The 1,153,433-nt window shown below is 39.8% G+C and overlaps 3 protein-coding genes and 1 pseudogene across 5 annotated transcripts; 1 reads left to right on the forward strand and 3 right to left on the reverse strand.

Annotated features, from left to right (window-relative positions):
- Window positions 1–35,044: 35,044 nt before the first annotated feature.
- Window positions 35,045–70,564, forward strand: TIMD4 (T cell immunoglobulin and mucin domain containing 4). Its single transcript, XM_082622980.1, has 9 exons — window positions 35,045–35,138; window positions 40,637–40,978; window positions 43,124–43,438; window positions 45,279–45,362; window positions 46,666–46,746; window positions 65,897–65,943; window positions 67,406–67,499; window positions 69,135–69,174; window positions 70,333–70,564. The coding sequence occupies exons 1-9, from the start codon at window positions 35,081–35,083 to the stop codon at window positions 70,403–70,405; spliced, it is 1,134 nt and encodes a 377-aa protein (XP_082479106.1). The 5' UTR covers window positions 35,045–35,080; the 3' UTR covers window positions 70,406–70,564.
- A 149,834-nt stretch (window positions 70,565–220,398) lies between these two features.
- Window positions 220,399–760,053, reverse strand: SGCD (sarcoglycan delta). 2 transcript variants are annotated; one of them, XM_082620414.1, is made up of 8 exons: window positions 760,032–760,053; window positions 595,426–595,614; window positions 436,496–436,597; window positions 363,379–363,466; window positions 356,465–356,584; window positions 317,997–318,069; window positions 225,728–225,851; window positions 220,399–224,116 (listed from the first exon to the last, which is right to left on the reverse strand). In XM_082620414.1, exons 2-8 carry the CDS (start codon window positions 595,612–595,614, stop codon window positions 223,943–223,945), a joined length of 870 nt encoding a protein of 289 aa, XP_082476540.1. In that variant the 5' UTR covers window positions 760,032–760,053; the 3' UTR covers window positions 220,399–223,942. The 2 variants fall into 2 exon arrangements, with proteins under 2 accessions (XP_082476540.1, XP_082476539.1); XM_082620413.1 differs by lacking the exon at window positions 760,032–760,053 and adding an exon at window positions 618,125–618,212.
- On the reverse strand, window positions 586,185–586,782 carry LOC309804405 (protein lin-28 homolog A-like; annotated as a pseudogene). Its single transcript has one exon. The product of its transcript is annotated as a protein lin-28 homolog A-like (transcript).
- Window positions 678,580–679,452, reverse strand: LOC309805442 (proteasome subunit alpha type-3-like). The gene has a single exon (XM_082623335.1). The coding sequence runs from the start codon at window positions 679,411–679,413 to the stop codon at window positions 678,646–678,648; it is 768 nt and encodes a 255-aa protein (XP_082479461.1). The 5' UTR covers window positions 679,414–679,452; the 3' UTR covers window positions 678,580–678,645.
- Window positions 760,054–1,153,433: the final 393,380 nt, after the last annotated feature.

The raw sequence follows: 1,153,433 nt of genomic DNA on the forward strand, positions 1-1,153,433 counted from the left end.
TAAATTTTAGAATAATCTTCATTTTTACAAACATATTACTGAGATTTTGATAAAAATTCCATTAAACCTATAATCAATTTGGGGAAGGAGAATCGACATCTTTACTATGTTGTCCAACTCATTAACACAGTATGTCTCTCAATATATTAAAATCTTCTTTGATCACTTTCCTCAGCATTTTGTAGTTTTCAGCATACAAATCATATACATATATATATATACACATATACACACATATATATATTAGTTAGATTTGCACCTATTTCTCTTTTTTCAGCAATTTTAAATGGTATATTTAAAATTTTGGTGTCTCTGTGTTCCTTGCTAGTAAATAGAAATAAAATAGTGTGTAGAAATAAAAACAATTTTTGTATATTTATCTCGAATTTTGCATCTTTGCTGAACTCACTTATGAGTTCTAGGAGTTCTAGGAGGTTTTTTTTTTTAAGATTACTTGGGATTTTCTACATAGATAATCAATCATGTTATCTACAGATAGGGACAGGGTTTTTTTTGTTTTTTTAACATCTTTATTGGAGTATAATTGCTTTACACTGTTGTGTTAGTTTCTACAGTATAACAAAATGAATCAGCTATATGTATACATATATCCCCATGTCCCATCCCTCTTGCATCTCCCTCCCACCCTCCCTATCCCACCCCTGTAGGTGGACACAAAGCACCGAGCTGATCTCCCTGTGCTATGCGGCTGCTTCCCACTAGCTATCTGTTTTACATTTGGTAGTGTATATATGTCCATGCCACTCTCTCACTTCGTCCCAGCTTATCCTTCCCACTCCCCGTGTCCTCAAGTCCATTCTCTATATCTGCGTCTTTATTGCTGTCCTGCCCCTAGGTTCTTCAGAACCTTTTGTTTTTTTTAGATTCCATATTTATGTGTTAGCATACAGTATTTTTTTTTCTCTTTCTGACTTACTTCACTCTGTATGACAGACTCTTTGTCCATCCACCTCACTACAAATAACTCAGTTTCATTTCTTTTTATGGCTGAGTAATATTCCATTGTATATATGTGCCACATCTTCTTTATCCTTGCATCAGGGATAGTTTTTTTTTTTTAACATCTTTATTGGACTATAATTGCTTTACAATGCTGTGTTAGTTTCTGCTTTATAAAAAAGTGAATCAGCTATACATGTACGTATATCCCCATATCTCTTCCCTCTTGCGTCTCCCTCCCTCCCACCCTCCCATCCCACCCCTCTAGGTGGTCACAAAGCACCGAGCTGATCTCCCTGTGCTGTGCGGCTGCTTCCCACTAGCTATCAGTTTTACACTTGGTAGTGTATATATGTACATGCCACTCTCTCACTTTGTCCCAGCTTACCCTTCTCCCTCCCTGTATCCTCAAATCCATTCTCTAGTAGGTCTGCGTCTTTATTCCCATCCTGTGCCTAAGTTCTTCATGACCTTTTTGGCTTTTTTTTTTAGATTCCATATATATGTGTTAGCATACAGTATTTGTTTTTCTCTTTCTGACTTACTTCACTCTGTAGGACAGACTCTAGGTCCATCTACCTCACTACAAATAATTCAATTTCGTTTCTTTTTATGGCTGAGTAATATTCCATTGTATGTATGTGCCACATCTTCTTTATCCATTCATCTGTTGATGGACACTTAGGTTGCTTCCATGTCCTGGCTATTGTAAATAGAGCTGCAAAGAACATTGTAGTACATGACTCTTCTTGAATTATGGTTTTTTCAGGGTATATGCCCAGTAGTGGGATTGCTGGGTTGTATGGTAGTTCTATTTTTAGTTTTTTATGGAACCTCTGTACTGTTCTCCATAGTGGCTGTATCAATTTACATTCCTACCAACAGTGCAAGAGGGTTCTCAGGGACAGTTTTAATTCTTCCTTTCTGATCTGTATATAATTTGTTTCATTGTCTTGCCTTATTGACCTGGATAGAACTTTAGGTCTATGTAGCATAAGTATGGAGAGAGTAGACATTCTTCCGTCCTTCCCAATCTTAGTGGGGACAATTCAGCCTTTTCCCTTTAGTATGATTCTATTTGTAGGGATTTTTTTTTCTTTTGTACATGCTTTTTATTAGTTGAGAAATTTCTCCTCTCTTCCTACATGTCTGAGAGCTTTATTCACACATGGGTGTTGAATTTTATCCAGTGCTTTTTCTGGATCAATTGATATGATTTTATGAGTTTTCTTCTTTAGCCTATTGATATGGTAGGTTACATTCATTGATATTTTAATGTTGAATCAGACTTGCACCCTTGAAATTAACCCCATTTGGTGATAATATATAATTCCTTTTATATGTTGCTGAATTGTATTTTCTAATATTTTATGAAGGATTTGTGTATCTGTACTCTTGAGTGTGGTTTTATTTTTGTAGTCATTACCTGGTTTTGGTATCAGGGTAATATCAGTTTCATGAAATTAATTGGAAATATTCACTCCTCTTTCATTTTTTGGAAGAGATCGTGTAGAATTGATGTTAATTCTCTTCTAAGTGTTTGGTAGAATTCTCCAATGAAATCATCTGTGCCTGGTAATCTTTTGTAGGCATTTTTTTGAATAAATAAATAACTAATTGTTTATTTATGTATGTCTGTGTTGGGTCTTCGTTGCTGCACGCAGGCTTTCTCTAGTTGTGGTGAGAAGGGGCTACTCTTCGTAGCGGTATGCAGGCTTCTCATTGTGGTGGTTTCTCTTGTTGCGGAGCACGGGCTGTAGGGACATGGGCTTCAGTAGTTGTCGCACGTGGGCTCAGTAGTTGTGGTGCTCGGGTTTAGTTGCTCTGTGGCATGTGGGATCTTCCCAGACCAGAGATTGAACCCATGTCCTTGGCATTGGCAGGCAGATTCTTAACAACTGAGCCACCAGGGAAGTCCCTTGGAGGCATTTTTAAATTATGAATTCAATTTCCATAATAGTTGTAGAGTTATTCAAATTATCTATTCCAAATTGTGTGAGTTGTGATAGTTTGTGTTTTTTGAGGAATTTGTCCATTTCATCTAATGTCAAGGTTATCTGTTTATCTCTGTAAAGTTATTCTTAGTTTGTTCTTATTATCATTTTCATGGCTACAGGGCCTGTAGTGATAGCCCTTGTTTCATTTATGTTATTGGTGATTTGTTTCTTTTCTGTTATTTTTTTGGTCGGTCTTGCTAGAGGTTTTTCAATTTTGTTGACCTTTCAAAAAACCAGCTCTTTGTTTCCTTGATCTCCTCTATTGTTTTTCTGTTTTAAATTTCATTGATTTCAATTCCTATCTTTATTATTGTCTTCCTTCTTTTGGCCTGGGTTTCCTTTGCTTCCTTTGGGTTTCCTTTTCTCATCTTTTTCTACATTCCTGAGTTTAGAGCTTAGATTACTAATTTGAGTTTTTTCCTGTTTTCTAACGTATGCATAAAATTTCTATAAATTTCCCTCTTCATGTTGCTTTAGCTGTGTCCCACAAATTCTGACATAATTTTTATTCAGCTCAATATATTTTTTAATTTATTTGAGACTTCTTCTTTGATCCATGGTTTATTTAGAAGTCTGTTGTTTAGTTTCTAAGTAGTTGAAGATTTTCCCATTATCTTTTTATTATTGATTTCTGGTTTGATTCCACTGTGAGTAGAGAACATACTCTATATGATTTCCATTATTTTAAATGTATTGAAGTTTGTTTTATGGCTTAGGATATAGTCTGTCTTGAAATGTGTTTTGTGGTAACTTGATGAGAATGTGTATTCTGCTATTTATGGGTTTTATAAATGTTGATTATATCCTGTTGGCTGATAGTGTTGTTGAATTCTTCTGTATCCTTGATGAGTTTATATCTAGTTATTCTTTCAGTTCTTGAGAGGTGGTGTTGAAGTCTCCAACTATAATTGTGAAATATTCTACTTCTTCATGTTCAGTCAGTTTTTGCTTCACATATTTTGCAGCTCTGCTGTTTGATGCATATGCATTTAGGATTACTATGTCTTTCTGGGCTGGCCCTTTTATCTTTACATAATGCCCTTTTTTGTGTCTGGTAATATTCTTTGGTCTGAAGTCTACTTTATGTGATGGTATTAAAACAACTCATGCTTTCTTTGATTAATGTTTAGATTGGTATTTGCTTGGTATCTATATTCATTGGCTAGGGCTGCTTTAACAAAATATCATAGACTGGGGGGCTAAAAAAATAGAGCTTTATTTTCTCACAATCCTGGAGGCTAGAAGTCTGGGACCCGGTAGTAGCTTGTTTGTTTATTTCTGAGGCCTCTCTCTTTTGATTATAGATGGCTGCAAAGTCTCACTGTGTCTTCACTTGGTCATCCATCTGTGTATTTTTGTGTTCTAATTCCCTCTTCTTTAGGGACACCAGCCATATTGGATTAGGGCCAATCCTAATGATCCTCTTAACTTAGTTTTCTTTTTAAAGGCCCTATCTCCAAGTACTGTTACATTCTGAGATACTGCAGATTAGAACATCAGCATTAACTTGGGGCAATACAATTCAGCCCATAACAGTGTATTTTTCTATCCTTTTATTTTCAACCTGCTTATATTTGTATATTTGAAGTGTAGACAACATATAAATTGGTCATGCTTTTTAATCCACTCTTTCCATCTTTATTCTTAAAAATATGTATTTAGACCATTTTCACTTAATGTAATTATTGATACGTTAAAGCCTGTATCCCTGTTTTTTCAAATTTTATTTTATTTATTTTTTATACAGGTTTTTATTAGTTATCTATTTTATACATATTAGTGCAGACATGGCAATCCCAATCTCCCAATTCATCCCACCACCAACGCCCCTACCACTTTCCCCCCATTGGTGTCCATACGTTTGTTCTCTACATCTGTGTCTCTATTTCTACCCTGAAAACCGGTTCATCTCTACCATTTTTCTAGGTTCCACATATATACATTAATATACGATATTTGTTTTTCTCTTTCTGACTTACTTCACTCTGTATGACAGTCTCTAGATCCATCCACATCTCAACAAATGACCCAATTTCGTTCCCTTTTATGGCTGAGTAATATTCCATTCTATATATGTACCACATCTTCTTTATCCATTCCTCTGTCGATGGGCATTTAGGTTGCTTCTGTGACCTGGCTATTGTAAATAGTGCTGCAATGAACATTGGGGTGCATGTGTCTTTTTGAATGATGGTTTTCTCTGGGTATATGCCCAGTAGTGGGATTGCTGGGTCATATGGTAATTCTATTTTTAATATTTTAAGGAACCTCCATAGTGTTCTCCATAGTGGCTGTATCAATTTACATTCCCACCAACAGTGCAAGAAGGTTCCCCTTTCTCCACACCCTCTCCAGAATTTGTTGTTTGTAGATTTTCTGATGATGCCCATTCTAACTGGTGTGAGGTGATACCTCATTGTAGTGTTGATTTGCATTTCTTGAATAATTAGTGATGTTGAGCAGCTTTTCATGTGCTTCTTGGCCATCTGTATGTCTTCTTTGGAGAAATTTCTATTTAGGTCTTCGGCCCATTTTTGGATTGGGTTGCTGGTTTTTTTAATATTGAGATGCATGAGCTGTTTATATATTTTGGAGATTAATCCTTTGTCCGTTGATTCGTTTGCAAATATTTTCTCCCACTCTGAGGGTTATCTTTTTGTCTTGATTATAGTTTCCTTTGCTTTGCAAAAGTTTTAAGTTTCATTAGGTCCCATTTGTTTATTTTTGTTTTTATTTCCATTACTCTAGGAGGTGGATCAAAAAAGATCTTGCTGTGATTTCTGTCAAAGAGTGTTCTTCCTATGTTTTCCTCTAAGAGTCTTATAGTGTCCGGCCTTACATTTAGTTCTCGAATCCATTTTGAGTTTATTTTTGTGTATGGTGTTAGGGAGTAACATGTAGCTCTCCAGTTTTCCCAGCACCACTTATTGAAGAGACTGTCTTTTCTCCATTGTATATCCTGGCCTCCTTTGTCATAGATTAGTTGACCATAGGTGCATGTGTTTATCTCTGGGCTTTCTATCCTGTTCCATTGATCTATGTTTCTGTTTTTGTGCCAGTACCATATTGTCTTGATTACTGCAGCTTTGTATTATAGTCTGAAGTCAGGGAGTCTGATTCCTCCAGCTCCATTTTTTTCCCTCAAGATTGCTTTGGCTATTTGGGGTCTTTTGTGTTTCCATACAAATTGTGAAATTTTTTGTTCTAGTTCTGTGAAAAATGCCCTTGCTAGTTTGATAGGGATTGCATTGAATCTGTATATTGCTTTGGGTAGTATAGTCATTTTCACAATATTGATTCTTCCAATCCAAGAACATGGTATATCTCTCCATTTGTTTGTGTCATCTTTGATTTCTTTCATGTGTCTTATAATTTTCTGAGTACAGGTCTTTTGTCTCCTTAGGTAGGTTTATTCCTAGGTATTTTATTCTTTTTGTTGCACTGGTGAATGGAATTTTTTCCTTAATTTCTCTTTCTGATCTTTCCTTGTTAGTGTATAGGAATGCAAGAGATTTCTGTGCATTAATTTTGTATCCTGCAACTTTACCAAATACATTGGTTATCTCTAGTAGTTTTCTGGTGGCATTTTTAGGATTCTCTACGTATAGTATCATGTCATCTGCAAACATTGACAGTTTTACTTCTTCTTTTCCAATTTGTATTCCTTCTATTTCTTTTTCTTCTCTGATTGTCGTGGCTAGGACTTCCAAAATTCTGTTGAATAATAGTGGCGAGAGTGGACATCCTTGTCTTGTTCCTTACGCTAGAGGAAATGTTCCCTCTATGCCCACTTTCTGGAGAGTTTTTATCTTAAATGCGTGTTGAATTTTGTCAAAAGCTTTTTCTACATCTACTGAGGTGATCATATGGTTTTTATTCTTCAGTTTGTTAATATGGTGTGTAACATTGATTGATTTGCGTATATTGTAGAATACTTGCATCCCTGGGATAAACCATACACTTGATCATGGTGTATGATCCTTTTAATGTGCTGTTGGATTCTGTTTGCTAGTATTTTGTTGAGGATTTTTGCATCTATATTCATCAGTGATATTGGTCTGTAATTTTCTTTTTTTGTAGTATCTTTGTCTGGTTTGGGTATCAGGGTGATGGTGACCTCGTAGAATGAGTTTGAGAGTGTCCCTTCTTCTGCAATTTTTTGGAAGAGTTTGAGAAGGATGGGTGTTAGCTCTTCTCTAAATGTTTCATAGAATTCACCTGTGAATCCATCTGGTCCTGGACTTTTGTTTGTTGGAAGATTTTTAATCACAGTTTCAATTTCAGTGCCTGTGATTGGTCTGTTCATATTTTCTATTTCTTCCTGGTTCAGTCTTGGAAGGTTATACCTTTCTAAGTATTTGTCCATTTCTTCCAGGTTGTCCATTTTATTGGCATAGTGTTGCTTGTAGTAGACTCTTATGATGCTTTGTATTTCTGCCATGTCTGTTGTAACTTCTCCTTTTTCATTTCTGATTTTATTGATTTGAGTCCTCTCCCTCTTTTTCTTGATGAGTCTGGCTAAAGGTTTATCAATTTTGCTTATCTTCTCAAAGAACCAGCTTTTAGTTTTATTGATCTTTGTTATTGTTTTCTTTGTTTCTATTTCATTTACTTCTGATCTGATTTTTATGACTTCTTTCCTTCTACTAACTTGGGGTTTTCTTTGTTCTTCTTTCTCTAGTTCCCTTAGTTGTAAGGTTAGATTGTTTATTGGGGATTTTTCTTGTTTCTTGAGGTAGGGTTGTATTGCTATAAGTTTCCCTCTTAGAACTGTTTTTGCTGCATCCCATAGGTTTTGGAGCATCATGTTTTTATTGTCATTTGTCTCTAGGTATTTTTTGATTTCCTCTTTGATTTCTTCAGTGATCTCTTGGTTATTTAGTAAAGTATTGTTTGGCCGCCATGTGTTTGTGCTTTTTACGTTTTTTTCCCTGCAATTGATTTTTCATCTCATAGCATTGTTGTTGGAAAAGATGCTTGATATGATTTCAATTTTCTTAAATTTACTGAGGCTTGATTTGTGACCCAAGATGTGATCTATCCTGGATAATGTTCCATATGCACTTGAGAAGAAAGTGTAATCTGCTGTTTTTGGATGGAATGTCTTATAAATATCAATTAAATCTATCTGGTCTATTGTGTTATTTAAAGCTTGTGTTTTGTTATTAATTTTCTGTCTGGATGATCTGTCCATTGGAGTAACTTATGTGTTAAAGTCCCCCACTATTACTGTGTTACTGTCTATTTTCTCTTTTAGAGCTGTTAGGAGTTGCCATATGTATTGAGGTGCTCCTATGTTGGGTGCATATAGATTTGTAATTGTTATATCTTCTTCTTGGATTGATCCCTTAATCATTATGTAGTGTCCTTCCTTGTCTCTTGAAACATTCTTTATTTTAAAGTCTATTTTATCTGATATGAGTATTGCTACTCCAGCCTTCTTTTGATTTCCATTTGCATGGAAGATCTTTTTCCATACCCTCACTTTCAGTCTGTATGTGTCCCTAGGTCTGAAGTGGGTCTCTTGTAGACAGCATATATATGGGTCTTGTTTTTGTATCCATTCAGTGAGTCTGTGTCTTTTGGTTGGAGCATTTAATCCATCCACATTTAAGGTAATTATCGATATGTATGTTTCTATTACCATTTTCTTAATTTTTATGGGTTTGTTTTCTAGGTCTTTTTCTTCTCTTGTGTTTCCCACTTAGAGAAGTTCCTTTAGCATTTGTTGTAGAGCTGGTTTGGTGGTGCTGAATTCTCTTAGCTTTTGCTTGTCTATAAAGCTTTTGTTTTCTCTGGTGAAACTGAATGAGATCTATCCCAGGTAGAGTAATCTTGGTTGTAGTTTATTCCCTTTCATCACTTTAAGTATATCATGCTACTCCCTTCTGGCTTGCAGAGTTTATTTTGAGAAATAAGCTGTTAATCTTATGGGAGTTCCCTTGTATGTTATTTGCCATTTTTCCCTTGTGGCTTTTAATAACTTTTCTTTGTCTTTAATTTTTGTCAGTTTGATTACTATGTGTCTCGGTATGGTTCTCCTTGGGTTTATCCTGCCTGGGACTCTCTGAGATTCCTGGACTTGGGTGTCTATTTCCTTTCCCATGTTAGGGAAGTTTTCGACTATAATCTCTTCAAATGTTTTCTCTGGTCCTTTCTCTCTATTTTCTCCTTCTGGGACTGCTATGATGTGAATGTTCTTGCGTTTAATGTTTTCCCAGAGGTCTCTTAGGCTATCTTCATTTCTTTTCATTCTTTTTTCTTTATTCTTTTCCACAGCAGTGATTTCCACCATTCTCTCTTCCAGGTCACTTATCCATTCTTCTGCCTCGGTTATTCTGCTATTGATTCCTTCTAGTGTAATTTTCATTTCAGTTATTGTATTGTTCATCTCTGTTTGTTTGTTCTTTACTCTTTCTAGGTCTTTTTAAAACATTTCTTGCATCTTCACGATCTTTGCCTCCACTCTTTTTCCGAGGTCCTGGATAATCTTCACTATCATTATTCTGAATTCTTTTTCTGGAAGGTTGCTTATCTCCACTTCATTTAGTTGTTATTCTGGTGTTTTATCTTGTTCCTTCATCTGATACAAAGTTCTCTGCCTTTTCATATTGTCCATCTGTCTGTGAATGTGTTTTTCCTTCCACAGGCTATAAAATTGTGTAAGTCTCCCATTTTATAATTGTTTTCCAATTATTTGTTTTTCTTTTTTTATTTAATAAATTTATTTATTTTATTTATTTAATTTTCGTCTGTGTTGGGTCTTGGTTGCTGGGTGCGGGCTTTCTCTAGTTGCGGCGAGTGTGGGCTACTCTCCATTGTGGTGCGCGGGCTTCTCATTGTGGTGACTTCTGTTGTTGTGGAGCATGGGCTCTAGGCACGTGGGCTTCAGGAGTTATGGCACGCGGGCTTGGTAGTAGTGGTTCGTGGGCTCTAGAATGCAGGCTCAGTAGTTGTGACACATGGGCTTAGTTGCTCCGCGGCATGTGGGATCTTCCCAGACCAGGGCTCAAACCCGTATCCCCTGCATTGGCAGGCGGATTCTTAACCGCCTGCCAATCTGTGCCATCAAGGAAGCCGTCTTTCTATTTTCTTTTTCTTGCCTTCTGTGGCTTACTTGAATATTTTTTAGAATTGATTTATTTATAGTGTTTTTTTCTTTCTTTCTTTTTTTAACATCTTTATTGGAGTTTAATTGCTTTACAATGTTGTGTTAGTTTCTACAGTATAACAAAGTGAATCAGCCATATGTGAATATATAACCCCATATGCCCTCCCTTTTGCGTCTCTCTCCTACCCTCCCTATCCCACCCCTCTAGGTGGTCACAAAGCACTGACCTGATCTCCCTGAGTTGTGTGCCTGCTTCCCATTAGCTATTTATTTTACATTTGGTAGTGTATATATGTCCATGCCACTCTCTCATTTCATCCCAGCTTGCCCTTCCCCCTCCCCATGTCCTCATATCCATTCTCTACGTCTGCATCTTTAGTCCTGTCCTGCCCTTTGGTTCATGAGAACCATTTATTTTTGTTTTTTAGATTATATATATATGTGTTAGCATATGGTATTTGTTTTTGTCTTTCTGACTTACTTCACTGCGTATGACAGACCCTACGTCCATCCACCTCACTACATATAACTCAATTTCGTCTCTTTGTATGGCTGAGTAATGTTCCATTGTATATATGTGCCACATCTTCTTTATCCATTCATCTGTCGATGAACATTGTGGTACATGACTCTTTCTGAATTATGGTTTTCTCAGGGAATATGCCCAGTAGTGGGATTGCTGTGTCATATGGTAATTCTATTTTTAGTTTTTTCAGGAACCTCCATAGTGTTCTCCATAGTGACTCTATTAATTTACATTCCCACCAAGAGTGCAAGGGGGTTCCCGTTTCTCCACACCTACTCCAGCATTTATTGTTTGTAGATTTTTTGATGATGGCCATTCTGACTGCTGTGAGGTGATATCTCATTGTAATTTTGATTTGCATTTCTCTAATGATCAGTGATGTTGAGCAACCTTTCATGTGTTTGTCGGCAATCTGCATATCTTCTTTGGAGAAATGCCTGCTTATGTCTTTTACCCATTTTTGGATTGGGTTTCTTGTTTTTTTGATATTGAGCTGCATGAGCTGCTTTTATATTTTGGAGATTAATCCTTCGTGAGTTGCTTCATTAGCAAATATTTTCTCCCATTCTGAGGGCTGTCTTTTTGTCTTGTTTATGGTTTCGTTTACTGTGCAAAAGCTTTGAAGTTTCATTAGGTCCCATTTGTTTATTTTTCTTTTTATTTCCATTTCTCTAGGAGGTGGGTCAAAAAGAATCTTGTTGGGATTTATGTCATAGAATGTTCTGCCTGTGTTTTCCTCTAAGAGTTTTATAGTGTCTGGCCTTAAATTTAGGTCTTTAATCCATTTTGAGTTTCTTTTTGTGTATGGTGTTAGGAAATTTTCTAATTTTAATGTTTTACATGAACCTGTCCAGTTTTCCCAGCACCACTTATTGAAGAGGCTGTCTTTTCTCCATTGTATATTCTTGCCTCCTTTATCAAAGATAAGGTGTCCATATGTGCGTTGGTTTTTCTCATGGATTTCTATCCTGTTCCATCGATCTATAATTTTGTTTTTGTGCCAGTACCATCCTGTCTTGATTACTTTAGCTTTGTACTATAGTCTGAAGTCCAGGAGACTGATTCCTCCAACTTCGTTTTTCTTTCTCAAGATTGCTTTGGCTATTCGGCATCATTTGTGTTTCTATACAAACTGTGAAATTTTTGTTCTAGTTCTGTAAAAAATGCCATTGTTAATTTGATAGGGATTGCATTGAATCTGTAGATTGCTTTGGGTAGTATAGTCATTTTCACAATATTGATTCTTCCAGTCCAGGAAAATGCTGTATCTCTCCATCTGTTGGTATCATCTTTAATTTCTTTCATCAGTGTCTCATAGTTTTCTGCATACAGGTCTTTTGTCTCCCTTGGTAGGTTTATTCTTAGGTATTTTATTCTTTTTGTTGAAGTGGTAAATGGGAGTGTTTCCTTAATTTCTCTTTCAGATTTTTCATCATTAGTGTATAGGAATGCAAGAGATTTCTGTGCATTAATTTTGTATCCTGCTACTTTACCAAATTCATTGATTACTTCAAGTATTTTTCTGGTAGCATCTTTAGGATTCTCTATCTATAGTATCATGTCATCTGCAAAGAGTGACAGTTTTACTTCTTCTTTTCTGATTTGGATTCGTTTTATTTTTTTTCTTCTCTGATTGCTGTGGCTACAACTTCCAAAACTATGTTGAACAATGGTGTTGAAAGTGGGCAACCTTGTCTTGTTCCTGATCTTAGAGGAAAGGCTTTCAGTTTTTCACAGTTGAGTATGCTGTTTTGCTGTGTGTTTGTCATATATGGTCTTTATTATGTTGAGGCAAATTCCCTCTATGCCTACTTTCTGTAGAGTTTTTATTGTAAGTGGGTGTTGAATTTTTTGAAAGCTTTTTTCTGCATCTAGTGAGATGATCATATGGTTTTTATCCTTCAATTTGTTTATATAGTGTATCACGTTGATTGATTTGCATATATTGAAGAATCATTGCATTCCTGGGATAAATCCCATTTGATCATGGTGTATGATCCTTTTAATGTGCTGTTGGTTTCTGTTTGCTAGTATTCTGTTGAGGATTTTTGTATCTGTGTTCATAGTGATATTGGCCTGTAGTTTTTTCTTTTGTGACATCATTTTGTGGTTTTCATATCAGGGTAATGGTGACCTTGTAGAATGAGTTTGGGAGTGTTTCTACCTCTGCTGTATTTTGGAAGATTTTGAGAAGGATGGGTGTTAGCTCTTCTCTAAATGTTTGATGGAATTCGCCTGTGAAGCCATTTGTTCCTGGGCTTTTGTTTTGGAAGATTTTTAATCACAGATTCAATTTCAGTGCTTGCGATTGTTCTGTTTATATTTTCTGTTTCTTCCTGGTTCAATCTTGGAAGGTTGTGCTTTTCTAAGAATGTGTCCAATACTTCCAGGTTATCCATTTTATTTGCATATAGTTACTTGTAGTAACCTCTCATGATCCTTTGTATTTCTGCAGTGTCAGTTGTTACTTCTTTTCCATTTCTAATTCTGTTGATTTGAGTCTTCTCCCTGTTTTTTTATTGATGAGTCCAGCTAATGGTTTATTAATTTTTTTATCATCTCAAAGAACCAGCTTTTAGTTTTATTGATCTTTACTCTTGTTTCCCACATTTCTTTTGTCACTTATTTCTGATCTGATCTTTATGATTTCTTTCCTTCTGCTAACTTTGGGGGTTTTTTGTTCTTCTTTCTCTAATTCCCTTAGGTGTAAGGTTAGGTTGTTTGAGATGTTTCTTGTTTCTTGAGGTAGGAATGTATTGCTATAAACTTCCTTCTTAGAACTGCTTTTGCTGCATCCCATAGGTTTTTGGTCATTGTGTTTTCATTGTCATTTGTTTCTAGGTATTTTTAAATTTCCTGTTTGATTTCTTTAGTGATCTCTTGGTTATGTAGTAGTGTATTGTTTAGCCTCCATGTTTTTGTATTTTTTACAGTTTTTTTCCTGTAATAGATATCTAGTCTCATAGTGTTGTGGTCAGAAAAGATACTTGATATGATTTTAATTTTCTTAAATTTACCAAGGCTCAATTTGTGACACAAGATATGATCTATCCTAGAGAAGGTTCCATGAGCACCTGAGAAGAAAGTGTATTCTGTTGTTTTTGGATGGAATGTCCTATAAACATCATTAAGTCCTTCTTGTCTAATGTATCATTTAAAGCTTGTGTTTCCTTATTTATTTTCATTTCGGATGATCTGTCCATTGGTGAAAGTGGGGCATTAAAGTCCCCTACTATTATGGTGGTACTGTTGATTTCCCCTTATATGGCTGTTAGCTTTTGCCTTATGTACTTTGGTGCTCCTATGTTGGGTGCATAAATATTTACAATTGTTATATCTTCTTCTTGGATTGATCTCTTGATCATTATGTAGTGTCCTTTGTCTCTTGTAATTGTGTTTATTTTCAAGTCTATTTTGTCTGATATGAGGATTGCTACTCCAGCTTTCTTTTTATTTCCATTTGCATGGAATATCTTTTTCCATCCTCTCACTTTCAGTCTGTATGTGTCCCTAGGTTTGAAGTAGGTCTCTTGTAGACAGCATATATACTGGTCTTGCTTTGGCATGCATTCAGCCAGTCTAGGTCTTTTGGTTGGAAATTTTAATCCATTTACATTTAAGGTAATTATTGATATGTATGTTTCTATTACCATTTTCCTAAATCTTTTTAGTGTGTTATTGTAGGTCTTTTCCTTCTTTTGTGTTTCCTGCCTAGAGAAGTTCCTTTAGCATTTGTTGTAAAGCTGGTTTGGTGGTGCTGAATTCTCTTAGCTTTTGCTTGTGTGTAAAGGTTTTAATTTCTCCATCGAATCTGAATGAGATCCTTGCTGGGTACAGTAATCTTGGTTGTAGGTTTTCCCTTTCATCACTTTAAATATGTCCTACCATTCCCTTCTGGCTTGCAGAGTTTCTGCTGAAAGATCAGCTGTTAACCTTATGGGGATTCCCTTGCATGTTATTTGTTGTTTTTCCCTTGCTGGTTTAATATTTTTTATTTGTATTTAATTTTTGATAGTTTGACTGATATGTGTCTTGTCATGTTGCTCCTTGGGTTTATCCTGCCTGGGACTCTCTGTGCCTCCTGGACTTGCCTGACTGTATCCTTTCCCATGTTAGGGAAATTTCAGCTGTAATCTGTTCAAATATTTTCTCAGACACTTTCTTTTTCTCTTCTTTTTTTGGGACCCATATAATTCGAATGTTGATGTGTTTAATGTTGTCCCAGAAGTCTCTGAGAGTATCCTCAATTCTTTTAATTCTTTTTCTTTATTCTGCTCTGCGGTAGTTATTTCCACTCTTTTATCTTCCAGGTCACTTATGCGTTCCTCTGCTTCAGTTATTCTGCTATTGATTCCTTCTAGAGAATTTTTAATCTCATTTATTGTGTTGTTCATCATTGTTTGTTTGCTCTTTAGTTCTTATAGGTCCTTGTTAAACCTTTCTTATATTTCTCCATTCTATTTCTAAGATTTTAGTTCATCTTTACTACCATTACTCTGAATTCTGTTTCAGGTAGCCTGCCTATTTCCTCTTAATTTTTTGGTCTGGTGGGTTTTTACCTTGCCCCTTCATCTGCTGCATAATTCTCTGTCTTCTCATTCTGTTTAACTTGGTGTGTTTGGTGTCTCCTTTAAGCAGGCTAGTTCCCATTGTTTTTGGTGTCTGCCCGCAGTGGGTGAGGTTGGTTCAGTGGCTTGTGTAGGCTTCCTGGGGGAGGGGACTGGTGCCTGTGTTCTGGTTGGTGGGGCTGAATCTTGTCTTTCTGGTGGGCAAGGCTGCATCCGGTGGTGTCTTTTGGGGTGTCTGTGAACTTAGTATGATTTTAGGCAGCCTCTCTGCTAATGAGTGGGGTTGTGTTCCTGTCTCACTAATTGTTTAGCATGGGGCATCATGCACTGGAACTTGCTGGCCGTTGGGTGGAGCTGGGTCTTAGCGTTTAGATGGAGATCTCTGGCAGAGCTCTCACTGATTGATATAATGTGATGCCGGCAGGTGTCTGGTGATCCAATGTCCTGAACTCAGCTCTCCCACCTTGGAGGCTCAGGCTGGAGCACCAAGACCCTGTCAGCCACACAGCTCAGAAGGAAAGGGAGAAAAAAGAAGGAAAAAATGAGTTAGAAAAAGATTTTTTTTATTTATTAAAAAAATAAAAAAGAGAGCAACAAAACCAATAAACAAATCCACAAATGGTAACACATGCTAAAAACCAAACTATGAGAAACATAAAAATCAGAATGAAATCAGTCACAGAGAGCAAACCCCAAGTCTACTGTTGCTCCCAAAGTCCACTGTGTTGATATTGGGATGATTCATTGTCTATTCAGGTATTCCTCAGATGCAGGGTACATCAAATTGATTGTGGAGATTTAATCCGCTGCTCCTGAGGCTGCTGGGAGAGATTTCCCTTTCTTGTCTTTGTTCACATGGCTCCTGAGGTTCAGCTTTGGTTTTGGCTCTGCCTCTGCATGTACACCTCCCACAAACGTCTGTTCCCCACCTATAGAAGAAGGGGTAAAAGCAGCGGCTGATTCGGGCACTCTTGCTCTCTCAGGCCGTGGGGAGAGAGGGGTACAGTAGTGATAATTCTCTATAGTGTTTTTGAGTGTGTCTCTTTTTATAGCGTTTTAGTGGTTTCTCTATATATTGCATTATTTGTGCATAACTTATCACAGTCTACTTGTGTCATTATTTTACCAGTTTGAGTGAAGTGTACAAACTTGAACTTCCTTAACCTTCTTCTATTTCTAATATGATTGTCTGAAATATTTCCTATACATAAATTAAGAACAACAGCAGATAGTGTTATAAATTTTGTTCAACCTTAAACATGATTTGTAAAACAGCAGAAGAAGTGAACCCTGTTGTATTCACCAGTATTTTTGCTTATCATCTTTCCTTTCTCTGATATTCTAAGATTCCTTCATTTATTACTTCCTTTTTGTTTAGACAACTTTGTAAGTTATCCTGTTACGGTAAGTCTCCTAGCAACAAATTCTCTTTCATCTGAGACTGTCTTTATTTTCCCCCTTGGTCCTGGAAGTATTTTTGCCAGACACAGAATTCATGTTTGACAGTTGTTTTCTTTTATCACTTCAAAATATTGTACCATTTTTGGGGGCCTCCATGCTGTCAGATGAGAAATTCTGTCATTAAAATTGGTGTTTATCCATAAATAAACATCATATCTCTCTAGCTGCTTTCAATATTTTTTCTTTGTAAATTCAAAATTTGACTATGATTTTTCTTGGTGTGGAATTATTTTTTAATTTCCCTTGTTTGAAGCTTTCTCAGATTCTTAGAGAATTATTTTTCAATCTATTTTCTCTCTGTTACTCAGATTGGGTAAATTAATCTGTCATCAAGTTCTCTCCTTCTCTCCTCTGTTATCTCCACTCTAATATTGAGCCCATCCATCTAGCTTTTATTTCAGTTATTTTATTTGTCATATTTTTCAATCCCCTGATTGCCATTTGGCTCATTTTTGTAATTTCCACTTCTTTGCTCTTAGTTCTAGACAGTTTTAGGGACAAGGATACTTTTTAAAATGATGACCATTTACTTATTAAATATTTCAGTATACATCTCTAAAATATAAAATAAACTTTGTGTGTAATTACCATTATTGCACCTAAGATATTAGTAGTAACTCTTTAAAATCAGTGCATATTTCTTTAATGATTTCTCTCAAGTATCTGTTTATAATTGAGTGATTCAAATCAATATTCAAATAAGACCCTTAGGTTACATTTTGTTGTTTTGTCTTTTAAGTTTCTTGTCATCTAGAACAGTGACTTCTCCCTTTTTTCATGCCTCTGACCTGTTGAAAAACTAGATGGCTTGTTCTGTGAGATGTCCCACATTGTGGATTTTTCAGATTGTTTCATTCCCTATAAACTGGAAGTTAGAGCCAAATGCTTGATTAGATCCAATTTCAATATTTTTGTTAAAAAGTAAGAAGGCAAATTGTGTTATTTTGAGGGGCATTTGAAGAAAATGGTAACTTTAACATTACCATGGAAGACTATGTATGTAAGTAGTACAAATAATTATTCTGTTTATTAAAGTAAAAAATATACTTCATAAGTCGTGTTCTTAAAGTGCTATTTCTCATAGCTAAAAATTTGGAGGGGTTACCTAACTATCCAGTAAAGGAGGCTTATTTAAATGAATTATGACATATCCTTACAGTGTGCAGCCAATCCTGAAGACATTCAAAAATATGCATAAAAGAAGGTTTAAATTAAAATTTGAGGCTATGAAACATGTTCATGGTGCCGTAAATGATAAAAGCTGGTCACCAAGGCATATATATGCTCTGGGTGATTATGACTGGTAGGATCTACAGCACAACACTATCAGTTAGTGGTGGGATCATAAGCTACTTGTCCTGTTTTCCTTTGTAGGAAATAAAGGAAAGAGAGATACCTAATGATCATGCATTGCTTTGTAATAATGCTAATATTACATTAATGTAAATTACCTTTAAAAAGCATCCCAGAAATAGAATGGTGTAAAGAGGGTGTAAAACTCTGTGGCTTCCTGCAGGTTCCTCAGCTCCTTCATACCACCTTCTTCAAAGATGGAACGCCTGGCTGGGTTCAGTGTGTTTTTATATTAGAAGCCCAGAAACCTGGGGAAGGAGGCAAAGGCAAATTAGATACAACATGTAAAACAGCATGTATCTGCTTCTTTTCAACCCAGAGATTCAGGGAGCCCTCAGCACATGAATGCCCACCCCGTGACTGAGACACACCGGATGGTCACCCTAGGCACAGTCCAGACTGTGTCATGAGGGTACCCCTCCCCCATACAATGGTAAGGGACACCAGAGGCCAGCCAGGCCACAGCTGTGAAAGAGGACGTGACTTCCAGCACCTTGCCATTTCCCCTTTGGGCTCCTTGTCCTTGTGTAGCCACCCCACCTTTCCCACTTCTTATTTCCAAAGGACTTCCTCCTCCCAGACCTCTCACCATCCCCGCATTGGCTCTTACTGTATTTTTATTGAGAGCGTTTGTTTGAGGTGAGGTGGTGACCCGGTGTCCAGGCTCTAACCCACCAGTAAAGTCTAGCTCTACCACCTGTTGGCATGTGTCTTTAGGCAAGGAATGAACAATTCTCAGACTTAGTTTCTCCAAAGTATCATTAGAAACGCAAAGTGTGGACTTGAAGGTTTTCCAAATATTTAATATAGCTGTTTTGCTAGGTTTCCAATGGCAGGATTTGGGGCTGAAGCTGGGGAAGTTTTTTCCTACTCTCCTTTCTTCCCTCTACTTTCCAACTAAGTATTTAGCAGAGAACAGTATTAAAGTAATTTATAGGATATATGTTTTCCCTTGAACTGTTATGTAAAGTTTAATACAGCTAAAAGAAATAAAAGGAACAGATAGCAGTTCTTTTTTCTCTTTGCTTATACACACTCCCCCGTTTATCAAAGGGATATTGTCATTAGCTGAATGCATTCCAACATTGTTTCTTTGTACTTTGTTTAGTTTTAATAGAAGTGCCGTTAAGAAAAATTCCTTTATTTCTATAGAGGTTTACATTTTATAATATATTTTCACATACTTTATTGGATAGTGTTTTTTCTTAAGTCCTCCTGTGTGCTTTATTGAGGTGTAATTTACATACAATAAGATTCACTCATTTTAAGCATATATCATATTGGCAACTGCATACAATTATGTAAACACCACCACATTCAAGATGCATACATTTCCATCACACCAGTGAGTTCCCCTGTACCTCTGTGCAGGCAATACCTGTCCCCTCCTCATACTTCCAGCCTCAACTGATCAATTACTGATCTACTGATCTGCTGTCTCTGCTGTCACATGGTTTTTCTAGTTTTTTTTTTTTCAGTATAGATTTTTCACCGGGCATAATATTTTTGAGATTCATGTTGCACGTATTGGTAGTTTGTTCTTTTTTATTTTATTGCTGATTAGCATTTTAAAATTTTAGAATATATGAATATTTAAGTTTTTGGCTACTGAGAATAATGCTGTGGGCATTTATGTATAAGTCTTTGTGTGGACGTGTTTTCATTTCTCTTGGGTAAATACCTAAGAGTGGAATTGCTGAGCCTCACAGCAAATGTATGTTTAACTTATTACTAATTGTTTGTGGGAGGATGTTTTGATACCACAAAAACTCTGTGCCAGAGGAAGACAGCTCTTCCTACTTTACAGGTAAGGAAACTGAGGCATGAACAAAGTTTGGTGAGTTACTCTGACTTTTCTATTAAGCTTGTGACATTCTGAGACTGGGCCATGTGTCTCCAGTACTCACTTGTCTTTGGTTTGTTTTCTGTTTTCTTTCTTTTTAAATCTTTTGCTTTAATACAAGAATATAAGCTAATTGTTACACAAAATTTTAAAATGTAGATTATGAAGGAAAAAGGAACCAAAAATCGCCTGTTCCCTCTGCTGAGAGGAGGACATTGTTAACATCTTTTATATCACTTCAGGCTTGTGTCTGTGTATGTGTGTGTTTCTTCTTAGAAAATGGGTTAAGACTGTGCATAATCATTTGTATCTTGATTGTCACACTCAATCATGAGTCATTTTCCTCACTTCTATCATGGAGATCATTTTACATCAATAAGGATACACCTGTAACATTCTTGTAAATGGTTGCTGAATCTTTATATGGATGGTCCAGTCTAACTCTTCATTTCAATGGCATGTGCCACTCAGGTTATTTTCAGTTTTGTGTTATTATTAGCAATAGTCTTGCATTTGTTTTTAATAATTTATTTGTATCTCCACCTATTTCTAAACCATATTTTTGCATTTTGAGATGGTCAGTTGATTTAAGATTTACTGTTCTTCAAAAGCATAACTTTGGTTTCTTTCCAAGTTACACTGGAGATGTTGGTAAGGGAATTGGACCTGCTGTATCGATGGAGGCATGGAGCTCATCTAAGTGAAAAAATATACCTGTTATTCAAGATACTCCAGTGATGGGTTTTGTACTTTGTCACAAATATTTTTTTTATTTGAATATGAAGAAAAAAAAAGTCTTACCTCACAAAAGAGGAACTTTGAGTAAAATTTTGGCAGGAAAGGCTCTGAAAGAGCAAGCTTTCTTTAACAATGCAACTGCAGAGGTTTCACTTCTCCGTCTTCCTCTTCTCTTCCCAAGCTAGAAAACTCTTAAACTACATGGACCCTGTTGAAAAGCGCTTCAGTATTAGAGTGGGGGTAGAGCTGATGAAAGGGAAGGAGCCAGATCAGTAACCAGCCTCAATGACAGCGATAAAAATAATCCAGTTCTCTCCCCAAGTGTCCATTCTCAAATTGTCCCTGTGCAGTCACATGTACTAAACTTATTCCTCTTGAGTTTCCCATAAAGAATAACTCTTCTTAAAGGGAACCCTCTTGCACTGTTGGTGGGAATGTAAATTGATACAGCCACTATGGAGAACAGTATGGAGGTTCCTTAAAAAACTAAAAATAAAATTACCATATGATCCAGCAATCCCACTACTGGGCATACACCCAGAGAAAACCATAATTCAAAAAGACACATGTTGGGACTTCCCTGGTGGCCCAGGGGTTAAGGATCCGCCTGCCAACGCAGGGGACATGGGTTCAAGCTCTAGTCCGGGAAGATCCCACATGCCGCGGAGCAGCTAAGCCCGTGTGCCACAACTACTGAGCCTGTGTGCCACAACTACTCAAGCCCATGCACCTAGAGCCCGTGCTCCGCAACAAGAGAAACCACTGCAATGAGAAGCCCGTGCACCACAACGAAGACCCAACACAGCCAAAAATAAATAAATAAACTAAACTAAAAAAAAAAAAAAAAAGACACATGCACCCCAATGTTCATTGCAGCACTATTTACAATAGCCAGATCATGGAAGCAACCTAAATGCCCATTGACAGACGAATGGATAAAGAAGATGTGGTACATATATACAATGGAATATTACTCGGCCATAAAAAGGAACGAAATTGGGTCATTTGTTGAGACATGGATGGATCTAGAGACTGTCATACGGAGTGAAGTAAGTCAGAAAGAGAAAAACAGATATTGTATATTAATGCATATATGTGGAACCTAGAAAAATGGTACAGAGGAACCAGTTTGCAGGGCAGAAATTGAGACACAGATGTAGAGAACAAAGGTATGGACACCAAGGGGGGAAAGTGGCGGGGGTGTGTGTGTGATGAATTGGGTGATTGGGATTGACATGTATACACTGGTGTGTATAAAATTGATGACTAATGAGAACCTGCTGTATAAAAAAATAAAATAAAATTCAAAAATTAAAAAAGAAAAAAGAAAGAATAACTCTTCTCAAAGGCTCTTTGCCAGAAAAACCAATAGAATAGGAAAGTCAATGGAGGAGATTAATTTGCACTTAAAATTATTTTTTCACTCCCATGTTTCATTTTCTAAAAGGAATATTTTCAGAGACTTGAAGTAGAAGGAAGTTTAGATATCATTTAGTACAGTCTCCTCGTTTTATAGATGAGTGGAGATGTATTGTTTAGGTTTCATTCTGATCTTAGTTTTCTTTTTTGCTCTGAAGTTTCAGTTGTTCAGTTCTTGTATTATGTAACTCTTCTTGAAAAGGGTTGTTGGCTCAGTAATTCCTTGATACACAATGACTGACCTGGGTTTTTCTAACAGAAAGGTATTTTCTTTCTTCAAGGGATAAAGTTCGAACCCATCAGGATTATTTCTATTTGAGGAATGAACTAATCAACTTCCCTCAATTAATCCACTACATTTCCCTATTTCTTTGACCTTTCTTGTGTCACTCTTCCTGATATAGAAGAAGAAATAGCCTTATTCCTACAAAGGCAAACTTTTCATGTGTGTTCTTCCCCCCACCTTTTGTTTCATAAATTTTTTTAAAAAGTAATCCATGTTAATTGAATGCAAAATAGAAAGTAGTTAAGATGCCAACAGCAATTGCTATCTCAGCAATAATTGTCTAGAAAATATAAGATATAAATCACATTAGCTATAGAAAGTATAATGTAGTCATTAACCTAATCAAGGATGCACAAAACCTGTATGAAGAAAAATTTTAAACTCTGTCATGGAACACAAGAAAACCTGATATACTACGTTCATGGACTGAGTGACTTAATATTTATTAAGATATCATTTCTTCCTTAATCAATCAGGTCATTCAAGCTTATTCAATAAAACTCTAACAGGATCTTTTTTTCCTCCAATTTTATTGGGATATAATTAACAGATAGTATTGTATTAGTTTTAAATGTACAACATGATGATTAGATATTTGTATATATCGTGAAATGATTACCACAATAAGTTTAGTTAATACACATCACCTTACACTGTTAGAATTTATTTTTGTGATGAGAACTCTTAAGATTTACTCTTTTAGCAACTTTCAGCTATACAATATTGTTAAATTTTGTCACCATGTTGTACATTACTTCCTCAGAACTGATTTATCTTATACCTGGAAGTTTGGACTTCTGACCACCTTTACCCATTTTGCCCACCTCCCCTTGTAACAGGATCTTTTTAAGTACTCAACCATTGAATCTAGAATTTTCATGGAAGTATAAAATATAAAATAGTTTTTAAAAAAATTTTAATAAGACCAAAGGAAGTGGAAGAGTTTAGAATCACCCTTCTTAATATTAAGTCTTGATACAAAGCTGATATAATAAGGAATGTACAACACCACCACCAACAAGAACAAGAAACCCCAGTGCATCAGAGTAAACAGCATAGAACACAAACACATTCACACATATTTACCTACTCGTCTAATATTCTACATAGCTTATGATAGAGATGGCATCACCAATAATTGAAGAAAGAATGAACATGTAGCAGAAAATAGTGAGAAAACTAGCTTACTATATAGAAAAAATAATGTTGAATCCCTACCTCATACCATATATATGGTGAACTCCAGAGGAATTAAAGACCAATTTCAAACGTAAAACTATACACTTAATAGAAAAAAATATAGGCAAATATTATAATATTATAGTAATTTTAGAGTGGAAAAAGAACTCTTAAATAAGACCTTCAAGGTAGAAGCCATGAGGATAAAGCTTGATGGGTTTTAATATATCATTATTAAGGTTTTCAGTTCAATGATGTATTCAATCGACAAAGTTGGCAGAGGGATGATGGAGCAGAAGGAATCACTTGTAATGTTCAGAGATGACAATACACACACACACACACTGAGAGAGAGAAAGGAAACAATTAGAAAAATGGGCAAAGATAAGAGAAGTCAGCACACTGAAGGGGAAAAACAAACAGTTACAGTAAGTGAAGAGATGATTAAACTCACTAGTAATCAAAGAAATCCAAAGGGAACAAAGTAGCACATTACATCTATCAACATGGCAAAAATTATAGAAGGATCGTATTGTTAGCATAGGTGTGGGGAAACAAAATTCACATGCACATCCGGTAGGAGTAAAACTGTGCAGTTGTGCTGGAGAGAGATTTGGCAGTATGTGTTGAAATTAAGTGTGTGACTAGCCTATAATTTAACAATCCCTTGTCTGGATACCTACCCCTAAAAAACTCTTTCTCAGGTCCATGTCAGGACATGTATGAAGTTGTTCATTGAAATGTTTTTAGTGTTAGCCGGGAGTTGGAGGTAAACTAGGTGCTTATCATTAAGAGAATGGATGACTGTAATAGGGGATATGCCTACAATGGTATATTATGCAGCAGTTAGAAACTATAAGATAAATGTACATATGGTAACACAGAGCTCAAGAATACAGGGTTGAGTAAACAAGGAAGAAGAATGAGATCTATAACAAAACATTTTGTGAGTTTGAAACGAAGTATACAAAGCAATACTATGCATCTTTCAAGGATACTTATATATCCAATGACACACAATACATTAAAGAAAAATTGGGATAGATGTGGAGATATAAGGGAAAATATGAGAAAGCTTAACAGACCTGAGATGATATTGTGCCTTAAACTGTACAATGAACTCAACTCTACACCTGTGAAAAAATATACGTATTCATTCACACAGAGAAGTACCTATTGAGCATCTGCTGGAAGAGAAAAAATTATCACCCAAACCTCACCACATAGAAATAACCGTTTTTGCCATTTTGTAGACCTGTGCTCTTTTCTCCCCCTCCTTCTCCTATTTCTGAATCCTTGACTAACAAAAATTATACTTCTCTGTTGAAACACACTTTTCCTTTTAAAAGATATACTTCCCAATGCTACAAAATTGGCTTTTTTCCCTTCCTAAAAATGACCCATTCTCTTGACCACCATCATCTGCCTTTCTATTTCTCTTGACAAGACAACATCGTCAAATAACATTTTCACATTCACTTCTCAATTTAGAATGGTTGTCATTTCTTCCAAGTTCTATTAAAGCTGTTTTCTCAGAGGTTGCCATTGGTTTCTTAGTTTTAACCAAGTGGTATTTTCTCTGTTAAAATAAATAAGCATTTATTGCATATATACCTTGATATATAGCATGATGCCAGGATCTAGGTGTTGGGGCTACAGGAAGATTATAGTACAGTCCCTGTGTTCTGGGAGATCACACTCTGTTTGGAAAGTAGATGTGGAAAAGGATAATCTTATGTGATGTTCTAATTACAGAGATCACATGTGCCCAGGTTGCTACTGGAGCTCAAGTGGGAACTTTGGACTCAGGAAGACATTTTGGAGAAGATTCAGTCTGAGTGTTAAAGGGTGAACCAGTTAAATAACATTAAGGAATTCTAGACAAGTAGCTCTCTAACCTAGCTGTGCATTTGGCTTAAAAAAATACCAATGCCGGGGCCTCCCTGGTGGCGCAGTGGTTGAGAGTCCGCCTGCCGATGCAGGGGATACGGGTTCGTGCCCCGGTCTGGGAGGATCCCATATGCCGCGGAGCGGCTGGGCCCGTGAGCCATGGCCGCTGGGCCTGAGCATCCGGAGCCTGTGCTCCGCAATGGGGGAGGCCACAACAGTGAGAGGCCCGCATACCGCAAAAAAAAAAAAAAAAAAAAAAAAAAAAAAAAAAAAAAATACCAATGCCTAGACCCCCCCAAGACCAATGAAATCACAATGTCTGGTGTAGAACCTGGGCATGTATTTGAAATTCCTCCTGTGATTTGAAGGTGCAGCCAGATCTGAGAACCACAGATCTAAGCTGATAAACGAACATGAGCAAGGCTAAGGGGATGTAGAGAGGTAGGCCATGGGACTAGTAAGTGTCAGAGCCTCCAATCCTGGACTGGATCACTTCAAAGAATGTTTTTAACCCCTCCTTGTTTCTGTTTCCACACCACTGCGGTGGTATTAGGGTACATGACATAATGCTGCAGTGAAACAATTTAGTGGTTTAGAACAAATACAGTTTTGTTTCTGCTTGCTTCCATGGAGGGTCATCGGGGGAGGGGTTCCTGCTTGATGTGATTCTCACCCTGGGACTCAGGCTTGTGGAGCTTTCACTGTTTGGAGCCAGTTGCCCTGTCAGGGGAGGGAAAGTAGTGAATTGTACACCAATTCTTATAGGCTTCCACCTGCAGGTGACCCATGACACTTTTGCCCACACGCACTGGCCAAATCAAGTCTGGTGGTGGAATCTGACACCATGAGGTGGGGCATACTCCTTCACCATGTGCCTGAAGTTAGCTGAAATATTTGTAAAAACAACTACCTCTCAGCCCTATGGAATCAAATGGAGCTCAGTTGCCACAGGCAGCCAGCTATATGCATCCGTGGTTCCACAATACAGTGTAAACTGGAAGTAGTGACTTCACTATATTTGGACCAACTAGGAAATCCCTGGGTGGGGGGGCTGAATGCTGTACTTTTTCTTCTTACGTCTAATGTGCCCACTTTCAATTTCTTAACCCAAGTTCTGGACTTGCCGGAAAATAAGCGTTGGGTTTCTAACATACCAGCACTTCCCATATTATTCAGATGGAAACCATCTTTCATCTTCAGAGGGTAAAATCCACGTAACAATGACTTTTTGGACTAACCAGAATGAGTATCCACCCAGGTTCCATTTCTCCTTTTCTATTTGTGGAGGTCTCCCTTGTAAGAATGATTTCTAAGGCCTATTGACTCGGGCCAGTTTCCTCCTATCTTTGTTTCTATTGCTTTTAAGTTGAAACAATATTTCCTAATTCTTTATGATTTCAAACAACTTACCCATAAGTAGTCTCATTTCATCCCCAAATCAACTTTATGGTGAATGGATTATTCAATCTTATTTTACAGATGAAGAAATTGAGGTTCAGAAAGGTGAGACAAGGTCTCACAGAGATTTTTGAAATATTTGTATCTCCTGACAGCCACCATGGTCTTCTTTCTACTTTGTATTAGTTTCTCTCTTTCATGAGTCAAAATGTTCATTCATTCATTCATTCATTTATTCACTGACTCAACAAGAACGTGTTATCTACTGGAAGCAATGGGTCAGCTGCAGGGGGTACATATACAGGTCTCTTGTCATGGAGGAGTGTTCTGTTAGAGAAGTTGCTGTTCATTGCTCAACTAACAGCCTTTCCTTTTCCTAATAGAACTCTACTACTTTTTCAGGAAACGAGCATACTGCATCCCTTGATCTCAGAGACCCTAAGTCCCTACCCCAGGCTCAGGGGATGTCCCTGATTTGTCTAAACCAGTCATAGACATCTCATAGATTGGATTTGAGGACTGGCTGGTAGCCTTGTTCTGGATAATAAGTTATAAGAGGAAGACTGCTTAGAAGGTCTTCCCTTCCCCAATGAAAGTCACGGAACAATGGTGTGAGAACCCTTTGACTCTCCTTTCCCCTTCCCAAAGATGAACCTGACATTCAGAAGTACATCAACCCTACTGTGACCATGTTGTGACAAATGAATAAGAGAGAACAGAAAGAAAAGAAGCCTGAGTCCTTGATAATTTTGAATCTGTGGGTTGCCTACATCCAGATGTCTTGTTATGAGAGAAAAAAACAAACCCTTTATGTTTAGGCTTCTGTGAATTGGATTCTCTGTTGCTCACATTTGAATGAATTCCTAAGTGATTCAGCTGACTATTTTGGTGACAAATATATGAATTCTTATCTGTGTTAGAGTTCTTAGTCATTGCTGCTTCGCCCCAGCCAGTTCTGAGGGACTGTACCTCATTCATAGCCCTCATCGCTCAAATTGCAAATGGAATGATTGTATTCTGCACAGTGGGGTCTTTCTTCTCATGATCCTAGGGTGCCAACCACAGACCTGCCAGTGAACTACAACCTAAGGCCTGCCATGGGAAATGAGAAATGGAGGAACTGGAGTTCTCTTTCAGGGCTATAGAATTTATAATGGGGAGAATGAGTCAACCAACTCAGAGAGCTGAATTGAGGGTCTCAGAGAGGGCTTGGGTCTGGGGTGTGTGATGTGGACCAGGAACAAGCTGAAGTCATGAGGAAACTGGTCATGGGGAGAGGTTCAGAGTTGAGCAGAAAGAGACACCTGAGAGAAGAGCAGAGCAAGTGATGCCTTGGAGGTTTCTGATGGGGTAGGCATTCCAGACCATGAGTGCCCTTGTCAGGAGTCCCCTCTTCCCTGGGGTAATATGAGTGACCCTCTGTCCTTGTCCTCAAAGAAGCTCTAGCAAATATACTAGACAACAAAAGCTATATTGTGAGTTAACTTTTTAACATTTCCTATCTCTCTTTCCTTGCATAAGTAGTGTAAAAGATAATACTTCTTTACAGGTTTGTGGTTGGGAATATATGTGAACAACACAGTACATAGCACATAGCTTCAGTTTAGTGAATGTTAATTCCTTTCCATTTTCCTAATAACTAGGGCTGTATGGAGGTAGAATGGACTACTTGGAAGAAAGTATGCAAGCTGATGCTTAACCACATATATCAGGCTTTGAAAGGATGGTAAATTAGTGATCTTTCGCTTGCCTTTCTTTTCCAAGATTCATGATTCTCCACATCTCTGATTGAACTAGCATCTCCAAGTAACCTGGTCTATTTTCTTTGCCTTGTACCAATCCCTACAAAGGAGTGGGTTAAAATGATTGGCTATACCCACCCACTCAGATGCTGGACTGGATCCACACAAATTGAGGAATTGTTGGTTCCACAAAGGAAGGGTTTTTTCCACAAAGGAAGGGATGGTTCTACAAAGGAAGGGATGTTGAGCAGGCAATGACAAGATATCCATTGCAACAGGTCATTCTGCCTTCTGTGCTCCTTCAACACTACCTGAATAGCAGCTACTTGAATAATTAACATTTGTTGGGTGTTCATTATTTGCCTGGTATGCTGCTAAATGCTTTCCATGGACCATCTCATTTAGTACTCAACAGCAATCCAAGATGTAGGTACTATTAACTCCATTTTATAGAGGGGTAATTGTGCACAGAGAGGTTAAGTAAATTGCTCATTGCCACACAGCTGGTATGTGGGCAAGATGGAATCCAGGGAGTCTGATTTCCCACCCCACAGGAAATCATAGATAGTAAGGAGGCTGATGCAAGAGTCACTGGGTGAGAGGAAGCAGGCTGAGTGGATCCTCATGGTTGACAATAAGCAGGAGAGGCTACCCTTCTCCTCTTACTAAGAGAACCCATAGAATAGTCCCCTTCTCAGGTTAAAGCCATTTCCTGATCTCAAGAATCATAAGCTGTACAAGCTGGAGGAGATTTAGAGATCTTAGAACTAGTCAGTTCTTGAAAATGCTCCCAATTGTGAAATTCTTTTTTTTTAATAAGTTTTACTTTCAGGTTCAATGATCATGCACAAAAGATAGCAATCAACTATACTTCAATTTAAAAAAAAAAAAGGGTTCCTTTTTGCCCTCAGGATGGTGCCCATACTCCTTCATGTGGCTTTTCAGGCCCTTGGTGATCTGACCCCAGCCTGTGTTCCAGCCTCCTCACTTGGCACTTACATTTCTTCCTCCTGATTTCAAGTCCAGCCATATTGAAATCCACACACACACACACATACACCAATCATAATCCTTGGATCCGTACATGGTCTCATTGTTAGTCTACACATAGCCCTGTTTTATTTTTTTAACTTTTTTTTTTTGGAGAGAACATTTAAGTTCTGCTTTTATTTTTAAATACTATAATATACACCTTTAAATAGCTTTAATAATGTAATAAACACCTGAAAAGCTGAAATTCTTCAGTTAGTCTGAAATGCCTTGCGGCTATCACCACTGAATTTTATAGGCTCCTCCCTCTGCCTGAAATTCTTTCTATCCCACCCCAATCCTCTCCAATGTCCTTTAGGTCTAGACTAAGAAAGTGTCCTTGACTCTTTTCTTCCACCTTTAAGACTGGGCTAGGAATCTTTTCCTAACACTCCTATAGTGTTCCATCCTTTCCCTGTCACATCTTATCAAAATGTGCTTTATTGTCTGTTAACTTGCTTGTCTCTCACTAGGAAACACTAGCCCATGAGCTTATTGAGGACAAGAATAGCTGGTGTAACACTGCAGCCTGGCACATTGCAAGAACTCAATATATAGTTCAGAGGCTGACAATATTTTATTGTTAAGACTAGATAGTAAACATTTTTGGCTGTGTGGACCATACAGTATCTGTTGCATTTACTCAACTCTGCCATTGCAGTGTGAAAGCAGCCATAGACAAGAAGTAAACAAATGGGCATGGCTGTGTTGCCATAAAACTTTATTTATAAAAATGGATAATGGGCCATAGTTTGCTGACCCCTGCTATAATGATGAAGAAATGAAGAAATAAAAATGAATGAGTGGGATTATATTTAACCAGAGAGGAATTACTGGCTACCACAAAGAGCCCTTTATCAGAAAACATGTATTCTATTTTCTTTCTATTACTTAAAAGACTTTTATCCTCTGTGGCCTTATCTTTAGAATGGGACCTGATAATAGCGCCTCTGCCTAAAGATGAACCTATCAGGTCCTTAAGGGTAAAATCTGTCTTATTTGTCTTTACTTCCAGAGCCCAGAGCCTAGCAGAGTTCCCACATGCCTAGGGTATAATAAGTGGCAGACACTAGCTGGGGTGAAGTACGTGTTTGGTGAGGCATGTAGTTGGACCAGATAATAGTGTAAACTCTTAAGACTGGGAAAACTTTAGTCATCCAGCCAAATTACCACTATGTAGATGTCCTTCTAGGTTTAGACTTGGGGTCTTTTGATTCCAAATGACAAAAGACTCAACACAAATTGCTGAAGCCCTAAAGGGAACTTACTGGCACATTGATGTGCCTTGATTCAGGGACTCAAACCATGGTTTCTCTATGTCTCCACTTGCCTTCTGCCTGATTGGTTCTCTTATCAGGCAGCCTTCACCCATTGACTGTACGATGACGAACATTGGCTGCAGGCTCATGTCCTCACAATTCAAAGACCAGTGGAAAACAGGGAGAGTCCCTATTTCTCAAAAGCTCTAGTAAATGTGACAAGACTGTGTATCCTTGGCTTTGTTTGGGTCACCTGTCCATCCTTGAGCCAATCACCACAAATAAAATCAATGCTAACTGCACTTTGTTGACTGAGAAAGAGGGAGAACAGGTTCTCCAGAGGCAAACTCCATACATAGAAAAAGAAGGTGGCAAACACATGGAGTATCTAGGACTGCTATCACCCCTCTCCGAAGAATAGTATGCTTTAACACAATGACACAAATTAACCATCCAATATTAGAATGTTTGTGAATTCTCTGAAGCTTGTCCACTGATCCCATCTTAGGAAGAGAAGACAACGAAGCTTAGTCTCTTTTTTCCAGTGTGTGACCCCTTCCAGATACCAAATTACTATTAGCATTTTCATTTCTAAAATAAAGGTATATGTACTTCTTTAATAATAAACTTTATGTATTTTAGAACAGTCTTAGATTTATAGAAAAATTGTGATGCTAATACAGAGAGTTCCCATATAACCGATACCTAGTTTTCCCTATTGTTAACATCTTCCATTAGTGTGGTGTATTTGTTACAATTAGTGAATGAATATTGATAATTATTATTAACCAAAGTCCAAACATTTCCTTAGTTTTTACCTAATGGCCTTTTTGTCTTCCAGGATCCCATTCAGGATACCACATTGCATTTAGTTACCATGTCTCCATAGGCTCCTCTTAGCTGTAAGTTTTTTAGACCTTTCTTATTTTTGATGACCTTGAAGTTTTGAGAAACACTTGCCAGATATTTTGTAGAACGCCCCTCAGTTGGGCTGTGTCTGATGTTTTTCTCATACTAGACTTAGGTTGTGGGTTCTTGGGAGGAGACTGCAGAGGTAAAGTGCCATTTACCTCACATCTTGCATACTATCAACATGACTTATCTCTGTTGATGCTGATCTTGATTGCCTGCCTGAGGCAGTGTTTGCCAGGGTTCTCCACTGTAAAGTTAGTCTTTTTTTCTCCCTCTCTATACTGTATTTTTTTGGAAGAAAATCACTGTGTCCAGCCCACACTTGAGGAAGGGAGTTTTGCTTCACCTCCTTGAGGAGGGAGTATCTACATAAATTACTTGGAATTCTTCTGTGAAGAAGATTTGTCTCTTCTCCCCCACATATGTATTGATTCAATTATGTATTATATTAGTATGGACATAGATATCTTATCTACTTTGGGTTATAATCCAGGACTACTTTATTTATTTTGTTGTTAAGATTGTTCTAGCTCCGGTCATTAGGAACTCTTTCAGTTGTCTCCTTTGTCCCTTTAACAGCTTTAAATTGTAGATCTCCACCCCCACCCCACCCCCAGCACTTCCCTACTTCCTAGCACTGCAAGATGCTCCAGACAAATCTTAAATATTTCCTGCCTCAGTCCTAGAATCAGCCATTTTCCCAAGGAGCTGTAGTTCCTTTTGTTGGAGAGTAGTGTTGGAAACTAAGATCTGAGTGCTAGGTGTGCTTAATATGTACATTTAAAAAAATAAATGTATTGTAAATAACAAATTCTTCTAAATTATTTAAAATAATCTAGTTATTTTTTAAAACTTCTTACTAAAAATATAGTGAATTCCTTTCCTACTCCTTTCCATAAAATTTGAACTCCTTGGGTTTTTCTTCAGTTTTTTACATCCATATTACTAATAATGGGCTTCTGCTGGTATTGTTTGATCAGTTTGGACATTCACTATTGACCTCCTGTAATGGCAAATAGGGTTTGACTCTAGTGCCACCACCTTACTTTCTGTCTGCCCATCTTCCCAAGGAAGTCATATTACAATTTTGTGTTAAACCAGTAGCCAGAGTTTCTATTTGTTATGATATGACCATCATTTTCCCCTGTGAGTTTTGAAAGCATTCCTGCATTATTTTCTAGCTTGGCTATTTAGAAGACCAATGCAATTCTGATTCTAAATACTTTCAATGCAATATGTTTTTGTTTGTTTTCCCTCTGGAGCTTTTTAATATCTTCTCCTTATGTCTAATATTCTAATATTTCATGATAATATACTATTTTTGTGGGGATCTTTTTATTCATGAAGTTTAGCCTTTGATTGGCCCTCCCAAAATGGAGACTCATGTTTTTTAGTTATGAGAATTTAGAAAAATATTTCTTTAATAATTTCCTCCTCTCAATTTTCTGTTTTAATATTCTGAAACACCCCTAGCTATTAGACTTCATAGATAGGTTATACTTTCTAGAAAATTTCCTTAACTTTATTTTTCAAATCTTCCATAAAATTTGGGGGTAAGTATAATCTTTTAAATTTCTAGGAGCTCTTCCTTTTTTCTCTGATTTTTCTTTTTTATTGTTTCTCTGTTTCTTTTTTTCTTGGAAGATACTAGTTTTGGGGTTTTTTGTTTGTTTGTTTATTTGTTTGCTTGTTTTATTCTGCTCTCTCTGTTGTCTTTACATCTTTTTCATACAGAAGACTTTCCTGAAATGTCTGGAGATTCTTGGTTGTTTATTCATATCTTAAAGTGACACCCTAAAAACTGATTAGCAGTGCTGTATGCATGACTGAGACTCACACACTGGTGACTTTATTGAAGGGGGACTGGGTGATATTGTTGGGGCGCACCCAAATATCAGTATCTTTGAGTGTTTTATTTGGGCCATCAGTTTATTGAGAGATTAAATCACCCAATTTCCTGAGAATAGGGTGGGAAAAGGATTCACAGTTTAGTGAACATACAGTGGAAAGACTTTCTTTGAATCCCTCTATTTTCATTCCTTCCCCCTGTTTTCTGGGTTCTCTGATTCCAGAGCCTCACCCAAGATTTGTATTTTCACTAATCCTTCAGTGTGAGAAATTTGAAGGTTTAAGGCTTATTTGGCTGGTGACAATCAAATGAAATTTTCTAAAAAAATCTAGAACATCTGTCCATCCTTAAATTCCCTGTCTGGGGCTAGGTAGGAGTTGGCCACTGGTATGCTTGGTCTCATGGTGCAATGCCATAAGAGTCACAGATCAAAGGAGGGTATAGTGATTAAGATCACTGACTTTGGGATCAATCAGAAAGTCTTAGCTTAAGTTCTGTTTCTACAGTATTTTTGCTGTGAATGGTCATTTACTTAGCTCCAGTTTCCTCATCTGTTAAAGCTTCAGTTTCCTCATCTGTTAAAATAGAAAAAAAATTTCTATTTCTTAGGGTTGTGAGAATTCAATAATACAGCTATATCATGTAGCAGAGTGCCTGGCATACAATTAAGTATTCAATAACTAATGATGATGAGATAAATCTGTTTTAGAAAACACATCTGGTTGGTGAGCATTGATTTGATTCCTCCTCTAAATGATTCTGTGGTTCTAGATATATTGTTCAATCCATAGAGTGCAGAAGGGCCATAAATATCATCTAGTTCAAGCCCTGAAACCTAGTTCATGAACTGTCTTGTGTGCTCCTCCCCATCAAGTGGTTTCACTAACAAGGGGTAGAATTGGGCGCAGACCTTGAGCTTGTTTGTTACCTTAGCCTGTCTGGTAACTATCACAATATGCTTCCTCTAATGAACCTCTTTCCTTGTCCAGTAAACTCTAATGGTGTTTTTGGCTTATGTGATAGTTGATGGCAGCCCTGCTTTTATTTCTCTATTATCAGGGCAAGGGGTACAGGGGCTGGGTGAGGGAGAATGCAGAATGGGAGCAGAGCCAAATGCCCATCTAACTTGCCTTTGGCTCACATGAGGAGTCTGTGTGTAAACCACTGCCAGAGGGGAGAGTTAATTGCATTTTATTGTATAAGCTGCATGGTAGCCAGGAGGACCATGGCTGATGCACAGTTTCCGAGTGTACATACACACAAGCATAGATGCTCATGTACATGTAGGAAATCCCCCTATATGAGTGGACAACAGAGTACATGCATGCCCACACCATCACTCCACATGTTTGCACACACACTAATGGCCAGGAGAAAAGTGCTCAGCACATTTTATCATACATCCCAGATTGAGGAAGGCCATTCAGGAGGAGGAAAGGGAAGATTATGAGGCAAAAAGAGAAATGAAACCTAAAGGTCCCGCCCTGTCAGCATTAACTGGAGTATAAGAAATGGAATTTGGACAGACAGACAGACTCCTGGGGCCTGTCAACAACCAAAATGTCCAAAGGGCCTCTGATTCTCTGGCTGGTGATTGAGCTCCAGCGGCTTTATCTGAGTAAGTGTCCTCAGACCTTCCATCCAGGAGTCCCTGGAGGCTTGGCACCTCCCGGATTTCCATGGCTGATCTATAAAGGTGAAACCCATTTCATTCCTGCATCCACTCAGCTTCTCTTGTTTGGAAGGTCTCTCCCTTTCTTTGTGACACAGGGTTTATCTTGAGACTGGTTTGGGAGTTTTAGGTTGGGGGTATTTATGTTCATACCAGGAATGGTAATTTAAGAAGAGACACAGAGATAAGGCATCAGATAACATGGGGATAAGAAATGTCCTTTGCAGGTTTTACTAGCACAGTCAGAGCCAGGGGAATTTGTTCTGTTAAGACCCCTTATTATAATCCTTATTTTTCTCTTTATTTTTAGGAGTTTTTGTTTGCTTCTTGGTTTGTTTTATTTTGCTGGGGGTCGGGCATCCAGGTGAGGTTTACCTTTTCTGCATATTGTTTCCAGGTTTCGGATGATGCAAATGTACACACACTAGGTGTGGACCAGTATAGACCTTCACATCCTGCTGCTATACAGGTGGAATGCTCTGGACTGAGCTGAAGTTGCATCTTGGTCATTAACTTTTGACACTGGTGACTATGGCCCTTCCATGGAAGAAATGAGGGACCTGGAAAAGACCAGTTTTAACAATCCATGATTCTAGAACTAGACAATATCTAATGTCCCTTGCAGTTTCAACAGTTCATAGTTTCTGCACATGAATCTTTCAAATGTGCTGCATGAGAAAACACCTACATTCCATGAAAAACAAGCCTTTGTCATACTGTTCTTTGTGCCTTTCTTTCCTCTAGAACTTCATACATCCTCAGGTCTCCACGTAAGTCAAGCTTTTCCTGAGTACCCATAGCCTCCAAACTGGTTTAAGTGTTTCTGCTGTGAGTTCCTGTCCTCCCTGGGGTCCTGCCACTAGAGAACTTGTCGACCTGTAGTAGTTGCTCATTTAACTGTCTCTCTCCCCAAATACCCTGTGGGAGTTAGTGGAATGAAAGCAGTTCCTGTCCCTTTCTTTATCATTGTTTTTGCCTGGTCTTTACCTTGTCCTGGGACCTGGAGGTGTGGAGGGTTTGGTGATGCTGAAAGTTGCTCTGGCCACCTTTCCGGCTACTGGCTGGACACTGACTGAGTGGGCTTCTCCAACCCTACTTGAAGAAGGCAGCACCTGGTGGATGATCTGTTTGTTTTTCATTTGTGCCTTTTCTAAAATGACCATTTTAGAAGGCAGTGACTGCTCAGACTCATTGGTGATCAGAACTGAATGTGCTCTTAAAAAATGCCAGATCAAACCCTTCACTGTGTAGGTGATGAAATTGAGACCCAGACTGGGGAAAGGCCTTGTTTAAGGTCGCCAGCTAGAGAAGGAACCAAGCTGGCACCAGAACCTAGGTTGTACCCACCATCCTGGGTAATTCCCCAAAAGAGAAATTGATTTAATACCAATGATTCCTTTGTTTCAGATCATTTTGCAGCTGGAAAGAAACAGTTTCTTATCCTATCTCTAAGATCAGAAATGCTTGGTTATTTGTACTCATAATTTATTAATTTCATGTGGCACTTAATACTCCATCTCTTGTGAACTTGAGAACTATTTCTGAGGCGAGCATTATCTTCCCCCTTTGGCTTATGAGGCTAACGAGGTCAGGGTTAGTGTGGCTTTCCTCCGAAGAACACAAAAGCAGTAACCGGCAGAATGAGGTTCTCAATGTAAGCCTGATGGGTGTTTTTCTGCCACACCTGCTTCCTTTTTTTTAACATTAATTTTTAATCCAGTGAGTAATACAGAGACACCCTAGGTGGAACAATTAAAATGTTATAAAGTTAAATCCCTTTTGACTACTGCCCTCAACCCCAGTCCCTTTCCTCTGATCATGGAGCTGCTGACACAATGAGTTGGGTGTATGTCCCACCAGCCACTTTTCTCTACATTTACTTTCATACGTCTGTGCCCACAAAAACCTGCAAACTGGTTTATTTCTTTTTTAAAATGGTTTTGTATTTTATGTGTCATTTTGAAATTTCTCCTTTTCATAGGTTGGTAAGGTTTGGAGTTTTCATGCCGATGGATATAAATCTGTCTAATTCTGTTAATCTTGTACATTGTGGTTCCATAGGACTGTGCCATGTTAGCCACTCCCCATATACACACTGTTGATTTCATTCACACACATATGACACTGAAGTAAATATTTGCAAATAGGCTTCCTTGTGCACCTGTGCTTTTCTAGAGTAAATAACAAACCATGAAATTGCCCAGGCTTAGCTAGGTCACTTGCATGTTGGGTATTAACCAAAACTGCCAAATTTCCCCAGAGTGTGGCTGTACCAATTCACACCCCATTTCACTCCAGTTTACTCCAGTAGGCTAAGTCGCTTCCCAGCTCCCAGTCTAGCCAACACTTCATATCATCAGCATTCTAAATTTTTGCCAGTCTAATAGTTGAAATTTACTGATCACTCATATTTCCTTGTCTATGAATTGCCTGTTTTGTCCTTTGCCAGTTTTTCTTTTTTTTTCTTTTTTAACGTTTTTATTGGAGTATACTTGTTTTACAATGGTGTGTTAGTTTCTGCTTTATTACAAAGTGAATCAGTTATACATTTACATATATCCCCATATCTCTTCCCTCTTGCGTCTCCCTCCCTCCCACCCTTCTAGCTGGTCACAAAGCACCAAGCTGATCTCCCTGTGCTATGTGACTGCTTCCCACTAGCTATCCATTTTACATTTGGTAGTGTATATATAAGTCCATGCCACTCTCTCATTTTGTCCCAGCTTACCCTTCCCCCTCCCCATGTCCTCAAGTCCATTCTCTAGTAGGTCTGCATCTTTATTCCTGGCTTGCCCCTAGGTTATTCATGACCATTTCTTTTTTTTTTTTTTTTTAGATTCCATATATATGTGTTAGCACACGGTATTTGTTTTTCTCTTTCTGACTTACTTCACTCTGTATGACAGACTCTAGGTACATCCATCTCACTACAAATAACTTAATTTCATTTCTTTTTATGGCTGAGTAATATTCCATTGTATATATGTGCCACATCTTCTTTATCCATTCATCTGTCGATGGACACTTAGGTTGCTTCCATGTCCTGGCTATTGTAAATAGAGCTACAATGAAAATTGTGGTACATGACTCTTTTTGAATTATGGTTTTCTCAGGATATATGCCCAGTAGTGGGATTGCTGGGTCGTATGGTAGTTCTATTTTTAGTTTTTTTAAGGAACCTCCATACTATTCTCCATAGTGGCTGTATCAATTTACAATCCCACCAACAGTGTATGAGGGTTCCCTTTTCTCCACACCTTCTCCAGCATTTATTGTTTGTAATGATGGCCATTCTGACCGGTGTGAGACGATATCGCATTGTAGTTTTTTGTTGTTTTTTGTTTTTTGTTTTTTTGCGGTATGCGGGCCTCTCACTGTTGTGGCCTCTCCCATTGCAAAGCACAGGCTCCGGATGCACAGGCTCAGCGGCCATGGCTCACGGGGCCTAGCCGCTCCGCGGCATGTGGGATCTTCCCGGACCGGGGCACGAACCTGTGTCCCCTGCATCGGCAGGCGGCCTCTTAACCACTGCGCCACCAGGGAAGCCCCGCATTGTAGTTTTGATTTGCATTTCTCTCATGATTAATGATGTTGAGCATTCTTTCATGTGTTTGTTGCCTTTGCCAGTTTTTCTATCGAGTCTTTCCTTATTGAGTAGTAGGATGCCTCTTTCTATACTGTGATACTTGGGATAATAAACTGTTGGATCTCCAGTAGAAATAATTCTGTCCCACATTTTTTATTAATTTACCAAATATTCATAGGAACAAGCTCATATTTTAGAAGTCATTGGTTTTTGGTGCATGTGTTCTGCATTGCTATTACAGCTGAGGTTGAAGACAATTATTTTTTTCCCTGGCTTCGTGGGGGGCAAAATGGGCTTCCACAGCATGTACAATCTGTGCAACATGTCCATTGTGGCAAAGTAAAGAGACGATGAGCTTAGGGAAGGCTCCAGGTGGGTCTGAATTTGGAATGACCTTTCATCATGAGAGCAAACTTTGCAAAACCCAGCAAGTACATCATCTGGCTTACTACCTGGGCAACTACTAGGGCTCATGCTCACCTTCTCCCAGAGAAGGATAGCTGGAAGTTGCTGATGCCTAGGGTCAGGGAGGAATACGGTGCTACTGACCATGTCTTACACAACTTAGCCAACGGGGTTAACAGAGTTAGTGAATGGAGAGTCTTACAGGAGGGTACCTTGAAGAAAACAATGAGCAAAGAGATATGGGGATATATGTATATGTATACCTGATTCGCTTGTTATAAAGCAGAAACTAACACACCATTGTAAAGCAATTATACTCCAATAAAGATGTTTAAAAAAATTTAAAAAAAAAAAGGATCTAGGTACTCAAGAAGGAGCAGGATGTCATCCTGACACTCTGGAGCTATAGCCTGCCTGGCTCTCCTCTCAATAGCATGGTTTGATTGAGAACAATCACTGATGCTCAATTAAATCAGAGGGCTTAACATTTGCAGCAGTGAAAAACTTTCACGGATTCTCAGAGATGGAAGTTATCTTAGAAGAGGTTGTCCAGTGGTCCTCAAACAGAGTGGGTGGTCAGTGACATCAGAACGACCTGGAGACCTCAGTTATGTACATTTCCATGGGCCTTGGCCTCTAAGATTCTGACTCAGGGTTGGGCAAGAAAATAGGTATTTTTAGCAAGCTCCCCAGGTCATGCTGATGAGTAGCTGAAGTTGGGAAACACAGATACTTCATTTTTAAAATGGTGCTATGTTCTATTTCATACAGCTAACATGGTCAACCTAATCACCAGCATCTTTATGTCACAGCTGCCATTCCAAGAATTCCTGTGATTTCTTTCCAGTTCTAACATTAAAAAAAAAAAAAATCCACAAACTCCACCTAAGTTCACGTTCTCTAACAACAAACAAATGGTCCAGAGCAATTAATTTCTATCTCCAGTACTAAAAGGAGATGAGGACAATGGGATATAGTTCAACAGCCTGTCTCCCAGCCATAGCAACACTTTGAGGTGGAAGACAGACAGAGACCCATTTGAGACATTCAAGTCAGTAGCAGGTGATCACTGCCTATTAAGATACACTGGGTACAGTGCTGTTTTGGACCTGTTTATATGAGTTAGTGGAATTGGATTAAAGGGTCAGGATTTTCCATAGAGAATTTATGGTTTCACTGAACGGTACTCAAGGTCAGAGTTTTTTTAATCAGCAAATCTGCTGTGGAGATGTGTTCAGAGACTCAGGCGGTCAGCTGTTTCCACTTGAGGGATGGAGGGGTGTGGAGTTAGGAGCTTAGCAGCAGCGAAGGGCAGGCCAGAATTTGGGCTAAAGAAACATATACACTACGACCCTCTTCATCTTCCTGGAAGCATCTATCTGCACAATCCCTGTAGAGCATATTTGAGAGATTTCAGTACCTCACAACCCAGTTTTCTCATCTTTCCTCACAGCTCCAGCTGCATCAGAGATTGTCGTGAGAGCATTTTGGGGTCAGTCGGTGACTTTGCCCTGTACGTACTCATCCTGGTCTCCTAACAGCAACGGCATGTGCTGGGGCAAAGGCCAGTGTCCCAACTCCAAATGCAATGACGAGCTTCTCTACACCGATGGGACAAGGGTGGTCGTGAGGAAGTCGCCAAAATACCAACTTCTGGGGAATATCCGGAGAGGGGATGTCTCCTTGACCATCTCCAACACCAACGAAGGTGACAGTGGTGTGTACTGCTGCCGCATAGAGGTGCCTGGCTGGTTCAACGATGTGAAGATGAACATCCGCCTGGACCTGAGGAGAGGTGAGCACACAGCGGCTGTGTCTGTGGATGGAGAGGTTCACGAGTCATGGGTCATAGAGTCAGCGGGTGGTGGTGGAGAGACTGAAGCTGCTTAAGCAATGAGTGGGCAGATGAAATCTGAGACATGTTGATGACTAGAGGAGCCATAGTCTGGAGCAGATGCCTGTGGGAGCCAAAAATCCCACAGAAATGAGTGAGGGGTAGAGGGTGGGGGGTAGCGAACCAGTGAAATTCAGGGTCACTTTGAAGAGGGCAGCTGCTTCTTCTCTAGGGAATTGCAGAAAGTTGGGCCCAGTGCTTTCAGATCTCCCTGTTATTATGTGAAGTATATTGATTTTTGCATGTTGGCAAAGATTTCAAAATATAAAAAAATATTGGATGAATGAGATAAAATGTGTTGTTCATGGATCAGCTTCAGCCCATAAGCCCAACTTCCAGCAGAGGGGAAAGGGCAGGGGATTTGGAGATAGTCATAGCAGTTTTCAGGTGATCTTTCCTTCTGTTACTATCAGTTGCTTTTGATGAAATTTGAAATATGGTGGAACTCATAACGATTTGAGCTGCATGGAGTGCAGCCTATGGTTGAATTATGTGAACAATAACCACTGTTCCTGCTGGTCTGGAATGGAGCCTCTCAAATTCAGCCCTGTGCTCAGCCTGCACCAAGGACTGAGGATTCTTGGGCTCTGTTCCTAACTGGACTGGCACCTTGGAAGGCAGGTTCTGGCTAACCATGCAAGTAATAAGCTTCTCCGATGACTCTCATGTGCTCTAAGATTTGAGAACAACTGATGTGGATGCTTCTAATTAGAGAACTTGCACAAGCATATATGAAAGTATATTTTTTATATACTAAATATATATATTTAGTATATTTTTCTCTCAAAGCAACTTTGTGAGATAGAGGTATCATTAGGATTTGTTGAAGTTAAATGATGTCAATCCAAGTCTTTGCTTTTCAAGCCTGATATAACCAGCTCTTATTCTATAAAATATTGGTTGACATCAGCACTCTATGAGGACATTTCTAAGTTCACTTGAAATTAATGATGGTCCATTAGAGTTTCTGGTCCATTAGAGTTAGTGGAAATTTGGCATATTTAAGAGAGGGTGGTATCTGTAGAATAACTGTTGCTAATGAACTCAGATTCAGATGTTTAGGGGGTGAGTGGTTTGGGCATGAACCAATCTTTAATATCTGAAAGAGACCACATTTTCACCCTATGTTACACTCTTTGGACTCGCTCTTTTTAGATTTTAATTTTTATTGTAGAAAGAACACCTAACATGAGTTCTACCCTCTTCATGAATTTTCAAGCGTACAATATACTATTGTTAACTATGGTTACAATGTGTGCAGCAAATTTCTAGAGCTTATTCATCTTGCTTGACTGAAATGTAATGTTTGGGCTCACTTTTGATAGGACCCTTCATTTCCTCATTCATGCCATGTTTTTGGAACACCTACTATGTACCAGACACTGTCGTAGGTATTAGATTTGTAGCAGAGAACAAAATAAATACCAGCCATTCCCTCGTGGAGCTTACAGTGTACTAGGAGAAACAGACATTCCATAATAATCAACAAATAAATGTGTAGTTAGGAAATGCAACAAACGCTATGAAGGTCAAGTATGAGTGTGAAAAAAACATTGTTATTGTCGAATGCGGATGACCTTGCAGAAGCGTCCTTTTAGCTGAGACATGAGGGTCAAGGAGGAGTCCATCTAAGGAAGGGAGAGTCTAGGAAGCAGTAGGTACAAAGTCCCTCAGATGGAAGGTCACTAATACTGTGGAAGAACTGAAGAAAGGCCAGTGGGCTGGGGAAAAGTGAGGAGAATAGAGTGGAGGCCCGAGATGGGAAAGAAAGAGCAGATCAGGTGGGGCCCTGAGCGTGAGGTCGAGGGTTGGGTCTTCATCTTAAGGGCAAGGAGAACCCAGGAAAAAAGTTTAGGTAGGGGACTGACAAAATTAGATTTGTCATTTTCAAAGATTACTCTGGCCAGTGTGTGAAGAACAGGTTGGAAAGGCCAGGACTAGAGTTAAGAAACCCAGTTTTCATGGGCATTTTACTGGTCCAGGCTCGTGGGCCGGGTGAGGCGGCAGAAAGGCAGAGAAATGGACGGATGCCGGCTACATCTGTAGTGTTTCCCTCTTCCTCCGTCTCCACTTGGCACCAGACGTATCTTCTATTGGGTACAGGTCCCACGACCACGCGCTCAACAACCACCCGTCGCCCAACCACCACCACTGTGACGACAACCACAGCTGTGCTTCCAACAACCACAGTCATGCCTACACCCGACCTGCCAGCCACACCACCGCTTCAGATGAGAACCACTGCTGCACTCACCACCATGGCAGCCACATGCCCTCTGACAACACAGGACTCCCTTCGTGAGGAAGACACGATACTTCTGACCCTAGAGCCTTCCACAGAAGGGCCCATCCTCATTGCAGGTGCCTGGTTCAACGGGCTGTTCTTTCCCTTCTTCTGGTCAGATGCACCTTGGATCCCTTGGAAGAGGGTTCTCCTGCTGAATGGGGCAGCCCAGCAACTTGCTCTTAGGTCTATGTGTGTGTGTGTCTGTGTATGAGTTTGCAAGGGCTGTCATAACAAATTCCACAGACTGGGTGGCTTAAACAACAAAAGTTTACTTTCTCACAATTCCGGAGGCTAGAAGTCTGAGATCAAGGTGTCAGCAGGGTTGGTTTCTTCCGAGGCCTTTCTCCTTGACTTCTAGATGGCCGTCCTCTCCCTGCGTCCTCACATGGTCTTCCTCCTTTGCGTGTTTGTGTTCTAATGTCCTCTTTTTGTAAGAACACCAGTGATATTCGATCAGGGACCATCCATATCACATCATTTTTACTTTAATTACCTCTTTAAAGGCACTATCTCCAAATACAGTCACATTCCAAGCTACTTGGGGTTAGGGCTTCAATGTATGAATTTTCAGGTAGGCCTGGGGTGGGGGTGGAAGGGGACCACACAATTCATCCCACAACTGTATGTGTGTGTATAGTTTCATTAAATTGTTCCTTTTCATTGTTTTATGATTTCCTTTTTTGTTGCTTTTTTTTTTCCTTTGTGCTTTTGAAAAGTCAGCATTTTTGGTTCTCCAGCTGACCTCCCAGGAGTCTCGGGGACACTTAGTAAAGAATCAGGAAATGTCAACCTGGGTCAGACACCAGTTCCATCCTGCCGGGGCTTAAGTCCCTACTCAGGCATTAGAGATTGGTTGAGGAAAGGCCTCCAGATGCCTTAAAATATCCCTTGGTGAACTGGTTCTACCTTTTCTTTCTTTCTCTCTCTCTCTTTCTTTCTTTCTTTCTTTCTTCTTTCTTTCTTTCTTTCTTTCTCTCTCTCCCTACCTCCCTCCTTTCCTCTTTCCCCTCCCCTCCCTCCCTTCCTTCCTTCCTTCCTTCCTGCCTTCCTTCCTTCCTTCCTCTCTTTCTTTCTCTCTCTCTCCTCTCTCTCTCTCCCTCCCTCCCTCCCTCCTTTCCTCTCTCCCCTCCCCTCCCTCCCTCCCTCCTTTCCTCTCTCCCCTCCCCTCCCTCCCTCCCTCCTTTCCTCTCTCCCCTCCCCTCCCTCCCTCCCTCCTTTCCTCTCTCCCCTCCCCTCCCTCCCTCCCTCCTTTCCTCTCTCCCCTCCCCTCCCTCCCTCCCTCCTTTCCTCTCTCCCCTCCCCTCCCTCCCTCCCTCCTTTCCTCTCTCCCCTCCCCTCCCTTCCTTCCTTCCTTCCTCTCTTTCTCTCTCTCTCTTTCTCTTTCTCTCTAGCTCCCTCCCTCCTTTCCTTCCTTCCTTCATCCTGAATCCTTCTTGATCCTACATCTTGGAACTCTCATTGAATTACTAGCTCCATTAATTATGGGGGCTTATCAAAGCTCCCACCACGTTTCAACCTCTGATTCTGAGGTAAGAATATTAGAAAAGAATCATGAGATAGCTTGAAAGATTAGGCATTTCAGCTGCCTCAATAAGGCCTGGATTAATTTAAACAACTTTACATTATTGAATTGGCTAATTCCATTATACTCTGTGTAGTCACCCAAGGTCCATGAACCCTAAGCCAATTTTTATATGTATTTTTTTATTCCTTTGATCTTTAAAATAATCATCTTAGAATACTACATTTGCAGTTTTTCCCCTAGATTCTAAAAATTACTTACAATCCTTGGAAGAAAAACTGAAATAAACATAGAAAAGTACAAAGACAACTATAAAAATAGCCCCAAATCCCACCACTCAGCACAAACACCTATTTTTAGCTGCCTTTTATCAAACTTTTTTTCTCTTCCAGAATCAGAAACTGTCCTTCTCCCTAGGACCTCTCAGAGAAGCACTGAGGTGACTTCTGCAGACACTGCCTTGCTCACATCCAAAGGTATGTGGCCGGGGTTCTCTCTTTTTCTTTCCTCACCGCTTAGACTGAGGGAAACACTGAATAGAGTGTCACCAAGTCAGATGACTAGAGATGACTGTTGGGTCCTGTGTGCCATGAAGTCCACCTGGAACAAATTGGTATCAATACCGCATTTGTGGCTCATTCCTCCCTGTGGATTTGAGAGAGTGAGAGAGACCCATTGACCTTGATTTGTTTGTGCAATTCTCCAGGGTAGCACACCTCTAGAATATCTGCCTTTCCACTCTAGGCTGGGTGGCACTCGGCTATCTCATCCCCCAATCCTAAGCATACCGGTCTTCTGTGTTGAAACCCTGGAGGGTGTACTCACTTGACTCCTTGGCTCTTTATAGTGGAGGGAGAGTTCTTTCATTCATTTGTCCTTTCATCCATCCAGCCAGACTTCTTTAGGTATTTACTAGTGCCCAGGGGCAGAGAACACCCTGAAAATAATTCACAGCCTTGCAGGTGCTAGAGGGGCCTGCCTGGGCTTGGTTATCAGTTGTACTACTTTCCCCTGGGGGTCTCTGCCCTCCATTGTGTAACTTCATGCATATAAAATTTGGATGAGTGCGTGGCACGTTAGTAAGCGTGCAAAAGGTAGCTGTTACCTTAGTGGAGCTTATAATCAAGCAGAGGAAAACAGACATCTATGAGGTAGATAAATCAATGCTTGTGATAGTGGAGTATAGGGGGGGCAGTAAAATAGAGTGGTTCATGTGTGTGTGCGTTCTGGTGTTACACTGCCTGGATACAAATCATGCCCCTTCTCTGCTGTGTGACTTTGGGAAAGTTCCTTAATCTCTCTGGGCCTTGGCTTCCTAACTGGTCAAATGGGAATAATGAAGCACTTACCCTGTGTCTCTTTCTGAGGATTAAGTGAGAGAATGCAGGTAGATGACTTAGAACAGCATCTGGCATGTACTAAATGCTCAGTAAACATTAGCCCTTTTTTTTTTTTTTTTTTTTTTTTTTTTTTTTTGCGGTACGCGGGCCTCTCCCGTTGCAGAGCACAGGCTCTGGACATGCAGGCTCAGCAACCATGGCTCACGGGCCCAGCCGCTCCGCAGCATGTGGGATCTTCCCGGACCGGGGCATGAACCCCTGTCCCCTGCATCGGCAGGCGGACTCTCAACCACTGCGCCACCAGGGAGGCCCAGCCCTTTTTTTTAATGACAAAAGTCAGTTTAGGGGAAGAGTGGCCCCCCACCCCCCACCTCCCCACAAAATAGGAAGACAGGCATCTACCTAAGTTTGTTTTCTCCTTTCCTTTGTATATTTCCAGGGTCTGAAAGTTGGGTTCTCCAGTCAACATCCCAGGCATTGATGCAGGAAGCGAGTGACTCGGTGATTTTTCAGCCAAGAGGTAGGGGGGTTGTGCTCCTGTGAGCGGTTTGCCTTTGGACTTGGGAACAATCTGTCATCCGCCTGCTTGTCTTGGAATTCTGCTCTTTTGATTGCACTGTGATCACATCCTACATCCTCCCGCCAGCTGGGATGAAAGTGAAACCTGCTAAAAGCATCAGTGCTGGCTCCATCCCTTCTCTGCCTCATTTCTGAAAACCCTCTGTTGGGATCTGAAGCTAGGAATGCTAGTAGGAAAAGCAACCATTCATCTTTCAAAACGTTACTAATTTATTTTAAATTATGCAAATAGCACACCAGTGTATTTTTGTTAGGGATAAATTTTTTAAAAGCTATTTATTTATTTTGATTTATTTATTTGGTTGCTCTGGGTCTTAGGTGCAGCGGGTATACTCTTTAGTTACAGCTCACCGGCTCCTTAGTTGCGGCATGCATGTAGGATCTAGTTCCCTGACCAGAGATGGAACCCGGGCTCTCTGCATTGGGACCGTGGAGTCTTAACCACTGTGCCACCAGGGAAGTCCCTAGGGATACACTTTTTTAAAGTAGAAATAACATTCTCTTTGACTCCCTGTCTTTAATCCCAGTTCCTCCCCTGAGTTAATCACTGATATTAGTTGAAGATGATCATTCTTCAGGTCTTTTTCTATTCCCTTATGAGTGGGTATAGATATAGAAATATACAGTTGTGTTTTGTGTGTGGATTTTTTTTTTAATGCTATCATATTGTGTGCAGCCTTCTGCATTTTTATTCACCTAACATTATACAGTGGGCCACTTTCTTTTTTGGTCCATGTTGATCTCCATCACTGTGTTGAATTGCTGTATAGTATTTTCTACTATGGGTACTTATAGTATCCATTCCCCATTGAGGGGCACTAAGGTTGTTCCAAAACTTCACATCATAAATATTCTGCAGTGAGGATCCTTATAGGTGTCTCCTTAGTGTTCATGCAAGTGTTTCTTTAGCTAGGGTGGTGACCAAGAAGGAGAAATGCTAGGTTCACAGAAATGTGTGCTTTTATTTTTTTATAAATTTATTTTTATTTTATTTTTGGCTATGTTGGGTCTTCATTGCTGCATGCGAGCTTTCTCTAGCTGCAGTGAGCAGGGGCTACTCTTTGTAGCAGTGCGCAGGCTTCTCACTGCGGTGGCTTCTCTGGTTGCAGAGCACGGGCTCTAGGCACGCAGGCTTCAGTAGTTGTGGCACATGGGCTCAGTAGCTGTGGCTCGTGGGCTCTAGAGTGCAGGCTCAGTAGTTGTGGTGCATGGGCTTATTTGCTCCGCGGCATGTGGGATCTTCCCAGACCAGGGCTCGAACCTATATCCCCTGCATTGGCAGGCGGATTCTTAACCACTGCGCCACCAGGGAAGTCTGAAACATGTGCTTCTAAATTTTATAGCTATTACAAAATTGTCCTCTGGAAAGGCTGTGCTAATTTCTCTTCCCACCCACAGAGTATCTGCTTTCCCATATCCTCCCCACACTCGATATAACCATTTGTTTAATTGTTTTCGATCTCCCGAGAAGAAAATGTCATCTCATTCTTCTGTTGTTCTGATTAACAGAGAGTTGGAGTGTCTTTCTCTATGTTTATTAGCCAGAAAACAGCCATCCTTTAACTCTGTGAAGGAGGCAATGACAAAGGCTCGGAAGATGGAATTAGAGGGTCCAGACAAGAGTGAGTGGAAGGGAGATAGGTTTTGAAGGAAGACTCTAAATCAAGATGAAATGCAAGGGTGATCTCATGTTGAAAAGCTTTGGCATGCACTAACTCACCCAGTGGGAGGACGGGAAACCTAGACTGGATGTTGATAACAAGGTGCCAATGATCCAAACCTTCTTTGTCCATGGGATGCGGTAGGGTGAGGGCCTGTTTTCTGGCAGAAGAGAAGGTAGCAACTAGAAAAGTGACAAAGGATGGTCAACAAGTTTTCAAAATGTTTCATTTTTTCCACTTAAATCTTGGACTATTTTACACTGAATTGCAAGGGAACAGAAGGTCATCTGATGTTTTACCGTCTTTTATAATATCCCTGATAATTTCATTTCACTCCTGCTTGATAAATCCTGGGAGAGAGAACACTTGTGCCCATACCCATAGGCGGCACTGCTGAAGAGGAACTGGTTATAGGAAGGTCTGTCAGTCTCTGTGTAACATCTATTCGTTGTGGAAGAAGCCAGGGTTTATTAAGCACATATCATGTGCCAGCATGGGGTCAACTGTTCTCCTGGGCCACTTAATTCAATCCCTCTTACCAGATGCTCCAATCTCCATTTGTCATAGCTTTTTCAAGCCCACACAGCTGTTGGGTGCCAGATCCGGGAAGTCTAGCTCTGATTCCATACTCTTAGGTATTGTTTTATCTTGCCTTACCTTCCAGTCTGAAATAAAATATCATGCTCTTGTCATTTACCATCCTTTTTTTCCATCGGTTTTTGTAATGAAATATTTATAATACATACTGAGGATTTAACTAGGTGTTAGGTGCTGTATAAGGGTTTTAACTTGTATTGTTTTATTTAAATCTAACAATGACCTTCTAGCCAGGTATAGGTATTATCCCCATTTTACAGATAAAGAAATGGAGGGTCAGGGAGTTTATTAGAGAAGCTAACACCTACTGAGGTCTGTCTTTGTTTCAACGCTCTGCATTTTACATGCATTACCTCATTTGATTTTTCACAAAATCCTATGAGATAGATACCATTATCACCTCCATTTTAGAGTCCATGAATGTTACATATCTCGTCTGGTAGATGATGGACCTGGATTTAACCCTTCTCTGCTCAACTCTGATGCCATTTTGATCCTATGCTAGGCTGCCCCCGCCCCATCTACCCTCTGGAAGCACTTAGAGAATAAAACTACTTCTTCATTTGCATAAAAATGCTTTCAACCCATTTCAGAGAACCTACATGCTTCTGTGGGCTTTTTCTTACCTTGGCTAAATATTCCCAATTCCTTCCTCATGTCTTCATGTAATTTTTGGATGGCCAGGCTTCCATGGTTGAGGGCTGCTTTAAATTGTTCAAGTGGATCTTGCTACAATTATTATTCCCTAAAATTAGCATTACCTGGAATGGCAATTCTTTACCTCCTCTCTTTGGCTGCCTGGAACAGAGTTCAGAGATGTGGAGTGATTTGCCCAAGATCACACAACAGTGCAGAGAGAGAGGTGGGATCACACCCAGTTTCCAGGGATATTATTAAACTGTGTACATGGACTCCTAAATGGAGTTGTCTGTGGATGAACTTGGCGGGGGGACAAGAACCCCCCTGAAATTTATATATATATATATATATATATATATATATATATATATATATATATATATATATAGTTGTGTGTGTATATGTGCACACACATTTTCCTGGGGAAAAAGTATAGAACTTTTATTAGATTCTCCAAGAATTCTGCAAAAGCTCCAAATGATTAGGAACCATAATTCAAACACAAACAACAATAACAACAATAAAAAGTCTCATAGGTTTCTTCCCCCCTAAAGGCAGCCTGTTAGGGGAATATGAACTCTTACGCCTCTAGGTAGCTGGGAACTCAAATCAGTCCCTCTAGCCTGAGGATTAATTTCATTTCTTGCTTGGCCACAGGAATGTGTGAAATGGTCCCCAATTGCTCCCTAGTGACCCAACATCTCTATTGGGTAAGGACTCTGAAGCTAGGGTGAGGAGACCCACATCACCATGTCATTTCCTAAGTAAAATCGGGTGGCTTGGGATTAAATTCTCTGCAGATTATGCCTCAGCCCCACTTTTAGTGCCTCAATAACATCCCAAATCCTTTTTTTCTAGTCCTTTCTCCTCACATTCTTCTTGGTGGACCTCATTTGGGGAATGTGAAGGCTCAGGGTTATATACCAGCTCTAACGTTTTATCCTTTATTTTTTTCTTTTAGAATCTCAGGTTCTTGTTCTAGCCTTTTTGAAATCTCAGTTTCCTCAAAATGTACAATGGAGATAATAGTACGTGGTTCATAGGGCTGTTAAGTGAGGCAATGCATGAGAAAAATGTCTGGTCCATAAGTACTGGCTAGTAAATGACAGTCCTCGTGACAGATTCTGATCTCCTCTGCTCGCTGCATCTCTGCTGATCTTCCTACTCACACATCTTCTTTCTCTGGCCAGGCTGGCTGGGGAGCAAGAGGCCACATGTACCAGCTCCCAGCTGACTCTCTTCCTTCCAAATACAGAGACACTTTTTTTTTCCTGATTTCAAAACATATTAAAGAGCTACAGTAATCAAAACAGTATGGTGCTGGCACAAAGACAGACATACAGACCAATGAATACAGTAGAGAATAAACCCTCACATACATGGCAGAGACACTTTTTGGTTTTATGATTTTTTTAACTGCTAATTGCACCAGGAAAACAGCTGATGAGTGGCAAAATTGCAAACTTGGGGAAGTGATGAAAGCTTTTTAAAAAGTCTCATGGCAGTCATTCTCGACTCACTATTAAAATAAATCTGATTCTGAAAGCTTTTCACTGGCTGCTTAGTACATGGCTCTAAGGAACTCTCAGTTAGGGGTTTTGTTCCTCTGGTGGACATCTTTAATCTTCTGATGCCTCTCAGTTGTTTTGTCCTTCTCACATCATTCAATTTAGGGAGGCTTCACTCTATAATTTAGGCTCAGAAATCAAGTTTTGCTTGAAAAAGAGCTGTGGTCGAGTTTGCCATGCAAGGGCTTCCTGATTTGTATTATTTATTTGATTAGACACCTCCAAGTATGTATCTCCTGCTCCGGTGCCCTCCTCTGCTTTGAAGGTGTTTGGTCTGCAGACATCATCTGAAGAAGCCCTAGTCAGGGTGTCAAATCTTCACCTCCACTCTGTGGCTGCCTAGAAATGGAGCTCAGAGATGTGGAATGACTTTCCTAAGATCACACAGTGAGGCAGAGGGAGAGCTGAGACTCTTACCCAGGTTTCAGAGGTTTGAAATTTGGGCCCACAAACTCCTCAGGAGGTGTTGTCAGTGGAAAACTGATGGGAAATTGAGGCCCAGCAAAGGCCAGTGAGTTGAGAGAGGGCTTGCAGTGATAGGGAGGCTGCTGAGACCAGAGGCCAGTTCTCCTGATCCCACGTACAGTTAACCTTTGTCCCAAGACTGGCAGCCACTATCTCTCAACAGAGCTTCCCTGAGGGCAGATTTTCCTATTTGCTCCTCAAGGATTAGGATTCAGTTTTTCTCAGCCCCCAGGTAGATCATTATACTCATCAACAACATGAAGTCCAAGCTGTGAAATAATTTCAAATTTAATGCCCCTAAATATGCATGAGGACTTGGCTGTCAACCCAGGAAAACTGGAAAAAAATGAACATCTCTCTGGTAATAGTCATAATTTCCTTTTCTGAGATTCTTACAGTAGTGTTTTCTCCATCCCAGGGTGGGATGGTGGGGGAGTGGGGATGGGGTGCTTTTAGGAGCTCTTGTTCTCTTACTGTATCTTTCTGTTTTACAAAACCAGCCCAAGCGTCATGGTCCAGAGCAAGCTGGCCTTGCCATGGAATCAAAGGATTCTCAGAGGGAAAAGTGGTTAGAGATGAGATTTTATATCTTTACCTTGGCATTTGGTTTGGATATATGGAATAGGTCACATGATATTTGGTAAAGGCCTTTCAAATCTGTCATTCATTAAACATGGCTTACCTGGGTGCTTCCCTGTGCAGGGCCCAGAACATATAAAAATGAGGAAGTCTTGGGCTTCCCTGGTGGCGCAGTGGTTGAGAGTCTGCCTGCCGATGCAGGGGACGTGGGCTCGTGCCCTGGTCCAGGAAGATCCCACATGCTGCGGAGTGGCTGGGCCCGTGAGCCATGGCCGCTGAGCCTGCGCATCCGGAGCCTGTGCTCCGCAATGGGAGAGGCCACAACAGTGAGAGGCCCGCATACCGCAAAAAAAAAAAATTTTTTTAATGAGGAAGTCTTGACCTCTGTTCTTAAAGGGGTGGGACAGACAGGCTTGTGTAGAGCAAACAATTATCCAGTGAGCTTGGTTTTGAGATAGAAGTATGAAAAGGTGCCCTGGGGGCCCAAAGGAGGGAGAGAAGGATTCTAACTTGGAAAGAAAGGCCAGGGTGATTTCACTCAATGATCCTCGAATTGGTTCTTCATGGATGAGAACATCTAATTGAGCAGAGAAGGGTGAACAGGCAGGGAGAAAGCATGAGCAGAAATAGGGGGACTTACAATAGCATGAAATCTTTGATGATTGTTTAAGAGTCTAGTTTAATCTAATGGAGACAGGAAGCTAGGAGTGGCCTAGGTTCTTAAAGGACTTGATTGATGGGCTGAAGAATTTAGATTTCATTCCGGGGTCACACAGATCCAGTCATGTTTTTGGAGTCGGGAATGGCATTTTCAGCTCTGTTTTAGGAAAAATTGATCTGGTAAGAGTGTGGAACATGTATTCGAGGGGAGTAAGGCTGGAGGCGGAGAGCCTCCTGCAGTAACTCAGGCAGGAGGTGAGTGTCTCGACTAGGATGATGGCAGCAGTGACAGCAACGAAGGGACAGTCAGAGCCATTTAGGACTTTGAACTGAGAAGACTTGGTGACTGGAGTAAGAAGGAAGGATGATTGATTCTCCGCACTTGGGAGATCAGCTCGATGTGATGGATTCACTGGTAAAGGAACCCCAGGAGGAAGAGTGAAATTTATTTGGGCGATCTTGACTTTGAAGTGCCCCTGGGAAATGTCTAACAGGCCGTTGGAAATGTGGGGCTGGGCGGACTTACGGATGCCTCGGTGGGGATTGGGTGTCTGATGATTGGCACCTCCTGTGACCAAAGAGTCATTCCTGTGCTGAATAAGGAGTTGCCCCTATACCAAAACTTTCACACGTACTATCTCATGAGGGAGAGTTCAGGCCTATGGATAAAATATGACAGTTACTGAGTGCTTATTATAGGACAGGGCTGGGCTCCATGCTTTCAGTGCATTATCTCAACATGAGGCGTCATCCAGATCTGTGAGGAAGATTCTATTATTGCATTCGTTGTAAAGGAGAAGAAACAGTTTTGCAGAGGTTAAGACATTTGCCAGAGCTGGGTCTCTTGGCTCTTGAAAATTAGCTCTTAAACACTTGATTCTATTGTCTCATTAGCAGAGGGCGTCATTGAAGCTCCTGTGGCATTGTCTGAAGATATTGTGGGAGAGGAAGGGTGGGATGAAGGCAGACACCCCACCTCCTTACAGGAACGACTCCATTGGGAGAGGGTGTAGTAGAGGCAGAAAAGCTGGCCCAGGGGGGCCAGTTAGAGAGACAGCAGAGGAGGGAAGTTGTCCAGGAGACAAAGATTATGCGGTGTGTACTTAAATATGAGGGAATTCTAAATACCGGTCAGATGTGGCATCTAGACAGGTGGCTGTGAACTGTGGCAGGAGGACCGCTAAGCAAACAGGGTGAGTATTGTGGATGGACAGCCTGAAGTCCAACACTGAGCGACTGTGAGAGAATAAATGCTAGGCGTTCTTTCAAGGAGTTGGAGGGTAAATATTTAGAGGGGAGGCAGGGTAGAGGGAGGAGGCTTGTACTGTTATAGGAGGAGGGGAGGCCATCAAAAATGGGAGAGGTAGGGTTTGGTCTAGAAATGGAGATAGGAGACAGGGGAGTTAGGTTGGCATCAGTGAAGGTGGGAGAGCAATCAGATCTCACGCTGACCTCCCAGGGAGGTAGGAGAAGACTGGGGAACCAAGACCTTGAACTCTGAGATCATCCAGTCTGTCTATGCCAGACCTGGCCATGGTCTTGAACCACAGAGAGCTTAGTCAAAGCATAGATGGCCCTACTCTACCCAAGACTTGCAGAATGAGGACCTCTGGGGTGGGTCCAAGAAACTGAAGCCCAGCCCTAGCCCCAAGAAGGCATTTAGGAATTGCTGGTGTAGTCGACTCTCCTTATTCTACACGGAAGGAAACTGAAGCACGAAAAAATTTCAAAGAGAAGAGGAAGTTAAGTCCTACGTAGGACTCTCTTCTGGGTCCCAAATCAGAGCTCTTTCCCCTGCGCTGCACTATTTCATTGAAGTCAAAATTGAGTCCTGTCAGAACTTGACACTTTCTGGGTCCTCAGTTGATCAAGGGCATAAAGAACTTGTAGGAGGAGTTGCCATTCTCAGTGCAAGTTAGGCAGAAGGAACAGGTGAAGGCAGGGGAATGAAGCAAAGCTCATTTTCACTCACAAATGCCGTTGTTAGGAGGAAAGAACTTGGATGCAGTTGATTTCAAAGTCGACATCTTTCGCGAGGCAGTAGTGGCCTGTTTGTTTGATCTTTCATGCCCAGTGCTGTTTGCAGGCTGGAATCAGTTGGTAAGCTGGCAGTCTGGGGATGAAGGAAAAGGACAAAGAGTGGATTCTCATGATGCTTCTCACAGTAGTGTTACATCTATCAACCGTACAAATGTGTTTTTTTTTCCATTAATAAAGTTGGGATTGAATCTGTGTAATTCTAGCATCTAACATCTCACCTTCAGAAAGGTCAACCAAATAAGACGAAAGAAAGTTGCCAAGCTTTAGGAGAGGCTTGTCCATGGTAAGGCGAACAGAAAGTGAAAGTGAAGTAAGGTACTATCCACTGAATATAGAACTCGGAGCTGGCCCTAAGATGGGTCCTCACTAATGGTTACCCAGGTGAGCTGGGTGACCGCTCTGCAGACCAAAATGTCCCTCGGACACCAAGTCAGGCGCTGGAGACATCTCCGGTTTCACAGGAGGGTAGGATCAATAGATAAACCTCAGTGAGCTCTGTGATGAGGTGAGGTAGCTGTTCTCCCCACTACGAACAAGTCAATGAATAAAGGTACCAATGGGGCTTCCCTGGTGGCGCAGTGGTTGAGAGTCCGCCTGCCGATGCAGGGGACACGGGTTCGTGCCCCGGTCCGGGAAGATCCCACATGCCACGGAGCGGCTGGGCCCGTGAGCCATGGACGCTGAGCCTGTGCGTCCGGAGCCTGTGCTCCGCGGCGGGAGAGGCCAAAACAGTGAGAGGCCCGCATACCGCAAAAAAAAAAAAAAAAAAAAAAGGTACCAATGCCCTTTGGCAAGAACCTACCCACACTTGTGGACTATTGACTCCTGTGATGCCCAGAAGCAGAAGAGGGAAACAGAAGTGGAATTTGGAATCAAACGTCATCGCTCTACCATTTACTAGCAATCAGCACTAGCTTTGCAGCCTTGGGCAAGATACGAGACCTCTCTGGGCTTCAGTTTCCCCCCCTTTCAATAATTCTGCCCAAGTTTATTTACCTCATAGATTCATTTTCAAGTTCAAATGGGATAATAAACATGAAAGTACTCTGTGCATTTTTAGCTGCTTCCATTATGCTTAACATGGTCATTCAATAATAATAATTTTTAGAATGTCTTTTCAGAAACTGCACCCACCTAGGCAATGGAGGGCTAGGGTTCCATTCCAACAGGACCACTTCCCACTGTGCCATGAAATAGCATGGTCATGCACCCTCCAGCACTGATCTTTTCAGAGCAAGTGTTTGTGAGCTCTTGCTACAGTTCCCAAAGGCCACAGAGCCCAGAGGATAAGAGCTTGGGCTCTACAGATAGGTAAGCCTGCCTCTGAGGTTTGCTCTCTCCCTTCCTAGCTATGTCACTTGAGCCAGTTGCCTGACATCTCTAGGCCACAGGACTCCTGCTGTGAGATGAGGACAGTAATGGTACCTAGTGCAGAATGCTCTGAGATCAAACGTGGAAAACACTTTGCACTGTGCTGGGCATGGAGTCAGTGCTTGGTACATGGTATCCATTTATTAATATTGTTGTTGATAATCCAGAGGTTCTTTGTGAAATGTGCACCTTGCCCCCTCCCTCATTTAAAACGAAGGGATCAGCTGGTGTGTGCAGAGCAGTGCTAGGCATTGCCCCTCAGAGAGGAGTCCAGTGGGGAAGGATTAGGGATGAGGTCTTGTCTGTGCTTCACCGAGACACGCAGAGATTGGCACGCGGGAGAAGTAGCCTGAGGTGGTGACTCTGAGCTCTCACAGTAGTGAGGACATTTGTGCTGCTGGGCATCCTTGGAGGCAGTGGAAGCCTGAGACACAGTTTAGAACTGGTTGACTCTCAAACAATGGTGTTCTGAGTCTCTGGTTTCCTTCTGTTACCTCACCTGTGTAAGACGTGAAGTCATCGCATCATTCCTCCCCCTTTATGAACCACTTTGGGTGCCAACACAATTTGCTCTCTGGTTCCTTTCAAAATTAAATGGACCCTACCCAATTTTTCTCTTGGAGCTAAGGAACACCTGATTCATGTATATAATGTTCTCTTGATTGATTGATTGAAGTGCATCGTACTCTTTTTGATCGTTCCACATATCAAAAACATGCAGGGGTCTCCAAAATTTAAAGGAAGTATGTGAATTCAGTAAATGCCTGTTTCTATTTTCAAAAGGTATTTTGAAATTCCAGAACTGCTTTAGCGCTGCCAGATGAGGTCAGGAAGTATGGGTTCTGGTCACTTCCTTTGTTACTTATTACTGTGAAACCTTGAGCAACTGAAACTGTCTCTCTAGATTTTAATTTTTCTCTTGATTAAAAAAAAGGGCATCAGAGGAGATAATTTTGCATTCCTTTCAAATCTAAAACATTCAGACTTTTGGATCCTTTTGCTGTTCTTTGGATTTTTAAGACCATACCACAAGTAAGCCACAAGGGGACAGCATAAGCCAGCTGCTACCTAGGAAAGAAAAGAAACTTCTCTGAAGGCTTGAAGTTCTGACTTTTAAAATTCTATGTTGTGTTAAGATTGTATCATTGAATTGACTTATTTCAAAACTAAATTTGTTTTAAAAGTAGAGACTGATGAGTCCCAGTGTCTATGAATTCAGTGATGAGTCAACATATGTAATATGAGTTTTTAAATGTACCCACTGAGAAGATAGTGCTCTTATTTCCAGGTGATTTCTGGCATGAAACCCATTGGTTAGAGAGTTCACGTTTTCAAATAGGATTTTAATATGCTCTTTTTCTTTTCTCTCAGAGAGGTTACCATCATGATTTTTTGAGTCATTCCAAGTTGAGTTGAGTTCAAATTTCCTTTTATTGTCCATGTTACCTTGGATGAGTGATTTAAACTTTCAGCCTCAGTTTATACATCCGTAAAATGGGTTTTGTAAGCATTAAAGTGAAATAATTTACATGAAGTGCTCATCACTATGCCAGGCCTGTGATAGTGCTCAGTAAACTGATTCTGAGAGGGAGGTTCTAGGAGTTTTGAAGCACATTTCTGTTAATGGGCTGGAAACGGGCAATATTCAAAACAGATTCTTAAAAGATTTTCTACCCTAAATATTCAGTGCCATTCCAGAATTGCACAAAGCACATGGTTTTATTTGAGTAAGAGAGTGGGGTCCAGTCTACTCCCTCAGGTATAAGACCACCTTGAAGGGAAGTCTCTCATCACCCTAGGGTGTGAAGGTTTTCAAAATTGTACTCAGATAGAACACATTTAATTCCCTGACTCCATGGGCATTGTTTCTTCATGTAGACTCACTTACCAGTAGTCAGCAAACGTTTTCTGCGAAGGGCCAGATAATACATCTTCAGGCCTTACAAGCCGTGCTGTCTCTGTCATAGCTACTCAACCCTGCCCTAACACTGCAGGAGCAGCCGGAGATAACACACATGCAAATGGTGTCTCTAGGCTTCAATAACACTGTACTGATGGACAATGAAATATAAAGTACCTGCAGTTTTCATGTGTTATGAATTCTGCTTCTTTTGATTTTTTCCCAACCATTTAAAAATCTAAAAAGGATTCTTGGCTCTGAGGCTGTGCAAAAACAGGCCAAGGCTGGATTTGGCCCCTCGGCTGTCATTTGCAGCCCTTGATTTATACCATCCAGATACCGGATGCGTTCCTTAGAAAGGGCAGATGTGAATTTATTTGGATAGGTTTGTTCCTGAGTGTACACTGAACATTGCCCCCTACCGTACTAGAGGAGAAGTCCTCTGAAGGGAAAGATGGTGTTTTCATGCCGTACTGTTAACATTTAAACTTTATTTTTCATGTTACGAAATAAATACATGCTCTTATAAAATAAAAAGTTAAAACACTATAAAGTTGAAGTTCCTTGTATTCCAAACATTCCACCCAGCCCCCGCCCCAAATGATTGAGATGACAAGATAATACTGTAACAGTTTGGGCTATATCCTCTCAGGTCATTTTTTGTTCTTAATAGCATAGTCACATCTATTATTATTTTTCATAAAAATGTTCAAATTGTTTACAAAATCATTCTCTCTATAGTCTTTTAAAAGTTGCTTTAAAGTTCATTCAACATTTTTGTTCAACAAGTCTTTACTGCAAAGCTACTACGTGTCATGCATAGATTAGATTGAACTATATGAAATGCCTGATATTTAAACTAATTTTTAAAAACTTTCTATTTTGAAATAATTGTAGACTTCCACAAACTTGCAAAAATAGTACAGAGAGAGTTACACATTCCTCCAGCTTCCCTCAGTGGCAACCTCTTTCACTATTAAGGTACATTACCAAAATGAAGAAATTTACATCAGTACAATACAATTAACTAGACTACAAATTCTACTTGGATTTCACCAGTTTTCTTTTGTTTTGTTTTTTGTTTTTTTTGCGGTACGCGGGCCTCTCACTGCTGTGGCCTCTCCCGTTGCGGAGCACAGGCTCCGGACGCACAGGCTCAGCGGCCATGGCTCACGGGCCCAGCCGCTCCGCGGCAACGTGGGATCTTCCCGGACCAGGGCACGAACCCGTGTCCCCTGCATGGGCAGGCGGAGTCTCAACCACTGCGCCACCAGGGAAGCCCTTCACCAGTTTTTATATGCACTCATTATTTAAAAAAAAAAACCATTTTTTTTTTTTTTTTTTTCTGTACGCGGGCCTCTCACTGCTGTGGCCTCTCCCGTTGCGGAGCACAGGCTCCGGACACACAGGCTCCGCGGCCATGGCTCGCGGGCCCAGCCGCTCCGCGGCATGTGGGATCCTCCGGGATCGGGGCACGAACCCGTGTCCCCTGCATCGGCAGGCGGACTCTCAACCACTGCGCCACCAGGGAAGCCCTAAAAAAACAAACCATTTTTGACCTTTAAAAATGACTAATATATATATCCTGTTACATCTTCATACCTCAGTACTCTTAGATCTTAGGAGGTGCCTTTTTCTAATAGCACCACAAAACCCTTCTTTGGCTGCGGGTGAATGAGTTTCTAACAGCTATCTTCAAAGTTTCACTTAGAATGTCACTGTGGCCTTGCTTCAGAGAAATGACACACCCCTAACAGTTTGCCCAGAATGTCACTGTGGCCTTGCTTCAGAGAAATGACACACCCCTAAAATTTGCCCTTGACTAAGTCATTCTGCAGAGGTTCCAGTAATTAACACATGATACATGGAATATTTTACAGTTAAAGTTTTCACATTTGAGAAAATTAGAAATCATACAAAAGTATAAATTTAAAAAATTGAATTACCTACAATATTCCCACTCAAAGTCAGGTGTATTTAGCCTGGATTTCTTTTTAGTTTTCTTTGGGGAACAAGAGGTATGCATGTATTTGTATATATATTTTGAAGTATTTACATATTCATTCCCTACACTAAGTATAGCTTTATATCCTTAAAAAAATTACTATGTAATGATAATTTTCTCAGGTCATTCAAACACTTTGTAAAAAGTTGTCCAGAGATATAAAGGTTAAAAAAGACATAGGAGATCAGTTGGTGAAATAGCAGCATTTTCAGATGAATAAACTGTGGCTCAGAGAGAGGAAATGTCTTGCCCAAGGTCACAGAGCCAGGAAGTCTGGGGGAAATACTTAGTGGTGGTAAAGCATGAGGGAGGCCGACTGGCAGCCTCACTGTGCTCTGAGGTCTGGGGTTAATTTTTTACAGAAATTCCATTTTTCAGAGTACCCATGTATACCCAGAACTCAAGAGCCTAAAATTAAACCAGCAAGCCAATTTACTAATTTACAGTGTGAACTCTAACTGCCAAGGGGTCCCTATTTTGTTTTTTTTTTTTTAATGTAAATACATTCTCACCTTGTAGGAAAATCTGATATTCATCAGAAGCATTGGTGAGTACATGGACCTGGGAAAAGCATGGTTAATCTTAAGATTCTTTTGTTGTTGTTCTCGCAATTTAACTAATTTTTTTAAGATAGATACTACACCTACATGACAAAACTACAAAGCGTACAAAAAACTTTTAAATAAAAAGTCAATCTGCCTTTCATCCCATGTGCCCATCTCCAGAGCCAGTGTTGTCTTGGAGGCCAGTGTCTCTGTGTTAGTTTTCGGCTGCTGTTATTACAAATTACCTGAATGGTAGTGTCTTAAAATAGCACAGATTAATCTTATAGTTCTGGAGATCAGAAGTCCTAAAATCAAGGGGTTGGTGGGGCTGTACTCCTTCTGAATTGTCTTGGGGGGGAATCAATTTCCTTGCCTTTTCCAGCTTTTGCATGTCACTTGCTTTCTTTGGCTTTCAGCCCATTACCTCCATCTTTAAGTCAGCAACTTAGGATCTTCAAATCTCTCTTTCTCTCTGACCTCTTCTTCCATCCTCACCTATCCCAGCTTTGACATTTTGGCCTCCCTCTTATAAGGATCCTTGTGATTGCATTGGGCCCACTGGGTAATGCAGGATAATCTTCCCATCTCAAGAGCCTTCACTTGATCACATTGCAAAGTCTCTTTTGCCATACATATACATATCACAAACTCTGAAGATTAGACACAGACACCTTTGGGTTTCATTACTTTGTCTACCATAGTCTCCAAGTGGCTCATTCTTCCTCTCTTGACCAGGCTAAAAATGTATTATTAGTGGTAAAACACTTATTGATAATTTGTTCAAATACACCTCCATACTAACACGTACATGTTGGAATATATCCCTCCCGAATAAATGTTGCAAGGATTCAATTTAATTAAATGTAAACAGAAGCTCTCATTTTCCCCACTCCCAGTGGATGGCCTTGCACAGTCAAGGTGAGCGCTGAGCCCTCTCTGGAGAACACGGCTCTGGACCATCACTTTTCTAGATTCAATGCAAATCATTATACCGAGCATTCTTTCTTGCCTCAGTGGGACATGCTATTTATGTGGTACAATTATGCTTGAACTCCAGTATAATAAGGTTGTTAAGAGCATAGGTGGGTTTTTTTTGTTTTTTGTGGGGTTTTTTGCGGTACGCACGCCTCTCACTGCTGTGGCCTCTCCCGTTGCGTAGCACAGGCTCCGGACGTGCAGGCTCAGCAGCCATGGCTCACGGGCCCAGCCGCTCCGTGGCATGTGGAACCTTCCCGGACCGGGGCCCGAACCCTCGTCCCCTGCACCGGCAGGCAGACTCTCAACCACTGCACCACCAAGGGAGCCCCGAGCATGGGTGTTTGATGTCAGTCAGACAGGTTCAGATTCTAGCTCCACCACCTACGACCTATTTGACCTTCATCACATTGCTAAACCCTCCGAACCTTAGTTTTTCCCCTGGCAATATGGGCTAACGTCTGCCCCATAGGGTTGTTCCTGAGGATTAAATGTTTAGTGGAATGCTAGTAATAATATATTAGATTAATGCTCTTTTGAGCTTAATGCGAGGCCTTTCGATTCCATTTAGTCATGTTATGTGTGCTCAGCACCCGTTTCCTTATTCTTTCTTCGGCTGGTTTCCCCCATGGAAGGCCACTCTCATTCTTCATATGTCAATTTCCTTTAATACCTGTATCTGTTTCCCAGGGCTGCGGTAACAATTATCACAAACAAGGTGGCTTAAAACAACAGAAAGTTATTCTCTCACAGTTCTGGAGGCTAGCAGTCTGAAATCCAGGTGTCAGCACAGCCTTACTCTCTCTGAAGGCTCTAGAGGAGAATATTTCCTTGCCTCTTCCAGCTTCTGGTGCCGCAGGGATTCCTTGATTTATGGCAGCATTACTCTCATCTCTGCCTCCGTGTTCACGTGACCTTCTCTGTGTGTGGCTCTGTGTGTCCTCTTGTCTTCCTGTAAAGGTACCAGCCATTGGATTTAGGGCCTATCCTAAATCTAGGATGCTTTCATCTTAAGATCCTTAACTAATTATGTCTGTAAAGACCCTATTTCTAAATAAGGTTGCAATCTGAGGTTCTACTTGGACATGATTTGCAGGGGGTGAGCATGGGGACAATATTCAACCCACTACAATTCCTCTCTCACAGAATTGCTTTTCTTGAAAGTTCTGGGAGGCTCTGCCTTTGCCTGAATGTGCTCGTGGCAGTGTTCAGGGCCTTGAGAATGTAATGGCCAGCAGAACACAGAGGACACGAAAACCAATAGCCTGGACTTGTCTAACTCCTATCCCCCAGCTGCAGGCATTGCTACTTTTCAAAAGGAAGAAAAGCCAACCACCCATGTGTACTTCTTGTTGCTCTTTGGTGTATAACACTGCAGCCCTATGAGTACTTCCATTTGGGCTTCTGGCATTTTCAGAAGAGACAAGGAAGAGAAGGAGAAGAAAAAGTGCTGTCTGGTATCACTCAGCAGTGTTTGTGTTTGCAAAATGTGTCTCTCTTTAGACAACTCCAATTTAAAATACAGATTAGCTCTGACAAAAATGACCCAGGCTGGCTTTTCTCTTTGATGGTTTCAATTTCAGGCTTAACCCATCACAGATGATTGTGATTCAGCAGGATTTTGACAGAACAGGGTAGGAATTTTGAATACTTAGCTGCAGTTTCCAGCTCTAGGGGATAATAGCTGAGAGAAAAACAACATTAACTAAGTTGTAGGATATGAAAACATGCTGAATTTCCCCCTCTGAGTTTTATGTTCCTAGGCATTCAACAAGTCACTTTCCCTGTAGAACAAATAAGCTCTCTTGTACCAAATTATGAGCCTTAAAAAACCTGTCACGTTTCTCCTTTTGCCTTGAGTGCAGAGAAGCTTGGGGGAAACAGCGATCAATTTCAATAATTATTACCCTAGCTATTTGTTACATTCGGGCCTCCTCTGTGTGTGGCTTTGTGTTCTGCTTCCACAGTAAGGTTTTATTGCACATATGACTTTGCATCCCTCCTGGACATTCTCCCCTGCCGGGGCCCCTGGGACACTGCTCTCACTCGCTGCCCCCTGCCCTGTTTGTTTCTTCTTCCTCCTCCTCCACCTCCTCTCCCTACCTTTTTTTTTTTTTTTTTTTTGCGGTACGCGGGCCTCTCACTGTTGTGGCCTCTCCCGTTGCGGAGCACAGGCTCCGGACGTGCAGGCTCAGCGGCCATGGCTCACGGGTCCAGCCTCTCCACGGCATGTGGGATCTTCCCAGGCCGGGGCACGAACCCGTGTCCCCTGAATCGGCAGGCGGACTCTCAACCACTGCGCCACTAGCGAAGCCCCTCCTCTGCCTACCTTTTAAGTGCTAGGGTTTCTCAGGATTCCTGCCCCCCTCTTTCTCTGGACATGTAGCCCTTGGGTTTCTTGCACACTCTGAGGTTTTTATCTGCTGCCTGGATCCTGATGTCTCCTAAATCAGTATCTCCAGCTCCAACCTTTTCCTGAGTTTGATTCACATTCAAATCAGTCAACTGCTTATTATGCAAATAGTGTTTGCAGTGTCCCTCTGGTAGCTTACACTCAGAGACTCTAAATCTGAGCTCCTTGCCTTTCTCCCACTGCCTTGCTGCTTCTTCTCTTCCCAATCCTAGGGGACAGTTCAGGCAATGGCCCATTTTCGCAAGGAGGAAACTTCGAGTTATCTAAGACTCACCTCTTTCTCACCCCCCATTCAATGTCCGTATCCTCTTGATCTCCCTCCTAAGCATTTCTGGAATCTGTCTCTCTCCCTTCACTTCTAGCTCTGAATTTCAGACCTGGAATCAGATAGATAGTAATCTCTTCTTCTTGGCTGTTCTCTTATCCTCCTAACTGGATCATAATGTGCTTGAAATGTTTCTGTGGTTTCCCACTGCTTACAGAACTAAAGGGAGACTTAGCAGCATGAAGCAAAAGGCCTTCCGTGACTGGTTCCTGCCCATCTCCATGCCATCCCCTGCCACCCCCCACTTCTCATTTTACACCTTCACAGACGCTTGCCAGTTGAATGGGAACCATCCTGTTTCATGTTTCCATAACTTTGCTGATGTTCTTCTACCTAAAATGCCTTTACCATCTTGCTTTGTTAATTGTTACACAACCTGAACTCAGTTCAGGTGTTAACTCATTCAACAAACATTTATTGAGCACCAAGTATGTGTCAGGCAGTGTTGGAGTCCCACTGTTGAGCGGGCACAGAGGGACAGTGTCTTCATGGAGCTCAATTCTGATAGCACTCACTGAACTACCATGAGGCTAAGTGCCTCTCCCTCTGCCCACCCTCCCCGGCAGCCTGTCCATCCTGCATCCTTACCTTTGGCCTTTTAGGCTGAAATAAGCTTCTGGTCTCCCTCCTCTAGTGTACTGTAAATTTCATGAGGGTGGGACCATGCCATATTCATCTCTGCATTCTTGGTGTCCAGAACCGTGCTTAGTACTTGGTAGATTCTCAGTATGGTTCCCTTGTTGAACTCAGCTATCAGTTATAAATCCATGACTCCGTGTCTCAGCTTAAATTTCACATTCTCAAGGATGTGACCCTCTAGAACCGGTCAGCCATCCTTATGATGTACCTCTGACACCTTATACTATTTCTTCCCAGAATTTTGCACAATTGCTTTTTTACAACTATTTACATTATTTGTTTAAATTTGGTTTTCTGTACTAAGTTGTAAACTCCATCGAGAAGGTCGATGGTACAGCTAGAATAGTGCATGGCCTATAATAAATGCTTAATAAATATTTGTTAACTGATAGACTGACAGGTTTTCTTGCTGGAGAAAAGTCCTGAATGCATTACTGGGGCTTAAAGAAAATTTAGATTCAATTGCCTGCTGGCCTAATGCCTCACTCTACCCATCTATAAAATGGAGATGCTCCTGTGGGATAATACTGGACAGCAGATGAGCTTTAGATAAAAACATACCAAAACAAATGTGCATAAATAAATTATGCAAAAAAAGGAAAGTTGGGATTAAAAGATTAAACACATCAACTGAAGTGTCTATTTCAGGGTGTTGCATTTTATTCTCCCACAGGAAATATAAACATTATCTTCTCTTTCTCCTTCCCAGCATCTGAGACGCCATTTCTTGTGCAAAATGGATTTGAATCAGAACAGGTAAACATTTTTGTGAAGTATATGACCTACAGTTTTAAAATCCACAATAAAGTTTTGTGGAAATGGACTGGGAGAGCAGATCTATCTAAGAGCAAAATACATTGCAACTGTTATGAAACAATGAGGGAATTTGTAGACTTGTACTCTTGGCAGAAATAATGTTGATATCGTTACGTCTATATGTGCAGACGCTTTGAAAAGAAAAAAGAAGTATAAACAAAAACATTGAAATGATTATGTGGTCCCTCTGCTACCCCAGAATTAGTGACATTCTACAGAATCAACACCTGTCACCAGCGTTCCTCTTATTTTCTGAGCGTATCCTTCATTCATTTGTATTATTATGAAAGTGACTCAAGCTGCTTCATGTAAAACCTTCAGGTAGTATAGACAACCTATAAGGGAAAAGTGAAGGTCTCATTCATTCTTCCTTCTTCCCCTCCTCTCTCCTCAGAGAGAGAGTATTGCCCTGCCTCTGCTGCCTTGTAAGAGAAGGAACAGGAAGCTGAGGGGATGGAGCCTGGCCTGGCCAATGGGAGATGGTGTAGCCCCCAGGGAACTAGATGCTGCCTGTAGAGCAGTGATTCTCAGACTATTTGGTGTCAGGACCCTTTTATAGTCATAAAAATTAAAACTGAGACATTAAAAACAATATGAATTCATTTAAAAAAGTATAACAAACCCATTACATGTTAACATAAATAATACTTTATGAAAAATAATTACATTTTCCTGAATGAAAAAATATGAGGGAGAAAAGTGGCATTGGTTTACATTTTTGCAAGTCTCATTAATGTCTGGCTCAATAGGAGATAGAGGTTCTCATATCTTGCATATTATGTTATCAGAGCACTGACACCTTCACATCACATGTCACATAACTGTAACCTCTGGGAAACTTCACTGTACATCTCATGAAAGAAGGACAGTAAAAATGGCAAATAATGTGTCCTGAAAATCATTTTGATCTCATGGAGGGGTGTCCCCTGGCTACACTTTGAGAACCACCACTGCAGAAAATTTGAAATTGAGTTCCACCTTCTCTTTCATCTTATTGCCTCTAGAAGTCTAAGTCAGCCAGGAAAAGAACTAACACACAGGTGTAGGTAGAGCTGAAAGGATTTAGGTGATGGTCAGTAATGAGATTTGACAGTGGAGGGCACAGCTTACAGGACAGTTATTTTTTTAATCTTCACACCCCACAACCCAACTGCCTGGTGTTTAAGACTTAGGAAAATCTGAGGGAAGGGTCTGGGTAAAATGTTTCAGACTTTCCACTTTTTTTTTTTTTTAAGTCTAATTCATAAGGCTGGCTTTGTTTTGATCTTGAGACACATTGGGCAAAAGGTGGTGAGCTGCAGTGAAGCTGCCGGTCACTGGATGGTGTGCTAGTGATGGGAAACTCACAGGAGGATGCTGTTCGGAAATGAGTGACCCAGTCGCCTTCCCTGTGTCTCACCAGATAAAAATGACCAACAACTACAACCTGCTCATGATCATTGCTCCCTCCCTGGGACTTGTGCTGTTGGCATTGCTTCTGGCATTTTTCCTTCGAGGTAAGGAGGGCAGGACCAGGTGGGATGAAGCCCTTCAGGGCTTTGGAAACTCTAGGGGGATCTGGGAGTGGATGGATTCTGCTTCCTGCCTGTTTTCCCCATTCCTTAGAGTCCCACTTCTATCATTGCCTTCATCATCCCCGTCAAGGAGGTTAGAGGTAAACTCATTCTCCCCAGGATGCTAAAGGCTTTGAGCATCATCCTCCTGATAGAATTTACATTTTGGGAAAGAAAAGTAAAAGAAGAGCACCTTTATTTATTGGACACTTATTCTGTGCCAGTCCTGATGCTATATTCTTGACATATCTAACTCGTTTCATGCTCCTGACTGCCTTAAGGGGGAAGTACTATTCTTATCACTGTCTTGGGGTGGAGGAAACCCTGACCCAGCCTCTTCCTCTGGCTAGGAATGCCCCAGGAAGAGAGCCGTGAATCACCCCGGTCTTCTTATTTGTTCCCTTAAAGTAAAACTTCTTAACCTAGGGTCCACAGATGGACCTCAGGGGACCAGTGAATCCCTTACAATCGTGTGGAAAAGCACTTGTACATTCATATCTGCATCTTTTCAGAGGACAGGTGTCCATAGCTGTCATTAGATTCTTGAGCTGGTCCATGACCTTGTGTCTGCGCTCCCTCGCTTTCAAAAAAAAAAAAAGCTTTAAAACATTGCAAAAAGAAATCATGAACCGGGGTTTATAGTTTTCATGCCAAGTATAGGCACGTAGCACCTGGTCCTGTAAAAATGGGGAAAAAATTGTTCTGTAGTCATTAACAGAAACTGATAGTAAGTGAGGAGATCTGACTAGTAGTAACCATCTCAGCCTGTTTGAGCAACAACAGCAAAACTCGTGTGTCTCCACATCTATCCCTAGCGAACACTACAAAAGGAAATTTGGAGCTTAGTGGAAGTTTGTCATTAACCTTCAAACAAAGGCATGTTACAGTTTGGGAAATTATGGGTACATGTCCTAAGGAAGTGTTTTAAAACCCAAGTGAGGGCCTCCCTGGTGGCGCAGTGGTTGAGAGTCCGCCTGCCGATGCAGGGGATACGGGTTCGTGCCCCGGTCTGGGAGGATCCCATATGCCGCGGAGCGGCTGGGCCCGTGAGCCATGGCCGCTGAGCCTGCGCATCCGGAGCCTGTGCTCCGCAACGGGAGAGGCCACAACACTGAGAGGCCCGCGTACGGAAAAAAAAAAAAAAAAAAAAAAAAAAAAAAAAACCCAAGTGAGTACTTGAATTCAAATAACTCAAGAATAAAGCAGCTTAGGGAATTCCCTGGCCCTCCAGTGGCCCTCCCTTTTACTGCCGGGGCCTGGGTTCAATCCCTGGTCGGGGAACTAAGATTCCTCAAGCCTCACAGCCTAGCCAAAAAAAAAAAAAAAAAAAAAAAAGAATAAAGCAGCTTAACACCATTGCCCACAATGTTGGAACAACTCTGTGATTGATGAGCAGTAACTAGGGGCCTAAAGAAGCAATCATCTGATCTGGGGAAAGGAGTGGCTTTCTCTACCAAATCCAGTTCCTAAGATCCCACCTTTGGACCACCTCTGCTCTTCATAATGTTGCTCCGTCCCTCCCCCAGCATTTCACATAAGCACAGCTACTCTGCTTCTAACCTGGCCTTGTCTTTTCAGGGAAAGTCATGAAAACCAATTGTGTCCAGAAGCACACCAGGTAATTCATCTTGCATGACTGACTGTTGTAATGATTGTACAAGCTGTTACAAATGATTAGATACTACTCAGTGGTTTAATGACTTGTGTTTGTATTCTGATTAAATACACGGTTGGAGAAATGTGGCATTAGAGGTGGAAAAGGTGTGGGGATTCAGCTCACGTTAACCTCTGTCTTGGTTAACACTATGATATTTGTCCAAAATGCAAATACAGTGGCAGGTTGCATTAACAGAAGTATGACATGCAAAAGAAAGAAGGTGATATGTCATTCTACCCATTAGTTGTTCCACTCTGGGTGACTCACTTTAAAAGGTCATTGTTAAACTGGAGTTCACTGAGAAGAGAGTTGGCAGTATGGAGAATGAAAACACATGTATAGTATCATTCCTGGGATTTAATTCCTCTGGCAAATTAGACCATGGGAGCAGGTTTTTTGTCTTTGTTTTTGTTTTTTCAGTACGTGGGCCTCTCACTGTTGTGGCCTCTCCCGTTGCGGAGCACAGGCTCCGGACGCGCAGGCTCAGCGGCCATGGCTCACGGGCCTAGCCGCTCCGTGGCATGTGGGATCCTCCCGGACCGGAGCACGAACCTGTGTCCCCTGCATCGGCAGGCGGACTCCCAACCACTGTGCCACCAGGGAAGCCCGGGAGCAGTTTTTTGTTTTGTTTTTTAAATAATTTGAAGAGTCTCTGGAAAGGGATTTTGGATATCTGTCCTGTTATATAGCTTTTTGGTAAAGAAATGAAAAGATTTGGTGTAAACTGTGATGAAGACCTTGCTTTCACTTAATAATTGCATCAATACTACAATATCTATATTAATAAGTAAATATTAACAAGTAGTGAAACTGAAGGTTAGCAAGGTAACTTTTCAAAGTCAACTTGGAGATCCTCTTGGTAAATAAACACATTTAGTTCATGATTTTATACTTTGCTAATACAGAAACTTTAAATCCCCTTATTATAATAGATTGGCAAAAGCCCTTTATCCCCTGTGGCCTCAGTTTTCCCATCTATGAAATGTGAGGCTTGGACTGGATGGACTCTGAGCCCTTTTAACTCTAACAGCCCTTGATTAGGTGTTTTATAATCTAGCAGCATCCATTCATTCCTGGTCTTGGTGTTTCTCATCATCAGCCTCTCTTCTCTCTTTACAGGCTAGTCAGTGTTGGAGAAGGTAAAAATGTACTCGACGAAAGAGAAGATGAAGATGGTCTTTTCACACTCTAGAGTGCCCCTTTCTCTTAGGATTGAGGATGAGGATATGGTGTGTCAATTATCAAAATAAGTCTTAGAATGTTTTGTTGTTGTTGTTTTTTAAAAAAAATCTGTTGCCTTGGTGTCACTGATCCAGTCTTGCCTTAGTTTCACAAGTGAAAGTTACCTTAGAGACCACACCTTCTCATGGTTTAATCTTTGTAGCATTACTGCTAAGTGATCTTCCACAGTATAATTGAACACCTTCAGTGATGGTGAACTCACTGTCACACCCAAGGAAGTCCATTCAATCTCAGGGCACTTCTGAGACTTGGAAATATTTAGAACAAAGTCTGTGTCCAGATAGCATCTGCCTGCTGGTCCTAGTTGAACTTGTGCTTACACAGAACAGGTCTAAACTCTCTTCTACCTGGTAGCAGTGCTTCAGATACTGAAAGGAGAACCTCATGTTTCTCTAAATTGCCTTGTTTCTGGGACATGATTTCTGGTCCCTTCCCTACCCTAGTTGTCTTTGCCTTGCATGCATTTGTATCTCTCCTTTTATGCCCAGATTTAAGAATTCAGTGCCCCACTCTGGGTATGGTATGAGCATCCCTGCGTTATTGATTGTCATCAATAACATATTGATGATATATTATGTATTGATTGTCATCAATAATGCAGGAAACGACATGGAATCACACCATCATTTTGACTCACCTCTAAAACGTCTAGGTTTTCTATTATTTTCTGTTCACACCTGAGTATCTTTAGAGGTGACCATAGTGTCACATCTTAATTCTTGCTTGGGGAATTTAATGTTGGAAACAGCCAAGAGTTCATCAGAGTAAATTGTGGTGAATGACATGGATGTTCAAGCAGGGCCAGCACATGGATGTGACAGTGAGTCGGTCCAGATCAGTTTCTCTAAATAAAGTTCATGGTAATTGACTCCTCAATAAGAATAGGTTTATTTAAACCTACTTGGAGAGCTGGTAGCATGAGGAACCATGGGAGAGAGGTTAAAACAAGCAGTTGATGACTGAATGGAAAGGATGTGCACCTGAGTGAGAGGCCTCTGGTTGGGCAGAAATGTGGAAAGTCAGCCAGAGCTGAAAGAAATTTGTCTGAAATACTTCCTGGTATGTTTGGGGCAGTAACCGCCTTAATAAAATAAGTGCACAGTCTTTCCAGGTAACCATACTTTATATTTCGACTCTCTTGACATTACTTCTAAGAGAGGGGGAAAAAAGCAGTCTTATGACTTGACTGCTACAGCCTCTAGATTCCTCAAACTGTTAGTTCACACGGATCCAGCAGTTAATAAAAACATCCCCCTCTTACCTGAGCGCTTGGAGAACTACCTGCCCAGGGCAGCATGCCTTCTGCCTCACTCTTTTGGTGCCAAGGTGAGTGGCAGGTTTGGACTAAGTGAAGGAAATAATTAGCAGCACATGGGTTGCTTCTTTATTTGGCTTGACTTTCTCCTCTGTGTTAACTGAAAATACTGGAAATGACTTGACCAGCCTGTTACATTCAAATTTAGAAACTGGGGGTGGGTGGGTGTGGGGCAATAGAGACAGGTGCAGGGCTTCAGTGTCCCCATCTGGAAAATGGAGTGGGACTAGGTGACCTTGTACAAACAGGTTTTAATATTTCATGGGTCATTGAGATTCCCCATCCTAACTTAGCTCACGATGCCTACCCACCTTCCCAAATGACCACCACCAGTGCCATGACCAACTTGGGTCTGCCTAGAAAAGCCGACAGCAAATACCATACCCCCTAAACAGAACATCTCAGCTCAATGTGTATCTTTGTGTTTTGCAAGGGGCCATCTTCCGTCTTTTCCCAACTATATTTCTGCAACTCCTTGGTCAGATTCAGAAAAATTTAAATGAGTAGTTGTAGTATTTTACAACGGGTAATGGCCTCCAGGTCCCTCTAGCCTAGTAGCTCTCAACCTTAGCTGAACACTGCAATTCTCTGGGGAATTTTTAAAAAATATCAATTCCTGAGTCCTACCCTTTAGAAGATTCTTTTGTAATTGGTCTAGGGTGTGGCCTGGACATCTGATTTTTTTTTTTTTTTTTAATGCTCCAAGTGGCTCTAATGTGCAGCCAGGGCTGAGAACCACTGCTGTTCCTGTGTGGTTCTCAAACGGGGCACTTCAGACCAGCAGCCTGAGCATCACCTGGACCTTGTTAGTCATACACATTCTCATCCCCACACCACACCTACTGACTCAGAAACTCCCAAGTGGAGCCCCGTGATCTGTAGTTGAATCACCTTCCAGGTGATTATGATGCACCTTAGAGTTTGAGAACTATGGAAGCATAATAATCCCTAACAGGAGGATGGAGATTTTAAGAAAATACTCTCCTGTGACCAGGGCTCTGTGGTGGTGGGTGTGGCCATTGGGGTGGGGGGGCGCGGGGGAGTGGGAGTTTCCAGCAGCCAGCGCCCAAGGTCTGGGTGGACTCCTTGTCAGCCCTCAGTTAAGCTAGCATTAGTTCCTGCGTGGACTCTTAGGGTAGCTTCTAACCACCCTCACCAACTTCACTCCTTTCCATCTCCAATTTGTTCTCCACGCTGTGATAGAGGAATCTTCCCAACGCAGATGTGAGATTCCCCCCCAAGGGGGCATAGAAGAAGCACCCTTAGGCTCTGCCCAAGGCTGGGGTGGCAAACTCAGAGGATGGGCAGCTGATGCGGAGGAGTGAAGCAGGGGGAAGTGATGTGGCCTCTACTGAAATGGAAGCTTGTGTGTCCAATTACAGGCACTAACACTCACACCTGGTATTAAAATAATGTCCTAGGGCTTCCCTGGTGGCGCAGTGCTTGAGAGTCCGCCTGCCGATGCAGGGGACACGGGTTCGTGCTCCGGTCCGGGAGGATCCCACATGCCGCGGAGCAGCTGGGCCCGTGAGCCATGGCCGCTGAGCCTGCGCGTCCGGAGCCTGTGCTCCGCAACGGGAGAGGCCACAACAGTGAGAGGCCCGCGTACCGCAAAAAATAAAAAAAATAATGTTCTAGGCAAGCAAAACATGGCCAGGAACTAGAACAAGGCAGCTAGTTTGAGACTCAAAGGTTTAGGGGGTGGGGAGTGGAAGTCACAGAATGATGAATTAATAAATATATAATTCTTATACTGAGACTCCTTGATCCGAGGAGTTTGCTGGGGCACTTGTTCCTCTTTCCCTCTCCGTGCAATCAGGATGAATTGGTAGCAGTCTACAAACAACTCCCTAGTATCTATTGTGTAGGGGGCCCAGAAGAGAGAATCACTTCCCTTAAGGAGCCTAAAAATCTAAATGAGACAAAACCCACCAGGGAAATGCAGTAGAAGGGAATCAGAGTCGTGTTTTTATTCCCACAAGGAAGGACTTCGATGGCGACAGGGCTCTTACAGTTGATGTTTACATGGGGGGACCACAGTCAAACCTTGAGGATTTAAAGCAACCTAATTCTGCAACCTCGACCTTGGCCTTTCTAGACTAAAAGAAATGGATCACATCCCATCCTTAAGGAGCATTTGCTATGTTCTGAGTGCTTCTCTACCAAGTGCGTCAAGGCAGTTTCTCATTGAATCCTCACAGCTGCCCCATGAAACAGTATATTACTCCCGAGAAAACAGAAGCAGAGAGAGGTGAAGAAATTTGCTCAAGGTCACATAGTCCTACCCGCTGTGACAGAGCCGCGTCTGAAAACCAGGCCTGAAGGACTCCAGGCTCTTCACCACTACCCCATACTTCACAGGATGGCCCTCGTTTAACACTTCAGGCATTTGAAACTGAGACGCTGACCCGTGTTGGTCCGAAATGGGTTTTAGTTTACTCAGGTCCACGGCAACCTGAGTGTTGGGATGCTTCTCCAATGCCAACCCCTTTATAGCTTCATCTTCCCTTGCCCCCCGTATTTGTTACGCAGGATCTTATTTGCATTTGCCGAGGAAGCTGCTAGTAGAGAAGCTGGCAGGAACCTTAATGAAGCCAGGTGGACCCACTGAAATGGGAATGTGTTGAACTAAGTCGTGAAGAGCTGAAGTCAGCTGTCAGCGGGCTTAATGAGAGGTTAACAGGAATCCGGCAGTGGGCGGCTGGTGAGGCTCTTTGTTTCTCTAAAGAAAAATGAAAAGTTAAGTGGGCTCCCTGCGTGGAGGGAGGAAACCACTTGTAACCAAAAGGCTGGATCTGAAATAGAGTTTCATTTAGATTTGTCCACATGTTACAGTCTTAAGAAAAAGAAAAAAACAAGCACCGTGAGTTCTCGGCTCTCTGAGCACTAAAGGACAGCAAAGGGAAGTGTTCCCGAATATGATGAATGCGCATGCTGCTGTGAAGGAGCCTGGGGAGACCTGGAGATGGCTGCTCGCAAAACAGAAGGTGGGTTCACTTTCTAATTACGCTGAAAAGGTGTACTTCTGCAGTTGTAACTTTATCCGTGTTGCATAAGCAGTCGGGGGACGGGGGAGCAGGAAAGACCCTACACACCCTTCAATTCAGCTCTCATTTCTTAGCTGATGAAACTGAGGCCCAGAGAGGGGGAATGAGTTACCCCAGGCTACACAGGAAACCAGTGCTAGAGCAGAGACCTAAACCATGTAACCCTAGATTTACCTCTACGGCCCTGGTATAACCTTGTTCTTGGAATTTTCTAGTTTCACCTGCCTGATTAGTTACCCTTTGAAGTCACATTCTTTAAGTTTTTGTTGGTCATGCAACTCCGCATTTCTTTTCCATAAGCTATCTTTCCCAGCACACGCTTGACCCTGAGGTGGACTCCTATCGGAACGCTGAAGTGCAAAGCTTGGCTGTTGCTCTCTTAGGGACGCCGCCATTAACTAGGGTGGCCAACTTGTCCTAGTTTTTTTTTTTTTTTTTTGCAGTACACGGGCCTCTCACTGCTGTGGCCTCTCCCGTTGCGGAACACAGGCTCCGGGCGCGCAGGCTCAGCGGCCATGGCTCACGGGCCCAGCTGCTCCGCGGCATGTGGGATCTTCCCGGACCGGGGCACGAACCCGCGTCCCCTGCATCGGCAGGCAGACTCTCAACCACTGCGCCACCAGGGAAGCCCTGTCCCAGTTTTAACAGTCAAAATCCTTGCATGGAAGAACCTCCCCTCGGTCCCTGACAAACTGGGATGGTTTGTCAACCTAAGTCCATAAGTAAATTAGAGATCAAAAACAACAACCTTCTGAGTTCTTTCATTCACTGCCCCAGCTCTTGACTTTATTGCAGGGATTGTTTTTTTTTTCTGTGACTTTGCAATTGGACCCAAGGGGAATTTAATTTCAGCTCCAGCATTAGAATAGACTGCAAAACCTAGATTCTAGACTCTTGTTATGCAAACTGTGGGCTTCAGACAATTATTGTCATCACCTGGGAGCTAGTTAGTAATGCAGAATATCAGTCCCACCCCAGACCCTCAAAATCTGCATTTAAATAAGGCCTGTGTGATTCACATGCACATTAAAGATTGGGAAGTACTTGTCTAAACCACTGATTTTCAAACTTGGCTGTACACTGGAACCTTGTGGGGAGCTTAAAGAAGTCCTGAAGCTGGACTCCCCTCTGCACTCTTGGTTTAATTGGCATGGGAGAGACCTGGGCTTCAGGAGATTTTAAAGCACCTCAGGTACTTCTAATATACGGCCATGTTTGCAAACCACTATTTTAAAGGGAGGACAGCTTTGCACCAGAAAGTAATGATGCTAATTAATCAGGTTAACTCTTGGCCCAAGTTATAGGTTTATGTGAGTCTAGTCCAAGAAATGATCAATAAAATTGTTCAAGAAGATCTGAGGAGACAAGGTAATGACCTCAATGTCCTAATTACTGTGGACATGAGGCCCATTAAAGTAATTAAAAACCAAGATATAATATTTGGTTTGTGGAAAGCGATAATGAGAAAACAGAAAAGATAAACAGAGAAGGAATGTCTGGGGGGTGGGCGGACAGGGTAGTGCTGTTACTCTCTTCAGAGGTATCAGAGGCATAATGAAGAGGTGGCACCAAGGTGATAAGAGAAACATGGAGGGGGGTTAAGTGGAAACCTTTGCTGCAGGACAAGGAACTTGGTCAAAAGGCAACTCTCTGCCCTCCAGTACCTAAATATAATGGGAGACCCTGTATATATGTGAATTTGGTGAAGGGAGTATGTTCAAGCAAGGGAGTACATTCACGTCTCTGTAGAAGGTTGCTGCTGGTCACAAGGAACAGATAGTTAATGGTTTTAGTGCTTTTCTAAGTATGTGAAGATGCAAGAATCCAGGTTCATAAAAGTTTTCTTCTGAAAATATCTAACTATCTGAAGGCCTGTTCTGCCTTTTTCCCCAGAGCACAGAGTTTCTCATTCCTGATCTCCACCCTGTACTTCTTTCAGGGTGTGTTGAAGGTCAGCAGCTACGGTGGCTCATCACTCAATCCTTGTAGAGCCAGGTGGTTAGTGACATTTTTTTTTTTTTTTTTTTTTTTTTTTTGCGGTACGCGGGCCTCTCACTGTTGTGGCTCCGGACGCGCAGGCTCAGCGGCCATGGCTCACGGGCCTAGCTGCTCCGCGGCATGTGGGATCTTCCCGGACCGGGGCACGAACCCGTGTCCCCTGCATCGGCAGGCGGACTCTCAACCACTGCGCCACCAGGGAAGCCCTGGTGACATTCTTTAGTTGGCCATGAGATATTAGAGTCTCTGTGACTTTCCTTGACTCTTCCTTCATGGTTGCAGATGGCTGCCACAGCTCTACTGTGCCCTCACACAAACACATCCCAAGCAGGAAGGACGAGGTAGATGGGAGATGGGACTTTTTCCCTAATATGACACTTATCTTTTGTCAAAAAGGGAAATGTTTCATAGAGTTTACCAGAAGACCTCCGCATATATTTCACTGGGTCACAGCCCCACCCTTAGGCAAGAGGGACTGAGGCTGTACACATTGCCGTTCAGCCAAAACTTAGGATCAGTCAGCATGGAAGAAACTGGGAATGGCTATTGGGCAAACAGTCTTGATTTCTACCACATTCACTCATCTAACAAAAGCATATTGGGTGTCTCCTATGGGCCAAAGGGCCGTGTTGGGTGCTGGGGTATAACGATGAACTAGACAGACCTGCCTGGTCCCTGGTCCCAGACAGCTTACAGTCTACAAAGCCATTTCCGTCTTTATTATGCTAAATGCATAGTACAGAAATTTGAATCATTTCTAATGTACCTGAGAGGCAAAAAGAATGAAAGTTTGGAATTCTGCATGCACACTTCCTGGAAGCTGTGGAACTGTGCCTTTGATGCAAGTGTCCGGCGTCAATGCAGGATGGGGGTGGAAACATTCTGCCCTAGGAGGTGATGGCCAATTAGAGTGAAAATTCTTAGCTACCGTGAAACTTTGTAAGCTGAGTGGAGAGTGGTCAGCTTGGTAAAAATGCAGTGTTAGAGTTATGGAAATGACCACTTCTGTATTTCTATGCTGTTTCATACTTTTCTAAGCATTTTCAAACACATAGCAGTCTGTGTCAGAGGAAGGGTGCATCTCCATTTTATAAAGGAGAAAAAGGGAAGCACAGAGAGGTCCAGTGACATTCCAGGTTCCCTCTGTCATGAGAACTAGAATCAAGTGTCCTCAATCCAGGAGTCAATATCATCTTCATGGGGTGCCTGCCATGTGCACCTAGCTTTGCACTTGGACCTACTCACAGGGCCAGCAGTCAGCACTAACATGATTTCAGGACTTCTGTGTGCCAGGCACTACCCTAAGCACTTTAAATGCACTATTTTATTTAATCATAGCAACGTCTCTATGAGGGAGGTGCCAGTTTTATCCATTTGATAGATGAGGAAATGGAAGCTCAGATACAAAAAGTAGCTTGTCTGCAGTCGAGCTGGATTCAAACTCTGGAGCAGCTCCAAAGCCCAGGGCCTTAGCCCCTGTGCCCTGGCCCCTCCAGACACATAAAGTACCGTGGTGATCTCTCAATGATTATACTAGTGTGTGAGGTGGAAAGGACTATTCAGCTGGAAGTTGTAGGTTTCCCCCTAATAACCTCAGTAAAATCAGGTGTTCTCCCTGCCTACGTCTGTCTGAATACAACAGACCTGGAAATGGGAGTGGGGGGAATGTAAAGGACATGAAGCCAGAGGGTCTTTGGGCCTGAGCCTCACATTCTTGAAGAGACTAGAGTTTAAATTTACCAACAAATGAGGCTATGTTTTCAGGCATAGAGATTGAATGATCAGGATTGAACATTTAACATATGCTCCAAAATGGCCTCCTCCCTCCCTTTGAAGATATAACCTGAGAGACAGAAACAAAACAGAAAGAGAAAGGAAGTGGCCTGGAGAGCCTGCCGTCCTCCTCCCTGGCCTTGCCCTTATGCTGCCTTTTATCTCTGTTCTCCACCCGGTATCTCTCTTCCCTGGGCTCTGCTCTCTTTCCCTCCCCCTGCTCTTCCCTCTGAGATGCCTTCAGCATCTTATCTTCCTTCAGCAGCTCCATCAACAAAGTCCTATCATTTTTTTCCTCCTGATTCAGGATGCCTCTGCATCATTTTATTCTGTTCCTCTGAGCTTTGGTTTTCAATCTCTTCCTAAACTTAATCTCAGATCCTTCTTCACTGAGATGAAAAAAAAAAAACAAAAAACAGACTGAATGAGATTATACAACCTGACAATACCTTCTGACTGGGGGATCAAGATAATTAGAAAAGACAGCAGAGTCTTGCTTCCCCACAACGCCCTGGACATGCCATGGTGAAATAAGTTTTTAATTAACCAAAGACTCAGCAACAACTAATGCTACAATCTCCTCTTCATCCACCACCTTTTTAAAACAATGGCTGAAAAATTCTGTAACACGTTGGTATATGGAAAGAGCACAGGTCTTGGAGTCAAACTGGCCCAGAACCTGAAGCTGCTCTAGCCTGGCTGGGTGGCCCAGGACAAGTCATTTGGTTTCTCTTAGTCTAAGTTTCATCACCTGTAAATTGGGAATAATAATGGGACCCTCCTCATAAGTAAGCATTAAATGTAGCAATCCTAGGAAAGCACTGGCACAGGGTGGGTGCTCCATAAATAGTTGGTGCTGTTGTCGTAGTTCCCTCTCCAGCCCCAGCAAGTTCAGAGTCTATGTTTACTAAAACGTGCTGGCAGGACCTGCATAGCCCCCAGTGAGGATAGATCCTGGGCATCATGTTGAATCTGGGGGCTTCCAGTCTATCTCAGAAGCTGTGTGAATGATTTGTGGTTCTCATACTTTAGAGAGCCTAAGAATCATCTGGGAACATGTTAAAATACATATACCTGGGTCCAACCCCCAGGAGATGCTGATTCAATGAGTCTGGAATTGGGTCCTACTACTTGCGTTTTTATAACCTCACTTGATGGAGTTCTGAAGCAGGGGGCACAGACGCTTTGAAGGTGGCTCAGAAGCTCACGATCAAACAGTGCTCCTATTAGCCATCCCGATTCCTGACCCCTCTGCCTTGCCATCCTTTTCTGAACTCTGACCCTGCTTTATCTTTGTTTGTCTCTGGGCCCTATGCTCAGCTCTGATTTTGCTCTTTTGTGGTCAACTGTGGTTGACCCCAGGGCATTGCCCACTTCATCTGTGGTTCTTACTCTCAGCTATTGCTCCTGGTTCACAGCTAATTTTCATGAACACCTCTAAGTTTTGGCTTTTGGCTTAATCCTGTTTTCCATCCTAAATTCCTCTAAGGTGATGCTGGCACTCTTGTGGCTTCTGCACATCTGTTGACAGTTGTCATTTGCTGTCCTCTCCTGCCTCTCATTTGTGTCTTTGGTACCAGCCACCCCTTTGGATTTCCAGTATGATGGAGATTCTTGGACCATGGCAAGGGCATCATTTCAAACTTGAATCATGATTTAAAAACACCAGGAATGTGGAATTAGACAATGTATTGAATGTTTATGTTAAAGTATGCTGGGTAATTTTCTATTTGAATTTTAAATCCATCTTATCTATCTTGGTTCATTGTGGGGCTTTTCTACCCCCACCAAATGATGAAGACTATAAGAAAATGCTCTGGTTTCTGCCTGGATTCTTACTTTTTAAAAAAAAAATTGTGGTAATACATATATACCATAAAATTTGCCATTTTATCCATTTTAATGTACAATTCAGTGGTATTGACTACATTCACAATGTTGTACAAAATTATGTATGTTATCTATTTTCAAAACTTCATCATCCCAAACAGAAAGTCAGTAACAGTTAAGCAATAACTCCCCATTACCCCTTCCCTCAGGCCCTGGCAACCACCATTCTACTTTCTGTCTGAATTTGCCTATTCTAGATATTTCATATAAGTGGAATAATATTTGTCCTTCTTTGTATGGCTTTTTCATATAGTGTAATGTTTTTAAGTTTCATCCATGTTGTAGCAAGTATCAGAACTTCATTCCTTTTTATGGATGAATAACATTCCATTGTGTTTTGTTTATCCGTTCATCTGTTGATAGACACTTGGAGTGTTTCCACTGTTTGGCTATAATAGTGCAATGATCATTGGTGTACAAGTATCTGTTAAAGTCTCTGCTTAAGATTTTTGGGGTATATACCTGAGATGAAATTGCTGGGTCATATGGTAATTCTGTGTTTAGCTTTTTGAGGAACTACCATGCCGTTTGGCTCAGGGGGTGCACCATTTTATATTCCCACCCCCAATGTACAAGCGTTCCAATTGTTCTACATCCTCACCAACACTTTTTACTTTCCTTAAAAATGAAAAAAAAAGAAACCAAAAAAAAAAAACCTTAGCCATTCTAGTAGGTGTGAGGTGGTATCTGCTGGTTTTGATTTGTATTTCACTAATGGCTAATGATGTTGAACCTATTTTCATATGCTTGTTGGTCATTTGTGTATCTTCTTTGGAGAAATATCTATGTCCTTTTCCTATTTTAAAATTGGGTTTGTCTTTTTGTTGTTGAGTTGTAGGAATTCTTTATATTCAATATATTCTGGATATTCATTTCTTATCAGATACATGATTTGAAAATATTATCTCCCATTCTGTAGGTTGTCTTTTCACTTTCTTGATAATGTCCTTTGCACAGAAGTTTTTAATTTTGATAAAGTTCATTTCGTCAATTTTTTCTTCTGTTGCTTGTTATCTTAGTGTCATTATTTAAGAATCCATTTCCAAATCCAAGGTAATGAAAATATACCCCAAAGTTTTCTTTTAAGAGTGTTTTGGCTTAGTCTTTTGTTGTTGTTGTTGAAGTATAGTTGATTTACAACATTGTGTCAGTTTCAGGTGTACAGCAAAGTGATTTAGTTACATATATATATTCCACTACTTGAGGTCTTTTCAGCTTTGTTTCTGTTGTCCTTTGTCTCCGTAGGTTCTTACTCATGTTGTCTTAATTTCTTGTATGCCTGGCTATCTTGATTGTATGGAGATTATTGCATTTGGAAATTATTGGTATAAATAATTTGAGTCCCAGTATAATGTGATCTTCTCCAGAAAGAACCTTTTGAATTTGCTTCTGCCAGGCATTTTGTGTGTCGCCAGTCTAGGACTACCAAAATTCAAGTTCAATGCTTGAAGATTTACGGATTACTTAGATCACTTGGTGTGAGGTTGCAAGCCCATATGACAACAGGTTCATCCTTATCCTGAGGGTATAGCCCTTTTTGTCCTAGCTTATATTGGATAGTGGTTTATCGAAGTCCCTAACTTTGGTGAATTCTAGACCTTGACACTTTTCCTCTAACTTCATCAGGCAGCCCAAACCACAGCTTTGCAGATATCCCTTCCAGATTGGAAAATGCCTTTATGGCAAAAGAAACTTTGAGTTCTAGACTTACTTCTCTGGTTTAGCATATTCTTTACTTTTAGGCCTAATGATTTTTCATTGTTTTTTTAGACCTTTGGTAGTTGAAAGAATATTTTAAAATATTTTGTTCAAGTTTTTTGTGTCATCAATTGGATGGTTGGCCTAAATTATCTAATCAATATTACCTAATCAACTGATTGTCCTTGAAAGTGTTTATTTCACCAATAACCTTGCCAGTGCCAATCATTGTCGAATTTATCATTTTCTTTGAAACAAAGATAAACAGAACAAAAAGTTATATTTAGTTCCACAATAAGATTCTAGTGTCTACTTAATAGGCTACCTTGATTTATTTTCAATCCAAAAAGTCTATTTCCTGGTATGTTGATATATTTAAACTGGAGGAGACTAGACCAAAGGGGATTTGATGTCTGTATACAAACAGTTGAAGGACTGCCATTGGGAAGAGGAAGTAGTCTTGTTCTGTGTGATTCTGGAATGCAAAGTTAGGACTGGGAATGGAAATTCCAAAAATCAGTTTATATCTAATGAAAGGAATGCTTTACTAGAACAACTTAGAATAATGATCAGTGGTGAATATTGTGGAGAGTAGGATTTTGGTCACCAAACATTCATTTGTTCTGCTTTTCCATTTGGACTGATTCCTTTGATATCTCTCTTCTTCCCTTTCATTATAGTTCCACTGCAGCTGACTCATCCCCCCACAACCATGGCACGTAAACTGAGCCTGGGGTATCAGAACACTGCTTAGACCTACCCCACCCCTCTCAATCCACCGAGCAGGGATGGATTGCTGCTGTTGTTTTTTCCTTTCTTGGGTATTTACACTATTTGTGGAGCAGGTTTTTCTATGCGGGAGCCGCTTTTTTTGTACAAGGGTAAGCTGGGGTTTTTCAGGGAGCCCTACTTGGTGTCTCCTTCCTTATTTTCTTTTCTCAATCTATGCAAGCGGCTCTGGCCTCCTTCATCTCCTGAGAGGCCAGAGGGCTGCCACCCCAGCTCTTGGGCCCAGGGGTAACGCCTCCTAGAGGGAGGGCACACTAGTTCTCTGGTGTGCCCTGAGGCATGGGTGTGTGTGGGCAGGGGTAGGTGCAGGGGAGACATGGCAAGGACTATTATTGTCCTTTGGAGCTTGGTAAGGAGGGTGGGCCTAGGGCTTGGCAAGTGCCACTTCTGGCAGGTTTGGAAATTTCCAAATAAATCTTTGTTTATTGGTGGTAAAAAAAAAAAAAAGTTCGAAGATGACGATTCCAATGAGAAGTTGTTTGGTGACGATGCCAGTGACAAGTTGTTTGAAGATTCTGATGAGAGAGGGACTGTGGGTGATTTAGGGAATGTTAAGGAGGAAGGACCCCTGTCCACAGGCAGCAGCTTTGTCCTCAGTAGTGATGACGACGATGACAACGCTGTTTAATCCCTTAAACTTGCTTTGTAGGGTGGTTCCTCCATCTCCATTTTGCCTCTGCTCCAGGGTAATTACTAGTAGTGTTACATGAACGTGTGCTTAGAGGTAGGATGCCATCAGATTAATGCAGTGAAGTGTTCATGGTTACCTGTACTTAACGATTTTAAATATATGTGAACAAGTCAACTGGATTCTTGTCTTTTGTCAGATTTGTTAAGTGCATGCAGAATAATATTTTTTAAAGTATTCTGATTGAAGTTTGTGATATTCAAAAATAAAAAATTTAAAAAAGCCCCAAGTTAGGCCAATTAGAGACAAAAAGAAACAATTCTGAGTTATCCAGGGTGATTATCTTTACCTGCTGGCCCTGAAGGGGGGAATAGAAGGCTGCAGCTGCCATTGTGCCACCACAAGGAGAGTCTACTTGAGAGAAAGAGGAGCTAAGAAGAAATATGGGGGAAAAGAACAAACCCTGGTGACATTGGTTAAGTCTTGATTATGCCAAAACTTAAAGTATGGACTTAGACTATTCATGCTCCGAGATATGTAGCAATAAATTCCCATTTTGCTTAAGCTAGTTTGAATTGGGTTTTCTGCCATTTGAAATGGAAAGATTTTTAACTAAAATGGGTAGTAAACCCCCCATTCACAGTAGTGTTTACACAGAAGAGGATGACCAGCCTTCAGAGTAGGGATGGAGGGGATACCCAGATTATGTGAAAGGTTGGCTTTGAGGACTTCCGGTTCTCAATTCTTGGCTTCTCCAAAACTCTCCTTTATTTGCTTTTGTTCTGCCCAGTGGGCTGGTAGTTTCAAAGAGACTCCAAGAAGACTGTGTTGGCTATCCCTCAGGACCGAGCAATATAGAAGTAAATACATGTCCAGGCCTGGGATGCATATTTAATGGAGAAATACATAATGTTTAATCCTGAAATGAATGATTTATAGAAAGTTGGATTATTCACTTTGCACTTAAGTTAGTTGTTTTGTTTAGCCAAAGCAAGGCTTCCTGACAGGATTTTCATCATAGTCTTGGCTGAGTAATGAGTTTCTTGGCCAAGATGAATTATTGATTAGACCTTTGTATCGGCTGCCTGGCAAATTAATGAAAACAGTTTCATTTTAAAGATGTACATATTCAGACATATGTGCACAAAAGACGTTTTGAGTACTGTACTTTAACTCTGCATCGGTTAATCATCCCATGAGTATTTATGGATCTGAGTTATATCATGGTGTTGGATTATTTTTGGACCCAAATAAGTAATAGTTCCCATCTGTGGATATAAATATTTTCTCTCCTTTTGTTGTTATAATTATATATATTTTAGGTCCAGATGTTTAATTTCTTTTAAAAAATGGAAAAATTTCTTTTCAAATAAACTGAAATACCAAGTACTTAATGATGGCTTAACATTTATATGATGTGTTTAATTTTGTAAAATGTTTTATCTCAACTTCCCCAATGTATAATAGATAATTAACACTTAGAATGTACCAAGCACTTTGCTAGGAACATTACATGGGTTATATTATTTAATTCTCACACCACCCTACAAACTAGCTACTATTATTATTCCCGTCTTATAGTTGAAGAAGTTAAAGTCTTGGGAGGGCAATTAGCTTACCCAGAACTACAAAGACTCACATAGGCATAAACCAGGGCATAAACCCAGATGTTCTGATCCTGGAAGCCAAGCTTTTAACCCATATCCTAAATAAATGCTACAAATCCCATGGGTATTACAAATTTAATATCGCCATCTGCATGGGAATCTCACATTCTGTCAGTAATCTTTGTGAAGTTATGTCATTATTACCCCTATTTATCAGGGGAGGAAATTAAGACACAGAGAGATAAAATGACAAGGCAAGTCGTCACATTGCTTTCTATTTGGCTATAATACCTTTCATCATCAAGAGAAATCAAAGACACAGACCTACTTGAGAATGGACTTGAGGATATGGGGAGGGGGAAGAGTAAGCTGTGACAAAGCGAAGGAGAGGCATGGACATATATACACTACCAAACGTAAAATAGATAACTAGTGGGAAGCAGCCGCATAGCACAGGGAGATCAGCTCGGTGCTTTATGACCTCCTGGAGGGGTGGGATAGGGAGGGTGGGAGGGAGGGAGGGAGACGCAAGAGGGAAGGGATGTGGGAACAGATGTATATGTATGACTGATTCACTTTGTTATAAAGCAGAAACTAATAAAATAAAAAAATAAAAAATAAAAAATAAAAAAAGAGAAATCAAAGTATTATCTCTAGGTTAGATAGGACTTTCACTGAGGCAAGAAATCATTCTTTTGAGCCCCTTCACAATACTTCATACAGTTATAATGGAAATAAAATTTAAACAATAAGGCAAATGTAAAAAATATTAAAGTATTTCATTTTCTCTAAATCAGACTGTAAACCTATAATCTGGGAGGCTGTAGGAAAAGTAAATTTCAATCATTTTGGGAGGCTCCCCTCCCTTTCCCAGGGGTCACATCCAAGTTTTGGAGACATGAGTTGTTGCCAGAAAGTGGGGGAAATATTCCTTTATTTTTAATCCATCACAGCCTCCACTGAAATCTCCATTACCAAACCTGAGTGGGGAGAGTGGGGTCTCTTGAGTACAAATGTCTCAGTTGCTTTTGTGCCAAGCTTGTTCTGAGAATATTTGTTTACCCAGGTGGGATCTCCAACTCATCTGGTCCCCCCAGGTAGGCGTACCCCTCTCCAAGAACAGACCACATCTCTTAAACCCCACAGGGCAAAGGTCTCCACAATTTTGTGGATTATCTCCATCTCCTTGCCCATACTTGGGGCATCTCATCTTTTTTTCTCTTGCTTTAACCTTTCTGTTGCATTGACACTGCTCTCTCTCTGCCCTTATTGCCACCCTCCAAATTTGAAAACAAGTACAAGATCCTGGAAAAGAGAAGTTAAGAATGTTCTGAGGACAACTTCTTCTCTTAACTTTGCAACACAAACTTCCCCAGAAGCATGGGAGCACAGAAGTCCCGCTACCTGGTCTGGGTGCCATGATAAGACAAACAGAAAGAAGAAAACATGAACTGTAACTCAATAAACATTCTGCCATGTGATGCGCTCCTTTCACTTCCTTCTCAAAGAAGAGAACCAGCAAAACAGCCATGATTGAATCCTGCCCTCTTCCACATCCAGAATACTGATTTCAAGTCCATGTGCTGCTCTTTATTTTATTTTATTTTTTTATAAATATATTTTTATTTATTTTTTTAACATCTTTATTGGAGTATAATTGCTTTACATTGTTGTGTTAGTTTCTTCTGTATAACAAAGTGAATCCGCTATATGTATACATATATCCCCATATCCCCTCCCTCTTGCATCTCCCTCCCACCCTCCCTATCTCATCCCTCTAGGTGGTCACAAAGCACCGAGCTGATCTACCCCTGTGATGCAGCTGCTTACACTAGCCATCTATTTTACATTTGGTAGTGTATATATGTCAGTGCTGCTCTCTCACTTCGTCCCAGCTTACCCTTCACCCTCCCCATGTCCTCAAGTCCATTCTCTATGTCTGCGTCTTTATTCCTGTCCTTCCCCCAGGTTCATCAGAACCTTTTTTTTTTTTTTAGATTCCATATATATGTGTTAGCATACAGTATTTGTTTTTCTTTTTCTGACTTACTTCATTCTGAATGACAGACTCTAGGTCCATCCACCTCACTACAAATAGCTCAATTTCATATCTTTTTATGGCTGAGTAATATGCCATTGTATATATGTGCCACATCTTCTTTATCCATTCATCTGTCGATGGACACTTAGGTTGCTTCCGTGTCCTGGATATTGTAAATAGTGCTGCAATGAACATTGTGGTATGTGACTCTTTTTGAATTATGTTTTTTTCAGGGTATATGCCCAGTAGTGGGATTGCTGGGTGATATGGTAGTTGTGTTTTTAGTTTTGTTTTTTTTTTTCTTTTTGCGGTACGCAGGCCTCTCACTGTTGTGGCCTCTCCTGTTGCGGAGCACAGGCTCCAGACGTGCAGGCTCAGCGGCCATGGCTCACGGGCCGCCGCTCAGCGGCATGTGGGATCTTCCTGGACCGGGGCACGAACCCACGTCCCCTGCATCGGCAGGCGGACTCTCAACCACTGCGCCACCAGGGAAGCCCTGTTTTTAGTTTTTTCAGGAACCTCCATACTGTTCTCCATGGTGGCTGTATCAATTTACATTCCCACCAACGTGCAAGAGGGTTCCCTTTTCTCCACACTCTCTACAGCATTTATTGTTTGTAGATTTTTTGATGATGGCCATTCTGACCGGTGTGAGGTGATACCCCATTATAGTTCTGATTTGCATTTCTCTAGTGATTAGTGATGTTGAGCATCCTTTCATGTGTTTTATGGCAATCTGTATATCTTCTTTGGAGAAATGTCTGTTTAGATCTTCTGCCCATTTTTGGATTGGGTTGTTTGTTTTTTTGATATTGAGCTGCATGGGCTATACAAAAAACTTGTATATTTTGGAGATTAATCCTTTGTCAGTTGCTTCATTTGCAAATATTTTCTCCCATTCTGAGGGTTGGCTTTTCGTCTTGTTTATGGTTTCCTTTGATGTGCAAAAGCTTTTAAGTTTCATTAGGTCCCATTTGTTTATTTTTGTTTTTATTTCCATTTCTCTAGGAGATGGGTCAACAAGGACCTTGCTGTGATTTATGTCAAAGAGTGTTCTTCCTATGTGTTCCTGTAAGAATTTTATAGTGTCTGGCCTTTCATTTAGGCCTTTAATCCATTTTGAGTTTATTTTTGCATATGGTGTTAGGGAGTGTTCTAATTTCATATTTTACATGTAGCTGTCTGGTTTTCCCAACACCACTTATTGAAGAGGTGTCTTTATCCATTATATATTTTTGCCTCCTTTATCAAAGATAAGGTGACCATATGTTTGTGGGTTTATCTCTGGGCTTTCTATCCTGTTCCATTGATCTATATTTCTGTTTTTGTGCCTGTACCATACTCTCTTGATTACCATAGCTTTGTAGTGTAGTCTGAAGTCAGGAGGCCAGACTCCTCCAGTTCCATTTTTCTTTCTCAAGATTGCTTTGGCTATTCGGGGTCTTTTGTGTTTCCATAAAAATTGTGAAATTTTTTGTTCTAGTTCTGTGAAAAATGCCAGTGGTAGTTTGATAGGGATTTCATGGAATCTGCAGATTGCTGTGGGTAGTCTAGTCATTTTCACAATGTTGATTCTTCCAATCCAAGAACATGGTATATCTCTCCATCTGTTTGTATCATCTTTAATTTCTTTCATCAGTGTCTTATAGTGTTCTGCATACAGGACTTTTTTCTCCTTAGGTAGGTTTATCCCTAGGTATTTTATTCTTTTTGTTGCAATGGTAAATGAGACTGTTTCCTTAATTTGCCTTTCATATTTTTCATCATTAGTGTATAGGAATGGAAGAGATTTCTGTGCATTAATTTTGTATCCTGCTACTTTACCAAATTCATTGATTAGCTCTAGTAGTTTTCTGGTAGCATCTTTAGGATTCTCTATATATAGTATCATTTGATCAGCAAAAAGTGACAGTTTTACTTCTTCTTTTAGAATTTGGATTCCTTTTATTTCTTTTTCTTCTCTGATTGCTGTGGCTAAACATCCAAAACTATGTTGAATAATAGTGGTGAGAGTGGTCAACCTTGTCTTGTTCCTGATCTTAGTGGAAATGGTTTCAGTTTTCACCATTGAGGACGATGTTGGCTGTGGGTTTGTCATATATGGCCTTTATTACGTTGAGGAAAGTTCCCTCTATGCCTACTTTCTGGAGGGTTTTTATCATAAATGGGTGTTGAATTTTGTCGAAAGATTTTTCTGCGTCTATTGAGATGATGACATGGTTCTTATTCTTCAATTTGTTAATATGGTGTATAATGTTGATTGACTTGCATATATTGAAGAATCCTTGCATTTCTGGGATAAACCCCACTTCATCATGGTGTACGATCCTTTTAATGTGCTGTTGGATTCTGTTTGCTAGTATTTTGTCGAGGATTTTTGTATCTATGTTCATCAGTGATATTGGCCTGTAGTTTTCGTTCTTCGTGACATCTTTGTCTGTTGTAGGATGAGTTTGGGAGTGTTCTTCCCTCTGCTATATTTTGGAAGAGTTTGAGAAGGATAGTTGTTAGCTCTTCTCTAAATGTTTGATAAAATTTGCCTGTGAAGCTATCTGGCTCTGGACTTTTGTTTGTTGGAAGATTTTTAATCACAGTTTAAAATTCAGTGCTTGTGAATGGTCTGTTTTTATTTTCTGTTTCTTCCTAGTTCAGTCTCAGAAGGTTGTGCTTTTCTAAGAAAGTGTCCATTTCTTCCAGGTTGTCCATTTTATTGGAGTGTAGTTGCTTGTAGCAATCTCTCATGATCCTTTGTATTTCTGCAGTGTCAGTTGTTACTTCTCCTTTTTCATTTCTAATGCTGTTGATTTGAGTCTTCTCCCTTCTTTTCTTGATGAGTCTGGCTAATGGTTTATCAATGTTGTTTATCTTCTCAAACAACCAACTCTTAGTTTTATTGATCTTTGCTATTGTTTCCTTCATTTGTTTTTCATTTATTTCTGATCTGATCTTTATGATTCCTTTCCTTCTGCTAACTTTGTTTTTTTTTTTCTTCTTCTTTCTCTAATTGCTTTAGGTATAAGGTTAGATTGTTTATTTGAGATGTTTCTTGTTTCTTGAGGTAGGATTGTATTGCTATAAACTTCCCTGTTAGAACTGCTTTTGCTGCATTCCCATAGGTTTTGGATCGTCGTGTTATCATTGTCATTTGTTTCTAGTTTTTTGATTTCCTCTTTGATTTCTTCAGTGATCTCTTGGCTATTTAGTAGCGTATTGTTTAGCCTCCATGTGTTTGTACTTTTTACAGTTTTTTTTTCCTGTAATTGATACCTAGTCTCATAGCATTGTGGCCAGAAAAGATACTTGATATGATTTCAACTTTCTTAAATTTACCAAGGCTTGATTTGTGACCCAAGATATGATCTAACCTGGAGAATGTTCCATGAGCACTTGAGAAGAAAGTGTATTCTGTTGTTTTTGGATGGAATGTCCTATAAATATCAGTTAAGTCCATCTTGTTTAATGTATCATTTAAAGCTTGTGTTTCCTTATTTATTTTCATTTTGGATGATCTATTCATTAGTGAAAGTGGGGTGTTAAAGTCCCCTACTATTATTGTTTTTTTGTCGATTTCCCCCTTTATGGCTGTTAGCATTTGCCTTATGTATTGAGGTGCTCCTATGTTGAGTAGATAAATATTTACAATTGTTATATCTTCTTCTTGGATTTATCCCTTGATCATTATGTAGTGTCCTAGTCTCCTGTAGTAGTCTTTATTTTAAAGTCTATTTTGTCTGATATGAGAATTGCTACTCCAGCTTTCTTTTGATTTCCATTTGCATGGAATATCTTTTTCCATCCCCTCCCTTTCAGTCTGTATGTGTCTCTAGGTCTGAAGTGGGTCTCTTGTAGCCAGCATATAGATGGGTCTTGTTTTTGTATCCATTCAGCCAGTCTATGTCTTTCTGGTTGGAGCATTTAATCCATTTCCATTTAAGGCAGTTATCGATATGTATGTTCCTATTACCATTTTCTTAATTGTTTTGGGTTTGTTTTTGTAGGTCTTTTCCTTCTCTTGTGTTTCCTGCCTCGAGAAGTTCCTTTAGCATTTGTTGTAAAGCTGGTTTGGTGGTGCTGAATTCTCTTATCTTTTGCTTGTCTGTAAATATTTTAATTTCTCCATCGAATGTGACTGAGATCCTTGCTGGGTAGAGTAATCTTGGTTGTAGTTTTTTCCCTTTCATCACTTTAAATATGTCCTACCACTCCCTTCTGGCTTGCAGAGTTTCTGCTGAAAGATCAGCTGTTAACCTTATGGGGATTCCCTTGTATGTTGTTACTTTTCCCTTGCTGCTTTTAATATTTTTTCCTTGTATTTAATTTTTGATAGTTTGATTAATATGTGTCTTGGCCTGTTTCTCCTTGGATTTATCCTATATGGGACTCTCTGCACTGGACTTGATTGACTATTTATTATTTATCCTATATGGGACTCTCTGCACTGGACTTGATTGACCATTTCTTTTTCCATGTTAGGGAAGTTTGCAACTATTGTCCCTTCAAATATTTTCTCAGACCCTTTCTTTTTCTCCTCTTCTTCTGGGACCCCTATAATTTGAATGTTGGTGTACTTAATGTTGTCCCAGAGGTCTCTGAGACTGTCCTCAATACTTTTCATTTCTTTTTTCTGCTGTGCGGTAGTTATTTCCATTATTTTATCTTTCAGCTCACTTATCCCTTCTTTAGCCTGTTATTCTGCTATTGATTCCTTCTAGAAATTTTTAATTTCATTTATTGTGTTGTTCATCATTGCTTGTTTGCTCTGTATTTATTTATTTTTTGTGGTACACGGGCCTCTCACTATTGTGGCCTCTCCCGTTGCGGAGCACAGGCTCCGGACGCGCAGGCTCAACGGCCATGGCTCACGGGCCTAGCCGCTCTGCAGCATGTGGGATCTTCCCGTACTGGGGCATGAACCTGTGTCCCCTGCATCGGCAGTCAGACTCTCAACCACTGTGCCACCAGGGAAGCCCTTGTTTGCTCTTTAGTTCTTCTAGTTCCTTGTTAAATGTTTCTTGTATTTTCTCCATTCTATTTCCAAGGTTTTGGATCATCTTGACATCATTACTCTGAATTCTTTTTCAGATAGATTGCCTATTTCCTGTTCATTTGTTTGGCCTGGTGGGTGTTTACCTTGCTGCTTCATCTGCTGCATATTTCTCTGTCTTCCCATTTTTCTTAACTTATTGTGTTTGGGGTCTCTTTTTTGCAGACTGCAGGTTTGTAGTTCCTGTTGTTTTTGGTGTCTGCCCCCAGTGGGTAAGGTTGTTTCAGTAGCTTGTGTAAGCTTCCTGGTTGAGGGAACTGGTGACTGTGTTCTGGTGGGTCAGCTGGATCTTGTTTTCTGGTCGGCAGGGCTGCATCTGGTGGTCCGTTTTGGGGTGTCTGTGTACTTAGTATGATTTTAGGCAGCCTCTCTGCTAATGGGTGGGGTTGTATTCCTTTCTTGCTAGTTGTTTGGCCTGGGGCATCCAGCACTGGAACTTGCTGGTCCTTGGGTGGAGCTGGGTCTTAGCGTTTAGATGGAGATCTCTGGGAGAGCTCTCACCGATTGATATTACATGGGACCAGGGGGTCTCTGGTGGTCCAATGTCCTGAACTCAGCTCTCCCATCTTAGAGGCTTAGGCCTGACACCAGGCCAGAGCACCAAGACCCTGTCAGCCACATGGCTCAGAAGAAAAGGGAGAAAAAAGAAAGAAAAAAAAAAACACAAATACATAAATTTAAAAAATTATTGCAATAAAACATTAAAAATTATTAAATTAAAAAGTAATAAAAAAAAAGAAGAAAGCAACCAAACCAATAAATCCACCAATGATAAGAAGCACTAAAAACTGTACTAAGATAAACATAAAAATCAGAATCAAGTCAGTCGCAGACAGCAAACTCCAAGTCTACAGTTGCTCCCAAAGTCCACTGCCTCAATTTTGAGTTGATTCGCTGTCTGTTCAGGTATTCCACAGATGCAGGGTTCCTCAAGTTGATAGTAGGGATTTAATCCACTGCTCCTGAGGCTGCAGGGAGAAATTTCCCTTTCTCTTCTTTGTTTGCACAAGTCCTGGGGTTCAGCTTTGGTTTTGGACCCGCCGCTGCGTGTAGCTTGCCCTCAGGCTTCTGTTCCCACCCAGACAGGAAGGGGTTAAAGCAGTGGCTGATTAGGGGGCTCCGGCTCACTCAGGCCAGGAGGAGGGAGGGGTATGGTAGTTATATTTGGAAATGTGGGGTGAGCCTACTGTCACAGAGGCTGATGTGACATTGCAACAGCCTGAGGCATGCCATTTGTTCTCCCAGGGAAGTTGTCCCTGGATCACGGGACCCTGGCAGTGGTGGGCTGCACAGGCTCTCTGGAGGGCAGGTGTGCATAGTGACCTGTGCTTGCACACTGAATTCTTGGTGGCTGCAGCAGCAGCGTTAGCGTTTCATGTCAATCTCTGGGGTCTGAGCTGATAGGGGCGGCTTGCACCTGTCTCTGGAGCCCATTTAGATGGTGCTCTGAATCCCCTTTCCTCACGCACTCCGAAACAATGGTCTCTTGCCTCTTCGGCAGCTCCAGACCTTTTCCTGGACACACTCCCGGCTAGCTGCGGCGCACTAGCCTCCTTCAGGCTGTGTTCACGCAGACAACCCCAGTCCTCTCCTTGGGATCCGACCTCTGAAGCCTGAGCCTCAGCTCCCAGCCCCCGCCCGCCCCGGCAGGTGAGCAGAGAAGCCTCTCGGGCTGGTGAGGGCTGGTCGGCACCGATCCTCTGTGCAGGAATCTCTCTGCTTTGCCCTCCACACCCCTGTGGCTGTGCTCTCCTCCATGGCTCCGAAGCTTCCCCCCCATCACCCCCCATCTCCTCCAGTGAAGGGACTCCCTAGTGTGTGGAAACCTTTCCTCCTTCACAGCTCCCTCCCACTGGTGCAGGTCCCGTCCCTATTCTTTTGTCTCTGTTTTTCTCTTTTGCCCTACCCAGGTACGTGGGGAGTTTCTTGCCTTTTGGGAAGTCTGAGGTCTTCTGCCAGCGTTCAGTAAGTGTTCTATAGGAGCTGTTCCACATGTAGATGTATTTTTGATGTATTTGTGGGGAGGAAGGTGATCTCCACTTCTTACTCCTCTGCCATCTTGAAGGTCCCCCCTCTGTGCTAGTCTTTAAAAGGGTTGTGAGCCTACTAAAGAAATTTCAAACAACATCTTAAGAGGAACTGGGGATGCTTAACTAGAGAACAAAAACTAGAAGCCTACGCTAAAGAAGAGGGGTACTGAGGGGCTTAGAAGAAGAGGCAGTCCCAGTAAGTAAAAGTGACCAGAAAGCAGATCTGTGATCCATAACCTCAAGGAAACTTCTAGAGAGCAGGTGGAATGGTTTTGCTAATAATGGTGATATTCAGGGCCTGAAGGCTAAGGTGTCAGGGTATTATAAAAGGGATATTTAAATATAATTTAGGGTACTTGATCTGTAAGGATCAAGTTTAAAGAGACATTTTACCCTGGATTCTGTGTTTAAAGTAATCAGCTATATTGATAGCCACTGTGGCTTGTGGAAAACCAAGATGGTTATCCCTACATGACAAATACCAAAAAAGCTAAACTATTTCATCTTCGCAGATTCTGTAGGTATGCATGTGTGTGTGTTATCTTTTCTGGGAAGGAGCCGGATATCTCGAGGAAAGCTCAGGCTTCCTGACATCTGTGTCTTTGGAGTTACTAAGTGGGCTCCCTGAAGCAGAGTCAGGGAAATGCAGACCAGCTGGCCCCAGTTAAATGTAGGGTCTTCTCGCAGAGTGATGCGTGGCTAGGCACAACTAGGAAAGACAGATCTAAAGAGGCTCTGGCACAGGTGCCCTGTGTAATCCAGTGGTCAATAAAGGGGGAAATTGGAGGGCATTTTTATCTGTGATCTGGAGATGTCTTAGTGGAGGTTATTTTTCTCATTGAGAGAACGGTAGACCTTCACTGCCTAGGCTGGGACTTAGAAGATGGTCTAGTTCTGAAGTCTTCATGTTACTGATGAGTGAGTGAGATCGGAAAGGGCAGAGAACTTGCCGGACTGAAGACCAAGTTCGTGATTCAGCCTTCATTGCAGGCTTCTTCTACCTTCCTCCCCTGGATGCAGGGTGAGCTGGGATGTTGTGCTTCTCTGCAGGACTGTCTTCCCAAAGCATCAGTGTCATGCCAAGATTTGAGAAAATAGTAAGTGTTGAACATTTTGTAAGGCAAAGCTGAAAGGAGAGGGCCTCCTCTTTTCTACTTCTTTGTATTCAGTGCAGCCAGCATTTCTCATTAGTGCTGCTCACCCTCAGTGCTCCTCAAATTGTATGTGCCTGTGAATTGCCTGAGGATCTTGTTAGAATGCAGATTCTGCAGGTCTGGGGCAGGGCCTATGACTCTGCATTTCTGACGTGCCCACAGGTGCTACTACAGCTTTTACCTGGCTTCCTGGTGAAGGGGGGGCTGCAACCAGAGCCCAGGCTCAGCGTTCCATCCTTCCTAGCACTGGCAGCACGAGCGCTGCCTCTTTTTTTTTTTTTTTTTTTGGCGGTACGCGGGCCTCTCACTGCCATGGCCTCTCCCGTTGTGGAGCACAGGCTCTGGACGCGCAGGCTCAGCAGCCATGGCTCACGGGCCCAGCCGCTCTGCGGCATGTGGGATCTTCCCGGACCGGGGCACGAACCCATGTCCCCTGCATCGGCAGGCGGACTCTCAACCACTGCGCCACCAGGGAAGCCCAGCGCTGCCTCTTAATGACCTGCACCTGGTGGACTCACCTGAGTCAGGGCCTCACAGATCTCGTGTGAACTCATTATAGGGAGAACGAGGTGGGGCGGCCATTTTCACTCTGCTTCCCTTTCTGCAGAGAGAGCCGCCCAGCTCAGCGTTTGGTAACAAATCCCCTTTTGGTGGAAGCTCCGGAAGAGGCTCCCGGTAAGTTAATTTGGCAGTAGATACTGTTGCTGTTTGTTCCTATTGCATTTATTTCTATAGTCTCTCAGATACTCTGACTTAACAATGTTTGTTGCATGGAATTAGGGCAAATTCTCTGATTGAGGCTTTGGGGGCTTCCTCATTGCTTTGTAAGACTGAGTGTGTCAGACCTTCAGACTATTAATACCGTCTTTCCTCTCTCTGCCCACTCTTTCCACCCTACCAAGAAAACCTATTTGAAGCTTCCAGAAGTTCGTTCTGAGAATTTCATTATTGTTGTGCCATTCATAAGTAACTACTTAACCTCTGTGGATGGCAATAAGTATGATTTTGAACAGTCCCACTGGAATAAAATCGCAGGGTTAATATCTCTGCTCTTGGTGAGTAATTGGAAAAATGGTATCCTGGTAATAAGCCATTAGCAGAAAACTAGTTTTCAGCCAATTTTCATAGAATAGAAGAAGTCAAACAGTGACTAGAATAATTTCATTGTAAGTTTTGTTTCCCCTGGCTCGTTCACAACTGGGGCAAACCTTTGGGCGCTGAATTCTGAGATTGAGCACAGAATTTAAAAGTAGTGTTCAACCAGAGCTCTCTGATACAAGTGCAACCATCTGTAGCCCCCTTTGTAGCTGAAAGAGTGCAATACACACTACTATGCGTTTTTCTTCCTCATTGCACTGAGTGTAGTGGTGGTTTCATCCCAGCATACATAGATAAGCTTTGTGGATATTTTTTAAAGCATTGAATGGTGCTCATCTGCCTGGAGAATCCATAATTGAATAACCATCACGAGTTGGTGGGCTTTTAGGATGTTTCCCAGTATCTTGAACTTGCAGTTTTAGGGAACAGAGTGGGATACATGGGGTTCGGAAGCTCATGGTTCCCCGAAGCTAGATGAAAGAACAGTCTGCGTGAAAGCTGGTCAGGCCCAAACTTTGGAGTCTTCTAGAAATTCTTACTGAGAGGAGATGTTTTTGCCAAACTGGGAGCCATGAAGACAGAGGGGAACTAAGAAGGTTTTGTGGAGGCAGAGGAATGAACCACCAGTGTTCAGGTTCTGGGAGATGGGCCGAGAGGTTGCAGCAGATAAACGTCTCTCTCTGGATTGGGGAGAGCTGCCCTGGCGTCAGTGGCTGCATTCATGAGCTGGCAGTGCCTTCACCTAGGGAAAGGGGCCATAGAGTATTGGGGTCACCTAACAACTGGCTGGCACTGTCGCTGAGCAACCCAAGTAGAAGGGGAAAGAGTTTGCTAAGGGAGGGAGGCTGGGAATGCGTACAACCATTTCCAGGCCTGGCTTACTGAGCAGGGCTGCTCCTAAGAGCCGTTTGTGCTTTTTGCTTTGATCTTGCAAGTTACATAAGGTTTAGCTGTGTGGCTGTATCTGCTCTTTCAGTACCTCATTTATAATTAAAGGTGTCTGGAGCCTGGAGGCAACTCGGTGAATTTTAGCTGATACTCGGGTCCTGTCTTTCTGATATCCTGTTACCATGTTGTCCCTCACGTTCTGCTGTTGCAAACAGCTCTGTTTCAAATGCCATTCTTGGAAGCCAGCATGTTCCAAACAGCATCGTATGTCTTGCCTTGCCTTCCGGGGCTTCCTCGTTTCCGTCGTCCGCTTTAGGCCCTCATTGTAGCCTGAATGTCACAGTAACCTCTTGACTGGTTTCTCAGCCTATGGTGTTTCCCCCGCATTGATTCATCAAAGACCAAGGCTTCCAGGGAGTTGTTTAAACCACAGCTCCAATCAAGGTCCTCACTTTCTTCAAAACCTTTGCTGGATTGCCTTGCCCAGGGATACCATCACCGTGCCTGAGCTGGACATTTAATGGATTCTGTGGGCTGTCTGTCCACCCTTCCCACCACCTCCCCTTCCAGGTGGAGCTCTTATCATTTCCCCTGAGTGCCTGTTACTAGACCCAAATGGTCAGAGTAGAGGCTAGAATCTAGGTCCTCCTCCCTGCCTTTCTGGATTATCTCACTGCTCTACATCCTACAAGACAGACAGTTTGAAAAACAAGCTCCACATCTTTAATAAAACAGAATATATGAGGACTGGCATTTTCTGGGTTAACTGCATTCCCTATAACATTCAAACTTTCTTCCTCCCTTGACCCACCCTCACATCACAAATACCTCTTCTGGATTTTGTTGTTAAAAGTCTTTCCAAATGTTTCCTTCTACTCTCCTAGCACTTCCTAAGATGACTGAGAGAAAATGTTATTAGAACAGCATTCTGAACCTCACTGATGACTGAATAAGACTCCAGGTGGAGATAACTTGAAGCGATTAGGCTCAAACTGAGTACCTTGAAAGTTCCTTTTCAGATCAGATACGTAGGATGGTCATATTTTACTGCAGTGTAGCTCCCTTTCCAAATAAAGGAGAGCTACCTTTAAGGCATGGTGCATGGGAGCCATAGGAAATTCTGAATTCCTGTAGCCATCACAAACTTCTGTGGAAGAGAGAACGAAGAGAAAGAATTTTTGAGAAGTAATGTTTGAGCTATCAAAAACATAAGACAGGCTTGCATTCATGCCTCTCTTAAACGTTAAAGATCAATTGGTGGGGGGAAAAAAAACCCATAATAAAACAGGTGCTCGCACACGTGAAATCCATCCAAGAAATGCCCTTTCATGGACGCTTTTTCTTATTTATTGCACTTTTGCAATTTTGTCTAAGCAAACTAGAGCTGGAAAGCAGTTAAAATGCTAAAAACAGATTTACTCAGGAACTACTGCAGTAGGGGAACATGGAGACCTCAGTGTAGATCTGTGCTCAATTCTGAATGTAACACAGCCAAGTTAGGATTTAGAGCTAAGGGGCTCTGGGTGGGAGTCAGTGGGTGGGAAATTACTAATAGGCAACATCAGGGGCAAAGGGGGATTTCTGACTAAACCAGTTTAACAGGATTCTTGCTGAAGGCAGACTGGAGTGATCAGTTATCACGTGAGGGATGGAAGGGGGTGAGGAATTTGATCAGAAAACAGTTACCCTCAGAGGGTAGGGGATTCTCCATGAATTAGCTAGATTCTTGCTCTTAAGAACAATGTCCAAGGATGACGCCTAGTTGAAAGGGGCTTAGAGGAGCTTGAGTGCAGTTTGGTGAAGGAGTGACTCTGTCAGTTTCTTGCCTATTTGTGCACAATGTTTCTGATGACTGTTCTTCCAAAATGGCTTCTCCTCTGTCGTTGATATGTATTTAAACAGTGGCCCTACTTTTTGGGTGAGTACATATATGTATGTGTGTGTGTGTGTCTGTGTATGTGTGTATATATGTGTGTGTGTATGTGTGTATATGTGTGTGTGTGTGTGTGTGTGTATATACACCCACCCAAAAAGTTTGGTGTCCTAAGTCTTTGCCTGGGCCTCATAACATGCTAAATTTGGTCTCAAGGGAATACAAAAAATGATTTTATCTTGCTTGACAATTTGAGTTGGAGGACTTGAGATCTTCCGTTATTAAAGAATATTGGAGCTAAACTGATCAAAGTTGATTCACTTAAGCTTTGAAACCTCTTCTCTCCACCTTCTGGCAAACTTTTCAAAATAATACCATTTATTCCTTAACCATCTGTAGTTTGCAGTAAGACCACAACCTTCTCCCTGATAATTTTCTGATGACTACCTCTGGAGGATGGAGATGAGGCCTTAAGAGAAGGAGAATGAAATAGCGGTGTGGGTTGAGAGGTGATCCTATTTAAGCAAACCAAATAGATACCGAGAGCGTATTTACAAACACCTCAACGTGAGCGCCCGCTTCATCCTCAGAGAGGAAATAATTGAGTTGAAGACACGCCTTATTGATTCTTGTCTGATGCAGTTATTGTGATTTGCTTCCCGTTGTTGTTTTTTCACCACCAGAAAGTTTTACTTTGTCAGTATGCTTCACGGGAAAGAACTGAAATCAAGTTGGGGGTGTAGGAAATGCATTTTTCTATGGTATAACTTCACCAACTATAATACCAGCTTTATACCTCAGTCACTTCTAGGCATTTCTCTTTGGGTTTTACATTTTCCCATGGGGATAACTGATATTTATATGCAAAGTAATTTAAAATAGTTATGACTAGCTTTAAGGCATGCCGGATAATTGCTTTATTTTTATTTTTAGGGTTTCTCTGTTTTTTGTTTTTTTGTTTGCTCTCTCTCATCCCAAATGGTTGTTTTTTAAACTCTCCTTGCTAACAGTAAATTTTTGCAGGCCTTTTCCTTGTTTGCGACAAATATTTGTTGAAGAATGGATTTGGATAAACACTTGGGTAGCTCTCAGCTTTACCAAAGGAGAGGAGATGGAGAGGGCATTCTTGTGATGGGTTGCCAGCCTTTTTCTAGGAGCCAGGCCAGTTTCTCTGGTTCTTCTGGAGGATGACTGTCAAAAATAGAAAAGGGGTTTTTCATACCTCAAAACTGACCCTCTTTTGGTGGTATGGGTGGGGGGAGACCAAAGTTTTAGTTTTAAGTGACCTATGTGATATGAAGAAACATAAAAAAAAAAACAACTATATCCCTTCAGGGCAAAACCATAATTGGATATTTTAGAGAAATTAAATGATGATTGACTCTTCATGAATTCCTAATAACACTAGTAAAAAATATGAAAAAGAAAACCCTGCCATCACATGTTTCTTTGGGTGTGTGTGTGTGTATATACATGTGTATATATATTTTCATTTCCCCCTGATGGTTATTAGCTATAAGTTGCCATTCCCCATGCAGTTGTACATACCGTTTTAAATGCTTTTGGCAAAAAAGTATTTGAACTTGGTACCTTAGCTTTGTTCTTTTCACATTGTGTTAAACTTTTGAATCAATTTTTTTGTCTTCAAAATTCCTGTGCAAGAAAAAAAATGACTCTGGATTATAAGAGTGTATTGCTATTAAAATGCAACTCCAGACCTGTTATTCTACCAAAACTCTGAAAAAGTGACTGGGCATCACTCCATCATTGATCATGTGGACTTGTCTGAAGCACATCTCAAAGAAAGCAAATGCATGAAAAGAGGCTCATGAATTGCTCTGAAAATACCATGAGAACACAGAGTCTTGAAGGCTCTGTCCTTTTTCACCTTCATACAGTATTGATGGATCAGGTGTATGTGAGTGTGAGGAAGAGTCTGAGACACATGACATGCAGGCAGATTTTTCTCTCCTGGTTGCCAGTGACTCTTTTGTAGCAGGAGAGTGCAATGCAAATACAACTAACTTTAATTAATGGAGCATATTTCTTTTCTTTTCTGTTTATTTCCTCCTCTTGAACCTAGTAACAGGATGGGACTTGGGGAGCTGTAACAGGCAAAGGATGAGCAGATTTCACCGTAATATGTTATTACTGCTAGATATTTAGACCCGGCCCCCTCTAGGTATTGCAGACCACTTGTGGGTCACCAAATAGGAGCAATTCATGGGAAGACATAAACATTGACCAAACAGTGCTCCAAATACCAGAAATGCTAGGATTTTACGGACGAAGTAGCTTCCCAAGTTGCTGAATATCTTTGGTCTCTTGTCTTCTGGGTGTACTCCCACAAACTCATCTCTCTGCTTTCTTGAGAGCCAATGATCAAGAATTAGAACGCTGCTTTTAGGGCTTCCCTGGTGGCGCAGTGGTTGAGAGTCCGCCTGCCGATGCAGGGGACGCGGGTTCGTGCCCCAGTCCAGGAAGATCCCACATGCCACGGAGCAGCTGGGCCCGTGAGCCATGGCCGCTGAGCCTGCGCGTCTGGAGCCTGTGCTCCACAACGGGAGAGGCCACAACAGTGAGAGGCCTGCGTACCGCAAAAAAAAAAAAAAGAATTAGAATGCTGCTTTTGGATTCTGATAGGCTACTCCTTGTCCACTAACCAGTGCAAGTAAGATGAGCTACTTATGGTAATGAAGACCCTCATGAGGATGAAAAAACTTGCTGAACTGCATTGTAAGAATGTATCAAGTGCAATCAAAGTATAATTGGGAGGCAATGGTTGGTATTGGCAGTAGTAGTAATAACTTCATTGTCAGTTGTCTTATAGCATCAGCTGTAGAATTGAAACCCACAGCTATCAGAGATGGGTTAAGGTAGTATAATGATTACTAGGATTGGATGGTCAAAATATGTGACTTCAGATCCATTCCTTCCCCTATCTTACTTGTGTGATCTTGGGAAATCTTGTCACTTTCCCATGTCTGGGCCTCAACCCATTTGTAAAATGAGACTTGGAAAGGGGTAGTACCAGCCCCCCTTGGGTTATTGGAAATGCACAGAGGTATTTTTTGACTGTTGCAATGGTGGGGGACTGGCATTTAGCTAGGATGGTGGATGTCTTGCAATGCAGGGGACATGAAGCAAAAACAAAAATCTCACTTAAAATGCTAACAGTGCCCTAGCTGAGAAACTGTGTGATGATCTTTATCCATATTGTAGCCATAATAGTCCATGAATAACAGCTCATGAGAAATGGGGCCAAGTGTCGGAAACAAGAAACCAGTGCCAGAGAACTTCTTGATCTGATTTGATTTTTTAAAATAAGGTACTTTGGTCTTCCCTGGTGGTGCAGTGGTTAAGAATCTGCCTGCCAATGCAGAGGATACGAGTTCGAGCCCTGGTCTGGGAAGATCCCCCATGCCGCAGAGCAACTAAGCCCGTGCGCCACAACTAACTGAGCCTGTGCTCTAGAGTCCACGAGCCACAACTACTGAGCCCGTGTGCCACAACTACTGAAGCCCGTGCACGGCAACAGAGTAGCCCCTGCTCGTGGCAACTAGAGAAAGCCTGTGCGCAGTAACGAAGACCCACCACAGCCAAAAATAAATAAATAAATAATAAGTAAAATAAAGTAAGGTACTTTTATAGGAAACAAGAAAATAACATTTTCACCCAGCTTTAGAATTCCTCATAGGTTATGCTGGCCTCTAAGACATGTGTAAATCTCCTTTTCATACTTCCTTGTTATGTTTTTCAAGAGGCACTTGGGATATTTCATGAGACACATGTAACCGCAGTAAAAACAAAGTGCTGTCATTCCCCTTAGCCCATCCCTGCCAGGTGTGTGGAGGCTGCCCAAGCCAGGATAGAATGAGAAGTCCAATGTAAATAGCAGGCTTCTGCCTCTGCATGTGGCTCAGAGATTAAATTTTTCAGAACAAAATCAAATAATGCTTTGTGAAAATAGTCACCTTGGTCCCAAAGTGATGGGCTTAAAAATGCTCATTTTCCTGGAGGAATTGGACAGACCTAAGCTCAGGAATCAGAGAATGGGGAGGGTTGTTCAGAAAGGCCAATCTCCTCATTTTAAGGTGGGGGATTTTAGGGTATGAAGGACTTAACTGAAATCACATGGCAAGTTACTGTACCTAGCCAGCCCCAGAGGTAATGGAAGGTAGAGTATCTTGGTTTTGTATCAGACCTTCCCTATGTTTCTTCTTAGCAATGTCTGATTGTAGGTGAAGCCCTAACAGGCAAGATCAAAGTGTAAAGGGCCTAGGTGCCTGCCAACCACCCAGCATCTAGTGAACCAGCAATCTGAATCTCTCTGGTACCAGGCTGAGGGTTATAGAGCTACCAAATGGCCCTGCCTTGGTTGTCTTTGGGCAGAAGTAGTTGCCTGTTACATTAGGATTCCTGTGGTAAATGGCAGAAGCACAACCAGCTTAAATAATTTGGATTTATTGGCTTGTATAATTAGTGAGGATGAGAGGTATTGTGAGTTGCAGGGCTCAGGGAAGACCATCAGGACTCCCAGCTCTCAATTTGCTTCTCTCTCCATTGCCTCTCCCCTTACTAAAGACGGGCTCTATGTGTCTCCAGTGAGCACATTTGTCAGAGGTGTTGGCTGTCCCAAACTTAGAGCCTTGTAGTACTATGGCAGCAAAGTCAAGAGACAATAATTCTTATGAATTTCCGCAGATAGCCTTGAGGGAAAGGTTCTGTTAGGGCCATGTTCTGGCCCTGAACCAGTTGCCATAACCTTGGACCTAGGACTCTCCCATTGGGTGAGAGGCTTGATTGGTACCTCAGAGCTCAGGGGACAAGATGGGGCTATTTCATATTTTCATCACCACGGGGGAAAAATGTGTTGGTCATCCAAAACCATGAATATTCACAGATTAGTCAAAGCCGAAGGATTGAACATAGGAGATACTTATGGCTGGAGTTAAAAAAAAATGTAGAGTAAGGTGTATTAAGTAAATGAAGGAAAACTCTATGGAGGGGGTAGGACTTGAGCCAAAGTTGAAGGTTTAGAAGGGATAGCTTGAGGCTGAGTAGATTTTGTCAGGGTCAGTGAGGGGATGGATCTGATGCTATTGAACATTATAAAAGAAGACACCTGGTCTTACATAGCACTTATATTTCCAGGCTCCTGTCTTTCTCCTAAGCACACAGTAGGTGTTCAATAATTCTTATTGGTTGAATGCTGATCAGCTACCATCATATAGTATTGTGGCTACTGCTACAGATTTCTAATGCAGGGGCTGGTACATTTTTCCTGTAAAGGGCCAGATAGTAACTATTTTCGGATTAGTGGGCCTTACAGTATTTGTCTGAACCACTGAACTCTGTTGTTACAGTGTGAGAGCAGCCATGGATAATAGTAAACAAATAATCATGCAGTGTTGCAATAAAGCTTCATGTACCAAATCAGGTGGTAAACTGGATTTGGCTTGCCGTTAGCTGATTCCAGTTCTTACTCATCTCTCTGCTTCCACTCTTACCAACTCCAAGCCACACAGCAGCCAGAGAGCTCTTTTACAAGGTGTGTTGAGAACATGTTACTCCTTTGCCACTAAGATGTGTAGTGGCTGCCATATTTGTTTTGGATAAAAGGCCAACTCCTTCCTCTGTGTCCAAAGCCATGCCTGGTATGGCGCCTGACTGTTTGTTGAACCTTATCTCAGGTCCTTTCCCTCCTCAGTGATGTGTACCAGCCAATCTGTCCATGCTCTGCCCTTAGGACTCACACAGCTCTGTCCTGCTTCAGGGCATGTATGTAGCGAGTGATCTCACCATGGATTGTTCTTACTTTCTTCCTTTTGCTTCAGTTCAGCTAAATAGAACTTCCTCATAGAAGCCATCTGTGATCACTCTGTATAAACTGGGCAAAGCCCCCTTGCCATTGGTTTCTATCTGAACACTACTGGCTTTTTTTAGAGCACTTATCACATGTGTAATTACTCAATCCTTAGTTTGTTTACCTCTTGTCCATTCCTTCCATTAGATTGGGAGCTCAAGGAAGGTGATGACTATAGCTTTTCTGTTCACCCTTATGTTCTTAAGGCCTAGAAAAGTATTAGGTATATGATAGAACTCTCTAAATGTCTTTCAATGATTGATTGATTAATTGATAGATCAGAAGACTGGAGATTAAGAGTTTTGTTCCTTATCTCAATCTCACCCAACTTCAGATTAAAAATATGAGCACAGAACTCAGGCTGCCCAGGGCTCCTAGCCCTCATGCCAGCTGGTCTTCTCTCTCAGCAATTTGGGTTTATTTTCAAAATTATGGTATATTTCAAATGCAAAGAAAAAGAACTGTGTGCCTACCACCCAGATGCTAGTATTTCCATGTCTGTTGCAGATTTTTTCACTTAAAAACATTTTAAGTTAATTTTAAAAACTTAGACATTTATAAGTCAAATATAAAAATTTTTTAGAAAGCAATTAATTTTTTTTCTTGGGCTTTGTGTTCTGGAGTGGAAATTGTTTCTGAGCAAATCCTGGTTGAGAAAGGACCAGGTTTTTATTTAGCATGCAATTTTTGGGCCAGTGTGTGTTTTCTTCATTCTGAGCATAATAATTTACTATCTTCTGCCTGCTTCTCCATGAGAATATGAAGCCTGGTCATAACAAGGCATAGTTACCTCATTTTGGGGAGTTTTCAGTTTTATTGTCAGGGAGAAGCTGGTTGCCAAAAACCTAAGGTAAGGAAACAGACTGAAATTGAGCATAAAATTTAACTGAGTCTTCTTACAGGCCAGGGAGAAAAACCAGGGCTGTCTTCCATGGCCTCATAAAAGGAAACAGCAATTCTCCAGAAGTCAAACTGTTTCCTTCTTTAGCATAAAAGACAACCTTCATTTGTCCAATTCTCGTGTTTATTCAGCATTTTCGACATCTCTACTGACAGTCCCCTTTCTCCTATTTCTCTCGCCCCGCCGCCCTTTTTGAGGCTGCTCTTCATAGTGGTTGTCTGGATAAAGCCCTCAGCTTGGCCCCTGCTCCTTTATTAGCCCTGGGATGAGCAGGAGAAAGAAGGTGATGTCTGCCGGAAGGTTACTGTGAAGTGCCCCAGGTAACTGCAGGAGGTTATTTTCAGACATTAAATCCTGAAAACTCACAAAGCCTGGCTGAGCCGCAAGAGGTCAATATTTAATATTTTCCTCATTTTAACAGATGGCAGAGTGAACTGCTGAGCAGCTGTGACTCTGATGACTCAGGAGCTGCCACCAGAGTTTTTGATATGCCTCAGCCTGTCAGTCTTAAGATTGCTGCCCATGAGGCACATTAGATAAACCCTCTCTTCTGTGCAGGGAGAAAACCCTTTCATCACAGGAAATCTGACAGAGAGCCCCAGTATAACACAGTGGTGAAGACGTGGGCTTAACTCCCACTGCAGCAAAGTACTAGCTGTGTGACCCTGGGCAAGTTACTTAACCTCTCTGTGCTTCAATTTCCTCCCCTGTATAATAGGAATGTTAATAGCATCACCTCATTTGGGTTGCTGTGAGAATACTTATGAAATACTCAGCACAGTGCCTGGCATATTGTAAGTCCTTGATAAATGTTAGCTGTAACTTGACACCCACAGAAGGAAAGCTGCTCTGTTTGGGGCCTTGCCTGCTGTTTCTCTCCGCTGCTCACTAGCTGTGTCCCTGGGATACTTGCACAGAACACCTAGGACTTCGTAGAGCACCTTGTGAACACACTGGAGTTTCTGGACCCACTGGTTTTCCCCTGGGGTTTTCGGATTCCTTGGTTGGCTGTGGACTAACAGCCTTGTCCTTCTGCAGTAAACTTCAAGGTGAAATTAACAAAGCAGCTGCCCCACAGTTCTCAGGAGTTATCCGTTGTGGCTCCAGAACAGAGCCCAGCCTTCCTAACAGCCTGGAGTGCATCCCTTCCTTCCAGGGTGGGATGGGGGCAGACTAGCCGACAATTCTGGCTTGTCCACTGTTGCTTAGCTCCTAAAATGGAAGCTCCAGAAGCTACTTGTCTTCCAAAGGATACCACCTTTGAGTCTCCTAGGTTCTCTAGAAGGTGGTCTGGCTCCCCTCCACTTGCAGACCTCATACCAGCAGAGAACCTGACTTCCTGGAAGGCGATGAGTCTACCTGTTTGCAAACACACCACTGTTATGACATCAGATGCCTGAGATTTTCTCATAGGTGTCCTTGGAAGCTGTTTAAAAAACTCATCCACCACGTCACCTTTTTTTTCTCTTCACTCTTCATGCAAGTCCCCTACTCTTTGCTGCATATCCCCTGGCAAGTTGACAGCACCATCTAACTTCTTGCTTCTCTCTCCTGGCTTACTGACTGCTTCTGACAATCTGGCTTCAATCACAGGCCACCCTGGAGGGGCCCATCCATCACGCCCGCACCACCGGCCTGGCGATTCTCCCCAGAATTGGGCTGTTCAGTTTCCGTCTGACCAGCCAGGTTCATCTTTTTCTCCTCAAAGTTTTTCCCTGTCACACTGCTGCTCCTCTCTTAATCATCTGACCCCAAGTCACCTTGGGTTGTTGACATCTGTGATGTGCCCACCATTCAGGGAGGCCAAGGTGTCCCCATATTTATGAAAGTTGATTTGCATAAATGAGCACAGTGGAGATGCCAGACTGTGAAATAATAAGAAACATATATATTGGTCTTTGACCCTGGTTCCTGACACAGATTACCTATATTCCTTGGAATTTCCTGTGTGAAGGGGTGGGGGGGATGGCTTTTGTTTTAATGAGGTGACTCTTGGTGGGCTCCTGGCTGGTCACCAGAAAGAAAGACCAAGCTCATAATTAGAAGTGTGAAATTTTTAGCCTCACCCCCGATTCTCCAGGGAGGGAAGAGGGGTTAGAAATGGAGTTAATAATTGATCATGCTTATGTGAGGAAGCCTCCACAAGAATCCCAGTAGTATAGGATTTGGGGGAGCTCCTGGGTGGATGAACACATCTGCATACCAGGAGGGTGGTGGTGCACCCCAGCTTCATGGGGACAGAAGCTCCTGTACCTGGGAACCTTCTGGACGTCGCCCTATGTATCTCTTCATCTGGCTGTTCATCTGTATCTTTTCCGTGTGTTTTATTATGTCATAAACTGGTTAACTTAAGTATTTCCATGGGTTCTGTAGCTGTTCTAGCAAATACTGGAAATCAAGGCAGGGGGTCATGTGAACCTCTGAATTGTAACCAACTTGGACAGAAGTTGTTGGTAACATAGGGACCTACTGCTTGAGATTGATATCTAAAATGCGGGACAGTCTCCTGGGACTGAGCCCTTGGTCTGTGGTGTCTGTGCTAACTCCAGTTAGTGTCAGAATTGAATCGAATTGTAGGACACCCAGCTGGTGTCACAGAGATTTGCTTGATGTGTGGAAACCCCACACATCTGGTGTCAGACGTGTGGTGAGTGGGGCAGTAGTGTGAGAGTAAAGGAGAGACTCAGGAGTGTTCTCCTTACACAGAGGCCTTCTGTGTCTCTTGGGAAATTCTTTGACAGATGGAGTTTTCTATGAAGTAGGCTACCACCCTGCTCCAACACATTGTCTGATGCTTTGAGAGTGGGTCCTGAGAATTCTGAAATTTATCATCTCTTTTTCTCACATAGTTTATGGAGAAGAAGACATCTTACTCTAGGGAAATATTTGCCAGCTATACTTTTTTTTTTTTTTTTTTTGCGGTACATGGGCCTCTCACTGTTGTGACCTCTCCCGTTGCGGAGCACAGGCTCCGGACGCGCAGGCTCAGCGGCCATGGCTCACGGGCCCAGCCGCTCCACGGCATGTGGGATCCTCCCGGACCGGGGCACAAACCTGTGTCCCCTGCATCGGCAGGCGGACTCTCAACCACTGCGCCACCAGGGAAGCCCAGCCAGCTATTCTTAGCATAAGAATCTATATCTCCAGTGATAATTGTCTCTTCCCCCTCCCCCCGCCCAACCAATAAGGGTAGAGGATACAAGTCTGGGTTGAAGAATAGGGTATTAGTTCAAAGATCAGGGTATGGTCCCAGTTCTACCATGTACTCAACAGGTGACTTTATACAAGTCACTTTCCTTCTCTAGGCTTAGTTTTAGCATTCATAGAATGAGAGTTACTGAGATTTAAAGGTGGTTAGTGAGGATTCAATGTGATGATATACTTAGCATAATGTCTGGCAGTTAGTAGGAACTCAACAAACATGAGTTGTTCAACTGGTCCAATATCTATTCAAAGAGAGGATTGAATATGATGATTTTTAAGGAGGACACATGAGTTTCATTGGGTGATGGATTATTTTTTAATTTTGATAGAAAAAGGAAAAATGTTTAAAGAATAACATCAAAGATTTTTCTCACCAATCAGAATTAACATTATTGTCTTGATGGTTGACACCCCAACATCCCGTCTACCTAGTGATTTGTCTAAAACAATCATGCTGACCTCAATCCCTTTGCCAATATTTTATTTAGGAATGAGTGTATTTGGTTTGGGAATTGAGTGGGTGATGTAATCCTGGCCTTGAAGACATGAGGGAAAATTTGTTATGGGACTTTTAGAAAGGCTTTGTAACCTATGAGAAAGAAATATAAGATATTTGCCTTTTCTGTCTCTGTCATTACTATTTCTTGATGTAATGCCTGGAATGCTGGCAGCCGTATTGTGGCTATGAAGAGTGCCAATCTGAGGGGAAAAGCCACCACACTTCAGATGGCAGAACAGAATGATAGAATAAACCTGGTTCCTTGATCTTGCTGTCAAACCACAAAGTTAATCAACCCTGAAAACAAGGCTTCTTTTGAATTTCTATTAACTGAACTGCAGACTTTATTCAGATTCATCAGTTTTTCCACTGATGTCTTTTTATCTGTTCCCAGATCCAATCCAGAATACGACATTGCATTTAGATCCTTCTCCATTCCCCACTCTCACCTCCCTACACATTTTTTTTTTTGGTATGTGGACCTCTCACTGTTGTGGCCTCTCCTGTTGCGGAGCACAGGCTCCAGACGCGCAGGCTCCGGACGCGCAGGCTCAACGGCCATGGCTCATGGGCCCAGCCCATGGCCCAGTCCGTGGCATGTGGGATCTTCCCAGACCGGGGTACGAACCCGTGTGGACTCTCAACCACTGCGCCACCAGGGAAGCCCTCTCTACACATTTTTAAAATTACTTTTCTTTTATTGGAGTATAGCTGATTTACAATGTTGTGTTAGTTTCTGCTGTACAGCAAAGTGAATCAGCCATACAAATACATATATCCACTCTCTTCCAGACTCTATTCCTGTATAGGTCATTACAGAGTCCCCTGTGCTCTACAGCAGGTTCTTATTAGTTACCTTTTATACATAGTAGTGTGTATATGCAATCCCAATCTCCCAGTTTATCCCCCACCCCTTTCCCCCTTGGTAACCATAAATTTGTTTTCTACATCTGTGACTCAATTTCTGTTCTCTAAATAGGTTCATCTGTAACATTTTTTTAGATTCCACATATATGATATATCATAGGATATTTGTCTTTATCTGTCTGACTTCACTCAGTATGACAATCTCTAGGTCCATCCATGTTGCTGCAAATGGCATTATTTCAGTCTTTTTCTGGCTGAGTAATATTCCATGGTATATGTACCACATCTTCATCCTCCGTTGATAGACATTTAGGTTGCTTCCATGTCCTGGCTGTTGTAAATAGTGCTGCTGTGAACATTGGCATGCATGTATCTTTTTGAATTATGGTTTTCTCCAGATATATGCCCAGGAGTGGGATTGCTGGATCATATGGTAGCTCTATTTTTAGGTTTATTTTTTTAACATCTTTATTGGAATATAATTGCTTTACAATGGTGTGTTAGTTTCTGCTTTATAACAAAGTGAATCAGCTATACATATACATATATCCCCATATCTCTTCCCTCTTGCGTCTCCCTCCCAGCCTCCCTATCCCACCCCGCTAGGTGGACAAAAAGCACCGAGCTGATCTCCCTGTGCTATGCGGCTATTTCCCACTGGGTATCTATTTTATATTTGGTAGTGTATATGTGTCCATGCCGCTCTCTCACTTCACCCCAGCTTACCCTGCCCCCTCTGCATGTCCTCAAGTCCATTTTCTACGTCTGTGTCTTTATTCCTGTCCTGCCCCTAGGTTCTTCAGAACCATTTTCTTCTTTTGTTTTTTAGATTCCATATATATGTGTTAGCATACGGTATTTGTTTTTCTCTTTCTGACTTACTTCACTCTGTATGACAGACTGTTTGTCCATTCACCTCACTAGAAATAACTCAATTTCGTTTCTTTTTATGGCTGAGTAATATTCCATTGTATATAGGTGCCACATCTTCTTTATCCATTCATTTGTCGATGGACACTTAGGTTACTTCCATGTCCTGGCTATTGTAAATAGAGCTGCAAGGAACACTGTGGTACATGACTCTTTTTGAATTATGGTTTTCTCAGGGTATATGCCCAGTAGTGGGATTGCTGTGTTGTATGGTAGTTCTGTTTTCAGTTTTTTAAGGAACATACTGTTCTCCATAGTCCTGTATCAATTTACATTCCCACCAACAGTGTATGAGGGTTCCCTTTTCTCCACACTCTCTACAGTATTTATTGCTTGTAGTTTTTTGATGATCACCATTCTGACCGGTGTGTGGTGATACCTCATTGTAGTTTTGATTTGCATTTCTCTAATGATTAGTGATGTTGAGCATCCTTTCATGTGTTTGTTGGCAATCTGTATATCTTCTTTGGAGAAATGTCTGTTTAGGTCTTCTGCCCATTTCTAGATTGGGTTGTTTGTTTCTTGATATTGAGCTGCATGAGGTACTTGTAAATTTTGGAGATTAATCCTTTGTCAGTTGCTTCATTTGCAAATATTTTCTCCCATTCTGAGGGCTGTCTTTCCATCTTGTTTATAGTTTCCTTGGCTGTGCAAAAGCTTTTAAGTTTCATTAGGTCCCATATGTTTATTTTTGGTTTTATTTCCATTCCCCTGGGAGATGGGTCAAAAAAGATCTTGCAGTGATTTATGTCATAGAGTGTTGTGCCTATGTTTTCTGCTAAGGGTTTTGTAGTGTCTGGCCTTACATTTAGGGCTTTAATCCATTTTGAGTTTATTTTTGTGTATGGTGTTAGGGAGTGTTCTAATTTCATTCTTTTACATGTAGCTGTCCAGTTTTCCTAGCACCACTTATTGAACAGGCTCTTTTTTCCATTTTATAATAGTCTCCTTCATCAAAGATAAGGAGACCATATGTGCGTAGGTTTATCTCTGGACTTTCTTTCCTGTTCCATTGATCTATGTTTCTGTTTTTGTGCCTGTACCATACTGTCTTGATTACTGTAGCTTTGTAGTATAGTCAGAAGTCAGGGAGCCTGATTCCTACAGCTCCATTTTTCCTTCTCAAGATTGTTTGGTTATTCGGGATCTTTTGTGTTTCCATACAAATTGTGCAACTTTTTGTTCTAGTTCTGTCAAAAATGCCATTGGTAGTTTGATAGAGATTGCATTGAATCTGTAGATTGCTTTGGGTAGTCTAGTCATTTTCACAATGTTGATTCTTCCAATTCAAGAACATGGTATATCTCTCTATCTCTTTGTATCACTTTTAATTTCTTTCATCAGTGTCTTACAGTTTTCTGCATAGAGGTCTTTTGTCTCCTTAGGTAGGTTTATTCCTAGGTATTTTATTCTTTGTGTTGCAATGGTAAATGGGAGTGTTTCCTTACTTTCTCTTTCAGATTTTTCATCATTAGTGTATAGGAATGCAAGAGATTTCTGTGCATTAATTTTGTATCCTGCAACTTTACCAAATTAATTGATTAGCTCTAGCAGTTTTCTGGTAGCATCTTTAGGATTCTCTAAGTATAGTATCATGTCATGTGCAAACAGTGACAGCTTTACTTCTTCTTTTCCAATTTGGATTCCTTGTATTTCTTTTTCTTCTCTGATTGCTGTGGCTAAAACTTCCAAAACTATTTTGAATAATAGTGGTGAGAGTGGGCAACTTTGTCTTCTTCCTGATCTTAGTGGTAATGCTTTCAGTTTTTCACCATTGAGAACGATGTTGGCTGTGGGTTTGTCATATATGGCCTTTATTATGTTGAGGTAAGTTCCCTCTATGCCTACTTTCTGGAGGGTTTTTACCAAAAATGGGTGTTGAATTTTGTCAAAAGCTTTTTCTGCATCTATTGAGATGATCATGTGGTTTTTCTCCTTGAATTTTTAATATGGTGTATCACATTGATCGATTTGCGTATACTGAAGAATCCTTGCATTCCTGGGATAAACCCCACTTGATCATAGTGTATGATCCTTTTAATGTGCTGTTGGATTCTGTTTGCTAGTATTCTGTTGAGGATTTTTGCATCTATATTCATCAGTAATATTGGCCTGTAGTTCCTTTTTTTTTTTTTTTTTTGACATCTTTGTCTGGTTTTGGTATCAGGGTGATGGTGGCCTTGTAGAATGAATTTGGGAGTGTTCTTCCCTGTTCTATATTTTGGAAGAGTTTGAGAAGGATAGTTGTTAGCTCTTCTCTAAATGCTTGCTAGAATTCGCCTGTGAATCCATCTGGTCCTGGACTTTTGTTTGTTGGAAGATTTTTAATCATAGTCTCAATTTCAGTGCTTGGGATTGGTCTGTTCATATTTTCTATTTCTTCGTGGTTTAGTCTCAGAAGGTTGTGCTTTTCTAAGAAACTGTCCATTTCTTCCAGGTTGTCCATTTTATTGGCATAGAGTTGCTTGTAGTAATCTCACATGATCCTTTGTATTTCTGCAGTGTCAGTTGTTACTTCTCCTTTTTCATTTCTAATTCTGTTGTTTTCAGTCTTCTCCCTTTTTTTCTTCATGAGTCTGGCTAATGGTTTATCAATGCTGTTTATCTTCTCAAAGAACCAACTCTTAGTTTTATTGATCTTTGCTATTGTTTCCTTCATTTCTTTTTCATTTATTTCTGATCTGACCTTTATATTTTCTTTCCTTCTGCTAACTTTGGAGTGTTTTTGTTCTTTCTCTAATTGCTTTAGGTGAAAGGTTAGGTTGTTTATTTGAGATGTTTCTTGTTTCTTAAGGTAGGATTGTATTGCTGTAAACTTTCCCCTTAGAACTGTTTTTGCTTCATTCCATAGGTTTTGGGTCATCGTGTTTTCATTGTCATTTGTTACTAGGTATTTTTTGATTTCCTCTGTGATCTCTTGGTTATTTACTAGTGTATTGTTTAGCCTCCATGTGTTTGTACTTTTTACAGCTTTTTTTCTGTAATTGATATCTAGTTTCATAGCATTGTGGTCAGAAAAGATACTTGATACGAGTTCAATTTTCTTAAATTTACCAAGGCTTGATATGTCACCCAAGATATGATCTAACCTGGAGAATATTCCGTGAGCAGTTGAGAAGAAAGTGTATTCTGTTGTTTTTGGATGGAATGTCCTATAAATATCAAGTAAGTCCATCTTGTTTAACGTATCATGTATATCCTTATTTATTTTCATTTTTGCAGACTGTCCATTGGTGAAAGTGGGGTGTTAAAGTCTCCTACTATGATTGTGTTTCTATCGATTTCCCATTTTAGGCTGTTAGTATTTGCCTTATGTATTGAGGTGCTCCTATGATGAGTGCATAAATATTTACAATCATTATATCTTCTTCTTGGATTAATCCTTTGATCATTATGTAGTGTCCTTCCTTGTCTCTTGTCATAGTCTTTATTTTAAAGAGTATTTTGTCTGATATGAGAATTCCTACACCAGCTTTCTCTTGATTTCCATATGGATGGAATACCTTTTTCCATCCCCTCCCTTTCAGTCTGTATGTATCCCTAGGTCTGAAGTGGGTCTCTTGTAGACAGCGTATATACGGGTCTTGTTTTTGTATCCATTCAGCCAGTCTGTGTCTTTTGGTTGGAGCATTTAATCCATTTATATTTAAGGCAATTATTGATATGTATGTTCCTATTACCCTTTTCTTAACTGTTTTGCGGTTGTTTTTGTATGTCTTCTCCTTCTCCTATGTTTCCTGCCTAGAGAAGTTCCTTTAGCATTTGTTGTATATCTGGTTTGGTGGTGCTGAATTCTCTTAACTTTTGCTTGTCTGTAAAGCTTTTAATTTCTCCGTCGAATCTGAAAGAGATCCTTGCTGGGTAGAGTAATCTTGGTTGTAGGTTTTTCCCTTTCATCACTTTAAGTATGTCCTGCCAGTCCCTTCTGGCTTGCAGAGTTTCTGCTGAAAGATCAGCTGTTAACCTTAAACCTTATTTGTTGCTTTTCCCTCGCTGCTTTTAATATTTTTTCTTTGTATTTAATTTTTGATAGTTTGATTAATATGTGTCTTGGCCTGTACATCTCCTTGGATTTATCATGTATGGGATTCTCTGTGCTTCCTGGACTTGATTGACTATTTCCTGTCCCATGTTAGGGAAGTTTTCAACTGTAATCTCTTCAAATATTTTCTCAGACCCTTTCTTTTTCTCTTCTTCTTCTGGGACCCCTATAATTTGAATGTTGGTGTGTTTAATGTTGTCCCAGATGTTTCTGAGACTGTCCTCAATTCTTTTCATTCTTTTTTCTTTTATCTGCTCTGAGGTAGTTATTTCCACTATTTTATCTTCCAGGTCACTTATCCATTCTTTTGCCTCAGTTATCCTGCTATTGATTCCTTCTAGAGAATTTTTAATTTCATTTATTGTGTTGTTCATCATTGTTTCTTTGCTCTTTAGTTCTTCTAGTTCCTTGTTAAACATTTCTTGTTTTTTCTCCATTCTATTTCCAAGATTTTGGTTCATCTTTACTATCGTTACTCTGAATTCTTTTTCAGGTACACTGCCTATTTCCTCTTCATTTGTTGGGTCTGGTGGGTTTTTACCTTGCTGCTTCATCTGTTGCATATTTCTCTGTCTTCCCATTTTGCTTAACTCACTGTGTTTGGCGTCTCCTTTTTGCAGGTTGCAGGTTCGTAGTTCCTGTTTTTGGTGTCTGCCCCCAGTGGGTAAGGTTGTTTCAGGGGCTTGTGTAGGCTTCCTGGTGGAGGGAACTGGTGCCTGTGTTCTGGTGGATGAGGGAGGATGTTGTCTTTCTGGTGGGCAGGACCATGTCTGGTGGTGTGTTTTGGGGTGTCTGTGACCTTATTATAATTTTAGGCAGCCTCTCTGCTACTGGGTTTGCTTGTGTTCCTGTCTTGCTAGTTGTTTGGCATAGGGTGTCCAGCACTGTAACTTGCTGGTTGTAGAGTGGAGCTGGGTTTGAGCAGTGAGATGGAGGTCTCTGTGTGAGCTTTTGCTGTTTGATATTAGGTGGAGCCAGGAGGTCTCTGGTGGACTAGTGTCCTGAACTCAGCTTTCCCACCTCAGAAGCTGAGGCCTGACACCCGGCTAGAGCACCAAGACCTTGTCAGTGACATGGCTCAGAAGAAAAGGGACAAAAAAAAAAAACCAGAAAAAAAGAATGAATAAAATAAAATAAAGTTATTAAAATAAAAAATTTTTAAGAATTATTAAAAATAAAAATATTAAAAAGTAATAAAGAAAGAAGAAGGAAGCAACCAAACCTAAAAACAAATCCACCAATGATAACAAGTGCTAAAAACGATACAAAAAAACAAAAACAAAAAACAGATAGAACCCTAGGACAAATGGTAAAAGCTATACAGACAAAATCACACAAAGAAGCATACCCATAGACACTCACCAAAAGAGAAAAAGGAAATAAATATATATTTTTTTAAAAAAGGAAGAGAGCAACCAATCTAATCTACCAATGATATTAAGCTCTAAATACTAAACTAAGATAAACATAAAACCAGAAATAAATTAGAGGCAGAAAGCAAACCCCAAGTCTACAGTTGCTCGCAAAGTCCACCGCCTGAATTTTGGCATGATTCAAGCGTCTCTTCAGGCATTCCACAGATGCAGGGTACATCAAGTTGATTGTGGAGATTTAATCCGCTGCTCCTGAGGCTGCTGGGAGAAATTTCCCTTTCTCTTCTTTGTTCGCACAGCTCCTGGGGTTCAGCTTTGGATTTGGCCCCGCCTCTGCTCTGTGTGTAGGTCACCTGAGGGCATCTGTTTCCGCTCAGACAGGATGGGATTATAGTAGCAGCTGATTAGGGGACTCTGGCTCACTCAGACTGGGGTGGGGGGGAGGGGTACAGAATGCAGGGGAGCCTGGGGCAGCAGAGGCTGGTGTGATGTTGCAACAGCCTGAGGCACACCATCTGTTCTCCTGGGGAAGTTGTCCCTGGATCACGGGACCCTGGCAGTGGCGGGCTGCACAGGCTCCCAGGAGGGAAGGTGTGGATAGTGACCTATACTTGCACACAGGCTTCTTGGTGGCTGCAGCAGCAGCCTTAGCTAGCGTTTCATGCCCATCTCTGGTGTCTGTGCTGATAGCAGTGGCTTGCGCCCATGTCTGGAGCTCACTGAGGCAGTGCTCTGAATCCCTTCTCCTCGCGCACCCTGAAACAATGGTCTCTTGCCTCTTAGGCAGGTCCAGCAATTTCCCGGACTCCCTCCTAGCTAGCTGTGGTGCACTAGCCCCATTCAGGCTGTGTTCACTCAGCCATCCCCAGTCCTCTCCCTGGGATCCAACTTCCGAAGCCCGAACCTCAGCTCCCAGTCCCCACCCGTCCCGGCGGGTGAGCAGACAAGCTTCTCAGGCTGGTGAGTGCTGGTCAGCACCGATCCTCTGTATGGGAATCTCTCTGCTTTGCCCTCTGCACCCCTGTTGCTGTGCTCTCCTCCGTGGCTCCAAAGCTTCCCCACCGCCCACCCCCCATCCCCACCAGTGAACGGGCTTCCTAGTGTGTGGAAACTTCCTCCTTCACACCTCCCTTCCAGAGGTGCAGGTCCCGTCCCTATTCTTTTGTCTCTGTTTTTCCTTTTTTGTTTTGCCCTACCCAGATAGGTGGGGAGTTTCTTGCCCTTTGGGAAGTCTGAGGTCTTCTGCCAGTGTTCAGTAGGTGTTCTGTAGGAGTTGTTCCACGTGTAGATGTATTTATGATGTATTTGTGGGAAGGTGATCTCTATGTCTTACTCCTTCACCATCTTGAGAGTCCCTCCTATTTTTAGTTTTTTACAGAATCTCCATACTGTGCTCCATAGTGGCTGTACCAGTTTACATTCCCACCAGCAGTATCCCTCTCTACACATTTTTAAGAGAATGTTTCTCAGTTTGCATTAGCCTAATGGTTCCCTGTGATTGCATTTGAGTTAAACATTCTTGGCCAGAACACCCCATGAGTGATATATCCTTCTGAGGGTATCATATCTGGTTACACCTGATGTTCATTGGTCCTCCTTGGTGGTGTTAATGTTGATCACTCAGTAAGGTGCTATCTGATTTATCCACTGTACTATTAGATATGTTTCCCCTTATAATTAATAATAAAGCCCATGCAAATATCCTGTTCCTCATCAAAATTTTCCTATAGATTTAACAGTCATGGATACTTCTTCCCAGATCTGATCTTAATTTAGATGGTTGCAAACTGTTAATTTTCTACCTGCAGCATGTCTTCTACGTTCACCAGTCAGCCCTTAGCCTTTTACTATAATTATTCTACCTTATTTCCCTAACTACATTTTATAGGAATGAACTCACGAATCCTTACATTTTCTCTCAATGGTTTATAATTCATTACTGTCCTGAATTATTTTGGTGCCCAAAGCTGGCTCCTGTGTCCTTGTGACATGCTCTCATCACTTTTTGAATACCTCCTTACTTTCTGGCATATTCCAGTATATTCCAGGCTCATCTTGTCCCAAACTGGCGCAAACCTTGGAATCAGAATCAACCATAGTTTCTTTCAGTGGAGAATTGTGTTAGAGACCAATATCTCAGTGTTAGGTATACCCATTACTAGTGGGAAGCCTTTGCTTCTTTCAGTGGGCAGATGTTTTTTGTCTTGCTCTTCCAACTAGAATTTCCAGATTAGTATAGAATAAAAGCAGTGATGAAATTTACTCCTGACTTTTAAAGCAAATGTCTCTATCCTTTCAGTGCTAAGTGTAATATTTGTTAGACATTTTGGATGTTATTTCCTTTATCCAATTAAGGAATTTCTATTCCTATTTTGCTGATTGGTTTTATCATAATTGTTCACTTTTATCAGAATTTTTAACGTATATAGTAAGATCATCTTTTTCCTTTGTTAAACAGTTCTTGCATTCATATAGTTAATTAGTTGATAAAATTGCCTTGCTAATATTTTACTTAGGATTTTTGAATCTTTTTTCCATTTTATCCTGAATCCCCATTTTTGGAATTTTCATTTTTGGCTTTCTGTCCTGCATTCTGAGTAATTTCTTCAGATCTATCTTCCAACCCACAAATTTTCTCATTAGGGATGTTTAGTCTCTATTTGTCCCACCCATTGAAAATAATGCATAGTGAATATGTACTATTATTTATATAATAAATTTTATATATAATAATAAAATATTTTATTTCTAAGAGTTATTTCATTCATTTTTAAAACTAGTTCATTTTTGATAGTCTTCTGATTCCACCTCTTATTTTTAAAATCATAAACTGTCATTTTAAATTCTCAATCTGATTCTAATATCTGAAGTCCTTGGGGAAAGAAGAGTCCAAATCTGTCATTGTTTCTTTCTGCTGACTCTCGCTCATGGTGGTTCCTTTCCTCGTGTGTCTGGTAATGTTTGGTTGTGAGAATATATGAGGTTGATTTTAAATTGAAGACGGTTTCTTCAAGAGAGAACTTGTAATTGTTTTGCTTATGATACGAAACTGGGAGTGCTACCAACATTGGGACCACCTTAGTTCATTCCAGAGTCATTGGCTTATTTTGTGAAATTTAGATTTAGCCTCCACCCCCAACTTGCTATTGACTTAAGGTCTAGTCTTGCAATTGAAACACTGACTGTGTAAAACACGTCACTCTCTGTGTAACCATACCATTCCTATGTGCTTACTGCTCATGGTTCTAATTAAGTTCCTCTTTTTGGGCACGGGGGTGGGATGGGAACACATATGTGTTACTTCCTCTTTGTGAATTACTTTTGCTTTCTGTGAGTCTAGCAGTGAAATTAAAAGTGTGCTGTGTGTGGGATCTAGCTGTTTTGAAGGGGTGGGCATTCAAGAATCTATCCATAATACTGCTGAAAACAGACTATAATTCTTCTTGATTATGTTTTGGTGACTTTTTTTAAAAACAAAATTCTTTTTCATCTAAGTCTACAATATACAGTGATGAAAGAGGCAGGACCAGAATAATTTTAATTATCATTTCCATTTGGAATGGAGAAGAATTAGAGATATACAGTGGTCACTGGTATGGAGGAATTTCAAAAGCCCTGGGGCTCACATTTTTGGAACTTTCTGGCTTGTTATTGGAGGATGTTCCTTCATTGGTTTCCATTCTGCTCCTTGGGAATATTTCCATTGTAAATTGTTCTTCCCAGATCATATCTCTGCCTTTTGGGAGATTCTCCTGTTTGCAATATTCTTCTGGGTCACAAGTGTTGTGGGTATAGGGATTTTATACTTTTCTTGGGAGCTGGCTCAGCTCCTTTCTTGACAAGTGATGTTTGAAGGTCCTACTGTGGTTTCAAGTCTTAAATAGTCAGTTACTTTTAGGCCAGGCTCTTGACAATACAATGCTTTTAAAAACTCAGTAGTTAAGGTAGATAGCTAGTGGGAAGCAGCCGCATAGCACAGGGAGATCAGCTTGGTGCTTTGTGACCGCCTGGAGAGGTGGGATAGGGAGGGTGGGAGGGAGACGCAAAAGGGAGGGGATATGGGAACATATGTATATGTATAACTGATTAAATTTGTTATAAAGCAAAAAAAAAAAAAACCTCAGTAGTCATGTTAGCCATTGGATTCCACTTGATCCATGTGCCAGTAGCCACTCTTATCTTTTAATAATGTCCTTCATAAGGACATGGTCAAGCATTTGGACAGAGAGACTTAAGAGGCTGGGCTCTGGAGCCAGAGTGATTCCTGCCAGGATCCCATCTCTGCTATTCATGATCTCTGCTACCCTGGACAAATGATTTAACTTCTTGATATTTCAATTTCTTTGTCTGTAAGATGGGAGTAATAATAATAGTACCTTATTTTTTTTGTGGCCTGCTGTAAGGATTTACTGAGAAAATGCATACAAAAGAGCTGGCGCAGGGTAAGTACTGAGTAAATGACAGCTGTCATCGTTAATATTTATATGATCACAGCAGATGAGGAGTTCTTTAATTTCGATTTTCTAACACAGCTGCAAGCCTTTGTTCATGCTCTGTGCCTGGCCTGTAGGCTCTTTGCCTATCAAAATTCTGTTTATTGGCTTCCCTGGTGGCACAGTGGTTAAGAATCTGCCTGCCTATGCAGGGGACACAGGTTTGAGCTCTGGTCCAGGAAGATCCCACATGCCGCAGAGCAACTAAGCCCGTGTACCACAACTACTGAGCAGGTGCTCTGGAGCCCACGAGCCACAACTGCTGAGCCCGTGGGCCACAACTACTGAAGCCCACACACCTAGAGCCCGTGCTCTGCAACAAGAGAAGCCACCGCAGTGAGAAGCCTGCGCACCGCAACGAAGAGTACCCCCTGCTCACCACAGCTAGAGAAAGCCTGCGCGCAATGAAAAAACGCAGCCAAAAAAAAAAACACAGCCAAAAAAACGCAGCCAAAATATATATATATATATTTTTCAAGGCTCAGATGAGTTACCACCTTTGCTACTATTAATCTTTTCCCTCACGTGTCAGTCAGATTTCATTTTGTCCTCTGTTTCCACAGCAGTTGTTTGCACTTCTGTTCATCACTTATTTAACTCTCCTTTTTATTACGGTGGGTTATGTATCTGCGTGTTTTACCCACAAGAGGGCGGACCTGTCCGTATGCCATTATTTCCCTTCCTGCCCCAACTTGTACAAGTAGTTTCTCTCCTAATACTTGCATTGAATTGAATTCACACGGGAGACTTCACAAAAGGACAGGTGGTGTGTCCCTTGGGATTGCGTTCCGCTGTTTGTTTTAAGAAACCTGTCCTAAATGCTTAAACAAACTGGGGTTTATTTTTCTTATGTTGAAAGTCATGAGGTGGGGCTAGTGCAGCTGTTCAAGGATGTCTTCAAGAACACAGGCTCCTTCTTTATTCCTGGCCTACTATACTTAGTGTGTGGCTATCAACCTCACAGTTACAAAATGGCAGATCCATCTCTGGGCATCGTATATGCACCCCAGCCAAGAAAGAGTGAGAGCGAAGGACAAAAGATGACCCAGCATCCAGTCACTGTGAAGGAGGTCCTCAGGCAGCTCCACCAGTGACTTATGCTTGTTTCGTTGGCAGAGGCTGGGTCATGTGACTGCCTTTAGCTGCAAGGGAGGACAGGAGATTGCATATTTAACTGGGTATTATTTTAAGCAAACAACATCAGGGTTCTGGTAACAAGGGAATTGGGAAGTGAGTATTGGCCAGGCAACAAGCAGAGGCATATTATTCATATTGTTTTATTGTTGGTGAAAACAATAGAAGCTGTCCCTGGACAGCCTGAGGAGAAAGGACACTGAGCACCTTGCAGGATGGAAGAAGTATTGTCAAAGCCTGAGGAGGGTAGGTACCAGGGTAGCTGTGGGAACTCCAGCAGCAAGAATTTGTGGACTTTCTCTCTAGGGTACTACCATTTAGCTGACAGTAATAAACCAGGCTCCCAGCCGCTTTGTTCGAAACTTCAGATTCCTGGGATAGAGAATTTGATGGGCTCAGCCAAAGCCCTAGTTTCCCTTGTTCACTTTGCTTCCTCTGGGTGACAGGATCATGGGGCATAGAGATGGCCTTTGGGCTCTGCCTACCCCTGTGTGTTAGAATTCACTCCCAAAGAAAAGTGAATTCTTGAGGGCTGGGTAGCTACTGTGATTGGTTTGGCATAGAAAAACTTAACTCAAGGGCTAGAATGCAGTTTTGCCAGGTTCTAGGGCTGCAAATTTCAGAATTCATCTAAGGAACTTTCCCTCCTTCCCAACGAGTTGGCAGTCTGTTGGAATGATGTTTGTATATCTGGAGATAGATAAGTAGGTTTATTTGACACACAGAACTGTCAAACAAGCTGAGGATTTATTTAATTTTTAAACTGGGTAGAATTTAGTTGAAGCTAGTAAGGAGAACACCAGGTCTTGTGGATGGCCAGAAGGTAAGAAGATCATCCTGATGAACTCTGTACCTAAAACTCATGTTAGTGACGAAAGATTCTTTTGTTGACAAATTCTGCTTGTCTTTTCAGATTATCCCTGGGAAGGGGAGACAGGGGTGAACATTCTACTGTATCAGCTTTTTCCCTTCAAGGACTTAAAAATGAAAATGGCTTTCTTTTGTAAAATTTCTATTATTTCCTTTATTATGAGTCTGTTCAGTTTTATATCTGGTGGTTTGGGAAGTGGAAGGTAGGAAAGGTCTTGCCATTTGTTTTCTTGCTACTTTGGTCCTTTTAGCTTCATCAAATGGCATGTAGCATCATGATGAACAGGAGGAGCTTTGGAGTCTGACAGATCTGGGTTTGAGTCCTCACCTCTTTACTCATTGGCAATATGATCATGGGCTAATAAAGCCAATGAACTTTGGCCACACTGGGTATGATAGATATTTTTCAGGGTTAGTCCTTGCTAGTACATTTTTCTCGTGTGTGCGGTATGTACATATAATATCTAATGCCTTTGTCCTGCTTTCATTACTTACCATTATGTCTTGGATGTCCTCTCCTATCTGCCTGTGTAAGTCGACTTCATCTTTTTAATTGCTGCACCGTATTTTTCAGCATATGATGGTGCTGTCCTTTATTTAACTCATTCCTCAACGGTGAATGTTTGTTTCCAAATTCTTACTGTTAACAATCGTACTGCAGCCTTAGATATTTCTCTTAACACGTGTATGAGAACATATCTATTGGGATAAATTGCTTGAAGTATAATTGCTACGTTACAGGGCATATGAATTTTAGATTGTTATGAATGCAGCCAAATTGTCCTCCAAGAAGATTGTACCAGTTTACACTTGCACCAACAATTGCCTAGGAAAGCCTCTTTCTTACACCCTTACCAACACTACATTTTCAAACTTGTTAGTATTTGTTAATATGATAAAATGATGTTTCATAGTTTTAAATAAAATTTCTTTGATTTTGAATGTGCATTTGCAGATATGTTTAAAAGCCATTTGCATTTTTTTTCCTGCTACTTGTTTATCCATATTATTTTCACTTTGGGGGGAGTGAGAGAGAGTTTATTCTTCTGACATTGATTTGTCAGAATTTTTTGTGAATGGAGGTTTTTACCTTTTCTGTCATATTGCATTTCCCTAACACATTTGTCTTTTTACTGTTTACGGTTTTGAAATTTTAATGTAGTCATATCTCTTAATCTTTGAGGCTTTTGGGTTATATATCTTGCTTTAGCTTTCCCCACTCCAATATTATTTTTTTAAATTGCAATGTTTTCTTTGACAACTTTCACAATGTTACTTTTTTTACCTTTTGACCCACTGGAATCCGTTTTGGTGTAAGTAGTGATAATACATTTATATTTTTCCTCCAGTGTCCTGCCATTTGTCCCACCACCATTTATTGAACAATCCACATTTTCTCACTGCTCTTAAAAGCTATTTACGTGTAAGAATTTCTGTGTGTGTGTGTGTGTGTGTGTGTGTGTGTGTGTGTGTGTGTGTTTAGGATGGTGGAGCTACCTTGGACTTTCAGTTCTGTTCCATTGATCTGTCTGTCTTTTCCTACAAAAAGCATAGTTTGAAAGTTACCGTACTGGCTAATCTTGATCCCAAGTTTATATTTAAAATTTGATTGACAGTCTGAGTTTAATAAAAGACATTAAGGATTCTTTATTTTATTATTTTTTGTGAGCCTCTGGTCATCACTTATCAAATCTGTAAGCAATATGTTTATGTGACAGATTCAGTGTTTGACTTGGCAGATGAAATAGAGTCGGATAAAATGGGGAAAAAAAGAACATTTTACTTCCCAAGAGCCATTAATTATTTTCTAATAATGAATTACCCTGGAGCTTTGAAAAATGATAGGGCACATAGACAACAAAGGGATTTATGAAGACTGGTGAGTGTTAAGGACTCAGGACAGTTGTTCATCACTCATGATGTGCTTTGCTTACACAGATCAAGGCCTGTTTTCACTCTGTGTGACATTACCTTCTCTTCTTAGAGAATACTTTGTTGGCATTGTCATTCCTCTGGGTCTTTGCATGTATGGTTTACCTCTGCCTGTAATGCTCTTTTCCCAGATAGCTGCACTCTCGTGTTCTGGCTTCTGCCCAAATAGCTCCATGTCACAGAGGTCTTTCCTAACCAGCCTACCTAAAATGTACTCTTACCTTGTGTTCTTTTTCTTTAAAGAACACAGTACTTCCTTACATATACCATTCTGCCCTCCCTGTGAGCCCCATGAGCTTGGCACATAGATAGCCTGGCATTGATGCACTTAAATATTTGTGGAATGAACAAATATACATTGCCATCACCTTATCTTGACAGCTTATTGCTAGTGTGTGACTAAGAAGTTACTGAAATGGAAGGGGGTTAGAATTTCCTTCATTTTAAACCAAAATACTGGATTTCCTTTTTTTGCTTTCCTCTGTTTTAGGAAAGTGTGACCAATACATTGACTCCCAAGAAGGTTAACTCTGCTCTGATGGGTGTTTGTATCTGTCAAAGAGATGTTGTTATTTCCAGATAAGAAGGACTGCTGGACTAGACAGCACAGAGAGCCATGACCCTACCAGGAGCTGAAAAGCCAGCAAGTGGTAGCCAGCTCTCAGTTTTCCTACACCCATGTGCAAAACAACACATGAGGAAACTGGCATGTTTTTCTTTCTTTCTTTCTTTCTCTCTTTATTTTTATTTATTATTTGGTTGCACCAGGTCTCAGTTGCGGCAGATGGGCTCCTTAGTTGCAGTTCCAGGGCTCCTTAGTTCTGGCTCACCAGCTCCTTAGTTGTGGCATGCGAACTCCTAGTTGCGGCACGCATGTGGGATCTAGCTCCCTTACCAGAGATCAAACCCGGGCCCCCTGCATTGGGAGTGCAGAGTCCTATCCACTGCACCACCAGGGAAGTCCCTGGCATGTTTTTTATAATGCATGGTAACCTCACATCACAAAACCCTAAGTCTCTACTTGTCTGAACCTATAGCAAGTCATTATTTTTCCACTGGTACATTATAGGAAGATGAGAAAGGAAGAGCAAGTTTCCTGAATAATACTTTGAGATTGCTTTTTAATAACCCAGAATGTCTACTTTCATGGGAACTTCTACATAGGAAGGATTTGAGGCGAAAATTTACTTGTAACTGGTGGTTAAGAGATTATCTTAAGGCTGTGTTTGCAAAACAAGGTTGAAAATTAATTTAGGAGTGATGATTGATAAAGACTTTAGCATGTCCAGGCCACATTCTGCCTCTGGACCTCCATCTGGATGAGATGGACAAGGGGAGTCACAGAACAGGCAATCTCAAGGTTTAGAGCCTCGAGGCCCATGCAGCTTGGTCCCAGATGACTTCCTATGTAGTATGAAGTTCCCTGAATTCTCAGAGCCTCAGATGGGATCTCCTCTGGCTTCTTGAAATGCCCTTGGCACCTTCTTCTATGATAATTGCCTTAGTTATGGCTTTTCAAGCTGGAAGAGAAATTCTTCACCTTGGTTTAAGAAAATAAGAAGCGTTTTGGACAGCTTCAGAGTTCTCATGGAACCTAGGGACAGTGACCCACAAGTGTGCTCTACAAGGTACCAGGAACAGAAGTGCAGGGGTGTGAATAGAAACCGGGTAGCTGTTCTTTCTAGCTGTCTGGGCTTCATTGACTTTTGCCCTCACTTCTCTCTGCACAACCCCCATGCGCTCTCTTTTGGCCAACCAGCTTTCTATGCTTCTCAGTTGTGCTTGGTGGAAATTAGCATCTCCATAGTTCCTGAGCTTACGTGCGTAGCACTAGAAAAAATTAATGAATAGATTTTAATCCAATTCTGAACTCAGGAGAGAGAGAGATCTGATTAGACCAACTTGGGTCCAGGTATTCATCCGAAGTCTGGTTAGCCATGGCTAGAGGTTTGACGTCAAGTGGAAGAAGTATGCACCTAGAATTACACCCCTGTGAGAAGCCTTCAGAGGGAGCCACTGACTGGACAGACATCCCAAAGCTGTCACCAGCACTGTAAATCACATCCCAACATATTTAGGTTTCTGAATAGTCAGTATTCAGAAGTATAATGAGAAAAGAGTCTAAATTGATTTCATTATTACATCCCAGCAACTAGTAGAATATTGATTTTAATTTAAAATATTAGGCAGATTCTTCTCAGTATCATAGAAGTTGACTGCACAGAGCGGCAGGATCAAGGGAAGTGTTTCATGTTTCTGTTCGAGGTGTAAAGGCCAGAGCAGACATGCACACTAGTTTTGTGTTCCAACACGCATATCGTTACATACAACACTGACCTCACTTTTGGCTGCTTTGGGTCATTACTTCCTCTGCTTCTGTAATTTTATTTTTGACAGTATTACATTTCTTAACTTTCACTTTTCTCCCTTTCAGAAAGTGAAAGTCTCCCTATCTCTACTACCAACACCTTTTCCTACGCTTCACACGTAACAGCATGTTAGTTTCCTGTCTATCCCGCCAGAAATCTCACATACGTTCATGTGGGTCTATCTGTAACTTATTTTTCTGCACATTATATCGTTTTTAGCAATATCGTTATATTGCTTGCTGACCTTTCCATGCCAACACACACATCGACCTCACTTTCCCCAACAGTTCAATATGAAAAAAATTTAAACGTGCAGAAAGGTTAAAGAAATTTTACCTATTACATAGGTTCCACCGTGAACATTTTACTATATTTGCATTGTCACGTATCTATCCCTCTGTCTCTCAATTCATTTTATTTTTTGATGCATTTAAAGTAAGTGGTAGACACGGATCCACTTTCCCTTAAATACTTCTTATGCATATCATTAACTAGAGTTCAGTATTTGCTTACATTTTTCCTGTTTGGAGGTAAGTCTTACATAATGAAATTCAAAAATCCTAAGTGTAATCTATGATGAGTTTTGATTCGTTCACTTTTGTTAACTCAAATCCCTATCAAGAAATAGAAAATTATGACAACCCCAGAAAGTATGTACTCTTTGGTGTAAGGCTTCTTTCAACTCAGTATGATGTTTTTGAGATTCGTCCGTGTTGTTGAAGAAAGCTCTAGTATGTTTTGTTTTGTTTTTTAAATTGCTGAATAGTAGTACATTGTATGAATATACCACAGTTTGTTCTTCCATTTTCCCCTTCATAGGCTCCTGGACTATTACAGTTTTTGGCACTTACGAGTGAAACTTCTCTGAACATACTTGTATAGATCTTTTGTGGACCTATTTCATTTCTGTTGTGAAAATACTTAGAATTGGAATTTCTGGGTCATAGGGTAGACAGTTTTTAAAAAGGTTACAGGCATTGCCTTATATAGATAAACCATAATTTAGCCATTCTCCTGTTGCTGGACATTAAGAGTGTTACTATTTTTTTCTTTTGCAATAGTAAGTTTGTTATAGAAAACCTCTATCTATATATATTTTTGTTTTCTTGAGAAAGTAAATCCACAGGTAAGTTTTACTAGTACTGGAATGACTGAGAGTTGAAGTTCACGTTAAATTACAGCTTGCTGGGAAGTTGCCCTAAGGCCTGGCAACTCGAAATGCTCTGCTTGCATCAGCAGTAACAGCATCCCCTGGGAGCTTCTGAGAAATTCAAACTCTTAAGCCCCACTTCAGACCTGATGAATCCGAATCTGCATTTTAACCAGATTCTCAGGTGATTTCCTATGCACTCTCTAAATGAAATAAAATTAGCGGTAGGGGAGCTTTATTTTAGTTCAAAACAATTAGCTCTGTAGTAACTTCTCCTGGAAGGTGCGGGATTTCAAATGGTTGAAAGCAAAACAATTGACGCATGATCAAATTTTACAATGAATCAAGAAGCATAAAGCATAATGCTTCCCTGGTGGCGCAGTGGTTGAGAGACCTCCTGCCGATGCAGGGGACATGGGTTCGTGCCCCGGTCCAGGAGGATCCCACATGCCATGGAGCAGCTGGGCCGGTGGGCCGTGGCCGCTGGGCCTGCACGTCCGGAGCCTGTGCTCCGCAATGGGAGAGGCCACGACAGTGAGAGGCCTGCGTACCGCAAAGAAAAAAAAAAGCACAAAGCTGTAAGTTCTCAGGATAAGATAAGACCTCCAAGTTGATTTATCTTAGTGGCCTTCTAACCGTGTTCCTCATGAGGCCTTATTCCCAGAGTGTCTTCTGGCCACTCTGAAGGCTGAGGGCTGAGTTGACAGGGCTCTGGAATTAGTCACTGTACCTCCCTCCCTCACCATGGAGTCATTTTTAACAATTCTACTTATATACTGGGAATTCCAGCAATATCATCTTAGATATGTAACCTTTTAGTTTGAAGAATTAAAAACCTACAGAAGAGATGACAATTTTAATTTATACAATGGAATTTAAAAGTTATATAATAGTTTAATTTATGTAGATTAATACAAAGACCATCACATACCTTTCATGTACATTGACAAAATGTACATAATACTTTCTTTCTTACTTGCCATATACACACGCTCAGACATACACTTGTTTATGGGTATATTTTACTATGTTTGTGTTGAACTGCTTGAAAGTGAATGGCAGATAACATGCCGTTTTATCCCTAAATACTTTAGCACATTTCCTAAGAACTCTCATTTTCGTAGAGTCCCATGATATTACTATTACGTCAAAGAAATTTCATATCAGTATTACATATTCAAATTCAAATTTATCTCATTGTCCCAGTAATGTCTTTTGTACCTGTGTGTTTTTTTTTAAAGGGAACTTCATTTTTTTAAATTAATTAATTAATTAATTTACATATGGCTGTGTTGGGTCTTTTGGTGCACGGGCTTTCTTTAGTTGCAGCGAGCGGGGGCTACTCTTCATTGCGGTGTGTGGGTTTCTCATTGTGGTGGATTCTCTTGTTGCGGAGCATGGGCGTTAGGCATGTGGGCTTCAGTAGTTGTGGCATGAGGGCTCAGTAGTTGTGGCTTGTGGGCTCTAGAGCACAGGCTCAGTAGTTGTGGCACACAGGCTTAGTTGTTCCGCGGCATGTGGGATCTTCCTGGACCAGGGCTCGAACCCGTGTCCTCTGCATTGCCAGGCGGATTCTTAACCACTACGCCACCAGGGAAGCCCTGTACCTGTGTTTTTTTTTCCTAGATCCAAATAAGAATCAGAATTATCTTTATTTATTCATTATCTATTGCTCTTTAACACACTGCCCTAAAACTTAGTGGCTTAGACCAAATTTTATTATCTCACAGTTCCTGTGGGTCAGGAAATCTGGGCAAGACTTAACTGAATCTTCTGCTTCAGGGTCTCTTTCAGGCCACAATCAAGGTTATTAAGTGAGGCTCTAGTCATGTCTGGGAGGGCTAGTCCCCACTTTTCCTTTTCCCCCCAAGTTTTAAAAAGGCTAATTTTGCATGATTTTTTCCATATGAATTTTAAAACCAAAATCAACTGTGTGGTTCCAGAAAAAAACTTGTTGGTTTTAAGTTTAGGTCTATATTTGCATTTATAAAAATAAGGCGGAAAACTGCCATCTGCCTGTGGCTGTGCAGTCTTCTCCAACACCATTTATTGAAGAGACTGTCCTTTTCCCATTGTACAGTTGGCCCTTGAACAATAAGGGTTTTTCAACTGCGTGGGTCCACATATATGTAGATCTTTTTCAATAAATATACAGTTGGCTATTTTTTAAATTTATTTACTTATTTTTGACTGTGTTGGGTCTTCGTTTCTGTGCGAGGGCTTTCTCTAGTTGTGGCAAGCGGGGGCCACTCTTCATTGCAGTGCGCGGGCCTCTCACTATCGCGGCCTCTCTTGTTGCGGAGCACAGGCTCCAGACGTGCAGTCTCAGTAGTTGTGGCTCACGGGCCTAGTTGTTCCGTGGCCTGTGGGGTCTTCCCAGACCAGGGCTCGAACCCGTGTCCCCTGTACTAGCAGACAGACTCTCAACCACTGTGCCACCAGGGAGGCCCTACATTTGGCTATTTTTTAATTGGATTTTTGTTTGTTTGTTTTTTGCTGTTGAGTTGTATGAGTTGTTCATATATTTTGGATATTAACCCCTTAGCCAGATAGATGATTTGCAAATATTTTCTCTCAGTAGGTTGCCTTTTCATTTTGTTGATAGTTTCCTTTGTTGCACAGAAGCTTTTTAGTTTGATGTAATCCCACTTTATTTGTTGTTGTTGCCTTTGCTTTTGGTGTAGGATCCAAAAATATCTTCATCTAGACTAATGACAAGGAGCTTAACACCTATGTTTTCTTGTAGGAGTGTTATGGTTTCAGGTTTTAAATTCAATCCTTTAATCCATTTTGAGTTAATGTTTGTGTATGAGATAAGATAGTGGTTCAGTTTGATTCTTTTGCACGTGGCTGTCCAGTTTTTCCCATCACCATTTATTGAAGAGACTGTCCTTTTCCCATTGTACAGTTGGCCCTTGAACAACAAGGGTTTTTGAACTGCGTGGGTCCACGTATATGTGGATTTTTTTTCAATAAATATGCAGTTGGCTCTCTGTATCCACAGGTTCTGCATCCATGGATTCAACCAACCGGCAAGCTTAACATATGTTCTGTGGTTGGTTGAATCCAAGGATGTGGAATTCGTTGATATGGACTGCCAACTATGGGACCTGATTGTACGCGGATTTTGGTATCCGTGGCAGGTCCTGGAATCAATCCTCCATGGATACCAAGGGAGGGCTGTATATCCTTGGCTCCTTTGTTATAAATTATTTGACCACATGTGTGTGGATTTATTTATGGGCTCTCTATTCTGATGAGTTTTTCTGTTCATATGTAAATTAAAAGACCATTTGTCCTTTGCTAAAGCTACCTCATTTTTTTGTTTGGATGGTGATTAGTTCTATTTTACATTTAAAATTGTTTTTTGTCTTCAAAGACTCCAGTTATGGTTTTTTTTTTTGGTCTTTAGTTCTCTTCTGTGCCTAACATTTTCTCTCTAATTCATTTTACCCTATTTCATTTTTCCTTACCTACTAAGTCATCTCGTCCCCCACTCTCCATACACACACACACACACACACACACAAGCATTGGCTTCTAGATCTGCCATCTGTGTTCTTGAGCAACTTCAGACCAATTCCTTTCTATTTTCCGGTAGCCATTGCTCTGATACACCAGGTCTCAGTTCGTTTTAAGAATGTGGCCACTCAGGGTGGGGTTCTCTTTCTACAGAAGCAGTTTTGTCTGTGTTCCCCCAATGTTAGTATCCCACTGCGCACTCTTCTTTTCCCCATGGTCTTTTGTGACTCTGCTCTGACGTGGGCTCCAACTTGGCACTGATGACTTCAAAATGTTTATTTCCCTAGATACACATAACTTGTAGTTGAAAGCATTATCTGTTTCCTAGTAAAAAACCATGGATTTTCATTTGTGTTCTGTCTGTTGGAATGGTTTTCAGAAGATGGGTGGAAAGATTCTGATTTCTGTAGTTGTCATAATTTCTTTAGGAAACCCAGAAATTAATATTTTATTTTCAATGAAGACTTTTACTGCTAAAACATACAAAACAAGCTTGAAATTACTTATCTATTTTAGCTGCTCATGTTTGAGGGACCACTGAAGTATCTCAGTGTCTTATGTTTGAATACCTCCAGTGAATATCAATTCCAAAATTGGTTACTTTTTTTTTTAGTAATAAAGTTCTCATTTGTTCTTATTTCTCCCTGTAGCTTTTTCTGATAGTTCCTAAATTCAGACCTTTAGGGTTACATACAGTAGGTGAAAACTGTTTTCCAGCAAATGAATTTTACAGTGTTTGATGATTAAAAATCATGATCACAAGGGTTCTCTTTTTTCAGAATAGGTGATTTTAATTACTTCAACCTTCTTGTTGCTGCTAGGTATAGAAATGCAGTTTAATATATGAGCATGTTATAGGAGTGAGCCTTTGTGCTTATCTCACTAGTTGTGCTTAGACTGTTTTCTCCTGGAAGAGCATTCTATATAACCTGTCTGTCTTAGTTTAGAGATGCCTATTTTCATTACTGAACAAAATTTAAATGCATATTTTATAAAACCAAAGTCTGGTTTTTAGGACTCTCATTGTTTATGTGTATGATATAATTCCAAGTGAGCCCTGGAAAACCCACAAGTTTATGAGTTTGGAATCTGAATGGATGTACCTCTTTATCTTTAAAAATGCCCATTTTGAGTGTTTTACTAGAAGGTCCCAACTAAGAAAGTACTAGGAGATGTGAGAACAGTGCAGTAATAATGACTTACAATCGAATGAAGGCCAATAAACATGTTAGTTTTTAGTATTTACTGTGGAGATCAATGGAGACTTAGAGATGAAATTTGTTTTAACTTTATCCAGCTTTCTTTCTTTGGCTTTTTATGGGTTTCTCAGTCACTTTGCTTGTCTGCTGTATAAGTCCTAATTTGCTGATAAGGGCTGCTATAACCAATTTCAAAGCTGGGGCCAATAAAGTTACCATTACACACAAGGCTGTGTGTTACCATGGGGGCTAAACGGATCCTGTCTTCAGCAAAACCAATGGAGGAAGGACAAAGCCAAGGCATTAAAGGGAAGTATCCTACAGGGCAAGTTACGAGTAGCTCTGCAGCAAGGGGAGACATTTTTTTGTTTTTGTTTTTGTTTTTTTTAGGAGTTTATTAATTAATTTATTTATTTTTGCTGTGTTGGGTCTTCGTTTCTGTGCGAGGGCTTTCTCTAGCTGTGGCAAGCGGGGGCCACTCTTCATCGCCGTGCGCGGGCCTCTCACTATAGTTGCTTCTCCGTTGCGGAGCACAGGCTCCGGACGCACAGGCTCAGCGGCCATGGCTCACGGGCCTAATTGCTCCGCGGCATATGGGATCCTCCTAGACCAGGGCTCGAACCCGTGTCCCCTGCATTAGCAGGCAGATTCTCAACCACTGCGCCACCAGGGAAGCCCGGGGAGACGTTTTCGTAATAAATCAATGACTCAGCTTTCTTGCATCATTTTCTGACTTCAAAGTAAAGGCTCTAAAAGCCTAATGAAACGACAATTTGTAAGAAACATAAACACTAAAACCTGGCCAAAGATAGTCTTTTAACCTGCTGACCCTAGAGCTACCGTGAAAGTTAAGAGCTTTTATGAGACATGGTCCCCTACTGCTTCCCTGCTGAAAGTTAATTCTCCATGAAGGGCATCTAGTTTTTTCTGTATTTGCTCAGGAATTTGCGTCTTGAGGTTCTAACATGCTGGGCTCCTCCCCCAACAGGGATATTATTGACTGTATTGCAGTTCCACTGTTCCAAGGCATCACTGTTCCACCGGGCCTACTTTCCTCCCCCAGGGACTGCTAATGTCATCACTGTGCTACTGCCCTTATGCCTTAACTGTTGGCTTAGACCTTCCTATAAAGACCTTCCTATAATGAATGACTGTTCTGCTGCTACTTGCACAGATTTTGCATATAACTGGCCATCATGTAGGGTGTGTGAAGATGCTTATCTCATAGTCTCTGCCCTCAGAGTTTAAACTTTAATAGGGAAGATGTGGCATAAACCAACAACTGTCTCCCAGTCACCATTCTTTCATTCCTTGTTTAGGAGTCCTGAGCTTTATCTGGGCTCGTGGATGCCTAATGGCAGGTTGAGGTTGGCAGGTTAAGACAGGAAGGATATTGTACGCAGACACCATGGAGCTGCCACATGGCCCTGGACTGCTTACACTGCTGTGTGAGAGAGAAGTGAACTCTCTTGATTAAGCTGGTGTTATATTTCATAGCAGCCACACTGACATCCTAAGCATGGAAATAAGAATTTGAGCAAAGTTTTCTCCCAAATATGAGAGATGGCAGGGAGCTGGGGACAGTTTTGGAGCTTGGCAGGTAACTTGGTTGAGTAAAGTGGGCCGGTATAAGACAAAAGGAAGGTGTGGGGACCAGGTGAATTGTAGAGCTGTGACCTGCCTGAAGTCATTAACATTTAGACCATATTCTAGCCCCAAAAGGGCCTGCAATCACGATTCGGCCCAGCCAGTTTGTCAACTCTCATAAACTAAGAGCTGCTTTAATGTATTTTGTTGTTGTTAGCAGCATGAAACCCTTTTTGAAAATCTCTTTTCTGACTAATTGGGCTCTGCTGTAAAACACAGTTTTAAAATGACTTATCTAGTCTAAGCCCCTTATTTAACGGATGGGGAAACTTAGACTGAGAGAGATTTACTGTGAAACAAGAAGTATGTCATTTCACCTCCCTGGGCCTTGCTTTCCTCATATTTAAAACAAGCTTGAACTAATTAATCTCTGAAGTCTCTTGTGGTAAGGAATGAAGGAAGCATGGCCCACAGGAAACTAATATCTATTAATCAGTTACTATGTGCTAGTGTGAAAAAACAGAGGCTTAGCGTTGTGTTTGTATCAAGTAGGACAGACACACTTAATTTCTGATATTCCAGCAATTACAAGATAAGATATTTTAGAACAAGACTGAATTTGTAATGTGCCTGAATTCACTTTTCCTAGCAATAGAAAATGGCAGGTAATTTTACGTACCCTCATTTAATTTAATTAGCTCAACTCTGCCCTGAAGTAGCTAGAGTAGTCATTCCTATTAACTGCTAAAGAAACTGATGGTAACTGCTTTGCACATAGTAACAACGAGCAAATGACAGAGCCAAGACTGAAATCCAGGTCTAGTGCTCTTTATGACAACTCTTCTTAAATTAAAAGACATGAAAATGTGTATGAATTCACCTGAGACCTTATAAATATTTATAGATCTGCCCAAAATTATTGCAGAGGGTTTTGTTTTCATTATTAATAGCAAATGCACATAGTACCTGTCTGTACCCAAAGGAGAAGGGTATACTTTTTTTCTTAGTCTTAGGATCTATTTTTAATTTAATTTAATTTATTTTATTTTATTTTATTTTTAACATCTTTATTGGAGTATAATTGCTTTACAGTGGTGTGTTAGTTTCTGCTTTATAACAAAGTGAATCAGCTATACATATACAACTATACATATACATATATGCCCATATCTCTTCTCTCTTGCATCTCCCTCCCTCCCACCTTCCCTATCCCACCCCTCTAGGTGGTCACAAAGCACCGAGCTGATCTCCCTGTTCTATACGGCTGCTTCCCACTAGCTATCTATTTTATGTTTGGTAGTGTATATATGTCCATGCCACTCTCTCACTTTGTCCCAGCTTACTCTTCACCCTCCCCGTATCCTCAAGTCCATTCTCTAGTAGATCTGCATCTTTATTCCCGTCTTGCCCCTAGGTTCTTCATGACCATTTTCTTTTTTTTTTTTTAGATTCCATATACATGTGTTAGCATATGGTATTTATTTTTCTCTTTCTGACTTACTTCACTCTGTATGACAGTCTCTAGGTCCATCCACCTCACTACAAATAACTCAATTTCATTTCTTTTTATGGCTGAGTAATATTCCATTGTATATATGTGCCACATCTTCTTTATCCACTCATCTGTCGTAGGTTGCTTCCATGTCCTGGCTATTATAAATAGAGCTACAATGAACATTGTGGTACATGACTCTTTTTGAATTATGGTTTTCTCAGGGTATATGCCCAGTAGTGGGATTGCTGGGTTGTATGGTAGTTCTATCTTTAGTTTTTTAAGGAATCTCCATACTGTTCTCCAGGGTGGCTATATCAATTTACATTCCCACCAACAGCGCAGGAGGGTTCCCTTTTCACCACACCCTTTCCAGCATTTATTGTTTCTAGATTTTTTGATGATGGCCATTCTGACTGGTGTCAGATGATATCTCATTGTAGGTTTGACTTGCATTTCTCTAATGATTAATGATGTTGAGCATTCTTTCATGTGTCTGTTGGCAATCTGTATATCTTCTTTGGAGAAATGTCTGTTTAGGTCTTCTGCCCATTTTTGGATTGGAATGTTTGTTTTTTTTGATATTGAGCTGCATGAGCTGCTTGTAAATTTTGGAGATTAATCCTTTGTCAGTTGCTTCATTTGCAAATATTTTCTCCCATTCTGAGGGTTGTCTTTTCGTCTTGCTTATGGTGTCCTTTGATGTGCAAAAGCTTTGAAGTTTCATTAGGTCCCATTTGTTTATTTTTGTTTTTATTTCCATTTCTCTAGTAGGTGGGTCAAAAGGATCTTGCCGTGATTTATATCATAGAGCATTCTGCCTATGTTTTTCTCTAAGAGTTTGATGGTGTCTGGCCTTACATTTAGGTCTTTAATCCATTTTGACTTTATTTTTGTGTATGGTGTTATGGAGTGTTCTAATTTCATTCTTTTACATGTAACTATCCAGCTGAAGAGACTGTCTTTTCTTCACTGTATATTCTTGCCTCCTTTATCAAAGATAAGGTGACCATATGTGCATGGGTTTATCTCTGGGCTTTCTATCCTGTTCCATTGATCTATCTTTCTGTTTTTGTGCCAGTACCATACTGTCTTGACTACTGTAGCTTTGTAGTATAGTCTGAAGTCAGGAAGCCTGATTCCTCCAGCTCTGTTTTTCTTTCTCAAGGTCTTTTGTGTTTCCATACAAATTGTGAAATTTTTGTTCTAGTTCTGTGAAAAATGCCAGTGGTAATCTGATAAGGATTGCATTCAATCTGTAGATTGCTTTGGGTAGTAGAGTCATTTTCACAATGGTGATTCTTCCAATCCAAGAACGTGGTATATCTCTCCATCTATTTGTATCATCTTTAATTTCTTTCATCAGTGTCTTATAATTTCTGCATACAGGTCTTTTGTCTCCTTAGGTAGGTTTATTCCTAGATATTCTATTCTTTTTGTTGCAGTGGTAAAGGGAGTGTTTTCTTAATTTCACTTTCAGATTTTTCATCATAAGTGTATAGGAATGCAAGAGATTTCTGTGCATTAATTTTGTTTCCTGCTCCTTTACCAAATTCATTGATTAGCTCTAGTAGTTTTCTGGTGACATCTTTAGGATTCTCTATGTATAGTATCATGTCATCTGCAAACAGTGACAGCTTTACTTCTTCTTTTCCAATTTGGATTCCTTTTATTTCATTTTCCTCTCTGATTGCTGTGGCTAAAACTTCCAAAACTATGTTGAATAAGAGTGGTGAGAGTGGGCAACCTTGTCTTATTCCTGATGTTAGTGCAAATGGCTTCAGTTTTTCACCATTGAGGATGATGTTGGCTGTGGGTTTGTCATATATGGCCTTTATTATTATGTTGAAGAAAGTTCCCTCTATGCCTACTTTCTGGAGGGTTTTTATCATAAATGGGTGTTGAATTTTGTCGAAAGCTTTCTGTGCATCTATTGAGATGATCATACGGTTCTTCTCCTTCGGTGTGTTAATATGGTATATCACGTTGATTGATTTTAGTATATTGAAGAATCCTTGCATTCCTGGGGTCAACCCCACTTGATCATGGTGTATGATCCTTTTAATGTGTTGTTGGATTCTGTTTGCTAGTATTTTGTTGAGGATTTTTGCATCTATGTTCATCAGTGATATTGGCCTGTAGTTTTCTTTCTTTGTGACATCTTTTTCTGGTTTTGGTATCAGAGTGATTGTGGCCTCGTAGAATGAGTTTGTGAGTGTTCCTCCCTCTGCTATATTTTGGAAGATTTTGAGAAGGATAGGTGTTAGCTCTTCTCTAAACGTTTGATAGAATTTGCCTGTGAAGCCATCTGGTCCTGGGCTTTTGTTTGTTGGAAGATTTTTAATCACAGTCTCAATTTCAGTGCTTGTGATTGGTCTGTTTATATTTTCTATTTCTTCCTGGTTCAGTCTTGGAAGGTTGTGCTTTTCTAAGAATTTGTCCATTTCTTCCAGGTTGTCCATTTTATTGGCATATAGTTGCTTGTAGTAATCTCTCATGATCCTTTGTATTTCTGCAGTGTCAGTTGCTACTTCTCCTTTTTCATTTCTAATTCTATTGATTTGGGTCTTCTCCCTTTTTTCCTTGATAAGTCTGGCTAATGGTTTATCAATTTTGTTTATCTTCTCAAAGAACCAGCTTTTAGTTTTATTGATCTTTGCTATCGTTTCCTTCAATTCTTTTTCATTTATTTTTGATCTGAGATTTATGATTTCTTTCCTTCTGCTAACTTTGGGGGTTTTTTGTTCTTCTTTCTCTAATTGCTTTAGGTGCAAGGTTAGGTTGTTTATTTGAGATGTTTCTTGTTTCTTGATGTAGGATTGTATTGCTCTAAACTTCCCTCTTAGAACTGCTTTTGCTGCATCCAGTAGGTTTTGGGTCATCGTGTTTTCATTGTCATTTGTTTCTAGGTATTTTTTGATTTCCTCTTTGACTTCTTCAGTGATCTCTTGGTTATTAAGTAGTGTGTTGTTTAGCCTCCATGTGTTTGTATTTCTTACAGATTTTTTCCTGTAATTTTTATCTAGTCTGATAGCACTGTGGTTGGAAAAGATACTTGATACGATTTGAATTTTCTTAAATTTACCAAGGCTTGATTTGTGACCCAGGATATGATCTATCCTGGAGAATGTTCCATGAGCACTTGAAAAGAATGTGTATTCTGTTGTTTTTGGATGGAATGTCCTATAAATATCAATTAAGTCCATCTTGTTTAATGTATCATTTAAAGCTTGTGTTTCCTTGTTTATTTTCATTTTCGATGATGTGTCCATGGGTGAAAGTGGGGTGTTAAAGTCCCCTACTATGATTGTGTTATTGTCAATTTCCCCTTTTATGGCTGTTAGCATTTGCCTTATGTATTGATGTGCTCCTATGTTGGGTGCATAAATATTTACAATTGTATATCTTCTTCTTGGATTGATCCCTTGATCATTATGTGGTGTCTTTCTTTGTTTCTTGTAATAGTCTTTGCTTTAAAGTCTATTTTGTCTGAAATGAGAATTGCTACTCCAGCTTTCTCTTGATTCCATTTGCATGGAATATCTTTTTCCATCCCCTCACTTTCAGTTTGTGTGTGTCCCTAGGTCTGAAGTGGGTCTCTTGTAGACAGCATATATATGGGTCTTGTTTTGGTATCCATTCAGCCAATCTGTGTCTTTTGGTGGGAGCATTTAATCCATTTACATTTAAGGTAATTATCAATATGTGTGTTCCTATTACCATTTTCTTAACTGTTTTGGGTTTATTATTGTAGGTCTTTTCCTTCTCTTGTGTTTCCTGCCTAGAGAAGTTCCTTTAGTATTTGTTGTAAAGCTGGTTTGGTGGTGCTGAATTCTCTTAACTTTTGCTTTTCTGTAAAGATTTTAATTTCTCCATCAAATCTGAATGAGATCCTTGCTGGGGAGAGTAATCTTTGTTGTAGGTTTTTCTCCTTCATCACTTTAAATATGTCCTGCCACTCCATTCTGGCTTGCAGAGTTTCTACTGAAAGATTAGCTGTTAACCTTATGGGGATTCCCTTATGTGTTATTTGTTGTTTTTCCCTTGCTGCTTTTAATTTGTTCTGTTTGTATTTAGTTTTTGGTAGTTTGATTAATATGTGTTTTGGTGTGTTTCTCCTTGGATTTATCCTGTATGGGACTCCTTGTGCTTCCCGGACATGATTAACTATTTCCTTTCCCATATTAGGGAAGTTTTCAACTATAATCTCTTCAAATATTTTCTCAGTCCCTTTCTTTTTCTCGTCTTCTTCTGGGACCCCAAATAATTCGAATGTTGGTGCATTTAATGTTTTCGCAGAGGTCTCTGAGACTGTCCTCAATTCTTTTCATTCTTTTTTCTTTATTATAACTGCTCTGCAGTAGTTATTTCCACTATTTTATCTTCCAGGTCACTTATCCATTCTTCTGCCTCAGTTATTCTGCTATTGATCACTTCTAGAGAATTTTAATTTCATTTATTGCGTTGTTCATCACTGTTTGATCTTTAGTTCTTCTAGGTCCTTGTTAAACGTTTATTGTATTTTCTCCATTCTACTTCCAAGATTTTGGATCATCTTTACTATCATTATTCTGAATACTTTTTCAGGTAGACTGCCTATTTCCTTTTCATTTGTTAGGTCTGGTGGATTTTTGCCTTTCTCCTTCATCTGCTGTGAGTTTCTCTGTCTTCTCATTTTGCTTAACTTACTGTGTTTAGGGTCTCCTTTTCACAGGCTGCAGGTTCATAGTTCCTGTTGGTTTTGGTGTCTGTCCCCAGTGGCTAAGGTTGGTTCAGTGGGTTGTGTAGGCTTCCTGGTGGAGGGGACTAGTGCCTGTGTTCTGGTGGATGAGTCCGGATCTTGTCTTCCTGGTGGGCACATCCACGTCTGGTGATGTGTTTTGGGGTGTCTGTGGCCTTATTATGATTTTAGGCAGCCTCTCTGCTAATGGGTGGTGTTGTGTTCCTGTCTTGCTAGTTGTTTGGCATAGGATGTACAGCACTGTAGCTTGCTGGTCGTTGAGTGGAGCTGGGTCTTGGTGTTGAGATGGAGATCTCTGGGAGATTTTCACCGTTTGATATTACATGGAGCTGGGAGGTCTCTTGTGGACCAGTGTCCTGAACTTGGCTGTCCCACCCCAGTGGCACAGCCCTGATGCCTGGCTGGAGCACCAAGATCCTGTCCTCCAAATGGCTCAGAATAAAAGGGCAAAAAAAAAAAAAAAAGAAAGAAAGGAAGAAAGAAGAAGATAAAATGAAATAAAGTAAAGTAAAATAAAGTTATTAAAATGAAAAATCAAAAATTATTAAAAATAATTTTTAAGTTATAAAAAAACAAAAAAAATGGACAGACAGAACCCTAGGACAAATGGTAAAGCAAAGCTTTATCAACAACATCACACACAGAAGCATACACATACACACTCACAAAAAGAGAAAAAGGGAAATGTGTATATATATATATATCGTTGCTCCCAAAGTCCACCTCCTCAATTTGGGATGATTCATTGTCTATTCAGGTATTCCACAGATGCAGGGTATAGCAAGTTGATTGTGGAGATTTAATCCGCTGCTCCTGAGGTTGCTGGGAGAGATTTCCCTTTCTCTTCTTTGTTCGCACAGCTCCCAGGGTTCAGCTTTGGATTTGGCTCCGCCTCTGCTTGTAGGTCGCCTGAGGGCATCTGTTCTTTGCTCAGACAGGACGGAGTTAAAGGAGCAGCTGCTTTGGGGTCTCTGGCTCACTCAGGCCGGAGGGAGGGAGGGGTACGGAGGCGGGGCAAGCCTGCGGCGGCAGAAGCCGGTGTGACGTTGCGCCAGCCTGAGGCGCGCCGTGTGTTCTCCCAGGGAAGTTGTCCCTGGATCCCGGGACCCTGGCAGTGGTGGGCTGCACAGCCTTCCCGGAAGGGATGTGTGGATAGTGACCTGTGCTTGCAGACAGGCTTCTTGGTGGCAGCAGCAGCAGCCCTAGCGTCTCACGCCCATCTCTGGGGTCCGTGCTGTTAGCCGCAGCTCGCGCCCGTGTCTGGAGCTCCTTTAAGTGGTACTCTTTATCCCCTCTCCTCCCGCACCAGGAAACAAAGAGGCAAGAAAAAGTCTCTTGCCTCTTTGGCAGGTCCAGACTTTTTCCCGGACTCCCTCCCAGGTAGCTGTGGCACACTAACTCCTTCAGGCTGTGTTCACGCAGCCAACTCTAGTCCTCTCCCTCGGATCCGACCGAAGCCTGAGCCTCAGCTCCTAGCCCCCGCCCGCCCCGGCCGGTGTGCAGACAAGCCTCTTGGGCTGGTGAGTGCCAGTCGGCACCGATCCTCTGTGCGGGAATCTCTCCGCTTTGCCCTCTGCACCCCTGTGGCTGTGCTCTCCTCCATGGCTCCGAAGCTTCCCCCCTCCGCCACCCGCAGTCTCCGCCCGCGAAGGGGCTTCCTAGTGTGTGGAAACCTTTCCTCCTTCACGGCTCCCTCCCACTGGTGCAGGTCCCCTCCCTATTCTTTTGTCTCTGTTTATTCTTTTTTCTTTTGCCCTACCCAGGTACGTGGGGAGTTTCTTGCCTTTTGGGAGGTCTGAGGTCTTCTGCCAGCGTTCAGTAGATGTTGTGTAGGAGTTGTTCCACATGTAGATGTATTTCTGATGTATTTGTGGGGAGGAAGGTGATCTCCGTGTCTTACTCTTCCACCATCTTGAAGCTCCTCCAAGGCGAAGGGTATTAGAAGGTGATACAGTTGTTCTGCCTGAGCGTGAGATACTTGGCTTCTGAAAGTAGCTTCAAGAGGCACTTGTTAGATGTTGTGTTGTGCAAACAATTAGTTAATTAGAGAAAATAATTTTTAAGGAGAGTTTGGTAGAAGGTAGTTAAATCCTGTACTTTGTCCAGGATTCAGACTTGTACTATGCACTCTTTTCTGTTGTCTTCATAACTCTGATATATTGGGGATGACCAGAAAAATTAATCTGTGGCCATTTCATATGTCTCCTTTTAAAAAGAAAGGCCAGTAAATCTTAAACTATATTAAGCATTAAATTTTTATGGTCAAATTGAGGTTCTGCACAAATACAGTTAATTAAATTTGTAGATCTTCTACTGTCTGCATTTATAAGGAAACCCTTGATTGAAAATGAGCTATAAAACACACGTTGAGCGAGTACTACGCAGCCTCCACCTGCCAGGTGGCCATTTCTGGAACAAATGGTCTTTGTGTCCTGTTTCATTGTGTAAGTGCGTGTTGGTGGCTGAATGAGTCCAGTGTGAAATTTGCTGGCTCTTTTTCCTCTGTGTAACCTCTGACTGTCACCACCCTCCAACAGGGTTCTGTCCCCTCCTCTCATCTCCTCTTTCCAAACTCACTCCTTACGTGATTGCCCATCTGATGTCTAATGGACAGTTCAATCAACATGTTTGAAACAAAACTTTTGATCTTTAGCACTACACAGTTCTTCTTTTCCAATCTTCCACATCTCAGTAAGTGGTGGGACAACCCACCGTGGTGCTCCAGCTAAAAATCTGAGAGTCATCCTTAATTCTTTCTTCAGTTACCTCCAGTTGAATCTATCAACAAGTTGTATTCCCATCACCCTCAATGGTGTTTCTTCCACTGAGGCTCTTCTCCCCATTACAGTCGTTCAGGGGACTCCCCAAGCACAGAAGTCACCTTCACGCATGAAAAAGGTATTCCCTTGGTGTGGACGCATTGTCAGAAGACTCCTATTTCCAACTTGAATCAACTGCTTTCCAAGCTGGGTCACAGCTGTATTTTGACCCCACTGTGTCCCCTAGGTTTGGCATATTTGTAGTAGAGTCTGGGCAGCAGCACACTGTCACCTGCTGGTCCAAGCCACCACTCCCTCTCACCTGGTCTCCTCCCATCCTCTCCCAGTTCCCCAGGCTTCTCCGTCTCCAGTCTTGTTCCTCTACAATCTTTTGCACACATCATGGTGAAATCGATCTTTAAAAAATATATATCAGGTCATTTGGCTTTTCTGATTAAAGTCTATCTTTGCTTCCCTATTGTGTGCAACATAAAACCCAGAATGGTTAAAGGCCCTCCATGACCTGGCCCCTGACAACCGCTCTTTCCACCCTCACTCTTACTGGACACAGTGGCGTCCTTCCTAATCTTGAACATGTCAGGCTGTTCCTGCCTGGGGGCCTCTATACATCTTTCTTTCTTTCTTTTTTTCTTCCTTTCTTCCTTCCTTCCTTCCCCCTCTCTCTCTCTTTTTCTCTCTTCCTTTCTTTCCTTTCTTTCTTTCATGCATTTCTTTTGCTAGTTATTTTTTTTAATTTTATTGAAGTATAGTTGATTTACAATGTTGTGTTAATTTCAGCAAAGTGATTCAGTTATACATATATGTACATATTCCTTTTCATATTCTTTCCCATTATGGTTTATCACAGGATATTGAATATAGTTGCTTGTGCTATACAGTAGGACCTTGCTGTTTATCCATTCTACATATAATAGTTTGTACCTGCTAATCCCAACCTCCCAACTTTTGTACATCTTTAGTTGATTGATGCCTCCTCCTCATCCTAGTCTCAGTTTAAATCTCACCTCTTTATGGGGGTCTTTCATGCCCCAGTTGTCTAAATTTGGTACACCAAATGCCCCACCCCCATCTCTTTCCTTGTTATACCATCACCCAGTTTTATTTTTCTCCATAGCCTTTAACACCATCTGAAATTAGCTTGCTTATTGTCTGCTTCTCCCACATTATAAACTCCTTGAGAGTGAAGAAGTTGTCTGAATTCTTTTTTTTTTTTTTTTTGCGGTACACGGGCCTCTCACTGCTGTGGCCCCTCCCGTTGCGGAGCACAGGCCCCGGATGCTCAGGCCCAGCGGCCATCGCCCACGGGCCCAGCCGCTCCGCGGCATGTGGGATCCTCCCAGACTGGGGCACGAACCCGCGTCCCCTGCATCGGCAGGCAGACTCCCAACCACTGCACCACCAGGGAAGCCCTGAATTCTTCATTGTTATACCCTCAATACCTGAACGGGTGCTTGGCACACAGTTGGCACTCAATAAATACTGATTGAATGACAGTGGGGTGGAGTCAGAATGCTCAGTTAAGGACCAGCGGAGAGGATAATGTTACGCAGCACCCATATTTGGGAAAGCTGTTTAAAAATACATATTCATAAAGCAAACTTGAAAATAAGCCCATCTCCCCACTCCCCCTTCGTCCTTTACCTGTGGTCTTCAATTTTTTTTAGTGGAGAAAGTTGAGTGGGGCTTGTTTGTATGTGTGCTGAGTCATTTGTTTTCAGGGGACTCTGACTGTTAATAATTCTCCTCCTAAGCAGAGAGTAAGACCTTGGTACTGGGAGAACTTTCTGCATAAGGACTCCTCCTGGCTCCAAGGTTGGGCCTCTCACTGTCATTTGCTTTCCCAGCACAGTAGAACCAAGCAGCATTGTTTAACCTTTTGGAAGGTGTGTATGAAATTTACATTAGCGGGGTTTTGCTGTTGGGTTACAAACCATTTATCCCATGAATATCAATGTGGACAAACCATTTATCCCATGAATATCAATGTGGCCGTTTGCTCTGAGAAATTGTCTTCCGTCTTTTGAGAGGAGCTGAGGAATCCATAAAAATGTACAGAGGAGAGGAGAGACAGCCCTGCTTTCTCTGGGACTGCTGGGGAGAAAGAGTGGGGAGCAAGGTGACCTTTGCACCCAGGAAGAGTGCCATGGAAATAGTTCTTTTCCCACCCCCAGGGTGATTTTGAATAAATATTTTGGTTTATTTATTTAAAAGTATATGAGTGCCTATCACAGAACCTTGCAAAGAGTAGACGCTTAATAAATATCTGCCCTAATAAGCTATTTGATATTTAAGAATATTTATTAAACAGAAAACTCATTCAGTAATTAAGAAGAAATATGAGCATGCCATTAAGGTAGTGTCAACCTAAATCTATAATTCACCACTAAGGACTTTTTAGAAATTTCTATTGGAATAGACACCAATGATCAGAAATGCGACTTTAAAAAAAATTAATAGACTAATTAATAGACTTTATCTCTTAGAGCAGTTTTAAGTTTACAGCAAACTGAGCTGAAAGCACAGAGTTCCCATTCGCCCCCTTCCCCCACCTCTCCTCAGTTTTCTCTGTGAGTACATGTTGCATTAGTGGGTTCATTTATTTTACAATTGAAGAACCAATTTTTTTTTTTTTTTTTTTTGTGGTACGCGGGCCTCTCACTGTTGTGGCCTCTCCCATTGCGGAGCACAGGCTCTGGACGCGCAGGCTCAACAGCCATGGCTCACGGGCCCAGCCACTCCATGGCACGTGGGATCTTCCCGGACCGGGGCACGAACCCATGTCCCCTGCATCGGCAGGCGGACTCTCAACCACTGCGCCACCAGGGAAGCCCGAAGAACCAATATTGATACACTATTATTAACTAAAGTCCATAGTTCCTATTAGGGTTCACTCTTGATGGTATGTGTTCTATGGGTTTTGACAAATATGTAATGACATGTATCCACCTTTACAGAATCATTTAGAATAGTTTCACTGCCCTAAAAGTCCTCTGTGCCTCAGCTCTTCATCCCTCCCCACCTCTCCTACTGAACCTCTGGCAACTGCTGAATTTTTTTTTTTTTTTGCCTTTAAAAAAATTATGGTAAAATACACATAACATAGAACTTATGTTAATCATTTTTAAGTGTACAATTTAGTTGCATTAACTACATTCAACCACTAATCTTTTTACTATCTCTTTACTTTTGCACTTTCCAGAATGTCTCGTAGTTGGAATCCTATAATATGTTGCCTTTTCAGACTGGCTTCTTTCACTAACCAACGTGCATTTAAAGAGGCCATGGTTTTAGTAACTTTATCTGAGGTAGTATAGATGCTGAAGACTTTAATCATCCGAATTTCATTCCTGGACACAGTTACAAGGGGTATGCAGTCTGGAGTAAGGCTGGCATTGGGAGGGGATTCTCAAGAAACCTGGAAACTTAGATTTCAGTATCAGTCATTTAGCTAAATGACTTAGAGCAGAAATAGAGTAGCTAGCTATTATTTACATGCACAGATTCCTGGTAACTAGTGATTCTGTCCTTTTAAATTTCATACCATTATTGTTGCTATTTATTTAGATGTTAAGCTGTGTGTCATCTTTTGTATTTTAAAATCTGTGTCTCTCTTTGCAAGAAGGATTCAAAGTGGCTTTGCTTTTTCTAATGAAATAGCGAAAGAAAACTCAAATGATAAAAGTCTTAGCATCAAAATCATGCTGTAGTAGTTAACCTTTTTGGTGAGGGGCAATTTTTTTAGTGTCAGTAAGATCACAGATTCCCCACAGACTTAAAATAAAACGAGAAACTGAAATGTTCCCTCATCATACCATAATAGGTACAGGGAGTATGCGGTAGGATAAAAGGAGAAATAGGACAAGTTGGAGAAGACACTGAAGGTGACTTGGAGTTGCCAGTATACACCTAGTTGTGGTAATGAAGCAGGTACACAGGTGGTACACAAACAGGACAAGTGAAAATAGCCACACCTCCTGTGTGCCTGGTGCTGTGGTGGATACTGGAAGTACAGTGATGAACAGAATACAGCCTCTGTCCTAATGAGCTGACATTCCGGTGGGGAGTTCTATAGTAAATAAGAAAATGAAACCAGGTTTAAACTTGGGAGGGCCGGGGGAGAAATGCTATGAAGAGAATCAGAGTGAACGTTCGAGAGTGGTCCTGTGGGTGTCTACTTGAGATAAAGTGGTCAGGGCATTCCTCTCAGGGGTGGTGACATTTGAGTAGAGAGTTGTTAGTAATGAGGGTACCAGCTACGTGTAGATTTGGTGGGAGGTTATTCCAGGCAGAGGAGACGTCAGGTGCAAATGTCTTAGGGCTGAAATTAGGTTGGCATACTGAAGGAACAAAAGAAGACCAGCCTGGTTAGAGTAAACTACTGAAAGGGATAAAAATTGAGTTTGGACTGACAAAGGATTAATCTCCAAAATGTACAAGCAGCTTATGCAGCTCAATATCAAAAAAACAAACAACCCAATCCAAAAATGGGCAGAAGACCTAAACAGACATTTCTCCAAAGAAGATATACAGATTGCCAACAGACACATGAAAGAATGCTCAACATCATTAATCATTAGAGAAATGCAAGTCAAACCTACAATGAGATATCATCTGACACCAGTCAGAATGGCCATCATCAAAAAATCTAGAAACAATAAATGCTGGAAAGGGTGTGGTGAAAAGGGAACCCTCCTGCGCTGTTGGTGGGAATGTAAATTGATATAGCCACTCTGGAGAACAGTATGGAGATTCCTTAAAAAACTAAAGATAGAACTACCATACAACCCAGCAATCCCACTACTGGGCATATACCCTGAGAAAACCATAATTCAAAAAGAGTCATGTACCACAATGTTCATTGTAGCTCTATTTATAATAGCCAGGACATGGAAGCAACCTACGACAGATGAGTGGATAAAGAAGATGTGGCACATATATACAATGGAATATTACTCAGCCATAAAAAGAAATGAAATTGAGTTATTTGTAGTGAGGTGGATGGACCTAGAGACTGTCATACAGAGTGAAGTAAGTCAGAAAGAGAAAAACAAATACCATATGCTAACACATATATATGGAATCTAAAAAAAAAGAAAGAAAATGGTCATGAAGAACCTAGGGGCACGATGGGAATAAAGATGCAGACAGGCTAGAGAATGGACTTGAGGATACGGGGAGGGGGAAGGGTAAGCTGTGACAAAGTGAGAGAGTGGCATGGACAAATATATACTACCAAACGTAAAATAGATAGCTAGTGGGAAGCAGCCGCATAGCACAGGGAGATCAGCTTGGTGCTTTGTGGCCACCTAGAGGGGTGGATAGGGAGGGTGGGAGGGAGGGAGACACAAGAGGGAGGAGGTATGGGGATATATGTATATGTATAATTGATTCACTTTGTTATAAAGCAGAAACAACACAGCACTGTAAAGCAATTATATTCCAATAAAGATGTTAAAAAAAAAGAGAAGGGGGAAAAATCACTAGCTAGCAAGCATAATATCAGGGCCAGTGACTTCAATTAAATGAAGGTGGTTGTATCCTGTGTTGAACAGTGTCTCCCCTCAAATTCATGTCTGCTCAGAATTTCAGAATGGGAACTCACTTGGAAATAGGATTTTTGCAGATGTAATTATTTAGACTAAGATGGACCATACTGGATTAGGGTGAGCCATAGATCCAATAACTGGTATCTTTATGAGAAGAGGAAAAGACACACAGATGCACAAGGAGGAAGGTCAAAAAAAAAATTGAGTTTGGAGGGGCAGACAGGAACCAGATCATGGAAAGGCTGGTAGGCCAAGCAGGGAGAGCAGCTTCGATTTTATTTTAACATGTTAGGAAGCCATCTGGAGTGTTTATGCAGGGTAATGATATGATCAGACTTATATTTTTAGAAAGATGATTCTGGCATCTGTACTAGAAATTGACCGGAGGGAAGGAGGCAAGAATAGAATAAGGAGACTGTTTTTCCATTTTGTTTTGTTTGTTTTAATTTTTATTGGGGTATAGTTGATCCACATGCTGTGTTAGTCTCAGGTGTACAGCAAAATGAACCAGCCACACACATACATATATTCACTCTTTTTTTCAGATTCTCCTCCCATACAGGCCATTACAGAGTATTGAGTAGAGTTCCCTGTGCTATACAGTAGGTTCTTATTAGTTATCTGTTTTATATATAGTAATGTGTATATGTCAATCCCAATCTCCCAGTTTATCCCTCCCCCCCTTATCCCCTGGTAACCATAAGTTTGTTTTCTACATCTGTGACTCTGTTTCTGTTTTTTTTTTTTTTTTTTTTGCGGTATGCGGGCCTCTCACTGCCGTGGCCTCCCCCGTTGCGGAGCACAGGCTCCGGACGCGCAGGCCCAGCGGCCATGGCTCACGGGCCCAGCCGCTCCGCGGCATATGGGATCCTCCCAGACCGGGGCACGAACCCGTATCCCCTGCATCGGCAGGCGGACTCTCAACCACTGCGCCACCAGGGAGGCCCCTCTGTTTCTGTTTTGTAGGTAAGTTCATTTGTACCCTTTTTTTAGATTCCACATATAAGCGATATCATATGTTTGTCTTTCTCTCTCTGATTTACTTCACTCAGTATGACAATCTTTAGGTCCATCCATGTTGCTGCAAATGGCATTATTTTGTTCTTTTTTATGGCTGAGTAATATTCCATTGTATATATGTACCACAACTTCTTTGTCCATTCTTCTGTTGATGGACATTTAGGTTGCTTCCATGTCCTGGCTATTGTAAATAGTGCTGCAATGAACACTGGGTGCATGTATCTTTTTGAATTATGTTTTTCTCCAAGTATATGCCTAGGAGAGGGACTGCTGGGTCATATGGTAGTTCTGTTTTTAGTTTTTTGCAGAACCTCCATACAGTTCTCCATAGGGGCTGTACCAATTTACATTCCCATAAACAGTGTAGGAGGGTTCCCTTTTCTCCACACCTTGTTCAGCATTTGTAGATTTTTTGATGGTGGCCATTCTGACTGGTGTGAGGTGATAACTCATTGTAGTTTTGATTTGCATTTCTCTAATAATTAGTGATGTTGAGCATCTTTTCATTTGCTTTTTGGCCATCTGTATGTCTTCTTAGAGAAATGTCTACTTAGATCTTCTGCTCATTTTTTGATTGGGTTGTTTGTTTTTTTTATTGATATTGAGCTGCATGAGCTGTTTGTGTATTTTGGAGATTAATCCCATGTTGGTTGCTTCATTTGCAAATATTTTCTCCCATTCTGAGGGTTGTCTTTTTGTTTTGTTTATGGTTTCATTTGCTGTGCAAAAGCTTTTAAGTTTCATTAGGTCCCGTCTGTTTATTTTTGTTTTTATTTTCATTACTCTAGGAGGTGGATCAAAAATGATCTTGCTGTGATTTATGTCAAAGAGTGTTCTGCCTATGTTTTTCTCTAAGAATTTTATAGTGTCTGGCCTTACATTTAGGTCTTTAATCCATTTTGAGTTTATTGTTGTATATGGTGTTAGGGAGTGCTCAAATTTCATTCTTTTACATGTAGCTGTCCAGTTTTCCCAACACCACTTATTGAAGAGGCTGTCTTTTCTTTATTGTATATTCTTGCCTCCTTTGTCATGGGTTAGTTGACCATAGGTGCATGGGTTTATCTCTGGACTTTCTATCCTGTTCTGTTGATCTATATTTCTGTTTTTGTGCCTGTACTATACTGTTATGATTACTGTAGCTTTGTAGTATACTCTGAAGTCAGGGAGCCTGATTCCTCCAGCTCCATTTTTTTTTTTTTCCTCAAGATTGCTTTGGCTATTTGGGGTCTTTTCTGTTCCAGACAAAGTGTAAATTTTTTTGTTCTAGGTCTGTGAAAAATGCCATTTGTAATTCGATAGGGATTGCATTTAATCAGTAGATTGCTTTGGGTAGTATAGTCATTTTCACAATATTGATTCTTCCAATCCAAGAACATGGTATATCTCTCCATCTGTTTGTGTCATCTTTTATTTCTTTCATCAGTATCCTATAGTTTTCTGAGTACAGGTTTTTGCCTCCTTTGGTAGGTTTATTCCTAGGTATTATTTTATTCTGTTTGTTGCGATTGTGAATGGGATTGTTTCCTTAATTTCTCTTTCTGGTCTTTCATTGTTAGTGTTTAGGAATGTAAGAGATATTTTTGTATTAATTTTGTATCCAACTTTACCAAATTCATTGATTAGCTCTAGAAGCTTTCTGGTAGTATCTTTAGGATTTTCTATGTATAGTATCATGTCATCTGCAAACAGTGACAGTTTTATTTCTTTTCCAATTTGTATTCCTTTTATTTCTTTTTCTTCTCCGCTTGCCATGGCTAGGACTTCCAAAACTATGTTGAATAATAGTGACGAGAGTGGAATCCTTGTCTTGTTCCTGATCTTAGAGGAAATGCTTTCAGTTTTTCACCATTGAGAATGATGTTTGTTGTGGGTTTGTCACATATGGCCTTTATTATGTTGAGGTAGGTTCTCTCTGTGCCCACTTTCTAGAGAGTTTTTATTATAAATGGGTGTTGAATTTTGTCAAAAGCTTTTTCTGCATCTATTGACTTGATCATATGGTTTTTATTCTTCAGTTTGTTAATATGGTGTATCACATTGATAGATTTGCATATACTGAAGAATCTTTGCATCCCTGGGATAAATCCCACTTGATCATGATGTGTGATCCTTTTAATATGTCGTTGGATTCCATTTACTAGTATTTTGTTGAGGATTTTTGTGTCTGTGTTCATCAGGATATTGGCCTGTAATTTTCTTTTTTTGTGTGATATCTTTGGTTTTGGTGTCAGGGTGATGGTGGCCTCATAGAATGAGCTTGGGAGTATTCCTTCCTCTGCAATTTTTTGGAAGAGTTTGAGAAGGATAGGTATTAGCTCTTCTCTAAATGTTTGATAGAATTCTCCTGTGAAGCCATCTGGTCCTGGACTTTTGTTTGTTGCAAGATTTTTAATCACAGTTTCAATTTCATTACTTGGAGGCTGTTTTAATTGTCCAGACAAGAGCTAAGTGAGGCCTGTGGTAGGGGGTGAGCAGTGGTCATGGTTGGAAATTTCCTGCAGGATGTAGTGTGAAAGTAGATCTGAAAAGACTTGCTGATGGATTGGGTACTGGTGATATGTGGATACAAAGGCAGTTAGGGCTTCAGAAGGAGAGTCTTTACTTGCTAGAGTGAGGGGAAGTCTTGCTGGGTTTGAAGGGCTGCTAAGAGGAGACAGTAGGAGAAGACATTCTCAGGCAGGAACTGCCACTAGCAAAGGAACAGAAGCAGAGAGGAGAACATTATATTTAGAGAAAGGTGAAGTTGGAGTTTGGGGTTCACATGAGAAAACAAGCGTGCGATATATCTGCAAAGGGAGCTTAGGGCTACACTGGGAAGGGTCTTCAAAGCCATGTTCAGATATTTGATTTCTCAGAGTAGGCAATGGGAGAGCTGTATCTGTTAGGGGTGTGCTTGGTGATAAGTAACTGAAAACTTGCTAAGTACCTTAAAGAGGCCTTTAATTTTCTCTCATCATTAAAAATCTGGGTGGAGTCAGTTTGGGATGGTGAGGCTGCTCATGCCTGCAGGGGACCCTGATACTGTCTCTCTTTCATCTTTAATATGTTGGCTTTCATCCCTGTGCTTGTCACCTTGTGGTATCTAGTTGGCTCCTGTACCAAAGTGGGCATTATCTGTACTCTGGGCAGAAAGAAGGGGCCAAGAGGGCAAAAAATAGCAAAGGCTGTGCCAGTCTCCCCTTCTTTTATTGTGGCAAAATATATGTATTGATAACATAAAATGTGCCATTTTAACCATTTTAAAGTGTACAGTTCAGTGGCATTACTAACACATAATATTGTGCAACCATCACCAGTATCTACTTCCAAAATGTTTCTGTCACCCCAAGTAAAAACTCTGTAACTGTTCAGCAGTAACTCTCATTCTTCCCCTTCTCCCAGACCATGGAAACCTCTAACCTACTTTCTGTCTCTGTGAATTTTGTGACAGTCCCTTTTGATAAGGAAAATAAATACTTAGAAGAATCTTCATTCAGTAGCCTTATGTTTAATATTTTTATATTGCTTTCTGGGAATTTTCCTTTTCCTCCACACCTGCTCCACCCTTCCATCGTATCTCCTCTTTACCTTCCTTGGTTTATCAGTAAGGGGATCACTGAAGACCAGGGTGGTCTTTGGAGATGGGTGATTTGGAAAGGAATATGACAGACTCACAGAGAGTGAGAGAAACATAGGAGGCGAGGCCTATATAAAAATATAAGTGGAGGAAAGAAAGCATACAAGGGTCCTGGTCACCGATTCTGATTCATGAAGGGGGTAGGGGTTCCCATGCCACCAAGCAGTTCTCTGACATCAGCTGGATGTCCTATGATTCAACTCAATTCTAACACTATCTACCTGGAGATAACATCACATCCCACAGGTTAAGGGCTCAGTCCTATAAGACTGCCCCTCCTCCCCCCACCGCAGATGCCAGTTGCAAGTCCAAGTTGTGTTATAGCTTAGAGGTTCCAAAAACCCTCTTCTTGGGTTCTGTTTATTTGCTAGAGTGGCTCACAGAACTCAGAGAAATATTTTATTTACTAGATTACCTGCTTATTATAAAAGGATATAACTCAGGAAAAGCCAGATGGAAGAGATGCATAGGACAAGGTGTGGGGAAAGGGCCCTGAGCTTCCATGCTTTCTGGGCATGCCACTCTCCCCAAATCTACATGTGTTCACCAACTCAGAAGCTTTTTAAACCTGTATTTTTTTTTTATATGGAGGCTTCATTACATAGGCATGCTTGATGAAAACATTGGTCATTAGTGATGATTGTGTTACCAAAACAAAGTTGGTTCCTTCACCCGATGTGTAGCTAAGCCAATCTTGACACCTGGGATGAAGGAAAGTACAGCATTTATTGCAAGGTACCAAGCAAGGAGTAGGCATGTCTAATGCCCGAAAGACCTGAACTCCTTGATGGCTTGGGGAAGGGTTTTAAAGGCAAGGTGAGGGAGAGGGTCATGGGGAACAGGATCAGCTGGTGCACATTTTTCTGATTGGCGGGTGGTGCAGTAACCAGGTGAGGCCACAGGGGTTAACATTATCAATCTTTAGGCTCCAGCCAGTCTGGGGACTACGTGCTTATGGTCAGCACTCTCCTTCTGGTTGGGGTCTGGTTTCTACAAAACAACTGAGGAATGTGCATCAGACTTTACCTTTGAGACAGAACTGGGAGTCCGTGGGACTGATTTATTGTTTAAGTTATGGATATTTTTCTGCCCTACTGTCCTATCTTTGTGCATTCCTTAGCTTTTCCCATCAACTGCTAGGGCTTGTTTCTCTCTCTCTCTCTACTCATGGACAGTCTAGGAGGCCATAGTATATTCCCACAGTTTTTTCTAATCACCAGTAAGCAGGGGACACTTTAGGTGTCCAGTCATCGGGAAGGCCTCTACATTATTCTGCTTGGTTTCAGTTCATCCTCTAGTCCCTCTTCTTTCCCTAGAGGTTGGTAAGGGGCTGGGTGAGGGACTGAAAGTTCCAACCTCTAATTACTTGATTGTGTTGACTGAAAAAAAAATGCACAGCCTAAAAGTTGAGAATTATGTTTTATTTGGTGGACAAAACTGAAGACCTAAGCCTGGAACATAGCCTCTCAGCTAGCTCTGAGGGACTGTTGTGCAGAGGTAAGGGATGAGCCAGGCTGTATAGGAGTTTTTGTAACAAATACCAGGTAGTGGAACATCAAAAGATTACTGTTAATTAAAGAAAACCAAATTCTCAAGTTAAGTCATTTAGTACTTTTCTATGTAAGGGAAGATGCAAGAGTCTGGGCTCACTGAAATAATTCCTTTGATGTGCACCTCAGCTCTCTGGGGCCAGTGTCCTGTGCCTTCCCACCCTGAGTCCCCTCAGGGTGCATCCTTGGTGGGTGGGCTACAGTGACTAAGGGCTTGGCAGCAGGCAGCCCGTTCATCTCCATCCCAAGTTCCCTCAGGGCTCATGGTCCACACTGCTGCTCCTGATGGCTGCAACACCCTTTGTTTTACTGATACAGCAGGCAACATTTTTTTCTTTGATAGTTGGTTCTCCTGGCAACTAGCCTTCATCCTTAGGTGTGGTCTAAAAGTCACTTATTAACATAACAGAACACCTTTGTCCTCTCATCATTCTGGATATTCCAAGGGTTCTGTTCTAGAAATGGGGACCAAAGCCAAATATATATTTCTTATTATAAATCACAATATCACAGTAGGAGTCAGGGAGATTTTGGTGGACAGTAGGGTGTGAGGTATGGAGGGAGATGAAGGGTTCTGGGCAGCATCAGGCTGTGAGAGATAGTGAGACCAAAGAGAAAGGGCAAAAAAGGGGTAAGAAGGGTTGTTTGACCTAATGCATTGGATCTCCCTTGACCCATATGAAAACTGATTCCTAGTTTCAGAACTGTGTTTCTTTGATTTCAGCCTTTCCTTTTTCTTTAGTTATGATATTGTGGCAAGATTTGGCTATGGAATTTACTTGGGTCTCTGATACATAGATATTTACAAAAATGAAACCATATTACTAAGAAATGGAATATTTCCTGCCATATCAAAAAACAAAGGATGTCACAGTCATCAGCGATTGCAACCACGACCCATGGTGAGCTGGTGAGCCCTGAGGGAACTCAGGATGTGAAAACACAGGATACTGGCCCCAGGTAGCTGAGGTGCATATCAAAGGAATGATTTCAGTGAGCCCAGAGTCTTGCATCTTCCCATACATAGAAAAGCACTAAATTCCTTAACCTGGGATTTCTGGTTTTCTTTAACAGTAATCCTTTGATGTTCTGACTACCTTCCCTTTGTTGCAAAACTTCTGTATGTCCTAGCTACCCCCCTCACCTCCTCAGAGCAGTACACTCTGGGTTACTTGAGATGCTGCCTCTGGGCTTGAAGTCCTAAAAATTCCTGTCGAATAAAACAGAACTCTCAACTTTTAGGTTGTGAATATTTTTTAAGCTGACATTACCAATTTTTTTCATCGCTAGGGTTTTTTTCTCCTGTGTGTGTGTGTATGAGTGTATAAGTAGATATGAATATATTTTATATTGACACTTTCCCTTATCTATAGATGTATATCTACATTGTCTTTATTGGTTGGATAGTATCTCCATTGTATGTATATCCCATAGTTTTTATAAAAAATAAAGCAAGTAATAATTGATACATAGTCTGTTGTCAGATTTGGATGATTATGCTATGATAAACATCCTTATATATACTCGTTTAGACTCAGGTTCAATTTATTTCTTATGGATAAACACTTAGCAGTGGAATTATTGGAAAGGGCATGCATGTCTTTAAGAATGTTGAGGGACTTCCCCGGTGGTCCAGTGGTTAAGATTTCCCCTTCCAATGCAGGGGGTGCAGGTTGATCCCTGGTCAGGGAACTAAGATCCCACATGCTGGAAAAAAAAAAAATTGATACCCATTGGTAAACCATTTTCCACAATAGTTGTATTAATTTATGTTCCCAAAGCAACCTGTGTGTGCCCATATCCTGATACCTTTGCCAACACAGGAATTTTAATCTTTCAAGGTTACCAGGGACAAAATGTTCCTGGTAGCAGCTGCTGGGTCTGGAACATCGGTGGGCCAACTGGTCCCCGAGTACCTTGAGTGGTCTGGATGTCAGTCATGGTGAAGAAGAGGCCCCACCAGAGTCGCCATTTGTTGTGGGAAGGGGACCCCTTCCAGGACCCAAGAGTGGGCTCTTGTCTAACACTCGGAAATCAACTGTCCAGGGAGACACAGGTGCTGACAAAACAAGAGACTTTAATGTGAAGGGGTGCCCGGGTGGAGAGCAGCAGGTTAAGGGAGCCCAGGAGAACTGCTCTGCCATGTGGCTCACAGTCTTAGGTTTTATGATTATGGGGTTAGTTTCCGGGTTGTCTCTGACCAGTCATTCTGACTCAGGGTCCTTCCTGGTGGCGCATGCATTGCTCAGCCAAGATGGATTCCAGCTAGAAGGATTCTGAGAGGTTGGCAGGACATATGGACTGGCGTCTCCTTTTTACCTTTTCCACATTCTTCCGGTTGGTGGTAGCTTGTTAGTTCCGCATTCCTTACCAGGACCTCCTGTTGTAAGATAACTCATGCAAGTGGGTACTATCATGTCTGGCCAGGGAGGGCAGTTTCAGTCAGTGGTTCCCCTAACAAAGAGGTAAAAACTTCATTATCTGAACTTATTTTTGTTGCTAGTAAGGTTGAGTGTCTTTCCCCATATTTGATGTATCTGCGTCGGGTATTTATGTGTGGGAGTGAAATGCCAACTTTTGCCCTGTGCCCATGAGATCTCACGATCTTGTGTGGCATGTGGGTTTTTTACAAAGTGGGCTGAAAACTGTAGGCTGGTGGAATATTGCTACTGTCTAGGCTCGACGTAAATAGGCATATGCCCAAAGTTTGGTAATGAGAATAACAAAAAGGGACATGTCTAACAAGAGGTGGTAAGGATCTGAGTGCAGAGGCAAGGGAGAGGGACATGTCAAAGGTGATTTTAAGACTTAGCAGCTGAATGATTAAGACAATACCTAGTTAGAAAAGCCAGGAAGAGGAGTGAACTTTTAGAGAAAGATTGGCTTTGCTTGTGAACCCTTGGGGGCTAAGAGGCCAGCAAAGATTTCATTTTCAGTCACGTCTTTATCCATCTCATGCCTCCATTCCAACCTCCAGACACAGGCCAGAGGAGGCAAGTTCTCATCTGCCTGCAGGAGTTTGTACTTTGTTCTCCCAACATGGAAAGATTTTCCCTAGCGTGGACCAATCACTGTTTGGGGCTCAGCTTGGATGTGTTGCCCTTCCATTAAGAAGTGTTCCATGAATGCTGCCCTGCCCGCTTCCTCACATGTCCTTCTAGTGCTGCCACCATAGGTCCTCTGCTCGCCCACATCATAACACTTGTTACACTGTAAGTTTTCATATGAGCTTCAGTTTGGAGTTCAGTTTACCTGGGCTCATGTTTAAGTTCTCATTCCTGTGAGACTTGGAATCAGCCATTTTCTCTCTCTCTCTCAATCTTGTTTTATATTTCTTCCACTAATGTTCTGTCAGCTAACTCTCCCAACATGTGTCTGTGTGTGACCATTTCCCCACACCCTTGCCAACAATGGGTATAATACTTACGGTATTACACAAGTACCAATGACCAGGGCTGTTGAGAGTCTTAACTGAGACAGTATATACAACTTGCTGGGTAACCTTGGGTAAAGTATTAAACTGGTATGTGCCTCACCTCCTCATCTGTAAGATGAAGATAATATATATTTCTTACAGATCTGTTGCCTGGAACCTATAATAGGCATGTAAACCACCTTGAACAATGCCTATTTCATACTAGCATGTGAGCTGCTAGGATATTGCTAATGTAAAGCATCTGATAAACTGTAGTTATTATTTTTGTCAGAAGATTATAAACTTGGAAGGCAGAGACCATGTCTTACTCATATTGGATTTCCCAGTGCCTAGTACAGTGGTTCACATGTAGATCTTTATGATTATTTTGTTGAATGGATGCTTTTGAATTTCCAGCATCCTCATGGAGCTGGGGAGAGAGACGGGGCTGGAGGCGAATGTTAAGAGGCAATCAGAAGTCCTCGTCAAGGTGGAGAGGTGGGCACGGTGGGAACCTCGGAATTGTCAGTGGCTCCTCTCTGACTTCTCTCCATTACCTCTTGTCTCTTTTGGTCAAAAATAGTATGCCAGCTTTTGAAAGAGACATCCATTGTCTTTTTGGCCTTTTCCATTTTGCATGATTAAAATATTTTGGCAGTTTTCCACACTTGATGAGGGATCAAATTGTTTCTGTTCTTCTCACCCTGAAGAGGCTTCAGAGGAGGAGAGTATATGGGGTCAAAAGAGAAAAATGCCCCAAATTACAGGTTTGTTATACCAGCCAGTCCCTGCAGGTGTTAGAATGATCTAGGTCTAGATCTGAGCTTTGGTCTTAGTAAGTTACTTGTCTCTGAGCTTTACCTTACCTCATTGGTAAGATGTGGCTTTGTCCCCTACCCCTGCTCCAATGTGGGTTACCTGGTAATCGTTTTAATATGGGTGAAGGGCTTCTACTGCTTTCAAATATAAAAGGAAAGCCAGTTACATCTGTGAAGATTCGATGAGCTGTATCTGAAATACAAAAATACAAAACAGTGGCTTAAATAAGATAGCCATTTGTGTGTTTCTTCTGTAAAGTCCAGTGCTGATGGGGTGGCTGTATAGTCATCTGAGATTCAGGCTGCTTCCAGCTTTCTGTTCCTGCGTCCCTAGCATGGAGCCCCATCCTCATGATGGAAAAAGCTGCAGTCATCACACTGATATTCTGAGCACATGGGTGACGGGGGTGAGGGGAACACATCCTTTCCCTTCATAGTCTCTCCTCCCAAACTGCACAAAATCTATTTACAACCCATTGGGTTGTGGCATAGTCACATGGTCACACTCAGCTGCTAAAGAGGCTGGGAATAATAATTCTTATTCTGTATATGCTGGCCTGAAATCCAGTTCTATAATTAATGGAAGAAGTGGGGAACTGATGTGGAGACAACTAATACCATTCCTCTATTATGAGATGCAGAATAGTCCTGTGTCTAAGGTCACACAGGGTATTAGTTACGGTTCTCTAGAGAAACAGAACAAATAGGATGTGTGTGTGTGTGTGTGTGTGTGTGTAAAGAGAGATTGATTTATTATAGGAATTGGCTCATGCAATTATGGAAGCTGAGAAGTCCCACAATCTGCCTGTGCAAGCTGTAGAACCACAAAACACAATGGTATAATTCAGTCCAAATCCAAGCATCTGAGAATTGGTGGTGCAGGGGCAATGGTATAAATCCTAATGTGAGTCCAAAAGCCTGAGAACTAGGAGTGCAGATGTCAGAAAGCAAGAGAAGATGGATGTCTCATTTCAAGCAGAGAGAGCAAATTTGCATTTCCTCTGCTTTTTTGTGCTATTGGATGACTTGGATGATGCTTACCTACGCTGGAAGGGGTGATGGGTTGGATGATGTTCACCTTCATTGGTGAGGGAGGTCTTCTTCACTCTGTCAACTGATTTAAATGCTAATCTCTTCCGGAGACACCCTCACAGATAAACACAGAAATGATATTTTACCAGCTATCTGGGTATCCCCAATCAAGCTGACACATAAAATTAACCATCCCACACAAGTAATTAACAGTTGGGCTGAAACTGGATTCCAGTTTTTCCCTCCCTCTCTCCTTTCCTCTTGTTTCTTTCACACACACACAAAACTATTAAATTGAATTTAACAAGAATTTAATAGATAGAAATGAAAGTGAGCTTGAAGTTAATGACTTTTAGATAAACATTTCTTCCTCAAAGTGTATAATGAGAATAATAATGTACCTTTCTTGTAGCTCTGTTGCATGGAATCCATGAGACATGTATAAAGCACCTTGATCAATACCTATTTCATACTAGGGTGTGAGCTACCTATGATGATGCCAATGTAAAAACCTAATAAAGTGTTCAAACACCAGATTTATCATTTTTGTCAAAATATAAATCTTGGAAATCAGGCACTGTGTCTTACTCATATAAGATCGTCGATGACTAGCGTAGTGGCTCCCTTCTAGAACTTGATCTCTATTTGTTTAGAATTGTTGAGTGTTAAGAAAAATAAGGTACAACATTAAACAGTTTGGACTCATTATTTTTTCAAACTCATATTTGAATTATATCCAATATTTATTGACTCGTGTCCTTTTCTCAAAATATAATTAGTTCCTTTTCAATACATTTTATAATATTTTAAATGTTTCCACTAAGATTTATAATATTTCTACTAAGATTTCTAATATTTCTATTCTATTTCCCAATCCTAATTCCCAGTGTTATTTTTATTAGTACTATGTTTAAATTGGTTCAGTACTCACCCCAAGTTTTTTCATCTGAGCTGCTGCATAGCCAAGGTCTCTATTTTGATTTCCGTCTTGATTGGCTGGATTTCATCATTCCATCAGAAACAATTTTTTTTTTCCATGAGAAGGAGCCATAGATGATCAGAGTCTCTGAGTTCTTTTTTCTGCCTCCAAGTTTGAAATTTTTTGTTGTTTTTGTTGTTCTTCAAGTTTAGTTGTTTAACCATGGTAGGCTTTGGTGTCCATCAGCTCTTTCAGGTTTCCTGGAACATGGTATATCCTGTCAATCTGTACTTTTCCTGTTTCTTTAATTTCATTAAACAATTCTTACTGGTACATAGTTAAATGATTTGTGTTCCATTTGTAGGATTTGTTACTTGTGTTAGTTTTCTGGCACAGCTATAACAATAACAAAGTACCACAAACTGAGTGGTTTAAAACAACAGAAATTTATTCTCTCACAGTTCTGAAGGCTACTAGTTCAAAATCAGGATCTTGGCGGTGTTGAATGTCCCTGAGGGTTCTGAGGGAAGCTGTTCCCTTCCTCCTCTCCTAGCTTCTGGTGAAGACTGACAGTCCCTGGTGCTCCTTGGTTTGTAGGTGCAGTGTTCCAGTCCCTGCTTCCATGTTCCCTTGGCTGTCTTCCCCTGTGTGTCTCTCTGTCTTCACATGGCCATCTCTTCCTAGTGTCCCTGTTTTCTCATACAAGGACAAGTCACATTGGATTAGGTTCCACCTAATGTATGTGACCTCATTTTAACTTGACTATGTCTGCAAAGACCCTGTTTGCAAGTAAATTCACATTCACAGGTACTAGGGGTTAGGACTTTAATATATCTTTTTTGGGAACACAGTTCAACCCACAACACTGCTTCAGAGATTTTCTCTCTTTAGAATATAAAAGCATGGCGGAGGGATAAATTGGGAGATTGGGATTGACATATACACACTACTATATATAAAACAGATAACTAATAAAAACCTACTGCATAGAATAGGGAACTCTTCTCAATACTCTCTAATGACCTATATGGGAAAAGAATCTAAAAAAGAGTGGATATATGTATATGTAAAACTGATTCACTTTGCTGTACAACAGAAACTAACACAACATTGTAAATCAACTATACTCCAATAAAAAAAAGAATATAAAAACCTCCTCTTGGGCCTCCCTGGTGGCGCAGTGGTTGAGAGTCCGCCTGCCGATGCAGGGGATACGGGTTCGTGCCCCGGTCTGGGAGGATCCCATATGCCGCGGAGCGGCTGGGCCCGTGAGCCATGGCCGCTGGGCCTGCGCATCCGGAGCCTGTGCTCCGCAACGGGGGAGGCCACGGCAGTGAGAGGCCCGCATACCGCAAAAAGAAAAAAAAAAAAACAAAAAAAAAACAAAAAAAAAAACCTCCTCTTGTATATCTAATATCTGCTCTTCATAACTTTGTTTCCCTGCCCCCATATCTACTGTGATTATCTTAAGTCTTTCTTCTGTGTCCTGAATTTCACTTTCAATTTTATCTATTCTGTTTCTCATTGTTTCTAATTTATTCATTAGTTCTAAAACGGTATTATTTTAGTTTGGTTGTTAATTTCTTTCCTTAGGTTTACCATATCCCTTTATATTTAATTCTGTAGATTTATTGGTTAGACTTTGAGAGGTTTTATTTTCTGTTTATTGCTTTCAAATAATCCTGTTCTCATTAATCTTTTCTACTTGACAAAGGACTTGGGAATGATCCTTGGGCATGTTTTCTATGAAACTGAGATATTAATCTTTTTAACTTCTTTTTCATGCCGTATTTTCTTGGGTATTTTCAAGTTAAAACCTCGCTCCTTTTTGCATTACTCCTGCTTAAGAGAGCTGCTCTGTAGACTACCTACCTCCTCTGACAGCCTGAGAGAATTCTCCTCGCGCTCTTTCCACCATTACCTGAGACTTGACTTATCCTCCAGCTATATATGGAGGACTCAGGTGCTGTGTTCCACCACAACCTCTACCTCATTCTGTGGGTGTGATGGGGGAAGGGTTCAGCTGGGGGGTGGGTGCAGTCTTTCTTAGAGGAACTGGTTTCTATTCCTTTTTCTTAAATTTCATTTTCTGTCCTGTGCCTGGGATTGCTCCACTTAAAGAAGCATAGGGTGATACCTTCTAGATGGTTCCCGCAATTCAGCATGGAGTCCAGTAGCCTATGATTCTGCAGAAGTGGGTCATGTGACTATTCCCTTCCTTTTCGTTTCTCCTCAACCAGGTCATTTCTTAGAATTGATACTTCCTTGAGGTCAAAAGAGACAAAAAGGATACCATTCTCCCTGCATTTCTTGTCCAATTTGGGAGTATTGAGGGACATTCTCAGGACTTTTAGTACTCTCTGGGGATAAGATAGGAGCTATTCTCCTTTGTTCTGACTTGTGGAGATTATGGTATTTGATTTCCTTGTTTGGTTTTGGCTGATTTCAGTATTGTTCTTTTTCTTGATTTTGTTGTTTCTGAGAGGAGGGAGATGCTACAAATCAGTTCCCTCTATCTGTACCTGATTATGTGTCTTGAGCCTTTCAGTTATTCCACGATACCAGCTGGTGATTTTTCCTCTAATAAAAAGGCAAGAACCTTAGATATTCTTTGTAATTTGCATTAAGTTGTCCTACATTTCTCACCAGTGCTATTATTCTGAAGTCCGATTTAGAGTATTACATCAAGATGTCAGCTTATGTTATGAATGGAAGACCAGGTTGCTGGTCTTCCCCCCCCCCCAAAGGCTTTAGATGTGAAATAATAATTATTAGAATACATTTCCCACTTATTTCTCTTTCATTTAGCAGTCAGACTAAGTGTCACCAAAGGTTATATTTTAGATCTTGCTGGTTTTGAAACTCTGGTAACTATTAGCCCATTTGAAATGAAAGAAGATCTCAAAATGTGTTTCTCCTGCCAATTCTGCCTCAGCCCTCCCTGCTGTGGTAACCTCATTATTATTCAAAATGGAAGGATTTGGGGCTGTTCTGGGAGGTTCACAAGTCTAACAGATTCCCTGTCCTTATAATCTTAGATATTTATTATTTACTTTTCAGCACCTAGAAGACTAATTAATAAATCAAAGAAATCATTATAGAAGAGTTCAGGGTATTTGAAATTTTACCTCCTGGGAAGTAATTCTTGCATTTTCAAAAGCATTGTAAGCATTTCAAAAGCATTGTAAGCATTCCATTTTGTAAGAGAAATACATTGTTGAATACAAATGCTTTTGATATAATGGATATAGTTAAGCCAAACAAGATTTAGTCAGATCCCCAACAGAAGTGTTTAGAAAACAAAACAGTACATGCTATGTTTTTGTTTTATTGTCATGAGCTGCTGGTGGTCTTCTGTTTCCTGTGTTTCTAGGACCTGAAGAGGGTTCTGTCTTAGCCTGAGGACCCAGCCCTCCTTAGGAATTTTAGGGCATGGAACGCGAGCTGGTTAACAGACCACTGGGTGTCAGTATTGTCTTTTCATATCCTAGCAAGACCCAAATTGGGTTGTCTTGTCCTTGTCAGAGGCTTCTTGCTTTGTTGGAATATAGGAGCACTTTCTGTCCATGACAGGAAGGACCACCTAGTCCAACCAGCTTATTGCACAGATAGAGTCAGAGAGAAGGGATAGCTGATTCCCATTCAGGATGGTTTCCCCCACCCAAGGCTTCCCACACTCTCTCAAACTTAAATGTCCATAGGGCTAGGCAGATAAGAGTCATGTGGATTCACATTTGCCTAAACAAGAAGCAATGCTCTCTTCTTCCCCTTAGAAATACACCATTTTCCATTTTTCTTGAACAGTCCGTTTGGTGTATATCTGGTTTTACACCAGATAGAGAGAGGGACTACCCTGGTGGTCCAGTTGTTAAGACTCTGGGCTTCCAAAGCAGGGGGCATGGGTTCAATCCCTGGTCAGGAACAAAGATCCCACAAGCTGCATGGTGCGGCCAAAAAAAATACGTTGATAGAGAAAAATTTACTTCTGCTTTAAAACAACAGCAACAATAAAAAGGCTGCACAAGCATGATGAAGCATGTTTTCCCTTGGCGACATGTAAGGGAAACAATGGGAAAAGTATAAAGGGGCAGTGGTGTTACATACCAGCAAGGTGATGCAGTCCTAGCATAGGCAGATCTTTAGATTTTTCGAGAGAAATTGTAAATCTGAGTTTTTATGTAAATTTTTCTCATTCATGTAAGTTGGCTCAAACTTAAAGGAAAAAAAACGCCATTTGTGGGCTAGATATGGGACTTGTAGAATAACAGGCTAAAATCTCTGAACGAAAACTTAAATGTTTTCTCTTCTGACTTGAAATCTTTTGCCATCATATTCCAGTCTGGGCTAATTGTTTAGCTCCAGCAGAATGAGGGAAGGTCCTTCAGGAGATGCATAAGGTTTACCTGTCTTTTGGGACTGTATCCATTTTTTATTCCAAGGAGAAGGATATGTTCTGTGCAGCTGTTGGAGAGGATGGTATAGACCAGAAACATTAAATATCCAGACTTAACTTTGCTTGATCACTAGGAGAGGTTGGGGAAATTTGATGACTACCAAATTCTCAGTGCTGCATAATTTTCTGTTGTGAATGTGCTAGAGCAGGAACCATGGGAGGGAAAGTATCTAGGGGTCTCTCCAACCCTGAGGATTTACCCCTTCTATAGATGGAGTGTGGAGAAGATAAGGGACCTGTTCTCAGGCTCATAGAGATGGTACAGGCTTTAGAGACAGTAGACTCTAGACAGTTTCACTGGACACATCAGGAAGGGGGAGCACAGATACGGCAGTGCCTACTCCAAATCACACAGCTGGTAGCAGAGGACTCCTGATTCCAGCTCTCTTAAATCCTCGCTGGGAGGTGGTGAGGAAGAGCATACAGCCCAGCCATTGGACAGCCCATTCGGCCATGTGCAAATATTCTTGGTCAAGAGTATCAGGAGGCAAAAGAGAATAGTCGGGCTTCCCTGGTGGTGCAGTGGTTGAGAGTCCGCCTGCCAATGCAGGGGACACGGGTTCATGCCACGGAGCGGCTGGGTCCGTGAGCCATGGCCCCTGAGCCTGCACGTCCGGAGCCTGTGCCCTGCCACGGGAGAGGCCACCACAGTGAGAGGCCCGCGTACCGCAAAAAAAAAAAAAAAAAAAAAAGAGAGAGAATAGTCATATGAAGGAGGAATTAGGCTCTGAAAGAGCCTGTTTATATCTAGGTAGAATACTTATATCTAAAAAAGGGTAGACTCTGAAATAAATACCCAGGGAGCTGATTGCTTCATTATTAAAAAAAAAAAAATTTAAATTTGGAAATCAACTGATTTTTAGTGTTCACCACCTGCATTTCTCTGGTGTATTGTTATTTATTTAGAGTTTTACTGGAGTCAGTAAAGGAGGAAAATACTTCATTACCATAATAATCTGCTGGAAAAATAACATTAATTGTAAAGGAGCATGCACAGATGATACATGGATTTAATTTGCAGCAAGAAGAACTTAAGTTAGATGCAATGCGAAACTTCTTGACTGGAAGGTTTTAAGATTAGAATGTGTCCTTGGCAGAGATTATGGGATCTTTTAAAACCCTATTATTGGAGCTATCATAGTTCAAGCAAACTGTCTCTCCTGGTACAATTTTAGCTTTCTAAAACATCAGTTTAATGATATATATTGATAGTCCTTTCTTAAAAACTTAATTTTCCTTTTTAACTGTTACTTCCAGGGTTTGGTACACCAGTCACTTCATAATGTGATCTAAGATAATTTTTCTTATCTGGAAGTAATCTAATTTTTAAAATTGGAAACAATGAAAAGAACTACCTGTGGTCAAATAAGATTAGGAAATGCTAAATATGCCTTTCTGATGGAGAATCACAAAGCATATATGAAAGTTTTTGAAAAATCCTGAAGTTAAGAAAGCTGTACCAGGCACTCGATGAGACACACTTGGAAACTGCTCCTTCTTTCCCTCCCATCACTTCATGCAGGTTGTGTTTGAGTCCTCTTGAACTTTCCCTCAGATAAATATTCATCTTTTCCCTCGTTGCCTTGGCTGATAAACTTCTACTCATTGTTTTAAGTCCAACTCAAGTGCCAGTTGTATTATTTTCCTCTTTGAAGCTTTTCCAAACTCCCATGAAAAGGGTTCGATACTTCTTTCCATAGTTACATTAGCCTTTGTCGATAGCGTGCTTATCACACTTATCACGTGGAATTACAGTATTCAGGCTGCTTCCCTCTGTAACCTTATCTTGCTAATCTTGGACTCCCTGGTGCCCAGCACAGAGCCCGCCAATACATGATGCATAATACATGTTTGCTAAATGGATGATCATCAGCCTAGGTCCAGGAACCAAAGCCAGGAAGTGGGATAGTATTTATCTTAATCATCTTTGCTTCTCTGTGAACATGGCCTAGATGGTTAGGGAAGGAGATGTTGCTGAGTGCTTCATGTGTGCCAGGTGCTGTGTTAGGCATTTTCAGGTAAGGACCAAACATTTCTGGCGTATCCGTTTGCTTTTGCGTCCTTAGTGTAGTCATATTAGGGACAGGTAAAATTGGAGGATGAGCTTAATTTTATGGCGTTAGTCAAAAGTCGGGTGAGCCTGTGGGTATGTTAACCATTTGTGGATATCTTCAGGCCAGAAGATGAGGTCAAAATGCTTCTACCTGCCTCTCTGACCTTCTACTCACACGGCTGCCACCAGACCCACCCAGTGGATAGATCCTGCATCTGTCACCTGCGTTAGTGCAGTTGGTGTCAACTCTTCTCCCACTCTTATACTCCCCCACCCATTGTCCATGTAGCTTCCCACTGTGCTTCCATCACAATGGCCTCAATTCTAGTCCCTGAGCACCGCCCAGTTCTTCCCAGCCCCAGGGCCTTTTCACTAACTATTGCCTCTGCTGGGAGAGCGCCTCTCCCAGATCTTCACCAGGTGGTTCCTTGTCATCCTTCAGTTCTCAGCTCACATACATAATATCTCCTCAGAGAGACCTCCTGTCTTGGGTTCCCTTCCAAACACCCTGAGACAAAAAGCAAATGGCAGTAGTTTATTTGGGAGCTACAGGGAACGTGGGCAGGGAAGGAGGGAAGTGACACGGGGAAGGGAAGGCAGCCGATAGAGTGCACCAGCTCCCACAGAGGACGACGGAGTTTAATCCCGTGGGAAGCTCTGGGAAAAGGGTAAAATGCACAGCTCAGTGTTGAGGGATCTGGACACGTATACACCCATTCCCCTCAGGCATGGCAGGGGACACCGGGGGTAAGGTGGGGACACTTCTGGCTTGCCCCTTGTTATGCAGACAGAGCATGGAAATAGTGGAAATTCTGGCTGTTAGAAGCAATCCTGAAGAGTAGTTTTCAAACTTCGGTGTGCTCACAAACCCTGGGGATCTTGTTAAAATATGGATTGATTCAGGAGTTCTGGGGTGAGGCCTGAGATTCTGCCTCTCTAAGAAGTTCTCAGATGATGCCCGCAGGGGTATTCTGAGGACCACTGGTGGGGAGGAAGCATCCCAAGCACCTTGCAAGGGGAAGTCAGGGGCAGGAAGGCCCATGCCACTCTCTACCACGCCTTCCTCCACGCCCACGTTCTCTCAGTGTATCTCTCCTTTGTGGCACCAAGCACAGCCTGAAATGACAGTGTCTGTGGTTTAGGTGATTTGTTCATGACTGGTCTTCCTGTTAGAACAGAAACTCCGCGAAGGCTTCTCTGTCCTGTTGGGTGTTGTTTCCTCAGGCATTAACCCTGTGCCCGATGTGGAAGAGTGCTCAGTCAATATTTACTGAATGATTCAGTAACTTCATAAATGATATTCTCATCAAAAACCTATTTTGGGGGCATATTTGTATATGAGAAAGGTTAGGACCTCATCCCCTGAAAAATTTTCCATGATTAACACAAATCATGCAACAAGTTCCAAGCATCATTCTCAGTTATTCTTTCTGCAGGTTTTTTTTTTTTTTTTCTTCTTCTTTTAGGGAAGTGTGAAAGTTCCTTATCCAGCTGTTCAGGGCGCTCTCCGGCCTGTTGTAATGTGACTGTCATTGCATTCCCTTTCTGACATGGGTGGTTTCCCGGCCACAAGCCCCTTACCCTACACCCCAACCTCTTGTCCGGTTAGTCACTTCTAGTATCTTATGTACAAAATTTTGATAAAACAAAGCTATTTGGAGGAATCAAATGAGATAATGTATGTAAAACTCTTGGCCCATAACTAGGACCAACTACATCTTACGAAGCTCTGGTTTATCAGCTGTGTGATCTTAGTTACATCATTCACCTCTTCAGTCCCATCGTCCTCTATAAAATAGGGAAAGGAATGGCAACGATCAAGCTTTATTCACATGAATATCCATTTAATCTAGCATAGTTTATTAAAGGACCATCCTTTCTTTACTGCATTGCAGAGATACTTTTTGTCCTTTGTTACAAGTCTAGTGACAAAACGTGTGGGTCTATCTAAGAATTCTCCTTGCTTTCTGTGCTTTGTATGTATATTCTTGTGCCAATTCCACACTTAAATTACTAATACTTTAAATAAATCTTGGTGCCTAGTAGTGTCAGATCTCCAACTTTGTTCTTTTTGTTTGAGTTTATCTTGGCCCTTTGCATTTTCGTGTGTATTAGACTCAGTTTGTCAATTTCTTGAAAAAAGAAATGAAACTTGCTGGCATTTTGTTAGGGATTGCATTGACTCTATAGGTAAATTTGAGAGGAAGTGATGTCTTTACTACATTTAAGCTTCTAATCCATGAACATGCTATATCCTTTCATTTATTTTTATCTTTTAAAATTTCTCTCAGTAATATTTATAGTTTTCTGTGCATAAGACTTGTATATTTGTAGTTAAAATGTTCCCATACATATGATTGTTTTTGCTGTTGTTATAAATAGTAATATAATTATATTTTATTTACATTTTATCGTACTGGGTTTTGCGTGCATGAAACATACAATTGAATTTTTTATATTGACCTTGTATTCAGTGATCTTGCTAAATCTACTTAGTAATTCTATTAGTTTATAGATTCTTTTGGATATTTTATACACACAACTATGATGTTTGACATAATTTTAGTTCTTCACTTCTACAGCCCGTGCTGTTTATTTCCTTTATATGCCTTATTTCATTAGTCAGGACTTCTTTACAATGTTGACTAGGAGTAGTGGTAGCTGGCATCCTTGTATCTTTCTACACAGCTAGAGAAATCTCTCAGAATTCTATCATTAATTAAGATATTAGACATAATACCAAATCAAGGAAGTTTCCTATTATTCCTAGTTTACAAAAGTTCTTAAAAATTATGAATGAGACATTTTTCATAGAATTAGAATAAATAATTCTAAAATTTGTATGGAAACACAAAAGACCCCAAATATACAAAACAGTCCTGAGAAAGAGCAAAGCTAGAGGTATCATGCTCCTTGATTTCAAACTATCCTACAAAGCTATAGTAATCAAAATAGTATAGTAATGACACAAAAACAGACACATAGATCAATGGAACAGACTAGAGAGCCTGTAAATAAACCCATGCTTATATGGCCAATTAATCTATGACAAAGGAGGCAAGGATATACAATGGGGAAAAGACAGTCTCTTCAATAAATGGTGTTGGGAAAACTGGACAGCTACATACAAAATAAAGTGGACTACTTTCTCACACCATATACAAAAATAAACTCAAAATGGATTAAAGACTTAAATGTAAGACCTGAAATCATAAAGCTTCTAGAAAAAAAATAGGCAGTATGCTCCTTGACATGAATCTTGGCAATGTTTTTTTGGATATGTCTCTTCAAATAAGGGAAATAAAAGCAAAAATAAAGAAACAAGACTACATGAAACTATAAAGCTTTTGCACAGCATAGGAAAGTATCAACAAAAGGAAAAGGCAACCTACTGAATGGAGTAAGATATTTGCAAACTATACATCCAATAAGAGATTAATATCTAAAATATATAAAGAACTCATACAACTGAACATTGCAAAAACAAACAACCCAATCAGGGAGGGGATATGGAAACATATGTATATGTATAACTGATTAAATTTGTTATAAAGCAAAAAAATAAAATAAAATAAAATTAAAAAAAAAAAAAAAAAAAAACCAAAAACAAAATGGGCAGAGGACCTGAATAGACTTTTTTCCAAAGAAGACATACAGATGGCCGACAGGCACATGAAAAGGTGCTCAACATCACTAATCATCAGGAAAATGCAAATTAAAACGACAGTGAGATAACACCACATACCTGTCAGAATGGCTGTCATCAAAAAGACAAAAAAGAAAAAGTGTTGGCAAGGATATGGAGAAAAGGGAACCTTCGTGCACTGTTGGTGGATATGTAAACTGGTATTGCCACTATGGAAAACATATGCAAGTTCCTCAAAAAAATAGAACTACCATATGATCCAGCAATTCTACTTCTGGGTATTTTCCCAAAGAAAACAAAATACTAATTCAAAAGGATATATGCACCCCTATGTTCACTGCAGCATTAATTACAATAGCCAAGATATGGAAGCAACCTAAGTATCCATCTATAGGTGAATGGATAAAGAAGATGTGGTATACATACTATGGAATATTACTCAGCTTTAAAAAGGAGGGAAATCTTGTCATTTGCGATAATATGGATGGACTTAGAGGGTATTATGCTAAGTGACATAAGTGAGACAGAAAAAGACAAATACCATATGATTTCACTTACATGTGAAATCTGAAAAACAAAACAAATGAACAAACAGAACAGAAACAGACTCGTAGATACAGAGAACAAACCAGTGGTTGTTAGAGGGGAAGTGGTGAGAGGATGAGTGAAATAGGTAAGGTGATTAAAAAGTATAAATTTCCAGTTACAAAATAAATAAGTCACGGGGGGATGTAACGTACAGCATAGGGAATATAGTCAATAATACTGTAATAACTTTGTATGTTGACTAATGGTAACTAGTCTTATAGTGGTGATCATTTTGTAACCTATAAAAAGTGTGTACTAATGTAATGTACACTGTGTTGTACACCTGAAACTAATTTTACATTGAAAGTCAATTATATGCAATAAAAAAGAATAGAAAAATAAAATTATGAATGGGTATTGAATTTTATCAAGTGTTTGCTCATCTATTGAGTTATCAGATATTTTCTCTGCTAGAATGGCAATGATTGATTTTCAAATGTTAAACCAACCTTGTATTTCTTGAATAAATCCAACTTATTCATGATGTAATATCTTCCATATATTTTATTGGTGGGTTTGTTTTGCTAATGTTTTAAGACTTCTGTGCCTAAAATCTTAAACATGAGAGAGATTGGCCTAATGTTTGCCTTTCTAGTAATGTCCTCGTCAAGTTTTGGCATCAAGATATGCTGATTTGATAAAACCAGTTTAAAAGTGTTCCTTATTTTCTATTTTCTGGTGAAATTTGTGTAATATTATTGTTATTTCTTTCTTAAATGCTTGGAATAACCATGGGTGAAGCCACCTGGGTTCAGAGTTTTGTCAGAGATAGTAAATTACAGATTAAATTTCTTTACTAGATAGAAGAATGTTCAAATATTTTAAATGTAACTTTTGAGAAATTTGTCTATTTCAACTAAAGTTTCAAATATATTGACAAAAAATTTTTCATAGTATCCTCCTATTTTCTCTTTGAAATTGAGTGTAATTTAAATAAAGTAAAATGTGCAAGTCTTAAATGTATAGCTCAATAAATTTTTATCTATGATTATACCTGTATAAAAATACCCCAGATAAAGTTAAAAGAGCTAACGCTCCAGAAAGTTCCCTCATACCCTTTCTAGTTAATATTCACACCCCCCTCCTGTCAAGGTAACCCCTATTGTCATATGTATAGCAATAGATTAGTTTTAATTGTTCTTGGATTTCATATAAGCAAAATCATACAGTATGTATTTTCATGTTTGACTTCTCTTGCTGATTGTAATGTTTTAGAGATTCACCTGTGTTATTCATCAGTAGTGGTTTTTTTTCCCACTGTGGTGTGATATTCCATTACATGAATATACCACAAAATTTTAATAATTTTTTCTGTTGATGGACAAATAGTTTCTTATTTTAAGCTATTATGAAGTTTCTGTCAACTTCTTATAGAAGTATTTTTGTAGATATATGACTTATTACTTTTTGGTATATATCTAGGCATGGTGGGTCACAGGGTAGGTATAAATTTAACATTATGAGAAACTGCTATGCAGTTGTTAAAAATGGTTGAGTTGAGTCACTTTACATTCCACCAGTAATGTATAATGTTTACGGCTGCTCCACACTCCCTCCAATGTTTGGTTTTGTCAACCTGTTAAATTTTAGTGTTACTAATAGGTGTAATGGTACCCCTTAGTTGGTTTAATTTGAATTTCCCTATTGAGTTACACTGTTGAGAATCTTTTCACGTGCTTATTGGCTTTTTGAATATCTTCTTTGGATGGTGCCTTTTCAAGTCATTTAAAACAGTAATTGTGAGGGGAGGAGAGCTCATTTTTTTCTAGTATTTTTTTTAATTGAAGTAAAGTTGGCGTACAATATTAGTTTCCGGAGTAAACATAGTGATTCAATTTTTTATAGATTATAGTTCATTTAAAATTATTACAAAATAGGGACTTCCCTGGCAGTCCAGTGGTTAAGACTCCACACTTCCACTGCAGGGGGCATGGGTTCGATCCCTGGTCGTTGAACTAAGATCCCTCGTGCCATGCGGTGCGACCAAAAAACTAAAAAATCAAAATGAAGTTATTACAAAAGAATGCCTATATTTCCCTGTGCTATACAGTACATCCTTGTTGCTTATCTATTTTATACATAGTAGTTTGTATAATTTTTTAAAGATTGAGCTATTTACCTTTTTCTAATTGATTTATAGGAATTGTTTGCACATTTTAGATACGAGTCTCTTGTCATATCTATATATCTATATATAATATTTTCTCCTCATCTGTGGCTTGCCTTTCCACTTTTTAAAAGATATCTTTTGATGGGCAGAAGATTTTAGTTTTGATGAAGTCAGTTGTATCTTTTTTTTTTTTTTTTTTTTGCGGTACGCGGGCCTCTCACTGTTGTGGCCTCTCCCATTGCGGAGCACAGGCTCCGGACGCACAGGTTCAGCGGCCATGGCTCACGGGCCCAGCCGCTCCGCGGCACATGGGACCCTCCCAGACTGGGGCACGAACCCGTGTCCCCTGCATTGGCAGGCAGACTCTCAATGACTGCACCACCAGAGAAGCCCCCTTTTTTTTTTATTTTGTGTTCTTTGTGTCTTGTTTAAGAAATTTTGCCTAGCTCAATAATGAAGACATGAACAAAAGTTTTATTTTAGAATTTTATATTTTCATTTTTAAATTCACTATCTACTTTAACTTTTATGTGTAGTATACTATAGTTCATTTTTTTCTTAGTTGTTCCAACATCATTTATTGAGTAGGCCTTCCTTTCTGTATAATTTTGGCAAAATAAAGCAACCATTATGTGTATAAATCTACCTCCTGACTCTTCAGTCTGTTTCATTGATCTATTTGTCTATTTTTGTTACCAATACCACACTGTCTTAATTGGTATAACATTATATAGAATGTCTTAAAATTTAGTAATGTAAGTTGTTTTAATTGATTTTTTCTCAAGATTTTCATAACTAGGCCAGATCTTTTATATTTTAAACAAATTTAGTACCATCTTGTCAGTTTCTGCAAAAAAAAAAAAAGGCCTATTGGGTTTTACTTGGTAGGGATTGCATTGACTTTATATATTAATTTTGGGTGCAGGGTAATGATATCTTAATAATAATGAGTCTTCCAATTTATGAATATGGAATATATCTCTATTTAGTGGTTTTTTGAAGGTTAAACTAACCTTGCATTTCTGGGCTAAAGTTCACTTGGTGAATATATATAATCCTTTTTCATATACTGCTCTATTCTATTAATATTTACTGGTATATTCTTTTAGACATTTTATAACTCTATTCACTTCTTTTCTCATTAAAAATTTTGTTGGATGCTGGTGTCAGGATAATGCTGGTCTCATATCCAGCACTGGGAATTGTTTCTTTTATCTCTTGTCTCTGAATGACTGTGTAAGACTGGTATTATTCATATATATGAGTGGTAGAATTACTACTGAAGCTGTCAAGTCAGGAATTTACTTTGTGGAATTGTTTTAACTTACAGATTCTAATTGTTTAACTAATATGGAAATATTTAGTTTTTCTTTATTTTCTTGTGTCAGTTTTGGTAGGATATGTTTTCAAGCACTTTGTTCATTTCATCTAGCTGGACAAATTTATTGGCATAATGTTGTTTATAACATTCTCCTGTTATCTTTCACTATCTGTAGTGGTGTTCCTTTTTCACTCCTGATAGTCATAGTTTGTATTTTCTCCTTTTTTCTTGATGAGTCCTGCAAGGAAGTTCAGTTTTAATAATCTCTTCAAAGAACCCATTTTTTGCTTTGTTGATTTTCTCTGTTCTGTTTCACTGATTTTGCTCTTCATTTCCACACCCCCATATTATTGTTTTATGAGAAGGAAGCTTAAGTAATTGATTTTAAACATGTTTCCAATATATGCATTTAAAGCTATAAAATTTCCTCTAAACTCTGCTTTAGTTCCATCCCACAAATTTTGACATGTTGAATTTTCATTGTTTTTACTTCAAATTATTTTCAGATTTTAAATATTATTTCTTCTTTAACTAATAGGTTACTTAGAAATATTTAATTTTCAAGTGTTTGGAGATTTTCTAGTTGTCTTCATCATTGATTTCTGGTTTAATTCTATTATGGACAGGGAACATTTTAAAATTTGTTTCATTGTTTTTAAACTTTTAAGACCTGCTCTGAAGAGCAACATATGGTGTATTCTGGAGAATGTTCCTTGTGCCCTTGAAAAGACTGTATTCTGATGCTGTTGTTTGTCATATTTAATACACATCTATTTGGTCGAATTGGTTAATAATGTTGTTCAAAATCTTCTTTACCTATACTGAATATTACTGAACATTTTTTTATATTGATTACTGCTAGTAATCTATATAAAAATAATCTTTCAGAAACTGAAATACCCCCGACTATGTGGATTTGTCTTTATCTTCTTAGTTCTATCAAATCTAGCTTTAATTTTTGTTTCATGCATTTTGAAGTGATGCTATTATTTGCATATGTACTTGGAATGATATCTTCTTGATTAACCATTTTGTTATTATGAAATGTTCTTTTATCTCTAATAATACTCCCTGTCTTGAAGTCTACTTTGTCTGACATTTATATAGTCACACAAGATTTTATGATTACAGTGGATTGTCTGACAGTCTGTCTTATTATGAACCACTTTATGCCAATAGATGGAGTATTTGCCCATGAAAAATCTACTGTAATCGTTGACATATTTGCTTTTATGTCTAGTGGCTTGTTATGTTTTTATTTGTCCCATCTTTTCGTTATTTGTCTCTTCTCTTGACTTCTTTTGGATTAATCATGTGTTTTTTAATCATTCCAGATTAAGACCCACCCCCACCCCCCACCTTTTTTAATGGTTATTTTAGTCACCACTTTGTATTTTAGCCTTCTCAACCTTGGCATTCTGACATTTGGGCCAGATATTTCCTTGCTGTGAGAGCTGTTCTATGCATTGTAGGATTTTTAGCAGTATCCCTGGCGTCTTCCCACTATATGATAGTAGAAAAGTCCCCCTCTCCCCCAACCAGAATTGAAATAACCAAAAATGGCTCATGTCCCTTTGGAAGAAAAATTACCACTGGTAGAGAACCACTGCTCTAGGGATTACTATAAACATCCTCAGTTTATTACCCCACTTATCAATATAATTGAATTAGTATTGTGCTACTCCATGAGCAATGTAAAAACATTGTAAGAGTATAATTCCATTTCTTTTCTCTCCAATTATGCTATTGATGTCATACATGTTATTTCTACATGTATTATGAACTCCTCAATGTATTGTTTTTACTGTGGTTTTTAGTAGCCAGTACTTTTCTTTTAACTTTTAAAAATATTATTTTACATTTTTGCACATATTTGACCTTTCTGGTCAAATGTGCAGATTTGTGCTGCAGATCTGTGGTGACATCATGGATTGTTCCCTTTCAGCCTGAAAAACTGGTGACATATTGTCTCAGCTTTCGTTTGTCTAAAATTGTCTTTATATAGGCTCTGTTTTTTTTTTAATTCTAGCTTTTTTTATTTCAGCACTTAAAGAAGTCAATTCTATTTTGCCTTCCATTGTTTTCTGATGAAATGTCAGTTATCATTTTTATGATTGTGCTCTTGAATATAATCTACCTGTTTAGTTTGTGTGTAAGAATTTATGTCTGTATCTAAATTTTTTTCCTTTATTTTTGGTTTACAACCAGTTTGTGTGATGACCTGGATGAAGTAATTGGCATTTTTTTCCTCTGCTATGTCCACTCTGCTTTAGGTACATTAAATAAATTTTAATTTAATATATAGTATTTTTTCAGTTTTAGAATTTCCACTTGGTTCTATTGTAAAGATTTTACTTTTCTCTTGAAATTCTCTTTTTTGTGTCTATTTTGTCTATTTTTTCTTCTAATTTCTTTAATGTATTTTAAAAGTTATTTTAAGGTCTCTCTAATTCCAATATCTGAACCATTCATCAGTCTGCTCCTATTGACAGGTTTTTTTCTTAATTAGGAGTCATATATTGCTTCTACACCTGTCTCACAACTTTTTATCGTGTTCCAGCAATTGCCTAATAAAAAAAACTGTAACCTCTGGAGTAAATATTATCTTGTACAAGTGAGGGCGTGTCCTTTCCCTGGGCAATAAGTTAGGGAGAAGGGACAGTTTTTACAATCCAGTCAGGATTTGAGCTGAATTGTGTCTGGGTTACCACGTTAGTTAGGTTCTCTTCACCTTTTCAAATGTCTTTAGAACTACCTTGTTCTGTCCTGTGTCTACTACAGGCCACTCCCTCTAGTAGGACTTTGTGATCTTTGTGTAAGATGCAGAATGCTCCCTCTGCTTTCTAGTTCAGCTTCCATGCCCCTGACACATACTCAGAAAAGCTCCATGGGGAAAGTTGGCAGGCAAGAACAAGTTCCCTGCATCTGGAGCTTCTACTGATTTCAGTCCATTCATGCCAGCACACAAAGGCTGCAGGCTTTTCTGTATCCCAGGAAAATTCCACGTTCAGTTTTTCACTGGCCCCAGTGGAGACCCTGCAGAATAAAATTTGGCCACTGACATCTGCTCACCTAGAAATTCCTTAAACTCCTCTGTAATTTAATTTTCTTAGACTACTTTGTGTCTACAACTCTCCCATATCTTAAATATGATGGGGGAGTCAGGTGGGGAGATTCAATTATCCTTTTAGTTTATATGATGGGTACAATGGTCCCTTAAGACCTTCTACATCCTATCTGAAAGCTAAATGTTATTTTAAAAATCAATCTAAAATCTCTAATGATATCTACTTTTTTAAAAAAACTTATTTGTTATGGCTGTGTTGGGTCTTCGTTGCTGCGCGCGGGCTTTCTCTAGTTGTGGTGAGGAGGGGCTACTGTTCCTTGTGGTGCATGGGCTTCTCATTGCTGTGGCTTCTCTTGTTGCGGAGCATGGGCTCTAGGCGCATGGGATTCAGTAGTTGTGGAATGCGGGCTTCAGCAGTTGCAGCTTGCGGACTCTAGAATGCAAGCTCAGTAGTTGTGGCACACGGACTTAGTTGCTCTGCGGCATGTGGGATCTTCCTGGACCAGGGATCAAACCCGTGTCCCCTGCATTGGCAGGCAGATTCTTAACCACTGCACCACCAGGGAAGCCCTCCACTTCTAATCCTTGAAATTTTTTTCTTTGTAATCAGTCTGCTAGATGTTTATCAATTTTATTAATCTTTTCCAAAAAACAAATTTTCTTCCTTTTTTTCTATTAGGTTTTCTATTTCATCAGTTTCTTAAATTTAATTTTTATTTTATATTGGAATATAATTGATTTACAATGTTGTGTTCGTTTCAGGTGTACAGTTAAGTGATTCAGTTATACATATACATATATTCATTCTTTTTCAGATTCTTTTCCCGTATAGGTTATTACAGAATACTGAGTAGATTTCCCTATGCTATACAGTAGGTCCTTGTTATCTATTTTATATATAGTAGTGTGTATATGTCAATTCTGAACTCCTGATTTATCCCTCCCACCAACCTTTCCCCTTTAGTAACCATAAGTTTATTTTCGAAGTCTGTGAGTATTTCTGTTTTGTAAATAAGTTCATTTGTATCCTTCTTTTTTAGATTCTGCATATAAGTGATACCATATGATATTTGTCTTTCTCTGTCTGACTTACTTCACTTAGTATGATACTCTCTGGGTCCATCCATATTGCTGCAGATGGCATTATTTCATTATTTTTTTATGGCTGAGTAACATTCCATTGTATATATGTACCACATCTTCTTTATCCATTCCTCTGTCAGTGGACATTCAGGTTGCTTCCATGTCTTCCCTATTGTAAATAAATAGTGCTGCAATGAACATTGGTGTGCATGCATCTTTTTGAATTATGGTTTTCTATGGATGTGTGCCCAGGAGTAGGATTGCTGGATCATATGATAGTTCTATTTTTAGTTTTTTAAGGAACTTCCATATTGTTCTCCATAGTGGTTGTACCAATTTATTGTTACATTCCCACCAACAGTGCAGGAGGGTTACCTTTTCTCCACACCCTCTCCAGCATTTATTGTTTGTAGACTTTTTGTCATTGATTTATTTTTTACTCTTATCTTTAGTATTTCCTTTTTTCTTTAATTTGCTGTTCTTTTTCTGGTTTCTTAGAAAATTATATGCTTTTTCAAGTTTTTCCTAAAATGTGCATTTGACACTATAAATTTTTCTGTAAGCATTACTTCAACTATATTCCATAAATTCTCATATCTTTGTTTTCATAATTATTCACTTCAGAATATTTTCTAATTTGCTTTGTTATTCTCTGATTTATGGATTACTTAGAAAACACTTGCTTTGTTTATAATATTTGAAGATTTTCTAGGTATCTCTTGGTTACTGATTTCAGTCTTAATTCCACTGTGATCAGAAGGTACATTCTTGCTTCATAGCGCGTTTTGGTAAAGATACTATGTCCACTTGAAAAGACTGTATTCTGCAGTTATTTGGCATAGTGTTTTATACACACACACACACACACACACACACACACACACCAATTAGGTCAAGTTAGTTTATTGAGTTGTTCAAAAAACATATCTAATTCCTTTTCTCCTTGTTTTATCAATGACTGGGAGATGTGAGTTATTCTCGAGCTATAGGAATATGTACTTTTATTTCTCCTTTTAGTTTGGTCAGTTTGTGATTTATATATTTTGAGCCTATGTTATTAGGTATATACACATTTATATTCCAGTCAAATTTATCTTTTATTATTACAAACTGTGTCTCTTCATCACTACTGATACTTCTTTTCTTGAAATCTTCTTAGTGTTAAATTAGGTTGGCCAAAAAGTTTGTTTGTTTTTTCGCATAAGATGGCTCTGGTAGTGCTTTAGTTGTCTTTAACTTTATTCAAAACAATTTTGTTAGATTGCATTGTGACAGCTCTCATATCAGCATGCATTTAAAAAAATCAAAATTGGTGAATTTTTGTGTAGCCATTTTAATATTGAAGATGGAAGAAAAAAAGCAACATTTTCGGCATACTATGCTTTATTATTTCAAGAAAGGTTAAAAATGCAACTGAAATGCAAAAAATGATTTGTGCAGTGTATGGAGAAGGTGCTGTGACTGACTGAACATGTCAAAAGTGGTTTGCAAAGTTTCATGCTGGAAATTTCTTGCTGGATGAGGCTTCTCGGTCGGGTAGACCAGTTGACGGTGATAGCAATCAAACCAAGACATTAATTGAGAACAGTCAATGTTATGCCACAAGGGAGATAGCTGACATACTCAAAATATCCAAATCAAGCATTGAAAATCATTTGCACCAGCTTGGTTATGTTAATTGCTTTAATGTTTGGCTTCCACATAAGTAAAGCGAAAAAAACCTTTTTGACCTTATTTCTGCATATGAATCTCTACTTAAACGTAATGATAATGTTCTGTTTTTAAAACAAATTGTAATGGGCAATGAAAAGTATATACTGTAAACAATTTAACAATATCAAAAAAGAAAAAGAAAAATGGGTACTGTCCAGTAATGTGGAACAGAAGAGAACACAGGGCAAGTGAAATGAACCACCATCGACCACACCAAAGGTCACTCTTCAACCAAAGAAGGTGATGTTGTGTATATGATAGTATCAGAAGGGAGTCCTCTATTATGAGCTCCTTCTGAAAAACCAAACAATTAATTCCAGCAAGTGCTGCTCCCAGTTAGACCAACTGAAAGCAGCACTCGACGAAAAGCATGCAGAATTAGTCAACAGAAAACACATAATCTTCCATCAGGATAACGCAAGACCACATGTTTCTTTAATGACCGGGCAAAAACTGTTATAGCTTGGCTGGGAAGTTCTGATTCATCTGCCATATCCACTAGACAGTGCACCTTTGGATTTCCATTTATTTTGGTCTTTACAAAATTCTTTTAAGGGAAAATTTTCCATTGCCTGGAAGACTGTAGAAGACACCTGGAACAGTTCTTTGCTCAAAAAAGATAAAAAGTTTTGGGAAGATGGAATTATGAAGTTGCCTGAAAAATGGCAGAAGGTAGTGGAACAAAACAGTGAATACATTGTTCAATAAAGTTCTTGGAGAAAATGAAAAATGTGTCTTTTACTTTAAAACCGAAGGAACTTTTTGGTCAACCCAATGCCTATACCAGCTTTATCTTGATTAGTATTTGCAAAATGTATCTCCTCTTACTTTCACTCATCTGAGTCTTATATTTTAGGTGTGTCTCCTGGAAGCAACATATGGTAGAGTTTTGTTCTTTATTCCCCAATTTGACAATGTTTATGTTTTTATAGAATGTGTAGTTCATTTGTACGTAATGTAATTGCTGATATATTTGGGTTTAAAGGTATTATTTTACTATGTCCCACCTATTTTCTTTTTTCTTCTATTTTTGCCTTCTTTGGAATTAATCAAATATTTTTATATTATTCTCTTTTCCTTCTATTATCTTGTTAAGCGTGTATTTTTTTATTTCATTTTAGAGTTTATCCTAAATTACAAAATGAATCTTTGCCTTATTCTAATAAAATTTTACTTTAATCCCTTCTAGGGTAAATGAAAGCTTAAAAACTTTAACTCCATTTACCATTCTCCCACTTTTTGTGTTATTATTGTCACATGTTAAAATTATGTACAAAATATATTCATTCGTATGTGTGTATGATAAATTTATATAAAATTTATTCCCACAAGATGTATTTTATTAAAGAGTCAATATTCATTTAGATTTAACCATATATTTATCCTTTCTGGCGCTCTTCATTTGTTTCTGCATTAGTGTTCTTCTTCTACCAGGGATCATTTTCCTTCTGCCTAAAGAACTTCCTTTAGTATTTCTTTAGTGTCACTTTGCTAATGACAAATTATCTCACTCTTAGAGGGGATTATCTAGAAACATATTTTCCCCTTAAATCCTGGCTATTTTTGGTAGCCCTGAGCTCATTAATTTTGATCTTTCCAACCTAGTGAAATTCACAGAACCGATTAATTACCACTTTCTGACCTGCCCCTATCCTTTTCTCTAAAAATGCAGACGGGTGCTCTAGAGGAAAAAATGACAAATATGGGGATATTCTCAATACATTTTCTTTCCCTTCAGGATCTTGGTCTATTGAATCCTGGCTGCCTTGATTGCTCTCTGATGAATATCAGTAATTGGGGGGTTTTCCCTTTTATTTTACATAGCTTTAACAGTTGTTCTTAATGGGAAGTGTTAAGTCTGAATCAAGTTTCTTTATCATAGCTAGAAGTAGAACCCACATGTTTTTGTTTTTAATAAAACATACAGTTTAAAAAATGATCTCTCCTCATCCATATTGTGACCTCTTAGATGTTTTCCCACAGCTCCTATAAAGCCCATTGAATCACTTTTCTCTAGATTAAATGGCTAAAATTCTTTAGTTTATGTGACAAAATCTGCTGACCCCTCACCATTCTGGTTCCCCATTTATCTTTTATGTTATTTTTTACGTGGAGAGCACAAAGATTATGACTCTTGATTTTAGAGTCAAAAAGGTTACTTTAAAATCCTGGATCTGTCTCATGTTCATTTCTTGACTAGGAACAAGTTCATTTACTTAAGCTCTTGATTTTGTTATCTGCAAGGTAGAGAATATTACCCAGCCTGCAAAGTCTTTTTTTTTTTTTTTTTTTTGCGGTACGCGGGCCTCTCACCGCTGTGGCCCCTCCCATTGCGGAGCACAGGCTCCGGACGCGCAGGCTCAGCGGCCATGGCTCACGGGCCCAGCCGCTCCGCGGCATGTGGGATCCTCCCGGACCGGAGCACGAACCCGTGTCCCCTGCATCGGCAGGCGGACTCCCAACCACTGCGCCACCAGGGAAGCCCTGCAAAGTCTTTTTGATTTAACCCTCTGAATTATAGTAGGCACACAAGAAAAGGTAGCTGCTACAGTTGCTTTCATTTTTGTATAATTGCTATCTCTTTGAGAGGTCATATGTTTGGGATTAATTCTTCATGTTGTTACAAGTTTGCTGAAATCTTTTGTGCATCTATTCTTTACATGTACCTGGTTTAGTTATCCAGTTCCATAAAAACTGTAGGATCATCCTCAAAGAAGGTATAAATCTGAAGATATGTTTTGCTTCCTTCTTAGCACCTCCTTCATCTTGGCTGAACTGACACAAATGGGAGTAAAGATGTTTCTGAAAGAATTTAATTTAACCTCAGGAATACCATTTAAACGGTAGTGTTTTTCCCCCTTTCCAGAATGATTCTTTATCAGAATTTTACTTGGCTTCCCTTTATTTTACAACAGAAAATTAATAAATGTTTTGGATGCAATCTTAAGCCCAGTTCAGAAGCAGCTGCTGTGCACTTGTTTGAAATGCCTATTTTCTTCCACTCATTCCTGACCCTTCTGAATCCTGTTATCAGTGCCTACAACATTTTTGGTAACTGATTGTCATTTCATTGTAAATTCGCTGCCTGGATGATTGCTCCTCAACCAGAGATGTCAGCCAGCTGAAACATACCAGGAGAAAACAAAGGCCATTCCTGACTTCGGAAAAAATGGAGCAGGGGAAATTTACATGTGTTTGACATTTATATTCTTTTGAGTGGCTTTTGTCTCTTTGAAAATTCCCTGAAAATTCTTAACTGCCTCAAGCAGAAGAATGGAATCGAAATGCAAGGGAGAAAAGAAAGTCTGCTTTGAAGATAGAGAATAGGATAAAGAATTAGATGTTCTCTCTCTTTGAAGATTTTTCTGGTTATGGAAAAGGACAGAATTTTAAAATTAACAAGGTCACAATACCTTTAGTTCCTGATGTGTTGGAGAATAATTGTATAAAACCATAATACATCTGTAGGCTTGTTATACCAGTACTCCCTAATAACCTCTTCTATCTCTCCTTTGCACCAAGGAGTGCTAGCGCAGGTGGTTTTTTTTTTTTTTTTTTTTTTTGCATTATTGATCACATATAAAGGGAATGCCTTGAAGAATGTTACTTATGTATGGGGGTCTGTGTGTCTTTTCATGCTGAGCTTCTGATCTCAAATGGTGGAATTTCACATGAAGGTGATTAAACCCCGGTGGCAGCACTATTGCCCTGTCCCCCACCTTTATTTCACTTCATAACAAGTGCAGAGCTTATCCATTGGTGCGTGCTTTGTAGAGTAAGATGAGAAGAACTTACTATCTAATGAAGTGTTGGTGGAAGAGGGTGATCCTTTTAGATTCATACATTGCACACAACTTTCAGTATCAGAGGTTTCCTCTATCGACATGAAACCATTGATACTTTCTTCCATGATATAAGACCCTCAATACATAATTCACCTAAGAACTCAATACCTGGACTGATGCTGTTTCTGTAGTTAAAGCAGTTATTTTTCTAATATTTTAAGCACTCAAAACCTTTTCCAAATAAATTCTCCTTGATAGCCCAATACATAAAAGATAATTTTTTTTAAATTGAAGTGTAGTTGATTTACAATGCTGCGTTAGTTTCTGGTGAACAGAAAAGTGGTTCAGTTATACATATAAGTATATATTCTTTTTCATATTCTTTTCCATTATGGTATATCACAGGATATTAAGTATAGTTCCCTGTGTTATACAGTAGGACCTTGTTTATCCATAAAAGATAATTTTTAAAAAAGAATCTGGTTGATGCAGGAAGATAACTCAAAATCCTGTCCTCTTGCCCTCTCCTTCACCCTGATGATGTCCCTGTTGCATCTTACCAGTACCCCATGGGCTCCAGGAAACACAGTTTGCAAAACACTAGTCTAAGGAAGCCAGTGAAACATTTGCATTATCAGAAGAGGATTGCATTGGCTAGACATGATGTCTAGAGGCCAATTTAAGTAACAACATCACTGGGGGGAAGCATGCTTTTCCTGTTGTCTTTCTTTCCACAAAATTAATTTTTTTCAAAAAGATTTGATAGTGTTAGAATTTTAATATTTCTATTAATATATAGCCCCAGAGGATTTTCAGAGTCTAAAAGAGATTGTCAGGGATCATGTGAGTATTTTTCTCATCTCCCCAAATGGCTTATTCTATCCACCCACATATGCAGGCATCACTGAAGGGCATATTTGACCTCTTGTGAATTTCTGTGAATTTTAATCTGGGTTTCATGTAGTATAGAAGATATAGCTGACTAGTATAAAATCTGTGTTTATGAAATGAAGTGTAGAACTTTGTCTCCAGCTTACAAAGTCTATACCAAATGGGTAGAGGCTGCAAGAGAGATGAGGATTCCTGAAGAACCACAAAATTATGCATGTTATCTGGAGTTTAAGACTGACCATTAGATGTAGGTCTAATGAATCCAACTCAGGATTTTTTGAGTTTGAAATGACTCAAAGTCAAACAGTGGCTTAAGCAAAAGAAATTTATTGGTTCACGTAACTGCAAAGTCTGGGAGTAGGGCCATCTTCAAGGTTCGCATAGTGCTGTCCAGTTTCTGTCACTCTTGCTTTCTGTGTGATGCTTCTCCACCTGAGCTAGCCCCACTTTCTCATTCTTTAGGTTGGATTCAACAACACATTGGGTACAGGGCAAGATATAGGGAAGCGACATCGCTGCAACAATTTCAGGCTTAAACTAACCACATTTAGCAACCCCAGAAGTAAGAGACAGTTTCTTTTCCTACCATCAGATTATGAAATCCTAGGGAAGGGTTGGCTAGTTTGGGTCACATTCCCATCTGTGGACAAATCAGTGGTGAGGGAGCATGATGATATTATTTTAAGTCCTGTATCCCTATTAGAATATTCTTTTTAAAAAAAAATTTTTATTGAAGTATAGTTGATTTAAAATGTGTTAATTTCTGCTGTACAGCAAAGTGACTCAGTTATACATGTATATATATTTTTTCCATGGTTTTTTTCCATTCTTTTATGGTTTATCTTGTGATATTAAATATATTTCCCTGTGCTATACAGTAGGACCTTGTTGTTTATCCATCCTATATATACTATTGATAGTTTATAATCCTTCACTCCCCCACCCTCCCTCCCCCTTGGCAACCACAAGTCTATTCTCTGTGTTTGTGAGTCTGTTTCTGTTTCGTAGATATGTTCATTTGTGTTGTATTTTAGATTCCACATATAAGTGATATTGTATGGTGTCTTTCTCTTTCTGACTTACTTTGCTTAATATGATCATCTCTAGGTCCATCCATATTGCTGCAAATGGCATTATTCTTTATGGCTGAGTAATATTCTTTTTATGGCTGAGTAATATTCCATTGTATTTATGTACCATATCTTCTTTATTCATTCATCTGTCAGTGGACATTTAGGTTGTTTCCATGTCTTGTCTATTGTAGATAGTGCTGCTATGAACATAGGGGTGCATGTATCTGTTTGAATTATAGTTTTGTTTGGGTATATGCTCAGGAATGGAATTGCTGGATCATATGACAACTCTATTCTTAGTTTTTGAGGAACCTTCATACTGTTTTCCATAATGGCTGCACCAATTTACATTCCCACCAACAGTGTAAGAGGTTCCCTTTTCTCTGCACCTTCTCCAACATTTATTATTTGTAGACTTTTTAATGATGGCCATTCTGACCGGTGTGAGGTGGTGCCTCATTGTAGCTTTGATTTGCATTTCTCTAATAAATATTAGCAATGATGAGCATTTTTTCATATGCCTATTGACCATCTGTATGTCTTTTTTGGAGAAATGTCTGTTTAGGTCTTCTGCCCATTTTTTGAGGGTTGTTTGTTTTTGTTATTGAGTTGTACGAGCTTTATGTATATTTTGGAAATTAAGCCCTTGTCAGTTGCATCTTTTGCAGATATTCTCTCCCAGTCCGTAGGTTGTCTTTTCATTTTGTTTCTGGTTTCCTTGCTGTACAGAAGCTTCTAAGTTTCATTAGGTCCCATTTGTTTATTTTTGCTTTTATTGCTATTGCCTTGGGAGACTAACCTAAGAAAACATTGCTACAATTTATGTCAGAGAATGTTTTGCCTACATTCTCTTCTAGGAGTTTTATGGTGTCATGTCTTATATTTAAGTCTTTAAGCCATTTTGAGTTTATATTTCTGTGTTCTGTGAGGGTGTGTTCTAACTTCATTGATTTACATGAGGGTGTCCAATTTTTCCAACACCACTTGCTGAAGAGACTGTCTTTTCTCCATTGTATATTTTTGCCTCCTTTGTTGAAGATTAATTGACAGTAGGTGTGTGGGTTTACTTCTGGGCTCTCTATTCCGTTCTATTGATTCATAAGTCCGTTTTTGTGCCAATACCATGCTGTTTTGATTACTGGAACTTTGTAGTATTGTCTGAAGTCTGTGAGAGTTATGCCCCCTGCTTTTCTCTTTTTCCTCAGATTTCCTCAGGATTGGCAATTCTGGGTTGTTTATGGTTCCATACAAATTTCAGGATTATTTGTTCTAGTTCTGTGAAAAATGTCCTGGGTAATTTGATAGGGATCACATTAAGTCTGTAGATTGTTTTGGGTAGTATGGCCATTTTAACAATATTAATTTTTCCAATCTAAGAGTATGGGATATCTTTTCATTTCTTTGAATCATCTTCAGTTTCCTTTATCAATGTTTTATAGTTCTCAGTGTATAAGTCTTTCACCTCCTTGGTCAGGTTTATTCCTAAGTATTTTGTTTTATTTTTTGCAGAAATTTTAAAAGGGATTGTTTGTTTAAATTCCCTTTCTGATATTTCATTGTTAGTTTAAAGAAATGCGACATATTTCTGTATGTTAATCTTGGATCCTGCTACCTTGCTGAATTCATTTATCAGTTCTAGTAGTTTTTGTGTGGAATCTTTAGGGTTTTCTGTATATACTATAATGTCATCTGCATATAATGACAATTTTACCTCTTCCCTACCAACTTGAATATGTTTTATTTCTTTTTCTTGTCTGATTGCTGTGGTTAGGGCTTCCAGTACTATGTTGAAGAGAAGTGGGGAGAGTAGGCATCCTTGTCTTGTTCCAGATTTTAGTGAGAGGGCTTTCACTTTTTCACTTTTGAGTATTATATTGGCTGTGGGTTTGTCATAAATAGCTTTTAGTATGTTGAGATATGTTCTCTCTATACCCACTTTGGTAAGAGTTTTTATCATAAATCGGTGTTGAATTTTATTTAATGCTTTTTCTTCATCTTTTAGATAATCATGTGGTTTTATCTTTTCTTTTGTTCATGTGGTGTATCACACTGATTGATTTGCATAGGTTGAACCATCCTTGTGACCCTGGTTGAATCCAACTTTGTCCTGGTATATGATCTTTTTTATGTGTTGTTGGATTTGGTTAGCTAATATTTTGTTGAGGATATTTGCATCTATATTCATCAAAGATATTGGCCTGTAATTTTCTTTTTTGTGGTGTCTTTGTCTGGTTTTGGTATCAGAGTGATGATGGCTTCATAGAATGTTTTGGGGATTGTTCCTTCCACTTGAGAAGGATTGGTATATGTTCTTCCTTGTATATTGGGTAGAATTTGCCTGTGCAGCCATCTAGCCCTGGACTTTTGTTTGCAGGGATTTTTTTAAACTACAGATTCTATTTCACTTCTAGTGATTCATTTCTTCAAGTTATGTGTATCTTCTTGATGCAGTTTTGGTGGGTTGTATGTTTCTAGAAAGTAGTTCATTTCTTCTAGGTTACTGAATTTATTGGCAAATAATTGTTCATCACATTCTCTCTCTCTCTCTCTTTTTTGTATTTCTGCAGTATCAGTTGTGATTTCTCCTCTTTCATTTCTTATTTTGTTTACTTGGATCTTCTCTTTTTTCTTGGTGAACCTGGCCAGAGGTTTATAAATTTTGTTTACCCTTCCAAAGAACCAGTTTTTGGTTTTACTCCTTTTTCCTATTGTTTTTAATCTCTATTTTATTTATTTCATCTCTAATCTTTATTATCTCCTTACTTCTGTGGACTTTTTAAAAAAATTCTTTTATGTGGTGAATTATTTTGTTTATTTGAGATTTTTCTTGTTTCTTAAAGAAGGCTTATATTGCTATGAACTTCCCTCTAAGAACTGCTTTTGCTGCATCCCATAGATTTTGTATGGTTGTGTTTTCATTTTCATTTGCCTCAAGATATTTTAAAATTTCTTCTTTGGTTTCATTCTTGATCCATTGGTTTTTTAGTAGCATGTTGTTTAGTCTCCATGTAATTTTTTTTCTCATTTCTTTGCCTGTGGTTGATTTCTAGTTTCATGTCACTGTGGTCAGAAAAGATGCTTGAAATAATTCCTATACTCTTAAGTTTGTTGAGACTTGTTTTGTGCCCTAGTATGTGGTCAATCCTAGAGAATGTTCCATGTGCACTTGAAAAGAATGTGTGTTCTGCTTTTTTTGGATGTAATATCCTGAAAGTATCAATTAAGTCTAACTGTTCTATTGTATCATTTAGGATCTCTGTTGCCTAATTGATTTTGTGTCTGTAGATATGCCTATTGATGTAAGTAGAGTGTTAAACTCTCCTACTATTATTGTACTCCCATCAATTTCTCCCTTTATGTCTGTTGTATTTGTTTTATGTATTTGGGTGCTCCTATATTGGGTGCATATATACTGACGAGTGTAATATCCTCACCTTATATTGATCCTTCTGTCACTACATTGTGTCCTTCTTTATAGCCTTTTATTTTTATTTTTTGGGGGGGCTGCATTGTGTCTTTGTTGCTGTGCACTAGTTGCGGCAAGTGGGGGCTACTCTTAGTTGCAGTGTGTGGGCTTCTCATTGCGGTGGCTTCTCTTGTTGCAGAGTACAGGCTCGGCGCGGGCTTCAGTAGTTGTGGCACATGGGCTCAGTAGTTGTGGCTCATGGGCTCTAAAGCACAGACTTAGTAGTTGTGGCACACAGGCTTAGTTGCTCTGCAGCATGTAGGATCTTCCCAGACCAGGGCTCAAACCTGTATCCTCTGCATTGGCAGGTGGATTCTTAACCACTGCACCACCAGGGAAATGCTATAGCCTTTGTTTTAAAGTCTGTTTTGTCTGATATGAATATTGTGACTCCCACTTTCTTGTCATTTCCATTTACATGAAAAAGCTTTTTCCATCCCCTCACTTTCAATCTATGTGTGTCCTTTGCCCTAAAATGAGTCTCTTGTAGGCAGCATATTGTAGACTCTTGTTTTTTATCCAATCGGCCACTCTGTGTATTTTGATTGGAGCATTAATCTATTGAAATTTAAGGTAATTATTGATAGATATGTATTTATTGCTATTTTAAAACTTGTTTTCCCATTGATTATATATTTCTTCTTTGTCCCTTTCTTTTTCTTTCTGTTTTTCCTTTTGTGGTTTGATGATTTTCTTTTGTATTATACTTATGTTCTCTTCTTTTTGTTTTTGTGAATCTATTGTATGTTTTTGATTTGTGGTTACTCTGTTTTTCAAGTATGTTAACCCCTTCCTATATCTAGTTGCCTTAGACTGGTAGTCTCATAGGCTCAAACATATTCTTGAAAAACAATCTACATTTTCTTACTATCCTCCCACACATTTTATGATTTTCATGTCCTCTTTACCTTCTTCATGTTCATCCTTTTGTTGTTTATTGTGGTTATCATTACTTTCACAGAAATTTTTTGAATTTGTTTTTTAACCTGTGTACTGGCTTGAGTGATTTACTTTCTAATTGTGATTTTCTCTTCCCTATTGATTCGTACTTCTTTTCTATTTAGAGAAGACCTTTCAATATTTCCTTTAGGATAGGTTTAATATTGCTGTGATTTTTTAGTTTTTGCTTGTCTGAAAAATTCTTTCTCTCTCCTATTCTAAATGATAATCTTGCTCAGTAGAGTATCCTAGGTTGCAGATTTTTCCCTTCCAGGACTTTGAATATATCTTGCCACTCCCTTCTAGCTTGTAGTGTTTCTTTAGAGAAATCAGCTCATAGCCTTATGGAGGTTACCTTGTAATTAACTCTGTTTTTCTCTTGCTGCCTTTAGAATCCTCTCTTTAAGTTTTTCCGTTTTAATTGTAATATGTCTTGGTGTAGGTCTGTTTGGATTTATCTTGTTTGGGACCCTCTGTACTTCCTGTACCTGGAAATCTGTTTCCTTTTTACGTTTGGGAAGTTTTCAGTCATAATTTCTTCAAATACATTTTCAATCCCCTTTTCTCTTTCTTTTCCTTCTGGGATGCCCTTTAAGTACAGATTGGAATTCTTTATATTATCCCATAGGTCTCTTATATTGCTTTCTTTTTTTTTTTAATTTGACTTTCTGTTTGTGATTCTCATTGGGTAATTTCCATTATTCTATCTTCCAGATCACTTATTTGTTCTTCTGCATTATTCATTCTGCTATTCATTGACTTAGCTCAGCTTTCATCTCAGTGAATGAATTTTCTAATTTTTCTTGGCTCCTCCTTATAGTTTCTAGTTCCTTTTTACAGTAGTCTGCCTTTCTGTCAATAGTCCTTCTTAATTCCTTCAGTATTTTCATTATCTCCTTTTTGAACTCAGTGTCTATTTGACTGAAGAGATCTGTTTCATTGTTCTTTCAGGGGAATTCTCTTGATTTTTTAATTGGGAGAGGTTCCTCTGCTTCTTCATTTTACTTATATTTCTCTTGCTGTATGAGTTTAAGAGAAACAATTATCTGCTGTGGTCTTGGAGGGCTATTTTTATGTGGGAGCATCCCTGTGTAGCTTGTGTGGGTTTAATATTTTTTGGTGCAAGGGCTATTTTTAGTGTGGATGACTGCCACCTCTTTCCTCAATGTATGCTGGCCATTATCCCCTTGATAGAAGGCTTGACTGGAGTTGTGGTGACCAGAGCCTGCACTGAATATTGACTGACTAGTGAGCAGGGCCTCCTTTTTGCTCTGTGGTTGTCCCTTCCCTGTTAGGGGCTGAGTCTCTTCCCTAGTTGTTGGGGTAGAAGCCCCCAGATCCATTTCTTTTTTTTTTCTTTTTTACATCTTTTTTGGAGTATAATTGCTTTACAATGTTGTGTTAGCTGCTGCTGTATAACAAAGTGAATCAGCTATATGTATACATATATCCCCATATCTCCTCCCTCTTGCATCTCCCTCCCACCATCCCTACCCCACCCCTCTAGGTGGACACAAAGCACCAAGCTGATCTCCCTGTGCTCTGCGGCTGCTTCCCACTAGCTATCTGTTTTACATTTGGTAGTGTATATATGTCCATGCCACTCTCTCACTTCGTCCCAGCTTACCCTTCCCCCTCCCCATGTCCTCAAGTCCATTCTCTACGTCTGCTTCTTTATTCCTGTCCTGCCCCTAGGTTCTTCAGACCGTTTTTTTTTTTAATTTTAAGATTCCATATATATGTGTTAGCATACAGTATTTGTTTTTCTCTTTCTGACTTACTTCACTCTGTATGACACACTCTAGGTCCATCCACCTCACTACAAATAACTCAATTTCGTTTCTTTTTATGGCTAATATTCCATTGTATATATGTGTCACATCTTTATCCATTCATCTGTCAATGGACACTTAGGTTGTTTCCATATCCTGGCTATTGTAAATAGAGCTGCCAAAAATATGGAACGCTTCACGAATTTGCATGTCATCCTTGTGCAGGGGCCATGCTAATCTTCTCTGTATCGTTCCAATTTTAGTATATGTGCTGCTAAAGCGAGCACACCAGATCCATTTCTAAACTGCGTTTTTGAGCTGCAGTGTGAGGTAGGTGGGATTGGAGCACTCCCACTGGGAGAGGAGCCACTGAGTATTCCTCTGCCAGAGCTGTTCATTGGTGAGTGTGCTCTGTTGTGTCACCTGTCACTTGTTATGTGGGCTCACAAAGTACACTGTTGTTGGCACTGCCTGTGGCCTTGTCTCAACCTTGGGTATGCTGGCAATCGGCCCTGTCCCTCAGGTGTTGTTTTCATAAGGACACCAGCACAGGTCCACTAAAGTTAGGTACCAGGACTGCAGCAGTCATGAACCTGGTCCCACTGTGGGAGCTATGGAGGCAGCTCAGACCCTGGCCTGGCCCAGCTTCTGTGTGTACACACCCACAAAGCTCACAGCTGCTAATGTTAGACCCATCCCAGTCGGGGGAGCACTCGTTGTCCATTCAGATGTCCTGCAGGCACACAGTTTACAAAACCAGTGGCAGAAGTATAAATCTGTGGCTCACGCAGGCGTGGGGAGAAATTTCAGCCCTGCATTCTGTCTCGTAGCCCCTGGGGCTCAGCTGTGGTTTTGTTCCTGACTCTGTGAGTGGGCAACCCGCTGGTGGCTGCTCCTGGAACCTGCTGAGGTGGCAGCCGGGGCATGGGACCTGGCTGAGGCAGGGGCCCCTGAGGTGGCGGCTGGTGCATGAGAGCCCATGGAGGTGGGAGCCACAAGGCAGTGTCTGGGGTACACTCTCCCAGAGCCTGGGGAAGCAGGGGCCAGCACATGGAGAAAGAAGCCATGATGGCCACCCTGCCCTTACCTTTGCAGGCCACTTAACAATGGCACTTTGCTTCTCTGGCGGGTCCGGGCTTCTGCGAACACACCATGGTTGCGGTCACACCACACACTAGTCCCTTCAGGCTGTCTCTGCACAGCCAACAGCAGTCCTCTCCCTGGGTCTGTCCTCTAAGCCTTGAGTTCCAGCACCCAGTCCCTGCCTGTACCTGTAGATGTGCATCTCAGGCTGGGGCACACAGGGTGGTGGCATGGATCAAATGTGCAAGTCTCCTTCTGTTCTGCCTACCACAAACCAGTTGCTGTGCTCTCCTCTGAGTCTCTGAAGCTCCCTTTCTGTCCCGACTGATCTCCCTGCCAGTGTGGGGGCTTCCCAGGGTGCAGGAACCTTTCCTGTTTTTCAGCTCCCTCCCAAGGGCGCAGGTCCCATCAGCTTCCTCTTTTTTTTTTTTTTTCCCCTTTCACCCTATCCAGTTACTTGGAGATCTTTCTTGTCCTTTCAGGTGTTTGGGGTCTTCTGCTAGTGTTCAGTAGGTGTTCTGTGGGAATTGTTCCATTTTTAGATGTATTTTTGAGGTACTTGTGGGAGGAGGTGAGTTCCATATCCTCTTACTCCGCAATCTTGAATAACCACCCTATCAGAATATTCTGATTTACCTAATTTCCCTCATATTTACCTCATTTCCCTCAAGATTTAGGTCAGCTGAATCTATTCTGGCTGAGTCATCTTTTAAAAATGGCGTTTTACTGTCTTACTACTCTGAAATAATATTTGTATTTTCATGGAACCCTCCAAAGACTTCACCCAAAGATTTTGGCAGTAAAGACACAGTGGCCAGTTGGAATTAGTGTGGCTCTACCAGGAAGAATGAGAAGCAAAAACCAAAGCAAAACCAAACAAAAAATCTGAATGGGGTGAAACAATAAGTCTGGTCTATTCTCGATAACCCAGAAATAGCAAATACTTAACATGCAGACCACCACTGCCTTTCCTGGGCCCTTGGCAAACGTCAGTAATCAATCATACTGCTCTTTCTGCTAAGTCCAGACATGGTGGCCTCAGAATCTCTTCAAAAGAGCCCTCTAGGAACTGAATTTTGACATGCAAAATAAGCTTGTGTAGCATTCCTGGCATAACCAAAAAGTCTCCATTCTTTACCATTCTCTCTTGTTCTTCTCCCACATTCAGAACCTTAGGGGTATCTTGAAAGTTCTAAAAATATCTGGATTTAAATTTCCTAGTAGGGTCTGTATGTTGGAATCACTGGGTGCTGTTCTAGTTGTTTCTGTCTCATTTAAAAGAATGAGGCAATTGACTAATGGAAAAGACTTAGGATGATGGGACAATAAAGAAGCTTTGTCATGTTTTACTTCTTTTTTCTTCTGAGATACATCCTTAAAATGCTGTTACTGGATGCCTGGAAAATTCTCATTGATGCTAAGAAAGAAGCCATCTACCCCTCACACAGCTTACTATCCACATTAACATGACTACTATTATACTTTCTGCATCAATTTAACTTTACTCTTTCAGAAAAAGCTTGCCCATGAAAATAAATATTGCAATTAACTTTACTGTGCATTCTGAAGATCCATCAACTCTCAAGTAGGGAAAAGCATTAAACAAGTTTACATCCTAACACCCTTTGAACGTGCCTCTTCAAAATTCTCACTATACTGTGTCCTCGATTTCCAAACTACTGTATCATGATTCTTACTCAGTCCTAACCAAGCTTCCCACATTGAAAGACATGCTTCTCAGTAGACTGCAAATATCATAAACTTCCCCAGTTTGCCCTTCTTCATTTGTGAGGATATGAAGACTCTTTGAAGGTAGTGTTCTCATTTCCTACAGTAAGAAGAAATTGTGCTTTGTCCTATCAGGTTGTTTGGGTGATATTTTGGGGGAGCCAGTATAGGACAATGTCAACAGCTCCTGAGCTGTTCAGGTGAATACAACCAACACTTACTGGGCAATTTCTATGCGTAAAGCACCTGGAATTTTAGTGGAAGGGGCTTAAAAGGATTCTCTAAATCTTCCAACTAGTGGAGGCATACCAGGCCTATGAGTACCAAAATGAAGTCATATTATCAGGTGGTTTTTAGAGAAAGAATTCATTCCCATTAGGATATCTCAGAAGACTTCTTGGAGGTGATCTATTTGAATTGTCACACCCGAACAAGGCTAATATGTCCAAAAGGGAATGGAAGTGGGGGGAGAGCATTCTAGACTGAGGCAATAGGAGCCGAGGGCAAAGAGGTGGAAAAGGTCAGAGTGTGTCCCCAAAACTCAAGAAGACACGTGGGATGGTAGGAATAGAGGGAAATGAGGCTGGAAAGGTGGATACAGATCAAGCATCATGTACTTGGAATGCCAGAAAGGAGTTCCAGGTTTGATTCTGTATGCAGTGAGTGCACAGGAGGTTTTTGAGTTCACTCTACGTTCTCACTTTCCCCACCTCTCCCTCCATCTCTATCTCTCGCGTTATCTGCCTCTCTCCTTTGTTCTCTCCCCTTTCCTCCCCTTCTCTCCACTACCTACAACCCCTCCTTTCTCTGGTCCCTTTCTCTTCCCTTAATGGAATCTCCTCTTCTCTCTCTCATCTCTGTGGCTCACATCCTCTTGTTTTCTTTGTGATCTCCAGCATTTATATTTTCTCCCTCATCTCCACAGCTTGCTCTTGTTCCAGCTTTTCCTCCTCATTTAACTCTCTAGTTCTCCCACTGCTATTAGATGTTTTACTCCCTGTTGGCCCCTGTCCCTTGGTCCTGCCTCCTGCCTCTCTTGCCCTCACTCGCGATCTCTCTCAATCTCTCCCCTTCTGTGTGTGTATTGTCTCTATTCTTTCTGACTGCAGCTAGTCTTTCTCTTTGTGGCTAGGAAAATGACACCTTATTTCCAGACTCATGATCCAAAGACCTCTTTTTTTTTCTTTTTTTTTTTCTCCTGCAGCATCAGATTGAACAATCTCACAGAAGGGCTCTAGCTGGCCAGCCTTGGCTGACGTATTGACTCCAGGATGGATTACGGCAGCCAGGGGAAAGGGTGCTGACAGTAGCAAGGCTTCTTTTCCATGCAGAAGCCTGTGGCTGGCAGCCCTTCCAGAACCACAGGGACTAGGGAAGGGAAGGCTCCTCAAGGCACCAGTGCTGGACACACCAGAAACAGCAGATGTTCACTTTGTGATTATTAAAGTTCCATTTCACAGGTGAGTAAAAAGAGTCCCAGGGTATCAAATGAGTCTCCTGGTCACAACCACTCCAATCTGAACTGACTTCAAATCAGTTTCTTAATCTCTTTATGATGCCCTCATTCTCTTACTAATTTTAAATGAAGTGTTTGCTGCAGTCTCTGCCTTGCCAATGTAACCAGTGAGTTTTGAATTCAAACCATCATTTGAATTATGATAGTTGATCTGGTCTGCACCTAACCCTAGCCCACCCCCTTTCTTCCACTTGCTTCTTTCCTTTCTTTCTCTCTCTCTCTCTTTTTTTTCTTTTGTATATTTCTAAGAGGACAGCTGAGGAGAGGCAACCCAACTCTTACCTAATTAGATTCTTCAGTTTACATTTTCTTCTTTTAAAGAATAACATTGTAACATTCCCAAGGGCTGAATTTTTTAATACTGAAGTATCCACCTGCCAGGATGCCAGAGTTTAGCTGGGAAGCTCAGTGAGAGTTCCTGTGAAGATAAGACTAAAGAATGGTTCTCTTTACCAGAATAGAGAGTGATGCCCCAGGCTGTGCATCCTAATGTCTAGGTAAATGAGCAGCCTATCATATTTCTTATCAAGATTAAAACTTTAAGCAGATGCGGCATGTGTCAAAACAGAAGAGAAAATACCAGTTAACGTCTAAGACATAGAGAAAAGTGTCTTTGGTAAACTATAATTTCTTTTTACATTAGGGAAGAGGTATATTGCTCTTCTCAATTTTAATGTGTCTTTAATGGATTTATTTCTAAATGTAAAAATAATAAATGCACATTTGAAAAAGTTTGGGAAAGTATATAACAGTGAATTAGAAGGAAAAAACACTAAGAGCTTGAGGGATCTTTTAGGCCTTTTTTTTTTCTATAAATGTGTTTACATGGTTCAAAATATGCTCATGCTTTAATTTTGCATCATATGTTTTTCAGTTAATTTTACACATAAAGTTGTAAGATTTGCTGCTTACTGTTTCATGTCATTCATGTTCTTAAAAAACATGGTTTTTAATTATTGTATAGAATACTGTAGTGTAGTTGTACCATAATAATTTATTATTTCCCTGATGCTGGACCTTGATGTGGTTTCTAGCTTTTCTCACTGATAGGCTGCCACGAATACGTTTAGGACTAAATCTGGTGCATTTTCTCTGTGAGTTACTGTTTATTTCCTACTTCCATGATAGGCATGTATAGTAGGCATAGAGTCTATAATAGAGTTTTCTAAGCAATAGCTTGAAGATGTTATTTATATTAATCTAATTCCAACTCTGAGGCCATGTTCCTCTAATGCTGACAAAAACAGGGGAACTTGAAAATCAAGACATTGTTGACACAGGGAAACTTTGTTTCAGACGTTTCTCTAAAGGTCAGAGGCTTATGTAAAAATACCCATCCAGATTTACCGGACCTTATATTTTGTTATATTTGCTTTAGGTATTTTGTTTTTTTAAGAAGCCAAACCATACAAATATAGTTCGAGCTCATTTTTCACCCCACCCCTGCCCCTGACCAGAAGTAAATACAATCCTAGAGTTGGTGAGAATCCTTCCTATCCAACTATCCATATTTTTATATTTTTTAAAAACATATGAAGGTATTAAAAAATGGTAAATAGTGTTCTTTCGTGTACTTAAATTTTTTATTTCACTATTGTCATATTGTATATATCATCCTTATTTTTTGCTCAATGTTATGTTTTGGGATGTTTAACCAAGGATCTGTCATTTTAACTGCTGTGTACTATACTCATTGTATAAAAATACTACAATTTATGTACCCATTGACATATATTGATGGATATATTCTTCTCTTCTGTTTTCCTATGACAGACCCATGCTTAGTAACTGCCTTCATGTGTGTGTCATTTTGATGTGTGCGGTTTTCTCTTGGGTGAGTACTTAGCAGTGGATTTGCTGTGTTAAAGGGCAGGTCCATCTACAGCATTGTGATCTTTACTGCCAGCTTGCTTCCCAAGGTGAGTGTATCACATTACTTCCTACTGCCTGTGTGTGTGAACTCATCCTTGTTCACCCCTGTTATTGTCAGATTTCCTATTTCCAGCCAATCTGAAAAGTATGCGATGCTATGTATTTGTAGATTGAATTTGCATTTCCTGTATTCCTGGTGTGGTAGAGCATCTCGTCCTATACGTACTGGTCCTTATGGTTTCTTCTTCAGTGCATTTCCTTTGCTCGCCCACTTTTTTCTTTCTGTTGGGTTGTCTTTTACATTTTATGAGTTGTTCACATTTTCTTCATGACAGTTTTTTGTTGGGTAAATTCCTTTTAATATCTCTTTGCAGTCTGTGGCTTATATTTTTACTTTATGAAATTATTTGTCGTATAGAAGTTTCAATCTTTAAACAAATCCAATTTGCAAGTCTTTTATTGTAACCAGTATCTAAGAAATCCCTTCTATCCTGTTGAAAGAAAACCACATTTTGATAGTTTCTGCTAAATGTTTTAAGGTTTGCGGCTCCCATTTAGATTTTCATCTATTTAAAATATATTTCAGGAAATGTTCTGAGGTATAAATGCAACTTGATTCTATTTTTCCATACAGGAAACAATTTCCCCAACATCATTTATTGAATACACCATCTTGTCCCAGCAGTTTGCAATGCCACCTCTGTCATACTCCAATTTTTCATTTATGTATGGGTTTGCTTCTGGGTTCTCTATTCTGTTCCTCTGGTCTATTTGCCTATTTCTGGTTCAAAAAAGCACTATTTTAATCACTTATAGCTTCATAGTAACTCTTTCTCCCTGCTAGGGAGAGTTCTTCTGACTTGTTATTCTTCAAAATTGTTTTAGATATTCTTCACCCATGATCTTCTATAAACTTTACTATCACCTTATCAAGTTCCATAAGAAACTCTAGGATTTTTATCAAAATTGCATTGACAATTAATAGATTACTTTGGAAAAAATAGACTTTTTAATGATAGTGAATCTAGCCATGTACTAACAAGGAATATCTTTCCATTTATTCAAAATTTTTATATTCTATAATAAAATTTGGTCATTTTCTACAGATAGGATTAATATATTTTTGGTGAGATTTATATTTAAGTAATTCACAGATCTTGTTACTAGATTAAATGGGATAATTCATCCTATTAAATTTTCTAATTGTCTTTTGCTAATGTATAGAACATTATTCTTTATTTTTTTTTATTTTATTTTTTTTGCGGTACGCAGGCCTCTCACTGTTGTGGCCTCTCCTGTTACGGAGCACAGGCTCCGGATGCACAGGCTCAGTGGCCATGGCTCACAGCCCCAGCCGCTCCGCGGTATGTGGGATCCTCCAGGACTGGGGCACGAACCCGTGTCCCCTGCATCGGCAGGTGGACTCTCAACCACTGCGCCACCAGGGAAGCCCTATTCTTTTTTTTTTTTCATAATCATATATCCAGGAAACTTGCTGAACTCTCTTATTAACTTTATCACAAAGTTACATTTGAATTAGTTTTCTGAATCTATCAGATAATAAAATGCTTTCTCTCTCTCTTTCTCCTCTTTTTTTCCAGAAAGTGTGGTGAGTTACATTGATTTCTTTTTAAATGTTAAAACATTTTTGCATAGCTGGAATTAACTCCATCTGATCCTGATATTTGCCTCTTCATGTATTATGAGAATCAATTTGCATTTTTAAATTGTGGTATACTTAATATAATGGAAAATTCACCATTTAAACCATTAAAAATATAAAATTTAGTGGCATTTAATACATTTACAATGTCGTGCAACCATCACCATTGTCTAGCTCTAGAACATTTTCATCACCCCAAAAGGAAACCCTGTACCCATTAAACAGTCACATCCCATTCCCCCTTTTCTTTAGCTCCTGGCAACCAGCAGTCTACTTTCTGGCTATATGGATTTGTCTGTTTGGACATTTTATATAAATGGAATCATATGTGGTTCTTTGTGACTGGCTTCTTTCACTTAACATACCATTTTCAAGGTTGGTCCATGTTGTATCATGTATCGTACTTTATATGGCTGTGTAATATTCCATTGTATGCATATACTACATTTTGTTTATCAGTTAATGGACGCCTAGGTTGTTTACATCTTCTGGCTATCATGAATAATGATGCTATAAATTTTTTGTGTACAAGTTTTATTTGAACACCTCTTTAATTCTTTTTGGAATGTACCTAGGATTTGTATGGTAAGTATATGTTGAAAGTATTAAGGAACCACCAAACTGTTTTCTCCAGTGGCTGCACCATTTTACATTCCCTTGAGCTGCGCCTGACAGTACCAATATCTTCACAACTTCACTTACACCTGTTATTTTCTATTTCTTTGAACCTAGTCATTCTAGTGGGTATGAAGTGATATTGCATTGTGGTTTTGATTTGCATATCCTTAATGACTATGATGTTTAGCATCTTTTTTTTTAATGTGCTTATTGGCGATTTTATTATTTTCTTAGAGAAATGTCTATTCAAGTGTTTACCCATTTTAAAATAAGGTTGGTGGTTTGTTGATTTTGAGCTGTATGTATTGTTTATATATTCTGGGTACTAGGCCCTTATTAGATTTATGATTTATAAACATTTTTTCCTGTTTTTTGAGTTATCTTAACACTTTCTTGATAGTGTCCTTTGCATAAATGTTTTTAATTTTGATGAAGTTTAATTCATCTGTTTTTTTCTTTTGTTGCTTATGCTTTTGGTGGCATAGAATTAGAAATATTTTGCTAAGAATTTTTGCATCTATCATCCTGAAAGAGATTTGTCTATAATTATTTTTCTTGTAAATTCCTTGTTATAGTTTGGAAATATAATAGGTTGTGCTGGCCTCAAAAAAAGAGTGAAGTTACCTTCCTATCATTAATATTTTCTAGAAAGTTATGCAAAATATTGGAGTTATTTCTTCCTTGGATGTTTAGAATTCACTGGTGAAAACTTCTGGGCCTTGAGAGTTCTTGGTAGGGAGTTTTCACATAATGGATTCAATTTCTTTAAGAGATATTTAGTTATTCAAAATTTCTATTTCTTTTTGTCTGCTTTGGTAAATTGCATTTGTGAGGAATTTCCCATTTCATCCAGATAGTCAAATTTATTGGTATAAAGTCATTCATAATATCCTCTGGTGAAGTTTTTCATGTCTGAAGACTCTAGTAATAACCCGTTTTTCTTTAAATATTGTTAATTTGTGTTTTCTCTCTTTTCTCTTTAATTAATTTTGTAAGGGGTTATCAATTTATTAATCTTTTCAGAGAAAAGGCTTTTCTGATTTTTTTCTGTGTATGTTTGTATCTACTTTATTGATTTCTGTTTTTATCTTTATGTCTGTCTTAAGTTTGATTTGCTTTTCTTACTCTAACTTCTTGAGGTAGATGCTTACATATTTAGATTTCTGGATTTCTTCTTTTCTATTATACACCGTTAAGATTATACATTTCCATAAAATACTATTTTACCTATAGCCAACCACTCTCAAACTTTTTAAATCATAATTTTATTGAGAGATAAATCACAAAGCACAAGATTCACACTTTTGAAGTGTACAGTTTAGTAGCTTTTAGTACATTCACAGTTGTGCAACAGTCACCACCATCTAATTGCAGGATATTTTAATTACCTCAGAAAGAAGCTCCATACACATTAGCAGTCTCTATTCTTTCTTCTTTCCCCTAACCTCTATCAACCACTGACTAACTTAACTTCTCTTTTTATAGATTTGCCTATTTTGGACATTTCATATAAATGGAATCATGATATTTGGCTTTTTGTGTCTTGCTTCTTTCAGTTAGCGTAATGTTATCATCATTCATCCATGTTGTAGCATGTATCAGTAATTCATTCTGTTTTATTGCCCAATAATATTCCCTTGTACAAATATTTATCACATATTTTGAGAAACTGCCACAGTGTTTTCCAAGGTGCCATCCCACCAGCAACATATGAGGGTTCCAATTCCTCCACATCATTACCAATACTTGCTATTGTCTATCTGTTATAGCCATTCTATTAGGTGTGAAATGGTATCTCATTGTGGGTTTTGGTTTACATTTCTCTAATGACTAATGATATTGAACATATTTTCAAGTGCTTACTGTTCATTTTTATATCTTGTTCAGAGAAATGTTTATTTGAATCCTTTAGCCATTTTGTAATTGAATCATCTATTCTTTGCTCCTTTTTTTTCTACTTTCTTGCCTTTTTTTTTTTATCCTCCTATGGTAACTTTTATTTTTCTATGAGTTCATCATTTGGTAGTTTTTCCAGAAAGGTCTTCTAAAGCAGGGGTCCCCAACCCTCAGCCCGTGGACCAGTACTGGTCCGCAGCCTGTTAGGAACTGGGCCGCACAGCAGGAGATAAGAGGCAGGCGAAGGAGCGAAGCTTCATCTGCTGCTCCCCATCACTCCCCATTGCTCCCCATGGCTCGCATTACCACCCGAATCATCCCCCCCCGCCCCCGTCCGTGTGAAAATTGTCTTCCATGAAACTGGTCCCTGATGCCAAAAAAGTTGGAGACCACTGTTCTAGAGGGTTTCCCATCATCCTATATGTATATAAACAAACACACACATACATACACATACACATATATAGTGTGTGTGCACATTTTTTCCTGCTCTATGTCTAATGATAGTTTAACTGTGTAAACCATTTTATCTTGATAATTATGTTCCACCAGCACTTTAAATGATACAAGCTGATTGTGTTTATATCAGTGTTATCTCCTTGTGGGTTATAACACTTTTTTCCCTTCTCAGATAGCTTTTAAGATTTTCTCTTTATACATAATTTCTGCAGTTTTATTTAAATGTCTATAAATTTATTTTTATTTATCTTGCTCAGTACTCTGAGTGTATGTTAAAACTGATAACTCTTGTTTAGCTTTTATTCTAGAAAATCCTTAGTGTATCTTCTTTAATATTCCTTCTCCAACAAATCTTCTATTCTTCTGACACTCCAATTAAGTGTATATTTGTACTTCTGCATCTAATCTCCATCCCTCTTAATACTTAAGAATTACTCCTTTTTCGTGCTGCACTCTAGCTGAATTCTTTAATACTAATGTCCAATTTGCTGCCTCTCTTTTTGACTGTGTCCATTCCAGAGTTTATCTTTTCCATTAACTTTTTATTTCAGTCAGTGACTAATTTTTATTTCCAAAAGTTCTACCTGATACTTTCACAGAAGTCTTTTCGTTTTAGCTTCATATCTGTTTTTCCATTTTAAGAATGTTTTTGTTTTGAAGAAAATTACTTATATGAAAATCTTTTCCAGACTATTCTATAATATTAATTCATCTGGATTGAAAATTTTAAGTTGTTGGCTTATTGCTTACCTATTTACTCTTAGTTTCATTCATATGTTTTGATTCCCCACCCTCCGCCCCCTACCTCAGCTTCAGATTTCTGTTTTGGTGGTTTTCTTTGACTGAAATGATTTTTTTTATCTGAGTTGTCTAGGACCTGAATCTAGAACTAAGTTTTACATTACTTTCTAAGTCTTCTCCCCGAGAGCAGTATCAGGGAAATTTTGGATACTTCCAGGTGCTGGTAATGAGGCTGTATCTAATTCTCTTCATGCTGTAGGCAGGAAGCTTCTCATTACCTATTATGCTGCAAGCTTTCCCCCTTTTCTTTCATCCTTCCTTCCTTAGTTTTAAGCGGTGAGGGTATTGCCCACAGCCAGCCTCTGTCTGCTTCTGGTCCTGGGCATCAGCAACTCCAAAGCTTTAGTCTCACATGCTTTGAATTTTCATCAGTTTCTGCTTTATGCTATGTTTATCTTGTTTTAGATATCACTTGAAATGTGTTTAGATATCACTTGATATGTGTTTAGATCAGAGTGTGGGCATTAAAAATGTAAGCTCAGTACATCACCTTGACTGGATGTTGAAGCATAGGAATCTTTGCTGAAGTGGGGGATTCTGGTCCCTGGAGTCCAGCCTCCAATCCCTGGTATGGCATAACGTGTTTTTGGAAATTTTGGCCTCTCCTTGGCATGGTGTAGTGTGAGGGGTCTGCTACTAGTGATCCCTGACTTCTGTTCCCTTCTTATTAACCTCACAGAATCTCTGTACTCTCCCTTCTTGTTGGCCTCAAAGGTACTCCCTGGACCCTTTGTTTTTTTCATTAGAGTCCTTGATGGCCAATTAAAGAAGCCATCCTTAGTACCTAAAAAGAGTGTTCTGTCCTGGAGGGAAAGCTAATACTCATACTCTTCCTTCAGGTAAAAGACAGTAATTACATTCTGTATGTCTAATTCACAGAAGAAAATGAAGAAGAGCAAAGTAGTTGAATGTTCAGTCTTTCTAAGCAATGAAATTAATGACCTGCTGCACTTTTCTAAGAACTCTGTTTCCTCTGCTGGAGTGCCCTTCTCCTAGTTCTTTGTGTGCCTGATTTCTCATGAAATCTCAGCTCAGATATCACCTTCCTCAGGGAGGAGTTTAATTCTGGTACTACTATTACTGTTACTATTTCCATTGTCTGGAAATTATCTGTATTACATATTTTTGCATTGCCCCTTCCCACTAGATTATAAACTCCATGACGATGGAGGCCATGCCTGTCTTGTTTATTATAATCCCCAAACTCCTTGAAGCATGGCCAGCACGTAGCACATATTCATTAATTACTTGGCTAGTGAATGAATGGGCTAGTCCTGTCCCATTCAGAACTGGCCACTCTGATGAGAAATAGCATACAGAGCACTATGTGAGATCACTAGATGGGAGGGCTAGTGGAGATCATTCAATGGACACCTTCATTTTACAGAGGAAGGAGGCAAGACTCAAGGCTTGCCACAGTCACATAACTAACAAATGGCCAGACAGGAAACAAGGTTGATGTGCCACATTCTGAAGAAGCAGTGGTACTTGGGCCTGGAACCCCTTGCACATGGTTGGTGCTCAGTAAGTATAAATGCACTGAAGAGACTCTTGATCTTCTTCTGCTGGGCGTGTAAACTGGGATAGTCACTGAGTCTTTCTGGGACTCAGTTTCCCCATTTGCAAGATGAAATATGTGTCCTGCTTATTTTATAAAGTTACTGTGACAGTTAAGTTGGATAATTTAAAAGGATTATTTGGCAATTCATGTGAAGACCCTGTTTGGCAGAGGCAGGAAAAAAAAGCTTAAAAGAAAGGTCACTGCCTTTATGCCAACTGTACTCATTGTATAGACAAAGAAAGATTGATGTCCAAAGAGAAACAAGAGCTAAAGAAAGAGTCAAAGGCAAGGAGAAAGTATGAGGAAAGGCTGGTGGTATAAACTTAACATTGTGGGGAAGGACTTGGGCATGGACCCCTTTCTGTTTCTCTGTGGAAATGTTTTTGTAATTCAGAATCTTGATAGAGCTGTCAGAGGAATGAAGTCAGTAGTGCAAAATTTGAAACATATGTCAGAGATCTGTCTGGGATACTGTGAAATCATCAAAATGGAAAACAAAGACTAAGGAGTCGTAGGTGCTTTGGTTTAATTTATCCATTATTTATTGGTAACAGTTCCTGTTTCCTGGAGTCATGTGGATGTCATGGGGCAGGCTGGGTGCCTGAGCCACATGGGGTTCTGGAAGGAAATAAGATGGGTAAGTGGATGCTGTGTAGCCATCATCATGGTCTTAAGAGTGTGGACTCAGGACTGGATGGGGTCAAAATGGAGAAATAGGCACTGGAAAATCTGATTTGACCGCTAGGAGGTCAGTGGTGACCTTTTTAGAGATCAACATCATATTAGACCTAGGGACATATTAGACTTAGGGACAAAAATTAGATTGAAGACTATAAGTGTGCAAACTGAAGAAGTGAGTATAGACTGTTTTCAAGAATTTGGGTGGTGAATTTTCTTGAGGTGGGCAGGGTTGAGAGAACACATTTGGGTCTGTACGTGACACAGGAGAGATTTGACTGTGTTGGCAGGCAAAATATAGCAAGGTCTAGGAAGAAAAGGAAGAGGCTCAAGAGAAGGAATATTTTTCCTTCAAGGAAAAGAGTAAACTATACACACAATGTTAAGGAAATCTAAAGAAAAGAACTGAGTGGGGATGGATAACATTATTGAGATCAGAATTCACTGGCATTCTTTATGAGGGAACCTGGTCTTAGACACCGGTCTAGCTCAGACACAGCCAAACCAATGCCCTTCCTCTGTACCTGTACCCATTACTCTATGTTTATCTCTTTTCTATTAAGAAATATAATTTTATTAGAGAATACCTATTTGGCTAGAGAGGGAAAGATTAAGGAATATCAACTAGTTGGGTCAGATTATAGTGTATGACAGATAATTCACTTTTAAAGAGTAGAGAAGAGCCCCTGTGGTAACTGTCTGTAGTACTGGGGAAGGGATTAATTATCGGGTTCTGAGCACCTTGGTGGGTTATCTATGATGGAGTCTATTACAGAGAGAAGTCAGATGTTGAAGGAGGAATCATGAATTGCGGTATCATGGGAGCTAAGGAAGGTGGGTTATGAAGCCTAGAAATCATGGGAGGGATGGATTCAAGATGTATTAAGGCTGTATGAAACCATTTGAAATCAGAGAATATAAGGTCTAACTTGACAAACAAACCTAGAATGTTGAGGCAGGAGGAATTTGGGGGAGTTTGAGGGATGAGAGTAAATGAAGAGAGCAGTGATCAGAAAGAGCCTCCAGGACTGGACTGTATCAATTATTATCCTCACAATTTAAGGTAGCTATAAATTTCAAGTTGTGGTAAAAGTTTTCATTGGGTTCCCCCTTCAAATCTCTTAAAAAGGGGAAAGGTTGGGCCCTTCCTCACCTGGTCCTTACCTGAAGTCCAGCAGGGGAGCCAAGTTCCTACAATCTTGGTGCCCAAATAAGGCTTAGATGTGTGGTCTGTTCTTTGATGTCAAATCCATAGTCGAGCTCTGCAACCATCACAGGGCCCAGAAGAACATTTTCAAAGATCTCATGAAAAAATGAGAATATGTGAAATGGAAGGAGAGACCACCTTAAATCCCCAGGGTTCTCTGTGTTCAGAGGTTTTTTCAAATTTGACCCGTTGGTAGACTTGAAGAAATGGACTGAAAATGGAAAATTAATAATTTCTTTGGCTAAGCTTGAAACTGATTTGTGTTTGTCCATTTTACAAAATTAGCTATTAAAAAGTCACTATACTTAAAGTTTAGGAAAACAGAAATAAGCAACCATATTCATATCACCTTAACAATGTAACTTAAAATTATTAGTGGTTCCTTTTCATCCTTAACAATACATATGTATCTTTTCACAGCTGCAGTTAGCTTTCGTGTAATTATAGGTATTTTTGACTTATTTTAAACATGTGATATTGTCCTATGGTTTCCAAAATTATTTTAATGTTTACAATATTCCATTGATTGAACGTGCCATGATTTATTTACCTATTGCCCCTACTGTTGGGAAAAAGGCAAATTCCAAATTAAAAAAAAAATAACACTGCAGTAAACAATTTTGGGTCTATACATTTTCCTTCTTGTCAATTATTTGTGGGGTCAAAGTATGTGTTATTAATTTTGTTTTACAGAAAAAGAGCAGATACTAGTCTCTTTTGAAAAAGTTTATTATACAAACATGAACACAAAAATGATAATAAGAAAACTATAGCTACAGTATCACCATCCAAATAAATCAGCTTGCTTCATTTTCAGTTTCCCTAGAAGTCTTGATTCAGATGTATACATCATTTTACACACTTAACATTATAATTTGCTTTATTGTAAAATCCTCACAGTCCTTTTAAAGACAGCACGCTAGTCCATAAAGTTGAACTAACCATGATCTAAGTAGCCTTCCCTTTCAACTGGTTAGGTAGTGCTGCTAAGTTTTCCCATCTTTAAATCCTGTTGCAATGTTTATCACTGTTGCTAACAACTTTTTCCTATTCAAATATTGTTGCTTGGATGAATTTTGAAGATGGGATTACTGGGCCAAAGGGTATGAAGATTTTTATGACTCTTTAAAACTACTGACCAATTACTTTCTGAAAACATATACCAGTGTCCACTCCACTGCACCAATGCAGAGATGTATATTTGTCTCACCTTTCCTTTTTGATAGAATAAGCAAGTTCCTTTGTTTTTCTTGAAAAGCAGTTATTCAATCTGTGTTACATCTTCCAATGTCTAGAATGGAAAAAAGAGTATATTTTTGTTTGTGTGGGTTACATGCTTATTATTGTGTCATTTATTTAGTGATGTCTTGATGGTTTTCTTATTAATTTGCATGAGTTCCTATGAGCACATACTTTTTAACCATTTCTCTTATTTACTGCTACTATTTTACTGTTTTAAAAAGAGTTCTCTTTGTGGCGTGGTGTGAGAGAAGCAAGAGCTTAGAGAATTGAATGTTTGAATGTGCTAGTCTTTCCTCTTGGCAATTTCTTTTGTCATTCTTCCTCAAATCATAGGTAGGTTGCTGGTCAGTTTCCTTTTTTTTTTTTTTTAATCTTTTCCACAGCTCTTCCATGTTATGTTGTAATTGGCCTTATTACATTTCTGTCCATCTCTAGACTCTTGAGATATTCACGGGCAATGAGTGTGTGTTATTCATTTAGAAGAGAATAAACATTCAGTAGACACTAGATGAACAAAAATATTTAACTCTGATCCACTGGAGGTATTTTAAGGTGGGAATCTGAAACTTCTCGCCAAAACAACTGCCGATCAGTTTTCCTAGTAACAATCAAATAATCAGTACTTTTTCTATTGGTTTGTAATGGCATTCCACCTACCTGCTTCCCTGGCACCATGTACACCTCATTATTGTTTATTTCATATCTGTAGCTATTTGTTTCATTGTCACGTTTGCCCACTTGTGAGCTGAATGAATGCAGAGATCACCATCTTGTTCTTGCTCTCTGTTCTGAGGTACTTAAGAATAAATGGTAGATTCAAGTGATACATTGATATAAGACAAATTCGTAAATGCACTTGAGTCTATTTCTGGGTTTTCTGGTCTGCTCAACCATTTCTACTTAGGTACCTGGCACTTGGCTAGGCTTAGGTGATAAAATAATGAGGAAGCTGTGCCTTTGTTCTTGAGCCCTCATTCTACTGGTGTGAGCAGAAGAATTGATAGGTTGCTTCAGTTCAATGTAAGCCATGATAGATGTATGTCCAGGGTTCCCTAAGAGTACAGAGAAAGGGCTGCTCGCTCTGTTGAGAATGCAAGTCAGAGAAACCTTCCGGGAGGGAAGATGTCTGAGCCAGATCTTAGAGGGTGAGCAGGGGTAAGCCAGACAAAGAAAGGAGAGGGTGTTTTCTAGGTAGGGAAATAATGCCAAGTACAATTGATCTGTATTTTTGTTTTTGAAACATTACGATTTTCATCATTGCTATGTTGTGCTTTTAAATAGTCTGTTAGGTTTTTATCATTTTAGTGGCTTTTTGTATGGAATAGTCCTTGCCTTTAAAAAAAAATTATTTTGCCTAATAAAATTTAGAATTATTTTGTTTACTTCCTAGAAAATTTCTGTTGGGATTTTGTTAAATGTGCAAATTAACTTGAAGGAAATAAAAATCAATTTTAGTCTGTTCAGCTAAGAGTTAGTCTCTTCATTTTATATTTATCTCTCAAAATTTTACATTTTTTAGTGTAGGTTACAGCAGATCTCATGATAGTTTTTCTTTATGCATAAATTTATGAATGTATGCATGTACATTATATGTAAAATATATGAGTTAATGTCATAAAAGGTATGTTTTGAATAGAATTTCCTAAATAAAACTATTTTACTTTTACTTAAGAAACAAGCACAGACGTTTGCTTTGTTAATTTGGGCTAATTTCAAATTGTACATGATTGAGGTTTGCTATTTTTCTTATAAGGAAATAACATGTTGCTATAACATTTAAAATTTTATGTGTCTCAAACTTTTGTTCTCATGTTTTTCAATATTTATCAGCAGTTTTGTATTAGATTTTTGCTTTCTACTTTTAAGATGTAAAATTTAGAGTTATTTAAGCCATCTTATATTTATTACTGATATTTGGTCTTTTGTTGATTTTTCTGAAATCTTAAGTTGAATGCTTTGTTCATTTATCTATGGTAAGTTTAAATGCTTTTATCATGACAGAAGACTGCTTTGGCCAAATTGCATAACTCGTAGTGTTTTTAATTCTTTAAATAGGCTGGGTTCCTTTCTCAAATCACTAATTAATTAGGGAAGTGTTTTTCAATCTGAAATTCCTGGGGTTTTATGTTAATATAAAACATAACATCCATTTCTGCTTTCAGAGAATATAGTCAGAAAAGTTTTCTTTAATGTTTTCATTTTGAGATTATATTTCTTTCTTTTATATGATCATGGGACAAAGAGAAGTTTCTTTGATGCCATGTGTAGGGGAGTGTGTGTGTGATTATTTTTAATGCTTTTCCAACTTTAAGTTGTAAGATAAAGAGCAATTATGTTTGTCAATTTTTTCCTTATTCTTCAAAGTTGTGGATTTTTGGCTTTTGTTACTCTCCAGTATAATGGTTTAATTATGTATAATCAGCAAGATAGGAACTTCATCATTATATATTATTAATCGTAATCTGCCCTAATACTTTTTACCATGAAGTCTACTTTAAAATATTGATTTTCTTTTTATTCAAGCTTTATAGGTTAATTTTTGCCCACCAAGTCTTTCAATGCAATTCTTGACTTGGTCTTTTAATAGATTAAAACAGATGGTTTAATGTTATAGTTTCTACCTTGATTTAATATCTATTATCCTAGACATTGCCATTCCAAAATCTTACTTCCAATTAAAATATACCATAATTGGGAAGATCCTATTCTCACATTTTTTATACCCATTTTACATTCTAAGAGGCTCCTTGAAATATCTCACAAGGATTCTATCATTATGTTTAATTACTTGTGCCAGGGAGTCTCAAAGGCTGATCTGCTGTTTCTCCATTGATGGGTTAGGAGGGTCTTCAGTGGGGGCTGTACATTGATCCTGAACCACAAACGTTTAGTGTTATTGAGGATAATTAAAATCAGCATCCACAGACTAAAATTAACCTGTCATTGGACTTAATTGGAGAAGCTAATTCATACATGCTACTCACAAGCTTTTTCTGAAATGCGTTTATTTCTCTTCACTCTTAATCCCCTTTCCCCAGCTCTAAATCCTGCGCTCTTTTCCTTGGATAAAGTGGGGCTTGTTTGCTAATTGAACTACAGAGTTTTTACGTCTTTTTCAAAGGAGTCAAGTTGGAGGAGATGTAAAAGTTGCTGATTTATACCTATTTGCCTGTTAAAAAAATTTCCTTCCATGGAGGAAAATGAATACAGCTCTTTTTTAGTTGCCCGGTATTTCATGTTTTCTAATTTTGTAGTAACAATTATGTCAATTAGTTTGACTCATCAGTAATAGGCTTTCCCTCTCATTAGTGTTTCTTTATCATTTTAGCTCTGCTTCAACATGTTTTTCACCAATGCATCTTGAAAGGTGATTTCTCTGATTTCATTCTCTTTGATTTAGATTTTATTTTGGTAAGTTTTCCGAAAAAATGAAACCATGTAATAAAATTATGGCATCTTTGGAGATAAATTGCACCCTGCCTGTGAATAAAATTTTTGTCATAGCCTTTTACCTTTGAGGATTCTGTAATGTTGCTTCAGCGTCATTTGTAGTCAGGAGCTAAATGTGACAGGATGTAGCCTACGGTGAAAATACAATTGAGAAGGCACACAGGTTGTGTCATGTACTGGAGATGTAAAATTAGTCTTCGATTTCCTAGATGAGGAAATGATCTCTCTACCTTATCATGTAATTATGAGAATCTATTTAGGTATGTCATTACTCCTTTATAAACTTCAAAAATGAATATCAGCGTTCTGGAGTCCCAGGCTGATAGGTAAGTAGGTAAATCATAGTATCAATACAATGTAGGATTATAAAAGAAATTAAAACAAATTAATGGAGGGTTCAAGGAAGAATGATAAGGGTTATAAAAGATGATATGAGAATGGGATCTTGAAAGATGATATCCTGTGATAGGGTGGTGCTACATGGAAGGGCATTCTAGGTGGACGGAATAGTACGTGCAAAAACATGACACTCTGGAAGGCCAGGAGAGGTGAGAGGCTGAAATGGAGGATTGACTGTGGTGTATTCTGCCATGATAGGGGATTAAGGTTAGGGTATTGTGTGGAAGAGGATGAAAACTGGACCAGGGATGGGCAACTGGCTTAAAAGGTGGCTCATCCATAGCCTGACCAGGAATGCTAAGGTAGCCTGATTAAAAATATTTTACCTGATAAGAGCAAGCAGACTGGCTTCTTCGCTGATTTAGAGACGGGAGTGGTAAACTATGGCAAAAGGAGCCTGTCCAGGTCTTTAGGAAAGCAGTAGAGGTTGGCTGTTCCCTTACCTTCAACAAGTGCTGGGGACTCCCCAATTCCAGGCCATGTATTAACTTATAATAAGCTCTCTTTTATAAAGGAGCCTGTGTGACTTTCTTCCTAAGAACCACAGTGGCTTAACTAACATGTTAGGCCACTGATCAAAGAGATGCAGAAGAGAAGTTAACCTGAAAATTTATTTCTGCGGCAGAGTCAATAGGAGTAACTGATTTATCAACTGTGAAAGTGGAATTCCCTAAAGAAGTGGACAAGGGTGCTTTCCTTCTTACCAATCATTATTTTTATTAATATATTTTACAAGACTGCAGTTGAAATAATATTAAATACAAATTTTTTATACAGAAAGTGTAATAAAGTTAAAATAGTTCCTTGTAATTCATAGCATTATTGCAATGCTTACAAAATTTTTGCATAGAGTGTGCAAGGATTGATGTTATTCAAAACAAAACTAAAAAGCTCTTCTTACATCACACCCAAACCCAGAGAAAAACAACCAAATCAAATAAAAAAATAATCCAAAGGCTGAACTCAAGTGCTTTATGGGAATGGGGTTCCTTTTTCAAAATCTCCAAGCAAATGGGACTTGTATGACCTTATTTTTACTGTGTAAAGCACCAGAATGTGGCTTCTCCAGGAGTGCATTTAGCCAGTGCAATGATGGACGGTCCCCTACCTTTCCCTTCTCAAACACGACCTCTTTAAGAAATGTGTCTCTGCTTCTTCGTGGCCTCAAAAAGAGAGGAACTTGATTGGGGAGGTGATTAACAGATGGAAAACTCTGTTCCCCCCATCACCAAACACTGGATGTAAATTAGGTTAGTTTTGTGTCCACCCCAAATTCAAGTTTGCCGACTCTTCCTACTTTGCCAGCATCTCTCCTCTCTACTAGGGAACCTGATTACTGGCTCTGGTGATGTTAGTTCCGTGAGACCCTTTAAAGGTACCCCTTCCTGATTTGCCATTTGGACACATATACCAGTAAAAGAAAGACTTTCCCTGAAGCAGGATATTTGACATTTTTTTAGCTCATGCCATTACTAAGGTTTAAGGGGTGGCTGAGCCACAGGAGCATGACAGGAGCCTGGTTGGCACTGGGGTTGACTGTGTAGGAGCAGTGAGGGGCTGTGTCCACAGCCCTCCAGGGGATCAGACATGTGCTGTTGAGAAAGCACAGAAAAGCAGGTAGGACCCCACCCTCTGCTGCTGCGGTCACTCAGCTCTGGATGGGGGCAGGTTGACAGCAGGACCTGCAGGAGGGCATACTGGTTTAACCTGTTTGGATGGTCCCTGGCTGAGTTAATTCTTCCAAAGGATTTTCTCTTTTAACTCTTAGAGATCAAACCCTGATCTCTTGGCTTAGAAGATGAAAGTGCCCTAAAGCCACCAAGTTGTAAGGAACTTCAGATGCACTCATCTCCCTCAGTCGTTGGAATGCCACAAACCTCTTTTCTGAAACTAGGACACCAAGCGTCAAATGTACAGGTTCAAGGTTAAAGGGCGCCACTGTTGCAACAAGAATTGGCAGGTGGGTCCCATTTCCAACTCAGATCAATTGATAGTGATGGCCTGAGTGCTTTGGTGAGAAAAATTCTGCACATGGGGAGGGTGATACACCATTAATGATGACTAACAAGGTATGAGGTATGGGACTCAAATGATTATCCCACAGTGGCCAGCTTGGGTCCCGAATGCCTAATGCTAACTGAATTCTTTCTAGTCTTATTTTCTTGTAGGGAAATAGGGATGATCGAGTTCCTTTCTATTTATTTGATTCTTTCCTGGAGTCTTGCCCCAACTAAAAGTAGGGAAGAATAATAACCAAATGGTATCAAAGACCTCACCTAAAATAAGACATTTGTCTTTTGAAGTGAGGTATAGTGGAAGGAGAGGTATGTGAGCAGAATTGCTGATTTGTTTAGCCGCAACTATAGATAACTGAGTATTAAAGTTTTCTCTTAAATGTAAGGCTGACAACCCAGGCATCTTCAAATTTCTAAGGACAAGAAGCCTGATTTACTTACCAAGAATCATAGACCAAACTATTTTTTTTTTTTTGGTTCCAGATTCTATTACTCAGACAGCTCTTCTATATTTTCCCCGTAGGTATCTCTCTTTCAGTACTATATGCTGTCACAGATGAGAAACGATAGAAAGAAGGGAGATAAAAGGTTTATAGCCTGATCCACCCAAGAAGGACTATTCTAAAAACTGGTAGGAGACACTTCTTAACAGCTCGAGAAATAGTTTGACATGTTGGTGACTTCACAGCATAGTGGCCTGGAGTTAGACCTGCATTCCAGCTCTGCCTTTTTCTAGCTAGTGGCTTTGAGCAAGTTTCCCAGCCTGTCTAAGCCTCAGTTTCCACATCTGTAGATTGGAACTATCATGGAACCTAACTCGAAGGATTGTTTTGAGGATGAAATAAGTGAATGTGTATAAAACACTTAGCACAGTGGCTAGTACATAGTAAGTGCTCAATGAATATTAGTTAATAAAATATTATAATTGGAGAAATAGAATCCAGCTCTTGCCATGTCTTAGTGTAGGCTTTGCATCCAAGGAGACCTCTTCGACCTTATGCAAAATTCATGGGTGTGAGTCTTTTTGAGGAGAAGTTTCAGAACTTTGCTCAGATTCTCAAAAGAACCTATGACCCCCAAAATGTTAGGACCTCATGAATTATATGAATATGGGGACTAAAGAAGCACCGATGTCTTCTCTGTCAACGAATATCATCTTCTTGCCCTCAGACAGTCCTTTGCTATACTGCTGCTGTGTAACCTCATGGATCAGCTTGGGATTTAGAAATTCTGAGCTCTCTTTGATTTCACCAAAATAACCCAAATGTAGAAGTAGGCTGCAAAGACAGCGGACGAAGTGGGACTACTAGGCGAGTCTAGGAGTGCAGAGTAGATTTTATGTAAGACAGATGTTTCCTTCTCTCTTCTCCCAAAGAGGGCAGCCTCATGCTTGTTTTATTTATCTGACCTTAGCGAATGTTCAGCGATGAAGCAAACCCCTTCAGTCCCTAGTGAGGGTGTCCAAACGCCTAATGAGGCATTTTGGAACACTATTCTGGTTTCCCATTGCGACAGCTGGATTTGGACTCTAAAAATACTTCTTGCCTATAGCAACTTTTCCTCTGTTCGGGTGCAAACCTCACGGAAGTGGAACTGATATTACTACTTGTTGGGCAGAAGTTAAGGAGACAGCATTGCTGTTGGTATGTCTGAGACTGTTTACTGATGGATTTAATAACATCGTTAATGCTGTTCCGACATCACACCTCCTGTTGCATCCTATTGGACAGCTCTTTTTTTTTCAAGGGAAGATGCTAACTTCCTACTCTGTTAGTATCTATAAAAGAAACGGGACGGGGGATAAAACCAAAGAAACTAGCCCATGGAGCATGGGTCACCCCACATGGGATGTTTTCTTTTATCCTTGTGCTCTAACAATGCTCAAAGGAGGACCTCCCACAACTAATTCTTTTCCCTTTGCCATTCAGACCTGTCTTGAGAAATTTCAAGGACTCTATTATGAAGAAAGCTTTTAAGAACCATAGAAATCACATTGCTTTTGAAAGTGCTAATGCGTGCGGTGTGCCTTGCCGGCTGAAGCAGCGGCTTCAGAGTGCTTTATCTCTTATCAGTGGTTTAGCTTCGTGAATGAGAAATTCAGAGGCAACTGTGTAATTTTAAATTCTGATTACCACAAAGAAAGAGATGCATCTGACATCCCAGTGCAGTAGCTTTGACTATTTTTATTTATTTATTTACTTTTGGCTGTGTTGGGTCTTCGTTTCTGTGTGAGGGCTTTCTCTAGTTGTGGCAAGTGGGGGCCACTCTTCATCGCGGTGCGCGGGCCTCTCACTATCGTGGCCTCTCTTGTTGTGGAGCACAGGCTCCAGACGCGCAGGCTCAGTAGTTGTGGCTCACGGGCCCAGTTGCTCCGCGGCACGTGGGACCTTCCCAGACCAGGGCTCGAACGCGAACCCGTGTCCCCTGCATTAGCAGGCAGATTCTCAACCACTGTGCCTTTGACTATTTTAATGGAAATATGTTGGGACTAGGGGAGCCTTCCAAGGAGGAGAAAGTAATGAAAGACCAAAAGAAAGACATTTTATCTTTGAGATAAAAGGCCTGTTTTCTAAGGTTGTTTATTATGACTTTTTCCCCCCACCTGCTACTGGGGCACCATGCAAATGTATCATTCCAGGAACTGCTTTGTTATCCTTTTTGTGCCTAAGCTTTCCTGGAGCAGAGGAAAGAGAGGAAAGGGGTTTTGTTTACAACTCACTTAAATTAGATTTTCACCTTTCAGAGAGCCTTAAAAAATAAGGATCACGTGCTTAGATGGATATTTACCTCCTTGGTCTAAACATCAGGCTACGTTTCGCCTAAAATAAACAAATGCAAGATATTCTCATGTAGCTGTTCCTGTGAAAGGCCAATTTAATCCTCTTTTAGTTGAATCCAGATAAAATGCTGAAGGACTCCTTTAACTAACGTTGATTAGGGTCTGGTAAATGGTGGGTATTTTTACTTAAAAAAAAAAAACAAACACCTTTCCTCCCTAACAGGAATACTCATACTTACAAAGAATCATTCGTAACTGATGCTATTTTAACAATATTAAATATGAGTATAAAGCTTTGGATTAGCAATAGGGATGCTGACTGAAGGGACAAATCTCTGATAGGAACCTGCCTTACCACACAGAGGCAGTGATGCTGGAATTCAAAATAGATTTTTTTTTTTTTTTTTGGTAAATCTCCTACACCAAAGAACAAAGACCCAGATCCTTGGAAACAACATCAAACTGGCATTAATCTGGTCCCCGCCCTCCCCAAATCCCAGCAACAGATTCATGAAATAATTCTACATTTTTTTGTCCTACATATTTTCAGATGTTCCTTTGAATATTTCTCATTATTTGTTGGTCCCACCAACCCTTCAGGCCTGATGTGGTTGTAGGAAAGCGAGTCCTCTGTGGGTGTGAATAACTGAGGTGATGGATGCCAAAAAGATATGTTAAGTCAAAAATATTCTTCAGAGGACCATGGAATGGGCATCTTTCTGGAATATGGGAAAGTGAGATGAAAACCTTTAGGCGGAGATCGCAGAAATAGTCTCTTCAGGAAAGAGACTCTAAATCAAAGGACCCCTGCTTCACTTCTTGTCACACAATGATGCTGACTGAAGGAACCCCTATATTTATATATGAAGGGTTCTAGGAAGAACCTTTTGGAGGATCACAGCTTTCCTCTTCCACTAAACCCTTCCCTAATTCCGTCTTCCCTGTTTCCAAGAATCCTGTGAGCCTGTGTTTCTCAGACAAGTGGATCTCTTTTACATGCAGTGTAAAGCAGACCATCTTTTCTATAACCACATGTTTATATTCCCAAGCACACATGGAAATGTAGTGCCGTTGTCTGCTTTCTCTCCTGCTGTGTCCAACACAAATGAGGCTACAAATGACCTCTATGTCAGGAGTCAGCAAACTTTTACTAAAGAACCAATTAGTAACTATTTTATGTTTTGTGGGCCAAGAGGTCTCTGGCACAGATACTCAACCCTGCTGGTCCAGTATGCAATCAGCCATACATAACAAGTAAGTGGACGGATGTGGCTGTGTTATAATAAAACTTTATTCACAAAATCAGGTGATGAGTCCCATTTGGTTTCGCGACCAGAGTTTGTTGACCCCTGTGCTAGAGTCAAGCCTCAAGCAATCTTTGGTCTATGGTGCTGGATATACAATGGAAATCATCCAAGGGAAAACTGACCTAAAGGAAGTTAAAAGCCAATTCAAGTTTATAGGCTCTGTCTCTTGGGTAACAGAAAGATACAGCTTTGTATCAAGTTTCCACCTGGACTGATGTCACCAAAAGGGCTTTTGAAAACCTCTTAAGACTAAACTTTAACAACTTATTGAGCAGATATCCAATAGAAGTAGGTGCTAAACACATTTGGAGATCAACTTTTTTTTTTTTTTTTTTTGCGGTATGCGGGCCTCTCACTGCTGTGGCCTCCCCCGTTGCGGAGCACAGGCTCCGGACGCGCAGGCCCAGCGGCCATGGCTCACGGGCCCAGCCGCTCCGCGGCATATGGGATCCTCCCAGACCGGGGCACGAACCCGTATCCCCTGCATCAGCAGGCGGACTCTCAACCACTGCGCCACCAGGGAGGCCCTGGAGATCAACTTTTAATTTATAAAACTTTTCTGAAGAATATTAACGTACTGGAACTTCTAGAATATTGAAAATTCATTTAAACTCTTTGTTATGCCACCCACTGCTTAATATACTGAGAGATGTGATTTTCTAGAAGATATTGTATATAAGATTAGAAAGGATCTCATTTTTATAAATTAAAGGTATCAGACTTTAATGTAAAAGAGCTTTTCTTTTCCCCAGAATTCAGGTAAAACTTTTTCTCATGACCATGGACAGGTATTCTAGTTGGAGGAAGCTGGGAGAAAAAAATGTACATTGAAGGACTTAATATGCAATTACTGAATTCTAAAGTCTGAACTGAAATACATAATTTAATCCACGCCAAACCTCCTGCTCATTACCTGGTATACCGTAGTCACTTAGCACAAATGAAAATCAGAATTTTATATCATGTCTGTCCCCATAGGTGCTTGATTTCTATTCTTGGTTGCTATTATTCTTTTTATTCTATTTGTGATCTGAGTACATTTAGGATTAATTTTTGCAGGTGGCATCACACCAGTCTTTTTTATCGGCATAAAATTTCCAAGGTGCTGATCTCAGACTTTCATTTAACTATTGGAACAAAATTAGATGAAAGAGGTTCAGGGAACCTTCCATTTCTTTCTCATCCTTAGAATATGTACTTGAGATGACAAAATGCAAAGATGGTCTGTCTGCTTAAAAAACAAACAAACAAACAAAAACCTTTGTCTTCAGGTATTTAGCCACAAAGGACCTTACAGGTACTACTGTTGATCTGAAAGATATGGGGTAGATGCTCCCAGTCGCCAAGGAGGGCCTTTCCTGGCTTGGAAAAACTCTGGGTGTGGTACATGCAGATTCTGGCGGTGTGATCCTACAGGATATAAATAATACTGAGCCAGAGCAATTGCATATCTCTTTATGGTTTTCCTTTTTAGACCCTAGTGCTGCACACTAAGCAATCTTACGGTCTCACCCTTGAGCAACCCAATTCTTCTGTACGGATATTAAGCAGGAGTGACTGGAAGGGCCCTGGGGTCCGGGAGCCAGCAGGGCCACTGGTCAGGCTGGAACCATCCCTCCTCCCCGCCACTTCTAAGTGACTAAGCAACACATAGCTTGCTTTTACCTTCCACATGTGCAAAACTCAGCCCGATGCTTGAGTGTCATCTCAAAAATACCAAACCTCTTATTCATTTCCTATGGCACATCTCCCCTCTGCTTGTGAAGTAAGAAAAAGCAGAACCCTGTTGAGGAAAAAAAAACAACAACAAACAAGTGCCATTCAGGCCTACAAATATGACTTCATTTAGGACTGTGGGGCTACTGCTTGCCAAGTGGCATCCAGGATGGTCGAAAGCAGTTACGTCTCCCTTCCAGGCTCCTCGGCGTCCACATCTGTCAGCCACTTGGTTTGCCTACCAGCTTTTAAGATGCCCAGTCATTGTGAAACCCTTCCCCTCCAATCACTCAAAATAAACTACAGGTAACACAAGATAAATATTGGATGTGCTTCTCCTTGCTGAGTGCATTGTCGTAAGGCATAGGCACGTATCCCCCTCTTTGAACAGAGATGGTGTAATCCCCTGTCCCAGCACAAGAGCTGGCCAGGGTGACCCTGGAGCACGATGATGAAAGTGGGGTGATGGGAGGTAGCTGATGGCGGGAATTAGGGAGCTGCTTCCGCATACGGGGGAGTGGGTACTGCTGGGCCCCCCCGGCGACACAGTGGTTCTAATAAAGACACTTGACTCAGTCTATATTAATTTTCAGTGAGCATTTCTGGGGGCATGTGGTACTTTAGATCTGTGATTCTTGGGTCACTGTTCTTAGAGAAAACAATGGTCAACTTAGGAAAATGAATATCCCAATACTGAAAAAATATATAAGAAGATTGAAGGCAGAGAATTTGTGCATACCTTTAATAATGAAACACATGCCTCTAAATTACCTACCAGTCCCCAGAAACATATTTGAAAATAATTTGGTTTCCTTCGCCACTCTTTGATTTCCATCTCCAAATAGCTTCTCTTGGGGGTAGGGGTTCCACTCTTAAAGATTTGGATTGACGTGATCATTTTGGGTAGGAGTCTGTTGGATGAAGTCAACAGGAGTGAGGATGTAACAGATTTTGAGCCATTTTTTCACTTCAGACAGAGACCTATTGCCCATTTATTCTTAGTCTGTCAGGCCATCGAGGAGCTTCTAGCCGACTGAGGAGCAACTGTTTTCCTATTTTGTGCTGATTTACAGCTCCTGTTTTGACTGTGGGATAATACGTGGGTTTGAAGGAAGTAATAAGCTCACAGGAGTTGGGTGAGCCTTTCAAACTTTGCTAAAATCCATCCTTCTAATTCATCCAACCACAGAAGCCCAATACATTTGGATGCAAAAGTAGCACAGCCATGTTGAGTTCCTCTGTCTGACTTCTACGGCACTGCCCCATCCCTAAGTTGAAAGGGGAGAAGTTGGCCAGCTGCACAAAAGCTAATAAAGTGTCTGCTTTTACTACAAGGGTCTCAACCCTTGGGTGTGACTTGCAAATTCCCGCCATCACTGCCTTGTAATGACACTAAAGGAAAAGACAGGCTGTTACTCACACGTGTAGGCGAATATTCAGTAAGTGTCGATACACTGTGATTCTGCAGGGTCTGGGGAATATTGGGCCCGAATTAGTGTCTTGATTTTATCATGTATGTGGTGGGGTTGGGATGGCAATGACAGTGGATATCACAGGGTCACCCATGGTTCCTTTTGTACTGAAACCTCATTTTATACAGAGGATATATATATTTATTTATATATTTATATATATTTATATCACCCACACACGCAAACTCACACACACACACACACACACACACACAAAAGGTCTTTGATAGGCTTTCTGTGTTCTAGTAAAAATAGCTGGCAGCCAGGATCTAAAGCCGAAAAAGGCCTGGACGCTGCCGACATGTCCACTATGCATGGTCTCTCACAGGCAGACACTCGTGTTTATCTGACAAGTGGAACCGGTTCCTGCCTGGGACAGGAATAATCTCCCATTGGCGCAGACACAGATCTCGAAGACCTTCTGCCTTGTTCCTGTGGGTGTGTAGGATCCATGAGGCAGTCTAGGTAGTTTGATTTTCGCAGCATCTAACTTAATCTAAAGAGAGGAAACAGGAAGGAAGAGTTAGAGCCTGTCATTTATCCTCTTGACATTCTGAAACAGGGGGTGAATGTTCAGTTGAAATCAAATGAGCACCTACTATGTGTTTAGAATAGTTGACACTGGGAATTCAGGGATGAACAAGAGAGATAAAGCCTCTACCCTCCCAGAAGCTTGTATTCTAGCCAGACAGCGTTGCACTGGCAATGTCATGTATATATTAGCATTTCATAAAAGTGTATCATGTAGAACGTGAATGGATTCCTAGAGTGAAGTAAATTTGGAAATGACAGGGTAACAATTTTCTTTAGTATGGGACTTCTCAGACCCTAAATACATCTATATGCATGGTGGGCCTTCAAGAATATGCAGCACTTCCAGTCTTAACTGATGGTCAGGATTATAACTGATTCCTCCAGGGTCCACATTCTGATAGCTATAAACTGTATCTGTGATGTAGTCACTACTTCTAAACATGTGTGGTTTGGAGTCTGCAGCTGTCTACAGAGACAGTTTTGATAACTGAAAGCTCTATCTGACTAGCTCTTTTAAAACAAATATAGCACATGCCAAACCAATCGAAAGGCAGGCTTGGTATACAGAGGCAGGTGGAGACTGATAACCTGTAAGTAGATATGGAAGGTGGAATAGAGTTTTGCTTTAAAAACACATTTTTTCTCTTTTAAATAAAATCTTAAGTAGAAAAACTCACTTATGAACACGATAAAGCCACTTTCAAAAGTTTGCATTCGAATCATATTTTCTTTGGGGATTTGGCTTACCTTGCTTGCGAAAACACAAAGAGCTATTCTGTTCACCAAGGCGGGACTGTGTTGGGCTAAGAGAATGAATGTTTGCAGTCTCTCGTCTCTTAGTCTCTTGCTGCCTAGTTAAGTTTTGGCTTGTTCTGATTTGGGATAGCTGTTAGATCTGACTTTTCCATTTTCAATGAAAGTAGAAACATACAATGTACACTTAAAAATGTCTACCAGGGCTTCCCTGGGGGCGCAGTGGTTGAGAGTCCGCCTGCCGATGCAGGGGACAAGGGTTTGTGCCCCGGTCCGGGAGGATCCCACATGCCGTGGAGCGGCTGGGCCCTTGAGCCATGGCCGATGAGCCTGTGCGTCCGGAGCCTGTGCTCCGCAACGGGAGAGGCCACAGCGGTGAGAGGCCCGCGTTCCGCAAAAAAAAAAAAAAAAAAAAAAATGTCTACCAGTAAACTAAGCTCCTCTTTAAATAGACGTGTGTGATATGCAGCTTAATTATACCAGCCAACTAAATCTTACTTTAAGGTGATGAGAGAACTTGGAAATAGCATTCATTTTTACAGATGTCCTTATACTTCTGTTCTTGCGATACATACTATTACCTCAGCACTTTTACAGATAATGAATTATAACTTTTATGTGTTGTGGGTTTGGCTTATAATCGTGCCGTTCAACATATTTGTTCCAGAAATAAAACCTTCCGATTGGCTCTTTTTGCTGTCACACTGTAGGATCATTACACTGTAGGATAAACTTCAGAGGCAAAGGGAGTGATGCGTCTTAGGAAACATTGGCTGGTTGGAGCTGTGTCTCTCTGGGCTTCTGTTCCTCTCATGCTTACCTCTCCATCTTTGGACTCCAGTCTCAGCTCTGTTCTGCAGGTGGCTTCCATGTTGCCAGCTTCTGCATTTATTTCTACTCCTTTTGGGGCCTCCATCACCAGAGACCGGGTGGGGGACTCCAACCTGAAATAGGCACAAGACTAAGATTAAAGATCCCATTTCACTGTTTTAGTAAAGTTAGGAGGAAGTTGGTGCTCTAAGCATTGAGATGTTTCAACATCTGATCAGGAAATTCTAGCTTTGCATGCCTGATCAACTTTATGAGGCTGGACATAATGTATCTGGGCTTTATCTTCACTGCATATCACAAAGATTGTACGGAAGGTGTTCTAGGATCCTGGCTTCATTCTATCTTGCACCTAGTCAATTATTGCTTCATTAGCATGATTAACCGAATTCTTACATAAGTTCTGTTTATTTCTAAAGTAAGGCAATCTCAGGTCTAAACTGAGCTTCCTGAAATTAGCGGATATTGTTTCCACATCGCCCTACTTTCTTTGTCTTCCTGGAAGCAGAATTGGATAGAGGTTAAGACAATAGACCTGGGAGTTGGACACGGCTAACTCAAACCATGGGGCTGCCACTGTATGACCTTGGGCAAGTCCTTCTTCCCTCCTCTCTTTTCCAGGCTGTCTCAAAGCCTCAGCTTCTTCATCTCTAAAGTGCTTCGCATGGTGCCTGGCACACTGGAAACGTATAATTAATATGTGTTAATTATTACCATTACTGCTGCTGCTGTTCTTAGGACAGCAGCAAAGTGTAAAGAAATCCCAGGCTTTACTCAAACAGGCAATTGTCAAAAGAAAACTCAGAACAGATAAGTCGCTGCTAGGAGTTAGAGGGAAGTGATTTGACTACAGAGGGACAGCATGAAGAACAGATGTTGTTTGGTGATAGGACTGTTCTGTATCTTGATTGCAGTGGTGGTTATGTGCCTCCATGTGTTTATGCAAACTTACATAATTATACCTCCCAAGAGTGAATTTTATTGTATGTAAATTAAGTAAGTTGAGAGAAGGAGAATCAGCCACATTCTATGCTAATTATTAGGGCAAAAGAGGATAATGCTTCATAGAAAGATTTTTGCCTAACTCATTGTATGCAAAAAGTATGAACTAAAACTCAGCCGTCCTCTGAATATTTCAGATTTTAATATTATCACCAAATTGAACTGAATGAAGATCCCCTTCTCTGTTATAAAGAAAGTATCCCAACTTAGGAAGCATGGACCCCAGGAGTGGCCACCAAGCCACTCTAAATCAGACCAATTTTCTGCATTTTATTTCTCCACTCCGAACTTTCAGACACTTTGAACAGGTTTAAAAGGAACATCATCCTCTCTGCCAACTGCCGACTCCATGTTCTGCTTCCACCAGCCCCCACGGGTAGGCCACACCCTCATGGGCAACAGTAAGTGGCAGGCAGAGCAAGGCGATCTGTGGGGCGCCACCCTGAGCGATCCCAAGGTACATTCCACAGGTGCCAAGACAGGGCTCTTCCCCACTTCCCAGGTCTGGGTCTTTGAGGTGTGCTTCAGAGAGCAGGCTTCTCCACTGATTTTTGTGCTCCCCCTACAGTGGCTCATCCAGAGTCTTAAAGAGAAACAACGGGTGTCTAGTCCTAAGCAAAGGATTGGCCTGAGCTTCTCTTTCACTCCTTCTTTCCACTCTGACCTCACCCCTTTGTGTGTGGCAAAAATCCCCTATCCTACCATCTCGTCCTCACAAGCCCTTCACCAAGCTGGTGCTGAGCCGGGTGTGGTTCTACTTCGAACTGTGGTTGGCTTCCTTTGCCTGTGGTTTTTCTCACTATAACGTCAGCTCAAGGAAGGGGGTCTTGTTGCTAGAGTGGCAGGGAATGATGTATGTGCAGCACAGCCTTGTCTAGGACCTTAATCCAACGCATCAAGCTCTTCCTATAGCTCACGTCTAAAATCTGAAGATGGTTTTCCGCCATTTTCTTTGCTTCTCTCCTATAAGGTCTGGCTGACTCACACCCCTTGTCCTAGTGTTGTCTAACACCTTCTGTTTTCACTGCTATTGAGACCTTTCCCCTCATGGCATAAGCTTCCCTTCTGACAATACTGCCAGCTCTCTTCCACATTTGTTCACCCTCTTCTCCAGGGCACTGCCATCCTCCACCTTCCCCGGGGGAGAGCCCTCATGCCATCTTCTCTGTTCCTTCTTCCCTCCCTCTCTCCCTCCCTCCCTCCCTCCCTCCCTCACTGCATCAGTTAACGCAGTTTTTAACTCGCAACTTCTCCCTACTCAATATATTAGTTCATCTCTAACCTGGACTGTTGAAACCTCCCAAGTTTTGTCTCTAATTCTTCCTTTTTTTTTTTCTAGTGTACTTGACACATAAAGTGAAGTCAGTTGTGTGTACTTCACACACACCTGAAGTCAGTTTTGATTATGTCACTTCTCTTATCAAAACCTTCATACATTTCTTAGAAAAGATAGGAACTCTTGGACTTATTTGCCCATGTAGAGCTTGATCTGACCTATTTTGCTAGTCTTATTTCTTGCCATAAACATCAGCTGTGCTTTACTGAATACTCACTAGGTGATGGACACGGTGGAACATGCTTTTATATGTGTTATCTCATTTAATCCCCACAAAGATCCTATTTTTTGTGGAGTGCCTTTGGCACTCCTTCAGTCCTGATTGTACAAGCAAGGACGCTAAGGTAAATGACTTGCTCAGGGTTGCACACCTAGGAAAAGGGCAAAACGAGGATTCAAACCCAAGCATGTGGTCCAGTATTCCATATCACTTCCAGAAAAACTGGGCTTCTTTCCTGTCTCTCATATCTTCACGCCATTCTTCGTAATTAAATGTCAAATCTATCTTCATGGAATATGCACTTGTATTTCCAAAACTAGCCTCCATCAATAAGGGTAAGGTGGTAGTACTACATATGGCTCAGTGAGACATACTTCCTTCCCTACAATAGTCCTCACAACTTACTGAAAAGGTTGACATCAGTGACATCAAATTCAGGATATGGTGAATGTGTTCATACTTGGTATGTTGCCTTTAAAGTGGACGATTCATACAAAAAGTTGAGAGGGAAAAACTCAAAATAGAAAAAAAAAATGTTTGGAGCTTGGAGAACTTTATCAGATGGAGTGTTGGCATTTCAGTCATATGAATTCACTTTATTCATGACACCTCCCATGGGCTTTGAAATCAGCAGGAGGGCTCCCAGGCCAGAGAAGTGGACTCAGAAATAACTGCTGCCTTTTCCCCTCTCACAGCCTTGGAAGTACCAGGATGACAAGGAGGGGGCTACTCTGAAACTGTCTCCCAGTGTGAAAGGCTAAGATAAGGTAGAAATGAGAATTTCCTGGCAGCAGGGACAAATCGGTAACTGGCTTTGTGTTTCACACCTCATCTTAACGCCCTTTGTCCTTCAGACAGACTTACTGGTTTGTTCACATACTAAACCTTTCCACTGTAAAAAAAAAACAAAAAAAACAAAAAAAAACAGCTCCTACAAGAGCCCTGTGGGGCCTGCAAAGAGCAGACAAAGCACTCTTGCAGTGATGTCAGTCAATTTCTGACCATAGATTAACAACCAAAACACCACTGCTTAGATGGTATTGAGCAAGGAAAATGGAGGGAGGCTCCCTCCTGATTTGGAGGGCACTGGTGACAACTGAGGGTCCTGTTGGCTCTTGGAAATGAATACTGCTCCCATTAGGAGCACATGCGACTCCCGTCTGGGAGGACTGAAGAATCTGAGAATGGAAGAAAGTCTAGGAAAGGAGGTCCAAGGCTGGGCCATGCCCTCCAGAACAGTGGTTCTCAAACAGGAGCAGCAGAATCCCCTGGAGGGCTTGTTAAAACTTAGGTTGGGGCCTCCCTGGTGGCGCAGTGGTTGAGAGTCCGCCTGCCGATGCAGGGGATACGGGTTCGTGCCCCGGTCTGGGAGGATCCCATATGCCGCGGAGCGGCTGGGCCCGTGAGCCATGGCCGCTGGGCCTGCGCATCCGGGGCCTGTGCTCCGCAACGGGAGAGGCCACAACAGTGAGAGGCCCGCATACCGCAAAAAGGAAAAAAAAAACAAAAACAAAAAAAACAAACAAAAAAAAACTTAGGTTGCAGGGCTCCACCCCTGAGTTCGATGCAGTAGGTTAAGGGTGTTGCCTGAATGCCTGCACTTGTGACAAGTCACAGGTGATGCTGAAGCTGCTAGTTAGGGGAACACACTTTGAGAACCACTGCTCTAAAACAACGTCGTCATATCAGATGCCCACAAAGACTGGAAAGGTGATGTCAGTGAGTGACCCATAAGAAAGCGATAAGGAAAACAAGAGTCTCTGCACGATCATATATGGCAAGTGATGGAGATGCTCTGGACAGGAGGCAGCTGCTATTCTAACCTGGCCGATTACTGCCAGGGCTTCTGATGAAAAAAGTTTTATTCCAAATCATTACATTTTTGGAATTGATGCAAAAGATTTCTCTAAATATAAATATGTTATAAAGGATGACATTGACATGAATCTTGTATAGTCACCATACTTTTTTTTTTTTTTTTTTTTTTGCGGTACGCAGGCCTCTCACTGTTGTGGCCTCTCCCGTTGCGGAGCACAGGCTCCGGACGTGCAGGCTCAGCGGCCATGGCTCACGGGCCCAGCCATTCCGCGGCATGTGGGATCTTCCCAGACCGGGGCACGAACCCACGTCCCCTGCATCGGCAGGTGGACTCTCAACCACTGCACCACCAGGGAAGCCCCATCCTTTTTTTTAAAAAAAGAAAATTCTTAACCTTTGTAATTCCCTGAGCTCTTCCTAATCCTAACCATTTCCTTCTCTCAAGAATAATTACTACTACGAATTTTGTTTACTGTTTTCTTGCTTTTCTTTATAATATTATATTACTACATTTGCCTCCTTAAATGATAAATTGTTTACTACCATGTGTTTTTGAGCTTTATGCACAGAATAATTCCACTTATGTTTTCTTTAGTGATTTACTTAGTTTTGGCCTCAATGTTTTGTTCCTGAGATGCCTCCATTCTGTAGCACAGCTGTAATTTATTCTATTCCCCTGAGGTTATCACACATCATGATTTCTTTGTCCATCCTTTTGTTGGACATTTGGATTGATACCAAGTTTTTGTTTCTACGAAGTCATCTCTGCACATTCTTGTATGTGGATCCTGGTGTTCACTTGTAAATTTTCTTTAGGACACATAGGTGAAGAGTGGAATTACTAGCTCCTAAGGTATGCTTATCTACAGCTTTATTACTTTCCCACTAGTAATGTATAGAGTTCTGTTTTTTCTACTTTCTTGCTAGCATTTGATATTGTTTATTATGAAGTGAGTGTGAAATGGGATGCTACTGTCTTTTAAGTTTGCATTTCCCAGATTAGTAATGGAGTTAAGGCTCTTTTCATTTGTTGGTAAGCCATTTGGGATTCTTCTTCAGTGAAATGTCTTTTGTCTCTTTTAATTTTTTTGGTTTTTTGGATTTTGTATGTATGAATTATAGTCATGCTTTATATATTCTGAAAAATAATTGTTTAGCAGTTCTATGTATTGATAATTTCTTTTTTTGAGGCTGTAGTTTATCTTTTCACTCTATGCTTAGCATTTTTTGGTGAAAACGTTTTATATTTTAATGTCAACAAATTTTCCTCTAGGGTTTGTGCTTTCTGTCTTGTCTGAGAAATCCTTCCTTACACTGAAACCATAAAGTTCTTCAATATTGTTTTTAAAACTTTTATGTTTTGCTTTTTCTAAGTCTCTAATTGATGGGTATTCATTTTTGTGTGCAGTCTGAGGTTGGGGTCAAAACAGATGCAGATGAAGGATCTCAACATCATATATTGAAAAGCCCATATTTAGCTCTGTCATAAATGATGTTTCCATACACTTATGGGTCTCTTTCAGGATTTTCTAGTCTGTTTCGTTATTCTATTCATCTATCCCTGTGACAATAATTAATTAAATATTTTAGCTTACTATGATTTTTAAATTCTTTACATTTCATAAGGCAAGTTCTCTTGCCTTGTTCTTCCAGACTGTCCTAGCTATTCTTGGTCTTCCAAATAAATTTCAGAATCAACTGAAGTTTCAACTGAAGGAAGACCTGTTGGAATTTTGATTGGATTTATGTTCACTTCATCATCATTGCATCTGTCTCTATTTTGTTATGTTTTCTTGGATGTATTTCGAAAAAGTTAGTCTTCTCTGTGTGGATTCAGCCTATCTCGTGGCTATTGAAAATGGTATTTCGGTAAAAATGTATTTCTCTTACACCTATTTCTTTTTCCTGTTGTATTGAGATTCAGGTTTTTGTTTGTTTGTTGTTTTTGGTATGTTGATCTTATAGTTAACACCTAGGTAAATTATCTTATTTTTCACAATTTGTATGCAGGTTGATTTAGGTTTTCTTGGTAGGCAGTAATGATTTTGACAGTTTTATGTCTTTTGATTTCTTATACTTTTTATGTCTTTTACTTTTCAGACTGTTCTGTCTAGGACTGTCCAATACAGTGTTGACTAAAAGTAAGGAAACAGCAATCTTGCCTTTTCCTGAACTGATAGCAGTAGCAGTCACCTGAGCCCAGGGGCTTTGGTTTAAAAGACATACACGTACTTGTACACACAGGGGTTTGGAAATACGAGTTGGCTGGTCAACTTGAGCATGTTACTGACAAGGGGGTTTTGGGGTTATTTTCTGGTGGGACTAGCATGTCACTAAAGCAGGCCTTCTGATATATTAAAAAAAATTTTTTTAAAGCAAAACAGAAGTTTAGAGTTTAATCATATTTGTAGGGTTTCTAAGTCTTTGTTTTACAGAGCTGCCTGTTTGCTTCAGCTGTCTCCTTCCCATCTCTGCTGTTGGAGGAGATGAGGACAGGTCTGGAGTAAAAACACTTGTAATTTTGTGTCCTGGTGTCTATTCTCTGAGTGTGAAATATTCCCTTCCTTTGTTAAGATTCCTTAGGAGTTTTTTTTTTTCTTTTATGATAAAAACAAACCCCACCTTTGTCCCTAAAAAAAAAAAAAAAAAAATTTATCATTCAGATTCTTTCGTTCTATGGTTTTTATTTTTTCCCAAAATACTTTTTATCGTGATGACAGAGTTCCCTTCTATTCTTATTTTGCTAAGAGTTTCTATCATTCATTGCTATGAATTTTATCAAGTACCATTTTATTCTTCATATATTGAGATAATATACTTCTCCTTAATATATTAATGTGGTGAATTATATTAATTTTCCAATAATAATCCACTCCTAAATTTTTTGGTATTAGTTCAGCATTGTCATTATGTATCATCTTTTCTATCAATTTCTGAAGCTTAATTTTTTTAGGATTTTGCACCTGTGTTCGTAAGTGAGTTTATCCTGTAATTTTTCTGTCTTACAATATATTTGTCAGGTTCTATCAGTTTTCTATATTTTGGAATTTTTAATGAAAGATTAGAATTATTTACTCCTTGAATATTTAAATCATTCATCAACCTTCAGGGCATGGAATGACACCTTATTTCCATTTAAAAAATAACTATAGGATTATACAGGTTTTATGTTTCTTCTCAGGTTGATTTTGGTGAGTTATGTCTTCTTAGTATTTTTCCATTTCATAGAATGGTTTAAACTTCTTGGCAAAAGCTTTTCATAATATTTTCATTTAAAAAAATGTCCCCAACGTTTTTGTAGTTATGTCTTTTGTTGTTCCGAATATTTTTATTCATCTTCTTTTCCTCTTTAGCAGTACTGTCAATTATTCGTCTTTTCAAAGAGCTAACTTTTGCTTTTGTCAATCCTATGTTATGTTTATTTCTTCTCAAATTTTCCTTGTCTTTTGTTCTAAATAGAACTGCAGAATTATCCTAAGTTCTAAAATGTGTTGCCACCTTAGTAAATTAAAATGTTCTGCCTTCTTAGTTAATAAATTCATTTAAGGACGTGTATTTCTTTGGCAGCATCCCAAAGGAGTATTAATATAGGTGTAAATGTTTTGTAATTTTAGTATAATTTCTCCTGTGGTAAGTTTTATAGAAGGATTTTCCTTAATTTCTAAATATGTAAGATTTTCTAGGATTTATTTCTAGTGTATATTTTATTCATCAGTTTTAAACTGATAATATTATGATAGTTAAAAAACATTCTCTTTAAAAAGATCAATTATTTAAAAATTGAGGCTAGGTTTCTGGCCCAGTCAGTATATGTCAATTTTTATAAATATTCATGCCTGTCTGAAAAGAGTGTGTGTTCTGCAGTTGTTGGTGCCATGTTCTATGTGTGTCTGTTAACTCAAGATATTTAAGTGTTCCGTTCAAATTTATATATATATCTGTTTGATCTATCAGTTACTAAAAGAGGTATTTTATTAAATACATACCAGCTTAGAATTGTTCTGTCTTCCTTATTGTCTTCTTATCAATGTGTATAATGATTCTATTTCTTATAATGTTTTTGCCTTGAAATCCATTTTGCCTATTAGTATAGTTGTTCTCACTCTGTATTTTCCTCGAACGCATTTTTCTACTCTTTTAAATAGCATCCATTCTGTATGGTTATATTTTAGATGTGTCTCTCATGTAATTGGATTACTTGTTTATTTCAGATGACTTTTTAATGAGAAATTTACATACAGTGAAATGCACAGATCTTTTAATTTTATTAAGAAATAAACATTGTATATATTTAAGGTGTACAACATAATGTTTCGATACATGTATACATTGTGAAATGATTCCCCCAATTAAGGTAATTAACCTTACATATTCACCTCACATATTTACCTTTACCCTCCATGTGTTAAGAACATTTAAGATGTACTCTTTTAGCAAATTTCAAATATATAATACATTATTATTTATTAACTATAGTCACCACCCGCTGTACATTAGCTCTCCAGAACTCATTCAGCTTATAACTGCAAGTTTGTACCCTTTATCCAGTTTCCTGTTAGTAGATATTTGGTTGTTTTGAGTTTGGGGCTATTTTGCACATGTCTTTATGAGGATGAAGTTTTCATTTCTCTAAAATAAGTAGCTATGAATAGAACTACTAAGTTGTAGCATAGGTGTGTCTCTAATAAATGTGGTAAGGCAGTATCTAAAATAATCCCCAATGATCCTTGCCTTCTGGTATTCATGCTCTTAGGTGATTCTCTCTCCTAGATGTGGGCTGGATATAGTGGCTTGCTTCTACACAAGTAAAACATTGCGAGAGTGATAGGATGTCACTCACAAGACTAGGTTTTAAAAAGACTGTGGCTTCCATCTTGGGTTCCTGCTCTCATTCCCTCACTCAAAGGGATGCCAGCTGCCATGCTGAGAACTGCCCTATGAGGATGTCTGAGAAACTGAGGGATCCCATTAGCCCATGAGGAACTAAGGCCCTCATTCCAATAATCTACAGGAAGCTGAGTCTTGCCAACAACTACTGGAGTGCATTTATAAATAGATCTTCCCCAAGACAAGCATTTGAAAAGATCACAGCCCTGGCCAACAGCTTAAGTGCAACCTGATAACTGATCTTGAGTGAGAGCCATCACTAAATTGCACCCACATTTCTGACCCACAGAAATTGTGAGATAACAAATGTCTGCTTTTTTAAACTGCTGTAGACCAATACAATAAGAAAACTAACACACTGTTTTCCAAGGTAGTTGTGCAATTTTACATTCCTAGCACCAATATTGATATAATTAAAACTACTCCAGTAGCTATAAAATGGTTCTTCATTACAGTTTTCACTTCCCTGATGACTAATGAGGTCAAGCAGCTTTTCACATGCTTATTGGCTATTCAAAGATGTTCTTTTGGGAGGGATCTATTTAAATCTTTTGTCCAACTTTTTTTTTTTTTAACAATTGGGTTATTTGTGTTTTTGTTACTGATTTGCTGTATATTCTAGGTAAAAAATTTTGTGTGTATATATCTCTGAAATTTCAGATATATTTTCAGAAAATTCAGATATAAATATCTCTGTGTATACATATACCTGAAATCTATCTATCTGTGTATCTATCTATATCAAGTATTTTCTCCCAATCCATGACTTACCTCATTTTTAAACAATGTCTTTTGATGAATGTCAATTTATCATATACTTTATGTTTAATATTTCTGTACCTTCCCTGATAAACCATCACCTACCCCAAGGTTACAAAGATAGTCTCTCATGTCTTTGCTAGAAGCTTTATAGTTTTAGCTTTACACTTAGATTTATGATCCATCTTGATTAGTTTTAGTTTTTAAGAATAGAGTTGAGGTTCACTTTTTTACCAGTAGGTTTATTGAGTTGTTCCAGCACCATTTATTGAAAAAATAATCCTTTCCCTATTGAATAGCTCTGGTGCTTTTCTTGAAAATCAATTAACCATGTACATACAGATCTATTTCTAAACTCTCTATTCTGTTCTATTTATCTATTTGCCTAGCCTCATGCTAATACCGGACTGTCTTGGTTACCATAACTTTATAAGAAGTCAGAATCAGCTAGAGCAACTCCTTTAGCTTTTGCAAAAGGAAAACGGATTGGTTTAGCTCTTCTAGATTTTTTCCTTTTCCATATAAGCCTTAAAAGCCTGTAGGGAATTAGATTGGGATTGTGTGAATCCATAGATCAATTCTGAGGAAAGTCAATACCTTAACAATATTAAATCTTTAATGGATTTTCTTTTAAAATATAACAGTTCAAATACACTATTTTTGATTTATCTGTACTGTTAGGTACTTTGGTTCTGTGTTTTTTAATCTGGGAAGATTGTTGTTTATTCAATGTTTATTTACCTATTATATCTATGTATTGTCCACTTTACTTATTCCTTCTGTCATCATAAACCTCCCTTTTTTCTTAAAATCAAGAAAGTTTTTGACATGTTCTTTTAGTGAGGGTTTGTGGGGCAAATCCTCAATTTTGTTGTTCTGGAGTAATTTTTTAATTTGCCCTCTTTTGTAAAAGGGATTTTCTCTGGATGCAGAATGCTGTGCTAACAGTTATTTTCTCTCAGGAACTGAAGATATTATTCCTCTGTATTATGGTTCTCACTGTTGTGGTTAAGAAGTCAGCTCTCAGTCTAACTTCAATTCTAGAACTTCCTTTTTCTTCTATTCTCTCCTGATGCTTTTGATTTTTGATGTTCTGAAATGTCATTTGATATGCCTAGATGTAGATTTCACTTTATTTACTCTACCTGAGGGGTTTTTTTTTTTTTTTTTTGACTCGCTAAATTTGTACTTTTGTGTCTTTCATCACTTCTGGACAACACTCAGCTGATATGTCTTTGAAAATTGTTTTTGCTCCATTCTGTCTCTTTCCATGCTGAAACTTAGATTAGGCATTCTCATCCTAGCATTCCTGTTCCAGAATTCCTGTTATTCTGCCTCTCTTTTTTCTGGATGATTCTGTAGATATAGTCTCATGTTCGTTTAATTTTTCTTTGTATTATTTTTCATCATATCCATTGGAGTTTTGCTTTTTGAGATTATATTTTCATTTCTAGAAATTCCTTATTGTGCGTTTTCTAATTTGTTAGCCATTTTTATATTCCTTTGGTTTTTACTCTTTCAATTCTCTTTTGTTTCTCAACTCATAGTAAACATATTATTTTATATTCTTTCTCTGCTAATTCCCATATCTGAAGCCTCTGTGCATCTAAACTGGCTGCCTTGTTTCCATGCTTCTCTCTTGCTCATGGTGCCTTGTTTCTGAGTATGCTTCGTATTTCTTGCCTCTGTGGGTTCATATCTCTTGGGTCTTTATTTGCTGAAGTTATTTGAGACCTACTTTTAAGGTGATTTTTTTCTAGAGAGGATTTGTATCTGTTTCCATCAATCACTGGTGCCACCTTCAGCTTGGGTCAAGTGTAAACCAATTTCTTTGCTGGATGTCTTAGGACCAACCAGGTAATATGAATTCAGGCTACAGAGAGGGAGGGCCAGTTTGAAGTTACCAGGCCTTGGAGAAATTTTTTTCTTTTCCTTCCACTCAGTGCTGAGGTTCAAGACAGGCTATTTCCCTTGCAATCCTTTGGGTGGAAAGGTCAGAGGAGGGCAAGACCATGTAGGTATATTCTATTTCATCCGTACATTGGGGTCCCAATTACATCTATGGGATCTCTAAATAGACTACCTGTTTTCAGTGAGCCCTGAGATTTGCTTTGTTCCCATGACCCACCAGATCATAAAACTGAAGCTGAATTTCATCTAGTTTAGCAAAATCTGTAAAGTTACAGCTGGCCTCAATGCTCAGACTACTTCTCTGTGTTCCTATGTTATTTTACCTCTTGGACTAATCATAACTAATTTCCAGCTCATTGATGCATTTAAAATATTTTAAAATATTTTTACCATTTTTTTTGTTCTTTTCAACTAAAACAATTCATCAGGATACTTAGACTATTGTACCGCTGTTCTCTAGAGGTCCAGGTTTCTGATTTTTCAAAAGATGGATTTGGAAATTGTACAGTAAAGTCAACTCACCTTTAAACTTTGGCAAATTATTTTTTTTTTCATTTCTCATGTCAAGAGGGAGTATGGTTTCTCAATGTTTCTTTTTTTTTAATTCTTATTTTATATTGGAGTATACTTGATTAACAATGTGTTAGTTTCAGGGGTACAGCAAAGTGATTCAGTTATACATATATATGTATCTATCCTTTTTAAAGTATTGAGTATTGAGCAGAGTTCTTTGTGCTATACAGTAGGTCCTTGTTGGTTATCTATTTTAAATATAGCAGCGTGTACATGTCAATCCCAAACTGCCAATCTATCCCTTCCCCTCACCCATTCTCCCTGGTAACTGTAAGTTCATTCTCTCAGTCTGTGAGTCTGTTTCTGTTCTGTAAATAAGTTCATTTGTATCTTTTTTTTTTTTTTAGATTCCACATAAAAGTGATATCATATATTTGTCTTTCTCTGACTTACTTCACTTAGTATGATAATCTCCATATCCATCCTTGTTGCTGCAAATGGCATTATTTCATTCATTTAAATGGCTGAGTAGTATTCCATTGTTTATATGTACCACATCTTCTTTATCCATGCATCTCTCGACGGACACTTAGATTGTTTCCATGTCTTAGCTATTGTAAGTAGTGCTGCAATGAACACAGGGGGTGTATGTATCTTTTCAAATTATGGTTTATCTGGTTATATGCCCAGGAGTGGGATTGCTGGATCATATGATAACTCTATTTTTAGTTTTTTTAAGGGACCTCCATACTGTTCTCCATAATAGTTGTACCAGTTTACATTCCCACCAACAGAGTAGGAAGGTTCCCTTTTCTCCACACCCTCTCCAGCATTTATTGTTTGTAGACTTCTTGATGATGTCCATTCTGACCAGTGTGAGGTGATACCTCATTATAGTTTTGATTTGGATTTCTCTAATAATTAGTGATGTTGAGCATCTTTGCATGTGCTTTTTGGCCATCTGTTTGTCTTCTTTGGATAAATGTCTATTTAGATCTTCTGCCCATTTTTTGATTGGGTTCTTTGTTTTTTTGATATAGAGCTGCATGAGCTGTTTGTATATTTTGGAGATTAATCTCTTGTCAGTTGCATATTTGCAAATGTTTTCTCCCATTCTGTGGGCTGTCTTTTTGTTTTGTTTATGGTTTCATTTGATGTGCAAAAGCTTTTAAGTTTCATTAGGTCCTGTCTGTTTATTTTTGTCTTTATTTCCATTATTCTGGGAGAAGGATTGAAAAGATATTGCTGCAATTTAAGTCAAAGAGCGTTCTGCCTATGTTCTCCTCTAAGAGTTTTATAGTATCCAGTCTTACATTTAGATCTTTAATCCACTTTGAGTTTATTTTGTATATGGTGTTAAAGAATGTTCTAATTTCATTCTTATACATGTAGCTGTCCAGTGTTCCCAGCACTGTTTATTGAAGAGACTGTCTTTTCTCCAATGTATATTCTTGCTTCCTTTGTCACGGATTAATTGACCATAGGTACGTAGGTTTATTTCTGGGCTTTCTATCCTGTTCCACTGATCTATATTTCTGTCTTTTGTGCTAGTACCATACTGTTTTGATGACTGTGGCTTTGTAGTATAGTCTGAAGTCAGGGACCCTGATTCCTCCAGCTCTGCTTGTCTTTCTCAGGATTGCTTGGGCTATTCGGGGTCTTTTGTGTCTTCATACAAATTTGAAGATTTTTTGTTCTGGTTCTGTGAAAAATGCCATTGGTAATTTGATAGGGATTGCATTGAATCTGTAGATTGCCTTGGGTAGTATAGTCAGTTTGACAATATGGATTCTTCCAATCCAAGAACATGGTATATCTTTCCATCTGTTTGTGTCATCTTTGATTTCTTTCATCAGTTTCTTACAGTTTTTAGAGTACAGGTCTTTTGCCTCCTTAGGTAGGTATATTCCTAGGTATTTTATTCTTTTTGATGCGATGGTAAGTGGGATTGTTTCTTTAATTTCCCTTTCTGATTTTTCGTCATTAGTGTATAGAAATGCAAGAGATTTCTGTGTATTAATTTTGTATCCTTCAACTTTACGAAATTCACTGATGAGCTCTAGTAGTTTTCTGGTAGCATCTTTAGGATTTTCTATGTATAGGATCATGTCATCTGCAAACATTGACAGTTTTACTTCTTCATTTCCAATTTGGATTCCTTTTATTTCTTTTTCTTCTCTGATTGCTGGGACTTCCAAAACTATGTTAATAAAAGTGGCGACAGTGGATATCCTTGTCTCATTCCTGATCTTACAGGAAATGCTTTCAGCTTTTCACCATTGAGAATGATGTTTGCTGTGGGTTTGTCATATCTGGCCTTTATTGTGTTGAGGTAGGTTCTCTCTATGCCCACTTTCTGGAGAGTTTTTTTTTTTTTTATCATAAATGGTGTTAAATTTTGTCAAAAGGTTTTTCTGCATCTATTGAGATGATCATATGGTTTTTATTCTTTAATTTGGTGATGTGGTGTATCACACTGATTGATCTGCGGATACTGAAGAATCCTTGCATCCCTGGGATAAATCCCACATGAGCATGGTTCATGATCCTTTTAATGGATTTGGATTCAGTTTGCTAGTATTTTATTGAGGATTTTTGCATCTATGTTCATCAATGATATTGGTCTGTAATTTTCTTTTTTTGTACTATCTTTCTCTGGTTTTGGCATCAGGGTGATGGTGGCTTCATAAAATGAGTTTGGGGAGTGTTCCTTCCTCTGCAATTTTTGGGAATAGTTTCAAGGTAGGTGTTAACTCTTCTGTAAATGTTTCATAGAATTCACCTGTGAAGCCATCTGGTCCTGGACTTTTGTTTGTTGGGAGTTTTTAAATCACAGTTTCAATTTCAGTACTTGTGATTGGTTTGTTCATATTTTCTGTTTCTTCCTGGTTGAGCCTTGGGAGATTGTACCTTTCTAGGAATTTGTCCATTTCTTCTAGGCTGTCCATTTTATTGGCATATAGTTAGTTGCTTGTAGTACTCTCTTATGATCCTTTGTATTTCTCTGGTGTCCACTGTAACTTCTTTTTCATTTCTAATTTTATGGATTTGAGCCCTCTCCCTTTTTTTCTTGACGAGTCTGGCTAAAGGTTTATCAACTTTCTTTATCTTTTCAGAGCACCAGCTTTTAGTTTCACTGATCTTTTTTTCTTCGTCTCTATTTCATTTATTTTTTCTCTGATCTTTATGATTTCTTTTCTTCTACAACTTTGGGTTTTGTTTATTCTTTCTCTCATTGCTTTAGCTGTAAGGTTAGGTTGTTATTTGAGGTTTTTCTTGTTTCCTGAGGTAAGACTGTATTGCTATAAACTTCCCTCTTAGAACTGCTGTTGCTGTGTCCCATAGGTTTTGGATTATCGTGCTTTTGTTTTTGTTTGTCTCTAGGTATTTTTTCATTTCCTCTTTGATTTTTTCAGTGATCTGTTGGTTGTTCAGTAGCATACTGTTTAGCCTCCACGTGTTTGTGTTTTTTACAGTTTTTTTCTTGTAGTTGATTTCTAATGTCATAGCACTGTAGTTGGAACAGATGTTTGAGATGATTTCAGTTTTTGTAAATTTACTGAGGCTCACTTTGTGGCCCAGCATGTGATCAATCCTGCAGAATGTTCCATATGCACTTCAATGTGTATTCTGCTGCTTTTGAATGGAATGCTCTATAAATATCAGTTAAGTCCATCTCATTTTATATGTCATTTAAGGCCTGTGTTTCCTTATTGATTTTCTGTCTGGATGATCTGTCCATTGATAAAAGTGGGGTGTTAACGTCCCCCACTATTATTGTGTTGCTGTTGATTTCCCCTTTTATGCCTATTAACATTTGTCTTATATATTGAAGTGCTCCTAGGTTGGGTGCAGTCATATTTACAATTATTATATCTTCTTCTTGGATTGATCCCTTGATCATTATGTAGTGTCCTCCTTTGTCTGTTGTTACAGTATTTTAAAGTTTATTTTGTCTGATATGCGTATTGCTACTCCAGGTTTCTTTTGACTTCCATTTGCATGGAATACTTTTTTCCATCAGCTCAATTTCAGTCTATGTGTCCCTAGATCTGAAGTGGGTTTCTTGTAGACAGCATATATATGGGTCTTGTTTTTGCATCCATTTAGCCAGTCTGTGTCTTTTGGTTGGAGCATTTAATCCATTTACGTTTAAGGTAATTATTGATATATATGTTCTTACTGCCATTTTATTAATTGTTTTGGATTTGTTTTTATAGGTCTTTTTTCTTCCCTTCCTCTTTTGTTCTCTTGTGATTTGATGACTAACTTTAGTGTTGTGTTTGGATTGCTTTTTCTTTTTTGTGTGTATCTATTGTAGTTTTTTGGTTTGTGGTTACCATGAAGTTTTGATATAGCAGTCTATATATAAACAAGATTGTTTTAAGTCGCTGGTCTTTTAATTTTCAGTGCGTTTCCAATATCCTGCATTTGTGCTCTGCTCTTTGCACAATTGCTGGTTTTGCTATGATATTTGTGTGTGGATGATTTCCTGCCTTTACTCTGTGTTGCCTTGACCAGTGAGCTTTTTTCATTTGTAATTTTCTTGTTTCTAGTTGGGACCTTTTCTTTTCTACCTAGAGAAGTTCCTTTAGCCTTTGTTGCAAAGCTGGTCTGGTAGTGCGGAATTCTCTTAGCTTTTGCTTGTCCATCAAATCTGAATGAGAGCCTTACTTGGTAGAGTATTCTTTTTTTTTTTTTTTTTTTTGGCGGTACGCAGGCCTCTCACTGTTGTGGCCTCTCCTGTTGCAGAGCACAGGCTCCGGACATGCAGGCTCAGCGGCCATGGCTCACGGGCCCAGCCGCTCCGCGGCATGTGGGATCTTCCCTGACCGGGGCACGAACCCGTGTCCCCTGCATCGGCAGGCGGACTCTCAACCACTGCGCCACCAGGGAAGCCCGGTAGAGTATTCTTGGTTGTAGGTTTTTCCCTTTCATCACTTTAAATATATCCTGCCACTCCATTCTGGCCTGAAGAATTTCTGTTGAGAAATCAGCTCATAACCTTATGGGAATTCCCTTGCATGATATTTGTTGCTTTTCCCTTGTTGCTTTTAATATTTTTTCTGTGTCTTTAATTTTTGTCGGTTTGATTAATATGTGGCTTGACATGTTCCTCCTTGGGTTTATGTTGTATGGGACTCTTTGTGCTTCCTGGACTTGGGTGAATGTTTCCTTTCCCATATTAGGGAAGTTTTCAGCTATTATCTCTTCAAATATTTTCTCAGGTCCTTTCTCTCTCTCCTCCTTCTGAGACCCCTATAATGCAAATGTCAGTACGTTTAATGTTGTCCCAGAGGTCTAGACTGTCCTCAGTTCTTTTCATTCTTTTTTCTTTATTCTGTATCATGGCAGTGATTTCCACCATTCTGTCTTCCAGGTCACTTTTTCATTCTTCTACCTCAGTTATTCTGCTATCGATTCCTTCTGGTGTATTTTTCATTCCAGTTATTGTATGTTAATCTGTTTGTTTGATCTTTAGTTCTTCTAGGTCTTTGTTAAACACTTCTTGTATCTTCTCGATCTATGCCTCCATTCTTTTTCTAAGATCTTGGATCATCTTTACTATCATTACTCTGAATTCTTTTTCATGTAGATTGCCTATCTCCACTTTACTTAGTTCTTCTGGCGTTTTATCTTGTTCCTTCCTCTGGGACATACTCCTCTGCTGTCTCATTTTGTCTAATTTTCTGTGATTGCAGTTTCCATTCCACATGCTGCAGGGTTTTACTTCTTCTTCTGTTGTCTGCCCCCCTGGTGGACAAGGCTGTCTAAGAGGCTTGTGCAGGCTTCCTGGTGGGACTGGTACCTGCCCACTGGTACCAGGGTGGAGCTGGGTCTTGTTCCACTGGTGGGCAGGGCCATGCAAGGGGTGTGTTTATCAGGCGGCTGTGTTGGCAACTTATTATTACTTTAAACTATGGATAGGCCAACTTTCTGAGAGCCAGATCTGGCCTAAGAGTTGCCCGTTTTCGATCAGGATTCAGTCAGATAAAGAGAGCCTCTATGAGTGAGATGTATACAGGTTCATTAAAGCAATAGAACCTCATACGGTTATGGGAGCTGGGTAAATAGTCTGTGTAAGGCTGTTGTCTTTGTGTTTGATGCTGCAGTCTGGAGTCAGTAGGGCAGGAAGCTGGACGGGAAGATGGGTGTGAAATGAGGAGGGTGAGGATGAGTGAGAATCCACCAGGATGAACTGGTAGCAGTGACGGTCTCTGCCACTGTGAAGGCAAAGCTGCTGTTCTTCTTCATGAAACTAAGCATGTACCTGGCTCAGGCAATGGAGGAGAGAAAGACCTAGGTTGCCCCACACTAACAAGGGGAGCCAACAGGTGATCTCCAACAGCTTGGTCCTCTGCACTGACCTTCCAGTGCCAAAGGAGTATGACTGCCACTTTACTCCCACCTTCCAATCCTCATGCAGCCTCCTTAACTCAGTGAAGGGAATTTTCAGGAAATATCATTCCAGCTTAGCTAAGTCCATATGATACATATCTATCCCTATCATCTTGTTTTAAATGACTGTTTTGACTTGAATACACTGTACTCAGTGGAACCAACTCCAACTTCCAGTAAAGACTGGTTGAAATAAAATAAGCACCTGCAAAAAGTAAGGAAAAACTTGGGCTTTTCTAATTTTATAGGATTTACTTTTTTTTTAAACATCTTTATTGGAGTATAACTGCTTTACAATGGTGTGTAAGTTTCTGCTGTATAACAGAGTGAATCAGCTATACGTGTACATATATCCCTGTATCTCCTCGCTCTTGCATCTCCCCTCCCACCCTCCCTATCCCACCCCTCTAGGTGGACACAAAGCACCAAGCTGACCTCCCTGTGCTATGCAGCTGCTTCCCACTAGCTATCTTTTTTACATTTGGTAGTGTATCTATGTCCATGCCACTCTCTCACTTTGTCCCAGCTTACCTTCCCCCTCCCCATGTCCTCAAGTCCATTCTGTACGTCTGCATCTTTAATCCTGTCCTGCCCCTAGGTTCTTCAGAACCATACACAAAAATAAACTCAAAATGGATTAAAGACCTAAATGTAAGGCCAGACACTATAAAACTCTTAGAGGAAAACACAGGCAGAACACTCTATGACATAAATCACAGCAAGATCCTTTCTGACCCACCTCCTAGAGAAATGGAAATAAGAACAAAAATAAACAAATGGGACCTAATGAAACTGCAAAGCTTTTGCACAGCAAAGGAAACCATAAACAAGACAAAAAGACAACCCTCAGAATGGGAGAAAACATTTGCAAATGAAGCAAATGGCAAAGGATTTAATCTCCAGAATATACAAGCAGCTCATGCAGCTCAATATCAAAAAAACAAACCAATCCAAAATGGGCAGAAGATCTAAACAGACATTTCTCCAAAGAAGATATACAGATTGCCAACAAACACAATGAAAGGATGCTCAACATCACTAATCATTAGAGAAATAGAAATCAAAACTACAGTGAGGTGTCACCTCACACTGGTCAGAGTGGCCATCATCAAAAAATCTACAAACAACAAATGCTGGCCAAGCAAGTGTTACTTTGAAATTCAAGCCCCTCATATCTGCAGTAGGTATTTAAATTTTATGAATGAATCTGCTGATTTTTTAGAGATTTAAAAAAATTGACATATTGTTGATTTACCATGTTGTGTTAATTTCTGCTGTACAGCAAAGTCATTCAGTTATACATATATATACACTTTTTCATATTTATTTCCATTATGGTTTATCACAGGATATTGAATATAGTTCCCTGGGCTACACAGTAGGAGCTGTTGTTATCCATTCTATAAATAATTATTTGCATCTGCTAACCCCAACCTCCCAGTCCATCCCTCCCTCATGTCCTCTCTTCCTTGGCAACCACAAGTCTGTACTCTGTATCTGCTCTAGAGGATAGCATATCATTGCTTTTCTGAGAGAGATGGGCTTCAAATGAGAATATCCAATCCATTTCTTAAATCTTTAGAGCAGAACCCTAGAATATTCTGTTTGGATTTTTTTCAGCTCAGGATTTAAAGATAGATCCCTGCTCTAGAGATCAGAAAAGCAGTGATATTCTCTCATGTAGAGCAAAACCATTTTGAAGTTTGCTTTTATGAAGGCAAGCCAGACCATCATAAAATATTCTTTTGCATCAAATCTTCTTTCTCAGGATAGATCTTGTTGATTTATTTAATAAACATATTATACTAGGCTAAGAGGACACAGAGAGGTGGCCTATACCCCAGAATGGTACAGTCTTTAGGAACTGGCTCACTTATTTATTTATCAAACATTTATAGAAATCCTGGTATATGCAAAATGTTGGTGTTAATTGTAAACAAGATAGACCTGATCCTTATCCTAGTGAGTTTATCTGCCATTGAGGATAAGATATATTAAGCAATTATTTGCATATGGTGGTGAGGACTCCCTGATGGAGAAGTACAGGGGATTATAAAAATTTGTAACTGGGGCCTGGGCCATGGGAAGAGTTGGGGTCTGGGAATGCTTATGGTGACATGTGAAAGATGAGTGTCCCAAGCAGAGGGGGCAGCATGCCTGAAGTGTTTGATTTTAGGAGGAATATAGTTTTGTGGGTTAAAAGGAATTGAAAGAAGGTTGATAGAGAATGTGGTATTAATAAGAAGAGGTTAGTCAGAATATGTTGCAGAATACGGTAAGACTAGAAAGGATTTAAAATGGAGAAGTGGTGTAGAGGGGTAAGAAGATAATGGGTAGCATGATCTGATGTCCACACTGCAAAGATTACTGCCATGGTTATTATTTTTTTGTCACCTTGACTGGGTCCATGGGGTGCTCGGACTTTTGGTCAAACGTTCTGGGTGTGTCTGTAAGGGTGTTTCTGGATGAGATTAACATTTGAATCAGTGGGTTCAGTAAAGGAGACTGCCCTCCCTAATGTGGGTGGGCCTCATCCAATCAACTGAAGACCTGAAGAGAACACGCATGCCAAGTAAGAGGGAATTTCTCCTGCCCTCAGACTGTAACTTACACCATTGGCTCTCCGGAGTCTCCAGGTTGCTGACTGTACATCTTGAGACTTCTCAGCCCCCATAATCATGTGAAGCAATTCCTTATAATAAGTATTTTAATCTATATGGATATATATTTCCTATTGGTTCTCTTTATCTCAAGAACCTTGACTAGTACAATGTATAATACATTGTATATTATATTGTATATTATACAACCCTGACTAATACATTGTATACAATACATATAAATTTTATTCTATAGTATTTACTTATTATTTATATATTACTTATGTATTTGACTACAGAGTAGAGAGTGGATTAGAGGGTGCAAGAGGATTGCCAGAAAAGGAGCTAGGAGCCTGTGGTTATGCAGGTGGGAGAAAACTCATTCCATCACCAAACCCAAGTCAGCATCAAGGATGATTTCCAGTGTTGTGGATTTTGTGAGTGGTAGACTGTATGGGTCAGCCACTGAGATAGGGAAGAGTATAAACAGAACACTTATAGAGTGTACTGTGAGTTGAGTTTTAGAGAAGTTGATTTGGAGGTGTTTGAGAACGTCAAGTGGAAACGTGGCCATACAGGGCTAGAGATAGGAAAGTGGGAGGCATTTTCGATCATGGTTGGTGGTGTATTTCTGTACTGCTGTGGCAATGGTACTGCTGTCTGTACAATCTAGAAGAGATATTTGAAAACATAGTCCGAGTCCACGGAGTGGCAGCTGACTTGGCTTGGCCAAGTCACGATGTTGGTGGTATCCTCTGAAATCATCTCTTTCTACAGCTGGGGACAAAGAAATGTCCTGACCACAGTCCAAAGTGCCCAGAGTCTGTTGGCTGCCCTCTGAGGTGGTTTCCCAAGTCTGGTGTGGCCCAGGGAATATGACAAGGAGAAAAACTGGTTGTGTCTCCTAGCTTAATGAAACCCTGGAGAGATGTTTCCTCTATCAAGCCACTGTTTCCTGGCACATTTCTGCATGCGTGTGAAACCTCTTCTTCTCTGTTCACATTCTATCTCAAGGACCTGTGAAACATGGGGCGGTGATACTCGGGACTGTCATGAATCAGAAACCTCCTCAAAACCTTAAATGCTATCACAAGGTCTGTTTTTGAAACTCAGAGAATAATTTATTTGCTGTTGGCATTATCAGTTTGTTCTCTGTTTCAAGCTCATTTTTTGTTGAAATTGTTTTTGTTGAAACAGTGATTACTTATCCAGATTTCTCACTTTCGTTTCCTTCATCATAAGAATGTACATTAATCACTTCCAAACCTAGACAAGTTTTTAGATCATATTTTGCTCCCATCCTCAAAGAATGGAGACAATGGCTTTTGTTACTTTGTTACCTTCAAAATATCATAAAAACCGAGTAATATATGCAGTAACTGAAATAGAAGGTTAGCACCTGTCCTTCTTAGGAAATAGCAGATTCACACTGACACCAACACCTAAGTTTGACGAAAAATATAATACAAAGTTATACCAGAAAGGAAAACCATTTAGAAAAAACGGGTGGGAGAGGCTGTAAACTTCGTGGTGCTTTGGTCAATTAAAGTAGTTGCTTTTAGGGAGTTCTTGGATTGGCTGAGGTCAGGGGCTAGGAAATTTCAATCTGGTCAGAACCACATGGGGAGCTTTCAAAGCTTAGGTCACATCCCACACAAACTAAATCAGAATGCTGGGGCATCTATATGGTGATGGTTGAAAAGCACTGACTTAGCAGATCTATGTGTGAGTTGTAGATAGACAACCTTTACTATGGAACCCTACCGTCCTACTGATGGGAACAGAATAGTAACTCAACTTGTGACCAGGGCAGCTAGTTGATAAATGAAAATCTGCAGTGCCTACTTAAGGGGTCCATTGTACTGTGTGGGCCAATTGCATTTCTGTGTTGCTGATCCAGTGATACTACAGCTATAAAACTTTAGCCAATTGGTGGGTTTCTTTTTTTTACAAATTTATTTATTTTTGGCTGTGTTGGGTCTTTGTTGCTGTGTGTGGGCTGCCTCTAGTTGTGGCGAGTGGGGGCTACCCTTTGTTGTGGTGTGCGGGCTTCTCACTGCGGTGGCTTCTCCTGTTGCAGAGCAGGGCTCTAGGCGCGCCAGCTTCAGTAGTTGTGGCATGTGGGCTCAGTAGTTGCGGCACATGGGCTTAGTTGCTCTGCGGCACGTGGGATCTTCCAGGACCAAGGATTGATCCTGTGTCCCCTGAATTGGCAGGCGGATTCTTAACCACTGTGCCACCAGGTAAGTCCCTCGGTGGGATTCTTTACTCAAAAAGTGTGTATACTTATCGAACAATTTCTTCATTGATCTGAAGTTCATTAGCTCTCACTGAATCTCTAAGAGCTCAAAGTTGAATTCCTCTTTCAAGAAAAGTGCTTTAAAAATTGCTCCCATATTTCAGTTGGGCTGTTTGAGAAACACTAATGAACCAACAGCCATTCTGAAGAACCTGATTTGTATCAGTGTAATGGGCCATTTAAAGTAATGCTGAGTGAGATTTTGATGCTATACAACTTTCAGAGCATGTATTGGGTACCATCATGTTAAACAACGTGGCTCATTCTGTTTTCAACTTGAAAATTCATAATGCGATGTCTGACGTCAGTTTCCCGCAAACCCCTGTGACTCATCTTGTATTTTTGAGTTAGGCTTTTACACAGCCTGATTCAAAGGAACCTCAGAGGCCTCAAACGAAAGCCCAGTGTCAAGTTTCAGCGACATATTGAAATTCACATACCATCAGTGAGTGCGTATTTTAAGCCCTGCACGTCGGGTGCTTTTCATGTATTTTATCCCATCTGGTATTCACTACCAGCCCCAGGGAGGTTCAGAGAGGTTAAATGTCATGCTCCAGGCCACGTGCCTAGACAGTTGTAGATCAAACCCAAGCATCCCGATTCCTAGCCAGTATGTTTTATAATATTCCATGGTTTGGGGCATTGAAAATTAGTTCCATGTACTGGGTGGAAGTCTTATCCTGTAACTTGCTATGTAATCTTGAGCTTCCATAGTAGTACTCCACATTTATAAAGACAAGCATCCTAGTTATTGTGAGGTTTCCTTTATCCAGGCTAAGGAGGATCTTCAACGAGACCTTCCTGTGGACTTGAGCGACCTTTCTGTGCCCCCTGGACACCTGGTAGGTCCACCTGTTTCCATCCTCTAATTTGCTTCTTGGTCTGTCTGTCCCCTTCTCGTCCTTCAAATCTCATTTAAATGCCACCATTTTAGAGAGGTCTTCCCTGACCACCCCTTCTATCACTCAGCAATGTTCCTGCATGCCACTGAACACAATGTGTAATTACTAGTCTCTTTCTCTCTTTTAATCTCTTTCTTCCTCTAGAATAAACTGTGTAAGGGAGGTAATTACACTAGATTTATGCCCAGCATCAAGGATGTTACCTGGTATTCAGAAAGTATTTGTTGAATCAATGTCCCTCTTAGATTCTGCTACCTAGCATTGAATACAGTGCTCCTGTTATGTTCTGAGTAAGATCTAGGCCTAAAAAAAACCTCTCCCCTTACCTTCTTGGTACGATTCTGGACAATTTATTACTGCAGTCTAATTACATTAAGTTGGACATCACATTAGTGTTATCTCTTACTGAGTTTAGACCAAAACCCAATTTTATATATCTATATCTAGCATCTATCTATATCTCCCTTAGTTTGTAGCCCATTTTGCTAGTAACTACCTCATTCTGTATTTGTGCTGTTAGGGCCATAGTTTGCTCCATGTAATGTGTTCCTTTTAGATTGCTCATGAAGGCCATAGTTTCCCCCTCTTAAATAGTTTAATCTAACTTTCTTGGGTGGGAATGGCAGGTAATGGTTTAAAGCTTGAGCTTCAGAGTCAGGATTTTGAGTCCAAGCACCTCCATCTGCTGGAGGTTTGACTTGGGAAAAGTCACTAAGCCTTTTTGAGGCTCAGCTATTTCTCGTGTTCTAGAGGGATAACAGTATCCCCCTCCCAAGACTGTTGGAATGTGGAAATGTAGATGAAGCCTTCATCAAGTGCCTAGGATGTGGTGATAGGTGACAGTTTCTATTACTGTACTCATTCCCACTCCTAAACTGATTAGAATGGATGATTTCTTTTCTTTTTTCCCTTCTCTAATCCCCTCTGGCTTTCTTAACATTTCATTATCCACAAGAGGCATCCTGATTTACATAGTGGCCACATGCAGACTTTGCAAAAAGCCTGAATGTCAAAAATTTCAAAGGTAAGTAGCCTTAGAAGTCCATTCTTCCTCCACACACTGTTTTTACTGTTACAAGATTTACTAAAATGTCAATGACTTTGTGAGGGGAAACTCTCAACAGGTTCTGGGTAGAATGTGTCAATTACTTTCGCCAGAGGTTAAAAACTGACCACAAACAGACATTGTGCTTAGTAGTCTAACATGGACTTCTGAATGGTGATTAGACGCTTGGATTTTGTAGCAAATCGTGTTTCTCAGAACCTGAGGTTTCCAAGGTGACCGCATATAAAACTACAGACGTTGTAATTGCTCTTTCCAGAGGAACACCCTCAACTACTCCATTCTGTACCCTACGCTCTCCAAACTATTACAGTCTTCGCACTTGGAGATTCTTTCTCAAGCGAGATAAAAACTAAATAATTGATTTGAATATCAAAGAGTGATGAACATTTCCACACGATTAATGAGAGTAATCACTTTCAAGTCTTTTCAGTAAGACGTCATGCTCTCAGAACATTTAATGGCCCGTGCAGCTAACCTGACTCCATGTGTAACAGACAGCTAGGTCGTCAATTATTTTAATTAAGAAATGTTTGTTATTTAGGTTTCTCCTTTAAACGAAATTCCTAGCTTGGATCAGAGTTGGAAGTCAGTTCACCCGCATGGCGCTCACTTGCCATGCGGCCGTGGGGACCTGCTCTCCTTTACACAATGAGGAGGCTGCGGTAGTGAATGGAAGGGTGCCTCTCCCAACCCTAAAATATACCTCATGACAGATTTTGGAAGATGAATAGCAGATGAGTGTGTTGCCTGCCATATGATTATAATGAAAGAGATCTCCTGCCCTGAGTGAGGTGGTCATGATCTCTTCACCCTCAGTGCTAACACTTACTAGACATCTTGAAGAGTACCCTGCATCTGTTTGTTTATATGTTATACAGGAACCTCTCTCTGTGGGGACCAAAATAGGTGAGCTACAGAGTTCTAAGAAGGTGGAAAAGTGGAAATTAATGTCTCGTATGTGAATAACTGTGCTTAATTCAAGTTTAATTTTGTAAAAGCTATTTTATACAAAATCATAGCTAAAACTTATTGCATACTTACTATGTACCAGGCACTGCACTCAGTAAAACAATTCTAGAAGCAAGTCATTACCCTATTAATATTGTTAATGATCCCCATTTTCAAGTGAGGCTTAGGGGGATGTTAAGCCTAAGGTCACATCGCTAGGAGGAAGCAGCAGAGAGGATGTGCCAACCACAGCTCTAGCTGCAGAACGCCTACTTCTAAACGCTACCCTAAAACTGCCTTTATTTACTGGGAATGAGCAAATGTTAGAGTAACCGGAAGAAGTGTTAGGGCTCAAGGGGAAAAGTAAATTATAATCAAAACTTAGGGAGCACCTTATTTGTGTTGAAAGACATTTTGGATAACGTATTACATTATTACAGGGATGTATCCATGTAAAATGAAAGTGAATGGTTTTCTATTGGGTATTAATTGAATATTTCTATTTTGGGTCCAACCATAAAATAAAGAATTTAGTTAATACCTACTTTATATACTTTGCAATTTTTCACAACCCACTTTAGGATCCTCTTTTAGTTAAAATGATACCATAGGAAGCTGGAAATAGTTTTGAAAGCAAAATGGAGAGAGGCCAATGGTTCTGTCTTGGGCCCAGTGCAGTTAGCTGCAGGATTACCTGTGAGCCAGTGGCTGAGCAAACCGGAGGGTATGTTTTGAGAGTGATTTGTGCATGTTTAATAATAATGATTATTAGGTACTGAGCACCTACTGTGTTTTTGGACTTTCACATGGTCCAGGGAAAAAAATCCTCAGGACTTCCTACACAGTAGGTGGTAGGACCCCTATCAAACAGATGAAGTTCAGTAAGGTAAGGTAGAGTGATTTGCCCAAGGCTACCCAGATACTGACTCACAGAGGTGGGACTCAGGTAACCAGGACCATGTGGCTTCAAAGTAGCCTTCTCAAAGCCTTCCACTGAATTATCAATTATCATAGAGGATTCATACTTTCCCATGGGGCACCGGACCCACTAAAAGGCCAGCGTCTCTTTGCAATCCTTTGTATTTATCTTCGAAAGTAATACAATTTAGTGTGCTTTGCAGCATAAAATATCCCGGTTTAATGGAAAAATAGTGATTTAATGTAACTTAGTTAAATTATTGGATTTCTACCTTAAAATCTTTAGGCAAAATATTCTCCAGGAAGATGTGTCAAGTTTGTCCTATGGCCTTCTGGATCCTAAGTCGAGAAGCACAGCACTGGAATAAAGCAGAGCAAGGAAACGCAGAACCTGGGGCTTGAGTTCCACGCAGTAGCTGTGTGATCTTGGATAAGAGCTCACCTTCCTCATCTATAAAATAAAGGTAATGAGGATTCTAATAGTCACTTTACAGAGCTATGTTTATATAACACAGATCTGGACTATTCTATCATAGTACAGTTGTCACTGAAGGCAGAGAAAAGCTCTCAAACACGGCTTGATTATTGGAGATGTAGAATGAAAATTATTTAATTCACTTCCCTCCTGCCATTGTTTTGCTATTTCAGTTGGTTCCCTGTTAAAAGCATGACATTTCAATCTGTAGGTTGAAATATTTTCAATATTTTGGGGATTTTTTGCTCTTCAACAAACTGAGATGAAGAACTAAGTGGAATGGTTTTACTCTGTATAGTATCGCACAAAGTCGTAAAACTCTCAAAATAATTGTTGATCTGTTTTCACTTCAGAGCCTTTAGCTGGGGGGAGTGCGAAGTCCTATTTAGTCATGGCTATAGCTAGTGTTGAGAAGGGTGCACATTTCTCTGTTTTTCATGTGCTTGTTAATTTTATCACATAACAAATGGAAATGGAGGAAAAAATGCTCGTACAAACTATCTGCCTTTACAGTGCAACGTAAATAAAAGCTCACCCTGGAACTCAGGATGTCTCCTTAAAACATCAGGGTAGCAAGACACTGAGAGAGATGGTAATCATAATCGTGGCACTAATGATAATATTCATTGAGTGCTTCCTGTATACCAAGAAGTTGCTTAAAGTCTTTATGTGTATGAACCCATGTAATGCTTCCTACAATCCTAAGACCTATGTCTGTCAGCATGTCCATTTAGCCAGACCTCACAGCCCAGTCTCTTAGGCCTTTGCTCCAACCCACTGTTAGAAACATTTCTGTCCATATGTGTCGGAGACTGTCAGCTGAGGGAGATAGAATAAACCAGGGTCTTGCTGTAAGGCAAATCATTAAAACTTTTAAGGCATGTGGCCATAAAGAGAAGGCCTTGATCCCATAGGAAAGATGATAGTATAATAAAATGGGCTCTTCTTTCCTCAGAGTCACAACAATGTAAGCAGAAACGTCTTAGACAAATCCAAGAATGATATACAGTACAGCCCATATTTTGATGTAAAGTAAATTCTTTACATGGTGCAGATATCTCTGCTAACAATAGTGTTTATCCAGATTTATTACAAGGCATGAAAATAAATCGTTTTCAATTACTTTCTAATGAAATGTACCAATTACCTTTTGAATGGTGACACATGGCTGCAATCTATTCCAGTGGTGGTAAATCTTACTTATACAAGGTTTCAAGGGCCCCCTCCTGAACTATATTAATTGCTAATGTAAACAAAGATAGAGGATTATTATCCCATTTATCAATAAATCCTGAACTTCACTGCAATGTAGTTCCCTGCGTTAGACAACATTAATCAAGTACCTTCCAACAGTTACGGTGCAAACCTATGATAAAAGGGAAGTTTCTGCAACCCAGCTGATTTTAGATCATGTTTATTCATTTGGTTGAATCCTGGGGTAACCGGGGAAGAAGTCACATAGCCGTTGTGCACAGTGAAGTTGAAAAACTAATGCTCTTAAGCAACTGGTGGGCCATCTGTTGGCTAACAAATGAATAACAACCACTATTTCAAAGAGCCTTGTCTGGGGGCTGCTGATGAAGAACTAGGCTTCTTCCAAGGCTAAGTCTTTGAAGTGGCTCCACCTCTTACAATAACTTTGTCCTTATGGGCTATTATTTTAGTAAGGAATTAGGAGGGGAGACAGGAAGAAAGTACCATTACTGTGAGAAGTCCAGTTTCTGTGCAAAGGAAAATCTATCGACCTTGGTTGACTGCTTCCTTCCCATTCTATGATACCAGGTAATCATGAGTTTCAGAACAGGCCTCGGTATTTGCCAGGAAGTCATTTTTCCTGCTTTCTGATTATCCTTTGGTCTTTAAAACCTTCTCCAAGCTTTGGTTTACTCACTGCTATCTGACGATAATATTGGTACAGACCTTATAGGCGCTGGGGGAGGATTAAATGAGATACTGAATGTAAAACATGTAGAACAGTGCCTGGAACATTTTGAATTCAAAGATGTAAGCTATTTAATGGAGCCAAGAAGCTTAATGTTCATGAGAAAACAACAGGTAAAAGTTTTCTCTTTATCTCCTCACAACTACCTTAAGCTGTGTTTTTACTTTGGAAAGAAACGTCTATAAAAGACAGAAGGAGATTTATCAAGGGAAATACATTGATTACCTTCCCTGTTTGCCACTGAGGTAGGTAATTTATACATATAATCTTATTTATAGTCCATGACTTAAAATATATAATATTGGTATTGTTTATAAAGTAACTGGGACAGAGAAAAAAGGGATTTACCTTATCGAATATGCAGGTAAGCAGCAGAGATAGGATGCAAACTCAAACTTCAAAGTTCGTATTCTTTGCAGGGTGCTTAAGAACTTAATTTCTAGCATCTATGTACCTGGAAATACCAATATTGTGACATTATTTTGTCAATTTCTGCTGAATTTTTACCAACATTTTGAATCACTCTAAGAACTTAAGTGTCCTTGAGTTTTGTATGGCTTAAAGAAAGAATTGACTAGAGGATAGTATTGGTCTAGCTCCACTCTATCACATCTGCCTTTACCTGTATTAATCAAATATTGAGCACTGGCTGTTCTACAGAAACTTGCTGAGGCCTGGCTATGTACTAGGCATTGTGCTAAGTGCTAAGAATATAATCAAGTACTGTTTAAGAGATTCTGTTACTCTCCCTGTTTTGCATATGAGGAAATTGAGGCGCAGAAAGGTTAAGCAACTTGCCCACGTTCACATAGCTAAGAGTAGCGAGACCTGAATTTGAACCCAAGCACTCTGGGTCTATAATTGGTGCTCTTTGTACCACCTCTCCTGGAGGAGACAGACACACCTGTAAACTGAAATACAGAAGAAAGAACATTTATTGTAAGAGAAGTAATACAAGGTAGAGGATACGAGCTGGGAGTGGGGAGCTTAAGAAAGTCTCCCAAGGAGAAAGTAACAGGAGATGGGAAGGCAGCTTCTCCAGGCAGAGCAGGCATAAGGAGTTTGTTATGCATGGAGAATAGGGTGGAGGTGAAACATGGGCTAAAGAGGTGAGAAAATGCCTTCAGGACCTTGTGGACCAAGGAAAGGGGTGTGGAATCTGAAGGGCCTTTAACAGGGAGTGACATGGTGGGAGTGTGTTTGGATAGACCCTCTGGCTTAAAATAGTGCAGGGAGGGTGATGGCAGGCAGGTTAAGGGGCTGGCCTGTGGCACTCTCAGGAAAGATGAGTCTTCCAGGGCAGCTGTGTCAGGGTCTGAGGCTGACCACCCTCACAGGTCTTTGAAAAAGAAATAAGGATGGAAAGGTGTCTAAAATATTTTCAGGTATAGCCACCTTCAAGATGGATTACATAAAAATAATACTTAGGCACGAAACAAGATCAAACAGTGACACAAATACAATTGAGAAGTGTAAAATTCTTGGGAGGTGACTAGAACTTGAAAAGGAAATATGAAGATCCAGTACTGGCTTTTATTAGATGCCAGGCAAGTGACAGACAGAAAGCATAAGATTAATAACTAACCAAGGAGAAATATGGATGTACAAATTAATAACCATCAAGATAATTGAGTTGATTGCAAAGTAGAGAGCTTTTTTTTTTTCTTCAAAGAAAGATTGGATGAGCATTAATTATTGCAGACCTGGTAGTCAATTGGTCAGGCTTACCTCTGTGCTTTCTCAGAAATTCTGCTACCACTGCCTCTGCAGTGGGCTGTAGGAAAACGCCCTGTACTGACCTGTTTGCACTAGGGAGGGGGGCGCACTTGGCCAAGATGTGTCAATAGGATTTTTTTCCCCTGGAGACTTGGAGTTGATTGTGGGACTAGCCAGTCTCTGTTTCACCTACAACAGAAGCAGGGAATACTCATGTACAGAAAAAGGGGTAACTGCCTTACTTCCCAATGGAGCCCATCAGGCCCACGTGCCTTTTGATTCTATCTGCTATTCCTCTTTCTTTATAACCAATTCATTCTGTGCTAAGACAGCTTTAATCAGATGCCCAAATGGTTCTAAGACCATCTATTAGTGAATCACAGCAGCTAAGAATAGGGAATTTCTAGCCCAGCCTTCCTTGGATAAATTATGCAATGCTCTTTAATCAAGCTTGACCCTTCTTTGCAATAGCCAAAGTCATTCTTAGTGTCATCATTCTAGATAATTCCTTAGAATTCCAGACTCATATTATTTATTGACACCTGCAGTATTGTTTCATCTCAGACAGACATCCAGTTTCCTCCCCAGGTCTGGCTTTGTTACAGTGCTTGCTATCCCAGTGAGCGGCACTGACATTCTTAATCACTACCTAGGATGCATTCTTGATACTGCAGAAGGCCTGTGGAGCACTACATGAAAGGCTTATTAAAAATGAGCACCCTAGCAGAAAAATCTTAGAGTAGTTATATTTTACTACGATACACACAAAAGACATTCTCAGCAAAGCTCACTGGGAGATCTCAAGCTGGAGGATATGTAAGGAGAGAGATTTTTCAAGTCAAGTCTCTCCATATCTTTCCTGAAGGATGGGCTTGGGTTGATTACTCTGTCTGTTCAGGGTAAGGTCTTGTAAGTTTTCAGAAAGCCACAAATGGGGGCTTAACCCATATTTATACCCTCTAAAAATAACACTTTAAAATGCCAGCATAGAGGATGGGATCGAGATGGCAGAGGAGTAGGATGGGGAGCTCACCTTCTCCCACTAAAATATTAGAAATACACCCACGAGAGGAACGATTCACACAGAGCATCTACTGAACGCTGACAGAAGACCTCAGACTTCCGAAAGGGCAAGAAAACCTCCATGTACCTGGGTAGGACAAAGAAAAAGAAAGGAATCCGATTGGGACCTGCACCCCAGGGAGGGAGCTGTGAAGGAGGAAAGGTTCCCGCACCTTGGGAAGTCTCCTCCCCGATGGGGAGAGGACCAGGATTGGCTGCACGGAGAAAGCCTGAAGAGACTGGACTGTGTGCCCTCAGAAGAAGCCTGGGCTGGCCAGAGAGGCAAGGCACCATTCCTGGGGGTGGGGGTGGGGCATGAGGAGAGGGGCGGGAATCATCATAAGAGCTTCTTTCCCTGTGAGCCCTCCCAGGCAATAGGACGCCGCCTACAGTAGCTCCAGGGACAGGCACAAGTCAGTCACTACTATGAGAGACGCGAGCAGGCGCCAAGCTCTGCCCCTGCTGTCCCAGGAGCACATGGACTGCAGCCACCGCTAGGAGACCTGTGAGCAGAGGAACTCCCAGAGCATTTGGCTTTGAAGACCAGCAGGGCTTGAGTGCAGGAGCTCCACAGGACAGGGGGAAACAGACTCCTCTCTTGGAGGGTGCACACAAGGTTTCACACACACTGAGACCCAGCACAGAGCAGTAACTCCATAGGAGCCTGGGCTGGACCTACCTATGAGTCTTGGAAGGTCTCCTGGGGATGTGGGGGTTGGCTATGGCTCACTGCGGGGGCTAGGACAATGGTGGCAGAGACCATAGGGAATATGTGATCAGTATAAGCTGTCCTGGATGTTGCCATTTTGGCGATAGAACAGGATAGAATGTCCAGAGATAAACTCACACGCCTATGGTCACCTTCTCTTTGACAAAGGAGGCAAGGATATACAATGGAGAAAAGACAGTCTCTTCAATAAGTGGTGCTGGGAAAACTGGACAGGTACATGCAAAAGAATGAAATTAGAACACTCCCTAACACAAAAATAAACTCCAAATGGATTAAAGCCCTAAATGTAAGGCCAGACACTATGAAATCTCCTAGCTGAAAAGACAGGCAGAACACTCTGACCTAAATCACAACAAGATCTTTTTGGATCCACCTTCTAGAGTAATGGAAGTAGAAACAAAAATAAACAAATGGGACCTAATGAAACTGAAAATCCTTTGCACAGCAAAGGAAACCAAACCATAAACAAAATGAAATGACAACCTACAGAATGGGAGAAAACATTTGCAAATGATGCAACTGACAAGGGATTAATCGCCAAAATATACAAACAGTGCATGCAGCTCTATATCAGGAAAACAAAGCACCCAATAAAAAATGGGCAGATCTCAATAGACATTTCTCCAAAGAAGATATACATACAGATGGCCAAAAAGCACATGATAAGATGCTCCACATCACTAATTATCAGAGAAATGCAAATCAAAACTACAATGAGGTATCACCTCACATCAGTCAGAATGGCTGTCATTAAAAAGTCTACAAACAATAAATGCTGGAGAAGGTGTGGAGAAAAGGGAGCCCTCCTGCACTGTTGGTGGGAATGTAAATTGGTACAACCACCATGGAGAACAGTATGGAGGTTCCTTAAAAAACTAAAAATAGGACTACCATACGACCCAGCAATCCCACTCCTGGGCCTATAGCTGGAGAAAACCATCACTCGAAAAGATACACGCACCCCAATGTTCACAGCAGCACTATTTACAATAGCCAAGATGTGGAAGCAACCTAAATGTCCATTGACAGAGGAATGGATAAAGATGGGGTACATATAATGGAATATTACTCAGCCATAAAAAAGAATGAAATAATGCCATTTGGAGCAACATGGATGGACCTAGATATTGTCACACTGAGTGAAGTAAGTCAGACAGAGAAACACATGTCATATGATAGCACTTATATGTGGAATCTAATTAAAAAGGGTATGAATGAACTTATTTATAAGACAGAAACAGACTTACAGATATTGAAAACAAACTTATGGTTACCAGAGGGGAAACGTGGTGGGGAGGGATAAATCAGGAGCTTGGGATGAACATACACACACCACTATACATAAGATAGAGAGCCAGCCTCAATATTCTTTGATAACCTATATGGGAAAAGAATCTGAAAAAGAGTGGACATATGTATAACTGAATCACCTGAAACTAACACAACACTGTAAACCAACTATACTCCAATAAAATTATTTTTAAAAATACAGCACCATTAACTTACATATTTGAAAAACCCATCCTTTCTCTTCCTTGCCTCTCAAATTCAAACATGATACCCATTGGTTTTATCTTCTAGATCTCTTAAAATCTGTCATCTTGTTACTACACCCGTTGCTATCACTCTGGTCCAAGTCACTGAAATCTTTCCTGTGAACCATTGCAATAATTTCCTAACTAACTCTATCTTCACCATGGTCCCCTCCAATCTATTCTCTACATTAAACCCATTCTCTTCTAAATATAAACTAGATCGTTTTATACACACATACACACACACACCTGGCTTAAAACATTTCAGTGGACCCTCACTCCTTCTATGCCAAAGATGGAAATTCTTTACATGACTCACAAATCCTTACATTATCTGGATTCTCCCGACCCCTCAAGTGTCATCTCTGACCTCAATCCTCCATACTACCTTCCTGTCATCGTTTGTAACTATTACAATTTTATAGTTCTCTTTCTAGAATATTAAGTGGAAAACGAGATTTTTTTCCTTATTGTTTTGTTCACTGCTATATCCCTTTGGCAGGGTGGTGCTAGCAGCTTCTAGGTCCACAGGAAATATTTGTTGAATGAATAAGTGAAGGAATGTTCACCACTGCAACCCTAACACCTAGCTCAATGACTGGAATGTGCAGACACTGGGTAAAAATGTAGAGGGGCAGGACTGAGATTACAGTTCAGTGGGATGCCTGTGAATGACTCTTTCCCTCATATTATTGCCTCTTGACTTCAGATAATCATGGTGCCCCTTCGCTTTCACTCCTTGTAGTAGTCGTGCAGGATATATCATTTAAAAATATAATTTCCCCCACCTCTGATCTTCCCATTAGCTTTTATAGCCCTGGCATTAAAGGAGCTTTTAATCCTCCCTAAGCAAAAGGCTATTTGAAACTCCGCTTCAAGTAGGTATATTCTCTTTCTTTAACATTTCATTTACTAGCAGGTAAAGCCTATGCAAAAAGCTTTCATTCTCAGTGTGGATAGATTTGTGATTCAGAGGCTGACTGAACACTTAGCAGGCAAGATGGAGGAAAGAAGATGGCTAGTCCCCTCCACAAAGGGAACTGGATCAGTTTGTTCTGTACAGCCCCAGGGCTTAGTCAGAGAATCAGGGCTTGGAAGTAGAGAGATTTAGTTGGTTGTAGTGTAAAACGTTCCATTAATGGTATGGGCTGCCTTAGGAATGTAGTGAGGCCGAAGAAAGGCTAATTGTCGGGGAAGTGATAAGAATCATTCCAGAACTGGATGTAATAACGCTGGATAAGATGACCTCCAAGCTTCCTTCTCTGAGGTTCTATATTTGGTATAAAATGTTGCATTTTAAGCTTGGGAAGAGGCAATAAAACACAGTATGATAAGGGGAGCTAAACAGCCACAGAAGAATTTACTGTGATAAATTCTTAGCCTGTAGCCCAGAACACAGACTACGCCCAAAGCCCAGAGTAGGGGGCTGTATAGATTTTATGACAACACTGTCATCGGGGCTTTGATTTCAGTTGTGACAGGACAAAAATTATTAATGTGTGAGCGGTCACAGCTTTCCCTTCTCTCCATGTCAGCCCCAAAATAAACTTGGCCTTGCCTGCCCTATTCTCTTCCCAAAGAATTTGTCTTTGCTGCTTTTTTTCCTTCTAGAACTTTCAGAATGGGGAGACAAAACTTAAGAGGAACTTGGTCTACCTAATAAAATCCAGACAAAGAGGGGTGGCAACCACCATGTGGGCTGCGGTGTTGGCAGAATGGGTTTGGAAACAGAGGTGTGGAATAGCTGCCCCATGAGGTGCACCAAGAGGAGAAGAGGGGGGTAACAATATGAGACGCTAACACCATGAGATGGGTCCCCCTTATGTCCTTTGAGAAACGTGAGTAAAGAATAGAATTTCTTCTCAGTTACCTTTGCCTATCAAATGCGATCCCACTCTAGGAATAAACTATAGTACGTTCAAGCCTTATAAGGATTACTCAGTCATTCAAACAATACTAATCAGTTGCTTCTGTGATCAATCACTCCTATTTTTTAAGTGTCTACTACTTTTGTGATCAATTGCTCCTGTTCTTCGGGAGTCCAGTTTGGGAGGTGCTGGGATCAAATGAGAAAGTGATGGGCTTCTTTTTCTTCACTAATGACCTTGCTTCTGTTTCACTAAGAAAAAGACATCAGAAGAGAACTTCCATATGTTCCCACCACCTAAGCAACCTGCATCTATACTTTGTTTTCTCTCCCTCCACTAGGCATGGACTCTCCAGGCGTCCAGGGTTAGATCTTCTCTCCCTTAAGCACTCTCTCTCCTCTTCTGTTCCATCCCCTTCCTCTCTTCTACATCATTTTCATCAACACACAGACTGGCTGCATTCTCTCTGTTGATCCCAAATACCCCTCCCACTACTGCTTCATATCTCTCCCTTTGATATCACAACCTTCAAATATTTGATTATTTTTACTCTATGTCCATCATGGAGACAAACCCAATGGCCCAGTATCAGTCTCATTAGCCAGTCTGGGCAGTAATTGACACTGTTCATCACTCCTTCCATCTTGAAACTTACAATGCTGAGCTTCTGGGACACCTGTCTCTCTTAATTCTTCTCTTACCTTACTGGTAGTTCCTCTTTATTTCCCTGACCTCAATCAATACTCACTACCCAGGTGATTTCACCCAGTTTCCTGGCCTAGAAAATTTTACCCAGTTTCCTGGCCATCTCTCCATGGATGACTCCCTCACTGACATCCGTCTGGGCTCTGCCCTGAACTCCAGACTTGTATCTCTAACTACCTACTGAATTTCTCCATCTGGATAGCCACAGGCATCTCCAACGTAACACATTCCACCTAAAGCCCCCATGCCTGTGACCCTATTGCAACTTTCCCTATCTCTGATGACTGCAACCCCATTTTTCCAGTTGCTTTAGGCAAAAATCATTGGGGGTTATCACTGATTCCTTTCTCTTAGACTCACCCAGTATTATATCAGAAAATGCCACTGTCTCTGCTTTCAATATATATTTGTAATCCAAGCAATTCTCGAAAGGTCTAATGCTACCACCTTGGTCTGAGCTACCATCTTATTTTATCTTCCCTGGATTTTGCAAGAACCTATCTAACTGGTCTCCTTGCTTTTATCCTCACAGAAGCCAAAATTCTTTAAAGATGGCACACTGGAGCCAAAGTAATCCTTAGAAGGCAGGCCTTATGAACAAAAGGTACCTTTGAGTGAATTACAAAAGAAACCTTTCTTTCGAAGAATGTACTTTTGGGTCAGTGTGCTCTCTACTGGATCCCCTTTAATTCCTGGAAGCCCTGATTTCACTGCTGGGCTCAAAACCCACAAGTGGTCACTATGTCACCCAGGGTAAACAGGCCAGTCTTCATAACCATACAGAATGCCTTAGAGCACCTGGCCACCTGCTGCCTCTGCCCTCTCCTTGCTGGATGGTCCTCTCTTTGCTCCCTCTGTTTTAGCTACATCAGTTACCTTGCTGTTTGCTAAACACACAAAGCTTGCTTCCACTTCAGGGCCACTCTCTCGCTTAGAGACCTTAGGAGGATGGCCATGACGAGTGGATGTTCTGAGAATTCTCCTTTCATCTATGAGAGCCATTTAAAACCCAGGCTCCTGGCTATCTCCTCCTTGCATCTTAACACTACTAAAATTTTCAGTACTAAATTTTTATAAACATTAACACCATCTTCCACTAACTGTGCACTTAGGTGCTGCGACCTGCAGTGTTTTGTGTTCACTCATAATTTAGTAAGGGCATACAACGTGCTAGGTTCACCAAACAGCAGTGTTAGATGGAATCCTGCCTTCGTGCAGGTTACCGTCTGTGACAGTTAATTTTATGTGTCAGTTTGCTTAGGCCAAGGCACCCAGATATTTGCTCAAACGTTATTCTTTACGTTGCTGTGAAGGTATTTTTTTAGACGAGGGTTAACGTATCGGTAGACACTGAGCAAAGGAGACGACTATCCATGATGTGGGTGGGCCTCATCTCATCAGTCAAAGGCCTTAATAGAAGAAAACGATGGACCTCCCTGGAAAAAGAGAGAATTCTGCCAGCAGACTGCCTTTGGACTCAGACTGCAACTCTTCCCTGGGTCTCCAGTCTGTCGGCCTACCGTGCACATTTTGAACTTGCCAAGCCTCCACCACTGGGCGAACCAATGCCTAAAAATAAACCTCTCTCTATACCATGTACCCATCCTCTTGGTTCTGCTTCTCTGGAGACAGCCAACCCATACACAGTCTAATGGGAGAGACACCTTCAAAAGTCACAACGGTCAATTAAAAATTATGACGACAAATACTACTAAGGAGAATTGCACAGGGTTAAAGAAGTCTGCATTAGGGAGATTTGCCCTAGTTAGGGACGTCAGAGAAGGCTTCTCTAAAGGGGTGGCCCTTGAGTTGTGATGTCACAGATAAGGAGAGTCAGGAGGTGAAGGAGGGGCAGGAAAGAGGATTATAGGCAAGAGTTTGTGAAGACTTGTGGCCTTTTTCCTTTTAATCTTTCTAGCACTTGGGGATAGATACTATTTTCACCCCTATTTTATACATGAAAAAGCACACAGAGTTGAAACACCTTGTCCAAAGCCATGTGGGTAGGATGTGGCAGTGCTGGAATTGGGGACTAACCTTGGAACTGGGGGACTAACCTAACTCCAAGCCTGTTCTCTGAACCACCATGCAGATTCGGGAGAGGTAGGGAAACATCCACATTGTACTGTTTTCTAACTCATCCCCTAATGGATGCAGCTTGAAAGGTTGTGTCATTTCCAGTTCATTCACTTATTCCTCATGTCTACTCCAAACATAAACACACTGGGTCTTGTGCTAAATGTTGGGCATTCAGAGATGAACATGACAGGGAATTAAGGGAGACAGATGTGTCTGTGTTACAACATGGCTTCCACAGGCAGGAACCACATTTGCAAGAGGAGCAGGGAAGGCGTCACGGAGGAAGTGCCTTTGGGCTGCATTTTGGAAGATGCTGTTTTGATTGTCCCTGAGATTTGTTTTAATCAGATATGGTGAGCCACGCAGATACAGAAATGGCTGTCATGAAGGAAGATGCTTGTTATAGTCACAGATCCCTAGAAACAGGAGGCATGACATGCCACACAGGGGTGCCAAATGGGGAAGCATAAGAGTCGGTCGGGAGGCAGAGGGAGTGAAGGAAAAACATGGGCAAGAGTCTTTACTGGGGTTTCCATGAGAAGAAATGGGCAAGATGGGAGGGGTGGCTAGTTTGAATAATCTCAGCAGGTCCCTGGGGTATGGGAGCTGTCTCTAGTTCTCTGGCACCTGGCCCTTGGGTGATGGCAGCAGGGAAAGAGCAGTCCAGAATGTAAGAGTCTGACAGAGGAAGGGGTGGGGGGCAGGTATGGACTCTAGATTGGTCGGTTTGCACAGGAAAGGTGTGCTCGCAGGCAGGTGAGCTACATCCTATCTCTAGGAATTAGTTAACCCTGGGAGGGGTGGTCCTTCCCAGCAAGGCCCAGGGATGTCAAAGCATCAGAATACAGAAAATAAAGACAGGGTTGATGCAGATGCAGGGGACCAGGCACTGCAGGGAGGGCTGCATCCTGCACAGAGCCATTGAAGCATAAAGGAGCCTGGTGGTTTGGGGGAATGACAGAGCAGGATATAGTCAGAGAAAAACATGCACGAGGTTGGGTGGAAGCTGGAATTGGAGTGAAGTACCTTGATGAGGAACCTAGATTTTTTTCTCCCGGTAATGAGGTACCATTAAAGACTGCATGATTGGACTTACTGGTTAAGAGACAGAGTGCGTGTCTTTGAGGCATCCCCTAGAAAGTGACTGATCGGTAACCAGCCCAGCTTTTCCTAGCATAGCTTTAACTGGAACTCCTTCGAACGGGCATATTGGCTCTCAACCTGACACCCAGGTAAATGCTTTCGACGTTTTCCTTTCTAAAATATCCAGTGTATTAATTTCACACATGAGGGGAAATCATATTAAATCTCACTACATAATTAGCCAAACCACAAATACATTTTCAGAAAGAAAGATGACTCATGTAGTTTCCTAATTAAACCTTGAAAGGTTGAATTAAAAAGCACAATTTGGAGGGAACTTGTTTAGGAGGAGTTGGGGCTTAGCTTCCTGAAGGCGTGTGCTCAGAGCATCCCTGCTCTCCCTCCACCCAGGGTGGAGGGGCAGCTGCTGGAATGGTACAAACAGCTCTGTGTAGAGAGATGGCCTGTGTCTTCCTCACCCATGACACACCGTCTCAGAGACAATGAGGGAGCTGCTTAATGATAAGGAGCTGCCTTTACAGGAAACAACTTAAAACCTCCTGTTACTTCAGTGCAGACACAGAGAACACACCAGCAGACCGGCAAGCCAGCAAATGAACGCGTAACTCGGATGGAGAGGTTCCTCCGTGTCCAGCTCTGTGCCGGCCGCTTTGCAGGAACACTGCAGTGATTCCTTACAGCCCCCATGTGAGACAGGTGGTGTTAGTCCCATTTTTCAGATGGGGGCACTGAGGCACAGAGGTGTGAGGGAGAGCTAAGGCATTGACTTCAGGGCTGTCACTTCCTCACACTCTAGTTCCCTCTGGAAATCGGGGAGAAACCAGGGAGCCCTGGGGCAGAAAACCAGCATGTGAATCCCAGCTGTGAGACTTCCGGCCTCAGTTTCGCATCCCTAAAATGGGGATAATAAAATCTTGCAAGGTAGTTGTGAGCTCTGAATAAAATAATGCATGTGAACCTGACACGGGTGAGCACGCCATAGGTAGCGGTTACTGTAAATGTTTCTTCTACCTGTGTGGTCATCATCAACATCAGGCAAGCTTAGTGGGTCCCTTTGATGTCGGGGCATTTAGAAGCACGGTGGGGTAGCTCAGAGACCAATCTGAACTGAACGGAGTTCAAGGTTGGAGGCTATGTTGCAAATATTTCTAGTTAAGAAGACTATATTTCAGAAATGATATTAGAACCAACACTGTTTTCTTCTAAACATGTTGTCTGTGTCCTACTTAAAACCATGCAAAGCTTCCTAAATGCACTGAAGCATAAGTTTTAAAATCCTTACCTTGGCTACCTCTGAGGCCCTAGAGGATTTGGCCCGCCTACCTCATCTTGTACTGCTCTTGCTTTGCTAAGTGGTAAAGCAAAGCACCACTTTGGCGCGGTGGCCCCCCCCCAACTTCTCTATCTCAGGATGAGTACTCCATCTATGCCAGGCACTGTGCAAAGGACTGATACATGGATTATCTCATTTAATTCTCACAGCCACCTGATGAGGTGGGTGCTAGTGTTATCTGTGCTTTACAGTTGTGGAAACTGAGGCCCTGACAGTTTAACTACTGGCCTAAGACACCATAGTTAATGAGTGGCAGGGTGGTAATTCAAACCCAGGCATTATTGCATCACAGTCCAAATGCTTCAACTTTACACTCTCTGGCATCCCCAAAGTTTGAGCTTGCCTGGATCCCATAGCCGCTCCAAGTAGATGTTTATTGGGTGAGGCCAGATTGATGAGGAAGTGGCAGCACGGATTAGTCACTCAGGCTCTAGAGAAGCCAGCATGACGAGCAAGCCAAGTCTGGGCCCCTGAAGGAGACAATGTGTAAATCCTAGACGTGCAAGCGTGACGCGTCCATCACTCTTTTTGGCTGTTCCCTGCATAATCCTCGTTGAGTTTGAAATCTGACTTCACCAACCAAATCGCCCTTCACTGATGAGCTTCTGCCAGCTTTAAAGGCTATAATCTCCTGTCCTTTCCATTTCTTCCAGTCAATTTATAATGATGCCACTGAACTTAATCTTCATTATTCATCTTATCTATCTCCAACATTCCGCTTCCCATTATTACTTCCTAATTATTTTTAGGTCCAAGACAAGTGACAGGCAAGATGAGGGATGACCAGACATGTTAGAAAGAATGTAACATGCAGCTTTGCCACCATGCAGGTTGAGTGGCTGTGTACCAAATGTCAACTTTCACAGCTCAGTGAGCTCTTTCCTGGGCCTGTCAACAGTGGACTATAAGAAATACAATCTCTGTCTCTCTAGTCAGCAGTAGCAAAGCATCAACGTCCAGCCCCAAGTATTCACAGATGCATATATAGTTCTCATGAGCCTGACACCAGTTACCTGAGATGAACTTAGACAAGTGACCAAGAAAAACAAATAACATCATTGAAAGGGTGCACATTCTTCCTCAAAGATTTGTGTGCTGAATGGCTTGATTTTAAAAAAAAACAAAACAAAGATGTGCTTCAAGCAAACATCTGGAAGGGCTACTTGATATAGTCAATAAGAGAAGGTATGAAAGTTCCTTGAAGCAAGTCTCACTAGATTAATACACACAGTCGATTCTCATTATTCATGACAGTTTTGTTCTGTAGAGTCACCGTGAACCCTGAAATAACAAACACTGAACCACTGCTCCTAGGGGAAATACAGGATAGGTTCCTGCAAGCCTCTTGTCATAACAGTTTTGTCCACTGATCGATACATCATCTTGTTTTATGTTTAAAGACACTTTATTTAATATATATTGTTGACTCATTAGCATTAAACTCATGGACAGCACTATAACTCATGCCTGATGAAGTTTATCTGACATATGTATTTTCTCCGTAAGGCACATCACAGCCTTCTGTACTTAGGAATACTAGATAGCACTTCAGCACTATGTTTGGGGACCAACTTAAACAGAAAAAAAAAAAAAAAAAAAGGCGGGGCTTCCCTGGTGGCGCAGTGGTTGAGAGTCCGCCTGCCGACGCAGGGGACACAGGTTCGTGCCCCGGTCCAGGAAGATCCCACATGCCGTGGAGCGGCTGGGCCCGTGAGCCATGGCCGCTGAGCCTGCGCGTCCGGAGCCTGTGCTCCACAACGGGAGAGGCCACAACAGTGAGAGGCCCGTGTACAGCAAAAAAAAAAAAAAAAAAAAAAAAAGGCGGCAATAAAGAGACTACAAAAAGGACACCTGTTTCTAGCACGAGAGCTGAAATAGTAAGGCAGAGACTTGTCTAATTCAACCTCAGTTGGAAACATGTGCATCTGAGTGACTTAAATTGTTCACCACCCTGTGCACATCCATGAAATCAACAGCAGGTATTAACTTTTGAGTTACATAAATTTTAGTGAGTAGGCAAATTCACAAATAGGGGATCCAAGAATAACGAGGATCGACTTTTAAGATTAATCTTAATCTTAAACTTTAATTAATCTCAAGCTTTAAGATTCCTTTCATATATGTGGGCGTGAGGAGGTAACTGGAGCAATGATTTGACAGGATTCAGGACCCACACCCTGATCTTCTATGAATGGTGCAGTGACTTAGCTCCTTGAGCTAAACTGGTGAAGGGATTAGGCTATGGCCAGCATGTGATGCACATCCTCTTGCTTAGCTGAGAAAATACTAGAGGTTGGTTAAGGTAGCCAAGTGCTTGTGGACATTTTGGGGAATCTCTCCTAGCTCACAATGGACCCTTTCCCTTTTAACTGCCTGGTGACCCCTAATCATAACAGCTGAGCCTGTATTTCTACATTCATCCAGCCAACACTTATTGAGTACCTACCATGTGGGGGCAATGTCTAGATGATGGGAATATAGAGGTGAACAAGCTCCTCATGAAACTTACATTCAAGTCTGGGGTGATAAACAAGTAAACAAGATAGTTTCCCATTATTTTAAATGCTATGAAGGAAGCAGTGAGGGGATAGAATGGAAAACCAGGCTACTGTGGAAAAACGGATGGGGATGCGTATTCAAAGGAACCCATGAAAGCGCATGCCAGCCTAAGGGATGGGCACGTGCGAAAACAAGGACGTGGTGTGTACCGTGACGACACAGGCTCATCCCACCACGTGGAAGGAGGAGCAGGGGGAGCCCATGGAGCATTGCATGCTGGGCCTTAGCTTCTGTGAGATACCCAGTAACCTTATAATACCTTTTTTTTTTTTTTCTTAACATGAGTCTGTCTAGTTTCTTATATTTGCATTCAACACTTTCCACATAATAGGAAAGTTGACTGGAATAGGTAAGTGGGAACATTATGTTGGCTGGGAAAATAAACTTTATCAAAAATGAGTTGATAAATAATGACTATCTTATTTGTCTCCCATAACACTCGCGAGACCAACAGCTCATCTTAAATGTCTCTTGAGATCTGCCAAACCTGTAGTGTTACCTCCTCCTGTGACAACTGGCCAGACTATTAGGCTATCACACCTTTGCAGAGATACTTATTTATGATGTATTTCACTTTGGGGAGTTTCAGGAAGTCATTAAAATATAAAACCTGATTTTAAAAAAATGCATATACTGGGCTTCCCTGGTGGTGCAGTGGTTAAGAATCCGCCTGCCAATGCAGGGGACACGGGTTCGAGCCCTGGTCTGGGAAGATCCCACATGCTGTGGAGCAACTAAGCCCATGCGCCACAACTACTGAGCCCACACGCCTAGAGCCCGTGCTCCGCAACAAGAGAAGCCACCGCAATGAGAAGCCCGTGCACTGCAACGAAGAGTAGCGCCCGCTTGCTGCAACTAGAGAAAGCCCACGCGCAGCAACGAAGACCCAATATACCCAAAAATAACTAAGTTAATTAATTTAAAAAAAGGAAAGGACTCCTAGTCTTTTTTTTTTTTTTTAAAAGACCTTTAGGTTAATAAGAGACATATTGTTTTTGTGTGTCCCCCATTCATCTAGTTACAGTAAGTAGAATTTCTTTGGGGATCCATCCCTTCCATATATTCAGGTAATATGGTTTGAGTGGATCTATCTTTACCTCCAACTCCAGGGAGAGTCACATGACCCATCCCTGGCCAATCTGAGCATTGTACTCCCTTGGCATTACTGGTTCAGGAATAAGTATGTGATCTAAGTCAGGCTGCTGGGGTTTAATTCCAGGATTTTTATTGGAAATTCTGAGAAAGGATTATTTCTTTTTTTTTCCTTGAGTAAATTAAAGGATGGAATGGAAGCCCAGGAGGCATCTTGACAGAACTATGGGAGAGCCTTCTGGAGAACAGAATCCACACAAGGGAAACCAGAACTCAGAAACAGAAAGAGTAAAGTGGATATTGGGTTCTATCATTTGAGTGCTTGGATCTAGAAATGTCCGGGCATACCACCCCCTGGACTTTTCAGTTATGTGAGCCAGTCATTATCATCCCCACATCCTTGAGAAAAATATGCTTGAATTAGGCGTTCTTTCACTTGCAACCAAAGTTCTTACTAATACACTTGTCCACATGGTAGACATACTTCATTTCTCCCTCTGTGGTATAAGATAATGGTATAAGATAATGGTCTAAGAAGGAGAGGTGGGTCAGAGTCATAGGATACCATATAATTCTAAATAAATCACAAAAGCTGTACAAAGCCATGGTTTGTAATGGTGGGAGAAAATTATAAAATCCATACTGGCATGGATTTTGTCTCATCTTTATCTCATTATTTTATGCTCCTTTACTCCTGTGCTTCATTATACTAAGAATTCCCTATTTCTGTATCCTCAAGATCCAACACTGTACCTGGCACAAACTAGGTACATAATAAACGGTTGAACAAAGGAATGAAAGAATATTCCTTATTAAAATTGTTGCCTACCATAGTACAAAATGTGATTAAAGTCATATCCTTTTATTTCAATCAGTTTTTGCAACAAGAGCTATTGACTTCTTTATATATTAAAAAGTGACACTCTTCAGAAAATTTTCCAAATAACAGCTGTTAAATGACTTAGATAAATATGTGGAGGGTATGAAATTCCAGGCAGAGGGAATAAATTGAGTAAAGTAAAAAAAAAGATAAAAGTATGGACAAACTCAGAGGCATATATTTCATGTTACAGAATCGCTCAGTATAGATTTTAAAGCAATATTTTTCCTGTTTAACACATTATTTAAATAACTGACATTATTTCATAGTTGTCAATAGTTGAAGAGTCTGAGATTTCACCTGACTTGCAAGCTAATAAAGTAGCCTAAAAAACACATGATATTCCTTGTCAGAGACAAGGGACTTTCACTGATAGCATATCAAGGAGCACAAGCATCGTCACACCACTGTCCATTTCCCTTACCCCAAATCCCATGGGTGGGAGGGGGGCAACATAGATGGGTCCGGACGGATGTCTGCAAACGCAGTGGCTTGTGTTACAGGAGAGGAACCCTGAACTTAAGGAACCCAAATCGTCTTTAATGGGCAGCAACTTGCCTGTCCTTTGCTCTGGGGGGAGATAGTTATTATACTGGAGAGTAAGCCTGGCTGCCCTGTGTTCTGGAGGAGACATTTTCTTTATTTCCTAAAGCTGTTCACCATATAAACATCCTTGAGAAGAGAGTTTGGAACAAAAGGCAGCTAGTGCCTCACTCACAAGACACGCAGAAACACAAGAGACCCAAGAGAATGGTCTCCCACCAACAGTAACAGAAAACCTAAATTAAAATAGTACAGTCTGACTTATTAAACTGTGGATATTTAATTTCCCTTCAAATAGAACTCCTACCATATCAGAAAGAGAAGCTGTATAAAGTCAATTTGACTCTGGAGCTTCCTGAAGGATAAGATGCAAAACCCTTATTGCTTTTTTTTTTTTTAACTGAGAATCATTTTCCAAAGAAAGATTCTTTTGGCTTTGGTTTCACTAGGTTGAGTCTCAATACTTTTCTTCCTGAGTTTGTTTGGGGATGACTTAGGGAGGGAAAATATCCACATTTTTGCTGGACCATTAACTTGATGCGTAGGTAGAATTTATGGTAAAGGGGTTCATGGAGAGAAGGATGTTGAGCTGAGAAATGAGTTGTTAAAAGGATGGGAAACATAGATCTGTAGTTTCAAGAGAGGAAAGCTAACCCCAAGCAGAGGGTCATTGGAATGAATGAAGCAAATTTTAGCCACCCAGCCCTTAAACACTGTTTTAAGCAATAGCTGAAGCGCTCGGTCAACATTTCATTACTAACAGTACCCTGTAATACCCAACAGAGACGCAACTACACCCAGAAAATGATCAGGAAATTTCAACTGGCTGACAAAAACTTTACCTGCATATGCCTCATACATAAGGCAAACAGAGGAGCAAGATCACTGAAATTCTTGAGAATCAAATCATAGAAACAACCCTAATATCAATATAATCTCAAAAAAAAAGAAGAAAAAAAAAGGCTGCATTGTTTCTATGGATTTCCCATCTACTTATCTGAAATTTTTTGGGATTTTACCATTTTGTAAAAGTATAAAGAACTTGGAGTGAATTTATTTAATCCCTTATTTAAAAAACAAACAAGCACAGTCAATGCACGGAGACGCTATCATTTTTAGCTTTCTTTGTAAACATAAGTGACAATATTGGTTATCACATATGTCCAAGTTCTCAAATTCTAGAGGGTACTAGAAAGCCTACGACTCTGTTCTTCCAGGGCAGAATGTATTATCAAAACAAAGCATCATTTAAAAAAGAAAATCTGGGTAAGTGCCCTTTTAAATCTCTTCAGATACTTTCCATTTCACTGAGGATGATGACCTAGCTCCTTAAAAGCACTCATGGGTCCTTTAACCATCTGGTCTTCCCTGAGTATCCCTGTCTCACTTCCTCTCTCTATATTTAGCCCCTATCCCCAGTTAGATGATTTTGAGCAAAGAAGTGATATGATCTGACTTTGACTAAAATATAACAAATACAAACAGTCAATTGTGGAGGCAGGAAGATGAGTTAGCAGGTGACTGCAATATCCAGGCCAGAGAGGACGGCAGGATGGGGGTAAGAGAGCAGTAGTCAACAATGATGAGAAGTGGTCCGATGCTGGATATTATTTTTAAGACAGAAGCAACAGGATTTTCTGACAAATTGGATGTAAAACATGAAAGCAAGAGGTTTTTTGTTTTGTTTTGTTTTCCTGAGCACCTGGAACAATGGAATTATCACTTACTGAGACAGAAAAGACTATAGGAATTCAGGTTTGGTGGAAAATCGAGAATTCAAAGTTAGTATTTAAGATATCAGACATCCAACAGGGAGAGTGAGTAACTACATGGGCATACAAATCTGGAGTTCAGGAGAAATGTCCTGGGCTAAAGGTACATAAGTGAGTCATCATCATAGAGATGGTATTTAAAACCATGAAACTGGATGAGATTATCTAGGGAATGATTGAAGGTAAGGTCCCAGCATAACAGTCCTGGGGCATAACAATGATTAGAAGGGCAGGGAGATAAGAAATAGCCAAAGACATGGAGAAGGAGAGCCAGCAGACTAGGAGGGGAATCTAGAGAAAGGGCACCTGAAGGGAAGAAACATTTTTAAGAATGAGGGAGTGATCTACAACATCACATGCTGCTGATAGATGTAGTAAGAAAAGGACTAGAAACACCGACCATTGGATATGTCAATGTGGAAGTGAGGGGCAGATCCAGGTTTTGTGGGGTCCAAGGTTTATATAATTTGGAGACCGTCTTTGAGAGACAGCATATAACTTAGGGCTATGGTCTTGAAAGGGCTTGTGAAAATGAGGATCACTGAAGTGTAAGCTTTTTTAGTTTCAGGGTAAATTCACCTCTGGTGATGGTCACTGATGACTGTGGAAAGTGTTCTCTGGAGTGGAGGGAGAAAGCCTACTACCTGGAGGGGAGCAAGGAAAAATGGGAGGACAGAGAGTAGAGACCTTTTCAAGGAGCTTTCCTATAAGTGGGGGGGGAAGAAATGGGGTATCCAGGAGTAATATAGAGGTCAAGGGAAGGTTTCTTCTATTTCTTCTCTTTTGTTTTTCTTGGCTAGGAGAGTATATTTGACCCCTCATAGGGATAATTCAGAGGGAAAAAGTTGACGATACAGGGGATGGGTGGTCAATTGTTGGACGAATATCATCGAATAGGTGCGAGGGGATGGGATCCACTACAGGAGCAGAGGGGCTGCTTGAATGAGAAGCTTGGACAGTTGATCCCGGAAACTGGAGGAAGGCAGGTGAAAAACACACAAGTAGATGTAGTGGTTGAAATGTGTGGACATTCTCTGTTGATTGCATCTATTTTTTTTTTATATGAAAAAGGAAGCAAAGCCATCAGAAGAGAGGGAGGCATAGTGAGGGGGCTATGAAAGGTCTTAAGAGAAAGAAGTGGTATGCATTAACGCCAGGACTATGATAGGGAACAGACTAAAGACATGTCCTAGGGTTTCTGCTCTGTACTTATAACCCAGCTGAGGTTAGGGCTCGTGACCTTAGAGACAGACTGGTTAATGTGACTGTATATTCTTCTCTGGCAGAGGGTCTGCTGCCTTGGGGAAGAAAGAGGGTGGGCAGAGAATCAGATGAACCAAGGACAGCACACAGTTGGGGCGCAGGCAATGGTTAAGCCCACCCTGCACATTCCAACCAGACTGGACTTCTCTCATTCCTTCAGCCTCTCGTCTCTGGATCTTCCTCTGTTCCCCTACTTAACACTGCCCCCTACTGTTCATTTAGCTAATTACCACTTAAATAGCAATTCCTCAGGGAAGTCTTCACTGACCCTCAGACTACACTGGAATAGGCTTCTTGGCCGCTCTCACTTCCCTCTTCCATGACAGATGCCCCTTTGTCGTTATTTGTTCAATCTATGTCTTTCATACATGACATGGCTTTCCCCGAGGTCAGGGACACGTTTGCCTCCCCTACCCGTCTTACTTGGTGGCTGGCAGAGCATGGCCACATGCAGCGCAGTCACAGGATTCATACATCCGATGCAAACACTGTCATTAGAACCAAACTCTCTGCTTCTTGGGCTCCAGGATGCCAAGACCCAGGACTGACAGTGGCAGCCAGTCAGTGAAGCCATAGTAAGAACGACCAAAAAAGAGGTGGTTAACTTCTTCTCTATAATTTTTAAAACCAAATGTGTATGTGGCTTCAATCAAGTAAGATATAAATTCCAATTGAGCAAACGTTTATGGAGCTTTCTACAAGGTGCCCAGGACCTATGCTATGTGTTTTTATAATTGTCTCATTTAGTTCATAAAACAAACATCTTTGTATGTGTTAAGACTATAGGGACTTAATATTAAAAGAAACCTTCAGGTGAATAGGAACATTACACCCACACTCTGATTCACAGATAGGAACTTAAGTTACTTAAATGCAGAATGACTTGCCTGCCCAGATATATGCATTTAGGCAGCCCTTTGCTCCTTGTTTTAACTCAGTGGCTATCAAACCTTAGACTGCATTAGAATTATTGTACAGGGTTGAACATATAAAACCATGTACTACAGATACAATTTAAGAGATTTCCAAAGGTAATTTTTTAAAACTATGATTTGTTCTCTCAGCCCTGCTGACTTGAGAACCTCATTCCCTTATACTTTGCTCTTCCTTAGGTATAATAACTCAATAAATATGTGTTGAATGAGAAAAATAAATATCTCAATTAGAGTAGTTTGCTTTCTGTCCGAGCTACTGAACAAAATTATTATTGGGAAGTTATTAGGTACCATGAAGTTACAAAGGTGGAGTGCACAGCGTTCTGGGAACAGGTGGGCAAGCAGGTAAATTACAAGACAACAGTGCAGGCTTCATACAAAGATACAGAGATTCTGGGGCAAGTCCAGGGATGGGTGATGCTTCAAGTTAAGTAGGAGTTAACCTGATAAAGAGAATCAGGAGATGAGACTATGTGTATGCCTGGTGAAGGAGTTACAGGTTCAAAAGCACAGGGTTTAAGAAAAATAACATCAGCCATTGCAGTTCCTCTAGGAATTGTTCAGGACTAAATTCACTGAAGGAAAAAAACCCTGGATTTCCCTAAAGTTCTTGCATTCAGAAAAAGCCTTCATATTCTTCCTGAGCTTGAAGATGTCTATCTGCATCCAGAAGAATCAGACCCAAATGTTTTTCTGCAGTTGGAGGCGGTTGGTGACCATAAAGTAATGACCTTAAGGTCCTAAAAGAAAGTTTGAGGCCCTTGTTCTTAATTACTGGGAAGAGGCCATTTCATGCCAATCTTAAGGCCATTTCATGCCAATCTTATGGCCATTTCATGCCAATCTTAAGGCCATTTCATGCCAATCTTATGTTCAGCCCACGCGCACAAGATGTGCTGTAAATTAGGCAGGTGAGTCTGACTGAGATGTGGATTGTGGGAAATGCTGAAATGTCCTTGGTCACCTGAGAAGTACTCTTGAATATTTCTGATTAGCTCTGTCCCCTGTATCTCATGGCCACTTTGAAGAAACAGGTTCTAGTGCCGACTCGTCCTTTAAGAAGTAAAAGTTGGTGATTATAGCTCCTGAAGAGTCATTACAAATTTTATTCCTTTTTTGGTTTGCTAAACTGAGAGCTGGCCCTAATGCAAGACCCTCTTACTTGCAAGGATATCTCTTGATTATAATGCAAGGTAATTCAGAAAAATCAAGAACAGTGGTCTTTTGTTTGTGAAACAATAGCCAATTGCTTTTAGAGATCAGGCAGAGATTCCAGTTAGCACCTTGGTGAGCTAGGTAATTTCAAGCTTTACAAATAGAAAGAAATGAACTGAAATCACAATTGGAGTCATCAAATTGTGCATGTGGGTACGGATAGTAAAGAAATGGCCCTTTCTTCCAAATTAACTGATCTGTGTGATTTTGTGTCATCTAATGGTAGTCACTAGCTGTTGCAGTAGGAACAGAGGGCTTGGCAAAGCAAGGTGACCAAGGGGTGGAGATAGGACTCCCAAGGAGTTTTTACATATGAAAATGGAGTGTCTCCATATCTAGACAACTATGGAGCCATTTTCCATGCATTACTGTCTCTGCTTAGCAATACTTTACTCCTAAGTCTATTTAATTAGGAATGAGTTCAGAGTCCTTCATTTCAAACCAAGTAGAGTCATAAGATGCCATACCTGTTAGGGTAAGGTATTGGCAAGACCAACAATCATGGTAACGGTAGCTCATTCTCTTCTTGACGTTTACGTGCAAATATATTACTCTTAGAACCTTTTAAAAACTTCCTTTGTTTTTATTTTTAAACTACTACTTATTAAATATTTCTTACATACCAAGTGATACACGAAATGCTTTGCACACACCTTCTCATTTAATCCTAATGATATAATGAATCAGGTAATTCTGACCTACCTTTTGTATAGATAGAGAAATAAGGGTTGTCGGGGTTAAGTAACTTTCCCAAGGGCACCCAGCTGGTCAGGAGCAGAGTCATGAGTCCGAGGCTGGTGTGATGCACAAAGAACAAGCTGAATACCGTGTGTTCAGAGAACTGCACAAGGGATTCCTGCATTAAGTAGGAGGTTGGACCAGGTGGCCCCTGAGTCAACTTCCAACTGATTGTTACACATGGATAAAAGGTTGATATATTTTTAAAGCTGGGCTTGGGATGCTGAGTTGGTGGCCACATTAGACCATTGTAGGTGCCATTAGGGAGGGAGCAGATGGACAGGAAAGAGGTGGTCACCCAGAAAATTCTTCATTTGTTTCAACACGTTAACCCTGCTCCTGGCCTGCTTAAAAATGGTTGGTTCTTGTGAATCACTATATTGTACACCTGTAACTTATATAATATTGTACAGTAACTATACTTTGATTAAAAAAACTGTCGGTCCTGCAAATTAACTCTCATTCAATTTGGTCTTGTACTGGTGAGTGATTTCATGCCTTGAAAGAAAGTGTGAGGCATCCCATTTGAGATGCAGTGATGTCTCTAAATTATCCTACACATATGCCATCCTGCTGTTCCTGTGTTAGAATACAGCACCTCCACCAAGTTGAAAGATGTTCTGTAATTTACAGACAAGCAGGAAGAACAGCGGGATAGCAGAACTAGGTCAATTATAATAGCAAATGTGCATGAGCCACTATCCCCAGAGAAAGCCTTCATTACACACCACTCAAAAAAAATTAAGATTCTGAAAAAATGAAATGACTGATCTGAATGGTAACATCCCCACCTCTCTCTTTCCCCTCACCTCAGAGTTGAAAAACACCTTCTTTATATTGTACCTTTCATCCGTTTTTATCTCATAATAGAAAAATCCTAAACTGTATATTAATGGGTGGATCATTCATGCATGCACCCATGCATGCATGCATGCATCCATCCATCCACCAATCTACTCTGTATTATTTTCCAGGCACTGTTCTGAGCACTAGGAATATAATAGTGAACATGATGAAAGTGACTCCTGCTTTCACAAAGCTCACAGTCTGGTGAGAAGGCAATTATGATTCAGTATGAAACAGGCTGTGATAAGGAGATTTCATGATATAATACGAGCACATGGCAGAGGCTCTTAACTTGCATTCAACTGGTCAAGGAAAACGTCACGGAAACAGCTAATGTCTGAACTGTTTCCCAAAGGGTGAGCTGGAATTCTCTAGGTCAAGTATGTATATATAACATTTGCAGGAGAGGAACAGAGTGACAGAGTTTTGCAGTATAGGAAACGTGAGGAAGGCAACAATGTACGGTGTTCAGGAAACGGAACACCTCATAGGAGTTTCCATTGACCTCCTCAGACACACAGTCATGGGTCCTGGAGAGCTGGGCCATTTCTTCTTTTATTTTTTTAATCTAAGTATGTTTTTAGACAGCTTGATTTAGATATCATTCACATACCATATAATTCACTGATTTAAAGTATACAATTCAATGACTTTTATTATATTCACTGAGTTGTACGACCGTTACCATCATCCCTTTTAGAATATTTTCATCACCCAAAAAGAAACCCCATGCTCCTTAGCCATCTACCCCATAAGGCAATCGGTTTTTAAAATTGCATGTAGCCTTCAGGTATAAAAAAGGTGTAACTTGCAATTGCTATCTAATAGGTCCAGAGAACAAACAGCCAGAAACCTAAACTTCTGGAATCAAGGATGGCTTTCCATGTCTGCTGCAGTGGTGAAATCTGTGTGCGGGTATATGTGCGTGGAGGGTAGGGGCCAGGGGAGGGAAGAGGGTTCCAAGAGGCCCTAGAAAAATGAGTCAGAAACTTCGCTTTTAGCTCTAGAATAGGCTCTTGAAAGCAGAGGTATTTAATTACAAGAGCTGATCTTTTGAAAGAGGGTTTCGTTTTCTGTTTCTTGCCTTCTTAAGCCAAAGAGGTGAAGTTTTGTCACTCTGGTAGAATGGGAGCTAAAATTAGATATTAAGTTGCTACATAAAAAAAAAGGATTTTATATCTTGCACATTTGAGTTGTAGTTGAAATGTGTACACATCACATGCCACAAAATGCTCAATATTTTATCTATCAACCAATAACTGTTGCAATGATTATATTAGACAACATGTTTGGAGTGTACAGCAGAGGTCTGCAAACTATAGCCTATGGGCCAAATCTGACTCAGCACCTGTTTTTATAAATAAAGTCTTATTGGAACATAGTCATGCTCACTTGTTTCACACTGTCTATGGCTGCTTTTGAGCTACAATAACACAGCTGAGTAGTTGCAACAAAGATCATATGTCCCTCAAAACCTAAATTGTTTACTCTCTTGCCCCTTATAGAAAATGTTTGCCAACTCCTGGTTTATAGTTTTAATTGTTTTAGGATATAACACACACACAATCTGTCTCTCTAACACACATTCACACACTGTATTAGTCAGGTTTTTCCAGAGAAACAGAACCAAAAAGATGTATGTATATGTATATGTATAGATAGATAAATAGACAGATAGATAGATAGGTAGATTGACTGACTGATTTTAAGGATTGGCTAATGAGATTACGGACAGTGACAAGTCCAAACTCTGCAGGGTAGATCAGAAGGCTGCAGAAGAGTTGCTGTACAAGTCCAAAGGTAGTCTGCTGGCAGAATTCTCTCTTCTTCTGAGGAAGTTAGTCTTTTTCTATTAATGCCTTTGACTTATTAGATGAGGTTTACCCACTGAATGGATGGTAAGCTGTTTTACTCAAGTCTACCGATTTAAATGTTAATCCCAACTAAAAAAAACATGCCTTCACAGAAACATTTAAAATAATGTATCTGGGTACTGTGGCCCAGTCAACTTGACACATAAAATTAACTAACACACACAAACACACACACACACACACACACACACACACAGAGTAATGTCCTCTGAAACCAAGGAGAGTACACCCTGCTCTCTGTATGTCTTCTAATGATTTCACGCAACTCATTCTGATTAGTTTGCAGTTAAATCAGTCAATTGGAATAGACAAATCCTGCATAACACTCAGATTCTCAGTGCTCTGAGAAACAATATATTTTGCTACAACAATTCATATTTGTTCCCTGAGAATGATAAACATAAATACTTCACATTTCACACCCTGGTCATTTTGGTATAGCACCAGCAAGAAAAGGCTAAATCCAAGTGGATTTTTATTTAAATAAGCTGGCATAAAAGATGACACATTCCTTTTTTCTCTGTGGGAAAACCAGACAGGCCTAATTAATAAAATGTATCATATCAATCTTCAATTATATCTCAGTGGGGAGGGAGAATAATGCAGTCTGGAAGTCTTTAGACCTCGGAGAATGATGCTTTAATTAAATTAATTATTTTTGTATTTAGGAAATAGCTTTAAAAACAAAGTATTGGGGTCTGATTTAAGGGAAGAGGCTGAAATGTAAAAACCTTTGTTAGTAAGGTTTTTGTCCTGTTTTGTCCTCACTTTTGTAGAAAAGGTATAGCAATACATGCTCTCTCTCTCACAGGGTTAGTGTGAAAAGCAAATGATATTTAGGAGAGAATTTTGAAAATTATAAAAGACTATGCAAATAGATGATGATAAAACAAGTGTCCAGAACACTCTAGTTGGCCACAGTTCAGATTTGAGTATCAGTAGCCAAAAAGTTAAAAACAAAAAAACAACCTCAGTGAATGCTGAAAACCAAGGCACAGCAAAGGCAGGGAGATGTAATTAAACAGAACACAGGACTCCAATGCTCTCACCTCATCTCCCAGATCCAGAGTCAGCATTTCCTCTGAAAATTACAGTGACCTCTGAAATTACATTTCCTCTGAAAATTCCTCTGAAAATTACGGTGAAAAAGTTAGTTCTGCAGTGTGGACTCCAAAGCTCCCAAAGCTGGAAAACTTTAATTAGACAACATGTTGCAACCATAGCCATCTGGGATGTTACCAGACAGCCATGGAATCTCCGAGATCTTAGAGTTCAAAAAGTCCAGGATATAACTGCAAAAGTCTCCAGGGACCAGGCAGGGAATGTAAGAGTGAAATATGTCAGAAGTCATATGGCAACCGGCCCTCAGACTGTCAGGGAGACAATAAGGAGTGGTGGTGACTGGGGAGAACAAGAGACCATATAGCCTTTCTGAAGGCAGCGGCTCTTTTGGAGGTTCCAGCTTCTTGCCATTTAAAATAGGGGTCCAGAAAAGATGGGACGTGTCCCAGTGTTTCAATACTGGCAGCTGATTCAAATCAATGCGACAATAACAAGAACAGCACAATCCATATGCCAAAGCGCACATCCACATGCTATCAACTGACCTTCCTGATAGTCTACCCTTCTGAGCTGATTAGCAAGGAGGCAAGATCAGGGAGACGTGACAGGGGTGGAGGTGACAACCAGCCACTTAGAGGTCAAGTCTCCCTCCTCCCCCTCCTTGCATTATCATACTATGCTGGCAGATGTACTGGTGTCCCCGGCATGTTGATGTTTCAGCATAAAGGTCTAACTGCCTCCAACCGTTCGTGAAGTTAGGAATGTTTTCTCATTCTCATTTCCAGCTTCCCACCCATTTCTCAAGGTAGAAATGAAATTACTGCAAAAGATTCTAAAGATGGTTTTGAGATCAGATCATGCACTTCTTTTCTAAAGTCTGGGGATAAAGGACACGCTGGCAGTCAGAGCATGTAATAACATTTCTTGCCTTCCTTATTTCCATGGTCATAAATATTAGCTCTAAACTCATATGTTCCCCTCCAGGTGTCTCTTCATGGTTTTTGTCAGGCTAGCCAAACTTCACGTAGTTACTGGACTTGGGTTTCAGTGACAACTTTAGAAAAAGTGAAATCTACCAAAGGGAACATCAGAGTTATGTTGAAAAAGGTAGAGGAAGCTCAGGCGTCTTGGAAGTCATGTTTCACTAAAACAGCAAATTATTTCCTCAGTTGCCCTCCCCTTCTGTCTGACTGGCCTCAGATCCATCACTTAGCACACGTGTGCCTCAGCTGACCTTGATAACAAGGTCCTACAGGGCTCGGACAAAAAGAGGTGACTATGCTGAGTATGGTGTCTGACACATGGCTGGCACATGGCAATTGCTGGCTGAACTTGAGGGTATGCATACATTATAAATCAGGTCTTCAAGCTCATACATACCAATGCCATAGGCTTATTAGATTACAATGTAGTTAACTGAAGGTTTTGTTTTAATCAACCATTTATAGACCCTTTCAAAAAGAGCTCAGTCTGACTGTGCCTTAATATTGCACACTGAAAAAAACACCGAACAATTTAAAAGCATTTATTGTATAACAACAGAGGCATCCTAGGTAGGGTCAGAAACTGTTCCAAAAATGGCTTGTGAATGCTATGATGTCTGGGATTTCCTTCTTAATAATGTGGGGAAAGGAAAGTGAAGATTGGCTATGAGTTGATAATTGTTGAAGCTGGGTGATAAGTACGTGGGGGCTCATTATACCATTCTCTTGTTTGTATATGTTTAAAATATTCCATAATAAAAGGTAAAAAAAAAAAAAAGCCCATGTATAGTGGAATCAGATCTTCATGTGGCTCAAAATCTAATCCCCCCCCTCCATTGTATCACACTGCACGTACAGGGAGAGCAAATTTCTAGCACTTGTGCCATGTGTTCCCACACTGTCACCCATGCAGACATTAATAATCAATCATGAGACTCCTCATCTCAGGACTCTGGGCAGCTACTGTCAATTAGGAAGTTGGTAAATGAGAAGAAAACTCTTTACCACCTATGTCTGGTAAACCAGGAAGGTCATTATTGCACTTAACTGCATTTTCTTTGAGGACCTTGCAGAGTCTTGGGATGATTAGTGTTCAGGATTGCAAATATTGATATTTCAGGAAATTGGGCTGAATATGGGAATTTTTTTTTACAGTGAACATCTCATTTGATTTTCATATAGCTACAAATCTAGTTACCTAGTCACAAGTTGAGATTCTAGCATATTAATGTCAACTCCACACATCAAAATTTCCTTTTCATCATTATATATTAACAGCCTCCCTTTTAACAGTCTAACACAGCTCGTAATTTTGATGTGTACTTTTATCTGACCTGCATTATCTATATGGATGATGAAGAGCAGATGAAGCTCAGTGCTAACATATATTCACTTTCTACTTTTATTCTTGTCCAGTCCATTTAGCACACACAGGTGCTCAGGCACGTTCTGCTTCTGTTGCTGAGATCCACAGAAGTCTAGTCTAGATGTCAGTAAACTGCAGCCCACTGCTCAAATCTGACTCGACATCTGTGTTTGTGTGGCACACAGGCTAAGAATGGGTGTTAAGTTTTAAATGGTTAAAATGAAAGCTAAAGAAGAGTAATATTTAATGAAGTGAAAATCATATAAAATTCAGATATCACTGTCCAACAATAATGTCTTTTTGGGGAACCCATTTGTTCTCAAACTTTCTATGGCTGTTTTCAAGCGATAATGGCAGAGTTCTGTAATGGTGACAGAGATCATGTGGCCTGCAAAGCCTAACATGTTTACTATCTGACCCTTTACAGAAAGCTTCCTGACCCTTACTTTAGCTCAACTCTGTGCAATAGGACTTCCTGCCATGATGGGAATGCTCTCTGTGTGGTCCCACAGAGCAGCCATATGTAGCTACAGAGTACTTGAAATGTGCTTCATGTGACTGAGGAACTGAATTTTTAATTTTAGTTACTTAATTTAAATAGTCACATGTACCTGGCCAAGAGTACAGTTCTTATCTGTCATGGCAATTTGGGTCCAAACTTGACCTTCGAAGAGTATAGTATATCCTGCCACGTCCTTAACCTTCTGACTTTACCATTCATCCTATTTTTCCCCGAACCACTGACTTTCAAGTTACCAAATGCAGGGTACCGTTCTTTTTTTTCCAGGATACCATTCTTGATCTTCACTTTGCTTAGCATTTTTTTCCCCCACATTAAACACGTATCTTCTCCTTCCTGTGCTTCGGAAATTTCTTCCTATCTCGATTTATTGCAGGCGCTTCTTCTTCCTTGTAAAAGTAGGCATTTACTAATGACTTGGCCATGGCTTCTATTTATAATTGTTTTCCTGACAATAACTCTTACTCTTGTGGCATCAACTGTCACGACGAAGCAGATGGCTTTCATATCTGAGCAGCATTCTCACAAGTATAAATGCTTGCTGTGCGTCTCTATGTAAATAACTTACCAACACATAAACGAAAGCCTGTCTTCTGCCACTCCCCTCTCATCCCCCTGAGCAATCTCTTTTTTCTTCATTTCCCAGAAAAACTTCCAGTGGCAAGGCTCATATGCTTGGAATCAACTTTTAGTTTTCTTTCCTTTATCCCCAGCTGTATTCAAGGAGTTGCCATCCTGTTCGTCCTCTCTATACACGTCTATCCCATTCATCCCCCCTCTCTAGCCCCACTGCTATTTCAGCATCAACTGTTTTGTTTTAATCACAATTTTTAAATAATAAAACAAAAACAAAACAGGGTGCTGATTAAGAGCAAGGTCTCAAGCCAGGCTGCCTGGGTTGGAATCTCAGCTCTACCCTTTACTATCTCTGTGACCTTAGGTTAGTTACCTCACCTCCGTGTTCCTTGGTTCCGTCATCTGTAGAACAGGGTTAATATAGTACTAAGTTCACAAGAGTGAGAAATATGAAGACTAAGTGAATTAATATTTGTAAAGCATTTAGGACCATGCCTGGCAGACAGTATGTTTTAAATATGCATTTAAATAAGAATGTCATATATTTTAAACATGAAAATTATATTCTGAACATGACAACAGCTGTTTGATAACGATGAGAGGGATGGTAATCTTTTACCGAGATATCACAGACAACTACAAGCAATGAGCCAACTTCCACATCCAGTTTGCTTCTCCAGGCTGCCATGAAGAACAGCAAGTGTTTGGTACCTCTATCAGATAGTTCTAGATATTTGGACAAAGGAAGGCTTTCAGTGGTGACTATTTCCGATGCTTAAGACACAACTGATTTTTTTTTTCTTTTTTAGTTTGATGACTTTTAAATTGAAGTACAGTTGATTTACAACATTCTATGAGTTTCAGGTGTACAACACAGTAGTTCAGTATTTTTATAGATTATATTCCATTTAAAGTTATTACAAAATAATGGCTATATTTCCCTGTGCTGTACAATATATCCTTATTACTTATTTATTTTATACATAGTAGTTTGTATCTCTTAATCCCCTTCCCCTATTTTGCCCCTTCCCTCTCCCCGCTGGACATGGAATTGATTTGAATTATCTCTTGAGTTTTTTTTTTTTTTTTTTTTTTACTTTTTCGGTACGCGGGCCTCTCACTGTTGTGGCCTCTCCCGTTGTGGAGCACAGGCTCTGGACGCGCAGGCTCAGCAGCCATGGCTCATGGACCTAGCTGCTCCACGGCATGTGGGATCTTCCCGGATGGGGCACGAACCTGTGTCCCCTGCATCAGCAGGCGGACCCTCAACCACTGAGCGACCAGGGAAGCCCCATCTCTTGAGTTTTGAATGATCTTCCCACCATATTTCCTAGCTCCTGCTTCTCTACTCAGAATCTCTCCTACACATCAAGTTGGAGTATCCTTTCCAAAAACAGCTCTGAGGACTTCAACCAAATGCTGACAGAGAGGAGGAACCCCCAAATTCTCGGTCTGGATGGTGGGGCCTTCCATGTGCCTACTTCATTCCCCATTTCAGTCTCACTCTCTCCTTCATCTAGGGATTATGCTTCACACTTCCCTCTCCTTGGAGACCCAAATTTCACCATCCCTTCATGACCAAATCAAACACCACCTTTCCCATAACTCTGCCCTCAAATTTCCTTGCCTCTTCCGAGCTTTCTGAATATGATGCCTGTCCCTCAAATTCCTTTCTGGGATGGTTACTGCTCTTCCTGGACGATTTCTTCCTTTGGTACAGAGGCTGAGATTTTGAGAGTTTGGGGAATTCTACTGTACCCTGAATCTAGAAGGCTATCAATAAATGTGTGTCATTTTGTCCCAAAGAAGCTGAGGAGAGGTATATGCCTGACATTTTAAAAACACTTTATATTTGGTGGACTAATTTTAGATTTCAAGAAAAGTTGTAAAAATAGTACAGATACTTCCTGTATACCCTTCAGCCACCTTCCCCTAATATCAACATCTTACATAACCAAGTGTCTGAGACTAAGAAATTTACATTGGTTCAATACAATTAACTGAACTATAGTCTTTGGTTTTGCCAATTTCTCCCTATGTCCTTTTTCTATTCAGGAGCCAATGTAGGATACTACATTGCATTTAGTGCCTTGTTTTGAGGTCTAAATGAACATATTGTATGACTGTGTTATGAAGGAAAGGATGTAGTATTTGAGAATAGATAGAAAATCCAAATGTGAGTCATGTTTTGAAGCACCATGTATGTGATTTTGAAAGAAAAACAAACTCTGAGCTTCGGTGTTTCTACCTGTAAAGGAATATGGTAGAACTGATAGACTGGCTTGGCTTCCCAGAATCCATTTTCCTTTCCTCACAGAACCCTGAGTTCCTTTTGGGATTTTCTTCTCACTGCATACAGTTCAATGGAGCCGTAATCTGGGGCCCACCCTCCCTGAGACAAGGGGTGGGCATGGAGACCAGGACAATTGGGCATGCCTGCCTGGAATATGCCTCTTAGGAAGAAAGACAAAGAGGTGGAAACCAGGTGGAGTTGGTCCATCCTAGTAGTGGCTTCCTGATCCTACTCTTCCAGTTCCCAGGATTTCTACTTCCTGGCCTCCTAACACCACCTTAGTTCTTTCTTGTCTTTGGGCCTCATTTTCTAGCCTCCTGTTGATTCTGGAAGCTTCTTGAAATCCTTTCCAAAAAACCCTCTTTTAGGTAAATAAGGCAGAATGTGTTTCTCTTGTTTACTACTGGAGAACCCTAAGTAAGAGGACAGGTACAGTAGGTGCTGCTTCTGCTGTAAAGATCAAATAAGCTAATATCTATGAAAATCCATTACCACCAGTGACTCCTTTGAATATGTTAGTTAATAAATCTATGCAGATAAAATCCATTAGGTCCCCTTTTCATTCAGCATAGATTTAAATACCAAATATTTACATGGGCCAGCCACTCTGCTAAATATAACAAGCGTTTAAAAATAATTATCAAGGTGATTCAATGTTGAAGTGTTCTGCAGTTCTTCCTGTTCTGCAACAAGATGGGAGGTGTGTGTGTGTGTTGGGCGGGGGTGGCGGGGGCATCAGGGAGGGGTGGGAGTCGATGTCAGCATAACTCCTCCAGCATCCTATAATGGGTGAATCTCTCTCTCTCTTCTGGTCACTAATGTGCTAAAGTGCGTATCTGGGAATTAGTCCCGCGATGATGGTGGGTATCACCTCTCCTCTCTCCAGCAGGCAGCAAACACAGTGATTAGCCTGGGAGAAGCATGACTGAGGGTCACGGGCACTAGGTGAATGGCACGTCTCCCTGGTGCTGGAACCAGGCTTGAATTCCTAACAGCATAACTTGTCAGCGAAGAGCGATTTATGTCATCAGCTGATGCAGAGGGAAAGGAGGGTCAGTGAATGGAAGGGCTGTATATTTTCCTGGCTGAGGCTGCCTGTTTTACCAGGCACATCATCTGCTGGCTCCTTCACTGTGCAACTTTGAGAACAGTGACATTTTGGGTTCATGCAAAGTTGAGGAAAAAGAGTCTCCAATTGCTCTGCAGTTCAGTGACAGAACGCCAGCATATGCTGAATTTTCTACCTCCAGTCACTATCCCCCCTCCCTCCTTCTCTATGTTCTGTTTCATGACCCTTACTAAATCGTTTTCAAAGAGGAAAAGAAGATCACAGGGAATGAAAAGATGCAAAGGGAAGTTTGTTCCACTTGAATGTGTGTCTTTATAATTCTGATCTCCAGACTGCCTCAATCCAGAACAGAGACCATGTCTCAGTTGTGGAGACCCTCCATTTGCTCAAAATGCCAGCTCCTCTGGTTGGCTACAGCTATATCAACTGTTACTACCGTGGGACTTAGCTTTCTGGAATCTTGTCTCCATCTTCCTCAGCCTCTGGCCTGCCCTACCTTTTCTATTAATCTGCCTCCTCACTTTGTCACATTAGTGTATTTCTCTAAATCCATTATTTGTCTGTGTGCCAGGTCCCAAGGGATTGTTGCACTGTCTGGTGAGGTGTGAGTGTCTCTGGAGCTGCTGTTTGCTGGAGCAGGTGCCCCTGATGGACAGCCACTGTGTGAAGAGACGCTTCAGCATGGGATAGCTTTGAAAAATGGATTGCCCCCGGAGGGAATCAGACAAGTTAATAAATCACAGCCGCGGTTGTAAAATCCTGACAGAGGCTCACAATGAGAAGGAGAAATGGTCAGTTTTAGGGACTGGCCTTGGGAAGTCCTCAAGATCAAATTCCCTGTGGCTTTGGCTTTGCCCATAGAATTCCCCAAAGCAAAGTGGATCAGGGATTCAAGCAGAACCATCCCCAATTACCCAAAGGAGTGAAACTGGTGACCTTGAAGCACCATGATCAAATCATTAGATGAATCTAAAGCAAATTTAACCATCAGCCATAGCTTTGTCCCCTGGACATTTACCATCTTGTTAGCAACTGGGGAAACTTTGTACCAAGGACTGTGGCTGTTCTGTGTTCAGCAGGGATCCTGTTCCAGTATGAAGGCTGGGACCCACGGTGTATTAGACACTAGCCTGCCTAGAGGGACTATCCGTCAGGGCCATCAGGGTTCTACTCCAACTGAGGTGGTGTCTGTGCTAGTTACACCAACAACCCTGGCTTCTATCGGGACTGGAGGGCAAATGAGGGAAAAGGTTGGAAAGCAGTGCCTTGTAGGTGACTATTATGGTCCTAACATTCTCTGGTCATGTGTCTTATGAAGGTGCTGAGAGAAAAGTGGACCATATGAGGAACAGTCTAGCCTAGTGGTCTTTGGATTTAGACAAACCTAAGTTCAAACGGCAAGGCAAGCCCGGTGTCATCAAAGAACATCAGCCCAGCGTGACTTCACTTCAATAAACATATGTTAAATAGCTGATGTTGGACAGAGGTTACTGCCAAGACACTAGAGGAAATGACAGTATCTCCGTTATCTTCCCAACTGTACTATAACCTTCTTGATAAGGCATGCATACACAAAGGAAACTTAGGAATGGGTCCAAGGCAGCACATAAGCAAGCTGGAGGTTATGTGGATGTTGAAATAGTGAAATCCCTAGGAGCTACAGAGCAAAGCAAAGCAAAGATATTCAAGATGGCCCTTTTCAGTCCTCTCCAACTACTCCATGGTATGCTTTATCAAGTGCTTGGGAACCTGCTAAAGCATCCTACACAGCACTGTGCCTAAGCCCATTTCCCTGCAGCAGGGTGGCCTAGGAACAAAGAAGATTTAGAAACAAACCAATGACCTTCCACGTCAGATCTACCTCCCTCAGTTTCTCCTCTGCCATCTTCCATCTCTCGATTTTCATTGCCTTTCACAGGCATAGTTCTAACTTGTTTTGATGACAGCTGTGCTTGGCCAAGTAGCCCATGTGAGTTCTTATCCAGCCCACCTTCTCCCTGCTGGAATGCCAGAACAGGTGACCCCATCTACTTCCTTTCAGCATCTTCCCTCCGTTTAAAGGGCTTTTCAAAATTCCACTTGCAGGGTTTGACCACATCTACTCCTTTGAGAAACATTGTTTTTTTTCCTTCTTGGCTTCTGTAACTTAACTCCTTTGTCAGCTCCTTCTCTTCCATCTGGTCCCTGTGCGTGTCTGTCTTTTCACTTTTTGTTCTCTTGAGATGCCATCCACGGTAGCCCCGCCTCCTCTCTTTTGCACCCTGTTCTATTGCTTCCTGGGTATTTTTATTCATCTGGCTCTCAATTACTTCAAAGAAAATTAAAAACTCCAATTATTCAGCCTTAAGCCCCAACCGTGCCCTACAAGCTTCCTATTTCTCTAGTGACATATTTCCCTATGATTCTTTTAGGCTTTACATCTTAAAATGATGTTATTCATTCAATAAATGCTAATATGTGCCAGGGGCTGGTGAGTGTGAAGGAGGCATGGACTGTCTCTGTCTTTCCTCAGCCTACCAGGGGGAAAGGAATGTCTCAGCAAGGAAACACAATGAAGAGGAATAATTACTATGATTGTATTAAAGACAAACTAGCTTGAGGGTTCAGAGAAGCCTTACAGGAGGAGATGATCCCTAAACTCAGACCCAAAGAATAAGGAACAGTTATGCAAAAGGAGGATACAGAAGTGGTCCAGGCAGAGGATTACTGAAAGATCAAGTGAGCAGAGAAAGAATTTGAGAAACTGGAAATAATTTACCTTAGCTGGAGTCTATAGGGCAGGAAGACAAAATAGAGGTCAGGACATGAAAGACTATTTAGTCCCCATCAAAAGTACCTATGGCAGCAGAAGCAAGAAGAACTATAATCCTGCAGTCTGTGGAACAAAAACCATATTCACAGAAAGAAAGATAAGATGAAAAGGCAGAGGGCTATGTTCCAGATGAAGGAACAAGATAAAACCCCAGAAAAACAACTAAATGAAGTGGAGATAGGCAACCTTCCAGAAAAAGAATTCAGAATACTGATAGTGAGGATGATCCAGGACCTCGGAAAAGGAATGGAGGCAAAGATCGAGAAGATGCAAGAAATGTTTAACAAAGAGCTAGAAGAATTAAAGAACAAACAAACAGAGACGAATAATACAATAATTGAAATGAGAACTACACTAGAAGGAATCAATAGCAGAATACCTGAGGCAGAAGAATAGATAAGTGACCTGGAAGACAGAATGGCAGAATTCACTGCTGTGGAACAGAATAAAGAAAAAAGAATGAAAAGAAATGAAGACAGCCTAAGAGACCTCTGGGACAACATTAAACGCAGCAACATTTGCGTTATAGGGGTCCCAGAAGGAGAAGAGAGAGAGAAAGGACTTGAGAAAATATTTCAAGAGATTATAGTCAAAAACTTCCCTAACATGGGAAAGGAAATAGCCACCCAAGTCCTGGAAGTGCAGAGAGTCCCATACAGGATAAACCCAAGGAGAAACACGCGGAGACACATAGTAATCAAATCAGCAAAAATTAAAGACAAAGAAAAATTATTGAAAGCAGCAAGGGGAAAACAACAAATAATATACAAGGGAACTCCCATAAGGTTAACAGCTGATTTCTCAGCAGAAAGTCTACAAGCCAGAAGGGAGTGGCATGATATACTTAAAGTGATGAAAGGGAAGAACCTACAACCAAGATTACTCTACCCAGCAAGGATCTCATTCAGATTCCATGGAGAAATCAAAAGCTTTACAGACAAGCAAAAGCTAAGAGAATTCAGCACCGCGAAACCACCTCTACAACAAATGCTAAAGGAACTTCTCTAAGTGGGAAACACAAGAGAAGAAAAGGACCTACAAAAACAAACCCAAAACAATAAAGAAAATGGTCATAGGAACATACATATCAATAATTACCTTAAACGTGAATGGATTAAATGCTCCAACCAAAAGACACAGGCTTGCTGAATGGATACAAAAACAAGACCCATATATATGCTGTCTACAAGAGACCAACATCAGACCTAGGGACACATACAGACTGAAAGTGAGGGGATGGAAAAAGATATTCCATGCAAATGGAAATCAAAAGAAAGTGGGAGTAGCAATAAATACTCATATCAGATAAAATAGGTTTTAAAATAAAGAATGTTAAAAGAGACAAGGAAGGACACTACAGAATGATCAAGGGATCAATCTAAGAAGAAGATATAACAATTATAAATATATATACACCCAACATAGGAGCACCTTAATACATAAGGCAACTGCTAACAGCTATAAAAGAGGAAATAGACATTAACACAATAATAGTGGCTGACTTTAACACCTAACTTACACCAATGGACAGATCATCCAAAATGAAAATAAATAAGGAAACAGAAGCTTTAAATGACACAATAGACCAGATAGAGTTAATTGATATTTATAGGATGTTCCATCCAAAACCAGCAGATTACACTTTCTTCTCAAGTGCGCATGGATCATTCTCCAGGAGAGATCACATCTTGGGTCACAAATCAAGACTCAGTAAATTTAAGAAAACTGAAATCATACCAAGCATGTTTTGTGACCATAACGCTATGAGATTAGAAATGAATTACAGGGAAAAAAACGTAAAAAACACAAACACATGGAGGCTAAACAATACGTTACTAAATAACCAAGAGATCACTGAAGAAATCAAAGAGGACATCAAAAAATACCTAGAGACAAATGACAATGAAAACACGATGATCCAAAACCTATGGCATGCAGCATAAGCAGTTCTAAGAGGGAAGTTTATAGCTATACAAGCCTACCTCAAGAAATAAGAAAAATCTCAAATAAACAATCTAATGTTACACCTAAAGGAACTAGAGAAAGAAGAACAAACAAAACCCAAAGTGAGCAGAAGGAAAGAAATCATAAAGATCAGAGCAGAAATAAATGAAATAGAAACAAAGAAAACAATAGCAAAGATCAATAAAACTAAAAGCTGGTCCTTTGATTAGATAAACAAAATAGATAAACCATTAGCCAGACTCATCAAGAAAAAGAGGGAGAGGAGTCAAATCAATAAAATTAGAAATGAAAAAGGAGAAGTTACAACAGACACCACAGAAATACAAAGCATCCTAAGAGACTACTACAAGCAACTCTATGCCAATAAAATGGACAACATGGAAGAAATGGACAAATTCTTAGAAAGGTATAACCTTCTGAGACTGAACCAGGAAGAAACAGAAAATATGAACAGACCAAGCTCAAGTAATGAAATTGAAACTGTGATTAAAAATCTTCCAACAAACAAAAGTCCAGGACCAGATGGCTTCACACGTGAATTCTATCAAACATTTAGAGAAGCCCTAACACCCATCCTTCTCAAAGTCTTCCAAAAAACTGCAGAGGAAGGAACACTGCCAAACTCATTCTATGAGGCCACCATCACCCTGATACTAAAACCAGACAAAGATACGAGAAAAAAAGGAAATTACAGACCAATATCACTCATGAATATAAATGCAAAAATCCTCAACAAAATACTAGCAAACAGAATCCAACAACACATTAAAAGGATCATACACCATGGTCAACTGGGTTTTATCCCAGGGATGCAAGGATTCTTCAATATACACAAATCAATCAATGTGATACACATATTAACAAACTGAAGAATAAAAACCATATGATCATCTCAATAGATGCAGAAAAAGCTTTTGACAAAATTCAACACCCATTTATGATAAACACTCTCCAGAAAGTGGGCATAGAGGGAGCCTCCCTCAACATAATAAAGGCCATATACGACAAACCCACAGCAAACATCATTCTCAATGGTAAAAAACTGAAAGCATTTCCCCTAAGATCAGGAACAAGACAAGGATGTCCACTCTCACCACTATTATTAAACATAGTTTTGGAAGACCTAGCCATGGCAATCAGAGAAGAAAAAGAAGTAAAAGGAATACAAATTGGAAAAGAAGAAGTAAAACTGTCACTGTTTGCAGATGACATGATACTATACATAGAGAATCCTAAAAATGCCACCAGAAAACTACTAGAGCTAATCAAGGAATTTGGTAAAGTTAGCAGGATACAAAATTAATGCACAGAAATCTCTTGCATTCCTATGCACTAATGATGAAAAATCTGAAAGAGAAATTAAGGGACACTCCCATTTACCATTGCAACAAAAAGAATAAAATACCTAGGAATAAACCTACCTAGGGATACAAAAGACCTGTATGCAGAAAACTATAAGACACTGATGAAAGAAATTAAAGATGATACCAACAGATGGAGAGATATACCATGTTCTTGGATTGGAAGAATCAATATTGTGAAAATGACTATACTATCCAAAGCAATCTACAGATTCAATGCAATTCCTATCAAATTACCAATGGCAATTTTTACGGAACTAGAACAAAAAGTCTTAAAATTTGTATGGAGACACAAAAGACCCCAAATAGCCAAAGCAGTGTTGAGGGGAAAAAAACGGAGCGGGAAGAATCAGACTCCTTGACTTCAGATTATACTACAAAACTACAGTAATCAAGAAAATATGGTACTGGCACAAAAACAGAAACATAGATCAATGGAACAAGATAGAAAGCCCAGAGATAAACCCATGCACCTATGGTCAACTAATCTATGACAAAGGAGGCAAGGATATACAATGGAGAAAAGACAGCCTCTTCAATAAGTGGTGCTGGGAAAACTGGACAGCTATATGTGAAGGAATCAAATTAGAACACTCCCTAACACCATATACAAAAATAAACTCAAAATGGGTTCAAGACCTAAATGTAAGACTGGACACTATAAAATTCTTATAGGAAAACATAGGAAGAACACTCTTTGACATAAATCACAGCAAGATCATTTTTGATCCACCTCCTTGAGTAATGGAAATAAAAATAAACAAATGGGACCTAATGAACCTTCAAGGCTTTTGCACAGCAAAGGAAACCATAAACAAGACGAAAAGACAACCCTCAGAATGAGATAAAATATTTGCAAACGAGTCAAGGGACAAAGGATTAATCTCCAAAATATATAAACAGCTCATGCAGGTCAGTATTAAAGAAACAAACAACCCAATGCAAAAATGGGCAGAAGACCTAAATAGACAGCTTTCCAAAGAAGACATACAGATGGCCAAGAAGCACCTGAAAAGGTGCTCAGCATCACTAATTATTAGAGAAATGCAAATCAAAACTACAGTGAGGTATCCCCTCACACCAGTTAGAATGGGCATCATCAGAAAATCTGCAAACAACAAATGCTGGAGAGGGTGTGGAGAAAAGGGAGCCCTCTTGCACTGTTGGTGGGAATGTAAATTGATACAGCCACTATGGAGAACAGTATGGAGGTTCCTTAAAAAACTAAAACTAGAATTACCATATGGTCCAGCAATCCCAGTACTGGGCATATACCCAGAGAAAACCATAATTCAAAAAGACACATGCACCCAATGTTCATTGCAGCACTATTTACAATAGCCAGGTCATGGAAGCAACCTAAATGCCCATCGACAGACAAATGGATAAAGAAGTTGTGGTACATATATACAATGGAATATTACTCAGCCATAAATAGGAACAAAATTGGTTCATTTGTTGAGACGTGGATGGATCTAGAGACTGTCATACAGAGTGAAGGAAGTCAGAAAGAGAAAAACAAATATCGTATATTAACGCATGTATGTGGAACATAGAAAAATGGTACATATGAACCGGTTTGCAGGGCAGAAGTTGAGACACAGATGTAGAGAACAAACGTATGGACACCAAGGGGGGAAAGCCGTGGGGGGGTGGGGGGGATGGTGGTGTGATGAATTGGGTGATTGGGATTGACATGTATACACTGATGTATATGAGTTTGATGACTAATAAGAACCTGTTGTATAAAAAAATTTGATGACTAATAAGAACCTGTTGTATAAAAAAATAAAACAAAATAAAAAAAAACTAGTTAAAAAAAAAAAAGTACCTATGGCCATGACGCCATGGAAGTTCACAGTATTAGGCTTTCTTTCTTGTCACAGCATTTGCACTTCATCATCTCCCCCACTCTTTTTACCTAGAATGCCATCACCCTTTCTTGTGCTAACCAAACCTTGATGGTCTGAACTCTACTGTAGCCTATGAAGTGCTCTAACTGGTATTTTAACTAGTACTCTCGTGTAGACCATTAAGTACTTTAACCAGAACATAGTTTGGCAAGTCATGATGTCCTACCTGGGAATTTACTTATGCATCCATCCAATGTTTATTAATGACCTACTGTGTGCCAAGCCCTGTGCACATGGTAGTAAACAAAACAAAGTTTATCCCTGGGTTATGAATCTTACACGTTTGTGCAGGACACAATTAACTACTAAACAAATGAGTTACAATTCACTGCACTGTCATTTTTACTGTTTGGTCTCTTCTTTCTGTGCTGTGTCACTGACTCCATCTTAAACTCTCCAAAGTTTCCCTTGAATGAGGATAATTAAATGTCTCTATGTGCCTGCACTTTGGTTTGCTTACGAAACTTCACAGAAAGCCTTACAAAATGAATGCATTCTGATTTTTCTTTTACAGATAAGGCAAGTGAGCATCCAAGAGGGTAGATGATTTGCTGCCGATCACATGACTAGTAAGTGGCAGAGCCAGAGTCTCAACTCAGGTCTACATGAGTCCAAAGCTCGGGGTCCTGTGTAGGTGCTTAGATGATTACCAAGTGCTGACTTTGTGGTTCTTGTTAATTAAATTCCCAGGGAGTAGGGTTTTGGGGTTGAGACATTTAGAACTATGTCAGGCACAATGAAGGTGACAGTGGTGCTCTCACCAGCAAAATATAATTGTGTCTGCAGGATACCCATCTCCTCTCAGAGTTAACCATCCTTGTTGGCTCTGATTTAATCTCATTTGTTTATCTCTCGTTCCACTAGTATTTACTGAATAACTACTGTGTGTTAGGCACCGTGTTAGACACTAGGCATAAAAAAGAGAGAAAATCGTTCTGCCTTCACAGTGCTTCTGGCTAATCAGGAATGCAAACATGAATAAAACACGCCTACAAGTGAATGTGCAATAGGACATGGAAGTGAATGCTATGGAGGAGAAATGTGGGGCTGTAAGAGCTCAGGGCACGAGGTGGAGCCTGAGGAAGTGATGCTTAAGCTCCCTACAGAATTTAATTAGGCAAAAGGGAGGGAATCTATGAAGTCTTTGATGGAAAGGTCTGTATCTGTTTCACTAGCTCAAAGAGCTTATCAACTCATTACAGTCTTACAGAATGAACAGTCCTACCTTCAGGTATTTCCTTGATTCAGTGTGGTTCCCTTGGTAGAACTACACATCTTGATAAATTGGGCATTAGTCCCTTCAAAACTTTTGCTTGGCTGTCACTCACTCAGATACCCCCACTTCCTGCTCTTAGAGAAACATGGCTTTCCCTTCTTTTATCACAGTTTTTGGCGCCTCCCTTCTGCACTGAAATGCATCAATTGTTTTAATAGTTTTGCTTTCTTGGGGATTCCAAGTTAAGCTTCCCATGTAAATGGCACATGGGGAAGGGAAACACTGGCATCACCTTTGTTAATCATCCGTCAATCCACTGTGCTCGTGGACACATCCTGTGTCGATGCTTTGGAGACCCTCGGCGCTGATTCTGCACCCAAAGTCATTATTAAGTGCTCTCAAGTGTTAAACTAAGCTTCCCCCTGTCCTTGTCCCCTAATACCTCAAAGCCACAGAGAACCCAGCCACTGCTGATCAAATGATGTCCTCTGTCTCTCTTCACAGGTGGACATGCTGGTTTCTCCCTACATTTCCAATTAATTTTCTTCCTAGTGCTTTAATGTCTTTTACCCGTACTGCATTCTTTTTCTTTAACTTGGTCACCATGTTCAACTGTAAATCAGCTATTGTATAGCCTGAAGATACTGCTTTTTTTTTGGCAGGAGCTGAAAAGATTTTTGTACTTATGCAGTTTGATTTGGGAGGACAGGGGTAAAGCAAAAGTCAACAATTTTTTTTGTTTGTTTTTTACTGTTCTAGCATGAGTGTTTTCTAAAGAATCCCTTTCTTGCTCCTTGCCCACAGTAGAAGCTATTCAACATGTAGTTTTCTACATATGTCTTCTATAATTTTATTTGAGAAATCTTCAGATGCTTATCACATCCTATGAGAAAACATAGCATTTTATTTCTCAATAACAAGGTATCTACAAACTTACTACTCATGTCTTTATGCCACGATAGCCACGGCACTACATCTATTTTTTTGTTTTTTTATTCAACTGACATTCTACATTATCCTTTCCCTTTTAAAAATTAGATATCCTCAAATAAGTGAGCAACATGTTTCGTATCTGATTTTCTGTCACTAATGTCTTGGGACAGGTGCCAGATAGACAATGCACCAGACAGAGGACCAGGCAATGTGGCCTAGGGAATTTGCGGAACAAGAATATTTACAAGCCTATTCTTGTAAATATTCTTGTAGAGAGAGAGTGACCTGCCTCAAGGCACAGAGCTAAGTGGAGTGCTCAGCCCTGCAAACGAAGTCTCCTAATTCCCAGGCCTGGGCAGTTGTTAGTACTAGACTATCTCCTACAGTGTTTCACCTGTACTTTCTACTCACTCACGTGCCAGCCTGGTATCACGACCACTGGAATCTTGACATTAGAGTCAGGTACTCCTAGCTCTGCTCCTTGTTACCAAGGACTTAAGCCCTCAGAGTTTCCATTTTCTCATTTGCAAAATGGGGACGCTAACAGCAAAGTGAGAAAATCCGGGTTGAAATGCATTTGTAAATATGTTACAATATATATTACATAGATTACAATAGATTCAAGCTATAATTGAATTTTAGCTTGTTTCCCTCTCTCAAAACTTTCATAAAACCTTCCAGATACACCAAAGCTTTGCGTGAGTAAGTCTTTTTGGTGAAAATTAAATTAAAAAAAAATACTGAGATCCAAGTTCCATCTAATGTGCTATACACAGACAGCTTGAGCAGAAAGGCAAGATGCTCTTTCAGGGACTCATACATCGTTATCTAGCTCATGCACGTGTGTATGTGTGTGTGTGGAGGGGTGATTCACATCCTAGGTATCACTAATTTGTGCACTTATAATTTTCTAGTACATGCCGTAAGTGTCTTGTTCTTAAAAAATCACTATATTATGACAATTTTCTGATCGATGGAAGTGACCCAAGGAAGGGGTGTCTCTTTCTAATTTGCACAAAAGGGGTATACGGTCTAGTGGTGGTTGTTAGTCTTAAACTGAACACATTCACAGAATAAAAAGCCGAAGTCAGAGGTGATCACGAAACTAGAAGGTGGTCTGTAGGAAGGACATTATGTTTTGCTCAATCTGGCAAAAAGAGTTTTGCATCAATCGCTATTAGATAGATATTAGGGGACAGAATAATCTCAGCTGGCATCTAAGTAACATAGGGACAAAGCAGTACTAGGTCCATCAACAGAAATCTATACAAATGCTACTTTCTCCACTGGTCTTTCCACTGTTCCTTAGTATAAACACAGACTCGCTTGTGCTTTTACATGAATAAGACCTGGAATAAACATCGATGTGTGCAGCGTTGCACTGGCATCCACAGAATTATCCAGGGGTGTAATCAACACTGTAACGAGGAAATTGTGGGTTGCCCAGGTGTGGAAGACGGTGAAGTGTCTTTCTCCCACCTCCAATTAAAACGTGAATAGGGCATAAACTGCTCATTTTCTGCATTTAGAGGACAGAGACAGAATTCTCAATTGCTTGCATACACTTCTCTTTCATTGCTAGGTTTACAAGCAATCATATCACTCCACACAAACTGTAATTTCCTCTTTGTTATCTCTGCTCCCTTCAGACAAACATGATTCACTGAGGAAATAATAATGAACCATTACCTTTGATGTAGCGGCTGCCTGTTCTGTAGAGATGGGGAGTATGCCAAGACGGGAGATGAATGCCGCATTAAGGCAGGCAGAGTAAATTCCACTTCTAGATGATGTGTGTACCCTGCAGTTTGCTGTTTACTTTTTTATATACTTATCTAAAACCTCGAATGATCTTTTCTGGCACGGTGGTACGTAGAATCTCAACTATTATAAGGTCAACTGTAAACAGTGATCTAATAACAATTATCTTGAGAACTTAACTCCAGTAACTTATAATCACTGACTTTTTCTTTTCATTCATTCGCTTACTCAACCCACCCATCCTTCCATCTCTCCAGACACCCACTTATTCAACTTTTACTGAGTATCCACTGATGTGCAAGGCACTGTTTCAGAGTTTACAGTAGTTGGTGTGTATATGGCCATGAGGGTGTGTGACATGGTACCCATCCTCTTGGAATCCAATTTTTAACTGTTGCTACACCCTGGAATCACCAGGCATGTTCTTGTAAGCAGGTCCTTTGCCTCCTTCCTTTTTAATCATCCCTGTTTTCTTTAGACCTTAATCATAAAGATGAGATCATTAGGCAACAGTTAACTTAGCTCTGGATTTCTGATTTACTAAATATACGCAACACCTTACCTAACCTGTTGATTCCTTTCCTGGATTAGAAAGAGTAAGAATGAAGAATTAAGTAGTTAAACAATGACTGACTCTCTACCCCTAGCTTCCCCTTAGTAAGTCTGCAGGCAGAGCATGCGGGCAAGAGAACATCCAATTGCAGGTGGACCACATGGGCAAGACAGCATCCCAAGGAAGATGGGGAGAAATCAGCAGGTCTGCACGCAATGGAAAAATGACGAAGCATCTGACCTCCTGCCTTAATGATGAACTGAGATCGTTTTCCCTTTTCCCTTTAAAGACTGTCATGGCTGAGCAGAATCTTCGGAGTTGGTCTATGGACATTAAGTCCACCATCTCTCCAGATTGCTGGCTTTTCTGAATAAAGTACCTTTCTTCTCTGCCAAAGCTTGCCCTTTGATTTATTGGCTGTTGAGCTGCAAGTGGCCGAACCTGTGTTCGGTTACACTCTAAACAATACCAACATCTGGGCTGCACCTCTAATTCTAATTCAATTGTTCTGGAACAGGGACTAGGCATCAGAATTATTTTTAAACTTAAGTGGTTCTAATATGAGACTCACTGGCTTAGCGTTTCCAACCCAGTAAAGGAGATAAACAGCAAACAAGTGAACAAATGATGCCAAAGGCCACAGAGAGCAGTGTTTCATGCTTCCTGGTTGGCTCTAGCAAACCTCCATTCCGAGATTAGGCCCAAAGGTTAGCAGGCTGTGACTGAAAAGTAAATTTTATTCATCTGTTTTCATGCATTTTCTCATACTATGGTTGTGTTTGTAATAACAGACATTTCCCTTGTGGCAAAATATCAGTAAGGCAGTGGCCAGAAAGCTGAATTTTGGGGCTCGTCCTGCTATTGAAGGGGGACAGAACATACCATCACAAAAGATGCCTCTCTGGCCGAAGGATTATTTTTAGCTGGTTATTTTTTAAAAAAATAGCAGACAGGAAAAGCTCTGAAGACCAAGTTGAAGTTATCCTTTTATAACAGACATTTAGATTTATAAAGGAAATCCCCATTTGTAAGGGTCATCCCTCCCTGTACCAGGAAGTGGAGGATGATCAAATCAGCATTTTGACCTGTGTGCTATTCATCCACTAGACCTCATTCAGAGAGTCTTGTCAAGTGACACCAGCCCTTTGGAAAATCCTCCTGGGGTTTGCTTTTCATGGTCATAGGTGTGTCTAACTAACTGTTATTACCAAAGAGAATTAATTCTATTCTACTAGAAAAGCCACAGCAGCCACTATATTTTACAGGTAAATCTTGCCCAGCAATAGGTTGTAGACAGGAAGCAAAGGTTCATAGCAGCAGCCTGTGGTTATGAGATAAAAATCCATCCAACCCACATGAAAAATAAGCACTCATTGTGGCCTTCGGGTCTTAATGCTATACTGCAATGGAGGATCAAAAACTTTAAGGATATATATATATATATATACACACACACACACATATACACATATATATATATATAAAAGGGCAAGAGTCAATGTGAAAATTAGAAAAGAAAAAAACCAAAATCTCATAAGAGTTTAATTTTGATTTCACTTTCTTGCTAGGATTATGAAAGAGCCATTGATTCCTGGTGGCAGCTGGCAAATGGGAAGAAAGGTCCCCAGATGAGGCTTCTTGTTTCTGGGATTTTCTGCTTGGTCAGGTCTTCCAGGGAAGCTGGTCTAAGCCACTTTCTCCCTCCTACGAATGGCTGAAGGAGCCAGGAGGGAGAGAGTATTTGGTTACAGTTAGAATTACACTACAGTTAGAATTAGTGGATTTTTAAAATATTTTGATACTTAAATGTTATTATTTTTCCTTTTAAACCGCATTTTCACAACTGTCACTCACACTGCAATTAAATTCAGAAAAAGATCCAAAACTCTTTGTACGTGTTTTTAAAACACTAATCTTTTCATCCATACCCATAATGCTTTCCACTTCATCTTGTCGGTGTAATGCTTAAGTCTCAGTTTTCTTTTCCTACGGACAAAGTTTGCCTCTCTCATGGCTGAATACAGACTGCAAATGCCTTTGCGATAAGAAAAGTTCAAAAGCAGGGTTAGAGTTAACTTTTAATATTGGCCAATTTCATGAACTCATACTTGTTTCGCTGTTGTCTTGACTGTATTGATTGGTACAAAATAGGCTATTAACCTGCTGACCATTATCTGTGAGGCATATGATACAGCAAAACCACCCTATCATTGGACAGACTCCTTGGCCATAATCTAGAATGAGTAATAATTGGTTGCTTCAACAACAGAGGCCCCAGAGCTAACATTTAAGTCCTAGGTTCTACGTGATGTGGGAAGTAGTTCATATATGTCATGCCATTCAGTGCTCACAAGTCCTTCTCAGTTGGTGCTGTTTTTATCTGCCTGTTCATAAATGAGGAAACGGTGACAGAGAGAGGTTTTAAAAGCTTGCCCAGAGGCACACGCTGGCAGGTGGCAAAACCAGGATCCAGGGTCTGGCGGTCTGACTTGAAAGTTCTGCTCCTAAACTTGACTCCATGCTGCCACCAGTGTCAGAGACTCTGCTAAACCTCAAAATCTGACTGAGCCCTCAGAAAGGACAGGATCTTTTCATTATGCCAAACAGCCAAGTGTTACATTTTAACCCTTCAGTCTCCCCGTCTGTACAATAGGAATGAAGTCCATCCCTCTCATCTCACTTAAGGGAGTTTTGGAGAGGGTATTTGTGAAAGCACTTTGAAATTTACAAAGCATGGAAAGAATTTGAATTGTTCTTCAAACACCCACAGTGCAAGGAAAAGTGAAAAGGAATCCATCAATACTGGTCACAGATTCTAACCTTCAACTACTCGATGAATAGAACTTTTCGAGAAATTTCAACTTAATGAGAGGTGCCTGGTAAAATCATATCTGTGATCAGCACTTAAAGCCCGAATCTTAGTATCTTCCTATTAGAGCAGATCTGAAAGGTGGTTTAGTTAAAACCTTCCCTTCTTCTGATGCCTGACACACCTCTATAGCAGTCCTGATTGGACAGTTCCCCTTACCTTGAGTCTCTCAGTGACAGGAAGTTCATGGCTATCAAGGGAGGTAATTCAGACAATTCAAAAACACTTCTTTATGTTGCACTATCTTACTTTTGGCTCTGCTGCCCTCCCTTCTTAGCCATTCTGGGTCATTAAAGAGCAAAATTATCTTTCTGTAAGAATATCGCCCCTCACACAAAGAGAGGGTGGTTGTGCCCTCACCGGTTCACTTAACTTAGTCACTGCCTGGCTCAAGCTATGGGATTATTATGTGACAGGAGGCAAAACACTCCGTGCATCATTCACTGAGAACTGACTTCTAGCTTTAGAATGAGCCACTGAAATACTGAATGTAGCATAACAGCTCCTCAGGTGCCAAGAGTAGGACGTATTCAATCCATTGTGGTTGTGTATCTCCCAAATGGTCCTCACAGAGCAGCCCAGTCATTTGCAGGGGCGGGTAATCAGAAGTCCAGGGCCTCCCGCTCTCCATTTTAATCTCACTCATCATGCACATTTTATATACATCTGCATTCAAACGCTGAAGGGCATTTTCCTCATTTCCCAAAGAGCTTTCCGTGGGGACCACAGAGATAACCATACATGAACAGACAGATGCATCATGTTAAAAAGGGTGTCAACACTTTCCTTTAATCAGTACACAGTCAATATTCTCCATCATGAATAACTAATGAGTTTCTCAACTCCCTTCCTCAGATGTCATTGCAAAAATTTATCCGAGGAATGTCATCTGCACTTAATGAAGGAACAAGCATCGTAATTAAGTTTTAAGCTATTTCTTCAGCATGAAGCTGCCATGAAGTGTGAAATGACTATAATTCACATTTTTAAGACCCTGCATTTATTAGCATCTATTTTTTATTCAAGGTTAGGGGTATGCGCTTGGATTGCCATAGGATTTCAAATTCGTCTGTGCTTTGTTTTTCCAGAGTGAGTGTGCCTGAACTCAGATGCCAGGCAAGGAAAGTTATCATTAATGAGTCAGGCTGTATTTTTGAAAAAAATCCAAAGGCCTGGGAACTAATCTTCCTTTGTGAATAGGAAGCAATGATGAAATGTAGAACTGGGTGAAAGAGGACTTGATTCCTCTATGAATTATGATAACCATGGTTGAGAAAATGAATAGGGATTGTAGGTCGGAGGCTTCACGTTAAAGCAAAGTTCTACTGGAGTGTGACTATAGCAGAACGCTTGGGCAAAAAAGAAATCTAAAGTTTTGAAACTGCTTGTAAAAGAAAGAAGAACAGATTATTCTCTTTTGGAAATGACTTAGGATGAATAGAAGAAAGAAAGAAAAGGGATAAATAAGCATATGGCCAAAATTAGAGACTCCAGGAGACTTTAATGGCTCTCCTTTACAAACAAATGTCAAAGAGTCAGTTACTCATCATTTTGCTGGCTGAGCACACACTTCTGGAGGGAATGAATTTGTGATGATTCACCTAACCTAAACCCCTCTGTGGGCAATGGCAAATGCGGAAGACATCTGAGCCAGTGCATCCAAAAATGAAGATGTGCAGGGGCTATGTATAGGGGCTAACAGGGAGACCAGTATGATCCTGGGGCGTGCCAAAAAGGATTTCCTTAGGAAGTGAATTTTAAACTGAGAGTTCAAAGATGAATAGGATGATTCAGAAAGAGTAGACAAGAATGTTTCAAGAAAAGGGAATAGCAAGGCCCTAAGTGCAGCCTCTATGGCACTGTAGAGGAAACCAAGGGAGAATGGCTGTAGCCTGCAAATTGAGGAGGCTTCTGATTAAACAGTGAACTCAACACATATGTCTACCTCTGCTTCTTCCTGAAATGCTAACACAACTACAGTAAATGGACCAAAAAAGACCCACACCCACAAAGATAAAGAAAAAGAAAAGCAGTGAATGGGAGCAGAATATACCATCCCAAAATATGCCTCTTTGGCATAAGGATTATTTTAGGCTGATTATTTTTAAGAAATAGCAGACATGAGAGAAGCTCTGAAAAACAAGCAGATGTTACTCTTTTGTAAGAGACATTTACATTTATAAGGAAAATCTCCATTTGTAAGGGGTTTCCCTCTCTGTACCAGGTAGAGAAGGAGGACTAAATTTCTAGAAACTCTCATCAATGCAGAAGGCAATGACTTAAATCTGCATAATAACCTTACTTTTGCTTACTGTGCTTTTCCTGATAACTTCTCATAACTGGCCTCTTCCTCCGTACCCCTCCCTCAAATCTTTTGTTTTTCCCTAGAGATGATATTTAAGGTGTTGGCTTGGGCCATTTCAGGGAGTTACTCAGTCTTCCTGGGTATCTCCCATGTATACAGGAGGTATACATGTCATTGAACATTTTTCTGTATTAATCTGTCTTTTATTACAGGGTTGTCTCAGCCAAGAACCTAGAAAGATAGAGGAAAAATTATTTTTCCTTTCCCACAGTTTTGGCAACCCAGATAGAACTTTCTGAGATACCACACTTGTTCTGGAGCCTGCAGATGAGATCCTGGAAAACTGGCAGAAGTGACAGAAAGCTAAGAATTTTTACCAAAGTCAGCTCTCCTGGATTTCGCTCTGCAGTACTCTGTAGGTTGAGAGAGGAAGGTAAAAATTTCGTGTCCCTTTTCAAGTTTAGATTAGCAGGAGAAAATATATGTGTGATTAAGTTCCTTTGGTGTAGCAACTTTTGTAAAGACTTACTATGAGAACTCTTGTTTTCTACTGGTCCTTTTCCTCCCAGAGGTGGTCATTTTTTTTCTCTTGTCTCCATCTTTTGTGCCACTTGTCACAAGGAGGAGAACCACAGGTATGAGGAGATTTTCCTTTTGTCTTGTTCTGTGTCCTGAGAGCCTGGCTTTGTGACCAGTGAGAATATTCCCCCTGGTCTTCACCAGCCAGAGGATGCATGTCCAGGCATGCCTCTGGAGGACAGTCAAATAGATTGTGAATCCAAGAAGCAGCATTCTCTTGGTTCAACTTTGCTACTGAAACCGAGCAGGAACCTGTGGGCACACCACTTCCCCCAACACTAGTGCAGCGATGGGGCAAGGTCCTGGTTCCTCCTGAAGGAATATACCTAATAGTATCTTTGAGTTCTTCTGCAGGAACTAAGTTTCCCCGCCCAGGTAGAGCTGAGCACAAGATTCCTGGAGCACCACACTGTTACCTCACTACCAACCAATCAGAAGAAAGTCCCACACCCTGCAGCCTGCACCTCAAATTTTGCCTATTAAAAACTTCTCCCCTAAAACCATCAAGGAATTCAGGGTTTTTTAGCACAAGCCACCCATTCTCCTTCCTTGGCCCTGCACTAAACATATCTCTGCTCCAAACTCTGACATTTCAGTTTGTTTGGCTTTACTGTGCGTCAGGCACACAAACTTGCGTTCGACAACACCGGTTCTCAGGGGGGTTTGTCATAAGGGGTCCTGGTCCATAAGGGGCCTTTGCTGTTTCAACTTTTGTTGCTTTGTTAGTACAAACAGGTCCCATTCCAGTGGCGTCTGCCTGGTGTCACAGATTAGCGGGTCTGGGACTGGAGGCTTCTCACGTCCTCATGGGAAACCAGAGACAATGTTTTCACTACACCATTCTTATTTGCCTGTGGCAATGAAAGTCTTGGCAGAGGGAGAAACAAAAATAACAAAAGGTTGGAAGGAGGGGAAAGGGTAATGGGAGATGAGAGGCTGGGCCCATCATGCAGGGCCAGATCAACCACTTTAAGTTGGTACGTGAGTGTTTTTGTTTATCTTCAAGTCAGTGGGAGCCACTGAAGGATAGCAAACAAAGGAGTGACCTTTAACACAACTTGGCACATAATTCAAGGCCAGAAGTCAGGCAAATTTATTTAGTTCTTTCTGAGATGGTTTTCCTTTCATTTATATTATAGTTGGTTCTTGAACAACACAAGTTTGAACTGAACAGGTCCACTTATACGTGGATATTTTTCAATAGTAAATACTACGGCACTACACGGTCTATGGTTGGTTGAATCTGCAGATGCGGAGGACCAAATATAAGTTATACGCAGACTAACCCCTGCATTGTTCAATGGTCAACTGTATGTTTTAACAAGCCATGGAAAATTCTGGACTAAGAATCCTCTGACTGGCTTTTTAATTTTTTTTTAATTTACTTCTAGTTCCCAACTTATTTCAGGTAAAAACTGTCAGCTTGTTCCTCTAAACTCCCATTACTCTTTGTTTTGAAAAGGTTATAATTGGAATAAAATAAGGCTGGCTTCAAGCCAGGATCATGAAGGATGTAATTAAACAAGATTTTCTGTCTATCCACCGAGCAGGGCAATCCTACTGGGGGGGGAAAGAGAGAGATTCTAAAGCAATTGTGTGTTTTTCAAGAATAATAGAACAATCTACCCCACACATTTCACATAATACATGGCAGCTGCTGACATTTTAATCAAGATAGAAACAATAATAAAGTCAAGATGCTCTGTGTTCAGGCAGAAGGGAGCCCCAACTCTGGAATTTTGGCAGATATACACACATGCCCATTCTGCTCTAAATGGCTGGAAGGTTGTTAGCACTTCTTTCATGATGTCGTGCCTGCCCTGACAACACGGATAAAAGTGCAATTTTATACACCCCTGCCAGTTATGGTTTTACCTGCTGAATAATTTTTTTTCACATTTTAAACCCTTAAGTTAAACAATTAATCGAAAGGATATAATTTTAATTTTTAAATAAAAGCCACTTGTCTTAGATAATGTTAACAATGTGTCGAGTTGCCTCTCTCAAATTCAGACAAAAATGGGCTGGCCATTAATGGACCATCAGGTGCCTCACTGAACAAGGCTGATGGCTCTAGCTTTCGAAGATAGTCCAGAAATGATTTTGAGAGAGAGGCTTGTGAAATGTTTTGGTTATTAAGGCATTTCCCCCAATATCTTATTGGTTTAAAAAGATTAAAAACCCAGGACCACTTTTGGGGAGTATGTTGAGAGCATCAGATCTGGACTACAATTCCAATCAATGCTCACTCAAAACTTGCAAAGAAATGAACACTAATCGCAGGCATCTGATGATGGATTCTGAAAGCACCTTTTCCTTTTGCTCATACCCAGTGGTCCCTGCAAGACAGAGGGCAAGACTCACAGACTTGGAAGCTTGGCAAAGTCACGTAAGATACCTTGTGACTGGAATGATACCCTGTATTGCAAGCTGGCCAATGTACAAACCATGCTCATCCACGAAAACAAATGGCATTTCTTTATTGTTTTTACCTGACTTAATTTTTCTCTCAAACTTATCCTTATGGATTGTTGGGAAAAAAAGAAATCTATTCTGGCATCCTCTCTGTAATTGAAAAGTTTCAACTTTCCCATTAGAATAAATAATTAGTCTAAATTTTCCTCTCCCTCTTTCAGATATCATTATGGATATGACAGAAGGAGGCTTATGTGACCACGTGGTGACAGGAACAGAGCAAGTTTAGATGCCAGGAGATGTTGTTTTGATCTGCATCAGGCTAGACCCCCATGCCCAAGTCCTCATTGAATAAACTCTCTCTGGGCTTTAGCAGTATCCACTGAGTTGGGACTGAATGGTGTTGGTAGACCCTGAGACCTGGGCAGGTCTCCCATTGCACCAAACTGGATTGTCTTCTTTGGAGCCCTCAGCCCCACTGCAGGGATGCTCCCCAGAACCAGCCAGCCTGTACCATCAGTTATCCATGTGCATTCCTCAACACACCACATGGACACTTCTACAAACTGCCTTCCCTCCTCCCCCACCCCTGGAATTAACGGAGATTCCAGAGTGTTGACCCAGGTCCTCTTTTCCTCTCTTTCTAGGGGGTTGTGAAACCACCCTACAAGTTGGCTTCTTCCTAGAATCCCAAATGAAAATGTACAATGACCCTTTGCTTTTGCCTTTCCTTAAAATCTATTTAATTGGTTTCTTCCCTCCATGACCCAGAGAAGAAAGGTCATCAGGACATATATTTCACCACCTGCTTTTCCTACATTTCCTGTCTTCTTCTTCCCACAATTCACCAGAGACCAGAACAGAGGAGATCTCTACTTCCTCTTCCTGTCTGAATGGGACTTCCCCTATGTCCTAGCCTCAGCTTTCCCTGTGATGTTATCTGCCATCTATCATTCTCTGGTCTCTAATGGTAGAATCATAATGTACAGAGGAGATGAATACAGACTCATGGGTTTAATATCTTTAAGCTGTAATTTCTATTACATGTGCAAAATAAGAGCTTTTGATAAACAAGGCAAAGGGAAAGGTGGCGATAATTCAAATACGGAAGTATCATTTTCCTTTACCTCTTGTGCTTCTCCTTATACTTACTAATAGAACCATGGTGAAAGGCACCCGGGGAAAGGTTGGGGATAAGGTAGAAAAGGGAAATACAGAGATAAATTCAAACTCTAGTACTGATACTAACAGGAAAAAAAAAAGAGAGATTAATGATGGCATGCTGGAATATAGGAGGAAGAGGAAGAAAAGGGACATATATATGTATTGACTGGTCTTGGAAGATGGGCAAGATGTAATAGTTTTGGGATTTCAAACAGGACAATCTTAAAGTCAAGTGGGCCTCATTAAGCCCTAGCCTGTGGCTTTCAGATCTTTTTTTTTTTTTTTTTTCTCAGCAGGCACTATTAAATGTGTGAAGAGAAGAGTTGTAAGGTAGTCACTAGCATTTCTGGCAAAATGAGAAAATGGAGGCAATACAATGACATGTTAATATAGTTAAATGAGATTGTCTTGTATTCAATTATGAGACTGTCTTTTATTCTATATTATGTCTTCTTATATCCTTTCTCTTATATAAAATGCAGTTAATAGTAGATGGAAGTAGTCAATAATTTTTTCCTTTTGTCTTTAATTGAGAAATAATCGTTGGTCACCGTGATTTGATGGAAACTTTTTAGGGGTTAAAGAAATATTAAACTCTGGGAACTCCCATCCCATCTGAGTTCTTGTGTGCCTGTGAGAGAGCGAGCTGCTTGCCTGTCCTCCCAATAGCTAACATGTGTTGAATTAGTATTCACTGAGCTTTTCCTCCATTCTAGGCACTGGGGCTAGGAGAGCTTAAGACACTTGCCCAAGTTCACAAAGCAGACAGGCATGGGTACCAAATTCAAAGCCCGAGCAGGATACCTTCAAAGCACAGGCTCTTGACCATCAGGAACACTGCTTCACCATTATTCTATTTTTTAAGGCCTTGGAGTAAGTAACTGCTATTATTTGGTCCACTACATTTTTTTTTCATTTCTCCTTTGAATCACTTCAATATTTGTGCTATATGATCAAATAATTCTAAATCTCATACATGCAAAACAAAACTAAAAAAGCTTAGTCTTAAGTATTTGGAGTTGGGGGTGGAAGAGAGGGAAGAAAATTACAGAACATGTCTGCAAAATGTTTAAAAGGGAGAAAATTTAAAGATTTCTTCTACAATGGTACTCCTCCTTTCACCACGTACCATAGCTAAAAGCTCAATACACAGCTTCTGGCCTCTTCTCTCCCTTCCCCCACTCCCACCTGTTCTTTCTCTGTATTTCTGTCTTTGTGTGTGTGTCTCTCTCTTTACCTGTGTGTGTACATTTTTTAAAATCAGACTGTCAATCCATTATTTTTGGTATTGTGAATTCTGAAGAGGACAAAGAAGTGGAGGAGGATTGCCAAGCCTCAAATTCAATGAGCCCTGAAGCTCTGACAGACTGTTCTTGCCACTTAAATTTACAAACCACTGAGAGCCAATAAATACTTAGCTGGCTACAGACATTTTAGAATACAATTAAAGAATGAATAAATTCATTTTCGTCAACTTGTGGGAGGCTTGTCTAATCCCTGTTTCCCTATAAGACACACAAACTGTAAATTCCCATATTTCCAAAGGAGCCAGATTGAGTACCTACCCGGTTAAAAAAAAAATTTTGCAAAACATTCAAGTGCATTATTGGGAGTAACAGATGTATCATAATTTTTCAGCTTTATCATTAAAACCCTGGTAATATTATAGAGAAAAATAAACAGTAACAAAGTAATACCTTATTTATTGGGGGCTGTAGAATGGGTTTGCTATCAGTGAATCAGTTCTGAATTGAATTACATACTGATTTTTTTGGGTTTTTAAAATTTATTTATTTATTTATTTATTTTTGGCTGCACTGGGTCTTCGTTGCTGTGCGTGGGCTTTCTCTAATTGCGGCAAGTGGGGGTTACTCTTTGTTGTGGCATGCGGGCTTCTCATTGTGGTGGCTTCTCTTGTTGTGGAGCACGGGCTCTAGGCACTCAGGCTTCAGTAGTTCTGGCACATGGGCTCAGTAGTTGTGGCTCACGGGCTCTAGAGCACAGGCTCAGTAGTTGTGGTGCACGGGCTTAGGTGCTCCGCGGCATGTGGGACCTTCCTGGGTCAGGGCTCGAACCTGTGTCCCCTGCATTGGCAGGCAGATTCTTAACCACTGTGCCACCAGAGAAGCCCACATACTGATTTTTGAAACTTGTAACAATCTTTAGTCTTTTGCTACCATATTTGAAACTGCCTTCACACAATTTTTTAAAGAACACAACTGTCATGAGGAAATTACAATCCCTCATGTTTGTCAATAACACAGTAACATTCTTGGGAGCTAGAGAAATATGTTGGGGTACTTTCCCCTACATTAAATGGCTGTAGAGAACCACACTTTTTGAAACCTGAGGTGTACTTTTGGGTTTTATCTTTTTTCTTCTTGCAACTAACATGTCACTTCCTTTGGGCAGCCTTATTTAACTCTCTTAGGTAGGTTTTGTAATTCTCTGTGTTTCCTTTGATTTGGTTCATACATCTATCCTACATTTCATTACCTTGTATTTTGAGGTTGCTTTCTGTCTTATTCTCCTTAACTATAAATTATTTGAGTACTCATTTAACTCTACATCTCAAGTATTTATCACATGCCTTGACTCTTAATAAAGTGTCAAAAAAATACTTGGTATAAACAAAATGAAAAGAATGGGAGAAAATATTTGCAAACAAAGTGACCGACAATGGATTACCCTCCAAAATATACAAACAGCTCATGCAGCTCGATATCAAAAAAACCAACAACCCAATCAAAAAAATGGGCAGAAGATCTAAATAGATATTTCTCCAAGGGAGACATACAGATGGCCAAAAGGCACATGAAAAGATGCTCAACATCACTAATTATTAGAGAAATGCAAATCAAAACTACAATGAGGTATCACCTCACACCAGTCAGAACAGCTGTCATCAAAATGTCTACAAACAATAAATGCTGAAAAGGCTGTGGAGAAAAGGGAACCTTCCCTACACTGTTGGTGGGAATGTAAATTGGTAAAACCACTATGGAGAACAGTATGGAGGTTCCTCAAAAAAACTAAAAATAGAACTACTATATGACCCAGCAATCCCACTCCTAGGCATATACCCAGAGAAAACCATAGCTCAAAAAGACACATGCACCCCAATGTTCATTGCAGCTGTATTTACAATAGCCAGGACATGGAAGCAACCTAAATGTCTATCAACAGAGGAATGGATAAAGAAGATGTGGTACATATACACAATGGAATATTACTCAGCCAGAGAAAAGAATGAAATAATGCCATCTGCAGCAACATGGATGGACCTAGAGATTATCATACTAAGTGAAGTGAGTCAGACAGAGAAAGACAAATATCATATGATATTACTGATATGTGGAATCTAAAAAACATGATACAAATGAACTTACTTTCAAAACAAGACTCATAGACTTTGAAAACAAAGTTATGGTTACCAAGTTGGGGGAGAATAAATTAGGAGTTTGGGATTAACATATCTACACCACTATACATAAAACAGATAATTAACAAGGATCTACTGTATAGCACAGGGAACTCTACTCAATGTTCTGTAATAACCTATATGGGAAAAGAATCTGAAAACAACACTTGGGAAACAGCTCCTTCCTTATAGACAATGAAATGGAAAATCAGGTCACCACCCTTGTTATAACTGAAGGTAGAGTAAAAGCATATCAGCACAGCCGCTGATGAAGAATTCTTTTATGAAGACCTTCTGGCTTCTTGCTTTTTTGTGGTTCCTTCCAAGCTTTTAGTGATATTTAGGGGAACAGAGTTGGCTGTTTGTGTACATTGGTCCATATAACCTTCTTCCTTTCTTTTACAATTGTCATGGCATACATCTGGGAAATAGGATTTCATAGTCCATTTCCTATTCTGGTAGGATCAGAATCCTACAAGGAAACTTCACAGTTGAAAAGAATGCTTAGAGCAAGGTAGTCATTCAAAGGTAGTCTCTGTTCTTACAGAAAATACCTATGTCAAACTGAATGGCCTATTTCCAGTCTCAGATCAGGCACGGCCTGAGATCAGGGATTTTTTCCATTTGTCTTATATAGACTTAGGGAAAAAAAAAACTGTGTGAACATTTAAAATATTCAAATTTTAAGTCATGAATTTATTCAAATCCAGTTTCTATTCAAAGTTAGTTTTTCTTATTAGAGGGATGGGGGTAGTGCCTGGTACATTTTTAAGTATAATCTTGAATCTAGAGCCATACGTCATGATTTCAGAATCGCCCTGCAGCAGCAGAGTCTACAAATATGCCTGAGTTGGGTGTTGGGTGCAGACCTTACCAACACTCCTTATTTGTCTGGAGAGAAACAACCCTCTTTTGTGATTTTCAGCTCAACCCTGGATTATTTACAAATGTCTTAAGCAAATACGGCAAATATAGTAAGTACAGTAACTCTAATAAGAAAAGCAGTGAACCAAAATGCGCACAGAGAGGAAGCTACCATTCCTTTAGCTGGGAACTGAGATATTCCAGGAAGAAACGTCAGAGGCCTAAAATTTGCTTCTTATTAACACACAAGCAAACAGAAAACAACAATAGAACAAACAAAAAAAACCTCCAGCAGCCAAGAAAGGGGCCTGAGGAAACAAAAATTATCCCAAAAGAGAAGGTCTCTAAAATAGATGTTATTTTTCTCATGTTTGATTGATTGAGTAGCTGAGGGATATGGATGGATATTTAAGTTTTACTTGTTTATCTGAGAAGTCAGTCTAAGTATAAATAAAGGAAGCACAAAAAGACTTTAGTATGTAATTCTTAAGTTGGTCTTTTGTTTGCCCCTGTTCAGATTGTGTTGATGTGTACACAAACAGCCTGAACTGAGTCAGGAGCCTAGAATGTGATCACTTGGCTTCTCCATCCCTCTGGAACTTTTTTTTAATGGTGCTTTGTGGCAGAATCTCTGACCAAAAAACCATTTTTTTTTTTTTGAGATTCCATATATATGTGTTAGCATACAGTGTTTTTCTCTTTCTGACTTACTTCACTCTGTATGACAGACTCTAGGTCCATCCACCTCACTACAAATAACTCAATTTCATTTCTTTTTATGGCTGAGTAATATTCCATTGTATATACGTGCCACATCTTCTTTATCCATTCATCTGTCGATGGACACTTAGGTTGCTTCCATGTCCTGGCTATTGTAAACAGAGCTGCAATGAACATTGTGGTACATGATAGAGTTCAGCTCCTTTTAGACATACTTATCTTTGTGCTGATCAGCACAAATCATTCACTAGTTCTGTAAAAAACACCCCCCTTCCCCCCCAAATAAAACCCCCTGCTCCTAAAGAGGACTGTGAAAAGACAGGGAACTGGGCCACCCATTAGCCTGCTTGAAAGAGTTCTTACATCATAGCCACAAGGATTCAGTGCATTCTCAGAGAATGAGCTCTCTCAGGGTCCTAAAATGCACATTTCCTTGGGTGGATTTGCTTAAAAGATTCCAGCTTTAGCATAATATGAAACCCAGGATCTAATTGACAGAGAGTCAGGCAACTTCTGGCCTCTGGAAGACCTGGTGAAAATGGTTATTCCAGTAACATGTAAAACATCACAGCGTGGTATGTAATTTTAAAAATATAGCCCCACTGTATACGGCATTTTGCTAAGAAAAGGTTCTCACTCCCCACCGATTATCCTCTTCCTTTTGCCCGATTTATTTCCCTATATTCATAAAGACGTACAGGCCTGGTAGGAATGCTATGGTTTTGTAATGAGGTGATATATCCTCCACTTACTGAGGACACGTTTCTGTTTAGGGAAATGCAAGCTCCAACGTGGCTGCTGCTGTTTTTGCAAAACAGAGATCTCGGGGCTGGTTGTGAAAGAGAAGGTATGACTTGTGCAATACAGGTGCGTTTGCTTACAGTTGATGTTGTTATGCAAGAATTATTCAGGGCTGTTTATGAGGATTTATGATTGGTCTTAATTAAAAGAACTGTGAGAAATGAAGAAAGCCAATATTCATTGAATTCTTCATGGCTCTAATTCCACCATGAAAATTAAAGTTATATTTGTATCATCATACCATTTTATATATGTTTCATTTGGAGGGCTGGGGATAGTTCTTCGGTGGCAGGAATGGTTTTTAGGCTATATCTCTGTCTATTTGTCCGTCGGTATGTCTATTGTTCCTTTTTGCTTTCCATAAGTTGTTGGTAAGTACATGGCATCGCAGAGCCCTTTTCTGCTAAAAGCAGCAGGCTTATGGATATTTAATTAACACCAGTACATGGAATACCCACAGAAGGTAGTTCTAGAACCTTATCATTCCAGAAAATGGGGAGCTTGTTAGATAGGAAAAAAAAAAGTATTGTATTTACAGTTCAGCTTCTTTTAAACACCACTATTCTTTGGGCTGATCAGCACACATTACTGATTAGTTCTCTAACTGGAGAGGATTTTGGTACCAGAAAATACATCAGGAAATACACACTGCAAATGAATGAATCCTAAATCTTACAACTCCAAGACTGGCAACCACTTCCTCCAAACTTCCAACTTTAAGTCCTCAGTGAAAATTTTCTCTTAGTTGTAGCTTATCTTCACATCCTTTCTAATCTCTCCCAGTTCATACACTCATGATACTGTTACATCATAGATATTCAAAATGGATCATCAACCAGTTGCACAAAGAGAGCAAATAGCCACTTAATCAATGCAAACCATACTCAGAAGTTTACCTTAGTTCCTTGAAGGGATCTGCCCTGACATTAGGTGTCTCTATAGATTTAGGGAACACTGTGCCCTCTGCTCCTGTAAACAAAAGAAAAAAGCAAACAGAGGTTGGAGAGTTGGATGTGTAACTGGGAGGCACAGTCAGCACAATGAATGGAGCTAAATGCAGTGAATCCTTTATACAACCCAGTACACGGGTATTCTGCCACTGGCTCTAGGGCAGGTCTCCGTGCTAGGAGAGCATTCAATCAACTCATGCAAACAGCCTTTGAAAAAACAAAGAACTCTTTTGAATGTGTTCTTGCTGAGATCAGAGTGAGGCCATAAGGCAAATTCCATGTTGGCTTAAAAAGAAAAAAAAAAAGTTGCCTAGAAATGGCATGGTCTGACTCATATCTCTCATAAACTATTAACAGTCACCCAACTGGAAGTGTTTTGAAAACCAGCAGCTGAAATTCTGTTACTGCAGCATGGGGCACAAATCACATAACACATACAACATCTAAGAAATGGGTTAGATGGTAGAAAATACTGTAAGACTGCAAGGTATTTGTCTAAGGACAATTAAGCCAAAGTTTTTCAGTAAATCAAGTTTTACACGATAATCTTGAAAACTTACAACACTATGAGGGATCCTTTGAAGTTCAGTGCTTTTACAATTTGAGGATTAACATTGATCCCCGACCCAATCTAAGAAATTTAGCTCCTGACTTTGCTATAAGCTTTTATCTTTACAACTTGTCAACATCGGCTGAACCTTTCCAGCCGTAAAGATTGTGATTATCTAATTTGTCTGCTCCCAAAGTGTCTTCAAATCATTTAAGCCTCAGTTTTTCACAGACAATTGCACTGGATATTTGTTTTTCAATGAAACTTAGCCAGGCAGTATCCTGAAGTAAAGGTGTTTATTTTTATACGCTCAGTGTGCTTCTTTGATGCTGTAAGAAGGGACGGAATAATATCTTACATTCATGTGTGAATTTCTAGAATCCTCTTGCATTGGTATAATGTCTAGAAATCCTCTACTAACCACTGTTATTCCAAATCCAGGTTTATCCCGACATACTAATGACTCTAGGAAAATGAATTGATTTCCTGGCTTTTGTAGCAACTATGGAAATATTTAATCTTTCTGATATGAGTAATAGACCACTGTAAGTAAAATCAGAATTTTTTTCCTACCTTAACATAATATATGGTCACTAAAAGAATATTCTGGTGAATAATAACTATTATTCTCAGCTAACATTTTTGAGTGACTACCACATTGCTGGATACCATCATAGATATATCTCATTTATTCCCTGCAACAACCCCATAAAACGGACAGTTCCAGTTGGCATAGAGACACTCCATGTGGGGAACTTTAAGATCATTTTCTGCCTGTAGACACTTCTACTTTCCAAGATCCCAAATCACATCATTTCAAATATACAGGTACATTTCAAAATGTACCCACAGCCCCGTTAAATACATTTTTTGGTGTAAATTTCATAAGAATGTTCACTGTTTTATTAAGTATATATTATTTATTTTGCTCTAGTGATTGAAACTTTACTGTGTTCTTGAAAACTGTGATGGTTAATTGTACGTGTCAACTTGACAGGATCAAAAGGTGCCCAGATATTTGGCTAAACATTATTTCTGGATGTGTCTGTGAGGGTGTTTCCAGATGAGATTAGCATTTGAATAGGTGTGCTGAATAAAGCAGTTTGCTCTCTCCAATGTAAGTGGGCATCATCCTATCAGGTGAGGGCCTGAATACAACAAAAAAGTGGAGGAAGGAAGTATTCCCCCCTTCCTGCCTCACCCTGTGAGCTGGGACATTGATCTTTTCCTGCTGTCCGTGGTCCTGGTTCTCAGGCCTGCAGAACTAGACTGGAACCAACACCACTGACTCCCCTTGTTTTCAGGCATTTGGACTCAGACTAAATTACACCACTGGCCTTCCTAAGTCCCCATTTCACAGACAGCTGAGTGTGGGATTTCTCAGCCTCTATAATTGTGTGAGCCAATTTCTTACAATAAATCTCTTTCTGTGTATAGACCTTATTGGTTCGGTTTCTCTGGAGAACTCTGACTAATACAGTAACTGAGTTAAGAATGGGGTGGATTACAAATTATAATGTAGCTTTTGTTACATACGTATTACATTTGGTTTTGCAGAATATCCATTTCCCCTCTCCAACATTTTTGGGATCCTTTGAGGAGCACCTAGGTCAAAGGCACTGTGGAGGCTGCCAAGTGGATAAAACAGGCTTGCAGAAGTCACAGGACAGGGACTGACACATCGGAAGGTGGCTCTAAGCTGTGTGAAACCCAAGACCATGCCCTCAGCCAACTCCCAGGGCCATCTTGTCTGTCACTGAACAACTCCATCTGCTGCTACTCTAGTTAACAGGGACTTCTCTTTGACATTCTTAGAGATGCTTAGTTCTTAGCCATTTGGGCTCTATTTAAAAATATCTATGTCTATATCTACATATTTAAAGGAACAATTATATATCGCAATAAGGAGAGGAGAGTTATTTCTGTTTATTTACATTGTCTCTACTCTCTAGTGTCAGCTCAAACCTCCTCTTCCTCTACCGAGAATTCCATGAAAGCTGCAACAGAAAGAGCACTACCTCTTTCCAAATCAGCCGTAATTGTTTGACTCACCCAAATGGCAATGGGTATTGCCCACGGACAGCTTTCATTATTTGAATTGTTTCTAGAATGCTGTAACACTTAATGTTTCACCTCTTTCTCATGCCCACTCTTTCCATCATTTTGTAAGATCTTTGAAGTCAAAGAAGATCTATTTTGCAACTCTGGTGACTGTACCAAGTAGGTGCACACAGTAGGACATAGATTACACGTATTCAGAACAGTTGTCCAAAAATGAGGAATGACTGGCTCTTATGAAAAACGAACCTCAAAAGCTCGGGCCATTTTCTTTATCCCATCCAAACTCTGTACTGAGCCTGTTTCTTTATTTGTCAGATACAATGAGAAAACTTCATCTGCTACTTTACTTCTTACTTCTGGTTATACTAGGCTCAAGAGGGAACTGCTCTACTGCAGCTGGGGGCGCTGAGCTCTGCCACCCTTTGAAAGCAAGGCCAAGGGGGAAAAAGGGTGACAATAAAGTCATCCAGCACATTACAGATGCTCACTAGCTGTGTCTGTGGAAAGAACATGGTCTCCTTTGAACACCTGAGCTTGGATCCTCAGCTCTCTGACCTGCAAGCGCATTTGCTGTGCTCCTGGCTAGGAGTGCGTTTTGCTCTCTGTCCTATCCTCGCTGTCTAGCACAGCGCAGGCACTCAACACATACTTGTAAGATGACTGTGTACACTCATTAGGCACTGAGTACACGCTATTTGGGATTTACCTCGCAGACATTCATCTTATCTCTTCAACTGGATCGTAAGCTCTGTGTGGGCAGGAGCAAGGTCTTATATAGAATATAACCAGATTCGACTTTAGGTTCCCAAGACTCCTCCTGGACTCAATTCAACTAGTACTACCACTTCTATGGGAGTACTTATTTACTGCTATAAAATTCCTCATATCTCATATATTAAATGAATGTCTAAAATCACACCCTGGTGCATTTTAACTATACCACTAAAATAAAGGAGTATGCTTATAAAGGAATGCTATTTGGGCTGAATAGAAATATCTCTTTAAAGTAGAATAAGATCAGAAGGCTTGTGTTCTCTTTCCCAGACCAAGGAACCTGCTTAACCTACAGCTAAGAGAACTGGGGCTAAAGACGTGTGGGGCTCATGGTCCTATGGCCAGTGGGCACTAGAGCTGAGATTCACATCCAGGCATCTGACTAAAGAACCCACATTTAGACCTAGTGCCCTAGTGCCTTGTTTTCTCAGTGCCAGGCCAATGTGCCACTCATTAAACGGCAAGCAAGCAAAATCCAGATGGGATGGGCTCTGCCAGGTGGAGGAGATGGGTAACTGACAGGCTCTGGTTGTGGATGAAAGTGAAGGGCAAGACACTCATGCTCCTTTAGCTTCCATCGTCCAACCAGATGCCCTTTGATTGTTTTTTTGCTGGACTTCGGCCATAGGGGTCCACATGTCCCATACATACTGGAGGACAGACTCATGCATGTGACTTCTCAGGGGAACTTATCAAAAGCTCTCAGTAGCTGAGTGACCTTGGGCATGAATCTCTCTGACGCTCAGTTTCCTTCTCTGAAAAGAAGAGATATGGGTAGTACCCGCATCTCCCAGGGATTTTGGAGACTAAATGAGATCTCTGGTACGTAGCAATCACCAAATGACAATTAATAAAATATTACTACTAGTACCCAAATGTTCATGAACCCTATTCTTTCTTCCTCTTATTTGGGTCCTCTATGACTCTTAAAAAATAACATTTTAAAAGCACTTACTACAAAGTAGAAACTATTGAAACTGTCTTCATTTGATCATGAAAATAACCCTGTGAGGGAGGGACTATTAATTTCTGTTATTACGGTTGTGGAGTGTGAGATTCAGAGAAGTCAGGAAACTTTTCTATGGTCACACAGTGAAGAGGGGGAGCCAGGATTTGAACTCCAGCATTTCAGCTCTGAAACTGATGCCCTTGACCCTACTCTAGGCCCTCATTCAGCAGATTAAGTAACTCTCTACTTGTTCATCTTTTTATGAAACATGAACAAATACCCATGTTTATAGCCTCAAGTAACACCTGCTAAATCCCCTATCACTCCTCTTCTAAAAACAATTCCCATGTACAATGAAATGAGATGTTAATACATTTCAAAAAGACCATTTCTTTCCAAGTCCTAACAGAGTTCTGATTCCCACACCATTTTTCACTTTCCCAAAAGCTGCAGAGTGGACAACCATTCATCAGGATGAATTCCCCCATCCCATCCTCTATCCATTCTTAGATAATAAATTATTCTCAATTTTATTATTTCAAAAAGGTTTCTATTAAAGCCATGCCTACTGATTCCTTCTTTTGACACAATATAATTTACTGGCAATAAATGTTCATAAACAGTTTGTGTGAAAAAATCCATAAAGCCATTTCAGCTTTAAGTTCCATTTAATGTCCCTCAGAAATGATTTCATCAATGTGTTTCCATTAGCTGGTTCTCTGCCCAGTAACTTAATTCCACACAATCAATCAGGAACTTATAAAGCATATGACAGGATCTTTCTAAAGTGTTTTGAATCATCATAAAGATCAGCTCAATGGCTCTTTTTTCCTACTAGCACAGGTAGGAAGTAAAGCTTGTCAAAAAATCTCTAATGCACTTTGTTGCCATAGTAATAAAAAAGCCAGTTTCTCCTCTCTAGAAAGTATGCTCAAGTTCAGAGGTTAGTTTGGTCATGCTTTTCCCTCAGAGTGTCCTGGATGTCAAGAGCCCTGAAATCCAGTCATATCTCTGTGATGTTGGGCAAATCACATAACTCTCTCTGGCCCTTGATTTCCTTCCCTGTAAAATGAGGGATGGGATGAGAACTGTCAGAGCTAAAGTGTTTTCTCCCCAAATTTAAAATTTCATAAGGTAACAATCTAATCTAAACAGAAGACTATCTTTAGCCACCTCCAACACCTACCAGGAAAACAGAGCAACCCTGGGATATCAAAGGAAAATGTTAAAAATGTTCTCAGTGTTTAAGGAAGAAGCAAATTAAAGCAGACAGACGTTTGTCCAATTCAAACTACAATTAATTGGTAGAAATAATCACCAGAAAATAAACCTCATAAGAGATAAAATGGGGAAGAACAAAATTTACTGTAGATGAGAATAACTAAAAAAACCCAAAAACCTGGTTTGTAACTCTTTATTGATCTGGGGAAATTCAATTTTATAAAAATAAGAAACAATAAAGTGCCTAAATCTGTACCTGTTGAAAATAGCCATGGACTAAATACTGGAAGAAAAATTTAGATTTTTCTAAATTCTAAATTATAACTTCATGATAGAAGTTATCATTAGTAACATTGGAGTTTAAGAAATTTATGATAAATCAAATCTTTGTTGTACACAGAAAAGAACTACTCTTACAGACACTAATTTCAAGAAGAGCTTTTTAAAAGGGCAGACATGGTTTAAGAGTACTGTTTAGAAAACTGATGAAGGAATTAAACTACCTTAATGGAGTTTGCTCTGGTAAATTCTTTCTAGACATACATTCATGAACATGGGCATAATTATGATTAATGCTTTTGTATAAATGAAAATAGACTAAAAATCATCTTTGGGTTAAAACCATGGAGCTAAAATGTTTAACAGGTTCCATATGTGAGTTAAAATATCTGATGACCATTGTTTGAAGTCAACGTTCTAAGTTTTCCAATTCCTGTTGCTTGGGTAGATATATCCTGAATGACAGTCCTTAATAACAACCATATTTTACTTGATAAGGTTCTACTTTCATACCAGTATTAGATTATAAAACAGAGAAAGGATGTCAATCTAAAAAATGGTGATAAGAAAATGGGAGAAGAAAGCACATGGAAGCAACCTAAGTGCCCATCAACAGATGAATGGATAAAGAAGATGTGGCACATATATACAATGCAATATTACTCAGCCATAAAAAGAAACGAGATTGAGTTATTTTTAGTGAGGTGGACGGACCTAGAGTCTGTCATACAGAGTGAAGTAAGTCAGAAAGAGAAAAACAAATACCGTATGCTAACACATATATATGGAATCTAAAAAAAAAAAAATTGGTTCTGAAGAACCTAGGGGCAGGACAGGAATAAAGATGCAGATGTAGAGAATGGACTTGAGGACACAGGGAGGGGGAAGGGTAAGCTGGGACTAAGTGAGAGAGTGGCATGGACATATATACACTACCAAATGTAAAATAGATAGCTAGTGGGAAGCAGCCGCATAGCACAGGGAGATCAGCTCGGTGCTTTGTGACCACCTAGAGGGGTGGGATAGTGAGGGTGGGAGGGAGATGCAAGAGGGAGGGGATACGGGGATATATGTATACATATAGCTGATTCACTTTGTTATACAGCAGAAACTAACACAACAATGTAAAGCAATTATACTTCAATAAAGATGTTAAAGAAAAGAAAATGGGAGAAGGAATGATTCAATTTCCTGAAATATCAGAGAACTGGGAAACCAAAGACCTGATTTTTTTTTTTTTTTTTGCGGTATGCGGGCCTCTCACTTCTGTGGCCTCTCCCGTTGCGGAGCACAGGCTCCGGACGCACAGGCCCAGCGGCCATGGCTCACGGGCCCAGACACTCCGCGGCATGTGGGACCCTCCCAGACTGGGGCACGAACCCGTGTCCCCTGCATCGGCAGGTGGACTCTCAACCACTGCGCCACCAGGGAAGCCCCAAAGACCTGATTTTTAGCGCTGATTTTGCATAAGCTTATAGCTGATTGTTGGCCATTTGCCCTCAGGTCTTATTTCCCCATTTGTTGTACAAAGCGGGGGTGGGGATTAGATGGTCCATGAGGCCACCGCCAGCCCTGATGTTTTAGGAACTTCCAGATAACCTGGTTGGATGAACCCAATGGACCAGGAGAGGACCACGGTAGGTTTGATAAACCCAAAGTTAAATGTATTTAACAAATACGTATTGAGCAGGGGACTGTAGAGGTGACCCAGAGAGACATGGAGCTTATAGACCAGTAGAATGTAGTACTCTCCAGTAGGGTACACTGGATAGTTCAAAGAATTAGTAATTAAATAAACTCAGAAATAACATACAATAGTGACAAATGGTGATATAGACTTGAAAGGAAAATCAAACGTCTTTGAAAGTATAATACTTGGGGTCATAGATTGGTCTGTCAGGTATGTTGCCCTGAAAAAGTGAAGTTTTGCTGATATTTGTTAAGTGATTAGGAACAACCTAGTTAAGAGGGGGAAGGAACGGTAGAAGAGATTATGCAAAGGTGGCAGGGTTGGGAAGCTGAGATCAATAAAGAAGATTGGTGTGGCCAGACCATATTTAGCAAGGACGAGCAGTGTGGGATGAGACTGGAGAGGTGGGTTGGCCTAGGTAATGCAGAGCCAAGATGAAGGGTTTTTTTTTGTTTTTTTTTTGGCCGTGCCACACGGCATGCGGGATCTTAGCTCCCTCACCAGGGATCAAACCCACGCCCCCTGCAGTGGAAGAACGGAGTCTTACCCACTGGACTGCCAGGGAAGTCCCACAGTGAGGGTATTAAGCAGACCCGAGCAAACTGGCATTTTTCAAAGATTACTGTGGCTGCATGTTATGTAGTCTGCATATTTGTGTCCCCCTAAAAGTCACACGCTCCAACTGTAACCTTCACCAGAAGTAAACCATGCTGGTGCCCTGATCTCAGACCTCCCAGTCTCCAGAATAGTGAGAAATAAATGTCTGCTGTTTAAGCTACCCAGTCTGTGGTATCTGTTACAGCAGCCTGAGCTGTCTGAGACACTGTATTGTGGAAAAGACACTTGAAGAGGGTAAAGGTAAATGAGGCGAAGCAGAGGAGACATGATGACAGCTTTGACTAAAGAACTGGCAGCCAGGACGGAGAAGTGCAGGTGGGTTAGGAAATATGTTAAGAGGAAAACCAATGGGATCTAGTGATGTGCTGGACAAGAGAGAGACAGAGAATGACCACAGGGCCCATGGGAAGATCTGAAATTGAGGTCAAAGCCAAGTGATTAATACCCAAAGCCAGCTGTGCCCATGGCAACCTTACACTTCTCCAATAAAATCTAGCTTTTTTGACATTGGATATTTTAATTTCAATTGAAATTGCCTTTACTTAATACAAGAAGCCGCTATGAATCCAGCTGTATTTTTCCTGTGAAGGTACAGGCAACATGACAAAGAAAATTTTTAAGTCTCTCACAGTGTTTACAAGCATTTTGAAAAAACACTATGAATAACGTAATAATTCTATGAATAATGAACATTGTCTTCTGTGAAAGATAATTTTCTGGTTACTCCAATGTTTCAGCTGAACACAGTTCATACTCTAGAAACGATTAAGCTTAGTGAGGAAGGCAAGTCAAAAGCCAAGACAGGCTGAAAGCTGGGCCTCTTGTGTCAAACTGTTAGCCAAGTTGTGAATGCAAGGGAAAAATTATTGAAGGAAATTAAAAATGTTACTCTAGTGAACACACGAATGATAAGAAAGTTAAACAGCCTTATTGCTGATATGGAGAAAGCTCTAGTGTTCTGGAGAGAAGACCAAAGCAGTCACAACATTCCCTTAAACCAAAGAGTAATCCAGAGCAGGGCCCTAATTCTCTTCAATTCTATGAAGGCTGAGAGAGGTGATGAAGTTGGAGAAGAAAAGTTTGAAGCTAGCAGAGGTTGGTTCATGAGGTTTAAGGAAAGAAGCCGTCTCCACAACATAGAAGTGCAAGGTGGGGCAGCAAGTGCTGATGTAGAAACTGCAGCAAGTTATCCAGAAGATCTAGCTAAGATAATTCACGAAGGTGGCTACATTAGATGACAGATTTTCAGTGTAAATGAAACAGCCTCATATTGGAAGATGCTATCTAGGACTTTCACAGCTAGAGAGGAGAAGTCAATGCCTGACTTCAAAGCTTAAAGGACAGGCTGACTCTCTTAGGGGTTAATGCAGCTGGTGACTTTAAGCTGAAGCCAATGCTCATTTCTCATTCTTAAAATTTTAGGGCCCTTAAGAATTCTGCTAAATCTACTCTGCCTGTGTTCTATAAATGGAACAACAAAGCCTGGATGACAGTATATCTGTTTACAACATGGTGTACTGAATATTTTAAGTTCACTGGTGAGACCTACTCCTCAGAAAAAAATATTCCTTTCAAAATATTACTGCTTATTGACAATGCACCTGGTCATCCAAGAGCTCTGATGAAGATGTACAATGAGATTTATCTTGTTTTCATGCCTGCTAACACAACATCCCTTCTGTGGCCCCTGGAACAAGGATTAATTTCGACTTTCAAGTCTTATCACTTAAGAAATACATTTCAGGGCTTCCCTGGTGGCGCAGTGGTTGAGAGTCCACCTGCTGATTCAGGGGACACGGGTTCGTGTCCCGGTCCGGGAGGATCCCACATGCAGCGGAGCAGCTGGGCCTGTGAGCCATGGCCGCTGAGCCTGCGCGTCCGGAGCCTGTGCTCCACAATGGGAGAGGCCACAACAGTGAGAGGCCCGCGTACAGCAAAAAATATAAGACTATAGCTGCCACAGATAGTGATTCCTCTGATGGATCTGAGCAAAGTAAACTGAAAACCTCTGGAAAGAATTTACCATTCTAGATGCCATTAAGAACATTCATGGTTCATGGGAAGAGGTCAAAACATCAGTATTAACAGGAGTTTGGAAGAACTTGATTCTAACTCTCACGGATGAAGGGTTCAAGACCTCAGGGGAGGGAGTCACTGCAGATGTAGAGGAAATATTAAGAGAACCAGAATTAGAAGTGGAGCTGGAAGTCGTGACTGAATTGCTGCAATCTCACGATAAAACTTTAATGGATGAGGAGTTGCTTCTTATGGATGAGCAAAGAAAGTGGTTTCTTGAGATGGGATCTGCTCCTGGTGAAGATGCTGTGAAGATGGTTAAAATGACAACAGAGGATTTAGAATATTACATAAACTTAGTTGATAAAGCAGCGGCAGGATTTTAGAGGACTGACCCCAATTTTGAAAGAGTTCTACTGTGGATAATATGCTATCAAACAGCACTGCATGCTACAGAGAAATCCTTCATGAAAGGAAGAGTCCGTTGATGAGGCAAACTTCATTGTTGTCTTCTTTTAAGAAATTGCCTCAACCACGCCAGCCTTCAGCCACTACCACTCCGATGAGTCAGAGGGTCTTTCCTCAATGTTGATGGCTACTATCAGCAAAAAGATTATGACTCAGTGAAGGCTCAGATGATGGTCAGCATTTTTTTTGAGCAATAAAGTATTTTTTAAATTTAGGTAAGTATACTGTTTGTTGTTGACATAGTAATGTTAATGCACACTTAATAGACTACAGTATCCTGTAAACATAACTTTATATGCACTGGGAAACAAAAAAATTCGTGTGACTTGCTTTATAGCAAGATTCGCTTTATTGTGGTGGTTTGGAACTGAACCCATACTATCTCCAAGGTGTGCCAGTAGAATGCATTATAGGAGGTCAAGAGCAAATGCAAAGAAATCAGTTAGATGACTATTTCAGTAGGTCATGTGAGAGATGATGATGGCCTAGACTAAAGAACTTACAGTGAAAAAAATGGGAAGGATGAACGTGAGAGTGATTGAGGTGGTAGAATTAAAAGAACGTGAGGTAGATAGCTAGTGGGAAGCAGCCGCATAGCACAGGGAGATCAGCTCGGTACTTTGTGACCGCCTGGAGGGGTGGGATAGGGAGGGTGGGAGGGAGACGCAAAAGGGAGGGGATATGGAAACATATGTATATGTATAACTGATTAAATTTGTTATAAAGCAAAAAAATAAAATAAATTAAAAAAATAAAAATAAAAAAAAAAAAAAAAAAAAAAAAAAGAACTTAGTGATATGAGGGGTGGATGAGTAAGAGATGTCCAGGTTTTGGTTGCAGCGGGGGGACAAGTTTAATCTTGGCTCTGTTGAATTTAAGGTATCTATGGAGTTCCCAGATTAAGACGCTTATGGAGGCAACTGGATGTACAGGCATATTGCTCAAGGTAGAGTTCTAAACCACTGGTATATAAACTTAAAATCACTGGGATACAGATGATCATCGAAACCAAGAGAATACGTGAAATTATCCAAGAAATGGTTACAGTGATGTCAACAGATAGCCAAGGTCAGAATTTTAAGGGATTCCAACATTTAAAGTTTGGGTATGGGAGGATGAGCCATCAAAGGAAACTGAAAAGAAGTGGCTAGAGAGACAGAAAGAAGACCAGAAATGGTGTAACATAGGAAGTCAGGAGTGACAAGTATTCCAAGAAGGTGGGAGGAGTTACGTACGTGCTTAATTGGTACTTAGAGTTAAGAAGAGGAATTAAAATGTCCGTTAAATCTAGCAACATGGGGGTCATTTACATCATAGGAGCCATTCTATGAAGAGCTGGAGATGGACTCGTGGGCAGAGGAGAAAGTGGGATGTGGAGGAATGGTTACAGCAAGAGTTCCCACTTGGTGACAAGAGAAGTATAGTAAGACACCTGAGTATTAGATATTGGATATTAGATATTGAAGACCCAGCTATGGTTAGTAACCAAAATTGATAGGGGCACCAGTCTGCTCAATGGCAGATCTATCTATCTATCTATCTATCTATTATTATGTATTAGAAAAGATGATGTCGATGACAATGATAGAAGGCCAGAATGAAAAAAAAAATCTTTGAATAATTTGAATCTTAACAATGGAGAAGAAGAAAATAAGACGTGTTTCCTTTCAAGTATTCTAACAGTGTAACTGAACCGACCATACCATCAAGGTGCACACTTTAAATAATTGTGTAGAACGTGAAACCACAGAGCAATTTAAGATTCATGTACAAAAATATTCTGGCAAGATATGAAGAGACAAGTAGTTTAATTAAACAAACTCTACTCTAGAAACCAACAGACCAGAGCTCATGCCTGGTGTATCATTAAGCCAAAACTGGAAAAAATAAAAGGGAGCATCCAAGCAGCAAGGAACCTCATTTCAGTTTCTTATGACTACATTATTTTTGATAGTAAATAAAACCACACAATAAAACAAATAATCTCAACTCACTGGTTTTGTATTACATTGATGGAACACCAGAATAAGGCAACCTCTGAGTTAGGACAGTACATGAACAACAGAGCATCAGCAACAGGCTGAGAAGCCTTCTTGACATGAAATGCAGAGCTGGTCATGAGAGAGACTCCTTGGCTCTCAGAAATGATGTACTGTGTGTCCCATGAATGGGATCAATGTGGCATTCCACTCGTAGTCACCTCCAGGTCTCTGTGGGACTGGTAGCCACAATCAGGCCAACAGTGAGGGGAGAAAGGGAGAGAACGGATATGAACTGTGTGACCAAGTGAAGGAAAGCCTGCCCTTCCACTTGGAAATAAGGGTAAGAAGGGAGACTTGAACACACTGCTTCCTCTGTCCAGATCTCAGTTCTCAATTGTCTCTCACAGTGTGAGACCAATCACAACTCAGAGAGTCAATAGATGCCTGTGAGACCTAAGAAAACAACATATACATGATTTTAAGGGTTTCCTGGTCATTGAAAAAGAAGTGGAACACTTTGTTCCTGTTGCCTAGTGGGTTGGGGGTGATGCTTTCCTATGGAGAAGGAAATTGAAACATTAACTGAGGACGATGAAGAAACACTGTCTAAAAACTAATTGGAGAAACTTACAGAGTCATTTTCAGGTGATGGAGAGGAGGAGGACTTGAAAAGCAAGACCAGGAAGTTGAAATCTTAATGAAAGTGCTGAACATCTGAAAGCATTAAGACACTTGACTGATTAAACTTCAGAACACAATCTTACTATGAAAGCAAGCCTCAAAATGGACACACTATACAGGTGACTCACATGGGAATTTTGACCGTGTGAGTTTAGCCCATCCACTGACTTTATCACTAATATGGCCAGCGTGTTCCTTTATCAACACCCATTTTCCCCTGCCAACAAAATACCAGTATTTCATGGAAGCAAAATGCCCAGCTAAATAATCACTTTCTCAGACTCCCTTGAAGCTAGGGGTGGCCATGACACGATTTTGTCTAATGAGATGTAGTAGAAGTCTACTAGGGTGGGATATTGGGCAAGCTTTTACTGTCCTAATAGGAAAGTGCAGATGCAGCTGGCTCCACTCTTCTTTCTACCTGAATATCAACATCATCTCTGGAACTGTAAGAGCCATCTCCCTCCCATGAGACGAAGACCAATAGAATTTCAGATATGTTGCCCCAGACCACTAAGCCACCAGCAACTGTCAAGTCCCTACTTATTATTTGTTTGAGCCACCTTATGAGAATCCTGTTACTCACCCCTAAGGTCCAATACTATTTTACCCAAGACCGATGAGGGAGAAGCAAACTGACCCTTTGAGAGGGTCAGACTCTTCCCCTAGATCTTTTTTTGCTCTAAACCAAAGGACCAAAAGTTGGAAACCACTGTTACTGTACCTTCATACTATACTGAAGTATCTTTTCACGGATTGCTGGGTGGGGTTGCATTCTCCCATTCCCTTGCCTTCCCTCATGATGTTCTCAGCCAGGAAGTACTTTTCTTTCCTTTTCAGTGTATCACACCCTTTAAGACCCAGCTCAAATGTCATCTCCATGATGAAGCTTTCCCCGGTCCTCTCTCATTTATCACTAATTGCTCCTTCTTTTGTGCTTCCACAATGCACACCTAATATCTGGGGTGAGCACTCGTTTCCCTCTATCTTGGGAGATGGTTCATTGAGTGTGGTTTGCCCTCATTCTAATTAAAGTCAAGAACAATGTCCTGAGAGTCTTTGGCTTTTCTAGATAAGTGGCTACAAAAAATTTTAAGGTTTTGAATTTAATTTCACGTAAGCAGGAAAAGCTGCAGAATGAAAACGAAGCTTTTGGAGGAAAGAGGTATGAGCTGGTCAGTATCAGCTATACTATACTGTGATAGCCTTACAGTTTTTTGTCCAGCAAAGGAAACGGCTACATGGTTTCAGTGGGAGAGGCTGCTACTAGCCTTTCTTTCTATTGGCTGTCTCTTGTAACCTCTCCAATTTACTGCCTTCAGTGCAACTTCCCAGAGCCCACCTGTGGCAGGTTTCTTGTCTGGTTTACACCCTGTAATGAGTTCCCGTTTCCTACAACAGGAAGCCCAACTTTTTAACACGATGTGATCAGGCTTAACCCACCTCTTTAGCTTTGTCTGAGGCTTGATAATTTTTTTAAAGTATTGATTTATGTTTGCTATCCCCATATTTTTGTCTTCCCTACATTTCAAGGAGATAGCCAAGCCCTTTGCGTAGCTTTGCTGTTTGTCTGCACAAAGTAAAATGTACTCTTTGTGGTATATAGTTTCATGAGTTTCGACAAATATATAGAGTCCCGTATCTACCACCATACACAAATACAGCACAATCTCCTCACTCTAAATCCCTTTGGGCTCCCTTTTTGGAGGCAATCTCTCTCTCAAGCCCTAATGCCTGGCTCCCACTGTTCTTGGGCCCTGTAGTGGTACCTTTTTTAGGATGTCATATTAACGGATTTTTTCAGTAGAGTTTGGGGTTTGGCTTTAACTTAGCAAAATGAATTTGAGTTTCATCATGGAAGGTTTTCAGTGGGTCAAAGGCAGAGCTGCCTTAAGTCAGCAGCTATTCCTGCCTTTTGCATAGGCCTAAACTTAGTAAGAGTGTGCTGGCTCTCCTACAGTGGAGGGTAAAGAGAGGAGTGCCTTTGAAGGAAGCCAAGGCAGGGAGGCAGATTTTGCCCCTGATTTATAAGAATTGAGAGATCTAAGGTCCTTTGAAGGCCAGAGTCACCCCTAGGGAGATGGCACACTCTCGGAAGGGACAGCGGGGTCACATCCCTTGAAGGCAGGACCCCCTGCACAGGGGCCCAGAGCCTCAGCAAAGATTCCTCGACTTTCTCTATGGCATGAAAGTTGAGGGCCGACATACTTTCAATGACTACACAGGCCGGGAAAATGAAAATATCAGAGGTGAGCTTAATGGACCAAGGATTAGCAGGCTTGCCCATATTTTCTTGATACCATATATGCTTCTTCAACTCCTGAGCAACCCAGTAATGACAGAGATGGGATTTCCTACCAGACTATTGCAGGAGTTCAGAGTCATGTTTAGAGAAGAAAAGTCCTATCAAGAGCTGACATCTATTAAGTGCTTACTCTTTGCCAGGCACTTTTCCAAGCACTTGGATTAACTCATTTAATTCTCACTGTACCCCTATGAGGTACACGATATCACCTCCCTATTTTTAGATGACAAAACTGAAGTGCAGAAAGGGTCTGCAGAGCGTGAGTGTGGCAACCAGAATCTGAATTCAGACAAATCTGGCTGCAGAGCCCATGTTCTTAGCTCCTTGCTGAACCTGTTATGCCTTCCATTGTGAGTTTGGTAATTAAGAGTCATACTCCCCAGATCTCCTCCTCCAGGAACAGATCACCCCAGAGTAGTAATGTTCGGTTAGGCACATCCTACTCATAGCCACTTCTCTGCTGAAGGGTCATCTACGTGGTCCTCTTTGAAATGCTACCTGGCTACACCTGGCTAGTCAGATGCTAGCTTGAGAACTGAAACTAAGCAACAGAGAGGGCAATGTCGGTGAGTGACCGACACAAGACAATGACAACCAACATTTACTGAGAACTTAGAATCATGCTAAGTGCTTTTATGGACATAGTTTTTTTCATCTTCCTGGCAATCCTATGAGTTGGGAAATACAGGCAGGTTCAGTCATAACTTATGCACTGTTACAAAGCTACTTAGTAATAGAGCTGGGAGAAGAACTCAGACAAACTAATCTCCCAGCTCACATTTTTAACCATCAAACATAGATTTGGGGCTGGCAGCCATGTTGAAAGGTGCACAAGAAGTAGCATCTCAATGAGAAAATGTGACAAAGCAGAGCAGAGAAAAAAGAGGTCATGGGGCCTCAAGGGGCAGAGGGAACACTGGCATTCTAGAAGCTTCCCTGCTGATCTCGTAATACGTGACTGAATGTGGATAAGCAGCCGTAAGTGAGCTTAGCATCTTCAAAGAGAAAATACAACTGAGTAGGCCGTATTTCAGTAAATGGAACTGGAGGTTTTCCATTTCCTTTACTGTTTGACATTAAACCCAAGCCATGGCAACTATAATAGTCTTGAGTTCCCATTTCCCTTTGCCTCCAGTGTTTCATAACAGGCATCAAAACCTGGATTGGTATTCAACTTGGATTAGGGAATATAACTATGGAAAAAAGGGCAGTAAAAAAAAAATGAAGTTTCTTCTTCAGCCGTGTTCATCATTGCAAATCTTCAAGACTTAGCAACAAACAAAGTCTGGAGAAAGAATTTCAAAAGAAGACACCACGTGTGCCAGTGAGCAAGGGAAGAGTTGAATGGTGACAATGTCTTACTCTGTTTAACATTCCCTCACTCTCCTTTTGATATTAGAGTAATTATTTGCTTTGGGGAAACCAGCTAGGGCTGATAATCACATGTCCCTCCCCACCACCTCCAAACATACAGAAGGGAACGTGATCCAGGCTGACCAATCAGAATATCTGATTCCCCAGAAAGAGAGTTTGCTCTAAGAGCATGTGACCTAAGTAGGGCCAATCCGTTCTCTTCAAGGGTTGCTATGGCTGCCTAGACAACGGTGTTCCTGTCTTTTTCTTTCTGAGATGATGTCCACTAAGGAGTTGCCTGAAGGAAACCTGTGCAGGGGGAGAGATGTTAAAGGCACCAGAGTCTGTCCTACCTGAAAATTTTAACTATTTACTGAGTGAGCACATTCCTATCTTTTGTATTTTTTAAAAAAATATATTTTAAGCCTGATTAATTTTGTTTTCTGTCACTTACAATTGGAAGCACCCTGAATAATGTGTAATTTTCCTCGTGGGGTGGGGGAGTCAATGTCATGACTGTCCCTAACAAGCCACATCACTAAAGCAAGGAGAAGAACTATTCTCTGGAGCCCACAAACAAGTCTGTCTTTGGAGAGAGATCATTATTCCTGTACGACTCCACTTCAAACACCTGCTCAATACAAAATGGAAATCCACAGGGCAACAAAGCCAGTCAATTTTCACTACCAGACAAAAGTTGTGAAAGCCAGTATGCTCGAAAGTGTCCTTCTGGTGTGACTTGGTGTAAGATGCCTTTGAGAGCATTTAGCATCTCTCTCTATTTAACAAGCCAGGAGCCAGTGCATTTTGTGAGTTTTTTATAGCTTCTTCCTCAACTCCTATAAACAGCGCCAATGTCACACAGTAAGATAAAAAACAGCGTCTATGAGGTCTAAATTAGTCAGTGCCAAAGAGTATGTTCTTGGATGTTCAACTGATTTTCTTTTAAAGAAGAAAGGAGGAAAAAAAAAAAAGCAAGTGTCAAAACCCAAATCTGTAGAGCTTTATAGCTCAATTTGGGTATTTGCTAAGTGTATTGTGCACTGCTTTGTCAATCAAATGACAGTTAATCAATAGTAATCTGATGCCAGCTGATTCTTCTTTTTATCTAAACAGTATTAAGGTGTACTACCTATGAATATATTTTATCTCAAGCTGTAAATCTATATGCTTTAAAGTAAATACATTAGTATCTCTTTTTAAACGGAATGCACTGCATATACAAGGAAATAAAGATGAATTACCAAGTTGTCCTGAAAAATGCCTTTCTGATGCATTATGAAAATGTTTCAGCTTTCAAGGCAATAGTAAATAGATCAGACATTTCCCATCATTTTATATTATGATCTATATCCCAGTCTCTGGGAGAACCCATTAACACCCGGAATATCTTATGGACAGAGTGCCCTTTTTGGGCTGGTGCAGGTGAATTTTTCTTTTCTTTTTTCTTCTGTTTGTTTATACCTTCATTTCTTCCTTCAGTCAATATTTATTTAGTGCCTGATGTGGGCTAGGCAATGTCCTAGGTACCAGAAATAATAATGGTGAGCAACAGTAATAATATCTACAGACCCAACAATTTGCCCTATTTTCCAATTTGTCCTCAGCCAACTAGGCCAATACACACCTAGGGCCAAGCCTTCCTATCCTGCACCATCTCAGCCTGTTCATACATACCAGAGCTGGATTGAAACAACAATGACCTAATCCCTGAATATCACTTTATGGGGATTTTCACATATACTTTTAAATTCTTATAAACACCCATATGAAAGGAGCACAGGAGATGAACATAAGTGACTCATTTAAGGTCAAGCATCTGACAAGCCCAGGACTATATCATATTACAGATACCTGATGGCTATGATAATATCTACTTCCCAGATTGTTGTAGAGATTCAATGAATTAACACAGGTATAGCACTCAGAACAGGGCCTGGCACACAGTAAGAATGCAATAAATGCTAACTGTGATGATGACGATACTCTTGTTTAGAAACAGACATAAAGCCACTGCCACAGTCAATCTGCCTGTCCATTTGTGGGTTGGACCATCCATAGGTCCATCCGTCCACCATTTATTGTGTATGAGGAACGGCAAAACTGCTGAGATTCCGTGTTGAACAAGCCAAAGCTTCCATACCTCTCAGTCTACAGACAGATTTTTCAGTCTTTGGCATTTGTATTTGTTATCAGGTTTCACCCACTACAATGGCAGAGTTGAATAGCTGTGACAGGGATCCCATGGTCCACAAACCTAAAATATTTGCTATCTGGCCCTTTACAGAAAAAAAGAGTCCTGGCCTAGATTCTTATATCTTTGCATTCTTATAGCTGTTCTCTCATCATCCCTTGGAATTTAAGAAATAAACAGTGATGGTTTACTTATATGGGCCAATCAGCTTGTTTATATTTGATGATATGCCCAAAATGCAGAAAAGAACTTTATGATTCTGGCCTTACTGATTTTCCCAGTGGACTTCTTTCTATTGCGCTCTATAGGTGGCTGGATAACCTTGCGAAAATATTCTTCCAAAGCATGAACTCACTCTTCTGTGGTCCTACTGCTCTCTTCCTTTTTACTTTCTCCTTATTATGCCCCAAATGTTTTCAGCTATCCTTGGATCCCTTATGGTATCATGTTTGGCCCAATTTTTTGCATTATGTGGACTCACTTGGCAGAGAGTACCATTCTTGTGTTTCTTTGCTAGAATTCTTTTTTTATCAGCATTACTTTGGCTTTTACTGCTGAAGTCTATGCTGGTTGATATGTTGTTGAGCAGTTAGAATTTTTCTTTTTTAAATATTATTTTGCACGAGTATTTTAAATATTTAACTGTTGGCTTATAGGAAACATTCAAGGTTCTAACGAGAACAATGATTGACTCTTACCTGAATCCAGGCACATTTAGTGTATTATGTTGTTCAATCGTTGTAACAGCCCACAAGTTAGGCACTGTTATCATCTCCATGTGCAGATGAGGAAACTGAGGTTTTGAGAGAGGAAATTAATGTTTAAAATGATAAAATATAGTCAATTTATTGAGAACTTACTATATCTGAGGAACTGTGGTAAGCTTTACATGTTGGTCTTATTTAATTCCCAACATGACTATCTAGGAAAGCAGTACTGATCCTTCCATTAGGCACAAAAGGCTCAGTCAGGTTGCTGACTTGCTTAGGATCCCACCACAAGTAAGTGGGGGCAGCAGGACTTAATACTGAAATCTGACTGAGGTCAGGAAGCTGTGTTCTGGGGATTCTCACTTAAAACCTATCCTATCCTATCCTATTCTCACTTAAAACCTATCACTCACAAGGACATCCATCTCCTCCCTCTACCTCCACCCTGGGTCAGATGTGGTGCCTACATGCAGCTCCCTCACTGAGAAATGACCTTAAAATGTTCTGGGTATTTCCTGTCTGTGGTTTGGCGATTAGAATGGTAGAAGGAAAAGACAAAATCTGTCATGGCGATGCTTTCAAATCAAATGAGTATCAGCTTTAAGCTCTCAAGGATACCTGATTCTAATGATTTCTTTACTATCTCTTATTTTACAGATGAACCCTAGTCCCAGTACTGATCAGTAATGGAAGATGAATATTGGAACTTCTGTCCATTAATAAATATATGCTCTAAATGAGAAGTTGTCAATGGGCTACTGAAGTTGACTAAAGACATTCCCAAGAGATACCCTTTAGATCTTTAAGGTACAAGGAATTTCAAACCCTACATTTTGATAACTGAACCAAGTCACTCTTGGCTCTTGCCACTTCATCTTTGTAGGTGAAGGGATATAGTCTTTCCATATTGCACATTTTGCTTCTATACTTACCAAGCAGAAATACAGCTTTAATTTATAGTAGTGTGGATACTACAAGTTGGGTCTTTTAACTCACTGTTTAGTTTTTTTTTTCTTTTTCTATTATATGTTGTAACATAGTTCTGGTTAATGTGTTTGAATATTGATGCAGGATCTTCCTGGACCAGGGATGGAACCTGTGTCCCCTGCATTGGCAGGCGGATTCCCAATCACTTCGCCACCAGGGAAGTCCCACTTTTAGTGGGATATGGAGATGATAACAGTGCCTAACTTGTGGGCTGTTACAACGATTGAACAACATAATACACTAAATGTGCCTGGATTCAGGTAAGAGTCAATCATTGTTCTCGTTAGAACCTTGAATGTTTCCTATAAGCCAACAATTAAATATTTAAAATACTCGTGCAAAATAATATTTAAAAAAGAAAAATTCTAACTGCCCAACAACATATCAACCAGCATAGACTTCAGCAGTAAAAGCCAAAGTAATGCTGATAAAAAACTGCCACTTATATAAGTAGGTCCCATTAAAGTCAGATAAGTAAGCTAAATATATAAGACAAACGGCAAGACTGCCATCTAGGTCTGCTAAACTTGCTCTATACATTTTTATAGCTCTCAAAAAGTCCCGACCCAAGGTCCAATTTTAGGGACACTGGACACTAATAAATCAATAAGCCCAGTCTCATTTTTCTGAATCTTCTTACTCAGGCAATGCAAAAACTCCTTCCAGATTTTCATGACACATGGAAACAGCTGAAGGAGGAGGCTCACTAAATGGATGACACTGGCATCCCCCCTAATCCATTAGAGCAAAGAACTTTCAGAGACCCAGGGACCCCACAGAAACCACCCTCCCACCAGGCAATTGATCATAACTTCAGGATTGGGCCAAATCAGCCCTAAAGGAAGAAAAGAAAATGCTACCGATTTCAGCACATCTCAGAATTATAAAGAAACAGATCCAACTATGAGTGTATTATGGTTAATGTGTTTGAATATTGATGCAGGATCTTCCTGCATATTATGTATTATGAGTGCTACTGTAGTAGTCTTCAAGGTATGCATCTAACATACAACTTAGCATTTGCCATTTTAAATGCCTGGGATGACAGGTGCAGCCTATCTCTTGCCCCGATAAGAGAAGGCTTTTGTACTGAGGAAACAATACTCGTTCTCAGGGGAAAGGGACCTGGAGGGAAGCATCACAAACAAGTGATGTAATAAATGTAAAAGATATAAAGCAGAGCTAAATGCATGTGAGGTCCTTAACAAATGTCAGTAAAGTCATGAATGCCTTTTTAGGTCTATTTCAACTATAAGATTATATAAATAAGGGAATGGATGTCCATCCTATATAAGAGGCATAATATATGCTGTATCAAGAAGTAATGGAACTTCCCATGACGAATGTCTTGCCCAGGCTGCTACATTCCTTACTTCATGGACAAAAGTAGGGCATCACACTGATCCAAATGGGAGGCAGAGATTCAAACCTCTACTCATGTCACTTCTGTCTTCCCCACTCTGAACAGCCATCTCCTGCAGAGCTGTCATCTTGAATTCTCTGCTTCTGCCACTACTTTAGGGTCAAGCCCCAGGCTGGAGAGACAGCAGGGGCACCCTTACCAGTGACGGACATTCACTGTGTATCTGCTGTGTGTATGGCCTGACGTCAGGCACTACAGAGGGGGAAAGAACAGAACTTACAACTTTGAGAAATCAGAAAGAAGGACATGCAGCCTTCTGAGGGGAGGAAGGGCAGAGAACCAGAGACACTCGAGTTTATCTATAGAGGGACTTCCGTGTTCTGTACACCTTCCCTCTGGTCCACGGCTTCTCAAACTTGGTATTATTAACATCTCGGCCAGGTAATTCTTTGTTGTGGAAGCTGTCTTGTGCATTGTAGGATGGTGAGCAGCATCCCTGTCCTCTAGCCATTATGTGCCAGTAGCAAGGCCCCCACCCCCTTCACTTCTAGTTGTGACAAAGATATCTGTAGACATTTGTAGACATTTCCACTGGGGGGCAGAATCATCCCTGTTGAGAACCATTATCTGGTCCCAGTGCACTGTAACATCCTCATCCTAACAGCTCCAAGCTAACCCCATCCTCAGAATTTAACCATAGAGCTAGCTCCATGTGAAAAAGGAGGCCCTTTCATCTGCTCCATGATATTAAACATGAGATGATATAGACATACCTCAGAGTTTGGAATCATGTCTTATACTTGTTATATTCCACCTGAATCCCCAGCTTAACATAGAGATTGCACATAATACGTGCGACAATTGCTTTTTAGATGTTGATAACAATCTAATATTGGCTTTGTTTGGTAATCTTGGGCATTTGTATAATGGGTTAAAAATACAGTTCTGAGAAGAGATCTTCAGCAGCCCGACAAAAGCCTCCATGGCAGAAAAAAGAAGAACGCTTGCTTTCGGATGACCATCCACCATAAGTATCAGGCAAGTGTTCAGAGATCACAGTCCCTCTCTTAGAACTTTCTGCATCATCTGCAGGGGTGCTTGGGGGAGGGTCATACTCACAGCAGGGTCTAACCACTGTTATTGTGAGGTGTGGGTGACTTATATCTCATCTGAGTCAAGGTCTGACCTCAGGGCAGAAGCACACACTAGCTGAGAAACTTTGGGCAAGCTGTTTTACCTCCATAGGCTTCAATCTCTTAATCTCTAAGATGGAGATTTAGAAATTTCCTTTCTGTTCTTTTTTTTTTTCCCTCCATCCTAAGTACCTTTAAGGATGGTTCAGAGAATCAAATAAGATGCCAGCAAATATTCAGATCTAACTCAGTTCTACTATGCAGAGGGTGACTATACATTCAGTTTTCTAGGATTTCATGAGCCCTTGTGCATTAGCCCACCTGTGATTTGTGGTAGCACAGACATTCCCCCGAACTCACTTATATAATTGTTCTGTCTGAGAATCACGGAAGGAAAGAAGGAAGGGAGAGCAGGACAAAGATGGAGACAGAAAGAGGAAAGGAATTGTCTTAAACACCAGTCAGTTCAGCTGCTCTCCCACAGTTCATTTTTTATCCCTCCATTGTTCAGGTGACAGGATGAAGGTTTTATTTATTTATTTATTAAAAAAAATTTTTTAACATCTTTATTGGAATATAATTGCTTTACAATGGTGTGTTAGTTTCTGCTTTATAACAAACTGAATCAGTTATACATATACGTATGTTCCCATATCGTATGTTCCCATATCTATTCCCTCTCGCGTCTCCCTCACTCCCACCCTCCCTATCCCACCCAACTAGGTGGTCATGGAAGCAACCTAACTGCCCATCAACAGACGAATGGATAAAGAAGATGTGGCACATATATACAATGGAATATTACTCAGCCATAAAAAGAAATGAAACTGAGTTATTTGTAGTGAGGTGGATGGACCTAGAGTCTGTCATACAGAGTGAAGTAAGTCAAAAAGAGAAAAAGAAATACCGTATGCTAACACATACATATGGAATCTAAGAAAAAAAAAAAGGACAAAGGTTTTGAACTTGAGTTCAGTTACCAGGCTGGACCACAAGAGTAACAGTGGGCTTCTCTGTTATCTTCTTCCAGCAGGAAGCGCTTCTCCTGCCTTTCCTAACTTCACCCAGTGAAATCCTTCAGGGGCTAACTCAAATCTCCACTTCTCAGTGAAGGCCTTTCTTTGGAATTTCTGTGACCCCAATGCTCTGGGCACTTTTAGGGTACATTTCTCTGGTGCATTTCTCACATCTCATCCTCCAGCATAAGTTCCCAAAGGCAGGTAGAGACCATGCCTTATAAATCCAATGTCCAGGCACCTTCCATTGGTTCACTAGAAATCTTTGATCAGAATATGCTAAGGAGAGACATATTTTCAGAGTCCTGGGAGAAAGAATTAGGCCAGAGGAACTTGTTCATGCAAGGATGCCCTCATTAAACATACAGTTGAAGCACTAGAGCCTGAACACTCCCCAACAGCCAATCAGCTAGACAGATAGGAAGTCAAGAGGGAAAGTCATTTTCCTTGGCAGCTGAGACGCATTTAACAGCCAAAGGAGAAAAGCACATTACCTTTATCCATAGCTCATAGGCACCCTGCATACTAATTGCATATCAGCTCTCTCCTTTGTTTGGTTAAATGCAGTCTCTTTCACAAGCCCATGATACAACTTTAAATGTGCTCTGACCTCTGATCAGCTCCCACCAAGCAATTTAGCGGGAAGAAATGCACTGTGTCCAGACATCATCAGCTGTGCTTGTGCTCTTTCCAACAGGCATAATCCTGTCCTTTGTCATATGCACAGCCTGTTTCCTTTGGGCTGAGAGTGAAAAAGAGCAATGGGAACTGTCTGTAAGCACTGTAAGCCTTGTAGAGCAGGTTCATGACTTTCCTTTTGGATTAAACTACCAACCATAGACCTCATGGGTGCATTTGGTCCCAAGACTAGCAGATTTGTCCAACCCACCCCTCACCGGCTATTGTCCTCACAGCACCCTGTAAATCACAAATCAGATCTTGTCACTCCCCAGTTTGAAGCCCTTCAGTGTCTCCCCACTACTTTTAAATCTATATCTCAATATGATACACAGTACCCACTATATTATGGTTTTATAATATATTCATACACACACACACCTCCATAAGTATCCAGGTATTTGTAATAGTTATCTATACTTTGTATAACATATAATGTGTATACATATAACATATACACATATATGACATACATAACAAATACATATACCATACATACATATGAAACATATATAGAAATGTATATGTATATTTGTAGCTACATGTATGTGATATATGTTAAAAGCATAGGCTCTTTATAACAAAATAATGAATTGCACACTTCAAATAGGTGAATTGTAAGATAATGTGAATTATATCTCAACAAAGTTGTTATAAAAAAACAAAATATATGCTCTAGAGTCTGATTATCTGGGTTTGCATCTCTCTTCTGCCACTTAACTTGCTACATAACCTTGGGAAACTTGCCTCTCTATTTGTCAGTTTGTTCATATGTAAAGTGAGAATAATAAAACGTATCTCAGAGGGCTATCGTGAGAACTGAGCTAACACGTAAAGAGATTTGAACAGTAGTCGGTATAGAGTAAGCATTTAATAAACTGTTAATTTATTAACATTTATAGCCTGTCTCTTTTCATGTCTGGGCACTCTGTTCCTTGACCTCTACCCTCTGCCTGTGTTGAACTTTTACACTTTTCCAGAAAGGTCGTGCTTCCCCAGGATTTTGTAGATGCCACCCCAGTCTCAGCCCCTCCATGTCCCTTTTCCTTGATTAACTCCTATTTATCTTGCCAACCTCAACTTAATCATCATTTCCTTAAGGAAGATTTTCCTTACTTGCAAAACTAGGTTAAAATCTCCTAATTTTATGTTTCTATACAACTTGTACTTCTCCCATAAGACACATTCTTCTCACGTAAACGTTTAAAACATCTGTCTTTCTTGCTCGGCTGTGCATTCCAGAAAGACAGGGGCCCTGGGTGTCCCTCTGGTCAGCGCAGCAGTTGGCCAGAATAACCACTCAACTAATATTGGCTGAATGCGATTGAATTTCTTTCTGTAATTTTGTCATTTTTGTAGTGAGAACTGCTTACACTATGGCTTGAATAGTGCCAAGAACCTTCCTGCTGAAGTCACTTCCTTTCTTTTTTGACCCGTGAAAGTTCCTGCATCATAAATAACTTCTAAGTGTCCAACTCTACTTAACTTTTCTCTTTGGCTTACAGAATAAAAATCCTATCAAATATTTCCATGAACATTGCAGCCACATCCCGTCCAGGACACTGCCAAAAGGAGAAAATCCCTGGGAGGCTCTCACAGAAAACTGAGACATTGTCTTAACTCAGGCTTTTGGAGAAGAAAGCAATTCCTGTTTACTCTATGCTGATAATGACAAGCCCTTCCCCAAAGAGAAATCCAAATGTGCTTATTTGCTGGAAAAAAACCAGTGGCGGCTCATCCCACTTCCTCTGTCCCTTAGAGCTGGGCTCATGCTTCCCGTGACCCTGCTGTCCGGGGGCTGTGCTCACTCCCCCATGTCTGCGAAGTCTACCTCCATCTCCACCCATCACACTTCCCCTCAACTTCTCTGGGAAGTTCTGCAGGTCACCTCCACGAGCTTGGTCTCCTACCCCAGTCTCCAGCACAAACTGCAGCCAAGGGCTGTCTTACATTTTTTTGTTTAACTTTTTTTTTTTTTTTTTCTTTTTGCGGTATGCGGGCCTCTCACTGTTGTGGCCTCCCCCGTTGCGGAGCACAGGCTCCGGATGCGCAGGCCCAGCGGCCATGGCTCACGGGCCCAGCCGCTCCGCGGCATATGGGATCCTCCCAGACCGGGGCACGAACCCGTATCCCCTGCATCGGCAGGCGGACTCTCAACCACTTGCGCCACCAGGGAGGCCCTGTTTAACTTTTTAAAAACCATTTTCGCTGCTATTTAATGTTTCACTGGGTATGTGCTTTAATACCCCTACTAGACTATAACCGACTGTGATCAAGGAACTTTTGTGCTGCGTCCTTCCATCCCTGCACTGAACTTTGATTGGGGATAGCTGCACAAATGCTGTTCAATAGGAATTTATAGGAGGAACGGGCATCAATGCACTGGGCACTTATGCTGTGCTTAGCACCATGCCAAGGACTTTACGTGTATCATGTAGGTACTCTTATCACGCTCATTATGCAGATGAGCTACTTGAGGCTTTCCAAGATTTAGGAACTCGCCCAAGGTTGTACCCCTAGAGCCAGAAGTGGAATCCAGTTGGTCTGCCTCCAAAGCCCCTACCCAGGTAACCATTATGCTGTCCGATACTACTGTCCATCAAAGAAGAAACTTAGGCATTTGCTTCTGTCTTGTGTCCCGAAGGGTTCTGGATATTTTCTCCTCTATCTCTCCTTATTTCTTTTGTTTATATTCACCCTCGCCACCTTTCCCCACTACTCCTTGGGAAGACAGGGTGCCAAAGCAGTTGAGATTCAAAGACTGGTACATGGCAAAAGCTTAGGGCAAGGTGGGAGGGAAAGCACAATACAGGTATGTTTAGCGCTCTTTCCTCCCACTCAAATGAGCAGAATTAAACGCAAGTCCCTTCCTTAGAGGAGAATAAAGTTAATTTCCTTCCTTATTCTGCATACTGAGAGTTTCTTATTCACATTGTCATGTCATTAAATTCCTAATGTCACCGTGGAATACCAACATTCCCCTTGGCCTCTGCTGGGAAGAAAGAAAAAAAATCCAACTCAGGTGACTTCTGGTTGCATAAGAATATTCTACAACAGTGAATATAACTAACGAGAAAGGAGACAATAGATCCAAACTCTCTGGCAAGCCTCTTGCCACTGAAGATGGCCTGGTAGAAGTTAGTTTATCTCCTTGTCTGAAAATACTCTGTTTTTGGCATTAACTGGGAAGAAGACAACGTTGAGGATAAAAACAAGCCAACAGATGCATGAAAGCATATTAGCTGTAGCTTGATAGAGAAATTAAAGTCGTCTCGGTTCCACAAACAAAAAAACAAACATGGCCCTCCCTTAGTAAGTGCTGGAATTGGTTCTCTTGCAAGCAGCCAAGTAGTGAACCTCATCAACGCTTTAATCAAACTAGAAAGCTGACAAATGTCCCCAACTGCCTTTCTACCTCCTCTCCCCATCCCCACGTGCAAATGAGGAAGACAATGGCTCAGCAACTGGGGAGGTTGGCTAAGGCAACACTGCTGGGACAGCTGGGGATGTTGACACAGAATGATTAATCCATCACACTGATATGAAATCACATCTCCCTCCTGCCCAAGGGAAAAGCGCATGGGGCCCAGCAAATGCATCCTCCTCCTGCATCAGGAATCAACCCCTAAGCATGAGGGGAAAAGCTGACCCAAGGCAGCTTAAGATGCCCGTGCACGTGGGTGGGTGAACACGTGAAACCAGGCGGTGGAATCACCCAGGCTTTGGGACTGGCTCTTTTTTATTTTTTGGAGAATGATGAGAGTTGTACTTCCAGGAGCCTTTCCAATGAAACCCCATTATTATTTCTCTATTGTAAAATTGTGCTTTTTCTCATTTAGTATCTCTGGTTTATTAAGGTTGGAACTGTTCATCTGAGACTCTTTCATATGTGGCTTTCTCACTACATTATTTATGAGAAATGTGTCTTTATGATCTAATACAGTATTCCTGTATGCCTATAAATAATAAGCCAACTTTGGGATGAGGTGCCAGAAGAACTCTACGACCAGCAGTTCTCTGTAAATAGTTGAATCCCCAGCAGATGATCTCTGCTAAGGATAACAGAGAGAAGGAGGGCCCTGGCAAGTTTCGGGTTCCTCTGACTTGTTACCCAAATGTTACTGTTAGGTTGGTAAGCCCTTCTCTCCCAAGGATCAATGTCTGAACTATTCAGTTTTTACCATCACAGAAGAGGAAGTATGTTCCACTTTTTACTATAATCCTGTAGCCTCTCTCATGCTTCCTTCTACTCACTGATGAGATACTTCAGAAAGGAGGAGAAAGAAGAGAAAAAGATGGAGGCAAAGAAATAGGAAAAGGGGAAAGTTTGTTTATTTAGTGCCCACATACATGGACTAAATGATCTGAGTAACATAGCCAACTTCAGGTAGCTGGTAGGTACGGCAGAAGCCAGTTATGCCACATTCTAAAGCCTCTGAGTTCCTTCTCGTGGACAAAGGCAGAGCGGATTAGAACAAGTGTAAGAACACAGGATGAGGCCCTCAAATTCGAAGGATGCTTCCAGCAAGGCAGTCATGGCCCCAGTAAGCCATCCCTAAGCCTCCATCAGAGAAAGAAATGGCCTGGACCTGGGAGCTGTTTCAGTGATGCTCTATTTGATGAGCTTCTCTAAGTTCTTGCTCCCGGATGCCCTATTAGGCCATCACCTCTCTGGTGTTCACCTGTTCAATCTGTGTCAATGGTTCTCTGACCCTTCTGCTCAGCTGCTCAGTAGGGCATCTCTTGTGGGCCTTTTCTTGGGCTGGCATTTCCCACCAAACACTTGGCCTCTCCTTTAGAGAGGTGCTCAAGTAGCAAGATCCAGTGCATCCACAACTGAACTATTCATCTTCAATCCTAAACCTGCTGTTGCTCCTATACATTTCTGTTAACCGTGCCACAGCTGTCTGACTGACAAGGTGCACAAGACCAGAAGCATCCCAGCTTCCCTCCCTCTTGACTTTCCACATCCAATTAGTTGCCAAGATTCATTAGTTCTCCTTCAAGATGATTGTTCCCATTTGTTCTCTCTCTCTCTCTATCCTAGTTTAGGACTTTATGAATCCGCAACAAAGATATTATAATAATCTCTTAACTTAGATGCAAGGTCTCACTCCCTCTGTTTCTCTGTACTATCCAGATTGGTTATCAAACATTCCAAGGTTCAAAAATTTCAATCCTTTCATGCAACAAATATTAGTAAGCACTTACTAGGCACCAGGCAGTATTCTAGACTCTGAAAAACAAAAGTTCCTGTTGTCATGAAGTTTACTTTTTTTTTTTTTTTTTGTGATATGTGGGCCTCTCACTGCTGTGGCCTCTCCCGTTGCGGAGCACAGGCTCCGGACGCGCAGGCTCAGCGGCCATGGCTCACAGGCCCAGCTGCTCTGCGGCATGTGGGATCCTCCCGGACCGGGGCACGAACCTGCATCCCCTGCATCGGCAGGCAGACTCTCAACCATTGCGCCACCAGGGAAGCCCATGAAGTTTACATTTTAATGAGGTGGACAGGATGAAAATAAACACATATATATACAACATGCCATGTCATGTTGTAATAATTGCTCTCAAGAGGAATAAAGCAGGTAAAAGTACAGCCCAGGAATCAACAAACACTTCCTGTAAAGTGCCAAATAATCAATATTTTAGGCTTTGTGGGCCATATGATCTGTCTCAACTACTAAACTCTGATGTACAATACAAATGAGTCTGGCTGTGTTCCAGTACATTATTTACAAAACCAAGCAGTGGTAGTGGTGTGATTTGGCCCACAGGCCATACTCTGCCAATTCCTGGTATAGACTCGATAGCAGGAACATGTTATTTTTTTAAGGGAATCTAAGAAGACCACTTTGATGAAATGATATTTAAGCCATAAAGAAAGAGATCCTTTATGCACAGACTGTAAAAGAGGATTCCATGCAGAGGGAAGCGTAAGTACAAATGACGGGTGGTGAAAACATGCTTGGTGATGAAGCAAGGAAGCCAGGGTATCTGGGGCTAAGCAAGCAAGGGGGACAGAACTCACAGAGTATCTTCCATGGACACCCTTCATAATGCCTGGGTTCCACTGTTGTATGTACAACAGTCATGAGTTTTCATGATCGTGCCTTTGATTATTATAATAAAAATATAATGAATATTTGCTATTTTTCTTTGCCCAGCAACCAATCCCCCTCCCAGTAACACCACCTCAGTTTTCCTTTTGAGAACTGACCCCTTCTTTATCTCACTCCCAGGCATTTCTCACCGTAGCTCCAGCAGTGTATGAACCAGGCCATGCTAATCAGCAGATTCCATCATCCGGGCCATGATGACTCATTCAAGGATGGGCATATGGCCCAAGTCAGTCCAGTCAGAGTAAAAACAAGGACTTTGTTGGATTTATATTTGGAAGGTAAGCCCTCCTCCTGTTCACCAGCAGAGGTGATGACCAAATACAAGATTGGAAAACAGAGCTAAGAGATGGTAAGAGAATGACAGAGACTGAATTTTGGTCACATTATTCAAGCCACTGAATCTAGCCTGAAGCTGGCTACCACTGAACTTTTCTACCACACAAGGCAATAAATCTCCCCACCTCTGGCTTTGAGTTGGATCCATAGAAATTACAACCAAATGAGTCCTGACAGATAAACATGTGCTATTCCATTTGCCAAGAAAGCACTCTCCCTATGTTTTTTTCCCCCCAATCCAAACTCAAGACCTAGTTCAAATACTCCCTTCATTTACAAAGCTTTCAAAATTCTCTCTGGGATACCACCCTACTACATCTAGAGTCTGTAATTCTGGAGTCACTTTGCTTCTATCCTTCTAAGAAGCTTGTTTTCTGCTTGGGCTCTCACATATTGGCATGTGTGTCTTATCTCCCTGATAAGATACCTCCCTGAAAGAGCAGGAACAATAACCACTTCATCTCTATATCTCCATAACTCCAATAACAGTAAAGATATCTTATATATAAATGTACATGTGCATGTGTGTCTGTGTGTGTGTGTATACACACACACAGACACACACACATTTATTTAATGAATAAACACTACTAAGAACACCCTACCCTTTTCATCATAATTATCAATTACCAGGCTGCAGTACAGAGTTTCATCAAAAACTAATTCAAAAGGCTAAATGCATCAGACCACATTTAAATTTCTATAAATCTTATGTTAATTTAAATGGCTTTAGATTTAATTAAAAATGTTTTTCAATTGATAGTAACTTGGATAATTAGCATCAAGTGGCATCTAGAGGACATATTTAAAAAACTAATCTAGAGTATAAAGAGACCTAATTAACAATTAGAATAACATTTTATAATTTTGCTTTGTTTATAAGGGCTATAATGTCCAATTCATTGTTCAATGAAACTGGTCATTAATGAAGATCAAAATTATGTTTTCCCTGGTGTCTCCATGAAGATGCATGCCTCTTAGCGCTGGCTTTTATGTTCCCTACTTTTGCTGCTTTTTAAAGGCCACTGCTGACTGGTATTTCATATCTTTGTTCTGTAATTAAAGTTAAATGATACCATGCCTCATCCTGCACGCTAATTTTACACCTTTTTGGTTATTAAATGAACGGGCTTGGCTATAAACTTAAATTCTCTTGTGTAAGACCTAAATAGATACCTTTGTAATATGGAAAACCTAAGGTTGACAAAGACATTGATGCCCATGTGAAGAAAGACAGGGTCTGGTACCTGAATGAAAGCAAGGCCCTGAAGCCTAGGGGCATGGAGGCCCCGTGTGGAGAGTCAGGGAAGTAGGTGCTGGAGAGGTGGGGAGTGTGACAGGGCGATTGGTAAGTTCAGCTGCAAGTGATGAAGTGAAAGTGATGGAGAGACATCCACGCTGAAAAGTCCAGGTTTTTGGAAATGTGGAACTAGAAATGAGAAGACAGTTCAAGGCAAATACAGATTTGAGGGTCACCTGAAAAGGGCAATTATTGAAACTGTATGTAAGTATGGGATTTTCCATAGAAACTGAAAAAAGAAAACTAAGGACTGACCCAGGGGCAAGTCCCTATGTGGTGCCAGGAGTGAATCCACGTCCCTGAGTAAGTGAAAGAAGAGGTAGTGAAGGAAGTGGAGGGACAGTTACAGATGTGGGAAAACTGTGGGAAGAGTGGTGTCCCTAGAAGCCAGAAATGAGGGGAAGAAGTGGACAACTGTGGCCCAGTTCTCTTTCCCGCTCAGTATGATGCAACGTGCTAGGGAGTTCAGGGAAGTTGAAGATCACTGTGACAGAGGTCATCAGGCGCAGGGGGTAAGACTGCCTGGATTCAGATCCTGACTCTGCCAGTTTCCCTCTGTGAAACTGAGGGCAAAGTTCACAGCCCTCTGTGCCCCAGTTTGCCCCTCTATAAATCAAGGTGACGAGCCAGGTTCCTCTAAGATTGTGCTGTGGATCAAATGTATTTACTCATGGCAAGTGACAGGCATCTTGCACAGAATAAGCCCTCAGTGTGTGTTTGCTCTATTTATATTGTAGCTTTTCTGGAGCAAAGTGGAAAAAGCTGAACCTTGACTCCAATGAGAGCTACCAGCAAAGTGGTGGCAAAATGACTGAGCTGTGACTGTCTTAGGTCAGTGTTCTTTAGCCTAGTGGTCCCCAACCTTTTTGGCACCAGGAACCGGTTTCATGGAAGACAATTTTCCACGGACTGGGGAGGGGGGCGATGGTTCAGGTGGTAACGTGAGCGATGGGGAGCGGCAGATGAAGCTTGGCTCACTTGCCTGCCACTCACTTCCTGCTCGACAGCCTGGTTCCTAATAGGCTGTGGACTGGCAGCGGTCCGCAGCCCGGGGGTTGGAGACCCCTGCTTTAGCCTACATCAGAACCACCTACAGCTTACTGGCCCTACTCTTGAGTTTCTGATCAATAGGTCTAGGGTGGAGCTTGAGAATTTGTATGTCGAACAAGTAGACCACAGCTGATGCTCCTAATTTAAGGACTATGCTCTGAGAACAACTGTCTTTGAGTGGAAGGAAAGACCCTACAATTTTGGGAATTCAACCCAGGCCTTCAATCCCTATCTTCAAAAGGTGTTTTCTCTTCTGACCCTAGCTGTGTTCAGGAAATCTACCAGTCCAAACGTAACTGATATCTGAACACTCCTACAAGTCCTAAGCCAACTTCTGAGTACCTTATTCTGTGAACATACAAGGGCTATGTACAGTTTTAGAACTTGATGGGTTCCCTGAAGTCCAAGTGGAACAGCAAAAACCATCACCAACACAACAGTCAGCACGTAGAGTGCTGACCTTGTACCAATCACTGTGCTGATAATCAGTACATATACTGTACCATCTACTTCTCCGAACTCTTGAGAGAGTCAGGCATTATTACACCATGTCACAGAGTAGAAGGAAGCCTAGAAAGGTAAAGTGACATATCCCAAGGCACTGGCTGACAAATGACAGAAACCAGGATTAAACCTGTTCTCTCAACCACTCAACTACACAGCTCTTGCCTGCTCTTTTTACCCCAGGAAACACATGCATTATGAAACGTCAGCAACTGCTGTCTGCCTACATGATTCCTCCATATCTTTTCCAGGATAAAAGTTTCCAGAGAGTCGAACTGTTCTTTATGAGGTGTGGCTACTAGTCCTTTAGCCAGACTATTCAAGGTCCTTGGAGTGTGCCCAAGGTAGTCATTATCCTGAAAACTGAATAGGTGGGTGTGGTTATCCAGAGAGGAGTATAAACAATTGTTCTGAGCCCATGGGTTAAGCAACTGTTTCCAAGAGACATTATCTCCTTAGGGTTACTATTATCTTCTACTGCTTGTGCTTACTCAGCTATCAACTAAAATTACTAATTTATTTACAGATGTTTCTTACTGTATTCATTCATTCTTACTTCCATTCTTTATTGTATTCCTCTGTCTGTTTTATACGTGTAGAAACTAAAGCTTAAAGAGAAAAAGAGACTTGGATAGGGTCACTCAGATTGTAAATGCTTGAGCAAAGATTCAAACCCAGGTATGTTAGCCTCCACAACAAAATACCCATCCAGATTCCAACCTCCCAAGAGTTTGAGCAGTCTGATGACTCAAAAAGACAAACTTCTCATTAAGCTGAAAATGAAATTGCCTAAACTTCTAGTTCCACACCATATGGCTGAATCCCAGATAACAGGAAGCTCATTTCTGCAACACGCTAGGCTCGTTTCACTGAGTAGGTTGATGTGAGATTTGTGGGCTGGTCATTTCCTCTTCTTTTCAGCATTGGTAGCAGCAGTGGTATTTATTATGATGCTTCCTTTCTACATTTTTACACGAAAAAGCAAATGCTTCTGATGATGGATAGACAGATTTTATCCTAAATCATTCTGTAAGTGAAATATCACAAGCACAAGAAACAACAGCAGCAAAATTATCCACCTGCCTTCAAGCGACCAAATGCTACAATCATCTTCCAATCCTTAGTTTATGTCACGATAGGGGAGGGGGGGAGTTCTTAAATGATACCATCATTGAGTTTTGTACACTAGGATGAAACCACAGTGTTAGGACATCTAAAATATCTGTATCTTTGCAAAGTCAGATTTTAAAGCAGTGAGGTGACTCACGAAGCACCAGAGACTAATGGGAAGTGCCAAACACCATTTGTACAAAATGATCTCGGCATGAGATATGATCACTTTTTCCCCTTAAGAGTTATTGTAGAACTGGTAGAGCAAAATACTCTTGACTAAGAGGATAGCTTAACGTTTCTGCGTTTTTTCCCCCCTAAAACTTAGAACTAACATAGAAAGTGCCATTTCTACGAATAATAGAGAAAAACATTCATTGTGAGAGTTGGCAAAGGTCTTAGAACTACACTTATGTGTAGCCATGTGCATTGAGGGTGGAGTCCATAGGCAAGGATTTGAACATCAGTCCCACCACTTACTGGTACTTGATCTTGGCAAGTTTCTTCACCTTTTCAAGCCTTAGTGTACTCATCTAAAAATGGGACCAATTTGAGGAGGCAGCAAAGTATAGTGCTTTAATGTGAAGCAGTCTGTATTCAAATACCTGGCTGGGAATCCTGGCTCTCACCCTTTACTATGGCTCACCTCTCCCTATAGCTCAGTTCCGTCATCTGTAAAATGGGGATGATAAAAACGGTGCCTGCCTCACAAGGTGTTGGTGAGGTCTAAATGTAATAATGCACATAAAGCATGCTACTTGGATCATGGCAAGTGGTCAGTAGACTTTACCTTTCTTTTTTTTTTAAAGACTATCTACTTAAGGGGTTCTAAAAATAAGTTCTAAGAGGTCTCCCAAGGACAGAGTCGGGGGGAAGAATGAAGCTATACAGCTTAACCTTTATGCCTTAAAAGCCCCATCCACAACCCAGAGCAGTGCTGTTCTTTTTTTTTTGTGGTACGCGGGCCTCTCACTGTTGTGGCCTCTCCTGTTGCGGAGCACAGGCTCCGGATACGCAGGCTCAGCGGCCATGGCTCACGGGCCCAGCCACTCCGCGGCATGTGGGATCTTCCCGGACCGGGGCACGAACCCGTGTCCCCTGCATCGGCAGGCGGACTCTCAACCACTGCACCACCAGGGAAGCCCAGTGCTGTTCTTTTATACATTTTATTGATTGGGGTTTGGTATGAAATTTTATTTTTAAAAGTTTCTGTTGCTAAGTTTTAAAAAACTGTTTGAAACTTCTGCTCTAGACAGCTCTCATTTTACAGATAGGAAAAAGCAAGACCCTGAAAGACAAAGGAATTGTTCCATCCCAGTGAGCACCTGACCAGCGGTTAGACCGCCCCTGGCTCGCTGCCTCTGTACCCGGCCCTCCCATGCCATTGAGCTCTGTCAGGATGGCCACTGCCATCTTCTGACTCTGCTGAGCCTGATGCTGGTCAGAACGATGCTGAAGTTTTGACACTGACAGAGGAAAGCATAATGGGGCCAGTAAGAGTGATAGGGGAGTCAGGGGTAAATACAGGTGGGAGAGTAGAGGGTGAGTGTGTGTGTGGGGTGTGTGTGTGTGCGTGCATGTTCACGTGTGTTATTACGTTAGGCACTCAAGATCCACTAAATATGAGAGGCTGGTGGAATATCTAGATGAAAAGGAAGACCTAGAACTTAGGGAAGATGACAGGCCTGGGGATGGAAACTTAGGAGTCATCTAGCAAGAAAGTTAGATATGAATGTGTATTATATCAGATAGAGAGACAGACAGACAGGCCAGACAAGCTGATGGACTGAGGGTGGAAGTGATGAACAGAAGGAAGACAGCACTAATAGAGAAGAAAGAAGATGCAGGGTGCAACTAATAATGTAGACAGCAAATAATAAGTTCAAGTACAAATAACATAATAATTTAAGTTAATAACATCTAGCACTTAGTGAACACTTCCTATTTTTTAGCCAACTTACTAACCACTTTCCATAGATTATTTCATTCAATCCTTCCAGTCTCAGAAGGCAGATACTTCTATTACCCCCATTTTATAGATGAGCAAAACATAGGTGTAGAGAGGTTAGCTAACTTGCTTTAGGTCACACAGCTATTAAAGGACAGAGATAGCATTAAAATTATAGCAGGTAAATTCCAGAGTCTGAGCTTTTAACTGGTCCTCATAGAGAGCAAGAGAAGGAAAAGCAGGATTAGTATTAATAGTAGCATGAGTTATTAACAGCAGCAGCACTGAATGAGTACTATTTTGTGCTCGGCGCTGTGATAACTGTGTATAACATGATCTAACACAATCTGATTGAGCCCTACGGAGAACTAGAGGAGGTAGATGTTCTTAGCCCTATCGAGCACAAAAGGAAACTGGTTCAGTGATGTTGGTAATTTGTCTAAAATCACACAGCTAGTAGGTGACAGAGCCCAATGAAAAGCTAGGTTAGCTCCAGTACCAGAACTCTTAAACCACCCTGCTAGACCATTTCGGTGTACAGCCAAATTCAATGATTCCAATAGTGGAAGCAACAGAGAAATTCCTGTTTTTACAAATAAATTCTTGGGTCCTTACAACAGAACTTCTAATTCAGTAAGTCATGCTTGGATCTGTGAACTTGAACTTTTCAGAAGTTCCCTACATGATTCTTAATTTACAACCAGGTTTAGTAATCACTACAACAACGTATACAAGTCTTGACTGCTTATTGCAGGACTGCCAACCTGTGAGGATTAGTACATTTCTTGGTATGAGCACACGTCCCCACCCGAAGCTTGATGTTGGCAGACGTGCCACAAACACTCATGATTTGAGAAACTTTTAAGGTGGGGACTGGGAGGTTCATCATCCTTGCTTTGACAGAGTAAAATTACCTTTACAGGTAATTAGCTGAAATCGCTCTTCTAGACGTCATTTAACTTTTCCTCTAAAATGTACACAGTAGCATTAAACCAGTTCAATGACTGAAGTTTACTTACCTAAAACTCTTAATCTCTCAGCTCCTACTACCACTTCATTGTTGTCTGCAGAGAAGAGCAATTTTCCAGAAACCGTCTTTACCTCGAACTTTTTGCCATAAGCTTCTACAGCTTTTGGCCCTAGAAGGGGGAGAGAGAGAATACATTAGTTCCGTTGCATTCAATTATAAAGAGCTTTTCGCAGAACATATACATCTGACAAGATTGTATTGGACTTTAATGTAAGTGGATTGGTTTTCAGAAACTAGCTGTGACAATTAGCCTCATGACTCTAGCCATATCTTGTCAATTACTTTTAATCATACTCTCTCCAGCTATGATTTTAAAAACCATTATGTCCTTCCTCCAAACTAATGCTTGAGTGAGATTTCCCTCAGCTAACCAGCAAATTACTTTCAAATACTTGTAGATTTTGGTTTGCATTTATGAAAGCACAAAATACTCACCACCTCTTGAAGGACTGGCATATCTTTGGCCAGCCCTAACTGTTGGAAAGGGCACCTTTAAATTCAGCTGAAATCTGCCTCACTCTTTCTACCCTTGACCTGCTGGCTGCATTTGACACAAGTATATGTCATTTCTTGACAGAAGAGGCTACAATATCTTGCAATTAATTGCCTTGAAAGTTACTGAATCTTTCATGATAGAATTTCATTCAATAAAAAATAAATTTTAGAGGTTTTATCATATCACAACAGATACTATTCTTGAAGATGAGGCTACAGTAGCGGCAAAAGGAAGACAAAGTCCCTGATCCCTTAGCACTTACCTGCTGATAGAGACAGACAGACATACATTTAAACATGTGTTAATAAATCAACCAGAAAACTGCAGAGAGGTTTAGGTATTATGGAAAAAGTAGAACAGGTGTGTTAGAATTCTTAAAAAAAACAAAGAACAAAAACATAGAGCTACCTAAATACCTGAAGTTCAGAAGGCTCCAAAAAGCTAGACTACAGAAATGCATCAGAATAACCTGGGGGTGTCATCATTCTCAATGATAATAGCTGAGATCAAAAAGGAATTTATCTTTTGGTCTGGAAATTCACATAGAAAAATATTTGAGGGTAGAGTCCAGAAAGCTTATATTGTTTCCAAAACTGCCCAGGAGATTCTGATACAACTGTCCCTCAGTATCTATGGGGGATTAGGTCCAGGATACCCTTCAGATATTGAAATCCATGGATGTTCAAGTCCCTTATATAAAACGGTGTGATACTCGCATATAACTTATGCATATTCTCCTGTATACTTTATTTATTTTTATAAAATTAATTAATTTATTTATTTTTGGTTGTGTTGGGTCCTTGTTGATGCACACGGGCTTTCTCTAGTTGTGGCGAGCGGGGGCTACTCTTCGGTGCGGTGTGCAGGTTTCTCATTATGGTGGCTTCTCTTGTTGCAGAGCACGGGCTCTAGGTGCTTGGGCTTCAGTAGCTGTGACACTCAGGCTCAGTAGTTGCGGCTTGCGGGCTCTAGAGTGCAGGCTCAGTAATTGTGGCACACGGGCTTAGCTGCTCTGCAGCATGTGGGATCTTCCTGGACCAGGGCTCGAACCTGTGGCCCCTGCATTGGCAGGTGGATTCTTAACCACAGCACCACCAGGGAAGCCCCTCCTGTATACTTTAAATTATCTAATTACTTATGATACCTAATACAATGTATGCTGTGTAAATAGTTGCAAATACAATATAAATACTATGTAAACAATTGCCAGCATGGCACAAATTCAAGTTTTGCTTTTTAGATCTTTCTGGAATTTTTCCCCCCAAATGTTTCTACCTGTAGTTGGTTGAATACAGGAATGTGGAACTCGTGGATATGGAGGGCCGACTGTATAGCATTTTTGTTTCCTTCTAGTTATTTTTCAAGACAGTGTCACTTATTAGTAAAAAGTAGTAGTCAAAGGGCCCTCAGTGCCTTCCAGGCAAAGATCACTAGGAACACACTTGGAGTTGAACAAGTTGGGTTTTTAACTCATTTCCGTGAGAGAGAACACACACCGTGGGGTACCACAGGGCTTCTCAATAAGAAGAAAGAATTTATTACAGGATCTGGCCTTATAATAGGTTATTTGGAGGCAGGGTTTAAGGAAGCAAGGTTTTGTTCTGGATTACTTGCTGTCAGGTACTGGGAGTAATTTTACGATTAGCATCTTAGTAAATCTTATCTAGAGTAGGGAAGACCAGAACAATGCCAAACTGTAATGGATAAACAAACAGTAGTCATTCATATTACAGGGGGATAGGGGGAAGTCTGGTGATTCCTGTGGTTTGGATAAAAGTTTCTATTTTTCATCTATGTTCAGACATGATCAGAGTTGTGTTTGCTTTTTGTTTTTTCTCCATCCTTCATGGCCACGAGTGGCCCTGCCTGGTGTTGATGTTCTGTGAAATCATTTATGTCCACACAGAACACCAATGCTTGGCTGATAGAGCCTGACCAGCCCCTGGATGTCTGGGGCCGCTTTCCTCTTTGGCAAGACTATCACACTAAGAATCAGAAGACAAAAATTATGTCCCAACTCTCTCATTTTCTGGTAATGTGACTTTGGGCAAATCATTTGATCTTTCTGAACCTCATTTTCTGCATCTGCAAAATTGTGCTACTACCATCGATTCTATCTATTGCATAGAAAGGTTAAAAGGACTGAATTATACTGTGTTTATAAAGAGAAATTCGTAGGCAGAAAAGAGTTGTGAAATGTAGGGGACTGATCTTGTGATTATCATCACCATTGGGATCATAACCATCGCCATTTTTCTAATGTAATGGTCACAACACACAACACCATCTCTGAGTGACCTTCCCTCATTTGCATCATCATGTCAATTCAGCAAAACTGATCTCTTGCCAGTACATCCACACTGGCCCTCTGACAAAAAGAAGCACACTGGGGGCTTCCCTGGTGGCGCAGTGGTTGAGGGTCCACCTGCCGATGCAGGGGACGCGGGTTCGTGCCCTGGTCCGGGAGGATCCCACATGCCGCAGAGCAGCTGGGCCCATGAGCCATGGCCGCTGAGCCTGCGCATCCGGAGCCTGTGCTCCACAATGGGAGAGGCCACAACGGTGAGAGGCCTGCGTACCGCAAAAAAAAAAAAAAAAAAAAAAAAAAAAAAAGAAGCACACTGGAAAGGCTCTTTAATGAGTGGGGGATGGAAACAGCAGACAGAGCACACATTTCCAAATGGTATGGGACCTGGACATTGTCTTCTTTGACTGCCTTCACACTGTACGTGAGAACAAGTGAAAGCAAAGCCAAGGGCTCCCTCAAGGTCACCAAGTGAGCTAATGGCAGATCTGCGTCTGGAACTGTGCCCTAGGAATTATTCCATAGCAGAAAAGGGATGTTCATTTGTCTAGAAAGGAAAAGGATGCTGGGGCAATTAGGAGAGGAACTTTTGGAGGATGAGAGGAATTAGGAAGCTGGAGACAAGGAAGAGAGAAATCCTGAAAGAAGAGACATGTACAGTGAGGGCTTGGGATTAGGTTGCTTAGGGAGGGCTAAGATGTAGCTGTCTTCTTGGTCACAACAAACCTTCAGTAAAATCTGTATTACTTGGCAATGCTTTGAGGTTGTTACCTTTTCTTTTTAGGGGGGAGACTGGAGATCAGGAGGTCTAGTGCTAATGAATGAATAAACGAATGAGTGAATGATCTCAGGATGGCCATGGGGTGAGCACAATTTGCCCACTCTGGATCTAGTCAGATATGGCGGTATGACTTGTGGACACAAATGCTTGGACTTTGCTTTCATGGACTTTGGCAATACCATGAGACACACCCCTGAGGCGTCAAGAACACTGGTCCATGTGTAAATTAAGTTTACTCTGAACTTACGAATGGTGTGTGAGATACAGGAGCGTGTACTGAAGAGACTGCAGCCATCAGAGAACATAAGACACCATTAAGTTATCTTGCTTTTCAAGGCTTCTGAGAATACAACATGGACTTTACCAGGGACGGAACCATTTGGGTATATAAAGCTCAGTAGTTGGTAGTTTTAGCCAAAAGCCCACAGAGCAACTGCTGGCTCCATGGTGCAGACGGCTTGTCCTTTTGTTGATTTCACCTGGGGCTTCCAAAGCTCCTGGGACATGAAAAAATCTTAAAAAAAAAAAAAAAACGATTCTACAAAGAAATGTAAATGGAGCTGGAGACCTGCTTTTGCTCAGGAGGTCTCCTGGTGAGCTCACTTCCTCTCTGGGATGTAAAAGATCATTATTTGTAACCTGAAACTAATCTTCAATTAATCCCTTTCTGTGCACAGTAGTGTACTGTGAAGCACCTCCTTAATTAATCTCCTCCATCAGGATGCACTGGCCATCTCCCAGTCCTGCCAATGCCATGAATCTGGGAGCTAGAAGGACCTGGGGGCCGTGCAGTCTAATTTCTTTCCTCATCTCCCTTGATCCTGGGGCCTTTCCCCACTCTGCCTAGATGTTGTATAAGACTTCTACAACTTTCCTCCTTGCAGGTCAGAGGGTTCTCTGTTTGGACCTACTACTGAGATGATACTAAATCAGCAGCAGCATGAGTCAGGTATGCCTGTGTCACCTGGCCTGGGAACTTAACCATCATTTAAAACATTGTTTCCTGTGAAAAGATTACCTGAATTGCTAACACTGGAATTTCTTCTGGGCTTTTGAGACATGATCATTTGGTAATAAGCAGGAGAACCCTTGAATCCTCAGGCCTGCCATAGCAAAGCCAGCCACTTAGGCAAAATGATTTGCTGTCAGGTAGGTCCACCGCTAAGTGTAACGGGCCTTAGGATATTTTCTCCTGGAACTGCTCTGTGCTTTCCACCATGTGCATCAATGTAAAAGGAGAACCCTGAAGGGAAACTTTAGGGGTGATCGTGCATGGGTGTATGTACTGGGAATTCTATTTGAACATATGTACTATCCTCTCTAGAAGGCATCTTGAAAGGCTGCTGCCGGCTGGTGTTAGGATGGTTTTCTGCCCATCTCATTTAATATTAGCTACCTTGTGCCTTACTTTAAGAGGTAGGGATGGAGTCTCAGCTCCAGCGGCCTGCCCTGGTCAGGGGAGGCAGAAAGAAGAAGGGGAAACAGAGAGGCAGGAGAGAGGAGAGAACAACAGAAGAGGAAAAGGAGAGAGAGAAAGAGGGAAGAGGCGAGAGAGAAGGGGGAGGCAGAGGGAGACAAAGGGAGATGGAGAGAGGGGGAAGGAAGAGGGGGTGAAGGAGAAAAGGGGGAGTCGGAAGACAGAAGCAAAAGGAGGAGGTGGGGAGGGAAGGGAGGGAGAAGGAGGGGGAGAGAAAGACTCTTTTCCTAAGTAACAGTCATTCGTCTGGTTCCAGCTTTATCAAAACAAAATCTCTCAAGTCAGCCAAATCTCCCACTGCAAATAAATGGCAAATGATCAAATGATCAGGCTAAATAAGTCCCTTTTGAACGCGGGAATCTGGGAGCTGGAGGTCGGATTTATTTCCCTCCTGGAGGCAATTTTCACACACACTGCTTAAATCATTGCTTACTGAAGCTGTTTATTTAATTATTTAGCATCGCGACTGAGGGCCACATGTTAGAGCAGCGAGGCCGCTGAGCTGGGCGCGTGCTGGAAGAGCAATTTTATGGATTACGGGCTCTGCCACAGCCGTTCCCCCAGTGAGAGCCAGTCCAGGTCACCCACTGGCTGTGGCTCTCCAGACATACACATCTGGTGGCGGGAGAGTGAGGCTCTTTCTGCAGCAAGACTCTGGGCACAAAGGCACCTGCCTCCCCGTGGCATTTGGATTAGTGGGGCTCCAGATGTTTTAGTCCCAGTAATGTTTCAGGACATTTGGGCAACTGGCTTCTCGAAACATCCATCTGTATACATTTCTTTCAGCCCTGAAGCCAAACAAATGGCATCCTCTGTCTGCAAGTGTAACAATGCCGTTCAGACATAGCCCCCCTTTCCCCTTCTGCTGTGGAGGTGCATAACAGCTCCTATTTACCGCTGCTCATAACCTACAGAGGGGGCGCTGGTCATACCACCCAGCATGTTACCGCGACCATGAGGCCCATGTTCATCATTACAGTCATTATGGTGAATAACCAATCCTTGTTTAACTTTCAGGACTGTGCAGCTTAAACCCCACTGGGTGTTTTCCACGGCTGTTAGCAGCAGATTTGCCCTATGAAAAGGAACTACACAAACATATTCAGTTGGGGTACATCTGCATCTCACAGTTGAGCTAGGTTCAAAGTCAGCACGTACGGCAAATATGGCATGGGTTCAAACTATCATCACAAATCCCTTTTACAACCCATAAAGTATGATGTGCATGGTTCTGTGTATACTGTGCTGTCTTCCAGTTAATACAACGCAGCCAGCTTTTCCTCTGGCACTGGAGCAGAGAGCTTTCCCGTGGCTGAGCACCAGCTGAAGCAGCTGGTGTTTAGGGGCCATGCTACGTGAAAAATAGTTTATTCTTCTTCCCCACCCCCTAAACGAGTATCACCAGATTTGCATAAGTTAAACGTGTGTGTGGGATGAGACTCTGCCCTTGAGTAGCATCAGGGAACACATGCTTTGTTCTCTTTTCCGACACTGTAAGATGTGCGAGCAGACTTCCCTTCTTTAGATACATCACATGGTGTTTCATTCAACCTTCCATTGTATGTTTTTTTTTGTTTGTTTTTTTTTTTGCGGTACACGGGCCCCTCACTGCTGTGGCCTCTCCCATTGCAGAGCACAGGCTCCGGACGCACAGGCCCACCAGCCATGGCTCACGGGCCCAGCTGCTCTGCGGCACGTGGGATCCTCCCGGACCGGGGCACGAACCCATGTCCCCTGCATCGGCAGGCGGACTCCCAACCACTGCGCCACCAGGAAAGCCCCCATTGTATGTTTTTTGAGTGCTTACCCTGGACCAGACACTGCTAAGTTCTTTCTTTTCTTACCTGTTATCAGCTGAGTTAGGACTTTAGTCTGTTCGTTGAGGATGTTCACTGTAACGTTTCTGGCAGATTTGAAGTACAGGGCATTCCCCTGTAATAAGAAAATTAGAGAAACATATGAAAATGGCAGCAGATTTTTTTTTCATTATAGGTTATTACAAGATATTGAGTATAGTTCTCTGTGCTATACAGTAGGTCCTACTGTTTATATATTTTATATATGGTGGGAGCAGATTTCTAAACAAAACTGTAATCCCCACTTTCCATGGGGCTGAGCTGATCTTAGCCAAGTTCTAATTGATGTATCTTTCTTTGAAAATTCTAAATGTTTAATGATCCCCACATACATGATAATTAATTGGCATTCAATCAGAATGGATTTTCCCCAAAGAGACATACAGATAGACAGACACACTCCAAAGCGATTTCACACACACACACACACACATACACACACAAGTTTGTTGAATCAAAGAAAACAAGGACACAGAGCCCTTTAGATCTTACTGTAGATGTTAGTTAGCTCTGGTACATAGAATGATCAGGAGTGAATGATAATCTCCTACTCTCACCCTTTCTAGTTCACAATTTCTCCAAAGAACTATGCACAGTTCTTAGTGGAGAGGAAAATGCTTGTGGAAAACACTCCAGGTTTCCCCCTCCAGCAGGTCCACTGGCTGTGACGATCCAGAGAACTTCTGCCACATCTGGGCAACCACTGATTCACTGTGCCCCTTGCCCACCCACCCCGTAGCTTGAAATTAAAATTTTGCCTAATGAATAAAGGTTTTTTTGTTCTGTTTTGTTTTTTTGTTTATTACTTGGATCAGGGAAGAAGAAATACATTGAATCTAATATTGACACAGGTTTTGTTTTTTTTTTTCCCATCCATTAGGAAACAGATATTAACCTAAAAGAGTTTCTTTGCCATTGCTTCTGGCAGGGCTTAACTGTGCTACTTCAAACTTACAAACAATTCAAGCAATGTGAGAATTCAGAACCTGGAACCTGCCTAGGAGGATATAGGTGTCTAGAAGTTAAAGCACTAACTCTTCATATGTTGAGCAACCTGGCACTGCAGAGAGAGGGGTGACCCGGAATCAGACAACTGGATAAACTCCATGGCCACTGACCAGTGTGCGACCTTGAGCAAACCACTTAATCATTCTGTGGTTCATTCTCTGCAACATCGATATCAGCAGCAGCTCAGGGCTAACATAACTGAGCCCTCTCTATGAGCCATGCACACAGTAGAAGCCCTGGAGTCAAGCTACCTAGTTTCCAAGCTCCACTCTACCACCTCCCAGTTGGGTGGCTTTGGGCAAATAACTTAAGTGTTGTAAGCCTCAGTTTCTTGATATGTGATGTTGCACATATTATTATTAAATTATTAAAAGACACATCTTATTAAAATTATTAAATTCTCTATGTAATGAACTGTGTTCCAGGCACACAGTTAAGTCCTCTGTAGTTGGTAGGGTTAGGGGAGGGGGCAGACAGGGCAGGTTAGTGACAGAGGCAGGAGGAGGGGGAGGGGGAAAGAGAGGAAGAGGAGGGGGAGGGGGAAAGGAGGGAGGAGGAAAAGGATGACCTTTCTTTGTATTACCTAATCCTTATAACCCATCTGTGAACTAAGTCAGAGGTATCCTCTACATCCAATATTCTGTTTCCAGATTTCAAAGGATCTCCCTTTAGTGGCCGGTTCACTATTATCTTTCAAATCCCAGTATCTTCAAACGTATCTGCCTGCCCTTAATATTCACAAAATTCTATTGAGGACAAAAAAAAAAATCTCTACAGCTTTGATCAAGGTTTGTAGCAAGAGATAAAATAAAGCCAGCCATTCCTTTTTATTGCTAGGCCAAAATATTAACATATAGCATTAATTGGTCTATGATGCTTAACACGCTGGGAAACAGTCTTTGCTACATGAGGGTTTAAACAAAGAGCCTCATTCTAGCCTGGGACACCTTGCTATAACCCTCCCATATACAGTACCTGGTACAGAAAGATCACCAGGAAAAAAGCACAAACCACCAGTTAACAAACTCTGACTCAGCTGGGTCAGTGCCATTTTATTTGGCTCTCTGGCTCGCTTTACTGAGGTTAAACCAGGAAACAGCAGCCAAGTGAAGCATCCCTGTGGTCTCTGTGGTATCAGAACCAGCAGGGGAAACACTTTATGAGGAGAAGCTAAATTCTGCTCTCTCAGCTGCTTCTTTTTCCTGTCTCCCTCCCACTCACCACTGCAGCCTCTGGGCCTGGGGAGGTTAATTTCTGTCACAGGACAGCCTGCTCTGGGACCAGTGACTTTCACTAAATGACTTCAAGGCAACCATCCAAGGACAAGGGGCTTATGGGGAACCCAAGGGAGGCTCAGCCCCGCCTGGCAGAAAGGAAGGAGTCTGGCAAACCCGAGGGTGTTTGATGATGATTATCAGAGCTCTGGACTGGAGCAAGTCAGTCTGTGGCCAATCAGCTCAGATTCTCCTGGACACAGGGTGAGGCTGCTTGGGACATGAGGAAGGGGGACACACACCATTTCTCCCACTTTGGGAGATCAGGACACTCCACATCAGGACTCTCCCCAAACAACTAAAGCATGCAGCATTTGGATGGAGAAGAACCCCCATTGTATCTGTTTCTCTAGAGCAGAACAGAATCACACATTTTCTTGATGACGCAAGACCACTGCAGTGAACATTATTTATCCCACAATGCTTTCCAGGGACTACTGTATGCATGTGGCTATTTGAACACTAAATGGCTCCATCATGCTGACATTTTAAAATTAGCATATCTGATTTTTTGAAATGTATTATTTGTTCTCATATGAAGGCAGTCCATATAAACATCAACTACAAAGCTTATATTGAAGAGCAGTGGTTCATACCTCTCACCACCTTGAAAGCAAGAGCTTTCAACTTGCCAGGATTCTCCTTCTGGTACTTCCCTCCCCATGGCCCAAAATATACTTCTGTGCTATCTCTTATCTATCGACTTTAGACGTTATCCACTGAATTTCTCCAATGGTATGGACTCTTCCATGCAATTTTGGTCAAATCAGTATTAAGAATCTACATTATTATGATTATGCATAATATTGTCCACAGCTGAGCAAAGTCATGTTCTTTGATTATAGTTCCTTTTTCTTTCTTGTACACATTTTTTTTTCTTTTTGTAGAGTCAATAAATGCTTCATTTAAAAAAATGCTTTATTTTCTACTTTTGTTTTTTTCCTCCCAATGTTGAATCCTTTTTCTTTAGGTTCTATATTCTGGGAAATAACCTCAGCTTTAAGTTCCAATATTTCTGATTTTTTTAAAAAAAATTTTCTACAGTACTTGTAATTTTCAAGAGCTTTTTCTTATTCTTTGAAACTTCATTTTATACCATCCCTTCTATGTTTGACTGACACATTATCCTCTCCTAGACAAAATAAAAATACTCTTTGGAAGCTCTGGGTTTCTGGAAGAGTAAACCTTGCCATAAGGAATTGGGGAACTGGCTAATTCAATGGAAAACCTCCAAATGTCAGTATCTGTGGGCAGTCAGTACCTGTGGGCTAGTTTCATCAAAGAGGAATTCTCTAAACTCCTAAACTCTCTAAACTCTTTCTGACATTTCATTGTTAGTGCAAAGAAATGCAACAGATTTCTGTATGTTAATCTTGTATCCTGCTACGATGCTAAATTCGTTTATCAGTTCTAGTAGTTTTTGTGTGGAGTCTTTAGGGTTTTCTATATATAGTATCACATCATCTGCATATAATAACAATTTTACATTTTATTTTTTATTTTTATTTTTTTAACATCTTTATTGGAATATAATTGCTTTATAATGGTGTGTTAGTTTCTGCTGTATAACAAAGTGAATCAGCTATACGTATACATATATCCCCATATCTACTCCCTCTTGCGTCTCCCTCCCACGCTCCCTATCCCATCCCTCTAGGTGGTCACAAAGCAACAAGCTGATCTCCCTGTGCTATGCGGCTGCTTCCCACTAGCTATCTATTTTACATTTGGTAGTGTATATATGTCAATTCTACTCTCTCACTTTGTCCCAGCTTACTCTTCCCCCTCCCTGTGTCCTCAAGTCCATTCTCTACATCTGCGTCTTTATTCCTGTCCTGCCCTTAGGTTCTTCAGAACCATTTTTTTTTTTTTTTTAGATTCTATATATACGTGTTAGCATACGGTATTTGTTTTTCTCTTTCTGACACTTCACTCTGTATGACAGACTCTAGGTCCATCCACCTCACTGCAAATAAAATGAATACGTTTTGTTTTTCTTGCCTGACTGCTGGGTCTAGGACTTGCAATACTGTGCTGAATAGAAGCAGTGGGAGTGGGCATCCTTATCATGTTCCAGATTTTGGCATGAAGGCTTTCAGCTTTTCACCACTGAGTATTATGTTGGCTGTGGGTTTGTCATAAATAGCTTTTATTATGTTGAGATACGTTCCCTCTATACCCACTTTGGTAAGAGTTTTTATCATGAGTGAATACTGAATTTTGTCAAATGCTTTTCCTGTACCTATTGAGATGATTAGGTGATTTTTGTCTTTTCATTTGTTGATGTAATGTGTCACATTAATTGATTTGCATAGGTTGAACTATCCTTGTGACCCTGGGATGAATCCAACTTGATTGTGCCGTATGATCTTTTTTATGTGATGTTGGATTTGGTTGCTAATACTTTGTTGAGAATTTTTGCATCTATTGGGTTGGCCGAAACGTTCATTCAGGTTTTTCCATAACATTCTATGGAATAATCTGAATGAACGTTTCGGCCGACCCAATATATTCATGAAAGATATTTGCCTGTGATTTTCTTTTTTGTAGTGTCTTTGTCTGGTTTTGATATCAGGGTGATGGCTTCACAGAATGACTTTGGGAGTGCTTCCTCTTCTTCAATCTTTTGGAAGAGTTTGAGAAGGACTGGTGTAAGTTCTTCCCCAGTGAAGCCATCTGGTCCTGGACTTTTGTTTTCAGGGAGTTTTTCTGTTTTTGTTTTTAATGACAAATTCTATTTCACTTCTAGTGATCAGTCTGTTCAAATTACCTCTTTCTTCTTTGTTTAGCTTCGGTGGACTGTATGTTTCTAGGAACTTGCCCATTTCTTCTAGGTTGTCAAATTTGTTGGCATGAAATTGATCATAGTATTCTCTTACAGGTTTTTGTTGTTGCTGTCGTATTTCTGTGTTATTAGTTATTTCTCCTCTTTCATTTCCTATTTTGTTTATTTGGGTCCTCTCTCTTTTCTTCTTGGTGAGGCTGGCCAGAGGTTTATTGATTTTGTTTACCCTCTCAAAAAAATCAGCTCTTGGTTTTATTGATTTTTTTCTATTTTTTAAAATCTCTATTTTATTTACTTTCTCTTTGATCTTTATCATTTCCTTCCTTCTACTGACTTTAGGTTTTGTTTGCTCTTCTTTTTTTTAGTTCTTTTAGGTGGTTGGTTAGGTTGTTGGGAGATTTTTCTTGCTTTTGGAGGAAGGCCTGTATCACTATGAACTTCCCTCCTAGTACTGCTTTTGCTGCAACAGATTTTTGTTTGGTTGTGTTTTTATTGTCATTTGCCTCAAGGTTTTTAATTTCCTCTTTGATTTCATCATTGACCCACTGGTTTTTCAGTAGCATGTTGTTTAGTCTCTAAATAATCTTTATTTTTTCCTCATTTCTTTTTCTATGGTGGATTTCTACTTTCATGCCACTGTGGTCAGAAAAGATGCTTGAAATAATTTCTCTCCTCTTAAATTTTTTGAGGCTTGTTTTTTTTCCTAGTATGTGATCTATAGTAGAGAACGTTCCATGTGCATTTGAAAAGAATATGTATAGTGGGGTGGGGGTTTTTTTTATATAATGTCCTGAAAATATCAATTAAGTCTAACTGTTTCATTGTGTCATTTAGAATCTCTGTTGCCTTACTGATTTTCTGTCTAGAACATCTCTCCATAGATGTGAGTGGGCTGTTAAAGTCTCCTACTATTTTTGTGTTCCCGTCCATTTCTCCCTTCATGCTTGTTAGTATTTGTTTTATGTATTTAGGTGCTCCTATAGTGGGTGCTATATGTCAATGACTGTAATATCCTATTCTCATATTGATCCTTTTATCATTATATAGCATCCTTCTTTATCTTTCTTTATGGTCTTTGTTTTAAAGTCTATTTTGTCTGATATGAGTATCGTTACTCCCGCTTTCTTGTCATTTCCATTTGCATGAAATATCTTTTTTCATCCCTTCACTTTCAATCTACGTGTGTCCTTTGCCCTAAAGTGGGTCTCTTGTAGACAGAATATTATTATCCAATCTGCCACTTTATGTCTTTTGATTGGAGCATCTAGTCCATTGACATTTAATGTAATTATTGATAGGTATGTGTTTATTGCCATTTTGAACCCAGTTTTCCAGTTGATTTTGTATTTCTTCTCTGTTCCTTTCTTTTTGTTTTTGTTTTTCCTTTTGTGGTTTGATGGTTTTCTTCTGTATTATACTTGAGTTCTCTTCTTTCTAGTTTTTGTGAATCTGTTGTATGTTTTTGATTTGTAGTTACCCTGTTTTGTTTTTCAAGTATGTTAACCCATTATTATATTTACTTGTTTTAGACTGATAGTAATATAGGCTCAAACACATTTTTTAAAAATCTACATTTTCTTACTACCCTCCCCAGCACTTTATGATTTTTATTACCTCTTTAACAACTTCATGTTTATCCTTTTGCTGTTCATTGTAATCATCACTTTCACACACAAAAATTTTTTTAAAATCTATGTACTGGCTCATTTAAGTGAGTTGCCATTTTCTCTCTCCTACAGATTTTTGCCTCCTTTCTATTTAGAGAAGGCTTTTCAATACTTCTGGATGGTTTAACTTTCTAGATAACAATCCACCTATCTTCTGCTAGGCTGGGAAGAGGTACTTCCTAGCTGGGTCAACTGGGGATGGGATCTGGGTATATATGCTGAGTTTAACTGGTCTTTATGCAGATCTTCCAACCAGTCCTTTTTGTCAGCCTCACTCCAGAGTGCATCATGACTGTTGTTGGCCCTAGGCACTGTGCCTCAAGTGCTCTGTGGATAAGTAACCCTGTTCCATTCATTCTGGACAGTGGCTCTCAATTCATCAGGGACATCTATTTCCAGAGCCTTTCCAGGGCTCTGTTTCATGGATCCTCTCTCACTCTACTTATTTATTTATTTTGCTTCCTTCACTGCACATTTGTAGATTCCAGCTCTGCCAGGTCAGCCCCCTCTCATCGACACACTTTCCATCAGCCCTTTCCATCATTTTTTCTCTTTCTCTATGACCATGTAAGTTTATTCCTTTTCAGTTTTGTTTTCCATTTACTGTCTTTTTGAATGGGGTTTCTGAATGAAGCAGACTTATCATTTTTCACTGCCATCAATCTGTCTATTTCTAGAGCCACCTCTTACTTCTGCCATCCTAAGTGAAAAAGCAGGTTAAACTTATGTGTAAGTCAAGAGCAAATAGTGTCTGGTCCAGGACCCGAGAGCTTCTCTTAAGCATTTTGTATATACTGAGTGTCTAGAACATGTTATATACTGTCCTTGGCCCTGGAGAATAAGAAAGTTATGACCTTTGTGTTGGAGTAGCTCCTTGCTCAGCAGGAGACTGAGTCAATGGAAAATAACCATGACAACAATGCAATATTCCTTCCATCAAGATCTATGCTCTCCCGGTATGAAGGGCACAGATTTTAATATTTGCTTTTGATGCCAGCCCCATCAACACAGCCTGTTCTGAAGTTACTTATCTTCATATATTTTCTTTGCCCTCTGAGGAGCTAAGAGTTTGATCTGGGAATGCAGATAAAGAGAGAAAACCCCAAGACAGCACATAAACAACTTCCACATTCAGGGAAGGCTTTCAACTCTCAGTGGGAATGAAGCTCAGAGAAGGAAGGGATCAGCAGGGCTGGAATCCTGAGCCATCTTGCCCGAGGAGAATTTCGCTGGCTTCTGCCTTATCCTCCTAACAAAAAGGCACAGCAGTTCACAATAGCACAGTATCCACCTAATGCTGACTGAGAACACAGGGGAGCCTGGCCTGTGGAGTAACAGTTCAGAGTGTGAGCTTTGGAGTCAGATTTGGGCTTGAATCATAACTCTACTTTTAGTAACTGTGTGGTGTTGGGTAAACCATTTATACTCTTTGAGCCTTACTTTCTATATTTACAAAATGAAGGTAAAGGCTACCTAACGGTGTTGATATGAGGATTAAAAAAGACAGTATATGTCAAGGGCCTAGCACAGTGGCTATCAAAATGCTACATAAACTATAACAAGGAAACAGACAAAACCTATAGTAGGAAGGCTTCTTGGAAAACAACTGATTCTAGGACAGGGGCAAGAAATATGAAAGATGTGCCTGGAACATCTTGCAGTGCCAGAAAGGAATGAAGTGCTCAAAAACAAATAAAAAAAAACAAACAGAAAAACACGCCACTTGGGCTTCCCTGGTGGCTCAGTGGTTGAGAGTCCGCCTGCCGATGCAGGGGACACAGGTTTGTGCCCCGGTCCCGGAAGATCCCACATGCCGCGGAAGCGGCTGGGCCCGTGAGCCATGGCCGCTGAGCCTGCGCGTCCAGAGCCTGTGCTCCGCAACGGGAGAGGCCACAACAGTGAGAGGCCCGCGTACCGCAAAAACAAACAAACAAAAAAAACACGCCACAATTATGGGGGAGCATGTCAAAGGGACACAGGAGACAAACTTAAAGAGCTCCCAATGGCCAAGCTGGAAAAATGTGAACAACAAAATAAATATTGTAGCACTGAATTATAACCCAAGACATAAAATAAATACCCATGAGTCCATTCTGATACACATAAATGATTAAATAGATAAATGGAACAGAAAAAAACAAATCTCCTATGTAGAAGAATTCCAAACAATTTTCGTAGTTAATTCTCTACTCCTTAAAGATGGATTGCACATAGTGACTTCCTTTTAAAGAATACAGCATGAAATAGGAAATAGGAACATCACAGTGGAGAAATCTGACAAACACCCCTTCAGCCAGGTGATGAAGGTCAACATTAATAGTGATAAGTCATGTTGATTGTATGCACCCTTGAAAAATGTGGAGAGGGACTCTTTACCTCTGTGGTCTTCCTCTTAAAAACCCATTACCCCCATCTAATTATGAGAAAAACATCAGACAAATCTTAATTGAGGGTCATTTTGCAAAACACCTGACCAGTACTCCTCAAAATGGTAAGGGCATCAAAACCAAGGAGAGTCTGAGAAACTGTCACAGCCAAGTAGAACCCAAAGAAACATGACAAATAAACATAATGTGGTATCCTGGATGAGATCCTTGGATATTAAAAGGACATTACATAAAAACTAAGAAAAATCTGAAAAAAGGATATATTTTAGTTAGTAATAATGTGTCAGTATTGGTTCATTAACTGTGACAAAAGTACCATACCAATGTTCTATACTAGTAATAGAGGAGTCTGGCTACGAGATATACAAGAATGCTCTGCATGATCTTTACAACTTGTCTGTATATTTAAACCTTTCAAAAAAAATTTTTAGTGTTTTTTTTGAAAGCTATATTAGGCTGCCAAATTCCAAGATCTAGAACTTTAGGAAGAGACCTCAGAAAGGCACTCATCTCTGCGAAGGCAGGAAGCTTAATACATCATGGACATGTGATTTCACTCGGGTGGATCATGTTACTAGAAAATTCTCCCCTAAACAAATTTATTTCCATGGGATTTTATCTTTAGGAATACTAAAATAAACAAGAGTGCAAGGGCCTCTCACAGCCAGTTCTCTATGCAGGGATCTTTATACGCTATCATTCTCCCCGGGTCAGCTTACAGAAAACAGGGTAATCAGAAGTCGCCAGCGGCTGTAGTGATCAATGTTCACTAAATAATATTATTCTTTTTTTTAGTTGAAGTATAGTTGATTTACAATGCTGTGTTAATTTCTGCTGCACAGCAAAGTGATACAGTTATACATACACATACATTCTTTTTTATATTCTTTTCCATTATGGTTTATCACAAGACATTGAATATAGTTCCCTGTGCTATACAGTAGGACCTTACTGTTTATCCATTCTATATATATCAGTTTGCATCTGCTAACCCTAAACCTCCAATCCTTCCCTCCCCACTGCCCCCTTGGTAACCACAAGTCTGTTCTCTATGTCTGTAAGTCTACTTCTAATACTAACTCTTGATATGACTAGAAAAATCAAACCGACACAAACTTGTATTTGTCATTAAAATCATCCCAAAAGGTAGTTTGTAAGTTTATCCTCAGCAAGCATCAAATGTCTCCATTACCATTATTATTTTAAATAGGATGCTTTAGTTGTCTCTGAATTGATCCTTTTAAAAACATGACAAAGGGCTTCCCTGGTGGCACAGTGGTTAAGAATCCGCCCGCCAATGCAGGGGACACGGGTTCGAGCCCTGGTCCGGGAAGATCCTACATGCCGCAGAGCAACTAAACCCATGCGCCACAACTAAGACCTGACACAGCCAAATAAATAAATACATACATACATACATACATAAATACATAAATAAATAAATATTTTAAAAAAATCTGGAAGGGGACTGCCAGCTTTCCTAGTGTCTGGCACATTCCTGGCACACTCACTAGGCTTTCAATCAATATTTGCTGAATAACTGAATACTCAGATCAAATTAAGAGTCAACTGAGAGAGTTGTCAACAAAAGAAGTAAATAAATGAAGGCTGACATCAACTCTCAAAGAGAGTTTTCAAAAGGCAAGCCATTAAGCATGGCTGATGTGATAGTGTAAACACAGGAAGCTGAGAGTGCTGGGAGGAGGCAGTATAGACCTGTAGTCAACAAATACTTGTTCACCACCTACTGATTGCAAGGAACCGTAGGCGATACAAATGAGAGTTGAGATGCTGAGACTTCACACGACAGGGAGAAGCAGGGGCACACATCGTTATCCCCAATTCTTGCTGACCTAAAGGTTAAATTAAGCCCATTCCCCAGGCTTGTAGCAACCATCTGGCATGTGGTATGGAATATGTCCTCTTTCAACTGCCATTTGTTCATTCCATTAACATTTTAAAGGTATCTTCTAGGCATAAAGCACTGTGCTATGTACTGAGCAGGTAGCCTCTGCTCTCCTGGAGCTTACAACCCCTAGCAGGGAGGATGGACATGAAGTTAAGAGTTCCGTAAAAGATTATATAATTGCGATTACAACGAGTACAATGAACAGGAAGTAGAAGTTGAAATGAGTACACGTGCAAGGAAAACCTATCCTAATCTGGACAGTCAACAAAGGCCTTCCTAAGGGAGAGGCATTTTGGCTGAGATCATAGGGGTGAATGGAAATTAACTAAAACAGAGGAGAAAGAACTTTTCAGACAGTGACAGACATGTATACCGGCCCTGAGGCAGGGGGGAGCTTGGTATATTTAAGGGACAGAGAGAAAGGAAAATGTAGATGGAGCGTAAAGATCAACGGGGAGAGGGAAAACATGTCCCCCAAGTCTGCCATCAGCTTTGCTAACTCAGCCCATGCTGTCCTCTGATAAATGGGAATGTTTGACTTTGATGTAAGAAAACTCATTTGTTTCTCCTTAAGGATGGTTCCTTGGGGTTTCATAAAGAAATCCTTTCCTGCCTTAGTTCTTTTTTCATATTCTCTTCTACTCACATTTGAGTTTCACTTCTCATACTAAGTCTTCACTGCCATTGGAATCTACTTTTGTATACAGTTTAGGTGGGAATACAAATGGAAGTCATTTTCCTTAACGCTCTCTACCAAGAGATTGTTATTTTCCCTGCCAATATGTGGTGCCACCACCATCCTATATTACTCTCCAAATATACATGAGTCTGTGTCAGAGCCTTCTAGTCTGTTCTACCATCTGTCTGTTCTGGCATCAATACTATATTCGTCTATTTCTATGGTCTATGGTACATCTAAATATCTGATAGATCCGTCTTCCTTCTTTGCTCTTAGATGCCATTTAAACGATACTGGACTTTCTCCAGAAGTGGGAAGTCATCAAAGGGTTTTAAGCAGGGCAGAAACTGGAGTTGATTTTCATGTAAACATGGTCACTCTGGCTACCTTGTGAGGACTGACAAGAAAGAGGCAACGCTTGATGGGAGAAACCAGGTGAGAAACTACTGCTGTCATCCAGGTGAGAAAGGATGGCAGCTAGAACTGGAGTGGGAGTAGGGAAGATGAGCAGAAAGGTTCAACATATGTATTTTAGAATTGGTGACTGATTGGGGTTGGTAATGAGGAAGGGAAGAGTCCAGGATGGCTCTTATGTTTCTTGGCAACTGGAGAGGTTGTAGGCCATTTACTGAGACAGAGAACAGTGGGGGAGAGGGAGAATATTTGAGGGGAGAGTCTGGTAGGAGGGAGGTTGGGGACTTCAGAATTCAGCTTGGGACATGGTAAGTGTGAATTGCTTCAGAGTCTGATACATTGAGGTGCAGAGTTGGCATTTCTTTCCACCCTACATCCTATCTTTTAAGTTCCACTGCACATCCACAATGAATACTAAAAGCTCCTTTAGAAAAATGTTCATAAGCTCTCTCAGCTGACAAAACTTACACAGAAATCTGTGCATTTTCATGTTGATTCTTTCTGGCAGCTTAAATTTTGCTTTCTACTTTCTCTAGAAATCATCATTGGGGATCCTGTGAGAGGGAGACATATAATGCAATCGTTAACTTAAAGGTAACATCTCAAGTTAAATTGCTCACAGTTTGAAGGTTACAAAGAATTGAACAAAACTTCTCAGGAAGAGAAAAGTCAGTGGTTTTTCTGGTCTGTGTGTATGGGTATGTGTGTGGGTGTGTCCAAAGGCTGGTGGAGGGGAGGGCTTCTAATTACATATACAATAAACAAGTCAGCAGGAGACATAAAATTATGAATTAATTTAATTTGCTACTCGAAGTTCCTGAAATGTAGCTATCTCCATAGGAGAAAAGAAAATGCTGATACATTTTCCTCTTTGGGGGTAAGGTCAGATCTGAGGGTTAATTGGGATACCTTGGCTAAGAATGACTTCTTCCACATTCAAACCAAAGACCCCAAAGGGACATATTGTAACCTGGACCCAATTCTGAGGGAGTATAGCTATTGCAGAGATTGCTTTGGGGATGCGTAAAGGGGCAGATGTTTTATACCTGTTTGGCTGAGGAAGCCAAGGTCAGAGCTCAACTGGTTAACCTTTTATGCACCCAACACAGGGCTAGAAATTGTAACGGCAATGTAAGAGGTAATCCAGAGCCTTTGCTGTATTTGGAAAGATAACATTAAGATTCAAGTAAGAATCCAAAACCAATATGACATCAGAGACAGACTGTGAAGGGTCACCTGACAATGTCCAATGCACTCTCCTAACATTATCTCAGGTGACAATTTCATCTTCACAGTACATAACACGATGCTAGCTTCAGTAACTGACTGACCTCCTTTCTGGTATTTCCTAGCATTCTGCAGAAAAATTTTCCATAATAGATGAGTAGCCATTCTTCAAAATAAAATAAAAACCTGCACCAAAAAGGTTCTGTGGGGGGGAAAAAACTCAGGAAATTCAACATTACTTCCTCTACCTTTTAGCTGCAGAGTACTAGTTAGTCTATCATCAGCTCTAAGAAGTCCCACATCAACATAATCTGCTTACTGTTGTGTACCTAGGAGTTCTAAAGTCTACTTAAAATCTACTTAATCCTATAATTTTATTTTTCTTAAACTACATGTTGACAGAAAACATGGGAGGACCCATGTGGGGAAACGGTACGTTACTGGTTGCTTTAAAAACATATGTTATGGGCTTCCCTGGTGGCGCAGTGGTTGAGAGTCCACCTGCTGATGCAGGGGACACGGGTTCGTGCCCCAGTCCGGGAGGATCCCACATGCGGTGGAGTGGCTGGGCCCGTGAGCCATGGCCGCTGAGCCTGCAAGTCCGGAGCCTGTGCTCCGCAACAGGAGAGGCCACAGCAGTGAGAGGCCCGCGTACCAACGTATGTTATGACTTAGATATCTCTCGCTTTATCTCTGTAAAAACCATCAAAGGGCTTCTTAGCAGAGAAGCTGACACATGATAGACTCTCAATAATGCCTGCTGGATTGGTTAATGTTTATAGTCCTAGTGAGCAGGTGTTATGGCCACTTTATAGATGAGAAGACAGGCCAGGTGTGGGGCATGACTTGCCCAGGCTTGCATGTGGTAAATGGCAGAAAGAGAGAACTCTGGGCTGTAGACTTGAGCACTTTCCCCCTGTTCTATTGCTGTGGGAGGTGTAGCCTAAGCAGAAAGTGTAAGAGTTGTAATTAAAGAAAGTCTTCAGTACTGGCTGGCATAGTTAGGGCAATCTTCATGGAGGGGAAGGGAGCCATGACCAGGGTTCTGAGAAAGCCAATAAATACAAAGATCCCGCAGTGCAAGGAAGCAGCTCCATCTTTGCCACAAGAGGTCAAGCTGATTCCAATACAACAGCATTAAAACCCAACAAGCACCAAGGTTAGGGTAAGCTTTTCTCATGGAAGTTTGTTTTTCCTAACACAGAAAGCAACAGGTAAAAACTCTTCCACTCCTGTTCTTTGCTACAGAAACTTTGGAGGCCAAACTTGCCTGGCTTTTGGTCATATTTGCAAACAGGTCTCTTCCATGCGTGGTGTCCTTGCAGTGGCCCAAGAGCATCCCCAGACCTAGGAGCACAAGTCTGGCTTTGTGACACAGACGTAGAGAATAGACTTGAGGACACGGGGAGGGGGAAGGGGAAGCTGGGACGAAGTGAGAGAGTGACATGGACATATATACACTACCAAATGTAAAACAGATAGCTAGTGGAAAGCAGCCGCATAGCACAGGGAGATCAGCTCGGTGTTTTGTGACCACCTAGAGGGGTGGGATAGGGAGGGTGGGAGGAAGACACAAGAAGGAGGAGATATGGGGATATATGTATATGTATAGCTGATTCACTTTTTATAAAGCAGAAACTAACACACCATTGTAAAGCAATTATACTCCAATAAAGATGTTAAAAAACAAAAAACAAAGAAAAAACAAGTCCAGCTTTGTGGCTGTCCCCACACATTCCTTAGCTCTGTTTGTATGTTCCTCCCTCCATCAATGGGGCCTTTTGCTTTGGATCTTGACCTTTCACAGAACAGTGCGTGGCCTGCTAAGGAGGCAAAAAGCATCTCTGAGGAACAGTCTGGGTAAAGATGATGTGAGTCCTGCAGAGAGAAACGAGCGCAAGGGGGACTGGCGTCGCTGACATGGATAGAAAGCCAGTTGCTGCTTACGCCCAGTTTATGTAGTAGGAGAGTTGCAATGTGATTTGTGTTGGAAGATATATGCCCAGCCCAATGCTAATGGACTCGACGGAGGCTTTGCCTCTTAACAAATCAGTCCCAGTGACATAGAAACAATCCAACCACCTCTAGACTCCTAACCCTGGGTCACTCGAACCTTTCCTTGTGCTGTGCTATTGTGGTTGTGTCTGGCTTTGGGGCTACACAGCCCTCGGCTGAGACCTAGCTTTGACATTTCTGAGCTAGGAGCCCTAGACCACACAGCCTGGGTTTTCTCAAATGGAAAAATGGGGCTAATTACGTAAAAAATGGGGATAATAACAGTAGCTCCCTTACAGAGCTGGAAGCATTAACTAAAATAGCACAGGTAAAGAATTTAGCATCATGCTTGTACCTTTAAACATATATATATTTAAAAGGGTATTAGAGGTCACTGATGTTGATGGCTGATGAGCTCTGTCAGCCCCAACATACTGGCAGAGTTATGAGGACGTGAAACATTTCTGCTTGTCCATGGTGGTTAACAGCCTAATTTTAGGAAGATGAGCTGACCATGGCTCTTCTATTCACTAGTGGGGTGAACGCAAGTGTGCAACTTAACCTCTCTGTGTCTGAGTCGCCTCACCTATAAAGTGGAGGGAGAAAAGTACCCACCTCATAGGTTGCTGTGACTAGTAAAATAACATATGCAAGACATACAGCACAGTGCCTAGTAAACAGTAAGAACTCAACATGTAGAAACAGTGAGGACAAAAAGAGTGTCCTGCGTAGCATTTGTGTCTAGGTAGAGTAGGTGACTCTCTGGAGTGATTAAGGAGGCACAGAAGGCACCTAGACCACAAAAGGGGTCTGAAGGACCCATGGTTGAGACTGCTCCTACCATGTAAGCCTGCCTCACCAGCTGCCACGGAGAACTAGGCTAGTGGAGAATGGAGACAGGGTAGGTAACTGTTGATTCAAAGGGAGAACATGAATACTAATTCCATATGGGATCTGAGACCAGGTCCACCTGGACGGGTAATTCATCAAGGGTAGGCAGAAAAGGAAAGGGAGTATTAAAACAAAATATTTCATACTTGAGGCACTGTTTGCACTTTGTATTCATCTAATTATCAGATTTACAGAAGGGTTAAGCAGTAATAATCCCCAGGTCACATGGAACCTGACTTAGAACCCAGGCTCGTAATCTAGACGCAGTGTTGGGACCTTCACGTCATGCTCCCTGAGTCCTTACAGCTCTTAAGAAGGGGCAGATAATATGTGATTTTAATTTTCTTGCTCAAAAAAAAAAAAAAAGAAAGAAAGAAAGAAAGAAATGAGCATGTGTTATTTTCACAACCATATAAAAATCATGAATATACAATATGTTCATAATCAGGAATACCATGAATATAAAATATAAAAATGTATTGTTGGGAATGAAGGTTGGTGCAGCAACTATGGAAAATAGTTTGTCAGCCCCTCAGTAAGTGAAACATAGAATTACCATATCATCCAGCAATTCTACTCCTTGGTATAGACCCAAAAACACTGAAAACAGATGTTAAAGAAAACAAACAAACAAAAACTTTACACAAATGTTCATGGTAGCACTGTTTACAATAACCAAAGGGTGGAAACAACCCAGATGCCCAGCAACAGATAAATGGATAAAAAAATGTGGTATATATATATATATATATATTCTTTTTGAATTTTATTTTTTTTTTACAGCAGGTTCTTATTAGTTATCCATTTTATACATATTAGTGTATATATGTCAATCCCTATCTCTCAATTCATCACACCACCACCTCCCTCCCCTGCCACTTTCCCCCCTTGGTATCCATACATTTGTTCTCTACATCTGTGTCTCTATTTCTGCCCTGCAAACTGGTTCCTCTGTACCATTTAAAATGAGGTATATTTATATAATGAAATATCTTTCAGCCATGAAAAGGAATGGAATGCTGATACATGCCACAACATGGATGAACCCTGAAAACATTATACTAAGTAAAAGAAGCCAGACATAAAAGGCCACATGCTTTATGATTCCATTTATGTGAAACATCCAGAATAGGCACATCACAGAATAGGTACAGAAAGCAGATTAGTGGTTGCCAGGAGGTGGGGGAGAGGGTACCGGGGAGTGACTGCTTAATGGATTCAGGATTTTTGTTTGGGGTAATATAAAAAGATTGTGACCTAGATGGCCTATGGTTGCATAACATTGTAAAGGTACTTAATGACACCGAATCGCACACTTTTAATTGATGCAAAAAGTAAATTTTATTTTATGCGTATTTTCCCACAGTAAAAAAAAAAAAAAGGACACCCTTGTGCATGGACTAGAAAAAAAAATCACTGAGTGGAATATGGGCTACAGACAAAGGCCTGCAGCCAGGAAGGTCTAGAAGGAGGGTATACTGATTGTGTACTTAGATCAGGCAAAGTAAAGGGAACCTCAAGAGTTCTCTGTGAGGCAGAGAACCTCCTGCTGGGAGGTTTTTAAATGGAGCAGCACCCTGTGGGGCCCTCCTGAGTACAAATCCTATTTGTATCCCCAATTTCTTGTTTGTAGGAAATAGACTTCATTCAATCTCCTTGACCTTCCCAGAGTTCCAAAGGGCAGATTCAAACAGTTGCTTATCAGGGAAGGGAGGGGATGCAGAAACAAAGGAGGAACAGTCAGGGAACAATAGTGCAGCTGTGGGGCAGGGTCCTGGTTCCTTCTCAAGAAATATACATAACAATACCTTTGAGTTCTTCTGCAGGAACTAAGGCCCCTACTGAGGGGGAGGATGGTAACTTCAAGCTGAGCACAAGATTCCTGTTGTACCACACTGCTACCTCACCACCAACCAATCGCAAGAAATCTGCACAGTGGAAGATAAGGAAGACTCTGAACTCCTCCCCCAATGATTCTCCCTTTAAAAGCTTTCACGGTCAAGCAGAATATTTGGAGTTAGTTTTTGGACAGGAGTCCACCATCTCCCCAGGTGCTAGTTTTTGGACAGGAGTCCACCATCTCCCCAGGTGCTGGCCTCCTGAATAAAGCAACGTTTCCCTTCCTACCAGCACTTGTCTCTTGAGTTATTAGCTTTCGAGCAGCAAGCAGCTGAACCTGAGTTTGGTAACAGTTTGTGTGTTGGCGTTGGGGAAGAAGAGGAGTGTGTGCTGGGGAGGTTAGTGGATAAAGTAGACCAATGTCTATATCATATATAAGAGGGAAGATATAATTACTTAACAAGTATACGTGTTATAAATTAAAGTGGTCATTGAACAAACTGAAATACAATCCATGGTCTGAAACCAACAGAGGAGAAAGAGAAGGAATAGAAAAAAAATTCATCCACCAGAAGCAAAGATAAAACATTTTTTAAATAAATTAAAAAGCAAAGGAACAGACTAGTAGAGAAGAAACACAAACCAAGATGGTAGAAGTAAAAAATATCCATAATATATATAAAAAGTCAAAGTAGGGCTTCCCTGGTGGTGCAGTGGTTGAGAGTCCGCCTGCCGATGCAGGGGACACGGGTTCATGCCCCAGTCCAGGAAGATCCCACATGCTGCAGAGCGGCTGGGCCCGTGAGCCATGGCCGCTGAGCCTGCGCATCTGGACCCTGTGCTCCATAACGGGAGAGGCCACAACAGTGAGAGGCCCGCGGACCGCAAAAAAAAAAAAAAAAAGTCAAAGTAAATGATCTTTTTTTTTTTTTTTTTTTTTTAAATTTATGGCTGTGTTGGGTCTTCGTTTCTGTGCGAGGGCTTTCTCTAGTTGTGGCAAGTGGGGGCCACTCCTCATCGCGGTGCACGGGCCTCTCACTATCGCGGCCTCTCTTGTTGCAGAGCACAGGCTCCAGACGCGCAGGCTCAGTAATTGTGGCTCACGGGGCCAGCTGCTCCGTGGCATGTGGGATCTTCCCAGACCAGGGCTCGAACCCGTGGGTCCTGCATTGGCAGGCGGACTCTCAACCACTGCGCCACCAGGGAAGCCCCAAAGTAAATGCTCTTTATAAAAGAAACATTTAAGTACAGCTGATTCACTTTACTGTACAGTAGAAACTAACACAACATTGTAAAGCAACTATACTCCAATAAAAATCAATTAAAAAAAAACATTTAAGACAAAATCACATGGAAAGGTTGAAAATAAAGATATGCAAAAAGATATTCCATGCAAATACTTACTAAGAGAAGGCTGGTGCAGCAGTTAACATCAGACAAGTACTATTATTTAAGGCAAAAGGTGTTAATGCCTAAGTAGAAACTAAAAGGAAAATAAAAAACCCTAACAAGAAGTTATACAAATCATGACTAGATATTTAACTAACAATGCAGCTTAAAAACATTAATTAAAAGTTGTCAGAAGTGTGAGGGAAATTTGGCAAACCCTAGTGTGAGATCTGAACAAAAATCTATTAGAAAGTTACAGACTCTGCTGACCAAATAACATCAAGGATGTGAATGATCTGAACTAACAATATTTAACTAGGTTGAACTAATGGACGGACATGTAGACTCTGCAACCAACAAATTGAGGCTCTCTGTAATTTTCAAGCACACTAAAGCATTTACAAAAATTGACGCGGTGCTAGTTCACAAAGGAATTTCAAACAACCAGCGTCATACAAAACACATTTTCTGACCACAGTGCAATTAAATTGTAAATCAAGTAAGACAGATAATTAAAAACCAATCTATCTTGGACATATAAAAATAGCTATTGTAGTTCATATTGATTTCCCTGCTTCCACTCTTGCCCTCCTAAAGTCTATTATCCCAAAACAGAGTAATCCTTTTAAAATTCAACACAGATTATGTCAGTCCCCTGAGAAGAAGAAAAAAAAAATCCTCCAATGGCTCTGTCACAACTAGGCTTAAATTCAAACTTCTTACTACAAGACTCTATGTGATCTGGTCTCTTATTATCTCTCCAATCTTTATGCCGTACCAGGCCCCTCTCCCCACTGTTATTTCTACTCTAGGCAGGGACACTGGCCTTTTTTTCTTCTTCCCTGGGCATTTGCATTTCCTGTTCCTTGCACCAGGCATGTCCTCCCCCAGCTATGCACCTGGCTAACACAGTAACCTCTTCATTCTCTATATCCTTTAAAGACAGAGCAGAAAAGCATTCTTTTTCTCCATTTACCTTAGCACAACATAAATGTATTATGTAATTATTTGACTGTGCTTTTTTTAATGACTCCTCCTACTACAACAGAAGATCACTGAGGGCAGGGACTTCGTTTTGTTCACCACTGTGTCCCCAGTGCCTAAAACAGGGTCTCGTACAAGGTAGATACAAAAAACGATTGTTGTATGAATGAAAATCAAAGTCAACTTGAGCTTGTTGAACTGATTGCCAGAAAAGTCTACACGATTTAGATCGTGGTACCGAAAACAATGAAGAGTGGGAAGACGGCCCTGCTTTACTATGTATAGTCAGAGCACATCTGGAATACTGTGTTCAGTCTAGACCCTACACATTAAAGGAGACAGAAAAAGGTGAACAACCAAGATGGTAAATACAGTATGGCCATAAAGTCTGTAAACATTGGTGTACATATGTAAAAATGGCTCCATGGTATTATATTACAATGCATGATGTATTATGTGATATGTTCAATCTGTTGTTTCTCATTAGCAATACATAGTTCAATGAACTGAGAAACTGCAGTAAATGTGGTGTATTAACAAATTTCCCTCAACTGTGCATAGTATCTATGATGCATTGCCTAACATGATTCTTGTCTATTATAGAACAAACTTGCACTTTTAGCATGTCAGAAGGGTTCAGATCTGGCACACAGGCAGCCCACTACACATGTTCACATGTCCAAAGCAGGTCTAGAGATGATCAGCCAAGCAGACCCTCACCACTCTGGTGTAGAATGGTGGAAACACTCTGAGCAAACTTCTAGCCAGTCAAGTATGGGTATTAACTGGTCACGCATGTATTCAAATATGTCAACTAGTCACTTATGTTTCCAGACTTTCCGGTCACCCTATATATTCTACCATGCTTTTCAATGTTTCAGTGGGGGAAGAAAAGGGGCTGGGGCCACATGATGGCTATGATAAGGACTCTGGAACTAGACTTACCCGAGTTTGAATTCTATTCCTACTTTGTGGAAGCTCTGTATAAACCTGGACACATTACTTAATTCCTCTATTGCTCAGGTTCTCTCTCCATAAAATAGAAATAAAAGTGATCCTATTCTATAGGTTATTATGAGGATTAGATAATGTCAGAAGAGTAATGAGAACCATGCCTAGCAGATAGCATGCTGCAAATCTATGTTAGCTGCTGCTGTTGACATGGCTAATCATCATAATCATAATCACATTATCATCATCCAGCACCTATCACTCACTGACCACAATCTCTGGGCTGCTTAGTTAAAATTTTCAGAAGAATATTGAATTTGTCTCGTGGAAGGGTCTACATGTTCCAATAAGTTTTATATCTTGCTTTGGACAAATTACCAATTCTGAGCTTATTTTGTTAATCATAACACAATGCATGATGCTATACCAATGGCTGTGTGATGGTTTGTTTGCTTTATTTTTGGTTATTTTCCGGCCACGCCGCGTGGCATGTGTGATCTTAGTTCCCCAACCAGGGATCGAACCCGTGCCCCCTGCAGTGGAAGCACAGAGTCTTAACCACTGGACTGCCAGGGAAGGCCCTGTGATGGTCAGTTTTATGTGTCAACTTGGAGAGTGTTTTTGGATGAGATTTGTGTTTAAATCAGTGGACTTTGAGTAAAGTATATTGCTCTGTATAATGTGGGTTTGCCTCATCCAATTAGTTGAAGTCCTGAATAGAACAAAAGGCTGACCTCCCCCAGCAAGAGGGAATTCTATAGCAGATGACCTTTGGACTTGAACTGCACTCTGACCTCTAGCCTGCCAGCGCACTTTGGGTATCCTGGACTTGTCAACCTCTAAAACCTCCTGAGCAAATTCCTTAAAATTAACTATCTATCTATCTATCTATTCACCCACCCATCCATACATACACACACACACACACAGCTAGTTTTATTTCTCTGGAGAACCCTGACCAATATAGGCAGTCAAAAAGTGAAAGAGCAGAAGTGGGTGAATACTACTGCAGAATTATTTCATATGAGAAAAGGTACGAAGAACAGAGGGAGTCCAGCCAAGAGAAGGCTAGCTTAGATGTAAGAGCTGTCTTCAAATAATCAAAGGGCTATCATGGGGAAGAGAGACTGAATTTGATCCGGATGGCTCTGAAGAGAGGGATAATTTGTGGGTGAACCACATATACAGACAGATGTCAAGTTGATGAGAGGAGAACTTTCTAACCGCCAAGCTGTTCCGAACAATGGAACAAGAGGAAGAGACCTTGTTTCCCAAGGTTTGAGACTCAGTAGTATTCAAGATGATTTTAGGTGTCATGGAGCATAGCATTACATACGAGAGAGTCACTGCTTGTCAATTCTCTTCTACCTTTCATGATGTTGGACATATGAGATATCATTTTGAGCCTGCAATGACATTAATATCTCTGCAACACTTCCACATCTTCATTTTTACCAAAGGCAGAGTTGGTCTCAAGCTTACTACCCCACTATTTGTAGTTATTTTTTCCATCTGCCTTCTATCCATGGGAAATCACACTGGTTTTTCACATAGAGTAATATTTAATTTCTCTTTTAAAGCATCAAAGAAATACAGGAGTCCTGTAAAAGGAAAATATTAAGTAAAACTAGTAAGGAGGACACATTGTTATGCCAGGGGTACACAGATGACTAAAGTGTGGGTAACACAGGATAGAGGGTGTTTAAGCAAAGGCTAGAGGACCACAGACCACCCAGTGGATTCAGCCCAGGTTGGGTGTGGGGACTGGAGAAGCTTTAGGATAAGTTTCATCCATCCTGAGGTTTGATGAATCTATAACATGCTGGGCTCTTTAAAGCTGGTGTGACCTTATTCCAATAATAAAATAGTCTACCATCTAAAACAGGTACAGTAAACCATGTAAGTGACTTTCAGAAGTAAACACCAGAAATATCTTCATTTTGGTAGATATCTATTAGCTTTTTAAAACTGAGTTTATGCACATTTCATTGAAAAAATAGTCTGAATAAAACATGAAAAAAAATTTAAGTTTTCACTTCTTTTGATTCATGCAGTTTGGTCAACGAACATGTATAGGACCATAATGATGGACGGATCTATGAGTTGAAAGAGAATAATCAAGCACTGGCAGGTTTTTTTCTTTAACTATTGAAATTGAAATGACTTTCACTTATAATTAGTTTTATACATTCTTTGAAGAACTGTCAAATCACATTTCCCCAAGGTTAATATCTGAACAAATCTATTACTTACTGTGGGAAGTAAAATTTTCACAGAACCCAAATACAACCCAGAAAGCAAACTGTTGTGCAAACAAAATGATCAGCTTAATTTAGGACAAATGAAACGTAATAAATGAGATGAAAATGTATGGTGGGAAACACTCCACATTTATGATTCTATGGAAGAAATGTCAACAGAAATTTCTGCTCTGTGAAATGTGAGACTGTCCTGTTAATTTAGACAAATTAGTTCTGAGTCATTGAGCCTTCGGATCTCCCTTTAGAGTCTAGGAGTCTAGAGTCTCTAGAAGAGAATTTCTACTTTTCAGTTTCTTTTTGATTATAAAATGATGTGATTTCTAAAATTCAAGGAGTTAATGTGTTATAAGATTCTTAAAATGTGTTTTGATTCATCAACAGATGAATGGATAAACAAAATGTGGTATATACACATGATGGAATATTATTCAGCCTTAAAAAGCAATTCAATTCTGACACATGCTACTACACAGATGAACTTTGAGGACATTATGTTAAATGAATTAAGCCAGTCACTAAAGGACAAATACTGTATGATTCTACCTACATGAGATACTTAGAAAAGTCAAATTCATCGAGACAGAAAGTAGAGTGGTGGGGGCCAGGTGGGAAGAGAGGGGAATGGGGGGTTAGTGTTATAGTGGGTACAGAGTTTCAGTTTTGCAAGATGAAAAGAGTTCTGGAGATGGACAGTGGAGATGGTTGCACAAAACTGTGAACGTGCTTAACTTGAACTGTACACGTAAAACTAGGTTATTTTAAGTGTGTTTTACCACAATTAAAAAATTTTTTAAATGCACTGTGACCTTGGGAGAGTTAAAAAAAGAGTGTTTTGATATAATTGTTCATTCTTTTTCTTATTTTCCAATAAATCAATTCACCAACCAACCAACCAACAAACCAGCATCTCAAAGGACAAAGTTCTGCTACCATCAAGCATCATCTTTACCTTCCTCTTTCTTTGATAAAGATTCCAGACAGGGAAGACACTGAGTATGGTAAATCTCTTTTTGACTCTGTCTGAAAACCTTGAGGGATTGAGGAGAGAACAGTCTCGAGATTCTCTGGAGAAACTCTTCTCACTGCACTGACCATATCCTCAAAGCGTAGTTCCAGTGGCAGACGGACCAGGTTCGACTCCCAACCGCAACACTTTGGAAACGTGAGACCTTGGGTATATTGCTCGGTCTCTCTGTGCCTCAGATCATGTGTCAAAAGCAGTTACTAATTATTCCTATCTCACAGGGTTGATGGGTAATCTTCACAGTGCCTGTTTCAGAGTCAGTGTTAATAACTGTCTGTTATCACCATCTTCCTCCTGTTAATAGCTCTTTAAGGGAATTAGGTAAATATTGTTATTATACTACAAGAAATTAAAGGCAGGTGGAAAGAAGGATCTTTGCCTGATATTCAGAATCTGATCCCTTCTTACCTCCCATGGCTCAGATCAGCATCACCCGTTCCCTGGAATTCTGAACAGCCTCTATCTGGTCTCCTTGCTTTCATCTTTGCCTCCCCTCCCCACTCTCTGCACCACTGCTGTCCTAAAGTAGCAACCGAAGTGGTCCTTTTGAAAATCTAAGTCAGATAATGTGTTTCCTTTGCTCAAAATCTTTCAGTGTCTCCTCCTTTCCCTCAGAGTAAAAGCTAAAGCCTTTACGAGGGCCTGCAAGGTCCTACTTGGGTCTGGTCCCCATGACTTGTCTGACCTCATTTCCTACTGCTGTACCCATCCTTGGTCACTGCCTCAACCACACTGGCCTCCTTGGTGTTCCTCAACATGAAACACATAATCCTGCCTCAGGGCTTTTGCACCGCAGCCTGGAACCTTCTCCCAACAAATATCCTCATAGCTAATTCCCTCACCCACTTCATGTCTTTGCCCAAATGGCAACTTCTCAGGAGGCCTACCCTGACCACCCAACTTAATTCCATAACCTCTCCCACTCACCCTGGAGTCCTGTACATCATGCTATATTTTTCTTTTTTCCTCACAATAATTATTACCTTCTCACATAGTACATAATTTACTCACCTTACTACATTTACTGAGTTTTTAAGTTTTTCTCTTTAAAAATTGAGGTATAGTTAATTTACATTATTATATAAGTTTCAGGTGTACAACACAGTGATTCACAGTTTTTAAAGTTTATACTCCGTTTATAGTTATTATAAAATATTGGCTATATTCCCTGTGTTGTACAAAATTTTATGTTTCCCCCACTAGAAATTAAACTCCAGAGGTACAGGACCTTGGTCTGCTTTGGTCTCTAATGTAACAGTGCCTGCTACATACCAAGTGCTCAGGAGATATTTGTCAAATGGAAGAACAGATATCATTTATTTATTTATCAAGTTCCTGACATGTACAACATATGTGCTTGGGGCTCTGCATGAGTTATCTTATTTAATCTTCCTGACGACCCTTTAATATGATTAATACTGACCCTATTTTTAAAGAGAAGGTAGCTGAAATTCAATGAAAGAAGTGAAGTAACTTACCCAAGATCATAGATGTGGGACCTGGAATTCAGACCCAAGTCCTTAACTCTAAATGTAGCATTCTTTCCATAATACCACATCTTAGTATGTCAATGAAAAAAATAACGTGGCCCATTTGTAGACTGCACCCCTACTGGAAGGACTGACCTGAGGAACCTGCCCAGATACTGGAAAACCACTTATGCCCATTCAGTACCATTAGGTTGATTCTTTGTACCTTCAGAGAAGCAGGTGACACTAACCCCTACCCTAACAGGAACAGCTCTGATCTATGCTTCTAACCCATCAAAACTAAGTTATCCAAGCCTGAATAGTCAGAAGAACCTTCCTAAGAGTTTCTTTGCTTTGCTTATTGGACTAACATAAGGCTGAATACATTTCAGACAGTCTCTTGCTACTGTCTTGCTCATTAATTCCTTTCAAATGAAGAACCTTTCTTTGTTTTTCAGGCAAGGATGAATATTTCTATCAAAGCTTAAACATGGCTTGAACCAATCCTGGAAGAATCTTCAGAAAGCCAGACCTGGAAGCGCCCTCCAAGATCATCTCTTCTGACTTCCTTATTTGCAGAGGGGGAAAACTCGGGGCCAGAGCTGAGGAATGACTTCTGAAAAGGCCCACAGTGTAGGAGAAGAATCAGCTCTTGCCAAGAGAAGGACATCGTGTTCTACGTGCAGGTGGGAGTTACAAAATGGAACATCTGTTCACATTTTCTTTAATTCAGTCTTATGCTAAATTAAGACTGGTTTTACCTGTGCATTTCTCTCTTCCACGTGGAGTGAATTCTAATTAATATGGTTGTTACGGAACCTGCACGGCTAATAAATAATTGCACTAGCAGCTATTATTATTGAGTATATACTCTGTGCTAAAGTTAGAGCTTTATGTGCGTCGGACCATTTCAATCCAACAACAATCTCATTAATTATGAATATTATTATTCCTCATCTGTTTTTCAGATGAGGAAACCAAAGATCAAGTATGTTGACTGACTCATCTAAGTTCATCCAGAGAACCACAGGCAGAAGACAAAGTTAAACTGGTCGAAAAACAGTCTAACTCCAAGACCAACGTTCATAACTACCTTACTACACTGTATTGTTTCTTATTAAAATTCAGTTAAACTTTGTTTTCTGTTATAAAGTCTTTCAATTTTATAGATTCCGTGAGCCTCCTCCATCATGGCATAAATACAGCCCCCAGTTTCATTAATGCCACCACCATATGGAAACTCATGTCAGCACTTAGCAGGATTTCTGGGTGTAGCCCAAAGTAACTTTGAGAAATGGGAGGATTTTTTTCCAAATTCCTCTCTTCAACTGGCTGATGCAACAGTATTTAAATTTAATTACATTCCATTGAGAATATGGGCTTTTCCACTTCCAAGGGATTCTGTAACTGCTCTAAAGCTGAGAATTTGGTGGGGGCGGGAAGCAGTTCTGGCAGAGGAAAGAAAAATTACACTACAGCGTGTTTGCTTCCATTAAGGGATATAAGAGGAAACTTACATCTGGCTCATTCCCTTGCCAAATTCTTTAATTGTTTAGTAATTTGAGAAAAGAGAAAAAACAAAGGTGATGAAAGAAAACTGATAGAAATAACTAATCATAAATAAAACAAGCTCATAACAGAATCCTAACTCCATCACCATGGCAATGCAAATTTATATTTCTCAACTCTGACCTCTATTACCACTGGAAGCGTTTAATGAAAATTTCTTAGAGTGACCTTTTTACCCTCCTATTGGAGAGAACAATATGAAGATACCCATAATTTTTACCTCCTAGGATTGATAAATATCATTAGACAGAAAATGACACTGCTTTAAAATAATGCAGTGTTCTCCTTACCTTTAGAATCTAGTCTAAAATCCTCTCGAGACATATTCGGGAAGGAAAATTTCCTTGTACAGGTCCAGGTCTCTAATACACAAGATTAGAGGGTACACACGTTTCCTGTGGAGGTGCAGGAACTCAGCATCTTGCCTAATGACCACTGTTACTGAGGTCTGTGCAAAAACTTTCATTTGTCCCAGTGCCCCAGAGGTGTACTCATCATTATTTTCACCTCACAGATGAAGAAACTGAGGAGAATCAGGTAACTCACTCCAGGTCTCACAGCTACAAAGTAGCAAATTTGAAACTTTTTATTCTTGAGCCTGTGTTTTAAATTATTTTTCTATTCTGCCTCTCATAGAAATCTGCCACCATAGCTTTTTTTTAAGTCAGAAGTAGCCTCAATCTCTATCTAGACAGCACTTACTATTTTGTTTTTGTTTTCAGTGCTCCAACATGTACTGAACCCAGGTCTCCCTTTGCAAGCTTACTAGTATCAATGAGACTCTGATGCCTGGCCCGCGTATATCTTTCTTGCATTGCACGGTGTGAAGAAGCCACCATGCAGAGGCTGAGCCCAGGGGAGAGGACGGTGGCAGATGGGGGAATCCCAGCCTGCTGGCTTCATGATGGAAAACCTCCTGGTCTGAGAGATTGAGGGGTGCTTTTGAAAACGGATCAGTGTCGCTGAGGTTGGAAGCTAAAACCCTCATCTTCCTTCCACTAGAAATAGACCTACCTTCACACGCTCCTCCTCTGGATAACTAAACAAAATCTAGATGGGCCTCTGCTTTCCTCTGTATGTAACCTCCACTCTCATTGAAAACCTAATGTTTATTGAGTTGTTACCATACCCCAGGCACTGATAAACACTTTATGTCATCTCGCTTAATCCCACAGCCACCGGATGAAGTTAATACTATGACCATCCCATTTTACCAGTCAGAAAACTAAAACAGAGACGGGAAAGGGGCCTGCCTGAGATCACCTAACCAGCAAATAGCAGAGCTGGGATTCAAATCACATCTGTCAGATTCCAAAACAGGAGCTCTTAGCCCTGTTCTCTGCATAGCCAATGGCCTTGGCACTTCATCCACCAAAGGTCTTGTCTTGCCTTCCAGGTACTGCCAGTCCTTTTCACCCAGCTGAACGCTAATGAGTACAGAACTTTTTCTCAACAATCTGAGTTTTTGTTTGTTTGTTTGTTTGGTTGGTTGGTTTTAGTTTAGTTTTGTTTTTAACTAAGGCCATCTGCAAGTACAGACAGAAATGGTGTCTGGAGGCACACTGAGGATCTGGAAGGTTTTTTGCCCACAAAACTGGACTCCTTGGCTGGTATCTGACATTCCTAAGATACAACCTCATTTCATTCATTTAGGGTTTTGTTCTCCCATCATAAACACGTACCAGGAAGGGCAGTGGTCCTCAGTGATGATCAATCTCTGACCTCCTCTGTGACTGAGCTATACACGTCCTTTCCCAAGTGGCAGATCTAGGCTCAGTGTACTAGATTATGAAATACTTAAGGATCATCAAGACATCTGATCCACTTTCTATCCCCAGTGATTAGTGCAGTCAGCCTGACACAGAGTAGGAGACCAAAAAATTGGCTCTTTGTATAAAGGATATCTTCATGGATCCTTGCAAGTAATAACTCAGAAGTGTGACACAACTAATGGTGACATGATAGGGAACTGACTTTTGATTAAAAGAAATAATGAGTCACCAGTAATGACCATGGTATGTTGAATACTTAGCACGAGTCAGGTGCTGGGCTGAAACTTCACATGGATGATACAGTTTTGTCCTCCACAACAATGTAGGAGGGAGGTTATGCTGCTATCTCCACCTTACAAGTGAGGAAGCTGAAGCAGGAGAGAGAAAGTAACTTGACCAAAGACTAAGAGCTCGTAAGTGGTGGAAATGGAGCTTCACATCAACAGATTGGAGTCTAGAGACCACACGCTTAACCTCTATCCCAAACAGCCTTTAAGAGAGAGTTAAATAATATCTTCTTTTTAATTAATAACTCATTCAATCCATTCATTCAACATTTTTTTCAAGTGCATTCTTCACTCTAGGTTCTGTTATTAGGCGCTAAGAATACAAATAAGGCAGCCTCCTGCCTCAAGAACGATAATATTTCCTTTATTTTATGAACATCTATCTATAACAGGACATAATGTGAGAATTCTCACAGGCTTACAGGAAACAGCAGGCACAGAAATTATTTAGTTTAGATATTAAGTTATTAAAAATAATAAGACAGATGCAGTAATTGAGACCTGTCTTCAGTATTAGATGAGGCCAGGAAAAGACCATTATGCCCAGCTTGATAGGGAGTACAGGGGAAGCATTACAGAAGGCTTCCTGGAGGTGGTGACATTCTGTTGTAAGTTAACGTTTTCAAATCTAAAATGGTCATGTACTTAACATGAAAGCCACACAAATCTACTGACAACAGAAAATCGTCTAATAATATTCTAGTACAAGGGCAAGAAAACTGTAAAGGGTCAGATGGTAAATATTCTAGGCCCTGCAGGCCATATAATCTCTGCCGTAACTCTTTAGCTCAGCTCTGTTGTGAAAGCAGTCAGAATCCATACATAAAGGAATGGGTGTGGCTCTGTTCCAATAGAACTTTATTTATAAAAACAGACCATCAGCTGGATTTGGACCAGGGTCTGTACTTTGCTGACTCCTGTGCTAGTATGAAAAATTATAACCAACAATAGCAGCATTAGTTTTAACTCCCCCTGAATTTATGAATACCCCTAAGGCCAGAAGTACCTACTGGTGCAGAAATCTGGTAAGTCATATCAGCTTCTGATCCTAGCATGCAACTTGCCTAATTATGACTAACACCCCCCATCTTTATCTGAAAGAAAACATTCTGCGAACAACAGATGGTGCTGCTACGGAATCTTCAACATCCTCCTCAGCTGCAGATGTAACTATGCGGTTGCAGGCTGGAAATGATCAACAAACTGATGGCTTCCTGGGAAAATATTTAGAAGATAGAAATATTCTGCAGATGGGAATTTCAGAGCCACAGTTGATTTTTTCAAATAAAGAGTACCCACTAGTAAAAAAACAAACAAAAAAAAAAACAAAAAACAAGGAAAATCAAAGGCACTCGTCCTCCACAGCCAGAAAATCATTAAAAGTGGGGAAAGCACTGGCAATTAAGAGTAGACACACTAAGACCGCATTATCAATGTCCTCTTAATTCTGTGACATTATGTCTCTAAACAATAGAAATTATTATGTAGTAAGACATATGGCTCTGTATTTGTAAATATGGTCCTTTGGTGTATAACCTATAACCACCATGACAGAAAAGTGGCTATTTCCTGTAAGTCTGCAAAAATATTCATATTATGTCCTCATTTATGTAGTTTTCCATCAAAAAAGAAAATGTTTAAGAAAGGTCCAATATATGTCTCAACCAAGCCAAAAGTAAAATGTATATAATTTGACTTCACATTGGTTCTTACCCTACTTTAAACTACCTTGGGTCTAAAGATTCTTGTCCTGTTCATTTCACAAACATTTATTTAGCACAGACTCCAGCAAAACAGAGGAGCTACAGGGATGCAAAAATTAATTAAATAAAGTTTCCAACCCATGAGGATCTCAGCATTAGTTGGAAGCCATTTTAAGCCATTGCTAACCATGGATGATTTCCCTGGTTTGTAAATTCTACTGTACACAGAGGGATACAGTGAAGGAAGAAAAACTCCAGAATATGGCAGTAGGAGAGTAACAAGGATGGGTAGATCTGAGTTGGATATTGGGATAGTGGTAGTCTAGAAAATCACAGGAAAGGATAACTTCTAAAAAAAGGATCCTTCAAGGGAGAGACTATATCGGGTGGGATAGGGAGGGTGGAAGGGAGACGCAAGAGGGCAGAGATATGGGAACATATGTATATGTATAGCTGATTCACTTTGTTATAAAGCAGAAACTAACACACCATTGTAAAGCAATTATACTCCAATAAAGATGTTTAAAAAAAAAAGGGAGAGACTAAGACAAAAATGATATGGAAGCTTTTAGGTGACAAATAACCATGAGTAATTTAATCTTCTTAAGGTATCCCCTGCTCTACTAGGGAACACACTAAGATTGACTGGGCTTAGCTTATTTGGAGGGAGGTAAACGAGTTTATGGAGCCTGATCCCGGGCCCATTCCTGGCATCTGTTTGTTTATTTTTTTCCTTCATCATCTGTATCAGAAAGTGTTTAGGTATCACACATTCAAGTCACTGTTCAGGCAACTAAACACACATACGAGCTGTGATCACTGACTTAAGAAATGGGAATTTACAGGCAGGAAAGATGAATCTTTAAAAGGACAAATGCCTAAAGCTTAAGAGATTCTGGAAAACAATTCCATTGATAACAGAATTTTTAAAAACTCTTAGGAATACATTTAACCAAAGAAGTGTAAGACATGTACACTGAAAATTACAAAACACTGTTGAAAGAAATTAAAGATCTAAATAAATGGAAAAACATCTTGTGTTCAGGGATTGGAAGACATGATACTGTTAACATGGAAATATTCCCCTAACTGATCAACAGATTCAGTGCAATCCCCACTGAAATTCCAACTCATTTTTTAATCAGAAATAGACACGCTGATCTTAAAATTCATGTGGAAAGGCAATGGATTCTAAATAGCGGAAACAATCTTGAAAAACAACAACAAGTTTGGAAGCCTCATACTTACTGATTTCACAACTTACTATGAAACTACAGAAATCAAGTGTGGTGTTGGTATAAGAACAGACATAGAGACCAATGGAATAGAATCAAGAGTCCAGAAATAAACCCATACATTTACAGTTGATTTTCACCAAGGACACCCAAATCATTCAGTGGGGGAAAAATAGTCTTTTGAACAAATGGTGCCAGGATAATTGGATGTCCATATGCAAAAGAATGAATGTGCCCCCCTACCTCATGCCATATTAAAAAATTAAGTAAAAATGGACAGAAGGTCTAAATATAAGAGCTAAAACTACCAACTAGGACAATAACATCTGGGTAGAAATATGAATGACACGCGATTAAGCTTTTTAGATATGATACCAGAAACACAAGCCATCAAAGAAAAAAATAGGTAAGTTGGACTTCATCAAAATATAAAGACATTTTTTGGTGCCAAAGGACCCTATCAAGAAAGTGAAGACAACTCACAGAATGAGAGTAAATATTTGCAAGTTACATACCTTAAAAGGGTCTAGTATCCAGATTACATACAGAACTTTTATAACTAAACAATAAAATGACAAATAACCCAATTAAAAAGCGGACAGCAGATCTGAATGCACATTTCTCTAAAGAAGATATACAAATGGCTAATAAGTACATGAAAAGATGCTCAACATCATTAGTCATCCGGGAAATGCATATAGAAACCACAGTGAGATAATACTTCAAACTCATTAGAATGGTTATAATAGAAACAAAAAACAGAAAACATTAAGTAGTGGTGAGGACATGAAGCAATTAGAACACTTTTAATTGCTGGTAGGAATGTAAAATGGTGTAGTCACTGCTGAAAACAGTTTGGCAGGTGATTCCTCAATAAGTTTAACATAAAACTACCATATGACTGAGCAATTCCACTCCTAGGTACACACCCAAGAAAACTGAAAACATATGTTCACAAAAAAACTTGGACATGAATATTCATAGCAATATTATTCATAATAACCAAGATGTGGAAACAACTCAAATGTCTATGAACCGATGAACGAATAAACAAAATGTGATACATCCAAACAACAGAATATTTAATTCAGTCACAAAAAGGAATAAAGTGTGGGTACATGCCACAATGTGGATGAACCTTGAAAACATGATGCTAAGTGAAAAAAGTCAGACCCAAAAAGCCACATATTACATATGATCCCATTTATATAAAATGTAAATTGGCAAATCTATAGGTACAGAAAGCAGATCAGGGATTGTTGGGGATGGTGGTAGGGAAGAGAGAATGGACAGTGACTGCTCATGGGTGTGGGGTTTCTTTCTGGGGTGATGGCAGTGTTCTGAAATAGACAGTGGTAACTGTTACACAATATAGTGAATATACTAAAAACCATTGAAGCATATGCTTTAAAAACTAAAATTTTATGTTATGTGAATTACAGCTCTATAGAAAGAAGAATTATGAAGGTATGAATGGGAATTTACAGGCAGAAAAGATCAATCTTCAAAAGGAGAAACATCTAAACCTTAAGAGATTTTGAAAAATAATTCCATTGGTAATAGAATTTTAAAAAACCCTTAGGAATAAATTTAACCAAAGAAGTTAGGAATACATTTAACCAAAGAAGTGTAAGACATGTACACTAAAAATTACAAAACATTGTTGAAAGAAATTAAAGATTGAAATAAATGGAAAAACATCTTGTGTTCATGGATTGGAAGACTTGATACTGTGAATATGGCAGTATTCACCTATCTGATCAGCAGATTCAGTGCAATCCCTGTTGGAAGTCCAACTGATCATAACTTGTCTTCAAAGGGATAAAATCAGGGGACCTTTTTCAAAGTATGCTAACAAGTGATTTTAGGGTATCTGAATGAAGATATACATTTGTATGGCTTGGTATCCTTTAAGGGGCAATGAGCTAAGTAAGAAATTAGGTTTGGTAAGGGTTTAGATGAATTTATAGATGAAAGAGGATTCTGAAAAAAAAAATCTAAAAGTATTGTGGGCTGATGACAAACACAGAGGATGGCTGTGCTCTACTGTAAAGTGGCCTATATTATTATTAGTGTTATTATTATCATTAATAATATTATTGCTATCTCAGAAATAACAGATGGAGATACTCCAGGTTGACTCCAGGAGAAAATTCTTATTTTTTAATGAGCTGATCCTTATTCTTAGTAGGTCAGGTGCTTTTCCCCATTCACAGGGCCTCCAAACCCATTTATACTTGAATCATACATGGTAAAAAAAAAAAAAAAAAAGAAAAGAAAAGTCTTCTGTTTACACTTGATTCTATTAAAAGATGAATGAGTAACAGAAGCATGTTTGCTTTGAGTTAGTTAATCAGAAATAAAAATACAGAATGTGAGATCCTACTAGGGTAGGGATGACAAACAGGAAACTGTGGTACCATCAGTTCTCCACCCTGTGCCTAAGGCAGGCATTGCTAATCGAGAAACAACCACTTTCTCTACTGGGCTCAGATTCAGTTTCCCAGTTTCTCTTAACACAGTACTCCAGGCAGACAGGACCAAGCTATTTGAGTTGGAAACCGAGAAAAAACCTATTTAGACATTTGTCCTACAGACTCTCACCCAGATGCCATCAGGGGAATGAAGAGGGAAGTGTAAGGTTAGAGAGAAACATACGCTTATCTGTCTGTAGCATGAATTTTAGTTGATTCTCAATACTGAATGGCAAATCCACAGAGGGGAAGATATGCTTACAGCTGTCCATGCTGTGGACAAAGGCCTGGGCAGTGCATCAGAGATGCCACCCCTTAGAGGGAAATAGGCCAAATCAAATGCCTCCATGACAGGTCATTCATTCCTGTTAGTCAGGAAAGGCTTTATGGTGAGATACTTTCATCAGCCTTTTGAAGAATGGGAAAAAATTGGTAGAAGTTATGAGGAAAAGTAAAATATAGGAAAGCATGGAATAGAAAATCGAGGAAATGGTGAATTCTGGATCAAAGGGTATAACAGCAAGTATTGCTGGAGAGGGTGCTAGACTAGGAGCGGTATCTCTTAGAACCAGATGTCACTGTGACGTGATTAACCTAACAAATGTGGAACAAGCAGAATTGTTATGGTTTCTTTCTTTCTTCCTTCCTCTTTCTTTCCTTCTTCATTCCCTTTTCTCCTTCCTTCTTTCCATTTTACACTTCCTCCATTTCACTTTCTTTCCGTTCATTCAATGACTATCAAGTTTTCACTGTGGGTCAGGCATTAAAGATAAAGAATACAGGGACTTCCCTGGTGGCGCAGTGGTTAAGAATCCGCCTGCCAATGCAGGGGACACAGGTTCGTGCTCTGGTCTGGGATGATCCCACATGCCGTGGAGCAACTAAGCCTGTGTGCCACAACTACTGAGCCCGCGAGCCACAACTACTGAGCCCAAGTGCCATGACTACGGAAGCCCGTGCACCTAGAGCCCTGCTCCGCAACAAGAGAAGCCACTGCAATGAGCAGTCTGTGCACCTCAATGAAGAGTAGTCCCCATTCGCCACAACTAGAGAAAGCCCGCGTCCGGCAACAAAGACCCAACACAGCCAAAAATAAATTTAAAAAAAGAAAGAAGATAAAGAATACAGAACAGGAAAGCCCCTGCCCAATTCCCATAGACAAACACATTTGAGAGGAGGAGCCGCCAAAAAGGATGGACTTGACTGTGACGTTGTGAGAGCAGTATTCTGAAGATACAGGGTGTGTGTGTGTGTGTGTGTGTGTGTGTGTGTGTGTGTGTGTGTACACCAAGTGTAATGAGACAGAAAGAAAGCAAATAATTAATATGTCCAGCAGTGATCAGTGCTAAGAAGAAAAATACAACAAGGTTTAAGTGTTAGGAATGGCAAATTTTTCATTGGAATGATACTCTGATGTCCCGAGAATGTGGGCAGAGACCTGGATAAGGGGAGAGGATGAGACAGATATCTCAGCTAAAAACTTCCCAGGCAGCAAGAGGGGTAAGCACAAAGGCCCTGCATTGGAGGATGCTTGTGTTACTGGGGCGCGGGAGGCAAGGGTTTTGGTGACTATGGGGACAAGGTCAGAAGAGACCTGGAGGCATGATCATGTTCAGGTATGAGGAACAAGGATAATAGCTGAGGACAGAAGGAACACTGGAAGAGCAAAACAGTTGTGTCATGAAGGAACTAAGTGACGTGCCCCTCTTGAAAACTGCCTCTCTCTATCTCAGAACCGTTTACTTCATTGGAACAAACGAGATGACCTACCAAGGCAGAAAAAACAAAGTGAAAAATTCAGCGCCATCTTTGTGCAGCACGATAATCCCTAAGTCCTTCAACACCACATTAGAAAACATACTTAAATTTCTTTTAAGTATGCCCAGTTCTTAAATTTCTATTTGCTAATAAAGGACCGTCTTTAGTCCACAGAGGAAAAGTCCTCCAGCAGGTCCTGGTTGGACCCTTAACTCAGAGGGAACCACGGGCCAAGAGAGGGGGCTCAGGGAGAGGGAATCTAATAATGATGTTTTATTTCAAATGACTCCTCCACAACTGAAGCCACTTGTCTGCACAAGCAAACCAGTAAAATTGAGTCATAAACCTCCGTCCACTGACTCTGGGAGCAGGAGTGCTTGGTGATGTATCTTTGGACAGAGGTGTCTGAGGATAAATCAGTGGACATAAATTCAGCTCTCCTGGGGTTGCCAGCGTGTCCCAGTTTCGCAGTGCACAGGTGTAAATGGTGGCAGTGAGGTTGGGGGTGGGAGGGGAGCAAAGTCAGCCTGTATCTCATCACCAAACCCTCCAGAGTGTGAAACAACTACCTCGCATAGACACCAGCATCTCTTCCCTTTTTGCTCAAAGCTGGAAAGCCCTTACCCTGGAATGCCCATTTCCCTAGCTCTACACAACCAGATCCTCCCTGTTCCTTAAAGACTGGATCAAATCCCACTTCCTCCCGCCAGGCCTTCCCCATTTACTCAGGTAAGAAATACAGTTTATCTGTACTTCTCTTAGCATCCATGTACTTGTAACCTTGAAGAACGGTTATGAGAGGTAGCAAGGCGGTAATGAGCTTTAACAAAGACTCACTGGTTTTAAACTCTGGATTCACCTCTTTCTAACTCTGTGTATCAGCTTTTACTTACTTTTTCTGTACCTCTATTTCCCCCCTCTGTGGAACTGGTCTCATAATGGTAGAAACCACATGGGGCTTGCTGTGAATGAGTTAATGTATGTAGAATATTTGGAATGGTGCCTGTTTTCTAGTAAGGGCTCAGTACTCTTTGTTTTTATGATGATGATAATGGTTATTTGTGTTGAGTTTTCCCTTGCCTATGAGGCAGTCAATTTCTTGGAGGCAGTGATTCCTTCTTGTCCACCTCTGAAGTAGAGTTACTTGCCAGAAAGGGTTTGGGCACCCCAGTCAGAATTAGACAAGAATTTCAGTTCACCCACCTATTAGCTCTGAGTTTAGGCAATGGCATGGAAAGCCAAGAGCTTGAGAGGCTATTAATGAACACTCAGTATTTAAACAAAGTACCTAAAAATCATGGAACGAAAGAGAAACTGATGCCCCCATTAATAGTAGACACGGTAAACATGGCACAGTGCAACAAGGTGGTTAAGTGAATTAGACAAGATAACCCACACCCTTCTATCTAGTATAGCCTATTCTCTGTTCATTTACTGGAGTAGAACACATGCCTGTAAGTGCTAAGTCCTTCTAGGTCCCTATCCTCTACTTTACCTGGGAATCTCTGTACAGGCACCAAAGCAAGTCCATGCCCTGCACAGAGCAGGTGCTTGAGAAAAGCGTGTATGATGGAATGGACGAATATTTGTAGACAAGTATGCTAAACAGCAGAATCACAGTTTTAAATGGGTTATAAAATCCAGGGCTATAAAATACCACCACGTTTGTATCTAGGCTGACAATCTGAGCTAATCCTGCTTTGATGATGGACATACTCTACACTCTGTTTTACTGAAACAAACAAACATGGAACGGATGTTTTTTCCTTTAGTACCAATCTGTGATCAAAGATGACACTGTATTTTGGGCAAGGTAAATATTTAAATGCTCATGGAATATTGAACATTTCTAAAAACATGGAACGTATTTCCCAGATTTAAGTTGATATTTTAAAAAACTGTGGACATTGTCGACATAGGAAAGGGAATGAGTAGTGGGAAGAGAAAGATGGTCAAAATAACTTCCTGTCTGAATTGGCAACTTTTGTACATTGGCGGGACCTTATATAGCTCAGGGCTGAGCTAAATTTTAAAGTTCTGTAATGCTTGCCCAGATATAGGGTATTTTAGAGTGTTATTGAAAGTTCTTCTAGGATGCCTGGAGCAGCCGTCCCCTCCTGCAAGCTCACAGGCACCTGCCCTGCTCTTCCAGAGCCCCCTTTACTCTCCTCCTCACTCCTTTTCCTCCTCCCAGCTCAGTAACAGGCACCTCACCTACCATCACCAGTGACAGGTCATTATGCTCCCTGACGCCCATCACTTGATTCAGTGCTGTGTGTGCACTGCCTTATTTAACCCTTTCACCAGCCTTATGAGGAAGGTTTTACTCTCCCCATCTCATAAATAAGGAAAACAAAACAGAAAGGAAAAGTGATTCGGCCAAGATCACACGCCCAGCAGGTGGCTGAGCCAGCTCTGTTTCCAAGCAAGACTAAATCTCTCACACCTTTGCCTTAATTATCAACATCCAATTTCCTCCAAGATTATGGTCTTTGGCCCTCCGTGCTCTTTTCTCTTTGCACACATGCTCAGTACATTCCTCCTTTGAGAGTTTTCATGATCTGGCTTATATTCAATTCAGTGTTCTTACTGACCCAAACACTAAATCTATGTGAATGGTGACTGGCTCAAAATGCATGAGGTATTACCCTGAACTCATTGTATTCCATACTTGCCTGATTATCTTTTTTCCTTCCAAAGACTGTATGGGGGCTACTGTGGTTAGGAATGCAATATCCACTCTACAAAACAGAACTTATCTATGTGGTCAGAGAGGCTCAGGGAATGGGGTGTAGGGCAGGGTACTAAGTTAGTGTGGGCCAGGAATACATGAAGAGAGCATTTCCGATGGTTCCTGGGAAAGAAGCACTGCTATTCTTTACTGCATCTGGCTGTTTGTCTACCTCTGGGCACAAATAAGGAAGTGGTTAGACACAGTTACTGCTGATAGCCATCTCACAGCCCGGAGGGGAACCAGCCCAATGCTATGGGTGACAGGCCAAAGCCCAGAAAGAATTGAGCCCATGATGGCCCTGAAAGCTACTGCATCAATCAAACCTGGAGTCTGACTTATCTCAAGACCACATGTCAAGTGAGCTAATAGGTTTCCTTCTTGTCCAAGTCAGTTTAAGTCTGCACATTTGATACTTGCAGCCTAAAGCATCGTAACTGACGGAGATTTTAGTCTTCTTCCATTTACATAGACTGGAGTCCTTGAAGACAATTTTCGATCTTCTCACTCTTTTGTTGGTGTGAAAATCCTATCAACATTGCCTCCACCTTTTAGTACAGTGATTCCTCATTATAAAACACCTCTGGAACAGTGGTTCTCCACCAGGGTCATTTTGTCCCCCAGGGGGGCATCTGGCATTGTTGGGAGGTATTTTGATGATCACAGCTGAGGAGGAGGGAGTGTTAGCCTCCAGCGGGTAGAGGTTAAGGATGCTGCTAACCATCCTACAACACACAAGACAGCCCACAACAGTGACTTATCCATCCCCAAATGTCAACAATGCTGAGGTTGAGAAACTTTCTCTGGAAGGATGTGTAAGACATTGGTAATTATAATTGCCTCTCTGGAGGGGAAATGGGTAGCTGAAGCAGAAGGGGACCAAAATGTAAAACTATTACTTTAAAATAAATTATTAAATTAATTATAAAATATTTATAAAGGGGGGGACATCTTTTAAATCAAAGAATTGGGACACAAATGCAATTTTTCTTGTTTGAAATCCAACGTATTTCTTCCTGCATGACAATGCCTTACTATATCCAGTCACCTGTCCTGGGATTATACCAAAGGCCCTGCTCATCTCACCTCCCAGATGACTCTCCACTAAAACTCATTTTCTCCTTGCTATTTCTTTGCTCAATAACTAATGATGGCTATTAGGGTTCACTGTAACAAGTGCAGATACTTTTCACGCCCTTCAGATCCTGGCTCCATTCCTGACTATTCCATATTATTTCTTCCTGACATCATATGTCACAAATTTTCAAAGTCGAGACAAAATTCCATTTATTCCATAAAGTTTTCTCTAATTACCTGAGCCCATGAAAATCTCCATTTTTGCCTTCTATCACATTTAGTGCCATAGAATTCAATGAAATAAAATAATCTGAAAGCTGTTCAGCACCTGGACTTCCTTCATAGACAGTAAAGTCCACAATGGAGGTTAAAGGACTCTATTTTACATTGTTCTTCCACTGTCCACAGAATCTACCACAGTAGTAGACACAATGGTGTTCAAAATACTTGCTAATAAAACACACACACACATATATACATGCCCATCGGCCTGCCAACTAAGAAGGCAAACTTAATTTTATAAATAGAGAAACAGAGATACAAAAAAGAGGAAAAGAAAGAATAGTGGTCCCTGACCCTTGTAGATATAGATATAACAGATAAATCATAACCTCTCTTTATAATTCCTCAGAGAACTACACCCACCTGACCTTGAATTTCCCAATTATGTTTCATGACGTGTTAACAAGTATTCCAGAGAAAAGAGCTGTGCGGTCAACTTAATTTGGAAAATGAGTTCAATAAAATTAAATGTGTTTGTTTACTACAGAGCATCTCAGACTATGCCGATGCTAACATCGAAGAGGGGAATAGAGTATGCTCTGTTTTCCAAATGTATATCTCTCAGACATTTTGGAAGGATACTCATCCTTGACAGATAGTTTAGAAACGCTGATCTAGACTGATGCATCCATTTTTCAAATGAAGAAACTGACGCCTGCATGACACATTTGCTAATTGTTACAGAACCAGGAGCCAAGGCCAGGTTTCCTGCAGTGAACTCCCTCCTCATTCCATTTACTCTGTAACCTCAACACTCCTTCAGCATCCCCCAGTGTTGGACTCTCCAGCCCATACTCGCAAGCTTCTGCCTCCAAATAACTGTGTGACAAGCTGGGTATGTGTGATTCCCATTTGCTAGATGATAAAACTGAGGCCTCGGAGAGGCTTAGTGTCTTGGTCACAGCCACGGTTGCCGTGGCAAAGCTGGGATCGGAACCCTGAGGCTCCTGACTCCACGTGAACCCACTGCTCTTGGTGCATTCCTCTTTCTTGTCACCGTAGCCATGGACATGACTTGCTGATAAAGATTGAGTGTGGGCAAGTATAATCTGCTGCCCCTGGCATTCAGTTCAAACTCACAGAAGTCTCATTATAGTATTATGTATTTCATTTCATGGGATATACATACTTAAAAATTTACTACCTAGAATAATGGGATATTAAAGCAAGGAGACGTTTGAAGAACTATCTGGTCCAACCTCTTTATTTCAGTCAAATACCCTGACATGTTTAAAACGACACAACACTTAGTGGCACAGCCAGAGTTTGAATAGGTCACCCAGTCAGAAGACGACTTAGACTTCTTCCCTTACCAGCTGTGTGACCTTAGGCAAGTCACTTCATCTTGCTAATATGTTTCCTTTCCTAAAAAGTGAGACTACTCATATCTAGCTCTGAGTGTTAAGATTAAGGAAAACAAAGTAAAGGCTAGTTAACATGGTCAGTGATAATAGTAATTATCACAGTTATTGCTATTATTACTTTTATGTGCATACATGTTGAAGCTCATAATACAGAATAATATATATATATATATTTTTGCGGTACGCGGGCCTCCCACTGTTGTGGCCTCTCCCGCCGCAGAGCACAGGCTCCGGATGCGCAGGCTCAGCGGCCATGGCTCACGGGCCTAGCCGCTCCACGGCATATGGGATCCTCCCGGACCGGGGCATGAACCCATGTCCCCTGCAATGGCAGGCGGACTCTCAACCACTGCGCCACCAGGGAAGCCCCAGAATAATATTAATAATTATCACTATCACTTCCTGATAAAACATCCCAACGCCCATATTTATGGAGAAAATGTTGTCCTTGTCTAGTGCAGTTACTTTTTCTTTCACCTTTGAAAAAGCTGCTTTTACCTTTTTGGCCAAGAGTAAAACCATTGTGACCTTTCTTTTTGTTTTGCTAGTTCATTTGCTGTTGCCAACACGCTAGCACTGGTCTTATTTCAAACTCAGTGGAAACAAAACTCAAATGTCTTCATGGGCCAAACAATAGTGAGTCGTGATACTTAGAATTAATGGGACTATACACGTTTACCTAAAAACCTTCCAATTCAACATTTTGAAGACACAGGGATGACAAACACTGCCTATGAGGGCCTCCTGTAGGGGCTGAACCCGAGATGCCCAAAAAGGCAGAGCAAATTATTTTTACTTTTCACCCTAGATAAATGTCCTTTTCTTTTCTCCCAAACCCTTTCTTTTCTCCCAAACTAGACTGTTCCTTCAGTAACCAGACAACTGTTATTACTATACTGTCCTGTTCCCAATCTGTAGTGGGTGGTTATAATTCAGAAAATTCTACTTTTAGGGAATGAAAAGAGTGCTTCCTCTGGTCATCCACAGCTCACCCCTCACCTGCAACCTTCTGGAGCTCTCACTGTGGATAGTTTGGAAGGCTCAGACTGAGAAATGTGGGGTGCAGGAGACCCATGGCCAGACATTCCAGATTTGCAGGGAAAGAAAGGACTGGAAATTGAATTTCACAATCTGGCAGTTCTCAAATATGTCTCTTAATTAAATGAGAAGTAAACTGATATCCGGGTAGGATGAGTGGCCCATCCAAGTTCCCCCAGAAAATGACTCACAGAACTGAGGATTAGAAAGCCAGCCTTAACTAGCTAGGCTAGCTCTTTAATGCAAGATTATTCAGATTGCTTCCCCTGACTAGGGAGAGGGAGGATAACGATGCGACCTGCCTGTTGCCTCTCTCTGACACTCTTGCTAATGCCACCCAGAGTGGTGGATATCACTTAGCCTAAGTAGCCAACTCCTTGTTAACTTGAAACTGAGGTCCCCCTCCTTACTTCATACTTACACACATCTCTTGCTTCTCAAAGAAGAGATTTAATTCAGAAAATCCCTATTCACTGGAATACACCCAGCTGAGCTTTCTAAGCTGCTTCCTGAAGAGATGCTGTTAATCTCTTAAATCCTTTAACAACAGAATTGCAGTGGGAATGAAGCCAGTCTACCCACAGGGTCTACCAGATTTTGTGGAAGTTTTCCTACTATCACAGAACGATCACTTCAGTGGCCACTTTTTGACGCTTGTCCTAAGAGTAAAGCCATAGAAATAGGGTCAGCTAGTACTGCTTCAGAGCACCGAAGAGTATCTCTGGGTCCCCCTGGATATGGCAGACATCACCTACCATAAGGTCAGAGTAAGTACTTCCTGTATGTCTGGCACTTGGCCCAGCCTCTTACTTTTATTATCCCATTTAATCCTCACAACAAACCTGTAGGTTAGGTATTATTACTATTATCTCTAGTTTTCAGAGAGGGACATCTGTGGTTCAAGGTAGGTAGTGAATTGTCCAAGGTAAAGATGCCCAAACCCGAAATGGATTAGACCCAGAGCACATGCTTTCCTCAACAGCACCATGTTGTCTGAAGTCTCCAGATTAATACTGTAATTCAAGAGATCTCTTTTACTGAAACGTTTATAAGAAAGACCCGAAGTTGCATGATACTTAAAACTGAGTAGCACTTAGCAAGCATTTGTTGAATGAAGGAATGGATTCTCTTGCATCCTTTCTTCATCTAGATCTGTGGTTGTCTGTGGGGACATTTGGCAGATGTTTTCAGATTGTCATAATGGTATTTATGGGGGTTGCTACTCACATCTACTGGGTAAAGACCAGGGATCCTACAGGGCACAGAAGAGCCTTTTCCAGCCCAAAATGTCAACAGTGCTGAGGCTGAGAAACCCTGGTCTAGATAAAGCCAGCCAGGGTTCCTGCTGATATCATAAAAGCAGTTTCTGCCTGGAGAAGTTATTTAGAACCAGAATCCCCTTTGGTTTTTAGTTCCATGACCTGGCCTTGCCATCATCTGGACTTTAGGCTTTTGTCTACCTGGATACCTGCCTCTATTTTCTTGAATTCACATACCTAGGTCTGCAAGTTCTAATCTCAAAAGACTGGGGAATAGTACCCGGCTTTCCTGTTTCAGCTTTCTTGTTCAGTAGTTGCCCCTGATTTGCTGTGATACTCTGGACAATTCTTTATTTTATGCCAGTGCAAGGCTGCCAAGCAGAAGCCACGAGGTGGGTTGTTATTACAAGGAGACAGTACAGACAAAAGGTTAAGGCTTGCTTGAAACTCAGAGTGCCTAAGTGGGAATGCTGGTTGTGTACCTTATTAGCTTGAAGACAAGTTACTCCATATCTCTGAGACTCACTATACTGTTTTCTTACCTGAAATAAAGGGATAATAATAGTTCCTACTTCACTGGGTTGCTAGGAACATTATGTGAATTAATATGTATAAGGCATACATATTACCTGACAGTATATGAAAGAGTGCTTAACTTTTTCCAGAAAGCTGATTACACTCATATAAACTGGTTCCAGAAAGCCAGGTCATACTCATATAATGCAGATAAATCATTCTGATAAATTCTTGCATTTAGATGTAGAAATCAAAGGTGACCATGTGTAATACATCCATTGCAAACTAAACCACCTTGAAAGGCAAGACAGTTATTATAGGTAGGTGAAATGGTTGTATTAAGACAAAAAGGAGTGGCAGAGGCTGTGTCAATCTAGGGAATGATATATTTTGCCCCAAAACACTAAAAAATTACATCCTTTGCTCCCTCCCCAAACACACATATTTACATATGTATGTGTGTCCACATGCACACACATACATACACACACACACCCTGCAAATTGGACCTGTTGTTTTACAATTTGTAAACTCCTCCCCAGAGTTTTAATAACTTAGTCTATGAAGGCATCCTCTTTTCCATATAAGCTCCATGTAGCTCTTTGTCCAAGGTAAAGATGCTCAAATTCGAAGTGTATTAGACTCAGAATAGAATGCCCCAGAGCATGCTATAAACAAAGACATACAAAGCTAAATATAACAGAAGTCATCTTTCCAAACACATCATGTAATCCTCTGACCAGCTGAGTATACAGGGAATTCTCTCCCTTCCTCTCAACTCTTCCAACACCAACGATCTGGAACGTCTGTTATCATCTTTTAGCGTGGCTTGTATTTAAAGTTTCAAATATTTTGGGGATTGGGGAGAATGCATGCTTTATGCCACCAAGTTTCTTGGTGAGGGGAGGAAATAAATTTTTTCTAACTTTGCCATTAATATTCTGTCTACTGTTTTTTTTTGTTTTGTTTTGTTTTTGCGGTACACGGGCCTCTCACTGTTGTGGCCTCTCCAGTTGTGGAGCACAGGCTCTGGACATGCAGGCTCAGTGGCCATGGCTCACGGGCCCAGCCACTCCGTGGCATGTGGGATCCTCCTGGACCGGGGCACGAACCCGTGTCCCCTGCATCGGCAGGCGGACTCCCAACCGCTGCGCCACCAGGGAAGCCCCTGTCTACTGTTTTGATCAACCCATCTTGAAATATACTATATATTTTAGCTTCATAGCCTTTGAAACCTTTGGCATTTCAGTAAAGGCAAATGTTTGCACTGATGATTCAAATCTATTACTTAACCAGTATGTAATGAATATTCAACAGATGCCTAGCATAATGCTAGTCACTTTTCAAGGAATAAAGTATTGAGCTCTATGGCATTATCTTAGCTCTCGGAAATAGCACACTATTGTAGAAAGAGATGAGACTTCAGAAAGAGACAGATCTGGTTCAATTGCTGTCTCCCTTATTTGCCAACTCTATGACCTTTGGTGAGTTATTTAGTTTCCCTAAGGCTTTTCCTTGTATGTAAAATGTGTATGTCATAATTTTTACTTTATAGGATTGCTATCAAGTAGATTAAATAGTATATGCAAGTTTAGCATAGTCCCTGACATACTTTAGGGGTGCCATACATGCTAGGTCTCATTTCCTTTTCCTTCTTGTGATGCATTCCTCCACCACCCTCCATCCATGCTAAGGACTTACTTTATGATCTCGGCAAGACTAACATGTTTTTTTTTTTGTTTGTTTGTTTTTTTTTTTTTTTGCCGTACGCGGGCCTCTCACTGTTGTGGCCTGTCCCGTTGCGGAGCACAGGCTCCAGACGCGCGGGCTCAGCGGCCATGGCTCACGGGCCCAGCTGCTCCGCGGCATATGGGATCCTCCCAGACCGGGGCACGAACCCGTATCCCCTGCATCGGCAGGCAGACTCTCAACCACTGCGCCACCAGGGAGGCCCTAGACTAACATGTTTTTTTAAAAAATGCATTCCAACAGAAATCCAAGAATCATCATCGATTTCTCTCTCTTCCTCTTCCTGCTCCCAAGAGTTGTCTCAGCAGCTCCAGCCAACTGTACCTCCAAAACACTTTCCCAATCTCTTACCTCTCCATCTTCCCCACTGCCATCCCATTCGGGATTGCCATCATCTGTCACTCAAACCCCTGAGCAGGTCCCTCTGTGATCTCCTGGCTCCCACTGCTGTTCCCTACTATGGTCCATTTTTTTCTTTTACACATCAGTCACAAAAAAAACCAATATATATTCTCTCCCACCTTAAGTTTTTTCCCCGACTTCCTAGCTCATTTGGGATAAAACCCCAGGCCATCAATATTACCTATTCAGACACGCTTGTAGGTGTTGCACTCAACACGCTGTACTTGAGTACAAGTTGTGCTCAGCCTGTACAACTCTCTCCCTTCCTTACTCCTCCAACTGTGTTAGCCTTCTTTCTGCTCCTTGAGCATATCAACCTTTTTGCCTTAGAAACTCTGCATTCACATCCCTTTGGTTTGAAACATCCTCCTCCCTGCTCTTGCCATGGCTAGCTTCTTTAGGTCTTAGAAACAGCTTCTACAATAACAATATCTAAATTAGACTCTCCTCTGTAATTTCTCACCATCTCATCTCATTTTGTTTTCCTCATAAATCTTAAAACAATTGCTACTTACTTGTTTTTTGTTGTCTATCCCCTACTCCCCTTCTGCTGCTGGATTATTGAGTCCATGGAAACAGGAAAATATTCCTCTTTTGAAAAATTGTACCCCTAGCTCATAGTATCCTGCCTATCACACTGGGGATGCTCAATACACCTTTGTTGAAGAAGTAAATAACTGACTGCCATCAAATTATGCCTGACCACCATGTTGACAGCAAGGCAATTGGGTAAATACTATACTTATTCATTACTGCTTCTACCATGGAGAATGTGGCCATCAGGATTTGATCTGCACTTTGGAATGTGGTGAGACAAAGAAGCAAACTGTGATGCAAAGTAAGGATCAATAAATGCTTGTTAAATAATCAGGAGTTTAAGGTCTCCACCAAGGCACAGGAGAATTTAAGGTTCAGGATTCTCATGTAAATATTCAGGGAGGAATAGAAGTAAAATTTCTATTTAATGATGTGGTTTAGCTAGGGTTATACATACAAAAGGGAAGACATTTTTTGGAAGACAATGAAGTTCTGCCACAGATATAAGTATGGAGAAAAGCGAAACAAAACAAAAAACATCTGCGATATCAATTGCCTCCCCCAGAGAGAAAGTTGTAATTCTTACTCTCCCTTAAATAACTTGCTATTAAATACAGAGAGAAATAATAAGTAAGATAAATAATGAATAATAATAGCTTCTACCATTCGAGTATGTAGCATGCCCTAGGGACTGTGCTAAGTGCTGTACATACATTATTTCTACCTTACTTCTAGCCATAGCAAATTTGGGATAATTAGACTGTATAACATCATGGTCAAGCATATGGACTTTGGAGTCAGGGAGTCTAGGGTTCAAGTCCTAACTGCCTGAAAAGCTTTGAACAAATTAAAAACTTCTCAGAACCTATTTGTTTCCATCCCTAAAAAAATAATTGGCAATCATTCGTAGTTTGAAGAGGTGCTGTGTATGTAAAATAGAAAATCTATTATTCACTTAATGTTGTGCACAGTGCTTATAAGGTTCCTGACTCCATGAGCTCATACTCCCATTTTACAACTGAGGAAAATATCACTTTGACAGGTTCGGCATTGTCCAAGACCCATGTGGTCCCAAAGACTGTGGTCTTTCCAATACACCGGTTGCCCTTCCGATGAAATCCATCTTTTGAACTGTGTCCAAGCTGAAACTCATATACAGAGGGAGAACCAAGACTGCCAAGTCCAGCAGGCACACTTCCCTTTTCCCTACAGCTCTCAGAAGCACCACTCAGCACACAAAGGTCAGACACAGATATGCACATAGTAAGTGGTGTATTCTTTGCCATGATTTTACAAACACAAGGCACCCTCTGACAGGGTCTTTCCAAAGGCTCTGCCAAAAGGCCAAAAAATGCTATTTTGAATTCTGAATCCCCTGTAGCCCTTTCCCATAATGCATACATCCACTGATTTTAATATATGAAACTGCTAGCTGTTATCTATAGCTTGACTGGAATGAAATTCAAGTTACGAATTACTTAGAAAAGAATTAAGAATGGAACAGAGGGAGGAGGAACCAAGAAGGCGGAGTAGAAGGACGTGCTCTCACTCCTTCTTGCAAGAACACCAGAATCACAACTAGTTGCTGGACAATCATTGACAGGAAGACACTGGAACTCACCAGAAAAGATACCCCACATCCAAAGACAAAGGAGAAGCCACAATGAGAAGGTAGGAGGGGTGCAATCACAGTAAAATCAAATCCCATAACTGCTGAGTGGGTGGGTGACTCACAGACTGGAGGACACTTATATCACAGAAGTCCACCCACTGGAGTGAAGGTTCTGAGCCCCCCCACGTCAGGCTTCCCAACCTGGGGGTCTGGCAACGGGAGGAGGAATTCCTAGAGAATCAGACTTTGAAGCCTAGTGGGAATTGATTGCAGGACTTCGACAGCACTGAGGGAAACAGAGACTCCACTCTTGGAGGGCACACACAAAGTAGTGGGCGCATTGGGACCCAGGGGAAGGAGCAGTGACCCCAGGGGAGACTGAACCAGACCTACCTGCTAGTGTTGGACAGTCTCCTGCAGAGGAGGGGGGGGCTGTGGCTCACTGTGGGGACAAGGACACTGGCAGCAGCAGTTCTGGGAAGTACTCCTTGGCGTGAGCCCTCCCAGAGTCTGTCATTAGCCGCACCAAAGAGCCCGGGTAGGCTCCAGTGTTGGGTTCCCTCAGGCAAAACAACGAACAGGGAGGGAACCAGCCCCACCCAGCAACAGTCAAGCTGATTAAAGTTTTACTGAGCTCTGTTCACCAGAGCAACAGTCAGCTCTACCCACCACCAGTCCACCCCATCAGGAAACTTACACAAGCCTCTTAGATAGCCTCATCCACCAAAGGGCAGAGAGCAGAAGCAAGAAGAACTACAATCCTGCAGCCTGTGGGGAAAAAAACACATTCACAGAAAGACAGACAAGATGAAAAGGCAGAGGGCTATGTACCAGAAGAAGGAACGAGATAAAACCCCAGAAAAACAACTAAATGAAGTGGAGATAGGCAACATTCCAGAAAAAGAATTCAGAATAATGATAGTGAAGATGATCCAGGACCTCGGAAAAACAATGGAGGCCAAGATTGAGAAGATGCATGAAATGTTTAACAAAGACCTAGAAGAATTAAAGAGCAAACAGAGATGAACAATACAATAACTGAAATGAAAACTACACTAGAAGAAATCAATAGCAGAATAACTGAGGCAGAAGAAGGGATAAGTGACCTGGAAGACAGAATGGTGGAATTCACTGCTGTGGAACAGAATAAAGAAAAAAGAATGAAAAGAAATGAAGACAGCCTAAGAGACCTCTGGGACAACATTAAACGCAACAACATTCGCATGATAGGGGTCCCAGAAGGAGAAGAGAGAGAGAAAGGACCCGAGAAAATATTTGAAGAGATTGTAGTTGAAAACTTCCCTAACATGGGAAAGGAAATAGCCACCCAAGTCCAGGAAGTGCAGTGACTCCCATACAGAATAAACCCAAGGAGAAACACAACGAGACACATAGTAATCAAATAGGCAAAAATTAAAGACAAAGAAGAATTATTGAAAGCAGCAAGGGGAAAACAACAAATAACATACAAGGGAACTCCCATAAGGTTAACAGCTGATTTCTCAGCAGAAACTTGACAAGCCAGAAGGGATTGACATGATATACTTAAAGTGATGAAAGGGAAGAACTTACAACCAAGATTACTCTACCTGGCAAGGATCTCATTCAGATTCGATGGAGAAATCAAAAGCTTAACAGAAAAGCAAAAGCTAAGAGAATTCAGCATCACCAAACCAGCTCTACAACACACGCTAAGGAACTTCTCTAAGTGGGAAACACAAGAGAAGAAAAGGATCTACAAAAACAAACCCAAAACAACTAAGAAAAGGGTCATAGGAACATACCTATGGATAATTACCTTAAACGTGAATGGATTAAATGCTCCAACCAAAAGACACAGGCTTCCTGAATGGATACAAAAACAAGACCCATATATATGCTGTCTACAAGAGACCCACTTCAGACATAGGGACACATACAGACTGAAAGTGAGGGGATGGAAAAAGATATTCCATGCAAATGGAAATCAAAAGAAAGCTGGAGTAGAGATACTCATATCAGATAAAATAGACTTTAAAATACAGAATATTGCAAGAGAAAAGGAAGGACACTACATAATGATCAAGGGAACAATCCAAGAAGAAGATATAAAAATTATAAAAATATATGCACCCAACATAGGAGCACCTCAATACATAAGGCAACTGCTAACAGCTATAAAAGAGGAAATCGACAGTAACACAATAATAGTGGCTGACTTTAACACCTCACTTACACCAACGGACAGATCATCCAAAATGAAAATAAATAAGGAAACAGAAGCTATAAATGACACAACAGACCAGACAGATTTAATTGATATTTACAGGACATTCCATCTAAAAACAGCAGATTACACTTTCTTCTCAAGTGCACACAGATTATTCTCCAGGATAGATCACATCTTGGGTCACAAATCAAGCCTCAGTAAATTTAAGAAAATTGAAATCATATCCAGCATCTTTTCTGACCACAACGCTATGAGATCAGAAATGAACTACAGGGGAAAAAACGTAAAAACACAAACACATGGAGGCTAAACAATATGTGACTAAATAACCAAGAGATCACTGAAGAAATCAAAGAGGACATCAAAAAATACCTAGAGACAAATGACAATGAAAACATGATGACCCAAGACCTATGGGATGCAGCAAAAGCAGTTCTAAGAGGGAAGTTTATAGCTATACAAGCCTACCTCAAGAAACAAGAAAAATCTCAAATAAACAATCTAATGTTACACCTAAAGGAACTAGAGAAAGAAGAACAAACAAAGCCCAAAGTTAGCAGAACGAAAGAAATCATAAAGATCAGAGCAGAAATAAATGAAATAGAAACAAAGAAAACAATAGCAAAGATGAATAAAACTAAAAGCTGGTTCTTTGAGAAGATAAAAAAAAATTATAAACCATTAGCCAGACTCATAAAGAAAAAGGGGGAGAGGACTGAAATCAATAAAATTAGAAATGAAAAAGGAGAAGTTACAACAAACACCACAGAAATACAAAGCATCCTAAGAGACTACTACAAGCAACTCTATGCCAATAAAATGGACAATGTGGAAGAAATGGACAAATTCTTAGAAAGGTATAAACTTCCAAGACTGAACCAGGAAGAAATAGAAAATATGAACAGACAAATCACAAGCAATGAAATTGAAACTGTGATTAAAAATCTTCCAACAAACAAAAGTCCAGGACCAGATGGCTTCACACGTGAATTCTATCAAACATTTAGAGAAGAGCTAACACCCATCCTTCTCAAAGTCTTCCAAAAATTGCAGAGGAAGGAACACTGCCAAACTCATTCTATGAGGCCACCATCACCCTGATACCAAAACCAGACAAAGATACTACAAAAAAAGAAAATTACAGACCAATATCACTCATGAATATAAATGCAAAGCTCCTCAACAAAATACTAGCAAACAGAATCCAACAACACATTAAAAGGATCATACACCATGATCAAGTGGGATTTATTCCAGGGATGCAAGGATTCTTCAATATATGCAAATCAATCAATGTGATACACCATATTACCATATTGAAGGAGAAAAACCATATGATCATCTCAATAGATGCCGAAAAAGCATTTGACAAAATTCAACACCCATTTATGATAAAAACTCTCCAGAAAGTGGGCATAGAGGGAACCTACCTCAAAATAATAAAGGACATATATGACAAATCCACAGCAAACATCATTCTCAATGGTGAAAAAATGAAAGCATTTCCTCTAAGATCAGGAACGAGACAAGGATATCCACTCTCACCACTATTATTCAACATAGTCTTGGAAGTCCTAGCCATGGCAATCAGAGAAGAAAAACAAATAAAAGGAATACAAATTGGAAAAGAAGAAGTAAAACTGTCACTGTTTGCAGATGACATGATACTATACATAGAGAATCCTAAAGATGCTACCAGAAAACTACTAGAGCTAATCAATGAATTTGGTAAAGTTGCAGGATACAAAATTAATGCACAGAAATCTCTTGCATTCCTATATACTAATGATGAAAAATCTGAAAGAGAAATTAAGGAAACACTCCCATTTACCACTGCAACAAAAAGAATAAAATACCTAGGAATAAACCTACCTAGGGATACAAAAGACCTGTATGCAGAAAACTATAAGACACTGATGAAAGAAATTAAAGATGATACCAACAGATGGAGAGATATACCATGTTCTTGGATTGGAAGAATCAACATTGTGAAAATGACTATACTACCCAAAGCAATCTACAGATTCAATGCAATCCTTATCAAATTACCAATGGCATTTTTTATAAACTAGAACAAATCATCTTAAAATTTGTTTGGAGACACAAAGACCCCGAATAGCCAAAGCAGTCTTGAGGGAGAAAAACGGAGCTCGAAGAATCAGACTCCCTGACTTCAGATTATACTACAAAGTAACAGTATTCAAGACAATATGGTATTGGCACAAAAACAAAAACGTACATCAATGGAACAAGATAGAAAGCCCAGAGATAAATCCACGCACCTATGGTCAACTAATTTATGACAAAGGAGGCAAGGATATACGATGGAGAAAAGACAGTCTCCTCAATAAGTGGTGATGGGAAAACTGGACAGCTACATGTAAAACAATGAAATTAGAACACTCCCTAACACCATACACAAAAATAAACTCAAAATGGATTTGAGACCTAAATGTAAGACCGGACAATATAAAACTCTTAGAGGAAAACATAGGAAGAACACTCTTTGACAGAAATCACAGCAAGATCTTTTTTGATCCACCTCCTAGAGTAATGGAAATAAAAACAAAAATAAACAAATGGGACCTAATGAAACTTCAAAGCTTTTGCACAGCAAAGGAAACCATAAACAAGATGAAAAGACAACCCTCAGAATGGGAGAAAATATTTGCAAACAAATCAATGGACAAAGATTAATCTCCAAAATATATAAACAGCTCATGCACCTCAATATTAAAGAAACAAACAACCCAATCCAAAAATGGGCAGAAGACCTAAATAGACATTTCTCCAAAGAAGACATACAGATGGCCAAGAAGCACATGAAAAGCTGCTCAACATCACTAATTATTAGAGAAATGCAAATCAAAAGTACAATGAGGTATCACCTCACACCAGTTAGAATGGGCATGATCAGAAAATCTACAAACAACAAATGCTGGAGAGGGTGTGGAGAAAAGGGAACCCTCTTGCACTGTTGGTGGGAATGTAAATTGATACAGCCACTATGGAGAACAGTATGGAGGTTGCTTAAAAAACTAAAAATAGAATTACCATATGATCCAGCAATCCCACTACTGGGCATATACCCAGAGAAAACCATAATTCAAAAAGACACATGCACCTCAATGTTCATTGCAGCACTATTTACAATAGCCAGGTCATGGAAGCAACCTAAATGCCCATCAAGAGATGAATGGATAAAGAAGGTGTGGTACATATATACAATGGAATATTTCTCAGCCATAAAAAGGAATGAAACTGAGTCATTTGTTGAGACGTGGATGGATCTACAGACTGTCATACAGAGTGAAGTAAGTCAGAAAGAGAAAAACAAATATCGTATATTTACGCATGTATGTGGAACCTAGAAAACTGGTACAGATGAGCCGGTTTGCAGGGCATAAGTTGAGACACAGATGTAGAGAACAAACGGATGGACACCAAGGGGGGAAAACGGCGGTGGGGTGCTGAATTGGGTGATTGGGATTGACATGTATACACTGATGTGTATAAAATTGATGACTAATAAGAACCTGCAGTATAAAAAAACAAACAAACAAAAAAAACAACTAATACTAAACTTTCTTTGGGTAATTTGTACGGAAATATGTTAACATAAATGTTTCAGATATTACATGAAATTTCTAAAAAAAAAAAAAAAAAGAATGGAACAGAGAAATGTGCAAAGATGAAGGCATAGTGAAAACCTTGCAAAACTGGGCCAGGTCAAGACATCCCAGGAAATGACACACCTCTCTCCCCAAAACTCCTTCCTTCCCTCCCCCTCCTCCATTCCTTCTCTCTCTCTCTCCTTACCTACTTCCATCCATTCAATAATAATTTATTGAGCACCTGCTCCATGCCATAACATGTAGCCAAATGTTTAATACAACGCTATACAAACAGAAGTAGCTCAGAGACTTTTTTTAAAGATCTTTTTTACTGCTTGTTACCTAACAAGCAGTACAGGGCAAGAAGAAAGGAAGGTGGCTTATTTCACATTAATGCCACAATCACTAAGTGTCTGCTTTGTATAAGATACTGGGAGCAGAGAACCCACAGAGAACAGAGATGAGCAACTGAAATGGCAACGAACTGACAGGAGGTATCTCCAATCGATCAAGAGAGGGAAGTCTCTAAATATAGGACATAAAAGTCATTCTGGGCCCTCTTCCTCAAATACTCTAAAATAACAGAGTCAGGAAAGTAAGGCATCAAAAGAAAAAACAAACAGAAAAGCAGAACATATTCAATTCGAAATTCTGACCAGTTTCATTGGAAGCAATGTCTTTTCATTGCAGTTTTTCTCATCTTCTCTTCAAATACTTGCCTTCTTCCTTTAAAAAAATAAAGTGAATTGTTCCAAATGACATCACCATAGAATCCAATGGAAGCACCTTCGGCCAATCACTTAGCTTACCTCACTCAATGTTGGTTTTTGCTAATGTATTATTCTAAAGACCCTGGGGCTCTGAGAAAGCCTAGAAAGATTTATTAACCAAGACATTTTCTGAAAGAAGCTTAGCAGCAAGGAAAAATATATCATCTCTCCTTTAGTTAACTCTTACTGTAAGGAAAGTCAGTGTGCTTCTCCAGGCCCAGAGCGGTGAGATGGCAAGGAAAGTCATAAAAGCAGAATCTCTCTTCCAGCCAAGCAGCGTCCTTGTTTTCCTTTCTACTCACTTGAGTAGCCTGAGAGGCTATAAACATTTTCTTGCTTCCATCATGGAGTTAAGAACTTTATAGACAAGATAGGGTAGGACTAGTTAAGGCAGCACTCCTAACCATTTTACCCTGAAGGTCAGCCAATCACAGGAAGTGTTCAGGAGGACAGTAAAAACAAGGTTTCCATCAGGCACTGAGATGTAATTGATGAAAAATTCCAAAGTAAGATATCACATCAAAATATGCAGAATTGACAGGGGAAATATCCAAGAACATCCTTACCGGTTTCAAGGAGATGTAATAAGGATCAAGCATGGGGAGGTGAGGGGATGTGTGAGTATATATTTTTAGTAGGGGGGAGGGGTCTGCTACTTTCTAATCTCAAGCCCAGTGAGAAGAGGCATCAATGAATCCACTCTGAGATCCTGACATGTGTTTCCTGTCTCCGAAGCCATCACAGATTCCCCACCAGGGAATCTAGAGGGTATTTCAGGCAGGAGAGGGCTGCTAATTCAGAAACAGCATGTATGCTCTCAGAGTTTGCCTAGGAAGGGATGGATGACTGTTTTTCACAAAACAGAGGTGTGCCAGGTGGGAAAGAGAGCTGTCCTGGAGACATCAGAAGTCCTGCTGAAGGGGGCTTCCTGGGAGGCAAGAAGTTTTCATATGGAGTGGAAGGAGGGATGGAGCATCCTGTCCAGGAATGGAATGCTTTGCCTGCTTTTTCTATAAGGATTTGTAGAAGATGTATCACACCTCCAGGGCCAGGAATCTCCAAAGACTCCAGAAAATGCTTCATGAGGGAAGAAGTCAGTTTAACTATTTACCAGTCCCAGAGGGCACAAAGGCACCCAGTCGAGTGACAAATATTCCAACCTCTACCATAACCACTACCCTGGTAGGGTCTTAAACTCTAGCCAACAGCTAGCAACTCACGAGATGAGAGCACAGACAGCTGAAATAAATCCAACCCCTACTCCCAAAGGTATGGAGTCACCAATTAAATGCTGTATCTAGGGGAAAGAAACAAATACTTAACTTTGAATGAGATTTGAAGTGATAAATATCTCACATGAGACATCTAAAATTTCTGAAGTGACCTGTACTTTGTCCCTTAAATACCACAACACTGTTAACTTTTAAGTGGGCCAAAAAATCCACTAGGAATTGCCCAAGTTTTTATGGGGGAGAGACAGGGGAAGACCATTCCCAACTCAAATTTCAAAGGAATAGTGAAGACAAAAATAAAGATGCATTTTGATCATGAGTTGTGCTTATTGAACATACAAGTTACATATTTATTCAACAAGTATTTGTTGAATGCCAATCACTGTGATAGACAATGAATACAAATAAGTCTTACAATAGGACTCCTGCAACAGAACTACAACAGAACTCTGTACTCCTGTACAGAGTTTGCAAAGCAATGGGATAGAATGGGGGCTTCCTTGACATAATCTGTTCTCAAGACAGATTGATACAGAGATAGAAAGCACATGCTTTGGGGTAGTTCATACCTGGATTTGAATTCCTATTGCTCCTTAGATGAGCTGGAGAAAATTACCTAACTATTTTACACTTCAGTTCTCCTTGCCTACAAAACGGAGGTAATGTAATCTACCTTTTAAGATTGCCAAGAGGATTTAAGGAAAATGTACAGAAAGCACACAGTATACTTGACCTGTAAGATCTCAAAAACTAGTAGGGGACATTACCAACAAGATAGCGATGTGAGTAGTAAGCCTTTAGAATCAAACAGATAAAAATAAATGGATATTGCCACTAAATATCTCCACCATAAAAGTTAAAATGAAAGATTCAACAGAAAGTATTAATTCTTCTTAAATAATTTACGTCTCCTTACTCATCTTTCTAATACTTGATAAAAATCCCCACTCAGTTGTCTGTAATATTTTTATTTCCTGGGCTTTTATTATATAATAAATAATATATTATACAATCAGTGCCATATAATCTAGGATTCAATCATCTCATTTCCTATGCTTTAATTGTCTTTTTTGTACAAAGTTTCATTTCCCAAATTATATTGTAAGAGCTCACTGAAGATAGGGCAGGCAATAATATTCTGCTTATTTGCTAGAATGTTTTAGATCTTCAACAGATATATGACAGAACTGAGTAGAAAAGATTTAAGTTTTAAGATGTGTCAATGTGTAAAAATGCAGGCTATTCTGAGCTGCCACTGTAAGCCCAAACACAAACATGGCAGTCTTTGTCATTGCTTCGTAAACTGGGAAACACTCTCAGGGTCAAAGCAGAAATCCTTCTTGATACCTGCAAATCACCTCTGATGAGAAACTTCTGGCCTTGAGGTTCCACACACTATGACAAAGACAGGCAGGTACAGAAGAAACTTTCTCCAACAATGCTTCAAGTTGAATTTCAACATGGAATCTCATTGAGTCTGCCTATGGCATTTTGAAAAGAATTTCATTAAATGTTGCTAACATGTCATAAGTTCCCTTAAATGGAAGGGTAATGGCTCATAACATTTGTAAGCTTTTTAATTTCATGGAATATGAGCAGCATAATCAGGACCTATTAAAGTCAATCAACTGTGCCAAGTGGGGCTACCTACCTTTGCTTTTGTTTCTATTTTCCTTGTGGGTACACCCTGTGGACCAAGAGGCAACAGTCCCAGTATCATTCTTTAACGCTAATGCTGGTGTGTGATGTCCTGAACCTCCTCTGATGAAACCATCACAGCAGCATTTGCATGCCTGGGATGAATAGACACCTCTCGGGAAATGGCTTTTGGCTTCTGGGAAAGAGAGATTTCCCTTTCTATTTGCTTCGGCTCAGAAGGTGCAATTTTGGTAGGATTCAAAATCAGTCATCTGACAAATGTAACTGGAATTAATAAATAGAGATGACTATAAGAAACTTTATTTATATTTTCAATGACACAGTGGTGCCCAAACTATTAATCCTTCAAGACCAGTCTCCAGGTTTCTTCTACCATGAAACCTTTAATTACAGTAGTGGCCATTTATAAGGGCTAAATTCCAGGCACTGTTCTAGGCACAATGTATATGTTTTCTCATTTAATTTTCAAAACAACTCTATGATGCTTTCAGCTATCCCAGATTATGTATAGAGAAACTAAAGTTTGAGACATAAAGTAATACGGCCCAAGTCACAAATCTAGTGAGTAGCAGAGCCAAGCTTTAAACCCAGTTTTAGTCTGACTCTAAATCATGGGTACTTTTCTTTCTTTCTATTTTTTTTGGCCACGCCATGCGGGATGTGGGATCTTAGTTCTCCAACCAGAGATCAAACTCGTGCCCCCTGCACTGGGAACACAGAGTCTTAACCACTGGACTGCCAGGGAAGTCCCTGGATACTTTTCTACTATGCTATGTTGGCTTCACAATCACGCTGATGCAAGTCTTTCCGTGGGAATGCAGATATCTAGAGAGAGCTTTTTCATATGGGGACAAGAGGGTACCAGGTAGGGTGATGATCCAGGATAGCTGAAGGCTAGAGAGTCAAACAGGGAGAACTCACCCCACAGTCGAGGGAGAAAGCACACATCAAAGTTGGAAAAGCAGAACTGAGGGTAACAAACCACCTTAGGACAAGGCCACACACAGAAGGCTGATTTAGAGTGAGGACGGCTGGGAACAGAACGGAGTAGGGGATGGGCTAGGGTAAGCAGTGTTACACTAAGACTGAGAACACATGGAAAAGTTAGGGTTCTACTTTTGTGCCCTGCTGGTTGCACAGGCAGGGCATATCTGATGGCTTGATGGAGTTGGGTGGGACCAGATAAGCTCATCGTATAAATCTTTACTGCAAAAAACCCGGAATGATGGGCATATAGATGGTGTCCAAATATAGTGTCTGCATTTAATTATAACTTATACAAATGGTCAGGAAAACATTCAGCTATTCCCTAGGCTGCCACTAATGACTACTGGACCAAGAAAATACACTAATTAATAGTGTATGACATGCACATACATGCACATACTCTGAATGACATGCACACCTACCATGACACCTGAAGGAGATGAAAGAAAAATGTTCATTTTAAAAGAGGAAGAAAATTTTATCCAAGGTAACTTGCTGCATTATGGGTATTACTGTATTTTTAACAATATTGCTAAGAAATGAAAAAAACAGTTCAAGAGATAAGAATAGTAGTGGGATCTTGTACATATTTAAAGAACTTGTAAAAGAAGCTGAATTTAGAATGAAGAAGACAGAATCCTTTCTTCAAAGGGGTTCCCAGAGGTAATTAAGCCCCGATGTCCTAAGGCATACATTATACATAATGAGTTAACTTCTCTTTTATGGATCTACAATGGTACTAGATATTTGGAGAACTGGAAGAATTAAGAAAATGGTCACTTATATTTTCCATGTTCTGTAGTTTCAGATAAGGAACCAGAGTTAACAAAGGCCAGGTCTTTGGAAATTCTGTATTTCTATAGGCTTTTATTACTTCATATTAGCTCCACTTTGGTGGGCTTAGAATGAGAAACCAGTAACTTGTAGTCTGAGTTCTGGACAAAATCATATCTGCAGAACCTAAGATCTCTGGAATATCATGATATTTTTCTGGAGTCAGACTTCATTAGCACATGGATCTTTGATTATTTCCAGATAGATACTGTAATATAATTCTAATAGAAGGCATGACCAGAGAAAAGTAATGGTGTAGTGGGAGATGGTACAGTTTAGGGCATCTGTGGTTGGAATGGGGAAAAACTGGCCTCTACAGGAAGCTGTGACTGTGTGAGGCCTATGCAACTATAGAACAGAGCGGGGTGGGGAATGGCCAGAGAAGTAGCAATTGGCAAAAAAAAAAAAAAAAAAAAAAAGGAAGTAAGATGCTCTATTCATGAAACTAGTAAGGGTCCTACATGTTTCTTTGGGTTGAAGGGAAAGCAAGTTAGACAAACAGCACAGATCAACACATAAATACTGCCTACTGTCCTGAGATAATACAGCATTCCAGTTAAGAATGTATGTCAATGGGCTTCCCTGGTGGCGCAGTGGTTGAGAGTCCGCCTGCCGATGCAGGGGACACGGGTTCGTGCCCCGGTCCGGGAAGATCCCACGTGCTGTGGAGTGACTGGGCCCGTGAGCCATGGCTGCTGAGCCTGCACGTCCGGAGCACCTGTGCTCCGCAACGGGAGAGGCCACAGCAGTGAGAGGCCCACGTACCGCAAAAAAAAAAAAAAAAAAAAGAATGTGTCAACATGAGTTGGAATATTAGATGCATGTTTTTCCTTAACCCTTCCACTTGACTGCTTCTCTCTAAATGGAAGATCAAAATGATAGGTCCTTTCTAGTGATACTCTAAGGAATGAATGAAATAATTTTACGTGAAAACTGTGGCTATTAGCTATTACAACAGGAGGGTTTAATTTCATATTATTTTGATTCAAATTCAGCAAATACTTCTGAGCAATTACTATGAGCAAGGCCCTCTGTTAGGTGATTTAGAACCTATTAGTTCACCTGATCTCCATAACAACAAATCCTTTAAGATGATTTAAAGTTAAAGATATTCCATATTAGAACAGCCAAACCCTCAGGCACTTAGCAACACTTTAACCTTTTCTAACCATTCCCCATTTCCTGGTTGCCATTTGCTAGTTATCTCAGGAAAAGAATGGTCCAGGCATCTGCAGAGCATCTTTCCTTCCTCTTCTTGGCTTAGCCTCACTGGTTCTCCTGACCATTACATTTTACTCTACCAGGTTGTGCACATAAAGCCCTGGATACTATACTTTGTGGTGATGTAAGGACTTTACAAGGGTAATTTTAAAGACAAGTGCGCTTTTGGCCATAAGGGCCAAATTTAAAAATCAAAACCATGTAATATTACCATAAGTCAACACTGCTGGATCCCGCAGGATCAGGAGCCCTGTGTTGAGTTGTGGTGGAAGGAACCCAAATAGAAACAGTCCCCGTTTCCCTCACCCACTAAGAGCGAGCAACTGACCTGCACGATCCAAGACGTGTTGGCATCGGCCACCTTTTTATACTAACTCGGTTGTAATGTAGTCTCATTGTGTTTTCTTTTCATTAAACTTCTTCCTGTACCTCCCTAACCAGAGTGCTGCTAAGATAGGGTCAAAGAAACACTTCGTGATTTAGCAAACTCTCTGGGGCAGCCATAGAAAGCATGGGGGTACATTCCACATCTCAGAAAACTCAGACGGTAAAACCAGTCCAAAAAATTCAAGACTGCTATAAAATAAATGAAAAACCTTGGTTTGTTAACAACTATAGTCAGAAACAAACATGGGGACTATATATCCATCCAGTGATATGACTACTTATGCATTAACAACTTAAAAATAAAGCCAGCTCCATTTCTCATCTATTAATGAGCGACTACCTAAGGATAATTCATCTTCCCATAAAATTCCTCTCATATTTTTTAACGTAACTGCCTGAGCCTTAACTGAGGCCTAAAAGCAATCTACACAGCTTGTTAGTAGAAAACGGCAATTATCGTACCATCTGTACTTGTCTGTTACTGTAGAGAGATGCCGCTTTTTATTTCCATGATTCTGATGTTACAGAATGGAAGCTGTGGCTTACTAGGTGGAGAAATCTACCATACTGCACCAAGCAAGGAAAGAAACTGGGCAGTGTGCTTGTCTGATTCTTTCCACATGGCGATTTTCATCACCATCTACCTCTCCCTCTTCAACTCCCTCCAAAATGCAAAAAGTACAAAATGCAAAATATTTATCGGTTTTAAAAGTCTCATTTACTTTGTGGACCAAGTGGTATTTGCCTGGAGGCAGAATCATTGCCGATAAAAACAGAAGCATTCATGGAGATGGAAAGTCTCACACTCATAATTTAGGCAACGGCCATTTAAAACATCACTGGTAATAAATTACAGAGCAATGTGTCAAAAGGCTATGCTCAGCTGTTGGTGGAGATCACAAAATCAAAGAGTAAGTATTTGCTTATAATTTCACATGGCAAGGAAGTGTTTTTTCAGCCTCTGAAATAACATCTCCTGAGAAATTATCAGTGTTTTCTGACAATGAACAAGTTTTGTTTTTGTTTTGTTTTGTTTTAAAATTAAGACTAACTACAACACACCCACAGCAATTACAAAGTGCTGGGTGCAGCAAGAGTTTCCAGATGAGTATGTTTTGATTGAAGCATTAAGAAAATCTTTTTTTTTTTTGCCAAGGTTTTAGGAGTGAAGAACAACAAAATACTTAAGAATGTATTAAAATGTCCTTCTTCCTTAAAGCTATAGATTCTCTCTCCATTACTCTCCCCCAATACTCAACAAGTATTAGTGGCTGTGAGGTGCCACCTAACCAAAGTATTCCCACTTACTCCTACCATTTAAGGAACATAAACCAAATGACAATAGACTCTGGTATGTACTTTTGCTTCTTCAATGTTATTTATGAAATAAGCGAGAAGCAGTCTCATGTCACATAGTGGATGTTCCAGAAACCAAAAGAGTGAGAGGATGCTGACATGCCATAGTGATGATGAAGAGAATCTCAAAGATATGAAGGGCTGGAAAGTGCTAATTTTGTTACCTTCACCTTTCCTGTCTGTAACACACAGCTCCATGTTCTAGAGTTTCCATTAGCCTGTGGATGGCACAAATAAAGTCTTAGAGCAGCACAAAAGAGCAAGGTAGGGAAAGATGGGCTTTCAGTACCTTTAGTACCTCTTTTACCTCTTCCACCTTGTCTGTCCGGTTCCCCCATGGTCTCCCACCATATAGTTACTCACGCCATCTTCTACATAACACAATACTTAGTATGAGGTGGATAAAGAAACTTATTCAAACTAAAGCTCCTATAAAAGAGAAATTTGTCTTTATCTCCCCACCTGAGAGGCTCTTAGAGAATCTTTGAGTTAGAAGGATCCTAAGAGAACAGTCATTTATTCAAAAAGCCAAACAACCAATAACAACAATTTGCTTTCCTTCCATATGAGAGACACTAGTTAGAAACAGGGAAACAGTGGTAAACAAAGCAAATAATAATACTAACAAATTTTAATAATCAAAAATTATCATACTGAAATTTTATATAGTGCTTTATACTCAGAGCAATATTCTACAAACAGTAACATTTACCTAATAAATTTTACATAATTATGTAAAATAAATTCACTCTTACAATCCTGTTATACACTTATGAGGTAGTGCTGCTATTAGGCCCATGTTACAGATGAGGAAAATGAAGCGCAGAAAAGGTCAAGTAATTTGCTTGAGGCAACACAGATAGTAAATGGTGGAGCCAAGATTTAAATCCAGGGAGGTGGCATTCCAGAGCCTGCTCTTATACGTCACTTAACAACTGCCTTTCTCCGTCCCTGACATCATGGAGATTATGCAGTAATAATGGGAAGCAAACAGGTTAAGTATATAAATATTTAGTCATTTAATATATACATATGATATATAAATATAAATTAATATACCTAAGTAATATGACATGATATCATATCATGGCAGAAAATAAAGCTACTAGGTAAGGGATATATTTTCAATGGGTGGGCAAGGAAGCTGTCCATCAGGAGATGCCATTTGAGCAGAGGCCTGGATGGAGCGAGGCTAGGTTTTCATCCAGCCTGGTGTTTTCGGACTGTGGTGCATGGACCCCCCGCCCAGGGCCTGAGCATCCTGTGGCTGATGACAGGGAGACTGGGTGGGCAGGGCAATGCGCTGCAGCACCCCAGCCCCTGCCCAACCACAGGAGCTCAGCTTCCATCTGGTCCAGATTTAGGGTTCCAAGTAAAATCTGACTTCAAAAAGATTCCATGGCTTTAAAAACAATGTTGTAGAAAACCACTGAGAATGCCCAACCTCTTTACGTCAGACACACTGAGAGCCAAGAGGAATGACTTGCTCCAGAGCTTGGTGCTGATCCCAGCAGGACAAGAAGAGCATCCAGATTCCCCTACTTTGAGTCTAGTGTACTTTCTGGAATACCGAACCGTCAGCTGTAACTCTCCTCCCGTTCAGTACATTGTGTTCATCTCTAGATGGTATAGACAAAAGGTTTTATCCAAGTGACTGTGTCTCTCTGCTTGGAAACTTCATAACCAAACTCCAGGCTTATCAAGAACTGCACGCATGCTCTTGCCTGTCTCCTGTATTTATTAAAGTGCCCCTACCTCTGCCTCTTATTCTAATTTATATTTTTCCTGATCTTAACCTATTATATCTTTTCTTACTCTTAACCTATTATATCTTTTTTTTTTTTTTTTTGCGGTACGCGGGCCTCTCACTGTTGTGGCCTCTCCCGTTGCACAGGCTCCGGACACGCAGGCTCAGCGGCCATGGCTCATGGGCCCAGCCGTTCCGCGGCATGTGGGATCCTCCCGGACCGGGGCACGAACCCGTGTCCCCTGCATCGGCAGGCGGACTCTCAACCACTGCGCCACCAGGGAAGCCCCTATATCTTTTCTTACTCTGTACCCGTACATATTTCTTACAAGCTATTGTACTTCAAATCCTTTGTGGAAATGTGTATGTGCATAGGGGAAGGAGTACTTGCAGTAGGGGTCTGGCATGAATACAAATTTCTGAGTCTTCAAATAATTGAGATTCTAATGGTGGAACTTTGGTCACCACAGCAGACAAGAAAATTTGGGGTGCAGTCTACTTGCCCAGTGGCCTTCAAACAATATAATTAGACATTCTCAACCTCATTTGAAGTTCAGACCTACCTCTTCTATGAAAACTCCAGTTGACAGAGTTACAACTGAGATTTAACCGAAGTCCTCAGTAACTCGTCTATTTCCAGCATGATATTCATTCAAGAAAAGCACACACAGTCAATTTTTCCAAAATTAAAGAAAGCCCATTTAATTCTAAGGCAACCAAAAACCTCTGAATAACTATCTCTGTTTCCCAGGATAAACAAACAAAAGGACCAAAGGATTAAACACTGATCTATTCAAAGTCTGAGTGTCTGGTTTTTTCTTTTTAACAAAAAAAAAGAAAAAAGCAAGCAGCTGCTTCACCCTGTTGTCCATGATAAATGATGACACGTAAAAAGACAAATACATTTCAGGAACGGCAATCTGCTTCACAGTACAGATGGGCTTATAGATGACCCTTCCAATTTTTAATAATCTCCATAATTTATGTGTGAGCTAAGAAATGCAAAGATGCCTAGTGCACCCCTTTGACTCAGTACAAATCACTTTTATTTACTTGGGCAATACTTCATGGTCCAGTTAACTTCTTAATTAAAGACAGCAGGATGCTCATGTTCCATGCAAGTGGCATGGAAAACACTGTTTTGTGTGTAGTGTGTTCAGCTGGGAGTTGAAGCTGAGGAGAAGACACCACGGCTTTCGGTTGGTTTCTAAACAAACCAGAGACACGGCTCCTCTTGTTGTAACTAAATTGTCAATGGAGCCTCTTCAGACAAAACTTCTGCTGGTCTGCCATCCTACATTATTTTGCCTCATGCCCAATGCAAAATTTCAACTTTCTTCCCCTTGTCTGCTTCTTCCCCAGTCATGCTCTGTTATGGTTAAAGGAAGAAAGACAAAAAAGAGGCGTGTTCTAGGAGACTCACGGTGGAGAATGGCCCTGGTGGGCCAGAACCTCAGCCTCCAGAAACTCTGAGACTGCTATCTCTTGCCATTGAGCTTGTATACTATGTCAAAACCCACAGGAGCCACACGACTAGGAGAAATTGGTGTAAAAGAGAGAGACACAGGAAGTGAGGAGCAGTGAGTCATGAGTGACTATGAATCCTAAGAAGTCAACCTAATTTCGGGACTCCTGCATGATGAGATAGATACATTCTCAATACCATAAACCAGGGACTGTGTACCCCCAAGGGATTTCAGGGGCCCATTATATAAACAAGCTAAACCAGTGGGGTATGAGACAGTGGTGACTGATGGATGCTGTGGCACAATGAAGAACAAATAACGCATCTAAAGGAGGCACTGTCTACTTAGCTCCAGTCCTTATGAATATCAAACCACTCTGCCAGATTTTCTGGAGGGTTTTTGGTGAGAATCAAAAAATACAGATTTTTTAAAAACGTCAAATCTTCAGATATTTAAATATTAGAAACAAACTCATATTCAAAGGAAAACAATGTGTGAGGCACATAAACTGTATCTTTAGGCCGGATTCAGTTTGCAACTTCTGTCATAAGCCTTCATATCAATAGTTAACTTCATAGTGCATAAGGTGGGTCATTTAAATTACTTCGTTTAACCCTCACAGTAACTTGATAAAGTAGAGAATATCATCTCAGTGATTAGGTCAGCCATCATTAAGCTTGGTCCTCCTGCATTATCCACTGTTGTTTCCAGTTTCCTTTTTTTAATGCTTGTGAATTCTCTCAGGAACCTAATATGCTTTGTAGTAAGTTATCCCCCATGAGAGGGAAATGGCCATGTATAAGTCAACCTATCGTACTAAAGACAGTGTCATGAGAAAATTAATTACCACATACACTGTGTGTTGATGTGGAAGAAAATACTGCAATCCTGGATTTCAGTTCTGACTTCTGCTGGGCATAACTTGGGTAAGTTCAACCTCCTTTCTGGGCCTGAGGGCCCCATACATTAAATGAAGTCACTGGTCTAATTGAATTCTTAGGGACTTTCAACTTCCAGCATAGATATGGCTTGTTAATTCAGGCTGATAGAATAAGTCTCAATTCACATCATACTAAAATCAAAATGGAATTTTAAAACTCAGCTTTCCATAAAACAAAGAGATGATAGACATAAATGTGAAAATCCATGGTGAGAATGAACAGCTCAGAGTTTCAACAAGCATATAGCAGTTTCTCAACTTTCATAAACATTGACAAAATGGGATACCCTCAAAATCCATTTTATATGTGGAATTCAGGCTTTTCTAGGAACCAACACTCAGACTAGTGTTTATAAAGCACTGGCATATGTGTGTATTAATCTTTAAATGTTTTATTATAGTTTGCTTTTTTTTTTTTTTTTTTTTTTGCGGTATGCGGGCCTCTCACTGTCGTGGCCTCTCCCGTTGCGGAGCACAGGCTCCAGACGCGCAGGCCCAGCGGCCATGGCTCACGGGCCCAGCCGCTCCGCGGCATATGGGATCCCCCCAGACCGGGGCACGAACCCGTATCCCCTGCATCGGCAGGCGGACTCTCAACCACTGCGCCACCAGGGAGGCCCAATAGTTTGCTTTTTTTTGTATCATAAAATGAGTGAAAACGTCATTCCTGGATCAAAGGGTATAAACATTTTAAGGTACTTAAGATATATCAAAAACTATTTTTTCAGAAAGACTGCCAGTAATCTATGAGTGCCAGAGCCAGCAAAATTTTTAAGCAGAAGAATGAGAAAAAAAGTAAGTTGAACATTAGAAGAGTGTAACTCAGTGAAAGAAAAATGGAAAACTAAAAGCTATTGAATATGAAATGGGTTTCCTAAGAGATTATCACTGAGTTTATGATTAAGTTTGTGAATTTATTATTAAGAAGACATGCAAGAAGAGGATGCAAGACCATTTGGTTCAAAGGACGTTCAAACATCAGATGAGATTTGCACTACATGACGATGATGTAGATAGTGAAAAGTATTGTCCTTGAAATCAAATCATCATCTGCCATCATCAAAATCATCGTCATCAAGACATGGGGGTGAGAGTGGGAATGACCATTTCTGGAATACTCATTTCATGTCAAGTTCTGTATTAAGCACTTAAACACTATCTTACTTATTTACAACCACCTGTGATATAGGTATTAATATCATCTCAGTTGCATAGGTAAGAAAACAAGATTTGCCAAGTTAAGAAATTGTTCAAAGATCACTCATCAGTCTAACAGTAGCACTGTTTGCCATCCAAATCCAGTGATACAGCACATGCGCTCGACCATGGTGTTATACTGTCTCTTGGTATAGACAACTTCTAAGAACCCCATTTACATATGATTTCATTATTCATACACAGCTTTTTGGTAGGTAGAACATCTTAAAATATGTGAGTTTTTATAGACTAAAAAGTTTGAAAGACATATAAATAACCTTAAATTTTATATAATAATTTTCTATTTTATTCTGTTAAAGTAAACTCATTTTTGTATCCCTCCTACAACTTTTCTTTCTACTCTCTTCTCTCCTAAACTTCTAAGTTCAAGATAGCAATGGGCTAGAACCCCTAAGCCCACCCCATGTATAGTTTGAGGGGAGTATGGAGATAAATGCACTGTGCAACTTCCCCATTTCTGTAGGCCTGGCACTAGTATGTGCTCAATAAATGCTGCTTTCCCGTCTCTTGTCACTTCACATTAAGTTATGCAAAGCATCATCTAGTTCCAGCATCATGGGAAGCAAGGGAAGATGCCTCTCTGAAGAAGCAGGGATCTGCCACTTTTGTCCAAAATGATATTTTGGGATGAAAGGTCTCCTAGCACTCATGCATTCAATCTATCTACTAGTAGCTTCTGTCAAAAATCTGTAATTTTATTTTGCAATTATAAAGATGCCTACCACACTGAAATGGGATTTAAATATAGAGTTTTATGGCATTAAATCCCTTAACTTTACAAATTTCTGTGCTAACGCATTCAAGTAGAATTACTAGGGACAGGGTGGTCTTTGGATGTAATGGTAGAATATTTAATTTAGTGTGTCCTTTTCAATCTACTTCCTGAGTGGCATGACACTTTACCACTTAGAAGCTATGCATCCATGTAGTTAAAGCTAGAGAATCCCAGGGCTTTCATTCAATTCCCAGATGGGAGTTTTTATAGAGATGAACATTTTCTCATCAATTTATCTTCTTAAGAGATTGCTATCACACTAATCAATTTGTAGTGACTTTACCAAGTTTGCAACCTTCAATAATGAAATGGATACTGTATTGAACATGGTGTGGATTGCTTAAACAATCTCAGCTCCTCTCGGATCAATGAAACACCAAACCAAAATGAAGTCAAGTGTTGCTTCATTAGTTAGAAGAGCTGTGTCATCTTGTTCACTGGACGCTGATCTCTTTTCAATGGGAAAAACAGGAGACACCCCATGAAAGAGAAACAGCTGTGAGCCATGGCAAAGTGATAGTGCAGATAATTCTACAGAGAAGAGTCTTCCAGAGGTGGCATGTAAGCAATGGTCAGGTAACGTCAGAAAACAACAACAACAAAACAGTAAGCTGAAGATGCCAGAGTATAGAAAGTTACTACATGTGAGGGTCTCATAAGCATCGTATGAGGCTATGATTCAAGAAGCATGGCAAATTCTACTGGTTACCTGCTCACCAAGCATTCCCTCTACCGTCTTTGCTCCCAGAACCCCAGTTTTGTTCAGCAGACAATAATCTCTGTGTTTGAGGGAAGGAGAGCCCTACAGACTAAATCCCTAGCTTCTAATCTTGTTCTTTCGCCTTAGTGAGAAGTTTGGATTTTATTCTAGGTATAATGGGAAGTTAACAGAGAATCCTTTGCAAAGGGGTGGAAAGACTTGATATTTGAAAAGCCTACTTTGGCTACAATTTGGATGATGAGGCTAAGAGTGAAAGGCAACAGAGACAGAGGAGGTTATAGCAATGCTGCAGGTGAGAGAGGATGGTGGCTTGAACTGGGGGGTGACATGTGATGGAGAAGAGTGGATGGATATGGGCACATGTTTCAGGTAGAGGCCACAAGACTTTCTGGTGGATTTTAACATATATGCATATGTGCATGTCTTCTTTTCTTCATTTAGAACACATTTATTTTGTTATCAGAAACATATAAGGCTAAAAGCTTTACGCATTTGCCGTTTAGTTTTTGAAAGGAAAAATACTTTCTAAAGAACAATGAAAAAATAGTGAATTTTAACCCTTTAATTTTCTTTAAACAAGGATTTGAAAGCCTTGGATTTAACTCACTGCTTTTTCGATATTAAAGTAAGTTTTTCATGATCATCGTTACTTTTTAAGCTTCTAATCAAGTGTATCTTTGACTTGGGATCAGGTGACTACTGATTTTCAGATAGGCTGGCTGACATATTTTCTAAGAGTCCAATTCCTGCATATGGGCCTAAGAGATATACCAGGTACCCTTTTTCAAGTCTTCTAAGACACGTGTCTCAATTCCTTTATATGACTATGATTCTCCACCAAGGAAACGTATTTCGGGATATTTTACTTAACACATATCAACTATTCTACCCATGATCTTAAAATCTGCTCTCTTGTACCATATGAAATCTAGCCTGAGCATTTACACACTTATGGAAAAATTGCTAATATAGGTCAGAGAGGTTGGCAAACGACAGCCTGCAGCCTATTTTTCTGTGGCCCTTGAGATAAAAATGGGTTTTACATTTTTAAAGAATTATAGAAAAGAAAAATAAAAGCTGAAAATATTTACTCTCTGGCCCTTTACAGAAAAAGATCCAACACCATAAGAAAGAAATGACCAGTCCAAATTAGTGAGATAAACTAGTTTAATACCAGTTTTTAATAATACTCTTGGTACTTTAAGCCAATATGCTACGGGTTCCCCATTAAATTTCATAATCACTGATTGGGTAGCTGAAATAATTTGCTCTTCTTGCTGATTTTAACATCATGTCTCCCTCCCTTTCACCAGGCACAGAAGAAAGTAAACTTATTGGCAATTCAGTAGTTGCACTCAGTTTAATGCAATTCAGTAGTTTAGATAGCACTCAGATAAAATTACCCACTGCATCAAGTTGCTGAAATTCATTAATTGCATTAATCAATGCACACAATATAAATGATGCTTTGGGGAACTTCCATGTTATTCTTTGCTCACAGGTGGACGCAAACCAGTCCCAGGCAGAGCAAATACATTAATAATACTTTTCAACCAGCATACCTCACCCCACCAAAAAGCAAAATTGAAAGCCAAAGGACAACCAACCCAAAAATATACTCAAAAACAAAAATTAATTTTGATAATATTGGTTAATAAAATCAAGGTGTCTAGGAATCACTTCCATCATGACTTTAAAAAAAACAACAGAATGAGAGAAGGAGCTTTGGTAGGAGGCTGTGGTTAACAGAGAAGCTTTAGAATTGGATTTCCTGAGTTGAAATCCTTGCTCTACTGATTCATAAGAATGTGGCTTTGGACAAACTACTTCTCTAAGCTTCAGTTCTTCAATGTGTAAAATGAAAGCAACAATAATCACCACCCCAGTGGACTAATCTATGAATTACATTAGATAATGATAATCCATCAAAGCAGCAAAGTGCATGGGCCAGAGAACACACTCTACTGTGATCATTTAAACACAATTCTGAGCATAGTTGTAATATATTAAATTGATTCTAATCAACCTTGGCTACCTCGTCCAAATTCTTCATAAAAAATAAATTTCTAGCTCTTTAGGACTATTTCTAAAGATGCCTTTGAACGACTTGACAATTACAAGCAATAGCAAGACTTTCTTGGATTTGTATAGTATTGAACGCATTTCCGCATTTATTTTCTTGTTTTCGTTGCAGCACAATCTAGAAAGTTTGTTAATAAAGGTTATCACCTTCTATTTGGCAGGGATGGAAAGAGGCTCAGAGAGATCATCTCATTTGCTACAGTACCACGGTGGTGATTACACTCAAGATTTCATATTCCAAAGCATCTCACTTACCTGCATTGCCACCCCTGCCCCCAACCTTCTATACTCAGCCAACAGCAAGATAATTTTCCCCAGATTTAGATTCCAGAGAAAGAACAATTCTTTCTTCTTGCAACAGAAACTTACTGGTCGGGACTGGATTTCTTTGGCGTAAAGAGGTTGCAAGAATTCGGAGTCTCCTTCTAGCTTTAGACCTTTTTCGGTGATTCTCAAGTTTCCCATTCCATCCTGAAAGAGAGGCACAGAGATAACATGGAAAATTCGATTAGCCCAAATTTCAAAATACCTTAGGTTTCCAAAAATTGAAACAGAATTATTGCCTTCTTTTTTTCTTTTTTGAGAAGTTAGAATGAGGGGGTTCCAAATGAAGACATGATATACTAGGAGGCATTTTTCAGTGTGATTATGAATATTATCCTCTTTGTTCACTTATTCTGAGAAAATCTTTTCCAAGCAATCTTGGAAAACTGAGCAAATTCTCAAAAGAAGCAAAATGTAAGTAATGCCCTCTAGTCATTCACTAGCACAGATGAAGGAGGCCCTTTTGACTAGGCAGTGGCGAGAGACTGGAGGCAGGAGATGAGTGGGGAAAAGAGAAAAAGATGATTTCCCAGGTTAAAGTAAAAGATCCGATTTCTGAAACTATGCAGAAATGACAAACTGGCAGTCTGTTGGTCTAATTCAACCTTTGGACATGGTGTCTTTGGCTCACAAAATACTTAAGGAGCCAAATTATTTACTAATATTTTAATTAATATTTTATTATGCAAATATTAAAATATATACAAAAGGATATGAAAATAGAAAGGATAAATAGCAAACACCTATGGAGTTGTCATTCATCTTTAACAATTATCAATTTGTGGCTACTCTTATTTACTATAGCTACTACACCCACCTCCTTTGGTTAAATATAACCATAATGCCATTACCACACCAAAAAAATAAATAAAATCGTTAATAAATATTATCAAATACCCAGTGCCAATGTTCGAATCTCAATATTTTTCTCTTTATATCTGCTTGTTTGAATCAAGTTCCCTATTGCAACTGGTTGATACATAAAATACTAGGTCATCTCCTTAAATCTCCTCAGTCAGTCAATTTCTCTCTCACACATCCACACACATAAACATGCTTTATTTGATAAAGAAAACATCATTTTTCCAATAGCACTTCCCACAGTTTAGATTTGCTGAACATTCCCATAATTTCATGTCATGTGTTCTCTGTCCCCTGTATTTTGTGTAAGTCAACAGATCAAGAAGCTTGATAAGATTCAGGCTCAGTTTTCTAGAAAGAATACATCCTAGGATGGAATATGTTAGTTTTCTATTGCTACCATCACAAATAACCACAAACTCAACAGCTTAAGACAGCACAAGTTTATTATCTATATGTTAGAAGTCAGACTCAGGGCTCAAAGGGGTAAAATCAAGGTGCCAGCGGGGCTGCTACACTCCTTTTAGGAGGCTCTAAGGCAGAACCTATTTCTTGACATTTTCTGGCTTCTAGAGGCTGCCCACATTCCTGGGCTTGCGGCACCTTCCATATTCAAGGCAGCAATGGTCAGTTGAATCTTTCTCACATCCAGTCACTCTGACAATGAATCATCTGCCTCCCACTTTCACTTTTAAGGACCCTTAAATTTCACTGGGAACAACAGGATAATCTCTCTAAGATCACCTGATTAACAACCATTATTCCATCATAACCTTAATTTCCCTTTGCCATGTAATGTAACATATTCACGGGTTCTGAGATGAGGACATCAATGTTTTTGGAGTGGGGGACATTTTTCTGCCTACCACATGCTCGATCAGGACGCACTGAACATCTTTTGCTGTGATGTCATCAGCCACTGGTGATCTCTGCCTAGAGGATCCGTTATTTCACTAGAGATTTCAAACTGGTGATAAAATAATTATTTCTTCTTAATTTATTAGCTGGGATATTCAATCAAGAGAAATTGCATGTCATCAACTATATGTTTACCCTAAATTATAGTTTATATAGGAACTTGATAGATGCTTGATTTTTCCTCCTTTATTGATTAATAAAGGGTCTTTGTTGCTGTGCTCGGGGGTTTCTCTAGTTGCCTTGAGCGGGGGCTACTCTTTGTTGTGGTGCACGGGCTTCTCATTGTGGTGGCTTCTCTTGTGGAGCATGGGCTCTAGGCGCATGGGCTTCGGTGGTTGTGGCTCGCAGGCTCTAGAGCGCAGGTTCAGTAGTTGTGGAGCCCGGGCTTAGTTGCTCTGTGGCATGTGGGATCTTCCCAGACCAGGGCTTGAACCCGAGTCCCCTGCATTGGCAGGCGGATTCTTAACCACTGCGCCACCAGGGAAGCCCTTTTTCTGTTGTTGTTGTTGTTGGGGGGATGGGAGAACGCTTTATCAGAGGGAGTAAAGTGCAGGCAGCAACTCGGGCACTTGGTCTGGACGCAGACCAAGTTGAAGATTTGGTCTTCAACATATTGAACTGGTTACCTAATATTCTCCAAAGATAACCCATGAGGTTTTTATTTTTAAAAATATCATTATGAACATTTTGATTTGTTCATTCCAGTGCAGTTTTTATTCCTATTGAAGTTCTAACTATTCTATTCCTGCTCAGTGGGGGCCTCTTCAAGTCCTTTTATTATGACCCAGTAGTCTTTAATGGCCCTCTTGCTTCTGGCATGACAAGATGTTCCAGGGTTATCTTACATATGTCCTGCCCCAGGCCTGGAACTAGCCATCACTTATAAGAACCTGGGTTCATTTTAGTGGGAAATGGTACTTAGAGACCACAAGCTGAGAGCTTTGGGTGCTCCTTGCTACTGGATTGGCCCTTGTTTATGTGAACAGAGCTAGAAAATAAATTGTATGTATGTTTTAAATGGAATATACCATAAGTTCACATGAAATTTCAATTCAAACTCAGGCCTTGAAGGTTTTCATTTAGCCTCATGGATCTTACAATGTTATTACCTTTCTTCCATACCAAAAAATCCCTGTTTTTAATAACACTAATATGACTACTCATTTGATTTAACCCACAAGACACAAAGAGAAGTGTCAGAAAAACCAATGTCACTACCATACTAACAGTATGATTAAGAAAAACAATTTAAAATTTGCCTTTAAAAAAAATCTTGAGTATGTACTATTAGGAAGGTATAGTCAAATGGCTGGGTTTTAAAGTTGTTTGAAATAATTCTGTTCTGAATGGTCATGCCACCAACCTCATGTCCAGTTAGGTTCAATTGTTTCATCCGCCCCCCCCGCCACTTCAGTGTTTCATGACTGCTTTCTTAAAGTCTTATGTTTTGTTATAAGTTTGCAAACTATTTAGATGGAACCAAAGTCAAATCTATAAAACAAGATATATTAAAAGAAGTCTAGCTTCTGTCCTTGTTTCCCCATTTTTAATTAATTAATTAATTAATTAATTAATTAATTTTTTGGGTCTTCGTTGCTGTGCGCGGGCTTTCTCTAGTTATGGCGAGTGGGGGCTACTCTTCGTTGTGGTGTGTGGGCTTCTCATCACGGTGGCTTCTCTTGTTGCAGAGCATGGGCTCTAGGTACATGGGCTTCAGTAGTTGTGGCACATGGGCTCAGTAGTTGTGGCTTGCAGGCTCAAGAGCGCCAGCTCAGTATTTGTGGCGCATGGGCTTAGTTGCTCCGTGGCATGTGGGATCTTCCTCGACCAGGGCTCGAACCTGGGTCCCCTGCACTGGCAGGCGGATTCTTAACCACTGCGCCACCAGGGAAGTCCCATCCCCATGTTTTTTCTTCTCCAAATAAGGGCGTGTGTGTGTGTGTGTGTGTGTGTGTGTGTGTGTATCTGTATCAATCAGGGCTCTCCAGAGAAACAGAGCTAATAATATGTTTGTGTATGTATGTACGTACACACACATGCATGCACACACATTTATTCATTCACTTTACAGAATTGGCTTAGGAAATTAGGGAGGCTGACAAATCCCCAGATCTGCAGTCAGCAAGCTGGGGACTCAGTTTAATTAAATGAATCATATATATATGTGTGTATATATATATGATTTAAAATATATATATATATATATATAAATATGTAAAGCAATATAAAATATAATAAATATATAAAATACATTTAAAAATTTATTCCTACATTTTCCCCAAAACATTTGAAACTGAAAAGATCTGAATGAAAAATCCAGGCTTTCAGCATCTCATGACAACTGAAAGCCACGGCCAGTCTGAGCCTGCCTTCTCACATGGCCGCCATCGGCTGGAGGTAAGTAGCAGCCTGAACCATATGCTCTCCAGCTCACCACAGTTTTCACCCAGCCTATTTCACTAAGCTACATTTTCTCAGACTCCTGAAGCTTCTCACTTGAGTCTATCGTGTCTTCTCTCCAGCACTGCCATGTGCTCTGTACCTCAATACATTCAGTACAGACACAACATGGCTGGGGTAGGGGAAGGGCTTTGAATGACCAAGTGGAGAATGGGCATTTTCCTCCATTTTTCCTTTATAACAGCACTTCAGCCTATGGATGAGAACAGAACTTTCCAGTCAATATTGTTCTTTCATGGATAGCAGGCTATCTATATATTTCTATTTTTGTTACTTGTGGGGACATTTCTGCCAAGCGAGCCCTAAACTGGACATTTAAACCTAGTGTGAGGGGCAGTATGCTGGAGGGCATGTCCATATCACACTAGCAGCAGGTAGTACCCACAACAATGGGAAAAATATCCACCCAGCACCCCCCCCCACACACACAGCCTATATCAATTATTATGTTGTGGGTTATTCTTGATGATTTCCATTAGTTGGACCAGCAGATCTTTTCACAGAAATGTAACAGAGAAGAACAAACTTGACTCCATATTGAATCTATTCCTTTAGCTCTAACCCTTGTGTTCTGTTGCCTGTGCTTAGTCCTGCTGGCTCTGCACCTTTGTCAAAGAATGTTGCCTATAGCCTGAAATATATGGGATAGCCCATTCTCAAGGCTCTGATCTCTAAAGCTGTAACACTTTTCCATTCATATAAAAATAAAAAGTTGCAGAACAGAAAACAACAATTGTCTTGATAGAGGTTTATAGGAACATTGTGACCAGACCCACATGGACAGCTGCAAGAACAAAGGATTCCTACATCAAAAAGTTTGCAACAAGCAGCCACACTCCCTTCTCTTTTAGTATAAAATAAGCTTGCATTTTAACTCAGGTAAGAGGGTTCTTTGGGACGCTAGTCCACCATCTTCGACTGGCTTTCCAAATAAAGTCACTATTCCTTGCCCCAACAACTCCTCTCTCAATTTATTGGCCTGTTGTGTGGTGGCAGTACAAGCTTGGACTCCGTAACAGAAACACATCCTACTTACATCTATAAGTAAACTAAACTGGTTTATTTTTTGTGATATGTGTTTATCAAACAAACAAGAACTCTTAAATATTTTTAAATAAAAGATTATATATGGGGTAATTAGCAACCTGATTTCAAATAAATCTCCTTCCCCTCTTACAGTACACACATGAATCCCCTATTCTTAGTATTTATTGATGACTTACTATGTGCTGATTATGTACTATACTCTGTACTTTTCATGCTTTAATCTCATTTTCTTTATTGTTACTGAAACTACCATGCTACCTCTTGCATATAATCATAAGGAAATGATCATATAAATGTGGAAGTATCTGCCTATAGAGTTGTTCATCACTGTGTCATTTTATAAAATAAAAAAACGTGAAAACTTAGAAACTAAAAGTTCCATGTAGAAAGGGTAAATATGCTATAATGGAATATGATATAGCTCTTGCAGAGGAACATTTAAGAACATAGGTGAATATTCATAATCCATTATTAAGTGAAAAAAAAACAATTAACAAATGAATATATATATGTGTATTTCATGCCACTCTTACATAACTATATATACATATTCATATACATACTCACATACAATCATACATGCACTTAACAGGAAAAATTCTAGAGGAAATTTCCTAGGAGAAAAATTCTACAAAAAAATAATCTTAAATGTTAAGGTTAACTATTTTTGCATGCCTAAAATATGAGTGCTTTTTATTTTCTTCTTTTTGCTTTATCTGTACTTTATAATTTTCTATAATCACCTTTTGTATTTTAAAAAGTTATAAAACATTTTCACTGATTTATTTTAAAAATCAACCTTTATCAAAAATCTAAACTATGTCATATACTAAATGCTATACTTATATATGTCATCTCCTCAATGATCCTATGAGATACTTATTATTTTCCTTATTTTACACATGAGAAAATTTACTGGTAAGTAACTCACTCACAATTACACAGCTAGTTAATGACAGAATCAGGAATTTAAACCCAACACTTTCTAGTTCAGACTATATGCTCTTACTCATTATTCTAACCCAATCTAATGTATGCAAAAATAGTACATTTAAGCTATCTGCTGGATTTCTTAATGCCACTTTGATGTTCACTTATTTGGTCAGTGTGCTCAGCGATTACAGGGAGGGTGATCTCCAACCCCAAGACTAACGCCATCCATTCTTATGGTCAAACACCTTTGTTCCACCTTCCCAGAGTCTTAAGCCTTTTTATTACAACCCAACTGCCTCCCATGCCCAGGACCATGAGCAGAATGAATCACCTGCTATTTCTGGAAAGCCGACTGTGTGCATAAGTATGTGCTGTAAGCCATGGGGAGGGAGAAAGAGGGACGGTCCCTCCAGCCCGTCCTCTGAGCTGTTTATAACACAGGTGGCAGATAGCCAAAGAATAGTCAAGGCGATACAAGCAGCAACATTTGAGAAATGCTCATTTAATCCAACAGTCAATTAACTCCTTTGTAATAGTAGTTTAACCTTTGCGTCAATACCATTTTTTGTAAGAAACTCACTACCAACTTGCCAAATGCCTTTCATTTCTTCCATTTACAGACTCTTCCCACTCTTGTGCCTCATCACTTCATTTTTCCACTTTCCGTCCCAGCCCCTAGGTCTGCCCAAGGTATGTGGTGGGAAAGGTCTTTCAAATAGTGTCAATTATTATGATTAGCCTCTATTTCCAAAATATAATATAATGCAGACTAGAGTGGCCAACTAAATATGTTCTCACATTAGAATCTCTTTTATAGCTCTGGAACCATCACACTGGATTGTATTCACAGTGAGACAGCTTGAGAACAGCCTTATTTAAAACCATTCCACCTTTAAGTGCATAAGAAGCTGTGGGTATTATTAAGATAGGAGTTTTAGGTCCGTTTTGAAACTTCCCTCCCAGTAAGATGCAAAAGAGGCACTTAGAAGAGTCACAGTCATTCCCAAGGTAATTAGAAAGAAATAGACCTTTTTTTGTGTGTGTGTGCCGTACGCGGGCCTCTCTCTGTTGTGGCCTCTCCCACTGCGGAGCACAGGCTCCGGACACGCAGGCCCAGCGGCCCTGGCTCACGGGCCCAGCCGCTCCGCGGCATGTGGGATCCTCCCGGACCAGGGCATGAACCCATGTCCCCCGCATCGGCAGGCGGACTCCCAATGACTGCGCCACCAGGGAAGCCCCTAGACCATTTTTTTTCCTCTTCAAATGGTAAAACTTTACTCTTCAAGGCAAACATGAAGATTCTAGCAGCTGGCTAGCTGACTTGACTGAGCCAGCACTGTCCAGCCAATGGTCCCAAAGCCTACAAAGTACAATTGGGACAGAAGTGGGAAACCAGGGACCCACTGTCATCCCAGTGAGGGCAGGATCTCTGCTGTCCTGTATAGTGCCTACCCCCAGCCCAGCACACAGGAGTTTTCACAAACATACAAGGAGCAAATCCCATTATTTTGCAAGGCCAAAGTTAGAGGGGTCCCCTGTAAGGTCTTCTGGGGGAGACAAGGCCTGGGGGCAGGGGCAGAGGTGGGTGGAGTCTAGGGAGAATCTCCCTCTGGGCTGGTCCAAGGATATTGGCATTTGCTTTTTATTCTTTATCTGGGCCAGACTGTTTGGTTGGTTGTTTCAAATGGCCAGTTTTCTGCAAGATGAGTCTAGAATAAATAAATAGATTTCAGAGTGGCAGGACGATAGACCGAAATATTAATTTGTTTCTTTCTTCATATCTCTCAGGCCGGACCCCAGCCCCTTCCATCACCATTTCAAATAGGTTTTCAGGCTTTGTGGCTTAGAGATTTTGAGAGCAAAGAAGCAGAGGCAGCCTGAAAGCCATGAGATTTCTTATCTTTTGTAAAAGGTAACTCTCATTAAATGGACTGTGCCAGGCATGTTGGGCAGGAAGGCAAGAAGAAGAGGAGATATATTTCAACTGGGGATGCACAAGAGATCTGTGGTTACCATGAGTTCTAGAGACTACTGCCCTGCCAGTGTCCCTAGGAGGGGTTAGGACCACAGAGGGAAATGGCTGCAGGGCGCCAGCCTCTCCAAATGTTTCCTTTTCCAGGAGTGGCAGAGAGATCCCTTTTCTAGACCTAAAGGGACCACAGTTCTCCCAGCTATTGCCAATGAAAGACAGTAACTTCTGCTCCCAAGGGCCTTCCCATTAGTGCTGGGAAAAACAGTGAGGTGTCAAAAAAAATCCTGAGTGCTGTGGAATGCCCTGCTGGCCCTTGTGGGATAAGGGCTGAGAATGAGTATTATGCTCATTTAAAGAAAGTGTTATTTCTTCCTCCTCTCATTTTCCTGCTGCATCAGCATCGAACAGGTTTTTAATTCCACAGCATATTTTCAAGCTTGAAGTAATGCCAGGTTCTATTTTAGTAAGCAGGTCTCAACATGAGCTCTTGCTGGAGCAGTTTCAATGGAAGGCATTACTTGGTTTTGATCAGAGTAAAACAATTGTATCCATACACAGATTGCTTTAGCAGGCAAGCTTCAGAAAAGATGGGATTTTTGTTGGCTATACTCTCAGATCCTACAACATTGCCTGGCTCATCGTATGTGCTCAGCAAATACTTGTGAAGTGTAAGAATGTCTTCATTGCAAATAAAGCTGCATTTTGAAAGGTGTACTGTGGGAATTACAAAGATGTTAAAACCTAGGTCTAGCCCTTGAGCAGATTCCAAAATATTACAGCAAGTGTTCTCAACCAAGGTGATACAGTCCCCGATGGGTGAAAACTGGTGATTGGGGGAGGGTGAAAAAAATCGTACTCTTTTTATGTATAAAGCACAAGTATGCTTATGTATAGAGTACGTACACGGCATATTTGTAGAATTAAAATTTCATGGCAGGGGGGTGGAACAATTAGGGGAAAAATGTTCTAAAAATGCTCTCAGGGGAAGGGGTGGCAATAATGAAAAAAAAAAGTTGAGAAATATTCCACCAGAATGTTATAGATTTTGAGACTGCTCCAACTTTTCTATATTAAAGGTCTTGAATCTATAAATGGTCACCTCCACCGTTCCCATATTGAACCATCGTCTCTGTAGCTCCTCAGCATGGTAGCAGCACAGGTAAAGAGCAACCTCCTTAATGTAATATTTAACACCTTCTTCACCTGGCACCTGCCACTTCTCCAGCCTCATTTCTTGTCAGTCTCCCTTCGCTCTGTCACAAAGCAGGCCGGCAGTTTCCCCAAATTCTTTCCCATTTTGAGTCTTCACAAATGCCCCTCCCTTGGCCAGCAATGCTCTTCCCAACTTTTCTGCCCCTTTCTCCAGTCCTTTTGGTTCTGGTCATCTGTCTTTTATGGGTCTGGGGTTCTTCTCTGAGGTGCCCTCACACTTTACGAGCACCTCTGTCATAGCATTTATCACATGGCAGTACAACGATCCATTGACATCTGTGTCCTTCCTCTCGACTTCAAATTCCTTGAGATGAGGGATAGTGCGTCACTCATTATTCAATCTTCCAGGCCAAGTACACTAACTATAACTAAGTGCCTGAGTGTAAGAGCAAAAAAGAAATAAGCTAGAGATTGTTCAGAAAGTGTACATTAATGCAAATTAAAAACACTAATAAAGCTACCATTTCCATAAGCACTAGGCAGGGCACTTGACTGGCACATCCACGAATCCTCATGATAACTCTAGAGGGTAGGCACTGTTAGCCCCATTCCACAGTTGAGAAAATTGCTGTTCGGACACCCCGATGGTCTAACTGCAAAACTTAAGTCCTTCACTACCACACTCCATGCTGCACAGTTAAGCTACAACTGTTTGCCCAGCCCCGTGTTAAATGTGAAGTGACGAGCCATGAAGATAGAATCCCTGCCTTCTAGGAGCTTCTCATCTAAAGGACAAAACATGAGTAACACACAGAGTGGCAAGGATGTGGAGATACAGGAACTCTCATATACCACTACTGGGAACACAATGTGGTGCAGGCACTTTGAGAAAGGGTTTGACTGTTGAAAAGTTAAACACAGAGTTACCATATGACTCAGAAACTCCACTCTTAGCTATCTGCTCAAGATAAATAAAAACCTATGCTCACACAAAGACTTGAACATAAGTGTCCATTATAGCAACGTTCTTAATAGCCAAAAAGTAGAAACAACCCAGATGCCCATCAACTGATGAATATAAAAATATTCTATATCTGTGCAATGGAATACTATTTAGCAATAAAAAAGAAACAAAATGCTCCATGCTGCAACACAGATAAACCTCAAAAACATTATGCTAAGTGAACGAAGCCAGACACAGAAATCCACTATTGTATCAGTCTGCTTATATATAATGTCCAGCGAGGCAAATTTATAGATGCAGAGAGTAGATTCGTGGTAGTCTTGGATTAGGAGTGAAGAGTGACTGTAAAAAGGTCTAAGGAATTTTACTGAGATAACAGAACTGCTCTAAAGTTGGAATGTGGTGATAGTGGCGAAACCAGTAAATCTACCAAAAATCACTGAAATCACACTTAAAAGTGTGAATCTTAAAGTGTGTAAATTTAACCTTAACAAGTTGGTTTTTTTTTAAAAAAAAGAGTAATAGACATGCAGTGATATTCCCAGAAAAGAGAAATCCAGTTCAGGAGACATGACATTATGTGCTTTGGAATTCCTGAAATCAGTAAAGACGATGGGTTCAGAGATGTGTGCTGGGGGAAGAGGTAGCAGGTTTGAGAGGGACCTGGTAAGAGACAACTCTGTTATTTGTCCATACCTGCTGTGGAGTGATAAGAGGAGGATGCTGGCAAGCGTTCTGTTCCCATCAAGGACCACGCCTGGGGAAGGAGGAGTCGTGTGAAGGAAGACAGAGCTGCGTTAGACCCAGGAAGTCTTTTGTGATCAAGTCAACTACATTGAGGGATAGTCTAGGAAGGTAGCTACTCATCTCCTTTTCCAGGGAGCATTAAAAATCAGGCCATCATCAGAGCTGGGTGACAATACAACAGTAAGGACCAGATGAACCCTCAGTGTCTGGGTCACAGCTTCTGGTCCTTCGTGTCAGTTGTTGTATAATCTCAACTTTATTCATATGTTCATCCTTTTACCACTGATGTCAACTTATATAGTTTTTCTTTCTTCTCCTTATTACTTCCCAGTTATCACGAAGCTAAATCTCAAAGATTGGTTAGAATAGAGCGTGTGTGAGTGTCTGTGGGTGTGAGAAACGGGGGGATATAAGACACATATATCTGTCAAGATTGCTTTGCTGCCTCAGTGGGTCAGAATTGTGATTTCTCACTTATGTTTTATAACATCTCATAAAGTTGCTTTTAATGATTTATAGATCCAAGGCCATGGTATCTGAAGCATTCTATATTTCCTGGATGCCAGTAGTAATATATGGATGGGCATTCTTTGCTCTATAATTTTCCTGGGGATGAGTCAGTTGGCCAAAGAGGGGGAATTCCTCCCCCACACATACACACAGGGAATAAGCCTAATTCTCTTTATTTCTAAATGATTTTATTCCTACTTGTCCTTTAGGGCATACCTCTCAGTTTCTTTGAGAAGTCATCCTTGATATTCCTCAATCCTTTAGAAACTACCTTTCCTCAGTAACTGGAACACACAGATACATACACACATTATGGTATACTGGCTAAGAATATGAATTCTAGAATCAGATTGCATAGTTAGAATTCTGGCTTGACCACTTAATTTGCTGGTATCCTTTCTAAGTCTCAGTCTCCTTATACGAACACTTAGAAGATAACTGTATCTTCTAAATAGAGGATTAAATCAGACAATTCCTGTGTATCCATCAAAAGAGGTTAGGTTATACCACGGTAACAACAACAAAATCCCAGTGGCTTCAAATTGTAAAGATTTCTTTCTCATCCAAGCTACATGTCCACAGAGGTTTAATGGTGAAGTCAACGAGGGATATAGGCTGACAGAGCAGCCACTGCTTTGAACACTCTGCTGCTCTCTATGTCTTTGGGCACATGTATGACTGTATTTCCCAACATACTTATGAGGGGTTTGGCCACGAGATATGCTGTAGCTTGTGAAATATGGGCGTAAGTCAATTCGGAGCAGATGCTGTAATAGCCAGGGCATGCTCCACCATGCTCTCTTATTATTTTTTTCTCTCTCTCTCTAGATTGCAAGCTTCTAGCAGCAGGAATACTACCTTAGCTGTCTTATGATCCCAATTACCTGTCATAATCCCTGACACAGAGTAGGTAGACAGTAAATTTTGACTGACTAGATAAAAACTCTTCTGTCAGCTGTCAAGAACTGCAAGTAAGATTACAAATGAAGTCAAGTCTGGCTGAAAAGTCAATAAGCCCTGGGTAGCACTCACCCAGGTTAGTACTGTGCTTGCTGGCCATCCAGGAAAACAGCGAGATCAACATGGGGATTGCTGTGTACCTGGAGACATGGGTTAAAGATTATCCTTAAAGAATGTTTGCAAGGAAATGTAAGCACATTCCATGGAATCGTGAGAAGAGCACAGCACTTGGGCTTAGCCTTGACCCTTCCACTAGTCCTCAGTGCAGACTTGGATAAGCCTAGCCGTTCTGCATCTGTTTCCTCCCACTTCATGATGGGTAGATGGACAGTATGATCATTAAGGTCTTTTCCACTTTAAAAAGTCTTATTCTATGATGCACAGGAAGGGGATGCTCTCTGGACAACAAATCACAGCTGTCACTGGGAACCAGTGCCCGCAACCCAGAGAGGCTGCTGCAATTAGGGTGTCTTGTGTGACTTGCAGTTTTGCTAAAGACATTCTTGCAAAAAACTCTTACAAATCACTCCAAATGTACACCCAGATGTGGGGAGGATTTAGGCATAAAAACCAATGCCAGGGCTTCCCTGGTGGCGCAGTGGTTGAGAGTCCGCCTGCCGATGCAGGGGACACGGGTTCGTGCCCCGATCCCGGAAGATCCCACATGCCGCGGAGCGGCTGGGCCCGCGAGCCATGGCCGCGGAGCCTGTGTGTCCGGAGCCTGTGCTCCGCAATGGGAGAGGCCACAGCAGTGAGAGGCCCGCGTACAGCAAAAAAAAAAAAAAAAAAAAAAAAAAAAACCAATGCCAGCACATTGTTCTGAAACAGAAACTGGTAAGGAACCTTTAAAAAGAGACATCGGCAGAGAATTTATCGATTGTTTGACGGGAAGAAAATGAGAGATGGATAATGAAGTGCAAGTTGCTACATCCCCTGTCCCAGGTGAAAAATGTGAGCTTATGAATCCTGAGCTTCTGTTGATAAAGGAGGGGACTCATTTATCTTAAGCAGACACATAAAGGAAAATAAGTGAAATATGATTAGACCTACGTCAAGCATTCAGATTAAATGCCTACCGTGGCAATCCCTGCTGCTCCGTGAGCACTCCCCACCAGTAAAGCCTGATTAAGACACTGGCCTGAGCGATATTAAAAACACATGCTGTGAAAATCCCTTCCAAAATAGATCCTTTCACCAGAGTATACACCCTGAGGGAGCTACCTGTACTGCCTTCCCTCTATTTTCATTAGGACAAGTTGTCAGTTGTACACGACAGTGTCTTTTACGAGACTTCAAGTCACAGCTTCAAAGGGTCCAGTGCCTTTTTGATACTTGTGAGAAAGCTTTCGAGGGATAAGTTCAGAAACAGGAAGGCTAATATGTGCTGTCCTGGCACTAGAGCTGTGCTACCTATCAATTTAGCCCTTCTGTTCAAGCTTTGATGTCCGAATTAGCCTTCCAAAGGATGGCAGAGGATGTATTTCTACTCTTCCAGATACGTGGCCAGTTTCCACAATTACCCTTTACTTTAAACTAAGGAGAAGCAGCAGTCATCCAGGGGTGGTGTCTGTGGCTACTTCCCTTGCATACACCCCTAAGGCCTGATATTCTTCCCACGTTTCATGTACGTGTTCTCAAAACAGTGGAACAACTGAATATAGCATAGGGAATCGCTGAACACTCAGAGAATCCTGTCTGCTCAGTCAACAAAGGCTGCACTTTTTTTTTTACTCAGAGGATTACACAAGCCAGAGCTATGAAGTACTGTGAACAGGAAAGAGGCAGCACAAGAGAGTAGAGGGTGAGGAGGGAGGGGAATGCAAATTTTCGATAGGAGGTCCAAGAAGATGTCTCTGAGAAGAAACCCAAATGAAGTGAGGGAGCCAGCCATGGGAAGATCTGAGGATAGAGAGGATGAGACTGGCACATTTGAGGAACACCAAGAAAGCCAGTATGACTACAGTGGGGTCATACTTATCTCTACATAAGATGGAGAGAAGTAGGAACTGAATCCATACAGGTTGGAAGGGACCAGATCTTGCAGAAGATGCTATTAAGGAGTCTGGATATTTATTCTTTATCTGATCAGTGCCAAAGGATGTATTAAGGAAGGAATGTTGGGAACTTATATTTTAATTTAGATAAATTCCAACAAGACGTCCATGAAAGGACTAGACACAACTTTGATGAATTCGCTACCTCAAATTAATTTCAAACTTTTTCTTAAAAAAGAACTTGCTGATAATAGATTCTGTGATTTTATATAACTTAAACCATGTTTTTTTTTGGAATGTACTCCCCAGTTTCTTTGCCTAGACAAATTCAGAGATCGCAGTGATCAAGACCATGAGTTTTAGAATCAGAAAGACCCAGTGTTGAGTTCAGGTCCTATCACTTATTAGTCAACAGACCTTCCCTGAACTTTTTACATCTGTATAATGAGGATCACGTTATCCCTCCTTAAGGATTGTGTGTGTGTATTTGATATGCTTAACCACAGAGCCTGGAACACTGTAAATACTCAACACCACCCTACACTGAACCATGCATCACCCAATCCCTTGGCTCCCATATCCATCCCCTCCTTCCTTCCTTTTCCTGACTGCCTTCTCTGATTTCCTATGGCAGCCACACTCTTCAACACACAATTTCACTTACTTGATTTGATATGTTTGGAGAGGCTTGGGTAAGAGGAGGAGAAAGAGGGTCAATAATGGAGCTGCCAGTGCCAAGAGGATGGAGCATGAAGGAGATAAGGGGCAGTTATGAAGAAGTTAAAGGAGTTTGCCACGAAATTTGTCTCTTACAGTTCCTAGTACAAAGTGAAGGATTAGAACTCACCCAACATCTTAAAGCTAGTAATCCAGGAGGAAAGGAAAGGAGGAAGGATGTTTCAGGGTTTGCCAAAACTGAGTCTGCCTTCCTCTCTGGTCAAGATAGTACTTTAATAATTTCAACTGTAAAGAATTAAATCATCAAATATTAAGGCGCTGAAGCAGGTTAAAGGGATTTTATTTACCTGTTATTCCCTTTTAATTACCATGTCAGTATTACTCATACCCCCATCCATCCCTTAAGAAGGGTATCTTGGGGCTTCCCTGGTGGCGCAGTGGTTGAGAGTCCACCTGCCGATGCAGGGGACATGGGTTCGTGCCCCGGTCCGGGAAGATCCCACATGCTGTGGAGCGGTTGGGCCCGTGAGCCATGGCCGCTGGGCCTGCGTGTCCGGAGCCTGTGCTCCGCAAGGGGAGAGGCCATTAACAGTGAGAGGCCCGCGTACCGCAAAAAAAAAAAAAAAAAAAAAAAAAATTGAATTAAAAGAAACTTTTAAAAAAGATTCATCCACATTACATAATCTCCACAGCCACCACACACGCCTTAAAGATGTGACCATACCACACTCCTGGAGAGACGTAAGACTTTCTTAGCCCTTGCTTGGGAACAACAGTCACCATTGTCATAGACTGTTAATCACTTCTGCTTCCCATGAGAGGGAAGCCCCATTACATAAGTGTTAAGAGTTATCAGGCACCCAATTAGAACTTCGCTTTGGTTCTCTCCCAGAGTACGATGCCAGGTTTAAGATTACAATGTGATAGGGAAAGAATGAGCTGTGTCACAACTACAAAGAGCTTATGGTAATCTTGACCTTGATGGGAATCTGGGCTATCATAGGTACTGGGAAATTAACCCCTTAATATAATGTAACCTTGTGGGGAATAGTTCAGTAAGAGTTTATAATTACTGCGGCCAACTAGAAGTAGGGTGCTTCTTCACGTTCTGTTTTTGTTCTATGCGCTTATAGAAGGATCTTGAGAGATTTGCCTTTATTTTATTCATGGCTCTCTCTAAGACCTTTGGGTATAAGGAAGACATAGAGAAAAAGATTCACTCTTTCCTATATTCTCTACAGCCCAAGTACGTCAGAGAGATTAACAAGCAAGAGAGCTCCTTCTCTTACACTCAAAACATGGCAGAACAAAAGAGATGCATAAAATACGAATAGAAAGAACACAGTCTCTCTCAGGCCATGCTCAACAGGTATAGCAGAGGAGACATCAAGTTAACCAGAAAACATTCATCTAAAGAGCTCCTGTTCCTCAGGAACAACAGATATATGCGTTACGGTAACACTTACTGCACTTGTAAAACTCTGTGTTAGGAACACGTTTTTTTCCTAAAGGTTACGTGACAGATACTCCTCATTCACTTTCCTCACACTTTCAATCCTGGCTCAAATCCTATAATTCACGAGATATGAATTGGCCAGTGGGAACACTTCCAGCAACAATATTTCAGAATTAAAATCTAATTTAACCAAGATGACCCCTGGCAATTTCCAAATTCAGGTAAAAGGAACCCCTTCAACATAAACTAACTTGTGTTATTCATTCCATCCAGAGTGTGCTAGCAAAATTCTCCCACCATTTTTTATCATCTAAGCCACCTTTTTATCATATAATACCTTATAATGGGCAAGCTTTAAAAAAAAAAAAAAAAAGAGTATACTGTGCCACCATAACTAATATATGTCTGAGAACGAGATCTAGTCCAGGAACATACAAAAGCCATTTCAGAGTGGTTGAATAAGAGGCAGCGTGAATAGCTTGAAAAAATACACAGCCTAACAAGTAATCATGCAATGAAGATGTTAGGTTAGGGAGTAACAATACTTTCTTTCTTAACTTCAGATTTTATTTATTTTTTTAACATGTTTATTGGAGTATAATTGCTTTACAATGGTGTGTTAGTCTCTATTGCATAAAAAAGTGAATCAGCTATACATATACATACATCACCATATCTCCTCCCTCCTGTGTCTCCCTCCCACCCTCCCTATCCCACCCCTCTAGGTGGTGACAAAGCATGAGCTGATCTCCCTGTGCTATGCGGCTGCTTCCCACTAGCTATCTATTTTACGTTTGGTAGTGTGTATATGTCCATGCCACTCTCTCACTTCGTCCCAGCTTACACTTCCCCCTCCCCATATCCTCAAGTCCATTCTCTACATCCGCATCTTTATTCCTGTCCTGTCCATACGTTCTTCAAAACTTTTTTCTTTTTTTTAGATTCCATATATATGTGTTAGCATATGGTATTTGTTTTTCTCTTTCTGACTTACTTCACTCTGTATGACAGACTCTAGGCCCATCCACCTCACTACAAATAACTCAATTTTGTTTTTTTTATGGCTGAGTAATATTCCATTATATATATGTGCCACATCTTCTTTAACCATTCATCTGTTCATGGACACTTAGGTTGCTTCCATGTCCCGGCTACTGTAAATAGAGCTGCAATGAACATTGGGGTGCATGTGTCTTTTTGAATTATGGTTTTCTCAGGGTATATGCCCAGTAGTGGGATTGCTGGGTCATATGGTAGTTCTATTTTTAGTTTTTTAAGGAACCTCCATACTGTTCTCCATAGTGGCTGTATCAATTTACATTCCCACCAACAGTGTAAGAGGGTTCCCTTTACTCCACAACCTCTCCAGCATTTACTGTTTGTAGATAGATAGATAGATAGATATTATTTATTTATTTATTTATGGCTGTGTTGGGTCTTCGTTTCCACGTGAGGGCTTTCTCTAGCTGCGGAAAGCGGGGGCCACTCTTCATTGAGGTGCATGGGTCCCCCACTATCGTGGCCTCTCCTGTTGCGGAGCACACGCTCCAGATGCGCAGGCTCAGCAACTGTGGCCCACAGGCCCAGCTGCTCCGCAGCATATGGGATCCTCCCGGATCAGGGCTGGAACCCACACCCCCCGCACCGGCAGGCAGATTCCCAACCACTGCGCCACCAGGGAAGCCCTGTTTATACATTTTTTGATGATGGCCATTCTGACTGGTATGAGGTGATATCTCACTGTACTTTTGATTTGCATTTCTCTAATGATTAGTGATGCTGAGCATCCCTGCATGTGTTTGTTGGCAGTCTGTATATCTTCTTTGGACAAATGTCTATTGAGGTCTTCTGCCCATTTTTGGATTGGGTTACTTGTTTTTTTTGATATTGAGCTGCATGAGCTGCTTGTATATTTTGGATATTAACCCTTTGTCAGTTGTTTCATTTGCAAATATTTTCTCCCATTATGAGGTTTGTCTTTTCGTCTTGTTTATGGTTTCCTTTGCTGTGCAAAAGCTTTGAAGTTTCATTAGGTCCCATTTGTTTATTTTTGTTTTTATTTCCATTTCTCTAGGAGGTGGGTCAAAAAGGATCTTGCTGTGATCTGTGTCATAGAGCATTCTGCCTATGTTTTCCTCTAAGAGTTTTATAGTGTCTGGCCTTACATTTAGGTCTTTAATCCATTCTGAGTTTATTTTTGTGTATGATGTTAGGGAGTGTCCCCATTTCATTCTTTTACATGTAGCTGTCCAGTTTTCCCAGCACCACTTATTGAAGAGGCTGTCTTTTCTGCATTGTATATTCTTGCCTCCTTTATCAAAGATAAGGTGACCATAGGTGCATGGGTTTATCTCTGGGCTTTCTATCCTGTTCCATTGATCTATATTTCTGTTTTTGTGCTGGTACCATACTGTCTTGATTACTGTAGCTTTGTAATATAGTCTGAAGTCAGGGAGCCTGATTCCTCCAGCTCCGTTTTTCTTTCTCAAGATTGTTTTGGCTATTCGGGGTCTTTTTTGTTTCCATACGAATTGTGAGATTTTTTGTTTTAGTTCTGTGAAAAATGCCAGTGTTAGTTCGATAGGGATTTCATTGAATCTGTAGATTGCTTTGGGTAGTATAGTCATTTTCATAATTTTGATTCTTCTAATCCAAGGACATGCTGTATCTCTCCATCTGTTTGTATCATCTTTAATTTCTTTCATCAGTGTCTTATAGTTTTCTGCGTACACGTCTTTTGTCTCCATAGGTAGGTTTATTCCTAGGTATTTTATTCTTTTTCTTGCAGTGGTAAATGGGAGTGTTTCCTTAATTTCTCTTTCAGATTCTTCATCATTAGTATATAGGAATGCAAGAGATTTCTGTGCATTAATTTTGTCTCCTGCTACTTTACCAAATTCCTTGATTATCTCTAGTAGTTTTCTGGTAGCATCTTTAGGATTCTCTATGTATAGTATCACATCATCTGCAAACAGTGACAGTTTTACTTCTTTTCCAATTTGGATTCCTTTTATTTCTTTTTCTTCTGTGAATGCTGTGGCTAAAACTTCCAAAACTACGTTGAATAAGAGTGGTGAGAGTGGGCAACCTTGTCTTGTTCCTGATCTTAGAGGAAATGGTTTCAGTTTTTCACCATTGAGAATGATGTTGGCTGTGGGTTTGTCATATATGGCCTTTACCATGTTGAGGTAAGTTTCCTCTATGCCTACTCTTTGGAGGGTTTTTCTCATAAATGGGTATTGAATTTTGTCAAATGCTTTTTCTGCATCTATTGAGATGATCATATGGTTGACTAGCTCCTTACCCATATTAGGGAACTTTTCAACTATAATCTCTGCAAATATTTTCTCAGTCTGTTTTTTTTTTTTTCTATTCTTCTTCTGGAACCCCTAGAGTTCAAATGTTGGTGCATTTAATGTTGTCCCAGAGGTCTCTGAGATTTCCCTCAATTCATTCCATTCTTTTTTCTTTATTGTGCTCTGCAGTAGTTATTTCCACTATTTTATCTTCCAGGTCACTTATCCGTTCATCTGCCTCAGTTATTCTGCTATTGATTCCTTCTATAGAATTTTTGATTTCATATATTGTGTTGTTCATCATTGTTTGTTTGCTCTTTAGTTCTTCTAGGTCCTAGGTAAATGCTTCTTGTATTTTCTCCATTCTATTTAGAAGATTTTGGATCATCTTTACTATCATTACTCTGATGTCTTTTTCGGGTAGACTGCCTATTTCCTCTTCATTTGTTTGGTTTGGTGGGTTTTGCCCTGTCAGCCACGTGGCAGGCCGCTTGCTGTCCATCCAATGCTTAGGCTCTTTTCACAGTGTCATATGGCTGCTCTGATATAGAAAAGGATCATGGAGATACCTTGGCTTCTAATATCTTGCTGGTACTTCCCAATAAGAATCTGCTTGATACTTGAGTATGCTGCTTGCTCTGTGCCAGTTACTGTTCTAAGCCTTTTGGCCTCTTGTGGGTTTGGTGGTTGGCAGTCTACCAGAGTCACTCAGTGTAGAGGTGGGCATTTATCCAAAGTAACTGATGCAGGGTCAGCTCTCCAAGATCTATGCATTGCTCGGTTGAGAAAGGAAGGTAACATTTTACATTGTCCTTTTCCTTCCCAATCCAGACTCCTGTGAATATGGTTTGGAGGTGCCCATGGGTTGTTGATCCTCCTTCTCCCAGGGACAGCTATTTCCTTCTTGCTTGTATCATTTTGTGTCTTAAAACTGGGCTTGACTTTCCACCTCCCTGAGCATGCGGATGCTCAGTTCCTGCATATATGTTCAGGCAGCTCCACCATCAGGTTAACTTGATTTTAAAATCTCTGTTTTTATGGAGCAGGGCAGTAACAACTTTAGTATCAAAAAGACTCATTCTCATATGCCAGTTCTACTCTTTATCACCTATGTGACCTAAGCAAATCGCTTAAAATTTTGCACCTCAGTTTGCTCTTATATAAAAAATCAAAAAGCTACCATGGTGGATGGTAGTGAGTATTTAACAAATATTTAAGTCACCTGGCATAGAACGTGGCAAGCTGTAGGTGTTTTATCTATGTTACTTCCCCTCTTTTAGTTGAAAGTAGAAAGAGGGTTTAGCCTTAACATGCTCCGTCTTTTTAGGAAAAAAAAATCCTTCTTTATGGGTAGAGATTCTCAAGGCTAGGATTATTTCAGATTTTCCCCTTCTTTCATAATAATGTCAAGGGCTAGGGAATGAGTTCTTTAGTGGATCCAGACTAAAGCTCATGGACTTATTTCCATTAGGTCCAGACCTGACATGTGGGACTCCCCTGACTTAGTTTCTGTATGTTGGAAAAACCTGGTTTCTGGGATGTCAATTTCAGACTAGTGGAAGTATTCACAAAGTTTCTTTCTGTTGCCATAGATTTAAGCTTTCAAATCCTGCAAAATAACATCCTGGCAGAGAAAGCCATTCTAACTGGAATCAGGTTACTCCCTCTCTCACCTGGATTTAGCTCCAAAGTCTGGGTTATAGTACTCTAAGCTCTGTCTGATGTGGGTAAAAATGTTAGTGGAGATGCCCCAAAGCTGGTTCTAATCTCCTGGATGATGTCCACTTTGAAAACTTGAAATAGAGAAACACTATAATGAGTAACAGGGTTTTACTGAAATTCAATACCTAGAAATGTGCTTGCTGTATCCATTATTTTTTTTTAAAGTAAGATCAAAACCAGACATTTAAACAACCTGGCTAGCGTGGCAGGTAGAGAAGAGCGCATCTCAGTTTAAATGGATGAAGTGGCCTTCAGCTCTTATTTTGAGGGTCACAACAACATACTTTACTTGCCAGACATCATGTCTGAAGTACTGGGCTTTACAGAGGCTACTGCTCTCAGGAGAGAGGTTAAGAAATACAGAAGAAAAGGAGGAACCTGAACTTCACTCTGGGGTTGACCACACATAGAAATGAAGCTGCAAGATTCCTATACTTGCCCCTCCTTTCAGCTGTTGGTGGGCAAAGACAAAAGAAGAGAGGTAACATGAACCACCTTTGTGAGCATCAGGAGTCTGTAAGCATTTAAGATGGGCGTACTGTGTCAACTGCAATTTGTAACAATTCTCCTTCCTCAATCTCAGGGTGATCCTTTTTCCCTCACAGTCAGACATCTGAGATTTGTTGTCTTCTAAAATGTCACCGGGATGATTCCTGTTAAATATCAAGCACGTATATAAGAAAAGGAAGAATTCTGTTGAAGGCTAGTCCAAGGGCTTGGAGGCAAAGTCAGAAGAACACAACTTCACAGCAGCCACACTGGCCTTCTTGCTTGTGTTCTGAACACATCAAACAGGTCCAACCTCAAGATCTTTGTATTTGTTGTTCCCCCTGCCTGGAATGATCTCCCCCAAACTCTTGACACAGCTGGCTTCTTCACTTAATTCAGGTCTTTCTCACACATGACATCCTTCATGAGGCCTTTCCTGACCATGCCATGCAACAGAGTACCCCTCGCTTCATCTATGCCCATGCACTGCTCAATATCTGACATTCCACTTTTATTTACTTGTGTATGACTGGTGCCCCAGCTAGATTGTAGCTCCATGGAGAGAGGGACAATGCTTTGTTTATTGTTGGAACAATGCCTGACATATAATAGGAGGTCAGTCAAATTTTTTTAAATAAATGCATTATCTTTGACAAATCACTAAAACCAAGTCATTGTGCATGAGCTGATCACAAACCCTAGGACTCCTCTCCCTCATCTTGCCTTTAAAAATGCTCTGCTGAAACCCATCAGGGAGTTTGGGCTTTTTGAGCATTAGCTGTCCTGGACTCCTTGTACTGTGCTTTACAATAAACGCTGCATTTTCTTTCACCACAACCCGGTGTCAGTAGATTGGCTTTACTGTGCACAGGCGAGCGGACCCAAGTTTTGGTGTGATAACATATCTACATATAAAACTAAAGAATTTTAGAGCTAAAGGAACATTAGAGATCATGTAAGCTAACTTAGCCATTTTAACAGAAAAAGAAATGGAGCCTAAGGCTCTAGTGTGACTTGCCCACAGTCGCACAAGTAGTTAGTGGCAGGACTACAGCATGATTTAGTCTCCTGACCCCTCACCCAGTGCTCTTTCCACTTTACCTTTCTGTTAGTACTGAACAATACCCAAATCAGGCAGACCTTCTGAAAGTTAGCGCGGAACAGAACAATACAAAATGTCAAGCAATGAATTAAAACAGGGACCTTACCTCACTCCAGAGTTGTGTTTGCAGAATCCTAAAGATTTAGGTCATCAGAAAGAACGTCCCAGATATTTTAAAAATCTCAATATTCTTTCAATTATTTAGAATTTATTTTAGAGCCAGAAGGCCTTGGCAATCATTAACCACAATTCTCTAATAATACAGATGATGAAATACATCACAGAAAGGTTACTTTCCCAGTATCACACAGCTGGTCAAAATGAAGACCCAATGATTTAATAAAATAATTTTTATACTATTCTGTACAAGTGGTTGCAACTGTCTGAGAATATGTGTTCCAGGAATGCTTTGAAGAAACTCCTTATCATTCTAATCAAACCAAATGGACCTGCTAGCAGAACACAGTACAGAGGAAGCCAAGGACACCTAGCATCCAGAAAAAGAACTCTAGAGGTGATGTCACTCTATAACAACTGAAAAACAATTCTATTTTTCATCCAACAAGTGAAATATACCTAGGTCAAATGCAGTTCTCCAAACCAGTGCTTAATATGGGGTTCAAAGCACTGCGGGGACTTGCCTATAGCCTGACCTAGAGTAGACAACCTAATAAATTCTTGTTGGGTGGACAGATGGATAAGTGAATGAACGGAGTAAATAAAAGGCCTATGGAAGGGCCAAGTGTATAGCTTTGATTCATGAAGCTGAGAGTTAAAACAAACACTGGACATGACAACAGACCAGCACCCAAAGACCCCAAGCTAGGCACCTTCAAGAGTGCCTCCAAGCCAGGGGTTCAAGTTGAATCAATGGTTCAAATAAAGAAATAAGGTTTCTAAATTAATAAAAATTTATATGGTGGGTGTGAAGGGCTTGTGGGGAAAAGGGAACAAATGAAAATCTTGCTGGGGTAATCTAACCATCCTTCTTAGGGAATGAATAGACTGCAAAAGTCACACTTTAGACCAGGCTTTCTGAAATCACTTTAACTGGTCTCTGGCTATAGAGTTCTGGATAAATAAGCAATCCTGTCCCAACTTTTGTGCTATTTGAATATACCTGGTAGCAATCAAACTAAGACTGGAGCAAAAAGCAGTTGTGGTGTAAACTACTGTGGATGGGCCAGAAGGTTCAGAGTAGGTCAACTAGATGGTGATGTCAGGAGTGGATACTTAGACTGACTGAGACAATCCTCTAAGAGTCGGTTTCCATCAAATTCTAGAGGCCACTCACATCATACGTGGGTACAAATGTTAATAAAACTCCAGGCTCAAACTCCTGCCTCTTATATCCATCTAGCTGTCACTGAAGGTCTGTAAAACACTACTCAAGATACGGACACCTCCAGCCCCAGTTTTTAACAGAAATGCATTTATCCTTTTGCTCAGTGGCATCTGCATGAAGTCAACCCTTCCCCACCCATCCTCTTTTCCTGGGAAATGCTCCTCCTATTCACCTGCACATCCCTTCTGCTAGCTCGCCAGGCCCAAATGCCAGTACCCTTTCTGCCTTCTTGTCCCCACCCTATTTTACTCCTGTGAGCACTGAAGGAACTAGAGCAGGCTTCTATGACAAGGTCTTCTGCTTACTGTTTTATGGCCTTCAACCAATGGTTCTCAACCAGGGGTGATTTTGCTCCCTAAGTGGGCACTTGGAAATGTCTGGAAACAGTTCTGATTGTCACAATTGGAGAGAGGGGGACCTAAAAGCACTTAGTGGGCAGAGGCCAGGGTTGCTGCTAAACATACTATGATGCACAGGACAACCTCCTACAATAAAGAATTATTTGGTTCAAAGTGCTGAGGTTGAGAAACTCTGTCCTAGACCATTCAAACGTTGTAGGTCTCCATTTTCCAACTGACTAAAGGGATAATACTACCTTCTCTGCCTAACTCACTATCTTATAGGGAAGACAGATTGGTAACATGCATGTAAGTGTTTTGAAAAGTATTTTATAAATTTACTTTTCTTTTTATCTCTTGATACCTCTTCAAATTATACAAAGAGGATTAAAAGCACTTATAATCTCACTCATTTACAATATTATCTTTGTATTTGACTTTAGAGAGGATATTTATTCTAAAGAGAACACAGAGTTTCTTATTTACCAAAGTCTAGTGAGCAAACATTACTGTCACTGTTTTGAGATAAAATAATTGGCGGAAGGAACATCTGACACTTCCATCAAGAAAAAAACAATGAGGGCTTCCCTGGTGGTGCAGTGGTTGAGAGTCCACCTGCCGATGCAGGGGACACGGGTTCGTGCCCTGGTCCGGGAAGATCCCACATGCCACGGAGCGGCTGGGCCCGTGAGCCATGGCCGCTGAGCCTGAGCGTCCGGAGCCTGTGCTCCACAATGGGAGAGGCCACAACAGTGAGAGGCCCGCGTACCGCAAAAAAAAAAAAAAAAAAGAAAAAAACAATGAGAGGTATAGTCACTTTGTTCACTGATTCGACAATCATTATTTGATGACAATATGTATAAAACACAATGAAAAAATATTACCAATCCCTTACAATATACCAGACAATGAGCTAAATATTCAATATACACTGACTGCTTGTAACAACCCCTGAGGCAGTTCCCATTATTATCCACATATGTAGATGATAAAACTAAGTCTCAGAAACAAGTTATTTGCCCAAGGACAAATAACTGGCAAATGATGAAGTTGAAATTTAAAATCAAGTGTGTCCAAGTCTAATGGCTGGACACTTATTAAACACTATGCCATACTGTGCTTGACACTGAATGCATGTTCTAGGGGTTGGGAGTAGAAAAACAAAAAGGCAAATCAGCCACAAAGGCTGCCCTCATTAGCAAGCTGTTTCCTAGAGGAGATGAGACCCGAACATGAAGGGAGACAGAAGTAAGTGTCAAAGATGGACCAATTTTAGAATCCAGAATGGGATTCTAAAATTTAGAGCGTAAGGCATGTGCATTCAAAGTATTGGAATCAGAACTAGGGAGAAAATAAAGCAATGGAAAGGAGGTGCCCAGGCAAAGTGGGTTCCTCAAGTGGAAAACAATGCTTGACTATTTTGAGTACTTATAGAAATGCTCTCAACTCTGACAGGTCAGTCTATACTGATTAGAGCACTGTGATGATCAGACCAGAGCCTCTGGGTCACCTCATCCGTGGATAAGTTTCTTTTGCCACAATCCATGGCCACAGATTCAACCAAGGATGGCAAATTTGGTTGTGATTGATGCCACCCCTCCTCTGAAATGCAGAGCAAGTGCCATAAATAGGCCATGGCACTGATTCCTGTGTTGTTGGGGAAAGCCTCAGAGTCCTTCTCAACCCTCTGTTCCAGGCCTTAATGGAGGTGATGGCATATAAAATGAAAATTATTTCATTTTTCTAGGTTTTTTTGACCTGTGTGTTATACCTCACCTACAAAATACATTTGTAGGTGGGATATAAACAGCATTAGGCAAAGCAGGGGGTCTGAACATCATGGAGGCCCCGAGACATGACAGTTAATATGAAGGTCAAAAGAGAGGTCCAACTCCTTTTAGCAGAAGGTGATTTTATGTTAAATTTAACAAGAGAGTTTACTATAACTAAAGACTGGATTTTCCTCCAAGTTTCCTGGCAGCCACGGCAAAAAGGGAAATGCTTTTAGGTATTATCATTGTCATCTTTTGAAAAAAGGGAAGGCTAGAATTAGTTACGAGACATCCTTTGTTTTCCTTTGGTGAGGGGCACACAATCACACAAGAATGTTGCTGCATGATTCTTCATGTAAGGATAATTAAGTAATGTAATATATAGGTCATGTGTTTTAGAAAAAATGATTTGTGTTGATGATAATAGAGATTAATACAGGGTAGCTGCATTGTGACATGTGCTTTTGGCCCTGAGGAGGCCATGTATGAGAGCGTATGTACGTCTCACTTCAAATTCATCCCCAACACTGGATAAAACAGCTCAAGAGCATGATTTTGGAAGGTGGGCCCGTAGGGTCAGGTAACATTATTTTAAAAATATTATTCATAGACTTTCTAGCACAGCCTCTTGACACCTAGCACAGTGCTCTTTCAAATGGACAAGAGTGAAGTTAATCCCTGAAGTCAATGCATAAAGAGAATTAAGTCCAAAAAGTAAAAATACCCTTGAAAAATCTCTTAAATTGCCCATAAAATATGGAATACACAGCATTTATATAGGACGCCATACATATCTGCATAAAATTTTATGATGCTTATAGTAATGTATATTATAAAGATTACATAAGAAAGTATTGAGAACATTACTTTTTAGAATATTCTTTTAATTTATTTATTTAGGTATCATTGAGCACATTATTCTTAATTACAAGAGAGTCTGCATAGTGGAAGTGGCGTGATTTAAAAGTACATTTGAAATAATTTCTCTGTATAGACAGGTCTAAGTCATATATGTAATCTGGAATTTTTGAATAGCCACATTACAAATTGAAAAGAAACATGGGATATTAAATTTAAGAATATTTTATTTAATCGACTATATCTGAAATACTATCATTTCATCATGCAACCTACATTTTTTTTTTCCTTTGGTGCTAAGACTTCAAAATCTGGTGTATATTTTATGTTTATAGCACATCTTGATGTAGATAAGCTACATTTCAAACTCTCCATAGCTTTACATGTGGCCCATGGTTATCATATTTACTGTATCAAACAAGTGCAGATTTAAGCCTTTTCTACCTTTGGCATTTCTTTCAGAATTTTAATTTCTGAAAACTTCCAACAAGAACCCCAGTCACTGTGATCATTCGGGCTGCGGTGACCTGCACAATCTCTTTCACCTCACAGTACTGGAATCTAATACTTCCATCCCTTGGATTGGGTCTTGGTTCAGAGACTGATATTTCAGGCGCCACAGAAGCCATGATCGCCCCAATTCAGCATCTCATTAAAACCTCAATAGTCAGAAGGCTAGGCATGGCAGTGGGAAAGGAGGAAGTTTCTACCTTCAGGGGCCTGGGACCAGATGACCTGCTCTGTGGGCTGTGTGGCTCCTGAGTCACCAGGCACAGTGGCCCCAGCAGGGGGCCCAAGCAGGTGGTATGCAGAATAAGTCGGGATTAAAGAGGCAAAAAGAAGCATAGGGCCTCTTCACAGACTTGCTAGTAGAGACCAAGGGGATTAGAAAAAGCTGAACTTGGATCCCCACCCTGGGTTCTGCACCCAGGTTTGCCACTTCCCCCCAGGTGCCTTTAGGAAATACACCTCTTTAGCAGTCTTTTTAAATAACGTGCCTTTGGAAGGGATCTGAACTTCACTGTAGAAACATTTCCATTCTTCTTCTCTAAATTCCCGTGAGGGCAGGTACTATTATTATCTCCCTCTCTTGACAGATGTAGATAAGAAAACCTCAGGCTCATGTAGATCAAGAGACACATAACAGCAGAAGTTTCAAACTAGGTGACAGCAGATGTAGTTTTCTGGATGCAGGCGGTGTTTTAAATAAAACATAAAACACAACAAAAACCAAGCCATTCAGATTGTGGGTTTCTCTTGAAAACTCGTTAAGATTTAGCAAAAAGGCTCAAATTCCTAAATGATTACAATTGGCTAAAGCTGAGTAGCCATTTTCCTTTTCACGTGGTCAAGAGGCTCCAGGCTCAGATAATCACAATTCCCTGACCACTAACAGTCTACCCCTGTGTCTCTTTATCCATTTGTTACTGGCCGGTCCTTATAGGTTTTAAAGATTGAGGCTGTAGCTTAATGCATCAGAATTTAAGAGTGCATACATTTTTTTAAGTGGAGGAAACTTTAGGCTATAGGAAAAAGGGCCTCACAGTGAAATTTCAAACACCAATATTCTAGGTGAGAGAAAAATACTTATTTTTGTTATGGATCTTCCCTTTACTTCAATACTATATCCATTATCCTAATCTTCTCCCCAGCATTATGGAATCCATTCTATTATGATGTATTCGATTTGTCAAATGACAAAACCAATGCTGAGAGAGATTCAGAGATATGTTCAAAACCAGGCTCATAGGGGCTTCCCTGGTGGCGCAGTGGCTGAGAGTCCGCCTGCCGATGCAGGGGACACAGGTTCGTGACCCGGTCCGGGAAGATCCCACATGCTGCGGAACGGCTGGGCCCGTGAGCCATGGCCGCTGAGCCTGAGCGTCCGGAGCCTGTGCTCCGCAACGGGAGAGGCCACAACAGTGAGAGGCCTGCGTACCGCAAAAAACAAACAAACAAACAAACAAAAAACAGGCTCATATAACACTATTAGTGGAAGGGCTAGAATTAGCTCCTAAAGCTATCTTTCTATTACTTGATAGTATTCCTCTCACCCAATTCTCAGGGAATATTGTGACATTTTACATACATAAAGTTTTGCAAGTATGGCCTTTCAAAGCAATAAAATCTGAGTGTTAATACCTAATGGGCCTCTTAAACCTTGAGCAAGTTCCTTAACCTTCTCAGATTTAGCTTTCGGCATTTCCTAAAAAGCACAACTGATTTTCAGTAGTGGAAATTGCGAGGAGAGTAAAGCACCCAGCATTATTCCTGGGAGAAAGTACAGTTTCAGAAAATGTTGATTTCGTTCTCTCTCCCCTCCAATCTAGTTAACCAAATAAGCTAGTAGAGAAGTTATGGTAATGATCCACCTACCTTAGCTGGTAGAAGCCGAAGCCATGCAGTTTGGGTAGAACTGATTCCTCTCTCAGTTCCAAGGGAAGATTCTGACTGACTCAAACTGGTCAGGGTCATCTGATTCCCCTTGCACAGTGATTGGCTCATATAGGGCTTGAGAAATAAGTTGGTCCAATCAGAGTGAAGCTCAGGGTTTTTAAGCAAAGTGGAGGAGGGGAGAGAAGCTCTTTTATGCTGTAAATGCGTGTTATGCAAATGTGACGCCTGGAGCAGCTGCTTCCATTTTGCTATCATGTGTGAAACCATTTGAGGAGATGGCAACTAAAGAGAACCACAAAACTGAGGGAATCCCAGAAGAACGGAATCAAAATTTTAAGCAAAGCCTTAACTTCTCTGGATTTTTCTACTACCTATCAGTCAAGTACATTCTCTCTAATTCCGGCAGAGTGTTGTGTACAGTTGAAAGCACTCTTATGGTGCTTCCCTACTGACTGCCAAGAGTATTTGTGTCAGCAACTTGTCTTGCTGTTGCTTCAGCCATCCCAGTAGGGATAGAGAAGAAGTATCAGGCAAGATAGCTGGAAGGCTGGCCCTTCCACCCACAGGGGCTTCTGCTAGGCCACTACACTCATCAAAACAGCAGCTGGTGGTGTCTGCTTTGGTTTAAAGTTATGGCAACTTCATATATTTGAGTCAGAGTAGGTTACTACTTCATGGAGAGCACTGGGAAAACCAAGGGACCAGATTCTGGCACTTAATATAATATCAGTCAGTGACCTACGAGTGGGTGGTTTGAATGAACTGTGCCTTCCACCTTCTCTAGAAGAACACAATTAGACAAAGGAAGAGGAGTGAAGCCATGCCAAGACTTTTGGAAAAGCTAGGGCTGACTGTTTCTGAGTGCCTTTTCTGTCTTGTCTATTTTTCCGCCATTGTGTTGGTGAGTTGGGGGGGGGGGTTTGACTCTCAGGCTAAAGATCATTGAGGAGCTGGCTGGATTACCAGAAAGGACTAACAGGTGGCAGCTCTCTGTTCCCAAGGATGGCAAGTGGAGAGCGACTGAGCAAGATGCGGAAGGGTGGTTGGAGGACTGCAGTTTCTGTGAATGGCTTGAACACAGATACCTCAGGGGACAGGTTTCCAATGGGTGGCTACATAGATCCCTGTCAGGACTGAAGCTCACCTCAGTAGTCTTGGGAGCTTCCACAAAATTTCTGTGGCTGAGAGTAGCAGTGAGGGAGCGGAGCTGCCTGCACAGTGACCTGATCTCATAAGGACCTCACTGGAAGAGGGTTGACATCACCAGTGACCATCCTTAGGACCCGTGGCTGAAGCCACCTCCTAGCTTGAGGAAGGGAGCCCACTCATATTCCCAAAATACATACATTGCTCATCAATCTCAGTGAGGGTCCACTCAGAAATTAAAGAAAGATGTATAACAAAAGTAAATCTGATATGCCATGGAGTAGTCATAGCTGTTACTATAGAAACCGTTATTTCCACTTGATGGTTGAGGTGAGGATTAAAATTGCTATTCAACACTCAAAGTTCACAGAGCTAGTAAAGGGCAACATTTACAATTGAACCCTAGACTCCAGTCTCAAGTCTCCACTGATCCATGCTGCCTCTCGCAGCATTCCCTGTAGTTCCCCCTTTTTCCTATTCTTTATTATTTTCTACACTCTCTAGATGGTGGTGGCAGTTTGATCCAGAGATTCCAAGAGCATTTGATTAAAATACTATTTTTTTCTCTACTATCTGTTAACTGTCTACAGAAATGATTATTCCAGAGAACAGTCTTTGAGAAATACTGCATTATGCAGCTAATGACATAGAAAATATGTGATTTAAAGGTAAATTTTCACTTCCCATTTTACCTCCATTACTATTAGTTCCATTCATTAAAAGAAAATTTAGATGAAGTGTCTATGGCTACATATCCACATTTTTTGGTTGCTCTTAAATATTTTTAAACTGTGTCCTATGAAATCCTGAGTCCAGGTATTATGTAATCAGAACCACTTTCCAAAAAAAGCTTTTTCAAATTGTGAAATACTATGTGCTCTAAAATGTGTACCCAAATTGCCGCAAAGTTGCTTAACCTTTGGAGGTGACTGAGTGATGACACCAAAGGCCAATGCCACTGAAAGGAGAAACTTTTCCTTTTATTTCCTGAGAGAAGGGGGCCGGCCACACCATGCAAGGCAACATGGAGAAGCACCAGGTTTGGTCAGGGAAAAAAGCAGGAGTGAGGGGGTAGCCTAGGCCAGAGCCTTTATTGGGTTTTCCCCAGGAAAGGCAAAGTAAAGCAGAGTAAACAGTTTAGGATTGGCTATTTGCATAATTCCAGTGGGCTTTGGGTTATAGGGGTGGCCTCAGTTTGTCTGATACCTGGCTCTGGGATGCTTTCGGGCAGGGGAAATATTGAACTGGTGTGTAAGAGTCAGATAAGGAGGTGGTAGGGACTATAGACTTGGGATTGCATGTGAAAGTTGTGCTCCTAGGCAAGTTGTTGTTATCATTATAAATAACAGTTGATCCTTGAACAACATGGGTTTGAACTGCAACTGCACCGGTCCACTTATATGTGGCTTTTTTTTTTTTTCCCAATAAATACATACTACAGTACTACATGAGTCACCATTGTTGAGTCTGCAGAGGCAGAACCATGGGTAGGGAGGGCCGACCAGAGTTATATGCAGATGTTCAACTGTACAGGGGTTGGTGCCCCTAACTTTGGTGTTGTTCAAGGGTCTGTAAATAGCCTTGGGAGGGACAGTCTCTTCCTGGGTCTGTAAGGCCCCCAAATGCCAGACCATCAAGAATAGAGAAAATAAGAAACTATAGTTAATATCATTGGTTCTGTGATAAATGGTTGCCAAACAAATACAAAAATCAAAAAACACACATTTAGAAAATCATGGCCATCAGCCTGGAAGAGGCAGGTGTCAGTATCAAGGCAACAGCTAGTGAGAGATCCCTACAAAGTCCTCCTGAGATAAAGTCCCCATAACACAGGCCAAGTGCAGAGAACACTGGCACCAACAAAAATAGTACTGGTCAAGGAAGACTCTTCTCTCCTTTTCCCTCTTTTCCCTGGAATTACTGAAATGAGATTGTTTTTGTGATCTGATTTGTCCAGATGACTCATTATCTGAAAGTGACAAGAAAAGCCATGGGGCCTGCCCTACATTCATCCAAGGTCAGGGGAAACACTGGGTATACTGAGTGGGTTCTAATGGGTTATATTGCATTTGGGAGAATAACCTTGCTGTTTGATGGCATCTTATGATCTCACTTGCTTTGTTCAATGTACTGGCTCCACCATAGTATAACACAAAAACGTATACATATTAAACAAATGCCATATTCTGTTGGTTCTGTTCTACTCAATGGGGCTCAACAGTACTGAAGGATTCCTTAAAAGTAAAAACAGAATATAGAAAGAATTGAGTCCAACACACTCTCTCAAACTACTTTTCAGCTCATTTAGCACTGACAATTGTATGGGTTTCCTTTCTTTATTTTCTATTTCTTTTTTTTTCTTCTTAAGTTCACTGAATTAACACTCAATGTCTAAAATTGCTGTTGCTTGCAGTTCAAGGATATTGGAAGTTCCAAAAAACCTTCTTGTAGGCCCTTAAAGTATCTTTCTCTAAAAAAAGAAATCCTTGCTGAGATCACAGTACTAAGATCTATTTTGGGACAAAGCTGTTACTAAGATTGGTGACACCAAATGGCCTGTATGTATATTTTTAAAACAAAAGGATTGAGTTTACCTATCAGACAGTACTTGATTGGGATTCCCAGAGTCATGGTTCTATGAAGCTGCCAGGATGGGTTCCTCCCTAGGGTGACAATTTTCCCCTACAACAATCCTGCTGAAGAAGTTGGGGATTTTCTATTCACTGCGTTCCAATTCCCCCATGTACAACATTTAGCCACAGAAGCATTACAATATGCCCTATTTTCTTGAAGGCATTTTTCTTTTTTTTTTTCCAGCTTAAGATATGGTTCTTTTATGCCCTGATCTCAAAATTAATTCCAACTGCCTCTCTTTAAAAGTTATACACTTTAACTCTCCTTATGGTCATGTTTGAGTAAAATGATTACACCAGAATTTAGTTTTTCTGGATGTTAGGGGTAAGAAATAATGATTACTGCATTGTTTATCTCTTCTCATCACTCCCTTTCTCAGCTCTTCTATCACCTTTATTCTGCTTCCACTTTGGCTATGCACACCTAGTTCATATCTGGAATGCTTTCTTTTCACTATCGTATGGATTTTATGAATTTTTCAAGACTAACTCAAAACCATTTTTACTGTGTTAAAATGCAAACCACAGAAATGTAACTGGAAGGTTCCAACAGATAGGTAGACCTGCATATACCTGCAAATCCTGCGCCACCTTCCTGTACCCCAAGTTCAGGAACCAGCCACACAGGGGACTACTTGGAAGTGATCCAGTTCCTGGACTGGTTTGCTGATAAATCACATGGAGACCTGGGCTAGCCAAGCCTTCTCTGGCATTTAGTGATGAGGAAGAGGCCACAGCTGACTGCTGCCTTCAGGCAGGGCAAATCACAACAAAGCAAATGGATTGCCTCTCTGCTTTCTCACGCTCACTCAGATCCCTGGGGATTTTCACCTTCAAGCCCCAGTGCATCCTACTCCAAGAAATGTGCTACCCCTTCTGCACATCTTTCTTTTCTCCTTCTTTCTGCCTTTCTCATGTTTGGCCACTTTCTCCACCAAGTGCTTCACTGCTCCTCTTTCTACGCCCCCAACCCAATCCTCTAGGATTCAAACAGGTTTCCTCATAACTGACATACTGAGTCAGGTGCCTGAAGCTGCCAAAGAAATATACACTCTTGCAGAGGCCTTCAGGAGTTGTTTGCAGCTCTGCTATTTTGGGGACTGTTTGCTTTGTTACAGCAGGACTTGCTAAAAGTGTTGGCTTGGGGGAGGGACTGGAAGAAAATGGGAGTCAGAGTATCTTGTCTCCTCCTATTTTTTGGATTGATTGAAGTCCTTTTGAAGAGACGGGCTAGAGGAATAAGGTGATAGAACTAGTCAGAACAGATTTCTAAATAAGATATGGGCTGCTTTGTGGCCCATAAGAAAAAAAAAAGAAGGCACAGAGCAGCAAAGAGATTTTTCTTCCTCTTCCATGTGGATCCCAGATGTGCTCTGACCTCTTCCGATACCATCAGCCTTGGGAGAGCTCATACCCCACCATCATGCTGAAGACATGCCATGACACAGGAGGGACACCTCCGAATGGGGTTGTGGGCCAGGGAAGTCAGCTCAGTCAAGGAGGAATACAGTCGGGGCAACAGTGGCTGCAGTTGAAAGGCTGATTTGTGGGGACAAGGGAGGGAACTGTTTGTGGATGGTTAACTGATGGGGATACTGTGAAGAGAGGCTAGCTTGCAGTAATTAAGGCATAGAGAAACTGTGCCCAATATATTATTGGTGTAAAAAGGAAGAAGGGGGCTTGTTGTATTCTCAGAGGCAGGTGGAACCTGGCACATTTTACAAGTTAATGGTGCGGGAAAATCGTAGCTAATAGCTATCATTTATTTAGCACTTACTGCATACCGATCACTACACTACAGTCTTTCTCTACATGCATTAGTTTGTTTCAACTTTATAACAACTCTCTAGTATCAGCACTATTATTATCAGTATTTTGTAGTCGGGGAAACTAAGACTTGGAGCAGTTTAGTAAAGTCCTGAAGTCAAATAGTTTGGAAGTACTAAAACCCTGAGACCTAGTGTGTGTATATCAAGTTAATGCTACCCTAACAGCACAGCAAACCTAGGCCAAATGGACTCTGGGCACACACTGAGCATCCCTCCTTCCTTATATCCTGAGTCATGAGGTTCTCTTCCTACCTGTTACCCCAATTTTCCTTTAAAAAATCTCAAATTAGAGAGGGCACATCTCTAAACTGGTTTCTGCTTCAATCAGGACCCAAGTTAAATGTTTCCTTTCAAACCCAGCTGGCTGCTCTTTCTGTGACCAGTTGGAGCAGCTCCCGCCCCACCAGAGAGCTGCTGGCAGGGCTGGGGTGGCCCATGTTCAGGACTCCCTGGCTGGCTGCTGGCAAATGCTGTGTCAAAGAAATGACACAGGCTGCCACGGCAGCGCTGAGTCCATCCAAGATGCCTAGAGGAAAGGAGTGTCTGCAGCCAGGCCTCAGGTTTAGAGACAGGATGAGCACAAAAGCACACAGGGCAGCCTCCAGAGTGTTTGAGGGAGATCCCGACACATGGTGCTTGCACGAGGCTGAAACATTTCCAAGAAGAGTTATCTGGGAGCACTGAATTCCACAGTGACTAGCACACAGTTTTTCCACCTTGTACTATGGACATTTGGGGGCTGACAGTTCTTGGTGGCAGGGGCTGTGCTGTGTCCTGCACTCTGTAGGGTGTCTGGCAGCATCCCTGGCCTCAACCCACTAAATAGCTACCACATACCGCTCCCCCATCCCTCCCCTAATTGAGATGACCAAAAATATATTTGGACATTGCCAAATATCCCTTGGGGGACAAAATGACCCCCATGTGAGAACCAGTGCACTTTCTGATCTTGACAAAACCGTGGTGTGATAGGGAGAACTGAGTTAGATTAAGTCAGGAGATGTGAGTTCCAGCCTCCACGTAGCTCTCGCTAGCTAAAAGACCTTGGGAAAGTCACTGTTGCTCTCTGGGCCTCAGTTTTCACATCAGAAAACTGAAGAAGCTGGGAAAAATCTGGGGTTGTTCCTAGAATGTGCATGAAGTTTCTAATACAAAAAACAACAAAAAATATCTACCCACAGTTGAAAACTGGTGTCCGAGAGATTCAAACTCATCTAGTTTATTTATTAAACAGCTTATTTCTTAGCACATAGCACTCAAAGCCTTGTGGATATGACAGAAATGGTTCAAATCTGATATAGATCAGTGTTTCTTACAAGGTGGTGAGCAGACCGTCACCTGGAATGCTACTTAAAAATACAGATTCCTCAGCTCAAGGCCAATTCTAATGAGTATCTGCAAGATAACCCCTGAAAATCTGTAATTTAATAGAGTCCCTGGGTAATTCTTGTGCATATTAAAGTTTGAGAAGCACCGATGTAGATGATACTCCCAAGGAATTTACCATTATCTGGACAGAAAAAAACTGTAAAAACCTAAAAAAAAAAAACAAAAAAAAAAACTTTAAGTAAAGGTGCTAATAAGTGCTGCAAAGTTTCTGCTAAGGGGAGGAAATGGCAGAAACAGTCACTCATATCTTCAATGAGATCTTAGTTGGGTCTTCCTAGTTTGAATTATCCAATTTAAGCACTGAGTAAGAGAAGTTCATGATATTAGATGACTTTATTTGAATCCTACCAACCACTTTCTTTTCTTTTTTTATTACAAGAACACTTATATACAGTGAAATGAAGAAATTATAAATTTGTAATTTAACACATTTTGACAAACATACAGACTCATGAAGCTACCATCTCAGTGAAAACTCTCACTCCCAAAGTCCCCAGGTTTAACTTTCAGTCAATTCCTACATCCTACAGACAAACAATGTTCTGATTTCTATCACATAGATTAGTTTTGCCTGTTCTTAAAATTCTTATAAATGGAATCATCCATTATATACTATTTTGTGTCTGGTTTCTTACACTCAACTTAATATTTTTTTAGAGTCATCTGCATTGTTATGTTTGTCAGAAGTTCAGTATTTTTTTTAATTACTGAGTATATAGATATACAACAATAAATCCATTCTTTTGTTGATGAATATTTGATTACTTCTGCTTTTCAGTTATTATGAAAAAGCTGCTATAAATATTATTTTAAAAGCACCTTGTGAACATGTATTTTAATTTCTCTTAGCTACTTAGAAGCAGAATTTCTGGGTATAGAGTAAGTATATATTTAACTTTATAGGAAAATACAAAACAATTCTGCTATGTGGTTTGATATTTACATTCTCAGCACCATGTGATAGTTCTACTTACTGCATACCCCTAACAAATGGTGTAATCAATCTTTTAATTTTAGCCATCTAGGATGTGTGGAATACTATCTCATGGGTGTTTTAATTTGGATATCCCTAGTGACTAATGATGTTAAGGACCTTTCCATGTGTTTATTTATTGGCTATTCATAAACTTTCTTTTGTGCAACATTTATTTAAGTCTTTTACCTATTTTTTATTGAGTTGTCTTTTATTGTTAACTGTAGCCATTCTTTATATATTATTGATATAAACCCTTTCTAAAATAAATGTATTGAAAATATTTTATCTAAGTCTCACGCTTGCTCTTTCATTTTCTTAATGGTGTCTTCTGATAGGTGCAAGTTTTTATTTTGATAAAGTCCAATTAATCATTTACTCTTGTATGTTGGGTACTTTTTATATCCTAAGAAATCTTTACCTATCCCCAACTCATGAAGATAATCTTGTATGTTTTCTTCTAGAAGTTTAACAGTTGTAGCTTTTAATTTTTAGTCTATGATCCATTTCAAATTAATTTTGTGTGTACTACAAGGTAGGGACTGAAGTTCCTTTTTTTAAAAAAAAGTTGTTTTTTCAGTACCATTTGTAGAAAAAACTTTCTTTTCTCCAATCAAATTGCCTTGACACACTTGTCAAAAATCAATTGACTGTTTATGTGTTGACTATATACGATTGAGTCAATTTTGGGATATTCTATTCTGTACTATCATTCAATTTGTCAACTGTTTTGCTAACATTATACTGTCTTGATTCTATAGTTTTATTTTAAATTAGGTAAAATGAGCTCTTCAACTTTTTTCTTTTTCAAGATTGTCTTGGCTATTCTTACTCCTATGCATTTTCATATAAATTTCAAAAATGTGTCAGTTTCTATAAACAAATACAAAAAAAGCCTCTGTCATTCTGATTATGATTGCGTTAAAACTACAGATCAACTTGAGGAGAAATGGAGAAATGGCATTACAATAATATTGAGTTTTCCAGTCCATGAATATGGTATATCTCTATTTAATTATGTCTTTAAAATCTCTCTCTTCTAAAGAATAGTCTCTCTTTCATCCCATGCAGGTCCTACTGTGTTTGTCTATCATACTGATACTCATACCTTAACAATGGGCAAGAAGTCACCCACTTAATATCACCCAATTAATTCCCTGTTTGAGGAATTTAAATTTCAAGAGCTGAGCTCTTCAGATTCAGTATCCAGAAAATAAGGTTTAGGGTTTTTTACTGAGCTCCCCAGAAATAATCTAGCTCCTGCATTTCTCTAGACTTAAGTTGTTAAGCTTTTCTTTTAATTTAGTAATTTACCCAATATCCTTCAAACATTTCCTTAAGTAAGGCAAACTGTTGCTTCTTACACTAGAGTAAAAAACTCTAATGAAACATTTAACATTGCTACAGATGAACACAATTTGAATCAAATTAATCCTTATTATGATTGTTTTGAGATACTCTATGTTGGTTCATGTTCAAATGTTTTGATACAATACAAATTTGTAACTTGGCAAAAATGTCTTTTTGAGAAAATTCAGACCAAAAGAAATGATAGAAAAAAAACTCAAAACATCAGTCACTTTATGAGTTGTATAGTAATCATTCAGTTAATTAGAGACATAGCCTGTGGAATAAATCTTCTATTTTAATATTCTTTTCAAATAATATCCCAGAAGTGAGCTGAGAAGTTCATGGTGAGCATACAAGTATTTTTGTATTTTCTCTTTCTTACAAGGTGCTCAAGAAATAAATGAATTTGAATTTGGAGAGAGCTCGTTCACATCCAGCAAGAGGCTATTTCCCCATATACACCAATTTCTTTTCCATAGGCTCTCGGCTCCCTAGCCTGGCTTGGAAGTACTGTATGTAATTTATAGGTAACTCCCTGGTAAAAGCTGATTACTTCAGAAAATATGCCTCTCTTTATAACCAGCATACTTTCTGAATTTATTAAACCAATATGAACTTGGAAGACTCCAGAACTAGTGGCATTAGAGACCTCCACTTGAACTGCCATGTCCATACTTCTCTGAATGTGTTTTTCTACAGAGCTGGTACTCACAGCATCTCTCCTTACAGCAAGTGAGTCAAGTGCTCATTACTAGCAATAGCTAATAGAATCATTTCTGTTTTTGCAGCTGCTTTCAGTCCCCACCAAAAGGATGTCTAGGTGTCACTTGATACCAACCCGTGAAAGGACTGAACCAATTAAGAAATCAGGAATAATTATGAATTATCCTGGGGTTATGGAGAGGACTAAATGGCATAATACACATAAGCTACTCTTTAGAAAATTACCTGCAAAATGGTAAATACATATTAGCTACTGCATGTTCTTTTTTTACCATAACTGGGTGATCACTACCCAGAATCATTAAGGAATAAGTTATTTCACATATATTGATTTTCCCAAGTATTGAAACTCACATCTTTAATTTCATCCTTTCATGTGAAAATCAATTCTTTAGTATCTGGAAATCTCACTAAAATATATTACCATACAGTTTTGGCTATCTCCTTAAATATGGTACACTAATTTAAGGGGACAAGTTCTTGATAACTTGGATTATCATCATAAGCAATTATAATTCACGCGACAAAAGATGTCCTCAAAGCATATGGACTGTTTGTCTAACGACGTGGCCTGTAAAGCCATTTGGGTTGTGGATCCCTCTGAGAAGCGAATAAAAGCTATGAACCTTTACTCCAGAAAAATGCACATATGGACAAAAAATAAAAACGAAGAAACAATCTCTGGTACACACAATTTTAAGAAGATTCATGTGCTCTTATAGCTCACCATATGTCTAAGAGGACCCCCAAAACACATGCCTCATACTAAGCAATAATGATGGTGATAAGGAGGAAGGGGATAAACCTCTACAATATGTCAGCATTTTGCCCTATGCTAGGCAGTATGCCAAGCTTCATATGCATTACCATGTTTAATATTCCCAACAGCCTTAGGAAGTATATTCTATTTATGCCCATTTTTCAGATGAGGAAACTCAAGATGAGAAAAATGTGCAATACAATACAGCTAACGATTGAACAGAGGGAAGTTTTAAATTCTAGAGCCCAAAGTTTTAGCGCCTATGCTTTCCAGGCCCTCCCTTCTCTGTTGCCATTATTCCCAGGAGTGATTATTCCTACTTCTAACAGGAATTAAAATGTAAGCATTCATTGAGCACCTATTTCATGTCTATCAGTGATACAGGGTCTTTACATGTAAAATCTCAGTTAATCCTCTCAGTTGCCATGCACACTGTATAAATAGGTATTTTTAACCCTACTTTGATCATCACAAAAACTGAGACTTAAATGAAAACAACCTTCCTAACACCATAGAGAAAATAAGTAGCAGACTCTGGATTTGAGTCTAAATTTACTCCTACTAATAGGGAAGAACAAATCTGATTCCATATTAGATCTGTTCCTTTTGCTTTAACCTTTGCGCTTTGCTGCCTGTGCTTAGTCATGCTGGCTCCGCACCTTCTGTAAAAGAATGTTGCCTATAGCCTGAAATATACAGGAGAGCCTATTCTCGCGCTCTGACCTTTACCAGTACGAGCCCATTCATATAGAGATAAAAAGTTGCAGAACAGAGAATAACACTTGTCTTGTTGGAGGTTTAAAGGAACATCATGACCTAACCTATGTGGACAGCTGTAAGAACAAAGGATTCCTATGCCAAAAAGTCTGCAACAACCAACCATGCCCCTCCTTCACCTTGACTTTAAAAGTGCTTTGCTGAGGGCTTCCCTGGTGGCGCAGTGGTTGAGAGTCCGCCTGCCAATGCAGGGGACACGGGTTCGTGCCCCGGTCTGGGAAGATCCCACGTGCCGCGGAGTGGCTAGGCCCGTGAGCCATGGCCGCTGAGCCTGCAACGTCCGGAGCACCTGTGCTCCGCAACGGGAGAGGCCACAGCAGTGAGAGGCCCACGTACCGCAAAAAAAAAAAAAAAGCCTCCTGTAAAAGTGCTTTGCTGAAACCCTTTGGAGATTTCGGGGTTTTGGGGGCAGAAGCCACCCATCTCCTTGCATGGCCCTGCAATAAACCTTTCTCTGCTCCAAACTCTGACGTTTCAGTTTGTTTGGCCTCATTGTGCGTTGGGCAGGAACTTGCATTCGGTAACACTACAGGCTATGTCTTTCTCTTTCCTCTTACTTCTAGGAGCCACTATTTTATATACACAGCCAACCAATTTAGCTATTTGTTTCCTAGGCCAAAGGTAATGAGAACTAAAGTTCTGGCTTCAGGAGACTGAAGAGGTCTTTCCTCTCCAGTCATGTACAGACCGTTTATGCATGGGGTCATGCCCACCTCTTCAGGGGCTCACGGTTCTTTGTACTGAGCTGAGGCTTAGTCTTTGGGAAGAGCTTTTTGCTCCCCCGACATAATTATTAAATATCATCTGTCTTTAGGCAACTGCCTGATTGGGCCCAGGAATCACAGGGAGAGACCTTCTACAGCTTCAAATTTCAACGGAGAGTTGCAGAGCATAACTAGGTACGTTGCCATGTGCAGTTTCTGTTTATGGATTTGTATAAGTATACATGTTGATCCTCAATAGAGATTGTTTGCTTTATTAGTGTTTCATTTTTCCATACAAGGGGGTCTCTGAGAACAACGAGGTGTGACCACAGCATTCTGTTATCTCATGCTTGACTTATTTCTTTTGTACAGTGCAGAAAAATGTGAGGACTTGTTCTCATGAGATGACTCCTGAATAACTGAGACTTTAAGGGGTTCTTCTATTCGGCTATCTGGAATACCCTAAAGGCTATCACTTATCTCTTCTCCCTCTTGTTCACATTCTCTAAGGGATGGTTTATGGAAAAGTCAATGCATAAAATTAAAATTCATTTCAATAATAGCAATAATTATTAGTTTAAGTCAGGAGTCAGTAAACTAAGGCCTAGGAACCAAATCCAGCCTGCTGCCTGTTGTAAATAAAGTTTTATTGGAGTATAGCCATGCCCATTGGTATATATGTTATCTATGAGTGCTTTCACACTATAGTAGCAGATTCAAGTAGTAACAAAAAAAAAAGGACCACCTTGGTCTGCAGAACTTAAAACATTTATTATCTGGCTCTAGGCAGAAAATGTGTGCCAACCCCCAACATGCTTCCCAGTGTCAGTCACTGTGCTAAGTGGTTTATATACACTAGGGCCCATTGTGACTTTGTGGCGTCCTAGGCATTTTTGCCTTTGTTGCCCCTTTTTTCATAAAAAGCATTCAAAATTATATTTGATGACTGCATTGTTATGAACATAAACATATTACATATTAAAATATCTTCTCTGGCTTTAAATTTCATTTTTTCTTCTCATTTTAAAAGAAATTAAAATATTCTTATGGCGCTCCAAAAGTATCATGAGCATCACACCGACTGGAAGGAAATCAGCGCTGCCTACATCATAAGATTTATACTCCTCAGCAGCCCCTCTTCCAAATAGGAGGAAATCAAATCTCAGGGCACCTGAAGTTCTTCATGTAAGACCACACAGCTAGTGAGATCCCAGATGCAGGTCCTGCCTGGCCCAGGAAGGTTAACTCTTAATCAGCCATACATTTTCTCTGCCTTGCCTCGTCCTGAAGTGACTGTGGGAAGAGTTAGGTAAATGACTCCAGAACCACCAGAAGTGAACGAAAAGCTTTTCCATGAAAGCACTCAGGCTAACTGACTGCCTTATGGTCCTCATTATTCTTAAAGCTAGTAGGCAGTTTAATTAGTGTTTGTCAAGTGTTCTGAAAATAACTAGTTGTGGACAAGGGTAAAATATATTTATTTCTTGGAGTGTTTTCTCTCCCTAGAGTCTTTACCAAGAGTCTAGATGAAATGACTGACTCTGTCATTTAGTCCTCTCTTGTAGTTCCCCACCCAGTTAAGGAAACACTGAATTTTTTTAGTTGTATCTGTTCACTAAAATATATGACTTGGCGTTTTCACTCTCAGAAAATATTGAAAAATAATTTAAGCTGCCTTCCTGTGTTATCTACAACTTGTGTAGGACATTGCTGGCTGCAGAAAAAGCTCGGGAGGCTGCACAGAAATGAGAGATTGGAAAGACATTGTCCCAAAGTGAAAGGAGTAAGTATATTACTTTCTTTTTCTTTACAAACACACACAAACTAAGAGCTTCTGAAACAAAAAGAAAATGTTGCTTAGCATGGAAGCCTGAGCATCTAGAGGGGCAAGTACAAGGGACTGACCACCTGCTGTAGAAAGTGCTAGGGCTCAGCCAGTCTCGTCACTGCAAACAGTAACCAGTATCTGAGTGCCATCATCTCAAGGATCCCAGGAATGTCCTCTCCCCAAAATCCCTCTCCATCCAACTTCTCTGAATTATTTGTTTTTGGATCAAGGCTTTGAACTGATTATATTGGTGCCAGCTTGAGGGTAAGGTTGTGAGAGTATGGGGCAGGTCACAGTTAATTTTTGATGTGGGTTATAGAGAGAAAGAAGAGGGAGAAGTCTTAGAGATATGGGACAAATGGGAAAGGTGAAGAGATGCTCGTGGAGGCCTCTGGGGGAAAATAGCTTGAATACTTCATGACTCAGGGCATAAGAGTTACAGAAGGAAAGATGGCAACGTAGTGTATGTTTGTATTTAAGGAAATGTCTAGACATAAATTTTCCCAATTTCACAATGTTCCTATGAAAGTTACCATAACTAATTGTAGCAAGTTGCCTCCCAATTTTTTCCTAAGTTGACATGCTGCATCAATTCCTTCCACTAGGATACAGAAGTATCCTTTACTGTCTCCATTCTCAAAATACGTTAGGTAGACCAGCAGTATCAGCATCACCTGGCTCCACCCCAGACCTACTGAATTAGCATCTGCATTTTCACTGGCTCTCCAGTGACTGTCATACACATTACAGTTTGGGAAGCACTGTCTAAGGACACACTTGAAGCACTGACCTGTTAAAAGGTAGGTGGGTGATTTCCTAGAGAGGATCCTACAGGTAGTAACCCTGACCCCTTCTGATAAACATATCGCTTCCTGGTCACAGCACTGTGGGTGAGCACCCAGTAACATCCAATTTATTCTCAAGTTGCAGCTAAGATACTGGAGACTCTGCTTTAAATACAGCTCAACAAATGTGAAATGTGCAGAATGACCTTATCCCACATAGCATTTCAGTTCAACTGCAGAAAAATGCTATAATTAATGTTAGAGCCAGGGAATTGTTGGAACTCTGACTTTAAAAAAAATCAATAGCAATACAGAAGACTTTAATTATTTGGGGGCCAAAACACCTCTGCTACATTCTGCCTACTCCTAAATGTCATTACATTATTTGACAAATATAACATGGAACATTCATGAACTGTGATGTGTTGTACAAGCCATATTTGCTCAGTGGGAAAAGATAGCTGGGGGAGGAATTAAAGCATTATTCCCAGTTTGCTTCTAAAAAAAGGGATCTGGTTAATCAAGTACTCTTTCCTGCCACTGCTTTGATTTCTACAAGAGTATTTAAGAATGCAACCAAGAAAAAATTCCCTATATTTCTGTATATGTCTATTCTCAAAATGCCTTTGTGTATAAAATGGTGGTTGGGAACATAGATTCAAATCTGGTTCTTCCACTTACCAGTGGTATGATCTGGGGGAAAACTATACAAATTTTCTTAGTCTTAGTTTCCTTATCTCTAAAATGAGTATCATAGTAGTAGCTATTTCGTACACCTGATGTGAATTTTAAATAAGACAGTACATATAAAGTGTTTAGCACAGTACCTAGCACATAATAAGGGTAGCTAAAATTTACCTACCATCATCATCATCATCTGTTAAGCAGTTTTTATTACACTCATTTTGGGTGGAGGAAGTGAAACACAGACAAGTTGAGTGACTCATGTTAAGGTCATGTGCTTTTGGGATGTGGAAAACAAAGATCTCATTTCTTCCTTGTTGTTTCCTCTAGTAAACACTGCACTGACCTCAATGCAAACCACACCATCTCCATGTAAATTCATCCCAAGAAATATACAGTTCAGGTGAAAAATTATACCTCAAAGTCTAATGGTCATTGACCCTTATTACAAATTGGTCATTTGCTAGAGAACCAAGAACTGTATATCGGCCCCTCAAGAGAAATTCTTTGGGAAAAATTAACACCTTTTCTTTGCTGCTGTTAATCATGTTTTACTCTGATGATTCCCAGGGATGGTCACATTTTTCCAAAGTGTGAATCTTTCCAAGTATACGGAAGCATTTGAAAGAAGAGAGAATGGGCTTACTTCAAGGCTAGTTTTTCTCAAAAATAATAAACTCTTGATGAATCAGGATATAATTAATCACAATTCATATTAATCAAAATTGTCTATTCTGAACAATTCTGCATAAGCTCATAGCCTAAAAATTACATTATAGCCTTCTTTCCTTTGAGAATATTACTGTAAAAATAAAGAAAAGGGTCTATATTCTAAACACTTGTGTTTTATTCATAAAACATTCCTCACTACTGTCTCTGATGCCACCCCTACACCCAGCCACTCAAAGTCCACTTAATCTCCCTTTATGCAGAATTCTAACAAGCATAGTTATCTGATTTCTAAACACAGTGGAAAAGATACTACATTAGAATTAAAGGGACCAAAATTTTATCTGCCCTTCTCAAATTCAGTAAACTTAATTCATTTCCTCTCTTTGGGTCTTAATTTTCCTAACAGCAAATAAGGATGGTTAAGCTAAATAATCTCCGTGGTTTCTTTCAGTTCTAAAGTTAGGTAATCCTATGAATTTCAGCATCTTAAGTAGGGTAGGGAAGAGAGCAGATAAAGGGAAAATATAAAATATACACATACACAGTCTAAGTTAACTCTGAAATTTTTTTATTAATTGTCCCTTAAAGCCAGGAGCTGGACTCTTAGAAATATAAAAGTTCAGAATTGGCTTGTTTTATTTCTATCTGCATTCTGGCTGTATCCATGGGACTACAAAGGCCAAGGTCTCATTTGAACACGGGGAAGAATATGGAACATTTGGTCATTTCCCTCTTCTCACCCCCTCCTCTCACAACCCTGTCTCTCTCCCTCTGTGTCATATAATTGAACATGGCTATATAAAATTCATGCATGATGCTATTCTATTATATGCAGCTTTTCACATATTTCGTCCTTCACCCATAGTCTACCCATGGCCTACATCTGTAATATCTGTAAAATCTATATAGATAGGAAGCTCTAGGTCTCAAGGTATGATTAGGGTTTAAACTTTCTTGATTTAATATAGAGCTCTAAGGACAATGCAAAATTGATTTATCCAGGAATGAAGGAGATAAAAAGTGCACTTGGTCAATCACAAAGGATATTTTCAAGAGAAGAAAGTCAAACGAGTAAGTGTAGGATTCCCACTCCATGACTCCCTCCCAAAGGTTTATTGCCCCTTGAGTAATATTGCCATAAAGGTCTTGAGATTTAATTGTTTGAAATGAGATTGTGAAAATTAACTTCAGAGTAGAGTCCTTGTCTTTCCTGGGGCATCAGAGGGCAAAGGACCAAGAAAAAAAGAGTGAAAACATATGACAAAAATAAATTCCTAACAATATCTCATATATGAAAAATAACTTGTAGGATGGAGGCTTTCTTTCCTAAGAAAATTGGATTGGATTTCATTATAGCTGTCTTGGTCAAAAATCAAAATTGTTTTATTTTAGCTGGTTGGTTGTCCTATTAAAGTTTACTCTCATTTAATAGTAATAGAAAGCTCTTATTTTCTTTCTTCCAGAATTTCTAGTAATGTTATCCTGTTACAGAAACTCCTCTGAGAATTGGATGTTCACTTTGACATTTGTTGGGTTAACTAGACAAGAAAGACCAGATACATCAAACTACCTAAGAATATGTAATTTTTCTTTACTATTAAAAATATGTTTTTGAGAATGCAATGCACATCTTATGCTATTTATTCTGACATTTTCATATGCTTCTTAGAATTGACATTATGAAGGGGAATAGCTGTCATAAGAAATGAATAATCTGGACATTGGCAAAACCTCACATTGAAAGGTAAAAGCCTAATTAAAAAACAAACAGACAAACAAAAAAAACCACCTGTTTTTGTGAGTCCTTCCCAAACTATGCTCTGGAAACACTTCCTCTATGAGATGCTCCGGAAAAATAAAATCTGTATCTCTATGTATCTACCCACCTACCTACCTACCTATTACTCATCCTCCTACCTATCTATCTGTTTATATATTTGTGTGTAAATATCCAACACATTTGATTAATTTCCTTCTTTCTGTGGCCAGATCATCTTGGGAAACGCTATATACTCTATTAACTTCTTAGAGAATGACTAAGTTATGGTAGCTTTGTTCAAGATTCTGAGAAGCCTGTAATCAAACAGTAATCCGTTTAATTTTATTTATCCCAGTGTTTTTGAAAACTTATTTGGCTAGGGACCTCCTTTTCATAAGCCATCGTTTAACATCCTATGGAGCACACTGCAGGAAGTGCTATCATGAACTATTTCTTAATTGGAAATCTGGGGCTGTGGTGTCCTTGACTGAGCAATCCTTTGGCTTAATCATTTCAAACTATGGAATGAACAGACTTAGAGATAATAATCCCCAGAATAGCTATTCACTCATTTAGTAATACTGTCCCCACACATTCTGGTTAAGACTCTCCACACCATACCCTTCTGATCTGTCTGTGGCATGTATTATTGAGACTGTACCCCTTACCTTTCCCATTCTTCAGAGTCCTGGTCATATCCCATTTCTTCTGTGAATTCTATTGCAATGCCTATGATCTAATGGATCTTTCCCTTCTTTGAACTCCATAAACATTTAGGATCTCTACAATTATGAAAATGATTTCTAAATATTTTCATATGTCTGGGTCTTGATTTGATGCCTCAATTTTTTAAGCTCTTACAAGGCAGGGACTTTATTTCCTATATTCCAGACTCATAGCCCTAATGTGGTCTTGGTCCAATAAATCATTGTTCACTTGACATATGCAGCAACACTGTACTCTCTTATAAATTACATCATCCCCGGGCCTCCCTGGTGGCGCAGTGGTTGAGAGTCCGCCTGCCGATGCAGGGGATACGGGTTCGTGCCCCGGTCTGGGGGGATCCCATATGCCGCGGAGCGGCTGGGCCCGTGAGCCATGGCCGCTGGGCCTGCGCGTCCGGAGCCTGTGCTCCGCAGCGGGAGAGGCCACAGCAGTGAGAGGCCCGCATACCGCAAAAAGGAAAAAAAAAAAAAAAAAAAAAAAATAAATTACATCATCCCGGACTGCCCGCAGATGAGAGAAGTTGTCCCCTCCTTGAAATGCAGCAATCAATACTGCATTTCCTAGTCCGTATTTATAAACAGGAAATTAACTGCCTTCCATCATTGTCCTAATTGACCTTCAGCTTAGGCTTGAAAAGAAAGACCTCAGTAAAATAAGAGGCTTTACTGATGGTATCAATCCATTAGTGGTGCCTTTGGTTTCATTATAATGGTGCCATATGCAATAAAGAAACATATTTCGATAGTCTGGGTGGTGGGGGTCAGTTCAGCATCTCTAAAAAAGGTTTCCATGTAAATGAGCAGGGAAACTTTCAGGCCAACACTTATTTCTTACTTGAGTTCAGATCTCCAGGGAACATAGAAAAGGAATCCAAGCTAACTTGTGAGGGAAACAGAAGTAGCTAAATGTCTACAATTGGACCTAGGCCTTTCCAAATCAGTTTACTTAATCCTGGAAAACTGCCTCACTAAAAAATAAAAGCTGTCAAGATGTTAACCGGCCTTTTCTAATTCTCAGTGTACTGATAGAGCATTAAATGCATTATATCTACTTTTTTAAGTCTCTAAGTACTTATCACCTTGTTAATTAATATTAACCAACAGTTCTTTAGAACAGACATTGCTAGGAGAAGACATGAAAAATATAAGATCTTTATAGAAACACAAAGAGCTCTTAGTTTCTTTTTCTGCAAAATGGAACCATGGAGCTAGAGGTTTCTGAGACTCAGGGAAGCCAAACAATCCCTCCAAGGACACACAGGCGAAATGGGAAAGAGCTGCCACTTCTCTTGACTCTCACTTAGTTCAATGTTTCTTAAATTAAGAGACTACATTTTTAAACAAACTCTCCAAGTGATTCTCATGCACACTGAGGTTTGAGAGCATTACTTTAAGGAATTAGAATGATGACGAGAGTAAAACAGACCATAAACTCTCCAATTAGTAAGCTTTCTTCTAGAAAATAGAACACTTGGGCGCAGGAAACTTGTCTTCTGTCTGTATGTTCAAGCATTCAGAATAGTGTGAGACATATAATGTGTAAACAATTATATACATATAAAATGGTGGGCAGGAGAAAGGGAGAACAGGAAGACAGGAGGGAGAGAGAAAGGTAAAGCTTTACCACAAAGGAACTTCTCTAGGCAGAAAACACAAGAGAAGGAAAAGACCTACAAAAACAAACCCAAAACTATTTAAAAAATAGTAAGAGGAGCATATCGATAATTACCTTAAATGTAAATGAATTAAATGCTCCCACCAAAAGACACAGACTGGCTGAATGGATATAAAAACAAAACCTGTATATATGCTGTCTACGAGAGACCCACTTCAGACCTAGGGACACATACAGACTGAAAGTGAGGGGATGGAAAAAGATATTCCATGCAAATGGAAATCGAAAGTAAGCTGGAGTAGCAATTCTCATATCAGACAAAATAGACTTTAAAATAAAGACTATGACAGGAGACAAAGAAGGATACTATATAATGATTAAGGGATCAATCCAAGAAGAAGATATAACAATTGTAAATATTTCTGCACCCAACACAGGAGCACCTCAATACATAAGGAAAATGTTAACAGCCATAAAAGGGGAAATCGACAGTAACACAACCATAGTAGGGGACTTCAACAACCCACTTTCACCAATGGACAGATCATCTACAATGAAAATAAATAAGGAAACACAAGCTTCAAAAGACACATTAAACACGATGGACTTAAATGATATTTATAGGACATTCCATCGAAAAACAACACAATACTCTCTTCTCAAGTGCTCATGGAACATTCTCCAGGATAGATCATATCTTGGGTTACAAATCAAGCCTTGGTAAATTAAAAAAGACTGAAATCATATTAAGTATCTCTTCTGACCTCAAACCTATGAGACTAAATATCAATTACAAGAAAAAAACTGTAAAAAATACAAACACATGGATGCTAAACAATATGTTACTAAATAACCAAGAGATCACTGAAGAAATCAAAGAGGAAATCAAAAATTACCTAGAAACAAATGACAATGAAAACACAACGATCCAAAACCTATGGGATACAGCAAAAGCAGTTCTAAAAGGGAAGTTTATAGCAATACAATCCTACCTCAAGAAACACCTCAAATAAACAACCTAACCTTACACCTAAAGCAATTAGAGAAAGAAGAAAAAAAAAAACCCAAAGTTAAAAGCAGGAAAGAAATCATGAATATCAGATCAGAAATAAATGAAAAAGAAATGAAGGAAATGATAGCAAACATCAATAAAACTAAAAGCTGGTTCTTTGAGAAGATAAACATAATTGATAAACCATTAGCCAGACTCATCAAGAAAAAAAGGGAGAAGACTCAAATCAATAAAATTACAAATGAAAAAGGAGAAGGAACAACTGACACTGCAGAAATACAAAGGATCATGAGAGATTACTACAAGCAACTATATGCCAATAAAATGGAAACCCTGGCAGAAATGGACAAATTCTTAGAAAAGCACAACCTTCTGAGACTGAACCAGGAAGAAATAGAAAATATAAACAGACCAATCACTAGCACTGAAACTGAGACTGTGTTTAAAAATCTTCCAACAAACAAAAGCCTAGGACTAGCCGGTTTCACAGGTGAATTCTATCAAACATTTAGAGAAGAGCTAACAGCTATCCTTCTCAAACTCTTCCAAAATATAGTAGAGGGAGGAAACACTCCTAAACTTATTCTACGAGGCCACAATCACCCTGATACCAAAACCAGACAAAGATACCACAGAAAAAGAAAACTACAGGCCAATATCACTGATGAACATAGATGCAAAAATCCTCAACAAAATACTAGCAAACAGAATCCAACAACACATTAAAAGGATCATACACAATGATCAAGTGGAGTTTACCCCAGGAATGCAAGCATTCTTCAGTATACACAAATCAATCAATGTGATAAACCACATTAACAAATTGAAGGAGAAAAACCGTATGATCATCTCAATAGATGCAGAAAAAGCTTTGGACACAATTCAACACCCATTTATGATAAAAACCCTTCAGAAAGTAGGCATAGAGGGAACTTACCTCAACATAATAAAGGCCATATACGACAACACACACAGCCAACATCATCCTCAATGGTGAAAAACTGAAACCATTTCCTCTAAGATCAGGAACAAGATAAGGTTGCCCACTCTCACCACTATTATTCAACATAGTTTTGGAAGTTTTAGCCACAGCATTCAGAAAAGAAAAAGAAATAAAAGGAATCCAAATTGGAAAAGAAGTAAAACTGTCACTGTTTGCAGATGACATGATACTATACATAGAGAATCCTAAAGATGCTACCAGAAAACTACTAGAGATAATCAAGGAATTTGGTAAAGTAGCAGGAGACAAAATTAATGCACAGAAATCTCTTGCATTCCTATACACTAATGATGAAAATCTGAAAGAGAAATTAAGGAAACACTCCCATTTACCACTGCAACAAAAAGAATAAAATACCTAGGAATAAACCTACCTATGGAGACAAAAGATGTGTATGCAGAAAACTATAAGACACTGATGAAAGAAATTAAAGATGATACAAACAGATGGAGAGATACAGCATGTCCTTGGATTAGAAGAATCAAAATTATGAAAATGATTATACTACCCAAAGCAATCTACAGATTCAATGAAATCCCTATCTAACTAGCACTGGCATTTTTCACAGAACTAGAACAAAAAATCTCACAATTCGTATGGAAACAAAAAAGACCCCGAATAGCCAAAACAATCTTGAGAAAGAAATACGGAGCTGGAGGAATCAGGCTCCCTGACTTCAGACTATATTACAAAGCTACAGTAATCAAGACAGTATGGTACTGGCACAAAAACAGAAAGATAGATCAATGGAACAGGATAGAAAGCCCAGAGATAAACCCACGCACCTATGGTCACCTTATCTTTGATAAAGGAGGCAAGAATATACAATGCAGAAAAGACAGCCTCTTCAATAAGTGTTGCTGGGAAAACTGGACAGCTACATGTAAAAGAATGGAATCATAACACTCACTAACACCATACACAAAAATAAACTCAATGGATTAAAGACCTAAATATAAGGCCAGACACTATTAAAGTCTTAGAGGAAAACACAGGCAGAACACTCCATGACATAAATCACAGCAAGATCCTTTTTGACCCACCTCTAGAGAAATGGAAATAAAAACAAAAATAAACAAATGGGACCTAATGAAACTTAAAAGCTTTTTCACCACGAAGGAAACCATAAACAAGATAAAAAGTCAACCCTCAGAATGGGAGAAAATATTTGCAAATGAAGCAACTGACAAAGGATTAATCTCCAAAATTTACAAGCAGCTCATGCAGCTCAATATCAAAAAAAAAACAAACAACCTAATACAAAAATGGGCAGAAGACCTCAATAGACATTTCTCCGAAGAAGATATACAGATTGCCAACAAACAAATGAAAGAATGCTCAACATCATTAATCATTAGAGAAATACAAATCAAAACTACAATGAGATATCATCTCACACTGGTCAGAATGGCCATGATGAAAAACATCTACAAACAATAAATGCTGGAGAGGGTGTGGAGAAAAGGGAACCCTCTTGCACTGTTGTTGGGAATGTAAATTGATGCAGCCACTATGGAGAATAGTATAGAGGTTCCTTAAAAAACTAAAAATAGAACTACCATACCACCCAGCAATCCCACTACTGGGCATACACCCTGAGAAAACCAGAATTCAAAAAGAGTCATGTACCACCATGTTACTGCAGCTCTATTTACAATAGCCAGGACATGGAAGCAACCTAAGCGTCCAACAACATATGAATGGATAAAGAAGATGTGACACATATATACAATGGAATATTAGTCTGCCATAAAGGGAAACAAAATTGAGTTATTTGTAGTGAGGTGGATGGACCTAGAGTCTGTCATACAGAATGAAGTAAGTCAGATAGAGAAAAACAAATACCGTATGCTAACACATATATATGGACTCTAAAAAAAAAAAAATTCATGAAGAACCTAGGGGCAAGACGGGAATAAAGACGCAGAGCTACTAGAGAGTGGACTTGAGGACACGGGATGGGGAAGGGTAAGATGGGACAAAGCGAGAGAGTGGCATGGACATATATATACTACCAAATGTAAAACAGATAGCTAGTGGGAAGCAGCCGCATAGCACAGGGATATCAGCTCGGTGCTTTGTGACCAGCTAGAAGGGTGGGATAGGGAGGGTGGGAGGGAGACGCAAGAGGGAAGAGATATGGGGATATATGTATATGTATAACTGATTCACTTTGTTATAAAGCAGAAACTAACACACCATTGTAAACCGATTATACTCCAATAAAGATGCTAAAAAAACAAGGTCAGCTATTATTAAGCTTGAAGCTCTCACCTTCATAGCTCCCACTGTTGTGGTGCATTTTTTTTTCTTTTTTTTTTTTTTAACATCTCTACTGGAGTACAGCTGCTGCACAATGCTGTGTTAGCCTCTGCTGCACAACAAAGTGAATCAGCTACATGCACACACACATACCCATATCCACTCCCCACATGCACCCCCACCCTCCCTATCCCACCCCTCTAGGTGGTCACAAAGCATCAAGGTGATCTCCCCGTGCTATGCAGCTGCTTCCCACTAGCTATCTATTTTACACACTCCTCTTAATTAGTTTTCATTTTAAAAGTAATTGAAATTCTACCTGATATTTAAATTAAGTGATGTGAAAATGAATGCCAGTGCTTTGTGAGCTATGAGATTCCCCCTATCCCCTCAAATAATAATAGAAAACAACTAGAATACTATTTTTTCTAATCTCTTAATCTGGAACACAAAAATTCTTTCCAAGAGGCTTCACAGTCAATCCAAGTGATCTTTCAGGGAATGTCTCAGCTTGCTCTGTATTCTTCCTTGTTATCTGACTTATTTACATTTAGAGGAATGATGCAGAGTGAATTTTGGATGACTTTCTAATACAGCTTTAAGAATTCTCTTTCTGAATCAGAAGTCCTGGCTTCAGCAGCTTTATTCTCATCTAATTCTCATCTAATCCTCTAAACTAATTTCCAAGCAATGTGAGATGTTTTAAGATATTTTAAGTCTTTCCCCTCCAGTGTGCAAAGCACAGTGCACAAGAGCCAGGCAGCGTTCAAATAGCTGTCCACATCTCACTGCACTGCACCTGGGTTCCCACTGATGGTGCAGACATGAAAAATGGACTGTTTTGGACAATCACAGCAGCCAAGCTGCCAGCAAAGGTGGAAAATCCAATCTCCGGGAAAAATGCGCAACCGAATTGCAGCCCACTGAAGCTTTCTGAGAGGAATAAGACAATGATGTTGATATATAGTAGCAACTGTTTACAGGGCTCACTGGACCAGCTGCCAGGGTGTGAAGGGTACTGAAAAGAGGGCGCTCACAGTAAGTTTGCTCCCAGATGCTCCCATCCTCCTTCCCATCTGGAGAACACACACTTTCAGGCTTTCAGAACTTAAAAATAAATATAACCATCCATCTTAACAAATCTAAACAATCCCAGCCTTGGACACACAGAGTTTATAGCAAGCCCAGCTTTGGAGAAATTCTGAAGTTAGTTTCTTTTTTATTCTTTTGGTCTTCCTGTTTCCCGCCTCCTGGAGGATTCTCAGGCCACCTCCTTATCCTTACTTGCCTAACCACCTTCACTTCATTCCTTTGTTCGCTCGTTCATTCATTCAGTTTGCCAGCATATACTGAATATGCCTGGTGCTACTGGAGATTCAGTGGTGAGGAAATTCAGACTGAGTTCTCCCCTTACAAAGCTTCCAAGCTCATGGTCCAGTGTGAAACAAACATGACCCAAATGACCTGACAAATGAAGATAAATCAAACACTGAGAAGAAGTAACAAAACCTGCTGCATTGTATCGAATAAACTTATCTGGTCGCAGAACTCTTTTTAGAGTAAAACCTACTCAACCCTATTGAACTGATCTTCTGAAGGACACACCACTAGGAAGTGCAGATTCCATCGTAAAAAAGGGACCAAATGTTTTGAGTGCTGTGCTAAAGCCCTTACAGAAAAGCAAAGTAAGGCACCTTCTTGCCTATTTTAAGCATTCCTGTGAATGAGGTTATTCCTGCTGAAACATATCACCACGGGCAACTGCCTGTCCACAGAATGGGCAACTGCCAAGACTGTAAGTTTGTGTATCCGCAGAAATGTCCCAAAAACTAATTTCCAGGCAATGTGAGATGTTTTAAGATATTTTAAGTCTTTCCAGCTCATGCTGCTGTACCCTGTGAAACAATAGGATTGCCAAAGATGCCCCGTGGAGAGCTTGCTGCTGTTCAGTGCCGTACCGTAGACCACACTAATAAAGAAATTAAATAACTGCTTTCCATCATCATGCTCTGACTACGAAATCAATATACTCCATCCCCCATAGAGTGTTCTAATTAATGCGATCTCATTTTACTTTGTGAAAACTCAGGCAGGTGGTCACACTGAAATTGATGTCTTATGCAACAAGTACAGCACAGGGCTCAGTCAGTGCACAGAGCAGGAAAGTGAATGGGACACATCTGGGGGGGTGACGAATTAGAATACATGTTTAAACTGCTGAAACCATTCAATGATACTTGTGCTGCAGGAAGTTCTGGGTTCCAGTCACTGGGGGGCTTCACACAGAGAAAAGGATGACTAACCTTGAGGCTGATGTTGAATGGCATTTTACAAAGGTAAAATAGAGCAGGCATCAAAAGTACAGACTTAGATCCAGACAGACCTGTGTTTGAATTCTATCTTCTGAGTTTGAAAACTGGTTTGACCTTGAGCAAACTTGCTTAATCTCACTGACCCTCATATTCCTCTCCTATAAACTAGATATTAAAAATAGTGTTAAAGAAAACAACCAACCTGATTAAAAAATGGGCCAAAGACCTTAACAGACACCTCACCAAAGCATGCACACACACACACATATGTTAAAAATAAGCATATGAAAAGATGCTCCACATCATATGTCATCAGGGAAATGCAAATTAAAACACCAATAAGATATCACTACACACGTATTACAGTGGTCAAAATCTGGAACACTGACAGGTCCAAATGCTGGTGAGGATGTGGAGGAACGTTCATTGCTAGTGGGAATGCAAAATGGTACAGCCAATTTTTAAGACAGTGCAGTGGTTTCTTGCCAAACTAAACATCCTCTTACCATAGGAAACAGCAATGTTGCTTCCTGGTGTTTACCTAAGGGAGTTGTAAACTTATGTCCACACACACAAAATACCTACTCATGGATGTTTTTAGCAGCTTTATTCATAATTGCCAAAACTTGGATCCTGGCAATTTTATATGGTTCTATTCATATGGGGACAATATGACCCAAATCATACCTCTCCATCTTATATTTTAAGGAAAGATTTGATGGTAGTTAGAAGTAGTGTAAATTCATGTCACAAAAATATTTATCTCTGTAATTCTATAGGACTCCCAATAAAATGCTGTTAAATTCTCTCTGGACTTCTTAAAAGTTACTTTATTCCATCTCTAGAGCTCTGTTTGTATCTGTTCAATACCCTCCTGTGTTCTGAGCACCCTGGGCACAGTACCTATGGTCTCTATCATCTCTTGCAGAGACCAGGGCTAAAGCGCTAGGTCTGCCACTGTTTGAGGCATGACCTTAAGATATTTGCTTAATTTGCCTAGGTCTCTGTTTCCCTATCTATAAAATAAAGGTGTTGGACTGGAGGGCTTTTAGATCTCTTCCAACCCTAAAATTCCATGATTCTATAGCTGGGCTCTAATGGGAGGGGCCCAGGATTCATATTCTTTCCCACGTTATCTCATCCTCAGAAAATCATTCCATTCCAAGAATTTTACCAAGGGCTAATTTGCACAACAATTACTCCTACCCAGCCGGCCTTCTCCAGGACCCAGCTCTTTGGGCCAGTGAAGGGAAACAGAACTCCAGCCATCTGTCCCCTTCTCCTACATACTGTATTTCTGAATGATTGCCTAGAATACGTTTGATTAGGACAGTAAACCTGTTGGCGGAAATCACAAAATACACTGCAAAACCAGAAGATGAAAGGGACTTTTGAATACGATTTGTTTTCCTCTGCAATCCTGAAGCTGGCCAAATGTCTTGGCTCTTCTTTCTTCTTCACCTTATAATAACAGTGCTGTCCCAGTTGTCTTCAGCAATCAAATCCCTCCCCACACCTTCAGGTCCATCAGAATTTTCATTCCTACAGCGAGTTTCTCTTACCCTCTTGTCTCACAGCAACTGCCTTTGTGACTTACTTTGTCCTATGGCAGCTTCCCCCAAACATCCTTAACTTTTCCTGTGTCTGCAGAGGACACTGAGTTTTGATGCCAAGCATCTATCCTGCCTTCTTTGGACAAAAGTAAGACCATTTTGCTTTTGGGGCAATATCTTCTGTGCCTGTATTTCCTGAGCCTCTGGGGGTGGAGCTCAGGACCTCGGCTGAGCCAATTCATCCAATTACCAAGTCTCTTTCTTGGCACCATGTGCCAGGCACTGAGGACACTGGTCTAGAATGACAAGGCCCCTGCTTTTTCGGAGCTTATATTTGCTTTAGAACTACTAGAATTGGAAACTGTGTTTTTACAATTTACCATCCCTAGCAACTGACATACTACATGGCACACACTATGAAACCCCCAAAATTTGGTTAAGGAATTAATAAGTAGAAGTATCTCAAGAGCATGTGATGGTAAAAACATAATATGTGAGTGCGCACATGTGTGCATGTGTGCGTGCGTATGGGAATGTGATATTATGGAGTTATCACTGTGTAAGGACTGCTCCCACAGTTTTACACGAATAAGTACACTTAATCCTTACAGGAATCCTATGTGATTGATACTATGATAACATCGGTTTGCAGAGAAGGAAAGCAAAGGACAAAGAGATCAAGGGACTTGTCCAAGGTCACCGAGGCAGCAGACAGTAGTGGGAGGACTTAAACCCAGCAGTCTAGCTCCTTAGACCTCACTTCTAATCATGCTACTGTGTTGCCTCTTTCCCATCATGGACTCCAGACTGAGGGAAGTGATGGTACAACAAAGGTGGGAAGTTAGAGTTTTACTTCTCCCTTCCCATGTGAAAGGTGATATTTTTATTTTCTAATTTTTTTTCTCATCCTCAAATCAAATGAATACACTTCAAGATACATTCCTATTTTGTAATCATTTTGACTTTATGGTTCTCATTTTACAAGGAAGATGGAAGGCCAAAATCTAGAGATTTTTAGTTGGGGTCAAATATAGTCATTCTGATAAAAATGTGAAAAGGAAAAACCAACCCTGGATACCAAAACACATCAGTGCATTATTCAAACACACTCGCACAACACACGACAATGAAAACTGAGATATCTGCCACCTCCTGATGGAGCCCCATAAGATCTTTCTAAAATCCTCTGGATCAGAGAAGTCAAAGTGAAGCACTGGAAACCAGCAGAGTTTCTAGAGTGACCTTTTAAGTTAGGGCCTATCAGTGGCAAAGGAAATTCATCAGTTAGCATTCCATGCAGCCCTGTTTACAGTCTGCAGCAACACTCACTGGGCTATTATGAAGAACGCTAATGCTCTCAATTACACCTAAATTGAGATAAAGCAGTAACCTAGTTACTGTAAAAGTGGTTTTATCTACAGACAGCAATTTCATCTTTAATATGCAACCACCATCTGTAAAACTACTTAGCCCCATCTATCCCATTTACGTCTTTATTACCCTCTTGTAAAAACACACAGAGCATTCTTAGTTATAGATGCAAAATGAGTTCTTTCTGTAACAATTTTTTAAGCTTAAAAATGTTGATGTAATTACAGTGGATAGATACATTTTCAGGCTGAATGTGTTTCATCCATTATATACTATAATGAAATTAACCACAATCTCTACAAAAAGGAAAAGCGATTTAGGATAGTTGAAGAGGAGGACCATTCTCTAATGGGAACATTTGTTTGGGTGGCAGGAATCTCTGGAGGAGGGGCTAGAGGTGGGGGAGGCACAGAAAGGTTCCCATGCTCAGGACAGTCAACCTTTTCAACTAAATCATCTCTCAGAAGGAAGCAAGCCTCTGAGCACGAGGCCAGCTGTGCTCTGTCAACTGGCATCGCTGGAGGCTCCATTTGGAAAGTGCAAACTGTCTCTTGTATCACAACACATCTGGTAGTCTAACTACACTCTAAGCTCAGCATTTCAGCAGAGGCAGCCTGTCTATCCCCAAAGATAGAAATGTTATTTTCTGAGCAGGGTTCTCGGGCTCTTGAGGATATATACAAAGCCTGACAGTTATCGTCATTCCTTGAATGATGATTAGTTGACAGCTAGAAGGAAAAGCACGCGCGCACACACACACACACACACACACACACAGAGTTTTGAAAACCTGCTGGGACATCCCAAATCAGCAAGAATCAGTTTTTTAAAGGTAACCTTCAGAAGGCAGATAATCTCAACCAGCTGAGATTCTTATTGATCAAGGTAGAAGATTTCTGTAGCTAGATGAGGAACTAGAAAGATTATCTAATTCAGGGTTGGCAAATGCAAGTCAAGGAAGCCACAACTTCCCCTCTGCCTTACCAATGGCAGACATGATCATCTGTGGCATCCTTTCTCACTGGGCCCTCACTCAGTGTTCCATACTACACATGGCACATGGGATGAAATCTAGACGCCATGGCATGCCAAGTCACCCCCTCCTTTTTACAGCTTGAGGAACTGAATCCCAGAAAAGTTTTGTGACTCTCGCAATGACACACAGCAAGTTAGTGCCAGAGACTAGAATGGATCCTGTGTTCCCCATCCCTGGTCCTGGAGTCTTTACAAGAGCGTCATTTACATGCAATCAGCAGTGACTAGTAACACATGAACCTGAAAACAAAACTGCAAGAGATGGGCAAGAGCTCAGCCTCTAATCAGCCCGATCCAACCTCTAACACTAACAGTTCCAGACAATGCCGATGGAGATGCAGTCTACTAACTCCTGGGGTGAGACCACTGCAGAACTACGCATTGCTGTGGCTGACTCATTTTGGCAAAACTGTTTCCAACAAGAATGTAGCCATGCATTCTACCAAGGGTCTGTGAAATTATTATTACCCTTTACAGGATTAATCTCAAATCTGAGCATATATTAAAAGCAAATAAGCCACAAAAGATGGAAAGAAGGCTACCTGCATGGAAACATAATCCCCCCTAAAGTTGTTTTTTTTTTTTTTTGCGGTACACTGGCCTCTCACTGTTGTGGCCTCTCCCGTTACAGAGCACAGGCTCCGGACGCGCAGGCTCAGCGGCCATGGCTCACGGGCCCAGCCACTCCACGGCATGTGGGATCTTCCCGGACCGGGGCACAAACCCGTGTCCCCTGCATCGGCAGGCGGACTCCCAACCACTGCGCCACCAGGGAAGCCCCCGCTAAAGTTAAAGTAGATCCACTTCGTCTTTTGCTTGAACACAAGCTGTCTACGTCCTTAAAATAAACAGAAAAAGCAATACCACCTACATACTGAAATTGTTTTATTTGTTCTTCTGTTTACTACCTGTCACCACCACTAGGAACATTTTCTGTCTTATTCTCTATCATATCCCCAACACGTGGCATGGTACTTGGTACAAGGTAAGGATCTAAACTCCATTTATTAACTTAAAATACAATTCAGAGCATTTATAATAGAAGGCAAAGGGCTTTTACCCAGATGAATAACTAGAAACTGAGGGCTTATTAAGCAAGATTATAAATGAGAGTCACAAAGATGCTTGAAAACTTAGGGACTCTCTCGTAACATATGGAAAGAGGAAGGAGAAGGCTGCAAAGCTGCAGGTATAACGTAGGCTGAAAAATACTCTTGTATCCGTACCTGTGAATTTTATCCTACGGTGCATATGTATTGCTGTTGAAAAATGAAATAATTTCACAACCACCTAAAGAATTTTTTCACTCCAATCTTCCCATTGCAGTTACGAAAACAGACTTCCAGAGATGCAGAGATCTTTGGAAGGTCCAGAGATGGGGTATGGTAGAGGTTTAAAACAGGGTACTCCAATTCCATTTCAATGCTTTGTATGCTATTAGCCTGACTCCTAGGGTTAAGAGCATCTTTAGAATCCTTACTGTTTAACACAGTCACACCTGCAGAACACACTCCACTGATCACAAAATTTCATTAGCTCAGAGAATAAAGACACACAATACACCATTTCTGAGAAGAATTACACACAATCACCCCTGCCTCTGAAGAAACAGTGCTGTTGCCACCGTCTGAGCTAGTGTTCTGCCCTACTGAACCCTGTTAAATTGCTCCTGCCACCCCAGAAAGTGCACCATTCTTTGGGGCTAAAGTGGACTGCCAGATTTAGAAGCTTCCAACTCTCACACACAACCTGCTAGCTCCCTCCTTGGATAACGAGTTAATTTCACAGTGAGGAAAGTGCTCTTACGACAGTGCACAGAGTCACAAGAGTCCTTCCTTCCATCCAAATCAGCCATTTCTAACTTGGTTGACTGTGAGCAATTTACCCATGTGCAGCACTCAGAGAGTGCATGAAGTTAACCCCAAGGCCTGATGACGTCCTAGTAATAAATTGCACGGAATTGAGGTGAGGAAACCGCCTTGGCTGGATTCCACAAACGTTTCTAGGGGAACTTTCCCTGCACTTATACAGGTGACCAGTAGGTCTCTCATTATACAACCCATGGGGAAAGACTGAGCTACCTGGCAGTGGCAAATTGAGATTGCAAATGCAGGTTTATCTGTGCGATCATCTTTCAATGAGTCACATTAAAAGAAGAACTGTTGCATAGATAATGCAGAACCACTGAATGTGGGAATAATAGTTCATTTTGGTTTTGTACCAAATATACTAGTTAATAAAGTGATAATTATTAATAACATACCCAACAATTGCATTTATCAAGTATGCACTATGTACCACATGCTGTATCAAGCTACTTACAAACTGTCCTTATGAAGGAGAGTATTACCATCTTCGCTTTACAGATAAGAAAACTAAGAGAGGTTTATTAACTTGCTTAAGGACACACAGCTAGCAAGTAAGTGACGGATTCAAATTCAGGCCTGTTTGCCTCCAAAGCTATACCTATGACCAGCATGCTATATACTTGTTAGAGGTTCATTTCCTATATTCTCAGAGTGGCTTTACTATGTTCAGAGTAGGTGGCTGATGATGTGTTGACTTGAAAGATATTCCTGCAGATGTCCTGCAAAAGACATTCCACTGCCACCAAAACCTATCTTGACCCCTCCTACTACAGGGCCTGAAATCCTAGGATTAAAGTTTCAATCCTTTAGGGTTAAGAGTTTAATAGCTGCAAAAAGCCCATTAAAATGTTAATGTATCTCAATATGACACCAAAAGCACACACAAGAAAAGAGTCAGTGATTTGTACTTTACCAAAATTAAAAATTATTGTGCTTCAAAAGACACCATCAAGAAAGTAAAACGGGGCTTCCCTGGTGGCGCAGTGGTTGAGAGTCCGCCTGCCGATGCGGGGGACACAGGTTCGTGCCCCGGTCCGGGAGGATCATGCATCCCGCATCCTGCACGCCGCGGGGCGGCTGGGCCCGTGAGCCATAGCTGCTGAGCCTGCGCATCCGGAGCCTGTGCTCCGCAACAGAAGAGGCCACAGCAGTGAGAGGCCCGCGTACCGCAAAAGAAAAAAAAAAAAAAGAATGATGCCTGTTGGTGAGGATGTGGGAAAACTAGAACCCTTTTATGTTGCTGGTGGGAATGAAACATGGTACAGCCACTATGGAAAAGGGTTTGGCAGTTTCTCAAAATGTTAAAATTAGAGTTACCATAGGATCCATCAACTGCACTCAATACTGCAGAAAATTGAAAACACATACCCATACAAAAATTTGCAAACAAATTATTCATAGCAGCATTATTCCTAATAGCCTTAAGGTGGAAACAAGCCATGTGTCCATCAACTGATAAATGGATAAACAAAATGTGGCATTAGTCATAAGGAATACTATCCAGCCATAAAAAGGAATGACGTACTGATCTGTGCTATAACATGAATGAAGCACTATGCCAGGTGTAGAAAACCAGACACTAAAGACTACTTAGTATATGATTCCATTTCTATGAAGTATATGAAAGAGTAAATGAATAGAAACAGATGCAGATTGGTGGGTGCTGGGACTGAGGGAACAGAGAGCGACTGCTTACTGGGTGCAGGGTTTCCTTTTTGGGATGAGGATCATGTTTTGGAGCCAGACTGGGACAGGGGGAGGACAGCTGCACAACATTTTGAATATACTAAATACCACTGAATTATTAACGTTAAAATGGTTAATTTTAGTTTATGTGAATTTTATGTCAACAAAAAGGGCAACTGACGTTCTGCAGGATGGATCTTCTATGAGTTCTGGGCCTCATAAGATTGAGTGGAAGGCACGGAAGGCAAATCTTGCTCATTTCTATCTCTTTCCAAGCAATCTGATACAACCATGCAAGGTATTCAAGAAGGATGCAGACATAAAGGATTCCTGGCTAATTAAGTGTAACATCCTACACAGTGAGCTCTTAGTTTAATCAAAATTTTACTGTTCTTCGCTTTTCAAAAGCTCCTGCCAAACAGCTTAAAATGGGACCCCAGAAAGACTCACCCATGGATTATCATTGGGGCTGTAAAGTATATCACCCCCAAATAGGGATGAAAATAAGTTCTTGGTAGCTAAAATTTCTTCTTTTCATGCATAAAGCAAAGATATACATATTACATATAAAGAGATATATAGTATATCTATCGTAGTAACACTTCCTGGTTGGGAGGGCATGATTATGAAAAAAGACATAAGCAGGATTCGCAAGGGGACAATAATGAAAAAAAGATTGGGAAACACTACCCTAGATCAAGAAAGAAAACCAGGAAGAATCCATTTGTCTTGAGAAAGGGGCAAGCCTCCCCAAGGAGGATTCTTCAAGTAAATAATAGGTGTAAACCACCCAGGTAAATCTCAAGTATGTCTTGAAGACAATGTCTTAACAGTGGTTAAGAGAACAGGCTCCCCGGGTGTTCCACTTACTAGCTGCATGACATTGAGTCACTAATAACCTCTCTGAACCTAAGTTTCCTCCAGTGGAAATGGGGATGGGAAACGGTGCCCATCTCATTGGGTTACTGTATTAAATGGGTTTATACCTTGAAGGTACTTGGGACGGTGCCGGAAGCAGCCTACCTTCTCTAGAAAGCAGAGTCAGCTGCTGTTCCTTAGTTTCCACCACCCGTGGAAAGAGGTCCCAGAGGTTAGCAGCGGGGCCTGTGCAGGCAGATCGCCTGGGCTTGAGTATTCACTCTGCCTTTGGGCAACTTACTTAACACTTCTTGTCCTCAATGAAGGAGATAAAAGTAACCCCCTTAGCGTTGTTGAAAGATTAAATCAGGAGTCAATTCCTGGAAAGCTTAAACAGTGTCTGCCACCTAAAATGCATTCAATAAATGTAAGTTGTTATGACCATTATTATTACTGTGATTGCCACGGCAGCTATTATTATTATGAGCCTATTCAGCTGTCATATTTAAACGAGGTGCTATAAAGGGTACAAAAGACTTTTAAAAATGTAGAGAATGGGACACCATTTGGTGAGGGTTCCCTGTGAGGAACGGAGAAGACAAATGACATGGCAGAAAAGGACTAACTGCGAAGTATCGCAGTAGAGATTACAGTACCCCAGAATTATATAAAGAGGGGAGCACAGCGCGAGCTGGAGGAGTGAAAGAAAGCTTCCTGGGAGGGGTAGGAGTTGAGGGGAACTTTCCTTTCTGTCATTCAGAAGTATCAATGCCTCTCCAGCTATGGTCGCCTTGCTGTTACCCGTGAAAATTATCTTTTGAACAAGATCTTTCCAACCTTTACTTAACTCCCCACAGGCTTCCCTCCCTCGCTGAAAATTGCCCACCTGAAAGCACATAGAAAACGGAGCCAAAGTCCACCTCACAGAATAATAGATCCTGAAGCTACAGTGACTGCCAGAGAATGCCAGCTCTCAGAGCAGAAGCATATGGTGAAAACTGCTGGAAAGGCAGTGGTAATTTTTACAGAAGGTTATTACTACAAACCTCCTTTGAGGGGCCAATTCACAGCTTGTCCTCAACACTACATTAACTCATTTATGGTTTTCCAAAAATGCTCGATTTCCTACTGTCCCTAAATCTGACAAATATGCTCTCCTAATTCAAAACCCTCACGGAGATCCTTAAACTCCCAGTCGAGTGTGGTACCATTTGCAGGTTGCAAAGCCAGCCTTCCCGATGCGATGCATCCTCTAGGTAGCACACTTAGGCATGAGGTGCCGGTCCCTCTAAATGTAATTTTCTTTAGGCTGCCAGGTTTCTCATAGCTTCTCTGCTTCAAACCTAGAAAATGTGCAGCTAGAAACAATTTGGAGTGTTTATTCAAACACCCCCCTTGTAACGAGCCCAAAGAGATGATTCCAAAACTTTTAGGTTATCATTTCCAGAAGTTAAAAAAATACAGTGTGTATAAAATGATGTGTTTATACACACACGCCTATTTTTACTCATATATCTCTAGCTATATCTATCTATACATCTCTATATGTCTATATATATCTATATATACCTATCTCTCTATGTATACGTGTGTGTGTGTCTGTGTGTCTGTGTGTGTGTCTGTGTGTACGGAGAGACGATAGCTAATGTCACTCTTGGAAGTGGAATATACATACCTCCTTCATTTCCCTGAATTGCCCCTCCGTCTCTGATCCAGATTTAAACATCTACTGGTAAAACTGGGATTTCCCTTTGTTTCTACATAAATATCAATCATTTCCATCTGTTACCAAGACTTTGTTTTCTTAAGAATGATGTAAAATTTAGACGCTAATGCAACAGTTTGCATTGTTTAATCACAGCAATGAAACAGCCTTTATATGCTATAAAATTTGCCAGACATACAAAGAAACTTTCATTTCTACCTTAGCAACCTTTGTGCCATCTGTCATTTCTTAAAAATAACCAAATAGCTCTGGGCATGATATTCACATAGAAGACTGTCAAATATGTGCCTTGCCAGACACAATACTGCAAAGGACTTAAGATGACTCTTTCATTTAATTTCACTTAAATTTGACCATAAAAATTTCTTCCCAAAGTTTGGGAATAGTCCTCTTTGGCCTGTAAAGGGAGATCAGAGAACCCAACTAAAATAATGAGGATGTTGTATCCCAAAGTGTGATGCATGGATGACTGATTATATGTAAGATGACATACAAGGATGGCATTTAAAATAATACTTTAAAATAGATATGAGAAAAAACAAGTACATCAAACTTGAGATTCCATAAATACTACCATTCAGGGTGAATCTAATTTATAAAAGTTCATTCAAAGGAAAATGTTTGGTATTTGACTATAGCAAAAATCGTGATGCCTGAACGGGAGTGAATAAGATACGGAACACAGTGGAATAAGTGGCAGTTCAAACCACAATGTGCTCCCATTCCATGAAACTCGACTTCCCAATTGCTTGTTACAGCTCGAAAGCAACAGCACCCTGACATTTTGGTAAGAACCTCTGCATAAACTAGACTTGGCTGCGTTGCTTAGCCATAAAGGAGGAATCTCTAGGAGGGGTGGATGTTAGTTATCTGGGAACTATCAAAACTTTCGTAAGTTTCTAATTCTTTATAAAATGGGAGAGAGTTTAAATCTCTCCTTGAGAGGTACAGCAACAAGAAAGTTTTCTCCTTCACCGGTTAAACCACAGCAGTGGGAGCGCAGTGTAATAGGAAAGGTGACGAAAGCATGGGCTCTGATGCAGCCTCTGCCATTAATGTGCTCTGTGATCTTAGGCAAGTCTCTTTCCATCTGGTATCTCAGCCACAGTGGTGGATTGGAGGATCTTCAAAGAACCTTTTAACTTTCAGAATTTTATTACCTCTAAATAAGCTTCTGCAGCATCAGAGATAAGAAATGGGATCATATACTAGCAAAGCTAGAAGTGAAAGTCTTTAGGAATGTCCTTGCTACATGACCTCACTCCTTACTTCTTATGATCAGGATTCACTTATTTATTAATTCATTCATTCCATAAATGCATATTGAGTACTTTATGTGCATGTCCTTTCTTAAAGGAGCTGTGAGAGGATAAGACCATGCTTTCAGACCTTATAATGTGTAGGAATCACCTAAGAAACTTGCTAAAATGCACTTTAAACATCTTCCCCTCTAACTAATTCTGGGGAACAGCCAACAAATTTGAATTTTTAACAAACAGTCCAGGTGATTTGGATATGAGTGGTGTCGGGATCACATTTTGAGAAACTGTATTCTAGTGAGAGAGGCAGGAAATCAGGCAGATTAAATCTGAGTGACAGCTGCCATGATAAATATAGGCATATGGGGCTGGGGTGGACATATGGGAGGGGTTCTTACTTGGTGTGGGAGCCTGGGATGGCTACTTATTATTTCTTCTAAGTATTCATCTTCCAGTGCTTATCTTCAAATAAGCACTGGAAGATGAATAGAATTGCACCTCAGGAGGAGGATTGAAGGCTTTTGGACAGAAAATACCTTAGGCAAATAATGGGAGCCAAGGGTCTCCCTCTCAACCTACAGAGAATTCTCCAAAGACTTAAATTGAACCATGTTTCCCACCTCAAGCATCTTCAGAAATATCTGTAGGATTAATAAATGGATGGAGGAATGGATAAATTAATTTATAAAGCAGTTCATAACCCATGGATGTTAGCATAATTGGACTCTGGTGACACATGCTGGTAACAGGACATAGAACTTGCAAAGGAATGCCTATATCATCATATCCCTTGCCAATGACATATTCAAGATCATACATAGAAAATCATTTTAGTACTTGATGTAGCAAGAGCTGATATCTAAACAGCACTCATTAATTCTAGCCCTTTCACATGTATCGTCCTATGCCAAGAAGTAAAGTCAAATTATATCTGTCCATCATATAGATTTTTCATTTTCCTCACCATTACAAGTACAGCTAGATCATAATCTTTCGAGATAAAAGTCTCTCTGTAAAAATGTCTGTGGATGTCCTTAGCCTAGTGACAAAGAGGGGAAATACCTCTTGCAATACTTAATTCACATGTTACACTCCATCGATTACACAGGGAGTGTGGTGTCCAAGGCACAAATTAAAAGGTGCTAAGCTGTGTGGCTCTTAGCAAGTGATAGAGCCTCTCTGTGTGTCACTTTTCTTCTTGAAAAGAGAATGGCCTGAATTAGATAATCCCCAAGAACTGTTTCGATTCTGACAGTCCATGAATCAAAGTAAAAGAACATTTCTAGAGGAATTAATTAATCCTCTGGGGATAAAATGAGATAAGCATTTCCTTTTATTATACATTGCTCTGCGGATGATCTCTCCTTTACAATAATCAGATCTGAAGAAAAAAGACCACGTGACACCCCTTAAGTGTAACCAGACTGTTTTTTAAAGAGATACAGCAAATTGAGGAATGATTTTTTGAAGCCGAGATGACTGCCTTGGCAGCTATAATTTTACCTCCTCAATGACTGAGCCAATTTTCTCCTCCAGCTCTTACACACCTTTAATGAATACATGTTTCTTTGATTAAATTAACATTTTTGTCTAGCTAATTAGCCTTAAAAACCTATGCTGAACTGATCCGGTAGCAACTTCATTACTGCTCATTGGTGTATGTTTGCGACCCATCACTGTCAGCTCAATCGCCTAATGATTAGGGGGACATTAAGTTTGGCTAATTTGGCTTTCTGTGGCCATCATCACGTTCCCGGTGATGAGCCAGTCCCCACCCTGAATCGACCCTGCTTGACAGTGACAGATGTTTTAATCTCAGGCTCATTCATTACTGTCCATCAGCGTGGCTGGCCAGGTTTGCAGCAAATACCTTGATTCGAAACCAAAACTAATTAAATACTATCTTTGTAATTACCTTATATAGTTACCCTTCCCTAAGTGGGCCAATATGACAAGAGCTGAAAAATAAAGACTTAAATGAGATGGGAGAAAGAGGGAGTTCCTGCACTGCTGAAATGCATTTGTCTGCATGTTTAATCAACGGTGTGAGTCTGTGGGGAGCCGTTCCTCTGCCCTAAATGCAATGTTCGGAAATGAGCCTCTCAGTTTTGCCTGTTACATACCAGCCAGGTTGTGGGATTCATCGCTTTCTTAGATCTATGATGTTTTAAGAAGATTATGTACATATAGCATTGCTAGGATGCCACTGGATTTCATTATCAGTGTAATCACCACTTGGAGACCAACCCTTTTACACTGCCTTTCCAAGTGGTTCTGATGGTGTTGGTTCCACCCTCAGCTACAAGGGTGGGATTGTGGCCTGGGCATAGCCAATGAGCATTAGGCATCTCCTGGTACCAGTGAATGGTTTAAAACCCAGCGTGTTACCCAACTGAGGCCAATCGCAGGCAGTAAGACTTAAATCTGGGCATCCCATTTTGAGCTCTATCAGAAACTGCCCGTCTTTCCTGAAATGTTGGCACTCAAGAGACAGCAAGGTCAATGACTGCTATGCCCACCTTGTAACCAAAAGGGGAGATGCTTTTGAGAAAGGGGCTTCCATGAAGGAAAAAGGAGCCTGAAAGCTGGCCAGGGAGAAAGGAACTTGTGTCAGCATTGTTTCAGCGCTTTTACGCAGCTTCCCACGTTGACAGACTTACTCCCAGAGTTTTCAGGGTTTTTTTTTGTTGTTGTTGTTTGTTTGTTTGTTTTTGCGGTACGTGGGCCTCTCACTGTTGTGGCCTCTCCGGTTGCGGAGCACAGGCTCCGGACGTGCAGGCTCAGCGGCCATGGCTCACGGGCCCAGCTGCTCCGTGGCATGTGGGATCTTCCCGGACCAGGGCATGAACCCGTGTCCCCTGCATTGGCAGGCAGACTCTCTACCACTGTGCCACCAGGGAAGCCCATTTTTCAGTTTTAGGCCGATAAAAGACCTTTGTGCCCAAAGACACATGCAACTAAAGGAGCCATATCTGATATAAGCCCTTCTAAAACGTTCAAATCACTTTTACACGTGTTGTCCTATTTGATCTCCACAACAATACTGTACAGTTGGTAGCGCAGGAAAGGTTAGCCTCATTTCAGAAACAACAGCACCAAGGCATAAACGCTCACTCGCCAAGCCAGTACTGAGCTGGGTTTTAAGGTGGGTCGATTGCCAACTTGGTCCTTTGTTCTCCTGCTTAGTTCATGGTGATTTGTTTCTCCATCCTGGTTTGCCCTGGATCACCACGAGAATAGTGTTTGGGGGCGGGTAGTAAAGCACATGGGTAAGAAGACATGGCTTTGGCATCTGCTTGCATCAAATTCCTGTCCCATCATTTACTAGTTAGGTGGCATCTGGTAAGTTTAACATCTGAATGCATTGGTGTCCGCATCTATGATGAGGAGAGTGGATGCTGAGGGCTTAGCACGTGGCCAGTAGTTCTTCTTTCTCAACCAGAAAAGAGACACCATTTATTTTCTAAATTGACTGCAACATAGAAATTAAAACTTTTTTTTTTTTTTTTTTTTTTTTTGCAGTACGCAGGCCTCTCACTGTTGTGGCCTCTCCTGTTGCGGAGCACAGGCTCCAGATGCGCAGGCCCAGCCGCTCCACGGCATGTGGGATCCTCCAGGACCGGGGCACGAACCCGTGTCCCCTTCATCGGCAGGCAGACTCTCAACCACTGCACCACCGGGGAAGCCCTAAACCAACTTTTAATGTTTTGTTTTAGAAATATTTTAGCTTTTGCTCTCTGTGGTTCAAGATACACATCATCTAAGTAGTCTAAGAAAAGTGGTCCTTAGTCAGGATTGTAGCAACGGCTATGCCCTGCACTTATGTCAGTTTAACTACTTAAGGTTATTCCCAGAAACTGCTTCCAAAATAAGAAATAACAGGTCAAGCTATTTTCAGCAAAGAAAGAGACTGTCAAATCTGGTGTGTCTAATTACTAGGGACAAGCCTAAATTAATTGCAGAGATAACTGTCAATTTTTGAAAGCAGCTGAAAAACGAGATGGCTTTCAAGGAAGACTGGGGTACATCTTGGCTCTTTTTCTCTTTAGCTCAGTGACCTGGAGCAAGTTACTTAACTACTCTAAGCCTCAGTGTCCTCATTTTAAAAAGGGAATGTTATCATCTGCTTTCCTGCCATTGTGTGCACTGGCAGATAATGAAAATAAGTGTGCAGAAAAGAGTTAACATAGCTGGGCCTGACTGCTATCCTTTAACAGTCCTGCTTGTAAGGATGGCCCTTGGCTGGCATCTGCGAACTTCAATTTGAGGGTCTTCCCACCATTCCCAGAACTGATAAGAATGGCTCGCTGTTCCCAAACTGTATAAACAGCACGGTTTATGCTGTACATCTGCTTTCCTTCTGGAATTCTGGTGCCTCCCAGGCACAGGCTGCCTACGTGACCAGCCCCAGTAAAAGCCCTGCACACTGAGTCTCTAATGAGCTTCCCTGTTTGGCAACATTTCACAAGGGTTGTCACAGCTCGTTGCTGGGAGAATGAAGTCCGTTTGGTGTGACTCCACTGCGACAGGACTCTGGATGTTTGCATCTGGTTTCCTCTGGACTTCCCCTTGTGCACATTTTGGCTTTGTTGACTGTGCTTGGTATCATTTTCTGAACTAACCTCCAGCCATGAGTGTGACTATATGCTGAGTCCTTCCTGGGAGTTCTCTTAGAGCCTTACTGAACCTGAGGGTGGTTTGGGGCACTCCCAAAATATAAAACATCCAGCATATAAAAAACACGCAATAAACAGATGTATTTATCACTGTCATCCTCTTCATATATATATATATATATATTTTTTTTTTTTTTTTTTTTTTCCTCACTATTGTGGCCTCTCTCGTTGCGGAGCACAGGCTCCGGACGCGCAGGCTCAGCGGCCATGGCTCACGGGCCCAGCCGCTCCGCGGCACATGGGATCTTCCCAGACTGGGGCACAAACCCACGTCCCCTGCATTGGCCAGCGGACCCCCAACCACTGTGCCACCAGGGAAGACCCTCTTCATATATTGATGTGATTGCTCTGAATGAAACTGCAGGCAACAGTGATATCAGTGTGGTAAGACTGAAAATTTGGAATGCTTTCCTATTTCAGTTTCTGTTTGACAAGAATGGGTGAACAGTGTATACTCCAAGTAAATCCTCTCATGTTACCTTAAGGGTTTATGTATGACGATATTCACTATGGTGTTACTTGTGGAGAGGTGGAGGCCATTTGGGTTCTTATCAACGGGAGAATACAAAAGTAAAATGCTTGGTGTACATCACTGACCATCATGTAACTGCGAAGGATTATAGCAACAAGCAGCAACAGGCTGAGTGAAAAGAGTATGAAAAATCAGACACAGCATAATATTGCTCGTGTAAATTAAAGATATGTGCATAGGGGCTTCCCTGGTGGCGCAGTGGTTGGGAGTCCGCCTGCTGATGCGGGGGACGCGGGTTCGGGCCCCGGTCCGGGGGGATCCCACATGCCGTGGAGCGGCTGGGCCCGTGGGCCGTGGCCTCTGGGCCTGCGTGTCCGGAGCCTGTGCTCCGCGATGGGGGAGGCCGCAGCGGTGGGAGGCCCGCGTACCGCAAAAAAAAAAAAAAAAAAAAAAAAAAGGATATGTGCATATAAAACAATATGTATTTTGTAAGAACACTTGCAGAAAAAGATAATAAATACATTAGAATGATTTTCTATGGTGGGGGGAAGGGTGGTGGACGTAGGATACGAGAATGAAAGGAAGTAAATACAAACTGAAGAGCAGAACCTTGTACAGATCCATAATAGAAACGGGCCACGACCTGAACAGTGTGATGAACTCAGCATTCTGCACCTGCGATCCAAAATAAATCTATTTCACACTCTAATTGTAATGACAATGATGATGACAATAATCCTATTAGCTAAGGTTAATTGAGTGACATGGAGCAGGTACACACTTTTCATACATTACTTTATGTAATCCTCACTACAATTCTATGAGACATGTACTGTTAATATCCCCACTTTATGGATGAAGAAGCTGAGGCACAGAACAGTAAAGCAACCTGCCAAGTGTCTACAGTTGGGTAGCTCTTAGAGTCAAGATGCAAACCCAGCTTGGGGTAGAATCAGGGAGTTAATGTAAGGCTGCCGAGGTTCAGCCTGTGCCTAGGGGACCCCTATGTCCTGGGGCTCTCCCCTTGAGAGGCTGTCCTCCTTCTCTCTTCCCCAACTCTTAAACATTATTTTTTAGCACATGTATACTAAGGGCCAGGTGCTATTCCAGAAAGAGAGAGAGAAAATCCTCACAATCCAAACTGTGACATTCAAAAAGGAAATGATGTAAGATGCTAGGCACACCTGCACATCCAGAGTACCTGAGACACTAGGAGACCTGTACTCTTTGCCTATGTAATAGCTCCTGGTTCAACTGTTTTTAAGGACCTTTGTGAAATGGACTTACGTACTCTTGCTAAGACTAATCCTGCGTTATGAGTTTGGTGTTTGAGTCGGGTCAATCCGTTTGTGGGTGAATGCTGCCAGCCTCCCAGTTTTCACGACTTGCAGATTTCTTGGTCTCGACTAGCACACAATTCCCTTTAATCCTCCTAGCACCCTACAGAAGGACATGTTAGCCTCACTTTACATCAGTGGTTCTCAACCGGAACAAGGGGGTAATTGACTCCACAGGGGACAGGTGGCAATGTCTGAAGATATCTTTGGTTATCACAACTGGGTAGGGGGTTGTACTAGTGGAATCTAGTGGGGTAGAGGCTAGGGATGCTGCCTAACATCCTACACACACAGGATAACCCTTACAATAAAGAATTACCTGGCCCAAAATATCAATAATGCTGTTGTTGAGATACTCTGCTTTATACATAAGGAAATCAAAGAAATCATATACTATGGTATTCGTGAATTTGGAGATATGAGAGCATACTGTGTTATCTTGCTTACGAAGATGAAGGATCTAGGTGCATGTTCATTTTCAGTGACTATTTCACGTGTGGATTCCTTTACACAGCTGCCGTGAAGCTGCTGCCATCATTGTATTTGAAGGGAAGGTGGGAAAGCAAAAGTGGATCCCTTCGACAGATGCCTGTTTGAAAACAGGCTAGACTTTGATGGCTGAGAAAGAGGAACCAAAGACAGAAAAACAAAATAACGACTTTGCTATTGGGTCACATCATTCTGACAGACACGGATGGGTTAGATTCCATATTTGGGGAGCGAACTGTAAAATTGTGTTTCAGATGCTGTGTTTCTGCCTTACACAGCTTGATTTTTATTTTTACTTAGGTTCCTACTCACTGCAAACAGTTCCCCCACGTGAGCAGTTCTAAGTCCTCAAAGAGCAATTGGAATGGGAAAAAGAGGCCCGGTGATAAGATCAAGACATGAACTATCAACCCTGGCTGCTGGGCAATACGTTTAACTTTCTGACCTTCATTGGGAACCACATCAGTGAAGTGCTGATAAAACACTCTCAGCTGGTGGGTGGAAGGTGTAAGTCCAAGCACTTCATGGACTCCCTGGCCCAGCATAATATGAGGCTGTATTTATCTCTGTAATTTCTGAAGGGCACTCACTCACTCATTTCACATTTATCTCAAGTGCGGGGCCTGGTAAAGGCTTGCTCTTTGGGTGTTAGGATTTATCCTCGAACCAGAGCCTAATCAGAAAACTCTCCAAAGGCAAGAAAGAGCAAGTGACAGAATTCCCCGGGTTTTGTAAGAAGCATCTGTGATTTCATAACGAGCCTTTTCTATCCACAACTGAGAACCTCGAGTGCATACTGCTGAAGACTCTCGTTTACTTAAGGGCCACCTAAGTAATTCAAACTCTATGGCAATTGAGAAGTGACCTGTCTGCTCACGTGGTCTCTCACTCTCTCCTTCAGACTACGTCTCCACTTGGGAGGCTCTTGCACAAGTATGAAGATGATGCCAGGAGACTATAAAATCACATGTGTGGCTGCGTTTCTTTTGTCACAGGGATAGTCCTGCTGACCTGTGTTTGTGAAGTTCGTTGACTGTGGTGAAGAAAGCTGTCAGCAGTTGTGAAATTAAAAAAAAAAGATAAACGCTTGGGGTACCACACACCAAGGGCAATATAATGGGGATGGGAAAAATGTAACTTTAACAAGTACCAGAATCCCTGCAAACAAGATGGGTATGTGTATGTGAGTGGATGCTCAGGAGACCGCTCTGCGTGGCCACGTAGGCTTCAGGCGCTTGGACTAATGGAGAGAAGGGCTTAGTGATACGGGGAGGGAAGACTGTGCAGAGATATGGAACCAGTTAGAAATTTCTGGGGAGGATGCGGCACAGCCAAAGGCCTTCTAACAAGACAATATATTTAAATTTTAAGGAATGTGTGATGCAAGCTACTTCTGTCATCCCAAATCACACATAATAGTTTGCTGGACCCATAGCCTCGTGTTGGTGGAATTCTGGGGATGCATGGTTTGGAAAGTGACCAGTTTACAGACCGGGATGGTTTATCAGTGAGAAGACCCATAAACTGCACTAATATAGCAAAGGCAAGAATTTGGAACCAGAAATGGAAAGAATCAAGGTAAATCTCTTTCCTCCATGAATTCATGAAGATACCAAGAGGGCTGCTGAATTACTCCAGGGGTGCATAATAGGAGGTTTATGTCTCATTTTAATAGCAAATGGTAGTTTGCCTCAGCAGACACCTGGGATACAATAAAAATACTAATTGTAGTTAAGCCTTATTAGAGGATAAGCTTCATAAGGGAAAGGATATGGCCTGATTTTTAAAAAATCTGCAGTCCCAACCATTTGTGCAGTACCAGGCACATAGTAGAGGCTCACTAAATATTTGTGTATGGATAAAACAATTTCTCAATTGATGGATGAAGAAACCAGTGCTGATCTGAGATCGGCAACTCTTCCAAGGTTAGAGAGTTTGTAGATTCAGGGTCAGGATGCAAATCCACGCTGTCAAAGTGTTACTCTTCCTGCCGTACCACCAAAAGTTCTGCAACTTGGTTATCACAATGCTTCAACTGAGCTGACATAGGAGAGAACCCATGAATATACTATGTAATCTAAGCTGGCTTATTACCCTCTTTATGAATAACAGCTTAGAGGGCTTGAGAGAAATTAGGCCATTTCGATTCTAAATCCCCCTGTGCACTTTCTTTGTGCCTCTTTGTAACAGTTTTCTGTAAAGTGTCCCATTGGGACCATTTGGAATTGTTGTTATTATTATTTTTTTTTATTTTCAGGCTCTACTGAACTGAGCATTTGATTTAGGGGAAATAACAGGTTTGAAAGAAAGACATCGGGAAACAAACATAACAGATGCTTATTTGAGGACCCCTGATTGAGCTGAATTGAAAGCCCCCTCTAGATCCTAAAAGCCATAAATGTCAGTTGATTAGAACTGAATCATAACCACCTTGAAGCATGGATCACCAACAGACAGCCATTTCAGACTCATAACATCCCAAACGGCTCTCCATCTTGTCAACACTACTGAAGAGGAACATAATTCTTACAGTGGGAAGGAGCTTTCATTTTTAAGAGATACTACCCGGAGCTTGTAACTAGCTGTCTTGGCAATTACACAGCAAAGAATCTCTCTAAAAAGCCACCATGGAAATACCACATTGATCCCTTATCTGGGCAGAAACCTGAACACAGTTGCCCGGCCATGCTGGGAAGAGGCAGAATAAGTTTCTTTGTAAGAGAGAAATTGAAATTAGAAATTGGCTTCAGCTGAAATCGTTTTTTTACGTAAGTTGTATAGAAATATCAGGCAAAGAAACACAGCCCTGTGAAATTCACACAAAATTAGTAACTTGAGTTCGTTGGAACATTATGGAGCATTCTTCCAATATTCTCTAACCTCCTAATGGGCTGGGCTTACTAAAAATGCCATAGGAACAAATTTCAATTGTTACTTCCCTCATGGTTTACATATATATTATCCACTTCACATTCAAAATAGCTTCCCTTCCATTTATGATATACTCAACATTTTTATAGGTAAAATCACGTGGTAGGAATTAATTGGACATTTTTAATCTGAATCCATTCAAACCACAGAGATCGGTCCATCAGTGCTCTGAACTCAAACTGAAGTAGGATGTAAGTAACACCTAGAGAAGGAAGACTTGGATTTCGGAAGAGAAAAAAGACAGTCAAGCTGAGGGCAAAATCGAAGAAAATATTTTTGCAATGTTACCATGGGAAGAGGTTGAGGAAGCTAAAGCCAGATACACCAGGGCCAAGGGACTGTCTTCAAGGGTTTGGGAGGGAAGAGACTGAGGTGGAGGATGGGGGTAGAGCACGTCACACGAGTTCTACAATCTTAACAGAACTAAGAGTTCCGCTGTCTCAAGGTGTGGAGTTATCCTGGGCAAGGATGAAAAAGATAGTCCATTGTATTAGTCTACAAATTCATTCTCAGTGCTTAGCCTGCATTCACATAAACACACACTCACCTTGGCAACTATCACTTGTGGAAATAGAAAAAAACATTCTGCTCTGTAACTACGGAAAGGAGCTAGGTCTTAGCCATAGAAATATGTTTAAACGATGTTTCAGTAAAAGACCAAGATCATGGCTCAAGACAGTGCTCTGTGTTCTCTTGTCCACTTGGGAAACCAATACATGTGGCAAGTGATAGCCACCAATCCCCATCTCCCCTTGCATCTCAAGGACGAGCCAGTTGCTTACCCACCACCGTCTCACCCTTATGACTTGCCAGCAACTAGAAGGACAATTTTATCACATACTTAGAATTGATACATGAATAGCATCCAGATGCCATTCTGAGAGGCAGTATTCCTGTTTCACAAAAACTATAAATCTGATTCTTAAAAAGAAAGTGATGGAGGTGCTGGTGTCAGGGACTAAATAAAGATCCATATGTTTTCTCACCAACAGAATCTCAGTTCCTAAACTTCCTTTTGTGGCTATGCTCCGGGGAACAGAAGGCAGGATACTGAAAACTCTCTGTAGACATGTAATCTGGGGCCATAATATTGCTGGTAACAAATTCTCATTCTTTTAGTTAAGACAGATACATCTCTTGCTGTTTAAGGGGTAAGTAGTTGAGATTGTTACTTCTATTTTAGTTGAATCCACAAATGAAAAAGGGAACCTATGTGGTCAAATACTCAAATGTGTATATAATTTCTTGGTAGCCAGATCATGAATGATAAATATGCCTGAATTCTGGGGGGTTGTAAAACACCCCCAAGAGTACATTGAGATATGCCTCTTAATTGTAGTAGGCTAACAAAGTAGGTTAATAAAGTTCACTTCCATTCTAAAGCACCCAAGTGACAGTGAATCTCTAGAAACAAAATGGGAACAGGATGCTGAAATCAATAATATATCAAAGAAGAGAGGTCAATACTAGATTTCATTCTGAATGGGAAAATAAATGATAATGCCAAATGTACACCAGTCTAACAGTAGACCAGAGGGCTCAAGGGAAAGCTGAAATGTGAAGCTTTCACTTGAAATGAGCTTACCATGGCACAAATCATTTTCAGCGGTTGAAGCTCTTAGGTTGGAGGTGGTAGCAGATTTTAGTTTTTGCCTTTATTTTTTGAATATCCTGTGCTTAACTACTTTCTGTTTTGGAGTTTACCCAATTTATGTGTAAAGACAGGGCTTATGGAAGGCTTTATGGAAGATGAAGGGGTCAAATTCTCCCTTATCAGTTCCAGGCAGTAAAGGCATAAGTGCAGGAACTAGAATCGGATGACTGGAAATCTTCTTCCTGGCACTGTGACATCCTATGAGGTCCCTCAAAGACAGAACTGTTCGAATTCACTCCAGGTGATGGTGGTAGAGGCATGCCTCCAGCAGCAGGGATGGTATCCTGCAAATGAGGCTTGGGGTACTTCCTACTCTGTGGCAGTTAGAATTGCCAACAGGACCCTGTCCAGTCAACCAAGTGCCCCCCACTCTGTTCACTGATTCTGTGAGCCCCTAATAGCCTTCTGATTAGGATCAGCATCGATTTATGTTTTCTGCAGCCACAAATATCTTAACTGATGTTGACTCATCCCATGAAGTTGGAACTCATTTACGTATGACCTTTCATTTGAAAGCACAATCACATCCATTACTACACTGAGCACTGTGATGGGTGTCAGAAGACCTCCAGGATATCAGTAATTGATTATCAGAATGTCAAACAAAGCTTTTCATCTTTCTGAACCTTAGTTTTTCCATCTGAAAACCTGGATATAAGATTTGGCATGCATGATTTCTGAGACCTCTGAGTCTACCATTTTGTTTGATCCTCATAACTGTCTTTCATGTTGACAAGTCAATGGGCAGAAGTCACCCAATCCCTGTCTTGCATTTTTCCATCCATTCCATTCTTCTCAGAGGGGAGAGGATTAGAAGTACTTCTGATGCTCCTGGAACAACTGAGACAAAGGGTGAGGGCAAGAAGTCATAAGGTGAAATTGACACCTAAGCTCTAGACCAGCAATAGTTCAATTTCTTAATATTTACTGCTAGGAACTGAATTGTGTTCCTCCCAAATTCATATGCTGAAGCCCTAACACCTGCCCCATCCCTCCTGCACTGGAGATAGGGCACTTAAGGAGGTGATTAAGGTTAAATGAAGTCAAGAGTAGAGCCCTGACCATATAGAACCTGTGTCCTTATTAAAAAAAAAAAAAAAAAGAAGAAGAGGAAACACCAGAAACTCTTTGCTCATCCCCCATCATGTAGGGACACAGCAAGAAGGCTGCCATTTCCATCCAGGAAGAGAGTCTTCACAAGAAAGTGAACCCTGCTGGACCTTAATCTTGGACATCCAGCCTCCAGAACTATGAGCAGGTAAATTTCTGTTAAGTCACCCAGACAGTGGTATTTTGTTATGGCAGCCTGAACAGACTACGACAACGCCCAAGACACTCTCTGAAAATTGTTTGAAAATATTAAGCAAACTTCAAATAATTCATTTGCTTTCCCCATTTCCCTGTGAGGTATTATTGTCAGCATTATCCCAAAGTATTTATATAGTGTCCTGCATTTTGAAGTGCCCATGATCATTTATTAATGACTAGACAGGTATGCTCCTGCCTTGCTGCTTGGGATATTACCTCCAAAAGTGAAATAAGGATGGAAATAAACTTGTGGCATTTGGAACAAGGATAAAAACAGAGAAACTGAGGATTTTCCTTGGGGAATGAGATGAAGGAATTCAACTGAAACGTTTGCAGCATCACTGCGTTATAAATGTGCAATGTGTTGTGGAAACAGTTTTCTCAAATACTTTTGTTCCCTAAAATGAGTTTTTAAAAAAGGATTGTTTTCTCCTGCCCTTTCTTTTACTTCGTGCCACCACAGAATAATTTCCTTAGCAAAGAAAATCTCAGAACATGATATGGAAATGAAACTGCATTTGACCTAGAGCCAAAAGTGTGCATTCTTCAAACTCACTAATAGTATAAGAAGAAAAAGAATAAAACAATCGGGTGCTATTTTTCACTCTTTTAAATGACTAAATTTTTAAAAGAACACATACTCCTTGCTGGTAAGGTTTTGGTGTCATTAGCGTGCTCTAAGACTGCAGATAGCCCTGCAAATGTGCCTAAAGTTTTGGATCTGCCTAAGGCTGAGAACTTACTATAAGTGACTTTCTTACAAGATCAACAGGACAGGGAGAGCAGAAACATGAAGAAAGTTTTCCCAAGATCACACGGCAAGTTAAGTGACTCCTATATTCCTAGCACATACCACAGGACCTGTCATATTGTGGGGCCCTTATCAGATATTTGTGAATGAGCAAACAAAGAAATTTAGATGTTAAAGCATTTTATCCCCCCATGACATTTCTCCAGGGTAGTTAAAAGGAGGAAAAGCTTATATGCCCAGTGAAATTCATTGGGGAGTTCACTATGACTATGGAGAGACAATGGAATAATTATAGTTTCTCTAAAATAGAAAAATGGTTTAACTAATTTTTTCTAGCAATTTGATGAACGATCAGGCACATATTTCCTAAATATATATTTGTCAGTCTATGATTCTATATTTGAAAATCCAAACCCTATTTTAGTTGAAAGTTCTCAGAAGGCTTTTCTCTAATTAAGAGTAAATTAAAAACCATAGCTTGGCTTCCTTTAACTGCTTTCTGAAATCCAGGGACTACAGACTTCACTGATACAGGAATGTTACAAGGTGGGGGAAATGTTTGACCTGGTATTCTGGAGTCGAGCAGAGGGCAGGCCATTCAGTACCTAACAGTTGAGTTTCTGCTTCCGTGTTTGTTAAAATAAGATCTAACCTGGGCTACATATTATTTTTCTTGTTCCATCAACTGGACCTGGATGATGAATCTCAAATGCAAATGATGTGCATTCATTTCATCTCAAGTCCAGTCAAGGATTTGAACCTTAGAAAGTACTCAGGCTGATTAACAGTTGAATCATGAAGTTAGAGAACCTCAGGATCATGTGAGACCTACAGAGTCAGTCATTCCCAACCACTGATCCAGTGCTCACATCCCATCATCACCACATTAGGCAAAAGAGATAACCATGCAGACAGACTTTGGGACAATCTACTTTCTCCTTTCAGTTGTGTTTATTAATACCATACGATAGAAAAAAAGTCAGGGCACATTCTAATCTAGCACAATATCATGCAGAAGAAGTCCAATGCTCTGATAATGCAAAATTCAGGTGGCAGAGAAATACCAGGCCAGTTAGAGCCCTGAGGTTTTATTATATTGGAAAATCTGCACTCCCTAAGGATTTGCATGAAGGTTCATCTTCTTCTAGAATATGACATCAGAGTATAACTCAAGCTGGACCTTCACTTTAGATACGCTTCCAGACTAAAAACTTGCTCATGATAGAGGGTAATTACACACTGTTTTTGCATACATTTAATTAGTTTAATTCTATACTTCTTGGCACTGCCTCCAAAGAATACAAGGCCAGCAATTGCTCTAAAGGCACAGTAAAAATATAAACATCACTTATTTGGAATGAGCCACCCAGAATTAGTGCAAAGTCTGATTTTTTTCCTTTAAATAGGGAAGTATCTTCACTGTGTTTCTGGTTATAAAGGCAACTGTTGCTCATTATAACAAATGTTGATAAAATCACTCCATTATTCCATTCCTAAAATATAATCAACATTAAACAATCTGGTATACATCCTTCCAAATATTTAATTGTTGCTTAATAACATGTTATTTCACACTTTCCATAGTTTATAACAAAAAAAAAAGCCTGCAAACTACAGCCTGTGGGTCCACTGGCTGTTTCTGGAAATAAGAGTCATATTGGAATACCGCAACACTCATTTGTTTATGTACTGCCTATGGCTGATTTCACACTAACACAGCAGAGACCTGGAGTCGTGACAGAAATCATATGGCTTCAAAGCCGAAAATATTCACTGTTTTTTTTTTTTTCTTTTACAGGAGAAGTATGCCAACCCCTCCTGTATACCCGTTCCTTCCTGTCAATGTTATATCAAGAATATCCTTTTATGATAATTTTGTCTTATCTACCTCATTATTTTGAAAAGCTACACATTATTGAATTGTATAGAATTTTCATAAATGAACTGATACCCTATTGATGGGCATTTAAATTATTTTTATGGGTTGAGTTTGTAAGTTTCAAGAAACAGGGATTCAATGAAACATCTGGAAGTGGTGCTTGGTAGAAATTTACAAGAAACTTGCCTTAGAAAACTATACTAAAATGTTTGTGGAACCATTTGATAATGAGTTTTCCCTTGAGTGCTTGGAGATAGTTTAATACTGAATATCACTAAGTATTTTAAGTATTCTCCCAGCAATCCTGGCAGTAGGGAAAGGGTTGTCAGGACACCGCATTACCACATTATACCCTTACCAAGGAAATGGGTTGCGATGCAAAGTTTGAAAGTCAGCCTTTTGAAAGCCCAGAAATTTTGCATTACCTAAAGTCAAATAAACGGTTTTCTCTCTTATGCAGCACCATTGTAAGGAAAGCAGCCCATGTGACTCTCACCTTCGAAGCCTAAGCACTGTGTCCTCCATTTCAAAGTCCCAAGTTTTTTGCTGAGGTATTTGCTTCGATTAAAAAGGCTTCCTTTCCCCATTTTTCTAGCCTCAGTCCTAGGAGGCTAACCTGTAAGAAATCCATTTTGAATGTCCTGCCAGCAAAGGCAATGTCTGTTTTACATGAGAAGGCTCAAGAACCAGGTAAATGCTAGTGATGTAACTCAGCAGTTGCTCTAAGAAATTCAAAGTTTCAACTGTGAAAAAGGACCCTTCAACTTCTGGGAGATGCTTTGTCCGACTCTCTGGGATTAAAAGGCGAAATGCCTCCTTAGCCTAAAATAAGGTGTTATGTTTGGTCTTCTTTGTGCTCTGTGGGTCTATTCAACGGCTAAGTTGAGGTGTCCCAGATGTGTAAGGCTATTTCCTTCTCATCTCTTGGGTTTTAGCTTAAATGTCACCCCTTCCAAGAAGCCTTCCTCGACTGTCCAATTCAAATAGAGGCCTCCCCTGAACCTTTACTCTCCATCTCAGCACCTGTTGGTCTTAGTTACATCATTTATCACAATGTGCAATTATTTATTCCCTCATTCACATGTTTTTCTATCTATTGCATGAACTTCATGAGAGCAAGAATGCCTATTCTAGCTTCCCCTATGATTTGCATCACCTGACATATAATAGGTGATTACTAAATATGCTACAGTAAGAAATACTAGGATGTGGAATTTCTCTGTATGGCCATTAAGTTCATCAGCTCTGGAGACAGACTGCCCACATTTGAACACTGGCACCTCTGTTTATAACATGAGGCTTCAGTCGAAAGTAACTTCCCATCCCTGTGCCTCCTCATTAGCAAAAGGAAAACTAATAACAGAACTTAATCCATACGATTCTTTGGAGTTTGAATTAGTTAAGTAGGCACGAAGAATGTCCTCAAAAAATATCTATCCTTTGTTGCTATTTCTATAATTGTGTTATTTTCCAATTTATAAACATGAGTAGAAAAAAAGAACTATTATATTCTTTGTATGCACATAGAACTACAGTTTTTGGAAGCTCTTTTTTTTTTTTTTTTTTTCCGTACGCGGGCCTCTCACTGTTGTGGCCTCTCCCGTTGCAGAGCACAGGCTCCGGACGCGCAGGCTCAGCGGCCATGGCTCACGGGCCCAGCCGCTCCGCGGCATATGGGATCCTCCCAGACCGGGGCACGAACCCGCATCCCCTGCATCGGCAGGCGGACTCTCAACCACTGCGCCACCAGGGAGGCCCTGGAAGCTCTTTTATACATGAAGACTAACTGTATGCTTAAGAAATTCTTGTAAGTGTGGTCAACTGAGGGTCACGCTAATCATTTTGAGTGGAAATGATGAAGAAGCTAAAGGCCATCACACTGTCTCACCCAGGTGGGATGTGGCCAAGTTGGGTGCTACCCCAACCTCTATTCAGACCACCATTTCAACATTCTGTTTCCCTAAGTCACTTTAAAAGAGCGAACATAAAACACAAAGGTGAAGCAAACATTCTACCAAGGTCCACCTGCGAATGCATGACTAAAAAGTATTAGCCAAATTCCAAACTGCCGTATTGAATTCTCCTCTCTAGGGAACTCAGAAATTGATCAGTTCTTGAAAATTCAAAGTAAAGGGAATGGGCTTCCCTGGTGGCGCAGTGGTTGAGAGTCTGCCTGCCGATGTAGGGAACACGGGTTCGTGCCCCGGTCCGGGAAGATCCCACATGCCGCGGAGCGGCTGGGCCCGTGAGCCATGGCCGCTGAGCCTGCGCGTCCGGAGCCTGCGCTCCACAACAGGAGAGGCCACAACAGTGAGAGGCTCGTATACCGCAAAAAAACAAAAACAAAAAAACAACAAAGTAAAGGGAAAAGGGTAATTTTCAGACTTTTTTTTGCTGGCTGTCAGGTCAGAAATAACAAAAACAGCCCTAACTCACAATTTTATCAAGTTTTCCTTCTGTGAAGCAAGAATAGCAAAATAATCAACTTCAAGAAAACAACTTTACAACCAGCCCGAGCGTGGATGAGAAGTTTTTTGCAGTTTGTGGCATATGCATCAATAATTTCGGCAGTGTTCTCTTTGGGAGGCATCCAAACACCTCTGAAACTGAGGAATAGTAGTATTAAATGTCTACTCTGTCCCAGGAGCTGTGCTAGGCCTCTTCATACAATCTCTCTCATCTCGCAATAGTCCTGGTAGGCACATACTGTCACCCCTGCTTTATGGATTGAGAAACAAAGATTCAGAGAGGTTAACTGACTCTCCACAGGTCTCAACGAATGCACACACCAGGATGAGCCGGGATCTGAGCCCAGTCTTGCCTGGCTCCAAAGCACCTTGTTCCTTCCACTGAACAGAACTGTCCCTGCTTCATTTCTCAACATACCTTGGGTTAATAATGTGAACCAGAACTTGACAAACTTGAGCCTACTTTCAACTGCCAGTGCTTCATCTGATCCCTACTTCCACTTACCCCAGAAGGGCTGCCTGCCTGTTTTTGCAGTTTACAAAGAGAGTGGGGAAGGAAATAACTCATGAGCTCATTTCTGCAAAGCAGATGGAACCTCTTGGAGAAAAAGGTTCTGTGTGGGAGCCAAGAAATAAATGGGGCAACCTAAGAATCAGATGGTTCATAAGATGCAAATTCCATGAAAATCAATCTAGAAAATCGTCAGTAAGAGTTTATTAAGCTTTTAGTATGTAGCTGCTCAACATCCATCTAAGCATTACAGAAGAAACACAGGCAACAAAGAAAAAGTCATCAAGAAAATAAGTAAATAAATAAACATGCACGTGCATGCACACACACAAAGAACACCATTTTAAAACACACAAGGATTGTAAAATCATTTGCTAATAGGATGTGTTTATACAGTAAATGTGTCAGAGTTCCAATTACACACAGGCATAGTAAGGTCTAGATTAGTAGCAATCTTAAAATCCCTCTTATGTTTTCATTTCATGAAGTCAGACTGGATCTGGTCCTGAGAGAACAAGAGGGTTTGGTCAAGAAGGAGGAAGAGGGTATTGGGATTCCAGAAAGGAGGAGTTGGAAAAAATTGCAGGACAGAGGCTGGGAAAAAATGAGGTCCCTTCCATAGGTCAAGCAGTTTATGTAAGGAGATAACTAGAAAGTAAGACAGCGATGGCAGCTGGAAGGGCAGGCTGAGGCTGACCTGTGGATGAGCTTGACTGTCCATCAAGACTTTCAGAATTTCATTCCCTGGGTTAAAGACAGCGGGGGTCGGGGGATGATATAATATCAACTATTATCATTTACTGAGCATGAACTCTGCACTAGGTACTAAGCTATGGGCTGGATATTTTTCATTGCTTCAACAGCCCTGCATGGTATCTATGACTACTGTGATCTTTAAGTTGAGGCAACTGAACCTCAGAGAGGTTTGGACGCCAGACCAAAGTTACCTAGCTAATTAGTAGCAGAATAAGGATTCAAGCTAAGGGCTGACAACTCCAAAGCCTATACTCTTCCAAAACCTTCACAACTGCACAGTATTCAAACTGATCTAGTATTTGTGCCTGAAGTCTATAGAGTACCACATGGGGGGAAGCTGGAGGAAGGCATAATAATAGAATTAAAAATGGGATGACTGGGATTCCCTGGTGGCACAGTGGTTGAGAGTCCGCCTGCCGATGCAGGGGACACAGGTTCGTGTCCCGGTCTGGGAGGATCCCACATGCCGCGGAGCGGCTGGGCCCGTGAGCCATGGCCGCTGAGCCTGCGCGTCCGGAGCCTGTGCTCCGCAACAGGAGAGGCCACAACAGTGAGAGGCCCGTGTACCGCAAAAAAAAAAAAATAGGGACGACTCCCTCTTATTCCAGTAAACAAACAAACAAAACAAGACAAAACAAAAAACACAACCTATCTGGGGTCTGGAGTGGTATGGAGCAGTTAATAGCTAACATGTATGGGCTACTTAGTACATGAATAGATAAGACTATTATTTCGTTTAATCTTCACAATAACCCTTGGAAATAAAACATTATTATTATTATTAATATTATTAATTATTCCTATTACAGATGAGGAAACCAAAGCTTAGACAAATTAAGTAGTTTGTCAAACGCCACAAAACTATTAAGAGGCTGGGCATAAAGTCAACACAACGAAACTGTTTTCAGAATGGGAGACGTGGGGAAGGGAGGGGCAAGGAAAACTCAGCAAATGAGGACTCAGCAGGGCCTGGGGGCTGGTTGGGCATAAGTAAATAAAAGCTCTGCGTGACTCAAAGTTTATGCTATGCTCTGAAGCTTGGGAGACCAGAAGAAGTGTGTTATCTTTAATAAAAACAGGGAGGACACACCCAATTGGACAGGACAGAACAAGACTGAGTAGTTTCAAAACAAGAATTTGCCTACTGCAGGGTAAAATATTACAGGACATCAAAGGCAAGGGAAAATGAACAACAGCTATTGGATTTAGGTATTAGGTCATGGGTCATCCAAAGACAGAGGAAGGAAGAATGGCATTTGTAATGGGTTAAGGGGCGGATGAATAGGTGAAGAGGCAGTGGAGACAGAGAAAAAGGGTTTTCTCTTGCAATGTAGTCAAAGTGAGAAAGTCATCACGGCTTTAGGACTCAGAGAGTCAAGGAGAGTTCATTTCTTTCTACAGGATAAAGGAATATTAAGTATGTTTTTAGGTATTTTTTTATTTTGGCACTGTGTAATGTTTGTCTTCCTACTGCCAAGAGAATACAAACTCCATTCATTGGGGAGAAACTCTGCGATGGCAGAGACCAGAGATGTAAGCAACAGAGAGGCCCCGTTATCTATGGGTGTGGACATGGAGACTTAGAGAAGCACAGCAACTCACCTAAAATCACCTTCTGCAAGCAGCAAACCTGACCCTGGGGCTCTCAGTGTTCACTGTATTTCTTCCCTAGACAGAGTGGTCTTACCCTTAGGAAAAGAGGGACACAGCTTCCTTTGCTATGGAAAGGAAGAGAATGACTAAAGACAGAGAGATGCTTTGAGGACACAAAGAGGCCGTGATGACAGGAAGAAGGGGAACAAAGAGGAAGCTGGCACAGGACCAGGGGTGCCCAGCAAACGAAAACCAACATGATTCCTACTCAGGAAACTGATGAGGTAAAACGAAGCTTCCAGGGTTGCTTTGGTTGTAAGTCTTGTAGTACAAGTCTGGAGCGTACGGGGGTGGCTGCATTGTTTTGTTTTTACTGGCTGCCTCTTACCTCTTGGGAAATGCTTAAATCATCGAGAAACCTTCATACTTAAAGATGAAAGGATAAAAAGGTTAAGGGGCCAGTGATGAACTTTTATTAGGCCGTGGTATGATCTTATAATCTCAAATTACATATTCAGTGCTGATATAAAGTAAATATTACCTTGTACAGCTTCTCTTTCCCTACATCACCATCCCTGAGGTGGACATTTATACTCCCCGAACCATGTATTAAATGCCACCACTCTCTGCTTCAAGGGAAAGATCTTTCTTTTCCACGTGTGTTGTACATGATGCCATAAGGTGCTAAGTTTGTGAAAATGAGATTTGGGAGTGGAATATCTTAAAACCATTCCTCTAAATGCTCCACAATGGCATAGAGCAGACTTCATCCAATATTTATAAAATAAGTGCAATTAAACATCAGTGATACAATAAAACCCCTGTGTGACTGAGAAAGAAACAGACTTATTCTCCTCCCTCCTTTATTTCCCCCACTCTGTGGAACTCTGGTGGATTTTTTTCCTTGCAATTCTCCTTTCCCCTTCAATGAAACAAAGGCTGAATTCAAGGCCCTCCTAATGAGGCCATTACTGGCCTTACCACAGAAAAGTTAATTCAGAGTAGATTAGAATTTCTCTTAGATGTTTCTTTCCTTCCATCCCCATTTCCTTTGGCTATTATTTTAATTGCTCGTTTATTAAGCTCAGGTGTGTCCAACAGGCACTGAGAATATACATTAAGATAAAGAGAACACGATCCCGGCCTCACTGAGGTTCACAGACCAACGACAGAGACAGATTTGATTTGAACAAATAGTGTCAGGAAGAAATGAGAACTTTCCCAGAGCTAATGCAGAAGGAGCTGTGGGGTGCCAGGTAGCAACACAGCATGGAGGTCAAGAGAAGGACCTTGACATTATGAGCACAGGCTTTGGATGAAAACAGCCCCAGGCTTAATTAAGCCCTGGCTTAGGAGCTATAAAAACTTGGGCAGGTAATGTAACCTCCTTAGGTTGTGGCTTCATCTTTTGTAAAAATAGGGATAACGTCCGCCTCATCGGGCTGCCGAGAGCATTATGGGAGATAACTCGTTTAAAGTGCTCAGTACAGGGAAAACCCTCAGTAAATGTCTGTGAAAAAGTCCACGGCTCAGGGGACGGAGAAATCATTGGATGAATGGGATTGGGGAAGAGGCCGTAGGAACGTTCACTCCAGAACAGGCAACCACGGGGCACAGGAGAGCTGCCAGCAGGTGAGTAAAAGTGAATCAGAAGCTGCATAGGGACAGCAGCGGGGATGAGGCTGGAAGGGACCGAGAGCCTCATGTGCCCTGAGATGCTGGATGCTTCCCTGAGGTTGAGAAGCCACTGAATGGTGTCCGTGCTACCGGCCCAGGAATTGTAACAGGACGCCTCCAGAAAGGACACTCCCACTGACAACCCTCTTCCGTGCTGTCTCCAAGGTCTCTGGCTCTTGGGTTATTTCTTGCCTTACACAGAACTCCTAACAAGCTGACCATGGGCTGGACACATTACAGTCATTCAATCTTTAATGCCACGGACCAGCTACTGCTCAAATTATTTCTCTCTCTGAAAGAGGGATGTATGCCCAGCGGTCCTTTTTTTTTTTCTTTAGCAAAAATGGGGCCAAATATAGCAGGTGATGTCTAAACACAGGAGTGGATAAAGAATCAAAAGGTGAGTTGACTGGCTTTACTTAGTAGTACGTTTTGGTCCCTGACTTGTAAAAGCAATCAATCCAAACTTATATGGGAGCATCCCCTGTGTATCAGGCACGAGGGGAGTCTCAGTGGGGGACACGGGAGCCAGACATCATGGTCCTGTCTGCAGGCCTCTAGCTGAGGAGGCAAGACAAAAAGTGGGGAACTGTACACAGGATTCAAAACTATCTGGACAAGAAAATAAAAGTTATTACTCAGGCACAGATGTTAAGAACTCACTGTTGAAAGGAAGGAGAATTCTCAGCGGGGGAGGAAGGAGATCTCTCAGGGGAAGGAAATACCTAGAAACCCTTGGGAAGAAGTTGATTTGAAGTAAGTTTTGGAGAAGGGAAACATTTAATCACAAGGGGAGAAAGGACATTTTCAATCTGTGATTTCTAGACTTGGTGATTTCATTGTTGACTAAAATTGCCAAATAAACTATAAAAGGCAGGTGAGAGTTGCAAGGATTTGTAAACTTCGTATTTCTCCAAAGTAAGACCATTTCATTAAACATAGAAAAACCTCCTCTCTACTAGCACCACTGTTTCAAAAAAAGCAAGAATATTCTAATATACACAATGAAAGGAAAGCAAGCCCAGAATAAAAGTCAAATAGTCATTTTCTATTGCTGTGTAATGGATTACTACCATGAGTTTGTGGCTTAAATCAACACCTATTTATTATCTCATGGTTTCTGGAGGTCAAAAGTCCAGGCACAGAATTGGATTCGCTTTCCAGGATCTCAGAAGGCTTACATCGAAGTTTCAACTGGGCTGTGTCCTTTTCTGGACCTCAGATCATTTTCAAGTTCAGGCGGTTGGGGGGAGAATTCAGCATTTTTCAGCTGTAGAACTGAGGCTTCCGTTCTCTTTCCGGCTGACTGCTGGGGCACTGCTCATAGATCCTAGAAGCTACTCAGTTCTTTGCTATGTGGTCCCCTCCATCTCCTTTTATGCACTTTCAATTTCTGACTTCCTCTGTCTTCGATCTCTGTACTTGAATGTAAAGGGCTCATGTGATCCAGGCCCATCCAGATAATCTCCCTTTTGATTTATTCAGAGCCAACTGGTTAGTAACTTGGATTACATCTGCAAAATCCCTTAGGTCATGCAACATAACGTAACATAACACAATCATAGGGGTAATACCTCATCATATTTACAAGTTCCTCTCTCACTGAAATGGAGGAAATTATATAAGGTGTGAATATCAGAGGGTGAGGATCTTGGGGGGAAATGGGTTTCTACTTCTAAGAAAGGAAGCAACGATTTTATATCAAGATATTACAAAAGTTAGCTTTAAAAAGTCTTAGAGAAAAGTTTTATATTGTTGTATAAAACCTATTTTTACATAAGTAAAAGGAAAAATGTACAAATCTAAAAAAAGAGGAGATATATGTATATCTTTGCTCTACAGGAGAAACTAATACAACATTGTAAAGCAACTATACTCTAATAAAAATTAATGAAAAAATAAACAGCTCATACAACTCAACATCATAAAGACAAACAACCTGGTTAAAAAATGGGCAGAAGAACTGAATAGACATTTTTCCAAAGAGGAAATGCAGATGGCCAACAGGCACATGAAAAGATGCTCAACATCGCTAGTCAGCAGGGAAATGCAAATCAAAACCACAGTGAGATACCACCTCACACCAGTCAGAATGGCTATCTTCAGAAAGAACACAAACAACAAATGTTGGTGAGGATGTGAAAAAACGGGAGCCCTCCCTCTACACTGTTGGTGGGAATGTACATTGGTGCAGCCACTGTGGAAAAAAGTATGGAGGGCTCTCAAAAACTAAAAATAGAATTACCATATGACCTAGTAATTCCCCTTCTGGGTATATGTCTGAGAAAACCAAAAGCACTAATTTGAAAAGATACACGCACCCCAAAGTTCATAACAGCATTATTTACAACTGCCAAGATATGGAAGCAACCTAAGTGTTCATCGACAGATGAATGGACAAAGATGTGAGATACACATACACACACACACACACACACACACACACACACAATGGAACACTACTCAACCATAAAAAAGAACAAAACTTTGCCATCTGCAGCAACATGGATGGACTTGGAGGGCATTATGCTGAGTGAAATAAAGACAAATAAAAGAAATAAAGACAGAAAAAGACAAATACTATTTGATATCACTTATATGTGAAATCTAAAAAATACAACAAACTACTGAATATAATAGGAAAGAAACTGACTCACAGATACAGAGAGTAAACTACTGGTTACCAGTGATGGTGGGGAGGGGCAATATAGAGGTAGGGGTGTGGGGAGCAGAAACTATTGGGTATAAGAGGCTCGGGGATGTACTGCACAACACGGGGGATATAGCCAATATTTTGTGATAACTGTAAATAGAAAGTGACCTTTAAAAAATAAATAAATAAATTTTGCCAACAACAATGTGGAAAAAAGCCTGGAGTGGATATTTCCCCAGTTGATCCTTCAGATGAGACCCCAGCCCTGGCAGGTACATAGTTGCAGTCTTGTGAGACACCATGAAGCAGAGGACCCATGTAAGCCACAACAACTGTTAAATAATAAATGTGTGTTTTAAGTCAAAAAATATATAATTTATTTCAAATTAAAAAATATATAGATATATACAATCTACCACTGCCTTCTGAGGGAGGGTGCGGATGGAAGAGCCCTTTGTGGGGCAAGCTGGGGTGACCATGCTGTTCTGTATGATTTGGGGAGTGGGAGGAGGAGAAATGTAAGATGAAAGAGGGGAAATGCAGGAGGGAAAAAAATAGAAAAAAGATCCTGGATGTACTAGGGGAGAAAGGCAGAGGAGGGGGGACAGTCCCCAATGTGATTTGACTTAGGAGGGAAGACATAGCTGATGAAAATGTCAAGGTCTTTGCTACAGGAGATGTTCTTGCTCTGGCTTTCCCCATGAAATCTTCAGTAGAATCTACATTCCTCTCTAAGACTCTCCATGTGTCTGGAATTTCCTTGACAAATGCAAAGAATTGCTAAGTTCTGCATCAAAGATGGTGTGGGTCAAACACACAGAAGTGCAGATGAAGACAGCAGCACTTCACACACTTACACACAGGTAAGTTGAAGGCAGTGGAAGCAACATTCTTAATACAATTTGAGCTCAATTTTGAATCTTCGGAGAAAATGAGAGATGGTAGGAAATCTTAAGCCCTTCCCCTCTAAGTACTTTTCCATCTTCGCCCCAAGGATCTGGAAGACCAAGAACAAACCCTTCAAAGAACAGAAGTTTAAGTGCAAAGACTACAGATGAACACGGAGAACTAGATCAGTCTCTATGAAGCAGCAAGGGATTCATCTGAGAGCAATGACCGTGGGGATCGCAGTTCTAGATGTGGACACAAAGACACGGGAGCAAGATAGCCAAGGTCTCTTGCAGCCGAGTGAACATCCGACAGAGGGCTTTGCAAACATCCCTTAGTCTATCGTTATGTATTCCTTACCACTAGCTCTGAAGGGAGGTCATTACAACCATCTCAGTGAGTCGGAAAATACAGGGAATTGTGGAGGTTAAATGACCTGCCTGGGGCTGCCGTGCAATATGGAGCAAAGTTGAGATTAGAATGCCAGTGCCTATGCCCCGGGCCTTTGTGAAACCTTAATAGAGATCAAGTTCTCAAAAACCAGCAGCTTTCTCTCTGGGGCATGGCAACAGGACTACGGAAAATTGTACCAGGGCTGGAGGAACTGTGATTCGGTGGGATGCATTAGAGGCCACCTGATCCCGTGCTTGAAACCTCTTGTCTCAGTTTCTTATTCTGACAGCTGAAATGCAGTGCCCTGGCTTTTCTTCACCAGACACAATGGATGGAAGAATGAACAGGGGAAAGTGTGGGGTGGGAGCATATTTCTTCAAAGAATTAAATACAGAATTACCATGTGATCCAGCAATTCCACAACCAGGGATATACCCAAAAGAATGGAAAGCAGAAACTCAGACATCTGTACACAAATACTCATAGCAAATTATGGCCAATAGCCAAAAGGTGGAGATGACTCGAGTGTCTGTTGATGGATGAATGGATAAATGAACACTGTCTATGCACACAATGGAATATTACTCAGCCTTAAAAAGGAATGGAATGCCAACACATGCTATCACATGAATGAACCTTGAAGACATTATGCTAAGTGAAATAAGCCAGTCACAAAAGGGGAAATACTGTATTATTTCACTTACATGAGGTTCCTAGAGTAGTCAAATTTATAGGGAGAGAAAGCAGCATGGTGGTTGCCAGGGGCTGGGGTTGGAGGGGGAAGGGGATATAGGGAGTTATTGTTTAATGGGCACAGAATTTCAGTTTAAATTGATGAAAAAGTTCGGGAGATGGATGGTGATGATGGGTGCACGACAATGTGAATCTACGTAATGCCACTGAATCGTGCACTGTGAAATGGTTAAGATAGTAAATTCTATGTTATGTGTATTTTATCACAATTTTTTTTAAGGGGGAAAAAAGACCGTGACTACTGATTTCCTATGTATAATATAATCTCCACTAGACTGTAGGGCCTAAGAAGGCAGAGATCACGTTTTGCTTATTATCATGTCACCAGTGCATAGTGAACAGCATCACACATAGAAGGTTCTAGATAAATATTTGTTAAGTAAGTAAACCAACCCTGGCACACTACTGTGGAGTGATACCACCCGTGGCTCCTTCTGTCACAGTGCTGTGCTTTCAGACATTTGAGACACTGTCTCTTAGCCTGATTTAGAGATGCCCTCTCTAGACTAGGCAGCTCTCTGCAGCTGCGCTAACAAGGGCCCAGCCCAGCTTCCCCACCTTTCAGTCCTATCAACCCATAAAAGAATGCGATTGGATAGGACAGACTCTAAATTATTGAATGAATACAGAATAGGTCATCGATACTAAGAGCTACTTATCGCAATAGTATACAATAGAGCACTTTTAATTATTCAAAAAATTTAAAGATATCCAATGGATTCCAGTCCTGCCTGGTCATTAGCATCAAGTAGGGAGTTTGTTAAAAATATATATTCTCTGGTGTCACCCTCCTGACACATGATTTAGTTAGTCTAGGATGGGTCCTGGGAATCTGGATTTTTTAAAAATTTATTTTATTGAAGTATAGTTAATTTACAATGTTGTGTTAATTTCTGGTGTCCACCAAAGTGATTCAGTTATATATATATATATATATATATATATCTCCTTTTTCATATTCTTTTCCATTATAGTTTATCACAGGATATGGAATACAGTTCCCTGTGCTAAACAGTAGGACTTTTTTTATCCATTCTATATATAATACTTTGCATCTGCTAATCCCAAACTCCCAATCCATCCCTCCCCCACCAGGAATCTGGATTTTTGTCTGCCGGTTTGCTTAAGTGGCTGTACAAATAAGTTGAAAAACCTCTGCCCTAATTACTTGATGAGTATGTCTTGCTTCCCAAATGATAAACTCCACGAGGGCAAGAGATATGCCTTATATATTTTGTATACCACCTATAGCATCTAGGAGGTTAGTAAGCGCTGAGCTGACTGATTAATCTCCCTGTGAACATAAAAACAGCACACAGTGCTGCTCTCCCCTACAGCCACTTCTGCCATTCCACCATCTCAAAACCCACAGACCCAAATGCAGCTCTTCATTCTAATGCAGCAAAATATATGAATATAAATATTTATAAATATGTTGCCTTTTAGAGCAATATTAGCAAGGGCTGATTATCCCTTTACATCCACATCTGTTCTTTCAGATACTTGGAATTCAGCAGACTTATGAATAATACATTTCAAATCACAGGAGAGTCCAAGAGGCAAAAAGCTGAAAGTTGCCAGGGCCAAGCAGTGTGTGTTTAAACTAGAACAGCCACAGAGAAAAAGCATCAGAGTTGCTTTAAACAATAATAATCCCAAAGATTTGAGTTATAAAACAGTATTTTTCCAGGCAATATAGGTTGTGCTCAAGCCCAGTTTTTAAAAATAAATTTATTTTATGTATTTATTTATTTTTGGCTGTGTTGGGTCTTTGTTGCTGTGCGCGGGCTTTCTCTAGTTGAAGTGAGTAGAGGCTACTCTTTGTTGTGGTGCACGGGCTTCTCATTGCAGTGGCTTCTCTTGTTGCGGAGCACGGGTTCTAGGGCATGCAGGCTTCAGTAGTTGTGGCGCGTGGGCTCAGTAGTTGTAGCATGTGGGCTCTAGAGCGCAGGCTCAGTAGTTGTGGCACACGGGCTTTGTTGCTCCATGGCATGTGGGATCTTCCAGGACCAGAGCTTGAACCCGTGTCTCCTTCATTAGCAGGCAGATTCTTAACCACTGTACCACCAGGAAGTCCCTCAAGCCCATTTTATAACTAGAAGGAATAGGTACTATTTTTTGATATTTCCTCCCCCAAATTTTGATATCCCGCCCTTATTATTTTGGAATGATGTCTAAATTTTACCAGAAGCAACACATCATTTGTGCTTCAAATAGGTCTCTGCCCAGATGTCCCTTTTACAATGTGAGTATGTTAATTTATAATTCATTGACACTTGAATGTGAACTAGGTCAGCATAACTTAAAGTGAGACAGGACTCTAGGTTTAAGATGACCTTTAGTTAAACACTTTTGGGAAATGGTGAAAACAGTATCTTTTCTCTGAGAGTCAAAAACACATCTCTACAGTGGTTCTCAAAGTATAGTCACTGGACCAGTCACATTGGCCTCACTTGGGAACTTGTTAAAAATGCAAATTCTCACGCCTACTAAGCAGAAACTCTGGGTGTGGAGTCCGGTGATCTGTGTCGTAACAGTCCTCCAGGTGAGGCTGATGCTCACGAGAGTTTGAGAACCACTGTATTAGAAGGCCTGCAGTAATGAAACATGCTTATTTAAAGCCGTATTAGCCAAACACAACTGCCCCCAGACCCCTTTTCCATGTAACACCTATCAACTCCCATGAAATCTATAGTTGATGAGATACACATCAGAACTAACCTAAATGGGAAAAGAATGTGAAAAAGAATAGATATATGTAAATGTGTAATTGAATCACTTCGCTGTACACCCAAAACTAACACAACATTGTAAATCAACTATACTCCAATATAAAAAAAAATTGCGAAACCAGATTCTGAAAAATCAAAATATATTAATTGCACAATTGGCAACATACAATGACAAGAACAACTATTTATTGCATGATACTATGTGCTAGACCCCAAGAATACCATGGCAGATCTGACAGACATAATCCCTTCCTCCTCAGGATGTACTGTCTAGTACGGAAGACAGATCAACAATGAACATGTGGGGAAAGCTATATATGAAGTCTGCACACTGTGTAAGAACACGTGAGGGCAGATGAACAGGGACGACGGACAACTCAACATGACTTGGGTCATTAATTTGCTTTGCAAGCTATTCTCATCCTCCTCTTGTCTTCACTGCCTTGGCCAAGGGGACTAAAGCACCTGCCCCAAGCAGATATAATCTGACTACTTCACTCAGATACACTTTCAGGAAGTCCCAAGATACAAGGGCTTTAGAAAGGTCATGATCATCAATGAAGCTGGTGCTACAGACTGAATGTTTCGGTCTCCAAAATCCGTATGTTGGAAGTCCTAACCTCCTAATCCATACGGTATTCGTAGGTGGGGCCTTTGAGAAGTGCTGGTCATGAGGTGCTTAAGTCTTTTATGAATGAGACTACGGTCTTATAAAAGAGACTCTGCAGATATTCCTTGCCCCTTCCACCACGGAAGGACACAGTGAGAGAAGCTGGCAGTCTGCATTCTGGAAAAGTGCTTTCACCAGATACTAAATCTGCTGGTGCCATGATCCTGGACTTCCCAGCCTCCAAAACTGTGAGAGATAAATTTCTGCCATTTATAAGTTACCCGTGCTGTGGTATTTTGTTATAGCAGCCCAAACAGACTAAGACAGCTGGCCAGTGGAGCTGCCATACACGTGCTCACAAAAGGCTTGTTTCCTCTGAGGTTGCTGTTACCCACTGGATCTTCTGAACTTCCAAAGCCAGGCCTCTGGTGTCATGGGCCTGCTGCTTAGAATGTAGCTAAGGTTTGGGGAACTGGTGAAAGAGAATGATATTGCTGCTGCAAAGACAACAATAGCCTGGATTTGCACCTTGAGAAATCTATAGCTAAGTAACATTGCCAAGTACAGTGAGCTCCTTTAAAACAGGGGATTTTGTCAGTTGTGTTCACTGACATATTCCCAGGCTCTAGAACAGTGCCTGCCTGACACACAGTAGGTGTCAACAAAATATTCGTCTTTTGTGGTTCAGCAAACCCTCTGTGTCAATCTTGTGCTGACCCATGTATTAGTAAGAGGAGGCTAATTGTTAAAACAGTGTCAAAATATATAAAAGCTCAAAGACAACAGAGGAGAGCTATCCAACAGACCTTTCCACAATAACGGAAATGTTCTTTACCTGTGTTGTCCGACATGACAGCCACTAGTCACGTGTAGCTACTGAGGACTTGAAACGTGGCTAGTGTGACTGCTGATCAGATGTTCAGGCTGTTGGTGCTGAAACATTGCCTGAGACAGGACTTCTTGTTCTAAACAGGTTCCCAAACGGACCTGCAGGGAGGCCTGCTCTGGCTCACCACATCCTTCACTCCAGTTTTTCAATTTCTCTGTTCCTTCAAATCAAACTTAACTGCATTTTCTCTTACAGCCTGGCTGGATGATGATATTAATCCAATTAACACTTGCATGTGGATAAGAATACCCACCATTCTACCACTTGATACTGTCAAGTCTCCCAGATGTCACAGCTGCATGTTAAACTCAGAACTTTAATGACTGAGCAGAAGGAATGACTGATAAGGGAACTTCAGGCAGGGCCTTTGGGGAGATATTAATCTAAGACGTAGTGCCAGCTCTCAACAGTCCTGGAACACTTGTAAAAAGGGGTTAAAAAGATTTGGATGTTGGTTGAAAAGAGTAAGGGCACTGTGTTAATAAATCCTTCCTCGGCCAGCGACAGGATAGTTTCCAAGCTAGGCCTCCACAGGCAGGAGACAAGGAGAATAAAAGATCCCTTTGCCCAGAAATTCATCAAAGGAACTCCTGCCCTTGGTTAGGAGCTGTCAGAGATCACTTCACCCTGCCTCACTGGAACTCAGTGTTTGAAATGTCAGGCCCTTTCCTAGCAATGACTGATGCACTCTTTTGGGGAGGATTCCATAGTGCTGGCTAACTTATCTTGTGTTTGAGTCTTGTCTCTCCGTAGACTCTCAGCTGCTAGGGGAGATCTACCTCATTCAAGCATGTGAATCTCTGAAGCCCTGAGCACCGTGTCTGGGGAGCCATGACTCACAGTGAAGATACACCTGTTCAGTCTGGCCGACAGAGCCCACACAGCTATTCTGGACAATCTGAGTTCTGGTCTAGCTGTGTGGCCTTAAGCAAATCACTTTCCCTCTCTGAACTTTGGATTTATCTTCTAAAAAGAGAGTTTGGCAAACTGCAGTCTGTGGGTCAGTTCAAGGTTGTGGCCTATTTTTGCACAACTTGTGAGCGAAGGATTTTTTTTTTTTTTTTTTACATTTTTAAGGGTCTATAAAAAACAAAACAAAGAAAAATATGCAACTGAAACCATGCAGGGGCCTCATAAGCCTAATTTTTTTTTACTATCTGGCCCTTTACAGAAAAAGTTAGCCAACCCCTGCTCTAAAATGAAGATAGTAGCCTAGAACAAATGCTTTTGTTCTTTTAAATTTTGTTTGCTCCCCACCCTCCAAAGGAACCATCTCTCTAAAGAATTTACAAGTCCAGATAGTAAGTAGATAACACAAGTGCCAAGCCACCTATGGTGACGCAAGGGTGGGAGCTTAGTCAATATCCTTTCCTCCCGGCTCCTTAGCAAACCCCTCAGGCTCCTATAGTACAGTTTGAAAGCCTCAGACAAAAATGATATGTAAATCCTCTTTTTCTTTTTGTCCCAGGCATTCTTTGTTTTGGGGAGGCAACAGAGCTTAGTGGTTAGTGCTTAAGAGTGGGAGTCAGAGTATTTGGGCTGAGTCCTAGCTTCATCTCTTATTATCTATAGGTATTGGTCAATTACTTAACCTCTAAACCTCAATTACCTCAAAATAGGAGCCACAAGAGTAACCTACCTCTAGGGTTGCAGTGAAGGTTAAATGGAATAATGCGTGGACAGCATTTAGCAGGTCTGGCAACATACAAAGATATCAATCAGTAGAAGCTCTCATGACTATTGTGAGAACGTTCTCTTCCTTTCTTTGTCTCTCACACAGGCCTGCCTCTTGCAACAGCTTTAACAATGCGGTTCAGAGGTCAACAAGTCCCGTACCATAAATTACCTACCATGCTCCACATCGAGGGACACTCAATATATATTAACCAATCAATACCGTTGGCAAAGGGCTGAGCATCCCACAGTTGAGAAGCTCAACAAGGGCGTGAAATGTTTTCCCTGAATTTCACTCCATCACCCGCTTCCCTAAGCCCAAAGTCCTCCAGATACCCTCCTTGCTGCCATAATAAAAACGCACACAAAACCACACATATAAATAAAATATTGTGCTGCTCATGAGAGGCAAGCCAGCAGTTTTCTCATCATGCCAGTGACAAGTTTATGAGCTCTACAACTGCAGTCGAAATATTTTTTGCTATTTTCATGATTTTCTTGGCTTCCGTCCCAAGGAATTAATCATTTCTCCAGCACTGGGGAGAAGCTGGGAAATCGCAGGCATGACTGAATGACATGATAGTGTATTCTCTTCGCCCACGCCGAATCTCTCTCTGTGCATGAAACTAAATCATTCCAGGGGGAAATGTCTTGCTGTGGTCGGGAAAGTATGGAAGCATAATTCCTCTAGGGCTCTTGCTTCCTGGGAAGTGGCCAGGTAGTTGGACTTCAGTTCTTTTGAGTTTCACAAATTCTAGGTGAAGAAATATGAACACACTCAAGGTCTTGTGGATATGCCTAAATTAAAGTCATGATGTCATTGGGTTGGCAGGCAATAGTTGCTCTGGAGGACCAACAAAGGTTATGTATGACTGTGACCCAGTCTGGAATCAGCAAATTTGACCTAGAAGAGACTCATCATCTAGTCAGTCTCCTCCTCACTTTGCAAGTGAGGAAGCTGTAAACCCATGGGCTTTAGAGACAGACACATGTGGATTTGAGACCCTGCCTCTCATTACCAAATCACCTAACCTCTCTACCATCCAGTTCCTCTCTGCAAATGCTACCTTCTTCACAGAAGTATTAAGAGGATGAGAGACACAGTTTAGCCCAGGGCTCGGTACATGATGAAAGACTGAATATACAAATAGACAGTGGCCAGACCATATACACAAAGACAGCTGTGACCCACAATCCAGACAAGCTGCCCAGGAAACCAACCCCCTATTTACAATAACCCACTCTGGAAGCCAGCCTCACTGTAAATCAGATTTGTAAGAAGTCAGATCGTTATCTCTAGTGACAATGAAGGAGGCTAAACAATTACTTCTTTAACAATCAGCCCCACATGGCCAGGAGTTAATTAATAACTGACAGCTTCCCTGTTTTCCCACTTCCAACTTAGAACAAACCAAAGAAAGCCAAATAAGCTCCCCTAACCAATCACATACATGCCCAGCTTTCAGCTAGTCTGCTTGCAACTTCCTCATGCCAATAATCTCCAAAGCAGGGATATCAGAAGCTTTCCTACTTCTCTGCCTGCCTTTGAGTCTCTGCCAAAACACAAGTGATGGTGGCCAACTCCCTTGCTGTAGCAAGCTTTGAATTAACAGCCTTTGCTTGTTTCCATTTGGTCTTCCTTTACTTCCACAATATACACATACCTACCCTGCACATCGTCTGCACAATCACACACGTTTTCATACAGTGAATAAAGAAAAGATAAACATCTTGAAAGACAGTGTTGCGATTTTCAATCCATTGATAAAGCCAATGAACAAAGAGGTCATCACCACAGTGTGATTACTCAAGCTTCTTCTATCCAAAGAGAATTCTAAAAAGGCTAAGTTTGCATTGTGTTGATCTTCCAAGAGCTTACCCAACCATTCCCTAATTTGCTCACCAACTCTATGAATGGAGCAGAGGTAGAGCTCACTGCTTCACTGAGCACAGAAGGCACAAAGCCAGGACCCATAAAAAATGGTTTCTTTTTTTTTAAATCAGAAGGAAAAAGATGAGCTTTTAGGTGAAAGAAAATAATTTATACATATTATTTGCATTCTGGTTTTTATACCAACACTGTTGCAGAATATAATTTTAATACATTTTGTGGACGAAGGAGCCCACAAAGGCAAAAGTTCCTGGAGTCTTCAAAAGTCATAGTATGGCCCAGGTCAGAGGAATTATTTGTCCTTTGTGGATAAGTAAAGCAATGGTCACTATCACTTATCTATTTCAGGCTCACTGCCCACCCATAATCTCTCTTCCACATCCTGGTAATTCTCAAATTGGTCTTCCAGCTATCGTCTGGTATGCCGACACTTTTGATTCATTCCTTCTGCAGGTATGAAAGCTAATATGTTCAATAAAGAAGAGCTCATTACCCAACTTGGGGAAAAAATCATTTATAAACTTTGTTGGCCTCCCACACTATTAGGATCACAATCTGGTTCTAATTTATAATTCTGTTTCACCCACTACTGCCACGCCCAGAAGTTCCCCATCCTTGGTTCAGGCAGGACCACATCATACCTGCCAAGATGCTCCTCTGCCTAGAGAGAGCCAGTATATTCTGCTAAGATCCTGCTTCACAAATCGTATTCTCAGTGAAATCCTCTCAAGTGTCCAATATGAGATGTTCCCTCATCTTACTCCCAAAGCACCACTAGATCAGAATTGACTGTAATTAGATATATGTTGATCTTAGAATATGGCCTCTTTGAAGGCAGGAATCAGATCTTATCTGTTTAGTTTCTGAGTGCCAAGAACTGACATTTGTTAAGTGACATGCCCAGAATGCAAAACTCACCAGCAGCAAAGTTGGTATTAGAAAGTAAGTCAACAGTTTCCTGGTTTTGCCTTCTTTTAGTTCATCCCACATCTTAATAATATCCAGCTACACCAGGGAGGCAGATGAATGCTCTGGATGTCAGGAATTGAAGTAAAACAGCGCAGTGCTAATGAATATTTAAAAACAGTCTCTCCAGGGAAAAAACAAAACCAAAACAAAAACGACCCTCTTGATTCATAGCATTTGCCAATTGCTGTGGTGTAAATATCCCCACCATGGCCAATTTCAAGCTATTATCTATCAAGTTGACTTCATTGAACAAAGAGTTGAGAAGAGAGGCCTGGGGTACACCATTATGTAGTATTTCCACCACAGAGATGCCATAGTCTAAACAACCTCCAGAACATAAATAACCACATAATGCAATAAAAATAATTAAGAAGTGATGATTGTTTGAGTACTTATTACCTTTATTTTAATTAATTTATTTAACTGTAAATTTATAAATAAATTTAATTTTAATAATGGGCGTGGCTCAATTGGCAAAATTCCTGAAAATTTAACAATTGGCTCTTGTGGACCAGTACAAGCTGTCTCCAGTGCCCCACAGATAGCAAGAAGCAGGGTTGGATGTCGCCTAGAGGGATGTTGTGAAAATAAATACCCAGAACACTTGAGAGTTTACATCAACAACAGAGTAAAGGCACTGCTTAGATCATATTTCATTACTTAGGCAGGTCTTCCCTGTCCCTGCCCTGTGCTTGGCTGTGACATGTCCCTTTTATGCTATGTGTGCAGTGCCTCCCTCTCCCACCAGACCATAGGCTCTAAGAGGTGGAAGACCTTATCTATTCCTCACTGCTGTACTTCTGCTGTCAGGTTCTCAATAAATGTTTGTTGAATGTGTGGATGGAGTACATATGTGAGCATCTTGTTGCCACTCTGTCACTTTTACATGGAAATGATGGGGGTAATGCTGCAAGACAGATGTCAAGGCACACAGGGTTTGAAACAGGAACCATAAAAGGGTAGGGAGATCAGCTGGGTGCTCTGTGTCCACCTAGAGGGGTGGAATAGGGAGGGTGGGAGGGAGATGCAAGAGGAGGGAGATATGGGGATATATGTATTTGTAGAGCTGATACACTTTATTATAAAGCAGAAACTAACACACCATTGTAAAGCAATTATACTCCAATAAAGATGTTAAAAAAGGGGGGGGGGCGCTTCCCTGGTGGCACAGTGGTTGGGAGTCCGCCTGCCGATGCAGAGGAAATGGGTTCGTTCCCCGGTCCGGGAAGATCCCACATGCCGCGGAGCGGCTGGGCCTGTGAGCCATGGCCGCTGACCTGCGCGTCCGGAGCCTGTGCTCTGCAACGGGAGAGGCCACAACAGTGAGAGGCCCGTGTACAACAACAACAACAACAACAACAAAAAAAAAAAGGGTAAGTCTTCACTCATTGTGACCTAATGTTGCTTGCATTTGAGAAATCCCTGAGAATACACTCAGTGTTTGTGTGCTAAAAGGACCAATGTTGCAAATAGGGGTCAACTGCTTTTTCAAATAGCTTATATAAAGTACTAGATATTAACTACGAACTAGAAAGAAGCACAGCAAATAACAACTTAATAAGCAAACTAAAGCAATATTGCAAGAAGAGTATCTTATTCTTGTCCACAGTTTAAGAAAAAAGTGTCACTGAAGAACAAATCAAACTTGAATTCTTTTTTTGCCCTGTGTAATTTCAAAAAAAAATAATAGTAACAAGCAGAGATACAGTACTATCATGTGCCACGCACTGTTAATGCATTTAGTCATATAATAACCCTCCAATGTATGGATTGCTATTATCATAAGGAAACTTGAGATACAAGGAATTTAGATAACTTGCCCAAGGTCACATAGTTAGAAAGTAATGGCAGTCTGGCTCCAGAGTATCTGCTCTTAATCATTGGGCTATAGTACAGCTGACAATGTCCAGAATGTCTAGAATGTCTTTGGAGCTTTATCCTTCTGGAGTCAGTCCCAGTTGTCATAAGCAAGAGTTTTAATCTTCTTAGAAGATCTCTGGGGGTAGACATCCAGTCTCTAGATGAGATGAGGAACAACCCAAGTTTAGGGACATATGAATGTCTTTCTTAACCAGCGGAACAAGGATCAGGAATTCCTGCCAACTGCCTACCTTTGGGTAAACGCTTTAGGACATCATTTCAAATGGAGATATGTCTTGTAGGAGGAAGAATTTGCTAAGCCTCTCTGGTTAGGTAGCCAACAGAAGGACCATGAGAATAAGACACAAGGGAAGCTTATCTCTGAAGAGGTTTGGGGAGAAAAAGCCTCAGAAATTTGTGCCTCTTCAAACATTTGAATGTTTGTGTGTGCGTATTTGTGAGAGGGTGGTGGGAGGGAATCTACAAGGAGGGAAATGTGACAGGCTCACTCTAGAGAAGGGTCTTACCTTCCTTCCCCTCCCATGTCCATCACAAAGTCAAACCAACATTTCAGGTATGTGCATGTGATGCCATTTTAGTAGATGCACAAATAACTGATTTTTTTTAAGGCATGTGGTTTTTTTTATTTCTTTAAATTTTAAAAAATTTATTTATTTTATTTTATTTATTTTTGGCTGTGTTGGGTCTTCATTGCTGTGCAGGCTTTCTCTAGTTGCGGCAATCGGGGGCTACTCTTTGTTGTGGTGCACAGGCTTCTCATTGCGGGGGCTTCTCTTGTTGTGGAGCATGGGCTCTAGGTGCGCAGGCTTCAGTAGTTGTGGCTCACAGGCTTTAGAGCACAGGCTCAGTAGTTGTGGCACACGGGCTTAGTTGCTCCGCGGCATTGGGATCTTCCCAGACCAAGGCTCGGACATGTGTCTCCTGCACTGGCAGGCGGATTCTTAACCACTGTGCCACCAGGGAAGCCCCAAATAACTGATTTTTATGAGGCTAGTGTTGGAACCTTCTGGTTTCAATATTGCGTATTTCAAAATAATACCTATATTAGGTTTTCACTTTTAGAAATATTTAGGGAGATATTTAAAATACGAATGGATCTCCATCATTCCTTTTCAGTTGCTAAAAGTTATAGATTAATAAAATCATGGAAGGTCACCAAGAATGGGAATGAGGAAAATTTAGAAGTTAAACTAATTTTGTTAAGAAAAAGCAGGGCTTTTTTGAAGAAGTTGGAGGAACTGGTGTAATTAACTGATCTAAACTCTTAGCTGTATTTTAATGTAGCCCATGGATGGATTCTGGCACAATAAGGCGTTCAGACTGCCAAATCCAAGATCAATTTGTAGGAGAAACAGCAATCAGTCATTAATTGATTTCTGATTCTATTCAGCTTTAAATTAAAGGACACCTCCAGGCCCTTGCAAATAAAATAATGATCAGTGATTGGGCACATCTGATAGCAATTTGATTGCTGTCCATATCACACTACTGGGTTTGCCAAAGGCCTGCCACCTGGTCCTTCAATGAATCTGCCCACTGTATTTAATCCTTTGATTGTCTCTCTGTCAATGAACCAGGGTCCACGGCACAAGCAGAAGTGTTCAAGAAAACTATCATCAGAAGGCTTTTTAAAAGAGCAAATGGTTCCTGTACTCACATCTTGAATATCTCAATAGTCACCTCACCTCTCTATCACACAGTTGCTTCTGATAGTAATTCAGAATCACAGGTTGGTGGTGCTGCCAACAAAAAGTAGCTTCACACCAAAATTTAAATACGACTTCTTTGCAGACTCAGAATATGAAATCCAACTTATATAGCTCATACATAGCTAGATAAACCACCAATATCCACTGATCCTGCAAAGATGACTTCGCACAGCTTCATACCTTTGAGTCTTACTTAGATTCTCTCTCCCTTCTTTCTCTCCTTTTCCAAGAAGAGTCAGAATGGAAAGGGCAGAGCACAAGAACTGTAGTTAAAGGAATCTTTGCTCTGAGATATCAAAATGGACTAGGTCAGTTTTAGACTGTAATATGAATGGGCGCAGTGGGAAATTAATGTGCTCCACCATTTTGTATATTTGCTTCATGCCAAACTCAACGCTCATTTCTCCTTCACCATGTGCATTTCCCCAAATAAGTACATTTTTCTTGGAATTGTTTTGGGGCACTTTTTTTGGTTACAGTACATGTATTTTCTTTCTAACATCTCAGAAAATTATTTAGCGACCATACTGTATGCCAAACAATAATTCTGCTCTTATAAAGCAATGTCAGGCTTCAACATCTATTTTTCATCTGCTAAGACACAGTTAGCAAAGAATATTTCATCTTCAGCTGGGCCCTGTTAGTCCTTCAACTCAGCTCGCAGGTTCAATACATCATGTCTGGAGGCCCTCTGGTATTATATAACCTCCCATGCATAACTTGAATTAGCAAGGAACTGACATATTTATACAGCAATTAAAAATATGTTTAGCATTCCCTGAGGTGCCACCCCTCCCAGTTATTTAAGCTAAAGCACATTAATCATCTGGCAGGGTGTAGAACAATAGAGACAGCAGGTGTTTCTGTACCCAACGCTTAACACAACACATGGAAACAGAATCTGAATTTCTACAACCTTGACCTATCACCACACATTGATTATACTTACACTTAAACAAAGCATGCTCTTTTTTTCTTTCTTTTTTTTTTTTTTTTTTTTTTTTTGCGGTACACAGGCTTCTCACTGCTGTGGCCTCTCCCATTGCGGAGCACAGGCTCCGGACGCGCAGGCTCAACGGCCATGGCTCACGGGCCCAGCCGCTCCGCAGCATGTGGGATCTTCCCGGACAGGGGCACGAACCCGTGTCCCCTGCATCGGCAGGCAGACTCTCAACCACTGCGCCACCAGGGAAGCCCAGCATGCTCTTTTTTTTAAACAACATCATTTGGAGTTTTCCCCTGCCCAAGTGCATGAAGCTCATGTGCTTTCACATTACCCACTTCACAGTAAGATCATTTGTTACTGAGCAGGAATAAGAGGAAAGAGGAAGGTGAGCTCATTCCCAGAGGTGTTCTTGATTTGAAAGTCTGTGCCTGACGGGTCTTCAAAGCTGTGAGATCCCAGAATCTGTTAGACAGTTTGGAATGTTCATTCCTGACTGCTCATAGATGGCATTATTTTCAAAGCACACTTTTAACTGCTGTGTACTTCTCCAAACATAACAAAAACAAGAAACAATGGATAAACATACCTCATCTTGTGACCATTCTGAAATACTTTTTTGGATGTGCTAAAAATACTAAGATGAGCCGAAGAGTGTCTCGGCTGATCCCAAGGTAACCCCAATAAAGTACCGGGCAACCAACACTGCATTATGGGAGCACTGCATCCCTCTGCTATCTAGAGCATTCTCAAGTCAGAGATAGGGGAAGGAGCCCTGGACAGCTCATCAGCAGCAAAATACCACCCACATTTGTATGGGGCTTTGTGTTTCAGAAAACATTTCCATATACTTCATTTCACACAGGCACATAACAATATGTATCAGGGGTGATTATGACCCCTTCATTTACAGTTGAGATACTTAATTTTCTGAATTTTATCTGACTTTTCAAACAAGGCACATTTAAAAAGTTGCAGTCAAACTCAGATATCTATACTTAAGTCTATCAAAGGTGATAATGTGGATGATGATGGTAACAACTGTTTGAATGGATTGTATTTTCACTATGTGCTATGTAACATCTGTATTAAACTTTTAAATACATTCACTCGTTTAATCCTCACCATTCTGTTTTATGGATGGAAAAATTTAGACTCAAGAGGTCGCAGAATTTGCCCTGAGTCACACAGTCAGAAGCCAGAAGGTAACCCCCACCAGTACAGCTGCAGAGCCCACTCTCTTTACCATGGCCACCACATGGTCCCCCAGGTCACATTGCTGTCCTGACAATCAGATTTAACAAGGGGGCTTCAGTGCTTCAAGAATAATCATGAATGTATAAACTAAGGAGAGACAAATAACTATATATTACTAACACAGGTTGGAAGACTTTGTGACCAATTTTGTCCCTAATAGGATAAGAAAAATTTCAGTCATCATTACCTGCTAGAAGGTTTTCTGGCTTCAAGGATTTGGAGTTCACACACTGACTCTAATTGGCTGTATACTTGTGGTGGGCATATCACTTACTCTCCCTAAATTTCCACTTTTCCTCCATCATACAATGGAGGTACTAATGCAAAAGACCTGTAGGTAGTTTGGGCAACAGTAGGAGATCATCCATTTAAACTTAGCACAGCGCCTGGTAATTGTCAAGTGCTCAGTGAATGGGAATGTCGATAATTTTAAAAAGTTTAACAATGCGTCTAAATCCATCGGTCTGAGTATATAAAGCTCTGGTTCTTTGCTCAAGGTATTTTCTCCCTCAGCCTGGAAGACCCAGTCCACCTCTGTTCCCATCTTATAAGCATCGGTCAAAGTCCTTTCCTTTTTGCAGGCCCAGATACGATCTCACCTCCTCCAAGGACAGTTTCCCAACAGCCCACGTTGAACCCCTTCGTTCACTCTGATATTTCCAAACACTTTTATGAACCTCTATCCAGACCTTGGCCCAAGTGTGCTGTGAAAATGAAACACCAATAATAATTATTCAATTTAAAGTAACTTTCCCCCCAGTGGTTTTCATTTTGACTTCAAATGTAGCATCCTTTGAGGAACTATTACTTTATAGTCACTGCTTCCCCTACCCCTCTTCTCTGTTTTCTTTATTCTTCCCTGTATCTAGGCTCCAGACCACCCACACTTGAGACTGACTTGGGTCATAAACAGAAAATGGATGTGCAGGGACTCCTGCTTCAAAGCCTTGACCAACAAGCTACCATGGAATCCTGTTGCCTGTTGTCTAGAGAAGTATCAAGACTTTAAATTTAGGGGGTGACCCAATCCCCCCATTTTACAGGTAGAGGGAGTGAAGGGAGAAAGGAGAGGTGACTTGCCAAGGACTGGCAACCAGCCAGGCTGGAAGCAGAGCTCAGGTCTTCAAATTCCTGGGTTTCTTGTTCTTTCCACTGTAGGTGACTATCTGAGCGCAGATCCTTGACTACCCAGACTTTTGCAGGGGCTTCTGGTATTTTTAATAGCCTACCTTTCTGGCTGGATTCCTGAACCCTCTCACCAGGAACCAAAAGGCATTCTGTCGGCCCAGAGTTACAATGTGTTTTCTCTCCCTGCCTTGCAGTCTTGCCCTACCTGCCAGCTACCCTGCCTGGATCCCTGCCCTGACTCCTCTTCCCACCTCACCTGACAATTCCAGCCCCACCTCTGGGTCACTGGTTTTTCAGTGCTTACAAGCCTGTCTACTCCAGCCTGACTTATTGTCCAGGCCAGATACCTTTTCTAATCACCCAAAGCCTAGAGTGACAAAGTTTGCACAGAAACATGGCACAATTTGTCTTTATAGTCTTAAATTAGACAACATTAGCCTAGAATCCAGAATTCTTGGACTCCCTGAGAATCTATTACCTTAAAGCACGTCTGATGCCACTGACTATAATAGTTGAGGAAAAAAAATCAAACCTGGGCATTTTGTTAAGATATGACCTTTTAGATTCTGTATTTATTAAGGGATCCTTTTTAGTGTTTTTCTCCATAGATTAAGACCCCGAAGATGTTACTGTCTCTTAGAATTTAACTTTTTTTTTTTTTTACCTATTTGTGCATTTATTCAATTACTAAACACATGTTAACTGTTCTATCTCCGCCATCCCAAATAGTGTCTGACATACAAGAGAAGCTCAGTAAACAAGATAAGATCCTGATTCTCATGGAATTTCTATCCTAGTGGCAAAGGGCCAAGTCACCAAGCAGTTACACTACAGTGTGATAAAGGCTTTGACAGGAAACATCTATGATGATATAAAAGCATTCAGGAGGGGCATCTAACTTAGATACAAGGGGTCAAGGAAGGCTTCCTAGGAGAAAGGACTTCTATGCTAAAAGATAGTGGAAAGATAAGAGCTAAGGAAGTAAAGAAAGAGTCAAGCAGAGCAGTGCTCCCAGAAGAGAGATCATATACTCAAAGGCTTGGAGGTAAGGAAGAACATGGTCCATTTGGGTACTGGAAGCATCCACTCCCCTTGGTCCCTCTTCTTTGCCTCTTTCTGTGTTCTATTGCAGGTACATATATTTAACTTATATAGATTCAACAGCATTTACTTGACCCAACAACTCAACTTCAGCCACTAAATATGTACACAGAGACAGGCATATGAATGCACGCACACACATGCACGCACACACACATAAAACAGCATAGACTCTACAGCAAACACAAGAGAGAGGAGATTTGATACTCACATGATCTCAGTCCCCACATTTTCTCACACACTGAATGTCTGCCAGATTTGTACTATTCTCTGGCATTTAATGATAGATGTATTTTTTCATATGACTACCCCCAAACATAAGCTCATTACTACACCCGGCATCTGGTGCTTAATCCAGAAAACCATGATCTGCTTTAATACTGGAGGAATAAACTGGCTGTTTCAGACTCCTGGAGAGGTGACATATAAGTTTCTAATGCGAAGGGATTTCCAAGGGGTCATTTTGAGCACATCTGCGTTTTGCATTATGGACCCTGGATCAATTTCACATTCGACTCCAATGAAAGATTCCCTCTTAAAGACAAGAGAATCAAGGTTACTAAGAGGAACAGTGACTTGTCAAAGCCCTGCATAAGACCAAGGCAGAACAGCCCCAGGAATCCTGCTTTTCCAGTAAACACCCCGAGAGTCATATTTCTCATCTTGATGAATTCCAGTGCCAACACACAATTTCTTGGCTCCAAGTTGCATGACTGTATCACAGTTAACCTTTCAGATTCCATGTCTGTTTTTTTTTTTTTTTTTTTTTACTACAATATCAGTCTTTTGAAGTAGGTGACACTCATGAATGTTTATCAACTCTACAAAGAGTCCTAACAAAAATGGCTGGTGGACTTGTTACCTACAGGGATGAGCTTGCTGGTTGCTCAGAATGCAATCAATTATACTAAATGCAGCTATGTGCCATGAACAGAGTACCTTAGTCTTAGTTACTAGAATGCCTTCATCAACAAGAGATTAAAATCTAAGAGGAGTTTTTCCTCTTAAAATTATACTATGATCTTTGAAAGTCCATAAAACTTCTTAGGTAAATCACCAGTTCTAGCAACCTCAAGTTAGATCAGAGAAATTTGCTTTTGTTTACCTGTTTTAGTGAACAGAATTTGGAAAGTTTACTAACTAAACACAAGTGTTAATATATTCCCAGCTGGATTTAGAAAATGTTATACTCCAATGATTACAAGTCACACTGAGTGTTCCTAATTTTTATTACTCTTTGTTGTTAACTCCCCATCATAGCTCTTGAAAACCACAATTTTTAGGTTTTACTGTTGAGTAACAACCTACTGGTATGTGAGTGAAAATGAGAAACATTTAGTAAAATTTAGCCTTGATTTGCAAGAGAATCTCAAGACACAAAAGTGACCTTCCTATTACTCTATTAAACCTGGCCCTCAGCTTTGTCCTGCTTCTTACATTTGTATATATCTTTTTTTTTTTTTTTTTTTTTTTTTGCGTTACGCGGGCCTCTCACTGTTGTGGCCTCTCCCGTTGCGGAGCACAGGCTCCGGACGCACAGGCTCCGGACGCACAGGCTCAGCGGCCATGGCTCACAGGCCCAGCCGCTCCGCGGCATGTGGGACCTTCCCAGACTGGGGCATGAACCCGTGTCCCCTGCATCGGCAGGCGGACTCACAACCACTGCGCCACCAGGGAAGCCCTGTATATATCTTGATAGGCTTTTTACTTTTGTTTCTGACAAAAAAGCAACAGGAGAGAGCTCATGCAAGTCTTTGAAGCCTGCAAATCAATTTTGTCATCTTTTTGTTGGCTCCTTTCTGCAGAGGAAAGTTGAGGACTGAGAAGGGCATGAAAACGTGTGAGATGAGCATCTAAAAAGCACTGAGTAAATACCTAGAAAATGACCGAGTGCCATGTTGCCTAAGAGCATAGGTTTTAGAATGACACACCCCTGGGTTTGATTCCTGCTTCACTATTATTACTTATGTAACACGACATTCCTTTTTTTTTTTACTTTTTTTGGCTGTGCCACGTGGCATGTAGAATATTAGTTCCCCGATCAGGGGTTGAACCTGTACCCCCTGCAGTGGAAGCCTGGAGTCTTAACCACTGGACTGCCAGGCAAGTCCCTAACATGACATTCCTGACCCTTTGGCTTAACAGCTGCAAAGTAAGCATAAAACCCGTGCATACTTTATCAAGTTGTGAGAGTTGAAAGAGAATATAAAAATAATGCTTATGATAATAAAACACATACACTGAGTGCTTACTGTGTGCTGTTTTACATAGATTATCTCATTCAGTCTGTAACAGTGAAGAACAAACCTGACTCCATACTGGATCTATTTCTATAGCTGTAAACTTTGTGCTCTGTTGTCTGTGCTTAGTCATGCTGACTCTGCCCCTTTGTAAAAGAATGTTGCCTGTAGCCTGAAATATACATGACAACCCATTCTCTAAGGGTCTACCTCCCAGGCTTGACCTTTAAAGGTATAATACTTTTCCATTGGTGTAGAGATAAAAAGTTGCAGAAGAGAAAATAACACTTGTCTTGTTGGAGGTTTACAGGAATGCTGTGATCAGACCTACATGTACAGCTGCAAGAACAAAGTACAAAGAATTCCAGCACCAAGAAGTTTCAATAACCAACCACACAATCCTGCCTTTTAGTATAAAAGAAGTCTGAATTCTAACTCAGGTAAGATGGTATTTTGGGATGCTAGTCCACCATCTTCTCCATCTGCTGGCTCTCTTGAATAAAGTCATTATTCCTTGCCCCAACACTTCGTCTCTCTAGTCTTTCTATTTATTGGCCGGTCATGTGGTAATAAGCAGTATGAGCCTGGACTAGGTAACAAGTCCTTCTAACAACTAAAGGAGGAATACACTATTATTCCATTTTATGGATGAGAAAACTGAGGCAGAGAGGGTTTAAGTAACTTAGCCAAAGTCAAAGAGGCTTCAATGGCAGAGCTGGGATCTACTCCCAAGCAGACTGCCTCTAGAACCACAATCCTAACTATGAACTGCACTTCCTTAACTGTAAGTACCAAACTCTTCACACATCCCTTTCAGCTCTAAGATGCTGATTCTATGACTTCTATAACAAAGCATGCCTTTTAATATAGACACTGACAGCTTAACTAGTTGTGGCATATAGCAGTACAAAATGTTAAAAAATACTTCTTGATGAAAAATACATAGACATATCCTTCCTTACATGAAGGCATTTATCTGTCTGAACAAAGCACTACACTCACATTGGGACCTAATGCTTATGGGTGAATTGTAATTAAATTTTTCTGCCATGCCCTGTGCCCAGCCCCCCAAACCACCAACTCCAAGGCAGAGATGGATATTCTCATTCTGTGTGAAAGCTAAAGACTGATTTGATTTTCCTTGCCCGAAGAGTGAAAAATGATACTCCAACTTGATTACGACCCTCAAAGGACACGTATTCTCTACACCAGGAACTTTAAGTTTCCATTTATCCGTGAGGTTTCTAACCATGTGGGCTGTGTGTGTGTGTGTGTGTGTGTTTTAACCCAGATGAGAGGAGTGTTCAAGCTAGCTTTGCTTTGCAGCGCACTGTTTTCTCACTTCATAGCCTCATGACTTTTATTTAGAGACCCTCAGAACTGCTACAAAGTTGTAGGCAATTCACCATCCTGATTACCTTGGCTTCCACCCTGGCTTCTTTTGATACCTCCAGCTCAATTCTTCCTGAGATTTTTTTGTGTCTGTGGTTTCTCAATTGCCATTATTTTTAGCTGATATCATGGGAGAGAAAGACAAGAGACTATTTGGAGAATTTTATTATTTACTCTCAGTTTATTCTGTAACCTATACCATTGAAACTGCACCTCAAATCCCAGTGATGCAGCTCATGCAAGACTGGAAAAGGGCACTGCTTCTTCTTGTGGGAGGCAAAGGCCACTCCACCACAGCCCTTTTCTTTGCTTTGCCCTCACATGCTTTCTCAAACTTTAAGATTGGAACAACAACCTCAACCTGCCTATATACAATTCCAGGCTCTGTACTATATACTTTCTTTATAGTAATTTCTTTGCTTCACACAAAATTCTTGTGAGATTACTACTACTATTGCCATTTTACAGATGAGAAACTGAGGTTCAGAGACGTTTAGAGATATATTTAATACCACATGGCTAGAAAGTGGTCAAAATGGTATTAAACCCACATCAATCTTAACTTCTACACCATATACTCTACTATTTGCTTCTCAGGTGTCAGCACTACAAAACACAAATAAAAAATCGTCTTATCGTCTTAGAAATCACAAAGCTCCATAAAAGTTACTTCCTAAGATTTTCTTTAAACGAATGAGTGTCTGAAGAGCACACGTCTCTAGCTTTTATAAACTTAGCCTGATCAACTGTAAGCTAGACAAAGAAGGTTGTGTTTATATTTTTTTAAATAAGAAAAGTAAATATAAAATATAAATCATGTGCTGATCAAGTTAGGGCTCTCTAAGATTTGGTTAAGTAGGATAGCATTTTTTATATGTAGATGTGATTTGGGTAAAGTCAATATATCAATAGAACACTAACTTCTTTACTATTGCAGCAATTCCTCTGATACCCAGAGGGAACACAGATGAGTCCATAGGATCCTGGAAAGATGGTCTAAAGCAGATATTTGCCGTTGTGATTTCCTCTGAGAATGTAAAATTAAAGGGTTGGGTTCAAGCTCCAACCACCAACAGCTGTAGGGAACATGCAAGCCCACAGATGTGGCACCTGGAATGGGCTCTAGACCTGGGTTAGACCAAACTTTGTAACTCTTTGCTTTTGTTCAAACACAGGAAAATGATGTAAAACAATACTAGATGCATGAAGCCTAAAATAAGCTCTTCCAATGGACCATTTATCATTTGCACCCAGGATGTGCTTTTTTCTTTGTATCTAAGATAATGGCCTCAATTCTGAAGGAATCTACTAAATAAGAGACCAATGTCATCCTGGATTGCTCTTTTCCTTCCCCCCCTTCAAAACCAGCAGCCTATTCAGCATCAAATCCTGCCAACTCTAAAAAATAATTCCTCCCTACTTTGTCATCAGCCTGGTCCACATCATTATCGTCTCACACCCGGATTACTGTAATAGCCTCCTACCTCATCCTTATTTCTCCCCTGCCATTCTGCACTGCATTCTCATCACAGCAGCCATAGTCATGCTGATAAATAAGAAGTCTGGCCATTCCTCTTTTGCTGAAGAAGTGGCTTCCTCTGTCACTCAGAATAAAAGCTCAGACCTTGCTCTGATTTACAAATACTCCATGATCTGGCTCCTGCTAACTCTCTGAGCTTGTCCCTAATATTCTATCACCACACTGCCTGAGCCACACAGCACACTCCTTTCTGTTTCTTGAACACGCTATTCACATACCACCTCAGGGCCTTTGCACATGTTGGTCCCTCTGATGCAAGGCTCTTTGCCCAGACATCAGCATACCTAACTCCCCCCTCTTCTTGGAGGTCTTTACTGGAAGTCACCTAAATGAGGCTTTTCCCGTACTATGTAAATTTCAACTCCATTCCACCACTGACCTTTTCTAACCCACATCTGGTTTTCCTCCTTAGCAATTATCCATATCTAAAATACCACGTGTGGGCTTCCCTGGTGGCACAATGGGTAAGAGTCCGCCTGCCAATGCAGGGGACACGGGTTCGAGCCCTGGTCCGGGAAGATCCCACGTGCCGCAGAGCAACTAAGCCCGTGAGCTACAACTACTGAGCCTGCGCTCTAGAGCCCACGAGCCACAACTACCGAGCCCACGTGCCACAACTACCGAAGCCCCCGCGCCTAGAGCCCGTGCTCCGCAACAAGAGAAGACACCGCAATGAGAAGCCCTTGCACCGCAACGAAGAGTAGCCCCCACTTGCCGCAACTAGAGAAAGCCCATGTGCAGCAACGAGGACCCAACACAGCCAAAAATAAATTAATTTAAAAAAATACCATGTGTTCCTTTTTATCTTTCTTAATGTCAGATATCACATCAGAATGCAAGCTTTATTTAGGGCACATTTTTTTTTGTCTTTTGTTTTGCATCTTCAGAACCTAGAATAGTGCCTGGCACATGATAGGTACTCTTAATAATTGAATGTTAAAAGAATAACTGAATAAAATAATTAACATACAGGTTTGTGGGCAAATAAATAAGTATATGGAATGGAAGTAGATGAAAACACTGCACAAAGTATGCACTTGAGGACTTAATGGATTAAAAAACGAATGAATTATAAAATGGTAGTATCTGGGATAGTGGTATTATAGGTGATTTTTATTTTATTCTTTAGGGTTACCTATATTTTTATCATATTTATATATGATAAAATATAAATTATTTTTCACTTGTATAGAACTTGAATTTGTAAGATTTTCCCACATACCACATCTTGTTTTATCCTCAGGGTGGTACAACAAATAGATTATATTCCCTTTTTACGTGGGAAGAACTGATGCCAAGAGAAAATAAACTGATTATCACAGAGCTCACAGCTAGCAAGTGACAAAGACTGAAAAATAAGAAGGGATTGATTCTTTTGTTTATGTGAAGTGATGGGAAAATAATAGGCAAAGTCTTTTTAGAAAACAAGTAGCCTTACGTGGAGCAACGAAGCCCGTGTGCCACAAATACTGAGGCTACATGCCGCAACTACTGAAGCCCACATGCCTACAAGAGAGGCCAGCGCAATGAGAAGCCCATGAAGGGCAATGAAGAGTAGCCCCCGCTCGCCACAACTAGAGAGTGCCCACACGCAGCAACAGAGACCCAACGCAGACAAAAATAAAAAATTAATTAATTAATTAATTAAATCTTAAAAGAAAAGGAAAACAAGTAGGCTTATATCAATTTCTACACACTAGGAGCTCATTGATGTCCTAGTAAAAATGTTAGAGAGGTCTAGACTTGAAGCTGGATTTATATAATGCTGGACGCAAAACTGAAAGAACATTCATTAATTTAAATTGTGGTAAAATACACTTGACATAAAATTTACCAACTTAATCTTTTTAAGTAATATATGTTCAGTAGTATTAAGTACATTCACACTGTTGTGCAGCCATCACCACTATCTACTTCCAGAGATCTTTTCACCTTGTAAAACTGAAACTCTGTACCCAATAAACAATAACTATATGTCCGTCCCCTTCCTAACTGCTGGCAACCACCATTCTACGTTCCTTCAGTTATGAATTTGACCATGCTAGGTACCTCATGTAAGCAGAACCAGATAGATCTGTCCTTGTGTGACAGGCTTATTTCACTTGGCATAATATCATCAAGGTTCATCCATGTTGCAGTATGTCAGAATCTCCTTCCTTCTTAAGGCTGAAAAATATACTACTGTACGTATATAGAACATTTTTTTATCCATTTATCTGTCAGTGGGCACTTGGGTTGCTTCCACCTTTTGGCTATTGTAAATAGTGCTACTATGAACATTGGCGTACAAATATCTGTTTGAGCCCCTGCTTTCACTCCTTTGGGGTATATGCCTAGAAGTGAAATTGTAGGATCATATAGTAATTAAAAATTAATTTTTATAACAAAGAATGAGGGTACCTAATAGACATTATTGCCAAAGAGGTGCTGAAACCTACACTTCACTGGGCTTGAACACAGGAACACATCGATACACACTATTTCCATCCCAAAGTGCATTCAGGCTTTACTTTCAGTGAGAACAGACATTCGTGTATCCCACCATCTCCTGAATGTCTGCCATGCACTCGGCTCTGGGAATTCAGTAGTGATCAAGACAGAAAGAGTCCTTGCCTTCATGGAGCTTACCACCACTTAGAGAAGAGAGGCAGATATTATTACAAAAATCATAGCAAATCATTACTTTATGACTGTGATATGTGCTGTAATGAGAAAATACAATGTGTTGTAAAAGGCTGGTCTTTGGTTTGTGGTGGTGGGTGCACAGAGGAGCCTTCTCGAAGAATCAGGGTAAGTTTTACAATGTAAATGGGATTTCAGCACCCATTAAATATCAAATTTATTTTGCAGTGTAAACAACCAATGTTGAGCATCACTAGATTACTCCCTCCAAATTTTAAAACCATACTCCAAAGATTCAGAATAATGTTGACAATATTCAGATGCTCATCAGAAGAATTAATTAAACTAATTAACTTAAAGTTTAATTAAATAGTAGCTATTAACTTCATTATCCCCATAACACTGATTTATTTTTTAAAGTAGTAGTTTGGGGCTTCCCTGGTGGTGCAGTGCTTGAGAGTCCGCCTGCCGATGTAGGGGACATGGGTTCGTGCCCCGGTCTGGGAAGATCCCACATGCCACGGAGTGGCTGGGCCCGTGAGCCATGGCCGCTGAGCCTGCGCATCTGGAGCCTGCGCTCCACGACAGGAGAGGCCACAGCAGTGAGAGGCCCACGTACCGCAAAAAAAAAAAAAAAAAAAAAAAAAAAAGTAGTGGTTTGGGATTTTACATATAATTATTTTCTTCTGTAATGTTTTATCTTCTATTGCAGTAGTTTAAAGATGTGTATACCTTATGAGAAACAGTTGGGAAAGTGAGCTTTATCCTTTTCTCTTTTTGTCATTATTTTTCAATGATTATCAGTTTCGGTTCTCATCTCATACCTGGCCAATATGTGACCAAAGTAAAACCTGGAGATTCAAAGGCCACACAGTTCCTGTAACAAAGAACAAATCTGACTCCATATTGAATCTATTCCTTTGCCAGTAAGCTTTGTGCTCTGTTGCCTGTGCTTAGTCCTGCTAGCTCTCCACCTGTGTAAAAGAATGTTGCCTATAGCCTGAAATATATGGGATAACCCATTCTCAGGGCTCTGACCTTTCAAGATACAACACTTTTCCATTCATATAGAGATAAAAAACTGCATAATAGAGAGTAACTTTTGTCTTGTTGGAGGTTTATAGGAACACTGAGACCAGACCTAGGTGGACAGCTGTAAGAACAAAGGATAAAGGGTTACAGCACCAAGAGATATGCAACAATCACAAATTATATACGCATAAATACAGGTTTGTAGGGACAGCTAGTTTTTCCACCAAAAACTTAGGTTCACCTTTCCTATTTTGGAGCTGCTATTTGGAAGCAGCTACCCAGCCAGGAATAGCACAGCCAGCTTTCTTCCACAGTCATGGTCCAGTGGCTGGATTCTCATCAGTGGAACACATGTGTAAATAATATAGGCCAGTCTCAGGCAAATTTCCCTCACAATTCTTTGTGCTCACTCGCTCCCCTTTTGCTGGGTGGAGGCAACACCCAAGGTGATTTGGGAAGCCATTGCAATAAAAATGGTGACATTTCCTTCAGCCTGGGTCCTTATGTAACTGTAAGGACCACAGCACTCACCCCACTCTGCACTGTATTCCAGGTGAGTGAGAAACAAACACTTTTGTTATTCACTAACATGGGGTTTATCTGTTTAATATTCTAGATTTTGTCTCTCACAGCAAGGCACTGCTGGGAAGTCATGGATCTTATATCTATGATTGTATATACAGGAGAAATCAGGAATATTTTAAATCTAGATCTTATACTTTTTGTTATAAAATATTACAGTCATTTTCAGTGTTCCAAGAGAAAGTTGACTAGCCCACAATTAAAAAATAAAAGAGGAATAAATTTTTAAAGTAAAATAAATATTGTGAAAATGTAGAACAGGATTTCCCATATTAAATGATGTAGGTAGTTGAGGACACTGGTCAGATAATTGCTAAATTAGAGAAATTCTGGGTTAAACAAATAATGAGGTTTCCTTACGGTATAAGCCTTTTATAAGCCAAAGCACTCCGTAAATCTCCAAGGAGCAAACGGAATGAGGGTGGGGTGAGTATTGTATAAGCTTTTCCCCAACTTTTAACTCAAAATCTTTATTTCCTATAGTATTTCCTGGAACAAGCCTTTTATGAAGCACACTTGGGAGAATGCTAACACAGCATGCCTTTAGTCTCAAGATGGATATTATAGAAGAGTGACCATCCTGTGTTCTCTCAAAGTTTCTGAGTGACTATACTGGGGACTAGGGGACCACAGATAACATTACTAATACTTTAGAAACTGCTTAAACATGGAAAGGATATTACTGGGACAATGGATAAAGTCTGAATATGGACTGTGGGTTAGACAACAGAATTCGAGCAATTTTAATAGAATTGGAGCAGTTTGATTATTTTACTCTGCTTATGTAAGAGAATATCTTTTTTCTTAAGAAATAGACATGGGAATATTTAAGAGGAGAGGGACATGAGTATCTTCACTTTACTCTCAAACTGTTTTTTCCTGAAAAGCATATAGGGGGTCGAGAGGAGCAAAGGGGGAGGGAAAGGAAGAAAGAGAGAGGAAAAAAATGGGAGGGAAGGGGGGGAAGTGATAAGAAACTTTGCCTGCCACTGTGCTATAAATTTGGTATTTTACACATACATGAACACATACACATAAAGGTTTCCAGAAAAGAGTGTGAAGAGTGATGTCCTATAGTATGTGGGTTCAGTATTCATTTTGGCTGTGCTTCATTTCAAACACATCATGCATGGTTATTTAAAATTGCCCTTCTCAGACATGAATGCCACTAGCAGGAAAATCTGTGAGTTTTGACTTAAAATGGCTCTTATACCGGATGTAGTCACTGTTTGGTGGGCAAAAAGAGTGTTGCTTGCTTCGTGTTATTTATTCATACAGGTGGCTTCTACTTTAAGAAACAACCCAGACTTTTAAAAAAATATATTATTTTGCTTTGTTTTTAGCAAAAATCAGTAACAGTCTCTCTCTCTTTTTCTATCCATGAATAGGTCAACCACTGAAAAACAAAGGTCACAAACAATTTGCTAGGTTTCTGTTGCTTTAGGGGGAGAATGAAAACTCAACAGCTGCTGATCAAGAAAAGCACTCATTGGAGAGGGTGTGGAGAAAAGGGAACCCTCTTGCACTGTTGGTGGGAATGTAAATTGATACAGCCACTATGGAGAATAGTATGGAGGTTCCTTAAAAAACTAGAAATAGAGTTACTATATGATCCTGCAATGCCACTACTGGGCATATACCCTGAGAAAACCATAATTCAAAAAGAAACATGCACCCCAATGTTGCAGCACTATTTACAATAGCCAGGACATGGAAGCAACCTAAGTGTCCACTGACAGATGAATGGATAAAGAAGATGTGGCACATATATACAATGGAATATTACTCAGCCATAAAAAGGAACAAAATTGAGTTATTTGTAGTGAGGTGGATGGACCTAGAGTGTGTCATACAGAGTGAAATAAGTCAGAAAGAGAAAAACAAATACCATATGCTAACACATATATATGGAATCTAAGAAAGAAAAAGGTTCTGATGAATCTAGGGACAGGACAGGCATAAAGACGCAGATGTAGAGAATGGACTTGAGGACACGGGGAGGGGGAAGGGTAAACCAGGATGAAGTGAGAGAGTGGCATGGACTTACATATACTACCAAATGTAAAATAGATAGCTAGTGGGAAGCAGCCGCATAGCACAGGGAGATCAGCTCATGCTTTGTGACCACCTAGAGGGGTGGGATAGGGAGGGTGGGAGGGAGACACCAGAGGGAGGGGATATGGGGCTATATGTATACATATAGCTGATTCACTTTGTTATACAGCAGAAACTAACACAACATTGTAAAGCAATTATACTCCAATAAAGATGTTTAAAAAAAAAGACAAAAGAAAAGCATTCATATTTTGCCACCTAGTCAAGGTGACTGGCAGTAATTACCCCACAGATTACTTTTGCTTTGGTCATTTATCACATTTATCACTTTCTCTACAGATTTGAAGATCTCCAAGTGCCAATTACTGTTACCAAGCCAGGCATGGGTGGGCTTGTTCCAAAGACATCTTCTGTGATACTGTTTCTGGGTAAGGAAGCCACTCAGAGTCAAAAAGAGATTTCAGGCTAGGGAGTGAAATGAACAATCTGAACCCTGAGGTCGCTGATAGGCCCTTTTGCATTATGAACACTTTCTTGCCTCCTCAGGTCTTTGTTCACTCTTCCTATCACATCATTACTCTCCACATGGTACCATTTGCATCATAGTTTCTGCCTGTCACAGACAAAAATAAAAGGTCGGGTGGCACCACATCTCCTCCAGCTTCTATTCAATTTCTCTAGTCTCCTTCTCAGCAAAGCATCCTGAAAGAGGTATCTAAGCTCTTGGTTTCTACTTTCTCACCAATACAACACAGTCTGAGTGGTCTTTTCCATGCCCACCTCTCCACGTTGACCACTGGGGGATGCGTTCTTCTTGACAGCCACAGACATAACACAAACCCAAACAAAAACATCCACAAAAGGATGACACCTCTTGGCCTCAGTTAACAATAGCCCACCCCCACCTTCTGTGCTTCATTTTACTGTTTAAATGGCTTTAAGATATCTGAAGTGAAGAGGGAGTCTTCTGCTATCCACTCATTTTCTTTCAGTACTTAAATTCTGTGAATCTTAAACATTATTATTATAGTCAGAATCATGGCGATTTCTGGAAATTTAAAGGACTTTTGCTCACTGTGGCATTCTCTAAAATTAGGCCTAATTTCTTCTGGACAGTAAATGCTTTCACAGAGATGGAAAAAAATTCCTGGTGAATTTCCAAAGTGAAAAGTGTAATAGGCTCTTCTTAAATTAATTCGTAAATGGAGTGATTTTTCCAAATATAGACTAGCCTTGGGCGGTCTTAATGCATTACTTACTTTTAAGTGATTAAAGGTAACTCCTACCAAATCAATAGAAGAAGAGATGCTAAAGAGGAAACATTAAAACTAAAATTAGCACTAAGGATAGATACAAAAATAATATGAGATCATGTTTTTCTTTAAAACTCCCACAGAAATTATTGGAGGTTAAAGAAAAAGAAATGGGAAATTGGAAATATAATTGAATTGGCAAGTGTCCTCCCTTACAGATATCTGTGAGAGGAAATTATACTCTTTTGTAAATCATCTGAAAGACATGAACGCTAACACCAACATAAATGAATTCTACTTTAATGTCTGGACAACTAAATTACGATTGACTGCTAACTGTGCATTTAAACACCAAATACCTCTAATGATTAAGAATCGCTATTCCATCCCTCTGGGCTGGTACAAGAAGATGCAAATCACTGCATTTCTCTACATTTTATAAAGTGTCAACTTCATTAGGGTATCTCAGGCTGAAAACACAAGGGCAAAGAATGATACATGACTGAAATCTTTCTGGACTTCCCTAAAGGGAACAGAATAATGACACACAAAACCCCCATTCAAAGATCTTGAAGCTTGAAAGAGATGCACCGAAAATTAACAAAATAAACTTCAATACCCAATGAGTAGTAAACTGCAGGTATTCAGTACCCTGACAAAATGCTGAATGCTGTTTTAAAGTTTCAAAATATTTAGTTCATAGGAGACAAAGTTAAGACCCACAGTTCTGAGGTAACAAGCTAAAATAGCCCTGTGTTTCCCCAAAGCAGGCATTTTTCTGGTCATTTGTTATCCCCATGTCCAAGGAATTAAATTATTGGTTGATGTGTATACATCACTGACAAGAAATATATACAAAATAGTCCACAAGAAAATATTAACTGTGATGATCTATACTACTATTGGTCCTGAGGAGCCAAAATTGAGAAGGTGGCAAAATCTAAATGCAAGTGAAGACAGCTTCTTGGAGAAGGTAAATCAAATGAGCCCTGACTAATAGCTTCTTAATGAACTGAAGGGAGTGGTGAGATGACAGTTGAGAACAATATTAAAAGTTACCCATTTTTGATGACTATAGACCTTCTTTCCTCATTACATCACATATCTGTTAAAAGTAAAGATGTCAAAGTAAATCAAGCAACTCAAATAATGGATAAACACTCCATAAAGATACTACAAAACATAAATCCCACTATGCCATATCTTTTGAACAGTCTTCAATGATACATTTCCTACATTTCACCATGTTCTTTAATTTTGCTCTTTTCCATTATAACTTCACACAATCAGCTAGCTTAAGTTAAAAAACGGCTCAGTAGGGACTTCCCTGGTGGCACAGTGGTTAAGAATCCACCTGCCAATGCAGGGGACGGGTTTGAGCCCTGGTCCGGGAAGATCCCACATGCCGCAGAGCAGCTAAGCCTGTGTGTCACAACTACTGAGCCTGCATTCTAGAGCCCACAAGCCACAGCTACTGAAGCCAGCTCTCCACAACTACTGAAGCCTGCGTGCCTAGAGCCCATGCTTCGCAACAAGAGAAGCCCCCACAATGAGAAGCCCATGCACCACGACGAAGAGTAGCCCCCACTCGCCGCAACTAGAGAAAGCCCATGTGCAGCAATGAAGACCCAATGTAGGCAATAAATAAATAAATAAATAATTTTTAAAGAAAGGGCCCGGTAAAGAATACAAGTTCACCACTGTCAACACACCTACAGTGCCCAACTGTGCCTCAAAGGTCTTGAGACCTTGGCTGCCCATCATTCATACTAGCTGTTTTATTTTCTAAGTATTGAGAGAATTAAAGAAAAGACAGTGTTTTTACAATGATGGTGCAAAACTGATGGGGACATGAAATTGGCAGTCACCATAAAATAACTTGAAATCTTAGTCGGTGGCTATACGAAAGTCAAAATTCAACATATGAAAGATAGGTTAGTATAATCAACATGGCTTTTATCTTTTGTTCTATAAAAGTCAGTGATATGGTTTCCTTTGCTGTGTAAAAGCTTTTAAATGTAACTAGGTCCCCTTTGTTTATTTTTGCTTTTATATTCATTACTCTAGGAGATGGATCAAAAAGATCTTGCTGCAATTTATGTCAGAGAGTGTTCTGCCTATGTTGTCCTCTTAGAGTTTTATAGTATCCAGCCTTACATTTAGGTCTTTAAAACATTCTGAGTTTATTTTTGTGTATGGTGTTAGGGAGTGTTCTAATTTCATTCTTTTGCATGTAGCTGTCCAGTTTTTCTAGCACCGCTTATTGAAGAGGCTGTCTTTTCTCCATTGTATATTCTTGCCCCCTTTATTAAAGATAAGGTGATCATATGTGTGTGGGTTTATCTCTGGACTTTCTGTCCTGTACCACTGATCTATGTTTCTGTTTTTGTGCCAGAACCATACTGTTTTGATGACTGTAGCTTTGTAGTACAGTCTGAAGTCAGGGAGCCTGACTCCTCCAGTTCCGTTTTTCTTTCTCAAGATTGCTTTGTCTATTCGGGGTCTTTTGTGTTTCGATAAAAACTGTAAACTTTTTTGTTCTAATTCTGTGAAAAATGACATTGGTAATTTGATAGGAATTGCAGTGAATCTGTAGATTGTCTTGAGTAGTACAGTCATTTTGACAATATGGATTCTTCCAAGAACATGGTGTGTCTCTCCATCTGTGTCATCTTTGATTTCTTTCATCAGTATCTTAACAGTTTTCTGAGTACAGGTCTTTTGCCTCCTTAGGTAGGTTTATTCCTAGGTACTTTTTCTTTTTTTGATGCGATGGTAAACGGGATTGTTTCCTTAATTTCTCTTTCTGATCTTTCATTGTTAGTGTATAGGAATGCAAGAGATTTCTGTATATTAATTTTGTATCCTGCAACTTTACCAAATTCATTGATGAGCTCTAGTAATTTTCTGGTAGCATCTTTAAGATTTTCTATGCATAGTATCATGTCATCTGCAAACATTGACAGCTTTACTTCTTCTTTTCTGATTTGGATTCCTTTTCTTTCTTTTTCTTCTCTGACTTCCATGGCTAGGACTTCCAAAACTATGTTGGATAAAAGTGGTGAGAGTAGACATCCTTGTCTTGTTCCTGATCTTAGAGGAAATGCTTTCAGTTTTTCACCATTGAGAATGATGTTTGCTGTGGGTTTGTCATATATGTCCTTTATTATGTTGGAACCTCAGTAGGTTCCCTCTGTGCCTACTCCTGGAGAGTTTTTATCATAAATGGGTGTTGAATTCTGTCAAAAGCTTTTTCTGCATCTATTGAGATGATCAAATGGCTCTTTTTCTTCAGTTTGTTAATATGGTATATCACATTGATTGGTTTGTGTATACTGAGGAATCCTTGCATCCCTGGGATAAATCCCACTTGATCATGGTGTATGATGCTTTTAATGTTTGGAAACCATACACAACATGAAAAGACAACCCACCGAATGGGAGAAAATATTTGCAAACAAAGCAACTGACACGGGATTAATCTCCAAAATACACAAACAGCTCATGAAAGCTCAATATCCACCCCCCAACAAAAAAATGAAAAAATGGGTGGAAGATCTAGATAGACATTTCTCCAAAGAAGACATACAGATGGCCAAAAAGCAAATGAAAATATGGTCAACATCACTAATTATTAGAGAAATGCAAATCAAAACTACAATGAGGTATCACCTTACACTGGTCAGAATGGCCATCATCAAAAAATCTGCAAACAATAAGTACTGGAGAGGGTGTGGAGAAAAGGGAACCCTCCTACACTGTTGGTGGGAATGTAAATTGGTATAACTGCTATCGAGAACAGTATGGAGTTTCCTTAAAAAACTAAAAATAGAGCTACTATATGATCCTGTAATCCCACTCCTGGGCATATATCCAGAGAAAACCATGATTCGCAAAGATACATGCACCCCAATGTTCGTAGCAGCACTATTTACAATAGCCAGGACATGGAAGCAACCTAAATGTCCATCAACAGAGGAATGGACAAAGAAGATGTGGTACATATATACAATGGAATATTACTCAGCCATAAAAAAGAACAAAATAATGCCATTTAGAGCAACATGGATGGACCTAGATATTGTCATACTGAGGGAAGTAAGTCAGACAGAAGAACACATGTCATATATTGCTTATATGTGGAAACTAAAAAAATGGTACAAATGAGCTTATTTACAAAAGAGAAATAGAGTCACAAATGTAGAGAACAAATTTATGGTTACCAGGGGGAAAAGGGGGGGAGGGATAAATTGGGAGATTGGGATTGACGTATACACACTACTATATATAAAATAGATAACTAATAAGGTCCTACTGTATAGCACAGGGAACTCTTCTCAGCACTCTGTAATGACCTATATGGGAAAAGAATCTAAAAAAGAGTGGATATATGTATATGTATAACTGATTCACTTTGCTGTACAGCAGAAACTAACAGCATTTTAAATCAACTACACTCCAATAAAATACTTTTTAAAAGAATACATAGAAGTATAAGTAAGCATGAATCTAGGTATTCTTTAAAAGAAATATTAATTCTTAAATTTCTAGCAAATATTTTAAACATTACAAGGTAAATAACTATTTAAATAATGCTACTGTAATATACTTGTCCAGGATTTCAATACACATCAATCAATAAAATGTTCCCACATTACAAAAAACAAAAAAAAGTTCAATGATAGACTAAGCATAGGGCCCAAAGGCATGGAGATCACAGGGGCACAATACATCATCCTAAGGGGATGAAGGAACATTCCTTGGAGAATGTGAAAAGTTAAGTGGACAACAAGAGGGGCAGGTTGATTAGGGAGCCTTCCAAGTTAGGCAGAGGAATTTCGTGTTCATACAGTTGGCAATCAGGAACTGATGACCATTTGACGGGAGGAGTAACACAGTAAAGCAGCACTTAAAAAGGATTAGTTGGGCAAGGCCAAGCCTGCAGAGGCCATTAGGAATTAGATGAGATTAAAGACGGCCTGAATGACAGTGGTTGAAGTAAAAATGCAGGAGGAAGGCAAGAAAGACAGGGGGAACATTTAAAAGGAGATAAATTTTCTAGTGCTAGGAGAGACAAAATGCTGACTCGGAGTCAGCGCTACAAACCTTGGGTTCTGGAAGCACTTCGTTAGAGACCAAAAAAGGAGACTGGAGTTCTGATTCCAGGCTCACCTCCCCGCTTCCCTAAAGGAACAATTTCAACAGCAGGGATGTGATACACCTGATGATTCCATCTCTCTCTTCTCTCCTGCCTGTGGCTCTCATTCTGGATAAAAATGGGCTCCAAGAGGAAACCTTAACTCAAGCCAAACATGTCTTAGATTTACAGCCCTTCTCCTTTTCCACCCCTTACCAGCAACATGAAAGGAATTAACAGTGTTTCCCTATATCAACCCTAAAAATATTTGTCTTACCCAGCAATCCCACTACTAGGCATATACCCTGAGAAAACCATAATTCAAAAAGAGACATGGGGCCTCCCTGGTGGCGCAGTGGTTGAGAGTCCGCCTGCCGATGCAGGGGATACGGGTTCGTGCCCCGGTCTGGGAGGATCCCATGTGCCACGGAGCGGCTGGGCCCGTGGGCCATGGCCGCTGGGCCTGCGCATCCGGAGCCTGTGCTCCGCGGCGGGAGAGGCCACAACAGTGAGAGGCCCGCATACCGCAAAAAGAAAAAAAAAAAAAAAAAAAAAAGAGACATGTACCAAAATGTTCATTGCAGCTCTATTCACAATAGCCCGGAGCTGGAAACAACCTAAGTGTCCATCATCGGATGAATGGATAAAGAAGATGTGGCACATATATACAATGGAATATTACTCAGCCATAAAAAGAAACGAAACTGAGCTATTTGTAATGAGGTGGATAGACCTAGAGTCTGTCATACAGAGTGAGGTAAGTCAGAAAGAGAAAGACAAATACCGTATGCTAACACATATATACGGAATTTAAAAAAAAAAATGTCATGAAGAACCTAGGGGTAAAACGAGAATAAAGACACAGACCTACTTGAGAATGGACTTGAGGATATGGGGAGGGGGAAGGGTAAGCTGTGACAAAGCGAAAGAGAGGCATGGACATATATACACTACCAAACGTAAGGTAGATAGATAGTGGGAAGCAGCCGCAGAGCACAGGGAGATCAGCTCGGTGCTTTGTGACCGCCTGGAGGGGTGGGATGGGGAGGGTGGGAGGGAGGGAGATGCATGAGGGAAGGGATGTGGGAACAGATGTATATGTATGACTGATTCACTTTGTTATAAAGCAGAAACTAATAAAAAAATAATCTTAAAAAAATATTTGTCTTAGTATATAATAATCAATTTACATTGTAAAAATATTCCCCAAAACAAACATCTTCCAGTATAAGTAAAAAAAAAAAAAAAAAAAATCTGTTTTTGTATGATGCAAACAGCAGAGGACCATCTGTTTGAACTGATCTCAGTCCTGCTTGAAATAATCTCCAGGCATGGCAATATAGGCATTGTTCTCTATATTTAGCAGAAAAGCAAGAAAATGAATTGAACATATTTGTAGTTGCAGGTTTCCTAAATAAGGGAAAAACATGCTCAGCGACTAGGGTAGGGTAAAAATAGAAATCTAAACTGGTAACTTCATGTCATTAAAAGAAAAATCATTGTTTTTTTTTTCTCCAGTACATGAATCATCCACTTGAGGTTTGCAAGTAGGGAAAAAAATACAATAAATCCTCTATTGGCCTTCCACTGAATCTTAGGAAGTAGAATCCAATTATTTTAAAATACATACCGGTTTGCTGACCACATTAATATTCCACTTTCTCATCACTCTTGTTCAGCTGGTTCACAAAATCTATCCCCTCCTTTTTTTTTTTTTTTTTTGGTTTCTATTCATGTCATAAAATGATCTCTCTTTAAGAAGTCCAAAAATAAAAAGGCATCATGCATCCACCTGCACTGCCTCTTGGAATATGTATGTTTCAGCCTTGTGGATTTCATACTGACAATCCCATGCAGGTGACAAAAGGGTTCTCATGTCAACATTTACTGGAAACTTATTTTCAGTTTCATAATATCTTAATAAATGAATAAAATGCATAAATCATTCATCAGGCACTGGTGTGCAGAGAATAGTTGTATGTTCTTCATGAAATATTATGCAAACTCTGAAAGCACTCTTACACAGGCAGGTTACTTCACCTCTCCAAGCCTCAGTTTCCTCATCCGTTATCTTGTGATAATAGTGTTTACTTCCTAGGCTTCTTTCAAGGTAGCTCTTAACTGTGTTTGGCACACAAGGAATGCTCCACGTTCTTCATTATCAACCCTCTGTTAGAGAGTTATCCTCAATCCCATGGTGCCCACCCCAACCAGCAATCCTGTTTCTCACCAGCCTCTTTGCTTTTCCTGGCATTGCCAACCAGGGGTCTCCTGCCATAGAGCAGTGCTTCCTGAGTCCTGTTTCTAATAAATCATTATTCTCCCAAGGTCACTGAGCAGAATCTACAATCTTAATCTTGGAGGCAGGTTTCTGGAGAATGACTGACCTTTAAGGAAGGCGCCCTCTGAGAGCACCTGACTCAAACCGTGAAATGCTGAATCATTAACAATTTAAATCAGAAAAGAATTTAACCAAGTTAGACAAACCTGTAATAGCTCCTGTGACTGGGGCCATTAGGACCGTTTTGGTGTTGTTCCGGCCAAACTAATGACTGTGAAGAGAAGGCACCTGAAAACAAGTAGACAGATTCGGCTTTTCTATTTCCATTTTAAAACCTATTTGGAATTTCTCTGCTATGTCATCCTAGGTTGACATTTTTTTTCCATATCAATCGTTCTAATTCGTCAAATAGTTTTTAACCTCCAAAGTCTATTAAAAATAACTTTGCACACTGACCAGAGTTTGCAGAGCAGAAAAGCTAATGTTAGAAACAGAATCTGTTTTTTTAGATGACTACCAGATGTCTATAAGGGCGAACAGTGCAAACAGAGATGAGTGGCATGGATGGGGGTGGAAAGGACTGTGGGGAAACACAAGGCACATGCACCTCCTCTAAAGGCTTTCCATATTAACAACAAGCAACAAAAACAACAACAAATTGCAACACCCTGAAGGCCCGATAACACACTCGGCTAGCCAGTTTGGTCAACTACCAGCATGTAATTCCTGATCTAACCCAAACCTTTCATTTCGCAAACAGAAATTTAACCCAGAGGAATCTAAGTGGTCTTAGGCCACATTAGATACAGATCTGCCAATGGGATCTCTTGACTCCTAATCCAAAGCCCCCAATTTCCTCTTCGATTTACTCCTGTGTCCCTAGGTGGCATAAGGAAATAAAATATCACAAACCCAAGTCTCTATGGAGCATCAACTATGCTCACAACTTAGTTCTAAGGCCTTGGGGCAGGGTGGCCGGGTAAAGAAATCATCAATTTATAGCCTTTGTCATGAAGCAGGTAATATTCTGTTACCTCTTTTGTTAAAACTAAACCCTCTCTCCTACCCACAGCCACCCACAAACACTTAAGACCTGGGAGCTAGAAGGAGTCCCAGGGGATAAGCTGGTCCACCCCCCTGCCTTAGGCAGATGAAGTGTTACTGCCATTTCAGAAATGATGCTCCAGAGGCCCCGAAAGAATGAGAACATTTCTGTGGGCAAAAAAGAAGCCTGTCCTCTTGCTTTTTAGGAGAGAGGTTTTCCCTGGAAGAGACATTTCATACGGGAAAATAAAAAATAATAAATGTAATGATGTACTAAAGCATACAGTACAGATTATTCATGTGGAAGCCACTGAAGAGAAGTCCCAGTTTTTGGTCAGTAAAAGCTGGAATGGGTCTTAGTGCTTCCTGAGAAGCTCCTTATTTAAAAAAAAAAAAAGTATTTAAAGTGCCAAAGAACTAAGAACAATTGTTTCCACATAAGGGTACAGATTCCACAGCATTTCTGAAGGTCAAACTTCGCCCAGATAAGCCATGCTATTTATCCCTGGCACAATGCTCACGCTGCGTCACCAAGCCCAAGTGGCACCACCAGAAACTATTTAGTTTATAACATCAACCACAGTAGAGTGGAACACACCAGACACATTGCCGCGGTGGCTCCACCATGGCCGAACCTGCCTCTAACTATCCTACCTGGTTGTGGTTACGACCAGTCACCAGGGCTGCTGCACAGCAAATCCAGGGGAGGCGGGGCATCCATACTGTATGAGGAAGCCATGCAGAATGTCTAAATGACCTTCCCTCATCAAAGATCTATGACTAAATGATGTTCTGCCATGAAGCTACATGATTGTTTCCATGTTACAGTTAGCAATTTAATTAGACTGAGGAGTCTTTTAAATTAATCTGAATAACCTTCATGCTTGTTTGTCTGTTTAGTGCTTTCTGTCTGTGGCTTTTGAATTACAATTTCTTCCCCGCCTGCCCCAGGTTTAGAAGAAATACTCACTGAAGATGTTTTTTAACATTCTTAAGTTCACGTTTTGCTTACTGTCAAAGTGAAGACAGAAATGGTAGTTTTTAAAATTGTGCCTATGTAATACACAGAATTTTGCCCAAATTTACATCTTCCTGTCCCCTCCCTACAACCCCTATCTACTGTTTTTGGGTCTTTGTAGATGTACTCTGACATCCTGGATACAAGTTTTTAGATTATTTAAATATTACATCTTTTTTTACCTGCTTATAATTGTATCCTATACTTTTCAGAAAACATTTAGAAATATTTCACCTGTAAATGGTTTTAATGCTTACCCATCCGTTATTTTATATCACAACTCTCTCATTTAGGGGTTCTTCATTTGTATTTAGTTTTAAGTTGGCTGGATCAAACAGAGAAGGTAGAAAGTATGTTTTGTGAAGTCTGAACTTCAGAAGGAACTAGTCAGAAAGCATCTCAGTTTTCTTCTTATAAGGTAAACAACTCATCTGACTATACATTCTTGGGATTCATGTTTACCTTCCGAAAGGTCTAGATATTCCATTGTTTTCTGCTTTACTCTAAAAGAGAATCCTTTGATCAGCATGATTTTTGTTCTTCTGTCAAGATTTTTCTGTTTTTACACTGGAAATATCTATTTTGCCTGGATGTATTTGGGTGGGGTTGCCTTTGATTTTATCTGGCTCTCAGTGAAACCTTTAAATATGTCCAGCTAAGGAAAACACTCCTCGGTTATGTCTTTGATATGTTAGTCTCAGTTCTCGTCTGCTCCTCGGGAATTTCTCTGGTTCTTGGAAAAAACTTCTGTAACCTATTCTCTATCCACTACGTAATAATCTTTATTTTATTTGACTTTGTCACTTTTCTTCCTTATTCATTCTGGGAAAACACTTAATTTTTATTCTTCACTTAGCTGGTTTACTTTTTCTCAGTATGAATTCTTTGCTGACTCTGCAGTGAGTTTTAATTTCACTATTGCCCTTTTAGTGCCCTTACAGTGTTTTCTATGTCATTTTCCTTGATTCTACGACCTTTTTGTCTCTGCCTGACCTGTCCTTACACATTTCCATTCTTCTGCCACAGAGAAATCATAATGACCTTTCCCCCTTTTACCACCACCTGCCCCTCAGTTTTCTAAATCTTTCTTCTGATTTGTAAAGTACATAATTTGCAGCAGGGTGTTTTTTCTCACATCTTCAGGATGATGTTCCTATTCCTCATCATGTAGTTTCTTCCATAGGCTCCATATTGCCTGATTTCACACAAAGGGGAAAGACCTAACTGGGTGCGATGCTGCTCCTGGGTGTACACTCTGTCCCCATGGACACTGACTGAACACCCTTCTCACATCCATAGCTTCAACTTCCCTTCAGGTGATGGGAAGGTTCTCATCTCTCACACTCTTGAGCAGAGGAAATTCATGAAGGACAACTTTTTCCAGTTTGCCTGGTTACTCACGAATCCTTGTGCCTTCTCTTGCTTAAAGAGCTTTCTACATGGGAACTGCATCTCCCAGAACACAGGATGCCTTGGCTCTTTCCTATTTCTGGAGGTTGTTTTTGGGGATTGTAGCCTCTTACCAGTTTGTGTGTAGATCTATGTATATATATCTGTGTGTATATATATAGCTGTATGCATACATATATATATGTATGTGTGTGTACACATGTATGTGTATGGGTATGTACAAACGTGTATATGTATGTATGTCTATATACATGTGCGTATTTGTGCACATATGTATGCATTTGTGTCTTATGTACATATGCATATGTAACTATGTGTGTGTGTATTCCCTGTGGGGTTACAGAACTGAGAGCAGACTGACTCAAAAACAGCAACCACAAAGAAAAGAAGAGGAAATGTTCATCTTCCCAGTTGCTACTGATATTGGATTTTGCACCCAGGGCACAAATACAGGTCCAAAATTAAAGCATCTCCTAAGAAACTTCTAATGAGGGAAGGAATTCTCTATTTCTGATGACTTAACATACAGTGTCTTTAATTGTGTCCTTTAATGCAGTTCCATAAACTTTAAAGGTTCATGAAAATTCCTCCAAGAGTTTGGTGACAGATTGACTGTCACCCCTAGTTTGATGATGGAATAATTCCTCATTTTTTGTTTTAACTTAGACATTTTAAGTAGATAGTTAAGAGAAGCTAAGGAAGACGCAGTTTTTAAACCACAAGTCCCTCTTCTACATTTCCCCCTTCCAGATGTTTACAACTCCAAAGATAAAAGCTACCTGAGATATAACTTGGTCCTGTGTGCCTTTGAGACTCTCCATTTTATCGGCACGGACCAGGATGCCCAGAGGGGACGAGTAGTGTACCCAAGGTCCCAAAGCTTGTAACAAAGCCCAGACCATAACTCAAGTGTCCTGACTTTAATAATGATGAGACTCCACATGGTTCTGGAAAGAAAGTGGTAATGATAGGTATTTAGAAAAAGCTACCAAGTACGTGTGTACTTGTGCTTTACCAATCCTTAGGGAGAAGGAATAGTGACTCTCGCTATTCTTGAAGCACTGTCCTGTCACTAACAATAGCCACTTCCCATTTCTTATCCTCTGAAGTGAGCAAAACCCCGACAAAGGTAGGGAGGCTGTCTTCATACCCACAGGGGAAAACAACCTTCCTAGAGTCTGTGTACAAGACTAAAAAGGTATTGAACCCCTACAGATCCTTTGAAAGTCATGCACATTCTGGATTTCTCTTTTTTTCAACTGCTTATGGCTAACTGCGGCCTAGAGACAGACAAAAGGTTTTCCAATTCATGCAACTGCCAGACATTTTTCCTTCCAACTCTAAGCCAGGCACAGCCCCCAAAGCCAATTTTGCAAAGTGCCACATTCTTTTGAAATATTCCATGGATTTCATTATGCATTAAAAAAATGTAGCCCTGAAGCTAATAATAAGATAGTCACTGAACACACGTTCCTTTTGAATTGGTTCTATAATACCGGTTGTTAATGAACCTTGGAGAAATACAGCAAGGAATAGCACTTTTCAGATTCGAAATTCACATACACTGACCATCTTGAAGCAAAAGTCACTCTAAAGTCAAGAGGCTCCCCGGGCTTCCGCTGTTGTCATCACAGAAAAATGCAGTAAATTCAGCTCCGTGAGATGCACCTGTGATTACCTTCCAACCATCCCCATCACTTCACTTGGGATGACCCTCATTTTTATTCTGCTTTCATACCTCTCTGCACAGGCCTTGTGTACTAGGCATGGGACCTGTGACTCATGTCCAAGCGAACGATAATAATCATGCCTTCTGGCCACAGTTACTGGTCCAGAGATGGGCATGTGACACCATTCAGGCCAGTGAGACAGATGGCGAGTTTTGCTGGGTGTTCCTGGGAAAGAAGCTTCTGGCTCTTCTGAAAGAGCTCCAAAATCAATAACCACTCCGTTACAGAAAATGAAGAAGGAAGAGAGAAAAAGGGAGAATTTCACCATCCTCAATGTATATGCAAGACTTTTTAAGGAAATAATGAGGGAACTAATAAGAAAGTTTAATTTCCATCAAGTGAGAAGGTTATGTTTTTAGGGAATAATTCCTTAAGATTAAAAACGGCTTTCTAAAGACTTCTGCAAAGGGAATAGCTTCTGCGGCAAGAGAATCAGCCTCAGTGTATGGTAAAGTCATCATTCTTCTCAGGAAGAGAAATCCTGGAAATATCAGGAGATTTAAAACATAATAGCTACTCTTTTTGACATGTCGCTGATCAATGTAATTTGAACTGTCATTCAAATAGACTAGAAAAGCCTAGGTAACTTTATGAGAACTAGTAGGCTTAGGAGAATGTATCAAAATCATTTTTCTAATTTTTCTTTTGGGCTTCCATCAAAACAAAAGCAATGCTATTCTAGTGCACTTTTTTCATTGCATTTTCAAAACATGAAACATGAGTTGCCGAGGTAATCACTGACTTCCATGATAAAAGTCATAAATCAAAGGGAAGAGTAATACTTTTAGAATTATGCAAGTTGATATAGCATTACCAGGGATGCCTAGAAACAGAGATAACCTGAAAGCTGACGTTTAGAGGTCAGCAGAGAAAAGATTACTGTTTGCATGGAAAAGCTATTTATGCAATTAACTGAAATTAATTATGCTTCTATAAATTTTATAAACACATTATTTACAGATCTGGATTTTTGGCTAATTAAGCTTTAATTTAGTTGAGAAAACTAAACCATATAAGCTTTTATGAGAAATCCCTGGTCATCCATTGAAAGGAAAGAGGTAAAATCATAGTTTTTAGGAAACATCTGGAGAAATGAACAATTTAGGAAAGCTGCAAAGACAGAAATTATACTCAATTATCCAAGATGTAAAGCCATAGTTTGAGGTTAGGCTGTCCTTCATTTTCTCAAGAGTACCCCTTAATTAAATGCAAATAATCAGAAATGGCAATTAATAGACTGTTGGCATTCCCTGATTAGATAGTGGAGCCCATTTACAATACTTTAAGGTTGCTGCGGACTCTGCAATAAACCAAATGGAATGTATATTCATAAATTGCTCTCCAATGTGTTCCTTATTGAAAAGTTTTCTATGATGGTGCCATCTCAGAGGCTAGCCAATGACATTAGCAGCCATCACGCCATCACCAATATTTCCAGGGCATTTGGACAATCAATCTTCCGGACAGACAGGGGTACTGCCTCTGAATAGACCAGCCAAAGGCACAGGGCTTCCAAAAGGGTGAGACTTTTGAACCACCTTGAGTAAGCATCAAATCATACAAATCAGGAACAAGCCATTACAGGTCAAATGGCCTCTCGTAGATGCCATGGGGCAGAGCAGGGGCCCAAGTGCAAGTGTGTTGTTCCTGCATTGCCTCTCTCAAGGGTGTACCTTCCTACAGTGAATACTGAAGAGTGACTCCGTCTTCCTACCTCCATAGGGCACTGCCTACTCTATGCCTTCTCCCCATCAGGGCCTTTGAACTTGCCTCTCCCAATGCCTGGAATCTCCCTCAGCTCTTCATGGCTGTCACAATCCATTCTTCAGGCTTTTACTAAACTTCACCTCTCCAGAGATGCATATGCTGATCTGTGTCTGAAGCAAGCCATGGCCAATTACAAAGTATCACATCTCTCTCTTTATTTCCTTCAAAGGACATATCAGAATACACAATTATTTTGTTTATTTAGTAGTTTGCTTCTTTATAGGCTGTCTCATCCTCTGACATGGTTATCGTTTCCTGTGTTTCACACAGTTCTGTTTCAAGTTGAATCAGCAATAATGTGTAGAGAAAAAAATATTGGAGTGACTGTAATTCTTGTAGCAATGATGATTTTTCAGCCACACCCACATTAAATATGCTTTTAAGACTCCGTTAGTCATTTCTCTGAAAGTGAGCTTATGACTCTGTGCTGAATTTTAGCAAATGAATCCTCTTTGTAAGGTGACTCTCCAAGTGTTCAAGTTGACAATAATAATAGTAAGCATTCATGGGTGGCTACCACGCTCTACTTTCTGGTTAGTGCCAATCTTTAACAAAACTTCCAAATCCCATTACTACAAACAAGTAAAGCAAAGCTCAAAGAAGTTAAGCTCCTTTTCCAATAGCACTTGGCTCACCAGTAGCAGAGCTGAGGTTTGAACCCAGGTCTGTCTTCTCTGAAGCCTGTAAACCACACCTCCACCTTCTCTAACATCACTTTTTTTTTTTTACACATCAGGATCCTTCCAAAGCATCAGTTGGCAGCATGGCTTCAGAACAACTCTGGACAATGCGAGTGTGATGGAAAAGGAGCCAAGAAGCTGGGCAGTCTAGACTGGGAGAATTTGCTCCCATGTAATTAAGTCTGCTGATGTGAGGCCTCTGAACCTCTCTAAGCTCAGTAAGTGATTCGTCCAATATGAGAGAAGAGAATCAATAAGGTCCATTGGAAAACACAAAGAGAAGACAATTTCTCAATATACTGTGTAGGAGGCATACCACCAGCTGGGAGTAAGAAGTATTTATCCTAATGTTTGGATACTTAGAAGGTTCTAGAAATCAGAGTAGGGATACTACAGACCATCAGCTTTCTTCACGTGCCCTTGCTGTTGACTCTTTGAACCATCCCAATAATGCCACAAGCATGGGGGCTGGAGGCTCTGAGGAACAGACAGTGACCCCTCAGCTTGCAGAGTATCATGGGAGGGTGTATGGCACAGTTTTTAGGAGTTCTAGGTTCAGTTTTCCTTCGTATCCCAGCTCTGTCATTTGCTAAAACCATAGGAAAAGTGACTTGACCACTCTTTTAAGCCTCAGTTCACTCATCTGGGAAAGGGAGATAACTACAGGAACCATCTTCTAGGTTTGTTATAGGGATGAAAGAATATGCCCCATGTTAGTTGCTCAGTACCATGCCTGGCACAGAATAAGCTCTCAATACAAGTCATCCTACTAATGACAATAATCTATTTGCAAATCCTGCAGTTAATGTACCTATGAGCGGCCAAATTCTGTCTGCACCAATGAAAAAAGCAGAAGACTTATTCTAAACAACCTCCCTTTTTCTAATGCAGAAAGTGTTTGTAATTAAGTGTGAGGAATTACAGTCTGTATTTATCCTTACAGATGAGGTCCCTAATTCAATCACAATGTAGCCAAATGGTCTTTAAAGAAAGCAACTATCATGATATACCCTTACTTCTTTTCTATTTATGATTTTTCTTCTCTTTTCCTTTTAGCTCATTATTTTTACTTTTTTGAATCTCACAAGTATTACATAAGTATATTCTCCTTGCAAAAGGTCAATAGAAAATGGGAAAGCAAGGGAAAATTGCCTTCTGCTGGCCTCTCCCATCTGTCTTCCCATCCCACCTCCCCCCACCACCCAACTCCTCTCCCAAAGGGAGCTACTGTCATCAGATGTTCTAGGAATCCACATCCGACATTACTGGATTGCCATCATCTCTTTTTCTGTTGTTCAGTTTTACTTTTAGCGTTTATACAATCATCTTGTCTTGGAAGCCCCCTCTTTGAGTATGCCAAATCACCCCTCTATACGTTCATACAGCATCCACTCAGCATAGTGGCATTTTTACATTTATTTGCTTGATCACGTGATCAAGTCTCCCCCACCAGATGGCAAGCTCTCGGAGGAGGGACCGCATTTACTTTTGTTCTCTGCTATACCTCCAGTACCCAGTACAGTGGTTGGCCCACAGGAAGAAATCAACACACATTTGTTGAGTAAATGACTGTCACTCATTCATTAGGCTGTCACAGATAGTAACTAGACTAACAAGAGATTTGCAGAGTTGAAGATTTCAAACGGAAACCAGTCACTTAACTGGGACCAGAAAATTATTTTCCAAAAACAACCGCAAAAGTCAGAAGCCCAAGGCTCTCCACCAGTGAATGAACAAGACACAAATTATCTCTGCTCTCGTGGAACCCTCCTTGCCAACAACGGCAGTGCAGGTTTCAATTAAGAATATATAAAATTGCTTATGTGAACCATAAAGCATTCACTTCTAAAACAGCAACGAATTACATATGGCATGAAACTGGTTTAACCCAATGAGTAACCCAAGTGATCATTTCCCTCTATCTTTGGATTTTAGGAAGAGGACTTTCTTTTAATCTTGGAGTTAAGAGAACTGTCAGAGAGAGAAAACATGCTTACTTAACATGGCCGATTACAGTCAGTGTATTAATGGCCAAAACTCCCTGCCATTGGGCAACCCAAATATGATGGCTAGCTAAGGGATGAAAATGTGCCGAGTCTTTTACCACATGTCCATAGGCCCTGGCTCAGTGACTTCCTTGAGTCTGCAAAAGGCATTTGCTGCTGAGCTCTACCGCTCACCGTTCATTCTTATTTTTTCTAAAATGGGAGGTTGACTGTAGTACTTATTAGGCATGAGACCTTAAACAGATCACCGATCCCCAGCTGCCCCTTCAGTCAAAAGTGTAAAATTAAATTATCCCTGCCATGTCTTTCCCATGGGGATGCTTGTAGAGAACCACAAGATGCAGTAGATGTGAACCAGCTTTCTAAGGTGCCAAGAACGTTTACAAACCTAAGGGATGTTATGAGGATAGAATGAAGTTCTTTTTTCTTTTATTGTGTCTCTCGGTAAGTTGTAGGCACCTAAAAATGCTTGTTGAAATTAAGTGATGATTATGCCCACATGGTGATGATAATGATTTTATGGCTTTTTAATTGTTAGATTTTGTGGAGGGAACCACACATCAGGGCTCCATCACAGGGTCTGCTCACGTTAGGTTCTTAGTAAGTGGCTAGTAAATGACTCAGTGCTCTACACTGTATTGTTTTCCACTGAAAAAGGCTTAAACGGACCCCAACTTCCACTCACTAGCTCCTCCTGTAACAATAAACACAGAGCATCTACTATTAGCAAATCAATTGTTAGGAGATGCTAAGAAGTTTTTCACTTAATAAAGCTGACCGATAATTAAAAGCTGACTAATATGCGTACTTTTATGTATACTACAAGCATTCCAGTTACGTTTCTCTATTAAATATAGAAAGGCTATGATCCTACTGAGGATTTTTTTTCCTATTCTTGAAATCCTTATTTATCAAAGCAACTCCTTATTTAGTTAGATGATTCACATGTGGCTTAGTAAAGGCAGAAAAGTAATTCAAAAGGCAACCAAACCATGATTCTTATAACACAGGTGCTGGTTCTGTAGTTTGTGTGACTCCTTAAAGTATTCAAGAAACTAAAACTGCTTGAAGTAGTCAATGACTGAACCAGTACTGAAGTAGCTTTAAAATGTCCACTCCTTGTTATTCCTAGCTACACAATGACCATCAGTGCCACTGAAAATTCTGCAAGTAAATACCTTACTGGTTATGACACATTTATTTTACTTTTTGACAGTAAACATTTCTGAATAAAGTTAAAAGCATAAATCTTCGAGTTTGACATATTTGTACACATGCATGTATATATGTACACGTAATATGTCCTTGTATACATAGTATGTATACAGACATAAAAACTCTATACTAACCCTATTACTTACTAGCTGAAGAAGTTGGGGAGGTTAATCAAGCTCTGGGCTTTAGTTTCCTCATAGCTAAATGGGAGCTCATAGCACCTTGCCTCGCAGGGTCACCGTGAGGAAAGAAGAGAGAACTCAGGTAGGCACTCAGCTCTGCGCTCAGGACATGTGGTGTGTGCACGGTTAGTAGCACTTGTTGGTGGTGGTGGTGGTGTGGCAGAGAGTACAGATCTTCCTCAACTTACAATAGGGTCACATTCCGAAAACCTCACCATCTGGTGAAAATATCTGAAGTCGAAAATGCATTTAATACACCTAAGCTACCAAACATCGCAGCTTAGCCTCGCCAAACTTAAATGTGCTCAGAACACTTACACTAGCCTACAGTGGGGCACACTCATCTAACACAAAACCTGTTTTATAATAGAGTATGGAATATCTCATGTAATTTATTGGATACTGCACTAAAAGTGAAAAACAGAATGGGTGCAAGTGTATATAGGGTGTTCACCCTGGTGATGGCATGGTTGACTGGGAGCTGTAAGCGGCAGGTCAGTGTTACCAGACAGGACCGTACCACACATCTCTAGCCTAGGAAAGGCTCAAAATTAAAAACTGGATCTACTGCATTCACATCACTCTTGCAATATCATAAACTTGAAAAATCGTAATTCAAACCATCCTAAGTTGGGGACCATCTGTACTTTCCAACGATGGCCAGAACCCTATCTCTGCATTCGTTTCCAGAAGCCACCATACAAGTTACCACAAACTGATAGCTTAAAACAAAAGAAATTCATTCTCTCACATTTCTGGATGCCAGAAGTCTGAAATCAAGGTGTCAGCTGGGCTCCACTCCCTCTGGAGGCTCTAGAGGGGAATTCCTTCTTTGCCTTTTCCATCTTCCAGAGGCTGTGGGCATTCCTCATGGCCGCATCACTCCAACCTCTGCCTCTGTGGTCATATTGCCTGCTCCTCTTCTGTCTATGTCAAATATTTCTCTGCCTGACTCTTTTAAAGACACCTGTCATTGGATTTAGGGTCTGCCTAAATAATCCAGGATGATATCCTCATCTCAAGATCCTTAACCTAGTGAAGGCCAAAGAAGGCCAAAGAAGGATTAAGTTGAAGACTTATCTTTTGGGGGCCACCATTCAACCCACAACAATCTCCCATCCTACAAGCTCCTGTAGAACCTTGCAACTCCCCCACGTAGAGGGGATTCTGTGTGCCTTCCCCCTGAATCTAGACAGGATTTTGTGTCTGCCTTCACTAACAGAGTGATGTAGGAGTGATGCTACCTGACTTCTGAGTCTAGGTCATAACAGCATTAGGCACTTCTACCTCATTTAAGTGGAACATGCACCCTGGAACCCAGCTACCATGAGGACAGTAAGCCCACATTAGCCCACATGGAGAAGTCATGTGTAGGTGTTCTGGCCTGAGGAGGTCACAGTTCACAGACAGCATCAACTGCCCACACAGAAGTAAGTAAGCCTCTAGATGATTCTAGCCCCAGCTGTTGAGTCAACCCCCAGCCTTGGAGTCTCCCTAGCTCAGGTGCCAGACATCATGGGGGCAGAGGGAAGCCATTTCCACTGAGCTCTGCCCCAACTGAAGAGTCCTGAGCAAAATAAATTATTACTGTTATATTTAGCTGCTAAGTTTTGGGGTGGTTTGCTGCATAGCAATAGATAATGAGACTAATTACTCATTAAATAATTGAATGGGTTAAGATGAGAAAGTAAAAAAACAGCACACGAGATATACTTCCTGGTATTTAGCATCTTCGATTTTTGTCTAACTAAATATAGTGTGGGCACACGTAAGTACACAGGAAACTGGTCAGATATCTGTTCTATGGTTTACAAGGTAAACCTTACAGGTGATAAATAAGGTCATTTCCTGGCAGCCCAGGAACCCTGCAGATTTGGGGGATCTTGAAAACAGAAAAGTCAACCTGCATTCACTCCATCTTTGCTCATTAGAATCTTAACCATCCTTAAGGTTCATTTCCAATGTCATCTTCTCCACAGAGTCTCTAGAAGTGACCATGGATTATAGAAATTAAAAACTATGCCTCTTGAGTTGAATCCAGTGGTTAGGAGAACCCAAGAATAGTAAAGACCAGAAGATAAAGAAACTCACGAAATGAGAATTAAACATTATTATTTAAGCTAGAGACAGGAAAAAAAAAGTAGAGATTAAGTAGAGGAAAAAGCGACTCAGTCTCTCAGTCTCTCATTTCCACACTTTTAGAGGAAAAACGACTCAGTCTCTCATTCTGAGCCTAAGAGTACAGGAGGATCCCTTAATTAGAAACTATATAAGCTGTAGAGGACCATTTGTAGAGCATCATTTGGTCCAACTGCATATTTTACAGGTTTGAAGAATAAGGCTCAGAAGCGGTCCCTGACCCTCCCCGCTCAATACAACTCTTCACCCATCAAAGGTCCACCTTGCTTCTCACTGGGAAGATGAAAAATCTATCACAGCCTCACTACCTACCCAAGGAGAAATACTGAAAAGAGGAGAGGAGGAAGAGAACGGGTATGAGGAAAAGGAACAAAGCTGCTAGAAATGTAGTTACTTGCGGCCATCTGTTCATCAGATTATGAGAACCTTTCTGTTAAACTGAGGGTTTTTGGGGGCCTTGAGGTTTTTAAGGTGGTTTTTCCCACCTTAAGCCTATGGCTCCAGGTCTTAAAAACTGTCCAAGGGGCCTCCCTGGTGGCGCAGTGGTTGAGAGTCCGCCTGCCGATGCAGGGGATACGGGTTCGTGCCCCGGTCTGGGAGGATCCCATATGCCGCGGAGCGGCTGGGCCCGTGAGCCATGGCCGCTGGGCCTGCGCATCCGGAGCCTGTGCTCCGCAACGGGAGAGGCCACAACAGTGAGAGGCCCGCATACCGCAAAAAAAAAAAAAAAAACAAAACTGTCCAGGGCATGGAAAGAAAAGGCACACATTGTTGTACAGAGGGAAATGAAAAACTTCTCTGTCCATGTTGACGTTGCATGCTCTCCAAGACCTATCTAAGAGGTAGGCTTGCGGATTCTAGACCTGTTTTGTAACAAAGACCTTTCTGCAATGGTGGAAATGTTTTCTATCTGCTCTGATGATGATGGTGGCTACTAACCCCATGTAGCTATTGACTGTGTGCGACATGGCTCGTGTGACTCAGGAACTGAATTTTTCATGTGACTTAATTTTAATACCATATTAGGCAGTCAGTTCTAGACAAAGTATTTACAAAGCCACTCTGAACTTAGAAATTCTAACTAGTGACACAGGCAACCCAACTGACTTGAAACTTCATATTCATGACTGTGTCTCTTTCTACAGTCTGAATAAGGTCCTGTCTGCTGTGGAAGGACTGATCCTTAAATTCACAGTGGTAATATGCCTCTTAGGATTCAGAACTTCTCTCCTGTGATTGCTTAATGCCTCAGTAAGAGTGCAGAAATCCCCAAGATGTGGTCACAACTTCCGATTTCTGAGAGCCATTCAGAGTTCACAGCTGCATGACCCAAAATACCTAAAAATTCCATGTGTGAGCAGCTATGTGTGATGGAAAAAGACAGAAATACTTTCAGGGAGATTTTCTGACATTATTTTTCTCAATTTTAGAATCACAGGAAAAAAATGAATTTTTTTTTCAGTACCAATAAGTCTTCATTCATTGTATTTTCCCAAGGAAAAGAAGGGAAGGGAAAAGGGTCAGCATGTGTGTTACAAAATGATAGCAAATGGGAAAGGAACTACCTGGCACAGCAAAATCACCCATCAAATAAACACTGCCCAGATGGGGTCGCCAAAGCCCAAGGGGGCTCAGTCTCCTGCAGTTCAGTAATGAGGGGAAGGGATGAGGGAAAGCTACATGCTTTTCTACCCTCCCTCCTTCTCCATAACTTCAAGATTTCACACAAAGCTTTGGTTTCTAGCAGTAAACATGGAATTACATTCGTCCATCTCCTATTAAACAATCTTGTGGCCACTTCAACTCAAGTTTCTTGCACCTGCATATAAGTTCCTGAGTGACTTGCCTATACATTCATCTTTCCTTTCATGGTCTCCCAACCCCACTTTCTACATGGAAGGCCCCTTCATTGCTCCTCTCTACCCTAGGATTGGAGATTAAAGTAGGTTTTAATCCATCCAAAGACAGCAGTCTGTTTGGCATGAATCACATCAAGGTTTTAATCTATCCAAAGACAGCAGTCTGTTTGGCATGAATCACATCATGGCTCAGGAGACTGGGAACAAGGGATGGAGAGTTCTTAGCTTCTTCAGGATTTTTGCACAAGTCATTTAATCACAGACACCCCACAAATTAAATGTATAGGTATATGGACTATTTTGGGGGGTACAAAGGGGTAAAGGAGAGGGGGTAGGAATCCAGTTTTAAGGACAGAAGATCTTGTTTGAAATAGGAAACAGGGGAAGGGGAACACAAAAGAAAGTGTGGTTCAAGACCTCCCACTTCAAGAAGGGAGGCCCCTAAGCTTATGTTTCAGATCTTTTTCGCTGGTGTAGATGCTTTGTCAAAGATGCTTTGGCTATTTTTCTCAATATAAAAAGAAGTTTGTAAACAATAAAACCTCAAAAGAACACGCAGAAGACCAACACATTATATTTACACAAACTAGCAATCACCAAATCAGCTACTTGTGAAGTCCTACGAAGCCCAGACAAATACAATAACTAGAGGGGGGCAGCAATTGGGGGAGACAAGAACCCAGTATCAGACACACATCACCCAGTGTGTTCTATTGCATTTGCCCCATTCCAACACAGTGAGGTAGGTTTGCAGTGATCTCACAGCATGTAAACGACACCCCCTTTTCTCCTTTAGCTACCATGACACTAATCACTGCTGCAGCAGGGCAGGACACTGGCTCTGGGAACCACAAAGAAGCCATCGCTGATGGTCTCTCTGGAAGCCAAGGAGGAAAAGCCCAGAATTGTTAAAGATTAAAGATCTTGTCCTTCCTTCATATATCCATCCCTGGGCAGCTCAAGATGAGTACAGAGGAATCATTCTTAAAACCTGTCCTTACCAGCTCACAGTTTTTACAAAAACATACACAATACACCCTGTTGTGTATGGTAGGCCTAGCCCAATCCAGTGAAGGATGGATCTGGTATGTAAAGCGAGTCCTGTGCCCTGGGATTAGAGGTCTGGAACAGGAATCCTTTATCACACATACAGATGACCTCTGCCTAATCTTGGCTTCCCCTCTCTGCACCTTTTACCTGGCCCAGCCTCTCCTAACCTCTCTGTACCACCTTTTCCTGTTCAGACCAATTTCCAATCTTTCAGTAGAAGGAGACCAAGTCATGAGGCAACCGAGTTAAAACCTAGTCTCCCATGAAACACTGAAGATGGAGGGGTTTCAAGAGGACACTGTGGCAGAAAAGCCAGCTCTAGTTGGCAAAAATGAGGTAGTTCAATAGGCTATATGCTCCAAATAGTTGTTCTCTCTGGTGATAGAGCAACAAAAAGTATTCCTGCTGTGCAGACCCAGAGCTGCTGCCGACTTATCCCTGAGATTGCTCATGTACCTGAGAACACAGTGCAGGAATGAGGGCACTCATTAAATTAGATTAAAATACACAAAAATACAAAACCAGAATATTTCTATTATGAAAAAAAAAGTTAAAATGCACAAGATATGTCATTCACACACGGCTAGTGCAGTTGGCATCCTGGAGAAAGTGGGACCCAAGGTACAGTCATCCAAGGGAGCAAATAAATAAAATTGCATTGGCCCAGAATGGGGTGGGAGTGGGCTTAGAAGCAGCAGGTCTGCAGCTGTTCCCTCAACCACCCCTTCTGCCGATCATCACAGCCCACTGTTTGGGACAGTGGTCAGCACTCTATCCCAGGAGGGGGTTATGAGGAGACAGGATGTGGAAAACCCTGCTTTACCCCTGAGATATTTCCTCCCACAGAATGCAGTGGCTTGTGGGTTTGGGTCCATCAATCTGGTCTCATGCTTAATCTTTTCACTCTGGCATGGGAAATATTCTTCCATATCCTTCTTGAAGAGTAAAACAACTTCCCTATCCAGGCCACTTTCAAAAGCTGGAGATTCTGGGGGTAGAGACTCAGATAAAGCATGCAGGAAGAGTTACCCTCCAAAGCCCTCACGTGCATTTGGATAGAGCATGATTGGGGTTTCTTTGACTCACCCCTTCCCCCCACCAAGAGGGAAGAGAGGGTGACGCTGTAGATCCCGGCCTGAGATATATGGCAGTGCCAGCTGCCCCCTACCCACACTGTCCCCCCTTTCTCCACTCTGACGATTGATGCCTGTTCCTCAAAACATTCTCATCACGAACAGATAGCCCCCACCCACTGTGGCTCATTTCTGGGCCTCTGGGAGCATGGCAGGGCTATGGATCTCTTCTTCCTCCTCCCGAAAGTAGACTGGCTTTCTCTGGGAGCTTGCTGGGCCTTCAGTGGACGCGAGGCTACCGTATGGTTGATGCTCCGGCAGAAGTGGCACGTTTGGGGCTGGGGTGGCCGTTTGCATTCCTTGGCATGATGGCCTAGACCTCCACAGTTGTAGCAGCTATCTCCCTTTGATCTGCGTTTCTGCATGTTCTTCCCTTTGGGCCGCCTCTCGTTCCTAGTACAGAACATCTCACCAGGGCCGGTGACTTGGATAGATTCCAGGCCCTTGGCAGACTTCTTAAAGGTGAACTCCACGGCCTCACCCTCCTTCAGGCTCCGGAAGCCCTCCATGTGCAGCTTACTCTGGTACACAAAGACATCCACAGGGGGCTCGAGTGCGACCCCCGCGCGGGCAGTCATGGACAGGAAGCCAAATCCCATGCGCACGTTGAACTACTTGCAGATGCCGGCTCCGCGCAGCAGCTGCGGCTCCTCGGCCGCCCGGGCCGCGTCCTCCTGCGCCTCATCCGGTCACCTGCAAACTGCCGGTTTGACACAGAGCTCATGGTAGTTGGCTGAGCCCGCGTGGCCCCGGGCCCCTGGTCAGCGGGCTTCTGGCCCCAGAGAAGTCTGGAGGCAAAGGGCAAAAACTGAATTTTGAGTGTATGAAAAGGATAGTAAGTGGGAAAGGTCATGAATATTATCCAAATAGGCTAATGTTGCATAGTGATATATTTATAATTGGCACTCAAGTTTCCCAGTGTGACCTCTCAAGAGTGTCTACAATTTGCATCCTGTTGAACTCGACTAGCATCAGCCCCCCACTCTCCTCCTTCCCCACCCTGTCCTTTCTCTCCAGAGGCCGGGCTCTCAACACTGGAACCACAGTGTCTGAGGCATCCCATCAGAGTTTAACACCCATGCTTCCAGGCTACAGCCACCACTCAAAAGGGTTTCTCCATCCTTTAAGACTCAACCCAAGGAGTCTTCCAGGGCCTTTTAGCTTTAGCTAATTTCTTCTTTCACACTCCCTTAAAAGATTTGTCATTTGCGGGAATGTATTGTTTTTTCTTCCTACTAAATTATGATCTATTAAAGTAGAGGATTTTCTTTATTATAATCTTTAATGACCAGACAAACCAGCGTACTGCGCAGTGTGCTTAAGAAATACCAATCGAATTGCAGCAAATGTGCCCAATAAATTGTACAAATTTGTAACAAGCTTGGTTCATAGCATTTTGCAGCAATTATAAGGACCAAAATCATCCTTGAGGATTTGCATTCTTGCAAAAGGTATAAAACACAGTAAGCTTCAAACGAAACAGGACATGACAGAGCTGTATCCCAGGACTATTCATGGAACAGAGTGGATTTCTGTCCTTTGTTTTTCTGCATTACAATGTTCATGCCGCCTTAAAAAAATAACATTTTTGGCCATTTTTCAGTTTGATGAATTTGAGCTAATGGATGAAAAAGTGACTGTCAGAGACAGCACTGAGAGATGGAAGCACAGTGTTCTCAACACGAAAAGCCTTTCCAAGTGACGCTGGCATCCGAGCTGAAGCAAATGCGACTCACACACACAATATATTCATTAACAGTGTTGAGTGAAAAGTATAACTAAAGCCAATAATATCATTTTCTCCCATTTGCTGAGCAAGTCTGTATATTAACTAGGATGATGTCTCCTGCTTCTCTTCTATTTCACACTCCTGACTCATGTAATTAAAATATAGCAGGCAGTCGATACATAGGAAGGAGTGTCTGTATTAAAAATACCTTTTCATAATCAAATTTAAGCACTCATCTTATTTATGATCTGTCTACATTAATAAATCAACTAATACTTCATTTTAAAAGCCATATAAAGCTCTATTAACCCATCTTTACACACTTTAATTTAAAGTGACGGGCTATTCATAATTTTTTCCCATTCATTTATTCAATAAATATTCTAAATATCTGCTACATGCTAAGCAACATATTTAAAGCTGTAGATATAAAACTGAATAGTTTAAGGTTACAGTCCCTGTAGGGGAAACAGACAGGAAAATAAAATAACGCCGTACTGCACATGCGCTGCACCCCCACCCCCCCCCGGCTGCAGGACACCAGGTACAGCAAACACAAAAGAGGGAGTCTTCACCTTAACCTGGGACGACTTCTGAGAAAACATAAGAAATAAGAGAAAAGCTTAAAAAGGGCAATGTTTATCAAAGATCAAGTGCAGGTATGATTTTCAAGTGAATTTCTGACCTAGCGGGAGGGAAGTTCTGGCCTGGCTGCTCAACGAACAGGACTCTGACTCCATGACTTTGCCCACTCAGGTCACAGCTGATAAGGCATCTCACATGACATATAAGCAAGTACAATGTGGTGTGCACAATCTGCTGAGCCAGTGCAGTTCCCTCTCTGGGATTTCACCTGGGTAACAACAGACTGGGGCAGGTAGAGGTGGGAGCTGAAGGGGAAAGTCATTACAGAGAAAAGGTCAAAGGCACATGCATGTTGAAGATGCAAGGAAGCAGGAAACCTGAATAAACACAGGAGGTAACTGGTAGCACCACAAAGGTAGAGGGATCCTGGTCTGCCAACAGAAACAAATGTTCTAGGGCAAGACCAAGGCCATGTGGTCCAGGAAAGCCAGAAGGTGGGCATCCCCAGAGCTGCCTTTGGTTCCTGACAGTGAGGCTGTGAGGTCCACTCATGCACCCAGGAGACCCCCTTTCCTGTTCCCTCTGCATGTGTATCCTCACTCACCTCTACTTGAGTTAGTTTGACTGGGTAAGGGTTCCTCGAGCCTTCTGCAAACAGATGATGTATTAGTGTTCTGAGTTATGGAACACACTGCCCATTCTCCCTGGCTTTTACTGTTTTACGATGTGTCCAATTTACCAATATTAGAATGCCTTCCTCTGACCCTCAGTGGATCTTTATCTTACTTTAGGGTAAATAAATCATGTTTTAGACATTGCACTGAACAAATTCATTTGTCTTCGTGAAAAATAGCACTTGGAAAATGGGCAACACAGTGTACTGATTAAGAGCGTGGGCTCAAGAGAGGGACTCCCTGCGACCCTATCCCAGCTTCATCACTCACTTAATGGCGTGACCTTGGACAAGTTACTGCACTTCGTGGAGCCTCCTACACCCCATCTGTAAAATATGGGTAACAGTGGTACCTACCTCATAGGGTTTTTATGGGGATTATACAGGAAAATTAAAAAATTCTGCACAAGTTTTTATTAAACAAGTGGACATTCATTTCTTAAATAATCACAAATACAGTGGTTTGAATTTTGTAATTTTGATGAATGGCAAGAGAAAGAGAAGTTAGGGGATCTATTAAACACAGGTATAGCTAGTTATAATTTATCAAGGACCTATCATGTGTCCAGCACTGACCAAGTACTTGACATCCATCATCTCATGAATATGGTCTGCACAAAACTGTCAAATGTGTTTGACAATTCACAAACACATATTGAAAGCCGACTGCATACCAGGCACTGGGTCATGCCTACAAAGATGAATAGAATGTAATCCCTGCTCCTGAGAAGTTCCCGGCATGGCTGGAGTGCTGAAGCTGGGTCAGGCAACCTCGCATCTACTTTGGTTCAATCATCTGCAAAATGAGGATGTGTGAGGAGGTGACTCCTTAGGTTCCTACTTCATCTCATGATGAATAATTTCACACTCACTGGACTAAGAGATCATGCCATCTATTGAAAATCCCCAAGCCTTTAAAGTTTTTCCACTCAGTAACCACTTGTGCTAAATGATAGTGTAGACGATCAGTACTGCAGTATTTGGGGAGGTCTTTGAGGCCAAGTTATCTGGATTGGGCTGCTGGAACGCTTTGTCAGAAGCATCAGCCCTCTAGAGAGTGAGATCTCACATGGTCAAGGCGAAGTTCAAAAGACAAAACTGTAGTGTTCAAACAGGAAGATGCCTTGCAGTCCTCAAGGACACCTGCTTCAATGCATTCATTTCTTTACTGAGCCCCAGAGGGAAAAGGGGATGTAGTTCATGGCCCACTAGGTGTCCAGTTCCTTGACACTTGCGCTAGGGCTTTCTGCACTGCCCAACGATATGGCACACAGATTAATAAACCAGGCTTCACAGGCAGACTGCTTGGATTCAAATCCCTACTCTGCCACTTTTTTAGCTTTGTGATCCCAGATCCAGTTATTGAGCCTCTCTCCTCCCTGTGAAGTTGGTATCATGATAATACCTAGCCACATAAGGATTAAGTTAGATTACACTTATAAGTTGCTATGGCATAGAGTCTGGTGCAAAATGAGCCTTCAGTAAATGATGATGGTGATGGTGATGGTGATGGTGATGGTGATGATGATGGTGATGATGATGATGATGATGATAATGGCAAACACTAACATAAGGCACTTACTGTGCACCAAGCTCCATTTCTAAGCACTTTACATGCATCACCTCATTTATTCTTCATAACAATCCTATGAACAGGTAGGTATTGCTATTACTCCCAGTATATTGCAGCACAGAGAGGTTGTGAAATTTGCCAAAGTAAGTAGCAGAACCAAGATGTGTACCTGGAGCATGCGTCCAGAGTCTGAGCCCCTAACCACTGCCATGTGGTATGGGGTCTCCCATGACTTTCTGTTGCCAGCACAGACTCTTCCTATGGGTGAGTGGCTGCTATACATACATGCTTAACGTGCATTAACTCATGGAGTCTACACACCAACCTATGCCACAGATAGTATTATTAAGTTTATATTAAATGTTTACATAAACATAACAAGGGGCTAAAACAAAAGGTGAAGGCAGTGAAGGGAGAGGGTCATCGGCTGTAGTGCAAAGAGAACTGAGTTAAGGACTGAACAGCCAGAACTACTGTAAACTACTCCAGGCGGGAAATGTCAGTGGACGTCTCGGCTGGGAGGGAAATGTGTGATCGGAGGGCACAGGGTGGGTAACAAAGATGATGAACCATTCTGGCAGCTTCAGAGTTTTGTTGAAAAGCCAGGTCATTATAGCAGTTAGCAGGAGCAGGTAAAGTGTGGTGGAAAGGGATGGGCTTTGAAGTCAAGCACCCGTTCTTTTACTTACTAGCTCTGTCTTCTAGGAAGTCACTCAACTTCTCTGAGCCTTGGGTTTTATTCTACTAAAATGGAGATTATAATACCTAATTTGTAGAGCTGTTTGGAAAATTAAAAGAGAGATTTTTTAACTGCCAAGCACAGTGACTGGCACAGAACACACTTAATAAATTCTAGTCCTCTTGTAAAGTACAGTGTATGATAAACTAGGACAGGTTAACCTACGGGTGTTTATAACGTAGGTAAACCAAACACTCCTTCAAGTAGGGAAAAATAATAGAAAAGAGTAGGAGAGAATAATGCTGTCCTGCTTAATAATGAACACCATAATAATCTGCTAAAAGCACAGGAGAGAAAATTCATTTTTCTTCTGATTTACATTTGGGACAAAGAAAACTTGGTTGGATGTTTTTCCAGATTGTTATAATGTAAGGACTCTTCCAGCATATACCCCTGGGGATGGCAGAAAATGCAAGTCTGACAGAAAAGAAAATTCTGGATGTCCAATCTGGGATAAATTGCCAAGTCCTCAGAAACACTTTCAGATGACGTCACTGCCTTGGTTTGTCATTACTCAGAGGGTTTGATTACAGTGTGAGCTTTTCCAAATGCCAAACTATCAAACATTCCAGGTGTACAAAATAATCACCGTTTCCTATTGACAATCCTTGCATAAAGTGCTTAACTGTTGTCACATTGATTTCCTATGTTCGTTCACCCCACCATCACCAATGTAACATTGGTTAATACCTCATTCTTTCCCAAGATCTTCACTATCAGTAAATTACTATTTGTGGAAAAGAATTAAAATTCTAAAAGAATGTGTATTATACTGTAATTGATAGAGAATATGCTTTTAACGTACAGGGAAAGACCAATTTTCTGACACTTCTGCTCTATTTGCTTAAAAGCATTACTGCTATAAAGCACCAATTATGGCTAACCATGGCATTATTCTCACTTTAGTAAGTAGTTGGTTTCGTAAAGCTTTAAGAACTCTCAACTTTGGCAATCAATTTAGTTAACTACAGGAAATGCCCTATTTCATACAGATTATTACCTTAATATCATATTGCTCCCCAAGCTCCCATACAGAGTGAACTGTCACTCAATATACATTTACATAGACCTCTCACTATTAAGCCTGCCAGATAAAGCACACTCGAGAAGCCATATTTGTATAATATCATGGTTATCAGGGTTTGAGTTCATATTCTCCACCACATCCACCCTCAACTCTTTCGGGTTCTATAAATTAACTTTACCCCAAACTAGCTAAAAATAACAAAAAGAGCCCCAAACAGGGAATTAGGGGGATTCACGAGTCCCAGCTAAGTTCCAGTGGGAAGGTAATGAATCTATCCTGTTTTATTTTGGTTCTACCATCCAACCATCTGACCAGCCAGAACCCGGGGGTATTCCAGAGTGTCTTCCAATCCCTCAACTCTTATATCCAAGCAGTAGTTGAGGCGTGTTGCTTCCATCTTTTAAATGTTTTTTGAACCTTTACTCTCCATTCTACTGCCCTAACTTCAGTCTTCTCCTATTTTATATTACAATACAGAAGGTTTTATACTTTAAAGCTTTTGAAATACAAAATAAAAACATCACAGAACATGCATATCGACAAAAGACAACTATGGTCCCTTGGATTTAAGACCAGACAGACTCAGGACACCTTTTAGAGGCCCAAACTCTGAGAAACTTTCTCCATTATATTGTATCCTCACCTGAGCAAGTATCTAGACTACAAATCTGATCACATCTTTCTCTCTGCTGCTTAAAATACTTCTCTGAAGTTTGCTTGTCTATAAAGTAAGTCCAAGTTCAAAAAGTGTTTACCTACTCTCATTCAGAAGTAGAAGCTAACGTGCTCCAATAGTCTAGAACATATTATCTTAGATCCCTACCATCCCATGGAAATTGACCTGTATCATCTTCCAAACTTAATACTGCAATACAGCTTAGTTTCCTAGCGTTTACTGCAAGTATTAAAAAGTGAGCCATTCTCCATCATTAAAAAGCCTACAAATAATAAATGCTGGAGAGGGTGTGGAGAAAAGGAAACCCTCCTACACTGTTGGTGGGAATGTAAGACACTATGGAGAACAGTATGGATGTCCAGCAAAAAATTAAAAATAGGGTCACCATATGATCCAGCCACTCCTGGGCATATATCCAGACAAAACTATAATTCAAAAAGATACATGTGCCCCTATGTTCATAGCAGCACTATTTAAAATAGCTAAGACATGGAAACAACCTAAATGCCCACTGACAGATGAATGGATAAATAAGATGTACATATATATAATGGAATACTACCAAACCTTAAAAAAGAATGAAAGAATGTCATTTGCAGCAACATAGATGGACCGAGAGATTATAATACTAAGTGAAGTCAGAAAGAGAAAGACAAATACCATATATTGTCACTTACATGTGGAATTTAAAATATGACGGAAATGAACCTATCTATAAAACAGAAAAAGACTCGCAGACATAGAGAACAGACTTGTGGTTGTCAAGGGGAAGAGAGTCGGGGACGGATGGATTGGGAGTTTGGAGTTAGCAGATGCAAACTAGTATATACAGAATGTATATAGAATGGATACAAAACAAGGTCCTACTGTATAGCATAGGGAACTGTATTCATATCCTGTGATAAACCACAATGGAAAAGAATATAAAAAAGAACATATATATATGTGTATAACTGAATCTCTTTGCTCTACTGCAGAAATTAACACAACATTGTAAATCAACCATACTTCAATAAAAAAAATGAGCCATTCTGATGCATTGTTTCTAACCATGGTTTACAGAATCCTCAGGAGTCAAGTACCAATAGCCCCTCCCATGAGTGATGAATGGAGGCCCATGGAAAAGAAATGCAGCCCTTGCTATTCTCAAAGTTCACTCTGCCTGGGAAACACACATAAAAAGTATTATCTGGAGTGATCAGTATAATAATAAATACATAAATGGGGCTACAGAAGCATGTAGGAGGGGTTGTACCAGGCACAAAAGATGGAGAAAAGCAGCCCAAGAAGAAGAAATGGCCTGAGTAAAGGCAAGAAAGTCTATCTATGCAGAGGGTGTTAAGGATAAAAATAAACTTTATAATTCAGGAAAGGCATATATTTGGATTTTCTATTCTATTTTGAATTTTCACATGAAAACCTTACTCTTAATTGTGTTATGGTCACGTTTCCTTATCAAACAGGAGTTCTTTTTACTGCCAATGTAATTACTTACTTCTGCCATCACAAGAGGAAAGGCAAGTGTTTTCAGGGCAGCAGATTACTGCCCACTATATCATCACTAATAAGAGAAATTATAATATTTGTACTGTTATAATCTCCAAGAAAAGTCTAGGGAAAAACCTCAGAATAACTCCAGAAATCATTTTGCCAGGATTTTCTTTTCATTTGAACTTCAACAAGTAAATGTCCAATCTGTAGAGTGGTCCTATGTGCAAGAAATTCTTCAAAGAAGCATAAACACAAATTCTTTTAAAAAAATGTAACATGGCTACACTCTCGTTTCCATTCTACCCAAGCAGTAGGAAAGAGAACTGCCATCCTGAAAATTGAGGAAATGCTCCATTAACCATAGTAATGAGCTACCAGGTATAAACAGACAGTGAAAATTCTTAGATAATCCCCAAAGACTAATTTTACTCTGATGTTTACCTACCTACATAGTTTACCTACATAGTTTACCTACTGTGTTTACCCTACCTCACAAAAACTTTCTTAATCACTACTAAAATTTGGAAAAACTTACTACTTTGGACTCTATCCCATCTTTCTCCTTGGATTATTTACTCAAAGTACTTGTAAGCTACAGATTACAGAAACACGGTTATCAAAATAGAAGGAAAGCATACACGATGGATCATAAAGGAAGGAAAATGCCTCAAAAGTGGATTACCAGCCTCTGAAGAATTGAGATCCAAAAGAAGTCAATCCCCACATGTAACCTGAACAGCAATGTTTTTTCACCAAGATACCAGCTTGCAGGTTATCTGAATCCAATTGCCATCACTTCCCACATTTCTTTTTCTTGCCCCATGCTTTCCCTTCCCCCAAGGAAAGCTAAAGAAAACCGTGTGGTTTTACTTACAATTGTGAAGTTCATGACTTTGAGAATCCAGATGGTCATGGCCAAGTTCACCAGTATTAAAATCATCAGGAGTAGGACAAAGAAATACAGGCATCTTTTCCGCCAGCCATAAATCCCCACTTTGTATACCTGTGGCCCCTCGGAGCTGGGCATGGTGCTCCGGTGGTGGGTGTACTGTTCCTGAGGCATCTGAAATAAATGAGGCGAAAGAGAAGCACTCACATTAAACTGCTCAGAGAGAGAGAGGAAAAAAAAAAAGAATGGAAAAAATCAACTGATGAAGAGATATGGCTGACTGCTGTCTATATGTTTCCACCCTCCTGACAACTCTAAAAAAATCTGTTTCCCCTGGACAAAAGTGGCTCCTCTGGATGCTTGCGTGAGCTCTCCCGTTTCAGGCAGACATCTCTCATGATATGCACTGAGACAGCAACATATATATCACAGGAGGAGAGGGACCCGTAGGAAGCCATTTTCCAAATGGTTCTTAGAATTCCAACATCTTTGTGAGGGAGACACTCCAAGTCCTCAGGGTAAAATTCAGAATTCACCTGAGAAAATAAATTAACCCCAGCAGTTCTTCATGGTGGTATAATACTACTACTTAGGCAACTGATTTGGGGGCAGGGGGAGGTAAAATTATCTCAAATGCAATCATTCTGTGTTGCCAAAAAGTTAGTGGCAAAAGTAACAAATTTGATCTTCCCTCCATTCCAGAGTTCAAAGGGGTGCTGATGGGCACATAGATTAAGCCTCACTTGACTCAGGGATCTTCAAAAGGTGATAGCCTGTGCTTAAATGCTTCCCTTGACAGAGATCTCACTATCCTTTTCAAGTAGTCCTTATGAGTTAGACAATTCTAATTGTTATCAACACATTTATTTAATAAACATAAAAGAGGCTCAAAGTCAAGTAAGGCGTGAACATGCCTTCCAGCAGCTTGCAGGCTAATGGGGAGAACAAACTAGTTAAACAGTGATAATAGCAGAGTGAGATAAATTAGAAAAAAATATCTGCCAATATTAAGTAATATTCGAATCCCCTTTAAAGTAAGGAAGCTTTCCCAAACCCCCGCTGTTGACACAAATTATCTTTATACTAGCACTGCTAATTAGGTACCAACACAAATCTAAATAAACTTATCACTTCTATAAAATTCTCCAACCAAAACAAATTTTAAAATTAAATACAAACAAAGCTGCCAACACGTATCATTCAAAATGGGAAATAACTGACTACTGAGAAGAATGATGACTTGCAAAACAGCATAATGTACCAAGGGCTTTAGCATAGCATCTTCTGAGCACAGCATCCCTACTCTGCCATCAGCCATGTGACAACATGGCCTCTACTGCTCTTCTCCATTCACATGACTGCACAAGCTTTATTTTGGGATTTTTATTTCATTTGGCCCTCACGTAGGCAGACTGCATTCTCTAGGAATAAGGCCTGTCGCTGCTTATTTTCATCTTAGTCAATAGCACTTACATTAGTGATATATGGTGCCAAAGTGACCATGGTGACAAAGAAAATGTAGGCCCTAAAATCATATCCTTGGTTATGAGGTCATCTTCCAGATGGTTCAGAATATACTTATTGTACGTTTTTTAGATAATCACTAAAATGCACACATAAAATCTAAAAATCCCCCAGAGAACTCAGGGCCTTTCGGCATCAGTGGAATTCCATTTGAAAAACCAAGTAAATTCTTACTTAAGGTCAACTCAAATGCTCAATGAAGATCTACATACATCTATGTCATTGTGAACACTCCCCTAGCACCAAAATCAGGCCCTAATATGAGTATATGTTCAAACATATGTGAGTGGAATGAATACGTGAAAAAAATGAACGCATAAATGATGAATGAATGAATGATTTCCCATCCACTATGAAATCTGCTGCCATCTGGGTGTGTACAAAAGTCCAAGCCAAACACCAGGGGGAACTTCTTGTTTGTATCCTTGCAAATTTCCATTTCAGTCTCCCAAAGCCCTGGCTTCCCAACCAAGCACTGAGCTTCACACTATGAAGGGATCTCAGTTGTATTACTCAGCCTTTTACAATTCTGCAGATCAGGGCTGTGTTGTAACAACACGGGAACACAGCAATGTCATCTCTCACTGACCTTTTCACACACCAATAAGAAGGGAAAATAAATGTCTTACAAGTCTGAAGGAAATTAGGCCTTTCTTTTCCATTAAATCATATTCTGTAAATTAAGGAAATAATCACAAAATCTTAGAATCCTATTTGCAAGGTCCTTTGATTCTAATCAATTAATTCTATGAGTCAGCTGACTTAAGACTAGAGAAGTTGACACACTTGTGCACGGCTCCAGGGTTTGTGGCAGGGCAAGGACAAGAATTGTAGTCTTTGACCCTTGCAGGTGTGAAGAACAGTGAGAAATTCTTGACAAATCAGAGTACAGAAGCTAGCGATATTGCCAGCACACCAGGTGCCTTGTCTCTGACATTTATCCCAACCGAGGGGGGCATTACATAATTTAGCTATAAAATGGAAATTACATGGTCAATAAATATTTATCAGGCTGTGGATATGGAGATCATACATGTGATTTTTTTTTCATACACAGATTATTTGAACTTGACAGATGCAATGATTACCTCCACTCGGATTTTGCGATCCTGATGTACATCAGAGGAACCTGTGGAGCTTTTAAACCATCTACACTCAGGTTAATTAAATAATAATCACAAGGAATTTTTTTAAAAGTCCCCCAGATAATCCTAAAGTGTAGACAAGGTTGCATACCACTGACCTAGAATAATGTCTCAACCCTGACTATGCAGCAGAACCCAAAACAAACTTTTAACAGATACAAAATCAAATTCTGAGCTCTACAATGGAATTGGAAAGCTCCCCAGGTCATTCCAGGCATTTGGGACAGCTTATCTTAAAATGCCTTTTTTGCTGTTGCTGTTATTAAGCCAGATACCTCCCTGGCTACTGCTGCTGCTTCTTTTTTTTTAATTGACTTTTATTGAAGTATAGTTGATTTACAATGTTGTGTTAGTTTCTGTTGCACACCAAAATGAATCAGTTATACCTTTTTTTTTTCATAATACAACCATTTCAAGGTAAAAATCTTGAAATAAATTCTAGAGTATAAAGCAGATCAGCAGAGCTCCTTTGCTTAAAGCAAGAGTGAGGGCTTGGCCACCCTTGAAGCACTTCTACAGAACCTTCGGACTCTTAGAAACCACTGACTTTTCCCCCCATGTTAACTGACCAGCTGAGGAGCTCAAAGACAGTAAGGGGAAGTAGTGACCTTTCAAGCCACACAGTGAATTAGAAGCTGAGCAGGGATCAGAACCCAGATCCTCTGATACATGGTGTAGTGCCTGATTCTGTATGTCATGAGGACTCTTGCACCGGCACCATACTTCCTGCCTACTTTAAGGAGTCACATAAAACAAAACAGTCCAGTCTGTAATTCAAGGAAGGAAGGAAAGACAGAAGGAGGGAGGGAAGCAGGGAAGGAGGGAGGGAGGAAGGAGGCTGTTTTGTACAAATGATTATAATACAAAGTGTGGACATCACTTATATGTGGAATCTAAAAAAAAATGGTACAAATGAACTTATTTACAAAACAGAAACAGAGTCACAGATGTAGAAAACAAACTTACAGTTACCAGGAGCCGGGGCGGGGGGGAAGGGATAAATTGGGAGATCGGGATTGATATATACACACTACTATATATAAAATAGATAATTAATAAGGAACTACTGTAAAGCAAAGTAATCTATTACTCAGTAGTCTGTAATAACCTATATGGGAAAAGAATCTAAGAAAGAGTGGATATATGTATATGTATAACTAATTCACTTTGCTGTACACCTGAAATTAACACAACATTGTAAGTCAACTATACTCCAATAAAATTATTTTTAAAAAAAGAAGAAAAAATAATACAAAGTGTTGCCAGCCAAACAATATGGTAACAGATACATCTGTTATAAATAATCCTGCTTGGAAAAAGAAAATTTAGATAAGCTGAGTACATTAATTTTTCTAGTCAAAAACAGAAACATGGGGCTTCCCTGGTGGCGCAGTGGTTGAGAGTCCGCCTGACGATGCAGGGAACACGGGTTCATGCCCTGGTCCGGGAAGATCCCACGTGCCGCGGAGCAGCTGGGCCCGTGAGCCATGGCCGCTGAGCCTGCACATCCGGAGCCTGTGCTCCGCAACGGGAGAGGCCACAACAGTGAGAGGCCCGCGTATCACAAAAAAAAAAAAAACCAAATAAAACAGAAACATGTTGAAATAATAAAAACTTAAGAGGAAAGACAGACTCCAATCTGTGTTTCTTTTTGGTACTTCCTGGGAGAAATCTGCTGTATAGGGAATAAAGTTGAAGTTTCAGGTCCTCCCTCATCCAAGTCCCTTCCATGGCCCTGGAAGGGGCCCTAGTAATGTATTAACAGCCATCATACATTTTTTGTAAAACTCAACTAAAGTAAGATGAAAAAGACCCTTTTTCACCTTCCCCTTATGTTGCGTGGTTTTGGAGGATTTACATGCATTTTGAAGGTCCGAATAAGAGGAAGTTGAATTGGGGGTTCACATAGTTTGGGTGCAGTGGTATGTATTTACATGGTTTGCAGGCACTTCCCTGTAGAGTACATTATGCTAGCTCCCCTCGTATAAGAATGTCTTCCAGGAATTCTCCTTCCATCCTTGGCTCCAACTCACCAAACATGCTGTCATGAAGGTACACGACCAAAGGACACATTGCCATGTAAACATGTCCTATGATGGCCAGCACCAGAAATATGTGGGTACTAGAGGAGCCAGAAGCTAGGTGGAAATTGTTTTTCTAATCATCAGTTACGTAAAATTTCAAGTGTAGAATTCAATTCTCATTGACACCCAGTCAAAACAGAAATTCTCTCCTGTCAAGAATATACTCAATGCGGCACAGAAAATAAATGTTCCCCACAGTTTTTCCTTTCTTCTGGAAATCATGGAGAAGAGAATTAATCAGAATTCTTGTGTTTTCAGGTTGTGTGCACCGTGTGTCTGAATTCTGTACATAAAATTGCATGCTTTATGCTTCACAACTATCAATAATTAAAAAAAAGGTTTTATTGAAATCAGCATAGGAGACAATTATCTTTCTATTGTCTACAGAGCAAGCAGTAGCACCAAAGAGCTGTCACATGAAGAGGCGATCAAAGCACATGCCACCAACAACTGTAGGAAAAGTATGTCGGAGAGTTAATTAATATTATTTTTTCTGGATTTTATGATAGGTCAGCTTTTAAAAATTAATAATTTAATTTCCTCATTCTAAGTACATAGTCTTTTTTTTTTTTTTTTTTGCTGTACGCGGGCCTCACACTGTTGTGGCCTCTCCCGTTGCGGAGCACAGGCTCCGGATGCGCAGGCTCAGCGGCCTTGGCTCACGGGCCCAGCTGCTCCGCGGCATGTGGGATCTTCCCAGACTGGGGCACGAACCCACGTCTCCTGCATCGGCAGGCAGACTCTCAACCACTGCGCCACCAGGGAAGCCCCACAGTCATGTTTTTTTAACTTGAGTTTGGATTTCTAATTTTTTTAGTTTTTTCCTTAAAACAGCCCCACAAATTGTTCAAGCTTCCGGCTTCACCAAACCTGGAGAGTCCTCTGGTCCCTCTCATAAAGAAACTCACGTGTACATCAAAACCTCAGTGGAACATCATCATAAGACGTCACTGCCTAGCTGAGCTCAATGAGAGGTACACTTATCTAATGTTCCACTGGGAGGGATTTTCAGACTTTTGAATGTGTCAGAACCACCCTGGCAAACAATAAGCGCAATAAATGCAGATTCCTAGGCTTCACGCCAAGGAATAATTCAGTAAGTCTGGGGTGCATCTGAGAAATCTGTATTTTTAACAAGCACCAAAATTGATTCTGGATATAATAGGCCCAAGGACCACGTTTTAAGAATGCGAATTTACATCCAACACAAAAAAGCATCCTTGGTCCATCTTTGCCTCTTCTTGTGTTATTTCTCACAGGATTCCCCATCTTCCTCCCGTATCCTAAATGTATGCTTTGCCATCCCTCACATTTTCACTGCATTCCTACCCTGGAGCTTTCATTTCCATTAACCTCTTTCAGCAGTATATTGAATATTATGCTCTTTGCAGCCTTTGGTGCTTGGTTTTTAAATGTCTTTGGCATTAAGCAGAATCTTAGCTTACCTTTATAATCCTCTCCACATGTTGCCTAACTTTCCTCTTATTGATGCCCAGGTTTCCACGTCCTTGGCAAATGCTAGAAACCTCATACTCTCATCTATCTACTGAAATGGTCCATTCAAAAATCACTAGTGATGTCCCTGATCAAAATTCAATGTACTCTTGGGCTTCCCTGGTGGCGCAGTGATTGAGAGTCCGCCTGCCGATGCAGGGGACACGGGTTCGTGCCCCGATCCCGGAAGATCCCACATGCCGCGGAGCGGCTGGGCCCGCGAGCCATGGCCGCGGAGCCTGTGTGTCCGGAGCCTGTGCTCCGCAACGGGAGAGGCCACAGCAGTGAGAGGCCCGCGTACAGCAAAAAAAAAAAAAAAAAAAAAAAAAAAAAAAAAAAAAAAATTCAATGTACTCTTCTTAACACCCATTTTCCTTGGAACTTCTGAAGCTTTGGTCATTGCCAACTTCCCCTCCTCCCCTGGAAGTTTTGTCCTTCTTCGATATTCATGACACTTCTGGCTTCTTCCCTCTATCTTTGATTACTGTCTGTCTTTCCAAACTCTCCTCTCTGCCTATTTCTCCCAAGTCCACATTATGAGTTAGCACTCTCTTTCTCTCATCTCAGAGACAATGTCCAGTGTCATACTTTCATTTTGTACTTCTATGAGAATTAAACTCAACTTACCACTTTTACTCCAGTTTCCATCTCAAATTGGACCTATTTGAATGCCTTTCATCCGCCTACTCCCTCATCAAATAATTATTGATTGTCAGTCAAATTCCATATACTGCGGGAAGAGTCTCAAGATACCACAAGGGAGAAGAGTTAACTTGCCTTTATGAAGCTCACAGGCTGGGTGGTGGGGGACTATGTGCAGTAAATGCTTAGAGACAAAATGAAACATGTGAAGTATCTACACTGAAATATATATGGGAATGTTAAAGAGAGCATCACAGGATGAAAAGTATTTTATAGACACTCATCTAGAGAGAACTTTCTAAGGATGTAACGTTTATGCTGAGACTTGAAGGACGAGAAAAAGACAGCAAGGTGAGGGTAGGGGCAAAAAAACCAAAACTATCTAAGGCAGAAGAAGGAAAGCAAAGGCAAGTGTCCCAGTGCAGACAAGGCCTGTGTGACTGGTTGTAATGAGTGAAGCAGAGATGGGAGTGAGATGAGGCTGAAAAGTTGACTCGAGTCAGATGATGCTGGGCCTTGGAAATTATAGTAAGAAGTTCAGATGTTATTGAAAAGTCACTGAAAACCCATGGCAGAACCTGAAACAAGGGAGTGATAATCTGATTTATAAGAGTACAGCAATGCCTAGACCACAATAGGTGCAGATAAATATTTGTCTTTTTTTTTTTTTTTTTTTTTTTTTTGCGGTACGCGGGCCTCTCACTGTTGTGGCCTCTCCCGTTGCGGAGCACAGGCTCCGGACGCGCAGGCTCAGCGGCCATGGCTCACGGGCCCAGCCGCTCCGCGGCATGTGGGATCCTCCCAGACCGGGGCACGAACCCGCGTCCCCTGCATCGGCAGGCGGACTCGCAACCACTGCGCCACCAGGGAAGCCCAATATTTGTCTTTTGATGTGATTAATGCTCTTATTTTTTCCCTCCCTCTATACCAATCATGCATCAAAACATTCTCAAAAATTGAATAATTTAGCAAAAGTGAACCTTGATCAGTATAATATACTCCCTAAGAGGCCTACTTTTATCTGTGGCGGTGCACCAGGCACGTAAGTTTGAAAACAGAATCTTTCTAGGCAAATACACCCTCTTCTTGAGAATCACAAGACAACAGTATTTTCCATTAGTCACTGGGAACTTCTTACAGTGTCATACAACATAGTTTACAGTGATACATGTCACCTCTCTGAATACATCCCAAACTCTTCCAAGTACTTAAAACTTCTTTGAACTCTAGTAGCACCTAAACAATGGGTGTGTGTGTGGGTGTGCGGGTGTGTGTATGCATCTAGGTAAGTATATGTAATTATGCATGTGTATGCATAATTATACATATATACACACACAATTGCATATATTTGTTCAGTGAATGAATAAAAATCAAGCCAATGCTAAATTGCAGAGCATATCCTCCAGTAATAAGTAAACAGCTATAAGATCAGAAGCAAAGGAATGAAAACGTACACAACTTGCCTCCTTTTCCTAAGGCACATGCAACTATGATATATTGACGTTAAGTAGGCTTGACTACAAAGCATTACTCTGCTCCTTCATGAGGCTCTTTTCAGTGTTCACCTGGTCATAAACAAATCCAGCTGACTGAAAGATAATCTGTTCTTTTGCACACAAAATGCAATAGGATTCTATTTCCCAGAGAACGAATGTAGTGAAACTTTCTGTTGCTTTGCCATTAATACGGAGGAACCACCAGTCATCAAGGCAATGTCATAATAACCACCCATAACCATGGCTAATTAAATAGTTGCCAAGTATAACACGCATGGAATTTCCAAAGAAGGTCGTTCTGGATGGGCATTTTAAAAGCATGGCTTTGAGCTGTAACCTCATGGTCTCGCGCATCCAAATGTTCATACCTGGGATCGTGTAGCATTACAGAATCAAGGCCTTGACACTAACTTAATGTGACAATCTCCAGGAGAGGATCCATTTTTATGACTTGGACTCGTGAAGAACTTCCTCCTAGGTTGTGTGGCCTGGTTTCACTTCTGTCACTGCTCACACCACCAAGACCTCAGTGACTCTGCTACCTGAAGGTTTTTCCAACAGCCTCACAAATGTCCAACATCAGTCACAGAAGCCATACGATTTGTACAAAGCCCATGCTCTCTATAAAGCGTTTACAAAGATTCTTGAGCCAAGCCCAGCCTAAGTGGTACCTGGACCCTGTAGCTGTTGCCCCTCTAATTTAGGAAGTCACATTAAATGCCCAGCTTAAGGCGCTCCCACACTGACCTTCAAAATGTTAAATCCCACTACTTTGACACGACTTTGACATCTTAACACAGAAACCAGCCCCGTCATACTCAAGTGGTCATACCCATGTTCACTCCCCTTCCTAAATCTGGTAGGTACCAAATAGTTACTGGAAGATCTTCTAGTGCCCTCCTTCCTACATTTTATCAGTGGATATTAGGATGACGGAAGGTCTTGGGGCAGAAACATACACAGCTGGCACATTTCATGAGGCTGAACACCTATTCTAGAATAATACTGTTAGAAACCATCACTTTCTGTCTGCGCTGTGTTTTTGTTTCAGCTGGATTCTTCTTCAGGAGAAGAAGAGATGTTTTCTTTATTTCCTCCCCAAATAAAGGAGATATCTAGAAACAGTTACAGTATCTGCATTATCAGTCTGCTGTGCAAGAATGCATTATGTTTTGAGGGGTGATTAAAAAACTATCAGTAAACCTTCTAAAGACACATCAATGCTATCAAGTTCCCTGATGATTTTTCTCTGGAGCCTATAAAATTTTATGGGCCATGATCCACTCTACTAATAGGGTTGAGGACAAGGAGGCATTGGCACGCATTTTATTAAGGCTTGCTCGACTCTTCTACCCACTAGGCTTCATAATGTCTTTTTCCATAACGGGACTTATGGGAGTGATGACTGCAATTCTCTGTACAGTTACATACCGTGGGGCAAAGAAACGTGGCAAAGCCCAGACTTGGCTGTGGAGGAAACCCCAATCTCAATCTTTTTTTTTAAATAGAAAAAAAATCTTTGACCATCTACTATGTGCCAGGTACCACAGCAGGTCCTAGGTATATCTAGGTCTTCAAAAGGAAGAGTAAGATATTTCTGTTTTCATCAAGCTTGTATATTAATGAGAGAAATGGACAGTAAACAAGTAAATGGATGAAACCATTAGAACTAAAGTTAGGTGGGAGGAAGGAAACAAAGAAGGTTCCATGACAGAGAGTAGAGGGTGAACCACACTGGTCACGGAAGGCCATTCTGACCAAATGACAATTAAGGTGAGACCTAGAGGTAGAATAAGTTTTCCAGCAGAGGACAGAGCAAGCATTTCAGCCTTAAGAGCATCCTCAAGTTAATAAGCAGGATGGCCAGCAGGGTGGACACTGAATGAGCTCAGAGGAAAGGGTAAAGGAGGGCTTTGCAGAGAGAAGTTGTGGACTAACTATACTCTGCCTTATACATTATGGTAAGAGTACAGAATTAACATGGCTGGGCTAATAAATACATTCACTTACTTAGAAATAAGACAAGTGATACAAATCAAGTGAGCTAGGGTTTGTTAACGCTGCTGCGGCATCTTACAACTTCCAGAACATTTAAAAGTAAACGTGAATTACATCACTGTTTACAGCTGTAACCAGTTTATATAAATAGCAGGAATAAGTTCTCTCCCAGGTTCATTACAGTTTCTAGAGTTTGTTGTAAATCTGAGTCATTTTGGATTATCTTGGCACGTAAATAGTTTTCCATTACCAGGTTAATTTTGAGGTCTCAGATTTAAAATTACCTGCTTTCAAGGGTTGTTTTCATTCAGCCATCCATACGAGGCTTCAGTCCTGGATAGCTAATGTTTGGCACAATTTTGACAATGATAATAAACTCCCCACTTTTAGCTCTGATATAACAATCATCCAGAAAAGTAAATGCCTATTTGTATGAGATGGCCCAGGAATGGCATGTTCTATTTAAACAAATATTTGGACTAATTTAAAAGTTAGGTATTTCATCTTTTAGTTTTTTAAGAATTGGAATATGTAAGTGTTGAAGAGTTTTTACTGCAAAAAATTAGACAAGTGCATGTATTTAAAAGAGCTGAAGAAGATACAGTTAAGAAAACCTTTTTCATTTACACTTTCAGCCTTTCTCCAAAGAGGCAACTATTACCAGCCTTCTTCTTATCCCTCAAGAAATGTTCAATACACACACAGCCTTTACCCAATATATACATTCAAAGCATATATACACACATTTAAATTTTTCTTTTTCACAGAAAGAAGGGCATATTTTCACTCTTTATTGTTCTTAATCTAAGTTGGTCCATTTACATAGCTCAGTGATAGTCCCACAAAAAATACAGAGATCTGTTTTTTTTAAAGTTAGTTTTAAATGGTATGTGTATATGATATTTAACTTAATCAACTCTTTAGTGGTGAACACAGGTTGTTTCCACTAATTTTCTGATACCAATGCTCATTTAAACAAATGAATACTTACGGGGTATTACCATGTGCTGGCAGTAGTCATTCAGTGGTAAAAGACAGATTCCCTGCCTCTTGGACCTTACATTTTAGTGGAGGAAATGATAAACAGATAAACAAACATCTAGTTTGTCATACTTATTCTTGGGATAAGTCTTATGAATAAAAAAGTAAAGCCAGAGAAGGGGACAGGCAATGACCAGGGAGGCTCCTGTCTGTAGGATGGTCATGGAAAGCCTCTCTGTGGTGGAGATATTTGAGAAAAAATCATGAACGAGCAAGACAGTAAAGCATGAGGACATCTGGGAGTAGCACTCCAGTCAGAGGAAACAGCACCAGCAAGTGCAAAGGCCCTGAGGTAGGGGCTCACTTGGCATGTTCAAAGAACAGTGTGGCTAGATCAGAGCATACAAGGGGGAGAGTGTTTGAAAATAAGCTTGGAAGTGCAGGCAGAAGGAATGCACATTGGGTCTTATACGCCACAGTAAAACCATAGGTATGACACTGATTGTGACAGTAACTATCAGAGAACCAAGGTGCAGGAGTGATCAGATTTTCACTTTGGAATCACTCTCACTGTTCTGTAAGGAATAGACTGCAGGGGACAAGAATGCCAGTAGAGAAACCAGGGGCCTGTGACTCCTGAAGTCACCCAAAGAGAGGTGACAGTAGCCCAGATTTGGGTAGAGGTTGAGTGAGAAGGTGGCCAGTTGCTGTATTTGGAATCTATTTGGAAAGTAGAGCTAACAGGATTCGCTGATTCCCTAGACCTAGGGTGTGTGCAGGACAGGAGTCAAGGAGAATGCCAGTGTTCTGGCATGAGCAGCAGGGCAAATGATGGTGCTATTTATCAGCATGGGGAACACTGAGAGGATAGTGGCTCATGGGGCAGGAGGCAAATGGAGTGTGAGGAGAGGAGAGAGAGAGCTCTGTTAAGTCACACTGATTTCGAAATGCACAGAAGAATCCATGGGGGTGGTGTCACAAAGGCACATAGAAATGAATCTGGAATTCAGGGGGAAGACTGGGCTTAGAAATGAAATGTGTAAGTCTTCTGCATATGAGTAGTATTTAAAGCCACAGGAATGGGGCATATAAGTTTCACATATGTCCAAACAGAGCGCTCAGAGAAGCCCTGAGACGCTGAATTGCTAGGTTAAGGTATGCATGAGTGTGAGTGTGTGTGTGTGTGTGTGTGTGTGTGTGTTTTATAGATATTATTATCAAAGTTCTCCTCCAAAGTTCAATACGCCTTCTATTTAAACTCAAAATATTTATCTCTGATGAATTAGAAGGTATTTCAATATAATTACAAACATTAATTCTCACTGTCCTAGAGATTTAGATGTGTGAGGTGTCAGCTGAAGTCATTTCAGACAGAAATATCTTTGTGAAACACACATACATATTTGTTCTAGGCATTTTCAGATACATTAGCTCATACATTCCTGACAGCACTCTGGGGGATCAATCTTATTAAAACTATTTCATAAATTAAGATACCGAGGTACTAAGGAATGAAGGGATGTTCTCAAGGGCTCCTAACTAGTAAGTTGGTTAGGGTCTGGACTCAAATTCAGGCCCAGTTTTCCTTCCAGTAGACACAGAATGAGGCAAAGACTTAGCTTTCGCTGAATAAAATGCAAGGTATTTACCACAATGTTCATTGCAGCACTGTTTACAACAGCCAGGACATGGAAGCAACCTAAGTGTCCAACAACGTATGAATGGATAAAGAAGATGTGGCACATATATACAATGGAATACTACTCAGCCATAAAAAGAAACAAAATTGAGTTATTTGCATTGAGGTGGATGGACCTAGAGACTGTCATACAGAGTGAAGTAAGTCAGAAAGAGAAAAATAAATACCGTATGCTAACACATATATATGGAATCAAAAAAAAAAAAGGTTCTGAAGAACCTAGGAGCAGGACAGGAATAAAAACACAGACCAGACGTAGAGAATGGACTTGAGGACAGAGGAAGGGGAAACGGTAAGCTGGGATGAAGTGAGAGAGGCATGGACATATATACACTACCAAATGTAAAACAGATAGCTAGTGGGAAGCAGCCACATAGCACAGGGAGATCAGCTCTGTGCTTTGTGACCACCTAGAAGGGTGGGATAGGGAGCGTGGGAGGGAGACGCAAGAGGGAGGGGATATGGGGATATATGTATAGCTGATTCACTTTGTTATACAGCAGAAACTAACACAACATTGTAAAGCCATTATATTCCAATAAAGATGTTAAAAAAAAAGATGCACGGTATTTAGAAGGACCATTTAGGTATATTTAGTATGAGATGCATTTAAAAAGGGCATATACACTGCCACCACCTGATAAATCTGTTTTCCTTAGGTCCTCTCATGGCACTATTCCAGGCATTTGGACACATCAAAGAGCAAAGCCACCGGTCCCTAATCTCATGGCAGTGGCAGGAGGCAGCCATGGGAGAGACAGATAATCAACATGAAAATTATGTTTGAAACTTCTGTCATAAGACAATGGGGGCTACAGGTAAAAGAGCAAAAAAAACCAAAAAAGACAGGAAAAGGCAGATCAGCAGTGGTAGCGGGTGAAGAGCTGGGCAGGTTCCACCTTTAAAAGCATGAGAAAGGCTGACCTCATGGAGAAAGTACAATAATATCTGAGCAGACTGGAAGGAACCTGGAGAGTCTGGGAGATCTGGCTTTGCATAACACTCAGGCGTCATGCTAAACGTGGTCCTTGACACTGTAAGTTGAAAACCAGGAAAGAATGTAGACTGAACACCCTGAACAGGAGAAATAATTTCAAACACTGACAGCAAATTTAATAGTGTCACTTTCACATGCAAAGGGCACTGCATCTACCCACTGTGGCCTCGTCTATAACCAGTTTTCTTAATAGGAGCGACAGATTGTTTTCAGCTACCCTGTGTTGTACAAAACCAGGGCTTCTTACATCCCCATGGATGATTCTGCCCAGAACCAGATGATGACAATCGCAGTCGGGCCTCAACAGTGCTTCTGTGACTTGGGGACCAAGCTGTGTAATAAAATAATAATGAACATGACTTTAACACTTAAGATCAGAGAATGAGACACAAAGCTTGAAGAGGACATGGACAATATCAAGTCATGATTTAACAGATGAGAAAACCAGGTTCAGGGAGGTGAAGTGACTTCATCAAGGTCACAGAGTAAGTTAGTCACAAGACCAAAGTCTGCTAAAACTGAAAAACAGCATGTTTCCCACGAATTCCAGGCTTCAGTCTTTTCAAGTGAAACTCCTGTTTGACACCACTTTCATCAACCACCATACACATGCCTTTTGAACAATACCCAAAGGCAAATCACAACAAAACCACGTTGCCTAACACAAAGAATACAAAACTGTTGATAAATACTTGCGTAATGGTTACCATGTGCCAGACCCTGTTCTAAACACTATACTGAACTTATTTAATTGTCACAGACATATAATTATGAGGCAGGTGCTAGTACTATCCTGAGTTTACAGTTGAGGCAACCGAGAAACAGAAAGGTTAAGCAACCTATCCAACGTCATTCAGCTTGTTTAAGACATAGCAAGAATTTGAACCCAGAGTGCCTGGGTGAAAACTCTGTTCCAATTCTTGGGTTAAATGTTTCCAGATATGTGTATATACTTAGTCAGAATAGTGTGATTACTAATTAGGAACATGTTTTGGTAACAGTTTTAGCTAGAATTTCTCAACATGGATAGTAATTTTAAGACAATTCTTCATATACTTATTGAGGGACTACTATATTTCAGCCAGGGTGCATGTTACTCTAAGTATAGGCATTTTTTCCCAGGTAATAAACCATCTTTGATATGTCTCTGAAACCCATACATTTTTACAGCATCATGAAAAACAGTTACAACAAATTAGGCACATCCTTCTATAGTGATTCAATAGTTCCATAAAATTAGCATTGGTCCAGTAGATTCTCCTTTGACAGCCGTGTTTGGCAAGGATCTTTAGCTATTACCTGTGCTCTCAAATGCTTGCAGGGAAATCTGTGGTCTGAAGGGGAAATCTCTTCATCTAATTTTTAGTCATGTTATTTCTTTAAAAACAAATTGAAGTGTCCAGAAAGAAGCAGGAAAACAATAACAGCTAAAAGTTACTATGCACTTTGCATGCCTTCATATGTCTGTATGTACACCTGAACATATGTATATATGTTTATTGAGTTATAAGTTACTCCTACTGAAATACACAGATATTCACTACACAGCTCGAGCTTTACAAATCTGTACATCTGGGTAAAACATATTCAGTCAAGATAGGGAACCTTTCCATCACCCTAGAAAGTTCCCTCATGCCCCTTCCTCATCAATCCCCATCCCCAAAGGCAGTGACTGTTCTGATTTCTATCACATTTGAAAATTTTAATCCTAAGTACAATTCTATGAGGTGCTGATTCCAAGGAACGTGTAACTCTGAGACCCATGCTCTTGGCCACCATACTGTTCTACTGCATTTCTTCCTAGTGGACACTTAGCCCATCTCAACAGTGTCCTCTGAGAGAATTAAGTCATGATGTCCTAACTTCTCTCTTATGCATCTAGAATGGTACTATACGTACCACCCTTGAAAGAATTGAAAAAATGTTCACTCGAATCATCTTCTATATCCTGTGGTTCAGATGAGAAACCCTATTGAGAGCTTACTGATGTCAGATCAGGCAGGTGGGGGTCACTGAATGAAGCGGGGACATGTGCTCTCTTAAAGCAACAGGCGCTGCCCAAATCTCCCCAACTGCTACAGTATGAGAAATCAGACCAGGGATACCCTTCTGCAGTTTTTTCTAGATAATCTAGATATCTAAATTTGTACATAATATCTCAGTACATGTAAATGCTTTGTAACTAAGTCGATTTTTAAAAAACTCTTCATGAGTCAAAATGTGTCCACAGGCCAGCCCTGGATTGCCAGTTTGTGACCAGGTGTTTGCATCCTCGGCCTGGGAAATACCAGGATTAGCTTCATCAGCAACAGAAGGGAGGCCACAAACCTCTGAAGGTCACAGCCAGCCCAGGAGGTAATGTCTATCATTGCATGGTAAAAGTTCTGCTGTCCAGACTCTGGTCTACTGCCAACCCTCCTGCCCACTGAGGGAAGTCGATGACTTTGGTAAACATCTTGAACAAATATAAGAGAAAAAAGAAACTGGCAACAGGAAGAGGGCATGGAATAAAAACACAGAAGGAAAGAGCTAGAAAGAGTAGAGAATACTAGAGAGGAGAGAAGACAAGTACAGGTAAGAAAAGGAAGCAAAGGACAGGCATCTCTAGGCTTGAAGCACCTTCTTTCATTGACTACATGGGCCCAGGACCACAAACCCAGTTGGAGTGGAGGCAACAGGGTGGTGTGGAATGACTTGCTTGGAGAAAGGAGCTCTCTCTGATGTTTATTTACTTACTTATCTATTTACTCTGAGCTTTATGAGAGTAGTTTCAGTGCTTAAATATTTTGACCCTGGGAAATAATGTCAGGGTTTCCAGGAATTCTGAAATATATTATTTAGAAGTCAGGGAAATCACTAGAGAGTCCGATCCTGTCACCCTGGCAAAGAACCGTGGTCTGAACAAGGAGGAAATTTCTAATCCCCAGCAAAATGGTTTTTATCAGGAAACTGTGCTCACTGTAATAGGTGCCACTGCATTACTGGTTAAAAAGAATAAAGCCATTGCTTCCATATCCACCTACGCACCCGGAGCGCCATTAGGACAACCACGAGTAAAGATTTTGAGCAAATCAATCTCACAGGATTTATACACTTAGTGAACCGTGGTGACACGTCCCTCCCCCAGTCCTGCAGACCTGTTCAACAGGCCACAGCTTACATGCCTTCCTTTACAGAAGGCAGTTCACACTTGACAAAAGGAAATCTGAAGCCATAAGAAAGATGACCACCTTTCTGTGTGGCAGCAAAGGTGAAAGAAAAAGGACAGTGGAATCTTCAGAGAAATTAAGGCAACAAAGAAAAAGTAACCTGGATCACTCAGCATAAAACCCTCCTCTGCTGACTGTCTCAATGTTTCATTTTATCATCTGATCCGCCTATTTCATTCTTTGTCAGTTTGCCTCATGCTGAGATAATGCTAAGCATATACAGCTGACATACTTAAGTCCTTACTGTGTGCAAGGCACCATGCTAAGGGCAGTCTAAGCACAAGCTCACAACATACTACGAGGTAGATGCTACCATGTTCATTTTAAAGATGATACAATTGTGGCTCACCAAGAGGATGTAACTCGTCCGAGGTCACACAGCCAGGGTCACAGTCCAGGTCTGTATGCCTCGCAGCCTGGGCTCACTTCACAATGTAATCACTCTCCTTCTGCTACAAGATCATCCCACCTTCCACCCTTCTTTCTTACTGGGCTGCTTCTCACTTACAATCACCCTCTGCCCCTTTGGTTCACACATGTATAGTGTCCTGTTCATGGAACACGCCCTTGTCAGATGAGTGCAACTGAATTCAGGGAACAGTATTTTTGTCAGGAGGAGGTTACTTGGAATGTGTTCAGAGAAGGGTAAAAAGAAAAGTTCAGGAAAAGATAAGGGAGAGATGAAATAGTTCAAGACGTTCATCAAGAAATGGGAGAGCTTGAGAATAACAAAAACCATAGAAAACGAGAAAGAGAAACCACTTTACAGGCATCTCATCCTATTTTACAGATGGAAGAACTGAGAGCCAGCTCTTAGTGGACTCAGAGCGTATCCCAAGGCTTCTGACCCCCACTACCCTTACTCCCTCTCTTCACCTCACTTCTGTACCGGGTCCTCCTACCACCCTCAAAAGTGCCTTAAGAGAATATGACAATGGCCATGGGTTACAAAGTACAGAGATGCAAATTTGGCCCAATCTGAAGAGGCTGGAGATGAGAAACAATGCCCCAAGCTGCCTCGCGGCACAGTGAGGTTCTCTATCACTGAACGAATTACTGACACATCTGGCTGACATCTGTCAGTGATGCTATAAATGGCACTGTTGTAGTAAATAATGATTTAACTCCAACAGTATTAAACCAACTCAGTTCTGTGGACCAGTGTCTGGTTGGCTTCAACAGAATAACTTGGGGAGTTTTTAAAAATAGAGGGATTCCCCAACTCTAATCTCAGAAATTCTGATTCAGGAGGTTTTGAGAAACCATGGAACCAGGTGATTTCTGAGGGACCTTCTAATACTAAGACTCTATTACGGTACTTTCTCTAGCATGGCTTCCAAAGTATCACTCAGCTCTCATTATTAAGCCAACACTCATAACAAGTAGTCCACTCCAGACTCAGAGTCAAGGAACAAGAAGCACTGCCATTGTCTCTGAACGCCTGTGTTCTCTAGGCAGGTAACACAACTTTTCTAGTCTCAGTGTTCACTTCTTTAAAATAGAAGCAATGGACTCTTAGAACAGTGCTAGAACTCTTGATCTGGATCTGTGGGCTCCTATTCCATACCCAGAGGACCTCCACCCATCCTGGTAATGAAACTGCATGGGGCCAGTAGGCACATGACCCAGTTCTGGGTGTGGATTCTGAGAAGTGAGGGGAGGTTTATGTGGGAGGGTGTCCCTTCCTGATTAAAGGGGCAAAGGCTCATGAGGAGAAGTATTTTTCCCCTTCATGTCCTGCCACCTTTGTCCTGACTTGAACATGACACATGGAGATGAACAAATGGACAGTGGAGCAGGAAGGAAACTGTGGTCTTTAGGGACATCGCTCAGCTGCCGCAGCAGTCCTGGACTGTCCAGGTGTAGTCTACATCTATATGCACAAAAAGTAAGGCTTTATATTTTCTGACTCTATGGGAAGGGTTTCTATTACTTGCAGCCAAATGCAACCTTTACTGATACAGCATTAAAACTCTCTTTTCAAATGAAATCTCTTGCAAAATCCTAATATGTGAAACAAATAAAAGTGGCTGTGCTATTTAGAAAAATGGATGGAGTGTTTCCAGAGCCATTCCTTCCTCCTTCCTCTTTCCTGCAGAGCTTCTTCCATGGAACCAGAACTGGCCAAACTCGGTACCTCTTAAGGTAGAGCCTCCAAGGCACCAGGGATTCTCAGATTTTCTCAGGACTCTGAGAGTTCTCTGCCAAATTTGTTCTTGTGCTTTTCTTTCTCTTTTCTTTTGATGTACTTATTTTATTTACCCAAATTTTGTCCTAGGAAACGCAGACCCAGTTCATGACCTATGGCTTACTACCATGCAGTTCTGGTGTCTGCATTTGTATTCAGTGTACAATCATGTTGGCAATAAGTGATTTGATTCTAATTGTCATGAATAGAAGAAGGAGCAGAGTGTAATATAATACAAAACGAAACATTCCTTCAAGGTGCAGATCAAAGGACATCATGGCATGCAAATGCAGGTACATTTGAAGAGAAAAAAAGTCATGGAAGAATCAAGTCTATACCCAGGATATAAGAGTATGCGTGTCTAGAATCAAAATAATCTCCAGATAACTGTCAGTCCCATGTTCATGGTGAGGCCTTATTAAATTCCAGTAAAGCAACTTTTACCTAAAATAACAATGTTGATAATCTGAATACTATTACTTTACTTTGTATTTAATTCATAAATTTATTTTAGTCTTATAGAGGCTAAAGAATGATTAAAATAGAGAGGTGATTACCTAGGTGGGTATTTTTGGTTTGTACATATTTAAATAGCAGTATAATAAAAGCAGTTAAATCAACAATGGGGGCATGGATCTTTTCCCTCACCCTGTTAAAAGCAGTCTTTTTATTACCCAACTCAAGAAATTCTGGACTACAGGATGGTCCTAATCCCTTCCAGATGGTCAAATCCATAATTCCATGAACCTCCTCACCTTATGAAATTAATATTAAATACTTTCATCAACAATGCGGTATGTGCCCCTGGAGGTTTTTAAAAATTAAAAAAAGAAATAAAATTAAATAAATTCATGCATTAAAATAAAGCATATGTATCATTCTATATTCCTTTTCAAAAGTTTGTCTTAAGGATGAAGTGTACGCAGGTAGAGCACAGAACAAGCTATGCTCACTGCCATCCCTCCCCCATCTCCACCTGGTTCCTTCACTCATCACTCCCAGCACATATATCTCTGGATGGAACAAATATGGGTTAAAAATAAGGCCTTAGGAGCCTGCTCCCTCCTCACTTAGGAAATCTGAACCCTTGGGCAATGCCATTCTTACAAAATGTGCTTTCTGATTGCTTCCAGAAGGCACAGTGGGGCAGACTGACTGTGGGGTCTCTATTGTGAAGAGGGTAAAACAATTCTCCTCACTGAGGCCATGGTTTAGCCACACACTTCAAGGTGAACCAATCAGTGCCCGCTGGGCTTTGCTATTCTAGTATGTATGTTTCACTCCTGTGCACAGATCTCCCTCTGCCCCTGCTGCCCAGTTTGTGGTGTGGCCACTCCTCCCTCCCTGTAGCCTGTACCTCTGCCCTAGATTTCTTCTTCTCTACCCTCCCACACCCCTCTTTTTTTTTCCTTTTCAAATGTCCAGGGAACTTGATTTTCCCCTCCTATACTTCTAAAAGAGGGAAACTATAGAGTTTCTTCCAAGTTTCAGGCAATGCTGTTCGTACCCCTGCAACCTGAAGTTGTTATTTCACGCCTGCTCTGCTGCTCAAGGCTCAACGCACACTAAATTTAGAGGAGTATGAAATTAGAGCTCACAGTCTCCTTTTTCACTGGCAGTGTGTTTGGCTGTGGTTCATGTTGTTTCCTAATCTCTTGGCATCTTGCCCACTCCATAGGCAACCCAAGTGTAGTCACTGTCTGTCCTATTTTATCCCATGTCCAACAGTTCCCAAACCCTCTTCATCCCAACCCAACCCAAAGATGACATTCATGAAGAAGATATTTGTGTGCCATCTCTCAGAATAAGTCACTTACTTCCTAATTCCCTCCTCCAAGTGCAAAACTGTGGTGAAAATAAAATTGCTGGCTGAGAGGGCTGACTTGCCACCAACAAAACACAATGCCTGCGCACTTATCCTAGGTCTTACGCAGATAAAGATATGAAAAAGTCCAGCCCCCCCACTCTTTATTCACCCATTCATCTAACTCTCTACTATCAGCTACTTGTTGAGAGATTTTAGAACCAAAGTAAATGCACACCTATTTTACTGAGGTCCATCCTAAGAGTTCTAGCCATTCTTCTGCTATTCAAGAAGTAGCCAAGAACCCATTCATTCATCTGTTTCCCTAGCCAGACTCTTGGCCAAGGCCCCTTTAGAAAACACCACTGCTGTCGCTGATGGTTCTGCCAGTAATCACAAAGCTGTAGTGAGATTGAGTCCAGCTCTTTCAGAACTGAACAGTGTTCTTAAGTGCAATTATATTATACTACGTATTTTCTAAATGTTAAGTACAGAATTAGATATATCTTTCGGGGGAGGGGTAAAAATCTGTAATGCATTATAGCTGATATGTATGAAAAAGAATTATCCAAAATTTGATTTTTTAAAAAAAATCACTCTTTTCAGTAAGGTGTAAAATAAAATCAATTGATCAATGAAATAAAATTCACATTATTATATGTCTATTTTAACAATGATTTTGAGTAAATTGCTGTGACTCTTTAGTTGTCAATACTTCATAAAACACAGAAGTTTTTTTTTTTTGAGGGAAGAACTGCCAGTTACTCCTGCAATTCAGAAAAGATTGAAAATTATTCTAGAAACAGAATTACAAATGTTGATCCGGCATATTTCTAGGCAAATATATCACTGAGCTCCTTAATGACAGTCGAAATCCCACATAATAATAAAAGATGCCAGGAACTCATATACACGTATCTGTTCCTACACTCTGAAAGTGTGATCCAAAATAGAAACTTCAAACGCCGATTTCCTCTAAAATGAGAGCCATTTTCTGCTAAAAATGCCCCTCTCCAAATTCTCATGAAGCAAAGAACACAGACAGTTTCATCTAAAATTATATTTCCTGCCAACGAACTGTCCTTCCCCACAGAAAAGTTGCAGACTGTTGGAGCAGGGTGACAATACAAGAGTTCACATACTTTTCTTTTTCACAGTCGTGTTGCCAGCTTAACCCTAACTTTCCAAAGCGCCCTGCCGAAAATCACCTCTTGAAGGGGGCTGAGGGAAGAAAAGATGACAACCCCACACCAAATGTTGAAGTGATGGGAGTTCTAACTTGTTCATACACATACACATAACCTCCCCACGCGCCGCCCCCCATACACACACACAAACACACAGAGTACTTGCAAAACAAACAGCAGGCTTAGAAAGCGAAGAGAAAGCCTGGAAATGCAAGAACCGAGCAGTTCCCTACCTCTCATCTGCTTCACAAAGCGGCTGAAGAGAATCCCCGACGATCCAGGCGCGTGTGGAGAGGCTGGAAGGGGGCGGCCGCTCGGCCTGCAGAGGCTGAGCAGGCCCAGCCTGTGTTCAGAAGCTGCCCCAGTCAGATTTTCCAACTGCAGAGTTGCAGCCAAGTCCCTGCCCATGCCTGAAGAATTTCCTGAACAGCATTCCCGTGCTTTTTCTGACTGCTTTGAAACCGTACTCTGCCTGTACTTCAATACGCCTTTGTCAGGCCAACTCCCACCTACTGGGCCGGCTTCAGCTCTCAATGGGAAACACGTGTGTCAAGCACAGACTCGCTCCCCTGCCCCAGCGCCCATGGGGGCTGCTGGGTTCACACAACCACAAAGGCAACGGCTTCTACAACTAATACTGATTTCTCAGTCATTCTCCACGCGGCCTCTGCTCTGAGGTGCTGGATGCTGGAGCTGAGTCTCCTTCCCCTGCTCCACGCCGCCCTTTGCCAACTTCCTCCTTCTGCTGACAGCCCCCAGCTGACCCCTGTTAGCCCCTCACCCCAACCCAACTCTTGCCAGTCCTGATAACGAGCCAATTACAGCTGAGAGATAGGAACTCTCATTTGATCTTCCTCCCTGCTGGTGCCTCTGTCTTTGCTCAAAGGTTCAATTGCTGGAGGGGGAACAATATTTTTAGCATTTCCAGATTGGTTCAGTACTTCTGAGTTGTCCCCTCAACCTGATGTGTGCATCTCTTACTGCCACTAAAAATAATACAATTATTTTTCAGACTTTTGTGGCTCTCTGCTCTCTAAGTGAGCTGGTCCCCAAATGTAACATTTTGCAGGCTGTTGCAACGTGTGGTGTGGTTACAGGAAATAGAAAGGAGAAAAGAAGGTAACTTCAATCAGAATGTGTCATAATTCTCTGCACCTGTGATTACTTCTGGATGACCCTCCATCAAGATGTCCCGTGTACATTCTGCTGGATTGTGTAGTACTTTTGAGATTTCCTCTTTCCATAAAATGCGGAGGAAATTTCTAAAGATACAAAGAGGACACCCCTCTTCTCCTACACTGAAAACCCCCTCTCTAAAGAGCCAAAGCTAAGTTGTCAAGGTAACATTGTAGAAAACGATGATTTAAAGAGAAAGCCTCATTTATTTTGAGTTTTATTCTTTTCTGTTTGGGGGGTATTAATATTTTACTTTCGAAATCATATCCCGCTTGCAACTTATTTTAAAGAACTGGCTTGCCAGATTTTAAAAGTACTGTGTGTTCCTGAGGGACTGCTGTAAATAATAGATTTGGTAGGATCCGGAGTTTAGCATCAAACTGCAATGGGTACTTTCAGGAGGATTCAATTTTTGCCTTGGGAAGCAGTGTGTCTATCTGTCTGTGGGGAAGGGAGCATGGGCACCTCTAAGGTCAGGACACAACTGTAGAATCAAAGAACTTTAGAGGAGGAGGGAACCCCAGAGACCATCCGATCCAAATTGTTTCAACCCTTTATTTTACACAGGGAAATGGAGGTCCACACAGATGAGATGACTTGTTCAGAGGTGCAAAGACTCTTAATGTTAGAACTGACGCTAGAAAGCAGGATTTGGGTGAATTTTCCATGTGCTTTCTCTTTCCCAGCATCGTTTGGGAAAGGCCACATCATCTAACCTTCACAAGAGAAGGCTTATAATCAGATGGTCTGGGTCTAATCTTAGCTCTGTCTCTTACTGGCTGTGAATTCTGATTAGTTCTTTTGACCTCTCTGGACCTCAGTTTCCTCATCTGTAAAATGGGGGTAATAACAGAATCCAGCTCACAGAATTTGGTGAGACAATCCATGCAAAGTGCTTATTATAGTGCCTATAAATTTTGGTTTACTTTTCCTTTTATTGAATCGAGCAAAAATCAGACCCTTCCTCTCACCAAAAAGCAAAACTGTACTCTCACATCTAGTTTTGAGTTCCTAGAATCAACTATCTGATTGGCTAATTAAGTTTTCTGCCAAGTTACCTTTACACAGTAGGGGCCTACCCCCCTTAAACACAGACAGGTGTCCTAATGCTTTATTGGAACATTAGCCAACCACACAGCTATTTTTCATTTATTCACTACACCTAACACTGAAGTCTTTCCTCAAGATTAACTCACCAGCAAGGTAAACAGTCAGACCAAATCTGCAGTCAGTTACATGAGGCTGAACAAAATGCCATTTGCAGAGAACTGGAGCTTCTGCCAAACCTTAAGAGCTCAAGATTACCATTCTAAAAATAGACCATTAACAATTGCAATTCCCAGGTTTGGCAACTGCAATGTCCTAAATTAACAGCAACAATTACAAAATAAAAATCCTGTAGGTCAAGGAAGAAGTCTTACTGAGGAAACAGTGGCTACAAATTCTAAAGAATCAGATTCCTATCTGGGTTTCCAGAGCCTTCGTTTCAGAGGCAATCATAGCAAGTGGTTAATGAACCACACACTACTTATTAATCATGTCGGGGTGCCCAGCTTCTTTTGGGAAAACAAAGAGGAGGGGTAGTTTTTAATTTTAAGTGGTTTATAAATGCTTTGGTAAACAAAAAAACAACAGCAAAAAAAAAAAAAACAAAAAACCCAAACATAAAACAACTGGAAAAACAAGGTCAGATTTTATATAAAGGCAGAAAAATGGTGATGTAATCCAAAGGACGCTGCTTTGATGTCTCTCCAAAAACTAGCTACATGACTCATTTCAGCGTGGATATTTGAAGAGGGATACCTCCGTATGAGACTCAGTTCATTACTACTAGCTGGAAAATCCTAAAAAGTTACTTACGTCTTCTAATGTTAAGAAAAATTATCCAAAACTTGAAAATTAGACCAAAAGGTAGTCACATTCTGTCAAAGTCATGTGTGGCAATTGTTTAACATGCCCTCTCAAGAATTATTTAAGGGAAATGTGCTTTATCTGATTCACTATTGACAACTGAATAAAGATCCCAAATATAGTAAAGTTACAAGTTACCTTGGAGAGTTTGCCTGTTAAAGATACATAGTATTTCTCAGGATTGACATATACACACTACTATATTTAAAAGAGATAACCAACAAGGACCTATGTATAGCACAGAGAACTCTACTCAATATTCTGTAATAACCTAAATGGAAAAAGAATTTGAAAAAGAATATATATATATATACACACACACATATGTATAACTGAATTACTTTGCTGTACACCTGAAACTAACACAACACTGTAATCAGCTATACTCCAATATAAAATAAAAATTTTTTAAAAATAAGAAAAAAAAACAAATCATTGATAAAATGCTGAAAAAATAAAATATAATCCCAAATGTTATAGTCTATTGCCCTATAGGATATTCACTGGTTTTGTATCTAGTCTAGCGATCTTTTGTTAACATTCTTTATTAATGTACCTATGAACAAGGAGCTCCTTAAATGGTCTCAGAATCAGTCTTACCATCATACTGATTCCCTCATAGTTAATGAGTCAAATAAAATCTTCGACATACTTTCATTTTATATTGATATTTGTAGGACCCATGTATTTAACTTTAAAAAGTTACAGCTTGACACTGTTTCACTTTCTTCATCTGTATAATGAGTATTATAAGTCTTATCTGAGATAACACATAATAAACCACTCAGCAAAGTGTATGGCACACCGTAAGTGCTCAGACTATATCGGTACTGCTGTTATTTAATACTATCTATTTGGTTTTCAGTTTTGTAAAGGACTCTAGACTACACTAGATCACTAGACTAGTCTCCTTCCTCCTATACCTTTTAATCCTTGCCATTAGATTCTGAATCCTCTCTACAATGGCCATTCTGGCTGGAATTCCTTTATAGATATTGATCTCTCTGCTTTTCAGAGATTTCTACTTCTAATGTTCTAAAACTAACAACTGAAGTATACCTCCCTGTAGCACATTCAGATGCTGCAGCTGCTGATCATAAAGGTCAGTTAGAAATTCTGATCATAAGGATTGCATGAAAGAGAAAAATTCATTCTAAAGCAGCATATAAACTCCACAGAGACATGGGTTTTTGTCTGCATCATCTCCTGCCTTTTTGCCAATATCTAAGATGAGTAAGTACTTGGCCCTCATATTTAAGCTTTGAATAAATAAAACTTTCGACTTATTTGAAAACAGGATGCTAAATCATCCTTTTTTAAAGAGTTATTTTGATTACAATTTAAACACATCCATTACTTCAGGAGACGGATCCAAAAAAATACTGCTGCAACTTATGTCAAAGAGTGTTCTGCCTGTGTTTTCCTCTAGGAGATTTTTTGGTGTCCAGTCTTACATTTAGGTCTTTAATCCATTTTGAGTTTAACTTTGTGTATTGTGTTAAATAATGTTCTAATATCATTCTTTTACATGTAACTGTCCAGTTTTCCCAGTACCACTTATTGAAGAGACTGTCTTTTCTCCAAAGTATGTTCTTGCATACTTTGTCATAGAATAATTGGCCATAAGTGTGTGGGTTTATTTCTGGGCTTTCTATCCTGTTCCATTGATCTATAATGCCTGTTTCTGTGCCAGTATCATATGGTTTTGATGACTATAGCTTTGTAATATACTCTGAAGTCAGGGAGCCTGATTCCTCCAGATCTGTTCTTCTCTCTCAAGATCACTTAGGCTATTTGGGGTCTTTTGTGTTTCCATATAACTTTTAAAATTATTTGTTCTAGTTCTATGAAAAATGCCATTGGTATTTTAATAGGGATTGCATTGAATCTGTAGATTGCCTTGGGTAGTATGGTCAGTTTAACAATATTGATTCTTCCAATCCAAGGACATGGTATATCTTTCCATCTGTGTATGTCATCTTCAATTTTTTTCATTAGTGTCTTACAGTTTTCAGAGTACAGGTCTTTTGCCTCCTTGGGTAGGTTTATTCTTAGGTATTTTATTCCTTTCAATGTGATGGTAAATGGGATTGTTTCCTTAATTTCTAGTTCTTACAGTTCGTTGTTAATGTTTAGAAATGCAACAGATTCCTGTATATTAATTTTGTTTCCTGCAACTTATTTGAAAAGCTTTTGCAGAATAAAGGAAACCATCAACAAAATGAAAAAAAACCTACTGAATGGGAGAAAATATTTGCAAATGATATGACTAATAAAGGATTAATATCCAACATATATGAACAGCTCATACAACTCAGTAACAAAAAACCCCAACAACCGAATTTTAAAAAGGGCAGAAGAGCTGAACAGACATTTTTCCAAAGAATACATACAGATGGTCAAAAGGCACATGAAAAGATTCTCAACATCACTAATTATCAGAGAAATGCAAATCAAAACTACCATGAGGGCCTCCCTGGTGGCGCAGTGGTTGAGAGTCCGCCTGCCGATGCAGGGGATGCGGGTTCGTGCCCCGGTCCGGGAGGATCCCATGTGCCGCGGAGCGGCTGGGCCCGTGGGCCATGGCCACTGAGCCCGCGCGTCCAATGCCTGTGCTCCGCAGCGGGAGAGGCCACAACAATGAGAGGCCCGCGTACCACAAAAAAAAAAAAAAAAAAAAAAAAAACCTACCATGAGATATTACTTCACACCTGTCACAATGGTTATCATCAAAAAAACCCAAAAAACAAATAACAAATGTTGGCAAGGATGTGGAAAAAAGGGAACTCTTGTACACTGTTGGTGGAAATGCAAATTGGTGTGCCCACTGTGGAAAACAGTATGGAGGTTTCTCAAAAAATAAAAATAGAACTACCATATGAACCAGCAATTCCACTCCTGGGTATATAAACAAAAAAAACAAAAACACTAATTTGAAAAGATACATGCACTCCAATGTTCATAGCAGCATTATTTAAAATTGCAAAGATATGAAAGCAACCTAAACGTCCACCAACAGATGAATGGATGAAGATGATGTGATATATAGATACACACACACAACTGACCACTACTCAGCCATAAAAAAGAACAAAATTTTGCCATTTGCAGCAACATGGGTGGACTTGGAGGAGGGCATTATGCTTTGTGATAGGTCAGAAAGAGAAAGACAAATATTGTATGATATAAGTTATATGTAGAATCTAAAAAATACAACAAACTAGTGAATATAACAAAAAAGAAACCGACTCACAGATACAGAAAACTAATGGTTACTAGTTGGGGAGAGGAGCAATATAGGGGTGGAGGAATCGGGAGGCACAAAATATTGGGTGTACAATAGGCTGAAGGATGTATTGTACAACATGGGGAACACAGACAGTATTTTGTAATAACTGTAAATGGAAAGTGACCTTGAAAAATGGTATAAAAATTTTAAAAATTAATATTTTTCCAAAAATTTTTTTAAAAAAGAAAAAAAACACATCTGGTCCCAGTGGATCATTTATCCTCATTATGGCTTACATTCCTTGTAACATCTGGATTGGTTTCTTCTAGGAATGGCTCAGTGTGGCTAATTTCTTCTTAAAATTTGGTACTGAGAGGTGAACAAACTTTGCAGGTGTGCTAATTTGGGCGCAGAGGAACAACTCCCTCTCACATTTAGGAAGAACACTTCTATTAATGCGATTCATGATAATATTAGGTTTGGCCAACAGTCACTGTAAGTCACACTGAGAAGCCAGTTTCAAATGCCTCTCTCGCATAGGTACTCTTATTAAGCTACATCTCCTATATGGTTTATTTACATATGTAATTCTCCAGTCTAGATTTATGTAAGCATCATCTGAAGGGAGCTTTTAAAATAACCAGAGCTAGGAGCCCACCCTAGAGATTTTGATTCTACTGGAATGGGATAGGAGTAATGGTAATTTTGTTTTCAGCTCCACCCACCCTCAACCAAAATGATTCTAACATGAGCCAGACTTAATAATCACTAAGTTACAGTGATAGCTTAACATTTATTTATTTACTTACTTACTTACTTACTTATTTATTTATTTATTTATTTATTTATTTATTTCGGTGCACGGGCCTCTCACTGCTGTGGCCTCTCCCATTGCGGAGCACAGGCTCTGGACGCGCAGGCTCAGCGGCCATGGCTCACGGGCCCAGCTGCTCTGCGGCATGTGGGATCTTCCCGGACCGGGGCACGAACCTGTGTCCCCTGCATCAGCAGGTGGACTCTCAACCACTGCGCCATCAGGAAGCCCGATAGCTTAACTTTTAAAACATAAATCCAATTGTGTCACTCTGTGCGCTCAAATCCTTAGATGGCTTACCATTGCTTGAAAGGGAAAGACGTCCACCATCACTGAGACTTGAAAGGCCTGGCTTGATCTGGTCCCTCGTCTACCTCTTCAGTCTCATCTGCTCCCAGTCTCCCTTCTTCCAGCACTTCAAAGAAATCATGTATCTTTTCACTTGAGAATCTACAAAAAAGCTACTCTCTCCTGAAAATACATTGCTTTTTCCTGGATGCCACCTCCACTCATGTTTTTTTCTACTTAACTCCTATTCAACCTTCAAATTCATACTCTGTTATCACTTTTTCTAGGATTCAGGTATCTGAACCCCAGAACCAACAATCCCCTGTTATATATACCCCCAAACTAGCACTCATGATAGACTTGATTATATATTTATTTGTATTTTTATTTGATTGATGTTAATCTTTCCTGATAGAAAATGAATATTCTCCATGAGGCCTGAAACTAGGTTTGCTTGCTCACTACTGTATCCTAGTTCCTTGCACCATGCCTAGCTTGTAGGAAGTGTACAAAAGATATTTTTAAGTAAGTGAATGCAGTTTTTCTTTTTTTAATTCAAGTGCAGGAACATGCATGTAACACCATTTTTTTAAAAAACAATCTTGAGTTTTCAAACTTAATTTAATCCTTCTGACATGTTAAAATAATGTATTGTACTCAGAATACTGAGTTCTCCTATAAGATGTAAATATTTTCAGAAACTAATAAGCTATTCACATGTTTATCTAAAAGACCATGAGAAATTACCAAGTCAGGTGCCTGGCAAAGCCTGTAAGGCCTGAGGTACAAGGTAGTGTTACCAAGTCCCAGCTCGTACTGCTGACCACACGATAGGCCAAAAAATCGAGAGATGAGGGGCTGGGGCAAGGAACACTGACTTTATTCAGAAAACCAACAGACCAACAAGATGAAGGACTAGTGTCCCAGAGAACCATCTTACCCAAAGTAGAGTCCAAACTTGTTTTGTACTAAAAGGGAAGGGAGTGTGGCAGGTTGTTACAAACTTTTGGTGCCAGAATCCTTTGTTCTTGCTGCTGTTCTCTTAGGTCTGGTGAAAATATTCCTCTAAACTTCCAACAAGACAAAGGTTGTTCTCTGTTCTGAAACTTTCTGTCTCTAGAGTAATGGAAAAATGTTATACCTTTAAAGGGCAAAGCCTTGAGAATGGGCTACCATGCATGTTCTAGGCTGTAGGCAACATTCTTCTACAAAGGGGCAGAGCCAGCATGACAAAGCACAGGCGACAGGGCACAAGGGTTAGAGCTAAATAAATAGATCCAATATGGAGTCAGGTTTGTTCTTCTCTGTTACAGTAGAATGCTTATGATTATTGAGTACAGGATTTGCTGTGCTGGTCACTTGAGAGGGCAGGCTGAGTGGAGATGTAGTCATATATACAGAGGCACAAAGCAGTTATGGCAAAAGCCTAAAGAGACGCATTCGTCAGGACCCCTTAGGTTACAGCAGTCAGAACTCATTCAAATCAGCCTAAAGAAAAAAAAGTGGAGGTTCCTAAATCATATTACTGTAACCCCATGTGGATCTTATGGTGGGATGGAATGTAGCAGTTAAAATATAATCAAGGCTCTATCTCCTTCTTGTCCAGGCTTCATTCTCAGTTTTTCTCTCTCCATTGGATAGTAAGCTGTCCACAGGTGGTCCCAAGCTCACTTTCACAGGGAAAATAAAAGATCTTTTCCAGAAACGATGGTAGGTATTCCAGCTTGAGCCACATGTTTATCCCTGAACAAATTCCTATGACCAGGGGTATGAGACCCTCCTGTGGGCTGTATCTGGCTCATAGAACAACACTGGCAACTAAAGGGAAGAAATCAACTCCATCTCCACCAAATGAACTGAGTAGGCTAGTTAAGGAACTGAGAAAAAGTAGTAGGCAAACAAAAGTTCATTGTAAACTATGGATGATAGGGCACTCAAGATATATTCATAACCTTGCCAAAAGAATATTCTTTAAGAAATATGAAGAGGCAATATTTAACCAAAGAATAGAAAAAGTATTTGCTATATACAAGCCCAAACCAGCTGAATTCAACTAATGGCAGACAATTAGAACAGTAACATTATGCCAACCTTTCATTTAAAGGTTCATTTCACAAATCATACCTGATGGGAAATGACACTCACCCTGCTTTGGCTCTTCAAAACAGAGAGAGCAAATCCAATCCTGCTTTTCAAGGGCCAAGGGCAAAATTATCTGGTTGACTTTGAAGAGACTTTTTTTTTTTTTGGAGGGAATCTGGACCAGGAAGTTTGGCTCAGGGACAAATCAATGACCCACAGTTTTCAGAAATCTCCATTAGCCAGACACAATGTCTAAGCTAAAGTCATTTACTGTTTGGAAATTCAAATATGTGCATAGTACACAGTGAAGGATTCTCAAGCTAAGTCATTACTTTGAGGAGGAACTGACACATTTGATAATGTAATGTGACTAGTAATGAAACACACTGCAAATATATCTTTTCTAAAGAAATTAATTGAACAGTGCAAAGCAAATACTGGTATAGATGGTTCCAGGCATTCTTTCCTTTAAGCACAAAACATTGATCAAGTCTTCCAAAATTTCATTCTGGTTCACAATTTCTCATTGTATTACAGCTTGCTGAAAGTTAAACTCTTGAAATAGATGTTTATTGGGAAATAAAATTTATTGATCAATAAAAAGGGGCCAGATTCCATGATAGGCACTCCATGATAGGCAGAAATAAGTAAAACCTGTACTTGAAAAAATGATAGCATCACTCATCTTTATTTTTACAATCACATCAGTGCTCAATGATACAAAATACAACAATTGGATTCAGGAATCCCAAGCTAATTATAAGCCCTCTGAACAAGTAGTGTTGCTTCAAATGAAAGGCCAAGTCTCAAAATTCAACACCAAAACCTGACAAATGTATACCAAAAAAATTAAAAGCTGCCAAGGAAAGAAAATATATTTCAAATCATTTGTTCTTTAAAAGGAGTTCATTTATACATGTGACAGAGACATAGTTGAGCAAATCCACAACTACCATGGTGTGTGGCATAAAATAGATGCTTAACAAATGTTTAACATAATGAACATTGCTAGTAATAAGAAATATCCCATCATTGCCAGACAAACAGAAGCTGAGAAAGTTTATCACCACTAGGCCTGCCTTATAAGAAATAATAAATGGAGTTTTTCAAGTTGAAATGAAAGGATGCTAAGTAACAACATGAAAAATAAAAGTATAAAAATCATTGGTAAAGATAAACATATGGTCAAATTCAGAATACTCTAACACTGTAATGGTAGTACATAAATCCCTTTTAACTCTAGTTTCAAAGTTAAAAGACAAATGTATTAAAAATAACTACAACTACTATAATTTGTTAATGGATAAACAATATTGAAAAATGTAAAGTGTGATATCAAAAGAATGAAATGGGGGAGGGAGAAGTAGAGTGATTCTGTATGCAATTAAAGTTAAGTAGTTATCAGCTTAAAATAGACCATTATAACTGTAAGATGTTTTATGTAAGCTTCATGGTAACCACAAAATGAAAAACCCTAAAGACACATAGGCTGAAAGTGAAGGGATGGTAAAAGATAGTCCATGCAAATGGTAACCAAAAGACAATTGAAGCAACTATACTCATATCAGACAAACTGGACTTTCAGTCACAATCCATCACGGGAGACAAAAAAGGTCATTGTAACTGATAAAGAGGTCTATTTATCAACAGGATATAACAATTGTAAATATACATGCACTCAACATTGGAGCACCTAAATACATAAAGCTAGTATTAACAGAACTAAAGGGAGAAATAGGCTGCAATACAGTAGTAGTAGGGGGCTTCAATACCTCACTTTCAACAATGGATATATCATCCAGACAAAAAGATTAATAAGGAAACAGCAGTTTTGAAAAACATTATTGACCAAATGGCCCTAACACACATACACAGAACATTCCACATAACAGCAGCAGAATACATGTTCTTCTCAGGTGTACAAAGAACAATCCCCAGGATAGGTCATATGTTGGGTGACAAAACACGTTTTAGCATATTTAAGAAGACTGAAATCGTATCAAGTATCTTTTCTGAGCACAATGTTATGAAACTAAAAATCAATGATACGAGAAAAGCTGAAAAATTCACAAATATGTGGAAATTAAACAACACACTCTTGAACAACAAATGGGTCAAGAAAGGAAACAAAAGGGGAACTAAAAAGGATCTTGAGACAAACAACAATGAAACACAACACACTAAAACTTATGGAAGGCAGCAAAGCAGTTCTAAGAGGAAACTTTACAGTGATAAATGTCTACATCAGGGGAAAAAAAATCTCAAGTAAACAACCTAACTTTATACTCGAGTTACTAGAAAAAGAAGAACAAACTAAGCCCAAAGCAGAAGAAGGGAAATAATGAAGATTAGAAAAGAAATAAATAGAGAGCTGAAAAACAATAGAAAAGAACAGCAAAACTGAGAGTTGTTTTTTCTTGAAAAGATAAATAAAACTGACAAAACTTTTGCTAGACTAACAAAGAAAAAAATAGAGGGGACACAAATAAATAAAATTATAAATCAAAGAGGAGACATTACAACTGATACCACAGATATACAAAGGATCATAAGAGACTACTATGAATAATTATATGCCAACAAATTGGACAACCTAGAAGAGAGAAATAATTCCTAGAAACATAAAATCTACCAAGACTGAATCACAAAGAAAGAGAAAATCTGAACAAAGTAATTACTAGTAAGGAGATTGAAGCAGTAATCAAAAACCTTGAACAAAGAAAATTCCAGGACCAGATGGCTTCAGGAGTGAATTCTACCAAACAATCAGAGAAGAATAAATGCCAATCCTTTTCAAACTCTTCCATACAATTGAAGAAGAGGAAACAATTCCAAACACATTTTACAAGGCTAGCATTACCCTCATACCAAAGGCAAATAAGGACACTACAAGAAAAGAAAATTACAGCCCAGCATCCCTGATAAACACAGATGCAAAAATCCTCAACAAAATACTAGCAAACTGAATTTAAGAGCACATTAAAAGGATCATACACCAGGATCAAGTAGGATTCAATGCTGAGACGCAAGAATAGTTTGACATATGCAAATAAATGAAACTTAGGCACCACATTAACAGAAAGATGGGCAAAAAACATATAATCATCTCAGTTGATATAAGGATAAGCATCTGATGAAAATTCAGCATGCTTTCATGATCAAAACGCTCAATAAACTAAGTATAGAAGCAATGTGAGGAATGCACCTCCACATAATAAAAACCATATATGTCAAATCCACAGCTAACATCACACTAAATAGTGAAAAGCTGAAAGATCAGGAACAAGTCAAGGATGCCCACTCCAATTCAATATATCACTGAGAGTACTAGCCAGAGCAATCAGGCAAGAAAAATAAATAAAAGGCATCCAAATTGGAAAGGAAAAAGTTAAACAGACTTTTATTTTAAAATAAAAGTCTCTATGCAGGTAATGTGATTTTATATACAGAAAACCCTAAAGATTTCACCAAAAAATTCAGTTAAATTGCAGTATACAAAAGTCAATACACAAACATCAACTGCATTTATATACACTAACAAACTATCAGAAAAGGAATTTTAAAAAGTACTTAGAAATACATTTTATCAAGGAGGAATAAAAGATCTGTGCACTGAAAAAATATAAACATTGATGAAAGAAACTGAAGAAGACACAACTAAATGGAAAAATCCCAATCCCATGTTCACAGATATGAAGAATACTGTTAAAATGTCCATCCTAACCAAAGCAATCTACAGATTCAGTGCAGGCCATATCAAAATTCTAAAGCCATTTTCCTAGAAATTGAAAAAATAATCCTAATATTTACAGGGAACTGCAAGAGGCCCCAAATAACCACAGCAATCCTGAGAAAGAAGAGCAGAGCTGGAAGTGTCACACTTCTGGATTTCAAACTAACTACAGAACTACAGTAACCAAAACAGTGTGGTGCTAGGATAAAAATAGATATATAGAAAAATGAAAGAGAATAGAGAGCCTAGAAATAAGTCCACACTTATATAGTCAATTAATCCTTGACAAGAGTGCCAAGAATACACCATGGGGAAAGTATAGTCTCTTTAATAAACGGTGCTGTGAAAATTGAATATCCACACGCAGAAAAATGAAATTGGAGCCTTCTCTTTGACTATACACAAAAAATTAACTCAAAATGGATTAAAGACAAATTTAAGACCTGAGACTATAAAATTCCCAGAAGAAAACATAGGGAAAAATCCTCCTTGACAATGGTCTTTGATTTCACATATCTGATACCAAAAGCCCAGGTAACAAAAGCAAAAACAAACAAGTAGGACTACATCAAACTAAACAGCTTCTGCACAACAAAAGAAACCATAAATAAAATGAAAAGGCAAGCTATGGAATGGAAGAAAATATTTACAAGCCATATGTCTAAGAGAGTTACTATACAAAATATATAAGGAACTCATACAACTTAATAGCAAAACAAAAACAAAAACAAAATAACCCAAATAACACTATTAAAAATGGGCAAAGGACCTGAATAGATATTTTTCCGAAGAATACATACAAGCGGCCAACAAGTATATGAAAGATGTTCAACATCACTAATCATCAGGGAAATGCAAATCAAAACCACAATGAGTTATCACCTCACACCTGTCAGGATGGCTATTATGAAAAAAGAAAAGGGACGACAAGCATTTGGAAGGGTGTGGAGAAAAGGGTGCCCTTGTACATTGTTAGGGGAGACATAAAATGGTACAGCTATTACGGAAATAAGTATGGAGCTTCAATAAAAGTTTAGAAATAGAGCTACCACATGATCTAACTATCCCACCTCTGAGTATATATGTCCAAAGGAAATTAAATCAGAATCTCAAAGAGATATTTACACCCCTGTATTCACTGCAGGGTTATTCACGATAGCTAAGTATGGAAATTACCTAAGTGCCCAGAGATGGATAAATGGACAAAGGAAACATGATATGAGTGTGTGTAAATACATACATATGGAATATTATTCAGCCACAAAAAAGAAGAACATCCTGCCATTTATGATAATATGGATGAACCTGAAGGACATTATGCTAAGAGAAATAAGCCAGACACAGAAAGACAAATATTATGTGATCTCTCCTATATGTGCAATCTACAAAAGTCAAGCTCTCAGAAACAGAGAGTGGAATGGTAGTTGCCAGGGCTTGGGGATGGGGAAAAATGGGGAGATAATAGTCAAAGTACACAGACTTTCAGTCATAAGGTGAATAAGTCCTGAGGATCTGATAGACAGCATGGTGACTGCAGTTAACAATATTGTATTGTATACTTGAAATTTGCTAAGAGAATAGATATTAAGTGTTCTCTCTCTCCACACACACACACACACACACACACACACACACACACATTGTGAAATGATAACATATATTATCATGTTGTATACCTTAAATATATACAATTGTTTTTTTGGCTGCATCACGCAGCATGTGAGACCTTAGTTCCCCTGATCAGAGATGGTACCCACACCCCCTGCAGTAGAAATGCAGAGTCTTAACCACTGGACCACCAGGGAAGTCCCAAATATATACTATTGTTATTGTCAATTATACTTCAATAAATCTGGAAAAAATAAAGCACAAACCACATCAACAGGCTAAAAAATATTCTGGTATCATTTCTGCAGTAGATTGAAGATGAGAGAATTTTACATAATTATTAAAGTTCACGAATGGTGTGCTGTTCTGATCTAGAATGAGACAGTAGGTTATCAAGGTAATCTTTTCATTATTTCCATGAAAAAGTGAGACCTGAAGTGACATGGCCAGAGTCCTGTAGAGAGGTAGTATAGGAGCTGGACAACAGATTCATATTTTCTGATATCTATGTTGCCTCCTGGGGCCAGTAACTGTGATTGCAGGATATGACTCACTGTATCACTTCTTCACTCACTTGGGTGTTTTCTGCTGGGAATCACTTCCTGAAATACAATTATTGTTCTAAGATGCATTGTCTGGTTATCCACTTTTCTCCTTACCTTCTCTTAAGTAATCAGGAATTTCTTTTTTAGTATTTCTGTGTATATGTTAGTAAAAACTAAATAGAGATAGATAAGACTAATTAAAAAAATTAAAGCACAGGTCCAAAGAAAAATGTTACCATTTAAGTTAAATACAAGAAAAATTGTCATATATATGTTTAATCCTGCCCTTAACAAAGCAAGTACTCACTAAGTATCTGCTGGAATGTATGGAAGTCAAACATTTTGTAACTTCAGTGGATCACATCACAGGGTTCAATGGCAAGGCGATTTCCCCCAATGCTTCCATCTTGATCAACTTCAACAGTCTTTTAATATCCTGAGCCTCATCTTTTGTAATTAGCAGAAACTGTTAAAAGTAACATACTGGGCCCAATCTGGCTGAATGGCATTATTATCCTATCTTAGAGCATAGCATGGAGTGCTGATGTAATAGATTCCTAGAAATAGACTTCATGTAAAACGTACTTAGTGGCTGTAGTGACATACTTTGCTGCTCACTCCCAAAATCAGGAAGCAAGAAGAAGCATAAACACTAAATGGATGAGAAGAGAAATGCAAAAATCAGCATAAAAAGACAGACTGGTTACCAGACCAGCATATTCAACTCTAACTATACTATGCTGGCACGTCTAATGGAGAATGTAGCATCCAAAAGCTCATCCACGGATGCAAAGAAAGGAGAGTCACAATAGGGAAAAAGTAGGCAGAGTTCACTCAAGCACTGAAAGAAGGATTCTTAGCCTTGGACTCCACTCTTGGCTGTTCCATGTAAGGCACTAGAGAAACAGTAGATGTAACAGATGGGGTTCATTACTCTCAAGGCATTTATGATCTTCGTTGGGAAGACTTTGAGTACCTCTGGTACCACTGACAAGACTGTCTCTGTTGGGATGACTTAGCCTGATGCTGTTAAGAGATTCTTTTTATCAGACTCTTTTTGTTTTGATTTCAAGTACATTAATTATCTTTCTCATTAAGTTCCCTCTTCATATGTATATCTTCCTAAAGGGAGAGTAGATGTAGCCACCTCTATCCACGCAACATTTATTTATCACTGTAAATTTAAAAACTGGTGTTTCTAATGTAGAAATCAATCTCATGAGGTTAGTTAGTGTGAGTCTGCTATTGAGAAATAAAACCTCTCTTGCTGAGCTGATAGAATCACCTTCTCAGACCAACGTTAAGACTCTATGGAAAGAGACTTGCCCATGAATAATCACTATAACAATGATAAATTTCCAGACCTAGGGCGTAGAATAATAAATTGGCAAGCGTTTATAGCTAGAGAAATGGGTCAATCCTTTAACCACTCCATTTAACATATTTATAAGAGATCATGAAAGCTAAGCCACTTCATTTAATCCTCTCTCACTAAGATATAATTTCACATCAATATTTATTTTAGAGAAACACTTAAAGATTCTATTATTAGATGAGCTACAGCAGCGCTGAAGCTCAGTGTAAAGGGTGAAGTCAAACTCGAGTTTGTAGTAACATAATTAGTATCAATAAAATCTCCACTTTTAAGGAGCCTAAGTCAAAATATAAAACATTTCCACATTGAATAAATGTATTGGGGGTCTGAAGATATTTTTGGAGTTCATTGCATTCCAGGACTTCTCATGAGTACTTTACTTGATTTTGAAACTGTAGCCTTTTAGTTTTAATGCATGAACTTGAAGGTATTCTTTATATCCAAGTATGGAAAATTGAATGAGGGGAAAATTTTGTAAATACTTGCCATAATGTTTGTGATTTGCAGGGGTTAGAATCTCTTTGCTCTGTGATGGAACTTGACAGATCTGGATTATTATCCTGGCACTGTTAACTCCTAGCCAGGAAAACATACTTAAACCCTCTTATCCTGAGTCCTCATATGTAAAGTGGGAGAAACAGCAGCCATCTCATGAGACTGTACAAGGGTTTAACAAAATAATCTGAGTAAAAGTAGTTTCAGGGCTTCCCTGGTGGCGCAGTGGTTGGGAGTCCGCCTGTCGATGCAGGGAACGCAGGTTCGTGCCCCGGTCCGGGGGGATCCCACGTGCCGTGGAGCGGCTGGGCCCGTGGGCCATGGCTGCTGAGCCTGCGCGTCTGGAGCCTGTGCTCCGCAACGGAAGAGGTCACAACAGTGAGAGGCCTGTGTACTGCCAAAAAAAAAAAAAAAAAAAAAAAAAAAGTAGTTTCAACATACATAGCAATAGCTAACAGTCACTGAGTACCTACTGAGCTCTTACATAGTAAGTGCTCAGATATTATGAGGTACTGATAAATTCTGCACCAGGATTATTATTTTTTGAGTCATTCCATAAGTTTGTATTTAAATACATTTAGAACATTGGTATTCTTTGGTAGCAAGAGTCTACTTTCAAAGTGAACCAGTCTTTTGACAGAAACTTTTAAACTGCTATGTTAATTGATACCTTGAATACCACATCCTAGGAGTTCAGTCGAAATAAACTCACCAATAAGCGACCTACCTCTAGACTTAGCCTTTTGTTTATGTTTAATTTATATCTTTGACTAAACTGGCTTTTTCCCTAAAAACTCTTTGTTGTCCCTAATTATGGGAAACGTGAGACATCTCACCTCACTAACTCAATGATTACTGAACTGCAATTTCTGGAGAGTTTCAGAAACTGTTAATCAAGATTTCCAGGATGTATGAAAAACTGTTAGACTAGATGCCTAAATATCTACAAGAAAAAAAATCAGGATGCCATGGCCTGTGCTGGATTTCTTGGGCATATTTTCACAGAAGCCAAACTGAACAGCATTTACAAATTCAAGAAAGGGCTGCATTAGCAGAGAAAACATACATTTGACCACAGAGTCTACATTTAGGAATGGAAAAACTATTCTTAGACTTATTAAATGGAGATAGCTACTATCCTAACAGCCTATGTTCCCAGTACTCCGAAATGTTATTAACCAACTGTAAACGTCATTTATTTATTTATTTATTTATTTTTATTTTTTTGCGGTACGTGGGCCTCTCACTGTTGTGGCCTCTCCCGTTCCGGAGCACAGGCTCCAGATGCGCAGGCTCAGCGGCCATGGCTCATGGGTCCAGCCACTCTGCGGCATGTGGGATCCTTCCGGACCGGGGCACGAACCCGTGTCCCCTGCATCGGCAGGCAGACTCTCAACCACTGCACCACCAGGGAAGCCCTATTTTTTAATTTTTAAAATTAATTAATTAATATGTTTATTTTTGGCTGCATTGGGTCTTCGTTGCGGTGCATGGGCTTATTGTGACGGCTTCTCTTTGTTGCAGAGCAAGGGCTCTAGGCACACGGGCTTCAGAAGTTGTTGCTCGCGGGCTCTAAAGCACAGGCTCAGTAGTTGTGACGCACAGGCTTAGTTGCTCCGTGGCATGTGGGATCTTCCCGGACCAGGACTTGAACCCGTGTCCCCTGCACTGGCAGGCGGATTCTTAACCACTGCGGCACCAGGGAAGTCCTGTAAACATCATTTAAATAACAACATCCTGCAGCTCTTAAGACTCAGGTAGCTTCACTACCTCAAATCTGATTGCTCACAGCCATTCTGAAGTACTGTGGACTCCAGGAAACTTGACCTTATAAGACACTATGTTTTGTAACAAGAATTGGAGAAGATGCACAGACTCTTTTCATTAACATTATATTTACATATAATCCTAGCAGCCAACATTTATTGTGTCCACTGTGTGCCCGGTGCTTGAATTACAGTATCTCTCTTCATCTTACAAAAATTCTGTGTGGTTAGTATCATCTCATGGATTGGCACACATTTTTCTGTAAAGGGCCACAGAGTGAATATATTAGGCTTTGCAGGCTGCACAGTCTGTTGCAATTTCTCAGCTCTGCAGTTACAGCTGAGAGCAGTGGCAGACAATGCATGAGTCAATGGGTGTGTCTCATTCGAAGAAAATATTTTTTTTTTTTTTTTTTTGCGGTATGCGGGCCTCTCACTGTTGTGGCCTCTCCCGTTGCGGAGCACAGGCTCCGGACGCGCAGGCCCAGCGGCCATGGCTCACGGGCCCAACCGCTCCGCGGCATATGGGATCCTCCCAGACCGGGGCACGAACCTGTATCCCCTGCATCGGCAGGCAGACTCTCAACCACTGCGCCACCAGGGAGGCCCTGAAGAAAATATTTTAAGAACACTGAAATGTGAATTACATACATCTTTGTGCCTCATGAAATACTATTTTTCCTTTGTTTCACTTTTTTATTTGTTTTCAAATATTTAAAAACATAAAAACCATTCTTAGCTCATGAGTCTTATAAAAATAGGTGGCAGGCCAGATATGGCCCAGGGGGCCATAGGCTGCCCACCTCTACACTATCTAAATATTTCAGGGCAGGGAAGTGAAGCTCAGGGAGACATAGCTCCTAGAAAGTACAGAGCCAATTCTGACTCTCAGGCCCGTTCTCCTTTTCATTCCTGTGTTTCTGTGTCATGGTTTATACTCAGTGCAAAGGTTAAATTCTTCCTGTAGCCAAGAACTTAAAATGACTGACAAATAAGTGAATTTTCCCTGATTTGATAGGTTTCTTCTTTTTTTGTTGTTTCTTCTTATTTATTTATTTATTAACATCTCTATTGGACTATAATTGCTTTGCAATGGTGTGTTAGTTTCTGCTGTATAACAGTGTGAATGAGCTATACATATATATAAATCCCCATATCTCTTCACTTTGGCATCTCCCTCCCACTCTCCATATCACACCCCTCTAGGTGGACACAAAGCACAGAGCTTATCTCCCTCTGCTATGTGGCTGCTTCCCAGTAGCTATCTGTTTTACATTTGGTAGTGTATATATCTCCATGCCACTCTCTCACTTCATCCCAGCTTACCCTTTGCCCTGCGCATGTCCTCAAATCCATTCTCTTTGTGAGTCTTTATTCCTGTCCTGCCCCTAGGTTCTTCAGAACCTTTTATTTATTTTTTTTAGATTCCATATATATGTGATAACATACAGTATTTGTTTTTCTCTTTCTGACTTACTTCACTCTGTATAACAGACTCTAGGTCCATCCACCTCACTACAAATAACTCAATTTCATTTCTTTTAATGGCTGAGTAATATTCCATTGCATATATGTGCCACATCTTCTTTATCCATTCATCTGTCAATGGACATTTCGGTTGCTTCCATGTCATGGCTATTGTAAATACAGCTGCAATGAACACTGTGGTACATGACTATTTTTGAATTATGGTTTTCTCAGGGTATATGCCCAGTAGTGGGATTGCTGGGTTGTATGGTAGTTTTATTTTTAGTTTTTTGAGGAACCTCCATACTGTTCTCCATAGTGGCTGTATCAATTTACATTCCCACCAACAGTGCAAGAGGGTTCCCTTTTCTGCACACCCTTTCCAGCATTTATTGTTTGTAGAATTTTGATGACAGCCATTCTGACCAGTGTGAGGTGATACATCACTGTAGTTTTGATTTGCATTTCTCTAATGTTTAGTTATGTTGAACATCCTTTCATGTGTTTCTTAGCAATCAGTATATCTGCTATGGAAAATGTCTATTTAGGTCTTCTGCCCATTTTTGGATTGGGTTGTTTTCTTGATATTGAGCTGCATGAGCTGCTTGTAAATTTTGGAGATTAATCCTTTGTCAGTTGCTTCATTTGTAAATATTTTCTCCCATTCTGAGGGTTGCCTTTTCGTCTTGTTTATGGTTTCCTTTGCTGTGCAAAAGCTTTCAAGTATCATTAGGTCTTATTTGTTTATTTTTGTTTTTATTTCCATTTCTCTACGAGGTAGGTCAAAAAGGATCTTGCTGGGATTTATGTCATGAACTGTTCTGCCTATGTTTTCCTATAAGAATTTTATAGTGACTGGCCTTACATTTAGGTCTTTAACCCATTTTGAGTTTATTTTTGTATATGGCGTTAGGGAGTGTTCTAATTTCATTCTTTTACAAGTAGCTGTCCAGTTTTCCCAGCACCACTTATTGAAGACACTTTCTTTTCTCCATTGTATATTCTTGCCTCCTTTACCAAAGATAAGGTGACCATATGTGTGTGGGTTTATGTCTGGGCTTTCTATACTGTTCCATTGATCTATATATCTATTTCTGTGCCAGTACTGTACAGTGTTGATTACTACAGCTTTGTAGTATAGTCTGAAGTCAGGGAGCCTGATTCCTCCAGCTCCATTTTTCTCTCTCAAGATTGCTTTGGCTATTCAGTGTCTTTTGTGTTTCCATACAAATTGTGATATTTTTGTTCTAGTTCTCTGAAAAATGCCATTGGTAGTTTGATAGGGATTGCATTGAATCTGTAGATTGCTTTGGGTAGTAGAGTCATTTTCACAATGTTGATTCTTCCAATCCAAGAACATGCTATATCTCTTCATCTGTTTGTATCATCTTTAATTTCTTTCATCAGTATCATACAGTTTTCTGCAGGCAGGTCTTTTGTCTCCCAGGGAGGTTTATTCCTAGGTATTTTATTCTTTTTGTTGCACTGGTAAATGGGAGTATTTTCTTAATTTCTCTTTCAGATTTTTCATCATTAGTGTATAGGAATGCAAGAGATTTCTGTGCATTAATTTTGTTTCCTGCTCCTTTACCAAATTCATTGATTAGCTCTAGTAGTTTTCTGGTGACATCTTTAGGATTCTCTATGTATAGTATCATGTCATCTGCAAACAGTGACAGTTTTACTTCTTCTTCTCCAATTTGGATTTATTTCTTTTTCTTCTCTGATTGCTGTGGCTAAAACTTCCAAAACTATGTTGAATAAGAGTGGTGAGAGTGGGCAACCTTGTCTTGTTCCTGATCTTAGAGGAAATGGCTTCACTTTTTTACCACTGAGAATGATGTTGGCTGTGGGTTTGTCATATATGGCCTTTATTATGTTGAGGTAAGTTCCCTCTATGCCTACTTTCTGCAGGGTTTTTATCATAAATGAGTGTTGAATTTTATCAAAAGCTTTTCTTCATCTATTGAGGTGATCATATGATTTTTCTCCTTCAACTTGTTAATATAGTTTATCACACTGATCGATTTGCATATATTGAAGAATCCTTGCATTCCTGGGATGAACCCCACTCGATCTTGGCATATGATCCTTTTAATGTGCTTTTGGATTCTGTTTGCTAGTATTTTCTTGAAGATTTTTTCATTTATGTTCATCAGTGATATTGGCCTATAGTTTTCATGTTTTGTGGCATCTTTGTCTGGTTTTGGTATCAGGGTGATGGTGACCTCATGGAATAAGCTTCGGAGTGTTCCTCCCTCTGCTATATTTTGGAAGAGTTTGAGAAGGATAGGAGTTAGGTCTTTTCTAAATGTTTGATAGAATTCGCCTGTGAAGCCACTTGGTCCTCGCCTTCTGTTTGTTGGAAGATTTTTAATCACAGTCTCAATTTCAGTGCTTATGATATTTTCTATTTCTTCCTGGTTCAGTCTTGGAAGGTTGTGGTTTTCTAAGGATTTGTCCATTTCTTCCAGGTTGTCCTTTTTATTGGCATATAGTTGCTTGTAGTAATCTCTCATGATCCTTTGTATTTCTGCAGTGTCAGTTGTTACTTCTCCTTTTTCATTTCTAATTCTATTGATTTGAGTCTTCTCCCTTTCTTTCTTGATGAGTCTGGCTAATGGTTTATCAATTTTGGTTATCTTCTCAAAGAACCAGTTTTTAGTTTTATTGATCTTTGCTATCGTTTCCTTCATTTCTTTTTCATTTATTTCTGATCTGATCTTTATGATATCTTTCCTTCTGCTAATTTGTGGTTTTTTTTTGTTCTTGATTCTCTAATTGCTTTAGGTGTAACGTTAGGTTGTTATTTGAGATGTTTGTTGTTTCTTGAGGTAGGATTGTATTCCTCTAAACTTCCCTCTTGGAACTGCTTTTGCTGCATCCCATAGGTTTTGGGTGGTCATCTTTTCATTGTCATTTGTTTCTAGATATTTTTTGACTTCCTCTTTGATTTCTTCAGTGATCCCTTGGTTATTTAGTAGTGTATTGTTTAGCTTCCATGTGTTTGTATTTTTTACAGATTTTTTCCTGTAATTGATGTCTAGTCTCATAGCACTGTGATCAGAAAGGATACCTGATACAATTTCAATTTTCTTAAATTTACCAAGGCTTGATTTGTGACCCAAGATATGATCTAACATTGAGAATGTTCCATGAGCACTTGAGAAGAAAGTATATTGTTGTTTTGGATGGAATGTGCAATAAATATCAATTAAGTCCATCTTGTTTAATGGGTCTTTTAAAGTTTGTGTTTCATTATTTCATTATTTATTTTCATTTTGGATCATTTGTCCTTTGGTGAAAGTGGGGTGTTAATGTTTCCTATTTTGATTGTGTAACTGTTGATTTCCCCTTTTATGGCTGTTAGCATTTGCTTATGTATTGAGTTGCTCCTCTGTTGGGGGCATAAATATTTACACTTGTTATATCTTCTTCTTGGATCGATCCCTTGATCATTATGTAGTGTCCTTATTTCCCCGGACTCCCTCCAGGCTATCTGTGGTCCACTGGCACCCTTCAGGCTGTGTTCATGCAGCCAATCCCAGTCCTCTCCCTGGGGTCTGACCTCCGAAGCCTGAGCCTCAGCTCCCAGCCCTGACCCGCCCCGCCGGGTGAGCAGACAAGCCTCTCGGGCTGGTGAGTGCTGGTCGGCATGGATCCTCTGTGCAGGAATCTCTCCACTTTGCCCTCTACACCCCTGTTGCTACGTTCTCCTCCGTGGCTCCGAGGCTTCCCCCACCAACCACCCCCTGTCTCCGACAGTGAAGGGGCTTCCTAGTTTGTGGAAACTTTTCCTCCTTCACAGCTCCCTCCCAGAGGTGCAGGTCCCATCCCTATTCTTTTGTCTCTGTTTTTTCTTTTTTCTTTTGCCCTATGCAGGTACATGTGTTGTTTCTTTCCTTTTGGGGAAGTCTGAGGCCTTCTGCCAGCATTTAGTAGGTGTTCTGTAGGAGTTGTTCCACATGTAGATGTGGTTTTGATGTATTTGTGGGGAGGAAGGTGATCTGCACGTCTTTCTCCTCCGCCATCTTGAAAGCACTCCCCCGTTTCTTCCTCAAGTAAAAGTAAATTCAACTATAGTCTATTACCTTCAGTGGAGCTTTTTATCTCATTTGGAAGGGAAGCAGTTCTGGCAAATCAAAACTAATAAAGTATGCCTGTAATTACTCATTGGCCCCTATAATGAAAACAAGTTAGTTTTTGTATTACTATCTATCTATCTATCTATCTATCTATCTATTTATTTATTTATTCTAGAATTGGCAAATGACCTTTTTTTGTTGTTGTTAAAAACTCTAGAGACTGCTGAAGCCAACTTCTGGAGAAAAGGTGAGACATAAAGTCAGGAAGAGAAGGTGGAGGAAATCAAGTATGAATTACGTTCCATGTTAAAATACTCTTTGAAATTTGAGTCTTTTAAAATTTAAGAGAGATGTCCTTATAGCTTCCAAGATAAAAGCTATGAGTTTTTCCAATCAGAAACTTCAAGCACCATGAATCAAACACTAACCATTATTATTTGAAAAATGGGTGTGAGATCAGTCAACAAATTTTCAAGGAAGAGAAGTGGAGGGAAGGGAAAATGGAGGAGGAAAAGGAGAAGTAACAGATGTCTCAGCCATTAAGGGGCAAGTTTAGATACACATGGATATGGGACATTGCTTAGAAGAGATGAGAGGGGAAAGAAACATGAAAACAAATCTGGTTGGAAGAGAGGAGATCTCTAGAGCTTTGTAAATAAATTAAGCTCGAAATGAGTGAAAGAATAAAACAGTATTTCCTTAGCCAGTGTCTAGGAGGAAAAGGATCTTAGAAAATCCTCTTCTAGGGCTAGTTAAGTTACTTTAGATAAATAAGGAAATGGTAATAATTCCAATTTTTTAAGAGTTAACTCTTCACCAGCTACTGTGTTTTCCATTATAATTTAATCTTTAGGACACCCTTATGAGTTAAGTGCTGGAATTATCTGTTTCATAAATGAGGAAACTGGGGTACAGAGAAGTTAAGTGACTGCCCCAAATCAAACAGTGGATAAGAAATAAAGATAGGATTAAATCAGGCCTGCCTAATGATGAAGTCTGTGTCCTTACTGTTATGCTAAACTGCTTCCCGTTCCTATTTAGGAATATAAAATTGAAGTAGATTGGTGTCACGATTTAATATTTTATATGAGTAATGGACTAATGTAATTTTAGTAGCACTTTGTAATTTATAAAATGCATTTGCACACACAATGTTTCATTTGCATTTCACAATATCCCTATGTGGTAGCTTGGGATTATCTCCTTCTAACTATATAAATGAGAAAATTTATGATCAAAGAAGTGACTTGTTCTAGGTCACAGGGCTAGAAGTTTCAGGGTGGTGGATGGGAGACAGCTACCTCTATCTATTTATCTGGGAACTCTGGCCTTGCCACTTACTAAATGAATGTGTTTGGACAAACAAAACCTTTCCAACTCCAGTATCCACACCTGAGAAATGGGGATAGAATTTTAACTTTTCAGAGTCTTTCTCAGCATAAAACGAATTAACCTGCATGAATGCCTTTGGTACATGTAGGCATGCAAGAAAGGCACATTTCCTTCACCTGCCTGTGATACTGAGTACCTCAGAAAAAGCTCTGAGTATATGCATATCAAACTTAATATATACAACGTTTGTCAATTATACCTCAATAAACCTGGGGGAGAAAACCAACTGGGAACAGTCCTGAATCAGAGTTGTAAGATCTGGGATCTTTTCTCAATCATGCTCTTAGCCAGCTGTGACACGGTACTGAAACTTCACATCTATCTGTAACCACACGTTGGTAAACTGGCTGGCAGGGAGGGGGCGGTGCTATGTGACAGCAATGTGGTGTTGGGAAGAGAGATGCTCAACCGGTTCTTGCCAAGAAGTAAGAGCTGGCTCCAGATACTACTGAGTAAAACTATAAGATTAGATCAGTGTTTTTCAAAAGTTTTCTGAAAGGAGAAACATTTTTTTTTTGGCCTGATGTTGCAAAGCATGAAGTGAGTTAAAGAATAAAACACTAGTAGAGCAGGGTTTCTCAAAGAGTTCTCATTGCAAAAAAGAATGAAGCGATAGAAAGGGGAACCTGAGAATGGTTTGCGAAGCTAGCTAATTATATGGTATGAAATAAGATCCTTGATGCTGGATTTTTCAGAGATTTGTATCCAATATGTATCGTGAACTTGCAAGAGGAGACTAACACAGAGTGCATTTTCTAAGCCTATATGACCACTGTCTCTTTTTTAATGGAGCATTTTATAGGACTAATGTTCGATAGAACACATTTTGGAAACTTCCAATGCAGAAGAAATAAGGTGAGTTAATGGGAACTCTCCTTGTTTTAATCAGTGCAATCTCATCAAGTAATTACCTGAAACCAATAATGTGACCATCCTGTGCTAGAAAGCCATGAAGAGAAGAAAAGAAAAGAAAAGAAAAGAAAGAAAGAAGGAAGGAAGGAAAGGAAAGGGAAGGAAGGAAGGAAGGAAGGAAGGAAGGAAGAAAGGAAGAAAGGAAGAAAGGAAGAAAGAAAGAAAGAAAGAAAGAAAGAAAGAAAGAAAGAAAGAAAGAAAGAAAACTGTCTACAGGGCTTTTTCTGCAGGAGAGAAAAATGGCCATGTCATGCAAAGGAATAATTGTGTAAGATCAGAAAGTGGGATCCTAGGGGCCAGTTTCTAAATCCAACCAAGGTAATCAGGGAATGACATAGAAGTGAAGCATGAAACAAACTTCCTGGAGCAGATGCTGGAAACCTGAAAAATGTTTGAGAAAAAAAGTGGACTAAAGACATGTTTATTGCAGAATCCAAGTTTATCTTCCACTCATCTGTGGCAAAGAACTAAGGGCATTTCTTTTGATCTTCAGTTCCATGAAATCACTATCGCAGTGACGTTGCCAGTTCATATTTTTTACTATGTTGGAGATACAGTGAGTCTCAGGAATAAAAAAAAGCCTCCTTTGTTCTCCTCTGGACAAAACCTGAACATAACAATGCTCTTCAGGGAATGCCACATCACACTTATTGTAAAAAATAAACACTCAGAATAGGCAACACAAAACAGAGAAGCTGCCAAATAAAGTTAATTTCAGGCAGGCAAAGAAATGTTTCTTCCATTCTGGGATCCAGTAGGGAACAGAAAGCAGCCCTAACGGTACACATAGAATCATGTAAAAACTCTTAGCTGCACTATGTTAGATGCTTTATGTGCCAAGTGATGGCCTCCGAACTCTTGATTTCCCTAGGTCTTTGACAGCTAGTCAGAAAACAAAGGGGAAGAGAATTCAGTGGCAGAAAAGCTCCCAGCAGTTCTTTGACCCAATTGACTGTTTCCAAACTATTTCCTGTCATGACAACTTCCCTGGCATATGCCTGTATTTAAAAGTTGTTCTGAAGCACACGACTATCAAGATCCACCTTGTTTAACTTTTAAGCTTTAGTTTCTCTTAGTCTTCATGTAATATTTTAATAATTTATTTTAACTCAACTTCACATGTCTGCAAATCAAGATGACCACCACCATCATACATGGTGCAGACACAGGGCCTGGAGTTTGGCATATAAAATCTCTACCCCTTAAAACAATACCAACTACTCCAATAAAGATGTTAAAGCAAACAAACAAACAAAAAAACAATACCAACAAAGAGGATGCATATATGCCTGCATGCATGCACACACAAAGACACAAGTGCACTTATATCCTTTGTTGTGGGGACGGTGTATGTGTATGTGTATAAAACTAAGGTTCCAAGAAGGTAAGTAACACGTTCAAAGGCATCTGGCTGGTAAGAAAGAGTCAGAATCCAGAATCATACTGGGGTCCCTCAGAGCTCACCACCTACAGTCTTTCCCCCAAGCCAGACTGCCTCAGTTGTTCACTACCTCTCTCCCACAGAGATGTTAGTCTTCACCTTTTTTCTCTTTGTGTCTATCCTTTCAGATCTTTTCCCCATTCCTTTCTAACTCTCTCTTAGCTCTATTTCTAAACCTTCTTACTATCCTCTAGTTCATAGTTTCTTAGTGAGATCCTGACATAAAACATTAATATATGTTGAAGGGAAAGAAAAATAAGAAGCTATAGAAAAATATCTCAAATCATTGAGCATGATCATCTTTGGGGAATGGTGTGAAGGACTTCCACTTTCTATGTTATTTATTAAATAAGTTAATATTTGTAAATTCTTAGAACAGAGATTAAACATATTCTTTTTAAAGTCCCATTTGCATTAGAACCACCTTTTGGTTAAATGGGTAACTCCCAGGCTCTGGCCCAAGCCTGCTGAATAGAATTACCTGGGGGTACAGCACAGAAATCTACATTTTAATCAAGCTCCCCAAGAGATTGTTTTGCACAGCAAAGTCTGAAAACCTCTATTATAGTTAGTATAAAAGCCCAAGTATAATGTGTAAATTAAAAATGCTTCTCTTCATACACTATGGCCAAGCCTCCTCCACCTCATTTTTCTTCATCTCACTTTTTCCCTGAGAATGTGCTATGTGTTTACCCTCAGCTGTATTTTCCTTCTAGAATGTAAAATCCATGAAGCATAGGTTTTTTTCTCTTTTCTTCACTGCTCTTGCTCTCTCCATTAGTACCTATTAAGTGATTGATAAATGTTTGTTGAATAAATAAATGAAGGAAATGGGACCATTCTACGTTTAACCTCTCTCCCCAACAGATATCTACTGATGGGTCCTGTGAGCTCACTAAATACTCCTTCATTTTTATCACCCTTCATCTATGTAATACCATCAGCTCAAAAGCATTTCACATCCTTTCTTGACTTTCATCTTTACAAAATGCCCTAAGAAGTTACACACGCATACATATGAACTAACAATTCAGGAAACCAAAGCTCATAATCATTAAATTAGCAATCCATTTCCTAAATGAAAGAACCAACTGGGTAGAACTCAACACTGTTCATTCCACGGGTAACGCTTTCCTCACAATATCAAACAGATTTTCATCATAACCAACTACTTAGTTGTGGTTGAGCTGTGGTCTCAAAGCGGGGTCCCCCACCATCAGCATCACTTGAGAATTTGTCAGAAAGTCAAAAACTCAGACACAACTCCAGACCTACTGGGTCAGAAACTCTGGGGAGGGGCCCAACTATTTGTTTTAACGTATGCTCCAGGTGATTTTGGTGCAGGCTCAAGTTTGAAAAGCACTGAGTTGGGACAATAAACTGCTGTTAAAATGGAAAAGCTATTTCTAAGGAAGAGCACACTGAGCAATGGTCACTAATAATCAACACAGGGAAAGAAATTCATGAGATGAGCAGGTATCACAATGGTAGGAGACAATGGAGTAACAGGCTTGGCATGGTCTCTGTCCTGTGGGGAACGGTTTAAAAAAAAAAAAAAAAGCTAGGAAGGATGGAAGCCAGAACAAGTAAGTGTCAACAAATATTAAAGAAGGAGGCATGAGACTGATCTGTCCATCATGTTGAACCAGAGTAGAACTCAATTTGGGGCCAAGAAATACAACTCAGTTTTTCAGTTTCCACATACCACTTATGAATGAAATGCTTGCATGGCTCTTGTTTCAGGACCAATGAAGACCATCTTCTTTTTAATGGATTACACAATCATGGAGAAACACTAACTACCTCCCCTATGACCACCATGTGTGAATTTGCTTCTAGTTATTTAAATGTCCCTCTTACATACAAAGTTTTCTGGGGAATAATTTAAGGAATATAGATCTACAGAGTCTGTTATTGGGCATAATGGAAAGTGTTCCATTTCATCTTTCTAGCAACAGTAATTTAATCACCCAGAATAATTTTTGAAGTATATAAATGGGCTAAGAATTTCCGATGATACCATGTACATTCATCTTCAAAAAGAATATGTTTCCTTTACTTAAGGTATTTACCAGTTGGATTATCTACTTTTATTAAAATTAAATATTTTAAATTTTAAATATTCAACTGAATATCTCAGACAATATAGACAGATACAAGGCATACTAATTTCCCTCTTGAAAAGAAGGAAATGTCCTATTCCTTTCTAAAAGAAAATAGGTTTAAGAATGCATATAAGCCAGACTTAGAGTATCAGAGTAAAGGATAAAAACACCCCTTGGCTCAAACCAGTAATTATTCAATTAAGTATCTAATAGTATGCAACCATATTAAAACTAATTGAGTCACTCCTCCTTGTTCATTCTATAAGGCAGTTAAATACACACAGCTGCTTTACAATTTTCTCTGCTACCAATGGTAGAAAATATTATTTAACCAGGGCAGCCACAATTATGTATCTAAGCCATTCATTTATTCATTTGCTCATTTAGCAAAAGTTTGGTGCCTACTGCAACCCAGGGACCATGCAAACTATGGAGAATATGATGTTCCATAAAATAAAAAGCCCTTCTCCTTACACAGATACTACAAACACTATAGCTCTATTTTGTGTTGCTTCAGAAAACAAAATCACAATAAACAAATCAAAGTGTATTAGATTATGCCTTCCAAACATTCATTCTGCCTTCCTCTTATAGGAGAATTCTCATTTTGCTTGGGAAGCCAGCCCTTCCCCGTTTCCAGTTTACTTGGTTTGACTGGGCCTGACTGCACCCCTTGCTGCTGGAAATGGTCCCATAACCAAGGGCTAATCTATCAGCATATTCTCTTCACTGATGATTGGTTCATATCTGGGATATGACCTGAACCATGCTAATGAGACTCACTTGTGGAATTTATGTTAGAACTACTGGAAAACAGAAGCTTTATCTGCTGAAATTGCTAGAATTTTAGATGATGTAAGCCTGGAACTCTTAGAGTTACTAAAGTGAGATAGCCTAAGGTAGAATAAGGAAATCAAGTATGAGAAAAACAAAAGGTGTGGATGACATCATTTCACCCATTTCCTGGATCTAGCCATGCCTGAAGCTGGACTTACCTCTAGATTTAAGTTAGAAGGCACACATACACACTCCATATCATTCTTCCTGCCTTACTTTTTTTAAATCTGACATTCTATATATTTTACATTTTTATTTTCTGTTAGGGTCCTTCCCCTTCCCTCCACTTCCCCACCAACAGAATATAATGTTCGCAAAGACCTTTTTTTTCCTAGGGAGGAGGTCTATTTTGTTCACCACTGCATAGAACAGGACCTACCACCCAGCAGTCACTCAATAATTATTTTTCAAAAAATAAAAAGGAACCATTTTGTTCCTAACCTTCCTTTCTATTATTACCATTACCCCCTTTCCCACACATGCACACAGGATATCCACTCACTAATCCTGCTACTCATTGACCCCAAATCCTCTTAGGATCATCATTCCTAGCATTCATTTATAATTTTTTTTTATATTTTTTCCTTGATCTTAATTATCACAAAAAGGCATTAGAAATAAGTAGCCAGATTTTTATTTTGCATAAATCATGAAAACCAGCCTTATAAGAGTTAAATTAATAACCCAACCTATTCCCTAAATGAATATGCTGGAATTAGAGGTTGACATTTACATTCCTAAATGTAACACTCTCCAAAATACCAACATGTAAGTGCCTGTCCCTCTCCCCCGCATCTATTTTTTTATCAACATCACCAAGATAGTCTCTAGAATTCTGTACGTGCTCAATAAATGTCTGCTGCATGCTGAATGTTGAACAGAGGTAAGTTAGTTGGTTAAAATTTCACTTTGTAACGCTATATTGAGTTTTCACTAATGCCTATGTCTTTAATTCTGGGAACTGCCTCCTAATTAAACCATCTTGCTCTATGGGTTTGCTCTAATAATGACTTTTGATTCTATTAATACAATGCATTGGGAAAACTAATGCACTGTAAAAATTCCTCTGCATTAAAGGCAAAAAGGATGGAGGAGATTGGGTCCAAAATGCTACTGGCAGGAATTGTATTCTTAATTCTTTTTTCCCTAACGCTGAAACGTACCCTCTCTGCGGATTGCCTGTGCTTGTACTAACTATGTAAATGTATCTATGATTGATTTTTAAAACAGCACACCAGGGTATATTCAGCCCCTGAACAAGAAAAATATCATCCAACTGTAAATATCCAGTGGAGCAGTAAAACTGTTTCTTCTCTGCTCTGCGTAATTGCAGAAGCCAAGGAGAGAAGGAATGTTTTCCCAAATCTGGCTTCCCATTAGATTGAATAAATGTCAACTTGATAAACAGGAAACACAAATGTCATTATGAGGTCTTCTGAAATATAAAATATCCAAAAGGCTCTGTGGCTCAGGACTTGGCACTTTCTAGCTTAAATCTGCAGGTGAAGGTTTTAAAAGTTTCCATTCTAACTGCACATTGTTACATGTGTGCTCTTATTCCCAAATCAGACACACTCGATGGGTTTCCAGTGATAATGGCATTGGATGCCTATTAATACAATGCTGTGGAAAAACCAATCTGTTGGATGAGCAGTTCTCAGCATCACAAGAGGCAAACTGGGGGCACAAGGCTGTTGCCAGTTGTTGGCCGGTGTGAGTTTTTTTTCTTTTTTCATTCTCTTTCAAACACGAACAAAAGTGTGCGCTGCTGAAGTTTGTATATAGTAGTCCACTGGCTATCTCATCTTATCGGGGAGGAAGGAAAGACTGGACAATGCATTAGAGAACATTCCAGCAGTAAAGTATTTTTCAACAAAGGAAGAAAAATCCTTATTATGTACACTATTCAATAGTATTCATTAGTATATTAACTCAGGCTCCAGCCACTTCACGGAGTAGTAGATTCCTACGTGGGTTATTTACGGGTTAGCCATCGTGAATGGGTCCCGCTGGGGCCATCACTTTTGCCTGAATGTGCAGCTACACTCTCCTCTCTGTAACTTTTTGGAGATTCCCATCCAGGAGAAGTAATATAGGAGGTACACCCTCTTTACTCTCATCACTTCCTATCACTGTTTTCCCCAATGATAAGATGACTTAGAAAATACCATGGAATAGTCCTTCCTCATGAAAAACACTCCAGAATACTTGCACTTTCCAACACTTTCTCAGAGGAGAATGGATTCTGGTGGATATGAGAAGCAAAACCCAACTCCAGCATCCTTCCCTACTCCCTGTTTTTGCTTTTTACAAAGGTGTAGGTGAATTTGATACACAAAACTATTTCATTTTCCAACGTTTATACTTTAAAGCTCTTGAATACATTTTTCTTATTTGTTGGTCTTCTGCATCTCTTCATTTGTGAACTTTCTATTCATATATCTTGTCCATTTCATCACTGGATTATTTGGGGGAAGTATTTCTTATGATGTCATGTTAACAAGTAGGGAAAGAGTAGAGATCTAATTTGGGAGACATTTGAAGAAGTATCTATTGGATATATGTTCTAGGTGTTAGATATGAAAACAACATGATCTAAATTTTAAATAGAAGCTATTAATTAAATATTTAAAGTTTCATTAAAAGAGTCTACAGCACTGTATTTGATTTCCCACATGGAATTTTTAATTTATATTTTGTAAAGGCTAGAAAATTGAACACTCTGGACAATGTTGCAGGTTTCTGGATATTTAAAAGAACTTAGGACCCTTTGTGTTTCCTACCCTGCCCATAATAGACCATCATCACTGATACAGGCTAAGCCCTCTCTAGCTACATGCAGAAGCCTAAGCCAATAAACATCTTTCTAGCTCAGGTTTTCTTAGCCTCGGCATTATGGACATGTTGGACTGGATAATTATTTGTTGTGGGGAGTATCCTGTGTGTGTGAATGATGTTTAGCAGCACATCTAGCCTCTTCCCACTAAATACCTTAGCACCACCTCAGTTGTGATAATTAACTCCAGACATTGCCAGATGTCCCCCCAAGGACAAAACTGCCTCCATTTGAAAACCACTGGCCTAATTTATACAGAGAAATCTTTAATAGTCTCCAAACAAAATTGCCTCCAGTTGAAAATGACTAATCTGGTTTATACATAGAAATTTTTGATAATTTTCAAGATGGAAACTCAGTCTCTGTCATGGCAAGCCATTTGTCCCAATGCAAAAATCAAAACAAAACAAAAACCACACACACACACACACACACACACAAATCAAAGGCAAGCAACTTGACCATGGAAAGGAACACTAGAGTAGAATGTTGTGCCTATACCACTGATAACTTTTGAAAAGTTAACTATATTATACAGCGTGTTCTGTGGTTATACTTCTATGGAAAAAGTAAGTAAAAACAGCAACCTACAATTTTCAAGAAGATAGATTTGAAAGGTACTGTGAAACCGCCACAAAATGACTGCATCAAGAATTACTTCACTGTTAGATAGCCTCATCCACCAGAGGGCACACAGCAGAAGCAAGAAGAACCACAATCCTGCAGCCTGTGGAACAAAAACCACATTCACAGAAAGACAGACAAGACAAAAGGCAGAGGGCTACGTACCAGATGAAGGAACAAGATAAAACCCCAGAAAAACAACTAAATAAAATGGAGATAGGCAATCTTCCAGAAAAAGAATTCAGAATAATGATAGTGAAGATGATCCAGGACCTCAGAAAAAAATGGAGGCAAAGATTGAGAAGATGCAACAAATGTTTAACAAAGATCTAGAAGAATTAAAGAACAAACAAACAGAGATGAACAATACAATAACTGAAATGAAAACTACACTAGAAGGAATCAATAGCAGAATAACTGAGGCAGAAGAACGGATAAGTGACGAGGAAGACAGAATGGTGGAATTGACTGCTGCGGAACAGAATAAAGAAAAAAGAATGAAAAGAAATGAAGACAGCCTACCAGACCCCTGGGACAACATTAAAGGCAACAGCATTCGCATTATAGGGGTCCCAGAAGGAGAAAAGAGAGAGAAAGGACCAGAGAAAATATTTGAAGAGATTGTAGTTGAAAACTTCCCTAACATGGGAAAGGAACTAGCCACCAAAGTCCAGGACATGCAGAGAGTCCCATACAAGATGAACCCAAGGAGAAACATGGTAATCAAACTGGCAAAAATTAAAGACAAAGAAAAATTATTGAAAGCAGCAAGGGAAAAACAACAAATAACATACAAGGGAACTCCCATAAGGTTAACAGCTGATTTCTCAGCAGAAACTCTACAAGCCAGAAGGGAGTGGCATGATATACTTAAAGTGATGAAAGGGAAAAACCTACAACCAAGATTACTCTACCCAACAAGGATCTCATTCAGATCCTATGGAGAAATCAAAAGCTTTACAGACAAGCAAAAGCTAAGAGAATTCAGCACCACCAAACCAGCTCTACAACAAATGCTAAAGGAACTTCTCTAAGTGGGACACACAAGAGAAGAAAAGGACCTACAGAAACAAACCCAAAACAATAAAGAAAATGCTCATAGGAACATACATATCAATAATTACCTTACATGTGAATGGATTAAATGTTCCAACCAAAAGACACAGGCTTCCTGAATGGATACAAAAACAAAACCTATATATATGCTGTCTACAAGAGACCCACTTCAGACCTAGGGACACATACAGACTGAAAGTGAGGGGAAGGAAAAAGATATTCCATGCAAATAAAAATCAGAAGAAAGCTGGAGTAGCAATACTCATATCAGATAAAACAGACTTTAAAATAAAGAACGTTACAAAAGACAAGGAAGGACACTATGTAATGATCAAGGGATCAATCCAACAAGAAGATATAACAATTATAAATATATATGCACCCAACATAGGAGCACCTCAATACAAAAGGCAACTACTAACAGCTATAAAAGAGAAAGTCGACAGTAACACAATAATAGTGGGGGACTTTAACACCTCACTTAAACCAATGGACAGATCATCCAAAATGAAAATTAATAAGGAAACACGATCTTTAAATGACACAATACATCAGATAGATTTGTTTGATATTTTTAGGACATTCCATCCAAAAACAGCAGATTACACTTTCTTCTCAAGTGCACACGGAACATTCTCCAGGATAGATCACATCTTGGGTCACAAATCAAGCCTCAGTAAATTTAAGAAAATTGAAATCATATCAAGCATCTTTCCTGACCACAACGTTATCAGATTAGAAATCAATTACAGGGAAAAAAACGTAAAAAACAGAAACACATGGAGGCTAAACAATACGTTACTAAATAACCAAGAAATCACTGAAGAAATCAAAGAAGAATTCAAAAAATACCTAGGCACAAATGACAATGAAAACATGACGATCAAAAACCTATGGGATGCAGCAAAAGCAGTTCTAAGAGGGAAGTTTATAGCTATACAAGCCTACCTCAAGAAACAAGAAAAATCTCAAACAAACAATCTAATGTTACACCTAAAGGAACTAGAGAAAGAAGAACAAACAAAACCCAAAGTTAGCAGAAGGAAAGAAATCATAAATCAGAGCAGAAATAAATGAAATAGAAACAAAGAAAACAATAGCAAAGATCAATAAATCTAAAAGCTGCTTCTTGGAGAAGATAAACAAAACTGATAAACCATTAGCCAGACTCATCAAGAAAAAGAGGGAGAGGACTCATATCAAAATTAGAAGTGAAAAAGGAGAAGTTACAACAGCCACCGCAGAAATACAAAGCATCCTAAGAGACTACTACAAGCAACTCTATGCCAATAAAATGGACAACCTGAAAGAAATGGACAAATTCTTAAAAAGGTATAACCTTCCAAGACTGAACCAGGAAGAAATAGAAAATATGAACAGACCAATCACAAGTAATGAAATTGAAACTGTGATTAAAAATCTTCCAACCAACAAAAGTCCAGGACCAGATGGCTTCACAGGTGAATTCTATCAAACATTTAGAGAAGAGCTAACACCCATCCTTCTCAAACTCTTCCAAAAAATTGCAGACGAAGGAACACTCCCAAACTCATTCTATGAGGCCACCATCACCCTGATACTAAAACCAGACAAAGATACGAGAAAAAAAGAAAATTACCGACCAGTATCACTGATGAATATAGATGCAAAAATCCTCAACAGAACACTAGCAAACAGAATCCAACAACACATAAAAGGTATCATACAATATGATCAAGTGGGATTTATTCCAGGGATGCAAGGATTCTTCAATATATGCAAATCAATCAATGTGATACACCATATTAACAAATTGAAAATTAAAAACCATATGATCATCTCAATAGATGCAGAAAAAGCTTGTGACAAAATTCGTCACCCATTTATGATAAAAACTCTCTAGAAAGTGGGCATAGAGGGAACCTACTTCAATATAATAAAGGCCATATATGACAAACCCACAGCCAACATCGTTCTCAAGGGTGAAAAACTGTAAGCATTTCCTGTAAGATCAGGAACAACAAGGATGTCCACTCTCACCACTGTTATTCAACATAGTTTGGAAGTCCTAGCCACAGCAATAAGGGAAGAAAAAGAAATAAAAGGAATACAAATTGGAAAAGAAGAAGTAAAACTGTCACTGTTTGCAGATGATATGATACTATACATAGAGAATCCTAAAGATGGGACCAGAAAACTACTAGAGCTGATCAGTGAATTTGGTAAAGTTGCAGGATACAAAACTAATGCACAGAAATCTCTTGCAGTCCTATACACTAAAGATGAAAAATCTGAAAGAGAAATTAAGGAAACACTCCCATTTACCACTGCAACAAAAAGAATAAGATACCTAGGAATAAACCTGCCCAGGGAGACAAAGACCTGTATGCAGAAAACTATACGATACTGATGAAAGAAATTAAAGATGATACCAACAGATGGAGAGATATACCATGTTCTTGGATTGGAAGAATTGTGAAAATGACTATACTATCCAAAGCAACCTACAGATTGAATGTAATCCCTATCAAATTACCAATGGCATTTTTTACAGAACTAGAACAAAAAAATCTTAAAATTTGTATGGACACACAAAAAACCTCGAATAGCCAAAGCAGTCTTGAGGGAAAAAAACGGAGCTCGAGAAATCAGACTCCCTGAGTTCAGACTATACTACAAAGCTACAGTAATCAAGACAATATGGTATTGGCAAAAAAACAGAAACATAGATCAATGGAACAAGATAGAAAGCCCAGAGATAAACCCACACAGCTATGGTCAACTAATCTATGACAGAGGAGGCAAAGATATACAGTGGAGAAAAGACAGTCTCTTCAATAAGTGGTGCTGGGAAAACTGGACAGCCACATGTAAAAGAATGAAATTAGAACATTCCCTAACACCATACACAAAAATAAACTCAAAATGGATTTGAGACCTAAATGTAAGACCGGACACTATAAAGCTCTTAGAGGAAAACATAGGAAGAACACTCTTTGACAGAAATCACAGCAAGATCTTTTTGATCCACCTCCTAGAGTAATGGAAATAAAAACAAAAATAAACAAATGGGACCTAATGAAACTTCAAAGCTTTTGCACAGCAAAGGAAACCATAAACAAGACGAAAAGACAACCCTCAGAATGGGAGAAAATATTGGCAAATGAATCAACGGACAATGGAGTAATCTCCAAAATGTATAAACAGCTCATGCAGCTCAATATCAAAGAAACAAACAACCCAATCCAAAAATGGGCAGAAGACCTAAATAGACATTTCTCCAAAGAAGATACATAGATGGCCAAGAAGAACATGAAAAGGTGCTCAACATCACTAATTATTAGAGAAATGCAAATCAAAAGTACAATGAGGTATCACTTCACACCAGTTAGAATGGGCATCATCAGAAAATCCACAAACAACAAATGCTGGAGAGGGTATGGAGAAAAGGGAACCCTCTTGCACTTTTGGTGGGAATGTAAATTGATACAGCCACTATGCAGAATAGTATGGAGGTTACTTAAAGAGCTAAAAATATAATTACCATATGACCCAGCAATGCCACTACTGGGCATATACCCAGAGAAAACCATAATTCAAAAAGTTACCTGCACCCCAGTGTTCACTGCAGCACTATTTACAATAGCCAGGTCATGGAAGCAACCTAAATGCCCATCGACAGACGAATGGATAAAGAAAATGTGGTACATATATACAATGCAATATTACTCAGCTATAAAAAGAAACGAAATTGGGTCATTTGTAGAGACGTGGATGCATCTAGAGACTATCATACAGAGTGAAGTAAGTCAGAAAGAGAAAAACAAACATCGTATATTAACGCATACATGTGGAATCTAGAAAAATATTACAGATGAACCAGTTTGCAAGGCAGAAATTGAGACACAGATGTAGAGAACAAATGTATGGACACCAAGGGGGGAAAGCGGCGGGGGGTGGGGGTTGTGGTGGGATGAATTGGGAGATCGGGATTGACACTGATGTGTATAAAATGGATGACTAACAAGAAAAAAAAAGAGAAGAATTACTTCACTAAAATAACAGTGATTCGAATTCCATATCCCACAAGGCCCCCCTTTATTCAGTCCTGACTTCCAATCCATCACCAACGTTTCTTGGGTTTTGCCTGAAAAAAATATTTTGAGTTGATCCTCTTTGTTTCCATGTCCTTCACCATCTACCAGATGGAGCCCTCACCATTTCTTATGTGGTGAAAGGTTCCTAAGTAGTTTCCTTGAGTCTACCTTTGTTCCATTCCAATCTATATAAGCAAAAGCAGCCAGAGGAACCTTGAAAAACATGTCACTCCAATTACATCAGTCTTGTGTCTTAAACTCTTCACTGATGTCTCATTGCTTGAGAATGAGCCCAAAGTTCATATCATAGTTCAAAGACCCTACAGAAGAAGGGCTCAGACTACACCCAGCCATGTTATTTTCTGCCACCTTTTCCCTTGCTCACTACACACCAGTCACACTGACCTTCTTTCTGTTCCTCTCCCACCTTAGTCTCTTTATACACACTCCTCCCTCTGCCAAAATGTTCTTGTTTCTATTCTCATGACCAGCTCCTTCTCATCTTTAAGTTCCAGCTCCAGCATCACCCTGCCTGATATTCTAATCTGATGGTTTCCTCTTTTTTCCCTCTCTTTTACCAACTTATCATTTTCCTTCGTATCACACCTCCCAGTTCAATGTTTCATTGACTACATATACAATTGCATGCTTAACATCCATCTCACAGATCAAATTAAAATTCTATGACATCAGGGACCACATGTGTCTTGTTTGTGTCTGGTAACAACACAGTGCCTCACGCACAACACAAATGAGATACAGATAACTGGAGATGCAAAAGATCAACTGCCCCTCAACCATCCTCACATCTCATAAGCACAATAGAAAAAACTAGCTTCCCTATAAAGCCAAACATCCCCCACGAGGCTAAAACCACCTCATTACCCCAAAGGAAAGCAAAGATCCAGCCTGCTATTTCTCAAGGTACAGGCAGCGGGATAAATGAGAGCTTGATGGCACAACAACTTGGGGTCTTCCCCGCCTCTTCAAAGGGCAAAACTGATCTATCATTTGTCACCCAGGTCTCTTCCGTCCTTCTTTTACTCCCTGAAGTTCTATTACACTGTGGTCAATATTTGGCAGCAAATGCTGCAAAGGGGAAGAGGCAAGCTCAGAGAGCCCACAACCCTCTTTGCATTTTTATGTCCTTCATTACAACAAGTGGGCTATTTTTATACCTGTTAGCTGCTAACACTTGGCAAAACCTCAGGCTCAGAATAAAATATGACAAGGGCCAAGAGAGATAACAGTAACAGAGCTTGTACTGCGGCCAGCGTGCCATTAATAACTGCAGGAAGAGGGAGCAAGGGAGATCCAGTTAGAGGGATTAGGAGGGGACGGAGGCTCCTTGGAGCCCAGCAAGGACACTGTCCTGGGGCAGATGGTCAGGTAAGGTTACCTGGCGAGCCCAGCACTGTGACCCATCTCACTCTCCATCCCCTAACCCTCTGGCCTGAAGTCCTTCAAGATACTGAATCTTAGAATTAGAAAAGTCTCATAGCCTGGCAGGGCCTTATACTTCCTAAGGTCAAACAATCATAAGGTGTTCATTTCTTACAAATAACATTTTGAAGCTTTACAAAGTTCTTTCACGACAATATATTTCCGCATGAGAGAAAAGAGGCATCCACAAGAATGTTCATTGCTTTGTGGATTAATAACAAAAATCTACATGCTTATAATAGAGGAATGTCATGTAAATTTTGGCACATTCATGCCTTGGAATGTTACTACACGACTATCATTAATTTTATACGTCAATGATTGCTAGCTGACATTGCATGTATGATGATCAATAGTGATTTTATCATTATTGATACATATCTATGATGCACTGTAAGTGGATTTAAGGTCTGTTTCCATTACTGGAATGTGAGACCATGGGGACAGAGACCCTATGCCCAAAATAGCTCTGGGCACATAACAGGCACACAATAAATGTTTGTTGAATGCATGAAGAATAAATTAATACTATGTCACCACTAAAGAGGACAGTAAATCCACACGAACTGACACAGAGAGAATTTTAAAACTGCTTTTATTTGTTAAAAAAAAATGCAGGCGGTGTGTGGTATATGCCCCCTCTGCAGCACTGAAGGACATACTAGAAAGAGGGGAAATTGATACTGAATGCCCAATTACCACACACTTCACAAACTGAACTTACTTACCCAGATGAAAAGTTCAAAACCTTGGCTAAGGTTTTGAAATCCAAAGCCTTTTATAAAATAAAAGAAATACTGTCACAGTCTTCTTTCAAAATTTTGACCTGCCTCTGAGTGAGCTGTTTGCTAACTGATGATGACACCAAGGTGTCTTTTAGAATAAACTGGACTAACCCAGTAGATGCTGAGCATCCCTGTAAACAGAGAGATTCTGTATTCACACAGACAGAGACAGACACACACACATAAGGGGGGTAAGAGGGAGAGGGAGAGGGAGGGAGAAGGAGGGAGAGAAAGAGAGAGAGAGAGAGAGAGAGAACAAGCAAGCCTGGCACTCTGAGCTGATTGGGACACAGAAGACTACAGAATAAAATGGTTCTGAGTATAGGTTCAACATTCTGGTCAAATTGGGTTGAAACCACTTGATGCAGCTACAGGACCTTGGGCAAGTCATTTATTTCCTCTGAGGGTCAGTGTCACCATCTTAAAGAAGGGACATAATATCTCAAACTAACACAGTACCATTTTAAGAACTGCCTATTTACATAAGGAATTTAGGACAGCGCCTGGCTGAATATATGACAGTTATGTGGCTTTGAGGTTCTGACAAGGAGTTTCACGTCCTGAGGGTACACTTAGCATTGATACATTTTCAAGTCATCCTCTGAACCAATATGGCATCTCAATAATGACATATATTTTACAAAGAAGGGGCCAACATGGGCAGGGGTAAGGACAGCTCTTTCAAACTTACTTTCATTTGTGAAAAATAATTAAAAGCATGCCAGCTAGAAGAAAATATTCTGTCCCTCCCAATCCTCATCCCCTTTCCATCCTAGGACCTGGCAACACTGAAGCTAGAACAATGAAACAGGGCCTTTGGTAATGCTACCCAATGAAGAAAGGGAGAGAGACACTCTTTAAAGCATCATATTGTACAAGAGGCAGGCGAGCAGTAGCCAACATGAAGCACTGTGAAGATCTGAATTTCATTCATTTTATAATCTGGGCTTCTTTTATGTGTAATCACTCTAGTAAAAAATATTTTAGGGCTTCCCTGGTGGCGCAGTGGTTGAGAGTCTGCCTGCCGATGCAGGGGACATGGGTTTGTGCCCTGGTCCGGGAAGATCCCACATGCCGTGGAGCGGCTGGGCCTGTGAGCCATGGCCGCTGAGCCTGCGCGTCCGGAGCCTGTGCTCCGCAACGGGAGAGGCCACAACAGTGAGAGGCCCACGTACCGCAAAAAAAAAAAAAAAAAAAAAAAAAAAATTTAAGCATATATCTCTACTATATGAATATTTATAAATTATACACACATGCTCTGTACTAATATAGTATATATACACTATAAACTTTTAAAATAGACATTTGAAAGGGATGAGGAAATGAATCCAATAGAAATCCTGACACTATTCTGTACTGATGGGTGGCTTGTGCATATCCTGGAATGGGAGGGTCCCACAGTGAAGAACACTGTTTTAGATAATCCCCTCTGAGACCTTTGCACCCTCAGGATGGGGAGGTTCCCACACCCCCATCCTTGTCTAAGCAGAGGTGGCTGAGCTGGGGGAGCAAAGGGTTAAGACAAAATGTCAAATCTGCTCTCACACAAAGTGGCTCAAGTTGTTTTTTGTTTTAGTTGTCAGCGTTTCACAATCAGGACATTTCTTTGACCTAAAGAATTAGCAAGTCCAGAACATCAGGTCCCTCTGTCCACTAGTATTTGGTTGTACCTGAGTGTCAGCCATGTACTACCCTTTAATAGAGTCTTTGTCAAACTTGCTTCTCTCACTTGCCAAACCTGCTCTAACTCTGTAAGTATGTGAGTTTGCAACAGCTCATAGACTCTGGGAGCCTTGGGCCATAGGAGAAGAGGAGGAACATGTCTAAAATGGGAGGAATTTCTTGACTCAACAAGTCTCTACATCTATTGGAGAAGCAGGAACATGGCAGTGATGAATCATGCAGAGGCCATCCTGGGTTTTCAGCCACTGTGATCTCTGTTCATTTTACTCTGCCAGTGAAACCAGATTAAAGGGCTATCTGAATATTCTTCTTGATCTAGTGTTTGTGCTTGCCCAACTAAGAGCAGGACCTGTTCGTCACAACAGCGTCACGCAGTGCACTGGAGCCACAAGGGAGCCTGAGGCTAAGGAAAATCATGCCCTCCTAGGAACACTTATCGACAGAACCTCCCATGTTTTGAACCAAGTACAAAAAGTTAGTAAAAGCTCTACACTCACACACGCACAAAATGACTGTAGATAAAGTCCCATGCTGCCTAATGATTAACCATTTGGGGGGACCAGGGTGGGGGGCGGGTATGACAGCCACCCAGGCTGAGGACCACTGATAAACTGTTCTCACTGCTCCATAATGCAGAGTCATAAGGCAAACAAACAACCTGCTGTTATTTAAAATTTTGCTGTTTTGTTAATCATGAATTTTTGCATTACTTTTGATTTAAAAAAAAAAGCTGACTTTGAAATAGGATTTATCTGAATGGCATCCCCTGAAGGTTTTGGCATCGCCCCAAGTTTTGTGCCTGGAGTGAATGCCACATTCCCTCCCTGTGGCTCTAGCCTGACCTTAGTACCAGGCCTCCCTCTCAAGGTTAGGTGTTTTTTACCTTATTCAAGGGTGGCCCCTAGTATCATCCCCACACTCAGGCCACTGCAGCCCCCTGTGGATGCAGAGGGGCCTCCTGCAAGACATGCTTGGTCCACATTGTATGTGGCCTTGGAATTATGTTCAGTCCCCGGGGAGGACGGAATTGGGTGTCCTCATTTACCTACGCTCCAAACAAGAACATGGCAACCTTACAAATGCAGCAGTAGCTCTCACACTACTAATTTTAGCCATATGGAGCTATTTAAAAAAAAATTTTTTTTTACCAATTTTTCTCACTCTTCCAAGATCCTGTGATAACCCCCAAGTGACTCATCTCCATTCGCCAGCAGTGAGGACTTTCCCACTTTTAAAAATTCCAAAGCCAAATGTTCAAAGTGTCCTGCATAGCAAATACCCAAGACTCCTCTTTTCCCATGGCAGAAGGGGTGCTAAAAATTCTTTCCTTCTAGACGATGAGACCCTTTGAAAGGTCAGAGGAGAAATAAACTTAGCACAGGAAGTAAAATGGAAAGATCCCATTATAGAGTTACACTGGAGCCCTATTAGAAAGTTATGCTGGTGCTGAGACTGCTCTATCGAACCCAAGTGAGAGAAGTCACAGCCAGCAGAGAGCTGACAATGTGCTGGGAGCGAAATTCTCATGTTGTCACCATTATCTCCCTCTCTCGCTAATCTTGGCATTGTTTCCTGTTGATGTGCAAGAAGAATGAGTTCAAATCAGCCTGCTGGTGTTTTGTTCTTTCTCCAGTATCTGAGGAAAGACAGACTATAAATACAGTAAGTCCCCTACATACGAATGAGTTCCAAGAGCGTGTTCGTTAAGTCCAACAAAGTGAGCCTAGGCACCCAACTAACACAATCGGCTATATAGTACTGTACTATAATAGTTTTATAATACTTTTCACACAAATAATACATAAGAAACAAACAAAAAATAAAGAAAACATTTTTAGTCTTACAGTACAGTACCTTGTAAAGTACAGTAGTGCAGTACAACAGCTGGCATACAGGGGCTGGCATGGAGTGAACAGGCAAGAACAGTGACTGACTGGAGGAGGGAGAGGAGGTGGGAGGCGGTAGAGTACTGCTGTCCTCTATACAGTACCGTACAAAGTACACAAAAGCACAACCACTTGTAGAGGATGCATGCACATGACAATGTGAACTAACTTATGTGATTGGACATGCCAACGCACGTTCGCCTCTTTGAAAGTTCGCAACTTGAAGGTTCCTATGTAGGGGACTTACTCTAAACACAACAAGCAGACCAATTATTTTGCACTTGCTCAAGTTAAGAGAATGCTAAGGACAGAAGGGGATCCTGGGACTGGTCACTGTGGAGGATGGCAGTTGGGTAAAAAGAAGGAAATGATCCTCAATGGGTCCTGCTGTCCCCCCTCACCTCCTTATCACTCCCCTCACTGACCCCACTTCTATTTCTCTCTTTTATGCAGATAAATTCATCCTACAGAAGGTATAAGGAAAGAAAAATGTCCGATTTCTGCAGGTTAGTCTTTCACCCTCTAAAGCAAAGGCCCACAAACATTTTTTTTCTGTAAAGCCCTGTATTAAATATTTTGGGCTTTTCAGGTCATACCATCTCTTTGCAACTACTAAAGTCTGCCATTTTAGCACTCGCAATGAGCAGCTAGAGACAATACATAACCAAATGAGCATGTCTGTGTTTATAACAAAAATACAACTTTTTTATAAAAGTAGGCTGTGGGCCACAGTTTGCCTTCCCCTGATCTAAAAGGCAACTGCCATTAAATCCCCCTTGGCTCTTCAACGTTGAAAACAAAGAAGCAAGCAAGAATTCTACTGCTAAGATACAGAAATATACAGTCTTGAGCAGAAAGCAAGAAGACTCAGTTCTTCGCAAGAACAAAAGGCATTCCTCAGCTTTGGAACTAAGTGCCTGTGTTCTTCTTATGGATGTTGTTATAATGGGGACCTGATCTTTGGATCTCCCCAGGACTCTCATTTGAAGGGAAAATTCCAAGACAAGTGGAATTCTGCTTCTGCTAAGAAAGGAAAGCCAAAGTTTCGCATGGGATCTCATCCTTTCTCTTTTAGACATGAGCTTTAAGCCATAAGTTGCCAGAAGTCATATTCTGTTACCAGAGTGATGGTGTGCTGCCTAGGCATGACCCATCTGGAAAATATGGCAACTCATGGGCTTACCCACTGCACCTGTTGCAAAATTTGCCTGGGCCACTGCTACATTTAGCCAGCTGACTTTAGACTGTGAGTAAGGGGACAGCAGGAATCCATCATGTTCTCTGGGACATGCCCTTGGATCATGGTCTCTTCACAGAAATAGCTTCCAAGGACTGCTCTCCTTGGCAAATAAAAAGTCACACACACATCTCTTTTATTCTTAAGCTAAAAGATACTCCAAAGCAGTCATTTTTAATATTTTCAAATTAGGGAATGACCTCAAATATTTAATAAAAAGCTATATACTATGCCAGGGAAAAACAAATACATGCACGTTTATATATCATTTTAAAAGGCTCTGAACACCTGCACCCTCGTCCTCCAAGGCCTATGGCTAGATCCTGGCATAAGAAACTCCTGTATCAGAGAAATGATGACTTTTCTTAGCATCAGGTAAGACCAGAGCAAAGGTGGAGATCAATCCACTTCTCCTCACAAGCTCCAGGATCCCTCCAGACAGGATGGCAGCATGCCGATCCTTTTCCCACTTGGAAAGGCCATGGAAGCTCAGCCCTAAGTGCCCGAGCTTCCTTGGGAAGGTCATTCACTAATTCGAACTTCCTACCCTTGATGTTCTCCAAGAACATCCTGAAACTGGAAATATCTTTCCCCAAAGCACTTATGCATGGACTCTTCACAGGGATGACAATAAGAGTAGTTGTTTATTCTTGTGGAGTCACTTGAGAAGAGTTGACATAGTTTTCCTTCCTTCCAAAGAGCTACCTCCATTAGAAATTCCTTATCTTAGCTTAATCCATTTTATCAGTGCCAGCCAACGGTAGAGGCAACATGTTTAACCTTATTTGAATGTTGCCTGACTTTGGTTGATGTTAAAAAGAAAGTGATTCAGGGGCTTCCCTGGTGGCGCAGTGGTTGAGAGTCCGCCTGCCGATGCAGGGGACACGGGTTCGTGCCCCGTTCCGGGAAGATCCCACATGCCACGGAGCAGCTGGGTCCGTGAGCCATGGCCGCTGAGCCTGCGTGTCCGGAGCCTGTGCCCCACAACGGGAAAGGCCACAACAATGAGAGGCCCAAGTACCGCAAAAAAAAAAAAAAGAAAGTGATTCAGTGTTTATTTTTTTAGATAAAGGCAGTAGGAAGAAAGGAGGTCTGGGTATGGCTCTCCCACCATCTATAATGACCGTGGACCAATACTAACAATAGCTAACATTTCTTGAGTGCTAGGTACTTTACAACAGGGGTCCCCAAACCTGGAGCCGTGGCCTGTTAGGAACCGGGCTGCACAGCAGGAGGTGAGCAGTGGGCAAGCAAGTGAAGCTTCATCTGCCACTCCCCATCACTCCCCATCGCCCGCGTTACCACCTGAACCATCCCCACCTGCCCCATCCCTGGAAAAACTGTCTTCCACGAAACCGGTCCCTGGTGCCAAACAGGTTGGGAACTGCTGCTTTATAACGTGCTCTCATTGTGTGAGGTGACTTAGTCCTTTTCACAGTCCTATCCAGTAGGAGGAGGAGACTGAGGCTTAGGGACAGGAAGGGACTTTTCTGTGTGTTGTGTAACTAGTAAGTATTGGAAATTCAAGCCCAGGTCCTCAGATATCAGGCTCTGAAGTCTTATCTGTACGAAACACACTACATGCTGCAGAAATCTTAACCCGGCCTCCACAAATAAAAAATAACTAGGGGACCATGGAGAGATCGCTCAATTTTGGGGGCTTCAGCTCTAAAATTTAATGTTGAAACTAGATAACCTCCAAGATACTTATCAGCTAACTTATTTCATAAAGTATGATTTTTTATTACTTTTAATAGTACTATTGCCTTGGCTTACTTTTTTTTTTTTTTTTTTGCGGTACGCGGGCCTCTCACTGTTGTGGCCTCTCCCATTGCGGGGCACAGGCTCCAGACGCGCAGGCTCAGCGGCCATGGCTCACGGGCCCAGCCGCTCCGTGGCATGTGGGATCTTCCCAGACCGGGGCAGGAACCCATGTCCCCTGCATAGGCAGACGGACTCTCAACCACTACGCCACCAGGGAAGCCCTAGAGTTTGGTCTTTTAAGCTGTCTTTTTTGTTTGTTTTTACCTGTAAATTATTGAAATGCACAATAATATAAAAAGTAAGCCAAGGGCTTACTTAGACCAAACTCTAATATGAACTTCTAAATTCGGTTTGGTCAAATTTTTCAGATCTGAATTTTATCATATGCCATTAGGTTTTGTCAGTTTACTTGATGGAGACTCTAGCAGTAGACCTAAACCACTAACAACATGCAGTTATATTCTTGCCGAGCTTTATATCAGGTACTGTCTCGGGAACTGCCTTCACTGGGGCTAGAGAGAGTGGAGGGAAAAAGGCACCAGAACATATGGCATCACTGTGTAGGGTGCCCCTCTTTGTTCCCAGGGAAGGGAAGTAGAGCTTTGTCTCAGGCTGGCCTCTGACAACCAGCTGCAAAACCTGGAAAGAAGGTGGGGTCAGAAACATTAGGTACAGAGGCCAATCCATTTTCCAGTGAGTTTCATGTCTTGGTTTGCCCTGTAACTGGTGATAACTTTATACATTTCTTCACATAGTTAGGGTAGGGGTGAAGGCTTCAGAGCAGAGAATCAATTTTGAAATGTGACATGACCAGGAAGAAAATCAAGTGATGATGGGTTTTAAGGGAAGCCTTAGAATTTGGGAAGGATGGTGAGAATTCCACTACTCAACAACACGTAGACTTACAACAGAATGGGACAGAGTTACCTTCATTAAGGAAACTATCATTGTTAAGTGATTAATCAGGTGCCAAATTACCTGTTACTAAATTAGCTCTGCCCAGTGAATCAGGGACATGTGATATTCCCATCTTACGTATGAGGAAATCGAGTTTGAGAGACTTCATGACCAGCTGAAGTTTACACAGAGCTGGGTGTAGAACGGAATGAATATTTGCAACAGATTATCAAAGAGACATGGTATGCAGTGTTTCTTGACAATGTTTTGCAGCTTATATTTCATATTTGAATGTCCTGCACAAGTCCAAAACACTGTAACCCCAGTTTGGACCCTGCCATTTGACCCTGAGGATGTTTTGACTCATGTTTGTGAATACACTATTATCATTATACCAACATAGATGACTTTTGAGAAAAAAATTTCGTATGAACTATATCAAGCCAATTTAATTTGTTGACCAATATTCTATCCAAAATTATAAAGTAGTCATTTTTTCTGATTTCTTTTTTATTTTGTTAAAATTATTTTCATCATGATCAAGCCTTTCTGAGTAAACGTCACGGAGGGTTTTATTAAACATTTTGACCATAACAAGCATTAACTCTGAGTTTTCTCTTGATTCAAAGATTTCTATCAAGCACAATTTTCCAAAGACAAAATTTTACAGATCTAAATGTTATCATATGCCCCACAGTCTTGGTCAGTTTTACTTCCTGATAACTATCCCTAACAATAATATTCTTTATTTATAAGATAAATGCTCAAATGTTTGCTTTTACATACTAGCTGATTCATGAGAAAATTGCAAGCTATTACCCTCAGACTTTCCAGGATTTCTCTTTTGTCAGGAATTAATATATTAGATCACTTATCTAGCAGTTCTGTCTACTTGTGATCCCATTATGCTTGTGCAGTCGGTGATTTGTGAAGCAAAGAAAAATGTTGGGGTAAAAATGGGAAGGTCACTACATTCTCTTTGAGAAATGCATGATATACTACTATAATTCGGAATAAATTTTCTTAATTTCAATGAAGGGAAGAAAGAAAACTTATTTAATAGTCTGGAGATTTTTTCACCAGTGAGAAAGCTCAAACACCAGTTTATTTGGCTCAAACAGTCAACTGGCAACATAAAGTAGCAATGAGACATCTCAAACCTCAGACATGTGTAACCATTTTCATGTTTCTGTAAGAAAACACATGATGAACAGGATTAATTGTGTTTAATGTAGTCAGCTTCCCCAAAACCCGGTAAATCCACTCTCCCTAATTTAGCAATTGGGAATCAAATTATCTTAGACTTTTTCATATCCATCACCAACATTGTACGTTGGTTTCATTTTAAAACATTTTTGTCTCTCCTACAAAGACTAAGAGTAGAGCAAAGCTATTTGGAGCAGGAGCTTTAGAATCAGACTGACACATCTTTTTAAAAGAAGTAAAGAGGGCTTCCCTGGTGGCGCAGTGGTTGAGAGTCCGCCTGCCGATGCAGGGGACACGGGTTCGTGCCCCGGTCCGAGAGGATCCCACATGCCGTGGAGCGGCTGGGCCCGTGAGCCATGGCCGCTGAGCCTGTGTATCCGGAGTCTGTGCTCCGCAACGGGAGAGGCCACAACAGTGAGAGGCCCGCGTACCGCAAAAAAAAAAAAAAAAAAAAAAAAAAAGAAGTAAAGAATTCCCAATTCTAACAAGGGATAGGACTGAGGCTGGAATTCAGAGACTGTTGCAAAGCTATTGTATAATACTTATTTGCCTTCTGTGGTAAAGTGTAATCAGCTAAGATCAAAAAGACTTGGGTTCTAGTCCTCCTCTGCTGCCTTGTCATTGTAGTTATCTAGCTGCTTGCTTCTCCCCATTTGTCTAATCCATTGAAGGATAAAGGTGATGAAACCAAGGTCCCCCTAAAACTGAGTTCCTCTGCTGAGTTTATAAATAACTTCTCTATCCTAAACTTTACTCCCTTTCTTTTCTTGAACCTGCTCCCCTCAAGATTGAGGAGTATCAAAGAAAAGGGGGGACTGAAACATATGCAAGCCCCTGTGTCCTTGTCCTTTAAAGTAAAAGGCTTTTGCTGTAGTTTCCAAGGCCTCCCTTTGGTCTCTAAAGGCTGGATCAGGAGTTAATGATTAGGAAATGTGGGGATGCAGAAACTAAGAATACTTGTTGGGCCGGGAAACTGGTAACAATTTAGACTATAAACCAGCTGCAGAGCAGAATTACCAAACTCCCAGTTCCCTGAAAGATATAAAGCCCTGACACACATTCCTAAGTTGTTTTCACAGGAAGCAGACCTCCACCAGATGAAAACTGCTGACTACAAAACATAGATCCTAGACTGGTTGAAACCAGAAGGGTGATGATGCTTGAACCTTCACCTTGATGCCAACCCATCCAAGAACTGTGCACGACTGATAACACACCCTGCAGCCTGATCCCTCACCTTGCCTTTAAAACCCCTTCCCCGAAAGCCCTCAGGGAGTTTGCATGTTTTGAGCATGAGCTGCCCATTCTCCTTGCTTGATGCCCTGCAGTAAACGCTGTACTTTCCTTCACCACAACCCAGTGTCAGTAGATTGGCTTTACTGCACAGGGGTGAGAGGACCCAAGTTTGGTTTGGTAAAGGTGACTGCGTATGTTGGAATAAGTACTCTTCATTTCTAGTATTCTCTATTTTCTTCATTACAGCTTCAATTTCACATGAAGAATTTGTTTATTCATTCACTTACCAGACATTTACCTGATGTCTACTATATCCCAGGCACTGTTCTTGGTGGGGGGGGGGGACCATAACAAACAAAATTGAAAAAATTTCCTGTTTTGTGGAGCTAAGATTCTAGAAGGCTTAGGCAGCTCTTTGTGCTTGGTTAAAATGCCCAAACTGTTGGGGTTTCCAAACCTTATTCTCTGCATCTGTGGTGACATTTTAATGCTTCCCAGGTGACACTTGCTGTGCTAAGTACTTTTTATGCAGTATCTAGTAAATTTCACAGCAATTCTGAGATGGGCATCTTTGGTTTGCTCATTTTTCCAAAGAGGAAAGAAATGCTTAAAATGGTGAATAATTTGTTCAAGGTCTCAGGATCTAGGAAGTGATAACATTAGAATTTGAAACTGGAGGCATCTTATTCCAGAGACTTTGATAATAATGATAGCTATACTCCAAGACCCTTATGAAAACTTAGTAGATATTCCCTCCCAGCAAATTCAATGTCTATATTTTCCAGAGAAATTGCTTATACTAATAGACAATTTAATTCCCCTACAGGTAACGTGTATTTTCTCTCTGGTAGTTTTGAATATGATCTCCTCTTTCTCTGATGTTCTAAAGTTTCACTACAAATTGCTGAAAAGGATTTATTTTTAGTCTCACCTCTTTAGGATTTGGAGTTCACTTTTTTTTTTAAATAGATACAACTTTATTCATACTAAATTATAAATACATATATATTCATGCTCTGTGTATTTCTGGATAACCTATCGTTTTCTGTTTTTTTTTTAATTTTTTTAATTTAATTTTATTTATTTTTTTATACAGCAGGTTCTTATTAGTTATCCATTTTATACATATTAGTGTATATATGTCAATCCCAAAGTGAAGTTCACTTTTAATCATAGGATGTTTGACTTTACTTCTGGAAAGTTCTTTGTTATCTCTTCAGTGTTACTTTTCCAAATTTACCTCAATTTTCTTCTTCTCTAACTCATACATATATTGGAGTCTCCAAGCTCCTCTACACTTCTTACCTGTTCTCTTTTTTCTTTCATTAAAAAAAAATATTTCTAAGTAGAATTCTAGGAGAATTCACTAGGAATTTCACTAGGTTTGCTTGATCAGAAATCCTATGTTAAAACTGATCATCATTCACTGAAATTCATTTTTCATAGAAGCTGCTGGTTTCAATGATGAACCTTTTCCAGATAGTGGCTAACAAAATAACCTACTGGATGGATGAAACATAAGGTCCTCCATCAGACTGAAGAGTAACTTGCCAAGGTCTTCAGTTTGGAAAGGAATTCCAGAAGACAAGTGGTTATGATAAGATTATTCATCAAAATACACTAGGGTCTGACTCCAGATCCTACCATGCTGCTGAACTCATAACTGCTGACTCTTTTCTTCAAGATCAGTCCAGGAGAGATTATCAAAAGAAAGCACAGAAAATTGTGAAACTCCCTAGAATGAAAGGAGGCTACTTTGCAATGGTGTATATAGGATGACGGTTTAACCTGGGCCAAGAAGAACTCAGTTTGGATGTGGAAGGATAACAGAGTAAAGAAATGATTGGAGCTCAGTTCTTGATTTTTCCCTACCATTGCTTTAGAACAAAGAGTATCTATCCTTACACCTACCATGACTCAGATCTCTAGTATAGATGTGCCCAGAGACAAAATCAGGGAAGTGGGACAAACTGAAATAAATTATTAGAAATAGGTCAAAATATGCCAATATTTTCAATAGATAGAAGTAGACTAAATTCTTCCATTAAAAGAAAAATATTAACAGATAAAAAAAGAAATACAAAATTTAGATATATGCTGTCAGAAGTTTCACACTTGTAAAGAGCTGAAAACTGAGGATGGGTTGAAACTAACTGGGGCAGTTATTTCCTCACTCCTTTCCCTCTAAGCCTCTATGGCTGGTTAATTTCAATCTAAGCATCTCTTCTTAACTGTGCTTGTTCTCAGACTGAGGTGCTGAGAGCAGGGATTTTTCATGGACTGAGAAGTAATTTTAAGTTTTCTGGTTCCTGGATATCTCCAATTTGGGCAATATCCACCTCTAACCCTCAAAGGTGGTTAAGGCAGCCTAGCCTGTGGTATGAAAAATGTAACTGAGTACATAGAATAAATAGTAGGACAGACATAGCTAAGAAACAATTTCAAAAACTGGAAGAATAAGAATACAAATTCTTCAGAAGAGAAAATTATGAGAAAATATAAAATATAAAAGCAAAGTTAAGTGATATGGAGGACAGAAGTAGAAATACTAATATAGGGATAATTATGGCTCCCTAAAGAAAAATAATGAAAGATAGGAATTTGGGGGGGGGATAAAATAAAGTTCCTCTATTAAAAAGACTGTAAAACAAATTAAAACACAATAAAAGCAAACTCAGAGATGGTCCAAGATAATGGAATCATCAAACAAGAATTTAAATTATGTTAAAATTGCCAAAATACCTAGCAAAAAAATGAACAACATATGAATAGAAGAGAAATATAAATACAGAAAATTAAACTATAAAAGAGAACCAACTAGAAAGTTTAGAAATTAAAAAAAAATCAGAAATGAGAAATTCATTAAATTTGGAATAATGGCAGACTGACCATAGCAGGTGAAAAGATCAGTGAATCAGATGACAGGTGAACAGAAATTATCCAAATTTAAACACAAATAAAAATAGAGTAAAAAAATTTTTTTAAGAATATAATTACCAAAACCTGTGAGGCAATATCAAAAGCTGAAATCTACACATAATTATATTTTCAGAAGAGGAGAGAGAAAATGGGCAAATGAAACATTTAAAGAAAAGATGACCAAGAATTTTTCAAAACTGATGAAAGATATCAACCCACAGATCCACAAATCTCAGTGAACCCAGACAGGTTAAATAGAGAGAAAACCACACCTAAGCCTATTAGCAGTCAAAATGCTAAAAAAACAAACATATGAAAAAAATTCAAAAAGAAGCCAAAGAAAAGAGACACATTTGGGAGCACTAAACTAAAAGGAAAACAAGAAGACATAAAACAGTATCTGTAAGTAAAATGTTGAGAGTGGGGAAAAAAAGTGGGATTGTCAACCTACAACTCCATATGCTATAAAAATTAACTTTAAACAATAAAGAAACATAAAGACATGCTCAGACAAAAGGTGAAAAACGATCTTCAGCACTCTCAACTACAAAAAATGCAGAAAGACGTTTTTCAGGTTGAAAATAATTAATACCAGAAGGAACCTCAGACCTCTGGAAAGAAATGAAGAGTAACAGAATATATAAATACATAGGCTAAATGTAAAATGCGTAATTCTTATTTATGTTTGCATATTTATATATTTTATTAAATTTGTTTAAAATGTTATTGATTGTTTAAAGCAAAACTATTGGGTTGGCCAAAAAGTTTATTCAGGTTTTTCAAAACATCTTATGGAAAAACCCAAACGAATTTTTTGGCCAACTTAATAGCATTTATTTATTTATTTATTGGCATATGTACTGATAAAATAGAAGCTAATAAGAGCACAAAAGGCAAGAGGAAACAAATGGATTTATGCTATGTTATAAATTTTTTTTTTTTTTTTTTTTTTTTTGCGGTACGTGGGCCTCTCACTGTTGTGGCCTCTCCCATTGTGGAGCTCAGGCTCCGGAGGTGCAGGCTCAGCGGCCATGGCTCACGGGCCCAACCACTCCACGGCATGTGGGATCTTCCTGGATCAGGGCACGAACCCGTGTCTCCTGCAGTGGCAGGCAGACTCTCAACCACTCTGCCACCAGGGAAGCCCCTATGTTATAAAATTTTAACACTGGTTTTGAAGTCACACACTTAAGAGCTGACTGTGATAACTTAAAGATGAATATTATAACCTCTAGAGAAACTACTAAAACAAATATTAAATATCAATACAGTGTTTACTTCGGTGGCACATATACTAAAATTGGAATGATACAGAGAAGATTAGCATGGCCCCTGTGCAAGGATGACATGCAAATTCGTGAAGTGCTCCACATTTTTACTATTTACAATACTACTTTTACTATTTACAATAGCCAAGACATGGGAACAACCTAAAACAGAGGAATGGATAAAGAAGATGTGGTACATATATACAATGGAATATTACTCAGCCATTGAACGGAACGAAATTGGGTCATTTACAGAGATGTGGATGGACCTAGAGACTGTCATACAGAGTGAAGTAAGTCAGAAAGAGAAAAACAAATATCGTATATTAACACATATATGTGAAATCTAGGAAAATGGTATAGATGATCTTATTTGCAAAGCAGAAACATATGTAGAGAACAAACGTATGGATACCAAGGGGGAAAGTGGGGGAGTGGGATGAATTGGGAGATTGGGATTGACATATATACACTATTGATACTACGTATAAAATAGATAAGTAATGAGAACCTCCTGTATAGCAGAGGGAACTCTACTCAGTGCTCTGTGGTGACCTAAATGGGAAGGAAATCCAAAAAAGGGGGATATATGTATATGTATAGCTGATTCACTTTGTCGTACAGCAGAAACTAACATTGTAAAGCAAGTATATGCCAATAAAAATTAATTTAAAATAATCAATACAGAAGAAAGAATAAAATACTATATATATCACTAAAAAAATTATAAAAATCAATGGAAAGATAAAAAGAAAGAAAAAAATTAAAGGAATAATATTAAAAGATATAATGTTTAAATCCAACTTATCAATGATTAGATTAAATGAAAATAATTAAAACACTCCATGGCCATATCATCAAAAAGTCTACAAACAATTAATGCTGGCGAGGGTGTGGAGAAAAGGGAACCCTCCTACACTGCTGGTGGGAATGTAAATTGGTACAACCACTATGGATAATAGTATGGAGGTTCCTTAAAAAACTAAAAATAGAACTACCATATGACCCAGCAATCCCACTCCTGCACATATATCTGGAGAAAACTATAATTTGAAAAGATACATGCACCCCAATGTTCACTGCAGCACTATTTACAATAGCTAAGACATGGAAGCAACCTAAATGTCCATTAGCAGAGGAATGGATAAAGAAGATGTGGGGCTTCCCTGGTGGCGCAGTGGTTGAGAGTCCACCTGCCGATGCAGGGGACACGGGTTTGTGCCCCGGTCCAGGAAGATCCCACGTGCCGCAGAGCGGCTGGGCCCGTGAGCCGTGGCCGCTGAGCCTGCGCGTCCGGAGCCTGTGCTCTGCAACGGGAGAGGCCGTAACAGTGAGAGGCCCGTGTACCGCAAAAAAGAAGATGTGATACATATATATGATGGAATATTACTCAGCCATAAAAAGGAATGAAATAATTCAATTTGCAGCAACATGGATGGACCTGGAGATTATCACAGTAAGTGAAGTAAGTCAGACACAGACAAATATCATATGATATCACTCATATGTGGAATCTCATTTTAAAAATGATATGAATGAACTTATTTACACAACAGAAACAGACTTACAGATATTGAAAACAAACTTATGGTTACCAAAGGGGAAACTTGGGGGGCAGGGATAAATCATGAGCTTGGGATTAACATACACACACTACTATATACAAGATAGATAACCAACAAGGATGTACTGTATAGCACAGGGAAATCTACTCAATATTCTCTGATACCCTATATGAGAAGAGAATCTGAAAAAGAATGAATATATGTATAACTGAATCACTTTGCCGTACACCTGAAACTAACACAACATTGTAATTCAACTATACTCCAATAAAATTTAAAAAAACACTCATGTAAAAGGCATAGATTGCTACACTGGATAAAAATGTAACATCCAAATATTAGATCTTTATAGGAAGCACACTTTTATTATGAAGACACAGATAGATTCAAATTTTAAGATGAAATGAAAAAATATATTCCATGCAAACACTAAGCAAAAGAAAACTGGTGTTTTTATATTACTTCCAGACACAGTAGATTGAAAACAGAGTATTAATAGAAATAATGATAGAAGAATCAATTTACCAAAGAAACATAATAATATGTACGTATCTAAAAACAGAGGTCTCAAACTCATAAATCAAAATATTTTTAGAGTTAAAAGAAAAAGAAACAGTCAAATCCATAACGCTAATACTACAAAACTCAGAAAATAAAGGAAGAAAAGTTCCTGTTCATTTTATGAGGTCAATATAGCCTTGTTTATAAAACAAACCAATAAAAATATCTTATAAGAAATGAAAACATCCCTCACGACTACAGACACAAAATCCTCACAAAATATTTGCAAATATAATCCAATAACTTGATGAACTAAATAAGACTTTGAAAATTAATTTGGAAATGCAAAGAATATTGAATAACCAAACAGTCTTTTAAAAAGGAACATATTTAAAGGACTTAGGCTACCTGATTTCAAGACTTGCTATAAGGCTACAGGAATCAAGAACATGTGGCATTCATATGAAGTACATGCATATAAAAGTAAAGAATGGAGTAGTCAATAGAAATTGCCATCCATTCAGTGAGAAAAGATTTCTTTTTAATCTATTGTTAGAACGACTGGATAGCTTTAAGAAAAAAATAACTCGATCTCTTACTCCATACACCAAAATTAATTCGATATGGATCACAAATCTAAAGATAAAACCCAGGGCCTCCCTGGTGGCGCAGTGGTTGAGAGTCCGCCTGCCGATGCAGGGGATACGGGTTCGTGCCCCGGTCTGGGAGGATCCCATATGCCGCGGAGCGGCTGGGCCCGTGAGCCATGGCCGCTGGGCCTGCGCGTCCGGAGCCTGTGCTCCGCAACGGGGGAGGCCACAACAGTGAGAGGCCCGCATACCGAAAAAAAAAAAAAAAAAAAAAAAAAAAATAAAAAAAATAAAGATAAAACCCAGAACAATAAAGCTTTTAGAAAAAATAAAGGAGAATACATTTGCAAATTCTGAGTAGACAGACAGAAACCATTAAAAAAATATATATATATATATAAATTAGACTTAATCAAATTTAAAATTTTTGCTCATCAAACGATATCACTAAGGAAATGAGTAGATAAATTACAGAGTAGGAAAAAGGCATTTATAGGATATATCTAATGAAAAAAGTGTATCCAAAATAGACAAAAGCTCTACAAAACAATAAAATGATGAATAATCCAATAAAACAATAGGCCAAAACTCAAGCACACAAATCACAAAAGATACAGAAATCGCCAGTAGGTATTAAAAGATGCTACAGAGAAAAGCAAACTGAAACTACCATAAGATATGACTTCACACCAATAGAATGGTTAATTTTTTTTTTTAATTAAAAAGAGCAAATGTTGGAGAAGGTGAAATGCTTATACAATGCTGGTAAGAATATAAAATGATACAATCACATTGAAGACTCATTTGGTAGTTTTTTATAAAACAGTGGTTCTCAAAAGTTTTAGTCAGGACCCCTTTACTTACTCCCTTAATTCTTAAGAAGCCCAAGAAGATTTTGTTTATCTGGTATTATCTATCAATATTTACCATGCTAGAAATTAAAACTGAGAAAAATTTAAAATATTTCCTTATTAATTCATTTAAAATATCATATTTTAATGAGAAATGACATTTGTCAAAACAAAAAGAAATAGCAAGAGTGGCATTGTTTCACATTATTGTAAATCTCTAAAATCTGGCTTAATAGAAGACAGTTGGATTTGTATCTCTTTCTCTGCATTTGCTCTCTTAATACAGTTTAGGATGAAGTATATGAAGAAAATCTTGTTTTACAGAGAAAGGCATTGGGAAAGAAAGGCCTATTTTAATAGCTTTTTTCAGATAATTATGGATATTTTTGTAGATACTAAACAAACATTTAGTGGTAGTAGTATTCCTGAAAGTGAGTTACAGTGTGGAATCAAACAATATCAATTAAATTTTTTGTACTCAATTACATTAAAATCTATTGGTCCATCTTATATATATATATGTATTTTTTTTTTTTTGCGGTACACGGGCCTCTCACTGTTGTGGCCTCTCCTGTTGCGGAGCACAGGCTCCGGATGTGCAGGTTCAGCGGCCATGGCTCACGGGCCCAGCCACTCTGTGGCATATGGGATACTCCCAGACCGGGGCACGAACCCGTATCCCCTGCATCGGCAGGCGGACCCTCAACCACTGTGCCACCAGGGAGGCCCCATCTTATATTATTAATTGAATTTACCTCATGCATGGTTTTTAACACCAGGCAAAGAATGACCATTTGGAAAACACTGGTTCTCTGAGTTATGTAGATCTTCCAAATGATGACTAATTTTATTATACAATCTTTTGATATCACATTTGGTAATATCACCACCAAAGTCATTAGAAATACTGAAAAGCTGTTAAGCTCATGGTAGCTAATACATGTTTTTTGTTTTGTTTTGTTTTGTTTTGTTTGTTTGTTTTTTTGTCGTTACAAGACAAAAGTTTAATGAAAGTTGGTCAGTGGGTATGTATTAATCCAAAGGGCTAAACAGTTAAATAGAAGTAAATGTTACATGTTATCATCATCTGATTCGTCTTCTTCCTTCAAAGATTCCTTGGCATATTTCTCTGCCTCTTCCCTTATATCTTTTGGAACAATTTCATGTCTTCCGTTAGTTATTTCACCAACCCAGCTAAGCTCTAGTTCAAAGGCTTTATCCTTAACTTCATCATGTACTATGTAAATTATTTTTGCAACTTCTTTAACAACATCACAGCAGGTCATTTCTTTCATCTGAAGCTTTTCGATTTCTGTCTTTGCAGCTTGTCTGGCTTTGCCAATGGCACAGCCCCAATAACCATATGAAACACCCGATGGGTCAATCATGTAGAGTTGTGCACCATCATTCACACCGTAAGACCCTAACATGAAACTGCAGCCAAAAGGTCTAACAGCACTGTAGAGTGTATAGGCATGTACATACATGGCCACTCTGTCTGCAAGATGTTTTAGTGGAATGTTATATCCAAAGTTAGATCTAAAGTTGGAAGCCTCTTCTCTCGCAATGTCTGCTAAAGAACGAGCATCTGCCAACAAACCTGCTACTGCCATTCCGACATGCCGATCAACATTAAAAAGTCGTTTGTTAGAACCTTCTTCATAAAGTTTAGAAAGGACTAATTTTTCTACCCCAAAGACAACGCCATCTTTACATCTGATTCCAATAGCTGTACTACTATTTTCCACAGCCTTCATAGCATACTCAACTTGAAAAACTCTTCCATTGGGAGAGAATGTAGAGGCTGACAGGTCATACCCGGTGCCGATTGAGCTCATCGCGCTAAAACCCACTGCAACGCCTAGCTCTTCAGGGTCTAAAGCTAATACATGTTTTTTGAAATTCTAATTTTTGATTCAAAGTTAAAATTTTATCATTAACAACAAATAGAGTCAGTTATTGTCCTTGAAATGACAGGTTTATCTTGTTCATTTACAAGAAAGTATCTGCCAAATATACAAGCCTGAATAATCAGTTTGTCAATTAAAAAATTGGTGCTCCGTGAAGAAAAGCAGCTAGTTCACCTTGTAACTCAAAACAATTACACAAATGCATTTCCTTGAGACAACTATCATACTTGGGTATGTAGCAGAAGAGCTTTTTGCAGGCTATTGAAAAGATGAGTACTCAAGTGTCAATTTTAATAAAATTAATAATTTTTACTGATTTATCAAGGACATTCTTAATTAAAACTGGTGTACTGAAGGTGTGTGGCGGAGAGTAATACAGTCATACCACAACTGCTTGTAAGGCTTCATTCATTTTTTACACAACATTACTTTTGCATCGTTACTGTAAACGTCAACACAGTGAAAAAGGTAAATGTCTCGTTAGTACTATCACAAAAATGGTTTTGACCTTTGGAAACCACCCCCCCACCCCGGTCTTAAGGTTCCCAGAGATTCATAGACCATATTCTGAAAATCATTGTTAAAAATTGAAGCATATATCTACCCTACAACCGCAAAATTACATTCCTAAATATTTATACCAAAGGAATGAAATGAAACAGTATGTTGACCAAAATATTGTAAAGTAAGTTTATACCAACCTCATTAAAAATCACTTAGAACTGGGGGAATAAAACAAATATCCATCAGCAGGAAAGAGGATAAACAAATTGTCATGTATCTATGGAATGGAATGATACTAGAAGATAAAGAAAAATAAACACATGATAGATGCAACAACTGGATATTTTTATCCAAAACATTATGTTAAGTTAGAGAAGCAATACATACTTGAGTATATACTGTGTGGTTCCATTTATATGAAATTCAAATATAGGCCAGATTGGGCTCCCCTGGTGGCGCAGTGGTTGAGAGCCTGCCTGCCGATGCAGGGGACATGGGTTCGTGCCCTGGTCCGGGGGGATCCCACATGCCGCGGAGCGGCTGTGCCCGTGAGCCATGGCCGCTGGGCCTGTGCGTCCGGAGCCTGTGCTCCGCAACGGGAGAGGCCACAACAGTGAGAGGCCCGTGTAACGCAAAAAATATATATATATATATAGGCCAGATTGATCTATGATGATAGAAACCATAGTTCCTAAGGAGGTGGACTGGAAAGGGGCTGAAGGGAAATTTCTGGGGGTGGGGGTGGGGGGATGAATGTTTTACATCTTGTTTGGAGTATATATAATTTTTAAAACAATGAATTAAATGCTTCATATTTGTACATTTTATTGTATAATGATTATATCTCAATGAAACAAAAATAAAATAACAGTTTCTATCTTTAAATGAAAAAGACTGTAACTCCTTGAGTTTTTTAGATTATGCCTTGTTCAACTGCAAAACAGAGAACTGGACAAACAATGGGCACTCTATAAATGCCTCATGAATGAATAGATGCGTGCAAAAACCAAAAGCGTATTTACATATCATGGAAGTAAAACCAGCATTTCCTTTGTATTGGAGGTTATTTTCATTACCTCATGGATTTATGTTTCTGAAAAAAAAATACTAGGTAACAATCTCAATTACTGATCTAAGTATTCAACTTATAAATTTACAAAAAATAATAATATAGAACGAAGAAAGTAGAAAGAGATAATAAATATTCTATGTTAATAAAACGGAATGCAATACAGATCGATAAAGCCAAAAGATGATTCTTTGAAAAAACAAAATAAACAAACGTCTGTTAAGATTGATCAAGAAAAGAGAGAAAATATAAACAAAAACTATTATGAGTGAAGACAGTACATGACAGAAAAAGTAGAGCTGTGAAAGCAGCAAAAAGCATACTATCAATGACTATATGTCAACAATTTTGAAAACCTAAATGAAATACCTAGAAAAATAAGTTACCAAAACTGACCTAAGAATTCACCCCTCCAGTGGAAACCAGACAGTGATTTCACAGATAAGTGCTACCGAAATTTCAAGTAACAGATCCAAATTTCACACATCTTCTTCCATTTAACAGAAAAGGAGATACAGGTCAGTGTTAGCCTGACACCAAATTAGTTTTATCCTGACACCAAAACATCATGTGAAAGAACAATTAGAGGTCCATTACACTAATTAATATAAAAATTAAAACTGCTTTAAAAAACTTACCAAAGCGAACCCAACAATATTATTAATATTATGATAACCATGATAAAACTGGGTTTATCTCAATTATGTGAGAATGGTTTATTATTTAAAAATTCATAACTACTTTTCACAATAATATCAGATTTAAAGAGAGAAAAATTAATATGATTATCCCAGTTGATACCAAAAAAGTGATAGAATTTAGCACCTATTTAGAAAAAAACCCATACAATTTCTTAAGTCATTAGGAACAGAAGGTTGCTTAACCTGATAAACAGCACCTTTTAAAAACAATAACCAGAGCAAACACTGTCTTAAATGATTAAATCTTTGAAGCACTCTCTTTAAAATCGGGGATGAGCCATGCATGTCAAACATTGCTGTTTTATTTAACAATTATAAAGACTCTTAGCCATTACAATAGAACTACAGATGAAAGAAATGAAAAGAAGGAAATAAAACTGACTTTATTTGCAGATTATGTAATAGTTTACATAGACTTCTTCCTCAAATATAAAGACAATTCATTAAAAATGATAGAAGAGAAGGTGGCTTTTATTATTCACTCACTAACTGTGACTTCATCGATCTTGCTATATTCAGCTTAACCATTAAAAGTTTAGATTCTCTTGGAATTAGGGTAAACATTGCTTTTGCCCTTGAATAAATGTCCAAGTACAAGTGATAATTATTTGCAGAACTGTATTCAGAACACCAAACTGAATCTGACTTTCGGCTGGAGGGGAGTTAAATTACAACATTTTCCCTTGTTTAACTGAGGTTAACTGACTTTCACTGAGGGACCTGATCATGGGCCAGACATGCTTCTGATGAATTAATTTACTAGGTGTTATACAGTGTAGGTGCTCAGAATAAGTATTTCGGATGATAGTTATACAGCAGTGGGAAGGCCCCTCTGGAAAGCTAAAAGGCAATGAGGCCAATTAGAAGAGAATGGACATTTGTTCATAATACATTTCTAATTTCTGAATTTTTTTCTTAGTCTTGAATTCTCATCCCAACACAAGGATACCCATGTTTGGGGACTGATTTTGGCACAGTCTCTTTCTTGAGAATATAAAATTGGAATCAGAAGCTACTAGTTCATTTCTCCTGTCATTGGAATAGATGACCCATTACTACAGGAGTTATAGTATTGGTCCATCGTCTGCAAAGAGATAGAGAAGCACTCAGAGGAAAGTCAAGAGAAGAAAGGAGTCAGCTAGGAGAGGCACAGAACCCAAGTCACCTGCAGACCTCTGTCTCCTTTCCTGATCCCAACCTCAGCCCAACTCTACTTTCTGACATCAGTTCTGTGAGACACCATTGTCTCTATTTAATCACCACTCCCACTCCAACACACACACTGTTAACAATTAAAGTTAGTCCTGTTGCATATGATACCGCTTATATGTAGAACCTAAAAAATGGTACAAATGACCCTATTACATTTACAAAACAGAAACAGAGTCACAGATGTAGAAAACAAACTTATGGCTACCAAGGGGGAAAAGGCAGGTAGGGATATACTGGGAGATTGGAATTGACATATACACACTTCTATACATACAATAGATAACTAATAAGAACCTACTGTATAGCACAGGGAACTCTACTCAATACCCTGTAATGACCTATATGGGAATAGAATCTAAAAAAGAGTGGATGTATGTATATGTATAACTGATTCACTTTGCTGTACAGCAGAAACTAATACAACATTATAAACTAACTATACTCCAATAAAAATTAACTTTAAAAAATAAAGTTTTCATCCCTTAAAAAAAATAAAGTTAGTCCTGTGAGTTTCTGCTACTTTTAAGCATAGAGCCTTGATAAAGACATAGGTGGAAAAATGAGGTCCTACTGCATTACAAGGATAGTCTATTTTAACAGAGCAGGTGTTAGTTATTTTGCCAGATACTTCTAAATAGGAGCACCTTATACAACAGCATTTTGTGTCTTTTCCTAACTAGGGCCCGTGGACTCCAAGGGCATCCAGTAGTACACTAGCAGGCATTCAAAGCCACGGGATAAACATGCTGCATCTTCATGTAGTGTCAAATTTACTAGATATTATGTAACATAAAATACCTTTTTTTAAAATTACACTAAGACTTTGTATGACTATTTAAGATAAAATACCAGACTTCAAGGCAATTTTCTGCTTGTTGGCAGACCGCTTGAGGCTAAGTGTGAGCCTTATGGAGTCCCCACTGCTTTCCTCTGCCATTAGGGGGCCCTTCAGAAGAAAAGTTTGAACAACACTCATGCATTATACCAATAATCAGAACAGTCCGAAAAGTAATTCCGTTTGTCAGAGTGTATAGTCTCGAATGCTGTTCACAATGAAATTTCTCATTTACTCATCATCATTATTATTATTTTTAAAGGACAAATTATGTGGAGGGCCACAATAGCTTCTGCAACATTCTGCATTATCTAGTTACTTTCATTCTATGTATTTACATGACTGGAGCCAAATACCAATATAAAAAATGAATTAATATTAATGGATGTAAATGTATTCAAACTAGAATTACGAGTTAAAACAACATCACTAACGTTACATCTAAACTGAAGGGCATTTTCAAATGAAGATTTTACTTAGAGGAGAAATTAGATAAACTACGGTTTCAGGGTAATGGGGAGTAAATACAGAGTAAATAGAATAAGGTAAATCTTAGCAGTGTATGTCCAATACATAGCACTGAGTTTAAAAAATGAGAGAAGTTACAGCATGAGTCATGTAAAATCAATTTTAAACAAAACTATAATACACTCAATGACTCCTATATTTTCCATGAGTATTTATTTATGAGTGTGAAAACCATAGCAAAAGGGCTGGAAAGATCTACTCCAAAGGACTAACAGTAGTTACCTTTGAGAGAACAGATCTAGGTCTAGAGGAAAGATAAGAGCACCTTTTAACATCTCATTCATATTCCTGTGGGTATAGACATGGTCTTCTCTAAAAGCAATTACTTTGTAACCACAGTGTTTCCAGATCTGTTTTGGGCAATAAGAAATAGAGGAAAAAAATCTCTAATGTTGCCTACAATGCACAAGTGCAAACTATAAAAAGAAAGAAAGAAAGGAAGGAAGGAAAGAAAGAAGGGAGGGAGGGAGGGAGGAAAGAAAAAGAAAAATAGAAGAATGTGATATTTGGTTGCTTTTCTAAAACATGAAAAGATACTTTAATGATCTGCTTTTCTAATTTCTACTAAAAGATTTCTACATTTAATAATGTAAAATGTGTTTATATTTTAATAATGTCTTTACCTAAGTTTCCTAAGATAAGCATAATTTGGTAAACCATAAAATTGAGCTAAATTCAATAAACTAAAGCGAAAGAAATCATTAAACTCTCTCCAGAGCAATGCCTGTTTTCAAGCTCTTGGTTAAGTGTCTATAAAAAGAGCAGCAAGATACTTAGTTGTCCCTTTATTACCATTACTTCCCCACTGACTTACTCATTAATTTCAAATATGCTTTATTTTCAGTCTAGATTCATTTTCTATTGGCACCGACTCCAAACAAAAGAGTTTTAATTTTCCCTGAACACTAACTCTCAACTTCCAGTTCTGTGTCAAACAGGTAATAATGTGTAAACAAACACTAAAATACCCTAGCTGAGTCTTTCTTAAAGGTATTTCTGGACTTTGTTACAGAATCCTAGAGTTGGTGTATTTTATAGACAAAATGTATACTGGTTCAACCTCTTTCTTCTTCTTTTTTATTTATCTTATTTATCTTTTTATTCTCAGAGCAAATGGAAATGAAGCAGGAGAGCCTTATTCAGGGACTCACAGCTCATTACAGGTAGGGCAGGATCTGAACACGAATTCCCAGCCCAAGATATTCTTTCTATGCTCCCCTGCCTCTGGGTAAAGCAAATTATGTGGAGTTTTATACATTGGATTTTGACATCTTTAAATTGAAGCCTCATTAATTTTCTTAGTGGTCCTTATAGGTTTCACACCTTTTCCAATATAGATCATAAAAAGAATAACTATTCTTCTCCATTGTATAAACATCAGATTTCATTTTTAAAAGGCACCTCACTATCTGGGAAATATCAGTGGTGACAAAGGTAGTCTTCAGTGTTTCTTTATAAATTATGTCTGGCTTCACAGTAAATGCCAAAAAAGAGGAAATCAAAATTGACACTGCTGGTTTTCGTGGGCATAGGAGACTATCCAAGCAGGAGAATGAATCAAAGTTTCAACATTCATTATAGTTATAAAATTCTATGGGAGCCCAGAGACAGTCACATCTTTATCTTATCATTTTTTTAATGTGTAAAATCTATGGGCACAGAATTTAAAACCTATCCAAGCACTTGGCCAGGGAATTTTTCTTACCAATTGGACAGCCAGATTCTTTCAAAGATGTATTTTGTTATATATCCCCTTCTTAAAAATAAAGTTTATGATTCTGGTTTTCTCTGATTAAAAGAGTAATGACAGCCATTATAGAGAATTCAGAAAAATGCAGAAAATATACATATATCTTCATTTGATTGTGTTCTATGTATGTGCCAGGCACTGAGATAATGCATATACTGTATCTATTTTGTTCTATTACAATAAACTTATGGACTAATTTTTGTATTCATTCCAATTCCTGCAGAATTGCATAACTGAGGGAGCGGGAGAGAGAGAGAGAGAGGAAAAAAAATGCTTGTGTAAGGTCAATACAGCTGACAAGCAGAGATATCCGGACATGAATTAAAGTCTTCTAACATCACGTCCTAAGCTTTTTGCCTTATCTCATCTGTTTGTCTTGGAACTTGTCTCAGACCGCAGAGGAAACCAAAGGTTCTAGACATTTGCCCAATACAAACTACAGAAGGAAGGCTGTTACTATACTCCAGTCTGGCTTCCATTCCCATCAAAACTATGATTTAGTTGTTGCCATTCAACAGACTCTCAGTCCTAATCTTACGTGACCTCCTCTCAGTAGTATTTGATGCTGTTACCCATCTCCCAGTTGAAACACTCTCATCTCCCTATTTCCAAGACATGTCATCTGCTGTTCACTTTCTACTCCCCTGCCCATCCATCTTTCTCACCATTACAAGTCTCCCTTCCTCCATCCAGCCATGAATGGTAATGCTCCTCAAGGCTCAGTCCCACTATCTCCCTCTGTCACCCCATACATTACCATTCATACTCAAAGCTTTGATTTCTACTCATCCACATTAGCCCACCCAGGAGCTCTTATTTGGCCTAGAAACATACATACTCCAAGGCATCTTTTTTTTTTTTTTTTTTGTGGTACGCGGGCCTCTCACTGTTGTGGCCTCTCCCGTTGCGGAGCACAGGCTCCGGACGCACAGGCTCAGCGGCCATGGCTCACGGGCCCAGCTGCTCTGCGGCATGTAGGATCCTTCCGGACCGGGGCACGAACCCGTGTCCTCTGCATCGGCAGGCGGACTCTCAACCACTGCGCCACCAGGAAAGCCCCAAGGCATCTTTAAATCTTCCATCCAGTATCTCAAAGTTACGTCAGAATTCAGTAAGTCTCAAAACACTGACGTCTCTTTCTCCAAACCCAGTGTCCTTCCAGGGTTAAATAATTTGGTGAGCAGTCACTTTATCCCATTCTGTTACACAGGAAGTCTGGAATCAACTTGAACACCAACCCTAATATCCCATCCATACCAAGGCCTGTCACAAGTGTCTTCTTGCCTTCTCGATGACTAACATCCTTGACTAATCCATCTTCATCTCCGGCTCTGAGATTTCCACTGCCTCCTAACTGATTTCCCACAACATCCCAATTCATTTTACACAGTGGCCAGAGCCATATTTTTACACCTCACTGGCTTTATCTTAGGATAAAGTCCTAAATCTTTGTAACTGTCCTGCAAAGTCCAGTAAGAGGCAGCTTCTCCTTGCTTTTTGAGGTTCCTCTTCTAGTTCCCTCCTCTTGATCTCTGTACTTCACTGAACTTCATTTTAAAAACTAGAAGCCAGGCTTCCTTTTGGCCAAAGGGCCTTGGCAGATTCCATTTCCTCTACGTGGAATTTCCCATTCCTCCCCATCACACTCACTCTCATTTTCTCTTTCCTGTGCATCTCACACACAGGTACACCCTTTATTCTATTTCTCTCTTATCCTCTAGAACTGACCTCAACATGTCTTCTTCAGGGAAGCCTTTTCCAACATTCCCACCTCATCCTGACTCTGTAAGATTCAATAGGTATATGTGTGTGTGTGTGTGTGTGTGTATGTGTGTATGTACACATACACACACACAGAGCCATGTTCTATTCCTTCAGGAGACTTATTTCAGTTTATAATTACAGTTTCATTAGTGTGGCTATTTGTGTAAAGTCCATTGCCTCCATGAAGCTGGAACTGGATCCCCAGGGCCTGTTGAAGCACAATGCATTACAGGTACTCAATAAATATGAATGAATCAATTTCTGCTTTACCAGAGAACCAGGGATAATGAGTAACACCAAAAATGAAAAGGTTAATTGCTTCCAAAGTTACTAGTTCAAATAACTAACCTCCCTTTGGGTATTTTGACTGTACCAATAGTACTATAATCTACCACACTGTCTATGTTAGAAGGCTAAACATCATTTTCATTCCTTCCTTTCTTTATATCAGCTGAGCCTGCTGTATTTATCTCCAAAATACATCCAGGATCCTTTCATTTCTCTTCTCTTCAGCATCAGTGAAATCTCCTGGTCTGAGGCACTACATCTCTTGATGGGACTGCAATTACTTCTTAACTAGTCTCCCTACTTTCCCCCTCAGTCTCCTAAAATTATTTCTCTACTCAGAAACTAGAATGACTATTGAAATAAGTTAATTAGATCACTTCAATTCCCTGTTTAAAAACCTTTAGTATTAAAAAAAAAATCTCCTCCAACACCATTATTCTCTCTCATGTCACCATTTTCTTCCTCTTATCATCACCTTAAATTATTTATTTTCTGTCCAGTCTGACAAGGATGTAAACAACTTGTAAGCAACTGCTTACAAGGGTAAGCAACTGCTATCTGTACCTACCATGCCAAGCACATATTAGGTGCTAAAAACTACTATTAAGTTATTGAACACACGGTGACTGTAATCTATTTTGCCAAACTTTTTTTTAGGAAATTTTGGAAGAGCTTGTGTACTGAATAAAGTCAGGGACTCCTTTTATGCTGGGTCTCACTGTGAGCTTCCAAAACCAGAGGAAGCTCAAGAAGGGACCAAGAAATGATTTCTAGTGATTAGGCCACCACAGAAATGCTTATTATATTTTGAATAAAATGTACTTAACAATTCATGACTTTCAAAATTCATATGAAAAAAGGCTAATGTGATCCTCTAATTTCCTATTCTTTCCAGTCCTAATGCTAAGTGTGGCTAACAGTGCAACAGGGTAATAATCTTCATTATCTCTTCCTCTTTACAAAATTACTCATTAAGTGCTTCAAATGAAAAGGGGCCCACTGGTGCCCCAGGATGGAGAGTATAAGTGGTTCTTTTTTTTGTTTATGCTAATTAAGTAGTCTGCAGACTGGTTACTTAGCAGTATCCTTCATTGAGATGCTCAGTACTGGGAACCTAATTATATGTTTGAGGCCTAAAGTGGTCATTATTAAGATGTGGGCAGGCAATATCCATGGATTGTATGCTATTTCTGGGGTCTGGCATGATGAAACTCATGGAACGTGCAAAGCCATTTATAGAAAGATGTGCTGAATTATGCTGTGGTATTTTATTCCCAAGTGGGTCACAGTGAGCACAAAAAAAAGACATTATTTTCTTAAACAAAATTATTGAAATATATTTGCATATATTTAAATGTATTGGAATACAGTGATACTACATCTTTGCTTGTGGGTTTGAAAAACTTCTCTAGCTTTACTATATTCCTTGTTCATGTGAAGCAGTTTCTACACCTGCCTTCAACTGGTGTGAATACCAACTTACTGAATCAATCAGCTCAGCATATGTGAAAGAACACCTGCATTGAAAACTAAATTTCTCTTGGGCTTTAACGGAATCCATCAATATTGTGTGTTGGGGGGGGAAATCTATTACCCTGTTTTTTCCAAAGAGAAAACAAACTATTGATTTTTTTCAATAGAATTTTACTGTTTTAAGGGTTCTTTTCCCTCTCCAACATCAGTCTCCTGCCAGTATCTGTGCGCCAGAGATGAAAATGTGCTGATTTTATGCAAGTACAGCTGACTAGAGATCACTCCACAGAAGCAAAGCAAACAAACGTAAACAACATAAAATATTTAGATCACAGACACAGTAAGAGCGATTTTGGTGATGGGCATGAATTATGTTTAGTGGACGGATCATCTATGTAACAGTGAGGAGCCGGTAATCCTCTAATGTTCTTATAGACAATAGAGACAAACCAGAGTTGGGAATAAAAAGCTAGGGATTTAGGATGTTGCAAAGGCAGCCACCATTTAAATGTATCAGATATAAATGTATTATAATCTGAATCCTGTTACTGTGGTTGCATATGTAGTTTGCAGTTTTTTCCCCAAGCTTTATCAATATCCATTTTGTCTCACATTAACAAAGCCTCTAAATATATATATATATATATATATATTTTTTTTTTTTTTTTTTACTGGTACGCAGGCCTCTCACTGTTGTGGCCTCTCCCGTTGTGGAGCACAGGCTCCGGACGTGCAGGCTCAGTGGCCATGGCTCACGGGCCCAGCTGCTCCGCGGCATGTGGGATCTTCCCGGACCAGGGCACGAATCCATGTCCCCTGCATCGGCAGGCAGACTCTCAATCACTGTGCCACCAGGGAAGCCCACAGCCTCTAAATATTTAACTTGGAGAACATGTGTAGCAATTGTTTTCTTGAAAGCTGATGGAAGACACACATTTGGTTTACCTCTGTATCTCCAATGAAGGTGACGGCCAGCTGCTAACATCAGGGGTGGAGGGGTGGGAGGGAAATGGCTATACTGGGAGAGTAGCTAGTGAGATATTAAGTACAAAAAAAAAAAAAGACATTCAGACATTCAGCGTCCTTTCATAGGCTTCTCTCTGGCATTTACTTTATACTGCTTCCTCTAGTATATTTTCATCAATTTAAACAATTTTCCTATCATCACATTATCTTTACAATTTTTGATGATGATACATAAAGGAAAAGTCAAACACTTATTCCTTCTTATTCGAGTGGCATCTCAGGGTAATCAAATAGTTAGTGGTTCAGGGTAAGTTATTCTTTAGAGAAAAATGCCAACTAATAAATGTGTGAGAAATGATAGAATCTGAATACCATCATTTTGCATTCCCTATTGAAATAATGGAGCCAGGCAATAATAATAAATGGCTTATAAACCCAAAAGGTGAAAATCCCATGGGGAGTTTTATAATGGATGGACTGTACAGATAACACAAAAACCTGATGATTAATCTTAAAAGAAAGACAGACAACCTGACACTATGTATCTGCTAAAGCAGAGCAATAAGAAATACATGAAGCACCTTCAAAATAAACTCCAAAATTGAACCTGAATCTGAGAAAGCCTCTAGTCCCAAGGGTAATTTATAGGAAACACAGGGGATAAATGGACACATTAAATAACTACACGGGGATGTAACCCACAAAAATCCAGAAGGTGAGAAATTCTAGAACACAACAAATAATTTTTCAAAAAGAAGAGAAAGAAAAAGAGGAAACTATTACAGATTAATGAGATCTAAGTAATATATTAATCAAATGCAATGTGTAGACCTTGACTATTTTGAACAAGGCAACTGTAAAAATCATTTATGAGATAAATGAAGAAATTTTAACATTGAATGTTTATTTGAAGAGACTCAGAAATCTCCCTTGCATTTAAGGTGTGGTAGAAGTATTGTGGTTAAGTCGAATAATACACAAGAGATGTTATTATACAGAGATGTACACCAGAGTGTTTACTGATGGTATGATGTTTCAATTTGTTTTTAAGTAACCCTTTTAGAGGAAGAGAGAAGGTTTAGATGCAACGAACTTGGCTATGTATTGATAATTGTTGAAGTTGAATTACGGGTGCATGGAGGTGCATTCTATTACTACCTATACTTACAATTTAAATTCTCCCTAACAGTTTAAAATGAGGGATTATGTTGCAGGTTCACGATTGCAAAGCACAGATAATTTGTTTCTGTGTTTTACATGCTAATATGTATAACTCTCAATAATTTGTTTTACATGCTAATATGTATAACTCTCAATACCTAAGAACTGAGCTGTTAAAATCTTCCTAAGTGATTCTGTTTTTTGAATTTTTGTCTATTTGTTATTTAAAACTGGAACAATCTCAAACTTACAGAAATATTGCCAATGCCAAAGAAATAACTTTTAAAAATCCACTAAACCACTCGGAAGTAAAGTTGCCAACCCAACATCCTGTTACTATGGAGTACTTTGGTGTGTATTTCCTACACCCTATTCTATTACTTAAGGATATTCTATAATATAGCAAAGATCCACCAAAGGCAGGAAATTCACATTGATACATCACTACCATTTAATCCTGACACTCCATTCTAGTTTAGCTGATTGTTCCAAAATGTCTTTTATAGAAAAAGAACCCTGTTATCATGTGTCTTTAGCATCTTACAATCTGAAATAGTTCCTCATTTTTTTTCTTGACTTTCAGGATCGTTTGAAGACTACATCCTTCAGTTTGGGTTTGTTTGATATTGTCTCATCATTAGATTGAGGTTTGCACCTTTGGCAGTAACATCACAGAAATAATACTGTTCTTATTATTGCATCCCATGAGATGACACACAATTTTGATTTGTCCCATTGTTTGGTCACTTGACTGACTTAATTAGGGTAGTTTCTGCCAGGATTCCTCACTGTAAAGTGACTCTTTAAAAATCTGTAAGTAGTTTAGAGCAAGATACTGTTAAGCAATGTAAATATTTTGTTCCTCATTAATCTTCAAATTTAATAATTTACTCATTTATATCAGTACGGGCTCCTGTATGAGCTTTTCTTTTAATTCAGTGGGTTTTAACCCATTACTGTCATTTATTTTTTTGCTACTGTTGTGCCAGATTTACTCAAGGCAAGCTCTTTGAGTTGGCTTCTGCACCTTTTTGGCATTTCTCTGTCATTATTTGAGCACTTGCTTGCTTTATTTCAAAATAAGATGTTTCAGTTTCATCTTACATTTTCCTTGCTCTAGCCTTAAGATCAGCCATGTCTTCAGAGAGCCCTAGTTCTTTTAGCAAAGAAAGGTCTGCAGAAGCCAGACCTGGGTGATATGTGTGTCTAGTGCTACTGGGGTGTCACTGCTTCAACCTCATCTCAGCAGAGACAGGAAATACACAAATATTTATGAGTTCTTTTATATGTTTGTGTGTGTGTATATATATATATGAACATAGCATAAATTATAACTTTACTTCTAATTCTAATCCAACACCAATGGGTTCATTTTACTTTACTCTTTTCATATTTTGGACTCCTGTCTCCAACAGTAAAAAAAAAAAAAAATCTAGCTCTTATTATTCTTAACATATTCACTTCTTTGATAATTTCCCTGAATGTAACCAATCTCCCATCACTTTCATAAGTTTCTCCCTCATGTGGATTACCTCCTCACCCCACACCTGGCTACTACTTTCCTGACTGCCCACCTCCCTGGGCATGTGTCCCAGCACCAGGTGGAAGCCCTTCATACCTCACGTGAGCCCTGACACTGTGTGCATGGATACCCTTCTCAGCTTCCCTAAGCCACGACTCCCCATTCCAGGCCACCTTCCCACACAGACGCACCCTCCACCTTGCTTAGGCTCCATATCCCCAGGCCAGGCTGCCGTTTTGTGTGGACACAGCCCTCATCCTGCTTACGTTCTGACATCTCATGATCAGTTATCCTCATCACCCTCCCCACATGTGAAGCAACCTGTGTGAACACCCTCCTCACTTGCTCACCACACCAGGATGTCTCTTTACAGGGAAAAACTTCTCACCCTGCTTCCATTCTGATCTTGATATCCTGGCCACCCCATGAGCACATCCTCTTCTTACCTCTTAGGATCGTACATCTTGTTCAGAATCATCCCTCAAACAGCCCAATACAGACAGCTCTCTCATCCTCTCAGGCTCCAACACCATGTGCTAGGTACCCTTTCTGTTCAATACCCTCTACAGCCTGCTTGATTCTGACACCCTGCACTGGGCAGCCCTCCTACATTAATGCCCTCAGCTTGGCTTTTAATTAAATGTTTTATTTTATGGCTCTTATCAAGAAGACAGACAACAAATGTTGGCAAGGATGTAGAGAAAAGGGAACGCTGGTGCACTGTTAGTGGGAATGCAGAATGGTGCAGCCACTGTGGAAAACAGTATGGAGGGTCTTCAGAGATTGAAAACAGAACTACTATATGATCCAGCAATTCCAACTGTGGGTATATATCCAAAGGAAATGAAATAATTTCATTTCACATTAATTACAGGATTATTCACAATAGCCAAGACACAGAAACAACCTAAGTGCCCACTGACAGATGAACGGATAAAGAAAATGTGGTAAATGCATATGTAAAATGGAATATTATTCAACCATATAAAAAGAAGGAAATCCTGCCATCTACAACAACTGGATGGACCTTGAGGACATTATTCTAAGTGAAGTAAGTCAGACAGAGAAGGACAAATACTGTCTGTTCTCACTTAATATGTGGAATCTAAAAAAGCTGAATTCACAGAAATAGAGAGTATAATGGTGGTTTCCAGGGGCTGGAAGGTAGACGAAAATAGAGAGATGTTGGTCAAAGGAGATAAACATCCACCTAGAGGATGAATAAGTTCTGGAGATCTAATGTACAGCATGGTGGCTGTAATTAACAACACTGTATTGTATATTTGCAAGTTGTTAAGAGAGTAAGTCTTAAATAATTTCACAACAAAAACAAAATGATAATTATGTTAGTGGATAGAGGTATTAACTAACCTTACTGTGGTAACCATTTCACTATACACATGTATCAACTCATTACACTGTACACCTTAAACTTACATATGTTACGTGTCAGTAATCTCTCAATAAAGCTGGAAAAAATGTTTTATTTAAAAAGTACTTGCAGGGCTTCCCTGGTAGTGCAGTGGTTGAGAATCCGCCCCCCAATGCAGGGGGCACGGGTTCAAGCCCTGGTCTGGGAAGATCCCACATGCCGCAGAGCAACTAAGCCCATGCACCACAACTACTGAGCCTGTGCTCTAGAGCCTGTGAGCCACAACTACTGAGCCCACGTGCCACAAGTACTGAAGCCCGTGCACCTAGAGCCTGTGCTCTGCAATGAGAGAAGCCACCGCAATGAGAAGCCCACGCACCGCAAGAAAGAATAGCCCCCACTCACCGCAACTACAGAAAGCCCGCGTGCAGCAATGAAGACCGAATGCAGCCAAAAATAAAAAATAAATTTATTAAAAAAAAAATAAAAAAATAAAATAAAATAAAAGTACTTGCAGATTCACACACACAGGTTTAACAAGTAATACAGAGGTCCCACATAGCCTTTACTGGATTTGCCCTAAACCTAACATCTTACATAACTACAGTATCACAAAACAGGAGACTGACGTTAATATAATCCACCAGTATTATTCCGATTTCCCCAATTTCACGTGTATGTGTGTGTATGTATTTAGCTACAGGCAACTTCATCACATGTTATAGATTTATGTAAACCTGACCACTCAATATACAGAACAGTCCTATTGCTACATGAATCCCTCATGTTGTTCTGTTATAACCACATGCACCCCCTCCCACCAACCACCACCACCTCTAATCCTTGGCAACCACCAATGTGACTCCATTTCTGTAATTTTGTTATGCAAAGTATGTTCTATAAATGGTATCTTCAAGCAAAGTATGTTCTATAAATGGTATCTTCAAGTGTGTGGCCTTGTGGGATTAGCATTTTTTCTTCAGCCTAACTTCCTGGAGATCTATCCAAGCTGATGCATTCATCAATAGTGTGTTCTTTTTTATTGCTGGGTAGTATTCCAAAGTATAGATGCAGCACAGTTTGTTTAACCATTTACCTGCTGAAGAACATCTGGGTTATTATTAGTTTTGGACTATTAGGAATAAAGTGCCTGTGAACGTTTGCATATAGGCTTTTTGTGTGAACACCCTACTTGGCTTCTGACATCCTGCAGTGGCCCACACTCCTACACAAGAACCCTCAGAGTAGGTTTGAGTACCAACACCCACTCTGAGCCACCATGCTCTCTCCACAGCCCACGTCTCCCAACCCCAAGTACTGATATCTTCTTTGTTATACCTTACTTACTGGATTTTAGGACAGAACAGTATAAAAGGGAAATACGAAGTGGCTTAAGTGATTATAAACATCGTGAAAAGGCTACTTCAGAGAACATAATTCTAGTACCTAGTAGTATAGTGGCTGCACCAACTAGGCATTCAATGAATGTCTGTGAATGAGGGAAGGCACATTTGAGAATCTGCATCCTCAACAGACAAAGCAAGTATGTCTTAATTTAGTAATTGATGGATGTTAAGTCCTCAGATTAGGAACAAGAACAAATGATGCCATAAAAGAGAGAGGAATGGAAGAAAATGTTAGGAAAGTTTTTTTTTTTTTTTTTTCTTTTTGTGGTATGCGGGCCTCTCACTGTTGTGGCCTCTCCCGTTGCGGAGCACAGGCTCCGGATGCACAGGCCCAGCGGCCATGGCTCACGGGCCCAGCCGCTCCGCGGCATATGGGATCCTCCCAGACCGGGGCACGAACCCGTATCCCCTGCATCGGCAGGCGGACTCTCAACCACTGCGCCACCAGGGAGGCCCAGGAAAGTTTTTAAAGAAGAAAAAATTGAATGGGCAGCAGCATGGAACTAACCCATGATTCTATCCTAGCTGATTCCTCCACTATGCATGCATAATTGTATGCATGCACGTTCCCTGTAAGCCCACAATGAGCTATTCCACCTGCATGCTAACATAGTAAGGACAGAAATTTGTGATCTACCTTACCTTTTCAACAAAGCTTCTTTAATTCTGGAATTAAGTTGAGCCACTGAAAATCAACTTGCTGAATGATTAATTTTCCAAGCTATCCATTAGCTAAATAATTACGGATCCCTTCCCCATCACGAGAAAACAAGTTTTGATTTCATTATGAATTCTTAATGGCCAGTTAGCTGTGGCCTTATCAGGGTCACTGAGCTGAGTTTCCATTCTCACATGTTTCAAATTTCTGATTTTCAGCCAATCTCAATTTCTCAATGGTTTACAAGCAATTGGTTAAATTTTCCCTTAAGTATAGTCAACTGCCTTGTAGACATTTGTCTGCTTATGGCCTGCCTCTCACAGTGAAAAGCTTTTGTGAAGTGTTGCAAACCCATTTCAAGGTGATTTTCCTGATAGCTTTTAAAGAATAAGCCATTTAATAAATTAATCTAGGGCCAACAACTCTCATCTAATAGTAAGTTTTTTGTTCTCTGACTTTTCAAATGCTGATATCTACCAGTGCTTCTCAATATGTTGGCATGAAGAATCAGCGATTTGTTGGTGTTTATTTGCTTTTTGTTTTTTTAGTAAACCTGCCACTGATAAACACTTTTGTAAGATACACTAAATATGAATTATAAGGAAAGGAAAATTTTTTAAAAAGACAAAACAAAGAGCTACAAAATATAAGCCTCAATTTTTAAAATTAAATTACACAAGCAAAAAAGCACTCTATCAAATTGGTCTGGAAGTTTCTAAGTACTTATTCTCAATGTTGGTTTTTTATCTCATCAGGGATGATTAACAGTGCCCTATGGCACCAGGCTACAGCCCACACTTGGAGTGGCACTGGCTATACTGAGCCATCTCACACCTAATTATAGCTTGCTTTCTTCTCCTTCTCTAAGACTTCATGCATTTGCATAACTCCCTGGGGACCTTCCATGCTCTCTGAGGTCAAAGACAATGTTTTCTATTTTGTTAGCATCTCCCAAAGCATTCAGCCTGGTAGACTTTAATAAATTCTTATTGATCAACAGAAAACAGCTTATTCTATTCCTTGATTCTCTCCTCAGCTTTTCTTCTCTACTGCATTCTATGTTTCAATATAACACATTTTAAATCCTTTTTGCAGTTGCAAACTGGTGGCCTACAGGCTAGATATGGACAATAAATGAACTCTGTCCCACAAAATTTATTATAAGTTGTTCTTTAACTTACTTAAAGTTAGGGCCCATACTCATGTGTGGTGGCAGCATGGGGTGTTTGTGGATGGGGTGAGCCTCTCCACTCCCCACAGGCCTCACTTGGTTAATCTACTTATTTAAGTTACCTGCTTGGAAACTTTAGCCTTTTGAAATCACAACCACTAATGGAGATTAATAAAGTCAAGGTCAGTGGACTCCACAAACAATAATAAAGCACAAAAAAGAGTTCCAACAAACTATTACAGGAGCTTATGTTTCCATAAAAGTTTATAGGTCCGAAACATTTAGTTATACCATTGAAATCTCACAAAACCACATGAGAGGGCCTGGATAGAAAGTTCTCATTTACAGGCAAGAAAACTGAGGTTCAGAAAATAAGTAACTTTTTTCAAACTCCACAGCAAGTAGGTAAAAAGACCTGGCCTCAGAGCCAATGTCCCTACGCAGCAGCGTAGGGTCTATACTCTATAGTATGTACTGCACACCCACAAACTAGACATAATGGTTTCATTTCCTAAGCATTTTTCTATACATACTACAATGAAAAACAAGATTTTTTCCTCTAATGTACAAAATCTATCTTCATATTTATCTGTTTAAACTTCACAGTGGATCTGTGATAAGAGCAATATTTTTAGCTTGAAACTAAAGAAGAGTACTACTTTGTACTCTATTCTTCCTCATTGAACCAACCAAACCTGATCCTTTATTTCCAGATCAGAGATGTTCTACTGGGCCCCAAACCAAATTGGAATGGTTCCAGGAACAGATCAGGTCATCAAAGGAGGCCTCACATTTTCATTTTTTTGTTGAAAACTTCCAGGTTACTGTTTGGAATGCCTTTGGTCCAAAAAGAGAAACATCAGTTTCCACTCAGGCCAAACCCCAGTATCTCACTCAGAAGCTCCAGGAGAACACTGATTAGGAATTCTTCCATAAGTCTAATATCATAGCGAAAGAAGCAAGGCCAAACTTCCAGAACTGACTGTAGGACACCAACATTCTGGGACCATAACACACTGACAATCAATGTCACAACTGGGTACCAGCTTAAGTAAGGGCTCTTGGCTTTCAGTGATCCTGGGGGTTGTTTTAGACAGTGGAGAAGCCTGGCTCCACACATTTTACCATGAAGTGTGTTTTCAATAGAGTAGCCACCAGCCACATATGGCTATTTAAATGTAAATTGATTAAAATTCAATAAGATTAAAAATTCAGTTTCTAGACACATTGTAAACACTCAATGGCCATAAGGGCCAAAAGAACATCAAATCTATCTCGTGCCTGATCCACAGGAAGAGGGCTTGAGCCACAGGGACCAGCCTTCTGCATCCTTAGGGGTAGTGAGTTGCAATTCCAAGAGACTAAGGCAGTGGTCCAGAGACTGGGGCAGCTGTGAGCCATGAGCTGCTGACATAGGTGGGAGACGGATGCCCCATCCAGTGAAGAGGATCTAGGCTATAATACCATCTAGAGCAAAAAGCTGGGAGTTGTAATACTTCACTGAATAAAGTCCAACAAAAGCACAAAGTCACAAATACAAAATTGAACAGGTAAAATCATTCATTTTACTCTTTATTAGCCTTTCCTTCTACCCTGGGGAGCTTAACTTCCCCATCTGATTACAATCTCCTTGAGAGTAGGTGCTATGACTCTTCTTGTACATTGTATCTCTAATATCTGGCACGTCTTACATGAAATGACTGTTGACTTTAACAATTATCTTTAGCTTTCTTTTTTTTTGATGTGGACCATTTTTAAAGTTTTTATTGAATTTGTTACAATACTGCTTCTGTTTTTGTTTTGGTTTTTTGGCTGTGAGGCATGTGGGATCTTAGCTCCCCAACCAGGGATCAAACCTGCGCACCCTGCATTGGAAGGTGAAGTCTTAACCTCTGGACCTCCAGGGAAGTCCCTTAACAATTATCTTTAAAAGCATTATAATTAGGGTGAACACAGATCCTGTTTTGCCACGTCTATTTCAGTTTATACCAGTTGCTCTAGTGTATTTATTTATGAATAGAATCCTCTTTTTCTCTCAAAAGTACCCCAGGTTGTTTTATAAATTATATGGTCACTCCAGCGTAAAAGACATCTAGCCAAGGTGCCAGGAGAACAGTAAGAACGGAGTGAGTGACTACAGTAGGAACTTCAGTTAACTCTTTCAGTGCAGCTGCACATCTGGCATTTGATCTAAGAGTACAGGTGATCCCTTTAGAGACAAAACATTCAAATTTAACTTAAAGTTTTTTCTGTTTAAAATTCTCGCTCAGGGCTTCCCTGGTGGCGCAGTGGTTGAGAGTCCGCCTGCCGATGCAGGGGACACGGGTTCGTGCCCCGGTCCGGGAAGATCCCACATGCCGCGGAGCGGCTGGGCCCGGGAGCCATGGCCGCTGAGCCTGCGCGTCTGGAGCCTGTGCTCCGCAACGGGAGAGGCCACAACAGTGAGAGGCCCGCAAAAAAAAAAAAAAAAAAAAAAAATTCTGGCTCAGATGTGCATTACCCTACTGGTTATAACCTGGTTTCTTTGGTGTCAGGAAGGGAGGGGGCATTAAAAATAAATGTATATAAAACTAGCAATATATACTGGTAACTAAGTTGTAGGTATAAAATGATCAGTTGATATTCTAAACTTCAGATGGCAGCAAAGTTAACTCATGCAGACTGAGAATTCATCTGAGCTGAAATTAATGTCCTTTGGTTAAACCCAAAGGGATAATACAACAAACTAAATGAGGTTTGCCTTGAGTGTATAAGGCACACACTGTGATCTTGTCTCACTCCTAAGTACAGTACATTTTGAGGAAAAAAACATTTTGATCAACCCATTTGTTAATATCTGTGTGTGTTGGGGGAGAGAACTTATTTCTAAAGACAGTATCAATCAGACTATTCTCCTTTAATCGTTTTCTAAAATAATTTTTCTACAAAGGTTGTTGGGTACATTACAATATCAACAAGTATATACATTTTTTATAAGACAGAAAAATCTCACAATATATCTCTATTCTATCTACTAAACTATGTTTGTTTACTTCAAGAATTATTTGCTGAGGAGGTGAGGGAGAATACACTGTTCTCATGACAAATCTCTCTCCTTCTCTCTAGATTTCCCAATTTCCATAATAAGAGAGACAGGATAGACCTCTGAATTCTCAGATTTATAAAGCATATTGGAAAATAAATTCCTCAAACAAAATAAAACAGTATCCAATTATAACTTTGTTATTTGAAGTACATCCAGCTTTCCAATGAACTTTTTTTTTTTTTTTTTTTTTTTTCTTTTTGCGGTATGCGGGCCTCTCACTGTTGTGGCCTCTCCCGTTGCGGAGCACAGGCTCCGGATGCGCAGGCCCAGCGGCCATGGCTCACGGGCCCAGCCGCTCCGCGGCATATGGGATCCTCCCAGACCGGGGCACGAACCCGTATCCCCTGCATCGGCAGGCGGACTCTCAACCACTGCGCCACCAGGGAGGCCCCTCCAATGAACTTTTACATAATAGATTCAGATTAATCAAAATCCTTAAGACTCTGAATAATTTAATTACAGTGGTTTCAATTGGAGGACAGACCGTGTTGTATTTTAACCTAATTATCAGTAATGGAGAGAAGAAGAAAAGAGCTGTCTCTTTCATTAAGAAATGAAGTTAATTCATAATCAATAGAACAACTCTATTTCTGACAAAGCTCTGAGCTACATTTTTGTTCACCAAACACATGTTTACACTCGGCTGTTAGAAACCTATCAAGGTTGGCATATTTCTCTAGTTCCATTTTCTGCCTGCCCTATAGGCAAGTAGCTTGTGGAGGTGAGTAGTCAAACCAAAGGGATGAAATACATTTTTAAGACATGAGTAACTATGTTCCCTTGCTTACTCCTTTTTTTTTTTGCACTGATATAAATTATCAAAGAGTCACATGCTGCAATATGATTGATCTTTTGCCTCTGAACAAAGCTGTACACCAAACAGAATTATGAAGTCCAGGTCAACCAGGCCACATGCACAATTACCCAATCTGATTTGCAATAATGGGCTTATGTTATTTATCCAAACTGCATGCTTTATTCACTGCTGTTGAGAATTCCTCCTCTTCTTTGAAGTAGTTTTCTCTTCTCTATGTAAATCTCACCAGACAGGTTTGGGATAGGGAAAGACCATACATTATCAGGTTACAGATTTTGATTTATAATCAAGTCTCACTGGTGTTATAGGAAACACTCTTCAGCTCTGTAAATGTCCTCTATCAGAGAGGAATTATACACTGGTAGAATATACCCATTTACTCTTCTATCAAGACCCTTTTGGTTGCAAGTGACACAAAGCCCATGTACAGGTGTTGACCCAAGGTATCATAAGATGATAACCCTATGTGATTCTTCCATCTCTTGGATTTGTTCTTCTCCAATTGGCATTATGCTCGGATTCTAAGTGGTAGCATTTGGATTCCAGAAGCACATAATAACATTTGCCCAGGTCTAAATCCAACAAAAATGTATCAGTGCTTACAAGTTTTCTGGACTCTTACTATTGACTCCAGATCTATGAGCTAATCATTGCAGCAGTAGAACTAAACACTGTGATTGTGACTGACAGACGTGAGTGTCATGATCATATGAACCTCATGGACCACAAGCAGAGATAGGAGGTTTTTTTTTTTTGGCGGTACGCGGGCCTCTCACTGCTGTGGCCTCTCCCATTGTGGAGCACAGGCTCTGGACGTGCAGGCTCTGCGGCATGTGGGATCTTCCCGGACCGGGGCACGAACCCATGTCCCCTGCATTGGCAGGCGGACTTTCAACCACTGCACCACCAGGGAAGCCTGATAGGAGGTTCTTGCAAAGCAAAATTAGGCATTGGTACAAAAAATGAGAACTGACACTGGAGACATTTTATAAATGTACCACACTTCAGACTGGAGAAAGTTTTCTCTTCTCTAAATCACCAGGCCCACCTCACAGGCGTCTTCCTTGATAATACCAAATAGCAGAAACTGTTTAAAAATCCCCTGTTAACTAAGACACTGCTATCTTCTGGATTAAATAAAGATGCTCATTGGTAGGGACACATTAACTATGATTGCTTTCTTTCTTTTTTTTTTTGCAGTACGCAGGCCTCTCACCATCGTGGCCTCTCCCATTGAGGAGCACAGGCTCCAGACGCACAGGCTCAGCGGCCATGGCTCACGGGCCCAGCCACTCTGCGGCATGTGGGATCTTCTCGGACCGGGACACAAACCCGTGTCCCCTGCATTGGCCGGTGGACTCTCAACCACTGCGCCACCAGGGAAGCCCTGATTGCTTTCTTGAATCCATTTATTAGGTCACTGAGATCCTTCAAAAGAAATCAAGGATGTGAGAATAGAGGGAAAAGACTCTTAAATAACTTTTCCTACACCACAAAATCCTGCCCTCTCCTTCACATAGCAATCTTGAATCATAAAACTTCTCATTTGCAAGACACCTGAAAGCACTCTTTTTCAACTTGGGGCTCCTCAACAAGATTTCTACCAAATGGACTCCCAACTTTGGACACTTCCAGGGCTAAGAATTATTTATCTAGTACTAGGGTTGCCAGATAAAACAGGCTGCCCAGTTAAATTGGAATTTAAAATAAATAATGAAAAATGTTTTAGTATAAATATATTCCAAATATTGCATGGGACATATTTATGCAAAAAAAAATGTTTGTTGTGTATTTGAAATCCCAATGTAATTGGATGGCCTGTAGTTTATTTGCTAAATCTGGCTACCCTATCTACTACCCTGAACGACGATTTCTTCCTTGAGCTATTCTGATAGTTGAAAAGTTCTTCCTCATCACAAGCCTCACACTTCCAGAGAGCACTTAATGGCTACCAAACTGAATTCCTAACGGCATCCCTATGGAGAAGGTGGGAAGGGTTTCTACTGGACTGGACTCGTGACTTCAGTCCATGCTTCTGCTTTACTCTAGGGTATTAATTTAAGCTTCTGGGTTAGATTACCAAAGAGAATGGACAGACAAGCCACAGTCAAGGAGAAAATATTTGCAAAACACCTATTTTATAAAAGACTGGAATTCAACATAAAAAGAGAACTCTTAAAACTCAACAATAAGAACACCGACAAACCGATTATTACTATTATAATACTGCATTGCATATTTGAAAGTTGCTAAGAGAGTGGCTCTTTAAAGTTCTCATCACAAGAAAAAAAACCTGCAACTATATATGATGACAGATGTTAACTAGATTTATTACGGTGATCACTTTGCAGTAGATACAAATATCAAATCATTAAATTGTATACCTGAAACTAATATAATGTTACATGTCATTTATAAAAAACAGAAAAGAAAACAGACAAGCCAGTTACAAACTGGGCAAAAGGGCTTCCCTGGTGGTGCAGTGGTTGAGAGTCCACCTGCTGATGCAGGGGACACGGGTTCGTGCCCCGGTCTGGGAAGATCCCACATGCCGTGGAGCGGCTGGGCCCGTGAGCCATGGCCGCTGAGCCCGCACGTCCGGAGCCTGTGCTCCGCAACGGGAGAGGCCACGGCAGTGAGAGGCCCACGTACCGCAAAAAAAAGAAAAAAAAAAAACCTGGGCAAAAGATGTGAACAGACTTCTCATTAAAGAACATGCGCAGATAGCAAATAATCATATGAAAAGATGCTCAACCTCATATGTCATTAAGTTAGTACAGACTGAAGTAACAATGAGATATCGCTGCACATCTATCAGAAAGGCTTTAGCCTTTACAGACAACACCAAACACTCGTAAGGATGTAGAACAACAGGAACTCTCCTTCATTGCTGGTGGGAGTGCAAAATGGCAGAGTCACTTTGGAAGACAGTTTCACAATTTCTTAAAACATTTTTGGAGGCAACAAACTTGTCTTTTGAAAACTTGAGCATTTACTTCTAAACTCCTTTGAAACAGGGCGATTGTGTTCTCATTTCACTGTATCAAACCATGACCACATGTTCCCTTTTGACTGCATATATCACATGCTGACATTCTAAGATTGCAATACGCATTCCCCTCAGTGTCTTGCATCTATCAGTGCTCTAACTAGCTTTAAGTTAAGTGAATGCTCAGAGGTATCCTTAAACACCCTCTCAACCTATTACTTCTCTTCACTAATAGTAAACACCCTAGCTTTTTAATGCTTGCCTCTTGAAAACACCCTTGTTCACTAACAGTTTTAGTGGAAGTAAGTGGAAATCCATATGCAGAATAACTGACAGGTAAGCTGTGGTTAGAACATTCTTATTATGATGTTTAAATACTGAAAGTTATAGGAGCTTTCAAACATAACATTTATTACTCTATGTTATTATACTTTATTGCAAACATACTGTACAAATAATTGTCTTTCTCTGGATAAAATATGAAGCAAATCTTGGCATTTTACATAGGCAATGGATGTAGCCTATATTCATTTGTCTTACATAGTATTTTTCAATTTGGATACAAATTTTATCCTGGTTCTATTAGGATAGGCAAAACAAATTGTAATGTAACCATCTTTCTCTGATTTCCTATTGTCGAGAAAATATATATATTATCCTCCAAGGAGAGATATTATCCTCCAAGGAGGGAAACTATGCATCAAAAAATCCTTTTGGGGCTTCCCTGGTGGCGCAAGTGGTTGAGAGTCCGCCTGCCGATGCAGGGGACACGAGTTCGTGACCCAGTCTGGGAGGATCCCACATGCCGCGGAGCGGCTGCGCCCGTGAGCCATGGCCGCTGAGCCTGCGCGTCCGGAGCCTGTGCGCCGCAACGGGAGAGGCCACAACAGTGAGAAGCCCGCGTACCGCAAACAAACAAACAAACAAACAAACAAACAAAAAAAAAATCCTTTTGGCCAATCCCATACGAGCTCTCCATCTCCAGCTACTATACATCAGAGATGAGTTAAAACGCATTTAGTTTTTGTGTATATAAAGAGAACTCCTATATATTTGTCTCCATTCTTTTCTGATGGGATAAATGGTCCTTTTAATGGAAGGGAAAACACTGGAGAGCTAGGGGAATATACAGGAAGAACCCCAGACAATATTACTTATATATATACATGAAGCAAATTGTCAATAATGGCAAAGCAAAGTCCCAGAACTGCCTAAAATAAAACACGATATGTTTATTACAGGAGATACTAATAGGCATGCTAATATAGTCAGAAGGGGCTACAATTCCATTAAGATTTCACAGTCTGCCAAATCATTCCAAGTTTGGAATGAGTGGAGTTCTAATGATACATATTGCATATGTCAGAACACAGCTTACATAAGTAAGTTAAAGAAACACTGTTTGTTGCCATTAGTTTCTCAGGGAAGCAGAGTTAATAGCATTAAATCATGAGATGGAACTTCATGACATGAAAGCCTCACCAATATAAAAGATGGATCATTCAACTGTTTGTGGACCCAAGAGAGGCAGGACAAGAATCCATGGGTAAGTACATAGAGAGATGGATTTTTGCCTCAATATTAGGCAGCTGTCCAATACTTGGAAGTGAGGTTTAAATAGCTCTTGGAAGTGTCCAAGCAGAGATATTTAAGCAAGGATGCTAAAGGGTTTCACTTACTGGACAGGTTGGTCGTTTATCCACAAGAGTTCTAACACATGTCATTATTGATTAAAAAAAAAAAAAGCATAAACCCTTAAGCTAATTGTAGCAAAGCATGAGGGTGTTAAATGGAGGCTTATGGAAGTTTTAAAGGAAATTTCTGGGTACATTCAACTACTTTAGTTGTAGACAGTATTGGGTCTACTCTTGGTTTTCATTTTCCTTGACAGAATCTCTTGATTTTCTCAGCCTGTATTAGCCAAGATTAGGAAACTTATTTTTTTCTGTTGCCCAATCTAATGCTCTAATGCCCACTGATATTGCCTCTGAGGAACATTCCTAACGCTACGGACAGTGTCTCTGAAGCTATACCTTAAGCTGTCTTAGTTAATCCATCTATGTCAAGATTGGGATATCTCAAAGACCCAAGGGCAGGAAGTCCAGGGTATGCATGTGATTCATGAGAACTGGAAATGGGAAAAGAAAAAGTGTCAAGTTCTAAAGTGTCAAATTCTAAAGGAAAAGTGTCAAGTTTCCATCCTTCTGACTGGCAGGTCTATACGGTACATGAGTCCTGCTCCCACCAAACAAAAGTAATCCTATAGCTGGGGTTTTCAGGATACCAACTTTCTTCCCAACTCCATATTAATCTATAGGTCTAGTACCCTATACTATGGTTCTACTTTCTAATTCTTAGTCCACATTATCAAGATAATCTCAGCAACTTATCTTGAGTCAGTAAATCCTCTGGTTCAATCAACTTTTCCTGGATTACCTTGTGTTCAACTCTATTAATAAGTTTCTAGGACCCACCTTTCAACAAGGCATGTAAGGGCATTTCCATGGAAAGGACCTAACCTCCAATAATTATTGCTAGTCCTAACCATCAGCAACCACCTACTACGTTGTTCTCCTTGTGTATCAGGACAGCATCTCATACGCATTATGCCCTCCCAAGGTACATCATCCTTCCTTTCCTTAATTTTGCCTATGCCATCCCTTTTTAAATACTTTTAATTTTGTTTTTTATGTTGTAGCTGATTTACAATATTATGTTACTTTCTGGTATACAGCAAAATGATCCCGCTTATACATATTATATATATATATTGTTTTTCATATTCTCTTCCATTATAGGTTATTACAAGATACTGAATATAGTTCCCTGTGCTATACAGTAGAACCTTGTTTATCTATTCTATGTATAGTAGTTTGTATCTGCTAATCTCAAACTCCTAATTTATCCCTTCCCCCCCTTTCCCCTTTGGTAACCATAAGTTTGTTTTCTATGTCTGTAAGTCTGGTTCTGTTTTGTAAATAAGTTCATTTGTATCATATTTTCAATTCCATATATAATGATACCATATGATATTTGTCTTTCTCTGTCTGATTTACTTCACTCGATAACAAGAAAACAAACAACCCCTTCAAAAAATGGGCAGAAGACCTAAATAGACATTTCTCCATAGAGAACATACAGATGGCCTATATACACATGAAAAGATGTTCAACACTGCTAATTATCAGAGAAATGCAAATCAAAACTACAATGAGATACCACCTCACATCAGAATGGCCATCATTAAAAATCTACAAATAAATGCTGGAGAGGGTGTGGAGAAAAGGGAACCCTCCTACACTGTGGGTAGGTGTATAAATTAGTGCAGCCATTATTGAAAAAGGTATTTTAAAGAACTAAAAATAGAGTTGCCATATGTCCCAGCAATCCCTCTCCTGGTCATATGTCCAGAGAAAAATCTAATCCAGGAAGATGCATGAACCCCAATGTTCACAGCAGCACTATTTACAATAGCCAAGATATAGAAGCAACCTAAATGTCCATCAACAGATAAATGGATAAAGAAGATGTGGTATACACACACACACACACACACACACACACACACACACACACATAATGTAATACTACTCAGCCATAAAAGAGAATGAAATATAGTAAGTCCCTTACATACAAAAGAGTTCCATTCCGAGAGCACATTCATAAGTTCAATTTGTTCGTTAGTCCAACAAAATTAGCCTAAGTACACAGCTAACACAATCGGCTATATAGTACTGTACTGTAATAGGCTTGTAATACTTTTCACACAAATAATACGTAAAAAACAAACACAAAAAATAGAGCAAACATTTTTAATCTTGCAGTACAGTACCTTGAAAAGTACAGTAGTGCAGTACAACAGCTGGGGCTGACACTGAGTGAACAGGCAAGAAGAGTTACTGACTGCAGGAGGGAGAGGAGGTGGGAGATGGTAGAGCTGAAGGATCATCAGCGATAGGAGACGGAGGGCAAGCTGCAGTTTCACTCACACCTGACGCTGATGGCACAGCTTCTGGTTCCTTGCTGGATTCAATTCTATCTAACGTCTTAAAAAAATGATCCATTGATGTCTGGGTAGTAGCTCTTTTTATCTCATCATAGATGGCACGGTAGCACTGGATTGCATTCTGAATGGCTGCTACAACCTTTGTGTACTGTTCTACATTCAGGTCCTGTGCCTCAAAAACAAACAGTGCCTCCTCAAATAAAGAAAACCCTCTTGCCATTTCCTGCATCGTGAATCTCTTCAGTTCTTCAGTTACTTCTTCCTCCTCTTGTCTCTCTTTGTCCTTTCTCTGGGCCTCCAGTTCCATCAGGTCTTCATTAGTAAGCTCCTCATGTTGCACAGCAAGTTCCATTGTTATCCCTTGGCGCTTCTCAGCAGTACCAGCTACATCACCGCTGCTTTTATGCTTGCTTCCGGACATCCTGGGCTTGAAATAAAGATACTGTACTATTGAACTCTATCCAGTACTGTATAGTAAAGTCCACAAAAGCACAACCACTTGTAGAGGATGCATGCACGTGATGATGTATGCCAAACACGTGAACTAACTTATGTGATTGGACATGCGAACACAGGTTTGCATCTTTGAAAGTTCGCAACTTGAAGGTTCGTATGTGGGGGACTTACTGTAATGCCATTTACAGCAACATAGATGGACCAAGTGACTATGCCATCCCTTTTGAAACAGCCCTTCTGGTGTCTCTTTGTTTCCTCGTTTATCCTCATAATTCCTCTCAAGAGTTCAAATTCAGCTTACTTTCTGTTTTTCTCAACGCATTTCAGTGAGGAAAATTGTACAGAGCTGATTATTTTTGTGTGATGGATACTGAGGAGCTGATACTTAGACCTTAGGGAATGTCTGCATATCCAAATATCCTGTATGATCATTAGGAACACTGTTGGTACAGGTGATGGTCAGTAACTGTCCTGGGCTTACAGAACTCATTTATTGGATCACTAAGCATTTACAAAGTACATACTACGTGTTCAGCACTGTGCAAGGCACTGGATATAAAACAAGGGAATGTTGCTGCTTGTTTCCTGATTCCATCACTTGCATACAAAATGATTTCAAATAAATGTCCTCTGTACCCAACACATTTTCATTTCTTTCACTTATAAAAGTAGAAATCATGCAACTGTGTAAATCATCATGCAGTATAAATACTGTTGTTCTTCTGGAAAACTGATGTAAACCCATGAGTCAAAAGATAAGGGAGTCTCTCCTAGATTTCCAGTTTTCTTTTATCATCTGTGCTTTTCTCTCTATTTTTGAATCTAAATCAAAAATCTCTTCTGTCAGTTCCAATAGCAATTTCAGTAAATACTGATTCTCAATCCCTTTATTCAGTAGAGATTTTAAAGATACTGTTGAAAGAGTCAAAAATCAAGCTGGAATTTTGCAACTACAGGCAAACATGGCATTCATTCCCTTAACAAATTGTTTATTTCTGAGCCAGCAGAAGCAGCAAGCACTTAGGATGCTGAGTAAGTGGTCCTGAAGACAAAATCGAGGGTGGCAAAAAATATTCTTCCACTTTAGTTTCTCAAATGGCTGTGTGCATTCTTTAACATCATATTGGGATAAGTGATTATAATTCTAATAATAATAAAAATAATAATCAGTCTTTTAAATTTGTGCTCGTAAGAGGTTTTCTGTAAGTAGCTTCATGTATTTGGCAAACACCACATTAATCTTCACAGTGTGCCAATAGAAATGAATATTTCAAGGTAGCTTGATATCTAGATTTCTTTTCTTCAAGGGATATTTGCAGTCAAGAATCAGGTCTTGTATTGCATACTAAAGTTTAACTAACTCTGAACTCTGAAACACCAAAGGAAAAAGGAAAATCTTCAAACTAAGGACCGCTTTGACACCTGGGGTGTGCTGTATTAGTTTCTAGTGGCTTTAAAAGACTTGCATTGGGGCTTCCCTGGTGGCGCAGTCGTTGAGAGTCCGCCTGACGATGCAGGGGACAAGGGTTCGTGCTCCGATCCGGGAAGATCCCATATGCCGTGAAGCGGCTGGGCCCATGGGCAATGGCCGCTGTGCCTGCGCGTCCAGAGCCTGTGCTCCGCAACGGGAGAGGCCACAACAGTGAGAGGCCCGCGTATAGCAAAAAAAAAAAAAAAAAAGACTTGCATTGGAGGTTCACAACAAGGTGGTCTATAGGGAAGATATTTTCCTTCCTGTTTCAGAGATGATGAAACAGGTGCAAAGATGTTAAGTGACCTGCCCACAGTAAAATCAAAGAGCCTAACATAAAATATACCTTTATCCTTATTTTCCTTATTTTCTGGTTTGAATTATAATTCATTAAGAGATATCAAAGCCACACTTAATTTCTACAAAGAGCTGAAGTCATGGGTTTTTGTTTTGTTTTATCTCCATAACGAGCCTTTTCCCATGGCTCTTTTCTTTAGTTCGTTTGAGATGAACTAGTTACATTAAGACCTACTGATTCTTATAAAATGGCCAGTTTACAAAATGAAAATATGCCAACTGGGGCTAAAACACAATCTGGACATCAATCTCTTTGTAGTGTGGTTGTTCTTAATAATGATGATGAAAATGGTTGGTTGGGTCACTAAAAACCTATCTGTGCGTTTGCTTGTTTGTATGCTTCTTTTTTGGCTTCCCTCTTTTGTCAGGGCCACTCCCTTTCATGCTTCGTCTACTTCAAATGCTAATTGAGGAATAATGGTTTTGCCTCCAGGGTAGGTCATGATCTCAAAGTCAATTATGAAGTAGGCTGTCCAATTCTTAAGAGAATGGGTCTGGGTCTGAAAGGTGAAGATTACATCCTAGCTCTACCACTTACTGGCTATATAACCTTGAGCAAGAGCCTCAACCTTTCTAAACCTCAATGTTGCCATCTATACACAGGGGGTGAAAACTGTACATAGAGAGACTAAATAAAATGATGCACATAAAACACTTAGCATAATGCGTGTTATACAGTAAGCCAGCAATGGAAAAATGAAAACTGCTGCTATATTGACACAAATCCATAACTTCTCTATGTTGACATTTGTTATAAAAGTCAAGCAGGGCGGCTGCCCCAGCCAGCGCCCTGAGCCAAGCTGCAGCATCCTTCGCCCTCCTGTGGCTGTGGCCTTTAATCTGCCGGTTCCTCTGCTGGGGGCGGGGGTGCTGAGTTTCCTGCTGGGAGGCAAAGTGGACCCCCTTTACCTCCCAAATGCCAAAAGGAGAAGGCATCTGGGCACTAGGTACCCCCACACTCGCCCTACACGTGCCGGTGCAAGGCCCTCGCGAGGCCAAGGAGGCAGAGTGCTTTCCCCAAGAGCGCAGTGAGTAGGACACGGTGGCTCTCTCCTCTCCCTCCACAAATGAATTCAGACAAGAAAATTATATGCCATGCTCTATATAAATACAACTGGATATAAACTTCAGGAGGGCAAAGTACATCATGTCTCTCATTGACTCCTGTCTCTTGAGCATCTAATACTGTGCCAGGCATATGCCGTGTGGCTGGCAGGATCTTTGTGCTCCAGCCAGGTGTCAGGCCTGTGCCTCTGAGGTGGGAGAGCCGAGTTCAGGACATTGGTCCACCAAAGACCTCCCAGCTCCACGTAATATCAAACGGTGAAAGCTCTCCCAGAGATCTCCATCTCAACGCTAAGACCCAGCTCCACTCAACGACCAGCAAGCTACAGTGCTGGACACCCTATGCCAAACAACTAGCAAGATAAGAACACAACCCTGCCCATTAGCAGAGAGACTGCCTAAAATCATATTAAGGTCACAGACACCCCAAAACACACCACTGCACACAGTCCTACCCACCAGAAAGACAAGATCCAGCCTCATCCACCAGAACACAGGCACCAGTCCCCTCCACCAGGAAGCCTGTACAACCAACTGAACCAACCTTAGCCACTGGGGGCAGACACCAAAAACAACAGGAACTACGAACCTGCAGCCTGCTAAAAGGAGACCCCAAACACAGTAAGTTAAGCAAAATGAGAACACAGGGAAACATACAGCAGATGAAGGAGCAAGGTAAAAACCCACCAGACCAAACAAATGAAGAGGAAATAAGCGGTCTACCTGAAAAATAATTCAGAGAAATAACAGTAAACATGATCCAAAATCTTGGAAATAGAACGGAGAAAATACAAGAAACGTTTAACAAGGACCTAGAACTAAACAGCAAACAAACAATGATGAACAAGACAATAAATGAAATTAAAAATTCTCTAGAAGGAATCAACAGCAGAAAAAGTGAGGAAGAAGAACAGATAAGTGACCTGGAAGATAAAATAGTGGAAATAACTACCACAGACCAGAATAAAGAAAAAAGAATGAAAAGAATTGAGGACACACTCAGAGACCTCTGGGACAACATTAAATGCACCAACATTTGAATTATAGGGGTCCCAGAAAAAAAAGAGAAAAAGGGACTGAGAAGATATTTGAAGAGATTATAGTTGAAAACTTCCCTAATATAGAAAAGGAAAGCCAATCAAGTCCAGGAAGCACAGAGAGTCCCCCACAGGATAAATCCAAGGAGAAGCATGCCAAGACACATATTAATCAAACTATCAAAATTAAATACAAAGATAAAACATTAAAAGCAGCAAGGGAAAAACAACAAAAAACATACAAGGGAATCCCCATAAGGTTAACAGCTGATTTCTCAGCAGAAACTCTGCAAACCAGAAGGGAGTGGCAGGAGATGTTTAAAGTGATGAAAGGGAAAAACCTACAACCAAGATTACTCTACCCAGCAAGGATCTCATGCATATTTGACAGAGAAATTAAAACCTTTACAGACAAGCAAAAGCTAAGAGAATTCAGCACCACCAAACCACCAGTACAACAAATGCTAAAGGAACTTCTCTAGGCAGGAAACACAAGAGAAGGAAAAGACCTACAATAACGAACCTAAAACAGTTAAGAAAATGGTAATAGGAACATACATATCAATAAATACCTTAAATGTAAATGGATTAAATGCTCAAACCAAAAGACACAGACTGGCTGAATGGATACAAAAACAAGACCTGTATATAAGCTGTCTACAGGAGACCCACTTAGGACCTAGGGACACATACAGACTGAAAGAGAGGGGATGGAAAAAGATATTCCATGCAAATGGAAATCAAAAGAAAGCTGGAGTAGCAATATTCATATCAGATAAAACAGACGGTAAAATAAAGAATGTTACAAGAGACAAGGAAGGACAAAACATAATGATCGAGGGACCAATCCAAGAAGAAGATATAACAATTGTAAATATTTATGCACCCAACATAGGAGCACCTCAATACATAAGGCAAATGCTAACAGCCATAAAAGGGGAAATCAACAGTAACACAATCATAATAGGAGACATTAATCCCCCACTTTCCCCAATGGACTGATCATCCAAAATGAAAATAAAAAAGGAAACACAAGCTTTAAATGATACATTAAACAAGATGAACTCAATTGATATTTATAGGACATTCCATACAAAAACAACAGAATACACACTCTTTTCAAGTGCTCATGGATCATTCTCCAGGACAGATCATATCTTGGGTCATAAATCAAGCGTTGGTAAATTTAAGAAAATTGAAATTGTATCAGCTATCCTTTCTGATCACAGTGCTATGAGACTAGACATCAATTACAGGAAAAAATCTTTAAAAATACAAACAAATGGAGGCTAAACAATACACTACTAAATAACCAAGGGATCACTGAAGAAATCAAAGAGAAAATCAAAAAATACCTAGAAACAAATGACAATGAAAAGATGACCACCCAAAACCTATGGGATGCAGCAAAAGCAGTTCTAAGAGGGAAGTTTAGAGCAATACAATCCTACCTCAAGAAACAAGAAATATCTCAAATAAACAACCTAACCTTACACCTAAAGCAATAAGGGAAACAAGAACAAAGCAACCCCAAAGTTAGCAGAAGGAAAGAAATCATAAAGATCAGATCAGAAATAAATGAAAAAGAAATGAAGGAAACAATAGCACAGATCAATAAAAGTAAAAGCTGATTCTTTGAGAAGATAAACAAAATTGATAAACTATTAGCCAGACTCATCAAGAAAATAAGGGAGAAGACTCAAATCAATAGAATTAGAAATGAAAAAGGAGATGTAACAACTGACGCTGCAGAAATACAAAGGATCATGAGAGATTACTACAAGCAACGATATGCCAATAAAAAGGACAACCTGGAAGAAATGGACAAATTCTTAGAAAAACACATCCTTATGAGACTGAACAAGGAAGAAATAGAAAATATAAGCAGACCAATCACAAGCACTGAAATTGAGACTGTGATTAAAAATCTTCCAACAAACAAAAGCCCAGGACCAGATGGCTTCACAGGTGAACTCTATCAAACATTTAGAGAAGAGCTAACACCTATCTTCCAAAATATAGCACAAGAAGGAACACTCCCAAACTCATTCTACGAGGCCACCATCACCCTGATACCAAAACCAGACAAAGATGTCACAAAAAAAGAAAACTACAGGCCAATATCACTGATGAGCATAGATGCAAAAGTCCTCAACAAAATACTAGCATCAGAAGTCAACAGCACATTTAAAGGATATAATGTAATCAAGTGGGGTTTACCCCAGGAATGCAAGGATTCTTCAGTATACGCAAATTAATCAATGTGATAAAACATATTAACAAATTGAAGGAGAAAAACCATATGATCATCTCAATAGATGCAGAAAAAGCTTTTGACAAAATTCAACACCCATTTATGATAAAAACCCTTCAGAAAGTAGGTACAGAGGGAACTTACCTCAACATAATAAAGGCCATATATGACAAACCCACAGCCAACATCATTCCCGATTGTGAAAAAGTGAAACCATTTCCTCTAAGATCAGGAATGAGACAAAGTTGTCCACTCTCACCACTATTATTCAACACAGTTTTGGAAGTTTTAGCCACAGCAATCAGAGAAGAAAAAGAAATAAAAGGAATCCAAATCGGGAAAGAAGGAGAAAAGCTGTCACCGTTTGCAGATGACATGATACTACACATACAAAGTCCTGAAGATGCTATCAGAAAAGTACTAGAGCTAATCGATGAATTTGGTAAAGTAGCAGGATACAAAATTAATGCATAGAAAAATCTCTTGCATTCCTATACACTAATGACAAAAAAATCTGAAAGAGAAATTAAGGAAACACTCCCATTTACCACTGCAAGAAAAAGAATAAAATACCTAAGAATAAACCTACCTAAGGAGACAAAAGACCTGTATGCAGAAAACTATAAGACACTGATGAAAGAAATCAAAGATAATACAAACAAATGGAGAGGTATACCATGTTCTTGGGCTGGAAGAATCAACACTCTGGAAATGACTATACTACCCAAAACAATCCACGGATTCAATGCAATCCCTATCAAACTACCAATGGCATTTTTCACAGAACTAAAACAAAAAATTTCACAATTTGTATGGAACCAGAAAAGACCCCAAATAGCCAAAGCAATCTTGAGGAAGAAAAACAGAGTTGGAGGAATCAGACTCCTGGACTTCAGACTATACTACAAAGCTACAGTAATCAAGACAAAATGGTACTGGCACAAAAACAGAAATATAGATCAATGGAACAGGATACAAAGCCCGGAGATAAACCCACACACATATGGTCACCTTATCTTTGATAAAGGAGGCAAAAATATACAATGGAGGAAAGACAGCCTCTTCAATAAGTGGTGCTGGGAAAACTGGACAGCTACATGTAAAAGAATGAAATTAGAACACTCTCTAACACCATACACAAAAATAAACTCAAAATGGATTAAAGATCTAAATGTAAGGCCAGACACTATAAAACTCTTAGAGGAAAACATACATAGAACACTCTCTGACGTAAATCACAGCAAGATCCTTTGTGACGTACCTCCTAGAGAAATGGAAATGAAAACAAAGATAAACAAATGGGACCTAATGAAACTTAAAAGCTTTTGTACAGCAAAGGAAAACATAAACAAGATGAAAAGACAACCCTCAGAATGGGAGAAAATATATGCAAAGGAAGCAACTGACAAAGGATTAATCTCCAAAATTTACAAGCACCTCATGCAGCTCAATATCAAGAAAACAAACAACCCAGTCCAAAAATGGGCCAAAGACTTAAATAGACATTTCACCAAAGAAGATATACAGATTGCAAACAAACACATGAAAGGATGCTCAACATCATTAATCATTAGAGAAATGCAAATCAAAACTACAATGAGGTATCACCTCACACCAGTCAGAATGGCCATCATCAAAAAATCTACAAACCATAAATGCTGGAGAGGGTGTGGAGAAAAGGGAACCCTCTTGCACTGTTGGTGGGAATGTAAATTGATACAGCCACTATGGAGAACACTATGGAGGTTCTTTAAAAAACTAAAAATAGAACTACCATACGACCCAGCAATCCCACTACTGGACATATACCCTGAGAAAACCATAATTCAAAAAGAGTCATGTACTAAAATGTTCATTGCAGCTCTATTTACAATAGCCAGGACATGGAAGCAACCTAAGTGTCCATGAACAGATGAATGGATAAAGAAGATGTGGCACATATATATAATGCAATATTACTCAGCCATAGAAAGAAACAAAATTGAGTTATTTGTAGTGAGGTGGATGGACCTAGAGACTGTCACACAGAGTGAAGTAAGTCAGAAAGAGAAATACAAATACTGTATGCTAACACATATATATGGAATCTAAAAAAAAAAAAAAAGGCTCTGAAGAACCTAGGGGCAGGATAGGAAGACAGACACAGATGTAGAGAATGGACCTGAGGACATGGGGAGAGGGAAGGTAAGCTGGGACGAAGTGAGAGAGTGGCATGGACATATATACACCACCAAAGGTAAAACAGATAGCTAGTGGGAAGCAGCTGCATAGCACAGGGAGATCAGCTTGGTGCTTTGTGACCACCTGGAAGGCTGCGATAGGGAGGGTGTGAGGGAGATGCATGAGGGAGGAGATATGGGGATATATGTATACATATAGCTGATTCACTTTGTTATAAAGCAGAAACTAACACAACTTCACAACATTGTAAAGCAATTATACTCCAATAAACATGTTAAAATAAATAAAGTATCTAAAAAAATCAAGCAAAAGTCAAAGAAGATATAGATCCTAATTGGATTCATTAATTTATGGACCATTTTTAATTTTACCTTCATTGGATGCATACTTTGCCACATATATTGATTTATTTAGAAACACATGTCCTGGTGTGATTACTCTTCCATTTGTGGTTGTCCTTGGACAGAAAGCAATTGTCACACAATCTATATCCTGCTGTTTTGTTGTCACATTAGCCACAAGGCAGTAATGTCATTTAGGTCCCCCCCTCTGCATTCAATCTGTCACCATATCCTGCTGTTTACTCTTCCATGGCATCACTAATGTCAGCACTATGCTCTCCATTTTTGTAAACATAGCATTCCAGCCCCTGTTGTCAAAAATTCAAGCTAAGTCCAACCTATTTCTCATGAAATTTGCATGAAATGTTTCCTTAGGAAATCAATGGGACCAAAGTCTTGCCCCATTTCTGAAATCCTGCCCTATGAACTTCCAACTCAAACCACGATCAATAGAACACGTGTGCTCACTTCCCCTAACGGTCTCATTTTGTAATTCTGTGTGTTCTCCCTTGTCACACCACACCAATGTAACTCAGTTTGCTTACATCATAGCAGGCTTATGTGAGGAGGGGACTTTCCACAATATATGATCATTCTCTCATAGCGTCTAATTTCTAGACACTCCTAGCACAGTGACCATTCACCCAGCTGTCTCCACAAATCACTTAAGAGAATTTCTTCAGAGTCCATCTGTCCAAGTGGCCCTGAGTTTCCATAATCCTGTATCATGAATGCTATGATTTTCAATTCAAAGAGTTAAAATTCCTTACTTCTTATGAACTTTATCAACTCTTTCTCCCTCATCTGATAAACTAATACATTCAAACTAGGAAGAAACTGCCCATGGCCAACTACACACTCCCCTTTACATTCATCTAAGTATAAGGCTTACTTTCATATGTACCATAATTATTTTATTATTTATATCAAGAGCAATGAATCTCAGTAGTAGTATATGGGGGACAGGGGAATAGAGGGTGTGACCAGGGAGGCATATTAGAATTGTCAAAGTGGAGGAAATCCAATTAAAAACAAGTGAGTAAAACATGACTGACATAAAGGTAACCTCTGTGGTGCTTTATCTTTCACATTATGTAGGAAAAAAATATTTTCAGCAAGCAGATAGGCCCAACAATATCCAATGAAACAAAATGATCAAAAATTATTTTAAATTATGTATTTTTAAAAGTCAAAAAACTGCATCTCCTTCTTGCTCTTAGTGTATTTAAAAATGTATTATTTACTTTGAAATTCCAGATAACATTAAAGAACATTCCATTCTTATGCTCCCCTTGAAGATGTGGAATTTGTAAGTCCAGAATGAATCCCATCTCAAAAGCTATCCACTTTACTTTACTCAAGGGCTTTTTAAAGTAACAACTTCTACCTGAAACTTTCTATCACCAAAAATGGCAAATTTACCTAACTAACCACAATATAATCTCCAGTAAGAAATAATGAAAGATGCTGAGTGTAAGAATTTGTCAAAACTTGCCCGTCCCTTGCCCTCCAAAATAAATTATTAACAAATTCAATAGAATAGCATAAAGTGAAATCTTGGTATGCAGTAATCTCAAAAAGTAGCATTATTGATGTTTTCTACTTTGCCTCCACAAATTAACACTTGCAAATAGTTAAAACGTAAAGTGTGGAATCTTAGCAGTAGACAGAACTTTTGAAATAATCTAGCTCATTTTTTGTGTCCTCCATGAAAAACTCTTCTACTTGACTTTTGTCTTAAGTCTGAGATCAATAATTTCCAATGACAGGGCATTCATTCCTTCTAGAAGATTCTATTTTATTTTTTAATAAAATGAATAGAATTGAAATTTTCATGCTTGTAACATCTACTCATTGGTCCTAGTTATGCCATATGGAGCCACACAGAATAAGCTTAACCATTTCAATATGATAGATCCTCAAATACTTCCATTTCACACAAACTTCAAAGTTTTCCATTATGTAGGCCACCAGTTGTTCCAATCATGCTTTTTAGAAAATTGAGAGGAATTAAAACCATGAGCTTGAGAGGCAGAATGATTTAGTTCTTGGTACTAGTTTTGTCCTGCATTAGTTGCAGATCCTTGAGCAAGTGATTTACCCTCTGAAACCTAGGTTTTTATCTGTGAGTAACAGCATTTAGTTCACAATTTTATTATGATAATTGGTAGATACTGTATGTAAGTTGCTTAAAATACATATAAACACTTTCAAAAAAGCTTTGCTGGGCTTCCCTGGTGGCGCAGTGGTTGAGAATCTGCCTGCTAATGCAGGGGACACGGGTTCAAGCCCTGGTCTGGGAGGATCCCACATGCCGCGGAGCAACTAGGCCCATGAGCCACAGCTACAGAGCCTGCGCGTCTGGAGCCTGTGCTCCGCAACAAGAGAGGCCGTGATAGTGAGAGGCCCGGGCACCGCGATGAAGAGTGGCCCCCGCTTGCCACAACTAGAGAAAGCCCTCGCACAGAAATGAAGACCCAACACAGCAAAAATAAATAAATTAATTAATAAACTCCTACCCCCAACATCTTCTTTAAAAAAAAAAAAAAAAGCTTTGCTATTATCATGATAATGGTTTTGTTTTACCTTTATCTCTAGGAATGTCATTCCCAATAATCTGACAAATCTCTAAAAATGAGAATAATACAGTGGAATGACTTTTTTTGTGATGATTACAGTTACTATGTCATTACATCTATATAACTGGTAAACCCAGTCCACCATTCACACCACTGCTTACTAATGCTTTCTTTTAAGATACAGTTCTGTTTTCTGATTATTTTCTTTCTTTCTTTCTTTTTTTTTTTTTTTTTTGCGGTACGCGGGCCTCTCACTGTTGTGGCCTCTCCCGTTGCAGAGCACAGGCCCCGGACGCGCAGGCTCAGTGGCCATGGCTCACGGGCCCAGCCGCTCCGCGGCATGTGGGATCTTCCCAGACCGGGGCACGAACCCGCGTCCCCTGCATCGGCAGGCGGATTCCCAACCACTGCGCCACCAGGGAAGCCCCTGATTATTTTCAACAGATATTTCATGCTTGTATCTGAAGCTTTTGATTTATACTGATAACGTCAGAAGAAGCTGGTCTACTTAATAGACTCTGTTGGATACAGGAGTGAATTCTTCATAGCATCAGGACATATCAAGATTTAAGTGCGTGCACACACATGCAATATCAAAACGGAACAAACTCCCAAATCTTGCTAGTGCTCTGAAGTGTGAATCCAAAACCCAAGGAGCAGCAGTTCTACAGAGATACAACTCCAGACACATGTACTCATAAAGGCTGAGCTTTGCAAAATAAATAATGAATAAAACTGGAAACGTTCCTTCCCCAAATACTGAATCACCATGACAGCTCCAGTATGTGTGAAGTCTCAAATACTTATCAAAATGATAACTGATTTTTAACTGAAAGCAGCAAAGTGTGGATATTTTCCCTATATTCTGCCTGCAGCATTCATCAAAATCTATAGAGGGGTTGAACTAGTCTAAGACCTCAGTCATGGTAACCCTATCCCTGGGAATTTAAATACAAAGATCATATTCTAATTGGCACTGTTCCTACCATTGCAAAATGTGCTTTAGTTGCCTTGGTATTTTTGTGAAGTGTACCTCTGCATGTTTTGATCTAAAATACTCCTCTTATACAGGGCTAAAACTTTGAAAGCTACAGAAACAGACCAAGATTATCAACTATTTCCACCATAACTAAATCTTACAGCTGGCCTCAGCTTTCATTGAATTAACTAAGGTCTAGATAGCAGAAAAGCTATGTGTAGCTATGTCACTAAGAGATAGCAATATACTTAAGGCTTTGGCTTCTATTTTTAGTCTGTCCTCAATAAAGTATTACAGAATTACAGCCACTTCTCAATGAAGCTTGAGCCATTCAAATCACAAGGTCTCATTTTAGCAGACTCGGTGATCCTGAAGCATGTGAAAATATTTTTTCTTAATGCAGGAATTATGTAAAAAAAAAAAATCAGATTCAGGATGCTTTCACAACACAGTAAGTCAGTATAACTTATGGTCTGACTACCAGAATGGAAATTCTGTCTCAATTAAAGATATACACTCACACACACGTGTAGGAAAAGAACACACACATACACACACACATATGTATATGCATATTTGTATATAATGTATATGTGTATGACCCATGTGTTTATTCTTCCAATTTTACCTATTTAAACAAACATTTTTAAAAATCTACTTTCTCACAACATTTTCAGAACTCTTTCCTCATTTTATCCATACACTACTCTTCTTATAGGGAAAGTTGAATAGACGTGTCTTTTTAAAGATGAAAAAATTGAAGTAGATAAGGTTCTAATGAATTTCACAAGGTCACAAAGGGAGAATCTAGGTCTCTTGATCTATAGCTTTGGAAATCTCAACTAAAAAGTGTTACAAAAAAGAGAGTAAGAAACTACCCAGAAACATTTATATGCTTGAAGTACATTTTTTTGCTTAAGAATGTCTCATTTCTTTTGATGAAACATCTATTGTTAGGCTAATTACAGGACAGGACAGTAAGAATGTATGAGTGAGTGGATGGGTAAGTTTGCTACATGAAAGCACTGTGCTAGGTCCTGTGGAACAGGGATGGGAATGAGAGAGGGTTAATTATAAAGAGAACATAGCATTTGTGACAACAAGGATGGGCCTTGAGAGTATTGTGCTAAGTGAAGTTAAGTCAGAGAAAAACAAATACTGTATCATAACACTTATAGTATAGAATCCTAAAAAGCTGTTTCTCATAGAAACGGAGAGTAGAATGGTGGTTGTCAGGGTCTGAGGGTTTGGAGAAATGGTGACACATTGGTCAAAGAATACGAACTTCCAGGTATAAGATAAAAAAGATCTGGGGACCTAATGTACAGCATGATGATTATAGTTAATAACACTGCGCTATATATTTGAAAGTTGCTAAGAGAACAGATCTTAAATTTTCTCAGCACAAATAAGAATAGTTACTATGTGATGTGATCCATATGTTGGCTAATGCTACGGTGGTAATCTTTTCTTACAATATACATGTAGCAAATCAACACGTTGTATGCCTTAAATGTATACAATGTTAAATGTCAGATTGCAATAAAGCTGAAAAATAACAGGGCATGGTTCTTTTTTTTTTTTCCAGAAAATTTACTCTCTAACAGGGATAAGCATGAAAACTATAAAATATGCTAATACATTCACTGTTTATCTTGGCAGGATGCTTGCATACACAATATATACACAGAGAATAGGAACTAAGCATTCTTTCAACTACTGGTAGAGTTTTAAAGACTGAAAAAAAATAGCCATGGGTAGTTGTATTAACGGTGACCAAAAAAACAGAATAAGAATTGGATCTAACTCATGACTCCAGCCTTTCACTTAAGATTCAGGTAAATGTCACCAAGACCCTAGAAAAGGGTTCTGGAAACAACTGCCATTTCAGCAAAATCCCAATTTAGGAAATTGAAGCTGGCAAAATTAAGTTTTGCCAAATACAAACTGTTGGCCCTAACATTGTTCTAGCCCAGGCTCAAAATTTGATGTTGGTAAATTCTATTAAACTGTTGCCATCTTATAAAATAGATGCTAGCAAATCTATGGCAATTTTTTTTTTTCTGGCCAGCCTTAAAGTAAATGTGAGTCATCTTGTCTCTTCTTCATTTCCACCCCCCCAAGTGGGTGATTTATGTAATGTCTTTCCTGTTGCTTTAATGACAATATCAAAACACCATTTTAGGGCTTCCCTGGTGGCGCAGTGGTTGAGAGTCCGCCTGCCAATGCAGAGAACACGGGTTCGTGCCCCGGTCCGGGAAGATCCCACATGCCGCGGAGCGGCTGGGCCCGTGAGCCATGGCCACTGAACCTGTGCGTCCGGAGCCTGTGCTCCGCAACGGGAGAGGCCACAACAGTGAGAGGCCTGCATATCTCACACACACAAAAAAACCCAAAAAAAACCCACACCATTTTAATAACTGTAACGCTGTTATTGATGTTAAAATTCAAAAACAGATCATTTCCTTGATTAAACTAATCATTACATGATTTTGGCCATAATTTCATGACGAACATCTAAAATATATTTTAAAAGTAAAGAAATTTAAAAATTCTCTCATACACAGATTCACTTGTACATTCTAAAGGTAGCTATTGCTCTATTACTCCTTCTGTGGATCAATACGAATGGGTCAAAAGATTAACACCTGTTCTTTTAAATTTATTTATGTCCTGCCTCATTGAAAAAAAAAATTGAGGCAGTTAAAAAATTTAAGAGTTCAAAATATCAAGCATCTCTAGGTTAAGGCTTTCTTAGCTGTTACCTCCTAAGGATAAAAAGAGATGAAGCAGAACTGATTTTTTTCGCGTAAAAATAATACAATTTAAAATAAAGATTAAGGGAATTTAAAATCTGTTATGAGGTTACACCACATCAATTCTTTATACCAGAAATTCAATAGGAGAAGGAAAGCCAAAAGAAAACTAAATTAATAATTTCATGGTTAGCTTAGAAAACCAATGGCTAATATTGTTCCTTGCTGATCTGTGACGGTATGATTATACTTTTAAAAAAATTAGGATGTGATTTTTAGGTAATCTTTAAAACAAAAACTATGTTTCATTATTAAAAACACAAATTAATTTTTTTCATGATTGTATAAATTATGCCTGGCATCAAGACACTTAGTAGAAGATATTTTTAACAGCATGCCAGTTTCAGAGATGCCATTGTTTAAAGAACCATGCATTCTGTTTTCAATTAAGTTTACACTTTTTTGGCCATAAAACCCTTAATATTAACATATTACATTCATTTGCTTAAACTTACTTTATTTTTTTCAGAATACACATTAAGGTATTCTTTTTCCTGGAATTCCTCAAAATATTTTCACCTCATCCCCACAACAAAATTAAAGGCCTGAAGATTAGTATGACAGGATACAAATTACAAAGCTATATCAAATGCATGTTTCTATTCTCTTCTGATAAAGTTCATATTTAATTTCACAGATGCTAAGTATGCTGCAGGGTGTTGGTGTAAGAGAGAGCTTAGAATAAAATAAGTATTGCCCAGGCATTATAAAGATGTTTACATAAAGAAACTCATCTAGTATTAGAGATTTAGGAGTTTATCTTTATAGAAGTAAAAGCACCAGGACAGAAGAATGTATGTACAAAGATGTCTAATGAAAAAATAATTGTAAGAGCAAAAACAATGAGTATGCTATTTATCAATAGAGAAATTGTTAAATATTTTAAGGCACATGTACAGTTGTTGGGTGTAGAGAGTCAAAAGAGACTACCCTTCAACAAGTCCAGTCAATACTGTATAGCACAGGGAACCCGACTCAATACTCTGTAATGACCTATATGGGAAAAGAATCTATAAAAGAGTGGGGCTTCCCTGGTGGCACAGTGGTTGAGAGTCCGGCCTGATGATGCAGGGGACACGGGTTCGTGCCCCGGTCTGGGAAGATCCCATGTGCCGCGGAGCGGCTGGGCCGTGAGCCATGGCCACTGAGTCTGCGCATCCGGAGCCTGTGCTCCGCAACGGGAGAGGCCACAACAGTGAGAGACCCGCGTACTGCAAAAAATAATAATAATAATAATAAAAAATAATAAAAATAAAAGAGTGGATATATGTATATGTATAACTTATTCACTTTGCTGTACAGCAGAATGTAACACAACCTTGTAAATCAACTATACTCCAATAAAATTAAAAAAAAAAAAAAGTAAGTCCAGTCAATATTTTCAATGGAACCAGAGAGCCCCAAATCCTCTGAATGGCTAACAGGTATGTAACCCATAGCCACTGGTAGCTCTCCAAGGTCCTGAAATGTAAGTGCTTCTAGTCATCGTTGGGAGCTAGTCAGAATGCTGGCTATGTCAGCCAATTACAAAAGGGTTAACACAGAAGCTTCAGTCACCTAGCATAAATGACCTTATTTTGAGTATTTTATCAACATATAATAACTAAAATCTAAAATAGGCCTGAAGTTTACTGCATTTGCTTTCTACTGGATCACATTATAGCCAAACTCTAGAGGAGAGGAAAAATGGAGCTTCAGTCTGTAGTGAGAAGCAGATTGATTCACTTCAAATCTTGCACTGAACTTATTCTCATGCAAGAAGTCTTTCTGCATTAATTCTACCTATTCTAAGTCTTCCCTAACACAATAAGCATAGTTTGTATTTTTAAGATTTATGCTTGCAATTCTTCTCATGTATTTATGATTTACCTCTCTCAAGTTAAATTGCATGTTTACTGACAATGCTGTTTTATGTCTAATTTTTTAATATCTAAAATCATGGTTTTATACAGAAGATTCTCAAAAATGATTCTTTAATGAATAAAAGAATTTAAGTAAACACACAGACCACTTCTGCTTCTCATCTCACTTGTTTATTTTTCTGAATGAAAAAAGAAACCTATCAAGGTGACCAGTTGCTACAGTGATAAGCACAACAACAAATGCAGATAAATTAATAAACAAGCTTTTTTTCCTCCCTACCTCTCATTTCTACCTATAATTTTAGGTAAATGGTAGCCTCTGTAACTCAAAATTTCAAACTTCTATGGTACATAACAATCAATAGACTATAGGCAGTTGGCATTCAAATAATAATTTTAGGAAAAAATTGGAAAACTCAAGAACAAACTAATTCTGATATAGACTCAGATATTCCCTATGGAAGTGCCATGGGTTAAACATAGACAGCAAAGATTGATAGCATAATTATAATCGAGAATACATTTTTGGGACTTCCCTGATCATGCAGTGGTTAAGAATCCGCCTGCCAGTGTACGGGACACAGGTTCTAACCCTGGTCTGGGAAGATCCCACATGCCATGGAGCAACTAAGCCCGTGTACCACAATTACTGAGCCTGTGCTCTAGAGCCCATGAGCCACAACTACTGAGCCTGCATGCTGCAACTACTGAGGTCCACGTGCCTAGAGCCCATGCTCCACAACAAGAGAAGCCACCGCAATGAGAAGTCCATGCACCACAATGAACACCCAACGCAGCCAAAAAAAAAAAAAAAAGAGAGAGAATACATTTTCAAACTATAAAGGACATTGATCAACTAGTCCAAACTGCTCACATAGGAGACGTGGAAAAAACTGAAATCCAGAAATATAAAATGACTTGTAGGTCATAAAGGACAGTGCTAGAACCAAAAGCCATGCACCTTCCTTGTTATTTTACTAACTTTCTGTCCTGTCAAAATTTGTTGATTTTTTTAAACTTATACTGACTGAGTCATAAGAATCTAAAAGTTATGAGAATGTAAGTGCAATGATCTCTGAAAAAGAGGAGAAGGGGTCATACTCACCCGATTCAGTTTATTTTTTGCCTTCCTCAAAATGGTGGAAACTAAAATTTTCAAAGGATACCTTTAGGAAGGTGCTTCTCTGATCTATATTATTCTTTCTAAATATACTTTAAATAAAACACAATTGGCAAAATCCAAGGTATATGTTCACCAATAAAAGTATTTTTTAAAGTATTTTTGATATAATAAACATCATTTTAGGTCTTATCATTCAATCATCGTGATAATGGAACCTGTAAACATGTGGCTGAGTGTACAGGAGAAAACTATGATACTTTTCACGAGGCTAGGGAGTCATCTTTGAATAATATGAAGCATTTTCATGAAAAAAAAAGACCTGATCCTTTTGGAGATAAATCTATATGCTATATGCTACACAAATACTCCAAGAAAAAGTGATACACAAAGAAAAAGTCTTTCTTCAAATGAACAAAGTGCCTAGGCATAGGAGACTGTCTGAATACACTATAATAACACATTGTGGAGTATTATATAGCCATATAAAGAAAAAAAAGAAAACCTTTATGAACAAATATGGAGTGATTTCCAAGGTATACAGTCAGGTAAAAATATCAAGGTGTAAAAGAATATCATGTCTACCTTTTGAGTAAAAATTAAAGGTAAATATGAGTAAATATACATATGACTGTACATATATGCATAGATTCATGTGTATGTATGCACAGGAATATATGGATATATGTGTGTGTGTACATATGTAGCATTTGTTTGAATATACACACTACTGATAAATCAGAAAATAATAAAACGGTTACCAATGGAAGTGTAGGAACAAGGTAGAAAAGGAAAGATGGAATTGAGACTTTTCTGAGGATACCTTTTCATATAGTTTAAATTCTAAGCATATAAATATTTTATATTTTCAAAAACTAAATTAAAATGGATAAAAAGCCAAACCTAATGTAAAAGACACAGAGAAAATAAACTTAACACTATATCAAATTGATTACAGAAGCACATCTAAAACGTAGCTAAACTTCCTTGGTCAGAAATATTCTGAAGACAAAAAGAACTGCAAAGAATTCTAAAATTTCACTTATTGTGTATCATACTCAACAAGATCATAATACCCATCTCATAGTTTTGTTCTTAAAATTACATGAAAAATATATGTACAAAATAAGGGAAACTGCATGTGAAGTATATGGTAATCCTCTGTAATATCTTCACAATTTTTTGATAAATCTAAAGTTATTCTAAAATAATAAGTTTATTTAAGGAAAAAATGTATGTACAACACTAAGTATAATGCCTGACATAGAAGACGTTATTGATTTGAAAAAAAATATTGACAAGTATCTCAAAGACAGTGAGCACTCACTGAACATCAGATGTTGGTATAGTTATGTTTGTTGTATTCTGGCAGAAAGTTTTATTGGAACTAAAATTTGAATAACATAGCACATTCAACAGTTTCTGAACCATAAGATCAGGTCTCCTAAGGTAATTCAGCCATACTGAGAAATCAAAATTACCTTGTAATTATATTCTCTATATGGTATTATACTTATACATGTGCACACACACATCTATACAGAGAAAAGTAACTCTTTATGGTTTTTAAGGGAGTTTCACACACTATCTTACATAAGCCTCCCAATGACTCATCAAGATAGGGCAAGACGGCTCACCTCCCTTGAACAAATGAGGAAACAAAGGTCTATAGATGTTTAAAGACTTGTCCTTGTTCACACAGTTCATCTGTAATGGAGCTAGGACTAGAATCCCACTGACTCCTGGTCCATTGTTTCCCCTCACACAAGATACATCACCACCCGCACTTAGGGGATTAGGATCTATTGAAGTTAACAAGGTACTGGTATTTCAAAAACGTTAAAATTTGATGTATTTCATTTAGGGTAGAGGTGACTATCCTGTCCCTTTATAGAAAAGTATATTCAAGTTACAATCTCAGAAGATATAATTTATTCTACAGAATCTAGGACATCCTGTAAGTTGGTTAGGAAACTCACAAACACTAGGGGAAAAAAGTAAAATTTATAAACATTTACTCTCTCAGTAGGTTTCTGACATTACAGTACAATATTGTTTTATACAACGGAGCCCGTATGGTTATTTTCAGAAGTCCCAAGCAATCTAGCTCCATCCAACCTTTTAAACAATGCCTTCTACTATTCTTCAGCATAAACTCTATCCTTTATTAGCCCAATCTACTCATGGTAACTTTTCATTTCTTTGTCTTTGAGCTGTTCCCTCTTTACTTCAAACGTAGCCTGTACTAGTTTCTGTTGTTTCCAAATGAAGAATCTTAACTCTAGCCAGCCTAAAGGAATGTAAGTCATAAAGTAGCTCTCAGAAACCGAGGCTTTTGAAAGAAAACAGCCAGGGTGTCTGGGGGAGTCTGGGTGTCTGGGAGTTCTGAACAGTCTATTCCGAGTACACACTATGAGCTTTTGCTTTACCTCCTGCTATGATGGGTGATGGGCAGTTGACCACAGTAAAAATCTACATGCAATTACTGGAAGAGAGGAAATTGATGTTGCTTAGGTGAAACTAACATGTGTGTAGCCAATATCTTAAGATATAGAACTCCCATACATTCTGGGAATTTTTCTCTGGTCTTTTGAGCATGGTGCTAGAAATACTTATTTCTATTCCTATATCATTCATTGCCAAATAAAACATCTGACGCAAGTTTTCAATCTAGTTATAAGTCTCTTCCACTGATTTTTAAGTGGTTACTTAAACCATATCTTGCCATTTCATTGAGATCCTGTCTCTAAGTTCCTTTGGAGATAAAGGAAAAGACAGACTGAAGTTTGTTTAACACCAATTACCTAAAGTGTCATGTATGAGCATCCATATAACTGCATTTATTCCTCTCAACAACTCCCTGAGGTAGTTACTGTTATCATTACCTTTTTTCAGATGAAGAAACTGAGGCTCAGGGGAGTGATATAACTTGCTAAGATCACATACGTTGACACACACATAGGAGGTTTTAATAATACAAGAAATTAACTTCGATTTACTGTCTACACCATCCACTTGGCACGTAATCATAGTTTATCAATCCAAGAAACAGTCTAGTTCATGTTGTATTGTTAGTGTGTGTTACCTCCTTGGTTAAATTTTAACCTTATTTATATATATAATACCTTACATTATGTACATATTTATGTCACCCACCCTGCTTAGCAAATTGCTATCTCACCACAAGCCCTTAAGAAGTGATTCTAACTGACTAATACATGATTCTCACAAGCCATGAAGTAATCATCATAATCATATCTTTGGAATGGTATTTTTACTCTGTCTACACAGCAGAAAGTTCTCTACTGGCCACCACTATTAGAGACAGGTTAAACCCCTCACACTTAAGTGGGTTTATCTCCTGCAGATCTGGCCTAATCACAATTGTTTGGAACGATAATCCACCTCACTGCCCATGACATAGTAAAGTAGAGTCAGAAGTGAAATTCACAATGGGATGACAACTTCCACAAACCACACGTTTTGCTTTTATGGGTATCTCCAATTAGCCATTAATGGAGTCATGAGATTAAATAAACGCTATAGTTTTAAGCAATATGGACGCCTTTAGAACATGAGCTCAATGGGGACTTAGTCTTCAAAACACTAAACAGTATTCAGCACATGATAGGCATGAGATAAATATTCACTGAATTAATAAAATCATATATTGGGATCTTTCTCAATATTTTTCCAACTTGCAGAAATTTCTTTTCTAGTCATACAAACTTAATCATAAATTTTAAAAAATACCTCTCACTTTTATATGATAATATTAGTGCACTAGCTGGAGCATTGAGCTCCATCCAAATATTTGGGTTCCATTTTCTATACTGCCTCTAGCTAACTGTGATATTGAGCAAGTTATTTCATTACTTGGCCTTTTGCTATTCTAATGGATAAAATTGACATTTGCACAAAAAAATTGGAAAGCTCACTTTCAACTGGAAGTCTTCCTAAACTCTCTCTATATTCTTTTATGGAGTTCAGGTATCAGATGGGATCAGGGATTATGTTTTATTCATCTTCATTTCCCTAGTATAAAGCATAATGTCTGGAACATAAAACACGTTCAATAAATGTAGGATGACCAAATAAGTTAACAAATGGTTGGGATATATAAACACTAAAGACCATTATAATTTCAATAATTTATAGCTGTACAGTCTCACAAATAATCAAGTAAATGTCTCAAAAAGCTTTCCTTTTGATGTCACGCTTTATCAATGTTAAACATCAAACTACACAGGAACTACTTCTTTGTACTTCCTTATTTGTGTGATCAATAGAAGAAGATGGTTACATTGTGGTCTTAATTATCTTAGTGATCTAAAATAATTTAAATTCTACGTATCAAAAATCTAGGCTTGATCTCCAAATAGAAAATTTTTAAAAGAGAGTATAGACATAATGTAATTGAACAAAATGGTAGAGAGAATGCCACAGAAAATATAGAAACTAATAAACAGTATATGTGGGGACCTCCCTGGCAGTCCAGTGGTTAAGACTTCACCTTCCAATGCAGGGGGTGTGAGTTAGATCCCTGGTCGGGGAGCTACGATCCCACATGCCTTGCGGTCAAAAAACCAAAACATAAAAAAAAAAAAAAAAAAAAAAAAAAGAAGAAGCAATATTGTAACAAATTCAATAAAGACTTTAAAAATGGTCCACATCAAAAAAAAAAAAAGTGTGTGAATTTACATTCAAAATTAGAGTATGGTTTCCCCAAGTGGCTTCTATAAAGCACTAATACTGGAAAATTCCCATATAAAAAGGTTTTTATGATCAAAATCTTTGGGCTATGGTGTATTCTTTGACACCTTGCTAGAGCTTCTAAAGCATAAGTGTATCAAAAGCTTTGAGATATCTTAATTTGTTTAATCCATCATTTCTCAAACTTGCTTGACCACACAATCCACTTTTTATAGAAGACATCAATTAAGACACATCACCAGTGTTGAATAAAATATACGTGGAAACACTGTTACTAAGCATGGGACATCGAAAAAGCTAGCAGAGCACATCCTTGTCCATGACCAGTGGCATTAAAGTCAATCAATTTCAAACTACAGTCTTTTCAAATTAAAAAAAAACAAAAAGAACTTCTGTTATTCAACTGTATTATCCATGAACACATCTAGTACTCCCCATTGCATCTTGATCCTGACACCCATGGGAGACCCTACATGAAGCAGAGAGTTGATCTGCATCTTCAAAACCTGGGAGCTCTAAACTTATTATTTGGAACCACAAGCATCTTCCCTAAATGGAATGTTTTAGAAGAGACTTTGAAGGGCTCTTCCAATATTAATGTTTCTCTGTGGCCTTAGTTTGATCAATGAGGGTCAAGGAATTTCAGTGCTAAAAGCAAACCACAACTGCAACAGTTTATCATTAGCCTTGTACCTCTTTCAATTGACTTAAGGGCCATAATAAAGCTCAGACTCATTTAGAAGTCAAAGGCCACATTAGCAACAGCAGAATCATACTGTAAACTCATAACTGTAAGCCAGTTTGGTTTCCATTCATTCACTGAGCAAGAATTTATTTTAAGCCTACTATGTGTTAGGAATTGGACTGAGAGGAGTACTAAGTTCTGGGGAGTCAAACAACACTAATCCAGTATGAGAAAACTTATCCAAGAGGAATTCAATATTGAGTGGGGTCACACCCCATCAAGAGATCATTTTAATATTAAGGGTCCAGAAAGAAACCCCTATGTGATGTCTTCCCTCACACAAGGAGGCAGCCAGAGTATGAGCAATGTTTTTAAGGTTATAAAAGAATGGTGATTAGAACAAATGAATTTAAACCTGGATACTTGTTTGCAATCATCATCAACAACAACAACAACGACGTGAATTTCTTTTACTGAGCAGACCCAGAGCTGTTTTCGAAGTCAGGGCCACTCCAGGAGTCACTCAGATGGCTGCTCTCCTGTGGCTTCATTAGCTGGCTCTCACAAGGTATACACTGGAATAGTGTCCTAGATTCCTACACACCAACTCTGACTTTATAAAGCACTTTCAGTCCTGACAAGATAAAAAACTCAGCTTTCTTTCAAATCTCATAATAACTCCCAAACATCCCTGGCTCAGGCTGAGGAAACTGAAAGTGATAAAGCACTTATTAGATTAAAAACAAAAAAAATCTTGGGAACTATAGGCTTGTCCTCTTCCCTCCTGCAGCATGAAGCACTTATTTGATTTTAACAACACATTTTCCCATTAGAAAATGCTCATTGCATTACATCCCAAACTGGACCCATTTGCAATAGCCATGGTCCTAGGATGCTGGCAAATCTACGAACAGACTGTGATTTCCCTGTTCAACTATGGGCTTCCAACCAAAACCTCCTATGGTGATACTTTAATGTCAAGCTGAGCCATCTTGGAACTATGCATTGATTCCAGCCTTGCTCATTGCTACAGTGGGAGTGAAGAAGGCATGCCAACATGTTTACTGAAACTATGTTCTGGGCTACAGTTTGCACAAAGATGGTACTTTGGGTTCCTCAGTTTTTCAAAAAATAAAACATTATTTTAAAAATAACCATAATAATTGAAATGTATTGTGTATTTGTGTGCCATGCTCTGTCATATCACTTTTTTCATTGTGGTAAAAAACACAAGATTATATTTACCATCTTAGCAATTTTTAAGTGTACAATTCAGTAGTGTAGTGTACTCACATTGTTGAGTGAAAGATCTCCAGAACTTTTTCATCTTACATAACTCAAACTCTATTAAGCATTAATTCCCCCTTGTGCTTCGCCCCAGTCCTTGGCAACTTTTCTATTTTCTATTTCTATGATTTTCACAACTTTAGATATGTCATATGAATGGAATAATACAGTATTTGTCCTTTTGTGACTACCTTGTTTTACTTAGCACAGTGCAATGTCCTTAAGGTTCATCTATGTTGTAGCATGCTACAAGATTTCCTTCTTTTTCAAGGCTGCATAATATTCCTTTGTATGTACACATCATGTTTTCTTTATCCATTCATATGCCAAGGGACATCTGGGTTGCTTCCACCTTGAGGCTATTGTGAACTGTGCTGCAATGAACACAGGTGTGAAAATATCTCTTCAAGATCCTGCTTTGACTTCTTTTGGCTATATACCCAGAAGCAAGATTTCTAGATCATATGGTAATTCTATTTTCAGTTTTTTGAGGAAACCTCATACTGTTTTCTATCATTGTTGCACCATTTACATTCCCACCAACAGTGCACAACAGTTCTTACATCTATTTGTTCTAACACTTGTTATTTTCTACTCTCTTGATCGTGGCCTTCCTAATGGATGTGAGATCATGGATCATTAGGATTTTGATTTTCATTTCTCTTATGATTAGTCACATTGAGCAACTTTTCACAGGCTTTGGGGCCATTTATATATCTTCTCTGGAGAAATGTCAAGTCCTTTACTTTTTTAGTGAGGATTTTTGTTGTTGTTGAGTTACAGAAGTTCCTTATATAGTCTATATATTAACTCTCATGAGATATGTGATTTGCAAATATTCTATCCCACTCCACAGATTGCCTTTTCATTCTCTGATATTTCCTTTGATGCAAAGAAATTTTAAGTTTTGTGCAGCTCCATTTGTCTATTTTTGCTTTTGTTGCCTGTGCTTTTCGTGCCGTGTCCAAGAAATCACTGACAAATCCAATACATGGAAAATTTCCCCTATGTTTTCTTCTAGAAGGTTTACAGTTGTAGGTCTTACAATAAGGTTTTTAATACATTTTGAGTTAATATTGGTATATGGTATAAGGTAAGGATCCAATTTCATTTTTCTGTATATAGATACCTAATTTTCCTAATAGCATTTGTTAAAGAGATTGTCCCTTCCCATTGTGTAGTCTTGGTACTTTTGCTGAAAATCACTTACATGAGGGTTTACTTTTGTGCTCTATTCTTTTCCACTGGACTATACATATCTGTCTTTATGTCACTACCACACAGTCTTGATTACCGTTTCTATGTGGTGTGTTTTGAAATCAGGAAGTAGGAGGCCTTCAAATTTGTTTTTCTCTTTCAAGACTATTTTAACTCTTTGGTGTCTCCTGAGATTGCATATGAATTTTAGGATGTTTTTCTCTATTTCAGCAAAATTTATTATTGGGATTTTGATAGAGATTGGATTGAATCTGTAGACCACATTGTGTAATACGGGCATTTTAACAATGTTAAGTCTTCCAAACAATGATCACAGGCTGCCTTTCCATTTATTTATATTTTCTTTGCTTTCTTTTATATCATGTCATTTTAATAGGGTCTTTATTAGATTCTTAGAACATTAAAGGCAAACAAAATTTTGAAGGCAGTATTTTTTTAACCTGAGACCCAGTCATCTGAAGTCCATGAAGTTTTGAAAACAGACAGCACTTTTTGAGTTTATGTCTTCTGTGCAGTGGGATGGAAAGATAAGTGACATTAATTAATTAATTAATTAATCCTTTATTCACTCAGCACTAAAGCATCTACTACAAGTCTGCCACTGGGGATACTATAGCTCAACTGAGACAGAGCCCTGCCTTAATGAAGTTTATAGACTTTTGTTGGGTGAATGATCTACAAAAACTCAAAATTATTGCTAATCCAATGTCATTATTTTAAAAAGGAAGCAATCTCGGCATGGAGAGGTAAAGTAATTTGCCAAAGGTGAGAAAGCCAAAAGGTGGTAGTCAGACTTGGAACCGTGGAGTCCCCAGACTCCCAGTTCAGTGTTCTTTCTTTCTTCTACTGCACCTCGACTAATACCATTACTAAAGATGGGTGCTGAGGTTGGTGAGGCAGCCATTTGTCTCACAGTTGCCATTTCCTAAAAGCCAACTAAATGTGGGGCACTTACAATGTGCTTACCTCTTTTAATTTCTTCCTTCCAAAATCTCTAAGGCAAAGATTTTGTTCTCGACTTTCAAGAAATGACAGAAGGCTGGTTTTGAGCTGATAGCCAAAGTAACCAAGTCAAAACTCTCACTGGGCCTTAACTTGCTCTTCTTCTATGAAAGTGATTGGACTAGATAAGCGAAAGCAGATCAAGCTGCTGATCCACTCAAACAGCAATGTACTCTAAAGCTACATACTGAAAAGCCTTCAAAGGCTTGTCTAGTCCCACAGGAAGAAGGTCCAGGGGTTTTTTTTGCACTAAGGCAACAAGTTACGTGTGTGTGTGTGTGTGTCTGTGCACGTGTGCACCTGTATTGAGGGAATGGGGTTACTGCATACGTGCCACCTTTTCTTCATGCCAAGAAGATAATTGTCAGAACACCCATTCACTAAAAAGTCCTGATTCTAAACACATTTGCCCTATTCAATGTATCTCAAGTGCATAACTTGATGAAAATTGAAGCACAAAATATGACTCTGGGGCTTCCCTGGTGGCGCAGGGGTTGAGAGTCCGCCTGCCAATGCAGGGGACACGGGTTTGTGCCCCAGTCCGGGAGGATCCCACATGCCGCGGAGCGGCTGGGCCCGTGAGCCATGGCCGCTGAGCCTGCGCGTCTGGAGCCTGTGCTCCACAGCAGGAGAGGCCACAACGGTGAGAGGCCCGCATACCACACACACACACACACACACACACACACACACACAAAAAGACTCTGTCACACCTGAAATTTATAAAAAAGGATATTGAGAGAGATTTCCTACTGATGTCCATTAAAATCCCAGTAAAAATTCTTTGTACCATTTGAGTCCTCAATAAACCACCAAGAGGAAATCATTAGTTCTTTCACATCTAGAGGGCCATGGTCCAGAGTCATTTCTTGAAGGCAGTAAAGGGTGAGAGTAGGGACATGAGAGCCAGAATCCCAGTCCCACCATCCACTCACTAAGTTACCAACCACCACAAGCTTCAGATTCATTATCAACACAGTGGGGAACATAATAGTACCTATTCCATAAGACTGCTGGGAAAAATAAATGAATTAATAAATGCAAGGTGCCTAATATAGTGTCTCACAATCCAAGGACTCAGTAAATTATTATTAATGAATGAAGGAGAAAACATTAAGTTTATTTCTAATGCGATACAAAAGGACAGTCATCTATACACAACTACCACAAGGCACTTGGATCTGCTCCAAGAACTCCTAGACTACTTATCCACCGTCTGTACCTGTCCTTATCAGTAAAGATCATCTTTTACGCTGCCTTTGTTTCTTCCACACAAACACAGTATTTAAAAAATGGACAAATGGATGAACACAGTTCTGAAGTAGAAAAGATGTTGGTGTTCTCAACATAGAAAATATCTCCCTGAATTTTAATATTTCTGTTATATGTACAAAGGGATGGGTAAGAAGGAATGAAGCTGGGGGTTGGATAGAGAGGTGAGGAGGGAAGAAGTGAGAGCCAGCATGTTTGGAGTCAGAAAACAGAATAGGCTTTTCCTCCCTTCCTCCCTCACTCTCTCCCTCCCTCCCTTCTATGATCTCCCCCCCGCCCCCGCCCCAAATTCATATGGTGAAATCCTAACCTCCAAGAATGTTGGTATTAGGAGGTAGAGCCTTTTAGATATGCTGAAGTCATGAGGGTGGAGCCCTAATGAATGGGATTAATGTTCCTATAACCTACTGCACAGAGCTCCCTAGCCTCCTCCCTAGCCTCATCCACCACATGAGGACACAGCAGGAAGGCACCAGCTATGAACCAGGAAGAGGGATCTCACCAGAAAACACAACCATGCTGGTACCTTGATCTTGGACTTTCAGCCTCCAGAACTGTACCATATAAGTGTATGTTGTTTACAAGCTATCCAGTCTATGGTACTTCGCTAGAGGGGCCCACCTGAATAGAGTGTGACCTTCCTTCCCTTTCCTCTTCTCCTCCCTTTTTGGATGGGGCTTGGGGGTAATCTAGGGTGATTATTTAAGAATAAATCAAAGAGAAAGAGAACCTGGGAGAGATAAGAACCAACATGCCCAAATACATAGGGAAAAAAAATCATATACAATTAAGATCTGCAAGAAAGTGAACAATAGAAAACATAATTTCTCATAGGCTTTGGCTTAAAATTCATAGAACAATATGGTGCTTCATACTTTGACCTGGCCTTTATTTTGTATTCTCCCTTTCTTAGTAAGCACTTTTACTCCTTTGGCTCTCTTTCAACCCCAGTACAGCTGCAAAAGCCAAGCAATTTACTGAAAAAAAGAAAGAAAGAAATTAATTCAATTCTAAAAAATTGAGATTTTAGTATGTGGGAACAAACAGTAATTCAACAGATGATTTAAAAGTATTAACCAAGACAGGGCTACAAATTAGGTGAGAAAAATATCTTAAACTTTTTGTGTTGTTGTTTCAAATTAATCAGTGAGGGTTGGGAAACACACGTCCTCATTCATTACTAGTGGAAGGAAATGTCATGGAGACACCATTTCTGGAGGGCAATTTGGCAGTGTACATCAGAAGGCTACAAAAAGGTCTGTATAGTTTGACCACTCAAGTGCACTTCTAGGGAAAATTTTCTAAGGAAATCATTAAGAATTTCTGCAAATATTTATCTACAAGACAATTTAAAAGGTGTTACTTTTGTATGGCAAAATTATAAACAATATAAATATCTGACAATGAGGGATTATTTAAACAAATGGTTATTAAGAATCATTTATTGGGAGAGTGATTAATGACATGTGAAGATGTTCATAATAGATTAAGTGAAAACAAAGGTTATAAAGCACTGCATAGTCCATATGTCAGTTTAATAAAAATAATGTTTGTGTAAAGTTCCTTGTTTGATAAATACAGAATGCATGTATGAGAAACTATTTTGCTACAGTTAGGTGTTCTATGGCTGGTTTTAGTCCCACAGAACTAAAATAGTCTTTCAGACATCATCTTTTATAATATATTTCTAGCATTTGGGATACATGACTAACTTTTGTTCTTTTCCCTCATAATACAACACAAGTGTTGACTGGCTTAAGGCCAAGTATCCACAAGTGGTGAATAATACCCCTCCTTCAATTTTCCTGAGCCCCGAATTTTTTCCAAATTACATTAAATTCATGACCAACAGTGTATATGTTCAGTATCAACACTTATTTTTTTCTTTCTCTTCATTTTTATAAAATGAAAATTAAATGCCTATAATATTGATATTAAACAGCTTTACAAATCATGATGTGCAAAGATTGTGATACTGAAAAGATTAACCATTTGGCTGGTAGGCAGCATCGTGATATTACAGTCTGAAATGTCTGTACTTGCAGATGCATAAAGTCTACATTTGGTTTGTGAAAGGCAGACTGGAGTCCTATGTGTAATGTTCAAGAAGAGGATGAAAACCTGATGAAAAGGCTGAGAATCAACTCTATATTGAGCACACCAGTCAGGGTCCGTCCATTCTTTTAAGAAATAGTATTTAATATATGGAAATAGTTCAAGAGATATAGGAGCACTAGAAAGGTAAAGGGAAACATTTAGGCATCACAATGGTAGTAACTACGCTAAACAGTGACAACCCCTAGAGCTGGGGTAACAAAGAAATGAAATTGCAATGATCAGAAGTGAGAAGCTCCAAGGGACCTAGAACCTAGAATTCTGAGGAAGGGCCCTCCAGGCCTATTGATGGTGCCTTTAGAGCTCAGGGGAATGCTCCAAAAAGCCGACACCTACAGCCCTCAGGAAAGAGTGCATAAGTTTCATTCTGGGAGTATGGGAATAATATGGAATTTAACACCAACTGATACAGAAATCAACTGCTGCCTTGTTAGTAGAGCTCTTGGTAAAATGCTACTGATGGAATAATGAGGAAAGATAAAGCAATTCCTTTTGCCAGTCTACCATCTTCTAATTTTTCTCTTACTCCCCCAACTGGCAGGAACTGCCAGGGAACCAACAACAAAGAAGGATTATGGTTTGCCCAGTACCAGCCACATCATCACAAAGCAAGGTGCAGAAGAGTAGGTTTGGAGTTGGGTGACAAGACCTTAATAAAAAACATGTATATATACTCAAAAAAAAACCCCACAGCATATGCATCAACATGTTAACAGTGGTTATTACTGGATGGTGAGAGATGATTATGAATTATTTAATTTTCTTCGCACTTTCCTTCATTTTCCAATCTTCTACAAAATAACTCATAACAATTTTCTAATATTATACAAAAAAGCTGACTTCTGATTAAAAGAATGTTAAATGATATCATATAACATTTGGATGTAAAAGCCTCCAGTATATTTCAGGGTGTTTTAGAACAAAATTTCTCATTTACACTAATTTTCCTAACGACATCAAGAATAAAATGCACACTCCTGTTTACCCAGCTAAATAATGATTAATGCTAAGCATATGGAAGCATACGGCAAGACTAATGAATAGCTTTCTCTGTTTGAACGTGGTAATGGTTTTGTGAAATTGCTAGCATGGGGTTTAAGTGAGGTTACTAGATCAAAACCAAGTATTAATCATCTGGTTAATAATTTTGGCAACACCATTTACAGTGAAAATAGGGTAAATAATTATTAGAGAAATAAATATTCCCTAAAGAACATTAAAATTTAGCAAGACTGGACATTATCTTAATCCGTTTCTGCAGCTTATTTCAGTTTTCCCTATAACTTGATGAATATAATCATCATTACTGAAACCACTTCCACCACCACCACAGTTATTATTCATTGAGCACTTACTATATGATCAATATGTGTTATACAATTATCTGATTTTACTCCTCACAGTAAGCCAATGGGATTTGTGCTATTATTTCCACTTTGGGGTTCTGGAAATTGAGCCACAAATGGTTTAACTGCCTGGCCCAAGATCATACAAATAGTAAACGAAGAACCAGGACTCCAAAGGAGCTTAACTTCTTTGGGGTATTATATTAATACAATATTATAATATTATTAATTAATTTAAGTATTATTTTCTTAATAAATTTAAATTCTATTATAAAAATATAAATCACATCAAGATATTATATTAATCAATTCAAATTCCAGTTATTTATTTTTTCATTGTGTTACTTCATCTGTAGTTCATGTATGTAAAATAGTTTAAATTCCTAAACTAGAATGTAATCTCTTTCACTGTTCCCCCACCAACGTATATTACTTAAATTATAATATGATTAGTAATTTCTCAACAGTAACAAAAATAGGAGAGATTCATGTGTTAAACCTATCTTTTAACAGAGAGTATTAAATGCCCAATTAATATACTTCAAATAATTGTCTACTTAAAATTTTAAATCTTAACATGTTCAGGGAAAGTTCTGTACTTATTATGTATGCCCCTACCTACAACTGAAAGCAGCTTTTTTTTTTTTTTTTCTCGTCCTATTTTTTGATACCAGCAGGTTTTTGAGGATACAGGCCAGGACTGAAATGTCTACAACATGAATGCTGTCAGTCTTTCACCTGAAGCCATCAAAACCAATCACTGATCTCATTTCCAAAGAACCCATTTGTGACTTTAAAATATATCAACATGTGGTGCTTCTGGGTTGGTGAACACGTGGAGCTTCAGGGAGGACAGAATGCGTCCCAAACCCCAAACATCATCCTATGGTCCTCTTCCATTTAGGTGTTCCTGGGTTGTATCTTTTATAATAAACAAACATACTGGTGGAAATAAAAGCCTGTTTGGAGAAGATCTTGACTTGAGGCAAGCATGGAACATAAAAGGCTCCTGAATTTCCCTCCTCCCAAGGACACACTGAAAGTACAGCTATACATAGAAAAAACCCCTCTGAGAACAAAGACAGTGGCTTGAATCACAAAGGTTTGAGAGGCAACCAGGAGTTTGGATCAGGCTGATTGATGAGGTTCATCTCTTACATGAGACTAGCCTGTCAAGACTGTAAGAGGTGACTATTTTATCTAATGTGAAAAAACAACAAAGAGAGGTAAAGAAAATGAAGAAACAAGGGAATATGTTCCAAACAAAAGAACTAGGTAAGACTCCAGAAACTAATCTTAATGAAATGGAAATAAGTGATTTACCTGAAAATGAGTTCAAAATAATAGTAAATAATCATAAAGATGCTTACTGAGATTAGGAGCACAAAGCATGAACAAAGTGAGAATTTTTTAAAAGAGATAGAAAATACCAGATGGAAATCATAGAGTTAAGAAATATAGTAACTAAAGTAAAAAATTCAATAGAAAAGTTTAACAGCAGACTAGGTCAAGTATAAAAAAAGGATCAGCAGGGCCTCCCTGGTGGCGCAGTGGTTGAGAGTCCGCCTGCCGATGCAGGGGATGCGGGTTCGTGCCCCGGTCTGGGAGGATCCCATATGCCGCGGAGCGGCTGGGCCCGTGAGCTGTGGCCGCTGGGCCTGCGCGTCCGGAGCCTGTGCTCCGCAACGGGAGAGGCCACAACAGTGAGAGGCCCGCATACCGCAAAAAGAAAAAAAAAAAAGGAAAAAAAAAAAAAAAAAAAAAAGGATCAGCAAACCCAAAGACAGGGCAGTGAAATTAATCCAGAGGAGAAAAAAGAAAAAAAAATGGAAAAAGAGTGAAGAGGGCTTAAGAGATTTATGGAATACAATCAAGACTAATACAGGCATTACAGGGGTCCTATAAGAAGAAGATAGAGAGAAAGACACAGAAAGCTTATTAAAATAATAATGGCTGAAAACTTCCCTACACTAGAGAAAAAACAGACATCCATATCCAAGAAGTAAAGATAGTTCCAAAGAAAATGAATCCAAGAGAACCACACTGAGACATATTATAATTAAAAGATCAAAAATTAATGATAAGGAGAGAACCTTAAAGGCAGCAAGAGTAAACAATTTGTTACATACAAGGTAACCCTGATAAAACTATTAGCAGATTTTTTCAGCAGAAGCTTCACAGGTCAGAAGGAAGTAGCACAATACATTCAAAGTAAAGACAGGAAAAAAACTATCAATCAAAAATACTCTACCCAGCAAATTTGTCCTTCAGAATTCAAGGATAGATAAAGAGCTTTCCAGACAAGCAAAAGCTGAAGGAGTTCATCACCATGAGACCAGCTTTATGAGAAATGTTAAAGGGAGTAAGGCAAACAGAAAAAAAAGGATGCTAATTAGTAATAGGAAAAAACATGAAAGTATAAAATTCACCAGTAAAGGTACATATATAGTTTCAGAATACTATATATGGTAATGGTGACAGGTAAAACATTTATAAGTCTAATATAAACATTAAAAGATAAAAATATTAAAAATAACCATAACTACAATAATTTGTTATTGGATACACAACATAAAAAAGTAAAATGTAAATTGTGACTTCAAAAACAAAAAATGTTGAGAGGAGTATAAAAATGTAGAATTTTTATATGTATTCAAAGTTAAGTTATCAGCTTAAAACAGACTGCTATAACTATAAGATCTTTTAAGTAAGCCTCATGGTGACCATAAAGTCAAAACCTATAGGAGATACATTAAAAAATAAAGAGAAAGGAATCAAAGCATACCACTATGAAAAATCATCAAATTACAAAGACAGAGAGGAGGAGAGGAATAAAGGAACTACAAAAGAGCCAGAAAACAATTAACAAATGACAATATTAATTCCATAGCCATCAAATCACTTCATGTAAGTGAACTAAACCTCCATTTAAAAGACATGAGGTGGCTGAATGAATAAAAACACAAGATCCAATCATATACTGCTTTAAAGAGACTAGCTTCAACTTTAAAAACAAATACATACTGAAAGTTAAGAGATGGAAAAAGATACTCCATAAAAATGGAAAACAGAAGAAAGCAGGGGTAGCTAAACTTACATTAGAAAAAATAGACTTTAAGCCAAAAACTGTAGCAAGAGACAAAGATGATCATTATATAATGACAAAGGGGGCAATTCATCATGAGTATGTAACAACTGTAAATATTTATGTACCCAAAACTGGAGCACCTAACTATGTATAGCAAATATTAACAGAGCTGATGGGACAAATAGATAGAAATACAGTAAGAGCAGGTGTTTTCAGTACATCACTTTCAACAATGGATAGATCATCTTCTCAGAAGAATAAACATGGGAACATTGGACTGAAACTATACATTAGACCAAATGGACATAACAGACATATACAGAACATTCCATCCAACAGCATCAGAACACACATTCTTCTTAAGTACACATGGAACATTCTCAGGATAGATCATATACTAGGTCACAAAACAAGTGTTAATAAATTTTGGAAGACAGAAATCATATCAAGCATCTTTTCTCATTACAATGGTATGAAACCAGAAATCAATTACAGGAAGAAAACTGAAAAATATACAAATATGTGGAGATTAAGCAATATGTGCCTGAACTATCAATGAGTCAAAGAAGAAATCAAATGAGAAGGCAAAATAATATCCTGAGACAAATGAAAGTGAAAATACAATACACCAAAATTTGTGAGATGCAGCAAAAGCAATTCTAAGAGGGAATTTCAGAGGGATAAAGCCCTAATGAAAAAGAAGATCTCAACCTAACTTTACACTTTGAAGACTGGAAAAAGAACAAACTAAGTCCAAAGTCAGTAGAAGAAAAGAAATAAAGAACAGATGGGATTAAATAAAATAGAGACTAAAAGAACAATAGAAAAGACTGATGAAACTAAGAGCTGAATCTCCGCAAGTATAAACAAAATAAGCAATCCTTTAGCCAGAATCACCAAAAAATAGCGAGGACTCAAATAGGGTCACAATTGAAAGAGGAGACACTACAATTAATACTACAGAAGTACAAAAGATCAAAAAGACTACTATGTACAATTATATGCCAACAAATTGGACAACCGCTAAGAAATGGATAAATTCCTAAAAACATATAACCTAGCAAAACTGAATATGAACAGAAAATCTGAAAAGACCAATTACTAGTAAGAACATTGAATAAGTACTCAAAACCTCCCTCAAAAAACAAAAGTTCAGGACCAGATGGTTTCACTGATGAATTCTACCAAACTTTGAAAGGGAAATTAATTCCAAAATACAGAAGAGGAAGAAACACTTCCAATCACTTTCCATGAGGCCAGCATTACCCTGATACCAAAACCAGACAAGGATGCCACAAAAAATAAAAAAGAAAATTACAGGTTAATATCCCTGATGAACACAGATGCAAAAGTCCTCAACAAAATTAGCAAACGGAATTCAACAACACATTAAAAAGATCATATACCATGATTCAGTGGGACTTATTCTGGGGATGCAAGGATGGTTCAACATGTGCAAATCAATCAATGCAATTCAATACATTAACAAAATGAAGGGTAAAAATCATAGGATCATCTCAATAGATACAGAAAAAGCTTTTGACAAAATTCAACATTCATTTATGATAAAAACACTCAACAAAGTGGATGTAGAGGGACATTACCTCAACATAATAAAGGCCATGTATGACTAGTACACAGTTAATATCACTCTTAGTGAAAAGCTAAAAGCTTTACCTCTATAATCAGGAACAAGATAGGGATGCCTACTCTTGCCATTTTTATTCAACATTGTACTGGAAGTCCTAGCCAGAGAAATTAGGCAAGAAGAAGAAATAAAAGGCATCCAAATCAGGATGGAAGAAGTAAAACTGTCACTATTGGCAGATGACAGAATGTTATACGTAGAAAACCCTAAAGACTCCACGAAAACACTGTTAGAACTAATAAATGATTTCAGTAAAGTTGAAAGATACAAAAATCAATACACAAAAACCATTTGCATTTCTCTACACTAATGATGATCTATCAGAAAGAGAAATTAAGAAAACAATCCCATTTATAATTGGGATTATAAATAAAAATAATAAAATACCTAGAAATAAATTTAACATCGAAGAGGTGAAAGACTGATACACTAAAACCTATAAGGCACTAATGAAAAAAAAAAGAAGACATATAAATGGAAAGATATTCTGTTCTCAAGGATTGGAAGAATTAATATTGTTAAAATGTACACACTACCCAAAGAAATCTGCAGATTCAGTGCAATCTCTATCACAATTTCAATGGTATTTACTACAGAAATAGAACTAACAATTCTAAAACTCCTGTGGAACCACAAAAGATCCCAAATAGCCAAAGCAATCTTGAGAAAGAATAACAAAGCTAGAGGCACATACTTCCTGATTTCAAACTATATATGAAGCTATATTAGTCAAAACAGTGTTATAATGACATAAAACAGACACATAGATCAATTGAAGAAATAGAGAAACCCTAAATAAACCAATGCATATATGGTTAATGAATTTAATATAAATAATCCAAGGATATGCAATGGGTAAAAAGGATAGAACTGGACAGCCACATGCAAAAGAATGAAACTCAACCACTACCATACACGAAAATCAACTCAACATGCATTAAAGATTTGAATCTGAGACCTAAAACCATAAAACTCCCAGAAAAAGAAACACAGGAGGTTAACTACTTGACATCAGTCTTGGTGATTATTTTTTGATCTGACAACAAAAATAAAAACAACAAAGACAAAAATAAACAAGTGGGACTATATCAAACTAAGAAGCATCTCCACAGTGAAGGAAACCATCAATAAAATAAAAAGGCAACTTATGGAATTGGAGAAAATATTTAAAAACCACATATCTCATAAGGGTTAATATCTAAAATATGCAAGAACTCATACAACTCAACAGCACAAAAACAAATAACTCAAAAATAGGCATGAGCTCTGAATAGACATTTTTGAAAAGATGACACAGAAATGATCAACAGGTACATGAAAAGGTGTTCAACATCACTAATCATCAGTGAAATGCATACCAAAACCAAAATAAGATATCATCTCACAAATAAGATATCTTGTATCAAAAAGACAGAAGACGGGCTTCCCTGGTGGCACAGTGGTTGAGAGTCTGCTTGCCAATGCAGGGGTCACGGGTTCATGCCCCAGTCTGGGAAGATCCCACATGCTGCGGAGCAGCTAGGCCCGTGAGCCATGGCCGCTGAGCCTGCGCATCCGGAGCCTGTGCTCCGCAACGGGAGAGGCCACAACAGTGAGAGGCCCGCGTACCGCAAAAAAAAAAAACAAAAAAAGACAAAAGACAAAAAATTCTTGTTAGGATGTGGAAAAAAAGCAAACACTTGTATACTGTTGGTTGGAATGTAAATTGGTGCAGCACTAGGGAAAATGGTATGGAGGTTCCTCAATTAAAATTAGAACTACCATATGACCCATCAGTCCCACTTCTGGATACATACCCTCAGGAAACAAAATCACCATCTCCAAGAGATAGCTTTTCTCCCACATTCATTTCAATATTATTCACAATAGCCAAGTTATGGAAATAAACTTAGTGTCTGTTGCAGATGAATGGAAAGAAAATGTGATATATATCATACGTATATGTATGTATGATGTATGCATCATATATACATACAATGGAATATTATTTAAACTTAAAAAAGAAGAAAACCCTGCCATTTGCCATTTGTGGCAACATGGATAGACCTGGAAGGCATTATGCTAAGTGAAATAAGCCAGAGAAAGACAAACACAGCATATCACTAATATGTGGAATCTAAAAAAAAAAAAACAAACAAAAAAAGCTGAACAGATAGAATCAGAGAGTCGAATGATGGTTGCCTAGGGCTGGGGGGTTGGGGGGGCGGGTGGAGGAAATAGGGAGAAGCTAGTAAAGGGTACAAACTTTCAGTTATAAGTGTGTAAGTCCTGAGCGTCTAATGTAAAACACGGTGACCAAAGTTGCTAACACTATAATGTATAAATGAAATTTTCTAAGAAAGTGGAACCTAAATGTTGTCACCAAACAAAGGTGTGTGATGCATGTGTTAAGCTGATGTTGGGAATCCTTTCATAATGTATACGTGTATCAAATCAGCACAGGTACCCTAAGTATATTATAATTCCATTTGTCAATTATAAATCAATAAAGCTGAAAAAAATAATAAAATCAATGTGCAACACATTGTTCTGGAAAAGCACTCTTGATTAATCTGAAAAAGTACAAAAGATGAAACTTCTTAGATGTTCAGACCAAAGAATGATGCCCCTTCTCTGTGGGCGAATGATTGGGTCTCCTCTAAAGAGAGTGGACATTCTGGCATGTCTTTGGTAAAAAGAGGGTCTTGTGACAAGGGTTGGAAATTCAGCCTTGTACTGGTGGCCAAGGGGAGACACTCCCCTCTCTCTCTGAGCTGCCCTCTATTATGTCTGGCCTCCAAGGTGGCTAGACAGCCTGGGACATATTGGGTGGGCAGGAGGACTGTGTTTTTTGCCATACAGAGCAAGGAGGGAGCTGTACATTCTAGGGAGGTCACTAAACAAAAGACACATATACTAGCTTGTGAGACAGATTATCCATTTTTACAAAATAACCAAGAAAACTGGAGAAGAGAATGAAGTCTAGCTTAATTGTTCAAATGTGGACTAAGCTATGTCACAGGGCATGCATGGAGAAGCCACATGTTCCTGAATGACTAAAGAGATGGTGGTGACAATGGTGACCTGAGAAACCCTTAGAAAAATAATCTTGAAGCACAAAACTCCAACTGCCCTTCTTCATGCACATGCTTGAAGAATTAGGCTTTGATTATGTTAAGAAAACAAGTTCATTGTGTTGATTAGATTGGGTGAGGCAGGGATCAGCAAACTACTGCCTAAATGCTAAGAATAGATCTTACATTTTTAAATGGTTAAAACATCCAAATGATGAAGACTATTTCATGACAGGGAGATTACATGAAAATAAAATTTGTGTCCATTAATCACATTTTACGGGAATACAGCCTGTGTCATTAGTTTACATGTAAGACTACAGTCATTTTTACAATGACAGTGTAGTTGTGATAGAAACCACGTGGCCACAAAGTCTAAAATATACACTATTGGGCCTATTACAGAAGAAGTTTGGCAACCCCTATTAACACAGATAACCAACAGAGCTCCTTAAAGATGTGTGCCGATTATTAGAAATTTCTGAATGAGTGTGCTAAAATCTCACAAATATATCCCCTCTAGGATATCTGTTAAGTATCCAAATGCGTCACCATCAGATTATGAGATCATTCCTTTTTGGAAAACTGCCCCGAAGTGACCAAATATGGACCCTCACCATCTCCCTTAAGTTCCCCCTTTCTTATAGAATAGGAACCCCCTTTTGAAAAAGGAGGAAAACTAGAGATGGTTATTGTTTTTTCTTCCTTGGATCATTAAAAGTCATTTTCTACAATTTATATAATCAGATAACGTCCTCAGTCATTACAATTCACCTATGAATTGTACTAAAGCGTATCATTTCATTTATTTTTAGTTTCCTGAAGGAGAGACAGATGAAACTTAACCAGGGAATCCCATACCCCTCAGTTGGGTGCTGATTGCCAGTCAGGCTCTCCTGCAGCTGAGCTGTGAAAGTGATTGGCTGGTTCCCACTGAGCCCCAAAGACCCACTGCTTGCTTCCTACTGAGCTGTGATCCTGATAGACAGCTTCACTGTCTCTCTCCTTGAGCCTTACCTGTGATTTCTTGCCTTTAGCAGTGTACTTGTACAGCCACTAAGATGGAAAGTGAAAGAGCCTGAGCTGTAACTCAAAGTTTTGTTTCCTTTGTGTTCTCTCAATGAAAAAGATGGAAGAAAAGAGGGAACTGTAGCAATAAGGAAAGGAGAGAACAAGATAGGCAAAAAAAATTATTGGGCATATAAAACTAATGTCCTACAAACCATGGGTTTTAGACCCAACGCAATAACATACCTAACATATTTTGAAACATAACTTAGAGTTTCAGAAACAGGATGTCCTGGACTCTGGCTACATATATTCTAGAAATTATAAATATGCATTTATTTGATGAGTAGATAAAATGTCACTCCTATTAATTCACCTTTTGTGACTCTGATATGGATAAATGCATCTCTCACTACTCAATCACTGGACTGAGTGACAAAAATCTAGAATCTGGTTTTAGGAAACTGGGATTATACCTGGATGTCAACAATATCCCAGCTTTGGGATCTGCATTTCAGTGCCCTGATGATCTTTTCTTTTGTCATCTCTGTAAGGTAGAACTTTAGTTACTGGACTAGGAATCAGGTAATGCTAAGTTAATGTCCTGAACATCATCTACTCTATAAAAGTAAGATCCCACCGCTTAGCTCCCATCTATTAAATAAAAATGAATTCACCTTACTTAACCAGACAAGTAAAGGACTTGTACAATGAAAACTACAAAACACTGAAGAAAGAAATTAAAGAAAACGTAAATAAATGGAAACAAATTCATGTTCACAGATTTGATGACTTAATAATATAAAGATATCAATACTACATAAGGGAATCTACAGATCTAATGCAATCCTTATTAAAATCTCATTGACATTTTTTACAGAAACAGAAAAAAATAATCTCAAAATTCATATGGAATCTCAAAGGACCCCAAATAGCCAAAACAACAATGAAAAAGAAGAGCAAAGCAGAAAACCCACATTTCCTGATTTCAAGCTTACTACACAGTTACAGTAATTAAAACATTGTGGTATGAGAATAAAAATAGATATTTAGCCAATGGAATATAATAGACAGCCCAGAAATAAACCCTCACATTTAAAGTCAAATGATTTTTGACAAGAGTGCCAGGAACATTCAATGCAGAAAGGACAGTCTTTTCAACAAACCATGCTGGAAAAACTAGATATCCACTCACAAAAGAATGAAGTTGGATTTGTAATTGACACCATATATAATAATTAACTCAAAATGGATCAAAGACCTAAATGTAAGATCATAAATTGTAAAACTCTTAGAGAAAAAAAAAAACATCACAAAGGCTCACAACATTAGATTTGGTAATGATTTCTTAGGTATGACATCAAGAGTAAAAGAAGAAAATAGAGAAATTGAGTTTCACGAAAATTTAAAATTTTGTGCAGAGACACTATCAACAGAATAAAAAGTCAACCATGGAATGGAATAAAATATTTGCAAATAATATGTCTGCTAAGCGATTAATATCTAGAATATATATTGGGTTGGCCAAAAAGTTCGTTCGGGTTCTTCCATAAGATGTTATGGGAAAACACAAATGAACTTTTTGGCTAACAGAATAGATGACTCCTAAAACTCAACAACATAAAAACAAACACTCAAACAAACATCCAGTTCAAAAATGGGCAAAGGACTTCAATAGACGTTTCTCCAAAGAAGATGTACAAATGGTCAATATGCACATGAAAAGATGCTTAACATCACTTATTCATTAGGGATATACAAATCACACCTACAGTGAAATACGACATCACACCATTGGGATAGATATTATCCAAAAGGAAAAAAAAACCAAAAAAAAAACCAAAATAAATGTGCGGGAAATGATACGGAGAAACTGAAATATTTGTGCATTGCTGGTGGAAATGTAAAATGGTATGCACACTATGGAAAATACTATGATGTGTTCCTCAAATAATAAAAATAGAATTACCATATGATCCAGGAATTCCACTTCTGGGTATACACCCAACATTATTGAAAGCAGGGCATTAAAGAAATCTTTGTACACCCAAGCCCATAGCAGCATTACTCACAATAATGAAAAAATGGAGGCAACCCAAGTGGCCACTCATAGATGAATGGATAACAAATGTGATATATATGTATGATGTAGGATTATTCAGCCTTAAAAAGAAAGGAAATTCTAAGATATATTACAAGATAGATGAACCTGCGGACATTATGCCAAGTGAAATAAGCCAGTAATGAACAAATATGGTGTGATTTCACTTATCTGAAGTACTTAGAATAGTCAAAATGAGAGAGACAGAAAGTGGAATGGTGGTTGCCAGGGACTGGGGGGAGGGGAGAATGGCAAGTTACTATTTAATGAATGTAGAGCTTCAGTTTTACAAGGTGAAGAGTTCTGGAGACGGATGGTGTTGATGGGTGCACATCACTGTGAATGTATTCAATACCACTGAACTGCACACTTAGAAATAAGATGGCAAATTTTATGTTATGTATATTTTACCATAATATAAAACATTGGAAAAAAGTGAATTCACCTTCTGACTTGCCCAACTAATTCACAGGAATACTGCAAAAACAACAATCCTTTATTTTATGCATCTGAAGAGTATAAAAATCAAACATATTCAAAGTGTTATCACATATTTAAAGAAACATTTTTCAGAAGCTAACTCTATTAGGTTTCAAATTTTAAGGAAGGGTATAGCAGGTATAACCACTCCTGATGGATTTGAGTTGGTACCACAGAGAAATTCTCAGACCTCCTTTAAAGGAGGCCTGGGTCCTCCTTTAAAACAGGGCATCTTGGGCCTCCCTGGTGGCGCAGTGGTTGAGAGTCCGCCTGCCGATGCAGGGGATACGGGTTCGTGCCCCGGTCTGGGAGGATCCCATGTGCCGCGGAGCGGCTGGGCCCGTGAGCCATGGCCGCTGGGCCTGCGCATCCGGAGCCTGTGCTCCGCAACGGGAGAGGCCACAACAGTGAGAGGCCCGCATACCGCAAAAAAAAAAAAAAAAAAAAAAAAAAAAAAAAACAGGGCATCTTGAAGCGTGAACTACTACTTTTATCCTATTTACCTTTTTTTTCTCATAGTACATATCACCTTCTAACATAACATATAATTTACTTAGTAACTATGTTCATTATTTTTTGTTCTCTGTCAAGCTCCACAAGACTAGTTATCCTTGTCTGTTGTGTTCACTGATACATGCCATGCACTTGGAATAATGCAGCTGTTGTAGTAAGTATAATTGTAGATACTATTGATTTGGACAATTTTTATCTACCCCAAGATATAACTTATATCAATAAGTTACAGAGGGTTAAACATAAAAGGTTCCCTTCATTCAAGACCCCAGAATCCTATTTCCTTCCAAAGGAGTTGTTTCCAGACAGATTTTTTTTTTTTTTGGATCTGTCTGAAATATACGGTAGATGAGTCACCAATTCTTGAATTAGTTAACAAATATTTATTAAGCACCTACTATGTGCTAAGCTCTCTTGTAGATGATTTCCTTGATGGCATTTTCTCTGGCTGAGCCTGAGTATGGACTCCTAGGTTGCTCCAACTAATAGAGCAGTTTATATCTCCAGGTCCTGGGGACCATTTGGGTAAGATAACTGAGCTAGTCAGGCCACACAGTGCTGCCTAAACCCAAGTCCACCCCAGATTACAGAATACAGCAAAAATTCTGAATGCAGGTTTTTCATAAATACCAGAGAGGAAACCAACTATTCCGAGGCTTATCTAGTGTCAATGTCTTTCAAAAGAAACCTAGCTGCTCCTTAATGAATAACCATTGAATGAATGAGAATAGTCTATTCTCTAATGCTTTTCCCCAATGCTCCCCACCATAAAATCAGTGGTCTTTAATTGTAGCTCTCTTGCTTAATGTACTATTCAAAGAAATTGCTGTCATAAGGAGCTTTAACATACCCTGTCCTCACTAACATGCTCTTCTGTTTGTATGTGAGCAATGGCATAAAGCAGAATCTAACAAACTTCCAAACTCCAGTGCTTTATGTCTCCTTTTTATTTATTTCTTGGGCCTCATTTATTTTCCTGATTTATCCTTGTCCTTTCCTGCCCTTAGTCTCCTCCACCTTCTGTCTTCAAATATCTAATTGCCATATGTTCTGATGGATAAGCCCTCGGCTGTGGTTCCCTTTTTGTAGTAATTGAGGCTCTCTCCCTTTATCACTCATTTTACAAAGGAGATATATATATATATATTTTATTGGAGTATAATTGCTTTACAATGTTGTGTTAGTTTCTGCTGTACCATGAAGTGAATCAGCTATATGTATACCTATATTCCCCCGCCTTGGACCTCCCTCCCCGCCCCCGCCCCACCCCACCGATCTAGGTCATCACAGAGCATCGAGCTGAGCTTCCTGTGCTTTATAGCGCGTTCCCACTAGCTATCTATTTTACGCACGACAAAGGAGACATTCTTAATTAAATGACCTTTGCACTCATCCTTTCTAACTCTCATTTCATATCTGCTTTGCTAGATGATCGGCAAGGTCCCCTTCCAGTTCTAAAATTCTATGACATTTGTGCATGACAAATCCTAAGAAGATCATAGAATTCATCATCCTTCTCTAAATGTTTTAGCATTACAGCCTGAGTTCTCATTTCAGTGACATTTTACAGTCACTTCGCCTTTAGATTTTCCTCAGAGAATCACTTCCAGTGACTGGAGGTTTTTGAGCTTCCAGAAAAACAACATCTGTGTCACTGGCAAGTACACTCCATAACCACCTTGACAGTAGGTGTTGAAAGAGCTAAAACTTCTGGTGTATCACATGTTACAGGAGGCAAAGTGATGCAAAGGAGAGTCCCCTTCTCCCTGGCTGAACCCATGACAGACAGTGCCAGTGCTCCTGGAACCCCTTCTGCTGAGGGAGGAAGTAGTTTCAGAATACTTTTATAACCTACGAGGCTTTAGAAAACCGCTCCTGAGAGATGTGAGTAGGTTCTGCTAATTCAACCTCAGAACTGGCCTCTGTCTTCTTTTAAAACAGAGCATTTCCAGATGTGAGTTACCACCTTTATCTGGCTCTACTTATATTTTTTTCCATAGAACATACCGAGACGGGCTGGGACCTGGGACCCTTTGCTGCAGTGCTGCAGTGCTGCACCTGGACAAACATCTCCTTGAACAACAAAATACAAAGAAGCTATAAGGGACTAACAATAACTGCGTGCATGTACAGTTGGGGCAAATTATGAACAAGATACAAAAAGATCAAAAAAACCCAACTGACACTTCTGAAGAGCCAGGAGCAAAAACAGGGTGTCCAGAGCAAAGGCAGGGTACTGCACATGGCCCCAGCACTCTACACCACCTCTCCGCCCCTGGACACACCCCTACCCTCACCCCATATAAGGAGCCAGTTTGCCCCCACTCAGGGAGCAAGGGAACTTGTTACTTGTTTTCACCCCCTCCTGCTGCAGCAGGAGGCCCAAAAAAGCCTTGCCTGAATTTCTTATCTGGCTTCTTATTAACTTCTATTGGTTGGGGAAGGCCAAGAACCCTGTTCCGTATCCATACCACATTCTAACACAATATACAATTTACTTAGTTACTATGTTTATTATTTTTGCCTCTCCTGCTAAAATATAAGCTCCACAAGAGCAGGGATCTCTGTGTATTGTGTCTACTCATGTGTGCCAAGCATTTGGAACAATGCCAGGTACAGAGCAGGTACTCAGGAAATATGTCTAATTATGGAATGAATGATCTCTCACTCCACCAGCATCAGAATCTCAGGGCCCAGGCCAGACTGAAGTGAATGAGGCCTCTAGAGTAAACATTTAAGGAGGCACTCACTCTCAAGGCCCACACTCACTAGCACAGCCATAAGGAGGGAGGAGGACTCCTTAAATTGTGCCCCCCTAGGTATCTCACTTGCCTCACCCCAAACCCAGCTCTGAGAATCAGCATTGTTCAAACCACAGGTGTCTCACCACACCCTGTCTCTGCTGAATCAAGATCACTGTGGGGAGATGGCAACCTGGGAATTTCATTTCTAATGAGCTACTTCTCACTCCTACACACAATTTTACTTGAGAATCATTGCTTTAAATTAAGCAGTGTTGCCAAGATGGATTATTCACGAAACCATCCCTGGCCAGTTCCTTACTCTCATTCAAGGCCCTTCACAACCTTTCTGTAGCTTAGCTTTCCCCGACAAAATTCTAACAGTAGCTAACACACAGCGTTGTCTAACCGCCAGGCACTGTTCTAAGAACATTACTGTATATGATGTACCTAATTGTCATAAAATACCACGTGATAGGTACTATCATTATTTTCATTTACATATGAGGAATGAAATGGCACAGAAAAGTTAAGTAACTCACCAGCAGTCACACAGCTATAAGGGCAGATTCAGGATCCCAACCCATGTAGCCTTACTCCAGAAACTATGTTCTAGACAGAATGCTTTCAACAATCTACCTCAGAGGAAACTGCTGTCATGCAAGTCCTAGATCCTCTCACATTTCTTCCCTTTTCTGGTTATTCTCTTTACCAAGAAAGCCTTTTCAAGTAGCTCCTCTACCAAAATCCTTCCTATTGGAATCAGACCCGTGCTCCATTATCCAAGGAAAATCCCATTTCTTCCATGAAGCCATCTTCAAACACCCATATGTGAAGCATCTTCCCCTTCACTGTGGTCATTTATCTTGGTTTCTCTGCTGTTCTGTCTACATCAGGTTTGGGTGCAGAACTAACCAGATATGACTAAATAGTTTGAAATACTAATCCTTACTAAGCCCATATCTCCTTTTACCCATTGTCCCCTTCCCTCATTAAAGCACTGGCCACACCATTCTACACTCATGGCTTCTGGAGAAGGATAAAACATCATGAGAGAAATAAATAAATAAATTCTTGGCTTTTGAGTTTCAAAAGTCCAGCACATTCTCTTAGGAAAAAAGAATATACTCACAAACAAAGGCCACCAATTTGGGAAAACTTTGGATAGGAAAAGGTCAGAGTTATCTGGCTGACTCTCCATTCCACACACCAATCCAGATAAAAATTCCCAATTGGGATAAGGAGGAGATGGAAGGCAAGGAGTGAGCAGAGATTTTTAGGTTTATGAAAAAGGGGAGCTCTCCAAGTGCAGATGTGATAAACTCATATTAGTTTAGGGAGACCGGAGAGCAGAGAGCACCTGTATGTCAATTGCAGGGTAGGGCCCAAGAAAGCAGAACTCCAAAGAAAAACTGGTTTTTGTCTCTGCAGGCAGAGAGGACATCATGCAGCCAGTCAGAGCATGACTCAGGAGCAATAAAATGACTGATTTGCCTAAAGTAGCATAAAACCTGATAGAGTCTTAGCACCATAGAGGCTTTCTTAGCCTAAAGTGGCATTTAAGCAGCAGGATGCTCTCACATGTCCCAAAGCAGTTTGGGAGGATCTGAAAGAAAGCTGTACTTGAACTGTGGACATGAAGGGTGATTCAACAGTAGCTTGAATGGACAACAGACAGCAGGGCAACAAGAGTAGCACGTGCATATATCATCATAGACAGATACTGACCAGTCCATTTCCTCCACCTGCCACCCACCAACCGCGATCCCAAGACCTCAGAATTCTGACAGTCACCCCCTATTTAGATTTTACCTTCACTTTGCGCCAGAATGTTTCTCTTCATTACGATCAACTCCTTAGTTCAAGCCTTGGCAAACGAGGTACTTAATCCATATTTGTAAATGAATGAATGAAGTCAAGTAAATCACACAAATTTGGAAATGGATATTTTTGCCAGGGAAACTCTCCAATGGTACCAGTAGTCATCAGAGTGGCCAATTAGGAGAATTTAGAAGTGGATGCTTCTATTACAGCTCGTTATTCCCTGTCTAATCACAGATGTTGGGTACAGATCAAAAACATCCCCAAGTCCTGAGTGAGTTCTGAACACAGGAGTCATGGACACAGGAAAGAAAGCACGTGGCAGATATGGCTATTTTATCTTAGTTCATAAAATTCACAGTCCACTGAGTTCTTAAAAGACTCACAAAATACGTGACATTTGTTGAGGTCCCACCAGAGAGGCCTTTGTGAATTTTGTTAAAAATGAATCACACTGTTTCCAGCCAAGTTTTCCTTGGGGGAAAGTTAGATGCTGGATTATCCTTAACTTCAAGTAAATTTGTACATATCAGACAACTGCAGGCCTTCATTTTTTATCAAGGGCAAAAAAGGATATCAATGCATACATTTTTTTAAAACGGGAATACATAGTTGAAGACTGAGGATAGAAAAAAAAATGAAAGAAAGGAAATAATAAAGCAAGTCATTTTACTGTCTGACCACTACCACCATGGGAGCATTTTAAAGCAACAAACTTAGATTTCAATTATTTTACATATAATAAAATCCAGGGAGACATTTAAAAGGAAAGATATGTGAAAAGTGAGTATCCATGGGGTATAATCACTCCTTGAATGTTGTTTGAAGGTTTATAATAGGACGTAAGAATATTGAATATTACAGTATTCATCTCAAATCCAGTCAACTTTGTGAATTTATTGTTTTTATGATCAATCCTTCCAAAGAAATAAGAGGCAGGACACAATCTCAGCCTTGGGGCAGCTCTGGGTCACTTAGGTGTTTTCTGACATAACTGGTTTCACTAGGGGCTGGCGGTCCTCACATCAGCTGTGTCCTTATGCTGGTGGTCTTGTCTTTGCCTTACAGACATAATGAATGAATTACTGGCTGTAGCGAACTAGCAGGGGTGAAGGGACTCAAGTGGTGGGGACAGCACTGTCTTCAGAACCAGCTTTATGCTTTTTACTTGTACTGAATCGAGTAAGGCCTCATTAGTAAGGGACTCTACAGTTTTGGTATGGAAATCTCATGAATTTTAGACAGGGAAGAAAAAGGGAAATCAATGAAAAATGTGAGACTGCATCACAATATCAGGGGTTAAAGGAAGGGTAGACTGTGATAGCTTCTAATTCAAACTATTTAAAAAAATAGTTTTTAAAGTACTATTAGTACATCATTTAAGAATCAACTAATAAGATGACTGAAAATGAAAAACATCTGTCCCCTCAACTTCCTTTCCCAGCCTCCCACATCCCAGAAACAACATTTTCAACCCCTTTAGCTGTTCATTCTAGTATTAGCTTTCACGTTTCCAATTAATGTAATTATATATTACAAAGTTATTGATTTTCCTTATTTAGCTATTATCCACTGATTAGCTACTAAGAAAGGTGATCATTTAACTCTTATATCAGCAGCCTCTCCACCACCTCCACCCCCACTGACTTGCCCTACTTCTTTCACTTGGTATTAGTTTCATCACAGTTTTAATTAAATCCATATGTGGTTTTTAAAATTATTATTATGACTATGCAAACACGGTTCATTACTAAGCTAAGACAAGTACTATTTCAATTTCCTTCTGTTTCAGCTTTTCATTTTTCCTGGAGTTAACTGCCTCTTTTATTCTTCAAATATTTGCCTTTCTTTGAAACCTGGCTCTTTCCAGACACTCCCGTGTTCCATCTCTAGGATGATGACCTCAGCTGGGACAACTGTAGTAACATGGCTCTGCACCACGTGGCTCCCTCCAATATGCTAGCCTGGATGAGCCCTCGTCACGATGGCCAAGAGGAAAAGGCAGAAGCAGAAATGTGCAAACGTTTTTTTTCTAGCTTCTTCATATGTTACATTTGCTAACATCTCACTGGCCAAGGAAAGGGCACATGGCCAAACTCAGAATCAAGGGACAAGGAAACAGACTCTGAGATTCTGATCCTTTGGTGGGAGAAACTACAAAGACACAGTGCAGGTAAGTACAGATACAGGAAGGGATGGAAGAATCAGGACCATTAATTTAATCAGTCGGTTACAGTCATTAATTAGGTGACCATATATGAAAGGTTTTGTTTCTCGATCCTCTAGCTTGCTCTCTTTATTTGTTCTACTCATGTGCCAGTATTCTACTGTCTTAGTTACTATAGCTTTATAATAGGTCTTAATATCTTGTAATTTTAAGTCTTCAGATTTATCGTTGCTCATGAATGTCTTGTCTGTTTTTGGTTCTTTGCATTTCCATATAAATTTTACAATCAGTTTGTCAATTTCCACAAAAGATCTGTTGGGATTTTGATTGTGATTACACTGAACTGACAATACTGAACTTTACTTGAGCCATGGGCTCCTGGAAAACAGGAAAGATCAAGAAATCTCCCCCAACCTTTTGTATTCCAGGAAAGAGCTTCCTGCTAAGAACTACCCTCTATTACATGACTGAGAGAAGATTCACAAATGCCCACCTTGTTTATGTATGACAAATCCAGACACAGATCCTCCAAATTCCCATTCTTTGCCTCAGAAATGATTAGCTGATCCCTTTGTACTTACTGACTAATCTAGACAAAATGCCTGCCTGCTAACTTGACTGAACTAAACTTTAGTCAAGCTTCTCTCCTCCCCATGGACTCCTGAACTTTGACCTGCCCCTAGGTTAAGCAAGCATTTGAACGTAGAACAAAGGTCACCTTCCCAAGAATCAACTGTTTACACAAAAAAACCTTCTGAACATCTATCTGACCATGCTACTTTGCTCACCTTACCTGCCTGCCCCGCTCCCACACACCTGGTCCTTTCTAGTCTTGCTTACTCCTCACTGTAAAAGAAAAGCTTTTTTTCTGCCTGACTTTTGAGATGCATGCAGATATTATTGTCAAGGCGATTTCTTGATTGCAACAGTACCCCTTTCCTTACTGCAATAGTTTTACTCTCCTTATTTTAATGATCGCTTTGAATAAAATCTCTTTATCCAAATTTGGATTTTTTGTTTTGTTTTGTTTTTTGACAAAACAATGGGTCAATTTGAGGAGAATTAATATCTTTACAACATCAAGTTTTCCAGTCCATGAACATGGTATACTCTTCTAATTATTTAGGTCTTCCTTAATTTTTCCCAGTGATATTTTATACTTTTTAGCAGTGAGAGCATGTACATTTGATGCTTCAGTTGCTATATGCAAGCATATAAAGAAACACAAAAGGGAATACTCTTTTTGAGAGAAATAGTAAAGGACATACCCAGAATATTTGGGTTGGAAGTGAAGCAACTTCCTTGCCATATGATCTTTAAAGAGTCACTTCCTTGCCGTATGATCTTTAAAGAGTCACTTCCTTGCCATATGATCTTTAAAGAGTCACTCCCCTACATACGGACCTTCAAGTTGTGGACTTTCAAAGATGCGAACCTGTGTTCGCATGTCCAATCACATAAGTTAGTTCACGGGTCTGGTGTACATTGTCACATGCGTGCATCCTCTACAAGTGGCTGTGCTTTTGTGTACTTTACTGCACAGTACTGTATAGAGTACAGTACTACAGTATCTTTATTTCAAGCCCAGGATGTCTGCAAGCCAGTGTAAAAGCAGTGGTATATAGCCAATTGTGTTAGTTGGGTACCTAGGCTAACTTTGTTGGACTTACGAACAAAGCGGACTTATGAATGAGCTCTCAGAACAGAACTCATTCGTATGTAGGGGACTTACTGTATCTCTTTCCTTAGTTGTATTCCTAATTAGTGGATTTTTTTTTTCTGGTATTATCATAGTCGTATTTTTTTAAATTAATTTTCTAAATGTTTGTTGCTAGAGTGTATATTGATCACCTACCTAGTAATCTCACTAAAATTACTTATTAATTATAAGAGTTTGTCTATGGATTCTGTTTTGATTTTTCATACCCACAATCATGCTATGAATAGTGACAAGTTCTTTTATTTTTCTTTCTAGTCCTTATGTTTTCTTTTTTGTAGTACTGTTTTATTGCTCTGGCTAGGACCAACAGCACAATGTTTAAATGTAACAGTGATAGCTAGCATGCTTATCTCATTCCCTATCTTAGCATAAAAGCTTTCAGTAATTCACCATTAAGTATTATATTTGCTGTAGTTTGGTTATATTTTTTGTACCTATTTTTAATAATAGTAAGGAAACTGTCTTTGTAGTTTAAGAGTTTTTATCCATCACTAGAAAATACATTTTGGGGGAGGAGCTAGAATGTATTCATAGAGGTGAAAACTGAGGACCATTTGTTAATTGACTCTTTAAAGATCATATGGCAAGGAAGTTGCTTCACTTCCAACCCAAATATTCTGGGTATGTCTTTTACTATTTCTCTCAAAAAGAGTATTGCGTCTTGCGTTTCTTTATATGCTTGCATATAGCAACTGAAGCATCAAATGTAAAAGCTGGAAAATCAGTAACTTACTAATACACATCCACTGGGGTGGAGAGGAGAGAATAAACTGCACAATCTTTATGGAGGGCAGTTCATGAATATTCATTAAAAGCCTTATCATATGCACATCATTTGACCCTAAGATATTTTCTTAGAAGTGATATTTTTAGGTACCAGATCCAATAAGTATGCAACTATGTATGTACAATAAGATTTACTGAAGCACTGTTTTTTAAGAGTTAAAAAAAAAAAAGGAAGTAATCCAAATACCTAGCAATAGAGCAATGGATAAATGTAACTATATTAATTGCCAAATACTGTATCAGTACATTATGTTAAAAAAATACTGCACAAGGTCTTCCCTGGTGGCGCAGTGGTTGAGAGTCCGCCTGCCGATGCAGGGGACACGGGTTCGTGCCCCCATCTGGGAGGATCCCACATGCCACGGAGCGGCTGGGCCCGTGAGCCTGGCCGCTGGGCCTGTGCGTCCGGAGCCTGTGCTCCACAACGGGAGAGGCCACACCAGTGAGAGGCCCACAGACAGCAAAAACAAACAAACAAACAAACACTGCACAAATGGAGAAAAATCCATTTTGTTAAAAACTATATATGTATATGCGTGCACATTTAAAGTGTAAAAGGGCATATTAGAACATCAGTAGTTAACATTTTATAAACCACACAAAATGTCTATAGTACATATGCTTCTACATGTGCTAAACATAGCACCAAAAGTGATGATGACGGCAGGAAATAATACTGTCATATCCACAGGTCAACAGACAGTTTGTTCTAGTTTGATTCTGACTGTTTTTATTAGCCTAAGACTGAGCTTTGGCCCTGACTAAAGTATTCATTTCTGAACAAAGTGACTCAGCATTGGACCCTCTGGGGAAATATTAGTAGTGTGAAATTTTAGACACCGCTAGAAACTCAAACAGCATATGGATAGTGACAATTGCTAATAAGTTCAATTATGGGTGGGCTCTGATCTCTGCTAATACCACCAAACTGTCATAATGATTACCGTTTGTGAAACACGTATATGGCTTGCCATTTGCTAAGTATTTTGCACATATTAGCTGTCCCCAGCATTCTGTAGAAGAGGAAAACTAAGGCTTGGATGAGTAACATTTATCATTTACCTATATAAATAAAATTACATTAAGAAATTCACTTACAGCATCTGTAGTATGTATACAGCAAATCAAAGAAAATTAACCTGAGATGTATATGTACAGAGCCTTAACTCTCTAATTTATAAAAGGATTTGCTGTGACTGCTTTCATATTCATCTACTCCTGTTTTGAAAGTGCACTCAAAGAACGAAGCTTTTGACATGGTAGTGATTAACTGACATTATAATACAACAGGTCAAGCGATTTCCTTATAAATCTCCTCTAACTGATTTGATGCCCTTGAAGCATTATCAAAATAGCATTCTCTTCAGTTACTATACGCTAAAGCCCTCCCCACCCTTAATGCCATTCCTTTTCTCTGCGTCTTGTCAAATTTTAGTCAACATCCTGCATTGAACAAATAAAAGACTACCCAGCCAAACTAATCTACATGGAGGAAAAGCAGATCACTGGGTGCCTGCAACTGGGAGAGAGTTTACGGGGAGGAGGATGGACTGCAAAGGGGCTTGAGGAATGTTTTGGACGTGACAGGAATGCTCTCTATGTTAATGGTGATAGTGGTAATTTCATACATGTATACATCTGTCAAAACTGAACTGTACACTTAAAATGGAAGCAGTGAATTGTATATAAATTATACCTTAATAAAGTTGATTCAACAAACTCCCTGGATAACTGGTGTACAAATACCCTCGGGAGAACTTAATGATTAAATAGCAACTCTCTTTCTCTTTCCGTGTTTTCTGAAGCTTACATCTGCAATTTTTCTAGTTCAATAAGATAGACCCAAAAGCCACTTTCCAAACAATCAAGGTATATTTTGTTTTAAATATTTCCACAATTTAAAAAAGATTTTCTAGAACTCATCCATTTTTGTTTTAGAGCTGACATTCAAACATCTGTTTGTAGCATATATCATTGTTTAGAGGAAGAAACTAGAGGTCCCAGTATCTTCTTTTAAGCCTCATCCTTGACAATATGTCACCTTGTAATTATCTCAAGCTGAAGGTAAATAAAGAGAAAAGGGAATTGAAGGAGAAATAATGTTTTGAAGAGAGACATATTTAGACTGAAAAAAACCCCACAATCAACATTCTTCCACGTATCTAGCAGTAACACATATTGCTAGAATCTTCTGCAGCCTACAATACAGAATAAAGAAAGCCCTCAGATTTTTAAAGGTTTGTGAAATCAGTCAGAATAATCATGACTTTTATAGCAGGTAAGGTATTCCTGAGTCTTGAAGGATAAACATGTGGAGCTATCCACCCCCCCCCACCCAACCAGAGTTAACAAAAATAACACACATCATTTCTTTAAAAAATAAAAAATCACAAACAACTAAAACACTAGAACTAGATTGAAATTAGGATTTCAAAAATGGAACACACCTTGCTATGGGACAGAAAGAAACTGCTTTTTTACTTCCCAAAGATTCTTTATATCTTGGCACATAAAAAAAATGGCATAAGATTGTCCTTGGAGATGTTCCTATTTTTCTTCCCATTCTTCATATCTATAGTATATTGCTATTTGAACAGAGCCTATAAGTAAATAATTCTATGTCCTTTTTCAATAGAACTGAAACCAGCATATTAAAATATAAAAGCTAGACAGTTTTGCCTGGCTGGAGTTGATAAAATAGGAGAATGCACAATGACATCGCAAGTCCGTGAATTCAGTAGATTCAGTCATGCTGCCACCAAGCGCCGAACTCACCGCCACCACCCAATGAAAGGTTCTTAAGTGAAATCCCTACTCCACCACACTAAGCTAAAACTAAGAGAAATCAAAAAGACTGGGACTTTTCGAACCACTTCCTGAAAGTGGTTCACTTGGCACCCAACAGTAACTCTATTTACATTGATACTATGCCAGTAAGTAACTTCTTTTACTTTAAAAAAAAAATAAGACAAATGGTCCACGGAAAAGAGCCGCCATGAGTGCTTATTTAGGTAAGGATGTGTCCAGCTGAAATGAACACAAATCTTTCCTTTTCAAAGTGAGAGCACAGCCAGTTTGTATCCTTAACATATAACCTAATTTACTTTCCTCATTGATTAGTACCATCAAAATTATATTAATTGACCTTCGTAGGAAGTCTAAATAACAGCTTATCTTTCTGAGCCCATGACTTCCAAGTGAATTTATTTTGAGCATTATTTCCATTTTTCTTTTATGCACAAGTTGTTACTGACTCCATATTTATTTTTTCAAAAGATAAATTAAAACCAGAAACTCCTTGTTACTTTTTAATTTCCACTGAGTCACAGTCTCTTAGAGTAATACACTTTCCTATGTTAATTATTATATCTTTGGATAATATTCTTTGCAGGAGGACAGGGATATGATTGATGAAAACTGGCTTTGTGTGAAGAACAGAAATGGAACTATATTGGTAGTAAAAAAACTAGTGTAGTTGGTGATATTAACATACACAAAATATTTTTTCTGAATAGAATGCTCTCAAAAAATAAGAGCCAGCATAGGGAACTATATTCAATATCTTGCAATAACCTATAATGGAAACAAATCTGAAAAAGTCAATTATCAGTCAATATATATATAATATATACAAACATATATATGCATAATATATATATGTTTGAATCTCTTTGCTCTACAGCTGAAACTAACACAACATTGTAAATCAACTACTACACTTCAATAAAAGAAAAAAAAACTAAGAGCTAGATGCATTTATAAATTTTTTCTCTTCTTCAGTCAATTTTTTACTACTGTTTTTCTGTACATTCATAACTGGCATGCATAGTAAACGCTTAAAAGAGTGCCTATATATTAGGAAAATTTAGGATGATATAGTTAATAAATACTTAGTAATTAAACCTAAATACAATTCACCTTAAATATTCTTGGTTCCTGGATAATGTCTTCCCCCTACTCACCCATCAAATCTACTCTAGACTAACAATTATGTTGGTATCACTGAAATGTATTAGCGTCTCTTTAACCACTTTTATACTGTTGCTTCATTTCGTACATCACCTTCTCATTACCAAATCTTCCCTGGACTCACTTCTCCCACCCAGTAGGTTTACTGTTCTTGCTCACCTAATCACTTTTTGATCTTTTCAACTCTTACTCTCAAACCCCTAACAACAGGCATTTCCTAAGAGTCAATTATCAGCTGTAACTTATTCTCTGTCTACATTCCTTCCCCATGAAACCTATTCTGTTCTTACAACCACGACCATTATCAATGTCCTTCTGGAACTTCAGATGAGAAGCCGTGAAGTTTTTGACATCTTCCTGCCACTCACATATGCACTTGTCAAGTTCCCTTGGGGAGTCCTTCAAAACACTGTTGAGATCTTGCTTTTCCCATTCCCCCTACCTTATGTACCAAAACCCTATGTCGTGCAGCCCTCTAAAACTAACAACAGCCTATAAATTACAGAATTTCAGACTTTGAATTAAATCTTTCAGTTTGTCTCAGGCCTGAATTATCACTAGCCTCTTGCCTGACAAAACCAATACTGAAAAATATGGGTGGATCAAGAAAGCATGTCCAATCACAGGAACAAAGCCTTTAATTTGATGAGGTAGGTAGTAGGAAGCCACTGTAGTATTATTTTTTGGTAAGACATCAATATTTTCAGAATGCTATCATTGGACAATCCATTTCTCTGGGATTATAGAATGGATTGAATATTTAGTGGCAAGTGTAAAAGCCATATTACTAGAGGAGTCTAGGCAGAATATGACATACTGAGTGATAAGGTTTGATAATCATGTTTTCATTATTGCTTCATATTATCTTTTTGTTCTGTTCAGATTGATCTCTAATGCTGCCATCCCAGAATCCCTCTAATTCCTCTGCTATGCCCAGCCCTGTCACCTACCTTTATCCATCCCTCCATTCACATGAAATGTCCTTCCTCTCCATCTGATTTTTTTTTTTAACAACAGCTCAATTCTTACATATTCTCATAGCCTGTGTCAAATCTTAATCTCCTCCAGGATACTTGTGCAGAAGCAATACAGCAAAGAGGTAAGAGGTAAGCTAGAGTTCTGGAGCCAGAATACCTGCATTGCAAAGTTGGCTTCCCTCATGCCCTACAGTGGGCTGGTGGGCAAATTACCGGACTTGTCTGAGCTTTGAGTCTTCATTTGTGATAGAGGGGTATGAGAAGTATCCAACCATGGGTTTATTCTAAGTATTCAATGAGATAAACCATGTGAAAAGCTGAGCACTAAGCCTGGCACAGAATATGAGCTCAATACTTCTCAGATAGTATCATCAGCATTGTTGCTTTTCTCCCCATCCCTGCATGTTCCTTTTTCCCTTCTATGGATTCCTGTAATACCTCAAAATTTAAAAATATTTCGGTACTCATTAATCCAAAATTAGGTAGGCTGCCAGTTAACTTTTATACACAGATATGGGCAGAAACCATGTCCTCAATTCTTTGTACAGCTTCCTAATAATTACATTAGTGTTATTAGTAATGAGTCACCCCCACCATTTATTCAGTAACTAGTATGTTTACATCAGGCATTGTGCTTACCATTTTTTTTTTTAACTGGGGTATAGTTGTTTTACAATGTTGTGTTAGTTTCTACTGTACAGTGAAGTGGAGTTCCCTGTGCTGCACAGCAGATTCTCATTAGTTATCTATTTTATACATATTAGTGTATATATGTCAATCCCAATCTCCCAAATCTTCTCACCCCACCTTCCCCCCTTGGTGTCCATACGTTCATTCTCTACATCTGTGTCTCTATTTCTGCCTTGCAAACCAGTTCATCTGCACCATTTTTTTAGTGCACGTACCATTTTTAATACATTTCATGCAGGCAATCATTATCCCACTACCAGATGGGATGACAATCTCCCTTTTAGAAGTAAGGAAAAAAAGCACAGAGGGTTATAGAACAGAGAGCAACACACAGAAAAAGTGCTTGCATGCTTTTAAAATTGAGTTAACTTCGCCAGAGCCAAATAGCATGGCCTCAAATGCAATGTTCTTTCCTTAGATTACCTTACTGCCAGCTCTTAACTCAAAGTTCAGCTTCTCAAAGAGTCTTTCTGCAATCATTTATCTAAAGTAGCCCCCTCCCCTCTGCCAACTCATTACCTCTTCAATATATTTCTTGATTCTTACTCTACTTGAAAGTATCTTACTTAATTTTTTCATTGGTTGTTTTTTCCAATTAAAATTTCAACCCCTTGAGTACAGATTTTTTTTCTGCCTTGCTCACTGAGGCATCATGAGCTTAGTGCCTAGCACATAGTAAGCACTCAATAAATACTGAATGACTGAACTATTTTAACTGCCCAGAATATAGCTGTGTATACTTTACAATGAGCATTCAAATCCCTTAAGCCCCTGATGTAAACCCAGCAAGAATAAGTAGGCTCCTTGTATGTATAAGAAAACTGGGACTCAACAAGCTTTCCTGACTTTGTCAAGTCATAAAACTAGTAATTGCAGGTGCAACACAAAGAACTTAATTTTCCATATGATTGATCGTCATTAAAAAGTATAGACACAGTGTTTTCATAAAATTTGCTATCAAAGGGATAATGATTAAAGGTCAAGTTAACTATAAAAGAAGTCATTACTTCATTATTTTAAAGGAAAGGAAATAAATTTAGATATTTAATATGGTTTGGGAAATTTTAGGATTTCACTAAGATTTTTCTGCATCAATAGTAGTTAAAAGGGCATTGGAATGGGAGTAATCAAAAATGATTCTATGCATGAAAGCAATAATGTATAAAGACATCAATTTAATCTTGTGTATTGAAACAAATGCAAATGCTTATGTACTTACTGAGTTTATCTACCCTCTTTTTCCTGAATATAACAGCATTTAGCAAAATGACAATTATTTTCCCTTTTGATTTTATTCCTTTCAGTTGAATAAGTTGTTTATTTTTGTCAAGAATAGAAATGACATTAATTTGGATATTTGTGTATTTGTGCATGCACCAATGCATTGAAGCACTATAGCTATCATCAAGATCTTGCAAAGGTTAGTAAAAACCATTTTAAAATAATTTTACACTGCATACCAGGAAATGTTTTTTTAGCAAGTGCACATGATTCTTTTTTGTCCTCTTATTTTGGTTATATACAATAAAGTGAGTTATAATCAAGCCGTATTGAAATTTTAAAAACCTATTCACACTGGCTAAATTTCTTCCAATATTCAGAAATTTCAATTTTTATTACTAATTTATTTTGCTTAATATCGATTTGCCTGTGTCAGAAGTTTTAAAAATAGCTAATGGGTTATTAATCTTTAAAATCAAATAAACAGTATCAAATTTATATTAATCCATGAATTAGAAAGTTTTTTTGATTAGTCATACAATATTTGGTATATTTGATTTTACTCTTACAAACCAACCTATGATATGAAACAAATTTCAGAACAGATTATCACTGTAAATTTCTCTTCATTCCTGTACTGCCAATAATATGTATGAAGATAAAATAAACGTATACAAATCTACGTTAAAAACACTATTATTTATGATAAAATTTCTCTTACAGGTGTTCATACTTCCTGGGATTGGAAAATGTTTAGCCAGAAATAAGGAGAATTATTCAGAGAAAGAAAGGAATGTGGACGACAACTCAAATGTCACATAAGCCTCCTGCAGACCAAAAGTTAATTTTCTGTAAGCCTTGAAAGGATTCCACTGGATAGAAAAGTTGAATGGTAAGGTTTCAATTAAAACAAACTTCATGTGTAGGTTACCAAGTCAGAGGTTTTGGATATGAAAGGAGCCTTAGGGTTATCAAACCCAATCTCCTTGTTTTATGAATGAGGAATCAGAGAACCAGAGGACTTGAGGAATTGGCCAGGATCACAGTGTTTTGGTTTTTGGTTTTGTTTTTGTTTTTAATTTATATTATTTTTAATTTATCTATTTTTGGCTGCATTGGGTCTTTGTTGCTGCATGCAGGCTTTCTCTAGCTGTGGCGAGCGGGGGCACTCTTCATTGCGGTGCTCAGGCTTCTCATTGCAGCGGCTTCTCTTGTTGCGGAGCATAGGCTCTAGGCACATGGGCTTCAGTAGTCATGGCACGTGGGTTCAGTAGTTGTGGCACACGGGCTTAGTTGCTCCACGGTATGGGGGATCTTCCAGGACCAGAGCTCGAACCTGTGTTCCCTGCATTGGCAGGCGGATTCTTAACCACTGCGCCACTAGGGAAGTCCCAGGATCACAGTTAATAAATGGTAAGACCACAATTGAAAAGAATGCCTCCAACTCCTTGGTTGAGAGCATATGTGTGTATCAACGAGCAAGGGCTACAATTCTGAATCTAGTATCACCAACTGTTGATTTAGGAGGAGTTATTTTCCCTGTCTAAGCCTGAGTTTCCTCACCTATACAGTGCAGGTCAAATTGTACCCACCACACAGGTTACTGACTGCTTGTAGCTTGGGTTTAATAACTTCATCATCATCACTATTGTCCCACAGTTGCTTCTCATTGCATTGTATGTACACTGGGACACTGCCTCTAGAACTAGATTTGAAAGGCACAACAAGGATTCCCCAAACCATCTCCCACTATACTATACTCATTTTTAATTTAACTTTTTATTTAAAAATAATTTTAGATTTACAATAGCATTGCAGAGATATTACAGTGGGCTACTGTGTATCTGTCACCCAGCCTGTCCTAATGTTCACATCTTATATAACCATGTTACAGTCAACAAGCCTAAGAAATTAACACTGGTACAATACTTTTTTAATTAAAATGTTTCCATTAAGTATAGAATTTATTTGGATTTCCCCAATTTGTCTTTCATTGTCCTCCTTCTGTTCCAGGATTCAATCCAGGATACCACACTGCATTTAGTATAACCAAGGCCTTAAATTAGACTTTATCTGAATCATATTAAGAAAGTACCTGGGGGGCTTCCCTGGTGGCTCAGTGGTTGAGAGTCCACCTGCTGATGCAGGGGACATGGGTTCATGCCCTGGTCCGGGAAGATCCCACATGCCAGGGAGTGGCTAGGCCCGTGAGCCATGGCCACTGAGCCTGCACGTCAGAGCCTGTGCTCTGCAATGGGAGAGGCCGCAACAGTGAGAGGCCCATGTACCACAAAAAAAAAAAAAAAAACAAAGTACCTGTTGCAATCCTTATCAAATTACCAATAGTATTTTTCACAGACTTAGAACACAAAAATTTACAGGTTGTATGGAAACACAAAACACCCTAAATAGCCAAAGCAATTTTGAGAAAGAAAAATGGAGCTGGAGGAATGAAGCTCCCTGGCTTCAGACTATACTACAAAGCTATAGTAATCAAAACAGCATGATACTGGCACAAAAACAGACACATAGATTAATGGAAGAGAATAGAGAGCCCAGAAATAAACCCACAAACTTATGGTCAATTAAGCTATGACAAAGGAGGCAGGAATATACAATGTAGAAAAGACAGCCTCTTCAATAAGTGGTGCTGGGGAAACAGGGCAGCTACATGTAAAAGAATGAAATTAGAACACTCCCTAACACCATACACAAAAATAAACTCAAAATGGATTAAAGATCTAAATGTTAAGGCCAGATACTATAAAACTCTTAGAGGAAAACATAGGCAGAACACTCTCTGACATAAATCACAGCAAGATCTTTTTTGACCCACCTCCTAAAGTAATGAAAATAAAAACAAAAATAAACAAATGGGACCTAATTAAACTCAAAAGCTTTTTCACAGCAAAGGAAACCATAAGCAAAATGAAAAGACAACTCATAGAATGGGAGAAATTATTTGCAAACGAACCAATCAACAAGGGGTTAATCTCCAGAATATACAAACAGCTCATGCATCTCAATATCAAAAAACCAAACAACCTAATCAAAAAATGGGCAGAAGATCGAAATAGACATTTCTCTGAAGAAGACATACAGATGGCCAAGAGGCACATAAAAAGATGCTCAACATCACTAATGATTAGAGAAATGCAAATCAAAACCATAATGAAGTATCACCTCACACTGGTCAGAATGGCCATCATCAAAAAGTCTACAAACAATAAATGCTGGAGAGGGCATGGAGAAAAAGGAACCCTCCTACACTGCTGGTGGGAATGTAAATTGGTACAGCCACTATGGAGAACAGTATGGAGGTTCCTTAAAAAACTAAAAATAGAGCTACCATATGATCCATCAATCCCACTCCTGGGCATGTATCTGGAGAAAATCATTATTTGAAAAGATACATGCACTCCACTGTTCACTGCAGCACTATTTACGGTAGCCGAGACATGGAAGCAACCTAAATGCCTGTCGACAGAGGAATGGATAAAGAAGATGTGGTACATATATACAATGGAATACTACTCAACCATAAAAAAGAACGAAATAATGCAATTTGCAGCAACATGAATGGACCTAGAGATTGTCATACTGAGTGAAGTAAGTCAGACACAGAAAGACAAACATCATATGATATCGCTTATATGTGGAATCTAAAAAAGTGGTACAAATGAACTTATTTACAAAACAGAAATAGAGTCACAGATGTAAAAAACAAACTTACGTTACCGGGGGGAAAGGGAGGACATAAATTGGGAGATTGGGATTGACATATACACGCTACTGTATATAAAATAGATAACTAACAAGGACCTACTATATAGCACAGGGAACTCTACTGAATACTTTGTAATGACCTATATGGGAAAAGAACCTAAAAAGAGTAGATATATGTATATGTATAAATGATTCACTTTGCTGTACAGCAGAAACTAACACAGCAGAGTAAATCAACTATACTTTAATAAAAATTTTAAAAAACACTGTAAAAAAAAGAAAGTACCTGTTTAGATCTATTGATTAAAACCAAGGTGCTTACAGGTAAGCAGAGAACACTGTGGATGAATTCACTTCATCCATTACAGTAAGTGCTATAGGGTTGCATTAACCAACTCACCAGCGATTAAAACTGAAATGCCATTAGATCTTTGAGGACCCACCTAGCACAGCACAGATGCTCTATCTTTCATTTATAAATTAAGTTCTTGAAAAACCAAGATAAAACAGCAGACATGGGCACCTCTGATTAACATGCTTTGGTATCCTATTTTCCTCCTTTGGGAATTACATATTTCTGTTTCTAATGCCCAAGCCACAGACATATCCTTTAAATTAAGAAAATAATCCTGCCCACAGAAATCAGACAGATCCTAAAACAGGTCACTCATTCACCGAGGAAACAGAAGGTTATTCCCCAGCTTGGAAATGAACTAACAGTGTATCTAATGGAAGATGTCTGGCAACATTTTATAAATGCCCATTTTCTTCCAAGTACTAATTCCAAGCACTGCAAAGAGAAAGCACTTGTGGAGAACTATGGAAAAGCAGCAATTTCTTGTCATGCAAAAGCCACATGGGGATTTATGGGGAGATGGAACATGAATACAGTCTGGGGCGCAGCCAGGCTAGGAGGGTAACAGGGTGATGGTCTCTGCCCATGTTAACAAATGACTTTCCCGACATGACTGATATTTCACTGCTCCTCCTCCTAATTCGTTTTACCTGGCACTGCATCACAGCTACAGAGGAGCAAGAAGGACTATAAATAGGACTTCTGCCACTGCCTGATTGGCAGAAGTTGAAGGAAGAGGACACTGAGAAGACCTAATTCAGGAAGTTCTGATGTCACAAAAGTACTGGCTCCCTGGCAAGTGCTGTCATCCCCCTGCTATTCCATTCTTGCCTTACTGCTGCAGGAATCAAAGTAAGAATATTTACTGAACACTTACTATGCCCAGACACTCTGTCGAATACATGAGGGTCAAAATTTACCCACTACAACTCAGGTGGGCAAAAGAAAATTCAACTCTGCATTTTTTATCATTGATGTCATCCTGTTTCCAGTCCTCCTCCCCAAGAATGGTATAAAATCTTGGTGTTATGAGAGAAATACAACTTTCTTCTGGCTTGAAACTTAGTTTTCTTGAAGCATTATCCCATATTTCAGAGATCTTCCATACCTGCGGACTGACTCCAAAAGAACTCTTACTTGACATCATGGCAGAGAGGGTACCGCCTCTCGGGGTCTTGCAGGACCCTCAGTGACTCTAATGGTGTCATGCATGGACTGTTCGCTAACAGGTTCTAGGTCCAGAGGCTCCTGCTTTGTGACTCTATCTCCCTTCAGCCCTTGCTTGTGCTTTCACCAGGGCCTGGCTGCAAAGCCCCTGGTCATCCACCTGTGGGGAGCTTACCAGCCTATACTTGCATCCCTCTTCAGCTGAGGCCCTTGGAAATTCCCCATTCCCATCAGACTACAGAGTTTACTATCTCAGCAACAGCACCCCCATCACACATGTAAACTGCTCTCCCTGATTCCATTTTGCCCCCTCACAACACAGAACCCACACAGCAGGCAGAGTGATTCTTTCCAAGTGACAATCAGATCATGTCATTACACGGCCCCAAACCCTCCATGGCTCTCCACTGAACTGAGAATAAAACCCACAATTCTTGCCAAGGCCTATAAGGCTTTATGTGGTCTAGAAACACCCCTCCACCGCCTCCCTTGATGACTAACCTACCAACTCCCCTATGCTCACTCAGCTCCAGCCACACTGGCTTCCTTCCTATTCTTCCAACAAACCAAACATATTCCCACCACAGGGCATTTGCACAGGCTCTTAGCTATTCAGTCCACTTTGAACATTTCCCTCCAGAACTCACATGCTGATACTCTGCTGTCTTGGGGTGACCTTCTGTTCACCCTATCTGAAATAGCACCCCACCTCTATCCTCTGCAGCCCCTGCTTCATTTTTCTTCACAGCACTTCTAACCATCTGACACCTTACACAGTAATATGCTTGTTTACAGTCTGTCCTGCTCCAGCCAGCATATAAATCAAAAGAAATAAAAAGCAGATATCCCGTTTTTGACTAATTATCAACAACCCTTGGAGGTTGATTTCAAGATTGCCATCATTTCCATTGTACAGGTGACAAAATGAAGTTCAGTGAGTTAAAGTGATTTGCAGAAGCAAATAATGAAAAGGATTGTGTTTCTACCCCAAGGAAGAACCAAAGTATACAAAATGTGCAGTTATGTAAAGGAGTGAATGTGAAAAGAAGACTGCCAGCGACTTACCCAGGATCCCAGAGCACTGGGGCCCAAGAGAAGGCCTGACTGAGCGTGGTAAGGAAGCCAGTGAGTACTCAGCTATAATTCCGCCCTTTCCTGTAAACAAACCTCCTTCGGGAGGCCTGTTCATTTTTCAGGTGGTCAAAGGAGCAGCTGTACTGCAGATAATCGAGGAGCCTGGGGGCAATTAATTTCAATGTTTTGACAGTGAGAAAGTGGGAAGGCCCCCGCGTTTTAGGAACTGTTGTCATGTTTGGGAAGTTCTTTATTAGGCCTCGAGATCAGCTGTTTCTCACCTCAGCTGGTTTTTTTTTTTTTTTTTTTTTTTACATCTTTATTGGAGTATAATTGCTTTACAATGGTGTGTTAGTTTCTGCTTTATCACAAAGTGAATCAGTTATACATATACATATGTTCCCATATCTCTTCCCTCTTGCCCTGGTGGTCTAGTGGCTAGGATTCGGCGCTTTTACCTCAGCTGTTTTGATTCCCCCTTACAAGGGCTGATGCCCTAAGCCTCACTTCCTCCATAAACACACTCATCACCTCCAAGACATGCAGAGGGTGGGCAGGAAGGCTCCTGGTCAGCAGCCCACTGACTGCTGATTACACACGTCCATTTCTTCCTGCTGAACCTCCCTGAGAGCCCAGCCTGAGGCTGACTCCTTTCCATGTCCCCGAGAACCTGGCAGAGAACAGGTATGCAGTAAATCTCTGTTATCTCGAGCTGGTAGTTCACTTAATCAGGACAGTACTGGTTTTCTAATCTGCCAAAGGGGGACAGTGAAGCTCTCTATAAAGATTATTAGGATCAACAAATGAAATCAGATGGATCTCTTTTTTTTAACAACACATACAAGATGTATTGGTTTTCTTCAACTTTAAAAGGTAAAGTTTGTTGTGAGCCTTTTGGGGGCACAGCTTTATGGAACTTGTCAGGGAACACAGTTTTGGAGAAGGAAAAGTTCAGGTTTTTGTTAGAGCTACTCATTCATTCAGAGGGGTGACACTTAAGAAAGGAAGAAACTTGGGCTTCCCTGGTGGCGCAGTGGTTGAGAGTCCGCCTGCCGATGCAGGGGACACGGGTTCGTGCCCCGGTCTGGGAAGATCCCACATACCGCGGAGCGGCTGGGCCCGTGAGCCATGGCTGCTGAGCCTGCGCATCCGGAGCCTGTGCTCCACAACGGGAGGGGCCACAGCAGTGAGAGGCCCATGTACCGCAAAAAAAAAAAAAAAAAAAAAGCCATACTTAAAACTAAATTAATAATATTGCCTTCCATTAGTCTAACACTTAAGAGTATTTACTTGTTCTAATCAGATAGTCCTGACAAAATGGTTTTATTTTATCTTAGTTACCATGAGATAATTTAATATGTGCCAGACAGTTTGTTAAATGCTTTATCTGGATGGTCTCATTTGTTCCTCAAAATCATTCTATCATGTATTTTTTTTCTTTTTCTATTTCCAAGCTTAACCTGCTTGCTCAATATCACACAGCTAAGAAATGAAGCTGGTAATCAAACCCATGCACTTGAGACATACATGTCACCATACTTCCTCCTTGAAATCAACCAGGATGAACCATGCATGCATGCATCCATCCATCCATCCATGCATCCAACAACGATCTACAAGCTCCAACCATGTATAAAGCCCTGTAGTAGCCACTAGGGAATACAACAAGGAGAAAACAGACACAGTTTTGACCTCACAGTGCTTGAAATCTAGGGTAGGATAATAATGTTAAACAAGTAATCAAACAAAGAAACACATAATAACAAATTACAATCAGTGCTGGGAATGAAAATTATAGGGCATTGTAAGAATACAGAACACTGCAAGAAAGAGTAGCCAGGGAGCAAATGTGGATGGTCAGTTGAGGAAGAGCAGTCAGGGAAAGATCCTGTGCAATGAATCTGGCCTGAGAGCAGAGAGGGAACAAGACAGCAAGGGTCATGGGAATGAATGTTGAGGTGAGAAGCATGTGTTCTGTTAGAGCCACATGTCTATGGAAACACTGAGGTGCGGAAAGAGTGGGGCCTGAGAGTGAGGGAAGCAAAACCAGAAATCAGAGGAGACTGGGGAAGGGAGTGGAAAAAAAAAATCAGGGTGGAGAATCGGAGAGAGAGAGAGAAGCTACTAGAGAAAAACTTTAAAATTGCTGCATCACAGTGGGGTGTAATGGTCTTCATCGTGCAGGTTTGAGAACTGTTGACCAGTCTGGGAGGTGCAGACAATGGCAGTGAAGCAAACTCCTTTGAGGGTGTGACTAAGTTTGTTTTTCAGTGCAAAGGATTTGAGTAATGTATGGATAGCACTAAGTGCAGAGAAAGCCCAAAGTTGTCTCAAAATTCTTCCCCAAAACTTCACATAGACTTTATTTCCTATTTCAGTAGATGTTTTGGGCATAGGTCTTTGTTCATTCTGAAAGATGGTATGCCAGCTTTGCCCCACAGTGGCGGTGGACAAACTGAGCTTCATCAATACACCCAGAAGTTGTAGGCACTGCAGTCTCTCCTAAGGGGTTTACTTTATGGCCCTATGAAGCAACAATTAGTATTATTTTTAAACGATACTTAGTGATGCACTTTGCTGACATCTTAATGGAAATGAGGTGCAAGTAATAAGAAAACACCAATTAAATCCCAGAACCCTCTAAGAATCCCAAAAAGTCAATACAAAGAATAGACCCAGGAAGCAATGAGAACCTAGAATCTAAGAAATTAGGAATCTATCAAGGGCAGATGACTAGAGAGACATTTTTCACAGCAAGCTAATAAGTCAAGGAGGAACAAAAATACTGCCTTGTCATACTTCAAGCATCTCTCTAAAAAATGTTTCTGTTATTTCCTAAAATCTACAAGAAAATCTGTGCAAGATGCACTGGTCTAAAACTCTTCAGACACAACTAAGATTTTTCTCCTTCTTTTGAAAAATATCTGTTACTAAATTTTCACGATCAGGGGATACTTAAGACAAAAAACAGTAGGTAAACCTGAAAAGATAATGGCACTTCATCCTAAAATAGCCTATCTGCAACTTTCAAGCAGGTTGAAGCAGTTATCCTTAGATACCAATATTTGAAAGATATCTAAAACCTGTATACAAAACCCGAAGGCAACTGTCAATATCATCCAAGTTCGGAACACTCTCACGATCTCATCCACCTGTAGGCTTGGCTAGTCAACCAGAAAAATCAACAGATTTCCAGGCAGTGTGTTATAGATTGGAGCATCTGGGCTCCATCAACTTGCATTTTTGGCAACACAAAAATAAAGTCCTGAAGTCAAGTAAAAATGTGTTACAATGGGATTCAGCTACCTTTCTTAGAGCATATAGGCTGAACAATTCCTTTGCTAAGCTGGTTATCTCTAAAAGAAATATGATCTTAGTTTTCTTCTTAAGACTTTTTATTCTATACAATGTTGAGTACCAAGATTACAGAGCAGATGAAACAAAGAAATGTTGTACTATCACTTAGAATGTCTATTGGCAAGTCTTTTTTCTGCCCCTCTTATTGAAAACCATTCTTAATGGCCCAACTAAATTCCTATTACCTCAAGGAAAGTTGCAAACCTACACCCTCAAAGACTGCTCCCCTCCTTCCCTCCTGAAGTCCTGGTTATCATTACAATTTGAGTAGAGTGTATACAGCCTGGTAAGGTCTCGTGAATTAAAAATATATGCAACCAAGAGTTTGCATGCCACAACTAAGGAACCCACGGGCCACAACTAAGGAGCCCACGTGCTGCAACTAAGGAGCCAGCCAGCCACAACTAAGGCCCAGTGCAACCAAATAAATAAATATTATATATATATATGCATCTAAGACATAGAAAACAAATTATGGTTACCAAAAGGGAAAGGGGGGAGGGAAAAATTAGGAGTTGGAATGAGCAGATACAAACTACTATGTATAAGATAGATAAACAACAAGGTCATACTATATAGCACAAGAACTATATTCAATATCCTGTAATGGAAAAGAAGCTGAAAAAGAACATATACATATATATATATATATAGAATATGAATCACTTTGCTCTACACAAGAAATGAACACAACATTGTAAATCAACTATACTTCAATAAAAAAAAAATTTTTAATGTGTACACACACACATTACAATTATACAAATTATAAAAATTACATTTTACAATTTTGCAAATGCATTATACATCTGTGTATATATATGTACACACACATGCACATATATACACACATATAAAATGTACTGAGCAATTACTTTATTTTAGGCTCTGATCAAATATTTTAATTCATTTCATTGGCATAACAATTCTAAGAAATAGAAACCATTATCATGTTAGTTTTCCAGAGGAGGAAATCGAGGAAGGTAATTTCTTCATCAGCGATTATAATCTTTGAGTTATTTATGAATTTATGAAGACAGTTGTCCACCTCTTCAAATAAGTTTGAGGCCTTGGAAGGCTGGAATCTGCGCTGTCTATTCTACGCCACTTGGAAAGCCTAGCACACAGTTTTGTGCACATGTACTTGCATATGCCAATGTGTTTAGATTTAGATTTTATATTGAAAAGACTAGAAAGGTAATGCTTACTTAAAATGTCCCCTCTAAAATGACTGACATTTGAGTTCAATATGGACTTGGAAATAAAATTCAAGACCCACTCACATTCAGTACTAGAAGCAAATACCAAATGAATATAAATGGGAGGCATTTCCATGTCTGTCATTCTCTTGGTATTTCTAGCATGGGCAGGAGCAGGATGGAAACAGTCAGAAATGTGGGCTCCCTTATTGTAGAATAATGGTGCTGACACCAGGGTTCAGTGCCATTTCACGAAGGGAGCTGCAAAGGCAGGATGGGGGACAATGCTGAAAAGGCTGAGAGAAAAGAAAGGGGGAGAAAACCCCAGACATTCACATCCTGTAGATTAAAAATCCAGTGAAAGGAGAATAAGAAGCCAGTCCAACAATTGATAGAATTTTTTTCAATGCAGTCAACCTAAGCTTCAATATTTATTGCAACAGGAAAATTGAACCTCAAGTCCAAAAATGACTCACAGCTCCCATTCTCTGCCCAAATACACATACATTTACATTTATGGGCGACTATGAGGCTATATTTAAATGCTCAGCTCTAAAAGCTGCAAGACTGTAAATAGACTCATTTTAGCCATCTTATCAAATTGTATGAGCTTTCTTACCCTGCCATTCTCCAAGGCAGGCAAAGTTCAGACGTGCAGAAAATGTAAATAATTTCTTTTGATAATAGCACGGGTAGATTCCAAACCCAGAGATCAGTTCATGCTTATTTCTGAAGCTTGGTGAGTGATGCCTGGCCATGACTTTGTGCTGAGAATAAATTTCAACACAAGGAGCCAAAGGAGTGTAGCACCTCAAGGCAGAAATGAAAAAAAGCCTTTATTCTAACACCATATAGTGCCTCAGACCCAACAGGCCTTGCATGCTGGATGGCAAAAACATAGTGAGCAAGGATCAGGACTGAACACATCTCCTTATGGAGGGGACTGTGTGTGGTTAATGACAGTGTCTGTTATGAACTTTGAGACAGACGAAGTCAAGGTCACTGCCAAGTCATAGATTCCTCCAGGAACACTTATGAGTACTTATAAAGGCATCAGCCCTGACCTGGTTCCTCAAGACTTGTTTTTCTTTTTCTTTTCTTTTTTTTTTTTAATTGGGGTACAGTTGTTTTACAATGTTGTGTTAGTTTCTACTGTACAGCGAAGTGGAGTTCCCTGTGCTATACAGCAGGTTCTTATTAGTTATCTATTTTATACATATTAGTGTATATATGTCAATCCCAGTCTCCCAATTCATCCCACCTCCCACCCCCCTCAAGACTTGATTTTCAAGAAAAGTGTAATTCACTCCCATGTGTCTCACTCCTGCATCTGCATTCACAAGTGGTGAGAATGATATGCATATCTTAACTATTCATCATCTCCCTAAATTTCCATTACCTCAGTATTTCTTCATGATCCCTTATTCAGGAAAGAAGACGCCAGCATTGTCCAAATGGGAGAAAGCATATCACGACCATTGAGAGAAAAAAAAGACAAATTAAAATATTTGGCTGTTAAGTCTATCATAATCCACCTTATGACAGGAAAAATTTAGAGAGAAGCCTGACTACGTACCCACCCTAAACCCCACTAGCCAAACATAGTAAAGTGAATCTCTTAGCTGAGGAGAAGGGGGGAAGTTTGATAAAAATTAAGATAATTAGATGTTAACATGATAATAAACTCCTGCCTTGCCTCCTCCCCAGGCCCTGGGTGTGGAGATTATAGAATCCAATTCAGTTTTAAGGATTTTAGAGTAGAGGACAATTGTGGTCCATATTCTTCTCAGAATTAGGGAGGCAGAGTGTTCTAGATCTGCCCTACACCAGTGTTGGGATGTACATATGAATCACCTCCCAAAGATCCATAGCAACGTGGGGAAACCGTAAAGGCTTTCTATCCTCTGAACAGGTAAGAGGCATCAGTTGAGAGAATAAGTTAGAGGTCCAAATAGTCCTCAAGGTCAAAATGAAGAGGGAATGGCAATGGGTAACAGGCACCATTTCTTCAGAGACCATGGTAGGGCTTGAGAGGATGACTGTACTCTCAGGAGAATAAACCAGAAAGAAAAAGAGGTCAAGTCTAAAAAGGAGTTTGGCTACTTCCCTGCAAATGCTAAGATATATGGAAAGCCCTGCTTATTGTACTTGGCTTATGATCCCCATGAGATTTGCTCAGCCCTACCTGGCTCCCTGTGCAATGGCCATTTGCTCAATGCACAACTGTGTGCACAACCATCATGGCCTCACTTATTAATATCTCACCTCACCTCACCCCACATGAGGGCTGGCTGTAGCATAGCAGACAACCAGAAAGAAAGATATAAATATTCATAAATAAAAATGCACAAAGTAATGCTTTATACCAACATCTAAGACAAGGTCCCATCAATAGGAACCTAAGGCTAAAAGGAGAGGAACCTCAGAAGTTCTATAAACAATGAAGTGCCCAAAGAGAAATGCCTACCTGCAGCATTCATGAAATCAAGCTCAACTAACTCAAAGTTAACCTTCACAATAATGGCAAGATTTTTTTTTTTTTTTTTTGGTTTACTAGTTAAACTGGTATCCTGATGTAGAAATAACAAACATACAGGTTCCTGGTCCTTTGGATCACTGATTTTGATACTATGTGCTTCTTAAAGACTATTATTTTGGGTGATTCACATTATTTCAAAATCTGAATATAAATTCCCAAGTTAATATTTTGATATCACATTATTTCAAAATCCCCAAATTCGAACGCTCAAAAAACTGGGATTGTACCATATTTCCTATCAAACAATAAATGATATAACCAAAGGATGCAGTCAAAGCACTTACCTATTATACTAATTATAGTTACCTTTAACTTATCCTTAATAAAAAAAGCTCCAATTTCAAAATCTATTGTGTTGCAGCACAAATGATCAAAGTTATAAATATGTTGGTGAAACAAAGCTACGGAACAATGTTTTGCTTGCATGGTGATGAGAAGTCACCCAGAATGAAGAAACCTCTTATTTGTGTACTACAGGATGCAGTCTGTATTTTGGATTGTAGACTTAGCAGAACAATGTTCTTCCTCTGACTAAACACTACCTTCCAGTTTTTGTAGAGTCCATGGCCAGGTAGAGGTGAGGGAATACTGATGGACGGAGGTTCTGAGCTGGTGAGACTAAAGGTCTTTTTAAAGGATGTTGAGTGGAGAGTCACCGACGAGACCAGTGTAAAAAGCTGAGGGGCAAACTTTGGAGTTCAATGCCTGGCTTTGCTTCTTCTCAACTACATTTCCCAGGGCAGATTTTATAATCCAAGTCTTCATCTTCTCATTTGTAAAATGCTGAAAATAACACTCATACCTCATAGTGCATGTGACCACTAAATGAGATACTGCATGTAAGAGCAGTTCTAGCACATAGAAGGGATGCGGTAAATCTTATTTATTGTTTAATTACTATTACTATGTTGATAGCTATTCATTCTCAGCCAGAGAAGACATTAAAGATCTCAGTGGCTCAAGTTCAACATCTTATAAAAAACCTACTTTTCAATACGTTTGGTATATTTCATTATTCTTGCTTTAGAGAGGGATCCTGGGAATGATACTCACATAATGACTTAGAATCTCAAACCCAATAAATCTTTGAGCATGCTGTAACTAAAATTTGGCAAGCATCAGGGATCTGTGACAATGAACCATTTCTATACAATGTGTAACAATTTTTACCTTCTTGAATTTGCCTTAGAAGGCAAAAGTAAACCATCCTGCCTTACAATCAAATATTACTGAGAACTGTGAATATCCAGAGTTCTACTAAGAACGTCTACACTAGAATTCAGTTGTGACTCATGTTGACTGAAAAAAATACACAGCCTAGAAGTTGAGAGTTAGGTTTTACTCAGCCCGGGACACAGCACCTCAGATAACTCTGAGGGACTGCTCCGACGAGGCAAGCGGGGGAGCCAGGATACACAGGAGTTATTGCAACAAAAACCAGGTACATCAGGAACCAGGAACATCAAAAGATTACTGTTAATTAAAGAAAGCCAGACATCTCATGTTAAGGGATTTAGTGCTTTTCTATATATGGGAAGATGCAAGAGTCTGGGCTCACTGAAATCACTCCTTTGATGTGCACCTCAGCTCTCTGGGGCCAGTGTCCTGTGCTTCCTCATCCTGAGTCTCTCCTCAGGGTGCACCGCTGGGGGTGACTGCAGTGGCTCATGAGTTGATTGCGGGCATTGTTTCCATCCTGAATTTCCTCAGGGCTCACCAAGGAGTGGGGGGTGGGGGGGTGGGGGGGTAGGGGGTCATGGCTGCAACATCCTTTGTTTACTGATATGGCAGGCAGCATTTTTAGTTCACACCCACCAGTTGTGAAGTCACAGACAGAAGTCAATGACTGCCAACGACCTCTGGTGGAGGAACTGTCTTGGAGTAATCCAGGGGCCTGAAAAAATGCACGTGCCTCGTCTTCACCCATGGAATTCTAATTCGGTAGGCCTGGGGTGGGCTGCACAGCTGGGTTTTAATGCTCTTTGTGGTAGTCTCCTGCACAGCCAGACTTGGAAATCCCTAGAAAATAAACTACTAGTCAGGAAGACTTGGTTCTACTCTGGCTAACTTTACAGAGTGTCCTTTGTAACTTCTCTCTCCTCTCCCAGCCCCATGTCACACATTTTCAGTACAAAGGGGTTGCATTCCTAATATCTTTAAGATCTCTTCTGGAATCTGCCATTTTACTTGGGATGCTAAAAGTAGATGGAAATAGCTAGAAAGAGGAAATACCCTGGTAAATGTGGAAAAGGTCAAGGCACATTTGGTAGCATTTTGGCAGGTCAACTGAATTTTCCAAAGCCCCTCGGAAGGCTTTCTCGCCCATGAAGCAAAAATGCATTATCCACACCCCTCTGTTTCTCCTTATCTTGGAGGTGGCCACCTCTGCAGCAAGGCTGCCAGTTTCCTGCATGCTGAAGTGTTCCTCAAGTTAAAGTTAATGGGAAACTGAGCCTTGGCAGGAAGGCTGCAGCCACCTCAACTCTCCTGGTCATGGGCCAGGCAGTGCAGGTCAATCTACACAAAGGGAGGAGAGCCACTGAGCTCCACCAGCTGCCTGTTGACACAGAGCAGCCAGGAAGCTGATAGGCCAGAAGTCGCAGAAATCATGCAGGAGCAAAACCCCTGTGCTTTTGGTTCTAGGCCTAGCTCATGACATTTCCTGGTCTGTCCTGCTTTCCACTAGTCAGGTTTTGTTCATTTCTTCCCCACTGAAAATAAAAGTTGTGACCTGGAGGCCCAAAGCCAGAACTGAGGCAGGAGACAGATGGGCTCCAGGCAAGGCATTTACAACTGGCCTCCTGTTTACATTTCTTGGGGAGAGATAAATATGGGCTTCAGGCTGGACACTTACAACCAGCCTCCTGTTTGCACTTCGAAATAGAAATAACAACAGAAACAGGGTATAGCCAGGCTTTGTCTCCTGAGGACACTTTAAGATAATGGTCATGGCAGGAACAGAGAGGGGCTAAACTGTGTTTGAGTAAAGGATCAAGAGGTCAGAAAAAAAAAAAAAAAAAAAAGAGGTCACATACTTCCCATCCTTGGGGCAAGGGAGACACTGCACATGTGCAGAAAGCCTCCTTGGGGTCAAAAAGGAGGGGGCACCACCCCACAATATGTGGTGCCAAGGCTTCCCCCTAGGCCTCTGGGCAGGAATGCATTCTTGGAAGAAAGTTATGCACGCATGTTGAAGAAGGCCCTAGGGCAGGGCAGGTGTAGAAAAAGAAACCAGATAATTGGCCAAAGGCAAACAAAGACCCGGAAGAACTGCCCTGTATAAATGATTTCACCGCCTCTTTGCTGCGCTCCGGATGTGCATCTCTGCCTTGCTTCGTTCTTAACAAACTGTTTCTCTGTGTGCTCTCCCATTTGTTGTACTGTGTCTCTGATAATAAACTTTGCACCTGTTTTTACAGTTTTTGCTTCCTTGAGAAATGCATTTTTCAGCGGGGGCAGGAGCCAGGGGAACTCTTCTTCTTCTAGCCTCTAGCCCCTGACTGACTAGCGGTGAGGATTCCTGGTTCTTATCCAGGCTGCCCAGGTCCAACTCCTGGGAACTAAGATCTCACGTCACGCCACCGCTTACTGCTGCCTGTCCAAGATCAGAACGAGATTAAAAACACCATTTGTGTGGCCTCTGCAGAGTTTTTATATCACTTAAGTCAACATTGGAAAATTGAATTATTTTACATAAAAGTCCAATTTTCCAGATTCTCCAGAACAACAGTAAAGGTCTAGCAACACGAGACCACCCACAATCTTTTAGAGCTGAACTATTAGCTGCCCCATGTACACTCCAGGCTACCCCGGATTCCAGCACTCCCTACTAAAGAGGACACTAAAGTTTAATGCCTGTGGTCATTTACTACATTGTTCCTGATATATTTCTGTGTCTTTCAAATAGTAGAGAAATACTTTGGTAGCTACATTTCTAACCAAGGCAGAAGGGTGGAGTGAGCGGTGGCTAGCCTCAGAGAGCAGCATGTTTCAGGGAAATCCGATGATGACACAGACCTTCTCCCATACTTAAAATGCAAACGTGACCTGGTTCTCTTATTAGCATTTCCTGCCTTGTCCCAATAGATGTTTGACGTGTAGCCCCAAGGTCACCCACCAGTCTGCCCTCAGTCTATTCAACACCAAGAGCCTATGAAGTATAAGGAAATAAAAAATTAAATCCCATAAGGAGCAGAATTTCAGGAGAGTTCAGATTGTTAAAGAATGCCAGTGGGGCTTCCCTGGTGGCGCAGTGGTTGAGAGTCCGCCTGACGATGCAGGGGACACGGGTTCGTGCCCTGGTCCGGGAAGATCCCACATGGCGCGGAGCGGCTGGGCCCGTGAGCCATGGCCGCTGAGCCTGTGCGTCCGGAGCCTGTGCTCCGCAACAGGAGAGGCCACAACGGTGAGAGGCCCGCGTACCGCAAAAAACAACAAACAAACAAACAAACAAACAAAGAATGCCAGTGATGTTTACTTATTTCCTTGAAGACTTGATTTCTAATTACTTTCCTGCATGGAGATAGTAAAAGAAAATGTAAACGCAGTTTGAAAAGAGTTATATAAAACCAAGGTCCACGCTAAAAAATGCCATCACATCCTGGATTCCCATATACAGTCAACAAGGGAAGTAAAGTCCTGCTTTTGGCAGAAAAAAAAAAAATAATTTTTGATTCACTTCACTATGACAGTTCCTTTCCAAGGTTATTTATACAAGACTTTGTGGTAAGTGTGAAACATTTCAGTTCATAAAACAAATAGAAAGTTGTACTCCAGCAGGGCTTCCAAACAATGTTTGAAACATTTGAACAGGACAATACAACAACTTAGCTATGATCACCTAGGAAAAATTAACTGACATGAATACAGGTTGACCTGTGTTTATACCAGGTGAGGCTTAACATCTTTGGGAAATGGAAATTAAAGCAATTTCCTTCACCTACTTTTGCTAATCAAAACCCACCAAGATCATTTTCTAACTATCTCCGAGAGAAAAATATTTCCTAACATATTTTTGGTGAATTGTAGAAGAGGAGAAGACCCATAACATTGCTAATTTTGAAAAGAATATCTATTAACTGGGCAAAAGGTACTTTGATTACATTTTCTTCAACAAGGCATATCCTCACTAGCCATGATCTAAGTCAGTGCCTTCCAACAGAAATACTATAATGTGAGACACATATTTTTTAAGTTTTCAAGCAGCCATATTAAAATCTAAAAAGAAAATGTGAAACTACTTTTAATAATGTATTTTAACCTGATCTATCCAAATTATTACCATTTCAACATGTAATCAATATTTAATGTATTAGAAATAGGTGAATTGCAGTGTGTGAATTATATCTCAATAAAGCTGTTAAAATTATTAGAGATAGTTGACATTCCTTTTCTTCTTTTAACAGAGTCTTAAAAACCTTACGTGTATTTTACATTCATAGTGCATCTCAGTTTGGATTTGTCACATACATTTCAAGTGTTTGATAGTCACACATGGCCAGTGGGTACTGTGCTGGATATGTGATTTAAATGAGTCACGTGTACAATGACTTATGCAAAGGAACTAGCACGTGCATTTAGGCTATCTCCTCTTCAGCCCACCCTTCTATCACATAATGTTCTCAGCAAACTATATTTGAAACTGTCAGGACTTTAGCCCTTCATCTTCTGTGCCACTCATGGGAGGAAAGAGAAAAGAGGAGAAAGCAGGAATTTCTTGTATCTATTCCTCAGCCTCCCTCTCTGGCTCTCTTTCTTTCCATTTACCATCTATCCCCATTGGCTGCCCTTTATGAACCCAGATTTATATTATTCTGTTACTGAACGGTTTACATTCTTCTCTGTTCTCAGCTTAAAATGCACAGTAATGAAATGTTTAATATTTTTCTTTTCAAAAAATGTTTACCTACGGGAGGCACCGTGTTTTTCTATTCCAGTTACGTTAAGAGCCCTTGGGTACCAAAGTTTTCAACCACTAAGGCTATATGAAATTAGACTAAGTATTAGAGTTTTTGAGAGCCCTTCCAGCTCTTCATTATGTCATGAAAGAAATTTAAGGATCAGTGAGAGTCTTTCAGGACAAATAGAGAACAATTAACGACCTCTCTTTCAGAAAGCAAAACAAGATCATTACTAGAAAAAGCAAAATTGCTGTGTGCAACTGCCCCCTCTCTCAAAATCAGGAATTTTAACAGACTTCTAACAGAGAAAACAGCAGTCCAAAGGCCACCATGGGGAATCCACGGTTTCCTTCCCTTATGAAATCGAACATCCTCACAATATTCCACGCTTGCCACAAACACTGTTAATTCAATGCCAAATCAATGCCTACTTATTAAGGTCTGTACTATGTACATAGGTGACACTGTACCAGGTACTGAAGATAAACCATCAAACAAGATAAATATCATGCTGTCCATTAAGGAAAACTACAGTCCAGTAGGAAATTATGACTGTAATTTAGGGTTTGAAGTATATTATGACATAGAGGAACAGTGCATGTTGTCTGCATCTGAAGGGGATAGAATCAGCCCAGCAGAGGGGGTCAATGAAGGTCTCTTACAGCATAAGTTGGACCCTGAAAGGTGTTCAAAAGTTCCCTAAATGAAGAGCAAGTACATGGGTGGCAGGGTGGAGAAGCATCCCTGGTGACAGGCTAGCACTGGCAAAGTCTGGAGTTGCCAGTGTGCTGGTTTAGAGGGACCAAAAGGAGTCACAGAAAGAGGGGAGAGAAAGAATGAGGTGAAGCGTGGTGACACAGGTGTAACCCTGAAGACCAAGAAGAGCCTCATAAACCATGATAAAGCCTTGGCCCTTTACCCTAACTCTAACAAGAAGCTACTGAGGGTTTAAACAGAGGAAAGATGCAATTTGGGCTGCATTTTCAAGAGATCAGTCTAGCTGTAGAGTGGAGAACAGATGAGAGAACAGGGATGCTTTCAGGGAGACTAATCAGGCAGCTAAAAAGGCCCTTGTTTTCAAAGCCTAGTCTTGGGTGGTAAACTGGCTCCCAAGTGAATGGTGCCTGCCAATAAATCTCATTTAGTCCACAGGCCATGCTGACAATTAGGCAATTGCCTATACAAGTCTGCATTTCCAGCATCCCATGAAAGATAGCTTTGGAAACTTCAGGCCCAGGTAAGTATCCGAAAACAACTGGCTGGACTTGAGCAGTGAGCCTCTTGCAGGCAGGGCCTGGGTCCTCCCACTCCTCAAGATCCCCACCTCGCCATGTCACCTTATTTCTGGCCCCTTCCGCAAGCCCCTTGAGAAACTGTAGTAACTGACCTCCACTAGAGAGCCACCTAGTCATCAGACTCAAGATGGGGAAGAGTTAAAGGGCCTGTGCTTCAAGAACTAAACTGGTGAGTAGTCCATCACCTGGGCTGCCCAAGACTGGGAAAGGAGAGTGAAGGAGCCATTTCCGCCTCTGGCATCCCGAGATAAGCTGAAAAGCTTGATTCCAGAATCATGCAAAAAAGCATCTGGATAGTACCATCCAAAACATAATTCAGTGTGTTTATCAGAGTATGTGCTAAGCTTAACTTGAAAGATCATGGTCAAGTTACATCAACAGGAGTCAATTTAAGCTGCTTCAAATAAAGACCATTATTTGGGGGTGGGAGGTGACATATACTAGTAAGACAGATAAAAATATAAATATCAAAGAGCTACTAGGAGTATTCAATATCTTCTCCTGATTGGACAGAAGTTTTTAGACTCTTGAGGCTGGTTAGAAGGTTTAAGTATTCTTTGAAACAAGACAAGCCAAAAGACATCCCTGTTTCCAAGTGCAATGTTTGCATATACTATGTGTAGGAGAGGGGCGATTCTAACATCAGAAAAAAAAGTTATGATTATGGGTTTTAAGAAAGTGCAAGTGGCACCATTTCTTAGCCCCAAGTATGAAATAAACAGGAGGACATTTTCCCCCTGAAACCTTCCCTTTTGTTTCATTCAAGAGTATGTTTGGCATGAAGATGAAAGGTTTACAAAGGTCTAAGAAAGAGATGGGGCTTCAATAAGTCATTTAACTGGACAGTACTTCCATGTGAATTCTATTTTCTTTAACATCTGAATGTAACTGCTTTAAAAAACAGGAGAATTTCTCCCAGCTATTTACTGGACAACTTGCAAATTGCCACATCAACAGATTTTGCCAGAGATTTAAGTTTTCCCATTCAAGCTACTCATTTACTGATCTTTCCTGTGTTCTCATCCCTGATTTCCTGTCTTTGCATTATAAAGACAACCAATAACTTTTTAAAGTTACATCATTAATTCAACAACTATCTTGAGAATTTTCTATGAAAAAGGCCTGGGCACAGAAAGCTTGGAACAATGAACCATGGACATAATGTTGTTATCGCTATAACAGAGGTATGCTGTGGACACACAGACAAGGTGAGAGAAAAATAATATAATGAGAGGGTCAGGGAAATTTTCATGAGGTAATATTTGACATTTTTTAGAAAGAAAAGTTATCTAAAACTTGGCAATCAAGAGACTAAATGGTGCACTTTCAAAGTTAGACTTGGACATTAAACAAACTCACCTAAGGATTATTTAATACTAGGAGAATCTGACAGTGTTTGACTTCGCTATTTTACTAGTTCACTAGAGCTCAGACTTTGAGAAGCTAGGTGTTAACACGCAGAGTTACAACCTGGAGAAAAGATACTCTGAAGGTTACACTTCACTTTCTCTATGGGATGAATCCCTTTTATCTCAAATTCAAATTCATTTACAAACACCTTTTGTGGTGACTATACAGACACTTTGTTCCTTTAAATGCTCTTTGATCTAGCTTTTCTATTTTCCTTTTATGCTCATTCATTAATGAGTTGAATAAAACCTTTGACATGTATTCATTACATATTTGGATGAGAGGCATGTTTATAATTTTTGAACAGTAAACTTTGGCGAAATGAATCTGTAAGGATCAGGAGGCATCCCGATGGAAGCCAGAATGGATTCCTTCTTTATTTTTTTAAGTGAAATATAGTTGATTTACAATATCATGTTAGTTTCAGGTGTATAGCACAGTGACTCATATATATATATATATATATATATATATATATATATATATGTTCTTTTTCTGATTCTTTTCCCTTATAGGCTATTACAAAATATTGACTATAGTTCCCTGTGCTTCTTTTAAATGTTTTCCCCAAAAGAACACAAGTACAGAGGAAAAAATAAAATAGTATGTTGAAACAAAATAGTTCCACTTCTTCACTCTCCCCATCTGGGCTTCCAGAAGCCATCAATCATATTTAATGGCCTCTGGTGGTAGTCTCACTAACTCTCCTTTTGAGGCTCATATCACCCTCTCATAATTTACCTTTTCAGGATACTATCTGTTACCTCTATGAAATATAAGGATTTCACTCGCTCTTCCCTCTCCCAACTTTATTTTATTCTTCTATGGTTACATTCATAACTTTAAGTAATATATCTAAAACTTTGTCTTGTTTCATTAACTTCGGCGGGGGGAAATCTCATCTTTCTATTTTGTTAAAGATATTCACGCAGCCACCTTTCCTTCAGCTTTTGACTCTGTACCTACCATTGTCTGTCAACCTTGCCCTTACTTTCATTGTCAAGGTTTATATCATCTGTTTAACTTGCTTGTGTGTTTGCTTTATAGGCTGATTCTAAAGTTGGTAAAGAGAGATTATTATGACTATATAAGTGGTTCACTGGACAGCCAGGTAGTATACTAAGATGGCATTTATTTCTCTTTGGATTTCATGTCATAACCCTTAAACAACAAAAGTCAAAGGGATTTGTTGTTGTTATGCTTTTGATTTGGACCATGATTTCCTCCTTATATTGTTTTTGTTGCTGTTCTTGTTGAGTTTGTGGTTTGAATTGTCTGTCTCTTCTCTTCTTTAAAGATGACACACATGCTTTCTTCACATCCCACCACTTAGCTCACTGGCAAAACTCTGTCTCTCAGTAGTAATCTTCATTTTTTTTCTTGAAGGTATCTTCTAAGAGTTTCTGGACTTCTCCAATTTTGACCAAAAACTTTCTAGACATGCACAACTGTCATATTCGAATTTTTGGAGGGGCTCTTCATTGGCTTCATGATTTCATGGTACCTTTAAAAAGTCTTTCCAGAATTTCATTCTTAATTTGCAGGAATATATTCAGAAAGGGTGTATAGAAGGTCTAGATATCTTGATGGTTTAAAATGCCTTTATCTTGTTCTCACTTACAGTTTGGCTTAGAACTGAATTCAAGGCTCAAAACAGTTTTTCCTGAGAAAATACAAGAAACTGCTCCATTATCTTCTTGAGGCTAGTGTTGCTGATAAAAAGTTTGATACCAGTTTTAGAATAATTTGTTTTTGTACAGGTTTTCTTTTCTCCCCGTTCCAGAAGCTTTGAAGGTACTTTTATTCTTAGAATTTTCAAAATTGAGGCTGATACATCAGGAACATTTGTTTACTTCCCATTTATGCCACTTGGATTAAAATGTGTAAATTCAACCAATAGTCTCCCTAGAATAGTATTTTAAACTTTGTTTGATAATCAAATACCTCCAACTCCTCAAATTTACCTGTCATCTCTGCAGATGCTTTTATATTTTTTTTCATTTTTTAAAAAAACATCTTTATTGGAGTATAATTGCTTTACAATGGTTAGTTTCTGCTTTATAACAAAGTGAATCAGCTATACATATACACATAACTCCCCCATATCTCCTCCCTCTTGTGTATCCCTTCCACCCTCCCTATCCCACCCCTCTAGGTGTCACAAAGCACCAAGCTGATCTCCCTGTGCTATGCGGCTGCTTCCCACTAGCTATCTGTTTTACATTTGGTAATACATATAAGTCCATGACACTCTCTCACTTTTTCCCAGATTAACCTTCCCCTCGCCATGTCCTCAAGCCCATTATCCACGTCTGCGTCTTTATTCCTGTCCTGCCCCTAGGTTCTTCAAACCTTTTTTTTTAAGATTCCATATATACATGTTAGCATACAGTACGTGTTTTTCTCTTTCTGACTTACTTCACACTCTGTATGACAGACTCTAGGCCCATCCACCTCACTTCGAATAACTCAATTTCGTTTCTTTTTATGGCTGAGTAATATTCCATTTATATATGTGCCACATCTTCTTTATTCATTCACCTGTTGATGGACACTTAGGTTGCTGCCATGTCCTGGCTACTGTAAATAGAGCTGCAAAGAGCACTGTGGTACATGATTCTGTTTGAATTATGGTTGTCTCAGTATGTATATGCCCAGTAGTGGGATTACCAGGTCGTATGGTAGTTCTATTTGTAGTTTTTTAAGGAACCTCCATACTGTTCTCCATAGTGGCTGTATCAATTTACATTCCCACCAGCACTGCAAGAGGGTTCCGTTTTCTCCACACCCTCTCCAGCATTTGTTGTTTGTAGATTTTTTGATCATGGGCATTCTGACTGGTGTGAGGTAATACCTCTTTGTAGTTTTGATTTGCAATTCTCTAATGAATAATGATGTTGAGCATTCTTTCATGTGTTTTATAGCTATCTGTGTATCTTCCTTGGAGAAATGTCTATTTAGGTCTTCTGCCCATTTTTGGACTGGGTTGTTTGTTTTCTTGATATTGAGCTGCATGAGCTGCTTATAAATTTTAGAGATAAATCCTTTGTCAGTTGCTTCATTTACAAATATTTTCTCCCATTCTGAGGGTTGTCCTTTTGTCTTGTTTATGATTTCCTTTTCTGTACAAAAGCTTTTAAGTTTAATTAGGTCCCATTTCTTTATTTTTGTTTTTATTTCCATTTCTCTAGGAGGTGGTCCAAAAAGGATCTTGCTGTGATTTATGTCATAGAGTGTTCTGCCTATATTTTCCTCTAAGAGTTTTATAGTGTCTGGCCTTACATTTAGGTCTTTAATACATTTTGCGTTTACTTTTGTGTATGCTGTTAGGGAGTGTTCTAAGTTCATTATTTTACGTGTACCTGTCCAGTTTTCCCAGCACCACTTACTGAAGAGACTGTCTTTTCTCCACTGTATATCTTTGCCTCTTTTGTCATAGATTAGTTGACCATAGGTCCGTAGGTTTATCTCTGGGCTTTCTACCCTGTTCCATTGATCAAAACTTGTTTTTCTGTCCATTGGTGAAAGTGGAGTTTTAAAGTCCCCTACTATGATTGTGTTACTATTTACTTCCCCTTTCATGGCTGTTAGCATTTGCCTTATGTATTGAGATGCTCCTATGCTGGGTGCATAAATATTTACAATTGTTATATCTTCTTGGATTGATCCCTTGATCATTATGTAGTGTTCTTCTTTGTCCTTGTAATAGTCTTTATTTTAAAGTCTATTTTGTCTGATATGAGAATTACTACTCCAGCTTCATTCTGATCTCCATTTGCATGGAATATCTTATCATCCCCTCACTTTCAGTCTGTATGTGTCCCTATGTCTGAATTGGGTCTCTTGTAGACAGCATATATGCAGGTCTTGTTTTTGTAACCATTCAGCCAGTCTATGTCTTTTGGTTGGAGCACTTAATCCATTTACATTTAAGGTAATTATCAATATGTATGTTCCTATTACCATTTTCTTGATTGTTTTGGGTTTGTTTATGTAGGTTTTTTCCTTCTCTTGTGTTTCCTACCTAGAGAAGTTCCTTTAGCATTTGTTGTAAAGCTAGCTTGGTGGTGCTAAATTTTCTTAACTTTGACTTATCTGTAAAGGTTTTAATTTCTCCGTCGAATCTGAATGAGATCCTTGCTGGGTAGAGTAATCTTGGTTGTAGTTTTTTTTCCCTTCATCACTTTAAATATGTCCTGCTACTCCCTCTGGCTTGTAGAGTTTCTGCTGAAAGATCAGCTGTTAACCTTATGGGGATTCCCTTGTATGTTATTTGTTGTTTTTCCCTTGCTGCTTTTAATGTTTTTTCTTTGTATTTAATTTTGATAGTTTGATTAATATGTGTCTTGGCGTGTTTCTCCTTGGATTTATTCTGTATGGGACTCTCTGCACTTCCTGTATTTCATTAACTATTTCCTTTCCCATATTAAGGAAATTTTCAACTATAACCTCTTCAAATATTTTCTCAGTCCCTTTCTTTTTCTCTTCTTCTTCTGGGACCCCCTATAATTCAAATGTTGGTGCATTTAGTGTTATCCCAGGGGCCTCTGAGACTGTCCTCAATTCTTTTCATTCTTTTTCCTTTATTCTGCTCTGTGGTAGTTATTTCCACTATTTTATCTTTCAGGTCCCTTATCCGTTCTTCTGCCTCAGTTATTCTGCTATTGATTCCTTCTAGAGAATTTTTAATTCCATTTATTGTGTTGTTCATCATTGTTTGTTTGCTGTTTAGTTCTTCTAGGTCCTTGTTAAACGTTCTTGTATTTTCTCCATTCCATTTCCAAGATTTTGGATCATCTTTACTATCATTATTCTGAATTCTTTTTCAGGTAGACTGCCTATTTCCTCTTCATTTGTTTGGTCTGGTGGGTTTTTTCTTTGCTCCTTCATCTGCTGTGTATTTATCTGTCTTCTCATTTTGCTCAACTTACTGTGTTTGGAGTCTCCTTTTTGCAGGCTGCAGGTTCATAGTTCTCGTTTTTTATGGTGCCTGCCCCCAGTGTGTAAGGTTGGTTCAGAGGGTTGTGTAGGCTTCCTGGTGGAGGGGACTAGTGCCTGTGTTCTGGTGGATGAGGCTGGATCTTGTCTTTCTGGTGGGCAGGACTGCATCCGGTGGTGTGTTTGGGGGTGTCTGTGAACAGATTATTATTTTAGTCAGCCTCTCTGCTAATGGGTGGGGTTGTGTTCCTGTCTTGCTAGTTGTTTGGCATAGGGTGTCCAGCACTGTAGCTTGCTGGTCATTGAGTGGAGCTGGGTCTTAGCATTGAGATGGAGATCTCTGGGAGAGCTTTTGCCAGTTGATATTACATGGAGCCGGGAGTTCTCTGGTGGACCAGTGTCCTCAACTTGGCTCTCCCACCTCAGAGGTACAGGCCTGACACCCAGCCCGAGCACCAAGACCCTGTCAGCCACATGGCTCAGCAGAAAAGTGAGGAAAAAAAGAAAGAAAGAAAAAACTAAAATAAAATAAAGTTATTAAAATAAAAAAGAAAAAATAATTATTAAAAATAAAAAAATTAAAAAGTAATAAAAAAAAGGACACAGAACTCTAGGACAAATGATAAAAGCAAAGCTACAAAACAAAATCACACAAAAAAGCATATACATTCACACTCATAAAAGGAGAAAGAGGAAAAAAATATATATATTGTTGCTCCCAACGTCCACCGCCTCAATTTTGGATGATTTGCTGTCTATTCAGGTATTCCACAGATGCAGGGTACATCAAGTTGATTGTGGAGATTTAATCCACTGCTCCTGAGGCTGCTGGGAGAGATTTCCCTTTCTCTTCTTTGTTTGCACAGCTCCTGGGGTTCAGCTTTGGATTTGGCCCTGCATCTGCATGTAGGTTTCATGAGGGTGTCTGTTTTTCGCTCCGATAGGATGGGGTTAAAGGAACAGCTGATTCGGGGGCTCTGGCTCACTCAGGCCGGGGGGAGGGAGGGTTACGGAATGAGGGGAGAGCCTGCAGAAGCAGAGGCCAGCATGATGTTGCAACAGCCTGAGGCGCGCCATGTGTTCTCCCAGGGATGTTGTCCCTGGATCACGGGACCCTGGCAGTGGCGGGCTGCACAGGCTCCCTGGAGGGGAGGTGTGGATAGTGACCTGTGCTTGCACACAGGCTTTTTGGTGGCTGCAGCAGCAGCCTTAGCATCTCATGCCCGTCTCTGGGGTCCGCGCTGATAGCCACAGCTCACGTCCGTCTCTGGAGCTCGTTTAGGTGGTGCTCTGAATCCCTTCTCCTCACCCACTCCAAAACAATGGTCTCTTGCCTCTTTGGCAGTTCCAGAGCTTTTCCTGGACTCCCTCCTGGCTAGCTATGGTGCAGTAGCACCCTTCACGCTGTGTTCACACAGCCATCCCCAGTCCTCTCCCTGGGATCTGACCTCCAAAGCCCGAGCCTCAGCTCTCAGCCCCCACCCGCCCCGGCAGGTGTGCAGACAAGCCTCTCGGGCTGGTGAGTGCTGGTCGGCACCGATCCTCTGTGCGGGAATCTCTCCGCTTTGCCCTCTGTACCCCTGTTGCTGTGCTCTCCTCCGCGGCCCCGAAGCTCGCCCCTCCGCCACCCGCAGTCTCCGCCCGCGAAGGGGCTTCCTAGTGTGTGGAAACCTTTCCTCCTTCACGGCTCCCTCCCACTGGTGCAGGTCCCGTCCCTATTCTTTTGTCTCTGTTTTTTCTTTTTTCTTTTGCCCTACCCAGGTACTTTGGGGGTTTCTTGCCTTTGGGAACGTCTGAGGTCTTCTGCCAGCGTTCAGTAGGTGTTCTGTAGGAGCTGTTCCACATGTAGGTGTATTTCTGATGTATTTGTGGGGAGGAAGGTGATCACCACGTCTTACTCTTCCGCCATCTTGAAGGTCTCCCTCTGGAGATACTTTTAATGGGATCAAGGACTCCTGCAGTGATCTACTATATTTGACTTCTTATTTCTACTAAATTTCTCTTTTCTGTGTCCCAAGAGATTTATACTTTATTTTTCAAACCTTTCATTAATAAAAAATAGTTAATTTATAAGAGATACTTCTTATTCTCTAAAAGCTCCATTTCCTAGAAACAGAAATATAATCCATTTGTTGTGGTCACTAATTTTCTGACATCTTTCTTCGATCACATGACATTTCTCGAGTGATGTGTTGGGCAGATTCTAGGACTCTTGAGCTGGGATTGACTACTGATGTCTGCCAAGGGCACAGGAAAGGTGGAAGGTAGCACATGTGCTAGATGTGTGCTAACCCTGCCTAGTCAGAGTGATGAGGACTTAATAAAGTCTGTAAAGCACAGTGCTGCAGAGGGGAAGAAAGATAATAAGAATAGATATTGTAGCCAGGAGGAAAATAAGGATAGAAAACCTCTAAAATAGATTATATAGATAGAAACATCAGGACAAACAAACAGAAACCAAAACCAAAATAAAAAACAGCCACCCAAAATAAAAGAATTTTAAAATACAAAAAGCACCAATAAACCAAGAGAAAATGACCTATTTCTAAAGTAAATCCATTCTGCAATATATTTAAGAATACTTTCCCGTTTCCAATGTCTGTTGAGTACCTGCTATGTTCCAGGCAGAGCTGGGAAATAGAAGATGCATTCACTTAAAAAAAAAATAGAATGTCTGTCTTAAAGATCTTGCTTTCTACTGAGGAGAGTGACTTATACAAACAATTATAATAACCTCTCTTTCATAGTAAGAGTTACGCTGCAGGTTTGAAAAAAAAATGCAATGAAGTCAAAAGGGAAGAATTAACATATGGCTCAATGGAGTCTCAGAAGGCTTTCAGTGAATTGGATCTTAAAAGATGAGGAATTTTTCAAAAAAATTTTTGGGGTGGGGCATGCACAGGGATGGCAAAAGGACCAGCAGGAGCAAAGTAGTGGTGATTTTAAAGAACATGGTATATTTTTGGACAAATGGAGAGGGTCACTGCAGCTTGTGGAAAGGCTGGGGTTGGGGAGAAGGAAGGGAAATAGTGAAGGAGATGATGTAAAAAGTCAGAATGGGCTTCCCTGGTGGTGCAGTGGTTGAGAGTCCGCCTGCCGATGCAGGGGACACAGGTTCGTGCCCCGGTCCGGGAAGATCTCACATGCCGCTAGTTTTCAAATTCTCATTTGATCCTCACAACAAATATATGGGATGGGCATATATCAACTCTGTAATCCTGGCTGAATCTGAGGAAAATGCTGGTATGAACACCCAAAAGTGTCATGAAAAAGAAATGGCAGCATGCAGATGGGTTTAGCAGCAAAGAAGAGGAGAAACAATAAGCAATTTGAAGAGAAAACCTTTCTGAGGAGATCACTTCTAGATGTGAATTGCAGTGTACAGATTTTTAACTGATGTTAAATTTGCCTAGTTATGAAAATAGCATATGTCAAATTGCAGGAAAATTTCAAATGGCCATTTTGTCATCATTACTGATGGTAGTAATGCAGGGGGAGGGAGGGAGGATGTTTGAACCTGGCAAATAAGACCTAAAGCTATACAAGACTGGAAAACAGCAACAACTCAAATTTTGTTCGTTTCAAAGGCCTTGGGTAAAATTCAACCCAACTAAACAAACAGACTTGAAAACATAATACGCAAGGGGAGAAATACAAATTTTCTCTCCAGTAACTGTCAAAAGGAGACTATTCCTAAAATGGTAGCTATTTGAATTAGAAAACTAAGGGCAAAAAGCGTGCTGTCACCTTCAGAAGCATTAAAAGCATCAAAGAACATTAAAGCAGGTTTCTTTTAGTAAGTAGGTGTGCTTTACCGCAGGGTAAAAAGTTCTGTGAATAGAGTTGGGCTCATTACAGGCATTTTAAGAGCCCAACCCAAAGAAAGTTTCTTACCCTACCAGTCTGGTTTTAAGAAAATTACTTGACCTCTCTGTTCCTCAGTTTCCCAATCTGTAAAATGAGACAGTCTCTCAAGAGCTACTACTGAAGGTAGAAAGAGAAAAAAAGACCTCTAGAATATACAGAGGGAACAATTAGATAATATCCCAAATGAGGCGTTCTAAATGGTACTCTGAAATCTCACGGTGTAGAGTAAGTGCTACAATTCATCAAGAAGTCTTACACAGAATTTTTATAATTTCTTTAGCTCAATCTCCTTGGACCTTCAAATTCCATGTTTGAATTGATCCTTACAGGTAACTGTCAAACATGTCCAGAGAATGCTGCTGTATCAACATTAATTACCAGCTTATTTGAAATTAAATGCAACAATACTTGCTGAAATCTAGGCTTATTTGACCCGAACTCCCATCTTACACACCAGGAAATTGAAATCCAAGAGTGGACAGGTGTCATGCAGATAATAAGTAGCAACCCTGGCACAGCCCCTAGCTCATGACAGGTTCTCACCATACATTAGTTGAATAAAGAAACAAACCAAGCCAGCTGTAGAAAGTGACACTTTGGATTCCACAGCAAGAGTCTTCTCTTTTCACACAGCGGTTCTGCTGATGCTTTCATTTTTGACACTAAGATATTTATTATCTGAGATGAAATGTCAATGCATGATGAGTTTCAGGGTAAATTCAGTGAGAGCTGAGAAGGACCTTAAGAGAACAGCCATCCTAAGACTTGATAAGTCAGCCACTGTCCTGCTGATGTGCTGGGAGACACAAAAAATACAACAAGCATCATTTCCGCATCCAAACGAAACAGACGAGTGCAGAAATGACCCATGCAAATACTAACACTTGCATAAAACCCGCATGAGGAAAAAGAGAGATGTATGTATGACTGAATCACTTTGTAGTACACCTGAAACTAATGCAACATTGTAAATCAACTATCCTTCAATTTAAAAACAAAAACAGCATAAGAATTTACTGAAAAGACTCCAAAGGAGGAAACAGACATAGCACACACATGCCCCTACACACCCCAACAATATCAGAAGGGTTCTTACCCTCACTACCCATTACTACACTTAGCGGTAACAATCAGAAACAGTGACAAAAATTAGCCTCAAAAGCAGCTTTTAATTTCCCTTTCATAACCTTTTTGGAGGTGTTCAGAGATTTTTCTACCTTACATAGCAGGTTGGTAGTAGACTAACTTGTACTTCACAGGAAAAGCACTGTTAGCATGCACATATTTGTACTATCCCTGATTTAAAAATTTTACTACATAAATTGAGACTTTAAAAAGCACAACTAAAATAAAAGCTTATGCCCAAGTCTCATGAAAACTGTTACGACAGTACTGCAAATTGTAGAGGCGCATAAAGGAATTCAGCTCTTCACCATTCCCCGGACAATTAACATTGCTGATATCAGTTAAACATGCTAAATACTTTCAGGTTGGCTTTCAATCACTCTGGACAGATAAAATGTAACATCTACATTAAATGACAGTTTTTTCTCAACACAATTTCCTGCATATTAATTAAATGATTTTTTTTTTTGGAAACAGGGTCAACTTCTTTGACAGTTTCCAAATTCTTACAATGAAACTGATATGGTTTTTAAGAAATGACAGCATTTTACTTTCAGCTAAAGTTAAGTGAAGGCATAGATACACACAGTGACTCAGAGGCCACACAGGTGGAATATAATGCTATTCTCCTGCTTAGGAATGTCACCGCTCATAAAATCTTGCTCTTATAATCTCTGCTCCAAAATGGCAGCTTAACATTCATACAGGAATTGTAGGGAACCTGCATATGCTAGCACTTTACAAGCATAATTTCACTTAATCCTCACTTTATATCAAATAGGCATGAGAATCATCCCCATCGCACAAATGAAGAAACTGAGGCTGGAAGCAGTTCAGTGACTTGCCAGAAAGTGGAGGAGCCTACACTTGAACCCAGGCAATCTCTTTCTAGTGCTTTTCACTAAATGATATTGCCTCTGCCAGTCATCACACAATGTTTTCTAAACTGCATGCTTTATGGTTCTGATACTACTATTTATTTTATATTCTATAATCAAGAAGGATCACACTGAGAAAACAGACCTATGTCCAAATGCTTTAAAGCAATGATCCCTGAAGGCAGTAGAAATATTTGCTACTAACTTTTTATAAACACCCCACCACCAAAGTTACTGGGAAAATACCTAATTCATCCATTTAATAACCTCTGTCCCTCACTGGCCATTCTGGAAGCCTCTTCCCAGGGACTGTTGCCTGACAGTTGATCTTGAATTAAAATGGAACCAAGGGAGCTTATGACAAAGTGTAACATGAGGGTTAAGATATGTTAAATGGACCTACGCTGTAATTCAGCTTCTGTGACCAGGCAGTACGATTCGGAACCAGTTACCTTACTTTTATCACTATCAGTTCCAAATCTGTAAATTAGGTAAATTAGTATTATTATTCTAATACCAACCCCAGAGTTGTTCCAAGGATTAAATGAGCCCACATACATAAAGAATAATACTTTTAAACAACAAGGTCCTACTGTACAGCACAGGGAATTATATTCAATTTCCTGTGATAGACCATAATGGAAAATAATATGAAAAAGAATGTATATATATATATATATATATATATATATATATATATATATGTATGTATAACTGAATCACTTAGCTTTACAATAGAAATGAACACATTGTAAATCAACTGTACTTCAATGAAATAAATTTTAAAATAAGAATAGTACTTTTGACAACGTACTCAATAAATGGAAGTTTAAAAATTCTTTCTTTCATGCATTTTTACATACATAATTTACATATAGTGAAGTGCATAGTGAAGGTGCCATTCAATCAGTTTTGACGAATTAAGGCACAGAACATTTGCGTTGCCCCAGAAATTTCCCTCGCGTACCTTTCCCAGGTAATCTACCATCAGAAGCAAGTATTGATCTGATTTCTACCATCATCCATTAGTTCTCTTACATAATGTTATAGAAATTAAATCATAAAATAAGTATTTTTGTGGTGTTTGGCTCCTTTCGCTCATACTGTTTCTGAGATTTACCCATGTTAGTAGGTTTATCTAACAACAGAACAGATTTTCATGTTTATCTTACTGTAGCTTTTTGTGCTTGTTATCATTGGTGGATTTGTTTATTGGTTTGGTTGCTCTCTTCTTTTTATTTAATTATTATAACTTTTTAATTATTTTATTTTAATAATTTTAAAAAAATTTATTATATTTTTTTCTTTCATTTTTTTCTCCCTTTTCTTCTGAGCCGTGTGGCTGACAGGGTCTTGGTGCTCTGGCCTGGTGTCAGGCCTGAGCCTCTGAGGTGGAAGAGCTGAGTTCAGGACACTGGACCACCAGAGACCACCTGGCCCCACGTAACATCAATCAGGGAGAGATCTCCCAGAGATCTCCATCCTAACACTAAAACCCAGCTACACCCAACGGCCAGCAAACTCCAGAGAGGGATGCCCCATGCCAAACAACCAGCAAGACAGGAACACAACCCCACCCATTAGCAGAGAGGCTGCCTAAAATCATACTGAGTTCACAGACACCCCAAAACACAGCACTAGACGTGGCCCTGCCCAGCAGAAAGACAAGATCCAGCCCTACCCACCAGAACACAGGCACCAGTTCCCGCCACCAGGAAGCCTACAAAACCCATTGAACCAACCTTACCCACTGGGGGTAGACATCAAAAACAATGGGAATTATGAACATGCAGCCTGTGAGAAGGAGACCCCAAACACAAGAAGTTAAACAAAATGAGAAAACAGAGAAATATGCAGCAGATGAAGAAGCAAGGTAAAAACGCAGCAGACCAAACAAATGAAGAGGAAATACGCAATCCACCTGAAAAAGAATTCAGAATAATGACAGTAAACATGATCCAAAATCTTGGAAACAGAATGGAGAAAATACAAGAAAAGTTTAACAAAGACCTAGAAGAACTAAAGAGCAAACAATGAAGAACAACACACTAAATGAAATTAAAAATTCTCTAGAAGGAATCAATAGCAGAATAACTGAGGCAGAAGAACGGATAAGTGACCTGGAAGATAAAATAGTGGAAATAACTACCACAGAGCACAATAAAGAAAACAGAATGAAAAGAATTGAGGACAGTCTCAGAGACCTCTAGGACAACATTAAACGTAACAACATTTGAATTATAGGGTCCCAGAAGAAGAAGAGAAAAAGAAAGGGTCTGAGAAAATGTTTGAAGAGATTATAGTTGGAAACTTCCCTAACATGGAAAGAAAATAATCAAGTCCAGGAAGTGCAGAGAGTCCTATACAGGATAAATCCAAGGAGAAACATGCCAAGACACATATTAATAAAACTATCAAAAATTAAATACAAAGAAAAAATATTAAAAGCAGCAAAGGAAAAGCAACAAATAACATACAAGGGAATCCCCATAAGGTTAACAGCTGTTCTTTCAGCAGAAAGTCTGCAAGGCAGAAGGGAGTGGCAGAACATATTTAAAGTGATGAAAGGGAAAAAAATGCAACCAAGATTACCCAGCAAGGATCTCTTTCAGATTCCATGGAGAAATTAAAACCTTTACAGATAAGTAAAAGTTAAGAAAATTTAGCACCACCAAGCCAGCTTTACAACAAATGCTAAAGGAACTTCTCAAAGCAGGAAACACAAGAGAAGGAAAAGACCTACAAAAACAAACCCAAAACAATCAAGAAAATGGTAATAGGAACATACATATCAATAATTACCTTAAATGTAAATGGATTAAATGCTCCAACCAAAAGACACAGACTGGCTGAATGGATACAAAAAACAAGACCCATATATATGCTATCTACAAGAGACCCACTTTAGACCTAGGGACACCTACAGACTGAAAGTGAGGGGATGGAAAAAGATATTCCATGCAAATGGAAAGCTGGAGTAGCAATGCTCATTTGAGACAAAATAGACTTTAAAATAAAGACTATGATAAGAGACAAAAAAGGACACTACATAATGATCAAGAGATCAATGCAAGAAGATACAACAATTGTGAATATTTATGCACCCAACATAGGATCACCTCAATACATAAGGCAAATGCTAACAGCCAAAAAAGGGGAAATCTACAGTAACACAACCACAGAAGAGGAATTTAACACCCGACTTTCACCAATGGACAGATAATCCAAAATGAAAATAAATAAGTAAACACAAGCTTTAAAGGATACATTAAACAAGATAGACTTAATTGCTGTTTATAGGACATTCCATCCAAAAACAACAGAATATACTTCTCAAGTGCTCATGGAATATTCTCCAGGATAAATCATATCTTGGGTCACAAATCAAGACTTGGTAAATTTGAGAAAATTAACATTGTATCAAGTATCTTTTCTGACTCCAATGCTATAGGACTAGATACCATTTACAGGAAAAAAAAACTGTAAAAAATAAACACATGAAGGCTAAACAATATGCTACTAAATAACCCAGAGGTCAGTTAAGAAATCAAAGAGGAAATTTAAAAATACCTAGAAACAAATGACAATGAAAACACGACAATCCAAAACCTATGGGATACAGCAAAAGCAGTTCTAAAAGGGAAGTTTATAGCAATACAATCCTACCTCAAGAAACAAGAAACATCTCAAATAAACAACCTAAACTTACACCTAAAGAAATTAGAGAAGGAAGAACAAAAAAACCCCCAAAGTTAGCAGTAGGAAAGAAATCATAAAGATCAGATAAGAAATTAATGAAAAAGAAATAAAGAAAAAAATAGCAAAGATCAATAAAACTAAAAGCTGGTTCTTTTAGAAGATAAACAAAACTGATAAACTATTAGCCACACTCATCAAGAAAAAAAGGGAGAAGAATTAAATGAACAGAATTAGAAATGAAAAAGGAGACGTAACAACTAACACTGCAGAAATACGAAGGATCATGAGAGATTACTACAAGCAACTATATGCCAATAAAATGGACAACCTGGAAGAAATGGACAGATTCTTAGAAATGCACAACCTGCCAAGACTTAATCAGGAAGAAATAGAAAATATGAACAGACCAATCACAAGCACTGAAATTGAAACTGTGATTAAAAATCTTCCAAGAAACAAAAGCCCAGACTAGATGGCCTCACAGGGGAATTCTACCAAACATTTAGAGAAGAGCTAACACCTATTGTTCTCACACTCTTCCAAAATATAGCAGAGGAAGGAACACTCCCAAACTCATTCTATGAGGCCACAATCACCCTGATGCTGAAACCAGACAAAGATGTCACACAAAAAAGAAAACTACAGGCCAATATCACTGATGAACATAGATGCAAACATCCTCAACAAAACACTAGCAAACAGAATCCAACAGCACATTAAAAGGATCATATGGAGAACAGTATGGAGGCTCCTTAAAAAACTACAAATAGAACTACCATATGACCCAGCAATCCCACTACTGGGCATATACCCTGAGAAAACCATAATTCAAAAAGAGACATGTACCAAAATGTTCACTGCAGCTCTATTCACAATAGCCCGGAGATGGAAACAACCTAGGTGTCCATCATCGGATGAATGGATAAAGAAGATGTGGCACATATATAAAATGGAATATTACTCAGCCATAAAAAGAAACGAAACTGAGCTATTTGTAATGAGGTGGATAGACCTAGAGTCTGTCATACAGAGTGAAGTAAGTCAGAAAGAGAAAGACAAATACCGTATGCTAACACATATATATGGAATTAAAAAAAAATGTCATGAAGAACCTAGGGGTAAAACAGGAATAAAGACACAGACCTACTTGAGAATGGACTTGAGGATATGGGGAGGGGGAAGGGTAAACTGTGACAAAGCGAAAGAGAGGCATGGACATATATACACTACCAAACGTAAGGTAGATAGATAGTGGGAAGCAGCCACAGAGCACAGGGAGATCAGCTCGGTGCTTTGTGACCGCCTGGAGGGGTGGGATGGGGAGGGTGGGAGGGAGGGAGACGCAGGAGGGAAGGGATGTGGGAACAGATGTATATGTATGACTGATTCACTTTGTTATAAAGCAGAAACTAATAAAAAATAAATATTGTAAAAAAAAAAAAAAAAGGATCATACACCATGATCAAGTGGGGTTTATCCTAGGAATGCAGGGACTGATTTTCAATATGCGCAAATCAATCAATGTGATAAACGATGTTAACAAACTGAAGAATAAAAATCATATGATCATCTCAATAGATGCAGAAAAAGCGTTTGAGAAAATTCAACACCCATTTATGATAAAAACCCTCCAGAGAGTAGGCACAGAGGGAACTTACCTCAACATAGTAAAGGCCATATATGACAAACCCACAGCCAACATTGTTCTCAATAGTGAAAAACTGAAAACATTTCCTCTAAGATCAGGAATACGACAAGGTTGTCCACTCTCACCACTATCATTCAACATAGTTTGGGAAGTTTTAGCCACAGCAATCAGAGAACAAAAAGAAATAAAAGGAATCCAAATCAGAAAAGAAGAAGTAGAGGAGGGGAAGATGGAGGAAGAGTAAGACACGGAGATCACCTTCCTCCCCACAGATACACCAGAAATACATCTACACGTGGAACAACTCCTACAGAACACCTACTGGACGCTGACAGAAGACCTCAGACCTCCCAAAAGGCAAGAAACTCCCCACATACCTGGGTAGGACAAAAGAAAAAAGAATAAACAGGGACAAAAGGATAGGGATGGGACCTGCACCAGTGGGAGGGAGCTGTGAAGGTGGAAAGGTTTCCACACACTAGGAAGCCCCTTCGTGGGCGGAGACTGCGGGTGGCGGAGGGGGAAAGGTTTGGAGCCGCGGAGGACAGCACAGCAACAGGGGTGCGTGCGGAGGGCAAAGCGGAGAGATTCCCGCACAGAGGATCGGTGCCGACCAGCACTCACCAGCCCGAGAGGCTTGTCTGCTCACCCGCCGGGGCGGGTGGGGCTGGGAGCTGAGGCTCGTGTTCCTGTTGGAGCCCAGGGAGAGGACTGGGGTTGGCGGCGTGAACACAGCCTGCAGGGGTTAGTGCACCACGGCTAGCCGGGAGGGAGTCCGCGGAAAAGTCTGGACCTGCCGAAGAGACAAGAGACTTTTTCTTCCCTCTTTGTTTCCTGGTGTGCGAGGAGAGGGGATTAAGAGCGCTGCTTAAAGGAGCTCCAGAGACGGGCGCGAGGGGAGGCTAACAGCGCGGACCCCAGAGATGGACATAAGACGCTAAGGCTGCTGCTGCCACCACCAAGAAGCCTGTGTGCGAGCGCAGGTCACTGTCCACACCCCCTTTCCGGGGAGCCTGTGCAGCCCGCCACTGCCAGGGTCCCGGGATCCAGGGACAACTTCCCCGGAAGACCGCATGCGTGCCTCAGGCTGGTGCAACGTCACGCCAGCCTCTGCCACCGCAGGCTCGCCCCGCACTCCGTACCCTCCCTCCCCGCGGCCTAAGTGAGCCAGAGCCCCCGAATTAGCAGCTCCTTTAACCCCGTCCTGTCTGAGCGAAAAACAGACGGCCTCCGGCGACCTGCATGGAGACGCGGGGCGAAATCCAAAGCTGAGCCCCGGGAGCTGTCCGAACAAAGAAGAGAAAGGGAAATCTCTCCCAGAAGCCTCAAAAGCAGTGGATTAAAGCTCCACAATCAACTTGATGTACCCTGCATCTGTGGAATACATGAATAGACAACGAATCATCCCAAGTTAAGGAGGTGGACTTTGAGAGCAAGATTTATGATTTTTCCACCTTTCCTCTTTTTGTGAGTGTGTATGTGTATGCTTCTGTGTGAGATTTTGTCTGTATAACTTTGCTTCCACCATTTGTCCTAGGGTTCTATCCGTCCGTTTTGTTTCTTTGTTTTAATTTTTTCTTAATAATTATTTTTTATTTTAATAACTTTATTTTATTTTATCTTACTTTATTTTGTTTTACTTGATCTTCTTTCTTTGTTGCTCGCCTCCCTCCCTCCCTTCCTTCCTTCCTTCCTTTCTACTTTTTCCCCTTTTATTCTGAGCTGTGTGGATGAAAGGCTCTTGGTGCTGCAGCCAGGAGTCAGTGCTGTGCCTCTGAGGTGGGAGAGCCAACTTCAGGACACTGGTCCACAAGAGACATCCCAGCTCCACATAATATCAAACAGCGAAAATATCCCAGAGACCTCCATCTCAACACCAGCACCCAGCTTCACTCAACGACCAGCAAGCTACAGTGCTGGTCACCCTATGCCAAACAACTAGCAAGACAGGAACACAACCACACCCATTAGCAGAGAGGCTGCCTAAAATCATAATAAGTCCACAGACACCCCAAAACACACCACCAGATGTGGACCTGCCCACCAGAAAGACAAGATACAGCCTCATCCACCAGAACACAGGCACTAGCCCCTCCACCAGGAAGCCTACACAACCCACTGAACCAACCTTAGTCATTGGGGACAGACACCAAAAACAACGGGAACTATGAACCTGCAGCCTGCAAAAAGGAGACCCCAAACACAGTAAGATAAGCAAAAGGAAAAGACAGAAAAACACACAGCAGATGAAGGAGGAAGATAAAAATCCACCAGACTTAACAAATGAAGAGGAAATAGGCAGTCTACCTGAAAAAGAATTCAGAATAATGATAGCAACTATGATACAAAATCTTGGAAATAGAATAGAGAAAATGCAAGAAACATTTAACAAGGACCTAGAAGAACTAAAGATGAAACAAGAAATGATGAACAATACAATAAATGAAATTAAAAATACTCTAGATGGGATCGATAGCAGAATAACTGAGGCAGAAAAACAGATAAGTGACCTGGAAGATAAAATAGTGGAAATAACTACTGCAGAGCAGAATTAAAAAGAAAAAAAAAAAGAATGAAAAGAACTGAGGACAGTCGCAGAGACCTCTGGGACAACATTAAATGCACCAACATTTGAATTATAGGGGTTCCAGAAGAAGAAGAGAAAAAGAAAGGGACTGAGAAAATATCTGAAGAGATTATAGTTGAAAACTTCCCTAATATGGGAAAGGAAATAGTTAATCAAGTCCAGGAAGCACAGAGAGTCCCATACAGGATAAAAACAAGGAGAAACATGCCAAGACACATATTAATCAAACTATCAAAAATTAAACACAAAGAACAAATATTAAAAGCAGCAAGGGAAAAACAACAAATAACACACATGGGAATCCCATAAGGTTAACAGCTGATCTTTCAGGAGAAACTCTGGAAGCCAGAAGGGACTGGCAGGACATATTTAAAGTGATGAAGGAGAAAACCCTGCAACCAAGATTACTCTACCCAGCAAGGATCTCATTCAGGTTTGATGGAGAAATTAAAACCTTTACAGACAAGTAAAAGCTGAGAGAGTTCAGCAACACCAAACCAGCTTTACAACAAATGCTAAAGGAACTTCTCTAGGCAAGAAACACAACAGAAGGAAAAGACCTACAATAACGAACCCAAAACAATTAAGAAAATGGGCATAGGAACATACATATTGATAATTACCTTAAATGTAAAGGGACTAAATGCTCCCACCAAAAGACACAGAGTGGCTGAATGGATACAAAACAAGACCCATATATATGCTGTCTACAAGAGACCCACTTCAGACCTAGAGACACATACAAACTGAAAGTAAGGGGATGGAAAAAGATATTCCATGCAAATGAAAACCAAAAGAATGCTGGAGTAGCAATTCTCATATTAGACAAAATAGACTTTAAAATAAAGACTATTAGAAGAGACAAAGAAGGACACTACATAATGATCAAGGGATCAATCCAAGAAGAAGATATAACAATTGTAAATATTTATGCACCCAACATAGCACCACAATACATAAGGCAAATACTAACAGCCATAAAAGGGGAAATCGATGGTAACACATTCATAGTAGGGGACTTTATCACCCGACTTTCACCAACACACAGATCATCCAAAATGAAAATAAATAAGGAAACACAAGCTTTAAATGATACATTAAACAAGATGGACTTAATTGATATTTATAGGACATTCCATCCAAAAACAACAGAATACACTTTCTTCTCAAGCGCTCATGGAACATTCTCCAGGATAGATCATATCTTGGGTCACAAATCAAGCCTCAGTAAATTTAAGAAAATTGAAATTGTATCAAGTATCTTTTCCGACCACAATGCTATGAGACTAGATATCAATTACAGGAAAAGATCTGTAAAAAATACAAATACATGGAGGCTAAACAATACACTACTTAATAATGAAGTGATCACTGAAGAAATCAAAGAGGAAATTAAAAAATACCTAGAAACAAATGACAATGGAGACACGATGACCCAAATCCTATGGGATGCAGCAAAAGCAGTTCTAAGAGGGAAGTATATAGCAATACAATCCCACCTTAAGAAACAGGAAACATCTCGAATAAACAGCCTAACCTTGCACCTAAAGCAATTAGAGAAAGAAGAACAAAACATCCCAAAGTTAGCAGAAGGAAAGAAATCATAAAAATCAGATCAGAAATAAATGAAAAAGAAATGAAGGAAACGATAGCAAAGATCAATAAAACTAAAAGCTGGTTCTTTGAGAAGATAAACAAAATTGATAAACCATTAGCCAGACTCATCAAGAAAAAAAGGGAGAAGACTCAAATCAATAGAATTAGAAATGAAAAAGGAGAAGTAACAACTGACACTGCAGAAATACAAAAGATCATGAGAGATTACTACAGGCAACTCTATGCCAATAAAATGGACAACCTGCAAGAAATGGACAGATTCTTAGAAATGCACAACCTGCCAAGACTGAATCAGGAAGAAATAGAAAATATGAACAGATCAATCACAAGCACTGAAATTGAAACAGTGATTAAAAATCTTCCAACAAACAAAAGCCCAGGACCAGATGGCTTCACAGGAGAATTCTAACAAACATTTAGAAAAGAGCTAACACCTATCCTCCTCAAACTCTTCCAAAATATAGCAGAGGGAGGAACACTCCCAACCTCATTCTACGAGGCCACCATCACCTTGATACCAAAACCAGGCAAGGATGTCACAAAGAAAGAAAACTACAGGCCAATATCACTTATGAACATAGATGCAAAAATCCTCAACAAAATACTAGCAAACAGAATCCAACAGCACATTAAAAGGATCATACACCATGATCACGTGGGGTTTATTCCAGGAATGGAAGGATTCTTCAATATATGCAAAGAAATCAACGTGATACACCATATTAACAAATTGAAGGAGAATAACCATATGATCATCTCAATAGATGCAGTGAAAGCTTTTGACAAAATTCAACACCCATTTGTGATAAAAACCCTGAAGAAAGTAGGTATAGAGGGAACTTTCCTCAACATAATAAAGGCCATATCTGAAAAACCCACAGCCAACATCGTCCTCAATGGTGAAAAGCTGAAAGCATTTCCACTAAGATCAGGAACAAGACAAGGTTGCCCACTCTCACGTCTCTTTTTCAACAGAGTTTTGGAAGTTTTATCCACAGCAATCAGAGAAGAAAAGGAAATAAAAGGAATCCAAATCGGAAAAGAAGAAGTAAAGCTGTCACTGTTTGCAGATGACATGATACTATACATAGAGAATCCTAAAGATGCCACCAGAAAACTACTAGAGCTAATCAATGAATTTCTTAAAGTTGCAGGATACAAAAGTAATGCACAGAAATCTCTGGCATTCCTATAAACCAATGATGAAAAATCTGAAAGAGAAATTAAGGAAACACTCCCATTTACCATTGCAACAGAAAGAATAAAATACCTAGGAATAAACCTACCTAAGGAGACAAAAGACCTGTATGTAGAACACTTTAAGATCGTGATGAAAGAAATTAAAGATGATAGAAACAGATGGAGAGATATATCATGTTCTTGGATTGGAAGAGTCAACACTGTGAAAATGAGTATACTACCCAAAGCAATCTACAGATTCCATGCAATCCCTATCAAACTACCAATGGCATTTTTCACAGAAGTAGCACAAAAAATTTCACAATTTGTATAGAAACACAGATACAAATTGCCAAATAGCCAAAGCAATCTTTTTTTTTTAAATTAATTAATTTATTTATTTTTGGCTGTGTTGGGTCTTCGTTTCTGTGCGAGGGCTTTCTCTAGTTGTGGCAAGCGGGGGCCGCTCTTCATTGCAGTGCACGGGCCTCTCACTATCGTGGCCTCTCTTGTTGCGGAGCACAGGCTCCAGACACGCAGGCTCAGTAATTGTGGCTCACAGGCCCAGTTGCTCCACGGCATGTGGGATCTTTCCAGACCAGGGCTCGAACCCGTGTCCCCTGCACTGGCAGGCAGACTCTCAACCACTGCGCCACTAGGGAAGCCCCAAAGCAATCTTGAGAAAGAAAAACGGAGCTGAAGGAATCAGCCTCCCTGACTTCAGACTATACTATAAAGCTACAGTAATGAAGACAGTATTATATAGATCAATGGAACAGAAATATAGATCAATGGAACAGGATAGAAAGTGCAGAGATAAACCCACACACATATGGACACCTTATCTTTGATGAAGGAGGCAACAATATACGATAGAGAAAAGACAGCCTCTTCCATAAGTGGTGCTGGGAAAACTGGACGGCTACATGTATAAAAGTGAAATTAGAGCACTTCCTAACACCATTCACAAAAATAAACTCAAAATGCATTAAAGATCTAAATGTAAGACAAGACACTATAAAACTCTTAGAGGAAAACATAGGGAGAACACTCTGACATAAATCACAGCAAGATCCTTTTTGACCCACCTCCTAGAGAAATGGAAATAAAAATAAAAATAAACAAATGGGACCTAATGAAAGTTAAAAGCTTTTGCACAGCAAAGGAAACCATACACAAGATGAAAAGAGAACCCTCAGAATGGGAGAAAATATTTGTCAACAAAGCCACTGACAAAGGATTAATCTCAAAATATACAAGCAGCTCATGCAGCTCAATATCAAAAAAGCAAACAACCCAATCCAAAAATGGGCAGACGACCTAAATAGACGTTTCTTCAAAGAAGATATACAGATTGCTAACAAACACATTAATGGATGCTCAACATTACTAATCGTTAGAGAAATGCAAATCAAAACTACAGTGAGGTATCACCTCACACCAATCAGAATGGCCATCATGAAAAAATGTACAAACAATAAATGTTGGAGAGGGTGTGCAGAAAAGGAAACCCTCTTCCACTGTTGATGGAAATGTAAATTGATACAGCCACTAAGGAGAACAGTATGGAGGTTCCTTAAACAACTAAAAATAGAATTACCATATGACCCAGCAATCCCACTACTGGGCATATACCCTGAGAAAACCATAATTCAAACAGAGTCATGTACCACAATGTTCATTGCAGCTCTATTTACAATAGCCAGGACATGGAAGCAAACTAAGTGTGCACTGACAGATGAATGGATAAAGAAGATGTGGCACATATATATAATGGAATATTACTCAGCCATAAAAAGAACGAAATTGAGTTAGTTATAGGGAGGTGGATGGACCTAGAGTCTGTCATAAAGAGTGAAGTAAGTCAGAAAGAGAAATACAAATACTGTATGCTAACACATATATACGGAATCTAAGAAAGCAAAAAAAAATTGTTCTGATGAACCTAGGGGCAGGACAGGAATAAAGACACAGACGTAGAGATTGGACTTGAGGACACGGGGAGGGGGAAGGGTAAGCTGAGATGAAGTGAGAAAGTGGCATGGACATATATACACTACCAAATGTAAAATAGATAGCTAGTGGGAAGCAGCTGCATGGCCCAGAGAGATCAGCTCGGTGCTTTGTGACCACCCAGAGGGGTGGGATAGGGAGGGTGGGAGGGAGATGCAAGAGGGAGGGGATATGGGGATATATGTATACATATAGCTGATCACTTTGTTATACAGCAGAAGCTAACACAACATTGTAAAGCGTTTATACTCCAATAAAGATGCTAAAAAATTAAAAAAATAAAATAAAATAACTTCACTAACTTTTCTTCTGGTATTTGAAAAGTTTTTCCCACCTTTCAATGCCATATATATTCACAAACACATGTGTATGTGGTTATATGGACATATAAACACCCACACTTAGATATATTAATCATTAATATTCTTAGTGTTTCCTAGTTTCTGCACAGGAATAAATTTTTAAATCTCCCTACTTTTTCAGAGATCAGGGAACAGGCCTAGCAGTGGTCTTCAAATTTCAGCAAATCATCTGAATTACCTGGAGAGCCTGTTTAAAAACAGATTCCTGAACCTCACTCTCTAAGAGGTTCTGATTTAATAAGTGGGATGAAGGGCCTGAGAATCTGCATGTCTAACAAGCTTATGTGATGTTGAAGCTGCTGGTTTATAGACCACACTTTGAACAGCAATGGCCTGGGAAAATTAAATGGTTTTTCTAATATTCAGGCAGAAGTCTTATTGGCCTTTCTAAAGTCTGAGCCCATAACCACTAATATATACTGTCTTCACTTGAAAAGACATCTGAAAAATCTGTTCAGTGCACAGGAGCATGGCAGTCAGGAAGCATTATGGTCAACTGATGAACCAACATTGCCTCACTTCCTTTTTCCTTCCTGGAATTTGGGTGCTGATCTGTGATCTGGGGCATGTACACACTACAGCTGAATCCAGACGTGTGAGGAACACACACTGCAAAGTAGACTTTCTTCTCCCCTTATACTCTGTCAACAATCAGAGAGTTGTATTTTCCCCTTTAGGGTTGATTGGCCTCTAAACCAGGAACATTTTTATGACCAAGTCCTTTAAAACTTTCTCCACTGAATTTATATTTTAAGTACTCAGCATCTAGGTGAATATTCCTGACAGAACACAGGCATTCTCAATTAAAGATCAACGCTCTCAAAGCAAAGAACTCAGTCATCAAAATCCCAACCCAAACCCCTAAACTTCTGTAGGTTTTTAGGACAAGCAGAGAAGAGCTTTTGTAGCTTTCCTCTCCAACAGATCAAGGATGTGTAGGCAGAGAAAGGCACTGCAGCAATACATCTATTATGTAGAATGTTTACACTTGGTGCAAGGACTCAAAAAAGGTACACTGTAGGTAGTTTTGTTTCTGATTGTTAAATTACCTATTTAGCCTTTGAAACCATGTTAATGGAAAATCAATCCATAAATAGTATTTATACCTAAACTGCTTTAAAGATGCCCTTTGATTCCAAGAGTGAAAAATAATTTATCTCCTTTACAAAAAATAAAAACAAAAATAAAAATTCCCTGATTAAAAGGCAGAGAAGAGTCTGAAATGCCACCCTCACATTTTCAGCAGTCTGTCAGCACTCTGTCAGAGGTCCTAGGAGCAACATGAACATGAGAGCTCAATGCATGGGCACTGGAGGCTTTTCCAAAAACCACATAGAAAGTATGTGTGCTTCATCCTCCTAGGAAGGCCTATTCATGATCAACTAAAAGTATATACCACACTTATTCCAGCAGTGAGAAATTCAGAGATACAATAAAAGCAAGCCTGTGACTATAACTCATTTGACTTTCATCAGCTCTGGACCTCCACCTTGTACACACGATGACATATAGGAGGTCTATGGTGCCACAAGAAGGGACCCAGGCCAACACCTTAGCTACCTTGCTCTCCCAGTTGCCAAAAGCCTTTGGATTACGAGTGGGTTTTTTCTGTTTGTTTGTTTTTTAAGGGAATTAAAATGACAGCAAATGAGCTGTCAATTGAATTGTCAGAGACATTCTCCATTTTCTCTTGGACATGCCCTGTGGTCCTAGGCTATTAAACCATATTTCTCCAGTGCTTTTAACCAGCAACATACACAATCCCACTATTCTACACAAGAGGTGAACACAGACTTAAATTCTAGTAAGTCTGGTAAAGAGTCTGGCTCCTAACCCTTCCTTGCTACACAACCTTAGAAAACCTTTCTACTTATCTCTCTTCTGGTTTCCCAGAACAGAAGTATCTATTCCAGATGGTTGTTATCAGTCGTACTTGTGACTTCTTTTTTCAAACCTTATAGCACAATGCCTGACTCACAACAACCATGAGTGGTAGTTTCTGGAGGATTCTCTCTCTCCTCCCTCCATCTGTCCCTCTCTCCCCACCACCCTCCACATATACAGATCATATATATACATCATATGTATATATGATCTACATATCATATATATATGATCTACATAACATATATATGATGTGTATATACATGTATACACACACATATAGAGAACAATTATACACCACTCAACAAATTGTGTGTGTGTATATATATATATATATATATATATACACACAAATAATACATATGCATGTAAGTATGTGTGTACATATATACACAACACACATACAGAATGATTATCATTGTAACCAGAAAACAAATGGGACCTCTTGACTCAACTTAGAAGAGTCTAACCCCAGCCTAGGTATGTATCCAAAAGATATATAAAGACAACCCCCCAAAAAACCTTAAGATATAATATAATGTTTTGCCAAACGTTTCCTGTGGATGTAGAAAATGGAAATATACAGTGTATTACACGCACCACTTTACTTATCTCTCGACCTGAAGTCTTATCACATAGGCACAACCTCAATTTCTCTTTTCTTTCTATCAGAGACACCTGCACAAATGTCTCCTCATCCTTAGGCTGACTCTCCTCCGGTCACCTCTATTACTGAGGTGGTACACTGAGGTGTCTCTATTACTGAGACAGTGCAGCCCTCAGTTTCTTCCATTGTATTTTTATCCATCTCACCACATCCAACAAGCTGGTAACAAAAGAGCAGATCATTGCTTAAAAGGAGAAACAGAAAATGGGAAGAGAAAAAGGAAAGAGCAGAGGAGGAGAACAGAAGGCAAAATGTATTTGCCTTCAAAAAAGATAAAGTCACAAGTCCATACCTTAGCAGTCCTAATCTTCTCGAATCTTGAACACAAAGTTCAGAGCAACATTGGGGTTCAGAGAATCTGCTCAGGCCACCACCAAAGGGATGGTTTTCTTCACCTCCACGTGAGTTACAGGACAGCCTTCTCCAAGCCCCTGAGGATGGAGGTTTCTTCCAGATCTACAAAATCACAAGTGAAAGAAGATATTCAAAACAATAACAACAACAAACATACAACAATGATATTAGATTCCAGATCATTTGCTTTGAGGAAATTAAACAAAAGACACATTGTATTCTGACTGGCATGAAATGCATAGTACTTGAATGGATTCAGTCTTGATCATACAGAATCATACAAGATCAGAAAAGGTCACAGTATATCAAGGCTGGAAGTTTTCTGAAGACAAGACTAGCCAAATTTGCTCATTTAACATATAGGGAAACTAACGATCAGAAAGGAAACATCATTTTCCGGTGGTGATTCATTACCTGTGGCATATTTCAACCAGTGAAGCAAACAAATCTTAGTAAACACAAGCAAGGTACTTAACCCTGTGGTCGATATGAAAATGAGACAAGGGGACAATACATCACTTCTTCATCTTGAAATCCTTGGCTTCTGAGATGCCGAACTTGCCTATTATTAAGAGGGCCAGTCCCTGTTGGCTATGGCTGTTAGATCTGCTCAGTCTCCCAATTTGCAACATAAGAGCATCCTGGGACTCAACCCTGGGCCTCCTGTCCAAGCACACTCGCCCACCAGGGGGCATCTTCCAGTTCCGTGGCTTAAGATACTGTTACACATTCACAACTCTGAAATGTGTCTCCAGGCCCAGATACTTCCTTGAACTCCAGATTCTCCTATTGACGGACTATCCAAAAACTCTACTTAGAATCCTAATAGATATTTCAGATATTGTATGCCCAAACTGAAGTCATAATTCTAGCATCCTTCTGAAGACAAGAAAGGTCCACACTCTTGTCAGTCAGTGGCAATATCATTCACCCGTTTGTCAGCCCCAAACCCTTCCAGTCAACCTTGACTCCTCTCTCATCCACACCCCATGTCTTCCACGACATCAGCAAATTCCCGTGGCTTTATCTTCAGAATAAATCCAGCAGCTGATCACCCTTGCCACCTCCTTTACACTGCCACCCTGATCCAAGGCAGCATTATGGACCTACAGGGCTGCACAGCAGGTGTGCTCAAACCACGGCTGTCACTCTCAAATGGACCCTTGAGTAAGAGAGTGACTGACACTCCCCTGCTCAAAACCTTCCACCGCACTAAGAGTCAAAGTCATCACAAAGTCATCACTGTTATCACTGTCTTTCTCCCATTTATCCCAGTTATTCATCTCCAGCCATGCTGGTCTCCAATCGCTGCCTTCAACCTTCCTGTAACTCTGCTTGAGACTTAGGCTTTCATAGTTCCCTTCACCTGGAGTGTTCTTTTTCCCCTCACTATTTCACATCTTTGTTTCAATGGTACCTTTTCAGTGAGGCCTCTTGTAATCACCCTATTTAAAACTCTAGGGCTTCCCTGGTGGCGCAGTGCCTGAGAATCTGCCTGCTAATGCAGGGGACATGGGTTCGAGCCCTGGTCTGGGAGGATCCCACAAGCCGCGAAGCAACTAGGTCCGTGAGCCACAACTACTGAGCCTGCGCGTCTGGAGCCTGTGCTCTGCAACAAGAGATAGTGAGAGGCCCGCGCACCGCGATGAAGAGTGGCCCCCGCTTGCCACAACTAGAGAAAGCCCTCGCACAGAAATGAAGACCCAACACAGCAAAAATAAATAAATTAATAAAACTCCTAAAACAAACAAACAAACAAACAAAAAACCCCTCTAAAACCTGACCGCATCTCCTCATTCCCCCTTCTCTGTTTAAAACTTGCAAAAGACTTTCTGATATACTATATGGTTTATACTTGTTTACTACCTGCCTTCCCCAATAAAACATAAGCTCCATATTAGCAAGGAATTTAATCTCCAGTACCCTTTTATATCTTCCAGCACCTCCCCCACAGCCTGGCACAAACGAGGAGCTCACTATTATGTTTGAATGAATGAATGAACAAACAGGAAGGTTAAGTAAACCCTCTCAAGGTCACTCAGATGACAAGTGGCTCCAGCTAGATCTGAACCAAAAGCATTCTGTCTCTAGTGGACTTGATGCTACGTAACTGTGACTATGCTAATGTCTTCCGGTGCTGGTGTTAGAAATAGATTCGGTAGCATCTGACATGTATTATTACAGGTATTTGTGGATTAAGCAGATGAAATGCCCAAAATTATTTCTAGAAACACCTGAAGAGTACATGCTGCATGCACTGGGATGAAGCTGCTTACATCCTAATACTGCAATTTCACTGTAACTTTCTCCCTGTCTTTCTCAGTCTCCCCTGCCCTTTCCTCCAAGACTTTCTCTCTTGTCCCTCCCTAAAATCTAAGTCCCTGCCTTACTTGAGAAAATACGAGGACAGGGATCCAAGGTTAGACAAAGAAATGTGAAGATTTGTGTTTAGGGAAAAGGTGTGGGGCAGGAATCAAAGAACTTTGGATCTGAGTCTAATTGGTCACCAATTCACCTTGTGCTTTTAGGGTGATCCCTTTACCTCCCTAAGAGTCCGTTGCTCCCTGGGCAAAACTACATGGCGTACAGAGATTTTCCAACTTTAAAAAATGATTATTTTCCTTTTTGATTAATAAAAGGCCCCCTTATTCTGAGTAGTCTAAGATTGGTTAGGAAAGAGAGTATAGCATTTAAGAACGAGGCTTTGGGATAATCAGAGAACTCAACTCCTGGTTCCACCATAATGAAACACTGACTAAGAAATTCAATCTCTCTAAGGATCATATTTTTATGTAAAAGTGAGATGATAGAAATACCCATGCCCTTAGAATGTTTATGAAAATGAAACAGGGTAACATAGATAAATCATTCATTACTGTGTATGACATAAGTACTCAATAAAAGGTTGTTGCTCTTAATGTTTTATTTTTATGGTTGCAGGCTTACATACTGAACATTTCATGATTTTATCTACCTGTTATCTCACTGCCCCTCGGAGCTGGAGTCTTTCCTGTCTTGATCACATGAAGTTGCTTTTGTGGCCCTTGATGTGACTTTGGGCAGCTTTCTCTGGACTATCCTCAGGCTCAGGTGGATATCGTTATTCCAACTGCCCTCACTGTCTGGGGGCAGATGACAGAATTTTGTAACATGAGAAACTCAAGTTTTCTGGTTCGCTTCGTGTCCCCTTGCTGATGCCTAGTAATTTGACGATCAACTTGGCCCTAGTATTATAAAGGGCTGATAATCGTCCAGCCCCAGTCTACAATTATTTCTGCATTCCAAAGCCAAGAAACACAACTCTGAAAGCAAACAATGCTATAATTCAGCACAATGATATATGGAGTTATGAAAGAAATTGTGCTGAGTGCTTTGAGAATTCAAGTCTCCAGTCTATCCCAATGCAACTTTCTTTCTTTCTTTCTTCCTAACTGATATTAAGAAACTGTCTATGTTTGGGGGGTAACAACATAAAAATATGTCACCTACCTTTCAGATTTCATTATACCACAACCTAATAAAAAGTTAAGGTGCTGCAGGGAAAAGTTACTTACATTCCATTCTAAGTCATTTAAGTGCTTGCTCGGAAATGCATTTACTAACAAATATTTATTGAGTGCACAATATTTGCCATCATTTTGTTAAGGACTGGAGATTTGGTAGAGAATATTAAAGACTTAACTGCTACCCTCGTAAAGTTTTCACTCCGGCAGCTTTTCTTTGTCTTTTGCAATTTCCTAACTTCTGCCCAGATGCGGTAAGACATGGCAACCCTCTACAAAGTTGATGATTCACTGACATAGTGATAGAGTGTACTGATATAAGGAGCCTAATTTCTGCTTGATATATAGAGAGAATTCTATAATTCTTGGTTTTCTTAGGAGACAATGTCATTTCCTTAGTTTGCTCCCCACTCCTCACCCAACACACCCCTCTTCTGAATTGATCCTGGTTTATTTACCTCCTTCAACAAAGCAACAAAAATTGTTCACCAAGGGCTTCCCTGGTGGCGCAGTGGTTGAGAGTCCGCCTGACAATGCAGGGGACACGGGTTCGTGCCCCGGTCCGGGAAGATCCCACATGCCGCGGAGCGGCTGGGCCCGTGAGCCATGGTCGCTAAGCCTGCGTGTCCGGAGCCTGTGCTCCGCAACGGGAGAGGCCACAGCAGTGAGAGGCCAGCGTACCGCAAAAAAAAAAAAAAAAAAAAAAAAAAAAATTGTTCAACAAATCCACAAGTACACAATTCATTAACAAGATGCTACATGGGTGGTAGGGTATACAGGGCACTGAGCTCAGAAGACACAGCTTCAGAAATCAGCTTTTTTGGAATCTTTGGAAACTGTGATGGAATTAATGCTGTTATATGGCAAAAATAAACTGAGAAAGTATATATACTGGAAATATGGTCAAAGGGAAAAATGTCAAGATAGAACAACATGCATCTTAAATCACCAATGTCTGCATGGTTAGAACACGAATCATAGAGGCAGGTGGCATGTTTGCCTGTCGGGCAGCCTTGAACGCTTCAGGGAATATCTCATTTTTCAAGAGGTATCAATTAGTAGCTGTTCTGGTGGCAGAGTGGGAACAACACCTAATGGTTGGGCGTGCATTAAAAATGACTACTTTGAGTACAGAATACACATGGGCATCGATCCACAAATGCACCCAAACACACTCCCAAGAGAGGCAGGCAACCAGAGAGGGTAGGGCCAGGGAAAGCAGGAGGGGGACATAAGGGTACTGACAACTCTAAAATGGATCTTGATTAAGACTTCTGAGCGGAAGGGTGCCAGGAGAAGAGATGAATTATGAATTTAAATCTACCTACACCAGCAGGGTTGGGTACTGCTGGAAATCAGAGAAGCAATGCTGCAGACACTTACCTTTCCAAGAGAACTGTGATTATACATACACCACACACACATCCAAGGCTGTGCCTCACATACCCACACACAGCATTCTCGTTGCCAGCAATGCTTTGCAATATGTACCTTACTTCCATTTGCATATAAGGAAGTTGGCATTTGGATTAAGCAATTCGCTTGAAATCACTCAACTAGAAAGGGACAGGATTCAAATTCAGAACAAACCCTGATGCTTAGTGGTATTCCCCAAGCATGCTGACAATCACAGTCGATTCTTTCCTAGATTTTCTGTCCAATTAAACCTAGTTCTGACACTTGGAAATGCCCCATTTTGAACCCTAAAGGAAGAATGCAGTCTCCTAAGAATGTAACTGTGAAAAATGGCCCAGTTCAGTCTCTGCCGAGGACACTAAAGGCACACATACAGGAGAGGGCACGTTTCTTCCAAAGTCAGAGGAGGCCACACCACATACTGGAACAGTTGCTTCCTGAGCAGCAGAGATAGGGGACCAAATCAATTTGTAAAATATTAATTATATTTTCTACCAGTTGACGTTATTGAAACAGTGTCGGGCCCATGCAATGTAATATACTTAGGGGATCTAGGTGCTCCCGTGTAACTGTAATCACCCCCTGCTGGCTAAGTATTGAAGACCTTGCCTGCTATTCATCCGTAGTTTGGACACCAAACAATAAAACTGCTAGGGAATAGCAAAATAAAATCTGCTTCCTGGATTTTAAGGACTATAGAACACATCGAGTGACCTTTAGGTACCTGATCTCTTACCAGCGCATTAGCACCTCACCTCCTTACCTGGTCAGCCTTTTAAATTGAATGGTGAAACCAAAAGTAGTCTGAAGAAAAGTCATTAAACATTATCATGGAATTTTAGGGAATTTCTTGGCTTCGGGGCTAACTGCTGGTCTGTATTCTTCTTTGCTAGTTAATAAAATATTTATCTCCAACTTCATAAAGTGGGCCAAACACTGATGGTTTGTAGGTAGTAACAGTAGTGGCTCACAAGATGTACTTCTTAATAGTTAGTGTTCATAGAAGACATTATGCCCACCCTCACCCCTCTCCATTGGCACCTGCCCACTAGCCCTCCAAGTCTGACATTTGCTTTTTCAGATATCTAGAAATACAGGTCTCCCTTTGCTTTAGAAAATAGGTCTTTGGTGCCGGAGAAGCCATCTTTGTTCCCAGTCTAAGAGCAAGTATACATATAAAATCCCTAAATACATCCACTCTTTGCGTGATTCACCTATTCAGTCACAACTACCCATAAACTTCCACACATGCCTGTGGACCAACATCCCACTTAGATACTAACAAAATTTACAGTGGCAGCATGCTACCCCACATGACCTCAAATCCAAACAGTGGGTGTTCTGTGCTGCCTTAAACCCGGATAATAGCTGAGTTCATCACACCCTCCTTATATGTTAGCCTGGAGATACAACTGGACCACATGCTTAGATGGATCAATGATAAAATTACCAGGGGCCATTTTAAGTGGCCCCTGGTAATTTAATAAGCTTTCTGTATATCTCCAGATAGTAACACAATAAAGAAAAGTATTAAAAAGCATTGCCTCAACCCCAGAACACTGGCCCCTGACCTCCTATTCTTGGTCACACACATGTTAGATCCACTGTATTACAGCACTGTGAACACCATGGAAGGCTGCTCAGCAAAAACCTGTACAAGGAGGCTGTCAACCAGGACACAGTTTTGCCTTGATACAATCAACTCCAAAGGTGATACTGTATTAGATCCCTGCTCAGGTTTGTTTCCTGGCTCAGCTACATACTATCTGTATCTTTGGACTTATTTAACCTCTCAGTGCTTCATCTGCAAGACAAATCACAATACCTACCTCAAAGGGTTCTTTGTGAGGAGTAATTTTAACACACTAATGCTCTATTTGAATTAATACAAGGTATGTACCTTATTAATTCATGGTGCTATAAATTTTATTACATAAAATAATACCTCGATCATCATCCCTTAAAAGGATTTTGGGATAGTAAAAAATAGTAATATATGTGACAGTACATTTATGTCTTGCCTACTGGACCAAGTCGTTGAGAACATGAACTCCATTGTGTGTGTTGTTTATTTCTCTTAGGCACAGAGTAAGAATGCAATATAGAGTCAATGCATAGACATATCCATCTGTGGACATAAATTAATCATTTATGACACTCTTTGCTGGCTGATTTCCAAACAAAGCTACACCATTTCTTTGCTACCACTGTGGTGGTCAAAAGGAAAGCCTGGACTAGGGAATGACCAGGTCTTCTCCCATGCAAATGTGTTGGGTAAACCCAAATAATCTGCGAATAAGAGAGGGGGAATTACAGCCCAACACCCATCCTATTAATGAAAGAACAATTTTTTACCATCATTATTGGTAATCAACAAGAAGAGTCCCAGTGATATTATTTATTGAGCTTGTATGTGCCAGCACTGTGCTGAGCTTGTATTTGCTCATGAAATACTCCCAATAAACGAATGAGATAATGTTATTAGGATTCCCATATTGCGTATGGGGAAGATGATGGCTCAGAGTATTAAAGTAACTTGTGCAGCATCACAGAGTGTTGACTGGAACCTTTGAGAGTCTGATTTTTCCAGTTTGTTATTTATATTCTTACACTGCTTATGTAATTTTCTTAGGGGTAATCTTTTCATTTCATAAGAGCAAAGAGTTAATATTCCTAATATGTAAAGATCTTCCAAAGAGAGAAAAGAAAAGCACTAATAATTGTCTAGAAAAATAGGCAGGGGATATCAATAGGAAATTTAAAGAAAGTTAAATGCAAATAGCCTATGAACTCAGCAACACTCATAAAAGAAATGCCAATTATAGATGGGAAAATTAGAACATTAATGAGAATAATAACTTCAAAGGAATAAAACACTTCAGGTATATTTAAACCTATGAATTTATAGTGATACTAAGAAAAAAAAAGGACCCCATGGGTCACAAGTGGAGGGTAAAAGAGAACCAAATCAATATTTTGAAAATGGCAAATAAAAGAAAATCATGCTTTTGTCCTGCCTTTCCTTGTGACCTATAATCAAATACCGATAAAAAGAAATGTCCACTTGTAGCAAAAATAAAAACAAAATTACAAAATATGAATACCAACATTTCATAAGCCCTAATGAAATAGTAGATATCGGTAATAATTATCAGTGGCTGCTACGGTCACAAAAGAAAGAAATTTTACATGCCTCATGATGGAAGCACATAGTCTCACTTGTGAAGTAGTCTAGCCAAAAACAGAAAAATCTGAATTCGATCTGCTAGCTTATGGGAAATATGGGTGACTACAAACTTTGCTATACACATCACAGGGACACAATCAAGAACATCCATACTGTGGGACTGTCTACGGGACAAACAGCCCTATTGTCATCAACAAGTAAAGTGCAAGGAAAATAAAGGAGAGTGATGAGGAACCTATGGATTAAGAAGCTTAGGAGACATGCAAGTCAATTCTAAAGGATGGAACTTATTTGGATCTTGATTTACAAACTTTATTTAGATTTATTTTTTACAAAGAAAAAATAAAATCAGTAATTTTAAAAGTGACTAGATATTTGATAATGCTAAATAACCATGAATATCTTCAGTGTAATAATGGTATCGCCCTATTTATAAAAAGGATGTCACCTTTTAGCGATGAATACTGAAATATTTAGAGATGCATACAAAGAAAAGAATTGGAGAGGGCCACAGGGGTCAGCCAATTAAATCATATTATTTTGCAGATGAGAGGAGAGTGGCTTGTGACAGAGAAGTGGGTGGGGTCCGGTGGCTAATAAGAACCCAGGTCTCGGGGCTTCCCTGGTGGCGCAGTGGTTGAGAATCCGCCTGCCGATGCAGGCCAGGGGATACGGGTTCGTGCCCCGGTCTGGGAAGATCCCACATGCCGCGGAGCGGCTGGGCCCGTGAGCCATGGCCGCTGAGCCTGCGCATCCGGAGCCTGTGCTCCGCAACAAGAGAGGCCCGTGTACCGCAAAAAAAAAAAAAAAAAAGAACCCAGGTCTCTAATGCTCAGTTCCCATAATTCAAGACCAAGCCACACCATGTGGCATCTTAAATACTTCTATGATCCTGGTAAAACTACAATTTGCCTTATATCTAGTATCAGAAAACTGGTAAGAATATATAGGACACAGGAAGAGTTGTGCCTCATGTGAGGGAGCTTGAGATGGGTAGGAGGAGTTTATTTTTATATAGACTTTATTATAGCAGTTTTAGGTTGACAGCAAAATTGAAGAGAAGGTATAGAGAGTTCCCATACATGCCCTGCCCCACACATGCACAGCCACCTCCACCATCAACATCCTGCACCACAGTGGTATAATGGTTACAACTGATGAACCTACACTGACACGTCAAAATCACCCAAAGTCCATAGTGTACCTTAGGGTTCACTCTTGAAGTTGTACATTTTATGGACTTTGACAAATGTATCCACTATAATAGTATCATACAGAATGGTTTCCTGCCCTAGAAATCCCCTGTTCTCTATCTATTCATCCCTCCCTCACACCACCCCCTGGCAACCACTGATCTTTTTGCTTTTTCCATAAGTTTTCCTTTTCCAGAATGTCATATAGTTGGATTCATACAGTATGTAGCCTTTTCAAGTTGGCTTCTGTCAGTTAGAAATATGCATTTAAGTTTTTTCCATGTCTTCTTATGGCTTGATAGCTCGTTTCTTTTCAGCACTAAGTAATAGTACATTGTCTGGATGTACCATACTTTATTGATCCAGTCACCTACTAAAGGGCATCTTGGTTGCTTCCAAGTTTGGGCAGTTATGAATAAATCTGCTGTAAACATCTGCGTGCAGGTTTTCAAGCGAACTTAAGCTTTCAACTCCTTTGGACAAATGCCAAGGAGGAGCACGATGGATGGCAGGATCGTAAGGCAAGAGTGCATTTAGTAAGAAACTGCCAAACTGTCTTCAAATGGGTTTAACAAATCAGCTCCTCAAGTGAAAATCATACATATCCAATGTTATTCTAAAAATATCTTAGAAAGGCAGCACGTTGAGGCTGAAATAAGCTGTAAGTTCTGTGAGGGAAGGGAATTTTTTAGTAGGTCACTGTATTCCCAATAGTGTTCCTAGTACCTAGAACAGTGATGGTACATAATAAGTTCTCATAAAATGTTTGTTAAATGAATAGATAAATCCAAAGGAAAAAGATATTTCCTTCAGTTTTATAGCATACAGTTGTTTGTTTAGTTAAACAAGTGAAGTGAAGACTCATCTTAGGGGCCTGGTAGTGTGAAAAATAAGTATTTTTAAACAATGGATTATCACTCAGATCAAGTCTTCAACCTATAAGAGATGTGAAAGTCTGGAACAGACAGAGAAAAAAGCAGAATGAAGCCTTGCCTCTTACTCTGGGGCACGTGCTCATTGCATGAAATGGGGGACAGAATCTTCTGCATTATTTAAATAGTTCTCTCTTCACTTGACATGCAAGTACAGTTGAACTTACGTAAATTAAATGCACATAAGCTGAGGCTCCACTATAATTGCAAAACCACTGCATTGGAAATAAGTTTTCATTGAAATCACATTAGAAACCAGAAAGATTAAATTAGATTTAGAAACATATTTGGCCCCATCAAGAAATAGATTACGGGGACTTCCCTGGTGGTACAGCGGTTAAGAATCGCCTGCCAATGCAGGGGACACGGGTTCGAGCCCTGGTCCAGGAAGATCCCACATGCCGTGGAGCAACTAAGCCCATGCGCCACAACTACTGAGCCTGCGCTCTAGAGCCCGCGAGCCACAACTACTGAGCCCACGCGCCACAACTACTGGAGCCTGCGCACTTAGAGCCCGTGCTCTGCAACAAGTGGAGCCACCGCAATAAGAAGCACTGCAACGAAGACCCAACCCAGCCAAAAATAAAATAAATAAATTTTTTAAAAAAAGAAAAAAGAAATAGATTACAGAAAGTTTATAAAACAATACAGATACACATCATAGGCCAGTAAAGTACCTGGCTAGGAAAGGAAACAGCCTCGTTACCTAAACCAGGAAAGGAAAGATATCATCTAACTTCAAAACAATGACTATGGAATCAATCAAACCTTTGAATGAAGCCCCTGCTCTTCAAATTTAAGCAATTCACCTACTCATCTGGCCTCAGTTTCCCTTGATATAAAAGAGGTACAATAATACCTATGGGTACTGAAAGGAGAAAAACTATATGTGACAGGTCTAGCACACTGCTTTTCGATTTTCAAAACAAAATCACAAAAAAACCATAGTAACAAGTCCTTAAATCTAATATGAAGTTCTGGGAAATACAGGTTTGCTGATCCTAAGCCTTCCCAAACACAGTACTTCCCACCACAGCACAAGCTAAGCTACTATTTAATATTTATTAAGAATCCACGGAGCCCTATGAATTACATAAACATGCCTTAGATGGCTGGCTATTATCTTTCCTTCACCCTTCTTCCCAGGCAAATGTGAAGCTAAATTAGTCACTTATCATAAGGTTCTCTGAAAACATTAGAGTCTAAGGAAATGCCTGATAATAGTTCTTAGCCGTCTGGCACCAAGTGCTGCTCACAAACTGACATGAACCATTTGGTAAAAATCAAAAAAAGTCTATCTTAATTTTACATTTCACTTACTGAAGGTTCTAAGTTGAGAAATTTCTAAGAGGAGAAAATGGTTTATTAAAAAGGAAAACAAATGGTTAAATCCTTGAACTCATCCGCAATCTCATAGGAAAGCTTAAAGAAATTTCTACCTCTAGCGTCCAGTTTTAATTAATAAACTTAAGGCAAATTATACACTTTACCCATCCACGCATGCATCCAGGTGTATACACACATAATACACACTTTGTAAAGGATAAAATGTGGTTGCTTTCCTTTCTACGTCCTTTCACAGGAATAGCAACACATCAACTTGCTAAGAAACAAGCAAAACTGCCACCAAGAAGCTTACCTACAAAGCTTACCTACAATGCCTCTCACGTGAAAGGAGAGCTCTCCATCTACCATGAGCCACTCACCTCTTCCAGACTAAGCCACTAAAAACAGTTCTCACTTGCCTGATGATAACAGACTGCTACCTGGTGTCTAATTAATTCATCTCTGGCTGACCTCAAGCCATTCTCTACCCTATAGTATGAATGAGCTTCTCAAGATAAACCATTTCTATTACTCAGCCTAAAATTTTTCAAAGACTTCCCACTGCCCTTAGGAAAAAATACCAAATCCTTACCATGGTTTAGAAGATTTTCTGAGACCTGACCCTTATTTCACCAGTCTCATCTTGGATCATACACTTCCACCTACTCAATGTGCACCAGCCATACTGGCCACCTTCCCTTTACTGTGAAGCGCCATGTTCCTTCTGGCCTCGGGGTCTTAAGCATATTGGAAATACAAAGTATGATCTTTACCCCACAAACCCTCAGAAAGAGATTTTGTGCATGACTTGGAGTCTCCTCTTTTTTCTCATTCATGCGCAAGTTGGGTTCACTGGTCCAGGAATGTTCCAGATGTTCCATGGATATTAACTCCCTTCCTTCCTTTAACGGTGGAAATATATCCTCTTTGCTGGGATCATATTTTCTAATACTTTTTTCTCATTTAAATTTTCTCTCTCTCATTCTGCCCCCACCACCCACCCAAAATCTCAGGACTCTTCACAATATATTTATCCTCACCCCATATACAAGCTGGCAACCTGGATGCTTAACTCACTTCTCAAGCAGAGCTGGAATCAATTGAGCCCCTCTCCTGGAGTAGCTAGAAGAACATTACTTATCTTTCAATGATTTTATGACAAGTTCCGGCTTCTGAAAATTACTCTAAAAATAAAACATTACTGATAATTATCCCTTAGAATGGAACAAATCATTATAATAAGTGGAAAAGTTATCTTGGATATGGAGGAGAGAGTACTTATTTGAAAAAGAATTGCCAATGTATATGAAAAAAAGCTCATTTCGGAGAGGAAATAGGAGAACAAGAAACTGCTTCATGCTTTCTGAAATTCATTATGCTGATGCTAATAACCAACCCAATGGTGTACAGTCTCCCAGAACCCTGGGAAAGAATTACACAAAGTGTGCTGTAACGAACAGACATTATAGGTGAGGGAAAAGTATTTTCTTAATTCTTGTTGGAGGTGATATTTCGGAATTTTTTTGGATAGGAACTGAGACAAATAAGTTAACGTGGAAATATGGCCATTATATACAATTGCAAGGGAAGAAATAAAATAAAGCCTTATAGAAGTCTGTGAATAGGAAAAAGGAAGTATCAATCAAAGTAATAATACAATCAAAGTCCCATTCATATGCATTGACTCATTTCTTCTTCTTAACTAGCTTATTAGGAAGGTTCTATTATAATCTCCACTTCACAAGTGGGGAAAACACACAACTTACCCAAAGTAGCAGTGCTGGATTTGAATCAAGGTGATTAGGTTCTAGAAGCCACCCTCATAACCATGGCACTGAACTGCTTCTCATGTCTTAAATCAGACAAAAAGGGATATGTTCAATATTACATTGTGCCACTGACCCCCGCAAAACCCTGGAGTTAGTAGCTCCAGATAATGCAGAAATAGACACACACAATGTTGTGTAAAGAGGAAAACTAAATCTTAGAGATCTGACTTGCACCAAATGATGCAAGATCTCCTAGTTCCTAATCCATAGGCATTCCCCCAAACCAAGGTTCCCCACTTGGAGTGCCTTTGAAACATGTGTCACTGTGTTGACAATAAGTCAGACAGTGGGTGATAAATGATTTAGTAGAGTAAATATAGGCCCTGTGGGTTATCAGGGAGGGATAACCTTACCTGGGGTATTAGAGAAAGAGGGGCTGCCATCTGAGGTTGAAGAGTATATAGCTGAATAAAGCATAAGAAGAGAGAAAGAGATGTGAGGATACTTCTAGGCAGAAAACACTACATAGGAGAGCCTGGAAGAGAGAATGCTATGTTTTCAAGGAACTTAAGGAAGTCTCATATGGATCCATATGAATGGATGAGATATACGTTTTTAGGATGGAACATTATAAGCAATCACAATGGAAAATCAACTGGGATGAGACCACACAGAGCTGTGCAAGCTACATGAAAGAGTTAAACAGATAAAGCTATTTTTAGACTTAAGGAGAGAGCAGGACTTCTAGCTGGCATGGCTCCCCTCTACCCTCCCAGTCCACTTGCCTACGTACCACCCCCACTAGAGAGAAATCAGAGAAGAACTAAACAAAACTGAATGACTGAGATCTGCCCAGGGGCTGAAAAGAAGATGAAGCCAGAAGGTAAGACATCAAGGGAGAAGAGGGAAGAAAGCATGTGTCCAAAAAATGGAGTTTTTACTTCCCAAGAAGGCAAGCAACTACAGTGATGAGACTCCTATGAGTGATGAGATCAAAGGGTTTTCCAGCAGTATGTCGAAGCCAGCTAGCGAGAGCCACATGTTCCATTTTCAGGAATTTTGTGAGCTGGGTGTTAAATCGCTGGTAACTTGAAATCAGGCAGGTTGGGAATACTTTTTCCCTGAACACCAGCAAATGCTTTAAAATAAGGGTTTTCCTTTAGGAGAGCTGGTTACCAGAGCACTGCTGCCTATACTCACAGAGGATTTAGCATTATTATTGCTGTTATTGGAGGGAGGTAAGTAGAATAGTACAGAGGAGCCATTTTTGAAGTTTCCCATTTCTCCATGTGCTCTTCATGCATTGGAAAAGGTAACACAAACCCAAAGTAAAGTGTGGTGCATTTTAAGGGCTTCTGTGTTGGCTTGTCTCACTCTCAGTGAAGCTAAATACTGAACATGATCAACCCTCGTATCCATGAGTTTCTATCCATGTTTGTAGCTATAAAGCTTTACAAAATTTATTGAATGAAAGCATTACCTTTGCTTAAGAAAGGCAGTAAGGCTTGGTAGAAATTCCATCTATGGAACTCAGCACTGCCAAAGATCCCATCAATGGCCTCAATATCCTTAAAGTAAGTAGATTAGGAGTTTTACAAGGCTGTTCCAAAGACAGAAAAGAACATACCATAAAGATATATTCCAGACAGTATATGAAAAGTAAATACCTAAGAACTTTCATTATTATTATTTATAATTGATCACATTTATTGAATGCTTGCTATATGTGTAAGGCATCCAATCACATAAAAAACTACACTTGGGGGTTTCCCTGGTGGTGCAGTGGTTGGGGGTCCGCCTGCCGATGCGGGGGACGCGGGTTCGTGCTGCAGAGTGGCTGGGCCTGTGGGCCGTAGCCGCTGGGCCTGCGCGTCCGGAGCCTGTGCTCCTCGGCGGGAGAGGCCGCAGTGGTGAGGGGCCCGCATACCGCAAAAAAAAAACCCAAAAAAACAAAAAATAAAAAACTACACTTGGTTACAAGTATTATCCCCATTTTACAGTTGAGAAAATTCAGCCTTAAAAGTTAAATAGCTTGTCCAAGGTTGTATTATTATTAAGAGACAAGAGTTCTCAGTCACTGAATCCATAGCAAAACTCTTAAAACCTACAATAAGTGCCTCACAAAGATATTTTAACATTATTAGATAATGTTATGGGATGCAGAGTACAAAGTAATTAAGTTACAATTTTGAAAATTAACATTATTAAAATGAAACATGTGGCCTACAATACACCCACTTACCAAATTAGACAACATTCTTCATACTTTTTACAAGCTATATAATGTGTCTGTGTCAATTGAAGCTAATGGCCTACTTTCTTACACCTTGTACATTTCTAGCCCAATCAGTTGAGTGGTACACATACCAAGAGGCAACTATGTTTGTTCCCAAACCTGTTTATCTCAGTTATTCTTGCTTACAAAAGTGCTTGTTTCTACAATAGTATAAACACCATGTATATCAAAAAAAATATGTGGAAAAACTGGAATTGCTGTTTTCATAGAGAGTAAGTTGAAAAATAGTGGTGCAAGGAATTCCCTGGCAGTCCAGTGGTTAGGACTCTGCGCTTTCACTGCCAAGGGCATGGGTTCAATCCCTGGTCTGGGAACTAAGGTCCTGCAAGCCACATGGTGCAGCCACGAAGAAAAACAAAAAGAAAAGAGAGGAAGGAGTGAAAGGAAGGAAGGAAGGAAGGAAGGGAGGCAGGCAGGAAGGCAGGAAACGTAGGAAGGCAGGAAGGCATAAAAATAGTGGTGCGAATACCACTATAATATGGCAGAAAATATTAACTTGCACAAAAGACACATCCATAATCCATAAAGTGGAATAGGGACTGAGAGTGGGCATGACAGAGGCAAAGGTTAACTACTTTTGGTGGACTTGAGGTTACGTGGAAGACAGAGTGCTTCATGGAAGAGGGGGTAATTGGCTTAACTTTGAAGAATGACTACATTTTGGAAAGTGGATATTACACAAATTTAAATCAATATGACCAAATAGGGACCAATGGTAGAATCTAATTTAGAAGCATATTTTAACAGAGAACTACTGAATTGGAACAGAATAATAAAGTGAGTAACTGCCAGTCTTGGCAACTCATTATTCAGAGGTTTCAAACTGAAACCATGGATGGGCTGCTAGGGGTTCCATGGACTCCTTTCACTTTGTGAAAAATGTGTCGTTATTAGCATTTTCCCTAAGGAAAAGGGCCTACAGCTTCTAATACAAAAAGAGATTTAGAACCACTGGCCATAAGTCTTATTCCAAAGTGAACTGATAGGCTAATGAGGTAGCTACTGCCTGTCTCCTAGAATGATAAGTATTCTAAGTTAGTTGTAATTGCCAGCTTTATTTGCTTTTAAGTATTCATAACAGACATCACAAGTAATGGGCAGTGACTTTGAAAAGACAAAAAATAATTCTGGGCAGAAAAATGAAGTGGGGTGATCATATATCTCAGAAAAACTCTCAATTCTATGTAGTCCAACAAGAACCCTTTATTCAGAGTAAGTCTCTTCACCTTAAGATACTGGATACAGGGCTTCCCTGGTGGTGCAGTGGTTGAGAGTCCGCCTGCTGATGCAGGGGACACGGGTTCATGCCCCGGTCCAGGAGGATCCCACATGCCGCAGAGCGGCTGGGCCTGTGAGCCATGGCCGCTGAGTCTGCGCGTCCGGAGCCTGTGCTCCGCAACGGGAGAGGCCACAGCAGTGAGAGGCCCGCATACCGCAAAAAAAAAAAAAAAAAGATATTGGATACACTAAAATAATGCATTAGTAAAGACTGAACAAATTAAAGAAAAATGCCAAAATATTGTGTTTTCATGTATTCAACATCACTAAAAGGGGGATTCACTTTACAGACATGTCAGTGGGCAAGAAACAGAAGCAGCAGTATCTGTCCCCAAAACGAGATTTATGGGATACATGTGTCCCTTCTAATATGTTCCAGAATTGTAATACTTTTAGTAGTGCTTATCTAAGTGGTGAACAGTTTAATATTGATCATTAGTCAGTGCATGTTTAATTACATACCAGTATTTCTCAAAGATTAAAAATGTCTGTAGTTCAATTATTCCCACATAGGAGGTCCCATTTTCTACTCATTCAGTTTGGAACAATGTAGTCACAAAATGTATTGTTTTAGATTAAAATCTGTTTGATAGTGCTCCACAGAGCTGATTTCAAAGAGGAAGAAAATACACCTGTTTCACATCTCAGGGAGAATACTAGCTACTGCTTTATACCTTTCTGCATTCATTTTGATTCTAGAGAACAGCCATGCCCCCCTCGGCCCTTTTTCTCCATCACCACTTTCACACAATCTCAATTTTCACACAGCTAGCCTTTCAAGTCCAAGTCACGAGAAATGGCTAAGCTTTCATTTCAATGATCTCAACTCTGGTTTTGAGGTCCTGTCCCTACACATAAGCAGATCACCTTCTGAGATTTGGATCAGTGCATGTAGTTACCAGCACAATAACATTCTGATGAAATCCTATGTGATCCTTCACAAGGAGAGATCATCCCTCAGGAAGAGAAGAAGAAATGATAGTGTTTAGGTTCTGAATTTAAGGTAGAAGACCCAGAAAAACAATTTAAAATATATAAGTGCTGCTCAGAATAACTTACTTGATTACACATACTGCAAGTATTTTCTTTCATGTTTTTGTAATGAACCTGACCATGAAAAAACAAATTTATGTCTGTCAGCTGTGTCATTTTGAGCCGAGCTCATTTGGTGCGGAAAACCTACAGTTTAATTGCTTGATTTAAATTTCGCTATTAGAATGCGTACTGAAACACTACTCTTTTAATTATGTTAATTTATAACTGAAAAGCTAAATTTACAAAGGCAATAACATTAATTATTTACATGCCCATTAAAGCTGAATATATATTACAAAGCTAATTGGTTTCATAACTCTGCCAAAAAATTAAAAACAAGTTTGTTCACTGATTTATATTAGAAAGGTGCACATTTTCTCAGCAGGTTACTTGTTTTTTATTGTATTACATGAAAATGTGTAAAATACTTTATCTGTACAATATTCCGCATTACTTCTTCCTTCCTGGGTTAAAATGCATTTTAAAAAGAGAAGGATTAGGGCTTCCCTGGTGGTGCAGTTAGTTAGGAATCCTCCTGCCAATTCAGGGTGCACGGGTTCGATCCCTGGTCCAGGAGGATCCCACATGCTGTGGAGCAGCTAAGCCCGTGTGCCTAGAGCCCGTGCTCTGCAACAAGAGAAGCCACCGCAATGTGCACCATAACAAAGAGTAGCCCCCGCTCGCTGCAGCTAAAGAAAGCCCATGCGCAGCAACGAAGGCCCAATGCAGCCAAAAATAAATAAATAAATAAATAAATTTTTAAAAAGGAAGGATTAGAGTCGGCTAACATTTATTTAATGTTTATTCTGTATCATAGTTATAGGCATTATCTCATTTAATCTCAGAACTGAATAAAACATGAATCAGCATTATCTCCTTTTTAAAGATGAAGAAACCAACGTTCAGAAAGATTAAAAAATTTGCCAAGCCACGGAGCAAAACAATCAAATCCAGGACTTGCTCTGGAAAGAACCAAGACGTTACCATTTATGCCTTACTATTTTATAATAATACCTGTTATTCACAGCAAATTGGACACTTGATGACTCAATACAATTCTTTAAAGAGAAGACTTGCTTCAATGTAAAAATCAAATTCTTCAATGAAAAATTTATTCATAACTCCATTTAGATATTGGCATAAAAATAACCACAGAACACAATCAAAAGCACAGAAGTCACTGATGAGTGTGTATTCCAGTGACATAAAACCAGAATAATACAAGGAAAAAGTCCAGCCAGTACACTTGAACCTTGTCTCTGAAATGGGATTCAATATTAGGCAGATTCCTCTTAGACTGCAACTGAACAAGGGGGCTTACAAATTAAAGATTATACTACCCATGCTACTACCCTCTTGGGCATATTGTGAAGATCAGATGTGAAACTGAGGTAAGAAAGAGCTATAAAAATGATCAAGCATTATGCAAATCCAAGTTAGTACAATTAGTATAAGACTGATTTGCACCTAAAGAATTCCCAGGGAATTTACTTTGAGTTTTCATGCAGACTACAATTTAGCTGTATTCTCATGTAACGTGAAAGGCTTATAAAAGTTCTCTAATACGGAGTAAGTTTAACCAGTATCTTGTCCAGAGAAAAACTCCATTAATTTGTGACCTAACGAGGGATGACGAGCAAACGGTCTTTAATTAATACTCAATAATGCATTATAAAATAAGAATTCCTTCAAAAGGGCTTGGGTCATGGTATTTGTTAATATTTTAAGCAAGTGTTTTTATGCACAGGAAAAAAATCAAAATATTAAGCATGTATTTATGCACACACACTTTAAATAACAGAATTAAATTGTTAATGGTTATAAAGCAATTAGGGCCATATTAATATGTAATGAAAAGCGAGTCTGTGCATTTTCTAAGAGAGATTTAAATTATTCTGTGAATGTCTACAAGTCTTCTGGAAAGTAAAACAATATTCCACCTTAGCTGATTCCCTGAAACATTTCCAAATGGGCTGGATGATCTTAGAGATTTTCTACAGTAATTTCAAACCTAATATATCATCATAAATTTATCTTCTAAGACTGCCGTGGAATACTTCATATTTCATTCATTATGATTGAGTTTTGCTGAGGGCTGGGGTCTAAAACCATCAGATTAGGTTTAAATTACACTTTGGTTCTTTTTTATTCAACATTAAAGCAATGTTATATTATTTGTCTATGAAAAGACAGAGGCTATTTCTACATAGGAGAAAGAGACCATATAGATTTTTATATCTCTTCCATCACTAAAATGAAAACATTTAATTTTTTATTGCGTTAAACTAACACATAAAGACATGAATCAATGTGTCCAGCATTTACTTAGGGCCTGCTAAGTATTAAAAGGATTTTCAAACCCTGAGATTACAAACGAAACAGATCTCTGTAATGTCAAAATAACTTTCCACCACCCACAGCAGAATAATATTATTCAGCACCAGAACTGGTCATGACATCCTATGGACCAATCTTTCATTTTCATTTATGGAGTCTGGGATAGAAGTGGAGGCTTACACATTACTTTCTATCCAACTCGGCTAATTATTCTGACATCATGGGAAACTAGATTTGTAGTAGCAGTCAGACCTTGAGATTTATCTAGAAGTAGCTAAAATTTACCAAATCTAGAGAATCCGATCTAATTAAGGAAACTTTTATACTGATTACTATTAGGAATTGCACACAAACCTTATAATAAATTAAAGCAATAGATATGGGCTTTGGATGAACTAATAATCCACATTTTGCTTGGTAAAACTTGTTGAGCACTGTTGGAAAAATTACATTTAATCCAACATAGTATTTTCTTTTTTGAACTATAAATGTTTAAAAGAGAAGACTGTGATAGAGGGGAAAAAATTAAACATATACAATAGTGGGCTCTCACTCAGTTCCTGAAAGAAATGTTATTTAAAAGCTTATGTATTACTCCGTATAAATTATAACTGCTTTATGAAAAAGAAATAAAACAAATGGTCTGTTTTATTAGACAAAGCACCAGCATTGCAGGGGACCACAGAATTGGATGTAATACTGCTGAGCAAACAAGCATCAACATTATTTTACATGTGTGACTTCTGAAAAATGTCTCAGAAACTGCTAGAATCTGGATAGATATATCGGCAGGCTTGAGTCACCAAACATCTCACAACATGTAGAACAATCTCACCGAAAAAAAGACATTTAGACAATAGCCTCCTCAAGTTAGGAAAAATCAAAAACTATGAAAGAATTCTTCTAAAATATTGACAAATTCCAGGCAATCAACTAAACCATGCCCTTTCCAACATATCACACATTCTCTCACATGAAAGAACAATCAAGAAATCTTTATTTGCATCTGGAGAGCAAATTCATCACTGGATGGAGTTATAACAGCATAGTCAATGCAAGTTGGGGTAAATTGGAGGGTAAACATTTTGATATATTAGCAACATTCTAAGTTTCTTCTACCTTAGGCTACCAAGGGAAGACACTCAACATTTTTTTTTTTTAATTTTGGCCACAGAAATTTTTTTCAAAGAAACTATTTCTGTAACATTTATTCCACAAATGGTTATTGAACATGGGCTAGGACTGTTCAAAGCCCTAGTAGTAACACAGCTATGAATAGGATGAAGAGAACTAAAAATTCTGTGAGGTTATAAGCTCTCATTGCTTACACTATAGGCAACACCAACTCATACACACACTTTTTTTTATACAGAGAGAGAAAGACGCAGTGAGAGAGACAGAAAGAAAAAGAGAAAGTTGGAGGCACCGTAGTGGATAGATCATACTGCACATTTGTAGAAACTGTAACTTAATGAAAGAATTTATGGTTCTACTCTAAGATTATGTTTGAATCTTTTTATCCATTACACTTTCTATCTGATTTTCAAAACGTCTCTAAAATATAGGACTTTACACTTTGAATTTCAGCTACAAGCTACAATGTCTTTCGGTAAATGCGCCAAAGAAGGAGTCAAACTGGTAAAAAATACTGCTGTGCAATTTAAGTAATTAAAGTACATTTACTGAAATGGCACAATGGTAGACTTACTTTCATTTTCAAATATAAAAGATACAGACATTTATAAGTAACTGAAAGGAGAAATAAGGATTCATCAAAGGAGAACTTCTCGGGCTTCCCTGGTGGCGCAGTGGTTGGGGGTCCGCCTGCCGATGCGGGGGGCGCGGGTTCATGCCGCAGTCCGGGAGGATCCCGCGTGCCGCGGAGCAGCTGGGCCCGTGAGCCGTGGCCGCTGGGCCTGCGCGTCCGGGGCCTGTGCTCCGCGGCGGCAGGGGCCTCAGCGGTGAGAGGCCCGCATACCGCAAAAAAAACAAAAAACAAAAAAACAAAAAAAAAGGAGAACTTCTCTAGTTCAGGAAAAGGTACATTCCTATACTCTGTACATCACCTCTGTGCTAAAACAAGATTCCCTCCTCCAGACCCACAGCCTTCCCTAGCTTCCAACATATTCCTGTTCCACTCATGGCACAGCTGTGAGGTAAGACCTACACACAATTAGAGATTTCACTGTAAGGACATATAAAGATTTCATCCTGTGTGCCTTATATTGACTACCTGGAAATGAAGCATGCTGCATCATAGCAAAATGTCCAGCTGAAGCCTCAAGGGGCCCATCTATCATCATTTTTCTGAATGCAATTAGATTTCCAGTGTTTTGCCTCTAAAATCAAGGTAGACTGTGGCAGTCTTTGCCCTATCTACTAGTGTACACATCACTTTGAAAAAAACAAAAGTATTTAAAGAATTTCTTGAAAAAAATCTCAATTCCCAGCAGAGCCCATCTTTCTATCACCCCTCCCTTATAGGTTGCTCAATAAATATGATAAATAAATATCATTTTTGTAATAGGAAAAATGAAGAGGCTAAATAATTAGATACCAGAATAATCGTTATTCTTGGATTTCTGATGACAAGACGAAGAGATTCTATGAGATATACAGATGCCTAATGCTACCTATTTATGGTAAAGAAATAAATTTAAAAATACAAACATTCACATATACACATACTAGAGACATCATGTAATGATTAATGTTTTGACAATCCCAGGACATAACACTATGATAAAGTATAAAAAACCAAATGTCTTTTCATGCTTTTTCTGTTTTAAGCCAATTCTATTCTTTGTTGGCTTCCTAAGGCATTAAAACAATAAGTATCTTTTCTTTGGTTCTAGAATGGTCAGCACGCTAACTAAGTTGTCCCATTACTTAACGTAGGAACACTCTCATGTAAACAAATTCGCAAAAAGAATTGTTGTTTTAGATTCTCCCCCCCCATTTATTTGCCATTATTCTGCAGTACTATGTTAATGCATCATTTGTAGATTGTTTTGCTTCAATACAGGGCTATGCAGATTAGAGGCAAGTGGAGAATACACACATACATGGAATAGGCCATATGTAAATGTACTGTGATACAGAAGTAATATTCTTATGAAATTCTTTACCACATAGAAAAGTATAAAGTAAAATTGACAACTTTTCCACTGTACATACTAATATAAAAAACAGGTGGGTGTATTAGTTATCTATTGCTATATAACAAATGACTACGAACTTAGTGGCTTAAAAACAACACACTTTCATTATCTCACAATTGTAATTGGGCAGAGATCTAGGCACAGGTCAACTGGGTTCCTCTGTTTAATCATCTTTTACAAGGCTGTAATATAATTAAGACATTGGTCAGGGTTGGGGTCTCATCTGAAATTTAACTGAGTTAATAATCCACTTCCAAGCTCTTGTGGTTATTGGCAGGATTCAGTTTCTCGCAGGCTAATTGACTTCCTTCCCATGTGCATCTCTACAGAGAGCAGTTTGCTTTATCAAAGCCATCAAAGGGCAATCAATAGAGAAAGTCTGCTAGCAAGACAAAAGTAACAATTTCTTGTATCTTAATCATAGCGGGGACATCCCATTGTCTTAGGCATATACTGTTGGTTAGAAGCAGGTCACTAGGCCAGCCCATACCTAAGGGGTGGGAATTATAAACACGATGTAGGATCATTAAGGGCTGTCTTAGATCTTAGTGGATATATAAACAAATGTGGAAGTTCATTTTCTATATGCACTTTGGCAACTCTGTTTTATTCACTTACTATATCATGGTCATCTTCCTATTCCAGTACAGACAGATTTACTTTTTTCTTTTAAATAGTCATATACTATTTATTTCATATATTTAATTAGTTTCCTATGCCATATCTTTTCAAACCTCTTCATTTTTCCTTGGCTTTTCATCTCCAGCCCCTAGAAAATGGAGATAGTCTAATACCTTTAGATTACAGAAGATTAGTTCTAGCCGGAAACTTAAAAGGGTTGATATTACTATTTCAACTTACTAATGATTCAGAAGACACACATAGTGTGGCTCCAAACATCACAAAAAGGTACAAACATTTGGCAAGTTTAATTTCTTTAAAAGTTTTATGGGAGTGATCAAAGCAGCAGGAAAGAGATAGAGAGTCAGTGATTCCACAAATCTATTTTATGTAATTCTAGCATACATTTTTTAAAACTTTAGGGCTTCCCTGGTGGCGCAGTGGTTGAGAGTCTCCCTGCCGATGCAGGGGACACGGGTTCCTGCCCCGGTCCGGGGAGATCCCACATGCTGTGGAGCGCCTAGGCCCATGAGTCATGGCCACTGAGCCTGCACGTCCAGAGCCTGTGCTCCACAACGGGAGAGGCTACAGCAGTGAGAGGCCCGCGTACCGCAAAAAAAAGAAGCAAAAAAAAAAAAAAAAAACTTTAGGAAAATGAGGAGGAAGACCCCCATTCCTCTTGGGGAAGTGATGGCATATCTTGTTCCTTCTAAGAATTTTAGACTTTACATAACACAGAATGTAGATAGCGTTCTACCCATGTGATGAAGGCAGTTGTTAATCTGGTAAAATGATAAATAGGCACAAGAGGCCCCGTTTGCCCATCACCATACATAAAAATGTCTAATTATAAGCCTGATACTGACACCATAAGTGTTCTTAATTTCTTCTATAAAGTTTCTTACTAATAACTGTGAGTCCAGACTATATTAGGTACTAGCAAAGGGCTGGATGACAAGATGAGTTATAATAAATAAAATATCCATTTGTGAGATATGGAAAAATATATTTAGATGAAAAATCTGGCACATCAACAATTAAACAATAAAAAAACTATAGTACACATTTCTGGTTAGGACAGGTTGGCAAAGATCCATTTCTACATTCTCCATTCATTCTAAGCATAGCTAGAAACCCTGGAAATGGTATGAGACACAACCAAAGGAGAATCTCAATAGATGCAGAGAAAGCTTTCCACAAAATTCAACACCCATTTATGATAAAAACCCTGCAGAAATTAAGCATAGAGGGAACTTACCGCAACATAATAAAGGCCATATATGGAAAACCCACAGCCAACATCGTGCTCAGTGGTGAAAAACTGAAACCATTTCCACTAAGATCAAGAACAAGACAAGATTGTCCGCTCTCACCACTATTATTCAACATAGTTTGGGAAGTTTTAGCCACAGCAATCACAGAAGAAAAAGAAACAAAAGGAATCCAAATCGGAAAATAAGAAGTAAAGTTGTCACTGTTTGCAGATGACGTGATACTATACATAGAGAATCCTAAAGATGCCACCAGAAAACTGCTAGAGCTAATCAATGAATTTGGTAAAGTAGCAGGATACAAAATTAAAGCACAGAAATCTCTGGCATTCCTATACATTAATGATAAAAAATCTGAAAGCGAAATTAAGAAAACACTCCCATTTACCATTGCGACAAAAAGAATAAAATACCTAGGAATACACCTACCTAAGGAGACAAAAGACCTGTATGCAGAAAATTATAAGACACTGATGAAAGAAATTAAAGATGATACAAATAGATGGAGAGATATACCATGTTCTTGGATTGGAAGAATCAACACTGTGAAAATGACTATATGACCCAAAGCTATCTACAGATTCCATGCAATCCCTATCAAACGACCACTGGCATTTTTCACAGAACTAGAACAAAATATTTCACAATTTGTATGGAAACAAAAAAGACCCTGAATAGCCAAAGCAATCTTGAGAAAGAAAAAACGGAGCTGGAGGAATCAGACTCCCTGACTTCAGACTATACTACAAAGCTACAGTAATCAAGACAGTATGGTACTGGCACAATAACAGAAATATAGATCAATGGAACAGGATAGAAAGTGCAGACATAAACCCACACACATATGGCCACCGTATCTTTGATAAAGGAGGCAAGAATATACAATGGAGAAAAGACAGCTTCTTCAATAAGTGGTGCTGGGAAAACTGGACACCTACATGTAAAAGAATGAAATTAGAACACTCCCTAACACAATACACAAAAATAAACTCAAAATGAATTAAAGACCTAAGTGTAAGGCCAGAAACTATCAAACGTTTAGAGGAAAACCTAGGCAGAACACTGTATGACATAAATCACAGCAAGATCCTTTTGGACCCACCTCCTAGAGAAATGGAAATACAAACAAAAATAAACAAATGAGACCTAATGAAACTTAAAAGCTTTTGCACAGCAAAGGAAACCATAAACAAGATGAAAACACAACCCTCAGAATGGGAGAAAATATTTGCAAAGGAAGCAACTGACAAAGGATTAATCTCCAAAATTTACAATCAGCTCATGCAGCTCAATATCAAAAAAACAACGCAATCCAAAAATGGGCAGAAGACCTAAATAGACATTTCTCCAAAGAAGATACACAGATTGCCAACAAACACATAAAAGTATGCTCAACGTCATTAATCATTAGAGAAATGCAAATCAAAACTACAATGTGATATCATCTCACACCGGTCAGAATGGTCATCATCAAAAAATCTACAAACAATAAATGCTGGAGAGGGTGTGGAGAAAAGGGAACGCTCATACACTGTTGGTGGGAATGTAAATTGATACAGCCACTATGGAGAACACTATGGAGGTTCCTTAAAAGACTACAAATAGAACTACCATATGACCCAGCAATCCCACTACTGGGCATATTTCCTGAGAAAACCATAATTCAAAAAGTGTCATGTACCACAATGTTCACTGCAGCTCTATTTACAATAGCCAGGACATGGAAGCAACCTAAGTGTCCATCGACAGATGAATGGATAAAGAAGATGTGGCACATATATTCAACAGAATATTACTCAGCCATAAAAAGGAACAAAATTGAACTATCCGTAGTGAGGTGGACGGACCTAGAGTCTGTCATACAGAGTGAAGTAAGTTCAGAAAGAGAAAAACCAATACCATATGCTAACACATATATATGGAATCTAAAAAACAAACAAAAAAAAATGGTCATGAAGAACCTAGGGGCAAGACAGGAATAAAGATGCAGACCTAGTAGAAAATGAGTTGAGGACACGGGGAGGGAAAGGGTAAGTTGGGACAAAGTGAGAGAGTGGTAGCGTATATATGGACATATATACACTACCAAATGTAAAATACATAGCTAGTCAGAAGCAGTCTCATAGCACAGGGAGATCAGCTCAGTGCTTTGTGACCAGCTAGAAGGGTGGGATAGGGAGGGTGGGAGGGAGGGAGATACAAGAGGGAAGAGATATGAGGATATATGTATATGTATAACTGATTCATTTTGTTATAAAGCACAAACTAACACACCACTGTAAAGCAATTATAGTCCAATAAAAATGTAAAAAAACTATAGTACATATTTCTGGTTAGGACAAGATGGCATAGATCCATTTCTACACTCTCCATTCATACTAAGCATAGCTAGAAACCTTGGAAATGGTATGAGAGACAACCAAAGGAGAACTCTAATAGGTAAAAAGAAGGTGGGAAACTGGACCCCAGGATGAGAGAACAGCACAGTGGCCAGATGTTTTGTTTCCTCTTCATCCAAAGGAGGAAGGCAAGCCAAATCTGGCATTTTCAACAACTGCCAACTTGTGGGTGGAGAGGGGAGAAAGGCAGCCCAGGTAGGCTCATTCCTCCCTGGAATTGAGTGGAGTTCTTATGACAACATGAGGTGAACTCAAAGCAAAAAGCAAGGAGGATAAATTTGGAGCCCAGCCAGAAAAAAGCAGCCAAGGGAGGTATGGACCTGAGATCCCGTTCCTTGCAAGACATACATAGGTGGTATGCAGAGTAGGCTGAGGAGGCTCCTCTCTAGCAAGCAGCCTGGTCCAGAAAACCTCTCTCCTACAGAAACAGCAGGATGGGTGGTCAGAACTGCATAAAGGGAAATAATCACTGGAAGAGGGCCATACTAAGAAGCTGCTTTACTACTGTGGACCCAAGATGCTCCTACCCTTCCTAAAAACACTGGGGTAGGGGTACCAGTAATGGAATACCAAAAACCCTTATCTCCCCAGGAGACAATAAGTCTATGTAGTAAAGCAGCCTGACCTGGGGAAACTCTCTCTGTCCCAGGTGGCACTAAGAGTTGGGACACATGGGGATTCCTGTGGCACCAGATAAACCAAGCAGATCAAAACAATAACAGAAAGGATTTGAAAATTAAACTGCCATTGGAAACACAGCCCATAAAATTTGACCAAGACCTACGTGCCAAAACTAAACAAGGTGACTGCCTACTGAAGTAAAAGATTTAAATAGGACCTAGATTCTGACATAATAGACAGAAAGTTCAGGATAAAATAAAATATTACCCATCAAACAAGACCCAAGGAAATCAGAACTTGAATGAGGAAAGACCATCAACTGATGCTAACACCAAGGTGAATGAGGATTGTAACTATTTGACAAAGATTTTAAAGCAGTTGTCATAAATAAGCTTCAACAATCAATTACAAATGAAAAAACAGAATTTTAGCAAAGAAATCAACTTATAAAGCAGAACCAAATGGAAACTACAGAACTGAAAAAATACAGTAATAAAAGTGAAAAACTTTCTTCATGGGCTCAAAAGCCAAATGGAGATAACAAAGGATTAAAAATCTGTGAACTTGAGGCCAGAGTAGTAGAATTCACTGATCTTAAAAACACACAAAGAATGGACTAAATAACAACAATAACAAAGAACAGTGCCTCAGAGACCCATAACAAAAGAGTAATGATAAAAGATCTAACATTTGTATCATTTTCTTCTCCTAAAAGGAGAAGAAAAAAGGGTAGGGAGAGTATTTTTTTTAATGTAGCTCAAAACTAATCAAACCTGGTAAAAAACACAAAACTATTTATCTACAAAGCTAAGTGAATTTTAAACAGGGTAAACAGAGAAATCTAGAACATGACACACTATAATTAAACTTGTGTGAACTAAAAATAAAATCTTAAGAGTAGCCAGAGAGAAACATTACATGGCCAGGCCTCATAGACAGCCAGGCTGGGAACAGCCCTGACCACCAGGGCATCAGCAGCAATTGTGGCACAAACACAACAAGAGGACATACACAGCCCACACTGGAAACAAACCTGGAGCACCTGCTATGGTGACCAGCATGGACTGTGCCATTGGGCCCAACAGGACACCATCTACATAAGGACACTCTTTCAAGACTGGGAGATACAGATGACATAACTAAAACGTAGACACAAACACAGAGAATTAAGCAAAATGAAGAGACAAAGGAATACCTTCCAAACAAAAGAACAAGACAAAACTTCAGAAAATGAACTGAACAAAACAGATATAAGCAATTTACCAGATAAAGAGTTCAAAGTAATCATCAAAAAACGCTACCTGAACTCAGAAGAATCAATGAATTCAGTGAGAATTTTAACAAAGAGTTACAAAATATAAAAGAAAACCAATCAAAACTGAAGAATATAATAGCAAATAAAAAATATACTAGAGGGAATCAACAGCAAATTAGAGGATGCATAAGAACAGATCAGCAATCTGGAAGACAGGAGAGTGGAAATCAACCAAACAGAAGAACAAAAGAAAAAAAAAAGAAAAAAGTGAGGATAGCATACTAACAATTGCATTATAGGGTCCCAGATGAAGAAAAGGGAGAAAGTAGCAGAAAATCTGTTTGTCTGAAAACTTTTCTAACCTGTTGAGAAATATAATATCCAAGTCCAGGAAGCACAGAGAGCTACAAACAACATGAATTTAAGAGGCCAAAACCAAGAAACATTATATTTAAAATGTCAAAAGGTAAAGGTAAAAAGAAAATCTGAAGCGCAGCAAGAGAAAAACAACTAGTTACACACAAGGGAGCCCCATAAAACTATAAGCTGATTTTTCAGCAGAAATTTTATAGGCCAGAAGGAAGTAGCACAAAATATTCAAATCACTGGAAGAAACAAAAAAATTAAAACCAAGAGTGCTCTACATGTCAAGGTTATCATTTAGAATTGTAGGATATATAAAGGGTTTCCCAGATAAACAGAAGCTAAAGGAGTTCATTACCACTAAACCAGCCTTACAAGAGATGTTTACTGGAATTCTTTAAATGAAAAAGACCATAACTAGAAATAAAACAATTAGGACAGAAAGAAATCTCACTGATAAAGGCAAACATATGGTGAAAGTACTGGATCAACTAATTATAAAACTAGTATGAAGGTTAAAAGACAAAAGTAGTAAAATCATCTATATGTAAAACACATAGTTAAGCAATATGCAAAATAAAAACATGTAAAAATATGACATTAAAACCAAAATGAGAGGAAGTAAAAATGTAGTGCTAAAAATTAAGAGACAACTTAGAATGCTGTATACATATATTGTAATACAAGAAACTCATGCTAACCAATAAACCAAAAACCTGTAACAGATACACATACAAAAAAAGAAATACAAATATAGCAGTAAATGAGGTCATCAAATCACAAGCTAAGAGAACAAGAGAAGAAGGGAACAGAGAAGAACTATAAAAACCACCAGAAAAAAACTAACAAAATGGCCACAAGTACATACTTATCAGTAGTTACTTTAAATGTAAATGGACTAAATGCTCCAATAAGAATACATAGGGTGGCTAAATAGATTAAAAAACAAGACCCATATATATGCAGCTCACAAGACACTCACTTCGTATCTAAAGACATACACAGACTGAAAGTGAAGAGATGGAAAAAGATACTACATACAAATGAAAACAAAAAGAAAGCAGGGGTAGCAATACTTGTATCAGACAAAATAGAATCTAAAACAAAGACTCTAACAAGAGACAAAAAGGGCATTATATAATGATAAAGGGATCAAACCAACAAGAGGATATAATGCTTGTAAATATCTGTGCACCCAACACAGGAGCAAATAAAGCAAATATTAACAGACTTAAAGGGAGAAACTGACAGCAACACAATAATAGTAGGGGTCTTTAACACCCCAATTACAATAATGGATGAATCACCCAGACAGCAAATCAGTAAAGAAACATTAGCCATAAATGAGATATTAGACCAGATGGACTTAACTGTACTCAGTATTACACCCCAAAACAGAAGAATACACATTCTTTACGAGAATGGAATATTCTCCAGGACAGATTACATATTAGGCCACAAAACAAGTCTCAAAATATTTAAAAAGACTTAAATCATATCAAACACCTTTTTTGACCACAATGATATAAAATTAGAAATCAATTACAAGTTAAAGATAAAAAACCCACAAACACGTGAAGGCTAAACAACATGCTTCTAAACAACCAGTGGGTCAATGAAGAAATCAAAGGGGAAATTTAAAAAATACACGTTGAGAAAAATAAAAATGAAATTATAATATTCCAAAAGCTATGGGACACAAAAAAGGCAGTTCTAATGAAATTTATAGTGATACAGGCCTACCTCAGGAAACAAGAAAAATCTCAAATAAATTATCTAAACTTGCCCCTAAAGAAACTAGACTAAAAGGAACAAAAGAAAACAAAGCCCAAATTTAGTAGAAGAAAGGAAATAATAAAGATTAGAGTAGAAATGAATGAAACAGAATTTTTAAAAATATAAAAGATAAATGAAACTATGAACTGGTTCTTTGAAAAGATAAACAAAATTGATAAATCTTTAGCCAGACCAATCAAGAAAAAAGAGAAAAAAAAAAAGAAAAAAGAGAAAGGGCCCAAATAAAAGAGGAAATAAATGAGAATTTACAATTAGCATCACAGAAATAAAAAGGATCATAAGACATTAACCAACAAATTGGACCACCTAGAAGAAATAAATAAATTCCTGGAAACATACAATTTTCCAAGACTGAATCAATAAGAAACAGAAAATCTAAACAGATCAATAACTAGTAATAAAACTGAATCAGAGGTCAAAAAAATCCCAACAAAAGTCCATGAGTAGGTGGCTTCACAGGGTAATTCTACCAAATATTTAAATAAGAGTTTAATACTTATCCATCTAAAACTATTCCAAAAATTAAAGAGGAAACAATACTTCAAACTCATTCTATAAGGCCAGCATCAACCTGAAAAGAAAAGCAGACAAAGACACCACACACACATTTATGAATTAATATCTCTGATGAGCACAGATGCAACAATTCTCAACAAAATATTAGCAAAACAAATTCAACAGTGCATTAGAAGTATCATAAATCATGATCAGGTGGGGTTTTTTTACTGGGAATACAAGGAAGGTTCAGAATCCAAAAATCCATCAATGTGACACATCACATTAACAAACTGAAGAATAAAAATCATATGATTATCTCAGATGCATAAAAAGCATTTGAAAAAATTCAACATCCAATTTTGATAAAAACTCTAGAAAGAGTGGACATAGAGTGAACATACTTTAAAATAATAAAGGCTATATGTGACAAACCGCAACTAACGTAATACTCAGTAGTGAAAAGCTTAAAGCTTTACCTTTAATATTGGGAACAAGACAAGAATGCCCACTCTTGCCATTTTATCATTTTATTCAACACAGTACTGGAAGTTTTAGCCACAGCCATCAGATAAGAAAAGGAGATAAAAGGCATCCAAATTGGAAAGAAAGAAGTAAAACTGTCACTATTTGTAGATGACATGACACCATATATGTGCATGTGTGTGTATATATATAATTATATATATGTGTGTGTGTGTGTATGTGTGTGTGTGTGTATATATATATATATATGAACCCTAAAGACTCTAAAAACCTATTAGAACTAATAATTGAATTTAGTAAAGTTGCAAGGTACAATAAACAGAAATCTGTTGCATTTCTGTACACTAATTACAAACTATCAGAAAGATAAATAAAGAAAACAATCCCATTTATAATCGCTTCAAAAAAAAAACCCAAAATACTTAGGAATAAAGTTAACTAAGGAGGTGAAAAGACTTATACTCTAAAAGCTATATGACAGTCATGAAAGACAGTGAATACAACACAAATAAATGGAAAAATACAGCATGCTCATGAATTGGAAGAATTACGAGTTTTAAAATGTCCAAACTACCCAAAGTAATCTACAGATTGAATGCAATCCCCATAAAAAAAAATGGCATTTTTACACAACTAGAAAAAATAATCTAAAATTTGTTTAGAACCACACACGCATACACAAACAAAACCAAATAACCAAAGCAATATTAAGAAAGCAGAACAAAGCTGTAGGTATCGTGGTCCCTGACTTCAAACTATATTACAAAGCTATAGCAATCAAAAGTGTATGGTACCAACACAAAAATAAATGGAACAGAATAGAGATCCTAGAAATAAACCCATGCTTATATGCTCAATTAATTTATGACAAAAGAGTCAAAAATATCAGTGGGGGAAAAGACAGTCTCTTCAATAAATGATCTTGGGAAAACTGGACAGCTACATGCAAAAGAATGAAACTGAACCACTTTCTTACACCATATACAAAACTTAACTCAAAATGGATTAAAAATTTAAATGTAAGACTTAAAACCTGAAACTCCTAGAAGAAAATATAGGCAATAAACTAGCTACATTTTGACACTGGTCTTAGCAGTATTGTATTAGCTCTGTCTCTTCAGGCAGGGCAACAAAACAACAATAAACAAGTGTGATTACATCAGACTAAAAAGCTCTTGCACAGTGAAGAAAATCATCAACAAAAGCAAAAGGCAACATACTAAATGGGACAAAATATTTATAAATAATATATCAGATAAGGGGTTAATATCTAAAATATAAAAAGAACTCACACAACTCAATAACAAAACAATAACAACAAAATCTTATTTAAAAATGAGCAGAAAATAGAGCTACCATATGATCCAGCAATTCCACTTCTGGGCATATATCCAGAAGAAACCATAATTTGAAAAGAAACATGCACTGCAACGTTCACTGCAGCACTATTTACAATAGCCAGGACACGGAAGCAACCTAAATGTCTATCAACAGAGGAATGGATAAAGAAGATGTGGTACATATATGCAATGGAACATTACTCAGACATAAAAAAGAACAAAATAATGCCATTTGCAGCAACGTGGATGGATGTAGAGATTCTTATACTGAGTGAAGTAAGTCAGACAGAGAAAGACAAATATCATAATATTGCTTATATGCGGAATCTAAAAAAAGGCTACAAATGAACTTATCTACAAAACCAAAACAGAGTTCCATATGCACAAAATAAACTTATGGTCACCGGGGGATAAGGGGTGGAGGGGAGGGACAAATTAGAAGATTGGGATTGACACATATACTCTACTATATATAAAATAGATAACTAGGGCTTCCCTGGTGGCGCAGTGGTTGGGAGTCCGCCTGCCGATGCAGGGGACACGGGTTCGTGCCCCGGTCTGGGAAGATCCCACATGCCGCCGAGCTGCTAGGCCCGTGAGCCATGGCCGCTGGGCCTGCGCGTCCGGAGCCTGTGCTCCGCAGCGGGAGAGGCCACAACAGTGAGAGGCCCGCGTACCGCAAAAACAAAAAAAAAAATAGATAACTAATAAGGACCTAGTGTATAGCACAGGGAACTCTACTCAATACTCTGTAATGGCCTATATGGGAAAAGAACCTAAAAAAGAGTGGATATATGTACTTGTACAACAGATTCACTTTGCTGTACACCTGAAACAAACACAACATTGTAAATCAATTATACCCCAATAAGAATTTTTAAAAAATGAGCAGAGGACCTAAATAGACATTTTTCCAAGGAAGACATATAGATGGCCAACAGACACATGAAAAGATACCCAACATCATCAGATGCAAATCAAAACCACAATGAGATATCACCTCACACCTGTCAGAATTGCTATCATCAAAAAGACCACAAATTACAAGTTGGTGAGGATGTGAAGAAAAGGGAACCCTTGTGCACCCTTGGTGCACTGGTACAGCTACTATAGAAAGCAGTATAGAGGTTCCCCAAAAAATTTAAAATAAATCTACCATATGACCCAGAAATTCCACTCCTGGGTATTTATCTGAAGAAAACAAAAACACTAATTCTAAAGACATATGCACCCTTATGTTTATTGCAGCACTGTTTACGATAGACAAGATATGGAATCAATTGATGTGTCTATCAACAGATGAATGGATAGGAATATGAGATGTGTGTGTGTGTGTTTGTGTATATATATACTTTTATGTGAATATATACATGTATGTATATATATACATGTGTATATATATGTGTGTATATGTATATACAAATATTATTCAGCCATTAAAAAGGATGAAACCTTACCATTTGCAACAACATGAATGGACCTAGAGGGTATTATGCTAAGTGAAATAAGTCACACAGAGAAAGACATATACCATACTATTTCACTTATATGTAGAATCTAAAAAAGAGACAAATGAACATATGTAGAATCTAAAAAAGAGACAAGTGAACAAACAAGACAAAACAAATGACTCTTAAGTATAGAGAACTATGATAGCCATAGAGGAAGGAGTAAGGTGTTCTGACAAAATAGGTAAAGAGGATTAAGAGGTACAAACTTCCAGATATAAAATAAATAAGTCATGGGGATATAGCACAGCACAAGGATTATAGTCAATGATTCTGTTATAATCTTGTATGGTGACATGGTTATTACACATCATTGTAATCAATTCATAATGTATACAAATGTCGAACAACTATGTTGTAAACCTGAAACTCATAGGTCAACTATACTTCAAAAAAATAAGGAAAAAGCATACACTCAAAACACATGTAAGGGCTTCCCCGGTGGTGCAGTGGTTGAGAGTCCGCCTGCCAATGCAGGGAACATGGGTTCGTGCCCCGGTCCGGGAGGATCCCACATGCCGTGGAGTGGCTGTGCCTGTGAGCCATGGCCGCGGAGCCTGCACGTCCAGAGCCTGTGCTCCACAACGGGAGAGACCACAACAGTGGGAGGCCCGCATACCGCAAAAAAAAAAAAAAAAACCCACAAACATATAAATAAGTCATGATGAAATTTATAAAAGGTTGAACCAACCTGTAGTGAGAAAAAAAAAAATGGAAACATGGAAAACAAGTGAAAAGTAATAAAATGGCATACTTAAGCATTAATGTATTAATTTTTTAAAGTTTCCATACATTCTTTAAATTTTTTAAATTGAAGTATAGTTGATTCACAGTGTTGTATTAATTTCTGCTGTACAGCAAAGCGACTCATTTATATACATATATACATTCATTTTTATATTCTTTCCCATTGTGGTTTATCCCAGGATATTGAATACAGTTCCCTGTGCTATACAGTGGGTCCTTGTTGTTTTTCCATTCTATATGTAATAGTTTGCATCTACTAACCCCAAACTCCCAGTCCATCCCTTCCCCACCCTCCCTCCTCTTTGGAAAGCACAAGTCTGTTCTCTATGTCTGCAAGTCTGTTTCTGTTTCATAGATAGGTTCATTTGTGTCATATTTTAGATTCCATATATAAGTGATATCATATGGTATTTGTCATTCTCCTTCTGACTTACTTCACTTAGCATGATAATCTCTATTTGCATCTATGTTGCTGCAAATGGCATTATTTTGTTCTTTTTTATGACTGAGTAGTATTCCATTGTATATATGTATCACATCTTCTTTATCCATTCATCTAGCCATGTACATTTAGGTTATTTCCATGTCTTGGCTATTGTGAATAGTGCGCTATAAACATGGGGTGTATGTATCTTTTTGAATTATAGTTTTATCCAGATATATGCCCAGGAGTGGGATTGCTGGATCATATGGCAATTATATTTTTAGATTTCTGAGGAACTTCCATACTATTTTCCATACTGGCTGCACCAACTTACATTGCCACCAACAGTGTAGGAGGGTTTCTTTTTCTCAACACCCTCTCCAGCATTTGTTATCTATAGACTTTTTAATGATGGCCATTCTGACCAGTGTGATGTGGTACCTCATTGTACTTTTGATTTGTGTTTCTCTAATAATTAGTGATGTTGAGAATATTTTCATGTGCCTATTGGCACATGTGCCTGTATGTCTTCTTTGGAGAAATATTTATTTAGGTCTTCTGCTCATTTTTTGATTGGGTTGTTTGTTTTTTTGTTATTGAGTTGTATGAGCTGTTTGTATATTTTGGAGATCAAGCCCTTATTGGTTACATCATTTGCAAATATTTTCTCCCATTCTGTAGGTTGTCTTTTAGTTTTGTTTATGGTTTCCTTTGCTGTGCAGAGGCTTTTAAGTTTAACTAGGTCCCATTTGTTTATTTTTGTTTTTATTCCTATTGCCTTAGGAGACTGACCTAAGAAAACATTGATACAATTTATGTCAGAGGATGTTTAACCTATGATTTCTTTTAGGAGTTTTATGGTGTTATGTCCTATATTTAAGTCTCTAAGCCATTTTGAATTTATTTTTGTGCATGGTATGAGGGTAGTTTCCATACATTTTAAAACAGCCTTATTAAAATATAAGTCACATACAATTAACTTTACCCATTGAAATTGTACAATCAATGACCACTAGCATATACAGAGTTGTACATCCATTACTACAGTCGATTTTAAAATAGATTCATTACCCCAAAAAGAAACTCCAGGCAACCTGGCCCCCAACCCCCAAAAAACTCAATCCTCCCAAGCCCTTGGCAACCACTACTCTATGTCTATAGATTTCCTTATTCTGGAAACTTCATAAAAATGGAATTATATAAGAGGATAGAGATTATATCTAGCATTTTTTTCCCAATCACTGTGGTATGAAACTAGAAATCAATTACAGGAAAAAAAAGGGAAAAACACAAACACGTGGGTACTAAACAACATTCTACTAAATACATATCGGTCAATGAAGAAATTAAAGAGGAAATCAGAAAGTTTCTCAAGACAAATGAAAATGAAAATACAACTTTCTAAAAATCTGTGATGCAGCAAAAGAAATTCTAAGAGAGAAATTTGTAGTGAGACAGGCCTACCTCAGGAAATAAGAAAAATCTCAAATAAACAATCTAACCTTACACCTAAGGGAACTAGAAAAATAAAGAACAAGCAAAGCCCAAAGTCAGCAGAATGAGGAAAATAATAAAGATTAGAGTGGAAATATATATAAAAGAGACCAAAAATAGAAAAGATCAATGATACTAAGAGCTGTTTTGTGAAAAGATAAACAAAATTGATAAGCCTTCACCTGCCTCATCAAGAAAAAGAGAGAAAGGACCCAAATAAACAAAACAAGAAATGAAAAAGGAGAAATTACAGCTGATCTCACAGAGATACAAAAAATCATAAGATAATACCGCAAAGTTATATGACATCCAAATTGGAAGGGAAAAAGTAAAACTGTCACTATTTGCAGATAATATAATACTATGTATAGAAAACCCTATAAAGTCTCCACCAAAAAATTATTAGAACTAATAAATGAACTCAGTAAAGTTTCAGGACACAAAATTAATATATAGAAATCTGTTGGTTTTCTACACACTAATAATAAATATCAGAGAAAGAAAGCAAGAAAATGATTCATTTAACTGTATCAAAAAGAATAACGTATCTAGGACTAAACTTAACCAATAAGGTGAAAGACCTATACCTTGAAAACTATAAAATACTGATGGAGGGAACTGAAGATGATACAAAGAAATGGAAAGATATCCCATGTTTGTAGCCTCAAAGAGTTAATATTGTTAAAGTGTCCACAATATCCAAAGCAATCTACAGATTTAATGCAATCCTTATAAAAAACCCATGACATTTTCACAGAACTAGAATAATCATAAAATTCATATGGGACCACAGAGGACTGACTTTCCAAAGCAATCCTGAGAAAAGTAAAGACGAGGTATCACACACCCTGACTACAGACTATTACCACAAAGCTATAGTAATCAGAACAACATGGTACTGGCATAAAAACAGACACATAGATCAATGGAACAGGACAGAGAGCCCAGAAATACATCCACACACTTATGATCAATTAATCTATGACAAAGGAGGCAAGGCTATACAATGGAGAAAAGATACTCTCTTCAATAAGTGGTGCTGGGAAAACTTGACAGCTATATGTAAAAGGATGAAATTAGAACATTTGTCATACCTTGTACAAAAAATAAACTCAAAGTGCATTAAACATTTAAACATAAGAACAGAAACCATAAAACTCTTAGAAGAAAACATAGACAGAACACCCTTTGACATAAATTGTAGCAATTTTTTTTTTTGGCTGTGTCTCCTAAGGCAAAGGAAACAAAAGCAAAAATAAACAGAACCTAACTAAATTTGAAAGCTTTTACACACCAAAGGAAACCATTGACAAAAAACAAAAAAGACAACCTACTGAATGGGAGAAGATTATATTCACAAATAATATGACTGATAAGGGGTTAATATCCAAAGTATATAAAACGCTCATACAGATCAATAACAAGAAACCCAACAACCTGATTAAAACATGGGCAAAAGAACTGAACAGACATATTTCTAAAGAAGACATACACATAGCTATCAGGTACATGAAAATTTGCTCAACATCACTGATCATCAGGGAAATTCAAATCAAAACCACAATGATATATCATCTCATACACATCTTTTCACGTGCTTATTGGTCTTGTTTATATCTTCTTTGAAAAATGTATTTAAATAATTTATCCATTTACATTATTTTCATTATTTAGTTGTTATAGTTCTTTATATAGTCTAGGTAGAAGTTCCTTTTCAGATATATGATTTACAATATTTTTTTTTCCAATCTGGGATTGCCTTCTGATTTTCCTGATAGTATCTTTTGAAGCCCAAAATTTTAAATTTTAATTAAGTATGGTTTATCTATTTTTTTAACTGTTGTGTTTTTGGTGTTATATCCAAGAAACTATTCCTAATTAAAGGTCTTGGAGATTTATGCCAACATTGTCTCCTAAGATGTTTATAGTTTTACCTCTATTTACATGCATTTTGCGTTAACTTTTGTATATAGTGTAAGGTTTGGTTCAAACTTCATTCTTCTCATATGGATATCCAGTTGTCCCAGCATAATTTGTTGAAAAGACTATTCTTTCTCCACTAAATTACCTTGGCATTCGTATCAAAGATCAGTTGACCATAAATGTGTAAGTTCATTTTGAGACTCTCAATTCTATTGATCTAGATGTGTATCCTTATGCCTGAAGAACACTTTCTCGACTGCCACGGCTTTGTACTAAATTTTGAAATCAGAAAATTTGTTTCTTCCAACTTTCTTATCCTTTATCAATATTGTTTGCAACACAGAGCGTTTTGCTTCTTGTAAATATTTACCCTAAACTGAAATGACATAAATACATCAATCTAAACAGATCTGTAGAGTAGAATTAAAAAGTTCACAGCACAATTATATGCTGCTTATAAGAAATTCACTTCAAATCCAATGACAAAGATAAACTAAAAGGAAAGGATGGAAAAAAGATATAATGCATCAACATTGATCTAAAAAAGTAACAGTGGCTACGTCAATATCTGATAAAGTAAATTTCAGAGCAAAGAAAATTACTAGAGGCCAAAGGGAAAACACCTTTTGAAAAATATCAATCTACCAGGAAGATTTTAATTTTAATATCAATTAAAAATGAGTACGCACCAAACAATAGAGCCTCAGAATATAAAACAAAACTGATAGAGTTAAAAAGATAAGTTGACAAGTCCACAATTATGGCACTCTACACCTCCCTGTCAATAACTTATAGAACTACTGTACAGAAAACCAGCGAGGATATAGGTGATCTGAACGATGCAATCAAATAGGCTTTAATTGATGTATATAGAACACTCCACCCAACAATAGTAGAATATGCTTTTTTTTCAAGTGACCATGGGACATTGTCCAAAATGTAACATTTAATGGACAATAAAACAAACCTCAACAAATTTTAAATAACTGATCATGTATACAGTATATTTTCTGACTATATGGAATCAAACTAGAATTCAGTAATAGACAACGGAAAAATCTCAAAAAGGTGAAAATCAAATAATACACTTCTGAAGAATCTATGAGTAAAAGAATTCAAAGAAATTTTAAAAACAGAGCTAAATGAAAGCAAAATACAGCATATCAAAATGTAGGGTATAGTTAAGGCAGTGCTAAGAAGGAAATTTATAGCAATTAATGCTTACATTAAAAATGATGGAAGGTTTCAGGTCAATAACATAACTTCTCATTTCAAGAACCTAGAAAAAGAAGAGCAAAAAACCTCAAAATAAACAGAAGGAAGGAAACAATAAAGACAAGAGCAAAAATCAATGAAATTGAAGATAGGAAAGCAATAAAGAAATGAAGGAAACAAAAAGCTGTTTCTTCAAATAAGTCGGTATAACTGATAAACCACTAGCAAAACTGATACAAGTAAAAATGGAGAAAACACAAATCACCAATATGAAAAATGAAGTAATGGATATCATTACAAATCCTGTGACAATTAAAAAGAGTATACTACAAACAACTTCAGACTCAAAAATTTGACGACTTAGAAGAAATGGATCAATACGTGGAAAACCACAGACTACCCAGGGTAGGCAGAATAATGGACCCCCAAAATGTCAACATCCTAATCCCCGGGAAACTATGAGTATGTTATGTTATATGCCAAAAAGGAATTAGCTCTGATGATTACGGTGACCAGTCTTGAGATGGAGAGGGTACCATGAACTGATCCATGAATTATCCAGGTGGGCTCAATCTAATCACATCAACTTATAAAAAGTGGAAAACCCTTCCCAGCTGTCGTCAGAGAACCACAGAGATGGCAGTGTGAGAAAGATTTAGCCTAATGTTGCTAGTTTTGCAGGGGGCCATAAGCCAATGAAAGTTGGCATTCCCTAGAAGTTGGGAAACGAAAGGTAATACATTCTTCCCTAGACTTCCAGAAAGGAATGCAGCCCTGCCAGCACCTTTATCTGAGCCCAGTGAGACACACATCACACTTCTGATGTACAGAAATACAAGATAATATATTTTTATTGTTTTAAACTGTTGTTTCTTGTGATTTGTTACAGCAGAATATAAAACTAATACACTACCAAAACAATCAAGATGGACTAGACTATCTGAAGAGCCCGAACCCATATGAATTGAATACATAATTTAAATGCTCCTGTAAAGGTATCTCCAGGCCCAGATGGTTTCACTTGAGAATTCTACCACATATTTCAACAAGTATATCAACTTTACACAATCTCTTCCATAAAACAGATGTGAGAATACTTTTCAGCTCATTTTATGAGGCTACTGTCACCCTGATACCAAAATCAGACAGTCCAAAAACAGAATAAAAGAATCAAAACTACAGACCAATATCTCTCATAAACTTAGATGCAAAAATATAAACTTAGATGCAAAAATTCTGAATAAAGTATTAACAAGCCAACTCTAACAATATGTGAAAAGAATTAACAAACCATGACCAAGTGAGATTTATTTCAAAAATGCAAGGCAGGTTCAACTTTCCAAAAAAAAAAAAAAGAAAAAATCAATGTAATCAATTATATGAAAAAGCTAACGAAGAAAAATGGCATGATCATACCAAATGACAGATGAAAAGCATTTGACAAAATCCAGCATCCATTTCTGATTTTAAAAACTCTCAGAAAGTTAGGAATAAAGGGAAATCACTTCAACCTGATAAAGAACATCTACAAAAAAACTATATATGACATCATACTTAATGGTAAAGACTGAATGCTTCCCTGAAAGGTGGAACACAGTACTGGAAGTTGTAGCTATTGCAACAATGCAAGTAGAAGAAATAAAGAGCAGACAGGTTGTAAAGCAAGAGAGAAAACTATCTGTATTTACAGATGGCAAGATTGTCAACACAGAAAATCTCAAGGAATCTACAAAAAAAAAAACATAGAAAAAATGAGTTCAAAAGGTCATAGGTTATAAGATCTACACACAAAAATCAATGACATTTCTATATAGTAACAATTTACATACAGAAACTGAAATGAAACACACATTACCACCCACAATCCCTCCAAAGAAAGACATACATAGGCAAAACTGTTATGTACTGTATCTATATACTAAAAACTACAAAGTGTTGATGAAGAAATTAAAGAGGTCTGAGATAAATGGAAAAACATACTGTATTCATGGATTGCAATATTCAGCATAGGAAAGGTGTCATTTCTCCCCCAATTTATCTATAGATTTAGGCAATGCCTATCAAACACAAAGTGTTTTGGGTTTTTTTTTTTTTTTTTTTGGTTTGTTTCTCTTTTGTAAACACAGACACGTTTATTCTAAAGTTGAATTGAAAAGACACAGGCTCTTGAGCATCTAAAGTAATATTTACATAGAAAAATGAAGTAGAAGTAGGAGGAGCTATTCCACCTGATATTAAGGCTTATGAGAAAGCTACAGTAATCATGACTATGTAGTATTGTTGGGGGGATAGACACAAAGATTACCAGTATAGAATACAAAACACAGAAATAGATCCACAGAGATATCCTCAACTGATTATTGACAAACATACAAAATCAATTCAATGGAGGAAAGATAGTCTTTTCAACAAATTTTGCTGGAACAACTGGACACCTACAGGCAAAAAGATAATCATGACCTAAACCTCAAACCTTATACCAACATTAACTCAAAATGACGGAAACGTAAACCAAACCTGTAAAACTTTTAGAAAAAAAAGGAGAAAATCTTTGAATAGGACTAGCACAGGAGTTTCTTAAATTTTATACCAAAAGCACAAGCCCAAAAGGAAAAACTGGTCAAATGGCCTCATTAAAATTAACCACTTTAGTTCTTGGAAATTCCACGTGAAGAGGATTGAAAGACAAACTACAGACTGAAAGAAAATATTTGCAAACCACATATCCATTGAAAGAGTAGTGTCTTGAATATATACAAAAGTCTCATCGCTCAACAGTAAAATAAAGACAGTACAATTAGAAAAAGGGCAAAAGAGATAAACAATTTCACCAAAGAGGATATACAGATGGCAAACAAGCAAGTGAAAAGTTCAACATCATTATCCATTAGGGAAATACAGATAAAACCACAATGACATAACACTGTACACCTATCAGATTTGTAAAATTTAAAAAAAAAATAGTGACAACAGTAACTGCTGGCAAGGATGCTGACAATCTGGGTGACTCATACATTGCTGGTGGGGTTTTATTTTTGGGGGGTTTTTTTTGGTATGCGGGCCTGTTGTGGCCTCTCCTGTTGCGGAACGCAGGCTCTGGACGCGCAGGCCCAGCGGCCATGGCTCACGGGCCCAGCCGCTCCGCGGGATGTGGCATATTCCCGGACCCGGGCACGAACCCGTGTCCCCTGCATCGGCAGGCAGACTCCCAACCACTGCGCCACCAGGGAAGCCCCTGCTGGTGGGATTTTATTTTTTTGTTTTTTTTTCAGTACGAGGGCCTGTTGTGGCCTCTCCCGTTGCAGAACACAGGCTCCAGATGCACAGGCCCAGCGGCCATGGCTCACGGGCCCAGCCGCTCCGCGGCATGTGGGATATTCCCGGACCCGGGCATGAACCCGTGTCCCCTGCATCGGCAGGCAGACTCTCAACCACTGCGCCACCAGGGAAGCCCCGCTAGTGGGATTTTAAATTGGCACAGCTACGTTGAAAAAACAGCTCTGCAGTTTTTAAAAAAAATATTAAACATGCAACTATCATATGACCCAACAACTTTACTCCTGGACATTTATTCCTTTTACACACTCCTTGCATATTCCAAACAAATGTAAACTTATCTTCATAGAAAACACTGGTGCATGAATATTCATAATGGTTGTATTTGTAATACCCCAAAACTGGAATCAGCCTAGTTGTCCTTCAAGGGATGAATGGTTAAACAAACTGTGGTACATGCATACCATGGAATATAACTCAGTATAAAAAAGAACAACCTGATACATGCAACAACTTGGATGAGTCTGCAGGAAATTATGCTGAATTAAGGCTAATCACAAAAGGTCACATACTGAATTATTCCATTTATAAAACACTGTTGAAATGACAAAATATTTGAAAATGGAGGACAGGATAGTGGTTGGCAGGTGTGAGATGCAGAGCATGTGGAGGAAAGAGATGGGTATGATTATAAAAGGGCAACATGGGCTTTCCTGGTGGCGCAGTGGTTGAGAGTCCGCCTGCTGATGCAGGGGACATGGGTTCATGTCCCGGTCTAGGAAGATCCCACATGCCACAGAGCGGCTGGGCCTGTGAGCCATGGCCGCTGAGCCTGCGCGTCCGGAGCCTGTGCTCTGCAACGGGAGAGGCCACAACAGTGAGAGGCCCGCGTAATGCAAAAAAAAAAGGGGGGGGGCAACATGAGAGCTATTGTGAGATTGAAAATGTTAAGTATCTTGCCTATACACGTGATACATGAACTAGGTGATGAAACTGTATAGAACTTAGCACACATACACACACACAGGTGTACATGAGTACAAGTAAAATTGCAGAAATCTGAATAAGATTGGTGGAGTATATCAATGTCAATATCCTTCTTGTGTATTATATGAATACTATAATTTTGCAAAATATTACTATTGAGTGAAACTGGGAAAAGTACATATGGGACCTTTCTGCATTATTTCTTATAAGAATTCATAGCTATCTCAATAAATTTTTCAATTAAAGGAAAAAAGTAAATGATAATAGTATAGGAAGGTGCTCAAAGAGAGACAAGGCCAGAAAATTTTCTCTTCTAATGCTTTCCCTAGAGTTTGGCACTTTCCTAGAATAAGATAACAGAAAGGAGGGTTTCAGAGGGTTTGAGTTTTTTTTTTTTTTTTTTTTGGTAACATCACTCAAGGCTGGAGAACATAACCAGATGTTTACATATAAGAAGGTATAGTTAAAATGACAGTGAGAAATTAATCTTTATAACTTTGAGATATTGGCTGTCTTTTAGATGCTTTACTCTGAGGCTAAACCACAGAATTCTTAGAAATCATGTCAAAGCACAAACGATCTCCCTTTATGCCCCTTTGTCTAGGAGCAGAAACTGACCTGGCTGAAAAGGACTGTAAGCACACAGTAGTGCTAAGACACAAAGGGATATGGGATTTCAGGGGAGGCCAATTCTTAGAAAGTAGAAGTGGCTGGGGGAGGGGGGAGTGAGCAGTCAGGAAAGCAAATGAAGATTTAAAGAATGTTTTGGGGAAGGTGAGAGGAAGAATCTCTGCCCTTCCTGTCTGTGTGTGTAAAGCCAGGAAGCACTAGATGATAAACCCCAAGAGTGGAAGATGAAGGTTCCACAGCAGTGAATGGCACGTGGGGTCAAGTTGACTAGGCCAGAGAAGACACTTCCATATTCCTACTGCTCTGGACTCGGAGTTTGGATAGAAATTTTAATCCTAAAGAAAAGAATTGACAGAATATCCCCTGGGATTTATTAGGGCCTTACTGCTAACTGCAGGAATATTTTATTGCTGAATTGTCCTCCTTCCAGCCCCATAAGAAAAGAGGGCTGGGATTAGAAAAGTCAGTTACTGTGAAAAGGAGGAAGTGGGCAACTGATCATGCTCTGAGGTATCAATCAGGGCCGGGAGGGCATCACAGAGCCCTGACATCTGAGATGGGTCTTAAACAATAGGAAGGAGGGGGCTTCCCTGGTGGCACAGTGGTTAAGAATCCGCCTGCCAATGCAGGGGACACGGATTCGAGCCTTGGTCCAGGAAGACCCCACATGCCGTGGAGCAACTAAACCTGTGCACCACAACTACTGAGCCCGTGCTCTGGAGCCCACAGGCCACAACTACTGACCCCGCATGCCACAACTACTGAAGTCCAGGCACCTAGAGCCCATGCTCCGCAACAAGAGAAGCCATGGCAGTGAGAAGCCCGAGCACCACAAAGAAGAATAGCCCCCGTTCGCCACAACTAGAGAAAGCCCACACGCAGCAACGAAGACTCAACGCAGCCAAAAATAAATAAAATAAATAAATTTATAAGAAAAAAGAAGAATAGGAAGGAGTTTGCCAACTGGTGATTTATTTTTAATAATCTTTTCAGGTCAGGAGATTGGAGCCAAATATTATCAGAGAGAAGTCACAGTAAGCCATATATCTTACTTGAAATTTGCTTAATTGGCTTCAGTTCCCTCAAGATCCAGAATGGGACAGAAGCAGTGAGGGAGAGGATAGAGAAGGGCAGTTATCCAGGTGTTTTCATAGACATTTTTTCCTCCTTCCACCTTTTTCCTTTCATACATAACCCTATCATGTAGATACTATATTTCCCCTCGGGCAAATAAAAAATTCAGACTCAAAGGAGGGCAACTGAGTTGGTCAAGGCCACACCCTCTGAGGTAGAAGAATATTTAACATGCAGATTGGACCCCAAACTCCAGGCTTTTTCCACCACCATCATATCGTGACTGCAAAAGATATGTTCTTATATGAAGGGATGGGTTACAGGTGTGATGCACGTTATACAACAAGAGTGGGCCAAACGTGTACTGAAATAGTGCATCGTCAGGGCCTCAAGAGCAGCAGAAAGGGGAAAAGGAGGCAAACACACTGAACATTGCTGAAGATGAACTTCACCTCTGCCACATTTCAGTCAAGGCACTCTTTTCCATCAAGAAAGATTATCAAACGTTTACAGGGGACCCCAGAAGAGCAAATCTAATGAGTCCAATATTACGTTTGAAGATAGCAATGTATGGTGGTAAAGTGAGCAGGTTTTGGAATCAGATTGGCTTGGGTTCAAAACCTGGTTCCTTTGGGAACCAGCTGCACCAGGTTCCTGCTCTGAACCACTACTCAACCTCTGCTCACCCCTTATTCCATCCACTGCTGGAAGAATCAGTTTCAAGCAGGCTTTATCCAGCTTCACAGTGGTGCAAACTGACAGCATCTTACCTTGGGCCCTTGACATATACCTGGTACAAGTACCTGTCCCAGGACTTCACTGACAGTGTGGTGGGAAACCCCAGTGGGAACCCCCTTGGCACTGAGAAATGTATAATCTAGAAGTCAGTGTAGGACAACAACCAATGAATAGATGTTTCCCTTTCCTTGCCGAGGTGGATGGTTTTAAGATACATTTCCTAAAGCTCAGACTATCCTTCCAGCAAGTTCAAAGAACAGACTTCCTCGTGATGTTCAACTCCATAACTAGTCACATACTGGTTCTTTCCTTCACTCCTTGTCACTCCACTCCAGGCAATCATTTCCTGGGAGACTACCTTTGTCTCAGTGCTGCTTTCAGAACCCAGCCCAAGAAACTAACTATATGACTTGAGCAACTTCCTTTACCTATGTGAAACATATTTGCCCCAAACATAAAATGGAATTAATAATTATATTTTCCCTACAGTCTTATAAGTTTTAAAAGAGATATTACATGTAAAGCATTTGGCCTGATGTTGAGCCCATGGTAAACAGTCAATAGATGACAGTTATTTTATTCCCTGGTTCCTCTGTAAAGTCACTGGACATCTTATATGGAAGCCCAGGACATACATCCCAGAGTGCCTCCAGCAAATGCCCAAATGCGAGCTATGACATACTCTATTTTTAAAAAATATTTTAAAGTTTATTACCCAGATACATAGTGCCCAAGCTTAGAGTGCTCCATTATTGTAAAACCTACAAAAGTCTGAATAAAATTAAAATATTCGAAAGGTAAGAAGGAATTGGGGAAGAGTAGGATTATTTACTGCTGATGTAATACCTACATTAACTCAACAAGAAATGCCAAATAAACCAAACTTTGTCACACAGGTAGCTAGCAATTCTAAAAAGTCTGGGGACTGGTTTCAGTCTTTGACATTGCTTCAGTAGAATGCCTGTTTTTCTCGCCTCCATCCTCCCCAGATTTCTTAGGCATTCTTTTGAATCCCCCTGCTGTGTTGGGAGGTTTATTTTGAACTGAAGAAGGTAGTAAAGCTTCATACTATACACTACGTAAAATTATGGTAAATGAAACACCTGTTTGGAAGAGTGAAAATGAAGGTTATTCCCAGAAGCTCTTGGAAAGAAAAAAAAAAAAAAAAAGCAGTGAAAGGGGAAGAAAAAATCCTCCTCCTATATCGAAGTGAAGATACATGGAGGAAGGAAAAAGCATACAAAAAGAAACCTGTGAGTTTTGAAGCAACCTCAACAAAACACAGATGGCACAGAACAACCTCTTTAACTTTCCAAGAGACTTAAATCTCTCCCTGTTTCAGTACACTGACCACAAAAAAGAGTTCTGTCCATTCTTGGAGCTTCTAAACAAGCTTGTTTCATTTTAAAGCGAGCACCCAAAGCCAAAATAAATCCTACTGGTCTATGATATTTTGCACAGCACAAGGACAAATCTGGAGAAGATTTCAGATTTGAAAGATGAAACCAATCAGTATAGAATTCTGTCTGCGTAGAAGCCCCAAAGCCTACAACAGCTTTTGAATTGCTATTCAGATTGTCATCACAGTCACCAGGTTAAATCTGCAGATGAGTTGCATGATGAAAATGAAGATGATCCAATGGACTCTTCAAATTATTCTGGCCAGCCATGAGATCTCACCAACTTGGCCTCTGTGAGATTTGCTCTATCAAACATTTTGTACTGTTCATACCACTGTCACCCCAATACCCATCTTAATTACCTCATATTTGGAATAATACAAAGGCTCTTAATAAGGCTCCCTTGATCACCATTTTTCTTTCTACCCACCAAAATTAATCAGAAATTCTTCTGTCATATTATCGTTGCACAGTATCAGTAGAATAGAGTCCTTGGGCTGTAAAGTGATGTAATGGAGGTGAGGTCTGATGAGATACAGGAGATAGGCCATCTCATCCTAACTTTACCATCTATACCCTCCTGAAATTTTCTACAAGCCAGCCTCTTGAATTTCATTTATGAAATTAGAAAAAGGGAAGGTGGGGGCATTATGGCCATATCCTATGGAATTTTACAATTGAAGAGGCATTTCAGACCACTGCAGGTGGAGAGGAACGTTGAGAAAGGAAGGTTGTTGGTTAGACAATGGTTTCAATGAGATTTCTTTTCTTTAATTGAGGTATAATTGACAAAATTTTATTAATTTCAGGGGTACAACATAATGATTCGATATCCATCTATCAATGCTATTTTTAAAGAATTCTATCAGTGACTCCTATATGCATAAAGATAACTGATAGCCTGAGAACATGTCAGCACTCCTTTGGGGAAAAGAGTCGAGTCTGAGGTCCATTAACAGCTAAAAAGGAGAAAGTAAAAGATAAAAAGACAGCGAAGTGGGAAACCATTCATAGATTAGTTTAAATGGCAGCTGTGGATATTTTATTTTCTACTGGCAAGAACCACAAGAATAACTTCTAATTATTACGTATGTACTCTTTCTAGGCACTACACTTCTAAGCCTATGAAGTGGCATTGTTGTTTCTTTGTTTTACAAATGGAGAAATCCAGGCTTAAAGAAGGCAAACCACTTTGTCAATGCTTCAAAGCAGCTAAGTGGCAAAGCTGAGATTTGAAACTGAATCCTGATGCCTCTGAAGCCTGTGGGGCTTAAAATCATTACAGTCTTCTACGTTGCCAGCCACTGGCAACACACACGTATGAAGATAGCCAAATCCAGGTGGTGCTCCAATCTCGCAAAGTCTGATGTTTGCTGCAAGAGTGGATATCTAAAGTACTTTTCGGACAAAAGTTTAAAAGAGCTTGACTCAAGATTTCCCAGATTTTTCTCCCGGACCCCTCAAGTCCTTAGTTCTAAGGCTGCATTCTTGCAGTGGACCACAAAGCCTCTTCCTACAGTGTAAATTTCCTTTAGCAGAGGAAGAAGCTAAATAAATGTGCCTTCCCTTTCCTGGTTTCTCTCTTCTCTCTATCTACCGGGAAACTACCTTAATTTAATAAACCTGTGTTCCTCTAGCCTAGGCTTGGTTTTGCTTGCTAAGCCTCATTACTTTCAGCTGGGCCAGTAATCAGTGCCATCTCCCTGAAAACAACAAATTTATTCATTTTAAAAAGAATGCACACACTTCTAGAAATTTGGAAACTATGGGGCAGCACAAAGAAGAAAATAAAAATCACCTATAATCACTGTTACATTTTGTAGAATACACTTCTCATCATTTTTTCTAGGCAAGGGTGATAGATATTTATAAAATAACTTTTCTCATGGAAAATTGCAAAAATATACAAAAGTAGGCAGCCTAGTGTTAAGAATCCAATGCACACATCACTCTGCACAATTAATAATTCATGGCTAAACTTATTTCATCCATAATCCTACCCACTTTTCCCCTTCCTTCACAATATTTTGAAGCCATCCTGGACGTCAGAGCATTTCAACTGGAAAAAGTCCATTAGTATTTTTATAAAATAAAAGAGCTTTTCATTAGTAATAATCTAATACCATTATTTCACCTACAAGTTTAGTAGTTCATTCGGACTTCCCTGGTGGTGCAGTGATTAAGAATCCGCCTGTCAATTCAGGGGACACAGGTACCTGGTCCGGGAAGATCCCACATGCCGCAGAACAACTAAGCCCGTGCACCACAAATACTGAGCCTGCACTCTAGAGCCCGCAAGCCACAACTACTGAGCCTGAGTGTCACAGCTACTGAAGCCCGTGCTCCTAGAGCCCATGCTCTGCAACGAGAAGCCACAGCAATGAGAAGGCCACGCATTGAAGGAGTTTCAAGATGGCGGAAGAGTAAGATGTGGAGATCACCTTCCTCCCCACAAACACATCAGAAATACATATACATGTGGAACGACCCCTACAGAACACCTACTGAACGCTGGCAGAAGAACTCAGACCTCCCAGAAGTCAAGGAACTCCCCACGTACCTGGGGAGGGCAAAAGAAAAAAGACAAAAGAATAGGGACGGGACCTGCACCAGTGGGAGGGAGCTGTGAAGGAGGAAAGGTTTCCACACACTAGGAGCCCCTTCGTGGGCAGAGACTGCTCGGGGCGGAGAGGGGAAGCTTCGGAGCCGCGGAGGAGAGCACAGCAACAGGGGTGCGGAGAGCAAAGCAGAGAGATTCCCGCACAGAGGATCGGTGCCAACCGGCACTCACCAGGTTGAGAGGCTTCTCTGCTCACCCGCCAAGGCGGGCGGGGGTTGGGAGCTGAGCCTCGGGCTTCAGTCGGATCGCAGGGAGAGGACTGGCAGCGTGAACACAGCCTGAAGGGACTAGTGCGCCACAGCTGGCCGGGAGGGAGTCCGGGAAAAGGTCTGGAGCTGCGGAAGAGGCAAGAGACTTTTTCTTGCCTCTTTGTTTCCTGGTGCGCGAGGAGAGGGGATTAAGAGTGCTGCTTAAAGGAGCTCCAGAGATGGGCGCGAGCCGCGGTTATCAGCGCAGACCCCAGAGACGGGCATGAGACGCTAAGGATGCTGCTGCCGCCACCAAGAAGCCTGTGTGCAAGCACAGGTCACTATCCACACCGCCCCTCCCGGGAGCCTGTGCGGCCCGCCACTGCCAGGGTCCCGGGATCCAGGGACAACTTACCCGGGAGAACGCACGGCACGCCTCAGGCTGGTGCAACGTCACACCGGCCTCTGCCGCTGCAGGCTCGCCCCGCCTCCGTGCCCCTCCCTCCCCCCCGGCCTGAGTGAGCCGGATCCCGCGAAGCAGCTGCTCCTTTAACCCCGTCCTGTCTGAGCGAAGAACAAACGCGCTCAGGCGACCTACATGCAGAGGCGGGGCCAAATCCAAAGCTGAACCCCGGGAGCTGTGCAAACAAAGAAGAGAAAGGGAAATCTCTCCCAGCAGCCTCAGGAGCAGCAGATTAAAGCTCCACAATCAACTTGATGTACCCTGCATCTGTGGAATACCCGAATAGGCAAGGAATAATCCCAAATTGAGGCAGTGGACTTTGGGAGCACCTATATATATTTTTTTCCTTTTTCTCTTTTTATGAGTGTGTATGTATATGTGTCTGTGTGTGATTTTGTCTGTATACCTTTGCTTTTACCATTTGTCCTAGGGTTCAGTCTGTCCGTCTTTTTTTTTTTTTAAGTATACTTTTTAGCGCTTGTTATCATTGTTGAATATGTTTTTTGGTTTGGTTGCTCTCTCTTCCTCTTTTTATTACTTAAAACTATTTTTTAATTTTTAATAATTATTTTTTATTTTAATAACTTTATGTTATTTATTTATTTATTTTCCTTCTATTTTCTCCATTTTATTCTGACCTGTGTGGATGACAGGGTCTTGGTGCTCCGGCTGGGCATCAGGGCTCTGCCTCTGAGGTGGGAGAGCCAAGTTCAGGACATTGGTCCACCAAAGACCTCCCAGCTCCACATAATATCAAACGAAGAAAATCTCCCAGAGATCTCCACCTCAACGCCAAGACCCATCTCCACTCAACAACCAGCAACTTACAGTGCTGGACACCCTATGCTAAACAACTAGCAAGACAGGAACACAACCCCACCCATTAGCACAGAGGCTGCCTAAAATCATAATAAGGTCACAGACACCCTAAAACACACCACCAGACACGGACCTGCCCACAAGAAAGACAAGATCCAGGCTCATGCACCGGAACACAGGCACTAGTCCCCTCCACCAGGAAGCCTACAGAACCCACTGAACCAACCTTAGCCACTGGGGACAGACACCAAAAAAACGGGAACTACGAAGCCGCAGCCTGAGAAAAGGAGACCCCAGACACAGTAAGTTAAGCAAAATGAGAACACAGAGAAACACACAGAAGATGAAGGAGCAAGGTAAAAACCCACCAGACCAAACAAATGAAGAGGAAATAGGCACTCTACTTGAAAAAGAATTCAGAATAACAATAGTAATGATCCAAAACTTAGAAATACAATGGAGAAAATACAAGAAACGTTTAACAAGGACCTAGAAGAACTAAAGAGCAAACAAACAATGATGAACAACACAATAAATGAAATTAAAAATTCTCTACAAGGAGTCAATAGCAGAATAATTGAGGCAGAAGAATGGATAAGAGCCCTGGAAGATAAAATAGGGGAAATAACAACTGCAGAGCAGAATAAAAAAAAAGAATGAAAAGAATTCAAAACAGTCTCAGAGACTTCTGGGACAACATTAAACATATCAACATTCAAATTACAGGGGTCCCAGAAGAAGAAGAGAAAAAGAAAGTGTCTGAGAAAATATTTGAAGAGATTACAGCTGAAATTTCCCTAACATGGGAAAGGAAATAGTCAGGCAAGTCCAGGAAGCGCAGAGAGTCCCAGGCAGGACAAACCCAAGGAGAAACATGACAAGACACATATCAGTCAAACTATCAAAAATTAAATAAAAGAAAAAATATTAAAAGCAGCAAGGGAAAAACAACAAATAACATACAAGGGAATCCCCATAAGGTTAACTGCTGATCTTTCAGCAGAAACTCTGCAAGCTAGAAGGTAGTGGCAGGGCATATTTAAAGTGATGAAAGGGAAAAAACTAAAACCAAGATTACTATACCCAGCAAGGATCTTATTCAGATTTGATGGAGAAATTAAAAGCTTTACAGACAAGCAAAAGCTAAGAGAATTCAGCACCACCAAACCAGTTTTACAACAAATGCTAAAGGAACTTCTCTAGGCAGGAAACACAAAAGAAGGAAAAGACCTACTATAACAAACCCAAAACAATTAAGAAAATGGTAATAGGAACATACAGATAGATACCTACCTTAAATGTAAATGGATTAAATGCTCCAACAAAAAGACATAGACTGGCTGAATGGGTACAAAAACAAGATCTGTATATGTGCTGTCTACCAGAGACCCACTTCAGACCTAGTGACACATGCAGACTGAAAGTGAGGGCATGGAAAAAGATATTCCATGCAAATGGAAATCAAAGGAAAGCTGGAGTAGCAATTCTAATATCAGACAAAATAGACTTCAAAATAAAGACTATTACAAGAGACAAAGAAGGACACTACATAATGATCAAGGGATCAATCCAAGAAGAAGATAGAACAATTGTAAATATCTATGTACCCAACAGAGGAGCACCTCAATACATAAGGCAAATACTAACAGCCAGAAAAGGGGAAATTGACAGTAACACAATCATAGTAGGGGACTTTAACACCCGACTTTCACCAAGGGACAGATCATCCAAAATGAAAGTAAATAACGAAACACAAGTTTTAAATGATACATTAAACAAGATGGACTTAACTGATATTTATAGGACATTCCATACAAAAACAACAGAATACACTTTCTTCTCAGGTGCTCATGGAACATTCTCCAGGATAGATCATATCTTGGGTCACAAATCAAGCCCTGGTAAATTTAAGAAAATTGAAATCATATCAAGTATATATTCCGACCACAACACTATGTGACTAGATGTCAATTACAGGAAAAAATCTGTAAAAAATAAGAACACATAACCAAGAGATATAATAACCAAGAGATCACTGAAGAAATCAAAGTGGAAATCAAAAAATACCTATAAACAAATGACAATGAAAACATGACGACTCAAAACCTAGGGGATGCAGCAAAAGCAGTTCGAAGAGGGAAGTCTATAGCAATAAAATGCTACCTCAAGAAACAAACATCTCAAATAAACAACCTAACCTTACACCTAAAGCAATTAGAGAAAGAACAAAAAAAACCCCACAGTTAGCAGAAGGAAAGAAATCATAAAGATCAGATTAGAAATACATGAAAAAGAAATGAAGGAAACAATATCAAAGATCAATAAAACTAAAAGACAGTTCGTTCAGAAGATAAACAAAATTGATAAACCATTAGCCAGACTCATCAAGAAAAGGAGGAAGACTCAAATTAATAGAATTAGAAATGAAAAAAGGAGAAATAACAACTGACACTGCAGAAATACAAAGGATCATAATAGATTACTATAAGGAACTATATGCTAATAAAACGGACAACCTGGAAGAAATGGACAAATTCTTAGAAATGCACAACCTTCTGAGACTGAACCAGGAAGAAACAGAAAATATAAAGAGACCCATCACAAGCACTGAAATTGAAACTGTGATTAAAAATCTTCCAACAAACAAAAGCCCAGGACCAGATGGCTTCACAGGCGAATTCTATCAAACATTTAGAGAAGAGCTAACACCCATCCTTCTCAAACTCTTCCAAAATATAGCAGAGGGAGGAACACTCCCAACTCATTCTATGAGGCCACCATCACCCTGATACCAAAACCAGAAAAAGAAGTCACAAAGAAAGAAAACTACAGGCCAATATCACTGATGAACATAGATACAAAAATCCTCAACAAAATGCTAGCAAACAGAATCCAATACCACATTAAGAGGATCATACACCATGATCAAGTGGGGTTCATCCCAGGAATGCAAGGATTCTTCAATATATGCAAATCAATCAGTGTGATATACCATATTATCAAATTGAAGAATAAAAAACATATGATCAGGGAAGGGTAAGCTGGGACAAAGTGAGACAGAGGCATGAACATTTTTATACACTACCAAACGTAAGGTAGATAGCTAGTGGGAAGCAGCCACATAGCACAGGGAGATCAGCTCGGTGCTTTGTGACCACCTAGAGGGGTGGGATAGGGAGGGTGGAAGTAGGGAGACCAAGAGGGAAGAGATATGGTGATATATGTATGTGTCTAACTGATTCACTTTGTTATAAAGCAGCAACTAACACACCACTGTAAAGCAATTATACTCCAATAAAGATATTTAGGAAAAAAAAACACATGATCATCTCAATAGATGCAGAAAAAGCTTTTGACAAAATTCAACACTGATTTATGATAAAAATCCTCCAGGAAGTAGGCATAGAGGGAACTTACCTCAAAAAAATAAAGGCCATATATGACAAACCCACAGCCAACACCGTCCTCAATGGTCAAAAACTGAAACCATTTCCTCTAAGATCATTAAAAGGACAAGGTTGCCCACTCTCACCACTATTATTCAACATAGTTTTGGAAGTTTTAGCCACAGCAATCAGAGAAGAAGAAGAAATAAAGAATCCAAATCAGAAAAGAAGAAGTAAAACTGTCACTGTTTGCAGATGACATGATACTATACATAGAGAGTCCTAAAGATGCTACCAGAAAATGAGTAGAGGTAATCAATGAATTTTGTAAAGTAGCAGGATACAAAATTAATGTACAGAAATCTCTTGCATTCCTATACACTAATGATGAAAAATCTGAAAGTGAAATTAAGCAAACACTCCCATTTACCACTGCATCAAAAAGAATAAAAAACCTAGGAATAAACCTACCTAAGGAGACAAAAGACCTGTATGCAGAAAACTGTAAGATACTGATGAAAGAAATTAAGGATAATACAAACAGATGGAGAGATATACCATGTTCTTGGATTAGGAGAATCCTGTGAAAATGACTATACTACCCAAAGCAATCTACAGATTCCATGCAATCCCTATCAAACTACCAATGGCATTTTTCACAGAACTAGAACAAAAATTTCACAATTTGTATGGAAACACAAAAGACGCCGAATGGCCAAAGCAGTCTTGAGAAAGAAAAACAAAGCTGGAGGAATCAGGCTCCCTGATTTCAGACTATACTACAAAGCTACAATAATCAAGACAGTATGGTACTGGCACAAAAACAGAAATGTACATCAATGGAACGGGATAGAAAGCCCAGAGATAAACCCATGCACATATGGTCACCTTATATTTGATAAAGGAGGCAAGAATATACAGTGGAGAAAAGACTGCCTCTTCAATAAGTGGTGCTGGGAAAACTGGACAGCTATATGTAAAAGAATGAACTTAGAACACTCTGTAACACCATACACGAAAATAAGCAAAATGGATTAAAGACCTAAATGTAAGGCCAGACACTATCAAACTCTTAGAGGAAAACATAGGCAGAACACTGTATGACATAAATCACAGCAAGATCCTTTTTGACCCACCTCCTAGAGAAATGGAAATAAAAACAAAAATAAACAAATAGGACGTAATGAAACTTAAAGGCTTTTGCACAGCAAAGGAAACCATAAACAAGATGAAAAGACAACCCTCAGAATTGGAGATGTATTCCTTTAAAACTGGGCCACTGTGACTGGTTGATCATAAGTAACAATCTTCAGATCCATATTCATGTATAAGAAGCGATTTCTCTTCATCTTAATTTCTAATTATGTCCCTGCTCTCTTTTTTTTTTTTTTTTTTTTGCGGTACGTGGGCCTCTCACTGTTGGGGCCCCTCCCGTTGCGGAGCACAGGCTCTGGACGCACAGGCTCAGCGGCCATGGCTCACGGGCCCAGCCGCTCCGCGGCATGTGGGATCTTCCTGGACCGGGGCACGAACCCGTATCCCCTGCATCGGCAGGCGGACTCTCAACCACTGCGCCACCAGGGAAGCCCTCCCTCCTCTCAATGGGATGCTTGAGCATTAACTGGAAGGGGAGACCGAATAAAATACAGAGCTTTTTGTTTCTTTTTTTAATCCAGAGCTTTTGATAAACATGTTTCTAGTTTTCTCTGACGTCATTTGGAAGAGACCCAATTTAGAAGTGTCCTGCGTAGAAGTCAAAGACACAAGTCACACCTTAAAGAGGAACCATGGTTATAACACACCTCTGCCAGGTCTATCAGACACTACTCTATTTTTACCTTTAAAAGAAAAGAAAAAAAGGAAAAAAAAAAAGAACTAGCCTAGGGTCTGAATCCATCTTTGGGAGTAAAACAGATAAATGGAAGCTGGCACTGCTACAGGCAAAGCATTGGAGAAAGGTTTTTCTCACATACCACCAGCAGGCAAACATCTTATAACTCCTCTGAGCACAGAACTCTTGTTTTAAATTATTCTTGACTCCTTCTCTTTCCTCACAGGGGAAGGGGGAGAGTGGTCAGAATAGCTGCATTTGGAAACGTACTTAGGAACTCTGTGTGAAAAAAAACAAATAACAAGCATGTTGCCCAGAGTTTTCTACTTTAAACTGTATTTGAGGCAAGAGGATCTGGACCAGCTGCACATTTAGATTATATTTTAAGAAAAAGAAGTCTAGCGTCCCTCTTTTTTTATATTTCTAACATAATATAGAATTGCATACACGGCAAATCAGAATAATTCGAGAGCTAATTTTTACTTGAGAAACCAAAATACTATTTGGAAATTAGAAAAGTGAGAAGAAATGGAATCATGAATATAGGCGAGTACATGAAAAAGTAGGGCCTTTGGAAATTCATGAATGTCCTGGTCAAACAAATACAAAGGTATGCTAAAAGGTGTGTGAGATACACTACTACAGAAAATCCTTGTTTACCTAGAATCCAAACATCCAGGTGTTTGGAGTTGCACTTCATTTTTGTGAGAAAGAGTTAAATAGGATAATCAGGTTATGACCCTGAACATTGCAAAGCCTCCAGAACTTAAAAGCTCTACACTCATATCAACATTTCCAATTTCTTCCTTGACATCTTCCCCCGATACATCAAAGGCATCTGGAATTTAGCATCATCAAACCGAAGACCTGATTTCCCCTCGCAAACTGGATAGTTTTCACTCTTCCCTCATCTCAGTAAATGGCCCCAATATTTACCAAGAGGCTTAAGTCAAAAACAAACCCAGGAGTCAGGCCAGCTTCAGAGGCATGCAACCGGCGCAATCACATGGAGCTGCACGCTCAGAAAGGTCCTGCACTTGAAGTTTAATGCCCTGTGGTTGCTGTCTGGCATTTCTTAATTTGATCTTCTAATTTGCATTTTGTAAGTGAAATCTGATGGAACAGTGAAGCACCCCAAGGGCTTGGAGCTTTGACTCACATGTGGAGCTGCCTCTCGCCACCTCCCTGTGTCCCAGGACAGGTTGTCAGTCTCCTGTTTCTTGTTCCCTGGCATCCTGAGTCTCCCCCAGACTCCCCCTTCCTGTTACTGCCCAGCTGCCCTCTGCCCATGACGGTGACCAGATCATGTTGGTGGCCAGCAGGGGCATTGCATTTTGCAATGGGTACCTAAGGGCAGGTACATGGAGAGTCAAGGTTAAGCACACTCAGCCAGTGGTGTGTCAACAGGGCACAGTAGTGGCCAATCACTGCTCAGGGCTGGCAGTGCCATAATGCATTTGCGGGCTACCTGGCAGGGGGAAACCTCTTGCCCACCCCCGCATCCAGGTACCAAATGCATCCTGGCGCAGAGGCTACAACACCTCGGGGGTTGCCTGTTGGCCATGGTTGAGGCAGCATGCCTGTGGAAGGGGGGATTAACTTCCCAGTCCCCAGTGGGGGGCACAACATGTCTGTCCCTCGTTGGCGTGACAGTAAACCCAGCAGTTGGTTGACTGAGCCCATACCAAGCTGCGGGGCAGAAACCGGGGGTGCCTGTGAGGGTCTGGACTTTGTCCTGCAAGTATCCCCATGCCCGAGGGAGAGTAACATTCAATAGCAAATTCAAAAGTATCATGACAGATGGAGAGAGAGACCATGGATGAAAGGCAACAGTTTTACATTTTAGAACTTTTAATGACTTTTTTTTCCTGCTCTTTTTACAAGGAACCCTACATTTTCATTTTGCACTGGGCCACACACATTATACACCCAGCCCTACAAGGAGTCATCATTTGGAAGTCCATATTTTCTGTCTACAACCCTGCTGTTTCCATCACCAAAATAGATTCCATGTTCACATCTCTCCATCTGCACCTCTCCCCTCCACTACGTCATTAAACCTTCCAACGAGGCCTGGCCCCTAACGTCTCCTCACAACACCTGGAGTGATCTTTTAAAAACTTAAAGTCACTTTAAAGGCTCAAAGGCTTCCCATCATACTTAGTAGGAGGCCCAAAGTCCTACTCATGACCTACAATGTCCTACCTGGTCTGGTCCCTGCCAAATCTCCCCTCTGTTCCATAATATTCCAGCCACTCTTCTTCCTTCCCGCCACCTGAACACATCAGTCTGCACCCCCTGCCCCCCTCCCACCCAGGACCCCTTCCTCCTCTTACAGCATCTCACATCTCATTCCTTCTGCTCAGAACCACAGCCCTTTCCCAACTCCACCCAATACACGGTGCAGGCACTAGGGCGTGGAGGCAGGGATGACTGCTTCCATCCTCCAGGCCAGTCCTCAGACAGAACCTCCCAGATGTCATTCCTCAGTCTTCCTCCTACACTATGCTGTTTCCTTCAGGCCAAGTGTGCTGACTGAGGTGTTTGTTTGTCTATTTTTTAACTAGTTTCTGTCTGCCTGCCTCCTGAAAGCTACATGAGGACAATATGTCTGTTTTCTCACCCAATCTCTATCCAGGAACTTAGCAGAGGACTTGAGCATAGCACTCAGCAATTAGCTATTAAATTAACAAAAACTCATTACAGTTATAGTATTTGGTGTATTCATTTTGGAAGTTGGAAACCTGGGTATATTATGTGTAGTTATTAAGTTTACCACAAAGGAGACAACTCCTGTCTCTCCCTATATAGTCAAATATAAATTTGCACATTAATTTTTATGTCTCAACCCAATCATTGAACTGTTGACTAGAGTATCTATGAGTCATGTTTTCACGGAAGAAGGGAAACACAGTGTTACTTTGGAAAGAGTAAGCTAAATTTTGAGATGAATCAGAAGTTATCTAGAGGGATAAACTCAAAATCAAACAAGCTTTCTCTCTCCCTCCCTCGCTTTTTTCCTTCCTTCCTTCCTTCTTGCCAGCTTTCCTTTGTTTTTAATAATAGTCCAGAATATCCATCCCTCAAATTTCATCATAAAGTTTAAGAAAGCAAATAAAATTGCTTTTTAAGTAAAATGTTCACTATTTATTTCAGCTATTATTTTAGTTTCTGGTAAAGGTTTATGTGGTAAGCTGAATAATGGTCCTCCAAAGATGTCCACATCCCAACCCTGGGACTGAGAATACTTCACCTCACATGGCAAAAGGGTCTTTGCGACGTGATTAAGTGAAGGATCTTGGGATGGGGAGATTATCCAGTTTGGACCAGTGTAATCAAACAGATCCTTATTAGAGGGAGGCAAGAGGGCCAGAAACAAGAGACTGGAAAATGTTACCTTGCTGGTTTTGAAGATGGAGGATGGGAACAGGAGCGAGGAATGCAGAGGTAGTCTCTGGAAGTTAGAAAAGGCAAGGAAATGGATTCTCCCCTAGAGCCTCCAGAAGGAATGCAGCCTTGCTGATACTTAATTTTAGGACCTCTACACTGCAGAACTGTAGGATAGTACACTTGTGTTGTTTTAAGCCACCAAATTTGTGGTCTTTGTTGCAGCAGCCATAGGAAACTAATATGGCTTATGATTACGGACAGTTATATAGTTTATGCTTTTATATATAGTGTAGAGCAGAAGCATAGGTGAAAAAAAGACACAACATATGATCTACCCTGCTGTTTCCTAAACTTGCCTAGGGATCAGAGTCACGTGGGGCACTTGTTGTGAACACGACATCCAGTACTCCTTCCTTATACACACCGGGTCAAGAATTCTGGTCCAATATAGGAAATGAAGCCCAAGAAAGTGAAATGATGTTCCCAAGGCTGCAAGGATAGTCATTAGCTGGTCAAGAGCAAAACTCTGACCCTCAACCTATATTTCCAAGATTACTGTTCCACACTGAGCTTTTATACTGATCCTAAAAGGGCCTTACAAACAATGTAAAGGGATTAGAGCATAATTTTATGTTTTTTTAAAGATTAAGATGTTTCAACATATCAGGTCATACATAAAAGTGGGAGGGGGTTATGTTAGATTAAAGAGTCTTAAGAACCTATTACTGACGGAACGTGCCCCCCCCCCCAAATTCCTATATTGAAGCCCTAACCCCAGGGGGACTGTTTTTGGAGATGGGACCTCTGAAGAAGTAATCAAGGTTTAATGATGTTATAAGGACGGGGTTAGTGTCCTCAGAAGAGAGACGCCAGCAAGCTTGTGCCTGGGCTCTCTCTCTGTGCATGTACACATGGAATGGCCACGTGAGCACACAGGGAGAAAGTGGCCATCCACAAGCCAGGAAGAAAGCTCTCACCGGAAACTGACCCTGTTGGACCTTGATCTGGGACTTCCAGCTTCTACAACTGTGAGAAAATGAATTCCTACTGGTTAAGCCACCCAGTCTCTGGTATTTTGTTATGCCAGCCTGAGCTGAATAAGACAGGACCATAATAACCAGATGCATGTGTGGTCCTGAATTGGATACTGATTTAGGCAAACCAGCCTTAAAGGGCATATTTGACTCAATTGGGGAAATCTGAATGAGGTCTGGGTATTAGATGAGATGAAAAGTTATAGAAATGGAAAAGTAAAGTTTATGAACTGAAAATATACAGATTACAAAATAATATGTATAGTATTATCTCATGCTGTGAAACAATACAAAAATGTGTGTATGTTTTTATATATGCATATATATAGATATGTATGTGTGTGTGTATATATATATACATACATATCTGGAAAGATACACATTAAAGTGTTATAGTTTGGAGCTCTCGGTGGCGGGAATGTGAGTAATTTTTAAGTTTACTTGTCTGTATTCACTAATTTTCTGCCATATATATGTACTACTTCCATACAAAATGAAATACCATTTAAAAAATTGATGCCAAGTCCTTCTTTAGGGAAAAAAAAAATCCTGTCAATTTATGGAATGTTTCTGACCTTCCTCATGCCTTACACTGAACCATTTTCACTGTCCCATCTTCCTCCCAGTGGACCAGCCACAATTATGATCAAATAGCTGTCAGTAAGGAGAGCTGCTAATAGATACCCTGCCTCATAAAAAAGGAAAAGCAACAAGCATCGTTTGTCTACTGGGTCCAAGCTTCCATTCATTTATAGTTGAGGCAACTCATGATTCAATCTAATTCAAACAAGACTTGCTAGGTGAATTAATCCACTCTCCCTAGGAAAGTAGTCCTCTAAATAATGTAGTATTTACATTAAAAAGGTATGTAAATACCATCTTCTGTTCTGACATGAAAGTATTCAGGAAACCATTAGACATGGCAGTAGAGGGACATAACTGAAATATAAACTTTTAATTTTATTCCATTCAACAGCCTTTACTGAGTATCTAATGTGCTCAAAGCTCTAGGCTGGAACACTCCACTCCCTCTTACCTGAAATGTTTTAGTCTTTCTTCCTCACCACTTATCTGAATTTCACCTCCTCTAAAACACCTAATCCAGATTTCTCCAAGAAGTCTTATCTGATTTCTCCAGGCCAGAGCAAATATCCCACTTGTCTGAAAATGCACGATGCATAATATCTCTTTGAGCCCATATAAGCCTTCAGCCCTCAGTTATTTAAATATATTTTTAACTTCTCTCCCCAGATAGACTGTAGGGCCCTGTGGGTTAGAGTCCTTTTTAAAAATCATCAGTATTTTCCACAGCATTTTATACTTGGTAGACACTGAATAAATGCTTGTTGCTTAACTGACAGATCTGGGATTTGCCTTTCTCTTGGTCCAAAACTGTAGTACAAAACTGCTAGAGTACAGTTAATATTTGTTGAAATAGATGCCAATTCTTGGTTGCTAAACAGTAGTGATCCCTTTCTAAACAGTCTTGGATTTTACCCTGTTTTCTAACTGGTTCTAAAAAGGGCAGGGCTGGTGTGTTAAGTTACAATACAAAGAAGAAATCTTTTCCTTCCAGTCTGTGCCAGATGCGTTGAAAAACTGAATGAGAACTGGAGGTTTCCACAGTCATGCACCAGGTGACAAGAAAGAAGCTTTTTCAAAGGAGTAAAACTGCTAAGAGAGCATCTTAAGAAGCAAGAAAGAGCCAGGGTGAAAGTTGTGTCTTTGCCCTCACTTTTCCAGTGCTGAGCCAGGAAAATGAGATACTGAAGACGTGGAATGTTGCCAAACCCCTGAGAAATAAGGCATTTGCTACTGGGGATGCAAGAGGATTGGTGACATTTAATTGAGGAATTGCCCAATTTTCCATCTAGTTGAAGGCAATGGTGGGTCTTAGCAATGAGATGGCTCTGTTCCACGCTCTGAGGACGCAATTAGAAATACGGGAAGCTTCATGTCTTGACTCTGGTTCTTCCAGAAAGACATGTAGAGTATGTTAAATTTTGAACCTACTCTACTATGCAGCAAAAGCTGATCACATAAGACATGGGCTGTGGAGTTACACAGATTTGTGTTAAATTACTGGCTCTGCCATTTATTAGCTATGTGGCCTTGGACAAGTATTTCTCTTTGTTCCTTAATTTTGTCATCTGTGAAACAGACACTCTCATATAATACATATACATACACACACATCACAATGATTGGCTAAGGCAAGTAATTTTCAGGGTATCTGACACACACTGCTTTAAAAATGGAGTTTCTATTATTATTCTATACTATCACCAAGGACACTCTTAAATCCTTATAAATTCAAAATCCTTAGTCTACTGAACTTCCAGCCTTGGAGGAAACGGTCTACCCGAGGCAGTTCTACAGAAGATCAGAGTATATTAGAATCACTGGAATAGTTGCATCCAAGGCTCTCAGTGTTACCTCACTTCAATTTTCCAAGTCTCTAGACTGGTTGCTATGCTATTCCTCATTTTGATCAAGCGCTTTATACCCTTGCCTTGTCACCTATTTATTGCCTATTCCTAGCATGTCCTTGGCTGCCATTCTCTATATATAGCCAAGTCCCATCACCCTTCAAGGCTTAGTCCAAATCACTGTCTTTGTGGAACTATGAGCCACAGACAGAAGCTACCGTTTTTTTCCTAGAACCTCCCCATACAGTACTTTGCTATTACTTCCCTTTCATGTTTATTTCATTCCATTTTGCATTTGATTATCTATTTAACAGGCAAGATTTTTTGCATCCCCAGCAGCAAATGCCTCATTTCTCAAGGATATATCTTTCTACAGAGAGTACACCCTCTGAGAGTACACCCTCTCACACCTAGAAAGTGTAAAAAGATAAATGGGTGTAGAGCTTTTTACATAATTGGTGCTCAATAAATGGCTGATGAATAAATAAATAGATGAAGAGCTTCCAGCCTATCTTTGAATCAATTAAAGAACCTGATCTATTCTGTAGGAGGAACATCCATCCTCCCCCTCTCCTAATTTCCACCATCCTTCTTCTGGTATTTCTACTTTTCCCCATAAAACAGCAACATCTGCTCTTTTGGAAGTACTGGTAAGAACACTTCTGTCTGTCTTCCCACCCTGTCTCACTCATTCCTGCCCAAATGAGGAAGAAGGAAATATCTCACCAGTAAGGTAAGAAAGGGGCCCAAGGGCTTCCCTTGTGGCACAGTGGTTAAGAATCCTCCTGCCAATGAAGGGAACACAGGTTCGAGCCCTGATCAGGGACGATCCCACATGCCACGGAGCAACGAAGCCCGTGTGCCACAACTACTGAGCCTGTGCTCTGGAGCCCGCGAGCCACAATTACCGAGCCCGCATGCCACAACTACTGATGCCCGCACGCCCAGAGCCCGTGCTCCGCAACAAGAGAAGCCACTGCAATAAGAAGCCCATGCACCACAATGAAGAGTAGCCTCCACTCGCCACAACCACAGAAAGCCCGCGTGCAGCAATGGAGACCCAATACAGACAAAAAAATTAATTAATTAAATAATTTTTTAAAAAAAAAGAAAGAAAGGGGCCCAAGTATCAGGCAACCAGCCCATTCCAGAGGCTCAGCATGCCACCATATGGGTAAGTCAGCCTGATTCAGAGGCACTATTGGTCGCCTAGAGTCCTGTGTGGACTTGTCACCTAGTTCACAACTTATAGAGGGATAAGGGCATGACCTGCCTCTATATAGACATCTGATAATACTTTTCCAAGTCCTGACATTGAGCTAATGCTGGGAAGGATACCAGGAATAAATAATATTTCAAAATATGGCATTTCTAAAGGAAAACAGAATATTTTGCAGTTTATACATCAGAGGGATGAAAGAAAAACCCCAAGAAGCTGTAACCCTTCTTTGAACTGAAATTCTAAATATGATGTTTTATTAATAGGCCACTATAAAATCAAGATGGGCCTCCAGCCAGTGCATTCCTAAATTAGAGGCTTACACATCATTGGAACAAGCTCCACCAGGATGGCACTATATTCAGTAGAGGATGTTAAAAGGCCTAAAATAATTTGACGTAAGGCTTAATAGTAGGTGCCCCGCCATAAAAGATTAAAAATGTCATCTAAATGGAAATAAAGGCATGCATCTTCCTACACTCATGGGAGGTTTACACACAGCTAGATGACAGATCCTGACCACAACACAACACATCTTTGAATTCATTTACTGCAATAGCAAATTCAGAAGAGTGTAAAGTGGTGGCTTTTCACAGACACCAATTTTCATTCAACAAGGATCTAATGAGTTTCTGCTTGGTATGCAGTATGCTAATAGAGCAGGATCCCCCTAGGCATCAAAACACATGTCATCTAGCTTGTTGCGTACTCCATACCGGTATTTTTGTTTGAATTCCTCTGCTGGATAATTATAATCAGGGGCAGATCCAGATTTTATGGGGCCTGAAGCTTATACAATTTGAGAGTATGCTCTTTAAGAAAAATAATACAAAATTATAAACACAAAATCAAGTGGACGTTCTTGGAAGGGGTTCTTTTACTTTTTTTTTTTTTTTTTTTTGCGGTACGCGGGCCTCTCACTGTTGTGGCCTCTCCCACTGCGGAGCACAGGCTCCGGACGCGCAGGCCCAGCGGCCATGGCCCATGGGCCCAGCCGCTCCGCGGCATGTGGGATCCTCCCGGACCGGGGCACGAACCCGTGTCCCCTGCATCGGCAGGCAGACTCCCAACCACTGCGCCACCAGGGAAGCCCGGCAGGGGTTCTTGCAAGCCAAGAGACTGAGGCTTAAGATGCATTCGCTTTTCAGTAAATCCTCCTCTGGTTATAGCACTTAGTCCCTGTCCCAATAAAATCCTCTAGCTAATGGTATGGTCGATATTTGCCAAAAAGACTGCAAGTGATGAAACACAAATGATGGTGAAGATGATGTTGAATATATAATTATGACGAAGATGATGATGATGAATATGATAATGATGATGAAATGATGATCAAAAAGAAGGAGGGGGAGGAAGAGAAGAAGATTTATACACACAGCATATCTCCATATCGCTTCATGCTCTTGCCACTGGCCAGTGGAACTCCATATCAGAAGCCTAGATGACAGCGCTCTCCTAACTCAACTGTCTTGTAGCAGCTCTCTGCTACTCTCTTCCACACACAACCCCTTGTCTGGAGCCTGCTGCCCTTACAAATGGCCTAACATTCACTATAACTTATCTTCACAGTGCACCATTGAGAAGAATCTGAAGGGACTGTACATCAATCTCTTTCATTTCTAGAGTAGCTTAGAGGATTTTTTTTTTCTTTTATACCGGAGTCATGACAAGAGCCAACTGAAGTTTTTCTGCAAATATATCTCCTGTGATATGTTACTTCTCTTTCTTTCATGATTGTGAAACAGAAAAGGAAGACAATTTTCTCTATAGTAAAAGGAGGTTCAGTGGATACCCAGGTGTAAAGGCTGAAAGGAGAAAACATATGATTATTTCAATCTAGTTAAGTTAGGTTTCCAAATGTTGCTTTTCCTTAACAGCTTAGTTGGTTTTCAGAGAAATACTTTAACTACCTAGTTTTCATCTCATGATTTACGTATTCAATAGGTAGTTTAAATGTGCACCATGTGCTTGTAGTCTGTTAGATCCAGGCGATCTAGCCATGAATTTGTAAGAAATGGCACATGCCTAAACATCATGCAAAAGGAAACCCTCTCCCAAGAAACATACCACTCACCTTATCAGTGTGGGTATATTGCATCTACTTTTGGTACTAGGATGCTGAGGGGTGGGCATACAGGGATTAAAAATAACAAATAGTATTTGAGAGGCTCTTTTAAAATGGGCAATAAAGTTTGGCAGTTACGCATCTATATATTAATAGTGTGTTGTAGGGAAAAAATGAACATGAAAGGCTAAGTGTGCTGGTTGTTTCAGTAGACAGGCACAGGGTACTACCGGGGGTGTGGGGGGGAAATAGGTGGACTAATTAGTTCTTAGGGGTAGGTGGTGGGGGAGACCATAATGGAAGAGTACATATGACCTAAAGGTGGCATCCCAGTACTATGTGTGTATGGGGGCAAGAATGCCACTCTCCAGGCAGATAAACAGGTCCTGTGGCAGGAAAGTGCATGATGCATTTGGGGAAAGAAGAGGATAGCTGAACTGTAGAGAGAAGGTGAGCCTGGGAAGGTGGGCAGAGGCCAAGTCTTGCAGAATTTTATAGCCCATACCAAGGATTTAGCCTTTTACCTAATATATGTCATTTTGCACATTTGTGAAAACAGATAGAAAAAAGATTAAAACAGCCTCTACATGTAGTATGGTGGATGGAAAGAGATCTTGTTAGGATCTTCCAAGCCTTTGGTACAAACCCAGAGAAAAGATCCCCTAGGGTGGAAAATGTTTCTTACCTCCATATTCCCCAAGTCTAACAAGGTAAGTAAAAAAGTAAGACTCTGGGGGCTTCCCTGGTGGTGCAGTGGTTAAGAATCCGCCTGCCAATGCAGGGGACACAGGTTTGATCCTTGGTCCAGAAGGATCCTACATGCCGCGGAGCAACTAAGCCCGTGTGCCACAACTACTGAGCCTGCACTCTAGAGCCCGTGAGCCACAACTACTGAAGCCTGCGCACCTAGAGCTGGTGCTCCGCAACAAGAGAAGCCACTGCAATGAGAAGCCCGTGCACCGCAATGAAGAGCAGCCCCCGCTCCTGGCAACTAGAGAAAGCTTGCGTGCAGCAACGAAGACCCAATGGAGCCAAAAATAAATAATTAAATTAATAAATTTATTTAAAAAATAAAAGTAAGACTCTGGGCGGGCATGTTGCCTCTGTAAATTTCGGTTTCCTTATCTGTAAAGTGAAATCTTTGCCATAGGTTTGTGTGTGTGTGTGGCCCCATTTTTTTTAACTTTTTATTTTGAAATAATTTTAGATGTGCAGAAAAGTGGTAAATATTGATACAATACAGAATTCCTGTATATACCCCACCCTGCTTCCCCTAATAGCAACATCTTACAGAAGCATGGTATATTTATGAAAACTGAGAAATCAACATGGGTGCAATACTTTTCACTACACTGCAGACTTTAATTAGATTTCATCAGTTTTTCCATTAACACCTCTTTCTGTACCAGGACTCAGCTCAGGCCACCTCACTGCATTTAGCTCTCATATCTCCTTAGCCTTCCCCAATCTATGACTGTTTCTCCATCTTCCTTTGTGTTTCATGACCTTGACACCTTTGAAAAGCAGTGGCTAGGTATTTTGTAGAATGCCTCTCCCCATGTTTTCCCATGGATAAACTGAGGATGTGGATTTGGGGGTAGAATACTCTCTCCTTGGCCATATGATTTTGAGTTTTGCACAGCTCTGGACTTATAAGAAAGTCATTTTCCCCTGGTCTCTACCCTCTTCTTCATTCTATCAGGTGCAGAATAATCTGCACATCAGACCTGAAGGAAGTATAAGATAGACAGTCACAGGAAGTCCTCTGTCCTATCTAGTTTTCTTTTTAGGAGCCTCATTAATCTTTAACCCTCCTTAAACATTATTTATCCTCTTCATTTCTTGTATTTTCCCCTCCTCTCTGTACCTTGAAGTCACTACAGATGCAACATGTCTAAAATGACAAGGTAAGTATTATGTTCTGTAGAAGAGTTTTCTTTCTTTTTTTTTTTTTTTGCGGTACGTGGGCCTCTCACTGTGGTGGCCTCTCCCGTTGCGGAGCACAGGCTCTGGATGCGCAGGCTCAGCGGCCATGGCTCACGGGCCCAGCCGCTCCGCAGCATGTGGGATCTTCCCGGACCAGGGCACAAACCCGTGGACTCTCAACCACTGCGCCACCAGGGAAGCCCAAGAGTTTTCTTTTTAATGTCATTATTTTTGGTCTCTAATACCCCCAGGAAATCTCTTTCAAGGTAGCCTAGTCTATCTACACTGGCAGGGAATTAGCACGTGCAAGACCTGTGCCTGCAAATTTTCTAGACCTCACTATTTGCTCTTTAAAAAGACAATGACTCATTCCCAATTATCTTTTCTCTTGAAGACAGAATTGTCTCCCTGGATTTAAATCGCACCTATCAGCGTGCTACCTAATCTTTGGATGGAATCTGTAAAGTTGGAACACAATAGAAGCAAGATTTCTTTGTGCCTTAAGATAAGTCTCTTTCAGTTTGTACAGGTAACTTTGACTTTAGATAAATTTGATGGGCAGAATTGCCTGCTTTCAGAGTTAGGAAATTAGGATATGAGAACTGTGAAGGTGTCATTAGGTGAACTCAAAGACTTGGAGAAATGCTGGGTGTCAGGGGAAACACTGAAGAGAAAATTATTGCAGTTGTACTACTTTAAAAGTTCCATCACACTTGCTTTCACCTTCTTGAACGCATGGTGCTCTCCTCTGCCTCAGGGCCTTTGCACATGCTGCTCCTTCCACCTAGATAACTCTCCTCCCCATCTTCCTTTTTTGCCTTCCTTGGGAAAGCCTTCATCCACCAGACTAGGTCAGGTCCTCCTTCATATGCTTTCACAATTCCATGTGCTTTTCCTTCATAGACTTTGAACACAGTTTATAATTAACACGTGTGTTGTAAATTAATAACCATAACGTCAGCTAACAATTTCTGGGCACTCTCTCCACATGCCAAGTGCTGTACCTCTCATTCAGTGTCCAAAATAAAACTCTGAGGAGCCTGAGCTACAACTATATCAATGTCTGGCACGCCAGTAAACTGCAAGTAACAGGAGGGCAGGTTCAGTGTTTGTTTTGCTCTACCCTAAATCACTGGTGTCTGGCAAAGAGCCTGGCAGGAAAAAGATGCTTGGTATGCATTTATTAAATACATGCCTGCAGCATGAAGTAGCAGGAAAAACACACACTTCAGAGTCAAACACATCCAGTTTCAAACCTCAGTTCTGTGATTGGCTAGCTCTATAAACTTGGACAAAGTACTTAGTTTCTGTAAGTCTTAAGAGTCCTCATCCATTTGAGATAATAGGACCTCACTACAAAAGCCTTCAAGGGGATTAAATAACATAGCTGAAAGCATATAATCATGCTCTGCATGAACTAGATGGGTTCGTTACTCCTTTAAAAAAATATTTCTTAGTGTTCTAACAGTTCTTCATACAATTAGCCATGCTATCCTGTCAGTATCTTAGTTCATTTGGATACTTCACTCACCAAATGCTATGCTTCAAGATAATTGCTTTGGGTTCCTTCTATGATGTTATTTCAAGAATGAAGATGGGTTTATTAATGTTCAGGGGAACACATGTCCGGTGGAAACTGACAGGAAATCATCATTTTACAATCTATTTTATTGGCTTCTAAAGAGGCAAATTGCATTCTGTTCCACTCTTGCAGAACCACCCGAATAGTCACCCCATCCTACTTTTCTGGTTTATAAACTCACCTGCTTTAACCACTTTATTAAAGTTTTGGTAGCAGGTGGAAGTTGTATTGATAGATGGCAGAATTGAATCCCAAATTAAAAGATGCAGGAGATGAAAGAGACTCATGATATCAGCATTTCAAAGTAGGAAAGCAAACAGAAAGACTCACAAAGAAAAAGTGTAAAAAACACCTTAGACATTCCTTTGAAATACCTCAATTCCCAAAATAACAGAATGGTTATCTAGTGGTATCCATTATGTCCTCCTAATTACTTTATGAAACTTATGCTGGAAACACATAGAAGTCATGAAATATAAAAATTGCCAATAAAATATGTGAGACTAAAGAGTGCTCACAGACAGAAAATAACAAAACTTGCTTACATTTATTAAGCATTTACGATATGGTAGGCTCTGAACCAGACATTTTAACTGATTTCATTTTCATTGCGCCCTGTGACATATTTATTCAACAAATATTTATCAAGTGTTTGCAATGCATCAGCCACTACGCTTAGAACAAGACAGACAAGATACCTGCCTGCACAAAGCATGCATCTAGGAGGGAAGACATACATTAAACAGTTTCTTAATGTTTACTGCATAACTTAGGGTGACCAACTCATCCCAGTTTGCCTGGGACTTTCGGTTTCAAGACTGAAAGATCTGTATCCTTGGAATACACCCTCAGTTCTGGGCATAGGAGGAGAGTTGGTCACCTAGCAAAGTGACAAAAGACATAATTAAATATAGTAAGCACTATTACAAAGAAGTGCAGGGTTATATGAACTATGAATGATTAGCTCTCTTTGACAGTTGAAGAAACTGAGCTTTACAAAAGTTAATATGCCCATGTAGGTATGTGGTAAAGTAGGGATCTGAAGCCCAGTTTTTCTGACTCCCAATTACATGGCCTGATTCCATGTCTGAGTCAAAGAAATGTCTTCTGATACTTTAAACTTGAGAGTACAAATCTAGACTTGCACTAATTAATGAAATGCTTCTAAAAGGTTTGGTGGAGGAACAGTCATCAGAGCAAGGAAAGAAAGAATTCAGAGCAAATCCCTTGGGTCTGGATCCTGAATGCAACTCTATCCCTATTGGAAATGAATGAGAAAGAAACAACTGCATACCCTCTGCCATCCCCACCTTGCAGCTGTGGGTGGCTCAGGAACAAACAAAGGAAAGCATTTTTCAGCTTGACTGCAGTCTTTTGTGGGAAACAAATTGTATTTCTTCAAGGGTAAGGAGTAGGGTAGGAGAGGGTGACTGTTAAAAATTGGCAGGACATACCTAAATACCTCTGGGCAGTGGAGGAAAATGCCCCTGCAGGGGGTTTCAGCAGACTGCACCAGCTTGTTTCCATTAGAAAGATGCAGTTTTCCCTTGGTATAAACTCAGTGAGGGAAGGATTGTGTCTTGCACTGAGCAGTTCTATTTCGCTGGCATCCTTTACAGGAGACACAAAACCAAGTGGTCTACAAAATTCGCAAAGTGGGGCAGTAAAAAGAGACAGGGTTACGAATTCCCCCATCACATCAGCTCCAATGACGGCAGGGTCTTTGGACTGTTTTGGTCACTGCAGTACACAGAACTATATCTTACACAAAGTAGGCACTCACTAATATTGGATGGAAGGATGCGATGGATGGATGAAGGGATAAATGAGTGGATGGATAAGGAGATACCAGTCCTAGTTTCTAATTTGTGAGTGTAGGACAGCTACTTTACCTCCCTGGGCCTTACCTTTCTCATCTATTAAATGGGAGAATTTAACTGCATGACTTTTATACCTTCCAACAAAGTTCAGAGTTTACGCTCCAAGGTGTATACTTCAGGTTAAGAATCCATCTGTAGATAAGATAATTCTCAGTATCAGGATATATTTCTAGATGCCCAACTACAGAAGAATAGTTCAATATATTATGGCATACTCATAAAATAGAAAAATAAATTACCACTGACATTGATATAATAGAAGTATATTTATTGACAAGGAAATTGCTCATGGTACTGTTAATTTTTTAAAGAGTTATAAAACAGCATAAGGAGTACAGTGTAATCCATATGTGTATTAACGTGCAGGCTTAGAGAGAAATCTGAAAAGATATATACTAACATGTTAGCAGTGCCTATCACTGGGTAGTGGATTTATGGATAAGCTTATTTTTTTATGATTATTTGTATCACCTAATTTTCCTCTATGATTATGTTGTTGTCATATAATATAAACAGATATAATGACCTAGCATCTATTAAGCTCCTAGATCTTCACTGGTGAGGTGCTGTAATGTAGGAGTTAGGACATGGGGTCTGGAATTGGACAGCCTGGTTCAAATCCTGGTTAAGCCCCTTAGTTACTGTGTGACCTCAGGTAAGTTACTCAACCTCTCTTAGCTTCACTTTCCTCTTATATAAAACAAACAGTAACACCCAACTCACAGATTGGTGCTGAAGTTCAAAACTGGTAATCTATGCACAGTGCCTGGCATACCTTATACATTTGATAAATGTTAGTTATTATTATACTAAATACAAAGAGTTGTTTTTATACACCTGCCAAATGACATAGTCACTGTCCTCAGAGAGTTTTTAATTTGGTGAGAATAATAAGACTAACACACAAGAAACAAAAAGAAAGCATTACAATAACCACCCAGAGCAAAAGATGTGGAATAACTATTGCCTCTCTCTCCCTGAATCTTTACAGGTGATGAGATGCCAAGACCACGTGGTGGAAACCTTCTCCCTCATCTTCATGCCCACCACCACTCCTCCAGCTCTTGTGTATCTTTTGTCTGTTCATTGCATTAAGCTCCAAAGGGTTTCTTGGCTGAATGTCTCTTCACATTCCCATCGCTCTATGCCAGAGGCCCTCAAAGGGGAGGTTGCCAGAGTAGTAGTACTACTATCACCTGAGAACTTGTTAGAAATGCAAATTCTTGGGCTCCACCAAAGAGCTACTGAGTCAGGAACTGTAAGGCTGGAGCCCAGTAACCTGTGCTGTAGAGCCTTTGCTGGATATGATACGGTCAGATCAGTTTTCCCAAAGGATACATACTCCTGTCACTCTCTACTCTCCAGTTCTCTCTGCCTACTGAGTAAATGGTGATAGATTTTCTTATCCTGCTGCTGAAGGTTTTCCCTCTATGATCTTGCCCCAGTCTACTTCTCCAAGTTCATCTTCAGCTACTTTTAACACTCACAAAATGCTCTAGAAAACTAAAGCACCTAACTCTCCCTGGACACAATCTATGTTAGGATTCTATTCATATATGTTATGCCTTTACTCATGTGAATTCCTAAAAGTGTAATGTAATTTCTTCTTCCTTCCCATCTTCGATGTTTAAACCCCACTAAGCCTTAAGACACAGTGCCCACCCATGAAACTTCCCCCACCATACAACCAATCCCCTACAGAGATGACTGCTTTCTCCTCAGAACATCCAAAGCATTAAACTGGCCCAATCTTGCCTCATTTCTTCCCTTGGAATCATGATATATTAGTTTCCTAAGGGTACCATAACAAACTACCACGAACTGGGTAACTTAAAACATTAGAACTGCATTCTCTCACAGTTCTGGAGACTAGAAGTCTGAAATTAAGGTGTTATCAGGGCCATGCCTTTTCTCTCAGGGTGCGGTGTTTCTGGCAATCAGAGTTCCCTGGCTCATAGACACACCACTCCACTCTCAGCCTCCAGAGTCAAACGGTATTTTCCCTGGGTTTTGGTGTCCATTCTCCTCTTCCTATAAGGACTCCAGTTATATTGGATTAGGATCGACCTCATCTTAACTTGGTTACATCTGCAAACACCCTATTTATAAATAAGGTCACGTTCTTTGATACTGACAGTTAGGATTTCAACATTCCCCCCAACATACAGGGGAACACAATTCAACCCATAGTAATGTGCATATATGACATAGTGCCCCTAATTCACAGCAGGCTCCTTGAAAGCAGGTACTCTAGCTCATTCCTATTTTCCCTTCCCTATGCATCCTCCCCAACTCTTGCATCCAATCTCCCCATGGGACCTAGTTCTGAAAAAGAACTCCTTTAGCATATTACGGTTGAATGGATGGAAAACTAAAGACAGGAGGCAGAAGGTAACTAAGCATTAGTTACATTAACTAGTAACTAAACACTAAATTGTGTGATGTGGTCTATTCAGTTGCAGGGAATTGGGAAGTCAGAGAAGTGGGTCTATGAGGGATGGAGTGCTTAATAAAGGCTTCTTGGAAGCAGAGGGGCTTCTTAATGAATGGATAGGATTTGGGGAAAGACAGAAAAGAGTATACGTTTCCAAGTAGGAAAACAGTATGAACAAAAGCTTGTGGAAAATGAAATTAATTTTTTTTTCCTGTATCAATAGAAACAGAGCCCTAGCAAGCAGATCTGGAATGAAAGGTGGACACTAGGCAGAAATGGGAAACAATCCATTGCTTGTTCTTGTTAGTTCAGTGATCACTGTTTGATTTCTCCTCTGTTTCTCCTGTTTGTTTATTATACCCTAGCTGGATTCTAAATTCCATGCCTGAGAGAACATAATTGAGTTGGCAGCCACATGTGCCCGTGGAACCTTGGACTTCATTCTGACACTAATTATCTTCCTGTGCTAGAGGGCAAGCTAGAGAGTGAGGATAAAGACCAGGTCTGGTTACATTACTGTAGTATCTCCAATGCCTGAAATATAAATAGGCTTAATACACGTATCTTGAATGAATGACAAGATAACTGTAAGAATGTCTGCATGTATAAATACATGCATGTGTGTGTGTACATGTGTATGTGTATTTAACAGTGGTTAGTTCATTCCATTAACTATAGCCTCCTGATGACCGGAAAGTAACCATTCCATTATTGCCTAGGGTTCCTAGGCAACGTTAATTGCTTATTTGACTCCAATTTTTGTTGCTTAGTCCCCAAACTTGTTTATATTATTAATCCATTAGACAGGACTTGCATTCCTTTCTTTTTTTATATATATAGTTGATTTATTAATTTACTTTATTTATTTTTGCTGTGTTGGGTCTTCGTTTCTGTGCGACGGCTTTCTCTAGTTGTGGCAAGCGGGGGCCACTCTTCATCGCAGTGCACGGGCCTCTCACTATCGCAGCCTCTCTTGTCGCGGAGCACAGGCTCCAGACGTGCAGGCTCAGTAGTTGTGGCTCACGGGCCTAGCTGCTCCGCAGCATGTGGGACCTTCCCAGACCAGGGCTCGAACCCGTGTCCCCTGCATTGGCAGGCAGATTCTCAACCACTGCGCCACCAGGGAAGCCCTATTTCTGTTTTATAATCAGTTGAATATAGCTTTGTTTGATCAACATTAAATATACCAAAGAACACTAATGCAGAACCTGCTTGTATTCAAATTCAAAGCAGATGATGAGGTTGATAATGGTGACCTTTTTGAATGAATTCTTAAATTGAATTCTTAAATTGTGGTGTAAAAAGATCAGAAAAGTCTAAAAGAGGAATGGAAAATGTATGATTTTTTGCATAGTTTGCCCCTGCATTTCCTCCAGGATACACACTTGAAGTGTATTAAACAAGCAGTAGATACGGTTTGTGATTTTGTGCTGAGTTGTATGTCCTCCTAATGGGTAGCATTAACACTGACAGTCTTTCCTTGACAAGCAACAGTAGGTTTGGGACAGCATCATGCTTTATTCTCTTCCTTAGGAAGGAGGAGTATTAAATTTTTATTTTGTGATTTAGACAAAATATTGAATCTCTTTCAAGGAAAAAAAAACTCCCCCCAGCCTTCTCAGATCTCATAATGTATGGTACCTACATTTTAATGACTTGTCTAGTACCGCCACCTTCGTTATGCAGAGAAGCTTAAGAAAATCAAAAATAATATTCTGATTGATAGAACTCACCATCATTATCATCACAGCAAGTATCTGTTGAAGAATTCCTATATACTAGACAGAGTTTTCCACACTCATTAAGGCAGAGCATTCAGTTCTCCAATTTAATCATCATGATAATGTTATGAGCTAAAAGTTATGATTACTATTGTTTTACACAGGATGAAACTGAGGTATGAGAGGATAAATAACTTGCCCAATGGCACATAAGTAGTAATTCAAGGAGTCAGGTTTCAACTCAGGTCTGGCTGACTCTAGAACATACGTGCTATTTGCTGAATTATTTTTTTACTCATTTTTTAACAGAAAAAGTTAAGCCATAAGAAAATCAACTGATTTTGGGGACTTGCCTCGTGGTGCAGTGGTTAAGAATCCTCCTGCCAATGCAGGGGACACAGGTTTGAGCCCTGGTCCGGGAAGATCCCACATGCCACGGAGCAACTAAGCCTGTGCACCACAACTACTGAGCCTGAGGGCCACAACTACTTGTCTTCGTGGCCAATCAAGTTTATTTACTACTAGATAGATAGATAGATAGATAGATGATAGATAGATAGTCAGCTGTACAACTATTTTTTTTACCTGAATCTTGACTGATGTATTATACAAAAATACAAAACTAGCACAATCTTAGCTCTTATTTGCTCACTCATTTATTCATTTTTAAAATATATACTCAGCATATTGAGTACCTATCACATATGATATTTTAAGGAGAACATGTAACGTTTAAAAATGTGATCCCTCCCATCTAAGGGAGAGGCTGAAATAATTATCATCATGATATCTGCTATTCAATTCTCATCATATTCCAGTAAAATTAGAATCAGTATCAGATCCATAAAAGTTGTGGGACAGGAGGCATACTCCTATTGGCAGCATTCTATTTCATTTGCCCCCAGGTGGACAGGTCTTCAGAGAACCTTTCCATTCATTCAAAACTCATTCTTAAAGCCTTTCTTCACACTAAGGTGTTAAAGCTGAAATAAAGTACCTGTCTTTCTAGAAAACTTGGTATCCAACTTGGATCTGAATACTTAAAACAGATAATGTACCAGAAGGAGAGTTTGAAAAATCACATGGGAATGAATAAGGATTGCTTTTGATGGAAAGGGCCAAAATGCTTTTCTGATATTTTTATAATTGCATTGCATTTGCTGAACCCGTTTGAAATACCAAAGGGATGTCACCAAAATGCCTTTCTTCATCTGAGAAACAAAATGGGCTGGTTGATAGTAGATAAAACCAGGTATTCAGGAATTGTGAATTAAGATAAGGGTCTGCAAACTATGACCCAAGGGCCAAATCCAGCCTGCCACTTGATTTTATAAATAAAGTTTTATCGGAACACAGCCACACTAATTCATTTACATATTACCTGTGTTCAAGGGCTAGTTCTGGGGTGAGTGCAGATTCAACCCCATCTTCAATACTCCCATGGTGGTCATCAACAATCATTTAACCCAGAAATTATATAAGATTCAGAAAAAAATTGAAGTAAAAATACTTGTCTTTGTGGAAGACATACAGATGGCCAGTAGGCACATGAAAAGATGCTCAACATCCTAATTATTAGAGAAATGCAAATCAAAACTACAATGAGGTATCACCTCACACCAGTTAGAATGGGCATCATCAGAAAATCTACAAACAACAAATGCTGGAGAGGATGTGGAGAAAAGGGAACCCTCCTGCACTGCTGGTGGGAATGTAAGTTGGTGCAACCACTATGGAGAACAGTATGGAGGGTCCTCAGAAAACTAAAAATAGAACTACCATAAGATCCAGCAATCCCACTCTTGGGAATACACCCGGACAAAACTATAGTTCAAAAAGATACATGCTATGTTCATAGCAGCACTATTCGCAATGTCCAAAACATGGAAACAACCTAAATGTCCATCAACAGATGAAGGGATAAAGAAGATGTGGTACATATATACAATGGAATACTACTCAGCCATAAAAAGGAACGAAATAATGCCGTCTGCAGCAACATGGATGCAACTAGAGATTATCATACTAAGTGAAGTAAGTCAGAAAGAGAAAGACAACTGCCATATGATATCACTTATATGTGGAATCTAAAATATGACACAAATGAACCTATCTATGAAACAGAAACAGACTCATAGACATAGAGAACAGACTCATGGTTGCCAAGGGGGAGTGGGGGAGGGAGAGGGATGGACTGGGAGTTTGGGGTTGGTAGATGTAAACTATTACATTTAGAATGGAAAAACAACAGGGTCCTACTGTATAGCACAGGGAACTGTATTCAGTATCCCATGATAAACCATAATGGAAAAGAATATAGAAAAAGAATGTCTATATGTGTATAACTGAATCACTTTGCTGTAAAGCAGAGATCGTCTCAACACTGTAAATCAACTATACTTCAATTTAAAAAACTGAAGAAAAAAATGTTTGTCTTTGTGGCCGGCTACAAATAAATAATTTTAAAAGTTTATTTATTATCAAATAAATATTTACGTATATATATTTTCTTACTAGTCAGCAGAACAACAATTTTCACATGATAGCAGCAGAGCTCTGTCATGGCAGAAACCATATGCCAGGCAAAGTCTAAAATATTCATTATCTGGCCTTTAAAAAAAAAAAAAGTTTGCCAACTCTTGCTCTAAACCATCAGTCAGATCCTTCCCAAACAGCTATACTCCACTATGCCTGTACTCTTTGGCAACTGCCCCTTCTGAACAGGTTACCTCAGGAACTCTAATAAAACCCATGTACTAGGAAAAACAAGGTAACAATACTCTTGGAATCAGATTTGCGCTTGATACCACCAGGAGGCTGATGATTGAACTGAACTAATTTCATTTAGGTCTTTCTAAGGACAAAGTTCTTTGCTAACTTAGGCTCAAAGAACTCTTTCATATAAAAAAGATAGTTTGTAAATTGAAAGTGTATAGATCCACACAGTGATATGTTTACACTTGGGATCTGCCCCCTGCCACATCTGAAACTGCTTGCTCCTTGTTAGCCTGGGAGTGCAGACTAAACAGTGCACCCCTTGTCTCCATCAGGCTCCTTGTTTTAGGATTTCACACACTCCCTTCACCCAGAACATGGATCTCAAGTTGTTTCTATACACTTGAAAGTGTGATTATTAGATTAATATTTGTTCTAGAATAAACTGTAACCTTTATGAGAACTGTCGCCATGTCAATTTCTCATTCCCTAACATATCCCTAGAGCTTACTACAGTGTGGGGCACAGAGTAGATCCTCAACAAGAATCTTTTGACTGATATTTATTGTCTACCCAGCAACAAGTACTTACTGCTGCTTACCATACACAATACTAGGTTGCATGTTTCTTTTAACCCTCCTCAGCGCCCAGCAGCGAGGCTCACAGTTATCAGAAATTCAGTGACTCTTCTTTGATAAACTGAAAGTCCAATCAAGTTTGATCTAACAGCAACCAACGAGAACCACCATCTCTGCTACTCACTTTTTAGATAATGATGTCACCCAGCAGCTCAAAGAAACTTGGTGACAGCTGTTATTTCACATGAGTGATAATATTTTCATCTCCTAGCCTTCTAAAATAAAGGGCTAGTAGACTGTTTAAACAGCATGAACCATACTACCACCAGACGGCAGTTCTTTCCTTGTCACCCAGTAATCACTTCTGCTATCTTCCAACAGTTTGCTTTGCCTTTTCTGAATGTGCTCTTTGCAGACACTGGAATTCGGCTAGGAATGGTAGTGGCAAGCAGCAGGCTTTTAGCAATTTCCATGATAATAAAGGTTTACCGATAAGACCACCACAAGGGAGATGAGAAAAAACGATGCTAGTAGCAGCAGTGAGAAAGGAAATGTAGGAATTATCTATCCCAGTGTTTATCAAAATATGTTCCATGGAATAGTCATGCTGTAAGTTGCTTCATGAAGGAAAGGTTCTATGAGCAAGTGAATTTGAGGGAAACTGCAAAGAATGGGCCCATTTTAAAGATGGGCAAAGTGTGTTATCATGTTCAAAGCTTCAAAAAATTTCCTACAGTTATAAAAATGTGACACAATTTGGCTCAAGTAGTAGAGATTGCTAGTGCTCATCCATATCTGTGTTTTTTACCTTTCCTAAGCAAAGGAAGAGTCTCAGCCCCTTGCCATCTGGCGACACCCTATGGCTAGTTCCAATCGATGAAATGTGAGTGTGTGTGACTAGTGTCACTTTAAAGTCGAGACTAAGAAAAGCTTCTGTGCGAACTTCCAGCTCTATTATTTCCTAAGAGAAAACCATGAGCATCATGCTATTCCAAAGGCAGAGCCATTTGATGGAAATACCACGGGTCACTAAGTCACCACATGGAAGCCAGCTGCCCTGGAAAGTTCCACAGGTACCACAGGACTTTGAAAAAGCAAGAAAAAATCCTTTTCCAAATTAAGCCACTGATACTTGAGAATTCATTTGTTACCACAGCATAGCCTATCCCAATTTACCAAGCATTTCTTAAATTGATTTGTCCACAGAATTCTTTATTCTCACAAAAAGAAATAATATCACAAAGAAAAATTATTACAGGGAAATACTTTGGGAATCACTATGATACTTAAAAGAGAGTTTTTGTTTTTGTTTTCCCCAGGAACCATGGCTATAGCATTTTGAGCAAATATAGTCCAACCTGAAAGAGAGATAGAGGGAGAATTCAGAGAGGCAATTCAAAAGTGGAGGAGAGGTACTAGGACAGACACATGGGTTGGAAATCCCAAAACCAGAGTTCTGCCTCCCTACAAACTTTCTCAGTGTTGCAGACCCAATGTTTCTTCTTTCAACAATCCATTTAGCAAGTATTCATTGTATACATCCTGAGGGCACTGCATGGTCTGAGACACAATTTGTGATTGACACTTTACCTCTGCCTTCCTTGATTACTCACTCTGGTGGGCTATTTTCTCCACTGAAGTTGCATTGCCTGTCGGTCTCTTGGCATTTACCTCAAACTGCCGTCTTGATAGCCATCCATTCACTTCTACAGAGGAAAGGCTAGAAATGTCATGGCTTCCTACTCCTCCCAATACTGAGGCTGCCACATCGGGAACCCCAGAAAACCCGGCCATGGCCACAGCTGCTTAAATCATTATCACTATGGGAGCCAATGGTAGCAGCAGGAAACCACAGGGGAAACAGATCCATGTGGTGACCTGTGCTAAGAGCCTTTTCTACTGGGATGTTCGACACTGTATTCCAACAAGAAACCCAGCTAGACCTCCTCTCTTGCGAAGCCTGAAAGTCAGAAAGATAGCCAGGCAAGCGGTAGCCACAGAAGAAGCAATTGCAATTCAAGTGGAAGCTGAGATGAAGACAGGAGACATGCATAAGGAAAAGCCTCTTGAAGTGCCAAGCTTGTCAGACAGCCAAAGATGTACTGAGTCAATAACACTGCTGGTCATTCTGCATGATGCTCCAGAGCTCCATGGCTCCCTGCTGTGGCATCCCTGCTGTGGCAACAGTTGCCTAAATGTTCTCACGCGTCCTCTAGGTAACTGAGCCCATCTCAATCCCTGGGCACCTAAGGAGCCTAGCCAGTAGTTACCAAACACATATTCCAAGTTGCTTGAGCATGGTGACTGGGTGCTAGATCTCTTACTAAGTCCTCCCTAGTGCTCAGCACATAGTAGATGCACAACTCGTTAATTTTAGAAATGTTACTGAGATACCTATTCAATCTCAGCTGCAGACAGCTTTTAATGAGCTAGAAATGTTTCTGACCTTTTGGAGCTCAGTCTTATAAAATAAGAAAAATATAAAGTAAAGTATAATTGTATGTAAATATAAAATAAATAAAATAATAATGAAATTTTAAAAATATAACTCTCCTATTTGATTGGTTGGGTGAGGGTAATATTAAGCACAGTTCTTGGCAACACTGCGACACTGTTTTAACGTGGAAAGCAAGGCATAAAACAACTAAAGAACCATGTGTGTCACGTGGAGTCATACTCTTCCTTCTTTAAAAACTACCATTTAGTATGCCAGGCACACTAGTGGGTGCTTAGGTATGCTTTCTAATTCAATCTTTCTAAGAGTCCCAGGTCAGAGATGTCATCATCCCTAATTCACAGGTGACGAAATACAGGCTCAGAGAGTTTAAATAACTTGACCAAAGTACGTGAGTCACAGAGTCATAATTCAAATTCTGTTTTGCCCTAGCTCTTTCTAATTCTAAGTTTGTGCTCCTTCCACTGTATTCCTCTTAGGGGAAAACGATGAGCTTTTTAGCCAGGGAACAAAGAAGTGACAGCTGGGGTAGAAAAGCACACTGCTGTACCATATTTTCACTGTGCAATTCATAGTAATCTGACAGCAAAAGATTATTTTCCAGAGTGAGTTTCTCATAGTAAGAAAAAAAGTAATTACTATCTGATTCTACCTCTATCTGTTTATTTTGGCATGACAAAACAAGGAAGAAAGAAAAAAAAAAGGCAAGATTGCACTGAGTATTATGTTTTAAAACAATTTAAAATACTGACTGGAAGGTAACTTTGTCCCATTTATTTCTTTCAAAAGAATAGGTCCAAATGTTTACCACAGAAGAAATCCCTACCCTACCTCCCGTCCTGAAAACCAATTTCTATCCATTACTGGGAAAGTTTAACAGATCTATGTAAACCCACTTATTCTATAATTGAAGTAATAAAATGTGTCATGTTTACATACTCTGATAATATTGCAAAAAATTAAACCTTGAGAAATTCTGGAGTTATTATTCCTTCAAAGGAGAAAATATGTATTATCTTATTTTAGAGGTCACAGTTGGCCATCAACAATAATTCTGTTGCATGATATTTAAATGTTTTAAGAATAACAATAACCAGGATATAATTTCACGTTTCTCCTGGCCTAAAGGTGAGCTTATTTGGGGACTTAAAGTCTCTCAGGTATTTTTAGAAGCTGCTGAAATCACTATACAACGACAAAGATAAAACATCACCAGCGTTTACTTGGCAATAAACTTCCGCAATTACTTGGCAATAAAAAAGGAAAGAAGTACTGATACATGTTACAACAGGGATAAATCTTGAAACCATTACACTTCGTGAAAGAACCCAGACACAAAGGTCACATCTTGTATGATTCCATTTATATGAAATGTCCAAAATAGGCAAAGCCATAGAGCCAGGAAGTATGTTAGTGGCTTTGAAGGGATGGGGGAGTGAGTAGGGGGAAATGAGGAATGACAGGTGACGGGTACTGGGTTTCCTTTTGGGGTGATGAAACTATTCTGCAATTGACTGAGATGATAGTGGTACAACCCTGTGAGTATACTAAGGACCACGGAATTGTACACTTAAATGGGTGAGTTGTATGGTATGTGAATTACATGCCAGTAAAGCTATTATAATTAAACATCATTACCCACAGTGCCCAATGGCAGCCTCTCCTTGAACCACTTTTCTCATCCTTGGTGCTGAGATCACACGCCTTCCTCCGGCTCCTGGGAATCGCACCCACGCCCGGCCGTCCTGCCATTCCCACCACTCAGCCTACACCCTTCCACCTCTGCTGCTACCTCTAACCCATCACCCGGTGCCCACACCTGGGTCAACTCTCACCCTGGAACATCACATTGCTACGCTCATGTGCCCACAGGAAGCCTTCCCTGACTCTCCAGGATCATCCCTGCAGAGCACCCATGATCGCTCTGTGCACCCACACGTTTAGTTAGGCTTTCGGTATTGTTCAAGGTGTTTCTACTCTTGCTGCTTCCTCCAGAGGGTAGCACAACACCTGGCATATGATACATGCTCAGTAAATATTTCAGAAATGAATGACTTTTTATTTAAACTTTTTTTTTAATCATAAAAGGCCTTCCTCTCCCCCTCTTTGTTTTCCTATCAAAGAAATGTAGTTAGAATTTCTCTTAAAAACTTGCAAATAAACTGTGTATTCAGGGATGTACTAATGGATCTATGGGTATTAACCAAACACAAAACAGATCTATTTTTTCCCAGAAGATAGATGTCCTCTTCCAGAAGATAGATGTCCTCAAGGAAAATAACTAACAGGATTGTTAAGATAATTTGTGGCTGAAAGAAGAAATGTCTTTTCTTTATATGACCAATGTTTGTTTTATTTTCTGTGAAAGTTTGCCCTTTGCTTTGTTCTAGGCATAATCACTCAGCAAATATCTCCAGAGGGCCAGCTGGGCGCAGAGGAGAGCACAGCAGTTAGGAGTGAGTTCAAATGCAGCCTCATAAATTGAATTCAAATATAACTGCCTTCTTCTGCAAGCTACTTGACCTCTTTAAGCTTCAATTTCCTCATCAATATGATGACGATAATAATACCCAACTCCATGGGGTTGTTCTGAGGACTAAATGAGATACATCTAATATATAGGATGGATAAACAACAAGGTCCTACTGTATAGCACAGGGAACTATATTCAATTTCCTGTGATAAACCATAATCTAAAAGAATGTGAAAAAGAATATATGTATAACTGAGTCACTTTGCTGTACAGCAGAAATTAAACACAGCATTGTAAGTCAACTATACTTCAATAAATTTTAAAAATAAAAAAATGAGATACATCTATAAAGCAGTTAGCATAGAGCTTGAGGAATACATGCTAATGATGATAACGACAATGACCCCTGCTATCAAGAAGCCTGCAGGCCTTTGAGGGAGGGGATGGCGATGAAGAGACACCATTAAAATAATTATAATATAATTCAAGATAAAAAACAATCTCATTGCCAGGATAAATTCTACTAATAATCTTTGCAAAATTTCTCCAGTATAAATATTTAAGAGTGTTTTCTATAACAAACAGCATTGTTTATAATAGACTTTTAAAAAGCAACAACTGAAAACAACTAAAATATCCATTAAGACAGGATCAGTTAATTAAATTTGGTGTGCCCATATGATGTGATAGAGTGTAACTGTTAAAAATACAAAGCAAGCTGTTTAAAAACTGAGGAACGGTGCAGCCCTGTTCTTAGCGCCCTCAATTTTTTCTAATGCTTCTAGTTTCATCTTTAATTAAGGAGAAACAATGGCATTCCTCATTTATTCTTCAAAATCATTCAATAAAGACATTGATATGAAAAAATGAAGAGGAGGTATACATGCTCAGTATTTAAAGATACTTCAGATACATTATTAAGTGAAAAAAGGAAACAATAAAATAATAGGTACATGGGCTTCCCTGGTGGTGCAGTGGTTGAGAATCTGCCTGCTAATGCAAGGGACACAGGTTCGAGCCCTGGTCTGGGAGGATCCCACATGCCGCAGAGCAACTAGGCCCGTGAGCCACAACTACTGAGCCTGCGCGTCTGGAGCCTGTGCTCCGCAACAAGCAAGGCCACAACAGTGAGAGGCCCGTGCACTGCGATGAAGAGTGGCCCCCGCTCGCCACAACTAGAGAAAGCCGTCGCACAGAAACGAAGACCCAACACAGCAAAAATAAATAAATTAATTAATAAACTCCTACCCTCAACATCTTAAAAAAAATAATAGGTACAACATAAACCCTCTTGTGTACATGAAAATATATAAAAATAGGCACATATAGTAGGTCACATCTAGTTGGAAGAATCAAGAACTGTTTTACAGTGGATTCGGGCAACTGGAGATGGAAAACTTGAGAAGGCACTTCCAGGCTGAGGAAAGTGTGGTCACAAAGACTTGGAGGTAGACATGCACAGGGAGAGAGAGGCAAGAGTGTGCAGATTCCAGAGGCAAAGGATCAGGGAAGGTAGAAAGGTAACAAGATTTGAGCTTTGAGACAAGAGTTAGGCTGATTGTGTAGGACTTTCAATGGCAGATCTGGGCACCTGGACTTTGTCAGGTAGGTACTGGGATGTTATGGTAGACTTGTAAAGAGGGAATAATATGATCAGAGTTGCACATTAGCGATGCCCACATGGACGGGTATGCAGAGAGGAGTGGAGAACAAAGAATGAAGTAATGCATTTAGGATGCAACTACAAGTTGCCTGGTTTCTCCCTCTGCATTTTACAACTGCCATGTTGATAAAGCTTCAGTTTTACTTCCTAATATAATGTATGTGCTGCTTTCACATGAAAAAAGCCACATTAAGGGAGTCAGTGATTCCTTTCCAAAATTCCCCATAGATGTTCTACACAACCTAAAATTACTGATCTCCAGTCAATAATCAACTTCTCGGCAGATATCATTTTTCAAAGAAATGTTATTCTGCCTGTTAAATGAAAGGAAGCAAGATCATTAAAACAGTTCCCTAAGTAATGCATTTTAAATGAAAGGCTCTTTTGAGTCTTTGGGAAAAAAATATCAAAAGTTAAACTGAAACATCCAGGGAAAGCTCAAATTAGTATGTTAATTCTGTCAACATTCAAGGTTCTGAGCCCAAACCTAGAAGTAACAGAGCATATGGTGATTTACTGCTCCCTAGCTATAATTTTAACTACTTTTGTTGAAATCACAAAAGAAATGTCACGACTGAAGTTTTCATCACTCTTTCAGTGTGAAATATGCAAGTGTTATAACTTCTCTGTTTTGTTTTAGAAATAGGTTTATTATACTAGGAGCCATCAATGATTTTCATTAAATGTGTCAAATGAGGTTGAGCTAGGAAATAAGTGATGGATTAATATGCAGCAATTTTGTCTTTACAGTGACAAATGTAATGTCTCTGTGGACATTATGTACTTCCCTGTCTGACAGATTTTTTTCATAAAAAAGACAATGAACCTTTTGAATTATAGGTAAATGAAATTACATGGTTAAAACTCAATGAAACTCTAAGAAAAATTAGACAGCATCAACTGCTGAGATTTAAGTTTTCTATTTATCAATTACCACTTGAGAAATTGCCATCAGTGCTTTGGTGAGGAAAAAAGTAACTGTCTGTGTATGAATGCTGACCTAGGTCCATAAAAAGGGAATTTGACAAAATTACACATGCTCTACCATTCTGTGGGTTAAAGAGTTTTAAAATCTTGTTTCCCAGAACTTAGCTTTATGCTCAATACCACTAGGTGAATGGGAGATATGCATTGGATGCATGGATAGATGGATGATGTAGAGATGGATAATGGATTGAGGAATGAGTACTACTCCACTCTATGGTCTTCGTCCTATTAAGAAGAATTCACCAATATACATGTACATAAACATATAATATAAAAATATGATGTTTAAAAAATAAACACTATCTATTAAACTCATAAGATATTTGTATCTAACACCTATCTGTTTATCTATCTATACATCTATCTTTCTTTAAAGACACACATATTAAAACACCTCAGATATAGTTATTTCTATATTTACTTTAAAAAACAGTGAGTTAGAGATCATCTTTTAAAAATATATAAATGCTAATTCTGGGGTATAATATAGGTAGTATAGGTATAAAATTTATTTTTCATTTTAATGATGGAGTAATATAGGCATTCCCAGGAAAGTCACAAAGAAGATGAAACTTTCCACTGTCACAACTAGCATCTTAATTTAAATTGCAACATGAATCGTAAGATAGGAAATTAAGATTCTTTTTTGTTGTTTTGTTTTCTTCAACAAAATAAATGCTATATAATTATATTATGGCTAATGCAATAAATCAAGAAAAGATATAGAGGGCATAAAAATAAGAAAAACAAAATGGATGCATTCAGTTTTTGACATGTTACTCAAAGAAAATGTGACAAGTTAGATGGATACCAATAACTATAAAAATCAATCGTTTTCTTATATATCAGAAATAACTAATAAGAAAAATTGATGGGAAAATATTCTAATTATAATAACAATTAAAAGTACAAAATATTTAGCAACGTTCTCAAAAGAAATAGGTAGAAATATTATGGAAACAATTAGAAAACATGAATAACTATAAAAAAATGAAATGATACAAATTCTGGAAGAAAATGTAGATGATTTCCTCTATAACCTAGGAAGAGAGAACAGCTTCCTATTTATGAGTCAAAAGTCAGTTGCAGTAAGAAAAAATAAGAGATCAGTGCATATGAGTACATAAAAATAATAAAAATGTTAGTGTGTCAATTACATCTGAATAAAGCTGGAAAACAAAGTTTTTGCACAGAAAACAACACTATAAGCAAAGTCAAAACACAAATAAAAAATTAAGGAGATATTTGCAATAATATCCCTAATATTATTTTTTAACATTTTTAATTTTTAAACATTGGGGAAATAAAAACACAAAACGGTTATAGAAAAGAAGGCAAAAGATATTTTATAAAAAGTTTTCAGAATGGTTTTTAAACATATGAAAATGTGTTCATTTTCACGTTTAATAAAAGAAATGCAAAATTTTCAACCATAGGATTGGCAAAAATTCAAAGCTTGACTATATAATTTATTGGTAAGGCCATGGGAAAACAGTCACTCTCATATATTTATAGTGGAAATTCAAAAATACCACCCCAGTGGAGGAGAATATGCACGTGTATTATAAACTCCATATGTTTTGATTATTTGATCCAGAAATCACATGACAATACACCTCAACATACACCTCCAATGATATAAAAATATATATAAATACACAAAGTCATGCATTAACGTACTACGTGCAATTGCAAAATATTGGCAATTATCTTAAGTTTCCAAATGGAGGCCATTAGTTGAAAAAACTAAGGTATATACACAAATGGGGAACCCAGCATCCATAAGGAAGACTAAGGGAGATCTCTGTGAACCGCATGGAGAGTCATTTTCAAGATACATTTCAGTAAACAGAGCAAAATAAAAGAGATTATAAATAACATGTTACCTTGTGTGAGATACAAAGGAAACTAAGAAAACATACACAAATCTGCTTATTTTGCATAAAGAAATACAGAAAAAGTAAATCAGAAACCAATCAAGGGCTTGGGAGGGGTTATGAGTTTTAAGGGATAGAGTGACCCTTCAAAACTATACCTTCTTTGATATAGTTTTGACTTAGAGTCACGTCAATATTCTATGTATGCAGAAAATAAAATTAAAACATCAAGGATAAGGATAAAACCTAAAACTAAATACACACAGAAGCAAATGAACTCAACTACGTTTTAAGTGAATAATAACAATACTGAGGGGAGCAAAGAAAACAAATCCAGGGAAATGTTAAACACAGTACTTTGACATATATCTTCAGTCTTGTGAAAAAAAGAACTGCAATGAAATATTGAGCTCTTTGTGGGAGGTTTGTTTTTCATAGAGGTAAGGTTCTGAAACTATTTTATGTGTACTGCTGAAGTGAGCAAAGAAGTAAATGTGTTGATGTTGGGATCAGGGTCTCAGTGTGAAGGAAGGGAGATTAATGTATGTGAAATAAGAACATGTTGTAAGTTCTCTGCTTTGTTTCAAAAATCAGGTTATTGTACTAGATGACATCAGTGAATTGTCAAAGTTAAGTAAGAAACCTTTGGGACTGAATTGATTTTGAAATATACGTATTTCCTTTTTCCATCTGCTAAACAGGCTTACAAGCAATATTGCCTCAGTAGTAATGAGCCACTCAGAACCCAGGTTCTGGCTACTAAATACCATTCCCCACTAAGAGAACCAGGGCTCTTTGAAGAAATGTCTATCTCCAGAGCTGGAACATCTTTTGTCAGAAAGTAAGAAAATACACGCTCAAAGGATGATGGGTGTATCAAAAGGACATAAGAATCACTTTCAGCTGGCTTCTACTGGCCACATCTGGTACAAATTTAGCATCACAATAACTAAGATCACTAAGGTATTTTAACCTATTGAATAAATAAGAATCCACAGATCCATATTGAAAATAAATGGATAAAATAATAAACAAATAAGAGAAAAGTCAGGGTTCTTCCTTATCTTAGAAAACCAACTGATTAATGTGGAGGGAGTAGGGGAATTAGAAAAATCACCATTTTGCAACCAAGTGAAGGTGGGTTCAGACCAGAATCATCAAAAATAATGATCTCCTCAAAGACTATTTCTTAGCTGCAAGGGAAAAAGTACTCAAAATGCAGGGAAGAAACTGCACAGCACCCTGACTGGTGTCACAACTAACATTATCCATGAACAACAGGTAGACATCGTGTGCCCCCGGATGCGATATCCTGGGAAGGACACAACATTACTTACATAAGTTCTGAATGGAAATGCACAACCTGAATCTTTCTTATGAGGAACCATGCTTCCAGAACACTATAGAGAATAACTGGCCTGTATTTGTCAAAAATGTCATTATCATGAAAGCCAAGAAAGGTTGAAACACTGTTCTAGACTAAAGGAGACTAAACAGGACAAATATAATAATCTTAGACTAGATCCTCTACTAGAGGGAAAAAATGCTATAAAGGATATTATTGAGACAATATTGGACAAATAGGAACAAAATTGAAATATGGAATGTAGAGGAGATAAAAATATTGTATAACTATAAATTTTCCTGAAATTGATCAATTATTCAATATATAGTGTGACTATATAAGAGAATATCCTTGTTCTTAGAAGTTAAATACTGAAGTATTAAGGGATGTGATGTATGCAATTCACTTATGTGAAAAATAATAATAAAAGTAAATCATAACATCAGTTTCTCAAAATAAATAATAGTACACACATAGGGATGATAAAGCCACGCAGTAAATGTTAAAGAAAACTGAATCCGGGTAAAGCATATATAGGAGTTGTTTGGGCTATTCTTGCAACTTCCTATAGATTTAAAATTATTTCAAATAAAAAGTAAGAAAAGAAAGACTCTATATTTCATTGGAAGAAATAAACAGTAAGACAAGACAAGGAAACTGAAAGAACAGACTAAGAAGGATAGTCATGCTCTACCAGATATTAAAGCTCATAATAAAGTTTTAAAAAGTTACAGAGGTGTACTACACTTCAAGGATTGATGAACAGATCAAAGAAAGAAAACTAAAGCTCCCCCCACCCCACCCCCCGCCAAAAGACACTATCATTACATATGTCAAAGTTGAAATTTCTATCTCTTGGCAAAAAATTCATGTCTTCAATAAGTAATGCTGGAACAATTTTATAATGATTTGAGAACAAATTAAGCTAGATCCTTATCTCATAAAATAACTAAAACATGTCAGGTACAAATAAGTGAGCATAAACAAATGAAAATACATACACACATGCAGTAAAAGAAAAATACTGAAGAATAGGGCTTCCCTGGTGGCGCAGTGGTTGGGAGTCCGCCTGCCAATGCAGGGGACGAGGGTTTGTGCCCCAGTCCAGGAAGACGCCACATGCCGCGGAGCGGCTGGGCCCGTGAGCCATGGCCGCTGGGCCTGTGCATCCAGAGCCTGTGCTCCGCAGCGGGAGAGGCCACAACAGTGAGAGGCCCGCGTACAGCAAAAAAAAAAATACTGAAGAATAAATATCTAACTTAAGAATTAGGAATGTCTTTTAAAGAATGAGACAAATTATAAAATTATTAAGGAAAATGTTAATTATTTTGACATAGAAATAAAAGTTTGCTGTATGTAAAAATGTAACCATAAATAAAATTAAGAGCACATAAAAAATTCAAAAAAATATTCATATCAGTTATGGCAGATAAAAGTTTAACCAATAATGATACACTCATTGGTCAAGTGGCATGGACTCTAAGTTGAGAGCCAGTGGTAGAGCGAAATGCCTGCTCTGTAAGGCATGAATGAGTTGACAGCACAGAGACTTGGGGGTCTTTAGCAAATAAGAGCCAACAAGGGTCCATCCAGCCACAGAGCTTCATGGAATTTTCACCAAGTCAAGGGAGACCAGGATAGAAGTTACACTAATCAAAGACTCCAACACCAAGCCCAGGTAAGTGATAAGACTGCATCACAGCAAACTGCTAAGTGAGGAATTCTGCCTTGGAGATCAAGGGGACAGAGGACTCCTACTTGTCCCAACCTGCATTCAGTCACCCAAGTCATTGCTACTCCAAGTGTGGTCCATGGGCCTGCAGCATCACCTAGGAGCTTGTGAGAAATGTAACATCTCAGGTCCGCTCCACACCTACTGACTTATTTAATGCATGTTAACAGGATCCCAGATGATTCATAAGCATCTTAAAATTTAAGTACTGAATGAGGCCACACCCTCAACTCCTATATCCAGGCACTATCTCAGAAAGAGAAATGGGGGAGAGGGTGTTTGAGATACAGAATACCTTGACTTATAGGTAGAATCTAAACTATAAAACAAACTAGAGAATTTTGCTCCACTATTTGTAAGTTATGTAATTGAACCATAAGTCACTTAAACTCCTTGAGCCACAGTTTCCTGATCTATGGTGTGTGGATAATACACATCCACAATCCATAATCCACAATTCTGAATCAAAAGATCTGAAAAATGAAAGGTTTTCAGAACTTACTTGGTAGCAAACCTGACCTGACATGAACTCATTGGTGATAAAGTGTGACCTGAAGCAACACAGGACCATGGATAGTCTTTACTTATTCCATTTAGGATGATGATGTATGTATTCCACATGTTTTTCTGACATCAGAAAAGCACATGGGGACTTCCCTGGTGGCCCAGTGGTCAGGACTCTGCACTTCCACTGCAGGGAGCGCGGGTTCGATCCCTGGTGGGGGAACTAAGATCCCACATGCTGTGCTGGCATGACCAAATAAAATAAAATAAAATCCAATGTCTAATTGTTAGGAAAAAAAAAAAACACGTGATTTGATGACAGGGTTCTGCCCAAGATCCCAGCAGAATATGTACATTGTATAACCTTTCTAAAATTAGAAAAAAAAATTCTAAATTCTAAAACACATCTGGCTTGTAGGGTTTGGATAAGGGATTGAAGACTGCAAATCATTACAAGGATTTAATAAATGAAGTGTCTAATTCAATGTCTACAACAGAGTAGATGCCTAAAATAAATTCATTTCCTCCTCTCTCCTTCTTCATCCCTAAATCTCTCACTTAAAAAGAAAGCCACCATGGTAAAGATTCATAAAAATGCATATTTTTAATCATTAAACTTTTAATGTCTTTCTCTAAGATATGCAAACTAATCACAATTCTGTTTGGTAAAGAAATGCAACCGAGCATAATGAAACTATGTGAATGAGCTATAAACATGAAACAAGCCATAACAATATATATCACTAACAGCATTTTCTGGGAAAGGCAGTCATGAGTCGTATGTAGTTAACAACATGAGGTTTGGTATCAAGCAGCTGTGGGTTCAAGTCCAGGCTCTGCTTCTGACCATGTGCATGACAGCTAGTAAGTTACTTAGATAAGCAAGTTAATTCACCGAGCCTCAGTTTTCTAAACTATAAAATAGGCATTTAAAGTTGCTCCCAACCCAAGTTTGTGCCAAAGATTAAATGAGATGATGTATGTGGAGCACTTAGCACAATGCTTGTCATCTTACTGTGTGGTAACAGTAACAACTTAATAATTGAAGCTGTTATTTTTACAGATTAAAGTTTCAGCCAACTAGATACTGTAATCACCTTGATTCATTAGGCATCAACTGCATGAAAAATCATTTCAGTTCCACATCTGATTATGCACTGAGTAAAAATATATTTATAAAGTTAATTTATACATTAATTGGGTTTTTACACTAACAAACAGGTTGTAAGAGCTGCCTAACACGTGTTGACATCCTAACAGCTACTGGGCATATTCTCACACTAAATTATAATTTTGTAAATATTTTGTCTGCCAAAAGCCACAAAGTAATTACTGTATTATACTTCCAACTGCTAAATCTTCACCTGAAGATTAAGATATCACGTAATACACAGAGAATCGAATTGCTACTTTGTGTAGATTTTCTACAACAACCCCAAAGTTATGGGAAGTACCCATATCTATCTAAACTTGGGAAAAATTAAGAAACCAAAGGCACACATTTGATTTTACACATTAGCACATTTTAATTAAATCTCTGAGTCTATGATAATATATGTGGATCTAATTAACTAACTCATCAAGCTTCTAAGTGGACCAAAGAGTAAAATAGTTGAACTCATGCAAAGCAAGATCATTAAAGAAGAAAATTTGTCAAAATTTGTTGGAGTCTATTTGTTGGAAAACTGGCCTTTTTGTCCATGCAGAGTCTTGGCTTTCTGAAAATATAGATCTCCATTTAGAGAAGCCTGAGGAATCCTCATTTCAAAGGTAGTAGATTAACATTATGGACAGTTGTTAGCCTATGAATAGACTGTTATTCAAAGGTTCAAAAGGTGTCAGCTGTAACTCAGAGGACAGACTGAGATAGACAGTTCAAGAGAGCTGTAAAAGCCTACAGAGGAGAAACTGGCAATTCTTAATGATCTATGACAAAGATAAAGAGTTTGAAGAAGCAAGTGGATTTGTTGGCAGCATTTGGGCCGGATATAACCTACTTGTTTGCTTATTCCTTTAATCAAATAGTTATTGTGTATCTAATGTGTGCTGAACACTGTACTAGCAATGAATATCCAGGAGGTCTGGGAGCAGAGAATATGGGTACCAAACACAGAAGCCAAGGACTAAAACATCCCCAAAGATCTGAGCGAGGAAGCTAAGGACTAAACTCACAGTTGTCAGAAGTGCAGTCCAGTAGCATGGAATTAACTGAGTCACATGGCCAAGGTCCTGCATAGATGCAGGTGTATATAATGGCAGAGATCAAGCTAAATTAGCATCCATTGCTGTGGGGATTGGAGAATTGAAAGGCAGGGCAATTGAGTGAGGCATTATAATTTGTGAACTTGGTTGTGTGGAACCCACAGGGTCATTTGACCTGTGAAAAAGTCCACAAACATATATTTCATGAGAAATCTCATGTACTAATCTAGTGGTGGTGTTAAAGAACCTTCCCTGCATTTTTAAGTGTTTCATAGCGGGGAAGGTGTATGTGACATCAGGGGACACATCTTCCACCACCTGCTGGACCGACCTGGCAGTGGAATGAGAGACACTTCTTCCCTCTCTCCAGTCATTGGCCAGACATTCAATGTCCATGAAAAGTTTCAGGCTGATCTCACACCTGCCCTCCATTCCAACTTCCACATTAACCTCAGATACCTCTAAAGATGGTCCAGTGTAATTTCCAAAGGGTTAAAACCATGACTCCCATATAAATACACAGCGAACACATACTGAAGTTTTTCTTTAGCTCATTCATGAGAGGACAAGCAAGTTGGTTTGTATGGGTTGAACTGTGTCCCCCAAGAGGATATGTTGAAATCCAAGCCCCCAGTACCTCCAAAGTAACCTTATTGGGAAATAGGGTCTTTGCAGATGTGATGAGTTAAAGTGAAGTCGTGCTGGAGTAAGGTGGGCTCTTAATCCACTCTGACTGGTATTCTTATAAGAAAACATCCTGAAGGTCCGGAGAGAATACCAAGTGACACAGAAGCAAAGACTGGAGTGATGTAGCTGCAAGCCAAGAAACACCAGGGTTGCCAGGCAACCCCAGAAGCTAGGAAGAGGCAAGGATGGATTTCTCTACAGGTTTCAGAGGGAGCACGGCCTCCCGACACCTTTATTTTGGACTGTGAGAATGTGAGTTTGGACTCCAGGACCATAAGACAATAAAGTTCTGTTGTGTTAACCTCCCCAAAATGTGGCAATCTGTTAGGGTAGCTCTAGAAAAGTGATATCCTGGGTAAAGCTGGCCTAAAGAGCATTTGAGAAACTGGGTATTTATCACCATTTTGGGGAAAAAAAAGAATCTTGGAATAACATTGTCAAAGAAACAAAACTAGTTTATGTTCTAGAGGGCAGTAAAATCATTACCTTGGTGGAGACAAACTTTCTCTCCAGGATGAAGTTCTACAAGTTACCATGTAACTTCACCAAGCCTGAGCCTTTAATCAATGGTACATGGCAAGCCAAACAAGTCATACCCCCTTAGATAATTAGAAGACCCACTGGTGTGCCCATTTGAAAATGCTCCAATATGACCTCAAAAGGACTTACTCCCACCCCCCTCCCGCCAGTCTTTTTACATAATTCCCAAGAGTTGCACCATTTTTCTTGACAAGTCCCTTATTCACATGCCTGCCCCCCTTGAATTTGGGGTTTTACTAGCATGCTACCCTGGCCACCACTCACCTACTTGCTGACTGCTTGAAGATGAAGCTTGTCTCCCTGCCCACCACCTGCAGGACTCTATTCTTGTCCCAATCCCGATAATGATCAAGCTCCTCCCCTTTTAATATAATTAGCTCTTTATCAATTCTAGTCCACTTCTCAGGTGGACAGGAGGCTTAGTGAGATGCAGCTTATTTCAGTAGGAAACAAACAGCAAGACCTCATGACAGAATCTGGAAGGAACTACAGCCCATTTTAATGTGAAAATGTAACTGCTTTTTCTTTGATGCACGAAGAAGGTGAAATGAAATACTCTCTCTCATCTACCAGGAGGGTGTGAAGATTAAGGCCACCCTGCCTTCCAAGAAAGGACACAGAGATCCTACCTTGCTAAGGATTTAGACTCAAGGTTGAATGGGCCAGTAAGGTCTGTTGTGAAAGAAAAAGGAACCTGGGTGGGGGTCTGTTCAGCATATTTACCACGCGGTGTGGCAAGAGAACTTAGCAAGCAGCATGAAAGCTGGTGCTGCAAAACAGAAGTGGGGGTCTGGAGGTCTCCAGCCATGCCCAGGGTCAACATTTTAAGTAACTGGGGGATTGGTGAGGGGAACTCAAGGATCCTGGGAAACAGATCAGGGCAGGCAGTGGAAGGGGCACTTGGAGAGGGATTCTTAGAGGCCACTGATTAACCACCATGAAACTATTTCAATAGATTCTAAAAAGGTACAGCTGCATCAGCATGCACCTGCTAAGTATCGGTCCTGAAAAATCATAAAGGTTGAGCAGAAACAGAACAGGAAATAGCTTGGTAAAATGAAGACGGGAAAAGGATGGACTTCCCAGATATCCCAGGACAACCAAGAATCCAAGAGAAGGATATTAGGGTCCTTGGCTTTTGGGGAGTGGGTGTCAGAACTCTCCAGAACACAGGTATTTCTGGTGGTTGGACAGCACAACTTTGAGAACCCCTCAGCTGGAAGAATGATCCATGACACCCTAGTACAGTCAATTTCCATTTTAAAACTTAAAATAGAATCCATTCATTTATCTTTTATTTTTCCCCACTAGGCAATGCAGCCCAAATAGAAAGATGAAAATCTAGGGATACATTTTTATATTTTATCTTGGGGTGGTGGAAGTTAGGGAGAATGATTTCTCCTTTCAAGTGTCAAGTGAACGGAACCAAATTTTTCTGGCTTTCAGCTATGGTAAATGATTAGATACATAGCAAAGCTCAGTAAAGTGGTGGAGTTTTCATTGCCTGGGAGGAAGAGAGGTTTAAATCCACCAGACAATTCATTTGTAACAAGCTTACAACTGCTTGCAAGAATGCAATAACTACCCACCCTGCCTGAACAAGTCAGTGAATGAAAGAAAAGCTTTTGACCTCAAATGAAAAAAAAAAAAAAGGGATTTGTCATTTTGACTTTGGTTCTGAATTCAAAATCAATGCCAAGATAGAAAATGCCATGATGCATATAAATGCTGTCAGTGACCTTCTTTAGGAAATGGGGTGAACCACTCTGGCCCCCTTGCTGTTCTTCTAGCTGCTATGATTTAGCATAAAAATCTAATTCCTTCCTGCCTCAGGGTCTCTGCACTTGTGTTTTTCTCACCCTGGACACTCTTCCTTCAGACATCTGCATACCTGCTCCCTTACGTCATTTATGTCTTTGCACAAATATCACCTCCACAAGGAGACTTTCCCTTGTCATATGATTAAAAACAGCACCATGCAAAAAATAAAAATAAAAAACAAATAAATGAATAAATAAATAAAAATAGAAAATGGGGTGAAGTATTAGCAGTCACTGGAGGAATTCGGGTCCTACACACAATCAATAGGGATCCTTCATTCCAACAACAACAATATAATGATAATAATAGTATCACTTCCCACTGATTGAATGTTTATTCTGCTAGAGATGGTGCTAAGGGCTAAATCTGCGTTCTCTCAATTGATCTCAAGCCACCCGAAGTACTTATTCTTCCCTGATTTTACAGATGAAGAAGGTACAGATACGACAGGTTATGTAACTTGCCATTAATAAATGGAGAAGCTGGAGTTCAAACTCAGGCCCATCTGATAATAGAGCCCAGGATCTCAAACATTGATTATGCCAGCCTATTACTTAATAGCTCAAAAAAAAAATCTGTGGGGCGCCACCTAATGATGCATCCTGGACTGTAAATCCAAGAGAATGAGTAAGCCCAAGAAGCTACCCCTGACATTAAAAAACAAACAAACAACCCAAAATTGAAGACTTCTCTTGAAAGCTACCTAATTTTTATTTTAGTGTGATTTGATTTCCTTCCTTGAGATCTTTCTTAATTCTGCTAGAATACCCTCAGTGAAATACAGACTTGGCCCAAACTGTCCAAATGCAAACTGGAAAGCAAGACCAATCAGAAGTCCATGAGGAGAAGGATGAAGGGGAAGTGGCTGAACGCTGACAACGCCAAGAGACGATCGGGATGCTTCTCAGGTGTTTCCGACGTCTTCAGTGTCAGGTGCTTCCTGAAATGCTGTGACTCTAGACTCAGTTTCCCTGTCCACCTGTGAATCCCCCTCTCTGCAGCTTTATCCTGAAGCCTTTGAAGGTTTATGCCAAAAGTGGCTCCTATCCTCATGTCGCTGACTCCGGGCCCTCCAGCTAGTTAGTGCTCACCATGCAATGGAAGGCCATCTGACCAGGCTATGTGGTTCCTCTAACTCGCTAGTCCCTCCCCTACTGGGAAGCAATGGCTTTTTTTTCATCTGTATTTAGGTCTGTGCCATGACTGCTCTCCCAGCCCTGTGTGCTCACAGAACCAGAGACAGGAAGGGGTACAATCTGGGAAAGGAGGATTAATTCATTTTGGCTGGAGCCAAGAAATATGTATGTATGTATGTATTTATTTTGCCGTACGCGAGCCTCTCACTGTTGTGGCCTCTCCCGTTGCGGAGCACAGGCCCCGGATGCGCAGGCTCAGCGGCCATGGCTCACGGGCCCAGCCGCTCCGCAGCATGTGGGATCTTCCCGGACCGGGGCACGAACCCGTGTCCCCTGCATCGGCAGGCGGACTCTCAACCACTGCACCACCAGGGAAGCCCTGTATTTATTTATTTTAAGAGGTGGACTCCAACAAGGATTTATTGTATAGCACAGGGGATTATGCTCAATATCTTGTAATAACCTATCATGGAATATAATTTTCCAAAAAGTAAAAAAAAAAAAAAAGCTGAATCACCATGCTGTATACCTGAAACTAAAATATTATAAAGCAACTATACTTCAATGTAAATAAATAAATAAATAAAAATAAAGGAGGTGGGCTCATTCCCCCAGCTTAGAGAACATTTGTACTGCATCATAATGGTTTAAAATTCTTTGAAAAGGTCACATGACAGAAAGGTAGGAAAGAAGGTCAAGCTTCAAACTTTGCTTTATCTAAGTGTGATTTTTTCTTTCCTAATCAAGACGAAGCTTGGAAGGGTTGAAAGAGCTCAAGCTTTCTAGGGAAGCTGATCTGTGTTTCAGCTGAGGCTCCACCACTAACCGGCTGGGTGATCTTGGGCAAATTACTCCTGCCTTCTGCCTCTCTCCTAGTCAGTGATGGAGGCAATATTAGTACTTATATCTTCTGGGTGGCTGTGATTATACAATGAGATAGCATATGAAAAGCACCTCATAAAATACTAGGAACACTGTGGTCAGTCAGTAAATTGGAGGTATCATCATTATCATTAATAGTATTAGTAACGGCAGCGGTACTGTTACAGAAAGGAGCAAGTTACAAGTGTTGGATATATTTTGAATAAGAGTTACCCCCCCAAACGCAAATATTATATTTAAGAACTACATATATTTGTATATTTTTAAATAAGCATTGCCTCTAGCTACGAATATCAAATAGCATCTTACCCTAAAATAAGGACTAGCATAACTAATTAAGATGCTTTCCATTTATTTATTCTTTGAAGATACTAATTCAAGAGAATTGCTTAATCTTCTTCTTTCTTAATCTATTTAAGCATGCAAAACATAAATGCATTTCCCTGAGACCCTAATAATATGAAATATAAGATAAGGCCACTTGCTTTCAAATTAAAACAAAATCTATGTTTCTATCTTTGTTCCTAATATAGTGACTAATGGAGCCTTGATGCTTTGATCTTCCACTTGAAAAATATCAAACATCTTTAATATGCAAATCAAGGCAAGAGCTTGTGGGGTCATCTGTAGCAGGTTTTTTCCCCTCTTATAGCAGTAACTGGAAAATCTATGGGGGCCCTGAGGATCATTACTTTAAAAATAACTCTACCACTAACAAAAATCCACTGGCTTACCCTTAGTCACATTTGGAAATGAAATTTAGATATTGAATAGTATTGATTTCAATTCAAAAGCTGCTTTGAGCACCTCCATATCAATCTTCCTGACTTGGAATGAGGATGAGTGGAAATCATAAAGTCATTTATCTTGTCAAAAATCTTGGCAATGTGCCCAGATGTATCAAATACTAGATGAAGCTACTTTGAGTTCCCATTTCCACTGGGTAACCGACTGACTTCCCATAAACCCTTCAGAAAGTCTCAGCCCAGGTCAGACAGCTCTGAGGAGGAGGGAAAGGAATTTGAAAATACACATCATTAGAAGTGATGAGAAGGACCTTTCAAGGTGGAGGTTAGGGGTGCGGGAGTGTGAGTTAAATTTCCTTACAAGTGATGTAATGACCTCTAAAACCCTTGTTCACACTCCCAGGGTTTTTCAACACATACCTCTTCCTTTCTTCATTCAACAAATACATATCTAGCTTTTACCTTGTGCCAGCATGCTGCTAGGTACTGGGATTATGGTGATGAACCAATAAAAAAGAAAGCCTTAGAGAGCTTAAAGGCTATTGGGGAAGGCAGAAAGTAAACAACTGATTGTACAAATAAATACATAACTGTAAGTTATGATACCTACTATGGAGGAAAATCATAATAGCATGCTCTGAGAAGGAGTAATAGAGAAATTGATTAGATGGGGCAGGACTCTACAGAGGAAATGACATTTAAGCTAAGTTATGGGGGTAAGTGGGATTTAGCCAGAAAGGAGAAGCAGTCCAGGCAAAGGGAAGCTGTATGGCAGGAAATGGGAAGTCAGGAGCGATTAGTGATGAGTGATTAGCAGGTAGTGTGAGCGATTCCTGAGGGATGACACTATCCCAGGATGAGTGTGTTTTGCTGCAGACTCTTCTGCAAAGCTTCCCTGGATCACAGCAAAGATTGCAGAGCTGATTCTAAGAAAAAAGGGAATAATTTTAAGCAGGGAGGTGACATGAATAAAATAAACAGACAGTAAAAATCTACTAGAGTTTTCTAGAATATCAGATATACTAGAGTGTTTCATTTGATTCCCACCCCCACCCCGCCCTGGAAAATTTCTAGAGTGCAGCTTTTCCTCTTGCTGGATGGTGTAAGGCAATTTTTGATCAAGAGTAGTTCCTTGCCCCAGATCTCCTGCAAAAGAATCAGCCAAGGTAGTTGTTAAAAATGCAGAAGTCTTCTGCAGACCTCCTTGAATCAGAATCTTTTGGTATGGAGTCTAAAAATCTGCTCTGTAAAGGAGCACTCTGAACAATTTCAGCATACTCTAAATTGGCATGGACCCAGAGGTACTGGATCCAGCAGTTACACCACGGGTTGGACAGAGAAGATTCACTGAGAAGCAGAGTGTATTCAGGGCAGGCTGGCATCACAAGGATGATATAACAGAAACCAGGGGGGAACAAGCAGATAAAGACTCCACCTGGGACCTGACTGGGTGGTGCAGCTCTCCTCCAGGAGCATGGAAGGAGCGTGCCCACAGGACACTTCATCCTCAAAACACAACACCTAGGCTACCCATCTGTATTAGTTTGCTGGGACTGCCAGAACCAACTGGGTGGCTTAAATAGTAGAAATTAATTTTCTAATGGTTCTGGAGGCTAGAAGTCCAAGATCAAGGTGTCAGCAGAGTTGATTGCTTCTGTGGCCTCTTTCCTTGGTTTATAGATGGCCATCATCTCTCTGTGTCTTCACATGGTCTCTCCTCTGTGCCTCTCTGTGTCCTAATCTCTTCTTACAAGAGCACCACTCTTATTGGATCAGGAGTCACCCCTAATCACCTCGTTTTAACTATAATAAATTACTTCTTTTAAGACCCTGTCTCCAAAAGCAGCCACATTCTGAGGTACTGGGGTTAGAACTTCAAAATTATGAATTTGGGAGGGACACAACTTAGCCCTTAACACCATCTGACACTTCTTTCACTGAATTTCAAGCTTAGACCTCGTATATCAGGATAATCTTTCTGCACCTCTTTCAATTCTGGGTCTGTCAGTCAAGCCAATCGTATCTTCTGACCTAACTAAAGCTCCTCAGAAGTATCTATTTTTAAGTGGCCTGACAGACTGCCGAAGGGGACTTTTCTGATAGTCCCTTCATCCTCACTGGTCCTTCTGAGTCAGTCATTGAGGGTGGGACTCTGCCTGAGTGCTGGCATGCTATTTTTAAATTTTAATTCAAACAGATCAGTCTTTCCTACCGTTTCTTTACTCATAATCATCTAGTCCTCATCTTAATATATTCCACTTAAAAATGTAATTGCTGGGCTTCCCTGCTGGCACTGTGGTTGAGAGTCCACCTGCCGATGCAGGGGACATGGGTTCGTGCCCCGGTCTGGGAAGATCCCACATGCCGCGGAGCGGCTGGGCCCGTAAGCCATGGCCGCTGAGCCTGCGCGTCCGGAGCCTGTGCTCCGAAACGGGAGAGGCCACAGCAGTGACAGGTCTGCGTACCGAAAAAAAAAAAAAAAGTAATTGCTGCCCAAGATCATACATGTATCTAATAGAAAACTAATACTCAGCTCAAGCCAATTAGATGTTCAGTAATACCTCTTACAGAATATAAGTATTTGGAGATTGAATTGTTAATTAACAAGAATATTGTTTATATGGAAAACATTAACTGTTCAAAATTGAGAATATGAGGTAGAAAGATGCTATTCAGACCCAAAGCTATTCTCAGTATGAGAGTAAAATGTAATTATATCATTTTTCAATGAATCAATGGAATATAAAACACTTTTTTCTAACAAAAAACAAAATTTAATGAATCACTGACAATGTTCTGAAATTTAGCCAGTTACCGATAAAACAAATGTGCCCAATTTTTGATTGGGATTGACATATATACACCAATATGTATAAAATGGATAACTAATAAGAACCTGCTGTATAAAATAATAAATAAAATTAAAATAAATAAATAAATAATTTTTTTAAAAGTAGTGACAAAAATCTTTCCACCCATTTCAATTGCATTTTGTTTTGAAGACTTTATTCTAATCTTAAAATAATTTATTTACACAGCTGTTTCAGCTCTCATTCATTCATTCATTCTCCCATGGAGAATGTGGGATAATGCAGTGGCCTTTCCTAACTGCCACACGTAACCATTTAAACAAAAGCTCCCAGAGCACATCTCTGGCACACACACAAAAAGTTTATGAGAAGGAAGTTATGTGAAATACCAAGCAAGCAGTAGACCTTGCAGCTTGCCCAACAAAGCCCTTTCCTATTTTATGATTTCTCCATGGCATCTAAATGATATGCATCACTTGGATGGTTCCAGTGAAAGACAACAAGCTCCAAAGGCTTGCATGGGAATTAGCACCCGTTGGATTCTCAGACATCATCCTCTGATCCAGTAGTCTTTAACATGTGGTCTCTGGATCAGCAGTGGCATCACTGACTGGGAACTTATTAGAAATGCAAATTCTCAGGTTCACCCCAGATCCTCTGAAATGGAAACTCTAGGCCTTGGTGGCGGGGGGGGGGGGGGGGGGCGCCATTTAGGTTTTAATAAGTCCTCCAGTCAATTGTGATTCCTGCTCAAGTTTGAGAACCAGTGGTCTAGTCCAAAGTCAGAGTCCTCAGTTTCCTCTAGGTGCATCCTGCATTGAGTATGGGGATGGAGTGAGGGGCCAGGAGAGTGGGGGGGAAGATGATGTCAGGGAAGTGGGATGGCAGAACGTGGACCCAAGAGCAAAACCAATCAAGGCACACCTTAGGCTCTGGTACTGACAACAATATGAGTACCTTTCTTTTATCTGTTTCATAAATCAGGGCTTCATATATGGCTTCATCAAAAAACATTATTTTTCTGTTTTTGTTTTTTAATTTAAAAACCCGCTGTTACAGGCAGTACATCTCTTAGAACAGGGAAAGAACAGCCTTGAGCTTTAAAAATCCTCTGCTCAGCCCTCCTCTGACCACAAGTATCCCCAGAAGGACAAGGGAACATGCCCAACTAGGGCCCAGGACCTTCCAGACTCTGTTCTGCATTTGGGGTACCAGAACTGCCAGCCCATACATGCCCACGTCTGCTTCCCAGGCCTGTGCTGCTGGCCTCTTGCCCAGAGCCATCTCGAGGGTAGACTATGCCATGTGTGTGTACTCTAGGCCCAAGAGGTCATGTATTATATCTTATTTTTTACTTTTTAAATTTTCGGTAGCTTGTGATGTTTTCACATCTTAAACAACAACAACAAACACACAACCTTCTGGCTGGACACGGCCTGTGCCTCCTGGGGCTGGCTGCCTCTGCGACAGCGAAGGATCCAGCCAGGTGTATGCCTTTGACGTGCAAGCCACCCGATCCTGAGATTATACCCCAACCACTGCCTTATCTAAGTCTTGCACACTATGCCCTAAATCATCCCAGGGTCAGGTACTGGGTGATCAGAGACAACTTCTATAGCTTAGACACCTCGGAAATTTTCAAACCAGCCAATTCTAAACATTCACCCTGTGCTGCTTTGCCTTTCCAGTGGAAACCTCAATAAAGGCCACGGCCTCTATTGATCACTCCTGCCTTCTGCCTCTTGACCACCATAGTGTTTTCCCCTGTGACCCTAAGTGGCATGTGGTGACTCCCTCTCTGGCACATGACAGTGTAATTAACTTCTTCCTTCCATAGCGCACAAGGCCCCTCACAGTATGATATACACCCAAGTTGGAAAGAGAAGCCTGAAGCCCAGGGCTGAAGCAACAAGTACCTCCATGTTCAGGCTCCAAGAATCCTAAATTCAGACCTAAATTCAAGTCATTATGAAGGTGTATTTGTCAAGGTAGGGAGATAAAACCTACTCTAATTAACAGTTTGTTCACTTGATTTATAACTTATACACCTAGTAGGTGGGCGTCCATTTGTACTCCTGCCTCAGCTACCACAAAGTTTAGGAGAGAGCCTGCTTAGAGGGTAGGAAAAGTCATTGTGTTTAGGTGGGTTGCTTGTAGGAGTATTGTACTGTATTGTATTGTATTGTATTGTATTGAACTGTATTGTACTGTATTGTATTTTTTTATGAAGTAGTGGGAAGTTCTCCCACCTACCTTCAGGAAGGGTGAGTATCTAGAAAAAATGGAAACATTTCTGCATTCAGTCTGTACCAATGTACCTTTAAGGAAGAATAAAAACACTTTTCTGTTGCCAAGGATTTGAAGTCAAGCTCCAATAAAGCATTCTGCTTTTCAGAGGACCTATGAAACTCTGTCACTGGGGTAGGGATTTTGTCTTATTTATCACTATATCCTAAGTGCCCAGCCAGGAGCCTGGCACAGAATAAGATCTTTTTTGTTGCTCTTGCTCCTGAACCATTGTCAGCATCATTTTTTTTTTTTTTTTTTTTCTTTTTGCGGTATGCGGGCCTCTCACTGTTGTGGCCTCTCCCGTTGCGGAGCACAGGCTCCGGACGCGCAGGCCCAGCGGCCATGGCTCACGGGCCCAGCCGCTCCGCGGCATATGGGATCCTCCCAGACCGGGGCACGAACCCGCATCCCCTGCATCGGCAGGCGGACTCTCAACCACTGCGCCACCAGGGAGGCCCTGTCAGCATCATTTTTAAACCATTATTGAGATGTGATTGGCATGTAAAAAGCTGTACATATACAACTCACTGAGTTTGAGGATAAGTATACCCCCATACCCATGAGACCAGCACCATCATCAAGGCCATAAACATATCCATCATTTCCCAGCATTGCCTGTCAACCCCTCATATTATTATTCTGTTTGTGTGTGTGGTAAGAACACCTAACATAAGAGCTACTGTCTTAGTAAAATTTAAGTAAACAATACAGTACTGTTAGCTATATGTTGTATAGTATATCTCTATGCTATGTGGTAGAGTGGCTCTCTTATTTATTTTATATAACTAAAACTTTGTATCTTTTGACCATCACTTCTACCCATTTTCCCCCTTCTTCCAGGCCCTGGCAACTACCATTGTACTCTCTGTTTCTATGATGTGACTATTTTAGATTCTACATATAAGTGAGATCATACAGTATTTGTCTTACTGTGTCTGGCTTCATGTGTCTTTGCATAATGCTCTCCCGGTAACTCATGTTGTTACAAATGGCAAAATTTCCTCCTTTTTTAAGGTTGAATAATATCTCATGCTAGGTATATACCATATTTTCTTTATCCATTCATCCAGGGATGGGCACGTAAGTTGTTTCTATATCTTCGCTATTATGAATAATCCTGCAACGAACATGGGAGTGCAGCGATCTCTTCAAGATCCTGATTTCAATTCCTTTGGATAAATACTCAGAAGTGGAATTTCTGGGTCATATGTCAGTTCTATCTTTCATACTGTTTTCCATAGCAGCTGCACCAATTTACATTCCTACCAACAGTGCACAGGGTTCCCTTTTCTCTACACCCTTGCCAACACTTCTTAACTCTAGGATGTTAGGATGACTACTTAAGTCATTCTAATAGGTGTGAGGTGATAGCTTATTGTGATTTTGATTTGCATTTTCCTGATGATTAGTGATGTTCTTGATAAATGTTTGTTAAATAAATGAAAGAAAAACAAATCGCTGAAGAACCAGTTCAAAAGGATCAAATTATATTATATCCACCTTAACAATCATGTATTGACCCTCTGCTGGGCAGGGCACCCCAAGATGGAGAGGACACCAAAACCATCCTTGAAGCATTTGCTATTTAGCAAAAGAGACAAACACATGAACCAGTGATTTCTATGGGAGCTGGTGAAGGCACAGCTGTTTATCTTGCTTGTCCAAGGCAATTGTTTATCAGTCTTTGTCTTTAAAACTTACTGAAAACCCTGGGGTAACATTCCCAAAGGGATTCAATGGGCAGGGTCCTAAATGTTGGCAAACTAGTCATAGACACTAATGCTTCTTTATCCAGCACAAGTCTGGGATCAATGCTCATTCTGAGTGTGGGATGGCAGTAGGAGGGGGGTATTAGTTGCAGGTGAAGGTATCAGAAATTCAGATACACCAATTCTACATACTAGACTTATTTGGTTCTCTTAGTATTTTCAGAAGTGTGTGATCCCACAGCTGCAAATAAAACATGGTCACTGCTTGAACATTCACTTCCAATGAGACCATCAAAGAAAAACTAACAAAGTCTGCATTTTGTCCATTTTGCAGCCACCCTCCACTGTACGACCTGTCATTAGGGGAACCCAGCAGATAAGTCATAAACAGTATAGGCCAGTGTTTTTACTAAGCTTCCTGCAAAATTCCAGGACTTAGCAAGCTTTATAGAGTAGAAAGACATTTTACATACATTGATTTGTACATTACAGGTATTTTTCCACATGAAGCCCTGCAAGGTGCAGTTATCCAAATGGCCAGACCTACAATTCAAGGCTGACAAGAAAGATCTACACCACAGAGGAAAATGTGCCACCAACTGATGATGAAATGAGTGGATTACCTTTTACGGTGATGCCATCAGTGAAAATTCTTCACATTTTTCTGATTACAATGTAAGCCAATACAAGAAGCCAGTGAGCAGAGGTAATTGCTAGTCAGCAATTTTCTCAGGAAACACCTCCATGGAATTTTAAATAAGCTTTGAATTGAACTAAAAATTGCCTTTTCCTAAGTTATTTTCTTGCCTGATCATAAAAGATATTTTAAAAATTATTTTTAACTCATGTGTAGGTAACATGACCAGATTTGTCACTGCAGATCACAGAGCTGATTCGCTGACTTTAAAATTCTACATTTGGCCAACCCCTGTTATTTTTTTTTAAGATAGAGGAAATTATTTTTATGAAGTTTGATGATTATGTTAAACTGCAATAACTTCATCACTGTAAAATTATTATGCTACACAGACCTTCATTCTTATGAGAAGTATCGGGCATCTCCCATGCCCGAGGCAAGGCTGTCTTCTTAACACACAAGACAATCCAGTCTTACCTAGATATAGGCAGCCCCTGATACATGAACACTCAGTGCATACAAGTTTTCTCCCAAACCTCATATCCTAAGGTTGTGCTTTTGTTTTTTTTGTTGTTTTTTTTTTGCGTTACGCGGGCCTCTCACTGTTGTGGCCTCTCCCGTTGCGGAGCACAGGCTCCGGACGCGCAGGCTCAGCGGCCATGGCTCATGGGCCCAGCCGCTCCGCGGCATGTGGGATCTTCCCAGACCGGGGCACGAACCCGTGTCCCCTGCATCGGCAGGCGGACTCTCAACCACTGCACCACCAGGGAAGCCCTGTGCATTTTAAAATAATTTATATATGCATAGATGATGGGGAAGTTCAAATTCAATGTAAGACTGCGCAACTATTAACCTAAAAAGGGACTCCCTGTAACACAAATTTAAAAGTCAGTAACAAGTTGGTAGTTTCGAAGAGCACCCCTCCACAGTGTCTTTGGAGGGCACTAGGGGAGGTTTGCATCCTTGATACTCTAATTTTAAATTATAGCATTCTCCCTATGGGGAAATGCCTTCTGAGATTCAAACAAATGACGTATCTTTTGGAACACAATGCATTTGGAGGTTGAAGACAAGCTCTGGTAGTGTTAAGACTTCCTCCAGCTTTGAGGCAGGAAGCAAAATCTCTGGTAAGATCCAAGGGTTCACTTAAAATGGAGAGACGAATACATTCCCTTATGTTCTACTTTCTGTCTTTGTTGTTGAAGTGGGCTCCATGTTGAACAGTGTTATCCACAATGAAATATTCACTTCCAAGATCATTATTCTAACTCCTGTATTCACAAACAGGCTTATGATAAAAAATTGAGGAACACTGAAGTACTTATGTAGGTCTCCCAAGCTTACCAATGAAATGCAGAATATTCCTAACTCTCAGGGTTTGATAGATCAGTAGCCTGGCTTTCTCACTATACTGGGAGTCAGTATAACATAGTGACAGAGAACAGGGACTCCAGTTCCACCCCTTATTAGCTGGGTGACCTTGAGCTTTCTTTCTGTGAAATGGGATTAATAGCAGTATTCACTCCCTTAGGTTGCTGCAAAAATTAAATTAGTGATTACCTGCAGTATTCTTTTTTTTTTTTTTTTTTTTTTATTCTTTTTGCGGTATGCGGGCCTCTCACTGTTGTGGCCTCTCCCGTTGCGGAGCACAGGCTCCGGATGCGCAGGCCCAGCGGCCATGGCTCACGGGCCCAGCCGCTCCGCGGCATATGGGATCCTCCCAGACCGGGGCACGAACCCGTATCCCCTGCATCGGCAGGCGGACTCTCAACCACTGCGCCACCAGGGAGGCCCACCTGCAGTATTCTTAGAGTATCACATAGCCAACGCTCAGTAATAGCTCAACAATGATTACTACATTCAGTAGGACCACTTCCCCACATAATCCATCTCCTCACACAACCTCTCAATAAGAAAAAGAGACTTGAGAAGTGACAAATTTTAACTTCTTCAAAAAACATGGATATAATAACTTGCTATTAAAAATACAGAAATAGGGCTTCCCTGGTGGTGCAGTGGTTGAGAGTCCGCCTGCCAAGGCAGGGGACACAGGTTCGTGCCCCGGTCCGGGAAGATCCCACATGCCGTGGAGCGGCTGGGCCCGTGAGCCACGGCCACTGATCCTGCACGTCCGGATCCTGTGCTCCGCAACGGGAGAGGCCACAACAGTGAGAGGCCCGCATACCACAAAAAACAAAACAAAACAAAACAAAAACAAAATAAAAATACAGAAATATAACACGAAGGCATATATATAAAAATATATATGTATATATTCAAAGGCTACCAAAAGATAAATTTTATATATACACCATATTATCATATATATTATAGAGTATATATAAATTTTATATATCTATATAAAATTTATCTTTTGGCAGCTTTTGATTTTCAAATGCCTAATAAATAAAATTAAAACAAACCCCACTTACACATTAAACAAACATACAGACAGAAGACAGGACACTGCTGGTTTTGATCCCATTTCATCACTGAACGCTGATACAGAGGGACAGAGCATGGCTTGCTGCCACACAAATAAAGCCAGTTAAGAAATCAGCAGATCCCACACCCTTGTCAGGCTGCTGAAATGTGCTCCTGACCTGTCTTGTAGAGCAAAGGGAATTCTCATTCTTCTGAGTGCTGACAGATGGCTTTTAAGTAACAGGGATCAACTACAGCTACAGAGCCCAACTCTTACCAGTGCACTTATCATTAAGAAGACTGGCCAAGGATCAGCGTCAGTGTGGCTTTTCAGGATCAGAGGCTTCAGGGAAGAGGATGAAGGTTGGGCTGTAGGGTCAAAGGGCTTCGGTTCAAATCCAGACTCTATGTCCCAAGGGATGTTCAGCCTTTGATAAGTTATTCTCTATGCCCAAAGATCTCCCACATGGCTGTGAATGAAAATGGTACCCATAGGTATATCACAAGGGTTCAACCTGAATCAAGTCAAGTGCTCAGCACAACTCCTGGCACTAAGTCGGCATCCATATGAATTCTTGTGTTCCACCTACACTGCTGCAGCCTTATTGTCCTTACTGTACCAAGATTCCCATGACAATCTGTATTAGCATAATTATAAAACAACTGTGGAACCAGTCACAAAATGTTTCTAAATTCACAGTTCATTTGAAGATAGGAAGACAGGAAAGCAATTATTGATTATGTCTTACAAATAAGAAAAGCCAGGTGTCTGGTTTTCTGAAAACCCAAAGCTAGAAAGAAGCAAGGCTAGAACATAATTCCAAGTAATGTAACCAGAACTTTTCACTCAGAGTAACTTTTACTTAATAAAACCTATAACACTGTGTCTTCACCAAATATGACCTTGCCTCCTGCCATTAGTGGTGAGAGTGATGTCTCACTGCTCTTCAAATTCAAGTCCTAGAAGAGGTAAAATATAGATGCAGCACCAACAAGCACCATAAGAACAGCATTCACTTACATATGTTGTTACGTTAAATGCTTTATATGTGAGACCTCATTTAATTTTCACAACACCCCAATGACATGGATACTGCTAATAGGCCCATTTTCTAGATGAGAACACTGAGGATTGGGGAGGTTAATGAGTTCCCCAATGTCACACAGCCAGAGAGCCAAAATTTAAATCCAAGTCTTTCTGGACTACAGAGTTCTTAACCAAAATGAACTGGGTCTAGCATGCCTCTAGTCTGTGGTGATGGTGTTTTCTGGTTTTTTTCCCTCTGGAATGGTCTCCATTACCCCTCAGGAGAGATATACAGAGTGAAAACCTTAGGGCAGACTGTATTATCCAAGGAGGATCACTATAATACCTCTCATTCCACATGCTCCTTTTTTCAATGTGAACTTGATAAAGGAGGTGGTTGGGGTATGGGCTGTAGATTGGTTGCTTTGCATAGGAAAGGGCATGTGTCTGCTATCTCTAAAAATTAGCTAACCCTTAGAGCACAGTCCCTCCAGCATCAGGAAGGCTCCAGATGTCAAATCATCAGAAATACAGAAAATAAAAGGGCATATTCCACAGATGATTCCAGCCCCAGCCATCAACTTAATTCCAGAATTAAGATCTTCCCAGCTGAGGCTCCAGACATTTCATGGCAGAGAAAATCTATCCTTGCTGTGCCCTGTCTGAATCTCTGACCAAAAGAACCATGAACATAGTGAGTTGGCTGTTTTACACCATTACATTTTAGAATAGTATGTTCTACAGTGGTAGATAACCAATACAAAGTTTTGGCTTGAGTGATGATAATTTCAGTCAACTCTCATTCATTTTGCCTTGTGGAAGGGGGAATTCCTGAGTACACCGTTTCTCTTGGCATTACATTTTCACCTATTAGTGCTCATGAATGATATGAAAATGTGTTTAAGTTATTTTTACCTCTGCCTGCAGGAAGAGTTCTCACAGATTAGTGATGCTAATTTTTCAGTGTTCTCATGAAATTTTCCCTTATTAAAAAGAGAAGAGACAATGGCAGAGTAGAAGGACATGTGCTCACTCCCTCTTGCGAGAGCACCAGAATCACAACTAACTGCTGAACTATTATCAGAAAGAAGACACTGGAACTCACCAAAAAAGATACCTCACATCCAAAGACAAAGGAGAAGCCACAGTGAGACGGTAGGAGGGGCAAAATCACAATAAAATCAAATCCCATAACTGCTGCATGGATGATTCACAAACTGGAGAACACTTATACCACAGAAGTCCACCCACTGGAGTGAAGGTTCTGAGCCCCACGTCAGGCTTCCCAACCAGGGGGCCCAGCAACAGGAAGAGGAATTCCTAGAGAATCAGACTTTGAAGGATAGTGGGATTTGATTGCAGGACTTCAACAGGACTGGGGGAATCAGAGACTGCACTCTTGGAGGGCATGCACAAAGTAGTGTGCTCATTGGGACCCAGGGGAAGGAGCAGTGACCCCACAGGAGACTGAAACAGACCTACCTGCTAGTGTTGGAGGGTCTCCTGCAGAGGTGGGGGGTGGCTGTGGCTCACTGAAGGGACAAGGACACTGGCAGGAGAAGTTCTGGGAAGTACTCCTTGGCGTAAGCCCTCCTGGAGTCTGCCATTAGCCCTACAAAAGAGCCTGTAGGCTCCAGTGCTGGGTCACCACAGGCCAAACAACCAACAGGGAGGGAACTCAGCCCCACCCATCAGCAGACAAGCATATTAAAGTTTTACTGAGCTCCGCCCACCAGAGCAACACGCAGCTCTACCCACCACTAGTCCCCTCCCATGAGGAAGCTTGTGCAAGCCTCTAAGATAGCCTCATCCACCAGAGGGTAGACAGTAGAAGCAAGAAGAATTACAATCCTGCAGCCTATGGAATGAAAACCACATTCACAGAAAGACAGACAAAATGAAAAGGCAGAGGACTATGTACCAGATGAAGGAACAAGATAAAACCCCAGAAAAACAACTAAATGAAGTGGAGATACCTTCCACAAAAGGAATTCAGAATAATGATAGTGAAGGTGATCCAGGATCTCGGAAAAATAACGGAGGCAAAGATCGAGAGGATACAAGAAATGTTTTAAAAGGCCTAGAAGAATTAAAGAACAAACACCTAGAAGAACTACAGAACAAACAAACAGAGATGAACAATACAATAACTGAAATGAAAAATACACTAGAAGGAATCAATAAAAGAATAACTGAGGCAGAAGAACGGATAAGTGACCTGGAAGACAGAATGGTGAAATTTACTGCCATGGAACAGGATAAAAAAAAAGGAATGAAAAGAAATGAAGACAGCATAAAAGACTTCTGGGACAACATTAGACGCACCAACATTCACATTATAGGGGTCCTGGAAGGAGAAGAGAGAGAGAAAGAATGCTAGAAAATAATTGAAGAGATTATAGTCGAAAACTTCCCTAACATGGGAAAGGAAAGAGCCACCCAAGTCCAGGAAGCATAGAGAGTCCCAGACAGGATAAACCCAAGGAGAAACACGCTGAGACACATAGTAATCAAACTGACAAAAATTAAAGACAAAGAAAAATTATTGAAAGCAGCAAGGGAAAAATGACAAATAACATACAAGGGAACTCCTTTAAGGATAACAGCTCATTTCTCAGCAGAAACTTTACAAGCCAGAAGGGAGTGGCATGATATATTTAAAGCGATGAAAGAGAAGAACCTACAACCAAGATTACTGTACCTGGCAAGGACTGCATTCAGATTTGATGGAGAAATCAAAAGCTATACAGACAAGCAAAAAGCTAAGAGAATTCAGCACCACCAAACCAGCTCTACAACAAATGCTAAAGGAATTTCTCAAAGTGGGAAACACAAGAGAAGAAAAGCACCTGCAAAAACAAACCCAAAACAATTAAGAAAATGGTAATAGGACCATACATATCAATAATTACCTTAAATGTAAACGGATTAAATGCTCCCACCAAAGGACATAGACTGGCTGAATGGATACAAAAACAAGAACCATTTATATGTTGTCTACAAGAGACCCACTTCAGACCTAGGGACACATACAGACTGAAAGTGAGGGGATGGAAAAAGATATTCCATGAACATGGAAATCAAAGGAAAGCTGGAGTAGCAATTCTCATATCAAACAAAATAGACTTTAAAATAAAGACTATTACAAGAGACAAAGAAGGACACTACATAATGATCAAGGGATCAATCCAAGGAGAAGATAGAACACTTGTAAATATTTATGCACCCAACATAGAAGCACCTCAATTCATAAGGCAAATGCTAACAGCTGTAAAAGAGAAATTGACAGTAACACAATAATAGTGGGGGACTTTAACACCTCACTTACACAAATGGACAGATCATCCAGACAGAAAATGAATAAGGAAACACAAGCTTTAAATGACACAACAGACCAGATAGATATAATTGATATTTATAGGATGTTCCATCCGAAAACAGCAGATTACGCTGTCTTTTCAAGTGCACAAGAACAGGATAGATCACATCGTGGATCACAAATCAAGTCTTGGTAAATTTAAGAAAATTGAAATCATATCAAGCATCTTTTCTGACCACAACGTTATGAGATTAGAAAGAAATCACAGGGGAAAATATGTAAAAAACACAAACACATGGAGGCTAAACAATACATTACTAAATAACCAAGAGATCACTGAAGAAAGCAAAGAGGAAATCAGAAAATACCTTGAGACAAATGACAATGAAAACATGACGATCCAAAACCTATGGGATGTAGCAAAAGCAGTTCTAAGAGGGAAGTTTATAGCTATACAATCCTACCTCAAGACACAAGAAAAATCTCAAATAAACAATCCAACTTTACACCTGAAGGAACTAGAGAAAGAAGAACAAAAAAATTCCAAAGTCAGTAGAAGGAAAAAAAAATCATAAACATCAGAGCAGAAATAAATGAAATAGAAAGAAAGAAAACAATAGCAAAGATCAATAAAAGTAAAAGCTGGTTCTTTGATAAGATAAACAAAATTGATAAAGCTTTAGCCAGCCTCATCAAGAAAAAGAGGGAGAGGACTCAAATCAGTAAAATTAGAAATGAAAAAGGAGAAGTTACAAAGGACACTGCAGAAATACAAAGCATCATAAGAGACTACTACAAGCAACTCTATGTCAATAAGCTAGACAATCCGGAAGAAATGGACAAATTCTTAGAAAGCTATTACTTTCCAAGACTGAATGAGGAAGAAATAGAAAATATGAACAGAACATCACAAGTAATGAAATTGAAACTGTAATTCAAAGTCTTCCAACAAACAAAAGTCCAGGACCAGATGGCTTCACAGGTGAAATCTATCAAACATTTAGAGAAGAGCTAACACCTATCCTTCTCAAACCCCTCCAAGTAATGGCAGAGGAAGGAACACTCCCAAACTCATTCTATAAGGCCGCCATCACCCTGATACCAAAACCAGACAAAGATACTACAAAAAAAGAAAACTGCAGACCAATATCACTGATGAATATAGATGCAAAAATCCTCAACAAAATACGAGCAAACAGAATGCAACAACACATTAAAAGGATCATACACCACGATCAAGTGGGATTTATCCCAGGGATGCAAGGATTCTTCAATATATGCTAATCAATCAATGTGATACACCATATTAACAAATTGAAGAAGAAAAACCATATGATCATCTCAATAGATGCAGGAAAAGCTTTCGACAAAATTCAACACACATTTATGATAAAAAAATCTCCAGCAAGTGGAAATAGAGGGAACCTGCCTCAATATAATAAAAGCCATATATGACAAACCCACAGCAAACATCATTCTCAATGGTGAAAAACTGAAAGCATTTCCTCTAAAATCAGGAACAAAACAAGGATGTGCACTCTTGCCACTATTATTCAACATAGTTTTGGAAGTCCTAGCCATGGGAATCAGAGAAGAAAAAGAAATAAAAGGAATCCAAAATTGAAAAGAAGAAGTAAAACTGTCACTGTTTGCATATGACATGACACTATACATAGAGAATCCTAAAGATGCCACCAGAAAACTACTACAGCTAATCAATGAATTTGGTAAAGTTGCAGGATACAAAATTAATGCACAGAAATCTCTTGCATTCCTGTTTACTAACAATGAAAGATCAGAAATAGAAATTAAGGAAACAGTCACATTCACCACTTCAACAACAACAACAAAATACCTAGGAATAAACCTACCTAAGGAGGTAAAAGACCTTTAGTCAGAAAACTATAAAACACTGATGAAAGAAATCAAAGATGACACAAGCAGATGGAGAGATATACCATGTTCTTGGATTGGAAGAATCAATATAGTGAAAATGACTATACTACCCTAAGCAATCTACAGATTCAATGCAATCCCTATCAAATTACCAGTGGCATTTTACAGAACTAGAACAAAAAATCTAAAAATTTTTATGGAAACACAAAAGACCTCGAATAGCCAAAGCAATCTTCAGTGAAAAAATGGAGCTGGAGGAATCAGACTCCCTGACTTCAGACCATACTACAAAGCTACAGTAATCGAGACAATATGGTATTGGCACCAAAACAGAAGTATAGATCAATGGAACAGGATAGAAAGCCCAGAGAAAACCCACACAACTATGGTCAACTAATCTATGACAAAGGAGGCAAGGTTATACAATGGAGAAAAGACAGTCTCTTCAATAAGCAGTGCTGGGAAAACTGGACAGCTGCATGTAAAAGAATGAAATTAGAACACTCCTTAACACCATACACAAAAATAAACTCAAAATGGATTAAAGATCTAAATGTAAGACCAGACACTATGAAACTCTTAAAGGAAAACATAGGAAGAACACATCTTTGACATAAATCACAGCAAGATCTTTTTTTGACCCACTTAGAGTAATGGAAATAAAAACAAAAATAAGCAAATATGACCTAATGAAACTTAAAAGCTTTTGCACAGCAAAGGAAACTATAAACAAAACAAAAAGACAACCCTCAGAATGGGAGAAAATATTTGCCAACGATTCAACAGACAAAGGATTAATCTCCAAAACATATAAACAGCTCATGCAGCTCAATATTAAAAAAACAAACAACCCAATCAATAAATGGGCAGAAGACCTAAATAGACATTTCTCCAAAGAAGACATACAGATGGCCAAGAAGCACATGAAAAGCTGCTCAACATCACTAATTATTGGAGAAATGCAAATCAAAACTACAATGAGGTACCACCTCACACCTGTTAGAATGGGCATCATCAGAAAATGTACAAACAACAAATGCTGGAGAGGGTGTGGAGGAAAGGGAACCCTCTTTCATGTTTGGTGGGAATGTAAATTGGTACACTGACTATGGAGAACAATATGGAAGTTCCTTAAAAAACTAAAAAGAGAATTACCATATGACCCAGGAATCCCACTAATGGGCATATACACAGAGAAAACCATAATTCAAAAGGACTCATCCACCCCAATGTTCACTGCAGCACTATTTACAGTAGCCAGGTCATGGAAGCAACCTAAATGCCCGTCGACAGATGAATGGATAAAAACAATATGGTACATATATACAATGGAATATTACTCAGCCATAAAAAGGAACGAAATTGCATCATTTATAGAGATGTGGATGGACCCAGAGACTGTCATGCAGATTGGAGTAAGTCAGAAAAAGAAATATCGTACATTAACGCATATATGTGGAATTTAGAAAAATGGTACCGATGAACCAGTTTGCAGGGCAGAAATAGAGACACAGATGTAGAGAACAAACATATGGACACCAAGGAGGGAAAGTGGGGGTGGTGGTGGTGGTGGTGGGATGAATTGGGAGATTGGGATTGACACGTATACACTAATATGTATAAAATTGATAACTAATCTGCTGTATAAAAAATTTTTTTAAAAAGAAAGCAAAGAGACAAGCGGCAGTTTCTAAATCTGTACCACATGAGGCATCCCTAGTGAAAAACATGTACCCTGACCTTCCTTGGCAAAAAGAAGAGTTGCAGTCATTTGTATAACCTGTACCAAGGCAGAAGGATAAATTCTCCAGAGTGTGCACAGAACAGTAAGAAAGGAGCAAGCAAGTTTTCAAGAGGTCTATTTCTATCTGATTCAGTTTGCTTTTCACAATAACAGAACTCTGGTCTTAATTTGAAAGTAGCATCCAACCCAGAAGAGGAAAAAAATTATGTATTTTGTGAGAAGATGATGAAAATTAAAATTCAAAATCATATGTCAATCTGAAAAAAGAATCTAAGATCTTTGAAGATTCAACCCCAAGAGAGGTGGAAAAGTGGCACAACAATCCCCATGTTAAGATAAAGAGAGAAATGAGCAAAGGCAGAAAAGTACCTCTAGGGAGAAAGTTGAATTTTTGTCCTCTGACCTTATCAAAAAGCATGCCTCTGGAGAGTTCAGGATATAGTCCCCTTTTGAGAGGGTACTGTTACATGATAAGGAAAAAAAAAACTCCTTGTAGACTTGACTTTAAAAATAGTCACAGCTTATAAAGGCTCCCATCGGAAAGTAATGACAAATGTATGATAATATGTGACTTCCATTTTATCCCAGTAATATGTTACTTTATATTTAATAATCATTTTTGGTCATAAAATCTAGAAGGTGTTTTGGGTTCAGAACAGGAAAGGATGAGTCAAAGATGACTGCAAAGTGTTTCTGATTCTGTTCATACTTAAAATAGTCACTCAACAATTTCTTATAGAAACCTACTATACACGTGGCACTATGGTATGATGTTCACTTCAGACAACATAGGCACACTTCCCAGGGTATACGCTATTCTCTTGAACTAAGGGAACTAATTCATCCCAAAAGAATCCACTGATTTGTTTCTTCACAACCTTGAAAGAAGACCCTGCTGTATGCCCAAACTATTTAGGTCCAGACATTCTCAAATTGTGGTTGAGCATCTGAATCAACAGGAGGTCTTCCTGAAAGGGATCCATGCAGAGATGGTGGTTTCCTTCAGTACACGTGAGACAAGAGGCAATTTTCAAAAAACCTTTCCTCAATATCAAGAGGAAACCATAATAATAATAATAATAATAATAATGACAACAGCAGCAGCAGCAGCAGGAGCAACAATACTAGTAAAAACAAAGTAGGATCCAAAAGCCTAGAGTAAAAATAGAACTTTCCAGCATGGTGATTATACCTAACAACACTGCACTGTGCACATGAATGTTGCTAAGACAGTAGATGTTTTGTGTGTGGAATCAATGAACACTGTTCTAAATTGTTGCCAAAATCTGTTTGTGAAAGTTCTTTGTATGACTGATGTGACTTTCCTCCAGATTTCAAGTCATTCTGGCTATTAAATGCCACTAGCTTGACTGTACAAATTCTGGGTGCCCAGTTTCGTGTCTGCCTGCGACACTCTGTTAACCAAGCACTGAAAGGCAAAAGTCAGTTGGAAAATTAGCAGATACCTTTCTTTGAAAACCTGAGCCTGTTTTTATAGGGCGACTGGCGGGGAAGCTGTTCACACAATTGGATGGGATGGGATCAGGTTATTGTGCTTCAGTTTTGGCTTTCAACCAGCTTTGTACTGCTCTCCGAGAGGTTCTGTATACATGTGGAGGCTTCATGTAGTGCTTTAGGTGATTGTGAGCTAGATGTATCAGTTTCTGTTGTTTGTATCACAGCTTGGAAATGAACAGCCATAATGGAATCTGTGACCTTTTAAAACCTAAATATTTTGGACTGTGCCACTAACCGGGATGTGAGACCCTGTGGTAAATCATCTCACTACTTAATCAGATTTTAAAAATATGTATTTAAAACTCGCTATGAAGAGTAGAACTGCTCAAAGTAGTGGGGATACAGAGTAGAATGTGAAGGAAATATGTGAAAAGCAATCACAAAAATATTGCCCGCTTTAAGGTGAGAGACCCATTTCTTACAGGGAGAGATGGCTCAATACATTTTTTAACTGAGATATAATTGACATATTTGTTTCAGGTGTAGGACATAATGATTTGTTATATGTATACACTGTGAAGTGATCACCACACATCCATCACCACACATACTTAGAAGTTTTTTCCTTGTGATGAGAACTTTCAAAGATGTACTCTCTGAGCAGCTTTCACATATACAACAGGTTATCTGTAACGACAGTCACCATGCTGTACATTACATTCCCACAAGTTATCTTATAACTGGAAGATTGTACCTTTTTTTTTTTTTTGCTGTACGGGGGCCTCTCACTGTTGTGGCCTCTCCCGTTGTGGAGCACAGGCTCCGGACACGCAGGCTCAGCGGCCGTGGCTCATGGGCCCAGCCACTCCGCGGCATGTGGGATCCTCCCGGACCGGGGCACGAACCCGTGTCCCCTGCATCGGCAGGCGGACTCCCAACCACTGCGCCACCAGGGAAGCCCAGTTTGTACCTTTTGACCAACTTCACTCATTTTGCCCAGCCCTCCTGCTCCACCACCTGCCTCTGCCAACCACCAATCTGTTCTCTGCACATATGAGATCTGTGCGTGTGTGTGTGTGTGTTTTAAGGTTCCACATGTGAGATTATACAGTATTTGTCTTTCTGTCTGACTTATTTCACTTAACATAATGCCCTCAAGGTCCAACTATGTTGTATCCGATGGCAGGATTTCTTTGTCATTTATGGCTGAATTATATTCCAGTGTGTGTGTGTGTGTGTGTGTGGTAAATATTGCAATTAACATGGGGCTGAAGATATCTTTTCAAGATAGTGATTTCATTTCCTTCAGATAAATATCCAGAAGTGGATGCTGGATAAGATAGTAGTTCTATTTTTTAATTTTCTGTGGAATCTCCATACTGTTTTCCACAGTGGCTGCACCAGTTTACATTCCCACTAACAATGCCCAAGGGTTCCCTTTTCTCCACATCCTTGCTAACATCTGTCATTTTTTTGTCTTAGTGATAATGGCCATTCTAACAAATTCACGTGAGGTGATATCTCACTGTCAACACATCTTTAAATCACAAGATACTGCACCTGTGGTGAAGTTCACGGCTGAGGGTCAAAGGTTTCTGTGTCTTACTGGGGACCCTCTTCACCCTCAGAGGCACTTTTAGGAATAAAGGACTATATTTGATCATTTTAAAAAGACTTGAGCTCTCAAAAATCTTAAATTGCAGTTTTAAAAGCACAAACATTAATTTCAACACATCTGATAACTATTTTACTGTTAGAACTTCATACTGATCCTTCAGAAGAGAATGCCTGTGGTCAGTACACATACATGGATATCAATTCAACTTCAAGATCTTTGTTCCCAATAAAAATGTTAGCCCTATGAAAGCAAGGAAGGATATATTTCATTAAAGCTTTAGGAAGGAAAAGGAGTGCTGGTGATTATAGCTAATGACACCGTATTATACACCTCAATCCTGCTAAGAGAGTAGATCTTAAATGTTCTCAATACAAGAAAAAAAATGGTAATTATGTGACAGGATGGAGGTGTTAGCTAACGCTACAGTGGTGATCATTTTGCAGTACAGAAGTGGATCAAATCAACATGCTGTACACCTTAAACTTATTCAGTGTGATATGTCAATTATATCTCAGTAAAGCTGGAAAAATAAAAATTTTTTTAAAAATGGAACTTTGATCACATGCCTAAAAGGCCCTTGAGGACTGCAAACCCACATTCATTCTTCACCCTCCCTAACATCATTATTTGGCCCCGGTGCCCTGTTTGTCCCTGCCTGCCTTTCCGCCTCATCCCACTCCTCCTATGACAGGATGGATCTCCTCTGACTTCCTCTGAAGCACTGAGCTCTTTCAAGTCTTGAGGCTTTCCTCATCCTGGAACCTCTTCCCTCACCCATGATTCAGTCAACTACTCCTTTTTCTTTAGGTCTCAGCTTGAGCCACAGCCTCTCTGACCCCAAAGAGTAGGTCATTCTCTCACTGTACTGTGTTGTCACTGGGCCATCCATTTCCTTTACATCATCTCCTATTATGATGAGAATAGAACAGAGAAGTATTGGTGGGATTCTTTGTTTGATGTGTATCTCCTCCAACAGAACCTGAACTGCAAACTGGCAGACAACACAGCTTACAACCTATCATCCCAGAACCTAAAACCATGCCTCGCTTCCTAGTAGATGCTCCATAAATATCTTTTGAATGGATGGATGACAAATACCAAAGATTTTTCCTCTTCTACCAGATCAACTTTCACTTATTTCCCAGACTCATTTCAAATTCTGTCTTCTGTAGAAAACTTTTCTTTTTTTCTAATTGAACTATAGTTGAGTTACAGTTTTGTGCTAGTTTCTGGTACACAGAAAAGTGATTCAATTATACACACACACACACACACACACACACACGTTTTTTCATATTCTTTCCCATTATAGTTTATTGAATATAGTTCCCTGTGCTATACAGCAGGACCTTGTTGCTTATCTGTTTTACATATAGTAGTTTGTATCTGCTAATCCCAAACTCCTAACTTATTCCTCCCCCCTGCCCCTTTCCCCTTTGGTAACCCTAAATTTGTTTTCTATGGCTATGAGTCTGTTTCTATTTTGGAAATAACTTCACTGGTATCATAGTTTAGATTCCACATATAAGTGATATCATATGATATTTTTTGTCTTGAGGGTGATGGTGGCCTCATAGAATGAGTTTTTGGGAGTGTTCCTCCCTCTGTTATTTTGGAAGAGTTTGAGAAGGATAGGTGTTAGCTCTTCTCTAAATGTTTGATAGAATTCGCCTGTGAAGCCATCTGGTCCTGGGCTTTAGTTTGCTGGAAGATTTTTAATCACAGTCTCAATTTCACTGCTTGTGACTGGTGTGTTTATATTTTCTGTTTCTTCCTGGCTCAGTCTCTGAAGGTTGTGCTGTTCTAAGAGTCTGTCCATTTCTTCCAGGTTGTCCATTTTATTGGCATAGAGTTGCCTGTAGTAATCTCTCATGATCCTTTGAATTTTACTCTCCTTTTTCATTTCTATTTCTATTGATTTGAGTCTTCTCCCTTTTTTTCTTGATGAGTCAGTCTAATGGTTTATCAATTTTGTTTATCTTCTCAAAGAATCAGCTTTTACTTTTATTGATCTTTGTTATTGTTTCCTTCATTTCTTTTTCATTTACTTCTGATCTGATCTTCATGATTTCTTTCCTTCTGTTAACTTTGGGGGTTTTTCTGTTCTTCTTTCTCTAATTGCTTTAGGTGTAAGGTTAGGTTGTTTATTTGAGATGTTTCTTGTTTCTTGAGGTAGGATTTTATTGATATAAACTTCCCTCTTAGAACTGCTTTTGCTGCATCCCATAAGTTTTGGGTCATCGTGTTTTCATTGTCATTTGATTCTAGGTATTTTTTGATTTCCTCTTTGATTTCTTCAGTAATCTCTTGGTTATTTAGTAGTGTATTGTTTAGCCTCCATGTGTTTGCATTTTTTACAGATTTTTTCCTGTAATTGATATCTAGTCTCAGAGCACTGTGGTCGGAAAAGATACGTGATAATGATTTCAATTTTCTTAAGTTTACCAAGGCTTGATTTGTGACCCAAGATATGATCTATCCTGGAGAATGTTCCATGAACACTTGAGAAGAAAGTGTATTCTGCTGTTTTTGGATGAAATGTCCTTTAAATATCAATTAAGTCCATCTTGTTTAATGTATCATTTAAAGCTTGTGTTTCCTTATTTATTTTCATTTGGGATGATCTGTCCATTAGTAAAACGGGGGTGTTAAAGTCCCCTACTACAATTGTGTTACTGTGGAATTCCCCTTTTATGGCTGTTAGCATTTGCCTTATGAATTGAGGTGTTCCTATGTTGGGTGCATAAATATTTACAATTGTTCCATCTTCTTCTTGGATTGATCCCTTGATCATTATGTAGTATCCTTCTTTGTCTCTGTAATAGTCTTTACTTTAAAGCCTATTTTGTCTGATATGAGAATTGGTACTCCAGCTTTCCTTTGATTTCCATGTGCATGGAATATCTTTTTCCATCCCCTCCCTTTCAGTCTGTATGTATCCCTAGGTCTGAAGTGGGTCTCTTGTAGACAGCATATAAATGGTTCTTGGTTTTGTATCCATTCAGCCAGTCTATGTCTTTTGGTGGGAGCATTTAATCCATTTACATTTAAGGTAGTTATCAATATGTATGTTCCTATGACCATTTCCTTAATTGTTTTGGGTTTGTTATTGTAGGTCTTTTCCTTCTCTTATGTTTCCTGCCTAGAGAAGTTCCTTTAGCATTTGTTGTAAAGCTGGTTTGGTGATGCTGAATTCTGTTAGCTTTTGCTTGTCTGTAAAGGTTTTAATTTCTCCATCAAATCGAATGAGATCCTTGCTGGCTAGAGTAATCTTGGTTGTAGGTTTTTCCCTTTGTCACTTTAAATATCTCCTGCCACTCCCTTCTGGCTTGTAGAGTTTCTGTTGAAAGATCAGCTGTTAACCTTATGGGAATTCCCTTGTATGTTATCTGTTGTTTTTCCCTTGCTGCTTTTAATATTTTTCTTTGTATTTAATTTTCGATAGTTTGATTAATATGTGTCTTGGTGTGTTTCTCCTTGGACTTATCCTGTATGGACTCTCTGTGCTTCCTGGACTTGATTGACTATTTCCTTTCCCATATTAGGGAAGTGTTCAAATGGAATCACTTCAAATATTTTCTCAGTCCCATTCCTTTTCTCTTCTTCTGGGACCTCTATAATTCAAATGTGGGTGCATTTAATGTTGTCCCAGAGGTCTCTGACACTGTCCTCAATTCTTTTCATTCTGTTTTTTCTTTATTCTGCTCTGCGGTAGTTATTTCCACTATTTTATCTTCCCAGCCACTTATCCGTTCTTCTGCCTCAGTTATTCTGCTATTGATTCCTTCTGGATAATTTTTAATTTCATTTATTGTGTTGTTCATCATTGTTTGTTTGCTCTTTAGTTCTTCTAGGTCCTTGTTAAATGTTTCTTGTATTTTCTCCATTCTGTTTCCAAGATTTTGGATCATCTTTACTATCATTACTCTGAATTCTTTTTCAGGTAGACTGCCTATTTCCTCTGCATTTGTTTGGTCTGATGGATTTTTACCTTGCTCCTTCATCTGCTGTGTGTTTCTCTGTCTTCTCATTTTGCTTAACTCACTGTGTTTGGGGTCTCCTTTTCGCAGGCTGCAGGTTCGTAGCTCCCATTGTTTTTTGTGTCTGCCCCCGGTGGCTAAGGTTGGTTCAGTAGGTTGTGTAGGCTTCCTGGTGGAGGGGACTTGTGCCTGTGTTTTGGTGGATCAGGCTGGATCTTGTCTTTCTGTTGGGCAACGCCACAACTGGTGGTGTGTTCTGCGGTGTCTGTGCCCTTATGATTTTAGGCAGCCTCTCTGCTAATGGGTGGGGTTGTGTTCCTGTCTTGCTAGTTGTTTGGCATAGGGTATCCAGTACTGTAGCTTACTGGTCGTTGAGTGGAGCTGGGTCTTAGCACAGAGATGGAGATCTCTGGGAGAGCTTTCACCATCTGATATTACGTGGAGCCAGGAGGTCTTTGGTAGACCAGTGTCCTGAACTCGGCTCTCCAACCTCACAGATACAGGCCTGACACCCGGCTGGAGCACAAGGACCCTGTCAGTCACATGGCTCAGAAGAAAAGGGAGGGAAAAAAAAGAAAGAAAGAAAGGAAAAAATAAAATAAAATAAAGTTTTTAAAATAAATAAAATTATTAAAAATGAAGAAATTTAAAAATAAAAAAAGGAAAAAAAGAAGAAAAAGAAAGAAAGAAAGAAGAGAGCAGCCAAACCCAAAAACAAATCCACCAATGGTAACATGAGATAAAAATGATACTAAAAAACAAACAAACAAACAAAAAACCAGACAGACAGATCCCTAGGACAAACGGTAAAAAGCAAAGCTATACAGACAAAATTACACAAAGAAGCATACACATACACACTCACAAAAAGAGAAAAAGAAAAAATATATATATATATATTTAAAAAAAGGGAGAGCAACCAAATCAATAAACAAATCTACCAATGATAATCAACTCTAAATACTAAACTAAGATAAACATGAAACCAGAAACAAATGAGATGCAGAAAGCAAACCCCAAGTCTACAGTTGCTCCCAAAGTCCACTGCCTCAATTTTGGGATGATTCATTGTCTATTCAGGTATTCCAGAGATGCAGGGTACATCAAGTTGATTGTGGAGATTTAATCTGCTGCTCCTGAGGCTGCTGGGAGGAATTTCCCTTTCTCTTCTTTGTCTGCACAGCTCCTGGGGTTCAGCTTTGGATTTGGCCCTGCCTCTGCATGTAGGTCGCCTGAGGGTGTCTGTTCTTCACTCAGATAGGACGCAGTTAAAGTAGCACCTGATTATGGGCCTCTGGCTCACTCAGGCGGGGGGGGATACAGAACACGGGGCGAGCTAGCGTGATGTTGCAACAGCCTAAGGCGTGCCGTGTGTTCTCCCCGGGAAGTTGTCCCTGGATCACGGGACCCTGGCAGTGGCAGGCTGCACAGGCTCCTGGGAGGGGAGGTGTGGACAGTGACCTGCGCTTGCACACAGGCTTCTTGGTTGCTGCTGCAGCAGCCTTAGCGTTTCATGCCTGTCTCTGGTGTCCGCGCTGATAGCCACAGCCTGGGCCCGTCTCTGGAGTTGTTGAGGCAGTGATCTGAATCCCCTCTCCTCCCGCACCCTGTAACAATGGTCTCTTGCCTCTTAGGCAGTTCCAGACTTCTTCCCAGACTCCCTCCCGGCTAGCTGTGGCGCACTAGCCCCCTTCAGGCTGTGTTCACGCAGCCAACCCCAGTCCTCTCCCTGGGACCTGACCTCCGAAGCCCAAGCCTCAGCTCCCAGCCCCCAATCCTCACCCACCCCGGTGGGTGAGCAGACAAGCCTCTCGGGCTGGCGAGTGCTGGTTGGCACCAATCCTCTGTGCGGGAATCTCTCCACTTTGCCCTCCGCACCCCTGTTGCTGCACTCTACTCCATGGCTCCGAAGCTTCCCCCCGTTCACGCCCCGTCTCTGACAGTGAAGGGGCTTCCTAGTGTGTGGCGACTTTTCCTCCTTCACAGCTCCCTCCCAGAGGCGCAGGTCCTGTCCCTATCCTTTTGTCTCTGTTTATTCTTTTTTTCTTTTGCCCTACCCAGGTACGTGGGGAGTTTCTTGCCTTTTGGGAGGTCTGAGGTCTTCTGCCAGTGTTCAGTAGGTGTTCTGTAGGAGTTGTTCCACATGTAGATGTATTTCTGATGTATTTGTGGGGAGGAAGGTGATCTCCACCTCTTACTCTTCCAACATCTTGAAGGACTCTCCTCTAGTATTTATTATTTGTAGACTTTTGAATGATGGCTTTCTGACCAGTGTGAGGTGATACCTCATTGTAGTTTTGATATGTGTTTCTCTAATAATTAGCAATGTTGAGAATCTTTTCATGTGCCTATTGGCCATCTCTATGTCTTCCTTGGAGAAATGTCTATTTAGGTCTGCTGCTCATTTTTTGATTGGGTTATTTGGTTTTTTGTTATTGAGTCATGTGAGCTGGTTGTATACTTCGGAAATTAAGCCCCTGTTTGTTGCACTGTTTGCAAATATTTTCTCTCATTCTGTGGGTTGTCTTTTCATTTTGTTTATGGCTTCCTTTGCTGTGCAAAAGCTTATAAGTATGATTAGGTCCCATTTGTTTATTTTTGCTTTTATTTCTATTGCCTTGGGAGACTGACCTAAGAAAACAATGCTATGATTTATGTCAGAAAATGTTTTACCTGTGTTCTCTTCTAGGAGTTTCATGGTGCAGTGTCTTATATTTAAGTCTTTAAGCTATTTTCAGTTTATTTTTGTGTAGGGTGTGAGGGAGTGCTCTAATTTCATTGATTTACATGTGGCTACCCAGGTTTTAGAAAGCTTTTCTTAACAATCCTTTACATGAGATCAAGTCCTTTGAGTGTAGGAAAAGAACCTAATAGAGGCAAACCTCAGAGACAGTGTGGGTTCCAGACCAATGTAGTAAAGAGAGTCACACAAATTTTCTGATTTCCCTGTGCATATAAAAGTAATGTTTACATTATACTTTAGTCTATTAGTTGTGTAATAGCATAAAAATGTATGTATCTCATGAAAAATACTTATGGTTAAAAAATATTCACCATAATCTGAGCCTTCAGTGTGTTGTGATCTTTAGGCAATAGTAACATCAAAGATCACTGATCACAGATCATCGTAACAAATATAACAATGAAAAAGTCTGAAATATTGCAAGAAGTACAAATATATGACACAAAGATACAAAGTGAGCAAATGTTGTTGGAAAAATTGGTGCTGATAGACTTGCTTAATGCAGGGTTGCCACAAACTTTCAGTTTGTAAAAATAAAAACCCACAATATCTGAAAGTACAATAAAGTGAGGTGTGCTAAAACCGGGTATGCCTGTCTATCTAAGGGCAGTGCCTGCCAGGATGCCAAACACTTTGGTAAGCACTCAATAAATATTTGATACAACAAACTGAGTAGTTTGGTTTTAATTTTCTGTAGAAAATGAGGAACCTCATTTCATGTTTTAACATAAACATGTAAAGTGTCAAAAAGTCAAAACAGTTTGTCTTGGCTTACACTTAACATTTTTAAAGTATGCAGCAAGAATAAAGACAAAGAATAGCAGCGAAGCATATAATCATCTTTTTTTTAACTATCTCAGAGGTATTTCCAGCATTCTGTAACTAGATATAGAAAAGAAAGTTTCTGAAGGAAGGGAGATGATAGTTATAAATGAACAGAGAGTTCAAAAGGATGCGTTATCATCACATTCTTTATGCGAAAAATAATCTTTATTCAAAAGAGTTTCTTCCTAGGCATTTGCTTCTTTTCCTCTTTAGCAATCTTTTTAAAGTCTCTTGATCACACCACCTGCTCCCTCCTGAGCTTGGGGTTACACCTGTGAAATAGCAACCTTGGTTGGCAGCTACCTGCTGTTGGCTGTGAACTCCATTCAGTGTGATCCCTTTGAGTCTGAATTCAAACTCAGTGCCATGTACTTCAGTATGCTGCTTAAGAAAAAACAGGTTGGTCCTTAAGAAGTTAACCTGCCAATCATAGGAAGATGCCTCATACCCTCCCGGGCACACGCAAGCTGTACAAAGCAGTGAAAGCCTTTAAATGGAACTTTGAAATATCAAGCCATTTATTCCCGTGTGTGTGTGTGTGTGTATGTATGTTATAATTGTGTATATCTTCTGTTTACTCGTGAAATGAGATTTGTTTTGCTCAGGTGAAGCTCTAAAAACCATAGTGCTTTACATTTAGGTCGCATTTTATACCTTCAAAACCTTTGTGCAGATAGTAAACAATTAGACAAAGAGGATACGATCCTTGACTTGGGAAGTGATTTACATTGAGGTTCTCAAAGTTCACATGGGCCTGGAAGCAGAAGCATCAGCATCACCTGGGAGCTTGTTAGAAATGCAGAATCCTGGGCCCTATCCAGAACTACTGATTCCCCAACTTTGGAGATGGGTTTTACATGTCCTCCAAATGATTGTGAGACATGCTCAACTTTGACAACTGCTGGCTTGGAGAAAGATGCATAGGAGATTTCGTACAGTGCTGGTGAAGACCACAGAAAATGCTCACCAAGTGTTAGGGCGGAAACCTGGCTCCTCCACTTACTTCAGCAACTTGTTCACTGACATGGTCTCAGATCCCCCATCTCAAAAACTGGAGTAATAATAATACTTACCACAAAGAGTTGCTGCAAAAATTAAATGGTAGGATGCATGAAGTGCTTGGGATAGCATCGAATAAACGTTAGCAATTATTGAATGGGTCAGATCCATTAAATAGAGAGACTGGAAGTTGGGAAAGCCTTGAGGCCAAGAGGGTAGGGAAATTCTAAAATTATCTATGACTAAAAAGAATAGAAGCCAAGAAATAAATAAAATGACAATGTACCCCAATGTTCATAGCAGCATTATTTACAGTGGCCAAGATATGGAAGCAACCTAAATGATGAATGGATAAAGAATATGTGGTATACATATATACAATGGAATATTTCTCAGCCATAAAAAGAATGAAATTTTGCCATTCGCAGCAAAATAGATGGACTTGGAGGGTATTATGCTAAGGGAAATAAGTCAGAGAAAGACAATACTGTATGATATCACTTATACGTGGAATCTAAAAAATAAAACAAACTAGTGAATATAACAAAAAAGAAGCCAACTCAAAGATATAGAGAACAAACTAGCAGTTACCAGTGGGGAGAGGGAAATGAGAGGGACAATATAGGAGTAGGGGATTAAGAGGTGCAAATTATTACATATAAAATAAGCTATAAAGATATATTGTACAAGATGGGGAATACAGCCAATATTTTATAATAACTATAAATGGAGTGTAACCTTTAAAAATTGTGACTCACTATATTGTACACCTGTAATTTATATTTTACATAAACTATACTTTAAAAGAAAAAATAAATAAATAAATAAATGAAATGAAATGAAAATGCGTGCATTCACTGCAAGGTTAAGTCTTACTTTTATACTTGATTTGTGTGGAAATCCCAGCCTACCCCACGAGCATCACAAAAGTATCTGATGGGACTTCCCTGGTGGTGCAGTGGATAAGAATCTGCCTGCCAGTGCAGGGGACATGGGTTCAATCCCTGGTCCGGGAAGATCCCACATGGGGCAGAGCAACTAAGCTCGTGTGCCACAAGTACTGAGCCTGTGCTCTAGAGCTCGCGAACTGCAACCACTGAGCCCACGGGCCTAGAACCTGTGCTCCGCAACAACAAAAGCCACCACAGGGAGAAGGCTGCGCACCGCAACAAAGAGTAGCCCCCGCTCGCCTCAGCTAGAGAAAGCCCACGTGCAACAACAAAGACCCAACGTACCCAAAAATAAATGAATAAATAAATTTTTTAAAAGTCTGATAACATCATATAAGATCACCCATGTGCTTTCCTTATCTAACACAGATGGAGGAAGAGTAAGCAAAGATTGACATATCTTTACAATTTTCTAATAGTACTGCTATTTTTCAAGTCTTTATATGTTACATCCAGAAATTCTACGGCTGCCTTGTTTCAGTACCATTATTGATATTAAACATGCTGCTGTGGCTCCAGAAAAAATAAAACAGGTATGTTTTTGTGCAAAACAACTTAGAGGGAAGCAACACTATCTCAGAGCTGCTCAGAGCCCTTAGTTTAAGAAACGGCGAATTCTCCCAATTGTACAGCTTGCAAGCATGCTTTTTTGCTACATGGAAACAAGTCAAAGGCATCAAATGCTGACTCTGACAGCTGTTGTCTCTCATTTTCAACCTGACATAATGAGTTTTAAGACTTCAAGGCTGCTGCCCAGAAGTGGTGGTGAGGCCTGAGTAATTGGTTTGGAAGAGGGAAGAAACTGAACAAAAGGAAGGAAGGAACAAACATGGTCTCATTCTTACTCTTGAGCTATCAGTCTGGCATTTATTTACTCCTGGTGGAATTCTGCAAGTCAAACCATGATTCTTCATAGTGCAAAATATGCAAGGATATATTCGTCCTGTATTATACATGCCCAGCCTAGCGACACAAAGAGATGAGGTGTACACACGAGGGTGGCTGATCAGAAGAATCTTGCTCACCACCTGTTGAGGGTGTGATACTATTTCTTGCTTCCTCATAAATTAAGAACATTCTCATTACACTGAATTATATTTATTTAAAGCTACATTATCTACTTACAGAATACAAACTAAAATTCATTGCTTTTGAATCCTGTGCTGTCATTACAGTAAGAGGAACTGGAAATTTGCACATTAAAATTCCGCTTGCCAATACTGAGATCCACCATATTCGATTAGAAAGTAGATTCCAGGGATGAGCGAGGGAGTGATAACTGTAACATAGTATGATAGAAAATATGCCATTAGTATTAAGTGAAACAAGGGGTTGGCAAACAACGGCCCACAGGTCAAATCAAGCTAGCCACCATGAGCTAAGCGACATTTTCTCATCTTTAAATGGTTGAAAAAATAATCTAAAAATAACATTTCATAACTCATGAAGATTATGTGAAATTCCAATTTCAGTGCCCATAAATAAACTTTTATTGGACTGTATACATATTGTCTATGGCTGTTTTGATGTGACAACAACAGAGACAGTATAGCCTATGAAGGCTAAAATACGTACCACCTGCTCTTTATAGAAAAAAAATCGCCCATGCTTGAGTTAAACAAAGAGCAAAAGTGGAGACGGGTCTACTGGTTCTATCTTTCACTCTTATACTTTCTTGCCAATTGCAAAGAAACACACACTCTTGAGAAACTGTAATAATTACAAGAACAGGGACAGCCACATTTACTCAATGCTTCCAGTGTTCTGGGGAAATGAAAACATGCATTATCTCACTGAATCCTCACATCAGTCCTGTGATGTCATTATTATTATTCCCATTTTACAGAGGAGGAAACTGGAGCTTAAAAAGCTTAAACTTGCCTGGTTAATGATTAAGGCTTATTTTTTACCCCCTGCAAACATCATTTAACCTTCAAAATATCACTAACTCCATTTCTAATAATTTTGAGTATCTACCTTTCTTTTTTTTGGACAATAAAAAATTGGGAAGGACGATATGATGGAGACTGAAACATAAAGTCAGTTTGACCAATGAAGGAGAAAAGCATACATGTGATGGTTGGCACTATTAGCTGTCTATCTATTACCTAGCTCCCTCTTTTCTGTTAAAAGACCCTGACACCATTCAAGGTGGATCTGTACTTATTCCTTTCCAAATCTCCCTGACAGCCAGAGTGACCCTAGGACATGGTTTGGGCCAAGGAGATGCAGGTGGAGGTCTATTGGGGGCTCTTGGAAAATATTTTGTTCTAATAAAAGGAAAATTTACAATTGGAACCACTCCTGTTTTCTTCTTCTCTATGCTTTAAAAGTGGATGTGGTGTCTTGAATTACAGCAGTCATCTTGTGATCATGAGGCAACATGCACAGAAGTAAAACAAAGAACTGTAGAGATGCTGCTTCTGAACCAATGACAGCAGTTGCCATCTCCAGATTTCTTTAGGTCATTTAGGTCATTACCTGCAGCCATTCCTAACTGATAGAGCTACACAACAAAGCATACAAATCTAACTCATCTCTACATTCAGTCCTTCCTGCTTCCTGGATGAACTGTCCCCCACACAATATATTTCAAACTCTTATGATATTTCTAAATAAACAAACAAACAAACACTCTATACTTAACCCAGCTAGGCCTTTATTAAAACACAACATTCATTCATTTGATCTTTCATTCTCTCACTCAAAAAATACCTTTTAAGAATCTATTACTACATTTTTTTCCTCTAAGAGTTTTAGAGTATCTGTCCTTACATTTAGGTCTTTAATCCATTTTGAGTTTGTATATGGTGTTAGGGAGTGTCAGAACACTCTCTGACATAAACTGCAACAATGCCTTTTTTGATCCACCTCCTAGAGTCATGAAAATAAAAACAAAAATAAACAAATGGCACCTAATTAAACTTAAAAGCTTCTGCACAAATGGCTCATGCAGCTCAATACCAAAAAAATTACAACCCAATCAAAAAAATGGGTGGAAGATCTAAAGAGACGTTTCTGCAAAGAAGGCATAGGGATGGCCAAAGAGCTCATGAAAAGCTGCTCAACATCACTAATTATTAATGAGAAATGCAAATCAAAACTACAATTAGGTATCACCTCACACCGGTCAGAATGGCCATCATCAAAAAATCTACAAACAATAAATGCTGGAGAAGGTGTGGAAAAAAGGGAACCCTCCTACACTGTTGGTGAGAATGTAAACCATTATGGAGAACAGTGTGGAGGTTCCATAAAAACTAAAAATAGAACTACCATATAATCTAGCAATCCCACTCCTGGGCATATATTCAAAGAAAACCATAATTCGAAAAGATACACGCACCCCAATGTTCACAGCAGCACTATTTACAATAGCCAAGACACGGAAGCAACCTAAATGTCCATCGATAGCGGAATGGATAAAGAAGATGTGGTACGTATATACAGTGGAATATTACTCAGCCATAAAAAGGAATGAAATTGGGTCATTTGTAGAGATGTGGATGGACCTGGAGATTATCATACTAAGTGAAGTAAGTCAGAAAGAGAAAGACAAATATCATATGATATCACATATATGTGGAATCTAATAAAAAATGATACAAATGAACTTATTTACAAAACAGAAACTGATGCACAGATTTCTAAATCAAACTTAGGGCTACCAAAGGGGAAATGTTGGGGGGGGGGTGGCATAAATTGGGAGAATGGGATTAACATATACACACTATTATATAACAAATAGATAACTAATAAGGACCTACTGTACAGCACAGGGAACTCTACTCAATATTCTGCAATAACCTACATGGGAAGAGAGTCTGAAAAAGAATGGAGATTATCTATCTATCTATCTATCTATCTGATTCACTTTGCTGTATACCTGAAACTAATACAACATATTACTACAGATCAGGCACAGTTATGTATAGACACTAAAGAAAAGAAGGCCTCAGAACTCATAGAAAAGGAGAAAGGCGTTGGTACCAGAAAGTCTAATTGCCAGGGATCATTTCTGTTACCGTACTCTGGATAGCCATGAGAAGCAACCATAAACAATCCAGTTTCTTGAGGCAAAAAAATCCAGGTTTGAACTCATATGCTGCCACTTACAAGCTGGGGAACTTATAAGAGTCACTTAACTTGCTCCTGAGCCTGTCTCTTCACCTCTAATGTGGGAATCATAATCTCCACTTATAAGGTCGGTGGGCGATTAAGTGAGACTGTGCAGTTGTGGTACCCAGCACAGCCTGACACAGAGTCAGTTAATGGAAGTTGCCATTATTACTGTTAGCAGCATACCAGGATATGAACAACATATATTTAAGTGTTGATGAGGAAAAGGGTTGGGATGGAAGAAGGCAGGTATGAACCAGAGAAGGCAGTCTGGAGAGAGGGACATTTCAGCTAGAAATGGAAAGATGAATAGGAGTTGGCTGGAGAGAAGTAAGAGGGAGAGTGGAATATTTTGAGCACAGATAACCACCTTAGGGGGACAGAGAGGGCAGATGGAGGAAAGACTGGCGTGAGCCCTGAGAACTGGCAGGCAATGACACTGAAAGGCCAGGTTGCAGCCAGATCGTGAGAGGCCTTATAAATACCAGGCTGAGTCAGGTGCTTTATCCCATAAGCAAGGAGCAACCTCTGAAGGACTGTAAGCAAAAAAGCGACATAATCGGATCTCTGTTCTAGATGGATAATTAGCAGCAGAATGGGAGGTGGACTGGAGTGGGTAGAAACCTGAGTAACAAGAACCATGAGAAGGTTATTTGTACACACCAGCCAAAGGGTAATGAGAGACCAAACTAGGACGGTGATACCGGAGCAGAGAGCAGGTGGAAGATGGTGGGTTTTAGAAATATTCGGGGGGTAGAAAGATAAAATTTAGAGACCAGTGCATTTTAGAAGGCTAAGAAAGTTAAAGACTCAAAACTGACTCTGCATTGTCTTGATTGTGGGGTTGAGGGGCTATTAAATGCTATTGGCTAAGACAGGAATGTTCAAGAAGGATATTAGTAAATGAAAAAGTTCAAATTATAAGAATATGGTCTTTTTTGGAAGTTAGCTATTTCTGTCAAGTCCTCACTCAAGAGTCAACCTAATTCTTCTTGAATGCCACTCAAGCCTGCTTTGTCTTGTGACATCAGTGCATGGGAATAAGGACTGGCCACATTCTGTTCTTAACAAACCGTTACGAACACTTGTGAAGGTACCTTAATGAGAAAGATGACTTCCAGCTCCTCTACTGATACTTTTAAAGGGACTTCGCAGTCAAGAAACATGACTCATACACCCTATTATCCACCATGCTGCTGCCAGGCCTAGTGCGGGGCCTCGCAAACGGTAAGTGCTCAACAAAGGGTTGTTATTGGACTTGATGGAAAATCACACTTCTTAAGTGTCAACTTTAAAGTCTTCAGTGATCACAGTGAAAACTCTGAAGAGACAACTGTGGAAGCAGGTCTCAGAAGGAAAGAACATGGAGCTATTTGCATGAATCTAGGCTCTCAGTGATCTGTCTACTCTTCCAGAGACAAAATATGGCATTCTGTGGCCTGAGTTCCAAACTTTTCCCTGTGCTTCTATGCATGATCAGTTCTCAACCTTTTTTTTTTTTTTTTTTTTTTTTTGCGGTACGCGGGCCTCTCACTGTTGTGGCCTCTCCCGTTGCGGAGCACAGGCTCCGGACGCGCAAGCTCAGCGGCCATGGCTCACAGGCCCAGCCGCTCCACGGCATGTGGGATCTTCCCGGACCGGGGCACGAACCTGTGTCCCCTGCATTGGCAGGCGGACTCTCAACCACTGCGCCACCAGGGAAGCCCAGTTCTCAACCTTTGACCCAGCTTTGCATGCTCTTCTCAATTTGCATCCCTCCCATCGTTCAAAATGGTACATTAGAGTCGCAAGCTGTTCCAGTGCACATGCTCACTGCATTAATCCTGGAGAGCTTGATGCCATGCTCATCACAGGCCATGGGAGTCTTCTTGTACTTTTTCGCATCCCAAACTTCTCTTGTTCTGTGTTCTCACTCACCATTTCCCATGTGCTCTCTAGAACCCTGGTTCCATGCACATTAATCACATAGGCTGGGGGAATATGGGCACAGTGAAATAAGTCTGGTAAATAATGGATCCTTTTAATATGCTAATATGCACTGAAAATGTTCAGAAACAGAAAACCTTTCATAATATTTCCCACACTGACCTGATAATGGATGTTTTAAGTGAGTGTACATCTCCAGGATGGATAAACGAAAAGGTAAACTGACCTAAGCACAATTACCAAAGAGTATTTGCTCATGGACTTCCCTGGTGGTGCAGTGGTTAAGAATCCACCTGCCAATGTGGGGACACGGGTTCGATCCCTGGTCCGGGAAGATCTCACATGCTGCAGAGCAACTAAGCCCAGGTGCCACAACTACTGAGCCCGCGCTATAGAGCCCACAAGCCATAACTACTGAGACCACACGCCACAACTACTGAAGCCCGTGCACCTAGAGCCCGTGCTCCACAACAAGAGAAGCCACCACAATGAGAAGCCTGCGCACCACAACGAAGAGTAGCCCCCGCTCGCCGCATGTAGAGAAAGCCTGAGCGCAGCAACAAAGTCCCTCACCGCAGCCAAAAATAAATAAATAATATATTTTAAAAAAATCTTTGGTCATAAGATACAGGGAATAAATGAGACAGAAAGAGACAGAGGGAGGGAAGGAAGGAAGGAAGGAGGGAAGGGAGAAAGGGAGGGAGGGAAAAAAGGAAGAAAGGTAAGTCAATGGAATGACTGAAAAAATTACCTATATTTCTTTTTCTCTGAAATAATTATCTCCCCTCCATTCCTGACTGCATCAAGAGAAGAGGAAGAACATCAGGGGTCTGAAAACACAGGAGGAAATTCTGAAGTGTCCAAATTTAGGAAACTCCCCTTTAGAGAAAGACTATTACCTTGGGCAAACACCCAAGAGGAGGCATTCCTGTGAAAGAGGAAGAACATTCACAAGTAAGTGAGCAGTAACTCCAAAGAGACAGCCATCTATTGAAGCTGGCAGCTGTCTGCCACGAAACACACTTCTCTCCTTTGTCCATTTTGTGAACCTGATTCAGTCAGCACTCCTGCTCTGTAAGGAACCGGGGCACTAATGTGAACCGCTACCACTCGAAAGTAGTGGACTGAGAATGCCATTATTTTAAATTGTTTGAGGCCGTGCAGCCCCAACTTCATTAGCTCCATGTCTAGGAAACCTATCTACCAAATTCTGTGGCATCTGCAGAAGTGGAAGAAATCCACACAAATGCCATTCTATCACAAATGCCATTCTCTTCATTAAGATAAGTCACACTCAAACGTATAGGTATTTGTCTTATGGTAGGCAGGGAAATGGTCCCTCAAATATGCCCATGTCCTAATCCCTAGGATATATCAATATGATGAGATTATCCTAGAGTATCCTGATAGGCTACTGAAGAGCCTGAAAAGCAGAAGAAATAGGAAAACCAGGAATCAGAGAGATGAAGCAGAAGGGAGGGGCAAAAGATTATAAGCACAAAAATAATTCATGACCATGGGCTGAGAGATGTTGGTTCCAGGAGCTAAGAGTAGCCCCTGGCCCACAGCCAGGAACCACACAAATTCTACCAACAACCTGAATAAGGCTAAAAGCAGATTGTCCCCCAGATAACAGCCCAGGCCTATCAACACCTTCACTTTGACCTTGTGAGACCCTATGCAGAGAATCTAACTGAGCCACCCCATGCCTAGGCTTCTGACCCATGGAAAGAGCAAGACAATAAACAGGTACTGTTGTAAGCCATGAAATTTTGGGTAATTTGTCACTGCAGCAATAGAAAACTAATACAGGATTTGTGTGCGAGTAACCCAGGAACATTAACGATCCACCACTGGATCCATACAACTTGGGATCCATCCAACAGTGGATCCATCCAACTATCTATTTTTGGAGCGTCTCACCTACTCTGGTCAGGCACCTGGTGGTAACCTGTACGTGAATTAAGCTCACAGTGATGAACGAAAGCAGGCATTTCCTCCACTGCTTTCAGTCCATTTGGGGACAGAAATATTCAATAAACAGCATTTACATAAATACATATGCAATAGTAGGCTGTGATCAGTCAAATGGAGGGCGGGTGCTTGGTGCTAAGAGTCTCTGTCAGAGGCTCTGGTAGGCGTGTGTCAGCTAAGACTTCCCTGACAAACTGACAAGCTGAGATGGGCAGTATATGTAGGAAGGATGTGAAGGTGCAGAGATTTGGGGGGAGAAAGACCAGTGAAGACTTTGAAGCAAGAGGAAACAGAAAGTGAAAATGCTGGGGTCGCAGGATTAGGCTGAAGAGGGATGCAATGGCTAGAGGAGGAGGGTATTATAAGCCATTCTAAGGATCTTCCATAAAGAAAATATAAACATGCACCGTGCTTCAAAAGGAAAGGGACTGTTTACTGATTAATGCAAAGGAATTCTTTGTTGATTAATAATTCTAGAAAGTGTTGTATTCATGAAATGATACTCAGGCTGTCCCCTGTGAGCTGCAGGCTTACACAATTTTAATCCACGGCTTAGGAAATGAAAAATGAAGTCCAGAGCCTGCCCTGCAAACATCAGCTCACCCAGAGGTTTAGAGAAAGCCCCAAAGTTGGCATTCTAAGACTGAGAGATGCAGAGAAGGTGATTTAATCTCTCTGAGATTCAGTTTACTCATCTTCAAAATGGAAATGATACTTTCATGCAAATAGAAGACACACCAAAAACTTGCTGAGTAAATAAGTGAATGAATTCATGCCCTGTCTGACTCAGAATCAAATGAAAACCAAGTATGTGAACGTGCTTTGTAAAGCAGAATGTATTTTATAAATATGAATAATAATTATCATTAAGCGACAATGTCTTCATACAAGAGACTGCTTAATGTTTCTAAAGAGAGAAATAAGAGTTGTGTTAATGACGCTGACAAATGGACTGGGACAGGTCAGTGAAAAAGGTCATGGAATTTTCACCCACTTATGCCCGGAACAGCAGTCACCTGCCATGGACAGATGAGGAGGATGTCAGCAGAGGGATAAACAGTTATTCTGGATAAGGCCCCAGGTTTCCATGTAAACTTGCTCTAACTAGAACAATACAAATGCCCCAGTAACCCTGGGGGTTATTAATGTAACACACAGTTATCATTAAAGTAAAAATCTGCCAAAAATTGCCATCAGTACAAGTCTGACATTCTTTTAAAACATAATATTTGTAGGTTCGCCTAAACCTTTCCTTGGAAACCTGAGAAAATGTTGTTTCTATGGGGGCTCTCTTTCTGAAATCTTCATTCTGGCCAAGACTTTCAGCGTAAGTAGTTTCACATCACAGAGAGGAAACAGTATTGCTAAAAGCATGAGCTGTGGAGTCCAAGACAACTGTGTTTGAGTCACAGCTATGCCAGCTAGTAGGAAAGTTACTTAATTGCTAAGACAGTTTCCTCATCAGTAAAAGAGGAGTGAGAGGACCTAACACACATGGCTGTGCTTTGTGCAGTGGCTAGCACAGAAAAATACTTGGCAAATACTATATATTATCATCATTGCTATTACTGATCCACATCACGTGTGAGAACCTTAAAGCGTGAATTCTTTCAAGACTGAAAAAAAATGTTGAAAAAACAAGCTGTATCTCGTTAATTATTCAGCAGCCTATTTCTTTTGTCCCTACTACTAACAAAGGAAAAAAAAAAAAAAAACAGAAACCTGCCTACAAAAGGTTTCCTAGCTGAGCTCTTTGTCTTCACTGGGGGTTGTCTGTTCAAGGCAGAAATGAAAACTGCAAAAATTCAGGGTTGTGCCAAGTACAGAAACCAGCACATCCTTACTTCAGAGCCCAATCTCAATTGCTGGCATTTGAAATACTTTGGAGATAGGAGTCATCATAATTTCAAAAAAGTCTTCCCCCCAGAAAGCAGCTAGACCAAGTCATTCATCTGCAGTATCACAGCTGAGGGCTCAAAGCAAGCCCAGAGTTCAGGCATGTGGTAATTAGGTCTCTAAATTTACTCCACTGGCTGGGAAACCTGTCAAAGGAACTCTTATCACGGGCAGAGTTAATTACACATAAAATGACAGAGCGGACACGCTGGGACACAAACGGTAACCTGGAGAGAGAGATGGCCAGAGGTTGGGTAGCAAGAGGCCATGTTCATATGGCCTCTATGAATATGAAACCATACCAGCCCCACAAGTACAAACGAGTCTATTGGGATTGGAAAACAGTGTTTTAAACAGATTTATGTTGGGTTCATTCCCAGAAAGCTGAAATATACTACAAAACCAATAACTTGGAACTTTCTAGTGTTTGATTTACTTCCTCACCAGTGCAAAAAGTTCTTTACATTCTTCTTCCATTTCATTCATTTGTTCAAACAATATTTACTAAGAATGGGCATGTATCAGACACAAAGCTTGACATGGAAAGACAGACAGAGCCCTCCCCTCGTGCCACTGACAGTCTGAGGGGAAACGGGAATCAAACAGCAAACCACACAAAACAAATGGATAGGTGCCTCAGAGGAAAAGAAAAGGGTACTATGAAAGGTAGGTTTGGGGCAGAGTGCATAATTTGAATTGGGAAAGAAAGTGGAAGGGGGGTGATATTTACATTTCGGACTGGAAGCAAAATAGGCATTCAGTACACTAAGAATGAGCAGAACAGTGTTTCAGGAGAATAGAGGGTTTCAGGGTCCTCTATTTCCTTTAGGTCTCTTCTTTCTATTCTTCCTTCCTTCCTTCCTTCCAGCCAGACCTCAGAGTGTTGGTTTAGAAGAGCCCATGTACTGTTAGAGATAGAAGGAGGATATAAAATAAGGGAAATGTTGTCCTTGCCTTTTAAGAGTTTTTATCTCGTTGGGGGCAGCAAAGCTTCTGTGTATGTGAAGCAAATGGTAAACAGTGCCAAAGAGTGCATGGGAGAGACCCAAACCAAGCAGCCTGGGGCTCGGTCTCCAGGCCATGCAGCCCTTCCCTGGCTGTTGTCAATCTCCTAACTGACACCCCACCCTCTCGCCACTGGGCTGGAGGGCTTTTCCCAACTGGGTTCCCTCTCCTCCATCCCCTGGACCATGGAGACCACGTCCACCTGCTGTCACGCACCTCTTATGAGCCAGATGGAATCCTTCGAAAGTGAACAAGGATCCAGACTGAGCCTGAGTTTGCTGTGTCCCTTTGGATTTTGTGAATTGGACCACTGGATTTTCACATGGTGCCATCCTTAACTGCTGGGTCCCTGCCACTGACCATTCTTTCTCAGTTTAGAAGCCATCTGTATCCCAGTGTGCACAGCACATGGTACTGATATCTTCTGAGGCAATGATTTTGTTTGCTTGTGTATTTTGGGGGGTGAATTACCTTTGTATCCTCCCACCACATATGAATGTTTTCTTTTCAAATATGAATAAGTTCAATATTTTTTTATTATACACAAAAAAGGAGTTATGGAAATAGTGATCACATTTGCAGTCCATGCACTAAGTGACCTTTGACAGGTGTCTGTGCAGCTGATAAGAAATCTTCAGTAGTCCACATCAGTCGTCATCACCAGGAGTCCAGCTCATGGTCATATAACTCTCATCTGAGCCAGCCCCAATGGGCACCCCAAGCACCAGCGCACGGAATACCAGGATGGGCATTACCCAGAGCCTATTACAGCCCTCAACTGTAAACCCTTTCTGAGAATTACCCTTGTGAGCCTTCCTACATCCAACGACTGGTCCAAGCAGGGGCATCAGGGCTCAGTTTCCTCACCTCACCTAGGGACAACGGCAGAGAGCCATCGCAGCTTCAGAACTCCCCATGGGGTTGGCAGAGGCTTCTTTGAAACTGTATCTCATTCTAACTTCTCCATCTGCTCAATCTTTCTTTCCCTTTCCTTCCACAAGTATTGAACACAACAGCACTCTTTAATTAAAGTAATACATATTAATCTCAGAGTCCAGTTCCTGGGGACCTAATCTACCCCAACCAGAGAATGGAGAAACAGTCGTGTGGATTCTCCCAGTGAATTCATCTTACACCTCCAGCATTTACTGAACACTGCGGTGTGTCAGGTACTGTGTTCCCTTAAGAAGCTCATAGCTCTGGCAATCCCTATCAAATTACCAAGGGCATTTTTCACAGAACTGGAACAAAAAAAATTTCAATTTGTATGGAGACACAAAAGATCCCAAATAATCAAAGCAATCTTGAGAAAGATAAATGGAGCTGGAGGAATCAGCTCCCTGACTTCTGACTATACTACAAAGCTATGCTGTCATCAAAACAGTATGGTACTGGCACAAAAACAAAAATATAGATCAATGGAACAAGACAGAAAGCCCAGAAATTAGCCCACGCACTTACGGTCAATTAATCTACAACAAAGGAGGCAAGACTATACAATGGAGAAAAGATGATCTCTTCAGTAATTGGCACTGGGAAAACTGGACAGCTACATGTAAAAGAATTAGAACATTCTTAACATCATACATAAAAATAAACTCAAAATGTATTAAAGAATTAAATGTAAGACCTGATACAATAAAACTCTTAGAGAAAAACACAGGAAGAACACTGTGACATAAATTGCAGGAATATCTTTATCGATCTATCTCCTAGAATAATGGAAATAAAAACAAAAATAAACAAATGGGACCTAATTAAACTCAAAAGCTTTTGCACAGCAAAGGAAATCATAAACAAAACAAAAAGACAAGCCACAGAATGAGACAAAATATTTGCAACTGATGCAACCGACAAGAGTTCAATCTCCAAAATATACAAACAGCTCATGCAGCTCAATATAAAAAAAAAAAAAAAATCAAAAAATGGGCAGCATGCCAATATTCACTGTAGCACTGTTTACAGTAGCTGAGACATGGAAGCAACATAAATGTCCATCGACAGGGGCTTCCCTGGTGGCGCAGTGGTTGAGAGTCCACCTGCCGATGCAGGGGACACGGGTTCGTGCCCCGGTCCGGGAAGATCCCACATGCCGTGGAGTGGTTGGGCCCGTGAGCCATGGCCGCTGAGCCTGCACGTCCAGAGCCTGTGCTCCACAACGGGAGAGGCCACAACAGTGAGAGGCCCGCATACAGCAAAAAAAAAAAAAAAAAAAAAAGTCCATCAACAGACGAATGGATAAAGACAATGTGGTACATATATACAATGGAATACTACTCAACCATTAAAAAGAATGAAATAATGCTATTTGCAGCAACATGGATGGACTTAGAGATTGTCATACTGAGTGAAGTAAGTCAGACAAAGAGAAATATCGCTTATATTGCGGAATTGAAAAAGAAATGATACAAATGAACTTATTTACAAAACAGAAACCGACTCACAGACTTAGAGAATGAACTTATGGTTACCAGGGGATAAGGGGGGTGGGTAGGGATAGTTAGGGATTTGGGACTGACATGTACACACTGCTATAAGAGGGAGGGGATATATGTATACATATAGCTGATTCACTTCACTGTACAGCAGAAACTAACACAACATTGTAAAGCAATTACACTCCAATAAAAATATTAAATTAAATTAAAATAAGACACAACATAAAAAAATAAATAAAATGGATAACCAGCAAAGAACTACTGTATAGCACAGTGAACTCTACTCAATATTATGTAACAACCTAAATGGGAAAAGAATTTGAAAAAGAATACATACACGTATATGTATAAATGGATCACTTCACTGTATGCCTGAAACTATCACAACATTGTTAATCAACTATACTCCAATATAAAATAAAAAGTTTAAAAAAATGGGTAAATATTTCCTCCCATTCTGAGGGTTGTCTTTTCATCTTGTCTATAGTTTTCTTTGCTGTGCAAAAAGCTTTTAAGTTTCATTAGGTCCCATTTATTTATTTTTGTTTTTATTTCCATTTCTCTAGTAGGTGGGTCAAAACAGATCTTGTGATTTATGTCAGAGAGTGTTCTTCCTATGCTTTCCTCTAAGAGTTTTATAGTATCCAGTCTTATGTTTAGGTCTTTAATCGATTTTGACTTTATTTTTGTGTATGGTGTCAGGGAGTGTTCTAATTTCTGAAAATATTTGCAAACAAATCAATGGACAAAAGGATTAATCTCCAAAATACGTAAACAGCTCATGCAGCTCAATATCAAAAAAACAAACAACCCAAACAAAAAACGAGCAGAAGACCTAAAAAGACATTTCTCCAAAGAAGACATACAGATGGCCAAGAGGCACATGAAAAGATGCTCAACATCACTAATTATTATAGAAATGCAAATCAAAACTACAATGAGGTATTACCTCACACCATTATCAGAAAATCTACAAACAGTAAATGCTGGAGAGGGTGTGGAGAAAAGGTAAGAACCCTCTTGTACTGTTGGTGGGAATGTAAATTGGTATAGCGACTATGGAGAACAGTATGGAGGTTCCTTAAAAAACTAAAAATAGAGCTACCATATGATCCAGCAATCCCACTCCTGGGCATATATCCAGAGAGAACCATGGTTCAAAAGGATACATGCAGCCCAATGTTCACTGCAGTGCTGTTTAGAATAGCCAAGATATGGAAGAAACCTAAATGTCCACTGACAGATGAATGGATAAAGATGTGGTTACATATATACAATGGAATATTACTCAGCCATTAAAAAGAATGAAATAATACCATTTGCAGTAACATGGACCTGGAGATTATCATACTAAGTGGAGTAAGTCAGACAGAGAAAGACAAATATCATATGATATCACTTATATGTGGAATCTAAAAAAAAATGATACAAATGAACTCATTTACAAAACAGAAGGTGACTCACAGACTTAGAAAACAAACTTATGGTTACCAAAGGGGAAAGGTGGGGGGTAGGGATAAATTGGGAGTGGGATTGACAGGTACACACTACTATACATAAAAAAGATAACCAACTAGGACCTACTTGATAGCACAGGGAACTCTGCTCAATATCCTGTAATAACCTAAATGGGAAAAGAATTTGAAAAGAATAGATACATGTAGATGTGTGACCAAATCACTTTGCTGTACACCTGAAACTAACACAACACTGTTAATCAACTATACTCCAATATAAAACAAAAATTTTAAAAAAGAAGCTTATAGCTCTACTATAGAACTTGGAGCCTTTTCTTTCCCACAGCTGTACATCCATCCATTAGAAACTTGTCTACAAAACGTAATGCACTAGTTGTTATTCCAGAGTTTGACCCTTAATATCCAATGTAGCTGCAATGATCCAATGTGGACCATCTGTTGCTGTCAATCTGCTCAGGCAAGAGAGTTAAAATCCTAGGAGAGCATGGAATCACAAGTTTCCTGCATTCACAAATAACGTAGCAGCATTTTCAGCCCAGCTGTGAAGCGCTGCATGACTAAGAAAATACAAGTCCCCAAGAAGACACACTGTGCTACATGATAACGAAATCAGGATGAGGCCAGCTTTATGATCTAATTGGTAATCCGAGAGGCCAATTTTTTAACCAGGTCTTTTTTTTTTTTTTTTTTTTTTTTTTTTTTTTTTTTTTGCGGTATGCAGGCCTCTCACTGTTGTGGCCTCTCCTGCTGCGGAGCACAGGCTCCGGACGCGCAGGCCCCGCGGCCATGGCTCACGGGCCCAGCCGCTCCGCGGCACGTGGGATCCTCCCGGACCGGGGCACGAACCCGTGTCCCCTGCATCGGCAGGCAGACTCCCAACCACTGCGCCACCAGGGAAGCCCTAACCAGGTCTTTAAATAGAGATTTCTTTGCTGTAAATACTCTTTTAAAGGCAGCTTTGTAGCTCCAACACTTTCCACCTTGACTCTTCTTTTTTTTTTTTAACTCCAACGCCCCCTGCCCCATTCTCTCCAAAGAAATAGTTCTGCTCCTGAAGATGAATTTTGTAAAAATAACATGAAATGCTTGTATTTATAGGGTTGAGGACTAACAACGTGTATTGTTTTAGAGCTTAATTAAGAAGGCGTAGGCATGAAAGGGCTGGGTTGATATTTATACCTGGTGAAGGCTGAGTCTAGATAAGGGAAGCAAAATCAACACGAATCTTTGTCATGTATGGCTTAAAAGCAGCATCCACCATGTACGACAGATTATTTAGCACATTTCATTGGTGTAGTAACTCTGCATCATCCTTCTTACTTAAAGGGAATCCAGTGACACAGTTGCCAGAATGTCATGAAGACATACACCATGACTTGTGTCTTCATTAAATCAAAATGTTGTAATTGGCCAGGGATTTTTAAAATTGTTTTTTCCTTTCCTCCAATGTCCCACCCTACCCCCACTCTCTTATTTACTATTTCGATGCAAACACTACAATATTTTGATGTAGGACACCAGTAGGTGAACCTACTGATTCAGAATTGTCTTCTCGAGATGCTCTGGAATCTGCATTTTTAGGAAGCCCAATGTGATTGTTATGCATAATAGTGTTTTGGAACTAATCTTTTGACAAGTGAAACCACAATTGGAACCCCCAAATACAAATGAACTATGCCATATTCTGGTCCTTTCATAGATGTATGTATTCTGACCACTTATATGGGGCTGCCCCCCGCCCCATGAAAACATCCACCATGGCCTTCAGTTCTTCACTCTTTACTTCCTTGGTTTCCTGGCCTTTTGGCCTCCACACCTTGACTCATAATAGTAACCTGACATTTCCCTTTCTTTCTGGTGGCCACTCTGGGTGAACTTTTCGCCCTTCAGATCCATGCAACATGACATAGGGAAGAGACAAAATAAGGCCACAGTTGGTGGACTAGCTGAGTTCTCTTCCTGTCCAGTCACCACATCAATAGAGAAAACTGCATTCATTTATTCACTCTTTCATTTCTTCCTTCATTTATTCAATATATATTTATTGAACACCCATTACGCACCAGACACTTTACTACACCCTGAAGATACAGCCATAGAGAAAACAGGCTTGGCAGTCATTATGGTGTTTATATTTCAGCAAGCTTTAAAATAATTAGTTAACTGTTTAATTAAACTTGTGAGTACTATAGAGAATATTATGCTTAGTGAAATAAGTCAGACAGAGCAAGACAAACACTAGATGATATCAGCTATATGTGAAATCTAAAAAATAATACAAATGAGTGTATATGCAAAACAGAAACAGACTCACAGATATAGAAAACAAACTTTTGGTTACCAAAAGGGAGAGAGAAGTGGGACAGAGGGAGAGAGGGACAAATTAGGGGTATGGGGTTAACAGATACAAACTACTATGTATAAAAGATATAAGCAACACGGATATAGTGTATGGCACAGGGAATTATACCCATGATCTTGTAATAACCTATAATGGAGTACAATCTGCAGAAACACTGAATCACTATGCTGTATACCCAAAATTAACATAATATTGTAAATCAACTATACTTCAATTTAAAAAAAAGAGTGATTATGGAGTTCTATGAGGGGTATATAGCAGTGGATCTACCTAAGTGTGGAAGAGACAGGAAAGACTCTGGGGGAGTAATATTTGACGTAAACACTCCACAGTGGGCAGGAGTCAACAACTTGGCTAAGAGTGTGAGATGTGGGTGACTGCGGGGTTGGGGTGATGCTAAGGTGTTCCTGGCACAGGAAGCAGTGTGTGCCAATACCCCAGGTGCCAAGGTGCTTGACCAAGTGGCTGGAAAGCTAAGGAGAGACTGGCAAGAAAGGAGGCTGATATCCTAGATCATGCCTGATCTTTACACTAAAGATTCTCTTCTTATTTTAAGAACCATGTGAAGCCCTGGGAAGGGGAATTATGGGATGCAATCTGCATGTCAATCCCTCTGCTCAGATGTAGCAGATGAAGAGTAGGGGCAGCAGGGAGAGCTTTCAAGAGGCTATGGCACGTGGAAGACAAGAGTAACTGAGAGGACAGTGGCGGGCAGTAGAGGTGGAAAGAAGCGTGCAGTTTGGGGATTCAGGAGACTTTGGTAATTGATGAAGATATGGGATGAGGAAGCAGGTGGTGTCAAGGGTGACGCCCAGGGAATGGACGCATTGCTGTTCCCTTGTGAACCCTCATTCATGGGCTCTCCTCTGGGGAGGAGGAGGGGCAGCTGACAGACACTAAGAGAACAGATTCCAAATGACATGTGCTCTGCATACCCCTCAATGCCTTCATCTACAACACGAAGAAAATGAGAGGAATTACTGCCTGGCATCACTGGGAAGGGTAAATGAGTTAATACACGTCAGCTGCGGAGGACAGCGTCTGGCACCCCATAAGCTCCCGTCACTATTACCTCTTCCTGCCTTGGCTCATGCGGGAGAAGTAACAAGGTGTGTTAGTTAAGAGCGTGGGCTCTAGAAGCAGGTATACCTCACTCTGAATCCCAGATCTGGAATTTTAGCTACTATTTAGCCATTATATCATTTTAGCTCTATTTTCTTTGTATTGATAATTAATAAAAGAAAATTTTAAATTTCTCTTTAGGCCTATGTTTGGTTTTTTTTATTTCTTTTTCCAAATCTAAACTTTTTCAAATGTCCAAAAATATGGAAAATAATGTATCAGGCACCCCGTGCACACTCTCAAATTTAACAAATGTTTGCATTATGCTGCATCACACCTACCTTTAAAGAAATAAAGTGGTGCGAGACCCTGTTAAAGAACTCTCTCTATGGACTTCCATTTCTTCCCATCACGGAAGTAACTGTTATTCTGAAATTGGTGTGTATCTCTCTCCTACAGGTTCTTAAAATACTTTTACTACATATGTATATGTTCATCATAATATATAGTATTGTTTGGTATGCTTAAAATTTTCATATAAATGGTATCCTACTGCGACTAAGCAGATTTTTTTCCAGGAAGAACGAACGGGTTTAACATTTGAAAATCTATTGCTAGAATTTATCGTAACACAGATTAATAAGGAAATAACACAATTATCTGAATATAGTACAAGCGTTTGACACATATTCAATACCCATTCATGATAAAATGCTCTTCAACTTGCTAATGTATCATGTCACACCAAAATTTCTTAACCTGGGCATTAGTGACATTTTGGTCCAGAAGATTCTTTGTTGTGGGGGCTACATGTACATTGTAGGATGTGTAGCCTCCTGTGCATGACGATCAAAAATGTCTCAGGGGCTTCCCCAGTGGCGCAATGGTTAAGGATCTGCCTGCCAATGCAGGGGACACGGGTTCGAGCCCTGGTCCAGGAAGATCCCACATGCCGTGGAGCAACTAAGCCCGTGTGCCACAACTACTGAGCCCATGCACCACAACTACTGAAGCCCACACTCCTAGAGCCCGTGCTCCACAACAAGAGAAGCCACCGCCATAAGAAGCCCGTGCACCGCAAGGAAGAGTAGCCCCTGCTCGCGCACAGCAACAAAGACCCAAGGCAGCCAATAAATAAATAATAAATAAATTTTAAGAAAACAAAAATGTCTCCAGACATTGCCAAATGTCCCCTAGGGACAAAATAGCACTTGGTTGAGAACCACAGTGTTAGGCAATTATTTAATCCCTATGAGACTCAGTTTTCTCACTTACAAAATAGAGAAAATAATAGGACTAACACTATACGGAATCTGTGCAATAAAAAGATATAATATATTTATGATGTGTGCTGGCAGTTTCCCAATAAGCCGTCAATAAATGTATTTGCTTGATGGTGGTCGTGGTGATGGTGCTGATGATGATATCCATGTTGACAAGGGCAGGATAATGTTGTGGAAATATAACAGGCATGTTTTTGGTTTTGTTCTCTCTTCACTCATCAGAGAGGCCCTCTGCAGTCATATCCTCCAGGACGGATGATGCAGAGGAGTTAATTACCAGCTTCAGGGAATAAATGTGGCCTCATTGGCAAACAGAATAGATTTTGGGGAAAGATGTGATGAATAAGGTGGAAAATTTTTATACCTTGGTCTAAAACAAATGTCCTGGGCTGAGGGGAAAAGGAGGGATAAGAGTGCTGCAAAGAGGATCAGAGGTCAGAGGGGTCCCTGAGAGGAGGATCAGACCTGGAGGGCCTGTCAAAGGGAGACAAGGTCACCTCAAAGAGGCCTCCCATCTTCTGTGGGGCATCCCATCAGGGTCCGCTATCCATCTTCCACATCCCTGGGAATGAGGCAAGCTCCTACACCCCATTTACTGTGTTTACATGAACAGTGCCTTGTCATCCCACTGAGGCTGCCAATAGCTGACCTTGCAGGCTCTGTCCATCAGGGAACTCCATACCTACCACCAGCACACTGTGCACTTGAAACCAAGCAGGACCCTGAGGGGCCCTCCCAAGTACTAAAGCCTTTCTGTGTGCCCCATTTCTTGTTGGTAGGAAAAAGGTTTCAGCCTCCCAGACCTTCCGTGACTTCCAAAGGGTAGAATCAAAACAGTTACTAATTAGGGGGGTGAGGGAATACAGAAAGAAACAAGAGTGCAGTGATGTGGGCCTGGTCCTGGTTCCTCCTCGGGGGATGTGCATACGTATCTCTGAGCTATTCTGCAGGAACTAACACCCCAACCCAGGTGGGGGATGGTAACTCCAGGCTGAGCACAAGCAGTGGACCCCAGACTGGTTGGAACCAGAAGGCTGATGACTGAGATTCCTGAGACACCACCCGGTTACCTTCCCACCAACCATCAGAGGAAGGTCTTACACCCTGTACCCCCAAAGGTTGCCTATGAAAACTCTTCCTGGAAGACCATCGAGGAGTTCAGGTCTTTTGAGCATGAACAGCCCCATTCTCCTTGCAATACGCCTTTCTCTGCTCCAAACTATGACATTTCAGTCTGTTTGGCACACGAACTGGGTTCGACAACATTCTCAGTGCTGCTATCTGTCCAGGGAGAGCCACATCTATCCATGCCCTGGACACTGATGGATACCTCATGTTTCATGACCTGGGAAAACAGCCTTCCTGGACATCTAGATGGCCCTTAACACCCTGGAGAAGGAGGATGTGAGGATGAGAAAGTCACCTTGCACCCATACCTCACCCTTACATGGGATACAACAGAACCAGCCCAAGACCCACATTGTTGCATTACAATTTTGTAGTGGTTGCTTTTTATCATGATGACTAATATTTGTTGCTGGGCAAGTAACAAAACTTGCCTAAGTCTCAATTTCCTCCACTATACATGAGCCAGAAATCCCTCAGCTCTAAAATTTTATGATTTCTCTCTCTCGACTTTTCCACAGATTAACTGTTCTTCATAAATATGTAGTAACTGCTTGAGAAATATTCAGATGTCATCAGTTTTAAGTCATGAAAGACTGAGATGTGAAAAATAAAATAAAAATGAAAAGTTGGGCTACTTTAACAGACAGCATGAATTGACTGCCAGAAAGAACTTGCTTATAAAATGTCAAATTAATGGCAGTTTTACTCAGTTTTTATTCACCTCCTTCACTTTCATCTGCTATGATTTTTAAATAGTGCCCGCACCTGAGGCCAGAGTGTACTGACGTTAAAACAGATCACCCACACTTCAGAATCAACAGTGAAATTAACGTCAGAAATGAGAAAATAAGTGATCTTTAGGTAATGGCAGTTGCAGGCACTACCCCGCTCTTTTATAGGTAAGAAAACTAAGGCTTTGAAAAGTTAAACAACTGGTCTCACATAATTATTAAGTGGAGAAGTCAGAATTCAAGGCCAGGCTGGCCAGATTTCAAACTCCACACTCATAATCAGAGAATACTCAGGTACAGATTCTGTACATTTTATTCCATGTGTCATTTATATTCATACTGTCTCACTAACTTGCAGATTTAGTCGAATAGCCAAATACCGTGGCTTTTCTTTCTTCTCTCACCTGATCATTTTTATTCAGATCACTTTCATTTGGAAAACTCATCACCATTTACAAGTTTGGGTTGAGCCTACAATTTCATACATTAGAGAGAACATTTGAGCAAAACAAAAGCATGAAACTTTCTAAGAATTTAAGTTACTCCTGTTCTTTTGTAACTGAGCCGCTGACTCTCCCCTTCTTAGAGTAGAGCTAAATTCAAAGGGGACTGTATTAAAAAATGAGTCATTCATCTTTCAGAGCTAATTTTAAACGGTTAGAAAATGAGAAAGTCTGTGCAAATATGCTATGGGTTATTAAATTCTGGTTTGGACTACACTGCAAATGGGTGTGGGTAAATATCAGCCACAGAATGATAATTACTCCGGGACTTCTCTGCTGGTGCAGTGGTTAAGAATCCGCCTGCCAGAGCAGGGGACAAGGATTTGAGCCCTGGTCCGGGAAGATCCCACATGCTGCAGAGCAACTAAGCCCGTGTGCCACAGCTACTGAGTCTGCGCTCTAGAGCCTGTGAGCCACAACTACTGAGCCCGTGAGCCACAACTACTGAAGCCCGCGTGCCTAGAGCCTGTGCTCCGCAACAAGAGAAGCCCCCACTCGCCACAAGTAGACAAAGCCCACACGCAGCAACGAAGACCCACCGCAGCCCAAAATAAATACATAAATAAACAAACAAACAAATAAATTTATATTTTTTAAAAAAAGGATTGATAACTACTCAAGTCCGAGAACTCCCATATTGCCAAAGCTCCACCCTGAGCGGATTTCCAACTTGAACTACTGTATAATCAGTTTCTGACTTTTCACTGCAATAAGGTCATAAACTAAGAAAGAAGATTGACACATTTGAATATATAAAACAGTTTAAATTGGTATGGCAAAAGATACCATAAACACAAGTTAAAAGTGAGGGAAAAAGGATTGACAACATACGTAACATACATAGCGTAAATATTTATAAAATCTAAAGAATTTCATCAAAAAACAAAACAACCGAGTTAAAAAATGGTCAAAGAGCACAAAGATCTAATGACAAAAGCATGAGTGACAAACGATCATGTGAAAAGATAACTGAGATCACTGTTAATCAAGGAAATGCAAAATCAAGGAAATGCAAAATAAATGAAAAGTAAACTAGACATGTAATTGTTTTAACTTTCAGATTAACAATGACGAAAAATGCACAATACCTTGTGCTGGTAAGAATGTAGGAAAATAGGCACCTTTTACACTACTGTGGAGGGTAAGTTTGTAATATCTATAAAATCTTAAACACACCTACCTTCTAACAAATCAACATCATTTCTGGGTAGTTTTGCTATGAAAATACTAGATATCTGCTTAAAGATACATATATATTTTCAATAATGCTTAATAGGATATTAAAATTTGGGGAAAAAAATGAAATGGCTACTATTAGGGGATGGGATGCAATAATCATAATTCATCCTTAAATAAACTATTATGTAGCCATTAAAAATAATTAGGTAGATGTAGATACACTGGTATGGAAAGACCATAATATACTGTTCATAATATAGTATAGGCAACAAAAGTAAAACACTATTATATTCCATTAGTAGTGATAATAATAATTATTACAAAATAATAACCACTGCAAAGGGTTACTGAAAAATGTCTGCAAGGATATAAACTAATCTGCTAATGGTGTTTATCTTAAAGATAAACATAAGGTTGTGACTAAAGAAAAATTTCACTGGGTAGTGTAAACATTTCATATTGTTTGTCCCTTTGACAATTAGCATGTATTATTCTCTTTCAGTTAGAAAATGGCCAGAAAATATTTTTTAAAGATTTGATGATTTAATCATTTCACTTTGAAAGGCTTCTAGAATATACTAGAGCAAGTGAATAGACGTGTATTCTAGGAATGATGATTCTGTATCTAACCAATGACAGTTCAGAATTCAAGGCAGTCATCCGTCTGAAGGGGTTTAATTGAATCTACTTTAACAGAGTGGGTTTTTTTTGTAAGACTGAGGAACACCTGATGAGAAAACATTATGTGTATTTTAATATTTTAAGTCATTTAGTTTTTTCTAGGTGTCAGTTTAGCCATATAAGAGGGCAATAATGATTCCTGCATCACTTCTTAGGATAGCGGTGTAAAGCCAATGAGTCCGTATAGGTAAAAACAGCTGTAAATTGAAGGACACTCAGTGGGTATGATGAATTCTGTAACTCTGGACAACTCCCAAGTAATACTATACTAGTATTTCTTCAAAAGATACATCATTTACTTTAGTATTGTCCCTGTGACCCAGTATCTAAATTGCATCTGCAAGCATGCTTGTGGTCTCCGGATTTGCAACATCATCCATCAATCATAGGCAAACTCTTATGAAACAATAGGTTGATCAGAAGAAAAGATGGGCCAGAAAAATTCCAATGTCTGGGAATTACACTTAAAAGAGCAGAGAGTGATATTATCCATATTAGTCATACCTCATTCAAAACTCTGTTGTAACCTCCTATGTTGGGGTAATATAATTTTAGTAGAAGCTGTCACTAACATTAGTCACCTCCTCCAGATCCTGTAAGAGATGATGACTATCCAAAATGAATCCACTACAGACAGACTAGAAGAGGAGAACTTTGCTGCCAGATAGACCCAGCTTACATGGGCTGTTGGGTTTGTAACTCATGGCAAAGCCAACAGCAAGCCAACACTCGTGTCCACTTTCTCCCTTACTTTCTTCCTCTACAGAAAAGGCAAAAACTAAATACCCACTTCCTCAGTCTTCCTCACAGAAAGCCATGGCCAGGGGACACTGATCTTCCCAACAAGACTACAGAGGCAATCCGTCGAGGCTACTTTCTTCCCTGATAAGAGATAGATGGGATGGAACAGGTGCCTCTCCTCCTTCCTTGCTCCTACCTGGAATGCAGACATGCCTCCTGCAGAAGCCATGCTAAGTCTAAGAGGAGAAGGCTGAGAATATCACAGAGATGAGTGCCTTAACATCACCTAGTTGCTTAATCAGAGTCAGGAGCTACCGACTTCCCCAGAGTTCTTTTCCTTTAGAAAAAAAATCATCTATTTGTTTAGGTCACTGTTAGATGGCTGTTCTGTTACTTGCTACTGAAAAGCATTTCTAATGCATACTAAACCATTTTAATGCATACTTAGTGTCAGTTTACTCATCTGTAAAATGGGGAGAGTAATGATTACATTGCAGTGATATACACACACAAACACAACATTTATGTAAACATATATGATAAAATCTGTGATATATTCACACATATTCAAATCATTGCTTAAGTGATAGTCCTCAGAGAGGCCCTAGCTGAAAACTCTATGTAATTAGCATCTCTCATCATTATCCGCTTTATTTTTCTTCATACAAATTTGTATGAAGAAAAAAAAATCAGTTTTTGTTTCCCTACTTGTTGTCTGAGACTCTCCACTAAAATGAATCTCCCATGAGACCAGAAACTGAGTTTATTGCTGTTACTCCAGCACTCAGAATAGTGTTTAGCACATAAATCATATTCAATAAATATTTATCGACTACTGAATGAACAAATTAATGTATGTAAAATGTTTAGCATATAAATGCCTTAATAAATGATAGTGGTTTAGCTGTTGTTAAAACAGCTAAATAGAGAGTAATGGTTACTGCACAAGCAACACCCACTGGGAGAGACAGAGCCTGAGGGCAAGAGGTCATTACATCTACCTTGGAGATGTAGCACACACATGTAGCACACATGTATATAAAGACATATACACAGATGTTCACAGCAACACATCTTCTGTAAAAGCAAAATAACACAATTTAAATGTCCACAGATATGCTAAATAAATTGCAGTACATCCATATCATGGAATAATGTGGTCATTCTGACAGAGGATAAGTCAGTGGACGGACAGAATGCAGTGAAGCCCAGGAGAGCAGAATGGGAAGGCTCTTTCTGTGGATCAACTCTTGTCTTAGGTAAAGGAGATCTTTCACACCTGGATTGCTCTAGACTGGGACTGACACTCCTTGACTGTTTTGATGCTCTGCCTTGGAAGAGTCTGTGTCCTGTGGTGTTGTCCACCAAATCTATATACTGTATATGTGTGTGTGTGCGTGTGTCCTCTTAACTAAAAGGCTTACAAAGACAAGGAACAAAACTTTCACTTTTCAAAAGGAAGAACCACTTGTTGAAATGAAAATATTGCAAAGGATCTTTGAGATTATCATATTTGGCTTCCTCTTTTATGGAGCAAATAGCAGGCTTAGTGAGATTATAAGTAAACTTGGTGGTCATAAAGATATTGAATGATACTGTTGAGAGTAATAATACTTTCTAAACAATACACTCTTGATGGCCCACTGGGTGGCAGGTGCTGATCTAGACATCTTACACACACTAGCTCCTTTCATCCTCATGACCACTCCAAGAGATATGTTATGGTCAACCCTGCTGTAAAGAAGCTTAGAAACAGCCCACTACCGGAGATCTCAAAGGCTCCTATGTCAGAAGCCCAGGGTTCAAACCCAGGCTGGTCTGACTCCAAATATCATCCCATACGTCATGTGTGCTATCCTCACCCCACATGTCTTCTACACAGTACAGTGAAACAATCCAAACTCAATATCCCTTGGCCATTCTTGAACACATTCATTTTCACTTTTATGGGAGATGATCCAAAAGTTGATTACCATGAATTCTTTAATTTACTTAAAAAAAAAATTTCACAGTTCTCTCCATCTGTTGGGAAAATTAATAAAGTCATCTTGTTCAGGCTTCAGAGACAGAAGCAGGCCTCTGACCGACCTGTGACTCTGCCTGGACTGCGTACCTGTTTGCACACCTAACCATTGCTGCTAGCAAGTGAAGTGGCACTTACGATCAGAAAGGGAGTGGGTCTTGGAATTTCTTGAGCCCTGGGGACCTGGCCAGTCCCCCAGGGTCCGGAAAATCTTGTGATCCACATGGTGAAACCAACAGCATTGTTAAAATAAATCCAGAGCTGCATTTCTGCACGCAGAATGATGATATCCTTTTGCGGCCTGGAATTATAAACGGAAGCCAGAACTCCAACCTGAAGTCTCACCCGTGGGATGGACGCACCGCCCGGGACCCTTCCCAGATGGGGCTCCAGATTGCTGTCACTCGGGACTTCCCAGCTGCTGTCTGGATCTGGAAGTAGGTGTCGGCCCAACTTGGTGATGTATACCCTGTTTTGTTTCTCTAATCTTCTAATGACTATATATTAAAATTAAGTTAAATCACCTTTCATTAAAGAATTGATTAAAGCTGTTTATTTGTGTGAAACGAGTGGTTATTTTGACAGCGAATCCAATGAACCTTAAAACCGAAAGGAGGCTTTCAGCAAAACACCATCTTGAAGTATGCATGTTCAGCTCTGCGGGGTTTCTTACAGGCAAACAAACACAAATCACCATTAGGGGTGTTTTTTTTTGGCTGTACGCGGGCCTCTCATTGCTGTGGCCTCTCCCGTTGCGGAGCACAGGCTCAGGACGCACAGGCTCAGTGGCCATGGCTCATGGGCCCAGCCGCTCCGCGGCATGTGGGATCCTCCCAGACCGGGGCACGAACCCATGTCCCCTGCATCGGCAGGCGGACTCCCAACCACTGCGCCACCAGGGAAGCCCCACCGTTAGGTTTTAATTCTGATTTAACAATTTTGCCCAACACAACTCCATGGGCCAAAATTCACACGCTCTTGCAAATGTGTATCAGTTAGCAGTCTCTACATAAACCATCTTTAGTCCATCATTAGGATGACCAGTCAAGAGGTTCCAATAATATAATGTTGCAATAAAAACTAGATGTCTATCCTAGAGATCTAGCACATGTATGCATAAAAAGACATTAGACACAGATGTTCACAGCTACAGCTTTTTCGTAAAAGCTAAATAGTGCAATTTGAATGTCCATCACTATGTTAAATAAGTTGTAGTACATCCATTATCATGGAATACCAATCAGCACTTAAAAAGAATGACCTAGATCTACGTGTATTGATGTGGACAATCTACACAATAGAGTGTTAAGTGAAAAAAAAAAAAAAAAACCCACAGAAATAATAATAAAATATGATCCCATTTACTTAAAATAATCACAAAGCAAAACATATACATTGTTCTCTGCACCAATTTATACATGTGCATTCATGTCAAAACATCTGCAAGACACACACACCTAACTAGTATTAACGGGGCAAGGAATAGGTTGAAGGGTGGGGATTGAAGTGTAAAATTCCTCTGTTCATTATAGGAATTTTACCAAAAAAAATATTAATTTATATTTGTATAGTAAAAAAATGACTAAAACCATAAGTACGAGGAGTGGAGCCTGAAACTACCAATGTGCCATGTGCAACATCTCCCACCTAATTCCAAGTTTCCTTTCATGAGAAATGTCTCAAATACTAGACAGTTATCATTTAGGAAACTAAGCAATTTATTTTTAAATTTAGAACATCCACAGAAAATACACATTTTGATCCTACGCTACCTTGGCTTGGGTCTGACAAAATGATGATCACTTTTAACCCCTGTTTCACATAAAAACGACTACCACCACCACCATCGCATCCCAACCACAGGCTGAAGCAGCTTATCTGTCTGTGAACAGTCCCAGGGAAAAAAACCCAAAAAACTTTATAATTATTTACATTCCTTCTTGAAAAGAAAACAAGAATGCTCCTTGGAAAGCTACAGTACATTGAAGGAAGAAGGTGAGACACAGAAATCACTTCCAACAATGTTCATTTATAAGGAAGAAACAAGGTGTCTGGGAGCTTTCCTCCTTAAAGGACCTCTGTGACTCCTATTTCCAGAAGCTCCATACCATCTCCACCAAATTAAGAGGAAATGGGTTAAGGAAAGCAAATTGGCCATTCACTCCTGTCCGCCTCAGAAGTCATTACTGAACATATTCCAGAGGTTAATAAATAAAAGTGATTTGGTGTGTGGTTAAGAGCATTAAAGGAACATGAAGCGCCTTTAAAGAGCATTGTGCCGAGAGAAGAGTATTAAAAAGTGAGGTATTTCCTCTCTTCACATTTAAATGTGGTGGCTGGGGAGAGAAACTGTACTTAAAATGGATAGGAGTAATTTTCCATCATTATGGAGACCTTAAACCACCTCTGACTGCTTACCCCGTCATCTTTCAGCATCCTAGTAAATTGCAGTTATTTGTTCCAAACAAACAGAGAGGCCCATGGTAAAATGGAGCCATTTAAGGCTGCAAGGATACACCTGTAATTCAATTTCATGGCAGCTGGTTTCACACATGCTCCTCTACCTCCACTTATGACACAGGAAACTTCCCTCCAAGTGTAACAGCTCTTCTCCCGCTAAGCCGAGAGCTCAAGGCGATAAGTGGACCTTAAATGGACAGAGACACTCATCACAGCCAAGGGATAACTCAGCTTCGGTTCCCTGGGCAGCTTGACATCCACGAGGCGCTGAGGCTAGCAGGGAATTATTAAACTCTCTCAACTACAAGGGTGAAACAAAGAAGGATTCTAGAAGAAGTGCTCCGGGAAAAAAAAAAAAAATCAACCCACCAATTATCACAACAAATCTCCACTATGCAAGACAATAAAGAAGGAGTGCACAAAATATATGTGTGTGTGTGTTTGTATGTTTCCATATGTACATATTCAGAAAACCTAAACTATCCTTTGTAAAAGAACTATAAACAAAACACAAGACAGCTAATAGCAACAGCTGGTTAAAATTTGATGGGTGGAATGAAACCGTAAGAGGTTAATCAACATTTGGTGACTGTCTGCTACCCGAAGCAAAGCAGTACTAATACGGAGTGAGCACTTACCCTTGTGCTACCCAACTTCAGTGAATTCTCTGAAACAACTCCCAAGAATTTAGGACCACCGCCGTCACTCCCATTTTAAAAATAAGAGAAATGAAGCCCAGAGAGGTTTCATACTCACCCAAAGTCACACAGCCTGTAAGAGGCTAAGCAGGCAATTCAAACCCTGGCAGAGTGATCCACACCTAGATGCAACCCACAGGGTTCTGCAACTTGCTGATGCGGCTGAAGGGAATGTGTTCAAAATGTTGTCATGAAAACTTTTGACTTCTGGCTAGTGTTTGTAAAGTGCTACCCCACACAGTGCCTTCCTAATATCTTGTATTAATTTCTTGTAATAGTAAGAAAGGGTATGATTATCCTCATTTTACAGTTGAGGATATTGAGACTCAGATAAAGCCAAGGGACTTGCCCAAAGTTTCACAAGTGGCAAGGGAAGACACAGAACTTGATCCCAGAGCTTGATACCAAAATTTGCCTTCTCTGTAGGTCTGAGATTGGAATACATGTTGACGTTCAAGATGCTGAAGTCAAGTTGGTGTGAACTCACAATGTCTGGGTGGGCATTTATGAAAAGGGTGGTGGTTCGATTTGGATTTGATAAGAATATATACAATGCAGGACTTCCAGATACTTCTCTTTTCACCAAGAAGTTTCTCGAGGTTTGTATTTTAAGTGAGCGTATGCCATTTTAAAAGGTTTAGCAGATTTGCAAACATTTATCCATGATTTAAAAAGTGGCTTAACTCAAAGAAGCAAAACTATAATTTCAGGAAGAGAACACTAGGCAGGGAAATTCCATTTTCTTCAAGTCCTCCTACCCATATTTATTAAAATTAGAGGAGGGATGTAGCAATAGAGAGAATCACCGTGAGATATAAGAAAGAACTTCTCTATTTTAATGGCTAGAAATTTATCAATTGTGCATCATTAACTGCAGGCAGGATCTGAGCTATGACAGACATGGAGGTGAAAACCATCCCTAGCAGGGGAGCTCCCTCTTCTGCTGGGAGGGGACCAAGGTCATGAAGCAGATGCCTCTGCTACTGATGAAGCAGACTGAGGGCTAGGATGCATCAGAGGAGAGAGCTCTGAAACGCTGGTACAGCATCATGTACCATGAAAGTCTACTTAAAACAAAGGAAAGGATTCTGCAGCAAGATGTAGCCTCAGGTTCACAGACACCAGGGAAAATGTTTAGGATCACTACACTCAACTTCTTTTGTATAGGACAAGACTACATAAGACTGTCTGAATATTGTTAAAGTAACCACTGGGGATTCTGACCCCATTCTCTGAAATTTGCCTTTAACAGTCTTTACCATCTTGCACTCTGGCAGCCATGAACAATTCCAGAATCTCCCTGTTTGGCCAGAGAGGGTTGCTACTATGCTCCAGGGTTGGTTGTCCCAGGGCTCAGAAGGAACGCTGAATCTACACTGACATTCATCTGTATGAGTAGCTGGGGTAAGTTAAGCATAGGCAGGGGTTGAATGACCTTTCCTTAGCAGAGCTGGGCAGATATACCAGCTGCTGGCCCATCAGTAGAGATGCAGGAGTTCTGGTCACATGATACAGGGGAATTGCATGGCCTTTGGAGTCATAATTTTGGAATCCAATCCTAGCTCTGTCACAGACTGGCTGTGCATTCCTAGTCCCTTCTTAGAGGCCCAGCATCCTTATCTATGCAACAAGGAAACTTAATACAGTGTTTATAGATGAAATTAGCAAATCTATATTCAGTGCTGAACACAAAAGATAGCCCATCATAGATACCCATGAAAAATATGTTTCTCTTCTTTCCTTCCCTTCCTACCTTCATGGCAGAAAGGAAAATGATGAAGGATGTTTAAGCCAAAAGGAAACTCCCAACTGTCTTAAGGGAAAACACCACCCTGGTCATAAAATCACAGAAAAGCAAAACAGATCTAGTATGTACATAGAGGGATTTACTCTGACTATAGCATTAAGTGACTGTAAAAGAAAGTAGTCATTCATACGTGCCGGTATCTTCACAAACAGCTTCCATGGAAATGAGTTCAAGTGCAATGAGTGTCATGGGGCTATGAAATAGGAACAAAATCTGAATAGCTGCAATGACATGCACCAAAGCATCAATTTTTTTGGTGCTTTGATTTCAGGTGATTTTTAGTTTTCTGACTTCTTGGGATCACTTTCATTTAATATGAAAAAGATGAATCAGTTGTGAAAAATACAATAAAACACTAAACTTTTATATTTTAACAGAGCACCTACTGAATACATCATTGCAAGAGCAGAAAGGAGAATAAAGAAGGCTGGGGCTCTTCCTGAGTAACGGGTCACCTTTATCAATCACAGAATTCTGTGATTCCCTGAGTCTCAGTTTTCTTACCTCCAGGATGGAAATATAAGAATAATGATATTTTTTTCTTATGGGGAGGTTGTGAGGATTAAATACACGAAATATAATTAGAACGTTTAAAATGGAGTTAGCACTCAAGAAATGTCATCACCACTGTTATTGTTCTAGATCATTTTGTGAGCCAAGAGGGCAACTCCCAAGCAAAACAAAGAAACTCAGGGAACCAGATACATGGTATGGAAGATTTAATGACTTTTTGACTCTTTTCAATCAGACACAGTTATAACTAGATAAGTGTTTCAGGGAGATATCAAATAATTGATTTAATAAAATTATGAATATAAGTTTCAAAGCTTGTTGATGAAGAGTATGTGCCTTAAGGTGCTATATTATTCCAGCAATACTGCCAGTGTCTGGAACTTTTGTTTGTTTGTTTTCCTTTTCAATTAAAGTCAATAAACTTTTGTTGAACATCTATGATGAGCAGGCTGATAAGCTGGTCACTATGGAGGATAAAAAGACAAGCTTAGGAATTGCCTTGATGCTGCGTAACGTACTTTTTTCAATACCCACGATGACAGAAAACCTTTGTCCTTGAACGTCAGCATTGATTACAGGAAACAGTTCAAATTAGTTCACCGCCAAGAGCAGGCAGGTGACTAAACTGAGTAATAAAACTCTGGCCTGCTCTGAAGTCAGGTTTTCCCACGTGCCTCAAAATAATTCTGAAAGTAATTTTTCAAAGGGCTTTTGCAAATGAGCATTGGCAGCACTGCTGAAATTAGTGCATGTTATCACTAAGGTGACTACTTTAAAAAGACAGCATTAAGATTTCAATATTTAAGGGCTGGTGGTTTCACCAGGAACCAGTCTTAAGGGAGCTGCAGCAGGGCCCAGATTTTCTACTCCCTTTGTGTCTTCCTGGGCCACTTAGTCCTGTTCTGCACACACAGGCCAAGCCCAATCAAGCACCTATTCTACCATTCTACCAACTGTGAAAGAGGCCCACAGGTGGTGAGAAATGCCTTTGCCCCCCTAATTTCTCTAAATGGTTCAGGGCACTTTCTTACTTCAGTCTTGCCACACTCAAATGAAGCATAACCCATTGCCTTCTGCTGCTACCGTATATCCCCTTGCTCCTACTTCTACCTCGGAAAGCTTCCTAGCATGCAAGCTCACAGGGCTCCTAGAAGGCCCAGTAGCTGCAAAGAAACTGCTGGAACAGTGTCTAGAGGGTACTGGGAGTCCTTACTATGAGCCAGTTGAGTGAAAGGACAGGAAGAGTCCTGTCAGTGCCATGGAAGAGTCCTGTCAGTGCCATTTGCATGCCAAAGCCCCCATACACCCGAGACCAGTAATTAAGGTGAGGGCTCTGGAGGGAATGACTCAGAACCATTTCCAAAGATAAACAGACATGTTAAAGGTTCTCACAGACACATGATAGGACAATTTTCCTAAGTTCAGTAAGGCATCATGGGTTTATAATCATTCAAATATATTGATTAAGGAAATAAGCTCTTAGACAGACTTGAGTTTAAATTCTGACGCTACCCCTGATTGCTATATGACCAGGTACACATCATGTCACCTCTCAAAGCCTCAGTTTTCTCATCTGTAATATAGGGATTCTAATAGTTCCTACCTCATTAGATATTACAGTGATTAAATGCAATAAAGCATTTGACACATAGTAAGCACTTAACAATTATTTGTAGTTATGATTATTATTATTTAGAAAGTCTTCAGACCATAACTATTTGCTTAACCCCTTCTATCAACCTGTCAAACAACTCCATGAGTTTTTCTTCATAAGAAACATGTGCAGAAAGCCTCTACCATACCAAATACCATTCTGCTTTCGTGTGTTTAAAAAACATTCCTCTTTTCATTGAGAACCTGCATTATTCTATAAAGGCTTGGATTAAATAAGGATTTAAAAAATTATTCTGCAACAGACAAAAAACCAAAAACAAAAAAATCCCACACTTGGTTTAATAGGTGCCTTACTTTCCTACTTTCTGAAGTAACTGATAACTCTTGGTCTTAATTTCTGTCCAGTGGAGATTAAACCTTGCCAGGTGATAGTAGGTGAGCAACAGATAACAAGGCTAATTGGATTTTTAATCTTCACTAGTCTTTAGCAACAAATACCCACAATGTTTATTTGTTGGCTGCAATGTTAAATTGTCAGCCCATTAAATGCCAAAGGGAACAACTTGTTACCTGGATATTTGTAGTGATTCATACTTGGTTTTCAGGGAAACATTTTAAATTATTTCCCATATAAAGTACAAATTAAAGCTGCAGTTGAATTAAAATGAGAAATGTAAATATTCATCAGCCAAGGAAAATTATCATATAATCACATCACCATATCACATCATCATATAATCACAATGCTTGAGTTCTCCAAAGTGAAATGTGGGATTTCTGGTTACAGTAATGGAATAACATTACTCAGACTCAGAGTGGACTCAGAGTAGAAACTGAAAATTACTAGCTGTTCTGTGTGTGTCTGTTTCAGCATTCTGGGAGAGAAGCTGGAGCCTTGCATAAGTTATAATTTTGTCCTGTAAGAAATCTCTTGTATGAGCCCATTTAGATATGCAGATTATAAAGCAAGTGCCTACTGACAATTCTTGTGGAAGTCTTAAATCTGTAAAACACCCAAAATACATGTACTTCTAGACGTCAGGCTTTTGGCTTAGCAAGGTAAAAACGGGTTCATCTCTATCAGGACTCTTCCCTTTCAGGTGTATTTAATTTTCTTCTGGAACATAAATTTTAACTACACTATCTTGAAAATTATTGTTTTGGGTGAGATGGGGGGGTAATATAGGCTTTTAACTATTTTTGTCCAAGGATGTACTCAGAGACGATGGAGCTAGAGCCTGCCAGGAGAGAGATGCAGACCTGAGCTCTCCACCCCATGCTGGGTAAAAGTCATAAAGCACACCTGGCCTGGGCTTGGTGCTGGGCTGGGGCCAGGATATTGGTGTCCTACCCCTGATATGAGTGAGCAACTGAGATGTGAGTCAGCATCCTGTCAGCTCCTAGAAGTGCCTCCCCTGGGCCCTGGCAGGGGCTGGGCTTCTCATGAAGGAAATGGATGTTATCACTATCAGGTATCACAGGGCAACAAAGGAGAGGTGGAGAAAAAAGGGGAGAGAGGGAGGGAGAGAGAAAAGGAGGGAGAAGGGAAGAAGGAGGAAGAAAGAAGAGGAGGAGAAGGAAAAGAAGAGAGAAGGGGAAGGAAGGAAGGAAGGAAGGAAGGGAAGGGAAGGGGAGCATAGATGAGGGAAAGGAAGAATAAAGGAGAGGAGGGGAGGGGAAGAAGAGGATGGGAGGGGAGAGAAAGAGCAAGTCAAGTCTTTTGTCTTTTGCCCTGGGAAACTCTAAGTACAGCAAAATCTGTTTCTGATCCACGATTGGTGACTTTTGTTTGTTTTTTACTAAAATATGTTTTTCTCTCTCTAGCTCTGGGGTTAGGACAAGGGCTTTGGAGTCAAATGTCACAGTTTGAAAGCCTAGATGAGAGCATTCTAAAACCCAGTACTAGTCTGTGACCTTGAGAAGATCAGTTAATCCCTCTGCATTTCAGTTTCCTCAAATGAAAACAAGTGGGATAATAAATCCACCTTTCTTGGAGCTGCTGTGAGAATCAAATAAGTAAATATGTATGGTGTTCAGTGTACTGCCTGACACATGGGTGGTACATCGTGCAAAATATAAAATATCTCTATAATGCGGGTACTACTAACACTTTCAAATCATATTTTTAAAAGATACCTCCTAAAACATTGATTTCAGGTATAAAATGTTATTCAGCATTTACTTAAATGCTAGCAACCCAAAGTCACTCTAAAAGCAGCTCAACAAAATAGGCTCAAAAACCAAGGAAACAAAACATAAAATCTTTCTAAATCGTGAAGCTGGATGGTCTTAGGATAGTAAAGACTATTCAAAGAGAAAGATTCCACCAAGAAAAGTAAGTATGCAGACCCCTTCTATTATAAGCTGTATGAAATTGGGGACATATTAAACAATTTCATTTAGCATGCTCTCCAGCCTGGACTCAGGATTAAGACCTGGAGAAACCATAGGGAAGGAACTGAAGAGAGGATGAAAGAGAAGACAGTTCAGCACTGGCCCAGGGCACCTGGTAAAGGGCCTGGCTCATAAATATGAGTGAAATAAACGAATGAATGAAGAAACAGGAAGAAAAACTACAGGTGACTGTGAAAGGCTAATTAACGTGCTCAGCTATGTCACATTGAACTGAGAAATGAGGTAGGTACCCATAAATGACCTCACTGTAGCTAAGTGGTACAGTAAGATTCCTACAGTTGGTAGTGAACTTGTATTTCGGCTGACCTTAGATTATGTTCATGGAAGTTCTGTCGTGGAAAATGAGGCACAGAGAGAAGAAAAGGGTGAGGCATGTGGTCTTTGGAGACTAGACTCCTGAATTTGGGGGGCATTGGAGACAACAAGGTCCTGATGCAGGATATGTGAAGAGTTTTACTTGGGGTTAGGATGAGAAATCCTTCCTACTTCTCAACAAAAAATTTATTTAACAAAATAGCAACTCAAGCTTACTGTGTGCCTTCTTGTGACAGGCACGGGGAAGCCTGCCTAGAGGATTTCCAAGTCCTCGTAGCAAAACTTGGAGGAGTGCATTATTATTTTTTTTAACATCTTTATTGGAGTATAATTGCTTTACAATGGTGTGTTAGTTCCTGCTTTATAACAAAGTGAATCAGCTATACATATACATATATCCCCACATCCCCTCCTTCTTGCATTTCCCTCCCACCCTCCCTATCCCACCCTCTAGGTGGTCACAAAGCACAGAGCTAATCTCCCTGTGCTATGCGGCTGCTTCCCACTAGCTATTTTACATTTGGTAGTGTATATATATATCCATGCCACTCTCTCACTTCGTCCCAGCTTAACCTTCCCCCCCACCGTGTCCTCAAGTCCATTCTCTACGTGTGCATCTTTATTCCTGTCCTGCCCCTAGGTTCTTCAGAACCTTTTTTTTTTTTAGATTCCATAGGAGGAGTGCATTATTATCTCCATCTCACAGGTGAAGAAATGGAGGCTTGGACTTGCAAACTGCACAATATTCCTAGTAAATGATTAAACTAGGACTCAAATGGTGCTCTGAGTCAAGATTTATGTTTTTTAACTATTTTTTTTAACTGTCACCATGCTTAATTCATTCAGAGATATTCACTGTCTGTTTGTATTAGATGCAATAAGTAACACTATTTCCTTTTAAGTAGAAGGCATTGGTCTTGCTCCTCAAGGAACACAAAATCTGGCCAGGAATGCGATGCATGAAGTTAATGACAGAAGAGAGTAGTGGTGAAGAGTGGCACCTCTGAGTGTGTGCCTGGTTTATTTCCCATCTCTGCCTTTCCCCAACTGTGGGACCTTGGGCATTTCACCCCTTTAAGGCCTCACTTATTTCATCTGTAACATGGAGATGACCATACTAATAATACCAATTTCCTTGTCTTTTTGCGAGGATTAATTTAGTTCATACATGTCAAATACAAAGAATGGGAACTAACACAGGATGAGCAACGAATGGAAATTAACTTTTATTAATATAGTGCATCAGAGTTTAAAAATCTGCACACACACATATATATATAAAATTATATATATACACATAATTCATTGCAACCCTCACAACAATTCTATGAGGCAGGTAGGAGAGATGAGAGCCTTCAGTATCACCTAGCAATACTATGATGTTGTCCTGGCAAACTCATCCCCCACTCTCTTAGAGGACTTTCATAACTTCTTCTCCCTTCTCAAGCCCTTGGTACCTCTCAGCTGTTGACCTTCCTTCTTACTTCACTGAGAAAAGTGAATTAATCAGAAAAAACAAAAACAAGAAAACCTTCCACAAGCTCCCAACATGGAATCTACCTACCCGTCTGCAACTGTGCCAGTTCTTCCCTTCCGTGTTATGATGAAGTGTTCATGTTCCCATCTGCGGTTGGCGGAATACTGTCCCCCCACAAAGATGCCCATATCCTAACCCTCAGAACCTATGAATATGTTACATTATATGACAAAGGGGAAAGAAGGTAGTAGACAGAGTGAAGGTTGTTATTCAGATGAATAGGGAGATTCATTTGGATGATTTGGGTGGATCCGATGTAATTGCATGGGACCTTAAAATGGGAAAGAGGGATGCAGAAGAGCCAGGTCAGAGTGATTTGATGGGAGGAGAACTTGACCCACTGTTGCTGTCTGTGAAGGTGAAAGAAGATGGCCGCAAGCAAGCAAATTAGAGTAGCCATTAAAGCTGGAAAAGGAAAAGACATGGATTCTCCCCTAGAGCCTCCAGAAAGGAATGCAGCCCTGCTCACACCTTGATTTTTAGCCCAGTGAATCCCATTTCAGACAGCTGACCTCCAGAACTGTAATCTTGCCTTGAGGCAGGGAGCCAGGTTTTATACCACCATATAGAGTGGTCATTAGATACAGTTAGATGCAGTCTGCCCCAAGGGAGAGTGTGACCTTGGAGAAGGTAGCTTTCTTCAGTTGCAGGCAATTTCCAAAGAGGGATTCAGCTGAGTTCCCAGCAGCTGAGGGAATGAACCTGTCAGTACTGACGGGGGAATCTGAGCAGCACACCACGGCATCCACTACAGGGACTTTCCACCTCCTCCTTCCTCCATCTGAAATGCTTTCCCCCCAGATACAGGCAAGCCTCTCTTTTTCAACTCCTTCAGACCTTTATCAAATGTCACTTCTCAGTGACACCTTCCTTGATCACCCTAATCAAAACTGCATTACTTCCCCACGCTCAGCATTCTCTATCCCTTTCCAGATCTATTTTTCCCCCATAGCACTTATCTGATACACGTTAATACTTTATTATTTTGTATTATAATGTCTCTCCCTACACTAGGCTGAAACCTCTGAAGGTGAGGACTCTGGTCTGTACTGTTCACTGCTCCACATCCAACACTCAGAACAGCACTGGGCCTCTAGAGATAATCAATAAATATTTGCTGAATGAATAAACAGATGAGAAAGCAGAGAATTAGAGAAAATGAATACTTACCCAAGGTCATATACCAAGTGTGAGAAACTAGTGAGATTATGGATGTAAATCCAAGTTTCTGCACTCAAAGTTCAGTCCTCCAAAATCTCCTTGAACAATCAGGGTATCCTCCCTGACCACTCTTCATATGTTATAACTAAATATGAGGAAATGATCAAAATGGCACTACTGATCCCCAAATGAAGAAAAAAATTAGGTGGGCAGGGAGAAACAATATTAGAATATAATCAGTAATAAGTGGCCATCTTTTGACTCAAAATACATCATTTAATCCATGTGAAAATATGACCTCTATAGAACATTATTCATTCAGCAAAAGTATTTAGTATCCATTACCTGACAGGTACTCTGCTAGGCTCTGGGAATAAAGTTGTTGAAACAGCATAGACATGTCTGTCACCCCCTGGACTTCTGAAAGCCTTATCCTGTAAAGTATATTCAGGCAATAAGATATATGTGTATCAAAGTGGAAAAATGCTACTCATCTGAAATCAAACTTCCTCTTAAGACTGATATCTAGTGAAAAAAAGTACAGATTTCATAACTCATGTTCTAGATGGTATCTGAAGTAACGAAGAGAGCTAGTATTTGGGCAAGATGCTAGCTAAAAGTAGAAAAAAATCACTGAATATCTTGATAAAATGTTAATTTGACAGGAATGATTTGAATTATAAAGACCGGAAAACACTTTTGCTTCTCATGTTCAGTGTAATCCTCACATGGAGGTTTCCCTAACAATAGAGGAGCAACTAACATAACACATTTTAAAACATACTCTGAAAATTACTCTGTCAAGTCACTCACATTTTATCCCCAATATGTCCTTTAACCTCTGGGTCTTAGCCATGCCAAGCTAGTAATCTAACATTGTAGCTCCTCTCTACATCTGAATGGACCACAAAACAGGGAAGGTAAGTGAACCAGGTTGAACTGTAGCCCCCTCATAAGGTGTGCCTAAGTTCTAACCTGTGCATATAACCTTATTTGGAAAAAGGGTCTTTGCAAGATATAATAAAGGGAAGGATCTCGAGAGGAGCTCACCTTAGATTAACAAGACAGACCTTAAATCCATGACAAATGTCCTCAAAAGAGAAGACAGGAGGAGAAACAGTGACACAAAGAGACAGCCATGGGAAGACAGAGGCAGAGATTGGAGTTGCACTACCACAAGCCAAGGAACACTTGGAGCCACCAGAAGCAGAAAGAGACAAGGAATGATTCATCTCTAGAGCCTTTAGAGGGAGCATAGCCTTGTGAACACCTGGATTTTGGACTTCTGGCCTCCAGAACCATGGAGGAATACAGTTCTGTTGTTTTAAACCACCAAGCTAGCAGTAATTTGTTATGGCAGCCCTAAGGAACTAATACGGCAAGCATTCCCGGGACGATGAAAGTAAACTCCAGCACCTTCATTATCTTTCACGCAAGCTCAAAGTCTGAGCACCAATCATCTGTCAGAGAAGAATCTCCATGCATTTGTAGTTTTGATTTCTTCTCCTCAGAGCTGATTAAATCTAGTCTGGTTTTGTTTTAAACTCAGTGTTTCATTGGTCATAGACATTCCTAACTTCAAAAATAATCTAGTTTTAAACAAGGCAGCTGCCAAGTCAATAAAATCACCTCCTGCAAGCGAGTAATATCTTTGAAAGATTTACAAGAAACAGCAAGAAGGAAGTAAATCACGCGCAGGAATACTTCAGCCCGTGGCACGTCCACCCCAGAGGCACCAGAGGGAATGTCACAGCTGTGGTAGGTGGGAGAGACAAAACAGGAAGAGCAAGGAGGCAATTTCAACAGGACGCTGAAAAGAATATTCCAAATTTTTAAAGTGGACATGCAATTATTTCAATGTTCACCTTCTCCGACTGTTACAAGTAATACTTATTCCTTTTTCTTCTTTGAATTACAAAGGTGCTCAGCATCAATATTACATATTTTACACTTGATTCCCTATAGTTCTGCAATGCCAGTCAACTCTTACACAACTGTCTTTATAGCTAATTCAGTAAGCCTTCTGAGGGTAGAGATGATCTCCTATTTTCTTCTCTTATATCCCCAGTTTCTTTTCAGGGCCAAGTAAAGAGGAGATCATTAAGAGATAATTACTAATTGATCTATCTTTACATTCCTGTTATAAGTTTCTGTTCTAATATTATAACTATTTTGACTAATGAATACCAACATATTGGTATGTCAGTGTATGAGTATATCTAAAAAATAGGCAGCATACTCATCTATGTGTGTCTACACCCCCTCACACACACACATACTAACACGCCACAGAAATATTTGACCCTAAATCTATTCTGGAAAGTACTATCATCACATCTAGGTGTTCTAGTAATAGGTTAGATATTATTTTCACAAAGGAGAACCAGAAAGATGAAAATATCTCCCATGCAGCCTATAATGGACTGTTTGCATAAATAATATTAGAACTGAAAGGTTCCTGTGAAATGTCCAAATCTGAAATAGTACATGTTGCATTGTATACAATTAGCTATAAGTCTACCCTGGTTCAAGAATACTTCAAATACTTCTGGGAAAATTGTTAATTTAGCATTTATTCTGGTCTAGCCACTATTCTAACGACTTAACATTCATTGAATTCGCTTACTTATTAAATCATCAAATACTTATGGAGTGTGTGACAGTTAATTTTATGTGTCAACTTGAGTGGGCCAAGGGGTGTCTAGACATTTGATCAAACTTTACTCTGGGTGTTGCGTGAGAGTGTTTTGGGATGAGACTAACATTTGAATTGGTGGCCTGAGGTAAGCAGATCGCCCTCCCTAATGCAGGTGGGTCCTCCTATCACTTGAAGACCTGAACAGAACAAAAGGGAGTAAGCGGAAACCCCTCCGGCCTGATGTAAGCAGATCGCCCTCCCTAATGCAGGTGGGTCCTCCTATCACTTGAAGACCTGAACAGAACAAAAGGGAGTAAGCGGAAACCCCTCCTGCCTGACTGTTTGAGCGGGGACATTGGTCTTTTTCAGTCTCTGGACTCAGACTAAAACATCAGCTATTCTTGGGTCTCAAGCCTGCTACCTGTTAGACTAGGAAATATATCAGCGGCTCTACTCGTTCTCAGGACTTCAGACTCAGAAGGAACTACACATAAGCTCTCCTGGTTTTCCAGCTAGCCAACTGCAGATCTTGGTACTTTCAGCTTTCAGAATCATGGAAGTCAATTCCTTACAATAAATGTCTTTCTATATTTATACAGGGATTATTATATAGGGATTGTATATGAATATACACACACACACACACACACAATCTCCCATTGTTCTGTTTCTCTGGAGGACCCTGACTAATACAGAGTGCAAACTTGGTAAAGGTAGGTCCTGGGACTACCACTGTAAACAGAACAGACCAAAAATCCTTGTTTTGGAGGTTTTACATTCTAGTCATTTAATCTGAAGAGAAACACATAAGGTACCCCTACTAACAGTTTTGTAGCCCTATTCTACAAATAGGTCCTTAAGAATTGCTTTAACTCTAAGCCTGGGTCACTAATCAAATGGATTTCTGTTGCTGTTGCATATATCTAGTACATCTTACCAGTGTTAATTTTATCTTTGATTTCATTGATTTATGTCTCATCAGTTTAGCTACAACATGCTCCCTGCACATCTATATGTGTATGCATGGGTTGTGCTGTGCCATGTTGTGTTGTGTAAAGTATGCATACCTCTGCAATTAGTTCAGCTGAAAACTGATTTACGAGGTGAGCAGGAAAAGTGTGCCTTGTATTCAGAAGTCAAAGTTCAAGAAACAATAAACTTCTCCAAAAACCTGTCTATAATTACAGATGAGACACATACTCTCAGATACTCTTTGAAATAATGTTTTGTTTTCTTTCACAAAGAGAATAATGGTACAGGAGGTCTTTAATCAATATGGTAGAGAAGTTTAGGAGTCAACAAACATAGTTTTTTAAGTCTTTGTTTGACCAGATTTACAACACTGGCCTATTTGTTTAAACTAACCTCCATTTCTGACCTGCAAAACAAGGATAATAAGAATATCTACCTCTATTGCCGGCGGGGTTGGGGGTGGGGGGGCGGCAGGGGAAGGTTGGATTGGGAGTTTGTGGTTGGCAGGTGCAAACTAGTATATAGAGAATGGAAGAACAGCAAGGTCCTACTGTATAGCACAGGGAACTATATTCAATATCCTGTAATAAACCACAATGGAAAAGAATATAAAAAAGAATATATATGTATAACTGAATCACTTTGCTGTACAGTAGAAACTAACGCAACATTGTAAGTCAACTATACTTCAATAAAAAATGAAAATAAAAATAAATTTTAAATTAAGGCTTTGTTGGGGGGGAAAAAGAATATCTACCACTAAAGGGCAGCACTAGCTATTCGATGAGGCAACAAATATAAAGCTCTGAGCACAGTTCCTAGGATAGATTAAATGTTCACTAGGTATTAGGTAAAAATAATGAATAGAGATACTGAGGTTAAACTTTACCATCAATTTAGTACTTTAATGCAGATGTGCAAAATTAATATTAAGTCTGGCAGGCAAGAGAAGCATGAATTTGTTGGGAGAAATACAAGATGACCTGGCAGCCAGGTATTAGAATAGGAGCACAGATGTCCAGGAAATGAGCATTTACTAAGTGCCTAGTTTGCAGCAGGCACTTAAAAGACAACACAGCTCCATCAGCCCACTGAATTCTCACAGCCACTATATGCAGCTGATATTTTCTAAGCAGCTTCTGTGTGGCAGGCCTGTGTTTGGTGCTAGGAAGACAGTGGTGAGCAAAATTAGGAGTTCCCAGCCTCATGGAGGTTGTAGTAGTCACTAACTAGCTGGTGACAACTGAGTGTATGAAGTGCTTACCTGCGCAAAATTTTTCTGTAAAGGGCCAGATAGTAAACATTTTAGGCTTTGTAGGTAGTGGGCTCTTGCAACTATTCTATTTTCCATTCTAACACAAAGGCAGCCCTGAACAATGTGCAAATAAACGAGCATTGCTCTATTCTAATAAAAGCAGGAGGCAAGCCGGCTGTAGTCTGCAGATCACTGGATAGCAGAAAAGGCAACTAACTCCCAGTCCAGGGGAATTATGAAGGGTTTCAATAAAGAAGGGGGCAGGGGGGCTAAGTGAGCTGTGCTTTGAAGAAACACTAGGCTCCCCAGAAAGACAAGAAGTGGAAAGGGAACTCTGGGCAGCAGGAACAGACTGTGCAAAGTCACGGAAGCATTAAAGGACACGGTTTATTCAGGAAAAGTGAGGAACAGTGAGAACTGGGAGACCGGGGTCGGAGAAAAAGGAACAGAAAATTAGAAAAAGCCTTTTTGTACATACAGTTCTGTGGTGGTTAGAAGCAAAGTTCATATTATCTTGCAGCATGTCTAAAGGTCGAGCTGCGCTTCCCCTCCCAAAGCTAAATGATAACATAATGCAGTTCAAAAGCTGGTCATATCAAATTGCCATCTAATCATTTAATTAAAGCCCCGTGCTGGCACCAGCCATCCTCAGGGCCCATTTTTCATCTGGGCACATTTCATTACACTTTTCAAAGCAAATGTGCCTTTTTGAAGGCAAAAAATGCAAATGACTAGGTTTGAAAGGAAATGCATAACACTCTGCATAATGACAGATTTTCTTGGAAAGCAGTAATGCACAGACAGAGCTATCTTTAGGGGCTGAGGATGGATTATCAGCCCTGTAGGAACACTACATGATATTTCATTACAGCACCAGGATGCAAACGGAAGTGAAATACCAAATATCAGAAAGCAAACAGCCATCCCATCTCCTTTTTCAGCATCACTGAAACCACATTTTGAAACAGGATGCATCCTTTGGACCGGTAAGAGCAAGGAAGGCATTGATAAATGGAGGACATTTATAGTGTGGCCAAGAAAATGATGAAAAGCTAGGAGGAACTGACCTGTTCGAAGACAGGAATAGGAACACTTAAAGGCCACTTAACATAAAGCATCAAAGGGCAAATTCAAGTACATTTAAAAAAATTATCAGGAGTAAGAAAACATCCACTTTGAGGCAGTATAATGCATGTTGGTGGTATTCACAATAAAGGAATGAAAGCGACCTTAACAAATAAGTCAGCATCTTCTCCCTCGGTTCTTGGAAACTCTTGGAAGCACTGCTCCCCCAATACTGTGTCTTTTACCTTGAAAAACGAAGCTGCAGCACAAATTTTATGAATCCACCGACCCTAAAGTGAGAAGCAATTAGTTCAAAGGAGAGAGAGTGGTAAAAAAATGAATACCTGTTAATTCATTCTTTACCATCAAGGAGAGAAGGAAAGCTTAACTTCAGGTTGCCAGATAGACCCCTTCATCCCATGAAAGAGCCGCCAGCAGCTGGAACAGCAGCATCCATTGCGAGGTTGAGAGTCTGAACAAAGTTCAAGGATGCAGACTATTGTGCTTCATGACCAGAGTACATGTGGGTATTCCAAACAAGAGCTTCTGACCAGGGAAGTTCACTAGTACTTGAATCATGGCTGGTTAGCTCAGCCAAAGCCCCAGTCAAGAGTAAGCTAAAGACCTCATTCTATTCCTTATACAGAAAGGATGCCCATCCCCGGCCAGGCCGCCTACAGACTCAGGCATTCAGTTGAGAGTACCGCCCCACCTTGGAGACATGGGGAAAAACTAGAGCACAGTAGGACTTTTGAGATAGCCTGCCTGACATTTTTTTTTCCATTTTAATTTCAATTACATTGAAATAAAATATATATGGAAAAGTGTACATATCATATATGTATACCTTGATGGATTGTCACATGAACACACCTGTGTAGCCAATAATTAGGCAAAAAACATAACATTACCAGCACACAGAAATTACCCTCATACCCTCTTTTAGAATAACCACTGTGCTGACTTCTAACAACATAGGGTAGTTTTGCATGGTTTGTATTTTGTATAAATGGAATCATATAGTAGATTCTACTATGTCTGGATTATTTGGGCCCATATTAAATATGTGAGATTCATTCATATCATGAGGTCTAGTTGTAGCCTGTTGATCCTCATCGCTGTAGAGATTTCCATTATATGAATATACTACAACTTATGTACCTATTTCACTATTGACGATTGCTTACATTATTTCCTGATTTGGGCTATCACGAACAATGCGTCCATGAAGACTCCATACATTTGTTTTGGTGAGCGTGGCAGGTTTTGATCTCGCCACTCTGATGTGAAAGAAAATGGCGGTGTGGCATTTTGCCACGGCTGTGTCAAATTTGTCATGTTAAAACGTGAAATCTCCGTCTTTCGCTTGGAGTCATGAATGAAGGAGACATTCCTCATCCACATCCTGTTTCTGGCCCTTCCACCATCCTCTTCATCTCTGCCCCTGTCCCTCACCATCCTATCTAGTTCAAGAGGCTGAGACTGGGGAGATATGAACAGAAATGAACATTCAAGGAGCCCGACAGTTCACATGCAATATTCATCGCCCTCCTAAAAGAGACAACAAAATATGCTTTTAAAACCACATAAGGATTCCTTAAAGAAAATTTTTTAGATGAGAGGTCTTCTTGCCTCCAGCACAGGAATCAATAATTATAACAGACTCTATCTGAAGAGCATCAAGTAGCAGCAATTGTTGAGTGAGAGAGAGAGAGAGAGAGAAAGAGAGAGAGAATATATAAACTCACTATAATTCAAGCTTCAGATAGGAAAGGCTATGGGAGTAGAAAGGAAAGAAAAATTCTGTCTGCCAGGTGTGGGTTCAGGTGGATGGAAGTCTGGAAGGCTTTGGGGCAGGGAGACATAGTGGGCATTTGGGGAGGCCTACCTACGAATGATTTTCCCATTGCTTCTTCTTAATCGTATCCCAAATTTCTCATCTATGTCACTGCAGTGGTGCTGAACCAACCCCTGGGTTTAGGGGTAGACACTGACTGATTTAATCCAAGCAAAGTGGTCCTTTTTTTTTTTTTAAAAAAAGCCACAGTGATCAGTTCAGGGATAGTTTTAATCCACTTCTGAGCCAATCAGTATAATTCCTTCTTTTGGTCTCAGACATTAGGATATATGACCTAAGACAGTTCAATCATTGTGAAAATCAGTCTTTTTTGAGAAGGCTGAAACATAGACTTTATTAACTTGTCCATTCTGGAAAAGGTGGTGTGAAAAAGGAGGTTTGGAGAAAAAAGCAGGATATGGCCAGAGGGGCATGAATTACGTAGAGCTCAAGGACTGGGTTAATTCATAGGACACATAGTAGAGAGATAGGTTCTGATAATATCATTTTTGTCCTAGATGAAACTGTACCTAAAGTGAGACAAATTTCTCGATGTTTCTTATATAAGCTAATGGATTCTCTTTTTAAAACATCCAATTTGAACTGGGTTTTCTAGTGCTCCAAGCAAAACTTTCAAAAGTGAAATAAGTGATGTTTGATCTGGACCTGAAAATATATGAGGCGTTCAACAGGTAGAGGTGACATTAAATTCGGTTCCCAGAGTGAGCACAGTAGGAATGAAGGAAGTCAAGGAGCATCTGTGGTCAAGCACCCAGACTAGAAGAGCATCACAGCAGACTGAGAGGCAGGGTTAAGCAGGGCTTAAGACAGATCAGGGATCAACAAACTTTGTCTGTAAAGAACCAGATAGTAAATATTTTCAGTTTTGCAAGCCAGATGATTTCTGTCACAACTACTCAGCTCTGCTGCTGTAACATGAAATCAGCCATAGACAATATCTAGACAAATAAGCATGGCTATGTTCCAATAAAGCTTCATTTATGGACACGGAGATTTGAATTTCACAGAATTGCCATGTACCACAAAATACTGTACTCATTTTGATTTTCTCAATCATTTAAAAGTGGAAAAAGCATTCTTAGCTCATGTGCCATAATTTGCTGACCCCTGAGGTAGAGTGTACACAAAATATCTACATTCATACTCTTCCTCCACCATGTGCTAGCTACAAACCACTAGACAAATGACTACTTCATCTCTCTAAACATCAGTTACTCCACTGAGAGACTAAGGATCATTATAGTGCCTAACTCACAATTTTGTTCCAGGAATTAAATAATCTAATTCATATAGAAATGTTTAGCAAAGTATCTGATACACAGCACCCAATAAAGACTAGCCATCTTTCTTATGATTGATTAGGAAGGTCCTTGGATATTAGGCTTCATATCTTAATAAGAGAAAGCCATCAATGTTTTCTGAGCAGAAAATTTATACAGAGCTGTGCCTTTGGAACTTAACAAAGGCATCTGTCGCAAGGATAGATCCAAAAAAGGAGTACCTATTTAAATTGACCTAATGTGTACCATCTACCTAGCTCAGGACACTCAGTTGTTTATTAGCATCTTGCTTTTCATTTCAGTGCAGCACTCAGTGTTTAAAAAAAAAAAGGAGTCAGGTATTTTTGTTGTTGTTTTTGGGAAATCATGCTCCCAGTCCCATGTAATTAATTTCTTTAGAAATGAATTTTTTCAGAGACTCAGCTAAGCTAATAAAAATTTTAAAACCCACGGTCACTTCTGGTTTGAACTGCATTTGTTGATTTTGATAATTTATTCACTGAATAATTAGTTCAACCAAATCTTATAGACTATGTCTCTTTCTACAAGCCCAGATGGTATCCCATCACACAGATGATGGGGAATAAGACCCCATACTGTATTTGTCAGACACCCCACTGGGTAACTGATAACCAAAAAACAATGGTTCAGTAAAGATTTGCATTTAAGGTCTCTTAAGGTTCTCTGATTCTCTCCCCCACTCCTCTCTCCAACACATACTAAAGATCTTAACCCCATTTAAGATCATTAGCAAATTCCAGGCTTCATAAATATCACAGGGGAGCTAATGAGATGACTTACAGAAGGTTTGTAGCTCATTGTATGTGACGGCACCAAGCCAGTTTGATTTCTCTGGCCCATGCTATAGGGAACCAATAAGAGTTTGCTTTTGCTTGAATGATGCAAACAAAAAGCATTATAATTTGGTTGAATAAATCTGTTAAGGTCAGAGATTGGGATCCATATTAATAGCAATAAACACGGGCAATAGATGTGTATTTTTCTCTGCTCCTGCCTCTGTCTTGGGCAGTCACTTAATAAGCAACGTGTATTTATTGAGTAGCTATTGTATGTCAGGTACTGCACTAAGATCTTTAAAGGTATTATCTTATGAAGTCTTTACAATGACCTGTTTTTGCAGTTTTACAGATGAGAAAAGTGAGGCTTAGAGAAATCATGCTCTCACCCAAGTTCACAGAGCTTGAAGGCCTGTGCTCTCAACACTCCCTCTTTCTTCAGTCTCTCTCTTTGCCCATCACTGAGTAACAGTGAACAAAGGACTGCTCTTTGCTCAGCACCAACCTGCATACACCTGCTGGGGGGCAGTGGGTGAAGAGTCAAATATGGGTCCTTCATGCTCTTTCCCATCTCCCATCTCTGCTGTGCTGGTTCTTTAACTTAATCGTGATTGCTTTCATTTTCAAAAGTACATCTTCAGGATATTTCTCTCCCTCTGGAAGATTAATACTTTTATATCCATTTTACAGATAAAGAAACTGAGCCTGGGAGAAGTAAAGTAACTTCCTCAAGATCCAAAACTAGTGGATATGTGAGTCCTATTCTTATCCAGATCTGGGTCCAAACATCACAGTGTTTCTAAGACTCTAAGACTTTGATGACAGTCATTAAGGTTCCTTCCCTAGTCCCATTTCTTATATAGAAAGTTCCATCTTTTCTTGAGACAACTGTATAAAATAAACACAAGTTATCTGTAATTTCCAAGATCCTTAAAACCTGTATACATATATAATCTACATATACAACTTAGGCATTAATGCTAATATTAAGCTAATAATTCAAGCCTCAGTTTCTTCATCTGCTAAGTGGGGGTAATAACACTGTATCACTACATTTTGTATAAGAATTAAATTTTTTTTAAAATGCAAGTAAAGCATCAGCACTCTAGCAACTATTAAAGGGAAGACATTCCTACCTATCTTTCTATATCCATCCATCCCTCCCTCCACATATCCACCTCTCCATCTCTCCTTCTCTCCACCACATGTTTGCTGATAGAATGAGAGTAATGGGCTGGAAAGCTGGGTTCCTGGCCCAACTCTGCTACAAGCTCTGCTGCTCTACTTATCTTCTCTGCCAGGTTCTGTGACCCCCATCTGAAAAATGAGGGGCTTTACTGGATCACCCCTAAAATGCCCAATATTCTCAGAATCCATACAAGCACATCATCATTAGAGTACACCGCTACCCTATGTGACAACTGCATTCCGTTTCCCAGAGCAATAGGCCAGAGGATGAAATTATGTGCAGTTCTGTCTTAACGATCCAGCTGGTTTGGCTAGCCACATATTTTGGAGACAACTATAACTAGTCTGTGTAGTGGCTGATGAATTTCACAAGATGATTTTTATCGTGGTTATATAAACAGTATCTCTCAAACTACTGGGACTCTAGGTTGTTTTGGCATGAAGACGTGCTTTGACTAAGCTAAAAGTAACAGTCTCTGACTATTTAAATCTCTAGAAAGATTGAGAAAGAAGAAATCAGGAAGGGCATATCCCTATTTACAATAAAACAGGGTTTTTTTAAGTTTCAAAATACCATTAGAGAAAGGGTCTTTATATTTATCAACAATATAACTACTTGGCAAACATTTGACTAAACTCTCAGCTAGAAAAATAGAGTAGAAAGAGCAGAGACTTGGAAGTTGGCTAGATCTGGCTTCAAATCCAGGCTCTGCCCTAATTAGCTATATAACTTTAAGCTAATTAATCTAATTCTAGTACTTCAACTAGAACATGCGTAAAATAGTATCTAACTTGTAAGATGATTAAGAGAATTAATGAAATAAAATATGTAAAGCATCTAGCAGTGCCTTACGACTCAAAGTACCTGAAAAGGAACATACCTTCAATAGGAATCGGGATTTTTTCCCCTAAAAACCTGTTGCTTGCAATCCAGTGCTTCTTGCCTTTATGGACACCACCACTCACCCACCCGCACTAGCAAGAAACCTAAGAGTTATCCTTGTCCTCCTCCTACTGCTTATAGCTTCCCCTTCTCATTCCCTTCAACAGCATGCCCTCCCCACTGTGTCTTTTTTTTTTTTTTTTTTTTTTTTTTGTGGTACGCGGGCCTCTCACTGTTGTGGCCTCTCCCGTTGTGGAGCACAGGGTCCAGACGCGCAGGCTCAGTGGCCACGGCTCACGGGCCCAGCCGCTCCGCGGCATGTGGGATCTTCACGGACCGGGGCACGAACCTGTGTCCCCTGCATCGGCAGGCGGACTCTCAACCACTGCGCCACCAGGGAAGCCCCCCACTGTGTCTCTTAAATCTCTCCAATCCACCCGCCTCACTTCACTCCCCTGTCCCCATCTCCCTTCATGCTCCCACACTCTCCTGTCTGAACTATACTATCCCCACCTGAACTGGCCTCTCCACATCTCCCCCTGTTCCCCTCAACATGATTCTCCACAAAGCAGCCGATGTGATTTTTTAAAAAAAGACAGTCTCAGCACATCCCTCCTTGCCTTTAAGCCCTTCTGGCTTCCCTGATACTCCTAGGATGAGACCAAACTCTTCAACATGGCCTTCAAGGCTCTCCCTGAACTTAGCTCCTGGCCACTTCTCCAGCCCCATCTGATCAAACCACCCACCTCACTCTCTGGGTTTCACTAACACTGGCCTTTTTTGTATGCCTGAGGGTTCCCAGCACTCTCCAGCCACAGGATCTGTACTTATACGTGAACACTCCATTTATCAGCTCCCACATACACCTCAAATCTTAAGAGAAGTCATCCCTGAGAGCTCAGGCTAGTTCAGCCCTCTGCACACGCTTTCATGGCTTTATGGCTTCTCTTTCAGAACCTACAATGGCTTGTAGTTAGACGTTTGTGTAATTCTTTGCTTACTGTTCGTGTCCCTCCCTATACTGTAAATTCAATGGGCAGGAGGGATCATTTCTGTTGTTCTTGCTACTATTTCCTGGTAACTAACACAGAGCCAGGCCTAGAGTAGGTGGTCAATAGATATTCTTGAACAAATGAATAGAAGTTCTCTCCCTGTCCTCTCATCCCTCCTCTCTCTCTCTTCCACAGATATTTATTGGATGTCTACTTTATGCCAGTTATTCCCTTTGAGAGTAGTAACATTCTTTCCCAACCTCTGCCTGAACATTTTTAATAACATGGAACTCATTACTTCCACAAATCTTCATTTGCAGATAGTTCTGATACTAATTCTTTTTCAAAACAAGAACTTGAACTTTATGAAACTTATCTCTCTGTAACTTCTATCCCTTTGTATATGTGGCTTATATTTTGCTCTCAAAATCACAGAGAATAAACCCAATGATAGTTACAAAAACTCGTGATACGTCTTTGTTAACTGAGCTTCCATCAATATGGTGAGATTCATATTTAGTTTGCATGGTTCCTACAATAGCATGTTTAAGGACAGATAAATGAACTCTGTCTAAAAATGTATCTAACTTCAAAAAGATATGTTACATATCAGTTTACAAAGACAGAAGAAAAGGAGAGGCAAATATAATAGAAATTTAGGGACAAATTCAGTGCAATGATAGATTCATCACACTCCCTTATAATTTTTTTTGTCAGATTATCTATGTTTGCCACGAGACCACAAGTTTCTTGAGGGTAAGTTCACATCTTCACAGTGTAGACTTTATCCCAGCACTTAGCACAGTAGGCCTTCAATACAAATTTATTGAACAAATGAGACAATGATGATTACCACGACAGCCCTGACTCTAAGTTAAATAATAAAAACTCCTATGTGTCCTATTCTGGACTCTCACTTTTGATGCCATTTGGTAGAATGAGGTAATCAATAGTTTTAGAGAGAACAATGTCTATAACAGATTCACTTTTTTAAAGTTGTAAAACAGTACACATGTGATTCTATTTGAGTACGAAAAAGTTAAACATGTATGTGTCTACAGATAAATGTACAGCCTATGCCTAGGTATCATCTTGTAAGGCATCCACAGACTCTTAACAGTCGTTTGTAGGAATGTAATTTGCCTAAGGGGGTATATAGACACACTTTTTTATTTCATACAAAACTGTGTAGTTTGGGGTTTGTTTGGGTTTTGATTTGGTATTACCAAAATTTACAATAAGTATATGTCCCTTTTGTGATTAAAGGAAACAACTTACAGAGCTATCGCACAGTTAGAGGAAAGTAACAGGCTGATAAAGGGACTGGATCCCATGAGAAATGAATAACCACCGAAAGAATGGAGACATTCAGCCTAGAGAAGGCCAAGGCAGAACACAATAACTGTCTTCAAATACTTAACAGAGCTGTGGTCATGCAGAAGGGAGCAGGCTGCCCTCTGCAGGGCAAAATGAGGACCACCGAATGATGGAAGGCTCAAGGATGTAAATTTCAGCTCAAAGTTCTTTCCCTCCTTTGAGCTTTTTGACAGTAAAATGGGCTGCTTTGAAGCAGCCAGTGTTACACCCCTAGAAGTAGAGAATTCTGCAACAGAGAATCTGTGAATAGATTTCAGGGGTCAATAGGCCCCTAAGATTAGGTTCAAAATTTGTTGGTGTGTATATTTTTTTGGAGAAGTGGATCCATAACCTGCTTCAACTTCCTGTAGGACTCAGTGACCCCCAAATAAAGGGGAACCAGTAGAGACTGAATGACTATTTATCATCATTGACATCAAGGGGATTCATAAAGTCTTGAAATTTTAATACTCTCATCTATACCAAAGATCAAAAATTAGAAAAAAAATGCAGTTCTGGAGTTTTTTGGTTCCCCCTCTATGCAAAATATTTACTTTTCAAAATTAGGTATTACAATTCACAGAGGGCAAAGACTATGTCTTATATGGCTCTATTTCCTCTGTATCAAGCACAGCTTCTTGTACAAAGTAGGTGCTTAATAAACGCTGAATAAGTATATGGAGCAATACATGAGCAAACTCCTATGGTAGATTTTTCCCTTTTCACTGCTTGATATAGCGATTACATCAGAAAAGTAGAATTCCATATAGGAATTGGTGGTGGCACAATGATAATGATGATGATGATAATGATGACAATGAAAATGTTATTAAGCACTTACTGTGTGTCAAGCACTTTAAGCATTTTATTTGTAATAGCATGAGTAATGCTTACAGCAACTGTTTAAAGAAAACAAGGCTTAGATTCATTAAATAACTTATCAAGGTTATGTAGCTAATAAGTGATTCAAATCAACTATAGCATGTGAGCTCTTAACTTCAATGTTAAATTCTACTGAGCAAGTATATAGTCACCTGGACTCTGGTCTTAACACTGTCATAGCTGTGTGAAGAATTTAGGCAAGGTGCTTCTCTGTCCTTTATTTTTCAAATCTGTTATGTGGGAAACAGTATACTAAGCAAAATCTGGAAGGTAACATATGATGATGATGAAGGGCATGGATCGTGCTTATTCATTATGAGCAAATTTTACTCGACACTTTGAACAGAATTGTAATACTTGTTTTAAAATCCTTGTCTGCTAATGGAGTGATCTCTGTTTATTGACTTGTATATGCTCACGTTTTTATTTATATAAATCCAGTAATTTGGGATAGAATCCTGGATATTGTACATGACAGTTTGTGGCTGCATTCTGTTATGTTCCTCTGAATAGATGTGTTTGTTGTTGTCACTTGCTTACTTTAGCAGACATTTCACTTGACTTAAAGTCCAAATTCTGCCTCTACTACAGTGGGTATCAGCGGAAATCTCAGTTAATTCTCTTAGCTTTCACATTTGTATAGTTTGGAGGTCATTTAGAGATTTGGGCAGAGTTTATATGAAAAATTAGGGACTTCCCTTTATGGTGCTCTCCTTTCTAGAATTTTCTACTTCACTTTCCAGCCTCTCAAGTAGCCCCAAATTCTTTCTTCAAATTTCTCATGCCAGTAAGATTACAGGTTTTAGCTCTCACAGCAGTAAAAAAAACATAAATAACTAGGAAACCCACCCAGTTCCATTCCCTTCTTTCAAGTATCAACTCCCCTCCAATTTTCTGTCTGCTTTATGTCACTTTCCACTGTTTTCATTATATATCTATATATAGAGGCACACGCACACACACACATCCCCATAATTTCTAATGATCTGTAGGAGGGTGATCCAATGGGAGTCAGTCCACCAACAGCATGGACTTTGAGGTCAGGCAGATTTGAGTCCCCACCCTGACTCTCCCCTAGACCAGAGCATTCTAGCCATTGTGTTAACTACAGGTTACAAGTGACTTCTCAGCCCTTAAGGTCTTTTACCTCCACCACAGTTCACCCCAATGTACAGTCTTTTCATTTTCTAAGTGTGCTGGAACATAAAAAAAGATTGAGAAACACTGTCTTAAACAAACCTATTTCACCTCTTAGCGTCTGACTTGTTCTGTAAGTCAAAAGGGCTAATAATTATATCTATCCCAAAGAGTTACTGTAAGGATTAAAGAACACAATACAGGTAATGTGTGAGACACTGAACATACAGGCATTCACAAAAATCTTATTATTATATTAATATTGTTGACAAAAATTATCAACAATTATTAATGCCAATGTAACTATAATTTTTATTGACTTAAATAATATCAATGATTATTACTGGTAACATAACTGTGACAGGAGCCCCACCCCCAAACTACATGAGAATATTCATAGTTTCCCCTCCCCTCCACCTTGTAAGGATCCTGCGCCTCCTTGCTGGGTTCCTGTACTTGACTTCTCATGAACTTATCAAGCAATAAGAATTAAAGTAGCACTAGTCAATTTTTTTAGTGCTTCTCAGGTACTGCTCTAAGTGGTTTATGTGCATAAACTTATTTAGTCTTCAAATCAGTCCAATAACACAGATATTATTACACCTTCTTTACCGAAGAGAAAACTGAGATTCAGCTTGGTAAAATCACTTACCCAAGAGTAGACACCTAGGAAGGGTTGGAGCCACGGTTTGAGTCCAGGTAATCTGTTACCAAGGTCTGCTTCCTCAACAACTATAATTTGGAAGGTAAAGAAACAGAACTGGGTAAGTAAACAGGTTAAATGGATTTACACCAAAAGAGGTGGGAGGGGGATACGGGATGGAGAAAAAGCTGGATCTGTAAAAGAAGAGGAGAAAGTAAAGTCCAGAAAGGGATGAATTTGGGAGGAAGATCTTTGGGGAGTATACAGCACTTAGGATGAGACATTTGGGGAGGAGCAAACTTGGGGAAGATGGATAGAAAAACATATCTCTTTAGATTGGTTGTTACACGACATGCTTTGTATTCCTTCCAGGCAAGTTTCACGACCTGAGGTAAAGATGTAAATTGCTTTTAAATTCTTTGTGGTTTGGTGGCATGGAATATTTTTGCTTCTGCTAAATGTGACACCATATTGACCTTCTTTTGTCCTCAAACAGTGTGGCTTCAGCTGGGTGATAATGGTGATACTGACTATAAGACTGACAATGAGGGTCATGAGCTCAGTGATTAAGAGGAGAAAATAATAGGATTTGATGTAAAAATCCCAACTTTGACTCTTACTAGTTGGGCCCTTAGACCAATTATTTAAACTCTCAGTGTGACAGTTGTCTCATCTGTGAAATGAGAAGAATAATGTCTACTTCACAGGTATATTAGTAGGACTAAATGAGATAGTACATGTAAAGTACTGGATATAATGCCTGGCATTGTGGGAAATCGAAAACTGTTAGTTCAATTTCCTTCCCCTTTCCCTTCTTTCTCAAACTCTGGAATCAAAACACTCCCTGCCGAGAACAGCTACTACCTTATGAGCAAAATCACTGCTGTAGTATCGGCACTTTGGTTAGTGGCCCAATTAAGTAAATATCTATTAAATTCATGTATACTTCAAATGGACCATACATGATACCCAGGCCAATAGAGGGGAAGGAAAAGCCAGAGTGATTAATGAAGCCCCGGGAACAGCCAGCCTGTTGCCACATAAACAGCCACATGTCTGTTTACTCATCTGTAATTTGTTTATTTTTACTTTTTTGAGTCCCAAACTCAGAAGGGGCCGTCAGATGAGAAATTCAATCTGAAGTGATTCCCTAAACACACTTATCCTGGGGCAAACCCCGGTTTATTTCAGGCTGACAGCTGGCACCTGTGGCTTGCAGTAAAATACTCTCTGACACTGATAGATAGAGACAGGTGGCAGGGCTGCCACCAAATGCCACATTTGATTGATAAAGTGATCTAAGTATCACAGGCACCAAGAATGTCATTAGCAATCACTGCTTCCCCTGCAGAAAGCACCCTACAGGCCAAGCAGGCAACAGAGAATGTAGCCCTTGAGTGTCTGTATAAGCAGATGTGTGTGTTTGTATGAGGAAAGACAGTTCCTATCACTGCGGTTTAAAGAAAGAGCACTGGACCTGGAGTGCAGGAAAGCTGGGTTCAAATCCTGACTTGGCCATTACTGCTAAAGGGCCAAGGGTAAGTTAGAAACCTGTGAACCTCAGCTGGCATCCTTCTCATCTCCTCTCTATATTCTCAGCAGTTAAACGCCACTTCCTCAGGTAATCCTTCCTTGATCACTCCCACTCCCAGACAAATTTCACTCTCCTTGTAATCAACTCAAATAATACCTCACATGGTGTTCATATCACATCTGTAATTAGACAAGTGTTGGCTGCTTATTGACTTAATGTCCATCTTCAATACTACATTGTAAGCTCCATGAGGGCAGAGACTGCATCTTTATTATCAAGCTGATCCCCAGTGCCCTGCACATTCATCTTCCCCAATCTGCTCATCCCAGCATAGCAGCCACCACAAACATCTCATTTCAATTGCTCCAGACTACTCCAAGTCTTTTCTTCAAAACTCATCCCTTTCTGGTTTTTTCCTTTCCTTTCTCTCTCCTTTTCTTTTAGAGATCCAGGCTTTCTGCCTCTTCTAGTGTAAATCAGTTTAACCTTTTCACTTCCCTGGTTCTGTTTCTTTACTTTCCAAATTACAGCCAAATCCCAGAGATATTGTGGGTTCAGTTCGAGACCACTGCAATAAAGGAAATATTGCAATAAAGCAAGTCACACAAATTTTTTGGTTTCCTAGAGCATATAAAAGTATACATGGCACTTGATTCCACTATACTGTAGTCTATTAAGTGTACAATAGCATTGTCTTAAAAAACAATGTACTTACAGTATTTAACAAATACATTATTGCTGAAAAATTCTAACCATGATCTGAATCTTCAGCAAGTCATAGTAGCGACATCAAAGATCACAGATCACAGATGACCATAACAAACACAATAATAATGAAAAAGCTTGAAACACTGCAATCATTACCAAATTGTGATACAGAGACAGACTTAGAAAACGATGTCAGAAAAATGGCGCTGACAGACTTGCTAGACGCAGGGTTGCCACAAATCTTCAATTTGTAAAAAATGCAAAAAGCATTTTTTACAAATTGCTTTTACAATTTCTCTTTACAAAGCAAAGTGCAAAAAGCAAAGCACAATGAAACAAGGTATGCCTGTATAGTTTTTGAGAAAATAAGCTTGGTAAAGACATTATCTGGATTCAAACCTTGGCTCCAGCATTTCCTAGAGGTATGACCTTGGGCAAGGTGTTGGACACATTAACCCTGTCTCTAATCCTAGCACTAAGCTAGTTTGCAATTGCTGTTCCCCTGCCTGGAACGGTCTTCACCTGACCCTTTCCTGGCTGCCTCCATTTGAAGGTTCAAGTCAAACAGGACTCCTCAGAATGGCTTTCCTTAAGCCCACACCCATCATTCTCTAACTCATTATTCTTTTAATTTTCTTCCATAGCATTTATCGCTGGCTGATACTATCTAGTTTGTGTACTTGTTTAGTATCAGTCTTTTCCCACAACAATGAAGATGCATAAGGATAGGAACCTCTCCTATCTCTTTAAACACAGTAGTCCAGTCCTGAGGACAACTTCTGGCAAAGATTGGCCTTTCAACAAATATATTTTGAATAAATGAACTAAATAAATATCCAACTATTTCATGAGTAAATGAATGAATAAACAAAAGTCACTAAAGTATGGTAAAGTCTAAGTGTCCAAAAACATGTAAAAATGCCTTGTGTCAGCTAGGATTCTTAGTTGCAAGCAACAGAAACAAATTCTGGTTGATTTAAGCATAAAAAGAATTTGATCAAAGGGTATTAGTTAACTCAAAGAATTACAGGAAGAATTCAAAACCTGTAGGGGCTTTGGACCAAATATATTACCCAAATCAAGTCACAGAATGATGTGAGGACATCATTGCTACTACTGTTCTCAAGCATTAGACAGAGCAGCTGGCACAATGACCATGTCTAACGCTTAGGGACAGTAGCAGCAGTGAACACTGGTAGCTCAGGAACCTCATCAATACATCAAGAATCTTGCCCCTCCAACAGTTTTCCAGGCACCCAGCTTTACCAAGTAATTAGTTCAAGTCCAAGTCTGGGGCAGGCATAACCAACTGGCAGACTGTAAGCCAGATGCCCAACATATTGTAAGAGTATGGGGAAAGCAAGCAGCCAACATTTTCAGCTTCTATAAATGGGAAAAAGGCTGTGATGTCCACCTTGAGTCATAGAGTGAGGAGTTCTCCAAACATGGGAATAAGGTTCAGATGCTGAACAGTCAAAAATAATGACAAATTTCCACTACAGTGCTCAATAAATATTAACCACAAAACAATCCAATTACCGAGCTTCTCTTTTATAAAACAACTGACAATCAATTTTTTGAAAAGGGAAGACACGCAAAAAACTACTGCTTAATTCTTTAAAGCTGTATCGAGTTGAAAGCACACATTTTACAACTTTTTCATGAGTTATTCAGTTTGTCAACTAGCTGGATATTAAATGTGCTTGAGTATTGATTTGAGGGAACTCTTGTCCTTCATAGTTCAGTGCTATGCAAAAAAAAAAAAAAAAATCGTTAACGAGGTATCTCACCAATACAACTCTGGGGATGTGAGTTTACTGCCAAATAAGCCAGGCCATTTTCATGGCCTGCATTTTCATGGCTTGCTGCTCACCTAGGAAAAGAAATCCTCAACTGCTTTACAAAAACGCAGAAATCGAATACTTTTTACTGAGACAGCTGCTGACTTTGCTCTGCACTGTGCAACATTCTCTAACATGAGTTAGTGATTTGGTTTGGACCCACACTGTCCCATCTGAGGAAGCGTTGATAGGATTTAAGAATCAAGATGCCCATCTATTCCTAAGCAAACTTGTTTGATCAGAGACACACTCAATGAAATATGAATCTTGACAGGAGTCATACAGGACAGAAAAAAAAAGAGAGGGAGAGAGGGGAGAGAGGAGAGAGGGGAGAGAGAGAGAGATGATATCCCCCAATGTTAGTGTCCTAAAGTTCCTGGTGCCTAGATCGTGGTTTCACTCAAATTCCTCTTTTTGAGCTTGGATCTTAGCTTTTTCTTAATTCTGTAAACTTTTCAAATAGAAAATAAATAATAAATAGGGTCAGATTCTTTTACTTTTAAACAATGAGCTTTATCGTGTCTGTGTGTGTGTGTGTGTGTGTGTAGTGAGAACATTTAAAATCTATTCTCTTAGCAACCATCAAGCATATAATATAGTATACTTAATGATAGTCACCTTACTGAATATTTGATCCCTAGAATGTATACCTCTTATAAGTGGAAGTTTGTACTCTTTAACCAACACTTCCCAATATCTCCCAGCCACCCCCAAGTCCCTGGCAACCATCAACCTGTTCACTGTATCTATGAATTTGGCTTTTTTAGATTCCACATGTAAGTGAGATCACACAGTGTTTGTCTTTCTCCGTCTAACTTATTTCAATTAGTATAATGCCGTAAGCTTCATCCATGTGTTGCAACATGGCAGAACTTCACTATTTTTATGGCTAAATAATATTTCATTTTATACCACACTTTTTATCCTTGTAACTCTGATGGACACAATGTTATTTCCATGTCTTAACTATTGTGAATACTGCTGAAATGAACATGGGAGTTTGACATAGCAATTTCATTTATTTTGCATATATACCCAGAAGTGGGACTGATGAATCATATGGTAGTTCTATTTTTAATTTTTTGAGTACGCTCCATACTGTTTTCCATGGTGGCTGCACCAATTTACATCCCCAGAAAGTGCACAAGGGTTCTTCTTTCTCCACACCCTTATGAACAGTTATTATCTCTTGTCTTCTTGATGATATCCATACTAATAGATGGGATTTAACATCTCATTTCAGTTTTGATTTGCATTTCCCTGATAATTAGTGATGTTGGGTACCATTTCATCTTTGTCCATTTCTATTACTTCCCTGGAAAAAAGTCTATCCAGGTCCTTTGCCCATTTTAAAATCAGATTATTTGTAATTTTGCTATTGAGTTGTATACATTCTTTATGTATTTTGGACATTAATCCCTTATCAAATATATGGTTTGCAAATATTTTCTCCCATTCCATAGGTTGCTTTTTCATTTTGTTAATCTTTTTTCATCTGTGTAAAAGCTTTTTAGTTTGATGTGGTCCCATTTGTTTATTTTGGCATTTTGTGCTTATTCTTTTGGTATAACATCTAAAAAAAATCATTGTCCATGCCAGTGGCAAGGAGCTTTTTTCCTATGTTTTCTTTTAAGAGTTTTATGGTTTCAAGTCTTACTTTTAAGTCTTTAGTCCATTTCTAGTTAATTTTTGTGAGTAATATAAAAGATGGGTCCATTTTTTTCTTTTGCACGTGAATATCATTTTCCCAGAACAATTTATTGAAGAGAATATCTCTTCTCCATTGAGTACCCTTGGCTCCCTTGTCAAAGATTGGTTGACCATACATGCATGGGTATATTTCTGAGCTCTTAATTCTATTCCACTGGTCTATGTGTCTGTTTTTAATGCCAGTATCATACTGTTTTGATTATTATAGATTTGTAATATAGTTTGAAATTGGGATGTTTGATACCTCCAGCTCTCTTATTCTTTCTCAGGATTCCTTTAGCTATTCAGGAAATTTTGCAGTTTCATACGAATTTTAGGACTGCCTGTTCTGTGGAAAAAAAATGCCACTGGAATTTTGAAAGGGATTGCACTGAACCTAGAGAGAGCTTTGGGACGTCTTAACAAAATTAATTCTTCTAATCCATGACACAGGAACTCTTTCCATATATTTCCATCTTCTTCAATTTCTTTCACCAACGTCTTCTCTTACAGTTTTCAGTGTATAAATCTTTCATCTCCTTGGCTAAATTTATTCCTGAGCATTTTATTGTTTTAATGCTATTGTAAATGAAACTGTTTTCTTTATTTGTTCTTCAGATAATTCATTGTTATTATGTAGAATACAACTGATTTTTGTATGCTGATTTTCTATTCTGCACCTTTACTGAATCTTTTACTCATTACAAGAGTTTTTCGGTGGACTCTTTAAGGTTTTCTGTATATCGATATAAGATCATGTCATCTGCAAACAGAGACAATTTTACTTCTTCGCTTCTGATTTAGATGCCTTTTATTTCTTTTTGTTTCTTAGTTGCTGTGGCTAGGACTTCCAGTACCACGTTTACTAAAAGTGGTGACAGTGGACACCCTTGTCTTGTTCCTGATCTCAGAGGAAAAGCTTTCAGCCTTTTGCCTTTGAGTATGATGTTAGCTGTGGACTTGTCATATATGGCCTTTATTATGTGGAGATACATTGTTCTATATCCAATTCATTGAGTTTTTATCATGAAAGGATGTTGATTTTTAATAAATACTAACTGTGCATCTATTGTTATGATCATATGATAGTTCTATTTTATTCTATTAATGTGGTGTATTATTGAGCCATGGATGCTGAACAATCCTTGGGGATATATTTCACTTGATCATGGTGTATGATCCTTTTAATGTACTGTTGAAATTATTTTGCTAATATTTTGTTGGGAATTTTTGCATCTATGTTCATCAGGGATATTGGTCTGTATTTTTTTTCTTATAGTGTCCTTGTCTGGCTTTGGTATCAGGCTAATGCTAGCCTCCCAAAATGAGTGTGGGAGTGACGCCTCCTCTTAAATCTTTGGCAACAGTTTTACAAGGAGTGGCATTAAGTCTATCAGCGTTTACCATTTAAATTTACCAGGGAAGCCATCTGGTCCTCAGTTTTGTTGTTGTTGTTGGAAGGTTTTTTTTTTTTTTATTACTGATTCAATCTCCTTACACATTGTTGGTCTGTTCTTATTTTCTATTTCTTCATGATTCAGTCTTGGTAGATTATATGATTCTAGAAGTTTAACCATATTAGGCTATCCAATTTGTTGGCACCTAATTGTTCACAGTAGTCTCTTATGGTCCTTTCCATTTCTGTGGTATCACTTGTAATTTCTCCTCTTTCATTTATAGTTTTATTTATTTGAGTCCTCTCTCTTTTCCTCTTGGTAAGACTAGCTAAAGGTGCATCAATTGTGTTTATCCTTTTAAAACACCAATTCTTAGTTTCACTGGGTTTTTCTATAGTTTTCTTACTCTCTATTTCATTTATTTCTGCTCTGATCATCGTTATCTCCTTCCTGCTGCCAACTTTGGGCTAATCTGTTCTTCTTCTCATTCCTTGAGGTGTAAAATTATGTTGTTTGAGTGTTTTCTTCTTTTCTTAATGTAGGCTTTAGTATAGAAATATCTTCTATCAGCCCTGCTAGGGATTCTGAGGATTTCTCAGACCTCTTCTATGGATACACCTATTCCATAGTTCTTGTTCCCTGAGAGGACTTAGGTGGGAATCCTTAAGATCATTTGCCTTCTCTCTATTCTTCAAAGCCAGGCTGGGTGCTGATAGCCTCCCTCCCATTTGCTTTCCCTAGGGTGGTGCTTAATGCTGAGGTTGCTGTGCTTTCTCCCAATCCCACAGAGTCTGGGTAGCTTTGTGCCAGTGCTGGCTAGTAGTTTGCAAAGGATTGCACTTGCCACCCTCTGGGGCACACACAAGGAGCTGGCCACAGGGTGGGGGGCCATGTGGATGAGGCATGTGGAGCATAGGGGATGACCATGTGCCAGTGGGGGGAATGCACAGGTCAGCTTTCCCCAGTTGCTCATGGGCAGGCTTCCTGATGGAATCTGTGAAGCGGTTAGTAGGACCCACATCCCTTTGATGTCCTCTGAGAGTTCTGGCTGCTGTTCTCCTAGCCCCTCACTGCCCCCAGGCATGCAGCACACCTTAGCATTCTGGATGGGGAAAGAACAAAGTGAGCCGCTTTGGCAGCATCTCACAGCTGCGAAGCCAGAAGCTCACAGACAAACTCTCAGTTTAACCCATGAAAGAAATCGCCAGTCAAGCAGGTCTCTCTTGACACTGAGCTCTGCTTCTTTGAGAGGGAGGTGACACTGGTAAAGTGAAATGGTTCCTCTGACCCTCTTCAATGTGTCTAATCTTGGATTGTTTCTGCTCTAACAGTATGCTAGACCTTCTCTGCAGGACTCCCAGACTTCCCCAAAGTCATTCTTATCCATGGATGATTGTCAAAATTGGTGTTCTTTGGTGGGGGGGGATGGTAGAAAACTCCTATCCCACCATTTTGATGATGTCACTTCCACAATGAGTTTTAACTGGTACAGCCTCCTCTGGAAATAATCTGAGGAAGACTGATAGAATAATATTAATGGTCAAAGTTTAATTAAACACAAAAAAACACAGGCTCTGGGGCAAATGCTTTATGGGCATCATATTATTTTAACCTTCCCAAAACCTTCAAGATAAGTATTCATTTTTTAATCCATTTTGCAGCTGAGAAAGCTGCAGCTTAGAATGGTTAACTGCCCACCCAAGGATGCACTCATGGAAGTGGCATAGCTCTCAGTTCCATCTTAAGTCAAAGCCCATACACTTGACCACTATGCACAAGACCGTAAGAATGGGATTCATTCATTCACTCACTCATTCATTTAATAATTATTTACTGGACATTTATAATATACTAGGTTCTGTTCTAGAAATGGTGAAAGATAAACAACATTCTCTGTGCTTGTGGAGTTACATTCCAATGGTAGAGATAAACAACAATGGTAAACACCAAATAAATAAGCATTATACTTTCTGAAAATAAATACAAAGCAGAGGCTAAAGAAGCCTAAGGAAATACAGTGAGATAGGGGTGGTATTAATATGCGGTAAAAGAGCAAGAAGCCATGCAAGCATCTGGGACAGAGCATTTGAGACAGACACAAATATTAAGTGTTATCATCCCTGGGATAGGGGTGAGCCTGATGCGTTCTGAGCCACAAGGAGACTTGTGTGGCTAGAATAAACTGAGAGATGATACAAGGAGTAGAAAGTAAAGTCTGGCTGATAGATCAAGGCCAGATGATATGGGAACTTTGGAGTCTGGCTGCTACTTATAGTCCTGTCTCTAACAGTGGTTTATCCTTAGGAGGCTCTCTGGGCTATTTCCTTCCTTATAAAATGAGAACATAACAGAGGTAGGAGCAGGGGACCTGAAAGATCCTTTCTAGCCTTGACATTCTGTAGACAGAGAATATGCTGGATGACAAGGAAAAGGTAAAAACTGAATAATGAATCGAGTCACTGAGGAAGGGTGGTCACCTCGAACGTCTCCATCTTTTTTGCGTATGAGTCAGTGTGAGGGTTTATAAATAAAGCTACTCTTTCCAAATACTGTAGGTTCATCTGATAAACATGTTTGTTTCATGATTCATTAAATATAAGGAGATAAGCCAAATGCCCCTGACATTTAAAGCAAGGAAATTAAAAACATTTGGAAAATCAGTGCAATGCCCTACCACTCTGGGGAAATTATTTTGATCTGATGAAGGTTCAGTGTGAGATAGATACTGGATACATTTATTGAATTGAATTTTTCCAGAAAAAAAAAAAAGTAGCACCTAGGACTCTTTGAATTAAAATGAATCAAAATAATCCATGAAATTTTGTCCCATGCAGAATATAAAGCTAATGTCAATATATTTCTTCTGATTATTCCTAGTGACACAAACTTTGCCTAGGAAAATGCCTTTCGATGGTAGCTACCTGACAGGTATAGGCACAGATAATGCCCAGAGTCAAGCTAGGTGTCCAAGTTCAAGAAAATTTATTCATTCCCTCCAGAAACTTACACTCTAGAGAAAACCTATGGTCAGGAAATAATTAAATATATAAATCAAAAGTGTGAAAAGTGCTATAACGAAACAGTATTGTGTCATGGGAGTACATGATAGGCTGACAAAACTATTCCATTGATGTCAAGGTGGAGAGGAAGTGAATGGCATAAACACAGACAGTAAGTGGCTAAAAGCAAATCTGAACCCCGGTCTCCTGATTTTGAAGCTACACATCATCTTGCGAAATGAAATGCTAAGAACAGCTAACATTATTTCCAGACTTAATAGGAACCTGTAATTTATTCAGTGCCAAAAAGCTAACAATACTTGCTTATGTTTAATTAAGAGAATGTATTCTTTAGCAGGATACCAGAAACACCTGCTAAACAAAACTGGATACTTTAGCTTCATTTCTTCAAGAGCTCCTATGCAATTAAAAAACAAAACCCCCACAACTTTTATGTCTCCTATAGAAACAACTGTGTAAGTGACATTAAATGAAGGTAACTATTTACAAAGGTAACAATATTTCTGGTGCGTGTGTAAATGAGTCTGTTTAGATTGACTGAAATATATTCACAGACAAGTATTTATAAAACTACAATAAAGGTAGAAAAAATAAACCATTATGGAGTTGAAGCCATTTTGAACAAAATAGTCGTTTTCTACATCTTTCTACTTTCTTATAACCTCCATGGAACTCAGACTATAGAGGCTTATAATAAGTTTTATCTGTTGCAAATAACCAAAAAAAGTCTTCTGCCCTTAAAAACCTTTAAGAAAGCTAGAAAGAATGAGAAGAGCTTTTTGTTGCTGTTTAGTAATTCTACCTTTCATGTGACTTGTTTCAAATACTATATGATTATTCAGTTTAGAAACATATTCCAACAGCACACAAAAAAACCTCCACATGCAACCATTTGCAAATGTTAAGCTATTCTAACCATCATGGAAAACGAGAGTACCTTGGCAACAATAACTGAGAAGAAAGGAGAAAAATAAAAATGAGTAACTCTACACTCATAGCCTCAAAAACAAGATTCTAAAAGGCTTATCAAAAAATCTGATACAAATGTCAGAGATTATGATTACTACGATGGTTCTCATTTGAATGTAACGTTTCACCTCAAAATCATTCCAAGTAATGAGGGCAAGAGTATCTTAACCCTAAACTTTGCAGTGACTCCCAATAGTTTGGGGTAAGAATAGTCTCTGAAATTCCAAAATGTGTGAGATGTTCTTCAGAACATCTATCTCAGCTTCCTAAATAATGATATTCAGGAAGCATGTTAATTTCAGGCCATCATAACTAGTGTAGATGCCAAAATAAGACCCATATATATACTGTCTACAAGAGACCCACTTCAGACCTAGGGACACGTACAGACTGAAAGTGAGGGGATGGAAAAAGATATTCCATGCAACTGGAAATCAAAAGAAAGCTGGAGAAGCAATTCTCATAACAGACAAAATAGACTTTAAAATAAAGACTATTACAAGAGACAAAGAAAAACACTACATAATGATCAAGAGATCAACCCAAGAAGAAAATATAACAACTGCAAATATTTATGGACCCAACATAGGAGCCCTCAATGCACAAGGCAAATACTAAGAGCCAAAAAAGGGGAAATCAACAGTAACACAATCATAGTAGGGGACTTTAACACCCCACTTTCAACAATGGACATATCATCCAAAACGAAAATAAATAAGGAAACACAAGCTTTAAATGATACATTAAACAAGATGGACTTAATTGATATTTATACGACATTCCATCCAAAACCAACAAAATACACTTTCTTCTCAACTGCTCATGGAACACTCTCCAGGATAGATCACATTTTCGGTCACTAATCAAGCCTTGGTAAAGTATCTTTTCTGACCACAATGCTATGAGACTAGATATCAATTGCAGGAAAAAAAACTGTAAAGAATACAAACACATGGAGGCTAAAAAATACACTACTAAATAACCAAGAGATCACTGAAGAAATCAAAGAGGAAATCAAAAAACACCTAAAAACAAATAACAATGAAAACACGATGACCCAAAACCTATGGGATGCAGAAAAGCAGTTCTAAGAGGGAAATTTATAGCAATACAATCGTACCTCAAGAAACAAGAAACACCTCAAATGAACAACCTAACCTTACACCTAAAGCAATTAGAGAAAGAGGAACAAAAAAACCCCAAAGTTAGCAGAAGGAAAGAAATTATAAAGATCAGATCAGAAATAAATGAAAAACAAATGATGGACACAATAGCAAATATCAATAAAAACTAAAAGCTCGTTCTCTGAGAAGATAGACAAAATTGATATACCATAACCCAGATTCACCAAGAAAAAAAAGGAGAAGACTCAAATTAATAGAATTAGAAATGAAAAAGAAGTAACAACTGACACTGCAGAAATACAAAGGACCATGAGAGATTACTACAAGCAACTATATGCCAATAAAATGGACAACCTGGAAGAAATGGACAAATTCTTAGGAAAGCATAACCTTCCGAGACTGAACGAGGAAGAAATAGAAAATATAACAGACCAATCACAAGCACTGAAATTGAGACTGTGATTAAAAATCTTCCAACAAACAAAAGTCCAGGACCAGATGGCTTCACAGGCAAATTCTATCAAACATTAGGGAAGAGCTAACACCTATCCTTCTCAAACTCTTCCAAAATTTAGCAGAGGGAGGAAAACTCCCAAACTCATCCTACGAGGCCACCAACACGCTGATACCAAAACCAGACAAAGATGACACAAAGGAAGAAAACTACAGGCCAATATCACTGATGAATACAGATGCAAAAATCCTCAACAAAATACTAGCAAATAGAATCCAACAGCACATTAAAAGGATCATACACCATGATCAAGTGGGGTTGACCCCAGGAATGCAAGGATTCTTCAATATACACAAATCAATCAATGTGATACACCATATTAACAAACTGAAGGAGTAAAACCATATGATCAACTCAATAGATGCAGAAAAAGCTTTCAACAAAATTCAATACCCATTTATGATAAAAACTCTCCAGAAAGTAGGCATGGAGGGGACCTACCTCAACATAATAAAGGCCATATATGACAAACCCACAGCCAATATTATTCTCAATGGTGAAAAACTGAAACCATACCCACTAAGATCAGGAACAAGACAAGGTTGACCACTCTCAGCACTGTTATTCAACACAGTTTTGGAAGTTTTAGCCACAGCAATCAGAGAAGAAAAAGAAATAAAAGGAATCCAAATTGGAAAAAAGAAGTAAAACTGTCACTGTTTGCAGATGACATGATACTACACATAGAGAATCCTAAAGATGCTACCAGAAAACTACTACAGCTAATCAATGAATGTGGGGAAGCAGCTGGATACAAAATTAATGCACAGTAATCTCTTGCATTCCTATACACTAATGATTAAAAATCTGAAAGAGAAATTAAGGAAACACTCCCATTTACCATTGCAACAAAAAGAATAAAATACCTAGGAATAAACCTACCTAAGGAGACAAAAGACCTGTATACAGAAAACTATAAGACACTGATGAAAGAAATTAAAGATGATACAAACAGATGGACATATATACCATGTTCTTGGATTGGAAGAATCAACATTGTGAAAATGACTCTACTACCCAAAGCAATCTACAGATTCAATGCAATCCCTATCAAACTACCAATGGCATTTTTCACAGAACTAGAACAAAAAATTTCACAATTTGTATGGAAACACAAAAGACCCCAAATAGCCAAAGCAATCTTGAGAAAGAAAAATGGAGCTGGAGGAATCAGACTCCCTGACTTCAGAGTATACTACAAAGCTACAGTAATCAAGGCAGTATGGTACTGCCACAAAAACAGAATTATAGATCAATGGAACAGGATAGAAAGCCCGGAGATAAACCTATGCACATTTAGTCACCTTATCTTTAATAAAGGAGGCAAGAATATACAATGGAGAAAAGACAGCCTCTTCAATAAGTGGTGCTGGGAAAACTGGACAGCTACATGTAAAGGAATGAAATTAGAACACTTCCTAACACCATACACAAAAATAAGCTCAAAATGGATTAAAGACCTAAATGTAAGGTCAGACATTATAAAACTCTTAGAGGAAAATATAGGAAGAACACACTATGACATAAATCACAGCAAGATCCTTTTTGACCCACCTCCTAGAGAAATGGAATAAAAACAAAATAAACAAATGGGACCTATTGAAACTTAAAAGCTTTTGCATAGCAAAGGAAAACATAAACATGACAAAAAGATAACCCTCAGAATGGGAGAAAATATTTGCAAGTGAAGAAACTGACAAAGGATTAATCTCCAAAATTTATAAGCAGCTTATGAAGCTCAATATCAAAAAAACAAACAACCCAATCCAAAACTGGGCAGAAGACTTAAATAGACATTTCTCCAAAGAAGATATAGAGATTGCCAACAAACACATGAAAGGATGCTCAACATCACTAATCATTAGAGAAATGCAAATCAAAACTACAATGAGGTATCACCTCACACCAGTCAGAACGGCCATCATCAAAAAATCTACACACAATAAACGCTGGAGAAGATGTGGAGAAAAGGGAACCCTCTTGCACTGTTGGTGGGAATGTAAGTTGATACAGCCACTATGGAGAACAGTATGGAGGTTCCTTAAAAAACTAAAAATAGAACTACCATGTGACCCAGCAATACCACTACTGGGGATATACCCTGAAAAAAACATAATTCAAAAAGTGTCATGTACCACAATATTTAATGCAGCTCTATTTACAATAGCCAGGACATGGAAGCAACCTAAGTATCCATCAATAGATGAATGGATAAAGCAGATGTGGCACATATATACAATGGAATATTACTCAGCCATAAAAAGAAATGAAGTTGAGTTATTTGTAGTGAGGTGGATGGACCTAGAGACTGTCATACAGAGTAAAGTAAGTCAGAAAGAGAAAAACAAATATTCGTATGCCAGCACATACATATGGAATCTCAAAAAAAAAAAATGGTCATGAAGAACCTAGGGGCAGGACAGGAATAAAGATGCGGACCTAGAGAATGGACTTGAGGACATGGGGAGTGGGAAGGGTAAGCTGGGACAAAGTGAGAGAGTGGCATGGACTACCAAATGTAAGATAGTTAGTGGGAAGCAGCCACATAGCACAGAGAGATCAGCTCGGTGATTTGTGACCACGTAGAGGGGTGGGATAAGGAGGGTGGGAGGGAGACGCAAGAGGGAGGGGATATGGGGATATATATGTATGTATATATATATATATATATATATATATCCAAACTTGATATCTGTGAAGAAGGAGGATATCAACTCAATTTCTGTATGTGTAATTCATTTTATTTATATATATATATATATATATATATATATATATATATATATATATATTCACTTTGTCATACAGCAGAACCTAACACACCATTGTAAAGCAATTATACTCCAATAAAGATGTTAAAAAAAAATGAATTGGAAGATCACTAGGGGATTAGAATTAGAAAAGAAGAAATATTTTACTGTTCATTTTATACCCTGCTGTGTTTGAAATTATTATGAGGAAATATTATTTTTAACTTTTAAAACTTGAATAAAGATTTAAAAATTTAAAAATTTAAAAATAACTAAAAATCCATTCACACTTCAACAGATGCCCCCCAAACCCAATCTCAAAATGATTCAGAATATAAAGAGAATTCATGTATATTTTAAAGATGTCCTTGAAGATGCTTGCTTTAAGTTGTTGCATAAGATACATTTAATTTATTTGTCCTGAACGTTAGTAGCAAATTTGAAGGAGAGAAAATCTAAGCTTTTGTTATTTTCTTTGCCTGTTATTGAATTTGAGATCCTGAAGACATTCATATTTTCTTTCACATGCACCGTATGTTTTTTTTTCTTTTCTTTTAAACAGTGCAAACAAACCACATTTTGTTTTCTATTAATCAAGATCCAATTGATTGATACATAATGCCATCCAAACTTGATATCCTCCTGTGAAGAAGGAGGATATCAACTCAATTTCTGTATGTGTAATTCATTTAAAAAGCCATTACCACAAAGAACCTTTCCCTACATCTTCCATATTAAAGAGAATCACCTAGGGAGTGGGGCATCAAAAAATAGCTACATTCCTTCTTTTTCTTCCGCAAGCTCCTCAATAGCAAGGTTCATGAAATATTACTGGGGCAAGCACAAATTATTCACAATTGTCTCCTTATGTGTATTTTACAGACTTGAGATTTTATTCTAGAATACTGCAGACCTGACTCTTTTTTCATGAGCATGCCTTCCATTACTTTGTAATTAACAGGTACTTGTCCTAATTACAAAAGTAATGTAAGCTGAAAGTAGAAAGGTTAGAAAATATCTTTAAAGTGTGATGAAAATGTTAAGTACTAAGAAAGGAAGGAAGGAAGGAAGGAAGGGAGGGAGGAAGGAAGGAAGGAAAGAAGGGAGGGAGGGAGGGAGGGAGGAAGGAAGGAAAGAAGGGAGGGAGGGAGGAAGGAAGGAAGGAAGGAGGAAGGAAGGAAAGAAGGAAGGAAGGGAGGAAGGGGGGAGGGAGGGAGGAAGGAAGGAAGAAAAAGTAGCCTGTGACACTCAGAAACTGACCTGCCACTTACTGCTGGCCATATTATTCTCCTTTTGGATATAAACCATCTTACAAAAGACCAACAGACAAGACCACTCTGAGATCGTAATAAAATGAGACAAAGCAAGGCCACTTCATCGTTTTGCCCCAGCATAGGTGATTACAAGGTCACTGTGCCTCCCACAAAACGTCAAACACTCCCTCCCAGCCAAAATGTATGCCTGCTACTTCTTTACCAATTACATGTCTATCCTCACTCTCGTCTGCCCTCCCTACAGATAAGATTTATTAAGATGCTCATAGTACTGCCCGCACTTTCTGACAGCACCTTTGCTTCTTTAGAATCTCCCACAAGTCACCCAACCAAAACCCAAACTCTACAATAATGCTTTCAAAACACTCTTGCTAAGACACCCCATGATTCTCCATGGTGTCTGTCCTCCTTGGCTGTGACTGTTCCGCTACCGATGTGATCCCAATGGCCTTTGACTGACAGCACCTGTAATGTTATCACTGCAATATTCTGGTATATTTCCTCTCTTTCTTTGCACTGTGACAGATAATAGCTAACAATAAGTAACACTTACTGCATGATTAACCATGCTCCAGTCACTGTTCTAAGTGTTTTACTTATATTACCTAACTTAATTCTTACCACAACCCTATGAAGTAGATATTATTATTTCTGTTTTAAAGAAGACGGACAGAAAGGCAAAGGTAAGGCAGTTATATGTTTTAAATCAAGGATTCTCAACCATGGCAATACTGACATTTTGGGCTGGATAATTTTTTGTTATTTCAGGGAGTTGTCATGTGCATTAAAGAATATTTAGCACCATCCCTGACCTCTGTCCACTAGATGCCAGAAGCAGGTCCTCCTCTCCCCAGAGGTAATAACAAAAGTGTCTCCAGACACCACACGTGTGCACTGGAGACAAAATCACCCTTGGCTGAGAACCTCTGCCTTAAATGATTGGGATTTAATTCTAGGTTTCTAGGTTTTTATTTAAAATTTTATTGTAAATATTTCTGACTATTAACTTGCTTTTTAAAAACAAAATTTTAAAGGCATAAATTTTAATGGGTACAGAAATGTATACACTCCTATTTATTTAAACATTCCCTACCATGGACTATTTCCTTTGTTTTCCATTTTTTGTTATTGAAAATAATTCCCTACAGAACACCTTAGCACACAAATTATTTTCTATTTCTCTGACTTTTCTCCTTAGACTCATTTATTAGGAAAAGGAATTATGAGGCCTCAGGGTATCTTTATTTTCTTCAGGAAAAAAGGTATATCCTTTACTTTCATTTTACTCACCAATTTGTTCCACTAAAATAATTAAACAAAATATATGTTTCTCCTCCAACTCCCTGAACAACATAAGTTTCAAGACTATTCTTTTGCTGAAATATGTGTTATCTCAATATTTGCTGTATTCAGAGAATACTTCATTTGGAACCAGGTCTAGCATCCATCCTGAAGCAGCAACAGGTGGCGAAAATATATGATGAATTGGATGAAGTGGTTGGAAGATGAGGCCTAAGAGACTATGCACAAACTTGCGAAGAATCTTTCATGCCAGATACACTGGGTTGAATAATGTTCCTCACAATTCACGTCTACCCAGCACTTTGAAATGTGAACTTATTCGAAAATAGTATCTCTGCCAATGTAACTAGTTCAGATAAGCTCATACTGGATGGGGGGACAGGCATAATCCAATGACCGGTATCCTTATAAGAAGAGAGAAATTTGGACACAGAGGGAAAATGACAATGAAGACACAGATACACACACACAAGGCCAGATGAAAACGGAGGAAGAGATTGAGTGCTGCTTCCACAAGCCAAAGCTTGCCAAGGACTGTCAGCAGCCACCAGAGGTTAGGAAGAAGGAAGGAAGGATCCTCCCCTAGAGCCTTCGGAGACAGCATGGCCCTGCTGACTGATTTCAGTCTTCCCGCCTCCAGAACTGTGAGGGAATAAATTTCTACTGTTTTAAGCCACTTCAGTGTGTGATACTTTGTTACAGCAGCTGAATGAAACTTATACACTACATGAGGGTTTGGCCTTTACTTTGTCAATGAAAAACCACTGAAGCGAGTTCAGTAGGAAGCTGTTAGTAGCCTAAGGGAGCTCAGTAATCTGAAGGTGGGGGAGGGGGAACAGATGCCTCTTTTATTTTCTAGGAAATAATAATTATATGTGCGTTTTGTGTGTGTGTGTGTGTGTGTGTGTGTGTTTTATTACTCTCACCATCATTTTATAAAGGACAGAATATTTTAGCACCAGTGTAGGTTGGAAATAAACTTAGAATATGATTAAAATTTAAATATAATTTTTATCATTTCTTCATTTCTTCATTTTGCTAAGGACTGGTAAAAATTCAGTCAGGGATCAGCACAACTCTACTCCCGGTTCATTAAATCCTTGCTAACTCCAGCCTATTCGCAAGTTTAACCATCCTCAAAGTCTTCCTTACAGAGGGTCATTGCCACACACATGGGAAGGGACCCACAAAACATACCAGCATTTTACAAACCTTCTAGAAATCAAACGTACTCTCTTGCATTTTCTCAATATTTTTACATGTACAATTGATTTAGGTTTAGTGACGAATAAATCATGAACATTTGGAACTAAAATAAATTCTGGAGAGCCTAATTCAATTTGTTCCTTAACCTAAAGAGAGGCTCAGTTACTCAGAAGGACGTAGGACCAGCTACTCAACTAGTGCTTAACATAGCTAGTACTGTTTGAAACCATATATTTTAACTCCAGACTTATGGTTCTTTCCTCTACTACTCTACTTTGCCTTTGTTGGTTTTCTGCCTACTTCACATTTTTCATGTTTTATCTCCCCAACTCAATGTCCTTCTCTTGAAAGTCTAAGACCTCTTCTTGGGTATCCCTCCATGCGCCTCTTTCTGGCTAAGCACTCAGTACCTGTTTAAAAGACGTGGAAGAGAAGAAACGGGTATAAAGAGGCTGATGATCAGCTGTGATCAAAGTTCTTCTGCCGCAAGTAGTAAGTCCTTTCCTTCATCTCTCCAAAACTCTCTTTAGCTAAATTAGGTCCTTTCCTCACACCCCAGGCTCTTGTCCTCTGTCAGCAGCCTCACTCTTGTTTTTCTTCCTTTGTTCATCAGTGATTCATATTTCCTCCCAGGTGTGCTATGGCTATATATGATTGGGTTGGATAAAAATGGTAAAGTTTTTCCGGACTGCTTTAAACTATAATGTTTTCTTTCTATATCCAAAGGAAGACAATTTACAAGAAGAGCAAGGGAAAGAGAAGGGATGGACTATGGGATAAAAGCTGAGGGTTGTTTTTTTGTTTTTGTTTTTGTTTTTGTCTCACCAGAGAATACTTTCTTAATCATCTAACCTGCACTGCTCTTTCCCTGTGTGTGATACACTGAGAAACACCCCAGTCAAGGGCTCTAAGGACTTAGGTTTAAATTTAAATGAAGCCCTTAATTTCTCTACGACTCAGTTTCCACACCCGTAGTGATGGGATTCTAAATTGATCCTATTTATCTAAAAGGGTATTTGTATCAAATATCATATATCATATATCATAAAATTGTTCTATAACCTATAAGGTGCTGCATAAAGAAAATAATGATCAGCTTACTAGTTAAAACAGGTAAATAACTCCCTACTGGGGGGAAAAAAAGCAAATTGCTAAAATAAAAGGGACTAAACAAATACTAAGTGCTCCTGGTAAAGAAATATTGCTTGCATTAGCCAAATCTGTTTGTCCAAATTCCTTGATGCCTTTTCTTGCTTCTCTGGAACTTTAATTGAAAGAGCAATGACATTCCTCAGTTTGCAGGGTCTGTCAAGTTAACATCTCAATCCAGTGATGGTTTTTCCAAGGGCCTTGTGTGGAAATGTCCATTCACAAGGAGCTTATTATGTAAAGAGCATGAAATAAATAAATATGAATGGTCATCTTTGCCATTCTCCAGCCCTGTTTGCTGAAGTAAGATATCAGTTTTTGTGGTTCAAATTCCAACAACTTCTGATCTTAATCATTAGTACTGGACAAAAGATTGAGGCTCCACTAAGTTCCTGTTAAAGCCCAGAAAGGTATTTCAGAGATTTGTCTTTAAACCTTTTGGATAATGCACCCCGTTAATAAAATAAATTTGAGTATATACCCCTAATATACACACTTTGTGGTAAATTACACATGTACAATTATATTTTTATATTATGCACTTTAGAAAACATACAAGGGTCTTCCCTGATGGTCCAGTGGGTAAGACTCTGCACTCCCAGTGCAGGGGGCCCAGGTTCGATTCCTGGCCGAGGAACTAGATCTCGCATGCATGCCATAACTAGGAGTTTGAACGCCGCAGCTAAGAGTCTGCATGCCACAACGAAGATCCCACATGCCGCAACTAAGACCCAGCACAGCCATAAATATATAAATAAATATATATATATACATACATACATACAAAAAGTTCAAAGGATGAAATAAAAGTATATAAATACAAAGCCCTTACTGAAGAGCACCTAAATAGTGTTACCTCCATCCAGTGTCAGAACCCACATTAGAGTTGTCTTATCACCTGCTCGTTCCCTGTCTTGTCCCAAATAATAACTATGTTTCATGCTGTATGCTTATGCTAATAGGAATCATCAAGAAATTGATCTCGTCACCACTGTACACATTTGTTCATTACCCACTGGAGCACTGGGGCATTGTCTCATGTCCAAATTTCTCAGTGGGCATTGATTGGGCTGCAGCCTCTGGTGATTTATCTGTCTTTCCAGATGAAATAGTCAATCTCACATGCCCTCCTTGTCTACAACTTACTTTTCTTTGGGGGCTGAAAATACTGCAGTTTGGTTGAAAGTACTTGAAAGCTTTTGCAGCAAAATATTTTCACTAGCAAGGGAGAAAGAAATAAACCCAGATTCTGGGATTGTAACCCGAAAGGCAGCACTGAAAAATACCCATGTACATATAAACTTCAGAAAGTACCTACCAAATGTAATCTTGTAAACTACCAAACTCCTTGGCAACTTCATTTTTACTTGAATTTTATATTCTGTTCTTTATTAAGCCATTTTAATTTTTAATACAAAAATAATGTTTTAAAACCATGAACACCACATAAATGAATTGCCCTTAGGGAGACAGCCCATGCTTACTCTATTGCTGTGGGTATTCTCAGCATTCCCAGGATTTTGCTCACCTAGGTACAGAAACTTGAGAATAACGGATAAGGACTCAAATGGGAGATGGGAATTCAGCCAAGTTCCTGCTATGTCGCTCAAGGTCCAACGGTGGGACCTTTGCAGGTCACTTAACTTCTGTAACTTCTGTAAACTTCATCAAATGGTATCAATTCATGTAATGAGAAGTGGGGACAATTCATGTCTACCAACAGTCTTCTTTCCAGGTCATACCTCCTCTTGTAAACTGAAAGCATGAGAACTCAAAGGAGGCTTAGCAGTCATCAAACAACATATTAAAGATAAGGAAGTAGAGAACCAAAAAGGTTGACTACTTGCCAAACTCATAGGGCTAGTATCTTCAAACACTAGAAATGATAGTTCTGATTTCAGGAGGAAAACTGTTTCACAAAAGAAATTAATTTATTGAGGACTTTCAGGGAAAGTTAGGAGTGTACCTCGTGTCCCAACTACAAGTCCACTGACCTTTCCACAGTATATGTCTTTGTCTGTGGTCTTTACACATGCTAGGTGCTCAAAGCATACGTGTTAAAATGAGCTCAATCGGGCCTCCCTGGTGGCGCAGTGGTTGAGAGTCCGCCTGCCGATGCAGGGGATACGGGTTCGTGCCCCGGTCTGGGAGGATCCCATATGCCGCAGAGCGGCTGGGCCCGTGAGCCATGGCCGCTGGGCCTGCGCATCCGGAGCCTGTGCTCCGCAACGGGAGAGGCCACAACAGTGAGAGGCCCACATACCGCAAAAAAGAAAAAAAAAAAAAAAAATGAGCTCAATCGTTCTAGCTGAAGGGCGACTGAGAAGCTACTATAGATTGCATTCTCATCCCTGTCCCTTTAAGCTTAGTGCATTTTCTAAGTATTTTCCAGTGGCTTCAGAGAAGGTTAATACATATGTGGGTATTTTTCAGCAATGCCTCTGATCATGGGGAGTTTGAATCAAATTCCATCTGTTGATATAACCAACATTTATTATCTTTCTCAAAAGGGCTGCTCTCTCTGTGAGTTTTCTAACTTAAGCAGCTAAAACACTCTGAGGCTTCACACTCCGTTTGTGTTCTGAGCCTGACCCCCGCTTGCTCTTCAGCCTCCTCATCTCGCCTCCATCTCTTTTCAGATTCTCAACCCACTAGCCCCCTACTGCTACTCCCCAATCAACACACACATGCTCAAATCTCTCCCTTCCTAAAATAAAGTAAAACAAGGTGAAACATTTTCCCTCCTGTGCTCTCCCTCTGCTGCACCCCACCCTCCTTCCTTAAGAGATAAACTTCTTAATAAAGTTGTCTGCACATACTGCGTCACTCATTCTCAGTTTCTGCTCTTAACTTCACCTACTACAATCTGGCTTCTGCCTCCAGAACTCCAGAGAAACTGCTTTCCCTCAAATCACAATGGGTCCTTAGTTGTTAAATCCACCTGACATTTTCAAGGCCTTCCTGCAACACTGTATTTTTTTAATCGATATTTGTTTTATTGAAGTATAGTTGATTTACAATGTTTTGTTAATTTCTGCTGTACAGCAAAGTGATTCAGTTTTATATATATGTATGTATATACATATGTATACATATATATACACATTCTTTTTTTATATTTCTTCATTATGGTTTATCATAGGATATTGAATATAGTTCCCTGTCCCATACAGTAGGACCTTGCTGCTTATCCATTTCATATAAATGGAATACATGGAATATATATTAACATATCTGCTCATCCCAACCTCCCACTCCATCCCTCCCCCAAGCCCCTCCCCAGTGGCAACCACCAGTCTGTTCTCTATGTCCGTGATTCTGTTTCTGTTTCATAGATAGGTTCATTTGCAATACCGTATACTGTGGATGTGCCTTTTTTTCCCTGGCTCCAATGACCAATATCCCTTGAGTTTCCAACCTCCTCAGACATTCTTTCTTCATGTCCTGGGCTCCCTTTTTCAGCTTACCTGTTAAGTTTTGGTATTGCCCAAGGTTCTGTTTTAATTCTTTTTACATTGTTATCATACCCATGACCTCAACTATCTTCTCCACAGTAGTGAATGCCAAGTTCACCTCTCCAATCCAGACTTCTCTTCTTACCTTCAGACCCACAGATAGATTGCATCCCAGAAAGTTTCCCTTACCAGAGTAGTGGATACTCCAGGGCTCCACCCAGATCCCTTCATAAGAGTTGGCCTAGCTATCCCACACTCCTTTTTTTTTTTTTCACACACACACACACACACTGTATTTTGTTTTTACAAGAGAAATAAACTGACACCAAGCAAGCATTGTAAATGGATGGCCACAACAAAAGCAACAATGATTGCAATTACCAAACACGAAACACACTCATACTGTGTCATAATACTGACATTCAGCCCAGGAATCCTCCACTGTAACAGCTCCTTTACTTTGCAGTGATAATTGATTTGTATATATGTTGCCTCTGAGTCCTTCTGGGATTTTTTTTTTTTTATCCCACTCTCCTTAGCTACTTGGAATACCGGCTGCTGACGGCTCACAGCTGTGTCCCTCACTGGACATTGCTCTTCTGCTCAGAGAACTGCATCATTCAAGGTTATGCCCTCTTCCAGAAGGCAGCCACAGAAAAGGACTGGTTAATGTGCAGATAAAAAGACCAGGCCCTCCTGCCTCAATGTTCAGTACTGCGAAGTGCCATCCAGAGCTCCTGACTGAATTGGCTGACTTCTTATTTCACATCTGCTTTTCCCTGTGTCCACTCCTCCTCTCATCACTTCTCTACAGGATTCTCTCTTATGGGAACTCCCAATAAACCTTCTGCATTCAACTCTCCCCATCTCAGAGTCTCTATCTCAAGGAACCATCAAAAGAAAACTCACCATAACCTCCTATAAACTAATAAAAACTATTTTTTTGTTATTTAAAACTTTACTCTTTAATTAGAAACCATATCAAAAATAGTCATGTCAGGACTCAGAGGCAAAGGCAGAGACTCCAAAATAGCTGTTTTTTCCTTAACTTGTCAGGCTTGAGCAGAGTTTACACCAGGCCAGACTCATCCCAGCTCCGGCTACAGCCTACTCTTTACGTTCTGGTCCCAGGCACGTTGGTTGGAACCTGGCTGCACTTCATCCAAGGGCCTAATTCAAGGCTCTTCATGGCTTCTTCCTTCTCCTTTTCCACCTCCTGCAATATTCACCATCTTAGTAGATGGCACCATCATACACCCAGGTGATCAGGTCAGATAGTTAGGAATCATCCTTGACTTCTTCCCCATATCTCAGCCACTCACCAAGTCATGTCACTTCTACTTCCCAAATACCTTTCAGGTTAACCTTTTTTCCTCCATTTTTACTATAATTTCCTCAGTTCAGGAAAACAACTCCTCTCCCAAGACTGTTGCAGTGCATCCCAACCAGCAAGCCAGAGCGAGAAGTTGATCATCTCACCCCTGGGCTGGCCTGAGGTAGCCAGGACATACCACTCATTTGTATCTATCCAAGAATAACTCCTCCAGGCTTCCAAATTACCAACAGGGTCCTGCCATTTGACATACAATATTATCATTTTCTGTGTATGTCACGCCGTGAAAAAGACAGGAAACTGCTATTGCCACTTGGTCCTAGTTGGTCACCTTGCCTTGGGTCTCCCCTTCGCTATGCTAGATGTTAAGTCCCTTAAAGACAGGAACTCAGTATTTTCTCTGTTTCCCAGAGTTCAACCTAAGACCGGCACATAGTAGTCACTCACCAAATACTTGTTGAATAAATCAGTAACCTAGTCAATCCATCCTTCGAAAGAAGTAACGAAGCAGAGTTTGAAAGGGTCAGGAGGTAATAATGAAAAGAAGGAAGGGAAAGGAAAAGAAACAAGTTTCTCATCCTTCCAACACTCTTGTTCCTGGTGTTGAATTGACTGCCACAATGAATGATCTATTTTAGAAGGTAAGAGGAATGTTGGTAAAGTTCTGGAAAACAAGGTTTTAAATTATAGCCACATTTTGTCATTTTGCCCTTTTTAGTGTGTAATCTCTAAGAGGGCTTACAATACCAGCTTGTGCAATGAAACAGTTTACCCAACAGGGGAATCAATAAACACAAATTAATGACAATAATTAAGGAGGACAGACCAGAATTGCTAAGCAAACTTCATCTGAGGCAAATCCCTCTTTGGAATGGAAGTTTTGTACACTTGGTCCTGCCTGTTGCATTATAATTCTTTTTGACACTGGAAAAACACTGGTCAAGAAGTGGAAAAATAGGTGTTCATGTCCCAGCTCAACCATATACTATTGATGTGACCTTGAGGGAGGTACTTAACTTTTTTGAACTTACATGGCTTCGCCTGCAGTAAGAAAGGGTTAGATTGGATGATGTTTAGGTCCACTTCCAGCTCCAAAATTCTATTCTGATCTGTCCTATGTTCTTTTTAGCTCTCTCAATGCCTACCAACCCAGTGGTTTCTTTTGCAAAGTGAAAAATGAATTCCAACTGGCTAGTGTTTTATTAACATTATCTAAAAATAAACTTCAAAACAGTGACCAGGAGACGACTCTGTGGAAGCAATGCACGTCAGCAAGCTAGAAGCTTTTTACAGGAACCAATTTCAGTCTTATTCTTCTTCACCTCTTAAAGCATGTGCTTCAAACAGGAAAGATAATGAGAGAACATATATACTTATTAACCAAGCCAATCTATGGAAGAGAAGAGAGAAAATAAAACGTGGAAATTTAGGCAACTGTTTACTAGGCATCACACAGAAGGGAAGTCTGAGAGAGAAACTAGATCAGAAATGGAAATCCAATGGTTATTGGCAGGCACTAGCTGGATCTAACTAAGGATTAATTCACCTCTCTCTTCCACTACTTTGTTCCTATTAGGTAGAGATGAGATAGGAAAGGCAAGTTTGATGTTCTAGAAGTATGTGGCCTCACAATTTCCTGGATATACTATATCATATCACTTCACCCACTTTTAAACTCTATTCTGGTCATCTATATTTAGTGGTGAGTTTTCAGAAGACCATTATTACTATTTTCTTTCTTTTGTTTAAAAGAGAGGCACATTCATATCAGAATGTGTATCTCCTGAGCTAATATATTTTTGATTCTTTTGAGGGGGGTGAAAAATGAAAGAGAATCACCTGAATAAAAATTTGGACAATTTGTAACATGTGGCCATCTGGCAAATGCCCCCGAGGCATTAGAGATGAGCTATGCATTAGAGATCAAGAGAAAGGTAGACAAAAAATATAACGCAAACATATGATATTCCTAACAAAGTAATAACACCATTAATTCCTACTTCAAGAGAATTCTCCTCTGCAACCAGACACATGGAAAAAAGCCCATGGGCTCTTTGAAAAAGTCTTATTAGTGGTGACGTTAGAACAGCTCGACCCTTTAAAAAAAATAGGCCTCCTTTGGGAATAGACGCATCTCACAGCCAACCTTCATAGAGGCACACACTTTTGGCCATCTTTCCACCAGAGCAGGCTCTCTGCTGTGTGAGAAGGGTGAGTCCCCTCCTGAGGTGCTATCTTTCAGCCTGGTATCTCAGTATTTCTAGGAGCAAAGTTCCCAGGGACATTTTATTTGCTACCTAGAAAAGTTTACTTTCCACTTGCCTAGGCAGCAGGTGATGTTTCCATTAAAAATACATCCCTTAATTCTCAAATCTCAATCCTCAACTTTGCTTGATAACATTAGTCTAAGTACCAAAAACGTCTAATGAGAAGAGTTAGCATTAAATCGTTTACTTACTATGGGCAAGACCCTATGTTCAATGTTTCACATGCAACCAACTTCCATTCTCTCCTCACCAGTACTGCAAGGTGGGTCTATACCACCAGCAACTTCATTTAACAACAGGGAACAACAAAGGCAGCCCCTCACGTGGCACTATTCCCTGGAGGAAGACAAGGTAATCCCTCTCAAGTAGTAATGGGAAAAAAGTTCTCCAATTGGCCATGATCAAATGGAGTTTAGAGGTGAGATGTGTAACCAACCAAAGATCACTGCAAATAACAGGGGTGCATGTCTAGGGGTTAGAAGAGAAAGTTATGGCCAAAATGTAAAATTCAAATGCAAACAGCCTTTTATGTATAATGACTGATTTTACTTTCATTATATGAGAACTGGAACTGCTCAAAATATCTGTACTTTTTTTCACATATTTATTGGAGTATAATTGCTTTACAATGGTGTGTTAGTTTCTGCTGTATCACAAAGTGAATCAGCTATATGTATACATATATCCTCATATCCCCTCCTGCTTCCACCTCCCTCCCACCCTCCCTATCCCACCCCTCTAGGTGGTCACAAAGCACTGAGCTGTGCTATGCAGCTCCTTCCCACTAGCTATCTGTCTTACATTTGGTAGTGTATATATGTCAGTGCAACTCTATCACTTCATCCCATCTTACCCTTCCCCGTCCCCATGTCCTCAGGTCCATTCTGTAAGTCTGTGTCTTTATTCCTGTCCTGCCCCTAGGTTCATCAGAACCCTATTTTTCTTTTTATTAGATTCCATATATATATGCATTAGCATACGGTATTTGTTTTACTCGTTCTGACTTCCTTCACTCTGTATGACAGACTCTAGGTCCATCCACCTCACTACAAGTAACTCAATTTCATTTCTTTTTATGGCTGAGTAATACTCTATTGTACATATGAGCCACATCTTTATCCATTCATCTGTCGATGGATACTTAGGTTGCTTCTATGTCAGAGCTATTGTAAATGGTGCTGCAATAAACATAGTGGTGCATGTCTCTTTTGGAATTATGGTTTTCTCAGGGTATATGCCCAGTAGTGGGATTGCTGGGTCATATGGTAGTTCTAATTTTAGTTGTTTAAGGAACCTCCATACTGTTCTCCATAGTGGCTGTATCAATTTACATTCCCACCAACAGTGCAAGAGGGTTCCCTTTTCTCCACACCCTCTATAGCATTTATTGTGTATAGATTTTTTGATGATGGCCATTCTGACTGGTGTGAGGTGATATCTCATTGTACTTTTGATTTGCATTTCTCTAATGATTAGTGATGTTGAGCATCCTTTCATGTGTTTGTTGGCAATCTCTATATCTTCTTTGGAGAAATGTCTATTTAGGTCTTCTGCCCAGTTTTGGATTGGGTTGTTTGTTTTTTTTGATATCAAGCTGCATGAGCTGCTTGTATATTTTGGAGATTATCCTTTGTCAGTTTCTTCACTTGCAAATATTTTCTCCCATTCTGAAGGTTGTCTTTCGATCTTGTTTATGGTTTCCTTTGCTGTGCAAAAGCTTTTAAGTTTCATTTGGTCCAATTTGTTTATTTTTGTTTTTATTTCCATTTCTCTAGGAGGTGGGTCAAAAAGGATCTTGCTGTGATTTATGTCATAGAGTGTTCTTCCTATATTTTCCTCTAAGAGTTTTATAGTGTCTGACCTTACATTTAGGTCTTTAATCCATTTTGAGCTTATTTTTGTGTATGGTGTTAGGAAGTGCTCTAATTTCATTTTTTTACATGTAGTTTTACATGTAGTTCCAGTTTTCCCAGCACCACTTATTGAAGAGGCTGTCTTTTCTACGTTGTATATTCTTGCCTCCTTTATCAAAGATAAGGTGACCAAATGTGCATGGGTTTATCTCTGGGCTTTCTATCCTGTTCCATTGATCTATACTTCTGTTTTTGTGGCAGTACCATACTGCCTTGATTACTGTAGCATTGTAGTATAGTCTGAAGTCAGGGAGTCTGATTCCTCCAGCTCCATTTTTCTTTCTCAAGATTGCCTTGGATATTTGGGGTCTTTTGTGTTTCCATACAAATTGTGAAATTTTTTTGTTCTAGTTCTGTGCAAAATGCCAGTGGTCGTTTGATAGGGATTGCATGAAAGCTGTAGATTGCTTCGGGTAGTAGAGTCATTTTCACAATGTTGATTCTTCCAATCCAATAACATGGTATATCTCTCCATCTGTTTGTATCATCTTTAATTTCTTTCATCAGGTCTTACAGCTTTCTGCATACAGGTCTTTTGTTTCCTTAGGTAGGTTTATTCCTAGGTATTTTATTCTTTTTGTTGCAATGGTAAATGGGAGTGTTTTCTTAATTTCTCTTTCAGATTTTCCATCATTAGTGTCTAGGAATGCAAGAGATTTCTATGCATTAGTTTTGTCCCCTGCTACTTAACCAAATTCATTGATTAGTTCTAGTAGTTTCCTGGTAGCATCTTTAGGATTCTCTATGTATAGTATCATGTTATCTGCAAACAGTGACAGTTTTACTTCTTTTCCGATTTGGATTCCTTTTATTTCTTTTTCTTCTCTGATTGCTGTGGCTAAAACTTGCAAACTATGTTGAATAATAGTGGTGAGAGTTGGTAACCTTGCCTTGTTCCTGATCTTAGCAGAAATGGTTTCAGTTTTTCACCACTGAGAATGATGTTGGCTGTGGGTCTGTCATATATGGCCTTTATTATGTTGAGGTAGGTTCCCTCGATGCCTACTTTCTAGAGAGTTTTTATCATAAATGGGTGTTGAATTTTGTTGAAAGCTTTCTCTGCATCTATTGAGATGATATGTTTTTTCTCCTTCAATTTGTTAATATGGTGTATCACATTGATTGATTTGTGTATATTGAAGAATCCTTTCATTCCTGGGATAAACCCCAGTTGATCATGGTGTATGATCCTTTTATTGTGCTGCTGGATTCTGTTTGCTGGTATTTTGTTGAGGATTTTTGCATCTATATTCATCAGTGATATTGGCCTGTAGTTTTCCTTTCTTGTGCCATCTTTGTCTGGTTTTGGTATCAGGGTGATGTTGGCCTCGTAGAATGAGTTTGAGAGTGTTCTTCCCTCTGCTATGTTTTGGAAGTTTGAGAAGGATAGGTGTTAGCTCTTCTCTAAATGTTTGATAGAATTTGCCTGTGAAGCCATCTGGTCCTGGGCTTTTGTTTGTTGGAAGATTTTAGATCACAGCCTCAATTTCAGTGCTTGTGATTGGACTGTTTATACTTTCTATTTCTTCCTGGTTCAGTCTCAGAAGGTTGTGCTTTTCTAAGAATTTGTCCATTTCTTCCAGGTTGTCCATTTTATTGGCATATAGTTGCTTGTAGTAATCTCTCATGATCCTTTGTATTTCTGCAGTGTCAGTTGTTACTTTTCCTTTTTCATTTCATTTCATAATTCTGTTGACCTGAGTCTTCTCCCTTATTTTCTTTCTTTTTTTTTTTTTTTTTTTTTTTTGCGGTACGTGGGCCTCTCACTGTTGTGGCCTCTCCCGTTGCGGAGCACAGGCTCCGGACACGCAGGCTCAGCGGCCATGGCTCACGGGCCCAGCCGCTCCGCGGCACGTGGGATCTTCCCGGACTGGGGCACGAACCCATGTCTACTGCATCAGCAGGCGGACTCTCAACCACTGCGCCACCAGGGAAGCCCTCCCTTATTTTCTTGATGAGTCTGGCTAATGGTTTATCAATTTTGTTTATGTTCTCAAAGAACCAGCTTTTAGTTTTATTGATCTTTGCTACTGTTTCCTTCATTTCTTTTTCATTTATTTCTGATCTGATCTTTATGATTTCCTTCCTTCTGCTAACTTTGGTGGGTTTTTGTTCTTCCTTTTCTAATTGCTTTAGGTGTACAGTTAGGTTGTTTATTTGAGATGTTTCTTGTTTCTTGAAGTAGGATTGTATTGCTATGAACTTCCCTCTTAGAACTGCTTTTGCTGCATCCCATAGCTTTTGGATTGTCGTGTTTTCATTGTCATTTGTTTCTAGGTGTTTTTTGGTTCCTCTTTGATTTCTTCAGTGATCTCTCAGTTATTCAGTAGCGTATTTTTTAGCCTCCATGTGTTTCTATTTTTTACAGTTTTTTTCCTGTAATTGATATCTAGTCTCATAGCGTTATGGTTGGAAAAGATACTTGATATGATTTCAATTTTCTTAAATTTACCAAGGCTTGATTTGTGTCCCAAGATATATATATGTACTTTTTAAAAAGACAAGGAGAAAAGTAAAAAGTAAATAAATTAATAAAATAAAATAAAAAAACAACAATGACCCCCTTCCCCCTAGACAAAAGCACAAAGAGAAGTTATAAAAGAGCAGGAGATCACAGTTTAAGCAAAAGAAAATAGAAGGAAGCCAAGTGATAGGCTAGCTAGGTAATTGTAGGCAAGTCATTTCACTTTCCTGCTTACCTTTCAATGATTCTAGAATGTACAAATTACTCCTGTGGACATTTGTAAGAAGCCTATGAGGTGACAACACTGAAATCTGAAAAAGTCTGAATGTCCCGTAAGTGCAAGGTGTTATTGTACCAACATTCTAATTCAGTTTAAGTTCCTTTCCCTGAAATTCTGTGAACGTAAACTTGAAACATAACCACAGTAAACTTTCCAGACTTTTCTCAACAACAATGCATCCTTTGTACCTTAGCTCTAATATTACAGATCTCCCAGAGGCAACTTGAAATAAGAAATGAGGTTGGAAAAATGAAGATCAATACAGACCTGATATTCATAATAAAACCAAGTTCACCTTGGGACAACTCCTACACTCCATCTGTCAAAAAGAAGATTATCACCACCCATGATAACCAGGGAACTGGGGCAACCTACGGTTAAAAGTGAAGATCAGAGACCTCATGTCAAGCTATACTAAAAATCATAACAAGATTTTAGGAACTTTAAAACAAACACTAATCTACTAAAACATAAGCAGAATAAACCCAAGAGTTATTTCTGAAAGAAATTATATCACACTCAACTTCCGTTTTATCTTTTGTTATTGATCATAAGATTTTTCACTTCTTCCCAAAACTCCCCTAATTAAAAATATCCTTAAACAAGGGCTCAAGGGAAGTAACAGGATGCTGTCGGGAAACAGCAAAAGATGGCACTTACTTTCTTTGCTTCCAGGGTGGGTCCGTGTGTGCATCTCTGTATGTTTCACACTTGCTAAGAACTCAGTTTGTACAATGAACATACGGCCTTTGGGACTTTGTAAAAAGGGCTACTTAACTGAAGATAATTAATTCTGTCTAGTATTTTTCTTTAACATATATATAAAGATACCAACCACTTATGCCCAAGGGGAGCTGCCTCCTCTTTGCTTTTTCTCCTGTTTCTCTCTCTCTTCCATGTACCAATTTTGGTGCATCATACCCACAGCACAGTCAAGGTATGACTCAGCTTTCACTCTCATCAGGAAGCCTTCCCAAGCCTATTTTTAGAAGTGCCACCCGACATTATGTCACACATATTAAATGTACCCATGCCCCATTTTAAATATATATATATATTGCTATGAAGTTTTTCCAATGGTTTAAATAATTCAGCTTTTGAACTTTGGTTATGAGTAACTCATCTGATACATGATTGACTCATTCCTTGAGAATCTGACTCAGGCTCAGGGATTATTAAGAAGTGAGTGAGAAAATCTAACTACAAATTGTTTTCAAATGTAATCCAATTTTTCAGAGCTTAACATGGAACAACACATGAAATTGGTACTATATTGTTTCACAGATATTTAATTAAATATTGGTTAATTTTGATTTTGCAGATTTCATCTGTAGCCACTGATTTATATATTTTCACCCAGGCCCTATGTCTACTACTCTGATCTTTCAGGGCCTTATATGTAGTTAATCCCTGTTTTATTTTATTACCATATATTCAGACATGTATTATGTTAAAGCATGCATTCTCAATGGGGGAAATAATACCCCTAAGGGGATGAAAACTGGTTCTTGGGGAATGAAAAATCTTACTCTAATTGTGTATGAAGCACAGATACACAGACAGTACACAGACAGATATACAGCAGATCTGTGGTATAAAATTTCCATGGAGTGGGGGGCAATTAGGAAAAATTTCTAAAAAAGCTCTTGGGGAGAATAATGGCAAAAAGGCTGACACTGCTTTGGATTGTACTCATGTGCTTTATATGCATCTGTTTGATTTTCCTAACAGAGTTGAAGCTGTTTAAGAACAAGGATTACATCTTCTACTTTTCCTCAGTGTTTACACCACCTGCTCAAAGGTTCCAACTTTTTTTTGTTTTCCACCCTCCTGAGAAAACATTGTAGTCTAATTTTATGGAACTTTGAATTATGCAAATTTGAAAGAATGTCATAATAAATACCCAGGGTTCAAAATGTGAAATGATGCACATTCCTTCAAACTAAAAATTTGCCAAGAATTGCCTGGGTTTCAAAGCTGGTAAGCCACATGAAGAGTTAATTGAATTTACGGCCAGGTGGTAGCACTGTAGGCATAGAAATTCCTTCCATCTTTTGTAGGGAACAAATTATGTGAAGGAGAGGAACACTTCTCTCCAATAAAATGAACTGTCATGTCAGAATCTATTGAAGAATACTTGCAAGAACTCAATACATAACTACAATGATTATATATGTATATATAATTATATATAATTTACAACTATATAAAGTTATACATATATAAAAAGTAAGGCTGGAGATGTTTGAAAACAACTGTGTAACTATTACACATAAAGTTATACAGCAGAGTCTATTTAAGTCATTAAATTATCATCTTCTTCTTTTTTTTTTTTTTTTGTGGTACACAGGCCTCTCACTATTGTGGCCTCTCCCTTTGCGGAGCACAGGCTCCGGACGCGCAGGCTCAGCGGCCATGGCTCACGGGCCCAGCCGCTCCGCGGCATGTGGGATCTTCCCGGACCAGGGCACGAACCCATGTCCCCTGCATCGGCAGGCGGACTCTTAACCACTGCACCACCAGGGAAGCCCATCATCTTCATTTTTCTTTATTGCCTGTAATCAAGGATACGGCTATCACTGTGGCAGAGCTACCTGTCATGTGGGATACTGATTTGACTAGACTTCATGATACATGTAGCACTGGGAACAATCAGCAGAAGCAAGAGCCAAGAAGCACACCTTAATGCCATCGAGAACACTGGGTTCTCAGCACCTGGCCTAGTGCTTGGCACATAGTAGAAATGAAAACGAATTATCTGTTAAATGGATATAAAATCTTGGTCACAGCAGTGCAATAACGCTGGATGCTGAAAGGCAACCAAATACCTATTGTGATGACAGTATATATCCCCATTGATTACAGACATACATTTATAGCTTCACCAAAATGTGATGCCAAGCCTGTGACAGGTTCCCAGTTGTGAAAACCACAACAGTAATACAAGGCACAACTCTGGGAAAGGCATGAGAAGGTCCAAGTTCAGGTTTCTTTCCACTCACTATCACTGAGACTTGGGGCAAGCCGCTTATGTCTCTGGACCTTGATTTCCTAATAAAATGAGGGCATTGGATAAGTGATCCCAAGGACCAACATTTTAACTGTGAAATTTTGTGAGGTTTATGCTCATTAAAAGCTTATCAGCAATTTCTCAGAATCTGTCCTGGATTTGAATTTCCAACCTATATTCCTGAGCCCAATAAAGATTACCCCCAAGGAAGCTGTTTTAACGATCCTAGTATCTTTGCTTCTGAATTTTGCATGGTGAACAGAGACTATGCAAGAATTGTCCACTCATGGCATGTGTGCTAAGTTCAACCACATTTTTACAATATTGTTGCCTTAGATCTTAAAAAAAAAAAAAGGAATCTTACTTCAAATGTAATGCAATGTAACAAGTACAAATCTTGCCTAAAGAAAGGAATGACAATTTCCTGACTTTCAAGGTGCTTATAATTATTGAAGAAACAAATACTAGGCATATAAAACAATCAAATAACAAGAAGGTATAATATGTATTAAAATTTTTAATTGAATGTGCTCAACGGCAAAGATATAAGGTACTAATTAGTGTGAAGAGTGGTCAAACTGGGAAGAGGTCAATGTTAACAGAATTCCTGAAAGGTTCAGTGAAGGAGGTGGTGCCTCGGAATGATAGCATCCTGGACTAACGCAACTAAGTTACCTTAGAGGTAACTTAAACCATTCTTCCTGTAGCATTTCATCTCCCTTTACCATCTAGCTGCAAGATAAATGTTCCTACTGATGGAGCAGCCAACACTTCATTAGACAGTTCATTTATTTTTCAATCAACCCCTAATATACAAAGTTTGCCTTATGTTGACCTCAAGTTGACTCTTCTTCATTTTCTTCTAATCTCCTGTTCCATATCTTGCTCTCTACAGTTCCACAGATTAGGTGGAATCGTCTTCCAAATGAAACCTCTTCAGTCCTTTACACACAGGGCTCCTACTGGACTAGTCCCTCCACCTGGGTAATCATTCCCAGTTCCTTCTACCATTTCTCTTACATGAACCAGTCTGGTCTGGACCCGTCCCATCTCTCCTCACCACCCTTATCCCTGTTCAAAACAGGCCAGTCAAGACTAAGATGAACTCGTTATCATACTCCCTTCCAAAGGAAATTAGTGTGAACAAATGAAGGCCATGTAATGAGATAAAATATATTCAGCACAACAATCTGGCTTCCAAGTTGTGCTTTAAATACGGCCACAAAAGCCATGTGAGTTGGAACAAAATGACTCACTGTGTGGTTATTGTGCACCGAGCAGGCTGTACACTTCATCCTGGCACTGTTTGAAGAAACTTGTCCTAAACACCATTTGGACAGAACCCAAGGTGTTCATGCCCCAATGAGAAGCACAAATCGTTAAAAGAAAAATGTGGAAAGCAGTTTCCACGTTGGTGTGTAATTTCTCAATGTTATTGCCAGCACGGAGAAATGCTTTGAAGGTGAACAAAAGCTAATACGAAGCACTGCGATAAACACCCGTGGTACTTGTTACTACCTTTCTGAAGCTTCCCAAGTTAATTCTAATTCCTCTAAACCCCCTCTGTAGAGATAACACGATGCTTGAACACACCTGGGGTTCCACCAAGTATGGTGTCTTTCATCCCTCTAATATGGTGAGCTCAAGAGCCCTCAAATCACATATTTGTGAAATTCTGGAACCAAGGGAGGTATCTGTCTGTCAAAGCTGAGAATAAGTGAAAGCACTGATCACAGTTTCCATCTAAGTCCAGTTATGGAGAGGACAGGCACTTGGAAAGAAGAAGGTTTTATGCTCAAAATCCTTGGGCCAGAGACTGAGTGGTTAGTGTGGGGAAGGCTACCCACCTCCCCAAACTGGGGCCACCCCTTCAGAGAAGAGGCTGATCTCATATGAGACCCTGTGAGATGCAGAGCACAACAGAGCTGTAGCCTACGAGACAAAAGTGACACCGATTCGAGAGCAGGGCCATCCTCTCTATTTTTTCACGTCACACATCTCTGATCGAATCCCTTGACAAGATACTTTCAGAGTTTCAGGACGTATCACTTTTTTAACATTTAGTGTTCTCGTGGTGGGTGCTGGCAGCAGTGGAGCGGGGCGGCACTAACAAATGAATTCATAAGCAGAAGACATCAACACTGGAGTAGGAGCAAGAGAAGAAAAACATGGTGGCTACTACATCGTGAACGTGGCTGGCAGAGAAGCCGCTTCAACACTTTCAGTACTCTCTGGAAGACTGTCCAGTGGGTGGGATGCTGGACACCAGCAGGTCTGAGCAAGAATCAGAGTGTGGGAAATACAAATACCACTGGGAACTTATCTGTACGCAGAGGCTACTGAAGTCAAGAGGCTGTTTAGATTCATTCCACTTATCTTTGCTTCTGATTTGGTCATCTTAGGCAGGCCCTGGTAAAGGACTCTTCTGGGGGAATATGTTTAGCATACTCATAAAAGATTACCTTCTATAAACTTAAAGAATAAAATAGAGATATAAAGCTGGTGGAAAAGATTTTTAAATTCACATGCAATAAGCAATATTTGAAAATGGTGGTCAAAATTCAAGGACCTGGACTTTCGGAGACCCTAGAAATCCTGGAATTCGTAGATTGATATGGGGCATGGCCCCTCTAAAAATGGCAACATCACGTTGGCGATCATACAAGTATGGCATATACTGCATTGCTATTCAGCTGACATTCATCCTACTCATCTTTGATATGAGAGCCACTGAAGTCAGCTCTGCGATGGAATAAGCAGCTAAATACCAAATTAGAACCTCGAATCATCCTCTCACAGTTTTCATGCAGAAGATGTACAGCTCTCCTTTCTGAGCAACAAAGACCAAATATTTATACAGCAGGTTATAAAGCAATTGAAGAAACAGAATGCAAATGAATCATCGGGTTGAGTACGTATCTTCCATTTTGACAGCACACTCCCCTAAAACTGGGAAATTTTTTGTGTACATGATTCATTTTCTCTTTCCCTGCAAAGTGACGAATTAGCTACCATTTATTCCTTTCTCCCTCAAGGAGGAAAAAATCATTCTATCCATAGGCAAGAGTATAGTCTGTCTTTTAGTCAGTTCTTTTGCACGGACTCAATCAAATTTGTCATCCTGGTGTTGTGCTTTTTCATGGCCCTTCGTGGATATTTTTTACTATCAGAATTGACATGATATGCAACCACCAAGCTACTATCGTGGCTAAAAGTCCCTGAGCTGGGAGATCTAATGACCTTCTTGGGACCAAAGCCCAAGACTGGCTTTCTTCCCTAATTCCACTTGGCTGTCATCTAACTTCTGTCTGCTGGATTTCTTACACTGCTTCTTTTACTAAAATCTGTCACTAGAATTCTACAATCCTATTATTTTAAAAAAGAGAAAGAAAGAAAATTTAAGTCTTTTGCATTTTTCTCTCAATCACTAATTCTTAAACTTCCTTATTGAGTAGAGGAACCTTTTAATAAAATGACATATTAGGCAGAACCTCAATCTAAAAATGGGTAGGGCCTCCCTGGTGGCGCAGTGGTTGGGAGTCCGCCTGCCAAGGCAGGGGATACGGGTTCGTGCCCCAGTCCGGGAGGATCCCATGTGCCGCGGAGCGGCTGGGCCCGTGAGCCGTGGCCGCTGAGCCTGCGCGTCCGGAGCCTGTGCTCCGCAACGGGAGAGGCCACAGCAGTGAGAGGCCCGCGTACCACAAATAAATAAATAAATAAATAAATAAATAAAAATGGGTAAAAAGGGACACTGTGTTAGCTGAGTATACTGGAGAGAGAGGCTGGGCAGCTAAAGAGTTTGGAGCTAGACCACCATCCACAGTTATTTCCCATCTTCACCCAACTACCCCCTCTGTATCTTCTAGAATACAAAATTTGAAAATGACTAATTCATAATACTATGGAGATTTCTGTTTTAAAGAATCGTTAGACATTTTCCATTAAAAAAAATGAACATACATGATATCATCAACCTATTCTAAGTATGGCTATCACTTACCTTTGACTCCCAGACTATTAAAACATTATATTGTGATTTAATCCTAAAAACACTCATTCTCTAGTAATAATTTGTAAATTCTAAGATTTTATCTTGAATTCAGGGAAAAAATTCAAAAATGTGCCTTCATCTGCTAAACTGTTTGGAGAACTTTATATGTCTGGTACTGGTAAGAAAGTTAATATTTTTGGCTAAGGTCTACCATGAAAGATTCAAGGCAAAGTTCAAGTGCCTCTCACTTTGTTAAGGGTCTGGAGAAACCTGGAAGAATTGTGCAGCGATTCTCAGAAGCTGAAGCATCTGTGATCTGTCTAAAAAGAGACACTCTTTTCTTGCCCTTGGAAGCAACTGCTATTATTTTTTCATCCCAGTCAAAAAGACTCTATAATCTCTGCTTTGGTTCTTATAATCTTATTTTTCAAATGCATGCCATCCTAGAAGTGGCATTCTTGTGATCTGCAGACAGACACTTAGTCACCAGATAAAGCTCTCCCTCAATAACAGGAGAATGCTCTCTGCATAAAGGCATTGTAGAAGAGCAGGTGAATAAAGAAGAAAATGATGGTCATTTATACTTACAGCACTGTTCCATCAGGACCTCACTTATCATCAAGTATTAAAGAAGATCCCTTTGGAAAATGCATACTTTCTATCTTCTGAATGTTTGCTAAGCAAACCAACTGTTTTTAAGGTTTACTGGAATAAAACAGCTATGGGTATTACTGGCACTTAATGATTCACAGCCTGAAACTATACTTCCTTTAAGAAAGGAGAGTAGGGCTTCCCTGGTGGCGCAGTGGTTGGGAGCCCGCCTGCCGATGCAGGGGACGCGGGTTCATGCCCTGGTCCAGGAAGATCCCATATGCCGCTGAGCGGCTGGGCCCGTGAGCCATGGCCGCTGAGCCTGCGCGTCCGGAGCCTCAGTGAGAGGCCCGCGTACTGCAAAAAAAAAAAAAAAAAAAAAAAAAAAAAAAAAAAAAGAAAGGAGAGTAGAAAATGCACTTTGTTCCTTTAAAGGGTTCAGCAGGGGACCTGTGTAGAGCATCTGGAGGAGATTTTCAGACAACTGCAGACAGATTATACCCCACCTTCTTAGAGCCTAACATTCACTAGATGATTCGCCTCAAGCTAATCAATGATTTAAAAACTGAAATCATGCTTCCTGTGTTCCTCATGAATGAAGAGGCAACTAATGACTTATCATCAGTAGGGCATGTGTTCTAACACATGTAGAAAGTCAGTTATCTAGCCTTTCTTTCCTTCATTTCGCAAGTATTTATGGAGCACCTACTATGCTGTAAGGCAGACTGCATCTTTTGAAGTTTGTAGACAGAGAGCTGCCATCTGACAATGTGGGCAGACACCAATAGGATGATCAGTTTGGTGAATTTGTCACAGTATAGAATTTGTGGCTCTCAGCCCAAAGGAGTTCATAAACGATGCTGCCTAATTCCTAGGTTTATCTGCACTTGTCCATGCTGAGTTACAGAAACAAAGCTCATAAGAAACTGATGGCTAAACCAGTGAGAAAAATAATTGCAATGCCGACCAGGGATCTACACAGTGTATCCCAACCAATACATCCTTTAGAATTACGTAGCAATAACTTCAAACTCTGTCACTTGCTGTCTGACTTTATACAAGTTTAGCAAACTCTTTAGACCCTCAGTGTCCCCATCTATAAAATGGCAATCATACCTTATTCCACAAAATTGTTGCTATTAAGTGAATAACCTTTATGCAGTACCTATCACAGATTAATTCAAAAAATATTTTCTGAGCACCTACTATGTACCAAACATCATACCAAACACTGTGAACACAGCAGTGAGTGAATCAAACAATGGCTCCAAGGGCTTTGGGAGGCAAAACAGTGTAATGAAGAGAAGGTTGATGCCCACCAGTACAGGGAGAGTTAGCCACATGCTTTAGCGCCAGGTATAGTCAGAGTGGGCATTACCTGTCAGGTGAGCAGTTTGGGTTCTGCCTAGGTTCCCTCTATGATCCTTTTTCTAGGCTTCCTTGGTTGTCCAAAGTCCCTTATGATTGACAGCTGCACTCAACATAGAGCTCCAGAAAGCTAATACTAACTAGTAATAACTGAGCACATACTATGTGCTTAAAATTACTTCTACTCTGGTTAGGGATCTGGTCCTCTCCTTAACATGATTTTTACATCTGTTCTATTTTAATCCAGTTAGTGTGTGTAGTATATTTGTTAATGTGCCAAGTTAGCTAAACAGCAACTATGCTTTCCAGAATTCCCATCCCTGCAGCATTGGCTACATGAGACATCTCGCCTGAGAGCTGGAAGACAAAAGTGAAACAGTTGCCATCTTTTTAAACTTGAAAGGTAGGTGCACTGGGGCACAAGGCAGTGTTACAGATCCTGTGTTTAGTTGCTGGATGAAGGTCACCAGCTTCTCCTGCAGGTTACTTCTAATACTGAAGTTGGAAGCTTAAAAGCAGTGAGACACCTGTGTGGGTTCATCTGTCCCCAAGGACTCGGGCCCATTCTTGCAGGTTCCAGCTTGCCCTTTCTTCCTCTACTTCACATCCATTTTTCCTTCCTGACACTACACGCTTGGCTGACTTCAAACTGCAGCTCAAGACACCAAAGCTACAGCTCCCACTATTGTGAAAGTTGAATCTCTATATAAATCCTACATATGTCATCTAGAGCTTCTGCTTCTCTGACGGATACAATGGTCATTTCAAACCTTATTTCTCTAAGGGCAGTTGTCCTCCTTTCAAAGTTCCTGAGACTAGGGGAAAAGCCACTTTGATGAATCTCTATCCTTTAATGTTTTTAAAATAATACTTTATTGAGATATAATTCACACATCATAAAATTACCTTTAAAGTATACAATTCGGTGGTATTTAACATATTCACCAAGTTATACAATCATCACCACAATCTAACCTCAGCATATTTTCATCACCCCCCAAAACCTCATCCCTATTAGCAGAACTCCCCATTTCTCCCTCCCCTCAGCCCATGGCTACCACCAATCTGCTTTCTGTCTCTATCAATTTGCCTATTCTGGATATTTCATATAAATGAAATAACACGGTATATGTCCTTTTCTGTCTGGTTTCTTTCATTCAGCATAATATTTTCAAAGTTCATCCAGCTGTAGCACATATCAGCAGTCACTTCTTTTTATTACCAAACAACATTCCATTGTATAAATGTACATGATGGACATCTGGACTACTTCTAATTTTTGCTATTATGAATAATGCTGCTGTGAACATTCATGTACAAATTTTTATGTGAACATACATTTTTAATTCTTTTGAGTATATATACTCAGGAGTGACACTGCTGGGTTTTATGGTAACACTCTTCTTATTAACACGTTGAGGAATTACCAAAATGTTTTGCAAAGTGGCTGCACCATTTTACATTCTCACCAGCAGTGCCTGAGAGTTCCCATATTTCCACATCTTCACCAACCCTTGTGATTGATTATCTGTCTTTTTGATTTTAGCCACCCAAGTGGGTGTGACAGTCATCTGATTATGTCTATCCTCTCTTTTAATAGGTGGCTAGACTGAAGAGTGTCATCTGTATTGTCTTAGGGCAAAGTTTTTTGTTGTTATTTTTTTCTTTTTTACCTTGAAACTTACAGAGGTAATAACAGTGATGATCAGTATAGTTTGTATTGACACGATGCTATATGATGAAGAAATTCATTCATTATAATATACTATTTTCTCCATGATCCTTCAAGAAAGACAATGAAGATGCTGTTATTTTCATAGTATCTCCATTATATGACAATGCCAGGCACACAACAGGATCCCCGTTGAATGGCTAAATCCCATTCATTTTATACATGAGGGGACTGAAACTCAGAGAAGGAAACTTTCATGTTCAAGGTTGTCCAATTAGTAAGTGACAGAGTTTCCTAACCTGTGAGTGGGTGCTCTTTGCACAAGATTAAATATAATTTATAACTAATTAAAACGAAGAATGGTGTTCAACACATAAGTGATGCACATTAGATCAAAAGATAAGATGCTATGCATGCTATTTCTTTGAGAGTATAGCTTTATTTAAAAACAATACTAAAAATCACAATTCAAAAAGTGAGGCTGGGACTTCCCTGGTGGCACAGTGGTTAAGAATCCACCTGCCAATGCAGGGGACACGGGTTCGATCCCCGGTCCAGGAAGATCCCACATGCCGCAGAGCAACTAACCCTGCACACCACAACTACTGAGCATGTGCTCTAGACCCCGCGAGCCACAACTACTGAAGCCCGTGTGCCACAACTACCGAAGCCCGCGCACCTAGAGCCCGTGCTCCGCAACAAGAGAAGCCACTGCAATGAGAAGCCCGCGCACCGCAAGGAAGAGTAGCCTCTGCTCACCGCAACTAGAAAAAGCCCGCATGCAGCAACGAAGACCCAACGCAGCCAAAAAAAAAAAAAAAAATGAGGCCACAGTCAAAAGCTCTTCACTCTCTCTCTTCCTCCCTCCCTCTCTCTCTCTCTCTCTCTCTCTCTCTCTCTCTCTCTCTCTCTCGGCTTAGTTGATCACGAGTACAATCTTTTACATTAAAACATTGTCTAGAAAATTCCTTTATCTATGTCCTATATAAGCATTTAAGAGATAACACTCTGTTTAAAAAATTCCATTAAACATATAAGATAACATATGAGCAAATAAAAAATGATAGGAAAATAAAGCATGGCTACTGTAACCATTGATGGTTGCATAACATTTTGAATTTACTAAATGTTACTGAACTGTCCACTTTTCAAAGGTCAAATGGCTAATTTTATGTTATGTGAATTCTACTACAATAAAAGGGTGGTTGAAATTCTGAAAAGAAGCCTATTCCACATCTTATTGATGAGTTCTGTTCTATCAAGATTGGGCAAGGCCATGAGGGAGTGACTTACAGTATGGTTGCCAGAGAAATAGGCTCCTCATTGAAGAAGACATCCAACAGCTGTAGAAATATATCATGCACACTTCCCCAAATGTTTCCTTCTTGTGATTTAAGCCAAGTCATGAGAGACAAAGAAAGATATTCTTTCCAAAGGCACATACATATACACATTTTCACACCTTCTTACACATGTGCACAGTCACACATTTAGCATGCACATGAGGCAGAGTGAGAAATTCACCAAGATCACTCAGGACACCTTCTCTCTGATAGCTGATGAGTCAAGGCTGGCATGAAGTCAACTGCAAGAAACCTCCTGACACAAAGCTGAAGCTCTGAAGCTCTGCTGGGGTCTTTGTGCTCTCAAACGCCTTTGATTCTAAGAAAATATCCACAGTGAGTTGAAAGTTGTTTTCTGTGCAAGCCAGGGAGAAACTAGATATTTAAGTGAAGCTGAATTAAGTGAGAGAAACAAACACACTGTGCCCAGGATTTACATTTCTCCACACCTTCTTTGTAGCCCTGAAGCTCATACTAGTAGGTGTTTTATCAGCTATCTATTAAATTAAATTTTATTCTACCATTACCAATAATTAGAAACGAATTTATAATCCATTGGCTAGTCCAAAAGTTTTGTTTTTAACTTGTAAGTATGTAATCCATGCCTACCAGAGGCCCTGCATTATTCCTTGTCCCTGGGGTGGGAAGCTGCGGCACCCAGAGGCTCCTGCTTAGTGACGAAGCACTCAGGCTTCTCCTTGAGCAATGGCTAGACCGTGGACGAACCAATGGAGTTTAACCCACTCACACAAAGCCAACCAGTGGACAGGTAGTTTAGAGACCTATGAGGAGAACTTGTTGAAAACAAAACAAAACAAACAAACAACAACAAAACTCTGTCCCATGAAAACAATGGTAATTAGCTGGTCCAAAAAGATTTTCTCCTTTGGAGTCTGTATAAAAATATATGGGGCTTCCCTGGTGGCGCAGTGGTTGAGAATCTGCCTGCTAATGCAGGGGACACGGGTTCGAGCCCTGGTCTGAGAAGATCCCACATGCTGTGGCGCAACTAGGCCTGTGAGCCACAACTACTGAGCCTGCGCGTCTGGAGCCTGTGCTCCACAACAAGAGAGGCCGCGATAGTGAGAGGCCCGCGCACCTCGATGAAGAGTGGCCCCCGCTTGCCACAACTAGAGAAAGCCCTCACACAGAAACGAAGACCCAACACAGCCAAAAATAAATAAATAAATAAATAAATAAAAAGCCAAGCATTTGAAGCCCTTTAAAAAAAAATTTTTTTTTAAATATATGGAAGGAACCAGCCAGTTGATAATAAAAGGAAAAACTAAAGAAATTAAAGGAGAGAGAGAAAGAAAGAAAGAGAGAGAGAGTGAGTGAGTGAGTGTCCGGCTAAGAACGTAGCAAAGCCCAGGGAAAGCACAGAGAAACACAGCTTGCAGCTTGCTTGGGAAGAGTTGGCATGACATCCTTATAGAAATCCCTTCTCTGTTTCTTGCAACACAGAACACATGAACTCACATAATAAACAAAATTAGACTGTGAGAAAAATTCTAATCTTCATGTTTCATGTTCTAGTAATGCTTAGCTAGTCCAACTACATACATAATCATAGTCCAAAGACTTGGTTGAAAATACCTGAACTATAGACATATGGCTGGGGAGAAACAAAATTGTCTGTATATTAACTCCTTTCTACAAAATGCTATCAAATAGCCCAGCATTAAGGGAAGCTTTCTTATGCATTAGGTATGTAGAACAAAGCAGACTTGAGCACCTACCTGGAGAATTCTACTGCTACATGAACAATGGTAATATGTTTAATTTTGAGAAAACAAAGGTATAGCAGAAAAACAGTAAATGCTTATGGAGCACATAGTATATGCCAAGAACTATGCTAAATTGCCAAATTTAATCTTGATAATAATCCCACTGGGTATCATTCTCATCTCCAAATTGCAGATAAATATACTGAGAGTCAAGAGGTGAAGTCAGCAGCCCAGGTCACAGAGCAACTAAGAAGCCAATGAAGGGATCCTGACCTGGTTTGTACATCTATAAGGACTGTATTTTAATGGTTACATTCATCTGCTAATAATTTACTGTACGACCCTGAGAAACCAATTAACTACCCTGTGCTTCCTCATCTGTAAAATAAGAATATTATGTGCTGAATTGGGTGATTGGGATTGACATGTATACACTGATGTGTATAAAATTGATGACTAAGAAGAATCTGCTGTAAAAATAAATAAAATTAAATTAAAAAAATAAGACAGCAATAAAGGTGTAAGATTGAAATTTAAAAAAAGAATATTGGCATAGATAACGACCATAATTACATTTGGCTTGAAAATGCCAAAAGTATGGATAAGTAACTTTTGAGTTTAAAGAGGAAACAATTATTACCAACACCAACTAACATTTATATGAGTCCTCACTATGAGCAAAGTCTGACACATAGTAGGCGCCCAATAAAGATTGGCTGAATGAATAAGAAACATATACTAGCCTTATTAAACATATTATTATATCTTCACGTCTTTAAGACTGAGTTACCACTACTATTCCTTTCTTACAAATGCAGGAGTTGAGCCTTAGAGAGGAAAAAGTGACTTGCTTACAAGGCACTTACACAGTAAGTGATATAAAATAGCTTCAACACAAGAAGCCTCAAATCAAAATGCTGGAACTTGACTGAAAAGATAAAAACATCAGGAGTCTACAATTTCAAGTTGGTTTGGTCTTTGGTATAGGATTGTTTAAAAAATTTTTATACCAACCCATGAACAAATAGAGAGACAGGATAGAGTTCAGGAAATCTACAGTTATGAATAGGAAATCTGTTATTCAGGGTAAAATTCTACTAAGTCATTACTGTCTCATTTCTGGTCCTGATCCATAAAGTGGGGACAGACTCTCAGCATACAGGTAGGTAATAAGGTTCCTAAGTAAAAAGGTTAAATGTAAAGTAGAGATGGAAGCTATTTGAGAGTCATAGTGCAATACAAATGCAAAGGTATCTTTTTGAATGTTTCAAGAGGTTCATCATCCTCGATAGCTGCCAAATAAGAGACTCCTGAAGCTTTCAGACTTGTGAGGTTAGGACTGTTTTAAAAACGAAATGGGAATGTATTCCCTTACCAGGTGGTTTTATAAAATGAGCACAGGACTTAGTTAACTTTCTCAGGAAATTCAGACTTGCTTGGTCCTTGATCCAGACCTGCATTTACTATTCAAGGAACTCAGGCAAATCATTGACCTTCTCAAGGCACTACTTTCCCAGGTCAGAGCTGAGCACCTAGTCTCGTCCCAGCCCAAAGAGTTTCTGATTCCACTTCTGAATCTCAGTTTCAGGGGCTCCAGAAACCCAGTACTTTAATTCACACTGTAACTTTTTTTTTTTTTTTTTTTTTTTTTTTTAATTTTTTTATTTTTGCTGTGTTGGGTCTTCGTTTCTGTGTGAGGGCTTTCTCTAGTTGTGGCAAGCAGGGGCCACTCTTCATCGCGGTGCACGGGCCTTTCACTATCGCGGCCTCTCTTGTTGCGGAGCACAGGCTCCAGACGCGCAGGCTCAGTAGCTGTGGCTCACGGGCCCAGTCGCTCCGTGGCATGTGGGACCTTCCCAGACCAGGGCTCGAACCCGTATCCCCTGCATTAGCAGGCAGACTCTCAACCACTGCGCCACCAGGGAAGCCCCACACTGTAACTTTTTGATTAGCATATCTAGCTAGATGTAAAAAAGTAACTCAATTTTTGTGTTTCCTTTGTATTTTATACCAACTTTTGAAACATGGGATGTATCCCGAAACTCCAGCATTAGATGATAAAGTACAATTATAAATACTTCGTTAGGGCTTCCCTGGTGGCGCAGTGGTTGGGAGTCCGCCTGCCGATGCAGGGGACGCGGGTTCGTGCCCCGGTCTGGGAAGATCCCACATGCCGCGGAGCAGCTGGGCCCGTGAGCCATGGCCGGTGAGCCTGTGCGTCCGGAGCCTGTGCTCCGCAACGGGAGAGGCCACAGCAGTGGAAGGCCCAAGTAACGCCAAAAAAAAAAAAAAACAAACAAAAAAATACTTCGTTAAATCCTTTACTGAATAGAGAAAACATAATTTACCTACTATTCACATTTTCAAAGGGTTTTGTATACTCTTGTAAAATGCCCTATCAAAAACCTTATTTTTTATACCTGGAACTGAAATTTTTACTAGGACAGGTTCCAACATCTACTGAAAGACTACTTGCAAAAAGATAAAAAATATGTGTGGGGTTGGGGGTGGGGAAGCAATTGTTATATTCTTGCTGCTATTGTTTTTAATCAGCTTTCTCTGTACTCTACTTTATGGTGTTTTTATAAATTGATATCGAAAGGGAGTGTCCACAAGGCCTCAACTGCAAGAATCTTGTAGAAAAATTTAATTACTGGCTTTCAAAGACTGGGGAAGTTAGATTATTCTGGAATATTAATACCAAATGAAAATCTCTAATATCATGGAAGACCCAAATGAACAATGCAAATTTACTTTTAGCAGATTACATGTGGGTAACCAAAGAAACATAGTTTTTGTTGAGTTAGGGAAAGGCAGCCTAAATTAGTAAAAGATAAATCATAAATTTTATAAAGAGGCATCGTTTCATCGATTCAAGTATGAATAGCAGTTTTACCATGCTGTGCTTTCCTTGTTAAGAGTTCTTTTTTGGATAATCCTGATTTAGTGAATAGTTAAGAATTCCTTCTAAGTTCCATGTGAACTGCCTGCAAAAGGGAATTTCCGAAGTGTCTAAACTTTATTTTCCTTAGCTTTTGTAATAGTGCTCCTTCAGTCTTCATGTACCATTTAATTGGTCATCAAATTATTTTCGGAAGATCCTGCAAAGGTAAGTTTCAACCTAATTGCCCTTCATAAAGCATATCATAAATTGTAACTAGTTGTGATCTGAAAAAAAAAACTCTAAACAGGAAATTACTCGCAGCAAAAAGCAGTTTTAAATCATCCTTATTTATTTTTCTTAAGGATTCTAATGTTACTAAAAGGTCATTCCCAGTGCATGGGAAGAAACACATTCTTTTAGGGTGTAAGTGTCAATTAATGTGCGTGACATAGAACAAGAAAAAGGTTAGAGCTGATGCTTCCGCTAATAGCATTTCTAAAAATAGAGGGTTTTTGAAACAATGCTTTGTCATGTTAGTTAACTTTCTCAAAGCCCTAGGATCCCTGCTAAGATACATTGATTGGTTAAAATAAAATCACCTGTTACACAAATATTATTTACATGTACTTCTGTATCAACTAGTTCAATCATTTATTTCTCATCAAAACTGATTTCTTAGTAGGCAAGCTGTGATGGGTTTTCTCCTTCACATAATTTCCCCCAAAGATTTTCTAGTGTTATCAACAGGAACAGATTTCACTCTGAAGTTATAATCAAAATGTTCTATACAATCGTTAGCATAACATACAAATCTACCTATATCTCTTTTTTCAGTGTTGTCTAACGCTATGTTCCCATGACAACTTCTCCCATAAGCACACTAAGCTTTGGTATGGTCCTCAAACGCATGGAGCTTTTTCATAACCCCATGTCCTTGCTTGTCTCTCCATGTTTCTCTGCCTAGAATGTCCCTCAATTCTCCTTCAGGCAAGCTCTAGCAAGTCATTCAAAGCATAGATCATATATCACCTTTTCTAGTAATATCTTTCCTGACTCTCCTAATTTGGTTGTCTCCTCAACAGCCATTTCCAATCTCTCTCTTCCCTGCCAGCCTCCCATTTCAGAAGCTAAAAATTAGATACTCATCTTCCCAGTTTCCTCTGCAGCTTGAGGTAGTCATGTGACCCACCAGTTCTAGCCAATGAGACATGAACATTATCTGCGTAGAGGCATCTAGGGGCAATTTTCCATCCTAAGAAAAAGTGTTAAGAGAACTCCTTCACTGACCACCCTGGTTGCTTGTCTTCTTTGAAAGCAGCCTTATGAGCCTGTGATTTCTGAGCCCGAAGTGCCGTTCTGCAACTCTGAGATGAGATTGCTAAAATGGTGAGGGTGGCAGAGAGGAAGTATGGGAAGAATGCATCTTGATACCATGTTGAATACAGTACCAACCCTGAGATCATCTATCAAAAAGGCCTGAATTATCTAAGCATTATTGGTTATCTGCTTCTTAGAGAATCTAATGGATATGCTTAACCAGGGGAAATACTCCCTGGTGTAGCTCCCAAAGCCTTCTTATGATCTCTCTCTCACGGCATCTACGCATATTGTGTTGGTATAACATCTTTTCAAATGTGTGCCTCATTTAAAAGACTGTAAAGAGATAACAAGCACTGGCAAGAATGTAGAGGTAAAAGAAACCTTGTGAACTGTTTTTGGGAATGTAAATTGGCTCATTCACTCTGGAAAACAGTATAGAGGTTCCTCAAAAAATTAAAACTAGAACTACCATATGATCCAGCAATTTCACTTATGGATATACATCCAAAGGAAATAAAAACAGAATATTGAAGAGATATCTGCACTCCCATGTTCACTGCAACATTATTCACAATAGATTAGAAATAGAAACAACCTAAGTGTCCATCAACAAATATACATAATATACATGTATGCATAATGGAATATTATTCAGCCACAAGAAAGAAGGAAATCCTGCTATTTGTGACAACATGGATGGACTCTGAGGGCATTATGTTAAGTGAAGTAAGTCAGACAGAGAATGTCAAATATTGTATGATATCACTTTTACACGGAATCTTAAAAAGCTGAACTCATAAAAACAGAGAGTAGAATAATGGTTACCAGAGGCTGGGGGCTGGGCAGGGGGTGGTGGAAAATTGGGAAGACAGTGTTCTTGCAAGGGTAAAAACTTGCAACTAGTAGATATGTAAGTCCTGGAGATATAATGCACAGCATAGTGATCACAGACAACAATAATGTACTATATTTGTATTATAAATATCAAAGTTGCCAGGAGGCTAGATTTTAATTGTTCACACGACAAAAAAAAAAAAAAAAAGAAAGAAAAGAAAATTATGTGGAGAGATAGAGGTGTTAGCTACAGTGGTAATCATATTGCAATATATGGATCAAATCAACATACTGTACACCTTAAACTTATACTGGGGTTGGCCAAAAAGTTCGTTCGAGTTTTTCCACAACATCCTATGGAAAAACCCAAACAGACTTTTTGGCCAACCCAATACAATGTTATATGTCAATTATATCTCAATAAAAATAAATTAAAAAATAAAGACTGTAAACTCCCCATCCCCTAGCATCATCAGATCAAACAGAGAGCAGAAAATAAAAGTCTGTTGAATAAATAAACGGATGAATAAACAAATAGATGGATCACTAAGTAAATACAGTGGCATAAGAAAAGAACCAGGTGCTGTTCATATCACTTTTACTACTCTATTTTTTTCTTTTTTTCAGATTCTCTATTAAAGAAAAATGTTCTCCAAGTTGTAGCTTACAGTGGTTCCAGCATCTTCTGATATTCACCTGGAACATCAGGGACAATTCACCCACAAGTTAACTGCTCAAAAGTACCCCTGGCACAAATTTCTTAAACATTAGCAACTGAGAAGAGAACAGGAGGAAAAGGCGATGATATAAAGTTTCAATGGAACAGGCTTCAGAATTGAATTTTAAGAGTCCAAAGCAATAGTATCAAGATGGGATTTGTGTTCTTTAATCGACCTACCCATTCATCTATCCAGAATTTATTGAGCATCTGCTATGTATTATGTATTATCACTAGCAGCTAGTGATTCTGCACGATTCAGATAGATATGAACCTTGCCCTCACAGAACTAGGAAATGCACCATACGTCCTTATCAGCATTTTGTTCAAATACATATTTGAATAACAATATGTAGTTTTGCTGAAAATTGCTTTCAAGAGGAAACAGTCACACATGTGGTAGGATATTGAACCCAGAAAAAAAATTCTTCTAGATTATCAAAAATACTGATACTGATACTGTCCTGCATCCCACATGTTAGGTTTGGGGGTTATTTTTTTTTCCCCAAACATGACTTTATGTAATGGATGGGAGGAAAGATCCTGCCTCCTAGGCTGGCAAACCCCACAGTGACCCTTGAGGCATCTCCGAAGACCCTGGGACTCAAAGGACCATAGGTTGAAAATGACAAATTTATTCCAATTCCTTAATTTAAAAAGCAGGACAGGAAAGTCCCAAAGTCTAGAATGTTCAAGTGAACACCCCTAACCGGCAACAGAGCTGGAAATAGAACCCAGATGCTTTGCCTCTCCTTTCCAGCACATTCTCTTCTATCCCATGATCAAGTGACCTATACTGAAAGCCAAGAGAAATCTGGTAAAGGACTAAGTATCTAGATGTTTTTCTGGAACATATTAATGTATCACAGGAAAAAAGGAGTGGAATGTAGGAAAAGCCATCAGCTTGGGGAAAATAGAGGGTTCATCATTTTGTCTCACCAGATAAGGCAAAGTGTGAGAGAAATGGTGTGTTTAGGTCAAAGGCCATACCTCTCAGACAATGGCTGCGGGTCAGTTCTCTTATGGAAGTGGGGAAGTTTAACTAGAGCGATGTCAACGTTTTTCATTTTCTGGGCTCTGTGAGGTCTCACGCTGCCTGTTACTCCCTGAGATATACCACTTTATACTCGCTTCCTTGCAACGTGCTCCTGCTTTGCTGTATAAAAGCCGAAAAGGGAAGTAATCTCTAAATGGGTCTGCATCCCACAGAGCATTCACTTAGATGACATTCAAATCTGTTTTTCAGGTTTTCTTGGTGCCATTACAAGAAATCATATAATCATTACACTTCAAATTTGACAGTTCTTTCACAGCAAGAAAGGCAGAAATTACGTCCAAATGTATTTATAAAAATGAAAGGTTTCACTTACCACCAGGACATCTGTGAAGACTGAAAGATGACAGCAGATTCGGATGTCTGCACTACTGGTTTTTTTTTTTTTTTTTTTTTTTGCTTTATAACAAATTTAATCAGTTATACATATACATATGTTCCCATATCCCCTCCCTTTTGCGTCTCCCTCCCACCCTCCCTATCCCACCCCTCCAGGCGGTCACAAAGCACCGAGCTGATCTCCCTGTGCTATGCAGCTGCTTCCCACTATCTATCTACCTTACGTTTGGTAGTGTATATATGTCCATGCCGCTCTTTCACTTTGTCACAGCTTACCCTTCCCCCTCCCCATATCCTCAAGTCCATTCTCTAGTAGGTCTGTGTCTTTATTCCTGTCTTACCCCTATGTTCTTCATGACATTTTTTTTTCTTAAATTCCATATATATGTGTCAGCATACAGTATTTGTCTTTCTCTTTCTGACTTACTTCACTCTGTATGACGGACTCTAGGTCCATCCACCTCATTACAAATAGCTCAATTTCATTTCTTTTTATGGCTGAGTAATATTCCATTGTATATATGTGCCACATCTTCTTTACCCATTCATCTGATGATGGACACTTAGGTTGTTTCCATCTCTGGGCTATTGTAAATAGGGCTGCTATGAACATTTTGGTACATGTCTCTTTTTGAATTATGGTTTTCTCAGGGTATATGCCCAGTAGTGGGATTGCTGGGTCATATGGTAGTTCTATTTGTAGTTTTTTAAGGAACCTCCATACCGTTCTCCATAGTGGCTGTACCAATTCACATTCCCACCAGCAGTGCAAGAGTGTTCCTTTTTTTCCACACCCTCTCCAGCATTTATTGTTTCTAGATTTTTGGATGATGGCCATTCTGACTGGTGTGAGATGATATCTCATTGTAGTTTTGATTTGCATTTCTCTAATGAGCAAAGATGTTGAGCATCCTTTCATGTGTTTGTTGGCAGTCTGTATATCTTCTGTGGAGAAATGTCTATTTAGGTCTTCTGCCCATTTTTGGATTGGGTTGTTTGTTTTTTTGTTATTGAGCTGCATGAGCTGCTTATAAATTTTGGAGATTCATCCTTTGTCAGTTGCTTCATTTGCAAATATTTTCTCCCATTCTGAGGGTTGTCTTTTGGTCTTGTTTATGGTTTCCTTTGCTGTGCAAAAGCTTTTAAGTTTCATTAGGTCCCATGTGTTTATTTTTGTCTTTATTTCCATTTCTCTAGGAGGTGGGTCAAAAAGGATCTTGCTGTGATTTATGTCATAGAGTGTTCTGCCTATGTTTTCCTCTAAGAGTTTGATAGTGTCTGGCCTTACATTTAGGTCTTTAATCCATTTTGAGCTTATTTTTGTGTATGGTGTTAGGGAGTGATCTAATCTCTTAGGGAGTGATCTAATCTCATACTTTTACATATCCCTATCCAGTTTTCCCAGCACCACTTATTGAAGAGACTGTCCTTGCTCCACTGTACATTCCTGCCTCCTTTATCAAAGATAAGGTGACCATATGTCCGTGGGTTTATCTCTGGGCTTTCTATCCTGTTCCATTGATCTATCTTTCTGTTTTTGTGCCAGTACCATACTGTCTTGATTACTGTAGCTTTGTAGTATACTCTGAAGTCAGGGAGCCTGATTCCTCCAGCTCCATTTTACGTTCTCAAGATTGCTTTGGCTATTCGGGGTCTTTTGTGTTTCCATACAAATTGTGAAATTTTTTGCTCTAGTTCTGTGAAAAATGCAAGTGGTAGTTTGATAGGGATTGCATTGAATCTGTAGATTGCTTTGGGTAGTAGAGTCATTTTCACAATGTTGATTCTTCCAATCCAAGAACATGGTACATCTCTCCATCTATTTGTATCATCTTTAATTTCTTTCATCAGTGTCTTATAATTTTCTGCATACAGGTCTTTTGTCTCCTTAGGTAGGTTTATTCCTAGATATTTTATTCTTTTGGTTGCAATGGTAAATGGGAGTGTTTCCTTGATTTCACTTTCAGATTTTTCATCATTAGTATATAGGAATGCCAGAGATTTCTGTGCATTAATTTTGTATCCTGCAACTTGACCAAATTCATTGATTAGCTCTAGTAGTTTCCTGGTAGCATCTGTAGGATTCTCTATGTATAGTATCATGTCATCTGCAAACAGTGACAGCTTTACTTCTTCTTTTCCTATTTGGATTCCTTTTATTTCCTTTTCTTCTCTGATTGCTGTGGCTAAAACTTCCAAAACTATGTTGAATAAGAGTGGTGAGAGTGGGCAACCTTGTCTTATTCCTGATCTTAGTGGAAACGGTTTCAGTTTTTCACCATTGAGGACGATGCTGGCTGTGGGTTTGTCATATATGGCCTTTATTATGTTGAGGAAAGTTCCCTCTATGCCTACTTTCTGCAGGGTTTTTATCATAAATGGGTGTTGAATTTTGTCGAAAGCTTTCTCTGCATCTATTGAGATGATCATATGGTTTTTCTCCTTCAGTTTGTTAATATGGTGTATCACGTTGATTGATTTGCGTATATTGAAGAATCCTTGCATTCCTGGAATAAACCCCACTTGATCATGGTGTATGATCCTTTTAATGTGCTGTTGGATTCTGTTTGCTAGTATTTTGTTGAGGATTTTTGCATCTATGTTCATCAGTGATATTGGCCTGTAGTTTTCTTTCTTTGTGACATCCTTGTCTGGTTTTGGTATCAAGGTGATGGTGGCCTCGTAGAATGAGTTTGGGAGTGTTCCTCCCTCTGCTATATTTTGGAAGAGTTTCAGAAGGATAGGTGTTAGCTCTTCTCTAAATGTTTGATAGAATTCGCCCGTGAAGCCATCTGGTCCTGGGCTTTTGTTTGTTGGAAGATTTTTTATCACAGTTTCAATTTCAGTGCTTGTGATTGGTCTGTTCATATTTTCTATTTCTTCCTGATTCAGTCTTGGCAGGTTGTGCATTTCTAAGAATTTGTCCATTTCTTCCAGGTTGTCCATTTTATTGGCATAGAGTTGCTTGTAATAATCTCTTATGATCTTTTGTATTTCTGCAGTGTCAGTTGTTACTTCTCCTTTTTCATTTCTAATTCTATTGATTTGAGTCTTCTCCCTTTTTTTCTTGATGAGTCTGGCTAATGGTTTATCAATTTTGTTTATCTTCTCAAAGAACCAGCTTTTAGTTTTATTGATCTTTGCTTTCGTTTCCTTCATTTCTTTTTCATTTATTTCTGATCTGATTTTTATGATTTCTTTCCTTCTGCTAACTTTGGGATGTTTTTGTTCTTCTTTCTCTAATTACTTTAGGTGCAAGGTTAGGTTGTTTATTCGAGATGTTTCCTGTTTCTTAAGGTGGGATTGTATTGCTATAAATTTCCCTCTTAGAACTGCTTTTGCTGCATCCCATAGGTTTTGGGTCGTCGTGTCTCCATTGTCATTTGTTTCTAGGTATTTTTTAATTTCCCCTTTGATTTCTTTAGTGATCACTTTGTTATTAAGTAGTGTATTGTTTAGCCTCCATGTGTTTGTATTTTTTACAGCTCTTTTCCTGTAATTGATATCTAGTCTCATAGCATTGTGGTCGGAAAAGATACTTGATACAATTTCAATTTTCTTAAATTTACCAAGGCTTGATTTGTGACCCAAGATATGATCTATCCTGGAGAATGTTCCATGAGCACTTGAGAAAAATGTGTATTGTTGTTTTTGGATGGAATGTCCTATAAATATCAATTAAGTCCATCTTGTTTAATGTATCATTTAAAGCTTGTGTTTCCTTATTTATTTTCATTTTGGATGATCTGTCCATTGGTGAAAGTGGGGTGTTAAAGTCCCCTACTATGATTGTGTTACTGTCGATTTCTCCTTTTATGGCTGTCAGTATTTGCCTTATGTACTGAGGTGCTCCTATGTTTGGTGCATAAATATTTACAATTGTTATATCTTCTTCTTGGATTGATCCCTTGATCATTATGTACTGTCCTTCTTTGTCTCTTCTAGTAGTCCTTATTTTAAAGTCTATTTTGTCTGATATGAGAATTGCTACTCCAGCTTTCTTTTGGTTTCCATTTGCATGGAATATCTTTTTCCATCCCCTTACTTTCAGTCTGTATGTGTCTCTAGGTCTGAAGTGGGTCTCTTGTAGACAGCATATATATGGGTCTTGTTTTTGTATCCATTCAGCCAATCTGTGTCTTTTGGTGGGAGCATTTAGTCCATTTACATTTAAGGTAATTATCGATATGTATGTTCCTATTCCCATTTTCTTAATTGTTTTGGGTTCGTTATTGTAGGTCTTTTACTTCTGTTGTGTTTCTTGCCTAGAGAAGTTCCTTTAGCATTTGTTGTAAAGCTGGTTTGGTGGTGCTGAACTCTCTCAGCTTTTGCTTGTCTGTAAACGTTTTAATTTCTCCATCAAATCTGAATGAGATCCTTGCTGGGTAGAGTAATCTTGGTTGCAGGTTTTTCTCCTTCATCACTTTAAGTATGTCCTGCCACTCCCTTCTGGCTTGTAGAGTTTCTGCTGAGAGATCAGCTGTTATCCTGATGGGGATTCCCTTGTGTGTTATTTGTTGTTTTTGCCTTGCTGCTTTTAATATGATTTGTGTTTAATTTTTGACAGTTTGATTAATATGTGTCTTGGCGTATTTCTCCTTGGATTTATTCTGTATGGGACTCTCTGTGCCTCCTGGACTTGATTAACTATTTCCTTTCCCATATTAGGGAAGTTTTCAACTATAATCTCTTCAAATATTTTCTCAGTCCCTTTCTTTTTCTCTTCTTCTTCTGGAACCCCTATAATTCGAATGTTGGTGCGTTTAATGTTGTCCCAGAGGTCTCTGAGACTGTCCTCTGTTCTTTTCATTCTTTTTTCTTTATTTTGCTCTGCAGCAGTTATTTCCACTATTTTATCTTCCACCTCACTTATCCGTTCTTCTGCCTCAGTTATTCTGCTATTGATCCCGTCTAGAGTATTTTTTATTTCATGTATTGTGTTTTTAATCGATGCTTGATTCATCTTTAGTTCTTCTAGGTCCTTGTTAACTGTTTCTTGCATTTTGTCTATTCTATTTCCAAGATTTTGGATCTGGGAAATAGAATCTTGGATCATCTTTACCATCATTATTCTGAATTCTTTTTCAGGTAGACTGCCTATTACCTCTTCATTTGTTAGGTCTGGTGGGTTTTTATCTTGCTCCTTCTCCTGCTGTGTGTTTTTCTGTCTTCTCATTTTGCTTATGTTACTGTGTTTGGGGTCTCCTTTTTGCAGGCTGCAGGTTCGTAGTTCCTGTTGTTTTTGGTGTCTGTCCCCAGTGGCTAAGGTTGGTTTAGTGGGTTGTGTAGGCTTCCTGGTGGAGGGGTCTAGTGCCTGTGTTCTGGTGGATGAGGCTGGATCTTGTCTTTCTGGTGGGCAGGTCCGTGTCTGGTGGTGTGTTTTGGGGTGTCTGCGGACTTTTTATGATTTTAGGCCACCTCTCTGCTAATGGGTGGCGTTGTGTTCCTGTCTTGCTAGTTGTTTGGCATAGGATGTCCAGCACTGTAGCTTGCTGGTCGTTGAGAGAAGCTGGGTGCTGGTGTTGAGATGGAGATCTCTGGAAGATTCTCGCCGTTTGATATTATGTGGAGCTGGGAGGTCTCTTGTGGACCAGTGTCCTGAAGTTGGCTCTCCCACCTCAGAGGCACAGCACTGACTCCTGGCTCCTCAATTTGGGATGATTTGTTGTCCATTCATGTATTCCACAGATGCAGGGTACATCAAGTTGATTGTGGAGCTTTAATCCGCTGCTTCTGAGGCTGCTGGGAGAGGTTTCCCTTTCTCTTCTTTGTTCTCACAGCTCCTGGGTCTCAGCTTTGGATTTGGCCCAGCCTCTGCGTGTAGGTGGCCGGAGGGCGTCTGCTCTTCGCTCAGACAGGACAGGGTTAAAGGAGCAGCCTCTTCGGGGACTCTGGCTCACTCAGGTCGGGCGGGAGGGAGGGGCACGGAGTGCGGGGCGAGCCTGCAGCGGCAGAGGTCGGCGTGACGTTGCACCAGCCCGAGGCGCGCCGTGCGTTCTCCCAGGGAAGCCGCCCCTGGATCCCGGGACCCCAGCAGTGGCGGGCTGCACAGGCTCCCGGAAGGGCAGTGTGGACAGTGACCTGCGCTCGCACACAGGCTTCTTGGCGGTGGCAGCAGCAGCCCCAGCGTCCCACGCCCGTCACTGGGCTCCGCGCTTTCAGTCGTGACGCGCGCCCGTCTGTGGAGCCCCTTTAAGCAGCGCTCTTAATCCCCTCTCCTCGCGCACCAGGAAACCAAGAGGGAAGAAAAAGTCTCTTGCCTCTTCGGCAGCTCCAGAGTTTTCCCGGACTCCCTGCCGGCTGTCTGTGGCCCACTAGCCCCCTTCCGGCTGAGTTCTCGCCGCCAGCCCCAGTCCTCTCCCTGCGCTCTGACCGAGGCCCGAGCCTCAGCTTCCAGCGCCGCCGGGGCGAGCAGAGAAGCCTCTCGGGCTGGTGAGTGCCGCTCGGCACCGATCCTCTGTGCGGGAATCTCTCCGCTTTGCCCTACCCAGGTATGTGGGGAATTTCTTGCCTTTTGGGAGGTCTGGGGTCTTCTGCCAGCGTTCAGTAGGTGTTCTGTAGGAGTTGTTCCACGTGTAGCTGTATTTCTGGTGTATCTGTGAGGAGGAAGGTGATCTCCGCGTCTTACTCTTCCGCCATCTTACCCGGAAGTCTCTGCACTATTGTTATTTCATGAACCCGCAACCACGGATCGCCAAGCTCAAATATTTTAAATTCAAACAATAAGCCCATTAAAGAGAACGTTCAAATACTATCTCTCCCTCCAGTTATTCAAAGAACTCCATTTAATTCACTTAGTAATCACATTTCAGAATGAAAGAGAAACTTTTTCCAAGAACAGGTTTTGAAAATGTATTTGAAGACAAAGGACCCAATCAGGCAGCACTTAATTCATCAGATCTCAAAACTTCCCTCAGAGCGTTGCTACCTGTGAACTGAACACAGAATGTCAATCCTACTTGGGAAAAGCGTCCACTCATGTGGACACTGCTCTTGCACCTTATTCTGTAGGGGTAGGAAGACTATGTTCCTGTAAAGCATCGAAGGTCTTGCAGCCCCTTTATGCCTCCAATGGCAGTAGACAGGAGGGAATTCATGAGCTTGGATAAGACTCGGCTTCCTCTGACTCTTGCTTCTATCTAGTGACCTCAGCACCTGAGATCGTACCTCCCCAGGCCCTTTATATCCTCAATAGGAGGCAGGAGGGAAGCCCCTTATTCTCAAAGTGCCCTGACTCAGGCTGCCTTGCCTCCATCTTTAGGGTTCTAAAGGGCAACCAAGTCCTCAAGCTCTCGATTCTCATACTTTCATCTACTTCCATCTGACCCAAGTCCAGCAGCATGAATCTCTGTTTACATCTCATTATGCCTTTATCCCTGTTTACATCTGTCACCATAAGAAGCCCCCTATTCTCAAGTCCTCCCTTCATCTCCTAATTAATCCCCAGAAGTAGTGTGGACATATGTCCCAGGTTGTCATGGATGGAGAAAAGCATACAACCATGATCTCAGTAAATTCTACTGTAGAAATCTCAAGGACCCTCAGCACAGCAAGGCAAACATTCTGTATTTCCCTTCATGATAACTTGCTAACCCTCCTGGACAGCAATTTACTTCTCAACATGTTTCACTCTTAAAACCGTAACACTTCCTTTTCCATCCTCACTCATAGCTGATAGAGCTTGCCTGCTATTTCCCTGAAAAACCAACCAAAAAAAAAAAAAAAAACCTGAAACAACTGGAACAACTGGGAGAGAATTTCCACAGAAAACCATCTCACTTTTCCCTCAAATTCTATCCTCATTCTACAAGGACATAATCATATCCTTGGGCTTCCCTGGTGGCACAGTGGTTGAGAGTCCGCCTGCTGATGCAGGGGACACGGGTTCGTGCCCCGGTCCGGGAAGATCCCGCATGCCGCGGAGCGGCTGGGCCCGTGAGCCATGGCCGCTGAGCCTGCGCGTCCGGAGCCTGTGCTCTGCAATGGGAGAGGCCACAGCAGTGAGAGGCCCGCGTACCGCAAAAAAAAATCATATCCTTTACCTCCCCTCCTGCTGCAAGAGAAAAACTGCTTGCATTTCTAAGGTCAATGCATTACACTTGTGTACTAGATCCAATCTCCTCCCACCTACTCAAGGACACAACTCCAGCAATTCTTCCTTCTGACTTCAATTTCTTCCTCTCTGTTGGATCAATTCCATAAGCATACAAAAACATGCTGTTATATCAGTAATGTTTTTTTCTAATCTCTTAAGCCCACTTCCCTTTGCAGCTACCACTTCCCTTTCCAGCTACTACTTCCCTTTCCAGCAAAACTCTTAAAAGTTGTCTCTGCTGTAGTCTCCAATTCTTCCCCTCCCATTTTCTCTTAAATCCCATCAAGCTTTCAATTCTTTCCCTATTGGTTAATGCCTCCCACATTCAGGAATCCTAAAGTCAATTCTCAGTCATCATAAAACTTAACCTATTAGCAGCATTTGACACTAACTGACATCCTGTCTTACTGAAACACTGGAAGGGTTTTGTGTGAAAGATCAGAAGTTCAGTTCAGTTTTAGACAAGTAACATTTCAGATGTATACGATTAGACATCCAAGGGGAGACAATATGTAAGCAGTCTGCAGTTCAGGGGATGGGTCCAGGCTGGAGATCAGAACGAGGGAGTCATCAGCATATAGACCTGTGATAAAAACCATGAAACTGATGAGAGCACTAAGGAAGTGAGCAAAAATCCAAGCATGGCTCAGGGGAAAAGGGAGTAGTCAGACAACCCAGTAATCCACAGCTCAAAGACACGTAGATATAATGGGAAAGGAGACTATGCAGAGTCTTGTAGGAATGGTGAGCACTTTGGGAAGTCAATCAAGGGTCAGATGCAGAAACGTTTTACTCACCAGAGATCCACAGGGGCTTGGAGAAGGCAGGTTGGCCAAGTGAGGCCCCTTGTGTATAAGAAATAGAAGGGGGGCTTCCCTGGTGGCGCAGTGGTTGAGAATCCGCCCGCCGATGCAGGGAACACGGGTTCGTGCCCTGGTCCGGGAGGATCCCACATGCCGCGGAGCGGCTGGGCCCATGAGCCATGGCCGCTGAGCCTGCGCGTCCGGAGCCTGTGCTCCGCAACGGGAGAGGCCACAACAGTGAGAGGCCCGCGTACAGCAAAAAAAAAAAAAAAAAAAAAAAAAAAAAGAAATAGAAGGGAAGAGAGCATCATACTTCCCAGGATTTGCACATGGTTGGGTGAATCAAGGGAAAGGAGCAAGTCTTAGGGAGGTGGATGAGATGGGAGTAAGGGAGAGACTGAGGAATAAGGAAATATGTGTGATCCCTGGCCTGGAACCTCTAAGAATCTATATCAAACTTATCAGTATACAGAATGTTCAGTATGAATGGACTTTTTAATGGAAATTATAGAAATATCAGATTCTGTCTGTCCATAATGTATGTCTAAGAGGGAAAAGGCCATAAAGATGCAGAACTATTGGAATAAAAGAAGTGCAAGGGGGTTTGACAATCCCAGGTGGAACTGGGTTGGGGATAGGGTTTGAGCTGGCCCAGGCCTTGAAATGGAGTCAGGCCAAGGGCAAGGAGGCTCACACGGTATACAAGTTCCACGTACATTATCTTATTTAATACTCACCTGTGTCTATGATGTTTGAACTAGTGTCCCATTTTACAGATAAAGAAAAAATTAATGAAGTCATGTTAAGTTGCCCTTATTCCTCTGGCTAATGTGTGGTCTTCTGGGACTCAAATCCAAGTTTCCTGAACCACAGAGACCAATCTATGCCTTTCTTTCACTATTCCTCTCTCTGATAAATGATCCTAGTAATCAAATGCAAAAAAAAAAAATGTAGTCAACTGTTCTTATAATTCAACTCCATCATGCTGAGTAGCAAGAGAATCATAGAGTTAAGGTTTCAGCATCATTTATCTCAACATCTGGAAGACTGAATTTTTTTTTCATTGTTTTATTCCATATGTTAGGGACACTTTAGTTTACAGTTGGTGACATCCAGACCATAAATATGTATTATTTGACCTAAATATTTTCCTTTTTCAAAGTGAACTAGTTGCTAAGACTTAAAAAATCAAAAGAATTTATACAAATATCCCACATTCTAGGCCATCTTGACAAATCACAAGGTGGGGCTATACAAAACCTGCATTCCCTAAGGGCAACGATTGCCTGGAGCTGAATCTCTAGTCTTTACACGCAGCAGGTGTCCTCCACCCACCTGTCCACTCCCTGGAACACCAACTACTTCACTCTTTCCTGACCTGTCTAGCCCCTGTAAGCATCCAAGTTTGTCATTCCGGCCTAGATCCAAGACAGAGTCTATGTCTACCTCATTCTTCCAATAAACTCAAAATACAATTCAAAATAAGCAATGACCCATATTCAAACGTAAGTGAGCTGACTAATCTTAGAGTCCCCTAAGGAAATGTACCTCCTACAGGGGAAATAATACACATTAGGGTATTATCTCTTTTCATAGATTACTTCTATAATTCTCAAGAGAAACACAAGAAGCAGATGTAGGTCCCAATTCTGTCACCACAGTTTCTCAGTTATTAAAAGCAGAGGAAAACATGTTTGAGGAGTTTTCTCTTGTTACCTAGAAAAACACAGGTGGGCCTTGCATGAAGTGTATCACGCTTTACCACTGGGGTGACTAAAGGGGTTATAGTTCTTAGCACTTCTCCAATATGGGAATTCTGTGGGCATCAGCAGTCAACCGAAACATCATTTATCTGCCAGACACGGAGCACGTAGGCCAAAGAACCTAAGGTTAGCTAGGAGCATTGTCATAATTGTTTTCATTTCTATTTTGTTGGACAAAATAAGAGGGTGACCAGATAATAGCTCCGCAAACTAATACTGAAAACAAAACACTCTTAAAATTATTTTCTTCTGGAATTTGGCAACTCCTTTACTGCATTTATAGTTATCATCACTAGCAGGTTGAAAAAAAGAGGGGGATATCAGTACTATTTTTGCAGAAATTGGAGTATAGGCAGTTTAATAAGCCCACCCCCTCATTTTACAAAGAAGAAAAACTGAGGCCCAGGGAGATAGACATTTACTAGCCAAGACCACTCAGCTCTTTAAGACAGAGCTCAAAAGTTCTATTTCACTTTTAGCCACAACGAACAGAAAGGACAGACTTGGGCTGAGTGAGTGGTGATCAGGCTGAGATGCACACATGAGAGATAAAGAAAAACTGAGCTGGGCTTCCAGAATAGAAGGCTCCAAGAATTGGTTTTATATCCAGAGTCCATCTAGGGCCATCAGCAGTAAGGGTTTGAAGACCTCTGCTCATCAATATTATTCCCCACATATTAACCTTTCTCTTTTCTCTTCCAACACGAGTCTTAATCCTCCACAGGATATTTGTTGTTTGGGGGGATATCTAGCAACCTTTTTCTCATGCTTTTGGGACACCCTAGCCTTTTGGGAATTCCCCTCCTGCACGGTGAGCAGACATATGAGGCTGATAATCATGTTGTCCTGCCAGTGGTATGGGTATATAACCTAAGCTAGGCCAACTGGACTCTTTCTCTACCATCAACACCACCCCAGATGATAAATCTTGACCTGAGTGATGCAAAGATGGGAAACCATAGGTTGGGGATCATTCCTATCCACAGTGAAGACAGCCTTGGTAAGGCCATTAGTTCTTGCTGTATCCCATGGCTATCCCATGGCTACTCCACAGTTTCCCTGTGTCCTTTCCTCTTTTGAGCCTGGTTCTCCATCCTTCTATTTTGTGAACTTTTACACCCCTCCAACAAATCACTTGTCTTTTTCAGCTTGGCCACACCAGGTTTCCCAAATCCAAAGAACCTACACCAGTAAATTGTGTTGGATGTTTGTCTGTCTCCACAGAGTGTCTGCTCATTCATGGCGCTTGTTCTCTGATAGCTTTAGCTTGCCCATGGCTCGTCGCGGTTTTCGGAGCCTCACTACATAGCCATGATTAGGAGATCTTAATGTAAGTAAGAGGGAGTGTTTCTTAAACATGCCTTTCCATCTGTGTCATCCATGAATCTGAAATCAGGAGATGGGGCCCAAGAATCTGCATTTTAATAAGAATTCCAACTGATTCTGATGTCGGTTGTCCCTAAAATATGCTGTTCTATATCAAAAACTTTCAACATTTGCTCCCACTTGGATGACTACCTTCTTCTCTCAGTATCTCGTAGCTCACATTTGTGAAAGAAAAAGTCTGTTTGGCCCCAGTCCTCTTCACGTGCCAGGTCCAACCAGTCTGTGGAATGGTTCAGGTGACCACTCTCTGTGCACTGGCCATGAGGTTTTGGGGGGAGTGAGGAACAGATTCAAGCAGTTCACACCAAGCTGTCCCTGAAGTAGGGTCTGTGGTGCAGTCTTCCTCACCAGAGGCTATAAGTGACAGGCAATGCATTTGATCCCTACAAGATCCCTGAGCAAGAAAGCAGGTTCCTGACTACCTTTCCAGTACTCCTTCCTTCAGCCACCCACCATTTAGAAGGCCTTTCTGACTTGATTCATCCTTTGAAAATAAGATCCAAGGTTTAATGAAATGTATTTAAATGAACAATTCACCTACCCAGGAGGTACAGACCTCTAATGAATAATTGGAAGGCTGATTCCGTAAACACCCATATTCTCTTGTTAATCACTTTAATCACCACCTTCTGAATCTTCTATGCAGCAAAAACTCAAAGAACCCTACCTCTCCAGAGAATGGTAACGCTTTCCTGTGGAGCCCTAAACTTCTTTATAGAAAACTAGGTCTTAGCGTACTAGAGTAGGTCTCATTTTTAAGGAAACATATGACCAAAAATGCCCAAACTTCCAAAAATTACACGAGAAAGGAATCATTCTCATTTTAAGAAATTAAGACCAAAAAGTATCTACTTTGGGAATTTATTTAAACAGTCTCTAGGTAGGTGAGTTCATTTACTAGCTTCTTTCTGCATCTAATGGGCCAGGTACTCATCTAGGAGCACAAGATGCCTAAGATAAGTTAAGTTCCTTGCCTTTCAGGAACCATCAGCTTAGTGGTGGAGACAGATATAAAAAAAGAATAAATAATACACATGGAGAATTAACGAACCAATGTATGAATACAGTGTTATGAGACTGTATTTTAAAGAAAATAGTCATTCTGTGATTAGTGGAGTTGGGAAAGAGAAAAGACAGGAGTCTGAACAGGGTTTGAGAGGATCAGCAAGGTAACCAGATGAGGAGAGTGGAGGCTGATTAAGACAGACTCAAGAGTCTGTGCAAAGGTACAGAAATGAAGGAGAGAATCAAGGGTAAGACTGGACGACAAGAGTGGAATTGGGAAGATTTGTTGTGAAGGACTGATATGTTTCATAAATGGAGAACCACTGAAAGTTTGTAATCTACTGAAAGTTTTAGAAAAATAACTGGGAGAGGAGGAGAGCGGATGGGTTGAGTAGGGAGAAGCTGGGGGCAGGAGGACCAGAGAGAAAATTGCCTTAGGATCACAAGAGAGATCTTCAGGAATGGGGATGGAGAGGAGGGAACTATTCCAGAGCAATTTCAGAGACACAATGGACTGAATTTGCTTACAGAGTTTCACAGCTGTTAGCAGCATAAGCTTTGGCGTCAGATGAACCTGAAGATAAACTGGGGCTCGGCCACCCACTAACTGTATAATGTTACACCAGTTATCTCATCTCTCTGAGCTTCACTTTCCTCATCTTTAAGATGAAGATCGTGGGCTTCCCTGGTGGCGCAGTGATTGAGAGTCCGCCTGCCGATACAGGGGACACGGGTTCGTGCCCTGGTCCGGGAAGATCCCACATGCCGTGGAGCGGCTGGGCCCGTGAGCCATGGCCACTGAGCCTGCGCGTCCGGAGCCTGTGCTCCGCAATGGGAGAGGCCACAGCAGTGAGAGGCCCGCGTACCGAAAAAAAAAAAAAAAAAAATTAAGATCATGTTATTGAGAGGATTAAACAAGCTAATGGTGTAAAGCACTTGGTATAAATTAAAGCCTAGCATAGAATAAATGCTTAACATTCACTGAATGCGGGTACTATTGCTATCATTACTATAACAAATATTCTAATGAATAACTGATTGAGAGAGATGGCAGAGAAGGGCATCAGAAATCACTATCGTGCCTGGAAGTCTGGTAAATAATAATGTCATTAACCATTAACAGAGCTAGGCAATAACCATAAGAGCAAGCATTTACTGAGAATTTAACATATGCCTGGCAGTGTTCTAAGAGGTTCACATACACAAATCTCCTTCAATCCTTACAAGAATCCCAGCTATGATTATCCGCCCGCCCTTTACAGAGGCAAAAACTGAAGCACAGAGAAGTTGAGTAGCTGGAGTCACAAAGCTAATAAGTAAAGGAACATAGACACTTTGATTCAAGAGCCTCAATGTGCACAGAGAAGGCAAGGGAAGTTCTGGGATGGGGTAAAGGGACCTTGGTGAAGAGAGAGGTAGTATTAGCTAGGTGGAGTTTTTAACATGCTCAGAAACACTGAAATGGAATAATGTAGTAGTAAAGGTGGAAAGGCAGGTGTGTTCATAAATCATTTTTCTACTCAAAAGAAAGACCAAGGAACAGAGAACTTGAGATAGTAAAGCATGAAGAGCTATTGCTAGCGGAAGATTAATCAGAAAGGCAGAAGTGCCTGAAAAACGACTTTGCAAGGCAGAGAGAAAATACGACTGGAATAATACAAGCTTGATTTCTGTGCACACTTCTCAGGAAGCGATCCACGTGTGAAGGAGAGAGGCATACGTGTTATGCCATTGTCCCAGCATTTACATCCCCAATGTCAGCTGTGAGATTCACACGGCTTGTGTGGTTCCTTGAACAGTGCTGTCTCAATGAAATAAAAGGGAATCCAGAACTTTTCCTGTTGAGGCTGCCCATCAGGAGATCTCAGATGGCAGAGAAAGCAAGAATGTGGCTTCCCTAACCAAGGGCTTCAGGGAGATCTACAGCCAGCATGCCCTGTCAGGTTCTGAATGAGAGAGCTCACTTGACAGTCGCTTCTGAGGGGAAGAGCCCGAACCAGTGAGCCCTTCTAATGAACACTCCCTGACAGAAGGCTGCAGGGAAGGTGGAATCAGCTGCTAGTGCCTGAAGCTTCCCTTATAAATCCCTCCCCATCCTAAATGTGTCACTAAGCTTGAATGCCCAAGCACTTTCCTTCCATCCTGGGCATGAGAGCATCCTTTTCTAACTACCCTGGGTTCCTGGAATGTTTTCCTCTAGAGAAGATAACATCTGGGTAATCTGCCTGACCCTCTCTGAGGCTGCATGCTAGTGCACACACGCCCCTCTCTAGTCTAGCTTGTGCCAAATCAACCCAATTCTCTGGTTCTGATTGGACAAGGGATAGACATGTGACCCAAGGTCTATCAATCAGCTTCTCTCATCTGGGAATTTAGAATCTCTGAATGGTTTGAGCTAATATTGTCTGAGAGCTAAGGACACCATTTGGGGGAGCCTCTTTTTGCTGTAGAATGATTGATGCAGAAAGCAGACACACAGAGAGCTCCAGACCCTCCTTCCAGTCCCTTCCAAGGCCTAGCTGAGCTTCCTGCTTTAAAATTTTATGAAATAACCCTGTATTTTTCCAATAAATTACCTTTTTTGGATTAAATTAGTCAGAATCAGTATCTGTTACTTGTAACCTAAACAGCCTCCACTAAGATATGCAATAAAGAAATTTATATAAGTGCAATATTGCTGGAAATTTCACTCTCCAGAAGCCCAAGATAAGGCAGAAGTGAGCCCTCTCTGCAACAAATTTTTAGGCAAAAATAACAATGATGATGAAAACCAGAATTCTTTATACCCTTCAAAGTGTGTGTACTAGTTTATGTTATTTAATCAGGACTGTTGGTATGGCATTTCAGACTCTGCTAGCAGATGGTGAAACTGAAGCACAGAAAAACACCCTCATTCACCCAAATTTTTTTGCATTCCTGGATCTTCCATGTAGTCATGTTTGGAATAATTGGTTTGAAACTTTATAGTGTTATTTGAGGTCGATATTTGAGATGGACGGATCACTGATTATGAAAGGCTCATCATCACTTGATCTTTTCATTTTTAAAGGTAATATAGCTAAAGTCCTCTGAACCTACTTACAGTAAAAATAACATATTCAACTTTACCTTTTGGAGAGTGGCTGTTCATGCTGTTAAACACCAGAGTTGGTATTTAATATGCGAGATTACTGGCTGTACAAAGTTCTAAGTATGAAAAATAAGCATTCTGTTCATAACATACCTGCAAGAGCACAAGAATGTACGCATCGTGTTATCACTATTATTTTTTACTTTGATCATATCTAGACACAATACTGTACCTCCTAACTCAATAATCTGTTATGTTTTCAAGTAGTTTCTCTCCACCTACCAACTGCCCTTCCCCTCTCCCCACTCACTTCTCTGGACTTTTGTTAACACCTGATTTTTTTAAAAAATATTTATTTATTTGGGCTGTGCCAGGTCTTAGTTGTGGCACGCAGGATCTTCACTGAGGCAGGCATGCGGGATCTAGTTCCCTGACCAGGGATCGAACCCGAGCCCCCTGAATTGGGACTGCAGAGTCTTACCCAGTGGACCACCAGGAAGTCCCTGTAACACCTGATTTTTGATGCTTGCTTATATTGCAACAAATATCATATTGCATTAACATCCATTCAGCTCTACTAGGCTGGGAACTTGTTGAGGTAGGGAATTTATCCTTTTTCTCTGTATTCTCAGCCCCTAGTACAACATCTAGTTCATGAGCAATTATTAACTATTTGATGGATGTTAAGTGAGCATATATCTCAAGGACAAAGAGCATGTCACTTTAGACTCTATGGGTATCAATTCATGTTTATTAACTAAGTACATACTCTTTCCCTCATGACATGCATTTATGCTAAATGCTATGGGGAGGAGAAAGTTAAGGGAAAAGCACACAACATTATTCTTACTGTGATGAAGGTTACAGAGAAAGTACTTATACAAAACGTCATGACTATTTTTTCCAGCTCTACTGAGCTATGACTGACAAATAAAAAATGTATATACTTAAGGCGTACAATGTGATATTTTGATAAAGATATACATTGTGAAATGATTACCACCATCAAGCTAATCAACATATCTATCACTTCACATAATTACTCTTGTGTGTACGTGTATGTGGTGAGAACATTTGCGATTTACTGTCTTAGTAAATTCCAAGTACACATTACTGTTCACAATAGTCCCCATGCTGCACATTAGGTCTCCAGAACATATTCATCTTATAAATGAAAGCCTGTACCCTTTGAAACATGTCATGACTACTGTCATCATCATCGTCATCATCAACTTATTTATTGATCATTTATTATATATCAGGCATTCTGTTAAGTTTTTTACATGCATTATTTCATTTAATTATCACAAGCCCTTACACAAGAAGTGCTATTACCAAGCCCACTATACAGATTAAGAAACTGAGGCTCACAAAGTTTTAAGTTATTTGCTCAAGATCACAACTAATACGTGACAGAATAGAATTGTGAACTCAAGTCTGCCTATCTTTAGAGTTAATACCTAACTAGATGCCAGAAAGAACTACACCAACTCTAAGGGTATAAAGAGTACAGAGAAGGGAGAGTGGGATGAAGCAGGATTTAAAAAAAAACAACTCCTGATAGATCTCAGAATATTTCAACCTGAGCATCCTTATTTGGACTTAGGCGTATTGTAAAACTGCAGAACTTCTAAGTAATCTCTCTTAAGAAAAGCCCTTAAGTAATGGTACAAAACAGTTTCTATAGAAGTTGAAATCTTGATGATGAGCTAAATTTACTGCCAAAGGTTAAATTGGAAGGCTCCCAGGCATCATGGCAGAGAATGGGGCAGGACTTGTGTGGGATTTATCGTTCCTGCGGAGAGCAGAAGCCCCGGCACCACTAATCAGATCATACATCAGCGGAGTGATTACTGTTGACTCTTCTAGACACACAGAAGGACAAACAAGTAAGTGGCTTGAAAGTAAACGAAAGCAGAGTCTCTCAAGCTCCCTCATCCCACACAGGAGAGCTATGAATCACCTTGGTAAAGGATTCATCATCTTTAGGTGTCACCTGGGTCATAACAGAGGTGTTAAGTTGTTTGCAAGACGGCTTATATCAGAGATACAAAAGGAAGAAGCCAAGAAGAATAGGGCAATAACAACATCTAAAAAGGATTAGTGAGAGTGAATTCCTTTTATGGGCACATTTACATCATGTAATTGGAGAGAGTGCTGAATCGAGAGCCGAGAAATCTGAATTCTACTCTCAGTTCTGCCATTAATTATCCCATAGGATTTTGTTGAAATGCTCTGAGCTTTCAGTTCCCTAGTTATTAAATAAGTGGTTGGCTGATGAATGCTTTAAATCTTAATTTTTTTAACTGGCATTGATTACAGGTGGAAATGTCATTTATGGAAATTGCGTAGGTTGAAAATCAGTGAAGTAAGTCAGACAAAGACAAATATTGATATCATACCATATTGCTTATATGTGAAATCTTAAAAAATGGTACAAATGAACCTATTGACAAAACAGAAAGAGTCACAGATGTAAAAAAAAAAAAAATTATGGCTCCCATGGGGTAAGGGGGAGGAGGGATAATTGGGAGACCGGGATTGACATATACACACTACTATATATAAAATAGATAACTAATAAGAACCTACTGTATAGCACAGGGAACTCTACTCAATACTCTGTCATGACCTATATGGGAATAGAATCTAAAAAAGAGTGGATATATGTATATGTATAACTGATTCACTTTGCTGTACAGCAGAAACTAACACAACATTGTAAATCAACTATACTCTGATAAAAATTAATTTTAAAAAAGTCAGGACACTTGGGTTCTAGGCTGACTGCCCAGTTGAAAAATTCCCTTCCCGTCTCTGAGTCTCAGTTTCCCTATCTCTAAAACATTTGATTAAATGGTCTCCAAAGCTTCTTTTAGCTATAGAGGTCTTTGAATTTGTATTTTTTTAATCTCACAATACTAACTTTAGGAAATAACAAAGGTGATCATTTTGCCTCTAAGAGGAAGGAATATTTTCTGCTCACCCAGGAGTCAAATACAAGTAAAATTCTGAAATAAAAACAGTAGAAGGATAGATCAGGCTCTGACAACACTAACAAATCTATGTCCTTAATCACAGGGGAAACGTACAGGCTAGATTTTTACAGGCAGCAACAGAAAGAACATTTCCAAAACTTTCCTGGTGAGAATACAAACGCAAATGCAGGTTTGCTAGCTGGAGTTCAGCTGTGTAGAGTCACAAGGTCAGAACTGCTGGTACAATTGTGTGGGTGCAAACTCAGGCATATTGACAATGTAAATCATAACATTTTTTTATCCTACCATCTCCTCTCCCATTACACAGTGCCTTGAAATAGCATGTGTGTGTATTAATGTGTTTAAAACATACCTAGATATCTCTGACTGACGGGTTTTGGCAGTGCCCTGTGACACATGCCAAGGGAGATACATGTCAAAGATCGAAGGGAATTTTCAAACAGCCTATTAAATAGCAAAATTCAAGACTGATGCACATACCACCATCTCCACATCTGTGGGAAACTCCATCCACTCAATACTGAAGTCAGAGTGCAAGCTACTAAGACAATTCTGATTTCAAGAACATTCTTTCTAAGAATTTTGAAAGCAATGGTATCACTGGAAACTTTAGCGGTACTAGCGTTTATGGATATTTCTATGGGCCAGCCAGGCACGATGCTAAGCACTTCTTAGGCATTTTCTCATTAAATCCTCACAACCATCTACAAGGTAAATATGAACTTGCTCCCATTTTAAAGGTAAGAAAACTGAAATGCAGAGGTTAAGCTCTTTGCCTCAGGTCACACATATATTCAGCAGCAGGGCTGGCTTCTGAACTGAGGTGCAGCTAACTTCAGAGCTCTTAAATCTTGCATAGCTGCTGGTCTCTCAGAGCTCCTGTAGTTCTGCTATTTACTTGCTATACAAACATGAATGTGTTATGCAAAACTCCCCAATTCAGCTTTTCCAGCTAGAAAATGGAAACAAATACAATAATAAAATCTCTGTGTTTCTTACTATAAAGGACAACATAAAATATAAAAATATAAATTAAACCAAACTCTGCAGTGCCTATGAGAGTAGAGGCAAGCCAGTTTCCATTTTCATGCCTGAGTTTTCCAATCCATCAATTTGTTAAAACAACTGCCTGATTTTACAGAGATGTGTTGAGGGTGACTTTTTTAAATGTAAAAATTCCCTGGAAAATTGCAAAGGTATATACAATCTGTTTGCACTATTTTCATCATCATTTGAACATAGTAAGACAAAATGTAGTAGTTGGAAAAGAAAAAAAAATCCTTTACTCCCTATATTTTAAAAATATCTTCCTATAAAACTATCTCATATGATGAAGGACTTTACAAGCCTGAAAGATTACTTTGCCAGAAGGGACATTTGCATCCAAAGGAAATTCTATGATTACTCAGTTGTTCTAATCACCCATCTTGGAGGGGACAACACTATCAACAGAAGTTGTCAAGATTTTTTTTTTTTTTTTTTGTGGTACGCGGGCCTCTCACTGTTGTGGCCTCTCCTGCTGCGGAGCACAGGCTCCGGACACGCAGGCTCAGCAGCCATGGCTCACGGGCCCAGCCGCTCCGCGGCATGTGGGATCCTCCCAGACCGGGGCACGAACCCGTGTCCCCTGCATCGGCAGGCGGACTCTCAACCACTGCGCCACCAGGGAAGCCCAAGAATGTTTTTAATCAGCATCATTTTGACCCTGTCAATGGTACAACCAGCAATGCCTAATTCACAAAGCAGTGAGCATTAGCACCCACCTCCCAGATGGGAAGCATGAAGAATCTGGCTACACAAAAAGAGAAATCACTCTAGTGTACAAAATAAGCAGTTGACACTTTTAGAAATACAGTTTGCTGTTTGACATATTTCATTAAATACGTGTGATAAGTTTTAACTTTGAAGTTTATACATAATAGGAAAGTTGATCCTTAGAATGAAAAAAAAAGTCTAGATTTTGTCTAAAACCTGGGTAATTTCTAGAGCAGGTAGGAAATGATTGGTCAGTTCAATCTAGCTAGCCTCCAGTACCAAATACTTAGAAAGAGTATTTGGTTATTTCTAAGTTTTACAGATGTGGTACATGATCATAGTTATTTCCTTTTGAGTACTGACTGTGTTTTGGCTCTCTGTGTGAAATGCAAAATTTACCACTCTTAAAAACTTAGCTATAAAAACGCAAACTCAATTATATTTGTTAGTGATCACAAACCAAAACCAAGTCAAACTTGCTAGAAGTAACAAAAATTAACATGTTCTTCAGCTTAAGATATAAAATAAGGCTGAGTTTTGAACTTGCTTCTTGCCTCTCCAAATGTAACAGTCCAGTTTTATATATATATATATATATTTTTTTATATATAAATTTATTTTATTTATTTATTTTTGTCTGCATTGGGTGTTCGTTGCTGCATGTGGGCTTTCTCTAGTTACGGTGAACAGGGGCTACTCTTCGTTGCAGCGCTTGGGCTTCTCATGGCAGTGGCTTCTCTTGTCGCAGAACAAGGGCTCTAGGTGCGCGGGCTTCAGTAGTTGCGGCATGCGGTCTCAGTAGTTGTGGCTCCCAGGCTGTAGAGTGCAGGCTCAGTAGTTGTGGCACACGGGCTTAGTTGCTCCGCGGCATGTGGGATCTTCCTGGACCAGGGCTTGAACCCGTGTCCCCTGCATTGGCAGGCAGATTCTTAACCACTGCACTACCAGGGAAGTCCTATATATATTTTTCTTTTATGTGACTATTTTAATTGTATCTGATCTGAAAATAGCACCCACAATGTTATATGGGTTAACAAGAATCTGAGTCCTATGCAACGTGTGACAGACACCATTGGTTGGCAAATTTAACAGCCATTTCTCCCTTTCTTTCTTGCTAAGAGAATCCCAATTTGTTTACCCTCCACCAGGTGGAAACATCCTTCAGGGATGCTGGATTACTCCCTAGCTGCAGGAGGAAATCTTGCTTACTCTAATCCAGGCAGAGTGGTTTTATTTTCCTTGCAAAAAATTGCTTCAGGCATGGACTTGTGATGTAATGTTGACCAGTGAAATATAAAGCAACATCTGTTTAGGAACTTCCAGAAATATATTCCCATTCTGAATAAAGCAAAATAACTGGATGTTCCAATTTTCTAACTGGTCACTGTTTTGTGGTTGTGATGTTTTGAACTGCTTTGAACTTGGCAGCCCACATAAGAGGACAGGAAAATGGAAAAAAATCTGGGTCCATGACAAGTCACTAAACTGCTGAATCAACCAACTTTGGAATCTATCTCTAGATTTCTTATAGAATGAGACAACAAATATTCTTGCAGCTGTCACTTAAAATTTTTTTCCTGTTACTTGCCGCCCAAAGCACTCTAACTACTATAAAAGTCCACCCCCAACACTAAAAATTCCAGTTCTGCCATAAGCCCACTGATGAACATATACAGTCTTAAAATAATTCAGTCACCCACACTAACGGCTTCTTCTGTGTCATATGGTTAGAGAAACATTTTTGTATCATAAGAGATATAGTGTTTTGGGGAATTTTACCTTGTCTGCTAAACAAAAGGTGATTTTTACTTTATTAAGATATCAGGAAAGACAAATGGTATCGAAAGAGTTTGCCCTTAATATGTAAGTTCTACACAATAACCCTTTTGTATAGTCATAATGCATATTATGAGAAGTCTTTAAGCAATAAAACCACATTAACTTTATAGTACTTAATCATGGGTTTGTTTCCCAACCTTATTTAATTGTAGAACCCCCTTCTCTTTACATTAAACATATTAAGTGATCCAGCAGAATGAATGCTACTCAAAACAACCTCAAGAAGCATTAATTTACACTCAGAATTTTTACTTCAATAAAACGGAACAAAATATATTGAAAAACTTCACCATTTAAGCTTCCCTAGCTGTAGTAAAATATTTTTAAATGAGAATAACTAACAACTATTGAATGCTTACTCTGGATGGGGCACTGTCAGAGCCACTTTAACTCATGAATTGCAGATACTCGGTTGCAGAACCTCATTTAACCCATGAAGAAAAAGAGGCACAGAAAGACAAGGGGCCCTATTATCCTTTGACTTATAACACTCACACTCTTCACAGTTCCAGAAAAGGAAGAACTTTATCTTACACTTAACACTTATGAGCAAAATCCTATTGCTAGAAATGTGTTCCTTGCACGGATTGACATTGGCTACTGGTAACTTGGTAAACCCTCTTAGAATACCATGTGGGAATTCAGTGTCAACTAGCATCTGAAAACCTGGGCTGATGGCTCCAGGATGTGGCAGTGTTGATATGATCTGAAGACACTTCTAATTAAAAGCACAGTTGTAGTTAATTAATCCTGACACAAACAGCTACAGTCTTCCTCTTAACAGCATTTGCATTTGTAGAAATCCTTTAGAGTTGTTTAGGTTTTAATTTTTTCAAGCCCATAAGGACCTTGGCACATCTTTCATGAATAAAAGAAAAGACAGTTGAAGTTTAAAAGGTTTCTAAGCATCTCAACACAGTGTGTTTCTTGAAGATTCGGAAGTATTCCAAAATGCTGAGCACACAGTGGGCATAAAGATAAACATTTGTCAGCTGGCTTCTACTGCTCCATATTTTTCAATAGCCTTTCTAACTAGTAAATCCATGGCCTCAGAAATACATCTTAGTTAAGTACAGTGAAGATCATCAAATAAAGGTAGAATATCTATGGCCTTATAATGCCTTAAAGTATTTTAATAGCCTCTTGTCATTTGACTAGCAATCAAGTGATGAAATGTCTTTTAATACCCTAAGTAAACCCACACAGCCAAACACCATGATGGAGTTTGATGGAGCTATAAATACGTTTCCCCATGTACTTATATTAACATAAATAGATGTTGTCAAGTTAAGTTTTAGATGAAGAAACTATAATTGTAACTCGAAAACAAATATATAAATTTTCTTCTAAGGTCAAAAGGCTTGGCTTAAGAGTGTATTATGTTTCAAGTTAAATTCTAATGTTCTCCTTCACACGAAGTATTGTATTAAGGTACTTTAGGAGGCAGGTAAATAGCACATAAATATAACAATCACCTCCATTTATGCCTTTTTCTTTTCAATGTGTTTTGCATCTTTTTTATTTTTAAAAAGTATGATACTGTTGCTAAAATGGGAAGACATACAGATGTTCTTGTACTGATGTCATTCTAAAGATAGAGGGAGATGTTTTGGAAAGCCTCAAAACATCTTTCAGAATTAAGCTGGAGGCTGGGGAAGGGGTAGCGGTTATCAGATCCAATTTGCAGATGATCTCTGATATGTCTTCCATTTTTATTTGCTTATCAATCCTCAAAACATTAAAATGATGTGCATTCCTTCATAGCTACATCTCTACAATCCTAGCAGGCCCCCTGAAGTATCATCAATGTACAACACAAGTATCAATGTATAACACAAGTGTTGCTCACAGAAGTGAGTGTTAGGAGATTCTGCCCACTCCTCAGAAGGCTATTGCAGAACTGTCACTGGACCACCCGACATCCTTGCCTCTGGGCTGGACAGCTGCCATTACAGCTTTGAAAAGTAAAAAAGCCATACCACTTAAAAAAAAAAAAAAAGTCAAGCCAACTTGAAACTCCAAATTCTGCTTTAAAATAATATACTGGTTTCTGAGAAACAGAAACACCTTTAAGGTGTTGCAGCTTGACGGTAGGCAGTTGGAGACCTAGAGAAATACCACAAGTTTTGCAAGAGCCCTTAAGAGCAAATGTACCGGGTTAAGTTTGAGATAAGTTTCCCAAGACAAATGCTCTGCAAACTGCTCATTTCTATCAACCTTATTTATATTATTTTATTTTTTTGAAAGATCTGTTGAGTTATAATCGACATACATTAAACAGCATATATTTCAAGGGTATGGTTTGATAACTTTTGACATATGTTCACACCTACAGAACTATCTCCACAATGAGGATGATGAATAAATCCATCAGACACAATAGTTTCCTTATATCGCTCTGTAATCTCTTTCTCCTATGCCTCTCCAATCACCCTCTTCCAACCCAGACACCACTGACATGAACTATACACTGCTAGAAAGTTAACTTGTATTTTCTGGGATTTTACATACATGAAAATGAGTACATATAGTATGTACTCATTTTCTGTCCAGCTTCCTTCACTCAGCATAACCATTTTGAGATTCATCCATGATGCTACATGCATCAGCTTTTCTATTGTCAAGTAGTTTTCCATTGTATGGATATATCACAATTTGTTTATCCATTTATCTGTTGCTAGGCATCTTTGTTGTTTCCAGTTTGGGGCTATTATAAATAAAGCTCCAGGGAACATCCATGTATAGTTCTTTTGTGTGGACATATGCTTTCTTTTTTTTTTTTTTTTGCGGTACACGGGCCTCTCACTGTTGTGGCCTCTCCCGTTGCGGAGCACAGGCTCTGGACGTGCAGGCTCAGCCGTCATGGCTCACGGGCCCAGCCACTCCGCGGCATGTGGGATCTTCCCAGACCGGGGCACGAACCCATGTCCCCTGCATTGGCAGGCGGACTCTCAACCACTGGGCCACCAGGGAAGCCCGACATATACTTTCTTTATTCTTGGGTAAACACCTAGAAATACAATGTCTGGGCCATATGTTAAGGAATGTATGTTTAATTTCTTAGGAAACTATTAAACTGTTTTCCAAAGCAGCAGTACCATTTTGCATTCCCATCAGTTATATATGAGACCCAGTTTTTCCATATACTCATAAACACTTGGTATTTTCAGGTTTTTTTAATTTAAGTTTTCTAGGGGTGTGCCATATCTCCTTGTGGTTTAAGTGCACATTTCCACAATGAAAATGATGTTGAGCATTTTTTCACGTGCTTATCTTCCATTTGTGTATGTTCTTTGGTGGAACATCTGTTTAAATCTGTACCCCATTTCCATTGGGTTACTTTTCTTATTATTGAGTTACATAAGTTCTTTACATAGTCTAGATACAGTCCTTTGTTTGATATCTGTTTGGCAAGTATTTTATCCCAGTCTGCATCCTGCGTTTTCAGTTTTTTTAACTGTGCTTCTAGAAGAACAAAAACAATTTTTTCCTTTATAGTTTTTTTGCTTTTTGTGTCTTGTTAAAAATCTTTGACAAGCCCCAAATCACTAAGCTTTTTATCCTATTCTTCAAGAAGTTTCTACAAATCCAATAGTTTTTGTTGTTGCTGCTGTTATTTTTAATATATATCTGTCCTCGCACTATGGTAAAAACTGCTCTTTCCTTTCTTTCATATCTTCATGAACACCCATTCCCTACAACTGAGTAAGGCCAGAAGGTGTTGTTCATTTTTTATTACATGAAGAGTGCGCTTCTTTTGAAAAACTAATTCAGAATAAGAAAAAAATGTGCAACACTGTAAAAACCGTGTACGGTCATAAAAATTACTATTGAATTACAAGAAACCTCCTGCTGATATGAGCGATGGTGTAAACGTTCAAAGAAGTCTAGGGTATAGTGCATTGTTTCCTTAAAGTGTGTTGGGACTCTATAAGAATTGATCCTGGCTGAAAAGAAAGAAGATTTTAAAGATGCCATGGGGGCTTCCCTGGTGGCGCAGTGGTTGAGAGTCCACCTGCCGATGCAGGGGACACAGGTTCGTGCCCCGGTCAGGGAAGATCCCACGTGCCACGGAGTGGCTGGGCCCGTGAGCCATGGCCGCTGAGCCTGCGTGTCCGGAGCCTGTGCTCCGCAACGGGAGAGGCCACAACAGTGAGAAGCCCGCGTACCACAAAAAAAAAAAAAAAAAAAAATAGATGCCATTTTCAATCTTCTGAGACAGTATTTAAAACTGAAGACTAAATACTTTAAAACTTTGGATAAGTTGCTTCCTGCCTCCCTTTAAGAAGTATTTTTCCCCTGGTGAGTCATGACATTATAACTGCAAAGTGGTGTGCTTTAACTTTTTAAGAGGTATGTACTTACTGAAATATAAATATTATGCGTTTATTCTTTTCATAATAATTTTTCAAAGCAAAATGGAGGCAAATGATTTAAAATAGGAAAGAATAGTACTTCAATTAAATTCAACAAAATGTTGGTTTCTTACTATGTGTATAACCAAACAAAGCACCAATGTTGGCCATGAACAGACAGAAAGTGGAATAATAAATGAAATCTGTCACTTAAAATAGTAACTACTTACGGGCGTCCTATTAGTTGAAAAGATGTAAAACCTCATGTAATCCACACCTAATGAAGAGGTCAGGATGTGCAGAGATGATTTGTGCCTGGAGGGAACAGAAAAAAAGCATTTATATCAAGAAGTGGTAGAGAATAAGGATTAACAGAGCATGGTTAGTTTAGGGATTATCTCAAAAGAAACTCTTAGAAGACAAGGAGGCCAAATAAAGAGTTCTTTTATCAGATGCAAAGTGTGAATGACAAGTAAGCATGGCAACTCCATGAGTCATTGTGCTAGAGTCTGGATTGAGAAGGATGGAGGAATACAATTAAAAACTGTCCTTAGAAGATTAGCCAAACAATAGTGAGAAGAATGGCTCAGAGAGAAGAGGGAATAAAGAAAAAAATACATTTGCATGTATATTTTGCATGGAGGGTGACCAGGCTAGGTAGGAAGGTCCAGTGGAAATTAAAAAAAAAGGGGGGGGGCGGGCTTCCCTGGTGGCGCAGTGGTTGAGAGTCTGCCTGCCGATGCAGGGGACACGGGTTCGTGCCCCGATCCCGGAGGATCCCACATGCCGCGGAGCGGCTGGGCCCGCGAGCCATGGCCGCGGAGCCTGTGTGTCCGGAGCCTGTGCTCCGCAACGGGAGAGGCCACAGCAGTGAGAGGCCCGCGTACAGCAAAAAAAAAAAAAAAAAAAAAAAAAAAAGGGGGGGGGGGTGGCGAATCAGAGCTATTTTAAGGAATGATGCACTCTGCTTCACTATATGTTCCATGATTATTAGGAGCCACATTTTCCTTATTCGTCCTTACATTCCCAGAAGTTAGCACTATGAAGTAATGAATAAATGAATATTATCTCTACCTTAAGAACACTATTGTTCTTAATCCACAATTACAGTCATAGAGTTCAACATTCCCCTCTTAATAATTGATAGAACAGGTAAATAGAAAATTGGTAATGCTACAAAAGACATGAATAACATTATCAACCAACTTGACCTAATTGATATTTATAGAATACCCCACACAATGATAGCAGAATACATACTCTCAAGTGAACACAAAATATGTACCAAAATTGGCTATATATGGGCCATAAAAAAGTCTGAATGAAGTTAAAGGTATTTAAATGATACAAAGGTTATTTTCTGATCAAGATAGAATTCGATTAGAAAGCAATAACAGAAAGATAACTGAAAATTCCTTCAAATATTTGCAAACTAAATAACATACTTCTAAATAACTTTTGGTTAAAAAAGAAATCAAAAAAGAAATTTAAAAAGTAGTTTTAACTGGATGAAAATGAAAACATATATCAAAATTTGTGGGATGCATCTCAAATAATACTGAGAGGGAAATCTAACACTGAACACCTATATCAGCAAACAAGAAAGGTCTTAAATCAATGACCTCAGATTTCATCATAATAAACTAGAGAAAATAATAGCAAATAATACCCAAAGTCAGCAGAAGAAGGGAAATAATAAGAAAATAAATTTTAAAAGGGCAGAAATAAAGCAGAAAAAAGAAAGAAATAGAGATAAGAAAATCAAAACTGGTTTAAGAACATGAGTAAAATTGAAAAATCCCTAACTAGACTGATGAAGAAAAAAAAGGGATGACAGATAGTTTATTATCTTGATTGTGGTAATGGCTTCATGAGTGCATATAGATATATGTCAGAACTTAACAAATTATACACTTTAAATACATGTATCTTATTGTGTCAATTATACGCCTCAATAAAGCTTTAAAAAAAGAAAGAAGTAATGTCTTAATAAAGGTCTCAAATGGCTTATATTTCATATCATGTCTTAGTACCAACTAAAAATGTTAAATCCACATATAGCCTTTTTTTTTCCCTAGAGAATTCATGTGAGCATGTGAAACAGTTGTGGCTAGTGAGATGTGAGTATAAGTATCTTGGGTTCTGGGGAAAGCCCTTACTTTACAAATAAAACTGAAATATATCCAACTAGGACAGTCCCTCACTCCGACTCTTGCTTCTACTTTGAAGCTACACATGGTGTCTGGAAGTATAGCGACCATCCTCTGACTCTGACAAGCAGCTAAATCAATGCCAGTCACCACCTCTCTATACGATGCTTCTAACATGAGAACAACACAGCTCAAATGTTAATTTCACTGTTTGTCAGGCTGTTTTTGCAAGAAGATACTTACAGATACACTTCCCATATTCTTATGGAGAAGAACATAGCCCATGCCCATCCTGTTTGACTTATCAGTGCGCTAATAACACTCTTCTACATCTCTACCAGAATTTTACTTCCCTGATTCTCTTTCTGAATCTTTCTGGTCATTTTTTCAGTAAGTCTTAACAAACTACAAAGGTATTCTTGAGAACCCTTGGTATTCTTTCACCAAGCTCTGAAAGTTTAAAAGTAATTCAATGGTCAATAAACACATAAAATATGCTCAAACAACATTAGCCACCGGGGAAATGCAAACAAAACCACAACGAGATCCCACTTCACATGCACTAGGATGGCTATAATCCAAAAGACAGATAATATTAAGTGTTGACAAGGATATGGAGAATGGGACCCTATATTGCTGGCAAGAATATTAAACGGTGCAGCCACTTTGCAAAACAGTGTTGAACATAGAGTTATCATTTGACTCTGCAACTAAACTCCTAGGAAACAAAAACATACGTCCACACAAAAGCTTGTATACAAATGTTCATAACAGTATTATTCACAGTAGGCAAAGCGAGAAACAACTCAAATGTCAATCAACTCATGAATGTACATATAAAAAGTGTTCTATCTACACAATGGAGTATTATTCAGCCATGAAGATGAATGCAGTACTGATATCTGTTAAAACACATTTGAACCTTAAAAACATCATGCTAAGTGGAAGAAGCTAGTTACAAGAGACCTCACATTGTATGACTCCATTTATACAAAATATCTAGAACAGGCAAATCTATAGAGATGTAAAGTAGATTAGTGGTTGTCAGAGGCTGGGAGGAGGAGGGTAATGGGGAGTGATTGCTAATGGATTTGGGGTTACTTTTTTGGGGTAATGAAAATGTTCTAAAATCGATTGTGGCAATGGTTGTACAATAGTGAATATACTAAAAAAAACACTGAAACGTATGCTTTTTAAATGAGTGAATTGTATTAGGTATATGAGTTATATCTTAATCTGTTATACTTTTTTCAAAGTAATCAAACATTCTTAGCAGGAAGAATTTGGTTTTTACTCCCCGCATAGGGACTTATACTTTAGGTAGGTTTGCCTGTTTTCACTCATCTCCTAGTGACGAGTTTTGCAAAAGAACTGCTACCAGGAAATGTCCAAGGAACAGAGCTCAGAAACAAGTGTAGATTTTTGCATGTCTCAGTGAGCCTGGCTAAAAGCCATTTACCACTTACTATTTTAATTTGCAAATATGTAAAAGTATGGCCATGTCATATTGATGAAGAAAATTAAGAGTACCTCACATTTGTATCATGCTTACAGTATAGAACCAAAAGGTCTCTTTCAGCTCTAAAATTTTATGAGTTTACAATTCCATCTGATCTCACAACTCCAAGGAGAAATCAGGCTTAAATTATCATATAATTGTTGTCATTTAACATGTTTGTTTGAACAATGTTTTTCTGAAGCTCAAAATCTTGGATGTTATATTTAGTCAATGAATATATGGAAATCATGCATTTACACTGCAAGCTGATTTCTGGACAATCTTATGGTTAAAAATATGTACTGTGGCAGCCAATGGTCAAGATACAGAAGTACTCTTCAAAGATACAGAGAAATAAATAGACATAGAAAGAAAGATTCACTTAGCTGATTACCTAGAATGTTGTCTTAAGAATTGATTTTAAAGAGTCAGAAATCACTCACGGGCAGATTATTTTGAGTAAGCGTTAGAATACAAAACATGAATTCACATTTTCCTTTAAGCATCTCTTCATTTACAAGTCCAGGCTTTACAATCATTGAGTCCTCAAACCACAGCTTCATCAGCTCACCACTCTTCCATTATTTTCCCCTGATAATTTCATCATGTCATAAAATAAGGCAGTCTTAACTCATCTTATATTGTCTCAGTTTGTCTCTGTCATTTTCTCCTTCTTTTGTTATTATAAATTCATAACACCTTAGGCCTGACCTGCCTTAACAGATTCTCAAATGCTTCTCTCCAAAAGAATATAAAGTCCATTGCAGAGAGTCTTACAGGAGGCAGTGCTTTATAAAATTCCAGTATACAGTAGAAAAAAAATACATCCTTTTAGAGTTGAAAGACTTTTTTCCCCTCTACAAAAGATACTCAAAGAAAAAAATCTTTTTAAAATGCCTTGCCCTGTCACTTCATTAATATTTACATTTTCTCTTATGCTGGTGGCTACTTACTGGCTATCTAAGCATGTTTCTACTGTAAGGGGCAATTTTTTCCCTAGCTTTTCATGGGCCTTTCAAAAAGTAGATCAATATTCACTCAGTGGGTTTTTGAAGACATCTTATTGCCTTTGATTCTTCTTTCCCAAATATCTTGTTTGATCGTGACCTTCCTTTGAACTCCACTTGCTAAGGAATGGGTCTGTGCTTCCTCTCTGACATCCTTCCCTCCCACCCCTTGTGGTTCTTTGTGCTGATGGAGTGCTGGCAGGCCTGGCTGTGAAATGAAGGAGGCCTGGGCTGCTGTCAGCCCATACGGTGCCAGCACCTTTCCCAGCAGCAGCCACAGCCCTGCAGGCGCCCAGCCTGGTGGGCAGAGTGACGGCAGGACTCAATACCTTTCACCCCCCTCAACTAGGGGCCCTTCGGCAGAGCAAATGCTCAACCTCCAGGAAGGTCTTGGGGGGTGATCACCAACCTAATCTGTCTTCCATTCAGCCATCCTTCACAAACCCTTTATAAGCATCTGGCTCCATTCAGCTGCTACCCTGACCCTGCTAGCATCTATAACCTTACAGGCTGAAATCCCAGGCTGAGCATCCCCTATCCTATGGATATGTCTCTCTACAGCTGTGGATACGAGGCAGAGGCTCAACAGGTAGAAAAGGATCACACACACTGATGTTCAAGACTTACTTTCGTTATCTGTATCACTTTGAATAATTTACTCAGCCTCTCTGAGCCTCAGGTTCCTTCTCTGCGAAACTGGGAGAGGAAAACCCATCTCAAGGTGTTGCAGAGAGGAACAAGTGACAAGTAGTATGTAAAGAGTTTAGCATGGTGCCTGGAGCAGAAAAGCCTCTCAAAAATGACAGTTGCTATGACTCTTGTGCATGTTATTTTCAAGTACATTTATTGATGGATAAACTGCCAAAAATCAGCAAGGTATTTCCACTACTGAATTTGTTGTCATAAAAGGCATTTTTGCCTCACTAGCATGGCATTTTGCAAAGTGAAAATTCTTGAGGCCCAAAGGACAACTGTGAATGAATATTTAGAAGTCTCCAACTCAAATGATGCGTGAAGTCTGAATTTAGCCTTCTTTCCAAAGAAATCTACATTCATCACACAGAAGACTCGGAACGGATTTTCACCTTGATTCTCTAACACGCAAATCCTTTGATAAGAATTTTTCAGTCTCTGTGGATCAACCTTTCTTGAGCAACGACATGTACCAGGATTTTTCTACAAGCTCCTATATACAGTAATCTCATTTAAATTTCCCAACAACCTTGAGTACTTGGCATCATTATCCACATTGTAGAGGTAATAAAACTGAGACTCAGAGGGGTTTGCCTTGCCAAGGTCACACAGCTAATGAGTCTCATTAGAATGCAGGTTTTATGACTCTTAAAGAATTTTTTGCCATTATACTACTCTAATTTTCATTTCGACAAAATCCTGAATACCCAGGCAATATGGGGTGCTGAGAGAGAAGTCCCAAGGGAAGAGAGGGTAGGCATTAACATTCCTGCGTGGCGAAGCAAGGTTGCTAACGGAAATTTTGGCTAACTGAGGTCTGCTCGAATGGTGGTAACTCTCTTGGACAGCTACCAAGTGAGGCTTCAACTTCTCCTGCAGAAGGAGAACTCAGCCTCCAACGGCTGAAAATACAGAAAATGCCCTAGAGGCACCATAGCCTTTGCTCAGGCACCTGAAGGAGTATTCAGGGCATCATCATTGTCACTTTGTCCTGGATAAGGACAGGCTCTGATGAAGCTGCAAAAAGCTCTTAGAGATCTTCCCAGAGTCTGGCTTCTGTGAAGGGGGTATCTGCTTGGTTTGGAAAAAGATGTCCAAGCTCTTTTCAGGACAGATTTTTTTACCTGTAAAGTTTTGATATAGATTTGTTGCTCCAATTATAAGAACATTTCAAATAACAACAAGTGCTGGATATCAACATTTTCCTGACTACATTATAAACCTAAAATCTTGCCCATACCAGACCAGCCATGTTTTCAATGTTAATGGTGGTCTACTAACAGACCAGGAAAAGTATTTCATAGTTATGGCAGTTAATTCTCTCAGTATAGCATCTGGCGTTACATGGTACTCAGAGAAGTACTTAATAAAAAATTTAGGACAAACAGGAAGATAGCCAAACTACTCAATAGTTGGCAAAAGAAATGTACATGATGTACATTGCCATTTCCTTACAAACGCATAGCATCCTTTAACATTCATCTACAATTCTGGGAAAGAATTCTATTCAAAGTCTTTTCTCTGTTGGCTGCCTCTCTATTTTAACCGCAGAGTTACTGGACTTTTAAAATTATGCTCCTAGCATTAAAAATATGATTAAATGTGGGGCAGGATTTTAAAGATGTCAATAGGCTATAGAGTTTTCTGTGGTGTGTGTGTGTGTGTGTGTGTGTGTGTGTGTGTGTGTGACATCCTGGGCATTGTGCTGGAGTTTCATATAAATTATCTCATTCAATCTGACTGGAGATGTTCTCATTCTTCTTGTACAGATGGAAACTAAGGCTGCAGGTACCTACTCCCCCTGGGGAAATAGTAACTCATTAACTTCCCTTCTCCTTCCCCAGACTCATCTTTCATAAGCAGCTGTGTCATCACATGCACAGAGTTACGGGTGCCAGAGAAGGCATACTGCCCTCAGCCTTGCTCAGGGACTATCAACTCCCATTGCTTCAATCAACTGTCCACTTGCCTCTTCTCTCCTCTAACACAACTGTCCAGCTCTTAATATTACTTTCTTTGGCAACTGTCATTTTCTCCTAACCAGATTTTCTAACTCTCCTGATTCCCCTCTCCAACTCATCCTTCTTGCTACCCTCAGAGTTTCAACATGGCAAATCTGATGATCTACTTCTTCTGTGGTTGAGACTTGGGTGGTTCCCACTTACAGGCACCACAATGACCAAACTCTTCAGCTTCCTTTCCATCCCTTTGCTACCATTCCTCCCTTGACAGTCTATGCCCTGATCAGCCATTCTTTTTTTTTTTTTTTTTTTTTTTTTTTTGCTGTACGCGGGCCTCCCACTGTTGTGGCCTCTCCCGTTGTGGAGCACAGGCTCCGGACGCGCAGGCTCAGCAGCCATGGCTCACGGGCCCAGCCGCTCCGCGCCATGTGGAATCTTCCCGGAACGGGGCATGAACCCGCGTCCCCTGCATCGGCAGGCGGACTCTCAACCACTGCGCCACCCTGATCAGCCATTCTTTAAACACGTTCACTTCCAGGTATGAAATTTTTATCATAACCCACCTACCTATCAAAGGCTCAATTCTCTACTTTCCTGTTTTCCCCTCAGTCCCCCACGCCACAGCACAATGCCTAGCTCACAGTAGATGCTCAAAATATAGCAATTCCTCTTCTTTTTATCTTCCTTGTTTGTGGTCCTGCAGCATTTTGTTTATGGCACTGACATTCTTTTTAACCACCGTTAGTTCTGTCACTCAGCTCCCCGGGCAGAGATCCCCATCCACGCATTTCTTGTTATCTCATTGCCTGGCATAAGGTCTGGCATATAACAGTCCCCAGTGAAGGTTTTCTGAATAAATAAGGACTTTGGCAGAGAGGCAGCACATCCTAAAGACATAGGAGCAGGCTCTAGATCTCTTGGCCACATTCTGGAAGTATTTGCAGAGCCCTGCAATTTCATCAACGGTCTTTAACAATGGACATCTCATCAATACGGGGGGAATCATTACATTAAAATAGTTTTACTCCAAAATGTTATAAATCTGTAAGCTAGGGCCTCAAATATCAAGAGGGATGTCACACTGATTAGCACAAACAGCCCCTCATACTTTATAGTGGGAGTTGACAGCAAATGCCTCTGTTGGGTTCTCTCCCTAACTCCAGGACTCTTCCTTACAAGTCTCTCTGCAGAAGTAGAAAGCTAAACCAACTGCGCAATACGCTCCATCCCCACCTTTACCCCTGCTGAGAATACTTATCTATTTTCTGAGCCTGCAAAGATTTTCATCCCAAGTAATTTGCTTTGAAAGCAACAATTGTGAAAATGGACTCTATTCATTCTGCTGATAGTGATAAGCTAGAATAATCATCAAGTTCAGTGACCTCTTAGCAGAACCAGCAGAGGTGGAACAAGGGTCACCTGCAAAAAGACATCGTCTTGAGAACACTTCAAGGGGACATTTTCACATGGCTACTCCGAAATCACTTCTGTTTTTTGTTTTTGACATGGGAGCAGTATACCTCCATGGTAGATTTCTTAGTATTAAGAATTCGGGGCAGGTGGAGAAGGAGTCTAATGAAGTGGTATTTAAGGGAAAACTTCATTTTAAGGTATCCTTTATAAGGATGGAGCAGATGGTACCATCATCAGAATAGTAAGATCCTTGATTCTTCTCCTTTTCTGCCCATCACTAGACATTTGGGGTTTCTTCTGGCAAACAAAGAAAAAACAAGACAGAAAGGGACATGAAAGTCATGTTTATTAACTAACAGATCTCTCTTTAAAGTATTTGGTGAGGGATGAGGCAAAAACTGGTAATGTAAATAAGATTTGGGGCGTTAACTGGTGATTCACCAATGACGGTCAAGAAGAAATTAGCAGCCCATTCACTGATACTATCACCCTAATAATTGTAACAGACATCAAAAAAAGATAAAGCAGAATTACCACCAACCCTTTAAGAAAACATAACAGACGCCATTTATTAACAAACACTTATAGCACTTACATTTGCCAGGCACTGTTCTAAGCATTTTACAGTTATTAACTCACTTAATCCTTATAACAACCATGAGTTGTTAGTGAGTTAGGTGGTGTTATCATTACCCACATTTTACAGATGAGGAAATGGAGACACAGAAAGTATAGGTGATTGTCCAGAGTCTCACAGCAGCAAGCAGAAGAGCTAAGGTTCAGACCGAGGCTGTTCAGATCCAGAGTATGTGCTCTAACATGTGAAAATGTCCTTCTGAAACACTGTCTCCCCGAGATCATATGTTGTGCCCGGTTTTGTGTTACACAGTTTATAGCCATATGTTATTTGCTTCTTTAAATCACTGTGCAAGATAGTTTTATGTCTCCTTTTTACAGATGAGAACACTAAGCCTGGGTGGGTAAAGAAACCCACCAAAGGAACAAAGCTTATAATTGGCAGAGCTAATGCTTAGACCGGATCTATCTGACTCCAGAGTTCAGGCTCTAAACAACTACTCTGCGCTATAAACTTAAGGTAGAGAGTCAGTATCCACATCTATATAATGGGTACAATAACAGTGTTTCTGAGTCATAGTATCATTAGAATGACTAAAAAAACTTAAATCATTTTATAAATTGCAAAGCTTTACACAAATGTAAGGAGATAGTGGAGTAACCAAGGGAAAGTAAGCATCTGATGACTAAGATAGACTAAATCCATTCATTCATGCAACAATTATTTTTGAGCCCTTGCTATGCATCAAGTATAATAGCCTAGGTGCTGGTCACCCAATAGTTCTCAGAAACAATTAGGAGGGTCCCTGCCTTCAAGTAGGGCTCCTGGCAAACAAAGAAAAGACAAGAAAGCAAGGGACATGAAAGTCACATTCATTAATCAGCAGATCTTTTCAAAGTATATGATGAAATAATTCATTACAATATAGTGGGATAATCTAAAGTGTTGAAATCCAAAGACCTCTTCAACCCTGAGAGTCTACAACTTAAAAGTTTTTAGCTTCATAACAAGAGATAACCTCTATTTTTCCTTAATTCACTGCGACCACCAGCCTAGGATTACCAGCCACTTTGTTAGCCATCTTAGCAAAGTTCAATCTCTATAATAATTATTCTTCACGTTCCCTGCTGTTTCAGAAAGGTCACTGTTTTGCGCCCAAGTTGCTCCTCTACCAAACTCTGAATCCTGTTTGCCCTTGCCTGTTTCTCTGATATCCATCACCCACCACATCCACATGGAAATGCTTTCCTTTCTGTTACCTGACACACCACTACTAACCACTTTCAACTAACTAAAGCCTCCTTTCACCTAAATTCTAAACCAATTCAGTTAATAATCCATGCTAACTTAAAGTTATTTTAGGTTTTTTTTTTCCCCTTTTATTCACAAATCTCTCCCACAAGCAGTCCTTTTGTCAAGCCCCTTCATGGCCTTCACAGACACAGTCACCACTTTCTGCCTCCTGCTTCCAACACTATCTCTCTGCTGAGTCTTCACATGAAGCCCTATTAAGACGGTCTTCCTCTGTTCCCAGAACCCTCAACTTCACTTGTGACTCTGACATAGCACATTTTGAACACACTCAACTCCTTGATTTTCCTAAGACTGCCCTAAGATGGAGGCGTGGCGTTGGAGTCAGAGAGACTGGGGACCCAGGACTGGCTCAGTCAACGTGCTAGCGGAATGACCCTGGATGAATTATTTCATGTTTCTAAATTGTGTTTTCTTCACTTCAAAACATGGGACTAAAACCTGTTCTCATCCCTAGAATTGTTCTGAGAATTCAATGACCAGTTGCATGTCAAGCCAGGCACAGAATAAGATCTCAGTAAGGGCCAGCCGTTATCATGATTACTATTCCTACCACTGTGAGGATGGCCACAACTGCTGCTGCTGCTATTACTAATGTGCACCCACCTCGAGCCTCTCCTCTTTCTCCTAAAGTGGTTCTTCTTCTTCATTCTATCCTAACACTGGTACCTTCCACGATAAGTCCTCAGCCACCTGCTCTCGGGGAATCGATCTTTACATCTACTATAACCTTAATACAACGCCTCATATTAACTGTGTTCAGGACATCTTCAGTGGACTGCACTGACTGACATCACCACCAGTTCACCACACCCATCAGCATTTTCTCCCGAGTACCACCAACCTCTGAGAAATGCCGTGTCTTCCTTGGAGCCTCACACTTGAAAGCTAGTAATCCAGGGGATCATTTTCCTTTGCATCCCTCATTACCAATTACCATACTCTGGGTGCCTTATCTTTGCTTTATTTTTCTGATTCGTCTCCCCCTTTTGCTGTGGTTTAAGCCATGACAACATGCTGAATAACCACAACGACCTCCAAGAGTTTTCCTGCCCCTACTCTCTTTTCTTTGATGATAAATCCACAACCACTGCCAGTTTAGTGCTATTTTTATCACATGTGCTATGTTTTAGAACTTAAAATTGATTTTTTAAAAATTAAGGTCAGCGTCCTTACTCTGACATTCAAGTCCTTGATCAGTTCATGCCACCCTCTCTACCCAATGTCGTTTTTAGAAATGGCCAAATGGATGCGCCACTTCAGTCTGCATCTCTTCTTTATCTCCCTGCATAAACTGTGCCCATTTCAGTCCTCACAGGTGAGCTTATTTTATTCTCATCATCCAGATCCCTGCATCCTTTTTTTCTTTTTTTGAGGCACGCGGGCCTCCCACTGTTGCGGCCTCTCCCGTTGTGGAGCACAGGCTCCAGACGCGCAGGCCCAGCAGCCGTGGCTCATGGGCCCAGCCGCTCTGCGGCATGTAGGATCTTCCCAGACCGGGGCACGAACCCGTGTCCCCTGCATCGGCAGGCGGACTCCTAACCACTGCGCCACCAGGGAAGCCCCCCTGCATCCTTTTGTATAATCAAGTTTACACTCCCTTCAAGGTCCTACATAAAGTCTGCCATTTTGTATGTGATTGGATGGGGAGGGGAGCAGGGGAGACTAACTTTGGGTCTGAGAGTCCAGGTTCGAGTCTTGATTCTGCTTCTGACGAGCCATGTGAACTGAGACAAGGTGCCTAGCCTGTCACAGGCTCAGTTTCTTCATTCCTAAAACACCTACAGCACAGAGCAGCAATTCTCAAACTGCGGTCTACAGACCCATGAGGCCAGGGTGGGGGTGAGGGTGCTGGGGGTGAAATGTGCACAGTACCCTCAGATCCTATTAATGCGTTTGCAATGACAAAACTATTTTATAATAACACTAAGATGTTGTCTGCCTTTGTCATTGTGTTGACATGTGCCCCAATGGTGCAAAAGTAATGGAGGGTAAAAGTGCTCATGCCTCGGCGTGAATCTAGGCAGTGGGCCCAAATTGTCGTTGTAGTCATTGTTTTCTTCCCCACTCAGTGCTGACAGGGAGAAGAAAGAAGAAAAGGTTTGTCTTGCATAAGAATGCCCTGAATGAAGCAGTATGATTGATAATATTAAAATCTTGACTCTTGAATGCTCATCTTTTTAATATTCTCTGTGACAAAATGGGTGGTCCACATAAAGCGCTTGTGCTGCTCGCTGAAGTGCATGGGTGTCTCAAGGAAACATGTTCGTTCAATTGTTTGAGTCGTGTGCCGAATTAGAAGTCTTTTTCAAGGGGCACCATTTTTACTAGAAATGGCGACGGAGATAAACTATGGTTACTGGGACTTGGATAGGTGGTAGGCATTTGCCTGAAACTCAAAGAAGCAAGCCTGTTACTTCAAGAAAAATGACTGACAACGTTCATTACCAATGATAAAATTTGATCAAGTAAAAGTTAAAATTTTGGAAAACCTGCATCTTCCACTCTGAGTTTGATAGCTTCCTAAAACATAAAGGCTCTTCTAAGGAGACTGGTGATAGAGAAGCACATGTGACATTTAAAAAATATTATATAGTGAAATGTGTCCACATTTGGAGATCTGCATCATTCATAAGTCGATGTTTTCCAAATGACCAACGTATGATGTTACAGTATCATGCATGGGTACGTGAAAGGCAGTCAATAGATTTTAAGTTAATACAGTAAAAATGTTAAACAATATACCTCACATTCCACATTACAATTAACTTTCTAGACACCTCCACTTGTTGAGTTTTAGTTTAGCATTGAAGAGCAATATCCACAATTATTTGAGAAGGATATTAAAATATTTCCTCCTTTTCCACTACATATCATTTTCTTCATAAATTTCAACCACAACAATATATTACAACAGATTCAATGTAGAAGCAAATACAAGAATCCAAATATCTTTTGTTAAAGCTGGACATTAAAGAGATTGGCAGAAATGTAAATCAGTGCTAGTTACTACATTTTAAAATTTTACAAATTATGTATTTTCATTAAATATATGTTATTTGTTAACCTGATGAGTTTATTATTTTAAATGAATTAATAATTTTTAAGTGTTTTATTTTAATTCTGAATATAGTAAATATCTATATATCTACATCTTCCTACCTATCTATACATGTATATACAGATACACATACACACATATATATATATCCATAACCCACACAAACAAAAGCTTTTTGGGATCCTCAAGGAATCTGAAAAGTCTCGAGGGGTCCTGAAACCAAGAATTCTGAAAACAGCTGTCACAGAATTGTTTTGAAAGTTAAGTGTGCTTCGTTATATAAAACACCCAGCACATACTCTGGTAGCTAATGGATGCTTCATAAATATTAGGTTTCTTACAAACATTTAAGCATAATGTGTTCCAGAATATATGTTCATATGTTTTTGTAGCTCATCCAACGTGATTAAAATAACTTGCTCAGGAGAAGGTCTTCTAGTATCCAATCATTTAGCTGGGTATTTAATAGGTGCTTAATTAATGATTCATGCAGTTAAATATATATATAAATTCCATTTTTAAAAGCTTCAGTTGTCAAGATGCAACAGTAAATTTCATATACAGAGACATTTGCATTTAACTGTAAAGATGATACTTTAAATCACTCCGATAACCCAGCCCTGGAAACCACTTTTTCAGTTTATTAAACCAAACCAATACCATCTCTTGCCTGGAGTATTTCAACCATCGGCTAAACAACCTCCCTGCCACCACCCTTGCCACTCTTCAGCACTCAACACAGCAGCCAGAGTCACTGTGTTAAATAATAATGGAGATCATGTCTCTACCCTGCTCAGGACTTTCCTCTCACTTTGTACCTAGCTCCGAGCAGAGCCAGCATCCTTGCCATGACCACTGCATCTTGCTCCCATCATCCCTCTGGACTCACCTCCCACTGTTCTCCCTCCTGATCAGGCCACTCTGCGCTACCCACCCTGGTCTCCGAGCTATTCTCCTGACACACTAGACCTTTCGCACTTATTATTTTCATCTCTGGAAAATGTTGCTCCAGAGAGCCCTCATTTCTTTCAGGAGGGAAACTTTCCCTGGAAACCTATTTAAAATTTCTAGCAGCCAGTAGTCCAGATACCCACACACGCAGATGCCACCTGACTGCCTCCACCCCCGACTCCCTCTCTGCGTATTCTCTTTAGCGGTTACCAATATCTAACATACTTTTTATTTTATTATTTGTTTGTGGTCTGTCTGCCCTACTGACGCTGCAATTTCAGTGAGGATAGGATTTTTGTCTCTTTGTTCTATTATGTGCCTGACCCATAGTAGATGCTCAATATATATTTCTTGAATGGATAAGTGAATGAATAAACAAATAACTATCAAGACCTTACTGATTCTAATCCCTTCTCAAGAACTTAAGGGAAGAAGGCATTTTTCTGAGCAGATCCCTGGGAAACATTTACAGAGGATCTTGACCTCATCTCCAACTCTCCCATGGAGAGTGTATTTCAGTATCCATGCAAAACGCAATCATTTCAAAAAGATTGGCAATTTTGTTGAAGGAGAGTATGACTTTTTTTGTTCCAAGAATGAAGACTAACAACACCTCAGGGAGAGGAGGGTAATTGACTTAGGCCATCCCAGCAGGGAAAGCAAGATCGCTTGGGGAAATAAAGACTGTGATTGGTCAAAATGCAGCATCTTTGAGTTAACCTTGAAGGTAAGAAAATAATACATTGTTTTCTCATTAGATTGGATCCCTCATTTTACCCTGAGAACCTTTGCACTGTGGCTGAAGAGCCTGGAGAAAACCCACCAGGACGTCATTTAAAAATCAACATGCACCACGAAGGAAGCAAATTTAATTCAATTTCAAGAACACATTAAAAAAAGAGAGAGTGAGTAAAGCATAATGAGAACCTGCCGCCTCAAACTGCAGCCAGGTGGGAGGCCAGGCTGCACGGAGTGGCCTTGACAACAGCTTTGTGTCTGGATGGAGCCTCCATGCCCTGGGGGAATGATATTAAGCCCTGGGGCTTAATATTGTTATATTTTATCTGGCTCCTGGCTTCAGCTGGCAAAGTCCCCCTTCAGTCAAGCCAGAGTATTCCAATCATCCGCTCCAAGATACGTTCAGATCTCTCCAAGGTTCTTTCAAAGCTTCTCTACAACAGAGACAGAGCTCATTGCTTCCCTGATAACGTTTCCTAAAATGGTACCAAAGGGCACCTCCCCTGTGGATTTTCTCTCTCCATTAGTTGAAAAGCAGTATTAGCTAGGGTTCCAACCCAAAATCTCCGGGCTCCTTAACAAATTGCTGACAGCAAGAAGGTAATAACACATGGAGCACACCCTGGACATCTGTGGGGTATATTTCTTCCCTCTGCCACTTACTAGATATATGGACAAGTTCTTTAACCTCTCTGCCACAGTACCGTTGCCCCTTAAAAGAGAGATCATAACATGTCTCCATCTTAGAGAAATTCTGGAAGAATTAACAGAAATAAGGCAAGTATGTGGGGTGTGAACATCAAGGGCTATGTTCAAAAGTTAGTTAATAGAGTGAAAACTTGCATAAGCTCAAAATGTCATTTGCACCCTAGAAACCACACACGGTTCTCAGCAAGATGCTTAAACTTTGCAAGTGCCAGGGGAATTGTGTCAAGCCTCCTAAGACACGTCTCTCTGGGGCCAAGACTCACTGAGAGGAACTGCTAGCAGCAACACCCATGAGGCTTAGATTTTTATTTCTCTCTGTCTCCTTTTCTTGAGAGGGGCTGAGGGACAGCAGCAAGTACCTATAGTGAAATGCATACACCATGGTACTCTTTTGTAAAGCACACAGCATAGTGGCTGGTGTAAGGCAAACACTCCATATGTTAGCCATTGTTATTAATGACTGTTTCTGGTTATTTAACTACTTAACATAAGGCTGGGGTGGGGATGACGGGGTGCCACATAAGGACTCGCGGAATCTGTGGGAGCCTGGAAGTGACTCTCTGGCTAGTGGAAAAACAATCGGCAGGAGAAAAGAGGAAATCATGCATTCCATCCGGGAACTTAAGAAACCCCCATCTGTGGGTAAAATCTTCTGGTTCTCAGATCTTTTTCCCATGGAATTCAAAGTCAGGCAGAAAGACCCTGATAAAAAAGAGGAAAGGCTTGGGACTTCCACATGGCCTACAGACCCCACAGGAGCAGGAAATGGAGCCCTGAACTACCCTCCCCATTGCTCCCCAAAAGGTTGAACATTAAATGAAATGAATATATTATGCAGGAATAATATATTTAAACATCATTTCTTCAGGGAGGTCTTCGTTGACCCCCTAAACTCCTTCCTCCTGATATATATTCCTGTACTAGCAGGTACCGCTGCGATCATAATACTTAGCAAACTTGTTTTAGTTACTTGCTTATTATAAGTCTTGCCCACTACACTGTAAGTTTAATAAAGGCAATGACTATCTATCTATCTATCTATCTATCTATCTATCTTTGCACGTGTAGTTATATGTGTATAACCAAAAATGTATATATATATTAGCTATTCCACACCTTCAGATTCTCTGCTCTTTTCCTCAGCTTAAGTTTTCACATTAAACCACTTCTAGACTCAGAACTCATTTTTTATTTGCCAAAGAGTAACCTACAACTTGGGAGTTTATAAAAAACCTTGAATTATACTTCAGGGCTCTAGTTGCTTTGTCTGTGATAGTCATCAAATTGTTTTGTTTCAGACTTTCCACTTCTGAAGATATATTTCCTGGATTTTATTTTACTCTTTAAAAATATCTAATGGAGAAATCTTGAAAATCTTAAGTGAATCTCTTGAGAGCCTCTCAGTACACCCAAATACATGGAAAAGAATGATTCCCATGAAGCACTCATTTCATCACGAATACTTTGCAAAGTACCTAGTGAAATGAGATTTCAATGACTTACAAAAAAGGGAACCTTTCAAAGACACACCTGAAATTGTTTGCAAATCCTCGGATTACTTTTATCTTTCTTTATTTAGTACTGAACTGCTAGTTCTGATATGGTTGTTCAGTGGCTAATTATAATCACTACAAGAGAGGGTTTAGGAAAAGTAACTATAAATAAGAACGTATTCAGACTTGAAATGAGGTTTGACTAATTTTCTCAACTAAAAATCATGAAGAAACCAAGACGCAACCTTTCTAAAATGATGAAATGTACCAATAGGTTAAAAAAGTTTAAAGGTTGGGATTGTCAGTTAAATGTAAGAAATAATCATTTGGAGTTTTCAGATAACCTTCTAAAATAAATTTTATTAGAAGCAAATTAGTCCAAAATTTACATTGTGTGACAGGATTCCTTAGAAAATGTCACATCTTTGTCTTCCTACTGCGTGTCCTGATCCTTCTCACATACATCTACACACAGGGTACCAGGGAGAAGGAAAACCACTGGTTTTGCCCCATGTAATAATCTTTAAAGAACTTTAGGTAAATATTCAGCATTACAAGTAAATTGTTCTGTCTCTCCCTCCTCATATTCCTCTCCAAAGAGCACTGTATGTATGGTGGGGGGCCTCAAGTGATCTCATAGTGGCCAGGAATATGGGGATTTTGACAAATTTCAGGGAACCTTCTGGATTCTCAGTGCCCTGGGATAAGTGGATGATCTGGTCGGCTCCCTCTTGAAAGGTGTGACTAGAACCTGGATTCGGCAGGTAGGGGCAAATGTTTATAACTACCACCAGGATCCATGTTTCTAACTTTGGGACCATTTTTAAGGTCACAACCATGGTAGCCTCTGTAGCCACATAGGGTCTCACGGTGATCTACAGATCCCCTAAACACTAGGCTCAGGCTTGCCTCCTACCACCAATTCTAAGGTACATCCACACAATGGAAAATTACTCAGCAATAAAAGGCACAAACTACTGATCCAGCAGCATGAATAAATCTCAAAAGCACATGCTAAGTGAAAAAATACAAAACACCATATACAAGGTACAATAATTCCATTTATAAGAAATTCTAGAGAAAGCAAAACTATAGTGGTAGAAAGCAGATCAGTGATTGCAAAGGCCAAAGAGTAGAGGAAAGGGACCGACTTCAAAGGGGCACAAGGGGACATTATGAAGGGATGGAAATATTCTACATCCCAACTGTGGAAACGGCAGTTACAGGACTGTATATGTATTTCAAAATTCACTTACTTGTTCACATAAAACTGGTGACTATTAATAAATGTGAATTATACCTTAATAAGGCCTAATCTGAAAAAAATAAATATTATAACAGCAGAAAATAAGTGAATCACTTTCTATTTAAACTAATACTTGGAATTAAAACCCTCCACTTCAATGAGAAAATAATGTATCGCCAGATGGCCATAACATGTTGAATTCTCAAAGCTAATAGGTTATACTTAAATGCAACACTTCCCACACTTTCATGTGTACAGGAATCACCTAAGAAATCTGATTCAGTCTGGGGTCGGGCCTGGGATTCTGCATCTCTAAAAAGTCCCAGAGGATGCTAATGTTCCTGGTCTATAGACAGACACTCTGAACAAGGCTCTAATAGACCCACAGCCTCTCCTGCTATCAGAAGCTTTGATTGCTTCCCATGTATTGACTGTGTTTGTTCTCAACATAGATTATGCCAGTTTTGCTAGTGTATCTTAAATTTTGCTTGCTACCTTAATTAGATAATGTAACTAACTATTGCATGAAACAATGTATTTCGAGTGTGAAAAGAGTTGATTTGCCAAAAACTAAGTTGAATATTTCATAAAGACTCAATCAAGGTGAGTTTAAAAAATGGTACTCTTGAAGTAGATGTAGACAACTATAAAAGACTATATAAATTTAGGAGGCTTCTGCACACAGATTGCTTCAAAATTGTGTTTTTAAAAACAGGTTTACTGAAGTATAATTGACATGAGACAAATTACAGATATTTAAACAGTGTAATTTGTTAAGTTAGACATATGTATCAATGCATGACCATCACCAGAAGCAACACAATGAACCTATCCATCACACTCCAAAATTCCCTTGTGTCCCTTTGTAATCTCTCCTTCCCGCCTCCACCTCCCAGGACCCCTCCCCATCTCTTCCATTTCCTAGCAATCCAGTGGGTTGCTTTCAGTCACTACAGATTGCATCTTCTAGGGTTTTTTTTTTTTTTAAATAAATGGAATCATAAAATATATACTTATTTTTGGACTGCTTCTTTCATTCAGTATAGTCATTTTGCAATTCATCTATGTTTTTCTGTGTAATAATTCATTTCCTTTATTGCTAGTTGTATTCCATTTTAAGGATACACCACGCTTTATTTATTCACGTACTGCTGGGTATTTGAGTTTTCAATTTTTGTCTGTAACAAATAAAGATGGCACGAACATTTGTGTACAACTCTTTTTCTGAACATATATTTTGATTCCCTTTGAGTAAACAATGACAGAGTCATAAGTTCTTTCAAAACTGCCAAACTGTTTTCCAAAGTTTGGACCATTTTACATTTTCAATATATCAGAGTTCTATTGTGAGTTCTATTCCTATAGGTCATTGCCGATAACTGGTATGGTCATTCTTCTTTAAATTTTAGTCACTCTAATAGGTGTGTAGTGGTATCTCTTAATTTGTGATTCTCTAATGACTAAATTAAAATTTTTTCACGTCCTTATTTGTCTTCTTTACATGTTTTTTGGTGAATCATCTGTTCAAATCTTCTGCCCATTTTTTAACTGTGCTCTGTTTTCTTAGTATTAAGATTTAAGAAATTTTTATAAATTCTAGATATAGGACCTTTATTACATATATGATCTACAAATATTTTCTCCCTCTCAGGCTTGTTTTACACTCTCTTAACGGCATCTTTCAAAGAGCAGAGTTCCTAATTTTGATAAAGCTTAGTTTATCATTGTTTTTCTTTTTTGTATTGCCCTTTTGTGTATTTATATTTAAAGTGGTTTTCCTGTAGGCAACACGAAGCTGGATCTTTTTAAATTCAAATTAGTCTCTGGAGTTTTTAGACAACTTACATTTAATGTGACTATTAATATGGTTGAGTTTCAATCTAACATCTTACTGTTTGTGCCATCTGTTCTCTATTATTCTTTTCCCTTTTTTGGCTTTTTTTTTGGATCGAAAACTTTTTATGATTCTATTTTATCTCTTGTATTGCCAATTAACTCTAACTCTTTGATATTTTAGTGGTTTCTTTAGAATGTATAGTATATGTATATGTGTGCATGTATTTTGATTTCTTAGTATATTTCTCTATTTCATTTTTGATAGAATTTTTATTGCTATATTTTAAGTTCATTAATATTTTCTTCTGCAATGTGTAAGTTAATTGCATCCATTATATTTTTTACTATCACCATTTCAATTTCTATGGTCTACAAGTTCTGGGTATATTTTACATATGTATATTATATATATAATCTTTTCCATGTCTTAACATGATCAATCTTTTCTCTTGTTTCTTGAAAATATAAAGTACAGTTACAACTGTTTTAATGTACCTCATGGTCTACTGAAGATCCCTGGAGATTTTCCCTCTCTATGCAGCTCTCTTCTGTCCAATGCTCTACCCTACAAATTCTAGCTACCATGGCCTCACTGGACACCCTGTTCTATCTCTTCAAATCTGGTAGACTGCTGACTCTACCTAGTTTCTCCCTCCCTGAACTTCAGCCTGGAAACACTCCGGGTAGTACGTTGGGACAAGTGGAACAATGGTAGGGCTTGCTAACTTGTTTCCTGTTTCTTAGGAATCATCATCATTCATTGCCTAATATCCAGTGTCTTGAAAACCCCTGTTTCATATATTTTATATGTTTCTTAGCTGTCTCAAGTAAGAGAGTAAATCCAAGACCTATTATCCCACCTTGGCTGGTAGTAGAACTCTTTGTAATTGTCTTAATTTCTTGCTCCACTTTAAGAAACCAAAGCCGAACGTCACAGATGATTCATTTTGGATATGGTAGATGCAAGAAAGAACACTGTGTCCCGATAAGCAGATATATCCTCAAAGAAAAGGCTTTAATTGTATAACTAAAGAATGGTAAGTGTTTGTACATGTATATGGTTTAAGTTAAATTAAATGCTTATTTATCAATATAGCATGTTTGATTATATAATTCATCAATCTGATTATATCAGATAAAATGGGGGTCCCCAACGCCTGGGCCGCACAGACTGGTACTGGTCCATGGCCTGTTAGGAACTGGGCCACACAGCAGAAGGTGAGTGGCAGACGAGTGAGCGAAGTTTCATCTGCCGCTCCCCATCGCTCACATTACCACCTGAACCATCATATCCCATCCCCCCCATCACTGCCCCGGTCCATGGAAAAACTGTCTGCCGCGAAACCAGTCCCTGGTGCCAAAACGGTTGGGGACCACTGAGATAAAAGATTTTAAATGAACATATTTCAAGATTTTTGCAAAGATTATATCTAATTCATATAAAAAGCGTCTAGCACAGCGCCTAGCTCAACGGTTCTAGGTGCACATTAGTGTCCCCAGGAGAACTTTAAAAAAAATGTTTTAATGCCTGAGCCCTACCTCAAACCACATGAATCACAATCTCGATGGCTGGGCCTGGGGTTTGTACTTTTTAAAGGTCCCCAGGTGATTTAGCCACACCTTGAAAATCAAGATGCATAGATCTAGATTTTAGTAGGTGCTCAGTGAATGAGAGCTGTTCCTATTTGTATCATTTACACTAAAAGAAGACTGTCACGTAGAGAAATTACTTGAGTAGAGTGTCACATAGAGAAACTACTTGACATAGGGAAAGAGTACTGGTGGGCTCTAATCCACCATTTACAATCAAGAAATACTGTGGCCTTGGCCAAGTCCCTTGACATTATTGGATCTGAATGTGTAAGACAGCAAAACAATAATAATAATTTTTCTGCCTATAGCTCAAGACGGTTAGGAGAAATAAGAAAAAAATCCCTGAGCTGGAAACTCTAACCATGTCTCTTCTTTTATAGATGAGGAAACTGAGGCCCAGAGAGGCTAATGGATCTGCCCAAGACAATCTGTGTCCAGTTAAAAACAAACATAGAACCACAAACCAGGTATTATAGGTTGAATTGTGTCCCCCGCAAAAGAAGAGAAGGGTTGAAGTCCTAACCCCCAGTACTTCAAAGAGTGACCTTACTGAGAAAAGTGTTGCAGATATAATTAGTTAAGATGGTATCTATGGAGTAGGATGAGTCTCTACTCCAATACAACTAGTGTCCATATAAGAGGGTCACGTGAAGACAGGGACACAAGGAGAAGGCCATGTGAAGATAAAAGATGGGAGTGGTGCATCTACAAGCCAAGGAACACCAAGGATTACTGGCAAACCACCAGCAGTAGGAAGAGGCAGGAAAGGATCCTCCCCTAGAGGCTTCAGAGAGAAGGTAGCCCTGCCAACACCTTCATTTTGGACTTCTAGCCTCCAAAACTGTGAGACAATAAATTTCTGTTGTTTCAAACCACCCAATTTGTGGTATTTTGCTATGACAGCCGTAGGAAACAAACACACCAGGTTTCCTGCCTAAGAACCTTTCCATTATACTGTCAGTTTCTCTAACACAATATACAAGTAAGCTTTGTAAAATGTAAAACTTTGAAAAATCATGTTACTATTTATATTGCTCTTCAATTTGCTTCAAGAGTACATGTTTTGTTTCCTGAAATTGGTTTTTATCATCTCAAGAGTAAGGAGCCCATGATATCCAGCAGAGTCCTTAAAGGAAGTATCAATAGAAGAAAATATAGTATCTATTCAGATACTATGGACTGAAAGAATATACAAACAAAGCTCCATTAAAAAATGTCAAAGTCACCAAAGACCTTCTGGAATTTGAGGAACTGATTGTTAACAAGACTGAGTCTCCATATGGCTTTTTATTGAGGTTAAACATATGGCCATACACTTTCATAGATTACATTTCAATGTAATATATAAATATATTACAACAATAGAAACATATTGCAATATATTAGCTGAAAACATCTGAACTACTGTTCCACTTCTGTACATAAATGTAAAATTTTAAGGTTTTAAACAATCCAATCCAAAAATGGGCAGAAGACCTAAATAGACATTTCTCCAAAGAAGATATACAGACTGCCAACAAACACATAAAAGAATGCTCAACGTCATTAATCATTAGAGAAATGCAAATCAAAACTACAATGCAATATCATCTCACACCGGTCAGAATGGTCATCATCAAAAAATCTACAAACAATAAATGCTGGAGAGGGTGTGGAGAAAAGGGAACGCTCATACACTGTTGGTGGGAATGTAAATTGATACAGCCACTATGGAGAACACTATGAAGGTTCCTTAAAAGACTAAAAATAGAACTACCATATAACCCAGCAATTCCACTACTGGGCATATTTCCTGAGAAAACCATAATTCAAAAAGTGTCATGTACCACAATGTTCACTGCAGCTCTATTTACAATAGCCAGGACATGGAAGCAACCTAAGTGTCCATTGACAGATGAATGGATAAAGAAGATGTGGCACATATATACAATGGAATATTACTCAGCCATAAAAAGTAACGAAATTGAATTATTGGTAGTGAGGTGGATGGACCTAGAGTCTGTCATACAGAGTGAAGTAAGTCAGAAAGAGAAAAACAAATACCGTATGCTAACACATATATACGGAATCTAAAAAAAAAAAAAAAATGGTCATGAAGAACCTAGAGGCAAGACGGGAATAAAGACGCAGACCTACTAGAGAATGGACTTGAGGACATGGGGAGGGGGAAGGGTAAGCTGGGACAAAGTGAGAGAGTGGTAGTGTATATATGGACACATATACACTACCAAATGTAAAATAGATAGCTAGTGGGAAGCAGTCGCATAGCACAGGGAGATCAGCTCGGTGCTTTGTGACCACCTAGAGGGGTGGGATAGGGAGGGTGGGAGGGAGACGCAAGAGGGAAGAGATAAGGGAATATATGTATATGTATAACTGATTCACTTTTTTATAAAGCAGAAACTAACACACCATTGTAAAGCAATTATACTTCAATAAAAACGTTAAGAAAAAAAAATTTTTAAGGTTATTTTCCATTAATGTAGAACTCTAGTAGGGGTTCAAAATCAACCATATAATACTTTCTCCATCCAAGTAAAGTTTTGGCAAGATAACCAGCATAGTTTGGATTCCTCCAGAAGCTGATCCTGAGATAAGGTTTTCAGTGAAAGTAGTTGACTTGGAAAGTGAAATACTGGTAGGGGAGTGAGAGAGGAAAGGGAAGGCAGCTAATAAAGGGTATTGTATTAAGTGAACACACTATCATCATAGGTTTAAGGCTCCTGGGAAACTGTGGGATCCAGTGTAAAAGCCTCAGAGCTATCTTTCCTTCGGGTTGGGGGACCCAGGGTATGTACATATCAACCACTCCCATCAGTCATCAGTTGAAAGTTGCTGAAGGAGCAGTGGGTGTTAATTCTCTAAAATTTCTTGCCTTGAATGTGGGTAGGGCTGTCTCAGAGGGCTCAGGAGAGAACCCTCAGGCAGACATGTACACACTGGCAGTTAAAGGTGTTCTAGAATGTACCAGAACGGTAAGCCTGAGGGAAAGCTACAGTGAAGAACAGAAAGTGGCACGGAGAACAGTACAGAAGTTGACGGCAGAATCTTCAAGAGTAGGAAACCCTGGATTCAAGTCCTAGCTCCCTCCTTGAACAATAGTTGACTTCAGGTAAGTGACTGAACTTTTCTAAAGCTTCTTTATTCTCTCTACATAAAATAGTGACAACAATAATCCCTGTCTCAGGGTACTTACAAGCATTCAATGACTCAATATAAGTAGAGTTTTGCTGTGTTGCCTGGCACAGTCAGTGCTTGGTGAATATCAGCCATCGTGATAATAATGAACCTTACTGCTATATTTAAAATCATGAAATTTTGTGGTACATGATATTCATATTAGGAGATAAGAAGAGGTCAGTATGGGAAGGTCCTCACTAGGGCACCTTTATGCTGGGTCCCAGTTCAAATATTAATAAATGCACTACCTAAAAATTTTCACCATCCATATAGAATTTATTGTTCTGTTCTTAACAGCTTAAACATCTGTCCAAAAAGCTGAGTCAGCATAATCCACCTATACTCAAACCAGCTTAAATAAATACGGGAAGCTGAGCTATGAGACAAACTATCAGTAGGGATTAAAACTTATTTTTGCGCCCAAGAGAAAGAATAACTTCTTAGGGGAAAACTACATGAAACTGGACTATCTATATCATAACAAAGGGTAACAAAAATGACACAAAATAATAAAATAAAATCTGGATACAATTATAATTTAGAGCTGTGGTTCTCAACCCAGGGTGATTCTCCCCCCACCTCCCCAGGGGACATTGAGCAATGTCTGGAGACATTTTGATTGTCACAGTTGGGGTGTGGCAGGGAGAGCATGCGCTACGGGCATCTAGTGAGTAAAGACCAGAGATGCTGCTAAAAATCCTGCAGTACACAGAACAGCCTCCCACATCTGGGGCTGGGCCTAAATTAAGGAACTCTGATTTGGAGAATATGTTATAATGCCTTAAACCACTGAAGTTTCCAAACAGTAAAAACTCCTTCTGATGTGTCAGTGTTTTTTAATTATAAAATATAATGTATTTTTATAAATGTTAAAAAAAAAAAGTCTTGCTATGACAACAAGTGTACATCAATAAGTCGTTGAATGTTGAGTTGCTATCCCTACTATAAATTTGCTGTGTTTCAACCTGCCAGATGAAAGCAATTTCAACAAGCCAACAACAAAGCCAGGTAATTAAAATGTTGATATAGACATGAACTTGGTTAATTCACCCTGACTTGTAATAGCTGAAATGATGACAGAGAGTAACCCAGGGATTCTAAGGTCAGAGGCACATGGGGCTAAATTTTTCACTTTCAAATTATTTTAGACAGAACGCTGGATTATTTTAACAACATATATTGCCTTTTTGCTTTTTGTTAGTAAACCCTCTGGGAACTTTGACACAACAAGTACAAGCTAAACCTGATTACTTGGTTTATGGAACACAGAGAACATTACCGAAGAGCTAATGACAATGTCTATTCACTTAGAACTCTGAGCAACCTGCCAACTTTTAATCAAGTTTTAAAGGCAAAAGAACAAAACAAAAATTGAGAATGAACATTTTTACTCCTAACCATTGGAAGGTAAAGAGGCATGTCGACAATTGTTCAAATAACATCAGAACCGAGATGAGAACTTGTAAGCAGAGAAGCAAACACATTTTCAGCAAGGCAATTTTTTCTCTAACCAACAAATTCTGTAAAACTCAACAAGAAACTGTGCTCCAAATCCATTTTTTCTACTAAAATTGCTTTGTTACAGCACAGCTGTGGCAAGACTGAAGAGTTCAAAACACATTTTCTTCTCTAAAAAAGCTAAATAACATGAGATCCAAGCATCTAACCATTGAGCTTTCAATTTATTAAATATCTATTAATGCATGTTAATAATAAACTCTTAGCTAACAGTACTAATATTGTTTTCATTTCCTTGATGTTTCTATCCATTATACTATAACAGGAATCCTTTCAGTCTTAACTCTTGGACATTTAACATAACCAAATCCAAGATGAAATCACCTCACTCAAGTCAGAGAAGAAAGAATTATTAGGAGTATCTGTCAATTCATGCAAAATGTATACAAGAGCGAGAAGAAAACTGTCATTCTGAAATCAAGATTCAGACCGTATGAGCTGGCACTTTTCCTCTATAACATGGACAACTTTGCCTCAGGCACTTAAAAATGCAAGGACGTGATTCAGTGTCTATGATGTAAAAATCAGTAGATCAAGGCCTATAAACAACAACGAAAAGGAGTATGCAGAAAGTTTATCAGCCCTCCACATTAAAGGGATAAATTATAATTTTTCTAAATTCCTTTCACCTTCACTTTTCTTTTTCCCTGAAGTCAATATTCATTCATTTGACCAGGACAGCTTTCAATGAACTATATTTTAACTTTCCTAGTGTAAGAAAAATTCATATACATATCTGTCCCATTCTCCTTCCTCTTTGGCATTAGTACTTAATAGGGAAAGGAAAAAGTCTTCTTTAAGATAATCTTACTTACAGTAGACAAGTAATGATAAATGTTCCACTAATACCTTCAAGAAGTCCCCGTCACAAATGCAACTGCCAAAAAACATGAAGGATATGAGTTCACGAGTTTTCAACTTGTCGAAAAGACCGTATCTACACCAAACAAAACATTCAATTACTACTAATAAGGTAGCATCACCACAGTTTCAAACCTATTAACCATCTCCAAAGGACTGCACTTCCTGAAACCCTCTCCATTCATTCAATGATCTGAATGCCAAGGTATAGCACAGTTGGGGAAAAAAAAATATTACAAGGAAAAAGCAGCTTGAGAAATGATTAAGATTATTTTTAGGGGGAAGCAGACACAGTTCTGCAAACATCAAACTATCAAGATGTTTTTTCACTCAACTTTGCAGAATACAGAGGGAGCATGAACAATGCCACACCTTTTCTGCAGCAATTTGTGTGATTATACAGGACAGGGGCCCTTTCACTTAATCGTCTGAGCTTCTATCCTGTTCCGGGGCCTGGGCTAGAAGCTGAGGTTGGCCAGATGAAAATGACAACCTAAGGAGCTCCCAAGGAGCTCTGTCGATTGGGAGCAGACACAGGGAGAGCAATAAGAACAAATGAGTATGGTCACTACAGATGATGGGCAAGGGTACAGGATGCTATGGGATTAGTGTTGATGGAACAAGGATTCAAATCTAAGAAATCTGCCTCTAGACACCATCCAAGTTCAACACCACGTGACCCTGTTTCCTACAGGTTCACGCTGAGGGAGAAGTGACTTTCCGAAGCAAAATGAAGATGGTGCAGAAAGAAGGAGAAATGGATGCTAGGCAGGCAAAATCAGCAGATATCTGTGAGGCCAAAAGGATTTATTCCTGGGGAAAATGCAGGGAAGAGCTTTCCAAGCAAAGAGACAGTGCTTTAAAATGAATTGTCCCTGTGCACTGGTAGCATTGGGGCCACTTTTCATTGACATGTAGGCAGGCTGCCAGGACCAGAACCCCAAAACCACTTCTGATGGTTTGGGGTGTCTATTAATATATAATATTATTAATATATATTATTATATCTATTAATATATCTACACTATTCAGTGCCAATTGACCATTAGCACTGGTCACTAACATTGTATTCCTCCACTGGTTGATATGTCTTGACATATAAAAGGCCAAAAGCACTGACGGGACCCTTTAATAATAAACTGCTCAAAGCATCCAGCAGGAAAAAAAACACCAAGATGTCAGCTCACAAATGAAACTGCTTTTTCTTTAACCCCACAACAAACCCCTTTCTCTTTCATCTCTTTCATCCAAGAACCCAATGAACTCCCCAGGTACACTTGTGTTCCTCCAGAAAGCTGATGATACAGTCTTTTCACAAGCCCAGATCATTTAACTGATGTGGATCCTAAAAATATTACAGATTAATCCCGAAGAACAGACTGTGTTTTGCCATATTCATGTCAGATTTGTAAGTCAAATCCTTAAGTTGATATGTGTGACTAAGGCAAAGGCAGGGTGCAAAATGAATTTTTCAGGAAGAGAAAGATACTAGTCGCTTGTAACTGAAAGTAGTAAAGCTTTTATTGGCACTCTAAAAATAGAAGAAATCAGATAGAACAGATATCTTTTGACAATAATAAAAATCACAGCTCATTTATTAATGTAACAAGGTCTCCCCACCCCACGGATTTCCTATGATTTTATCAGAATCTGCTTTTAAGCAAAGGAAAAATACAGAAGTAGAACATTTCCAATTCTACTTCTGTTTCTCCCATCAGACTGAGACTTCCCTGAAGTCCGGAGTTGTATCTTCGGCATCTTTGAATCCCCTAGAATGTGCTTGACATGGCTCCATCCATGGAAAGGAAGGACAAGCGCAAAGGCAAAGGCAAAGTCAGGGAGAACAGCAAGGGGAAGATGTGCCCAGCAAGTGTCACCGCTGCAGCTGCCACACCACCTACTACAGTTTCCACATAATCATTCAGCAAATATTCATAGAACCGCTCCCCAGTGGACAATGAATTCCGTGACTGATCAGCAGTACAGTCTCCTTTGATATTTCTTAGTTGGCCCACAATGTCACTTTTGATCATTTTTTCAATTCACCATCCTTTCATCAGCCAAGGCGGAACCGGCCTACTCTCATCCTTTTATTTTGGCACACACTTCCCCGTGAGTAAATTCTTTTTTTTTTTTCTTGAGGTCATTGCAAAAAATTTCCCTTGTTTCTTCCTCCCTGCATGACTCTTATCCCTCCCTGAGCCTTTTTTTGAGTCTAGGCAGGTTTCAGCAATATCACCGGCTCAGTAAGGGCTCTTGGATAAAAGAGCTGTCTGCCTAAGCTCCTCAATTTATCAGAGCCTTCAGACATGAAAGAGTAAACCAATTCCTAGTCAGCAAAGTTGCATTGCTGAAAAAAGCAAATAAAACCATCAAATGGATTACACACAAGCCTTGAATCAAAAATGAAAGAATATGGGGAAACAAGGTACTTAATCAATTAGGATGAGCACAATGTCCTCTTTACAGCCAGAAACCAACCAATTAAACAAACAGCAAACAACAAACAAGCATTCAATTCCTGATATTTACATAGCAAATGATAATGGTCATTCATTCTAATGTCCCAGCTTAAAGTCTCCGGCTTAATTCTTCAAATGTATTGAATCAGAATCATAAATTTTTTTAACTGTGTCAACTCACGCAAGGTCATTTTTTCCATTCAATCAGAAATTAGCTTTGTACCTTTACTAACGTGTACTTCTGCCAGTTATGATATTCAAAAGGGAGGGGTGACATTTGGGGTGTCTATTAATATATCTACACTATTCAGTGCCATCTAACATAACAGAATGACATACACAGAATAGAATCCATTTCCATTGTCAGTCAAGGACAACATATCTGATGTCTTTTTAACATACTCTACATCTCACACCATGTAATCTAAATTGTTATTCGAATAAGAATTGCACAGTTAATGTTATTACATCCTCCTAATTAATCAATACTTTCCAGAAACTTACAGGAGAAAGCAAAGTTTTAAGTAAGCTGTTACCTATAAAGAGACCACAGGCATGTGTCACAAAAATGTGTTTTTGCAATCCTTTATTTAGACTGTACCTAAATAAGTTAGATAGATAGATCGACAGATCGAAAGACAGACGTGCAGAGAAATGATAGATGGATAGATATAGGGCCAGACAGATATGAGAGAAAGATAGAGAGTTTCACATTAAGGCATCTCACTGCATAAATTGTTTCCTAGATATAAATTGGGCACTTTCAGTGTTAAAAATTTCAGTATTAAAAATGAGCACTTTCAGGTCAGTACTCAATGCACTTAAATAGTAATAGGCTGTGTCTTGATGGTGCATGTGAAAGAGAGACACAGAGAGAGGGAGGAAAGAAGAGAGAGAGAAAGGGGGAGGGGAAGGGGGAGGAAGAGAAGGAGAAGAAACAAGAGAATAAAAATCAGCTTCTCAAAACCCCTCAGTTACTCCCCAGGAGCGGCTCTCACACTGGAAGAATCTGTTTCCATCAAAACATTAATTGACATATACACACTACCAAATGTAAAATAGATAGCTAGTGGGAAGCAGCCACATAGCACAGGGAGATCAGCTCGGTGCTTTGTGACCACATAGAGGGGTGGGATAGGGAGGGTGGGAGGGAGACGCAAGAGGGAAGGGATACGGGGATATACGTATATGTATAGCTGATTCACTTTTTTATAAAGCAGAAGCTAACACAACATGTAAAGCAATTATGCTCCAATAAAGATGTTAAAAAAAATAACATTAACTAAACTGAATGTACAAAACTTGAGGACATGATCTGGTGACCATTTTTTACAACACTGGGTAATTGGGTCTTTTTCATAAATTATGAAAAATATGATGCCCAGATTTTTCATGTGGACTACTCACTACTTGCAGAAATATATTTGCCCTTAGGAATTTAATATGGGATTTTATGACCAAAAAAATGAATTTGTTCATGCTCAAAATACTGAAAATGGTGCTATGTTAGCCATGCATTAATTCATTCATTCACACACTCATTCACCCATTCATCATTTATTTATTGGGTATGTTCTATGTGCCAGATCTACACAAATAAAGTTAAGGAAGCCTTTTCCTTCCTTATTTCTTTCCTCTGCTTCTTGCTTTGAACAAGCATGTATTAAGCATCTTCTATTGCAAAACACTACAGTAAGTGTTATATTGGAAATGATGGTAAGACACACATTCCTCACTTCCACTGATTTCTCAAATAGCTGGGGGAAAACTATATAAACAGCTTTTATATTAGGGAGGATGAGCAAGCATTAGAGAGAGGTACTGTTAAAGCAAAGATCTGTAACACAGTAGAGGAAGAGATTTATGTGTCTGGAAATGGAACATTTAGCTTGACAAGAAGAAGATAAGAGAGCTTTCAGTAGCAAAGAACATTCAAGGTAGAGGGGACTTCACTTGCAAGTACTTGGAAGTGTGAGAATGTCCATGTTCAGGGAATGATTTTGTTGAGTGATATCCTAACCAATGCCTTTTCCACCCAGACTTCCCTTTTGCTCTGGTTACCATTCCTTTTCAAACCCTGAGATGGAATACTGCCATTGATCCAGGGGTATATGGAAACAGAGAACAAAGAGGCCAAACTCTTGATTTTTAAGCATCAAAACCGCAGTCCACGTGGCATCCAGGTATTGCACGACTCACTCAAGTTACCTCACACAGTCTCTGCACAAATGTCTTCTTTTCCTACCTTACTTCCCTTCACTGCACTCACGACCACCTGAGTATTTCTTTTTTTTTTTTTTTTTTTTTTTTTTTTGCGGTATGTGGGCCTCGCACTGTTGTGGCCTCTCCCGTTGTGGAGCACAGGCTCTGGATGCGCAGGCTCAACGGCCATGGCTCACGGGCCCAGCCGCTCCACGGCATGTGGGATCTTCCCGGACCGGGGCACGAACCCGTGTCCCCTGCATCGGCAGGTGGACTCTCAACCACTGCGCCACCAGGGAAGCCCACCTGAGTATTTCTTTACTGTCTGTCTCCGCCAGCTCCATCTAGAACAGAGCTCCATGAAACTGGTGTACTTGTCTTCTCAATAGCCTCCTTCCATTCATTCATTTACTCATTCAATCAATTAAAATGAATCGAGCTGCAACCGCAGGAATGATACTGTGTTAGAAGCTAGAAATATACAGAATGATGAGACAGCATTCCTATTTTTAAAGAGTATATCATTCACAAAGGTGAGTGGTTTGGTTATCTATTCCTCTATAACAATCTACTCCACAACTTAGTGGCTTGACACAACACGTTGTTATTATTATATTTTGCAATTCTACTGGTCAAGAATTAGGACAAACCGTAGAAGGATAAGCTCATTTCCGCTCCGTGAAGTCTGGGGTCTGAAACAACTGAGGACTGACTGGTCAGCTTTCTCTCTCTTCACATGGCCTTTCTATGTGGCTAGCTGAAGTCTCCTCACAGCGAGGATGACTCAGGGTCCTTGGACCTCTACACACTGGCCCTAAACTCCTAGAGATCAAAGTGGAAGCTGCCAGTCCTTTTAATGGTGAGGCCCAGAACTGCCTTAGCATCATCTCCATAGTCACAGGCAAGTCCAGAGTGGAGGAAAGGGGAAATAAATCCAACCTCTCAATGGGATGAGTGTCAAAGAATTTAAAGCATCTTTAATCCACCACAGTGAGATAAACCTGCCCAAACAACTGTGTCATGAAGCAAAATGAAAAGCGCCAAGAAGGCAGCAGTGTCATCATCAAAAGCAAGTCTTGGTTGTCTGACAGATATGATTTGAGTCCTGATTCCACTGCATACTAGGTATGTGATACTGGATAAATTAGTTAACCACTCTGAATTTTTGTTTCCTCGTCTATAAAAAGGGGGTAATAACTATATCCAACTTCATAGAGCTGTTTTGAAAATGAAATGAGATTTCACTCATACACATACACACATGCACTCCCAAACACCTGAACTTGCAGACACACATGCACACACACACCCACAAGCACACACACACACAGAGCACACACACGGTCCAAACATTAGGATATGGCAAACACTCAAAGAATGTTAGTCGTTTGTACCATAAATATAGTACATAAAAATGACTTTTTCATGTCTCCATAATTTTTTTCTTCATATTTTCAAATATGTGCTTTTGAAGTAACCACATCTACAAAGATGATTGGGAACAATGGAAATTCTTCTTGAGCAAAAAACATCAAACTGAGTTATCAGCTGCTCAAGAAGGAGAGGTTAAAAGGTTGAACAGAAAAGAAAAAGAAATGAGGCAAGAAAATAATTACCTACATGATAGGGTCCTAGAAGAAACAGAATAGATCTAAGCAGGCAGTGGCTTTAGGAGAATATTATTTGCATATCTCTTTATTCTGTGTTACACAGAGAATTCTGAGAGAATTCCCTTAGAGATAAAGAAATGGCATGATAAGATAGCAGTGGTGGGTTTGTGGGCAAAGTTTGAGTGTAAACTCTTAGAACCAAAGAGAAAATTGGTGATTCAAGACCAATGACTTTTAAGAATCACCTGCAAGTTTTATAGAGAATCAGAACGTAACAGGATGTGTATGAAAGTCCTTCACAAACCACAAGTGATAAGGATGGGTAAAACACAGAGAAGATACAGCCGGAAAAGCCTCCACCAACCTACAAGTGCATATGTGAGCACAATAAACACATACAAGTTTCGAAGAGTGAGAAAAGAATATTCCCTTCTTTTTAGAATTTTACTCACTTTTAAAAATCTGTATTATCAAAAATCTAAAGGAAACCACTACACAGTGGTTGATTTCTGATTTTATACTGACTTATCTGAGCAATAGGTCAATACATTATCTAGTATGTACTCCAATTGAGTTAGAAATTAAATAAAATTAACATCACTAAATTTCTACGTTCATGAAAAACATCATGATACAGTTAAACACTCTTAAGTTTTCCTCCAGTTTCTAAAAGTTACCATCAGTAACATTCTTAAGGGAGGTTCCAAAGTTGTAGTTATGACTTCATGCTGGGGATGACCCCCAGAATGTGGATTTCACCCTCAGGCATTATCTTTCATGGTTGGCCACAGAACGAATTACTTTACCAACCAAGAAAACTCCAAGTTCCATTCTTCCCAGGTTTATATATGAAATTTAAAAAAGGCAAACTTATTCAGACGAAGAGCACATGGGCAAGAAGCCAAGAAAAGTGAGCCCTTAGGACAGAAGGACATCAAAGATAAGAGACACACAGCAATGCCCTGAAGAGTCACCATAATTCAGATGGGAGTCTTTCCTGGTCGTCTACGAACCCTGGCTTGGCATGAAAGATGGGTTTGCAGATAATGAATTAGTTTTGCTAGGAACTTTTAGCCTCTATCTCCCAGGGGGTTGTAGGAAATACAAAAAGTCCTCTGATATCTTCCTAAAAGTCTCCCATCTTATCATCAGGATGGTTACAACTATGAAATTTCTGTAAGCTCTATTTCTCTATTTTCTAGTTGAAGGTTAAGTAGGGTGAAAGCCTAAACATTCATGGAGGAAAGGGATTGTAATAATATGGTTCATTGTTATAACTTCATTTTGGTCAAAATGAAAATGAAAGGGAAGGTCATCTGTAAAACCAGTCATGGGCCTTATAACTTGACCCCTTAATTTTTCTTCACAATCCACTGAGAAGGCATATATCCCACACCTTTCTACTACAGTCATTAAATTACTAAACTACAAAGATTACATAAAAGGCAGCAGGTATGTGGAATTTGTGGATAAAAATCTGGTAATAGTTATTATAAATTGAAAGATGACCATGCCAAGTGCTTCCTATGCATCATCTCACTGAAGTCAAAGCAAGTTAACTCCATTTTAAAGATGAAGGCACCGAATGGCAAAATAACTACTGTCATCAAGCAGCATAGAATGGATAACCCAGAATTAACCAGGAGTTCTGTAATACTCCTGTAATATATAAAAAATGCTCCTATGATGATTTTTTTAAATGCCCTGAGCAGAAAAAAAACAGTTTATTCATAGAAGCAAAGCTTAAGTTATCTTATGATAATGTTTTTAACTGAGTTTGTGAACTTAGGTTAGTCACTGCCCTTCTTCAGCTTATATTCTGTGCTGTTGGCAGCATTTATAATGTAAGGTATGGAGGCACCGAACTTCCTCAATTACGTTTTGGTAGAAGGCAATTAAGAAGTGACTGGATGAAACACTGTAAGGTCATTTCCTTCTCTCTCTCCCATTACTATCGAATCTACTTTCCTTCCATCACTGTAAAAAGGCTTTTGTTAATTCATCACACCTCCTTCCAGTATCCTTGAGTCACAACTTTCTTCTAATATGTTATAAACAGCCTTGTTTATAAAAATAAAACCACACACTAAGCCTTAGCAACACCCTCCGGTAATTAACAAACTTGCTTAAAATTAAGACTAGTTTTGACTCACTAATTGTAGAAAGAACTTAATTAAGGAAAATGGAGGATGTGCAAAGAGAAGGGGAAATATAGCACAACATAAGTTTGAAAAAAAAATACAAGACTTTAGAAAGGCAGAAAAGTGGGAAGCTGCCAGTTGAAGGGGCTGGGCTGCATGCAAAGCAGGAATGCAAAGTCAAAAGGAACAACACAAACCCAAGGAAAAAGCAAGGCCTTCATGAGCTGAGTATGGTTTTTTTTTCCTTTTAATACTGTCATTTATTCTAAATTTCAGAGGAAATTAATTTTGAGCTTCAAAGTTCTACGGGAAGATACTCATACTGCTCTAAGAATAATTGGTTGTGTTTGTTCAAGGTATAGCAGTACATTAATCAAGGTCTTTCGGAGGTAAGAGAAACTCACTTCAAGTTAGCTGGAGCCAAACTGTGTATGGGAGGGGGATGAGGACACTACATGTCCTTAACAGAAGGACATGTAGTGTTCAGTGGAACTAAGTCAAGGGAAGAAGTGTTTCAGGTGCTTTGTGAGAGGCTAGGTCCAAGAACTAGGAAGCCACGAAGAGTCAAATGAGCAGGCCCATCTCTGGGGCTATATCACATCCTAACTGTAGCACCCCTGACTCAATATCCATCTTCTGAACTCCCAGTTCTACAGGAAAAAGAATCAGATTGTCTTGCCTCGAGGCAGAAGTCATCCTTCCTGTGCCATTCTGCTCTCATGCTGGGCAGAAGGAGAGAGTCCCAAAGTTCAACTAACTCTTAACACTTGTCTTAGTCAGCTTGGGCTGCCATAACAGATTACCATAGCCTGGCTGACTTACACAGCGGAAATTTATTTCTCACAGTTCTGGAGGCTGCAAATCTGAGATCAGGTGCTGGCATAGTCCAGTTCTGGGGAGAGCTTTCTTCCTGATTTACAGACGGTGTAAGTGTGTGTGCTCACTGTGTGCTCACGTGGCCTTTCCTCAGTGTACACATGAGAGGAAAGAGGGATCTCTCTTCCTCTTCTCATTAGGCCACTAATCCCATCCTGAGGGTCTCACTCTCATGATTCAATCTAACACTAATTACCCCCAAATAGGCCCATCTCCAAATACCATGACATTGGGGCTCACAGTGTCAACATACAAATTGGGGGAGATATAAACAACCAATCCATAACAATTATGCATGTACATGCTGAGACTTCAACTGTACACACTTGAGGGGGGGCAGAGAGAGAGAGAGATAATTTTTAAAATGAGGACCATTCTCCCTGATGGACTCAGTGAGCATATCCCCAGCATATGCATGATTTGGAATACACAAATCTGTTGTTAATCTCAATGTGAGCATCTTGCTGTATGAGTGTCATTCTAGTATTTAAAGGTCTGAATTCTTCCTAAAGCATGCCCCTTAGACCCAAGCGAAGTATATTATCTGGTAACCTCTCAAAGAAATAGCCACTCGGTCCAAAACTGAAGGAAAAATTGACTATGCTCTCATTGAGGGGCAATTCATTATCTTCCAAATGGAAATGTCCTATGTGTTTTTCAAGGTCAATTGTGAGTATATGCACTTATACCTTACACCTAGACTCCCTAACATAATGCTCACATAAGATACCATTTCTTTGTACAAAACTTCTCTCTTTGACCAGACCCATACTTGAAGATGGAAGCTGACTGATTATCTGAGAAGAGGAGCAAAGTATAAAGACACAGCTTTCACAATGACTATGAAGACTAAATGGTCTCAGGGAAATTGAAACTTCTTACATGGACTTTATAAACTTGGAGTCAGTTTGGGGAAAAGATTCATATAAAAACTGATCAGGGCTTCCCTGATGGCGCAGTGGTTGAGAGTCCACCTGCCGATGCAGGGGACACGGGTTCGTGCCCCGGTCTGGGAGGATCCCATATGCCGCGGAGCGGCTGGGCCCGTGAGCCATGGCCGCTGGGCCTGCGCATCCGGAGCCTGTGCTCCGCAACGGGAGAGGCCACAACAGTGAGAGGCCCGCATACCACAAAAAGAAAAAAAAAAAAAAAAAAATGGATCATAGACCTAAATATAAAATGCAATAATGTAAAACTTCTATAAGAAAACATGAGAAAGTCTAGATGAACTTAGGTTTGACAATGAGTTTTAAGATACAACACCAAAAGTACAATGCATGAAAGAAAAAAATAATAACTTCCATTTTATTAAAATTAAAATCTACTGCTCTGTGAAAAACTGTCAAAATATCAAAGAACAGGTCACAGCTTGGAGAAAATATTTTCAAACTATGTATCTGATAAACAAGAGGTGGGAAAGTTGAATAATTAAAGCACAGGGGATTTTTAGAGTAGTGGAAACTATTCTGTGTGATACTATGATGACGGATATATGCTATCCATTTATCAGAACGCAGAGCAAAAAGAGTGAACCTTAATGTATGTACATTTCCAAAAATCACAGAGGAAATTGGGGGATCCCAAGAAACAATGCATTCTATGACAAGAGAATCTAACCATATCACAAATATATGAAACAACGTCACTGAAGGGAGTTGGGGAAAAGGGTGCTGATATGAGCAATTTTGGAAATGGAGTCTGTAAGACTAAGGGCAAAGGAATTGCATATAAAACACTGTACTCTAGTTGATAAAGTTGATTCCTAAGAGGATATGAGCAAACAATTATGGTACTGCTATACATGTTTACTAGAATTGAACAATTAAGTAAATGGATGGTGGATGTTAGGAAACAAGTTTCTCACTGTTAGAGTAGAAATCTACAGATAAGCAAGGGGCAGAGGTTAGAATGATCCATGTGGAATAGATTATAGAGTTGGAGACATAAGTATAAACTCAGGTTTAGCTTAATATAGATACAGATGGTTACACGTAGAAGTATTTATAGTTATGTGTATATACACCAGTTAGTATGCATCTCTTTCTTCTGTTAGGTGAGAGGCCTAAAAGAAACAACACCCAAATAGCAATGAGCACACCTGGAACCCAGATCTTGGTTTTTTGTTTGTTTGTTTTTTTTTTCAGATCTTGGTTTTTAATATCAATCTCCAATCAAAGGAACTGGGACTCTTTAGAGAAATGGCTGATTCTAGAGCTAGGGCAGGAAATACATGAGACTAAAGAATCCATGGTAAGGAAGTGCTAAAAAAATTAACTTAATGGGGATATGCCAAGGGGACATAGGAGCCAACTGAAAGAACTCTCAACAGCCAAAGCTGGAAAATTTTGAACAAACAAAATATATAAAATAGTAGTGGATTATAATGCAAAGTATAAAATAAATATCCATGAGTCCATACTGATATAAAAATAATTGAATAAATTAATAATTGGGAGCAGAAAGAGAAACATTTTGAATATTTATTTACTAATTCATTTAAAAATAATAATGAATCCATTATGCATTAACACAAATATTGTTATGAAAAATAACTATTTTTCCAAAACTAAAAAACAGTAATGAAAAGACTGGGTTGTTTTGCATTTCTGCAAATCTCTTTAATAGCTGGCTTAATAGAAGAGAACTTGATTCTCTTATAAGCTTCTGCATGCAATCTGTGGTGATACCACTTGTCAAACAGATTCCAGAAAACTCCACTGTATATAAGAGAATGAGGATGAAAAAGGCAACTCACATCTTAGTATTATTATGAAAACAGTCTTGATCTCATGGATCCCTTGAGAGTGTCTCAGAGACGCCCTGTCATGTGTCCCCAGACCACACTTTGAGAACTGCTACTCTAGAACTACCAATTTACAAGATACGCAGAGGAACATAGCTAATGACACCATAGGCAGACCAATGGCCAAATACAGATTATGGAAAACCGCAGGACAATGACCTAGTTTCTTCAACAAGTAAATTATGAGAAAACAGAATAGATAGACACTTAAGATACTTATCCACCAAGTGCAAAGTGAAGATCTTGTTTAAATCCTGATTTGAACAAACATTATTTTAAAAAGGATTTATGGGACAATTGGTGAAATTTAAACACTAATTAGATATTTTATAATACTTAAGAATTGTTCAGATCTTTTAAGTGGGACACCGACATTCTGTTTACTTTTACCCAAAATGCTTACATTTTAAAATATAAGCCTAGTTTGCTGAAATAGTTACAGATAAAATGATACAATATTCGAGACACTTCAAAATAATCCACAGAACAGAGGAGAGAATGTGGATAAGAGATGAGGTTGGGTAATGAGTTCACACACTTGACTGCACTATTTTCTCTAATTCTGTAATGTTCCAATTTTTTCATAATAAAAAAAGGAAAGAAAAAAAAAGCTGAAGTCTCCAGATAGGTCCAGGGGAACTTGGTGCCCAGCAGGCCAAATGCCTTTCTGAAGTCCCCACATGCACTCTGAACGTGAGAGCTGAGGCCAGTACAACACACCACAGGATAGCCACTGACTCAGAAATGACTATTCAAGGAGACATGAAAGGGTTTTTGCTGATTTCTGCATAAGGAAAGCAGCCTGAATTATGTTAAGTGAGCTTTTATTCTGATTGTTTTTATGACAATAGGCCTTCTAAGCTTTTCTGTTCTGTGCTACAATACAGGAGTTGGGACCTGAAAGGGGCTGTCAGTATGAGAGGTGCAAGAAAAGAAGCAGGGCTACTGGATGCCATGACTTATACTCATCTTTGGGTAAATTTTGGGAGGCACTGCATTATAAACACATTTTATCATGTTCATGCCAAATAAGAAATTACATATGTAAAAATCCTATATAGTGAAAAATACCATAAATATATTTAATCAAGTAACATAGTGTAAGAGTGTATGTATAACATCTGTAATAAAGAGTTGATATTTGTAACATAAATAACATTTATCATGCTCCATACTACATGCTATGGACTAAAATGTGTCCCGCCTAAAATTAATATGGTGAAGGCCTAACCCACAATGTGACTATATTTGGAGGAAGGGCCTATACGGACTTTATTACAGTTAAATGAGGTCATAAGGGGGGGGCCCTTATCTGATACAATTCTTGCACTTATAAGAAGAGACACCAGAGAGCTCCCTCTCCATGTACACTCAGAGGAAAGGCCATGTGAGGATATAGCTAGAAAGCAGCACTCTGCAAGCCAGGAAGCAAGCTCCCACGAGAAACCACCCTGCTAGACTTGGATGCTGGAATTCCAGCCTCAGGATTATGACAGATAAATTTTTGTGGTTTAAACCACCCAGTCTATAGTGCTCTGTTATGGCAGCCCAAGCAGACTAATACACTAAGAAACACTACATAGTAATGAAAATACGTTTGTCACATATTGCTAAGGAAAAAAAATAGCATGTCACAAACAATATGCTAAATATGATCCCATTTATGCAAAGACCAAACAAAACAGAAACAAAACAATAAAAACACTACCTATGTGTGCATATGTGCATTCCATGGTCCTGGATGATTCTGTGAGCAGTAAATGAGTATGCTTTCCCCCAAACTCCCTTTTCTGCTCTAACCTCACTTCAGGTACATCATTCTCCTTAAGGTAAAGGTGTCACAGCAGAACTGGGGATAGAAAAAGATATCTAATTCTGGACATTTCAGTTGTTAAAAGCTGAGATCCACATGTAAAATCCTTGCAAAACACTTTCTGTTTGTTGTCTTCTGTCCTAGAAGAGGGTATAGGAGAATACCTCTCCCTGGATAGGAGAACAAGCGAAAAGGAAACAAGAGTATGACATACTAGTCTTAATCTCTGAGGGCTTTCTACCGTGCCCTCTCCCCCAAGGTTCACTTTAAGGGGATGGGAGAATGAGAGCTCTCTAAGCACCAGGTTTGAGATCAGAAATGCCCTGTGAGCATTTCCAAAGGAGGGTTTCACTCTATCAAGAAGAAGGATAGGGCTTCCCTGGTGGCGCAGTGGTTGAGAGTCCGCCTGCCGATGCAGGGGACACGGGTTCGTGCCCTGGTCCGGGAAGATCCCACATGCCGCGGAGCGGCTGGGCCCGTGAGCCATGGCCGCTGAGCCTGCGCGTCCGGAGCCTGTGCTCCGCAATGGGAGAGGCCACAACAGTGAGAGGCCCGCGTACCACAAAAAAAAAAAAAAAAAGAAGAGGGATAGCTGGATGTGGGGGAGGAGGGGAGATGAGAGGTACAGAAGTTCCTAGGTACCCTCCCCCCAGCTTCCATGTCCTTGAAGAATTGTTCGTCATTAGCAGAGGAGGAAGAAAGTTCACACACCTGAAGGGCTCGCACATGGACCAGCAGAGAGCAACATAAACACTATGGCCAAGGACCAAATGGGACTGCCAGTACCTAACTGGATGCCCAGGGAGGGGGACATAGCTAAAGTGGGTTGGACGATGCACGGCCTAGAAAATTCTAGAGTGAACAGCCCTCATGGGGTCCAGCTGTCGCCTCACTCCAGAAACCACGACCCTCCTTAAATTCCCATCATTTAGATAAGCCACCAGGAAGAAGGACAAGCAAGGGGAAACTTAATTGTCAGGACTTTAACTTGGAAGAAGAGTTTTGCTGGGATTGATGATAATTGTGTTTTCTGCCATTTCACAAAAGGGCAATCAAAATAGTAATTATAAAGAGGAAATGTGTGTGTGTGTGTGTGTGTGTGTGTGTGTAAACATTGCTAAAAAAGTAGAAACAGTGGTTCTCTGGGTGGGGAGGGCAGAGAAAAAAGGAACAATCTCACTTGTACCAGCATTTATACTCCTGTAAATTGTTTCCATTTTTCACACTGAGCACATATTACTTTAGTGATAAAGGTTTTCTGTTTGTTTAAGAAACAATGATGAAAGCCCAAGTTTCTCAGAAACAGTTCTATGGGCCACTGGTGGGGCACCTGCTCCGGTGTGTTTACCATGTGACACTATGTCTTCATCATAAACGTGGTGTCAGAGAAAAGAGTAACACGGGAGCCCTGGTGACGTTTCTTGTCACAAAGAAGAAAAGATGTTGGGCTTCCCTGGTGGCGCAGTGGTTGGGAGTCCGCCTGCCGATGCAGGGGACACAGGTTCATGCCCCGGTCTGGGAAGATCCCACATGCCGTGGAGTGGCTGGGCCCGTGAGCCATGGCCGCTGAGCCTGCGCGTCCAGAGCCTGTGCTCAGCAACAGCAGAGGCCACAACAGTGAGAGGCCCGCGTACCAAAAAAAAAAAAAAAAAAAGATGTAACTATAAGAAAACATTAAAGAATTGTCAAAGGTACCTGACGTGAGCTATATAGTGTATAAAACATGTCACAGTACTGCCTATTCTACAATCATCTAAACACTAATTTTTGACAAAGACAGGAAAAAACATTAACAAGTAAAACACTTAAGTACCATTCTACGGCAAGTCTACAAAAGACCAGCTCCTCACCTGGAGCCCGCCCTCTATCCCCACCACAAAATTAGTCATATTTCACCTATCATATACTTTTTATCCTCTTTATGCTTACCAACACATATAGACAACTGCATTTCTAAAAAGCCCAGGGAGCTGTGACTGTTACTCTAAGTTCAATATTTACATGTAGTACAGGTCTAAGAAACACTCACTTCAAATCCATAAATGTTTACTGTGCACCTTCTATGGGCAGCCTATTGGTATTGGAGGAGCACAAAGATTAATACAGCCCAGTTCCTGCCATGGGGTATTTACAGTCTCCGAGGAGAGACAAAGATGTAAACAGCTAATAATTATACCAGACAAAATAAAGCAAGTGCCATTAATAATTACAAGAAATGTAGCTGGGGGAGTAAAAGGGAACGAGTATTTAATTCTACATGGGTGTTTGGGCTGGCTTTTAGAGAATGAGGAGGGTTTGATCAGTAGAGAAACGGTAAAGGCAATCACAGCAAAGAGAACACAGAGATCAAAAGCAATGAGGCATGAAAGGAAGGCTGAGGTCCTTCCACACCCCAGCATCAGTTCTCTAAGAAACCAAGTTCTCCAGATCATTCACTGGAACGATTAATCATCTTACATTCCATATTCACTCTTTTCAAGTAGCCAGAGACCAATTAGGTAGACCTAATCTAAAATTATTAGAAAGAGAAAGTGAAATAGTGAAATAATTCTCTATAAGTGAAAATGAAATAAAGTTGCACTCATCAAATGTGGGTTCTGTGAAAGGCAAAGATACTCACACATCATGCAGGGGGTAACTTGGGCGTCTCTCTATAAACACTTCTCTGTGCTAACTATGGTTTGCTCGTTTAACCTGAAAAGTGCTGAAACAGCACGTAACAAGACTGGGGCTTGCAAAATGAGAAGATAGACTTTTGCCCCCTTGGCTTAAAATTCTTCATATTGGGCTCCAGCTGAACATAAATCATAATTTCATGTAGCCAGCTGTGATGCATTTAGAACAAGTCTTTCGGTGTCTTCATCTGTTGGTATGCATCATAGCTTACAGGGTAGAAGCACCCTCTATTGGAAAGGAGGTCTCCTGAATGCCCATGACTGCCAGAAAAATCTTCACAATTTATAAATAAAAGGGGTAATTGCTCTGTATGATTCAGCAAACTATTCACCAGTGAAGAGATTTTCCTATCCATTGTATTTGATATAATACAAAATCCATTTTTTCTACAGAAATAACGATTGCATTACTTTTTCATATTAACCATTAAATTTTAGTTCAATACCTTCCGGCTTTCTTAAAAACTTATCTACATGTTCATTGACAATAGTCTATGAAAAGTATGTATGATTCCTAGAAAGAGCATAGCTGGGAAGGTACATAAAGAATTAGGTACTGTAAAGCTTAAAATCCAGTATTATTGAAACTTTAAGTGCTAATAAAAATATTTAAAAACTCTACAGTTGTACACAAACAAAAAGTATATCAATTTTTATTTTGTTTCACTGACCTATTCAACCTCATTTTTTTGTACGCTTACTATGTCCTTGACACATGATTTCAAAAATAAATATGGCAGTGATATGGATCTCATATAAGAGGTAAAGGACAAGGCAGCCAACCATTCTGATACTATGTGATAGGTACTTTCATAGAGGTATGCACTTGAAGCAGAGTAGAGCCCCTAACTCAATCCTCAAGATAGAGGGGTTGGTATTTAGAAGGGTAGTAATGCTCATGTTGTGTCCTGAAGGATACTAGGTAGGAATCAACAACTCAGAAGACCAGAGAAAACAGTTTCCCAGAAATAGGGAAGAGGAGGTACAAAGGCATACAGACAATAAAGACACCGAGGTATGGAGGCGTCACCAGGTTCATATGGGCATAGGGTAAAACCATGTGGGGAACACTGAGAGTTGAGGCTGGGAGTGGGGTGGATGGTGCATCTCAGGATTTGAAAGGATGTTAGAGGTCTGGATCCTCAAACACTTTCAGTGATCTGACACTTGCCACCCATGATGCTACACTGGCTTCCATTTTGCACCCTGGGGTCTCTGAATACGAGATTAATCTCTCTTTCATTTGTGGAACTAAAATCAATTCAACGTTTTTGAGATGAAACATGGAACTGCTGAAGACTAACTAGATGTTAAGTTTTTCACTAATAAAAGATAATCAGAACTAAGCTGGCATTGAGCTAGAAAATCCAGGGTTAATACGGTTCCCTTTGCAGCATCTGTGAGCCATAACAAATAACCAGGTCTCCAATTTTACCCTGAGTCCAAACTGGACACTTCCAGGGCAGCAGTGCCCTTCATGGCTTCTGTAAACACCATAAGACTTTTGAGTGCAAGTAAAGAGGGACAGCTCCCTAATCCCCAAGATCATGGCCTAAAGCTCCCATGTACTTCCCGGGAGAACCTCCATTCTCCTCCTCATCAGGCCAAGCACCACTCTGTTGTGGATATGGCCAAGCACCACTCTGTTGTGGATATGGCCAAGCACCATATCTGTTCTCCCTACAGACTCTGGGGAAACAATTACTAAGTGCAATCATGATTCTACTGATCAGGCCAGTTTGAAATACAAGGGAACAAAATCAACCATGTTAATTTCAGCTGAGCAACAGGGGATGGGGGACAGTGGTACCTGCCAAATATACCTCCTCAGAGAAAGCAATTCAATTTGCAGGCTCTAATTGTAAGCTGAAATTAAAAATAATGGAAGGCAGGGGCTTCCCTGGTGGTGCAGTGGTTGAGAATCTGCCTGCCAATGCAGGGGACACAGGTTCGAGCCCTGGTCTGGGAAGATCCCACATGCCGCGGAGCAACTGGGCCCGTGAGCCACAACTACTGAGCCTGTGCGTCTGGAGCCTGTGCTCCACAACAAGAGAGTCCGCAACAGTGAGAGGCCCGCACACCGCAATAAAGAGTGGCCCCCGCTGGGCTTCCCTGGTGACACAGTGGTTGAGAATCTGCCTGCCAATGCAGAGGACACGGGTTCGTGCCCTGATCCGGGAAGATCCCACATGCCACGGAGCGGCTGGGCCCATGAGCCATGGCTGCTGAGCCTGCGTGTCCGGAGCCTGTGCTCCGCAACAGGAGAGGCCACAACAGTGAGAGGCCCGCGTACCACACACACACACACACACACAAAAGAGTGGCCCCCGCTTGCCACAACTGGAGAAAGCCCTTGCACAGAAACGAAGACCCAACACAGCCATAAATAAATAAATAACTTAAAAATACTAATATCCTGTTGACAGCTGTTGACATCCCATGAAAAGATGAAAAAAAAATAATGGAAGGCACAAAACAAGTGCATACAAAAGTCTAGGTAATGTCAGTGGAAAGGAAAGCATCCTTCAGTAAGCCAGTGCACTTCTCAACCTGTTTTCTCCTGTAAACCTAACAATAATTTCTCCATTTGCCACTATTTAATCGGCAAGAGGTTAGAGGAGGCAATGCAATTAAATTAAGCTTGAGAGTGAAAACAGAGGCAGATCTCCCTCTTTCATATTATGTATATCGTACAAGAGAGAATGAAAGGGAAGGGAGGGGAAAAGGAGTAGCACAGATACCAAGGAGAGGAAGTCAAGGGGAAAAAAAAAATCAAAACCAGAGGAGCACATGAAGGCATGAGAGAATCTTTGTGAAAGCACAAGTAACAGGTCATCTCAGTGGCTTAAGAACTAAGGACCCCGGCTTGGGAATCAGACAGACCTGAAGTCAAATACGAACTCCACCCTTTCTAGTCAATTGACCTCAGGCAAATTGTTTAACCAAAGAAAGGTTCAATTTCCCCATCTGCACAACCATAGGGGCTTATGGAAAGACTAAATCAGATGCAACGAATGAATGGCTTTCAGAGAGTGTCTGACACACAACAAGCATTCAGTGAATTTAAGCTTGAAAAAAGAATGCCTGGCAGATGTCAAATAAGCTGTAATTGTTTGCTGGGTAAAGTTGTAAATAAGCAAGAAGAAAAACTGCATTCTTTTGTGCTTGAAAGAAAGAGGGGCCAATAACACCCCGGGAAAATGGTAATTACAGCGTCAGGTACTGACATGGCCCCAGAGGAAGTCTCAATACTTTCCACCTTCACAGGAGGGAGTAACAGTATGACCCTATCTTGATTTTATACCAATAATGATGAATCTGTTGATGAATTATGCAGTGTTTATTTCATAAGTTTTATAGAGTAGGAAAAGTCTTTAAAAACTAAATGAATGAATATCAATAGTACCTCAATAAAACTATTTAAAAAATTTAAAAACCGAAACTTTTTTTTTAATCCATGAGAGACTTTAAGGCCAGAGAAGTTATAATGATATTGATCAAACTCCTGTTATCAGAGCAAGCTCTTAGTACACTGGTTAAGTTCACTGTTTCATTGAATTGTGCCCCCTTTTCCAAATGCGTATGTTGAAGCCCTAACCCCCAGCATGACTATATGTGGAGACAGGGCCTTCAAGGGGGTAGTTCAGGTTAAATGAGGGCATTACAGTGGGCCCTTATCTAACAGGACTGGTATTCTTAATAAAAAGAGGAAGAGACTCCGCGAGTGTGCATGCCCAGAGAAAAGGTCATGTAAGGACCCAGCGAGAAGGTGGCCATCTGTAAGTCAAGGAGTGAGGCCTCAGAGAAGCTCACCCTGCCAGCACCTTGATCTTGGACTCCTAGCCTCCAGAACTGTGAAAAAATAAATTTTTGTTTGCCAAGAGACCCAGTCTGTGGCCTTTTGTTATGACAGCCCTAGCAGACCAATATACTGCAATTCCCTGGCAGACAAAAGTGAATCTAAATTGGGTCTCAGCCACTCACTATTGGGGTGCCTTGGGGCAAAATATTAAGCCACTTTGGGCCTCCATTCCCTCATCTATGACTAGAGATGATGTCCCTGTCTACTATGGATGGTTATTTTGGGTATTTGGAGGATTAAGTGAGAGAATGTATTTAAAGGTCTTAGCACAATGTTAGATACACAAGAAGCCCTTGGTAAGTGTTAACTTTATGATTGTTACGGTTCTGTATCAGTAATACAACCTCAGACTCTCCATTCCAGGGCTCTTCCCACTCAATGCTGTAATAGTTTGGGATGAAATTTTATCCTCTAAGATTATGTATCATCCACATTTTTTCCCAAACCAAGAAAGTTTTTTAAAAAGGAAAATAATGATCAATGAAAAGATAAATAGAAATTGCAACTCTAGCTTCTTGACTCAATTTCCTCCAAAGTGGATTCCCAAACAGGCCATGAGTTACCTTAACAAAACCAAGTGTCTCAAAGTCAGCTCTTAGCAGCCTCTTTCAAGGCCCAAGGATGTAAATATTCTCCCTGCTTTCTTCTTATTTATTCTTCCCTGGAAATAAATACAGCCATCACTCTCTGAAAAGGAACTCATTGTGTCCTGGGGGCGGAAATCTCTCGTAAAGGCTTTGGGATGAGACAAGAGTAGACAAGAGTCTACTGTAACTTACAGGAGTCTGGCATCAGCTATTTATAAGACATGACGGATAAGAATGCCTGTAGCACGTTTCAGAAAAGGAGGTATTTTAAAACATCATGAATTTTCAAAGAACTTGACCCCCTTGAACACGGAGTGATGCAGAGACGGTTTGCTACACTATAGGCTCAGAGACACATGAATGCCAAAAATGGGCTACACTGCCTGGAATGTCTATTGCAAATGCCAAGGAAGGTCTATAGGTCAACCTGCCTCCAGTTCTAGGGAATTTTCATCTCCTTTGCACAATTCAAGGGCAACTTTTTTCACCTGTAAATTGGCATGAGAGAGAAAAGAATGATAAATGACTTGATCATTGCCTTCAAGTGGCATTTCAAAGAGAATGGCCAGGTCTTCCAGCTCGCCATGGGGGACAGAACCAATAAAAAAGGACAAGACAGAAGTGGTTTGTGTCAGATGAACAGGAGAACTTCCTGGCAGGGAGAAGTCTTCTATACCATAAGAGGCTGGGGTGGGGACAATGGGGGTTGGCAAGGGTGAGGGTTGCTCATCAGATTCATGTGACTTCAAGATGACATCCTAAAACACTTCTTATATGCATCTACCAAGGACTTTTGGCTGTTGTTGTAGAAAACTCAAAAATATTTTCTTTACAGAGATATTGCTTTGGTTTATTGAAAAAATCTACCTGTCAAGCAGTTTACATTCATTTTCTCATTTAATCTTTATAGCCAATGAGGTAGAAAGCAAAGCGTAATGGAGAGAGTGGGTATTAAGTGAAACCACTCTGGGTGTAAGTTCTGGCTTTACCTTTGCTAGCAAAGCCTCACTCTTCTCATCTAAAAGGGGGCACTAACACACCCCTTGCGGAATTATTGTGAGGTTGACCCAATGTGTATAAAACACCTGACAAATAGTGGGACTCGATATATAGGGAGCCATTGCTATTGTTGTTTTCATAACCATTAGTTCAGATTTAGAAACAGGGACAGAGAAATGAAGCAACCCTCATGGGTCACTGAGTCAGTAAGTGGTGAACCCAGCTGGTGCACATGCTGCTAAGTGTCTATTATTCATTACCCAGTCGTTCTTTCTTAGGGACAGATCCTGCTGAGATTGTAGGTGTGATGGCTGAAGGAGCCCCAGCAATCTTATTAGAACACGAGGTACCTCTAAGGATGAAAGTCATGCACTAAGGATGGAAGAGCACCTAGATACAAGGAATCTGGGTCACTGAAGACCCTGAAGCTGCCATACAGCCCTCATGTGCCCACCTCTGAACTCATTTTATGTCAAAGAATAAGCTCTTAGTGTTTAAAAATGTTATTTCTGGCTTCTGTTACTAGCAGGTAAAGACAATTCCTCACTGATAGGTTAGGTCTTTCTGACTCTAAAGCCAGGAAACCTTCTAACCTCACATCCTCGGAAATCGCTCACTTCCAGGCAAACTGGGATGCTTACCCAAAAAGCATGCTCAGGGGAGTATTATCAAAACATATTTTTTACATTTCATCTTACAAAAGGAACACTGTTTCACCCTGAACAGGAAAATAAACTTTTCAGTTAAATCCAACTCAAGAGATACTGCCTGGGCACCTATATGCAAAGTAGGAGAGAGGAAACCAAGACAAGGCCCAGTTCCAGACCTGAGGGTCCTGCAGCCTGGCCACAGTCCATTCATTCATTCATTCATTGGTCCTGCAAACTAGTTCTATTCATTCATTCATGAATCCTTGCAGTCTAGTTATATTAATTCATCTGTTCATTCAGCAAAGATTAAGTACCTTTTAAATACCAAGTATGGCAACAGAAAAAAAAATAAACATCATTCCTGCTTTCATGGAACTTGCATTAGTGTAGTTGAGATAGAGAGAGATAATAAACAAGTAAGGGAATAAATGCACAACCTAACATCATTTAGGGTTGTTCAGATAAAGTTCCTTATCCTGGGCAGAGTGGAAGATCTATCTAAAGAGGTGACATTTGGACTGAGAGCTGTATGCCAAGAAGGACCAAATCATTCAGGCAGAGAGAACAGCAAATGCTAAGACGCGAACCAGAAGGAAGTCTAGTTGATTCTAGGATCAGAGAGAAAGCTCAAGGAGAGTGGACTGGATGGAGCCAGGATGGGGATGGGAAGGGAGAGGTCAGAGACATTAGAGGGTCAGAGTCTGTGAGGTCCTGTAGATCGTGACAGTAAATTTAGATTTTACTCAAGTGCAGTAAGTTAAATGGGAAGGCATTGGAAGATCCTAAATCAGAGAAGTAAGAAGATCTGATCTATGTTTTTTAAAAATCCCTCTAACTTCTGGGTTTAAAAAAAAGTGGATTATGACGCTGAATGAGAAGCTATAGGAAGCCCAGTTGGGAGCCCAAAGCTGAGATCCAGAGGAGAAACAAAGGTGGGTGGCACAGTGTCGCAGCACTGGGTGGAGAGCAATAGGCAGATTTGGGATATATTTTAGAGCTACAGTGGCTTGACTGGCTAAGAGATTGCATTTTATATCAGGAAGAGGACTCAGCTTTTTCAGTGCAGCTTCCTTTAAAGCTCACTGTGTGATTTAAAAAGTCAAGTGGTTGAGAAGTGTCTTACTTGCATTCCTTCATCCTGGATAGACCAAACAAACAAACAAATCAATGTACATAACAATCCCCATTGTGAGAACAGGCAAATTCTTGCACCTCTCTGACTTGTTTCTAGCAACTTGAACAGTCTCCTGCCTTTTCTATCATTTCACCTTAAAATCCTAGCACCATATGTTAATGAAGCACCAGGAGCACAGAGTCTAATCCAAAGACCCCTCCCCAGCCCAAGCAGTTGTTTCACAATCAAAATGTTAACTGAATAAATTAGAGAACATCGCCAGGATGGTATAACTAGTGAGCCATTTACCCACTGAGCACTTGTTCTCACCTTCCCTCTGTTTTTATGTCTGGAACACCTAGCTCACAGGAGCAAAGAGATGAAGTCATTGGGAACCTTTCCCCTTGCTGCTTAGCTGCTAATGAATTCTACAAATTATCTAAGACTGGAGGAGGCTGGCTTTTCTTTTCTGCTCCTCATTCCCCAATTCGTCTCTTCTTTTTTCACAGAAGTACAAGCATCATTACGAATGGCTGGAGATGGAATCATATGGATTACAGGAGGTCTTTCCTGGGGCAACGGGAATCAAACTCAGGCTTTCATAGATGAAATACTTGATTGGTAAAAAAAAGAAAAAAAATGAGTTTGGCACTGTGCCTGGCATGTCATCAATGCCGAAGAAATGAAGGAAGAAACTCTTTGACTGTGTAATGGCCATGGACCTGAAACTGGGCTAACACCTCTCCTACAGGCGATCTGGTTGGTTTTTAATCTACACAGCAAGTCTAGAGAAGGTATTGTCCTCTCATTTTTTTTTAACATCTTTCATCTTTATTGGAGTATAATTGCTTTACAATGGTGTGTTAGTTTCTGCTGTATAACAAAGTGAATCAGCTATACGTATACATATATCCCCATATACCCTCTCTCTTGCGTCTCCCTCCCACCCTCCCTATCCCACCCCTCTAGGTGGTCACAAAGCACCAAGCTGATCTCCGTGTGCTATGTGGCTGCTTCCCACTAGCTATCTATTTTACATTTGGTAGTGTATATATGTCCATGCCACTCTCTCACTTCGTCCCAGCTTACCCATCCCCCCACTCTGTGTCCTCAAGTCCATTCTCTATGTCTTTGTCTTTATTCCTCTCCTGCCCCTAAGCTCATCAGAACCATATATATGGTTTTTTTTTAGATTCCATATATATGTGTTAAATCAAAACCACAATGAGGTATCACCTCACACCGGTCAGAATGGCCATCATCAAAAAATCTACAAACAATAAATGCTGGGGCTTCCCTGGTGGCACAGTGGTTGAGAGTCCGCCTGCCGATGCAGGGGATGCGGGTTCGTGCCCCGGTCTGGGAAGATCCCACATGCCGCGGAGCGGCTGGGTCCGTGAGCCATGGCTGCTGAGCCTAAGTGTCCAGAGCCTGTGCTCTGCAACGGAAGAGGACACAACAGTGAGAGGCCCGCGTACTGCAATAAACAAAAAAACAAAACAAAACAAAATAAATGCTGGAGAGGGTGTGGAGAAAAGGGAACCCTCTTGCACTGTTGGTGGGAATATAAATTGATATAGCTACTATGGAGAACAGTATGGAGGTTCCTTAAAAAACTAAAAATAGAACTACCATATGACCCAGCAATCCCACTACTGGGCATATACCCTGAGAAAAACCATAATTCAAAAAGAGAAATGTACCACAATGTTCATTGCAGCACTATTTACAATAGCCAGGACATGGAAGCAACCTAAGTGTCCATCGACAGGTGAATGGATAAAGAAGATGTGGCACATATATACAGTGGAATATTACTTAGCCATAAAAAGAAACGAAATTGAGTTATTTGTAGTGAGGTGGATGGACCTAGAGTCTGTCATACAGAGTGAAATAAGTTAGAAAAACTAATGTCCTCTCACTTTTACAGATAAGGAAACTGAGGCTCAGTGAAATCAGGCAATTTGTCAGCTGTAGTACAGGTTAGCACAGGTTAGAAATTCAAATTGAAATTCTAACAACTCCAAAGCCTGTGCATTTTCACTACATCAACTCCCCTCTACCCAGCATAGCAATTAGAGTGATCAACATGGGGTTTGAAGATGTGCTTTCAAGTCTTCAGTCAACCACCTACCAGTTCAGGAATCCTGGATTAAATAACCTAATTTCCCAGGGCCTCGGCATCACATCCTTATATAACTTGGAGAGGATAATGCAAGTGAAGGTATTCTATAAACTGTAAACTTATGACAAATCATTGTAAATTTTAGAAAATAAAATTCAAACAACAAAATCATGGTGTATATAAAATAAATGAAATTTATCTTCCCTATAGGCAACTGCCCCTTAAGAATAAAGTATTTTCTCAAGTATTTAGTAATATAAAGACTTTAATAAGTGGAGATTATTTGATAATGATTATATCCACCAATAGCTACCAACTTTTATCTACCATCATACTAATTTCAATAATAAAAGTTTCTCACATTTATTGAGTGCTTAGCCTTCACCAGATTCTGTTTTACGTGGTAACCCATTCATTCTCAAAAAACCCAGAGGAGGTAGGAATTACTATAGTCCCCATTTCACAGCTGAGGGAACAGGGCACAGAGAGGTAAAGTGACTTGTCAAGTAAAATGTTAGGATGTGAATCCAAAGCACCCTGCTCACCACCTCACATATTTAATTACTATGCAGGACTACAGTCCATACTGAATATCAGTGCTCAAATAATTCATCATTCTTTTTACAGAAAGGTATCATTTCTTGAAGGGGAGATGCCTATCTATGGTGAATGTTAAAATACTTCCAAGCGAGTTTAGGGGAGTGGAAGTATTCAAGATTAACACTCCGGAGGGTGGGGTATCACTGGCTTTCCATAGCAGATTAAATCCTTCCTAATCTGACTTTTCATCAGGTCCTGGTGACTCATGACAGGCTAATGATTTTCTTCCCCCTAAGAGTTTCTCTCTTTCAGTCTGTTCCAGCTGTACTGGTGTACTAATCTGGGATTAGAACAAGAACATCAAATATGAATTTGCAGCTGAAGAGTTCTGAACTCCCAGGAGGAGAGGGTTAGATACAGACAAACCAGCAATAATGACATCATCAGGAACAAAGGGCCAGGCCATGCTTTTTCCAGCATACTGAAGCCAGCATTTACAGCAGTTGCTTACTTTTTTTTTAATTTATAGCAAAAGAGTGAATGTGAGCTAGTTACCAGAAACGATTCTGCCTCTCCTCTGGGCACCTTATAGATTTGCCTAGAATCCTGTGCTAACATGCACTGTATCCCAATGGAGCTACATCATATGCCATTTAGCTCATGGGCTGATTCCCTAACTTTGGAAAAGGAGGAGACAGATGGTCAAGAGCTTGGGAGTGACAGCTACTTGGTTACTTAGCAGGACCTCAACAAGGAGAGACTGAGCACAAGAGGCAACCCCCTCTCTATACTAACTTTTCAAAGCAAAACGTGTTGTGGATTTGACCAAGCAAGGTTGAGATTCAGATCGATTAATAGTAAATATCTACTATGTGCCAGTCCCTAGGCTAGATGCTTTCCTGTATATTATCTTACATAATGCTCAAAAGGACAAATAAAAATATCTATGTGCAGTCATGTTACAGAGACTTAATATTCAAACATAATGGAGAAAACCCTGCAGTTGAGCAGAAACACTTCAGAATTCTCCATCCATCTCTGGATTATCCAGATAACTGCCAATAGATTTTTCTTTTGTTCCATCATTTAATCTAGTTCAGTATTTCTCAAACCTCAGTGTACAAAATAATCATTGTCCAGGGTTATAGATACTAAATCTTATTAACTGTGCTTCATGGTCAATTTCAGGACATTTCAAGGGTATTTTCAGGGCCTCTGGGTAAACTTGAGCAGGTTGAACCCAGCATAGACATGCCTGGCTGAGAGGGCAACAGGGGCAGAAATCCATCCTGTGCCTTACTGTTTAGCTGATTCACCTGGGAGGAAGAGGTGCCTTTTTACAATTCATTTGTCCAGAGAGGTATCATTTTAGGAATGACTTTAGAATTTACAAATATAGACCTAAGTCAATTGTTCATTTTTATATACCTCCTCTTTGGAATGTATGCTCAGGGGCCCTATTTAATCATTTCTGTATTCCCAGCATCTTGTTTAGCGCCTGGAAGATAACGGATTCTCACTAAATGATGGTTAGTGTATGATGACATATAAGTAAATTTTAGAAAAACTTAGCCTACGTCCAACTATAGACCTAATATGTGTTGTATGTCAGGCATGTAGTAATCATCATATAATCCTCACAAAATCTCTATTAATGGGCATAACCATTATTATTTTTATCCCCTTTTATCTAAAGAAATATAACTAATATTAATATATTTAATAGCATTAAAATCATAATATGATCTTGCCTTTTCTCTGAAATATTAAACAAATATTGTTTGTCATTATATATTATTTTGAAACATATTTTTTATATTCTGCAAAATAAATATCCTATCATACTAAAATTGTGCTCTAATGTATTAAAGCATTCTCCTATGCTGGACATTTAGACTCTTTCTAATTGTCACCATCAAAAAAATTTTCAATGACTGTTCTTATATATAAGCCTTTGCCTTAATCTGTGATCATTAACTTAGAATAGATTCATAGATGTGGGGGAAAAAAGGTTAAAGAGAATGAGCTTTTAAAAGCTCAAGATACACATGTTTTCTTCAAATTCACCTTGTGTTTTTTTTTCTGCTTCAAAGTGACAGGTTTAGGTTTCAGGTATGTGTTGAGCAATTTACTCAGAGTTGTTTTATTGCTTTTTCTGGCTTTTGCTTTAGAATGATATTTCTATTACTATCACTACCATTACCACTAGAAGCTAAGATTTATCAAATACTCACTGTGAGGCTGAGTTCAGCAATTTGGATGCACTATCCCATTTAAACTCTACAGCAAGCTCTGGGGCCAGTGTGGATGTTAATCCCATTTGGTCCATGACGTACAAACGTTAACAATAAAGCTAGTAATTGAAGCCCTGTTCCATTTGTTATCAAAAGATGGGATCTTGACCACTCAACCAGCTACCTTTTAATAGAGGAATCTCTCAAGTAGTGGTTACTTGAAGTAAAAAACTATAAGGTCAGCATAACTATAACCCTTTTATCTGGATGGCACTTTCTTGGTCACAAAGCACATCCACATACATTAGTTTAATTGATCACCGAATCACTTCTGTCCATCGTTGGATAGATCCTTCTTTCTATCGTTACCTGTTTGCAATAGGTCAAAGAGCCAAACTCAAAGAAAACAAAGTAGTATTCCTAACGAATTTATGGGAAAAGTGTTACTCACAGGCAACTGGCAAAAGATGAGGACTTTGATTACAGCTTGACCTTTCAAACAGCAGTGTTGGGACATCCCAGGGACTGAAAAACCATCTGATGCAGCTCATCCTCACAGCCACGGTGTTTGGGCATTCTGGTCTTGCTCAAAATAACCACCAAATCCATCCACTCACAAATCCCTAAGTGAAATCAACACAGGCTACAGCTGTATGACTATAATTCTACACTTTAAAATACTGTTCAGGTAAGGGAAAGGCTTACATTGTCTTTATCAAGACAATGTATAATCCTGATAGTGACATTCTAAGCAAAATGTGAAGTCATAAGAGTATCACTGGCATATTGGTATCTTCCCTTTCAAAGGTCTTCTACCCGTTCCCCATGGAGACTGAGATCTTTGTGTTTTCTGTGGACAGAACCCACTTCTACAGATGTTGTGTGGTGGATAAAAGCATGGACTCTCACTCAGGAATCCTGGGCTCAAATCCTGGCTCTGCCACTAATGAGCTGTGTGCCTTTAAGGAAGTAATTAGGTCTTCATGCCCAGCATCTTCATCTGTGAAGTGGGGATTATAACAGTACAGATTTTGTAGGGTTATTGTGAGAATTAAGTGATTTAACATATTGGAAAGCACACAGTAAGTGCTATTGTTATACCACTATTATTATCCCCTCCTATGAACAGTCACTTTTCACATGACACAGTCCTACTCCTCCAGCTGTCAAGTGTGAGGATGGTTAACACACTTAAATCCTGCTGAACATACAAGAGCCAATTGCTTTGGCACATTACCCCTGGGTGATTTCCATCTGGGGAGAGGACTACTGAATATTGAAAAGCTGAAATACAAAGAAATTAAACTCTCAAGATAAAATTTCAGGAGATATATATACGGGGTGGAGGGGGAGATTAGATAGATAGATAGATAGATTAAAAAAAAACAGGTTTTTAAGGTTTCTCGAAGCACACTTCAGATTTTAGAATGTTCAAGCTAGAAGGAGCTTTGAAAATCCACAGTCCATTATTCTTTTTACATGTAGAAAAGATGAACCCCAAAGAGATGAAGTTACCCCCAAATAACCCACTATGCTGTGACTATAATCCAGTTTCATGACTCTCAGTCTAGTTCTCTTTCCACCATATCATGTGATTCTTTCTCATAGCCACAAACAATTTATAGAACACTGTTGAAAAACTGTATAAAGATGTAAGCTGCACAACAATGCACTACCTCTTTTAAAAATATGCTGGAAGTAGTATAAAGATAGCTTTGATCTTGGCACTCTCCCCCTCAAATATCTCCATTCCCAAAGCAAGAAGTCTAAAATTCCTAAGCCACACACCTCTCCCTCTGCCCTCCTAGGACTGTCGCAGCCTTGACCCTCTCACTTGAGGATGGTCCAGCCTAACCTGCACTCTGTCCATTCCTTCCATGGTCCCTCCTCACACGTGTTGCCATGACCTGCCTCTTGCCTCTTTGTTTATTCTTGGAATATCCCCCTCCCAACTCCGAGTTCTGCCTGTTGGAATCTCGTTAATATTTTGAGATAATCTCTGCCCCCTCCCAATAGAGTAATTCTCTTGCTCTTCTATACATAAATAAAATTTGCTTGTTTTCCAGCAGAGAATTTTCTCCTAATCCCACATCTTATTGCTATTTGTGTACATATCGTATCTCGCCTGCTATACTGAAAGCTTGTTCGCAGCTAAATCATAACCTGGTTCATTTTTGTATCCTTCCTAGCAATCAACATCTCTTTTTAAGGTGTTTACTGAACTGAATAAGGAAAACATATTCTGTGTGCCTGGTTCTTTAGACAATCTACAGTGAAACTTTCCTAATAGTGTCTCTATTCTAAAACATCTTTGCTTTTCTCTAACTTATGATTTGAATGTCAGTCATAGGCTATGCTTTTCAAGTACACATATCTCCTACAGTAAGATAATGTTCATGCTCATTCTTGTGAGTTGCTTCAGCAGCCAGGGGAGTAAGAAGCCCCAAAGAGTGAACCCACAGCCAGCTAATTCAACCAGGCATGGCATTAGCGTATATACCTATTTTGTATGTATTAAGATATGCTCAGACTTCAGCTGGGAAGAACAGAAATGTTCTCCTGTTTTGCTCTTGAGCTAATAATTTCCCTTGGCTCTACATAAAATCTCATGTTCTTTAAATAATTCTTATATTTGGTAAAGAAAAGGGTTCATTAGCTGAAAAGCCAAATGATAGGAATACATAATTTACATGAGTGAGAATAAAAATAATCAGCAAACAAATTAAGAAAATGATCATCTTCCCTAGGAAGAAACCCCTAATTAAATTAATATGAAAGTGTCATTATGAGGCTATAAAATTAACAAGAGCATTTCTAATAATTAAATCTGTTGTTGGCACATATATGAGAACAGCAGTTCCCATATACATTGCTAATGGCAGAGTAAAATTGGTAGAATCCTTCTAAAATCAGAATGGCAAACAAAGAACTATAAAAATGTTCTAATCCTCAGACCCAATAAATCTATTTTTGTGAATATGTACTCTAAAAATAATAGAATTGAAGGAAAACTAGCATATGTACAGCAGCAGCATTTATTGCAGCATTACAAAGAATAAAACCAGGAAGCAATCTAAATATGCAACAATAAGGCAATGATTTAGTAAATCGCAAGAGATCATCATGATGGAGTTTCATACTGTTAAATTATTGTAACTATACAGAAACGCAGAAAATGTCTATGGTGTACAGTTAAATGAGAAATGCGAAATACAAAATGCTACATACACTATGATTGCAACAGTGTAAAATATACATATGTAGTGAAGATTTGGAGAGCAATATGTAAAAATGAAAACAGTTGCCCAGTAGTTGTGTTCCAGCACCAAGCTAATAAGGGATTTACTTTTTAAATGTATAAATCCTCAAAACTTCTTAAAAATTAGGAATTTTTACTACCCAAGCTACTTTTACACCAGCCATTTGCTCACAAACCCATATGATTTCTCCCTGATTTTCCACCATTACCTTATTAGCTAAGCTAATATGCTTACTGGGATCTGTATGTGACTTACTCCACTGAAAGTAAGTGTAAGTAAGTCACAGCCTTGCCTGGTCCCTGCAAACTCATAAGCTCTTACATCTTCAACATTTTGCTCAAACTCATCTCTAAGAAGTTCTCCTTCAGTGATTCTCATAGACTCCTTTATTCACTATTGGCTCAATAACTAATTATTTCTAGTAGTTAATGCATCATGTGCTAAGCATGTTTCAATTGTTAGATTATATGTGTTTTTGTCTTTCTAAACAAATTTCAAATTCTCAAAAAACCAGTCATCTTTTTCTTCTTAATTTTCTTTCATCATTTCCAATTAAGACCAGTACAAAGGTTTTCACATAGGGAATACTCAGTAAATTTGCTCAATGGACTGAATCCTAAATTTTCTAACTTCAGAATTTCTAGTCAGTTTGCTTGTAAATACAACCACCAATAAGTGTTTCCCAAGGCACTAAATGTGTCTACATTTGGCTTCTATTTCTGCTTCTCAGTTTTTATTGCTGCCAATATTTATTAATTACTGACATAACGGTGATAACCAGGAGTAATGGTTCAAATGAATCTGTTTTTACGATGCATCATGTATATGGTTTCATGTACTGTTCAACTAATACTCTAGATAGACTCCATGGATTTTAACTTTATGTTGAAAGCAGAGCAACAAATGTGTCTCAGCTTCATGAATGTGGATTATAATTTTCTCTATGAACTACCTTAAAGGATGTATAACAAACAGGCAAAACTGGTAAAGAACAAAAATGACAAAGATCATTACCAATCTAAAGGGCAAGAGAACATGGAAATGTAAACATATAGTCTGGTTAAAATATGATTTGAGCTGGTGGACAATAACACAGATATGTTTGAAATAAACTAAAAAATAAGTGAGATAAGTAACTTACAGAACGTTTACTAATACAAAATTAAGCCTAACTGAAACAAATAATAGCACTAGAATCTAAGAAATGTGTTAAAGTTATGAAATCAGGTAGTAGAGGTTTACTCAAAATCATAAATTGAGTAAACTGATGAACCATAAGAAATAATCATTGATTATTTTACCTACTCTCTAGGAAAACTCCACTGATTCATAATTAAGATTTATAAACAAAGCCACTCTGTTTTGACTTTTGTTGAAACTCTTTCTAAAATACTAGTAGCATTTACCATCTTAGTAAATACAGTCAGTGAGGTTCAGTTTGTGGTTGATGATTTAAGATCTTGAAGACATACAGGTCATTATTTTGTGTGATAAGTAGATATTAGTTTTAAAATACTGGTATCAGGGCCCACCCTGATCCTTCCGAATTAAATATGGTACTTTTTCCTATGTATGTTTAATTATTGCACTTACGACTTTATATTCATTCATTCAATTGTCCAACCAATGTTTACTGAGTGTCATTTATGGCCCAGGCAGTGTGTTAAGGTTACCGCAACGAATGACTCAGCCTCTATTCCCTATTCCCATGAGGCTTAGAGTCTAGAACAGGAAACAGAAATTAAGCAACATATATAAAAACCATCAGTCACACTACTGATACATGATAGGAAGGGAAAATACAGGGACTAGTGAGACTATATAACAAAAGGTAGAAATCTCATCTCAGAGGACAAAGAAGGCATCCTTGGAGAAGTGAGAATTTAAGGTAAATGAGTAGGGGCTAGCCAGAAAAATGGGAGACAGAAGGACATTCCTGGAAACAGAAAGAGCAAACAGGAGAGCTCTGAGATGGAGAGGATCTTGGCATGTGCGAGGGGCACTGTTAGCACCAAGAGCAGTGTGGCTGGCATGACCAATACAAAGAGAGCGAAGCAGGATGAGGCTGGAAACCACAGAGGGGCAGGAGGCATGGGGCCCAGGAGTCCAGATGAAGAATTTGTGCTTTTATCCAAGAACAAGGGCAACCATTAATTAGCCAGGTAGGTGCTTGTCTCTAAATATTAGACAGTCCCAAGATAATCCCAGTCCCGAGATCTTGGGGAGCACCTGATGCCCAGGGCTCAATGCTTGTTGGATGACTGACTGAAAGAATGAATGACCCCTCATCTATCCATCCAAAGAATAAAGAGATTCTGAATTATTGAGGACTCTGATTTAATGGAGAGAGGAGAGGAAAGATTCCAGCCACTACTTTTTACTACCTATTTAAAAATATATACATTGCAACTAATGTCCAAAGGAGCATATTAAGAGGCTCCCAGACAAATGAACTATTCCATCATCAAAGCAACCGTCTGGCCAGGGCAGGATTCCAATGAAATCTCCCTGGAAAACTATCAGGTCACCAGCAAATGTTTTGAGGTTACAGAGTCAACCAACAAGGCTTCAAAAGAATCTGAAACAGGGTGCCAGCTTAACAACACAAAAAAACATCTAGAAGAAAAGTGTTGTTGTCCAACAGCGTCCTGGGAGTGTGATGAGATGTGATGAGATTTAGGGCTTTGACTAGGACATGCTCACAGCGTGTTCTGATCACTTTTGTTTCTATTCTCTAGCTGGCCTTTTGCTCTCAGTTGAATTCAAGTGTGCACAGATCTTTTCAAGTACGCAAACAAAAATCTCTTGCAGTTTCAAACACAGTGCCCTCTCCTTTGCAGTCCACTTGGTAGTTTGCCTTTCTTTCTTTACTTTTTGAATATGAGCTTTGATCATCTCACTCCCCTGCTCCACCTTCAGTAGCTCAGCATTGCCAGGAGAATAAAATAAAAACTTCTAAGCTTGTCACATAACGTCTGTACCTTCCACCTGCCCAACATGCTTGCCTAACCTCTTCTCACTTCCCCTCCACATACTCACTGTGATCAAGCCATTGGTTTGCTTATTCGATGTAATGACAAAGACAACCATTTTCATGTATTCTTTTTTCCTTCCTTCTGTTCTCCCTCTCATTTTCTTTTTAATCTTACCATCAATTATCTCTATAACTTAACATCAAGAAACCTAAAGACACAGGAGTCATAGGAGTCTAAAAACACCTTCCAGGTCTCTCATTGAAAGTGTTATTTTCTTGCACAAAGTACAACTGTGATGATGCCTGGTTTGTTCCCAGAATGGCTGCACAACTAAAACCACAGAAATGGACTCCATAAAGATAATTATTTAACTTTATGCAATTAAAGACATCCTGGGAGAACCAGTTAAAAATGTAGATTTCTGAGCTCGCTCCCAAATATTGTGATGAAACAGTGTGGCAAAGCCTGGGAATCTGGATGCACAATTAGCATTATTGTGATTTAAATGGTCCAAAGATGATACTTCGAGAAACACTGGTCTGCAGTGTTGAGTGGACACCCTGTGTTTCAAACAGACTGCTCTTCTAATTAATTATATTTCTCTATGGACATGCTTAAGGCAGAATTCAGCTGCATACCTGTTTTTGGTGACTGGAAGTTTTTTGAGGAAATTAAGAAGTGACAATAACTTTAGAGTATAGCTCTATGGTGGTTTACTTGGTTTTACATAGTCTGAGGATGCTCGTCTCCAGCATAATGGCTTCAATAAGAAATTATCATGGGGAGGTCAGACTGACATTGGAGCAGCTCTGAACAATAGACCATGGATCAGTACTTCTTTCTTGGCCCAGTTTATACACTAAAGAACAAGCTTCTCCGTAAGAATCCAGGTTAATTCCACAAATATCTTTTAAGTGTCTTCCAACAGCCAGGCATGGAACTGGGTGCTAGTTTTAAAAACCCAACTTTGGGGCTTCCTGGATGGCGCAGTGGTTAAGAGTCCGCCTGCCAGTGCAGGGGACACAGGTTCAATTCCTGGTCCGGGAAGATCCCACATGCCATGGAGCAACTAAGCCCGTGCGCCACAACTACTGAGGCTGCGCTCTACAGCCCGCGAGCCACAACTACTGAGACCATGCACCTAGAGCCCGTGCTCTGCAACAAGAGAAGCCACGACAATGAGAAGCCCAGGCACTGCAACAAAGAGTAGCCCCCGCTTGCTGCAACTAGGGGAAGCCCACGCACAGCAACAAAGACCCAACACAGCCAAAAATAAAAATAAATAATTAAAAAAAAAAAACATTGTTTTTGTTCTGTGAAATAGACACCTCTATGTCATACTTTTACATATGATGATTACATCCAGCAGCAGTTAAATGACAAACAGGAAAGAGCATTTTTGGAAAACATGATTTATTGGTAGTTCCTTGGTACCTGTAATCTAGCATTGAATGGAGTTTATCAGTGAAAAGCAGACATTAAAAGAAAATTACTCAGAGAAAACCTCTCTGCCCCATAAAATCACAATTGATATATTTTTTTTTTTTCTTTTTGCGGTATGCGGGCCTCTCACTGTTGTGGCCTCTCCCGTTGCGGAGCACAGGCTCCGGACGCGCAGGCCCAGCGGCCATGGCTCACGGGCCCAGCCGCTCCGCGGCATATGGGATCCTCCCAGACCGGGGCACGAACCCGTATCCCCTGCATCGGCAGGCGGACTCTCAACCACTGCGCCACCAGGGAGGCCCCACAATTGATATTTTTAAGCCAAACCTTTTTATCTACTCTTTACTGCAAATGTTCTCAGACATCTACTTTTCATCGGGTTAATGTTTTCCCAAGAAACATTTCTGATGGATTTTATCAATATTTGGTTCTTCATTCCATCTTTATTTAACTTAGGAAGGTTAACTGTAACTGTATTAAAGGCAACTAACATAACTGATACAACAGTCAAAGGAAGATACCTATGCTACTATGAAATAAATAAATAAATATAAAATAAAATGCCATCTATAACCCTTTAAGTTTTCTAAAAAACAGACTTGACGTTTGGAAGAAGGAGGAAAACAACACTGAAACAGCACGTACAACCATCTAAAAGCGGAATATCTTGCAAAGCTTCTGCTTTACTTTTGTTTTGTTTTTTTAAATAAATTTATTTATTTTTGGCTGTGTTGGGTCTTTGTTGCTGCACGGGCTTTCACTAGTTGCGGCGAGCAGGGGCTACTCTTTGTTACAGTGCACGTGCTTCTCATTGCGGTGGCTTCTCTTGTTGCGGAGCACGGGCTCTAGGTGCACGGGTTTCAGTATTTGTGGCACACGGGCTCAGCAGTTGTGGCGCACAGGCTTAGTTGCTCTGCAGCATCTTCCTGGGACCCATGTCCCCTGTATTGGCAGGTGGATTCTTAACCACTGTGCCACCAGGGAATCCCACTTCTGCTTTACTTTTAAAGAGAAAGACAAAAGCCCAAACTATTAAAAGATATGTAAATATTTGCTTCTGCATAGGAATAATGTAACTTGAGGAAAGACCACCTGATTAAAAAAAAAAGGAATAAAAGTACGGGAACACAAGGTTTAGTTAAAGCAGCAACATTAAAATTTATAATGGTTATTTTACTAGAGATTGTATAATCTTAAATTAACATCCCCATTTTCTTTAGTGACAATAAAAACATCAAAGCATATGCATTCTTTAATTACATCTAAGGAAAGTAATAACTGTGGATAAATAATTGTTACAGCAATAAATGACCAATATTTAAGTCAATCTGAAAGAAAAAGATGAGAAGAGAATCTTAGCACTAAACAAGGAGGCCCATTTTACGATACCCTTTCATTTTACACTTGAGCCAACTGAGGCTCAAAGATGCCCATTGACTTGCCAGGATCACACATTCCAGAAAGTCTTCCCTCAGATGCCTATTACTTAGTGATATTTTCATTTAGAAATTCTTCAGGAATTAAAGATAATGCTTTCATGAAATAACCATCAATATATGCTGCCATGTTTATGCACACTTGATGTTTATTCAGGGCCCAAGATTTTCATTCATTTCTTCAACCCCTCATTGAACTCTACACAACATGCTTATCCCTGCTGGAGATGCTGGGCCCTTTTCTCCATCCTCCTCCTTCCTTGCTTCTCGTCACTTTTTTTTCTCCCTGCCTCCATTTCGCCGTTCGCTCCCACTCCTCACTCCTCACTCTTTCTTTCTTTCTCCTTGTCTGTCAACCTAGAACTGACGATATACATTCAGGCATTGGGAAGATGAGAAAATCAGCAAGTTTGTTCAGTTACTCCAAGAATCAGTGATATTAAGACCCTTGCTGAAAATGACTGCTGATAAACCTCAAAGTTTAGCCAGGGATGTCTCCAAACAGACTAGTTTCCTTATTAACCCATTATATTGATGATCTCTTGGTTCATCTTAATAATTTTAAGCACACAACCAGGATAGGTTCTGTCTTTTTCCTGTTAGAGTTAATAGTGTGCTATAAACTAAATGATTGTGTTCCCCCAAAATTCAAATGTTGAACTTAATCCCTGATATGATGGTATTAGGAGGTGGGACCTTTTGGAGGTGATTAGGTAGGTGATGAAGGTGG

This window comes from Mesoplodon mirus (assembly GCF_964341445.2).
Source record: "Mesoplodon mirus genome assembly, chromosome: 5".
Classification (NCBI taxonomy): domain Eukaryota; kingdom Metazoa; phylum Chordata; class Mammalia; order Artiodactyla; family Ziphiidae; genus Mesoplodon; species Mesoplodon mirus.

Excerpts from the sequence above, each read along its gene's own strand:
- TIMD4 (XM_082622980.1), top strand. The coding sequence starts at position 35,081 with ATGTCCAAAGGGCCTCTGATTCTCTGGCTGGTGATTGAGCTCCAGCGG. Across the intron at positions 45,363-46,665 it reads TGCCTTGCTCACATCCAAAG|GGTCTGAAAGTTGGGTTCTC; the intron begins GTATGTGGCCGG and ends GTATATTTCCAG. Across the intron at positions 67,500-69,134 it reads TCTGGCATTTTTCCTTCGAG|GGAAAGTCATGAAAACCAAT; the intron begins GTAAGGAGGGCA and ends TTGTCTTTTCAG.
- SGCD (XM_082620414.1), bottom strand. The coding sequence starts at position 595,614 with ATGCCTCAGGAACAGTACACCCACCACCGGAGCACCATGCCCAGCTCC. Across the intron at positions 356,585-363,378 it reads CCTAACTCAGCTGATAACAG|GGCCAAAAGCTGTAGAAGCT; the intron begins GTAAGAAAAGAA and ends TCCCCCTTCTAG. Across the intron at positions 224,117-225,727 it reads TGGAGTCCAAAGATGGAGAG|ATTAAGTTAGATGCTGCGAA; the intron begins GTAAGCATGAGA and ends TCCTCTCTTTAG.
- LOC309805442 (XM_082623335.1), bottom strand. The coding sequence starts at position 679,413 with ATGAGCTCAATCGGCACCGGGTATGACCTGTCAGCCTCTACATTCTCT.